Genomic DNA, 1,153,433 nt, shown 5'->3' with positions numbered 1-1,153,433 from the left:
AATTATTAATTTCCATTACTAAAGTTGCATGATCAATGTCTTCATTCAACTTACTTTTTATCTTTAGACTAGAGCAAATTGACCAGCTGAAACAAAAATATACTCTAACTCTTTAACTGAAGCCCATCCACCACATGAATTCACATATTAAGTACCATCCTCACACTGTGCACTTTGAAGTGAAATGTTCTGTAATAATCTTCTCTCTCTCTCTTTCTCTCTCTCTCTCTCTCTCTCTCTCTCTCTCTCTCTCTCTCTTTCTCTCTCATATATATATTATATTGTGTAAACAATGTAAAAAGTACAGGATATACATTTTTCTAATTATTTTATTTAAGCGATCTGCAATTATTACCCCTGCCATATGTGGACAGATGTGTGTGTGTCTGTTCGAAATGTTCAGCATACTTTTTAACATGCTACAAACCTGACATTTGGCATGTGGCTTGGTACTATGGTGTACACAATGTAAAAAGTTCAAAATGCACATGTTGCTAATTTGTGCGGCCTGCAATGCTTGGATATGTGTGTGTGTCTGAACTAAATGTTCAGTATACTTTCCAACATGCTACAAACATGAAATGTGGCATGTGGGTAGGTTCCATGGTGTAAACAATATATAAAGTATAAAATTTACATTCTCCTTTTTTCTTTTTTTTAAAGCGGTGTGCAATGTGTACCCCTGCCATATGTGGATATGTGTGAGTGTCTGTTCGAAACATGCAGCATACTACTCAACATGCTACAAACCTGAAACTTATGGGTAGGTTCCATAGACAATGTTAAAAGTATGAAATGTACATTTTCTGTGTTTGTTTGTTTTTTTAACGGTTTTGTTTTAAGTGGTCTGCAATGCTTACCCCTGCCATATTGCTCTTCGCACGTTAGTTCTGCCATAGTTCTCTGTAACCTTCAGCAGTTCATTGTTCTTACACTTTTCACACTATCAGCATTCTAGCAGACATTAGTGGCACTCACTTTTGAAGCTATGCGGGTGACACAAAATAATGCATTTGTAGTAATGTGGGTTACAGGAAACAGTGCATGTCTTTTCAATAGTGTCCGCAATTATGTTGTCCATCACATCTTGGCAAATATATCATGATAATTACAGAAACGTAATTTCCCACGAAAGTTTAGGAATGTATGTGTCTCAACAGTAGGAAGTTTACATGTTTTAGACATACACAAACGGGTGCGGCCCTTCAAGCTTACACGCTTCAGCCCTAGACGTACAGCACTTATGTTGAGGTTGCTGCTGCCTCGGCTGTAAATCGGGACGCCAATAATGTTGCTGCACAATCTCAACAGTCCAACTCAAATTATCTAGAACCGATTTACATGAGTCATGCTTTTTTCATGGTCCGCTTTATGTGGTTTACTCCAGAGTTACAAACAAAAACAATTTGTTCACACTAGCTCCTACAGGAAAGACCAGCAATATTGCCTGCAAAGAAGCATTGGTTTAGGGATAATAGCATACCAATAACGGCAGTAGGCAAAGGGGGATGGCGGGTGCAAGTGTAACTCCCCATAACTCTCCATACAATCCAATTCTCAAACACGGTTGTAGTCAGAAAGGCCTGCCAGGACAAATCAAACTCACCCTAAAGAACGACGCGTGGTCACCTCCATGCGTTGTCATTCAGGTAACGCAACCAACCATGCACCATCATCATATGTATTAATTGTTCATTCAATAAACTTCATACTAGAACTGAAGTAGGAATTACCGTGCGAAGCACGGGTACACCTACTAGTGTCGAATAAAACAATACAATAAAATGAAAAATACAATTGATAGAGTCGATGCCTAGACATATCCAAAATGTCCACTCTCCTGCATGCTAAGTTTTCATTCAACCCGCTTATCCAACATTTTATTCCCTGAAAGGCCACCTTTGCCAACCCGCTGGCTGTTGCACTGCTGCACTCATCACTTATGTATGAAGTTGCAGGCAAAGTGGGGCAGGAAAGGTAAGGAGGAGATGAAAGAGAAACAATGGGCCTCATTATAAGTTTGGCGGTAACCTTGCCGGTAAAACCGGCAGGCTGCCGCCTGGGCTCAATTAGAATGGGGAGGTTGGTTGCACCGGCACCTTTCAGAAGGGTGCCGGTGCATCCGACATGCTCTGCTCGTGGGTTCTGGTCCACCCGCCAGGTCCGCCAGTTTGCCAGGCAACTTGTAGTTTGCCGGTCTGGTAATTTTGGTACCAGCAAGCTTACCGGTACCGTAGTTACCGGACCGGCAAACTTGTAATTAGGCCCAGTGAGTTTCGATAGTTGGTGTGTGGCGGGCATTAGGACAGGCAGAAGGAGATGATAAAAGACATTGGGGGTCATTACAAGGTAGGCCCCGTTACACCCCTACCGCCACTTTACGAGGTTTGCTAGCGGGTCCCGCAAAGGGCGCCTGGTAAAACCAGGTGCCCTTAGCGGGTCCCTTTAGCAAACCAGGGAGCTAACAATGGGCCTATTGTTAGCTCCCTCCCCATTCCCATTGAGCCCTATGGGGGCTCGAATGGGAATAGGGATGTACCGGGTCCGGGTTCCTCGAATGAAAGGGACCCGGTACCCGGTAAGGGGGGAACGATGCCGCAAATCACGCATGGTTACCTCCAAGGTCGTAATGAACCCCATTCTGTGTTTATTTACCTCATTTGCATATTCTACCCATGCTTGGATCCTGCTGAAGTTTAATTGAATACCTGCAGAATAACCACAGGCAATGCAGTTACATTGCAGCAGGCTCCTCATACAAGTCAACCACAACAGCTCTGCTGGCAGCCGAACCATCACAACTGTGCAGCTCCCCTGGGCGACATTCAATGCTGGCCCATTCCTGCCTCACAAATGGTTTTCCTGTGGCGTTGAAGACTTGGATGGTAGCAACTGTGACCAGGAGTGGGTGGGAAAGGCAAGCAAAGGCATTTGCTTTCACCCCACACATGTTGTGATCCTTAGGAAAGGGCCTTGGAAGGGATCCATGCCAAGATCATTGCATACCTACAGGAAACCTCCTTTCAAGGAGAACCTACTGGGATAAAACAGAGTGGTGGCTGCACTGTAGCAGGAACCTGCAACCTGGAACTCTCTGGGTGTCTTGGACTACAACTTATTTTGTAATGAATTGTTTAAAGTACAGACCTAGCTAGAGAGCAGTGGGGTGCTGTACCGGGTGTTGGTAGCCAGCATTTGGGCTGGCATCTTTTAACGGTATCAAAGTACTATGAGTTGAGGTTTGTGCATCGGTATGTGCATCCATTGAAATTACTGCTTGGTCAGGTGTTGTTGAAAAAGTCATGTTAGGAGAGATTTGCAAAACTGGAGAATTGTGGAGGCATTCCAAGCTGACACCGGGATCGAGTTCCAGAGGTTGGGTGCATGAAAAGACAAAGATTGTTTATGGGTCCTCTCTTTACAGAAGAGTTGTGATTCAAGCCGGTTGGTCCTTTTGCTGCGCGAGGAGCGTGTGCCATCAGATATGTGGAGCTTAGCCATCAGGTATGCTGGTGTACTACCTGTGACTGCTTTGTGGATGATAAATGCAGTCTGGAGCAGTATCCTGGCATGGAGAGGAAGCCAATGTAGTTTGCATAGGACGGGGATGATTTGGCCAATTTTCCATGCACCCATGATAAGATGTGCTGCAGTTTAGCGGACTGCTTTTAAAGGAGCCAAGTGAGCAGCTGGGAGCCCTGTCAGGAAGGCATTTCCCCCATCTATGTGCAAGATACCAAGGGCCTGCACTATGGTCCGGAAGTCCTCCGGCGGGATGAAGGGTTTGATTTTTTCGAAAGGTTGAGATTCGGACAGATTGCTGTCAATGGTGAAGCCTAAGGATTTGGCTGAGTCCAGTAGATGTGGATCAAATCCTTCTCGGTGCATATCATTGAGCCATTGTTGGATAAGGTGTTTTTTATCAGCAGACGATGAGGGCGCATTCGCTATTGAATGGGTTTAGTTTGAGCTAGGCACTTGACATCCAGGACTGGATAATGGCTAGGTAATCACAGAGACGCGCTATTTACGCTCATGTACAACTGTGTATCTTATGCGTATTGTGGATGTCTAAATTGGAATATTTGAGGAGAGTGCTGAGAGGCTCCATGTAAAGGTTAAAAGGGATTGCTAAGGGGATGAAGTCTTGGAGGACTTCGCAGAAGATCTGGACTTGGTTAGAATTCAACAAGTTCATCTGGACAGTACCAGACAATTCCATCCTGTCAGCAAGGAGGGGGAGAAGGATGCAGAGGTTGATGCTATTGAATGAAGCTGAGAGGTCAAGGAGGACTAGGAGGCATGAGGCACCCTTAGCCATGATTTGGAGAGCATCACCCACCACCTGGATGGTGGCTGTCTCGCTGCTACGCTTGGAGCAGAACCCTAACTGATAGTAATTTAGTAGGTGGAGTTGTTCGCTTCTGGTGAGTACTTGTGTAGGGACTACTTTTTCCAATATTTTGTCAATAAACAGGAGTTTTGTAATGAGACAGTAGTTGCCCAGGTCGTCTTGATCTAGGGTTGTTTTTTAAGAGGTCATGTGTGACCACTCTTGAGGGTGTCTAGGAATGACCTTTCTGTGAGGAAGGCATTAATGATGCTAGGGAGTGCGTTGTGCGCTCACGTATCTGTTATTTAATTATGGTGACAGGATGATGTTGACAGAGAAGAGGTAGGTTTGAGGGAGGCAATAGTTTTTAGGAGATCCGGGGTAGAGGGAGTGTGGAATTTGGTCCAGAGGGGCAGTGAGCATGCCGGGGGACAGTGGACACTGAAGCGGTGAGAGGTTGAGTCGATGGTCTGTCAGATTTTGTCTATTTATTCGAATAAAATTGTTGATTCCTTTTCATTTTTCCTGACTTGCTGGTACCTGGCATCTGGTGAGGTTTTGGTACAATGCTTTACTACTTCAACTTCTACTTTGCTCCTGCTAGTGTTTGCTGCAATGGTGGTGGAGTAGTAAGCAGCTTTGGCCTCTGTAATCAGCATCCTATGGTTTGGTGCAGAGAGATTTGAGGTTGGTCAGGTCTCCAGGGTTACATTTCTTTCACCACTATTTCTCTAGGGCTCTGATTGAGCATTTGATGGAGGCGAGCTTGGGGGTGTACCGAGGGATGGATGGTTTGGTCTTAGCCCAGCTGGTTTTTAGTGGGACATCGGTGTCCACCAGATTCTTAGCAGCGTTGTTGATTAATTCTAGGAGGCCCGAGACATTACCTGTGGTGGAGAGGTCTGCAAAGTTTGCTTCGAGTTTATTAACTGGGAAGGTTTTGAAAGAGAGACGTTGAGTGCGGGGGCATTTAGCCTGACCTTTGTGGCCCATCGTCGAGTGGATGACCAATAGTGGTATGGTGGCGTGATCAGACAGTCAAGTGGGATAGGGTCTGCACAGGTGATGAGGGGGGATAATGTGAAGACTAATGGCCTCATTACGAGGTGGGCGGTATGGGGTTAACGGCACTGGTAAAGGTGCCGGAGCCGTTAACCCCTTACTGCCCTATTACGAGGTCCGCTCGCGGGACCCGCTCTGGAAACCTGGTTTCACCAGACGTCCTTAGCGGGTCCCGCGAGCAGCCCAGCATGCTAACAACGGGCCGTCATTAACGGGCCCATTGTTAGCATGCTCCTCATTCCCATTGAGACCTATGGAGGCTCAAATGGGAATGGGGATGGCCCGGGTTCCCTGAATGGGGAAATACCGGGTCCTCCAAGGTCGGAATGGCCCGGTATTTCCCCATTCAGGGAACCCGGACCCGAGTTTGGAGGCAGCCACACCCTTATTAAGGGCATGGCTGCCTCCAAACTCGTAATGAGGCCCTAAGTGAAGGGTGTTGCCTTTGTTGTTCATGGAGGAGAGCACAGTTTTCTTAGGGTCCATGGAAATAGTCAGTGCAAAATGTATTCTTCGAGTGTGATTGTCATCCTGTGAGGGGGGTGTTAAAATCTCAGAGAAAGACATTATTAGAATGTTCTAACTAGGCAGAGGAGAATAAGTTAGAGATGTCGGCAATAAAAGAGTCCCTCCTGAGGTGGTCTGTAGATGAGGTGCAAGTTGAGGGATTCCTTGTGTAATAAAGGGAACTGGCAGGTGAGTGATTCAAATGAGCTTGTTCTGGGAGAGGGGATGAAGGAGCATGGCCCATTGTTCCTGTGGATGTTTGCCACTCCACCTCCTGCCCTTCCTGGACGGTCAGCATGTTGGACGCAGTAGCCTTGGGATAAGAGGATGTTGAAAATGGCATAAACCATGTTTCAGTGATGTTCAATGGATCAAGGTAGTTGTATGAGATGAGGTCAGCGATACCTGCTCCGTGAGTGACTGCTGTGCGAGCATTGATCAACGTGTGTGTGTGGTGCATGGGTGTTGCATGGGGCAAGGGCAATATTGATGAGGTTTGCTAGGGTAGTTTGTGGGGGCTGCCCAGGGTGCTTGACCATTCAAACCCTATTAAAAGTGGGGATGGTCTGTGGAGGGAGTAGACACAGGGTGATGTATTTTGCAGAGTAGCAGTAGTAGCTACATTTTTCTGGGTGAAATGCAGGATAGTGGGTCTGGCTCTTGGCCCTATCAAGCCCGAATAGGCACAAACAGGTGAGTCCCTTGTCCATCATTTGCTGAGGACACCTAAAGAGGACTGCTGAAATAGGTGGTGGGCGGAGCAATTGAGTGGCAGGCCTGGTCACGTGACCAGCAGTCTAGTCAAGCTGTGTGCCTTGAGCTGGCTAACAGTCCTTAAGTAGTGGGTTGCAAGACGGAAAAATGGTGGTGGGCAGAACAACTGAGTGGGAGGGCCACGTCACATGACCAGCAGCTTACTCAATGCTGTCTGCCAGGACCTGGCGTAGAGTTCTTAAGTAAATGCTTGGAAGGCGCAAAAAACAGTGGTGGTTGGAACAACTGAGTGGGAGGGCCACGTCACGTGACCAGCAGCTTACTCAATGCTGTCAACTCCCATGATACCTCACTTTTGTCTGTGCTTTCTAGGGCTGATGGGAAGTGTAGTTCAAAACACCTCAAGAGCAAAAGGCTGCCATATTTTCCAAGAGGGATGCGCCTTGAGGACACAAATGAAGTTGTACGAATGGAAAGCTCCAGACGCTGAGCAACGTTGCTCACAGAGATCTACAAATATGCTCAGACCACATTAGATCTCAGAATTTCAATAAAATGTGCATGATCCATTTAAAAGTGAATGTCTGCAATTTGTGTACAAAGAGCAAATATCATCAAAAGTCACTTCAGATAATGTCCAAGCAAATCTCAGGCTTAGGAGCACTCAGGGGTAATTTTCACTTGCATCAAAGTTATAGCGGGCGATGATGCAAACAGTGTACCTGTGACTCTAGGCTCATGTAAGGTATAAGCCTGTGCACTGTTACAATGAGAACAAGCTCCCATCAAGCACACAGACTGAATATGCTGTGCATGGAAACATGTAGTTCCATGCTGACATGTAAATGTGCACACGTGCAGGATCATTCATGGGGCTCGGGGATCCGCATGAAAGGTTGAAATGCCTGCTTTTGGAGTTAGCCTTAATGTGTATCATGGGCTTCTAGAAAAAGTGAAGGGTGGTTCCATTTACAGGATACAAATGTAGACTCATGATCGAAGACAGCTCAAAACATGTGACGACAGCTCAGAACAACATGTAGGGCCGCAAGGATGCGTCGGACACAGTTCTTGACAGAAACGAAAGATGCAGAAGCTTTCCCTAGGGGAATTAATATCGAATATGCAATTGCTCAACAAAATGCAAAGGGCCTCATTACGACCCAGGCGGTAAGGGGTTTACGGCAGCGTAAACAGCGCCGACCCTTACCGCCTGATTCCGAGGTCCCTTAGCGCCATGGAGGATTTAACACCTGCTTTTAGCAGGTGTAAAAATCCATGGCGCTAAGGGACCTTGTTGTTAATTACGCCACCGTAATTTACGGTGGCGTAATTAACGCCTTCCCCACTCCCATTATGCCCTATGGGGCAAAAATGGGAATGGGGAAGGGTAAATGGGGATTGGGGACTTACCGCCCCGCCAACCTCGGAATGGGGCGGTAAGTCCGCCAACCACCATGGCGTAAATGTAGTTTACGCCATGGTGGTAAAGGTACGACCCAGGCGGTAACTTACCGCCTGGGTCGTAATGAGGCCCAAAGAAACGCTGGTCTTCGATGTATTTTCTAAAGCTACAAGGCAAGAGTTCAGTGTGAAAAGACAAGTATTGTCAAGTAGTAGGGACTCTAAGCAGAGTTTACTGTTGGGATGCTTGGATGCAGAGAAGTGAAAACATCTCAACAGAGTTGTGTAAGAAAATATATGACATTATTAAGTTGCATTGCAAGTTTCGATTGTTACAACTTATTTATTAGAAGAATTTGTTAAAGCTCAAACCTGCCCAATCCGCAAACAGACAACTGTACAACAGAAAAACTAAACCATGAAAAAAAGACCAAACAACAATAAAAACAAAATAAAACACAGTCTCAAGATTCAAGCCCAATAACAGCAGAGAAACCTTTACTGAGGAAAAAGAAAAGTCTTCAAATCTTTATGAAAATTAAGGAGAGAAGATTATATGAGTTAAGTGGTAGAATGAGAATTCCAAATTCGAGGAATGGTGCATGAAAAAAATCAATTTTCAGTAGAGGATTTCTTCTCAAATATCAAACTGCACCATTTGTTTTGCAACAGATTGAAGCAAAGAGCCCCTCATTCTCCTTCTGATGGAGAATCTCAGGGCTCAAGCACTGGCTCCACACCGGTGCCCCAGGAATTCCCTGCTGCACCCGTACCCCGCTTCTTCAGATTGTGGATACGCTGCAGGCCATCTAGTCACCTAGTCTGATTTTAGCCTTGCGTTCTGGAGATTGTAGTTTTGCTTTTTACATGTTAAATTCAGGACCACAAGTCCTAATGTTCAAGGAAATAGGACTGGGTAATCAAGCAGGAAGTGGGGAAACTTTAGGGGTCTGCATGCAGGGTGTGGTCCCTAGGGAAAAGGCGAGTAAAGAGGTAATTCCACAAGCGTCCCCAGGGTGGCAGAGAGGGCAATTGCTCCCCCAACTGGTGCTATGCCCCCCTCTCCGACCAGCCGGCAATCATGCTCTATAGTCTCTTTCTTTGCTTAGCCTATTCTACCATCTGGCCTGCAGAAGGCAACACAGGAATACATGGGGCAGGAATATCACTGGGGTGGGGCCATCTGTGTCAAAAGCAGGCTTCCAACATGATGGGCACACATGTGTTTGCTAAATGCTCTCCTGACAATTTATAAACAACAGAAAATATCTGTCTAAAGTGAAATGTGTTTTCCAAACTCAAAGTTACCAGTTTATTTTGTTAATTTGTGTTTATGTTTTGGGGGGAATGCCCCCATGAAAATCCTGCATTCGTGCGCCTTTCTTTGAGTTTTTTTCCCAGGGTATACTACTAAAGATGCTATTGGCTTGTCAAACAGATTAATCAAAATTAAATGCTTCTATTGTGCTGATGTGAGTTCTTGGGTGGCAACTTTTGATTTTCACTATAGGGGCAGACATCCTCGCACTGCTGGGCTGAATATAAGTAAGTGACCAGCCCAACACCTCCCCTGGTCAGATGATGCATTTTACAGCACATATGTTTCAGAAGAAATTTCAAAAAGCAATAGGATTTACAATAAGCTTTGAACATATAACAGTCGCTCAACCTGCTGAGCTACCTTGGTTGGTTTCTCATTTAGGACAGGGTAGTTAAGACAATAGTATTTAATCTCTAGTCACACTAACAAAGAACACACAGTGGTGACAGACAATGTAGAGGCCCTGCTGTGAGAACCGCCACCCCCAAACTATTTGAGGAAGTGCAGGCCACACCAGGCTTACAGGCCTACCTGGGTGACAACGCACGTGCAATGTGCATGATGATCATGTTGCAACAGGGGCATGCCACATTAGGGGAAATGTGTGTATGGGAGGTTGTTCCCACCCAAGAACATTCTAAGGATAATCTGCTGAAATGGTTCATTTGAAAGTACAATTTCTAAAACAAATTGAAGAGGGAAAATGGGTCAATCCCTTGCCCCCACCATACAAACCATGGCCGTCTAGGACGTCACAACCCAAGCACCCCCCGCAAGTGGAATTCGTCCCGTTCACTGCCACAGCAGACGTCAAGAGCCACTGTGGCGATGCCCCACATAGCCAGGGAACCTGCCCGTCCATCAATCCACGTGCGGGAACCTGAGGTGGAGCTGACACCGGCAGTATGGATCATCTCGACTAGACAACAACCACAAAGACCGCCATCGTTAGAGAGGCCATGACGACATAGCCAAAGGACAAGAACACACGTGCCACCATGCACATGGATCAGACACACACCAACCCACACGAAGAACATACACAGTGCTATGACACAGAGAACTGTGCACTCCCACGGACATGCATCGTTGTTATTTTTCCACATAGGCCACCTACAGCACAGCAGAAACGCAAGATACCAGAAGAGCTCGTGTACATGCTTGCAGAGCTTTCTTGCCACTAACACCATGAAGACGCCACCCTGCATATGGACTAAATGCATATGGGCCTCTGTCGCCCGTCGCGACCACTATATTATGGACTATGTACCGCCAGCCATAAACCAGGCCAAGGTAGGCCACAAAGCCAGAGTCCCCAGGTCGGAGCGGCGCAGATACAGAGAAAAGGTGCTTATCGCGCAGAACCAGCTCCAACAAGAGCCCGCAGCCAAGGCCACAATGTTGCAACTTACATGCCGCGCTCCCCAAACCAAGGCTACACCTGTCACTGCTAAGCGCTCTTCAGAGCCGAAATACAAATAAAATGCTAATAATTCTGCTCCAGCCACGATCTCACAACACGTGACCAGGCCAGCCTGATACGATGCAAAGCCCCGAGGGACAGAGAAGCACTGGGGTCTCACGTTTGGCAACAGGACTGCAACAATGAAGTAACAAATTGGACACCGACAGCGATGGGAAAGACCTGCATGCCAGCTAATGGCAGACCTGTCCATTGTCCACCACTGACACAAAGTCGCACTTTGTCGCTAGTATCAGGTACACCGCAAGCTGGGAACAGCAGTGGTCCCAGGTTTGGGGGCTCGCGGATGACCCAATCAGAGTACTAGGGGCTCATCACTGACGCCATTATAAGTTAGCCAATCACCAAGTGTCCCCTTGTAACAATTCTATTGTAACAATTGTTAGGGATGGCCCAAGCATACCACCTGACCTTTCCTCAACCACTAACATCCTTTCCTATAGGCACCCATACTGACCTTCCCACTCGGGGAGCCAACCCGAGGTGGCGTTAGGTTTTGGGGCTAGTTTTCCCAGGTGACGTACGTAGCCGCATCATACAGCTAGAAAAAGGGCCTGCGAGCCCACTGATAATGAGAAGTCTCCCGGATGAATATGTTCTGAGAGTTCATCCCTGCCTGTTTTTGTAATAAACAGCAGTACACCCCTTGCTCTTGTGTGTGCCTCATACTCCTTTTGGGACGCGGGAGGATGTGGGGCCTCCCCTACCCCAGAGGTCCGTGGACGGCCCTGCCGGCCCCCTTGAAATTACCCCGACAAGTTGGTGGCACTGCTGAGATCAGCTGAGATTAAGGGTAATCAAAGCAAGGCCGCTTGCGTCAAGGTGGCCCGGCAATGCGGCCCCCTCTTCCGTTGCCCCCTTTGGAGGACTACAGCACAATCGCGGAACTGCGAGACGACCGGACAGCGCAATCTGGAGATTGGCCATTGGTGGCCGACTTGAGAAGTATCCCGCCCACGGTTGGCGAGTGTCCAGACGTGGTCCAGACGAGGGGAGGTGGCAAGCTGATCGGGAGGGATGCCCGCAGCCGAGCGGCACCGGCAAGCAAGAACTTGATGTGAGTATGGCATACACAACCAGCTGTGTGTTGTGTGGGAGGGGGGAGGAATTGTAATTAGGGTGGTGGGTGGCTTTCACACTGTGTTAAGAAAAGATTTTGACCCCTGGTCAGCCATCGATGTGTAAGGTGTAGCGGGACAGGCACAAGGGCCGTCCCCTCTAGTGTTGCAAGTAGACTGAGTGGGGCTTTGAGCACCCACGTGTGGCTGGCGGATTGCGTTGATTGGTCTAGATCGCGGACAGCTGTATAAGGGAGGTGTGGCATTCCTTTGAGTTGGCGTTGCAGATCAATGAATAGATGAGGATTCCTACTAATTCAGTGTTTTAGCTCGGTGGGTAGATGACGTATTCCCGCAGGAGGTAGCTAGATAGTTTCCCAAGTGCGGAAGATAATTAGCTGGTTAAGCTCCCCTAGAGAGGGGGGCGTATCACGCGCGAGGCGAAACAGCGTGCGCAGTCTGATTGTAATAATAAATTGATTGTTGAATACTCCACTCCAGACGTGGTGGGAAGACAGCTGTGGGGTTAACAGGGAATAAGAGTGTCAAACATATTGCACGTTCATTGTTTCTGTTATTGTACGTACCGGTAATATCGTGCAGAGGTTGGTGACATCACCCATAGAGCGTGTATAGGACACATTCTCTTGTTTTCATACATGGGTGGTCAGGGCAAGGAAATGCGGCAAGGGAGGGGGCGAAGGGGGAGAGGTGGCCACGCACGTAGAAGGCCGGCTCGCGCTCGACAAGGGGGTTGCACCAGAAGGCGGTGCGACTGGTGGGAGGCGATAAGAAAGTATAAAACTGCACAGGCAGTGAGAGCAGGGGAGGAGGAGGAGCAAAAAAGGAAGTTGATGGTGTGCCAAGTACCGGCGGCACAGGAAGGTTGGGCAGCTCAAAAGCATGCAACACAGGGCACGCAGCCGCTGGGGGCTTCGTGCGCCACAGCTGAAGGGGGCCATAATTGAACATTGGGAAAGAAGGACAGTAAAAGTATTGTAATAAAAGATTTCTTTTCTTTGCAGCGGAAAGTCAGAAGTCCCCAATTTACGGGGCCAGGTAAAATGGTGGTATTGAAAAGAGTACAATTGTAACATGTCCACATACTATGGGATAGGGGCGAGGGCAGGATTAGGGCTCAGAGCAAGCACCTTAACAACACCACTACAACACATCTGCGTGACATTAACACTGCACAGAGATAAAATAGTAAAGTACAGCATTGAGTGGACACATGGAATGGACAACAAGCTAAGGATACCATGGCCGCCCAACGGCAGCTTCGACATGTGTACCCAACACTCCCTGCTAGCATAGCTACACAGTACATATAAGGGGAAAAACTAACGGGCCATTTAGAAATTTTCGACCTCTGGAAGATGTTCCAGGGGTGTGCACCAGGGGCACCCGGGATGTTCACGGTGCAGGGGGTGAAAGAGGAGAAGGTGAATGGGGGGGCGCCAAAAAAACTCACCCAGTACTGAAGAAAGTGAGGAAGAATGAGAAGGATCGTTCAAAGTTTCAGAGGTAAAAAAGGAAGTTGCAGAGGAAACACCAGTAACTAAAGAAGTGAAGAAGGAGGAAGGGGGGGCTGTATTCAATAATAGAGTTGAGGGAAGCTGCCCATCACAAATAACAGCCGCTGAGGGGTATTCCAACCCTGCATACAGCCCACCACCATACGCGCCGGCAGATAGATACCATAAGGGGATGGGGCCGAGGAGCGCAGCAAACACAAAACAAACACAGGTAAGTACAGAGGGCAGAAAAAGGGTACCACTAGATCTAGCAAGCGCAGGACCAGACGAATGGATAGCAGCACAGGTGCTACTGAAGCTCCAAGGGACGCTCACAGGGTAGGAAGAAGAAGCAGTAAAAAAGATAGGTAAGGAAGAGATCGGCTACCTGCAGAAGGGGTGTGGGGTAAGTAACAAGGAGGAAGGAAGAATGACACAGGACGAGGAAGAAATGTTGGAGGAAAGACTGGCAGAACTAAGTGAAGTACAGAGCGCACTGATCAGACAGTTCGAGCAGGAAGCATGGGAAAGAAAGGAAGAAAAGGAAGAAAGTAAGGGAGAGAAGGGGAGGGCGCAAGAGCAAGAGGAAGAACGAAGGAAAAAGGAAGAGGTGCACATAAGGGCGATAGCAGAAAGGGTGGCGTGCATGGAGCAATGGGAAGTAAGAAGAAAAGAGGAGGAACGAGAAGAAAATGACAGGGAAATAGGACTATGGAAGAAAAAAATTATATCAGAAAGTGCGCAAAAATATGGAGAGGGGAAGGTTATAGAAAGTCTAGTGGCAATGGAGGGCGGAATATGGGGGAGCAAAGAAGAAGAGGAAAAGGTCTTAGAAAAGGTGAGCGACGCAGTAATGGATGAGCTTTGCAGAGTGCGAGCAGAAATAGGTGGTGAAGTGGTTAAGAAAAAGAATGAAGAGCAAGGAGAGAAATGGAAGCAACATGGGGTAAAAAAGTATGCACGCACAAGTAAGGCAGTTGCAACAACATCAACACAAAGGGGCGCAGAGAAGAGAGGTGAGTACACAGACATTGGGCCTCAATACACGGTAGGCGGTAAGGGAATAGCGGTACCGGTACCGCTAAATTCCCTAGCTAATCACGACCCTGAGTGCCCGCTATTAGCGGCAGCGCTAAGAACGGTGCCACTAATAGCGGCCAGTCCGTGGGCGCGTGACCCCTCAGGTCGGAAATAGCGGCAAGGCGCTATTAGCACGCTATTACAAGGCATGCAGGCATGGAAATAGCAGCATGGTATTGGCCGAAAAAAGCCCATACCGGCATGGAGGAAATACCGGCATCGCGAACCACACGTTAAGAGACCTAAGTAGTGATCCCACCTGCCACAGGTGGCCACAACAGCACAGGTGGAGGCAATGGAGACTGGGGCAGCACAAAAGGAGCACACCACACCCCTTCCCACACCCCTTCCCACACCGAGATGGTTGCAATACTTGCATCATTACATGGGCTGGAGAACATGATTGCATTGCAGCACCAACAACATCAGGCAGCACAGAGGAGTCGCAGGAGGAGAAGTATGGCGAGACAGGCCCAGCAAGCCCCACCAGTGCACCCAGTCATACCAAAGAGGCAGCCAGCAATCCCCAGGATTCGAGCCAGTCCATTCAATGCAATCCCTGAGCAGAGACCCTGTACTGCCTGGACCGGGATACCATCATCAACATTGTGGACATGATTCACAACGACATAGTGAGCCACATAGACATCCATACTGCCATCCCCCCTCCCCTGAAGGTGGTAACTGTGCTCCACTACCTGGCCACAGGCACCTACCAGCACACGGTAGGGCAGATGCATGGCATTTCACAACCAGTATTCACATGCCCGATGCCCCCCTGAAGCACACAAGTGAACACATATCCCTGCCACGGACAGCCCAGGAGATCTCCAACGACAAACTTGGCATCTATTCACTGGCATGCATCCCACGTAGCATCGGGGCAATCCACTGTACCCATGTGGAAATGGTGCCCCCACATCACAATGAGGCTGTCTAACTAAACAGAAAGCATTACCACTCCATCAATGTCCAAATGGTATGTGACTCAAATAAGAGAATAACACATTGCCGGAACGATACCCCTGATCAACCCATGAATCAATGGTCCTGCGGAACTCAATGATACCACGCAAGATGGAGCGCCATGCTGGACAAAGTTTGTGCCTACTTGTTGAGTAGCAGGGCAGGCACATGGCAGTGTGATGTGGGTTGTGTTTGGGGGGGTAGAGATGCATACTCCAACTGGTTGTGGACTGTCATCCGTACAATAAAGGGACATTCAGATTTACCCCAATGTCCACCAACGCAGCACACAATGTAGAGGACACGAAACCACATGCAAGCAGCAAACTGCACAACAAAGACATCAATCCCTAACCCAATACATGACACATCTCTCCACATGCACATTGCACATCATACCATACCCTACATGACACAAAGCTGCTACATTCAACCAATATGCATAATCTAAATGTGCGTTGAACAACATCACAACAGATATGCACCCTTGAGTGCATGCAAATGGATCACCTGTAGCCATTGTACAGAACTACACCCGTACACCACTACTGATGTGCCGCTTCACAGCATGGGGATATTGGAATCCTAATGGCAGTACACTTGCATTGTCGTACAAAGGTTGTCTGCGCCCATGAACACCTAGGACCCATCCACACCCAGGAGATGGGAAATACTGCCGGAGGCATGCATGGTGCACGTCCACTTGCAGGGACTACCTTACCTTCCCGCATTGCAGTTACACTGATCGTCTCCATGCATGCTGGGATTTCTGGATGGCAATCAGAATGCTAACATGTCCCGGTTGCAATTGAGGTGACGAGTTTCAGGGTCCCGTTGTCCCAGCCATGCAGGTGATGCTGCCTATCCCCTGAAGATTTGGCTCCCTACCCCTGTACGGAACCCACAGATTGGCACGAAGAGGAATAGAACCTTGCACATAACCGTACCCGTGTCATGATTGGGCAGGCATTTGGCCTTCTTAAGACACGGCTCTGGTGCCTAATCTGGCCGGGTGAGGCCCTCCTCTACGGCCATGACAAAGTGACGAAGATAACCATGGCATGTGTCATGCAGCACAATGTGTATCAGACGGAATGTGCCTATGCCCCCTGACATTGACATGCAACCACCTGATGAAAATTATGTTGATGGGGATGAGGATGGGGGAAATGAGCCACCAGGACATGCAAGAGGCGATGTCCAGAGGGGACACGATGTGCGTCAGCATCTGATATATCGAATATTTTGAGAGACAAGGGCCAACAATTTTGGATGGAGATGGGCATTGTTGCCCTGCTGTATGTGGTGAGGCGCAAATGGACCCTGTCCCCAATAAAGTACACACACACAATGATGAAGACCAAGCCTGTGTTTCAACTTGTCAACAGTGTATTATGAATAATTTGTGAACAAAAAGTGTATGGCCCCAACTGTGCAAACACCCTTTCCCCCCTCCCCCTAAACACTCCCAAAAACACCCTTTCCCCTCCCCCTAAACACTCCCAAAAACACCCTTTACCCCCTATACACTCCCAAAAACACCCTTTCCCTCCTCCCCCCTAAACACTCCCAAAAACACCCTTTCCCCCTTCCCCCCACAACACCCCCATGTGTGGCTTGAAGTGCATAGGTGTCCTGGTGCACATGTGCCAGCTAGTTCTTGCTGGCCCTACTTCTCCTGCCCTCCACCGCCATTGGGAGGTTGGGATGGCGTGCGCCTCGTGGTGCGCAGGGAGCGGCGGTGGGGGCTTGTCTGATGGGAACTCTCAGAGGAGGAGGTGCCCGGTTGATCCTGTGTTGGGGGGGGATATTGTCGCTCCATGGCATCCGCAATGCGTGTGAGGACCTGCCTCAGTTGGGCCATTTGCTCACACATCCGGTTTGTGCAGGCCTCCATGCCCTCTCGTGTCTGGCTTGCATACGACCTAAACTCCTCCCTCAGATGGGCTGCCTCTTCCACATGCTGGCCAACCAGCGCAGTGATTTCAACCTGCCTCTGGCTGATGGTTGCCAGGTCATGTTGACTGCGTCCAGCTCTTGGGGTGGCTGCTGCTCCCTGGTCCATGCCTCTGGCATCAGGTGAGGACACCTGAGGGCTCCAGCGCCCTTCCACGGTGTTGTTGCCTGATTGTCCATGGCTACTCGATTGTGATGGTGGCCGTGGGCTTGGCTCAATAGATTGCGGGGGAACAGGGGGTCTGCCTTTGCATTTCAACATCAATTGCCTCCTCCACGTCGACAGCGGCGCGGTGGCTGCTGCCTCACCAGTGGAACTGGTGGCAGCAGAGTGCGGGCCCTCCGTGCTTGTTTCTAATGACAGGGGGAACACTGCCGTGGGTGCAGCAATAGGGGCAGCCGTGGCTTCAGGCCGTGTTGCACTGGCGCTCTTGCTGCCTTTACCCCTCTGCTTCTGATCACTCCTCCCGGTGCCCCTTGAGGTGGTGGCGGTGTCCCCTGTCTCATGTGTCCTGGCCCTATGTAGAGCACTTGTTCCTGACAGTACTGCAATTCTTCCTTGTCTACGTTGTATCCATTCTCAGCCAGCACTGTGAGCATTTTTACAGAGTCCCTTCTGCACTTTTCCTCTGTGGTGCTGCAGATGATATTGCAGCATCGTACTTTTCATGTCTATGTTTCCCAGATCCATTTGTATTACTCTGTTAAAGATGGATGGTGACTCGCAGTACCCTTGTGGTAGTCTTGTATGTTTCTATTTTGTGTTGCGGTATGTGAAACTTGTTAAATCTTGTGAATCAGGGTGTAGTGGTATTGAGAAGAAGGCGTTTTTGTGGTCAATCACAGTGAACCGTGATGTCTCTCTGCTGGTATTCCACACGGTATCGTGGCTGGGTTAGCCGCTATAGGGTATTCTGCTTCTACAATGTGGTAGCGTCTAGTGATCTGGTCACTCAAGTTGCTCCCTTTCCTGATACCCCCGAACCCTGTTGCCCCACTAGCACACAACAACAATGATGTGATCACAATAATGTGTACATAAGATGAGAGCTAATACCTCCTTCAAAGGTCGCCCGGGGATGAGAGCGAGAGGACGAAAGATTAAGTGAATTGCTGTAGAGGCATGACTATTGCAAGCACCCTCTCACCTCCAACAGAAGAAATGAGGTTAAGTGGGGCACAGGCAGCGTGAGTTAATGGGCAGCAGAAAATATAACTAATACATAATGGTAATTGGCAAAGTCCCGGATACCTCACGCTTTTTGGAAAAGTTGGATGTCAACGCGAGTGTTTGAGTGAAACCCATTGGTTTTATAGTCTTGTGTGGTCAGCCGACACGTGTTTCGACCTCTAGGGTCCTTTTCAAGGCTATTGTTCTTGGTTAATGCCCAAATTGGGTCCTGGGCTGGTTGCCTCACTGAGAGCTCTACTACACAGCGACGAAGTTACGAACTATCAGCCTATCCAGGACTATAACCCATCCCAGACCTACACAGGGCAGACAATTCCTTACCACGGCCTAAATAGGAACAATCGTGTTGATATCCATCTTTTCAAAAAAGCATTAGGTATCCGGGACTTTGCCAATGACTTTTCACAAAAGGAGGTGAGGGCACCACCTCCACCAATCCGTGACCTTGCTGCTAATCAATTAACTCACCACATCTCAGAGCAAAGCGCAGGAAGTGTTCCATACTGGGGCCCACCCCTTTCCTTCTGGTACATAATAGGTACAGAAATTGCAAGTTACACTTACATGTAAACCATTTCCCTCTCTATCTCTTGCACCTCCTCTCCGCACTGACCTCACTCACTTCACCCACCTATATTGTAATTTTAATGTTTGCCAATGTTTTTTTCCCGTCAGAATCACTTTCCCTTCCAAGGGTGGGCTCCAGATTCTGAGGCAGGTTGCAGTTTGCACAGGTATTTGATGCCCGACTCTTCACTGTCTATCGGGAACCAGGATAGTGATTCAAATGCAGTAGTGATATGGGCATATTTTTTCCAACCGAGTATGTCTGACTCCATGATTGCTGAGTAATGAACTGCTCTCCTCTGAGATCAGGTTGTAACTTGCAGTCACACCTTTGAATGCAGGCAGGGTCGATTTGGTCCTTCGCCCTTCGGAAGTTGATATAATGAATACCTTGAAGTTTCTCCTTCTCTTTCCTTTCAACCAAGCTGAGGATTTCAATGCAAAGGCGACTCTGGAGGGCAGTCAGCTAGTCTTCAGAAAATCTCCCAATACCTGGCTGTTCACTAGACTGCAACAGACAAACTAGCATGGTACTCTGTAAAAGAGCAGAATTAGCAGACTGTTCAACCCTACCCGCCCCACGCTGGGACTTTAACACCCATCAGAACCATTCAGAGGAACAGCATGGCCCTGCAACTCCCAAGGAAAGGACCACTCAGATTTTAAGGAGATACTTGCCAGCACAAATCTAGATATGTCTGGATCAGAGTATCAACTTTGAAAACCAGGTGTCATGGCGCAACCTTAAAACTCACGCTGTGCTGTGTCTTTTTGGAAACTATGCTCGAGGCTCTGTGACTGTGACCGCGCGGCCTCCCGCTGTGTCTCCCGATGCAGCGACCCTGGTTCATGGGGACCGCCATCTTCATTCCTTCATACATGCGCATGGGATCATCAGCCCGTTTCTGCGCATGCGCAGTGAAAGCAGCATTGGCAGTCGCCCAAGCCTGAGGTCCTATATAGAGGCCCCAGACTGAATCCTCAGTGTGTCGAAACTTTTTCCAAAGGGACACTTGCTGCTGCTGTTTGTTGCCTGCTGCAGACCTCTTTCTACCTTGTGCCTTGCCCAGCATTCTGCTGCTGCCTCGCTCTCTTTCTGTTGCTGGTCTTGTCCATCTGCCAATTTCCAGTATCCTCGCTGTATCCTCCTTCCTGGGTACCTCCTCTCTTCCTCTTTCTTTTTTTGACTTTTGCCTCCATATTCTCTTCTCTCCCTCCTTCTTTCTTCCTTGGGCCTTCCAAGTCAGTGCCTGTCACTGCCTCACACCACACTAATACATGGTTGGTCCTTCCTCGTGGTGTTGGGAAGGGGCACCCTGTCCTTGGCCACTGTTATATATTCACGGACCCGGGTTCGGCAGGTGTCTTCCCTCATCACTCAATACAGGACCGGATCGGACATTGGGATGAAGACCTACCCTGGACCGACAAAAAGGCAAAATATAAGGTATGCAGGATTCACGGGGGGCACACCCTGATGCCAGGATGAAGTAGGGACTGGCCTATTTGGGTCAGCTTCACTGACCTGTGCAATACTCTGTGAGCAGCCCTTAAATCAAGAACACCCTGGAGAACGAAATCCAGTCGGGTCAGTCGACCCAACACTTCCTTCCCATCAGATTTAAGACACTGATAGCCCACCAGAATCATCATGAAATGGAGCCCAGAACAGTAACCCCACTGAATCCTAATATATAAACACACAACTTGAACTCTACTAAATCATTTAAAAATGCTTCTCAGAAGACCCAAACCACCACCTCCTTCCCCAAGTGATTGGCTCAACTTTCAATCTACGAGCACTTTTAAACTAGACACACAGACCACAACACGCACCAACCTAATTGACTCAACTTTCACTGAACTAGCTCTCTTAAACCACACACATGGACCAGAATACACACCACAGATGTATTCCTGCTAGCACCACCTAACCACAGGTGCTCTGGAGGAGAAGCTCAGTACTTGTCAAGCGGCCTGCTACATCTTTTGAGCTATCACGTACTGTGCATTGCCAGGGGTTCCCCCAATGTCAGAGTGCTATCACCTTATAGATCCTGAGATTGTCCCTTCGAATACAACACATACCTGGTTGTAATTACCACAAAGCACACAGGACCGTACCAGCGCTCAGTACTCTGCTACTTCTGGACCTCAATCATTAACTCCACATGTTTTGCACCTACCTCTCCCTCATAACCTTCACCATCTCTTTTTTGGCAGAACCACATGCCACAAGGCCACACACATTTTAGAGATGTACTATACAAGACCAAATTCTATCAATTTCCAGTAAATTGGGTAACAATCAATTGTGATATCTGCCTTAATGCCAGTAAGACTGAGATCCTTCTCATTGGGAACCCTGCTCCCTCTTTCCCTCTTGCAGTCTGGCTGCCCACCCTGGGCCCTCACCCGCACCTTCCTGCAAGGCTAAGAACCTTGGGGTCATCTTCAACTCCACCCTCGCCTTCTTTCCTCACATCCGGGACATCTTTAAGAAGTCACACTCCCAGCTGCACCTACTCAGAGGTATTCTTCCTTTTCTCACTTTCCCCCAGAAGCTCACTGTCTCCAGGGCCATGGTTCTGTCTAGGCTGGACTACTACAACAGCCTCTTTCTAAATGTGCCTGCCTCCACTCTTCACCCGTTGCAACTAATACAGAATAGGACTGCAAGACTTGTCCTTTGCCTCAAGCCAAGGGTTTGTATCTCTCCAGCCCTGAAATCTCTCCACTGGCTTCCGGTTGCTGCAAGGATCAAGTTCAAGACCCTCTGTATCGTCCACAAGGCTTTCTGGGACTGGGGACCACACTCCATCCAACTCTCTCTTCCTAAGCATCTTCCTTCTGGAGTCTCCTCCAACTCTCTAAGGATCAGACGCTTCTCCAGGCAGATAGTGCGGGGTAGATCTCTGTAGTGTTTACTACATATCAGGCGTCGCCAGGCTCAGTGATTCTTTCACTGAGCCTCTTTTCCCTTGGTAGATCTCTGTCCTAGGCTGGGGCCTCCCTCTGGAACAGCCTCCCTGCCTCTCTCAAACTTGAACAAGACCAGCTTTGTTTCTGTAAGAAACTCAAGACCTTCCTTTTCGCTTTTGCTCTCTCTTCTCTCTCTCTCTCTCTGTCTCTCTCTCTCTGTCTCTCTCTCTCTCTCCCTCTCTCTCTCTCTCTCTCTCTCTCTCTCTCTCTCTCTCTCTCTCTCCCCTGCTGATGCTCCTGTCTGCTTTGCTAACTGGTTACCTGACCCCCCACTGAACCCCACGGGCACCAGGCTCCTGCACTACCTGCAACCAGTAGCCCCTTGCACTGCCTTTGGGCCTCCCACCCACCTAGGGACTGTATCTGCAACCCTACAGCCCCCTACCTCCCTGCACGTACAGAGCCACCACCCTGGCAGCATTTACTGCGTACCTGCTACTGCACTCTCCCCTCCCCCCTGACCCCTGGCACTTCTCATCTTCCCTCCCCCTAGCACTTGAACAATGAGAATGACACAAGGCCTGGTCAGATTGCTTGTTTTGGCTTCCATCCGTCTACCCTTCCTTGTCGCGTCGCGTCTAGAAACACTTGTGTACAGGCGCGTTATAAATTACTTAGACAAGGGAGCTATCCACCATGAAGTGCTAGCTAAAACCGTGATATTATTACTGTTTGTAATCTTGAAATAATGGGAGAGTTAAATGGAACATTGCAACGAATTATCTGATCCAGCCCTGGGTGGGCACTTCAGGAATTGCAATATCTAAGTGTGCTGAAGGTGCTATCCAGGGTGATGTGAGTGGGATCATGTGGGTGCCTAGCAAAGGGGCATGTGTTGGGAGGGTTTACAGACTGTTCATTTATTTTATCAGGTATTTAATTATGTATTTTTCACCATTAATTTAAAGATACTGCTACAAATGATTGTAAAACGTGCTCGATGAACAACACACAGTAAAACACTGGCAAGACTAAATGCCATTGGACAGGGTTTTTAAGGGCATTTTTGCAGCCGTTGAATATAAGTTACCTTTTTAGAGTGGAATTACCTTGATTAAGACTTTAGAGCTTGGTAAAAATAAGTTTGGCCTGCTGCCCCTTATTTGTTTGTCCCCCCCACCCTCTACTATTATTTCTGCCCCCGGATGTGCCCCCCTTATATTGATTTCTAGACATACCACTGGTTAATTCCATGTGGGGTTTCCCATAAAATTCCCACAGAATGGATGCCCAGACCTCACTCACGAATGGAAGAGCCAATGCCTAATTCCATGATATCACATAACTTCCCTCCCCCTTCAGGTTCTTCAGCACCACACAACGCGCACCCTAAGGAATAACAATTATTCACGCTACCTGGCAAAACGGGTACTGTGAACAGGTATGAGATGGCACAGAAACTCTCTTCGTACCTTCTTTAGAGTTCCACTTGCAGCATAATCATCATGAATGTGGGCAGTGCAAATCGGGCTGGGGCGTTTCTGCGGTCAGGCCGTATCACCCCGCCCATACGCTTTACACAGAGCCTTTTTTATGTTTTCAGGTTTTGGCTAGTAGGTGGTGCCAAAGGCAATATGTCAAAACTATCGATTACAGTACATCTAGGGAGAAATTGCATGCGAGGGGGGACTCAAAGTGTGAAGGTATTGTTTGGTTATTTCCCTACCCATTGACTGGCCATTGCCATGCTAATCTATATGCCCATTGTCACCCACTTCCTGCCCCTCCCTGCCCAAAACACACCCTCCTGAGATCTGTTTTAGCTAGCTTTTTCAAGCCTTACCATCAAACGCTGTGCTCGAAGTGCCTGCATGGGATTTTTCAATGCAGTCTTCTAAGTGTTAGGCCTCATCAGGAGGTTGGCGGTATCCCGGCGGTGAGTGCACTGAGATAACAGCAATGCAAATAGTGTTACTGCTACTCGGTCCAGCACTACTAGCGCTGGATCATAAGTAGTGGTAAGGCAGTAAATCCCCATTCCCAATTGGGTCCATTAGACACAATGGGCTTTTTCGGCACTATTGGCACAGGCACAATCGGCGGTGCACTAATAGCGCGGAAAGCAGGTGGAAAGTGTAGATTTTTACCTCCAGCAAAAAGCAAGAGGTAAAACTCCAACTTTCCACTCAACTTGTAATATGGACAACCTGGAAATGCAGTGGTAATAGCGTTACTGCCACATTTAAGGGCTACCACCCATCTCCTGGTGATGTGACTTAATTGAAGCTGTAAACACACTACTTGTGTAATAAAAATGTCTTAAGCAGGTCTGCCTTCAGCCAGTTGATTTGTAATACTTATGAAGTCCTGTTAAAAACAAACATTGCCAATGCCTACCGTTTTGGCTTCTGCATAAGTATTAGGCATTTTACAGGCAATGCTGTTATATGCTCAGGTATTTACACAAGTTTTCAGCTGCTACCATCAATGGTCAGTTAATACCGCTAAAGCAGTGCCTGGCAAATGCCTTTCCTGTGCCTACATAAAAGCCAAAACTGTTAGCATTGCCAATGCCTATTGTACCTGAAAAGTCTCAGCTCAAGAATGAGGCTGCAAGGGTGATATTTGCTCCAGGATTCCTGGTCCAATCAGCTTGAGAGATAATTACCATCTCCAAGTTAAATTCATTTTGAGAGAGATGCTTGCTTTAAAACTGCTTAAAAGGTACTGAGAGAGGCATATAATGCTTTGTATTTTTTTAAAACGGGTTCTGAAACATAACTAGATATGTAGCCTTGAAGATATGGGGTGGAGAAAAATGATGTCCACAGGTGTACTAGAAGTAGAAAAAAATATAAAAAAATGTTTATGTCTGCTTAATTAACACCTTAACTGCAGGGCTATTAATGGCTGAGTCAATCACATGGGTACGTGAAAAGATACTTCAATGGGAAAAACAGGAACCCTGTAAAAACAAAGACAGAGGAATAAACTGTGTTATCGAAAGATACGCTTTTCGAGTAAAATCAGTCCTTGTTTAGTCATGTTAGTACTACTGAAGCAAAGATGGTACAGAAATGTTCACAGACAGACATTAAGTGCTAAAAACCAGGGTGCTCATAATTACTGAAGAATCCCCTAATGGCTGAACCAAAAGAAGGTGTAGACCCAGCAAGAGGTGAACCTTTTTTGGTTTTGCTTGTAGAAGAATGTGTCTTTTTGTTTAACATTTTTTTTATTATAGCAAATAAACATACATGGCAATTAAGAATCATTAAGGATATGTGAAATGCATGACACATGTATAAAAGAAGCACAACAGAGCGACTTGTAAACAGATATTTGGCATATATTGAAGCCAGGCATGTTTAAATAGCTGGGTACAGTTAGCTTAAACATTTTTAAATAGGGTGGGTGACGATACAGTGACAGACAAACGAATAACGGACAAGACAAAACGGGACATAACACCCACCAGGGGGAAGGAGGGAAGGGGATGAGGGGGACATGGTAATCATGGCAAATGATGCTTATTTGATATTAATGAGAATCAGTATTGCATAAGAAGTCAAGAAAGGGTTGCCATTTCAATTTATGCTTACATAATAGAACAGGAGAGAATGCAATGCAATGTTCTAATCTGTGAATATTACAGATATTGTTCCACCATATAGTGTAATGAATATGATTTAAGATTTTCCAATTAGTAGTAATAGTTGGAATTGCAACCATTAAACATAAATCAAAGAGAACGTTTGCATATTTGTTAACTGGAGTAGCTTGTAAAGGGGAACTTCCAAAGATTTAACATGTTGACACTCCACAAACATATGCTTAAAAGAACCCTGGATGTGTAAACAGCTTTAACAAAAGTCATTAGGTAATAGTCCATATTTGAAGAGGGAAACAGGGGTGATGAAGGCTCTATGATGGATGGAAGAAGAAAGGAATTTGGGTTAGGCTGGCTGAAGCAGTAATCTTCGAAATGCAATTCCACTGTCGGGGCCAGCATAGTTGAGGATCTGGTAATACGCAATCATTCTTCCAGTCATTGTGAAGGGGGTCAACTGTTGGAGTGGGTGATGTTGACGTCAGTATTTTATAATGAGCAGAGGCCGTAATATTAGAGTTCAGCATATATAATAACCTTTGCGCATCCGGAATACTGGAATCATGCATAAGTCATTCATAATTTTCAAGAAAACACCAATAATGTCCAAATATTGTTTCTGAAAAGAGGCAGGCATATGGTACTTGATAGCAAAGTCATTAATGGTAAATTGAACATTCTGCAAAAAGAGTTGATTACAAAATGTAATACCTCTAGAGAGCCATGGTCTCCAAAAAATACATTTACCTTTAATTTGTATTAGGGGATTAAGCCAGCTGAAAGGAGAGGAGAACACAGACAGTTTAGTTAAGGATGGGAACATATACATTTTGAGATAGGGTACAGATTGGCAAATACAAAAAATGGGTACATTTATTTTTACCTTTAATAAGCTAACTATCTGCCAAGGAGATTGGGGAGACCATGGCTCTCTCCAGACGTACCCAATTGGGTATACACACTACTTCCTCTTGGGTAAACCACATCTGGCTTGTTTAATGATAAAGGCCCTGTGATATTTCCTAAAATCAGGGTATTTGACCCCACCTACAGAGCAGGACTTTTTTTAATTTACTCAGCAAAATTCTAAAATTCTATGCTTTTTCTTTCCCCATAGAAATTTAATCAAGCAGGAGTCTATGGATTTGAAAAAGGAATCGGGAAGGAAAATAGGGAGCATATATAGGACATACAGGATAATGGGGGATATCATCATTTTAATAGATTCTAGACAGCCCCACCAGGAGAGAAAAAGGGGTGACCATGAAGTTACTAGTTCTTTGATTCTGGCCAGTATAATTTCCGAGTTCTGTTTGCCCATGTTACTAATAGAAGCACAGATATGAATCCCAAGATACTTGAAACCTTTGGGACACCATTTCATCCCTAGGGAAAGAGTGTGATGTGGTGTACATATGTGTTAAGTGTAAGATTTTCAAACACTAACCTTATGGTGCAGCAATCAACGAGGCAGTTGGGGAGCCCCCTAGGGACCCTGACACCTCCCCTCTCCTGATTAGGAAACAAGTGGTGGTGTAAGGGATCCCAGGGAAACCCTCCTGGGGGAGAAAACCCTGCTGGAACGGAGATGGATCCAATCGTCCTCGGTACGTCGATCTTCAACGTGGGAAGGATTCTATTTGCAGGACTCTGTCTGTTTCTGTATTCTAATTTAAACAAAACAGGGTATGAGCTGGGATATAATCATGGAGAAGACAGACAGAAGTGAGAAAAGAGCAGTACCGAGCGAGTTGGATGGAGGAGGAGTCTCGAGGAGTCTCGGAGGTCGGGAGAGGGAGGCTGGATACGGACACAAGTCTGTAGATATGTAGATAGGTAGGTAAAGAGAAAAGGTAAGCTTAAGGACAAGGATGTAGGTAACATGCACCCTAGCTGCGAACTTACGGAGCGTCTGAGGAGAGAAGCGACGCGCTGAGCTGTGGTTCTGCTGCACCATATCCGGGGTCCTTGGAACAGCGCGGTGACGTCAGAGGACGTCTGACTGAAGACGGGAACACTGCAACGCTACCCGTAGTAACAGGAGCCATGCTGGGAGAATGAAACAAGGACAAAGTCCGCATTCTCCAGCGCCGCCAAAGGGAGCCGCGGCGCCAGCGAGACATGACAGTATGCCCCCCTCCAAGGGTCCCTCCACCGGGTTTGTCGGGGTGCAACCTATGAAAGCGGCGAACAAGCAAAGGTGCGTGGACAGCAGAGGCTGGTTCCCACGAACGGTCCGCTATAGTATACCCCTTCCAGTGGATCAGATATTGAAGTCGACCATGATGATAACGAGAATCACAAACACCGGAGACTTCGAATTCGGGACCATCTTCGGTTGACACAGGTGGGGGACAGTCCTTAGAACGACCGAATCGATCTGGAACATGGAGTTTGAGTTGGGACACATGAAATACTGGGTGAATTCGTGACCAAGATGGAGGAAGTTGCAATTCAAAGGCTAGAGAGCCCTTCGACCTTAAAACAGTGAAAGGCCCAAAGAATTTAGGGGACAATTTAGATGGAATCAAGTGTCTAGGAAGGAATCTTGCCGAGAGCCAAACCAAATCCCCCGGAGTAATCTTGGGTGATGGTGAACGATGCAAATCCGCAAAGCGTTTGGAGCTTTCCTGAGCTTCTTGCAAAGCAGTCCTGGCCAAAAGATGTCACTGTTGGATGTCCCCCATAAGGGCGTCAGCATCTGGAAATGCCGAAGATTGGAGAAGAGAGGAAGGAGAACAGGAGGGATGGTATCCATAGGTACAGTGGAATGGACTTGTCTTATTGGATGCATGAGGAGCGTTGTTATAGGCAAACTCTGCCATGGGTAACAGTTCCCTCCAGTTATCTTGAGCCGCAGACACAAAGCAACGCAGGTAGGTTTCCAGGGTTTGATTCAAACGTTCGGTCTGTCCGTTAGTTTGAGGATGGTAGCCTGAACTTAAAGCTCTTTTAATCCCCAAAGCGGAACAGACCTGCTTCCAGTATCGGGAGATATACTGCGAACCTCGATCGGACACTATACTGTCTGGAAGACCATGCTGAGAAAATATGGTATTGATGAAGCGTCTGGCCATTTGTGAGGCAGTTGGTATGGAGGGTAAAGCCAGAAAATGGGCCAATTTGGTAAAATAATCGACCGTTACCATAATGGTGGTACAACCTGTAGACGGAGGCAAGTCGACAATGAAGTCCGTAGAAATCAGTTGCCAGGGACGAGTAGGTATTTGTACCATTGCCAATTTCCCAAAAGGTTTGCTGCGAGGGGTTTTGGCTTGGAGGCAAACCACGCACGATGAAACATAGTTTTTCACGTCCTTACCCAGGGTTTCCCACCAAAAATGCCTTAAAACAAGCTCCCGGGTACTGGCTATACCGCGATGTCCGGCCATGACAGAATCATGACACATATGCAGCACTTCAGTACGGAGTTGGAGAGTAGGGACATAGACTCGATGGTTCTGATAATAGCATCCGTCTTCAAAGGAGAGACCCCACTTCCCCTTTTGAAGACTGATAGAATCCTTGATGAGACAGGTTTGGGATGCAATCGAGTGAAGGAAATCTTGGACTACAGTAATAAACGTAGCTCGAGGAAACAATTTTTCGGTCTGAAAACCAGGTTTGCATGATGGATCTCTGCGTGATAATGCATCGGCTTGTAGATTGGTGTTCCCCGGAATGATTGTGAATGTTATGTTGTAGGGAGAAAAGAAATGTGCCCATCTAGCTTGCCGACTGTTACGTGTTTCTGCGTACTGGAGGCTTTTAAGATTTTGATGGTCCGTGCGTACTTCAATAGGATGTTGGGAACCCAATAGGAGATGTCTCCATTCCTGAAATGCTCGTTTTATGGCTAATAGTTCCTTCTCTAATACTGTGTAGTTGATTTCCGAGGGAGAGAAGGTTTTAGAAAGATAGGCCACAGGATGTTCTAACCCAAGTGCCTGAGTCTGTTTCAACACGGCTCCCAAGGCGAAGTGAGAGGCGTCTGTTTCTACAATAAAGGGTAGGCTCTGGTCTGGAGTTCGTAAGATTGGGGCTGACGTAAAAAGGGTTTTCAAAGTGTCAAAGGCGGACTGAGCTTCTATTGTCCATTCGAAAGTCTTCCCCTTCTTAAGCAGCCTAGTTAGTGGTAGAACAACAGAAGAAAACCCTGCAATAAACTTCCTGTAAAAGTTTGAGAATCCCAGAAAACTTTGGAGTTCTCTGACGGTACGAGGTGGAGACCACTCCAGAATTACTGTTGTTTTGCTGGGATCCATTGAAATCCCAGAGGATGACAGGACGAACCCTAGATAAGTAACTGTAGTCTGATGAAATTTGCATTTTTCTAGTTTACAGAATAGGTGGTTGTTCCGTAATCTGTGTAAAACTTGACTCACATGTTGGTGATGTTCCTTTGGGTCCTTGGAGTACACCAGGATGTCATCGAGATATACAACCGTTGTGTGGAGAAGGAGATCAGAAAATATATGGTCGATAAATCTCTGGAAAACAGCAGGAGCATTTGATAAACCAAAGGGCATCACCCGGTACTCGAAATGACCAAAAGGGGTGCGAAAGGCTGTTTTCCACTCATCCCCTTCCCTAATCCTGATGAGGTGATAGGCTCCTCTGAGATCTAGTTTAGTGTAGATGGTGGCTCCCTTTACGGCCTCCAGAATATCAGGGATGAGCGGCATCGGATAACGATCCGGAATGGTGATTTTGTTAAGACCCTTAATTCGTCTGTGTCCTTCTTCGCTATGAAAAACAATGATGCCCCTGCAGGAGAGATAGATTCCGTTATCAGACCGTTCTTGAGGTTGGTATCCAGATACTGTCTTAAGACCGATCTTTCTTTCTCCGAAAGGATGTACATTTTACCGAAGGGTATGGGTTGTGAAGATACAAGTCGAATCGAACAATCGTCTCTTCTATGAGGCGGAAGGTCCGAGAACCGAGGAGAAGAAAAAATGTCTTGGAACTCCTCATATTCGGGAGGGAGAAGACTGATCTGGTCCACTATTTTATGGGATCTGTCAGGAGGTGAAGGAGGAGTAGAGAACCCTATAGAGCCGACTGCAAGACAGTGTTGAACACAGTGTTCTGACCCCAAGAAGATAGAACCAGCTGACCAATTTATGAAGGGATTGTGTAGCTTTAACCAGGGTAACCCCAAAATAACGGGATAGTGGGCGGCCTTAATAATGTCGAATATGATCTCTTCTCTGTGGGAACCGATAGACATCTTTAAGGCGAACGTTTGTTCCCGTATAGGTCCTGAAACTAGAGTAGTGCCATCCACCCCTTCAACTGGTATGGCAAAGGCTTTGGGAGAGCGAGGTAAATTCTGTGATTTAGCCCACATATCGTCTATGAACAATCCCGCTGCACCGCAATCTATCAAGGCGGGTACCGTTACTACGGTTCTATCTGGTCAGGAAAGAGAGACCCGTAAAACTACCATGTCCAATGATGGAGGAATCAGGGTTGGAGAGTGGGAATCAGCACCCGTTGCCCCGACCGTTGTTCCCTTTGCGGTTGGGGTCTGGCGTTTCCCGAACGTGATTGCCGTCTAAGAGGAGCAATAGGGCATTCTTGTACTGTATGAGAGGAAGAGCCGCAGTACATACATAGCCCTTGGCTTTTCCTGCGAGCCCGTTCCTCTGGAGTAAGAGGTCCCCGAGTAATCCCCACTTGCATAGGTTCATCTGAATTAGTGGTTTTGGGAACTGAAACTATGTCTGGCCCAAAGCGGTGACTTCTCCCTTTCTTCCTTTCCGCTTGTCGTTCTTGTAGCCGATAGTCTAACTGCATGGTGAGGGAGACCAATTCCGCAAGAGTACTGGGTCTAGAAACCCGCGCGAGTTCGTCTTTTAACTCTTCATGAAGCCCCCTTCTGAACAAAGTTATCAGAGCGTCATCAGCCCACGAGGTGCCGGCCGCCATTTGTTTGAATCGAGTGATGTATTCTAGAATACCTAAGGATCCTTGCTTGATGTCTAGCAGTTTCTCCTGAGTGGAGACATGGTATTCTTTTCTTGAAAACATAGCCTTCAGGCTGGCAGTAAAAGCGGGCACTGAATCAAGAATGGCGTTATTAGAAGTTACAATAGGGGTGGCCCAGGCTAGAGCAGGTCCTGTTAGATGGGTAATCATATATCCTACTCTATCTCTATCTGAGGGGAAAAAAGATGTTTTGAATGCAAATTGCACAGTGCATGCGTCCAGAAATTCCCTTAGTGATTGAGGATTCCCGTCATATTTCCCTCCTGGTAATGGACCCGGAGGGATTTCCGAACTTGTGGGAGGCCTCACTAACATTTGCTGTTTCAGATAAGCGTTTTCATGTTTCAAGGCTTGTACCTCATGGGACAAACCTTGTACCACAGTCGTTAACTGCTGCACCTGGTCTAACGCTGCTTGCAGCGTTGTCATAATTAGATTTCTCTTTTACAGGCGTCCCTTGCTGTAAGATTTTCAAACACTAACCTTATGGTGCAGCAATCAACGAGGCAGTTGGGGAGCCCCCTAGGGACCCTGACACCTCCCCTCTCCTGATTAGGAAACAAGTGGTGGTGTAAGGGATCCCAGGGAAACCCTCCTGGGGGAGAAAACCCTGCCGGAACGGAGATGGATCCAATCGTCCTCGGTACGTCGATCTTCAACGTGGGAAGGATTCTATTTGCAGGACTCTGTCTGTTTCTGTATTCTAATTTAAACAAAACAGGGTATGAGCTGGGATATAATCATGGAGAAGACAGACAGAAGTGAGAAAAGAGCAGTACCGAGCGAGTTGGATGGAGGAGGAGTCTCGAGGAGTCTCGGAGGTCGGGAGAGGGAGGCTGGATACGGACACAAGTCTGTAGATATGTAGATAGGTAGGTAAAGAGAAAAGGTAAGCTTAAGGACAAGGATGTAGGTAACATGCACCCTAGCTGCGAACTTACGGAGCGTCTGAGGAGAGAAGCGACGCGCTGAGCTGTGGTTCTGCTGCACCATATCCGGGATCCTTGGAACAGCGCGGTGACGTCAGAGGACGTCTGACTGAAGACGGGAACACTGCAACGCTACCCGTAGTAACAGGAGCCATGCTGGGAGAATGAAACAAGGACAAAGTCCGCATTCTCCAGCGCCGCCAAAGGGAGCCGCGGCGCCAGCGAGACATGACATTAAGGGGAAGAATTTCCGACTTATCTATATTGAGTTTATAGCACAATACTTTAGAAAACTTCAAGACGATATCAAGTAGATGTTGGGTGCTTTGCTCTGGATTGTTTAGAAAAAGAACAACATCATCTGCATATGCTGCCGTTTTAATATGGAGATGTTTGAATTGTATACCTAAAATATTCTCATTCTGCCTAATGGCTTCTAGAAATGGTTCAAGTGCTAAAATAAAAAGGATTGGAGAGAGAGGGCAGCGTTGGTGTGTCCCTCTTGATAAAGGGAAAAAAGAAGATATTTGTCGTTTTACAAAGATTACAGTTTTGGGTTTAGAGTAGAGGACATTAATGATAGATATAAAGGTGGGGGGGGCAAAGTGATGCCATTTAAGAGTTTTGTATAAAAATCTCATTCAACTCTATTGAATGCTTTTTCGGTCTCGAGAGCTATTGCAGCATGGGGATCTTTCGAATTGCGAATTAGATCTATGATATCTAAAAACAAAGTCTAAAATTGGAGGAGGACACTCTACCCTGGATATATCCAACTTGATCTTCTTTAAGGAGATTGGGTAAAAAAGGAATGAGTCTATTGGCCAGGATCTTAGCATATATTTTGCAATCGGTATTGATAAGGGAAATGGGACGATAGTTTTGAGGGATTTCAAGGTATTTATTAGGCTTGGGGAAAGCAATGAGCATGGCTTCAAGAAATGAGCATTGAGCTTTTTCTTCTGAGATCAAATGCGAGTAACGTTCACTGAGTTTAGGGACTAAAAGGTTGGAATAATGGGCACACAAAAAACCGGTAGAGAAGCCATCCGGTCCTAGAGCTTTGCCTTTTTTAAGATGCTTAATATTGAGAAGTATTTCAGAAGGAATAATTGGATCATTGAGTGATTGAAGGTCTACTGAAGGATAGGAGTCCCTGGATCTATTGTGTAAAAAGTCATCAATAAAAGCTTTATTGGGAGGGACTTCAAAGGTATACAGATTAGAGTAACATCTTGAGAAGGTTTGAATAATTTCTTTGTGTGAGCATTTTCTATTAACTAAATGATCTCTAAGAAAAGCACTCTTAGATCTTTCTTTCTTAAATTTGACGTAGGAGGCAAAAGATTTGCTGGCTTTGTTTGAGAGTTGATATATCTTAGCCTTGTTTTTAAGCATGTTTGTACAGGAGTATTGTGTAATGATTTTATTATATTGAAATCTTAGTTTCAGAATGTCTTTGAGAATGGATGAGAAGTTAGTACTAGCAGATTGAATTCCCAAGGGCTTAAGCTGTTTGAGGAATGATTCTGATTCCTTTTTAAGTTTTTTCCTTTGATTGGCAACACATGATATTACATGACCTCTAAAAACTGCTTTATAGCAGTCCCAATTATTGGTAATGGATGTATCTTGATTTTTGTTTTCAGCAAAATAGTTATTAAGTTGTTGGATTATAAAAGGTGCAAAGCAGTCATTACTTAGCAAGCTAGTGTTGATTCTCCATCTATTTGAAATCTTAGAATTGGTTGGGAGTACAAGCTGGACATATACAGGGGCATGATCAGAGATTATGATGGATTCTATTTGGGCAGTAAGAAGAAGATTAACCATAGAATTAGGAAGGAAAATATACTCAAGTCATGAGAAGGAGTTATGGGGTGTAGAATAAAAGGTGAAATCAGAGTCAGTAGGGTGAATTCTAATACAAAGTTAATGAATTGCTTGTGACAGGTAGTATTGATGTATCATACACTGGACTTTCTATCTAAAAAGGGGTCTACAACTTGGTTACAATCTCCACAGACAATCAAATTATGGGGATTACATTGAAGCATATGATTTCTTAGTTTTCGCCAAATGATAGGGTCAGGAGATGTTGGGGCATAAATATTGAGTACAGAGTATTCTTTAGAATCTATCAATATTTTGAGCAAAACCCATCTTTCCCGGTCTTCAGATTCATTGTATAGTGCTTTACATTTGAGGGCTTTATTAATTAGTGTAATAACTCAATGTTTCTTACCATTAGCAGTGATAGAGAAGACCTGACCCTGCCAATGTCGTTTAAGTTTTATTGCTTCTTCATTAGAAAGATGTGACTCTTGAATGCAGGCAATTGAGGGCTTCAGTCTATTAAGGTGAGATAGTACTTTTTGTCTCTTGATTGGGTTATGTTATCCTTTAATATTCCAAGAGACTGTGTTAAGTGACATGGGTGTAGGAAATGAAACCATAGATTATGAGATGTACATAAAAAGAGGTGGTTACAATACCACAAGAATTATGATACCAACTGAATTAAATAACAGAGCATATTAGCAAAGGCTATGACAATGTACCCAGCACAACAGATGAAGACATAAAGGGGAGGACACATAAGGGAGGGGAAATGACAAACAGTAAAAACATGGAACTTGGTAAGAATAGGATATATCTAAGAGTTATAAGAGAAAAAGTGGCAAACAGGAACCAGCCACAACAGTCCATGTTGTAGAAAAAATAAAATGGCGGAAGAGAGCCGAAAGAAGAGATAGGCTCACCAAAATCCCATTACGGTGGAAAAAAAACAGAATTCAGCAATAAGAAGCAAATAGCTTGAGCGAGGTACCTATCATCTTTCAACTGATAGGGTTTGAAATATCCATGTCATTTCTTTTATGGGATTGAATATATTGTCTTAAGTCAGCTGAGTTCAGGAATGTCGAGGTATGGCCATTTAGGGTAACTTTTAAGATGGCTGGATCGATAACACTATATCTGTCATTCAGCTACCTGAGGGCTGGTCTAAAAGTCAAGAGTTCTTTCCTTCTTGCTGCAGTTGCCTTGGAGACGTTTTGAGTGATGAACATTTTCTTTCCCTCTCAGGTCAAATGTTTAATTTGCGTGATCTTTGCCATGATGAGGATCACATGGGTAAAGTCTAGGAGGGCACGTATAAGGGTCCTAGGTGAGTCAGGTGAACTTCGAGACGATCTAATGGGACCAATTTGATGCACCCTTTGGATGTTAAACTGCATAGACGCTGGTAAATTAAGAATTTGAGGTAGGAATTCATACATGAAGGCGATAGGATTATCTTTTTCAATTCCTTCTGGAAGGCCAATAATGTGAAGGTTGTTCCTCCTATTCCTGGTCTCGAGATTCTCACCTTGTTGTTGTAAAGTAGCAATTGTAATTTCTAAATTGGTAACTTTGTTGGAGATATCTTCTGCGTTTCCAACCCATCCCTCCACTTCATTCATTCGAGCATCAAAGATGGTCCACTTGTTATCAAGTTGTTGTAGTTTAGCATTGGTGTCTTCCATGAAGGGGTTAAGGGCCCTTATCTCTGATTAAATAGTTAGCATGACAGGGTCAGTCGCATCTTCTTTCGGTGTAGGAGATTGGCTTTTTTTGCCTTTTGAGAGTACTAGGTGATGATAAGGGAATCTCCTTTGCCTGTCCCGTTTTTGAAGCCATAATATAATCAGAGTGTATTTAACTGTAGCAATTTCCTTTTTTTCCTTTTCTTACTCTCTTTCCTTTCTTTTAGTATGTTCTCTTCTTTTTCTTTCACCTTCTTCTTTTCTCTCCCTTTTCCTCCTTCTCCCCTTTCTTCTTTTCTCCTCCCTTTTCTCCCTTTTTTCTTTCCTTCTCCTTTTCTTTTCCTTTTTTGTTTCCCCCTTTTTTCTTTTCTTCTTCTCTCTCTCTTCCTTCCTCTTTTTTCTTTTTGCTTTACTCTTCTCCCTGTCTTCTTCCCTTTCTTTCCCTCTTCCTCTCCTTTCCTTCTTGCTTTCTTTATGTTTCACTCCCCTCTTCCCTTCATCCTCCTATTCAGTCAAGACAGCCAAAAAAAATCAAGTATTTGGGGCGGGCCATTGGAATGGTTCTAGAGGACGGGCCAAGAATTATGTTATTTGAGGCAAAAGGAATAAATATTATGTGAAGGAAGGCAGAGGAGAAGAAAAGCAGCAGTATATTTGAAAAGGTGATTACTATATGAGTCCGTTTTCTGTTAGGAAAAAGAAACAAAAAAAAGCCCAAAATAAATTTAACAGAAACGCTGTGAAGGGTATTTAACATTCTTTAAAAATAAGAGAAATCCTAGTTTAAAAAGGATTATTCATATAAAGTGCTGGTATCATGAAAGAAACGTGTTACCAAGTGCACAGCGAGCAGCCAACGTTGCTGCGGCCGCACAGCTGAGAGGAGAAGCCGGCCGCACTTCAAGTGGGATGACGCAGCTTCACGCCCAGCCTCCAGAAGTTTCGTACGGAGATACATGGTCACAACATTTTCCCACCGAAGCAGCTCCAGACATTTAGGAAGCCCATTGGAGGGCACACGGGTTGCCAGGATAGCTAAATATGCGGTAAAAAAGGAGAAATAAAGGTATCAAAGCTCCACCGGAGCAGAGAGCAAAAGCTAGGCAGCCATTCTCTATGGCGCCAAGCCACACCCCCAGAATGTGTCTTAATTATAATTTTCATAGGCAGTTTCTCTACCAGGTTTTGTAATTAGACCTTCCCATTGGTTTTGGAAATTTCTGAAATGTTGCAAGACCTTAGATTTATCAGAACCCTTTGCTGAGCGTTCCGCTTGGCTCCGCTAAACAGGGACAAGTATTCCAAGCAAGTTCCGGCCAGTATTACCCGGTATTTGTTGAAAATATGGCAATCACCCCTGTGTCGGTGGGTGGACATGGTCAGTAAAGACCCACCATGCCCGAGCCTGGGCAGGCCCAAGTGCAGCCAAGGCCTCAGTGAGCACTCCGGTTCGTTACCGGCAATGTCCGTTTCCCTACAAGGGGGTGATAGTCATTTGCACTTCGGGATTCATTCCGGGTGCAAATGGTTTATTTATTTTGAGGAGATTGAATGCGAATGTCATACTTGCCAACCCTACTGATTTAGGCAGTAAGCTACTGCTTTTTAAGCAGTCCTACCGCCTACAGATTTGGGTGACAGATCCTACTGCTTGTTACAGTGGCAGGTCAGTTATGTGGCTTCTTGAGACAGGCACAGGACCAGAACAAAGCATGCAACACATTAACTAGTTTATCTGTGCGGTTGGCGGGTAAGGAATTACTATGAGTGATAGGCTCAGACCAATCCACTGACATGACAGCTACGTGACTCTGCCCTGCTCTCGTGTCGGGACAGACGTTAGGTGAACCAGCAGTGAAGGGAAGTGGCAGAGCGTACCACCATCACACAGCATCTGCCTATCAGACTGAGGAGGGTATCAGTCTCCATGTTGTTCTGTGTTCAACTTGCAATGCAGGAATAACAATTTCCTGCCCAGGCTGCTGCTACAGACCAGTGGCAAACGTTGCCTAGGAACTCTGTGTGATTATCTTCTGTGAAGTTAGGTAGTTGAATTCAGTCATTACATACCATTCAGAATTATACATTTTAAACATATGAACATCTTTCCATGTTGTTTTGTTTGATGGGTTGTTTATATTAGTATGCTCCAGTGGTGCCAACAATGTATGTATTTTATTTTCCTGTAATGCCATTTTTATGCTAAGTATTATTTTTCAAGCTTGAAAAATCCTACAACTCTTTTGGTCACAGAATGTTGCCATGTATGTATTACGCAGCGCCAATCGCCCAAGGGAAAATAAAAGATGTCCACTGCTATAGGAAAAGGGACTATGTCCCATTTCCATTTCTATGGCATAAGCAGTGGGCGGGAGGAATACCGGGACCGGAGCACAAAGCTCTGATCCAGCAGGTAAGTGGGGAGTGAGGGGGAGTGGGGAAAGGGTATTGTTTTAGGGTGGGGGTTGGGGGGTAGAGAGGCAGGAGGGAGAGGCTCCTTGTTGCCTCCCCACATAAAAAAAAGATGGCAGCACCCAGGAAAGGGCCTCGGGTGAGTGGACAGAACAGACAGTATACAGTGTTAGGCCACCTGATAGGCTGAGCGCCCTCCCCTGGGTACGAATCATCATTCTTGACGGGCTGGTCCAAGAAGAAGGGCCTCTGTGTCCATTCCCTGCCTCTGCATGCCCTTACCATCTACCCCCTCTGCACCTGCTCACCTCTTCTCCTCCGCTCTCCTGGGCCTCTGCCTGCAGCCCCTTCTCTGCCTAAGACTCCTTGTTGTGGAGGGTTGCGGTCCTCTTGGTTCATTCTTCCGTGCTCTGTAGAGTACCCAATGTTAAACCAAAAATTAGTATACAGAATATATATGGAAGATTGAATACTGTGGAACAAATATTTATAATATGCATCTAAATAAAATGAGCTAATTATTGACATCCAGAATTGTGTGATAGCCAATTTGTTAATGTTACAGGGAATATTATTTACAGTATGATTTTAAGTCTAGCCGTCATTTTGGGGGTCGCCAGGGGTTGCGCTTGAGACCTCTGAGCTCTCCCTTGCTACCCCTGTGGTCTCCCTTGCTTTAAATTGAAGCTCCTGGGCTTTGGCCAGAGCCATGTGGCTCTTTATTTCTGGAAAGGATGGCTTTCTTTTTCAGGTGGATCCACCAGTATAAGATTTTGCACCAAACCTGCAGATGAACTGGCCTGCTGTTAAATATCACCAGTCTAATGACGTCCACTACAGAGTGGAATTTGCTTTCTGATTTTAAGAACATTCATACATGTAATTGCTAATTTTACTATCGCCGACAAGATAGCTTTAGGCAGTGGGTGGAGCGCTGCAATGTGTGAGTGATCTGCAGGTTGTAGGTTCAAATCCCAGCAAGGTCAAGTCAGCCTCTCATCCTTCTTAGTTTGATAAATGAGTACCAACATAGGTTTGGTGATATTTTATGTATATTTTTTCTATATAGAGCGCTTAAGCGTAAGTGCTATATAATAACACATTATTATCATTTGGCCTTGGACGTCTGCTTGCATTCAGAGTAATTTGGTAATATGGGCCTATACACACTAATCTTAACGATACATATGGCGATCCATTCTTGTATGAAATGTGTATCACATTACAGTGATATCGTAACCATATTTTTCGTAGTGTACTTAGGATCAATGCTATGAGATGCCACTTCCTGTTTTGTCATTGGGGTGAAACGTTGTGTTCCATCGCTTCCAGTGATGTCACTTCGGGGTTGGGTCAAATGACATCACTTCCCGTGATGTCATCCGAGATCAAGGGTCATGTGATGTCACTTCCGCTACCCCAGGCATTTTGGTGAAATGACGTCCCTGATCTTAAAGCTTATGTTTAGCTGAAATAAGTCCGTTTTTAGGAAACATTACAGGTCATTTCTTAACTGCATGTCTTTTCGATGAATTCTTTTGAAAGCAGCAAACATTTTTCTTAATAGCACTGGTCAAGTGCCAGAATGCATGGCCCCACAGAGAAAGACCACAAGGCCCCTACTGTGTGTTCTATTGATGTCTTTCCCATGTCTCTACCTCTGTCTAGGTCTCTCGATGCTGCCCTTGCATCAACCGGTTTGCTATCATTCAGACAACCAGCCCCTATCGTAAAAACACGCCTCCGAGGCACTGCCCCCGTCATCTGTATCACTTCCCATGCGCATCAGTTCTCGAAAGGCTTCCCCATAGTTCAGTGGCCTTCAAACTGTGGGGATGCAGCCCCCCCCCCCGCCTCCAGAGGGGCCAAAAGGATGCTCAGTGTGGGCCCAGACTCTTTTAAAAGGGATTAAGATGACTGTTTTTAATATCAAATATAAGCAGATTCCCCCCCCCCAGACATCCTTTGGACGAACCGCTAGGTGGGGGCCGGTGGGCAAAAACATAGTACAATTAAGACAAATCAATTCCTTGCCCAGATCGCTAGACAGAGAGCAGGTAGAATTATGGACCAAGATGAAAGTAAGAGACTAGACAATGGGCCTCATTACAAGCTTGGAGGTAGCCATAATAAGGGGATGGCTACCCCCAAACTCAGGCCCGGCTCTGGGACCTGCGACCTTGGCAGGCCCGGTAATTCCCCTTGCGCGGGACCCGAAGTCTGTACGTCCCCATTCCCATTTGAGCCCCCATAGGGCTCAGTGGGAATGGAGAGGATGGTAGCAGCGGTACCGATCATAATGGTACCGTTGCTACCATCCTGTCTGCTCGTGGGTGTCGCTCTGCACGCCTGGTCAGCGGCCCCCGATAGCAGAACTCGTAATGTGGCGGTACAGTGATAACGGCGCCGACACTGTATCACTGTTCCACCACAGTTATAATGAGGCCCAATGTCCGGTGCTGAAAGGGGAGAAGAGGCACAGGGTGGGTGTGATATAAATGACATTAGAATAAACCATAGTAGCACGAATGAGATTCGACCCGGTACCTCAAGTGGAACTCTGCAGAGTTTGATACAAGGTGTTGCTGCGCGGATTCAGCGAGACAGTGAAGTATGACTTTACACTGGAGCAGGAAGCAAGAGTTCTGAAAGGATCAGACACAGCTCCCAAACCCAAAGGCAAAGGCAGAGAATATCAAAGGCAGCAGAGAGAATTGAAGGCAATCCAAGACACCAGCCAAGACAAACAAAATTGGAACAAGGAGATCGAAATAGCGCACATCCACAAACAATGCAATAGGTCAGGATCCGAATAGAAGACACAGCATTGAAGGCAAACAAAGGCGAGACAAGTTGGCCAAGAAGCAAGCCAAGTCAGAAAACACTGGCCCAAACTAATCATCAGCATTCAGGTCTGGCTGGCACAGAGCTGGTACATGGGGCAAATTTGTCCCCGTCTCCCTACGCATGCCGTGGTACCCAAAAATGGTAGTTTGCAAAGACACAAGCATGGGCTGCAAAACAAAAAAATCTGACCGCTCTCCGTGGTTTTGTTATGTTAATAGGCTTTTATACTGTGCCAAATCACCACGATAGAGGTGTCAGAGTGGGGAGGCTTGTCCGTGGAGTGGCGTACGGTGCCCCCGACAGAGGGATCCAAACCTGCTGGAGGAAAGAAAATGAGCTAAGGGGAAGATAATAGGATGGGAAAGCAGGAAATAGATGCTACTAACACAGGGAGGGAGGGGTGCAGCGTGCGAAGAATGATTTGTAATAGCACAGGTGTGAGTCATCCCTGTCAGTTGGAGAATGGTACTGCAAGAGAGAGCGGGTGGATATGTACTAAAGTGTGATACAGAATTGTGTTTCCAGGGCAGATTTGCAGAACTATAAGTTAGTACACAACGTACATTTGGAGGCATGAGGAGCTCCTGAGGGTGCTCGATCAATACTGCAAATCTGGTGTGTTCTTTGCCCAGGTCCTTCTATTGTGTACCCCAGGTGAAACTTCAGAATGTTAATTCTGCGACTGCCATGCCTGGGCCAAGAGTGACATAGTCACAGATGGACTGTGTATAAAAGTGAATATTGTTGCTAACAGAGGATAAGGGAATGGGGTGTCAAATTCTAAAATGCCTGGGAGTTTGAGGTCAATACGGTTATTAACTGAGAGCCATGTCATGGTAGATTTAATTTTAGCTCAAGATGAGGCAGGGTGGTGTCTTTCTTGGAAGGAGGCTATCAAAGTATAGTAAGACTTAGCATCCATAGCGACAAATAGAGCCTGAGCGCTCTATGCAGGGGTTCTATGTGTGTTGAATGACCTAATTTTAAAGGTTTTTATTTTGGTCGTGCAGTTTTGTTGAACCAGAATGTGTTCAGTAATTGTCTTTATGTTTTTATCATGAGGGTCCCCATACCCCGTCCATACCTTCCCTCCCCATTCCCTGCTACTCTGTCCCCACATACATGCACCCTTTTTATAAAACCAAAATGAAAACATTTAAAGAGCCGTCGTTCAAAACACGGTATACACTATACAGGATGGGTTCATTGGACTATATGAAAGGCAGAGGTCTATATGCAACAAACAAGATGCAAAGTGCTTAGTGTGCCAAAATCATTGAGAGCCATTTTTCCTCAACCTCCATAGTGTAAGTTTCAAAACTGATGCTGACATTCGTGAGACAACGTGGATTAGAAATCACTAAGCAAGCAATATTCTGTTGCACATATCTGTTTTTTTAATAATAATCCTCTTGTCCTTTTTCACCTCTTAAACAACAAAAGAGGTGATGGCTGGAAGGTTTAGAATGAATCTTAACCTCTGGCATTGCACTGGGCAACCCTCCAGACCATCGTCCTTTGCCTGCCAAGCCATTCCAAAAGGGGAAAGACGGTATGCAAATCGGGCTTGGTCCCACCTCTGGAGATGCTTGTAGTCTCGTGCAGAAGTGATATTCTAAACCTTACAGCCAACCTTTTTTTGTTTTGCTTAGTAACCCTAAGTCGGACAGGTATGTCCAGATGTGGGTCTTGCAACTGCTGGGCCTAGATACCCAAGCTACTCCTCACTGATGAGGCCCAATGAGGCCAAAACATGTCTGGGGGTGCTTGTGTTATTGTGCAGTAGGGATGCGACCAAGCGGTTTGGGCTGGACTGCCCCTTTCTGGGTGAGACAAAACCTGATTTGCATATGGTCTTTCCCCATTTGTAATGTCTTGGCAGGCGAAAAATAATGGTCTGGAGGGTTGCCAAGAACAACGACAGAGTTTAAGATTAATTCTAAACCTTCCAGCCATCACCTCTTCTGTTTTTCTTTTTCTCCTCTGACGCCACTGTGCAGTCTCTAGTCGGTTGTCTCCTCTCTACTTTCATCCTGGTCTATATTCCTTAATCCTCGAGATCAGGCACAGGGTATTCATTCTTTTAATGTTTTGTATTTATTGAACTATGTTTCTTAGATCAGAAATTATGCACATATGAAGTAATGCAGACAAAAAGGAACTGGTTATAGGGGTCTTTTACAATAGGGGGGAGATGCCTGAATAACAGTAATCAAGTTTATGGTGGTAGTAGAAAGAGACGTAGACGGGGGCAGAGACTTTGGACGGACATAAAGAGAATAAACGATGAGGGTGTTTTGGTAGACGACTGCTACGCATACATTAATATGACCTATACAAACATATAGAAATATATGATGTGTTAGAACAATAACGCCTAAGAATAAAGCCTAACATCACCTGCAGAGGGGGATGCCGGGAATGTGAAAAGAGAAGCTGAAGGAAAAGGATCAGCAAAGACAGGGTACTGAATTTACAGCTCAAGCCTGGGCAATAGTTAAGCCTTTGTGATGAATCTGATGATGTCATCACTCCTTTTTTCCCACCAGTAGCCTCTTCCCATGTGGCCATGGGATGGCAGCTGCTACCTGATCCTGACGCTGGGGGTGGCTATATGAGGGAGGAACACATGGTGGAGGTGACCATCAGGGGGGATGGCCCAGCATCGTTGGATGAAAACACATGTCACCCATTCCGTTTTATGGATATCCCCGCCATTTCTCATGCCTTTATGGCATACTGTGACAGTCCCCTTCAATCACCCATAAAACCTACTTATGACATCTTTCAATATTCTTTGAATAGAATGCCAAGGACTGCCTATCATTCCCATGCATATAGAAACATTGGGACGAGGAGGCTGGAAGGAGCAATGAGGATCGGTAAAGTCGAGACGCCCAGGATGCGCTCTAGTGATTACAAGCGTATGATAGGCACTGGGAAATGGAGGAGAGAGATGCTGTCTGGAGAAGCTTCATCCTCTCAGTGCTGCCAGAGGGGCTGCCGAGCCACAGAGAAGACTGTGGAGCCTGGAGACTCTGGCAGATGGCGGAAGGAGAAGGTCTGCTGGAGCGGGTTCGCCATGTTGGAACCATAGCAGGAAGAGAAGAGAATTTTTCCTGGTGTCCACGGGAACCGAGAAGCAGAACCAGCACCTCCCGAACACGGAGAAGTGCTCAGCATCAGAGTGGGAGCCATGAAGGACATGGAAGTCGTTATGCAAAACGAGTGCGCCTGTGAAGCTGAGATGGAACGCCGGAGTGCTGCTTCACATTTACCAAGATCGGACTGAAGAACGCCACAAAAAGACTGTGAGTCCTGAGAAGGGAAGTTGGAACACTGGCGTGCTTCAGCAATGCTATCAAGGAGAGATAAGAACCAGTGTAGTGAATGAAAAGGGATTTGAAACCCGATATGTCAAAAGGAATAATAACAGAAGTCAAGTTTGCAAGTTTATAAAATGTACTGTACGAGAAAGTCCTGGCAGAGATTATACCAGGTAAAGTCAAGTTTGCAACTTTTTAAAGTGAACTTCAAGGGAAAATCCGGACAGGAGAGTATAACAGGCAAAGGCAAGTTTGCAAGTGTATAAAGAGAACTGTACGAGAAAGTCCTGGAAGGAGAGTATAATAGTCAAAGTAAAGTTTGCAACTGTGTAAAGTGAACCACATGAGAAAGGCCTGGCAGCAGGTACAACAGGCAAAAACAAGCTAGTGAGTCAAATTGCGTTGCATGTGGAGAAGAACCTAGCAGGGGAGTATACCGGGTGTCCTGCAAGGTTGAGACCCGTATTCAAGTTGTTTTGCATCCAAGTTGTTTTGTTGAACAAAGAATCCCAAGGAAGACTCATGCTCTTAGGATTTTGAAGTGTTTGAACAGACCTGGGGAAGGGAGACATTTCCCTAGGAGTGGAGTGCAATGTCAAGACGAGGGAATTATTCTCTTGGGCTATAAATAAATTTGATTGTCTTGTTGATCTGTTGTATAGTTGAAGAGAAACCTGGGGAAGGGCGCCATTCCCTGGAACTGTGAACACTATCCATTGGGAACTTTTGTGTTGGAGTTAAACTTTTCTTTTGAACTTGAACATTTGTGTACTTTCAAGGCCAAAGACATTACTTTTAGCACCTTAGAGTTACATTTAGAATGTGAGGGCTGGGATAGGGTTTTTGGCCACATGACATTTTACTTTGGACATCTTGACACAGGACAGATGCTTAGTTTTGGTTGAGGTAGGGACCTACCTCCTACAGTAGGGACAGCGGGGCATGTTCCAAGCCCTTTATTATATTGAATAAAAGTGCTAATGAGTTCTCTGTGTCTGTGTCTCATTCCTAGCTCTTCACATATGGTGTCATGATTGGGATCCTGACTCATCTGATACAAACTGGGGAACCAATCAGAATCCTGCACGGATATCGTCATTGATTGCCCGAAGGATGCCTCATATGATTTTGATCATTAAACAATTGCAGGGAGAGGAGTTCACTGTTGAAGTGGCCATGGATGAGACAGAATTTGACTTCAAACAAATAATAGTGGACAAATATCAGATCCCTATCAGGTGACAGCAGCTTCTTTTCCAAGGGCACCCTCTGTCCAATGCTCCGAGATTATCAGAGTACCATATAAAACAATTTAGTAAGGTAAATCTCTTTGTTAAAACCAGAAAAGACTTCCCACCAATAGGCTCTGTGGGAATTAAACCTATTCTCAGGAGACCCACTAAAGACCCGATAGAGAAAACCCTCAGTTACTAGCTAAAGAGGGAAGTTTGAAGGCTCCATTAGAAGGGCTTCTAAAACCGGGTATTATGCCTGAACAGATACCCAAGGATGGAGTAGAAACCCCTCAAGGACAAGAACAGGAATGATTTTTTTCTCTACTGTTCGGGCAGGCAGAAGATCTGATTGAGGAAGTGGATCTGTGTAGCCTTAAAGAAGATATTGACTTCTCCAGCGATAACCTTGTTAATATTCCCACCACAGTTGAGGTTGGTTTGACCAAAACTTTCTTGGATACTGAGATTGCCACTATAGAGACTCTATTAGCCCAACCAACAGCCCAACAGATCCAAGCTGAAATACGGTTTCAGGCTGGACTGGACCAAATTGTTGCCGCCCATCAAAGACCCATTCTACCCCATGGAGTATTACAACCCATAGAGTTGGAGAGGACTTGGGATTAAGAGGGAAATTGCAGAATTCATACCAATGCTTAAATCTCCTATTTATGACAATATTTAATGAGAACAAACAGGGGCTATTACAAAGGGTCGGTCAAACAATTTCTGTTGGCAGATGTTACGGGAGAATGACTTAAATCCCGGAGAGACACTTATAGAAATGGCTGCCCATGTACAAAATACCATCTCATTATGGCTGGGAAAGAAAAGCCTACCAGGAGTGATAGAAGCCTTAACCTTACAACAATAGATTAATTCCTTAACACCCTACTTACAAAAGGCCGTCCTTCAATTAAATAAACCCACCATGACAATGGCTGTTGAAACAGTCCAAAACTACACCAAAGCCAATAGGCAATTAAGATCGCTTTACACCGGAGTGAGGAGGCCAAGAAAGATCCTAAGGGTTTCTCCCGTCTTCCGTATCCCAGCGGAGAAAGAAAAACCACAAGAGATAGAAGTCAGGACACCTTAAATATACCTTGAATGAAAGACCCTAGAAAGGGAGATAAAAGAATTATAACAGGCAAAGAAAGAGCAGAAACAAAAGTAGAGGAGTGGCAAATATTTAGACTCTATATAACTGTATGTTTCTCCTGTCGTCAACCAGGGCACTTGCCTAGACAGTGTCCATTAAACAAAAAGGAAGAGCCCATGGAAATTGCCTATATGAACGGGAAAGAGTGGGAGGATGTAAACTTCCAAGAGGAAGAACCTATAGAGACCAGAAGTAACTACTTCTGGTGGGTTACTCCTTTCAACACTCATAAGTCTTCAATTGTAAATGGGGTACCAGTGAGAGACCTAATTGGTTCCTGTGGTAGACAAACAGCAGTGAGCGCTCACTTGATCCCGACTGGGGAGTTAGGAAGAGAAATCCCTGTGAAAATAACCTGTGTTCATGGTGATGAGGAAAAATATCATCAGAGCCCAGAAACTATCCAGGTTCAAGGTGAAACAACCCAGATTAATTCTGTTGTTATTCCAGGGCTACCAGAAGAGACATTTATTAGTACTGATTTTCCAAGATTTTAAACCCTTTTTAGAAATATTAACAGCTCTTCCATTGCAGTTTGCGCCTGACAACCCTATATGGAAATGGGAAACCAAATTTGAGGGAAAAATCACTTTCCTGGATGCAACCCAGAACCAAAGTCAGAAATTGAACCCTTGGATGGGATGCCAGAGCATTAGGGGAAGAGTATGTTACGAATCTGATTATGGCATCGCTCCTTTCCCGGGGGTAGCCTCTTCCCATGTAGCCAGGGGACACCAGCTGCTACCTGATCCTGACCCTGGGGGTGGCTATATAAGGGAGGACCACGTGGTCAGAGATGACCCTCGGGAGGATGACCCGGCATCGTCTGAGGAAAACACATATCACCCTTTCGCTTTTAGGGATATCCTATCCATTTCTCATGCCATTATGGCATACTGTGACAGTCCCCTTCAACCACCCATAAAAACCATTGATATCATCTTTCAATATTCTGTGAAAAGAATGCCAATGACTGCCTATCATTTCCATGCATATAGAAATACTGGGACAAGGATTCTGGATGAAACAATGAGGATTGGTGAAGCCGAGAAGCCCAGGCCGGATCTAGTGGTTGTCAGCGTATGATAGGTGCCAGTACATTTAGGAAAGATAGGTTTGCAAGTGTGTAAAGTGTACCACATGAGAAATCCTGGCAGGAAAGTATACCAGGTAAAGACAAGCCATGGAGTCAAATTGCATTGATTGTGGAGAAGAACCTGCCATGGTAGTATACTGGGTGTCCTGCAAGGCTTGGACCCGCATCCAAGTTGTTTTGTATCCAAGTTGTTTTGTTGAACAATGAATCCCAAAGAAGACACATGCCCTCAGAATTTTGAATTGTTTAAATAGAGCTGGGGAAGGGAGACATTTCCCTAGGAGTGGAGTGCAGTGCCAAGAGGAGGGGGATGTCCTCTTGGGCTATAAAGAACTTTGACTGTCTTGTTGATCTGTTGTATTGGTGAAGAAAAAGCTGGGAAAAGGAGCCATTCCCTGGAACTGTGAACACTATCCATTGGGAGTGTTTGTGTTGGAGTTACACTTTTCTTTTGAACTTGAACATGGGTACCCTTTCAAGGCCACATACATTACCCTTAGCACTTTATAATTACATTTGAATGTGAGGAAAATGGTAGGATTTCAGCCACAGGACATTTTGCTTTGGACATCTTGACACAGGACAAACCCTTGGTTTTGGTTGAGGTGTGGAAAATACCTCCTAGAGTAGGGACAGCAAGGCGTTTTCCTAACCCTTTCTTAGTTTGAATAAAAGGGTGTAACGACAATCATGAGTTCTCTGTGTCTGTGTCTAATTCCTGGCTCTCCACAACTACCAGAGGGCACTTGGGATACAGGCAGTGAAGTTACAACTCTAGGATGGGCAGTAGTTAACCCTTCCAAAGGGTGCAGGGGTGAGGGAACTAAGGCTTGCCAGTAGGTAACTCTTCCAAAAGGCGCAGTCAGGGTAGTGAACTTACAGCTCAAGTCTCGGCAGTAGGTAACCTTTCCAAAGTGTGCCAGAGGTCAGGGAAGTGAGGATACAACTCTAGCCTGGCCAGTATGTAATCCTTTCAAAGGGCACTGGGGTCAGAGTATTAAACATATATCTCAAGACAGATTAGTAGATAACCTTTCCAAAGTGCGCTGAAGGTGAGGAAGCTCAAGCCTGGCCAGTTGCTAACCCTTTCAAAGGGTGCTGGGGTCAGGGTAGTGATGTTACAGCTGAAGCCTGAAAGTAGCTTACCCTTCCAGTAGGTAATGCTGGGTTGTATGTCACTTGGACTCTGGATCATGTTTCTGGTCTCACAAAATGACTCTGGGGCATGGGGAGCTGTTGAGCAAGAAGACAGCTTTAAGCATGAATAGCTGTTCTTTCAGGATGTGTTGAAGTATTAAGATCAGTCGGCAAAGCATGTGTATTAATGACGAGTAATAGATGTATTGCATTCAGTTTGTGGGGCCCAGTCTTTATTAAGACAAATACAACATTCAAAACCTATTTCTTTTAACTTTATAGAAAAAAATGAATCACACATTAAAAAAGGCACACTTGAAAGTCTATTGTTTATACAGTTTATGTATGCAAGTATATAAAGACAAAATCAGTCTCCGTGATTTCACATATACGTATCCAAAAAATAAACATTTTAAACATACATTCTCTCACTGATATCAAATGTGCACATACTTTAATTCTCAAAATAATACTTAGTTTAATTTTAAATGCATTTTTTCAAATACAACCTATTATTAGTAGTTTCCAATTACTTCACTGATTCACAATGATCATTTTTATTATGATTTCATAAATTTGTACACAATCACATCCAGTCGTTAACGCCTAGATTTCAAACCAACTTGTTACAACACAGTGGCTCCATTTCACCTAGTGTTCCTCAAGGTTCTTCAAATTAATGTGTACATCGTGCAGCTGGATGTCCACGTAACAATTAAAGTGCTTCTCTGGAATAAAAAATAATTTTCAACATGAGATAGATATATCTTTTTATGTTTACAAGAAAGTCAATTTAGACTTGAAAAATAATTAATCAATAGCAAAGATAATTTTCACCTGAACAATAGTGACTTGACTGCAGGGTGTCAAAAATGTGTCAATGAGGAAGAACAAGCTTCCTTTATAATAATTCTTCCCAATTTCTATCTCTCGAGATATAAGGAAAAAGGCATTTTTAGAACCAAAGATAATTTACTATCACTGGAGGAGATGTGCTAGCCAATCGAAAGGCCATACTGCATCTCTCTCTCTCGCTCCCCCAGAATGCCACTTTATTTGTTTTAGTCTTTGACCCGGTGTCTTTTTTGTGAACCCTGCTCTACCAACCCACCGCCATTGAGATACACCATCTTACCAGAGTATCTCCTTTGCACTCCTCGATCCCCACTTATCAGTTAGACTCTACGCCACGTCCTGGCTGGGAGGCCCATCTCCAGGTCATGTAAATAGTAAAGGAAAAATGTCCCTTTACTATTTCCACATCCACCATCCTAGATTGCTGGGAATTTGATGAGTTGCACAGAGCTGCTTTTCTATAAAAATCAAAAAATAAAAGAACTAGGACCACATTATTATTATTATTATTATTATTATTATATTTATTGAGCACAGACCTAGCTTCGGGAAGCAACAGAGCACTTTACAATCACAGGGGGAAGAACCAAGGAGGGAAACAGAGAAAAAGGGAGCATCTTAGTGCAAGGGTGGGCAATTAGCAGCAAGGAATCTAGAAGCAATCAGATGAGGAGAGAGTGGAGAGCAGGTCACTGAGTCTCAAGTATGGTGGGAGTGCAGGGTGTGTGGAACTAGGTGTTAGAGAGGAGTCAATCCTAAGAAGAGTAAGGTCTTAAGCTCTTTCTGGAACTCTTGAAACCAAACAGCACCCCAGATGAAGGCCCTGGGGTGCTAAAAGTAATCACCCCAGTGCTCTGAGGTGCAGAGGAGAAAAAGGACCCTCCCTCCTTGTCCACCTCACACTTTCTGGGTCCCTGCTACATGGGATTTTGGGATAATCTTTGATAAGTCTATGTTTGTTACACCTCACATCTTTGCAATGCATAAGAAATAGCACTTCTGTCCGAACATCTTTAGACACTTTCATCCTTCCCTCATATTCCTGCAGAAATTGTAACTGACTAGGGCTCTAGTCTTCTACAGAGCGCACTATTGTCTCAGCCTCTATCTGGGTCTCCCAAAATCCGACCCCCACTTTTTACCAGTTTTCCAAAGTAAGGCAGCCATGCTCATTCTGGTCTTTGTTTTAAAATGCTTGCATTGGCTCTGGCTAAGACCACAAAGTATTTTAATGCTCTCTGTGTCATCCATTGGACACTCCAGGGAGTTGGCCCTGCCTATAGCCAATGTGAAATGACTTGCTAGGCATATTTATGCAGCAACAGTTGATGCTGGGAATTGTGCTCCCTACCCCCATTAAAAGCGCAACAATAATATTCCTTTTTGGTTCACTCTAGTCCAGTGTATGACTCATATAGCGCCACATTGGTCCCTCATCTCTGTACCACAGATAAGCCAAGAAGCAGGCCAGTGTACAGAAAGAATATATATATTTATTAAGGAATAGGACAATTAAGATGTATACAAAATCCCAAATCATGGCACCTCAATCAATGGCCCAAATGCTTTTCATTCCTGACCATTCAAGTTTCACAAATTCAAATCACCAATGGTTTTAGATCATTCAAATCACAGACTCTTTAACCCCACAACATGTACATTCAGAACACTTTGCATGGGGCTCACTTTTGCAAGCTTGTAGCGCCTTGGAACATGACAAAATCGTAAGCTCGACATTCACTTTTATATGAAGTTTAATTTAAATACTAGGCAACACTTGGAAAAAACAATATCACACATGCAGTGCTTTGCCTTTTTAATGTCCCTGTGCACTTGTAAATGCTAGCAGTTCAGTTTAACTTAATCACATGTAATAAGGAATTTCGACTGGTGCTGCGCTCTTAGCAATGCTGGCAGTTTTATAACACAACAAGCTTTTCAGAACAAACGACATGGATTTTTATTGGTAACCCTTTTTTCTTTCACCACTATGGAAAGCAAGATTTCCTTGTTTTAGGACCCACTTTCTCACTCCAATAGAAGGTGTGCTTTTAAATCAGTGACTCCACTCTGTTTAAGTTTGGGAAGACACAATCTTGTCCCAGCATACACATTTAGGTATTCAGAACCCCTCTGCTTTAAGGCAGGTTTTAGGGGGATGGAAAGCAGTAGGGAATTTCGTGTTTAATGCACCCCTCCCTTTAGGGAATTTTGGGGTTGGCAAAAATATATAGGTATACCCAATTACTTTACAGATTATCCCATTATTCAAACTGAAAACCATGTTGTTAATTTCAAATTTCAACAAAATCACCCCATGTAATTTGGCAATGTGGGAATTAATAACATTATTGTTTAATAAAAATACTAAGGATCTACTTTGTGTGCCCACCCCGTCAATAATGGGAACATTCAGTCAATCATAAACCTACCAAACTTGGTGTGGCTGGACAAGTATACTTACATAAATATCCCTGAATTTGAAGCTCAGGAAAAAGGACATCAAGGCTCAGGTCATCTACAGGTACAGGACCAGGACCATCAGAATCCACCATCAGTCATGGATATTGTCCAGGTTCAATCCCTCTATTTTGCCTCACCTTGGTCATATATCCCAGCCTCTGTCCTCTCTCTTGATTTCCTCCAGCAATCTCATCAGCAGTTCCAACCCATTGATTGGGCAACTATCTTCCATCCCCTTAGTCAAGCCAAGCCCCTTCCCTTTTGATTGGTCCTTTCAGTTACTATGCCCAAATTGTGGGAGGGATGAGGCCACCCCTTTGAATTGACATTTTTAACCATTTCAATTTTGTTCTAACATGGCAAATATGTTTACTTTTCAGTTAAGCATAACATTGCATATATATTCGGGTTCTTCTCATCATGCCAGACGTATTGAATTATGTCCCATCGCGGCACAAAGTTGCAGGTTAAAATGAGGGACTTTCCTGCTTTATTACAAAATGATAACAGTTATGAACATGTCATCTATCTAGTCTATCTATCTAGATATCTAATTTATTAAGCTATCACCTACCTGAATCTCTGCTTCGTGGCATTTTCTGGGGAGCTAAAAACACATTTTAGGTTGTAGCTGTGATTCTCAATGTCACATTTCTGTGAGAGTTAGATCATATTATTGAAATGAGCTTTCTGTTAGCTTTTTTAAAGATATTTGAATAATGTTGGTGTGCCTTATAGTTCCTGAACAGGTGATATGGCCATTAGCTTCCTGTAGTGACCCAAGTCTGCAATAATGTACATCAACATTCATGCACAGTCAAAGGCTAATGGATGGTCTGTTTACTTATCTTGAAATACAGATAGATGGGCCATCCTCCATGATCATGGGAAATCTCTTGGGAACAGGCCTGTGATCAGTATATCTGAGCTGACCTCAAACTTGGATTTAATTTTCAAAAATTGTTCAGAGTTCAACTCATAAGGGCTGGCTCTTCTGTTGATTTAGCTGTTGACTCCACCCCCAATAACTCCTCTGTTGTGCATGAATACAGCCTCCCCTCCCCCCGGCCCTGAAACTTCAAAGAGATTGTCTTTCAGATAGAAAGGCAGGGCAGAGTCCTGGCATCCATTGGGGGAAGTTGGATTTGAATCTCAGTGTAAAGGTTAGCTCTCATAAACAGAAATCTAAACTTTAAATGTCACTTTTGTTTTCTTTAGACATGAGGCACACGTAAATATTTGACCCCATCTCATTTTTAGATTTCTCCTGTGCCATACCATCAATGTTCATCTTTCCAGTATACTTTATATTGAACTGGCACAGGCCCTGGAGTTTTACTGGTATACAGTTCCTTAATTGCTGACCTTTCAGTCTGCAAGTCAAATTGTGCTTTCACATTTCAAAGACTGTGTTTCTGCACTTGTAGGCCCAATTACTTTGTGTTCCTCTGGCAACATCATTTTTATGTGGCAGTTTGGGAACGAAATAATGCCTTTTGTCTCTCATCCCCCAGTTTGTTTTTCAATCGCAAAAAGGATTTCTGCACTCTTAGGCCCAACATAGGCAGTTCATTGGATCCAGTAGCTGACTTTAAACCCCACAGACTGTCAACACTCCTTTGTGACCACAGTCAAAGATCTTGCACTTTCAAGTCACAGGTTGTTGACTGCTCTAAAAAATAAAAGTTTGGTTTTGGGGATTGTTGTGTTGCTGCGGTGTGCTTGGAGAACTCACTACCTCCCTCTGCTCAGGTACACAAGGCATTGTGATATCAGAAAAGATCTTAAGTCTTTCATTTTGAAGGACTTTTTTACTTTTACGTGGGGTCTCTCCTCTACCTGTTCAGATCTCTGACCTAGGCCTGTTTCAGGCTGCTCTTCCTGACATAAAATAGGGGGCATCCAGTTTACCCCTCCCCCTGCCTCAAGGCCCTAGTCCTGCTTGCTGTTACATACTTTGCCCAGCAAATGTTCTATCCTGCATCTTCTCTTTTGGTTATCGGCTGTTTTGGGTTTCGGCCCATTGCACGTGCATGTTCTATGTTACTGGGCTGCACCCAGGCACCCAGATCCCTTTAGTGTACATAGTTTTCATGGCCTTGCTGCAGCATTGCCCTGTCTCTGTTGGGTGCCTACATGCCCCATCTGCACACACCAAAATGAATCAATTAATAAATAAATAAGACTAGGTGTAATCAAAGCATTTAGTACAAAGATGTTAGATGCTTTGAGAATATAGGTGATTGCATAATAATTTTTGAAATTATAGCAACATTTAAGATTGTGAATTAGTGAAGAAATTGTAAACTTCAAATGATACCCAGATATGTATTTGAAAAATTTGATTACAAATAGTGTTTTTTTTTTTATTTGCTTTTATTGGTTTTATCATATACAGCAAAGAAAAGAAACAAGAAAGAACAATGAAGAAACATCAAGATACATATGAAATAATGCACTGGTTGACACAATTAGGTATGGAAAAGAAAGAAAGAAAATAAATAAATAAATAAATAAATAAATAAATAAATAAATAAAAATAAATTTAAAAAAAAGCTTAATGTCAGCTCACAGTGTCGTACAGTTATCTCAGTTCTCAATGAAGGTGCATTTCCTAATACTCAAAAAGAAAAAAGAAAAAACAACTCCTCTTCCCCCCTGCCCCCTCACTTAACTTGGCACCAGTTCGTTTTTCGCAATTAGAGCATCGAGACGTTGATAGGGCAATGTTTCCGACTCCAGTGTCTGACCACACAGTGCTTGCTTGTATCAAGAGATTTTCCCTTTTTTTTTCTTCTTTTTTTCCAGTCACTGCTACCTGGTCATTGGATTTCCATTAGGTCTCCTCAGGTTCATCTGATAGGGACTCATTATCTGGCGTTAGGTGGCGACTTTTAAAGTCCATCCATAGGGTTTCACATTGGGCTGCCCTTCCATGCAGAGCGGCCGTTATGGTTTCCATCAGGTAGATGTTGGTGGCTAGGGCAGTCCATTCACTCTTCCTAGGGACTGTACCGGATTTCCATTTGATCGCCAGGAGGGCCCTGGTGGCCAGGAGTAGGTAGGGGGTCAGGCCTGTCACTCTGTTCCACTCTTCCGCATCTCATTCCAAGGCAAAGAGCACCAGGTAGGGGTCAGCATCTCTCTGAATACCATCAATTTCTTTGATCCACCCCAGTACTTCGTTCCAGAAAACTTTGATGCGCGGGCAACCCCACCACATATGCCAATAATTAGCCGTTTGCCCACAATTCCTCCAGCATGTCTGACTCATTGACTGAGACATTTTGGATAGTCTGAGGGGGTCGTATTGCCACATATGCAGAAGTTTGATGGCATGCGATTTGTACTGACACGATAGCGATGTTCTAGAGTCAGCCCTGCACATTAGGTTCCATTGCTCGAGGTCTATTTCTTCCCCAAAGTCCATTTCCCACCTAGCCTCCAGAGGATCCGTGGAGCCGTCTCCCGCTGCTATTAGTTCCTGGTACATTATTGATATGAGACCTTTCCTCTCCACTCTAGAGTCCAATATTTTTTCGAATGGGGTCAATTCTCTGTTCAGTTTGTCCTTCCATTCAGCCTTCGTCAGGACCCCTTTCAGTTGGATGTATTGGAATGTGGATAGAGTACCTATGCCCAATGCTTCTGTCAGTTCCGGGAGGGAGATATAGGAGTCCTTCCTCTGGCCCACTCTCTCTAAGCCAGCCTCGTACCAGGATTGGTATCTGCCAACCTCTGGAATGCGATTGTTCATGCCAGGAGACCATAGATGGCTGAGAGGGGATGGCCAGGTGGTGATCCCGCGCATCTCCCGATTCGCCCGCCATACACTCCAGATCGTGCTCAGTATAGGATGGCCCTTGATTTTTTCCGTAGTATCCTTTTGTGCGGGGTCCATAGCCATTCTGATACTGTGGCCGGTGCAAAGTAATGATTGTCCATTTGGACCCATTGGAGGTCATTGTGTTCTCTGAGGTGGGGAATCATGACTCGTAATTGGGAGGCGATGTAATATGATCTCAAGTCCGGGAGCCCAACCCCTCCTCTGTCCTTGGGGAGTATCAATGTGGTGTATGCAATTCTAGGTTTTTTACCCTGCCATATAAATCTCATCAAGATCTTCTTAGCTTCCCTGAAGAATGATTTGGGTATTTCGATTGGTAGTATTTGGAATGGGTACAGGAAGCGTGGGAGGCATGTCATCTTAATCTCGTTGATGCAGCCAAGCCAAGAGATCGTAAATTTTCTCCATTTCGTAGGGTCTGCAGTGAACCGCTGGAGGAGTGGAGGGAAGTTAGCTTCAAATAAGTCATTCAGGTTCCTAGTGATCTGTATACCCAAGTATTGTAGAGCGAGGTGTTCTAGCTTAAGACCTAGCGGGCGAAACTTAGGGTCATTTTCTGTCCTAGTTCCCTGAAGGGGGAATAGAATGAATTTTGCCTTGTTCACTCTAAAGCTGGAGAATTGGCCATACTCGTCCATTAGTCTAAGGACTTGGGGAATTGACTCTGTGGGATTGGCCATGTGTAAGAGAATGGCGTCCGCATATAGCGCTATTTTATATTCCACCGGGCCTAGTCAGATCCCTTCTATCGCAGGGTCAGATCTTATCCTTTGTGCTAGGGGTTCTAATGAAAGTGCGAAGAGGATCGCGGAGAGGGGACATCCCTGTCTAGTCCCTCGTTGTAATTCAAACCAACGGGAGTATTCCCCATTTACGGCTATCGATGCTGTAGGAGATGTATATATCGCCCGAATGCCCCTCCTAGTTTTGGGGCCTATTCCAATCTTCTGCAGAACGGCTCCCAGAAAATCCCACTCGACTCTGTCAAAGGCCTTTTCGGCTTCAATTGATAGCAGGACGGGGTCCCCAGGGAGGTTGCGGGCCACATGAATGAGGTGCAATGTTTTGCGCATGGAGTCGGCTCCCTGTCTCCCGAGTATGAACCCAACTTGATCTGAATGGACCAGGCGGGGCACTAGCGTTTCTAATCTAGCCGCCAATACCCTGAAGTAAATTTTGGCATCAAGGTTGAGAAGGGAAACAGGGCGATAAGATCTGCAGCTTTTGGGGTCCCTACCCACTTTGGGAATCACCGTTACCAAGGCTTTTTTAAAGGAGTCCGGGGCCTGCCCTGTCTCTAATATTACATTAAATAGAACCGAGAGGAAGGGGGCTAGCTGTTTGGCAAAGGTCTTATGGAAACCGGCGGTATAGTCATCTTCACCCGGGGATTTACCTAGTGTTAGCCTTTTGATCGCTTCGTGCACTTCCTGTTCATTAATCAGGGAATCCAGAAACTCAGTTTCTGCGTTCTTTATCGTGGGCATAGGGATTGAAGATAGGTAGGCTGATGGGTCAGGTTGGCCGGGAATTATCTCAGAGGTGTAGAGTTTCTCATACAATTTGGCAAAGGATTCTGGGATATTGGGTGGGGCCTGGGGAGGGGAGACAGGGGACCTCGATGATTTCGTTCACTCTACGATCAGCTCTCTGTTCCCTAAGTCTGGCGGCCAATAAGGTGTCGGCCTTATCGCCTTTCTCATAAATTTCTGTTTTAAGAATTGTAATTTATGCACCACTTGATTGTGCTCCAAGAGCCTCAATTCTTCCCTTTCCAACTGCGCAGTTTTCAATTTCTCAGGGTCAACTCTATGTTCTTTTTTCACCTCCGCTTCTAATAAACCTATATCGGCCCTCAACTTTAGCTCTATAATTTTCTGTTCCCTTTTCTTTGCGGCCCCCCCCCCGTATTAGAGTCCCTCGCCATGTGGCCTTCCCTGCCTCGCCGGATCACTTGTTTGGAAACCTCCCCATCGTCATTAATTTTAAAGTACTCTTCGATTTCGGTCTCCATCGTTGCTTTGAAAACCGGGTCCTTCCAGAGGGTTTCATTGCACCGTCATTTCCCTCCCATGGTGGGTAGGTCCGCCCAAGAAATGTCAGCCTGCACCATGTCGTGGTCCGACCAGGTTATTGGAATAATATCTGAGTGCTGTGTGGTTGATATGAGGTCGTTCGACATGTATATATAGTCAATGCGCGTAAAAGTGTGGTGGGGATTTGAATAGAAGGTGTATCCAGCTACACCGGGATGCATTATTCTCCATATGTCCCCCATGTTGTACAGGTCCATTATCTCGACAAGGTTGGTACGTCCCTCTTTAATCTGACTCCTTGTGTCTGGATTCCCCGGTTTCCAATCAATACCTGGGTCTGCCCATTGGTTGAAGTCACCCCCCAGAATTACGTGCCCCGTTGCCTCCATCATTATTTTTGGGAACACTCTTGGTAGGAATGCAGTCTGACCAATGTTTGGGCCATATACAGTGGCAATAGTCACTTTTACTCTGGCTATTTTCCCTGTGATCAGGAGGGCCCGACCTGCCGCATCAGACCATGTCTTTTCTACCTCAAATTGGATGCCCCTCTTGAGCAGGATGCCGACCCCACCTTTTCTCAGCGGGCCTGAGCCCCAGAATTCCAGACCCCCCGCTTCCCGATGATGCTTCTCTCCTCCCCCTTGGCAAACTTGTCTCTTGCACGAGCATTATGTCAATGTTGGATCTGCAGAATTCCCTTGCTACTAATGACCTCTTAGTTGGAGAGTTCAGCCCTTTTACATTAATGGATGCCACTCTGAGTGAGTCTTTCTTTTTTGGGTTATCAAAAGACGCCATCTTCGAGTGTCTCTGAGGTGTCTCTCAAGACTGTTGGCCAGACAATTGCTCGCTTCTCAAGGCCCATATCAACGTTGGTGTTGCAAACAAATCCAAGTGGTGCTTTCATTATTCCCACATCCCTTTCCCTCATAAGTTGTTGAGGCTCAAGGAAGCCCAATAACTGAGGGTGCTGCATCAGCAGCTTTTGGCGGCGTCCGAAACAGACTTGGTGACAGTGTTCCGTCCATTGTCAGACCATCAATTGGGACCGTTACCTCACGGTCCCATTCAAATTTTCCATCGCAACATAAGGGTGAGCCCCCTTCCCACTTCCCCCCCTCACTTCATGTAATACAACAGTGGTAACAACAATAATCATACAAAGATATAACAATATAACGTTATGTACATTCCCGGGGTCGTCTCACTTGGATTCCTACCCCCTCTTAATTCAGAGGGGTGTTCTACTTCCATCGACCCCCGAGCACTTGACGTCCCAGCTCTCGGTCTCCATACGACCAGCGTCCAGTGCTTCAACTGTGGGTACTAGTGTTTCTGGTCATGGCTTTCAGGAGAAACATCCTCACTTTTCGTTATCAGGTGTGTTATTGGGGCGTTGGTATTTTCTGGATCCTTTTACCCTTTTGCGCCTAGGTCCCTGTTGTTCCCATTGCATTCCGTCTCGTCTGTCATCCCCATTTTTGTTGTCTTTCGGGCCTGTATTCAGAAGGTCGGTGATGCATTCTTTTATGTCATCCTCTGATCTAAGGACGATTTTCCTACTTCCGAGTTCAAAAGTTAGCCAGAACGGGTAGCCCCATCTGTATCGTATGCCCTGTTCCTTGAGCCATTTTGTCAGGGGGCTGCAAAGGCATCTAAGTGCTAACGTAAGTGCAGAGAGGTCCTGAAAGATCATAATTTGAGCCGCTCCCATCGTGAGTGGGCCTCCGGATCTGGCCTTCTCAAGAATCCTAGTCCTGTCCTGGTATCTATGAAATTTGGCCAGGACCGAGCGGGGGTCACCGGGGGATCCACCAGCTCGGTGTATTCTTTCAGTTTTGGGCTCATCGATTTCTTCATCGGCCGTTAGAATTTTTATGATATCGTGGAGGTTATTCCTTCTTTCCCTATTTTCTAAATCGTCCATTTTAAGGCGCATCTCCTCTTCCCTTTTCTCAATGTTCCGTATCCTCATGTCCATTTGTATCTCGAGTGTATCGATCGACGTCTGATTGTTTTCAACACCCTCCAATCTGTCCTCAAAGCTGTCCATTCTCTGGGTGATCTTATCGATTTTGCCACCAAGGTTGGAGCCCATGCTTTTGATCTCAATTAGTAGTGCCGCAATGTCCCCCCTAGTGGCCGCGGCTCCCGCCTCCGAGGCCTTTGGCGACATAGTGGAGATGTGTCGAACAGTCAGAGAGGATGGGGTGTATGTGAATCTGGAAAGTCTATGTCGCACATTCATAAGATGAACCCACCGTCAGAGGAGGCACACGCCCCTGGATCGGGGGCCTTGCCCTCTGCGGGGTCGCGTGGGGTCCTAAGCACAGGACAATTTCGGATGCTTCTCTTGTGATCGTCTTCAGTGCGGCTTGGGTTCTGCGCATCACCAGGCCGCGGTTCCTCTTCCTCAGGCCGTTGACTCAAGCGCAAGGGCGCTCCTCACGCGTATTCAATGTGGGGCCTAATAGTGTCTGGGTTCGGAGGTCTAAGGCACGATGGTAGTGTGGTGCCGCAGATCTTCGTGCTCCTCGATCGGGGCTTGGGTCCGGGGTGAGAGGAGGCACACGCCCCTGAGTCGGGGGCCTTACCCTCTCCAGTGTGTCACCAGCGATTAAATTCCGGGGGCATTCATACACTGATACAAGGCTGTCATTCTAGGCGGCAAGGCAGGGTGCCAACTACTAACTCGGATCCTCACCCTGTAGCCTGATGTTAGGGTTGGGCCACAGTCTATGACCGGCAAGAACAAGGGTTTCCGCTCGGGATTCTGACGGCACGGTGTTCCTGGGGAACAAGCGTGCTAAAGTGGCTGGACCCTCCTTAATTAATACGTTCCATACCCGAGGGGCACATCCATCCACATTCAGCGGGGGCTGGGAGATTTGCCTTCCAAGCACCGCCCACACGATTAGTGGGCGCAGGAAGTCTTCCGCCGGATTGCCGTGACGCAAGGGCACGGTCTCACTGTCGCTGCTGGGCCACCTTCAGGCCTAGATGTTCACACGGTGGTATCTGCGCTTCTACCGGTCCGATTTTGATTGCGTTTGCTCCCAGGTGAGGGGGGGGGCCTCATACAGCTCCTCAGCACTTCTCAACTGGTGGGGGGTCGTAAAACGGGAGCTCAGGTCGCCTCAGGGACCATGGGTGCTGGAGCTCACGCGGAGGTGGTGTTCATCTGCACGCCCCCTGGTGGCCAGTATAAATAGTGTTTTTATTGTGTATGAAAGTATGTATAACTCTGCTATGAGGAAGAGAGTGTAAGTTTAAAATATTTATTTGTTCATACATATATTTGTGAAATCACGATCAGAGAGATGGGGCCTCATTACAAGGTTGCCGGTCCAGTGAAACCAATGCCGGTATGAGTGTACCGGCATCGTTTACCGGACCAGGGTATTACGAGCAGCAATGCCAGTGTCACCAGCATCAGCAGGGACCCGATATGACCGGGCTCCTCATGGCCAGTATGAGCGCGGACACGCGGCAGCCATGCCTGTGAAACTGGCACGCCGCTGCGTAATGCACATTAGGAGTCGCACGGACATGCAATAACCACCATAGAGATGCCGGTAATGACGGATACCATGATGCCGTTAACACCGGCATTGCGGAACAGGCGTTAATAGCAATCTGCTGTGTAGAAACCTGCCACAGGTGCACACAATCAGCGCAGGTGGAGCCAATGGATTATGGCACAGCACAAAAGGAGCACTCCCACACAACACACCCCTCCCAAATTCACAATGCTACCATTGGCAGTTGCAATACTGAGGCAGGAGGACATGCCTGCACTGCTACTCCTTAATCAGGCAGTGAACCAGAGAATGCAGCAGAGGCGCAGGAGGAGAAGGAGGGCGGGACTGAGCCAACACATACCAACAGCGCAGGCAGTTATACCCCGCAGGCAGCCACCAATCCCTCGCCAAAGGGCCAGTCCATTTGACCTAACCTCTGCACAGATCCATACCCTTTATCACCTGGACAGCGACACCATCACCACAATAGTGGACCTCATCCACGATGACCTGGTGGGCCTCATCAACATCTGGACAGCCATCGGCCCCTTGCTGAAGGTAGTGTCTGTGCTACAGTTCCTTGCCACAGGCACCTACCAGCACACAGTGGGGCAGCTGCATGGAATCTCACAACCCTGTTTCTCTTGTGTGCTCAACACGGTGGTAAATGCACTCCTGAAACACGCCAGGGACCACATCAAGCTACCACGGACCGCGGAGGAGGTGAATGCAACCAAAATAGCATTCTATGCACTGGCATGCATGCCAAATGTCATTGGTGCCATCGAATGCACCCATGTAGAGCTGGTAGTCCGCATGCTGTGGAGGTAGTGTACCGTAACAGGAAGCTCTACCATTCCCTGAATGTCCAGATGGTGTGCGATGCACACAAAATCATAACGCATTGCTGTGCAATATTCCCTGGCTCCACACATGATGCCATGGTGCTGCGCAACTCAACGCTACCCCGCTACCTGGCAGGACACGCTGCACAATGTACCTGGCTGCTGAGTCAGTAAAACCACATGGCCATGAGGGGTGTGGATGGGGGGGACCACAAGCATAGGCAACCTGCCTGCTGGCTGGGCCATGAGGGGCATAGGAACATAGCACTGGATTGCATGCATAAGCAGCACAAATGCACACCACATGCATGTATCCATAATCACCCCTGAAAATGTATTGCAGATAGTCTGCATTGGGCTATAGAAGTCAAATTCGCATGAGGAACCAGAAAAATATACCTCCACATCCCCAACCTGCACAATGACATGTCACACACATGGTACGAGACCACACACAGGGGCTGTGTGCCATGTGTTGTCTAATTGTGGAACTGATGTGCTCCCATTCTGTACGTGGATGAATTTATGTTTACACTGCGTCTATGGTCATGGTGGGTGGTTCAGGTGTACAATTGGTGGTGGTAATGTGTGCATCGTGCCAAGAGATGGCACGGTGGTTTGGCCTGCATCTGTACAGTGATGTGTATGTGTGTGTGCGCATGCAAATGTTGCTTGTGTTGGCAATTGTGGACTCATGTGGGTTGTGTCAGTGGGGTTTGCTGGGTGTGTTCGTGGCAACATGTGGTTATGTTGAATGTGGCTTTAGGTCAGAGGTGATGCAGCATTTATTTGCTCCCATCAACTTGCCATTTGGATGTCAGCATTGATGTTGGGGTTGAAGGTTTGTGTTGTGACTTTGGTATTATGCTAAGGGACACTCACTGGCATCGTCAGATGTTGCAACTCCCATCCCAGAGTTCCCCACGCCCTCAATGCCCTCCATATTGATTACTGTGCTGCACGTCTCCTCCCATGTTGCCAGTTTGATTGGGGATGGAGGTCCACCTCCTATGCCCAGCCCCTGGCTGCGGTCAGCAGAGAGAAGGTTGCAGAACCCGCAGATGGAGGTCATCCGACCGCTTGCAGCAGTCGCGGACAGTCCGGGGTGTTGTCCCCACCGCAGATACCATTTGGGCAACCGCCTCCCACACAGCTTTCTTGTGCAGTTGGGCTGCCCGGCGCAGGTCGCTGCAAAAACAACATCTCTATGTCGCTGAACCTTGGCTTTCTGCGATGGACTGTGCCTTGTCTCGTTGCCATCTTCCTCAGCTTGCTTCCTGGCTGCTCTGTTCTCCGATCCAGGTGCTGTAGGTTGAGGATTGCAATGGATTGCATTTTTAAAGATGGCCGCCAGTGCATTACCCCTTTCCGACATGATGACGTTGCTTCCGGTGTCAGTATTACTGGCATCAGGATACTGGTAATTACGGCATAGGGGATGCCGGTGCCGGTGCCTGTGGCATCGAGGATGCCGGCATCGCGGGCTTGGGGGTGTTACCGGCATGCCGGTGCTACCGTTACCGGCATGCCGGAATGCCCGTGCACGCTGACTCGGAATCTACCGTAGATTCCGGCAGCAGTGCTACATGGACACGGTAGCACCGGCATGCCAGTAATTTTCTTTTTTTACTGGCAAACTCGTAATGAGGTCCATGGTCTTTACTGGCATGCGTGTACTGAGTGAATAATAAACTTTCAAGTGAGTCTTTTTTCAAAAATAATCAGCATTTGGGTGATTCATACTTTCTGTAAAATTCAGTGTAATAAAATGTGAATGTTGCATTTGCCTTGAACCCTCCTGTTTTGAAAACTGTTATGCTTTTTTAAGTTCCAGGTACATTTTGAAGGTAACCCTTTATAAACAAATAAAAGGTTTGAATTACGGATTGGCATATCTGTGTATTGTGAACAGATTGCATAGTCTCTGCAATTTTTCTTGATTGCACTAAGAGGTGCATAAAGTGCTTGCAAATCAAGGCAGGTTTGCATGCATTTGCACTTCCTGTGCAAATAGGTGTAAATGAATCCTGCATTGAACATGCGACTGGGGACATGTAGCAGGGATCCCTATGGACACCTCTTGGCTTTGAGCAGCTGCTAAAAGCTGCCTGATTCAAAAGTGGTCCAATGCAATTACAGCAGCATGAAATTCAGATACTATTCTAAACACACTTCCTTTTGGAAGGTGTAGTGGATGGGAGAGACAGACATATAAATGTTGCTCCATGTCCCCACGCTGCCTGCTAGAAATTGTAAAATCTGCCACAGTGGCAAACTAGACATTGAACCATGAGTAAACTTTTTACACATGGATTAAACACCTTTTTTTTACCACTCCATACTTTTGGAAAAAAGACCCACTATGTATTTTGAACAGGAGACACAGACTGTGTGAAGGATGCGGACAGTCTATATGAAGGACTTGGGGGTTTTAAATAATCCATGTTATACGGCAGCCGGTCAGAGGTGCTGCACCAATCAGAAAGATGCCAATAAGGTGGTGATCAACGTTTATATGCTGCTGATAATGCATATGCACCACACATGCCATGAATATGGATGTCTGCTGGACTTGCCAATGCCAATAGCCAATGGTCCTAGTGAGGGTATGATGGACAGTTTTTATTAATGGCATAGAGGTGAGAATTAGGCAATCTCTTCTCTTCTTTTTCTTTCTATCAGTAAGAAATTTAAACTGAAAAACAAAAAACTGTCACGCCCACAATCTTTCGATTGTGCTCTAAGCCGTTCTTGACACCCAACACCAATCGCGAGTCTCTGTCTTCTCTCTGAAGTCTCCCCATCATCAGCAAGTCCTCTTTCCATGCAGTGACCATCACTCCAGTGACAAAGGAAGTTGTGGTAAGACAAGGAAGGCCACGATGACATAAAAGATCCATCTCTATAACAACAACATCTCCAAAGGGCCCTGATGTGCCACGCTCCTTGGGCGTTTCATCAACCGGGGCAACAAGAGGAGATCACAACCATGGAGTGATGCCAGGGAAGGGAGTGGTGATAAAACTGCCCTCTGTGCCATCACTAGAATCACAACTATTGGACATTAGCTAACTAGTACTCGTTGGTGTTTTATGTCCGGGGTGGAGTTGCAATGATAATGATTTGTTATTTATATAGCGCCTTAATCCAAAGCTCTTTACAGATAACATATTTTACATACAATATCACCCAACCGAAATTGGTACTCATTTATCAACCTCGGAAGGATGAAAGGCTGAGTTGGCCTTGCCGGGATTCGAACCTGCGACCTGCAGATCACGCTCAGATCGCAGCAGCGAGCGCTCAACCCACTGCCACTGCACATTGGGCCTCTTATAATTTATTTCCATGGGAAAAGGGTTGGGCTTGCTGAAATAGTGTAATAGGGGTATTATTTCCAGGGTCTCTTTCGGTTCCCCGTCCACCCCTGTTTATGGCGTGGGAAGGAGGCTTCCTTGTAGTCTCGCTCAAGCCGTGACAGAACCAAGGTTGAAACTTGAGCAACAGGTTTAAAGTGCAATGTAGGAAATGAAGAAGTATTTGACCGATCGGACGCATAATCCATTTGAGTAATCTGGCCAATGTATGGGAAGAAGCAGAGTGAAACAATGTCCTGAATGAGATCAACTGATGTTTGGAAGATCTACAGTGACTAACTCAGATTGTTTAAGAGACTGAAATATGCACAGAATAGGAACTCCCTAAAAACTGGGATCTCAATTAATTTGCAACCAGTCAAATTCAAAGCTATCACATCAGAACCCCTAAGAAGTGTAACAAGGCACATTTGCATGTGTTGTTAAGCCAATAACATTGTAGGGTCTGATACAAATTGCAAGGTCTATCCTGGATGAGATAAAGGACCAGATTGTCATCCAAGAGGCAGGAATCTTTCATAGACTAGAAGCTGTCACTCAAATACCCTGCAGTAAATGGAAGTAAAACAAAAATCCTCAGAAATCCTGAGAGAATGCAGCCATGGCAATTGGATCTGGCCTCCAGCTGAAATAGTCGGGAACCTGAGTTTTAAGATGGGGTGTAAAAAGATCCATTAAAAATGTCCTGATTGTTCATAAAAATCCAGAAAGGCCTATTGTGATGGCACCAATGTGCGGATCCTGATAATAACATCAGCACCAGTTGGTCACTTTGTTAGTAATTCCAATAAGTAACTCGGCCTGCACTTTGACTGGGCAAGGTAGGCAGAAATGTCAAAGATCATTGTTAAATCTGTGAGGAATTAGGACTTGGTGTCCCTTAGCCTGTTAATTTACGTATCAGTCAAAAGGTCGTCCATCCATAATCATATGTTACCAAGCATTTGGTTTTCCCCAAAGATCTGCACATCAAAGAAGCCTGCAAGACTGTCAAAGCAGTTGCTGTGCAACCAAGAATCCTGTTGATACCCCTTCTCTCCTGTTTAATCTATACCACAACTATTTATCCCGATTTCCTCTTCCTAGACCTCTCCCTACATCTGTCTCTCTGAACTGGCTGCTTCTCCTGCACCGTCTGCGCTCTCCATACTGCTGTGGCTAAAACAAAGAAAGACTGCCTTTTGAAACAGGAATATAAATGGGAAGCCTACACATTGAAGGCACTACTGTAAATAAATTGCTTTAGTGTCTTTTTTGCCCCAGGGCCCCTTTTTCTGCTCAGGATTTTCTTTAGAGCTGAGCCTGTCAGTGCCCCTTTTTATATACAGGGTTGTCTGCTGGAGCTGAGCCTGTAAGTGCCCCTCTGTCTGTTCAGGATTTTCTGTTGGAGGTGAACCTGTCAGTGCCCTTTTTAGCTACAGGATTTCTGCTAGAGCTGAATTTCTGTTGGAGCACAGCATGTCAGTGCCCATTTGTATGTCCAGGTTTTCTGCTAGAGCTGAACCTGTCAGTGTCATATTTTATGCACAGGATCTGCTGCTGGAGCATGTCAGTGCACCCTTTGTATGCACAGGATTGTCTGCTGGAGCATGTCAGTGCACCCTTTGTATGCACAGGATTGTCTGCTGGACCTGAGCCTGTCAGTGCCCCTTTTTCTGCTCAGGATTTTATGCTGGAGCTGAGCCTGTCAGTGTATTATTTCCTACACAGGATGTGCTGTTGGGCGGAGCCCATCAGGACCCCTTTGTATGTACAGGATTTCTGCTGGAGCTTAGCCTGTCAGGGCCCCTTTTTCTGCTCAGGATGTTATGCTGGAGCTGGGCCAGTCAGTGCTCCTGCACAGGTTTTCTGTTGGAGGTGAACCTGTCAGTGTCCTATTTTTTGCACAGGATGTCCTGTTGGGGCGGAGCGTGTCAGGGCCCCTTTGTATGCACAGGATTGTCTGCTGGAGCTGAGCATGTCAGTGCCCCTTTTTCTGCTCACGATTGTCTGCTGGAGCTCAGCCTGTCAGTGTCCTATTTCATGCACAGGATGTGCTGTTGGGGCGGAGCCTGTCAGGGCCCCTGTTTATTCACAGGATTTGCTGCTGGTGCAGAGCATGTCAGTGCCCTTTTTTGGCATAGGATTTTCCGTAGGAACTGAGGCTGTCTGTGCCCCTTATTTACACAGGATTGTCTGCACAGACTTTTCTTTTGGAGCTGAGCCTGTCAGTCGCCCTTTTTGGCACAAGATTTTCTGTAGGAACTGCGGCTGTCTGTGCCCCTGATTTACACAGGATTGTTTGCGCAGGCTTTTCTTTTGGAGCTGAGCCTGTTAGTGCCCCTTTGGACTGTGTAATCTATGTTAGATTAAAATCTGCACCGGAAGCCACAGAGCACATTCTAGCCTGTGCAAATGCAATAGAAAGTTGGATGCTTGAGAGTAAACTCCAACTCAATCCCTCCAAAACCGAGGTTATAGTGTTTGTCCCCAAAGATCTACGGAGATAGTTCCATGCGACCACCTACTGTCCTGCCATTTTTGATGCTGCACTACCTTCTCGTGCAAGGTAAGAAACGTAGGCTGTATATGGCAGGTATCAGAAGACGTCAGATCTATTTTCTATCAACGCAGGCTTTGAAAACCTTTTTTGCCATTTATTTCCGAACCAGACTGTGCTGTGGTCATGGGGATGGTCATGGGGACAATGGTAAACTCCAGACTTGCTTACTGCGGCATTCTTCTTCTGGGAGCACCAGAGAGCCAGGTACATCGACTCCAGGTGTGCCAGAGTGCATCTATCCCTGTGTACTGGAGGAAGCTGCACTGGCTGCCTGTTCGGATTGAATTTACATTATTGTGCTTCACCCATAAATGTATTCAAGGTATGGCACCCCGTTAGCTGGTCCCTAAGTCAGGCTTCATCAGCCGTCTCTTTCGTCACGCTCGGCTGGAAAAGATCTGTTGGTTGTACCCCCCTCTCATTTTGTTTATCGGGGGCACCGACGTTTTTCTCTCAGGGGCCCTTGTCTCTGTAATGCACTATCAGCGGAACTACGGAAAATATATTCTATTACTCTCTTTCCTAAAAATCCTTTTTCTAGGCTAATGTTTTAAGTGGTCACAGAAATTGGACATCTGCGCCTAGATGCAGGCGCCCTGCTTGGTTCCGGAAAGGATATGCACGTTATAAATACCAAGTCAAATCAATCAAATCAGTTGGAGCTGCGGCTGTCCGTGCCCCTTATTTGCACAGGATTTTCTGCTGGAGCTGAACCTGTGAGTGTCCCATTTTTTGCTGCACAGGATTTTCTGCTGGAGCTGAGCCGGTCAATGGCCCTTTTTTTGCACTGGATTTTCTGTAGGAACTGCGGCTGTCCGTGCCCCTTATTTGCACATGATTGTTTGCACACGCTTTTATTTTGGAGCTGAGCCTGTCAGTGCCCCTTTTTTGCACAGGATTTTCTGCTGGAGCTGAACCTGTGAGTGTCCCATTTTTTGCTGCACAGGATTTTCTGCTGGAGCTGAGCCGGTCAATGGCCCTTTTTTTGCACTGGATTTTCTGTAGGAACTGCGGCTGTCCGTGCCCCTTATTTGCACATGATTGTTTGCACACGCTTTTATTTTGGAGCTGAGCCTGTCAGTGCCCCTTTTTTGCACAGGATTTTCTGCTGGAGCTGAACCTGTGAGTGTCCCATTTTTTGCTGCGCAGGATTTTCTGCTGGAGCTGAGCCGGTCAATGGCCCTTTTTTTGCACTGGATTTTCTGTAGGAACTGCGGCTGTCTGTGCCCCTTATTTTCACAGGATTGTTTGCACACGCTTTTCTTTTGGAGCTGAGCCTGTAATTGCCCCTTTTTTAACACGCTTTTCTGCTGGAGCTGAGCCTGTTAGTGCCCTTTTTTAACACGCTTTTATTTTGGAGCTGAGCCTGTCAGTGCCCCTTTTTTGCACAGGATTTTCTGCTGGAGCTGAACCTGTGAGTGTCCCATTTTTTGCTGCGCAGGATTTTCTGCTGGAGCTGAGCCGGTCAATGGCCCTTTTTTTGCACTGGATTTTCTGTAGGAACTGCGGCTGTCCGTGCCCCTTATTTGCACATGATTGTTTGCACACGCTTTTATTTTGGAGCTGAGCCTGTCAGTGCCCCTTTTTTGCACAGGATTTTCTGCTGGAGCTGAACCTGTGAGTGTCCCATTTTTTGCTGCACAGGATTTTCTGCTGGAGCTGAGCCGGTCAATGGCCCTTTTTTTGCACTGGATTTTCTGTAGGAACTGCGGCTGTCTGTGCCCCTTATTTGCACAGGATTGTTTGCACACGCTTTTCTTTTGGAGCTGAGCCTGTAATTGTCCCTTTTTTAACACGCTTTTCTGCTGGAGCTGAGCCTGTTAGTGCCCTTTTTTAACACGCTTTTATTTTGGAGCTGAGCCTGTCAGTGCCCCTTTTTTGCACAGGATTTTCTGCTGGAGCTGAACCTGTGAGTGTCCCATTTTTTGCTGCGCAGGATTATCTGCTGGAGCTGAGCCGGTCAATGGCCCTTTTTTTGCACTGGATTTTCTGTAGGAACTGCGGCTGTCTGTGCCCCTTATTTGCACAGGATTGTTTGCACACGCTTTTCTTTTGGAGCTGAGCCTGTCAGTGCCCCTTTTTTAACACGCTTTTCTACTGGAGCTGAGCCTGTTAGTGCCCCTTTTTTTGCACAGGATATCAATTGGAGCTGGACCTGTTTAGCAGCACTCCCAATGTGCCTGTCTGCAGGCACTGTCAATTTGAGCATTCCATGGAAACATGCATAGGGAAAGTTATTGGGCCTCATTACAAGTTAGCCAGTCCGGATATAACAGTGCCGGTAAAACCATACCAGCACCGTTTTCCTGACCGGCTAACTACGAGTTCTGTGGCCGTGTGGTGGTACACCCGCCAGGTCTGACCTGGCAGGCGTAACGCCACACAGCCGCAGACGGACACGGAAACACCAGCACCATTACAACATGGTGCTGTGTTTCCACTTCCCCATTCCCGTGAAGTCCTTTGGGACTCCACGGGAATGCGGATTTACAGAATGCCCGCTCTGGATTTACTGGATTACTGGAGCTGTAATACCCCGGTAATTCCAGCAAGTCCGGAGCCAGTAAATCCCTATGGGTCCGGCAGCAGTTTGCTGGTTTTACCGGCACTGCTACTGCCGGACTCGTAATGAGGCCCACTGTTTATAAATGTTGTCCTGATTGCCTGGCAGGCAGCATAGCCAATCGATTAGATAGCTCGATAGTTAAATAGATAGGGTTCTATGTAATTTCATCGACACCTATTTTTACGACAGGTGTTTTTACACTGAGGTTTTTCAGAAAAACTCCCTCAAAATCTTTTTTAAATTATTTTTGGGGGTGGGGTTCCCCCAAGCCACCCTTCATTTAACTATTTTTTGTATTCCCGACCTCCCCAACCATTTATTTGCCCTTTCCCACCGCCCCAAATATTTTGATGAAGTTTTTCGGAAAACCCCCCATGGCAAAACACCCGTCATAAAAACGGGTGTCGATGAAAGGACGCGATACAGACAGATAGATAGATAGATCCATGCCAAAGTGAAAGGGATGAACACCTCGTGTCCAAGACTTCTGTGGCAATGTACTTTTAAGGAGCTCTCTCTGTGTAAAAGAGGGCATTTCTCCCACCCAAAGCCATTTCCTTTGCTCGGTATAGAAATAACAGACGGTACAAGCCATGCAGTGAAATTCATTGCGCAACTGGACACATCTGGTGCCCTGATGGGCTTTCCAGGCAGCTGCATGGGGCCTCTGTGCAAGGCCTGCGACTGGTCTAGATGGCCCTATCCCCCTGAAAAACACCCTCCGATCGGTGGCATAGTAGCCGGGTGCCCGGGGCATTGGCTCTCTGTAGGTGCTGTTTGGGATAAGTAGTGATAAAACTGGTGGAATACATTTTTGAAACAATATTTATTCCTAATTATTCCCTGGACACCACACAGCACTTTCCCTAAATAGTATAGGACAGTGGTTCGATTAGTAAATTAACACGACACAAGGATATTTTGGAAGTGCTTTTTTGAAGATGTCATTTCAAAAATTGCATTTACAGTAGATCACCGGTAACTATCACCTTTATGGATGTTCAGACATTTGCATTTTCCTTTCCTGCTTTTTGAGTGAGGCCTTTGGCATCGAGGCCCGTGCAGACAAAATGGCCTCTGGGCACTCTACATTTACCCAGTTCCTGTCCACGAGACCCATAAAACTATGACTTTGGGGTTCTTTAAAGGCAGGGAGGCTGCGCTTCGACCCCAGGCCACGAGCAACCGTGCAGTTGCACAGAAGTGGTCCATGGTCTTGGAGGGTTTTGTTACCCTTGGTGAGAAATGTGCATGGTGGAACAGCATGACGGACTGAACAAGAGTCCCTAAGGTTAATGCACCTGCTACACAAATCGGAGTGTATCGTGCCAATCAATATATAATGGCTGCTACTTCAAGACTCACATTTTCATGTATGTGTTTTTACACACAAATGTGTGGCTGAATGATGTTCATGTTTTCATTCACTTCCTTAAATTTTGAGAAATGTAGAAATCCATTATATTTTACATTTCGCATTTGTCGCCACAACATCCTGTGCATGATGTTTCGCACGTTAGCTCTTCATCAAGTTCATTCTGTTTAGGATTGTTTATCAGAGACAAACACCAAGAGCTCATTATGAGTATGGCGATGCACGGAAAAAAATGGCGGTAACAGAATTACTGCCACTTTTCCCCGTCCGTCATACTACAAGTATGGCCATGGAGTGGGGGATTTACCTCCAGTATCTTGCTGTAGGTAAATCTCCTTTGCCGAGAATCGGCAAAATCAGCAGAATTACAATGGCAGTAATTCGGACAAAAGTGCCCCATAGAGTCCAATGGACTCTCAAAAAATGGGGATTAACTCCTCCACCGCCACTTGTTATCTGCTGGTAATTCCACCAACAGAGTGGCAGTAACAGTAATTCTGTTGGGTGGTATTGCGGCAAATTTACCACAGGAACACCACCCAACTCGAAATGAGCAACCAATTCTTAAAACACGCCTTTCATAATGTCAGCTCATGCACTGCCAAGCCTATGATAGCCTGGCAGATAGCACAGTGAGCTAAGCACTTGCCTCTGATATCTGTGCGCATCCTGCTGTGTCAGATTCAAATCCTGGCAGCGTCAACTCAGCCATTCATCCTTCCGAGGTCGATAAATTGAGTACCACTCGGTGGGATAATAATGTCTTCTGTTATTTCATCGTTCTAAGACCTATGGGTGTGTAGCGCTATACAAGAAATACATTATTATTATTGTTATGGGTATGCCTACATTGGCTACAATTCTCACATTTTGTACTCATTTGTGTTTGCAAAAAAATCTTGTATTTAGTGTGTGGGTAAGTCACTAAGCAAATGCAAGGGGTGTTGGAAGCCGCACCCTGCTGCATATCGCTTATTTTAAAATGGACGCGCTCCCTAATGCACTCTTTCTGGGTCAATTTCGCCAGTGGCTGCCTGCAATGCGACTGCCAGGTGTGGAAGGAAGCTCAATGCAGAGTTGCGTCTTTTCCGATTCCTGGCTCACTGCAGTGCCTGACCCAACATGGGAACGTTCATGCACGCGCGTGCAAATGCAAAAATAGCGTTGTCTGTGACGGGCCTTCAAGCACAAGCCAGGTGGGTGCTGGGGGCCAATGTCGTGCACCTCTGGCACATGAAGCAATGTTCCCTCCAAGCGGTGCGCATGTGTGCTTGCCCAGCTTCCTTCTGGGTGCCACTCAGAAGAGTTCTAGCCGCACACACATACAATTCCCACCTTCTCAAGAATAAGGCTCAAACTACAGCAGTTACCTGACATTTGCATTCTCTCTTGATAAAGCTGAAAGTACACAAACTGGTCTCAATATTCTGGTCTAGCCTATTCAAATAATAACGGTGGTATGCAGGAATGACCTTAAAATCCTGCACACAGACTATACCCTCAAGCAGTTAAAAAAATGAATATGAATATCTGGCTCCATTAACAAAACATTGAACTAAAATGTGCCTGCACACATTAACTAAATAACCTCCCTGCCCGCCGAAGATTCCTATACTGCACTGAGCTATTACCCGACAACCTAGAATCTGCCTACCCTGACGCTGCAAAAGGTCACCAAAATTGTACCCATCCCCTGTAATGGGAATAACGTTCAAGCACCAGAATGTTTAGGTTATTCATGGCACCTTAGCAAGTGTCGCCCCCACTATATAACCCGACTGTCATTGGATACTGACTGAAAGTAAGCAGGTTACTTGTAACCTCAAACCATGCTTACTAGTCTTTGTAAATATGTCACAGACTCTTTGAAGTGGTACCCTTGCAAGTTAATGCATTCTAAAGCTGAAATAAATATGAATTTGCCTGCTGAGGTTTTTGAATGGGCAAATGTTATGCTGTGTGGAGCGCAACACTGCATTATCACTAACTTGGCCTGCAAAGGATTATGGGTATGCAATATGCATGGCACTACTCATACATAGCATTATGACAACAGATATTTAGACAACTACATTGCTGTTCACACAGTCTCATCCGTTCTAGGTTTTCAGTGTTCCATTGGGCATTATAGGAGAGGCATGGTATCACAAGAATGACACTGATACAATATGGGGTTGGGAAATCTCCTACTTTGCCATATAACTAAGATGGGAGTAGTCTCAACCATCAAACGATAAGCAAAACAGCCCTAGTGGAGTCCGTCAAATCAAAATGGCCTATGCTAATAAAAAAGAATGCTTGCCCTATCTCTTGCATAATAAGTGTATAAAGGAGAAATGTATGTAAAGGAAAAATCAGTGTTCAAAAGAATAAATGTAGCTGAACCAGCTCTCCTCCCCACGTTAGACCACACAGAGTAAGGTGCTCCCTGTAGGCAGGATGACACACTCTGCCTCGTGTTTCCAACACAATAAGCAATTCCAAAATGCAGATCAAGGCCTGCAGGGCCTTCTACGTTAAAGTGTCTGTCTTCAGAGCTCCAAATAATGTTTCAACAAAATGTTTATCTAGGTCCCCCTCTGTCCGGCTCAGACCTCTTCAAAGCAAGTTCACGCGGGTCCACCTCTGTCAGGCTCAGACCTTTCACACAAAGTTTACATAGGTCCTGCTCAGTCGAGCTCAGACCTCTTCAGAACAAAGTCCAACAAAACTTTCAAGGGGGCTCCCTTCCCGAAGCTTATTATACTTCGGTGTCTCCCTCAGCCGGGCTCAGACCGCTTTCGTATGTCGAAGACTTTCAAATGTGCGTGGCTTTCTTTACAGACCTCTGCAGGACTTCAACTAAAAGTTCAAGGTTCAACTTTCACTCTCTCCTTCTCTAGGAGTTAATTTTGCTTACTTTGCTTTTGCAGTTCATTCCCCTTATCGTTACAAACAATGCACCTTTCACACAGACTTTCAAGTGGGCTACTTCCTTTCACCGGACCACTCCGTTACTCAGTATTGCTGATTTTGCAGCTGTCCTTACTTCAAAGTTCATTCACAGGTCTGCCTTTCTTCACGTCTCATCCACACACGTGCAGCCTTCACTTGCGATATAATGTTGCCACTTCAAATTTTCTTTAACACACACCGGTCTCTCAGGTCACTTGCCAACACACCGGCTTTGCACGTTTCTTTCTTGGTTTTATGATTTCCTATTCATGAGTCAAGGTTAGTACCACAGGCGCGGCCTCACCTCCCCAACTCTGCCATTCACCCAGGAGGGTCACTCGCATCCTTGAAACACAGTGCAGCCTTCTGATGTGGGATTTGGCCTTCTTCTCCACGTGTCTTTCGCAACCTGTCCGGGGCAATGACCTCCAGTAGGGAACTCTTTGGGTTTTCGACCGCTGCTCACGTCCCTTGGTCTGTCACTCTGCTCCAGTAGGTTTGCCGTTGCCCTGGAAGTTCTGCTCATAGTCGTGTTCTGCCGTGCTCAGAGTGTGTCTTTATTTATTTATGTATTTATTGAATTTTATATAGTACTTTAAGCCAAAGCGCTTTACATGAAACAACAGGAAATACATTACAAGCAAATCATGAATCAAGTAACTGAGAACAATATACAGAACAATTTAACATGAGACAATGAGAAGAAAAAAACATGTGAATGATGGTACAGTTGTCAGAAAACAGTAGAGAACTGTCAGGTGGGATTTTAGAGAAGTGCGGAAAGAGGAAGATGAGGTGATGGAGCGGATAGGGAGAGGGAGAGAGATCCAGTGAAGTGGAGCAAGAAGCTGGAAGGAACAGAAGCGGGATGGTGCACAAGATGGAGGTGGAACAGTAAGTAGGAAGTGATCAGCAGAATGGAGTAAGCGAGAAGGAGAGAAAAATAAGAGGAGGGAGGAAAGGTAGGGTGGGGCAAGACCATAGAGAGATTTGAAGACGAGACAGAGGAAGTTGAATTTGAGTTGAGAATGAAAGGAGAGGCAGCCCAGCGAGGAGAGAGAAGAAGAGATAGAATTGTGAAGAGAGCAACAAAGACCGAGAGAGCGGATGGCAGAATGGTAGATGGATTTAAGGGGGGATAGAGGTGAGGAAGGGAGGCCGAAGAGAAGAGTTGATCAGTAGAAAAGTCGAGAGAAGATTAAAGAGGATATTAGGAGTTTAATGGCATGAAAGGTAAGGAAGGGACGGATTTTGTGAATGATATAAAGATGGAAGCGACAGGCACGAGAGGTAAGAGAGATGTGGTGAGTAAAGGAGAGGTTAGAGTCGATGTGGAGACCAAGATTGCGGACAAAGGGGGAGATGGGGAGTTGGGAGGGCGGAAAGAGAATGGAGAGAATTGGGGAGAGGCGAGGGTATTGGCAGGAAAGAATAAGACTTCGATTTTGTCAGTGTTCAGGGTAAGAATGTGGGAGGACATCCAGGATTTGAAAGCAGTGAGGCAGGAAGAGAGTTTAAGATGGATGTCAGAGGTAAAGGAAGAGAAAGAGAGGAAGTGTTGGGTGTCATCTGCGTAGAAGTGGTGAGAAACACCAAAGGAAGAGACGATTGGCGCTAGAAGGGAGGTATACAGTGAGAAGAGAAAATGGGCATGCACAGAACTTTGGGGGCACAGTAGTTGAGGGAGTAGGTAGAGGAGATGCGGCCGCCCCAGGAAACTGCAAAGGTGTGATTGAATAGGTAAGAGGTGAACCAGTTGGGGACAGAGCCTCTGAGACCAAAGGAGGAGAGAGAGTCAAGAAGTAGAGGGTGATCTACACTGTGAAAGGCGGCTGAGAGGTCAAGAAGAATGAGAACAGAAGAATGTTTAGAGTAGCGGGCAGTGAGGAGGGTGTTAAGAACAGAGGTGAGAGCAGTTTCAGTGGAGTGGTTGAGGCGAAACCCTGATTGAGTAGGGGGGAGGAGAGAGAGGTTGGAGATGAAGGCTGAGAGTTGTGAGTAAACAAGGTGTTTAAGGAGTTTAGATAGGAAGGGCAAGAGAGAGATGGGGTGAAAGTTGGAAGCCAGGAGGAGGTTAGCTGAGAGCTTTTTCAGGATGGGTATGATAGTTGCGTGCTTGAAGGCAGAAGGAAAGGTAGCGGTAGTAAAACAAATGTTGAAAATGGAGGTAAGGTAAGGTATAAGGAGAGGGTACACTTTGGGGATGAGAGAGGTAGGAAGGGGGTAAGAGGGAGCAGCGGGTGGGTGAGTTTTAGACAGGAGGAGGGAAACCTCAGAGTGAGAGACAGGTGTGAAGTTAAACATGGTGGTGGATGGGGTAGTGGGAGATGGAGAAGGGGGAAGGTAAGAGGGGGATCGTAAAATGTATTGACGTAGAGTGTGTACATTGGAGGAGAAGAAGTTTGTGAGATCAGTGGCTGAAAGAGGAAAGGCAATAGAGGGATCAGGGGTAGGAAGAGAGAGAAGGCGTGTCAAGGTTTGAAAGATTTGGCGAGTCTGAGAAGACTGAGTGTGGAAGAGGTCAGAGAAGTAATTACGTTTAGCAGAGTTGATGCAGTTGTCATAGAGGGTGTGGTAGGAGAAGTAGGTGACTTGGTTGGCTGGAGAGCAGTGTTTAAGCCAGCGTCTTTCAAGGCATCGGAGGAGGCGATGCATGGAAGTAAGATGTGGAGAAAGCCAGGGTTGGGCAGGTTTGCGGGAGGGGCGAAAAGAGGTGAGAGTGTGTAGTTGGTCGAGACTGGAGGTGGGGAAAGAGGATATAGTGGATGAGGCCTTGTTTGCAGAGAGAGAGGAAAAGTGAGTAAGAGGGGGAGGGAGGAGGCGCAGGAATTGTAGAAATGAGGGGGATTAAAGTTACGCAGGTCACGTCGGGAGAAAGAGATGGAGGGTGAGGGGGAAGTGGGTTGAGAAGAAGGGGGTGAGGCAGACAGAGAGTAAAGAGTGGTCAGCTAGATAGTTAGGGAGGCTAGATACAGAGGAGGTGGTGAAGGAATAGACAAAGATAAGGTCAATAGTGGAGCTGGAAGAGTGGGTGGGTGGGGTAGGGAGAGGGGTAAGAAGGTAAGAGTCAAGTATGGATAGGAGGGGTGAGGTTATATGAATGGTGGAGAGATAGAGGTTAAAGTCGGCAATTAAGATCAGGGGTTTGGGACTGGGAGAGATGAGGCCAAGGAGGTGGTCAATGTCATCGTGGAAGGATCCAAGAGGGCCAGGTGGACGATAAATCATGAGAAAAGATATGGCGTGCAGGGAGGTGAAGATTTTATACATATACTCAAAGGAGGGAAAGACAGGAAGAGGTGTAGGACAGGGAGTCGATAGGTACTTGGGGTATAAAAGGAGACCAATGCCGCCTCCACGGCCAGTGGAGCTGGGGACATGGGCAAAGGAAGAGGAGGAGGAAGTGAGAGATGCAGGAACAGATGTATTGTGGAGGGGGGATCCAGGTTTCTGTAATGCAGAGGAAGTGAAGGTTTTAGAAACAGGTCCAAAACAGCAGCAGTCTTGTTACAGAGTGATCTTGCATTCCATAAGGCGATGTCAATGATGTTGGAGGTGTGAAGAGTTTGGCGATAGATGACGTTGTGGTGTCGAATTGGGGTAGTTGGGCGTTTGGCCAAGTGAGCGTGGGGGGTGAGGGATAGTTGAGTGTGGAGATGTTCATAATGATAAGGCAGAGAGTTTTGGGGGAGGGCCTGGCAGTAGAGTGGGGTGTGAAAGGGGAAAATGGAGGGAACTGGTGGGTGGTGTTACGCATGCCTGAGAACACTATAGGAGTGAGTGGCTGTGGGCCGCTATGTTGTAGTTGTGTGGTTCCATACTTTCAGTGGGTGAGAGAGTAATAGCTGTGCAGGAGGTTTCCACTGGGTTAGTTTGTTATCTTGGTCGGAGGCCTGTGGATGTGTGATGACAAGATGGTAACAGCTCCGTGCACTTGGTGGGTGAGAGCGTAGTAGCTGTGCACTGGGTTCTGGGTACTTTAGGTGCTGCCTTTTATCCGTGTGAGAAGCGCTAATTAGTATCAGGTGAATGCACTTAAAGTCAAGTCAAGTGCCTGACTCGATTAACAGGACATGTCCAGTGTGATGTGAGAGAGTAAGTCATGTTACTCTCAGTCACCCTCTTCCTTTGCCCAGTTTTTGTGTAAAACGGGGGCGGGGGTTGAGACCTCAGAGAATCCTAAAAAATAGGATGGGCTAAATGAACAAAAAAGGGGAGAATACCGTGTCTCATCATCAGCTTCCTTACCCCCACTCCATGAAAACCCCTCACCCAGGTGATCCTCCCATACTGACCCACCCCCAGGGTCTGGCTCCAAAGGTGATGGCCGAACCTTGGCCACCTGACAGAGAGATCCCTAGGGATTCGTAGGTGAGACAACCTCTGATTTCTCACATATCCTTCCCCTATGCGATGTAGCCGCATCTGTTTCACAGGGAAACCAGGAAAGGAAATCGACGTTCCCCTGTTATTTACATTTCCGGTGATCAACAGTGAAACAGTAGGGTTGCAGGTCTAAGAAGCATTGCATGACTTGAGGGTTCAAGTCCTTTCATTGACTTATCCATACTAAAGGAGAGTGGTTGATGACAAGTGTGAACTTTCTCTCTAGAAGGTAGTACCTTCGATGGACAATTGCCCATTTGATGGCAAGGGCCTGTAATTCCAACACATAGTAGTTCTTTTCATGTGGGAAGATTTTACATTTAGCGAGTAGGATAGGGTGTTCTAAGTGATCGCATATTTGTGATAGAACTGCCCCTATCCCTGTGAGAGAGGCATCAGTTTGTAACACAAATTCTTTTGAAAGGTCTACTACTTTTAGGATTGGGTTCTGACACCAGGTTGTTGTAACATGCATCGTCCTCAACAGTCCAATAAATCTTCTGGGGTTGAGTATTTCTTAGTTTGTCTGTTAATCTGGATGTTATATCTGAATAATTTGAGATAAACCTACGGTAATAGCCAATCAATCCTAGGAATGCCCTGAGGTCTCTCTTGGTCTTGGATGTGGAGGCATCTAGGGCGGCTTTCACTTTTTCTTGCTGGGGTTGGCCACTGCCATTGCCTACAAGAAGCCTAGGTATTTCATGGCTGATTGAGCTGGATTACATTTGGATGGATTAGCAGTTAAACTGACCTCCTTGAGTGTTCTCATAATAGTAGAAAGATGAAAAAGATGGTTTTCCCAGGTTTTACTATAAATGATTATGTCGTCTATATAGGCACCACAGAAATCAGAGTAAGGTTGTAGAATCTTGTCCATAAGTCATTGGAAAGTGTCTTGGTCCCCATGCAGTCCAAAAGGGAGGACTTTTAATTGGAATAGTCCCATTGGTGTCAAGAAAGCTGTCTTTTCCTTATCAGGTCCATGTACTGGGACCTGCCGCTATCCCTTGGTTAAATCTAGGGTTGACAGGAATGTGGCATTTTCAAGATTATCTATTAACTCATCGATGCATGGCATAGGATAGACATCAAAGGCGGAGATGGCGTTAACCTGTCTGAAGTTTATGTACAACTCCAAGAATGATCGTGTTTAGTTACCAACACAATATGGGATGACCATGAACTCGAAGAGGGCTAGATCATGTTTGCCTTTAGCATTTTTTAACTTCCTCAACTACTATTTGTTTTAGTGCTTCTGGGAGTCTATATGGTTTCAAATGGACCACTTTTCCCTTTGGAGATGTGATATAATGATAAGTACCATGTACTCTCACTGGTTTCTCCCAGAACACATTGGGAAATGCCATAATAAGTTCATTCAAATCTTCTTATGATATGATATGATATGATATGATATGATATGATATGATATTATATTATATTGTATTATATGGCATTTATAACACACCTATACACAAGTGATAGTTCTAAGGGAATAAGTCCAGAGTTATATATCTCCTCGGGTACCAAACAAGAATATATATTGGAGGTGGCGGGGGAAGGATTTTCTTTCCACTCCTTTACGAAAGTTACATGGTAGAGGTGGGTCTTTTGCTTTCTATCGGGTTGGGCTATTTTATAGTTACAGGTTCATGTTTGCTCTCGCATCTCATAGGGCCCAAGACACTTTGAGACAAGTTTATTTTGAGAGGTAGGTAAGAGGACTAATACCTTCTGTCCTACTGAAAAAGATCCTACATTCACCTTCTTGTCATAGGTGGACTTCTGTTGGGCTTGAGCTTTCTCCATGTGAGTGTGAACTAGACTCGGGATGAGTTTCATGTGTTTTGCAATCAGATAGCTGTCTGTGTGAGGGGAATAGGTGCCTCTTCTCTCTCTTCCCAGGTCTCCCAGAGCATGTCTAAGACATCTCTTGGTTCTCTACCGTAGAGTAACTCAAAAGGGGAGAATCCGGTGGATGACTGGGGGGTCTTTCTTACTGCAAATAGGGCCCATGGGATCACGCGATCCAAGTCCTTCGCATCCTCATCTACCAATTTCCTCAAAATCATTTTTAGGGGTTTGTTAAATCTCTCTACCAATCCGTCCATTTGGAGGTGGAAAACTGAGGTTCTAAAGGTGGAAATGTGTAGTAATTCCTTGACTTCACCCATAAGCTCACTCATGAAATTGGATCCCTGATCTGTCAGAATTTCCTTGGGGACACCAACCCTAGAAAAGAATGGTAGTAGGTGGTTTAAAATGTGCTGGGTTGTGCTATTCCGCATTGGGGAAGGCTTCTGGGTACCAGGTAGCGTAATCAAGAATTATAAGAACATATCTATTACCCAGTCTAGAGGTTTTCAAAGGTCCAATGATATCCATCCCATTTCGGGACAAAGGAACTTCTATTATCGGTAATGGGATTAGAGGGGAATGTAAGGGAATATGTGAGCTGGCTTTCTGGCATTTTTCACATGTCTGAATGAAGTTCTTTGTCAGCATGGATACCTGGCCAGTAAAATTTCCCAATGATGTGAGCTTGGGTTTTAGACTGTCCCAAATGTCACCCTGTCAAATGAGAGTGTGTAATCTCTAGCACGATCTTGCAATGGGTTTTGGGTATTACTAACTGAGTTTTACTTAGTCCTTCTCTGGAGGTTTCTCTTCTATATAGTAATCCCTGTTTCAGGAAGACAAAGGGGCACTCTCCTCTTGTCCTCCTCTCTCAGGAATCAATTGTAAGAAAGCCTCTACGAGTACCGGATCAGTTCGCTAGGTGATGCTAGATCGGGAAGGGTGGTAGGTTCTTCTTCCCTTTTTGCCTTAGTGATTTGTGTCTCGTCGGCCTCTCAAAAGCCTAAGCTACCTCTCTCAGTTTCCTCTGGTTCATTTTCTTCCTCAAAATGGGGAAATAGAGCCTTCTCAAGAATTCCCTGTGCAATTCTGTCCCCACAGTGTATTTCAAACTGAGTTTCGCTATGGTTCTGTAGGAGAACCTTTATGTCTCCCCGAAAGTCTGGATCTATAACGCCGGCTAGGACATCTAGGCCAAACCTCCAGGCTAGGCAATATTTTGGGGCCAATCTTATATAACAATCTGCAGGGGATATTATGACTAAGTCTGTGGGAATCATCCCTCTTTTCCCGGGAGGGATAGTGACTTCTCTGCTGCTACAAATATCAAAGCCTATGGATTCTTTTGTGGCAGTAGAAGGGTTTGAGGCTCTGTGACTATGTTTCTGGAATTTCAGGGTCCCCCAATTTGTCTCAATTTAGTCACATCCCACTCTTAACACCATATGTAAAAGAGGCATGGTATCACAAGTATGACACTGACACAATAGGTACAATATGTAAACTTTATTGAAGTTTCTGGGGTTGGAAAAACTCCTACTTTGCCCTATCACTAAAATGGGAGTAGTCTCGACCATAAAACGATAAACAAAACATTCCTAGTGGAGTCTGTCAAATCAAAATGGCCTATGCTAATAAAACCTAATGCCTGCCCTATGTCGTGCATGAAAAGTGTATGAAGGAGAAATGTATGTAAAGGATAAATCAGTGTTCAAAAGAATAAATGTAGCTGAACCAGCTCTCCTCCCCACGTTAGATCACACGGAGTAAGGCAGTCCCTGTATGCAGGTTGACGCACTCTGGCCTGAGTTTCAAACACAATAAACATTTCCAAAATGTGGATCGAGGCCTGCCTGGCCTTCCACATTAAATTCTTTCTCTTCAGACCTCCAAATAATGTTTCAACAAAAATGTCATGCAGGCCCCCAACCTCTGTCGGGCTCAGACCTCTTCAGAACAAAGTTCAACAAAACTTGCAATGGGGCTCCCTTCCCCACGCTTATTATACTTTGGGTCTCCCTCAGCCGGGCTCAGACCGCTTTCCGGTGTCAAAGACTTTCAAATGTATGTGGCTTTTTTTACAGACCTCCACCTGACCACTTTGACTAAAAAATCATGTTTCAACTTTCACTCTCCCCTTCTCTAGGATTTAGTTTTGCTTACTTTGCTTTTGTAGTTCATTCACTTCATCGTTACAAACAATGCACCTTTCACAGAGAGTTTCGAGTGGGCTACTTCATTTCGCCGAACCCCTCCGTTACTCAGTATCGCTGATTTTGCAGCTGTCCTTACTTCAAAGTTTATTCCCAGGTCTGCCTTTCTATGCATCTCATCCACACGTGTGCAGCCTTCACTTGCAATATAATGTTGCCACTTCAAACTTTCTTTAATACACCCTTCTATCAGGTTGCTTGTCAACTCACCTGCTGTGTGCGTTTCTTTCTTGGTTTTATGATTTTCAATTCACGAGTCAAAGTTAGTACCACAGGCTTACCCTCGCCTCCCCAACTCTGCTGTTCACCCGGGAGGGTCGCTTGCATCCTTGAAACACAATGTAACCTTCTGATGTGGGATCTGGCCTTCTCCACATGTCTTCCACAGCCTGTTGGAGGCAACGACCTCCAGTAGGGAATTCTTGGGGTTTCCGACCTGCTGCTCTAGTACCTTGGTCCATCGCTCTGCTCCAGTGGGTTGCCTTCACCCCAGGCATTCTGCTTGTACTTGTGTCCTGCCTTGCTCAGAGTGTGTCTTTAGGTGCTGCCTTTTATCCGTGTGAGGAGAGCTAATTGGTATCAGGTGAATGCACTTAACCCCTTAAGTGCCAAGGACGAATATGCTTGTCCTTTTTGCATAGACTTTTAAAGTCAAGTGCCTGACTTTGCCTGACCCTATTAACGGGACTTGTCCAGTGCAATGTACTAGAGTTAGTCATGTTACTCTCAGTCACCCTTTTCCTCGGCCCAGTGTTTGTGTAAAAAGGGGGAGGGGGATTTGGGACCTTGAAGAATCCTAAAAAATAGCATGGGTTAGATTAACAAAAAGGGGGGGAATACCGCGTTTCACCATCGGCTTCCTCACCCCAACTCCCTGAAGACCTCTCACACAGGTGACCCTCCCGCACTGGTCCACCCTCAGGGTCTGGATCCAAAGGCGATGGCCATGCCATGGCCACCTGACAGAGAGATCAGCAGGTGAGACACCCTGTAGTTTCTCACAGCATAGACCTTACCAAATGATATGCTAAACCTCTGCTCTACAAACATGGTTTCACTGAGCACTTGTATAATACTACCCAACAATATTAGGTGGGGATGTTAAAACAATCTTGTATGCACTGCAAAATAATTGTGTATGATGATTTGTGACATTTTCTTAAACTGCTCATAATATCATGGTGAAGCTTTAAATAATTTTGCTTGCAAAGTAATGTGGGTATGGAAATATACCAGTGATTCTTTTTCTGAAACAATCCCTCACTTTTTACAGAGCCCTTGTGATTATGAGGCTACCACAGGAGCCGAGAGTGTCTGGGGGAAGGGCGGTGAGTAAGGGCAGAGGAGATTACTCTTTGGCAGTGAAGAGCAAATCAGCAAGTTTCATAAACCAAGTCAGACATTTTAGCATTGCAGTACAGTGAAGGACATATGGTGTTTGTTTGCATTAAAAGATAGAAAATTCTTTCAACAGTCCAGGAAACTGTCTCTTCTGTTTCTCTCTTTGCTCAACTGCCGAGGGCTCTTCAATGTAATCAGGTGTTCTGTGTTTCGGCCCCAAATTACAGGTGAAGACATTGCACCTGGTGTACCGCTCAGCATTGTTGATATTAACAAAAAAAGGCAAATGTATATGATTTTGAAGTGGGAAAAGTGAACAAAAGGCTCCCACCAAACCCCTCTCAACCATGGACTAGAGGATCACGGCCCAGACACCCACCACGAGAGGAGTTTGCCCATCTCCCAGACGACCAAATACCCTGGTACAAGAACATACGGATGTGCCCACTCGCATGCCCACCCGCATGCCCACCAGCCTGCCCTGCACATGCCGACACCTGCGGCATGGATGAACTTGACTAAACCATCTAGCACCAAATCAACACATCGTTAGAGATGCCATGACGACCTAGCTAACGGTCAGCACACTCGTGCAACATACACACCGGACACTCCCACATCAATCCACACGAAGAACATTCTCAGTGCTATGACCTAGGCGACGGACACACCCACGGACGTGCATCTTTATTATTTTCAACATAGGCTTTTCAAATGCAGAAACGCAAGACGCATAGAGAACTCATCTAAAAAGGCTTGCTCACGCTTCTTCTAAAACCATGTACCATAATGAGGAATATAACGAAGACACGATACTGAGGATAGAGCAATATGATACCATAACCTGCAGCGCCCTGCATTAAATGGTTCCTCATATGCACCAGGCCCAAGTAGGCCGCAAGCAAAAGCTTTCATGAACATTGAATGAGCAAGGGTTCGGTTGCTGACCCTGCAGAATGAGCCCAGCGAAAGCAGACAGTCAAGGGCACAACGTTGCAAACTCTCATTCCGCAAGCCGACGCCAAGGTCGCACCTGCAAGATAAGCCAGGCACACAGTGAGAAATGTAATATTAATTGTGCAGAATTCTGCCTCAACCACGGTCCCCACCTCACGTGACCAAGCCGAACTTGATAGGGTGCCAAGCCCAGGAGGAAGAAGGCGTCTGGATCCCCCCGTCTCAAGACACAGGCAGATACAATTAAGCGACTCAACAGACATCTGCGACGGTGGGAGTAGTCGGCCTTCCTGCTTATGAATAAGTCCTCACATTGTCTGCACACACCCATAGTGAAACATTGTTGCAAATGACAGGTGCACCGCGAGCTGGGAACAGCGATGGTCCCAGACTGGGGGGCTCGCGGGTGAACCAATCAGAACATGGGACCCTTATCACTGACGCCATTAACATTGACCAATCCTCAGGGGTCTTCATGTAACAATTTTTATGTATCAAACTGAAGGGACAACCCAAGTATACCACCTGACTGACCCTTAACCAATAACCAAGTCTTCTATATGTATGCTATACTAACCCTACCACTCGGGGAACCAATCCAGAGTGGTGATAGGTTTTTTGCTAATTTTGCTAAGGTGACGCAAGTAGCGCGTCACACTAAGGTAAAAAGGGCCTGCGAGCCCCACGCTGCTAAGAGAGTGTCAGGACGGACGCGTACGATCCTTGGCCATCCCTGCCGTTTTGTTTAATAAACAGCAGAATCACCTTGCTTCTTGCGTGTGTCTCATACTCTATCTCTTTTGGGATATACGGGAGGAGTTGGGGCCTCCCTGCCCGGAGGTCCGCGGACGGCCCAGCCGGCCCTGGGAGAATTTCCCCCTGACTAGTTGGAGGCACTGCTGAGATCTGTTTAAGGTCCGCTTTTATTTTTATTTATTTTTCCAAGTACTCCCGTTGCGAGGAGGCCCGGCGGCGCGGCCCCCTCTGCCGCTGCCCCCTTTTGATGACTACAGGACCATCGCGGAACTGCGAGAAGACCGGACGGCGCAATCCGGATAGTGGCCCTCGGGAGCTGGTTGAGAAGTATCCCGCCCGCGGTTGGCGAGTGTCCAGACGTAGTCCATACGAGGGGAGGTGGCGAGCCACTTGGAGGGGTGCACGCAGTCGAGTGGCCCCGCATCAAGAGAACTTGGTGAGTATGCCACGCCCAACAAGCAATGTGAAATTGTGAGGGAGGGGGGAGGAATTGAATACGGGAGGCGGGAGGTGTTGCACAGGTGCGCGGCGAAGGGTTGATAATTTAGTGTTGGCAATGAAATAAATGGTAGCCGGACGAGTGCGAGAGCAGTCCGCTACGTTACGGGAGAGAAGGGGGCGGAGCACGAAAACATCACGTGCGGCCTCTCGTAGAAACTGATTGGCCTAGGTCGTGACCACGTGTAAGGGTGTGTGTGTGTGGTTTCCTACGATTTGGCAATTATTGATCAATGAGTAGATGAGGATCCCTATTGTTCGTGCAGGAAACTCGATAGATAGATGACGTTTCCCTGTAGGCGGTAGCTAGCTGGTTGCCTAATACGGAAGATAATTGGCTGGTTAAGCCCTCCTGTCGAGGAGCGTATCACACGCGAGGCGACGCAGCGTGCGCAGTCCGATTATATTATTGATTACCTTGTTCCAGGAGTGACAGGAAGACAGCTGTGGGGTTAACGGGGGTAGATTGCGAGTGTATTTTGGACTTAAAGAATATATGAAGAACTTACCAGTAGCCTGACGATCGGTGACGTCACCAGCAGGGCTTACATAGGACATCTCGAGAACCAGACATATTTTATTTTTGAGTGGCAGGAAGGAGAGCTGTGTTAAGGGCGTGGAAACGGAGGTACACGGTAATGAGTTGATCGGGGGAAGGCGAAAGGAGGTACGTGGCTGCGCACGGAGAATGCCGGCCACGATAAGTGCAGAGGAGGGAGGAGGAGCAAGTGAAAATAGGACGGCGGTATAAGAACGTCACAAGGGGCACGCAGCCGCAGGGGGCTGTGTGCGCTCCAGCCGCAGGGGGCCGTAAGGGTGTTGTATAAAGGAAGAAACTAAAGAAAAGAATATACAAATGTAAATATTATATTTTACTAATTTTTCCTTAGCGGACTATCGCAAGTCCCCAAACTTACGGGGCCAGGTAAAGGTACAAGGCTGTATATTGTAAACTGCTAGTGTGATAACCACTACCAAATAGGGGAAGGGTAACAAGTGGAGCGCTACTATGTCATACGGGACAGGATCGGGGGGGTGGGGGAACACCCTCACAACCCCGCTGCAACACATATGTAAAACACTATCACCCCATAGAGAGAAATTGATCAAGTACAGCATAGAATGGACACAGGGGACGGACAACAAAATGACGACACCATGGCCGCCTAATGGTAGCTTCGATCCATATACCCAACACTCACTATTAAACTATCTGCACTATACATACAAGGGGAAGAAGTTAACGCATCACGTGGAGGTGTTCAACTTGTGGAGGATGTTCCAGGGGTCCCGACAAGGACCAAACGGAATGTTCATTGTAGGGGAAACAACGGGAGATAAGGAGATTAAGGAGGAGAAAGAGAGTGGGGAAAAGGGAAGTGAAGGAACACAGAACACGGGGAGAGGACAAGAGGGAGGAGAAAAGAGTGACGACTCAACCGAAAATGAAATAAAAAAGGAACAGAGCGACGATATACCTCTAGCGAAGGTAGTGAAAACAGAGGGAGGGGGGGTTGTACCCTTTAAGAGAACTAGGAGAAATAGCAAGAGAACCATTAAGGGCGGCTGAGGGGTACTCGAACCCAGCATACAGCCCGCCTCCATATACAGCTACAGGTGGCCACACGGGAGGGGAGCGGACTAGTACAACGGGATCAGCTCATGGGAAGATGATAGCAGGGGAGGGGAGGACCGAAGAAGGACAGACTACGGACATAGGAAATGACGAGTGGGTAGCTGCGCAGATACTATTAAAATTACGCGGTTCATTAACAGGAGAAGAGAAGGAGGTGGCGAGGAAAATGGACGAGGATAATGCCAGGGAGAGTGAAATGGAAGGGGAAGAGGGGAAAAGAAAGGGGGAATAGCCGTTAAGGAAAAAGGAAGAGACTTTGGAGGAACGACTAGCAGAATTAAGGGATGAACAGAATGCACTGATAAAGCAGCTCGAGAGGGGGGAAAGAGAGAGGGCACGGGAACGGAAAGAAGGTAAGAATGAGTTGGGTAAAATGAGAGAACGAACTGAGGAGCAAAGGAGAGAAGCCGAAAGGCTAAAGGCAGTGGCAGAAAGGGTATCGAGAGCAGTACTGCGCGACAGGAAAAAAGAGGAAGAGGAGAAAGAAAAAGAAATGGCAATATGGAAGAAGAGATTACTATCAGAAACGACAAGGAAATACGAAGAAGGGAGGATGATAGAGAGTATAATAGAAAGGGAGAGGGAGAGATGGGAAAGGAAGAAAGAAGATGAAAAGATATTGGAAAAAATGAGTTGTGAAGTAATGGAAGAATTAAAAAAGAAAAGAGAGGAAATTGGTAGGGGAATAGCAGAGAGACAAGAAGGGGAAAGAGAAGATAGGAGGGGGAGAGTGAAGTAAGGAGGCATGTATATAGAGGCACAGAAGTAGCAACAACATCGGCACAAAGAGGAGCAAGTAGTAAAGAAGAAAAGGGAGGAACGGACCTAATAGACTTAAGAACAGTAACGATTGGGGGGAAAAAGACAGTTTGGGGGTTGCCATTTATGAATGACTTTTGTAGTGAGGAAGAGGAAGAAATGGGGAAGGAAGGAAGAAACAGTGAAAGGGAAAGCCTAGATAAACTATACACCACCCGGACAAATAAAGACTCACCATGGATCCGCAGAAGAAAGGAAGATCTGCAGAGAAGTGAGGGGGAGGAGCATGGAATGGCGGAGGGGCAGACACGTGAAGCCACGCCGTCACCGTCCCGTCATGCATGCTCCACCACCCCATGCTCATTACGTGCAACATGCCCATCTAAACTAGCGCCCTTCACAAGAGAACTGACACCCTATGCAGGAAGGCTTAGAGACCTCCCTGGACGCAGACAGGGAGAACGAATACACACGCCCACAATAAGTAAAGGAAATGATGAAAGAAGGGGAAGTGGTGGAGGAGATAGAGTGGAGACCAGGAGAAATATGGACGAAGCTGACGATGTAGAAGAGACGGAAGAAGATGAGGGGTGTGAGGACTCGATTTTGTGGAACCCAGGGGGTAAAACGGGACACAACTTAATGCCTCTTCTAGAGAGGGGAGGGGTTAGACCACAATACGTCCCTTGGAAGCATGCAGACAAGGAAAATATAAAATGCAGACTCCCATCATTAAGAGGAGGTGCAGGTAAATGGATAGATGAATGGAAAAACACACCACAGGACAGAAGTTGGCAGTGGGGGATGTAAAGGGCCTTCTCATATCAATATTAGGTGATGCTGCAGATGACATCTGGAAGAGAGCAGGCTTCCCCGGGGTAACAATAACAAACACATCTCACGATGGGGCACCATTCGCAAACTGCAGACATGCATTATGGCAGGCACTGAGGGTACAGTATCCGGACACATCAGACATAGGAGCTATTACCTCGCGCAAGATGCGTGAGAACGAAGATCCTGTTGATTATATCCAGGAAATTCAAGAGAAGTGGCGTATGGAAACTAGAGAACAATGGGACAAAACACCAGCAATATTCTATCATATACTAGTACAGGGGCTCCCAGAAGCAGTCCAGAAACAACTGAAGAAAGTAGTGGGGATGGAAGCAAAAGCATGGCCAGAAAAACAACTGACTATAGTGCATCATTGCAGGACATGGCAAGAAAAAATGAAAAAAAAGGAAGAGGATAGGAAAACGGAAGAGGCTAAACTAGTACAGAAGAAACTCACTAAATACACGATGGAAGGCGCACTAATAACTACACCTGCCACAATAACTCAAAGCCCCACACAGGTAGTGGCTGCACAAGACCCCTCCCAAATACAATCATCGCAGACTGTAACACAACAGATGCCGCCACCCCAACCATACACGACTAACAATGGAGGAGGATACACAACGCCAGGAGCTGGGTATTATAATTACAACCGGGGAAGGGGAGGAGTAATGAGAGGGCGAGGATACGGATTTAACACACAACAACAGGTGGGGGGCCTTAGGAATTCCTACCCCACCGGGTACCCAAAATATCAGGACAACACAGGAAGCTTTCCATGGCAGAACAGGGAACCACCGGTGTGTTGGATTTGTGGATTGGTGGGCCACATGTCGCGTACGTGTAGAGTGAGACCAGGCACACCGTTGCGGAATGAACAGGGACAACAAGAGCTCCCACAGGAACAGCAGAGCATCCAGCAACAGCAGACATTGCAACAGGCAAATGGACAGCAACAACTAGTAACACAACAACAGCCACGGACATACCTACCGCCTCAACAGCAGGTAGCGATTACACAACAACCCCTAGCACAGCAAGTACAGCCACCTACACAAGTTCAAGACCATAACATAACCTCGACCAATACCCAACTACAGCAAACACAACTGGGTAGAGTGACAGTGCTGGGACACAACCCTTACACGGGAAGTGGTCAATCATTATACCCCCAATAGGACAGCCCACAGATGACCTTGGTGTGTCCCATCCTGTCGGTAACACCTAATAGTGCGGAGGAACCACGCATAGAGGTAACGATAGGTGACAAAAAATTATCATTCCTCGTCGACACCGGGGCGACCCTGTCTTGCATAAGGGAAGGTAAATTTAAGATGTCAGGTGAAGCCATGAACACCCAAGGATTCTCTCGGGCTAGGGGGTTGGTTCCCTTTACTGATAACATTCCCTTATCAATAGGGGATTATGACATGTCAGTGCCACTTTTATATTCCAGGGCCTCACCAGTAAATATAATGGGGAGGGACATAATGAGCAGGTTGAATATGACGATCTCCTTTATGGAAGACGGCATAATTTGCTCCACTCCAGGAATTAATATGCTCACGGCGCGACAGATCATGCAGGCATACTGTGGACAGACAGTGATTAGGGCCGAGCCAGTAGATGGTGAACTGTTCCAGTACGGGACAGACATGGCATTTGCATGGATGCCAGGGATCGAGGGAAAGATCTGGAGGAGGCCAGCAGCATACTTGTTTAGACCAGAAACGCCAGCCAACGAACCAGAAGGAAAGGTGATTTCAGTGGACATAGAGAGCATCATAGCAACTGCTGATTACATTGCAGTGCATGCCCAAGACAGAGAAGGAAGAGCGTGGAGGGCAGTGATAGCACTAGCAGAGGGATGTAGACTTACCCAGGTGTCAGATGAGGAGCTCTTCTCAGGTGAAAAGGAAGAAGGTGAAATGGTATTTATGATGAGTGTGGAAATATGGTTAAGGGTGACATACAAACAAGTGGCACAGAAAATTGCAATGGCACTTGAGGCACCCACGTCCACCCCGGTTCCCTTTTTTGATGAAGACATGGCAAAAGTACCCACATCACTATGGACTACTAGCCCCTATGACGTGGGGTGCATAAAAAGCATAGGGGGGGTAAGAATAAAACTGAAAAAGGGTGCAATACTCCCCATGCCCACCCGCATGCCCACCAGCCTGCCCTGCACATGCCGACACCTGCGGCATGGATGAACTCGACTAAACCATCTAGCACCAAATCAACACATCGTTAGAGATGCCATGACGACCTAGCTAACGGTCAGCACACTCGTGCAACATACACACCGGACACTCCCACATCAATCCACACGAAGAACATACTCAGTGCCATGACGTAGGCGACGGACACACCCACGGACGTGCATCTTTATTATTTTCAACATAGGCTTTTCAAATGCAGAAACGCAAGACGCATAGAGAACTCATCTAAAAAGGCTTGCTCACGCTTCTTCTAAAACCATGTACCATAATGAGGAATATAACGAAGACACGATACTGAGGATAGAGCAATATGATACCATAACCTGCAGCGCCCTGCATTAAATGGCTCCTCATATGCACCAGGCCCAAGTAGGCCGCAAGCAAAAGCTTTCATGAACATTGAATGAGCAAGGGTTCGGTTGCTGACCCTGCAGAATGAGCCCAGCGAAAGCAGACAGTCAAGGGCACAACGTTGTAAACTCTCATTCCGCAAGCCGACGCCAAGGTCGCACCTGCAAGATAAGCCAGGCACACAGTGAGAAATGTAATATTTATTGTGCAGAATTCTGCCTCAACCACGGTCCCCACCTCACGTGACCAAGCCGAACTTGATAGGGTGCCAAGCCCAGGAGGAAGAAGGCGTCTGGATCCCCCCGTCTCAAGACACAGGCAGATACAATTAAGCGACTCAACAGACATCTGCGACGGTGGGAGTAGTCGGCCTTCCTGCTTATGAATAAGTCCTCACATTGTCTGCACACACCCATAGTGAAACATTGTTGCAAATGACAGGTGCACCGTGAGCTGGGAACAGCGATGGTCCCAGACTGGGGGGCTCGCGGGTGAACCAATCAGAACATGGGACCCTTATCACTGACGGCATTAACATTGACCAATCCTCAGGGGTCTTCATGTAACAATTTTTATTTATCAAACTGAAGGGACAACCCAAGTATACCACCTGACTGACCCTTAACCAATAACCAAGTCTTCTATATGTATGCTATATTAACCCTACCACTCGGGGAACCAATCCAGAGTGGTGATAGGTTTTTTGCTAATTTTGCTAAGGTGACGCAAGTAGCGCGTCACACTAAAGTAAAAAGGGCCTGCGAGCCCCACACTGCTGAGAGAGTGTCAGGACGGACACGTACGATCCTTGGCCATCCCTGCCGTTTTGTTTAATAAACAGCAGAATCACCTTGCTTCTTGCGTGTGTCTCATACTCTATCTCTTTTGGGATATACGGGAGGAGTTGGGGCCTCCCTGCCCGGAGGTCCGCGGACGGCCCAGCCGGCCCCGGGAGAATTTCCCCCTGACAAGTTGGAGGCACTGCTGAGATCTGTTTAAGGTCCGCTTTTATTTTTATTTTTCCAAGTACTCCCGTTGCGAGGAGGCCCGGCGGCGCGGCCCCCTCTGCCGCTGCCCCCTTTTGAGGACTACAGGACCATCGCGGAACTGCGAGAAGACCGGACGGTGCAATCCGGATAGTGGCCCTCGGGAGCCGGTTGAGAAGTATCCCGCCCGCGGTTGGCGAGTGTCCAGACGTAGTCCAGACGAGGGGAGGTGGCGAGCCGCTTGGAGGGGTGCACGCAGTCGAGCGGCCCCGCATCAAGAGAACTTGGTGAGTATGCCACGCCCAACAAGCAATGTGAAATTGTGAGGGAGGGGGGAGGAATTGAATACGGGAGGCGGGAGGTGTTGCACAGGTGCGCAGCGAAGGATTGATAATTTAGTGTTGGCAATGAAATAAATGGTAGCCGGACGAGTGCGAGAGCAGTCCGCTACGTTACGGGAGAGAAGGGGGCGGAGCACGAAAACATCACGTGCGGCCGCTCGTAGAAACTGATTGGCCTAGGTCGCGACCACGTGTAAGGGTGTGTGTGTGTGTGGTTTCCTACGATTTGGCAATTATTGATCAATGAGTAGATGAGGATCCCTATTGTTTGAACAGGAAACTCGATAGATAGATGACGTTTCCCTGTAGGCGGTAGCTAGCTGGTTGCCTAATACGGAAGATAATTGGCTGGTTAAGCCCTCCTGTCGAGGAGCGTATCACACGCGAGGCGACGCAGTGTGCGCAGTCCGATTATATTATTGATTACCTTGTTCCAGGAGTGACAGGAAGACAGCTGTGGGGTTAACGGGGGTAGATTGCGAGTGTATTTTGGACTTAAAGAATATATGAAGAACTTACCAGTAGCCTGACGATCGGTGACGTCACCAGCAGGGCTTACATAGGACATCTCGAGAACCAGACATCTTTTATTTTTGAGTGGTGGGAAGGAGAGCTGTGTTAAGGGCGTGGAAACGGAGGTACACGGTAATGAGTTGATCGGGGGAAGGCGAAAGGAGGTACGTGGCTGCGCACGGAGAATGCCGGCCACGATAAGTGCAGAGGAGGGAGGAGGAGCAAGTGAAAATAGGACGGCGGTATAAGAACGTCACAAGGGGCACGCAGCCGCAGGGGGCTGCGTGCGCTCCGGCCGCAGGGGGCCGTAAGGGTGTTGTATAAAGGAAGAAACTAAAGAAAAGAATATACAAATGTAAATATTATATTTTACTAATTTTTCCTTAGCGGACTATCGCAAGTCCCCAAACTTACGGGGCCAGGTAAAGGTACAAGGCTGTATATTGTAAACTGCTAGTGTGATAACCACTACCAAATAGGGGAAGGCTAACAAGTGGAGCGCTACTATGTCATACGGGACAGGATCGTGGGGGTGGGGGAACACTCTCACAACCCCGTTGCAACACATATGTAAAACACTATCACCCCATAGAGAGAAATTGATCAAGTACAGCATAGAATGGACACAGGGGACGGACAACAAAATGACGACACCATGGCCGCCTAATGGTAGCTTCGATCCATATACCCAACACTCACTATTAAACTATCTGCACAATACATACAAGGGGAAGAAGTTAACGCACCACGTGGAGGTGTTCAACTTGTGGAGGATGTTCCAGGGGTCCCGACCAGGACCAAACGGAATGTTCATTGTAGGGGAAACAACGGGAGATAAGGAGATTAAGGAGGAGAGAGAGAGTGGGGAAAAGGGAAGTGAAGGAACACAGAACACGGGGAGAGGACAAGAGGGAGGAGAAAAGAGTGACGACTCAACCGAAAATGAAATAAAAAAGGAACAGAGCGACGATATACCTCTAGCGAAGGTAGTGAAAACAGAGGGAGGGGGGTTGTACCCTTTAAGAGAACTAGGAGAAATAGCAAGAGAACCATTAAGGGCGGCTGAGGGGTACTCGAACCCAGCATACAGCCCGCCTCCATATACAGCTACAGGTGGCCACACGGGAGGGGAGCGGACTAGTACAATGGGATCAGCTCATGGGAAGATGATAGCAGGGGAGGGGAGGACCGAAGAAGGACAGACTACGGACATAGGAAATGACGAGTGGGTAGCTGCGCAGATACTATTAAAATTACGCGGTTCATTAACAAGAGAAGAGAAGGAGGTGGTGAGGAAAATGGATGAGGATAATGCCAGGGAGAGTGAAATGGAAGGGGAAGAGGGGAAAAGAAAGGGGGAAGAGCCGTTAAGGAAAAAGGAAGAGACTTTGGAGGAACGACTAGCAGAATTAAGGGATGAACAGAATGCACTGATAAAGCAGCTTGAGAGGGGGGAAAGAGAGAGGGCTCTGGAACGGAAAGAAGGTAAGAATGAGTTGGGTAAAATGAGAGAACGAACTGAGGAGCAAAGGAGAGAAGCCGAAAGGCTAAAGGCAGCGGCAGAAAGGGTATCGAGAGCAGTACTGCGCGACAGGAAAAAAGAGGAAGAGGAGAAAGAAAAAGAAATGGCAATATGGAAGAAGAGATTACTATCAGAAACGACAAGGAAATACGAAGAAGGGAGGATGATAGAGAGTATAATAGAAAGGGAGAGGGAGAGATGGGAAAGGAAGAAAGAAGATGAAAAGATATTGGAAAAAATGAGTTGTGAAGTAATGGAAGAATTAAAAAAGAAAAGAGAGGAAATTGGTAGGGGAATAGCGGAGAGACAAGAAGGGGAAAGAGAAGATAGGAGGGGGGAGAGTGAAGTAAGGAGGCATGTATATAGAGGCACAGAAGTAGCAACAACATCGGCACAAAGAGGAGCAAGTAGTAAAGAAGAAAAGGGAGGAACGGACCTAATAGACTTAAGAACAGTAACGATTGGGGGGAAAAAGACAGTTTGGGGGTTGCCATTTATGAATGACTTTTGTAGTGAGGAAGAGGAAGAAATGGGGAAGGAAGGAAGAAACAGTGAAATGGAAAGCCTAGATAAACTATACACCACCCGGACAAATAAAGACTCACCATGGATCCGCAGAAGAAAGGAAGATCTGCAGAGAAGTGAGGGGGAGGAGCATGGAATGGCGGAGGGGCAGACACATGAAGCCACGCCGTCACCGTCCCGTCATGCATGCTCCACCACCCCATGCTCATTACGTGCAACATGCCCATCTAAACTAGCGCCCTTCACAAGAGAACTGACACCCTATGCAGGAAGGCTTAGAGACCTCCCTGGACGCAGACAGGGAGAACGAATACACACGCCCACAATAAGTAAAGGAAATGATGAAAGAAGGGGAAGTGGTGGAGGAGATAGAGTGGAGACCAGGAGAAATATGGACGAAGCTGACGATGTAGAAGAGACGGAAGAAGATGAGGGGTGTGAGGACTCGATTTTGTGGAACCCAGGGGGTAAAACGGGACACAACTTAATGCCTCTTCTAGAGAGGGGAGGGGTTAGACCACAATACGTCCCTTGGAAGCATGCAGACAAGGAAAATATAAAATGCAGACTCCCATCATTAAGTGGAGGTGCAGGTAAATGGATAGATGAAATGGAAAAACACACCACAGGACAGAAGTTGGCAGTGGGGGATGTAAAGGGCCTTCTCATATCAATATTAGGTTATCTTGCAGATGACATCTGGAAGAGAGCAGGCTTCCCCGGGGTAACAATAACAAACACATCTCACGATGGGGCACCATTCGCAAACTGCAGACATGCATTATGGCAGGCACTGAGGGTACAGTATCCGGACACATCAGACATAGGAGCTATTACCTCGCGCAAGATGCGTGAGAAAGAAGATCCTGTTGATTATATCCAGGAAATTCAAGAGAAGTGGCGTATGGAAACTAGAGAACAATGGGACAAAACACCAGCAATATTCTATCATATACTAGTACAGGGGCTCCCAGAAGCAGTCCAGAAACAACTGAAGAAAGTAGTGGGGATGGAAGCAAAAGCATGGCCAGAAAAACAACTGACTATAGTGCATCATTGCAGGACATGGCAAGAAAAAATGAAAAAAAAGGAAGAGGATAGGAAAACGGAAGAGGCTAAACTAGTACAGAAGAAACTCACTAAATACACGATGGAAGGCGCACTAATAACTACACCTGCCACAATAACTCAAAGCCCCACACAGGTAGTGGCTGCACAAGACCCCTCCCAAATACAATCATCGCAGACTGTAACACAACAGATGCCGCCACCCCAACCATACACGACTAACATGGGAGGAGGATACACAACGCCAGGAGCTGGGTATTATAATTACAACCAAGGGAAGGGGAGGAGTAATGAGAGGGAGAGGATACGGATTTAACACACAACAACAGGTGGGGGGGCTTAGAAATTCCTACCCCACCGGGTACCCAACATATCAGGACAACACAGGAAGCTTTCCATGGCAGAACAGGGAACCACCGGTGTGTTGGATTTGTGGATTGGTGGGCCACATGTCGCGTACGTGTAGAGTGAGACCAGGCAAACCGTTGCGGAATGAACAGGGACAACAAGAGCTCCCACAGGAACAGCAGGGCATCCAGCAACAGCAGACATTGCAACAGGCAAATGGACAGCAACAACTAGTAACACAACAACAGCCACGGACATACCTACCGCCTCAACAGCAGGTAGCGATTACACAACAACCCCTAGCAGAGCAAGTACAGCCACCTACACAAGTTCAAGACCATAACATAACCTCGACCAATACCCAACTACAGCAAACACAACTGGGTAGGGTGACAGTGCTGGGACACAACCCTTACACGGGAAGTGGTCAATCATTATACCCCCAATAGGACAGCCCACAGACGACCTTGGTGTGTCCCATCCTGTCGGTAACACCTAATAGTGCGGAGGAACCACTCATAGAGGTAACGATAGGTGACAAAAAATTATCATTCCTTGTCGACACCGGGGCGACGCGGTCTTGCATAAGGGAAGGTAAATTTAAGATGTCAGGTGAAGCCATGAACACCCAAGGATTCTCTGGGGCTAGGGGGTTGGTTCCCTTTACTGATAACATTCCCTTATCAATAGGGGATTATGACATGTCAGTCCCACTTTTATATTCCAGGGCCTCACCAGTAAATATAATGGGGAGGGACATAATGAGCAGGTTGAATATGACGATCTCCTTTACGGAAGACGGCATAATTTGCTCCACTCCAGGAATTAATATGCTCACGGCGCGACAGATCATGCAGGCATACTGTGGACAGACAGTGATTAGGGCCGAGCCAGTAGATGGTGAACTGTTCCAGTACGGGACAGACATGGCATTTGCATAGATGCCAGGGATCGAGGGAAAGATCTGGAGGAGGCCAGCAGCATACTTGTTTAGACCAGAAACGCCAGCCAACGAACCAGAAGGAAAGGTGATTTCAGTGGACATAGAGAGCATCATAGCAACTGCTGATTACATTGCAGTGCATGCCCAAGACAGAGAAGGAAGAGCGTGGAGGGCAGTGATAGCACTAGCAGAGGGATGTAGACTTACCCAGGTGTCAGATGAGGAGCTCTTCTCAGGTGAAAAGGAAGAAGGTGAAATGGTATTTATGATGAGTGTGGAAATATGGTTAAGGGTGACATACAAACAAGTGGCACAGAAAATTGCAATGGCACTTGAGGCACCCACGTCCACCCCGGTTCCCTTTTTTGAGGAAGACATGGCAAAAGTACCCACATCACTATGGACTACTAGCCCCTATGACGTGGGGTGCATAAAAAGCATAGGGGGGTAAGAATAAAACTGAAAAAGGGTGCAATACTCCCCAGAGTTAAACAGTACCCACTATCAAAAGAGGCAGATGAGGGCATATGTGAAACAATAACGGCCCTTATAAATAATGGCATATTGGTCCCATCAGAATCCCCATGCAACACAGCTGTATACCCAGTGCGCAAGGCTAAAGGTGGATCTTGGCGCTTCATACAGGACCTCAGGCCTTTGAACAATATAGTGGAAGCAGAATACCCCATAGCAGCAAACCCGGCCACAATATTGTGCGGCATTCCGGCAGAGGCGTCACGGTTTACAGTGATCGACCTTAAAAATGCCTTTTTCTCAATACCACTGCACCCAGACTCACAAGATCTGACAAGCTTCACTTATAGAAACGCAAAGTGGAAACACACCAGATTGCCACAAGGGTACTGCGAGTCACCCTCAATTTTTAACAGAGTAATACAGATGGACTTGGGTAACATTGAAGTGGAAAGCACAGTGTTGCAGTATGTTGATGACATAATAATTTGCAGCACAAGCGAAAAAAGATGCAGAGAGGACTCATTAAAGATGCTGAAAATACTAGCTGAAAAAGGTTACAAGGTAGACAAGGAAAAGCTACAATACTGTCAGGAACAAGTACTTTACATTGGACAGCTCATATCCCAATATGGAAGACAGATTGCACCACAAAGAGCACAGACAATTTTAAAAACACCATTGCCACAAACAGTGAGAGAACTACAGCAGTTCCTTGGCCTGTGCAACTACTGCAGAGCATGGGTGTTTGATTACAGCTCATACATAGGACCTCTACTTGAGGGTTTAAAGAAGCTAACAAAGGGGAGAAAAAGTTGGGGTGGACAATGGAAATGAAAGAGGCTTTTGATGAACTGAAAGATGCAAAATCAACCGCTCCAGTACTGGCCACCCCAGATTATGAACGACAATTTTTCATATTTTCACATTGCGACTCAACAGTGATGAAAGCAGTGTTGGCTCAAAAAACAAGCATGGGCTACAAACCAGTAGCGTTTTACAGCGGTCACTTAGATCCTGTGATGCTAGGTCATTTCCCTTGCGAACAAGGTCTCGCCACAGCTGCCTTTGCGGTAGAGAAAGCATCAGCAATCACCATGGGGTGCCCAACCACACTGTTTGTGGAACATGCACTATTTGCAATATTGAACAAGCCTAAGTCCACACTAACAACGCAAAGGGCGTCAGGTTATGAGATTATATTATCTAGAGCTGAATTATCAATTGTTAGATGCAGCACAGTCAACCCTGCAAGGTTTATAGCAGAGGCAATTGAGGAAGGAGACTATGCACACGATTGTACAAAGATTACTGAAATGTATTCATGCACCAGAAGGGTTGAAGAGAATGCACTAGAGGGAGGTGATCTCTTGTTCATTGATGGGTCATCAACGATTGACCAAAGTGACGGGATTAGGAGAACTTGGGCAGCAGTGGTGAAAATGACAGAGGCGCCGGTGTGTGTGGCGATGAAATGCGTACAATTACCACAGCATTACTCTGCCCAAGCAGCGGAATTGGTCGCACTGATCTTGGCGTTGAAGGAAAGTTTTGACAAGCGAGTGACCATATATTCCGACAGTGCATATGTCACATCTACTGTCCATTCCGGGTTGTCCAAGTGGAGGAGAAGAGGGTTTAGGAGAGCTGACGGCACCCCAGTGCAACATGTCCTCTTATTAGCTGAACTAATTGAAGTAATAAATGACCCCCAAGAATTAGCCTTGGTAAAATGCACCGCACACACTAATGGAGAAGATCATATTTCAAAAGGGAATGCAGCAGCAGACGCACACGCGAAGTATGCTGCATATTTTGGCGAGGTATGGAACCCCCCAGAGTCAGAGAGAGGGAGAGGGAGGGGAATAGCTAAGGAGCTGTTAATAAGAGAAGGGTATACCCATCTCCCAGCCACACAGATAATGGAGCTACAAGCGGCTGCACCAATGGCAGAAAAAGAAATATGGGTAAAAAGAGGATGTACAATGTCACCAACTGACGCACTATGGCGCCAGGGTAGCACTGGAAAGATGGTAATGCCATTGGCACTATTAAACATTGCCCTGAGCCAACTACACCACCCAGCCCATACAGGCAAGGAAGTAATCGCAGCACGAATTAGGGAAGATTGGTTCTGCCCCGAGTTAAATTCCCATGTGTCAAATTTTGTCAGCAATTGTCTCACATGTCAACAGTTCACGGCCGGTCACACGCTGAAGGTGATAAAAGGTACTATACCCCGGCCAGAGGGACCCTTCCGACACATCCATATTGACTATGTTGATATGATCAACGTATGTCAAGGAAATAGGTATATGATTGTAGTTGTGTGCCCATTCTCTAGGTGGATCGAGGCAGGGCCCTGCTCACACCCAGATGCATTCCGAGCAGCTATATTCCTAGTGAGGGAGGTCTTTCCCAGGTGGGGAGTGTGCAAAATATTGCGGTCAGACAATGGGCCGCATTTCGCCAATGAAATGTTCCAGCATATCACGTCCTTACTGAACATCAAGCATAAATTTGCATGTGCATATCACCCGCAGGCCAACGGTCTATGTGAACACCTCAATGGCCTATTAAAAGAGACAATTGCAAAAATACAGCAAACAACAAAGAAGAGTTGGCTGTATTGCCTTCCGCTAGCCCTATTTGAGTTAAGGAATAGACCAGGCTCCGACCACCACCTCACCCCTCACGAGGTGGTGACCGGACGCCAAATGCGCCTTCCTCTGATGCCAACATCAAGAGCATTTACCGACCATGAGAGCACTGCAAATGTCCTTGGTGATGAAATGTACCAATATGTGTCTTCTTTGATTACTAGTGTGGTGTTTGTGTCTCAACAGCTCGAGCGCACGCGGGGCGGGTCTAAGAGTGATCAACAAGAAGACGCGGATGAAGAATTGGAAAAGGGAAAACTGTGCAAAATTGCCAAAGGCGACCACGTACTACTCCGCAATTTCAATAGAAAGTGGAACAGCCCACGCTTCACTGGCCCCCACCTGGTAGAGGAGGTATCAACGAGAGCAGTAAAGCTACAGGACAAACGTGCTTGGAATCACCTACACGACGTAAAGATCTGCAAACTCCAGACCCGCCCTGCCGTCACTGACAGGGCCATTGGAAGAGCAGCAACAGCATCGCCAACGGAGGAAGGGACTTCTACTGCAACTAACGGCCAAAGTGTCCCCATACCCTGCCACCCCCCTGATTCCCCAGAGACAACTACCGAAATAAAGAAGGATAATTACCATACCGCCCACCCCATGGTCACACGTTCAAAGAGTAAAGAGGCCTCTACCAGTTGAACCCCAAACCCTCTGCCCATTGACCCCCTACCCACTGCAATAATAACCCAACTGAAGGACATTGTTTTGCACATACACATGTAAACACGTGAATGTTCTCTTTTTTTTTCTCTCGCACATGCTGGTTGGTGTATTATTGTACTGTTAAGAAAGCAGATAACTAACAAAGTTCACTGCCCAGAAGGAGTAGATGATACCCTCGGACAATAACTATCCTGAAGAATTATCGCACCAATTTGTCTATTATATAAAAAGGCCAAAGCACCTGAAAAGAAGGAGGGTACGTGTCTACTACACAGCTCTCCTCTTGGCCATAGAGCAATCAATGCCCCACATCCAGCCATACTTGCCTGTCCTAAGAGATAGATCGCTTAGATTGGCGTGGGAACAGCTCTTCGCCTGGGCACTGAACGACTACTTGATAGGGAGAGCTTGAAAACAACAACTAACACTAATAACAAGCATATTGAGAATTTTCAGGCGGGCAACTTTAACGTCGCAAGAATTAGCTGCCGGACTGCAGCAAGGTAAGAGCAAAATGCCGGTGAAACTAGCCTCTGTAATAAAGATGATAGGGATTTTGATGATCACCGGGTTTGTGGCTGCCTCTGTATGGCGGTACAACTATGCTATCAATATTTTTGCTGTTCCCAGACCTAATATACCCCCACCCCCAGCTGCAACAGGTGTTACGTCAGGTGGTACTAGCGAAATTCCACACAAGGGTAATAGAGTTAAACGCAGCACATACTTAGAGAATAAAGATATTGACAACTACATACAAAATTCAGCACACGTCTCTAACAACATGTGGTACCAACACATGACCAAAATAGGTAAACAAACAACAGAAGACGGCTGCTACGTCTGCTCATTGATCCCATACGCCACGAGTGCATCCCGAACTTTTGTTGCCACGGAAATAGATGAAAAAACAGCACGATGTATAATATACCTGGCACTGTTCCAAACAAAAGGGAGATTTCAAGGGAACACGGTACACCTGGTATGGAAATCACGAGACACATACCCGTACGAAAATAACTTCCTTAAGAGTTATTTGAGCTACCACAAGACCAGTTTACATGCCAAAGCATTCAGATACATAACAAGTGGCCCTGAAAAAGGAGAAACGAAGAAAGTTACACTACAGTACGTACCATGTGATTGGTACGCCACTGAAGCTGCTGGTAAACAAGGATGTTGGGAAAGACCACTGATAATAATAACAGGAAAGGTGTACCTGGGTGACAAATGGGACATAGGAGTGGTTGGCAGCAACATGATAATGAGAGAAGATACTACAACTATTGCAGAGCACAACAACAAATGTTGGATGACTTGGGTCAAGTACGTACCCATGCTAACATGGATAGAGAAGGATGAGGACCCAATAACGATACTGCCGATGACTGCACCTAAGATATGCTACCAACACAAAGGAGAAGTGGACGTAGGATATAACACCAACTGTGCAAGTGTGACAGAGCTACCTGAGGGGGGAGCAGGAACAGCAATAGTAATGGACCATTACTGGGCCTGTGGAGACAAGGCATACTACACACTGCCCCCTCTGTGGAATGGTGTATGCACAATAGTACACGTTAATGTACCATCACTAGTGGTGCCCCAGAAACATGTGAATATGGCGAACTTCCCCAAAATGGATGAAGGGAACAAAAGGAAGAAGAGATCTGCACAGCCTCGGAAAGGGCCAGAGAACCGACACAACGGCAACAACACTGTCCTGAACAGAAGGAAAAGACAAGGAGAACCTCTGACAGGAAATTACCTGTGGGGAAGGTTGGAAACAGCACTCACCTCAATCCCGCCAGAACACAGACTATTCAGCAGAGCAGCTATGTTCTTCTCCTCAATAATACATCCTGGACTGCAGGCCTACGCAAACGCAAAATGGCTCCAGATAACTAGATGGGAACTAATGATGACAATTAACTCTACAGTAAATGGATTCAACGCAATAAAAGAGGAATTGCGAGCAGTGAGAATGGTTGCACTACAGAACAGATATGTACTGGACCTCCTCACAGCAATGGAAGGAGGAGTTTGCGCAAAGATAGGACAATCATGCTGCACATTCATTCCTGCTAACGATGCTGACAATGGTACACTGACAGAAGCAGTATCACAATTGGCCCAGATGCACTCCAAAATGATGGACAAAAGTAAATGTGTAAAAAAGGACGAGAGCTGGTTTTCGATGCTATGGTCATGGATGCCATCTTGGCTGTCAGATGGGCTGAAGATCATAGTTGGATGCATTATTTTGGCTGGAGCTGCACTTATCATAATAAGGTTTTGGAAGGCCCGGAAGGCACGCACCACAGATGAGATGATCGAAATGGTCGGTATGCACCCCTTGATGCCAGCAGATGACGGCCAACACGCAGGCACCATAATAAAAGAGAGAGAGAGGTTGCGCAACCAGATCATCACTAATCACCTGGACCCACCATCTGTGAAGCTCGAAAACCCAAGAAACCCAAGGAGCTACATAGGGAAATGGTATACTGCACACCTGAAGGAACCTGTGTATATATGTACTGGTCATTTGAAGACCATGTCAACCACTATGGACATTTGGGAGGAGTAACTAAGATATAGAGAGTGAGAGGAGACAAGGAAAAGGATATGTTTGTGGTCGACAAGTCAACCAGAGTGGGGACTGAAGTGGGAAAAGTGAACAAAAGGCTCCCACCAATCCCCTCTCAACCATGGCCTAGAGGATCACGGCCCAGACACCCGCCACGAGAGGAGTTTGCCCATCTCCCAGACGACCAAATACCCTGGTACAAGAACATACGGATGTGCCCACTCGCATGCCCACCCGCATGCCCACCAGCCTGCCCTGCACATGCCGACACCTGCGGCATGGATGAACTCGACTAAACCATCTAGCACCAAATCAACACATCGTTAGAGATGCCATGACGATCTAGCTAACGGTCAGCACACTCGTGCAACATACACACCGGACACTCCCACATCAATCCACACGAAGAACATACTCAGTGCTATGACGTAGGCGACGGACACACCCACGGACGTGCATCTTTATTATTTTCAACATAGGCTTTTCAAATGCAGAAACGCAAGACGCATAGAGAACTCATCTAAAAAGGCTTGCTCACGCTTCTTCTAAAACCATGTACCATAATGAGGAATATAACGAAGACACGATACTGAGGATAGAGCAATATGATACCATAACCTGAAGCGCCCTGCATTAAATGGTTCCTCCTATGCACCAGGCCCAAGTAGGCCGCAAGCAAAAGCTTTCATGAACATTGAATGAGCAAGGGTTCGGTTGCTGACCCTGCAGAATGAGCCCAGCGTAAGCAGACAGTCAAGGGCACAACGTTGCAAACTCTCATTCCGCAAGCCGACGCCAAGGTCGCACCTGCAAGATAAGCCAGGCACACAGTGAGAAATGTAATATTAATTGTGCAGAATTCTGCCTCAACCACGGTCCCCACCTCACGTGACCAAGCCGAACTTGATAGGGTGCCAAGCCCAGGAGGAAGAAGGCGTCTGGATCCCCCCGTCTCAAGACACAGGCAGATACAATTAAACGACTCAACAGACATCTGCGACGGTGGGAGTAGTCGGCCTTCCTGCTTATGAATAAGTCCTCACATTGTCTGCACACACCCATAGTGAAACATTGTTGCAAATGACAGGTGCACCGCGAGCTGGGAACAGCGATGGTCCCAGACTGGGGGGCTCGCGGGTGAACCAATCAGAACATGGGACCCTTATCACTGACGCCATTAACATTGACCAATCCTCAGGGGTCTTCATGTAACAATTTTTATGTATCAAACTGAAGGGACAACCCAAGTATACCACCTGACTGACCCTTAACCAATAACCAAGTCTTCTCTATGTATGCTATACTAACCCTACCACTCGGGGAACCAATCCAGAGTGGTGATTGGTTTTTTGCTAGTTTTGCTAAGGTGACGCAAGTAGCGCGTCACACTAAGGTAAAAAGGGCCTGCGAGCCCCACGCTGCTGAGAGAGTGTCAGGACGGACGCGTACGATCCTTGGCCATCCCTGCCGTTTTGTTTAATAAACAGCAGAATCACCTTGCTTCTTGCGTGTGTCTCATACTCTATCTCTTTTGGGATATACGGGAGGAGTTGGGGCCTTCCTGCCCGGAGGTCCGCGGACGGCCCAGCCGGCCCCGGGAGAATTTCCCCCCGACAATTTGCTTCAAAGGGGCTCCATAGGAATCCTCAGGAGGCTATTGTTGAATTTTTTAAAGGCTGTGTTGAGGGAGGGAGAGCAAAACTATAGGCCATATTATGTGCCCTGTCATTTCACTTCCCATGTAAGAGTCACACGTGGGGATCAGATAAGATTTTAATCCCTGCTTGGCATCTGATGATATTTCCCGGAAAAAAAGGAATCCATTTTGCTTATTAAAAGATGTTCTTTCCCCTCTTAAAATTAGTGCTGAAATCTTATTAGCTTTCCTTCCTATGTCACTGCTCTGCTGGTCACTTGTTTGAAAATATCAGTGGAACATCTTGAGTAGAAGTGGTGATAGTGTCTCATGTGCTCATTGTTTGCCATGCCTTGCTAGTCTTATTTTCACTCTCTGTGTTCTTGTGTGGCAAGTTTTCCTCTGTTGTGCAGAGTAAAACTGTGTGTTCTGGGTGCCTCTTAGCTGTAACACTGGTAAGTGTTGTCATTTCTCTGTTCAAAGGACAATGTATTGTTGATGGTATTTACTAGGGATATTCCCGTGGCCCCTGAACTACTTCACTACGGTGGCACATGGACTCTTAAAGCCATGTTTTGTTTTACATGCTTTTATTCAATCTGGCAAATAATGTGCCATGTCAGATTTTTTTTATCCGGCCACATTAGTTATGATTATCAATATTTGTGTTTAATTATACAGATGAGTGTTTTCCACATAAAACACGTGATGCATTGTCAACAAAAGAATGGTCACAGCAAATCCTATTGCTTATACTGAACATACATTGCCTTATTTGTGCACACACATTTTATTCTGCGCAGGAGTACTTTTACTAGGTACTGTGTCAGATCTTGCAGTCTTGTACTTGCTGTAAAATGTAACTTTCACACTCATTTGTGAAGGATAGCGGAGTGGGAAAGCCCCTTCAGAGATCATAGCTCACTAACTACGCATGCTTACAAAGTGGCTTACCTTATTAGTCAGTTGCGCACATGGAAAATAATGTGCGCATGAAAACCAACCATTTCTGCACTTAGAAGAGAAAAATGTATTAGAGGGAACATTGCCCATGAGGTGTGCTGTTATGGAGGTTTCATCGCTAGCCTCTTACACCACTTGTGAGGGCTGCTTCAGAGCAGTGAATAGTGAAGAGGAGTGGGTAAGATTGGGAAGTAGGAGTGCCGGGAGAGGGATGATAAGGAGGAAGCTTGAAGGTATGATATACAGGATTCCTGTACGGAACATGGAATTTGGAGCAAGGATGTCAGTTCACCAAAACACCAGGCCTTGGATACAAATGATGCAGCAGGAAGGACCACTGTCTGATTCCCTTCACATAGGCCCAGGCCCGCTGTAGGAACCTGCTTATCAGCTGTTCAGAAAAAAGCTCAAGGCACACTTGTTCAACTAAGACTGCATGAATCTACTGTACTGAATGCACCATGCCTGTAACTAGCACCGATGCCAAGGGCTGTTGTACATGTAAAAATAAATAAATAAAATATATAAAACATGGCAACTCGCTTTAGCACTGGCTTGGAAATCTCTAGCCAAATTATCACAGTACACTCCTATTAGTAATTTAAATTTAACAAATGTATGGAATTAGTAAAGGGGTGCCGGGGAGAAAACCAACCCTGACACTAGGTTGTATATATTATGAAACAAACAACAGATAACCACAATCTTGTGGATTTCTCCCGTCCCCTGCACACCCAAATGAGTATTGTAAATACGATCAATAGTTTGAATATATTCAATTCCGAAGTTAAAAAATAACGCTTATCATATAATATTTATCTCATAAAGAATTCTTACTCAAAAAATTGTATGAACATTTGCTTGTTCATGTTAGACCATATAAAATACCAAACTGTTGAACTTGGAACTTTACAATGTGATACTTTGTTGATCATTTCACAATTAGAATAGACAATATACAGTATGGTGTTAGATCATTCAATAATAACCCAAAAGGGCAATTTCTTATGGAATATCCACACGTTAACTTTTGTCTCTACGCGTTTCGGGATTTGATGCTCCCCTTCTTCAGGAGTTGTCTATTCCTTTGAATAATTCTGTTGTTCCATCTATAATAAGTAATTAGAGTTTTTAGTTGCTTTACTTTACTAATTTTCACTACTGTCACTTTGGATATGATCTCATAATTACCTGGGTGTAATTAAATAATTCAATATGGTTGTTCTGTCAATTCAGAAAGTTTCCTATTTAAATCAAAAACAAAAAATAAAAAATAAATAAATAAGGTTTGCTCAACCAATTTTTAGCAATATCCAGGTAAACATATACCCTATTAGGTAATCAGAGTTTATCATCATATCTCTTTAGTTGGATCCATTAAAAAATTCACCTGTGAACCACTTCTTATGGTGTCTCCCAATCCTGGTTGGAGTCTCACCACTGTTTGTTCAATATGCTGCTCTTGGTGATGTGAGCAGGTCCCTCCAAGTCCCAATGTTGTCCCTTTAGAATCATAAGTGTAAGGGTTGTTCTGTAAATAAAATGTAGAATCTGTAGTGTACATTCTCCCATCCTGTAACAATGCATAGGCTATGGAGATCATTCCCCTGTGCTTACCTATCAGTTTAATGGCTTATTGCTGGATGTCATTCATCCCTTGTGGTTCACCCTGCAGTACTGGGTTCATAGGAAAGTTCACCGCCAACTCTAGGGGAAAGAGTACTATGTTACTATAATGTCCTCTCATGAAAGATGGAAGGTAGAAGTCACTTGACTTAATTCTCTTGATGATTGAAGAATTATCAAAATCAGTTAATAATTTGGACAAAGAAATTGAAGACTTAACAGAACAATTAAGCAAGTTCAAAAGTAAGGACGACTTGAACAAAATTTTAACAGATAGGAATAAATCCCTCGAGAACTATAAGAAAGAAAAAGAACAACGTAAAGTTCACAAATTTAGGAGAGATACTCTGGATTACTTGCAGGACATTGTATACACCTGGCAGGAACACTACGCACAAAGGAGACCTCCACCAGAGTGGAGACAACCAACGAACCCAAGGAACCCTGACGACAACACAAGTGATCATAGTAGTGAAGCACCTAATAGCGGCAAAGACAGTACTAACGCAGAGAACATACAGACACATACTTCGAACCTACATACATCACAGGAAGCGACAACCTCAAATGCTGAACCCACTTCTTCTTTTTTAGAAAGAAGACAGCGAGAAGAAGCAAAAAGAAATCTAAGACCCAAAAAGAAACCGAACAACTAGTGGTCAACATTTCTAGTAAAGCATTAACTAAAGAACAACTCGACACCCTTAATCTAGGGTTATCCTTTATACCTACCCAGAACTCTAATTTACTAGAAGAGAAGGTTAACCTCCACAGACTAACTAGAAAAATGAGATTGAAAGTGTCCTTTGACACCAATATGTTTGTTTGTTTGTTTGTTTATTTATTTATAATGCGCTCCAGACCCAAAGGTTACCAGGCGCAGCAGAAAGTATATGCAAGGCTTACAATGTTACATGAATAAAAATTTACAATCAATAAAAAATTACAATATTACGTAAATGTACACTTACAAACTTACAATTGAGTGATTACCAGGATAAACTAAGGAATGTGCAAGAGTATACATGCAATATTAACAGTTATAGACATAATGAAGGATAGCTAATAGTACCTATGTACAATAGAGTAGGGCTAAGCCTAGAGTGGAGTCATATTCAGGTGTCTAGGCATTGTTAGCATGAATGTGTTTGATGAAGTTCCTTCTGAAGTGTGAGAAAGGTTGGTCTGCTCTTAGGTTGGGTGGCAAAGGTTCCACAAGTTGGCAGCTCTCACAGGGAAGCTGGTGCCACCAATTTTGGCAAGTCTAAATCTGGGTACTACCAGGCAGTTGGAGTTGGCTATTCTTGTGGGTCTATTTGAAGTTTTTCTTTTTATTTTGTCCGTCAGGTAACTGGGAGCAGCATTATTAAGAGCCTTATGGGTCAAGGAGATCATTTCTAGATGGATTTTGTTGTCAGTAGAGAGCCATTTGTGTTGCCGCCTAATAGAGGAGATGTGCTCCCTTTTCTTTATGCCAAGTGCAGCTCTGAGAGCATTATTTTGTAACGTTTGGAGTCTTTGGGTGGTGGCTTTGTTAGCACCACTGTAGAGGGCATTGCAATAGTCGAGACGGGAAAGTATTAAGGCTCTCTCCAGGATCAGGCAGCTATTATTGGATAAGAAGGGCTTATCTGCTCTTATCAATTTGCAGGTGTAGGCTGTGGTAGAAGCGAGGGAGTTGACCTGTTTAGTAAAAGACAAGGTAGAATCAAGGTAAAAACCAAGTGTTTTTACTTTCCTCAAGACTTTGATCACATTTCCATCTATGCTGAAAGCAGAGTAGTCCGGGCCCAATTTGTTGATGTTGGCTTGTGTGCCCAGAATGATCAACTCTGTCTTATCATCATTCAGGCAGAGGCCATGGGTTGCCATTCATGCCTGAATGATGAGGTACACTCTGTTCACCAACTCCCTGTCCTTGCTGTGATCCCCAGAAAGCGGGAGGAGAATCTGTGTATCATCTGCATATTTAGTGTAGGTGATACCTAGATTATCCAGATCATCGAACAGAGGTTTGGTGAAAATGTTGTATAGAGTAGGGGAGACGCAGGATCCCTGGGGGACACCACATATGATGGGTATGGGGTTTGCTGCTGCTGATGGGGAAAAAACTCTTATAGTTCTCTCACTCAAAAAGGAATCTATCCATCTGATGGCTTGTGTGGAGAAGTGAGCGGCAGAGTCCAAATGTCTGCAGAGGACCTTGTGGTCCACGAGATCGAAGGCAGCTGAGAGGTCTAGTAAGAGGAGGAGAGCTGTCTTACCTTGATCTCTCAGTTCGTCTATTTGGGTCTTTAAATCGATAAGGGCTGTTTCCGTTCCGTGTAGTGGGCGGAAGCCAGATTGTCTAGCTCCTAGTAACTTATGCAATTCAAGGTGTTTTTGAATCTGCGTATAGGCCACTTTGTCCAAGATCTTCAGAAGAAATGGAACTGTGGTGATTGGGTGGTAATTAGTGGGGATAAGAGGGTCTAGTGTCTAGTGAGCAGCGGGAGCACCCAAGATTGTTTTACGTTAGCAGGGATGATGCCTGTGGAGAAGGACGCGTTAACAAGTTTGGATATAAAAGGTGATAAATCTCTGGCAGCGTCTGTTATTAACTGTGCTGGGCAGATGCTACCTTTGCAGTTAGATGGTTTGAGGGTAAGGATGATTTTCTCTATCTCTGTTACGCTCACCTGGATCCCACAGGGGCGTCGGTCGGACCCGGACAGCTGCGGTCTCCACCCACGTGATGCGTAGTGCAGCGATGACTGACTGGATCTGCCCTCCTAATCTTGTCTGCTTAACCCGTAGAAATATTCTCCTGCAAGTGGAGAGATGGATTTAGCCACTTGTGGATTCAAGTGATGGCCCCCCCACAGTCCTCCCCAACTAATCACCTCTGAAATGCCCTCACAGCAATCTCACCTTATATTATTGAAAGATGAGCTCTCCATCCTGCGTGGATTTGCAGGGGCGCGTCGATTCCAGTTACTTCACTGGTTTGAAGGCTCGGGAGAGTTCCGGAGAGTATTGACTCTGAGATTCCTGGTGAGGACCAGTAAATATTAAGTTCATAGAGTTCAATATGTCCGATGTTCACTCTTGTTCCCCCTTCCTTTCTTGTCTTGCAGCTGGCTTGTGAAAAGATGCTCTTGTGACAGTTGGTGGCGCTCAAGTAAGAGTCTGTATTACCCGGCGCTGTCCGGTAAATGTTGCACGAGGAAAACGTGTTGTTTTGTCTCTCTTTACATATGCGGCATGTGAAAATATGGAGAGTCACAAAAGGATGCCTCCGGTGGTAAATCAGGTAAGTCTATGGTGGCAAGAATTATATTTGTTGGTTCCCTCGGCTCACCTTGTGGTTTTCTTTTGTCTCCGAGGTGCCAAAGTTCGGCGAAGAAATGATGGAGGCAGCGCCGACCCGAAGGATGCTGTGAAGACTGGTGAGTATGGCACGGCGCTGCAGCTGGAGTTGCGGCGCGTGCATAAATGATGTTCTTTACAGGTCCGGAGACAAGATGGATCCAGAATCAGGTGTGGAATAGAAATAAGTTTGTTTTCTAACCTTGTCCCTTTCTTTCCTCTTTGTTTTGGGAGCTCCGGATTCGAGGCGGGCGTGGCAGAAGACTGGATGCAGGCTGCAGGCACGGTGAGTGTTACGCTGCTGGATGCAGAATAACGCGAAGCGTGTGTTGCTGGTCGGGTGTGGTTTAAATAACCTCAAAAGTAGTCCCAGGTAAGAAGTCCCTAGAACCATACCCCAGTAAAAAATAGTCCCTGTAGAAAAATAGTCCCTTTCAGGCTTCATGTTGGATTGAAGTCATTTGCAGCATGGTCTGCCTGAGGGAAGTAATGACTATGAGCCTGGCGCCTTAGGCGCCAGGACTGATTCCTACTATGAGCCTGGCGCCTAAGGCGCCAGGACTGAACCCAGATAGCCCCTAGCCGGGGCTGCTGAGGTTTTACTAAATGTCTAGATGCCTGCTCCCGGGGCTGATGGGCTTGGTCCGGATGCCTGGGGGTAGGCATCATGACAATCTCTAGTGTAGTAGTTTTGGTGAAGGAGAATTTACTGGTTTGGGGATTGTGGGTAGCATTAGGTGGTGGCATAGGCAGATTAGCGAGGTTGAGCAAGTCTTTTTTTTAGTTGAATTTTGTTTTGGAGGGGATTTATTTTGTTAGCTAGAGCATGTTGGATATCTGTGCACCAGGTCTGGTCCTTAGTGCAAGTGTCTAGTATGGCAATGGGTGATTCAAGTTCCTTCAGTATAGAGAAGAGTTCCTTCATGCTTGAGTTAGAATTGGCAATGCGATCATTGTATGAGTTCCTCTTTGCCAGACAAACTTCATTTTTATAATGGCGGGAGATAGATGTTAGGTTAGCCTTATTCTCATCAGTTGGGCATAGTTTGCAATTAGATTCACATTTTCTCTTAGTAAGGCGTAGGGCCTTAAGTTCAGGTGTAAACCATTTATTTAAGTGGGCTTTAGGTTTACTTGTACGCATTTTAAGTGGGGCAATTTGGTCCATAGTCTCAGTCATTATTTTATTATATTTGTGAACTAGAGTACTAGGGTCTAGGTTGTCAGGTAGTGCGTTTAATATAGGGAGGATGGCCGGTATGACATCGTCTATTGTCATGTTCTTCTTGTTTCTAGTCAGGCGCAATGGTGCCGTGGGAACAACTGTGGAGGATGGTCGGGCGGTTAAGAGGTTGAAGGACACTAATGAGTGGTCAGTCCATGGTAAAGGCGAGATAGAAGAGATGGCTACTGTACAGTTAGAGTCAGCGACTCAATCTAATATTCTACCCTTCGTGTGGGTGGGATTGTTGACTTTTTGGGAGAATCCTAGGGAATTAATGGCATTGGCAATGGTCAAGGCGTGCGCGTCCGCTTGGTCATTAAATCCTAGGTTAAAGTCCCCTATTACCAGCAGTTGTGAATTGGTTTTAGCATTATTGATTAGAAGCTTATGCAGATCCTCTTCAAAGGTCTCAAGCGGGCCTGGAGGTCTGTAGATTAGGTGAATGGTTAAGGATTGAGTATTGTTTATGGGGAGTTTGGCAGTGAGGGCTTCACAAGATTGTAAGATTTGGGTAGGGGCTAGCCTTAGCGATAGGTTTGATTTGGAAATAATGGCAATTCTACCTCCGCGGGTGCCCTCTCGGTCTTGAATAAATATAGTGCAGCCATTAGGGATGGCCAACATGAGTGATGGGCCTGCTGCCTTGTGTAGCCAGGTCTCAGTTATTGCTATAAAGTCCAAATTCTCCTCAGTGATTAGATCGGCTATATCAAGGGCATGGGCAACTAATGACCTAGCATTGAGGAGCGCTCCTTTATAGGAGTGATCCTTGGTTTCCGCTTTAAGTTTTGTAAGATTTTGAGTACTTTTAGCACTAGATTTTGTCTTAGATTTAGATATTTGTGGGTTCATTAAGGCTAGGGTGATGTTGGAGGCATTACATTCCTTATCATTATGGGTTTTCGTCTCCCGTTTTGTAAGAGGGAGGAGTCGTCAAGGTATCTCGTGAAGTTTGTTAAGTCTAGCTCGTAATTTATTGTTTCTATCGTAGGAGGAGCTGGGCTGGGAGGCATAGGCTGATGGTCATGGCATAGCCTGGTGTTTTAAGTTAGTGTAGACAGAAGTGTTGGTAGCTATGTCTGTCGATATGAGTGAGAAGGGTACTAGTCCACATGGGGGGACCCCTGTATGGCCTACCTGATTACTAGTGACAAGGAGTGTGGCAGTGGCCATGATACAGTATATACTAAGTAAGCGTGACATTATGCAGGGCTATCACTTCATTAGGAAGGTAGGAGTCGTGCAAGGTAGGTGTATGTGTGGTAGGGTTAGGTGACCTAGCTGGTCAGTTAGTCTGTGTGGGCAGCTAGTGAGGTTGACAGATAATAGTTTGTCTGCTAATTCCTATCTGATGAGCGCATTGGGTGATCACATGACAAGTTCTGGACATGTGCAGGTCGTTATACTATCCACAGTGACATACACAGCATGATTGCACGTATTCGTGATCAGACTATAATCTATAGTGCTTGCAAACATTCATAATCAGGCGATAATCTGTAGTAGACAGTGGTTGCAGGAGATTTTCAAGTAGTTGAGTGTAACCTTAGGCTAGACAGCGAGCTAGATGGCAAGTAGTAACTGGATAGGTCGGCAGTGTAGTCACAAGGCACAATATGACCTTGGGGAACCAGCAGAACAACATGAATATCTAGAAATAAAACCCAAGAGTACCTTCGACCCAGAGGTGAACAACATGGGAATAAGAATGTTCGTGGAACAAATGCTAAAGGATCTAAGGAGGATCAGTTTCACTAAAACCAAAAATTATAACATCCGAAGACAACTAATTAAAGAACTAGCAGACGATGCAACTTTAACCCTGAAACCAGCTGACAAGGGAGGAGCAATTGTCATAATGGATACAACATATTATGACAATAAAATTGAAGAATTACTAGATGACGAAGGGACCTACATCAAAGTCAGACAAGACCCCACCAAACAGATAATGGACATCATTAAAACAACATTGGAGAGAACTGCAGAAGAAGAATGTATCTCTGTGAAGACTAAGAAATATCTTAGAAAAGAATTCTTAGAAAAAAAATAGAAAATAACACCAGTGTTTTACGGATTGCCCAAAATCCATAAAAACCAACAAACACCACCATTGCGCCCAATAGTAGCAGGAACGGACAGCATCTTTAATCCCTTGGCAGTCTATGTTGATAAGGCTTTACAACCATTGGTTCTAACCACCATAACCTATTTGAAGGACACCACAGATTTCCTGAACATACTTAATAGTCTACCAGAAATCAGAGAAGATGACCTATTATTATCATTTGATGTACAAAGTTTATACACTTCAATTCCCCACCAGGATGGACTAGAGGCCCTAGAATGGATGTTAATCAACACCAATGAGTGCACAGCAAACAAAGTCTTCTTACTGGAACTAAGTAAAATCATACTTGTCAACAATTACTTCAGGTATGGCAATCAATTTTACATACAGGCAGCGGGTACCTCAATGGGGTCATCAATGGCACCCGCATATGCAAATTTATTCATGTACTTTTTGGAGAGTACACGAATATTAATTAAACAGAGATGGATAACCAACTTGATAACTTGGAAGAGATTTATAGACAACATTTTTGTCGTCTGTCGAGGAACAAGGGCAGAAGTCGATTTATTCCTAGACTTCTTACATACACGAGAGAATAAAATTCACCACGGAAGTGGGCAAACCTAAATTGCATTTTCTGGACGTAGAACTTGAGATCAGACCACAGGGAATAATAACAAACATATTCCACAAGAAAACAGACGTTAATAACACACCGCACTATCTGAGCCACCATCCGGAGCATCTACGAGATAATTTACCATACAGTCAGTTTTTACGCTAAAAGCGCGTAATATCAACTCCTACCACATTAGAGGAAGCAAACCTCACCATGTCTGAGAAATACAGGTAGCGGGGGTACCCAAGCAATATAATTGAGAGAGCCAAAGAGAAGACAGAAAGATTAACAAGAAATGAATTATTCACTCCAAGAGTCAAATCGAGTGAAGTACCTTTCACATATGCCCTAAGATATTCTGGACAAAGCCATCACATTTCTAGGATGATTAAGAAAATTTGGAGAATCATTGGATTGGTCCCACAGTTGAATAAATTGTTCCAGAAACCATTGATCATAGCATACAAAAGGGGCCGTAATTTTAAAGATCAGCTAGCACATGCTGAAAGACCCCCAAAAGACAAACAGATGACACTACAAACAAGAAGAACAGGAACCTTTGCGTGCCTAAATTGTGGACACTGCAACAACATAATGAAGGGGACCCATGTACGACATCCATATAATGGAATGAAGATTAAACTCAGGGACTATGCCACATGTGACACAAAATCAATAATCTATGGACTCAGTTGTCCATGTGGAATATTTTATGTTGGTCAAACGAACAGAAAAGCAAAGGAACCTTGGCATGAACATAAGAGCAACATTAGAACAAATAATATAAGATCACCAGTTGCACGCCACTTCAATGAAAATAAACATAATATTTCACAATTGAGGGTTATTATTTTGGAAGTGGTGAAAAGAGCCCCATGTGGGGGGAATCACACTAAGAAATTAAATCAAAGAGAGTTACATTGGATTGAGAAACTTGGCTCCATGTCACCTAGGGGCATGAATGAAGAAGTACAATTTAGGGGTATTTCTGTGAAAATAAAGTAGAAAAGTCGGAGTACACCTACGGGCATGAATGAAGAATACAACTCAGGGGTATTTTTGTGTAAGTGACATATGAGAGCCTGAGAATATTATACATGTCACATGGATTAATATGTTCCACATTAACATTGACAGACAGTCAGAACACAATAAGTAAGCGGTATTAACAAGCTACATCCCTGAATGCATCAACTGGTTGGAGGACTGTTATAACATTGGAGAGTCATCACATGTACTAAATGTCATTTCAAATGAAACCATATGTGTTAAAATACATGTAATTAAGATACCTGGATGGGAGACAATTGACTATAATTCTATGTATAAGTGAAAATATAAAAGGAATCAATTGTAATATACTATGCACAATTTAGAATGTATATAGGCGCAAGAATGATAATATTTTGACGAAAATTTCCCACCTGCATCAGGGAAACAAAAGACTGTGAGCACTTATATGATCTCAGAATTATTTTGAGTTATTCCGGAATTTAGGTAACAGAACACTTAAATCAGCACATATTTAGAATTGGCCAAAATATATGACCGTCATGTCCCAAAGGACTATCTGATAAAAGGACTCATGTAAGCCTCAATCAAATGATAAGCATTAAAACACACAGACTTGTTAAACAACATGACACGTTATAAACGTGTGACGTCATCGCGCTAAAACGTGATGACTTCACACGTACGACGTAAGTAAATAAAACGTCAGCCAATTTGCGGCCACTCGTTTCGAGTGGCTGCGAAATTGGCGTGCTGCAGAGGATCATAAAGAAAACTCCTGACTCAGAAGTTAATGAACCAGATAAATAGCAGACAGAACTAACAGAGATAAACCATTTGACTTCTACCTTCCATCTTTCATGAGAGGACATTATAATAACATAGTACTCATTCCCCTAGAGTTGGCAGTGAACTTTCCTATGAACCCAGTACTGCAGGGTGAACCACAAGTGTTGAATGACATCCAGCAATAAGCCATTAAACTGATAGGTAAGCACAGGGGAATGATCTCCATAGCCTATGCATTGTTACAGGATGGGAGAATGTATACTACAGATTCTACATTTCATTTACAGAACAACCCTTACACTTATGAATCTAAAGGGACAACATTGGGACTTGGAGGGACCTTCTCACATCACCAAGAGCAGCATATTGAACAAACAGTGGTGAGATTCCAACCAGGATTGGGAGACACCATAAGAAGTGTTTCACAAGTGATTTTTTTTAAGGGATCCAACTAAAGAGATATAATGATAAATTCTGATTACCTAATAGGGTATATTTTTAACTGGTTATTACTAACAATTGGTTGAGCAAACCTTATTTATTTATTTTTTATTTTTTGTTTTTGATTTAAATAGGAACCTTTCTGAATTAACAGGAAAACAAGCCATATTGAATTATTTAATTACACCCAGGTAATTATGAGATCATAACCAAAGTGTCAGGATCCATCCTTGGAGGCTATGGCAGAAGTGGAAGTTTTCGCCGCGGAGAACCTTCACTTAGCAGTCCAGTCCTCATCCAACATGGCTGCCTTTGTTATTTAAGCAAGCCCCGCCCACCTCCCGGCGCGTTGTATCTGTGTTGTTACTCCTAGTTGATACCAGCGCTCAGCTTTATACTCTGTTTAGCTCCTTCAGTGCCCCTCCAGTAGTGCTTATTCCTTCCCGCTTGTCTTACCTCTGTTTTTTCCTCTGCCTTTCCGTACTCCCTTGTCCGTTCTCGGCACTTTGCCCATCACTCCTTTTCAGACTTTCCTTTTGCTTTAGGCATCTTGCCACTTGCGCTAGCGGTCCGCCGCCATCCTCACTTATCTTCGTGTTCCTCTCTGTGCCTTTCGTGGATCCAACCGTTTCTGGTAAGTAGGGACTTTACTGCTTCTCCCTCTTTCCCTTCCTTTCCCTCTCTGCTCGGTCCGTTTTCCCCGTTCCGGGCTCTTTCCTTCTTTTCTTTCCTCCTTCATTGCTTCTCGTTGCTGCTACCTTGTATCCGGCCAAGCCTCTTCGGATCGGTCCCTGCCTTCTTTTTCTCGAGTCATCATCACATTGGTGGACCGAACGAACTCGCTGGATCCTCTTGTTTCCTGGTTTCGCTCCGGATCTCTTGCTACCACATCCACCATTGGTGTCTCCCATTCTATACCATCTCAGGAAGACTACACAGGGTTTTTTTTACCACCCATCGGTTTTTTCCCTGTCGCGGGGCTTTGGCTCCCCGGGGCCCCCCAAGACAGGTTCCACCTCCTGTCGAGGTGGCCTCCGAGGGAGCCAGACCCTACTTGCATGACAGGAGGTCCAGAGACAAGTCTACAAAGGAAGATACCAGAACCCCCCGAAGATCCTCCAAACACTCCAAGGACAAGCAAGAGGAAGCTTCAGGTGAGGAGAAGGGTGGTGAGGGTGAACATTCTGACAGAATACAACGCCTAGGCAGAATCATGGCTTCCCTTGAACAATATCAGGAGCTGGTGGCAGCATTGCAGGGACTAACCCTAGAAGTCCAATCCCTGAAAACCGAAAATGCCGCCCTACGCCAACAAGTAGTCCTACATAGGGACGACCAAGGAGACCTACCACCCATGCCTTTATCCTTCGGAAAGTATGATGGCTATCCAGGCGGTCTAAAGGAGTACCTAGACGCCTGCCACGTATATTTTGCCTTTCGTCCCCACGCCTTTGAAACAGCCAGAGCGAAAGTGGGGTTCCTCATAGCTAATCTCACCGGAAATGCCTTAGCCTGGGCCACCCCCTTGGTAACAATAAATGATCCTGCACTGGCTAATTATGACTCTTTTGTGGACCTTTTCAAGGCCAGATTCGATCGTCCAGAGGTTTTGTACACCTCTTTCGAAGCAATACTAGATGTAGAACAAGGAAACACGGATGTACAGACCTACATATCTCGCTTCCTGAGACTGGTGGCGAAAACAGATTGGCCAGAATCTGCCAAACAGACGATCTTTCGGAGGGGATTTAAGGATGAGTTGAAGGATGAATTAGCCCGAGTAGCTCGACCTCCGTCCTTTCAAGATCTCATGTCACTCACTCTCCAATTAGAGTATCGTCTCAATGAACGCCGCCTGGAAAGGAGAAGACCTCGTCTTAGCCAGCCTTCATCCATCCCAGCTCCTCACCCTTCGAGGGAACCATCCACCCGAGAGGAACCTATGCAGATAGGAGCAGCCCGAGGCCCTCTCACACCTGCAGAACGCAAGAGACGCAGGGATTCAGGCCTCTGTATGTATTGCGGCTCTTCAAAGCACCTTCTCAGAGATTGCCCAGAAGTACCTCCAAGAAGGAAGGAAAACTTCCACCCTCGGTCCTTTGCAAGGGAGGTCTCGGGGAGACAAGATACAGTTCTTGCAACCTTACCAGACCAACAGAATTAAGTGAGGATAACAGCCTGATGGTATTTCGAGTCAAACTTTGGACAACCAAAACTTCATGTGTGGAAGTCTTAGCCATGCTGGACTGTGGTGCCGCAGGGAACTTTATGGACGAAGGATGGGCTCGAGAACAACAGATCCCTTTTAAACAGAAGGATAGGCCCATTCCAGTAGAAGGAGTGGATGGTACCCCCCTGTCCTCAGGCCCAATCCAATCCGAGACGATACCCTTACGTCTGGATTTGGGAGAGCATCAGGAACTGCTGGTATTCGATCTCATTAGAGCAGCCCACTTTCCCTTGGTGATAGGAATACCCTGGCTAAGAAGACATAATCCCCAAATAAACTGGACTACCAACTGTGTGCGCTTTGATTCTTCCTACTGTGAACAGCATTGTCAATCTGCCCTTTGGGTCAAAGGAAAGGACAGGAACAAGGGATCCCCTCTACTCAAGGTGGTCTCATCGGTTCCCCGTCAGTACCAAGAATATACTGAGGTCTTCGAAGACACTACGCCCAAACTCCTACCACCTCATCGGCCAGAGGATTGTGCCATAGAACTTACCCCAGAGTCTGTTGCCCATTTGGCAGGATGGGATGTTCCCCTATCTCTAGCCGCAAAACAGGCTTTAAGAAGATATCTGGATGACAACCTGCAGAACGGTCTAGTACAGGAATCAAGGTCTTCAGGGGGGGCTTCATTGTTTTTCATTCCAAAAAAGGACACCACCGAACTACGTCCCTGCATAGACTATAGAGGGTTGAATCGGATCACAATCCATGACCGCTACCCTATGACACTCATAAGGGACATCCTTGAAGCTGCGAGAGGGGCCTCTTACTTCACCAAATTAGACCTCAGAGGAGCCTACCATCTCCTCAGAGTAAGGAGAGGTGACGAGTGGAAGACCGCATTTAGGACCCCATTCAGATTGTATGAATACAGGGTTATGCCCTTCGGTCTGGTAAATGCCCCTGCAGTCTTTCAGAGGTTTATCGACAAGATTTTCTCCGACATGTTGTTTGTCTCGGTGGTCGTTTATTTAGACGACATATTGATCTATTCTCAAGAACTACCGGACCATCGTGAACAAGTCAAAAGAGTGTTACATCGACTCCGAGCAAATCACCTCCTGGTCAAACCAGAAAAGTGCCAGTTTGAAGTAACCTCAGTCTCTTATCTAGGTTATGTCCTCTCGAAGGAAGGGATCAGGATGGAACCCGGGAAGATAAAGGCGATCCTGGACTGGAAGGAGCCTAGAAGTGTCAAAGAGATCCAGTCCTTCTTAGGTTTGGCAAATTTCTATCGCCAATTTATCCCCAACTTTTCTAACTTGATGTTACCCATTACAGGTCTCCTTAAAAAAGGGGTTCAGTACGCCTTTGGAACAGAACAGAAAAGAGCCTTCTTACAGCTCAAGGAGCTGTTTACCTCCGCTCCCATACTGGTGCAACCAGATCAAACAAGACCATTTATATTGGAAACTGATGCCTCGGGGGGAGCAGTGGGAGCCATTCTGTTGCAAGAGGCAGAAGACGGTCTCACGCATCCAGTAGCGTATTATTCCAAGACCCTGACCAAAAGCGAATGAAATTACTCTGTTTTAGAGAGAGAACTACTGGCCATCAAACTGGCATGCCAAGAGTGGAGACACTTATTACAAGGAGCAGCACACCCGTTTCAAGTACGAACTGATCATCGTAACCTCAGAGTGTTACAGCAGATGGAGTGTACCAATGCCCGACATGCTAGGTGGGCATATTTCTTCTCTCAATATGACTTTCACATCACCTATTTACCAGGATCAGAGAACAAGATGGCAGATGCCCTCTCCAGATGTCCAAGAGAAGAAACTGACCTCAATCAAGATCACGATCTCTTATTTCCCAACCTTAAGATCACGGCAGGTGTCTCTCTCTTTTTGCAAGAACGTACATCCCAATACGGTTCGCTATCAACCATACCAACCACTGTCAATCAGGCCGATGATGGTTTGTACTACCATGGTACTGGGTTGTTTCTCCCGTCTAAAGAACTTCAGGAGCAGATCCTCTCCTGGTGTCATGATACCCCCCTCGCTGGACACCCCGGTATCAAGAAGACCCAAGATCTCGTAAGTCGAAGGTTTTGGTGGCCAGAACTCCACAAGGATGTAGAGAGATATGTTTCGACCTGCCCGATTTGTGCTACCAACAAATACCAAACAGGCAAACCTTTGGGCAAACTGCAACAACCTACCCTACCCACCCAGCCTTGGGAACACGTGTCTACGGATTTTATTGTCGATCTCCCAAAATCAGAAGGAATGACCGCAATCATGGTAACTATTGATTCATACAGTAAACTGGCCCACTTCTCAGCATTGGAAGGGCTTCCGTCAGCCCCAAAGACTGCTTCAGTCTTCCTCCGGGATATAGTACGCTTGCATGGCCTGCCTCGTACCATAGTTTCGGATAGAGGTACCCAATTTACCTCTAGATTCTGGACATCGTTGTGTCAACAGTTGGGTATTCACAGAGCACTATCGTCAGGATTTCACCCACAGAGCAACGGTCAGACAGAGAGACTTAATGCCAGACTTGAGCAGTACTTAAGATGTTTCTGCAGCAACAGACAGGAGAACTGGTCTTCCTACCTCGCGCAGGCCGAGTTCGCCTATAACAACAACTACCACACCTCGACTAAGATGAGTCCTTTCTATTGCACTTATGGTTACCATCCTCAGCAGATGCCTTGGTCCGGAATGCAACCCACTAAATCTCCTGCCATAGATGACCGGTTATCAGAACTAAAAAAGGTACATAAGTTGGCAAAAGAAGCATTAGAGGACAGCCGACTAGCACAAAAGAAGTGGGCCGATAGAAGCAGAAGACCCAACCCAGAATGGAAGTCCGGACAAAGGGTCTGGTTATCCACAAGATATCTACCCAAGTGGATACACACCGGCAAATTTGCTCCACGATATCTGGGTCCTTATCCTATAGTGAAACGAATAAACCCAGTTGCATACGAAATCCGCCTGCCTAAGAACCTCCAGAGAGTACATCCTGTCTTCCACACATCACTGCTTAAAGAATATAAGGTGGATCCTTTCTCACGAAAGTTTCGGAAAACCAAGACTTCGTCCACAGTAGAACCACAAGAATATGAAGTGGAATACCTAGTGGATTCTCGGTATTATCGAGGCAGTCTCCAATATCTTGTCCATTGGAAGGGTTTCTCCACTGAAGAAAGGACCTGGGAACCCAGACAACATCTGCATACTCCAAGATTGCTGAGAGAGTTTCACCAGAGATACCCGGGAAAACCAGGGGGCTTTCGGAGGGAGAAGGTTTATACTGTCAGGATCCATCCTTGGAGGCTATGGCAGAAGTGGAATTTTTCGCCGCGGAGAACCTTCACTTAGCAGTCCAGTCCTCATCCAACATGGCTGCCTTTGTTATTTAAGCAAGCCCCGCCCACCTCCCGGCGCGTTGTATCTGTGTTGTTACTCCTAGTTGATACCAGCGCTCAGCTTTATACTCTGTTTAGCTCCTTCAGTGCCCCTCCAGTAGTGCTTATTCCTTCCCGCTTGACTTACCTCTGTTTTTTCCTCTGCCTTTCCGTACTCCCTTGTCCATTCACGGCACTTTGCCCATCACTCCTTTTCAGACTTTCCTTTTGCTTTAGGCATCTTGCTACTCGCGCTAGCGGTCCGCCGCCATCCTCACGTATCTTCGTGTTCCTCTCTGTGCCTTTCGTGGATCCAACCGTTTCTGGTAAGTAGGGGCTTTACTGCTTCTCCCTCTTTCCCTTCCTTTCCCTCTCTGCTCGGTCCGTTTTCCCCGTTCCGGGCTCTTTCCTTCTTTTCTTTCCTCCTTCATTGCTTCTCGTTGCTGCTACCTTGTATCCGGCCAAGCCTCTTCGGATCGGTCCCTGCCTTCTTTTTCTCGAGTCATCATCACATTGGTGGACCGAACGAACTCGCTGGATCCTCTTGTTTCCTGGTTTCGCTCCGGATCTCTTGCTACCACATCCACCATTGGAGTCTCCCATTCTATACCATCTCAGGAAGACTACACAGGGGTTTTTTTACCGCCCATTGGTTTTTTCCCTGTCACAGGGCTTTGGCTCCTCGGGGCCCCCCAAGACAGGTTCCACCTCCTGTCGAGGTGCCCTCCGAGGGAGCCAGACCCTACTTGCATGACAGGAGGTCCAGAGACAAGTCTACAAAGGAAGATACCAGAACCCCCTGAAGATCCTCCAAACACTCCAAGGACAAGCAAGAGGAAGCTTCAGGTGAGGAGAAGGGTGGTGAGGGTGAACATTCTGACACAAAGTGACAGTAGTGAACATTTATAAAGTAAAGCAACTAAAAACTAAAAACTCTAATTACTTATTATAGATGGAACAACAGAATTATTCAGAGGAATAGACAACTCCTGAAGAAGGGGAGCATCAAACCCCGAAACGCGTAGAGACAAAAGTTAGCGTGTGGATATTCCATAAGAAATTGCCCTTTTGGGTTATTATTGAATGATCTAACACCATACTCTATATTGTCTATTCTAATTGTGAAATGATCAACAAAGTATCACATTGTAAAGTTCCAAGTTCAACAGTTTGGTATTTTATATGGTCTAACATGAACAAGCAAATGTTTATACAATTTTTTGAGTAAAGAATTCTTTATGAGATAAATATTATATGATAAGTGTTACTTTTTTAACTTCGGAATTTAATATATTCAAACTATTTACTGATTGATTGTATTTACAATACTCATTTGGGTGTGCAGGGGACGGGAGAAATCCACAAGATTGTGGTTATCTGTTGTTTGTTTCTTAGCACTGGCTTGGGCCAATGTTCTCTGAGGCACGAATTGAAAGGGCAAAAGAACACACATGACTCTGTCGCTACCGCGGATTGTTTGCAAATGCCGTGGAAGTCTTCTGTGCCCTTCCCCTCAAAGTGCCCTGCCAACGCACAAAGCAGCACCTGGACAAAGGACGTCTGGTACACAAGGCCTCACTCTCCTGTTGTCTGCCTTAGTCAGATGCTGTTTGAGCACACAAGTTTATTTTCTCCTGAATAGTTCTGGCAAGTACAGCATAGTACAGCCTTCTCCGCAACACTACCCCTGATGCAACACCAAGCGCAAAGCTTCAGAAACATCTTATGCCAATTCACATTGATAGATGCCTACTTTAGTCTAGATGTGTATGCCATTGTCATACAAGTGCTGCACAATTATGTCAGGAAAAGCCCTGTATGTTTGATATATTCACCATATATACAGCCTGACATGGCTAGGTGCTTCCTCATATGCTGTCATAGGCCAGTTATTTCCTCATATATGTGGCATAGTCACCATATGCATAGTACATGCTCACATGGCTAGGTGCTTCCTCATATGCTGTCATAGGCCAGTTATTTCTTCATATATGTGGCATAGTCACCATATGCAAAGTACATGCTCACATGGCTAGGTGCTTCCTCGTATGCTGTCATAGGCCAGTTATTTCCTCATATATGTGGCATAGTCACCATATGCAAAGTACATGCTCACATGGCTAGGTGCTTCCTCGTATGCTGTCATAGGCCAGTTATTTCCTCATATATGTGGCATAGTCACCATATGCAAAGTACATGCTCACATGGCCAGGTGCTTCCTCATATGCTGTTATAGGTCAGTTGAGTCCTCATATATGTGGCATAGTCACCATGTGCAAAAGTACAGCCTCACATGTCCAGGCCCCATAGCACCATCTTTTATGTGTTAATCTCTCATACATCAACCATAGTCACCATACAGGAGCTGGACATGAGGTACCTCCTCCCATGTCCAGCTGATGTCATCATAATACAAAAGTGCATCTGCAGCTGCATCAGTGCTGCCATCTAAAGGCCGCTTCAATTTTTAGGGCCTCATCACAAGTTGGGTGGTATCCCGGCGGTAATACTGCTGGGGCTATTAGCATTACCGCCAAACCCATGGCAAAACCGTAATTCCGCATTCCACATTGGGCCCATTCGGGAATTCCCCATTCCCCATTGGGCCCAATTGGGAATTTTTCGGCGCTACTCCCATCGGCTGTATTAGCGTGCAGTAATAGCACACAAAATCGGCGGATTTGCCCCCAGCTCTGAGCTGTGATTTCATGATTTGGTGAACCCTTAAATGCGGTGGTAATAGCATTACGGCCACATTTAAGGGTTACCGCCAAACTCGTGATGACCCAGTTAGTGTCTAGTAGTATAAAAACAAGAGGCATTTGGACATTTATATAAGCCCTTCACACCAGATGTATCCAGTTTCTAAGTGCTATAAAGATCGGTGTCACCATTATTATCCACTCGTGGTACTCAATTTGTCCACCCCATGAGGATGAAGCGCTGCGTCACCATAGCTGAGGTATCGAACCCATGTTGCATGGCATCTGCATGCTCCATAGTTCAGCGCAAGCGCTTGAGGTTTCTGCCAGGCCGGTCACCATTCGTAAGATACAGTCTTGCATGTTAAAGTGCTACAGCAAGGTGATGGCACATATGTCTTGTATAATCATCGTAAGCAATATCCTCCAGATGTAGGTGCTGTCCACTGGCCATCACACACGCCTCTAACCTCTAGGGCGCCGGCCTTGCTGGAGAGGGTGGAGCTCAGGAAGGGTGCCAGGTACTAGATGGACGCGGAATGTATGAGCTCCCGCAACCTGTAAGATGCAGTACTGGACACTGCAACCAGAGGGGGAGGTGAACTGGGGAAGGCCTGCCTCCACCATGGGATCTCGGCATGGCGGTGGCAGGAGCACATCCACTCCTCCACTTCAGCTCATTTGGTGATCTTTTGGGAATAAATATTTCATCTCTAGCAGCCCCCTCTCTTGCACCAACCATTAGAAATCTTCTGGGGGTTCGAGGATGGCTAGGAATTTGGTGTTAAAACTAGTTTGGTTGTAGAGGTGCACACGTTAGTTCCTTTTCAAGGTCAATATATGTTACTCACAATTTAGATACGTTTTTATGGGATATTTAAGGAGCTCCTTGCTGGAGCTGTGCTACCATATCATAAACATGCACAAAGGGAAGGTACCTTGAACTTCTCGGGATACAAACAGGGACACAACGTGGACAACTGAACAGTTGTAAAGTAATTAGTTAGGAATTTCAAACAAGAAGACTCAAAGAAACTGTTTAAAATGTTCACAAACAAAATGTAATAAGATATATTTTCTCAAAATTACATCACAATTAAATCAACATGCAGTAAGTATACCTTTTGGTAATACAATACAAAGCAAAATGATCTTTATAATTTCCTTGATGAAATTGATGTAATTGATTACTGTTCAGTTGTCCATGTTGTGCCCCTGTTTGTATCCCGAGGATTTTGAAGTACCTTCCCTTTGTTTAAGAATTTGGTGTTCCCATCCTTTGCATCACCTTTCCCCCCTCTGAAGACTCTCACTGGATGTTGAGAGGGGTGGAACAATGGTGGGGACGCCCCGAAAGTGAGCATGGCTCTGAGCCAGATGTGATTACTTGCTACTCCTGGTGCTGCTGTTATAGCTGGTGGGGTGTCTTTAAGAAGGATGGGGCTGCAACGTCAGCACGTCCAGATAATAAATAGGGTGTCACGCTACGTGCGGATCAGTGCACAAGCGGACCTCAATGAATGTGGATATGGTGTCCTGTGTCACTCATTCAGGAGGGCCTTTGACCCTCATCAGCTTGTCCCCCGTGGCACACAAAATGGCGACGAGGTGGTTTTCCTAGCGCCGGACCACGCGTACATGAAACATCTACACAGCACTCCTATTTTGCTGCCTGTAACACAGGGCAGGGCTCCCGAGCCTGCATTGTGTGACATTGCAGTGGCCGACCACGACACGGAAGGATTGCTGCATACCGTTTACCCGCCGGAAAACACCGCAAGGTAGGGGAGCTTTACAATATTACTAATCAAGACAAAATTATAAAAATAACACAGAACAGGCCCATCCATTGTCCCACGGGACATATTGACTGGCTGAGCACCCTGAGAGTGGCACAGAGGACCATCTACAGAGGTGGCGGCTCCTTGCACGGAGTGCTTGTGCGCATCTACCACACCTCTCATCACGACTGAACTGTCACAGATAATACAGTGACTGAGCTCTAGTGTGCAGAGTGTAGAGAGCAGCGTCCTGCCATACAGGTTGAAGGGACCAAAGAGACTACATAAGGGGCACCAGCATTCGCAATGATAATGACGGCAGACATAGTGGAAGGGGCCCAAGACACAGGAAACTCCCCAGACAACCAGGCTCCTTAGTACCATTAGTGTCGATTGATATCACAGGGACACCATCGATCCTGGGTCCTATGTGGGCACTGTAGGTTGAAAGATTGGAGTTGTACTTCGATGCTACCAGAGGATTGAATGATAATTCTAAGAAGTCAACGTTTTCACTCTGTCGGTTCTGCAGTGCATAAGACCTTCAAAGCGCTCCGCCCGGGCCAACATCTCCTCTGCTGAAGCGACGGCAGCGTTCAATGAGTACTTTCGCCCCATGGTTAATGTAGACTATGAAATGTTTATACTCAGGGCTGCTAAACGAAAGGTGGAGGAAACACTCAATGCTTTCCAGGCACGGCCTCGACAGCTGGCGTTCACTTGTGCGCTGCTCAACGAGGAGGATGAGGTTCGTGTGCAGCTGATTCAAGGGTACTTTTCTGTCAAACTTATAAAGCAAATACTAGATGTGCCAGGGATCATGCTGTCCTGTATATTTGAACTAGTAAGATCCCATGAGCTTGCAGTTGCGAGGGCGTCTGAAATGGATGCAACTATGAAGGCCATCAAAGTGGAAGAGGCCTTTGCGGTAAGCAGATAGTCAACAAGACCATTCAAGAAAAGCATACTGAGCAAAAGTGAGAAACACAAAGAAAGTGTGACCATTTGCCTCCACTGCGGATACAACCTACCACACTCGGGCAAATGCCCAGCAAAGGGGTATATGTGCAGCAGGTGTGGCCTGTTAAACCATTTCACAAGAGCATGTTGTTCCCAACTGCCGGCGTTGCAACCCAGAAGCAAGGGAAACCCAAGGCAGCCTTTTCAGAAAAGGAAGCAGAAAGTTGTGCATATGGACCCTGCTGAGCAAGAAGATGTACAGGCTGGTGGAGTGGAGGATGACGGTGAAGTATTCTTCATATCAAGTGTGCTTGAGCCATAGAGAAAGACAAAGCGGAAGCCCAAATGCATGGTTAGAATTCAAAGTAAAGACACCGCCGTTCTCATCGACACAGGAGTGTCTGTCAATGTGATGATGGCATCCCATTACAAAGCACTACTACAGCCTCCGCCGCTGGCTCTTATCAAAGTGCATATTTTTACATTTGGGGTCACCAAACCGCTACCCTTAGAGAGTATGTTCATCACAAACATTCGAAATGAGGATCAACAGATCAAAGCATGATTGTACATGACAGCGGTCAGTGAAGAGACTCTGCTCGGTTGAGCGGCAGCAGAGGCACTGAGGATTGTGAACTTTGCATTCAGTGTGAATGTGGAGGACAGATTGATTTTCACTGGGATTGGGCAAGTGAAGGGTGATCCAAATTGATTACACATCGATGAGACAGTCCAACCCCTTGCGCTTAAGCACAGGAGGATACTATTTCAAAAGTAGAAGAAGAAATTGAAAAGTTGGTGAAAATTGACATCATTGAACAGGTGGATGGCCCAACACTGTGGGTATCCCCGATTCTGGTTGCGCGCGAACCTAAGCATCCTAATTCTGTGAGAATATGTGTTGACATGCGCCTCCCGAACAAGGCCATCAAGAGAGAAAGGCACATAATGCTGACGATTGACAATATGGTTTCTGATCTGCATGTGGCTGAATTCTTTTTGAAATTAGACCTGAGGGCTGGCTACCATCAACTGGTCCTCCACCCCTCATCCAGATCCATCACCACCTTCTCATCCCATAAAGATCTTTATCGGTATAAGAGACTGAGCTTTGGGGTGTCCTTGGCCAGGCAGGTCCTCCAGAACACAGTGAGAGGTGCCCTTGCTGATGTTCAGGGAGCGATCAATATCAGTAATGATATTTTGGTGTTTGCTAAAACAGAGGTAGAACATTTAGAGCATCTGGAGATGGTTATCAAGCAGATCGAGTCACTAGGGTTGACATTACACAAAGAAAAATGCATCTTCTTTTAAAGAGGGCTGGAATTTCTTGGATACATCTTCCAGGTTGGGGGCATCTCGGCAGATTCTGCAAAGGTGGGAGACATTCATAATGCCGTGCCCTAGTGAATGTGTCGGAGGTACGGAGTTTCTTACGTATGATCTCGTACTGTGGGTGTTTCATCATATGTCTGGCCACTATGCCGGAGACCCAGAGAAACCTGACAAAGAAAGATACCCTGTGGCAGTGGACACCACTCAAGCAGGAGGCCATCGACATGATAAAGTGCGCACTCATGGCGGACAGCACCATGGCACTCTTTGACCCTGTCTGGAGGTCGGATTTGGTGGTGGATCCTAGTCCGTTTGGTCTAGGGGCAGTCCTACTGCAGATAGACAATCAAGGAGTGCTAAAACCAGTGGTGTATGCCAGCAGGGCACACTCAGCCACAGAGCAGCGATACTCCCAAATAAAGAGCGAGGCGATGGCAGCATTGTGGGGCTGTTTCTATTATCAACTTTTCACTTATGGCAAGCCGGTTTGCGTGGTCACTGACCACAAGCCACTACTCCGGATCATGGCAGGGTCCCCGTGAAGGTCCCCAGCACGGATTAAAAAATGGTTGTTTGCACTCCAAGACTCTAATGTATCGCTAAGGAGGCAACATTGCTGCTGATTATTTCTTCATGCACCCTTCCCCTCGAGGTCCCAAATCAGTGGTGGAGGAGTGTGCCACCGAAATGCTTGTCTGTCTGGTGAAAGAATTTAATGACGGTAGGGGAAATAAAAGAAGCATCAGGTGCGGACGAATGCTTTAGCATAATGCAGCAAGCTATCATGAATGGAAGCAAGTGCTGACGAACCTGTAAAAATGAACCCAGAGCGCAAAGATAGCACTTGAATAGCTGTGGAGAGTGAAGCATTAGGATGATCTGCCATTACGTGGATCGAGAATGGTGATCCCCACTAAGGTGATACCTAAAGTGATTAATTTGGCCCATCATGGGCATCAACGGGCAGCAAAAACAAAAGTCTGAATAATGCAGAGGGTATGGTTCCCTGGCTTGGGGGAAATGGCCAATGACTTCATGAGGTCGTGTGTGTGGTATCAGGCTGCAGCTCCTGAGCAGAGGGCACCAATAATTCAGTCCATGGAGAGAAGCTGTAGGCCGTGGCACAAGGTGCACATTGACTTAGGTCCACGAGTCGGGAGAACAATTTCCTGGTCATGGTTGACCAATGATCTCGATAGCCAGAGGTGGAATTTGTGGCATCGACAGTCTTGACTGATGTGTTGCCGGTCATGGAAAAGATTGTCGCTGTCCATGGGTACCCCGAAGAAATATGCTCACATAATGGACCCCCGTTTCAAGGGGAAAGGTTCTGATCGTTCATGCAGGTATGCAGTATTCATCATCGGAAAATCACGCCTTTGTGGCCACGGGTCATCGGTGAGGCTGAGAGCTTCATGAGAACTCTGAATAAGGGTTTTGGATCACCAGTGGACATTACATATGTCTTCGCAGGGAACTATACAAATTCTTGTTTGACTACCGCCCCCCAACCCCACGCTTCGACAGGAGTGTCTCCAACAGAGGCTCTGTTTCAGCATTTTCCAAGCTGTCTGTTTCCACATCACAAATCTAGGATCCCTGAGAGGATTGATGACCAGCTGGTGCAGGATGAGAGAAAGCGGGTGACTCAAAAAGAAAGCAAGAGAAGGAAGTTGCAAGATCATCAGCTGATGCTAGGTGCAGTCAGCGCATCCCACAAGGAAGCTGTCACTAACATCTGAGCCGCAGCCCCTCCAAGTGGTGGACGAAAAGGGATGAATGGTCACTGCAACCAATGTGAAAGACACAGTGACAAGGAACTCATGTTTCTTTGCAATTTCGAGACTGGTGATGATGAGAAAGGGAAGGATATGCCCCTGCCAGAGGACAAATCATCTCCAGGGAACAACTCGTTTGTGAATGGTAGTGAAGTGGAAGCGACTATGCAGCATTTTCTCAAAGCGTGACCTCACGGAGGACCGGGAGAATGAAAGGAAGGAAGACACCGCAGGAGCATGGCGGTGATCCAAGACGAGAGTAGGAGATATCCTTTGCGAGCATCAAGAGGTCAACCTGAATATCTAAGTGACTATATCCTAGAGGGATGAGTGGTGGTCATGGATAATGGAGGGATTGGCAATCTGCAAGGAATAAGAGGTATTAGGAGGGGTGAGTATTGGATATCTAATGGAAATTGTTGTGCTATTCATACATTGTTGTGGTGCCTTTAAGAAGAACGGTGCTGCTGCATCAGCACGTCTTGATAATAAATAGGACATCCCTCTATGCGTGGATACGTGCACAAGCAGGCCCCGTTGAATACTGGTCTGGTGTCCAGATGAAAAACCTGGGCATGCCTCAGAGCTTCCCGGGGTACCTGCTACATGAAGAACTAGATCCAGTTCAAATAGAAGACCTCAAACAATTACAGCCATTAACCAATTGGCTTTGCGCGTGGGGAAACTCTCACCTGTCACTAAATAGAACCTTGGTGAGAGATGTAATGACCTCAAATTTCAGTGGCTCCTCTACTTGGCTAAATTACATTAAACCAGCTCTCTGCAAGCTTGCTACATGCGCTTTTCGAGCGAGGAACCATCGGTTGGTAGTGTTGGAGAGAGGGAGTGTGCAGTTTTATCATAAGAACATTACTGCCATTGCTGCCAAGATAGGTTACGCCCAGTGGTTTAGAAACCCAAGGGAAAGGGCAATCATTCTGCATTTCAGAACTAAACTATGAAACAGCACCCGCTCCACACAATAATAAAAGCACCACCGGGCGGAAATGTGTATGTTCTTGGCACAACGCGCATGACTTGCAACACTTTTTATTGCTCAGCCATATCTCTGTAATTCCGAGGAAGAGAATCCTCCTCCCAATATTGAGGGCGTGGGGAGTGAAACACGCTATATTAGCCCTTAGCCCTTAGGCTTTGTTTTATCAGTCCCTGACTTGCTCACAGCACAGTGTGTTCACTCTTATATTGGAAGCACTTTCTTGTTGCGTAGCCAATTACTGTGAATGGACATTTTCCATGTGCTGCTTACTGTTATATATATTTGTATGCTGTTCTTACTCAATTTTATTTCTTTCATATATGTACTGTTGTGGTTGTATTGCTTTTTTTATGGTACAGTCTATGATGGAGATGGCTGTTTTCCAAATAAAGAAAGACAAAGTAAAGATCTGGTGTCCTGTGTCACTCATTAAGGAGGGCCTGCGGCCGTCATCAGTGTGCCCCCCCCCCGCTTGTCACACAATAATAACCTCTGGCCATTGGCTCACAAGGAGTTTCAGCAACACCAAAGGTTACCTCCTGATAATTGAACAGGCGGGAAGAGGTGGGCACTACCACAAGTTTTGTCTCAAGTTTTCTATGCAACATTCACTATTTCCTTGGTGGAGCAACCAGGCTGTGTGATGGTCCTGTGACACCTGGACCCAAAAACTGCAAACCTCCCAAAAGCAGCTGGATAACACTACCCAGATAAGTCCGGTGCTCTCACGGGTGCTCAAAATGAGCCTTGTAATTTTCCAAACATTTTTGTAGTTCCATTCAATGTTAAATTAAGACAGAACTCTGTTGGTTGCTTAAAGCAAAGAGATCTTTTTTAATCTTTTTTCATAAGTTCATAATGTGGTAATTATTCACACATTATTTATGAAAAAGAAAAGAATGGTTATATCTTATCAGGAAGCAGTTCCTAAGACGGAGCATAGTCTTCATTGTGTACCTATGCATTTGGGAGGTAAACTCCTTCTTCAGGGCCTGAGCTACTTAATGTTTAATAAGTAACATAAACAAGTCAACCAAAATATGTCACAAAACAAATTAAGAGCATGTGTTGCAGATACAGACCATAGATATATGTGTGAGAACGTTCAGCAAAACCCAAGAAAATTGAGGAAATAAAACAAACGTAACATCATTGTGTGAGTAGAAACCATTTCAAACACGATTTTACTCATCAGACATTCATAAAACATATGTGTACCTTATTGCTCAAAGTCTCATCTCTGTGCTCCCCAACGTGGCAATAACGAGTCAGCATAATCCCACTTGATTCCCTTGATTTTGAGCGCAGTTGCATGTTTGACATTCTAATTGTTCAGGACACCATGGATGCATGTTGGGTTGTTCCACTCAATGAGAGTTTTTGGGAAGATGTAAATATCTTCCTTTTTGTTCGATATTCCAAATGAGGCTTTTAGAATTAGAGGGACCACCAAACATGTCTGTCCTCCATTTCCTGTTAGACGGGTGAGAAGTGAGAGCCAAAACTCCATCTTCAATAATGATTTGTCAGCAATAGAGTTATGGTCGCTGACAAGTTAAAGTGGGATGGTGGGGGTGTAGGAGAATGAGGCTAGTGGCAGGCAAACAGCTTCTAAGAAGAAGCCACCAAAAGCCATAGTGAAAATAAGATTCGGTATTGGCATCAGGGCAAACATTGGCCGGGTGCAATTAATTCATTGAAAGAATGTGCTTTTTTAGCAGTTTTTTCCCTTAGTCCTAGTTTAGTGCGAAATCGCCCTTGTGCAAAGGTTTTGTGATGCGGTCACATGTGTGGCCTGAGGAAAGCAGGGCAAACCTCACTCACCAGGATCCAGAAGAACAGACAGTGGTGAGGACTTGGATGCCAGGACACTACCGAGTGGGCGAGTGTCTGAACAGGAGGCAGAAGAGCCTGAATGACCAACAGGAACCAGTAGCAGAAGTTATCCATAACTAAATAACTACTGTTCCTATCTTCAAATAAGAGTTGCATTCAAGAGCAGAGTGCATAGAGTTATTGAATCCCAACCTTAAAATATGTTCTCACTCAAGCGAAGAAGTGTTATTGGGTATTCTCTTCATTTTGCAGGATAATATCAGGCCCTACAGATGAGTGCACTATGAGCAGCCGCTCTGTGCAAAATTGTGCGAATCGGAGGGCCGAAGGAGATGTTTTTGAAAGGGCACCTTGAAGTCACAAAAGGGGTTGCGCTTTAAAATGCCGGAAAATATTTCGCATTCGCTTGCGCCACTTTGAAACAGGCACTGGGGCATGTGCAATGCTTCAGACAGTCATTGCTGTTCATTTGATGCAATATTTCTTTAGTGCAACAATAATATGAACAGCAAGGGTTCTGCTTGCACGGTTACCTCTCAAAATTGATAGAAATATTGTTTTTTCTTTTTTTAAAAACATTTCACAAAGATGCCCTTTTCTCCTCCCCTGACTGTGAAATGTGCTTCCAGCACCCAAGTGAATCCTCGTAGCGTGTCATGCATTAGAGTCACAAGCACACTTGTAATTTTAATTGGTTATTTATTGTGCTTAATACCCAGAGGTTTCTAAGCGTGGATCGAACCTGTGTTGCACCACATCGTCGTTGCCGCTGAGCTATCCTCCCAAGACAATTCCTGGCAGGAGAACTAGTGTGAGCTTACAGCAGTAGGTGATCCAAGGCTTCATCAGCAATCTGAAGAGGTCTCAGTCTCCTTTTGGACATCATCAAAGGTTAGCAATGCCCCATGTATTTTTCATCATCACTCTGCTGTCTATGCCATCACCGAGCCCTCAGCCACAGACATAAGGAGGGTTCAGGACCATGGTCCTAGCTGGTGTAGCTGGACCTGTCAGCGCCAGAAACTGATTGTGGAAAAGATACAAGGCCTAAAGGGCTGGTGATGCCTTCCCACAGATTAAGGACTTGTTATAAAAATAATAATAATTTAGCATTTATATAGCACTACGAGCCCTTAGGCATCTGAGCGCTGCTTATTATTACCCACGGTGTGGGGTGCTCATTTATGGACCTCGGAAGAATGAAAAGCTGAATTTGGCACCGCCGGGCTTCGAACCTGCGATGGCAGGCACAGCACAGATGTCAAAGTGAGCGCTCTTCATGCTGTGCTATCCCGGCTTAAAGATAACCAAGCTCTAGGAAAGGGGGGTTGTCAACGGTTAACTGGAAATGAAGATGCGAGGGAGAGGTTTGAAGTGGTAGATTAGGATAAAGGTCACCATCTCCCCTCCGGGGACTATGAGAAAGACATCTAAGTTCAGGTGCTTCAGCGGATAGAAAAAATAAAGATATAAAATGTGAGGCACGAGGAAGCCCATGCAAAGGTATTCGTGTAACTTCGTTCTCGCTTGGGCGATGTGGCTCAGGTGAGTTCGCCCTCACACATAATATAAGGCGTGTGTGGCTGGATTTTGTGATCAGGCAGGAAGGCAGAAGCAGGAAACTGTTCCAGTAGTTGAGGGAGAAGTAGAAAATTAAAATACTATTCAGTTAAAAGTGGTAGAAAATTGCAGTAAGGGTACGCCGTTCCTACATCAACAGTGATTTTTTCCGATGTTTTTTTTTGCCGACTGTTTATTCCCAAAAAACCCATTGAAAAATATGGGGAGGGAGGTAAGAGAATGTAAGGGCTAGGTGGGTGGGGAATAGCAGCAAAAAACTGGTGATGTAGGGGGGCAAAGAACCAAAATAAGAACGGGTTGAGGGAGAGTTGTAAAACAAAAATAGAATTTACTTGAGGGAGAGGTAGAACTTTGAATTAGGAGAGGCCATCTTTTTGTGCAAGAAAGGGGCGGGAGGGGGGTGTTACCACTGACCACCTACCATGACATATATGTCCATTGACATTTCTGATCAATAACCAGTTAGGAGAAGATCCTAGAATTGGGTGGAGGATGGAAATTACATTCAGTGGCTGTAACTGAGTAAAAACACTTGGGCGATCTTTCTGCGGCTAGTTAGAGAGGATCCCACATTGCACACATGCACAGGACTCTGACCAGGGGTTTCACAAAGGGTTTCTTTTGTTGAGTGAAAGGAGGAGCACTGCGGGGAAAAATGACCACACAGGGTGTCACAAAGGAGTTCTCAAAGGGGAACTAGCAGATTACAACATAAAGTGTCACCATAATGAAGATGCTCACTCCCCAAACACAATTGTAAAACTTATAATACAGGACACACCCCAGTACAGAATGCAAGAGAAAGGTTTTGAGCAAGACAAAGGGCCTCATTATGACCCGGGCGGTAACCATGGCGCTATTAGCGCCATGGTTGCCGCCAGTTAACTACCGATTCCGCCATGGTGAATGCCGGAATTACTGCCCCATTCCAAGGTTGGCGGGGGGGGGGTAATTCCCCATTCCCATTGAGCCCCTATGGGGCTCAATGGGAATGGGGAAGGCGGTACCGTAATTACCTCCAAAGTCCATTTGCGGGTCCCGTCCTTAACGGCTGGAGCCGTTAAGGGAGGACCCGCAAAGGGACCTTGGAATTGGGCGGTAAGGGATTACCAGTACCGGTGCCCTTACCGGTACCGGTAATCCCTTACCACCCGGGTCGTAATGAGGCCCAAAGTAATTTATAAAGATAATTGCATGCAGAGGAATCTGCTGCCTGAGAGCGCTCTGCCAAACAGTACAAGCAGGATACAATTTAAGCTTTGGAAATGTCACTACTGGCGTTTCCCTATAGGTGCATCAGACTACATCATGATTGGTGGAAGTTACAATACAGCATATCAAATATATGGGCTGGCTTCACAGGATAGGTTGGTTTGGAACAGTTGCTTTGTGTGGCACGTGGGTCGGCTGGGCTCATCTGGGCGGTGTGAAGGTCAGATCGGCTCAACGGGAGGGAGTCATTCTGGCTAACTGAGCTACATAACATCTCCTGACATATAACAATAATGAAAACATAAAACAATGCTTAGAATATGTGAACACTTATAAATTGTAGGCATCTATAAACATATGTTCTAGGCCTTTGTAGAAGTAACAGGCGCGAGGGACTTGCCCTCCAGGTTCATTATCAGAGGGCTTGATCTGGGATTTATTGGTCAGGGTGCCACATAGCTAGGATGGGCAGATTGATAGGTGTTGGTTTTAAGTGTAATAAATGATGACATGAAACCAGTTATATGGGGGGGCTTAAGAGTGGTCAGTTGGGAAGGGCCACATTTTTGTTACATCAAAGGGAGAATGGAGGGGCAAAAGGTTCTGCAGAAAATAACTTCCAAAGGTGGGGGTGAGAGGAGCAGGAGCAGATTTGTGGAGACGAATGGGCCACAGGGCAAGAGTCACTGCGGTCACACACAGGGCAATGAGCTCAGAGGAAAGGAAAAAGAATACAATCTATACTTGTAATAAATCGCGCCAGAGCATCCGTGAGAAATGAGCTTGGACGAGGCAGGCACGGGAGGAGGAGTTGAGGGCTGTCCGCGTTAGCTGTGTGAGGTGCTGGTCAGGGGAGAGGAGGCTTTGCAACGATCAGAGTGTGGCCTAGTCCAAAAATGGAGTCCGGAGAGACACAAAATGGAGTCCAAATGTGTTATGCAATAGCCCCGCTTCCACTGTCACCAGGGAAGGGCAATGGAGGATGTCTCCCCACTATTGCACGCGCAGTAGTTCTCCTTTGTGCCGAATGTATAGGGGGGCCAAAACGACCATTCATCCCTTACTTTCCCCGTTTCATCACATCTAAAGTAACAAATTACTTTTGTTATTATTAATACTCCTACGGTGTTCCGCCTCCTTCACCGCTTTGTCCCAGGCAGGCCCTGCAACCCACCCCTTAAACTCTGACCCCACCTGGCATATGTGTCCAGGGTACAGGTCATGTATATACCCCCGTCCCCATCCAGGTCCACTCACACCTCCTTATACCATTGCAGTTCCTGGGGTTCTTTAATAGTAGTGTGATATAGGTTGTCCACCCTATCCCCAGTGTCGTGGTACACTCCTGTCATGCGATACTTGGGGCCCAGAGTGTCTCTGGTCTGTATTTGCACATCTTTCATTGCCTGCACCTTTACTCGACTACCCATTGTCACCATCATTATTGCACTTCTAGTCAAAAGTTTTGCACAATATCGAACCCCCTACCTGGCATACACAAAAAATCAGCAACAAAAATACTATAGTCAGCACAAGTATTTTTATGGCGGTTCCGATCCAGGAAGGGACCGGGTCAAAAATCCTGTTGAACCAATCACTTGGCTGTATTCCTCCTTCTTTCTTCATCCTTTCCCCGAGGTTGTGGACTCCGTTATCACGTGTGAGAGGGTCCCATTGTCGGCATCTTCAGAAGGTACGAATGTGCAAACACCGCTATCCATTGCTGCGAGGAGATCCAGGATGTAGCGGTTTTGCATGGTCATCAATCGCAGGGCTATGAGTTCTACTTTGATGACATTGAACCCTTCTTCCGTGTCATTGGCCAACTGGATCAGCTCCCACCTGATGATCTGGAGACACTTGTCGTTTGCTCGAGCCTGAATGCTTGGTACGAGTGATGCAAAAAATGTCTCTGCTGTGTTAAAAAGCCCATATTGGTCGGGAATCTGCTCCAAGAGTTCTGAGGATTCTCCTTTGGCGAGACACCCTGTTCAGCAGCTCATCTTCCAATAGGATGTCATATGTGGGGGGGTCTTCGGTTGTTGACTGGTGTGCCAGGGACGCTCTGGCAGGCACCCTTAGCCCCTGTACATGGCTCTCCGAAATTACCATTAGGGCTAAATGCAGCGTGGCCAAGGCACATATCCCTCTCCATGATGGTGGGAGGTGTAGGTAAGCTAGTTTGCCGCATACCCAGTGAGTGTCCATTACTGCTGCTGTGCCTTCTTCATGTCGGGGAGGATGAGTGTTTTGTTGCAGTGTTTATTTGATCCCATGGGCGCCTTTCCTTCTGCGTGAAATCAAAGTTCATATTGGAGCTCACGTTGGATCTTGATAGTTTTTTTAAAAGCTGTTACCCTTGTCAGTTTGGCGATGTGTTGAGACCAAGCTAGAGTGCATGTTTTTTCGACCCATTGGAATTTTTCGTGTGACAATCCGTGCAGTGCTTCTGCTTTGCACATTACTGTCTCTTCTTGCCACCTATTTTCTGCATAAATTGTCCCCTTTATACTAATAAATGGCTCCTTTATGCAGAGTACACCTTGAAGTTTGATGTGGCAGGTCTTCTTGATTTGTAGCAGCTGCAAAGTTACTGTGTGTGCTTGGAAGGTACTCCGAATTCTACAGAGGGTTAGATGAACTAGACACTGGGCTTCCGATAAAGGTGCTTCTTGAGTTATTAGGACCTTGACCGTCTCTGAGGCATGGGGTATCAAGGAACAGACATAACAACTCTTGTTTGTTGTCTGTTTAGCCATGGCACTCATATCGGAGTACCATTTATTGGATTGGTCAGGGTGGCAGGGATCTTCGACTGCGTCTAGTCCCAGGCCATGATATGCGTTGTACCCTTTGCATTCCGATCCCCTTATCCACCGTCTACATTTCAGACCTTGGTACTTTAATTGTGCTGTTCGTGTGTAAAGAGGTCAGGTTGATAGGGGCATTGTGATACCACATTAACTTTAACCCGTCCCATATCAATTGGGTTCCTTCTTGTACAAGAGTGCCCCCTCCGCTTTATATCACCCAATATAAAGCATATAATGCAGTAGAGCCCCAGGCAAAATAACATTGTGGAGAATGCAATAGCCACACAATAAAGCCTGCAGTCCTATGAATATACTCTGGTAGCACTAACACTTCCCCCATTGCTATCTACATTTGAGGCGTTGTCAGTGAGAGCCCTCCCTTCTGCCATGTTTGAACCTGAAGAGGGTGATACAATGGGCTAAGTACACACGTAATTATCATAAAACCACACATTTTCACTATGACGGAAAGAGAAGGAGAGCTCGAGAGAGGAGAGAATGAGAGGAGGAGAGAATGAGAGAAGGAGAGAGGAGAGAATGAGAGGATGGGAGAACGGGAGAAGGAGAGAAGGAGAGACGGAGAGAGGAGAGAACGAGAGGAGGAGAGAAAGAGAGAAGGAGCAAAGGAGAGAAGCAAAGAAGAGAGAACAAGAGGAGGAGAGAACGAGCGAAGGAGAGAAGGAGAAAGGGGGGATAAATATTTTACATTTGAAATCACTGTTTAACAAAACATACTTTTAGAAAACCGCTTATAATGATAATATTTACACTTTTCTTCTATACTGTTATATACGCCTGAGTCTACCTTCATATCATTTTCCACCTTAGGTTACAACTACCTCTTGTTCTTGTTGCTGTCCCCCTTCTGGTAATGTGCTACCATGTGCTTTCCTTACATCAGATAGATGTATCCAATACTTCAGGCCCTTAACCTTCACTGCGGAAGGTGTGCAATATATTACTTCGTGAGGGCCATGAAATCTTGGAGAGTTCCAACTCCATACAAAGCTGTGCACATACACCCATTCCCCGGGCACTACTGTTGGGGTGTTTGTGTCAGTTTCTTCCTCCCTTGTGAATGGAGGTGCTATCTGTCTGGCTATGCTTTGTACTGCCCTTGTAAATTGTGTCAGATATTCCTTGAATTCGTCCCCCAGCACTGTGGCAGATCTGTGCGAGTCAGATGCTCTTCTTAAGGGAGACAATGGTGTCTGAATACGTCTTCCCATCACTACTTCGTGCGGGGGCAAATGGTGGTCCTTGCTTGGCTGAGTCCTGAGTTGGAACAGTGCTATGGGCAAGCAATACAGTAAGTTCTTTTTTAGGGTGTGGCATAGTTTGTACAGTCTGCTTTTGAAGAGGCTGTTTATTTTCTCGACCGCTCCATTCGCTTGCGGGTGGTAAATCGAACATAATTTGTGTTTTATTCCTAACAATGATGTTACTTCTCTAAAAAGATTGTTTACAAAGTGGGTCCAATTATCTGACCTTATGACGTCACAAAAACCCCACCGTGGGAACACCTCTCTTACAAAAAATTTGGCTGCACAGTTCACATCTGGGTGTGCACAAGGACCTGCTTCCAACCAGCGAGAAAAGGGGCACACTACTACTATAAGGTATCTCGCTCCATTGCATCATTCGCCCATGTCTGCATAATTTATGTGCAGCTCTTTGAAAGGTCCAACAGGGTGGGGCAGTGTTCCTCGCAGCATTCTCAGTGTCATTTCCAAGTTATATGTTTGATAAGTGATGCATTCTATTGTCATTTCTGTCAGGTGTTCCTGAAGATTTGGAACAAACCATTGTTCTTGGATATCTACAGCTATATGTTGCTTAGAGGTGTGTGCCGGGAAGTGGAGCTGTTGGAATGCTATGTGTAACAATTCCATAGGCATTACTACCTTCCCAGGTTTACCCACATATCTTGTTCTTCGTGTGGCACACCCTTTTGTAACTCAATGATCTGTGAGATAGGCAATGAGTTGTTTCCTTCTTCCCTTTCTTCGGTTATGTTATTTTTGAGTATACATTCTGCTGCTTGGGGTATGTGAAAGTACGCCACCTGCTTTGCAGCTGTGTCGGCTGCCACATTTCCTAATGAGATAACGTCCCTGTTATTGGTATCTGGCCTGGAAATTCAACCAGGCAATCACTGATGGTTCAGCTAACGCTTCTATCAGGTCATTCAGTAGCTGCTGTACTGGGTACCCATCCTCCCTTCAGAAATCTCTCCTTCGCCATTGTGACAACCCGGCATGTACCGTTGTTGTCACGTATGCCGAATCTGAGTAGATTGTTACTGCACATCCTTTTGCTGTGTGTGTAGTGCCTCTATTAGGGCTATCAATTCTGCTGCTTGTGCTGAACAATGTGAGGGGAGTCTTTTCTGTACTATGACCTCATATTCTTGTCCCTCCAACCTCACTACTGCTGCACCTACTTGTTTTTCTCCTATCTCCGGGTCAATAGACGGTGACCCGTCCACAAAGTACACTTCACCTTCACTCAGAGCGTTTTCACTAGCTTTGGGAATGTCGTCACTCTCCCCTTCCTATGTGGCACAATCATATTCCTGCATATCCTCTACTGTGCATGGCTCTGTGATGAAGGTGGCTGGGTTTACAGTTTTACAGTGTACTACATGTATATTTCAGCTTGATATTATTATCTCATATGCTGTGGCCTGCTGTGTTGTAAGTGTGGATTTCGATCGCTTAAGTATTGCAAATAAGGAATGTTCAACAAATAATGTCACTGAGCACCCCATCACTATTGTAGCGCTTTTCTCAATTGCAAAGGTGGCGGCTGCGAGAGCTTGTTCGCACACGAAAGGCCCTTGCATCACAGAATCGAGAGTGCCGCTGTAGTAGGCCAATGGCTTGTGGCATAAGGATGTTTTTTGTGTGAGTACTGCCGTCATGAGTGTGCCATTACAGTGCGAAAACAAGTAGAATTCCCGCTCATAATCGGGAATCGCCAGAACCAGTGCTGTTGAAATGAGATCTTTCAATTGAAAAAATGCTGTGATCATCTCTTGTGTCCGTTTTAGTGCTGCGCTTTCCTTCTGTGCTTCTTTGAGTGCCTGAAGTAGGGGGCAGGTGTATGCTACATAATCCAGTATCCACGCTCGGCAATAATTACATATGCCTAGAAATATTTGCATGTCTTTTACTGTTTTCGGCATTATTGTTGCACATATTGCTGCCGCTCTATCTGGAGTTATTCGTTTTCCTTCCTTCGATATTAGCTGCCCCAGATATAATACCTCGGCTAGACAATACTGCAATTTTCCTTTGTCTACCTTGTACTCTTCTGTGCCAGCAAGTTCATCAAGGCTATAGAGTATGCCCTGCATTGTTATTCGCTTTCACTGCATACTAGGAGCTCCTCTACGTACTGAATTATGGCACTTTTAACATAAATGTTGGCAAGGACTTCATGCAATACCCTGTTGAATATGCTTGGGCTCTCACAGTAGCCATGGGGTAGTCTGCAATGTTCATATCTTTTTCCCCCTAGGGTAAATGCTGTTTCATATTGGTCACTGGGGTAAAGTGGTAAAAAAGAAAAGTAAAAACACGTGGCTTCTTTTGGAATACTACACAAGATGGATGCAGTGTTTGGGACAAGGGAGAACTCCTTCTGTATGAAGTCATTAAGTGGGCATAGGTCCTGTATCATCCTCCAAGCGCTACCCCTCGCTTTTTTTAATCTGATAAATCGCTGTATTACAAGGTGAATTTGATGGTACAATGATACCTTGCTTTAGCAGTGCATGGATGGTTTCTTTTATTCCCTCCTCTGCTTCCCTGTGGGTACTGTTTAACACAGGGCAGTACTGCGCCTGGTTTGAGCTTCCTTTTTACCGATGTTACTTCTTTTAGGAGCTCTACATCATTTAGGGCTGTCGTCCACAAATTCATGGGTACCTGTTTCATATCTTCTCCAAATATTGACGGTAGTGCATTGACGGTGGCCATGAGGGGGTTTGTTATTCGTCTGTTTTGGATCATTATGTCACTTGGCATGCAAAATTCTAGTACAATCTCCCCATCATTGACATCGTCAGTGAACAGCTCTTCATCAGTTAAATCTTGCAGTACTGTATTTGGATCTATGCACAAAACTGTTCTCCATTCACATCCATGCATGTCCAGTCCTTTTGCCACAATACGTTTAGCTGACACTTGCACTCCCTGTAAATCTAAAGAGAGAACGGAACCGGGCACAATCTCTGGGGCTGCCACTCGGTGAAAAATGCAATCAGAAGGTTCTCTCCATTCCTTTCGCGTTATTTCTGGCACCACCCTTGCCAGAACCTGTATGCCATATATAAACATATCTGCATTCGTGGGCATCCTCCTTACTGCTACTTCGTTTGTCAGGGTGTGAATAATAAGCATTGCCCAAAACGGGCATACCCCTGGTGTTGAACATACCACACCACACTCGGTAAAAGAAATTGTCATATTCAGCTTACTAAGGAGGTCTCTCCCTAGCAGATTAATTGGCAAGTCTTCGTGATACAGTAGGGGTGCTCGCACTGTCTTTCCTCCCACTGTCACATCCAAATATTTTGTGTAGGAAACCTTTCAAATTGCCCCAAAGAATCCCTACGTTTCCAAAATATTCCCCCGCCAGCGGAAAGCGGCCTTCCATGAGGCACAATTTTTCTGCTCCTGATTCCACCATAAAGATGAACTGCTTGTTTCCTATCTCTGCCCCCACCAGTGGTTCCTCGTCTGGATGTAGAGTAGTTGATAGGACTGGACACGCAAGTGTTCTCTCTGGGCTGTCCTAATCGGGGTGTGTGTTTGTACCTGGAAATGAGAAAACTCTTTCCCCCACTACTGCTGTTCCGTGTAGTGGGGGGAAAAGCCATTTGCAGTAGTGACAAAAGGGTTTGAGTGTGTGATTCCCAATATATTTTGGCACGTCATTCGCTGTTGTCCTCCGTGTTGTGGTGTTTGGGGTCCTTGCTGTGGTGGTCGGGGCCCTTGTTGGTAACTGTTCTCATATTGTTCCCGCTGTCTGTACCCTCCCATGGGTAGATCATATGGGCTACCTGGGTGGGGGTGACCAAACTGTTGCTCGCCACCAAAACGTTGTGCTTTCTGATAATATCCTATGGGGCGAGTGCAACATTCCCATGAAAAATGGCCCCACCTTGCACAAGTCCAACACGTTCCTTGTCCTCCTCCTTGTCCCTCCCTCATGGCCCTGGCCCTCCATATCCCCCTCTAAGTCCCCTGTAGCCACCTCTTCCTCTTCCAGACCTCCCTGCCATTGAAGTCCCTCGTACTGCTCCTCTCCAACCCATTGCTCCTGCCCGTTTGTCCATGCTGCTGGCATCCTTGCCTGTATAGCTACTGACCCTTCCTCCCCCTCCCCCTGCCTTTCACAGGGTAGGGTGGCTGTTACCGCCGTGACCTTCACCAGTTTATTCTGCACTAGTTTTGCTTCATCTGCCAACCTTCTCTCTGCGATTTCTTTTTCCCTCTCTTTGATCCTCCTACAGTGGTGTACTATGATGCTATGTATTTCAGGCTAGCCTTTGGCATCCATCCCGGAAATTTGATATAAGGCCTTCTGTACCTCCTTTGGGAGGCCTCTCTTGATAATGAAGTAAAAAAGGGAGGTTGACTGTTCCCAACCCGTGCCCGTCTCTGCTCTCCACATGTCCTGCACCCGAAGAATATATTGTGAAGCATCTTCCTTGTCCCCCATTGTGCATTGCATCACAGAGTGTAAATCAGGGGTGTCCGGGAAGGTTCTCCGCAGTGCCTCCCACACCTGGGCCCTTATGTTATTAAAGGATGACCCATCATGGCGGTCAAATTGATTGTTACTCCCGGAAACCCTGCCTTCACCCATACCCTGTCTGCTTGATCACCCACAGCGGACACTGGCAAGCTTTTAACATCTCCTATGGACAATGGGACCCCTGCAGTTTTTCTTTCGAAGGCATATATCTACTTACTGCCCCACCCAACAGCAGAGGCATGCTTTTAACAAATTAGTTTTGTCCATTAACGCCCAAGGTACATAATGAGGCCTTCTTGCTCCTTTGTGGATGAGGGGCATCTGTAACTTAGTCTTCCTCTTTGTCTTACTTACCTTTATCCCTTTCTTTTTTGTCAATACCATGTTCCCTACCCTACTCCTGAGTCTCGCTTGCCATCTCTCCCTTACCGGTTCCGCTTCCTCCGGCTCGTATCGCAGCGGTAGTGATTGGCCCGCTGCGACCACTCCTTCCTCGTATTTGTCTAAGTCGCTCCAACATTCTTCTATTTCTGCTTCCCTGTCGGATGCTACACTGCCTTGTTCATCACTTGCTTTGTCGCTTCCTTGACCTACACGCAGCATTTTTATTGGGATGTGATTGAGGTGGAAGAAGAAGCCACTGGTCATGACAGTTCTTTATCTTCTCACTATACAGAGGGAGGTGCTGACAAATATGCATTAAGGGAGTGTCTGGCCCCCCATGGCTTTTGTTTTGCCACTAACTTGCGTGTGTGTGTGTGTGCTTGTATGCATGCTAATAGCACAAAAAATATGTTAGCTAATCTTATCTCTGCCAAGAACAAACTTTAAAACATTACAATTCAAAAAGCACTTTCGCGGGTAGACATTTGTACAAGATATTTTTACAAGCTGACATACTTCACTAACAACAATGAACAGTTAACAAATATCAACACCACTTTGCTTTTATTCCTTCCCCGTTAAAGCTGTTGGGTTCTTTCCCCACACTCACTCCTCTTTACATTCACCTCTCCCTGGGCCCCCCTGAATTGGGGACTCTAAGGCTATTTGATTTGCGCTTTTCTTATGGGTCGTTCTGAAGTGTGTTTGGTGAATCTATCTGTCAAGTAAATAGGTGCCTTGTTGGTGAAATATTTGTGGGTAAGGTTCAGTGATTTGAGCTTGATTCTTTCGTTTATGGCGAGCCAATTGATGGATCATCTCACGTGGGAGATATGCTGCGATTTAGGGATGCTTAATGCTGATCCTAAGACATTATTTTGAAGTGTCTGGAGTTTATTGGTATTGTGTTTGTTGGTACCCAAATAGAGTGCATTACAGTAATCCAACTTGGATAGGATTAATGCACGGGCAATCGTAGTACAGCTTTAGGCAGTCAGGAATGGTTTGTAAGCATGAATCAGTTTACAGGTGTAGCTAGTGGATGAAGCTGTGGCATTTACTTGTTTATTAAGGTTGAGTGCAGAGTTCAAGTAGAAACCAAGGGTTTTTACTTCCTTTGCAACTCTAATTTTGATTCCATCGATAGTGACAGAATTATATTGAGGGAGAGTTTATTCAGTCTGTTGGTGGAACCAATGAATAAGAGTTCTGTTTTTTTCATCATTGAGACATAATCCATGGGTGGCCATCCAAGTTTGTATAATTAGGTACATTCTATTGATCAAGTCCACATCTTTGTCACAGTCTCCTTGGATAGGGATGAGAATCTGGGTGTCGTCGGAATAGTTAGTGTATGAGACACCCAGATTGTCAAGTATGTCGAAGAGGGGCTTGGTAAATATGCTGCATAGAGTAGGGGAGACGCATGATCCCTGTAGTACTCCACAAGTTATTGGTACTGGATCTGCTGCTGATGAGGAGGAGAACACTCTCATGGATCGGTTATCTAGGAAGGAGTTTACCCATGTAGTAGCTTCCTTAGAGAAGTGGGCGGCTGATTTTAAATGGTTACACAAGACTTTGTGATCAACCAGGTCGAATGCAGCAGATAAATCCAAAAGGAGAAGTATGGAAGCTTCACCTTTGTCTTCACGATTGGTCCAGTTGGTTCTTCTAATCAAGAAGGGCCGTCTCGGTCCCCTGTCTTGTCCTGAAGCCAGATTCGCGGGTGCCTAGTAAGTTATTAATCTCCAGGAATTATTGGATCTGGAGATAGGCAGCTCTGTCGAGGATTTTAAGGAGAAACGGTACTCTAGTAATTGGCTTGTAGTTTGTGGGTATGCTGGGATCCAGATTAGGTTTTTTTAGTAAAGGTAATACCCAAGCATCTTTAAGGTTAGTGGGAACTGAACAGGATTTGAACGAGGAGTTGATGAAGGTGGTTATAAAAGGGGCTAGGTCTTTCACAGCTTCCTTAATAATAGGTGCTGGGCAGGTGTCACCAAGGCACCTGGAGGGTTTGAGAGATGTGATGATATTTTCAACCTCAATTGTTGAAATAGAGTTGAATTTGAACTGGTTACACAGTTTGATTTGTTTATTATTGATTTCTTTCAAGATTGCTTCTTGTATTGCTAATGCAATACTGTGCAGTGTAGTTATTTTGGCTATAATTTTATCTTAGAGCGTAGAGATTTTGTTGCAGAGGGCATCTTGAATATCGGCACAGCATTTTTTATTTTTGATGCATGAGTCATTGCGGGAGATAGGAGATTCTAATTCTCTTAGTATAGAGAAGATTTCCCTGGTACTTGAGTTGGCTTTTTTGATTCTTCGTTGAAAGTCTCATTTTTAGTCTGAATTATTTCTTTTTTGTACCTATCTACCAAGGAGGTGAGAAGGTTCTTATTCTGATCGGACGGGTTATTTTTCAATCTAGTTTCAGCATATCTTTTCTCAATGCGCAGGGCTTTCAAGCTAGGGGTGAACCACGAATGAGCTAGAGGTTTTTCCTTGCTAAATTGTAGCCGTGCAATGGTGTCAATGGCTGAGTTGATAGTATTGTTGTATAAGTCAACTAGATCTGTTGAGTCAGAGGGTAAATGCATAGGATTAGTGATTGGTTGGATCAGGGGTTAAAGGCTGGCGACTGTTATGTTTTTCTTACATCTGGTTAGGGCCGGTGGGGCCATTGGTTTTGTGGAATTAGTTTGAGGACTATCTTGGATGGTGAAGGAGATCAGATAGTGAAACATCACTAGTGACCTTTCCCTATAGGTGCATCATAAGACTACATCAGTATTGGTGGAAGTTTCAATACAGCATATCAAATATACGGGCCGGCTTCACAGGATAGGTTGGTTTGGAACTGTTGCTTTGTGTGGCACGTGGGTCGGCTGGGCTCATCTGGGCGGTGTGAAGGTCAGATCGGCTCCAGAGTCCATTCTGGCTAACTGAGCTACATATCATCTCCTGACATATAACAATAATGAAAACATAAAACAATGCTTAGAATGTGTGAACACTTATAAATTGTAGGCATCTATAAACATATGTTCTAGGCATTTGTAGAAGTAACGGGTGCGAGGGTCTTGCCCTCCAGGTTCATTATCAGAGGGCTTGATCTGGGATTTATTGGTCAGGGTGCCACAAGGCTAGGATGGACAGATTGATAGGTGTTGGTTTTAAGTGTAATAAATGATGACATGAAACCAGTTATATGGGGGGGCACTTAGGAAGGGCCACATTTCTGTTACATCAAACGGAGAATGCAGGGGCAAAAGGTTCTGCAGGCAATAACTTCCAATAGTGGGGGTGAGAGAAGCAAGAGCAGATTTGTGGAGACGAATGGGCCATAGGGCAAGATTCACTCCGGTCACACACAGGGCAATGAGCTCAGAGGAAAGGAAAAAGAATACAATCTATACTTGTAACAATTTGCGCCAGAGCATCCGTGAAAAATGAGCTTGGACGAGGCAGGCACGGGAGGAGGAGGTGGGGGCTGTCCGCGTTAGCTGTGCCGGGTGCTGGTCAGGGGAGTGGAGGCTTTGCCACGATCAGATTGTGGCATGGTCGAAAAATGGAGTTGGGAGAGACACAAAATGGAGTCCAAATGTGTTGTGCAATAGCCCGCTTCCACTGTCACCAGGGAAGGGCAATGGAGGACGTCTCACCACTATTGCATGAGCAGTAGTTCTCCTTTGTGCTGAATGTAGAGGGGGCCAAAACGACCATTCCTCCCTTACAATAATCAGGAATCAAATATCAGAAAGACATACAAAATGATCACATTGGTGAGAGAACATGCTCCCCTGATCTTTCCTGTGCGGATCAGCCCTGTTCCTTCCTCTAATAGTCAATGAAAGCCTGCATAGAAGCAGGAGTAAACTGTGCCTTTTTATATGGCCACCCAACATCCCTAAACCTTCTAGGGTCTGATTGACCCACTGTATCTCATAGAGAAGTTCAATGCTTTTGATTGGGCTTCCGAATTTGCTTTCAAGTTCGAGTGCGATTTTAACCTGCTGCCAAATCTCTGAACAGCTTGCAAGTATGGTGAATCCAGAATATGAGATTTGATTAGACTTACGACTTTGACAAGTCAGAAGTTGGACCAGCAGTAGGTGGTGCAAGGTTCAAGGGAAATTATTTATTTATTGTATTTATTGTGCATTTGTAAGGCACTTATAGATCAAGTAATTTGTGTTTCAAAGCGCCCACAGGGCAACAGGGAGGGAAGATGGGAAGGAAAGACAAATATAATAACGATGAAGAGAAAGAAGGTGGTGGTTCTACTAGGCCTTGTGAGCATTCAGAACGCGCAAGTGCAGAGAGAGAGAGAAGGGACGAGGGAGGGGGGGGGGAATGCTGTGAGTTCAACCGACGGAAGTGCCAGGGAGCAAGTTGCAAGCAGCTATTACGTGCCTGGCAGAGTTGACTAGGTGAGAGTGGTCAACTGCCAATGCTGTAAGTGCAGGCATGTGAGACAGCACAGGCCATTGGACGCCCAAAGGCAAATGCTGGAAGTGGGTGGAAGCTGAAGGCGATTGCGGGATGAAACACCAGGACTCAGAAGGACACATAGGGTTCTGATCAACAATCTCGGTGACCGTAGGGATTAGCAAGGGAGGGAGAGGGGAAAGCAGGAAGTGAAAAGTAAAGTCTTGAGGAGCCTCCTGAATTTGAGGAGATCCAGCTCAAGATGGAGAGGAAAGGGAGGCTGTTCCATAGGAGGGAGCCAACCGAGAAAAGAGATCAGCCACCAGTTTGCTGTTCAGAGAAGTGCCTGACACATGGAGAATTGGCACTGGAGGAGCGTAAAGATCTGGAGGGAGAGTATTTGGTGGATGAAATGTGTAAATAACGTGGTTCCTGGCCCCAGAGAGCCTTATGGATTATACAGAGGGATTTAAATTTGGTCCTTGCAGCAACCGGGAGCCAATGGAGGTATTTTAGGGCTGGAGAGATGTGGTCCCTGGCCTTGCGGTCAAGGATAAGTCTTGCAGCCCTATTCTGGATAAACTGGAGGGGACATAGAGAGGTGGAAGGTAGATTAAGGAAGCGGCTGTTGCGGTAGTCCAGCCTAGAGAGAACCAGAGCTCTAGAGACACTGAGCTTCTAGGGGAAAGCGAGGAAGGAAGGATTCCTATGAGGAGGTGTAGGTGAAAGTGGGCCTTCCTGGCAAAGTCCTGGATGTATGGGAGGAAGGTCTCATTAAAAAACAATGAGACCACCTGGAGATCGCTATTGACCTTTCTCAGTATTTAATTAATCCGGGCCCATTTCCCTCCCTCCCCCGCCTACCCCATCACTTCTCACCGTCAGTAGGGGGTCGCGGCCACACTGTCCCAGAACTGCAAAGCAGAACGAAATGAGCAGCTCCAGAGGCTGCGCCATGGGGACATTCTTTCAGCCATTTTGTTTTTTTCCTTATTCTTTTTATAGTCGCTCACACGGGCACATTGTAGACAAGAATGCGGCGCATTTTCACAGGCTGCGTGTCTGCACCCAGGGGTCAAGGCTTTTTACAGCAAGGCGACAAGCACAAAGCGGCGGTTGTTTTCTTTTGACATCACACAGTTATCAGCTGAGGGTTTTTTTTTTATGTTACAAGCACTGTCTACATTCCTTTTTCTATTTAGAGCCAGGCCAATTATTTTCTCAAACGAGCTGTGCTGTAGCAAACGCGAACATTCCAAGGGTTTCAGGGAGAGAGAAAGTGTGCGTGTGTGAGTGTGTGTCTAAATGCATTTTTAACTTCCCATATTAATGTTTGAGCTCAGTTAATGTTTCTGAGACTTGCAGCAAAAAATACTGATACCATCTATTGAGTTTTCTATTTCTGTGTGTGTGTGTCATGTTTACAGTCAGTATTGTATCAATACCCAGAATTCGTAGGGTATGCCTCATGCCAGTTAAATATGAATTATTAATCCCTGGGAAACAAACAATGTTGCTTCAAAAATTGACGATTGACCTGTATTTTGCTGCTACGATGCAATGTCAAGGTATTTATTAATGACATGTGTACTCATCTATGTCCCACGTGTTTTCATTCGGATGTCATTGTCTTAATTTTGTTCCAAAATTAGGAGAGGTTTTATAGGTTCACATGCATCTCCCTACGTGTACATTAATCCACTCTGGGATTCAGCCATCCTTTGGGTCAGACCTCCAGTTGAATGCCAGTTGTGGCTAAATTCACCTGGCAGAGCATGTCCATTGGCACCATCACCTCATGGTGTAAAGGGGGTGGGGAGGTGGTCAATGCTCAATTGCTCACTTCAAAAATAGAGTTTGATTGACAGTGAGATGTTTCAACTAAAACATGTCAAGTTACATGTGCTACCAATGAGCAATCCAATGTTATGTAGTCCAGGCCAGTGGAGAGAGTAGGGTAGTCGGTAGTGCTTGGGCGCACTCAGTATGTATGCAGCCAGTGCCAAGTTACATGTGCGACCAACGAGTAATCCAGTAGCAAGTATTCCCAGTTAAAGGTCAGAGGCCAGGTTACATGTGAACACAATGAGGGATCACATGGCATCTCACATCTCAAGTTATGTGTGCAATCGATGAGGAGTAAACTGCCAGGTTGCATGCCAACTCAAATGCGCAAACTATTAGCAATCAGAGGCCAAGTTATGGGCCGCAGCTGTCCTTCATCGACGTCTTCTGTGACATATTTCTGAAGTGTATCACAATGTATTACTCAGTTATACACTATCGATCAGTATATACTTTATTTTGTCCGCAACCCGCTATGTGTACCTTCCAGTGTAGGGTTTACACCTTTATCCAGTATTTTGTCGATTGCTTCAATTCTCTGTAATCATATAGTAGAGAATTGTGATACCCCAATCTGAAGGCAATTTTGCTAGTGTTCTTAATAGCTTACCTTCATTTTATCAATATCAGGTACCGTCTCCTTTTCGTGAGTCAATGACTAATGTACCGAAGACATAGCTTATTTTCTGTTATGTGATGTTTGGGAAATGGTGCTCGAGCATCTGCCTTTAAAACAATTATGAATAATCAACCTCAATGACAAGTTACACATTACTTGTTTTTTTTAATTTATTTATTTTTACATTTGTAAAGCGCCCGAACCCTGGGTCACCAGGGGGCTGTTGCAACCAGTTACATGAAACAAGCTTAAGGGAGGCAATACATCGAATGCTGTGGACATGAGATAATAACAGAGGTGAGGTTCATACAGAGCAAGAGTCAATTTCTGCTGCAAAGAGGAACAGTGTGTAAGGCTAAGAGCCATGTTTTCAGTGACTTTCGGAAAGTCCAGTATGAGCTGTCTGGTGATGTCTATTCTAAGCTCTTCCTAATAAAATCATGTCTTTTAGCTCAGAAACGTCCTCGGTAATCTTAATGTCCCTTTTGTCATCAACTGAGTGCACCTCCAGGTAACAAAGTCCGGATGAAATTTTTTCTGTGTTAAAACACACAAGCCCTATATAAGACCATCTCTTAAATGATCTCAATGACCAAGCAATAGAAAAGTCACTATTATTCTTGCCAACTTGCACTTACTTGAAAAACTTCTGTGCATAGATTCCTGTAATCCAACCAAAAGAAGACACTGGGCCTCATTACGGGTCCGGCAGTAACCCTGCCGGTGCTAACGGCGGGTTGCCGCTGGATCCGTAAAAAATTACTGGCGCTTGACTTCCCAGTGCCACTGGGCTATTCCAAGTCCGGCGGCCGGGAAGTCAAGTGGATGTAATTTCGTTAGTCCCTATTCCCATCGAGACCCATAGGACTCTATGGTAATGGGGACAAAGGAGCACTGGCACCGTTGCCGGCCCGGGAGGTATGACATGCCAGGTGGGAGGGCACCTGCCTGCAGAGTTGTAGAGTGCCGGTCCAGAAACAACAGTGCAAGTAAGCTTACCGGCACCGTTGTTTCCAGACGGGCACACTTAGAATGAACCCACTGTGTACGGCGTCTTCCTAATATGGTGTGGAAACAGGAAGACGCCATCTGTGTAATTCTGAAAATGGTGGATAACGCCATCCCGATAGTTTCATATATTTCATGGTGTATTCTAGCTGTTTAGCTACGAGTTTGTTCCACCCTACCCCTATTCATTTCAACAATTACAATAATGTAGATTCTTGTTGTCTTCAGCTATCTGTATCTTTATAATAAAGTAACCTGTTGGTTATATGAGTTAGTTCCTATTATCACAGAACACTTTCATTTTTTGTGCCAATTAACTATTACTTTTCGATGGACCAATCTCCTCGCTAGTCCATGTCTCACCAAACTTAATAGATTGTGAATTAAAGTGGCTGTATATAGGTTTGTCTTTGACTAGTATTAATTACGTACCCTTTAAATAAATGTGTCAATGTTGTAGTGTACTTAGAGTCCTTTCTCCTTTGGTCTTCCACTGTGATATTATGGTTCCATGTAATAAAGTTGCTGCGTAAATGGCTGTTTTAAAATAAATCACGGCAAAAAGGCTGTGGTGTGGCCCCAGCAATCCATGTAATGAACACCACTGCAACCATGCTCCCCTTGTGTGGTTTAATGGAAACAGTTTTACCGGGTCACGCCACAGCCTTTTTGCCGCAAGTATTTGTAAAACGACAATTTTTCGTGGACCATATTTTTGGATAACGATATTACTTCGCTCCAGTTATTCATGTTTTAACAGAAAGTATTGACTGCCCTATTGTACCAGGATTACCAGGATGTCTGTAAAACGAGTGATGTTCCCAGTAGAGTAGTTCCATAAATGTTGTCATTTGAGTGAGTATTTTACAGAGTGGTTGATGAGCATCACTTCCTGTGTCAGTTATCTCTGTTATTCCTTGAAGGCGTGCACATTGTCTGTTCACATTTTTATTAATTGTATTCATTTATTTATTGTTTATTTGTAATGCGCAGTATACAGCAAAAAATGAATTTCAAGGGGGATCAAGAAATGGGGGGTAATGAGGATGAGGGAGAAGGTATAAAGCAAAAACAAACGTTGTTAAAAGGTCTTGAAACATTCGGAATGTACAAGTGCTATAGCATGAGAGCATGGGAGGGGGGAGAGGGGAAGGGGGAAGAAGGGAGGAGAAACAGACAAAAACGGTCTGAAAATTCTGATAAGGGATTCCATAACAAAATGTCATAATTAAACTATGTCATATGAAGAACTCATAGACTCGTCCTAATAAGGTAAAACAAAGGATGTCAATGCCAGTATGCCATTGCTTATTGCTAAACTCTTGTTACCAAATGTAAAAGTTTAAATCAAAATTCCTTGTTCATGCCTCTTGGGTACAATGGCATTAATGTATCTATCCAAACAACCTCTCACTGTGCTGATCTTTGTGGCAAACTCCCTTCTCTTTTTGGTGTCTTCACTACCTACAACATAACACATTTTAATTGAGCTATGTTATTTTTTTGGTTCCACAAAGTGTACAGCCACCAGAGACTGTGTGTCCTTGTTCTGATGTTTGATTTATGATCTGCCTACCTTTATTTTGCCTTCAAAGAATTTAAGACAACTTATTAAATGCCAAATGGAGAACGAGTGAGAGGTCAGATCTCAAGTTACATGGCAAGTAATATGTGCAACCAATGACAGATCAAATGACAAGTTACATGCCACGTTATATTTGTAACCAATGGGGAGTCTGATGTCAAGTTGCAGGTGCACGCAATGAGGAAAGTGATTCCAAGTTACATGTGCAATCAGTGGACAATCTGGTGTCATGTTATATCTGCAAACTATGAGTGACTTTGCAACAGTCGATGAATGTGTTGCAATGATAAATGTTCTACCAATGGGGTACCTGCATGTGGGTTACATGTGCAAATGATAGGGAATCTGGAAGGCTGGTGTCAAGCATGACCATTTTTGGTTGCATTCACCATGTGAAGCAGGTCATTTTGTTTGTGTGTGATGAGCAGGGAACAGGAAATCCCTCACTCACCTTCCCCTCTGGGGGTTGCGATGGCCAACATTCTTCAAGAGTTGAGGAAATGTTTGCCATCTCGTGTATAACAGAATGAAAACACGTGCCTCTTCACGTATGCCATGAAGAACTCAGGGTAGGCGATCTTCACCACATTGCCAAATATTGAATGCAACTTCGTGCAGTGAAGTGAGGACAGGTCTGGCAGGTCCTTGGTTGGGAAGGTGAGAAAGACTTTGATTGGCACACACACCCCTCTCCGTAGGTGTTCTTTCTATGCCCAGTCGTACGCCTTTTTGTTAGAGGAGATTGATGGTGCATTACTGGGATGTTCCTTGTGAAACAGTTGTTGGCCATGCCCAACCGGCCAGAAGACTTGATTGCCAGGGTTCTATGAGTAAACTGTGCCTGTTTGGGCCTGTGCCAAAATAAGGCAGCTGTGTTTTGGTGGCACCAGAACCAATTTCCCATTTCTTTCTTTTAAAACAGGGGGTTTCACACCCTCAGAACCCGTTACCCCCCACCTCGATCCCAACCATTGCGTCCTCTTCACTCGGCCACTATGATTTGACACTCCACCTGCCCGACCCCTTCTAACCCATCAGGTCACCTTTGACATCTTCCCAGCACCCCACCCTAGCGCCTGTCCATCAACTGGTTCCCCCTTCATGGGATTCTATGGTTGGCTTTTCCTGAGGGGCCGATTTCCGTCGCTGTCCAGGAATTGCAGTCCGTAGCCCCGCTGAGGAACACAGGATCACTTCCCATCATTGTGACAGTGATTTCGCTGAATAGGGCTGTTTCACCCAGTGTTCTTGGATGGCAATTCATGCCTTCACAGTCCAGGATGTCATTCATTCATGCCTTCACAGTCCAGGATGTCATCCCCTCAAAGGCGAAGCATTTCGAGTGATGGGGAACAATTGCTTTGAGAAACTGGCTCAACCCCAGAGAGATAAGATACAGGGGTTTAACTAAGAAAAGGAAGGTTAATTGGAGTGACTGCAGAGTTTAAAAAAAGGCCCTTTTGCTGGTACAAAGAGTCATAAAACAAATTGCCATAATGCGCTCTCTAATCAAACTCATGACAATGTTCCTTGGGACCTAAGAATTGGGACATTGTGTCTATCATACCAGCAGCCTCCTATTGGCTGCCAGGTGGCAAGGGGGTGGCCAGGGACCACATGTGTCCTCTATCCACTCAGAGAGGTTGTAGAAAAAGAAGGGCATGAGAACTTTAGAAAAGCTGGCAGAGAGAAAATCTGGGCCCTCACCATCTTTAGGTCAATGACTAGTGGGGGGGCTGGCGTGCCCACTCCAACGTCCAGCAGCGAGAGCAGCCCTACACGGAGGTGGAGTGGAACCTAGTCAGGGAGCTGCACTCGAGATATGGTGGCAACACTTGGACATGTGTGGTTGTCCCTGGCATAGGAAGCTTTACTTGATTTTACATATCCTATCATTTGAGACTGCACTTGATTGATGATAGCTGAACTTGAACCTGTGTGGCTAAACATGGCATTAGAGGTGGCACTTGGCATAAAATGGCAGTACTGGAAACCTTGAGGTGGCACTTGGCAAATGATAGCAGCACCTCGATGTGTGGGGCTATACCTTTCAGAGGAGGCCTTTCCATACATAAGATAGCATTAATTGGGTGTTTTAGGGGACACTTGGCACCTTAAGGCAACTCCTTGACATTTGTGATGATATCCCTTATAGAAGGCTTTACTAGGCATCAGATGGCAGCACCTGGGTATTTGTGTCTGCACATAGCATATAATGTCAGCATGTGGACCAATGGATCTATACCTGGCATTGGTGGGCTTTCCTTGGCATTAGGTCAATGTACTATGGTAATTGAGTCTTCACTTGGCAAATGAAGGTAGCACCCGGGTATGTGGGGGCTTTAGCTCTCGTAATAGGTTTTACATGCAATGTAATGCCAGTACTGGGGCATTTGAGATTGCACTTGGCATATTGGGGAAACACCTGCAAATGTGAGGACTTTCCTGTTATAGGACACTTTGCTTAGTCTACAATGGCAGTAGTAGAGTACTTAAGGCAGCACTTGGCATATTATCACAGTACTGGGACATTTGAGGCTGCACTTGTTAAGTGATTTCAGCACCTGGATAGTTGTATCCTTACCTCTCCTAGGTGGCTTAACTATCCATTAAATACTAGTACTGGGACATACAAGGCTGCACTGCTCTTCGGATTGTAGCACATGGACCGTGGGCCTATACCTCTCAAGGGAGGTTTTTCTTGGCATCAAATGGAAATATTAGGGTATTTCAGATGGCAACTGGCATATGATGTCACCACTTGGGCATATGCAGCTATACTTTGCATTGTACAAATATTCTACTGTTAACAGACTGCATAAGTCAGAGCAACACTGGATTCATGGACTTAGGTGTCATATCATAGGTCTTAGTGAGAATGCTCAGTGACACATTTTACTGTTTGGCCACTGGTTTTTATTGAATTAGTTAAAGTTCTTAGTGACATTTCATGTGCTTTTCCATTATGAAAGAATGGTTAGTGATTTAAATGCTAGCCATTCCCTGTTTCAAGATGGCTGCTGTTCATACTCTTCATACGCATGGACCATCAAGTGCCTTTTCCATTCTCATGGCAACGAGGGCCTCACAATACATAATATGTATCAATGTGGTAGAATGAGTGAATGCTTTTAGAATCAGTATGTGTTCATAATTTATGAACTACATTTTGCAGCAAATCAGAAAAGTGTCTGCCCAACTTCAACAAATGATCACGATGACAGGCGAAATAGGGACATCAATGTCAATTCTACCCGTTTCTAACATGGCCACAATGCATATTTCAAAACATGTATATCCTTCTTTGTTTTAATGAAAATGAGTTTGATTTAAGAAGCCACACATTGTACGCACACAGACGTGTGAACAGATTTCCCTTTGAAATAGCAAGTCACACCAACGAATGAGAAAGGCGTTTCATCTTGTGAGCAGACCGCACACTCTGGACGAGCTGATACAATGTTCAGCAGGAAAGTAGGCACTCCGTTCTGCTCGGATCAGGCTTAGTGACTGTTTTGTTAAAAAATAAGGGTGACATTTTTTAAAATAATATTTGCTTCTCTAATTGCTGTTTAACTTTCAGTTTCAACAACAAAGAGACTATTCGTCACAATGACTAAGTGCCTGAATTTGGAGAAAATTCTGTTAAACAAAGGTTCTTACTATAGGTTTGCAATTGTTTTGAGGAATAGTGATACATTTCCAGAATTCATTTTTATCTTTGTGATTAATTATAGCTAATCACAAGACCGATGTGTCACGTGGCATGTTTGGTCCTGAAGAAGGCAAGGTTCCTTTTATTAGCCAATAGAACAGAAACTCGAGTTGGCCACGATTGCTACATTTGGACTTTACCAGACTGAAATAATCTAGGTGAAAAAAATAGTTGCCAATTTTTGGCCCTGACTCCACTGTTCCATGGAATTTCACATAGTATACTGAAACTTTAATTTGTCTTCTGGTCATTGGATGTCAGATTGCTAGCATGACTATGACATTTCATTTCGTTAATATCCTAAATGTCCGCTTGTCATTATTTTCAATTCAATTCCTTTGGTTTATTGTTGTCACATTTGTATGAGATTTGTGGCTTGTTATTCAATATGTATTGCTCTGCAAGGAATTATATTTAGAGCAAAGATGCCATATATGTGAATTCTAACACAGTTTCAAGATGGAAGGTTGCCCAGAGCAAGGCCAGTGGTTAAGATTGAGTCATAAACTTCCAGCCATTAACCTTCAGCTTTGCATTTGTCACCCCAAGTGGGACAAGTATGCCCAGATGTGGGTCTGGAGCATGCTGGGCCTATAGACCCCAGCTACACCTCACTGATGACACCCCATAAGGCAGAAGCATGTCTGAGGTTGCCTGTGCAAAACAAAAGAGGTGATGGCTGGAAGGTTTGGAATTCATCCTAAACTCTGGCATGGCTCTGGGCAACCCTCCAGACCATCGTTCTTCAGCCTACCAAGCCATTACAACAGGGGAAAGACCATATGCAAATCGGGCTTGCTCCCACCTCAAAAGGGGCAGTCCAGCCCAAACTGCTAGACCACATCCCTTCTGCACAAGACCACAAGCATCCCAATACATGTTTCGGCCTCATTGGCCATCATCAGTGAGGAGTAGCTTGGGTTTCTAGGCCCAGCAGGCACGGGATCCACGTCTGGGTGTACCCATCCCACTCGGGGTGACTTATGAAAAACAAAAGAGGTGATGGTTGGAAGGTTTGGAATTAATCCTAACCTCTGGCATTGCTCTTAGCAACCCTCCAGACCATCGTCCTTCAGTCTGCCAAGCCATTCCAGAGGGGGAAAGACCTTATGCAAATCAGGCTTGGCGCCACCCCAAAAAGGGCAGTCCATCCCAAACTGATAGGTCACATCCCGTCTGCATGAGACCACATGCATTCCCAGACATGTTTTTGCCTCATTGGGCGTCATCAATGAGAAGTAGCTTGGCTCTCTAGGCTCAGCAGGCTCGGGACACACGTCTGGGTATATGTGTCCCACTCGAGGTAACTTATGCAAAACAAAAGACGTGATGGATGGAAGGATTGGAATTAATACTAACCTTTGGCATTGCTCTGGGCAACCCTCCAGACCATCGTTCTTACATGCAGAAGGATGCAACCTAGTAGTTTGGCTTAGACCAACCCTGGTTTCCATATGGTCTGTAATATATGATATGATATGATATTTTATTTATATTGCGCTCATACACAAGTATTTCAAGGTGCGACTAAGCAAAGGGAGGGGAACAGGGGAGAACAAAACAACAATCTTACTAGGCCCAGTGACATTGAGAACGTGCAAGTGCATAGGTGAGGGGGAGGGGAAAGATGCATGGGGGAGAAAGTGGAAAGTGCAGAGCAAAGGAGAGAAAAGATAAATAATAAATAAATAAATAAATAAATAATAAAATCAGCAAAAGTGGTAATGCAGCCAAGTGGCAAGTGCTGGGTTTAAGGCAGCAGACAATGTGGGTCTGATAAGTGCAGGAGGGGCGAAAAAGGGGGGGGTTGTATGGGTACAGATACAAACCCCAGTGCAAAGGGTGGCCCAGAGGCAGTGTGGTAGGGTGGCAGGGTGAGCAGGAACCTAGAACCAGAGGACAGAGGGTGTTCAGATGCACGATGCCAAGAGAGAGCAGATTAGCAGGGGCGAGGAGGGGTGAAAGCATGGCATGACAGGCTGAAAAAACAATGTTCTGGATGGTTGCCCAGAGCAATTGCCATTGATTAAGATTCATAGCTTTAAAGCCATCACATTGTTCAAAGAACATATCACACTTTCACTCCAAACATTTCAATGGCTACTGGTCAAGAAAATAATGCACTTCAAACCCTTTGCATGACTCCATGAGACCTCCAGGGTTGTGAATTTAAATTCATCCAAAGGAAATTGCCACCCTACACACACGAAAGCCAGCAATGATACACTCCAAACTGTACCACTCTAAATCAGAAAGATGCAGGAAGGTTCCACTTAGACAAACATGACTACCAAACTCTGGAACCCACTCCCAAAGGCAACCCACACACTTCAGGACCTCCTCACCTTCTGGAAAGCACAGAAGATCTGGCTATTTACCAAGCCATAGGAACACAGCTGAACTAATATCCTCGTCACTTGCAGAATTCTACAAGCATAACATCACAATGACTCTGCGTCACCAGATTCTACCTTTTGATATTGCCTTGCTTGCATTTTTTAGTTTGGGCTATTAAGTGGCACTTTAGTGTCACCTATGAGCCAAAACTATTGCATTAGAGTACAGATAGGTGGAAATAGCATATGAGGAGAGACACAAAGCTTGAAGGTGTTGTTGGCCCACCAATTGACTGTCCATGGCCTTGCTAATCCCTATGGCCATCCCCACCCCGTTTCTGGTCTTCCCTGCCCAAAACACCTCCTAATGAGAACTCTTTCATCTCGCTTAAACAAGCCTTACCATCAAACTTTGCAGCGGAAATGCCTGCGAGTGTGTTTTCAAAGCAGTCTTCTGAGAGTTAATGACGGGGCTACAAACCTGCTACTGGGGTGATCAAAATGTCTAAACCATGTCTGCCTTCAGCCCCTCGATTTATAAGCACTCGTGTGTCTTTCACTGATGTCTTGTTAAATGAAGCATTGGAGCAGCCAATAGTTTGGGCATGTATATAAGTATTGGGCATTTGCCAGGCACTGCTATTATATGCCCAGGTACTCGCACAATGTTGGACTTGTTACCATCAATGGCCAGTAAATACCATAACGCCATTGCCTAGAAAGTGTTTTTCCAATGCCTACACATACGCCCAAACTGTTGGCATCGCCAATGCTAGTTCTATTTGAAACCCAATTAGTGGTCATACCTATTTAAATAGTGTGATGTAATGCATCCGGGCTGGATTCAGCAGCCTGGTGCTGTGCCATGTCGCTAATGGGATTTGGAATGGAAACATCCAATCAAGGAAATCACTCTGGGAGAAATCCCCAGAAGTTCCATCTATGAATCCAATGTAATTGACAGCCCGACCCATGAGGTCAATGGTCGCGTTGTTTTACCCTAATAGAAGGCGATTTGCAGGTCATGCTTACTATAGTGCACACATTAGAACTTGACAACAAATCCCTCACTGGCAAAGCCTTGAAAAAGCCAAGCAGATGAAACACGTGTTGGTGACAGACTATTGTACACTACATAGCACAACATTTTGCACAATAGAATGATGTAGACTCTGAATCACAGCACGTTGTTAGACCTTCTCTCCCTGATCTGGTAGCAGAAATATCTTGGTTGGTGACAATGCGCTCCACACTTGTCAAGGGTCTACTCAACAATCCTTACATGACTGAATTTGGACAATAGATCAATATCTCGCACTTATGATATCGTTGAGTTTTTTTCTTTGTTTTTATGCTAGATTGCAAGCTCTCTTGAGTATAAAATGTATCATATTCTGTAGCTGGATTTAGGTTTATTTATTTTTGAACAACACTGAAAACAAACTGCACATTAATTTCTTTTTGGACCATTGTTTCTTCTTTGTGGAACAGAGATGTTTTGATCAACTCGATGCTAAAAACAGCCATTAAAAAATTTGAAAACAGTTGCTTTAACCTGAACAGGAATGTCTATTAATAGGTAATGGGGAGAAGGCAGTCTGATTGGGGGTGTTTGGGGCGGGAGTTGCACCTGGGGGGATGTTGTGATAAGGTTTAGTCCTGTTCTGTCCTGCTGACCATGGATGCATGCTGGTAGAAAGGTGATGGATGTCATGATAGACAGCTCAGGAGAATGTTGGGTGAGTGTTGTGCGTGAGTGTTCCATGAGTGTCAGTTGGGGGCCTGAGCTAGTGAAGAGAGGAGGGCCGGAGGGTGTACTGCGTAATCTGTGTCCTGTAGAATAATGCAAGTAACTGGAACTGTATATCTGTAGATATGTAAATAAAGCTACCCGAACTACTGCAGAGGCTACCCGGCAGAGGCTACCCGGCAGAGGCTACCCGGCAGAGGCTACCCGGCTGGTCTGTGAGTGAGCCTACCATATAGCTTCCTTCCATATTATAAGAGGGGGCAGCGTGCAACTTCCTCGGACTGTGGGTGCACATGGGTGAGTTCAGCCGACATTTGAGAGAGCTGTATGGCTGGCTACTGCACAGTGGGTGCTAGTAGGTAAAACTAACATGTGCCTAGAAGCAGGGGAATCCGCCATGAAGCACTGTATAAGAATACCAATTATTATTATTAAGCAGAATATTAATCTCAGTGGTAGTTAGTAAAGTCTTACAAAGGTAAACGGCAATGTACAGTCCTGTGTAAAATTGTGATTCGAGGTACAGTATTCTGTTATACCTTTCATCAGCAACGGATCCGCGGACCCCATGCGAACCTCATGGTCCTTTCCTGGTGGCCATCCACTGACCCTCATAACCCGCCGTTCGTCACGGCTCATCATGCAGCTTCTCCCCTCACATGCCTCTTGCGTGTTCTTTTCCCTTCTGTCTGACGCAAGCTTACTTTCACACCTCCCTCAGTTTCAGCGTCTAACCCCTCTACCCCCACCCCCTCTCCATCCACCCCCACCCCCCGCCACCCAGCTCTAGCCAAGAAATACTGACTAGGCAGGCATTCCAGCCACTCATTAGAGGTTTATAGCTATATTTCACATTCTCATGAAACAGGTTGCATTCAGGATAACACACATTTCAATACCTAAAGAAAAGTCATCAAAACGAACCCCTCTTTTTGCCATTATCGGATCTGACTGGGCTTGCAACAGGAATTCACCTGGCCAGCTGCCGTTCCCATAAGCTGCCCACGCAAGCGAGCCGGTGCCAACTTGGATGCCCCCCAGTCCCTCTCTATCCAGGCCCAGTTGTGGTCGGCCTTTAGTTTCAGCCTCACATCGGGTCAGTGTCTCTTCAGCATCGCTGTACTTCTTGGAAAGTACCCAGAAAGGGTATGGTCTCCAGATGACTATTTTCTGGGAAGTTTAGGCTTGGCAGGCGGTGCCACGAGATGGCTGTGGTTCTGGTTCATGAAATCAGGATCTCCCACTCCTCTCGGTTCCTTGTGACTGGCCTGAAATGTATTGCTGTACGAAGGAGGTGTCATGTACTCACCATAGTAACAAGACACTCTGAACAGCTGTTCAGATCTTAATTTTATTTTATTCATTTATGTATTTATGAAAGTGTTTTGACAGTTTACAAAAAACGTTTACACCCAATTAAAACAAGATAATGCAAAGTTGTTCAAAATTGTTTCAAAGGCTCACAAGAAAAATATCCTCCAAGATCATCAGTGACAACATCTTCTCTCATAGCAAATGTCAAATCAAGTGAATAGTTGAAAGATTAGTAGATCAGATCTTAATAAATTAAGGTCTTGGGGACGGCGAATCTGGCGGCCTCTGTTTTTCACCATTCCACAAACTACAGGTGACCTCCCTGCCCTGCGATTAGCTTTATTCCACCATAAGCGAGCACAGCGCTGATGTCACCCAGATAATGTCTGATGACATAACAGGAGATTACATGTCATGCTGTGACACTGGTGACATCACAGGAAATTATATCACAAACAAATTGATACGAAGGATGGTAACTATGGGAAAGAAAAAACTACAAGTCCCAGAATCCAAAGGGGAAACAACAGGACTGGTTGGCACTCTTGTGCATGGCTACAAGAAACTTGACAGCTCTGCATGCGTTAAAGTCATTGTACTTCTTAAAATCCTCTAAAATTGCTTTTAAAGAACATGTTTATCAAAGAAATTATAGAAATTAAATCAAAAGACTACCCCAAATTTGCTCCAAAATGAGTGAAATTATACAAAATATTTGAAAAAATAAATAGGATCAACAGTCATCCTAAAATGTACCCTAGATATGTTCTCTCCCTAATCATACACCATTCACTGTGCATCATATAAATAGACCAAAGTAAACTGTATGTCCACCACAAAATGCAACAACATATTATGCTAAATAATAGTGGTGATAATAGCAGGCAACATATTTGATCAGTGAAGATAGTTGAGCCAGTTACATGTGTAACCAACAAAGATCCTGGAGGCCAGAAACCTGTCCAATCAATGAAGATCTTGATGCCATGTCTGAAATCAGTGCTACAGGTGATACCAGGTTGTGTGTGCAAATACCAGAATAGCTGACCCCAAGTTGCACATGCAATCATGGTGGATGTCGATGCCAAATGGCATACGAAGTCAGTGCGGAATCGTATTCCAAGCTACGCGTGCAATCAGTGTGGCATTGGGTGCCAAGCTCCCTGTGCAATCAGTGTAGAACTCGATGGCAAAGTTTCACATGTGATCACTGTCAAATCTGATGTCTAGATAAATGTGCAATCTATTGGGGTCTGATGCCACTGTATGTGTGTAGTCATTATGTAATCTTATGACAAGTTAGGTGCGGAATTTGATGTTAAGTAAAACGTACAATTGGCGTGGAAGCTGGTGCGGGGTTGCACGGGCAATCGTTATGTTATCTGGTGGCAGGTTACAAGTGAAAATGGCATGGGCTATGATGCCAAGTTAAATGTACATTCAATATGGAATCAGCTGTCACGTTATACGTGCCCAATCCTTTGAGCATACAAGGACTCTGATTCCAAGTTACATGTGTAAAGAGTGTAGAATCTGCTTCCCACTTACCTATGCCATCAGTGTGAAATCTGATTCCATGTTACATACAAAATCAGTGTAGAGCCTGATTTCCAGTTACACGTGCTATTGGTATGGTATCTGATGCCAAGTTATATGTGCAATCAGTGTACAATCTAATTCCAATTTACCAGTGCAATTAGTGTGGAATCTGATTGCAAGTTTCATTTGCAATCAGGTGTTATCTGAGGCCAAGTTACGTGTGCAATCAGTCTAGAATCTAATTTCAAGTAACTTGTGCAATCAGTGTAGAATCAGATTCCAACTTACTTGTGCAATTAGCGTGGAATCTGTTTGCAAGTTTCATTTGCAATCAGGTGCTACCTGAGGCCAGGTTACATGTGCAGTCAGTCTAGAATCTAATTTCGAGTTACTTGTGCAATCAGTGTAGAATCAGATTCCAACTTGCCTGGGCAATTAGTGTGGAATCTGTTTGCAAGTTTCATTTGCAATCAGGGCTATCTGAGGCCAAGTTACATGTGCAATCATTCTAGAATCTAATTTCAAGTTACTTGTGCAATCAGTGTAGAATCAAATTCCAACATACCTGTGCAATCAGTGTGGAATCTGATTCCAACGTACCTGTGCAATCAGTGTGCAACCTGATTACAAGTTTCATGTGCAATCAGATGCTTTCTGAGGCCAAGTTGCATGTGCAATCAGTCTAGAATCTAATGTCAAGTTAGTTGTGCAATCAGTGTAGAATCAGATTTCAACTTACATGTGCAATCAATGTGGAATCCGATTGAACGTTTCATGTGCAATCAAATGCTATCTGAGGCCAAGTTGCATGTGCAATCAGTCTAGAATCTAATTTCAAGTTACTTGTACAATCAGTGTAGAATCAGATTCCAACTTACCCGTGCAATCAGTGTGGAATTTGTCAGATTTTATTTACAGCTCTTTGATATTTAGTGGTACCTGTAGATCTCTTGCTACCACTTCAGGTTGAGGGTACATTCGGTAAGGTTGTCTGAGTGCATAACATCTCTCATAAACTCAATGCAGTACTGGGTTTATACCTGGTGTTATGCACAGTGTCTTCCTGTTGTTCATCCAGTATGACGGAGGTGAGGGGACGGAGTCTATTAGTGACATACACATCTGCTCCTCTACATTCCCAGCTCTGGTTGAGTCCTCAACCACCTCCTCTTCCTCAATTCTCTTAATTCTTCTTCCACAGAATGACTTCTTCGGGATCCATATCTTAATCACCCCACTCAGGTGATGTGCATTCTTTGTATGCTCATTCACACTCCAGATCATATGGAATCACTCTCCAGTTGGTTGACAGAACACCCACCGCCGTACATAGTTCTTATGATCCTTTGAGTGATAACTCCTTGTTCCTGGGGGTGCCATAGGACTATCTTTCAAGTGCTCATGTGTGGTGTTTTTGGTCTGTGTGTGCTCGGCAGCCACAGCATTTACCTCAATCATTATCTTAATCTCCATTGCTTTCTTGCTGTCTTCTGCATTGTCCAATGAATATTCTTATAAGACGGATTCCCAGAAATACTAACACTAGTATTGTTCCAAGTAGTTTGAAGTCATTTGCCATTCATGTTGCAACCCATGAGAACAGGTACGAAAACCAATCTTCATCCTCATTCTCATCTACTTCATCCACCATCTTCATATACAGGGTTGACAGCATAGTTATTGCTTCTGCCAGGGTTCCATTTTCTTCATCATGGGCAGGAATGAATATACAGCAAGAAGGCCCAATCTTGGCACACATGCCTCCTTCCATTGCTGTAATTAAGTTGAGGACATACCTGTTCTGGAGGGCCATGAGCCTGATTGCCCTCAGTTCTTCTCTTATCACATTAAATCCTTTTATTGTCATGTTGATCGTTTATAGCATCTCCCACCTACTGATCTGTAACCATATGACATTTTCTGCAGTCTGAAATCCTGGCATGAAGATGGCTGGGAATACCACTGCCGTTCTGCTGAACAATTTACCTTAATCTGCAATGCCATGATACGCTTCCTCATGTGTGCATCCATTTTCACAAAGTCTGTAATCTGTAGGTTGGTTTGTGGTACTACTAAGGCTACTATGCGCATCAGTACCAATGAACAAACTCCTCCCCATTCTGATGGCAACTTCATGCATGCACTTGATCTACAGGCCCAGTCGTGGTCCATCAGGACTGCTGTTCCTTCCTTCATGCCTGTTATGTCAAAAACTCAGCCAAACTTGAGGTTTTCTCCAACTTTTACCGTGCCATTATTTCTGAAGCATAGGGACGCATTCTTCAGGGGATCTGCCCCTCATCGTCAATCCATGTTAACAACCTTGCAATCTTAAGCCATTGAACCTTGCATTCCCTTTCTGAATTCACCACAATTACTTCCCATTGTCCTACCAATGCCATTGCCTTGCACACAATCAATCCATCGATCCATCCTTCAGGAGCAAGGACAGTTCTTTTAATTCGTAGCTGACCTCTTTCCCAGCATTCCGTTCTTGTCTTTACATTGTAACATTTTATTTTCCATCGATTTTGATTCCTGCTCCATTTATCCCAGCTGTTCATATTTTATTAATCGGTGCATTGTCTCTTGCTTTACTCTTGACTTCATGTAGAGCACATAATTGTCTACTCTTCGAGATGTTGCTGTATTCACCCACACTATGGATGTTGTCTTACTTTGGAATTGTCCTCTGGTTAAGAAAAGTTCAAGGTGCGTTACACAGTGTTCCTTTTTCACTGATACTCTGTTGCTGTGAATATTTTAGATGTTCCCAAAGCATACGATATAAGGGAACATACATAGCAGCTTTTGGCTGACAGTTTTCTCCCCATTTTCTTCATCTGTTAATACCACATGTTTTTCTTTAAATGGCCCAAATTATCAAGATATGAATTTATACCATCATGATCTTCCCCAACATCCCTTTTAAATTGGGCAATTTGTTCGGGGATATCAGAAGAAATATCACTTGTGCCTTCATCAGGGATGGAAACAGATGTCCCATTCTCAGATACTTCACTTGAGCTATAAAACAATATCTCACGAAATGTAAAGAGCGTAATACAATGGAGACAACACATAAGACAGAATGTAGTTGTAAGAAGTATTGCAATAGTATGTAAATGCTACATGATCTCTTTCGGAGTAGCTGGACTTCTTGCCAGTGTGCAGTTTATATACTGAAAGATTCCCATTTTTGATTTACTGTATGCACCTTTAGTCCCTTTTCAAATTTGTATTTTTTATAACACGAACTGAATTATAATGGCTATAATAACTCTGGAATAATAGGCCTGTTTTTAGGATTTCCAAAGTATACTACATTTAAGTTTCTTCACACTAGAGCTGGATATGTTTGTAATGTGTGAGCAGAAACAGCATGCAAATATACATGCAATGTAATAGGCTGTATACAATGTGTTTATGCAATTTTTGAGTTGTCTTACTCAATGTTCAGTCTATTTTTATTTCAACTGAGAACATTTTGGAACAGCTGCAAGTCCATTAATTCCCTATTAGACTTTAGGAAATGTCAATTTGTTTGAGATTATTTTTTAATCCATTGATTCATTATCATTGCCCTTGCTAGCCATTCTGGTCAACATGCGCAGAACTTCTTTTCTTGCTTCACTGTCAATGGGTGCCGGAGGGGTCGGGGTCTCTCCTTTGTAGAGGTTCACATCATTCAAGTGCAGCCAGGCTCTTCTCCCTTCCCTTGGATTTTAACAGCTGTGGGGTTGACCACCTCAACTAAATATGGTCCTTCACAACAGGGCTTGTTCCAGGTTCTAACAAAGCTCTTGACGAGCATGTGGTCCCCTGGATACAAATTAGGTTGCTCGAGCAAATCAATAAAATCAGTTGGTTGGCTGTCTTCATCAATCTTCTTCGACCCTTACCTCTGATTATTGATAGGTTGGGAGATAAAAGAAACACTAGCGTTCCTACTTGTTAAATAATCATGCCTCTCGTCACCTAATGTTTTTGCTACACTGTGGGCATACATTTTTACTCGAATGGGAGGAGGAAGGGGTATTTTCATATGGCGTTCAGTCACCAACTCATGAGGAGTTAGGTGGTGATCTGAGCCTGGCTGATTTTCTTGGGCAAATAAAACAAGGGGTAGGCAATGTAGCCATCCCTTCTTCAAGGACATTTTGTTCTTAGCTATCTTTTCTTTCAGCAGCCTTTTTAACCTCTCACAGACACCTTTCACCTGTGGGTGATTGACTGAGGAAAATGTATGCTTTATTCCTATTAGAAGAACTATCTGTTTAAACAACTTGTTCACAAAATGCAGGCCATTATCAGACCGCAGGATTTCGCACAAGTGCCATCTAGGAAACACCTTACGAATGAGGAATTTAGCATTGCATGTGGCATCGGGGTGCGTGCATGGACCTGACTCAATCCAGGAACACTGTATTATGAAATGCTTAGTTGGTAATGGAACTGTTTGTCTCCCATTCTCTGTTGACTGTATGGTAATGTATTTTCAACTAATTCTGCCCGCTTTGTAACCTCCACTGTAACCAGATACGCACCCTCATGTAACCTACACCGTGATACCTCTGGGCCTGGGCATGTAACATATGCTATAAATAAATAAATAAATAAATAACTAAATAAATAAATCCATCTGGAAAAGGGACATACTACTACCAGCATGTACCTGTATCCATTACATACTTGTAGCATATCTGCATAATCTACATGTAGATGCTGAAATGGACCATTGGGCCTAGGGGTTGCTCCTCTCACTGTTTGCAAGGTGTGTCCTTCTGTACATTTCTGGCACACAATCCAATTTCCAATAACCTGTGCCAACATGTTCTAATACATTTGGTGTAAACCAGTCTTCTGCGATTATTGCAGCAAGACTCTCTCTGGTGGTGTGTGTAGGGTAGTTAAGCTGCTCCAGTGCCACCTTCAACAATGCTAGAGGCATAACTGGCTTTCCAGTGCTATCCTGTCTCCATAAAGCCTCAGTGGGGGATAAAGAACACCCCCATCTTTTCTATAGGTCCTGCTCTTCCTGTGGGGCTCGACCTTGCAGCTCATTTAACTGTACAATGGATAACATATTAAATACTTCCTGCATCAGCATGCATCGCTCTGATCCTTGCTTAACACCTTCTAATTCGAAATCAGAAATGTTTTGAAAACATGCTGCTTTTTTTGCCTCTACAACTGCGTCTTCGTTTCCGTGAGAAATTAGGTCCATCCCTTTAGTATGGGCTGCGTCTTCACCACAGCGATAGTCAATGGGAGCTTCAGTACTTTAATAAGCTTGCCCAATAGGGGTGAATGTTGCACTGGAGTGCCGTCCGCATGGATGAAACCCTTCCTTTTCCAACGTGACAACCCTGCCTGTACGGTTATCATCCCATAGGCAGAATCTGAGTACACCTTCACTTCCATATCTTCAAATCTCTGAAGCGCAGTGATAAGCGCCACTAATTCTGAAGCCTGCGCTGAACAACGTGAAGGCAATCTCGCCCTCATCACTACTTTGAATTCACTATTATTTTTAAATGTCACTACTGCCGTACCAGTTTGCCTTTCATCAGTTGTTTGATACATTTTTGAAGAACCACCAATAAAGAGAACCCCCCTCTGAGAGCATTTTCTCTAACATCAGGAATATCATCATAGATATATATATGGGCCTAATTACAAGGTTGCCGGTCCGGATACAACCGCACTGGTAAACTTACTGGTACCGTTGTTACCAGACCAGCAAACTCTGAGTTGTGCTCGCAGGTGTCTTTCATTCCGCCAGGCCTGTCCTGGCAGAATGAACGGCACCCGCGAGTATAGCAAGATTGTAGCACTGGCACAGTAATGAACCGTGCCGTTGCTACAGGCATCCCCATTCCCAATGGGGCTCAAATGGCAATGGGGATCAACCGGCTCCGGCACCCACGAAAGGGCAATTACCGGGTCCAGCAGGGCTGGAATACCCCGGTAATTGCCCATTCGCAGGTGCCGGATATTCTTGCCAGTTTCGAGGTAGCTTTGCTAGTTTTACTGGCAAGGCTACCTCCAACCTCGTAATGAGGCCCAGTATACGTTGTGCAGTCATGTACATTTTCCTCCTTCTGTACTGGGTCTGCTATGAATGTTGCAGGATTCACTGTTCTACATCTAACAATTTTGACTGCTGGATTTGAAGCAATCGCTTTGTATCCATTTTGTGCAGTCAATGTTCTTTTGGGATTCTCCAAATGGCAAATAAGGAGTGCTCGACAAATAATGTTATTGAGCCTCCTATTGTAATACTGGTAGCTTTTTCAATTGTGAAAGCAGCAGTTGCTAAATCTTGTTCACAAGGATAATGTCCTTTCATTACTGGATCTAGAATCCCACTATAAAAGGCATAAGTGTTCGTCTGTGTCGCAATTATTGTCTTCTGTGAAAGCATTGCTGTCATCACCTCTCGATTTGAATGTGAAAATAAGTAAAATTCTTCACAATAGTCTGGTATTCCTAAGACAGGGGCTGTTGAAATTGCTCTTTTTAATTCTTCAAATCCTTCAATCATGTTGTCTTCCCATACTATTTTACTTTTGCCTGTCTGTGTTTCCGTGAATCCTTTTAAAAGTGGTTGAATATATGTACTGTAGTAAAACTCCCAGGCCCTACAATAATTACCTACTCCCAGAAACTGTTGCATATTCCTTACTGTCTCAGGTGTTGGAGTTTTCATGATTTCCTGTGCTCGCTTGGGTGTCACTTTTCTCCCCTCTTGAGAGATGAGCTGTCCTATGTACAGGGCCTCTTTCTGGCAATATTGTAGTTTTTCTTTGCCTACCTTGTATCCTTTTTTTGCTAGTGTTGTCATTAGTTGAACTGAGTCCTCCCTGCATCTTTCCTCTGTCTCATTGCACACTAAAATGCCATCAACATGCTTAATTATCGTACTCGCAAGTTGTATATTGCCCAAGTCTATCTGAAGGACCCTATTAATGATGGATGGGGACTCGCAGTACCCTTGAAGCAGCCTTGCATGTTTTAGGTGCTTGTTTCTATATGAAAACAAAGTCAAATCCTATGAGTCTTCATGAAGGGAAATTGAAAAGAACGCATTCTTTAAATCTATGACAGTAAAATGTTTGGATTTAGCTGAGTTGTTGCATAATATTGTAGCAGGGTTCGGGACCAAAGGAAACTCTACTTCAACAATATTGTTAAGAGGGCAGAGATCCTGAGTGAATCTCCATGACCCCCGCCCCCAGTTGATTTCTTCACTGGGTACATAGCTGTGTTACATAGGGAGTCTGATGGCACTAATATTCCCTGCTTTATAAAAGCAGAAATGGTTTCAAATATGCCTTCATCTCCTCTAGACATAGGAAACTATTTTGCATGTGCTATAATTGCTTCTAGTTTGAATTTGTCCTTCACTGCTCCTGCTCAGACCCTCCAGGATTTTGCGGCATGAAGTGGCAAATTTTGTGGCACAAACCTTTATTTATGGCAGCATTTTTGCAGCACAATTTTTATTGACTGGAGGGTGCAAGATTTGTACATTGCAGGAAAGAGGCTGTGTGCAAGGCTACAAGAGAGCCAGGGTGTCAATATATGTATCTTTTATCTCAAATAGGAAGAGTCCTAGAGGTCTCTGGCTTGGCAGAACAGTGTTTGTTTGGCTACGTTTTATGGTTTAATGTGCATGCCTATTTAATATTATTAATGCTATTAATCATTATCAGTTGTAATGCTGAAAATATTCCCCTTCTATGTTCCCCAATCCTGCAAACACCCACACACCTCTCTCACCCAACACACCTCACATGTCTCACCAATTCCCCATCACAACTTGTATTTTTGAACCTCACGCTCAGTCATACACATATTGACATGCTCTGTCACACTGCAAAGTCACAATTTGCACTCTCTAGTACCTGCCAAACTCCAAATCATGCTCCCAATTCCTCCCGCAGTATACAGTTCTTCATTCTTGCATGCTACATCTGCATCTTTCATCCTTTCTCCCATTCTAGCACACTCTTCCATCATGCTTTCCCTCATCATTTCTCCCAATCTGCAGCTTACTGCTCCTTTCCTGCCAACCCCTCTCTGCTTTTGGCTCACTGCTACCCCTGAGCCCACGTTCCTTCCACTTTCTGTACCTCCGCTCTCTCTGATTTCTGGCCCACCGCCCCACTGCATCTGCTCTGTTCTCTTGCCCACCACTTCCCCCTCTGACCCACTGCTCTCCCTCTGATATCCCTTTGCTTTCTTGCCTACCACACCACAGCTCACCCATCACTCCCCTCTCAATCCTTTCTCTCACATATTGTGACCACTTTTCAGTTTTTGAAGAAAACTGTAGATTTTGTCCTAAAAAAATGGGGCATCTAAAAATAGAGCAGAAGATGTGCTGTTTTAGATAACCCATTTGTGGAAATGAGCAGGTCACCTTAATCTCAAAGGTGACCTGAGCATTTCCACGGGGCTGAGCTTTAGCGCAAATGATGCACTGGCCAGCCACCTTGAATACGTTTGTGTTGGAAGCGCTCTCCCAACAATGGTCTCTTTTTTTTTTTTTTTAAGTATTGCATGAGTCAGTAGGGTCAGTTATGACCCTGTAAAACAGTGGCACCCCTTGTGCATGTATTTAAAGTGGCCGCATAGGGTGGCCTACAATTTCTGCACATTTAATAGCACACCTTGCTTGTCAATTTGGGATGCGCTTTTAAATGCGCAGAAACGCCCCCTGATTTGCACAAAGGGGTGAAAAGGGACATCTGTAGAAGCGTCCATTCAGATGTCCTTTGTGGATCGGACTGCTCTATTTTTTATTTTTTTTGTTTGCTCAAGTGATGAAATGTGCTTGCGCATTTCATTTCTTGAGTCCCAAAAAAAAGAGCTGAGAAGCTGGCCCCTTGAGTTTTTTTTAAAGTTTTTTTTTCTCGAAAATGGACATTTTTGTGGGTGTTTTTGCAAAAACGGGCGTTTTCGCGCTTTTTTTGCAAAAACTGCCATTTTTTGCAGCATTTTGCGGGATCGCAAAACCGCTATAAGCTGGAGGGTCTGACTCAATAGACCCACATCATATGGACTGTTGGTCCATAAGATGCTTACCACCTTTTCTAAATCTTCCTGGAAAAAGGACAGTTTATTTTTTACCAATGCCATTCTCTGTGGTATCTCTCTATTCTCAATTCTTATCAAATAAGTAAGACTTATGAAAAGCACGAATTCATCATCTGAATATTCATCTCTAAACAAGTTTTGATCTGTCAAATCTGTCACCCTGTATCCTTCCATAAGGGATATTTCTGTTCTTCATGATCTTCCCTCATCATCTGTCCCATGAACAGCTACCCTTTCTCGGTGTACCGCTGCTGCCTGTAGCTCTATGGGAATGACCTGTCCCTCTTCATCATCCATAGGTATTTCTGGTCTAAATCAAAATTCATCAGGTATTCTCACTATTTTCCATGTCAGTCCAGGAAGCCATATCAACAAAATATTTATTCCATACAAAAATATTTCTGATTTTAAAGCGACCCCTTGTAATGCTTTCTGGCCCGTACAGGCTAATGTAGATTCTCTAACATTCATGTAATGTATCCCTGGAGTCGAGCACACTATCCCTTTGTCAGTATAGGATATCATCATGTTACGTTTTGTCATCAAATCACGTCCTAATATGTTAACTGATGTCTGCCGAGAATATAATGGCAGCATTGACAGAACATGTTCAGCTATAGAAAGTGGTAATTCATCAGGAAAGGGAACCAAACTTGTGGCACCAGAGAATCCCTGCGCATTATGGCAATCTCAGACATTGGGTATTTTCCCTCTCGAACACAGGAACGAGTTGCTACCGTGGCCACGAGAAATGAAAATGTTTTGCCTCTTATCGTTACCATGACCCTTGGTTCTTCTTCTGGATCTGGTGTCATAGACAGTGCTGAATAGATCAAGTCACTCTGTGGGCTTTAATATTGTGGATATAAATCCATCCCTGTACCCGTAAAAGGATTCCTCCCACTACTGTCACACTCCCTATCCTGGGTGTGGAAGACTGTGGGACTGTGTTTGTTTTCCATTGTGGCACCTTTGTTTGTTGCACTGGTGTATACTGTGGTTGCTGTGTCTGTAGTTGTTGTGCCTGCATGGGTGCTTACTGTGGTTGCCCTTGTGGTGACTGCATTTCCTGTGGGAACTGCTGTGCTTGCTGTATTTGAGACGCACTTGTCTGATACTGCATGTGATTTTGGGCATAATACTTCTGTGATTCTGTATTATACTGCAGAGATTATCCCATCCCCCCTCTCGGAGCTTGCCAGTTCTGTTGTATGCCTCCCCTTCTACATGTGCAGGCTATATGTCCTGTTCTCCCACAATTCCAGCATTGTTGTGGCTGTCCGCCATTAAATCTTCCTCCCCCTTGAGGGGCTTGAAACCGTCCTCGTCTTCTAGGTGCATTTCCTCTACTTTTAGGACAAATGTTGTAACCAGTCTGATCCATAGGGTGTACTACATTACTTTGCTTTACTGACTGTGCCACACATTCACCACTCGTCAATACTGCTCCTTCTATAGCAAACTTTGACAATTACTTCTGAACTAACTTTGCTACCTCCTACTTTCTATTCTCAGCTTTCTTCTTATTTTTCTCTTGTAACAGTCGACAAACATCTACAATAGTCAACTGTATTTCTGGCCATGGATTTGCTTCCATCCCTACCTGCTTCTTCATCTGCCATTGCACTGGCTCAGACAGTCCCTGGCATTAAATATGATAAAGTAATGCCACTGTGCCACTGTTTTATCCCACGGTTCTTTTGTCTCGAGACGCCAACATTCTTGAATAAAGGCAAAAGGATCTTCATCCTCTCCCATTTTCGTAGTCATAATCGCACCTATGTCTGATGTGCCAGGATACTGTACTCTAAGCACCCTCCATTTAGCTGCCCTGAAATTATTAAATGGCGCTCCATCATGTGTCATGTTTTTGCAGTTACACTTGCATACCCTGCTTGTCTCCAAATGTCATCAGCCCTTTCCTCTAGGGTAGCTACCAGTAGGCCTTTTACATCACCTACTGCTAACGTCATTCCCGCTGTTATTCTCTCTAATTTGTAAATCGTTTTCCGCCACCCACAGTCAAACTAGGTAATTTACTTTTCAAATTGTTCTTGTCCATTTGAGACCATGGAATATATTGTGGTCTTCCTTCCTTTCTCTAATAATGGAAATTGTGTAAATCATGGTCTAAACGTATATCCCCCTACACGTCGTGTCTTCCATGTTGGGCTTGTTTTGCCCATTTCGCCTTCTTCCTGATAGTGATCTTAACCTGCTTACATAGGGCAGGGACATATCCCCTGCGCTATGCAATCATGCTGGTGGTCGTTCAGAATATAGTGTCGGTTCTGTTGTTTTTTTCTTTCAGGTCTTCTAAATCTGACCATTTTAACCCCCTCTCTTATGTTTGGGGCTATTGAAAAGCTGCATGCACCTTCTCTTTACGCTTTCTAATTCTCCTCACTTTCTTCGTCTGATTCATTACACCCCAACTGGTGTGACTGTCGTCTCTTTCCACATCATTAAGATTTAGGGCCTCATCACAAGTTGGGCCTTAACCCTTAAATGCAGCGGTAACGCTATTAACGCCGCAATTAACGGTTGGCCCAATCATGAGTTTTTGCTGTAGATAAAAATCTCAATTTACGGGTCATTTTCGGCACTATTAGCTCACCATTATTTGCACTGGTGCTAATAGTACCACCCCATTGGGGAATGGAGACTTACCACCCCCCATGCAACAACGAATCCAGCACAATCTGCGCAGGACCGAGATGAGATAACGCAAATAGCGTTGGACTGTATCCCGGCGTAATTAGCACCAGTATACCGGCCAACTCATGATGAGGCTGCTTAGGGACAGCGTTCTGTGCTCGTCCATCAATATGTTATTGTCTCTTTTTCCTGTTTCCTTCAGTGGAGATCCTGCGATGCTCCCCATAGCCTCATAGCCGCCTTTCTCTCTCATCTGTCCACATAGATCCCCCAACCATTTTCCCTATGCCTTCTGCCTCATGCTCGTGGGTGCATGTCTGTATTATAGGTATCCCTTGCATCTCCCTTCGGGCTATTGTGATCCTCTTTCTTCTTCGCATCTCTCTTGTGCTTCAATGAGTATCATACTTCTATTAACAATATGATCTATTTCGTCATCTCCTTGTCCCCTACTCTTTCTCATTTATTCTTCCCTTGTCCTCATCTCCCTAGTCTCTTCTTCCTCTTGCCTTCTTTGCAACCTACGTTCTTTCAATCTTTGGGGTTCTATTTTTTCATGTTACTTCTTTTATATTCTCTCTTTCTCTTTTTTCTGTTCTTCATACCTTCTCCGATGTTCCTTTTGTTTTGTTTCCTTATTCTTCTCTTCCTTGTATGCCCTTTGTCATTCCTTTTCTTGTTCCTCTCTTTCTTCTCTCTCCTTAACATTGTCTATGCCCTTTCCATCGAATTTAAGCAATATCTGTCCTCCCATCACTCATTTTGTACTATTGTCATTGCACTTGCTTTATTTTTCTCTCTTTTTTGTCTTCTGGCTTCTTCTTCTATTTCTATCCATTCGTCTTTTCTCTTATCACACTCTTTGTGTTTGTTGCATGTGGACATATATTTATGTTGCTTATTCTTACTTTCTTCCATACTGTCTTCACTATTATAAGCAGGAGGTTTATATTTTGAATTAGGATACCATGCTGCTGCTTTTAATTCCTTTTTTAGAGGATAAATCCCCTATTGTCTTCTATCATATCATTTTTGGAAGGAGAAAGAGGAGCTGAGGGCATAACGTCTTCCTCTTTATGTTGACTGAGCATCCAAATAACTGCAGTCCACACTTGCTCGCAGTAGCATTGCAACGTCTGTTATTCTATTTCGGGTACGACGCTAGTGTTTTCCTTTTTTTTTCTCTCCTCTTTCTGCCTATCCAGCCCTGTACTACCTTTTGCTCAGGACTTCATCGCTCCTCCTGCTTGTCGGTGCATGCCAACCCTTTGCTGGCCTCCTTTCCTTGCTTATCTCTCTCAGAGCGTTCCATTGCTCACTGCTACCCTGCCTTTGCAAAGCTTCCTAAGGGTTCACCTTACAAAGAACATCAGTCCCGCTTTCTTTTCCTTGTGCACACTGGAGAATGATCTGCCGCTACACTTCAGACATGTTTCTTTTTAATGCCAGCTGTTTTTTTCCCCATTTAGGGCTGCACCAGAGGAGCCACTTGGTCTTGGTGGGTTATCTAGGTGGAAAGAGTGACTTCTTCTAGGGGCAGACCTTACCTCTTCGAGGGTTGACGTTCTGTGAGCAAGAAGCCACCTATTACTCAGCCAACAAGGAACTTGTCGGACACTGAATCAGAGACATCAGGTGAAGAAGAGAAGGCACATTCTGAGTCCCACTCCTTCTCTAGTGGATCTTCTATTTCACTCTGGTCCATCTTCCAAAGTTCTAAAACAGCTAACCTTTTCTGTAGCTTCTTCCCTGTGTATGTAGCATGCAAGTATGTTGTCATGTGTCGCAGCACTGCCTTTGATAATTAACCTTCTTGAGGCCACGGCATAAGTGTTTTATTAGTCTTGCCCTTCACCCACTCAGCGTGGTACTTCCTGATTTTAGGTGTGTATCTTGGTAATATCCTGCATAGAGGCAAAAGGAGCGTGTGCTCCATAATGACAAGTCACTTTTAACTATCAATACTTACCTGGTTTTCGTTTATTATTTAATTAATTAATCACACTTCAACAATCACTTTGGCCAGCACCATCAATCGCCGCCCATATATCAAAAAACTATTTTCCCCAAACAAATTCCAAATGTATACAATGACATGCATTTTATCTCTTCGTTTGTAGTTTCTTAACAATTTGTATTATCACGTTATTATTTTTGATGATTTTAACAATTGTTATTATCCTATTTTTTCCAGATATTATCCCTCCTCGGTTTCATTGGCTTTCTACTCTTCTTTAAAATCTTAACCGCTTTCAATTTCATTGGCGTCAATCACTTGCTTTTCTAGGGCCTCATAATTTATCGAATTTTATTGCTATCGTTCTTATTATTTTTAAGCTTTCAACCTATTTTGTCACCCTAAATACAAAACATGTCAATATATTTTTGACACTGATATTTTTTTCTTCTTTAAAAAAAAAAAACCCAAAACATGTGTACACACTTTTTCTACAATCGTCTTGTTCCATCTTCCTGATAGACGTATCTCATCTTTATTTTACTCCATTTAGGAGTGTGTCACGCACCCTTCCTTGGCTGTAGCTGCAGGAATCCCTTAAATAATACTCTGTTCCGGAGTGTGGTGCGGTCCCTTCTCCCTCCTTTAGGACAGGTATTGAGGTGAACTTTTTTTCCCTAACAAATCCTGTTTCGTTCTCCCACTACAGATATACTTGCAATACTGCCCCTCCCCTTTTATTTTCCATTTTCAATGTTTCGACTTACATTCGTTATTCCACTCCAGGCCTTCGGTATCGATTCTTCCCCAATCAACCAGTTAACCTTCAGTCCAGGGGGCACCTCTGGGGACCGGACAGGAATTTCTTCAAAGGGGCACCTGAGAAGCATATGTGGTCACATGTCTTTGTAGAGGTAGGCGACCATAAATCGATGTCCCTAAGTAGGTGAGATCCTGAAGATAACAGCCAAACGAGCTGGGGCATAATGATGTCAGATGAAGAAAGAGAGGAGAATGAAAGGGCACAGAAAGAGGGTGTTTGTGAATTTTCAAGGGAATCGAGCGTAACATGGTTAGATTTAGAGGACCCATAGAAAAAATATCAGAATCAACCAAATATGTTGAACAACCGCAAGCACGGACATATAGTGCAGGGGCTATATCACCACCTATATAAGCAGAATAATGGCATTGCCAAGACGGAAACAAACTGGCGGGAACAACACAGTTTGGAAATCATGGAGCATTGGTGGGTATCATTACAAACCAAGATTGTTGCAATTTTCACTATTAGAAAAAGGGGGAGCGTTGACCACAATATATACCATGGACCCAGATGGATAAAGAGAATTTAAAGTGTACGCTCCCAAGTTTAATTTCAGGTGCAGGAAAATAGATTTCTGAACTAGAGAAAAACACGTCAGAAGTGACTTTAGCTATAGGTGATATTAAAGGCCTATTATCAGCCTTCCTAGGGGAGAGAGCTGATGACATGTGGAAAAGAGCAGGGTATTCTTAAGTCATTGCACAAAACATGGTGCACGATGGAGCACGATTTATTAATTGTAGAGCATATGTTTGGCGATCACTTAGAGTACAATATTGTTACACTCACCTGATCTCCACGGGGGCGCCGAACGGAGCTGGAAGTTCTGGTGATGAGTGGTTCCTTGTGCCCCCCTCTGACTTCGTCACGAAAGCAGGTTTGCCTAAAAATGTTAAATCAAATGTTACCAACAATTAGGACAAGGGCAACTCCCGCTTCCCGTGACCTCCTCTTGCACCCCTCTGCTATGTCTCACCTTTGTATCGTAATTGGCGGGCTCTCCATCCTGCGTCTATGCAGGGGTGCGTAGTAGTTCTAGGATCTAGTTACTTCACTGATCCTGCAGAGTTCCAAACAACTGTGACTCAATAGGTAAGTCTCTTTCCAATGGTATGGATTGCTTAAGAGTTCAAGTTGTATAGTCCACTCCTGTGCCCCTTCCTTACAGGTTTCCCCTCATGCTTAATATGGAGCGAGGTCCTTTTCAGGAATGGTAGCTGGCTTCCAAAGGTAAGTTATGCGAAAGTCTTTCCCCACGGTTTTGTTCTCTGCGCAACTAACCTGCTGTTCTTTGCATTCTGCAGGTGTGGAATCTCCAGAATAGAGTTTGCGTGAAGATGTATTGCAGGTCCGCGAGGAATTGCTGTCTCCGGGTGAGTAGCAGTGTTGCGCAAGATTTTAAGTCTAAATGAGGCTTTTCCCACTGTGCGGCTAACCTGATGTCGTTTTTTATGTTTCTACAGATGTGGCAGCTCCGGAGCAGCATCGGATGATGGGCGGCGATCGCATGATGGTGCTCCGATGGACCGCTGATTGAAAAGGCTTCTGGTAAGTATTAGCGCTGCGCTAATTAGTGATGTAGCTTGCGTGGTCTGCGCAGCTAACCTGGTGTCCTTTCCCTTGCAGCTCGACAGTAACAGAGACTCCAGGAAGACTGAGATGGAAAATCAGGTAAGTGTCTTGTTCTGCTCTCTTTTCTCTCCTTCTTCCTTGCAGGTAGCTCAAGACAACTGGATGGGCGTAGCTGAAGACTGGCCTGGAGTTTGCAGACACCGTGAGCGTTACGCTGCAGGAGTGCAGAATAACGTGAAGCATGTTCTGTACAAAGGGCGTGGCTTATATTGTCTTCAGAAAGTAGTCCTTAGGAAAAAATAGTCCCAGCAACCACACCCAAGCAAATAGTTCCCTAGGCAAGTAGTCCCCTCAGCCCGCTCCAGATTGGTTTACACGTGCTTCACTGGGTTTGAAACTTGTCATGTTGGTGATGGCAGTATGAGCCTGGCACCAACGGTGCCAGGACCGAGTCCAGGACACCCCTGCGAGACCCTTTGGGACCTTTAAGGTCCCCATGGAACCCAAAGCCCTGGGCATGTTGGTCTGCACCTGATGTTTGGGGGTATGGACCGTGACAGCACTCTGCCCCAAGGCCCCTCCCAAGGTGGTGTGTCCCACTGGTCCAGGTTTGGTCAGGTAGTTTCGATGTAAACGGTTTACTAGGCGTGGTGCATGAATATAGTCACTTGGTTCCCATGATCTTTCTTGGGGACCGTAGCCTTTCCAGTCAACTAGATAGAAAAGTTTTGATTTGCCCCACCTTGAGTCCATAATGTCTGTCACCTCAAATTCTGGTTCACCATCTACCAAAATGGGTCTTGGCGGTTTCGTTATCCGAGTACCTGGTTGTGCTGGTTGCAAAAGGGAACCGTGGAATACGGGGTGGATTCGCATGTTTGGAGGTAGCTCCAGTTTTACTGCCACAGGATTGATGATGGCCTTGATGGTGTATGGTGCCAAATATCTGGGATTAAATGTTTGGGTTTCCTTTCAATGGTATATGTCTTGAGGCTAACCAAACCTCATCTCCAAGCTGGTATTTCGGAGCTTCGCTCCTATGTTGTTCTGAAAATCTCTTGTATCTCTCTTTAGCTTGTTTTAAATGTTCTGTTGCTCTTTTGAAGGCTTCGGTGATGGTTGTGTGCAGATTGCTTACGGCAGGCATTTCCAGATGTTGTGGTGGGTCGAGTTCTGAGGTTGGTGGATGCATTCCATATATTGTATAGAATGGAGTTTGCTCCGTGTTGGAATGCAAAGAGTTATTGTAGGCATACTCGGTTATCCATAAAATGTCCTACCAGTTGTTTTCAGTATGATGCAACATGCATCTTAGGTATTGTTCCAAAGTTTGGTTGGTTCTCTCGGTTTGACCATCCGTTTGGGGGTGGTGGCTGGTCGAAGGTCTTATGTCAATTTGGGCCAACTGACAACATTTTCTCCAAAACTGTGAGATGAACTGACTGCCCCGATCTGAGACTAAGACGGAGGGAAATCCATGTATTCGGACAATTTGTTCTAGGAATTCCTTTGCCAAAATTGAAGTGGAGGACAAACCTTTTAACGGAATGAAATGAGCCATTTTAGAATATAAGTCCACCATCACTAGTATGGTGTTGAAGCTGTTACAGGGAGGTAGATCTGTGAAGAAATCAAGGGACAACGTATGCCAGGGGGTAGGTGGAACATCTAGGGGCTGCAGTAGACCAGATGGTTTCTTTTTCTGGGCCTTGTTCTGAGCACAAATGCCACATGAAAGCACAAATTGTTTGATATCCTTACGCCATGTCGGCCACCAAAAATGTCTGTTGATCTTGGCTTCGGTTTTTGCAATTCCAGGGTGGCCTTCCACCAATTACTCATGGTAATTTGAGATGACCTGTTTTTGAAGTTCCTTACTAGGCAAGTAGAGACGTCCTTGTATATAACGTAAATGATTAGTAACTGAATGATGTTTGCTTTTGGTTGACCAGTCTTGTAAAGTCTTGGAATCGAGGAGATGTGAAATTTCCTTGTGGATGTCATCCAGGGTCAGTGTGGTAGTGATTCCGAGGATTCTCCCCCCTGGGATGATGGGTACACGGTCCGGATTTGAGTATGCTTCTTCCATCCCTATGCGGGACAGAGCATCAGCCTTGCCGTTTCAGCAACCAGGTCGATAAGTAATCACAAAATCGTATTCTGCAAAAAATAATACCCATCGGAGCTGGCGAGAGGATTGAGCTTTGGCCGACTTTAGGTATTGTAGATTTTGGTGATCTGTAATCACAGTAATGGTGTGTCTGGCTCCTAGGAGATAATGCCGCCAAGCTTTGAATGCTGCCTTGATGGCCAGAAGCTCTTTGTCGGTTACAGCATAGTTCAGTTCTGGTGCTGTGAATTTTCGTGACCAAAAGGCCACTGGATGAAGTTGACCTGTCTCTGGGTCTTTCTGAGAAAGAACCGCCCCCATCACCAAACTGGAAGCATCAGTTTCTACTACATATGGGAGATCTGGGCGAGGATGTCTCAGAAATGGAGCTGAAGTGAATTTTTCTTTTAAGTCTTGGAAGGCCTTTTCCGCTTCATCCGACCACTGAAAGCATTTGTTCCTTCGTAATAAGGATGTGATGGGATGCACCAAATGCGAAAAGCCTGGGATGAACCTGCGATAGAAATTTGCAAATCCAAGCATTCTCTGAACTCCCTTGATTGAAGTAGGAGAGGGCCATTTGAGGATAGCGTCTACCTTCCTTGAGTCCATACGAACACCACTTGGAGTTAGAACAAAACCAAGAAACTCAACCTCCGTAACGTGGAAGAAACATTTTTCCAATTTAGCATACAACTTTCAAGTACGGCGCGGACTTGTTTCACATAATCCTGCTTGGAAGCTGAATACACCAGAACATCGTCAATATACACAACGACACAAATATCGATTAGCTCTCGAACGACATCGTTCATAAAATATTGAAAGGCTGCTGGGGTGTTACAAAGCCCAAAGGGCATCAGTTGATATTCGAAGAGCCCATACTTAGTGCGGAAGGCGGTCTTCCATTCGTCCCCCTTTTTAACTCGTACAAGATGGTACGCCCCTCTGAGATCCAACTTAGCGTAAATTTTAGCCTCTTTTACTTGGTCCAGCAGTTCCGGGATTAGAGGCAGGGGGTACCATTTTTTTTATTGTCACCTGGTTTAATGTGCAGTAGTCGATACAAGTCCTTAGGTCTCCTTCCTTCTTGGGGACGAAGAATAAGGGCGAGGCCGCAGGAGATTTGGATGGACGAATGAAGTCGTTAGCCAGATACTGATCCAAGTATTTTTTTTTTAGGTGAAGATTTTCAGGTTCCGTGAGGGCGCAGATTCTACTGCATGGGATCTGAGCTCCAGGGATTAGGTCGATCTGGCAATCATATGGTCTATGGGGTGGTAAGGTGCTGGCTTGGTCCTTCTGGAAAACATCCTGAATGTCCTGATATTCCTGGGGTAACTGATTTGCCGACTTGTGACTGTTGCAATTGTCTTGCTCAGGGATTCTTCTGGATAGCAGGTGTGAGCACAGTTTGCGAAGGTCAACCTCTTATCACGCCAGTCTATACAAGGATTATGCGTTTCTAAACACGGCATACCCAGAATCACTTGAAATTGGGGGGCCTTGATTAAGTCAAACACTATGGTTTCTCGATGCCCGTCTTGGCACAACAGTGTCATCTCCTTCGTTAAGTGCATTAGAGGACCAGAAGAGATCACCGTTCCATTGACGGTGGTGACCAAATCAGTTGTTTTCTTTGGGCAAAGAGGTAGACACATCCTTGTAGCCAATTCTTGATCCATATAGTTACCTATAGCTCCACTGTCGAGGTAAGCCCTGACTGCGTGCATACGAGGCGGGTGTGGTGACTAATGAGGATGATTGACAAGGCTAGATGTGAGGTATGGGAATTCTTCTTTTCGCTCGACAGGCGGACCTCTACGCTTGCCGGGCGGAGTAGTTTTCCGACTCAGGTTCGGTGCTGATCTTATCGGCAACCCCGACTGCCTTCTTGGGTGGCTTCACTAGACAGTCTCGGGAGAAATGGCCAGCCGTGCCACAGTATAGGCACAATTGTTGTTGTCTTCTCTTATCCCTCTCGGACTTAGATAATGGCCCTCACACACCTCCAATTTGCATGGGTTCAGATGTGTTTTTAGTCTTGGCGGTGTTATCTTTCGGACGCAAAAACACTTGATTCTCAAATCTAGCTCGGTCAGCTTTCCGATTCTGCAGTCTGTGATCTAGTTGTACCACTAAGTCAATGTATTCCGCACAATCTTGGGGTGGGTTGACCACTTGAGCCAGGACATCTTTCAATTCGCCTCTCAGCACACGATGAAATAACATGATTCTTTTTTCTTCCAGCCAGATGGTTTCCACCACTATTCTGTTAAAGGTTGCAATATAAGTTAACAGATCGTGGTTCCCTTGACGAAGAGACAGCAGTTCGTTATCTAAAGCTTGGCCATGGTAGTGCCGGGCAAATAGCTTCTCCATATTCTGCTGAAACCCCTGGAAGTCAGGAAGAAGGGGGTCGTCTTGATTAACCAGTGGTATGGGCCCGTCCGCTGCACTCCCACTGAGGTATGAAAGAACAAAAGCAAACCGTTTAGGATCCCCGCAAAGCGTTCTGGTGGAGCCAAAGGTATGGCTCCCGGAAGGACCACTTCCACTGGATTACTTAACTGAGGTGGGACTGATGCCCCCATTGTTGGCAACAGCGTGTGACCAGCCTGGGCTTGTAGAAGTTGCCCGGCTAAATAATCTGTGCGCTCTTTTGCAATAATCAGTTCTCTTCTTAGAGCGTTAGTCTCTTGTCGAGCCAAATGCACCTCTGCTCTGAGTTCCCCCAAAAGCTGAGCTAATTGGTTGGTCTCCGAGGTTTCCATGGCGCCCAGGTAGAGGTTTGTGTGAAGGCTTCGCGTTCTGTTACGCTCACCTGATCTCCACGGGGGTGCCGAACGGAGCTGGACGTTCTGGTGATGAGTGGTTCCTTGTGCCCCCCTCTGACTTCGTCACGAAAGCAGGTTTGCCTAAAAATGTTAAATAAAATGTTACCCAACCATTAGGACGCGGGCAACTCCCACTTCCCGTGACCTCCTCTTGCACCCCTCTGCTATCTCTCACCTTTGTATTGTAATTGGCGGGCTCTCCGTCCTGCGTCTCTATGCAGGGGTGCGTAGTAGTTCTAGGATCTAGTTACTTCACTGATCCTGCAGAGTTCCAAACAACTATGACTCAATAGGTAAGTCCCTTTCCAATGGTATGGATTGCTTAAGAGTTCAAGTTGTAAAGTCCACTCCTGTGCCCCTTCCTTACAGGTTTCCCCTTGTGCTTAATATGGAGCGAGGTCCTTTTCAGGAATGGTAGCTGGCTTCCAAAGGTAAGTTTTTATGCCTGCGCTATGCGAAAGTCTTTCCCCACGGTTTTGTTCTCTGAGCAACTAAACTGCTGTTCTTTGCATTCTGCAGGTGTGGAATCTCCAGAACAGAGTTTGCGTGAAGATGTATTGCGTATCCGAGAGGAATTGCTGTCTCTGGGTGAGTAGCGGCGTTGCGCAAGATTTTAAATCTAAATGAGGCTTTCCCCACCATGCGGCTAACCTGATGTCGTCTTTTATGTTTCTACAGATGTGGCAGCTCCGGAGCAGCGATCGGATGATGGGCGGCGATCGCGTGATGGTGCTCCAATGGACCGCTGGATTGAACAGGCTTCTGGTAACTATTAGCGTTGTGCTAATTAGCGATGTAGCTTGAGTGGTCTGCGCAGCTAACCTGGTGTTCTTTCCCTTGCAGCTCGGCAGTAACAGAGACTCCAGGAAGACCAAGATGGAAAATCAGGTAAGTGTCTTGTTCTGCTCTCTTTTCTCTCCTTCTTCCTTGCAGGTAGCTCGAGACAACTGGACGGGCGTAGCTGAAGTCTGGCCTAGAGTTTGCAGTCACAGTGAGCATTACGCTGCAGGAGCGCAGAATAATGCGAAGCGTGTTCTGTACAAAGGGCGTGGCTTACATAGTCTTCAGAAAGTAGTCCTTAGGGAAAGTAGTCCCAGCACCCACACCCAAGCAAATAGTTCCCTAGGCAAGTAGTCCCCTCAGCCCGCTTCAGATTGGTTACATGTGCTTCACTGGGTTTGAAACTTGTCATGTTGGTGATGGCAGTATGAGCCTGGCGCCGACAGCGCCAGGACAGAGTCCAGGAGGCCCCTGCGAGACCCTTTGGGGCCTTTAAGGCCCCCATGGAACCCAAAGCCATGGGCATGTTGGTCTGCACCTGATGTTTGGGGGTATGGACCGTGACAAATATCCTGATACATCGGACATTGGGGCAAAAATGACAAAGAAACTAGTAGATGATGAAGGCCCTATTGTCTTTATTCAGGAGATTCAGGACAGATGGAATTTGGAAACGCGTGAATCAAGGGACAAGACAGTAGCATTATTTTACCATATCTTTTCTCAAGGGTTGCCAAAACCGGTGTAACGCACTAAAGAAACAGGTAGGAATGGAAGCGAAGTCATGGCCAGAGATACAATTGGCGATTGTGCACTATTGTAGAATCTTAAGGGTGAAAGACAAAAAGAAAGCAAAGGGAAGAAACAGGATGAGGCAAAGTTGGTGCAGAAGAAATTATAAAATATACCATAGAAGGAGCGGTATTGACAAATAATGAGGGAGCGACGGCACAAACAGCGCAGTTGCCACAACAGAATAATGCGGCATATGTGATGGATCAGAACAGGTATAATTATGTGCTGAGAAGGAGGAGGGACTGGGCCTCGGGTATGAGGATGAGGTGGATTTCAAAACCCTCAAGGAAGGGGAAGATTTAATGGTGGACAGCCATCGCAATGTTGGGGCTGTGGAGAATTAGGGCATTTAGTTGGAGTAAGCAGAAGTAGAGGAGGCATGCAGCAACAGATTTGGTAATCTCCAAGAGAGGGGATGGGATATGCTCCGCAGTATAATACAGATTCACAAGGATGTTATGCCCAAGATCTCACACACAAACTCAGACATATGCAGTGTAACTACAGCAAATACAACAGGTTCCAATGCAGATGCAGCCGCCAGAGGGGCATCAACAGCAAGTGCCTATGCAGAGAAAATAGGCAACAATGCAACCAGTACAGTATATTCTAACGCAACAGACAGGTACATCACAATGGCCCATGGATACAGGAGCCACACAAGTAGCTACACACAAATCGGGGAGTATGACTGAGGTGGAAGGAAATCCTTTCACTGGTACGGGGATGAATTTATATGCACATTAAGACAGCCCATATAAGGACAGGGTTTGTTCAGTGCTATCTGTAACACCGGACCTAAGAGAGGAACCAAGGGTCAAGGTGATGAGAGGAGGCAAGAAGTATTTCTTGTGGACACTGGGGCAACTCATTCCTATGTCTGTGAGGGAAAATATCCAATGTCAGGTCATATCATGAATGAGCAAGATAGTTCAATTTACAGACAAATTACTGATTTCTATAAGTAAACATGACATATGTATGCCATTGTTATATTCAAAACAAATGCTGGTAAACATACTAGGACATGACCTGATGACAAAACTGAACATGACGATATCTTTCACTGATGACGGAATAGTGTGTTCCACTCCAGGAATACATTATGTAAATGTGAGGGAGCTCATACTAGAATTTATAGGGAAGAGATCTATGAGGAGTACCTCTAGATGAGGAAGTGTTTTTGTATGGAGTGACTATTTTATTATCATGGTTGCCTAAATTGATTGGCAAGATGTTGAGGATACCTGATACGTTTTTGTTCAGGCCAGAGATTCCTATGGATGATGAGGAAGGGCAAGTTATCACTTTAGAACTAAAAGCAGCAATAGTGAGAGAAGAAAGGGTGATGCTTCATGGGATAGACAATCAGGAAAGTGTGGTTGAGAACAGTGATAGCCCTCGATAAACGATACAGGTTGACAGATTTGACTGATGAGGAACTATTTAGGGATGAGGAGACAGTGTTTTTCATAAACCTTACTTATTGCATTAAGGTATATAATTTAGAAATACCGCAGAGAATTGAATTGGTAAAAAGAAACCGTAATTCTTTCAGGATTTCAGGAAAACTTGGGAAAGGTGCCAAATATCTTATGGACCACCAGTGTATATGACATGGCTCTATTAAAAGGAGCAGGATCAGTGAACATTAAGCTCAAACCATGTCACAAGCAAAACAGTATCCCGTGTCTAGAGAAGCGGATGAAGGTATATTCAAAACCATATCTGTTTTAATGAAGAAAGGTATTTTGGTACCATCGGATTCTCCATGCAACATGGCTGTGTAGCCTTTTAAAAATCAACGTGGGGTGTGGAGATTCATACAGGATTTGATACCTCTAAACAATATAGTTTAAGCAGAATTTCCTTTAGTTACGAACCCTGTGACAATATTGGGTAATATCCCGCCAAAAGCAAGGTATTTCACTGTTGCAGATTTAAAAATCCCATTTTTCTCAATTCCACTACCTGAAGACTCACAAGATCGAACTTCCTTTTCATATAGACCGATTCATCTGAAACATACTCGTTTGCCTCAGGTGTACTGTGAGTACTTCAGATGGACTTGGGGAATGTTCAACTTGAAAGTACCATAATTCAATATGTTGATGACCTTTTAGTGCACAGCGAGACAGAAGAGAGGTGCAGAGAGGACTCTGTCAAATGTATGACCATATTGGCAGACAGAGGGTACAAAGTGGATATGGAGAAATTATGATATTGCCAAGAAGGGGTACTATATATAGGGCAATTGATTTCACAAGAAGGAAGAAAAAAGACACCTCAAACGGCAGAGGCCATTATGATGACTGAACAGGCAGGAACAGTAAGACAAATGCAACAATTCTTAGGTCTGTGCAACTATTGTAGTGCCAGGGTGTTTGACTACAGTACATATATTCGACTGCTTTTAAAAGGACTCAAGGAACCACAGATGGCAACAAATAAACTAATATGGACAGAAGAGATGACTGTAGGATTTCAGGAATTAAAAAAGGTGATCATTACAGCCCCTGTGTTAGGGATTCCAAATTATAGTAAAGAATTCTACTTATTTTTCATTCAAATGGAGAGGTAATGGCGGCAGTACTCACGCAGAAAATGACATTAGGTCATGGTCATAAACCATTGGCTTATTACAGTGGGATCTTAGATTCTGTCATGAAAGCACATTATCCTTGTGAGCCATCTTCGGCAGCAGCTGCCTTTGCAATTGAAATGGCTTCAAATGTGACCATGGGGTCTTCAGTAACATTGTTCCTAGAACATGCATTATTTGCAATTTTGGAAAAACCTAAAAGTAAATTGACTACACAAAGAGCATCAGGATACAAGGTAATTATCTCAAACCCTGTGATTAAAATGGTTAGGTGTAGTGTAGTGAATCCAGTATTGTTTATAGCTGAACCAGTGGGATAAGATGATGATATGCATGATTGTACTATGTATACCAAGCGTTATGATGATTTTCCCCATGTTAGAGAGAATGATCTAGGAAGAGGGGAAGTGGTTTTAATTGACGGGACATTGAGAATTGACCAAAAGAGTGGGGTGAGACACACTGGATCGGCAGTGGTAAAACTGAACAGAGAGGGTACATTTGAGGTCATGATACGTAGAAGATTGTCCCCAAATTACTCAGCACAGACTGCAAAATTAGCAGTGCTTATTGATGCGCTGCAGAGCTTTGAGGATGAGGAAGTGACAGTGTACTCTGACTCCTCCTATGTGACGTCAACGGTACATGCAGGCTTGTCACGTTGGAAAAGGAGGGGCTTGCTCCGTGCAGACAGCACTCCAGTGCAACATGCGGGATTCTTAGAAAAACTAATTGAAACGTTGAATTTCTCAAAGGCCATAGAAATTATAAAATGTGCAGCCCATTCAAAGAGAACAGATTTAGTCTATCATGGAAACGAAGCTGCAGACTTAGAGGCCAAAAAAGTGGCCTATAGTCCAACTATATCTGAGAGTGAGGTAAAAAATATAAGATAGCCAACAGTATGATGCACGCTGGTTAAGGAAAGATTCAATATGACGTCCATTGTACAGTTAATCAAAATGCAAGGACGAACATAAACCAGAAGAGAAAGAGTTATGGAAAAAATGGGGATGTGTTCTGAAGTAATTTGGAGACAGGGTAGCACTGGAAAGCCAGTTATGCTTCTAACACTATTGAGGGTAGTTATGCAACACAAACAAGTCCCAGTTTCACTGCGCCAAGTATAGCAAAATATAAATCGTGAGTCCAAGTGATTTGTATGAAAGAACAGCCTTTAAAGTCCAAGGTTTAGTACAAGCAACAGCCTAACACGTGTTTCGAGCCTTCCACGGCTCTTCATCTGAGGTTTGATAGGGATAGAGCCTGAAATTTAAGCTGAAGGGACAATGCCCAAAAATACTCTGAAGGCTTCGCAATTGCGGTTAAAGCTGGTCGTCTGTTTAGACAGAATGAATAATTGATTTGATCGACTTGATTGACATGTGTTAGGCTGTTGCTTGTACTAAACCTTGGACTTTAAAGGCTGTTCTTTCATACAAATCACTTGGACTCCCGATTTTTATTTTGCTATACTTGGCGCAGTGAAACTGGGACTTGTTTGTGTTGCATTTGTACTTACCTCAGTGGAATCATACTGACAGTATATCCACACTACCCAGATACCTGCAGCCTTGACGCTCTTTGTCTAATTTATACTTACAAGCGCTGTGGATCGTGACTTTTTCTGCCAATTTGTTCTTTCCTTACTATTGAGGGTAGCGTTGGAGCAGCTCCACTACCCAGCGCATGAAACTCAAGAGAGTCTAGCTGCTACTATTGCAGAAGAATGGTTCATACCAAATTTATATGAACAAGTGGCACAGTACATTATAAACAGTATTGTGTGCTAGAAATGTACTGCAGGTCACACTATGTGAACAGTGAGAGGAGTAATTTCCAGACCAAGTGGACCACCTGCACACAGAATATGTAGATATGTTGCAGACTTGCAATGGGTATAGGTGCATGTTAGTTGTAGTATGTTCCTTTTTGAGAAGGATTGAGGTGGGTCCATGCACGCACCCTGATGCTGCATGTGCTGCCAAGTTCCTTGTGTGAAAAGTATTTTCAAGAAGGGTTGCGTGCGAAGTTTTGCGATCTGACAATGGACCCCACTTCGTGAATGAGCTATTTGAAATATAGTTCTGCTATTAGATATTAGGAATATGTTTGTTTCTGCTTATCATCCACAAGCAAGCAGAATTTCTGTCAGAAACTCAATGGCCTTCTAAAAGAGAGGATAGCAGCAAAAATAAAAACCACTTTAAAGAAGGGATGGCTTAATTGCCTACCCCTTGCGCTATATGCGCTGCGGAACCAGCCTGGCTCAGATGCTGGACACCGCATGAGAACTCTCCTCACTCCCCCAATAAGGGCAAATCTAGATGTCCACAGTGTAGCGAGGGCTCTAGGTGATGAAATGCATGATTATCTAAAAAGTATGACTGAAAGTGTTTCTTTCATGTCCCAACAACTCTAGAATTGACAAAAGGGGACTGGGGAAAACCAGAAATATAAACAAAACATTGATTTGGATGTTACGTTCAAATTACCCAGCCTGTGCCCAGGGAACCACATGCTGGTGTGTACGTTTGGGCATACCTGGAGCACCCCTCGTTTTGACCCCCCCTCACATGAAGTGGAAGAAGTGAGCTATACTGCTGTAAAATTGCAAGGCAGGCACATGTGGATACACCTCCATGATGTCAAACCTTACAAAAGACAAACCTTGACCTCTCCTGCAGCTACCCCTATTGAAGCAAGTGAAGAACCTCATTGAATATAAACCAGAAGCTAAGACAAGACAAAGAAAGAGGAAACAACATTTTGAGATTAGGGTTTCTTAATAACTAATGGATTTATAGTAATCCTGGAACACTTTCCCTAGATTAGATACAAGAGACAATGGTGCAGAAGCAGTAGAAGTCAGAAGAAAAGAAGAATACTTTATTTTTCTTATGCTACCCATTGTACACACATTCATGCTTGCAGTATTTTTGTACATATTACAGTCTTAACCAGCATTAATTCAAAGTCATACTGATATACTAACGTTTCTTGGAATCCCTAAAATAATACCATAGTTCTGAGAATTATATTGGAGATTATGTAACAGTTCTTGCTATGAAGTTATAAATAAGCAATACGTTGATATGTTTCTTGTATGTCAGACGTAATTAAAGAAATGGAGATGTTTCAAAAGGTAAGAACCGTAGCACCACAGAAAAGATGTACCAAACAAACAATAATTATTGGAGCTTTCTGTGGTATTTTGATTTTGACTATTCTCCTTATAACGTTGCCATTTACACATGTTACAAACAGTGAGGAGCCTGAAAATAAGACATCCCCCACTATTCTCATTATTTCTATTGTCCCTATTAAGAACCCAAAAACCCCATTGTGTTCTGATATTAAAAGACAGATGCTGAGGTATATAATAAAAGTATACACGCATACTTAGATAAATCGGCTCATTTGGTAAATAACGTATTGTACAGCACATGAAAGAAGTGGGAGAGAGAACATCGGAAGAGAGTTGTTATGTGTGCTAATTATTACCATATGCCATGAATGCAGCAAGAACATTTATTGCAAGAGAAAAATCCCCACACAATGCAAAATGTCTCAGTCATCTAGCAGCATACACTACGAGAGGACAAATGGAAGGGAAGTGGGCAAATTTAAGATGCCGATCAAGACAGACTTTTCCATTTGAAGATACATGTGTAAAGACAAAAAGAATGGAGAGTGGATTAGGGTGGACAAATAAAAAATGTATGTATCCATCCCAATTTGGAGAGAAGATACAAACTGTTGACATGAAGAGAATGAATTGCTCAGACATGACTGAAAAATCAGGAGCGCAAGGTTGCTGGCAGAGGGCACTGCTGTTGGTGAATGGGCGTCTAGCAACCGGAAATAGATGGGAAGATGGACTATTAGCATTCATTACACAAACTATTGAAGAATGACACAGTCCACAGAGTGCAAAAGGTGAACAATGAATGCCTGGAATCATTGGCCAAGTCTGAAAACCCACTAACCTTGGTTGACAACGAAGCAGGACCAGTGCATATACTACAATTGAAGAATGCAACAACCTGCTTCAATAATTATGGCAAAGTCTATGTTGGAAGGAACAAACGTTGCAGAGAAATAATTGAAGTACCAGGAATAAATGGAGGAACTGCAGTTCTGATGGATCTATATTGGGCCTGCAGATCCAGGGCCTACATGTAGTTGCCTAAAGATTGGGTTGGCGTGTGTGCCATTGTAAATGTACATGTCCAGGCACTAGTGATCCCCCAAAGTGACCTCCACATCAAAGGGTTTCCAAAAATGAATGAATATAACAAAAGGAAAAGATCATTTCATCTTTGCTGCATGAAAAGAGATAATTAATTCTTATGAAATCAATAAAGGTTTATGAAGATATTCCTGATGAGCACAAGCTATTCAGCAATGATAATGACATCTACATTCATAACAGGACTTCAAGCTGCAGTAACTGCCAGGTGGTTGCAGATCACTAGATGGGAATTGCTGCATATAATCAATGCAACAATAAAAGGATTGAATGCAATAAAAGAAGAATTGAGAGCCATCAGGCTGAATACTCTGGAGAACAGGTATGTTCTGGATCTGATAACAGCAATAGAAGGAGGTGTTTGTGCCAAGGTCAGGCATTCTTGCTGTACATTTTTACCATCTCATGATGGAGGAAATGGAAACCTGACAGAGGCAATAATGATGTTAATGACCCTGCATTCACGAATGGAAGATGAAGCTGATGAGACGGCAGGAGATGATTGGTTATCACCCCTCTTTTAATTGATTCTATCTTGGTTGGTGAATGCTTGGAGCAATACTAGTGTTGGTGTTGTTAGGATTCTGTCTCTTAAGTATCATCTTGGGACATTGCCAGAAATCAGCCAAGAAAGCTATTGGGATGAAGATTATGATTGACGTGAACAGTGGCACTGGAGAGAAAATTCAGACTGCAGAAAGTACTCGAGAAAGCATCAAGAAAAGTTCTCTTGCACCTCCTGGAACCAGGTCCTACAATCCCCAAGATCAGAAGAGATATGTTCGACAATGGATATTCTGTTCACCAGCAGGGGATTGTCGCCACATGACCTGGAGTGTGGATGAACACATAAAGAATGCAGGTCACCTGAGGGAGGAAACGAAAATATGGGTTCCAAAGAAGAGAAAATTTGATGAGATGGTGGAAGAAGATGAAGCAGGAATTGCGGCAGAAGAGGGAAAAAAAATGCATATTTGAATTGTTGACCAGAGGGAGGAATGTAGAGGAGCAGGTGGAGGTCTCTTCTCTAGTGCCTGGCCCTTCACCACCATCCTATTGGAGTAGCAGACGAAGGACTACCACTGGGAATTCATGCGCAAGTGTATGTGACATGTCCATACCGCGTCAAATGCAAGAAAGACGATATGCACTCAGACGGCATTCAGAAGATATCCTCATGTTGAGACAATGGAGGGAAGTTACCAAGAAGGATGTGAATTGCCTAAATGCAAGGAAGCAGCTCTAAGAATCATGGATGAACGATAAACAAAAGTCTGATGATGGCGATATGATGTCATAAAGAAGACATATAAGCCTAAACCGAAACAATATGAAAACACCTAAGACTGACAATGTAACAGAAGCACTAAGAGAAACATGTACAAAAAGATTAAGTTATCATGAAAATAAAAAGATGAAGTAACGTGCTGGCCAATAACTGTAAATATGCTATAACGCAAGATAGAAGAAGCATATAGAAGCTTGCTAAAAACAGGTACATTTATAATGTTTAGGATGGCCATTGGAAGAAATTGGATGTCGGCTTGTGATAAAGTGAGCGAGCGAGTCCGGCCTTCCTCTTTCTCCAACACGGGCCCTGTTCCTCCTGTGCTCCCCCCCAAACGGAGGCTTCTGGTATCTTGGTGTGTCTGCAGTAGCCCAAAGTGTCGACATCCTTGCTCCTCTACTGCAGCCCTTGGAGCCCCCATTTGGTTTTTCCCCTCCTGTGTCCCGACGGGGGCGAGACGGCTCCACATGCCTCCACACCGGCACCTGAACACTCCGCCCCTCCACCGGCTCTCCGAATCCTGGTGGGATCACAGCGCCCTGAGTCCCACCATCTTCATCTTGCCCGCCTCCTCAACTCCTCCTCATGGAAGTGTGGATCCAGCCTGCCTCATTCTCTGGCTCCAACAGCCCTCGGTTCACCCGGTACCGGATGTGGACTGAACGTTGCTTCTCCCTTGCTTTTCTTCCTGCTTTGGGCCACCTTGTCAACTACTGAATTTGCAGTCCCTGTGGGGTTGTAGCTGCCTGGGGTACCTCCATTCTACCCTGTGCCACCTACAGCGGTCCGGCCCACCTGAGCTCGTTTGCTCACACCCAGGTGCAGCAGCCCAAAATTGCTACCTCATTTTCTTGCCTCAGGCACCTGGTCTCCTCCAACCACAGCTTCTAGTGCCTACTCCCTCTGACTCTTTTGGTTCCTGCCGATCATCTCTCAACACTGGACCCTTGACCACCTTGCAGCAGTCCAAAATTCCCACCTCATTTTCCTGCCACAAGCACCTGGACTCCTCCAACTGCAGTTTCGAGTACCTGCTCCCTCTGACTCTTTTGGTTCCTTCCGGCCATCTCTCATCACTGGCCCCGAGTCCACATTTGGCGCCATCCTGTACCTGGACTCCTCCAACTAGCATTCCGAGTGCTCGCTCCCTCTGACTCTCTTGTTCCTACCGGCCATCTCTCATCAATGGACCTGAGTCCATCTTTGGCCCCATCCCGTACCCACTCTTGTCACTTTCCACTCCCCATTCCACACTTTGTCCTACATTGCCCACTGCCTCCCCTTTCTGTAACTATCACACTGGTCTCTACCCCCTACATTCCTAATTACTACAACTACTGCCCTTCTCTACTTGTCCTTCTCTATGTCCTTTGGTATGCGATCTTCCATAACTCCCTTCCACCTCACTCTCCCCCCTCTCTCCACGCTTCCACCTCCTCCTTTCCCACCTACTCTCCTCTTTCCTCCTTATTCCTAGTCCTCTTCACTATCCTCACCCCCACTCCTCCTGTTACCCTCCTTCATTCTCTCACCGCCCTAACCTTCTTTACCCCCCCACTGCCAACCACTCTGCCCTCATGAACACTGCTCTCTGGAACGCCAGATCCATCTGTAATAAAACCGCAGCTACCCTTGATTTATTCTTTCGCCTTAACCTTCATTTCCTCTGCCTAACTGAAACCTGGATTCCCCCCTCATAACACCTCTGTCTCCGCCTCCTTGACAACCTCTTCTTCCTCCTTCATCCACACCCCCCGCCCCTCTGGCCGTGGTGGAGGCGTTGGTCTCCTGTACCACCCCAAATACATCTCCTCCTCTTCCTCTCCAACTCTCCCCTCTTTCCCTTCTTTTGAATTCCTCTACAAGTCCTTCTCCTCTCCCCACCCTATTTCCTTCCTGGTCATCTATCGTCCCCCTTGCCCTCTCTCTTCCTTCTATGAAGACCTGGATCCCCTCCTCTCACTTATCTCTCCCTCCCCCTCTCCTCTATCTGTACTGGCGACTTTAATATACATCTTCCTTCTCCCCCTCAATCTTCTCCCCTCCTCTCCATCCTTGACTCTTACCTCCCCTCCCCCCTTCCCTTATCCCCTACTCACTCCTCTGGCTCCACTCTTGACCTCATCTTCAATTCTTCCTATCCCTATTCCCCTGTCTCTTCTCTTCCTGTTTATCTCTCAGACCATGCCTTACTCTCATTCTCCCTTTCTCCTCTCTCACACTCCACTACTACTAATCCCTCCCCTCCAATCTACTCACGTCGCAACCTTTGTGACTTCGACGCTACCCTCTTTTCTGACACCTGCTTATCGTCTCTTCCATCTCCCCAAGACATTGCTTTACTCTCTGCGGACGATGTTCTCTCTTCCCTTTCCTCCTCCATCTCCTCTGCCCTAGATCAACTTTTCCCCCTTTCTCTCTTCCGTCCTACTCGGAAGCCTTCTCAACCCTTGCTTACTTCCCAAATCTGCTCCATGCGGCGCCTTCTCCGGCGGTTAGAGAGTCGGGCTCAAAACTCCCTCGCTTTCTAATCAAACCTCTTACTTCTCCTACCACGCACTTTACAACTCTTGTCTTGCAGCGGCCAAATCCTCCTACTACTCTAACCTTCTCCAGTCTCAAGCCTCCCACCCTCGTCGGATTTTTCAAACTCTCTCCCGTCCTCTCTCTCCTCCTACTCCTGATCCCACATCCAATTCCACACTTTCTCCTTCGGACTTTGCTAACTTCTTCTCCTCCAAAATCCTCACACTCCGGCAAAAAATTAACTCCCTCTCTGACTCCCCCTCTCCTCCTCCGCTCTCTCCTCCCTCTTCCATTGTGTCCGTCTTCTCACCTGTTTTCCCTTCTGCGGACTCCTCCCTTCTATCCAAAGCCCACCCCACGTCCGCCCCCTCTGACCCTCACCCCTCCGTTCTTATCCCCAAGATCTACCCTCTTCTTATCCCTTACCTTACTACTTTCTTCAACTCCTGCCTCTCCTCATCAACCTTTCCCTCTGCTTTCAAACATGCAACCATTATTCCTATTCTAAAGAAACCCTCTGCCGATCCACTTCTCACTGCTAACTGCAGACCTATCTATATTCTACCTTTCCTTTCTAAGCTTCTTGAGCATCTTGCCTACTCTCAACCCTCATCCTTTGTCACTTCTTCCTCTCTCCTTCCTCCCTTCCAATCTGGTTTCCGTCCCAAACATTCCACTGAAACTGCTCTCACCTCTATCCTTAACTCACTCCTCTCTGCTCGTCATGCCAAGCAATTCTCTATCCTTATTCTCCTTGATCTCTATGCAGCTTTTGACACTGTCGATCATCCATTCCTGCTCCACACTCTTTCCTCTTTCGGGTTTAAAGGCCCTTTTCTAAAATGGCTATCCTCTTACCTCTCATCCCGTTCCTTTGCTGTATCATGGGGAGGCCAGACCTCTCCTTCCTTCCCTCTTATTTACGGTGTTCCTCAAGGCTCTGTACTTTGTCCTTTCCTCTTCTCTCTTTACACCTCCCTCATTGCCCCTGTTATCTCCTCGTTTGGCATCTCCCACCATTTCTATGCTGACGATACTCAACTCTTTCTCTCTTTCTCCTCCTTCTCTCCTGACCTCCACCTTAAGCTCTCCTCCTGCCTCACTGCCATCAAGAACTGGATGTCCTCCCGCTTTCTCTCTCTTAACACCAATAAAACCGAAGTCCTTTTCTTCCCCTCTAATTCTCTTCCCTCTTCCTCTCCTCCCCCTTTCATTCACTTTCCTCCCTCCAATCTCCCTATCTCCCCCCAAGATAGTAATCTAGGAGTTCTCTATGACTCCTCTCTCATCTTCTCCCAACACATTTCACTCACCTGCCGATACCACCTCTACAATATTCGCAGAATCCGTCCCTCCCTCACATTCCATGCCACCAAACTCCTAATTTCCTCTCTCATCTTTTCCCGCCTCTTCTACTGCTCTTCTCTAATCTTTGGACTTCCCGCATCTAAGCTTGCCCCTCTTAAAACCATATACCACTCTGCTGTTCGTACCCTTTGTCTCCTTACCTCCTGTGACTCCATCTCTTCCTCGCTCTCTCACTTTAGCTGGCTATCTTTCCACTTACAGCTAAAATGTTACTTTCGCTGCCTTGCCTTCAAATCCCTCTATGGTCTTGCTCCTCCTTATCTCTCCTCCCTTCTCTCCTTCTAAGCCCCCTCCCGTTCCCTTCCTTCCGCTGACCATTTCCTTCTCACTGTACCTCCATCCCCCTGTGCTTCCTCCCGTTTCCGCTCCTTCCAACTCCTTGCACCTCTGCACTGGAACTCGCCCCCTCTCACAATCCGCTCTACCACGACCTTCACCTCATTTCGCACTTCCCTTAAATCCCTCTTCCATTCTCCTCCTTGAAAACTCCCCCTCTGCCCTCTCTACTCCCCCCTTTTCCCTTCATCTGATTCCTCTCTTCCCTCTCTTACTCGTCTCTCTCTTCCTTCCATTTTCCCTTGTCCAATCCATCTCCTACACCCCACACCTATTCCCACTCCCCTCCCCCCTTCAGTTAATTGCTCTTTGCACTGTTTTGTTGAATGATTCAGGATGTACATTTTTGCTCCGATTGTTATTTGCTGTTGTTATTTTGTATCATGTTGTTCCATTGTACAGCGCCTTGGTGTAAAGCGCTCTATAAATAAATAAATCAATCAATCAATAAAGAATAAACCCAGCTACCTCCAAAACAAGCCTAGGGTCGCAAATTGAAGAAATTGATGAAGAAGCTGTATCCATGTACAGAATAAGAGAGTATGTTGGCCTGAAGTCAAGGAGGCTATTTGAGAGATGGATGCAAGGCACAGAGAGGGATGAATGAATAGACCACATGCATGAAACATATTGCTGCTAAGATTAGGAGGGCAAGGACATTTTTTTTCTTTTTTATTGTTTTTAGTTTTCAATTTTATCAAAACTTTTCAATTTCAGTTAGAAGTTATTGCATGAAGACTAATTATTACACAAAGCACAAATTACATCTTCAAGGTTAAAATTCAGAGGGCAACATAAAATACATCTTGTGGTGCACATTAAAACACTACTTCACTCATGACAGTAACTATGCAACTTGAATTATAGGCTGATGTATGACTACATATTTGATCCTTTCAGAGTTAAAAAGGCCAAGCAAACCATAAAATACATCATAAAAATGATTACTGAAGAAACCTCGATTGATCACGCCTATAGATGGGGTACTAGTGATCAGGGTGCTCCTAGGTACAGCTTTATATTCGTGTAGCTCCTATTCACCATGGTAACATCATGCAGATCCAATGCTATGATGAACTTAACAGTTGCAATGTTCAGTGAAATCGATGATTCATGAACATTTTTAGACCACATTGATTCTTTCGTAAGGATTATAAATTGACCGAAATGTTTATAGAATTCTTTCCTTTTCTGCACTAAACCGGGGCATTCTACCATTAAGGGCTTGAGTGACTCCCCTTGTTCTGGATTTTTGCAAAACCTGCAACTTACATTCATATCTGGACATTTAGCCCATCTTGCATTTTGAATCTTAGTGGGCCATAGATGTAAACAGATTCTTAGTAGAGTTGTCGCATATTTTGCATATGGGAATTTTACTAGACAATGAGCAGTTGCTTGTATGGGTTGCAGGGGAAAGTCCCCTTCGCGGAATATGGCATGTGAGTTGCATCTTTCCCAGGTGTTGCGCCAGTCCCAGGACCACAGTTTATTTTTAGCCTTATCTGGGTCTTCGAGTAACAGGTGAAGTGAAATGCCTGCTTTGTTCATGATGTTCTTTTAATTGGCTTCCCATGTGTACAGTGGGATAGACTTCGGATTATTCAATATACCCATCAATATGGGAAGGAGCGTCATGGTTTTAAGTCCCATTGTTAGGCATTTCCTGAGCAAGGATAGGTCTTGCCTGCTAATCGCTGCAGCCAGAGAAACCAGGCCCAACTCATAGTGAATTATTACAACTGGGATGCACCGAGGGAATGAAAGGATTTTTTTCCAGTAAATGCCCTTCAGAGCAGCCCATCTGGGATGATGTTTTGGGAGATATAATAATTATATATCAAGCACAGAAGCTCATATTTAGGTAACAATAACCCATTCGGTGGGCTTCACCAGCCGGTAACAGATTAGGCCCTGGCTGTGTTACCAACCGACGAAGCTGCTATTAGCCCCCTGAGGCGAAGCCTCTGGGGTGGGTTATGAGTAATACAAAATTAAAAAAACACAAGCTGCAGTGAGAGTGCATCCCTTGGTGGCACTGAAGACAAAATGGTTGCCAAGGAGAAGGAAAGTGGGGCTCTGTGAGGGGTCTTTCTTCCATTTCCATGACTGGTTTGATGGGTGGACAGTGGTTGGTGGAAGGGAGCAACAGTGTGAGGAGGACAGTTGGACACCCCTAAAGGTAAGCAGGAATGAATAAGGGGGGGGGCACAGGCAGAAGGTGATAGGTAGATGGGGGAATAGCGAGCCACTGGGATGGCCAGGCATGAGAATTGATGCAGCTTCCAGCTTTCTCAGAATGTGGGCTTGGATCATTAGATTCAGCGCAGACTTGGAGCAAACGGATTGGCTGCACAGACCCAGGGTGCTAAAATAGACATAAACCCTGCCGGTGTGGGCTTTAAAACCATTAGCATCCAGGCCAAAGGTCACAGGTGCTAATTCGGGCACAATATAGAAGGTTAGAGGAAAAACACAAATTCAGGCTGAAATGCTGTTCATTTGAGAGAGGTCACTTCTCTTAGGAAGACACTTCAGTTGACTTTATCATGAGGCACTGGATGTAGCAAATGAGTGAATTATCCTGGCCATGCATCGCCATTACCTGATTTCAGACATAGTTCATTTACAATAGCCCTGAAGAAGCTCCCTAGCCTCCACTGAAGTTAAGTTATGGGCTATGCGAAACATGTGTCGGCCCTTTGGATGAATAGACTTGTGGATCAAGTGGTTGTGTAATCAAAGAAAATATATTCAAAACATGGGGAATACTGATTTTGCCTAAAATGTGTTTGTGGTGGTGATTTGTCAACATGGATATTTAATCAAGATGTAAAGTTCTTTCATGGCAATCGCTTGATTAGTTATTGTATCTCTACTGTCAGAAATATGCACATGGCGCAATAGAGGTGGGAGTGGCACTAGTGTTTGACAAAACAGAAGATGTGTGGGTCCCAAACATTATACATTCAGAGCCCGTACCAGCTTGAACTGAGATAAAAGAATGACCGCCAAAATGCCCGTCTTGGAAAGTAGAAATGGCAGCACCGCCTGTGCAGTCTCCGCCCCATTTCCATTCCCTTTGCATCCTCCAAGGAGGAGTGGGTCCAGTGGGGAGAGGAAAGGAGGCAGCAGTCAGAACTCGGTCGCGGGAGGCAGGTGGTTGCGCGAGAGGATTGAGGGGATTGAGCGGGAGGAAGGCACATGGGTCCTCATTACGAGTTAGGCAGTAAGTGGTCAAATTGGTGTTAACTGGGTTACCGCCAATTTTACCACTATGCAAAATTATGAGTTTGGGTGTTCAGTGGAGAATTTACCACCAGCAAAACCCTGGAGGTAAATCTTCCCACTCAATGTCCAAAAATCGGCAGAATTGGTGGAATGACCGTGGCTGTAATTCCACTGTGGTAATTCCGCAAAATAAGCCCCGTTGGGTCCACCCTAATAAATGGGGAATTAAACCACCACTTGTAATTAGGCGGAAGTTCGCCTGACCAAGTAGCAGTAACGGTAATTCCTAAGGGCTATTTTTTGGAGGATTTACCTCCATATTTACACCTTACTCATAATGAGGCCCGAGTTGCTCAAAAAACTGGTAACGCTCTACTCCAGGGAACACAAGTCATTTTAAAAGCTTTTGTAAAGCGCAACCATCAACAATTCGGGCATCATGGCGCTGAAAAGAACTGAAAAAGGAAGGGAGCAGCTGGAAGTAGGAAGAAAAACAGAACTAGAAAAGGAAAGTTTTAAGATGTCGATGGAACAAAAGAAGACTTTCTGTCGCACGCAAGGAGCAAGGGAGTTTTTTCCAGAGTACTGCTACAGCCACTGAGAAGGCTCTTCCTTCCACCGGCGAGCGCTTAATCCTAGGTGTTAACCTTTTGAATTCTACCCTCCAGCAACAAAAAAGCTGAGCAGAATGTTCCCAAAAAAACATAAAGTGGGACATTACAAAAATGTGCAATAATAGAACTCCCCCTTCGAATGCTTCCCTTCTTGAAGTTCTTCAGCCAAAAGCGCATTGAGGCCGTACAAATGGGGAAAGAGCGCTATATAAATAACCAAATGCAATACAATACAAACAAAGCACCACACTCTTGCTTCTTGTCCAACTCCAGAGTAAAGGAGTCTGTTCCTGAGGATTTGTGCGGAGCTGAAGTGTTCTTACTTTGCTTTCTCACAGACCTTTTGCACTGCTCCAGCCTTGCGATCGCACATGTTAACAAGGGAACTGATCTGCTGGGTAGGGCACCAGTCAACAGCTGGAGCACTAGCAGCCAGCCCTGCTGCGCGAGATGGAGCTCTTTCTGTCTGATCCCCTTGGCCTGCTCCAGATGTTCTGTGACTTATCGTTAATCTTCCAAAGGGATGTCATTTTATAGCATCACAGGCTCCCACAGCTGGGGCTGCCCGTAGAACAGCAGGATCAAGCCCGTAAACCAATAGAATGATGAAAGAAAACTCGATCGTTTCCCAAGCACCCCTGAAGATTTTGGGGGCACTGCTTCTTTGATGAAACGTATTCATCCCATTTCGAATCCTGGAATTGTCCTCTTTGCAGCCCGGGCACATATAGAATTGTAGATGGGTAGCTATCAACAACCGGGATGCTGAGTGTGACTTACAGAGAAATCAGCTACCACGCCCAGATGCTTCAAAATGTTTTACCTCTCCCGCCCCCCCCCCCCCCCCTTCTATGTATATCACGCCAGTGGGGATTTTACTGGTGTGACCTCACAGCAAGAGAGGGGAGAATGTCCCCTGCTCCCTCTGGTGTTCAGATGGGTGGGGGACGAAGGAGGATGGCAGTGGAAGGCGGAGAAAGTGGCAGGACCCCGGTTGTTTTCTTTTCCTTCTGGGTTGTCTATGGTCTCTCGCGCCTGCCTTATTCACTCCGTGTGCGGCTTGTGTATGCTGACAGGGGAGGGAATGCTGAAGGGATGCTTAGGAAGCTAAGCAAAACCTAGCATTGTAAATGAGAACGTGAAGCAGGAGCTTATGCGCCCATTTCCGGGTTCTTAGCGCCCACGGTAATTAATGCTGATAGAACCCAGGCAGAATATTTGTGGTGCTAATGGGCTTTTTTTTAGGGATCGTCTGCAGTGAATTCGCTAAAGATCTAGAGACAAGATGTCCCCCAGGGAACTAGTACAGGAATTCGTAGGGGGCGAAGGGGGGTATCCCTCTTCTTTTTCCCTAGAGGTGGAGAGAGGAGGACGGAAGTGCAGATGGCAGTCAAGTGAAGTGGGGCTGTGTGGGGAGCGGGTGGCGAGAGGGGCAAGGGGTGGAGGTGGGGTGGGTAGGCTCCAGGGGACTGCAGGAGTGTTAACGGGTGTGAGTGGCTGGTTGGGAGGCGTGGACTATAGGACTGGCTGCTGGTGCTGATTGGCAGGCAGCTCTCCCATGAGTGTTAATCCGTATGCATTCTAGCAGAGGCCCCTTGTGACCTCTTGAAGAAGGAGAGCGAAGTTTCACATGTTTAAGATTTCACGAGCAACCCTGAGGTGGGTAACAACCAACCAACCTACCTACCGACAACGTAATGTGGTGGGTTTTACTCTTGTTGTTTATTGGAACCAACTTCCTTTGTGGCTGTTTGACCAGTGGCAGCTGAGGTCAGAGGTCACAAAGAGGCAGTCAGTGGTCAGGTTGTGGTAGCCCTTGAAGAAGAGCTGGGCAGGTTTCTTTTTCTATCGCTATGTCCAGCAGCAGGGCTAGTCAATTACCGATCCGGTGACGTTGTGCCTGTTCACAATGACTTTGGCCCTCATAACAAGTTTGGTGGAAAACAGTAAAAGTGCCAGTAAAACCATTTACCAGCACTTTGACTGGTCCAGCAAAGCATAAGTTTGCCAGAACACATATTCCGGAATTACCAGCACCTATAGCATTTCACCCGGAATCACCGGCACTGGTAATTCCGTCAAAGTAAATACTGGCATCATGGGAAAACTGAGCTGGTCATACCAGCACAATGGTATTACAAGACCGGATTTGCCGGTAATACCAGTAGATAGTTGCTGGAAATTACAGCCAAAACCAAGTCAGAGATAAGATCACCTCAGAGCTGCCGGGAAATGGACACAGGTGAGTGAAATAAGACCACAGGTGCACCCAATCCACCCAGTTGCACCCAATCCACACAGAAACAGTACTTAAGGGCCACACCTTCCCCAAGAACACTTACCAACACAACCATGCTGACACTCATGGCCACTACCATAGACCTCGAGCTACTCCATGCCGATGCCCAGCTGCTGGTGCTGAAGCAGCAGCAATGGCGACAGGAGGCCAGGGAAAGAAGGAGGAGGGTGAGGATGGCCATACGTGTGATGCAAGTAGGCGAGGTGGAAGCGTGCTGTGATCCCTCGCACAAGGGCCACACCCTGGGCCCTCACAGACAGCCTGTACCGCCTAAACAGGGAGACCATTAATGACCTCCTGACCCTTATCCAGGATGACATCGGGAGCAGGATCAGCATCAGCACAGCCATACCACCGCTGTTGAAGCTGGTGTCGGACCTGCAGGACCGTTCCAGCACTCCGTGAGCCAGCTGCATGTCATTTCGCAGCCTGCCTTCTCCAGTGCACGTTTCCCAAGATCAACCAATGGCTCCATGGTCCTGAGGAGCAACACCCTGCTGGCTTACATGGTGCGTCACGGAGGACAAAGGACCTGGATTTTGGGTGAGTACATATACATTTACACCTACATTGAAGCACGAATCACAGTCAAGGGGGGGTGATATGTCACAAATGCATGTCCGGCAAGCACCTTGTACATGCAGGAGCAACCAGCGCATGCCTCAATTGACAGGACACAACACACAGGAGTAGCACATGAGTGGAGATGTAGTTGTCACTGGTTGTGTTAAGTTCAGAGCTTGAGGGTGCATAAGCAGAATGGTGATTTTTAAGTAAGGTCAGTTAGTGGCAATACATTTCCAGCCCCTAGCAATCCGTCTCAGGGAGCATAACCCAGAACGATACAGATTTTACACAGGGTCTGTCTCAAAGACTCAAGGAACAGCAGGGAGCATAATGCTCAGCTATACCATTAGACCAGATGCAGAATGTGGCTAACCTACACATACAGCCTAAGTGTAAAACATGGCTAATTAACACAGTTTGTCTACATGCAAGATAAGTCTAACCTTGTGTCTTTACCCCTTGCAGGTGACTCTGGATAGTCGTGGCTTCTGTGGCTGATAACCCCTGTGAGGGATCCTCAGATGCAGGAAGGAATGTCATACAACAGGGGGCGCATGTGAGGGCCAAGGTGACCATTGAGCAGACCTTCATACTCTTAAAGGCATGCTTCAGATGCCTACACCGATCTGGGTTGCACTCATGTACAGGCCAAAGAAGGTGGGGCAGATAGTCCTGGCCTGTGCAATGTTGCATAATATCTGCATCAGACGCAACTTGGCCCTGACACCAGATGATGATGATGATGCAGTGCCAGCCGGGCCCATGTGTGTGTGCATGGAGGCCAGGGATGGGTGCATGGCCTGTCAGAAACTGATAGATACATTTTTTGTGTACCCCTTTCACTCTGCACTTCCCTTGCACCTTACTGCATATGATGTTCACATACAATAAATACTTGCACCAAAATAATGAATGTCCACTCATTACTTCAAGTGTAAAATATTATGTATTGAAATTATATTTTAAATATAACACCCTGTGCCCATTCCCACTCCCTTACACACCCCATCCGCACACACATCCCACCCCCCTCACAAACCCCATCCGATAAAACCCCCTCCCTTCCCCACACACCCTACCACCACTTACACCTCTCCCCACACACCTCCATCTCCCTCCCCACTCACACCATCCCCACAAACACCCCTCCTCCTCCCCAGACACCCCAAACAGCCAAAGGTCACAGAGTGAAAACTAATAGTGCCACATCAAGAGACCTTTTCTCTGCCTCTTTGTCACGGGGCCCTTGGATGGCCCAAGTGTAAAGGAAATCCTCTGGGAGCAGTGCCTTGGGTTGCACGGCTGCGAGCTCCCATGGGTGGTGATGGTTGAGGGCGGGTCAGACCCATGGGCCCCCAAGTGATCTAGGGTGACATGCAGGTTGTGGGAGAGGGACTCACCATGGCCGAGATCCCCTCATTCCCCTCATGGACCATTTGGGCCAGCATGACCAAAGCTGAGGTCTCTGTGCCTGTGTGCTTCAGCAGCTAGCCTGTATACACTCTGGCCTGAGTCACTGTTCATTAACTTGTGGCTGGGCCAGTTCTGTCATTTTCCCATGCCAGTCCTCCATTTTATGTCCCAGATGGTGGGCATGGATGGAGGAGGTGTGATGCTGGAAATGCATCGGAGGGACAGGGCCTCCACATCCTTGTCCTTTACTGCTTTTTATCGTGTGTTCTGTTGTGTTTTCCGCGCAGGAGTTCATGTGGGACACCTGGTGGTGCAGCTCTCTCTTTTGGTTTGGTGAACAGACCCATGGGATACCCTTATGGCACCCGTGGGTAGGGGTGCAACCCTGTGCCCCTAGTGTATGTTTTTGGGCACCTGTGTGTTACCCACAGAGCACGGTAGGGGCTGGTAGCAGCTCTGTGCTTAAATGACTGGTGCCCTGAGCGTCCTCCATTTTGGGATTCCCAGGCCCTGTCATTGTAATCGGTAGATTCCTGATGGAGACAAGATGGCCCCCGTGGCCTCTTTCCTTCCATCGCCTGTTACCTTGATCTTCCTGAAGTCCCGGAAAGCCCTGACTCTCTCCCTTCCCCATGACTGGCTGTTGGGTGGAAGTTCCATATATGGTAGTATGGGAAAGTGCTGACCAGACTGGCTGGAGCCTTCTCAACAACTGTATGTTGTGGGTACGCCTGTGGGTGGGACCTGGGTGAATGGAGTGTGTGACGAATATGCATTCTATGTTGTGGGTGTCTAGTATCTGGTGTTTGACACAATGACTGAGACAGCCCTGCCCGAAACCGGTATGAATGCAGTATGGGGTGTTGAATGGCTCGGTACCTGTCCCAATACACATAACTTGTTGTGAGTGTCTGGAGAGAAGTGAATGGACTGAATGCACTGTGTGCCTGATTGGCTGCCTGCCTGCCAGAATGCCCTTGGTCATGATTGGATGATTGATGATTGGATGATTGAGTATGACCCAGCGGAATGAATGGGAGATTAACAGTATATCTGGGGACCTCTCACTGCTAGGAATCTATGACGAGTAACTGGATGAGTAACTGGAGTAACTGAAGCTTGACCTTGAAGCCCTGCTGGATGAGAAGAATTGCTGTTGCTCTCCTTCACAATCTGAAAGCTGCTGTGCCTCCAAGGACTGACCCAGAGAGGACCTGGTAAGGCGCCTTCTTCCCGAGCTACGAGGGACCATCGTGCACAGCTGATCTTTGCCTAAGCTCCCTGGAAGACAGACCTAAGACAGGCTGCCGACCCGATACGGGGACTGCTGCAGAACTCCAAGGAGAAGCACCCAGATTGTTGTCCGCCACTGTCGACGACCGCCGTCGCCGACCGGAACCGCCATGCTACCATTTTGCCTAAGAACTTCAGTTGATCCAAGGACGCTCTCTTCAGCATCGTCGCCGCTGTATCCTGCTGGAGAAGGCCTGAACGTCGACACGCCGAGGAGCATCCGCCAGTGGGTTTCCCGCCACCCAAAGACCACAGAGACGCCGACGACTCGACGCCCTTGCTCAGCCACAGCTCTTCAACTCTTTGTGGTCCAGAACTATTGACACCGAGGTGCCACGCACGCCTCTTCCTTGCAGGATGTTTACGCTTCCCCGTCAACGAGCACCGCTAGGAACGACGCAGCCACTTCACCGTCGTAGCTCGACCTGTTCTCTGTCGGACGTTCGACGACCCATGACTCCTGCCTGAAAGGGAGGACACTCAAGAAGGGCCGTCGATTCCCCGACGAGGAACGCTACAACGCCAAGGTACAGAACTATTGGAAAGTCTAGTGTGAACAATATATGGACTGGGCTTGTGATACATCTTTGCTTTACAGGTTGCCCAGGTGGATTTCCACACAGAACTGTGTCTCAGTAGCAGGGCCAGAACTCTGCCAATTGTTCAACCATCTTGCTTTCCTTCATCTCTCTACTGCTGGTTTCTTCTTTATTTGATCTGTGTGTCATTCTGACCGTATGCACTTTAATGAGATCTGATAACGTTAGTGGTACCACTTTAGAACTGTATATATTTACCATTGTTGATTTTCGGAGTACAAAGTGAGTTATCGTGATAGTTTACGTGACCTTGAATATTAATTATATAAAGACTGTGTTTTAACCGATGCAGTGTGTGGACATTCCTTTGTGGGTGCTTAGGGACTACACTGTACTTAGGAACCAGCCTGCATCACCTCCTGAGAAGCTAGGCCTTGATTGCTCGACTACGTTACCAATAATAGAGAATCTTGGCAGGGGTTCTCTGTGCTTCTCCTCTACCATATAGAGAGCGGAAGTACAGACCCCCGCCTCCGGTCTTCTCACTGGTGGTCAACGGTGGGATGCTTATGGTTTTAAGAATCAGTGTATAACCGTGCCACTTACGAAGGATATCTGACCTTTGATGAATTAAGGTTTAGTCGTGTACAAGATAACTGTATTACAAGCAATGGAATCTATTGCGAATGGTAAATTGACTCAGATGAGCTTGGAGGCTCTCCAGAGTGTTTGTGAAGCCAGGGAGTTAGACTTTGTGGATAAGTCTAGGGCTGAGCTGATAGCTGCCCTGGTGGACTACCAGATCGATTGTGAAACTCTTAAAGGGGGGATTCAACCAATGAGGACTCTACCCCGGGGGTTATCGCCAAATCTGATTCTGGGAATACCACCATTTCTGCTGCCTCTGTTCCAAACCTCAGAACTTCCTTGGAGCTTGAGTTATTAAGAATGAAATTGGCCTTTGCATATCGCAAGTTGGAAATAGATGCTGAATTTAAGAAAGAGGAGTTGGCACAGCAAGTGGAGCTCAAGAATCGGGATCTTAAGCTCAAAGATAGGGTTCTTGAGCTCAAAGATAAGGACCTTTAACTCAAGAACCGGGACACTGAATGTCAGCGAATCCAGTTAGAGAAAGCTCGAGTGGAAACTTCGGCGAAACCAGTTGAGAGTGTCAGGTCCCCAGCAACCAAGTTTATGAAATATTTGGTTGGTGTGTATGCAGAGGGTTCTGATATCCTCCAATGGATTGAAGCGTTTGAAATGGCTTGTGCAATTCATGATGTTGATAAGAGAGATTGGGCTAAGTGTTTGTTAAGCAGAGTGCCTCAAACTGGATAGGACTGTTTTCTGAAACTGAGTGTGGAAGAAAGGGGTCAGTGTGAGTGCATGAAGTCTGCTTTAATTGCCAAGTTTAGCAAGACGCCTACCCAATATCTTAAATGGTTCAGGGATTTTAAGAAACAAGAGAATGTGTCTTGGATTGACTGGGTGAGTGCTGCGCACATGAACATGATGGGGTGGATTGATGGTTACAAAGTGAAAACGTTTGTTATATTGTCTCACCTCTTCTTTTTTTAGCATTTTTCGGAAGCCTGTTCACCAGAGCTGCGTCAGTATGTTGCTGACCAGAACATTTTGGACCCTATAAGCTGGCTAGGTTGGCTGACAAGTGGGTCTCTCACCGGGTGTCCCCTAAGGGCTCCAGTGGGAAGGACAAGGACAAAGAAAAGGGGGCCTCTCAGAAAGCTGAGGAGTCCCAAAAGCAGTCACAGTCGGGTAAACCAAAACCTTCCTCTCCGAAGACCCAAAAACTTAGTGGGGATAAGTCTGTTGTGGGAGGGAGTAAGAGTAGTGGTCCACGTGCGGCAAAGCAGGGTCCCAGTGGCTCCAGTACCATACCCCGCACTCCTGGCACTTGTTGGGATTGTGGGGCTCTGGACCACCGAAGGGGTGACCCCAAGTGTAAGGGTAAGGCACTTGGTGTCCAGGCTGTCAGCCTGACCTATCAATACTCCGTAACTGAGGTGGAGGCCACTGTCCTCCCCTCCTCTACTGGGATCACCTTTGGTGCTCCCGTAGAGATTTCCTTAGTGTCCCTTGGGGCTTGGGACCAGTACGCAGAAGTACTGGCGACTATCCCACAGAACACTCGTAGGTTTTTGAGAAGTGTCCTCTTGAATGGCCAGCCTTCTACTGGTTTGAGAGACACTGGAGCAAGCATGACAGTTGTGGACAGGACCCTGCTCAAGCAAGAGGACTATGTAGCTGCTCCTCTGAGAACCACCAGGTTAGTTGGTGGGCCTCCCAAATTATCGCCTGTAGCCTTAGTCAACATTACGATTGGAGACAAGACAGCAAAGCTTCCGGTCCTGGTTCAGGACAACATGCCTGCGAACATTTTGTTGGGAAACGATTTGGTTGAGTTGGGGATGATCACGGATGGTCTACCCATGGCTGCTGTGGCGGTCACCCAATCGCAGGTCACACAGGGTCCGGCTGCGAGCCCGGCACCCTCGCCGATGGGGCGAACCAAAGGCGCGAAGGAAACAGAAGAGTAAGAAGGCCACCTCTGTGGAGGGAGCCCCTGCTCTTCCTGCTGTTCTGACAGCACCCATTGGAATTCATGCTCTGGCCGGGCTGGGTCTAGTGGTGGATCCCGTCTCAACTCCTGTGGGAGAAGAGCCAGAAGACTTTCCTGTGGGAGAGGCTCTCAGCCTGGAGGATCATCCCGACCTTCAATGCTTTTTGGCTGAAGGGGGACCCTCCCGGGCAGACTTCTGTAAGGGACAAAGAGAGTGCCACTCTCTCGAGGGTCTGAGGAAACAGGCCCTGTCCCAGGCACAAGGAGAAGTGCCTAGGACATTCCGGATTTATTGGGAGGGTGAGCTCCTTGATAGTGAGCCCACTAAGCCTGAACCTGGTGCCCTCAAGAGGTTGGTGGTACCCCAGGTTTACAGGCCCTTCCTGCTGAGTTGGCGCATGAGGTGCCCTTGGCTGGTCATCTTCGAACCAAGAAGACTAAGCAGAGGCTCTCTGCCCATTTCTACTGGCCATGGATGGGAGTAGAAGTGGAGTCCCACTGCAGGACCTGCCCAACTTGTCAGTTGTCTGGCAAGACTGGAGGCAGTGTCATTGCCCCACTGCAACCATTGCCAGTGGTTGGCACACCGTTAGAGAGGGTGGGCATTGACATTGTCGGTCCCCTTGACCCTCCCACGTCAGGTGGACATCGGTTCATCCTGGTCTTGGTCGATCATACCACCAGGTACCCTGAGTCTATAGCTCTTCGGATGGTTGTTGCCAGGGCTCTCCAGGGCATTTTCACCCATGTTGGATTCCCTAAGGAGGTTGTCTCTGATAGAGGATCCAACTTCATGTCGAGTTACATGAAAACCATGTGGAAAGAGTGCGGAGTAACCTACAAGTTCTCAACCTCTTACCACCCTAGACCAACGGTGTGGTTGAGAGATTTAATAAACTCTCAAGGGCATGCTAGGCACTTTGGAAGAGCCCCTAAGGTAGAAGTGGGATCTTCTCCGGCCATGCCTGCTTTTTGCTTACAGAGAAGTACCTCAGGAGGGTGTTGGTTTCAGCCCCTTTGAGTTACTCTTAGGACATCCCGTGAGGGGGCCCCTGGCCTTGATCAGAGAAGGTTGGGAGGCCACCCCTCCAGGTCCCGCCAAGCAAGTGGGGGACTATGTGTTAGGCCTCAGACGGAGGATGACACAGATGATGGGTCAGGTAACAGCGAATCCTAACGCCAGCCAGGAATTGAATAAGTACTGGCATGACCTTAAAGCATCGCAAGTGGATTGGACTCCAGGTCAGGAGGTCCTCGTGATGGAGCCTACCAAGCCTCGGGCTTTGGCAGATAAATGGACTGGACCCTTCAAGATAATCTCCAAGATGGGCGAGGTCAATTATCTGGTTGACATGGGAGCCTCTGGGGTAGCCCCTCAGGTATTCCATGTTAATAGGCTCGAGCCTTTCCACAGGCGAGCTGAAGTCTCATGTCTGTTGCTAGCCTCAGGGCAAGAAGAGGATGAGAGTGAGCCCCTTCCTGATTTGCTACATAGAAACCCTCAGGATGGCTCCGTGGAGGGAGTACATCTCTCTCCCGATCTGACAACAGAGCAGGGGAGGGCCTGCAGGGCTTTGCTCCGGCAGTATGCCTCTCTGTTTTCACTGACGCCAGGCCTTACACCGTGGTGTAGGCATGAGATTGACACTGGTGACAGTGAGCCTGTCAAAAGCAGGTGCTACCGTATATCAGATACCGTCAAGAACCACATCCAGGCTGAGGTCGCCAAGATGTTGGATCTGGGTGTTATTGAACCCTCAACCAGTCCCTGGTCCAGTCCTGTGGTCCTTGTCCCCAAGGCAAGTTCCCAGGCAGGTACCAACGATTGGAGGTTCTGTGTGGACTACCGAGGAATCAATGCCGTCACCAAAACTGACGTGCGCCCATTGCCCCGGGCTGATGAGCTCGTGGACACGATAGGTGCTGCCAAATTTGTGAGCACCTTCGACCTTACCTCAGGCTATTGGCAAATAGCTCTGACGGACCATGCCAAGGAAAATACAGCGTTCTCAATGCCAGAGGGACTCTACCAGTTTAGGGTCATGCCTTTTGGGTTGAAGAATGCCCCTGCCACTTTCCAGAGGTTGGTCAACCATGCGCTCAATGGGCTGGAAGCCTTTTGTGTGGCTTACTTAGACGACATTGCCGTCTACAGTTCCACCTGGGAAGAGCATTTGACACATCTGGATAATGTGTTGCAGGCCTTGAAAAGGGCTAACCTCACTATCAAGACCACCAAGTGCCAGATAGCTCAGGGGAAAGTCATATATTTTATCTTAGTCATGAGGCAGGAGGGGGTTCAAATCCAACCTCTGCCCAGTAAAGTAGAGGATGTACATGACTGGGAGACTCCCACTACTCAAACCCAGGTAAGAACCTTTTTGGGCCTCACTGGGTATTATCGCGATTTCATGGCAGACTATGGAACCATAGCTGCACCCCTGACAGCTCTAACTTCACCCAAACAACCTAGGAAGGTTAATTGGACTGAAGACTGTCAGAGGGCCTTTGATGGCTTGAACGAAAGTCTGTGTAGGGCACCTGTGTTGTGTGCGCCTGACTACAGCCGACCCTTTATCGTTCAAGCTGATGCCTGCGACTCCGGAATTGGAGCTGTCTTGTCCCAGTTAGATGACAAAAGAAGAGAACATCCGATCATATTCATCAGTAGACAACTTAAGGGTAGGGAACTTAGGTGGGCTACTGTTGAAAAGGAATGTTTTAGCATAGTTTGGAGCCTTGGGCGTTTTAGGCCCTACCTTACCGGGTCTACCTTCAAAATTCAAACTGATCATAAGCCCTTAAGTGGCTTATGCAGATGAAGGGTGAAACCCCAAAGCTGCTCAGGTGGTCCATTAGTCTGCAAGGGCTAGACTTTACCATTGAGCACAGACCAGGGAAGAGTCACGATAATGCTGATGGCCTTTCCAGAATGTATGTTGACCATCTGGATGAGGGTGTCTATCTCGTGGGAGATTAGGCACCCTAACCTCAGTCTGGTGGGGGCGAATGTGATGCTGGAAATGCATTGGAGGGACAGGGCCTCCGTAACCCTGTCCTTTACTGCTTAGTAGCATGTGTTCTGTCGTGTTTTCCATGCAGGAGTTCATGTGGGACTCCTGGTGGTGCAGCTCTCTCTTTTGGTTTGGTGAACAGACCCATGGGATACCCTTATGGGTAGGGGTGCAACCCTGTGCCCCTAGTGTATGTTTTTGGACACCTGTGTGTGACCCACAGAGCAGGTTACGGGCTGGTGGCAGCTCTGTGCTGAAATGACTGGTGCCCTGAGCGTCCTCCATTTTGGGATATCCAGGCCCTGTCATTGGAATCGGTAGATTCCTAATGGAGACAAGATGGCCCCCATGGCCTCTTGCAATTCCATCGCCTGTTACCTTGATCTTCCCGAAGTCCCGGGAAGCCCTGATTCTGTCACTTCCACATGACTGGCTGTTGGGTGGAAATTCCATATATGGTAGTGTGGGGAAGTGCTGACGAGACTGGCTGGAGCCTTCTCAATGACCGTATGTTGTGGGTACGCCTGTGGGTGGGACCTGGGTGAATGGAGTGTGTGACGAATATGTATTCTATGTTGTGGGTGTCTAGTATCCGGTGTTTGACACAATGACTGAGACACTGACCACTTGTGATACATCTTTGCTTTACAGGTTGCCCAGGTGGGGGGATCTGTGTCTCGGTAGCAGGGCCAGTACTCTGCCAATTGTTCAACCATCTTGCTTTCCTTCCTCTCTCTACTGCTGGTTTCTTCTTTATTTGATCTGTGTGTCATTCTGACCGTATGCACTTTAATGAGATCTGATAACCTTAGTGGTACCACTTTAGAACTGTATATATTTACCATTGTTGATTTTCGGAGTACAAAGTGAGTTATCGTGATAGTGTACGTGACCTTGAATATTAAGTATATAAAGACTGTGTTTTAACCGATACAGTGTGTGGACATTCCTTTGTGGGTGCTTAGGGACTACACTGTACTTAAGAACCAGCCTGCATCACCTCCTGAGAAGCTAGGCCTTCTTGGCAGGGGTCCTCTGTGCCTCTCCTCTACCATATAGAGAGCGGAAGTACAGACGCCCCCCCCTCCGGTCTTCACAGGAGGGGGCTGTGCATTCTTGCTGGGGTGAATGATGAGGACTGGGGAAGGGGTGGGGTTATCCTCCTCTTCCTCCGTGCTGTACCTGCCATAATTAAGAGGGGGCTAGTGTGGCAATGGTGTTTTGTAGGGCACAGGAGGGGTAGTGGGACCACTGCCAGAGGTGGGGTGTTGCCAGCAGCTGGAGATGGTGGTGCTGGGTGTGCAGCGGTCACAGCAGGAGGTGGTGGTGGTTCTGGTTGTGTAGCTGTCACAGCAGGAGGTGGTGGTGGTTCTGGTTGTGCAGCTATCACAGCAGGAGGTTGTGGTGCTTCCGCTGCAGGAGATGGTGGTTCTTGCACTGCAGGAGGTGGTGATGTAGCCTTCCCTGCCTGCATGTGCTTGGCCTGACAATGGTCCAGACATGTCACTGTCAGAGGATGTGCCTGTTAGGGTGAGATGAGCATGCAGTTCGTCTTCTGAGCGGCACATCTTTGGGCTTGCATTACACTCATGCTACATTGTGTGTGTCCTGCTCTTGTCATGCTGTTTATTTGGTCTGTTTGCTCTGATGTGTGCTTCTACATGTGGGTAGAGGGAGTGCAACTTCACTGTTGGTCTGCCAAGGTGGCTTGTTGTTGTTTGTGTGGTGGGCCTTTGATTCATGTCTTGTTCTCCCTTGGTGCACATGAAGGCATATCATGTGTCCATGATTGGGGCAGTGCCTTTTGGCTACGCTGCATGCGCAAGGCTACATCTGCCCTCAACCCCTGGCATGGTGTGTGATTGGCCCATTTGCTTTGACTGAAACATGTTGGCCCTGTTATCTTGACCATTTAGTGTTTCTCTGCCTGAGAATGTATTTATTTGGACTCAATATTTGCATTTAAATATGGTTTGTTGTCCAATCGTCTTGGTCCCAGCTCCAACTTCTGCTGCCCCAATTCCCTCAATGCCCTCCATGTGCAGAATGGAGCTGCACATCTCCCAGAGTATCAGGGTCAGGGGTGACACTGCCCCTCCACCTGTGGCAGCAGATTCCCCCCTATGGGTGGCCAGGATTTTCCAGACCCTCAGCCGCAAGTAGTCCCAGCGCTTGTGGCAGTCACTTGGCATGTATGGGACTGTCCCCACAGCTCTAACCTTGTCGGCCACCTCCTGCAAGATGGTCGTCTTCCTTGTCTGGCTGGTCCTGCAATTACCAGCCCCAAAGAGGGGCTCCAGCTATGTGAACCCCGGCTTGCAAAGCTGAGTCTCGGGACTATAGATTTTCCACTTCCTGGCATGTCTGCCATCTCAGATGGGGTGGCTGGCAGCAGGAAGTGGTGAATTAAAAGTGGATTGAGTTTTTCAAAATGGCTTCCGGCGAGCTTCCCCTTCCTACAATGATGCTATTTCCGGTGGTAGTTATTGCAGTGAAGGAAATTCCAGTGTCGGAAATATCAGCACCAGTTTTTCTTGTAAATTTCTGCCAGAAACACCGGCATTTTTGTATCAATGCTGGTAATTATAGCACACTGGTACTACCATTTCCGGCAGGGGGGTATGTGCGTGCCTGCAGACCTATAATATGCTAGGAATTCTGGCAGTCAGGCTGCGGATATTGGTACTATCAGTAAATGCTGGAATTACCCACATTTTTCTGGGAAAGATTTAATGAGGGCGTTTTCCTCGGCATTGCTGTACCTCCAAAACCGATGACCCCAACTTCTGCATCCTGGTGTTAGCAGAGTTAAATGATCCAAACCACAGCAAATCTAATTAGGTCTACTTGAAAGGGTTATATTTTCCATCTTGGGGTTTAATCCTGCCTCCAGGTTCCAATTATGTCTGTAAGGAAATTCACAAATAGCTAAAGACATCTGGCCATGTACTAAAAATGTTCTGTGCTTCTGTACTTGCGGGTGCATAAAAAAGGTGCAAACTGTTTGGCCGTGAGTCACAAACATGAGAATCCATGTGTGTGCCACAAATACATTTTTATGCATTTGGGCCACCACTTTATGGTCAGTTTAGGGCCCTAGGTGGAGTTACAAGTGCATTCTGATTCTCAGGGACTCATGAGCTTGGCAGTGCGATAGAAAAAAGTGGTAGTAACGCAATTACCACCACACGCACTGCTAAATTCCATGTTCGGAGGTACAGTGGAGAACAAACTTCCAGCACTTGGCTGGTGGTATTTCCTTCACTTTACATACAATAAATGAAGGAATTGCCGCCAGTGGAATAACTCAGGGTTTGGTGGGAAAGGATAAGGGAAAAGGAGTTTGTGTACATTGTGTTCTAACAAAACACTTTCAAAGAGGCTATTTCTTCTTTTTTGGAAGGAGGCAGGTGAAAGATAGGGTTTAGAAAAACACAAAGGGTTTCACAAATGTTTTCACAAAGGTTTTTTTGTCCTTGGAATGGAGGCAGGGCAATAGAGTTTTAAAAATAATCACAAAGGAGCTAATTGTTCCATTTTTCTCCATTGCGTAATTTGGTGGCGGGAAACTGTTATGTGTAGACATACATGTAGGCAGCTCCCCATCTCCCAATTTGGTTATTTGCATGGAGGGGTGAAAGTGTGCTGGGAAAAAGACTGTGTAGACATGTGTATGCCGCCTTTTGCCTGGCACATTTGCACGCCAACGTGTAAATAACTAAATGCTGTCTACTATGCAAGCATAAAGCCAGCGTACCCTACAGGGATCCCCCAGCATTTAGGCCGGCACAAATGCTGGATGATTTGTATGGTGGAGAGGAGGGGAGACGGCGGAAACGCAAGTTCTGTTCCGCCCCTCCTCTCCGCCCTACAAATCAATGAAAATGGGGCGTGACATGAATGGAAGGTGTAAATGCCTCACACCAGGCGTTTGTGCCTTCCATTCACGTTATGCCCCATTTGAACATAAAATGAGCTCTAAAGAGTTTCTTTAAATTGGGTTAGAAAGATAAGGGACTTCACAAAACTTCCATAGTAAAAACTAAAATGTCATGAAGAGGGGATCAAAATGGCTAAAACACAGGCTCTTCTGCTCGGTTCCTTCTTGTAGCAGCCAAGCACAACGGAAAGAGGAACAGGAAGTGAGCTGGACCTTTTATATGGCCGCTGATCCTCCCTAGGGATTAGAAGGTTCTGATTGTTTCGCCACATCTCCCTGGCAGCTGTGCCACCGGCAGAGGTGTAGACGGGGTAGGGCCTGAGTGGCCCAGGCCCACCCAAAATCTGTAATTGTCCACTCAGCAGCGCTGTGTGGGCCTTTCCAGGGTTTCATGTGTCACTGCAGTGGACGGGCCCAACTACATTAGCTTCAGGCCCCACTTGTTAAACAATCCTGGCTATGCCTCGGTGCGCCCGTTCTTGCTGCCCTTGCAAACACAAGCCTGCTAGCCGAAACTACACACATGATCTAGCAAGATTTTGGACTCCTGGCAAATCACATACATTCAACAAACCCCTAAAAGACGACCCAGCCCTACTAGAGAGTTTGGCAAGGGGGGATTTAGCTCCACGCTAATTTTTGTAGGCCAATTCGATATTCATACTTAAAAATGGAAACTAGTTCCCTGAAAGTAAGCAGGACTACAGATCAAAGGTAAATGTGGGAGTATTGTGCTCACTACTTGTGGAAAGGTGGAGTAAATTCCTTTTTAGTGAGTTACAAAGGACTTTTCCTTCTTCACAGGATTATGCTGGTACATGGGACTCGAGAAAATTGCTGCGCGGAAACATTGTGGGGCCATTATGCTGAGGGACGTAAACATATATTTTAACTTAAAAAGTATGTTTGTTCTTATTCTTGTTGTAGCACTAACTTTCTGTATGCCCTGTAATTTGCATTTTTCAAAAAAGTTAATCCTAAAGGCGTTCTCCGGATCTGTAGTGGAGCGGCTCTGGGCTGTGCGTGCCGCCGATACCTGTGGTCTGAATACATCGGTGGACTCACGCAGGCTGCATCCAGGGGCCGACACCTGCAGGTTTTGCTTTTTTGCTTTTGTCGGGAGCATTTGACTTATTGCAAGGAGTAAAGCTGACAGATGGACCTCCTATCTGGAGGGCTGCAAGGGCTTGAATTCACAATGTCAAGAACATCGCAGCCTTGGGAGCTGCCTGCCGGGGGCATACTGCCCCTAAAAGCAGCGGATGATGACCCATGTGCCAGGTATGGGTTGCAAAATGCTTCCTTTTCCCCCAATGTAAATATGGGCTCACAAAGCCTAAGATACAACCTGGTGTTAACTAAAAATCCTATCCCTGCTCTGACCTTTTATGCTGGGATTTCACCCCAGAGACAATGTGCAGGTAGAATGTCTTTGGGTAAGCATGTCCACTCGAATCATTCTAAGAGAACGCCCCCAGAAAAGTCCTGATCGCATTGATGCCGCGTCCTTGATAAAAGGCAATCTGTAAAAACCATCAGTTACAAATGTTCGGAAGATGACTTCACTGGGTTCTACGTTGTTTCATAGACTATGATTTGGTTGCCGTGATGTAATTACAACCTTTTTTATGGTGATTCTCCCCTTCCATCCGCCATACCCACTGCCCACCTCTGCACTCGATACACCCACACACACAAACATGTATATAAGTGTGTATTTGATTACCGTGACCAAACTGAGTTGACAAAATTGTTGACTATCAAATGATAATCTGTAAAACGGCAGTGTACAATTTCAAGAGAAATATTTTGCAAATAAATTTGAGGAATCCCCCACACTTGCACTATAAATGTTTTAAACCTGAAAGAACACTACTTTAAAATGTATTGAGTGAGTGAGTGAGTATTGCAAGGGAGGCATGGTGTCACAAGTATAACACTGACACAAGAGTTACAAGTTTCAAAACAGTTATTAGAAACTTGGGGTTTGGAAAAACACCTATGTTGCCATATAGCTATGACGGGAGTAGTCTCTACCATCAGATTATATAGAAAATGCAGTCCTAGTCAGTCTATGTCTAATCAAAATGGCCTATACTAACAAAAACCTAATGCCTGCCCTATCTCTTATTTTAAAAAGTGTGTAACGAGGAATGTGTATTGAAAGGAAAGTCAGCGTTGTGACATAAAAGATCAATGTGGCTGAGTCAGCTCTCCTCCCCACACTGGACAGCACAGAGTAAGGCAGCCCCAATAAACAGGATGACACACTGTGGCTCAGGTTATTAACAAAAATGGTAGTTCAAAATGTGGATCGAGGCCTGCTTGGACTTCCACGTTAAAGTCACTTATTCCAGTTTTTCCAAAGGTTCTTTCACAGTTCAACAAATGTTCACGTAGGTCTCCCTCTGTAGGGCTCAGACCTTTCAACACAAAAAGTACATGATTCAACATCATGAAGTTCTCCCTCAGTCAGGCTCCGGCCTCACAATCACAGCACTTGCAGAAGGTTCCCTTACCCAAGCTTTATTCACATTCGTTAGTGGTTCCCTTCCCCTATCTTATTTCATATTCCAGGTCTCCCTCGGTCGGGCTTGGACGTTTCACTGATGTTGAAGACTTTCGAATGTGCAAGGCTTTTTACATAGACCTCTGTAGGACCACTTTGACTTTCACTTTAATTCTCCCTTATGGTATTTGCTGCAGTGTCTCTTCGTTTTGGTAGTTCCATAACGCCATCATCAAAATTCAAAGAGCTCTTTCGCTTAAGGCAATCACCTTTTAAATTCCCCTTTCGACAGAATTAATCTTGAGCACTGCGCATTTCAGAGTTTTTTCACTTGTCGTTTTATAACAAGACATTAAACATTTCGTGGAGACTTTCTAGTGGGCTTCTTCCTTTCACCGAACACTCCGCTACTCTGTATCACTGGCTTCACATTTATCAGTAATTTAGAGTTTCTTTTGCATCTCATCAGCATGTGTGCAACCTTCAATTATGAGCTACACTGTTGCGGCTTCAATCGTTCCTTGACACAAACCGGCCTTTCATGTCTTTCGCAAACTCAACAGTTGTGTGCATTCCTTTCTTGTCTCTGCGGCTTTGATTCACGAGTCAATGTTGATACCATAGGTTTGGCTTCGCCTCCCCAACTTTGTCGTTCACCCGGGAAAGTAGCTGGCATTCTTGACACACAATGCAGGCTTCTTCTTGTCTGGGATTTGGGTTTCTCTGTGTATCCTTCATGGTTTCCCAGAGGCAATGACCTCCTGCAGGGACCTCCAGGGTTTCCCTACCCTTTGCTCTGGTCCCTCAATCGGTCATCCTGCTCCAGTGGGTTTGCCTTTGCCCCAGAGGATCTGCTGCTTCTCGTGTCTCACCTTGCTCAGAATGTATATTTCTGTTCTGCCTTTTATCCGTGTGGGGGGAGCTAATGGGTATCAGATGTATGTGATTAAGGTCAAGTGCCTGACTTTGCCTGACCTTATTAATGGGACATTTCCAATGAGATATGTGTGGTATTCTATTGTTATAGTGTATCATTTTATGGATTAATTATATGGTATGAAATGTTTGTTCATTCATATGTGCAGCTAGCAATAGAGATGGAACATGGAACTTAGTAGGAAGAGATAATCCAGAATGAAGAGAGTGGAGAGAATGATGCACTGTAAAGGATCAGTTATGTTCTGCAATTTGTTATGACCGGTGGGTTTAATCCTTATACTTAAATAAATCTTTTCAGTGATCAAATCCGTGTGAGAGGATCTTTCAATATGTAAGTGTTAGCATCTTTACTCTGAGTCGCCCTCTTCCTCGGCCCATTGTTTGTGTAGAGTTTGGACATTGGAGAATCCTATAAAATAGGATGAGGTATGGGCACGGGAAAGGGGGGGATACTGTGTCTCACAATTGGTTGTCTCACCCCACTCCCTGAAGTTCCCTCACCCAGGTGATCCTCCCGCACTGGTCCAGCCCCAGGGTCTGGATCCAAAGGCGATGGCCATACCCTGGTCACCTGAGAGAGAGATCCCTAGGGACTATTAAGGGAGACACCCTTTGGTTTTTCACAGTATGTGAATGAATCAACGAGGATGTGAGTAAGAGAATGGGGTGGTGAGGGTGTAAAGCATTGTGTGTGAGAGTGAGTGAGTGAGAGAGTGGGGGAGTGAGTGAGTGAGAGAATGGAGTAGTGAAGGGTTAAAGGAGTGTGTGTCAGAGTGAGTGAATGTGGCAGTGGGGGAATGAGTGAGTGAGAGAATGGGCTGGTGAGGGGGGTAAGGAGTGTGTCTTAGAGTGGGTGAGTGAGACAGTGGGGGATTGAACGAGTGAGTGAGAGATTGGGTGGGGTTATTTGTATAGCCTGCACTGTGGAGAAAACTGCCTTTTTTGGCTATTACTATCCTGCTAAATGGAGGAGACCCTATGCACTTGACTTCAATATTCAACTTAGAAGACAAGTTAGGATCTTGTGAGTCATCAGTCTTGAAAGCTAAAAAGGTATATTTCAGGATAGGCAATGCTCCCAATCTGTCTAAGGAACCTTTTTTGGTCATTAACAAGAAATCCTCCAATTTCAACTAGTATTCTATTTCAAGCTTTAATGGAAATTGTGTCTAATTTACTTCTTGGTAGGATCAAAAATATTCTAGCTGAACTGCCCCAGCTCAAGGTACCTCAAAATCACAGCGGATGGCACTTGTGCTCCTCTACATCTCAGCAGCTTTTGACACTGACAAGGCATGAAGAAACTGAACTCCATAACACAACTCTACAGTGGATGAGATATTTCTTACGGACAGAACAGAAATCACATGGCTCCCCCTTTTAAGTTTGAACCTAAGACCCATTAACTGTGGATTTCCCGGGGATCAAATCTGTCGCTGCTCCCTTTCATCGTCTATCTGACCCCTTGGATCATGAAATAATATGGGCTCACCTGTTACAACTATGCATATGACACACAAATCATATACAAACTGACTAACAACGGAAAAACTCCAGCTCCTCTCTCAGAAATTGCCTTACGTGAACAAGAGAATGGATAGCGGACAACTACCTAAACTCAAGCCAAACAAAACAGAAATAATGATATCCTCACAGCCCGCCACTCCTGAAACACCTCTATCATGGCTTTTGGAAATGGGTAACTGTCCTAAACCATCTACAATTATCAAGAACCTAAGCACATTAATTGACAACAGACCCATGCTGGAACCCCAAGTCCACACAATAGTCAAAGCTTGCTGCTTCCATCTGCCCTCTATCCAAACGGTTACACCGTGCGTCTAGTTTGAACACCGAATGCTGGCTGTCAGCTCCCTGATTGTTTGAAGAATCGACAGCATTTACCTAGGTATGCCAGACGACCTCACAAAACAAACTTCTACGGATCAACAACAAAGCAGCTAAACTATTACTTAGACTCAACAGGAGGGAACATCAACTCTGAGAGCACTCCACCAGCTACCAATCAAAAAAGGATCCAGTTCAAGGCCCTCTGCGTCGTGCACAGAGCACTTGAAGGTCAATGAGCAGAATTCTTCTGAAACAAACTCACACTCTGCCAACCAACCAGAGGCCTAGGATCATGAAACGAGAGACCAGGGGATTTTGAAAGTCATAGAAGCACTGCCTTTTCCACTGTGTTAGCCGAACACGTGAATACGCTGCCCAAGGAGCGCTGTACCCTAAAGAACCATGTTAAAAATTAAGGAAAAATCTCAAAACCTGTCTCTTCAATGCTCAACAAAATTTAGTCTACAAGCAGCGGAAATGACACTCTTAAATAGTTCACCTTTCATGCACAGAAACAAGCTCAGGGAATGTGATACTGGCTGCCAACCTATCACCTAGAACACATTGCACGACACTCAAGAACCTATACCGACTGTAAGTCTGGCCAGTGCCAAAACTACAAAGGAGGACCTTCCCTATGTCCCAGAATATCTATATCTCAACACAGACAGCTTCACGAAACAACCACTAAAGCCAAACGCCTCTCACCATAACGAAACCGACAGCAAGACCATTTGAAAACACTGTGGAAACCACAAGCAAACCCCTCACCTTTTGACAAAACCTCAATTTCTCTCCACTTTACCCTCCACACACAAATGCAAACCAGCCACTTGCACATGGCATTTAAAGAACACCGTCTTGTAAAACATTGAAGATCCTAAACCTACACCTCTAACTACAACCAACATACTCAGCCCCAGGCCAACACACGCCCACACTATAATCACGAGGCCGCTCTTCTGGATCCAAAGGCTTCAAGGCCTCCTACACATCTCATTTAGAAAGCATAGAAGCGCGTATAGCTCATGGTACTTCCGATCTGAAACCTCAACACAAAGCACTGCAAGCTTGCTGTTCCCTCTTCTCCAGACTAAAAAAACAACCAACTCTATACCAAATATGCCATGAGACCATGCAAAGGCAAGTGTTGCAGGTCACACATCCTGATAACTATACATAACATCTGAATCCCTGATTGACGGTCCAGACCAGTCCACTGGTCATACACATTGTTGAACCTAACCATTGACAACACAGCAGCTTTCATTAATTTCTCAAAATATTCAGGCTACCCTTGATTTTCTTTTTTTTTTTTTTTTTACCTTTCATTTATTGGCAGAAGATTACAGCTTACATGTTCAATCATTTAAACCATAACGCATGAACAGATACAGTACACATATTCAAGCAAGTATACAGGGTTTAGTTGCAGCAATGCTAAGATACTATGAGAATACATATCATCACATAAATTAATGCGTGAGTTATTTGCAGTTCAGGAAATCACGTGACCATCTCAGAACGGTTGGAGAGGTAGGTGCAGAATTCAGTCCATACGTTTCTAGGGCGAGATTGCAAAGGTAGCAAGTTTAGGTACTCCTCCTCACATGTTTGAGTCCAGGTGAGTGCATTCAGCCACATTACAAAAGGAAGGGGGGGCGGGGAGTTGTTCCAGTGTTGAGGAATACATTTCTTAGCCACCACACAACTGACATTCAAAAAGGTTAGCAATTTCTTGTTCATGGCAGTGTTCCATTCCCCGAACAAGCCCCCAAGTGGGCCTGTCTCAATAGTAGTTCCTGTTATCTCAGAGAGTGCCTGCAGGATTTCTCTCCAAAAAGGGTGGCGTCTGGAACACGTCCAAAACATGTGTGTATGGTCGCCTCATCGTTGCGGCACCTCGGGCAGGTGTGGGTCAGGTGTTGATTGAATTTATTGAGCTTTTGAGGAGTGTAAAATAGCCTATTCAGGAATTTGTATTGTATGCAACGGTACCAGAAATTAAGGGAGACCTTGTGTGTGTGGGAGCACATGTCCTTCCATACGGCATCGGAAATTTCGAGGTCGAGTTCCCTCGCCCATATATCGCGTACTTTGGATAATTGGTCTGGTATCTTCTCTAGTAGTAAGTTATATAGGGAGGAGACTACTCCCCTGGCCCTGCTGGAGTTGGCAACATAGTGTATTTCTGGTGCATCTGGGGGCTCATCCGGGCAGCAGGGCCACATGGTGCGAAAGGAGGCGCGTAGCCTATAGTATTGTAACATTTCAAGTGCTGAGCCAGTGTGTCCCGCCCGCCATGTCTGTGGCATAATGAACCTCCCTTCAGGAAATAAGTCGTTAAGGGCCCTGTACCCCAGTCCTTGCCAATCAGGCTACCCTTGTGACGTTATACCATCAAAGTGGCAAACCTATGTATGGTTTTACCGAGTGTTGTGGACTGCAATCTGTATAACTCATCCCCTAACCATGAAAGCATTCCCAAATGCCTGGTAAAATGCATTGGTGAGAACCCTTCTTAAAACAGCCTCTCTGGACCCTTCGGCTTAGGACATTTCGGACCCAGTTCTCAGTTGCCCTACCGAGGGACCTCATTTCACAAAAATGCCAGAGGTAGTGAAAGAGACATTTCACACTGGGTGACTGTGCATGAGGGCACATTGCATGACCGTTTGCCCCCACAACATCACAAGAATAGCAAAAGACTGATTAAGACGATACATTTGTTTCAGTTACCAACTTTATTAGCTAGTGTTCTGCTATGATGTGCCAGGGGTGCAACCATTATTTCCCAGATACACACAGAGCAGAGTCATCCTATGTCAGAGGCATGGCTTTCATATGCCATTCCTTCAAGCCTCCTACAGCCACTTACTGCCATTCCATTACAGCTCTCTGGCAGAGCAGATAGCCGTTGTAGGCAAGGTACAGAGTCATATCCTCGTGTGCTGTTATCCTACGGCAAGTGCAGCTTAAAATTCCAAAATACTCACATGTTACGCTAGCTACAGTCATCCTATTCAAGATACAGCCGTACCTGCTAAGGTATTTCTAGCATGAGCTAAGTACAGCTTCTTAAGCCAAAGAATAGCAGTTGCTACCTCTGGCAACCCCCCCAAAGGATGTCCATTGTCCTACCTGGCAAAACATCAGGAACTAGTACTGGTCGGGCCAACTTCAAACGTATGTTGCGGAAAATGGTTGTCTGGAGAATGAACAATACAGATTTAGACATACACACAGCACACAAATGGTCGCTACATCCATATTGGATCAGCTCATAGCGGAGGTGGATGGTGACAGTGTGGAAACCCCGATCCTGTGGGATCTCTCTGCAGCCTTTGACACTGTTGGCCACTGCTTGAAGTGGACATTGTGTTTTCTTTCCAACCGGAAACAATCAGTTGAAGTAGATGTTTTTTCCACTGAGTTAAAGAAAACACTGTGTTACAGAGTCCCTCAAGGTCCAGCCCCATCACCACTTCCCTTTAACTTGTTCTCAATAAGCTATGCTGATGACACACAGATTTTAGTCAAACTGTCTGGCAATAGAGAACGTAATTGTGCTGCAGAAGTGTTTGGCGTGCTGGTGAGAGACCCTGTGCAGGCTTGTTGGTCTGTTTTTGCTTTCCTTTTTTTGATGTAGGAGGAGAATACCACGACACCAAAATCTTAAAACACTCACATTGGAGCAGAGCGAGGCGGAGTGCTGCGGGAGTGTTTGACGTGCTGGCGAGAGACCCTGTGCAGACTTGTTTGTCTGTTTTTGATTTCCTTTATTGGATGTGGTAGGAGAATACCATAGCACCAAAACGTAAAACATTCCCATTGGAGAGCAACAAGGCGGAGGGCTGCAGGAGTGTTTGGTGTGTTCAGCGTAGGGTGGTGCCACAGAGATCTTGACCGCTGCTCTGCTCTCCAGGCAGTGTACAGCCAGCCACGCTCCAACCTCGTGGGAAATTGGTGAGTCATTGTTGAATACACTGTGGGGACTCTGAATATATGCCACAAGGCTGTCCAATTGGTAGGAGGAGCAATAGAGCTGGAACTTGCATAAAATAGGGCCAATAATATAGAAACGTTTTTCCCTTGTCGTGCCTCTCGCCCGTCTCCAGTGTGCTCGTTTATACCAGAAGTGGTTTATTAATGGTATATTCTTTGATAGGATGAGCCATGTTGGATGAGCTTAGGGCCCTGGAGCAGGATGGTGAGTGCACCAGGCGATCACTGGGAACGTCATCTACTTTTGACATAGCACCTGAAAGCACCTGTCTGGTGCAAGGCCAAGCCCACGTAGACTGTGTAAATCAACGGGAACCAAACCGCTTTCCCAGAATAAATCAGTTGTTGGATGATGGAGGTGCATTAAGGGACCCCTCAAAAGAAGTGATTGGATCAAGGTATAGGTTGGATGGGTGGTTTACCCTGCCCTCTGGCCAATGTCTGAGAGATAATCCTCTGTCTGGATTAGAGTTAACTGTAACAGCTAAAACTATGAAAAAGAAAATCCAGGATTACATTGACAGAAGAAGAAGCGGCAGTCAGCGGCAGCCGGTCAAGTGGCACAGCGAGTAGAGCGCCCGCTTTGACACCCGTGCAGAGCCTGTTAACGCAGGTTCGAATTCCGGCAGGGCCAAACTCAGCCTTTCATCCTTCCGAGGTCGATAAATGAGCACCACACAGTGTGGGTGATAATAAGCAGCGCTCAGATACCTGAGGGTTTGTAGCGCTATATAAAAGCCTAATTATTATTATTATTATTATTATTATTATAGTCCCATGAGTATGTGGAATAAGGAAAGCCAAATAAATCTGGGGTACCAGGGAATGACCGACCAGTCACAAGCTCAGCAGATGGGTAACAAACTACTAAAACAAATATTTCTGATTCTCCTAACATAGCTATTTTCCCTATTTAGCCCAATTCCGACGACTACTACTTATCAAACCCCATCTGCAGAAACCCATTCTAGACAACGGCAAAGCCCAGCGGGAAATGTGAATGTCCTGGAAACTTCTAAAGGGACCCTCCAGGCCTTGAACTTTGTCTTGAGCCCCTTGGTAAACGTGTTTGAGCAAATTAAAAGTGATGTACGGGTGCATTCAGGGTTATTAATGGAGCTCACAAAGGAGATTGGGATCCTGTGATTCGGCAGTGGTGGGCCTTACGGATGCACTTAACACTACAGAAACTGCAAACATTCAGGAGCTCAAAATGGGTGTATAGTCAAATGCATGTGAGTTAGTGACCATAAAGTCTCAGGTCGGGGATCTGTTCACACCATTTAAAAAACGATCAAAAAGTTATGTTGATGAAATATCTTGCTGATATGTCCTCAATCATGTTCTTCAATGATACTCCTTTATCAGATTAAGTATTGTAGGAATTCAGAAGGCTAGACCATGTGGTGGGACATGAGGACCCATTGCTGGGTGATCAGATCATCGAGGTGCCTGAACGATTAATCAAGAATGAGATAATTGAAGAGTAGCACCGGGGAAAAACAAAGGAGAACCAAGTGAAAAAGAATTTGAAGAACAAACAAAGTCTGAAGATCTGTTAGGGAGCATTACCCAAATCAAAAAATCAAAAATCCAAAGAAATTTAAAATACTGTTGCCGCAAGTTCTTTGCAAGCTCTCTCGAATTCTACCACACAGTTGGAAGAACAGAGTAGATGTCAGAAGCTAACAAAAAAAAGACAGAAGAAACCTATTGCTGCAAAATTAAAAGATCTTGCTACTGCTGAGATGGAGGCAGGCGGAGGAAAGATCTCACCACCCACAGTAGACCAGGAAACAAAAAGTATCCCCTCAGAGGATAAAATAAGTAGCGCCATTCAGACAGATGTGGCCTTGGGGGCTAGGAAGGACTGTATCTTGAAAATATATCATCAAAAACTTCCTGAAAAAGTAAATAAACTGGCCGGATATTCTTAAGGACTAAACTACAACCCCAGTTAGAGTCACAGTTACAGGGCTGGTTCAGACACAACACTAGCAGCAAAGATGGATTCAGCCGCTCTTCAGGGGTCGACATACTCCAATACGACTAGTGACTCAAATAGAGAGGCAGGGAGACAACAGTCTGTGGCCTGTTTGCCAATATAATTTGGAGAGAAACAATGTTATTTCGAATCAGTCAAACCAAAAGGGATCCCTTGAGGGTCAATCTTTTTGTCCATTTGCCATACCAAGATTGTGGCAGGAATCTATGAAGCAAAGGAATGCCTGCAAGAATTGAATCACAGTTCAATCCTGCCAATTTTTAAAATAATTCCTCTATCTCTTATCAAGTGAAGACATTTAATGTATTCATTTTCCAAAGAAGATCTCTCTTTGGGAGAAATCCAAAGTTGCGGCTGAGGCTATCTTGGCCGTTTGTGGCAATCTGAGATACATCAACTACGAGGTACTAACTACTTGTCTAATAAAGGATCTGGCAGCCCCGAAAGATAGACTATCCTGTAAGATGGACTTCCCTAGGGGGCATATTGAATCTACATCCAAGTCAGAACAAATTTTAAAAAAATCAGCTAAGGGGGATCAGCCTCAGAATGAAACTAAGATGAAGGTTTGGTGCATGGTGGCTGAAATACTTTGTCAGATCTTTGAGAAATTGGGTGTCGCCCATGATTCTCTCCCACCTCAGGGCGTGGAGACTGGTGCGACCAAAAATTAATACGTGGCTCCTATAATCAAGATCTCTCAAGTTCTTAGCAACACACACACAACAAGGTCGCGAGGTATTACCGCAGAAGGTGTAAACCAAAAAGTCCCTCACCATTAATTATTTTTGTATCGACATCATATACCACGCAGACCCTTCTTTCAATACGAACAAAATGGCACAATACCTGGAAAACAGGGAACAAGAAGCGAGTAACTTATTCTCCCCATGGGCAAGTAACACACATGCCTTTACCTCAACCACACCAAAACGGGGGGACACGAGGTAAAAATTTGTCGAATTGGTAATGGCCACCCACAGAGAAATAAATAAATATTGGGAGATAATTTCTCTTAAGAATTACCTAACCAAAGATCAAATCCCAAGGGGACTACGCATTCTGATCTTTCCAGACTTCAATAAAGATGAGGAAAAAGACCTAGCAGATCATTGGGAAAGCAATCTGAAACACTGTTCTAAACAAATGCTCCAAATGCTCCAAATTGAACTTTTCAAAAAAGAAATTAAGGAGGCGAAGGCCCTTGAAGTTACCAAGGAAATTCTTTTTTGGAAAATGCATGAAATTCTGAAAGAATATCATGATGATATCAAACTAAGAAAACTCAGAAAATTCTACAGGGACGATCGAGACTACAACGAAGGCAGAGTATACACTTTTCAGGAAAGGTACAATAAATTTACCAAACCAATATCCAGAGAAACAACTCCCAATACATCCTCAGCCAGTTCAGAAGCTGAAGACGAACCTGATGTAAATACAGATACTACACAAGAAACCACAAAGAAAACAGGTCACGGCTTTTTGAATCAAATCAGACGTTACAAAAAAAGGAAACAGGAACACACCTTTGAAACAAGTCTGTTTTCAAGTGACGAAAGCACCAGACACATTGCAACTCCCTGTCGGAAGAGAGGGAGAAGAGGAGCTGGAGGACACAGAAAACCCAGACAATCTAGATGCTTATTGGCATCTGACCAGAGCTGCAGCAAGAGAGACAGCCAAGAAATCAAAGTAGACAATCTGGTTATGAATCTATCTGATCACATTCTTACTGTAGAAGAAACAAGTCTCCTAAATAGAGGTTTGTCTTTCGCCCCAAACTCTTTTTGTGAACCATTTAACTTGCATATCGATCTATTTAAATTTGTCCGAAAACTCAAGTTAAAAAAATTCTTTGCAACCCAAGTTGAGAAACGGAGAATTGCAGCTAAAACTTCAGATATCAGTGATATGACGATCGAGGAATTGGGTAATATTCATTTGTTGAGATCAATGGGGGAATCAGCTGACTACCCCATAAATGAAACAATGCATGAATTACGGATACATCCAGTAGGCTTAATCTGCAAAGAACTCAAACAGAAATCAAAGTTTCTACACCAACTAGCACCAGACAATATGATTGACGCTTTTTACAAAGCAGTAACTCAAGATTTGTACAAATCATCCAAACAATCTAACCAAAGAATGATACAGTCCATCAACAATTTAACTAACCAGGAAAGAATTGTAATACATAACTTACAGACCAACAGGGAGCTTGTCATCAAAGAAGCAGATAAGGGGGGAATATCATTATAATGAACTATTGTGACTACATCCAAATGGCCAATAACCACCTTGAGACCCCCAACTGCTATGATAAACTCCCATCTAATCATTTTGCTAGAATCACACAACAACTAAAGAACCTAATAGATGGATGGCATCGACAAGGTCTAATCACTGATGATGAAAGACTACACTTATTTGTACCCAAATAGACTCTAACGACAATGCATTTTCTTCCGAAAGGAACATAAGACAGTTCTCAAAATTCCTGAAGGCAGGCCAATTGTAAGCGGCATCGGATGGGCCACAGAACCAATCGCTGAATACATTGACAACATACTTAAACCAAAGGTCTGTCAAGTAAAAAAATATCTCAAGGACACAACATCAACTATCAAGATACTAGAAGAAATACAGTGGCAAGACAATTACTTACTGGCAACTTGGGACGTCAAGGCTTTATACACATTGAAAGGACACAATCTGGCATTACAAACAATGGACTATATTTTCAAAGATAAATCTGCTTCACATTTTAATTATGTTTACATGTTAAAAGAAATGTTGATGACAACATTGGAGAATAACATCTTCGTTTTTGACAATAGTTTTTTCAAACAAACATGCGCGTCGCAATGGGCGTTAAATTTGCACCGGCTCTTGTGAACCTTGTAATGGGAATGTTTGAAGATTTATTTATCTATCCATTAACAACGTTCAAGAACAAAGTAGTCAAATGGACTCACTATATTGACGATGTACTATTAATCTAGAGTGGAACCAAACATGAATTAGACACTTTTCTGAATCAGGTTAACAACAATACCTACGGTTTTAAATTTTCTGGAACCTCTAGTGATTCAGAAATACATTTTTTGGATCTCACGATTTCCACATTAGGGGACAAACTTATAACCAAAACCTACAGAAAACCAACTGAAGTCTATTCAACCCTTTTCGCTACCAGTTGCCACTACAAACCTGTCATTAACAACATCCCTAAAGGGGAATTCATACGTGCAAAAATAAACTGTACAGAAACTTTGTCTTTTGAATCTGAATGTGAACTCCTATCCAACAGATTTCTGTCAGGGCATACCCCAGAAACACAATTGTCAAAGCAAGAACCAAAGCCAACCTAATGAGTAGACAATCTACACTAACGTACAAAGTAAAACACGCTAAACAGGATGATTCGGTTTAATTTATTACCACCTACTGTGAAAACACAAAAATTATCAGGAAAGCACTTAAGAAGAATTTGTATCTCCTTAAATTGGACCCTCACATAGCAAAACACATCAAAGATCAACCAACTCTGATCTTTAAAAGAGCCAAAACTTTAAAAATGACTCTCAGTCCCTCTTTACTACCAGAGAATGGAGAGAGACCAACGATGAACTGGTTACAACAACAAAAAACTGGGTTCAGAAAATGTGGATTTTGTACTATCTGTAAGCACGCACTACCTGAAACAACCATATTTATAGAAAATAATGGGACCAAAACAACAATCAAAGAACAAAGAACCAAATACGTTGTTTACGCAATTCAATGTACTTGTCAACTTATTTACATTGGGAGTACAATACGCGAACTAAGGATATGTATAAGAGAAAACATCTCAGCAATGAGTAGCCATGAAAGCAACCTACCGCTGTCACAACACGGGCAAACCTTCCATCAGATGGACAACAAACGGGACATCAAATTTATTGGTCTACAAAAAATATAGATGAACAAAACAGGTGGTAACCATGAACTATACCTTAGAAGAGCAGAGGCCAGACTTTTTTGGCATTACCGAACTGTAGAATTTGGATTGAATTCTGATAATGAAATGGTCCATTTTTTATAATGCCATGCATATTCTGTTTTTTCTCTCCTATGTAACTCACTCATGATATATTAATAGAACATAAATGCTCTCTCCTCCTCGATCTTGATTTTAGAATAAAAAAGTTTTCTCTCATGTAACCATATAACATTTCTTATGCTCCGGATCAGGCAAATAGCTAACACATTTCTTTTCTTTCTTGTTCAGAATAGGCAGAACTACATTAACCACAATGCCTTGCATCTACTTCCACCCACAAACTATGCTAAGGATCCATTTCTTTTCTTTTTTATAATGGTCTAACCTTTTTGAACCATGTTTTATACAACATTTAGAATGTACCAGAAAGGTCAAGTGCCAGCGCATTCTTTTCATAAAAGGCAGAACCACAATAACCACAATGCGTTGCATCTTCCCCCATTCATTAACCTTGAAACAGGATACTTTGCAATTACATATTTTTGTCTTGAGTTGCCTAAACAAGGCTGTAGTTTCTGTGCGCTCTATAGATGAGTGCAGGTACCATTGGTACAGGCAAAGGAATATTTTTCCTATGTAACTCACACATGATACACTAATGGAATATGATTTTTTTCTCCCCCTAGATCCTGATCACAGATGAATAAGGTTTTTTCTCATGCAATCATATAACATTTATAATGCACTGGGCAAGCCAATAGCCAGTGCAGCTTTTTCTGCTCTTTTTTCTCTTTTACTAGAATAGGCATAACTTCATCAACCATAATGCCTTGCATTTACTTCCACCAACAAACTTTGTTAAGGATTCATTTCGCTTTTTTACAAGGTCAAATGTTTTGTACCGTGTCTGATTTAACATTTTGAATGCATCAGAAAGGTAAAGTGCTGGCGCATCCCTTTCCCTAATAAGGCAGAACCACAATAACCACAATGCTTTGCATCTTTGTCATTCACTAAACTTGTAACAGGATACTGTGCAATCACCTAATTTCGTTTTGAGTTGCCTAACAAGCCTGTACTGTCTGTGTGCTTCCTACAAATAGTGTAGTTTCCACTTTTCAAATCATCTGCTAATTTGAATTAACACATTAATTGGAATAGGCGAAGGACAAATCTTCCTTTTTCTGACCTCTGATCCAAATTTTACATTTTCACTTGCAATTCTACTGCTAGTTGGGCACTCCTTCTGATATTACTATCAGTCCCAGGAGTACTAAGCCCATAGTATGGCCGCCACAATGGACATTGAGGAAGGACTAATGTTTGTAAACCAAACCTGTCCTTTATCTATTCTGTTTCAAACGCAGACTACTCAGCAAGCTGAGGACACATCCGCATGAGTTAAGCTCAACTAGCCCACATAGGGGGTCCATATTTTTTTATATCCCATCACTTTTTTAACACATGCTGCAAAACGTGAGCGTGTGAAGCCTGATGTTTTAATTTTTCTTTTTCTTTTTCTGACTCTGACTCGCAAACAGTTGTTTAATGGTTTTCACATGTTGTGATCGCTCGAGAAACATGTTTGCATTATTATATGTGCCACTCAGACCTATTTTAGTTTATCCTCTTAAACACATATCTAAGACCCAGACAAGATTTATTAGTCATCTGGATGAAATGTATATATATATATTTTATTTTATTTTTACACATGGACGCGTATTACCAGAAAAACATTTGCACATATGGGTTTTTTCTCCTATATACAGGTGGGATTGAGCCCATGACATACCACTAACCTGCATTATGTTTCTATTCACGCAAGTGAGCAAGGGTAAGAGACCACCTGATAATAAAATACCATTCAAGTTTTCATACCCCTTAGCCACCTACACATGTCCATTTAGCTTTTATTCTCCCAAAATGCTTTCTGCCAGATTTTCCTGTCACTGTCTCCGATTTCACTCCTCCTTCCCCTTCTTCCCTCCAAAACCTGATCCAGGCACAGGTTAAAATACGGGGCACCACCCAAATCCAGGCATTATTTGAATTTTGAGCACTTTCAATCACTCTAGTGACTGTGTGATAGTGCTCTACGAAACAGCTTGTCTAGAGATGTATTATGCTTTATGTTTTTCCATTTTTCTTTTGTTTATGTCATGTCTATATTTAGCCTGGATTTGAGAAAGGCAAGTCAATTTTTGCCGAAACACGTGTCATCCACTAAAGGCTACAGTAATTTGCAAATAAAACAATTCCAAATATTACTCAAGACTTCTCTCTTCTGTTGAGAATCCTCGGTTCTATGCATGACTGTTACGATATTATTTATGGGGCGCACCAAATATGTACGCTCACCCTACCATTGAAATTTTCAACAACGGAGTTGAGGGCCTCTATGTCTCTGTAGACGCTTACATTGGGGCGACCAAAAGTTAATACGTGGCTCCTATAATCAAGATCTCTCAAGTCCTTAGCAACACACACACAACAAGGTCGCGAGGTATTACCGCAGAAGGTGTCAACCAAAAAGTCGCTCACCATTAGTCACTGGTAAGCTGGAACACGTGCGGCCCTAATTCTTTCAGGACAAAAACCACCAAGAGTTTAATCTTTGGCCAAAATGGCTTAGTTTTGCTGCAAGAACATGGCTATTTGACAATTTCCAAATAGATGGCTTCACTACCGCCATCAGCCGGCCACAATAAAGAAATGTGGTCGCCCATCGGGTGGCTTAACAATAGCGGTTTGCAACTCTTCTGTGCTAAGTTTGGAAGAGACTTTTACTAAATGGTTAGTGGTGGTCAATATCTATTGGAATGCTGCATGGGGGGATTTGAATTCCTTTTTGAAAAATGTGTCTGAACTTCTGTAAAAAAGGGTCAAGGATTGAAACATCTGAGATCATATTGGCGGGTGAATTAAATGGTCAATGCATTAGACTTGAATGGGTTAAAAGCTGTGAAAAAGGTTTCTGTGAAAGGCTCTCAATGGTTTACTTGTTTATCCAAATGGAATTTAATCCTGGTGAATGGTGTGATTGAGAGGGATGTACTCACAGCCATAACTTGGAGTCAGGGTGCTTCTTCCTCCATATTGTATTATGTTTTTCTTTCACCTGAGCTTTTGTCCTTATGCAGTAGCTTCCAAGTACTGGAAAGGGGCAGTGGTGACCATTGTAGCATCTCTTGTGAAATTTAATGGGAATTGTCTCTGTGCTTTGTGGCAAATGTCCTCAAGTGACAGTAAATGAGGGGGGAAATAGTTTAGCAGGATTTATAAGGGAGAGTAGATTTTTTTTAATGGGAAATTATCTGAACAATGTTTGAATATGAATGATTATGAATTGGTAAATGTTTGTACCTCTGCCAATTTCCTGGACTTCTTGTGGTCTGAGGATAGGCCGAGGAAAGTAATGAGTAGGAAACCAGCAAAACATTTAACGAACAAACAAGCCTAAGACAAAAGGCAATGTATAAAGCCCTCTGGCAGTTGAGAGTCTGGCACTTGGAAGTACTGAAAAATACTGCAAGGAAATAAAATAGACAATAATTATAGAAATTAGGTGCAGGGCCAAAAACATTTGCTTTATCAAAGAGATGGAGAGTTAATGCTGAAGACGCTGGGCAATAAGATATCCAGTAACTTTTGGGAGTTGATCAATCACTCAAAAAAGTCACAATTGGGGATGCAAAGTAATGTAGTGGGTCAAAGGGAGTGGTATGATAATTTTACCAAGATCTACAGAAAATCTCCAAATGAGGTCCCAAAGTCGTCTTTAGGAATATCAAAGGAGACAATTATAGAACTGATCACAAGGTCCTTGCCATCTAGGGTCTCGGGACAGAATGGATTGACCAATATAATTATGAAGAAAAATGTGCTCTTATGGTCAGAGTTGTTGAAGATTCTTTTTGAAGATGTAATCAGGGAGAGACGATTTCCTGTATCTTGGAAATCTTCAATAATTGTACCAATTTTCAAAGGGGGAGATTGGACGAATCCTGGGAGCTATCACCGATCTCCCTCCTCGATGTAGAATGTCAAATCTTTGCGAGCTGGTTTTAAGAGAGCTTGAGGATTGGGTCAGCAAAAACAAGATCCTGTCAAAATTCCAGACTGGCTTCAGAAGAGGTTTGTCGACCTCCTTGAATGGCCTAGTTCTGAATGTGGTGGGGAGAGTTCTTGGGTGCAGGGGGGGCAGCGCTCTATGGAGCCTGGAGTGATCTTTCAAGGACGTTCGACACTGTTCATAGAGAGCACCTTTGTTCAAAATTAGATGCTTGGGGTATGCAAGGTCACTTCTGCAATATTGGTTAGTATGCATAATTATATTTTTTGAAGGCGAGACTTAATGCAGCGGGCCAATTGTCATCTACTGTGAAGTTTGAGAGAGGGGTGAGGCACGGTTACCATCTAGCCCCCCTTCTTTTCAAACGTTATTTATCAGATCTGGATGGTCGTTTAAGCGCTTTGCGTTGGCCAGCTCAAAAATAGATGCTATCTCTGTGAGATGGATGGCCAACGCCGATGACATTGTGCTGCTGGATCATTCACCGGTAGAATTACAGCGACTTTTGAAAGCTATAGGGGACTATGCAGCAGTGAATGATCTAAGTATCAATGCAGAAACATCAAAAATTATGATTTTTAAAAGACCAGGAAAGGAAGCCCGTAGAGTAAAATGGGTTTTAGGGAAGAGCAAAATTACCTTTGAGAAAATGGTGATATACTCGGGCTTTAGATTGCATGCACTGCCCAGATTTGAATATCGACCAGTCAGACAAGACATGTCAACTTGTGTGCCAGATGAAAAAGGTTTTATCATCATTTTTACATTTTCTATGATACCACTAATCAAATTCTATACAGCAAAAAGAACAGATTGGATCCATACATTAGATGGTTTGCGACGATTGGTGTTAGCAAAATCTTTCCTCTGGATCGATATAAAATTGCAAATTATCCTGAGATGTTGGAGGCTTTTTCCAAGTTCTAAGGTCAGGCAAGAGTTCTGGAGGGTTCCTATGAACCTGGTTCATACTGGAGAAGTGATATGCCACCGGAAGCGGGGTGGACCTGAGATATAATTTTGCAATCTATGTAATGAAAAAATAATTCAGTCATTGAAGCACAACCTGGCGGCACATGGGACATTAGGAGGCAGTTTTTTGGTAAGTCTGTGGAGAGGGAAATAAACTTAAACTGAAATGTTCTGGGGTGCTCAGCCTTGCCTACCTACCTGTCAGGCAGACAGCTTGAGGGGTGCATGGGAAGGGTGATAATTGATAATGGCATCGGTTGTGCAGAGCTCAAACTGTGGAGGAATGTGATCGGAAGCACTTCATGAACAAATTGAAATGATTATGATTGCACTGCACCAGTACCTGCTCGTCTTGCATCTGTAATGACCTCGGCCTTCTGATGCTGGTCTCTCCATAAAGCAATAGTACCAGACAGACAGCAGACAAATATGCTTGAAAATATTCTGCTGCTGGAGAACACTGGGAACCCGCAAAAGGAAAACGCCAAAAAGAACCAGAAGTGTTGTCAGTAGATGTGTTTGCAAAGATTTTATTGTAACACATTGTGACAGGCACAATGATGTCCTGGCTCACTCTACTCAGAGAGGCACAGCTCCACCTCACTGATGAGGTCCAACCAGACTGAAATAAGTGTCTGGGGCTGCTGGTGGTAATCTTGTTCAGAGGAGAAATGCCTAGCAAATTCCGTGCTGGACTGCCCCAGGGCAGGAAAAAGACATTTCTTTTAGATATTTCTTGTCAGTGAAAGATAGTGAGCTAAAGACTCTGGGTAACATTGGCAGTTAGGTGATATACGAATACCACATTATAATAACTGGCAGATCTGGTGGCACTAAAGGTGCCCTCTGCCCTCTTTAATGGCTGTGACCGCCTTCAGAACGAGCAGATAACCCCCCTTTTTTTTTAAATGAAGCCATCTTGAGAGCCAGAAACCAACAGGGTGTCCTGGGAGCCCCTCTGCCAGACATTAGTGCTGGTTGCAAGAGCCTTACCCATATTCATTAGCTCACTATCTTTCACAGAGGAGAAATATCCCCAACATATCAGTCTTTGTGCTGCTCTGGGGCAGTCCAGCACCGAAATGCCAGGCAATTCTCCTCTGAACAAGAGTACCAACAGCAACCCCAGACACGTGTTTTCGGTCTGCTGTACCTCAACAGTAGGGAGGAGCTGTGGGTGTTCATGAGATGAGCAGAAAAGATCAAAACTGAAGTGTGGATTCCTCAAAGTGCCCCGCAAAACTGAGTTGACCCTCCCATCAGCTAAAAGGGGTCATGCGGAGTTGTGCTTTAAGGGGTTTCCAGACGGGGTCATTCAGACGTCTGTGTGTTTAGGAAAAAAACTCTTCAACTACTATTGGGTGGTCATTGGGAGGAACCAGAGCCCAGTGGTGTAATCAGGGAAACAAATGTGTCTTTGATGTTAATCAACCATGACTAAAGAGGAAAAGGGGGATGGTATCGCTTGCCATTCAAAGACCTATTTTAACATTTTATTTAAAATGACCTTTTTATCGCATAGGATCGAAGTGAGTGGGAACGGTCGGGAAAGGTGTTCCACTACTTTGCTTGTATCTGTGTACCATTCCTCTACTTCTTACGACCATATTCACCATTCTATATAGAGGATTTGTCCATTCATGTCCCTGTGCAAGTGTTAAGTTTCAATAGGAGTCTTAGTTACTAGTCACTTGCTCCGGCCGCATCAACTTGTCACATGTTGCACTATGCTTCCGCCTACCCTCTCCCCTGCTGAGACCACAGTTCACTACTTTTTTCTGGTACCCTTCTACCACTGCACAGGATATGAGTAGCACTTAAAATATGAAGGCAACTCCTTCATCTGTGCTATGCTCGGAAATAGACCCGCTTAAGAATAATTGTTCATCGGCTAAATTGTACAATACTCATCCAATATCCATATTCTTAATAAGGGGCCGTGCAAAGGGGAAAGTGGAGAACGACAGGTGTGTAACGGGAAAGTGGAGCAGTGGTCATCTCTTGCTATGATATGATACAGCATTTATAACGCGCCTGTACACAAGTGTTTCTAGGCGCGATAGTAGTTCTAAAATAATCGCCCATTGAATCACGGTTCTAACTAGATAGACCCAGCACAGCTGAACGCATTCAAGTTGGCTTTAACTGCAAGAGGCCAGGGGTCTGCAAAATGTAGCTCTTTGGATGTTTTGGACTACAAATACGATCTGCCCTACCCAACACCTGGAAAGCCAAAGGTTGCAGAGCCCTGTCTAGGCCTACGCGCTAGACAGCAGGTTAAAGGGCATCATACATTTACATATTTCTCATGGTCTACCTCTGATGCCCACTGTACCTTGTGTCCCCTGCATGCATGTTCCCAGACTCTTATTTGATTTACCTCTCCACATGGGGGTACCCACTTCCAAAAGGCCCATTCTTTAAAAACCCATGGAACATTTGGCCATGGAAAGAATGTTGTGCTAATGTGGCCCAGTACCAGGCCACATCCTCAAGCGAATTTCAAAATGTGCCTTTCTACTCCATTTCCTTTGCTTGGGGTCTCCCTTTTCACGCAGGTGACAGCCCAGTGGATTTGTAAGTTTTCTGGACTGGATCCGGGAAAGGATTCAAGAGAGGGAGGGCCATGGTTGTTGATGCTCCATTTTACTCTCATTTTCTAAAGTGGGCTCAACTATAAAGTGGGCTCAACTGTGGTCCTGGACTGGCCTACAGGGAACCCTGGAGATTTCACAGTGGTCCTCTGCACCATGGTGTCTTTATTGTGGGTACTCTACATGTCTGCTCCTCTTACACTATCTTCCTTGCGCCCTACCCCTTTCCCTCCATCTCTCCCTGCATTCCCCAAAATCCCTTTCAAGTAAAAAGCAATATAAGGCACAAAGTCTGTTAGTTTATTCCTTATACAATTCCACACCGTTCCACTGATCTGCACCAAATTGTGCATACTTGTCTGTTAGGATCCGCCAGACATTACTGGTACATGGCATTTGCACACCCAGCCCCTTCCCCAGATTTACCGGTTGCCTGAAATCTTTGAAACATCAGTATGGTCATAGAAGGAGTTGAAAGAGCTCATTTTAAGCATCTCGACGCGAGAAGCAAAACTCAAAGGCTTGAGAACCACATTTCAAGGCCCTAGGATGCACCATTTCTGGGATATATGCACTGCAATGCACCGCAACACACAGCACCACGCCAGTGTGAGCTGACAGGTGGGGAGAGTGCTCAGTAGGTCCCAGTATGCTGCTGCACGCCAACTCTCGCCTCCCCTCCATGCCTGGTCCTGGGTATGTAAGCCAGCCACACTGCCCATTTTCAGTTCAGTTTACTAGCGGGTGGAAAGACATCAAGCGATAAGCGACTCGGCACAGTGACCTACAAGATCATTGATTCCAAACATTGAAGAGAGCGTTTCTATGTTTGTCTACAGAACCCGTGCAGAGTAGGGATACTTTTTGTTAGTGTGTTATAAAGCTTCCAATATGTTTTTCCTCACTCTTATAAATGTTATATTTTAGCTTTTTGTCCGGTTTAACCTTTGTTCTTTCCCATATAGGTAGAAATGTGCTTTCAAATTCACTATTTTAACTTATTTTTCCAAATGATTTAGTAGGAAAACTCCCCAACCCCGGCGACTTTTGGATCCCACAGCTCCCCCTCTGAGTCCAAACACATGAAGCCGTCAGATAAGTTCCAAACATAGGATAGGATTTAAGGTTCAAGTTTGTCTTTTTGCAATTTTAATCATTTAAAATTTTGATCATTTGAAATCTGACCATGACAGTGCATTTTTTGGGTGATCAAAACAATAAATGATAAAGGGGTCACGGTCACAAAATTCTGTCGGTGCAGGTGTGCAAAGGCTCTTTCCCACACACCTCTGCCGATTTCACTTTCCAAGTTCTCAATTCACAAAGGGGACTTGCGTGGGCTGCCAGTGAGCACAAGAGATATGCAGCCAGACACCACCCCTCCCCCCCACCCCACCGCCCTCTGGCATATTCCAGGGACCAGCATGCTCCTAGCAATTGAAAAGGTCTGGAATCACCGCCCGCTCACCGTGTGGGGGACATTGAGTGCATTTGCAGTGATGGGCCTCAATGGTCATTTCTGACAAATGGATTTCAACCGCCATTCACGAGGTGGAAATGTACATTACAAATAGAAGCGCTATTAACAAGCATGAGCATTTCTATTTCTGGCAGCAACCATTCTAGTCGTGGAATCCCGCTGCGTTGTCCCCTTGTGCATGCCAAATCATTCTTTCAATGTGCCACAATCTTTTGTCTCATCTACTGTACTTTTAAGTCCTTTCAAGAAAACGTAATGTTTCAGAAAATATTCAGTTGATGTATTCTGCTTCTTGCTTTTCCCTGATAGAGGAGTCAAAGTGTCATAATCAATCCAGCACGTGTGTTATGCCAGCATTGACAACGTAAAGCATCTTTTACAGCGGCATAACAGTGTTTTGCTACGTCAATCAGCATTTAGAATGCACCTGTCACTACCACTACCGGAGTCGTCTTACAGCGCAGAAAGCTGACTGTAGAAGGGGCGTATTGCACCCCCGCCATCGACTGTGGAAGGCGGCGGCAGCAGCCGGGAAGAGGGGATGAAAAGTGCACAGAGGACATGAGAGGGTGGGGAAGTGGGTGAAGAGGGGGTGCGATTACGGAAACATGCGTGCACGGCAAGTCTGGTAAGTGCTGCAGGCGAAGTGCTGGCCATGCGGTTAACGGGTATTCAACAGATAGCGCTTGAAAGACAGCCGAGTAAAAGCCCTGGTGCTCATCCGAGAGTGCAAAGCCAATGCTCTACCGTGTCAAAGCCCGTCCTGTGACTGCACTTACTTAGTGACAAATGACATTTAAGATTTCGCCACACCCAGGATTTAACCTTCCAAGGCATTCTGATGCTGGAATGGTTTACCATCAGGGCACACGCATGTATACATGTTGCTGTGCTCACAAATATTCAAACACCTCTTGCCAGGGTTTTCTATCTTTGAGCATTACAGGAGACGTTGGATGCCCCCATTGGAAGTCATCACCTGGCCAACTGTGAGCATCCCCAGCAGTGCTGGTCATTCTTTGCATCCCATTCCCCGGGTTACACATGTTTCTTCCTTGAATAACAACAGAGTTCACTTCTGTTCACCAGGTGTCAGGGAGCTGTGTCACTTCACAGCACCCCATATATTGCACAATCCCAGGGGTATCTGCTTGATTTTCTGTATCCTCATTTCGCACTCTGTGCTCCTTTTGAAGTCTGTTTTCTTTTTGACAACTATCGGCGTGTCAGAAATGAAACCTGATATAGATACCAGCGTTTAGCCAATGTACTGCGAACATAGCAGCTATGCCAATGTTGCATTCAGCTGCTTGGGCACAGTCGGAATGCACGCAATCTGTTTCTTTGGAATGCAAGGGAATTGACCACGTGTGTCTATACCACCCAAAGTAATGTAAACATCATTTGTAAAGCGCCTTTAAGCATTGGCATGGCCTCAAAGCGCTGTAGGTGAACGCCCTCGGCCCCTCGGGGGACAGCAGTCCAGTTATAGCAGCATAGACGCTGTTTGCGTCCTCCGGATGATAAGTAGAGGTGGCCTGCTCCCCCCTGGAAGGGGTTCAGGGTCTTTCGTTCTGTTATAGATGGATACATGCCACTAAACTCTGATAACCTCCTGCCAACCACTGCACTACATTTTATTCACATCACCCAACAATGAGTACCCAATCTCATCCCTCATCCAAGGGTGCAGCTGTTACAGTTCTTGGGGGGTCGAGGTTAACCCTTCCTTCCTTTACTGCTTTCCCCTTTGTGTTGCCCGAATTCACTTCTAGGGGGCCCTCTCTTGGCCAGTAGGCTTTGCACCCCCAAATGATCGTCCTTGTATACGGAGAGTAAGGTTCAAAAATGTTATCTGGCAAAGAAAATGCCTCAGCTGGACCCTATTAGAAGTTTGGCGGTGAGGGAAAAAAGTGGCACTAATTCCGTTACTACCACTTTTTTGGAAGTAACAGAATGACCACTGTTTTTACCACACTGCCCAATTATAAATGTTGGACCTATTTACTGCCACTGAATTACCGCCCGGAAAATCTGCAGATTTTTGGCGATAAAGTGGAGGATTTATGTGCAGCACGGTAATTTCACCGGCGGTAAATCTGCAAAAATACCAATGAATTCCAAAAATGGGGCATAACACCACCCTGCCACCACTTTTAGTTCTGTGGTAACCCCACAGGACCAAGTGGTGGTAACGGTAATCAGGTTTGAGGACCATTGTATTGTATTTATGTAATGCACTTTACAAGAGAAAAATGGTACATAAAAAAAAAATAGGAAACAGCAATGTAAAAAAAATCAAAGATCGAAGAGACAATTTAAGAGACATGAGAAAGGAAGAGCAAGCGGTTAAGGACCAAATACACAGAGGTAAAGAATTCAAATGCTTAGGTGCCGGCAGAGAGAAAGCACGAAAGCGAGAGGGGCCACAAGGTGGTTTAGGGATAGAAAGCAGATGAAAGGATTCGGAGCGAAGAGACGAGCTGAGACATAGAAAGAAGTAAGAGAAGAAAATAGGAGGGGGACAGTACCTGAATACACTTGGAAACAATACATAGGCAATGATAAAGCAAGTGCAACTCAATCAAAAAGCCAGGAAATAGGTTTCAGTGAGGAGGGAATAGATGTACGGATCAGAGAGACACAAAAGAGCAGGGACAGCAGAAGTGATGAATAGATTTTAGATGGGCGAGATTTATGGAGGGTCGCGCCTATAGTGAGAGAGACCAATTAGTAAAACCGAGGAATAATCAAGGCACGATAACGCCCAAGAAGTAATTAAGAGTTTAGTAGTTGGGAAAGAGGGAAAGGGAACAAGCGTTACGAATATTATAGAGAGCATAGCGACAGGAGCGAGAGACTTAGGATATATAGTCAGAGTCAACGATAACTCCTCGATTGCGAGCAGAACAAGTGATAGGAATAGTAGAGGGTGGGAAGGAAATGGAAGCAGAAAAGGTGACAGAAGAAAGAGAGGATGCAGGAAAGAACATCATTTCATGTGTATGCCTGGATGGCTAAAAGAGAGGAAGCGATGGGTAATGAAGAGTGTCCGTGAACGTGGAGAAGGGGACAAAGATGAGTGAGTCATCGGCATAAAAATGACAGCACAAGCCAAATCAATTAATAATAGAACCAAGAGAGGAAGTATAGAGAGAAAAGAGAAGGGGACCAAGAACAGAACTTTGTGGGACACCATGAAAAGGGGAAATGTGCCAGGTGTGGCCAATCCAGGACACTGAGAACAAATGATCAGACATAGTAAAGAGTAATCGTCAATAGCAAATGCGGCAGACAGAGCGAGAAGAATGAGAATTGAAGAATGTTCAGCATGACGAGCAGGAAGGATGGAATCTGTGACAGGTTCCGTGGAATGAAGAGGACAGGAAGCTGCTAGAAGGGGGGAAAGAAGAGAATGATGATCAGGGGAAGTAGAAACGTGAGCGCAGACAACACCTTCTAGAATCTTAGAGCGATAAGGCAAAAGAGAGATCGTTAGAGGGCAAAGAATAGAGTGACCAGGCGTCCCAGTTTTCCCGGGACAGTCCGGGGGAATCATCCTCCGTCCTGGTGTCCTGGAAGTTGTTGGAATTTTATAAACCCCGTCCGGGTTTTCCAAGGATGGAAGGCAAGGGTCCCAGTTTTTGCCGGGACCCGATTTTGAATTCCCGAAATTGGGTCCGGCGCAACTCTTCCTGCGCAAATGGGGGTGTGAAATGCTTTTCACCCCCCATTTCCTACCCCTTCCCCTCCCAGGTGCTCTCCTCCAATGAGAGGAGTGTGCCTGCGAGCTCACCCTCTCCCTGACCCCCCAAAAGGCCAGCGAAATAGAAGTAGTACTAACGTTTTATTTGTATTTACTACTTCTATTTCTATCCCTGTCCCGGTTTTTAAAAACATCTGGTCACCCAGCAAAGAAGGATCAAGAGTCATTTGCGATACGAAGGATAACAAATTGTTTGAACTAGGATGGGAAGACTGAGGTGGAAAGAGAAGCAATGAGACAAATAGTAAGAAAATGTAGCAGTTGTGGCAAGATCTTAAGAACAAGAGAGGAGAGAGGAGGATCGAGTGGGGATGCAGTGTAGGGTGTATCCGACTCAGAGAGAGGCAGTGAAATAGAAAGGGGGCGGATGATAGGATTCACAGTAGAAGAAAGTGATGAGTCCATCAAACAGCCATGCATTGACTAATTCCAGTACCTTGAAACTAAGGTACTAGAAACTGCCTTCACGTAACAATTCTCAGAATCTTGGGTGAGTTTTACTTCCACATTTCCCGATTAACATTTCTCGGTTACTCTACTGATGCTTACACACATGGACCCCCCTTACGATAACAAGACTCCTTCTCCCCAAACCCCTTTTTCCTTACCGCACAGCCTATGGAGTGGTTTACCCTCTATGGTGGCACAATACGCTACTATCCCGGTAGAGGGAGACATTAGTCTGCACCTCACTTTTTCAGGACAATACGCTACTATCTACGCAAGCATTGATGCCATAAGACCACTACCATTGTGATGGGCGCAGTAGATGTTTATTAACATAACATAGTTGTGTGTTGTGTTTACTTATTTAAATTAAAGTACACATACCAAAATGAAGTCCAAAAATACTGATTGCCCTGAAGTAAACAGACATTGGGCTTGTTTTAGCAAATGCTGCTCCAAATTACAGTCCATTACTCGATTGTAAAACCTTAGAACATTTCTCCAATTTGCATGCTCACGTTTTGTGTGAAACTGTTTCCGAGTTTCCAATCAGTTACAAGTTGGAAATAATCTGAAGATTTGGTGGCATGCAAGGAAGTTCTGTTTGGTGTATATCAAATCAACAGCTGTCCTATGCAAGCGGTGCATTTAGGAGAAGATTGGCCAACACTTGTTTCGCATACTTTGTGTTTCCTCAAGGCCAACACTAAGCATTTAAAAATAAACTAAATTCATGAATCTCAATAAAAATTACAAATGGCATGCTTAACAGAGAATCAACCAATGAAAGAAATTCACATTACGGTTCGTTGCACCACTTCGGAGGAACAAGCATTCGAACCATCTATAGTTAATGGAATGCACTGTAAATTGAATTAAATGCATTTGATGCATGAGGTCCTTGGGTTTGTTCACTGAGCTTAGACTGGATTGAGTCATATATAATATTGCATTGGCAAATGCTCGACTCACTAATGACATAGATATAATGCTAATATCACTATTAATGCTCAACCTAACCCCTGTTGAGATGCTTCACCAGTGATACCTGAATTTTCTAGGTTTTAGATTCGTGCCATTCATTTCCAGGCATAAGGTATTCTCAGATAAACAAGCAATGATTGATTGTGAAAAGGTGGGCACAGGTGTGAGTGAAGGAAAGGTCTACTGAAAGCACTGCGGATTGCACGGCTTGGTGACACCCGCCATTGTATTGTCGTTGGCGCATTAATGGGTGGGGAGATTGGCGGCTGAGGACGGTGACCAAGAACAGTGCCAAGAAGAAGCCTAGGTACAGACAGGTTAACAAGGAGTCCCAGGAGGATAGCTCAGGGGTCACGTGCTCGCCTTGGAACAAGACGACATGAAGCAACACAGGTTCGATCCCCGGGTCCGCGCTTAGAAACCTCTGGGGATTAAGTGTGTTATAAATACGCAACTAAGACAAAAACACACAAAAAAACAATTATGCAACTAAAAAAAACATTCCTGTAACAGCGCCTTGATGGCTGTGTGAGCGCTTTAAAAATGTTAAATAAAATAAAAAGGAGGGTCTATCACTACCGGATATCAAGGAGAGCCAGGCGCCGAAGGCGAGGATAAGATAAGAGGCCAAAAGAGGCCATGCCTGAGGTCTTTACACACAAACCGAGAAACAATGGTTGAGGCACAGATCCCTATAAAGGCTACTGTTGTTTTTCCAAGACTAAAGATCGACTAAGACCATTGTTTTGTCCTCCCTTGTTCCCCTCCCTTGCCTTGTCGCGCTCTGAAACACGTGTGAAAGAGCGCGATACAAATAAAATATCATATCAAATAGTATGAATAGTTCATGAGAATTACGCATTTTATAAGAAAGAGTCTTTTTTTTTACACATGGGAGGCCACTGCATCACAGAGTTTGTTGCGACTGTCTCCAGTGCTTCGTTTGGTGTTTCAGTACTTTGGTTATTGTAATGTCAATTAGAAGTGGGTACATTGTTGCTCTTCAGTTGGGGCAAGCTTGACAATCAAAAAAACAAAAGTAGGTCATTGAACTCTCAAGTGTCTTGCAATATCCTATGTTCCCTGCTGGCCTGCCCCCACTCTCCACAAACCCCATCGCTGCATCCCCTCCCACACACAATCCAAACCCGCAAACAAACACACCTGTTATTTAAGGGAATGTTCAGTGCACTGCACTGAAGTGCAGTCTTCAATTTCTTCCTACAGTTTGATTTTAAAACAAAACCACTCCAGAACGGTTTCTTTTTTAAATAAAAGTATAGGAACAGTGAAACTTAAAAATAAAAAGTATAGGAGCACTGCTCCAGCCCACTTCGACCTCTTTGAGGGACTTTTATTCCTTATAATGCATGCACGCTCCATCATCCCATTCAGTATTTGGTGCCTTGCTTGCTCTGAAGCAAGAGATTGATTTGCGTTTTGTTTGTGGCTGACCAGTACGGGATGACTTACTTGTGTTTAATTTGTTTCGGGGGCAGCCAGGGTGATCGAATAACATTATGAGAAATGCAGTGCATTTTTCTACTGGTCAAAGAGTCCTGAGCAAACAGGCAACGAAGGCAGAAGTAATTGCAACACACTATTGTGTGGCTGCATGTTTATGATAAGCACGCAGCAAAACGCCTGGCAGTGCAACAATCGTTTCAACCGTGTGTGAATTTGAGGCGGTCCAATTGCGATATAAGTATCGTAATAATGAATAATAATAGTAACAATAATAAATATATTTATTATTAGTACAATATGTAGAATAAAGTAGCCCCTTCAGGGAGTTTTAAGGGTATCGCAAGCCATCAAGGGAGTCTGTGACCAGACAGAGTAACGAGGTTGAAGGCTAAGCTGCGTTACAAAGTCGTGGACCTGTGGGGTGTCTTGCAAGATGGTATTAAATTCCTCTTGATACGTGGACATTCCATCTTCTCCTTCATTGCTTCGCCTCTGCATGCTCTGATGCTAGAGACTGTGCAGCTGTCAGTCTGTAAAGTAAATGCAGAATAGGTCCTGTTTATTTTTTTTAAAGGCCCCAATATGCAGACTCTAATGTGTTGCAAAGACATTAGTTCCTTGATAGGTCAGCTTAGAAGTTTAGAATAACTGGAAGCCTGTGGTTACATGTTTGCTCTCTTGCTGTATACTGTAGATGTGTTCTAAATCTACACATCTCCATAAACATCTTCTGAGCTATTCATGACTATATTGTCAAAAAAAGGGCGTCTGAAAATCCATTCTCTTGTTTAAGGGCCCATCTGAATTCTGCCTTTCGCACCATGAGTTTGTTCTGACAACGACGTTATGACGTCATGTTACACCTGCAATAGTCGATTACAGTTGCAGGTGGTAACGACTGCTACAGTTGATTACAGTCGTGGTTTTGACTGCAATAGTTGATTACAGTTGTTTGTTGTGTCATTTTCTTGCTGCAGACACGTGATGATGTCACAACTGTAATAACACGATGTGCATGTGTTCTATATAACTGTTGCAGGCATCGAGCAATTGTAATGATGTGTTTTTCCTATGCTTGGCGTAATCGAGTTTATTCCGTTGCAGAGCGTTTTAATTTACCACTGTTATTGTCCCCATTGTATATTATATTAACCCCCTCCAGGGCACCTTCGACTGTGAAGCCACGGATGCAAAGCAGGGCCGGCCTTAGGGCAGGGCGGGCCGGACAACCGCCCGGAGCGCCATAGCCCCACAGGGTGCAATTAGCCCACCAGGGCGCCAGCTTGCCGGAGCCTTTCAAGGGCTACCCCGAGCTGGCTTGTTTGTTTGTTTTATTTATTTCTATAGCGCACCTTGATCCAGAGGTATCTGGGCGCATTGGAAATGTTGCAAGTGTTACAAGTATGCAGTTGCCATAAGTTACAGTGTGTACAATCAGGTGGTAATAACAACAACAGCTTGAATTACAGGCAATAACATGGTGGGAGAAATGTCCTTTTGTCGCGGGAGCGAGCGCATTTAACAATAGGGTGCTGGCAACCTATTGAGATAATTACCTCCCCGCTGCAACGCAGGAGCGGGGTGGTTTTCATTATAATAGAGCTCTGATGCTTCCATCAGCGCCCTATTCCAGTGATTAACTCCCTGCTCCGGCGCGGGAGTGGGGAGATAATCATCTTATGCACCTGCGGCCTTCTCCCACCACTGAAAAGAAACGTTTGGCGCCTCCACCTGGGGCGCAGCCGCCACTAAGGCCGGCACTGCTGCAGAGGGTATTGACTGAGAGCAATGGCCTAGGGAATTATACCTACCCAGCATTAAACTTGAATCTAACAACCAGCCAACATCTGTAGCTTCTTTTCTGCATTACTTCTCAGTGCTTTCATGTGGACGGAAGTCGCTATGCAGCGCTTCTGAAACACAAATAAATATGCAAATTCAAAAATAATATATGGCACATTGGTAAAAAGTGCTGCATTAATCATTGAGAAAAACAAAGCGATAATCACCAGAATTTACATTTTACAATGAGTGCCGGGTGTGCTACTCTCGAACACGGGTCGGCAGCCCGAGTAACTCTGCAGAAGTGCACATTTTGCACTGCTGTGCAGAGCCTTCCTATCTTGCTTAGCCCTCCGACGTCGCCCTCGGTGGCCGTCTTGGTAAGTTTGGGCCTCTTTTGACAGCTGGTTGCGCCTGCTTAACAACAGCAGGAATTGGCAGCTCTCCGAAAGAGAGGTGGAGGGAGGAGGAGGGGCGGCTCTTTCCTCCTCAAAACCTTCTGACAAACCCTCCCTGTCACGCTGCTTTTTTTCCCCCCTTTCTGGCTTATTCGGCACTTTCTGGATTCGCAGGGCCGTCCCGAGGACTCCCAGCTCCGGTAAGAAGCCCCTCTCTTTACTTTGGGGTATGCACCCCCCCCACACCACCCCCGGACTCAGTGTCTGCTCGGGCCGGGGATCTGCAGCCGCTGGGCAACATGTCATTTCCCTGTCAGTTTCAGGTCGGCAGGACCTCTGCGGCCGGCCTGCGTGTGGGGGCGGCGGTGCAGCGACGGTGTGGGGTGCATTGGGGGCCAAGTGGGGAGGTGGTGATGGTGCAGACGGGGCTAGCAGAGTGGGTCAAAGCCTGCAGAGAAGCACTGGGGCTGCAACATTCGTGGCAGATGTCCTGGTTGAGGTGTTTAGTCACATTGTTGACATGTGTGTAACTTTGTGAAAAGTTTATGTGAATCATTGCAAGTAAAGAGTGTTGGCTTGTGCGCTCAGTGTGATGGGCTAGGGGGGGTGCTGGGCACTAGTATGGTGGGGTGCATTGGAGGCTTAAGGTATTTGGGAGACCGTGAGTAAAGGGGGTCGGTCTCTGTTTCTGCCATGGCTAGGGGCGTCTGTGGACACCGGGGCAGGCCATCGAGGCAGGGGACACGTAGTGTGACAAGTGAGGCCTAAGGTAGTGAGTGTGTGGGCGCTCTGGCGTGTGTGTATATTGTTGGAGTAAGGGGCGAGATGGGGCGGACGTTTGCTTGTTGACAAGTGACTCGCTGGAGCCCGTGACCCTCCCGTCTCTCCCCTCCCCCCACCTGTGCAGCGTTCACCCCCGTCCTGGCAAAAAGTGAACATGCGTGTGCATGTGTAAACTGGACCACGGTTGCATATTGTATCTTGTCCCATCTTCCCAGTGGAGTGTGTTGGCCTGAATTGATTATTTTTTAAGAGAGGGAACGCGCCTAGCAATGTCTGCACTTGGGAAGACCTATAAAATCCGAGGAATGCCTGCAGAATGCCCCTTTTAGACTGGCAGCCCTGCCGCTGCCCCACGAAAAGCGCACTGAGCTGCGAAAAGCTTCATCGGTTTGTTTTTGGGAATTTAATTAGTGCCACGTGCAGCGCATGGCTGCTTCCGGGCGCTTGCTCAATCCGCTCCCGAGGCAGTCTTGGCCAGCGTTTTCTCGGAAATGTGGACCTCAGCCCCCAGGTTCTCCGGGGTCAAGTTCACGCTTCTCAGCCTCTTGGGTAAGAGCGAAATGTGTTTTGCTGCTATGATAGCTCCAGGGGTTGGTGTGGCTGCTGTGAGGATTTCAGGTGGCAGGGTCAAGTTGTGGCACCATTTTTCGCCATTGGGTACGTTTACCTTATGGGGTGTGCTGTTCACTCCCAATCCCCTTTTTGGATTTGTTTTATTTTTTGCAGGGCTAAGCAGGGTGCGTGCGTCCTATCGGGACAGAACAACCTTAACTTGAAATGCTGGGCGAGAGTGGAGGTTGCAGGTAAAGCGGCTCTTGGACTTGGGTGGTGAAGGTGGTTCTAACCAATATTGATTCCCCTCCACCCCCTTTTTGGGTGGCTTGGGGGAATGGGGGTTCGAACAGGACACGTTGGTCCCCAGGACATTGGGCCCTTTTCAGGTTAGTTTGATTGGACGTTTTTGGTTTCCATGGTTGATATTTGGGGTTTCACTAAGATGGGCGTGTGTTTATTGAATGGGGACGTTTGAGGTTTTCAAGAGAGAGGCACGTCTGGTTTGTGGTTGGGGGGGGGGGGCACTGCGCTCTTCCCCGCTGCGGGCGGGGTTATCTGTTCTGATATCGCGACGCTCCCCCACCCCGGCCTCGAAGGAAAGTTTTGGGGTCAGAATGTGTGCATTCTTGGTCGTCTTTCTTGGTATTAAACTTTCTAGGTTTCAAACCTGCTGGAAACTGAACCTCGTGGGTGTTTTTGTTTCCCAGTTGGGAGTCCTTGGAAGTTCACCATGCCCTATGCCCTCTGCCCTATCTGGGGGCTAGGTGGTGCAGCTTCGAGAGCTCAGCCGGACAGGCTTAGCCTTGTGCCCTTTCAGTGACCACAGCCTGCGCCGTAGGGGCTCTGTATGTATATTGAGGGCACACGGTGTTTTACCCAGAAATATTTGCAAGTCAATCGCGTCAACCGCAGAATCATGCGTGGGGCAAGTTCCGCACACAGGGGTGGGGATGGGGGGATGGGGGGGGGGGGCGGAGTATGTGCCCCGCGGGTAATGTGGAATAAACCATTACATATACCAGGAGCAGGCAGAACACGCGTCCCCCCCCCTCCCCCTAATCGCAGGGTGGAATTGTGTGGGGGCAAGACTGACATTAATCGCCTGCCAGGATGTTTGTAGAGGGGCTGTTGCTTCTAGTGTAGTTAATGCTGCTCGGACCTAGTTCCAAGCACTCCCAATGTGTGTGATGCTTGGAAAGAAAAAAGGTGATTTGCCCAGAATCGCAGGCATTGGATCAACCAGCATAGCCATGTTTAGATCGACCCTGAGCTATTTTCGTAATCTGACCACTTCTCGAGTCCACGTGTTTCATTCAGCCAGGTCTCAAGTCGGGGATACGCGCGGGTGGACGTCTCCCCCCACCCCCGTTTATTTTAGAGGCTGTGTGGTACATTGACTCTTTTTTTTTTCTGAATGTGTACCGACCTCGCGGTCCCCAGGATCGGAGGAGGCCTGACGCTTCCACCACTGCACCTGTAGAGAATTAGACCACTAAAGTCGAAATGCCGTATTTCTGGACTGCACGTTCCAGGGGGAACACTGGTATTGATTCTTGGAGTTTAAAACATGCACAACTTTTATTGTCAAAACAATATTAGAAGAAAATATCCTCTCTTGTTATGTGCCTTGATGTTTATGAAAAAGAAATGCAATTCGTATGATTACGCAAAGCTAATTTAAAGACGTGTTCAGATTTCACCTTGATGTGTTCTGGTGACTTAACATCCCATTCCGTATGTTGAGTCCACCCCACATTTTTAGGACTTGACCCATTGTTTCAGCGTTCAAGGTGTTTTGCTCTGTATAGCGCCTTGCCCACAGCTGCCCTTGTTAAGAAGTTGCAGCGCCATATCCTTGTCTGAAAGCGCAGCCTCTACAAACCCCCAGGATCCGACAAGCCGGGTGTGGCGTTTACATGTTCAGAGTACTAACTTCAGAGCGTCCGCCCCCAATTCCCCGGGCAAAACATGTAACTTTATGGTATGTTGTGTTGCCTTATACCGCCCAGGGGCAGCCTCTAGGCGCTGAACCAGAATGGCAGCTCAAACAACATGTTTCTTCCCCATCCCCCCCCCCCAGGCTTCGTTTTCATTTTTGAATTTCCTAACATTCTTAGTTTACAGCCCACTCCCCGCCCCCCTTACACGAACTTATTTTAATTGCCCTGTAGATGCATTTCTTGGCGACTAATACATTCTACGCTGAGAAATGTGTGCTGAGAATAATCCCCTGGGGGACTTTTCCAGCCCTGAACTGGCCACCTTGCAAAGTCATTAACAATATATTTAAAGTCGTCTACAACTCGCACAATGTGAGGGCCTCGGGCATGTGGCGCGTTACAAAAGTTTAAAATAAAGTGAAATGAAAGTCCAGAACTGCTGTCATCCTCTCCCCTTATTAATACGAATCAAAGGCCACTTTAAGGTCCAACACGTGGTGCTTAATATCAGTTTTTCAACGAGCTCCCACTATAGGCGTATGAAAGCATGGTGTCCCGGAGAGCATGCCAATTGCGCAGGATCACACAATGTGGGGGCATTGGGACTCTAAGGCGGGCCTCAGTCCTGACGGCAACTTCCTATTGGACCACCAGACACGACTGTAAACGGAATGGTCTCTTCTCTTCCATAATTAATTGGATGCATAAATGCAGTGGGCCTGGACGCATACTTCTGGGCGCTGTTAGCAACTCGTGCCTTTGATCTTGTGGTTCTCGGTGCAGACGGTTCTGCGCCAAAGAGGGGGAGGCGTGGCTGCCGGGAACCTTCTTATCGGGCAGCTGCTGTCTTATCGCTGGAGCCCCAGCACGGCTAATTCCTCTCGCTTTCAAGTAATATGTGCTTTGCCGTTCGCCGGGGTCCGGATGGTGGGGGCGAGGGCGGCGCATTCTTGCTCCTGTTATTGGGTTACAGCATGAGTCTGGGGGGGGGGGGAGTTCGCGAGTTAGTCTGCGGTGTTCGGCTGCCAGCCACTCTGTGCACTCACACTCGCGGCGGACATGTGCAGACTTCTCTCTCTCTTGCAGTGTCGACACCGCTCGGAAGCTATTTTGGAGGGACACGTTTGCAACCAGTGTGGCATGCAGACAGGGCAGGCCCTCTTCTCCTCGGCTGCTTAGCAGTCGGATGCGTGCTCCCCTCCCCACGCTTGTTGCTGTTCAGTCGACATGCATGTTGTTGCCATTAGCACACGTCAATCTGAAGGCATAATGTGTGTTTGCGTGCGTCGCTTGCTGGCTACTGCCGATTCCCTTTCCGTGTTATGCGCTTGGCTTCCCCGCGTCTCTCCGTCTGCACTCCTCGTGCAGGTCCGGCCACGTGCACTTGGTACGGATCCCTGCAGCTGCTTCTTGCAAGAGCAAAGTACACCCCAGAAGCTCCCGCCTTCAGGCCCATTCAACCAATCACTCCGTTCGAATACGATTGTTTACATTGGTGTGTGGTTAATGCACAGACGTGTCCTGACTCCTTTGTGTAAAGGAGTGTCCTGCTCTTCTGATAAGATGTCTCGAGAAGTCCGAATGAATGAGTGTGTGCGAAACAGTCATGCAGTGCCTCCTGCGTTTTCATAGCACTATAAAAGTGTACCTGTAACTCAGCTCGATGTTATTCCTCCAATTAATCTTGTGCGGATGACGCGCTGAGTCAGCATGGCTGGTTTGTAAACTCGTGACCTGTTGCATAGAGTGCTGTAGCAGGCGAACAAGCTTATTTTGCCGACACATATCCCTGCATTGTTGATAAGCCTATGGCAGGAGGCGCTATACAAGTGCAGGATCGCCTAATGCAACCTGCATTGTTTTAATGCTGTGCCATGATCATACTTTTCTGCTGAGCTCTACAATATAAAAGCTTTTGCACGATAATCTGCTTTACCTAGGACTAAACGGATCCAGAATGGTGACTACTAAATTGCTCTTCTTCCTGGTCAACGGCAAGAATAACGGGCCTACTTACTGCTGGCCAATGGGAGGTCAGGCCATCCCAGCATTACAGAATGCACCTTCAAAGCCCCCGTGACCCTCAGACACTGAATCCCAGCACGCTGAGCTATCAGGGTCTGGGGACCTTGGCTGAAAGATGGTCCCTGCCTTACTCAGTGGTAGACGTGTACCAAAAGTAGTGCTCTCCGAGGGCACTGGGTATGCCGGAGCCTTTGTTCTTTTCAATGGGCTGCGACCAGGGCAGGTGGTTGAAAGCACAGTGAGTGAAACCGGCAAAATAAGGCATTTTTGTCTTGGTTGATTGGTCGGTCATTTCGAACCTTTATATATTTCTTCTGCTTGCTGATCGATGCTGCTTCGATAGAGGCCAGATGCTTGGAAAAATGTGTGCTGCCGTTAATAGAATTTTGGTAATTCTGGGTCCCAAGACTGAGGGCCTGATTCATGGAACGTTTTCCTATGGGATTGCACCATAATAAAACACTTCCATATCGCCTCTGGACCGATGGGATTCTGAAGATGAAATCTGCGATCCTGTGTGGACCATGGGTTCCGTCCTGGGATATAGTGTGTGCCGCTATCCTTAAGGTAGGCGGGAGCCGCCCCATGGATGCATTTGAAGATGAAGCAGAGAGCTCTAAGCAGAAGTCTACGCTCTACTCAAAGCCCCCATAGATTCTTGCAAGCAGCTCGGACATGATCGCGTTTACTACGTCCAGAAACCGCTCCGCTTGGAGTCTGTCAATACGTTGAGTTGAAATGCCTCCAAGAGTGCATCGCATGCAGTTACTAAAGCGTCTATTAGAATTGCACACTTGTCCAGGCGCATGAAGGGGCCGAAAACAAAACCCTACATAACCACCTGATCTATAGCATCCCTTAGGAATGGCCTGGACTCTCTTCGCTATAATGTCTAATCATTAACCTGCGATAACAACTTAAGTGTTCAAAACATCAGGGAGAGGTTAGTTATGAGCATGGGTGCAATTTTAGGGTGGGGCAGGGGTGTTTGTCCCCTCCAACTTTCATATCGTACCATTTTGTCCCCATTCATTTGGCTGGGGCACCTCTCTTCAGATGTCATGTCCCCCCCCACCCCCAACATTTTCAGCAAAGTAACTCCACTGGTTGTGAGTAAAGATTCCTTCTTAGTGTTTATATGGCTCCTCGCGCCCTTCCCCACCCCCCCACCCTGCTAAAAATGGAGCCACCCCCCAGACAGAGATGTGGTTTAGGTCAAACAGATTTCAGTTTATCTGCAACTGACTACAGGATGTTAAAAGGAAGTTATGCAGTAACTTAGAAAAGAAAAACCCTCCAGAGTAGTAAAACTGCTTTTATAGACCTCAGCTCCCGATCGTTCCTGCTCCCTTCAACCTTTTGGTTTTACTACCTGGTTACCTGCATCTACCAAACCTACATTTGACCGTTTCCTCCATCAGATGATATAATTTGGGCTGTAGGGGGAGGCTGCGGTCTCAAGAATCAAATGATTGCAACTACAGTGGGATTGCCCTGCCCAGCTTTACTCCCAACTAATTAGCAGTTGCTAGTCGGAGAGGGCCCTGACGGGGAATATTACCCCTGCACCCCAATAAGCCCACCTTACTGGAACCAGCTTCCTTGAGAACTAGTTGCATGCTTTGGGAGAGTAATGTGCTTGAGCAAATCGTTAATCTATACAATAAAACCCAGAAGGCTTCTCCTGCTCTGCCCAGGTCATTGTCGCCAGTCTGATACATAGAATGGCCCTATCTAATCAATTGCACCTTTAACAGACACTCCTTATCCATGGTAGAGAGTCCTCCCCAGGCACTTAGAATAACTTGCAGATGTGAAGTAGGTCAATGACTCCTGATCTGAAACAGTAAAAGTATCAAGAGTGCCGCCTCAGGCACCCAGTTGAATTTATTGAACGACTTATTATTGTAATAGTTATTTTTTTATAAAGCACTTAATACCGAAGAGGTTTGTAAGCAGGGAGCCAGGAATCGAACCTGTGTTGCTCTGCGTCGTCTTGCTTCCATGAGGAGTGTGTTGCCGCTTAGCTATACTACCAGTGCCCTACTTCCTCCAAACGTGTGTCATTCAGTAACTTACTGGAAGGTCAGCACTCCTTGAGAGTAAGAGTTTGGACCTGGTCTCCAGCTTGCCTTTGCCTAAGTTATGTATGCAGGTACTAGTGAAATGGGTACATCGAATGGGCTTCGTGGTTACTGCTGTCTGTCGCTATCTTGCATGGGCTAGGTTGCAACATTATATATGGGAGTGTCCCATAACGCAATTGATGTTTATTGTAGTTTGTCAGTTCTGCACTGGGAGCGATTAAGTAAGCCACATACATTTTGAGATATCTAGCATTAGTAGTCAAACCTTCAAGAGTTCCTTTAATTAATTTTGGTAATGAGATAATGGATTTTGTGACATTTTTCCTTCTTTGTTTTCCCTCTTTTATTTTTTTTGTTGAGGGTTAGTCTTTTTTTATTTTACAATTTAGAGACTGATTTTTATTTCAATTATCATTATTTTTTGCTGATCAAATCAATAACTATGCACAGATTACAAGAGTATTAGAAAACCTTGCCTTTTTATAGCCTTGAGGAGGACCCAGAAAAGGTCGAAACACGTGTCAACTTAGGCAAAAATACTTGTGTGAAGGCAAGATGTGATGTTAGATTTAGAAATGATTTATGATGCATGGAAAATAAAGATTTAATGATTATATAGGACAAGCACAGTGTGATTGGTGTATTCGTCGTATAACAATGTGACTGGTTTGAGCCTAGGGCTTGATCTCACAATACACCCCCACATGCAGCAGTCTGTAAATATAAATTGGGTACATTTCACCTCGGCGCACAAATCATCTGGTTTGTCCATATTCCATAATCTTCAAATTTTAATATGAAACATATGCTATGCCTAAACTGTTCCCAGCCCTCCCCTGCTTGGAATAGGTCTGTTGGTTTTAATGTTGCGCAGTGTAAAGAGCTGCATGCACAAATCGGTGCATTAGTTGCGCAAAACGCAAGTGTTTAACCGCCACTTGTGCTGCTTCTTGGGGTTGAGCTCACATTTTTGGGTAGAGCATTGCTGCACCTAACCGGCTTTGCAATTTTCTTTTTATAATTGCAGCTTTCAGAGACCGTCCCAAGGCTGCTCAGTAATTTCAGGGATAGGCCGTGTGTAGCCAGAAGCTTTGTGTGGGATTGTGGTGTCCTGGGGGAGGGAAAGTCTGTGGCTAGGACGGGTTGTGTGAGGGTGTCAAGGGGTGCGGCATACCAGTGGCAAGCGGTGTTGCGCCGGATACAAGGAGGGCTATTTTCTAGATTCGAGAGTCCTCTATTTTAAAAAGGCATAGATTGCGAACATGCTAAGAAACTGGATCTAAAGTTAATGGTGATTGAGTTGTTTTATTTAGAAATGACAATACCTTTTTTAAATGAAGTTAAAGTCCCCAGACCCAGCCACTCTTGTCCTGCACATCTTTAGAAATTATTTTGGGAGTGTCAGATTGGCGGTATTGGCAGCAAGTGAGTAGATTTTTCACGCTTTAGGGGCAGAGGTCCAGTGGGGTTGCGGGAAGGTGTATAAGCATGGAGAAGGCCTCACCACCTGCATTTCTGGTGCCTAAAACTAGTCCAGCTGTGTTTTATTTTGAACGTATGATGTTTTACCTCGCCCTGAAGTAATAATGAAACCACGCCATAAACCTATACAAATTGATGTTTTTTTTTTAAAAGCCTTATTTGTAGTTTGTTGAATGATTTTTAATTTTTTAATAAAAAAACTGGTTCTATTTCAGCTTTAATACATCTCCTGCATACTTTTGTACTATTTTTTTTCACAGAAGTTTTTATTAGCATGTTCATTAATATTTCGTAACTCCCCTCTCGCCCCGCCCCCCCTTGTCCCAACAGAAGTCCATTGCGTTCGGCTTATCCCTCTTTCGGGTGTACAGTCCTATGGTCCATATGTTCTAAAGTCCACTCCCATCGTTGATTCTCTCCTCTTCCCCCATGAGATCCCCTTACCAGGTTTGACCCCATATGAGATCAGGCCCAATTGTTTCATCTTTCTCGGACAGCACACTCCTTTTGAGCCTTTCTGGAGAAATGTAATTACTAAGTCCCATCAGCCACAAATCCCTGATCGTTCCCTTGTTGGGAGTAGGTTACCTGTTCTAGAGCTGCACTGCCACACCTTTCCCACCCATTCATGTTCCATCGATTATCACCAGTGCCCCTGACATCATTAAAATCACGTGCACCTTGTGTTGTGCTTTTGAGGGTAGCTCTTCAATTGTTCCTCCTAACCCTAGGATTGCGAGACCTTTCTGCGTACTTTTTGTTATACTAAAAGCCCCACCAATCACAGACCGTTGCACCCAAGTCGCACACTTCGGCACTGTCATTCACTACACGTGAATGAAAAACAGGAAAGAGAACTCTGATTCGTAAGCCGGTGGGGTCGGCGTGCAGTCCGAGTCAAAAATTGGTTCACACCCAGAGCTTTGTCCCAATCACTATATTGGGACAGTCTGCACACTGTGTATCGATTTGCACTTCTCCAAATCTGCCTTGGAAAAACAACCCAGTTATCACAACTCTTTGGGACACGGTCGCCTCTTCCCCTTGGAACAACTGTGGTTCCTCAAACACGACTGGCCCACAGCCATTCTATCGCAAAACCCCTTTCAATGCTGCGGCTCTGCCTCCCTTTGTTTGTAGCATCTACCACCCACTTTCCCCTCTTCTCAAACACCCCTGGCTCATTTGCCTTCCAGTAGACGACCAAGATATGGCTACCCCTACTGGTGGGGGCGTGGTATTGCACTCCGCAGACAAGCCTAGGCCCTCCAACACTACTACCCTGGGGATTTAGTGCAGTAAATGGCCTATTCACAGAACCTACTGGATTACTGAAGTACCACTGGTGCTGAGCTGGAAAGTGACTTTAGGCAGTAGTAGCGCGTTACATTAAAATAGCATCCAAGCCTAGGGTGACCACATTTTGAAAATATTAAATGGGACAGGCCACAAACATAAAGATAGGACTAGAAGCTCAAGCCCATTCAACCCTCACCTCTGCCACGCCCTCCCTCCCCCCTACTCCTTAAGGGATCAAACATTTAAAATTAATATCTCCAGCACTTATCATTTTTCAAACCTGCAGTTTATAAATATGAGATCTCGCTAGCGCTTTGAGGAGTGTTTGCGCTGATTGTTGTCACATGGTTTGCTACGCTTGTTTATTAACAAGCCTCTGTGGCGCAATCGCTAAATGCACATGGCTATTACCAAAGAGGTTGGCGATTGGGGTGGGGGACGGGTGGAGATAGCCAAATTCCTAGACGGTCTCGGCAAAATTGGAACGTCTGGTCACCCCATTCGAGCCAACCTGCGATTGAGCGCAAACCACTGTCCTTACAGCTCATGCCAGGAGGACGGTTCAGTGGCGCGGCATAAGCCGTGCTTGCTGTACCACCGAAACTTATGTGTTTGGAAGAACATAGGGGGCGCATGTTCAGGTCATGCAAGACAGAACTTACTCTGCGTATGTTCCCCTTCTAACTGGAGAGCGTTGCACTTGACATGCAAGAGTGGCGCCCACAGCACTCCAATGTCTGTGTTCTGGCAAAGCCACCAAGCCAGTAAGTGGAATCGGTGTTTGTACCACATTGCAGCTTTTGTAACTCCCGGTCATCAACCTATGGAACGGTTTCTCAATCATATTCATTGTCAATGCACAGAAACCTGCCTGGACTCTGGTTAATGGTCCGTCAACCAAGGGCACGATTAGCTTCTTGCCAGTGTGTTGGATTATTTTTATTTATTTTTTGTTCATTTTTGCTAGGTTATCGCTAAAACACTTGGAGGTGACTGACCATCCTGTTTTTCACCCTACGTTATGCACAGTTTCATACATTACTCCTGTGTAACTCACGCCAAGATGGACGCCCCTAGGGGCTTTGTTGGGGGGTGGTGGATGTGCGAAAGGGGAAAAGGAAAACACCCCAGAAAGTGTCTTAACCCCACTTTGAAGATTTTTTTTTAGAAGCTTTCGGGATCGTATTTGTTACATGTGAATGTTTTAGGTGCAAGTGTTGCGTGTTAGGCTATGTTACTATGCTTTGGTACTGCGCTGAATAAACACTGGTGGTTGCAAAGCGAGGAATCCGTGTCCCCGGTGTTTTTTGCCACTAACTGGGGAAACTCGAACTTGGTCTGCTTGGGAGAGAAAGTCAGGGGGAGGAAAGCGAGAAAGGAGGTCGTGGAAACCGGGAGAGAGATGGATGGGGGAAAGGCATTGCATTAGTGTGGATGCGTGTTAGTCCACCATAAATGGGCCGAACTCTAGAGAGATGTGGCACAGAAGTGTCTGTGTTTAATGTTTCGCATTCGAATACCAAGGTAGGGTTGGAAGAGCGATGTGTTGGAGATCGAGTACTCTTGGATGTGGGCAGGCCTCTATTTTGTGTGGGGAAATCCTGGCAGATATGTAAGCTTAAAATACCTGGGGCCTCATTACGAGGTTGGAGGTAGTCATGGCGCTAGTAGCGCCATGACTACCTCCAATACCAGTACTGTGTCCGGTTCCGTTCAATGGGGACTTGCCGGTCTATTCTGACCTTTGCGGGACCGGTAAGTCCCCATTGAAAAAGCCACTCCCCAGTCCCATTTCAGCCCCCATAGGGTTCAATGGGAAGGTGCTAATAACGGTACCGCAAATTGCGGTACCGTTATTAGCTCTGAAGTCCCTTAACAGGTCCCTTCCATAACGCCTGGTAAAACCAGGCATTAAGGAAGGGACCCGCTAAGGGACCTCGTAGTAGGGCGGTAAGGGATTACCGGTGCCAGTAATCCCTTACCGCCCACCTCGTAATGAGGCCCCTGCTGTGTCTATTTTTGGTACTGATAGTAATTATAGGACTGTCGAGCCAAGTACACAAGGTGGCCTAGTACAAGGTTAGGGTGTGCGTGAAGGTGGCCTAGTGCAAGATTAGGGGGTCACGCAAAGGTGGCCTAGTGCAAGATTAGGGGGGCGCGCAAAGGTGGCCTAGTGCAAGATTAGGAGGGCGTGCGAAGGTGGCCTAGTGCAAGATTAGGGTGCGCGCAAAGGTGGCCTAGAGCAAGATTAGGGTGCACGCGAGAAGGGGAATGTTGTTGGAAACGGGGGGAGGGGCGGAAATCATAGACAAAATCAATGAAGTAAAACATCATTAGCCTTGGCCCCTGGATGTAAAGTTTAACTATGTTCAACGGTTCGTTGTTCTTCTACATTGACTTATGAGAACATGTCTCAATGCATATGGGCTAATTTTGGTGGGGTTTGGAAAAGGATGTCCAGGCTCAGGCTTGTATTCTCCTTATGCTCTGGTGGTGTTCATATAGTGAAAGTTAAGGGAACCGACTCAGAGTATTTTATGATGACCATGTTCCTCGTTTACAGTATTCTCTGGTTTATCACTATCTGGAGGCTGTATGGACAGGCCCCTAATCACCTCAACCAAGCAGGCCCACCACTTAACATGCAAGTGCACATTTGTACGTAAAGAAAGTTTATTGTACAATCGTCCGGGGAGGTGCAAGATGGCCCTGTCGAATCCACTAACCAAAGTCTCAATGAACCACATAAATTGACACATTATATGCATTTTTGCAACAGTTAAAACACTCACAAATGTGTATTGCAATCCAACGCCCACATGTAATTTGGACAAAACCTTTACAAAGAAACCCCATCTTTTCCAATTCTTAACTTAACTACCATCTTCAGATCCTATTCATAGCACACACCTCTTTCGAATTCGTCCATGGTAGGTCATGACATCAGCACATGGTTAAACATTCATATACAGACCTAATTCATTACGAGTCACAACTGGCCTTAAACCTCTTAAACCTAATTGCACATGGTTCGCATGGATGCAAAAAAGCAGTTATCGCCAGTTCAAAGGGCTATCTCATCCACCCCAACTTTACTGGCATCCTGGAACACTCTAATTGAAATGACTACCATTTCAACACACATGGCCCCTAGCCACATACTCAGTAAATTGTCGAATCACAAGGAGTTTTGGTCAGTTTCGCCTCGGGCATAATTTCACCCCATATTTATTGTTGGTCAAAGCAAATCTCTGAAACCCTCTGTCGGGCGCCTGTGCACTTAGTGATTGCATCTGCTTTCGCGATACTACCCGGCTGTAAAAACCATGGCTGGTCTCTCAGCTGAGCTGACCATCTGCTAAGGTCGTAGTTACTTATTTACCCATCCTCTGGCCTCTGAAAATTTAGTGAAACCAATACCACAGTAACATTCTGAGTGCCGCGTTTTAATGCATTTCTATACAGGCCCTCTACATGTACATGTATTAATGCCCTGTGCATGTATCAGTGTGCATGCATGTTTAACTAGTCCTGTTTTCTTCATAGTGGGATCTCTATGACCAGTCCCCTTCCTTGCATGAACGTAATGAAAACTCATTGTTGGCCAATTACTAGGCACTTGATCGCACATTATTTCTGGATCGTGTTTTATATTCCATTTGGTGGTTTTGGTATTTGTCTTTCTATGTGTGTGCAAATCTAATATGTATCAACTTAACATAAAGTAGCATATCCCATTCGCAATTTAACCACACTGGATACATGTACAAAATTGCAACATCGCTCTAACTTTGCTTCATCCCCAGTCACAAATCTGTTGCGCGCAACATGAACCCCTCTTCATCGTTGGGACTTTTCCTGACCACCCGAACAAAGCATACAATGCTTTTCCACAAATAGGTGGCAAAGGGAACTTTGTAAAAAAAAAAAAAAAAAACAATAAAAAAACAAAACAAAAAAAAATGGTCTTTTGAACAATGTAGTTCCTTGGCCCAATTCTATAAAATGGTCAGGCAATGCCTCACAGTCCCATCCGAACGTGCTGCTGTCTAAGTTTTCACATCTCTCAACATGCCCAGGTAGCGAACAGACAGCAAGGACGGTCTGAATTCGGAAAGTCGGATTTAATCCTGAAACGTAAACCCCAACCTCAGTCTGTATCAATATCGAGGAGACAGACCTCCAACAAGGTGATGGTTTACGAGAAGCACTGTCTAAAAGGGTAATAGATAGTTAATAATGCTTGGTGTCTGTCTGCATGATGGGCTTCAGCTCTGGAGTTAAATTGTGGTGGCCTTTATGACCCTGGATTATCTATTAAAATTATTTCACTGGCAAACTTCAGAATAGTAATTTTGGCCTGCCAAACTGGAAGGCCAGATGTTTTGCAGACTGTGTGAAACAACAGAGGTACTGTCTTAACATGTATGTACATCTGAAGCGTGGGAAGGGATACGTGGTGGAAACCTATTTTGGAGCATGTGGGTCAATTTCTTATGCACCTTTTTGACCTGGATTGAGTTACCTTGGAACACGGTAGTCCATTTCAGACGGGCAAGTTTTGGCTGAAGCTCATCATTTGGCATGTGACTCCAAGTATGCCGTGTGTGTGTGTGTGTGTGTGTTGGGTTAAATTTAGGATTTTCAAACAGTAGTATGTTAGCGCATGGTTTCTTTATGAATTGCAATCCAGCCAGAGTTCTGTACGAGTTGCGATCTACGCCGTGCAGAATGGTGAGCAATTTGGTATATCCAGTTCCCAGTGAAGCAATAACCCAAGGAGATCGTGTTGTGTGCCCGGAGGGCAGGATTGCAGACCTTTCAGCCTGTTTGTGAGCACTTTGCTTTCCTCTTCCTTACTCTGGTGTTCTGGTTAGACTTGAAAATCCGGTTTCATCAGTTTGACTAATGGTTTTCCCCACTCGTCATTTTGCTTTCTGACAGGAAGTGTCTTCCCAGCAGGTTCAGACTTGTCGTCTAAAAGTGCTGCTTTATCTCATTTTGGTCTGTTTTTTGGTTTGAGGAACGTTAACCAAAATATCAGATTTATTTCTGTCATTGATTTACTTAAAGTACAGTTGTGACACATTTTAAAAGGGGATTCCATCAATAGTTTCATATCTGGGCTCCTCACTGCTGTTTTTTAATTCTTGGAAGACAAAATGCCCACTTGCTGTGAACTGCTGCCAGAAGGAACCCTCTTAGAAGACGAGCGAGGGGTCTGCAACCTTGCACTCTCCAGATATTTTGGACTACAATTCCCACTATCCCTGGACAGTGACCATTGTGCAGTAGCACCTGGATCATATCAAGTGCTGGACGTGATTACTACAATGGCTGATTTCAGGCTCTACGAACTGGACAGACTCAAAGTACTACTTTATTAGCATTTCAATAAAGTACAGAAATCTGGCAAGCATAACAAGCCGCAGCTCACACAGTTCTCAAATACCTTTTGGTTGCACAAAGGCTTTATACATCAATATACGTCAGCTATGACTTCATCCACTGTGTTATGTAGTAAAAACATATCGGCCCTTTATCAAGCAGACACGCCTGGAACAACCGCTAACTACGTATAATACAGGTAACAGAATGACAGTAGCGGATTGGATTCTGCAACAATGTATAGTCGCATCATAACGTAGGCTATCCTGATTGGTAGTCCTCCTCTTCCAACCTTGGATATTCGGCTTGTTAGCAACACATAAGCAAAACGAAACCCAGGTGCAGGGAACAACGTCAGACAACTACCCACTTGGCCAATTAGCCGAACCATCTCTCATCAGTTAGGCCTTAAGTCAATGCCTCTTATTTGTAATTTTTCTCGCTGACTGTTCTCTTCTCTGGAACGTCAAAGGGAGTGAAGGTACATTGCTATATTCGTCTGGTGCCTTATAAATAGGCCTTGTTTTCTGGTCTCACACCACGTGTGAGGAGACCATGATTTGTCCATATTATCCTCCTGTTTAGGGCTATTTGATTAATTTATACTGAGTGCTATTATTCTCTTTGGCCTCTGGGGACTTAATTGCTCCATCTTGCATACACTTTCTGCATTTTTAATCATCCAATGTTTGGCACTCGCAAATGTTTACTCCTTTGCCTAATCTAAAAGAAATATGTCTTGCGTACATGGCTTATCCTCTTCGACTCCCTTTGTACCTTGCCATTATCACTCACTGTGGAATCCTTCATCCTGAGCCAGACAATTTGGTTCTTGCATGAATCTGTATTCTATTGCCTGTTAGCCCTGTAGCCTTGGTCTCTCTCCTCTGGGCTTTTAGCTTACTATTATTCAAAACCGACATTCATTTTGTCGTCATGGATGCTTTACCCATGTTATATTTTGTTCTATGTTTAGCGAGCTTGTATACATCTCATCTATCTTGCGTTTCTGCGTATACTGCATCGCTTCTCACTTCATTTCTTTGAATCCACTTGTTCGTTTACGTTGTTCCTTCAGTCACATCTTTATTCTTTAAGTATTCTTATATCATTTCAGAGTGCCATTGTGTCTTCCCTTCATGACGTCACTTTACACCTGTCAGGATTTACTTAATAGTTCTTCTCTGTCCCGAGGTGTTTGCAGACTTCCTTCTAACATGGCTCGGGAGGATGGCTAAGGGGCAACATGCTCGCTTGGAAGCAAAACAACATGGAGCAACACAGGTTCGATCCCTGGGTCAGTGCTTAGAAACCACTGGGTATTAAGAGCGTTATAAATAACCCATCATATCACTTCAGTTCAAGGGTACATTTGGTATGGTTGTGAAAGCGATAACGTCTTTCATATCTTCAATGCGGTATTGGGATGATGCCAGATGTCATACACTGTGCTTTCTTGCTGCTCTTCCAATATAATGGAGGTGAGGGGGTGGGCTCCATGAGTGATGTGTACATCTGCTTCTCTACACCATGATGGGTAGGGATGATGGGAGATGTAGTCTATAACATCTGGAGAGCCAAAGGTTGCAGACCCCTGGACTAGAATATCTTGGACTGCAGCTCCACCTCCTGTGAAATGCTGCCATGAGAAACCTTCTTTATTACCTCCGGCACTGTGAACCGAGTCTCCATCTCCTGTGAATTGTATTTGTGTTTAGTGAGATTTATATAGTGCTTTCTCCAAAGCGCTTTTCAACGGATCCACAAAAATAGATCAAGCAAGGATGAATAAAAATTGATGGACGGGCTATGCAGGGATGAGAAATACCTGTTGGGAACAGCAGAAACCAAATGGGATTTGAGACAGGAATGAAAAATGTGTAGGGAAGGAGAGCAGCGGGGAAGAGAGTGACAGTGTTTATGGGCTAGAAGGGAGAAATAATGAAGGCAGAGAAGGTACAGGGAGAAGATCTAAAGCTTGAGGAGGAGGAGCATAAGAAGACATTGATGAAGAAAGATAGGTTGGGGTGAGGCCATGCATACACCTGTAGAGCAGTAATGTTCGAGAAGACCATAATCCAAAGGTAGAGTGGAAATGGAAACAAGAGGTGCTCAAATGTAGAGATGAATGGTGGAGCTGTAGAGAGAGTGCAGGGGGGGAGGAATGCCAAGGAGAAGAGCCGAGCAACCACAAAGCAGAGACAAGATGAGACATAAGTTTAGCAGCCAAGAACGAGAGAAAGTGATGAGCGCGAGGGATGTTAAAAAGTTTACATCTGCAAATCCAGATGTTCGGGATGTTTGAAGCATTAAACGTAATACGAGTACGCAGAGTAGTCGACAAACCGGGTGGAAAGGAGATCCTAGGTGGAGAGGAGAGATGCAGTGGTGCAAAACGGGTTGAGATTAAGAAAACTAGTGCATCCAAGACTGGGCGGCAGAACGACGGACAGAGACGGTGGTGTAATGAGTGTCGGAAAAGGGGAAAAATATGTGTATAATCGGAATAGAAATGACCGGAAGGCAGTAAGGCCAGATGGAGGATTAGTGTTGAATGAGCACATATTGGGGCCAAGAACAGAATCTTGGGGAAAACCATAGAGAAGACATTGAGATGTGACACACCCAGGAAAGGCAATACGTGTGATCAAAAAGATCTGTCCCAGACTGAACAACTGAGGCAGACAATCCAAGAGATTTGAGTATAGAGAAGAGTAGGGTGATCAACGGTGTCAAAGGCTCCAGATAAGTCAAGCATGAGTATAGATTAGTTTGTTGTGAAGAGCAGAAGGAAGAAAGTTTGAAACTTGAAGAGCATTCCCAGTAGAGGGGTGGTAGAACGTGCTAGTCCATATAAGAAGCAGAGTTTTGAGAATAGACTGCCCACTCAAGTAGTTTAGATAGAAAGGGTAGTAGTTTCCTACTCTAGGCTACTTTTTAAAAAATTTTACTAGACATGGTGTTATGGAATGAGGCTCCATCTCCTGTGCTGGCACAATGGTGCCCATGTCATCAGTTTCCGTAGATCTACTCTTTAGAAACTTGGGCTGAAAATGTTCAGATGATGCCTCTCCAGGGGCCGCGAAGATCGTCTCGCCCCACAGGAGGAAGTGCTGACTTGTAACCATCTGCTTTACATGAAGACCTGGGAAGAGTGATCAAAAGAGTGATTTGATTTATTTTATTTTGTTTTTCACATGTTACACCTTTTTTATTTTGGGGCCATATTAAATGTTGAATGGGAGGTCGAGAGGGGAATGCATGGAGCAAGGAGGTCCAGTCTCCTGACCCTCTTGGGGTAAGAGGTTGCAAATTGCTGGCCTGGGACCTTGGACTTGCTGCTCTTTAAGCACCAACCCTCTGCCCCTTTTAACGAACACCGCTGGATCCCGCTTCCTACCTTAACTCTGCCTCCTTCTCACCCGCCATCCCACCAGTTCCGCACTCTCCTACACTCTTGCAAAAATAAATGAGCGGACGCATATAGGTAGGAAGAGGGATCCAGCAGCGTTCGTCTCTGGAGGATCGCTCGGGGGCAATGTGCTCATCTTGACACGGAGCAACACAGGTTCAATCCCTGGATGCACGCTTAGAAACCTCTGGGTATTAAGCGCATTATAAATAACCTATTCTATCATATCCAGGTTTACCTTCGGCTACAGCAGGGGCTGCTAAAGGCCACCGTCCACACGTGGAAGTAAGTCACAGCGTTGTCTTTAGGCCACAACTTCAAGGAAAGACATCCTTTGGATTTTGGGGACGGACTCTTAAATTCTCAAGCACCTGCCTCCCTTTTAGGCACTTGGCCAACTGCAACTTTAAGTGCTACTTCAAAGCCTGTGTGCCAATAGAATGAAACGGCTTCCAGAAACAGCTGAGAAAGTCAGATACAATATCGCTTGCCCCCCACCTCGCCTCACCAGATGATTAAAGGAAATATGTTTCAGCTGCAGGTCACATCGCTTTTGAGTGGGAAAGCCGCAGATGCAGTAAATATAGTGAGGAGCGTCAAAGTGCACAGACCTGTGAGGTTGCTGCAGTATTTCCAGATTGTTGTAACACAATCAAGGGATGCCTAGTTGAAACGTTGGGGAGCTCAAGAAAATAAAAAGCTTTAGTGAATGCACATTACTGGTCTAATGGAGCTGTGAGTGTGAAAGCAAGGGTGCATGATGGATGCCTTTTTTTTTTTTTTTGTAATTTTTTTTTAATTTTATTTTTTAGTATTTTACTCCCTGTTTTTATATTTTAGGAGTATTTGCCCGTTTTAGGGAATACAAGTGGCTGATGCACACCTTATCTTTAGGGCTATTCCCAAGACCACTTTAGGGGGTTCTGGGCGCACAAAACCGGGGGGGGGGGTGTTTCATGAACGTCAGCTGTTGCTTGATCTTCCTTCTCGCTTCGACAACTCCAATGAACTTCATAAAAAACACATCATTTATACTAAAAACTCGTCATCACTGACATGTAACGCTTAAACTGTTGCATGCAATTCTATTGGTTATAGGAAGGTAACTTTAATATAGGTGCTATATCTGAATATGATAACAGAGTGAGGGGATTGGATAAACAGTGTTAGGAGGGGCATCTAAGCATTTTCTTCAAAATGGCTACTGTGGACGTCGCTAAAAGTAGGACGTCTCATTGGTTCTACTAACTTTAGGACCCTAGATTACTTGGTCCATTATGATTGGGTGGGCACCAACCCCACTCATACTTTTCCACTAGCTTAGCAGTGTGCAGAATAGTGGGCCTGGTGCAGGGTGCTCGTCTGCTCCCCATCCTTCCTCCAATTATTACTACTATCAATCATCACCTCAATGGCCATGTGTCAATTATTTCTTGTTGGTTGGCCTCGAGACTGCATCTCTGTCTGGAAAAGTTCAGCTATCTGTGCACGGCACAAGGCCAGGCATTGGTGTGAAAGCTCCATCTCTTCTCGCTTGGCTGGTCATGTGATTCAGACACTGTGAAATCGTCTCATTCTCCAGGCAATTTGTGTATTTGATTTAGTTTTTGCCCACCACCTGCCTTCTGCTGCTTATCTTGACCTCTTTTAACAGGATACTCCTGCTCTTTGCTTCATTAATTGTATCTACTGTTCGTCTATTTCAGCCGATATGGCCATGGCTTCTTGGCACGGGTTGCATGCGTCTGAGTTTCTTTCTGTCCTTAGCTTTCGATTCACGTGTTGAGGGGCTCCTCTCCTGCGGCCTTTAATAACCTTTGGTTGATTCTGCTCTTGTGCATAGTGGAAGTATACTTATATAAATGTTCCTTTCTTGAGGTAGATATGTATAGGTGGTACTTGCCGCAATCTATCTTACTACTAAGCATAAGCAAGCTGCACGATTTTCTCAGATTTCTTGCGGTTCCAAGCATATGTACACGTGTAAAGTGGCTGCATGTCTTGATCACGCACATGGAATAAGCTTTTTACATTTGACATCACTTGTTTCACTTTAAACTCAGTCTCTTTTCGTCATTCGCAGGTCGTCATATCTTCAATATGTGAGTCAGTTCGGGTTCTTGTGATGTCACCATTCATCTTCCATTTAGGACTTTCTTGGCTTCTGCAGGCATTGTGTTTTGGCAATTGTCAGTCTGTCTCACTTGTCGATACGGTTTTCTCAATGGGTACCTTACTGTCCAAGGTTTCTTATGAGCAGGTACTTCAATAGGTGCTGTCAGTCTGATAGGTACTGGGCAGAGCTCCACTGTGGCTCTCTGCTGGTTTATTTGCTCATCATACGTCACATATTCCGGCGTGAAAGTTCCTGGTACTTCAAAATGGGCGATTTGAGTGCAGGTCATGCTTGGGACCTCTTCTATATAAGTGTTGGGTGTGAGGTGTGTATTTGCCCGTGTAGAGTTGGTAGGGTTATTATGTGGAAAACCTATTTTGGATTGAGAGGAAAACCTGTTTTTATTTGCACAGCAGCAACACCCCCCCCCCATCCCCCGGAGTCTTGTTTTCCCGGATTATGCTACTCTCGAGCAAGTAAACTCCTTGTCAACACACCAGTTTTGTGTCAAAGTTGGTCTACTTCCCACCACGCCCTGCCCCCTTTCCCCTTTTTATGAAACTTTCATATTTACAGAAAATAGTTGCACCCGATTTTCTTTGTGAATGCAGCTTTACGATGTAAATTACGACGGCAGTCGGGATTAATTCACGGTTATGTTAGATTACACCAAACAAGGGGTTCTTTGCGAATCGGCGCCCCAAAGCGTCCAATAACCTCATCATCTTAACTGGTCTGGCAGCTGCCTGCAGAATGGGAAAGGAAAGTGCAATTTGGGATCATGGGTAATCCGGTGGCTACATGCACTAAACGGACCCCTTCAAACGGGTCCTGTGTGCACTTTGCACATGGTTTCCTCTGTGTATCCGTCCATGCAGTCTTGCCCGAAAGCTTCTTTTGCTTTCCTCATGTCTTCTCCTGTTCCAGGGGACACCCCTGAGACCCCTGTCCCTTTCACCCCTACACTGCTCGTCCGGAGGACAACCCCAGGATCTGTGGCACTTCCAGTGGGACCCACCCTTCCCCCACTTAATCTCCCCCCCCCACCCAACCACTCCTCAGCACCTCGTCTGATCCATATCCGCTCCACCACCCAAGGTGTTTCCCTCCACTCCTCAGCACCTCGTCTGATCCATATCCGCTCCACCACCCAAGGTGTTTCCCTCCACTCCTCAGCACCTCGTCTGATCCATATCCGCTCCACCACCCAAGGTGTTTCCCTCCACTCCTCAGCACCTCGTCCGGTCCATACCCACACCCTCTGCTCTGCTGTCCTAGGCCCAGACGTCCTCCCACAAGAGGAGCCTGCTGATTGGACATTTTACACTAACGTCCTTTTTACGCATTAAGCACTGGGGATGCTCAGACAAAGGCTGAGGTGTGTTGGATCGGCGTGCTGGGTTCTGGTGTCCAGATGGCAGTCTCATAAACGACGTTTGTATAAAAGTAGAATAGCCTGATTGAGCAAAGCCAACCGTGCCTTGGTGCCGCTCACTTGTCCTCCTTGGAAGTTCACGTTCAGTTCAGGTCCACTGAGTAATGCATTATGGGTATGCTAATTAGCTTCAAAGCATGCAATATTATAGGACATATTATCAACCCAAGACAGACTGTTCCCAGGGATGCATGCATCCACATGTTTCACCCAAATTGTGGATCGATGTGGTATAGTCTGACATCCTTGTGGTCGATGCATTTGTTAGACCTACACCAATGCTCCAATGTTACACCAACATTACCCCAATGCTTCAAGCGTGAGGATGTTGGACTGCACCACTTGGAGGATTCTTAACTTGGATGAAAGGCGCATATGTGGTTGTCTGCATCACTCCAAGCTCTCTTTCTTGGGTTGATCAAGTTATGCACGCAGTTACAAAAAAAAGGCAAAGCACATTTTTTGAGCAAATTTGCATACCCACAATGCATTGCTCAGTGGCTATGAACTGGAAGTTAACTTCTAGGGATGGCTTCTTGGTGGCTTAGCTTGAAAGGCCTAATTTTCACTGACGGTTCGGGGAGAAGGGTTTCTTTCAAACTTTTTATAACTCACCATAACATTGGTGGCATGTGATTATATATTAGCTTGTTTTTCTGTTGTCCCCTTTCCATTCTTGCCACCATTACTGGTCTGCTGCACTGGATGGTAACACATCATTTTACTGAAGCATGTCAACATTTATTTTCATTGGTGCTCCACAACAGTATAGAACAGTGGATGAGGAATTGATTCCACCCCCACTTAGACCCCGCCCCCACACCCCTACCTCGCAAGCGTTACGCTTAATGTTGTTCAGAGGCACGGGATCTGTGCCGTGCCGTGTTGCACTGCTGTTGTGTCTCAAGGCGCTTTATGATTCGGATGAGTGCAAAACTGGCTGGCAAGGAGAGAAGGTGCTGTAATGTTTTCCATGAGTAGCTTTTAACACCAGTGTCTGCTTTCCGCAAAGCACTATGGGTGAAGATTGGGTCATTTCCATAACTCAATCAGCAGTGCCAGGCTGTAAACGGGACCCTATAGGGATCCTAATTAACCGAAACTAAATGATAAAGTATCTTCTGTATGAATGTGGAACCAGAGGTGACCTCGCAGCTAAAAAGAATGGAAATTAATTTCAATCTTATTGAGGGCTCGGGTGAAAAATGTGTACCCCAAAAAGGTTATGGCGCGTGCAAATATTTTATGAAAAAAGCATTGCGTTTGTGTAGGGAAAGACTTATTTCTGACTATTTTTATGAAGAGCTAAACTGGGACTGTGATGGCCTACTCCTTAAGACATCTGTATTAGCAGTGGCTATGGTATGTTGCTGGAATTACACATAGGTGGCTGCCACCTGGGCCGGACTGGCACATAAAATTGTCTCGGCCACCAATTAAAAAGTGCCCCACAGTTGCAAATGGCAATTCATTCCTTTTGTGATGGACTGTCTGAATAGTACCAATGCGGAGGTTTTTGACGAAATGTGATGCAAATTGTGTATTTTAAGGAATATGTATTCATTACCACACTGGTCAAAACAACTAGCCACATGGCTAATTAACTGGCCCACACTCGCATTTTGCTTTTTTTTGGGGTCGGGCATTGCCCTATAAGCCAGTCCAAGCCTGGCTGCCACTGCCATCTGCACGGCTTCGAGGTGCTCGTACACACACGTGATTTGCCAGGTTGTGTGTACTGCTTGGCAGCTGTAAGCCAAATGTTTGTAGGCAGAGGGGCTAATGGGGAGGAGAAACGGGTAATGTGGTGAAACCCAAGCTGGGGCGCGGGGGGGGGGGTGCGGGTGGGGGGGTTTTGAGGACGCACTCTACTTCTTGGAATCTAAGTAAAAATGGCCCTCTGCGGAACCGTGAATAAGGAGCCAGCGCTGTCCAAGTCATCTGGCCTGCATGTGTGCTTTCAAAACCTTGTTATTCCCATCTGGGGGTCTCCGGCTTGGGATGGAGATTGCCCAAAGTACCTGGAGTTTGGACACTTTGACTGCTGTTAGAGAGAGGAAGTTGGCAAGAAATGTCACTTACGCCATAAAGTGCATAACGAAGGCATGGCCCTGTTTCCTTCAATTGGTCCTGCTAAAGGGGGGCACATTACATGTTTCTAGTCCCTCCCCCCCCCCTCTCCATTCCACACGTGCACTCAGCACACCATTTAGGCCTAGTTGTTTTTGATGCTTCCAGTGGGGCAACTGGTACTTCTGCTAACCCAATAGCCAGCTTTTCATCGTATTTGATCAAATTCTTTCTGATTGGCTGAGTCGGCTTCCAGGACGCCTTGGTGTTATTGTTGGATGTCGGCTTGAGGTATTGTTCGAAGTGGTGGATCTTGAAGCGAAGGCCACCAAACCCTTAGTTTAGCAGCTCCGACAACGGCGATGGTTGCCGGAATCTGAGGAGCAAGCATGGGCGTCATTTTAGAGGGACAGGGGTGTTTGTCCCCCCCCCAACTTTCATGGCACACCTTTTGTCCCCGTTCATTTGGCAGGGGGCACCAGATGTCACGTCCCCCAACGTTTTCAGAAAAGTTACTCCACTGGGAGCAAGCTCGTTTTGACTTTCAAAAGGACTGCGCTGTTGCTAGCACGGACTGGGTGTGTTTTTGACATACACAGAGGTCTGGGTCTGGACTGTGAAACGAGGCCCCAGTGTTCGATTCTGGGACCTGGCTCAAAAAAGAATTGGTCTGCAGCGTCATGGTATTTAATTTTGATTGCAGCTGTAGACCAGAGGAGCGCTTTAAAAGCAGGAGTGCTAGTGAAGTGCTACAGTACTGCTGATGCTGTAAGAAGGGTGTTATATGTGCTGTACCGTTAGAGTGGTGACGCAGTGTGTTATAGGCTGAGGATTTTGCTTTGGGAGGAATAAATGCCCCACTGTTATAGGGTAATTCTTGGAATACACCCTGCCTGCCGGAACCGTCCAAATAAAAGTGCTGTATAATTGAAGTCTCTGAAAGTGGACCTTACATTGCTATGGGAAGGGGGGGTGGAGGGAGCTGAATATCACAGCTGCTACATAACTGCACCTCCGCTCGCAAGCTTGCACAAAATGTTTCATTTTGAATGGGGCGGGGAGACATGGACTCAAAGGACGTACGTCTAGCACAGCAAGCAAACTGGGTTACTATTCATAAGCGCGTGCCCACCAAACTCTAACATGGGCTGCCCTTGCGTTGGACTGCACTCATCGCCTCGTTCATTGGGGGAGATTTCAATGTAATCTTGCATGTAATGCCGGAGAGAGAAGTGGTTGCAAACCATAGAAAGAGCCGGATGATTCCGGAGGGTGATCTCAGACTTGGGTCTGATCAACTTCTAGTGTTTGCCGGTTCTAACTGGGTGGGATTTGCTTTTTTACTGAAGGCCCCATTAGCGCTACTACAGAATGCTTTATCGGGCCACGCACAGGTGATGGGACCCTTTTATTCCTCCTCACATGGGTCCCAAATGGAGGACTAATAAGTCACCCCTTAGACGGGTAGGGATTTTGAGGGGGTGCACCACGATGCAACACAGTGCTTTGTGTCATCTGTCCAGGAATTTGCAATTGTTTAGGTAGCCTTACACGCTGGTGCAGGCGAGGACACCCACTGCTTCCTTGGATGAAATGGAGCGAGGCTTGACCTGCTTGAGAAGGCTTTACTGGCTTTGACAGAGCACTAATGCAACGTAAGAAAGTAACATTTGAGACAAATAAGTGTTCACTAAACCTTTCATAGCATGTATGCATGCACGGTTTTGTGTGAATTGGAACTATTGAGATCAGGCTCAAATGCAGCAAACATTTTGCACTCAAGTTTGTACGCAAACATTTAATCCGTGGTCGAAGTGGGCGGGAGCAGTCCTATATTTTTTGTTTATTTTTACAAAAGGTTTTACTGGTTCTATACTTTTTCGGGATGGTTTTGGTTTTAAAATAAGCGTAGGAAGAAGTTGAAAATGGCACTTTAGTGCACTGCACTGAACATTCCCATAAACGGCACATGTTTCGATTGTGTGTGGGAGGTGGCTTGGGGATGGGGTTTGTGGGGAGGGCGGTGCAGGCCAGCAGGGAACATAGTTCCACTACTTCTTGTTGTACACTTTGACCACTACTTTCAATATAGTACAAATGACCGACTTCTGAGATGATTTTTAACGAATACTTTGCCGAAATGCATGACTCTCATGAGCCCAATATGCAGTAGGTGAAGGACTTTGACAACGTTTATTTATAACACGCGTAATAACCAGAGGTTTCTAAGCGCGGACCCAGGGATTGAACCTGTGCTGCTCCATGCCGTCTTTCATCCAAGGCAAGTGCGTTGCCCCTGAGCTATCCTCTAGAGGATATGGTCCTTCCTTACATTGCTGGGACCAGATGGATTCTCTAGTGAGTTTTAGGTGTTCAGTCCACCCAACCCCCCCTATAAATTGAGTGCTCCCTGGATCCAAGAGAACTTTCACAACTGACAAGTAAAGGTGGTTGAAATCCCGGCAGTGTATGTCCCTTGACTAGAAGGTTATGAACATTGTTAAACTATTGATGCTGAACTTCTAGATGCTTCTAAAGAAACCTGTGAAGAAGGAGCCGGGAGCATTTGTAAAGAGACCTACGTATCACGACCGTTCTTTGCTGCATATACTGAAGAGGCTGAGAAGAAGACTGTGAGTGAGCGCTTTGGAATTCAGCATTCTGCTGTGAATTCGGTGTTGTGGGGGGGGCATCATGTAATTGGTGACTAGCTCCACGGGGTTCGAATTTGAGGGCAGTTGGGAGCTACCTAGCTCCTGCTTCTAGCACAGTAGAGGCTGGCTGGCTTGAAACCAACAGTTACCAGGAGCTACCTGGGCTCCTAGGGCCAACGGGTGCTTTCCAAACTTTTAAATGTGGCATTAACTGTGAGGATTTGAGAATGTTAATCAAGAAGAATTAGGGCGCATTGAATACATATGTAAGCGCAATGTCATACAAAGTACCATCTCTCAGTAGCTCCTGGTTCCCCTGCCGTAGCTCCTGCCTACTGGGTAATGCCCGACTCCCAGGAGCTGGTTTTAGCTACTGCTCACCGAATCTCAATTGCTAACCCTCATGAGGTGAGCTGCAGCCAAAATAATGGTAGCCAAACCCATTCTGGGGCCCGCAGCATAGTTAGGGATTCATAACAAAGATGTCCCTTTGATCACTACTCAACACTTTTTAGTGCATAATTACTGCTCTACAAGAACTAAAAAAAAAAGTTAATTGAGCCTTTATATCGCTCTTAATGCCGTAGACCAGCATTTACGTGTGGGACCAGGAATTTGAACCCGTGACTGCTTTGCGCTAATTTGCTTCGAAGACAAATGTTTTGCTCCTGACCTGGCTCGACTAGAAAGGCATAACCCTCTGCAGGAGACTCTATAAGGTATTTAAATTATGCAGAAACATTGCTTTGTTCTCGGCGAACCTATCTGGCTGCCTCAGCAGAGGTTTTATCAAGTATTTCGCTGTACTGCCGTCGTGGGCCAGAAAGTGCATTGCAACAGAAGGGTTTGGAGGAATTGGAGCGTCACGGTTGGTAAAAAAAAAATCCACACTCGCTCTTATCTGGGGCGGATTTAAGGAAATGTATTCCGATGGTCACCTTGACCAATAATCACAAAACCACAAGTAAACTCAACCGGGATCAATTGAACAAGGAGATTGATTGACCTGCAGTGTGGATAGATGAGAAGGCTCGGCGTTTGGGATATGAGGCAAAGTTAAATCTAATGAAAATTATGATCTTTTAGAACTGTGGTATGACATTAATACAACTTTCTTTAAATTCTATGACTTAACGAAGAACGTATGATGACTGTACGAACCTGTTGCTCTCTGAAAAGATTGCCCTGACCAGGAATGGCTGCTTAATTTTATGTCACTGTAACGAATCAACTTCTGGCGAACCAGCGGTCAAGGGATGAATATCGGTTTCTAAACCGTCCATCAGCCCCACACCCCGACTACACCAGAAGGGATCCAAACAGACTTGAAATGCAAGCAAATTATAAACCTCCTTGTCCAATTTTGGTAACTTGGATGGAATGGCAGGCTTATCTCTGCAAGGTCGTGTTGGTTAGTTGCAACACAGCGGAAATACAATTATTACCCAATGATAAAAGGGACTGCTAAGTCAAGGTTGTATAAATATATCTACTTTATTATTACCACAACTGACAGTTCTAGCAACACTACAAAATACAACCCACCCTGTAAATGAATGCAGAGCACAGACGGTTTCAAAGAAGGAAAAGGGATGCACTCTGGATACTGACAGGAGGGTAGTCCATTATGGCAAATGATCGTATCAGTTCAAGGTTACTTGGCTTCAGCACAAAAGGAGCGATGGGTCTTAAAATGTCTCTAGCGCCCTTGCAGGAAGGACCAGAGGGACAGAACCACAATGTACCTTGTGCGTGCTGTAGGTGTTTTGTGCTTGACGGGGGTCAAGTCTGCTTCAGTGCTCTTTGCAGGATTCTGCGACAGAGTTCAAGGGTATCAGGAGGCAAGACAGTTCCAGCAAGTAAAGCTGGATGAACAGTGCAGGCTGTCCTTCACAGAGGCTTGGGGTTCGAAATCGTTATCAGTGCTGGTCGGCAGTTCTGAAGCACTGGTCAAGATGTCTTGGATGTCTTTAAGTGACTGCAGTGTAACAACGGTCAGCGTTGCAGTCGGTTGCTGCTCGAGGGACACGACTGGCTCGAAAATGTCCTTTTTAAGGTGGACGTCGAGAGATGTTTGAGGCACTTCTCACAGCTACTTCACTGGGCTTGTGTCGTCCTTTAAGGCAGACGGCCCAAAGCTGTGGGGTGTCGCAGGCAGCTGCCTTGGCCCTGGTTTTTGGGTTCAGAGACCTTCTGGCACTCCCTGTCGAGGAAGCTTGGAGCAAAGCCTAGCAGTGCACGCTGTGTGCTGGCTGTCTACCAGTTTTGGAGCGGCTGGAGGGTCCTCTGAGTTCTGGATCTCCCTCTGTTCCCTGGCAAATGTTTAGGAGAGGGATCTTGCTTCCCTCTTGGAGTTCCTGGCCTTCTTTTACTGGTGGACGATGTAAGGCAGACTGTACCTTCAGACATGGTCCAATGAGTTGTTCTTGCTACTCCTTGCAAAGTCTTCAGATCTGCCAAAATAGGAGTTACACCTCTTTTAAAGCCAAGCAGGCTACAGTGATTGCTGTAGGCTAATCCTACCTTAATGAACCAATCCTGGGGTCACCACCAATAGTCTCCTGTATGCATGAGGTCATAACTAGAGTGCTTTGCGGCAGGAAAGGTAAAGGGGTGAAAACCTGTGATACTAAGTCCCACCCATCTTCCTGTCTGTTGTGGCTTAAAGTGGTTCCTGATTGAAGCTGCAGCGAGAGCGGTTTCTCTGGCTCCTGCAAACCACATTCTTGTATCTTTTGTGAATGGGGTCCCACCTGCAGGGTGGACTACTGTAAACAGACAGTCGCAGACATGACCGTTCACTGTCATCGATACTGAGGGCGGGAGCTGGCTTCAGGTTGGCACAGTTGCAAATGAAAGGTTCTTCTGTTTTCCTGTCTCCTTTAACATCTGCAGCCCCATGTGGACCTTTTTAAGAAAGCAAATCGCTGTCACCAGCTGCAGGGCCCAACAACAAAGTAGGGCAGATCCATGGAGCCTTTGTTAGTTAATCAGATTTGCCATGGCAGGGGGAGGATTTGGTCCTCCATCGTCTGGCGATGCATCGTGTACCCATAGTTGTCATATCCCAAATAAATTTGACGGCGGGGACTGTGCCTGTAGGCTGTATTCAGCCAGACTACATGGGTCTATGCATTTCGTCACGCTGTGATCATAGAAAAAAGTATGTGGGTTAGCCCCACACATTTTCTTGAGGTAGGACTGCCATCATTTTATTTAAAAATTTGAAAAAAAGCCCAGGTGAACGCGCACACACCATTCGGATGTTCGAATTACTCAGTCACAAACTATGGGAAGAGTTTCCTGATGATGCTGGGAATCTTGGACCAATAGAAATGACACATTGGGTAGACTTAAAATCCCTGGAAAAAAAGTCATGTGCACCAGGTTCTTTTTATTGAGGGGTATGTTGAAAAAGAAATGCAACCAATGAAATGTCTGTCTGATGCGAATGGCACTAAGAACTTTAGAGACCAGCAAATCGCAATATCTTGCATACAAAAAATGTTTCACTGCTGTGGTGGAGCCTTTGCCTGAAAGAGAGGGGGAGGGGATTTTTCTTTACTTCCTGGGCACAGAATGCAGTGTGCGACTTTTGGCCTGTGGGCGAATGAAGAAGAAATTTGACTTCCAAAATGGGGATGTGTTGAATTGACGGAGGCCATCTTTGGATGCTTTACAAATGCAAGACTCAGGTGGGGCTGATGCTCTCGTTGACTGCCCCTCCCCCACCCCCATCCAACACTTAGGCCTGAAGACCCTACACTTCAAAGAACATCTCTCCAATCACTGATCACTCCTGAACCCTATTCTCCCACTCCATCCCACCTCTTTGCAACACCTGCACCCTACTTGTTACCTCTAGAGTACGTCCTCTTTGGAAACCGCTTGTGCTTTTCCCGTCTAGTTTCAGACTCGAGCGTAGGCTTTCGGGTTTGCAAGGGCTGGGCCCACTGTCTAGGTACCAAAGTTATATCACTATTTTTTGTACTTCCATTTTGACACTTTGGAAAAAAATAAAATGCAGGACAGATTTGGAAAACTATGCATTGTGGTCCTTGTTGATGCTCTTTGCCCAAGTTTGCTGCAATCCTGTCCAGCACTTTGAGCGGTAGCCTCAAGCAGAATTTATTTTCTCATTCAAACCTTTCCTGATTTCTGAAAACGCAACTACATAGCCTGTCCCTCCTGGTCATGACCAGTGGCCAGATTGTCTGGGTCATACTTTTTGACCATTTAGAAACAAACTGCTGGATGGATTTACACCAAACCTGCAAAAGCACTCTTTCAGGACCAAGCCCCACCGATCCTGGTGCAACTTTGGTGCAAATCCATCCAGCGGTTTAGGCTGTAGGCATGAGCAAAATTATTTTCCATTATTTCTGAGGATTTCAAAAGTTTTGGGACTCCCATAACTTTGACCCCTTGACAAAAAAACCACACCAAACTCATGAATAATCATTCAGAGGTGGCCATATACTGTTTTGCAAAGTTTGGTGAGGATTCGTTAAACGGCGCCAAAGTTATAAGCCGCCCAAAAAGTGCTCTTCCTATGGGTTGAGCATCTTACCCATAACTACACGGCTGCTACTGCAGGCAGTGTAATATTTTGTTCTACACAATGCTCGCTCCAGAAGACTCGGGCATTCTGCCAAGGATGGCATGAAACAATGTGTGCACCATGCGCAGTCTGGTTCATAAGCAGCGAGACCGACCGTCCACCAGACCCCAAGTGCACAACACATTTTTTTTTTGTCCATTCAATGGACTTTGTGTGGATAAAAAGCGGACCCAGAAAAACTATTTGTTCTCCTATGTTTTGACTCGTCTTGGATTGCAAATCCTCATCTTATGTAATGGACTTGAACAAAACAGATTTCTAACCAGAAGGAGCATATGTGTAATTTAATTGCACAATTGTATATTAAAGATTTATAGTATAATCACTGTCCAACTGTTGTCTTGTAATTGTTTAATATTTGACTCGCATTGTGGTAGGGGTGTGCAATGCCAGTTCAGTTGTTAGTGGGTTACATTATCAGTTCTCAAATGTTGGCCCTTTGGAGCTCTGCGCATCCACCCTCCGAGTTCTTCCCTCCTTCGCACTTTTGATGCCTCAGCCCTGTGGCCAGCGTGGCCGGATGACTCCATGTCAATGGGGAGTCTACATGGTTTTATTGAAGTAAATTACTCTCTGGTCCTTTACTTTGAGTCACTTGATTTTTTTAAAAATGTTTTTTTTTTCTTTTTTTTTCTGTGTGGTTACATCCTCTAATTCCTAAACGCATTCAGGTTGAAAACTACTAGCCAGCCCTAAAAAAGAAAGTCACTTGCCTCCTCCATTCTATACGTACAAACAGTACATAATTTCTTACTCGCCGTGAGTTAAATGTCGCTAGCCAATTATGTGGTAGCCTGCATGGTGTCTGCTGCTTATGGAATGCCTTTTGGAATGTAGAGTGTGAGTTTGTGGGAGTTCTGAAACTGGCTGTTGAGGGCACATCCGCACGGGGCTAGAGCTGTACTCCCTCTGTTCCAGTCTTGACCTGCAACTGAAAGTCCAAACTTTCCTTTGGCACTTACCGCCTATGCCCGGTCTCTTAGTCAGAGTCCCCATGCTGAATGCGTCAAATAGCTAATGGCAAGGGCACATGTTGCCCCCTTCCCTATACCCATCTGTCTTTTTTTTAATTAATTTTTTTTTTTTTTTTTTGTGTGTGTGTGGTGCCTGTGTTCCGTTCATGGTTTTTTGGATGCATTGCTACAATGGCTCAGTGAGTCAATGACTCTGTTGCAGAATATCCTTGTTCAACCTACAGAATACTGGTTTGAATCCCAGTGGGACCCATTCCATTGTCTTGCGCCCTCTTTAAATTTCGTGCAATTGGAGTTGGGTGAGGGCGCCTGCTATTGGCATCTCCGCCAGGGTGCAAGAAAAGTGGCATCTAGTGCTATAAAGCAAAAAAATCCATTTATTTTAGGAATTGTGCGGCTCCAAAAGGTTTTGCGCATCTGTTCGGCCCCTCCTCAGCAGGCCCATTCCTTATTCTCACAAGTGTGCACTGTTCTTACAATATAATTAGCGATTTGACCGCACTCTGTTGCTTTAGTCACGCTGCCATGAAGTGTGCTTATTTTAATCTTTCAAGTAAAAAAAAAATATATATATATATATATATATATATATTTGGAGGCGTGGAAGGGACCTGCCTCATGTCGTGCAGGGACAGGGCTGAGCTGAATTTAGAAACGGATTTTTCTTGTACGAAGTCACATGCTACTATTTGTGTGTTCGTCAACTTCATGTATGACTCAGTGCCTCTAGCAGTGCAGACCACCGCGTGGTTTCGAGGCTAAAAATGCCATGTGTGCTAGATCTTTAAGCCCGCCAGCGCCTAGCAGCGATTAATTTGATCACGTTTTATTTTTATATGTTGTACATTAAACCTCAGCCACCCTCTCTGAACCGTCTCGCTACTTGTCAAACCTCCAACCTGTTTTGGTAACGCAGTCCTCATCATCCACCGTGCCCCAGGAGCGCCGGAGCTTTGCTGGCAAGGCCCAGTGGTTGCTCGGGGCCAGGGTCTCGGCTCGGAACGTACCTCTCAAGCTCACCCTTTACAAGGGGTGTCCTCGGGGGTCCTCCAGTTAACCCTAGTGTAGAACTGGCCATTTGGGGCTGAAGTGCAAAGCACCATACAAGCAAAAGGTGAATGTCTGGGTTTGTAATCCTCCAGATGCCCTGGTCTGACTCCAATGGTCGCTCGCTCTTCTCTCTTCTGGATGAGGCCTAACGGGGAGTTGCATTCCAAGACCTCTGGAACCCCAAGGTTGCCGACCCCAGCCTTATGTCATGTGACGCATGCAGCCACCCCTGTACACGCATCCTGAACTGTACAGCCCCTGCACGCCGACGAAGCTGCATTGCTGTGAAGGCCTGCCCATCACAGCTGTTCCCCATACTACAATCAGTTGCCTGGGGTTAGGACAGCATCCCAGTACTAGCGGCCAGAATGCCATGACCCAAATTCCGTTCGCATGCCAGCAATCCCCATTTCACGGCCATAGCCCAAAACACACTATAACTTGACAATGCTAGTCCTCTCTGCCAAAGCAGTTATTATGTGTGTGCAATGTAACGTGCAGTCCTCGGTGTAATAGTCACACACAGCCTCCCGAATTCCCAGACAACCCCAAGCACCTTGAGACCATAACAATGGGAGTTGGGCGCTACACGAATGACACTTATTGTAAGCACGAAAGAATGAGTACGTTTTTAGGTTTATGGGCTGGTGTTTAACGAAGGACCTGTCTCCGCCAGCGCTTCCTTGTAAACCTGCACATTTCATGCTTTTGACCTGAAGGGTATGTGGGTCAGTTTTCAACAGGAGTCGACACGCTGTAATTCTGCAGACGCCTTTGACGTGTCTCACGCTCCCAGAGTGAACACGCGATTTATTTTGCTGCAGCTTATTCAATAATTTCCCTGTCCACTTTTAGGACCCGGGCCACCACTGTGAGTCCTTAAGATAGCCCAGGGAGTTTTGCTCTCGCCTTGGAGGGGGCAGGCGAGAGTGGGGTCCGTGTGTGAGAGCATGCGGTGACGGGTTCCAATGCTGGCAGGAATGACTCGGCCTTTCATCCTTCCAAGCCGTGTTAAACTGTTTAATAGCAATTCTTCCAGTGCTTAGAAGCCTGCATAGGGCCACACAATACGTGTAGCCCTCACTCCTTCGAACACTGTAGTGCAATGTTTGTTAAGGGTATTTGAGATTGTGCACGCCTAGCGCTTAGAAGCATCGTTGTGCGGAGTAATGTATGGTAGCAGGGATAGCTGGTGCGTGAAGTGTGCTGTCTTCAGGAGGACCTGGGTCTATAGATGGAGGTGTGACCGAACTTGGAGAAGAGGGGCACGTGATGGGGATAGTAAGAGTGTGGAAAGGCCTTTTTGGAAGCTACTAGTCCAGTGTAAACTCCCTTCCCTCCACATGCACACAGCATACAATTTCTTAGTCGCCAATGGCTACTGGCTGTTGCAAAGTGTGAGGCCTGCTGGGATGTTGATTGTTGTCATCTTTGCATTATGCGGCACAGGGAAATAACGGGGTGTGTGCCGAATCCAGTGGGTATTTGGTCGAGCCCTGGTGCCGTGTCTAGGCCCCAGGACAAAGTAATCAGCAGAAATGTGCATCCCACCAGCCAGAGGAAATTGACAAGGAGACGGAGCATCTGGTCTGTGGTCCTCTTCGCTCCTGCATGTCCCTGCGCGTCGTGCTCTCGCGACGGCGACCACTGCACTGCACTGGTCACCACCTCCCTGCTAAAAGTCAGGTCCTGACTCCACTCTTGCATGAGAGATCGAGGTGGCAGTTGCCAGCCTTCGTCGTTCTCCTGTTTGTGCTACACCGTCCTGCTTTAGGCAACCTGGCGTTTCGCCCGCAGCCTCACCAGAAGGGCCCATGCAGTTTTAGATCTATTGAAAATTGACTGTTCGGCTCCAAGCACTACCTCTTCCATAGATCACGGTGCACCTGGCCTGTCTTTAGAAGTGGGTTTCTCTTGGATATTTACCCACAACCCCCTGATCTAAAAGCAGGGATGGGCTAAAGGGGTGAACCGGTTCTGCAGAATTGGAACTGTCCATTAGCATGTATCATTATTATTACGTCTGTGACCATCATATTATTTTATGTATGACCATTTGTGTGTAATTGAAGTAGTAATGATTGTATATATTTAGTAGATTGAATGGTTTATGTCTATTTTTATGTAAAGTTCAGATTTTGGGCTCCTTCACAATACAATTATTATTAGTATGTAAATAGTGCTGTGGCTGCCCTCTGTAGCAGCTGGTTGGGTCTCTTGGCTCCAGACCGTGCTATCCATCTCATTGTCATCCTGGATAGTGTCTGCTTGCAACCTAGGCTACCCTTTGTTGTGATGGCTACCATTAATCTAGCTGGTGGCTCACGAAGCGAGAGCAGGATTATGAGGACCCTCAAAACAGTTCTGAAGCTCCTCCTTGTTTTTTGAAGCTCCTCCTGTTTGCCGCTGGATTAGGTAGACCACTGCCTCTGTGCAGTGTGTCACGCAGCACTCTTGTCACTGCCACCGGCCCTGTCTGCGCTGCACATCAGCTGTCCAACTCTTGGCCCATTCATTTAGTACCAGTGCTTTAAGTGGGATACGAAATAAAGGGGTGTGGCTCCGGAAAGAGGGTGGTTCCAAATTGTGCTGGCCGTGGCCTAATGGAGAGACCGGAGCAGTGTATGTTGGAGATGTTATGTTAAAGGTTCTTCTTCTGTGCACTGTTGCCACCTGCATGTTTTTTTTTTTTTTTGGCGCTCTGGCATATCAGTAAGGCAAGGAGGGGGTGGGTAAATTAGTAGGAGCGAGCGAAAAGAGCAAGAGAGCTATGATGTGCTGTTGCCAGCTTCAGTTCGGTGACACTGTTCACTGAGCGTAGGTGTGTTTTTCGATCGGTACCCGCCTTTATAATGTATACTTAGTATGACCTTCAAGAGGTGCTTAAAGGGGTGCTTGCGTGTTTTGCCATACAGGTGCTGAACAAAATAAATAGTGCCATTTCTCAATTAGTGATGCATAAACGCAAACCCATGCAGCTTGCTTCCGTTCACAAGCATACGAACGTACATGGATGTGCACAGCACAATCTTATAGAAACTGACATATTTAAAAAAAAAAAATAAACAAACGCAATGTCACGTTTTTGTAAAATACTTTGTAGCGAGCTGCCACCCTTGCCGTCCCCACCTCCCGCTTACCTCCTACCATTGCTGGGAGCCCTTGTCAGACCCCCACTGTGCATGCGCTTGGCCTGCACTCAAGATGCAGACTGTGTGAAGTGCCTGGTGTGGCTATCCATGCCCCCTAGTATTTTAATTTTGTATTGTTTAAAGTGCGGACCTAGCTTGAGGGCAGCGAGCGCTGTACAGAGTGTGACTGGGCTGCATTTGGGCTGCCATCTTTTAACAGTAGCGCAGTACCGTGAGATCTGTGTGTCTATGTGTCCATTAGAATTAGTTTTTGGTCCGGTGTTGAAAGAGCCATGTTTTGGGAGATTTTACAGAATTGGAGAATTGTGGGGGCATTCCGGGCAGACACTGGGATTGAGTTCCAGACGGTGGGTGCATGACAAGAGGATTGTTTGCGGGTCCTCTTTTTGCGGACGACTTGCGATTCAAGCCAGTTGGACGATTTTTGCTGCGTAAGGAGTGTGCCACCAAATATATGGAGCTTAGCCGCCAGGTACGCTGGTGTGCTACTCGTGACTGCTTTGTAGATGATACATGCAGTCTTGAACAGTATCCTGGCCCGGTTGCCATGTAAACGTATCACCACGGCGCAGTCCCCATTTGGCACTGCTTCTATACTAACCTCCACGGTTAGGTCAGCGTACTTTGAGGACACACCACTGATGCATATACCTTCCCTCCGGTGCCTTGTGCTGTGTACTGCACCGTGCGTGGCTCTTTGTGAGCTCCTCAAAGCAACACTGCCACATGGTGGGCTCCTGAATAATGCACTTTAACCCTACGTGTTGGCGTACCACAGCACCAGCTCACATAAGAGCGGTTCAAATGGAACAACTGCAAACACACTACAAACGCATCACATGTCTAACTTTCAACTTCTGAAGACGGCACCTAAACTCCAACAGCTGTTGAAACTTCAGCAGTGACCCCTTAAGAGGTCTTCAGATATAGCAGTGGCACACTGCTGGCTTCCACAATAGATTACCAACTTCTGAGGTCCCAAAACACAGCACTTACACGGCACAAGCAGGGTTTTAAATCTGTGGGGACAACATGGGATAAAGCCTGGCAGTCTTCAAAATTTGCTCCTAAGCTTGGGCACTGATGTGTTCCTCCTGCCCCCATGGTCCCCCACTAAGAAGCTCTCCAGTCTGTGTTTTCCTGCGCACCCTTCAGGAGACTCGCCAGCTAGAGAATCCTACGGATCAGCGTCCAGCAATCTACTTGTGAACTACGAAAGTAATACATTTGGGTAAATTGGACCTTGTCATCATGTATTCGAGTTGAGGCTGTGCAAAGGAAAATACATGGCTTGTGGTTTGCACACATGTTACTGTTAGAGTGAATGGATACATTAAATTAACACTGAGCCCAATGTGCTTTACATGCTCTGAAGGATTTCATGCTTTCAATTACTGTCATACGTATGTGTCAAATACAAAAATCTGTGGTCATTCTAATGTTCCCAAAATGCTCTAGATGTTATGCAAAGCAGCCAGAAACCACATGGGTGCTATTTGTCTCCATCCTCTTCCCCTGGTGACATATTTATAGAATGATTGACTAGTTTATATACTGAGTTAGAGTGTTTGGTTGACCAAATATTGGTTATTTACAGAGTGAGCCAGAGAAGTGGATTTATAATATGCAGACTGGATGCAAAGAAGACCACTAGAGAGCATGCTTAGTGACCCACAATCCCTGTTTGAAGAGTCTTGTGATATTGTGGCAGGTCCTCTTTACGCCATTCCTCCTTGTTGAGCCCCCAAACTCAATGTCTTATCCCGCATAAAGAATTGCACGCAGTAACCAAAACCATAAAACTGGCACCCTATGCGTGACACAAATGGAGCAATGGAGATGCTGGCAAAATGATCCCATTGGAGAGCCAAACCTCAACGCCACCTTGCCCCCCCCCTTCCCACCCCAATGTACTCCAAAACTGAGGAGCTGCTCAAAGGAAACCCCTTAAATGCAGCATCTCCGCTACCGGGGCTCCCACACTCTAAGCATTTTGGTGCGTGGGTGAAGTACTTCTCGTGGTGTGCCGGTGAATAGCATTTCACTGCTTCCCAAGGGGACAAGTCAATAGCATTTCACTGCTTCCCAAGGGGACAAGTCAATAGCATTTCACTGCTCCTCAAGGGGACAAGTCAATAGCATTTCACTGCTTCTCAAGTGGTCCAGTAACTAGCATTTCACTTCTCCCCCAAGGGGCCAAGTATTTCACTGTTTCTCAAGGTGGTCCAGTGACCAGCATTGCACTGCTCCCCCAAGGGGCCAAGTATTTCACTGTTTCTCAAGGTGGTCCAGTGACCAGCATTGCACTGCTCCCCCAAGGGGCCAAGTATTTCACTGCTTCTCAAGGTGGTCCAGTGACCAGCATTTCACTGCTTCCCAAGAGAGACCAGTCAATACCCATTTCGCTGCTTCTCAAGGGGGTCCAATGACTAGCATTTCACTTCTCCCCAAGGGGACAAGTATTTCACTGCTCCTCAAGTGGTCCAGTGACCAGCATTTCACTGCTCCCACAAGGGGCCAAGTATTTCACTGCTTCTCAAGGTGGTCCAGTGACCAGCATTTCACTGCTTCCCAAGAGAGACCAGTCAATAGCATGTCACTGCTTCTCAAGGTGGTCCAGTGACTAGCATTTCACTGCTTCCCAAAGGGGTCCAGTCAATAGCATTTCACTGTTTCCCAAAGGGACAAGTAAATAGCTTTTCACTGCTTCTCACGGGGGACCAAGTCAATAGCATTTCAATGCTCCCCAAGGGGACAAGTCAATAGCATTTCACTGCTTCTCAAGGTGACTAGCATTTCACTGCTCCCCAAGGGGGGGGGAGGCGGGGGGGGGGGGCAGTCAGTACATTTCACAACGTTGTGGCTGGGGTGGGTGGGTTTGGTACCTGGGGAGTTCAAGACGACGACTCGCCTCCGCCCGCTCTCTACCTCGATCACTGCAACCATGGTGTTGACTTTAAGTTCCTCCAGCCACTGCCCCCGCCCCCCTCACTGTCGCCCCTGTCCTGGACCGTCCTAATCCCATCATTGACCCTGGGGGCTGGGGGCCCGGTTTCATCTGACGTGCGTTGTTGTCCTCGTGCAGTGTGGCTTTAATGAATATATCCATATATATATAGCCACTGAATATACAGCGAGGAAGTGCTTTCATCAGCCGGCCCGCTGGACTCCGCCCAGTTCTTCCGTCCGTGTAGTAACTTCGTGGACTCATTAAGCAGAACAGATGTTTCTTAATTATTTACAAGACGTGACTTAACTTTGGCGACTCTCTGGTGTCCGGTGTCATCGCAGGCCCCGGCCACCAGGCAGCTGTCTCGTGCAGATGGGAGAGAAGGACGCATTCCATGGCTGGGTTGCAGAGCGTTCCGGGTTTCTAGCACGAGGCGGAATAACGACCCCCTCCCCCGCCCCCTACCCTCCGTCGGTGTGCACTCGAGGATTAAGCAACCAGAGAGAGGGGTTTTGGAAGCTATAAAAGTTCAAGGTCCCCTTTAATATTGCACCCACTTAACGGGTGGGGCCGTGAGTGACATAGGAGACCGTGCGGGGAGAACACTGCGTGGAATCGTCAGCCTGAAACCATAGGACTCCCAGCTCCATGAGGGGAGCCACGGGTCTGTAAACTGACGACTCTCCAGATGTTTTGGACTACAAGGCCCAACAAACCTAGCCATCGCAGTCAAAGGCGAGGGATCATTGGAGTCATAGTTCCAAACATCTGGAGAGTTGCAGGTTGCAGACCCCTGAAAGCCCTGGTCTGTGGGGCCAGTGTGCACATCACGGGTTCGAATACCTGCTCACCAACTCTGCAGTCCTTCTTCTTTTTGAGGTCTACTCGTTGAGTTGTAATACCACGGATTTAAAGCACTAGCTATTTGGCATGAAACACTGTGTGATGGCCTATTATGCTGTACGTGCAAATACCAGTGGTTTCGTAGCATTTTCACATTACTGCTGTGGTGCAACCTTTTAGCTCGCTGCTTGGTAGCGAGGCCCATCAGCGGTGACATCTGCACTGATTCAGTGTTTCTGCAAATGACCTGGCCTTTCTTTTATACCTCGACACAAGACCTAGGACCATCGCTTGTGTCGGCTACAAAATTATCCCAATCCCCTAGTAGAGGCTAGCAGCAGAGGGTGGTATGTGTAGGAGATGGAAGGGTTGTCCGAGGTGAGGTGGTCTGGGTGATTTGTGGCAGTGATGATTGTGCGCTGGTTGCAGGGCTATGAGGTCAGAGTTGGGGGGGGTCGGGGGGGGTGTAGGGGGTGCAGTGCGGGGAATGCATGCAGCATGGTATTTTAGCAGTCGGTGGTCCTGGTGGTAGAAGGAGGAATTGAGGTCTCTGCAGAGTGGTAGGTAGGTAGCGAAGGAGGTGCTGGGACTTTATAGGTTGGCAGGGGATATAGCTGTCGGGAGATCCTGGTGGATGAGGGTATAGACCAGACGTATTTGGGGTCAGACAAAGGGAGGGGTAGCCTAGTGACACGAGAGTACTGACTACTTGTTTGGCATCTGAGTAAAGGATGAAGGTGCCTCAGACTGTTATCTGGGAGCAAAGTTAGGAGGGGCAGGAATGAGGAGGCAGTGTGGTATTGTTAAAGCCTGTGTTTCATCCATTCAGGACCTGAGACCGCGGCATCGTGGGCTGAAAGTGGCCAAAGTTGGTATCCTGTTGAGTTGCTGTTTTTATTATTGCTCATGAAATGGAAGAAGAGTAAAGTGTGTGTGGGGTGCTATGAACTGGTATTAAGGGAGGTGGCTGAAACTGGAGTCTGGCCTACTTGGAAAAATGTGGACCAAGCTGGTAGTTGGGTGGTGGATCCGGGTTGAGGTAGCCAGGCAAATGCATAACCGTGTAATCTAAAACAATAATACGTTCCTGGAGATTCTAAGGTCCCGTACCATCGCCAGAGGCCGACCCAGAATTGGCTAACAAGTGGGGCCTGAAGCTAGTGTAGTCGGGCCCACCGCAGTGACATTAACCTCTGTAAATGGCTACTTGGCGCTGCTGGGTGAGCATTCACGGATGTTGGGTCGGCCTTGCCTGCTCAGGCCCTACCCTGTCTACACCTCGGACCATCGCATTGCAATAACTGTGAAGGATGTCAACTTCCTTGTTGGTTTCATTACTTGGAAGATCGAATGCAAAACATGCTCTCCCTGGTAGGATTTGAGAGAAACATGGCAAGACATGACATGCACCCAGGAAGGCATGGGGTGCCACAGAGGTATTCCCTGTAGTGGTAGCCAGGGAGCCAGTCATGTTTTGTGTGATCGTGTTGACTAGTCTACCTACCGCCCCTTCTCTGTGTCCTCCTGTGCTTTCTATGCGGGCTGCTTCCTGGGTAATCTTGAAACGCTGTTGTGGATAATGCTAGTCTGGGGGCAAAGGTGCCAGGTAGAGGGCCACTCTGGCCCATGGATGCTTGCCCTAAGGCGCTTCAACCGCACCACCTCAGGACGGAAGGCGGCGGCAGGAGGGGTTCCCTGGTGTGCAAACCCATCCATCATCCAATGAACCACACAGGCAAGCTGCCCCTTCCCCCCAAGCCTGCTGCCTGCAAGGGTTCCAGTTTAGGGGTAGGTGTGGGGTGAAGTCTGGGTCTGCCAAGCTGTGGCTCAGTACACAGACACCACACCAACCACCAAACTGCTTCCAATATCCCTGGAACACAATACAGGGGTGTACTAACCACTGCTGTAACCAGGAGAAAAATGGGGAAGAAAGTGGCAACCGCAAACTAGGAGCCAACTGGTAATGTGGCGTATGCGAAACCCGGTCTCTCTTCTGGCATGATGTAGAATTTGTGGGACCAATTTCTCTAGTTTCTACTTTTCTCCTCAGGGTCCTAAAGGGAATGTGATATATCTTTTTATTTATTTATTTAGTGTGTGTGTGTGTGTGTGTGTAGCTGTGCGCAGTCTGCTGCATGGTGGAAAGTAGGACCCACGGATCGTTTGCCGGAAGTGTCGCTTGCATGTGCAGCAATGGATACTTGCACCTGACGTAGAAATGGTTGTACGTTAATCGAGCAGTGACTGCTGCATAAGGCCCCAATGATAGCTTTGTTAAATAATTCTGCTCTGTTTTACATTGATGTGGTGGAGTTTGGATTCCAAAGGGTTAATATTCCACATCCTCATTCACTGCACGGAGGATGTTTCTAACGTGCACATTTGTTCGGCTTCTGACCAGGGAGCAATAGTAACCCTAATTCTCTGACTTACTCAAGTGCCCAGTTCTCACCGCCCATCGCGTAACTGGGACAGTCCTAGACTGATCTGCCACAATCACTCTTTCGTACAATGTTTCGGCCTGTGTACAGTTTTTAGAATATAGTCCCCTCAATTCCAGACAACCTAGAGGCCATAACAATGGTAGTTTGGCGCTGTTCAACAGGCCCGTAATTTTGTTTAGTGAAATTAGACTAATTTTCTTCTTGTAAACATTTGTTAGTGCAGTGCTTTTGATCTCAAACCCACTGTCCGACCCGGCATTAGAATGTAATGTATTGATTTCCTTTATTCTGCATAAACGACAGCCATGCTTGATTGACCTAGCAAACGTACACCACACCGGTCCTGATTTGCAACGTGTGACTGGCAATGGGTTGCTCTGAGACGGCGATCATTTGTTGCTGCCATTATTGGCTGGAGCGTGTAGGATCCTGCCTCTCCCCGCCACTTCCAGTTGAAAACATTTGCATTTTATGCAATCCAGGATTGAGCATGTGGTCCTTCTCTCATCGTCGAAATTTCCAATGTGTCTTTCCAGTTACTTCTGCGCACTGTGGCTAAGGAAACTGTGCAGTGTTCGCTAAATGGTGTAGGCCTAGTTTATCGGATAAAAAGCACCCGGCTGTCTAAACCGTACTGACTTGTATGTGGCTGCCAGTATTGGAGGCCTGCTAACTGAAATGCATTGATTGGGTATCTTGCCTCTAATGGCACCCTGCCTGGCACAGAAATTCACAAAAGCCCAGTCAATGAGAACAACCAGATTTGCATACATTAACCGTCTCATCCCTCCAATGTACAGACGAGCCAGAGCGGCGGCTCTAGCTTCCCGGTCATTGCAGTGAATCTTTGGAATGCAATACCGCCAGCCTTGAGATCCGAGCAGTCTTACTGGGCCTTCCTTACCCAAGGAGCTCCAATGAAAGCTGCAACACCTTGCTCTCGGTCTACTATAAACTGTGACTGCTTCACTGTAATTCACTCGCTCTGCCTTTTTTGATCTGTGACTGCCTCACTGTAATTTGTATTGCAGCCAGCACTTTGATGCCTGTGCTTTAGAGCGCTTTACGATTGTATAAATAAATGGAATGGTCAGGGCATGTGACGCTACAGCAAGAGCACCAGGGGCAAAGAACACTGTGGGACTCACCAGCATGTAAGTCCTTAGTGAACACACTAATGCTGGTCCTTGGTGAACTTCTTGTCCTCCATACAGTTGTTTGTCCCAGGGACAGCCTTCCAATTTCCCAGGGGGCGCGTTATCCTTGGAAAAACAGACTGTAAAGTTCTAAGGAAAAGACTAGGAAAACCTCGGAGAAAAGGGGACAGGCGGCAGGGCAATCGCTGCTGAGGGGGGTCCCACCACAACCGCATGGTCGATTGAGCTTTTGGCGGTTCCTGCTGGTGAAGAGGTATGGTAGAAAAGTCTAACAAATGAATCCTAAAAATACTTTTCTACAAACACAATGCGACCCCAACACAAATGGGAGCATGACCAAAATCCCCCAGTTCTCTTGGCCTGTGTTCGTAGGTCATGAAACGATCATGGCCAAAGGGGACACCAACAATCCAGACCATCTATGATTTAAAATGAATAATTCTGACCATGTAACCATTCCCATCCTTGTAGTGCCGCTCGAGAACCTTCACCTGATCATGTAACCATTCCCATCCCTGTAGTGCTGCTCACGACCATTCACCTGATCATGTTCCCATTCCTGTAGTGCCGCTCGAGAACCTTCGCCTGATCATCTAACCATTCTCATCCCTGTAGTGCTGCTCACGACCATTCACCTGATCATGTAACCATTTCCATCCCTGTAGTGCCGCTCGAGACCATTCACCTGATCATGTAACCATTCCCATCCCTGTAGTGCCGCTCGAGACCATTCACCTGATCATGTAACCATTCCCATCCCTGTAGTGCTGCTCACGACCATTCACCTGAACATGTTCCCATTCCTGTAGTGCCGCTCGAGAACCTTCGCCTGATCATCTAACCATTCTCATCCCTGTAGTGCTGCTCACGACCATTCACCTGATCATGTAACCATTCCCATCCCTGTATTGCCGCTCGAGACCATTCACCTGATCATGTAACCATTCCCATCCCTGTAGTGCCGCTCGAGACCATTCACCTGAGCCAGCAGACTGGTTTGAGCATAGTGTGTCTAGCTTTCCCTGCGACAAATGTACATTTGTCTATCCCCGGCTAACAGTCAAACCCGCAGCTGAAGCCTGGGTCCCGCGACATGGGAACCCGAAGATGTGGAGTTCTTCCCACTTCACTGCCACGCCACCATTTCTGTTTGTGAAGCCCACGGGTCACTATTTCGATGGCCTCTTGCCACTGAAGCGTAAGTGTTCACTTGCAATGAGTATGTTTCCCCTCCGCAAGGGTGTCCTGATGAGGATGCACTAGTGCTACAGCCCGACCCCTTATGATGTGATGTCTTGTGTTTTGTTTCGGGGCTAGCCAGGGTTGGACGCCTCTGGTGACACCTGGGTGTCATTTGGTTGGTTTGAGCCTTTCATTTGTTGTGTGCTCTCATTGTATTGTGCAGGTGACGTTCATTGTTAGTTTCAGGGAATGTAAGGCTTGAGGTGTCGAAATGGTTTCATTTTATTTTTGAGGAAGGGGTCTGGTTGCTTTTGTTGGTCTGCAGTGTTCTTTTGTGAGGGTTGATGTGATGAATCACACGTTTTATAATTTATTTTTTATAAGCAATATTAAAACAATTCGATAAAATATTGTTAAAGGGATGTTATGGTTAAGTTACACTGATAAAACCTATGAATTTCAGAGAAAAAACTTTGTTAAAGGGACGCTATGGTTACAAGTAAAACCGAAAACCCAATTATGGTAAGCTAAGCAACCATAACTCGCGTCCCCACCGTGCACTTCTAAGACTAACACCCAGGACATCAAAGATGACATCACAAATGTCATTAATGACATCAGATATCTACTTGTGATGAAAAGTCGCTAGAAGAGGTTGTGTGTACAATGTTGGCAGCAACAAGTCACAGATGATCGGGGGACCTCTAATTAACTACTTGATGTATTCAAAAATGTACTCCTTTATCCAAAATGTTATATTGGAGTGTTCTTGTTAAAAACAACCGACACAAACGCACTTACCAGAACCCCAATATGAGCCCATCTTTCCCCACCTTCAAGAGGAGATCAGCAAAAAGGTTTCTTTTTTTCTTTAAAGACACAGGTTCAACTTTAGCCACCCCTGTCTGCTCGGAGCTTGAAGGCTACATACTTTCGAGGACTTTAGTCTACTATGTCCATATGCAGTTTGTTAAATGAGTGCTCGAAGGAACATTTACAGCACATTGAGACCAATGCTTTAAATGGAATTCAGGGTTTGGGGGCAGGGGGGTAATTGGACAGTTATACTTGTTTTTATTTTTTTAATGCATAATTTACACTTCTTATTTTGGTGGCGCTTGCTTATTGATGCTTTCTAAGGCACCAACTGTGAAGTAGTCACTTTGTAGCACCCCCAATTAAGAGTATTTAGGGCGTGGGAGGGAGGCAGTGAACGGGACAATCAATCCGTGGTTCGTGCCTTGCAAGTTTTGAAGTCGTGCCATATTTTACTGTCCGGGGGACATTTGCCATTACTCTCTTGTACCTATGTGTTAACCATGCTGACCTCCAAGAGGGAAACTAGCGAAAAGTCTCTTGGCTGCCGACTGGCAATGCTGTTGTAGAGTGAAGAATTGACGGGATGCTAAAGGTAGTTGAATATCGGTACCTACATAATGTACTGAAGAATAGCCTGTGACTAGGGGTCAATTTTAGGAAATTAATAGTGTTCTTTACATCGAGGCCAGCAGGAAGGAGAAGGATTGAAGATCCAGTAGGCCACCCACTGGCAATGCGGGTGCAGCGTGAAGTATTTCATGGGATGCCAAAGGTAGTTGAATATCAGGACTATAACAATGTACTGAAGGACATCCTGTTGTTAGTGTCTTTTTTTAGTAAATTACTGTGCTTTACATGGGGGCCAGCTTGTGCTGTTGCAGCGTCAAGTATTTCATGGGATACCGAAGGTAGTCCACTATCGTGACAACACCACGATTTAATGTTCTGAAGGAAAGCCGGCTTGGAGTACATTTTAGTGTGCTGTAAATCGAGGCCATTGAAGATCCAGAAACTCTAGTTGGACCTCTTTGCGGGTGATGGCCCAGATTGGCATGACCCCATTGCTGTGTGGGGCAACCTGCCATCTCCTAGGTGCCCAAAGGTGGTGATCTGGGGAGGGGCCTCCATAATGCGCTCAAGCGCTTCCCTTTACTGACTGCAACATCCAGATGAGCGGTGCAACTCCATGGGGGATATCCACGTGATCCCGGATATTCTTAAAGATGTTTGCACCAGAAGCAGCAAGAAACTGGAGGAGAACCCAAATCCTTGAGCTTAATTAATACTGAATTCTTGATGACATGTTGATGTTGGGGTGGGGGTAGTGTTTCTGCGACTTGAGTTCTGATGTATTAACGCCCCCGCCCTCCTAGAGTATGCTGATCTATAATGTAGTTGCTGATTAAATTATTAATCTTTAGCAGGATCCACACGCCCATGTGTTTCAAGATGCTGTAATATTTATAGTAAGCTGTTTAATCTGATGTTTGTTTACAGTCCCGAGAAGTGCGTTTCAGTAATACTGTAGATACTTGCAAGACCAGATGTCGCGAGCCCTCCCCTCCACGTGTTCAAAGGAATCTCAACGGGTGAAAGCGGCAGCAAATGAGTGGACTGCAGCCAATGAAAAATCACCCGGCGGCCATTTTGACCCTAGTTGTCATAACACAATGTACAGACCGCGTGACCCTTGTGGTCCTATGCATCATGGCCGAAGAAGAAAAGGTTTCCCATGCACAAGGCAACAGATCAGAATGTTTAACTTGGCAGGACACATAGTTTTATGCCTAGGGCCCAGGCCACTGAAAACTCATCAATTCTAGACCACGTGCCTCCTCGCTTGCTGAAAATCCACCATGCTGGTGACCAGGATCTTTAATCCATGTTGACAGGAAAAATGGCTGCCGGATAGCTGGGATTTTTTTTGTCACAAGAGTGTTCTCCGCCACTTGGGTGTGCAAGAGTGAACTGGCATGCTGGGGACAAGCACACAAGCATGTCTGTCACTTGTCGGTGCCCCCGCCTCTGAGTCAGCAGCCTGTCCCCAGCAGGAGTGGTGTTGGGTGACCCAAGCTCTATTTTTTTTTTTTTTTCTTCCCTCTCTGTCCTCCTCTGTGGAAGCCAGCTGGGCGTCTTGTTATAGCAGGGGACATTTAGATCTCGTTGCAAGTTTGAGACCCCGGTTGGGGGGGTTGGGGCTTGTGCTTGATGCCCTATAGCGAATGCATTTGCTATTCATATTGGGAGTACCCCCTACCGTCCTGAATCTCCGAAGGGTCTCTGGTGGGCCATTGCTTGTTTATTATACGTGTATGAATCCACACGGTTTAAGTAATCATTTTTAGATTAACATTTTCATACTTTTTTCAACTTTTCAGCTTTACTACGTCAGGTGTTTGTACCTCTTTGAAATCCTATATGGTTAATCAGACTTGTGTACTAGCTCTTAATTTCTCTGAGGCGGGTCACACTTGTTTTATATCCTTTAAAATAAATGCAATGGCACTTTTCAGAAACTTTTTTTTTTTTAAATGTGCTTTTTTTTTTTTTTTTTTTTTTTTTTTTTTTTTTGCATGTTGCGTTTCATCGAGGACCAATATAGAAGCTGCATTATTTATACTCAAAACACCATCTGGATGAGAAGTTATTTTAATTTCCCCGGGAGTCTTTCTCGGAGAATAGATTTGCTTTTGTTTGTCAAGAAAGAGTGGAGAGGTGGGGGGGGTTGTGGTGGGGGAGGGGGTAAGCGCCGCCAACAGACCGAGCTAAACGCACCCTCCTAACAAGAGGAATTTGTTGACAGCAAGAGACCTAGTTAACGGCCATGGAGAGCACTGCCTGGACAGCCACCTTAGCTCGCGGGCCCGAGGAGGGTTCTGAACTCCAGCCCCTCTCCCAGTGATCCTTTTCAGACCCTACTTTCTTTATCTGTTCCGAGATTGTGATTAGTTAACGACAACGGAATGATGAATGCCTTTTTTATATATTTTTTTCATTTTTCTTGTCATTTTTTGTATTTTTCTGTGAAAAGTAGGACTTTGCTTTGTTTAACCTGTACTGGGTTTAGGATGAACTGGGATACGCCAACAACATAGGACTGCAATTTCGGAGGTTTTTTGTGGGTTTCAGACATTTCCCTTGATATAAACTGTGCAGATTTAGCTATGACCCTGAAACCTCCCTTCCGAACACGCATCCGTTGAATTGACGCTTGGACTGTCAATTCCCGGGAGGATAGCTTGGTGGCAACATGCTCGTCTTGGAAGCAAGACAACACGGAGCAACACAGGTTCGGTCCCCAGGTCGGCGCTTAGAAACATCTGGCTATTTAAGCCTGTTATAAATATGCAACTAGGACAAAAAAAGAATAATAATCTGTAACAGCGCCTCGATATCCACAGGCTGTGTGAGCGCTTTAAAAATGCAAATAAATAAACTGTAACCTGGCTTCCTTTCAAAAGGGATTTAAAACGCATCTGTTTGAATAGTTATCAAAATATCCTTTTTATGTTCTACCAATCTAGGCTCAGTGTAATTTGTTTTGTTCTGTATGTTCGTTCCATGCCCTGAAGCCTGTTGGGTTTTTGGCGTGTAATAAAACCATATAAATAGAAAGCGATTTGACACAAGTAGCCTTTTATGTCCTTGATATCCCCTTGCAAGGTGTTTATCGACTGCGTGTGTCTGGTAACTGAAACGTTGGTTCGACGACGTCCAGCTGCTATGGAATTATGGAACTATTAAAACCATGATTTCTTTGGTTGTTGTGATGAATCGTCCTCTGCCCTGCAGGAGTACAAGGATGAGTAGAGGCTAAAGCGCCTACTCGGCCCTCCCACTTCGACGAACCAAAATCCAACACAGTCCTAAGGGTAACACAGGCACAGTTAAAAGATATACCGCCTCTGCCTTTTGTGGTAACGTGGACAGACGGAAGACTGTACACTCGCGTGGTGTGAATGTGAACCCGTAGCTACCCAAATAGCAAAGTATTCCAGTCCCAAATAAAGAATTGTCCAATCAAGGTTACATACTTTAAACGCCCCATATGCAATAATAGAAAACACTACAAAAACCCACACCTGTAGAAAGAGCACAGAATATGCAAAGATAGACTAGATGCGGCACTCTGTATGATGGAACCATGGGGAGAAAGGAATTGAAGGCCACAATGTTCAAACGAACATGCTCTTGAGTTGTAAAAAGGGATTAGGGTGACCTATCCAGCCTCTTGGGCCCAGAAATGTACCTGGGAGGAGTGGAAGGGGGGAAGAGGCAGTTAACCATCAGTGGTGTCCAGTTAAAGTTTCAAATCCTTTTGGTCAAATGCCAAAAGGATGGAATCAATAGGCCCGAAAACAAGGGTTGACTTTTTTTTTTTTTTTTTTTTTTTTTACATGTATATTTTTTTGTTTGTATTGGTATACATAAAAAATGTGTTTTTAACATGAAAAACGGGGGTTCGGGGGGAACCCCCCCAACCAAAAAAAAAGTCAACCCTTTTTTTCGGTCCTATTGACTCGATCCTTTTGGCATTCGACCAAAAGGATTCGAAACTATGACCTATAACCCCCATCAGTAATACCTTTTGTAGTGTCTTGGCAGCTCAACGGCAAGCCAGGCTTCTTCGTTGTGTTCAGTGGTTTCAGTGTTCCAGCGGCAAGTCACTGTCTAGGCGGGGTCGAATGGAAGGATGCTGCAGTTGGAAGGGTTACTCAAGCGATGTGGATCAACGGTTGAGGTTTGATGGCGGTCGAGCAGGTGCCGGGATGCATAGGCGAGTCAACTCGATGCCAGGGGCCAGAATGGTGCAGTTTGGTAAGAACACCGGGGTCGTTTCAATCTTCGACTGCAGTGGTGATGAAGAGACAGGTGGTTTGAGCGATGCAAATGCAGCAATGCTTTGTTGTTCCAGTCGAGGCTATGACTCTTTCAGAAACCGCAGTGCGGCAGTGAACTGGTTCGAATGGTTGAGACAACCTGTTTGAAAATCAGCGAGTGCCAAAGGCATCTCCAAAGGGTCCTCACGTTTCGATCTCGATCAGACCTGGCCAAATCATGGTTTCTCGCGGTTAGATGGCTAAATTGCAGTTATCCTGGTTGCCTTGGCTCTCTGGAGCTGAGAGTACCACTCCAGGGTCTGTGGGCCAAGATGAGTCCTTTTCTCAGGCTCCCTAAACTTGAGGAAGACTGGCACATAACTTCAACACTGTGAGGTCCTTGTCAGCAGTGCGGCTGTCTGAGATGCAGGCCTTGTTCCATCAACCTATTCACCCTCAATGGTCCCCGTGGATGATTAGGGGACAGAGCTTGCCTCTGCCTTGAACACCTGCCTTCACCGCACGTCTATTTTGGAAAGCACTGTTCTCCCAACAATGCCCAAACAAAATGAAGGTTTGAAGTCCAGATATGATTTAAAGAAGCGGTGGGAGACTCCTTCGTTTCAAGGTAAAAGCCCCCAGGTGATTGGACTAAAGATAGCCTGCTTTAGTGGTCCAATCCCTATTCTTGGAGCAAGTGGACATTTCCTTCTGACATCGCACCCAAAGTGCTTTGTGCTACGGGAAGGGAACAGGAAGGAAAGATGAGCGGCAGAGAGAAACCGATCGTGGCACCTTCTCTAGCTGTAAGGAGCTCCCTCTGACTACACAAACACTACCCCCTTCGCGTCTCATTAGAATCAAAAGCTCCCTTCGTATGCGGAACCCTGGTGTGAGGCTACTCCTTTTGTGAATGTGTGTGCCCTTTGGTTGCTGTTCCCAGGACAACTTCTTGTGGAGTGGCTGTCTTTCTGGGGAGGGTGTTACCTCATGCTAGCAGCAGCAAGGTCAGCCTGTCTGAGGAGAGTACACGTGACCCTTTCCACAGCTGAAGTAGGCCCTCAGGCCTGACCAGTGATATCAAATCGATGTGACTTGGATAACGGCTGCTGGCCACCACACCCCAAACTCTGGTGTAGCTCATGTTTACAGTTTAGTGTGCCACCAGGTCTGCATTCTTGTAGCTATGTAGTTTTGGAACAGAGGTGGACCTTAAATGTTGCCCTGCAGGTGTCAAGAGGGCACCTGCGACCTCTGAACCTGCTCTGTGCCTCTAGAGCACATGTGCTGAAGATCAGCATACTGATCCAACAGAGCTTGCGGGGGACCCTATGCTTTTGGAATGGAGCTTTGCGAAATGGGGACCTTGTAAGCCGGTTCCCTGAGATGGAATTACCTGCATTATTTTATTAGTTAATAAATCAGAAAAGCTAGGATTTCTACAACCTTACCAGGTGGTAATAATTTCTCACAGTTGGTAAATGCTGCTTGTATTCCCTACACAACTTTCACTTGAATATTTATTTTCGCACAAGTGCTGGGAGCAAAACTAGAACAAACAGGACTTTCTTTTTCCAATTCCCGGAAAGTGGCAGCAAAACCCGGGACATATGGTCACCCTATGACCTAGGTTGCCGGTTGCCAGATCCAACGCATTTAGAACTGCCTGCTTTTGGGATGGTGAAGGAATGTGAATTATGTGTAGACGGGGCGCCGCACTGCAGTGTCCCTCCATTATCTCAAAGTAGTTCCTGACACAGCTGAGCTATCTGGTGAGCACACGCAGCCATACCGTAAGTTCCAGAAGCTCGTTAACACTTTGTGGTGAACCCAATTTGAGCTTTAGCCCTTCTGCCTGAAGGAACTCCGGCCTTCTCTCTGCAGCGAAGTGTAGTATGCCAGGTGCCAGCTGCCATCTTCTCTGAAGCTGGGGTTGCAAGCTTGTTTTCTGGCTCGCGCAATTGTGCTGGTTTCCAGCAGGCCTAGAGAAAGAAATAGCTTTTAACAAAGGGCTTGCTGCGTTAAATCCCCATCGTAGTAGTTTCAGAGCACCTAGGCTACCCATGGAGGGGCGTACTGTGCCCCACCAGGGATTTAGTTGACGATCGGAGGACCATAACTGCTCCACCGATCCTAATGCAACATTCATTCCTACCCATTTATGGAAAATCAAGGCCGAGCCAGAAGTACTGGGTAGCAGTGGGTAAACGGGGCATGCTACTGTTGCTGCACCCATTATTATTTGAGAAATGTATGGGCGATTATTTTGCCCAGTTTTCAGCAAGGACAAGTTGAAGTGTGTTCACACACACGAAGCGCTTAATTTTGTAAAGGCGTTTTTTTTATTTTTTGATAAAATGTGTTGCTGACTAAATCCCACAGCCAAGGCGTTCCACGGATGAGCTGCGACACCTGGGTCTGTCTCCCCTCGCATGTGGGAAGATCCCTTGCGACGCGGTGTTGGCTAGCCTCTTTCTTCCTCTCCAGCTTTTTCAGAGCCAGGCTTCCTTATTCCGTCGCTGGCTTGGGGTGCTTCCGAGGTGCTCTTCGCTGTGCGTCCTGTAGTAGCCGGCAGTTCACCATTGTGAAGTACAATGAGTGATGAGTGGGTTCTTAAGACACAGCTATAATGGGTAGGATTGCAGGGCTTCTGTGAACACCCTTCAAAGTTTCAGTACAATTGCTTTGAGTTGAAGGCGCTTTTAGAATTTTAGAATTTCCCCTAAAAGGGGTGTGTGTGTTTGTGTGTGTGTGCTCCTTACAGAAGTAATGGTCCAATTTAACAATAAGCGTTTTGATGACTGGAAAGTTCAGCAATTAAGGTAATGGGGGAGACGGTGGTTTGAGAGGGTCCCACGCAGCCACTGCAGTAGTGTAAAGAACGTCCCACGAGCAGTAACGCACGGCACTCTGGTTGAACCGCACACTTGCAGTAAATAAAAATTAAAAAAAAAAACAGAAAACAATAGCTTCTCCGGCATTTCACATTGTCGCAGAATGGCAGAACTGTATCTCATTCGGCGGATTGCCAGGACTGCTGTTGGCCTCGCCGATCCTGCTTCGTCTCCAGTCGCTCCATGACTCTCTGACAGCAGCTATACTGTCCCTGTTTATCCCACCCACCCCAATATTTTGTCTGCTGACTTCTACATTTACGCGAATGCTTCACTCTGTTCCATGCACCTACTGCTCCTCTTCCTAAGATAAAAGTTGTTTTCATTTTTTGTTTGTTTTGATTCAATTTGAACTGTTTATACTCCAGATTCTGGCATCCACGCTTAGAGTGTTCGTTCAATTAGAAATATGTTTTCATCTGTGATTGTTTTAACTGTTTTTAGAACTGCAATGTTTCTGTTGTTTTTATTTTTGTGTTTTTTTTTAAAAAAAGCAACATCTGTATACAGCATTCTTTAGAGTGCATAGATAGAAAGATTGGGAAGCGGGGGCTGTGGGGCGGGGAGGAAGGCGGGTGGTAGGATAGGTAGCCAAACACAACGGCTCAACAGGTGTTTGAAATACACGCATTTAAGGCATTAAAAATACCGTTAGCAGTATATTCCTCCCTTAATCAAACCACAATTTGAAAACGTTCTAAGCGGAGTGCAGGCGTTAAATTCTATTACGTGAACCAAGCTCGCGAGCAAGCGAGCGCTGTACAGGGCGAAGGGCAGACCATTGGCATTGAAAGTTTAACACGCCATCAAGTAAATCTTACTGTAACATTAAGGATGGGGGGGGGTGTGCTCGATATAGCTGGGATCAAGGTTACAGCAAGGTATTGTCTGAAGAGTCGTCATTTCTGGCATTGGTTAATAGCTCTAACCCACACCCCCAGACTCCCACACACTACAACATCTGGAAGTGTAAGGACATACTTAAGCAGCTCCAGTAGTTGAATCTGGTTAGGGTTAGACACCTGGCAACATCTGCACATGGGTGAGCTTTCCTGATAAGCTCTGAAAGGCTTTTCGATTTTTAAAATGTTTAATGTCCCCCCCCCAAACACAGTGCAAAAGGTTTTAGCCCCAATTGAATCTGTATTTGATCCTTGCAGCATCCTCCAGATATGATGTACTCATGGTGCCAAGCATTTCCTGGAGATGTTGGGCAGCTTCTGAGGGGCATATTTTGGCAGAGGAAGGGGTGCAGTGCATAGGATTGCATTTGAGAATGTTTGGACTAGTGACCAGACTCCCTGGTTTTGTGAAGTTGCACTTGTTCTGAGTTTCTTCGTCTTACTATGTGAACACCAGTGTTTACTAGGCAGTGTGATATGCTGCGCCCACTGTGCCTTTTGGGAACTGGTGCCCAAATACTTGACCAAAGAGATCGAATTCTACCTCCCTTATTGATCCCTTCTGGTTGAAAAATCGTGGATGGGTCGTGACAACCATACCCAACCGAGTCCAAAAAGGGGGACCACTATGGAGCTGTCTTCTGTAAAGCGTTCACCTCCTGGAGAACCACCAGCACTGGAGGAAGGACCTAAAACCTTCCTGTGTCTTCCCTTAACTTACTCGGGGCTTTCCCCCAACCCATCGGAAGCGCACCCTGAACTAAATCCTGGACGCAGTGCCGGCCTTGGTGGCGGTAGCGCCCTGGGCAGAAAAACTATTTGGATCCCCCACCCTGCTGCACTCCTGGTCAATTGGGAGTGGGGGATGGTGGGGTGGAGGTGCTAAATGTTTCTTTTCCGTGGTGGGAGAAGGCGTCCTTTTTAAATGAAATGCGCTTGTGGGCGCATTTAACAATAGGGTGCTGCGGCACCTATTAAGATGATTATCTCCTCACTCTCGTGCCGGAGCAGGCAGGTAATTATCTCGTATACGGTTAAATGCGCCCGCTCCGCGTGCACATTTAATTTCAATAGGACACTTCTCTCACCACGCCAGCTCTGGCTCGCCCTTGAAAGGCTCTCCCGAGCTGGCGCCCTGGAGGTCTATGGCACCCCGGGCAGTCGCCCTGCCCTAAGGCTGGCCCTGCAAAGGCCGGCCCTGCCTGGACGTGGGAAGACTCAAGCCCCACCACCTTTTCCGCTAGTCCACAGGACCATGAGCTAGGGCCCACCAATACGATGGGACTCGCCACAACACCCTGCTCTTCGTTCCTGGTTTGCTCTGCCATAAATGAGGTTTACCCAACCCTTTAGCTCTATACAAGCAGTAGGCGGAAGCAGTTGAGAGCGGTGCTCTTCTACTTTTCGTTAACAATGTTGTTTTACTCATCATATACTTTTATTTGAAAAAGAAACCGTTCTGGAATGGTTTAGTTTTAAAATAACAATCCCTTAAACAGCAGGCATGTTTGTTTCGGGGGTTGTATTGTGCATGGCGATGGAGTTTTGTGGGGAGAAGAGGCTGGCCCGCAGGGAACATAGTCTTTTCGTGCACTTCAACCACTGCATACAACCCTTTCGCCGTGTATTCCACCACACCCACCTGCAGACAAACATTTAGCCGTGTGTTCCACCCCACCCCGCTGCATACCATCCATATAGCCGTGTGTTCCGTTCCATCCCACCACGCTGCATACAATCCATATAGCCGTGTGTTCCGTTCCACCCCACCACGCTGCATACAATCCATATAGCCGCGTATTCCACCCCACCCCACTTTCTTCTAGCACTCTGGTGTGGCGCCCGGTTGAGTGTGGCAGGCAAAATAGAAAATCACAAAGAAGTGAACTCTACCAGCTAGTTAACCATGTACATATTCTATGTAAAAGTACATCTGCATGAAGTGGATTAATGCTTTGTGCGTACATGAATATACATATGTGTCAATCTGGTGACGCCATTTTCCATGTACGCATTAACTTTACATGTTAAAATGTGTATATTTACTAAATGTGGAACTACCTTAGATGTTCTAGTGATAGTAATATGTGTTCCTATACAGAATAACCGTGTATGAACATCAAATATGAAAGTATATCAATTGGACATGATAGTATGCAGCGTTACTCTACTCTTGCGGCCCTGATTTCTTTATTTATTTTAAAATATAATCCTTGCGTGTGCTCATCTCACTGGTGCATGGAATTAAGCCTCCCATGCTGCGTGTGCACTGTTCATTTGTAGTGAAATTGCACGTGCAGATTCACAGCTGTAAAGCAGCGCACCCGCGGAGGTCTGGGCGAGGGAATGCCACAATGAAGTGATCCCTGATTAACCGAGTGATGAGTGATACCACTGAGGCACTCCTTTTGGCTCCTTTACCATTCTGCTCCTTTTCTCTATTGGAAATTCGGTTCAGAGGCCTACCCAGAGCTGCCAGCAGCCTTAAACCCCCTGCCTTTTCTGCACCAGAATGTTTGAGGCCTCTGAGCATTTTCCTACATGGCATGAGCTTTTCTATTTTTGCTTCCACTTCCCACCTTGAGATGGGAAAAAGCTGTTGATTATGTGAAGAGCCAGGAATGGGAGGCAGACACAAGGGGTTAATCGTTTTGGTCAAAAACCTTTACTAAAATAAACAGGGCTTGGGGAAATGCCTCTGTCTCTGCTCCTATATGTCCCTCCCTACCCAAATCTAAGGATCGGTCAGTGGTTACACTGTCCAAAATGAAGCGCCCTGTGTCCAAAGTACTATTCCGGCCCTCACATTCTAATAAAGCAACTCTAAGGTGAAAAAGGTTAATGTCTTTGGCCTTTAGTGGTAAATACATGTACAAAAAGGAAATGCGTGACTTTAACACAAAGTTGCGAAAGGATAGAGCTCCAGGTTCCAGGAAGGTTGGGGGTGGGTCCCTTCCCCCGGATGTTTCTTCTTCCTTGTTTTTCTTTAGGAATCTCAGTTCCTTGAATCTTTCTCCTTCAATAACCCAACTAGAACAAAAATAACTTGATTTCAATCTTTGTCGTGTTAAGACACCTGGTGGACTCTCCTGTCAGGCTTTTCTTATATTTTCACAACCTATTCCTCATCTACTTTTGTCAGGACTTCTTGGCTTGTCTTTCTCTTAAACATTGTTCAGCTTGACCATGCCTGGTATACCTTCCTGCCAGGGCTTTTCCACATACATATGCTAATAACTTGTATCCACCTGGTACTTTCTCCGACAAGGGGTTTCCTTTATGAATGCACTTGCAATTTGAATGTTTCCTGGTATACTCACCTGCCAGGGCTCTTCTGACGTGGGCTTTGCTCCCACCTCCAAGTTTGATAGTTCACGTTTTCTACACTCCCATCTGCCTGGTATATTATTCTGCCAGGGCTCTGTATTTCGTTTATATTTACGCACTTGAAAGTTCCTTATTGTGGCTTTTGTTTTTCCCCTTTAAAGCAATTCTGCTCAGCTTGCTCGCTTTGGTTTGCTTTATTAACAAATGTTTACTCCTGGTGTCCCCACTTCCCTTGGGAGGACTTGCTGGTTCTTCATGGTGGCCTGTTTACCCCGTAAGTCTGCTGTGTGTGTTTGGATATTCTCCTTGTTCGTTGTCTCAGATTCTTGCTTTCCCTTGTGGTACCCGCTGGGCATCTCCGGCTCCGGCACAGTGGAGGACAGTTCCCCCATAGCACCTGAAAACGCCCAGAAGTATTCTGTTGGCTTCTTGCGTAACTGCAGCATGTTGTTGCTTCTGGACAGCTCTCCTTCTTCCACATAAGTCGCTTGACTGCACAGTCCTCTCTCGGGTCCTCCATTGATTTTTTTGAGAAGGACCGCCTTCTCTCGCTGATAGTGCCCTGCAGTCAGCTGTTGCCGTGTTAAAATCTCTTGGCTGCAGGCTCATGCTCACAACTAGAGCGTTTGTGCTTGTGGCCTTCATTGCTCCACATTGCTCGACTCGGTATTTTAGTGTTTGTCAGGAATGGACTTCCATTCCCATAGAGTCCAGATCATTGCCTTCAATGATTTTAAGGGTAAGTCAATTCTGGAGGATTTGTAGGTAGTCTGAAAAGAGGTTTTCTTGAGTCTTTTTAAAAGGCATACTAGATTTTGATGGTATGCCTTCAGACTTCATAAAGAGATGTTCTGTTCTTTCCTAGCTGGACAAGGGGAAGCACGACAGTACGCCATGAAGGCACTGGGCATGGATGTGGTATCTTAAAAAATAAATAAAAAGGGGGATACCGTGTCTCATTTCCGATTGGGGGGGGGGTAAATAATAAAGGGCGCCTGGCTAAGTCCTGATATGCCCAGGAGGGTGAATTGTACATTCAAAAAAGAATCAGGATGGGAGAACCACACGTTGGAAATTCAGGATATATGAATTTAATTTCAGAATTTTAGTGATAATACATACACTTATTTGCATGATAACAGATAAACGGACAGTTGTACATTTAGCTTTCTAGGGGTACCACTCGGCACCTCCCTCTTAGGTGTGGAGGGTGCCTCGTAATGGTGGAAAGTCTCGCAAACAATTTCAATATTGTTGGCATATTTACAATATGCCCACTCTTATTCTTCTGGCGGAGAGAGTCAAGGCTTACCCACAGCTGCCTGTGGGCCAAGTCTCAGTAGATTGTAGTGTTTTTTTACAGCATTAAGAGATTATTGCACTCCTCTCTACATTTAGACTGGCACAGACTCCGCTGGAGTGCGGCTTAAATACTGTCTTCCATCTCCTTCCTAATGGCGAGTCCAGCCACTGAAACTAACCGGTCTGCATCCAGTTTAACGGTTGTCCCTTCCTAAAGGCACCTCTGGAGCTCTACATCAGAGAGGCAAGAAGAACATGCGCTCTTGCAGTCTGCTCTACCGGAAACTGCTAATGTGGGCAGAGCCCCAAAAGTCATATGTCCTGTCCGATTATGTGCACCTTTCATAGGAAAACCTGGGTGTCCCCTAAATGCACCAATTCACACAGCATCATCTTTAGCATTGAAATGCACCCTTTTGTATTTTATGTGGCACATAGTTGTGGCATACTTTTAATCCTAAAAGCTGAAACCTGGTTTAAGACTCCTCTTTTCAGCATGGCCCATCATGGCAGATTGGGCCCAACTCCTCTCCCCTAAATTGTGCAGCGATGTTGTAGGTTTTTAGAGGGTCTGCATGGGGGCTCATGTCGTTATGTAATCATTTAAGATTTCCCAAGCCACTGCTTGTCAATACTCTAAAAAAAATAAAATTAAAAAATATATACTCTACTCTGCTGTTCAGCAAGCAACGGCCAGTTTACCAGTCTCCGCAAACCCACTCCATGTTTTCAGGATCGCCCCAGACAGTAAATTTGAATACAGCGATTTGAAATGGGAGGGTGTCATTTCCATGCAGGGTGGTGATCCCGATCTAGGAACTCTCAGGCTGTTTGGATTTCCCAGCCTAGTAGGAATACTGAAGTCATGGCAGAAATCCATTTATGCCAAACCCGCGATAGTAGCCACCTGACGCTCTGTGCGCTTGAGGGACTAACGCCATCTTGCATTGTAAGCTAATCTGCCATCTTCTCCACGTCCTCTCAAACGGTTATGCAAAATTGAAATTGCACATTTTAAAGACTATTCATTGCGTCTTGGCATGAATTTGATGGTTTTCGGCGTCGTCCATCAAGTGAAACATGTTGGTATGGTGTAAGCAGTGTTTTTATTTGGTGGCTCCTAGCCAGCTCTCTGGGCCGCCACTTCTAATTTTTACAAATGTTCAGTCAGATGCGTAGGCCGGATTGTCTAACTTGTGGGGCCTGAAGCTAATGCAGGTGACCCACCGCAGTGACATTAACAGCTGTAAATGCCCACACAGGGCTGCTGAGGGGGCATTTACAGATTTTGGGTGGTCCTTGCCCGTTCAGGCCCTACCCTGCCTACACCTGCCACTCAGTACCGGGACGTCTCGCTTGCTCCTCATTTCTCGCCACCCTCTGTGTCCCATCGGGACTCCTTCCAGTCCCCACACTGCAGGTGGCGGAGGCTGCCATGTTGGTATTTTTAACTCTGAGGAGCCAGTCCACCTCTCCACTACAGATGGGCCTCCCTCATACCTTCAGAGGGAGCCGCCCTCCCTGCAGTGAATGCCCCTCCTTCTTTCGCACCTCTTGCATCTGTATAGCCTTGCCTGATATTCGAGTGGCAAGTTAAAATGCAGTGGCAGTAGCCCGGCTTGTGCAGGATCTTTGCGTATGAGCTAATTATTTTCTTAATTGGCCCATTATGAAATCCATTTTTCATACGAACATTGCAAGTCTGTCTTCACTGCTGCTTTAATTTGATTTGTGGAATAGCCTTGCCATAACGCCTTCAGCCATTTCATTGCTTCTATTTACGTTATCTTCTCAACATCCCTCGGTTATTTGCCGATTTTCAGGCACGTGTATTCCATACACTTTTCTGTGAGTTGTTGTTCCCTTCAAATGTGCGCACTTTTTCCTAAACGGAAGTTGCAAGAGTGCATATCATTGACTCCTATTTTTAGGTCTTTGCTGATGGTTCCCTGGTTTTAGAAACCGCGCCCTTTTGCAGTGTGCGTGGTATCAAAATAGTCTCCCACCTGGCTGTTGAGTTTATGAGTAAAACCATGCATTCGATTGAAACCGACGCGGCCATGCTTGTACGGCCAGAAGGACACGTGCCTTACTTGCTCACATATGTCAAAACCGCGCATGCGCATTTCGAGCAATTGTTGAAATGCCGAAAATTGAGCTGAATTGTCTTTTGTGCTTTCCCCGTTTCGCTTATAGAGTGAGTCGGTGCTCAGTACCCAACATACTCCTTGCTTTAGGAAATCATTCTAATGTCCCGGGAAACCTGATCACCTGAGAGCTCTGCATTGCGGAGCTAAGCGGACTCTGCTAAGGTCCCCTGCCAGGTGTGCATTGCTGGTGCTGAGCAAATTGGTTACATTCAGCGAGTTGCCGTTGTCTGGCTAATCCATATTCGTTGGCGTGTAACTTTGCAACCCAAATCCAGACATGCTAGGCTGCATGGGAGGGAAGGCCTCTTGCGCTGGGTTTGCATATGACAGCACCAGCCATTATGACCCCCAAAACGACAGGGGTCACCGAGCCATCATTGTTTCATGGTGTGGTTGTGCGCAGTCGGCAGCATTAAAAAAACGGCAAATCTCCTGAGCCAGAGCTTCCGTACACATAGGGGTATATCATGACTTCTTTCTCTTTGCAAAAGATGTGTGCCCACTTATGGCTGTGCCAAACATACCAATGCTTTGTGGTAGTGCATGGGATCCAGAGCATGGACCGTCCTGTTGGCAAAATGCAAGACCAGCTCATCACCCGATGAGCTTGCATACAACCAGATTATTATGTTTGCAACACTCCGGCAGAGGTCATTTTGGTGCCAACAAAAGAGGAGATGGGGGTGGGGGGTTGGAGGGAGTAGGCTATCAATGGCACTATATATATATATATATATATATATATATATATATTATTTCTGAGGCTTGTGGAATCTGCTTAGATCACATGCTGTGCATAGGCCGACATCTAGTGGAAGCTGCGGAGTATTTGTTTTTCGAAAATGGGCGTCGACACAGGGCGTGCCAGTAATACTATCCCTAGTGTGACTTCCACTGTACCCAAGATCCCTCACGCGTCTAGGATCCTCAGATTGTTTTTTTCCGCCATACTGGTCGGAAGCATTTTGCGGAGTCCCCTGGCCTTAGCCATACTTTTGCTAAAAATAATTATCTACTGACATCCTTCCCCACCCCAACGTCGAACTTCGACAACTCGTCGCCGGCTGGAGAAGAAATCGACCGTCGGCTGCTGCACGACGGATTTGGGCCTCGGAAGGCCGCTGGCCTCGGCCCGGGCCTGGTAGGCCGCTGGCCTCGGCCCTGCAAGTAGGGAGAGTGGGGGGTGGTACATACTCTACACTCTTTGTATATAGGTACACCTTATACATTTCCTACACTTAACAGCCCGCTGCCTCAAGGTGCGTATGGAGGTACCCCTTTTCAATTCTGCCCCAAGTGCAATCGCAAATACCCTTGGGTCGAAAGGCACGCCACGTGCAATCTCTGCTTGCCGAGGGACCACCCCGAAGCGAACTGCAGAGCGTGTAGTAGGTTTAAACCTAAGACACTTAAGGACCGTTCGACGAAGCGTTGGGCCCACCACGCCAGGCAGGCGGCCATGGCAGCGGAGGGCGCCTTCAGCGATGGCAGCGACGCCGTACTTTCGGACGGCGAGGGCATTACGGCGTCGAAAGACAGCCGAGCGCAGGTCCCCGACCTCGGAAGGTCGTCCGGCAGGGCGGCTTTGGGGAAGACCCCCGGCGACACAAGCGCTTCACATACTACACACACTAAACACACCAAGTCCAACCGAGACTCGACGAGGTCGAGTTCTCGGAAAGAGGCACAGACAGAACGGTCCGATTCGGTGTCCTCTGGGCGCTCTCGATCAAGATCGCCGCATGACTCCAGGCAATCATCCACTCTTGCCAAGAGTGCCTCGCTCCCTAGGCTAACAGAAGTTCGATCGTCGGAAGACGAAGACGACTTCCACCCCCAGGCCGCGCTCCAGGAGTCGGAGCCCGCAATTAAAGCCAGCAAGGCCCCACGCTCGAAGGACAGGGACACCTCTCCCGATCCTCGACGCCAGGTGTCGAAAAACTCCAGAACCACTAAGGGACAGGGAAAACATTTTTCTACGCACGGGGAGGGGGGAAAACAGCAGAAGAAACTACCTGTACATTCTTTCACACCTATAAAACACTCCACCCCCCCCTAAACAGACAGACAAGCCCAGGTCTGCTGATAGGTCCACAACCAGCAAAGCTACTCAAGATAAATCCCATAGACTTGCTGAGAGAGTCATTCCCAGTTCCAAAAAATGGTCCAGTGAAGACATAGATAGGGTCATGTCAAGAATGTCTTCTTTGGCTGATTTTTATGATAAAAATCCAGAACATTTCCTCTCGTATGATCCACAAGGGGCCACACCCTCAGGCTCTACTGATCCTATCCCCCCCGAGTAAGAAGGCCCGGTTTGAAACCCCTCTGAGGTCTGAACCCTTCGAGGTACAACCTTACCCAACTCCATACTCACGGTATCAAGGAGAGGCTTCCTTTTGTGAAGACCATGAATTTGGTATAATAGAAGAGCAAACCGGGACGGGCTACTATGGGGATGATGAGGACAAGGAAGAAGAAGAGGATGACCCGGAAACATACAGAGTAGATTCCCCGGTAGAGAACGAAGCCCCGGTTACCGACTCCCCGGTCGATAACCAACCCCTCCTAAATGAGGTTCTCGCTCGCGCAGCAGAACATTTCCACATTGACACCCACGGTGTACAGGAGGAAAGGGACTTCGCAGAAGAGTTAGTGGGAGAAAGGAGGCCTGTTGCCCAGACCAGGCCGACATCTAGTGGAAGCTGCGGAGTATTACAGTTTGTTTTTCGAAACTCGAAAATGGGCGTCGACACAGGGCGTGCCAGTAATACTATCCCTAGTGTGACGTCTTCTGTTCCCAAGATCCCTCACGCATCTAGGATCCTCAGATTGTATTTTTTCTGACATGAGGTAGCATGAGGAGTAGCGTGAGTACAGATAATCCAAGCAGATAGACAGAAAGGTAAGACTACAAGCAATCATGCGCCTTCTCTCGGAGGGGAGGAAGGGTGGGTCGCATGTGAATCTAAGCAGATACAAGCATCAGAAATACGATTACGGTGAGTAATGTATCCCTTCTGAGGCTTGTGAAATCTGCTTAGATCACATGCTGTGCATAGATTAGCAAGCAGTACCAGAAGAAGGAGGTGGGATGTGAGAAGGGTCATGAGCAAATAAGTGTCTTAGAACCGCTTGTCCCACTTGTGTATCTGCCTTGGAATGGGTGTCAATGCAGTAATGCTGAGTAAAAGTGTGAATAGAGCTCCAAGTAGCTGCTTTGCAAATGGTGTCAAGGGGTACATTTGCAATGAAAGCCAGAGTGGCCCCAATGCCTCCAGTAGAGTGGGCCCTTGGCGTAAAAGGCAGTCTTTTCAGAGAGTGAGTAACACAGCTGGATACAGTTAATAATCCACTTCGAGATGGCACCTCTCGAGACGCGATCCCCCTCTCTGCCTGTAGCTACGGAGACACAGTTGATCTGTTTTCCTTAGCGGTCTTGTTTTATTTACATAGTAGAGGACCGCTCTACGCACATCTAGGGTGTGTAGTTTCACCTCAGCCGAGCTTTGCGGGTTCTGGAAGAAAGCCGGAAGCTCGATGGACTGGTTTACATGGAATTTTGATATAGATTTAGGTGAGAACCTAGGGTGTGTGCGTAAAACCATTTTGTCTTTATGGACGGTAAAGAAGGGATCCTGTACTGACAGAGCCTGAATTTCACTGACCCTTCTTATAGAAGTAATAGCTACTAAGAAGGCCGTTTTATAAGTCAGGTGTTTGAGACTGCTTTTATGCATGGGTTCGAAAGGGGGGCCCATGAGCTTGGCTAGCACCACATTAAGGTCCCACCCTGGTGGTGGGTTTGAAATAGGAGGGTGAAGTCTCTTTACTCCTTCCATGAAGGCTTGAACTACTGGTACTTTCCACCACAAAACCTTGCTATGTGAAGTGGTGTAAGCCGAGAGGGCTGCCAGGTGTACTTTCAGTGAGTTAAAAACCAATCCTGCATCTAGCAGGTGGAGCATGTATGTAACAATAGTGGAAGGAGTGCAATCAACCGGGTTGATTTGTCTACTCTGGCACCAGATAACGAACCTCTTCCACTTGTCAAAGTAACAGTGCCTTGTGTTTGGTTTCCTAGATTCCTTTAGGATGTCCATACACCTCTGTGGCAAATTGAGGTGTCCAAACTCTATGACCTCAGGAGCCATGCTGCCAGGTTCATTGAGTTGGGTTGCTGGTGCACTGTTTGACCTTGGTGCTGGGACAGTAGGTTGTACCAGGCTGGAAGTTTGATGGGCTTGCACACCGCCATCCTGCGTAGGTGTGGGAACCACGGTTGTCTTGCCCACATGGGAGCAACTAGGACGAGCGTCATCGATTCCCTGTTCATCTTGTTCACCACTTTCCTGATGAGAGGAGTTGGTGGAAAAGCGTACGCAAACATCCCTGACCAGTTCATCCACAGGGCGTTCCCCTGGGAGTCTGGTTGGGGGAACCTGGATGCAAATCCTGGGCATTGTCTGTTTTCGCTTGTGGCAAATAAGTCTATAGTGGGGAAATCCCACTGAGAGAAGAGATCTTCTACGACCTCTCTGTGAAGAACCCATTTGTGTTCCTCTGCGAGGGAGTCTCTGCTCAGAGCATCCGCTAGGGAATTGAGCTCCCCTGGAACATGTTGTGGTGACAGGAAGATGTTCCGTCTGAGTGCCCATATCCAGATTTTCTGGGCAAGCATGGACAGATTTGGCGAGCGAGTCCCTCCTTGCTTGTTCAGGTAGAACATGGCTGTAGTGCTGTCCGTCCGGATTTGCACTGACAGGTTTAGTAGATGGGGCTCGAACGCCTGAAGCGCTCTGAATACTGCCAGAAGCTCTAGCAGGTTGATGTGGTTCTTGGCCACTGAGTGAGACCAGAGACCCTGAGCTGTATGGTGGAGATGGTGAGCTCCCCACCCCGTCAGACATGCATCTGTAGTGACGACTGCCTGTACTTTGGGATCGTAAAAGGGTTTCCCCTTTGCGAGATTCTCTCTTGTCCACCAGTGAAGGCTTTGTACCAGTGTTGGCGAAATGACCACTAGATCGTCCCACTGACCACTTGCCTGACACCACTGTTTCGCCAACCATTCCTGCATGGGGCGCATGCGCAGGCGCGCGTGGGGGACCAGGTAAATGCATGACGCCATCATGCCCAGTAAACGCATTGCTTTGCGTACCGTTATTTGTTGACCGGACTGATAATGCGGAATTTGCAGTAGTATATTCCGAATTCTTTCTTCTGAAGGAAAGGTCAACCCCTCCTGGGTGTCCAGGATTGCTCCTAGGAATTGTTTTGAGGTGCTTGGCACCAGGCTTGACTTCTTCTCATTGATTGAGAAGCCTAACTCGTGTAGGAGGTCGATAGTCCTTTGAATGTTTGTCCTGCAAATTCCTGGGGTTTCCCCCATTATGAGCCAGTCGTCCAGATAAGGGTACACTGGGATTGCCTCCCTGTGTAGGTGTGCAGCCGCCACCGCCAGTACCTTGGTGAATACCCTTGGTGCTGAAGCTATACCGAAGGGCAGTACCTTGAATTGGTAGTGGCGACTGTCCACCTTGAAGCGCAAGTACTTTCTGTGCGCTGGGAACATGGAAATATGAAAATAAGCATCTTTCATATCCAAGGTTGCCATGTAATCCCCCTTTTTTAGGAGGGGGATTACCTCTTGTAGCGTGGTCATACGAAATTTTTGGGGCTTGACATACTTGTTGGCAGGCCGTAAGTCCAATACTGGGCGCATTGTCAAGTCTTTCTTTGGCACAAGGAAGTAAGTTGAATAAATACCCTTGTTTACCTGGTGTCCCGGGACAAGTTCTATTGCGTCCTTTTGTAGAAGAATGGCGATCTCCTCGAGGAGAATCTTCTGATGTTCTAAGGAGTGTACTCTTTGTCGTGGAGGATGGTTCCGGGGACGCTGCAGTAGCTCTATACAATATCCTGTGGATACTGTTGACAGCACCCATCTGTCGGTTGTGATCCCTTCCCAAGCCAGGGTGAAGTTTGAAATGCGTCCCCCTACTGGGGTTGCGTGTGAAGGGACCCTGAACTGAGCGTCACTGCTTTGGTGGAGGCGTGCCGCCTCCTTTGCTGGGGCTGCCTCTGCCTTTACCACGACCTCTCCTATTACCTCTGCCGTAAACCTGGGTAGACTGTTGGTTGTTGTTGTTTCACTGTGTACCCTGCCCCTGGGAATAGTTAGATCCTCTCTGGGAATTTTGGCCGCGTGGGCGACGAAAATTACTATTCCCTCTCTGGTTAGGGGGTTTATTGGTTAACTGGCCAAGGGACTTGAGTGTCTCGTATTCGTCCTTGGCATTTTTCAGTGCGTCTTCGACCGCCTTACCAAACAACAGATCGGTTTCCACCAGTTTGTCCAACAATGATGCCTGTGTTTCTGCCTTAAAACCAGACTGCCGTAACCATGCATGTCTCTTGATAACAGTACCTTCTGCTATCAATCTGCCTGCGTTGTCCGCGGCGTCGAAGGTTGCTTTCAAAATGCAACCAGACACGGCTCTACCCTCTGCAGAAATCCGAGCTAATTGGCCCTTTAACGGTTCAGGAGCAGAGGCTATGAGAGCCGCGACTTCTTCCCACTGATGGCCAACAGGGTGGTGGAGTTAGCAATCCTTGCTTGATAGGCGGACGTTGAGGCTACCTTCCTGCCGAAACTATATAGTTTTTTGCTCTCCTTGTCGGAAGGAGCTTCTGACGAAGACATGGGTGTTCCAGCCCTCTTACGAGTGTTGGTGACAACTAGGGAGTCTGTCTTCAGAAGTCCTCTTATATAGAGAGGGTCAGACTGTGCCGCCCTGAAAAGTTTTTCAACCCTGGGATTGACTGCTCTGGTGAGGTTTGGGTTCACCAGGGATGGATCTATTCTCCGCTGAATGGATTTAAGGATAGGGATGGTCTGGGCAACAGGCCTCCTTTCTCCCACTAACACTTCTGCGAAGTCCCTTTCCTCCTGTACACCGTGGGTGTCAATGTGGAAATGTTCTGCTGCGCGAGCGAGAACCTCATTTAGGAGGGGTTGGTTATCGACCGGGGAGTCGGTAACCGGGGCTTCGTTCTCTACCGGGGAATCTGCTCTGTATGTTTCCGGGTCATCCTCTTCTTCTTCCTGGTCCTCATCCCCATAGTAGCCCGTCCCGGTTTGCTCTTCTATTATACCAAATTCTTGGTCTTCACAAAAGGAAGCCTCTCCTTGATACCGTGAGTATGGAGTTGCATAAGGTTGTACCTCGAAGGGTTCAGACCTCATAGGGGTTTCAAACCGGGCCTTCTTACTTCGGGGGGGGGGGATAGGATCAGTAGAGCCTGAGGGTGTGGCCCCTTGTGGATCATACGAGAGGAAATGTTCTGGATTTTTATCATAAAAATCAGCCAAAGAAGACATTCTTGACATGACCCTATCTATGTCTTCACTGGACCATTTTTTGGAACTGGGAATGACTCTCTCAGCAAGTCTATGGGATTTATCTTGAGTAGCTTTGCTGGTTGTGACCTATCAGCAGACCTGGGCTTGTCTGTCTGTTTAGGGGGGGTGGAGTGTTTTATAGGTGTGGAAGAATGTACAGGTAGTTTCTTCTGCTGTTTCCCCCCCTCCCCGTGCGTAGAAAAATGTTTTCCCTGTCCCTTAGTGGCTCTGGAGTTTTTCGACGCCTGGCGTCGAGGATCGGGAGAGGTGTCCCTGTCCTTCGAGCGTGGGGCCTCGCTGGCTTTAATTGCGGGCTCCGACTCCTGGAGCGCTGCCTGGGGGCGGAAGTCGTCTTCGTCTTCCGACGATTGAACTTCTGTTAGCCTAGGGAGCGAGGCACTCTTGGCAAGAGTGGATGATTGCCTGGAGTCATGCAGCGATCTTGATCGAGAGCGCCCAGAGGACAACGAATCGGACCGTTCTGTCTGTGCCTCTTTCCGAGAACTCGACGTCGTCGAGTCTCGGTTGGACTTAGTGTGTTTAGTGTGTGTAGTATGTGAAGCGCTTGTGTCGCCGGGGGTCTTCCCCAAAGCCGCCCTGCTGGACGACCTTCCGAGGTCGGGGACCTGTGCTCGGCTGTCTTTCGACGCCGTAATGCCCTCGCCGTCCGAAAGTACGGCGTCGCTGCCATCGCTGAAAGCGCCCTCCGCTGCCATGGCCGCCTGCCTGGCGTGGTGGGCCCAACGCTTCGTCGAACGGTCCTTAAGTGTCTTAGGTTTAAACCTACTACGCGCTCTGCAGTTCGCTTCGGGGTGGTCCCTCGGCAAGCAGAGATTGCACGTGGCGTGCCTGTCGACCCAAGGGTATTTGCGATTGCACTTGGGGCAGAATTGAAAAGGGGTACCCTCCATACGCACCTTGAGGCAGCGGGCTGTTAAGTGTAGGAAATGTATAAGGTGTACCTATATACAAAGAGTGTAGAGTATGTACCACCCCCCACTCTCCCTACTTGCAGGGCCGAGGCCAGCGGCCTACCAGGCCCGGGCCGAGGCCAGCGGCCTTCCGAGGCCCAAATCCGTCGTGCAGCAGCCGACGGTCGATTTCTTCTCCAGCCGGCGTCGAGTTGTCGAAGTTCGACGTTGGGGTGGGAAAGGATGTCAATAGATAATTATTTTAAATTTTTAATAGTCTGTTTACATTATTGCCAAATCTTTGGGATCTGCAAATTGGAGCACCCCTGTACACAGCGCCATTTGCCTCTCTGGGCCAGTGTTTTTATTAGTTTCTTTGAAGTTGAACTCAGAGTTCAGTCTTTATTACAGTACCTGTTTTCACACCTCCCCCACCCCCTACATTCCGGACATGCACTAGCCAAAGCATTTGGCCTGCTCAGAACTGCCCTTGGAGACAGCAGGTCTAAGAGAACGTGGTTTTCTACACACTACGGGCCACATTTTATTGCAGTTGTAAACTGTTGGGATACAAGCCAGGCTTGCAGTGGCAGAGTTCTTTGAAGTTTGCCCACCAACAAGCCAAAAGGGTGTGCCTTGGTGGAAATGAAATCTTCATGGCAACAAAATGCGCTTTTCTTTTCCGATGTGTGTTGGTATTTTCATGTGAAGCATATATACATTACATCTTGTTAACACGCACCATGTCTTTTCCCTTGCATCTTTATGCTGGCAGGGGAAAAATGTTCTCATGTATTGCATATAATGTCTATCCACAACATAATCTCGGTGATTCAGAAATCATTTGTCAGCTCATTCGTTTGTTCCCATTCAATAGACATAGTCTGTGATCTAAAAATCCATATATATGTAGACAGAAATTGTTGGATAAAAAGAGGGGATGACAAAGATAAATAATGAATCAGATTAGTTTACATATACAGACTCATTTACAGTCCAGTGCAACATAAAATATCACCTCTTGAGGTGGTGTGCCATGGTAAAGATCCACAAAATGGCTCTAGGCGCAGCTAGACACCCGCACCTCTGAGTGAATAATAACCACTAATATGGTTGAAACATTTTATCATGGGCCCATCCTCTACCTGACTTGTGTGTTTGTAGTGCACTAAGGTGCTAACACAATTGTCATATCAGGTGCATGCTGTGCCCATTACCCCGTATTCTTATATGCTATATAAGAGCACTCGCCATATTATGTCACTGTTCTCAATGATAACGTGTTGTGGCATACATTGAAGCCATTCTCTTAAGTTTCATTTCTAGAGATAGAGGGTGCTATTTGATTATTACTATGATCGTACTCTTGAGCACTGTTAGAACTCACAAGTTAAATTACTCATCAATACTAAAGGTGAGCTGTTATGTGTAAATTTGATGTTGCCTTTTATTAAGGTTGTTTGAGTATTAATATTAAAGCTGCAATCTAAAGTCTAATATAAATCTGAGCATTCTAACGTTCATTGTTTGCCCATGCAGATATATTCAGCTTATAAATCACACTATTAAGGATATTACTTAAAGATACTAAATAATACAGATCTATTACCTCTGTGCTTACCTGGGCAAAGAGTCCTAAAGCAAAATGTGTACTGCTCTGGCACCCTTTGCTCAGGTAAGCTTAGACATAATATCAGTAAAATGCTGCAGACTTTCAGCATTGGGCTTGATGTCAATATTATTTATTAAATACAATATAGTGATGATTTCTGCATCACCAGCGACGGTTGTGAACAGTGTGGGCTTTTGCTCTCCCCACAGAGATTAAAGATGCCCTTGCAGGCTGCAGCAGAGTGCTGTGTGCTTCTGGACAGTATTAGTGCAGCATGAACAATGATGATTGCTTCTGGCATCCATGTTGTTTGGTCTGGAAAGAATCTCTTCTGAATTACCGCCATTAAGCAGGGTTAGCAGAAGAACTCCGGTTCCTCCTCCTAATAGCCGGCTCCTTTCCGGATCCAAAATGGGCTTGTGTACCCGCTAGCTTTTCAATGGCCACTTTGAAAGCGCATTTGTGGTTTCCACTTGCTTATTGATTAAAGCTACGCATCCTGCAAAAGATTAAGCAATCTTGTAGGAAGAACTATTCTGTGCAGAAGCTCCTTTTTTGAATTGCGACAATTATAGCACAGCTGATTGTTTCAATCAAATAATGCTTAAATAGTGATATTGCTTTATCCATTATAATTACTAAGCAGCACATCTGGGTACTTTTTCGGAGACAATAGATGCCCGATTTCATAGACTTTGTAGTTGAGCGTTTACAACAGAGTGGCAAACTACAGCTCAAGCCAGGGACGTCATTTCACCAAAATGCCAGGGAAGTGACATTACATGACCCTTGACCTTTGACATCACAGGAAGTGATGTCATTTGACCCAAGTGGCATCAAGGGAAGTGATGGCACACTACTTTTCACCCCATGGCATCGCATAGCATTGTTGCAGTACACTAAGAAAAATATTGTTAGGATATCATTGTAATATGATGCACATTTCATACATGAATGGATCAACATATGTAGCATTAATATCCGTGTTTATAGCACCAACAAACGTAAGGCAATGAAGCACTGTCAACCGGCTGGTGACAAACTGTTGCTGCTGGAACGGAAAACAGTGTATGAACAACCAATATAGTGAGAAACGCTGAGATTAATATATGCCCTGGGGAAAAAAGTTTTAAAAAGCTTTTTACAGCCTGTAAACTCTGCTTCCGCCAAAAGAGGATACAGATGTTGATTCCATATTAGGATGCCCGTTGTGTCACCAGGCTTTACCACCTGCTGATGGCAGACCTGCCAACCAAGTCTCTGGCAACTCGCGGGAGCCTGCAACAAAGAGTCTGTCTCAGGCACTGCTGCGATTTTAAAAAGATTCTACAGCAAAAATAATCTGGAGTTCAGATTTGCCCATTTAAAGGCTTATGTGCTAAAAAGTGCCTTGATGAGTTTGCCATATAAAATGGTAGAGTGACTGCTGCTTTAATCTCTGAAAGGAGCAAGGAGGAAATCTGACATGGTCAGAAGGCATAGAATACAAAAATTGAAAGGGGCACGTCTCGCTCCTTGTGCCAATGTGGGTTTCTGCCCAGTGGTGTTTTGTACCTCGGTCCATCCATGCAAATATGCTCCATTCCATTTGGAAGACAGTAGCATAGCCCTGTTTTTTCTTTGCAATGCATTCTGTGAACTGTAGGCCTGTGTTTAGAATGGAGAAAGCAGTCAAAGAATGCACGTAAAAACACGACCGGACTAACATCTCTCGATTGGTATGTAGCAGGGATTTCGACCATTCTGTGATTCATACGAGTGAAGCTCCAAATTTACTTCACGGAGACTAGAGTATCTAGAATGAGTGGATCCTCCATTTTGTATGCAACATTTCGATTGGTAGCCCTCCCCTTATATATTCTCAAAGTTTATCTCTTTTAGGAATATGTACTAGTTCAATCTCCCATGAAAACATTTTCTCTTGTTTTGCACTCCATGCACAGGACCAACGAAACCCATCTTTGCCCGTAATTGCTAAAGAGAAGGGTGGACTACCTTTGCCCTATGTTCTCATGATTTGCTTCCTCAGCATAAATACAGCATTTCTACATCTCTCTGGAGTGCATGGCACGTAATGCATAAAGCATTGGGTATGCGAAACGCATTAAAAAAAGTAGCATTGGCAAAGCCGAATGGTTTGACTTTTCAGGACTGGGCTAGGCATTTGCTGGGGACTATCATGAAGGCAGTACCTGCCCAAAAGATGGTGATGAAAATGAAGTGACTACCTAGCCATGTGATGTCAGTGCCCAGCAAATGCCCAATGCCTGTGCAAAAGCCACAAAGACTTCACTTAAAAAAAAACAGATATAAGGACTCACATATTACTTATTAATCAAGTGGCCAAAGGCACACTCAGTTAAAACATGTTTTATTATGACTGGAGCTCACAGCTGCAACGAAGCGGTCAACTCCCAGAGAACGACTTAGAAATACCACTGGAAGGGCCATAAAGCGCCAAGCATGATGTTACTGCTTAACAGAGCTAGCTCAAAGAGATCCCAGGAGGGTGGTTTGGGTGGGCAGGGTTTGGTAGTCGATGGTAAAGACCATAGTATGTTGCATGGCCTTGGGTGGTAAATGAGTGGGTAAATGCCAAGCAAGATCCACAAGCTGTGTGGCCCTCCTCACATGCCATTTCCCCCCCATCCTTTCTGTACTCCAATGGTTCTGTAGTCCAATTGTTTCTGCTTAAAGGCAGTGCTAGGCCACCACCTTTTTGGCCAAAGCAAATGAGTTCCCAAACAAGATCATTGTGAGAAACCTTTCTACTGTTTTTACATGTATCATTTGGATACACATGTAATATGTTGATTTGTTAATGTTATACAGTCACTTGTTACTATTTATTTTAAATACATCAGTTATGTTGATGTTAATTTGTTACATTAATTGCAGTTCATCACAACATGGTTCCATGGAATAAAACGCATTCTGAAATAAATCGCAATGATGAGGCAGATGCTTGTATAAAGTTTGCTGCCATCTTTCACGTGTGATTTCTTTCATGATCCTGGCCATGTTATTTGTGAGCTGTAAACTAATGCACCTTGTCTCTATTGCCCAACTCACTGCTGCATTTCCTCGGCTGACTTTGCCAATGGCTTGCGTTGGCCCTGTCCATCTCTAGAGACTTCTCGGCAGGCTGGTACTGATTGAGGCCATGCCAACCCATTGGTACATGGTCCCTACACTCTTACCACTCAATCCTAGAACTCTGATCCGCGTTTTCTTTGTCGGCGTCCATCCTTCTATTTTTACCTTTTGATTTGCTGGTAAGTAGGGCATGTGCCCATTGCCCGCTCCCTGACAAATATCCCAGAGAGCAAGCCCCAGGTGCCTGAGCGGCACTAGCCTACAAGAAGACTGGTAGTGTAATCTCACTGCATGGCTGGAGACTTTTCTGTTGCTTTCCCCGTGGCAAATTGACGATACCCCCATAAATCTCTGGGCTCTGTTCTCGTAGGTGCCTCACTGCTATCTTGGGAGAATCTGACTGCTTGTAGCCACATAAGTAGCAGTCTGCCTGCCACTTATGAACTGGAGACGCGCCCGCAACAATGGAAGAAGCCCAGTAGCACCACTCCTCATTGGGGTTCATTGATGAATTCATTGCTACCATGCTAGATGCTACCATTCTATTAAACCCTTCCAATGGCATAACCGCCTATGACCAATACTTTGGAGAAGCATTGGACTAAAAATGCAGCGGGCCACCCACAGCCCAGGAGCAGCTAGGGAGACAGCCGGGGTTGCAGCTGTGACCCCCCCCCCACTCCTAAACACCCCCAAATGGCATCCTTGGCTGAAGCCTTTTCTTAGAAGTATGTGGTTGAAGCCCATAAAAGCAGGGGAACATTGTTTTGATTGCAACACACGTTGCAGTGTAGGAAAGAATATGCACCAGTGTTTATACAAAAATAGAACCACTTGAATATGAAAGGCCCCATTATGAGTTTGACGGTGCCGGTTAAATGCAGTGGTATTCCTGTATACCACTGCATTACCGTGCCACCAAACTATGAGTTGGGCAGAAAGTTTCGGTGTGCCTCTAATGATCCCTGTCTCAATGCCAGCAAGACTGAGATCCTGTTCCCTCTTTCCTCGATTTTAATTCCCCCCCCGCCTTCTTCTTCTGAAGCCAGAAACCTTGGAGTGATCTTTGACTCCTCTCCTTACTTCCTCACATCCTTGACCTTGCCAAAAAGCTCTTTTCCAACTCCACCTCCTCGGAGGTACCGTCCCTTTCCTCACTTTTTCCCAGAAACTTAATGTTTCTAGAACTCTGGTACTCCCCAGGCTGGACTATAGTAACAGCCTCTTCCTTAATCCTACCCTCTTCCTCTCTCAGCCCCCACCAGCTAATCCAGAATAGGGCTGAGAGACTTATCCGTGGCCTGAAGTCCAGGGAGCGCATCTCTCCAGCCCTAAAATCTCTCCACTGGCTCCCAGTTGCTGCGAGGATCAAATTCAAATCCCTCTCCATCATCCATAAGGCTGTCTGGGGCCTGGGGCGATGCTATCTACAACTTTCTCTCACCAAATTCTCCCTGATTTCCCCACCACCTAACCCCCTAGATCCCTCCGATCTTCCGGCTCCAACTCTCTGCTAGTCGAGCTGCTTCTCTAAGCAGCGAGCGCATGGCCGATCTCTTTCCTCGGCCTGCTCCCTCCTCTGGAACAGCCTCCCCTTCCTCTCTGTATCACCTCAAGACTTTCCTCTTCGCCTCCTCCTTCCCCCACTCCCTCCCGTGCTAACCTCCAGTCACTGGGATTGGTGGCCTGGCCCTTATGTGTCCTTCTGGGCCCTAGCCTTCTGTCCAATCGCCTGCAGCATCCGCCGTCCCCACGCACTTGCCTCTGGGCACCCACTGGCCTGTGTTCTCACAGGCCTGCACCTATTGTACTTGCAGGTGACCACTCTTCTACCAAGTGGTCACTGCCTGGCACTTACCAGTTGGCCTGCAACTGGCTCTCTGGCACTCCCCCCACGCCCCTCTGTAGAACCTCTTGCACTTACCCCCTACCCCTGTCCCCTCTCTCTCCCTGCACTTGCATGTGCCGAATGTTTACAAGGCCTAGTATGGCTGCCGTTTGCTCATCATTATTTTATTCCATTGTCTTGTTTGGTTCCCTTGTTCCCTCCGCTTTGCCCTGTGGGTGCTTTGAAACACTATTTCATGATGTAGAAGCGCCATACAAATGCACAATAAATAAAATAAAAATTGGAGGATTCACCTCGAGCTATGAGCTGGAGGTAAATCGGCCAACTTTCTGCCTAATTCCGGTGGAATTGCTTCTGGTGTAATTCTGCCAAAGTGTGCCATCGAGCCCTATGGACTCTGATTGAAGGGAGACTAACGCTGCCACTTGTAATCTGATCATAATACCTCCAGATCAAGTGGCGGTAATGGCAATTCTGTTGATGGTATCTCAGCAGGTTTACAACTGAGATACCATCAAACTCGTAACCAGCCCCAAAGTCTTGTAAAAGTTGACGCTGAAATGTAAATGAATATCCATGAAAAGTAAATGGGCTGAAATCCTTGGCAAATGCTTTCACTTTGGTTTGCCTATCACGGGGCGGGGAATTTCACCTTTAGCGCCACAATACGAATGCCCCCGGTCGTCGCTCTTAATCGTGGCACCAGAAAACCAACAAATTGGAACCGGACTGACCTCCAGGTTACATGTTCCAATCCTGGTGTGCTTTGTATGGTCTTTGCTGTTGTAATGTGCCTTTCTGCAAAAGAAAACCTAATGGCTTTAAAAATAGAAATCGAACCTGTGCGGCAAAGGTTAGCATTTCATCTTTTCCGAGGATGATAAACAATTTAGCTGGAATACATGGAGCCCAGTTACTTGAGCTATTGGGAGGATTTGGCTAAGTAACCTATTTTCTGGTGTAAGTTGGCACTGGCGTGTAACCTATGCATCAATAGGTGATTAAATGAACTGCCGGCTGATTGCACACATTTTATATCTGGTGAAAAACTAGGCCTGTGCTCCAGTCATATTCACTAAAAGCACACTCACTCCCAAGAACAAACATTTGCCCCACACAAACATTTGCCCCATACACCTATCATCTATTCTTAATATGTGGCCAGCTGGGTGGTTAAAGGATGCCATCATCGGGCATATTGGTGTCCAAATGTTACCCTAGAATGGGAGGTTCCCAAGTCAAGTGGTTGCATTATGGTTGCTTTTGGGTGCATTCTCCTCTGTTAAGGACTGCTTTCGCTTGTCGCAGGTATGGTGAAATATTGCTTGCCGAACTTAGCAAAGATGTCAGACAATTGGATTAGTCTGCAAATTCGTGGTAATATTATTCATTTTTCTCCAAAAAAAGGCCTTTGGCCAAGTGTTGGGTATTCATTTGTTCTATATAACGCAGCACCGCAGCCAAATTAAATTGCATTGAAGCGCGAAGATAATACACTACGCAACCAATACCAACTTTATGGAGACATCGTGCACCAATGTGGTGTATTAGCAGAACAGCCAGGTCTTAACGGCCTTCCGTAATTGCAAACAACCCTCAGTGCTCTATCGTAGTGCATTCCTTTATCTTGGGGCAATAACCGCAAATCGCCCGTCTCCTCTACGCACACAATTGGGGGTAGGGGTGACCAACAACCTCTTTTCTGTCAAACGGAAAGCTTGCGATGGACTCCATCTTTTAAGTTTGGTCTGCAGATACATGGGGGGCAGATTATGTAGACTTTTAAAAGTGAGACAGAGGATTTTTCAGTCTGTCCGTCGGAAGCCAATGAAGAGATTGACGTAAGGTAGAAGTAGAATCACAGCGGGACAAGTTCAAAATCAGAGTAACTGCTGTGTGTGTTTTTTGTTTATTTTTTGTTGTTTTGTTAATAGCTTGATTTGATGAGCTGGAGTATTTGCATACCAAGCATTACAATAGTTGATTTTCGATTATCGAGTTTATCCGGGCTGCTAGCATACTAGGCAGATGCTGAGGGTCATTGACTGGTGGTGCTCTGCGTAAAAGATGGAGTTTAACCTCCTAGGATTCTGGGTTTCCAAGAGCACCTCAGTAGGGTGATTAGCAGAAGTGACTATTAAACCCATGCCTTGACTCCCCTTCCAGAAGATCACCCAAAATATACAAATGCATGATCCAGCACTAAAATTAGGCTGTCGTCTCCAGATGGTGTTCCACTCTTTTAATTTGCATTGCAGGAGAAACGGTGCTCTCAAGCATTGGGCATTGGAAGTAGCTTCTCGTTACATTGAGGCTGGAAGACGGTGGTGGTGGGAAGTGGGCTGTTAAAGTGGGATGACTCCCTAACCAGCTGAAGTAAATGCGATTGAGAACCTAACCGAGTGAGAGGGGCTGGTGCTCGAGGCCCTCCGCCCGAGGAAACGGGCAGTCTGGAGCTAGGTGACGGTCTGCCTCGGAGAAGGAGGAGAGACGGACCCGTGTTGGAAAGGGAAGCTGCTTGGACATCTTGTTTCTGGTTTAGAGAAAACCAGACTCCGTGGTTTTGTGAGAGTCTAGATTTTGGATGGATCTCATATACTGCGAATGCTCGTTGGACCATCCACTCCGCCATGACTTTCACGAGATTCCCACGTTCCCCTTTCGGATGTAGTTCATGCCGGAGAAGGGCAAACGACCTTTATAATGGAACAGAGGACCGGAAGGTTCAATCCTCCTCCAGTCCAGATGTGGCGCGGCAGGAGCGGTGTTCGATATGTTGGGGGCAGTATTGTTGTTGCAACCCCTGCTGCTGCCTGGTGTGCCCAGAGCCGGGCCCATGTAATAAAGGTGATTGGTGTGGATTGCACTGACGATCTGTGCTGACCCCGGCAAGGAGGCCTTGGAAGGGCATCGATTCAATGAAGAACACCTGCTGCAGTTCAGTGTACAATTGTGGGAAGTATTGAATTTACATAACACATCCGCATTTTATTCAGAGGTTTCTGCCCCAATCCGAGTATCCTTCATTTGGAAAGGCATGTTCGAATTAATTAAAGCAAAGTTTCGAATATATAGCCGAAGAAAAATGATGTTATTAGAAGTTTTCCCCTGAGCCTAGCGTGTCCTCCAGCAGTCCTGTTTTCTTCGCTTGTCCTTATTGAGAAAGTCCACCTTTATGTCCTCAGTAATGTGCTCCGGTTTTTGCGCCATTCCTGCAATGGCGCAAACGCGCAGCCTTAAGACCTTTCCAGAATTTTGCCTGGAAACCCTCTTGCTCAGTGCCTGTGCTGATCATCGGCAATGCACCTAGGGCATGTGCTTCCCTCATTTAAACATTTGCAAAATACCTGCACAGCTGTTGCGTGCTACAATGTTTTGTGTGGCAGTGGACACTTTATTAAGTATTTGATTTCGTGTATTTTTTATTCACCATTTATCATGGAAATGACAAACTAAATTATTAAACTTGAACGTGTGTAGACTTTCCAAAAAGTGCAGAGACGTTTAATATTTAGGCGTGGTAGGGCTCTCATTTAGTAGAAGCTTGTCGAATTTTTGAGTGAGGCAATTACTTTTTGGTCTTGGTAGTAAAAAATCAGTGGGGTTTCTCAGTCGTGCAAGCAATTACTTTCGAAAGTCTGTACTTTGTCTTTAAACCAACAAAGCCTCTGTACAATTTCTTCCAAATGGGGTTTGATTTTAAAAAAAAAAAATTATCTACATTTTTAATATGCGGAGTTAATGGTTGGTGACATGCTCTTTTTTTATTTACTGGTATGCAGTTAAGATAATGGGCAGCCATTTACATAAATGTACGCCTTTTGGGATTTGTAGTCTTGGTTTATTTTATTTTTGTATTTGCAAAGTGCCTAGCAGCCCGGAGGCATCGAGGCGCTGTTTCAAGTATGTGTCTTAGTTTCAGGGTTGGGGTTAATGCAGGGTTTCATTGGTCAGAACAGGGTTCCAGTAGTTGATTATGTTACATTGGTCCGTACAAGGTTCCAGTAGTCAAGTGCTTTACATAGGAGGAATACATACATGTGGTAAAGTCCTATGTGGTGGTTAGACAAACAGCATGTGTTTTTATTGCTGTCCTGAAGACCGTGTGGGACTCTATGCCTCTGATAGAGGGGGTAGCAGGATCCAGTTGGTAGCTGCTAGAACTGGGAAGCTCGATCCGCCTGCTCTATGTTCTGCACCGTTTGTTTTTGTTTTGTTTGTTATCTATACAAATTAGACAACTGGACATGAAGTCAGTGATTTGCATGATTAAATCCCAGGCCTGGAATAGCCAGGCTCTGGTGACAGGAGTAATCTGATGGCCATTGCCCTGACATCCTGTGCTTCAATAACACTAGGGGCCAGAGGGGTGCTAGAGGCCTGTCCATGGCCACTGTGACTTAGTCATTCCTTTTCAATGCATGGTGTTCTAGCTGAAGCTTTTGCCCAAGGACTGGCCCTGCATTTCTAAATGCAACAGCACTATCTTGGCACACTCTCTGAACCTAGGTTGGAACCTTGAGGAATATTGGAAGTGTAATCAAAGATTTCTGACAACCACCTCTGCCCCCAGTGAAATGTCCTAAACTGGAACCTATTCCACCATCCACGGAACTGAGCTGCACTTAAGCTTTGCTTCTATCTGCTGACCTCTTGTCAGTATTAAAAACTGTTTTGCGCTGGTTCAGACAAGCCTCTGTGAGGCCACCTGGCCCCATGACCTCAGGATCCTTTGTCCTGGTCCTGGGGGCGAACAGGGGATAGCACAGGGGCAAATCACTGTTCTTGGGAACAAAACCACGTAGAGCAACAGTGGTTCAAATCCCGGATCCGCACTTAGAAACTGAACTCGGGTATAGGCGTGTTATAAAAAAAAAATACGATAAAAATAAATGAAAACTACAGTGCTTTGCACAATTGAACTGGCACATACATATAATGGAAAAAGTAAAACTACAGTCCCAGCATGCAAATTGTGGCTGTTTAAAACGCAGGACCGAATAAAGACGACTTTGTAATATCTCATATTTTCATTTGGGGTGGGAAAGGTACTCCCAGTGTGGAATCTTAAACTTGGTTTAAATTTGTGAGCAGGAAATGTGCACAACGTTCTTGACCGTGGAGACGAATATTTAAGGCCGAGGATGAGGGTTTCTTGGTTCTGCAGATGCTTTCTGTCTGGTTTATTCGAGGAACAAAAGGAGAATGTTTTACTAGTCGCCGAGGGCATCCCTGGCTCCGACTCGGCTTTATAAAGATTTTAAGCACTGCCTATGTGTGAAGCTCTTGTGCTTTTGCCTTGTTTTTCCATACCCGAGGACGTTCACCCCGCCAATAGAAACCCCATACCCAAGTCCTGCCTTTCCTCCACTCCACCCCATAGCCGCTGTGTTTTGCAACACCATCAAGACCGAAGAACAGGCATTTAAATGACCACCATTAGTGACAGTCCTTGTCCCCCACAACTTGCTGCTTTATGCACCCGCCCCTCCCAAACACACACCATTTCGACCCACCGCCTCGATAATCTGTACACGCAGCTGTTCCTGCAGCAATGCATGTGTAATTGCAGAAGACAAAAGCAGATCTCTGCCAAGCAGTGTTTTGTGACTGCTTGGGAATAGGCGTCCTGTCCCAAGCAGTCTATCCAGCATGCGAGATAGCTCAGTGGGTTGAGCAAGGGGGCATGCCAACGTGAAAGGAGAAGGCATGACACACACCGGTCCCTTTTTTTTTTTTTTTATCTCACAGCAAACCATAAAATGCACTGCAAAAATGTTATCCACCCCTCCCCACGCCCCCATCCTGCCGGGAGGCTGCGGTTGCCGTGCCTCATTCCAGCTCCTGAGTCCCCTTGAAAGGGATCTGTGTCCCTATGGTCCTTCTTCACTCGCCACATGGGTGTGGACCCCCCCCAGACCGAGCCTCCCCCCACCCCCAACCGATACAAACCTTTTTCTCCAGTCCATAAAATTCTGCCATAAAAGTTCAGTTCCACGTGGCGAAAGGTGCACCCCATCCGTATGCGAGGCATGGATGGACTGGGAACCAAAAGAGGCCCTGGAAAGAATATTTAAAGTGGCCCCATATTACACATTTTCAGCAAGCCCAACCATCTTCCTATGAGAACATTTGGAAATAAAATAGATTACCACACAAAAGAGGCCTATGGTGCAGAGGCCTACCGGGAAATCTCCAGAGTTCCCTATAGGCCAGTCCACCCCTGATGTGAGGTTGCTGGGTGCCTTTAGTGAGCCATTCCTGATGATGTGAAGGTGCCCCAGGCGACCAGCCACCCGGGCTAGCTTGCTGTTCAATTTGCATGCCGACATACTCGGCGAGCATACTGTCTCTGGTCAGGCCCGGCAGCCCCAAAACAGTCTGGGAATGATCTGTGACCAAGCGATCAAGGCCCCGGTGTGAAGGTTACCGAACCAAGTGACCAAAGATGTCAATTGTCCGAGGAGCTCTTTCCTGCCCGACCTTGCCTGGTCCTTCTCCCCAATGTGCAAAATCGCTAGCACGGGATTTGGCTGCCCCATTCTAAGCTGTCCTTCCACCAACGGAAGCGCTTGGTCCACTTGCAGGCCCCCCTGATAAATGAAGTGAATCTCTGCAGCTGCCACCTCGTCCATCAGACCCGGTCTCTCTCGCACTCTGCTCCGTCCTACGGACGAATGAGTGCCCCACGACCCATACCACTGGCTTCACCATCTCTGCAGCTGCCACCTCGTCCATCAGACCAGGTCTCTCTCTATCTGCTCCGTCCTACGGACGAATGAGTGCCACACGACCCATACCACTGGCTTCACCATCTCTGCAGCTGCCACCTCGTCTCGCACTCTGCTCCGTCCTACAGACGAATTAGTGCCCCACGACCGATACCACTGGCTTCACCATCTCTGCAGCTGCCACCTCGTCCATCAGACCAGGTCTCTATCTCTGCTCCGTCCTACGGACGAATGAGTGCCACACGACCCATACCACTGGCTTCACCATCTCTGCAGCTGCCACCTCGTCTCGCACTCTGCTCCGTCCTACAGACGAATGAGTGCCCCACGACCCATACCACTGATTTCACAATCTCTGCAGCTGCCACCTCGTCCATCAGACCAGGTCTCTCTCTCTCTGCTCCATCCTTCGGACGAATGAGTGCCACAAGACCCATACCACTGGCTTCACCATCTCTGCAGCTGCCGCCTCGTCTCGCACTCTGCTCCATCCTACAGACGAATGAGTGCTCCACGACCCATACCACTGATTTCACAATCTCTGCAGCTGCCACCTCGTCCATCAGACCTAGTCTCTCTCGCACTCTGCTCCGTCCTACGGATGAATGAGTGCCCCACGACCCATACCACTGACTTCACCATCTCTGCAGCTGCCACCTTGTCTCACACTCAGCTCCGTCCTACAGACGAATGAGTGCCCCACGACCCATACCACTGGCTTCACCCTCTCCTTCCTTATAATGACAGAGTATATTTGGCTTGTTTCTTCAAGCACATTTGTATTTTTTATTTTTTTTTAATTTTTTTATATATCCCACAGTGCCCTCAAATCTAACAATCCATTCTACCTATGTTTAGCGCATTAGGTGCGGTCTGATGTATTCTTTTGTAAGCATGGGACCGCCACCTCCCCAATGCCCTGATTTGTCACTTACCAATACCGTACCCGGTGGCTGTAGCTGCTGCCCCTATTCTGAATGAATGTGGGGCAAAACCCAGACCTTCTAGACCGGCCTCCTTTAAGGCGCTCTCAAATATTTTCCAAAAACTGGTACCTGGCTACGGATGACCCGTCTTTGTGTAGGAAAAGGCGGCCTGACTTATTTCCCCCTGAAGAATAAGTACACCTGTAGCACCCATATAGGGCAGATCTTAGCCCTGGCATGAGTTGTTAGGGTTATCATGGCCCCATCCGTTTTTGACTTCCTCAGCCAAATGTGTGCCTGGGCCTCCCCCTCAAAAGTCAAATCGTCCCTGGACAGGACGCCCCTCCTCCCCCCAACCCCACAAATTTGTTGTGGAAGTTCCCACCATTTCAGCAATTCTGAAGGCCCCAAAGAATGCTGTCACAAAGACGGCCCTGAACATCCCCTTTTCCCCGTCATCCCTGCAGATCCCCCTCCAACCCCGAACCTGGACCAGTTGTGCCAGTTTTTCTGGGTCAAGTGGCCTCTTACTATTTCCATCCCCCCCCCAACCCCCACCCCTGTGCCACTGCCCTCCTCCAACCCGCCAATGCCTGGATGATTGCAGGGACCTTCCTTGTAACTCTGCAAAGAAACCGATGGCTGCCGTCTTGGCTACCCCCACCATTGTCCTCCTCCTCACCCCTCCCCCACCCCCCCAACCGAGTGCAAATGACCCAGGAAACTTCTAGCTGCATTTTTATGGAAGATGTCTAACACACCCTGCCCCATGCAAAATTCCCTGAATTCTCAAAAGGCCCTTGTAAGCCCCCTTAGTCCTCCCTGATGCGATACACCGATCAAGGCTGCTAGCTCTGGGCACCAAGCCTCCAAAGTGTCTCCGGGAAAGTCGCCATCACCCGGTCCGCCCCTGGCAACCATTGCCGGAACTCCTGAATTTTAAAACTGGACCAAGCATCAGCCTAATTTTGGAACATGCTTTGCCCTGAAGCATATATTGGCCTTAAACAAAACAACACTAACTTCTTTAGCGACCTCAATACCATAGGACACGTTGTCCTCTGGCTGTTGATTGAACAGACCACGGACATGCTGTCTGACCAGAGCACGACATCCTTGCGCCCCAGCTCCTTTCCCCCATATGGACAACGCTACTACAATGGGAAAAGGTTCCAGAAATGTAATGTTCCTGCACAAACCTTCGCTCTGCCAGCTGTCGGGCACTGTTGGCCACACTCTTTGTTGCCCAGGATTGCACCAAACACCCACACTTCCAGCGGTGTCAGTGAAAAGGCCCAATTGCTCGTTGTTTGCCATGCTTTCCGCCCATACTCGTACCCCGTTGAAATCACTCAGAAAACCATCCCAAAGTCCTGTATTTGCTCCTTGGACAACCGGTGTGGTAGTGTAGTTTTGTCAGCCTTAACATGGCCCCCGCAATTGAACGGGAGAAGGGCCTCCCCATTGGAATGATTCTGAGGGCAAAATTCAACTGTCCAACTGTCCCACCAAGTTCTGCAGCTGCCCCAGGGTCCCCTTCTTGGCTTCTAGACGTGTGGATACTCCCCCCCCCCCCCCCCCCCTGAAATCCCATACCTTGTCGGGTGGTAGCCGACGTACCCCTGCCTCACAGTCAATTTCAATGCCCAGAAAACCTATCGAGGTGGCCACCTCCAGAAAAGTTCCCAGCGCCCCTGCGCACTTCTCGGTGCCCTTCCTTCCCATGAATAAAAAGTAATCCAGGTAATGAAAGACCTGAGCCCCGACACACTCCTTCACCACCCACTCGAGGAATGTGCTGAATTTTAAAGTGGGCACATGAAATTGAGCACCCCATTGATAAACACCTGTCATAATAGAATTCGCCCTCTACCTAGAACCCCAATACTGTGGTAGACCTTGCTGTGTACTGGCAACAGCCTGAAGGTGGCCTCAATGTCTGCCTCAGCTAGTAATGCCCCTTTTGCCGTCTTTTGCAGCCTTGCCACTGCAGAATCAAACGATGCATATTTTACCGTGCATACTGTGTTATCAAAGGCATCGGGGGATACGGGCGGTGGTGCAGGCACGGCACGGCGGCGACAGTCCGGTAGGACGAGGCAGAGATACATGCTCTCCCCGTCCTCCTGGGTGCTATTTAAGCCCCAGGACTGGTGCTGCTGTGCCCATCCCAGCCACCCGTCCCCGCAGGAGGGGCCAGCTTAAACAGGCACCCGCCTGCTCCCTCACCCCTGCCCACCCAACCCGCCCCCCCCCCCCGTGATTGTGAGGTTTTGTCTATTTAAGAAGTGACGCGTTAACAGCAGGTTTGAATCCCCAGTAGGGCAGAATTTAAAGTGCCCTTCCCTGTTGTCGTGGAACGGTACCCTGGAGGACAAAGTACGTGAGCGATGGTAGATTTCCCTGAAAAGTAGGGGCACTTTCCTTTAATTACTGCCCACTTAGATATCTGTCTGAGGGACGGAACCCAGATCTTTGTGAAAATGAAGGGCATTTTCCTGGCTGCTCTTTCTCCAGCTCTCATGCGCTCTGTCTCGCGGGCGCCCTGGCTCTCGTTCCCTCGCGGGCGCCCTGGCTCTCGTTCCCTCGCGGGCGCTCTGGCTCTCGTTCCCTCCCCTTCACCCAGGTAGTGCTCGCTAAATCATCCGTGCCAGTTCGCTTTTGAAACTGCCCAATGATTAGCCTCCTTTAGCCATCACTGGAAACTGCATTGTTTGAGCTGCAATGGATTCCATTAACGCGTTCACCCCAACCAGACCCCCACAGAAGAGTCTCCACAGAGAAATAGGTCTAACTACAACATTACCAGGCTATGGATGGCCACACTGCCTCCCTTCCCTGAGGTGACCAGATGACTCCTTGTCATGTGATGTCATGTTTTGCGTGTTCACGTTTCCCTTTACAAATCTTTATCTATTGCACATGTCTAGTTGGTTCCATAAATTAACCTGGTCTCTGGCCTACAGTTCCTAGGATGCACTACTTTACTCCTTGAAAGTCCATGCCCAGAAGTTGTTTCCCCGTCATATGGGTCCATCGTCTCCCATCACACCATAACCGCATACCCTCTCGCCATGCTACATGCACCATCATTTCTACACGGGCACCCACAGCACTCCTTCTCCTACCCAGGGCTCCTACTACAGCCGTCCACATCATCCTAGAAACGCAGGTACCAGCAACACATGCAAAAGCAGCCACCAGTCACTTGCACTTAGCTGAACACACAGTAGATTAATCAAACTACTCACTACTTCAGCAAGACACAAATATTCTGGTTGACCATCAACCACCCACAGGCATTTGACTCCAACCACTCATCACCCATCTAAAGCCATTTGTAGCTACCTATCCTCCCTTTGTTCCAATCCTGATCCCACTTCTCTGATCCTTTCCACCCTAGACTGTGTGCCCACGCCTGCGGTGAGCCAGACTGCCACTATCCTAACCAGCATTGGCGCTGTAGGATCACTACAGCGGTGATGGGTGTAGTATAGAAGCGTTTTAACAGAACGTAGTCTGCTAAACCATCATGGACTCCTGCAAACACCCTGAACCACAGCCAGCCGTTCACTTGCCAACTGCACTCCTACTTCAGAACTCACTGCCTTGCACCCATAGCCACCCGCAATCACTCACCTCTTCCCTTAATCATTCGGTGTATAATTAACACCATTGCTCACCTCTGGCATGCAACACTTCCACTCAATCACTCGCAACCACTGCACAACCACCTACCCAACAGCAATCTACACCACCACTCACCCCTTCGTCTCAAGCCATTCAGAAGTGCCTCTCGTCAACAGCCACTTCTATTACTATGTAGAAATAGTAGTACCCACTCACTAAACCACGGATTTACACTTTCCCAAGTGCCACTCATCCCACCTGCATGTCGCCCTCAACTTATCAAGAGTCACCCACTCCAGAAGTGACCCCCCTGGAAAATGACACAAGAAGGTTATCTGATGCCTGTCTGCTCTGCAGTGCCAATGTAGTCTCGACATTACCTTGTCAAACCAAAAGGCTCTACAAAAAGGACCCCCTCACTGGAAACCACTCGCCTACCCACAGCCTTGGACTGCGCCACTTCTCCACTGCAATGCACACCAGTCCCCCTCACATGACTGGCTAGCAAACACCCACACCTCTTCTTTGAGTTACCCAGACCAAATGTGTTTACAAAGAACTCCTAAAAGTGCAGCTGTGGCAGGGACTACCAAAATATTAAGGTGCCTCCGTTCCAAGCCAGGTCAATCTAGGTGTGCCTTGATTAACGCACATCAAAGGAACTACTGGATGAGAACCACTCCACTCCTCCATATTGTGCACTTCACCATTTTGCACTCACAGGAGTGAATTGTAGCCACCTGTTAGTTACCCCTTCAGCCTACACCCGTTGATTTCCCTCCTCCCCCCACACATGAAGCACCCCATCCACCCGAAACTTGGCAGCCATAAATGGCAGCTCTCCTCCCATCCTAAGGCCTAAGAAGCTCCCCCACCGTCAAAAATACAAACATACACCTCCATGAAATGACAGACATGGCAGCCCACCAGAGTACAACATGCATTCGTGAAATTGATTGATCCAAGTAGATTCCACGTTCCAGCTTTGGCCTCCGCACTGGCTGCCTCTTTCCATAGCTGCCAATCTAGGCAAAGTTGCACCCGTAAAGCATCCGGACTGCGCTAACCCCCCCCCCCCACGATCCTACAGTTCAGAAAATAACTTGAGACCCACCTCTTCAAGGAGTCTATCCTCCTCCACGCCTAGGCCATCACATCGCACCTAGCTCCACCTGACTCACTAGATGCCATTGCCCCTCGCCTCCCTGCCACCCAGTACAGCTGTACCCTGCTCTGTGCCCCGCTGTATTCTACCCCCGCTGTATCTGTTCTGTTGTTGCCTCTGAAAAGTGCTACGTTATGCATCTGTACTCTTTTATGCATCTGTACTGTTGTATACCCCTGTAAAGCGCTCCGTTAAGCATCTGTAATGTTTTACACCACTGTAAAGCGTTCTGTTATGTAACTGTATTGCTGTATACCTCTGTAAAGCGCTCCGTTGCTTCTCGAAGTTAGGTCTTCGCTCAATAAATACCATGGTAATAATCCTGACTCAGCAGTGTCCGTCCCAAAGGACGACTTCAACACCCATCCCTCACAGCGCGCCGCCGTTGAAGGAATAGCATGCGCATCATCCCAACCTAGCACTGACCAAGACCATTATGCAGTTGCCCTCTTAACTCATCCTAGGGAAGAATCCCTCAACGACCTACTGACCGGAGACTGTATGACTACTTCTGGCCCTACATGTAACCTCAACATATAACCTGCATTTGGCATATCTCCGCTGCATTACCTTGTACACACCGCAGAACACTTCCAACTCGAACCATAAAAGAAGCCAGCACCACACCAGTGGTTACTGGCTGAACCAGATCCTGCAAGAATCCACACACTATTTAGTTTTGGCTTATGGTGGGTTCAGAAAGTTCATAACAATAATATGAATTCTTAGCACTACACACCCGTGGGTCTCGGAGCACTGAAAAAGCACAAGACATTATTATCCCACCGGTTGGTACTCCATTTAGCGGCCTCATGAAGGGAGAAGGGCTGAGTTGACCCTGCTGGGATTTGAACCTGCTTGCAGCAGGCTGTGAACAGGTATCTGGGGCGAGCGCTCAGCTCACTGTGCTATCTGACCTGCTAATGGGAAGTGAAGATGGAGATTTGAGATGTGTGGGGTGGAGGGGGAGACAGCCTGTGGGTGTTCGGTTGTTTACCAACCCATTGACCTGCCATGGCCATGTAACCCCTACGGCAATTCACCCTCCCACCCCCTTTACCCTCCCAGAGGGATGTGTAGCAGGTGGGTTCTTTTTGGGCTTGGGGGTCTAGCTCGGTGCGTTCTGAGCAGCCTCCTGAAAGGTAATGACTTCATTACAGCTGCAAACCACCTTATGATTTAATAAAACTGTTGTCGAAGTGTGCCTTCGGCCACTTGATATTAATGAGCAGTGTGTGTGTGTGTGTCCTTGCATCTGTTCATTGCATTGAATCCCTGTTAAAACGAGCATTGCCACAGCCAACATTTTGGCTCTTGCATAGGCATTTGCACAGGTACTGGGACCTTTTGCGGGCTGATTGCACCATTTGGCTCGGGGTGCAGTGGGTTTGGGGGGGCGGGGAGGGTTTGTGTGGGTGTGTGTGCGCGTTGGTTAAAGCACAAATCTACCTGAGAAGCACGTGCCACGCTCTACAAAGTGCAGTGGTGTCTTCAACGTTTTGGGAACTGAAGGTCTTGTGGAATTATTTTATTCTCATTATCATGAGGTTTTATAATGCGTGAACACTGCCCCAAGGCCATCGGAGCGCATCCCAAAATAATTGGATCACGTGGAAGTCGGCAAACTGACCAACTTAATGAAACAGAGTTTTACTTTGTTATGATCTTCTGCGTTACAGCATGGAGTGTCTCTTGACGCGCATTATTCAGGATCTGCTGCACTTCTGTAAACAGATGCACTTTATCTGGCACTTTCAGATCCTTTTTCAAACACACTTCAGATTATAGCCGAGGAATAATCTGAAAAGTGCAAATTTACTCGGCGAAAGGGACTTTTGCAAAAATGGAAGCGAAGGGCTGCCTCTCCTTCTGGAGTCGGAGATCTGTGTACTCCTGGTAGGGGCCCAGGGTGGCAATTTTTGGGCAGGCCTGGGGGCTCGGGCTACCACAGGGGTAATTTGGCACATATTACCACAACAGTTGGAAGCGTCATGGCACCGAGGATCCTCACAAGATGTGACCATACCTGCCTACCTTTGAAAATCAAAATTCCTCAGTTTTATGCCCCGCCCACAGCCAGACAAGACTCTGCCCATTTGCACACGGCTCCGCCCACACGCCCCGCCCACCTGTCAAAAAGGTAAACTTGGTTGTTGTAGCCTTCAGTTTGCTTACTATAGTATTGAAAATAATTAATTCAATGCTATAGTAAGCAAAATGAAGGCGGCGCCGCCACCGAAATAATAGTGCTTTCAATCCATGTCATTGCATTGAAAGCAGCATTATTTCGGCAGCGTCGCCTTCATTTTGCTTAAAATGGCACTGAAAATCATTCATTCAATGCTATAGCAAGCAAAATGAAGGTGGCGCCGCAGCAGAAATAATTATGCTTTCAATCCAATGACATGGATTGAAAGCAGCATTATTTCGGCGGCTTATAGCATTGAATTAATTATTTTCAGTGCTATGGTAAGCAAAATGAACGTGGCACCGCTGCCGTAATGATAGTGCTTTCAATCCAATTATTTGGATTGAAAGCACTATTATTATAGTGCTGCAGGCAGTGGGCACGAACATTTCGCGCCGTTTACGGCTCCCGTCATATTCTTCACCTGATTGGCTACCGCGGTAGCCAATCAGGTGGAGAATATGACGGGACCGGAAAGAATCTCAAAAGTCCTGAGATTCAAGGAACTTTTCCAGCGACCCGGAGAAATGCTTGAAATGCCGGAGTCTCCGGAAAAATTCCGGAGGTTAGGCAGTTATGGATGTGACCCGAGTGCTTGCACTTTCCGTGCCTTCCCCCTGGGGTCGTGTGCTGGCCCGGCCGCAGAATCTACCTGCCCAGTGAGCTTGAGCGAGGGCTTTTGTATCTCAGCTCTGCGTTTTCTCGGTTTAGCATGGAAACTTGCCTCAATGTGTAGAGTATCGTGCATGCTGCTTTCAGCATGCAGTTGGGAGTCCCGCTTTCTTAGGGGCTTGGAACCCACCAGACAGCACCCACTTGTTTCTTCAGCCCTCCACGCATTGGACTTCTGTTTAATTACCTTGTTCTCTGGAATCCTTCCTTTTGCGCCACTCTTACAACCCCTCCATGCCCCGCCACTCCCATGCAAACCAATCTCCCCCCAAAGAAAGAGTCTGCCAACTTTTTTGGGTTGGTAGGAGCAGGCCAAAGTGGGTTTATTTGGCAGGAGATAATTTACAGGTGATCTGTCTATGGATTGAACGCTGAGCGGGTGTCCTGACTGTGTCCCTGTCCGAACACTTTATTCCTTCTGGGTGTACCCTCACTCTCTACACCCAGGTCATCCGACCTCTTTCTATGAAAATCTTTTTTTACAACCACGCTGGTCTTTCCTGTTCCTAATTCTCATTACCACTTACACATTTGCTTGTTCAGAAACTGCTGACCTCTTACCCATTTACTTGTCCCCCCATATCTCATGACTTCTCACCATGTTCCTTATGTCCCAAGGCCTCTGTGAGTACCCCAAAGTACTGTTACTTTAACTCTGGGTTGTGCAACTCCAGGCCTCGAGGGCTGGCTTCATGCCGGGTTTTCAAGATGGCCCTCATTATTATTCATGAGCTAAATTTGCATACAATGATTCTAAAGGTAGCACATTTTTCCTCATGAATATTAATGACTTGTGACTGCATGGTACCTGTTGTGGTCGCCGCCAGCACTTTCTCAGTGGATGCACCCTGTAACTCTGCTGCGATGACTGTAGGAAATGGGACAAAATACAAGCATTGTGGCATTTCAAATCCTTTTGAGGTGTGGGTCGATGATGTGAATTGTGCCCCTGTGGTTCACAAATGAGAAGGCGAAAACTGTACATGCTGCTTTTAAACGGGGACTGCCATTTCTGGACTGTTAAACTAGCCCCTTAGCTTCCCCTTGCACCCCTACTTCCTCTGACTGAGGGGGGCGGGGGGACCGGACCCCCGTGGCTGGTGTTTGCTGCTGCTAAGAGCGACAGACACCTTTGCCTCCTGTTGGTTGTCATGACGACCAGCAAAATGGCCGCGCTCTTTCCTCCTCCTCAGAAAAGGTCTTGGCTCCTATGCCCGTTTGAAGAGTTCTCTGGCATCCTCTAATGGGCACAGGCCTCTGTGCTGGACTAATGATAAATGATGTGTGTTATAAAGTACTTTGTGCCGCCCCTCCCCTCCCTCATCGCTCCTGAGTGCCATTAAACTGGGTAGCAACACTACTGCAGTACTCCATTCACTGTAGACCGGTTCTGTAACTCCAATCGCACCAGAAATGTTCAACCTTTTTTCAGATGCCTCCCCATACCAAATGCACACCCGCATTGCCACAGCCAACAGCTTGGACTTTTATGTAGGCATTAGAGAGGCATTGTCCAGGCACTGCTTGCCCTAGCCATAAGATGGCAACAGCTGACAAATGTGGTCATTACCTGGGCATATTACAGGACGTGTCTAACCAATGTCTACCTAATGCTTATACAAGAGCTGAAACTGCTTGGCTGTCCAATGCTTGTTTTTTTTCTTTTTCATAAGACTTCGGTGCAAAATCAAGTGGTGGAAGGCACATTTGTTAAGGCATTTATGTTATTATATATTTGGTTTACAGCTGCAATTGCCTTTGAGAAGGCTGCTTAGAAACAACACTGGCCTCAAGTTGAAAGCATAGAGGTAGCACAGAGATTCCAGGGCTGTGATTTGGCAGGTAGTGGGTTGGGATGGCATTTGGCATAGCCTGGTCGGGGAGTGCTCACTGGGTTGGTAAAAATCCAAACGCCCACCGGCTATGTGCCTCCTCTCTTACCGGTCGCGCGGTCGCCTCTCTTCCCGGTCACGCGCTCGCCTTTCTTCCCGGTCGCGCGCTTTCCTCTTCCCGTGCCAATAGTATCAGCTTATAGGCAGTACTTAAAAGAAACCTCCAAGAAACCTGAGATTTAACAGAGGCATACTAGAAAATAACAAAGCCCGTATCGTACCCAGGCTTACCATACACAAGGTGAAGGATAGCCGGAATGAGACTGGCATCCTCTGATTAATCCAAGAAAGCTGCTAGCATAGGGAGTCTATGCGATTTAGGGGAGAGGGAACAGAAAGAGGGCTGGGTGCCCGCAAAAGTGTATATCGTGTGAGTGGAGCAAGCCTATCTGTGTGAAGTAGCTATGTAATTAAATGTGTGTGAATACATCTTTAGCACTCTTTATCTGTGCTGTTTAACCCTAAAGTTAATTACCGCATCTTATTTGTGTTCCTAATTTTTGAATCCAAACACGTTTTCCCCACTTCATGACAGCAATGTCATAAAGTGGGGAAAATGTGTGTGCGCCAGCTATGTATGCCTGTGCTGGCCTGCCATCTGAACCATCAGATGTCACTCTTGTCCTGGGTACCAGGATTGCAAGTTCTTTCTTCACAAAGCCTACCACTACTAAACCATCCTTGCGATCTGCCCGCCTGCAAACCCTTGTTGGACCTTCTGCTGCATCCGTTTGCCCAGAGCAGACTTCCGGGAGACTCTGCAGTGACATGAATGGACCAACCAAGGGGCATAGACCAAAGACTGTTTCCTAGGTGAGATGTTCTGGGTCATAACCCTTCCTGTAAATGACGTAGCGATGCCGACCTTGACAAATTCTGTAATCCAATGGACCTCTGATTCAGGTGAAGCATTCATGAACAAAGTGTAAACGGAAGGAGAGCCAGGTGTGTCTGGGATGATAGCAAAAGAAACGGCGTGATGGCTGGAAGGTTTAGAATTAACCTTAACCTCTGGCTTTGCTCTTGGCAGCACTTCAGACCATCGGGGAAAGACGATATGCAAAAAAGGATTAGCCCCACCCAGGGGTGTAGCTAGGTCTGGAAAAGACCCGGGGCTACGCTGATGTCGAAATTGTCAGGACTGGGGGCTAGCTAGTCTTTTGGTTATAGCTCCAGAGATTCTATCCGGGGGCTACAACCAAAAGACCAGGGGCTATAGCCCCCATAGCCACCCCCTAGAAACGCCTCTGGCCCCACCCCAAAAGGGGGCAGTCCAGCCCAGATTGCTGGTGTATGGGATGATGTCATCACACATGAAAAAAGATAATGTGCCACTAGCAGGGCCATTGTAGCCTATTTTGGGATCTGGGACCTGTCGAATTAATGAAATAAAGGGATCCAGAAACTCTGGTCCTGCAGTAAGCAAGGGTTTGCCCTTAAAGTTCCTTTGCCCTCTTCTTTCTTCTTGCAATCAGAATAAGCAAGTGACATTTCAAGGGCAACATTAGCAGTTGGCGACCGGGTGCTTGAGTTCTAGTATGGGTACAGGACACGTGTTCTAGCAAAAGCAGCCACGTGGAAAGTATGCGGGCTGTGGTATAAATGCAGGAAACACATTACTTGCTGTATGAACACCCAGCGCAGCATAGAACCAGCCTCAGAGAACATACAAGTGCTCAAGCATGGATACAGGAGACTGATCGGAAGCCATGAGATGGGTACTCATACCAAACCATAGCATATATAGCAGATACAGAACGGAAGCCATGAGATGGCTACGCATAGCATATATAGCAGATCCAGAACGGAAGCCATGAGATGGGTACGCATAGCATATATGGCAGATACAGAACGGAAGCACAGAACGGAAGCCATGAGATGGGTACACATAGAATACATAGCATACATAGCAGATACAGAACGGAAGCCGTGAGACAGCATAGCATACATAGCAGATACAGAATGGAAGCCATGAGATGGGTACGCATAGCATATATAGCAGATACAGAACGGAAGCCATGAGATGGCTACGCATAGCATATATAGCCGATCCAGAACGGAAGCCATGAGATGGGTACACATACCATAGCAGATCCAGAACGGAAGCCATGTGATGGGTACTCATACCAAACCATAGCAGATACAGAACGGAAGCCATGAGATGGCTACGCATAGCATATATAGCAGATCCAGAACGGAAGCCATGAGATGGGTACACATACCATAGCATGCATAGCAGATACAGAACGGACGCCATGAGATGGGTACACATAGCATAGCATATATAGCAGATTCGGATTAGAATAGGAAGGGCAACCTATTGGGACTCGGACTGAGATTAGAAGTGGGTCATGGTCTTCAAGCGCTATTGCTGTTGTGTGAGAAGAAATGGACGACTTTATGATGTGTGATATATCAATCGTCATAAATATATAATGGCATTATAGCCAGCTAAACTGTGTGAGTGTGTTTAAGAGTAACCTGATAACTAAATCACTCATAGGGCATGACTATTTTGAAATATTTACAGACTGTCAAATGTAACTGATTATTTGGCTTGCCCAGTATTACAATATAATTTAGAGGTGACGCTGGGATCTGAGCACTTGATCAACCTGGTTTCCGGTTCTTGTGCTATAGCAAGGCACACGTGTATGTGAATGTCTGACTTTCATGAACTAACACAATACCCTGTTTTGTATACAAAACAATAAGTACACAAATCACTTAATAACCCAACTTTAAACAAAACTATAGAACAATGCTATGGTGAAGGTGAAATGAGTTTAGCTTAATTTTCTCCATCTTTAAGGGAAGTCTAGAAGTACCAGTATACTAATAGATGCTATCCTAAAATTCTCATCAGGTGTTCCCATTGCCTTGTATTTTAAAACTTTAAATGCACACAAAACAGACTTAAGGATTATTGTTCATGATGTGCAGAAGAACATTTGAAATTGTACAAAAAGCAACCCGTTTATGTGATAAGTATACCAGAAAATAAGGCCTATATAAAAGGATACATCAGGCAATGGCCTAAACAATTTCACCATAACGTGAGCACAAACATTTTCGCAGCAGACTGTACAATGCTATACAGTGCGATCAGACGGCTTCTCCAGGATCACTGTATCTTTGGGTGGTAAAGCTCACTGCTTTGGTTCCACAGCCACTTATCATCGGTGGTTGCCGCCCAAATTGTACAACCCTCTTCAGGAGGAACAGAGCTCGAAGGGCACCATACTAATGTTATTTCATGTTTATAGCTAATGCAGGTGTTGTTTTCTAGCCATGGGAGTTACTGCCCCCAAAATATATGTACATTCAAGTTGATCAACCTCTGACATAGGAAAGGCAGAGTTTGCTTTGCCAGAATTTGGTACTGTGATCTGGCATATGAACAAAGATCTCCCTGACAAGTGCTTAACACACTTCACGGTCTTCTGAGCCACAATGGCACTCAAATCTATCACTATGCATTACAACTTGGGTTTTGCAAGTGATCAATATATTGTCCACAAGGACGTGAAAACAGTATAGAAGCTATACTATAACTGAATGCACAAACTGTAAGAGGTGCATGATTCAGGCTGTAGAATTTGCATGAGCCATTGGCTAGTGATATTTGACTCTTGGCAAGTAAGAAGTAGTGTACTAGTTATGTCTAGAATTGAGGTGGCAAGGGACTTTTTGTCTGGCTGGCTAGTAGCACGCAGCTTGTGTTTTTGCACTCTGGCAAGATCATTTGATCGGAATGGAATGTGCTTCTCCACAGCAAGACAGCAAGTTTTTAGACTCAATAGCGCACTATAAATATCCTGACATGTTTTTTTTTTTTAACTGAATTTAATAAAATGGGCAAATAATTCTTTGCATCAGGCAGCTGTGTGCCCCTCCCCACTTCCCAAGGAGGGTCCTACCATAAAGATGTCTCTTACCACCAGGATGGAAAAGCCAAACAAAACATCAGGTCTTCCACTTTTCCACTTTAAGTTTGTCCATTCAACATCACTAATGGGTTTCGAATTTTCAATGAGAATTCGTGATATGAAGGAATCGTGGCAGCCAGACCATTTTGCTCACTGAGGTAGGGGCCAGAGATCCTTTGTGTTTCCCTCCTTTTTTTTTTTGTTGCTAGTTTTTGATTAATGTGATGGTTCGCGTCCCAGAGAAGACACTCGAGGTGATGAATTCAGGACGAAAAGAGCATTTGACATTAGAAAATCTTAAGCAATCTAACTGGGGTGGAACTCCAAGTTGACCAGAATCAGACCTTTGCATAGAATTGTGCAATTAATTGTTATAGGTAACATTTACCTTCTTTCTTGATTATTGTGCATGAAATTAGCAAAAATGTTGCTCGCTGTCCAGATTAACACATTCCCTCTGACAGTTGGATTGAGGGTGATTACTTTTGGAAAGATGTTTGGTGGCATCAAGTGCAGGCACAAGTGGGACAAAATGACAACATTTTCGAGCGTCCCAGAGAAGACACTCGAGGTGATGAATTCAGGACGAAAAGAGCATTTGACATTAGAAAATCTTAAGCAATCTAACTGGGGTGGAACTCCAAGTTGACCAGAATCAGACCTTTGCATAGAATTGTGCAATTAATTGTTATAGGTAACATTTGCCTTCTTTCTTGATTATTGTGCATGAAATTAGCAAAAATGTTGCTCGCTGTCCAGATTAACACATTCCCTCTGACAGTTGGATTGAGGGTGATTACTTTTGGAAAGATGTTTGGTGGCATCAAGTGCAGGCAGAAGTGGGACAAAATGACAACATTTTTGAACGTATCATATGCGAGGAGATTTGAATGGCTAATGACCGCAAAAATTGTAAGTTCCAGTGCTTAAGGAAGTGGTTTCAACCTATCGGGTGCCAATAGTAACCTAGCATACTCATTGGATGCACACTAGTCTATAATAAAATCGCTGGACCTCCTTTGCTGTAGTCTGGTTAGCATGGGAGATAGTTGCAACAACCCTGTTTTGGTGCTTGTGACTTCAAGCAGGTCACGCATTTCTTTGCATATGGTAGCACTGATGGACCTCCTCTAGACTTCTAAAACATTTGTTACTAAATCAGTTTCTCTGTGTGTTAAAAGAACCTCAGTGTCCGGCCAAGAAGTATTGTGACACTATTTCATTGCACAGGATTTTAAGTGTCATCCAAAGAACTTTTATTGTCCTTGTGAAAAAAAGTCTCTTCAGTAGAAGATGGCTTAAATATGTTTTTTTTTTAGTAGTGTGAAGTGTGTAGTGGCATTTTGTGCTGAATTCTTTTTCTTCAGTAAGGGAAAAATCTGCTATTTTGGAGGATACCGAGACTCTGGATACACTGAGAGGAGTCTCCAATTCTTGTAGCTGATCTGTGTCATCTAAGCTTAATTATGCATCTGCCCGTAGAGGAGCAAACTGGTGTTCATCAATTGAGTCCAGAAACTGAATAGCTTTTATCAGTCATGATGATGGTTTGGATAATTCATCGGCTTGAGGAAGCTCTGGTGATCTAGCCAAACCGCGATCTTGTGAACTGCCCCCTCCTTTATCAAAGCTTTTACACAGTGGAGAAACTATTACTGCCAGCACGGATCAGTCATCTAGATTGTGCAATGGTGTTATTGTGAGGGACTAGTAAGAGAGTAGGTGTAATTCCCCAGATCTGGTACCCCCTTGAGACAGGCGAGCCCCCAAGCCTTGAGCTGAAGCATGGATTTTTTCCAGCAAATGTTTTATTGAAGCCTGGCCATTTCAGAATGGATACGGAAGGGAAGAAAGACTTGCTTTCTTGAAATGTGTGGTCGGGTTCACCTTTCCAGAGGAATCGTACATGTTTTTTGATCTGTGTAATTATTCTAGCAACCAAACGGAAAATCAACGGATTAACTAATTGTAGCCGTATTCTACCTCCCTATCCATGTAGCTCCTTTCTGTACGCAACTTTGTTTCTTCACAAATAGGTTTGCGCTACATAATACACAGCATGTACACACACGAATCTACCGTAAGGAATGGTTAAACCAAGAAAACATTGACATTTTTCAATAGCCACTGTAAGAGCACTTGCGCCTTTTTGATCTCATTTAATTTAATGTGTTTTGTTCTTACAAACATTTCACATATCATTCAACAATACATTAGTGCAACTAATCCTACATAACACTTTTCAATTTTCATTAATATTCAATACATTCATTACTAAAATAAGTTGCTTTATCTCCTTAGTTGACAATGTCCCTCACTCTTAATCACACACTATGAAGTGCAATGTGCATGGATTGGTTTTCTCTGCTCAAACGGGGGCACCAAAACTCTGGACACTTTCTCCATCGCTAGTCCTTACAAATGGACCCAACATGCTCTTATAAAGTGGGTCATGTTCCCAGCATTCTGTTGGGACGTGTCTTGCGCTTTCCTCTCTGCCCATTACACCCCACACGTGGCATATCCTTACTGTTTTTACCAGCGAAAGATGTGGACCAATGTTTGCCAAAGCAGGTACTTTATTTATTCTCAACAGTAGATATCTGCGTAGGTAGCGCAGGTGATTAACATTACTTGAGATAGGCCGGAGGGTCTATAAATTTATGAATTCATGGTTTCAGGATAACTCTTCAAAGTTGCCAAGTGACTATAATTTAAGTGATTCCAAAATGGTTACTTTGACTTATTACCCATGCGCCCATATTCCTTTGAGAAAAAAAACAAGTAGCCGTTGCCTCAATTTTTCAATGTAAATAGATTTAATTTTTCTTTTCTTCAAATAAGAGTGCCCTCTGTGATTACACATGTTTCGACGGATCCACCGTCTTTCTCAAATCAGGGCTAATTGTAGTTTTCCACGAGACTCGAGAGGACGGATTAGCACGAGATTTGATTCAGGAAGGCTGGGATTTAACCCATGACTGGACACACATGACAGAAAGTATAATTGTGGAAACCTATTGTCTTTAGTTTAACATCGCCCCAACCTCAGTAGAGGACTCCCCACCTTTGCGATGGGTTTACTGAATAAATCTTCCTCTGAACCAGACATGTGACAAACTAATGATGAATACAACTCCGGATTAGGAGCATAGCGCATTGGTGGTTGGGACGTGAAGGAGGAAATGGTACTTATCTCTGATCCTCAATCAGAGATTGCTCTTCTAGGATATGATCTGATATATAATAGGACGTTTATAAAGCGCCTATACACCAGTGTTTCAAGGATGGGTGGTAGGTTTCCTGCCTCTTCAGGACACAGTGAGCAAGCATAATGACTGTTGCCTGCTGGATCTACACGAGTCCTACTCGCGTTGTGTTAAGTGACTGTAACCGAACCACATACATTTCTTTCTTTGCATGAGTTCGGAACCAGCCGGGTTCTCCTCCACGGCTGTATTTTATTGGGAGTGATGCAGAGCTCCACTGCCATTTTTGGTGGGGGGATCCAGGTGCTCTGGCAGATCTGAAAGAGGGGGGCCGGTGTGCGGGAGATAAAAAGAAAGATGGCTTTGCTGTTGTGTTGATGCATGCAAACCGGAAAAATACCCAGAGATCTGCATGTGGGTCAGTTTCGCGGTTGGCTTAGATGATGTGTATTATGTGGTGGAATGTAGAATGAGCTGGCTAGTGTGGAGAGCAGTCTGAGGCCTTGATGGGCAAACACACCTGAGATCACACACAGCAGAGCATAAGCTGCCAGAGCGAGCCTTGAAGGCATAGAAGTCATAATATTGCATTTATTTGTATGGCACGGAAGCAGAGCCCTGGGGCATAGGGGCACTTGGACAAAACACAACAAAACAGGAACATGTCGTTATAAGGCATCAGAGGTCCTAGTAATGCATGAAGGGGGCCTTACCACATGGTGTCCTACCGGTGCTCTGCCACTGGCTTCTTGCAGACCGGTCCCATGTCACTTTCTCACGTTCCCACGGTCGGTGTGCCCCCCTCGCAACAATTGTATCCTGTGTGACACAAGGATCTGCGACTTGGCAAATGAGGGAAGGGGGCAATATGGAGGCTCTCCATTACCACAAGCGAGATGCTGAGGGTTATGGGAGGCAAAACGTTTCGGTTCAGACAAATGGTTGGTTTGAGATATGAAGACCCGGGGAACCACATTCAACCTCTTAAGTCTATACATTGGCAGGCTGAGTGCCACCTCAAACCTCACTCTAACTTGCTGGGGCCATAGGGGGGCGTTGCTTGATGCTTGTCAGATCATTGGGGCACAGGTGAGAAACCCTGGTCGTCTCTCCCAGAGTTCTACCCCAGTGTCTCGCAACAGCCTCCAACTCCTCTCACACGGCGACGGGGGCCAACATCAAGTTAAATGATATTCCCGCAACAGCCAAGGCATATCTGGTTTCACAGTAATTGATTAACGAAATCCTGTAAGGGCTTCATCATAATGAAATGAGGAGCAGAACATCCCAAAGGTGGAGGCTGAAGTCTTCAAGGTGCCCTACAAAGCTGGGTGCACCATGCCTTGACCTACAAGGGTGCTGCTTCTGCAGGCAAGTGAAGGCAAGCAGACTGACCATGTTGTAATTCTGGACTGGCCATCCTAGTCCCCCTTCTCCAACGGCATCTCTTTCACTAATACTTCAATCTCGATTTTTGCAGAATCTCTGTACCCTTATTGGCTAGTGCATTGCCCAAACTCCTTGGAAACCTTTGTGCCAGACCTAACTAATGATACCATGAGCCCCACATTCTCAAGTTTGCTCCCCTTTTCACCATTTCTTTTGCTGTTCATCCATTCGGAGGGTAATGTTCATTTAGGCGGAGATGGCAGCAGGGTGCCCTTCTAACAGGGATGGTGTCCGAGCGCCTTCTGTGAGCTTTCGTGGAAGGCCTCCACTGCTGCTCAGTCAGTGTTAAGACCCTTTCCACAGCAGGCTTTGAAACTGAGAAACATGCAACACTAGCTACATGTTACCATGTAGGAGGATTAAGAGCTCCGCGCACACGATGTGTGCAACACCTCTGTCAAATACTGCTAGTCTTATTTATATGCATCCTACAAGGACCTATGGTGGTTTTCTTCAAGAGCTGCATGGCAGCCCCTGCAAGCGCGTCGATTTAAAATAGTTGATGACATTGGCGTGAGCAATAGGGACATCGGAAGCGATCTGGTGTGGTCTGTGACATTGGGCCATTGGATGCGATCTCCTGCACCTTCCTCACTTGGTGAGTAGTTTGGCATGTGGTGGGTGAAGATATTGCTAGCGGTTTCTGTGTTGCCCCTTAAGAACCAGATGTCTCAACGTTGGTATGAAGAACAATCTTCCTGTAGTTGCCCGGTAAGTGCCTCAACCTAACCTTAGACAGCCCACGCAGGCGCGGGGCTGTTTTTAATTCATGTTCTGTTTTAGTACTTGCACGGACTGTTATTATGCTGATATCTTTGCTGAAGGGACTAAATCTCTGGGATTTTCTAATTCATCAACTTCACTATTTGTTTATCGCCCTAGTGACCGGGAAGTTGTGTTCATTATGTTGTCGAGTCTGGAGTACTTTTAAAACAAATTTACATTTAAATGGACTTATTCTTAAAGCCGCAAATCCGGATATTGAATCAGGAGCTTTAGTCCTGGCGTAATTTTTCGTTTTTCTCACCTATCAGATGTTTGCCCTTGAATGATGCTTCCTAAATGTTTTATAATCTTCAAAATTGTCCACGCATGCACTGTACATAGTAATATAATGGACCTTTTATTGGCCAATAAGTTGGCTTTTTATTGCCTGATAAATGTGAATACTTCATTGCATGGGAGAATAGCTCAGGGGCAACGTGCTCGCCTTGGAAGCAAGATGGCCCAGAGCAACACAGGTTCGATCTCCGGGTCCGCGCTTAGAAATCTCTGGGTATTAAGCGTGTTCTAAGTAACCCATCATATCGTCATGTATCTACAAATATGATGGACCTGCTATTGGCCAATGGTTTCGCTTATTGTTTGCCGCATAGAACTGTTCAATTGATCTCTGGTAAGATCAGTGGAATCTTGGTTTGGGACTAAAGCAGCTAAATTCAGGTAGTAAAGTTAGGGATGAGAGAGCAAGTGGTACGGTGGCCTGGACAATGCATTGCTCTTGTCGTTGTGTAAAGATCCCAGTGGTGGTTTCATGAAGTAGCACCATGAAGAAGAGGTGGTGGCAGTAGCCGCATTAAAGCCATCTTCTTTGCAAAAAGAAACTGCTGCTATTGGAGGATTTTGGAGGCATGCACACATGGGAGTGTGGTTGGGGTGCGCGGTACCATTGCCGCGTGTTCTTTGAGGGCGAACTTGTTGCTAAATCCCCTTGTCCTGAAGAGTTGCACATTGTGTAACTGCGTCTATGGGGACGATTTCATAGACCACCTGGGACTGTAGGATGAGGAGCACGCTCGCATCTTTTATTTTGCATTGCACCGGAGGTGGCTACAGAAAATTACAACCGCTCTCTGCCGTAGAATGTTTCAAAGCACATGCAGATGCACATATATAAGTGAGCCAAATGACTGTAAAATAGAACTTCATTATAGAGTAATTAAGCGCCTAAGGAGAGCGTGCCTGACAACCCTTAGCAATGGTGCAACCACACTGTGATCTTTGACCAGAGTAACAATTATGGGAATCCCTCTTTGAACCACCAAAACCACCTTTGTGGGGTGTTTACATTCCATTCCCCACCGTTAATTGTCTCTATGATGTTGCATCACGCATGTGTAATAAATGTAATATGAAATTGTCTGCATTTGTGGTGCACATGGGTTGTTTCCCCCGAAGGCCGGCAATATTTTTGACAGCATTTATGCATCCTGGGCCAGAGGGCTATTTTATGGTTGAGGCAATGTTGGCCTGCTTCAGGAAGTGATAACCTATAAGTACCCAACATGTGGTGTGTCTGTATGTTGTGACATTCCCCCCCCCCGGCCGCCGACCCCCTATACGAAGGTTAAGGTAGTAATGCAGTAGTCTTTTTGGAAATGGTGCTTGCATGTGGTTGTGCACCTGGAAGGTGCTACTTGGTGCATCTTCAGCAAACCCTCAGGGCCTGAGTGGGGAGGGGAGATGTGTTGGGCCAATATTCCATTATGAAGTATCCACCTGGTGAGGGGATGGAACCCTCCAAGGAAGGCTGTACAGTGGAGTCTTGCAAGGCAAATGGTACATTAGTTTTTTTTGTGGTTTTAATTTTTTGTTCAATTTAATGTTTTGTATTTCCCTTGCACTGATTGCTTGCCTTGCATTTCCCCCTCTTAGACTTGGAGTTCACTTGTGTGGCAGGCCCACATCTGCTGATGCAGTAATGCTATGCAGCACACTGGCCTTTCCGGTAGTGGGACAATGTCCTCAATGCAAGCACCCATGCTACTGTGAGCCATTTCCCCTTTTTTATTTTTGTGGTCAATGTGGGTCCATTTGCAGAGTTACTCACTGCGCAGCAAGCAGTTTCAGCCAATCGTACAAGACAAGTATTATCTAAAATGCAAAATTTGCAAGACATTTTGCCCCAAAACTATGTCTTGGGTATTGACTCTGGCCCAAATTTATTTTTGTGACAATCTTATGCTAGACTCTGATCCTGTCTTCGACGGTTGGAAGTGGCCTTTAAACACCTTTCTTGTGCCCATGTGGAGGAAACGGGCAGCAGGCTGGAATACTTATACCCTTCCCCAAGTTTGTATCTTGATTTTAGTCCTTGGAAAGTAAATAATTTTCTCCAAAGAGCCGGTGTTCATGGTGGAGCAGTCGTGCGAGAAGATGTCTGCTAGGTCAGTGGCTATCCTCCTGTTGCCTTCTCCGCGGGTTCAGTGGCATCGGTGCTTGCTGCCCATCTAACAGGGCCCTTCAGTTTGCCAAAGATCAGGCTCACCCATCTGTAGTGTTCTGAAGACGAAATTGATTGGGTCTCTAGATAAATTATCATTTATCTACATGACCAGAAGGTTTCGCCAACTTGAAATCTTTTGCTTGGATGCAGTGGTAGGCTGGGAGGAAAGCATTTTCCTGGCATATATTAACTTCATGTGCTTTCTATCCACAATTCTTTTTTTAACTAACTTTTATTTTTCTAAACTTTTACCAGCAGTCCTAGATCACCCCTTTAGCAAATGTTCGATGTAAACGATGTACGTTTTGATGTGTATGTTTGAATTGTTTGCCCTCTTGGTTTACTTGGCATAGAGTAGGAGTTATGGAATTTGTTCACGTTCTTTGCCAACTGCTTTTCCACATTTCATTTGTTCTGCAGTTCAGGATTTGCAAAGGTGTGATGCCGGAACAAGCCACGCCTGGTTGGTTTTCCCCCCCGAAGTGGCGGAATAAGGATGCAAACGTAGACATTGACATCTTGGTCAAATGGAACGTAATTGACCTTCTGTTTGCCAGAGTTGCATTTCTCCAATTCCGGGGATTGAAATGCTTAATTAGTGAGGTTTTCGCGGTTAATGAGTATATTCTCAAATTCTGCATTGTCAGCATGCTTCTCCAGAGCGCTCATTAATTAATTACAGCAATTGGACAGTTTTCCGTTTGGAAAAAGAAGTATGCATGCATGTTTCTTTTGACCGGATGAGGGTAGCTGGCGGCCTTGCCGATGTGTCCAAAAGAGCCTACACCTTTTCAGGATGTAGATTTTGAAAATGGTGGCTGCACGTGGGCTTTGGATTCAGAAGCCGTTGTCCTGTTTCAAAGCACAGTTCTGCATGCGCCCGTTGGGTTTCATGCAGAAAACCTTCCTTCCCTCATGACTGCATGGGGCCATTCGGTTGCATGTAGCAAACCTTCCTTCAATCAATAATACATGGGGCCGTTCGGTTGCATGTAGAAAACCTTCCTTCACTCATGAATGCATGGGGTCATTCACTCAAGAATGTTTGCGCCCGTTGGGTTTCATGTAGAAATCCTTCCTTCCCTCATGACTGCATGGGGCAATTCGGTTGCATGTAGCAAACCTTCCTTCACTCATGAATGCATGGGGTCATTCACTCAAGAATGCATGCGCCCGTTGGGTTTCATGTAGAAAACCTTCCTTCCCTCATGACTGCATGGGGCCATTCGGTTGCATGTAGCAAACCTTCCTTCACTCATGAATGCATGGGGTCATTCACTCAAGAATGCATGCGCCCGTTGGGTTTCATGTAGAAAACCTTCCTTCCCTCATGACTGCATGGGGCCATTTGGTTGCATGTAGCAAACCTTCCTTTAATCAATAATACATGGGGCCGTTCGGTTGCATGTAGCGAACCTTCCTTCACTCATGAATGCATGGGGCCGTTTGGTTGCATGTAGTAAAACCTTCCTTCACTCATGAATGCATGGGGCCATTCACTCAAGAATGCGTGCAGCCGTTTGGTTGCATGTAGTAAAACCTTCCTTCACTCATGAATGCATGGGGCCGTTTGGTTGCATGTAGCAAAACCTTCCTTCACTCAAGAATGCATGGGGCCGTTTGGTTGCATGTAGAAAACCTTCCTTCACTCAAGAATGCATGGGGCCGTCCAGTTGCATGTAGAAAAATCTTCCTTCACTCAAGAATGCATTGGGCCATTCGGTTGCATGTAGAAAACCTTCCTTCCCTCATGACTGCATGGGGCCATACACACAAGAATTCATGGGGTCTTTCGGTTGCATGTAGCAAACCTTCCTTCACTCATAAATGCATGGGGTCAATTCACTCATGCATGGGGCCGTTTGGTTGCATGTAGCAAAACCTTCCTTCACTCATGAATGCATGGGGCCATTTGGTTGCATGTAGCAAACCTTCCTTCACTCAAGAATGCATGGGGCCGTCCAGTTGCATGTAGAAAAATCTTCCTTCACTCAAGAATGCATGGGGCCATTCGGTTGCATGTAGAAAACCTTCCTTCCCTCATGACTGCATGGGGCCATTCACTCAAGCAAGAATTCATGGGATCTTTTGATTGCATGTAGCAAACCTTCCTTCACTCATGAATGCATGGGGCCATTCACTCAAGAATGCATTGGGCCGTTTGGTTGCATGTAGAAAACCTTCCTTCACTCAAGAATGCATGGGGGTCATTCACTCAAGAATGCATGCGCCCGTTGGGTTTCATGTAGAAAACCTTCCTTCCCTCATGACTGCATGGGGCCATTTGGTTGCATGTAGCAAACCTTCCTTTAATCAATAATACATGGGGCCGTTCGGTTGCATGTAGCAAACCTTCCTTCACTCATGAATGCATGGGGCCGTTTGGTTGCATGTAGTAAAACCTTCCTTCACTCATGAATGCATGGGGCCATTCACTCAAGAATGCGTGCAGCCGTTTGGTTGCATGTAGTAAAACCTTCCTTCACTCATGAATGCATGGGGTCATTCACTCATGAATGCATGGGGCCGTTTGGTTGCATGTAGCAAAACCTTCCTTCACTCATGAATGCATGGGGCCGTTTGGTTGCATGTAGCAAAACCTTCCTTCACTCAAGAATGCATGGGGCCGTTTGGTTGCATGTAGAAAACCTTCCTTCACTCAAGAATGCATGGGGCCATTTGGTTGCATGTAGAAAACCTTCCTTCCCTCATGACTGCATGGGGCCATACACACAAGAATTCATGGGGTCTTTCGGTTGCATGTAGCAAACCTTCCTTCACTCATGAATGCATGGGGTCAATTCACTCAAGCATGGGGCCGTTTGGTTGCATGTAGCAAAACCTTCATACACTCATGAATGCATGGGGCCATTTGGTTGCATGTAGCAAACCTTCCTTCACTCAAGAATGCATGTTTGTGTGATCTTCCCTTCTTTAAGCCTCCTTCTCACCTTTAAAGTCACTCTTCAGTGCAGGCAGTGCCAACAGCAGAGCTCACTACTGTGGCACCCCTGCCGGTAGGCATGATCTGAAAATAGAATTGAAACTGTATGGGTCCAAAAAAGGGGCAGGTTCTTGAATGTTTCTTTGTTGCACTATTTTTGCCCTTTTCATGTTTTTTTGGGGATGGGGGAGGGTACTTATATACTGTTAAAGAGTAATTGATATGATGGGTTATTTATAACGCGCTTAATACCCAGAGGTTTCTAAGCACGGACCCGGGGATCGAACCTGTGTTGCTCCGTGTCGTCTTGCTTCCAAGGTGAGCACGTTGCTGCTGAGCTATCGTCCTGAGACGACGAAGTGGCGGTTACACCTCTTCTCTAGGGCTGGTTATTTATATAGCATTCGGATTTGCAAAAAATTACATCAAAATATACTGCAGACTGACCAAGCGCGACCGTGGCGTCTGGCAATTGGGCAGTTGACATGGGCATCTGTGGATGCTGGTGAAGTCCTGCCCTTTGCACAAAGTGCTTGTGTGTGAGATGATGATTTACGCTGCCTTCCAAGCAGTCCTGACTAGTTTCCCATTAGTTCCCATCCAATAGTATTCCCATTGTGTTCTAATCCCAGGATCGGTTTCATGTTTCTTGTAATACCAGAAGTTAGTCCCTTAATGCATTTGGTGTCGTTAACCCAGAAGATTTTCCATGTGTGCAGTTGTCCCAGAATACGTTCTGTGTGTGTTCTAATGCCAGAATGAATGAATGAATAAATATATATGTATGTTAAAGGAAGAAAGTGTGAAACCCAAAAATGCTTTCCCTGCCTGTCCCCCTCATCTGTGCCAGCTTCCCCCCCCCCTACTCCCCTAAAGGCCTCCACACCTCCCATGCGCTCTCCCATTTCCCTCACAATTCTTTTCTGTCAGATAGCCGAGGTTACACAAAAGCTTTGTGTTGCAAACTCGGTCCCTGCACCCCCTCTCGAACTCCCACATGTCACTTGTCTTCTTGCCCCCCCCCCCCCCGTGGCATTTGCATGTTTTTTGCCCTGTGAACGGCTTCCTTCTATTTATTTTGTTTTTGTTTGTTTTTACTTTCCGATACCCTCGGCTATCTCTTGCATCGAAGGGGGAAACAAAGATGGCGGCTGTTTTAATTTCTACAGCCCTGCAGGGCCCCAGTAGGTTGAAGCGTTGAGCTGTCCGCTTGGAGGGGGCAGTTGAACATGGACCAACAGGTTGAAGCTTGAGGCACAGTTTCCCCAGAATTGAGACGTGTGACCCCCAAGCAGGAAGCACTTAATGCAGGGCCACAGGCTGCATGTGGAGAGTGTTGGGGGGTGGGGGGGCGGGAGGGGGCAGGTAGAGGCAGAATGCACACAGCGGGCATCACTTGAAGGAGTTGGGTTAATGGACCAAAGCTGAGGGTGGCAGAAGATGGACTATGACTTCTGAAGGCATTGGGTGGAAGGAAGAGAGGAGATTAGAACTGGGCCATGGGATGGAGGTGATTGGGCAACGGGATGGGCGGACCTTGGAACTGGACCACGGGATGGAGGTGATGGGCCACGGGTGTGCGGACCTTGGAACTGGGCCACGGGATGGAGGTGATGGGCCACGGAATGGGCGGACCTTGGAACTGGGCCACAGGATGGAGGTGATGGGCCACGGGATGGCCGGAGTTTGGAACTGGGCCACGGGATGGAGGTGATGGGCCACGGGGTGGGCGGACCTTGGAACTGGGCCAGGGGATGGAGGTGATGGGCCACGGGGTGTGCAGACCTTGGAACTGGGCCACGGGATGGAGGTGATGGGCCACGGGGTGTGCAGACCTTGGAACTGGGCCACGGGATGGAGGTGATGGGCCGCGGGGTGTGCGGACCTTGGAACTGGGCCACGAGATGGAGGTGATGGGCCACGGGGTGTGCGGACCTTGGAACTGGGCCACGGGATGGAGGTGATGGGCCACGGGGTGTGCAGACCTTGGAACTGGGCCAGGGGATGGAGGTGATGGGCCACGGGGTGTGCAGACCTTGGAACTGGGCCACGGGATGGAGGTGATGGGCCACGGGGTGTGCAGACCTTGGAACTGGGCCACGGGATGGAGGTGATGGGCCGCGGGGTGTGCGGACCTTGGAACTGGGCCACGAGATGGAGGTGATGGGCCACGGGGTGTGCGGACCTTGGAACTGGGCCAGGGGATGGAGGTGATGGGCCACGGGGTGTGCAGACCTTGGAACTGGGCCACGAGATGGAGGTGATGGGCCACGGGGTGTGCGGACCTTGGAACTGGGCCACGGGATGGAGGTGATGGGCCACGGGGTGTGCGGACCTTGGAACTGGGCCACGAGATGGAGGTGATGGGCCGCGGGGTGCGCGGACCTTGAAACTGGGCCATGGGATGGAGGTGATGGGCAGATCTTGGAACTGGGCCACGTGAGGGTCTACAGGAGCGGCGGAGCTTGCTGCTGGGGCTTGGGACTGTGGAGCTAGGTGCATGGCCATGAGATGGGAGTGGGGCCCTGAACCGGAGTTGCATTGAGTTTGGCCATCTGAGGGCTGAGCTTTGCCAGGTGACTCTTGTGCCAAGGAGCAGAAGTGAGCGCAGGATTTTGCACAGTGGAGACACCGTTCACCTTGCATATTGGTGCAGCTGTCAAATTCAACCTTGCAACGTTCTCCCATGAGTCACTTCATTTTACAGGTCAGCTGTTCTGAAGCTCGCGAGAGACGAGAGGGGCAGCAAACTCGCACGTGCGACTTCTATTCCGACTACCCCAGGATCGGATTTTTGTAATTTATGTTCCGATTCTAGGCTGCTGCTGGCAGATAAGGGCACGTAGTACGACGATACGCCCAGCTGAAATGCCGCGAGCTTGATGCGTACGGAAAGCCTGCCGTTTCTTGTGTTTGTTTTGGAGAGCTCTGGATGGGGAGGGAGAATCGGGGGGTGGTGCGCGCGCTCCGTGGTTGGTGCGTTTGGGGACACTGGGTGGGGTCGGGAGGAAGAGCCGCAGGACGCGTCTCGGCGTGACACTGTTTTCAGACACTAATAGAAGTCAAACTTCCAATGTCGGTGCCAAGATCGGCTCTAGGGTTCACTTACGTTTCCCTTTCTTTTCTTCTCTTTCATATGCACAGTGGTGCATACCCCCCGCCCCCCTCCACCCCTTCCGCTTTTCTATGCAGCCGCTTGTGCATGAGTCATTGCGCTGTTAAAGGTCTAAGCGTTTTGCCAGAGGCTGGCGGCTACTGCGCTTTTCGCTATTTTTGTTCTGAACCTGGGATTCTGGTTCTCTCCTACTTTAACCATACACGGCGGAGTTTGGATGAGCGATGACAGTAGGCCCAACACGTAGCGAATACTGGGCGTCCACGCACGACCACGCCCCCTCCCACACGTGCACACACACACACATTCACACAACCTCATTTGGTGCCTCAACGGCTGCACACGTGGTGCAGAGCACTGTTGCGCATTTCCGAGCTAGGGGCTGGCATGGGTGGAGCTGCGAATGTTGCCGCATTTCGATTCTTATAGGGGGTGCTGCTGCACACTTGCTAGCCCGCGCCCCGACCCCGTTGTGCAGGTCCTTGTGCTTAAGGGAACACATGCAGAGGAAGGCAGACCGCCCCCCAGGGGTTCACCCTGTGCCCTACCCCACTTTGTAGCCACCCTTCTGCCTGCAAAGAATACAGCTTCGTAGGGTATTCTGACCACTTTACAAGTTGTGCACACAAGTTGTACACCTCCTGGGGAAATCCTTGCAGAGCGCGTCCTACACATGTTTGTCTGTGTTGATACTCAAGCCACCCGCTTCATTAAGCCGGTGTGCTTCATTACTTTGGACTACATTTCATTATGGCAGGCCTGGGTCTTTCGTCCAGTGCCAATCAAATGCTGCAAACCACATTATGGCCCAGGTTAGACAAAAGACAATGTGTAATTGCATTTTTCACACCGCCCTCTTAGACTTTGGCCCATTGCGTTGGTACATGTGTCCTGCAGGCGGCTAGAGTACAGTCATTTTGCATTGAATGGTGGCTTATAAAATGTAGCATGCAGCATAAGTTGCAGTGAATGCTCTGGGGGGGGCGGCGTACGTTGAACACATAATTCGATCTAGCTGGATAAATGACGAGTCTCCAGCAGAATACAGCTACGAGCTATAACCAATTCAGTTTAGGTGGACAGAACCTGCACACTCTTGACCACCTCTCAGCACCCATACGCATGCCTGGCCATCATGGGTAACTTATTGGCGCTCAGCCAGCCCACCCAACTCCCTTTCTTGGCCTAATGCGCACATGCATTCTATTCCTCCTAACAATGTTCCAATTTCTTGGACTTCGGTCCCCCGAGGGTGTTGCACAACAAGCTCATTGGAGCCATACTAATGAGATAAAGGCGCTATATAAATGACAAAATGCAATACAAGTGCTGTGGCGACAAATGGGTGTGAGCCTCTTTGGAGCTTCAGCCAACACATTGTGTATGGTTTGAATCATTCTTAACTGTCCGCGCATCGCTTGATCTAGTTGTGGCTTGCAAAATTGTACCATAATGTAGAGTCCCTCAGGGTCCCCCCATAGCACCTAATCACGTAAGATTTATTTGTGATTTTGAAGGTCTACAGTGCAGACAATAGTTATTCTGAAACCAGGCTGAAACCTTAAGAGTTCCTTAGAAATGAAAAGCCACCCGGAGCAATGCTAATTGGTTGGCGTTAATACTAGATTGGTGATGTCAAGCAGAAGAAACCAGCTTTTCCCGTTGCCATCTGCAAACTTGTAGCATAGGTTTGTTTTCAATTGATGGGTGAAGCATTCCACCTTTGCGCAACGTCAAAACCCTAATTATTTTTATTAATCCAAATTCTCCACTGGAGCTCCAATGAAATAGCGTAAAACGAGAACTGGTTGGTTTACCTTTTGATTGCAGAAAAGTTTAGAAGCCATCCAGGTTGCGGCAGTGTCAATCGGGCATAAACAATGGTTTCCAGAGCAGATTACTGTAATATAATGTACCTCTCTACAAAAATATTGATGACTTGTTTGCAAGAAATTCACAGCCCAGTGGTCAGGACATTTGCAAGATCCCTACTATGCTGTCTCCGAATGCCTACAATACGCGAAGGTCTTTCACCGTCGAGGAGCCGACGTGCCCTTTTTTTAGAGCTGCCACACTTTTGGTTGTGTAGTTTTCTGGTCTTACTCCCCAGCACGTTTGAGAGAAATGCTACAGCTTCGCAGTAGAGAAAGCTTTGGGAACGGCTAGCGTGGATACGATCGTCATATCTAAATTTGAAAAGATCGCCGCTAGCATCAGTTGTATGGGTGTTGAGAGAGCAAAATTATGGCCTCGTTTTCTACCACCCTAATATCAAGAGCTTAGATCTTCCCCTTTTCAGAAAAGGCTTGTAGCTGCTCCTGTTTACCTCTTAGCACCATGGCCTAAATGCATGCGTTCCATCCTTTAATTGCAGTTGGCCTACTTGATAGGCGAGCTAAACATTTTTACTGCGTAAACCTTGAGTGCTCTTTGGAGGTGTATACCTAACTACTTTAAAGTAAAGTGGCTTCGTTTTGCCACAACATAGAAATGGATTTATCTAACATGGCTTTAATTTAGGAGGACCAGCACGTTTTGGCCTCCGATACCCAGGTCCCAAAGTCTCCTGAACAGAGATTTTACTCCCCGCCCACCTTGACCCCCGGTGATGGGGCACCATGTAAAAATTCTAAAAAATTATTGTGCAGTCAGTGGCCGTGATGTTGTATGGGCGTCTTCCCATCGCCAAAGCGGGTTCTGCTAAATTTCATACACGCCCAGTCGGCTGTGTTGTGATCCTTTGTGAAAATCTATCTTAGGGCGACCAGATTTTCACATAAAAGGACCACCCCTAGCAAGCATCCCCACCCCCCTCAAACCGCCCTCACCTCAATTCCCTCCATCCCACTGCCCCTGCATATAAATTGTGTGGTTTTGACTGTGGTTATAAGCATGGTCATTTTTTCCAATGCATATTACATGCCTTGCTGTTCATTTACGAACTGGTCTCTGTGGCACAATCGGTTAATGCATGTGCCTGGTGCCAGCAAGGTTGGGGGATAGGAGCCCAACCTACGCAGAAGAATTCTGAGTGTATTATAATTAAGGCTTACGATTTTCTGTTTTTACTGATTTTTTTACACATAAATACAGACCGAAATCAATCTGCTTTCTGTCTGTGGTTATTTATAAAAATTGAAGCTGTCCAGACATTTGGTCGACTGAAAACTGGTCGAAAGACATTTGGTCGACGCAATTTGGTCGAAAACCAAATGGTCGAATTTTTTTTTATTAATATATATATATATATATATATTTTTCAGGTTTTTTTTTTAAAAAAGGGTTTTTTAGAAAAAAAAGGGGGTTGAGGGGGGGACCCCCCAAAAAAAACAAAAAAGGGGTGAAAATAAAAAAAATATTCGACCATTTGGTTTTCGACCAAATTGGTTCGACCATTTGTCCAGTCGACCAATTTTTTTCGACCAAATGTCTGCTAACCAAATTGAAATAACGTGAAACCGTCTTTCTGTCTGGTTCTCCACGATGTCACTCATACATCGTAGGCCAATCGCATTGCAGATTTGCAGCATTGAGAGTGTACAAGTTGTATAAAAACAGAATTAAAGTTCTTCAAATTGTTGACAGCATGTATCTTAAGGCAGCAGCAGTCACAGGCGCAAACATTTGTTATGGAAAAAATTAAGCTGGCATTTCTTTCCTATAGGGCTGCATGTGTGCTATAAAAAAATACATTTTGTTGTTATGGTAAATATAGTAAGGGGGTTAATGTCTTTTTCGTCTGTATTTATCCATATTTATTTGGGGTCTTTTTTCAGCATTTATCCACTTTTTTTTTGTTTTTTTAAATTTTTTTCTTCATATAGAAAGATAATTCACAACCAGTATTTTTTGGTATTTATTCTAATAAAAATGCATTTCTGGTATCAAACACGCAGCCATGTAGGAAATAAATGCTAGCTCCATGTATTCCATAACAAATGGCTGCTCCTGTGACTGCTGCTGCCTTAAGGTAAATGCTGTCAGCAATTTGAAGAACGTTAATGCTATTTTTAAGCAACTTTTACACACTCCATGCCGCCCATCTGCAATGTGATTGGCCTGCGATCTATGAGTGGCATTGTAGAGAACCAGACGGAGATCTGGATTTCCGTTTATTTTTTATAAATGAATACAGGCAGAAAGCAGATTTGATTTCAGTCTGTAAATATGTGTAAAAATAGGTTAAAAGAACAGAAAACTGGACGCCTTAGTATGTATTTACGGTCTACTAGTTGCAGCACCCTCCCCGTTCCCCAAAACCTTGACAGGGTTTTTAAATAAAAAAATAAAAAACACACGGGTGGGTAGGTTGGTGAGGGCAAGGCAGAAGTTTGAGCAGAAGGCCCAGATCTGGGATTCTCCTGGGGAAACCAGGACGCTGTTCCATGGGTGTTATTTTAGGGGTATTTGTCCCCTCCAACTGTTGTGACACCATTTTGTCCCACTCGTTTGGCAAGGGCCCCTTTCATTTAGATGTCATACCCCGCCACCCCCCCCGAACATGTTCATCAAAGTTACTCCATTGGTCCGGTTACCCAGCAAGTCGATCAGCAAATATAGCGTCCTCTGAATTGGAAACCACAACCAAACGTTTGCTTTGGCCGCAGCAGTAATGTGTGCGGAGGCATTGGTTGCCTTTGTAGGTAGTTAAATAAATAAATCTCTTGCGTTTAATTATCGGATCCAATGTAGCTGAACTGAAGCCGGAGGAGGGGGTGGGGGAGGGGCGAGCCAGTGTAGGTCTTCTGCAGAGATTGCTGGGAGCTCTGATCTACCTCCCCTCCAACAGCGCGGGCACTGCACCCTCCCAGAGCAGCACAGTGGACTGGGTGCACGAGGGTCACGTGGCGTTGTGTGCCGCGTTCTAGGCGCCCGGTGTCGAGTCAGCCAGCAAAATAACTTTTCGCTTTTGCAGGAGAAAAATGACCGGATCAAAAAGAGGCTGGCTTGTGAATTCTTTAGGAATTCAGGCAGCCAGCCCAGAACGGGGAGCGTTTCCTGGCTCCCTTTCCCTCCCCACCCCCTCCTTCTGGGAGAAAAACAAATGTGGTCGGGCCCAGGCCTTCAAGGGCGACAATCTCCTGTGTTTATTTTAACCGCGCTTCACGTCTAAAGTAACAGCATGGAAACGTTGAACTGCATGTGCCTGTTGGCGTGGCACCATGTCGAGGCGCTTCACAGGGTCTCTTTGGCTACTACCAGTGCTTTAAGTGGGATAAGAAATCGAATGGAGGGTTGTCTTGGGTGCCGTGATGCACGAGTTTGGCAGTGTGGACTAAAGTCTGGTACGCCCTCAAACCCCAAAGCCTTTAAAAGACTTGGGGCCTTTCTAATTGAGTTATCTAACGGACCTAATCAAGTTTTCACACGTGCAATGAAAAGAGTATAGTCTACTTTGAAAGATATATTTACTATAATAATTATGATCCAAAATAAATATACTCCTATACGAAATAGAACTTCAAATCAACGTAGGACACTGCAGGATGCAACCCCGTACATCCTTTAAAAGAACTCTGTGATTCTATGTAGTAATTATCATTGTAATGACAATATTTTAATATAATGTGTTTAATCAAACCTGTTTGAAAACAATCAATGCAACAGGTCTGTAACTGATGTTGTAATTATAAACACGACTGATAGTGCCATCTACTGGCAAAGAGCAGTATTCTCATTGAGCTTTATATTTGCATTACTGCAAGGAAGATATTCCGGTCGGGAAAGTCAGTTTGGAGAGCCCTGCGTAGCCCGCTCAAGGGCAGTATTTGGAGACTTATCGGACTGAGTCCTGGCTAACTACGGCCCACCTAAAGGCCTGGCTACTACTCGGATAGTATTGGTTTCAAGGGGTGTTGCTGTCCAGAGACCCCATCTTTTTTGCCAGCCATTGCTCCTCCCCTCCAACTCGGGCGGATGCAATGCGGGGGGGAGGGGTGGAGGTGGTTGAGGAGCAGGGGGAAACAGTTCATCCAGTGAAAAGTATGTCTGATGTCTGTGGCGATGTCGGATGATGCAAAATGCTAGTTCCAAAAAGATGGTACCTAAGGTAGGGCCTGCTTGCATACCCTCAAAAACATAGCACCGAGGATAAAGGTGTACCTCCGCCAAACTACTTCATTATACTCACAAAGATGGCACTGTATACTAAGGGTGTACATAAGCAGACATGCTTGTTTACCTTCAAAAACATGGCACCCGGGATCAGGCCTACATGGCACCCGGGATCAGGCCTACATGGCACCCGGGATCAGGCCTACATGGCACCCGGGATCAGGCTTACATGGCACCCGGGATCAGGCTTACATGGCACCCGGGATCAGGCCTACATGGCACCCGGGATCAGGCGTACTTCAGCCAATCTGCTTCCTTATCCTCACAAAGATGGCACCCAAGATGGCATGCGCATTAGCAGACCTGCTTGCTTACCCTCAAGAATATGCCACCCAGGATCCGGGGAACATGGCGAACAGTATATGGCATACCTCAGCCAATCTGTTCCCTTCTACTCACAAACATGGCACAGAATACTAAGCGTGTACATAAGCAGACCTGCTTGCTTACCCTCAGAAACCTGGCACCCAGGATCAGATGCCTCTGCCAATCTGCTTCCTTTTCATCACAGAGGGGGCAGCAAAGGCCCATAGTGCGTACATTAGCAGACCACCTGGCTTACCCTTCAAAGGCGAAGCTTGCACCCAGGATAATGCATACCGCAGCCACCCTGCTTAGTTATCCTCCCAAAGACGGCACTCCAGGACCAACCTAGCGGCCCACTGCACCCAGGATACGGTGCCATGCAAGGTGCATCAGTCCACCTGCTTCCTTGCAGGCACGGTCCAGAAGATCACGCGCTTTTCAACAGACCTTCTTGCCTGGAGCGCTATGGAAGGGAATATACTGCGACCTTAATCAAAGCGCCATTGTTGGCTTGTGTGTATCCTGTATGGTTTATATTGCGCACACGAGCTGGCAGCAGGCACACTTTACTCGTTCCCCCCTCTCGGATCTTCCTCTGTAGTTTGGGGGTGTCTTCGAGCAGTAGCTCGCCGGGCAGGGGCCGAGCATGCCGAGAAGATACCTTGGGAGCATAGACCCGGAATTCAGGCATGAGCATGTGGACTTCTTTCGGTCCACTGTGAGGTTTGTCGCAGGGAATAACGCACTAGTAGTGAACGGCCCTCTTTGTATTTTTGTTTTATTTTTATTTGATTTGGCTGAATTTAATCAACCTTTCAAAATTAAAATTTTCAATATTACACATAGTGCAATTTGTAATTTGTAATTTACAATTCACAATTTGCAAAAAAAGTGAACGGCCCTCTCTGCTCTCCATTGGTTGGACGTTTGCAGAGAGGGAGGCGGGGGTGGGGCGAATACAAAGGCAATGCAGGGGGTATGCATATAACAGGGTATCGGGTAATAAAACTGCTGCAAAAATGTCGCCGGTAAAAAAATGTGTGGCAAAAATGCTGCGGTTTGACCCGGTGAAGGTGTACCCCTTTATACCATTTAAGGGGATCGGGGTTGCCTCCCCTTAAATGGTATAATGGATACGGGGGTGTCCCGTGCATCCTTTACATGATTGTGGTGGTAAAACCACAGCATTTTTGCAGCAATATTTTGTATTCGCTGCCATTTTTGCCGCAATTTTAAGACATGGAAACCATAACATGAACTCCATGTGGAGGACACTGCGAGGGAAGGGTTCCATGTGCTAATATCCCGGCAAAAATGTTGGCGTGCAAGAATGGAGCCGTTTTTTTGCAGTGATATTACCCCATGGATCCTGCGGGGGGACAACCCTTCAACCCCTGCTCCCATTTACCCTAAATATTATCCCTCGTAAATAATATCGCCTATGCCGTTTCCCGGCAACCATATGTATGGCGACATTATTTATGGCGCTAATATTACCTGAGACTGAGGGAAGGTGGGGGCTCCGGGGGGCGGGGGGAGGTCAGAGGGGTGAAGCATGGGGTGTGCCAGCAGCCCTAGCACAGCTGCACTGTGACCTCAGAATGAGGTCTGTGTGCCATTGGGAAAGGGGGGCAGGGGGGCAACTCTGGGATGGGTTTGAACAACAGATACAAGGCTAAGAAAATAAGTCCTGTATAAGAAATTCATGATTCTGATTCGCGTTTTTTCTTAGATTGTTGGATTGCTGGACGGGTAGAATTTGTCTGTGATCCAAGATTTTTTAACTTGGGAACCAAGTAAATGTCAATTATAGGATTCTTTATTTTGCCTCAAGTGGTAAATTCAACTTGTTTGTTGGTTGCACAAGTTCAGAAGTCCGCCTCCTTGGTGTTATTTCCTCTCTCTTTGCAATGAATGTGCACTGTCCATTGTTTCAATGAAGCGTGAATGCAGAAAACGCCCAACGTTGTTATCAAAGGTTGATGCCTAATATTTGTCCTCCTTTAAACCAATGAAGGCAGAGTCTGTCCAAATCAAAGCGGTCTGGTTCTTTAAGAGTAGTAGTACCACGTGTTTTGGTGTAGTTTTTAGCTTCGGATCACTTCCACTGAGCGGAAGTAGCTAGGTTGGCGACCCTTGTTGGGAGGGACTTGAATGGTTAATGAACCGTGCATCTAAATAACGTAGAGTGCGGGCTGGGGGCTCGAGCTTTCCAACAATGGCTGCCACTCTCTGGAACAAACTCCCAAACCAGATCAGAGCAATCGAGTCGCACGATGCATTCCACAAGGCTTTAAAAACTAAGCGCTTTGTATAAAGGGCTTGTTCTCCATGTGCAATATCTTACTTATGCTATTTATGAACATGACACACTATGCTATGTAGAATATTGTACTCTGTAACTATCCCTGTAAGCAACTGTTGTTGTGTAAGACTTCTCCTGAGCTGCTTATTGTACCCCGCAAACAAGTCTGCTTAAGTATCCTTTTAGCGCCTCGATGCCCGTGGGCTGCAGTGCGCTCTATAAATCCAAAAAATAAAAATAAATGCACAGCAGCGCTGCAGGTCATCAACACTTTAATGTATGGCTGTAATCTGTGGATGAGAACTTAAAGATAAATACTGTAAATTATAGGTCTAGTTAACAAATTCTCCTGGCCAGAGAAATGTAAATGGGAGACCATGCCACCCTTCAAAGATGGCTGACCTTTTTACACAGCAAACTAGATCTCGTGCAATAAGCAGATGACCAATAGGCTGAAGAGTTAAAAATACAAGGCAAGGGAGTGGCAGGCCCACGTGCACAAGACTTTGTGTTGGGGCAACAGTCCTTCTCTGAGCAGCATGAATTTGATCCTTCTGTCCGTTTTCCATTGTTGGGTGCCGAGGCAACTAGGGTGACCTTATGACGTTGTGCAGCTGTTTCTTGTTTTGCTTGTTTGGCTTTCTGGATTTGCTTGGATCTGCAGGTGCAGATCTGGTTCAACCCCTCCTTCTTATCCTTCAAGCTTGACCTGACACTTTGTAAAGTGCTGGTGGCTTCAGGGTAATGTCTTTGGTTGCTGGGTCTGTGTTTGGGCGTCTTTTTGACCTCTGAACCCTCATTGCCCTCAGGAACTTCTGGTCCTTCAGGTGGTGGTGCTGCTCCAGCCCGGTGGTTTCCAGAACACGGTGGTTCTAGTGTCTTTTCTGTAGCCGTGCTGCACCCTGCAGTCATGCCCGCCTTATTCCAGTTCGCCAGTTGTTTCACAGGCCTTTCTCAAACGATTGTTCCGTCTCCTTTCCCAGTCAGACCATCCTGCATAATGGTGCGCAATAGGTTCTTCAAAGCACTGCATAATGTCTCCAGTCCAGAGGTTCTATATTTTTCAGTGTTGTGCCAAGAAAGGGTTTTAATCCATCACTGTATGCATCTGGCTCAGACTTGTGTGTGGTGGCAGTTTCATTGCAATTGTCGCAGATTTTTTTATTTTTTATGGGGGCAAGCCCCGTGCTCTACACCACCTTCCTTCTTCACTAAAAATCACTTTTCAATGTTCCCTTATCCCACCCCATTAAAAAAGGTGCAATACATGCAGCAAAATGATGGTGATGAGGTAGGTAGGTCCCATGCAATTTGTATAACGTGTCCATATAGGAGTAAAAACACCAGCCCCGCCTAGGGTGACCATATGTTTAAAATCAAAAAAGGGAATCGCCACCAACCTAGAAGTAGGACTACAGTTTAAGCAGACATAAACACAAACGAAGGACTAACATACACAGGACTCAAATACAATGGTAGTCCTACTTCTATGCCAGCTGCCTTTTCCACGCAAAGTACGTGTTTATTAAAAACTAATTGGGGGCAAGAAGCCATGGAGGAAGGGGGAGGGTTTGAAACGCAATCATGAAGAGACGTGCCCGGGCCGATTGGAGTATTTATTCAAGGATTATCGGCAAAAACCAGGACATTAGCCCGCCATCCCTCAAATCCCAGGACAGGGGTTTAAAAGTTTTTAAAAGGTCTAGGTACCAAGGGTAAAGTACTGGGACGGTCCTGGCAAAATCCTGACGTTTGGTCACCCTAGCCCTGCCTCCTCCCTCTTCCCGCCACCCCCACCCCCCACCCCCCGGCACAACAGTCTCTTGTACATGCTACTACCTCAATTTTCCGATTGGTTTGGCACTTTCCTCTCCATTTTTCATAAACCCACTGTTTCAATTGCCACAAAATGGATCCCAAGGTTGTCATTGTCCATATAAAGACTGAGTGAGTGAGCATGGGCTTGCCTAAGTGCAGCTACTGCTGAGGATGAACTCCTGATGAGAGACGATTCACGCCCGCCTGTCCCCCCCCCCCACCAAATACGGTACTCGTGAACTGCACACTTTAAATCTGTGAGCTGTTTCCTTTTTTTGTGGTTAGACTGTGGGTCCTTCCACTAATGATAACACAATTATCATAAGTTTGTATTTCACTGCTTGCTTGCCCAATAAATGCAGGGGTTCAAGTAGTGTTTTGTATTGTTTTCACTTTTAGGTGTTGCAGAAAGCACTGCCTATAAGACCAACTATTGGCATGAGAAGTATGTGAGGGGGTTAGACACACACAGCCTGTGTGGGGTGTTTAGGCTTGCTTCCCCATCCATTGTAATGCTAGTCCCTATGGCCATCCCAACCCACTAGCTGCCCCTTTTCACCAAAAACACACATCCATAAAGTAGCCCTGTGCTTTTAAGATGACGCAACTGCCACGTCTAGGCAGTCTTCTGAAATGTAACCGCCTGATTGCAGCTGTAAACTAGCTGATATGTTTTATTTGTATCGCACTCGTACACGCGTGTTTCAGAGGGCGAGAAGCCAAGGCAAGGCAGGGGAACAAGGGAGAACGAAAACAACGATCTTACTAGGCCCAGTGACATTGAGAACATGCAAGTGCAGGGGAGATGGAAAGGGGAAAAGTGCATAGAATTGGGGGGAGTGGGAAGTGTGGAGCAGAGGAAAACGGATATAAATAAATAATAAAATGCAACAAACAGTGGTAGAGTAGCCAGCAAGTGTCAAGTGCTGGGTTTAAGGTAGCAGACAGTACAGGGAGGAAAAAAGGGTGGGACTGTATGGTTACAGATGGAGACCCCAGTGCAAGGGATTGCCCGGAGGCAGAGAGCGTGGGTGGCAGGGTGAGTAGGTACCTGGGCCCGGAAGACATGCCGAGAGAGTGAAGATCAGCATGGAAGAGCTGGGGAGAAGGCGGAAGCAAAGAGGAAGGTCTTGAGGTGCTTCCGGAACCGGAGATGGTTCTCCTTTAGTTTTAGAGTGGCAGGGAGGCTGTTCTAGAGGGAGGCCCCGGCAGAAGATAGAGCTCTACCCCCAGCTCGTTTCTTTGAAAAACGACTGACCCTGAGGGAGTTAGAGGAAGAAGAGCAAATAGCTTGAGAGCGGAGGTATTTACGAAGGGATAGCTGAAGGTGTTTTGGACCCAAAGGTGTGAACTAGTGCCCACATACCCCTAGATGGCCAAATCAGTGCCCACTTCAACAGCTGCTTAATCTGTAGCAGCTTGCCGAATGGACCGATGCCATCTTCAACCTTCATCGCAGTGGCAGGAGCTCCTCTGTGTACCCCAAGGAGCTTTATGACAAGGTATTTCTACTCGAATAACCTGGTTCAGGGACCTTATTCTCTGAACTGAATCCCAACACACATTTCCCTCACTCTACCCTCAACCTGATCACCAAGGGAACTGCTGAAGAGCAGTACAGCTCCAGGGCCTCATTATTGGGCTGGCAAAGCGGAAATTGAGGTGCAGAAGATTTTCTACCTGGGGTGAAGGCAATGTTGTAGGCTTCTCTTGATGGGTTAGGCACCACCTCGGGCTGGCTTGGTGGAGGGAAGTTGATGGGCCCCAAGCCGCTCGTGTACATGAAGGCTTTTCAAGCAATTTACTGCAAAAACCAAACTACTCTTCTTTCCCTCTACTACTATTCCTCCTTCGATTCCTCCTACCGTTAATTTAATTCCCTGAATCTCAGCTCCTTTTTGTATCCACTGCTTGCAATTTGGGAATTCATATTTACTCTTCTTTATCCTTTAGACACCATATTTCCATCTCTTCTAGAGCTTGTCGGTATCACTTATTCAACATCAAAAAAGTTTGTTCTTTTCTAACTTTCGGCTCAACTAAACTACTCATAACCCCTCATCTTCTCACGCCTCTTTTATTGCTCTAGCACACTCTTTGGTCTTCCTGTATCTCAACTTTTTCCTCTGAAATCTATTTTTAATGCTGCAATTAGGGTACTCTTCTGCTTGACCCCATGTGACTCTATATCTCCCGCTCTTCACACTTTGGGTTGGCTTCCTTTTCACGCTCAACTCAAGTTCAATTTTTTCTCTAACTTTCAAATCTCTCTGTGGTCTAACTCTTGTTGAACTCTCCTCAGGAGTCTCATTCTACTCTCCTACTCGTTCTCTATGCTCTAATACTCTGTTCCGATTGATGGTTCCACCTCTTGCTCCTCTACACTGGAAACGTATTCCTCTTTCTATTCGCTCTGTCATTTCCTATCTCCTACTCCGTAAAGCACTGAAATTACATCTGTCCCAACGAAACGGATTCCGTGCATACTTTGTCAAATCTCAAGTCTGAGTGTACCGTTTCATATTGTTTGCTTTGTAAAAGCGCCTTGGATTAAAGCGCTATATAAATAAATGCGAATGCAATACTACGAGATGCAGGCCTCTGCCTTTTCTCCACCTTCCCCACACAGAGTCTGTGTTTTGGTGCGCCATTGAGCCGGCGTGCACCCAATGAACACCTTGAAATAGGCTCTTGCCGGGGTTTTAATTGCCACCATAGGCGTTGGCTTGCGGCTGCCTCCTATTGCTTTCTCCATGGGGCTACTGTTGCATTTGTTGGGTTAGAGCATGTGCTGAAACAAGGATGCCTCGCTCACTGTGGCCGGCGAGCCGTGGGAGTGTGGTTGCTCACGGTGGAGGTGCACTATTCACTTGTGCCCTTTTGTGTGATTTAGTGCTGCATTCATTCCGAGTTCTCTGAAGTTCTGAACGTGTGGTGCCACCTCGTTCGTTCTCTCCTGTGTTGCAACAGGGGGGACATGTTGAAATAGCATTGAGCCCGCAGACCTGCAATAGAGACACTCTGGGAGTGGGATGCCTACACTTTGCTCTGTACCCCTGCCTTGCCAATGGGGTCTAAAAATTAAAGTGGGGGGGGACTCATCAACAAACACAATGGGATATGACGTCGCCAGAAATTCGAATATCAAAGTAAAATATGCGCATTTCATTAAATTGGCTTTGCATAACCACCCAAAATGGACAGGAAGAATGCCATTTGCCTTTCATAAAATCAACACACACAACAAGACAGGATATTTTCTTCTAACAGTGTTTTTGAAAACGTTAAAAGGTGTGCACGTTTTCCCTGGGACTTGCAGTACCGAAATGGGATATTTCAGCTTAGTTTATTTTTCATCGGGTTATATAATGCAATGGTGAAGTGTCCAGCCTGCAAACCTCTCCACTATGGTTCGATACCCGAGGTCGGCTTTAATTTCTAAATTCAAGAGGACATTCAATGTTTCTCATTTTAGCTGGGGGGGACTGAGTCCACCCTCTGAATAAAGTGGGGCGACTCCGTCCCCCGCCGTGTACCCTCGACTTGAACCCTGCAGTTGCCATGATTCTCGAGGGAAGACCTGCCTGCCCCGAACCATTTTTGTAGGCACTGCAGGGGGCATCCCTGCTCCTGGACTTGATGGGCGTGGCATAGCAACATGGGGAGGGCATAGACACAAGTCCAGGAGCCGGCGCTGATGGGGTCAGGCTCTTGTCCGAAACCGTGTGTGTGGCAGTAGAGTAACTTTGTTGAAAATGTTGGGTGGGACATGACATCTGAAAAAAAGTGCCCCAGCCAAATGAATGGGGACAAAATGGTGTGTCATGAAAGTTGGGGGGGACAAACACTCCCGTCCCCCCGCTAAAATCACGCCCATGTTGTGTGGCTATCCGCGTACCTTGATTTGAAGTTCTCGGCATGCTCTTTGGGTGCATGCCTTGGCGTACTAGGACAATGTTTATAGTTCTCCACCTGCCTCCTCGTGAACCTTGTTTGTACAGGCATGTGACTGTCTCCACCCCGGTGTGTGTTTGCGCCTGTTTGCGTGCTTCTTTATGGATGTGTGTGTGGTCACCTGCCTATCGGCATGTGTGGGAACTGGCAATGTGTTAACTGTGGCACACTGGAAGACCTGGCGAATTATGGCACGTGTCTATATAGAACTTCATGCCCGATTCCTCCCACTTCTAATTACGTGTGTTCCAAAGTCAATACGTTGAGTCTCGGAATGCTGAGGCCAGTTTGCTGAGGTTCAAACTTGAGAAATGTGTCCTGGCCCGGGGGCCCGGGTCTGAGGTAAGGGGTTTCCCCGGAAAGCCATTCTCCCGGCGTTCTGTGCACTCGTGCAGCATTGTGGAAAGTGTTAACACGCGCATGCTTCTTAGGGGACATCCTTGAATGTGGTGATTGTTTACTGGGATGTTGCAAAAACTGGGCACACATTTCCATTCATTACTGCTGCATTTTGGAAACCGTGGGTGCAGGTTTACTAGGTGTTCTGTGAACGTTTTGGTCACAAGCTCATGGTAAACCTTTCATAGCGGTGCTATCCCCCTTGACAGCCCCCCCCGTGGTAATTGTGTAAGGTAATCTATGACCTAATGTGTCCACAGGGCACCTTTGTAAGTATTTGAAAACACAAGGTCACAGTTTTATTTCGAGCAACATAAAATGGGACGGTCCCAGGCACATACTAAAGCAATGACATTTCCAGGATGACCCGTGTCATTCCCTGTCTGGCATAAGCGGACATACACTTCTGGTTCTGACTGCCAGTCAGTAAACATTCTCGGGACCAACGACCTAGATGCTGTAGCCTATACTGCTGTGAAGGAGAGTCGGTGCCCGTCATTTGGATTTGGCTCGAGCCCGGCCAATCCTGGAACCGCTTGCAGCCGCAGCATCAGAACTCATCTCTGTCTAGGACCGCCCCGACACTCTGCCACGCTTTGCGGGTGGCTTTCCCGCTGCCCCAATGCCCGCATATAGCTAGGCCATACTCACCAACAACACCCATCTGCAGCCAGCCTTTCTCAATGCCACTTGTATTGCCGTGAGGAAGACGTCATTCCCTTCTCAGACAGGGGTACACAGTCTGCAGCAAAATGCGATGGGAGAGAATTCAAACAGCAATGTCCAATGAAGCCCAGACCTTCAGATTTGGCACATTTTTACATGCTTCCATTCAGGCGCCTCCTACATTTTTCCATCTCTTCCTGGGAAAGGGCGTCATGCCAGAGCTGCCTCGGGGCAATCTTTGACCAAAATATGTCCCTGCCAGGTAGCCCCTGAGACACTATGCACAGGGCCACCTGTACCTGGACCAGCAACCGACCCTGACCCAACTTGGCAAGGTCCATACCGCCGAGGTGGATCACATCATTCTAGGTGCGGGCCTTCACAGCAGTTGCCAATGTATTGCAGGTAACAAGGAATGCCACCTCATACTTGGGGTACCCAGCCATATCACCTTTGTCCCCCTAAATCCCAAGTTGGGGCCAACTTTCCATTGCAAGGCCGCCTTCTCTGCCCGTGTTATAAAGGAATGACCAATCATCCAAACTGCATCATCTGTTGGTATAAATAGGAGTGTCATCAAACCTACTTCGCTCCTATCCCCCCTCCCCCACACCCCTGACACACTTCAAACCTTGTTACCTGGGTTGGGGTCTGCATCAGATTTGCCATAGGGCATAGGGCCTGCTTGAGGCCATACATACAGTCTGTAGGTGCCGGATTCCCAACTGCCCACCCTCCTGATAGCTGGTGCTGACATCCCCTGTAAAAACGCTGTGGTGGCTGCCCCAATCCTGTCACTATGTGGGGACCATCCCTCACCGAGGATGCCTAATGTACCCAGGGTTGCTGACAAAACCTTCCTGAATTGAAACACTTTCAGCGGGTAGGCATCTGCATGCAGTAGGAGGGGGGGCCACCCTCTCTGGTCCTATTTGTTTAAGCTTCAAGAGATGTGGCAGGCAGCTGTCCTTCAGTGGGGACCCATGCATCTCTTTATTTGTACCCTTACCTAACTGGTCTGTTTTTTGGATTTCCTCAACTTAATCGGGACCCCTTCACCCATGCTCTTGCTGAACAAGTAAACATCCCTTAAGGCAATGGCCCTACCTGATGTGTCAGTCTTTGAGGCCGCGACCAACTCGATAATCCTAAAATCCCTGAAAAAAGCACATGCAAAGGCGAGCCTAAATAGGAACAGTTCATGCGCATCAAAACACACTACGACCAAGGCGGACAGCAACCTTACCATTAAATCAAATTCAATGGATTTGTGCCCATCTTGTTTGGTAGGCTCCATCCAGGCCCAGCTTTTTAATGCAGTGCGCACCAAAAATCCTTATGTGGGATCTGCTTTCCCTCCCAATTTGCAATAAAAAGCCACCGCTCATCAACTTTCCTTCCTTATGCGCCCATGCCACAAATGCGCGCACCTGTTCTTCCAAAGTGCGTTCAGTACATTGCAATGTCACAGTTATCCTCAGGAACGTACAGTCACTCTGCTGATACTTGGACCTGACGACTGGTGTGAGCGATCGCTCCCTAATTCAGAGCTCCCTGTCCACCCTACCAACTGCAACCACTCCTTTTGAAACTGCGCTCCCTTCAGCTTGGCCGCTCGATGGGCCCGCCAAAACCTGGTCCACTGAAATCGAGAGAGCGCCAGCAGCAACATTTACCGGGCCCTAAACTCAATATTGCTGTACAAGCACACCTTCACCAATTTCCTCAGCGAGCAATCCATGGGCATACATTTGTCAACATAAAAACTGCCCTCCCATTGGAATCCCAGTAAATGAAAGCTGACCTAGATGTACTGGCAATAAGCGGAAAGACGACGCAATGTCTACCTTGGCCAACAGTGCCTTCCTGCCCATGCCAGCCACCACAACCATGGCCTGATCAAAAGATGCATAGTGCACCGAGCAGTGCTCTGGACTGAGCCAGTCATTCACTCACTCACCCCTGGGGTATGACTGGTGATGAAAATAACCTGAACTTTCCCAGTTGCTTTTTGGGCACTATGCCTAGAGGTGATGCAATGAAATTGGGAAAGGGGAGTGGGGGGGCAATGCTCCCCAACTCTAGCTCCTTACATATTTTCTTCCCCACCCCTATGGGGGCCGATTTTTGGCTAATTGGACAGTCGGGGGGTTGGGAGGGCTTGTAGGGGATGAGAAACCCCTCCATAGTTCCCCCAAACAGTAAATCCCTCTCGTACTGCTTGGGATAATCACTCAAATACTCCCGCAACACATGTAAATCGACAGGGGAGGGACCCTTAACCTGTAGGCCACTACTGCCCTTCTTTGTGCTGGCCCCTGCCACCACCTTCGGTTATGATGCATTTCGCCAGTGGGTGGCTGCCGCCGCATTTTGCGCATTCATGGGGATACCCACACTTGGGCCTCCTTGTGCAGGTCCCTTTGTTCAATGAGCGGCTTGGGCAGCCCCCTGCTTTTTGACTTTCAGAAGGTCTGCCTGAACTAGCATTGTTGGGCCACAAGGTCTTGCCCCCCCTGTCCCTGTGGGCCATTGTGAAAGGGCTGACTGTTTGCCTTCCGGTGGTACTTGACATACCAAGGCCTTCGGGAACCTTCTGTGTGACTCACTCCACACAATGCTGGCCCTCTCTCTGCCCCCCATGAAGGAAACTCATCCAGCCATGTCTTTCTGATCCTAAAGTCATTTCAGGGATCAAGGCCATCTTCTTTCTAAAGTACCTGTTGTAATCAATCCAACCAGTTGAGCCATGTTTCTTTTGCTCATTCACAATTGTCTCCATGTATTTCCACAAGGCCGGGGCCATGCTCTGGAAATCTTTCCATCCATACTGCAGCCAACAAGGAAAAATCTTTATTCCAATTAAATATATTTTCCTCGGTTCTATACTTTTTCTGTCTCTTTGTCATCCTCCTGGCTGATAGTTATATCGGGGCCGGCAGTTGCGACTCCCAACAAGGAGAATAGATCAAAATACTCCCTCGCCCAAATACACTCTTTTACCTGGAGGGGGATGTGCCGCGCCAAAGAGGTTCTGCTCAAAAGCAAGCGGGAAACGGTGACGTGGTTTAAGTCCCTCTGCGTGCGTGTCTCCTGAAACTACTGCAACCTGCTGCGCTGGTTGCAGTAGTTGCACCAATTGCCCCACGGGCTGGGCATCTTTTCTCCCTTTTCCCACAACTACAGCAGCCTCCAAATACTGGAGGCCAAAAATCAATCCCAATTCGTGGACCCACAATAAACCCCTTTTGAATTCTGATGCTTTCCCCCACACAATTTGCATGGCATTTGTTGCACAATATGTTTGTACCAGTGGCCCCATTGTTTAAAGTGCAGTAGGCTGACTGGACGTACAGGGCGCTTTGGCCCCAGAGTTATTTTCATTTAAAAACCATGCCCTGGTTTTGCAAAGATGGTCGGATTTATTCACAAATGAACAGAATAGTTATAAACGAAAAATAGCTTGGTGATTATACTGGGGGCTGGGGAGGGGAAAAATGAAAGTAGCAACCTCCTATCCAGCCATGGGGAAACCAGTCACTTGCCACCTCAAACACGCCAGTTCCTAATCGCCAACAGTCCCATTTTGCTGGCCAATGGCTAGTGCACATGGAGTTCTCTGTGCATCGCTGGGCAGGCTCTCCCCCCTGCCACTGTGACGCCCCAGGCATGCTCTCCCCCCTGCCACGTAGCAGCCAGCTGCATTACCTGATTGGCCCACAGAGGCTGCTTTGGAAATGATTTTGCAGCCGATCCTAGCATGTCAAATGGAGCAAAGATCCTTTGTGCTTAGTTTACTTGCAGCCCCCATTCACAGAGATAACATCAGAAAGAATGTCTGGAATCGACCCCCACCCCTTTACCCACTACTGAAATATAGGCCTTGCACCCAGAGCCTGCCTGGTCCTACTTTTCTGCCTGTGGCCTGACTTGTTTTTTATATTTAAAAAAATCTGGTCCCCCTGTTTACCTACAAATGTTCTCCCGAGTACCTTTTGAAAATCCGCACTGCGCCTGGCGTGCATTTTTCACATGATTCGGATTGACCCCCAGGCCCTCCCTGCCACACTGGGCCCTATTCTGCCTCCCTTATAATTCTTCCAAGTGCTTTTTCCGGATCACATGGCCTCCTTTGAGGTCCCCTAGTATAACTTCCTGGTGTGCTCTGTCCTGGAAGCTCACCCATTCTTTACCCAGCACGCAGTGCGGTACTGATGAGAATTGGGGCATATGCCTACTGGGGCAAAATGACTTGTTCTCTGCAGGAGCACAGGGATGAGTAGTGGCAGAACCACCTACTCAGCCCCCACACTTCTACCAACCAACATTGATGATATTCCTGAATGTAAAAAGAGCACAGCTTAGAGATACACCTCCGTCACCTTTTCTGGTAACGTGGGCCGAGGGAAGGCTATACCTTCAATAGAGGTGTGAATATAAGTCTGTAGCAACCCAAACAGCAATAGCAGAGCAGTCCAAAATAAAGAAAATGTCTATTCACAGTTGTATAAAAAAAGTGTACTGAAATTGCACAAATCAATTGTACACTTACCTATCAAAAACCCACCCCTGATAAAAGAAGCCTGAGAAATGCAGAATGTAATGGCGCAATACTCGGGATACGCAGCAGGGAGGAAAACCTGACAAATGCAGCCAGGAGTTCAAAAGGATAGCTCTTGTCGGAAAAGGTGTAAAAGGGACTTGCCGTTCTCTAGGGCAGCAAAAGGTGGACCAGGCTGACTGGGTCATTTAAAAGTGCCTGATCCCGGGTTTAGGCAGTTCCACGGTATCGCACCAGGCTTCGAGGTGCTGCAGATTCGGGTTGAACTAGGGTCGGTGCGGTGCGTTATATTGGTCCAAGCTGTGGACTGTGTCATTATTTCGAAGTAGGTTCTCTGTGCAGCTCGAAGACATGGGTCAACTGACAACAGTTCTGATGATGCACCGGGATTGCTTTGAAGGTTGAGACTGTTCAAGATGTTGGTAACCGCTGGTTCTGGTGGCAAGATGTTTCAGTGGTTCGAGTTGTTGTTTGGCAGTTGAAATTATCTCATGCGATGTTCGAGCTGCAGTGGTCGGAAGTATTCTGCAGCGGTAGCTGATTGTTCATGCCAAACGGGTAATGTGCTCTGCCTGGTAAAAGTGTGCTATTGATCCAGTTCGAACTGCAGTGGTTCCAAAAGCAGCAATGGTGGGTCCTGTTCGGATGCAGGGAACAAGGGTTGAATGCAGTTGGAAGCAATGAAAAGCAGGGACCCTGGCTGTTCTAGCTCTTGGGATGCTGTCAACCGCAATCCACGTAATTTGGGACAAGAGTCCTTGTTCTCCCAACACTGGATACTGGCAAACCACTACAGGCATCCTTCACCTCTAGCGAGGTCCCCTGTACCAGTGTATCCGTCAGAGAGGCAGGTCTCACTTGAGCAGCAGTTCACCCCAGTGTTTCTAGGGGTGGATAGGTAGCAGAGCTTGTCTCTGCCATGGAACACCAGTCTTAATCTCTGGCAGAGGGCTTTGGAGTAGGGGTGGGGTTGCTCTCCCAACAGGCTCCAGATGAATTCTTCCTCTAGTCCTGGATGGTACAAAAGTGAATTTCTCAAAGGGGTGTGAGAACCTAACTTTTATAGGAAAAAGGCCACATGGAATGGGAGGAAATAAACGTGTTCAATCCCTGTCCTTGTGACAAGTGGTCTTTGCCTGGTTGCATCATACCCAGAATGCTTTGTGCTATAGGAAGTACAGGAGACCGGAAGGAGAAGTGCATAGAAAAGCAAGAAGGTTCAATCCTTCCCCAACTATGCTGCACTCCCTCTGGCTATACTAGCCCCACCCCTTCTTAGACCCATAACATCAGAGGCCCTTGTGTATGCAACACCCTGGTGTGAAGCTGGCCTTTTTGCTAAGGTTGTGCCCTATGCAACCTGTTTCATGGGACAGCTTTTTCTGAGGGCTCTTCTTCAGAAGAGAGGTATTGCCTGACCTCACCAAGGATCGAGCGGCAACGTTACACTGGCTTTCGTCCTACTGGTTGCAGCAGAGATGGACTGTCTCGGGAGGGAAAATACACAAGACCCGTCCATGGCTGCCGAGGCTCAAACCCTTGAAATATGTAGGGTACAGATCAGATGCATCTTCAATACTTATGTGAATGATCAGCCACCATACTCCAACCAAGTATGGCTTATATTTAAGGATTAAGCTGCCACCTTGAGGTTACCATAATTATGTAGTTTTGGAACAGAGGTGCAGATTGTAAATGCCTATGTGCTGCAGTGACTTTGCTGTTGCAACAGCTGTCAGATAGGGCAGCTGTGACATCTGAACCTGCTCTGAGCCACCGAAGAGCAGGTGCTGAAGTTTATTATACTGGTGCAGCAAGGCACATGTCGACTGCTTTTGGCATGGAGTTTGATGAAGGGGGTGGAGACCCTTTCTGAGATGGAATTATCCACTTTATTCTATTTAAAAGAAAAAAATGGTTTCTGCACTGCTGCCACACGGCCATTCCTCACACCTGCAGACTTCCCAGGCAATGACAAAAGACCCTGCACTGCCAGAAACAGGCATCCCAGCCATCCATCTCAAAGCTAGAAGAGAGGGGGGCTTTACATCGCCCTGAAGACTTCACTGGAAATTTAGAGAAAATGTGTTCTCAATTTAATGGCTTCTTTTGGGTGGTCACCCACTGCACACTCAGTGATGCTTGTCGAAGTTAATGTCTTGTTAGTAATGTTTTGTATGTTATGCTTCCAACCACATGTGTAGTGTTTACAACAGATTAAGGCCAGTTGAAGCCACACACTAGCACATGGTTCTTTGCATATGTTAGTGAAATGCTCTAAGAACAAAAAATCGTTAACTGTTCTTAAGAGGCACTTTTGTACCAATGCCACATAAGTGGAACTGCTACCCATATAAATCAGCAGAGATGTTGGCCGCCTTTCATAGGATCCTTAATAGGAGCCACATGAAATGTGGCATTCATGTCTGGTGAATTAAACCACATTAGTGGGCAGCCTGCATAATAATAACATTCTTTTAGTTCTTTGAAAATAACTTTGAGACATGTAGGAAAGTTCATGGGTTAAGTCAGTCTCTATGTAGCACCACTCTGTGTGGTGTCAGTAGGGATATTTCTGGTATCTCATTTGAGGGCCCAAACCTCACTTTTCAATCCCGTGAGATCATGTTTGGGTGATGCCCCCCGAATATTAACCTGATCATACAAGTGGTCTTGTATAGTGAATTTCTGCCTGTATTGGTGGTCTTGCTGCGCTTGGCTTTGTAAGAAAAGTGGGTAGGGGAGTCCTAAGTGGGACTGTGTGAGAGGCAGATGCGAAACCTCTGCTATATAATTAATCTTTTATAACACATTCGATACTGGAGACCAGTCTCTAAGCACAGATCCCTCTGTTGCCCTGCATTCGTTTCCAAGACAAACTCATTGCCGGCCCGGCTTTTGCTGGGTTTAGTTAGGAAGCAGCCGGTTCCTTTGTGGCAGACTGCTTTCTATGGGTTTGCCAGATAAACTTGGGCTTGTTACCCAGAGGGCAGAGCCTAAGATTGAGTGGACTACAGCACTTTGGGTCTGGTTAGCCACTGATGTGGGAGTGTGGAAATAGGGGAAAGCTTTGTAGTGGTTCGGTGAGTGGCAGTAGGCCTTACAGGGCCAAACAATCCTGCACTCCTACCACTGGCCTCTTGCAGTCCGGTCCCATTTCACTAGCTCACATTTCCACTGCCAGTCCCGTTCTCTGGATGTCTGTCCCAAGCAGACCCGTTGTATTTCATGGACCTAGAAACCAGTATCTGCGAGTTGTCAGATGAGTGAATGGGGCAGTCTAGAAACGCCACGCATTACGACAAGCTACATGTTATGGGAGTACTCCAGATCTTTTGTTCAAAGAGATGGCTGCTTAACAGTTGAGGACGAGTGTAACCCATTTCTTCTTCCTTAGTGGGTTGGTTGGCAGGTTGAGATGCTTCAAACCTCCCTCTAACGTGCCCTTGTGTTGTGCTCAGTGGCCTACTGGAACTTCTGCCCATTGGAGCTAGTTCAAGTCCAGAATCCCTGCTGCTTTCTGCTGGAGCTCTAATCTATCTAGCCCAACACCCTACTTGCAATCCAGAATGCCCCCCCGCCACTCCACATACACACTTACACAGAGCCCCCAAATGGCCACTACTCACCAGATTTTGAGGCGGGACCAGGATTTTGGTGTCTGAGTTATGCTGCAACCCTCCAGGGGTTTCTCCTGAAGAAAGGACGAGCAGGAAAGAGGGAAGTTAGTATGAATGCTTCCAAAGTGCAGCAGCGCAGCCTAAAAAGGGGGGCAGCATCTGCAGGATGCAGTGTTATACAGGTGGTTTGAGTTGGGGTGGGGCTGGGGGGGGAGTGATGGAATGGGCTTTTCCAATGGCACTGCAGTCTTAAGTTTGCTGTCTCCAGCCATAGGCTAGATAAGGGTCTCTTGCTGATTTCCTTGTAAAGCTGTGTTCCACGGCTAAATGATGGAAACACAGCAAAACAGCCATGTGTTGTTCATCCAGATTTTCAAGGGCTGTCCTAAAGTGGGGTTTGTCGGGGATGATCATGTGCACAAGCGGGGGGAACTGTTCCCCACATTAGCCAGCAAGGTACTGCCTCACTCATTTAGTCTATTTACACTACAAAGAGGAGTAGGGGGAAGAGGGGTTGCCATTCTGGAGTATTCAAGGTGTCTAAATGTGCATTTACCACTGCTACACAAGTTGGTATGTTTTGAATTATTTAACAATGCCATTGCGTTTGCCAAAACGGATATCTTTTTGAAACCAGTGACAAAGTCTGCAATGTGTTTCCTTTGGTTGCCTGGTCCTATGTATACTTTCTTGCAGCATCTGCACTCTAGCTTTTTAGGTGTATCCCTCTGCCATCTAAATCTTAAGCATGTAAGCTACAGTTTTGAACAGCCGGGTAGGGGCAGTAGAACTGAGGGACTGCTGCGCTTCCTCGTGACACTGTTGCGTTTCCTGCAGCGTGTGTGCGTGGTCTACTAAGGTTAAGAATTCAAAGTTTTGTGCGAGACCAGCCACATTTGCGCTAAACACTCCAAATGTCGGTAGAGCGGTTCTCGTTAATAGTTTCGTAAAATCTAGATTTGTGATATTCATACGTGTATTATTAGGATTTTCCGACCAGTGTTTTGACCTTGGAGGTCCTTTTCAAGGCAGGAAGGATGTAGAACACTTGTGTCGAGAAGGGGGAGGCCCATGTCATGATATAGGCGGGTAATGCATGGTTCCTGTGGAGCCTTCATGAAACTGGCACGGGTTGTCTTGGTCGATCGCACTGGTTACACCGGAACTGTGGATTACTTGAGCATCCGCCACAACACGAGTGTTCTACATCCTTCCTGCCTTGAAAAGGACCTCTAAGGTCGAAACACGTGTCGGTAAATCCTATTAAACACTTCTAAATATCACAGATCTAGATTTCACAAACCTATTTGAGCGAGCCCATCTCTAAACATAGGGCGAATGTGACTGGTCTCACACAAAACCTGGGCGCTAGAGTGCATGCAATTTAGGGGGATGGTTTTGGTGTCTAAAGTCTGACCATGTACTAAGCAGGGCATGTGATTTAGGTGGCTAGCTCTGCTCTGTAAAGCTTGAGCCCGTAAGGGACAGTATATGCGTTTTAGGGGAAGAGGTGCAATACATTTGCTACAAAATGATATGCTCATCTGTACCGTGTACAACAGGACTGAGTAACGGCCCCCCTTCAAAACAAAAAGAGGATCACCATTGTAAATTAGAACTAAAATCTTATACATGACCACCGCTGACGTGCTTTGCCACTCCTCCTAGAACTTTGTCAAGGTTGGGTAATGGTATTGCTGTTGGGGCACCCATTCCCGGAGGGGGCAGCAGGCCAACCACTAGGATGTACATGCTATGGGGCACATGCAAGGCCTTTATTTAGGTGCTGTGTGAGCATGCTGCTTTCTTCCCAGACCCATTGGGGAGGTTGGGTCACAAGTGCTTGTTGTAGAAGCAATGTTCCATTGGACTCGTAACCACATTCTGCAAACTAGTTCCACTCTGCGCTACTGCGCCAGTGGTATTTTCTGGAATAGGGGCCACAGGTTTTGGAAGGTATATCTTCACTGAGCCCCTTAACTGGAGACGGCCCCTGACTACCTGAGTGTACTTTCGACCTAATAAAGTACCCCTTTTTGTCCGACCAATCTGATTTAATGTGTATGCCCTTTTCCTTCTAAAAACAAGCATTGGTAATGCCAACAGTTTGGGCTTTTGTGTAGACATGGGGAAAGGCACTTGCCAGGGATGGTGGTAGTGGTATTAACTGGCCATTGAGGGTAGCAGATGCAAAATGGTGCGAGTGCTTGAGCATCTAATGACCGTGCCTGGCAAATGGCTAATACTTATACACAAGCCAAAACGATTGGCTTTGTCGATGCTTGTTCTTAACAGGATACGCAGAGTGCTTATAACTGGAGTGGCTGAAGGCAGACCTGGTAAGACATTTTTATTGCAACAGTAGCGGGTTTGCAACTCTCATTAAATCCCAAATGACTGCTTTGAAAAAGCACTGGCAGGCACTTTGAGTGCAAGGTTTGATGATGAGGCTTGATTAAAGCAAGCCAATTGTTCCCATGAGGCCGTGGTTTGGGCGGGTAGGGGTAGGAACTGGGTGGGTATGACCATAGGGATTAGCATGGCCATGGCCAGTCGATGGGTGGTCAAATAACCAAACGCCTAATTGCCCAAACCAAAAATGGCTAAACTCATTGAATACTGTAAAAAGGGAGCTGGCCTGCCTTAATGTGCCTTCATTTCTAAAAAATATGCCTTCCTCCGCAAAGTCCAGGTTTGTGTGTTCGTAGTTGTATTGAAAGTGAATGTAAGAGTGAGGAAAAGGGCCACTGATTCCAGTGTTGAGTTCCTTGGATACTGTGATTCCTCATCCACTACAAGGTCTCCAGCTTTACCCTGATCCTCAGTGTGCTACTTCACCTCTCTCCCCAGTGTTACTAGCGTTTCCAATAGGAACAGATGTACCAAACCCACGGGACCTGTTTTGAAGGAAATATTAAAATGTTGAGGTCTCCATGCAGATTTTTTTTTTGCTTCTTCTCTTTTTCTCCCAAATTGCAGTTCTCAGCAGGCAAATTACAATCAAAACTCACATTTTTTGCAGGAGAATATTCTTTTGAACCCGAATGTCGATTTTTCTGCTTTTCTTTTTTAAAGAAAAAAATGTATTAGTTTGATCTTATATGTACTTCCCTTAAAAGGAAGTTCACCTAGAAAAACAAACCTCCCTCTTCTTGTTGCAAAATATCCCTCTCGCCTGTTCTCACATTTCCGGAACAGTGGCACAGCAGTCAAACTAGAATTACTGTAGAGACGCCGAGGTGGCCCTTTGGGGAAGGGCATGTTGGCTATCCACTACTTTTCCCCCTGAAGTCAAAAACTGGTAAAGAGACGTGTAAGGGGGATTGTGGATTTCTTTATTTGTGGGTACTCTCCACCCTGCCCCAACTGTGACCCCCAGTAGTCCCACGTGAGGGTTGTTCTTTCATGTATAGCCATCTTTTCGCAAACGTCTCCCTTCCACCATCCACTCGACACCCCTTGTAATACTCTTGAAGGCTTTTTAAACATGCAAGCAGCAGCACCCCCCTCCCTCCCACCCAGTGGAATAACTTTGCTGAAAATGTTGGGGGGGGGGGCAGGACATCTGAAGAAAAAGTGCCCTAACCAAATGAATGGGGACAAAATGGTGCGCCATGTAAGTTGGAAGGGGGGGGGACAAACACCCCTGTAACCCCATCTGACACCCCCAGACGTCATTTCACCAAAATGCCAGGGGTAGCGGGAGTGACATCACATGACCCTTGACCTCACATCCCAGTATTGTCATTTGACCCCACCCCGAAGTGATATCACGGGAAGCGATGGAACACGACCATTGACAAAACAGGAAGTGGCATCACATAGCATTGTTCCTAAGTACACTATGAAAAATATGGTTACAATATCACTGTAGTGTGATCTACATTTCATACAAGAATGGATCGCCATATGTAGCAGCAGAAAAACACATCCTATAACTGCAACTTGCGAAAAGCTTAATACATAGTCCGAAATGGATGCTTGTTTTACTCGCAATGCTTTTGGACGTTTTTATCTACATTGTGAATTTGAGGTGTTTAAGAACAGACAAAATCAGTGACTCACCTCTGAAGTGTGCCTAAAATTAAACCTTTAATGAGTCTAGCAATTATTGTATAGAATTCCAGAAAGACAAATAGCTCAAATAGCCACATGACATTGGCCACAGACCAGGAGCTTCAATTGGTAAAAAAAAGTGTGTATTTCCATTTTAATTTTAGGGGTAGCAAGGGAGACCACAGGGGTAGAAAGGGAGACCTCAGGGGTCGCAACTGAGACCCCTGGCGACCCCTAAATGACGTTCCTGCCCCCCCTAAAATTATGCCCATGCTCCCACCCCTCCCCCTTCTGCTTGCACAAGTGTCCACATGGCCACAGTCCTCGCTTAATGCCATTTTGCCCTCTTCAGGGCGATGCTGTTTATGGGTCCCTGACGGATTGGAGAGGTTGCCCTAAAAAAAGCAGGTGCAGCCCCTGGAATCGGTCTCTTTCAAACCCTGGAGCCAAGGTCAACAATTTGCACATTTGGTGTGAAGCTATATTTCCAGCCAAAATGTTTGCAGAAGAAGCTGACTTTTTTTAAAATAGAAATGTATTTTTACAAATAATAAATAATTGGGCATGTATGAGTAGCACCATATGGCCTTCCCTTTTGAAGGTTCTACACAGTACTGATTAACTGTGGCATCTTGCAGCACTGCTTCGAAGGCCTAGCGCAGCTGGCAAGATTTAGTTTGGGCTAGCGCCTCGTACAAGCTGACACTATTGCATTAGAGTACAAATAGTTGGGAGATGGGGAGGATTTGAAGAGGACCACACATCTTGTAGTTTTTCTATTTATTTATTCATTACTATTTTTTTTATCCTTTAATTTCCCACGGCCATGCTACTCCCTATAGCTAATCCGATCGACTACATGAGCCGGCCACCAAAAATGCTTCCACCTGGGAGCTAGTTCATTCCTACAGTAACATCAAACGTTGTGCTGTGTAGTGCCTACCAGTGTTATTTCGAAGTCTTCTTCTTGAGATCCTGGTTTAATTTAAGCTGTAAAAGAGCTGCTGGGGTATCAAACGGCTTTACCAAGAGTTCCTTCAGCCACTTGGTTCATATGCAGTCTGAGTTTTGGCATCTGTTCCTTGCGCTAGCTTGTTCTAAAACCGAGCATTGGCAAAGTCAACCGACTTGGCTTATCTATAGTTTGTAGTTAGGCATTTGCAAGACACTGGCACCTTATTTCTAGGTAATTGCACCATTTTTCAGCTGTTGCCATCTTGTGGCCAGGAAGCAGAATGCCCATCCCATACCTACATAAAATCCCAAACTGTTTGCTTTGGCAGTGCTTTCTGTTCCAGGGGAAATCTCTTCTTTCAGTTGCAGAGGCTGATGGGAAATGTGATGGTGAACTCGCTCGGTCAGCCTTGGGAGAAAGCTGAGCCCTGACTGGCTGCTAACCACTCGCCCGGGAGCATGATGGGACGTTCTAGAGCTCTTGGGTTTAATTGAATAGCTGTTTCCTCCACCTAGCCCGGACCCCCGTTCAAGTTCTCGGCAGGTACCCCCATCATGGAGGATCGTGTTCTTTCCTCCGGCAGAGGCAGGTGAGCTGCCATTGCTCTCCAAGGCCAAAAAAGTATTCCCCCCCCATACCCCCATTGGGCCGCGTGACCAGGCAGTGGCGAAGGTGGTGGAGACACTGCCTGGGATAGGGATTAGGACTGGGCGTCTGCCCCTGTGCTGAGCTCGGGGCATCATAGCTGGAATCTTTTGATTGACATGGTAAACCAGCTTTTTACCCCTGGCAACTGGGTTCCAGTAGTAATGTTGTCCAAGGGGTTGAGGTTCGAGGGGCGCTGGTGTTCCAAGATACTTTGAGGCTTCATAGGGCATTTACCTTCACCCGAGGGCCGGGTTTCCCCTCTAGCCCCAGGCAAGCCTTTGGAGTGGCCTGCTCCCCACCTAGTATCTATTGTAATTCTAGTTAAAGGACACCTTGGCTCTGGGCTTAAACCCAACAGGAGCTCCTGCCATTGAATCCGTGATGAGCGGTGCCGTGTACCCCATGTGCCCAGACGATATGCACTGCATGGTCACCTCGGGCCTGTTTCCTCTCATTCGCCCAAAATCTTTGGCATCCTGTCTGGTGGATTGGGGGACCAGACATCCGGGGACTGGACACCCGGGGCCCGACTCGTGGAATATTTTGCACTGCTGAAAAGTGACTTTGCACTGCTGAAAAGTGACTTTGCACTGCCGAAACAAACCCCGATTCATGGAACTGTGCAAAGTCAGTACAAAATGACTTTGAACTGAAAAAAATGCACTTTGCACAGTTCCATGAATCGGGGTTTGGGTTTGGATTTGGGGAAGATTTGGTCATTCGAGCTACTTCCCATCCCAGGACTAATTCTGGAGACCCTGTGTAACTGAACAGAAGGGGCAGCTTTCCTGCCTTTATGGGGATTTGACAGGCATGCAAGTGTCTGAACAAGATGAAGGCTGGATGCAGTAGCCCCCCCCCCCTCCTGGCTGGAAATCATATGAACTGTAGCCGAAGATCCTGAAGGAGACACCCCTTGAACCCCCCATCCCCTCCCGCTCCCACGGGGATGTGCGGCAGACTTTTCGTTTCCCTAAGTGGGGAGTAGCGCAGGATGTGTCCTCGTGCCACGCTTGTTATTAATCTCTACACAGATGGTCTCTTGAATGCTGAGGCTCTTCTGACCCGCCACATTTTCATAGTGTCTATAAGTCTTCCCTGGGCTATGCAGGAAATGTTGTGGTGAGGGTATCTATCCACTACAAAAATCAAATGACCACACCTGCAAAATGTATGTATGATCGCCATTTAAAATCCAACATAGAGTAATGGCTACATGAGCAACTGGTCCCCAAAAACCTTGGTCATCTTCGACTCCACACTCTCCTTCTCTCCTCACATCTCTAAGAAGTCACACTACCAGCTGCAGCTCCTCTGAGGTATTCTTCCTTTCCTCTCCTTCCCCCAGAAGCTCACTGTCTCCAGAGCTCTGGTTCTCTCTAGGCTGGACTACTGCAACAGCCTCTTTCTAAATCTGCCTGCCTCTACTCTCCGCCCTCTGCAACTCATCCAGAACAGGACTGTGAGACTTGTCCTTGACCTCAAGCCCAGGGACCGTATCTCTCCAGCCCTGAAATCTCTTCACTGGCGTTCAAGACCCTCTGTATTGTCCACAAGTCCTTCTGGGGCCTCAATACCTTAAACTCTCTCTTCCTAAATATCTTCCTTCTCGAGCTCTGCGCTCATCCGCCTCCAAGTCCCTCAGGGTTAGTCGCTTCTCCGAGCAGTGAGTTGGTGATTGATCTTTCTTCTGTTGGGGCCTCCCTCTGGAACAGCCTCCGTGCCTCTAAGAAACTTGAGGAGAACCATCTCTGGTTCTGGAAGCACCCCAAGACCTTCCTCTTTGCTTCTGCGTTCTCTCCTCCTATCCCCTGCTAATCTCCTGGCTGAAACTGAAACTGCACTGGTTACTTGGCTACCCTCTTATCTCGGGCCCAGGTCCCCTCCCCGTCAGTTGCACACCTGCACTGACCCCCTGGCAACCGCTGCATTCGGGGACTGTTGCTGTATCCCTACAGCATATATATTAGCACTTCACACCTGATGTCTGCACTTGCCCCTGCACTTGCCATCAGCTGGCTGCACTTTTTATTTATTATTTATTGTCTTTATTTTACTGTTATCCTTATTGTCTTTATTTTACTGTTATCCTATGTACTGCACTGCCCCTTCCCCCTCCCCTGCACGATCTTCATGTCACCTGACCTAGTAGGACCGATGTCTGTCTTCCCTCTGTTTCACCTCCCTTGCCTCGTCGCGCATTGAAACACTTGTGTATAGGCGCGTTATAAATGCCATATCATATCATTTATGTGGCATTGAATATATTTGCCTGAGTGGATGCATTTAATTATCTGGCTATTACTAGAAGTAACGATTCTGCATGGACTCCCCATTTTGGAGCTCCCTTTTGTGGCAAGGGCAGGAGCTATTCTACAATATGCCAAAGTTGTATAGGGCCATCCTATAGAAATGATGATAAAAGTACATTTTTGGTGGGAACTGGGGTGAGTTGTATGAGGCTCTCCAATTCAACTGTGCTCTGGTCAAATAGGTGGTCTTGTGCCAGTGGGAACGAGGATGCGCAAATTGTGTTTTATGCAAAAATGCATCACCAGCGTATGGGGCTGACGCATAGGGAGTCCCTGGCGGCATGTGTGCAAACTCAACAAAATCGTGTCTCTTAAAATCCCTTCTTGCTGTCAATCTGCCCTCCCTGTCTATCAGAAATCTGGCAATTCATACATAGAGCCCACAATAAAATGCCCCTCACGCTTCCCCCCTGCAACTCCCCCCCCCCCACACCCGCCCCCCGTGGACAATAAACTAGAACATTTCACCTGCCAATGTGACAGTGGTTGCGAAATATCAAAAATACTCTGTTGTTTAGCAATATAATTTATTTGTGTTTTAATTCCATCAGGATTTAGAATCATTCTTAAAACAATGTACAACTACTACTCTCAAGCACATCCTCATCAAAGTTCATACAATCATTAAAGCAACTGAAGAAACCATATTGAAAAATAAAAATCATTATCTTAGACATTTCCCATTAAAGCATTTCATTTTAGACCTCTAGTCTTTTCATTATGTTTACCCAAATCCTGTAAAGTGCTATGTGCTTTGCTACTGACGTTGTATTCAAGCAATAAGACACAGAGGATGTAATTGACTTAGTTATTGGTTAGTTTAACCAAAAGGGTCATGTGTTACAATGTAGGACATTCTGTAAACGGATGTTTTACAGTTTCCTTATTTGAAGGTATATGGCAAATTCTACAGAATCTTCCTTCCGGGGGAAAACCCCAATGCGCACCAAGGGTAACTCTAACCGGTATCTGGTTGGTGCGCATTTGGAGACAGTGTTTGTGAACGCCGGGATCTGGACATCTCAGCAAATAAAGTTGGGGCCTCACGTACATGTGTAACCATCGCCACCCAAGGGTAGCCATGTAGTTTATGTAGATGTTCATAATTTTCCCCCCAACCCCATCTGCCTAACCCTCTGGCAAATGTGCTTTTTAGTGTGCTAAACTGGATACATCGTGCAAAATCAGGAGACCAGTTTATTACAACCCACAGCTCTTTGATTAAGGTAACAAAGGAGTTAACTGCTCCCCTGTTTGTCTCAATGTAATAACTCTCCCCCAATTTCTTTAATAGGGGATATACAGGGTGCAGTTTGGCTTTTAAAAATAGGTCCCCTCTGCGCTTTGTTAGGGTAATTTCTGGGGCCGGCAGAGCCGTGTCGAGGGTCCGCAGACGCTCCGCTCACAGAAGGCCCCAACTCCTTCCCGGGTCCCAAGAAGCTGAGGTCCACACAAGGAGCAAAGATAACTGGTTTATTGTACCTAACGCACAGGGGGTATATGCAAGAACAACGGTCAGGCACATCTCCCTGCACTCTGGCTCGCAGGCCAGTTTTGTATGCTCGTGATGTAACAACCTTCGTCAATCGGAAAAACTCCCTCCTAAACCTATTGAGCCCAGGATTGGCCCCAGACTGGTAGGTCCAGTATAGGACCCTATACAAGAGGGTTATGAGTGGACAGCTACTCATGAAAAGTTGGTGAGAAAGCCTGGCAATTGGTTGGCAACCCTCGCCATCTGCCCGTGAAACCCAGTGTCCTGATTGGTCAGGCTGTGGGCCCCCAAGTATGGGACAAACTGCATTCCCAGCCCGCTAGACAGCTGATCTCAGTGCATGTCTACTATGTTTCAGTAATTGCAACTATGTCTGTGGATTACAATAGAGTGAAGACAAATATTGCCATGAGAGCGCTCCATTCCCATCGTAGAAGGTGTCTGGAGGTAACAATTATGTTGCAAGTCTGTCCAGGTGTGGGGCCACCGAACGTTCCCAGCCTCCACGCCGTAGTCTGCTCATAGCAGGTCACATGGCCCCAGACCGCTCTTGCAAGCTCAATTGCCTCGAATTAGCATATATTTTACACAGAAGACTCATTGCTGCTGCTGATGTCCCCTTGGCTCAGGATATGGAATGTTGCTTTGAAACATGGTGTCCTTGGTAGTCTGTTGCTTGTGCTGGAGGTTATCCTGCTAGCACAGCACCTTACGGCTTGGAGTTTGCCTGTGATCACTGCGGTCTGCTGTATTCTAAGGCCTGCTCTGGCTTTTACTATGGAGTCATTCTAATGTCAACAGATTAGTGTGGGCTTTACAGTTGGTCAGGTCTTTTTGGTGCTCCTGTCCTTCCATAGGGTTAATTTGCAGGTAAGCATCTGCAAGCGTGTACAAAAGCTCTTCTTTGCTTCTTGCATTTCTGCCGAGGTGTAGCAAGTCTAATGATAAAATAATAAACATGTTGATTGCATGGAACTCCCTTCTCACCTCACTCCGAGCTGAACCTGCACGGACTGCCTTCCGCAAAGCTATGAAAACTACCTTGTTCGCCTAACCAACCACACCTGCTCAAGCACCCAGGACTACCATGTATGAAGTTGTAAAATACTCCTATTGCCTGACACAGAATAATGTCTTACTGTAACCCAAGGCACAACCTGTACCCATTGTAACTAGGTTTCCTTACAAGTAACAGCGCCACAATGCCCCTGGGCTGCCTGCGCGCTATACAAATGTAATAACTGAATTGTGTACGTGTCCTAGTCTTCTATCTCCCGAACTGTACATGTTGTTCATGTAAATTGCTGGGTGTGGGCATGTGAGTTATGCAGATTGTGTGTGTGCTTCCTGTCTAGTGGAGCTGTGTCGTCGGGTGTCTCTAACGGCTTGCATCATGCTGGCTTTAGTACTATACTTTTAGTCAACTCGGTCCATGCGGTTCTCTCCAGCTCTGTCCTGTGTCTCTTCGTCCATTCTGGGCAGAGTTGGCGTCATAGCCAGGGCATATGGTCAACTTACAGGGTACCTTTCGCGTTAGTTATCCATGGCTGTAGCAGTAGGTATTTGCACAAGCTCGTGTGGTCGGCTGCCATATTGTTGCTGGTGCTTCTTCCGGGTGGGGGAGGGTCATCCGGGACTGAGGATCTGCTCGGGTTTTCCCTCTTCAGCTTCAATAGCCTTGCCCTTAGGGAAATTAGACCCAACTCCAACTGAATGTATTCAATGGGAGTTTAGCACGAAAGACCCAGAACACAATGGCAAAAGTAGCCCTCTGTGGTATTCGGCCATTTCAAGGGTTCCATGCGATAATGTACCCGCAAAAATGTTGCCATTCAGGAATGGTGCCGTTTTTTTGCAGCAAAATTATCATATGAAACCTCCGGGGGACACCCTTGCAACACCGGCTTTTTTATTTTATAGGGACCGTGGGACACCCCCCGCAACCCTGCTCCCATTTACCCCATATTTTGTCCCCTTATATAATGTCGGCTATGCTGTTTCCCGGCGACTACGTCTGTTGACATTATATAAAGGGATATAATGTTACCTGATACCATTTCTAGTACCTTAGAACAAGCCCCTCCAAACTGTACAGCACCGAGGGGCAGAGCCACTGTTTGGAGAGTAAAAGGATGCCTCCCTGAGAAAAGCCCACATGCTGGTATGCAAACCTACACACCAGCAGCGTGATTTGCTTGGCGTTCCTGATCTTAACCTCTACAATGTTTCCAGAACCGGTTCTGTTGGACATCTCGAGCCCCACGTACCTGTATGAATCGGTGTAGTCAATGGTCCCAAATACAGTATTCATAGACTCTTTGTTTACTTTCTTTGAGGAAACCGACTCAGGTTTTTTTCAGATTCACTGTTAATCCATTTCCTACCACATAGTTCACCCATCATTGCCTTCGTGCCAGAAAATACCTGGTCCAGATAGTAGACGATAATTCTCGGGAAGTAGCCAGTCTCCTGTCTTAAAGACCGGGATAATCGTTGACCTTTTCCATGAGGTGGGTAAATTGCACTTCAAGCGCACCTTGCTGAATAAAAGGAACCTAGCCCGTATCTTGAGGTCTTGTTTTAGGACCGCTGTCGAAAGACCATTTGGGCCTGGCGCTCTGAGTTTTTCAGCTTAGTAATGAGCAAGCTGAAGACTATCCTGGCTATAAATCAAGGGTCTGGAAGCCATTGTACTTCTAGATTCCTTATCGTCGCACCCTAGTTCATACATTTTGGATTCTTTGTGAGTTGTCCAGGTGTCTGCAGAAATGGGGTTCAAAGCCTTTGTTTTACCAGAGCCCTGTGCCAGACCAAAAACATGCCACATGGATCCTGCTTTTCCTCTACCCGGAACCCCAAGCATACGTTGGCAGTTTGCATTCAGTCCCAAGAGATTCCTTCTTTTCAACCAATTGCGGTACTGATTTTTAGTGTTACTTTTGATCAGTAACGCAATCGGAGTGACAGCGTGAATTTTGATGATGCATAGATCGGTACGTAATTGACACGTGGCCATCATTTCAGCGTCAAAATGGCGAACTACTCTCTTGTCCTAATATTTTAGCAATATCAGCTGTGTTGCAAACCATATTGATCAAGGCATTTAAAGATTGTTTGCCTATTGATTGGGGGGGGGGTGCTTTCAAACTTCAATTGCACCCTAATGCTACGGCTGGAAAACCTCTATTGGCATTGAAGATTTTTTTTGAGCAATGGGGAAAGTACCTTACATGCCGAGGGGAGAAGAGGTGAATGACTCTTTCCTCTGTCGTTGGAGGTTAATAGAACATATTGTTTACATTTGAGCGTCACTATCACCTTTACTGAAATAAGGAGTTCAGAAACTCCAATTTTTGGGGGTTTTCTTTATCTGCTGCTAATGCTGTTTAAGAGGACTTGGCCTCTGTTCTTTTGTTACCTTAGTGGATATACACTTTTATATATTTTTGGTCTAATCTGCGTTATCTGACATGGAGTGTATACAATAGGAAATCAGATGAAATTGTTATGACTTGTCAATTGCCTACTTCTCCAATTTCCAGTGTTACACAGACGACACACCGCTCTTTTTCAAACTCCCAGCTACCTGCTTGCACCCTCCATCATCCCCGACTGCCTATCTGCCATCCAGTCCTGTGCACATCCAACGATCTCTGCCTCAATGCCTGTAAAACTGAGATCCTTCCCATTGGGACCCCTGCTCCTTCCTTCTTCCCCTCACTCTGGCCTTCCTCCTTGGATCTCCCCCTGCGCCTTTAACTGAAGCCAGAAACCTTGGAGTCCTCTTCAACGCCTCCCTCTCCTTCCTCCCTCAGACAAAGACCATTGCCAAGAAGACCCACTTTCAGCTATTCCTTCTCAAAGGAATTTTACTTTTTCTCACTTTCCCTTTGAGGCTCAATGTGACCCACTGGTTCTCTCTAGGCTTGACTTCTGCAATGGCCTCCTTCTGAATCTACCATCTTCCACCCTGCAACCCCTCCAGCTGATCCAGAATAGGGCAGCAAGACGTATCTTTGGCCTTAAGCCCAGGGACTGCATCTCTCCTGCACTAAAAAGTCTTCACTGGCTTGCGGTTGCTGCACGCATTAAATTCAAATCCCTCTGCATCATCCACAAGGCTGTCTGGGCCCAGGGACCACGCTATCTTCAACTTTATCTCCGTAAATACTATCCCTCTAGACCACTACTTTTCTCTGGCACCGTGTGTCTGTGTGTGTGTCGTTTTGCGTGTCGTTTTGCTAAACCCAGAGTAAGTAGGTGGTCGATCACTTTCCTCAACGGGCTCCCTGCTATGGAATAGCATCCCCCCCTACCTCTGAGCCTTTAGCAGGATCTTCTCAAATTCCGGAAGCCCCTTAATTTTCCTCCTCATTCCCTTCTTCTCTCCTCTTCTAATCCCACAGTTGCTGCAATCTGTCCTGGGCCCTTATGCATCCTCGGGCCCTGACCTCCCACACCAATCCTGTCCAGCGCCTGTCTATCCACAGCACTTGCATCTGTGCACCCTCCGCCATGGAGGTTCGCACTTACACCTCCTGCAGCCCCAGTCCGTGTAGCACTCAACATTCCAAGCACTTCAACCGTGGCTCACTAATGAGCTCGAACTCCCCAGCACTTACCCCCTCTTCCCTTTTCCTTGCTGCACTTGCGCGTTCCGAATATTCACAAGGCATAGTAGGTTCACCCCTTCTACCCCCCTCTGCTCTTAAATTTTTTTTGTTTTCCCACCCTTGCTCCCTCCCTGCCCTGTGGGTGCTTTGAAGTGATCTATTCTTATTGTATAAGCGCCTAATAAGCAAACAATAAATACATTCTAATGTCTATCTGGATTCATTTTGCTTGAAATATGTATGGCAGTGCCCTATAGTTAAGTGAGTCCTGCGCTCAAAGACTTTTCCCAAAATTCTATAGCCAATAACTTTTGGCTTGCTGGACAGATTTTGATGATGTTTTCCAAAAGAAAGTTTGTCACGCCATACACTCCCCCCCCCCCCCCCCACCTCCCCCATGGCAGTTTTCGGCTTAGTGCCATTATGTTGGCATACAGAAAAAGTGCATTGATTGAACACCTGTAACGTGAAAAACGCTGGACAGTTTTGTATAATAAGAAACTATTTGATATTTATTCTTCTGGCTGGGGTAAATCCATATAGCAGTTTTAAAAATATAAGGTGGAGAAGGGGGTGCCCCCTGCTAACAAAAAACGTTTATCTCCATGGTGTTTTGCAGCAGAGATGCTGGGAGACTTTTCAGAAATTATTTTTCTTTTTGCTCGATGCAAATATTTCCCGCAATACCAGTGGAAGCCGAAAAACAAAAGTGCTCAAAATGCTATTTGGAGGAGGAAAAATATGAAATCACATCAGGCTAAGGGTGGAGACTGGGGGAAAGAGGACACATTAGGGAAGTTGGGTGTGGGTTGGGGAGCCAGTTATTGGTCAAGGGTTTGGTTTATTAGCGGAATCTCACAAGATTACCGCTTCAAGACAGTCCAAAAAAACTGCGCTGCGCGAACCAGTGTGTTTTGGAGGGGGGGGGGGTTTGACGGCAGCAATGGAAGAGGATCAGTGAGGGGAAAAATCAATTGAGGGGACGGCGGAGGGGAGGGACAGGAAAAGAGGGGGTGCACAGGGTGTGTACCTGTGAGGACTGAGAAGACTTTTTAATTTTTAAGCGTTTTTTTTCCTGTTATTGTGGTAATCTGCACCCCACTACTCTCTTGTGGGAATTAGCATTCTGGGAAATGATCGTGCGACTTGAAAGTGGAAATCATTATACATTTTACACCTGCAGTGAACACATCACTAGGGAGAGGGGAATGAGTCTTTGGGGAAAAGCTAGTGGTGTGACCGCTGCCCATTGCTAGTGGGCTCCAAAGAAATTCTAAAATAAATCTTGAAATTCAGTGAAAAATCTTTAGTTAAGAGATAGTTAGAATGTTCAGATTTGGGAGGTTATGGCCATCTTAATGCTGTGGTCCCCCCCCCCCCCCTTTGCAAAGCCCATGCGCATATACATCACAGATCTGATTCACAATGAAATACAAAATGACGTCATGGGGGACCCCGATTTAAGGTGATCATCAATTCCCCATCTGCTGAATTTCAAGATTTTGTTCCATTAAATCTGATCACCTTAACACTCTTAACATTTTTTCACTGTGTACATATCGTTTTTATTATCACCTTTTCTCCAGTAACCGCTTCCTTCTTTGAAACCCAGGAGTTTTGAAAACCCAAAGGAAACGACCAAGAAAATCGGCAAACCTCCGAAGGGGAGAGAAAAGAGTGAAAAACTAAAGTGAATCCAAATGTATTACCCAAACTCGTACACCAGCAATGTGTAAAATACAAAAAAGAAATGATTCTGAAATAAGAAATTGATATATATTTAAAGGTAATCGCATGTGATCAACACAGTGACTCCAGATATTTTGTCTTTACTGTGATCAGAGGCAGAATCTTTCCCTTTTTTTTGGGACGAGCTATGTAGAGGAAATGTTTATGTAATATTATGGGGTCTCACACCTTTTTAAAGGAAAATTTCCATGTAGTCCACAAAATAGGTTTTATTTTATTTACTTTTTTTTTTATCCAACTTTGTGGATTATCTTGTCCAATTTTCTTTTTCTTTTAAATTCTATATAGTATGCAAAGCCTTTTATTTTTTTATTGTCTCAATTGTTTTACAATTTCTACAACACTTTTTAGTAAGAAAACATTTGCTCCTCCTACCCATTAATAATTTTCACCCTTTTTATAAATATGTGAAGAATTGCACTCCAAGCATATTTAAAAGGTACTTTCTTTCTGAAACGAGTCTGAATGAATTATTGAATTTTCCCTGGGTTCATTAATGTTGGGGAGCTCGCCTTCCGGTCCGGATCCCAGCAATGGAGAAGATTGATGAGTACAATCTTTTTTTATTTTTATTTTTTACTTTTATTTTTTTAATGGAGTTTCAGGTTGTGGTTGCACATGTGCTCAAATCCCCACAGGCGTTTGATGAGGTGTAGAAAGTTTGTAAAGAGAATGCTCTATTCCGAGAAATGCTCATGTGTATTTTGTGCACCTGGCATGGGCTGTAGCTAAACATATCTACTAATGGGCATCCTTGCAGAGCCCCAGGTTATATCCTTGGTTGCTCTATTTTTAGGTATTGTGAAGCCAATCTAAGGCAGCGCTTGCACACCTGAGAAGCTCCCGGTCAGTTCCTGAATCGCCTCAGTGCAAATCATTGTAACGTTGGACCTGCGTGCATATCCGGTACAGTCCTAGCCGAAAGGGTTGTTTGCATCTCCTACCCACGCAAGACTTGGCTTCCTGGAGGCCTTGAATGTGTTTATAGTAATGATGGGGTACACAGTATGATACGTGCTGAAGAATTACCGAACGGATGCCTGGCATTTCTTCCCTAGGAAACCATACACTATTGAACACCCTAGGATGGTCTCTAAAAAGCACAGCCTACTGCACAGAAATGCATTGTTCTGTATTCAGCCATCCATACATCTAACAGATCTCTAAAATGCATTTGGGGTGAGATGGAGGGATGCACAGTTCTCACCCCTGATCCCCATTTTCCAAATTGGACTGCCTTCACGCACAAGCGGGTCATTCGCCCTTTCCTCTTATGAAACCTACTTGCAAGATTTTAATTGGATGTAGGGGACAAAGAGCCGGACTTAAACAGCAGGATGCTGAGTGAATGCTGGCTTGGCTTAAATCTAGGAAAGTTATTGATTTCTGGAGTCTGGTAAATTGAGTTTATGAACCAAGGTGTGCAGGTTAACACGGTCCCAGAGTCTTTATGGGTTACTCGTTTTGAAAGCCTAAATACCTGGGACCAAGTGATACCGTGCTCTATGAATCTACTGGCATCGGAGGATGAAATGCAGTATTTGATAGATTTTTTTTTTTTCCCTCAAACTATTTTTGATGTTATTTTGCAAGCGAGCCCATCGAAGGCACCTGGACTCAATAACTTATTAAGGGAAATCTGCATGGATGGGCAAAAATGTTTTGGAGATCTAGATAAAAAGGTTGCTTCGTCCCTCCTGGTGAATCTCTCAAATAATCCCAATATATAAACGTGGGCCTCACTCCGACCCTCACACTTATCACCCATATCCTTCTTAGGTGTGTCCAATAAAATCTATGCCGCAGTGCTGTAGAAACATCTAGCCACATGGGCATGAAAGGTGCGCCGCTTTACCAAATGACACAGGCTTTCGATTTCATGAGTAGAAACCATCTATGGTCAAAGCTACTCAACTGGGGCATCCGTCTGGGTTATTTAATCTAATTATGCACATGTACGAGTGAACCGGCATTCAGGTCGGTTGGACTAAAGAAGTCGGGAGCCCTGACAAGAAAAATCCCTGTTGAGAATGGAAGAAGACGGGGTGCATTTTAGACCCCCCGTCTATTTAATCTGTACGTATCGGACGAGCGAGTAGGAGCTTGAGAGTGCAGTCCCGGCTTCTCCAAAAATGGGGCATTTGACGATTATTTGGTTAGCCTGGATACCACAGTAGTATGCTTAAAGAGTTTGTTGAATGCCTTGTGATGTATATGCAAAACAGAATTATTTAAGAATAAATGCTGGGAAAACTAAAGTTTTGACTTTATCCCAAATAAATCTATCGTTGGAGGTAAACTGACAATGGACGGGGCTCGACTTCAGAACGTTTCAGTATATATATATATATAAATCTATATATCTCGTCTTTTATGTCTCCACTTCTATTAACAAGGCTAACATTGTCACTTAATTAGACATCAGTATGAAACATTGATAAGTCAGATCTATATTAACAATAAGTGTCGGAAACACTCGTTGAGAACCCTTATTAAGTTTTAAGCTACAACTGCAATCCCAAAATGTATTCATGGGATAAAAATCTATCCATCTTGCGTTCTCCTCATCCTGGTATAAAAGGAAAGCAACATTTGTAGGAGAGTCTTGGGAATCCCAAATACTGTCCCTAGGTCGGCGATTTTGTATGAACTAGGTTTGTGTGGTATCAAGACCATGGTGAGTTGGAATTGTCTAGCATTCTTTTATGAACTTTTGGTGCCATGTCCTAACTGATGATACTTGGAGCTGCATAAAATATTCCAGGAATAAATTATGAATAATTATACGCTATCATGTGTACTTGTTAGGAAATGGGTTTTACTAGAGTGGACTTGATATCCACCCCGAACAGGGTAAAAAAAAACAGTTGCTATTTGATGGGTGCATTCTGATGGATTCGTTTCACCGGCATGCAACATCTTCTCCACGAGCAAAACACTTTGGGGTCCCCGGCTCCCCACTGGAGACTGTTTCCATGTCCAAAGTTTGGAAGGGATTTCCCTAGATATTGGTGGAATCTATACAGAACTGAGGGACCTTATGAAACGATGTAATGAAATTCTCTCTGTTTTTGTGAATTGTTGCTTTTGTTGAGTGAACTGAACCTCTGCAACATCTTATCATAAACTGTGTATCTTTATGTTACAAAAGTCAGGTTCACTTTGTAAAATGTTTTGATAAAATGAGGTATCCGGTCTGGAAACAATCCGGGGCTTTGCTAATTTTGGGACTGTCGGGACTGGGAGCTAGCTAGCCTTTTTGGTTGTAACCCCTGAGCTTCTATTCGGGGTACAACAAAGACCCGGGGCTATAGCCCTCTCAGCCCCCCCTAGCAACGCCTCTGATGTTGATTATGACTCTTTTTGGGAATGTTGTCCGAGTGCTGCAACACGGTCGCTTTGTATTGCAGTTGCTGGTTGTTAAATTCCATAGCTCTTTATGAAGTTAGGTAACATAAACTGGAGGATTGTCAGAATGAATTTTGAAAATATTTCTTTTTAAATTGTTAAACTTATTACTACTTGTAAGTATGAGACAGGAAGGCAGAGAGTTGGAAAATAAAACAGCCTTTATTCAGGTGTGCAAGGAAAAACTTTAAAATAAACATGTAAATAACTTCAATTCAGTCTTCTGCACCTTCCTTTGTAGGGATGAACCTGTTGTCTCCTTAGGTTAATCTTCATAAGCCCAGAGCGTCTCCGGTGCGGCTCTCTCTCCCTCAGCTTGGGTGTTCTGAAAGAAATCAGATGAAACCGCACAGTCCGTTGTCAGTTTCTTCCATAAATAGGGGACAGGGAGCTTTTGACCAATCAGAAGGGTCTTGGTTGTTAAATCTATAAATACCCCCATAAGCCCCACCCCCTTCCTCTCTGTACAAAGGTTGCCAAGATGTCTCATCCACTGTTCCGGTTGCTTTCCCCCTCCATGGGTTGTTGCTGAACTGACTAACGGGTGAGTTTATTGTTTGTATGCAGGAGCGGGGAGCGGGTATTGTCAAGTCTGTGTCGTGTTTGTCTCGCTCGGTGTCCGATCCTGTTTGTTCATCACTGTTAATGAACAGACGCCAGAGACGCTGTTCACTTTCCTCGTGGTTTTGTGTTCCCATTTCTGAGGTCCCACCAGTCTCCGCAACCCCCTCCCAACTGTGCTCGAGCTGAAACTCCGGTTTACTGGCCGCGGCCCCTCAGGTGAGCTCCACTTTGTCTGCCGGCCAGAAACCTCCCTCCGCTTGTGTCTCCCTCTTCGATTCGTGGCCCGCCTTTGATTCTGTCACGGCCTGGGTCAAATTTAGAGGCTGTCCTGCCTTCACATCCAAATGTTCACACTACTTTTCTCTTTTTATTTATTTTTTTCTCTATTAATGCGTGCATCATTGTTAAGGTTGTACTTTGTTTTAGCCAATAAAGATATATGGATAGATACATGAGCCGATCATGAGGTCCTTGTGCCAACCTGCAAGATATCTGTGATCTCTTTTATACGCTGACCTTAGAGCCATCTCATTGCTATGAGTCTTGGCTATACTCCCCCTCTGCTAGAGTTCAATTCAAATGTGATATATGTAATAATAGGCTGTATTTGAGGGTTTCAGTCTCGTGCGGTTAACTTTTTGAGAGAAGAATTCACAAAATTCCAACTCTGTTTTTTGGGGATTTTAAACCAGTTCCATATTTTTAATTTTTGGGAGAACTTCCATGGCAAAAACAATGAGGGGCGCCTTCTTTTTTTTTTGTTTGAATTTTTTTTTGCAAGGATCTTGTGGTTGGTGACCCAGAGTTACCTAGGGTAACCCAGGCATGGACCCCTTGCTCGGAGAGGCACAGCTCCACCTCACTTATGAGGCCCAACAAGGCTGAAACACATGTGTATGGGTTTGCTGTTGGTACTCTTGTTCAGAAGGGAATTGCCTAGCATTTCGGTGCTGGACTGCCCATGTGGGCGGGACAAAGCCTGATATGCAAATGGATATTTCCCATCTGTGAAAGGTACAGTGAGCAAAAAGTGTTGGCTGCAAACTCTCATCTCAGAACAGGTTATCATGCCATGTTCTTTCTGGAGAGGAGCGTCGTCTACCTTTTTTTGAAATATGAAATCCATGGAAGATTGTGTTTTTTTTTGTTTTTGTTTTTTGTCCGAGAACAAAACCGAAGGCAAAGTAGCAATTGACTTTGTAATGTCCTAGTCTCGTCACAAAGAGTGGAGGGGAGGTACCCAGGCACACAACTGGGCAAATACAAATACCGAAATGTTAAAACCACCTCCGAGGCTTCTGAAATAAATGGAAGTCCAGGTTTTAAACACTAACTATCCGTGGGAGTCTTCCTGGCACCTATGCTTTTTCTTTCTTTTTTTTAATTTTGATTTTTTTAACCTTTTCAGAACTTTAAAACATCCAGTTAAGGCTCAGCTGAAGCGCAGCATATGTACTAATATTTTAAGTTGATAGCGGCCCAGTATTCCAAGGACCACGTGTTCTCCAGGCGCGTACGCAAGGAGGAGGGGTCTGCAGTGGCGCTGCGTCTGCGCTCGGAGGGATTTGCAACAGCAGCCTTTTTTATTTATTTATTTTGGCCTGCTTTTGCAGACCTACGAGCGCAGAGGGCGGGAATTGCAATAACTGCTTGTGTCTTTTTTCAGGCACGGCTCCTGTTATCGCTTCCCTTATTCCCTTTTGTGTGTAGAAGTGTGTATTGAATAAAAAAAAAAGGTGCCAGGTTCGGACCCGTCATTCCCGTATTTAAGCACAGAATTTTTAAGTGTTGTGCTATCCGATTTCACCTCCGATGGTAAAGAAAAAATCTCTATTTAAGAGGTAGCAAACCGTGGGTGTTCATGTTAAATATATGAAGTGTTAGACATGCTTTTCATTCACCTCTCAGTTGAGAGGAGCAGAATGCCACGCTATTAAGCATACAGACAGGACGGGTTGAGTCAAAGCCGTGTACAAAGTTAAAAAAATATATATTTAAAGAAATGCTGGTTGGGCTTTGTGTACGTGGCCCACTGAGGCCCCACACGAAAGCCCACCTGTGCAACAATAATGGGCAAATTTGATGGCGCAAAGTATATTTCTTGGCGTTGTGCCACTTTACATGCAAGTGATCAAAATCATAAAAGTGTCTTTAAAGTAGACCATGTGAGAATCCGTGCAAATTCTCCATGAAAATGTGGCCCAGCTGGTGAACCTGAAACTGAACTCTGGTTCACTTGTATTTCAATGGCTGGCCCCAGCTGGTGAATCCGAAACTGAACTCTGGTTCACTTGTATTTCAATGCCTGGCCCCAGCTGGTGAATCCGAAACTGAACTCTGGTTCACTTGTATTTCAATGTCTGCTCCAGCTGGTGAATCCGAAACTGAACTCTGGTTCACTTGTATTTCAATGCCTGGCCCCAGCTGGTGAATCCGAAACTGAACTCTGGTTCACTTGTATTTCAATGTCTGCTCCAGCTGGTGAATCCGAAACTGAATTCTGGTTCACTTGTATTTCAATGCCTGGCCCCAGCTGGTGAACCTGAAACTGAACTCTGGTTCACTTGTATTTCAATGTCTGCCCCAGCTGGTGAACCCGAAACTGAACTCTGGTTCACTTGTATTTCAATGCCTGGCCCCAGCTGGTGAATCCGAAACTGAATTCTGGTTCACTTGTATTTCAATGTCTGCCCCAGCTGGTGAATCCGAAACTGAACTCTGGTTCACTTGTATTTCAATACCTCGCCCCAGCTGGTGAATCCGAAACTGAACTCTGGTTCCCTTGTATTTCAATGCCTGGCCCCAGCTGGTGAATCCGAAACTGAACTCTGGTTCACTTGTATTTCAATGCCTGGCCCCAGCTGGTGAATCCGAAAATGAACTCTGGTTCACTTGTATTTCAATGTCTGCCCCAGCTGTTGAACCTGAAACTGAACTCTGGTTCACTTGCATTTCAATGTCTGCCCCAGCTGGTGAATCCGAAACTGAACTCTGGTTCACTTGTATTTCAATGCCTCGCCCCAGCTGGTGAATCCGAAACTGAACTCTGGTTCACTTGTATTTCAATGCCTGGCCCCAGCTGGTGAATCCGAAACTGAACTCTGGGTCACTTGTATTTCAATGTCTGCCCCAGCTGTTGAACCCGAAACTGAATTCTGGTTCACTTGTATTGCAATGTCTGCCCCAGCAAGTGAATCCGAAAATTAATTCTGGTTCACTTTTATTTCAATGTCAGCCCCAGCTGTTGAACTTGAAACTGAATTCTGGTTCACTTGTATTTCTATGTCTGCCTCAGCTGGTGAATCCGAAACTGAACTCTTGTTCACTTGTATTTCAATGTCTGGCCCCAGCTGGTGAACCTGAAACTGAATTCTGGTTCACTTGTATTTCTATGTCTGCCTCAGCTGGTGAATCCGAAACTGAACTCTTGTTCACTTGTATTTCAATGCCTGGCCCCAGCTGGTGAATCTGAAACTGAACTCTGGTTCACTTGTATTTCTATGTCTGTCCCAGCTGTTGAACCTGAAACTGAATTCTGGTTCACTTGTATTTCAATGCCTCGCCCCAGCTGGTGAATCTGAACTCTGGTTAACTTGTATTTCAATGTCTGCCCCAGCTGTTGAACCTGAAACTGAATTCTGGTTCACTTGTATTTCAATGTCTGCCCCAGCTGGTGAATCCGCAACTGAACTCTGGTTCACTTGTATTTCAATGCCTGGCCCCCGCTGGTGAATCTGAAACTGAACTCTGGTTCACTTGTATTTCAATGTCTGCCCCGAAACTGAAAACCTGAAACTAAACTCTGATTCACTTGTATTTCAATGCCTGGCCCCAGCTGGTGAATTTGAGACTGAACTCTGGTTCACTTGTATTCCAATGTCTGCCAGTTTGGACTTCAGGAATCCGGTGAAATGTTGATTCTTTGCTCTGAATGAACACTTGGAACCCCAATGTCAAGATTCCGAATTTCGGCAAAGGTTTTTGAATCGCGCCTCTGTAGTGGATCATTACGCCGGGCATTGAGGCTAAAACATGTGTGCACAGGTATCCAATGAACACAATCTTTGCAACATCATCGTTTTGGGGAATGTGTTGTAGGACATTCCAAACCTGGAATTCCACGCGTGCATGTCTGAAAACACTTAAGAGCCTGGATGTTTTATTGTTTGGAGTTGCCTTCAGCCCATTTAGCTTTTCACTCAGACCTTCACACCCGCCTCCGCCTTCTTGTCTGGCTCAGGGCTATTTTGAGAGGAGAAAGAGGTCCCTACTTTCCTCTCGAGAGGTGTTTTTAGCGGGACGTTGATGTTATTTTTTACAATTTATTTTGCATACTGTATATAGAGGAACATATTGCGTTTAGTAAACGGAGGATAGCACAGGGGCAAACCGCTGGTCTTGGAAGCAGGACTATGCAGAGCAACAGAGGTTCGAATCCCGGATTCGCGCCTAGAAACCGAACTTGGGTATGGTATTGGGCACCAATTAAATAAAATGAAGCCTTTGGGGTGCTTTGCAAAATGGAGGAGTCGGGCCTTAAAATTACATTATAAGTGGTAGAGGTCTGTGATGTTTCGTAGGCGTTTTGGCAGAACGTTCAAGAGGAGGGAAGCGCGAGCTGCACATCTTGCGCCTCCTATTCTAGAGCATTTGTAAAGTTGGGTCCAGAAAATCCTTGTTCGCTGATCTAAGTGGTATATTGCGTTTGCAAGGTTTTGTGCCTGAAAACTGGGGATTTGAATTTGCATCTCTTTAACCAGGAGCCAGTGACGCAATTCAGAATTGGTTGTATATCCTCGAAAGATTTGATATTGGATATCTTTGTGGCTTCAGAGTTTAGGAAGGTTAGAAGTCTCCCAATTGTGTTTTTTTTTTTTTTGGATCCTTCAGTAAGTAACGGCAATAATCCAAAAAATGCACCAAGCAGAATCCTGAGAGACCAAATGGAGTGAACGCACCGCAGTGGAGTGCGCCTATCTATACCCCGCACTGTTGCGTTATTACTGCTCCGGTTGCTTCTATTGAACTAGATAATACAAAAGTCCCTCCCACAGTAGTTATTTGGCAGCGCAAACCGGTATTGAGATGTGGGCAAAGTCAATGGATGGTAAGAGAGCCAAGGGATTGCACTTTCCATTGTGCTCCTTTCCAGTTGGTCAAAGTGTAGAGTAATCCCGTTTTTAGTGGTTTCTTTCATGATTTTCCTGTGGAACATGCCTGCACCAGAACAAGTACAGCTCCGTGACACCTCCTTGTGGCAATCATCGGGCCTGATATAGAATCTGTAAACAAGCTAACTGCAGAATCTGTAAACAAGCCTTACTAGCAGGTTTCTATCAAGAGTTTGGTCTCACTGTAGTTAGCGATGTTGGGATGTCTCTCAACCGGAGCACTCTACAAATCCTGACCCTATTGAGGTTAATGCAGGGCATAACACCTGTCTTTCTCTATGGATGCAAATCTTCGGGTACTATTAAGCTCCTTCTTGTAGCCTAGAGGAACCTGGTAAGCTTGACACCAATGGGAGATATATACCACAAAGTTCTTGTTGCAGCTCGAATTGTGGCACTGTGTTGTAGGTCCTCGTTCCACAGTGGTTGATGCATCTTGCTGAGTGTTGCCTGATACCCAGGAGATGCTTTTAACTCTCGCTCATCAATTCTTCATTTCAATCCCTGTTTATATAAAGAAATGAGTGAGTGAGCTAATTTATATAGCTTGCACTGCTGAATGGTGCAAAATTGCCCAACGTGAGGGCGGAAACGAAGAGACTGCCTTGTGAATAGTTGCTTTCAATAGGTTCTTCATACAGAGCTAGTTTAAGTTGGTGCACAGTGAGAGGTACAAGTTGTCCCCGTTGTCCCCCTCTCCCCCCCACTTACCACGTAGGGGTGAATACCCCAAACCACCTTCTCCCAGTAGCTGGGTGTAAGAATTTGGGGACCACCATTACTTCATTTGAGTTATGATAATTGGCGAGCACATAGGGCTGGATTCTGATCAGACATGTTGGGGTAGTGCTGTAGAGGAGGAGTAGAGATGAACCCCCTGTAATTTACTGCAAGCCATTGAAGAGCAGCACAGCAGCAGACAGATGTCCCTTTTGGAGAGGTAGTGGTTGAAAATGACTGTTTGGTTTTGTGTGATTTGAAGCTTGGGAAGGGGCGCAAAGGAGAGACCACCAAAAAGAGTTGTCCAATCAGTGTGGACACTGATGAGGGCTTTAGTTTAGGGGGAAGGTGGGGTAGCATGAACTTGTGTTTTTGGAGGTTTAAAGGCAAGCGTTTTAAAAATGTTCATTTATTTGAGTAAGGAAAGACCTGGCAGAGTCTTAGTACCCTCAAATTCCAGAGGCACAAGGAAGAGGAGGTGATACATTGAAGAAAAGTGGAGGGATCATGCCATATTTTATGTGGGCCAAAGAGTATCTTAGTTTTAGTTTGATTTGAGTTAGCGCAATGTACTGGCCATACAGTTGTCAAGGGCATCATTCACACACTGTCATAAAATGTGGGACTTTGTGGAGAAGGTGGGAATATGGATAAGTAATTGAGTATTGTCCACCTAGGAATGACATTGGAGGTGAAAGTTAAGGGTGACGATATTTATTAAAGAGGAAGGACATTGGAGTGCCCAGACGTGACCCCTTATGACACATTGGCCCCCTTGGAGGAGAAAGTACTGACGGAGAGGGCGGGGGGGTTCTGGGTGGGGGGAGGAACACGTGATATCCCTTGACTCATCACATGTAAAGCATTCCTCTGCAATAGGATTATTTTGAGTGGTCGACAGTCGGTCACTCTCTGCCCCACCCCATCCTGCACTGCTTTAGCAAAGGATGGAACATGTAGTGGGATACCAGTTTGGAGGACAAATGGGGTACAGGCCGTTGGCATGTAGGCAAGTTTCCTGCAGGCTAGGAGGTGCACTTGGGGTCTGTGTTGGCGCTCTAGGGACACGGGGGAAGGAGACCTAGACGCCAAACTCTAAAGCCACAGGCTACTAACCGAAGATTCCCCCAACAGGTGGATGCCAGCTGTGTCGGAGATAACGAAGGATCAGTATTGCAATGAACGAGAGCTTTGTCTTTTATGCAGACAGACCATGAACAAAATGCAAACTTTTTGGGGCAAAAGATCAAATGGATGATTAAGAGTCAAATGACAATACAATAAAAAAAAGGGGCAATGGATCCACAGGCCCAAATGTGGATGATATGGTGGAAGCACGCCGGGCTGGTGGTGCCGGAACACAGAGTAGCAGAGTCGGTAGCAAAGTGAGTGTTGCAGGGAGTGTCTGTAGATGCCAGGGAATGTCGCTGTGGCACGAGTAGATCATTAAGAGGCGCTGCAGTGTCCCCACAAGCCTCATTATCCAATACGGGGCATATTGAAGGATACTGTTATATCAAAGTGCACTCTTTTCTCCTAAACAATAGCTTCTGTAACAATAGTGCGTCTCTTTTAAAAATGCTCCTCAATGGAAATGGAATGTCTCGAGCATTCCGAGTGATATAGCCTCCCCTCCTCCCCCACCCTGTGTGCCCCCTTCCCCCTGCATTACTAACTTAGTAGGTGTCTGTCTGGCCCGCGTCGTGATACACCGCAAGGCTCCCTAGACCAAAATGTGGCTTCGATTTGAGGGTCATGGGAATGTCTCAAGGTGGATGGTGCCACCATCCATCAACTACCAGAAAGAAATGTGCTGGTCACTATGTTTATTCCCCCACACCCTCCCTGTTGAGTGTTCCATTCATGTGCTGTATTACGCCCCCCCAACCCTCCCTATTCCCCTTTTCACGTCTTGCATTGTGTCCTGTGTGTCTGACTACCCATCACCCTAACCTCCAGTGGTCCAGGTGAGCTAGACACAGGATACATTCAAATGTCTGGCAGTGACACTTGAAAGCAGAAATTGCTGTGATGTGTCAGAGGGAGATCACCATGGGTGTAATTTTAGGGGGGGAACGAGGGTGTTTGTCCCCCCAACTTTCATGACACACCATTTTGTCCCCATTCATTTGGCTGGGGCACCTTTTCTTCAGATGTCTTGTCCCCCCCCCAACATTTTCAGCAAAGTTACTCCACTGGAGCTCACCCTCAGTAGTGCCAGTCCGACGGCAGCACACCCTCAGTAGTGCCAGTCCACCGTAATGCCACACTCCCCACTAGCGGCCATGAATGACTACTCTGCTATATACATTTTTAAAAAACATTTTTAAAATATTTTTATTGGCATTTGTTATTCCAATCACATACGTTGCATAATAGAAAGCGTAAGATACATTTTTTAAATTAAAGTAAAGCACACGACCAGGGATGAACCCCTGAGCTTGTTGCCAAGCAGGGCTCAAGTTGAGGGTAAACGTGGGTGGACAGAGTCCACACTTCCTTTTCAAAGGATGGACTCAGACCTCACCCCCCCAGCTAAACTGAGAAACATTGAATGTCTTCTTTGAATTTATAAATTGAAGCCGACCTTGGGGATCAAACCTCAGAAGCCAGGTTTGCAGGCCGGACACTTCACCGCTGCACTATACAACCTGGTGAAAAAGAACAAGCAACTAGAGGTGCAGTGTCCCATTTCGGTACTGCATGTACCAGGGACAACATTTGTATTGGTTCTTAGATTTTAAAACATGCACACCTTTTAACGTTTTCAAAAACGCAATTAGAAGAAAATATCCTCTCTTGGTTTTGTGTGCGTTGATTTTATGAAAGGCAAATGCATTCGTCTTGGGAGGTTATGCAAAGCCAATTTAATGAAATGTGCACGTTTCACCTTGATCTGGACATTTCTGGTGCGTCACATGCCATTGCGTTTTAGGGTATGTTTGGAAAGGGTGGGTGCTTGTAGTCATGGCCATTTGTTTTTGCTTTTAATGTTGAGAAAGAGCCCCACCTCGTAGACCAATGCCCCTTCCTAATTCTGGGACTTTTTCCAAGTTGCAAAACCTTCTCATCATACTAAGTGTAGAAATTCGTGGCAAACCATCGAGCCATTTATAGGAACTAAAACTATGGGGAAGGTTGTGGGCAGATTCGTTTTTGGCTGAAGATCATTACGCAATCACAATTTCATGAGTGGATGCGGGCAGCATATGTCAATACTTTTAATGCGACAAAATGGAAGGCAAAAGCCAGGCTTTCCAAAAATGTGCTTTTTCCCTGTATTTGCGGGCAGTCACATTCGATAATTGACAAAACACGGCGCTAAGAAGGCCTAGTGACATGAGTGCCGTTAATAAGGGATAAGAAACATTAACAGTGGTTACTGCCCATAACTGGTTACATTTCTATCGCCATCTGTGCAACATGTTGGCACACAGCACCTGTTGCTTTAGTGTGGAATAAAACGTGAAACTGGGGTGCACGGCTGCACACTGTGTCGCCGTGTGACTCCAGGTTAGCTCTAATGTTGCGCTACGTGAGTGGTGCGCAGTATGCACCCCGCTGTGCAAAACATGGAAGTCCATCCATGACAACCGTACTGCTGTGGTATGGTTGACGTCACATTTGAGTTGTGGCGTGGGAATTGAGTTAATGGCCAGGGGTTCGTGGAACATGGCCCGTGCCAACAACACCCTTCCCCGGCTGCTAATGTTACCGTGCATAGTTGCTTTTTGATTTGATGCTTTGAATCAACTTGTGGGTGTTGTGTGGTGTCCACAATTCAACCTTCTATGTGCAGTGTCAACCTGGGCACCATTGGAAGGTACTGTCCTTCAGAGATACTGCAAACCGATCTACAAAACCCTAGATTAGTATTAATTAGCAGTGATCACAAAGCCCAAAGATTAACCATTCCTTAATCTTGGAGAAAGGTGGTGATCCTACCCTCTAATTCCCTGTACTAAAAAAAATCTTAAAACTGAGAGCTGGTCCCATGGATAACTTCCACGGCGTGCACATTATCCAGAAATGTACTCCTTTTCGGTGTTTTAATTTTTTTCCTCCTTCTAGCCGCGATGCAACTACACGGAAAAGTGATCGTTTTTATGTCCCAACGTGTTTTGGATAATCAGTGTTTTGGCCCAACTAGTTTATGCCCTCTTTCTCAGCATTGGATGGTTGAGGCATGTCCATTGGCTTGCCTCTTTCTATAAGCTGTCTCTACCCAGAAGGGTTCAGAGCACTTCACAAAGTTCATAGGGGGAGGTGAAAAGAAATTGCAATGTTTTTTTTTCAGACGAGGATAGGAATATCAGGATAGATACAAGAGGATAGTGTATGGGGGTTACCCACGAAGCGCGGTAACGGCTGATTTTTCGTTCAGCGACTTAATGCTACTCTTTGGCAAGATCACGAGGAAACAAACAAAAAATCTAAATAAGGTTGCATTGGAAAACGAAATCCAAGGGTTGAGAAAAATCGAGTCTTTCAGAATGCAGTGGTTGTGATCAGGGCCTCTCTCTGCTAATCTCATGTTCATTCAGCTGTGTGGCAGGAACTGAGCTGAAATGTGGTCTATGCAGTCTTCAGTGGCTTAACCTTCAGATCTGTGTTGTGAAGAGCATGAAGATGTGTGTGGTATCAACAGGGAGTAAAGGAAAGACAATGAGGAGGGTAAACGGAAGTGTCTGCGCGCGCTGGAACTGGCAGGCACGCCACCCACCCAACATGATGCATCCTGGTGCGTCATGAAGTTTGCTTGCAATAGGCCAAAGCGTAGATAAGTGACTGATCACCTTGGAAGCAAATCAATGCTTTCAGAAACCTTCCAGAGGGGGAAAACATTAACGGGTCGGCGGCAGTCAATTGAGCAGCACCATGAAAGCACAGTGGGACTTGTGTGGAAGGACTCGAACCAAAAAGTTTTAATGAGCAGTTGTGCCGGCAGAAACTGACTCATTCTATCCGTTAACACTCTTGAAATTGATTCGGAGTAGGCGTTGCTCTGGCAATCTTTCTTCTGATGGTTTGTATGTCCCGTTCCTCTGGGGATCGATTACTTCTCGTGTTGCCCATTTCATTGTGGGTCACACTAAGGCAGTGGTCTTCACACTGTGGGGCTGGCCCTCCTGGGGGGGCCCAAAGGGTCTCCAGGGGGGCGCCAGGCTCTTCCAAAAGGGAGTACGGTGAACGATTTTAATAGACAATATTAGCAGAAATTACATCTGGGGGGGGGCAGCAGTAATATTTTTACTCAAAGGGGGCACAAACACATGCATACCAGTGCACTAAGGGGCGATAGTGCACCTGGTCTTGCATGGCATAGCGGAGCCTGAGAAGTGGGTCTGGTGACAGAGCCTAGGCACTTTCAAAGTGCTTCTTAAACTGCACGTGCCATAAAGAGGCTCCCTCTTAAAAGATCAAGCTATGCATGTGAAAGCTACACTTTACACTGAAACAAAAGCACGGAAGCGCACTTTGCAACAAGCGCGCGGAAGTGCACCTTGCAACACGCGCGCTCAACCTAAAACAAAAAACCTTTGTATGGAATTCTATTACCACGAAGAACAAGTGGCAACTAACTGCCCTAAAGAGCCATTACAAGTGTTACATGTTCACTTCCTGCAACACCAATCTATTCTGAGATTTCTTCTGCCACACATTAACCGTCTTCATGCAAAAGATAAATTAAGACTGATTCCTTGACCAACAAAAACCTAAAAAGATGGGTACACCGCCCCTAGCTCTCAGCAACACTGCCATGCCAAAACCTTTTTACATTCCCTCTGACAGAGGAACCAATGACTTTGAATTGGTAAAAGAACTAAGAGCAGCGGAAGACTCTTGTGAGGCCCTACCAAGCTGCCATGGCAGCAGCAGCAGCAGCACACAACCACCCCAGCGAAACAGGTAACCTTCCTTGACAGATGCCCATGATCAGTGACCTTGTCAATCCTCTTCCATTGACCTTGTCAATCCTCTTCTTGATAACCGCGCCTAAAAACGATATCAAAGTAGGTTGTTGGTTCTGGGCCTAGTGAGACTAAGTGCCACCCCCCCACCTCAAGGACAGTGGAAATGGCCATTACTGAATTGGAAAAACACACTGCCTGCTTCATACCCACGGTGGTTGGATTCCTCCCATGCCACCGCACTGGAACAGCCCTGAGCTCAGGCAGAGCTACTCCTACGCAACCTGCTGCCAGCATTTGACACAGCTCAACAGGACACCGTCATCCTGCGCCTAGAACCGAATGCAAATCTATCCCTGCCAGGCCTTACAAGGTTTTAATCCTTGGTATCTGAAAGGGAGTGGAGTGCTTGGGGATTCCTCCGCTCCCCTCACAACTGAATCGCACCCAGGATCCCGGTTATCGCCCTTGTGTATCTGCTGACCTCTCGTTCTGTAAACCACAATTACAGACCATGCACAGTTGTATCTGCCTGCGGTAGGTAAGGATGGCCGACATGCCTCCATATCCAAGAGCCATTGTAGGGTGCACACTGGGTGAGTGCGAGGAGCCTCAAATTCAAACTAAAGGCCACAAAGATGAAAATCCTTGTGTTGGGCACAAAGCGTCTTAAACTGGTGTCTCACTTTGTTGAGCCTGCACTTTCTTCTACAAATTAATCCCAACAAAACCAGAAGGTGAGAGAACTTTTGGTAATTTGGGAGACTGTTTGATTCCACCCACATTTGTCCTCTTCCTTTCAATATAAAAAGGTTATTTTCCTATATTCCCCAAAGATAACATGCCATCATAGTGGGAACCCTTGTCAACTCTTGTCCAGATGATGCAAATGCCCTTTGTGCACAAATGCTCCTCTGACTACTAAGTGTAGAGTCTGATCTTCAGCCTCAAGTATAAGACCACTCGTCTTCCAACAATTCAGACGTCAGTGGCCTCATGCTGTTTTTCCCCACTGCCTACAAGGCATAGCACCAGGATGCAGAAGTTGGCAAACAGTTTCCACAGATAGCTACCCAGCTTGTACACAATGGAGTGAAGGGAGAAAGTCCCAAAAAGCAATCTGTACCTTTAATTAAATTCAGAATTGGTACAGTGGGGTCAGTTGCATACAAATATCAATTTTATTGAGATACCATCATAGAAAACACATTGATAAAAACGTAGAAAAAAGATGAAACTTACATATCCACGTTTTTGTCCAATTGATGCTAATTGGCATTGGACGTATCTTCATAAGCATATACTGGATAGTAATTATCACAACAATCTTAGGTGTGGTTAGTAACCTAAGTGAGTGAAAAATGGCAAGTGATTTTATTTATTTATTTATTTATTTTTGGGCCTTTGCCCTCACACTTTTGTGTCACCACCAAATTGCGTTTCTAGCCTTGAACCCGGGGAACCGTGTGACCCAATCTTTTTTTGTGTGCTTGTTCGAGGCCGTCTTCAGGACACTTAAGATGCTGTTGTTGTTGTATGTATATGGCACGTTTTTTTTTTTTTTCGTGTCAACGTGACCATGTATTTGACAAGTTCTAAAAATAAACAAAATAAAAACATTACAAAAATGACCCATCTAAGCTTGGAATTGTTGCCAAAGGACTCTTTTTCCCGAACTAACTCAACATTTCTTGCCATTGTGCAAAGCAATATGATTTACTGTCCTAACTAAAGAGACTATTGGTTTATTCACCTTCAGGGGATACAATGGATGATTTTTTGTCCCTTTCACTAAATTTACTGGTGAGATGTACAACACACATTCATATAAATTATTTTATGGCATGTCATCCAGTCTACTTAATAATTATAGACACTTCGCCTTATATCTCGTTTTTTTTCATGTATTCGTTGACACATTTGTTACACATCAACATTTTCTCTATTATCTTAACCTCTAGTTTCCCTATCATGGCCCCTGTTACTTGTCTCTGCTTTTTACACTTATAGCACCAGGATATACACCATTCCAAATGGGCACATACTGGCACTACAACACCGCTGAGAAGGGTGTGGAAGGCGACATGCCTAATAACACTTAAGATAAAAACAATAGGAACCAAAGGTCTGCACATTGCCTACAACAGCCAACATGGAGATGGGAGGTTCGCCGCAATCTCCCCAAGACTATGGAAGCCAGTAGCCCAAGACCTGCGTACTTTGCAGACTGCATTAGATTCACAAATACATCCTTGTTTCTGCACCCTTTTGACAACTCTGGTGAACCAGAAGGAGGAGGCAAACTCGAATGTCCGATTCAGGCTGTTGAATTTAACTGAAAGAAAAATGCTTGCTTGTCACGCGTGCTAAGGATTTCCCCATCTATGAACTACAACTAAGAGTGCTTGTCGACTATCCAAATAAGAGAAGCTAGTCGTTGGTCCAAAACCTAGCCAATATCTGGCCCTACCACTTTAACAAAACAGAAGATCAGGCTAGAACCATGGCATGTCAGTTCATGCTTTTTCTAGCCAATATTATTGAGATACATCCCAGGGCAGTGGTCACAGTTCACCAAAGAAATATTTGTGACAATTCACCAAAGCAAACTCCTTGGATCTTTCTTTGGGCTCCTCCTAAAAAGCTGCAAGTCTCTAATACTGTAAGGGAGAGAGGATTCCTTTCCTCCTTGTCCACCAATTTGGCTCTTTTCTTTCCTCCCCTGTGTCGGACTCTTGACTAGACTCATTCAACCCTCAAGGTTTTACTCTCTTGATCAGTTGTATAAGATTAATTGTTTCCCCGGGGCACGCAGGCCCCTCTGGGTTTATGGCTGTTAGTTTTGATGGTGCGATTTGGTTTTTGTTTATTTATTTGCCCACTCCCCCTGACAATATTCATAACTTTGGTTTCTCTGGCTCCCGTAACCCTCATTAGGTTTCTTCTTTGTGTTGCTCCTTGGGCAACGCGGGTACCTTCTTGGTTATCATATGTGCTCAAGCGGGACATTACTGCTCATTCCGCTCTTTGCTGTTTCCACTATAGTAGCGTTTGCGTCTCAGATTCTGCCCATCTAAGCAGCTTTGTCACCCCTCATACTCGGAGTGGAGGATTTGTTCCTCTACTCCGTTCTTTGCATTCGTTTTTGGGCCTCGGGCCCACCGTGGCTTCAACGTGGTCACGCCACCAGGTGAGACAGTTCTTCCATTCCAGTCTCTTTCATGGCGGTATTGCTGGGCTTGGCGTCAGCTGTTCGGTGTCTCGCTCTATCCACTCTGCTCTTCCACCCCACAACTGGGTCCACGATCTAGTATGACTTGTCAGAGACTCGCCTCTCTGTAGGACTCCCCTTCTGTCATTCGAGCATCCTTGTCACTTTATTCACGCCACCATATTTCAAAGGGTCGTGTTCTTCACTAGCTGCTGAGCTCACTGTGCTTCCAGCATAACCTTGAGCCAAAGATATAAAAGTAATGTCTGTTTTGAATGCCGCACAGAGATGTTATCAGTCTCTTCCACTCCCACTTATGCTGAAAGGGTGTTCCTTCTAGGGAGTTCCTTATTGGAATGAGAGTCCTTGTCCCCTCGAGGGGAGTCGCTCCCAGTGAGGTCCCGCTTTTTCAGACCCCTATGGAGGGTCTTGCTTAGCAGTTCCACCTCCGTAGCCTCAAAGGGGGTGGCTCCCCGCTGGGAAGAAAGGACACATTTACCAGCTTTGCCACACATGCCACCCACATTCTGTCTGTTCCCCAAGGAACATTTACCCATCGTGTTTGAACAAAGCATTTAAGTGCAGTGACTGTTATACACATAAATTGACTTATTGACAAAGAGACATAAGGGAAATCTGATTGTTGAAGATGGTGATGTGGGCAGTTCCAACAGATTAGTGGCATAGCCGCCCCTATTCCTCCCTTAGAAAAAGAAGTAAATTTATCCAACAGAAAATAGAAAGCAGACTCATAAGGGCATGCCCCTCGGTTTCCACCAGCACAGCTCTTCGGGTATGTTCAGATCGGGAGGTGAACAGGAACTGTAAAACCTGCACCTTTTTTAATTTTCATGGAACGGTGCCAAGAAGTAGGGACTACACAATGGTCTGCTTCATAGTAAAAATGATTTTTTTTTGCTCGCATATAAACTCCGTTGGCAATCTGAATTATGTTTTTACACGCTTTAAAAAAAAAAAAATCATTCTCTCTACGGTAAAAATAAAATGGGGGAGTACAATGGTCCCACTTATTGTATCTGTACCCCTAGATGTGGTTATGGGTAAAGGGATGCTGCTATGGTTTCTGGTCACTAAATAGCTGTGGGGTCACGATGGAGATTATTTAATTTTAAAACACACTGAACATCTTCTATTTATGTCAAATCATAGTTATTCATAGCAAATTCGTTTTATGTAACATTGTAAGCTTTGCATATACTTTCTGCTGCGCCCGGTAACCTTTGGGTCTGGAGCGCATTACAAATAAAGAAAGAAACAAACAAACGTAGTGCTCAACGTAGTGCTTCCTACCTGTACACGTTTTTCCTCTGTACAAACACCGTGATCCCTCCAGGTCTGGGCGTTGGATAAATGCAGTGAATAAAAACAAATAAATAATAAAACTTCCGCCTTTTTATATATGCAGATTTAGAGCGCTTAACAAATTCAAAAATAAATTAAAAAAGATTTTAAAAAATAACATTCGGGCATTGCGCTAAGGTGTCCAAAAATCCATCGCAAATAGATAACTGGGTGACCAGCTCATGAGAGAAAGGTTTGCCTCTCACAGGGGGGCAGTCTGCACTGCACAAGTTCGAATCCTGAGGAAGGGCCTACTTAGCTTTTCTGAGGTTGATTGTGCCATTAAAATGAGTTGATAATGAGATTTGCTATTAAAATGCGTAAAAGCCGGAGAAATCCTGTGTTAGGCGATACACAAACATAACAAATCGCACAGAACCACACGTCAATGGAATGGAATGCAAATATGATATCCAATAAGAGGAACTCCAAATGTGATTGTACTGATGTTAAATGTTAAAGGTATTTGTACCGCGCACCGTCACCAACGGAATTGGTCCCCAGGCACTCTGCCGGATCTGTAAATGATAAGGGGGGCAATTGGTTAATAGGGTGAAGAGGGAGTAGGATGGTGAGAGGAGTGGTGTTCTGTTGGCAGCTTCAACTCGGTGTACACCGGGTGCTGAGCTTTGGTGCAGGTATTGGATCGTTGTCAGCCCGCGTGTGCTGTTGCTCCGGCTTATGTGGTGTTGCAGTGTTGTGAAGTGCGTGCGGCTTGTTGTGCGAAAGATGGTTGTGTGAGTTTTTTGAGTGAGATAAGTATGCAGAGTTTGAGCTTATATTGGTTAGTGGGTTACATGCCCTTTAGCATGCTAACAATCAGTTTTGTCTAAGTGTGGCACTTGTTGGCCTTCACATGTGGGCATGCCTACATTCAGTCTTTTCTAGGTGCGGCGCAGGCTAGTGTTTGGAAATCTGTCTAGGTGTGGGCATGCTATCATTCCTAACTTAATCTGGATGCGGCGCGAGCTGGTGTTCACAACTCTAGGTGTGGCACCTGCTTACATTCAAGTTTCATCTAGGCGCGGGCATGTTATCCTTCAATCCAATCTAGATGTGACGCAGGCCAATTGTCCACAATTCTAAGTGTGGCCTGTGCTAGTCGTCACGTTTAGCGTAGGTGCGGGCATGCTAACGTTCAAGGTCCTATCCAGATGCGACGCAGGCCAGCATTCACAATCCCATCCAAGTGCGGGCATGCCAACATTCAAAGTTCCATCCAGACGCAACGCAGGAAAAACAGTGTAGACTAGACTCAGGATTTGCTTCTTCTGATATAAACTAATATTCTGACGTGCCCATTTTTAAACCACTTTAGTCAGAATCCCCGCAGACTTCACCGGAGATGTGCTGCTTGTGGGTGGGAGTGCAATGCACTGCACCCCATTGTCTGAGACCAATGAATTGAGAAATGCCGCCCCCTCACAAGAGTGAGAGTCACGTCGAAATCTGGCCTCGTGAAGGTCGGGCCGTGCGCGGCTTGGCTCCTTCGCGAAGGTCGGGTAGTGCGCGACTTGGCTCCTTTTCTGCTTTTTGGAACAGAACTAAAGTGTACTTGGTGTTTTTATGCTGAGTCCTTCTGCTTTTTAAAGAGCTATGAATGTTTCATGGCAAAGACTTGTATAGACTTTGGTTCTTCCAGTGGTTGGGCATTCTATTGGTCAACCAACAAATCATGTGTTAGGAAATGCATTGTTTTACTCATGGGTTAAAGGTGAAATCTTTTACCCTATTGAGTACATGGGTGTTGGTCTCAATGTGTAAGTGCCTTCTCGCACCTTTTTTTTTCTTCACATTGTTTTCCTTTCTCGTCCAGTCCTAAGTTACTTGGCGTTCATTTTGCGCTCTACATTAATCCCTGCATATCCAGGAAGATGATGGATAATTACCAGTATTGGGAGCCTCATTGGCCATGACCTAACTACGCTCCACCTCTCTGCAGAGGTGCTCTGCAGGGATTCACAGGTTTCGAAATTGAGGGCGGCTAAGAGCCATTTAGCTCCTGCTTCTAGCCTAGCAGAGCCTGGTAAGCTTGAAAACAGCGACCAGGAGCTACTTTTGGGTCCCCTGGCCAACTCGTGCCTTTCAAACCTGCATAAGTGGCATTAACTTGGAGTACTTGAGAATGCTAAGAAAGAGGAATTGCGACACACTTAAGCATAATGAGTCATACATAATGGCCAAAAAGTTAAACTGCATCTAATGTGGAAGTTAGATTTGCAGTGCTCCGTCGTGCTCGCTCTGGCCCTAGCTCTCTTGCTCAAGTTGCTCTTCCCCCTACTGCTCTTGCTCGATTACTCCTACTCCCTTCTGCTCTTGCTTGCTCGCTCTCGCTCTTTAGTAGACCCCATTTTGTTGCAGTCCTCCTTCCTATATGTCATCCGTCTGTGACCAGTCGAGCATTCCTGTCGAACACCATGCCCTGACCCTGCAGCTATTCATGCCGGTGACGTAAAAGCAACTGTACATGGAAAGGGATCTGGACCCATATCATACTTTTATACCCAGGGGTAGAAATGTCCCAAAATAGTTGTGGACTGTTAACCTCTGCAGGGAAAGGGCTAGGCAGGAGTATAGAGCAACATATGACAGTGTTGCAGTTGGGGCGGGTTGACCGCCGAGCTGGTGGAATGGGCAAAAGAAGGCAGCCTCCTGTATTGCTTTTCATTTGCAGATCTATTGGCTCTTTTTTTTATAGCCCCACTAACTCAAAGGCCACGGGGCGCTCACGAAGACAAAGGAAACCTAATCGTTGGGGGTGGAGGGTTAAGGGGGGGTTCAAGCAGTAGAAGGTAGGAAGAAACGTTCGGTCAATTAACCAAGCTCTTCATCAAAAAGGAACGTCTTCAGATGTTTTTTTGAGGAGAATAGTTGAATCGCTGTCAGCAAGATATTTGGGGAGTGAGTTCCAGAAGGTCGGGGACCAGAAATTAAAACTGGCTCCCCCAATTGTCTTCAGACTGGCAAGTGGTTGGCTCAACCTAATGATGTTGTTAGAGTGTAAAGTACGTCTGATGGGGTTCCTTGTGATCCCAGTTTTCAGATTAACGGGGGGCTCATTGTTGTGGCATCTGAAAACTGTAACCAGGCCCTTATATTGCAGCCCTTGCCGAATTGGCAACCAGTGTAAGCTCCTGCAAGCTTGGGTCATGTGTGCTGGACGATACAGGCCACAAGCAGCAGTACTGTGCCATTCTGAGCAATGTGGAATTTTTTCATGTGCGACCATGTTGTTCCAATCAGTAATCTGTTGCAATAATCCAGCGTTGAATTTACAATGGCGGCTGCTAGCATTGCTCGATTAGCATCATTTAGGGATGGACGAATATGCCATTATATCTCCTATACATGTTGCTGCTAGAACATTTACCTAATATGAACTTGAATAGCTGCTGCCTCAACAGGGGCCTGGAACTAGAAACGCTTGTACTGTCATGAATGGACCTCTAAGTTATTGCAAAGCCTGGGTTCCAGGGCTGACCCTCTTACCGCCTCTGATGGAGGGTCCTTGGGACCAGTGGTCTGCGATTTCCCAACCCCATACATCAAAGGTTCCATCCTGGGATAGAACATGTGGTGCAATCCTTGAGCTAGGCAGGAGCAGCCCCGTGGTTATGCATTTGAATGTTTTGCAAATAATTCCCTACTCTACTGCAAGCCACAGAAGGTTCCTGCAAGACCTTTGGACACAATCACTTTTCCTACGACCAGAAACCAATCTGTTTTCAGTGACCTGTTTTCTGTTTCCTTGATGTAGCCCCTAGAAGTGCATTGCAGTAGTCCAAGCGACTAGTCATTAGTGCCATACTGAAACCTTCCGCTTACCCAAGGGCATGAAGGGACAAATCCCACATGGCCACCGAATATTAAATTGGCATCCATTGCAGGTGGCATGGACCTTACAAAACTGTTTTTTGTTTGCATTTAACCTGAAGTAACAACTTGAAGCGTTTTCCAGAAATCCGGGTCAGATGGGGGTATGAGAAGAGAATCCTTGCCGTTGGTAGGATTTCCTCTACCTCCTCCCAACTGAGTAAAAGACAAATACTGACCTTTGTGATGAATCGAGAGTTTTTGCCACCTCTCCCCAGGGGGAGCAACCCCTTTGAGGCTAGGGAGGTGAACGGACTCCGCAAGACCCTCCCTACAAGTCTAGGCAAGTGGGACCTTGAGGGGAGTGATTCCCCTCTAGGGGGTACAAGGACTGCTTTTCCCATGAGGAGCTCCCTATCCAGGCAACACTATCGGAATACATGGTACTGCCTGTAAATGCCAGCAACGTAGGTTCCTTTCAATTGGCTGCAGGTAATGCTGGCCAAAGTGTGTCACCTGAAGAGAGAGGTCACGCAGAACAGCCTGTAAAAGGAATGCGCAAATCATGGAACGGGAGAGGGAAACGTACACAGGGGAACTCCTCTGATGTACGCATACATTGGAGGGGCGGTGCAGTGTGGAGCCATAGAGCCAGCAGCAACTGGCGAGGAAGAGAATGCCGAACAAGGACGCCAGAGTCCCAGTGTCGCACACAGTGGAGCAAGCACTATATAGACAGGAGCCATGCAACTATCGCGAGTGTGGCGTGATCGCAAGATCGTGGAGGGTCATGGACCTGTCTAACGAGCTGAGACCTGAACAAGGTGGAGGAACGAAGACTCCTGTCAGTAAAGCAGTGTCGAGCGCTGCGAGCTAACGGATGGGGAGGGCAAACCTGGAAGAGAATCAAGAAACCGTAAGTGGAGACTAGCCAAAGCAAATGCATCCCACGGCCGAGACGGTGAATCAGCCCACGCTAACGGAAGGTACCCGGGTGATTCTGACATGGGGGAGGCAACGGGGACTGTGAACTTTCCCAAAGGAACTGCAATATTGAATCTGAAACCCAAAGAAGGCAGGAATTCCTTTATTAAGAGAGTCCAAGATAGTTGGTGGATGTAACCTGTACTGAATACTGGCATTCTTTGATGAAAGACTTTTTATAAAACTGTTTAGCCCAAGCACCAGTTATAAAAACAAAACATTTGAAGCAAAAACCAGAGGAAAGGCCCCAGGAGGGGGGGGATATCAAGTAAATGAAAAGGGTATAGGAGGCCCCAAGGAGAGGAAGAGAAAACCTCAGAACTAAAAAAGGTTTTTGTTGCTAAGGAGGAAGGGAAAAGATTATCGACAGGTTTGCATGAGAGAGACTAGAGGGTTTCACAAGTTCATAAAGACCAGAGGTTTAAGCACGTATCAAGAGCTTCAGAAATTATTCAGTGAGGGTTACCGAACCCGGACGAATAAGTAATACAGACTTTATACCACACTGGAACTGTTGAAACCCTGAGAGAAAGCCGAGAAGCCCGGCTAAAGTGAAGCTACCTTATTTAGTTCTTTGTTCTGAGTAGTAAGGCCAGATAGGATTAGATTTTTTGACAGAGAATTTTTAATTTTGGACGTCTAACGCCTGACGAGTTTAGCTAGTTTGTTTAGGCAATAGGGCAAGAAAGGCCTTTTTTAATTATTTTTGTCAAATCTATAATACCCAAATCTCCAGTTTGCATCCGACTCCTCCTTCGTGTTCGCCACACCATCCAAGCTGAGATGTCACCCAGGCTTCATAAATGTAGCCAGACGTGTCCTTGGCCTCAAGCCCAGGGATCGTTTCTCTCCAGGACTGAAATCTCTGCACTGGCTCCCAGTGGCTGCAAGGATTAAGTTCAAAACCCTCTGAATCGTCCACAAGGCCTTCTGGGGCCTGGGGCCAAAATACCTTCAACTCTCTCTTGCCAAATACCTTCCTTCTCGGGTTCTTCGCTCATCTGCTTCCAACTCCCTCAGAGGCAGTCGCTTCTCCAAGCAACGAGTTGGTGGTAGATCTCTCTCTTCAGCAGGGGCCTCCCTCTGGAACAGCCTTCCCGCCTCCCTAAAACTTGGAGAACCATCTCCGGTTCCGGAAACACCTCAAAACCTTCCTCTTTGCTTCTGCTTTCTCATCCTCTCTCCCCTGCTGAAATTCCTGACTGAAACTGCACTGGTTACCTGGCCACCCTTTCTGATCTTGGGTCCAGGCCCTGCTTTTTACACACCTGCTGTGCCCCCCCTGGGGACTGTTTTCTGTATCCCTACAGTCCCCCTACCAGCACTTATATCTGCACTTACCCTGCACTTGCCACCATCTGGCTGCCTTTATCCATCTTATTTATTCTTCTATCCCTTGCATTGCACTTTTCCCCTCTCCCTTCCCCCAGGCACTTGGCCTTTCTCCCTACCCATGCACTTGCGCGATCTGAATGACACCTGGCCTAGTAGGATCGTTGTCTGTCTTCCCTCTGTTCCCCCTCCTTTGCCTCGTCACGCCTTGAAACACTTGTGTATAATGCCATATCATATCATACAGTCTCCAAAAAATGTAGTTCACCTGTAACTGCAGGATGGTAAAATGAAGGGTTATGTTTTTACTTAAAAATCTACTGTTCTGGAAGTATGAAATTGGTTGTTAAAAGTAAAACAAGTTCTCCTTGCTCCCGAAGGTTGCCGCCCACTTCATTCTGCATCTATACCTCATTGCAATCCTACTGGCTGGTTCCTAGTGATTGTATCGACAGCCAAACCATCGACAACAAACATCTAAAAGAAAAAACATCGACATTGTTTTCACTTTTTTTTAATAGGGGGTGCCTCCCAAATCCCCTTTTTAAACCATTAAAATACATTTTTACTAAACTAAACCCTTTACCATTGAAAAAAATGCATTTGATGTTTTCTTGATGCATTTTTTCCAATGGCATGGTCTTTGGATGCTTTGTATTCGATGCAATGACCGGATACCCTACTGGCTATCTGCGCCTGGGTTTTGAGCCATCCAAGCTAATCTGCAGCGACGCGTCTCGAGCCTTCCAAGTTGGACGGCCCCGTTATTGTTGGTTCGTTCCCACAGGTGGATCGCTCCATGCAGTCTGCCATTCGTCTTCTGTGTCTGTGTTTGGCTCTAGTTCTTCGGAAGGGTGCCCTGCACCTGCCACAGCTCACGCCCTGAACCTCTGGGTTCTGCTCCTTATTAATCTTTAATTGAATTTCATCTCCGAAGATTCATTGCCTTTCCTCGAATCCAGACTTATTTTTGTGTGTGTTTTTTGGTAGTTGTCCAATTTGGACTTTCGCTTCAGCAACATTTGCAGAAGCTCGGCGGGAATCACTCTGGGTCTGTCTTGTAGAGGAGCAGACAGCTGTTTCGGTCAGAGGCGCACACTGAACATCTGGGCAGGCTCTCAATTTCATCAAACAGTGTGATCTGGAGAAACGAGTGGTAACTGAGTGTGCTGAGGCTCCGCCTGCGTGTGCCCTTTTTGATGGCATGCACTGGGCCCCTAATTTTTGGAGCCTTGTAAGTGACCCGTTTACCAATCTGACTTCTAATACTTGTATAGACCGCACAAAGTTCAAATCCATCTTCGTCCTTTTCCGAAAGTTTAAATCGAGATCTTAAGCACTCCACCCACTGAGCTGTCCTAATGGAATATCTGTTTGCAATGGAACTGCCTTGTGTAAGAATGCCCCGAGTGAGTGGGGAACCATTCAGGCTATTAATGTGTGTCTAGTCTTTATTGGGGTCCTCTAAGTTTCTGAAATGTGGCTTTTGCTATTGTCCACTGTGTATCGACCCTGATTTAAAGAACCCATTTGGATCCAGCATTCTTAATGAAAAGCGTTGGGTATATGTCTGTTATGAGTGTAGCGCCTAGTTAAGGTTCCATGGCAAATCCAGGCTCTCGGGCCGCGTTGAGACCTCCTGGCCTCCACCTTTTGCACGCTAAGCCCTGCTTTTCAATTGTATTTGCATACTTTGGGAGTTGCATCTCCTCACTCCTTTGTGCCTGGGGCTGTTGCACTTTCCACTGTAATAAGGTTCATCATAATTTGCGTGCTGTTTAAGTTTGCTGACAACTGTTGTCTTTTCCAGCAACGGTGGGTTTTCTTTTCGCTGGTGCAGAGGTCCTGGGTGGGAGTGGAGGAGGCAACTGTGCTGGGAGCGCTGTCTTCACTCCACAGGTGCCTGACTGGGGCCTTTGGGCGTATTTATAATCGATCACTGTATTGAGAAATATTGTATGTAAAAGTTCATTTGAACTATATATAAAACGAAATTGTGTGTGTTTGTGTGTGTTTTCTTTTCTTTTTTATTTTTTTCCAGCATAAACTACTGGGTACGCAAATCTTGTTTTATATAAAATGTTGCACAGCCCTTCGCTGTAGACATGTGATCATATACATCTCCCAATGAAATTAAATGGGACGGTCTGCAACGTATTGCTAAAATTGTGCATGTTTTGCATTATAACGTAGAGCTTTAAGTTGCATTCGAGAGGACACTGCTGGCTTGGAGGCAGGCCCATTGATGCAATTTTTAAATGCACATGTGCAGGTCAGCTTTTATGCATCATTTTCTAGTAAATGAAGTTCGACTCTTTCTGAGCACTCAACTTTGCGATCTAAAAACCGAGGCACAGGGAAACATGTGGCGATGGAGACGCGGGGTTAATAGACCCCTGATGCTCTCCTTATTCTACAGTCCACAAGTTGGCCACTAGACTCCTCCAAGTCCGGTTCTCAAGAGCCGAATTCAGTCCATGTTTTCAAGATATCCACACACAATGCAGTTGAATGCAATGCATCTAGTGGGGCTTCGTTTACTCAGTGGGTGTTCAGGATCACCCCAGGACTCCCTGCAGCAGAGGATATTTGAGCTCCAATACTGTAGAGTTGGGCCGCAGCTAGGCCCAGATTATCTCTGGTTTGTGGGCTGCACAACTGTAGGCGCCTCAGGACTGGGCCAGCTTGTGCCTAGGCTCAGAGGTTGGAAGGCCACCACTCTGGCGATTGCTTTTGGGTATCGGGTGATCTTTGGCCATTGTGTATTTGTCCATCTGCGGACCACTTGGCGATTCTGCCAGTCTGACGATATTTGAGTTCTCCATGCGGACCATTCCTTTATCCAAGAGAAGGGGGCAGTGGGTGGGCCCCCATGAGATGATGTTTGTCAAATGCTCGGTTAAAGGGCGCAACTAAAGAGGTGATGGCTGGTAGGTTTAGAATTAATCTCGACCTCTGGCATTGTTTTGGGTCACCCTCCAGACCATCGTTCTTCATCTGCCAAACCATTAAAAAAGGAGAAACACCCTATGCAAATCAGGCTTTGGCCCACCCCAAAAGGGGCAGTCCAGCCCGAACTGCTAGGTCACATCCCTTCAGCACGAGACCACAAGCATCCCCAGGCATGTTTCGTCCTGTCCCTACTTCCATACGTCAGATCAGTTTGGCGGCCTTATTAGTCAGGAGTCTTTGTAATTGTCAGCATTTTCTCCGTTGACCCTTTGGAGACTAGTCCCAGGTCTCTGCTGTTGTCCGGTCCTTGGTTCATACACAGCCATTTCTCTGGCGGCCGAATCCACAGCATTTTTAACAGAGCAACAATGTGGAGTAATGCAGAACCTCCGATTGTGTTGAGCTGCGCGTCTTCAGGTTGTGAAAGAAATTGAACAAAAAAGTTAAAACATTGTTTTTCGTTGGTGTGACTGCATGAGGAGGAAAAACCAAATCGTCTTGACAAGAGTGCAGGGAGGGAGGTTTTTCAGGTTCTAGAGCAGTATACATCATTTTTGCAAAATATCAACTTTGCCGAATACGTTTTTACCACATTTAATTGTTGCTGTTTGTTCTACCACAAACCTGTAGGTGGTAAATTAGATTTGGGTGGAGTAGCTGGGGCAGGGGGTGTGCTACTCCACCCCAGTCCCCCACTGTTAAAAAAAAAAAAAGCAAATTAGGTGAACAAAATGCAGCGAAGTTGCAACACAAATGCAGCAAACCTTCATCGAACCGATAGAACTGTACTTCTGTTAGTTCAACTCCATTTAGCTTGTGTGTCAAGTGCTTTGTGAATGCATAATCTCTGGTAGAGTAAGTTTGGCACACATGTCCCTGATGAAGTTCACATGCACACTGTGTCTTTGGGAATGGGGTGAGGCTTCTTTTAAAGCGGTGGGGGCAGCAGTTCTATCATTGGGTTGGTGAAATATTTTGATACCTGAAGGATTGTGTGTTTGCAACCATACACACATTTGATGTATTTCAGCAAAACTGTGCAACACATGTAGTCTCCAAGCTGCAGTTGGTGCCTGTGAATCCAGTCGAGGGATATGTGGTTTTGGACAATACACACTACGCATATGGCCAGTGGGGAAAACCAGTGAAATGCTTAATAAGTGCCCTAGGAAACCAATAGGTTTCACTATGTCCAACAACCCCTTCCAAGATGCATCTGCAGTCTTCTCCATAGCCATAAGTGACCCCCAAAACCCCATACACCAGCAACTGGAACCTTTAAAATCATCACTGGCAAAGCCAATAGGACTGGCTGTTGTCTAGGCTGGGGATCTGCATTGCCCAGGAACTGCCATAATGGTGAAACCTGCCATGAGATATCAACAGCTGGCAAATGGCGAGAGGTCCTGGGCATGTTATTGCAGTGCCATGCACCTTTCTATCCAATATGCACCGGGCAAAACTGTTGTCATTGGCCCTGCTTGTTACAGTGTAAGGAACAGATGCAAGGACACACATCATGCTTATAAATCAAGTGGGTAAACGCACACTTGTTTAACAACTTTTTTTTATTACAGCAGCAGCTAATTTATCTGATTTTATATCTACAATCAACTCTCAACTTTTTTCTGAGAACTGCTCAGAAAGAACAGTTGGACCGAGAAATGCAAGTGGGTGTGTAAGGGAGGGAGAGGCAGGTAGTGGGTGGCAATGGCCATAGGGACTAGCATAGCAGTAGACTGTCAATGGTTCGCTAAATAACCAAGCACCCCCTTGTCCTTTGTCCCATCATGTCTCCTTCCCTTCCTTCATTTCCTGTGACAATGTTTTTGTCTAATATGCAGCCCTACCTGCATCACTTAATGGCCAAAACTAAAATAGCTACTGGTCAACTTCAATCACTTGTACATTACCCATAAAATCCATGAGCCAGTAATTGAAACAAGTAATACATTTACAACTGGTCAGCAGGAATGACCACTGGGAAATTGAAAAAAAATGTTTTTCCAGGGAAGCTTTTTTTTGTGTAATATCCTGTAGTACTTTCCCTGCACCCTCGGTTGATTGAAACGGGGTGACATGCTTATGCCCCCCCACTTTGCTGCAATTAGGACATACTTGGTGTCCTTATTTAATGGATCTATTGTGCCCTCTGGCTGTGGAAGCCTTCATTAGGTTGGGTTATTAGTGTCGCTTGTGACCCCATTAAGCTAAAACGATTGCATTAGAGTACAGATGGGGAGACATGGCGTATGAGGAGGGGCACACAGAATGTAGGCGTTTGGTTATTTGCTCACCCATTGACTGCCTATGGCCATGCTAATCCCCATGGCCATTCCCTCCCGGTTCCTGCCCCTTCCCGCCCAAAATACCTCATGGGAATTCTTTGAGCTTGCTTTATTCAAGCCTTACCATCAAACGTTGCATTTGAAGTGCCTACCAGTGTGTTCCCAAAGCAGTCTTCTGAGAGTTAACTACTTAATTGAAGTTGTAAACCCACTATAAAAATGCCAACCAGGTCTGGCTTCAGCCACTCGATTTATAAGCAGGCTGAAAGCCCTTCACTGAATTCTTGTTAAAAACAAGCACTGGCAAAGCCAACCGTTTTGACTTGTGTATCAGTATTAGGAATTAGCCAGGCATTGCTTTTAGATTACTAGGTATTGGCACCGTTTTGCCCATGCTGCCATCAGTAGGCAGTTAATACCACCATGGCAGTGCCTGGCAAGTGCCTATGCCATGCCTACCCTGTTGGCACTGCCAATGCTTGTTTGGCACGAGGTGTGCGCCTTTGCACCTAAAGTGACCTCTGGTTGAGCTTTTGAAAGTCCCTGGCACGGGTCAGCACTCGTGTCCCAGCGACGGGGGATTCCCGCTGCTGTTACTCACGCCACGTGTCCCGCAAAGTCCTGTCTACATTGATGGACAACCCAGTTGGCAGCTTCGCAGTTCGTGGGCACCCGCTCCTGTAGTTGGCATGCGCTACTGCTCAGCAAGAAATGCCAGTCGTTCGAAGCATGCGATGCATGGAGTGGACCACTTCTGAACCGGTTTTTTAATGTCGTTCCAGCAAAGCCTTTTTTGGCAAACTTCTTTTAAGTAAAAGCCCGTTCCGATAATTCCCTGGGCTTTAATGACTAAAATGAACGTTGACTTTTAACCCTCTCTAGGGTTTAAAGCAACAGTACTAATAAAATAGTGCTGAAACGTGTGGCCAGTAGCAAGATCTGCACCTCTCCATGGCATGCGACCTGCTTCTCTAGTTCCATTCCTGGGGCCAGATTACAGAACCTTTTCCCTGGTGCAAGTGCAAAGTGGCACAGTATTGGCCCTCGGGCAACGTTTGCCCCATTTTTAGAAAAGGTGGGGGATATTAGAAATCTATTGCACCATGACAAGTGCAGCTTGGTATGGAATAAGCAGCAGGGCAAAAATTGCATCAGGCAAAAAAAGCGAATGTTTGCATCAGGGCAAAGTTTGCCTTAGTGCAAATACCGTCTGGTATTAGCACTAGGGCAAACTTTGACCTGGTGAAAAAACGCATTGAAAATGTCTCTTTTTTGCACTATGGCAATTTTTGTGTTGATGCTTATACCATCCCATACTGTCGTGGTGAAATAGTTTTCTTATACGTCCCAGTATTTTTAGAAATGGGGCAAACTTTGTTGTAGTGTTAATACCGTGCAACTGTACACTTGCACCAGTCCAACGTTTCTGTGATCTGGCCCCTGGTGGGTGGGTGTGTGTGATGTAGCTATTTTCTTTTTTCATTTCTTATTTTTGCAATTTTTTTAATTAGTATTTCTTTTTAAATTGTGGCTATCTTGATTGCGTGCTCGTGATTTTTGTGGACCCTTCCACGTGTCTGCATAGTAAGCTGGATGCATGTTCATTGAGACTTGGAGTACTATGGGATTTGAATATAAAATTCCCGCTCCCGCCGCTAAGTATTTACTCTCCCGGGCAATATTGAAGAGTTCATGGTTTGCAAATATTCAAAATGTACCAGCACAGAGTACATAAAATCACATCCAGGGCCTTTGGCTGCCTTTTCAGAAATACAAGAAAAAGAATGCTCTAAAAGTAGATCATTGAAGGTATTCTACAAACTCTTGCTCTTTGATTTGGCCGCCAGGGGTGTTGCTAGATCTGGGAAAGATCCGGGGCTACTCTAATGGTGGGACTGTCGGGACTCGGGCAAGCTAGCCTTTTGGTTGCAGCCCCTGAGCTTCTATCCAAGGCTACAACCAAAAGCTATAAGCCCACCACACCGACACTCTCCTAGCAACACCTCTGGACTGGCCGCACCCATTGGCATGGTCTCGCACCCACCGCAGCACTGTCAATTTCCTCGTAATTCTACTGCGCTCCTTGTCCTAGTCGTACCCTTGTCCTGTTTTAAACCTTTCAAAACTGGTTTGGCCGGCACCCGGTCACTGGATTACATTTCCCTGTAGCGATTGATGGCAAGAGTGGTGGAATAAAGAGAGCCAGATGGATGAATGCAAATGTAAGGCTACTTTAATCTTTTTAAAGCGCTTTCTGATGCAGAGGATGCATGGACAGGAGTTGGTTAGTCTGGCTGCAGAACTTCACTGGGAGCATGTGCTGTAGTGTGGATCTTGCCAAGCACCACCTTCCTTTCCAGCTGACATGGGCTTTTTACCGGCATAGGCCATGGCAAGGTTGGATGAACGTTTGTTGAGACTCTACCTGAAGATTGGCATTTTGAAGGTCCACTAGTAAACCTCTTCTCCTTTCTAAAGTTACTTTCGGCTGCATCGAGGCGCAGCAATGCCTTTTCACCACGCCCCCTCCATTTAGACAAAGCAGTCCTATTGAGGTCCATGACCCTTTAATGGTTGTGGCACTAAACTGGGCTCTTGATCTTCCATGATGGTTGCATGTCGGAATGGGCGTGCTGTGAATTTATTAAGTGCATTCCAAGGAGTTCCATGGTTGTCCAACTACAGGCCGTGAGTGCAGGATCCTTGTCGGGTTTTCACGATACCCATTCTTAGTATTCAAATTTGCATACGCTGATTCTAAATGTGTGCTAATTTTTCCTCATGAATATTAATGAGGGATATATTGAAAATACGTCAGGATTCCTGCCCTTGAGGCCTGGAGTTGGACAACCCTGCATGGTGCCATCCCCATGTTTCACCCAGCATCCCTCGGTAGTGGCCTACTGTGCCATGGTAGTGCATACTTTGTCACTGCTTGGTCAACTAGTCCTCTCCAATCCACTGCACCTGCTGATTGCTGTAGGTGAGACTCCATGATTCAGGGACCCTGTCAGCTCCTTGTCTGAATGTGCAGGAGAGTCTGGCGTGTGTTTGCTGCTAACAGATGCAGACTGTTACCACCACGTCGAGCAGGATGGCTTCAAGCTTAATGCATAATTTAAGAATACATCCCTTTTCATAATCTGGGGGTCCTTGGCATCCAGAGGCCTGAATGTCCTACTCCGATCTCCCCATTTCCCCCATATTCAAGGCAAATCCAGGGCACCGGCTACCAAAGCCCCATAACGCTTGGCGCAAATGCATTTGAACTGGCGTATCCCTTTAAGATTGCCAGAGACCGTGGGTGCCTGGGGGCCATTTTGTTTCCATTTGGCAGCATGGACTCCGATTGATACGACTGGCAAATAGCAGAACATGCTAATTGAAGAAGCTGTTTACAAATGGTTCATTTAAGATTTCTTTTGTGCGTCTTGTTTTCTCATTTATTTTTGGTTCCTAAAGATTCTTGCCTAGTTGTGCAATCGAGTAGTTACCCAATTGAGTAGTTAGACTTTTCTAATTTTAAAAAAATGCACACCTACAGAAAGCAGATGGATATATACTGGTACCGTTGTTATGGCTTGGATGCCTTTGTTGATCATAGTTTGGGGCAAGTTGATATTCGCCATTTCCGTGGGGGAATGGTGGCCTTCTCTAGAAGCTACTCCAAGAAAGGTGCATATTTGAGTGAAAACAAAATATGCACCTTTTTATAACCTGAATGTACACATATAGCCGGTTTGAGTTAACTATTTAAATGAACATTGACTATATACTGAAATGTGCCTTCATTGATCTTTGAACCTAGTGTCCTGGTCAATGGAAGCCTTCTTCAGCACTGCTACCACTGTGGAACACAGATACATCAGTGTATTTGCATTTTATTTATTCATTAGGCAGTTTCGCCAAAGCGCTGGATGTAAAAAAAGAGCGGTACAAAAATGTGGGAAACAAAAAACCAAACCAAAAGAGCAGTTATGGCATAGTGGAAATTAAATTGTTTTTAAGATGAGAGCAAAAGATGGAATTGGAGGCGATGGATCTGATGTGTAGGGGCAAAGCGTTCCAAAGTTTGGGGGCAAGAAGGCCGAAAGCGGGATTGAGCATAGGGGGTGGGGGCCTTAGGAACAGCTGACAGAACTTGACTTGGAACAAAGGGACTGAGCAATACATACACAGAAACCGTAGAACAAAGATGGAGAGGTGCTAGACCGTGGAGACATTTAGTATTCCTTTCTTCCGTTGTCTGGTGGATGGTTGATGACCCGTCAATAAAGAGTACCTCTCCTCCCTCCTGTGCATTTTCTTCTACCCTAAGGATGTTATCATAGGATACTGTATATGTAGCAGAGTCATATACATAGTCTCTCTCCTCTACTGGTTCTCCTATAAATGTTGCTGGACTTAAAATCATGCACCTTACTACTTTTATTGCTGGGTTTGAGATAATTGCTTCATATGCTGTGGCTCTCTGTGTAGTCCATGTGCTTTTGGATTTCTCGAGAATGGCAAAAAGGGAATGCTCGACGCAAAGCTTGGTGCTACAGCCCATTGCGACACTTGCTGACTTCTCTACTGCAAATGCAGTAGCACCCAATGCTTGTTCGCAAGGGTAGTGTCCTCTCATTACTGGGTCCGATCACCCACTTTAGTACGCTATTGGTTTGTGTCCAAAAGTTGTTTTCTGTGTGAGCACTGCATTCATCACAGCTCTGTTGAAGTGTGAGAACAAATAAAACTCCTTGTGATAATTGTGAATCCCTAAATCTACTTATTGCCCCTTTTTTTAGTTCCACAAATGCTTGTCATGTCTTGTCTCCATGAACACCCAGGCTCTGTAGTAATGACAGAGGCCCCAACATTATTGCATCTCTCTTATGGTCCGCAGTGATTGTGTTCTGAAAATCGCCTCTGCAGACTCTGGAGTTAACGTTCTACCTTTGCGTGGTTATCAGCTCTCTGATGTACAGAACCTCACTCTGTCAAAATTGCAGCTTTGCCTTATCCATCTTGTAACTCTTGTCTGCCAACAGTCAGTAAATGTATAGAATTCTCGCTGCACTGCTCTTCAGACTTGCTAAAAATCCAAATGTTGTATACATACTGAATAATCGTGCTGTCCAAATGAATATTCCCTCTGTCTATTTGGAGTACCCTGTTAAAAATGGAGGGTCACTCGTAGTACCCTTGAGGAAGTCTTGTGTGTTTCCACATTGTGTTTCTATAGAGAAACAAGGTCAAGTCCTGTGACGCTTCATGAAGTGGAATGGAAAAAGACATTCTTCAAATATATCACTGTAAAATAGGTTTCTGCCGGAGGAATGCTACATACTATTGTCGCTGGTTTAGAAACTAGTGGAAATTCTGCCTCAACAATTTGGTTCAAAGGACGCAGATACTGAATAAAATGACATGATCCACCTGTTGCCTCATTCACTGGATACACCAATGTGATGCACTGCGATTCAGATGGTACTAAAATGCCTTGCTGTACTACCAGGGAGATTGTCTCACAAATTCCTGTGTGTGCCTCATTGGACAAGAGATATTGTTTTGTCCATGGTAAGATTGCCCCTGGCCCACTCGCTTCAACAGGCCCACATTATACCGGCTGTTGGACCATAAAATGCTTGGCACTCGCCTTAATCTTCCTTGAGAAATGGTGCGGGCACCTTCTTCAATAGCGCCATTCTCTATGGTACCTCACTATAGTGGACTCTCAACCAGTAAGTGATCCTCATATGGAACACTGTCTCAAGGTCCGAATAGTCATCTCGGAACTATTCTTCTTCGTCTGTCAATTCAGTCAGTCTCTGTCCTTCTCCTACCATGATTACTGTTCTGCATGCCTGTCCTGAGTCATTGGTCCCATGTAGCAGTGCTCTCATCTCTCACTATATTCCCATTTCTAGTTCTAATGGGAACACTTGTCCCTCCTTTTCATCTAAGGGGACCTCTGGTCCAAATAGAAACTCATTAGGTATGGAAATGAGTTTACCTTGGATCCCAGGAAGCCACGCTAATTGTATTAACACTCCATATTGAAATAACTCTGGGTTCACTGGCACCCCCCTCTGTACAGTCTGACCACAAAATGCCTGAATACATTCTTGTGTGTTATTGTAGTGAATTCCTGGGTTGAGCACACTATCCCCTGCTCAGTGAAGGAGATTGTCATGTTGGGTTGGCTCATTTTGACTGGTATCTGGCACGATTATAATAATGGCATTCTAAGGTTGTGTTCTCCTATAGAGATTGGAAGCCAGTCTGTAAAGGGAACCAAATCTGTATCCCCAGAAAAACCCTGTGCATTTATGGCAATGCCTGACATAATGTACCTCCCCTCTCTAGTACAGGATTGAGTCGCCCCCATATCCACGAGAAAAGAGATGGTCACCCCTACACATGGTTCCTCATTCGGTTGGGTGTAACGGATAGGATTGAACACATCAGGTCCATCTGTGGGCTATCCGATTGTGGGTACATGGTCTTTCCTGTCCCTATGAAGGGGTTGCCCATACCACTGTTGCTCCCCCTAATTTCTTTACAGAAGTCTGCATTGTAGAGTCTGTGTGTCTTGTAGCTGTAGCATTCTGCAGCCTGCAGGGTTGTCTGCAGTGGCTGTGTATACCTGTCTGTGATGTTTGTCCCATAGGTTGGTGCAACTGTCCTGGTGTTTGTTGCACTGTACCATTTCCATTTGTGGCGTGTACGCCTGTATCTGCATGTGATCTTGGGCATAATTTGGTCTGATATGCTGGCTGGTACGCCATCCCTCCATTCTGCTGTGCTCCACTCCTGCAAATCTGTGATATGACACATTCTACTGCACGTCCAGCATTGTAGCCCCATTGGTCTCAGCTGTCCTCCGTTAAACCAGTCCCCACCGTGCTGCATGGGTTATCCAAACCCTCTTCCTCTGGGCATCCCTCTTCCCCATGGCCACTGATTAATATCTCCTCTTCCTGCAAAATGTACACCTGCCAGCTGTGGTCGGTTCTGTGTGTTTTGAGTAATTACTCTCTCCACAAAGCTGCTTCTATTGTGTACTTTGAAAGCTGCTTCTCTACTAATTTCGCCTCTTCTTTTTTTAATTTCCTTGCATTTCTTTCACATGTTCTCTTGCATTAAACAAAAATAATGCACTATAATGAACTGAATTTCTTACATGGTTTTGCTTCCATTCCCATCAATTTGTTCAGCTGTTTCTGCCCCTGCTCTGGTGGACCCTCGCTTAATGTGATAGAATAATCCCACTGTTTTATCCCATGGTTCTCTCATCTCAAGACGCCAACTCTCTAACGAATATATTGAAGTGGGTCTTCGTCACGCATTTTGCGTGCCATAATTATGCTTATGTCAGATGAGTCTGGGTACTGTACTCTCAGAGCCTGCCATACGGTTGCTCTGCAGTTGTTTGACAGTGTGCCATTTTGTGCCGTATTCTGTGCTGTCACTCAGGGATGCCCTGCCCGTTTCCACACTTCGTCTGCTACCTTCCCAAGAATGGCTGAAAACAACTTCTTCATGTCTCTGTCAAGGATGGCACTCTGTCAAGAGTGGCACAGGGCCCCCAGGTAGGGTTTGGGTGGCTGTGCTGATGTAAGGTGACAGATAAGTACACACACAGCAGGAAACTCAACAAGAAATAAAAGTAGGCAACTGTAGTTGTGAACTGAAAGGGGCTGGAAATACAAAGAAACTAACAAACTGGATTTCCTCTTGGGGTGTATGCAGAAATGGAAGAGTGTTCCACGGACCTTTGGAAACTCGAGCCTTCTGCACCGATTACTATTACAGGGGCCCACTCAGTCTGCTCATGGCTGGGAACAGCTGTGGGTGTCTGTAACACAGATAACGCAACAAGGGAAGGGGCAGAGGTTGCCTGCCGGAAACCAACAGTCAAGCTCTGTACAAAGGATCAACATAAGACACAAGAGAGACAAGAACAGAAATAACCAGGGAAAGGGAAGTCTAAGAGAAATCTAGCAGAAGGGAATGAAGGAAAAAACAGTACTATAGAAATGGGTAAACTAAAGGGGAGGACAGAGGACTCAAGGAAGAGAAGGACAGGGATCAAGAACAAGGGGTTTCAAACAAGAAAGAAAGCAAGGGAGCAGCAGCCAGGATATAGGGGGGCTGCAAACAAGGAAGCAGGGCTGCAGTAACGGATGGCACAAGGTGCAGAAAAACTGTAGTGGATTGCAGAGGACTGTAGTAGGCTGCAAGGCAGAGAGTCCAGAGGAGCAGGGCTGAGAGCTGTAGTAGGCGGCAGACGGAGAGCCCAGAGGAGTAGGGCAGCAAGGAGCGAACCCAAAGGAACAGGGCAGGGAGACCAGAGGGTCAGGGCTGAAAGCAGAAGAGAGTAGCAGGCTGCATGCAGGGAGCCCAGAGGAGGAGGGCTGTGAGGCAGGGAGCCCAGAAGGCTAGGGCTGTAGGCAGCAGGGTGTAGCAGGCTGCACGGCAGGGAGCCCAGAGGACCAGGGCTGTAGGCAGCGTAGTGTTGCAGGCTGCAAGACAGGGAGCCCAGAGGAGCAGGGCTGTGAGGCAGGGAGCCCAGAAGGCTAGGGCTGTAGGCAGCAGGGTGTAGCAGGCTGCAATGCAGGGAGCCCAGAGGAGCAGGGCTGTGAGGCAGAGGGCCACGAAGGCTAGGGCTGTAGGCAGCAGAGCGTAGCAGGCTGCAAGGCAGGCAGCACTGAAAGAGCACTGGATCAAAGCAGGAAAATGCAGCAGCAGGAACAGCATACAAATTCGAGTCACAAGACAAAAAGGGGCTGGGAGGACTCTTGATGCAAGAGCCTGAGCTCCTGCAGCTGCTTAAATACAGCCCTGCCCTGTACTGAGGCAGGCTAATTGGCAACACCTGGAGCAGCACACCTGAAGATAATCTGCCTCCTCCCTCTCTGGTTCTGAGATGGTGGAAGCAGCACTGATTGCTAGGGCTTCTGGGGATTGTGGTTCCAATACAGACGAATGTGAATGACCAAGAATTGATAGCTGAAGCAAGGTGCATTATGGTACATGTAGTTAGTTCAATTAAATAGGAAAGTACCAATGTTGTGCAAATGGGAATTAAGGACCAAAGTGTGAATAGGGGTTGTTCAAAGTGTATTATGAAGATGAATGAATAACAATTAGTCCATGATGGTTGCAAATGAGTGCGCCCGTGGCGCAGGCATGACAGTCACCCACTGCTAATGTTGTCACTGGCATCAGTCTTTCTAGCTCATATATCCATTTCCCCGCTCCTACGTTCAACCAGGGAAGCTTGCACCTCAAATTATCCTTGTCTGTTTTTTGCCAAGGTATATATTGTGGTTGTCCGCCACCCTTTTCTAATAATCTGAACTATGTCAGCCTTATTCCTCTAACGAGTTTCCCCATGTCTTTGGTAACCGTAAACGCTCTCGTCATACTTGCTCTTTTCTTTCAGGGTAAGGTTCCCAGCCTCTGTGCGTTTGGAGTGAATTTGTCTGCACTATGCGATCTACCTTTGGTACGTTCAAGGTGCCCATCGGATCCTAGTTTATTCTTCCTAACATTTTCCTCTCCTCCCCATGATATCTCCCACTCGGGGCTTACTTCTCTGGCTGGGCGGCATGGCTGTCCCCCTTCGTCACTTTCCCTCACTTCTTTGTCCAAACCCATAGATCTGCTACCTCTATTGGGGTATCTTCATCTGCTCCTTTACCTTTCCTGTCTTCTGTCCCTTTCTTCTTCTCTACACCGAGGCTCCTTAAGAAACATCTCAATTTCTAACTTTCATTTCCCTCTTTTTACCTGTGAATTCCTCTCCCTTTCTTCTTTCACTTTTCTCCTCATCTCCTCCTCTGTCCTTCTGCCTTCTGTTTCCCTTCCTGTTCGCTCTTTTTCTTCATACTCTTCCCTTTCTCTTTTCTCAACTTCCTCCATTATCTCTGCCCATTTTCTACTTTCTTCCTCTTTCTTGTTGCATCTCTGCTTCCTCTTTTGCGGTCGTCTATATTCTTTTCGTCTAGTTTTAGCAATTTGTCCGCCTATCCACTCATTCAATGATGACGCTACTTCGTCATCCCTGCTGCGTTCTGGTGCCCATTTGTAATTTTGTATCATTCTCGCTTGTAATTCGCTGCACTCCTTGCATTCATCGCCTATCCTGTTGTTCGATTGCTTCCTGCCACTATGCGTGCCCTCTCTGCTAAACGCGAGTGGTGCATAAATGAGATTAGTATACCCTGTCGCTGCTTTAAGTTCCTACATGGGGTAAAATCCTTTGCATTCTGTTATAGGGTGTGTGGTTTCAGGAGTAGTAGGAGGAAAAGCCACGGGTGATTCGCCCGCTGTATCCTGCTGGCTTAGCATCCACTCCTTCTTGGGCAGGTCCTCTTCCTTGTCCTCAAACATTTTCCAGGGTTCTAGTATGGCCAACCATTTACTACATTTTTTCCCCTTTATATGCGGCATGTAAATACGTTGACATGTGTTGCAGCGCACATTTGGAGAGATTCCCCTCTCGGTCACCATGGCTCTGCCATTTTGCCCACTGTATCGCAAGTCCATTCCACACTATGCTGATGTATTTTATCTTGATACTGCAGAAGAGACTTGCACAAGTGCTTAAGGGGTGTATTCCCAATGATCACATACTCCTTTTGGACTGCCGATACTTATTCGACCTTTAATCGATTTGTATTTATTTTTATTTTTTTAATACAGTTTAGCACATTACCAGTTTATACATTTCCATCAGCGTTTAATCGGCTCTCTCAAAGCCATACAAAATCTCCACAAAACCAACAGCCTCTCTGGCTCACCACCACCAACCAGAGCATTCTCTGGTCACCGCCCACACTGTGTTCTCTGCTCTTCAAGGCCAACCTACAATTCTTTCATGTACTCATTGAGCCTTGCCCAAAAGGGTACAATCCTCTATTGAGAACTTGAGCATCAAGTTCTTTTCTTTTGGACTCCGCTATTGCCACATCTCTGTCCCACTATAGGTCTTCACTTCCACAACAACTCTCTGTCCTATATGCCAACCCTATATGTGACATCACAAAGCTAAGGGAAAGGTCTTAACGCTTTTAATGTGCCCTCTCAAATCTTGCAATGTCCCAAAACACAACAATACAAATATCATAACATATATATGTATGTACGGCCTTCTTCCTGTCCTTCAAACACAGGGGATTCTCAACAAATACGTGGTTCTTTTTCTATACCATCGCATAGGATAATAACTCTGAGATAACTTAAACCACCTTCCACAACCTAAGGGAGCTCAGCTGCGTTACCACCGAGACACAGGAATTCCAAATGCACATCATTTGTAACTAAGCGATCTGCCTAGATGGGTATAGTTTTGTATTTTCTTTTTCATCCATAAACCAAGCTAACGTCTAGACTAGAGGTACACTTGTTTCATCCATAACCTTAAGCTAAACGACTGGAAATGGGTAATCTCCAAAACGCAACAGCAAACGACACAAAACTTTCTCTTCCCACTGTTTGTATTGGATCTGCTGAAGTCCTCGGGCCACACATTTCCCTCTAATCTGCCACTTGGCCATCCGGTCTGCTTGGTGTCCCGCGAGGAGCGGGCAGGAAACTCTCCAAGGCGACTCCTGACGACCTCTTCAATTTTGCATGCGTGGCTTTCAATTTGGTCCTCCCGGGTCATGACGCAGCTCTTCGGGCACGCGGCTGGGCCATGGTCGTCTTATTGCTGAGGGGTTTTAGCAAACCGTCCTCTGCCACCACCTGTAATGGCTTTCAGGGGACTATTAACAGCCTCCCGATTTACATGCAAGAGGAACTGGGCCCTGGAAATTCCCTGCACCAAGAACGGAAGACCCAGCCATAAAACAAAGTTCAACCGTCTCTATTGCGCATTCAAATGACAGAGATTGCTGCATGAACAACGTAACATTCTCCACACGCTCTGTGTCTAGGCAGTTGTCTGCTGGTTTTGTTCACAAATGATGTCACAAAATGCGGTTACATCCCAAAAACAAAACCGGGGAAGGGATTGGTTAAGGAGGTGAACTACATAAAGGTTATATAATGGATTAATACACTTATTGGAGAACCCATATCTGGTGGCTCCTCCTGAGACCACCTCCAAAAGTATTGAATGTAGAGTTATAAGTGAAAGTTGGTTGGCCAATGCGATGGTGTATGCTTAGCATTAGTGATGAACAGGGATTGGGCAAAGAGGGTTTTCTCAGCTGTGGAGCCTTGGACAGACACCAGGTCGAGTGCAACAACTCAAGGTTGTGGGAACGACTCTGAATGTTCTGCATGTTCCCATTAAGTTTCCTTCTCTGATCTCCTTGGCTGTGAGACAGAACATTTGCCTTTGAACCTGTTAGATTTGTATCCTACTACCTTCAGCTCTATGTGAATAGGCATCCCTATCGAGCCTGAATGAATAGGCGCTGTCTGGCATGTGCAAGTCACATGTGTAGGGACTGCAAAATGGAGCCTCTCTGCCTGCAAGTATGAGGATTTTAGCTTGGGCTTCTTGCAGGTGCTCTGTCCCTCTGCTTATCTGGAAACATTACTCTCTATTTCCTTGGCTATCTGTGCAGTGATTTCACTGGACACCTGTCCTTCCAGCCTCAACTGGATCTGCCTGTCGGCTTACCCCACATCTCAAACTCTCAAAGCTTCTCCCATTCATTCCAATGTACCTGTGGCTTCCATCTTAATTTGGATGGCTGTCCAATTGTGTTGAGCGCCGGCAAGCTTCACATATATTCTTGTGCGTCTTGCAGTTTGGTGCACAGCAAAAGAGTAGATCTGTGTGTCTCAGTACTCTAGCTACCTGAGTCCTCATCCTATCCTTTATGTCCAATGAACTAAAATGTCCACGTAACTTTGTGCATGGATGCATATGTACTTCATGTCTAAAGTATCTGTTGTGAGGTCACTAATGGTGTCATCTGCTCCTTGTAGTTGTGGTCTGTCGACTTACTCTATTAATTGCAGGCTAGTCTCTTTTGTAACATCATCTGGGTATGGTATGAATGGCTGAGTGAATAACGTCTCTCACACCTACGATACATCGACGATGAAGAGGAGGGGACTATGAGCAAAGTATATCTCTCATTTCTGTCGACGAGCTGAGAGCGGGATGGGTATAATGAGAATGATGTTTAGGTCCCTTTCTTCAGTTGTAATGTAATAGCATGTCTGTCCTCTCACCCCCTCAGTTCCATATCGTTTGATGTGGTGTGTCTAGCAGAAGCAGCCGTTGGACCGTGAATGTTCCCTGGTGTGTGCACCCATGGTGCAGCTGGCTGGTTGTGCTCACCTGGCATTTCTGCTCCCTGTGTGTGCCGGCAACTTTGGGGCTGGTTTCCTTTTCTGGCCCACTTGTTATCCGGTGTATGCCTTAGGACTCTGTAGGATCATGGGGCGGCTGAGAGTCGCCGTTTTGCTTTCTTGTGTTTATCTGCAGCGTTTTGTCTGCCTGAGCGCAGTGAGTTTGTCCTGAGCTTTGTATGTGCCGGCAACAAGAGTAAATGGCCTCAATGTCACACTTGGGCAGTCTGTTTTGTCCATGCCTTTACCCTCCTTCCCCCCTGTGTCTGGATCCTTTGGTCAGGGGGTTGCAGAAGGGGCCTAGGCAATATAAATTCAATTCTGGGATACATAATAGGTCCCGTGTTGTGCAGGATAATGTGTTAATGATGCCTATGGCCAAAAAGTCTCGACTTTCTGATGTATTGGCCAGTGGTGAGCGTAGGAAGCGGCACCTTTGGGATAGGAGAGGCGGCTCCACTATTGACGATAACTAATCCGATTGTGATACAGCCTCCCCAGTGCCATCTGTGGAACATAACATGAAGGCTTGGAGTAATTTGAAAGAGCGTGTCGTCACTGTGGAAGAACAGACTGTTGTATTGGGAGATGCTGTCAAGAGAAATCACGTTTGAGATGTGGGCAATGTACCCCCGACACTGGTGGTTTCGGCTCTACCCCCCCCCCCTCATCACGCCCCCAAGTAAAAGTGAGGTTAATTTTATCTGTGGAGGTCTGCCATTGTCTTTATAGAGTAGGGGGTAGAACGCTACCTCTCCGGGAAGGACTGGTTTCGCCTGTTGAACAGGGTAAATCGGATTTGAGCCCATGAATGGAGAGGCTTCCATGGCCAAATGATTCAAACCATCCGGACCAGGTGCGCAAGTAGCCTTTTAAGGTGCTGATATGAGTTGTAAGAACCGGCAGTCGTTGAGTTGGACAACTGTGGAAGACGATTGATGCAAGCGGTTTCGGAACCTAAACCAGCGGTCTTGGATGCATGCTCAAACTTCCCACTCCCTCACCTTTTGCTGTTGGGTTAAGTCGAACAATAAACGATTCCACTTGGCGCTTTATTAATTGGGGGGTGGGTGCACATCTTTTTAGGGTCTTTCTGTTTTCCAGTATATTGATCATGTCCTTCCAATGATCATTCATACTATTACTGTTTAATTTCTGGGCTACATCTCACAAAGAATTGGAACGAGTGGCATGTTGGCAACGGTCTCTGCTTGCGTCCAAGCTTCTTATTTCTCTGAGCAATAAGTGGGACCGGTTTGTTCCCAAACATCTGGCCGCACTTTTTATTTATTGCTTATTTATTCTATTTAATTGTCTACTGTCGATCCCATTTACTGCACTTTCCACGTGCACTTGCGCGGTCTCAATGTCACTTGGCCTAGTAAGATCGTTGTCTCAGTCCTCCCTCTGTTCCCCCTTCCTTGCCTCGTCCTGCCTTGAAACACTTGTGTAGAGGTGCGTTATAAATGCCATATCATATAGCCTTGAGAGGAGAGACTTCTCAACCTGCTTGGCCATGATAGCCACCACGAGGCTGGAACTAATAAAGGCGTCGATGGGTATGGACGGCGGATGCTGGCTGTGGCCAGTTCAGGGAGCGGATGCTTTAGAATGTTCTATTTAACCAACAACGCATTGGTATTGGCCCACTTAAAACACTATGTGCATACTTTCAAGCCTGCATCTCAAGAACAGCTGGTAACTGGTGTACAGTGGACATCGCAAATGCAGAATATCGGCTGGCTCCGCCCACTTTGCATAGACTGTCAGTCGCGAGCACATATTTGTTTATGATGGGCGTGATCATGTATGGCACTTGCGTGCAGTGTGGATTATGGCCTGGGGGCTGGGGAGGGAACAGTGAATGAAACCCCCGTTTGACAGAAATTTGTATTCCGATGAGCTGTCGGATTAGATAATTGACGTGTCCTGCTCCAACCGAAGCAGAAAAAACATCGCTAAACAATGACTTGGCCGCACGGGCATGTCAACGATGGACCCTTACGTATGTTAAGCACAAAACGTTCAGCCCCTTTCTCTGTAAAGGGGGGGGTGTTATGCCGTGTGACCTGTGCGGTGGTTTTGCCCAATTGAGCATCAGATCGTGGCCCAGTGTTCATGGGCACCGCTTGTCGAGTCCAGAGGTCCCTTTTTACCAAATCCTTGATATGAGTTGTGTAAGGCCCCACGTTTTCAGATGAATAGTACACAACTACAAATCCCAAAATGCATTTGTTTTTAAATGCAATTAAAGGACTGTCAACGTGCTGTCCGGTCCAGGGGGCTTGGAGCCTTCTGGTCACCCTAGCTGTGAAGGTTGAAACGATGCAGCCTGCTGCTGCTTTCTCAGGCGCCCAGCTGCTCATTAAAATCAGTCAGTCAAATGCATGCCAACAGTATCCGTTCCATTTGGGAGATGCAAGCCTAGTCCTGGTTTTATGTGATCGCGGACTCTTAGTTGTGGGTTTATAATGCACGACTACCTATCCCACAATGCAGTTTTAATACCAGGATTGGGCTGGCATCCTTGGAATGGATAATGTTGTGATATAGGCAGTCAACCTGCTGGCACTAGGGAAGTGCTTAGTGTGATTAATAGCGCTCCGAAGCTAGCGTAGCCCGCCGCCACTCGCCAGAACAGCCGGCCTGTTGTCATGCAGTTAAGAGCTCCGAAAGGGGTGAACCTGCCAAGTGTGACCAGGACAAGCTGTCCCATTGGTATCAGGCGGGGTGGGGAGGGGGGCGGCTGTCGGGTGCTGGGGATCCCTTTCCAAAAGTGCAAAGCTCTTATTTATCACGTGCAGCCTTCTCTGAGCCACCAGCCGTCTACGTGGAAGACGCCTGGTGATAAACTCTTCAACGCGCGGCCTGCAGCGCGCTGAGCTCAGGGGTGGACTGGGAACTAAAAGAGGCCCTGGAAATAATTACTGGGGACCAAAAGAGGCCCTGGAAATAATTTTCAAAGTGGCCCCATATGACCCATTTTCAGCAAGCCCAATGATTTTCCTATGACAAAATTTGGAACTACCACACAAAAGAGGCCCAGGGTGCAGAGGCCCACCGGGAAATCTCCAGAGTTCCCTATAGGCCAGTCCACCCCCGGCTGAGCTGCCCGGGCAGCGTCCATTACTCCCCTTCGCTAAACTGCCACCCCGAGGGATTGTGGCAGCAGGGAGGGCAGGTTAACGAGCGCTATATGCAGACAGACGTCTGGTGAGCCACTTATGGCGTCCTCTGCCCCGCCAAGGACTTGTTTACTTCTGTTAAGCTAGCGCTTAGTCTACCAAATAGCTTCCTGGCGCTACACGCAGGTGGAGTTTGGTCATGTTTACTTGGCTTACAGTCTCACGAGTGTTGTAATCTTGCCCGGATGCCCCTGTTGCACAACTAACTTCACTTACTGGCAGGTTGCTGTTGCAAAACTACTGTTTTTGTGAGTTGGTGTCAATTGCGCGAGGTTAGTGCATTTCTTTGTGGACAGTGAATTCAACGCCTGTGATGTATTTAAGCAGACTCGGCTGTCTTTCTGCCTCCTGTCCAGGGCAGTAAGAGGGGGTTGGGCGAGGGGGGCGCTACTCCCACCCGCCGCCAAGCCTCACTTTGCAACGATCATCACTCTCGCACCTTGGATGTGAAGGTGACGATCACGGCTGCTAGGGTAGGCGACGGCGCCACCATCTAGAAGGAAAAGGTGTTGCTCCGACCCCCACCAGGGATGCCTCCAACTAAGGGATGCGTGATGAACCTTGCCTCTCTTAGTTATTGGTATGCCGGGCGTGGGTCAAAGCAACCCCTTTTCCTCCTTGATGGTGGTGCCCACCCCGATCAATTATCCCTTTAACTAAAAGATGCAGCGACCACCCTGGGTTGATCACTAAATCTCCTAGTGGCGGCTCCGACCCTCGGCAAGCATCCCTTTTAACTAAGCAATGCAGCGATCACACACGGTTGATGGCTGCATCTGCTAGTTAGGATGGTTGAGGAGGGTCAGCGCCACCATTAAAGAGCCCAAGGCTTTTTTCATAAAGCCTGAAGCTCTCGCACGCATGAGCAAGAGCTTCAGGCTATATATAAAAAAAGGCCTTGGCTTCTAGCAACCTCGGCGGTTGGGGCTGGCATTGTTTTTCAGCACCTGTCTCCAGAAGATTTTTCAGATACTGCCGGGTCTCTGCCCCAGCTAGCCCTGGCCCACTGAAAGCTACGTGGCTGGTTCTTCCCATTGCAATTTTATTTAAATAATGGGTTCAAATCATGTATTTCAAGCAAGAATGTCGGAAACATTGGCCACAATGTAGAATGTACATTGTCCTGTGCAGGGCAAGCACAAAAAAAATCACTACAATAGATGGCAGGTCACAAACAAAATATGCCACAAATCCCAACGTGAACGGTAGTACCCTCTTCCTGCGAGTCAATCTCCATGTTCAGAGTGCACAACTACTTGGCTATGATGGCAGGTTATGTTTATATAGAAAACCACTTCTGTAAATCTTAGATCACTTGTATTCCTCACATAAAAAATGATCTGTGCAATTTACGTTAGTCATGCAAATAAACCATAATACAAACATAGGGCCTGATTCACAGAAAGGTTTTATAATGGTGCAACCCCATTGGAAAACGCTCTGTGAATCAGGCCCATAGTGTTTATTCAGTGAAAACATTCAATTACTTTTCTTCTTCCCATCAATTCTAAATTATATTTACCTAAAGAATTGCACAAATTGACATTTTTGAGGTTACTTCACGTGTTTCGATTTCTAAAATGCCCTTCTTCAGGAGTATTTATTTTATTGTTTATACCAGCCAGTGCTTTCTAAGCGCGGGATCGGGATTTGAACCTGTGTTGCACCGCGTTGCGGGATTTGAACCTGTGTTGCACCGCGTTGTCTTGCTTCCAAGACAAATGCGTTGCCCCTGAGCTAGCCTTCCTCCCCAGTGCGTGAGTTGTTAAACTAATCAAAGAAAGTCCCAAAAAATATCGGACTGGTTAATGGTGCCGTATTACTATGTGCCAAATGTGCACTCATTCAAAAATATCCACTAAAACCTCCTACTCAACTATCCAAAAATAACTGGAATCAAATCTCCTTCTATCAAAGATAAGCCAAATATCATTACTTGTATTTGAATTCTAGATGCTCTGTAGTGTAGAAATCCAACACTGGGATTGAAAAAGCTGCCAGCCTAAAACTAGGTGACCTCTCTAAAAACATTGCCCCACTTTCAAGCAGGTTCTGCCCAAACCAAATCATGAGGTCTGTCCACCTTTCGTGCTTTGTGTCCAAAGATTGCAATGAGGGTGGTCTCAGCAGTACATGTTAGACTTGCCCCTGTAAAACACATAATATTCACAATATTCATGCTGCTAGTTATGTTATAGTGCATTTGTATAGCACCTTATGTACCATTGGTATGATCTTAAAGCGCTGTGGGTTGAATGCCCTCGGGGACTGTGGTCCGTATCAGTTGAGAGAGTAATGTAGCATATAGTGCTTGGGTGCACTTGATATGTGGGCAGCCGGTGCGGATTGTTCATGTTGGCTGCACTCTAGTGATAAGTGTAGTGCAGTGTATGTGAGAGATCAGTGTTAAGTGCCCAGCATGAAGGGTGGTCTCCGAGTCTGCATTCTGGCTGCCGTGGGGCATGTGTAAGAGATTGTGTGCTGATAGGCTGATTATATTAATTTTTTCGTCGGGTATAGCTGCATTCTACCAGGTTGTTAAGGTGTCATATGAGCGATGCAGGTTTGTCTGCAGCTAAGCTGAATTGGTCGAGGGGTGTGGCTGCCTTCTATTGTTTGTTGGTGTAAAGTGGAGGGTGAGCATAATGGTAGGAATGTGGGTAATACGTTGCCGGTGGGTGGCATCATTATATGGGATGGTTATGGAGCTCAGGATTATTGAAAAATTGGATGTTGGAGTGAACCTAAAACATGCCCCAAGCCATTTAGACAACTGTACAGTGTGCACGGTGAAATAAATACAGATATTTTTCCACTAATTTATATATTGATCAGTGATAAGAGTGAAAAGGGCTACCGAGAGGTTTTGGAAAAGATTAAGGAAGGTTTAACTGAGCCATATGAAACAAACAAAACATGTAGCATGGACTATGAAATGGCTGCGATAAAAGCCATCGCACATGTTTTCCCAAATTTCATTGATCAAGGTTGCTATTTTCATTAAAACCATGCACTGTGGCGCAATATGCAAAAGCATGGACTACAAAAAAAGTATTACTCCGACAGTGAATTTCAACACAATGTTGGCAAACTCTGTGCTCTTGCCTTCTTATCAAACGAGGATGTGCTTACAGGATACAAATGATGTGTATTTTAAGAGTCATGAAACAGAACTGGTCAACTTCCTTAATTACTATGAAGAAACATGGCTGGGACAACAGACCCCTTTTGGACGCAAAGTACCAAAAATCTAATCAGACTACTGGAATTGTTTTGATGCAATATTGAAGGAGTCACCCAAAACAAATCTCAAACTGGAAAGGTGGCCTAATGGCCTAAATGTGGCAATGGGCCATGCAAAACCCACATTATGGCAATTCCTTTGCATGTTACAAACAGAACAGGGGGTGCAGGAGAATATTATGATTCAGATATTGAGTGGTATGAATTTGCAAAAAAGAACCCTTAAAGGAGTGCAAAATGTAAAATAAAATGAGAAATTGTAGGAAAAATGTACATCATTGAGTATATCGGACTATTTAACCAGCATGGCCTTTGCAGTTAGCGTCATAACATTATAGAAGTGGACTATTGACATGTAATGACTTTCACTGTTGAATTAATGACATTAGGGCAGAGTTGTGGCCGAAAGACCATCCAGAAAATGTGGCCATTAAACGTTCAAATGAATTAGTTTGATAAACATTGTTGAATGGTTAAGTCCTTGAATTGTAGAGACACCAATAAAACATTATAGAATATATATTCATTGATGTTTTTTTTCTTCCAAACATTACAGAAGTAACGAGAAAGTTATCCAGAAAAGGCGAAAACGAACTAGGGTAGAAAGCACAAGAAGAGAAAGAAAAAAGGTAAGTGCCAATGAAAGGATTTAGTAGGTCAAAAAATAAAAAAGGTCAATTTTGGGAAATTCCCCAAGTATATTAACAATTGTCCTATGACTAATGCACTCCCCTGCAATGTATGTTGCATATCTCTAATGCACAAGCTCATTCTAGTCGCATACACGTTTTGCATAAATGTTCACGTCCACATTCAGTAGTGAAATTGGATGATCATTTTGAAGGTTTCCCTACATATCTTGGGAATAAGAGTAAATATAGCTTCCTTCATCATACGACACAATTCCCTTCTATTCACTAGGCAATTGTACAAATCACATAGGATTGGTGAAAGGCACTCTGAAAAAAGTCTCCTCCCAGGTGGCCAGGGAAAGGCAGATGCTTCCTGATCCACACCTTGGGGTGGTGTACTGCGGGAGGATCGCCTGTCAGGAGACTGGCCAGGGTAGTGAGGAGATACCGTGGGATGAGCACAGTATTTGTCCTCTGAAAGGAAGTGCCTTTCTGGGTTGCCAAAACAGGTGATGGCATATTGCCATTATAATGTCCCTGACCGACATGCAAGATCATAACCCGTGGTACAAGCTCTTAAATCTGAGCAAGCTTTTTCAACAAAGATATTTTAAGAATAAACATCCTCCTTACTCCCTATGGTATAATGGAAAAGGATCTATAGAAAATGCCTTAAATCAAATAAATGCCTTCCTCTGTAACAACCAATTCTAACAGTCAATCTTTTAATGAGTTTAAGGGAAGTAAGTCTGCTCAATTGATAAAAGAAACACCTTTGCTGAAGAGGACTATACGTCCCATAATCCCATAGTACTGGGACAAGGAAGAGGGCTGACGAGGCATGCTGTATCAGTAGTCTGGCAATTAAGCCTAACAGCCCACACCTGAATGAACCTGGGAAGCATAAGCGGCCACTTTCGGGTACAGGGAGTTAGATCTGTGACTTGAATGCAAGCTGTAGCAGACGGAAGAAGGCACCGGAGACAACTTCACAGAGGAAGGGTGTGGGTCCCTAAGAAGCCAGAAGCAGTAGAAGTTGTGGCAGAAGGAGCAGTGCGACATGCAGAGCAAGTGTCGCTGGTGACTGAAGCACGGCGTTAACAACTTGCACAAGCATTGCCGGCAACAGTATTCAGTTCCCTGTTAATTTGCGTAAGATTTAAAGCGAGTAGAAGTTGTTCATTGAAGCAGAGATAACCGAACAATGGAAATGTTGCACTTGCGTATAATGTGGAAGTCATTTTACTTGCATGAGAAGCGAACACTGCCAGAGGCGGTTTCTCCTCCTCCTTTCCCCTGTTCACCCCTGATGATGTTTCTAGACAAGTCTGATCTAAAAGTCTCATCAAAGCAGGTTCTCCCCTGCTCATCGAGAACTATTAAGGACCACATCAACACCCTTGCTCCAGCTTTGGCCGATTTCTGCAATCACTCCTTTGCTACTGGAACTTCCCCTCCCCCTTTAAGCACTCTCTTCTGCACCCCCTTCTAAAGAAGCCCTCGGATGATTCACCCTCTCCGGCTAACTATCACCCGATCTCCATCACTCCTTTCCTGGCAAACTCTTGGAAAAAGCTGCCCATCTCCCAGCTTAATCTACATACTGAATCTGTTGGATGCCTCCATTACCACGAGTCTGGCTTCAGAGCTGCCAGAAGCACGGAAACTGCTCTACTGAACACCCGTGAAGACTTGTGCTCCAATCTTGACTCTAATCTCCCTTCTGTCCTCATTCTTCTTGATCTATCCTCTGCTTTTGACACAGTCAACCATGCAATCCTGCTCAATCATCTCCAGGACAACCTTGGTATTACTGATCAGGCCCTGGCCTGGTTGACCTCTTTTCTCACTGACCGGCCCTCTCAGGTCCAACTTGGGTCTTTCCTCTCGTCTATCTCTCTCTCTTCTTGTGGTGTTCCCCAGGGGTCTAACCTCTCTCCCTGGCTCTTCAGCCACTAGCTGGCACCTCTTGACCACTGCATTACTGGTTTCTGCTCCAATTTTCAATGTTATGTCAACACTAAGCTCTCTTTCAGGCTTCCCTCAGCCACCACTGCTTCTTCTCTCATACCAGACTGTCTGGCCACTATTCAGGAATGGTGTGCCGCCAATGATCTCTGCCTTAATGTAAGTAAGACTGAGATCCTCCTCATTGGGACACCCGCTCCCTCCTTTCCTTTCTCCCCCTTTCTGCCCACTCTGGGCCCTCTTCCTGCTCCTTCCTGTGAGGCTAAGAACCTTGGTTTCGTCTTTGACTCCACCCTCTTCTTCTCTCCTCACTTCTCTGATTTTGCTAAGTAGACAAACTATCAGTTGCACCTCCTCAGAGGTATTCTTCCTTTACTCACATTCCCCCAGATGCTCACTGTCTCCAGAGCTCTGGTCGTCTCCAGGCTGGACTATTGCAACCGTCTTTCTAAATCGTCCTGACTCTACTCTTCAACCTTTACAACTTAAATACATGTCATTGGCCTCAAGCCCATGGATCTAATCTCTCAGCTCTGAAATCTCTTCACTGGCTCCCCGGGCTGCAAGGATGAATTTCAAGACAGTCTGCATCGTCCACAAGGCTATCTGGTGCCTGGAACTCCAAATTTCTCTTCCAAAACATCTTCCTTCTCGAGCTCTATGCTCATCCACCTCCAACTCTGAAGGTCAGATGCTTCTCCAAACTGAGCCTCCCTGCCTCTCTCAAACTTGAGCAGAACTACCTCTGGTTCCAGAAGCAACTCAAGACCTTCCTTTTTGCTTCCGCTTTCTCTCTTCCTCTACCCTGCTGATGCACCGGACTGCTCCGCGCACTGGTCACCCTCTGAACTCAGGCCCAGGCTCCTGCATGTCCAGTTGCCCTTGCACTGTCTCCGGGCTCCCAGCACTTCAGGGTCTCTTTCTGCAACCACATAGTCCCTTCCCTCTGCACTTAGGAGCCACATCAGATGATATATCAAACCCATTGTTCAGACTTTAAAACAATGTTATTGCCTGAAGGACTGGTAGTGTGTCCATAATAAAGGAGAGGGAACATTGTGAAGACATTACCGAATACCTGACTTTGACAATGCGATCTATACAACCTTTAACTTGTGAAAACTAAATCAATGAGTGAGAATAGTTTGGTCCCATATACCTTGCGTTATTAATTTCGAAAGATATATATCTACTACAGTAATTATTTCAGAACGCAATATGTTTTTATTATTGAAGTGAAGACCTGTCTTGAAAGTCAGCTGACTAGGCTAGGCTGACTTTCAAGATTACATGTCTTCACTTCACATCATTAATAAAACCACATTGGGTTTTGAAAAAATTACTAATAGATATCCATCTTTCGTAATTAATAGCGCAAGGTATCTGTGACCAAACTACTCTCATTCTACTTAAACAGGAGGTGTGGGCAGTGTGACCACACTGCTAAAACCAAACTCTAATGATAATAATGGAGTGAAGCACAAGGGTAGTTTCAAGGGTAGGGCCCAAACATTCTATGTACATCAATGAGTGGTTGCGTGGGCCTAATTGTGATTCCCAAAGGAGGACTGAACTCTATATCCTTCCTTTTGATACGGGAACACGTTTTTAAACCTTAAACTCTATTTGAGTGGTCGCGTGTGATTTCTAATGAGACTAAACTCTTTTATTTAACGTGGCATGCCTTTCATTAATAAGTTGGTGTGTAAACAATTAAAGAAAACGAGCATTATTAACGGTGAACCCAGCCTTTCTCAAAGTTCAAAAGCAATCTAACTGTACTGTGAAGTTAATAACAGTTAATTGGCCTAAGATACAAGTGTGCAAGCATTACTTGAAGCTAAGAGTGGCACCAAGGCTTCTGGGTAAATTACTTGGGCTGATAACTGGCTGAAAGGTGTAGGTAAAGTTGGGAAAGGGAAAACTGGCTGCTTGTAAAGAGTATTGTGAAGTTGACACAACGTGTAGTGCCAGAGACTGCGGAAGACAGAAGTGAGTCTTAAAGGCAAACCCAGGTTGTTATTGTGGCAGATCGAGGCTGCCCCTTTTGAAGAGTTCTTCAGAGGGAGAGTGCCTTGCCTGTAGTAGTGGAGTACTGTGAGACAAAGGTGACTGTTCTCATAGTGAATCAACTAGAAGTGACGTTGTTAAAGTGGAAGCAGCAGCACTGAGAAAAAGTCATTCTTACAAATATACTATTGTGAATACTAAAACTCTACCTGAGAGAAGACGAATTGCTACCCAGGAACTGTGCATCATTGACTATTGTGGATATTGCATTTCAATGTGGCAAGCCTTCTTGAAAAAGTGATAAAGCATTGTGGAAGGGGTTACCATTGGTGCTATTTGGTGAAAGTGGATATTTCACCAAGGAGAAGAGATTTGCTATCATTGGAACTTTGGTTAACAAACATTTGCATTGACTTGGAAATATCAAGAACTGATTTGGGACATTTCTTTCTTTGGTTGAAAACTAACAGAACTGACCTCTAATCCTGGGAAGGGGAAAACACCCAGGACTTTAGAAGGTTATTCAGAGCTGTATATTTTATTTGTGTGCTTGTTGCTTAGTGTGAGGCCCAGTTATCCTGTGTTCGTGTTGCCCCTTAGCTTTGGTTTGGTAGGGAAATCCTCAGCAAAGTTGGGACAGTGAGGCATTTTGATTATATTTTAAGAATAAAATGGCATACATTGATCAATCATCAAGCAATTGTCCGCCTCACATGACCGACCCCTCACAGAACTCAACAGGCAATCCATCTAAACCTGGAGACTGCCCACTTACAACAGATTTGGCACCTCATTAACCGACATTCTTCCAACAATAAACAATTGTCGTCTGACAATGTTGGCAACTCAATTTTATGGAGGAACCTGTCCAAGTCATTATAACTTGGATTCAAATTTTCTGTATGTAAAGACTCCTAATGAACCATAAAACAATCATACATTTCCTTATTAGTTATAACTGATGACCCAACACCTTTAACATTATTTCTAACCACAGAAAGGGTCACATAACCCTTAGGAGTTCTGGTAAGTAACCCCTCCACCCCACACTACACCACTCTGCCAGAAAGCTTGCTTAACAAAGAAAAAGCCATTCCCTGCCTATTTAACTTACACTCAAGAGACCCCTTCACGGAGTCCAGTTTCTTACTCTTTTTATAATAACGTTTGGTATTTGTGCCGTCAACAAAGCTGTTTGCAAAGCCAAAATCTCTGCTGAGCAAGTTGTGAGATGTGTCTAATAAATTCACCCCTAATGGTGGCTCGTCCCAAACAATATAGGTGTCGGCAGCACCAGCATCATCCAGAAAAACCTCTCGATGAATTCGCCAAGACCTTTTAGAGGCGGTTTCATCTTTCACGGTATTGGCATTCAGACGCCATCTTCTATATCCACGATTAACAATATGAAGAAAAGGAGTACATTTGACTTGACAAGATTTACCAAAATAGAACTAATGTGTGTACAAATATTTACTCCAGTATATTCAAATATATAAAATAGCTCTTGTAAAAATCTATTTTTGATTATATACAAGTAATAAAAAGAAAAATGAAAAAAATATAGGACATCAACTCAAAATGCATCAGGGGACCATGCAATCCCACAGTAAGTAGTCCACGATTCTTACAAATTAAAATCGTTCTGTCAATTCCTTTAATATATGCTGTAAAAAAAATATCAAATGATGTATTCTGGTATTTCCATTCAGTGTTTGAAAACGAGCATATTTCTTTAATTTATGTTATGATTCTAAACGTGGCTGAAAGTGGCGCCTACTGTTGAAGAGCAGTATTGGCGCTCATTTTCATGTGCATTACTGCAGGGAATAAATCTTGTCCGGCAAGTCATTTCTTGAGCCCTGGCTCATGGCGGCTGCTGGAGCTTAGCCCAGGCTCACTTAAAGCCCTGATGGGAACTATGGGCCAACCTGTGTTGCTTTTTGCCTTTTAATCACAGGTTTGCAGTGAATCGCTCCTCCATCCTGGTCCTGTGTGGAGAAGGATCAGGATCGTGGGTAAGGGCACGTTTAACATAAACTTTCAGCCATGCCCTTACCCTGGCTTACTGTGAGGGCATGGGGATGAGATCCCAAAAAGAGTTGGCTAGAAATGCTGGATTGCAACGCTGCTTCCTTACTGAACTCATCGGTTCAGCATTCCATTCTATTGCATTGCTTTGACCCTGACTGTGTCCATTCTCGAAGGGGGCATGTGTATGAAAATCTGTGTTCACCCCTACCCCGGGGGGGGGGGAGGTCTAGGGAACACGCCTTGTCCCCTCTGCCCCAAAGCACATGATTTGGGCTTGTTGGGCCTTATGTTGCAGTGCTATCACCTCATTGATAAGTGGGAGGGGGGCTAAATACGTGAAAAATGGGGATGGAGACGCGGGGGGGACAGGGGTGCAGGGGAACACTTATTTGATTATCCGGCAGGCAAAGATGGCTCCCTCCAGCTCTGAGGAAGCTCGGAGCAGGTGCTCTACCATCTGATAAAGCCCCCGGTCTGACCTGCCTCATTGGCTGGGAGGCCGTAGCCACGCCCACGCCATGTACTAATCTTGGGTATAGACCTCATTTCAAACATTCTGACTTGATCAGCAGCCTGACGAGCTCAAAAACAAGCATCTTCAGCTGTGTGAAAGAAGAGAACACAGTATATAGTTTAATTCCCCAAGCTACCAGACCACAATAAAATGTAAACATTTGACTAGTTCCATGCTTGTTAAATTTTCCTGCCTTTTTCACACTATAAAAACACTTTTGGGTTTTTAGTTAAACGCCTCCCATGTGCTAATGACCTTCTAGACCTCGGGACCGGGCATTATTGCTTGGGATAAGGATCCTTCCCTAATTTATGGCTCTAGGCTTTGCCTCTGGCAATAACTTGAGGATGGGGGCTGTTATTCTTAAATAATGAACACTCTGTTTTTAAATCTTTAAAGAATTGTGACGCAAGACAACATTGTTTTCTTAATAAAAGCACTCGTTCAGCAACGTCTGCCTCCTGCTCAGTTTTTAAAAACGTTCCTATTAAATATAGTAATTTTTATGGGTGGTTAGTAAAATTATACAGGCGTGAGATATGCTCTGCAAACAGCATTTGGTATAGTGATGAACAGATATTCATTTTGACTGTTTGTCAGTCAGTGTTTCATTTGGGCTTTGCTATAATTTAGTCCTGATTTTGCAAGTGGCTGTGTTTTCACAGTCCAATTAAAGTGACAATTTCCTGTTTGAGAAGGCGTTGAAGGAAGTTGCGTTCACGCATTCTAGCAGATTAAGGTCTTCAAACTGGATGAGTTCTGTGGTGCTGTAGCAGTCCTCATTGACCATAGTACCCCGGCCAATTTTATTTCCCTTCTGTCGCCACGCAGAAAAGCTGCGATTTCTTACCAAGCAGGTGAATGGTCTTAAACCCATTTCAATGGATTTCCGAGCTGGGATTGAGCCCGGGAGAGTTGCATTATAGCTGTCCGTAATAGGCGCAATTGCTGCATTTTCTTTATCAAGGGTTATATGTGATCCTACCGACCAAAATTACAGAGTGGTAAATTTTATCGTGGACAAAACACCAGAAAACACTATTTTTTTAAATATTTTGTGGGACCCCCTTTTCCTACCAGTTTAAAGCTGTCCCAGCCCCATCCTGACCCATTTTAACCCCTTACCTCACTATCACTACCATTTTATATATTTATTTAAACTTTTGGTTGTTTTTGGGTGTTATTGTCCACTCTTTATGTACCCCTCGGTTTTGTTTCCGATAAAATGTGAAGGCACCAACCTTATACACGTGTCCCAATGATGATTAATAAATGCACGCCGCCAGGGAATGAGACCAAGAGGTAGCTTTGCAAGGATAACAAAGTTTATATAATATAAAAAAATGCCAGCAAAGAACTCTGCGGCCCGAGAGCGGTATGCTAAAAAATTTGACGGGCATCACATTATAAAGGACAAACGCATCACTGTTGACGATTTAGGCTAAGAAAGATGTGTTGCCGGTTGGTGGGAGACCTTTAGATTGGCCTATATGGGATGCCAGGCCCTAATTGGTTGCTGCTTCCCAATCGCTCTTGGTGCACGTGGGTCAGCTGGGCTCATCTCGGCGGTGAAGGTCAGTTCAAGCAAGCGAAACGTATCTAACTAAACTAAGCTAAACAAACTGTTAATTTAAAAGGAATGATGGATGCCTGAACGTTACATGCAAGCAGGGCCCATTGAAAAGAGGCGATGATATATTGACATGCGGGCCAACCTCTACATTCACGGCTTCATTGATACCGCAATCCCTGCACCCAAGTGTCCCTCTTGGGGGCTTGATCTACTGCCTACCTTCCCTGGTGCCTCATGATACTAACAGACGTATGTTGTTATTGAGAAAATACATTGCTGTCCTGGATTAGGTCTATGGTGGGTGTTCTGGAATGGCCAAGGCAAGGGGGTTAGAAGTTTATCGGCATGAAAGGGCATGGGGGTCAGGACTGGTGGGCTTTGGCTTGGCGGGGTGCGGGTTGAGGGGGACACAGACAGTTTAGTGGAGATGGATGGACATTGGTGCTGGGGCCTGTGTCTGTCTCGCGCTCTCTGCAGAGCGCATTCTTTGGGAAAGGATACTAGGTATTTGCCACATTGAAAGAACAGTGAACGGATGGACGTTGTGGGAAGGCTTGTGCGGAGCTGGTTTGTTCTCTCTGTGAGAGAGGCCAGGGGTGCGAGTGCCACATCCTCAGAGTGGTGGTTTTCGGGCCTAGTAAAAGATGGCGTCTAGGCTTGGTGCAAAATGGAGTGCTAATGCCATGACCTGTTATTCGCCTGCTTCGTTATGTTACAGGGCTCTTACCCTTATAGTGGAGGTGGGGGGCTTCTCCCCCCTTGGCTTCAATGAGGTTTATTCTCATTGGTGGTGGCTAGGGGGGGGTGGGATAGGACCATCTCCTTCCCAGCAAACTACTGGATATGGTTTCAAGTTTAAGGGTACAAAACGAGTAAGGAACCTAACCTACTACATCAGTGTTCTAATGAAGCAAGAAAAATGAACCTTTTTCTTGGGTATTAGTTGGCTTTAACTGACTATATAGAGCAAATGCCCTGAAGAAGACCTTTGTAACAAGGTCGAAACACATGTTGGCTGTCCTGTAAAGAATATTTGGATTTAAAATTGACCAGTATTTTTATTGAGAATTCATGTATTTGAAGTTAACAAAACTGAAGTGTGTGACACAAGTGGTTGTTACTCATTTTTTCTGTTCAATTTAGTTTGTTTGTTCCAAAGTTTGAGATGTATTTATTAAATTCGGCCTTATGGTTCTGTGCACATACCACAATTGCTCAGCAGTACAACAAAATGTCACTTTGGTGTCAGTTCAAATAGTTGATAAATACAACGTGTCGTCACCTCCTTTTTATTTATTTGTATTTTTAAAGCACTCACACAGCCCGGGGGCATCGAGGCGCTGTTACAGATTTTTGTCAACGCCCCCCCTCCCTTAGCATAATTTCTAGAATGTCTAGACTTCTCAGTAGAAGGGCACCTACATCTAGACTGAATTTGGTTTCAACTGTGTTAGGGAGAATTCTCTGTTTAGGCTGAATTTCCTAACCTAGTGAGTCCCCCAGCAGCTTTGCTGGATTTCTGGAGTTTGTTTTTTCCATCCTGCCAAGAGTGTGACCCTTTTCCTCTCACTCTTGGACATGTATGTGTGTAATTCCTTTGAAATGTCAATGTGTTCGATGGGCTATGGGGTCTTTTACTCCATAGGGTCTCATAAGTTTTTCTATGTGTGTCACTCTGCACCCTACGTGTCGTGACACGGGGGTGCCCTAGCAGGTCCCCCCACCATAGACTCCATACCCGGGGACCGACTACCGTCTCCCCGGGCATGTAAAGTCACCATTGGCTTTACTAGACCTAAATTTGCTAACAGAACTAGTACCAACCATCTTATTGTGGACGTGCTAGTAGGGGTAATTCGATTACGCCTGGATCTGTTACTCGAGGGGGCACTGTCCCGTCCCTCCTCGTCGAGTTTTGGCTGGTGGCAGTGGAAACTACTTGTTATGTTCGACCCCGAGCATAACCCTATGGGATCCGTCCCATTGTTGAAGATTGATACTGTTTTTCGTTAATCTCCAACGTACCACCGATCTACTTATCTTAAATAAGTCTATCGAGTGGTATTTTCTGCCAGAACTCGGGTTGTAAAATGGCATCTGTGTTTGTCTCTGTGACTCCTAAACCAAAGGTTGAGCCCTTTGTTCCACTTTTGGCGGGCCTCTGGACAGAGACCCTCCAAAGTGGTGCCATTCTGTCTGGCTTACCTCAGGGGTGTGGGAGGGGGTTTAGACACCCTGGACCGAGTTGCCTTGCCAACTCAGGTCGCACTCTGGAGTGATTGGCCCAGGTGGTGAGCCTTCCCGCTCACCACTTAGCGTGTGTTGATTGACAAGCTAGGCTGAATGAATGGGGGACGTCTGCATAAAAGCAGGGCTTTTGGGACTGGATCTTCAGAACGTCGCCACTGGACCTAAAGAATCCGACGAGGGTAACGCTGAGCCGACCTGCACGATGACACCTCCGGTGGAGCCCTGCGGAATCGTCTCACAATCTCCTGACGACAGAAGAGATCTCCCTGCCGGAGAGTCTCTTTCCCTGGCTGGTGGGAACAACCAGTCTTCTTCTTTGTGCTTTTTGATCGCCCAGGACGCAGTGGTCGAATTGCCTGTGCAGAGCACCCGGCAACCGGATAGCCACTACTCCTGCATCGTGATCGAAAGGTGGTGCCTTGTGACGAAGCACTCCGCGGCTGGTTTCTTCCCTGGTGGTGCACCGGACATCTTCTCTTCGACAACGAGAGCATCTCTTCTCTTGGCCAAGACCCGTCGTGCATCCACCACCAGGAACAACTGCCCCCGCCGGAGCTGTCTTCCACAACAAGGTACCGTAACCGCCTGGCTTCCCTTTTCGATCGGTTCGTGTGAGGTATCTGATTCCTCTCCGTTCCGTTGGGTTGCCTCCAAGCTTTATTCACTCTTTGTTCTGAACTGGTTCAACCTGTCGCTAACCAAATTGCTAACTAAGACTTGAACGCATCATCCGTAGAGACTTTCCAGGACATCGTGCCTTGCCTCTCACCGAGTGGGCCTGGCCGCCCAACTGTATGATCTAGTGTGATTAATGCTTTCTTGCCTTGCATTTTTACCCGCTTCAGTACGAACCGTGTTGACTTCATTACCTGCCTATCTCTTCTCTCCCTTCCTCACTAAATATTCGAGTGTCATCTGGGTTGAGGTATACACCTCTGTCTGAAAATAAGTGGTGCCGTAGAACCTAGAGTTGTCGATATTGTGTTTTCGGGGATTGAGCTTTATTCCATTCTGCAGAGTAATTGTATTTTGATTTGTTTGCCGTGGTTCGCTTTAGTATTTTTCGTAGACGTTCTGTTATTAATAAATAACTTACTATCTTTATACTAAAGCCTGGTTGCGTGTTTACTCGTTTTGCTGCGAAGAATTACCCTATCTTGTATACTCCCTATACTGACCAACTTTTCTTGAGAGAAGTCTGACTGCTCAGCCACAGCTACCAATTGAATCTGTGTGGTACAGACTGCTACCAAGTGGGTTCATCGCAACACCTGTAGTCCTAAATCTTTTGCAGTGGTCCCAGAGGGAGCTGCACAGGTTTCCGCCTAACAAACTGAAAGGAAGAAAAATGAAAAACAATCCCTCAGGACCCCCTCCTTATGCCATCCAACCTGCAAGGCCTGCCTATCCCACCTACAGCTCCTTAATGCATGCCAGACACCATGGCAGTGGTTCAGGAGCTTCAACGCTAGTCCGGAGAGCGGCCTGTTGTACCCAGACCTTGGTCAGAGGGACCACCCAACAGCTAAAGCGGGAAAATGGTACAGGGGCGAGAGAGCTTGCACGTGCATGAGATTTGCACATGTAAGAAAGGGATTGGTCCGTGTAGGTAGCACTTCTCCTGTGAACGAGCCTTGACCCACGTGGACCCTTCCTAGTACTTGCAGAGAAGGACTGAAATTAGTCGGTGAGTGGATGCTCGATGAGCCAGAGGTAGTGCAACCTACCATTGAAGTGTGGAGATGTTTATCCAATAGGTGGTACCGGAGCCTGACAGCCCCCCCTGCCCCTCCACAGACAAACTCTAGGATTTGTCTACTGACTGTCCTAAGTGACCTATCACAGCACTTTGAGCTAGGCAGAAGAGGTGGACACACAGTGGAAGATCAATCGGATGTCCATGAAAAAACTTAATAAAAAAAACAAATGGAGAAATTACCGAATTTTCTTGACCTAAAACAAATTACTTTTGTACTCTTTGCACTTTTTTTTTGTTAATGCGGTTGGAGCCCCCACACCTTCCCACTTAAACCCTACCATAATAAATACCCTTACCCCACCCCACACCTATATCTTAAAGTACCACCATTTCGAAAATAATCGGTAAAATAAATAGTCATTTCTTCCTCGTTTTTTTCTTTATTCTATTATTTCTATGGATACCAGAGGAACCTAGTGTCATGTTCCAAACCCCCCCGCCCCCTTAACTCCCTCCGCCCCCCGGCATTATTTGTAAGGTCACACACTAGGGGATGGGTGCAGCGGGAGGGCTCATTATAATCTGAAAATATTGTCTGAGCATTCAATCGCCTCAGAGCTCAGGGTTCTGATTGGGGCACGCGCGAGCGGGGGGGGTTGTGTGTTACGTGCCTATCACTAAATAAACCTTCTCACAGAAGGGCTGAAACCGCCTCACAGAACAGCCAGATTATTTCTGGGGTAAATAAGTAACCCTGGAGATACTGTCACGTTAGGGTGGCCTTGGGTATGTAGGTTGCCTGCTGAGACTACAACCAGATGGCTGCTGCCCGAGCAGTCAGTGGACCCGGGCAGGAAATCTCTGGGTATTCCTCTGGCGTTTGGCCCCTTCTTGGGTGTTTGCTGGGCTTCTCTGGAAAAATGTGGCATCTGTATACCACCCTTTTTCAACCACTATGCCTATTTTACTCTCTCTCACTGCGGCCTTTGACACTATCGATCACCAGAGACTTCTACAGTGCCTGTCGGATGCTGGAGTGCCGGGAGTGCCTTTGAAATGGTTTTAGTCTTTTCTATCTGATCGCACTCAGGTGGTGTCTTCCCCCCCCCCCCGACCCCCCTTCACCTCTCCCCCTATGGTGTTTGACTGTGTAGTAACCCAGGGTTCAGCACTTTCCCCTTTGCTTTTTAATCTATATATGGTGGCATTAGCTAAGCTCATTGCTGGCTTTGGTGTGCATTTTTGTTATATATGCAGACGACACTCAGAACTTTTTTCGTCTCAATGCCCCTAAGGAAAGCCCTCCTAAACTCCTGAGAGATTGTCTCTCAGCTGTTGGTCAGTGGATGACTGAAAATTGGCTTAAGCTAAACGGGGAGAAGACTGGGGAATTTGTGATTGGACAGGCTCCTGATAGCTGGACCCTTGATTGCTGGCCTGCTCGTCTGGGACCTTGCCCAAAACCTTTCACTGTAGAGTGAAGAGCCTTGGCATTAAAGTTATGAGTTCGGGCTCCAGGGAAGCGCAAATCTCTGCAGTCTGCCAGAGTGGATTTGCTAAACTGAAGGTTTTGAAGAAGGTGCTTCCGTTTCTTCCTAGTAAGGCTAAGATCAAAATTGTTACTGCCTCCATTAGGGGTGCAATTGATTATTGCAACAGCATTTATCTTGGCCAGCCAGAGGCGTTACTCCAATGCCTCCAGATCCTCCAAAATGCGGCAGCCAGGCTTGCCTTGAGCGCTCCTAGACTGTCTGACTCTTACGACCTTCTACAGCGCCTCCACTGGTTGCCTGTAAGAACCCGGGTAAAATTCAAAATCTTAAGCACGGTCCATTGTCCTATCATTCTGCTGGTGCTGTGTTTTTGCAGACCAAGCGCTCTCTATCAGCCAAAGGGATTCCTTCACTTGTCCAACCAGTTTCTGGTGGCTATCCTCCGCTTTCGACGGGTTTATGCGAGGGCAGATCCTTTTCTTTATAGAATGCTCTCCCTTTTGATATCGGGAGCTACCATGTCTTATCTATCTTTCGCAAGCAGCTAAAAACGTCTCTGTTTTAAACTTGTGTTGTCCCCTCTACTACTCTCTGGTGACTTTTTTGTTTTTGTTTGCCTTGATGCGTCCAAGTCTTTGCTGCGCTCTATAAATTCCATTACATACATACACTTCCCTGGGCTGCGGAAGCCAGGTCATTTTGGGGGAAACCCCCTTTAGTGTAGCTTTGAACTGAACGGATAACATTGAAGTAGTTTGCGAGAGTCAGACTGAAGGAAGTACTCCCGGTGGGTGCCAAAGTTACTTCACCGATGGCTGGGAATAGGCTGATCTCTGGAAATGCTTTTGGAATATTCCACGGAACCCCTGGAAAATGAGTAATTGGAATTGTTTTTTTTGTTTATAACCCGCTTAATGCCCAGAGGTTTGTAAGCACGGACGCGGGGATTGAACCTGTGGTGGTCCACATCGTCTTGCTTCCAAGGCAGCACGTTGCCCCTGAGCTATCCTCCTGGGGATGAGTGCTCTGTGTTGTGGTGTTCCCAAGCATGCTGAAAATGGGCACGAAACAGTAGGGTCATCGAGCCTAAAGTGGAGAAAATGGGATTCAAAAACAAAATACTTTGTTTCAAAACAAACTCGCAGACTAGGCACTTCCCCATTAATAGGAGAAATGGGAATTTGGTGAAACACAATTGCTCCGTTTATTTGTGCTCCCCCTTTCAAGTGCCGGGGTCACCTTTCCACTCCTTTTTTCTGTTCACATCTGCCTCTGTTCGCAACCTCTTCGATGTTCTGTGTGCTGCCTCATGTTCGAGAGCCTTCTGCTGCAACACAACGTTCGGTGTATAGCTCTAAAATAGCTCAACACATTGAGTGCTCCTTGCTGTGATCTGTGTTTCATCTGCAGGTCACAGGTTCAAATCCAGGCAAGGTCACTTAGCCTGTCATCCGTCCGAGGTCGGTAAAGTGAATACCGATTTCGATTGGGTAATAATGTATGTCAATATGTTGTACGTAAAGCGCTTTGGATAAAAGCGCTATGTTATTATTAAAGCTTTTTGCTGCTCCTTGGAGCAATGTAAACTCAATATCAAATATCTACATTGCTTCTAAAGTTGGCACATGATAAAACGTTTTATGGGAATGTATATAATTTCATATTGTTTTCCTACATTCCCTGTGACACCCCCATGTATTTGTTGTCTTGTGTTCATGGTGGTTACTAACATCCTGGGTATCTCGGAAGATGAGGAGCGTTGGCTTTTAGTCGTGACTGGGGGATTGAGTCGGGATATTAGTATGGCCTTCATTGCCTCTGGCCACATGTTTGGGAAGGGTCAATATTCTGGGTGATAATGACCCTGCCCTACGTCCATTTGACCCTTGCTAGTTTAGGGTATTGGCAATATATGTTGTTGAGCCGTAACCATGAAGTTAAAAGCACTAGTTAAATAGTGCACTAAATAAATCGACAAAACGCGTTAGTAAATTAAATGAAATGTGGTTTTATTTTTGTAGTATTTAAATAACCATATTGTTTTTGGCAGGTCAGCATTTTACTTGCAAGTCTGGTTGAAATCATGTTGGTGTGTTTAATAAGTTGTTGCCCTGTATGTTAAATGTGCATGATTGTTTCTTGCTGCAAAGAAAGGCTTCCTGCTGCTTCCCTGCCTGCTGCTGAAATCAGAATAATGAGAATGCAGTCAATATCCAAAGTTATTGACTGCTTTCTGATTGGCTCACAGGAGATCAATAATGACTTACAGGTGCTAATCCAGCATACACTATGCTGCAGTTGGACTACATAATGCAAAAGACTGCTGTGGTTTTCGTTACTTTTGCTGATCTTCTGGCTGAGGTGTGGTGCTATAACTGAGAACAAGGGTTCTCTGGTGGAGGGGTTGGGGGATTATGGCTGTATTTTCGTTTGAGATGGCGTCTGGACGCAGCTAGCAAGGAGTGTGGGCTGACAGGCCAATTCAGAAATGCGAGTATTTAACAGGAAAAAACAAGGAAGCGCTCTGATTAGTAGTTTGAGAAATCACACCCCAGCCTGGTGGCCTCTGACACATTAAACAAATAAGTTAAGACATTTCTTCGTAGGTGCTGAATTAGAAAAATAAACCTTACTTCCGAGTAGCTGAGAGCAGAGCGGTCTTGGTGGCAGGAGGACCGAGTTCACTGGAGTTTGAGTTTATAAACCTGTATTAAATCATTATCGGGAGGATAGCTCGGGGGCAACGTGCTCACCTTGGAAGCAAGAAACCGCTGGGTATTAAAATAATCAATTAAAATATTAAATGTTCTTCACTGTAGTCGCTAGGTTCGCAGACAGACTGCAGTAATGCGATTACCGAGTGAGTGGCCATGAATAATCTAGCTCCAATGGGATAGCGAACACAAAAATGTGGCTGATGGTACTCTAATCTCAAATCCCATTCAGGAGGACACCATGACACCCCTTGGACAAGGCAAGGTGGATTTGCCCAGAAGAGGTCATGGGTCAACAGTTGCGTGTAGCACCAAGCCTTTAGGCCAATAGTTATGTTCCTTTCTATTGGCAGTCCTTGTTTTTAGTTCCTAAGAATATACTCTTTTGTGCTATTAGGTTGGACAAGCCATTGTTTTTCAGCCTAGTTGGAAATCAGTTTCACAATTAAATAAATGTATTGCTTGTTTATCACAGGAGGATGTAAAGAACAAGAGGCATCGCGGCATATCCTTTAACGGGCTACACCTGTGCCGTGGTTAGTTCTCAACAGAATTTGGAAATCAAGAGTCTAGACTCTTTAAAGCTTGTGGCTCAAGCGTTTTTTTTTTTTTTTGCAAATCGATCCATCTTTGTCCAGGCCTGGTGCCATCATGATTTTGAAGAACGGGATCAACCAAAACTGGGGCAAGTTCCTTCAAACCAGGTAGGTACATTGTTTTTGAAAAGGGCCTCAGAAATCACTAGTTTAATCAGTGAGGGTTGTCCAACTCCAGAATCCTGATGGGTTTTCAGGATATCCCTCAATAATATTCATGAGAAATAGTTTGCATGTATTTAGTATCATTGTATGCAAATTTTTAGCTCGTGAATCTTAATGAGGGTGTGATGCTGGAAATGCATCTGAGGGACAGGGCCTCCGAATCCTTGTCCCTTTTCTGTTTTTACCGTGTGTTCTGTCAGGTTTTCTGCCCAGGAGTCCATGTGGGACTCCTGGCAGTGCAGCTCTCTCTTTTGGTTTGGTGAACAGACCCATGGGATACCCTTATGGCACCCCTGGGTAGGGGTACAACCCTGTGCCCCTAGTGTATGTTTTTGGGCACCTGTGGGTGGCCCACAGAGCAGGGTATGGGCTGGTGGCAGCTCCATGCTGAATTTGACAGGTGCTCTGGGTGTCCTCCATTTTGGGATACCCAGGCCCTGCCATTGGAGTCAGTTGATTCCTGATAGGAAACAAGATGGCCCCTGTGGCCTCTTGCTTTCTATTGCCTGTTATCTTGTTTTTCCCAAAGTCCTGGGAAGCCCTGACTCTGTCCCTTCCCCCTGACTGGCTGTTGGGTGGAAGTTCCATATATGGTGTTGTTGTGAAGGCCCAGCTAGACTGGCTGGAGCCTTCCCATTGACTGTATGTTGTGGGTACCTCCTGTGGGTGGGACCTGGGTGAATGGAGTGTGTGACCAATATACACTCCTTGTTGTGGTTGTCTGGTTTCTGGCATGAGAGACAAAGACTGAGACAGCCCTGCCCGAAACTGGCCTGAATGCAGTGTGTAGTGTTGAATGGCTGGGTACTTGTCCCAATCCACATTCCTTGTTGTGAGTGTCTGAAAGGGAGGAGTGTGGCCTGAATGCACTGTGTGCCTGATTGGCTGACTGACTGCATGAATGCCCCTCTGTATGATTGGCTGCTGAGTGTATGCCAGCAGTGTGGATGAGAGACAGAATAGTATATCTGGGGACCTCTCACCACTGGAAAAGAGTTCAGAAGGAACCGGAGGTTCAGGAACGTTCAGGAACGTTCAGAAGCATCCTGGAGCTGAGTCTCCACTCTAAGAGTAACTGGAACTGCTGATCCTCGACGTCCAGCTGGAAGAAGAAGACTTGCTGTGGCATTTGCTTCGACCGATCCGAAGGCTGTCGAAATCTGACTCGAGAGAGGACCTGGTAAGGCGCCCTCTTCCCGTGCTCCGAGGGACCATCGAGCACCGCTCCATCTTCGCCGAAGCGCCCTGGAAGACAGACCCTCGAAAGGCTGTCGACCCGAGACGGGACCGCCGAGGAGATCGAAGTGAAGCACCCGGACATAGACGCCGTCGAAGTCCATTGCCGTCGACCAGGGTTCGCAGGTTTGTGTAACCGCTGGAGGCCCGTTGAAGTTGTGTTGCCCAGCCGTGGGAACCACTTGACGCCGTGCCGCCGACGACCGGAGCTGTCCGCTCCTTTGCCTAAGAACATTCAATCGAAGGACTCTCTCGACCGCATCGTCGACCGCTTATCCTGCCGGAGAAAGTCGAGGACGACCAACGCGCCGAGGAGAAACCTGCCGGTGGGTTTCCCGCCACCCAACGACCTCAAAGACTCGGACGACCCGACGCCCTTGCTGGGCTTCCGTCTCTACAATCTTTGCGGTCCAGAACTATTGTCATCGAGGTGCCCCGCACACCTCTGCCTTGCAGGACGCCGACGCTCCGACGCCGACGAGCACCGCTCGGACGAAGCTGCCGCCTCATCGACGCGTTCTACCCTGTTTGTCGACGGACGTTCGACGCCTCGTGTCTCCCGCTTGAAAGGGAAGGCATTTAAGAAGGGCCGTCGATTCCCCGTCGCCCAACCCCGAGTTCCTCGACGTTTCTCGACGCCTCTCGACGATCCGTGACTCCCGCTTGAAAGGGGGTCGCTCAAGAAGGATCTGTCGACGCCTCCTCGAAGGACTCGACTCCACCAGGTACATTGGGGGGGTAAAAACATTGTAGGAGAGAATAAGACTATTGAACAACATATGGACTGGGCTTGTGTTAGATCTCTTTATTTTACAGGTTGCCCAGGTGGGGGGATCTCCACACAGAACTGTGTCTAGTAGTAGGGGCCAGTATTCTGCCTATTGTTCAACCACCTTATTTTCTCTCTTCTCTCTATTGCTGGTTTCACTTATTGATCTGTGTGACATTTTTGTGGATGCACTTTAATGAGGTCTAATATTAGTGGTACCACTTTAGAATTGTAGATATTTACCATTGTTGATTTTCCTAAGTACAAAGTGAGTTATTATGATAAGTGTACATAACCTTGAATATTGATTATATAAAGACTGTGTTCTAACCAATACAGTGTGTGGACATTCCTTTGTGGGGGCTTGGGGACTACACTGTACTTAAGAACCAGCCTGCATCACCTCCTGAGAAGCTAGGCCTTGATTGCTCGACCATTGCTACCGTAATAGAGAATCTTGGCTGGGGTCTTCTGTGCCTCTCCTCTACCATATAGAGAGCAGAAGTACAGACACCCCCTACCGGTCTTTACAGAGGGGTATCCTGAAAATCCGACATGTTTACGGCCCTCGAGGCCTGGAGTTGGATAGCCCAATTTACTATATTTCCAATAGAGGCTAGCGCACTGCACTGCAACCCCTCCTAACCCCTCGTACCACCTCAACAGGCAAAATGTTCTAGCCCCCGAGCAGGTGGTAGCCCCCGCATTGTGCTGAGTGAATAGTGAACCTCAGTGTTCACTTTTGTCAGTTTAAAGGGATTTGGTCCAGTTGTTTTGAATGGGTTTGCACTAGCTAGGACATTTGATCTCCATCACCCCTGCCCATTAGTTCGTGCACATGTTTGAGTGGTGGCCCTGTAGCATGGCAGATGGGTGGGCCACACCGCTGCCCCGGCCTGTGTGTACATGTCGGTTGCCACCACCTTAACCATTCGTGCCTTCATCTATATCCCGTATTCTAATGTGATTGGAAGGTTACAGAACCAATCATTCTCTTCAATGTATTGATCCTGTCTTTTTCACCTTGTTACACATACTTTTAACCTCCTGTTTTTTTTGCCCTTGATTGCTTGCACCTTTCATACCAATATAACCATTTTCAGGAAAGTGTTATGACAGTCCCGCCAGACACAGAGCAGCTGTCTTTCTAAATTGGGAGAATGTAGTGGGGTTTGGGGGGTCTTGGGGGAAGCAGAATGGCTAAATCCATGAATGCCAAACCCGAGACCTCGCCTGGAATATGTATGAACAGGTAAAGCCCCCTGTGTTAGGCTGTTTTATTAAACCTGGGTACCTTCCATTCTCGAACAGTCCATTGGTCATGCAGTTACCTCACACATTTCAAACGTGCCACATGTTCTTACACAAAGTGCAGTATTACAGAAACCTTGCAACCGTGCAAGTGCAGTAAACACTAGAGCAAACATCGCCCTCTTGCAAGCAAAAAACAGCATTGGCAAAGCCAACTGTTTGGGCGTTTGTGTAGGCATGGGATAGACATTTGTTAGGCACTGGCATAATGTCCATAAAATCGCAGCAGCTGGGATGCAGAGTGACCACCTGAGCACTAAGTCCTTGCAAGTAACAGCGCCTCAATGCCCCTGGGCTGCTTGCGCGCTATATAAATAAATAAATATGGCAGTAGTACAAGGCAAATGCCCATCTAATACCTCAAGCAAAAACTGTTGGCTTTGTCATTGCCTGTTGTTAACCGGACATTAGTGCATGGAACAGATCTAAATCAAGTGGCTGAAGGCACGCTTGGTTAAGACATTTGTATTGCTCCAGTAGCCCTTTGCACCTGTAATTAAATCATTAACTCCCAGCAGAATGTGTAGAAATAACACCGACGGGCAAACGTGTGATGTTCTTTCTTGATAGAACAAGCTCAGAGATCCCAGGAGGATGTTTTGGGTGGGTAGAGGAAGGTAGTGGGGGGTCGGGGTGGCCATATGTCTTAGCATTGCCAGTGGCAGTCAATCGGTGGGTAAATAACCAAACACCCACAAGATGTGTGTTCCTCCTCTCATAGCATCACCCTCCTACTTGTACTCCAATGCAATTGTTTTGGCTTCTAGGTGGCGCTTCAGCACACCACTTAATAGCCCAAACAAAAAAAATCCTTCTTTTAATAGAATTTCTTTTCACCTGGGAAATATTTTCCTTACCACTAGCCCTTTTGCTCTGGAGCAAGAATGAATTGAACGAAGGTTTTTTGAACGAGGGTATTTTGTTTTCCTTGCTAATTGCACTTGCACCATAGGTCGAAGGAGTGCTCACTCAGAAATATTCGGAAACTAGGAACCGCGTTAGTAATGCTGATGACCTCACCCGCCATGATGGCAATCGAGAAGCAGCTTGGGAGATTTTGTGCTAAGCCGCCTGCAGATCCTAAATCGCTAATTACTAGTGGAACAATCATTAATTAGGCGCACAGTGCCCTGAACCTCTTGCTCGCTTTTGCTTCTTGAGGTGCAGGGATCGGTTTCTCCTCGCTAGATTTTCAAGTGTGTGTGCTCCCTTTCAATTGGCTGCACGGTTGAACATTTGACCAGTTCACAAGTGTTGTTTTGATTATGTGCATTTGGCCGTTTCGATTCAATGGGTGACTGTAGGCCTTTTATAGTTTAGTAGCAAAAAAATACCCGTTCTCGAAACGGGTTCTGTGGACAGACATCACACTCCTCAATTGTTGAAAATCAATAGCCTTGTAGGTCGCAATTTCGATTTCCTTATCACTTGATGTGCCTTGCACTCTGAAGTAAACTGACAGCCACACACGCCCATCCTCCGTGCAGACATACTGACAGCCACACACGCCCATCCTCCGTGCAGACATACTGACAGCCACACACGCCCATACTCCGTGCAGACATACTGACAGACACACACGCCCATCCTCCATGCAGACATACTGACAGCCACACACCCCCATCCTCCGTGCAGACATACTGACAGCCACACACGCCCATCCTCCGTGCATACATACTGACAGACACACACGCCCATCCTCCATGCAGACATACTGACAGCCACACACGCCCATCCTCCGTGCAGACATACTGACAGCCACACACGCCCATCCTGCGTGCAGACATTCCCCGGAGCGCACGTTTCGGGGAGGTAGAGAGTTGCGGTGTTCTGTTAAATACTGGGACTTTCTGTGCTCTATTCCCACCTGCCGCCTCACCCTGGCGTGGTAAAGTTCGTTGTGGTGCATTGCAGTGTAAATATCTCAGAAACCGTGCCTCCTAGGGCATTGAAACGAATGGGACCTCAAGTTTTGTTCCTAGTGTCGAGGCCTGTCCTTCTACGACCACATTGCTGTTTCGCTGATTTCAGGCAACCGTCTCATGTGTGAAGGTGCTGAAATCTGAAGAAAGGGGTGGGGTGTCCAAGTGGCATGTAGCCAGTAATGTCTGGAGGGTCCTAATAGGGGACTATGCAAAACTTAATGCAGATTGGCGACAGTGTGGCCACATCTCGCTAGTGAGACACGAAGCTCTCGAGCTACCAATTAAAGCCCATATTGAGTTTAAAATCTTCTCCACTGCATAGTAAGCCTATCTTAACCAGGTCTGCTTTCAGACACTCGATTTATGAGCACTAGGCATGCCATTCACTGATGTGCTCTTAAAATTGAGCATTGGCTAAGCCAACGGTTTTGAAATGTGTATAAGTATTAGGGATTTGCCCAGCATTGATATTAGATGACCAGGTACTCCTTTTATACCTGCTACCATCAATGCACTGTTTTTCCCGTTCCTACAAAAAGCCGAAACTTTTGGCATTGTGTTATGTCCTGTGTCTCTTTGCTCTGGCCCTGTCTGGATGCTTGCCTGATGGAATGTTAGCTGTGGAATGTTGTGGTGTGAGTGCCCTGTGTGTTCTAGGAGTTCAGTTAAGAGTGAGCTGCCTGTGAGAGTGGAGGCCGGTGGATGTATTCTTCTTGTACCGTCTACTTACCTACCCATGAACTTACCTCTTGTGTCTTCTTGTAACCCGGAATCTAGTAAAGAAGCTTCTTCCCTACCTGTGGCTCTGGAGGACTTCTTTCAGCACAAGAGTACAGCTTAACACATTGCCAATGCTTGCATTTCTGGGTGAGTGAAACACAAACTCACTGGCGGACCCCCCCTTCTATGGTACTTGATCACTATGGTCACATCCCTGCCTTCTTTCCTGTTCACAAACAATGTTAATGCTCGGACTGAGCTCTGAGTAAAGCACGAGTGAAGTGTTCCCGGATGGGGTGTGTAAACGGTGCAATGACTAGCAGGCATTTGCACTCAGTGAACTGTACACTATTTGCTCATATGTTGCAACAGCACATGTCCCCATTCGTATGAAAAAAACGTAGTAAAGAAACGAAAAGCAAAGGAAATGTTTGTTTTGGACCCGTTTAGTCTCCTGTGCACAGCTGCATGGTGAGGGCAGAGAGTGTTAGATATATCACCATCGTCCTCGGACACTCATTACAATTTGTTTCAGGGGAAAGAGGACAACTGAAGAAAGGAAGAAGGGAATAATAGACTGAAGTCATTGGTCACCTGCATCCCATCCGTTGCCACCATACTTGCGGTATACTCTGCGCACAGGGATGGAATGGGGCCTGTTCTTTCACTTAAAATTTTGAGCAAAGTGCATACTCGCCGGGACTAGATGCTACCAGGGATCTGCAACCTTTGGCTCTCCAGATATTTTGGACTAGAACTCCCATCAATTCTTACCACCATCATTGGTAAGGGCTCATGGGAGCCGTAGTTCCTAACACCTGGAAAGCAGTCGGTTGCAAACCACCATGGTATGCAAATCGTGGGGCAGGGTGGCTACCAGCATGCTCTCATTGCCAAGTTTTTTTTATTTTATTTTTTTTCTCTTCTTTCTGCTTGGCCCAATGAGGTGAGCTTTTCTTGCAGGTCTTATGGATACCAGTTTTCTGCATCTGGCCCCTACATGCTCAACCGTCAGTTTTTGTGGCCGGGGTGCGCACTTGACAGCTGCACTTGCTTTGCAATGCATGGTCAATTTGATCACTTGGAGACCGATTCTGTCGCAGGGAGAACCTGTTCCACCAGTTGCCTCCAAAAAAGTAATGACTAATCCGTTTCCTTGACTGGCATTCTCTCCCGACAGCCTATCACAGCACCCATATACTAGCCAGATATCCATGGGTCGCTAGCAGGGACTTGGCCGCACCTACCTTCGTACTGTCTGACATGCACACCCGCGTTCTAAAACACTCTTCTCAATTCTCAAACTTCGGTCCTCCAAGGGCGTTCACCCACTGCGCTTTGAGGCCATACAAAATGGCATAAGTTGCTATACAAATGTCTTATAACATAACTTAAGCCATCAAAAGGGGAATCATTGAGTAGGTGCCCGTTTCTCCTCCTCTCCCCACTACAGCAGCAGGGTACCATGAGACGCTGTCCCATGGAGACACCATTGCCGTCCACTCTTCCTCGACTCCATCACTACCACACAATGGTCTTGGAGTTTCTCATGAGGATTTGCATTTGCAGGTTCGGGCCTCCACAAAAATGATTAAGGCCCTGACCGCTGTACCCAAGGGCCGTTTGACCTTCACCATACTCGCACCAAAGGTCCCTTTACATCCTACGAGAGCTTCTTCCAGAAGCTGTTTCTTCCCGAGGGTCTGCCAGGATTAGTCCTCCCCCTTATCCCTGTAGTGTAGCACATAAAAATGAATCTCAATGTGGGTGACCTGGCGGGGGCTATAGGAGGCTGCACAGAATACCATTTTGGATCCGCGTGTCCTTTTTGCTGGCTTCGAAACTGGAGCTTTCTCTGATGTTTCGCAGTTCACCCTTTGCTCAAAAGGATCTATGAAAGTGTTTCAAGGACAGATTTGTGATTTCTACACCCACACGTATTGGAGGACCATGTTTACCCAGACCTATTGTCTGGACCAAGCTGACTGGATCCCGTGAACCATCATGCCAGTGTAGTGAGTTGCTCCTTCTGTGTCATTAAAGTTGCATACTGAGTATTCCACAAATTGCCATGTGGGACAGTTATTCATTTATTTATTTTTTAGCAAGTTCCACACACTCGTTTCCTCCCTGGCCATGATTTATTTCTCTTTGGGCCCAATTGGAGAGGATCCGCTGTCTTTCCGGCTGCTTCTGACACCGCGGACTCCTCCAGTCCCATTTCAACCCTCGCATGTGCTGGATCCTTTTTGATTCTGGATTTGTTTTTGGCTGCCCAAATGAGTCCGATCCTAGGTTGGCTCCTCCTCCTGAAGCTGCTTAGTCAGCATCCCTGAATGGGTGGGATATTCGGGAAGACAGATGGCAAACTCCCCTGCCCTGTAAGGTGGAGCATTCCACACGCGAATGGAGACAATCGTGGAGCTTCTGGGATTTCTCGCTTTAGAAGAACCTATCTACATTGAGGGTGTTCTGGTTTTGGCCGCTGTTCTTGTGAGCAGGTGTAACCTGCGTTCGGGACCCTTCATCCGGTTGAAAGATCTGGAACCAGCTCCGTTCTTCAGACTGTGAAAAAAATTGGAATGTGGGATACTACAGGGGCATGGATACAGGCCAGTGCCTTCAGAAAAGGTTTGCTTCGCATCTCAAATTGGGCGCAATGGTGGGTGTCACCGCTGGGCAGTGGATTCCATTGGTGCATTTTAGACAGGCCAATTGGGCAGCTGACAACCTGCCAGGTGTGGAAGCAAATGGTTGAATTTGCCAGATAAGCAAGTGGTGTTAAGGCCTGTTGTGTGGATTTAAACCGCTTTTCACAGACATTCTAGAGTGTGCGGTTTATCACATTGATACTGTGGACTGGGTTGGTGGGGGTATGGGGGGGGGCTAGAGGAGTGCAGTTTACTTCTGATATGGACAACAAAGCTGGGTCACATAATTGGCGCTCCCCTATGATGGCCTTCACTACCATTTGCCCACTGATGAGAAGCTAAAATGGAGGCGTCCATTGAGACTGTGTGGGAGGAGGGCTGGAGCCCGTCCCTGCCTACGGTGTACCTGCACATCGTCGGAGATGCCTGAGCCAATCTCAGTTTGGGTGAGGCGTAGTGTGTAATCCTAAACGCGCACAGCCATATCTAATTGCCTGATCCCCTGTGCCCAAGATTTACTGTCTGCTGCTACCACCATTTTGTTGCATTTCGCTCGATATCTCGCTCCGGTGCACCGAGCAACAACACGCGGTCTATAGAGAAGATAGCCGCCGCCCTGTTCTGTTTACCCGTTGCCTAGCAACGTTTCCACAGACCTGCCCACCGTTAGCGACTCGCTGATTGGCTACTTTTGGCTACTTGCCTGTTCCAGGAGCACCGGAAGGCATTAGCCGGCCCTGAGCTACTAAAGGCCCGACTCTTAAGGCCCATCGTCTGTCGGCGTCTGTTCGTGGAATTCCGTGCTGTGGCCACCCCTCTCCCATTGCCATACAAGTTGCAAAACCTGCTAGACTGCTGCTTCTTGAACACCTATATGAGATATCTCTTCAATAACAACCATCGGCACTTGTGCAACTGTGACGACTCACTAAGGAAACCGGGGTACTATGCATATCTATCATTGATATAAAGTTAGGGTGACCAGATTTTCAAAACAAAAAACTGGGACAGCCAACAACAGAGGGACTACCCCATCGCAACCCACCAATTACCACCCCTCCCCCACAACCACCCACAACCATATTTCCCGCACTTCTCGTTTCTATAAACTGTATATAATCTCATTTGTGCAGTTTTGTCTGTGAATCGTGGCATGTTAATTCAAAACGAGCATTTGCTATGATTGCTATTACGTGTCTTGCTGTACAATAATTTCCAAGCCAGTCTCTGTGGCACAGTCAGTAAGTGTTCCGACTTGTACCTGAGAGGTTGGGGGTTCGAGCCAAACCTCCAATTGCACAATTCTGAATGTGTTGGGAAAAATAATTAGGGTTTTAATTCCCTAGCCCCCCAAACATGCAAACCTCGGACGTGGTTTCAAAAATTTTAAAAATCCCGGGACGGAGGGTGATTCCCCCGGACTGTCCCGGGAAAACCCTAACGTCTGGTCACCCTATAAATAAAGTCCAAACACTGGCACGTCATTTGTAACCTCAGACCCGCGCTTTAATGATCTAAACGAACCATACGCTTGAGACACTGACTCTACTCCCGCCCTGCGACGTCATTTATTTTTGTACCAGAATCTGTTGCCTTGCACCCAATCAATAACCGCCTTAGCACGCATTCAGGCTGCCTGTTGTCTCGATTAGCGATCGTAATCGTATAGGAATGAGAAAACGTGCGCGCACTGCCACGAGTGTGCCCTTATTTACATGTACCACGACACTCCACTACATGACCTGCGTACCAGGCACCAGCCTATTGTTTTTCTTACCTGTGGCATTCCATTGTACTAACATTAGAGTCCTTAATATATGCAAACTTTGAATGATGTTCTTAACTTGTGCGAACTATGAAGTGATCATATGAATGACCACGCACTACCTAATAGATCCGCATACGATTGCCTGACCCGGCAGTTTTTGCCAGAAATTGCATAACTAACTCTACCTTCAAACGTAAATAACTATGCTTGTACAATGATAAGATATGATGTGATGGTATATTTATAACGCGCTTGATACCCAGAGGTTGCTAAGCGCGGACCAAGGGATCGAACCTGTGTTGCTATGTGTTGTCTTGCTCCCAAGGCGCGCACGTTGCCGCTGAGCTATCCTCCCGAGACTGTGATAATGCCCGTCACCCATACTCGGCTTCCTAAAATCAGTGCAAAACCAGATCTACAAAAGCTAATTGCATTGTGTTCATCTCTACGTTACGTATAATATACTGCTCTAACCCTGCTAATTTGCAACGTTTCTAATAGTCCCGCTAACAGTACTAAGACGATCACTGTATCTGTGTCAAGTGTAGCTTGCCATGATCCGTATGTATCCCTTAACCCCAACTTGTCCTAGCCTGCACGCGTCTAGTGATGCATGTTGCATTTAGAGCACTAGGCACACGCTGCATATTATCACTGTCCATTAGCCTTATCGTGACCTTAAGCCTTTCTGCCTCTAGGCCTCTGCCTAGCCAGGGCCTCTTGCAGAGCCTTACAAGTACTGCTTGCTCGCTTCTATACGTAAACTTGCTAAGCCTTCATAGACTATGCAGACCTCATACTTCCATACAGCCATCCTCTTGATCACTCATGCAGCCACCTACTATTACTGCAAAGTGACCCACCTACCACAGCCACAACTCTTCCGTTCCCCGATGGCCACGACCCTCCCTACCTCGTGGGGGATTCAACCCACTAAATTTCTCCCACCCTGTGGAAACTACTCTCCACTTATAACCATCAAGCCGACCGCTTTATTACCAGAGCTAAAGGCAGGCACCAAGCTACATATTACCAATGTAGTGAACCAGCAGACACATTAACCCCTATCCAATGGATAAAGCTATATGCCTCTAAACCCACCCCTAAAAAGCCATCCTCTGTTGAAGTAAGAAACAGCAGACACATTAACCCCTATCCAATGGATAAAGCTATTTCTCCAGCATGGGGTCTGGCATGGATTCACATGCTCATGAATATTCCCCGTCGTCAGGCCGGGAATCCTCGGTATAGAAAAAATCAGTATCAGTTTCGTTTCGGATCTGTCTTTCTCAGTAGTAACCAATCACTGGTCTCTGGGTCATACTGCCCCCAGCCAATGACTGCCCTCTCCCTAAGCCCCTCCCCTGGCAGCCATCCTCAGATTTGGTAGCACGTAAAGTGGTAGTATGACCAAGTGAAGAGCCACAGCGGGGAAGGAGGGAGGGTTCGCATGTGAATCCATGCCAGACCCATGCTGGAGAACAACAGTTACAGGTAAGTAACTTGTTCCTTCTCCAGCATGGGGCCTGGCATGGATTCACAGATTCACATGCTCATGAATATAAGAATACATAGCAGTACACACATGCACAACCACGGGAGGTGGCAAAAGGCTCAACATTAAGCATTACATAAACTCAACATTAAGTAACTCTTACCTCCCCACCAGGCCCACCTTCAGGCGAACAGGTTGCGTAGCACTGCTTGGCTGACTCAGGACTCCTCCCTGGAACCCCGGTCGACGCAGTAGAATCTCGTGAAGGTGTACGTCTACCTCCACGTAGCAGCCCTGCAGATGTCCAGCAGGGGCACACCAGACAAGAACGCCGTAGTATCAGCGATCGCTCTGGTCGAATGGGGTCTCGAACGGCTGGGCAACGGTCGGTTTGCCAACCGGTGACAGTGCATGATGCAGCCAGACAGCCATCTGGAAATGGAAGCCTTTGAGAGAGCCTTCCCCTGGTTCACAGTTCCAAAGTTCACAAACAGCTGTGATGTCTTCCGAAAACTCTTTGTTCAGTCCACGTAGAACTTAAGCGCTCTAGCTACATCCAGCGAGTGCAAAGTCCTCTTGGCCGGCGACGAAGGCGATGGGAAGAAAACTGGTAGCACCAAGGGCTCGTTAAGATGGAAGTTCGACTGCACCTTGGGCATGAAGGAGGGGTGCATCCTCAGAACCACCCTCGTATCATGAAAAGTCAAGTATGGGGGCTTGCAGGATAGGGCCTGAATCTCTCCCACGCGTTGTGCGGAGGTGATGGCCACCAGGAACGCTGTCTTCCACGACAGGAACTTCAAAGGGGCCAAATGCAAAGGCTCTAATGGCGGCCCCATGAACCTGGTCAGCACCACGTTGAGCTCCCACGCTGGGACTGGAGCCTTCACCGGCGGGAACGATCGGAACAGTCCTTTCATAAATTCCTTCACCAGTTGATGAGACCACAAGGACAGCCGTCCTGTAGTTCTGGTGTATCGGGGGATCGCAGGTAAGTAACTTGTTCCATGCCTCTAAACCCACCCCAACAAGCCATACTCTGTTGAAGTAAGAAACAGCAGACTCGGTTCCAGACTTGATAGGCACCTTCCTAAGCAGAACACACCTTTAAATAAACCAATTGTCCCACTGCCGACAAACAAGCCATTACCTAAAACTAACAACAAGAAAAAAACCAGAGCTAACCATAAGAAGGTAGAGCTGACATGATCACACACCACCAGCCCTTGCATCAAGGGAAATTAATAAATACTAGATCAGTGGTCGCCCATGCCACAAATATAGCAGATATAAACCACGCAGGGGAAATTGAATTCGGCCTCTGTAACAGCGTACACATGCATGCAAACCCTTTTTATCCACTAATAGTTGCATCACCCCAGCGAGAGCTCTACTCCTCTCCAAATTGGATTACTGCAACGCTCTCTATGCAGGTGCTAACAGACAGATTCTGATCAAACTCCAAACATTGCAAAATAACACACACAGAACCGCTTTAAGCATACCAAAGAGACAGCACATCTCTGATGCCAGAAGACATTACAACTGGCTAGCCATTAAGGATAGAATCCAGCTCAAAATAGCCTCTATCACTCCTATATGTCTAAACAATGCAGCCCCCCCAGTACCTAAGAGATAAAATCATGAAGAAATCATCAAAACGCCCAACCAGAGCAATCAACTTGTGCTGCATTGTAACTCCTAGATTTAATCTAAAAAAGGCAGGAGGTATTAGCTTCCCCATTCAAGCCGCCCACTCCTGGAACTCTCTCCCAATTAACCTACGAACTGACCACATATTCCAAAGCTTCAGGAATAATACCAGAAACTGGCTAGTTTCCAATGTCATTTAACCTCCAAGTTTTCTATTTCCTATAAGCACACTCCAGCGCTAGATTCATATGTACCATTGTCAGCATTGCTTACCTTTGCACTGTATCCTGCTTCGCTCATCACTTCATGTATGACAGTTGTCCTGTATTACTGTGTGCAACTGAATATTGTGTAATGTATTGCAATGCACCCAGATACCTACGTGTGAGGTGCGCTATACAAATTAATAAAAAAAAATGACCCCACCCCAAGCCTTTTCATTCTATGACTGCTTCTGAAAAGAGGTGATCTTTGCCTAGATTTTGAGGCTTTCGGGACAGAAACTGTTCCCCAGTGCTGGACACGAGACAGTCCCCCAACAAGGGCCTTGGTCACGTGTACCGAGCAGGGATGGCTTTGTTCTCAGCTGGAAAAGACTGTTCCAATGATCCCCGGTGTGATCTGCAAGTACAAGGAAGCTCGGCCATGCTTCCCATTTCTAGGGCCTGCTCGATCCGATTTCTGGTGCCTGCTCGCTGCCCTGCAGTGTACTGGTTCTCCGACCTAGTTTTGTAAGCACTTCAACTATGAATATTCTTTTTCTCAATGTATTGGACTGTTCAGCAACTGGTGAGGCCTCCTCAAACCATTCCCATCAGCCGACTAACTTAGCAGCAGTCTTTTCTGAGGGATAATCCTGACATCACTCAAGCTTTAGAAGACCTTCCAAAAGGGCCCAGCACCACAGGGGGCTTCCTCTTCCAGAATATCATGAACCCCTTGTCCAGTCTTTGCAAATGTGTTGTCTTTCGTTTACCACCTGTCTTCATCTGCAGTACGGGTGGTTTCCTGCTGCCCCTCCCAGATCTTGAAATATCCCTGAGTCAGGATCTTTCTCCTCCTTTAAGCTAGTCTGTTTTCTCCATGAGGCCACCATATGGGCCTTTGCTAGTAAGACTTCCATGCAAAATGCTTCTACAGATATCTGATCATTTGGAAACCTGCACTGTTGGAAACTCTGGTTTCATGTGAAGGGGTTAGTGACGTTTAGTCACTTCCAATGCGTGTGCGTTCGTGTTCCACAAAACGAAGGTGGTGTTGGAGACCCATCTTCCATTTGTTTTTGTTTTTCTACAAAGGTCTTGTTGGAATTGTGTGATTCCGGACATTTGTCATCTTACCATTTTTCCAAGTCCCCTCTGCTGATGTAAAGGGGGTTCTCCACTCTCCATGGTCAGGTTTCTGGAGATCTTCCTAGGCAGGATAAGGGCATTGAGGGCCTTCAAGAGGCTGTTAGTTGGGAATATAAACGTGGGTACCCAATCCCCCAAAGCTTCTATTGCTTGCTGAGTTGCCAGTTGCCCTTCAGGATTATCCAAATTTTAAAACCAAGCATTCTGAGGTCTATGCTCCGCCACTGCTCCTGTAGCCGTTCAGAGGCCGGTTCCAATCTGTCTTCTGCAGGACAGCACTTGGTCTTCAACACTGCACCTTCTGTAACCACTACTCAATGGATGTTCACTCTTGAAATGATGCCCGGTTGGGTCAGGCTGCACTCTGGTACCACTTTGGAAGTCTCCCACTAGTATACAATAATAACACTGACTCCATGCCCCTAAACGACATTTACAACACAATCCAAACCTGGATGGCTGTACATGGACTATGCCTGAACTCAGACAAAACTGAGCTACTCCTAGTTGGCACCAGCGATACACTCGGGAATCTAGATCCTAAGTTTAGCCACTTCAGCATCGACAATATCAGAATCCCAGTTGCCAGCACAGTAAAAACTCTGAGTTTTCCTTGACTCTACACTATCAATGACCAGGCAGGTCAATGCAATCGCTTCTGCGGCAGCCTACCATGCTAAACTCATGACAGCAGCCAGTCCATTCCTATCTAAAGAAAACTCCATTACCATCGCACAAGCCATTGCTGGATCAAGATTGGACTACTGCAATGTCCTCTTCCTGGGAACCTCCACTAAAAACTTGGCTAAACTAGAGGTCATTCAAAATAATGCCCTACGAGCAGGCCTAGGCATCCCTAAAAGACAGCACATCACAGATGCAAGGAAAGAAGCACACTGGCTTCCTAACAAAGAGTTATCTTCACAGCCCTTGCTCGGACACACACATGTATTCAGCAAACCGCTCCCACCTAACTCTCTGAAAAAGTCCACCCACCTGCACAACCAGACCTACTAGAACACCTTATGCGAACATGCTGACTGTCAGGTGTACCAACCCACATTCAAGTTATCATGCTGCAACATTTGGTGCTGTGGGTTTAGAAAATCCAAGATGGCCGAAAAGCCCACATTTGCGCCAGAATCCAGGAAAATCGCGCAGTTGTTGCACACACCAAAATGGTCGCCTGACCTGCCACCCAACAGTGCGCGCGTGATGGGCCAGAAGCACGATGAGTGAAACGTGGTGCCAAAGGAAAAATAGCAGTGCCTGTTAGCTCAAAAAGCGCTTTGAAATCACCTTTGTTTCTCTGGAAGGCAAGCTCAAAATGCCTACTTCAAACATTGCAAGATATTCAAAAATCTTACTGAACACCAGCAGACGTCGGGTAGAATGAAGTCTTGTGTGCATACCAAATCTGGAAAGATGAAGAGCCTAAAATAATGTTCATAACAAAACTGGCTGAGCTGTGGATGTCAGCAGCTTAAGTGAAATGGGATTTAAAGCCACTAAAATCGAAATGTTTAAAATAAATGAGTGACCTACTTTTGAGTGTCACATAAGTTGCAACTGCTTAAATGTCATGGTTTTGAAGTTAGAATAAGCGTTCTAGCTGCATGTGTCAAAATTGTAAGTTTGATTTGAATGAAGAAAAATGGGAACAAAAGTGACCTTTGGCTGAAGCCTGCCTAAAAGGGACTGAATTCTGCCCTGACAGGAGTTGAAACTTGCAACTGCATTCCCAGGCCTGGCCTGCCTTCTGCTGCCTCCACCAAAAGGAGATCACACCTCTCTGATTGAATCAGGGGAGGAGCACCTGGGACTGCAGGAAAACAGAACAATGAACTCCCTTTGCTCCAAGCCATTGCTAAATCAGGGGGTCGTAAATGGCTTCCTCTTGGAAGGAAATGGGAGGGGCACTGCATCTGTGAGCCAGCTGAGCTTGGAGGAAGTGGACACACCAGAAACTCCCCCATGTGCTTTGGGAAACCACACCCCTCTGAGCCAGAGCATCATTTTAGAAAGATGGATAATATATAGTAAATCATTGTCAAAATGATATCAATAATCTCATGATTCCTGTGATTTTTCTGTGCACATTTTAAGAGGTGTTAGGACTCTGTGGTATGTTCTGGGGGGTAGTAGCGGAAAATAGGGTATTACTCCAAATATATGTGTGTTAAAAATCTGATACTTCATCATCTGATGCCCATATTCCTTGCACACATTTGTGTAAATTCTGGAAAAGTTTAGAGGTTGTGTTCTGGATGAAAAGGGCAGAATTCTGTCAGAAGTGAACACAGCATCTTACAAAGACAGGGATCGGATGGTTTGGCGCTACAGAAAATATGTTAACTGGACATATAATATTAGAAAAATTGTACATAGATAAATATGCATTTAAGTCAAAAATAGATTTGTGTGCAAAGTGACATGGGGAGTGTTCTTTCTGTATGCCATAAAAATGATGTCTCATGACACTTCAAACTGATTTCTTGCGAAGTGCTTTGCCAGAAGACTACAGAACTGCGAATCCAGACTTCAGAACTTGCAGCAGAGAGCCCTAGTCCAAAAGCTGAATCCTTCTCAGCAGGCCTCAGAATCCAGCCACCTAACCAAACTATTCAACAGCCGGCTGTGCTGTTCGCTTCTGGCTAGAACTTTTGCCGGAACCAGAGACCCAGACCAGACCGCGGTGCCAGTACCAGACCCAGAAAGCAGAGCTGTATCCAAACCTCAGACCAGACCCAGACCAGACCGCTGTGCAGTGACCAGAACTTTTGCCAGAACCAGAGATCCAGACCCGCAGAGCAGAGCAGAGAAAACTGCAGCTAAACCTGTTGACCAGATCTGTGACGAGGCCCATTCCTTCCAAAGTTAGGAGTGAGTATCCAGCCAGAGCTGTGCAAACCAATCTCTTAGTTTAAAATAATCTGCTTCAAACTATTTCCACCTATTAAGAACTGCATAGAAATCGTGTGTCCATTCTGTGATTTCAAACCTGTGAAAGTGTCATTTGTCATTTGAATCTTACTTTATTTCTGAGAATCTACCTCCACTAAATAGTCTATCTTTTGAACGGCACGTCCTAGGAGCGAGAGTTAACTTTCATTTTAAAGCTAAGAATCTTTCTACTCCTTATAGTTTTTCCATAATCACGCTCGACGCACTCGAAAAAAGTGCCGCGAATTGCAATTTGAATCAAACTTCTTCTCCTGTCAAAAATAGCTGTCTTTTGCTTCCATTGCTGAAATTCGTTTTCAACCTGATAATCCCTTATGAATGATTGCTAGTGTTGACCAGAACTAATTCAAAGTAGCTGTCACCCACCCTGAACCTCCTATAGGGAGTTAAGATCATATTTAGCATATTTTCACTTCATTGCAAATCACATTAAAAGTATTTCTGCATGTTTTAAAAGCATACCGGTTGCACTAAGCTTGCTAGGGGGGGGGGGGGGCTAGAATTTGTATTGCGTTTGATTGTATTCCTGAAAACTGTGTGCTCTCTTTTCCATCTGTTTATATTGCATAGGGGTGGGGGTGTGAATTGTCAAAAGAAAGTGATCATATTATCTCTTGTTGAAACCATCTCCGTTTATTTCTGTGCTGCATTCTTTCCATCATTGCATTTCCTTGAAACCATAAGTATTCTCTGCTACCTCATCCTTTCTAGACCAACTCCAAAGTAATGTAATTAAAGACGTGTGATAGTGTAATATTATCCATTGTTGATCACTGTTATATTCATAAGTGTGCCATCAAATATTAATTTATTCATAAAAGTGTGATATATATATTGTGTAACTTTTCCAATAAACCTTTTAATTTGCAAAACAAACCTATTTCTTGGCTCAGTGAGGTCAGGGGGATTCAAAGAGAGGGGCGTTATACAAGGGTTTATCATCCAGATCTATGTTCTTGTCATAAAAATATATAAATAAGGGCTTCCCTCGGGCATCCCAGACTAGGCATTGACTTAGTTGGAGTGCTGAATTGAAGTCACTTAACATCACAGTGCCCAAATTTAAGAGAGCTCCAGCTGGTGGCACCTCAATGGAACACGTTGCCACCCACACTCCGAGGTGAAAGTTCACACCTTGCTTTCAGAAAAGCTGCCAAAAGACTACTTTTCACATAACCACGCCACACCACAGCTAGCTAACCTACACCTGCCTAAATGCATAATGTACTGGACTGTTCCTGTAACTAAGTGTAACTACAAGTAACAGCGCCGCGATGCCTAGGGGCTGCCTTGTGCGCTATACAAATGTAAAAATAAATAAATATGCAATAGAGGGGAAAGAGATGTAGGGGGAACAGCTACTCGCCTACTGTGATCCGGAGTACTGTCGCTGTGCCTCCAATTGCCCTTCTACATTTCCCTGCTAGTCCTGTCCATCCATGCATTGGTGGATGGAAAACAATTGGTAGGCTGTTGCCGAGATTTGAGCAGGAAGAGAGTGGTGGATTGAACACATGCGCGTAGCTCTGTTTTCCAAAATCGCACAGTACTGTGCACTAATGGCGGAATTGCCCCATTTCCTTGCAGACCCGTTTGCTCAAGGCCCATTTGGTTGCAAGTTTATTTTACTATATTTTATCACAAAATGTAGATGGAGGGGCGTCGGGTATTTAGAAAGGTGGGCCGTCTGGGGTGGATTGCAGGGGGTTCCTCTTTGACCCTAACCCCAACAGACACTGATCGACCAAATGGGCTTTGAGCAAATTACTGCAAGGAAACCTAGACTTCGAATGGGTCCTGTCCCTTCCCTATTTTTCAGGCTGCGCTTAGATTGGAAGGAAGAGGCCTTTGGACTAGGCATCAAGTAGTCAGTACTGTAAGTAACGTTTCAGATACTTTGTGTACGTAAATAGAATGCCACTTCAGATCATTGCTGGCTAACCATGATCCTTTTATTCAACCTTTCCTGGCTCCTTTCTCCTGCTTCTAGCTGCTGTAATCCGGGATAAACCTTCAAGCTGCATGCTACTGCTCATTCGCCTAGCTCGCCATTTTGTACTTGCCAATGGCTATTGGAGAGTCCGCACTTTGAGGCCTGCACCAATTCTGCGTCATTGCGGAACACGCCAATGTTGGGCCATTAGTGAGGTAGTGGTTCGGCCCCACCAGGATTTGAACCTGTGTCTGCAAGTTGCGCCTCACTCGCTGCTCTGTCGGACTGGCGATCGCTGGCTGTTCTGTAGGTCTCTGGCTATTGAAGGGGCGTCCTCCAAGGTTGGGCGATGTGGTTGTCCGCCTGCGTTCACTGATGGTTGTGGTGGATCAAGTTTGCGGAACGGAGCGATGGAGGGTAGGAGGAAGTAAAAGCCCCTGGTTCCATTCGGCAGGTGGAAACAGGGCCACACTTGGAATCCTGCCCCTGGAATTGGTACAGGGCCCATTGTCTATCCGTGCTTGTCGCGGGTAACGCGGTGAGGCAGTACTTACTAATTTCTTAATTTGGTTCTTGAAATCCAATGACTGAAAAGACAACTAGATGCATTAAAGATGCTGGTTTTTTTAATTGCCTTTTCTAAATGCCACTGAATAATGAAAGTGTTGCCTGTGTTCTAGGGGCCGGCCATCTTGCTGTTTGCAGGGCAGAGCATCCTGCCAGGACCAATGTCCCACTCGCATCTGGGGTTATGTGTGTGTTTGCTACACTCTTGTTTTCAAGACAGATGTCCACCCACGACCGGATGTAGCTAAAAATAGTACTTAAAATGCATATGCAAACGCCTTGTTAATTCGAGGAAATCACCTGATTTCATTGGAACATTCAGGGAATTTATATGGTGTTAAAGTTTAAAGAAAAGTCGTGGGATCTGTGCTAACTGATGAATTAGAGACTACACGCTGGTTCCAATGGGGTCTATTTGATTGCAATACGAATTCGTTTATAAATGTAATTTTGGTCTGTTTCTTTTAGTCTTTTTTCTATGTTAATTTGACCATGCACACCAGTCCAGCCCGACACCGCCCCCGGCCCCCATTTTAATTATGATTGCCCCCTCCCATAGATCACACACATTTACGGCCAGATTCGATTAAAACTGTGTTGAATTCACGGTCGATTAATTCTACCGCCATGTAACCCCCGTTCCAATGGAGAGCGGCGGTCTTGGCAACATGCCTTCCATCTTGCCACTAAGTCCCTGGTGACCCAGTGTACGCAAGAGCACCCATTGCGCGTGCGTGCGTGTGCGTGCGTGTGTGTGTGTGTCAGTCAGTCACACTTAGAAGTATGTTTTTTTTTTTTGTGGCTATTATGAAAGTCCTACTAATTGTCAGGACATTCCTACGACATCCCCTTGGCTGTTGCACATTTACTGAACCGTGTACTTCTTTCTGAAAACCAGTTCGTGGTTGTTGTGGTATTCGGTTGTGGCTGAGAGGCGCTGGCCCAAGCAGGTGGCGTCTACCTGACTGGATTGATTTAATTATTTGTTGTTCTATTTTGTCTTCTTTCTCGGTTCTCTTTGATCGAAGCGCCGAGAGCATATTTAAAGCTCGAGTTACGAGCAACTTGGGATGTCGTGAACTCGTCGGTGGACGCTCAGTCGTGACATGTGACGATCGTTCAGTAAAATGCAAGATCATTTATTTTCAGGCAATGCGGGAACATAGGGGCTGCACGGGAAACGGATTCCAGACGAAAACAGAACACTGATGAAAGGAATTCTTACAGAAGTAACACTCTACTCATTCCAATGTAGACGATGCAGCCAAGCGGCTCTAAAAATCAGTCCATCACTCCACCCTCATAAAGGTGTGCTTGGGCGGATGTCCCGCTGCAGCTGGATCAGTACCCGAAAGCGTACTTTTTTTTTCTCCTGGCGGGGCTTTAATTATGCTGGGGCTATTCATGACAGGGCCCTAGCAGTCTCCAAGAAGGGCCCAAGCCATGGCTCCCTTCCCGACTAGCCCAGATACTCCAACCCCCGCAGGTATCGCTATCAGCCAAAGAGCTGCATGGTTAAAGGGCTGCCCGAAGGTGTCGGTGCTTCTGCCAATGTTGCATTTTGCTAAACGGAAGTGCCGACACCTGCGGGCAGACCTTTGTCCATGCGGCTCTAAAAGAGTTGGGTGCATCTTGGATCTCCCTTCTTCCCAGGCTATCTTCGACCTCAACCATTTAGACTTGCCTCTACAGGGGGGGCGGGGCAGTGTTTCGCCAACCAGGCGGCTAAGATCCGGTGCTCTCTATCCCTGAGCACCCACTGAGATCCAGCCGGGGAGCGATAGCTCCTCTTTCAGGGTGCTACTGGAAACGCCCAGTGAACAGCACCCTGAAGATCACGGGTACTGCTACACTATCTAATTAACGTGACTTCTTGGTGCCCAAGTGTTCTAGCCCTACACATGATGGATATGCTTTTAATGCAGTGATTTGCATATGCTAAGGAACTGATCTACACAGTGCAGCACTGTCATGTGCATGGTCTCTAGGCGCTCGGACACTGGAGCATGGAGATGTGGGGAATATGTGATTGGAAACCGCAGAAAACCAATCTGTGGAGGTATCTTCAGGCTCTAGTTTTGCCAAGCCTTCATGTTGCATTATTCCATCTGTCTTGGCTAGTCCTTGCTTGCTCTCAGGCAGTTGTTCATCCAGCAACCGGGTCAGTAGCCTACAACGGTAAATGGGGCGGCATCGGCCGTGCTCTTAAAGCCGGTTCTTTGTTTGCTTCTTGATGGGACGAGCGAGTCTAAAATGCCCCCTCTTGAGGCTCTGAAGCCATTTCTGGACAGGCGAGGTGGTTGTTTGCAGCAAGGATTACAACTGAGTCAATAGCAGGGTATCACAGAGCATCGAGTTTTTGGTAGCAGTTATGTTGTGTGAACTTTGCCTACTTTCTTGCTACTGTCGGGAATAAAATCACAAGGTGGTCTAGCACTTGTGCTGACGGTTTGTTTTATCAGACAACACTGCTTAACAACAAAAATCTCTCCTACTGAAATCGTTCTACATGTTTCCTTACTGCACACAACCCACATGGTCACATGCGCGTTCCTTCAACATAGGTGTGTTCACAAAAGATCCTAAGATAACTTTGGAGTTTTGTGACTAGACATAAAGTTGGGCTTTTGTGGGTGTCGCTCCTCTGGACGGGGCCACAATTCACTAGAACCCTGTGTGTTCTGATCTCATGTTCTGTGTATGCACAGGTTATGCAAAAACTAAGCAATTTTCCCCCAAACCTAAATTCTTTCAGACATCAGACGCAAGTTCTTCTGTGAATTAGTTGCCCCGTACTCGTGTGTAGGTTACTCATTTCCTGCAGTAAGTTGCACCTCCGCCTGGGCAAAGCTCTAAATGTTAGTAGGCTGCAGTCTGAAACCACCTATTCCTTCACTCCACTAGCTCTAGTTGTGCGGAGTGAGCTTCCTGCCTCCCTGTGCACTAAGATTTAAAGAGGTTTGGGAGCTCTCTTGATGGCCTTCCAATATTGTATGAAATTGTCCGAACTTGTACATTTCACAAGGGGACCGTAAATATTCACAATACGGGTGCAGATGAGGATCCAGGCCAACCTTCTAACGCCGTGCAAGCTTGACTCCCTCCTACGCCGTATCCTAAACATGATTAAGCCATGGCACCCCAACTCTCTTGAACCTCTGTCTGCACTCCGAGAGCACCGTTACCTCTTTCTCCATTCCCAACTTCCTCATACATCAAGCCACTCCCACCCGCGAATACGTAAAGGACAATGACCCAAACACCTTATGAATCTCCCCTAATCCCTCTTAATTCTCAAGGCCTACTGGCCTCCAGGTGCTAGCCCTCTTCCTTTCTGAATGGTTTGATTATTGTATTCACCCTCAAAATAAAAGCCAACTGCATCACCATCTTTGGTGACCTCAAAGTTTGGCTGGATCACCTGGAAGCCTTTTCCTTAATCTGCACATTGTCTGCTTCTTCATTCATTGGGTCTCCAAGCCAACACGCTAGGATGACCAGTTCCTAGATGTGGTCTTCAACTTAAGTTTCTTGCCTCACTGTGGGTGCAATTTCTCGCCATCACCATAACCAGTACAAGAGGGACCCTTTAAAAACTCAAACAGAAAAGAGTTGAGTAAACATTGCTTTATTAACACACAAGCATTCGCGAATGGGCCACAAGTTCAACCGTCTCGCAAAGCAAGTCGTCAAAGTGCCGCCCTTTCCCCTGCACATCGTGGTCCTTTTATACCCATCTGTTTTACATTGTCATACATTGCTGCACATAGATTATGTCCACCACAAGGCGGTTCCTCCCAGTCATGACTTTGCATCAACGGTCAACAGTTCAACATCTGCTATTGTGGTTTCCTGTTATCTGTTATTCGCTCTCTCTCGTGCCCCTCTGTGTCCTTATCTCTGTGCACGAGGCTGTGCTTACTCATTCCTTCCCCACCCGTAATCTGCAGATAGTTTTAGCAGGCTCAGCATGCTTCGACATACAGTGACCAAACACAATTCTTCTGTTAAAAACAAGTTCTTGCCAGGTCAGCAGGTCTTAAATGCCGCTGTATAAAGAGAAGGCCTCTTCTTTTAACAAAGGGTACATTCTTTTAACACATATGGTGATTAGTACAAACTCCAAGTGTGAGCACAACATTACATATGTATGCGTACCTTCAATCCACCCTTTGCTCACACTTGAGCATCAATCTAAACAGTCCTAGCATAAGCAGATGACAGGAAAGCAACATCATCACATACTGTATGTACCATAATCTTCTCCAGGCCTCCCATGTCAAAAAATTCCTGTTGTACATGGCTTTTGTCCATTGGATTTAGGCGCGTTATGCTGGAAGAACACATGGAAACACAGCACGACACACATACCGGGAAGCATTGGATGCAGAGACAAATTCCTACAACTATTGCCGCTAGAACCAGTATGGGCGTAAGGAGCTGCCTACTATCGAGCATACAAAAAATAAGATTTTGTTCCTTGTGGTGCAAAGTGGTGTTTTTCTCTTAGCTTCTGTGTTTGGGGAGCATACATTTATCTGCTCAGGGATTAAACCAGCATATACGGGTGCAGACATAATTCAGTATGTGGCTCAATTATAGGTACGTATGCGTATCAGATGCAACCTAGCGATATAGCTGTATCCCCTATTTAAAGCACCAGTGTCCTTATTACTCTAATAGTGGTAGGTCTCACTGAAAACCTTCATCCGATCTGTCCCACGTCTCGTAGTGCCTGTCCCAGGAGGGGAACGCCGAAGGCCCTTCAGGCTACAAGCCCGTCGTCTTCAGTAAGGCACAATTCTGCTAAAACCAACAAGAGAGTCCAAATGTTCATCTCCCTAATGATCAAAGTTCAAAGCAGTGTCCTTACACGTTGCTTGGCACATACACGTCACGGGATCGGAGGTGATGGGCACACCTACTAATGGCATCTGGCAGTACTGTTGCAACCTGGGGTTGGTTGGTTCCCTTTTCTGGAGGAATCAGTAATGGAAGCGTCTTCTTGACGTGATTCACGTGGTACCAGTGCGATTTGCCATCAACTTTTACCACAGTTTGTGTTGCGAGGAGCACCTGAAACGGGCCCCTCCATCTGGGTTGCAGTCCGCTGGTGCGATCGAAGGCTTTTATAACAACCCAGTCACCGGGCTGCACGTCGTGACCTTCTCCTATCAGAGGAGATGGAGCTACTGCGTTCACCTGTGCATTAATAGAAATCAGTCTATTAGTTAACCCAATACAGTACTGTTGTAATGCAGGCCATGCTTGCTCAGACAATCTCTTAGGTGATATGGGGGTCCCAATACTTGGTGGGAGCCCCATAACAATTTCGAAAGGAGATAAACCATGTGTACGCTTAGGCATAGTACGCATACTCAATAATGCAATAGGCAATGCATCCGGCCATGAGTCCCATTGTCAGACCATAGATATCTGGGGACCGTATACAAGGGCACCCAGTGTTTCAATATGCATTGTGCTGTGGAGGTGGCACTATTGTCCCGCAGGGGATATGCTTCCACCCATCCTGAGAACCCACATTTCATCACCAAACAGTAGGAATGTTTATTTACAGGCTCCAGCTGTATAAAGTCCATATACACCACCTCAAAAGGGCAGGTGGGTAACTTACTGTGGCCCGCCGGGGCCGGTACACCTTTCCCCACATTATATAAAACACATATTTCACATTGTTTTGCCCATTGGCGACAATGCATTCCCAATCTTTTGTTGTACCACACAGTACTTAAAACTTCTTCCATAGTTCTTGCGTTAACGTGGGTTGGACCATGAGCCACACTCACTATCACAGGTAAGTATGCGTCAGGTAGTACCCAGGTGTTCGTTTTGGTATGTGCCCATAGCCCATCTACCGTCTCCTCATATTGATCATCCTTGTGCCAAGATAGTCTTTCTTCAATGGTTGCATCTGCTTGGATTTCCTTTACGCGCTCCTTCGTCCCTTCCATAGTCACATCCCTCCCCACTATGAGCTGTCGGGCTTCCCACCGAGTGTCCCTTGTGGCAGCTAGTTTAGCCATCTGGTCAGCCAAAGAATTTCCCTGCGTGACATAATCCAGTGTTTTTTTATGCGCTGAGCACTTCACTACGGCCACCATTTTGGGCAGCGTAAGGGCTTGCAATAATTCAGCAATCAATCGGGCATGTTTAATAGTATCACCTTGGGAGGTTAAAAACCCACGCTCTCCCCAGCGTTTACCAAAACTGGAAATCACCCCGTGCGCGTAGGCTGAATCAGTATAAATTGTCACTTTCATACCGCTGCTTAACACTAATGCTCTTGTTAGCGCAATCAATTCTGCTGCCTGGGCCGATTTTTCACACACTTTCCCACTCTCAATCAACCGTTCCCCTGTAGTTACTGCATACCCTTCTGTTGTCTCCCCATTTGGCAGTTTGAAACAGGAACCATCACAGAATAATATACCCTCATTATCAACCAGCGGGGTGTCTTGCAGGTCTGCTCTACCCTTAGTGTGTTCTTCCATTTGGATCACACAATCATGCCTAATGTCATCAGGTGAGGTGGGCAAAGGAAGCAGTGTCGCTGGATTCAAAGTGTTACACCGTTCAATTTTTACATTACTGGCAAACAGGATCATCTCATACTGTGTGAGTCTAGCTGTAGTCAAATGCTGTGTATGCACTCTATTCAGAAGAACATCTACCGTATGTGGAACCTTTACTGTTACTTCACTCCCTAGGATGATACCTGCACTTTGTTTTAGGGCTGTCGCTGCTGCAGCTACTGCTCTCATGCATGGGGGTAGGCCTCGAGCTACTGAGTCCAGAGTGCTAGAAAAATATGCACATGGTCTCTGTTTACCCCCTTGTTCCTGTGTCAAGACTGACACAGCGCAACCTTCCTGTTCATCAACAAAAAGGCAAAATCTCTTAGTATAATCAGGTGTGCCTAAGGCCGGTGCGTGGCATAGAACATCTTTCATAGCTGTCAGGGCTTTTTCCATCTCAGGTGTCCATTCTAATGGGCCGTTTTCTTGTACGTCTTTTAAGGCTTTTAGCATGGGCTGGATCCGTACAGAGAATTCAGGAATCCAGTGCCTACAGTAGGATAAAACACCAATTATCCTTCGGAGACCCTTTGCCGTGTCTGGACCTTTTATGGACTGTATCAAAGCAATGCGATCAGTAGACAGGGTTCGCCCCTCTTCGGACAGCTCAAAGCCTAAATAATGGACCTTTTGTTTTACATACTGCATTTTGGCTAGGGCTACCTTGTGCTTATTCTCTGCTAAGTGCATTAGCACCAATCTGGTCACATAATGGCATTCCTCTTCGGTGGCTGCACATAATAGCAAATCATCAACATATTGTATCAGAGCAGTGTTAGCGGGTAGGGCTAGGTTATCCATCTGTGTTTTTAGTGCTTGGCTGAATATGGCGGGACTTTCTGTATATCCCTGCGGGGCTCTAGTAAATCGATACTGTCTATCTCGAAGAGTGAAACTAAACAGGTACCTGCTTTCTTCGGCAATAGGAATGCTGAAGAAGGCATTTTTCAAATCAATTACCGTAAACCATTTCGCTGTTTTGGGAATTAAAGTGAGTACACCTGAAATATTAGGGACAACTGGATATCTGGGTTCTACTATTTTGTTTATTTCTCTCAAATCAATAATAAAACGATAGGGTACGGCTTCATCACCTTTCTTGTGTACTGGAAGGATCGGAGAGTTACAAGGGCTATCATTTGTTGGCTCTACCACCCCTAACCGTATCATGTCCTGTACTATTTGATATAGTGCCTGCTCTCCCTCGTGTGATATGCGATATTGTTTTATCCTGGGCAACCTGGCACCGGGCTTTAGTTTGATTACTACTGGGGAAACATCCAACACTCCTACATCATTCCCATGAGTGGCCCATAGTTCATTCGGGATGTCTTGGAGTTCCGGGGGCAGGGTTTGCATTACTCCCATCATACTCATAGGTTTGCTTATGGTCATTCTCACTCCCTGGGGGGAGCAATATATTGTGGACCCTAGCGTTTTTAATGCATCAATACCTAACAAGTTTTCTGGGCAGTGATTGGTCAACAGCCACCCATTCTCCCATTTTACCCCATGAAGTTCCACTTCTACTATTTCACTTACAGGAGTCTTTATTGGATTTCCCCCAAATCCAACTGATACCTTGCTTTTATCCGATAATGGTACAGCAGGGACGGCTCTGATATTCACGGAACTGTTTCCAGCTCCCTTGTCTACCAGACATCTCAAGTTTCGGTGGGGGCCGATCCTAATAGAGGCATAAGGCCCCCTTTGGTCTATAGGAACCTGCACCACTCCCGCTATCTCATTCCGGCATCCTCAGGACATATTGCTTGTGTTATCCTGAAAATCATCGTTATAGTATACCCCTTCTCCACATTCTTCACCCTGGCATACACCTTGTACTTGTGTCGTTTGTCATGGTTGATACAGTAGATTGGGGGGAGGTGGGGCCGGCCAGGGAACATCCCCTCTTGCTTGTCCGTCAAAGGCATTGGGTTGAGGGGGTTTAAACATTCTATTGTCTTGGTTGCCGTACCCACCAGTCCTATTTCCTGGGGCAAATGTTGTCTGTGAAGGGGGCCGTACGCCCCTTCCTCTCCCACCACTCTGGGGACACTGGGATTTCCAGTGTCCGGGTCTCTTGCAGAAGGCACATACATCTTGGGGTAGCCCATCCCTCCTCCCATATAGCGCACCTCCTTGCACTGTACCTCTACCTGTCCCTTGGCCACCTATCATGTTGCTACTATAGCCCTGTGACGGGCCGTTATAATTGTAGTTATACCTGCCTTGGGGCCCTTGATGCAACTGTTGCATCAACACTTTGGTTTTTAAATCCTTCTCTTGTCGTGCCTTTTGTTGTCCCTTCACTCTTTCCCCTCTTTCGTAATACCTAGCCATTTCGAGGAGATCCCGGGGGTTTCTAGTCATCCATGTACTTTCTGCCCTCCTAATGTTCTCCTGAATTGGCCCGTGGAGCCCCTCTACAAAGTTTGTGGCAAAGTACCGTTGGCCCGTTTCAGACCCTATCTCTAGCCCACTGTGCGCTTTGAATGCTGCTTCATAACGCAGAAAGTACTGTGCTACTTCCTCACTTGCACCCTTTATCACAGCGGACAGTTTCTCCACATTCACATCAAATGGGGGTAACACCTTTTCTAGAGCCCTCAGGACTGCCATGCCATGCCCCCTTAGGGGTTCAGGATATTCCTCATGCAGTTTCCTATTTTTACTCGCCTCCATTACATCTTTCCATTTTATTGTATCATTGTCTTTGGCACGAAAGGGGGTCCATATCTCCTCTGGGACAATAGCTAACAATATGTTATCTACATCCTCTACAGTAAATAACCCGGGTCTGAATAGCTTTCCCACTTCTTTGTAGAATCCTGCCGGGTCTATACGGGGGTCGGGGATGGACTTGGTGATATGCATTAATTCAATTCGGGATAAAGGGACATACACATAGGTGCGCATCATGTTACCAGTGGCTGCCTCTATGGTGGGTTGGCACTCTCTCATTGGCATTAATAGTAACTTTTCCGTATTTTCACTCACAGGGGCCTGCGCTGGTGGCGAAACAGAGGATTGATGACTAAGAGCTTTCTCTTTTATTTTTTTTATAATCTTTTAATAGTTTCTCCACCTTAGCCATCCTCCATTCTTCCGCCCCTGAATCATCCACTCTTATATTAGATAGCAGTTTCTTATCCAATTCCGTCCTAATCCTATTCCACTGGGACATATATCTAGGCTCCTTTTCCTCTTCTATACCATCCACCCTAATAAGAAGATATTTAATTACGTTTACTTGTATAGGCCAGCCAAGGCCCTCCATCAGACTCACCAGGGTGGACATGGACTGCGAGTGTATGGATGCTATCATACGATTAGCTACGTTTTGGCCCGCCTGGTCTGCATCTTTGAGTTTAGCCTCTCTTTCCCTCACCTCTCTTTCCCATGCCCTCTTTTCCTTCTCCCATTCAACACCGCCCCTTATGACTTCCGCTATTATGTCGGACATACATCCCCATAACTGAACACTGGACGCAGTCACTGGTAGTAACGCGACAGCGTCCTGATATGCTGAGGGCAGATCCGCAGTACTCTGTCCTCTCAATTTACAGTTACCCTCATGAAAGGTATATAGTTTAGTGGCCACTGTCCTAAATTCCAAAGGTGTCAAACGCCCCAATTGGTCCCGTAGGCTGTCATTGAGGGGTGTGCCATACAGCCCGGTCATAAGGATTTGCAAGTCTCCATCTCTATCCTTTTCTACAGTAGTCGTTCTCCTATGGTCTATCAACCTATCTGGGTCTCCATACTTCATTGGGAATTCCACCCTTTCACCCTCACTGTCTGCCGGTGGAGCTGTAGCTCCTGGAAACAATAATTCAGTCGTTGTTTGTTCTGCTTCTAGCCCTATCACATCTTCATATCGAGGCACCGGCACGGCAGGATACATACCCCCACTGTTCTTAATCATCATATGTCTATCCAACTGATCTAGCCTCTCACCCTTCTCTTTTATCTCTAGATCATGTAATTTTTGATTTACCGTTCTCTTCTGCTCCTTTGCTTTTTGTTTATTCTGAGCATTGCGCCTGCGCATTGCTTCTACCCTCCATAGTCGTATAGCCTCAAACTGTGCGGGTCTAACCCGTCTTTTTACTAACTCTATTTCTATTTTGGATATGCAGTCTATGTCAAAGGACCCGGTATCTGGCCAATTATGTTCAATCGAATCTTTTGTATATTCAGACCACTCCCTTAAAAACAATGTCGAGTTCAATCCATGTTTAATCAACATATCAAATGCAGGGGTTCCTTCAAGGGGGGCATAGTGTCTCTTGCCTATACCTCCCTTGTGGGAAGCCGTTTGACCCATCTTGGCGGTATACCGCAATTGCCTAAAACACTCACCTTTCCCAAATATGCACCTATTGGCTAACAATAATAATACATCCTCCTGGCGTATCTAACATATCATATCATCATTTCAACATTACTTCTTCATAGACGGACTTACCACCGTCCTCTTCACAAACCCTGAATCATTATTTCCTTATTCCATCATGCATCCGTCCATACCACTTATCTTAAGGGTCCCGCCAGAGTGTTCCGGACCCGAAGGGCGACAGCCTGCTGTTCCACCGCCGGCGGAGCCGCAAAAACAAGGATGACGCGTTGGTTGCAATCAATGGTGCGGATTCAGTTGTTGGGGCCCCGTGATCAATTCCTTCTCCGGTTCCGCCGCGGCGTTCCTCACCCAGTGACGGGCTGTCGCTCCTTCGCATCCCACTTCTGACACCAAAATTGTGGGTGCGATTTCTCGCCGTCACCATAACCAGTACAAGAGGGACCCTATAAAAACTCAAACAGAAAAGAGTTGAGTAAACATTGCTTTATTAACACATAAGCATTCGCGAATGGGCCACAAGTTCAACCGTCTCGCAAAGCAAGTCGTCAAAGTGCCGCCCTTTCCCCTGCACATCGTGGTCCTTTTAAACCCATCTGTTTTACATTGTCATACATTGCTGCACATAGATTATGTCCACCACAAGGCGGTTCCTCCCAGTCATGACTTTGCATCAACGGTCAACAGTTCAACATCTGCTATTGTGGTTTCCTGTTATCTGTTATTCGCTCTCTCTCGTGCCCCTCTGTGTCCTTATCTCTGTGCACGAGGCTGTGCTTACTCATTCCTTCCCCACCCGTAATCTGCAGATAGTTTTAGCAGGCTCAGCATGCTTCGACATACAGTGACCAAACACAATTCTTCTGTTAAAAACAAGTTCTTGCCAGGTCAGCAGGTCTTAAATGCCGCTGTATAAAGAGAAGGCCTCTTCTTTTAACAAAGGGTACATTCTTTTAACACATATGGTGATTAGTACAAACTCCAAGTGTGAGCACAACATTACATATGTATGCGTACCTTCATCACCCTATCCCGATATGCTTCTCTTGATCGGATCCTCTTCTCCTGCTAAATGATTTGGAATGTCAGCCCCTCTGCCCCCACAGCGCGCCACAAGAACATACAATGATCTCCAGACCCGCCCTCTCTACCTGTTCCATTTACATATGCAAAATACCACTATGCAAAATTAGACATCAAGCAAGGTAGGTGTGGGTCTCTAGAAATAGCAGATCACAGGGCTTGATCTTCAGCTTAGGAAAAATGACCCTGTTGCTGGTGATGGGGTTCCCATGAGAAAGGGCCCTTCTTTCTCCATGTGCTATGCTTGCCAAAGAGTTTGAGCCCTATTTACCTGAGCGCTGGGTTAATGTTTTATTCAATATGTAGATATTGATTAAATAAATGGGTTCAATCCGATTTGTTAGTGCTATATTTATTGCAAGTTGTCACCCGACACGTGTTTCGACTCTCAAGGGTCTTTCTCAAGGCTGTGATTCATATAATGACCTAGTGCCATGTGTATAAGCATAGATTCAACACTGAGGTTAGTGGTTCCCAGATTATTTAAAAAGTGAAAGGTGCAACCTGTTTGGTGAACGGTGAGCCCAGCGTGCAGTTATTGTAATGTATTGATTAATCATGGGTTGGTTTTAATACACAAATGGTATGCTTAGATTGTTGTTCAAATATCAGAACACATTCATTCATCATGTTGCGAATTTCATACAAAAAGTCAATTAAAAGCTCGAATGCGTCAGGGAGAGAGAAGGGAGGGGGTGCTGAGAAAGATTTTTTTTGTTTAGCTGGTTGCAAGAATGGGTTGCAACCCACAACAAGCGAGCGGACACATGAAATGCTGAGGACTTGGCTCTGATGAAGAAGTTGGTAAGGAACATAGAGCGTTGGTTGCACTGGTCCTGCTTGCCTCTTGATAAACTATGCGGTAAAGCTCTAAATCGAGGCTACCATAAACGCATCTCAAATGCAGACAGCAAATCCTCCGAGCTGTTGACACTCTGTGTGGCCCTCTGCAATCCCTCAAACTTATTCCACCCTCGGCCTCTCTGTGGCCTCGGTCACTGACTTCCCTCTTCTTTCCAGTAAGGGGTAGATAAGTCCGCCTTGCCATCAAACGACAACTGCTCTCTTCTGCCCTCCCAGTATTACTTGTACCTACCTTCAAGAATGTCTCACCCAGTGTTTAAAGTGGACTGGGGCCAGGCCTTGCAGTCTCCAAAAAGTGGTGCTGGGACGGGGCCATACCAGGTGCCCCCGGTCCCACCACACCGGGACACATTATCCCACCACGGTTGCAGGCGCGACGGGAGATGCACCTGCCATTTTCAAGTCAGGCAAGCTGTGACCGACAGTCGTGCCAGCCAGCCAGCCCCAGCGTCCCTTTAACTAGAAGTTGCGGTTTGAGTGACGCTGTGGCTGGCAGGCACTTCTGTCAGTCACTATAACTTTCTCTCGTGAGTGGTCACGAGAGGAAGTTACGGTCCCTTTGTTTCCCCAGCAGAGCAGATAAGATCACAGCCCCCTGGTTCACCGACGGTCCATGATGCCCCGGGCTTGGTGATCTAATCTGCTCTGCAGCACACAGACCACTGAGCCCGAGGCGTCTTGTCTTGTCCGTTGGCAAAGTCTTATAAAACATGGCTTAAATTGGGTACTTTTCAAGCCATCTGTTATAAACATAGAGATATGAGATTTCTAGGTTTTATCAAAGATATCTAGGAAAGTACACAAACCATAGTAAGGTACACAAACAAATGTATAAATACACATATTTGTTTGCGTACCTTACTGTGGTTTTTGTACCTTTCAGGCCACGTTCATCATGCAAGCCACGCCCCCAAATGAGGGCTCCTCAATTTCTTACTCCACCTAAAGGCCTGGTCTCACCTAGAACTGAAACCGAGATCCTTGGCGCTATGACGCTCATGCTTTTGCTACCAAGTGCATCCGTCGGCTCCCTTCATGAAAGAAGTTATCTATTGGTTGAGCCAATCGCAGACAATTACAATGCCTCTTTCCCCAGTGGATGCTTCCCACCCCTATCTATACCCAACCCTACTCTACCTCTTCTCAGGACGTCCTACGCAGACCCACCAGTTCCAGAAATCTACTATCCGATTTCCAATATTGCTTAACTTGGAAAAAGCCTTGCGAATATCACATACACCCATCTGACTCTCTTCGAATCCAACCTTGTTGGTCTGGTTTTCACCCACTAAGAAGCATGGAAACCAGATATCCGTTTGCGAGAGAAGATCCTAAAAGCACTCTGAGAACTTGCATGTTGCCCTCATCCTCAGGGACCTTTCTGCAGAGTTTGACGTAGTCGTTCGTGATAGCTACATCGATGGACTCTCTCAACTGATGGGTCCTTTTTGGCGACTGTACCTGTAAATATTGTTGATAGTGTTGTTGGGTAAATGGTCCACTCTTAAATCCTATAGCATTTGATGTAGTTTTTTCTTCAAACCCATGCAATTATTGTTAATACTGTCTTTGTGATAACCATCCACTAGCAAGACCAGTTTTGCGTTCTGAGTAACCGCTGTTTGTATTTGCGTATCTGCCTCATTCACTGGATGACCCATGAGGAGCAGGGAGTTCTATCCACTTTAGGGATTTGACGAGAGACCCGGAACTCTGAATATCTTTGAAGTTGTGAGTATCCGTCTCGGAGGCTCTCGCCAGACCCACCATTGAAACCGTTGTGACTGCCGTTGCAAGTCGTTCTCTCACTACCCGGTGTGCAGCCATGAGGGTGCACTGCGTTTCTTAGATTTGTATTTACCATATGGTTCCAGCAGGTGAACATCCTGCCAAAGTCGCGTGCTTTGCCAACAGGAAGTGGTGAAATTGGCGTCCTCGTTTGGCGGCTGCAGCGCCGCAGTTCAGTAGACTCCGCAGTTGGCACCAGTGGGGCCGTTGTCGACATTGCTGGAGGATCAGCCCTGGACTCCAACAATGATACAATCTTTAAAATCCTACCCACCAGGGCTGTAGCACCACACCGCCGCTGTGTGCCCTCCGAGGGGGCCCAAAGTGAGCCAAAGGGCAGAAGATATTATAATATTTGATTCGCCATGACCCGGCCTCTACAATGGAACCATTCAATGAAGTTAGGCGTATGACCCCCCCCCCCCCCCCTTCAAGCATAATATACTTGGCATGGTGAAATATTAGCGTGGTGTATCACCTGTCGGGAATGTAGCCACACTGGTCTCTGAGTGACCGACCAGTCCATACAATGCTCTATATTGCACGGTCGAAAACCTGCAGTGTGGGTACTTCTTGTGCAAGAACTCCTGACAGTGCAAAGGAAGGAAGTTTGGAAGGAAGGTGCAGCCAGGCTTAAGTGATGGCATTACCCTCACACCCTGGCCTCCCCCGCCCCCCCCCAATCCCCCGGCTCTGGTAGCCTAGCTGCTCTTAACTTGTCAAACCTTGAGCGAGAGGTGCCAGGCTACATTGCACACCTGCCAGGGAATACGAGCAAAGACGTGGTGCAGCTCTGAATGGAGTCCCTGCTGACGATTTACTGCCTCCAGTTTCATTAGGCACGTAACCGTTCAATTGGCAAGAAACCCCATGAAATGTTTACCTCAACACTTAAGAATTTAAGTGGTTGCACAAAAACGAATGGCGCTCATAAAACCAGCAAGTGTGACACTGTTATGATTTCATACTGAGCTAACGTGAAGAGACGTCCCGGATTCCCCGGGACTGTCCCGGCATTTGGTGCTCTGTCCCCCTTTCTCGAGATTATGTTCCCAATGGAAACTGCAGTGGTCCCGGTTTTTGATAGTGGGTCTTCATAGCTGGCAGGCAGGAATGCACAATCACGCACAGAAGAAATGCCGCATTTTACAACTGAGGATAGTCTTCGTGTGTGATAAATAAACCCCCTTCTCCAAACGCTACTGAAGTGTTGTGCCTTGACAGCCACTTTAAAGAGTTAGTCCGACTTTTATGTTAGTTGCCCTGTCCCTGTTTTTTGTTTTTTTAAATCTGGTCACCCTTTACTTAACCAATCACCGCCTTACTGGTTTTATGGCATTTTTAAATTATGGTCTCAAAATGTATTCTATTATTCTAATTGTGAAACCTAGCATTTCAAAGTGTATACTTTGGTAACCAGCTCTGTATTTTCATCTAAACGTTATTTGCTGTGTGGCTGTACCTAGGAAATAGGCTGTTCAGAAAGGTACCATTGTCTTTGTGGATGGATATATATACATATATATATATTTTAGTGAATGTGTTTTTTTTGTTGTTTTTGTTATGCTCTACTTGTGCCATCCTTTTCCTTCGGAAAGCCGAGGTCTGGATGCCCCTGGCAGGGGCCGACTACGCCAACTCTCGGACAACCCTAGCCTCTCAGATTAATAGTGGCGATTTGGGGCACTGTAAAAAATATTTTAACAAAATAAACTAACATTGTATATACACTGCTTTCTGCCAAAGATTCCCTTGTTAAGTGTTTTACTCAACAACTGCATTAATATTTGCAGTATTATTTTGCTAACGGTACTGCTTTTAACCATTATTTTTTTATGTCTGTATCTTCTCATTCAGTTACTCAAAGATCTTCGGCATCCGAGAGCTAAAGCTGTTTAGTCAGACCTAAAAAGTACTAACACTAGGGCCATCTGCTTGCATTATTTCTATGCATTAGAAATAGGATGACCAGATTTTAGAAAAGAAAAACCCGGATGGGCCATTGAAATAGAAGTAGGACTAAACCAAATGCACATATAACTTTAGTCCTACTTCTATGTCGATGGCCCGTGGCGGGAGGCGGGGAGAGGGTGTGCTAACCTGCACACTCCTCTCATTGGAGGAGAGCGCTGGGGAGGGGAAAGGGGAGGAAATGGGGGTGTGAAAAGCTTTCGCGCAGGAAGTGGTGCGCCGGGACCCGATTTCGGGATTTCGAAATCTGGTCCCGGCAAAAAAATGCACCGTGACCAAAACCCTGGACAGGGTTTAAAAAATAAAAAAACTATCGGGACCCCGGGACAGAGGGTGATTTCCCCAGACTGTCCCGGGAAAACCCAGACGTCTGGTCACCCTAATTAGAAAGCTCTGTGCGCTTGTTTGTTTATTTAATAATGCGCACCAAACCCTCAGGTAACAGGGTGCAACAGTTACAAGAATATTTACAGCATATGGTTATTCCAATACATACATTACTTATATACATGGTACCCCGAGATTAGGTAAGAAGGTAGATTGTCTAGAATGCAAGGTAAAATATATTATAAACCTAGTGACCAGAGTGGCGTTCAGTAGTGGGTAGAAGTTTGAGAGATCCTTTATGCGGAGCCAGTTCAGAAGGTTGCGTCTAAATCTGGAGTAGGGCTGGTCCTCTCTCAAGGCAGTGGGTAGTGCATTCCATGCAAGAGCAGACGATATTGAGAAACAATAACTTGGGAGACATTAGTGGTACTGCTTTGCTGCCACTGCATGGCGTTCAAATCCCTTGATCATACCTTGGGCTTTAGGGCGATCGCCTGAAATTTCGGATACAGGAGTGGCCCTGCATTACTGCGAGCCTGACCGCCATCTTTTTTCTGAGCTCAGAAATGGTCTGGCTGGAGGTTCATTAGGAGATTGTTGGCAAAGTCCAGTCTTGAGCGGGGCGTGCACCGGCCTCAAAGTGTCAAACTTCCTGTCTTTCAGTAAATCGCATACAAAAAAGTTTTCCTTTTTTACTAAACCGGTTATGGTCTCCGCCTCTCTGTGGGTAACATAACCACATTATTGTGACCGGAGCAGTGATTTGTCGGGTGACTTTAGGGTAAATCTAAGTGTAAACCAGTTTCGGTTAAACATCGAAGTTTGAGCATTTTATGAAAAACCTGACGTTAGAAAATCATTATCATTAACTATACTTTTTAGGAAAATGTATAAAGGTTTGTTTACCTGTTCTCTCTCACCTAAGTAGGATCACCTATGTTGTTTTAGATGGTTACTTCTGGCCTTTCAATGGCTTCCTGGACTTACTATTTATTTTGACGTTTGCCGTCGTCCACTGTATATTCTGTAAGTGTTCATATTATTGGTGTTGTGATTAACCAAATCTAGAGTTCCATTTTTATTTATTTTTTACTTTGGCAGGATAACATGCCAAGTAGGCACCGACTACTTTTGTGCACGTTCTTTGGGATAGGAATTCATCCAACTGAACTGTTGCACGTGCAACAGTTCAGTGTGCCTCTTTGACCTTTTGGAAATGGGTATCTTAGCTTGCCGATATCTTGAATTCTTGCCAACCGTTATGTACAATATCTGTGCGATAGGCTTGGAAAATTCCTGTTTCCCATTTATTTTTTGCATTTTATAGAGTGCTCAAATGTCAGCGTGCTTCTTGGCGCTAGCACTCCTAGGGAAAAGAGAACCTAGTTGATCAGTCGAAGGTTTTAGGAAGGAGCTAGGATTTCGGATTGGGAAGCAGTTCCAGAATGGTATTGTTACCGGATTATTCCATGGATCCGTGTCCCCTGCACGGATTGTAGACCCCAGGTCAGAAAGACGGCCAGAGTGTGCCCTTTTCAGTGGACCTAGAGACCCTTCTGCAATATTTGTGGGAGCTCTCATACCAGGAAAGGTGGGGTTTTCAAATCGTCTGTTTAATTTCCATGCGCAGAATACCTTCTGCTCGTGCATGGAGAGTCGGGCCAGTTCCGAGAATAAACAAAATGTTGGCACTTCAAAACAAAGCTAGATCACTTGCCCAGTTTTCTAAACCAGCGGCCCACCTGGCCCAATGCACATTGCACTGTGCATTGGGCACCCGAGGCCCTGGCTGACGCCCTGGCATTTTCATGTGCAACCTTCTGCAAGGGCCTCGGTGGTGGCAGCTTCTGTAACGTTCTCGTTTGCCCAGATGACGGCAGCTAGTCCGTTTGGGCTACTGGGTGGCGCTAAACAAACTATTGCATTGGAGTACAGATGGCAGGAAATGGCATATGAGGGGCACAGAGCTTGTAGGGAATTTGGTTATTTGCCCACCCATTACCTGCCCATGTACATGCTAATCCCCGTGGACCTTCCCACCCAGTTCCTACCCCCCCACCTAAAACACAGCCTCCTGGGAACTCGCAGCTCGCTTTATTCAAGCCCTGCCATCAAACTTTGCACTCAAAAGTGCCTGCCAGTGTTTTTTTCAAAGCAGTCTTCTGAGAGTTAATGACTTAAGTGGAGTTGTAAGTGTGCGACTAGTGTAATTAAAATGTCTTGGGCAGGTCTGGCTTCAGCCACTCGGTTTGTAAGCATGATGTGTCCAATTCACTCAACAAAAGCGAGCATTGGCAAAGCCAACATTATGTTTAGGTCAAACTGTTCGCAAAAAAAATATCTGAATGCATGATTTGGCCGAATTTGCGGCTGTTCGAAAATTCCGAATGGATGAAAAGTTCGACCAGGTTACGCATTCGGTGCTGGGGGCTGCGAGGGTGTCCCCTTTACCCTTGCTCACTATATTGTGCGGTCATCCCAACAAAAAAAAGCCTGTGTGGTGTCCCCCGCAACATTCCGCTCACTATACTGTACAGTATAGTGAGTGTGGGTTGCAGGGGACACCCCTGCAGCTGTTCCGCAGTCCTGGGGGGGAACAAAAAAAGTAGAGGACCCTCCAGGGCCCTTTCACCGATCACGAACGTGAAAGGGAACAGGCGTCACAAGGACACAGTGCATCGGAATTAAAGGTAAGTAGGGGGTTAGGGGTGTGGGTGCGGGTGTGTGCGCGGTGGTTTGGCCAAGTGTGGAATGTTCAGTGGAGAAAAGACCGACGGTTATTTCGAACAAATAACTGCCGGTCATTTCTCCCTCGAACATTTTTACCTCGGTTATTCAAACCCAAATCTATAAGTATTAGGCATTTGCCAGGCGCCGCAATTGAATGCCCAGGTACTTCCACCATTTTGCGCCTGCTAACACTGATGGCCAGTTAATACCACTATGGCAGTGCCTGGCAAGTGCCTTTCCCATGCCTACACAAAAGCCCAAACTCTTGGCATTGCTAAGGTTTGTTTACATCTTGGATTCTTCTCGGATTGTAGACGCGTGATAATTCCGCACTTCCGCAGTGGTGGAGCTATGGTGGCTTCAGGCAGACCTCAGCAGCCCGCTTGTTGGAGTGTGTAGTTCCACCACCTCCCCTCGCACCCTCGTGCCCTCTCATGTTCGTAGCTGTAGCTTAACCACGTGCAAAACGGCAATGGTAATAGCTTTAAGATTTTGGGGAAACGGCTCCAAAAGTTGCCACTGACCTTCAGACTGTGCGAAGTGCATCACGTGAAGTTGTGTTTGAGTCTTTGCTCTAGAAACGGTGGGAATGGTAGTAATGCACAGCTCGTGCACATCTGGGCGGAGGAAGGGGGCGTGCAAGCAGGGGTGTTGCTAGGTATGGAAAAGATCTATACAGCCTTTTGGCTGTAGCCCCTGAGCTTCTATCCAGGGTTACAACCAAAAGACCCAGGGCTATAGCCCACGCCCTCCACCTCCCCTTGCACACCTGCACCCACTAGCATTAGTGAGCATTTCACACTTCCTTCAAAAGTGGAGTTTGCCACCCAAAAACCAAAAAAGACTAATAAATGTGAGACCTTTTACTTACTATGTTGCCTTTTTTGGGATCGCGTCTCGATTAGGTGGTCTACAGCTTTGTGTTTTGGAAGACTATCTTGGCCCCCTTCAGTCTGGAGACACTGCAGTTAGCATCTCGTAGTGGGTGACGCGGGCACTGCATACTGGTGCTGCCATTGGCATGTCAAGACTCATTTGACATGGGTGGCCCAAGTGGGGCACTGACTTATGCAGGGGTGGCATGAAGTACGAGTGCACACACACACATAATGATCACAGTTTAGGGTAATGGGGTGGCACCTGGGTGGCCAATCGGATTCCAGGTGGAGCACGTGCCACCGCCTGGACACGCCACTGGGTGCTGCTGCATTCCTCAGCAGTGGTCAGTCGTGCCTAGGCCGATGCTGGATATTGCACGCCATCGCCATGCATGTGGGGGTCTCCCTGGGTTCTCTCCCTTCCTGGATGGACGTTAGCTAGTCGCTGTAAGGCCAAAGTCCTGAGCTCTGACTCGGGTGCGAGTGAATGGCATCCCTGAGGGTTGCATTGTGTTGCTCCCTCTGAGATGGCTGGAGGCACGCTGGGTGCTGTGCTCAAACGGTGCCCAGTGTTTTCCTGGAGAATGGAGGTGCAATATTCCTGTTGAACGCTCGTGCTGTGAAAGTGGTCCATTTTGAAAGGGGTGTCGCTATTCCCTTCTTTTTGTATCTTTTCCGATATTGTGATTGGCTGGAATGTGGCGATGCTGGGTCTACCTCTGTAGCACATGGTAGGCTCCTCCTGGAAGTTCAATGGGAACAGACTAGGATGTCGGAGGCTTGACCAAACAGAATTTGTTTTTTTGCTACTTTTCTCGTTTGGACCGTGTTCCTGTTTTGGGTGAATTACCTCGGTTTCCTATCCTTTGCAATGATGTGAACCTTTTCTCATCACATGCATTGGGGCATTTCAGGCTGCACTGACCATATGAGAACAAAACCTACTGGCTTTGCCAATTCTTGTTTGCTATTCCTGTTTGGTCACTAGTAGCATTTGAAGTGGAATGACCATGTTATTGGGCTTGTCATTGGTTGAAGTGTACAAAAAGAAGTAGTGGAACTATGTTCCCTGCTGGCCTGCATCCACTCTCACAAACCCCATTGCCAACCCCCTCCCATGCACAATACAAACCCCAAAACACATGTGCCTGTTGTTTAAGGGAACGTTCAGTGTAGTGCACTGAAAGTGCAAGTTTCAATTTCTTCCTACACTTTTATCTTAAAACAAAGGCATTCCGGAACGATTTCTTTTTTAAAATAAAAGTATAGGAACAGTAAAACTTAATTAAAAAAAAAGTAGGGGAACACCGCTCCCGCTCACTTCGACCAATGCTGTAGTAGCTCAGGCTACAAGAGGTTTAGCACTTTCTTTTTTTTTTTTGGCCGCGCTGTGCTATAAATGTGGCTATCTCTTGCATTGAAAAAAAAAAAAGATGGCGCCTGTTTCATTCATAAACCCCTGGTTTCTTGCCAATTTAGCCGATATATAGCTATTTTGGAGACGGGGCACACGAGTCAAAAGGTATTAGCAATTAGCTGAACAAAGATAACAGGCAAAGCCAAGTTCAAAGCTCAAGCCCTGGCTTGTGGCCTAGGAAATCAGAGATTGTTTTATTTACTTGGGAGAAGCAGCTCATTAATACCACTTTCCCTACCAAGATCGTTGCTCATGTACTGATGACCAGCCAAGCTCTCAAGGTTGGTAAAGCCAATGCCAACCAGTGAACTCTCTCAAACGATGCCATCTTGTAACTGTTGCCATAGCCAATACATGGTCCCACTGCAAGGCTATATAGCATATTAGAACACCCTATTGGTGTTTCCAAAAACGTTATTGGCTAATCTGCGGACTATACAAACTGGTATAGCCCGCGTATTCAATACAGCCCAGAAAATAATTGATTCGGACTGCTTCCGCCCATTACTTTCAAAACAAACTTGCCGTGTTTAACTTAATTACAGCATTCACCGAGCCGCTTAGTGATTTGCTCAAGAAGGATGCCTTTGATTTCATTTGACTTTTTATCCCAATGGCGGTTGCCACACTGCATGGGGATTTACTTGGGAATGTTAATATTGTCCCTTGGGCGGTCGCCGTTCCGCAAGGATTGATGCATTGAAATGGGTGTCTCCGAGGAAGAGGAATACTTTGATGGCGGAATGTTGTATCCTTTATGTGTTCTCTAGTCTGTGCCGGGGAATAAAAAGGCTGCTATTGTTTGGACAGAAGCACGGGTATACATTCACGCACAGCTGGGCACAATAATGTGTAGGTGATTTCTTCTGTGCATCCGGCTAGTAGTTTTTACCAAGGTTGGGTAGCGAGTAGAAATTTTCACCGTGGGTTGTGGCTTCAAGTTAGTACAAACCGGTGTTTTGTTTCCAGGCATAGCTTTTTTATTTTGCCTGCTGTTGCTCGCCCCGTTTAAATTTAGTAGAAACCTGTACAAAGCATTTGCCCAAGGGCTACGGACGAACAGTGGGCACACCAGCATACCAATACCCACATGCTAAATGTACATGTAAATCAGTATTTATTGTTCATTTGTAAGTAATGTGTAAGTACTTTGGCACCACTTTTGCATACCTGAAGAATAAAAACGCACACCTGCGTTTTTCCCAATTAAATACTCCACCCACACACGACTAGTTACCTCCCACAACAATATAAAAAAAGCCACAACCAGGAAAAACACTGCTAGGGAGTTTAACTGCAGCCGTAATTGCTATGGCACCACACATTTGAACCTAAAATAAATGTTTTTCTTTACAGAACTACCTTTTCCATCCTCTAACCATTTTCCCAATAAAAAATTATTCATGTAGCATATACTAATCATTTGTATTTTTTCTAACTTAATTTATTAAATACTGAGGGTGTTCTAATAGCTTTATAGACCTGCAGCTCGGGCCGTTCCAGGCGTTATAGTCCCTCATACCTCGTTAACTCAGGCTTCAGGGCCCATAACACCCTCTAACACTCGCTGCAGGTATATAAAGCTATATTACTGTGGGAGTACATGGTCTCACCACAAGGCTATATTGTGCACTAATATAGGAATACATGGTCCCGCAAGGCTGTAGTGCACTGCTATGGGAATACATGTCCCGCAAGGCTGTAGTGCACTACTATGGGAATACATGGTCCTGCAAGGCTGTAGTGCACTACTATGGGAATACATGTCCCGCAAGGCTGTAGTGCACTACTATGGGAATACATGGTCCTGCAAGGCTGTAGTGCACTACTATGGGAATACATGGTCCTGCAAGGCTGTAGTGCACTACTATGGGAATACATGGTCCCGCAAGGCTATATAGTGCACTACTATGGGAATACATGGTCCCGCAAGGCTGTAGTGCACTACTATGGGAATGCATGGTCCTGCAATGCTATATTGTGTACTACTATGGGAATATATGGTCCTGCAAGGCTATATAGTGCACTACTATGGGAATACATGCTCCGCAAGGCTATATAGGGCACTACTATGGGAATGCATGGTCCTGCAAGGCTATATAGTGCACTGCTATGGGAATACATGTCCCGCAAGGCTGTAGTGCACTACTATGGGAATGCATGGTCCTGCAATGCTATATTGTGTACTACTATGGGAATGCATGGTCCTGCAAGGCTATATAGTGCACTGCTATGGGAATACATGTCCCGCAAGGCTGTAGTGCACTACTATGGGAATATGTGGTCCTGCAAGGCTATATTGTGCACTACTATGGGAATACATGGTCCCGCAAGGCTATATAGTGCACTACTATGGGAATACATGGTCCTGCAAGGCTATATAGTGTACTACTATGGGAATACAAGGTCCCACATGGCCATAGTGTGCACTACTATGGGAATACATGGTCCTGCAAGGCTATATAGTGCACTACTCCTGCAAGGCTATATAGTGCACTACTGTGGGAATGCATGTCCCGCAAGGCTGTAGTGCACTTCTATGGGAATACATGGTCCTGCAAGGCTATATAGTGTACTACTATGGGAATACAAGGTCCCACATGGCCATAGTGTGCACTACTATGGGAATACATGGTCCTGCAAGGCTATATAGTGCACTACTCCTGCAAGGCTATATAGTGCACTGCTATGGGAATACATGTCCCGCAAGGCTGTAGTGCACTTCTATGGGAATACATGGTCCTGCAAGGCTATATTGTGCACTACAATGGGAATACATGGTTCCGCAAGGCTGTAGTGCACTACTATGGGAATACATGGTCCCGCAAGGCTATATAGTGCACTACTATGGGAATACATGGTCCTGCAAGGCTATATATTGTACTACTATGGGAATACAAGGTCCCACATGGCCATAGTGTGCACTACTATGGGAATACATGGTCCTGCAAGGCTATATAGTGCACTACTCCTGCAAGGCTATATAGTGCACTACTGTGGGAATGCATGGTCCTGCAAGGCTATATAGTGCACTACTCCTGCAAGGCTATATAGTGCACTACTATGGGAATACATGGTCCTGCAAGGCTATATAGTGCACTACTCCTGCAAGGCTATATAGTGCACTACTGTGGGAATACATGGGCCTGCAAGGCTATATAGTGCACTACTCCTGCAAGGCTATATAGTGCACTACTATGGGAATGCATGGTCCTGCAAGGCTATAATGCACTACTACGGGAATACATGGTCCCGCAAGGCTAGATAGTGCACTCCTATGGGGATACCTGGTCCCGCCATAAGGCTATATAGTGCGCTACTGTAAGAACACATGGTCCCGCCACAGTGCTATACCGCGCACTACTCTGGGAGCGTGTGGCTTTACATTAGGCGCCATATGCCACAGTCTAGAGCATGCCTCAGTTGTTCTTCTAGAGCTGGTGAAATTCTACATAATGGTAATAGTTGAACACCTGCGCGCATTATGCAGCATGGTATTCAAACACAAATAGTTCTTAGTTAGGACATGAAAGAGTTTTGGGGAAAAAATGCAACTGAAGAGCAAAATGTGGTAAAGTTACATAATCAGACCGACAAATTGGCTCTTTTGTATAAAAAAAAAAGTTTACCCTATATCTCCACTTTCTTAGTGGGCGCGCATATGGCCGCGCACGCGGAATTTACTTGATTCGTGAGGTTTCAATTTTCAGAAATGGAGCCCTATCATTTCACCAGCGTCGAATTTGTTTCGGGGGCGATGAGGCGGACTCTTTAATCCCCTGGTGACATCACAGGCAGCAGCCTTCCGGTGCGATCACGTGACCTCACACAGCCTTTCACCTTGATCATATCGCGGGGAACGCATAGGCAAGTCGACAGCCCTCCTCGTCCTCGGTAAAACATTTGTGGGCGATTTAGTGGTCTGAAATCTACAGTGGAAGGGCCTAGACGTCACATATGCGACGCCGGTGACAACACAACACGTAATGTCTCCGCTCTCAATGTTGGGCCGACTCTTGGTGGATTCTGCTGGAAGGCGGTAAAAAAAAAAGCCGTGTTATTTTGTGAGCCTTGGGCGCTCCAGGAACTTCTCGCCGGAAAGCCAAGACGAGCCATTGCATGGGAGCCCCTGGGTCACCAGTAGAGGGTCTCAATCCCCCCGCCCCCCACCCAGGGCTTTAAGTGGGCCGGGGCCTGCCGGGGCTGGGCCCCGGCAGGCTCCGAAATTTCGTTTTGAGGCGGGGCCCTGCCGGGGCCCACTAATCTCCCCTGGCAGCCCCGGCCACTCCACGAAAAGGCATTTTTTTCTACAGCCTGAAGCTCTCGCTCGTGTGCGAGAGCTTCAGGCTTCAGAAAAAAATGTCTTTCAGCCACAATGGTGGCGCCTCACCTACGAAGCATCCCTTTAATCAAGTGATGCACGTGGGCCGGCGCCACCATTATGGAGAAAACGTGAGGCCACTGGAAGCAGAGGCCTTGCTTTCCAAATGCTGAAGCTCCCGCGGATTCGCGGGAGTTTCAGTCTTAAGGAACAGGGCCTCTGCTTCCAGTGGCCTCACCCTTTCAGCCTTAATGGTGACGCTGCCCCTCCCCAGCTGGCGAGGAGCAGCACCACCATTAAGGCTGAATAGGGAGGCGCTGTCCCCTGCCAGGCAAGCCTATAGAATATAAATGCAGAGATCATCACCCTCTCCCCCATAGGGGAGAGGGTGCTAATCTCTACAACAGGCTGCCTGGCAGTGGGGCCAGTAGCCCATTGAGCCGGGGCTCGTCAAGGGGGCGTGGCCTAACGGGTCATCAAGGCCCCTGCTGTTAGGCCACGCCCCCTCGATGAGCCCCGGCTCGATTTGTAGTGCCACTTAAGGCACTGCCCCCACCCCTCTGAATGATATCCAGGGATGCAGACGAACCTTTCTGCCGAGGTGCAAGAAAGCCACAAGCCAAAGCAGTGGTTCCCTAGCGTTGCTCTTGCAGAGAATTTAACGTGCACGTGCACCTGTGCCCCAGTCGCTGGGGGCGGCTTGCACTGACGATGGCTGTGCTACACCTTCTGCTATGGTATGGAGAGCGGAATAAGGGCACTGTCCCCTGAGGGTGAATTCTTGCACTTGATTTGCTTGGCCAATGCTTTGGAAGTCCTAATTGTCCGTGCTATAGTACGCACACGTGCGTACACAGAGACCCCTGTGGGTGCCCTTACTGTTCCTTCAAGCAAATTATAAAATGAATTGCAACATAGAGCAAGGGGTGCGCTCCAGTATGAGCAGTTCCCTGGCCACTCTCCTGGTCTTCCAGGGCTTTCGAGCCTGGGGCTCTCTTCTGGAAGGTGGTTTCAGATGTGGATGGTTGGTTCTTCCACCATAAGTGCTCGGAATTCTGGTCCTTGTAGTTGCAGTATCCTGGAGCTGGGAATAAACACTCCCTACTCCCGTTTCCCCTATCACCCAGCACCCACCTCTTCCCCCATTGCAGCTGAACCGCAGTGTCGGGGAAGCGGGGGGGGGGGGGGGGGGGGGGAGGATCCAGCAATGCAACATTCCTAAGTGGGGTGGTGATTGCCCCAATGCTTTCCCTCCGGTCTGATTCTCCCAAAAACTAATTGTATCACAGAAGGCGGGGCGCATTCTAGTTCCCAACAGTTTACCTGGAAACTCCAGTGGTGGTCTTCTAGAGCTTTCGAGCCCCCTGCTCACTTAAGGAAAGCAATCTCGGGTGTTGATGCACAGTAGCCCCTCTCCCCCTCTCTACCCCCCCCCCCCCCCCCCGCCAGTGTTGGTAATTCTGCATTCAGTCGTTTGGAGTAGCTGTACCTTTTAAACATGGTTAAATGAGAGGACGTTTGTAGACTTCTGAACATATTCAATAGGGTTGCATTCGGATTGTGACTTTTATTTTTTTTTTAATGCAGGCGTGCTTTTTGACGAGTTTATTTGAAAAACCTTAATCGTGATTTTAAAAAAAAAAACACTGGTTCAAAATAATTAAACCAAGCGCTGTCTTCTAGTAAACTTGGGGTCTTGACCAAGATAGTTAAAAATATTTATCTCATCCTCCCGCTCTGCAGCGCAAAATGGAATCGTAAAAATAATTAAGCTCGAGTTTGTCAGAAATCAATGTTCTAAACGACTGCTCATAAATATTTACTGTTGAGGGCCTTTGCAAACTGTTAAAATGTTGACGGGTGAAGTGTTTACAGGTGTCCGATTCTGCCCGGCTTCCGTCTTGATCTCCCCCTGTTGGTTGGAGCTTTGTTTTTTAACTCACGAGGTGCTTAATTGATTATTTGTCTGTTTGCACTTTCAGAATTGTTGCCGGGCATTCATTGATTGGCATGTCACCATGGAAGGACAGCATGCCCATCAGCTTCGTCTAGAAGACCAGAACAAGCCGCGGTGCAAGCAGCAAGGGCAAGAGTATGTGCAGGATCCACAGGTGAGTTCTTCTAGGTGCCTGTGTGTGTGGGATTCTGGATCGCTAACGAGCACTGCTCATTGTGGTTGCAAGGACAGGGATGCCGTATCTACCGAACAGCAACATTCCCTACAGTTGCGGCATGATCGTCCCCCTTAGTGCAGCCACAAAACCTTGGAAAACGTCCAGGTCTCGAATGGACCTGTCCTGCGGGGCATTGGTGACTTTTGTAACTGTGGGGTTAGGGGGATATATTAATTCCCCATGAATGTGCATGAGCAATGGAGTCTAGCGTGTAAGCTCCAGCTAAGGTTGGTAATATTCTGCCCGTAAGAAAAAACATGTTAATCCGGGCGTTTGCCCAAAACCTGTCTATGCAGGATGCTCCATTGTAGGCTAGGATCAATAATGGCAGTAAAAATACAATGCTACTGTAAGAAAACATGTATATACTGGCTGCACCAATGTAGGCCAGAATTCCCGTGTAAGAACTTATGTTGCCTTTGCCCATAATGACATAGCAGTACAAATCTGACTTCAGCTTCTAGTTTCTGATCAAGAGAACATTAGACCACACCCAATAAGCGCCCCTCCTCTGCATGAACAGTCATTAACCATGCCCCTACAACAACGTAAACACTGCACTCTGACATGTCCACTCCTCCAGGGCTTGGTAATGCAGTAGCGTCACACACGCATCTGCAGATGGAACTCCGGCAACTGCAAGCGGGAGCGAGGAAGCAGGGGGAGCTCTCAGACACTTCTCCATTTCTAGTTCCACAGCTGCGTGGTGGAGCCAAGGTACCACCAGGCCTTCCTAAATTGTGGGAATGTGTATGGGCGCTCCCTGGGAACTTTTGGGTCTGCGGTTCAGCCTGCATGCCCAATGAAACATGCAAACCTTGGGAAGCAAAATTCTCTCCTGCACTTCATCGTCCATTGTGCTTGCTCTTGTGGATACTTTTTAAGATGAAGGAAATCACGTTTCCTTAACAACAAAGCCACCCTGTGAGCACGTCCGCCGCAGCGCGCTGCAGCAGATAGGGATCACTAGTGGCTTTCACTGAGCTAGCTTGTTGCTTACATAATGGGTGGATGGTCAGTGCCCCTCTACCATTATGGACAATCTGCCCAGGACTGCGGGTGTTCTACTGTGCCAGTTACCCCTTATTGATCCACATCCTGGTATCTCCTCCCTCTGCCCTCATCCCATAAAAGAAGCGCGTTCACCCTTCAGCGTCTCTGCCGGGCATTTCCTGCAGGTATTGTGCAGTGCCCTTAATCTTATTGAGCTGCAGAATTCGTTCTCCTCTCGCCACCCTCTAACCATTCAGGGTGTTTGAAAGTCCTATCCTACAGGGGGGTCATGTTGATGCGCACCGCAGAACACATTTTCCAAATGTTAAATGATTGTCTCATCCAGATGTCTCCCACAGTTCCTAGGGCGCTCTTCCACCATTAAAGCCCATTTGCACCTCCCTTGAAAGATGGACGTTTGGGAATTATTTTCTTCATAGAATAGAACTACATTATGTAGCGGCTGAGGTTTTCTTAGTTCCTTGTAATTCATTACGGCACTTTCTAGACCAGAGTCTGTCTGCTTCACAGGATGTTGTTACTCCAGTAGCAATGGCCAGTGAGGTCCTGCGGACACCTGACAGTGGATGCAATGCTTTGTGGTTAGCAGTGTAAAAGCTCCAAAAGACCACAAAGCATCCAGACCACCCAATTGCTTTGTCTGCTGTCCCTGGTGTTACTACCTTTTGGCAATGTTACTAGAACATCATGTGGACTCTGATGTCTACGGTGCTTCATGAAATGAGACTTTCCCATTGCTTCATTTCTTCTGCTCAGAAGGCCTATGTGCCGAGACATCCTTTCTAAGCAGATAATTCCAAGTTTTACTTGTGGCTCCCTGAGTAACTGACTAGATTAAGTTGGAGAAATGTGGGCGAGCTCCACATCCGTGGAAGGAGTAGGTTACTCAGAGGGCCATGTTCTCCACTGCCATGGTGCCATGGTGTAGAGTACTTCTGCTTTCTGCACACTCCTTTGTTTTGGGATCTATAGAGTGTGCTCTTATAGCATTTACTCATTATACAAATAAAGAACCGCCTTTCACATCTAATCAAGAAGGTTTTTACTGTCCAAATTGGTTTGCAAATATACAAATTCCATGCATTAAACCTCTTCGAGTCAACGGATTCCATCGGAACTCAATAGTTCCTTGGATTACAGAACGTCATCATTATTTCCAATTTTTTTAACCAATGATTTCCAACAGTACCTTTTTATAACCATGGCTAACACGTGTTTCGTACTTTCACAGACTCCATAGGCTGCTATCGTGCTTCTTCAGAGACATTTCTAGTCTTTGCCAATTTCACCATAACATCCTATAGACACACGTGCATCTGTATTCAATAATTAGCAAGAAGAGAGAATCTTTGGATCCTTAATCTCAAATGATCTTTCTGCAAGGGATTTACATGGTCTTGTACATGTAAATCCCTCTCTATTAATGTCTCACAAACACTGTATACTGAAACAAGCAGTAGTCAATAGGACAAGATCACAAATGTGTCTGAGGAACTATTTAAGTGAAGTGACTAATGAACTCACGAGGAAGGGGGCCTCAAATGGTGATGTATCTTCACACCTACTGAAGTTTGTCGGGCAGCACCTTCCCATCCAATTATTTTCAATGGTAGTGAAGACGCTTGCCACGCGTAGTCCAGTGCCACTGGAACTTGCTACCCTGAATTGACTACCCTGATTCCTACCCAATTTAAATAGCTGATCAGATTGTTGAGGGCCAATGTATGGTTGTTAGTTGACAGCTGGCTTTGTGGAGATGTTCCCGTCTCTTCCCTGCAGCGTTTCTCATTGAAGCCAATGCATGTCCCCATAATATGCGGCTCAACAAGTACAGGGGTATCCATTACCTGGGACCCACTTCTCACTATGGGGCATTCATGTCAATGTGTTCTGTTGAAAAAGCCTTATTTTTTTGGTTTCTCGTCTGTTCATCCGATTCTGATGTGAATCCGTGCGCGGGTGGGATTTGCACAGGATAAACCGGTCAATGGTTTTGCGGTGAACGCCCTGCTCCTGCTCGCACCTCCTCGGGTGCTTTTTAATGATGTTGGAGTAGTAAGTACGCTTCCACCTTTCTCTGCTTGTTCACACGTCGTTCAATGTTCTTAAATCAGCAGGTCTTATTTCGCAGAGTTTTTTGCCAAATATTTTCGTCCGGAAAAACTCATTGAATTTGTAAATTTTATTTGGGGGGGGGGGGCTTTCTCCCTATTATCTGTCCCTATTCCCCCAGATCCCCCAGCCTTTCAATCCCCTTACTCGCCTCACCATATTTTTCAATCAGATTTTGGGCCGAACAGTTTCAGCAAAAAATAAGTAAGCAAAAGCCTGTCGATCTATCAACGTCGTACCCCACACGTTGGGCCCAGAATAAATCTTATTCTTGTGTGGGATGTTTATTGTAATGTACTGCTCTATTTCATTGGCTGGTACAGAATATTAACACTATTCACAGTGGACTATCGTCACATCCTGGATATTAGTCATGATGAAAGGGTCCACAGTCCAGCATCGCCTCTGGCTACGTTGCTCTACTGGGTATCGTCCACCGGTGCACAAGCCCTTCTGAGATTTACTGGCGATCCTTTCAGGATCGGTCCTAACCTTTGTGTGGAGGAGTAACTCCTCAGATCGCCCCATTAATCAGGTCATCGGGGAGGGGTGAGGTGTGAGTCCGGAGTACTTGGATGTGTTTACGATTTCATGCCCGCTTATCTTGTCTAGTGTTTCTTTGATGGCATTAAGGAGTCGGGTGACCTTATGAGGCATGGGGCCATTGGCCGAGTGCTTAGTAAATGTCACTCAAACTCCTCTGAGGCATCTTTGGACGAAGTTTCAGTTGTTACCAGTTAAGAATTTTTAGCAGTACTATATATGTTAACAAAATATCTAAACGTCACAATGGTTGAACTCCTTATTTCAGGCAAATGTTCTACAACAAATATGTGTGTGTGTGTGTGTGTGTGTGTGTGTGTACGTGTGTACTAAATGGTCTTTTCTTTTTTAAACTACTAAATCATCCTGGAAGGTGTGAAGTTGAAGACTGTGTAACCTTAACAATGTTAAAGTTCCACTTCATGCATGTTGTTCAATAGGTGTCGTTTTACTGAAGATTTATCCTTTCAGGCGTGCTGGGTATTCATAGCTGTTTTTGTATTTTCTCTCTAATAATGGAAATGGTTGTTCCTGCTGCTTGACTGACTTTTTTCTCTTGCATGTAAGCTGCTGTTTGAGTAAAGGCGATTCATTCACAGGTTTTGCCTTTTCGTGAACTTTAGAAATTAACGGATCGGACCTCTGACCCCTGTGAACTATGGTTTTTTTTTTAAAGCCTCTTCAGTTTGCATTTTACAGCTTTGACCATTTTTTTTTATTGCAGAAACACAAACATATATAGGGTGAGAAAAGAGGTCGCCATGACGGGTGGGGCTTGTAATCCTATGATATTGTCCATTCTCCCCAATGGGAAGACCCTATCCATGAGGCCAGGGAGGGGAGGGCACTACTCGATAGTCCCCCTGGGGGTGGTACTCAGTGGTTGGATCTTGTGGGGAGGGGTTCCTACCTGGGATACAGGGAGGACCTCATCGGATAACGCGATATAATCCACCCTCCCCCACCTTTCTCCCCTCACCTTCTTTACCTTTCTCTTATCCTAGAAGTTCCTTCGTGCATTAATGTTACAGCAATAGAACCACTAATACTGAGACGAGAAAGACTAGGGCTGACCCCACTGATATATACCCTCAATATATTGAGACAAGGAAGAAGTTCGGAACCAGAAAGCACCCAAAAGACCATTTGAGCACTGTAGCTTTTCGTTCAGTAGAACTTAAAAAGGGAAGGACGACTAACAATGTCATCCCCTCCCCGGAGGCACTGCGAGCGACGCAACCATACCCCAGATGGAAGAGTTGAACCTGCATCTGCTGACCGGGATGTGATGAAAAGCGACGGCGTGCCTATCTGGTCTCCAGAGGACTGAAGATCCAAAGTGGGAATAGGCTGAGGCTCCCACCACAGCGGTCCAGCAGGTACACGCAGCCAGGCTTCCAAGAAGTGCTGGGGAGCCGCGAATGGCAGCGCGAAACAGGAAACCAGGCAGAAGTACCGTTGAAGACAAAGAGGCTGGAGACAGAGGTGAGAAACCAGAACCCCATACAGAAGGTATGGGGGCAGCACAAGGACCTCAAGAAACCAATGTGAAGGGATCTAGGACCCGAAAATAAGAAGTCATAACAAGGTCAAGGACCCTCCAGAGGAGAGGCTTTAAACCTGGCAGGGGAGTATACCAGGGATACTGAAAAGAAACCAGTTAAATCTACACAGGGTCAAGGACCCACCCGTGCATGAGGATAAATTCCTCCAACAGCCTTCGTATTCGTCGCAGTACCTGTTCAGGATGAATACCAGGACCAGGTCTACCCAATTGTCACTGGAGGGACTCCTCAGATGCATGAGGAGGCCTGGGCAAGGAAGGCGTTCCCTCTGCTTTGTTGACCTGTCAATTGTATGGAACTGTGCCTGTCCAGAAGTAGGGAGTCCTTCTGGACCAGGAGGACAGTGAATAACTTCAGTTTGTTTTCAAGTGTAAAGGATAGAAGTAGGATTTTGAAACAGGATGGTAGGCTCTTTATTTCCGGACATTCTGACATTTTCCTTACTATTTAGATGAGGCAGGTACAACACCTCTTATAGTTGGGCAAAGATGGGGCTTTTTCTCCATTTCCTTAAAGAATAAGTCTTTGCCCCAAAACATGCCACCTGTGTGTCCATCTCCTCCTTCCATGCACAAGGTCAAAGCCCCACCTGTTCATGTATAAGGGGAAACGCATCCTGCCTGCCTGGGTGTGGCAGGGCAACATCCACATGAATTAGTCCGCCCCCAGCACAGACCCTTCCTCCTAAGGGGGTTCTCGTCTTTGCTTGTGACTCTGGATCATTGTGCTGGCAAGGAGCCATGAAGAGCGGGCAAGCACATTCTTTTCACATTTGTTGCTTGTGCATTTCAGTGGGAAGCTCTGCATTTGCATGCGTGGAGATGGTGAGCGGAGCCAAGAGTCATTGTTGGGTTATAGAGGAACTGGATGGGTGCCCCTCACCCACAACCACTCAGTGCAGCTACTCTCTGCCTCCTGAGAGCATGAAGTGGCTCACAAACTAGCCAACCCCCTCTTTAACTCTCCAGTTTATTTACATAATATCTGCTGGCAGGCCATGAATACAACTTTTTATTTTTTTTTAAATCTCCCATTTTCTTAACCTTATGCAAGCTGCATGACTATGTCAAACAATGACTATAAGCTACTAACCTGGTCATTTTTTTTATGTTTTTGTGACTTTGTCTTGAAAGAAAGATGCTTGTAGAGAACATATATTAAGAATTCTGTTTAACAAGGTTTGCTCTACCCACACTATCCCAGCATCATGGCAACAGTTGATTCTTTTTCCGGTGTACAAGCGTGGTGACCGGCTTATGCCTGAAAACAATGGGCTTCTCCAGCATAGGGTCTGGCATGGATTCACATGCTCATGAATATTCCCCGTCGTCAGGCTGGGAATCATCGGTAAAGGAAAAATCAGTATTTTAGGGAGACTGCCCTCTCCCTAAGCCCCTCCCCTGGCAGCCATCCTCAGATTTTTACCGCACGTTGAAGTGTTGGGAGTCCTCGTGCTTTAGCTCTCAAGCCTTTACTGCGTTTTCGCGCTTTTACAGGAGATTTTCTCATTTTTTCGGTTTAATTGAGCCTCAAGCTCCACCGTTTCCACTTCTGATAACGGGGACCCGTTTCGGATTTCTTCTACGCCCCTCAAGGGTGAAGTTTTCGTCGAGTTACGCTTCTTGGAGGTTCCAGAAGATCTGAGGCCTACCTCAACGGACATGGCCCAGGACAAGAGAAGCTCGACTCCCGGATCCATGCTGTTCAGGAGCTGCCCGGGATGCAGATTGCAAAATGTTTTCAAGGAGGACGAGCATTCAAGATGTCTCTGCTGCCTTTATGAGGACAAGACGCACGTGGAAAAGGACTGTGCATTCTGCAAGAACCTGTCGGAACGGACCAAGCAAGATCATCGTTCCCGCCTCGCCGCCTGGCTGGAGAAGGGCACAGCAGGTGAGAAGGTGAAGAAAAAGTCTGAGCGGTCTTCTAAGTCCTGTGAGGGCGCCCCGGCGACGGGGGCCCAACAGAAGGCCAAGCACCGTGAGTCTGCGGGCACTGGGAGCACCGAAAGGTCGGCTCTTCGGCTGCCAAGCAGGGCGCGACTTCCCCGGCACGATCAACCGTGAGCCAGCGCTCTGGTTCGGGGAAGAGGAAGTCCGAGAACCCGGGTAAGCTTCTGGAGAGGCCCCGGTCGATCCTGAAGGGAGCCGAGGGGGAGCGAGGCGATGACTCCCCCCCCCCCCCCCCAAAGCGAAGGCCCAGGACGCACCGAAGGTGGTGAGGGCCTTGATCCACCCGGCAAAGGCCTCTATCGAGGTTGTTGCAGCGGCCCTGGCAAAGCCGGCAAAGACTATGCCAGTGGAGGCGGCCTCGGGCCCCAGAGTTTCCCTGCCACCGCGGAGGGAATCCTCTTTCCAGCCCATTGTTAAGACCCCCGTGAAGACCCTGGTGGAAAAAGAGGGGGGTGGGCCGGTGGCCATTACGGACTCTGATTCAGCCTCCGAGGAGGCTCTGGTGGAAAAGGCCTCAACGAGAGGTTTGAAGGCCTCAACAAGAGGTTCGAGAAGGTTCGATCCCAGGGGAAGGATCCTGCTGGTGTGATCGAAGATGTAATCAAAAATAGGCGTCCCCAACACCATGAACCCAGGGGAGAACCAAAGTAAGACAGACCCACCAAGGGGGAAAAAGGAAGTTCATGGGAATAAAGCCATAGAATCAATCAATGGAATATACTGCCCACTGTGAGGGAGCTAAATATGGGGACAGATCAGGTCAAGGAATCATAGAGATATATTCAATCAATCTTTAATAAACACATATACAATTACCGTACAGTTAAAAACAGCATAAAAACACATAATTGATACTAAACATATCCAGTTAAAGTGCATATTATTTTACTGAACATCCTAGGATGTAAGCAAAAGTGCATTGTGCCTAACTTAATTCAAAAGTACATAACTTCCGTAGACAGCAAAGATCCTCAATTGAACCCCAAACTGTATTTAACCAGGGGGATATATTATAACCAATCTCTATATATATGTAAGAGTTAGTTAGTGAGGCTTAAGGAGTTATGTAGGGCACCAAAGTCACGCAGATCAACAATAATCAATATTTTCTGCGAGATGAAAAGGGTTGTACCTTAGTCCAGCCCACCATTTCTTTATAGAGAACAAACAGCAAACCTGTGCTTGTCTCCAATCTGACCAAAATAGTCAACAACCGGTACCTAGTACAGCTCCCAAACATATCGTGGGCTGTACTGGTATCTGAACATAGGTAGTTTCGACGATAAAATAACAATGTCTAAGCTGTCTGTCTCTCGCCGTAGCAGGAGAGAGAAGGCTTGACAATCGTCTTCCTCAGGACAGGGCAGATTAGGTGATAAATTCTAAAATCTAAACATCCAAATTCTCTACATTTAATTAGTCAAGAACCATCTGGGGCCACCTAGTACAAACAATATCTTTCTAGGGCCACATAGTACAAACAGTGTCTTTTGAATTTATTCCATATATCCAATCTTCTTCAAATAGTTCTTCCTTAATTCACCCAGATGTTCAATATATTCCCTCTTGTTGATGTTCGGAAGTAAGGGTTGCATTGAAGATGGATATATAAAAGACCAGAGGAGAGAAAAGAAAAAAGGAAAAAGCAAATGTAAGGCAACACATAAATCAAAGATATGTATACAAAAATGTATTTTGATTAAAACATTCCTTGAGCCGATCTAACAACCCCACATGTAGCATCCTCCATGCAGTTGAAAAATCCTAGGTTCCTTAGTAATAATCCAGGATAAGCCCCATAAACTGTACGTAAATCAGACAAGGGGAACCCAATTGAATTAGTAAAAAGTGACAGGGGGGCTTTTAGTCCCTATGTCAAAGCCGTGAATATACTAAAGAAATTATGTAATCCAACATGGCATAGCAGGGAGAGGGAAACCAGAGTCAATATGAGAATCCACTGCCATCCCGGTGGCAATAAAGCTAAAATGCAGAGTGAGAGACTTCCCGGCAGTCCCATACATAGATAAATACCATTTCCATACCTTTACAGGGAAAAATTTCCATTGGGTGTATTCGAAAAATAGCCATCAGGGTAGAGAGAAGAGATATTATTTCTCTTGATGACACTCCCCTAGGATCTTGTCCAGGTGCACAGTAGTTCGGGCTAAGTGGGGAGAAAACATCCCATCAACCGGTAATCCTGTGCAGATCCGATCCTGCATAGAAATGAGGAAAAGAGATGAACAAGGAAAAAAATAGGAAGGGATTATAGAAGGGAGCCATGAGAAAATCACATGCGCTCAAACGTATCATTCCTTCCTAAAAATGGCCCTCAGTCTCAACGGCATTAGTAATAGACATAATAAGTACAATGCTGGAAGAGCCTCTAAATCTCATTCTCCTCAGGTAGTACAAATCTACTCTAGGAGATATTCCTACACGGAATCCGATAAAGTCGGCAAATAAGCAGCGACAGGAAAAGAGATACAAAACAAAAGCGATCTTACCGTGTCGGCATATAAGACGTAATACGGGCGGTCGCAGAGCTGTCGCCGTTATGGAGCCAAGTTCCTCAAGCTAACGGCGGTTCCGTGTGCAGGATGGCCGCCGTACCGAAACGCAGCTCAAAACAGCTGCTCACGCTGATTCCGTGTGCAGGATGGCCGCCGTAACGAAGCGCAGCTCAAAATAGCTGCTACCGCTGGTTCCGTGTGCAGGATGGCCGCCGTAACGAAACGCAGCTCAAAGCAGCTGCTTCCGAATTCAAGGAGGACTCTTGGCTAAATGAAATAACGCCTCATCGTGTCACGTGACTGACGCGAATTGTCATGTGACAATACGCCACCTAATAGCAGAGACCTCAACTGTCATACCAATATTGCAGCGGGGCCCCCAGATCACCGGAAACGATGCCGGGAAGCAAAAAGAACAAAAGAAAATAAGTAGCAAACAGAAAAAGGGAAAGGAAGCGATAGTAAGGCTAAAGTGATCTCTCTAGTTTGGCATATTGACCACCACAAAAAGTCATGCAACAGTGCTTCATTAGTTAATCCCCTCCACAGGGGCAACACACACAAAAGTAATGATATGAAGCATGAACCTTCAATAGCGTGCCATTATTAGAAAAAAGCCATCCAGTGACCAGCCATAGTGCTAAACACAAAAAGATGTTAGAGAAACAATTGATAAAACTCTCTAGATTGTTACAGCATCACTGTCTGATGCGTGTAATGATATATGTCCATCCATAGCTACTCCAATATTGAACGGTGGAAAACCATCCTCCAAGTACAGATGAAGACAGTACAAAAAAAGGGGGGGGGGGAAGAGGTTGTTTATAATTGATGGTGAGCAAATGAACCATAGTACTCAAGTCACTCTCTGGAGCCATTCTTCCTGATGGTTAAGTCCACTGTGGTAGCTGTCGGTCTGATACATCCACCACTGTTCCCTCTGTGCCAATCTTGTAGCAGTATTGAGACGATCAGTACCCACCACTCGTTCCAATGCCCACCACTTGAAATCATCAAAGTTGTGATTCAATTCTAAGAAGTGAGCCACTAGTGGAACATTGTGGGTGTTCGTCCGAATTCTTGATTTGTGCTCCGAAATTCTCGTTTTAACAGGTCTTGCTGTCTTACCTATGTAAGATTTATTACAAGGGCAGACTATAACATAGATCACATTAGAAGAGTTGCATGTCGTATGTTGTTTAAGGGACCAGACTTTATCATTAAGGCATATTTTAGAACATGCTGTAGTAGACTAACAAGCATTGCAAAACCCACACGGGAAATGTCCCATAATGGGTTGAAAACCCCATTGTGTAGTTAATGTGGGTTGTCGAGAGATAGGTTTAGCTCGATCTGCCTGTGACAGCCAGTTTTTATGGTTTTTTCCTTTTTTGAAGGCAAACAAAGGTCGTTCCAATTCTGGATTATTAAGTTGTAGAAGGTGCCAATGTTTATAAATCATTTTTTTGATCTCCTTATGATACGAATTAAAAGTAGTTACGCAGACAATGCGTTGATTAGTAATATCTGGCTTATTCTGTTTGGTAAGTAATATATCTCGATGTTGATATCTAGCTCTCTTGCGAGCCTGTCTGAGTAAATAATCCGGATATCCTCTAGCTTTTAATCTGGTAGTAGTGATATCAGCCTGAGTAGAATAATCACTTACTTTGGTGCAGTTTCGTCTTGCTCTCAGAAATTGCCCATAAGGGATACTTTCTCTGAGTGCTTTCGGATGAAAGCTATCAAACCGCAAGATAGAATTGCGGTCTGTAGCTTTACGGAATAAGTCCACAAAAATGTGCTCACTATCAGTATTGACTGTTAAGTCCAGAAAGGGAAGCGAGGTGTTGCTAGAGGTCATAGTAAATTTAAGATGTGGATTAAGGGAATTAATCCAGGGGTATGATCCCCTTTAGTGGTATCCCAAATCATGATAATATCGTCTATATATCTTTTATATAGACGTATAGCTGTAAAAAATGGGTTGGACTCATGTAAAATGAGCGATTTCTCGAATTGCCACATGTAGAGGATAGCATAGCTGGGGGCAAAAGATGCCCCCATTGCTGTACCCTTCACCTGTACATAATAGGAATTCTTGAATCTAAAATAATTTTTGGTAAGTGCCAATTCCAACAGCTGGATCAGAAATTCACTTGGTATATATTGAGAGTCAGTGAGGGTGTCCAAAAATTGTTTGATAACAGTTAGAGATTCATCTTGTGGTATATTAGAGTACAGTGACTCTACCTCTGGAGTAATTAACATTTCATGTTCTGGATTGAAAGGTAAATTTTCAAGATGTTTGATGGCATCTGTAGTATCTGCTACATAAGTCGCAGTATGGGATGCCAGGGGTTTCAAAAAATAGTCGAGAAATTGTCCCAGTGGTTCTAGTATGGAGCTACAAAGTGAAACTATAGGGCGCCCCGGGGGATTAAAAGGGTCTTTATGTATTTTAGGTAGTATGTAGAATAGAGGGACTCTAGTTCCCTTGTCTGTAAGAAATAAAAATTCCTTTTCACTAATAATGTTAGCCTCGCGTGCTGTGGTACAAATGACATTGATTTCTTTGCTAATTCCTTCAGTGGGATCCCCACTCAGTTTATGATACACCATGGGATTATTAAGTTGGCGCATCACTTCTGAATCGTACTGGGTGGTATCGAGGACAACGATGCCACCCCCCTTATCTGCTTGCTTAATCACAATGGACGAATCTTCTTTTAGTTTTCTCAGGCATTCCCATTCCTTGTGAGAGAAGTTAAAACTGGGCGTGTGTGGATGCTCAGTACTTCGTTTGTATAATAAATTGAAATCCCTGAGGACAGCTTTTTCAAAGATAACCGTTTCATCTGTTACCATACTACGACTGGGCGTAAAGTTAGACTTATTCCTGAATGGGGTAGTGGAGTCTTCATCAATGTGTTCTTTATCATTCTTACCAAAAAAGTCTCTCAATCTAATTTTACGGAACAGGCTACGCAGTTCAATCTCTGTATTCATTTTGGATGGATTTTGCATAGGCACAAAAGAGAACCCTCTTTCTAGTATTGAAATTTCAAGAGGACTCAAAGGCCTATGGGAGATATTGTAGACCGATGACTTGGGTATTATCTCCTGTAGGTCCGTCTCCTGGTGTGGAATTGATTGTCTAACGGTGGTGGTCCTAGATCGGGAGGAGGAAAAGGAAGGTTAGGGGTGGGAAAGGGGATATTCTGGCCATATTGGGCAAAAGGAGGCGGAGGACCATATTGGGGAAATTGCCAATACTGTCTGCCACCTCTACCTCTACGTTGTCCTCTGGGCTGGACTAAGGTACAACCCTTTTCATCTCGCAGAAAGTATTGATTATTGTTGATCTGCGTGACTTTGGTGCCCTACATAACTCCTTAAGCCTCACTAACTAACTCTTACATATATATAGAGATTGGTTATAATATATCCCCCTGGTTAAATACAGTTTGGGGTTCAATTGAGGATCTTTGCTGTCTACGGAAGTTATGTACTTTTGAATTAAGTTAGGCACAATGCACTTTTGCTTACATCCTAGGATGTTCAGTAAAATAATATGCACTTTAACTGGATATGTTTAGTATCAATTATGTGTTTTTATGCTGTTTTTAACTGTACGGTAATTGTATATGTGTTTATTAAAGATTGATTGAATATATCTCTATGATTCCTTGACCTGATCTGTCCCCATATTTAGCTCCCTCACAGTGGGCAGTATATTCCATTGATTGATTCTATGGCTTTATTCCCATGAACTTCCTTTTTCCCCCTTGGTGGGTCTGTCTTACTTTGGTGTGATCGAAGATGGCAACGACTAGGGCCCAGTGGAGCAGCCATCCTGCCCGTCGCAGCCATTGCCCGAGCCCCAGGATAGCTTGGCCATTTTGTTGGCGATCCAATCCTTATGTACTGAGATAAGGACGAGGTTACCACGGATTCCGACGGAGGATCCAGAACCTGGACTGTTGGGAAGCCCTCCGAACAAGCGGAGGAGAGTCCACCCCGCACCGCCCTTCGTGCCCACAAGGCCTGTGGACCCCTCATCCCCCTCGCCGGACCCTCAGGAAGATACGGCTACGGATACAGCGACTGGGACTGACGACGACGACGGTGGCGATGATACTACGGACATTCCTTCATAATCTCCCCCACCACCCCTCGGGCCTCTCCGTCCAACGAAATTGGCTCTTTCCACGCCATGATAGCTAGGGCATCCGAGCTCTTCCAGCTTTGCCCTGAGGAACAGAAAAAGGAAGGCTTTCTTTACCAACGACGGGAGGCCAAGAGAAAGACTGTCCTCGCGGTACCGTTGCTCAATGACATCTGGGACGAAGGGCTGGCTATCCTGAATAACCCTCCCATGACACCCGCCAAGAGGGACAGTTATGAGAAGAAGTACCGGGTCCCCGACGCCACCCCCTTGTGCCTCAGGGCCGGATTCGGTCGTCTCGCCAGCGGCCAAGAAGAAAGCGGCAGGTGCGGCGGCTTCAACTTCCACTTCCACGCCGGACTGCGAGGGCAAGAAGTTGGACTCCATGGGACGACGAGTCATCTCGGCGGCGACGACGATTAAGGCGGCCAATGCCTTAGCGATTGTGGCCCATTACGAAAGGGAGCTCTGGTTCAAGATAGTTCCCCTGCTAGACTTCCTACCGGACGACAAGAGGGCGGAGGCCCTACAGATTCTGCAGGAAGGTGAGGGGGCTCGAGCCCTAGGAGTCCTTCAGCAACGGCGGCCCTTTCGGAGCTCCGGAGGCAGACAGGAGGCCTCCAAAGGATCCAGCGGTGGCTCTTCTACGTACCGCCAGGCGGCCCGCTCCTCGTCCCAGGAGGCCTACAGAGGCCACGGCAAGTAAGGAGGGTCTCGCCGCCGTCGTCAAGGAGGCCAAGCCGGCATTGCCTCTTCCAAGCAGGATTAAACCGGCCGTAGCGTTGGGCCCCCACCGAAGCATCCCAGTGTGAGGCCGGCTGACGAAGTTCGTCAGTGTGTGGGAGTCCATCTCCACCGACCGTTGGGTGCTGGACACCCTGGCCCGCGGGCACTCGCTAGAATTTCAAAAGAAGTGTCCTCGCATTCCTCCCATGGCCTGGAAGGAGAATCGCGTCCCTCAACTGCTGTTGGAGGTAAGGGCGATGCTCAAGTAAGGTGCCATCAAGCTCGTCCCCAAGAGGCTTCGGGGCTCCGGAGTATACTCAAAGTACTTCCTCGTCAGAAAGAAGACAGGCGGTTGGCGCCCATCCTGGCCCTGCGTCGGTTAAACAAGTAAATCAAGGCACAGAAATACAGGATGGTCCCCCTCCAGCACGTGCTGGGACAGCTGGAGGAGGGCGACTTCCTATCGACATTGGACTTGGAGGATGCTTACTTCCACATCCCCATTCTAAAAGGACACAAAGTTCCTCAGATTCGTAGTCCAGGGGCGTAACTACCAATTCAGAGCCCTGCCGTTCGGATTAAAGTCGGCACCCAGGGTGTTCACCAAATGCCTCGCTCCAGTGGCGGCGCCGCTGCACCTGCAGGGGGATCCACGTTTACCCCTACCTGGACGACTCGCTAATCCATGCAAGGTCAAGAGAACTCGCCGTTGAACACACAGCGAGGACCGTCTGCCTGCTCACGGAACTGGGATTCGCCATCAACTACCCCAAATCCCACCTGGTTCTGTCGCAGGTAGCACTGTTTCTGGGAGCGAAGGTCGATACAGTGGAGCGATTGGCATCTCTGTGCCCTTTTGCAGACTTCGGATGCGTCCGCTACAAGAGTTCCTCGACGCCTGCTAGATTCAAGGGGCGGGCAGCTTCGAAGACAGGATCCCGCTCGACGAGGAGTTCCGTCGGGCGATTCTATGGTGGGGTACCCGTGCGCACCTCACGGCAGGCACGGACTTTCAGACCCCCGCGTATCAGGAGACTGACGACGGAAGCCTCCGTGGAGGGGTGGTGGGCCCACACCGGAGATCTCCACGCAAGAGGCCTCTGGCTCCCGGAGGAGAGGTCTCTCCACATCAACATCCTGGAGCTACGAGCCGTGTTCTGGGCACTCAAATTCTTCCTTCCGTCCCTCAAGGACAAAGTGGTGAGGATCTTCACCGACAACACCACCACGATGTTCTACATCCGTAAGCAGGGAGGCACCAGATCCCCAGCCCTATCCAAGGAGGCCCAGGATCTGTGGCACTGGGTCGTTGCCCAGGGGATGTTTCTGGTTCCCTTCCAATTGACAGGAATAAAAAACGCCATCGCCGATTCACTCAGCAGGGAGCTGCACTCGTGCCACGAGTGGGAACTACGCCAGGACCAGGTGGATCGGCTCTTTCAATGATGGGGCAAACCACAGATTGACCTGTTTGCGACAGCGACAAACTCCAAGTGCCAGAGGTTCGCCAGCAGGTTCACACAGCCGAGGCGCATGGGCGATGCTTTCTCGTTCCCTTGGGACGGCCTGTTCCTGTACGCGTTCCCTCCGTTGCCGTTGCTGCTCCGTCTCATCAACCAGCTCAAGAGGTCCAGGTGCAAGATGATCCTTGTCACACCGGCGTGGCCGAGACAGGTCTGGTTCCCGGACCTTCTGGACTTGTCAACGTCCCCACCTATCAAGCTGGCGACGGACGCGGATTTTCTCTCCAGAGACAGAGGCGCCATTCTTCATCACGACCTGGAGTCGCTGAACTTGCAGGCTTGGCTCCTGCAGCACTAGAGTTTGGAGGATACGATATCCCGGCTGACTGCAGAGAGGTTCTTGCAAAAGCCAGGGCGTCCTCAACTCTCAAGTGCTATGGACATAAGTGGAAGAGGTTCTCTGTCTGGTGCCATGCACAGAAGATTAACCCTCTGCGAATTACAGCCCCTCAAGTATTGCCGTACCTACTGTTGCTGGCCAAAGCTGGACTGGCTCACACCTCCATCAAGATACATCTGGCTGCCATCTCCCGATACACCAGAACTACAGGACGGGCGTCCTTGTGGTCTCATCGCCTGGTGAAGGAATTTATGAAGGGACTATTCCGATCGTTCCCGCCGGTGAAGGCCCGTGCCCCGGCGTGGGAGCTCAACGTGGTGCTGACCAGGCTCATGGGGGGGGGGGCCCCATTCGAGCCTATGCATTCAGCGCCGTTGAAGTTCCTGTCGTGGAAGACAGCATTTCTCGTGGCCATCACCTCCGCACGACGAGTGGGAGAGATCCAGGCCCCATCTTGCAAGCCTCCAAACTTGACATTTCACGACACGAGCGTGGTGCTGAGGACGCATCCCTCCTTTATGCCCAAGGTGCCGTCGGACTTCCACCTCAACGAGCCCTTGGTGCTGCCAGTTTTCTTCCCATCGCCTTCGTCGCAGGCCGAGAGGACTCTGCACTCGCTGGACGTAGCTAGAGCGCTGAAGTTCTACGTGGACCGCACAAGAGTTTTCAGAAGACATCACAGCTGTTTGTGAACTTTGGACCTGTGAATCAAGGGAAGGCTCTCTCGAAGGCTTCCATTTCCAGATGGCTCTCCGGCTGCATCATGCACTGTCACCGGTTGGTAAACCGACCGCTGCCCGGCCGTCCGAGAGCCCATTCGACCAGAGCGATCGCTGCTACCACGGCGTTCCTGCCTGGTGTGCCCCTGCTGGACATCTGCAGGGCTGCTACGTGGAGGTCGACTCACACCTTCACAAGATTCTACTGCGTTGATCGGGACTCCAGGAAGGAGTCCAGGGGCGGCCAAGCAGTGCTGCGCAACCTGTTCGCTTAAGGTGAGCCTGGTGAGGAGGTAAGAGATGCTTAATGTTGAGTTGTTGTATTGCTTAATGTTGAGCCTGTTGCCACCTCCCGTGGTTGTGCATGTGTATATTGCTATGTATTCTTATATTCATGAGCATGTGAATCCATGCCAGACCCCGTGCTGGAGAAGGAACAAGTTACTTACCTGTAACTGTTGTTCTCCAGCATGGGTCTGGCATGAATTCACGTGCGAACCCTCCCCCATCCCCTCTGCGGCTCTTCACTTGGTCATACTGCCACTTTACGTGCTACCGAATCTGAGGATGGCTGCCAGGGGAGGGGCTTAGGCAGAGGGCAGTCATTGGCTGTGGGCAGTATGACCCAGATATCAGTAATTGGTTACTACTAAGAAAGACAGATCAGAAACGAAACTGATACTGATTTTTTCTTTACCGAGGATTCCCATCCTGACGACGGGGAATATTCATGAGCATGTGAATCCATGCCAGACCCATGCTGGAGAACAACAGTTACAGGTAAGTAACTTGTTCCTTCTTTGACTACTAGATGTCACAGGGAAGATATTTTCTAGTCTAGTATTGAGGGAGCTCCAGACATGGGCTGAGGAGGCTGGCATTTAACAATTTATGCAGACCGGTGTTCGGCTGGGTAATTGTACCACACAGAATGTTAGATGCTTTGATTAGAGGTACATTGGAATCTGTAGGACGTAAATTACATGGTACGTTTGTAGACTTCAAAGCTGAGTTAACCGAACCCTGCTTTGGGACAAATTGCTTGCCTATGGTTGCCCGAAATGGATTGTTAATGTGCTAAGAGGTCTACATTTTAACACCCATGCCCGTGTACGCTTAAACAAAGAGGGTGGTCTGTCCTGGGCTATTCCAATTGAGAAAGGGGTGAAGTAGGGTTGCACCATTGCGCAAAAGCTTTGAGACGTATTCACGTCTGATCTTCTGGCTCGACTTACAGCTGATAGGGGGTGCTGTCCTAAGGTTGGCGGTAGAAGTATCCCCTGTATGCTATACGCTGATGACCTGGTCATGTTGAACCATACGTATATGGGAGCAAAGGCAATGTTTGACTCCTTGATCAAGTATGCCGTTGAAAACGAGCTGTGCATAAATGGGGGGAAAAACCAAGATTTTGGTTGTCGCTTCAAAAAAAGTGAAACTTCATGATTTTATCACCCGGCTTGGGAAGGTTGAGTATGTAGTCTCCTATCACTATTTGGGTTTAGACATGAGCATCAGCAGATCCTGCTGTTATATAGTGGCTACTAAGAAGGCTAAGGCTTTGCGGATGACCAGTTCATTTATAATTTTGCAAAAAAACTGCTGGGTTTTCAATGAAGGGTATTATCACCCTATATAAACAATGTTTTTGCCCAATGGTCCTATATGGACTTGAGGCGTTGAGGGTGATAGATCTGCAGTGGCTGGGTTTATATGGAAGGAGCCTTTTGGAAACGTATACTAAAGATGAGCAAATCCACGCCTATAGAATAGATTTGTCTGGAATTGGGTCTGACATCGCTCAAGAGTGTGCCTCTTCATCAGAAGAGGCACACGCCATATTAAAAACTAAATGCAGCCAAAATGCCATTTGCTTGCCCTCCTGCGGACGGATCCAAAGTTAAACCAAGGAGGTGGAACAGGCCAGTTTGACATCTTGGCCACTAGCCTGTACGAGGATATCGGATGGCGTCCTGAATTTCCCAGAGGGACAAGTTATTTTCATCTATCCTCAAACATAAAGTCAAACATATATTCATATCCTCAAACATAAAGTTAAGCAGTGGGGTAGGGTCAACAATGATGCCCATTTGGCTATGATTAAAAGCTATAGCTATGTCCCCAGGATGGTACATTGTTATTGAAATCCTCAGAAGTATTTGAGGAAGAGCCTGAATGTATCCATGCAGAGCCTTCGCCTAAGAGTAAGAACTAACCAATTGCCTATATTGGTTTCTATGGGTGCACAACTGCGGATCCCCTTTAACGATGGACATTGCCGTCTATGTAAAACTCCTGGTATACTATGAGAGAGGGCAAAACATGTATTTACGGAATGCCCCATCATGAGTACCAAACACATGACTACCCTAGGTGATATGGTGTACTGTCATGATCCTTTAAAGGAGAACACATTTTGGGATTATTGCCTTAACACCGGGACAGAAAGTACACATATTGCACTTAATCATCTATGGATTAGCATAAAAGCATTTACCAATGGATAAGCAATCCCTAGGCCAAATGGTAGATGCTTCTTTGGTGTCGTTATGGACTTGTTAGAGTCTTAGGTCCAGGGTTGTAGTATTTTAATATATTATTTATTATCTTGATCAGATGTGCTATGATCAGTTTTAGTTTACCTGTGTTGAGGCAACCCCCGCCCCCTTTTCTAGGTAAGGTCTAGATTAACTTGTGCTCAGTGTTTGCACGTATAGACAGTGGCACTTGTATATCTCTATTATCTGATTATTGGTGAACATGGATCCCTGGGTAAGTATGGGAAGAATTTTAAGAAGAAAATGTCACTGTCATTTTGTCATTGCACTGTTGTCCAAAGTTCTAGTTAAAAGCTGAATGAGTAGTTGCAACTCAAGTGGTGGTTTGCATTCTAATTTTAAACGGTGTATATCATATATCATATACATATATATGTTAAATTGTATTGTTCTGAATCTTGTAAAAGTTCTTTTAGAACTATATACAAATAAAATAAATGCTAAAACAGTTAATACTTGCATATATACTCCCTTTCATTGGGGGTGGTAGTCCAGTCTTGGTTTTATGCTTTGCATTCAAGGGACTTGTAGTCCTGAATTTTCCCAGGAGTAAAGGTCCCAGAATGCAAAACAAAAAAACCGGATTGGACTAACATCTCCCAAACTGACCAGAAATGTTGGCTTGTGTGATGTGTCCCTTAGAGCTGAGATCTATTGTACAGCTTCTGAAGTGCAGACCCTGCTAAAATCATGCTTTCTTCACTGAAAGCGTTTAACCTGGGCAAATCATTTAATTTCATTGTGCTGGATCTGCTGACATTTGGATACCAGTCATGGGTTTTGTTGTGCGGATTATGGTGGGGTGGGGGCTTGGTAGGACGTTTGGTATGGGGTTTTTCTTGTAGTGGATATGGAGGCAGGAGGCAAGGCATGGGTTTTAGGTTGCTGTTGCATTGGGGGTGGGGGCAGAGATGAAGAATGATGGTTGAGATTTCTGTGTTGATGGGGGAGGCAGGGCTCAACTGATCTGTTTTATGATGGTTGGGGAAGTCGGGCAGGACACCAGCTATGGGTTTTGTATTTGGGACTGGGAGGCAGAAAACCAGCTATGGGTTTTGTATTGGGGAATGGGAGGTAGGACACCAGCTATGGGTTTTGTATTTGGGACTGGGAGGCAGGACACCAGCTATCGGTTTTGTATTGGGGAATGGAAGGTAGGACACCAGCTATGGGTTTTGTATTTGGGACTGGGAGGGAGGACACCAGCTATCGGTTTTGTATTGGGGAATGGGAGGCAGGACACCAGCTATGGGTTTTGTATTTGGGACTGGGAGGCAGGACACCAGCTATGGGTTTTGTATTTGGGACTGGGAGGCAGGACACCAGCTATGGGTTTTGTTTTGGGGACTGGGAGGCAGGACACCAGCTATGGGGTTTTGTATCGGGGACTGCCAGGCATGACACAGCTATGTGGCCCTGAATGCTTTTGCATGGGCTATCAAACATATTTGCAGATGTAACTGAGAGTTGAGCCCCACAATGAACCGGTTACCTATATTTCAGTGTCGATCCAATGGATGGGGCGGTGCATCGAAAATGTTTGGACGAATTTTAACGCAAATGTATGTGCAGGTGATGGCTAAGGGTAATACAAATGGTAGAGGGGCTGGGGCTTTGGGGGTCTCCCCTGCATCCATTTTCGTTAAAATGTCCAACAAGAAAAGAAACATTTCGATGAATTCTCCCTCGTTAAAAAAAACTCGAGGAATTCACATAGAACCAAACCAGAATCAAATCCGACTCTGCCAGTCGCCCAGCCCTGAGTGCAGAAGGAGGATGCTGGGCACATTTAATAAAGATATGGCATTGGGTGAGTAGCTGGCAGCCTACATGTGCAGACATGGTGGCACTGGCCGTGTTTTCTTGCTGCTGCCTCGTGAACTGGAGCTTCTGTTCTAGAAGAGCACAACACATACACACTGTGCTCTGTTTTCTCCCCCACCCACCCATTCTGGCAGCAACGGAACACACTGTGCCTCTTAAAAGCTGACGCAGCAAAACATCCCCATACATCTTGCAAGTAAACAGAAATGGCGCGACTTTTTATGCAAATGATGATTTCCTTTGCAAATCATGGTTCTGAAAAGGCAGTCCTGCATCACATTAATATTTCGAATGGATTGTGTCCTCCAACGTATTCCACGTCTTTGACATGTAATGTCCACAGCTGTGCACATTACATGTCAAAGATGTGGAAGGCGTTGGAGGAACATCCAATCGAAAGAGCGTTACCAGTTGGTAAGTAACTTGTTCTTTGCATCTTCCTTGGTTCTCAGTCTTGATAATTTGCATTGGACTTGTGAGAAATATATGTTATTGTAAAGTTATAATAGGCGAAGGCTGACAGTCCAATAGACTGGTGCCAAAGCCACGCTCGCGCGAAGGCATCATAGAATGGATTGCTGCTTTTACTAGCAAAAGGGGTTAAAAGTCGTCGCTTATTCTAGGTATGAGGGCACTGTAGAGGGGGGGGGGGGAATCTGAGATCAGGATGGACTGCAAAGTTTTATTACTGGGCACCAAGGTAGAAAATTAATTAACCCACAATCGTGAATCGATACTTAATTACCCAATTCTGCTGGTACCTAGTCCCCATTTTGGGTCAGTTTGAAAGTGGTCTTGTATATTAATGTTGGCTTTGCTTCACGTGGCTCTGTAAGAAAAAGTTATGGGGGCAGAGTTAGTGTGATAGTGGGACAGCCAGAAGCAGGCCAGCTGCAGTGTTGAGTGCCGGCCGGAATCGGTAGGGGTTCTACTGTGTTTGAATCTGGGGAGATGCATTGGGGTGTGTTGGCCATGAGGGCGGTTCAACGCGTAAAAGTAAGTGGATGCATTGAAGTGGGGGTGTTGACACGTAGGAGGCTGTGTTTAGTGCTTTAGGTCTTGTGGGTTGTCTGATAGTAAGTGAATGTGGTGTTGAAGGATTTTAGCAGTGAGGGAGGAATGGGTGGGCAGGAGTGCTCAATGAATTCTTCTGGTGTGGTCGTGCCTTCCTTGCTTTGGTGATAGTGGTCAGAGAATCAAAGGTGAACGGTTGTATGGTACAGCAGACTAGTTTCCTTTGCAGAGAGTTAAAATGTTTGACCATCCAAGCACCCAAGACATATGAACAGGTACATAAGCTTGTTTTTCCAGTTTGGTTGATCTGCGTTTGCTGTTGTATATCCGATGCGCTTTGTTGAAGAGCCATGTTCGAGGTTTTCTGAATGTAAGGTGGTTCACGTCCATGTGCAGATGTTTGGCTGGGGCATTCCCAAGTTTGGTAGCCAACATGGAGGATGAGGATCCGCCTGGTCTTTCTTTTGAAATCCAGAACAAGGACTAGAGCAGTGTTTCTTGGCCAAATGTCCTGAAGGGTATAGTTTTTCTGAGATATTCCAGGAGACCCAGATGAAGGCTATTTGCGTAATCTAGTCTTGGTATGACGCCATGGTCCTGTGAGAAGAGGACCGGTATGGTATGATGCACAGTAGACTGTAGAGTTGGAAAACATAGCTTCTAACTATGGTTCTCACTTGCCATTCTAGTGTGAGGCTAACGTCCACTGTTCTGAGATGCCGTACTATGAATGATGGTACTGGGCACAGGACCTCCTCATTGGGCCAAGGGACTGTGGAGAGATGTTTGATGGACCAAAAAAAAAAGTTTCGCTTTGAAAAACAAATTGTTGTGGAAGTTATAACCATGTAAGTGCAGCAAAGAATGATTGTTGGATAGTTAATATTGTATGGACCATTCCTTTTTTTCACTAATGTGACAATTGGTGTTATACGCTCTGTAGGTTTATATGCTCCTCGTGGTTAAGTGGCTTGCTCGCTAGCAGAAAAAGGAAGATGGAAGGTGGCCCTACATGTGACGAGATGAAAAAAGAATGCCAGATTTGTTTAACAGATTAAAGAGCAGAGTAGGCATAAGATAGTGTGTTAAGTACTCTCGAGTCCTCTAATTTATATCCCTGAAGAAGTTCCAGCACTCTGTGCTTTGTGAAGGAACAAAACATGTTGGGTGGTTTTAGATGTCTATAATCTTTTTTTAGTGAGTAATATGTGTTGGGACATGGATTTTGAGTATTCGTGTGAGAGGACACTGTTATAGAGTGTGTTGTATTTGCACATTTTGCACTAATCGTAATATGCACATTACATGCTGGTGTTTTAGTTGGTTGTCCATGAAAAAAATCGAATTTTAAGAAACGAATCGAGAAATGACCATTTTTTTCCCATTCTTTTTTCGACAAACCAACATTTATACTTGCTTTTTGCACATTTTTTAAATAATGTGGGGAGAGACCCCCCTAAACCCTTGCCCACCTACCTTAACTAATACCATTGCCCCACACCTATATTTTAATAAAACTGTATCAACATTTTTAAAAAAATTGGCCAAAGAATTTCAGCCATTTCTTCCTCGATTTTTCTTTTTTTTCGTATTCGTTTTTATCCACGGATACCGTTTTGGTTACCATTTATAGTTGCTACATGGATCAAATACAATTACTATTTGAGAAACACCACAAATTGGAGGAGAATTGTATATTTTAGAGAGTTACAAAATGGGTCTTTTTGTTTGTGGCGTGTTCCCCAGAAATAAAATGCCATGCGAATGTACTTGGTTTGCTCAATAGCCCCAAAGCTGCCATAATGTTCCTATTGTCCAATGTCGACACTTCCCGAGTGATGCACATTTGCACAGTGCTCCATGCAAGAGTAGTACACAAGTATTGCCCAGTGCAATAGTTTCCTCCGTAATGCACATATTTTGCATAATGTCTTTCTGCAGTAATGCACTTTTCTTCCACAGTGTCCACAATCGACCATGTTGCACATATTCTAGGCATATTTTAGGCAGTGTCCTCTTATTAATGCACACTTTATAGCCAGGGTACTAGTTTTCTACAAGTTCCCAGCACAGCATGACATCTAAATGAAAGGGGCCCCTGCCAAATGAGTGGGACAAAATGGTATGCCACAAAAGGTGTGGGTGGGGAGAGACCAACACCTTAGCCCTCCCTTAAATTACGCAGATGGGCGGGCATTGGCATAAGCAGCCACAAACACATACAGGCAAACTACCTTGGGCACCCACATGCACCGTTTTATACCTCCTGGCAATTCTGCAGCCTCGCACCGGGAGTGGAACGGAGCTCTGCTAAGCAAGAGAAGGCCACCAGGCATACGTGCTCACACCTGGTTGACATTGGCATTTGACAGCTGACATCCCCACTGCACGGTGCACGCAGCGTCTGGTGTAGATCGTGCCAGTTCTAAAGCTTAAAACAAAAATAAACTCGACCCCTCCTTTCCTTGCTTCTTGCCATGGGGCCTGCATAATGTACACACACATTTGTTCATGATTGGAAAATATCCTACAGCGACATTACAGCCGGTTAGATGGGGAACAGGTTAAGCACTCCCCTCTGACATGAAGCAAGCCTGCACTTCGCTTTATTGGACATTTGTATGGGACCAATACACAAGTGTTCCAGGCGCCGCAAGGCAAAAAAAGGGGGATGAAAGACAAAGGGGAAAAATCCGTAACGATCGTAGTATGTATGCCCTGTGACATTCTTACCGTGCATGTAGAGGCAAAAAAAGCAAGGTGGAAGGACTGGGGACGGGCCATGGATGGGGGTGAAGTGCAGGAGTCGGGTGCCCAGGAGGCTGAGCAAGTGGTGAGGGGAGCCACGAAGGGCAAGTGATGGGGGAGTGGGGAAGGGAGAACTGCAAAGGTGGGGGGGGGGGGCACAAGGCAAGTGCAGGGGAGGTGGGAAAGAGAGAAGCGTGGAGGAGCAGTGGAGCAGATTCAGGCTGGTCCAAGAGGGGTGCCTGGAGGCAAGTACTGGAAGGAATTTTAGGGGGGGGGACTGATCAAGGAAGCCTGGCCCCTGAAGACTCATAGGTGTCCAGGCACTAGTCGCAGCGGCAGAGGGATATTCGCACAGGAGGGTGGGGAGGAGGAATAAAAAAAGAAAGGAAAGTCTTGAGAAATGTCTGCAACTCGATGAGATCCGACTCAAGTCCGAGGGGGGCAGGGAGGCCATTCCAGATATGATATGGCATTTATAATGCGCCTATACACACGTTTTTCAAGGCGCAACGAGTCAAGGGAGGGTGAACAGAGGAAAGACAGAGAATGATCTTACTGGGCCAGGTGACATTGAAATCACAAGTGCAGGTGAGCGGGGAAGGTGAAAAAGTGCGAGGGGAAAGGGGGAGGGGCAGTGCAGTACATAGGATAAACAAAATAAATAACAATAAATAAGAGTGCGGCCAGCTGGTGGCAAGTGCACGGGTAAGTGCAGACATCAGTTGTCAAGTGCTGGTAGGGGGCTGTAGGGATACAGAAATGGGCACCGAGTTTTAGGGTTGCCAGGGGGGCAGTGCAGGTGTGCGAATGGCGGGGAGGGGTTCTTGGCCCGAGAACAGAAGGCAGCCAGTTTCAGTTTCAGCCAGGAGTCCAGCAGGGGAGAGGAGGAGAGAAAGAGGAAGGTCTTGAGGTGCTTTGGGAACCGGAGATGGTTCTCCTCAAGTTTCAGAGAGGCAGGAAGGCGGTTCAGAGGGAGGCCCCAGCCCAAGAAAGAGATCTACCACCAACTTGTTGCTTGGAGAAGCGACTGACCCGAGGGAGTTGGAGGCGGCTGAGAAAAGAGCTCGAGAAGGAAGATATTTAGGAAGAGAGAGTTGAAGGCATTGAGGCCTCAGAAGGCCTTATGGACAATGCACAGGGTTTTGAACTTGATCCTCGCAGCCACTGGGAGCCAGTGCAAAGATTTCAGTCCTGGAGAGATGCAACCCCTGGGCTTGAAGCCTGGGACAAGTCCTGCAGTCCTTGTTTGGATGAGTTGCACAGGGCAGAGAGTAGAGGCAGGCACATTTAGAAAGAGGCTGTTTAGTCCAGCCTAGACAGAAACAGAGCTCTGGAGACAGTGAGCTTATGGGGGAAGGAGAGGAAAGGAAGAATACCTCTGAGGAGGTACAGCTGGTGGTGTGACTTTTTAGAGACGGAGAGTGAAAGGAAAGGAGGGAGCAGGTGTGCTGATGAGGAGAATCTCCATCATACTGGCATTAAGGCAGAGCTCTTTGGCGGCACACCACTCCTGGATAGCAGAAAGTCAGAGATGAGAGAAGAAGAGGTGGCTGAAGGGAGCCTGAACATGAGCTGAGTGTCATCCGCATAGCACTGAAAGCTGGGACAGAGAGTGGCAACACGGTGGGCAAGAAGTGCCAGGTATTGGTTGATCAACCTGGGAGAGAGAGGTTAGACCCCTGGTGAACTCCACAGGTAGAAATGGAGCAGAGGAAGGACCCAAGTTAGACCTGTGAGTGTCGATCAGAGAGGAAAGAAGTCGGCCAAGCCAGGGCCTGATTGGTGGTACCCAGATTATCACAGAGACGGTTTAGCAGGATGGCATGGTTGACCGTGTCAAAGGCATGAGAGAGATAAAGTAAGATGAGGACACAGAGGGTGTTTGAATGAGGTTGAAGAGCAGGTCTTCACAGATGTTCAGGAGAGCAGTTTCCATGCTTCTGGCAGCTTTGAAGCCAGACTGATGGTCATGGAGACAACCAACAGATTCAGTGTGAAGATTAAGCTGGGAGATAGCCAGCTTTTCCAGGAGTTTTCCCAGGAAAGGAGTGATGGAGATTGGGCGATAGCAGAGGCTTTCTTAAGAAGAGGGTGCACAAGGGAGTGCTTCATGGGGGAAGCAAAGACTGTGGTGGCAAAGGAGTGGTTGCAGAAGTCAGCCAGAACAGGAGCCAGGGTGACCATGTGGTCCTTGATGGTTTTGGAGGAACAGGGGTGAACCTGTTTAGAAGAGACTTTCATGATCGGACTCACCTAAAAACCTTTTCTGAGGGGAACAGTAGAGGCAGAGAAGGGAGGAGAAGTGGCCGAAGAAGGGCCAGAGGAAGTGCAGGGAATAGAGAGAGGAGGGGGAAGGGGACAGAAAGAGAGGAACAGATGTCCTGAGTTTTAGAGATGAAATGAGAAGCAATAGCCATGCACAGGGCCTGGGAGGGGACAGGAGAGGTAGAGACTGCAGCAGGATTGGCCAGCTCATTGCAGATTTTAAAGAGTTCGGCCGAGTTGTTAGATGCCGTAGAGACGCGGCCTTGGATGTGGACTCGCTTCTTGGTGCGGACAGAGAGCCGGTATTGCCTTTGGAGCAGGCGGCAGGCCAGTTTGTCAGAGGATGTACGGGAATCACGCCATTTCCTCTCAACCACCCAGCACTTGAGTTTAAGGGTGAGGAGGTTTTAGTCATACCAGGAGTTGCACTTGGCTTTGGGCTTCAGGCGGATCCTCATGACAGGGGCAAGAATATCAGATATAGCAGAGTAGAGCATGGAAAGGGCTGTGTCAGGTGTGAGTCAGCCAAAGGGGGACGGGTGTGAGAAACGTGGCAGCGAAAGCCTCCACTGACGCACGCTTCATGGGTCAGATAACCGAGAAGGCAGGTGGCAGTGCTGGAGGTGGCTTGGCCTGAGGGGTAGAGGGGGTGAGCTGGGAGGAAAGGAGAAAGTGATCACTCCAGGAGAGAAGAGTGGTGAGAGGGATAGAAAGGGGAAGGTCTGAAGAGATCAGAACATCCAGATTGTGTCCTGCAGAGTGATTTGACCCAGAAGGGAGAACAGAGTCGCAGAGGTCGCAAAAGAGTCCAGAGGAAGGACAGGCAGAATCCAGGTGGATGTTGCAAGATTTCTGGGGAGGGGTACAAATCAGTTATGCCCTGCAGAGGTGTAGATGAAGCCTGGGGGCGCAGAAGAGGAAGGAGAGGGCACGGTAGCCAAGAGGAGACAACTGGGGGAGGCAAGGAAGCTGTGGGGGAAAGAGAGGGAAACGGCAGGAGACGAAAGGAAATTGAGGTGCGGGAAGCGTCTATCAAAGAGAAGGTTTGCCCGGGGGCCTTGGACCAAGACACTACCATTCAGGTAAACATTAATGATGACCTTAGAGGAGTGGAAGGGTGCCAGGAGGGCCTACCACCGGGTGCCACCATTAATGGGAGAAGAAGAGAAAGGAGAAAGCACAGAGACCATATGAAGAGTCCATAGGTCTGGCGAGTGAATGACAAGAAGGATGTCAGTGAGGGTTTGTCTGGAGGAGGCACTGGTATAGGTGTCAGCGATGGGGAGGCCTGGGTTGGAGACTAGGATGTCCTTTTTAAACTTTTTCATACCAGATCTAGTGAGGAAAGTAGGATAGTCGATAGAGATGCAGTTACAAAAGATAGGAGAAACAGAGAGCATCATAGAGCAGGTAGGGAGAGGAGAGAAGAAAGGGGTTGGAGGCAGGGAGACACTAGGGAAGGGCACAGGGAGGGGTGCAAGCAGACAAGACAAAGAGGAATGAGACAATAGTCAACAATTGAATAATATGACAAGAGCTAAGACAATAGTGGAGCAGTTTGCTAACTGAACGATTTTCTAAGAAAACAAAACCAAAACAAGGACAAAGTAGTTGGCATATGAGAACCTAGAGGAAGCAAGAGTTCAACGGAACACTCAGCAGTACAGAATAGGACAGGGCAGTAGGGGAGGTGAATACAAAAACTCCAGAAAACCAACACAGGAGAAATTGTCAAAAGCGGACCTAGATGAGGGACGAATAGGGATAAATACAGGCAATTTAAGCAAAACGGGGCAGTCAGTGAGGAAAGACAACAGCAATGAAGACAGATGACCTAAGTAGGCAAGGATATGGCAGAAACGTGACCGGGCAAACTGTGACAGGCAGAGCGGAGAGAGCATGGGAGCAGGGGGCGCATGAGGAAGTGTTAGGAAAGATTTCTTAATTGTGGGTAATTTTCCTTCCATGTGGCAACCCCTAAACTTTTTGCTGTTGTTTTCACCGTGATCTAGACTTTGCCAAAGAAGTGCAGCCTTCTGCCGCACTCCTCTGGGCTTTCGCTCCATTGTTACGGGGAAACTGACATACCCTTAAGACAGTCAGTACGTTGTTTTCCGTAGTTCTTTTATCATGTTGCAGCTTTCGCGCAACATGGCACAAGAGGGCACTGTAAGCAAAGTTACTGCTCTCTTGGGTCTGTAGTCTTCTACAGGCCATAGACACTCTTTGGATTGTTAACGAATGGTGCAAGTGAATCACGGACGGGACTGGTGGCAGCGATAGTTTATTTGTGTTTTGAGCTCCTTTTGGCTGTTTAAGCGCGTTTCTCGCGCTTAGCCCAAAATGGTGGCCTGGCTTCCAAGATGGCCAGACCACGAGGCTCTTTGTCCTGTCCGCTGACTGTCTTGCACCCTTCACCTTCCCCAGGTCGAGCCGACACGGGGCCTTCATTATTTGGGCATGTACTTTCCCGCGAAACACAGATGCTTTCGCGGGATTCTGCAGGCCTTGTGTGTGCCTCCAGTATGTGGGCTGGGATGTCTGGTCCCAATACACATCCTGGGTGCCAGAGAGTCTAGTGTGTCGTGAATGCCTGGGACCACCATGGTCCGTGATAGGTCCACGTATGGTGCGAGTGTTTTGTGAGCAGATCTCCCATTGGGTCCCCTCCGTTTTGGCGCGAAGGGAACCATGGATAAGAGGAGGCTGGAAACACCACTACCATGTCGATCTCCTGAGTTCTCACGAACAAAGGGATACAGGAGCCAAGTATCCTGCAACTACGAGGCTGAACCGAGGAATCGCTGGTGACCCGCTGAAGGACTGCTCCTCTGCACCGCTGTTGCTTTGTGAAACCCTTTCTACCTCTGATCGAACGAGAAGGCCTGTACTGGTACTTCGACCCTTTGGAATAGTGGGAACAACTATTCTCGGCATATTCACCATCTCCTGCACGTAAGCCTTCGGAAGTGTCTCTGGGCCATCCAGTGGACTGACTCTTGCGGTTACAGAGCAAGAGTCTTGCTCTGTAACCACCGTCAGGTTGCTGCTGTATTACGAGTCCTTGCCACTCTCACACGATTCGTACACTTGGCGTTCCCAGGTCTGAAGTGAGAAGTGTACTTTGGGCTGAAATACACACAGCCGCTCGTTGCCCTGCTGTGGTAACAAACTGTGCGGGTTCACTGCGTTTGGGACTTCCTCAACTCTAACTTCTGCTGCCGCGGAATCTACACAACGCTGAGGCGTCCACTGCTCGTATCTGAACCTGCCAGCACTGAAACTGACGCGGAGAAGCCTGGGTCTGCCTGCATCAGGGACCGGTGAGTAGCATCGCTAGGAACTGGTCGCCCTCCTGCAGTAGCCCATAGCTTTTCCCCGCTGTGTCAAACAGCACGCCTTTCCGTACTCGCGCTCTGCTTCTGCCCACAGTGGAGGCTGCGCTTGAGTCACTGAGCTCTGTTCATCTTCATTTGTTCACCGAACTGAACTGCCTGTTTCCCTCGAGGAGACTCCCCTTTGCCCGTTGGCACCCGCGTGTGCAGGTACGTTTGAGCACAAGGCTCCACTCGTCGTAGGGCTCGGACTTCCTTCTAGTTGGGTGCCTCTGAAGGAGGACTGGGTCTAACTATTATTCCCACTGCCTGTTTTCCTCCCCATCTAGGTGGTCTGCACATTTTGTGCGTCTAACTCGTTAGACTCGTTGGTAATTGTATATATATTGTATTTGATTGTGATGTATTGGTTTACTTGAGTTTTATTGTGATTTCTCGCTACGGTCAATGTTATAAAGGCCTTGTAATAAATGTGTCTATATTTTCAATATAACACCTGCTTGGAGTAATTTGTAAGTGTCCTTGCTTTGTGTGCTCATTGCGGACTTTCAGTCACCCTCACCCCTCTTGAGACCTAGTCTTGACCGCCGCGATCGCTACCTTGATTGGTCTGGCTTGTCAAGAGGTTACCCTGTTCCAAGAAACTAGGCTGGCCTTCTGAACCTCTGCCCCTCCAGGACAGAGTTCAGAAATCCATTTTAACAGGAAGTGCGCAGAACGCACGGTCTGGGAACGTGAGGAAGTTGCAAGACACATGGTTAGGGAGTTGCGCAGTCAAGGATTGTGAGGGACCACACGGGCAGCGCGAGGCATAGCACGGGGCATGCAGTCAAGAATGCAGGGAAGTTGCGAGGACACACGATGAGGGAGATGCAAGGAACCACGCATTCAAGGATTGGGAGGGCCCACGCGGGCAAGCGCAAGGCAGGGAATCGCCAGGAAGTTATGAGGACACGCGATAGGTGGAGCTGCAAGGAACCACACAACTCGAGTATTGCAAAGAACCACGCAGGCTGGGAGCAAGGCAAGCACAGATCATGTGGTTGGGGATACGAGGAGGAAGCGAGGACATGTGAACCGGGGGTAATAAGGAAACACGCAATCGGGGAATGTGAGGGACTCTAGGGGCTGCACGCAAGGCAAGCATGGAGCATGCATTCAGGAGAACACAAGGGGTGACATGGACATGCAATCAAGAAATCGCGAAGCACCAGGTGGGCTACGATGCACGTGGAGGGGCAGGAAAACAGGCAGTGCACAGGGGGAGGGAGGAGGGGTTGCGCAGGTGAGGTGGATGAGAACGCACACAAAGCAAAGGTGGAGGGTGCGGGAGGAGGGCAAGGAAGTGCATATCGGCAAGCAAACTCCCAACTTCTTCTCTGGCGGCCTCAGACAGGAGGGTAAAATGCATGCACTCATTTAACGCCGCAGACCCCTTTGTCGCCAAACACCTGCGTCGCTCAACACCACAGCCTTGTCCTGCAAGGGCTTTGTGGCAGAGGGTCCTGAACCTCAGATTATATAGGCTGGGTAGCGTGGACAGAACAAATGTGTTACATGGAAATTGGGCAGCGTCTCCTGCAAACCTGCTTTGCTCAACACTGCGGCCTTGTCCTGCGAAGGCTTTAGATGGAGGCTCCTGCCGAGGAAAAAGATCTACCTCCCACTCTCTAATTGTAGAAGCATCTGACCTGCAGAGAGTTGGAGCTAGAGGACCGAAGAACTCTAACAGGGAGGTATTTAGGGAGAGAAGGCTGAATGTAGAGGTCCCAAGCCCCAGACAGCCTTGTGGTTGATGCAAAGGGTCATTGGGTTGTTTGAAGCCATTGAGTGCTATTCAATTGGATATCGATAACCACTATTATTGCAGTGCTTAGAATTGAAATAAATCCTCCTTGAAGTGCTATGTCAGAACTTGATAATAGTGAAACTGCCAAGGAGAAATATTTCTCAGCTCCTTTAGGGATTCTTTCGTTATTTCAAACTCTTCAAAAAAAAAGCGCGAGGTCCAACACGAATATTTTTCTTGCCACTTCAATGTGACGTTTCACAGCATATTTGCCAACACGAGGCACCTGGCACTGGAAATGCTACCATAACTGTGCCTAATGGGGTTGTCATGGAGTGCCATGGTTGTTTAGTAGAGCTATAGGCACTGTGTGAAACACACCTTACTTAACATTCTCCCACAGAGTCATGGCCATAATTTCTCTAATACTATCCAAACTATACTGTGCTAACGGCCTCTATTTCAATCGCCCACATTACCTAAAAAGGAAACCTCAAAGCGTTCAAAATGCTGCGACAGACTACTTCTCGGAATGAAGCTATTTGAACCGAATATGCCAGCATTAACTATTTTCCACTGGCTACCCATAAAAGAAGGGTTAATTTAAAAAAACGTGTGCATCATTCATCCTTCATACCATGGAAAGGGACCTGCTTTCTTCAGAAGTACGTTTCAACAGTATACTCCCTCCAAACACTTGGGGTCCAGCAACAGTGCACTAGTATTAGTCCTGAACTTCAATAAGAAATGACAAGGATCACCCTACCCAAACTTCTCCTCCTGGAAGTGATCCACCAGACTTCCAGGAGACCGCTTAATACTTCGCTCTTCAACCAACCAGTTTGAGAGAAATGCAAGATAATCGTAACCGACTAATGACTGCACACATGAAACCTGGGCTACTTTGTGACAAGCAGTTGCAATAGCCTTCACACTACCATGCAGGCAAAATCTGTTTCATTCATGGATCGTCTGCTCCATGATCCCGTTCTGCACCCAAATCTCAGTGGAATACAAAACCAACAGCCAGGCATTGATGACACCATACACCCCGACTCCCGTGCCCCTGACCCCCGCCTATCCCCTTACTAACTCGCTACTACAAGAATCTTGCAAACGTACCCTTCCCAGTCGACCAACCAGGTCTAGTGTAATTTAACAGACTCTGACCCTATCCATCTTCTAGCCACCACCATTCTGTCAATTCTGCACTCCACAACCCAGGGGCTACCCAAACGGCTAACCTGCCGCGGTCCGTACCAAACCACAAACAACATGGACATATTAATCTCGAAGCGCAGCAAACTGGCATTTCTGACCTCCACTTGCAACAACGGTTTCTACATTTGCTGTCGGCTACCACACCCTGCCCCACTTTCTTACAAACTGGTTGACAGTACAGTTATGCCATCCTGGCGGTTGAATGCTATTTGCCGGTATCCGGTAATAAAATTGTGGCAAAAATGTTGCCGGTAAAAATAATTGCGGCAAAAATGCTGTGGTTTGACCCGGTAAAGGTGTACCCCATTATACCATTTAAGGTGTGCCGGGGTTGCGCTGGTGTCCCCTGCGCTCCTTAAATGGTATGATGGGTCCGGGGGGGCTGCAGGGGTGTCCCCCGCATCCATTACATGATTGTGGTTTTGCTGTGATACTTTGTAAACACAGCCATTTTTGCCACGATTTTAAGACGTGGAGCCCTATTTGACATCTGTTTCGATGCTAATCACTAAATAAGCATGTACTGACTATTTTTCATATATATTTGTAATTCATTTTTCATTTGTATATATGTGTATTCATTCGGTTTTTATACATTTTTTAATGTTTATTTTGTGCACGCAATTTTGTCAGCTTTAATTGTTGCATTAATAAACCATGTATTTTGGATACCCATCACGGGAAACGTTGCAATGAACTGTGTAGGCTTTTTGTTGCCACCAATTGAAGATACACGTTTTGATGTATTCATTTGGTTGATATTTGATTATAATACAAAGTTCTATGTATGTTATGTTGCCACTTTCTTACAAAAGGCATTCAGAGTAAGGCCAACATTAGCAGAAGGGCGCTATAGAAACCCCTCTACATTACATCCCATCACACTGCCACACTCATTCGATGTACTTTGCTAAATTAATTTGAGACTTCTACTATTCTATTAAATTATACATCGCTTATCTGCCCTCATGAAGTGTCTGTGTGTGTGTATATATTTATTCAAGGAAAAAACTTTGGTTGCAGGGACGTTAAGGTGAGAATTAACGCAATAAAATCCCTGAAATTCAGCCAAGGCCACCTTAACTTTGTGCGCCCCTGTTGCACAGCCTATGACCACAATGATGACATCACTAATTGCATTTCAACAGTAACCGGCATTACGATGGCCTTCAGCCATGGTCAGTGTGTATGGCCAAATATATGTTGACGATTAATATATACATCTAATTTTGTGCTGTATTATCCACATAACAATATGATTATTGCACGGAAAATGTATATTTATAGATGCGGCTATAAATATAACAGCGCCTAAAGGTACACCCAATAAAATGATGGCAACCGTTGACGTGCATATGCACGTGCTTTTTACAGACAGTTCTACAAAAGTCCTTTGTGAACGTTTGCCGTTAGCCACGGCCCTGGGCTCTCCCAATCCCCCCAAAATCTCAGTGCATCTATGATGCTACTCCACCCAAACTGTTGGATAACCGTGGCTACCACACATGTACAAACACACAATGTTCCATTTGCTGTAATGTAGCCGCAGAGGAAAAAAATGGTTATTGACCACCAGCGCCCTCGTACCACCCCCCACCTCTAGTCTGATGGCATTTGCATGTTTTTGAACTGTTCACGATGTGATTCTATTGCAAGAAACGTGGCTTACAACCGTTCCCTCTTGGGACAATTATGCTATACACTTTTTGCCAGCATTGCAGGGTGAGAAAGGGCGTCCGATGGCTGGTCTCCTGACAGCCTCCAAATTAAGTTTCAATACTAGCATAATTTTTTCTTACGCCCCAAATTCTTTTGCCCAACTAACTGTTATTTCAATTGAGTCAACCGTGTACGCTATAGTGAACTTATACTGGAACCCCAAAAGCATTGACAATCGGAGGTTTTCGGCTGATGTTTCTACTATGTTGGACTTTATTGTACTTGTCCCAAAAATACAGTACACAATTGTTGCTGGTGATATCTCCACTGTTTCCCTGCAAATTATGTTACCGGAGATTCGAGACGCAGATTGTGGGAACAACTTATGCTCACTAGAGGCTTTTGCATGATGAATGGGAGTAAATTTGACAATAGTGACTCTGATCATACGTGGCAACAAGGCTCCTCAAAAGCCACAATTGATTAGATCTATGTGGACGACAAGCTGTTTTCGAAAATCCATTCCTTTAACTAATCCAAACAGTGACCATCGATTGCTTATTATTAATTGGTTGGCCAATGTGGCCCCTACTAAATATAGCACTTTGGCAGATTTGGGTCAAATAACTGTCTCTAACCAGTTAAATCGCATAATCTGGAATGAAAACAAGCTAAATAACTGTAACAGTTCCTTGCAAGCTGCTTTTTGTCACTCACGTGAAAAAACACCTTCCATTGCTTTTCCCTATTATGATCTCATACAACATTTTGCAGACAATAGGGTGCGCAAAACTCGGACCCTCAGAGGCACACACGTGTTTGATGTGGAAGCTAAAACAAGGAAAACCGAATTTCGGTTCCAAAAAAGAGAGGCTTTGAAGCTCCCATTGAGCATTAGACTTACAGTACTAACTCAAGTTAAAACTTCATATAGGAATTGGCGGAGACACCATCGTAGTAAACTATTCCAACTATTCCAACAAGACGGAGAGTTAATGCTACAAAACATCCGTGACCGAAACACGGCTCAGATTTGGAAAGCTTTAACTAATGTCGTATCTCCTATGCAAACAATGTCACAAATGCAGAGTGTGCCGGAAGCAAGTTGGATCAGTTATTTCTCTAAAGACAGACCCATTGCCTATTAGATGCCCCTGGGAAACTTTATAGTCGTATCATATTACAAGAATTGAATAAGTGGACCATTAATGAGTTAAAAGAGAGCCGTTTCAAACTGGCTTTGTTGCTGGCTTAGGGACCCCAGTGAATTTGATCACGCTGAACATGTTAAAGTCTAAATATACAGAAGTTAATCAACCGCTGTATACGGCCTTCGTAGATTTTCGTGTAGCATTCGACTCGGTCGACAGAACATTGTTATTTCAGAAACTACAGAATTATGGTTGCCCTCCTTCATTATTAACCATAATTAAAAAACTGCATACAGACACATCCATGCAAGTAAGACTATCACTCGATGGATTGCTATCTGCGAACATTGAGACATTGAGAGGCCTAAAACAGGGGTGTATTCTAGCATCCACATTATTTAATCTATTCATCAAAGATATAGGAGTCTCCTTTGAAGAGGTAGTGTCCGATTCACCAAAATTAGGACTTCAAAAGATCATATGGCTCCTTTATACCGATGATCTTGTCTTAATCTCCCAAACTCCCAAAGGACTACAAGAATTACTAAACAAACTAGACACTTATACCTGCAATAACAACTTGACCATTAATGTGTGTTAAGACGGATTTCTGAACTCTGTCCTGGCGGCGCAGAAGTTCAGAAGGCCAACCTAATTACTTGGAACAGGGTAACCCCTGGACAAGCCAGACCAATCAGGGTAGCGATCGCGGCGGTCAAGACTAGGTCTCAAGAGGGGTGAGGGTGACTGAAAGCCCACAATGAGCACACAAAGCAAGGACACTTACAAACTACTCCAAACAGGTGTTATATTAAAAATATATACACATTTATTCCAAGGCCTTTAAAACAATGACCATAGCGAGAAATCACAATACAACTCTAGTAAACCAACACATACCAAACCAATACAATATATATACAAATACAAACGAGTCTAAAGCGTGAGATGCACGAAATGTGTAGTCCACCTAGAAGGGAAGGAAAACTGGCAGTGCGAAACAATGCTTAGACCCAGTCCGCCTTCAGAGGCACCTAACTAAAAAGGAAGTCCAAGCCCTACGAAGAGTGGAGCCTTGTGCTCAAAAGTACCTGCACACCCTGGTGCCAACGGGCAAAAAGGGGAGTCTCTTCGAGGGAATCGGGCAGTTCAGTTTAGTGCACAAATGAAGAAGAACAGAGTTCCGCGACTCAAGCGCAGCCTCCACTGTGGGCAGAAGAAGAGCGCGAGTACGGAAAGGCGTGCTGTTTTGACACAGCGGGGAAAAGCTATGGGCTCCTGCAGGAGGGCGACCAGTTCCTAGCTATGCTACTCACCGGTCCCCGATGCAAGCAGACCCAGGCTTCTCCGCGTCAGTTTCAGTCGCTGGCAGGTTTCAGGAGAGCAGGGGACGTCTCGTCGTCGGGTACATTCTGCAGCAGCAGAGTTGAGTAAAAGATGTCCCAAACGAAGTGAACCCGCACAGTTTGTTACCACACCAGGGCAACGGAGCCGCCGTGTGTATCTCAGCCAAATGTACACTACTCACTTCAGACCTGGGAACGCCAAGTGTACGAATCGTGTGAGAGTGACAAGGACTAGAAATACAACACAACCTGGCGGCGGTTACAGAGCAAGACTCCTGTGTAGGCTGGTCAGTCTGCTGGATGGCCCAGAGACACTTTCGAAGGCTTACGTGCAGGAGATGGTGAAGATGCCGAGAATAGCTGTTCCCGCTATTCCAAGGATTGAAGTACCAGTACAGGCCTTCTGGTTCGATCAGAGGTAAAAAGGGTTTCACAAGGCGACAGCAGTGCAGAAGAGCAGTCCTTCAGCGGGTCACCAGCGATTCCTCGGTTCAGCCTCGTGGTTGCAGGATACTTGGCTCCTGTATTCCTTCGTTCGTGAGAACTCAGGAGATCGACATGGTAGTGGCGTTTCCAGCGCCCTCTTATCCACGGTTCCCTTCGCGCCAAAACGGAGGGGACCCAATGGGAGATCCGCTCATCAATACTCACACCATACGTGGACCTATCACGGACCACAGTGGTCCCAGGCATTCACACCACCCTAGACTCTGGCACCCAGGATGTGTATTGGGACCAGACATCCCAGCCCACATCCTGGAGGCACACACAAGGCCTGTAGAAGCCCGCGAAAGCATCTGTGTTTCGCGGGAAAGTACATGCCCAAATAAGGAAGGCCCCGGGTCGGCTCGACCTGGGGAAGGTGAAGGGAGCAAGACGGTCAGCGGACAGGACAAAGGAGCCTCGTGGTCTGGCCATTTTGGGAGCCAGGACACCATTTTGGGCTAAGCGCGAGAAACGCGCTTAAAACGCCAAAAGGAGCTCAAAACGCTGCCACCATTCCCGTCCGTGATTCACTTGCACCGATCAGTTACAATCCAAAAAGAGTATCTAGGGCCTGTAGAAGGCTAGAGACCCAAGAGAGCAGTAACTTAGCTTACAGTGCCCTCTTGTGTCATGTTGCACGAAAGTGCAACATGATAAAGAAACTACGGAAAACAGCATTTCCCGGTACTGACTGTCTTAAGGGCATGTCAGTTTCACCGTAAGAATGGAGCGAAAGCCCAGAGGAGTGCAGCAGAAGGCTGCACTTCTCTGGCAAAGTCTAGATCATGGTGAAAACAACAGCAAAAAGTTTAGGGGTTGCCACATGGAAGGAAAATTACCCACAATTACGAAATCTTTCCTAACACTCACCCTTCCCAGACTATGGACAGGGGGAACTAATCCACCCCTGGATGAGTCTCTTGTTCAGGTCGGTTAAACATTCTGGACAACCCATCAGCATTGCTATGTTGGACACCTGGCCTATGCTCAATAGTGAAGTCGAAGCCTTGAAGACTTATGGACCACCTAAGCAACTTTGGATTCTCCCCCTTCATGTTCATTAGCCACTTTAAGGGCTTATGGTCAGTTTCCACAGTGAAGTGGGTCCCATACAGGTAGGGCCTCAGCTTCCGTAGGGCCCACACAACAGAGAAACATTCTTTCTCCACTGTGGACCATCTGAGCTCCCTGTCCTTAAGCTGGCGACTAATAAAACCAATAGGGTGTTCCTTACCCTTCTCATCTACTTGCGATAGTACAGCTCCTATTCCAGTGTCGGAGGCGTCCGTCTGCACAATAAAAGGTCTTTGATAATCAGGGGCCCTGAGGACAGGGGCCTGGCACAAGGAGTCTTTTAAGCCGTTGAAGGCCTTCTCACACTCGTCGGTCCAAGTTACCTTCTTGGGTTTCTTCGGAGTGGTGAGGGCAGTCAGAGGGGCAGCTATGGTGCCATAGTCTGCCACGAAGTTTCGGTAATACCCCGTGAGTCCTAAGAAGGCTCTCCCTTGGGTCTGTGTAGTGGGGGTAGGCCAGTCTTGTACTGCTTGTACTTTACTGGGAAGAGGCTGTATCCTCCCTCCACCTACTTCATGTCCAAGGTAAACCACTGAGCCTTGTCCAATCTGGCATTTACTAGTCTTTATGGTCAAGTCTGCTTTCTGAAGAGCCTGGAGCACAATCCCGAGGTGTTTCACATGGTCTTCCCAGGTGGCACTGAAAACTGCTATATCGTCCAGATATGCAAGACAGAATTCGTCCAACCCATTCAGCACATGATTCACAAGCCTCTGGAAAGTGGCAGGTGCATTCTTCAACCCGAACGGCATTACCCTGAATTGGTAAAGGCCGTCTGGAGTAGAAAACGCTGTCTTCCCCTTGGCATTTTCTGCTAAAGCTATTTGCCAATAGCCAGCAGTGAGGTCAAACGTGCTGAGGTACTCGGAGGCACCCAAAGTATCCACCAGCTCATCTGTTCGAGGCAAGGGGTGTGCATCTGTCTTGGTGACAGCATTCAGAGCCCTGTAATCCACGCAGAACCTCAATTCAGAAGTGCCTGCCTTTGGAACCAAAACCACAGGGCTGGACCAAGGACTACTAGAGGGTTCAATCACCCCAACGTCTAACATCTTGTTGACCTCGGTCTTGATATAAGACCGTACTTTGTCTGACATCCTGTATCCCCTATTTTTGGTAGGTACACTGTCTCCTGTGTCTGTTATGTGTGCACCAAGGTGTCAAACCAGGTGACTGTGAAAACAGGGGGGAAAACTGGCTAAGCAGCAAACTTTTCACCTCAGCCTGCTGATCAGAAGTCAGGTGAGGGGCCACTCGGACACCCTCAAAGGAGCTATCTGAAGGACCGCTTTGGAACAGGTCGGGGAGAGGTTCAGACTCCTCTTCCTCAACATCTGAAGCCAGGAGCAGTGCTGCGAATTCGACTCTTGGGACGAAAGCCTTCAGCCTATTTACGTGAAACACTTTTGGAGCCTGTCCAGGCCTTCCAAGGTCCACTAAATAGTTAACCTCACCCAGGGGCTCCACCACTGTGTAAGGGCCTTATAGGATTCATGATCAGGACTTGCTGACCAGGTGTAAAGTTGATGAGGGAAGCTTTCTGGTCGTACCAATGTTTCACCAGCGCTTGTCCTGCCTTCAATTTATCACTAGCCAAGCCCATCAGAAGTACCATCCGTTTTCTGAGCCCCAGCACATAATCTACTACGTTGGTAGTAACAGGGGGAGTGGGCATCTCCCATCCCTCTGACTATGGCTAAGGGTCCCCGTACAGGATGACCGAACAGAAGTTCGAAGGGGCTGAAGCCAACACCCTCCTGTGGTACCTCTTGGTAGGCAAAAAGTAGGCATGGTAAAAGAAGATCCCATTTTCTTCTCTGAGGTTCTTCCAGAGCCCCAATCATGCTCTTTAACATTCTGTTGAAACGTTCCACCAGACCATTGGTCTCGGGGTGGTATGCAGAAGAGAACTTGTAGGTGACCCCACATTGTTTCCACATAGCCTGCATATACTTTGACATAAAGTTGCTGCCACGATCCAACACAACTTCTTTAGGGAAGCCAACCCTAGTAAATATGCCAAGTAACGCTTTTGCAACTGACTTGGCAGTTAGTGTTCAATGGGATGGACTCCGGATATCTGGTTGCATGGTCGACCAGCACCAGGATAAACCTATTGCCTGAGGATGTTTGCGGGTCAAGGGGACCAACGATGTCGATCCCTACCCTTTCGAATGGTATTCCCACAACTGGGAGTGGTACCAATGGAGCTTGGATTGTCGAGCCAACCTTACCAGATAACTGGCAGGAGGCACAACTCCTGCAGTGACCTTCTACTTGCACCCCCATCTTGGGCCAGTAGAAGTGCATGGATAACCTTTGCTTGGTCCTCTTAATACCAAGGTGACCAGCAAGGGGGACTTCATGCGCCAACTGCAGGAGGAAGGGTCTTACAGCAAGGGGAACCACCAACCTCCTATGGTCTCCTTCTGTAGACTCTGTGGGCTCACTATACAGGAGTCCACCTTCCCAATAAATCTGATGCATCCCAGGAGGTTCACCCTCAAGCTGGGAGCAGGCCTGTCTCCTTAGGCCTTCCAGAGATGGGCACTCACGTTGGCCTTTACTGAATTCGTCCCTATCAGGACCACCTTCTACTAACAAGTCTTTTAGTTCAGGATGGTCGTTGGGGTCAAATACTTCAGGCATCGCCACCTCCTTGTCAGGCCCAGGCGATTGACCAACTTCCTCCACCGCAGTGGTAGGCGAGCTCGGGGGAATATTCTCTTTCCCTCGACTTGACTTGTTTACTCCTTTCGCCTTGGGTTTCCCCTTCGGCTGGGGCGGCGTATTGGTCTTGGCCAATGCTGCCTGTGCTTGAGACCGTGTGTAGGGTCTTTCGGCAGTGTCTCCTACGAGCCCTAAAGCTCTGAGATCATTACCTAACAAGACCTTTCCTGGGACGTTTCTCTGAATGCTCACTGGAATCCTGACTTCTGTACCATTTAAAGTAAGATTTACAGGTATTACTGGGAACATATGGAGTGGGCCGTCAGCCAACTTAGTGGCATCAGAGTAGCTCTGGCAACTTCCTCTGAGTCTACCAAGGTAGAATCCACTACAGTTCGACTGCACCCACTATCCCTAAGAGCTGGAGTATCTACTCCATTGATCAGCACACTGTCTTTAAAGTAGTGCTTGGTATTAACTGGAATCCTAGCATAAGCCTCTACGACTTTAGGCTCCCAGGAACCCAGGGAAACTAAAACGACCTCAGCTTCTATCCCGCTGGGGAATGAGCCTGAGGAGAAGGCTGCTCCTGTAATCTCTTCTTCCTCGTAGGAGGAGAAGGCCAGATTAGCGGAGTGGACCCCCAAAGGTTTCACCTTACACCGGGGATCCCCATTCACGTGGTCAGTTGCTCCACAAGCAAAACAAGATCCATTGGGTCTGTTTACATAGGGAGGCTTATTGTAACCAGAGTTCTGTTTCGGAGGCTGACCTCCACTACCCTGTGAGTTCTCGTGTCTTACCCTTATTTTTCTTTTTGTGGCCCTTTTAAGAAGATGATTTATCAGATTCTCCACCCTCCTTATCTTTGGACTTTTTCCCTTCCTCCTGCTTACCAGGATGAGTTTTGTCCTTATGGGACACTCGATGTGACACCCATAAGTCTGCTGCAATGTCCAGCTTCTTAGGATCTATCTCCTTCGAATCGGCCAAATGCTGCTTAAGCTCAGGGGAAGAAGATGCAAAAAATGTGTTCCAGCATGACAAGATTTATCATGCCTTCAAAGGTAGAAACCTTATAACCTTCGACCCAGCCAGTTAAGTTTTTTAAGGATTCGGTGACATAAGATACCCAAGTACCACCTTCTTTTTTCTTGTACTCTCTGAATCGTTTTAAATATTGGGCCGGAGTCTTTCCAAACTTTAAAATGAGAGTTTGCTTTAACATTGTGAAATCGGCTCGCTCAGCCTTTGACATTTCCATAATGGCACTACAGCCAGAATGGGGCAGTCTGCTGAGTAACCAGGCAATCTTATCAGCATTGTCAACTTCTTGAACTTCACATGCATACTCAAACGTATTCAGCCAGTCCATAATGTCATTCCTTTCCTCATACACACTGAACAGATCTTTCGGAAACCGTGGATGAGCGGAGGCCCCAGACCCATGTCCAGGACCCTTGGACCCATTTGCAACCTGAAGCTTGGCCAGTTCCAACTGGTGATCCCTGTCTTTCTGTTTTTCTGCCTGTTCGATTTTTAGTTTGGCTATGCTGAATTCAAGCTCCTTCTGCCTAAACCGCAGCTCTTGCTTCTTGAATTCAAGCATAGCCTCCCCATCAGCATTGGCAGAGGAAACATTAGACATCTCATCCTCCCTGTCCTCGTGGTCGCGGTGGATCAGTGCAGCGGCAGAACCGTCGGTTCTACCAGTGAGAGCAGCCCCATCTCCTTCCGCACTGTCCTCAGAAGTTATAGCGTCAAACTGCGCTTCTTGCCACGCCACGATTCTTTGGATCATATCCAATTTCGTGCCTTGAGAGGAAACACCTCTCTCCGCACACATCTTTTTCAATGTTTCTGATTTGGAAGCATTTAAAGTTAACAAGGTATTTTTTTCCATACTGTTAGATAGGACTATGGCCTTTTTAAAGTTATACTACAACAATTCACTACGTGTCCTGGTAGGAATAACTTGAAATGCCTTAGTTCGTGCGCAACACTGGATACCTTCAGTCGTATCCCACCGCTGTACACCAATTTATTAAGACGGATTTCTGAACTCTGTCCTGGCGGCGCAGAAGTTCAGAAGGCCAACCTAATTACTTGGAACAGGGTAACCTCTGGACAAGCCAGACCAATCAGGGTAGCGATCGCGGCGGTCAAGACTAGGTCTCAAGAGGGGTGAGGGTGACTGAAAGCCCGCAATGAGCACACAAAGCAAGGACACTTACAAACTACTCCAAACAAGTGTTATATTAAAAATATATACACATTTATTCCAAGGCCTTTAAAACAATGACCGTAGCGAGAAATCACAATACAACTCTAGTAAACCAACACATACCAAACCAATACAATATATACACAATTCTCCAGCATGGGGTCTGGCATGGATTCACATGCTCATGAATATTCCCCGTCGTCAGGCTGGGAATCCTCGGTAAAGAAAAAAACCAGTATCAGTTTCGTTTCTGATCTGTCTTTCGTAGTAACAACCAATCACTGGTCTCTGCGTCATACTGACCACAGCCAATGACTGCCCTCCACCTAAGCACCGCCTCTGGCAGCCATCTTCAGATTTTTACCGCACGTTCATGTGTTGGGATCCTCGTGCTATTGCTCTCGAGCGTTAGTGCTATTTTTTCACGTTTTTTCTCAAAAACTTCGGTTTTTTCGGTCAAAAGAGCCTCAAGCTCCACCGACTCTCTATCCGATCAACGGGGACCCGTGTCGGATTCGTCTGCGCCCCTCAAGGGTGAATATTTCGTCGAGCTACGCTTTTGGAGGACTCCAGAAGTTTCTCAGGCCCGGTCATGGCCCAGGAGAAGGGAAGCTCGACGCCCGGAAAGCTGTTCAGGGTCTGCCCTGGATGCCAGCTGCAGAACGTCTTCAAGGAGGACGAACACTCTTTTTGTCTCTACTGCCTACATGAGGACAAGACGCACGTGGAGAAGGACTGTGCGTTTTGCGGCAACATGTCGGAGCGGACCATGAAGGACCGCCATCAACGTCTCGCCAACTGGCTAGAAGGGAAGAGCCCGTCCGGCGAGAAGAAGAAGAAGAAGAAGAAATCCGAGCGGTCTTCTAAGACCTTTGAGGACGCCCCGGCGACGGGGGTCCAACATAAGGCCAAGCACCGCGAGTCCGCTGGCACCGGGAGCGCCGAACGGTCGGGCTCTACGGGCGCCAGGCAGGGCGCACCCTCCCCGGCACCATCAACCACGAGCCAACGCTCTGGGTCGGGTAAGAGGAAGGCCGAGCACTCGGCGAAGCTCCTGGAGAGGCCCCGGTCGAGCTCGAAGGCGGAGGGGGAGCGAGGCGGTGTCCCCCCCTCAAGGATAAGGCGGTGAGCGCACCTAAGGTGGTGAAGGCCTTAATCCATCCGGCCAAGCCCTCTATCGAAACTGTCGCGGCGGCCCTGGCTCAGCCTGTGCAGGCTACACCAGTGGTGGCGACCTCGGGGCTCAGAGTCTCCCTGCCACCTCGGAGGGAGTCCTCTTTTGTGCCCATCGATAGGACCCCCGTGAAATCCCCCGAGGGGAAGAGAAAGGGGGGGCAGGGCGTCGTCGTAGATTCGGCTTCAACCTCGGAGGAGGAACTGGTCGAGGTCTTAAGCCACGGCCTCGGCGTGGAAGAAGACCGGCCCGTCGGGATGGATCCCGACGCAGGTGACGACGACATTGTCGAGGGTACCGACGGGGCCCCTGATCGCCCGTCGGATTCCCCTCTGCCAGCACCGCAAGACAACTCGGCGGCCATTTTGTTGGCTATACAGTCCTTATGCTCAGAGATAAGGACGAGACTACCGTTGCCGACGGAGGATCCTCTCCCGTCGGGGGACCCAGAACCGGGACCTTCTGGTGTTCCCCCTACTAAGAAAAGAAGGATCCACCCTCCACCTCCTTTTCAGCCGTCGCGCCCCGTCCAGCCCTCCTCCCCGTCCACCCGAGGGGATGATACGGGGACTGACACGGCAGCGATGGGTACGGACGACGAGGTATACGACGAGGATATACCGTCGTCGCCTCCCACCAGGGCTTCTCCGCCCGACGAGATTGGATCGTTCCACTCCATGATCACCAGGGCATCCGAGCTTTTCCAACTCTGCCCTGAGGAGAAGAAGAAGGAAGGTTTCCTTTATCAGCGGCGCGAGGCCAAGAGGAAGACGGTCCTCTCAGTGCCTCTATTGGACGACATTTGGGATGAGGGCCTCACCCTCCTCAAGAACCCTTCCACGACGCCAGCTAGAAGAGACCGGTACGAGAAGAAGTACCGGGTCCCGAACACGGCCCCCCTGTGCCTCCGGGCGCAGCCTACCCCGGACTCCGTCGTCTCCGCGGCGGCCAGGAAGAAAGCGGGGGGTGCGGCCTCCACATCGACTTCCCCACCGGACGGTGAGGGAAAGAAATTGGACACTATGGGACGCACGCAGAGTCATCTCGTCGGCAGCGATGACGATTAAAGCGGCCAACGCCTTGGCTATCGTGGCCCGCTACGACAGGGAGCTCTGGTACAAACTGGCTCCCCTGCTGGACTTCCTGCCGGACGACAAGAGGACAGAGGCCCTGGAGATCCTGCAGGAAGGTGAGGTGGCTTCGGACCACGCCATTACCGTTGCGACGGACATCGCCGACACCGGGTTCCGCCAGTTGGGCAACGGCGTTTGCCTTAGGCAGCGTGGATGGCTCAAGGCTACGGGCTTCCGGCAAGACGTTCAGACCAGAGTCCTGGACATGCCCTTCGATGGGAACAACCTGTTTGGGAAAACAGTGGACGATTCCCTTCAGGCCATTAAAGCGGACACTGAGACGGCCCGGGCCCTGGGAGTTCTGCAACAACGACGGACGCCCTTTCGGAGCAGCGGAGGCAAGGGCGCCTCCAAAGGTTCCGGCGGCGGTTTCTCCACCTACCGTCAAGCAGCCCGCTCGTCGTCTCAGGAGGCCTACAGAGGACGAGGCAAGTCTGGCGGACCCCGCCGTCGTCGCCAAGGAGGTCAAGGCGGCAAAGCCTCGTCGAAGCAGGATTGAACTGGCCGTGGGGTCGGGCCCCCACCGAAGCACCCCGGTGGGAGGCCGGCTGGCGAGCTTTGTAAGCGTGTGGGAGTCCATCTCCACCGACCGTTGGGTGCTGGACGCCTTGGCCCGGGGCCACGCGCTCGAGTTCCAGAGAAGGTGCCCGCGCGTCCCCCCGTGGCCAGGAAAGAACTTCACGTCCCTCAACTTCTCCTGGAGGTAAAAGCGATGCTCAGGAAGGGCGCCATCAAACTCGTCCCAAAGAGGCTTCGGGGCTCCGGAGTTTACTCGAGATACTTCCTCGTGAAGAAGAAGACGGGGGGATGGCGCCCCATCCTGGACCTGCGACGTCTGAACAAGTTCATCAAGGCGCAGAAGTTCCGGATGGTCACCCTCCAGCACGTCCTGGGTCAGCTGGAGGAAGGAGACTTCCTGTCGTCGTTGGATTTGGAGGATGCCTACTTCCATATTCCCATCCTAAAGGGGCACCGAAAATTCCTCAGGTTTGTGGTCCAAGGGCGTCATTACCAGTTCAAAGTCCTCCCCTTCGGACTCCGGTCGGCACCCAGGGTATTCACCAAGTGCCTCGCACCGGTGGCGGCGCAGCTGCGCCGCGAGGGGGTCCACGTCTACCCCTACCTGGATGACTGGCTCATCCGAGCCAAGACGAGGGAGCTCGCCGTGGTTCACACGGCAAGGACCGTCCAACTTCTCACGGACCTGGGATTCTCCGTGAACTACGCCAAATCCTACCTGGTACCCGCGCAAGACGCTCTGTTTCTGGGAGCGAGGCTCAACACAGTGTCCCTTCTGGCCTCCCCGTCGGAGGAGAGGACCAGGACCATCCTGGGCAAGGTGCAGCGGATGTTGGTGGCCGACGCGGCCAAGGTGAGGTCCATCAAGTCCCTCCTCGGAATGATGTCTTCCTGCATCTACCTCATTCCCATGTGCAGGCTCCGGATGCGCCCGTTGCAGGAGTTCCTGGACGCGCGCTGGATCCAAACGACGGGCAGCTTCGAGGAAAGGATCACACTCGACGAGAGTTTCCGACGAGCGATCCGGTGGTGGGGCACCCGCGTGCATCTGACGGCGGGCTTGGACTTCCAGACTCCAGCCCACCAGGAGACAGTGACCACGGATGCCTCCCTGGAAGGGTGGGGAGCGCACACCGAAAATCTGCACGCAAGAGGCCTTTGGCTCCCGACGGAGAAATCCCTACATATCAACGTCCTGGAGCTCCGTGCAGTGTTTTGGGCCCTCAGGTCCTTCCTTCCGTCCCTCAAGGGCAAGGTGGTGAGGATCTTCACCGACAGCACCACCACCATGTTTTACATCAGGAAACAGGGCGGAACCAGGTCCCCAGCACTGTCCAAGGAGGCGCAGGACCTGTGGCATTGGGCCATCGCCCAAAGGATATTTCTGGTGCCGTTTCATCTGGCAGGGATAAAAAACACCATCGCCGACTCACTCAGCAGGGAGCTGCGCTCGTGCCACGAGTGGGAGCTACGGCAGGATCTAGTGAATCGCCTCTTCCGACGGTGGGGCACATCCCAGATCGACCTGTTCGCGACGGCGACGAACTCCAAGTGCCGGAGGTTCGCCAGCAGGTTTCCCCAGGCGAGGAGCATGGGCGATGCTTTCTCGTTCCCCTGGGAGGGCCTGTTCCTCTACGCGTTCCCTCCTTTGCCACTGCTAATCCGGCTCGTCAACCAGCTCAAGAGGTCACGGTGCAGGATGATCCTCGTCGCACCTGCGTGGCCGAGGCAGATATGGTTCCCGGACCTTATGGACTTGTCAGCGTCCCCGCCAATCAAGCTGCCGGTGGACGCGGATCTACTCTCCAGAGAAGGAGGCGCCATCCTCCACCACGACCCGAAATCGCTGAACTTGCAGGCCTGGCTCCTGCAGCGCTAGAGTTTGGAGGATATGACATAACGGCCGACTGCAGAGAGGTTCTTGCAAAGGCCAGGCCGTCCTCGACTCTTAAATGCTACGGACACAAATGGAAGAGGTTATCTGTCTGGTGCCACGCACAGAAGATTAACCCTCTACGGATTACGGCCCCCCAAGTACTGCCGTACCTGCTGACGCTGGCCAAAGCTGGATTGGCACACGCGTCCATCAAGATTCATCTTGCTGCGATCTCCCGATACACCAGAACCACGGGGCGGCTGTCCTTGTGGCCTCATCGTCTGGTGAAAGAGTTCATGAAGGGACTGTTCAGATCGTTCCCGCCGGTGAAGGCTCCGGCCCCGGCGTGGGAGCTCAACGTGGTGCTGACCAAGCTCATGGGACCTCCGTTCGAGCCTCTGCACTCAGCTCCGTTGAAATTTCTGTCGTGGAAAACGGCGTTTCTTGTGGCCATCACCTCCGCACGACGAGTGGGAGAGATCCAGGCCCTTTCCTGCAAGGCCCCGTTCTTGACTTTTCACGACACGAGGGTAGTGCTCAGGACGCACCCCTCCTTCATGCCCAAGGTACCGTCGGACTTCCATCTCAACGAACCCTTGGTGTTGCCTGTGTTCTTCCCGTCGCCTTCGTCGCCGGCTGAGAGGACTTTGCACTCGCTGGATGTGGCTAGAGCGCTGAAGTTCTACGTGGACCGCACGAAGTGTTTTCGGAAGACGTCACAACTCTTTGTGAACTTTGGACCTGTCAATCAGGGGAAGGCTCTCTCGAAGGCTTCCATTTCCAGATGGCTCTCCGGCTGTATCATGTACTGTCATCGGTTGGCAAACCGACCGCTGCCTGGCCGTCCGAGAGCCCATTCCACCAGAGCGATCGCAGCTACCACGGCGTTCCTTTCTGGTGTGCCCCTGCTGGACATATGCAGGGCTGCTACGTGGAGGTCGACGCACACCTTCACGAAATTCTACTGCGTCGATCAGGATTCCAGGGAGGAGTCCAGGGTCGGCCAAGCAGTGCTGCGCAACCTGTTCGCCTGAGGTGAGCCTGGTGAGGAGGTAAGATGCTTAATGTTGAGTTTGATGTACTGCTTAATGTTGAGCCTTTGCCACCTCCCGTGGTTATGCATGTGTGTACTGCTTTGTATTCTTTATTCATGAGCATGTGAATCCATGCCAGACCCCATGCTGGAGAAGGAACAAGTTACTTACCTGTAACTGTTGTTCTCCAGCATGGGTCTGGCATGGATTCACATGCGAACCCTCCCGCCTACCCCTCTGCAGCTCTTCACTTGGTCATACTGCCACTTCACGTGCTTCCAAATCTGAAGATGGCTGCCAGAGGCGGTGCTTAGGTGGAGGGCAGTTATTGGCTGTGGTCAGTATGACGCAGAGACCAGTGATTGGTTGTTACTACGAAAGACAGATCAGAAACGAAACTGATACTGGTTTTTTCTTTACCGAGGATTCCCAGCCTGACGACGGGGAATATTCATGAGCATGTGAATCCATGCCAGACCCATGCTGGAGAACAACAGTTACAGGTAAGTAACTTGTTCCATACAAACGAGTCTAAAGCGTGAGATGCACGAAATGTGTAGTCCACCTAGAAGGGAAGGAAAACGGGCAGTGCGAAACAATGCTTAGACCCAGTCTGCCTTCAGAGGCACCTAACTAAAAAGGAAGTCCAAGCCCTACGAAGAGTGGAGCCTTGTGCTCAAATGTACCTGCACACGCTGGTGCTAACGGGCAAAAAGGGGAGTCTCTTCGAGGGAATCGGGCAGTTCCGTTTAGTGCACAAATGAAGAACAGAGTTCCGCGACTCAAGCGCAGCCTCCACTGTGGGCAGAAGCAGAGCGCGAGTACGGAAAGGCGTGCTGGTTTGACACAGCGGGGAAAAGTTATGGGCTCCTGCAGGAGGGCGACCAGTTCCTAGCTATGCTACTCACCGGTCCCCGATGCAAGCAGACCCAGGCTTCTCCGTTTCAGTCGCTGGCAGGTTTCAGGAGAGCAGGGGACGTCTCGTCGTCGGGTAGATTCTGCAGCAGCAGAGTTGAGTAAAAGATGTCCCAAATGAAGTGAACCCGCACAGTTTGTTACCACAGCAGGGCAACGGAGCGGCCGTGTGTATCTCAGCCAAATGTACACTACTCACTTCAGACCTGAGAACGCCAAGTGTACGAATCGTGTGAGAGTGACAAGGACTAGAAATACAACACAACCTGGCGGCGGTTACAGAGCAAGACTCCTGTGTAGGCTGGTCAGTCTGCTGGATGGCCCAGAGACACTTCCGAAGGCTTACGTGCAGAAGATGGTGAAGATGCCGAGAATAGCTTTTCCCGCTATTCCAAGGGTCGAAGTACCAGTACAGGCCTTCTGGTTCGATCAGAGGTAAAAAGGGTTTCACAAGGCGACAGCAGAGCAGAGGAGCAGTCCTTCAGCGGGTCACCAGCGATTCCTCGGTTCAGCCTCGTGGTTGCAGGATACTTGGCTCCTGTCTTCCTTTGTTCGTGAGAACTCAGGAGATCGACATGGTAGTGGCGTTTCCAGCCCCCTCTTATCCACGGTTCCCTTTGCGCCAAAACGGAGGGGGCCCAATGGGAGATCTGCTCATCAACACTCAGACCATACGTGGACCTATCACGGACCATGGTGGTCCCAGGTATTCACACCACCCTAGACTCTCTGGCACCCAGGATGTGTATTGGGACCAGACATCCCAGCCCACATCCTGGAGGCACACACAAGGCCTGTAGAAGCCCGCAAAAGCATCTGTGTTTCGCGGGAAAGCACATGCCCAAATAAGGAAGTCCCCGGGTCGGCTCGACCTGGGGAAGGTGAAGGGAGCAAGACGGTCAGCGGACAGGACAAAGGAGCCTCGTGGTCTGGCCATCTTGGGAGCCAGGCCACCATTTTGGGCTAAGCGCGAGAAACGTGCTTAAAACGCCAAAAGGAGCTCAAAACACAAGAAACGATCGCTGCCACCATTCCCGTCCGTGATTCACTTGCACCAATCAGTTACAATCCAAAAAGAGTATCTAGGGCCTGTAGAAGGCCAGAGACCCAAGAGAGCAGTAACTTAGCTTACAGTGCGCCCTTGTGTCATGTTGCACGAAAGCCGCAACATGATAAAGAAACTACGGAAAACAGCGTTTCCCGGTACTGACTGTCTTAAGGGCATGTCAGTTTCCCCGTAAGAATGGAGCGAACGCCCAGAGGAGTGCAGCAGAAGGCTGCACTTCTCTGGCAAAGTCTAGATCATGGTGAAAACAACAGCAAAAACTTTAGGGGTTGCCACATGGAAGGAAAATTAGCCACAATTACGAAATCTTTCCTAACAATGTGGACAAAACGCAGATAGTGGTATGTCAAAAAAAGAGGCACACAATTGGTGAATTTCCAGTGGTATCTGCAGAAAGCCCCATTAAAAATTGTACCCTTTTATAAATATTTAGGGCTTCCATTTTCTGGCTCTGTGAAAAATCAAATTTATGATGACACTTTGAAGGCAAAATCCATGACCTTAATAGTACAAGCAAAAATAATTTTACACAAGTATGGAAAATTCACCTCAGCTCATGTGGTTACTTTCTTTACTCAAAAAGTCGTCCCTATTCTATTTTATGGAGCTGAAACTTTGCTACCACAATCAAGAATTTACTGAGACCGACTTGAAGGGAAATTTTGGAAAGCGGTCTTTTGCTTACCCACGTGTACTCCTATGTGTATGTTAAGGTATGAATTGGGCCTTATTTCTTTGTTTGGACTAGTTCTTTGGAAGTTCTGTAACTTTTCTCGTAAGTGTCTGCTGGGAATTAATACCATGAATATGCTGGGCTCAACTGCAATGTACATCTGTTCATCTAATGATGTGTTTCCCAAAAAGTGGGTGAAAGACATTTTGAAAGTATTAGCAAATGCTGACATTTCTATTGACTTGCTACTTAGTAATCCTGACCAAGCAAAAAAAAAGAATGTACTGGCATGACTGGATTGTAACACAAGAACTATGTTCAAATTATGTGGATTTTGACTTAAATCTCTATCCACACAAGAAGTTTAAACAAATGGCTTATTACCTTCTAAAGTCCCCATCACACCATGTGCGTGCAGAAATGTTAAGATTGCGCTTGAACCGTCAGCCGACAAATTAAATTTTGGCAAGACGTGGTCTAATTTCGAAAAAAATGAAATGTCGTTTTTGCAAAGACTGTAAACAACTAGTCATTAGCTCCTATAGTAGTTGATTGCCCGGCTTTGATTGGTACACGCGAACACTACTTTCGCAACTTATTACAATTAAATTGCAATCGCTCTTCATATGAAATATGGAGTATATTAATGACGAGCAATCGAACTGCTATTCATATTGCTCTAACGCAGCTCATAAAAACAATCTTGCCTCGTGATCCCTCTTTTATGTTTAATTGACAATGATATGAATTTTATGATATAGGTTGTCCTTTTCTTTTTAATCTATATTCTGCTAATATTTGTCAATCATTTTTGTGAAAATTGAGAACAATTTTAAAATTGGTTAAACCTTCTATGTATATTTCTATGTAAATTTCTAATGAAAAGTTTTGAATAATTGATGCCGATTATGTAAAATTCATTTGATCAATGTATGTTGCAATGAAGAATGTTTTGAAAGGTTGAATTTTTCAGCCAACCAAAATAAAGAAAAATAAAAATAAAAAGTTTTTGAACTGCAAATAGCTTTTTTTCCTGCATTTCATTTTCCCATATCCTTGGCTATAGCCGCGGATATCTCTTGCATCGAGAGAAAAACAAGATGGCGTTTAATTTCTTAAAACACACGGTTTTGGGTAAATCCCCAAAATATAGCTATCGATGTTTGAGAAGGGGGCACACCCTTCTCCCTCAAATGTTTAAATAACTACTGCAAGGAATAACCCAAACCATGCATGGATTGCAATTCAACGCTTCATGCCCAAGTTGTTTCAGACCTGGTCAAAATCCATCCAGAGGTATGGCCTGTGCGTTTTGTCAAAAATGTACCTTGTTTGTCGATGGGAAAATGAATGGGAAGTAGGACACACTTTTGGCGAAAAAAAAATGGATGCTTAATAACTTTCCTATTTTTTCACATCTTTCCAAAACTTTGCAGTCTGGGGGTGTCTGCTTTTCTTATGCCTTAACAAAATTTCGGTCAAATCCGTTACTCGAATCAATAGTTATTAACGATAGAATTTTGAGGGGTTCCAATGGGAGTCCAATGGGTGTCCAACTCACCTTAACTCTAGGGCTATCGCCACCCTATAATATATATATTCACTGAAATAACTTTAGTCAAGGTGCGATTATTATGTTAAGTTGAGCAGATTTGACGCAACAAAACCCTTGAAATTCAGCAGATATGGGAGTCATAACCAGCTTAACTGCACCTTAACTTAGGGTTTTTCACTGAATTGAAAGTTTTGTTATGCAAAGTTTTTTTATTTTTTACGAACCAGTAGCCATGGCCCTTAACCGTGTCCACTGTACATATTCCCCCAATATGTTTCAATTGGACTCAGTATACATGTCTTTCGGGTCCACTAGCCGGGGCCTTTGGCCGTGCCCATAGCATCTTTTGAAAACGCTACCTTTTCTTTTCTCCTCACTAGCCATGGCCTTCGCCCCTGACTAATTGCCCTGACCTTCAGCTGTGTTCCCTTTACATGTTGCCCTATATATTGCTCCAATAGATTTCCTAAACGGGCCCAATATCCATGCTCTTCAACCGTGACCACACCACTAGGTTCTTTTGAGCACACTGGCCCTGGCCAGTAGCCACAACCTTTCGCCTTGTCCACTTTCCATATTGCGCCATTAGGTTCCTTATAATTAAACCTGTAGCTATAGCCTTCAGCCAAACCCATTATCCCCCACCTCACAGTAGATGTAAAATTCCACTTTTTTATATTCTCATTTTTTAAACTTTGTTTTGTTTCTATTTTTTTAAAACCATTTTCCCATTATTGTGGTTAGTATACCCCCGATAATAGCTTAACATTACAAATAACACTGGTTATCTGTAAATGACTGCGGGGTATCTGCGGTTATGCGAATACAAAGTTAAGCTCTGAACTTGGTCCCCAGTCCTCCCAAACCTCTTCCCACTCCCCAGTTTCACCTGGTTTCCTCTTTCCCTCTCCCCACCTCTAGCCATTTCATCCTTTTTCCTCCTCCAAATGGCATTTTTTCCACTTTTTCATTTTCAGCTAACCCTGGTGATGCCCGTTATAACCGCAGTTATCTCTCGCAATGAGCAAAAAAAGAAATGGCATGTATGTATGTATGTAACACACACACCAAGTCTTGTTTGGCTGATTTTGTTTAACTGATTAATCACAATTGTTGTAATTTGGCTTTCACTGAGAGCCAGAGCACACTTGTGCGGTAGTGTATCTTGATGTTGCTGTTTGTTTCTTTGCACGATGGCATACACACATTGGTGTATAAGAAGCCCACCAGCTCAAGTCTTCCTTTACATGCCACCAGTAGCCACCCGGTTGCAGTATTCCGTATGGGGAATTTTTGCGATACCGGAGGAATTGTTCTGACACTACTCAATTTGACAAATGTTGTTCCCAAATATCCTCGCACCTTTTCAAAGCACAGATATTCGAGAGGTGTGATTGAGAATGCATACGGTCAGGAAAGAGCTTTCAAACGAGATAATTTACTTAATACCATCCGACATGACAAGACGGAATATGAAAACAATCCCTGGTGTATTCTCACCAATAGCAGTGCATCCCTGAATGTTCGAAAAATCATACAGAGGCATTGGCATGTGTCAAGGTTGGATAAGGACTTGCCTTCATTGCTTTCATGAATGGCCGCCTGGACTTTCAGACAGGCACCTTCCTTGAGGGATAAATTGGTTTCCAGAGTTTTATAGCCTGTTCCCAATATATCATCAGTGTACATGGTTGAGTACTCCTATTAGTTTTATGAAATGCCATGAATGCAAGGTTTGCGCCCAGACCATTTCAACACCCTGTGACTGCTTTTCCTTGCACTATCAGAGTTAATCACATGTGATGCCACTTTCGTGGTCTACATACTTTGCTGCCCTCGTGACAAATGGTACGTGGGCAGCACTACGTGTAGACTTCAGCCTCTACAAGCAGTCAAGACTTCAGACCCAGCCTATCGCATGGCGAAACATTTGTAAGAACATCATAACAATTTACTACTGTTAACTTTTTTGGGTGTTGCACATGTGGCCATTCATCCAGGAGGCGTAGACCGAATTCTTAAACTTCGCCAGGTTGAAACTAAGTTCATACTGGTTCTGGACAATAATGTGCCCCACGGCCATAACCTTGATGAAGAGCTTCACGCCTTTCTTGGCGTACAACTAGTGAGCTTTTTGCTTTTGGCCTCTTTGTGCCTTTGCTGATTCTTTCTCTGATCTGTTGCTTTTTGTTTTTTGTATTTTGCAAGGTTGCTCTGCTGCTTTTTCTTTTTGTCATTTCATTTTCCAGTATCTCTCATTATTTTAGTCATTTAGTTGATTGTTGTCTGATGTATTTTTGAAGTCCTGGGCTTCATTCCGGCTTGTTCTATTTCCTATTGTGGATGTTATTGCAAACCACTTTTTGGGAGTTTGTTCCCTTCCCGCATGGCGGTTTGTATTGGTCAGTGCTGTGGTTTATTTGCCTGGGGTTCCCATTCTGAGTGTGATGTTGGTATGTCCATGTGCCTTTGGCCATTGGTTTCTTCCCCTTTTTTTTTTATTTTGGGTGTTTATCGCGGTTGTGCATTTTGGGTTATGGTCACTTTGGCCAGTAATGTGTATTCACAACAGCTTTGCTGCATTCGGCAGCTATCACCCTTGTTGGCTGGCCATTGAGGCACACCCGGTTTTTAACATCATATTTCTGTGGCTCTTGCGTGCATGATCCAGGATTCCACAGCCCTTTACGCATTTGCACTTCAGGACTTTGCTGCTATTAGGATGAGCCTCTTACTATTTACCAATTTGTATTGGCAATATTAATCTCGGCTGTTTTTGTACGTAATCCATGCGCTGCTATAGGCACTTGCAGTTTATCATACATGTGCATATTATTGAATGTTCTCTGCTAGCTTATGTATTTGTACATTTAAAATTGGGAATTATTAGCAGCTCTCATTTTCGGTTGCTATAGACATGTGTACTTTACATGTACATGCTTGCACTGTCACTTTATTCAATTTCTGTTACAGCAAATGCACTTGCACCTTATCACTTGCATCATGATGGTTGTTGTTCAGTGCCTTTGCCAGCCTTGCGTCTCTTCCATATTGTCCATTGGCAGCTGTTAGCATTTGCTTTTTGTTTCACTGTCTCTTTAAATATTGCATGCCCGCCTTACTGGTTTCTTTTGCCGCTATGCCATCTATGTACACACAGACTATAGTCCTTGCTCCATCCGCAATGTTCATTTGCATTTGTTTAGGCCTGCATGTCTGTTAACATGGAAAAACAAATTTTTTTTGTTAATTTTGCACATGTACATTAATGGACATTTATTATGCATTTGTTAATCCGGCTATACTTATTTTGTCTATCTATTATCGTCATGACGTTTGTACCATTTGTCCCATTTTGGTACTGATAACAGACTGTGTTGGGCTCCATTCCAATATGTCCGCCTTCATTGCGTGCGTCAGGTACTATTTGCATAGCTGCCAAAAGTGTGAAGGGACTATTCTATATTTCTCTGACCATTAGCCACTTGAACCTTTGTGTGAACAAGCACCTCTGGTACGAAACGCGTTACCTGGATTTTCATTCCTGTTGAACCCTGCATGTTTTGCTTTTTTAAACAATAACATATTGCTGTGTCGTCATACCCATTTTTTTGTTATTTTTCAAGCTTCTCATGCCCTTGGAGTGCTTTCTGCCTGCGGTTTCCCTGTATTTTCGTCCCGTTTTTATACATATATATCTTGAAAAGCAGTTCTCAAAGTACCCTGATGTACATGTCTGTAAGGAGCTCGTGGCAGGAATGTCAAGAGAACTGTACTTTCCGAGTCTGCAAACCGGACTGGTGAAGTGGATATATAAAACACTGGCATTGGGTAGAGGTCATTTCTATGTTGCGTTTTGAAAGTACATGGGTCAAAATACCCCAGCCCATTGTATAAGAACTATGCACTGCATGGTGAGAAGCTATAGAATACTAAACGTTGGTCATCTTTCTTTAAACAGGCGTTTTTGACATGTGGCAGCCCCATTTTCGGTCCTGCGTTCACTCCAGATCTAAGTCGTATATTTTGTTTTAAACCTTTCTTGTGTTTGTAGCTAATGGACTCTTGTCTGTGTTTGCTTAAAATACATAACATGCCATTTTTGTTTGCTGTACAAGGATATAGGGCTGGTTTCCGGTTTGGTACCACTCTGCCGCCATTACAGCCTGACACAGCCTCATGTTACTGCAAAGCCTACACCAATTAATGCCGCTGGCCCAGTTTCCTCTGGATCATGTTTTTTAAAAGAACACACTCTGAAAAGTTCCTTTGCTCCCTTTAAACCTATTGTTTTCGTCTGACAGCTAGGTCGGGTTGCCCGTTGAGTGCATCTTTGTGACCGACTGCCCGTTCTGTCCCAGTGAGCCAAAGAACTCCCCTCCTCTCGCCCATCACTCCACAAAATGCTCATTTGCAGTCTGCTACACATTGTTTTGCCTACTGCTCTAACCTCCTTTTGGGCCTCATGCACTACTCCTTTTCCCACCTTGCCAAAATGCTCAACTTTGCTACTTAGTCGTTACACTATTCCTCTGCTCACCACATACCTCGCCCAACTGCCTCCATGCCGGATAGCTACATACTTACCAACATGACCCATTCCAATCTGTAGGTGCTTATCTCATCCTGTTTTCTTCTTTGCATTCTGGGACATGTAGTTAGACTTTTAAAATAGGAAAAGTGGAACTACAAATCCCAGAATGCAAACAAAAAAGCCACAACTGGATACACACCTACAAATTGGAATGGGTCATGTTGGCAAGTATGTAGCGCCACCAAGCAAATCCATGTACAACGGCCTGCAAACGGTTTTTAAATCTACACATGGACTACTCCGAACCCACTGAAGTGGCTACATTTATCGTCACTCAGTATATGAACCCTCTGCTCTGGTCCCCTCCTGAATCTTTTGGTCTCTCGCAAACCCATCACATCCCCTTGATTCTGCATCTTACTTTCTCACCGCAACCCACCCAAACTCTCTACCTCCTGCTATTACAAACGCCACCAATATTTCTGCATTTAAGCCTAATCTCAAACTCCTGGGCAAATTGGCACCCCCCCCCCTCCTTGCGTGCCCCTGGTCAACAGGGGGCAGAGGCGGGGCGGGACCAGGATGTGGCACTTATTTTTATTTATTTATTATTATTTATTTATGGCTAGGAGAATGTTGTGAATAGGGCGCATCAGCACCCTATTGTTGTTAAATGCATCCGCGGCAGCGGATAACAAAGGGGCACCTGCCGCGCCTTCTGCCACTACGCCAGCTCGGGGGAGCTCTTGAAAGACTCCCCCGAGCTGGCATGGTGGGGGGCTAATGGCACCCTTTTATTAAATGCACCCGCGGCAGAGGGGCGCATTTAATAACAATGGGGCACCTGCCGTGCCTTCTCCCACAATGCCAGCTTGGCGGAGCCCTTGAAAGACTGGTGGGGACTAATGGCGACCTGGAGGTGCGTGGCGCCCTGGGCTGTCGCCCGGCTCTCCTCAAATGTGTAACATTCCCATACGTTCAATCAATGCATTCTAATAAAAGGTCACTTGTAGGGACTGCCCTGCCTTCTGTATACATCTCTTCGCTGTCTTGAAGTACATCTACCCATAGTCTACTTCCAAGATGGCACCTGGGAGTCAGGGACGTCATTTCACCAAAATGCCAGGAGTAGCAAAAGTGATGTCATCAGGGACGACCCTTGACCCCTGATGACATCGCAAGAAGTAATGCCATTTGACCCCACCCCAAAGTGATATCACGGGAAGCGATGGAACATGACCTTTCACCCGTTGACAAAACAGTAAGTGGCATCACATAGCATTGAAAACTACGAAAAATATGGTTACGATATCACTATAATGTGATGTACATTTCATACAAGAATGGATCGCCATGTGTATCATTAAGATAAGTGTATATAGGCCCATATTACCAAATTACTGTGCATGCAAGCAGATGTCCATGACCAAATGATAATGATGTGTTATTATATAGCACTTGCACTTAAGAGCTTTATATAGAAATAATATACACCCAATATCACCCAACCTGTGTTGAGTCTAGCAATTATTGTATAGAAATCCAGAAGACACATTATTTGGCATTCCTATTCTTTCTTATTTAGGGTCGGTGCTGAAAGTGTTAGACGTGTGGCACTAAGGGGGCCTGAACAAGAAAGCCAGCCACTCCAGAACTAAAGGGCCACATGGTACTGGCCACAGCCCAGGAGCTTGAATGGAAAAAAAATAATAAATACTTTTTTTTTTTATTATTATTTATTTTTCAGAGGTCGCAAGGGAGACCTCAGAGGTGGCAGTTTCGACTTCTGGCGACCCCTAAATGACGTCCCTGAAGTCTGTTTTCAAGATGGCTCCTCCCAGGGAGTGCAGTCCCATCTCCCTGTCCATATCAGCCCTGCACAGAACTTAGTTTACAAGATCACTCGCTTTTATGGATGCTCCCGTTCTGACGATATTGTCTAGGCTCTACAGTTTGTGTAAGGAAGTATATTTTGGTTCTTATAAGACATCCATTATGCTGTCCTTTGGGGCTTGCATGCAAGTGTATTTAGGGTTCGGTCCCTCACAGTATTTTTGTAGTTGTCTGTACCGGTTTCTCATGAGCGTTTAGTTGATTTATTAATGAAGAGCCTCGCATTCAGACTGGGGGAGTCATTGTTTGTCTTGGAGGGCTCTAACTGTTTACTTTAGGTACAGCACGTAGCTCGAATTGTGCTGTGGGACACACATACTGATTTCGATCGGTAATGTTCGAATGATTATGCATTTTAAACCGACTTTAAAACCTTGCTGTGCCTTTTGGAATGCATCCAAGTGCTTGGTTCTATATAGCACAATCCTTGCTGTGAAGCTATGGCGAAGGTGGCACAGAAGCAGGGTACAACAATATGTAATGCAGGGTACATAAGAATGAAATAGGAGGAGTACACTTGGAAAACCATGGAAAGCGTGGATACAGGTTAGGGAGGCAAGTGTGTGCCACTGAACATGCCTCAAACAAAGCACACATTCACTCAGCAATCCTCTGAAACTAGCCACATACGCCTGCATGCTGCGCAACTGCCACTTTGCACCTGCGCGCGAACACATATATGAAATCAATGAGCTAATTATTACACACTCCCCAGATATTCTCTTTACAGAAACATGGCCCGAACACACAACACACATTATCCCTGACATGCTTCCCCCACACACACACACTCTCATCCACCACAGAGACCGACCTACACAAACCAGGTGGTGGTATTGCCGTCCTTTACGAAGACATTCACACTTAGCAACCCCTAATACTCTTCATTTGAATCTCACTTGCTCCCATTTGTCACACCCACACCTGACCTTTATCCACCTAATGTAAACCCTGTCCCCAACATACAATCTCAACTTCCGCACTCAATGGACTGACTTAACCCCAGCACCAAAACCTACCCTGACAAATGAAACCCTAGTAGTTCCCATCTAGGCAGTCACCCCATAATAAACTGTATCCTCACTCCGTTCACCACCTATGACCTCATGCAACTCATCACTTACCCAAACACATAGATGGCAACACCCTTGACCCTTTGTGTTCAAGCAAAAATCATATCTGTATGAAGTTGAAACTGGGTGTAGTGATGTACTTTGCCTGCCACAGCATCCCCTCCCCACCTTGCGTGCACCCCAATCAGATAAAGCAAACCTATTACAGGCATTGCCATGGCACCACTCGTGACCCCCTCCCCCACATATCCCTCCAGTCTTCTCAACAATTACACCACCAGCATCCCCAAACAGGCATTAAAAAAAAATGCCCCCATCAAATAGCAAAAACCCTCCAACCGCCACTGCAACCATGTTTCAGAAATTCCCTTCTCTCTATCAAACAAGCCAGATGCCTCGAAAGAACCTGACTAAAGAGCCCATGCCCCACCGCCAGGACACCCCTTGAACACTGCTGCAACAGATACAAAGCAGCCATACATCATGCCAAAGCCACCCGCTACCTCAAAGAACTCCAATCTGCGACCAATCGTACACAGAAACATTTTAACGTTAAGACCCTTTCCACACTGTTCCACTTCAGTTTGCAACTTCCCCCATGGACTAATTCAACTCTAAAATATACATCAGACAAGCCCTCCCACTCTTCTCTCCCAACCGTTCAAACAAATAGGACATCTTCCACCCACCAACAGAGTCCCCGCTCGCTGCCAAAAAAAAATCTGCACACTCCTGTTGGATTTATGTCCACCTCAATTGCATCCACACTCCCGCTCCACACGGGCTCAACATCAACTCCTGTTTCACATGGTACATTGCACTCAACTGTACAAATCAACCCCAGCAAAAAACATCTTTCGAGTGGGAGGTATTGGTTAAGGGAACTTGTATACCTATACTGGCTGCCCTTATCTGGTAGGCACGCCTCGGACTACCTCCTAAATATGTATAATACTGATTATGAAAAATGATAAGTGGATTGGCCTCTGCAACATCAGTCAGACAATGAGCTAAGGCTTCTCCTTGGTAATGGACCTTGCTGACTGTTTTCTTCTCTGCGAATTTTTAAGGGAGTCGGGGTGCATCATGATCTTCATATGAGGCCTAATGAATAGATCTTGTTTTGAAGTCTTACACCACGTGTCAGTAGACCAGGAATTTGTCCTTTTTGACCTTCTATTTAGTGCTATTTTATTTAATTATGCTGGGTTCTATTACTCCTCTTGGCCTCTGGAGATTTGGTTTCTCAGTCTTTACATGTATTTTCTTTATCCTTGATTGTCCAATGCTTGGCACGTGCAGATGTTTTTGCTTCTGCTTAAGCTAAGAGAAAAACAGATATTCTTTGTTTCTTGCATGAAGCTGTTTCCTGCAGCGTTTCTGATCTGTGGCCCTGGTTTCTTTTTGAGGTAGTTCTGACCCGATCCGACATCCATTTTTCCATCATGGCTGCTTTCCTCACGTTATAGTTTCTACTGCAGCAAGCTCGTATTCATCTCATCTACCTTGTGTTACTACTAATCTGGTTATTTATCTTCTTTGTATATATGGTATCTTTGTGTATTCATACATGTTTCTCTTGTTACTTCTGTCATATTGTCATTTTTTATCATTTTCATATCGTTTCTATACATCTTAGTGTCTTCTCTTCATGATGTCACTTTGCACTGGTGTGACTTCATTTGCAGTTTTTCTAGGTCCAATGGTGTATGCCAACAACCTTCCACCACATCAGTATAAGGGTACCCTTGTTACGTCTGTTTTAAGTGCCTAACGTCTCTCATATCTTCGGTGCAGTATTGGGATGATACCTGGTGTCCTGTACAGTCTTCCTGTTTTGCTACCAGTATGACAGAGGTCAGGGGGTGGGCACAAGAGATGTCATCTGCTCCTCTACACCTACATGTAAAATCTCATCGACAGACCCTTAGTAAACACAACATCCGTTTCTACCAATATGCAGATGAAACACAAATCTCATAACGTTCACAACTCCACACCCTCAAAAGCAGTCTCTCCACCATTGCCACCTGGATGGCCACCCACTTCCCCAAACTCAACCTTTACAAAACTTGAACACCTATTCAAATCTGAATTCCCACTACCCCCTTGGATCAGAGAACTAACCATGGACAAACCAATAGGATCCCTCTCCACACCAGTCCATTCTCTTGGCTTCACCTTTGATCCCCAATCCACCCACCCTCCTGTGATGAATCAACTTCTGAGACAACCATGGTCCAGGGGTGAATATTGGTTTCTAATCCATCAATCAGCCCCACACCTCTAGTACAACAGAAGGGATCCAAACAGATTGGAAACACATCTAAGTTATAAACATCTTGTCCAATTTTCTGGTAACGTGGATGAAATGTCAGGCTTATCTCTGAAAGTTTGTGGATCGTTATTTTGTTGCTGTACAATGAAAATGCAGGTATTACCCAATGATAAAATGGACTGTCCAGTGAAGGTTGTATAACAATAGCTGCTCTATCAGTGCAACAGACAGTTCTAGAAACACTACAAAATACATACAACCTACCCTGTAGAGGAATGCAGAGGGCAGACTGTTTCAAAGAATGAAAAGGGGTGCACTCTGGATACTAACAGGAGGGTAGTTGGTATGGTAAATAATCTCAACAGTTCAAGCTTTCATGGCTTCAGAACAAATGGAACAATAGGTCTTAAAATGTATCTAGCAGATTTCCCAGAAGGACCAAGGGGACAGAACCACAATGTGCAATAGGGGTTCTGGGTGCTTGACAGCTCAGCATTCTTTGCCGGCAGAGTTCAGCTGCAGCTGTCAGGCGCAAGATAGTTCAATGAGCGAAGCTGGACAAACAGCTGCTGGCTTGCCTGCACGGTGGCTCAGGGTCAAGCATTGTTGTCTCAGTGCTGGTCGGTGGTTCTGAAGCACTGGTTGAGACATTTCGGATTTCTTTAAACAACTGTGTAGTAACAACGGTCATTGTTGCAATCGGTTGCAGCTCGAGGAACTATACTGGCTTAAAAATGTCCTTTAAGGTGGATGGCAGTAGATGCTAGTCGAGGCACTTCTCCGAGCTTCTTGAATGGGTTTGTGTCGTCCTGTAAGGCAGACAGCAGTGGAGTGTGTTTCAGGCAGCTGCCTTGTCCTTGGTTTCAGGTTCTGAGACCTTCTGGCACTTCCCACCAAGCAAGCTTGCTGCAGATCCTATCAGGGCACGATGTGTGCTGGCTGGGTACCGGTTCTGGAGCAGCTAGAGGGTAATCTGGATTTGATATTGCCCTCTGTTCCCTGGGAGATGTTTAGGGGAGAGATCTTGCTTCCCTCTTTGGAGGTCCTGGCTTTCCTTCACTGGCGGAAGATGTATGTACCTTCAGCCAGGGTCCAATGATGAGTTCTTCTTGCAAAGGCTTATGACCTGGCAAAAGAGGGGCTCTGCCCTCTTATGCCAAATGGGCCACAGTGATTGGTGTAGGATAAGCGTACCTTAATGAACCAATCCTTGGGTCCACACCAACAATCTCCTGTATGCGCAAGGTCATAAACAGAGTTCTTTGCAACAGAACATGTAATGGGTTGAAAACATGTGATACTAAGTCCCACCCATCTTCCTGACTGTGGATCAGAGTCTCTCTGGTTAATGGATCCCTGTGGTATCTGATTAAAGCAGCAAGTCTCCCTTGAAGCTGCGGCAAGACCAGACTCTCTGGCTCCTGCAGACCACATTCTCGTACCTTATGAATGTGGTCCCCATGTGTGGTCGACTACTGTAAACATGCAGTCCCAGACATGACCATTCACTGTCATCGATGAGGGTGGGAGCTGGCTTCAGGTTGCATATGAAAGGTTTTTGGGGTTTCCTGTTTCCTTTGTTAAACTCTAAAGCTAGGCCCCATGTGGGCCTGTTTGAATTACCCTCTAATTGGTATACAGATCACTGCCACAAGATGCAGGGCCCAACAAAAGAGCAGGGTGGATCTATGAAGCCTTTGTTAGTTAATCAGCTGGCCATGGCAGAGGGAAGGTGTGGTCCTCCCCCTTCTAGAGATGCATTGTGTACTCCTGTTGTTATATCTTAACTAAAACTAAATATGACTGGACGGACTGTGCCTGTAAACTGTGTCCACCCAGAGTACACAGGTTTTATGGGTGTGTCGTGCTGTGAGCATAGGAAAATGTGCACGGATTAGCCCTGCACATTTTTCCTGAGGTTGAGCTACCATCATTCCATGTGATTAAACATTTTGAAAAAAGCTCAGTTGAGCGTATACCCACTGTGCAGATGGTAGGATCCCTCTCCCCTCCACCACCTTTCCTTCACACACCACATAGCTGTTGTCACTAAAACACGGAATTTACAACTGCATCTCCTATGCACAACAAGACTCATTCCTCCCCTGCCAACTTCTGCACCTCAATCCGAGCACAGGCTCTGCCAAAATTGGACTATGCTAATGCTCTCTTCACTGGACTAAAAAACGTCCTTCTTTGTCTCCCACCCGTCCCCCATCCGCAGCAAGCTATACAAAATGCAGCACCGTTGCTCATCCTCCATCTACTCAAACACTCACAGGTCACCCCAGTTCTCGCCCAGCTCCACTGGCTCCCTATACCACAGAGAATCGCCTTCAAATGACTCTGTTCAACACAAAGGGGGGGGGGGGGGGGGAAGTGTCCCAAAAGCAGTGATGGAGAGGGACTATGAACTAAGCTAAACCAATAGGGTCCATACTGCTATGAATTCAATTAGAGAATTGCTTGAATGATGAGTTATTTAATGAGTGTACCAAGGAGGTATCACTGAACCAATACATTTAGGCTATTACAGACTCGGAAAGCAATGAGGGTAGTCTCATGTTGAAAACAGTAAACATATTTATTTTACAAAAAGACATCATAGACAAATGCATGAATAACTGAAGAAAAATAGTGTGGTGAACAAATAGGCACACTTATCTGTTGGTTGAAAAGTTGAACATTGAAAACACATAAACAGAAATGGTGGTTTTACTTCAAAAATTGAGAAAAAACAAACAAACTGCCAATTCCAAGTGATGACCTAAAACTGAGCCAACACTCTTAGATTTGGCTTGTATTCAGCCAATACACACGTTTTTTTCAGGATTGGCAAGGTTGGATTATTCTATGTTCTTCATTTTATTGACCGGTCTGCCTACGTGTACATGTCAAAAGCAGATTAAGTAGACATATTAAACATGTTTCGGCAAAAGAGCCACCTGTCTGGCAAACGATTCCAGAACATGATTAGAGTTGCCTTCCTCAGGGCAAGACTAAAATGTGAAAAAACAAGAGGAAAGAGAAACAGAAGGAACAGAAGATATGCTCAGGATATGGGAAGAAACTCCTCATTCAACCCATTGGTGTGGGTAGATAAACGATAAATCCATCGTGCTTCCTTCTGAAGGAGACAACAAAACACATTGGGTGTATTTTTGACTACATCTAAAATCCACCAAAAAATATCATTGGCAGAATGCTATAGTTCGCTGTAATGGTTTACAAGAGGTGCAGATTCCGTCCGGCACCGAATTCTTGAACGATGCTCAGAAATCCTAATATGGACTGGTCGAGAAGTTTGTCCAACATATCGAAGACCAGAAGGGCATTGGATACAGTACACTACTTGTTTGGTTTTGCAGTTTGTCATAGACTATAGGGTCCAAGTTCTGGCCCCCATTTTAAACTCCTTGAGTTTTTTTGTGAATTGGCAGACAGAGCAGGATCCACACGGGAAGTGACCAACAGTTGTTCTTAGGTCCCAAAGTCCCAATCTCGGAGGATCTTTCTTAAAAATAGAATGTACAAGTTTGTCACAGATGTTTTTGGCCCTTTCAAAGCAAACCTCGGCAATGGTGCGTCGGGTAAGCTAAGTTTTACAATCGGCCAATACTTAGAGATCACTTTTTTGATCTGGAAGGTTTGTGGTCCATGGGTTATGACACACGTCATTTTGGCACTGTCCGTGCCCGATAGTCAGTGGCAGGTTTGGGGGTGAGCAATATGTCTCTGTCAGTAAAGCGTGCCCCCTTTTTGGCTTTGTTAATAAGTCCTTTTGGGTAACCTCTGTCAATAAGACGGGTGCTCAAATGTTCAGATTGTTCATAAAAATCATTCAGATTGGAACAGTTCCTCCGGATGCGGAGAAACTGTCCATACGGTAAATTATCACAAAGATGGCGTGGCCGGTTACTAGAGTAGTGCAACAGAGTTTTCCGAGCACTTGTTTTGCGATACAGAGAACATATCAATTTCCCTGATTCATCTTTAATGACCAGGTCTAGAGAAAGCAATTTGTTTAGTGTTGAATTCCATTGTGAACTTGATATTGGTATCAATATTGTTCAACCAGTTTAGAAAAAGTTCCAAGTCTGACTCGGGTCCAGTCCAGATGAAAATGATATCATCTATGTACCTCTTCCATTTTGTTATGTAGTGACGGAAGGGGTTGTTAATGGATAGGATGTGTTGGGATTCGAATTTGAACATAAAGAGTATAGCTAGACTTGGGGCAAATGCAGCCCCCATTGCTGTACCCTTCATCTGCAAATAGAATTGACCATTACATTCGAAATAGTTTTTATTAAGTGCTATGGTCATGAGTTCCAAAATGAAGTTGCGTGGGACTCGGTCCTGTGTGTCCTGCTCCGTGAGGAGTTCTCACATACAGTCAATTGCCTGATCTTGGGGTTTACTAGTATACAGGGACTGCATGTCCATTGTAACTAGTATCTGAGTTGATTGGTCAAAGTCAAGATTCTCAAAAATCGTGATGGTATGCGTTGTTTCCGTATTGACACTAATGGGTTTAAAAAGTGTCGATGAATTTACACAGAGGCTAAAGTATGGTGCCACAGCCAGAGACTATTGGTCTCCCGGGTGGTTTTTCCATGTTTTTATGCATCTTCGGGAGTGCATACATTGTTGGTATGCAGTCTTGGCTTGTGGTCAGAAATTTTGATTCCCTGTCTGTGTCTATTCGCGGTCATGAGCAAATTGTACTGCACTCTCAATTTCAGTTCTAATGTCACTTGTGGGATCTTTCCTGAGTTTTTTTTATAGTTAACTTGATCTTGTAATAGATCATTAATCATGTCTAGGTATTGTGCTTTTGACATCACAACTATCCCCCCACCCTTATCAGCTGGTTTGATAACCATGGAAAAATGTTTTGATAATTCCATCAGTGCTTGATTTTCCGACATGGAGAGATTGTATCTGAGGGGCTTCTCCTTGGTTTTAAGTTTGTCAAGATCATGGAGAATGCATTTTTCAAAGGTCAAAATTTCTTTGGGAATTTCATTATCTTGCGGTTTGAAGGTGGAAGGAACACGTAAGCTGGTATCTGGAACTGGTTCAGTCTCAGGAAATTCATTAAAGAAAACTTTGAGACGGACAGTTCTGAGAAAACGACGAATCTCTAATTTGGTTTCGAACCAGTCTGTCGGTAAGCCTAAATGTATTGGTTCAGTGATACCTCCTTGGTACAACCATTAAATAACTCCTCATTCAAACAATTCTCTAATTGAATTCGTAGCAGTATGGACCCTATTGGTTTAGCTTAGTTCAAAAGACTCTGCACTGCATTCAAAGCCATCCACCACAAAACTTCTTTGACAGACTCAAACACATCACCCACACAAACACCAGGCATGCCAGCTGTGAGACAGACATGGTATCAACAGTTAGACACAGACACAAGAGACCCAGTTGGAAAACCTAGATTTAAAACTTCAGTATGGTAGTAATGCCTTGCTTGCCCTAACAATGAGGGGACTTCCCTCAGCTGATGCATGGAAGGCCAGTCTGTGTCTAAAAGTCCAAAGTAAAATACTGTATGTGTCACAACAGGTACTTGCCCTTCTAATTCTAAAAATTTGATGGAATGTTCAAACTAAATAAGTGTTCCAAAATCATAGAGTGTCCTCAGGAGCTTCTCGCACAGCTCCCTTCCCCAAGTTCCAGATACTCTGAGTAAAGTTCAACAAGGTTTCAGGGTTCACTTCAAGTCAATCTCAAAGTATTTTAACGGCTTACAGTTCTTGTCAGGTTAGGTTTTGTAAGGAAGGCATTGTATCAAACAGTATGACACGCAAGTGATCACAGGTCAAGTGTGTTTATTGAGCTTCATTTGAACTAATCCTAAGTCTAAAGATGGGAGCAAGCTACGATCATCAAATAATAACGCAGTCCTAGTGGAGTCTTGTCAAAATAAAAGGGACTATACGAATAAACCTATTGCCAATCCTTACTTTTTAATACAAATAGTGTTGGGAAACAATGTTATGCAAAAGAAAAGTGTTCAAGAAATGTTATGTCAGGATATTTGAGCCATTTTGCTTTTTAGCACAGGACAAGGTGGCGCACTCGAGCTTAGCACACAATCTGGCTTCTATAGCACTAGGATGCAGTTCAAAACCTCAAAATCAGGGCCTTCTCTGACAGTCTCATTGCCATTCAAAGTCTCTTACTTCAGAGGGCCTGATGCAACACGAAAAACATTAGTTCATCTCTTGTTAGGATTTCACAAATACAACTTCTCGGGTGATTTATTGTTCACCCCGGTTCCCCCTCCGCCGGGCTCAGACCAAATGTATCTCCTTTTCCAAACTTTTCTTCATCAAAATCGAAGACTTTCAATTGAGTGCAGGATTTTGCTCGACCCGTCGCAGGACCACTTTGACAATTCCTTGTTCTCTTCTTAATATAACACCTTTAATTTTCACTTCTGCCACTTATCCGCTAGATACCTTAGAGAGACCTTTGATTGAGTACTCACGCGGTGTCGGACCACCCTGTCAAAGGTGTTGTATTTTGCTTTTAAAGTTCAATCACTGATCAGCAGTTCAACTTTATTTGCGTCTTTATCACACACATTTTAGCAATGTTCATTCCAGCACTCACCATACAGTGTTGCTGCTTGCAACCTTGGCTTCAACACAGACCAGTCTTGTATCGGTCTCCCCAACTCGCTGGCTGTGTTCGTTTCACTGACACTGCTTTGTTCTTGGAGCCAAGGACATTACATTCGCGGCTGCTGCTTCTCCCCACCTTGATTGATGTGGGAGGGCCCAGGGTATCTCCGACATACAATACAGGATTCTTCAGCATGGTTTCCAGGTCTTAGGCCATCTAATCTTGATGGCCCTTGAAAGTAACGGTTCCATGTCGGACAGGTCAAGGGAAGTCCACAGGGAGTGACTCACTTCCCCGGTTCATTCTGCTGCTGCTGATGCCACAGCCAACCGGGTGCATTATCCTTCCAGGTACTGTGACTATAAAGATTCAGCATTCTGCTCTCTTCGTATGTGTGCGAGTTCCAGACTTGACCTTCTTCATGTTTTATAAATGTCTTCTACTGCTTCTGTTGCTTCTACTTCTTCAGCACTACTTCCTTAAACTTCAATGGGTCATTGACCCTTTTGTACACTGGGGTCCTCCTGTGCCTTTCCAAACCCCCTCTGCGTGCCTATGCACTTGCTCCTTGAGGGTTCCGGTCCTCTGCAACCCTGGTAAGCTTCTGCTGGGCTCTCAGGTCTTCCTTTGGTGGCTGCCCAGCTGATCTCTCCAGTGAGGGAGTCTCCTGTTTCCCTTAAACCCTTGCACACTACTGGTGCCTCGGGGTGTCCCCACTTTCAGGGAGGCACACTCCTCTTCATGGTTCCCCTCCCCCCCCCCCGTTAGGGAGACTCCAGCTTCCCTCAGTTCCCCACAGGCTGCTGGGAATCGAGCGCAATCGCTCTCTGGATATTGCGGTAGTCCCCTGCCCCTTCTGTTCCAGCACAGGATTCCTGTTCCCTGCTCCTCCATGAAAGGCTTGACAACACTTCCTAGTTTCTCTCCTCAATTTCTACCCCCTTTGGGTCAGTGAGTATCAGGAAACAACTAGGCCACTCAAACTGGTTCTCTAGAGCGCTCTCTATGCCTCCACTCCTCCTCCACTCAGTACTTACTAGGGGACTGTGGGGGTGACAATGCATGACCTTTTTAGGGAAGAAATTGTTATAGGAAGGGGGTCTAGAGTCAGATCATTGGTGGGGATACAGCTTCCTTCTCGGGTATCATCGAAAGGGGGGGGTCCTCCCCCTTTTGAAGTGACGTGCCTTGCGCTTTGTCCCACCAGCAAAAATAGAAATGTACACCCTGTTCACACAACATCTTGAGACTGCGTGTGCCTGCAATCCCTATTAATTGTGGGGTTTGAAGAGTGGGGTACAACAACACATGTGCATGGAAGGACTACAAATGAGCAATATACGCTGTGGCAATTCATAATGATTGCAATGTTATGCTCCTCCATTTTTATGAATATATGTAAGTTGCAAGATCAAGCTGGACAACCCATGGCAAATAATGCATGGGTAGTCCACAGTGTAAACCTCCTGTCTCCCTCTTGTTTCTATACAATGGGAAGAGTCACACCACAAATGCACACATGACCAAACCACATAACATCTGGGGCCTCGCAGGGATGTTGCTAGGTCTGGAAAAGGCTGCAATGTCGAGACTCTAGGCTAGCCAGCCTTTTGGTTGTAGCCCCTGAGCTTCGATCCGAGGCTACAACCAAAAGACCCAGGGCCATAGCCCTCGCAGCAGCCCCCCCTAGCGATGCCTCTGGGCCTCAGGAATACCCAGACAGCCTTCATACCATAGTGTTTCATCTGAGTTACAACCGCACTGCTTCTCATCTAGGTTTGTAAAGTTAACTTGGATGCTGTATAGCTCACCCAGGCTAGTGTTTATGCAATGCCTGCAGTCCATGTGAGGCTTGAATCTTGGAGGCTCTATAGCTCACCCAGGCTAGTGTTCATGCAATGCCTGCAGTCCATGTGAGGCTTGAATTTAGAATTCTTGAATCCAGGCTTGAGTCCAGGGTTTTTCTTTTGAGTCCGCTGGGTCATTCCATGTCTTTGTCCTCTCTAAAGACGGGCATGACAACTCTTTGCGTCCCAGGCAGTGAACCAAAAATGTGGTCAATGCCAGCGGGATGGACGGACAACTCCCGCACCACAGCAGGGAGTTGATCACTGGCATAGGGCATTGATACTAATGCATCAGCGCCTTATTCTAATGAAAACCGCCCAGCTCCTGCGCCGGAACTGCAAGGTAATCACTTGTAGGGCGCTGATGCAAAAGCATCAGCGCCCTAATGCACCCCGCTCCCATGCTGGAAACCTCGGCACCAGCACAGGAGTGGGGTGCATTTAATTTCAATAGGGCACCTGCTGCGCCTTCTCCCACCACGCCAGCTTGGGGGAAGACATTGTAAGACTTCCACGAGCTGAGGTGGTGGGGGGGCCCCAGGCAGCCCTGCTGATGCGGGTTACTGCACAATCCCACCCTCGGGTGCAAAGAAATTAACCACAGACCATCCGGCAGGGCCATACCCCTCCAATAGACCAGAACGGGCATAGACCACATCGGCAACAGGAGTGTGTACCTCCTTTGCCAATCTACATCTGTTAAGACAACAAAACAACCCTGCCCTGCTAATCCTACCCAAAGCGATGTTCCTGCAGTTAACAAAGAGTCCAGGAAATTGGCAGCAGTGTGGTTTAGGAAACCAAATAACGCCGATCCCAAAGAGGAGCAATGCGTGGAGACCTCCTTCAGAATGTCTCTGGAGGGCCATGCTTAACATGGCACCAGATATGCACAGAATAGTTTCATCCGAGGCATGAAACGGCCTTCATTTCGCTGCATGTAGTTGTAGATCCTGCAGGACGTTGAGGAATTTGAGCTAGTGTGAGAACATCGAAAAAAATGTACTGTGTGTGGCGTTGGCCCTTTAAGGGTACGCACGCGACGGGGTGACGTTCACTCCGTCGCGTGCGCAGTTAAATAAACGAGGCGTTCCCCGTGACGACACAGTCACCGGGGAGCCCACACTGGTAACACCGCTGTCTCAGTGTCTCTGTGTCACAGGGGGTGGGGGGCTCACGGACGGCGGCATCTGGAGACCGCCAACAGTGGCGACGAGTGCCGGTATCACTTCCTGGAACAGGCGGAGACATTTGCTGGGCGCGTAGATGATCTTACGTGAACGCTCCAGCGAATTCTGACCGCGGAGAAGGAAGCGACACACGCGGCCGGCGGCCATCTTGATGAATAGGCCTCGGAGACTCACGGCTTCATAGCGAAGCGTCGGTGAGCCATCCGGACATAATTTTTGGATATTTCAGCGGCGGACAGTCGCTGGAAACAGCACGTGTCAATTTCAGAATGATTCATTGACATTTTCACTGTTTTTCACCGAGTAGATGGGTGAGACTCTATAGGAAGCCTGCTGAATGCACTAGGGGTCTTTTCCCCCTGCTCAATTTTTGGACACTTCATTGTCTGCCTGCTGGCTTGAGTGATACGTCTGCGAGGAGTGCGCCTGGTGAGAGGCAGAATTCAATCCATCTCTGGAGGCTGACTGCTGGTGGTGAGTTGCGGCCCCATCAATTATATCTTCTGGGGTGCCTGTGCGCTATCCACCATGAGTCAAGCTGCTGCTGCTGCGCCTCCGCCTGCTCCCCCGCTGAAACCACCTGGGTCCCTACAGCCAATGCCTGAGTTTGATACCTCGGACGCTCCGTCAAGCCTGGGACAGAGGTGGAAGATGTGGATGGATAGGCTTGAGATGTACTTCAGGGCCACGATGGAGACAAGCGACGACAGCAAGCTGGCCACTCTCCTGTACTCTGCTGGCCCAGCAGTACATGAGATATTTCTGTCCCTGCAGCCGGTGGATGGGTTGTTTGCGGCGACAAAGGATGCACTCCATAATCATTTTCTGCCAATGGCCAACGCAGATTATGAACGTTTTCTCATGGGAACGGCTCGACAGAAGGATGACGAGACTCTGGATGTATTCTATGGGCGGCTGCGGAGACTGGCCGCGCCATGTGCGTGGAACGACCCTGAAGTCATGATTCGCAACCAACTCATTCAGGGGTGTCTCTCTGGGAAACTGAGGCGCCAGATATTGCGCGAGCCTGGCATCACCCTTCCTCGCATCCTAGAACTGGGAAGGTGCCACGAGGTGTCGGAATTGCGGGCGACCAGAATGGAAGCTGGTGCCCGCCCAGGCAAGGTGGAGGAGGTCTGCGCGGTCGGAAGAGGCCGTGGAGCGAGGCGCCCCATGAACACTCAGAGCCCGCGCCCGCTTGGGACCACTTTCTCATGCCCAAAGTGTGGGTACGATCTCCCGCACCCAGCTGAATGCCCTGCGACTGGGGTTAAGTGTGGTAGGTGCGGAGGCGTGGACCACTTCGCCAGGATGTGCAGATCTGCAGCTCCCAAGATAGTGCCTAGGGGGCCTGTTCGAGCTGGTTTCTTCCGACCCCAAAGGACGTCCAACGTCGCTCAGGTGGACCAGGGTGACGAAGGGGTGCCTCAGGAAGAGGAGGAGGAGGAAGAGGACGAGGAAAACGTCTTCTTCGTGTCCAGTGTGAGCATGCTGAAATCCCGCTCCAAGAGACAGCCCAGGTGCAACGTGCTTGTCAATGGTGACTCTGTACCAATGCTAGTGGACACCGGTGCGTCCGTAAATGTGATGGCCAGACAGCACTATACCATGCAGGCCCCGCCCACGCTGACCGCACCGAGAGCACGCATATTCGCTTTCGGCGGCGATCAGCCCCTCCCTCTGGACGGCGTATTCGTGGCTGATGTTCAATATGGGGACTCACACATCCGGGCCAGATTCTATGTCACCCCGGTGAGCGACAACACCTTGCTTTGCTGTGCTGCGGCTGAGGCGCTGGGAATTGTCACATTTGCATATTCAGTGTACTTAGACGACATTCAGGTACTCCTGGCCAAACACAGCTCCCTGTTTGAAGGCACTGGACAGTTGGTGGGTGAGCCGGTCCGGCTCCACATCGATGAGTCAATCCAACCAGTGGCGCTGAAGCACCGGCGAGTTCCTTTTCATCTCAGGGATCTGGTGGATCGAGAACTGGACAATCTGGTGGGGCTGGACATTATTGAAAAGGTTGAGGGCCCCACCCCGTGGGTGTCTCCCATCGTCATCGCGCGCAAGCCTAAACAGCCGGATGCGGTGAGGATCTGTGTGGACATGCGACTCCCCAATAAGGCCATAAAGAGGGAGCGACACTTGACCCCTACCATCGATGACATCATAGCAGAACTGCAAGGGGCGAGGTTCTTTTCCAAACTGGACCTGAGAGCAGGCTATCATCAGGTGGTCCTGCACCCCGAGTCCCGTTACATCACAACCTTTACCACTCATCGAGGTCTTTACCGATACAAGAGGTTGAGTTTTGGGGTGTCTTCCGCGGCGGAGGTCTTCCAAAACATCATAAGAGGGGCACTAGCGGATTTGGATGGAGTCCTTAATATTAGCGACGACATTTTGGTGTATGCCAGGTCGGAGACGGAGCATCTGGCACGCCTGGCCAAGACCTTTGAACGCCTGCGCTCGCTGGGACTCACCCTGCACAAGGACAAGTGTGAATTTCGGAAAACAACGATCGAATTCTTTGGGTTCGTGTTCAAGGCGGATGGGGTGTCGCCGGACCCCCGCAAAGTGAGGGACATAAAGGAGGCGCGTCCGCCAGAGAATGTTGCGGAGGTGAGGAGCTTCTTGGGTATGGTTACTTACTGTGGCCGTTTCATCAGGAATCTGGCGTCGCGTTCAGAGCCGTTGAGATCGCTCACAAAGAAGGACACCACCTGGCAGTGGGGCCTCCTTGAGCAGGCGGCATTCGATGATATCAGATGTGCCTTGGCGGCGGACGACACCATGGCGTTCTTCGATCCGAGTCTGCAGACAGAGATCGTTGTGGACGCCAGCCCATATGGACTGGGGGCCGTACTTACACAAGTGGGGAATGACCAGGAGATTTGACCCATAGCATACGCCAGTAAGGCGCTCTCCGACACCGAGCAAAGGTACTCCCAGATTGAGAGGGAAGCCCTGGCGGTGCTGTGGGGTTGCAGACATTTTCGCCTCTACATTCTGGGGCGCCCCGTGACTGTGGTCACGGACCACAAGCCCTTGTTGCCGATCATGGCGGGCTCATCATCCCGTCCACCAGTGAGAATAGAGCGCTGGATGCTCGCCCTGCTCGAGTATGGAGTGTCATTGACATATCGTCCAGGGGCTAACAACGCGGCAGACTACCTCTCTCGACACCCAAGAGGGGACTCGCAGGAGTTTGCATCAGCGGAAGAGGCCGACGAACATGTCCGCCTGGTCGTGGAGACGGCCACCCCAAACTCCATGCAGGTGGAAGAGCTCGAGGTTGCATCAAAAGGCGACGAATGTTTCGCCATCCTGAGGGAAGCCATGCAGAGGGGTACCTGGAAGACGGTACTGGAGGCCGTGGAACGCAGGACATGTGAAGCCAGAGTGGCCCTCGAGCAGTTATGGAGAGTGAGAGAAGAACTGACATTCCCAGAGTCGGGGCTGCTACTGAGGGGTGAGAGAATCGTGGTGCCCCAGGCCAAAATTGCACAGGTCATCACCTTGGCGCACCAGGGTCATCAAGGGGCGCCCAAAACCAAAGCTCGCCTCCGCCAGAAGGTGTGGTTCCCGGAACTCGAGCGGAAGGTGGAAGCATTTGTGGCGTCGTGCGTATGGTGCCAGGCTGCGGCACCGGCCCAGCGGGAACCATCCATTGAAGCGATGCCCAGGGGGACCAGGCCATGGGAAGTAGTGCACACAGACTCCGGGTCCACGTCGAGAGGCACTCACTTCCTAGCTGTGGTGGACGAGTGGTCTCGATACCCGGAGGTCGAGTTCATAGAGTCCGTCGCATTTGAGAACGTGGTGGTGGCGCTGGAGAAGATTTTCGCCACCCATGGCCTGCCCTCTGTGCTGTGCTCCGACAACGGGGCACCATTCCAAGGCAAGAGTTTTGCCGAGCTCATGAGGCAGTATGGCATTCAACACCGGCGGGTAACCCCACTGTGGCCCCGGGCCAACGGGGAGGCAGAGCGCATGATGCGCAACCTCAACAAAGTGTTCCGGATCGCCCATGGAAAGGGCGAGTGCTTGCAGAGGGCCCTGTACGTCTTCCTGCGGGGATATCGGACCACACCTCACTCCTCAACAGGTGTGGCCCCGGCGGAGGCTCTCTTCCAGAGATGCCCGAGAGACGTTATACCGGAGGTGGGGGACAGGGACCCTGCCGTCATTGACAATGAACAGGTCGAAGAGGAACATGTCCCACCCCAACGGGTGATATTCATCCCCTCCCCCTGCACAAACGAACGTCGCAGGAGACCGGGGTGCCACAATGCCTCGATCCCGGCCGCAGGAGCACCCCCGCAACTGAGGGCCGCGGCCGGGGCGAAGCACGCCATGGCTCATCTCACCTTCATCTTCTTCGCGGCGGAACGCCGGCGGGTGTGTGTCTCACCGCGGGGCAGCCCGGGCCTACACCGCCCAGTGCCACAGCGGTGAGGCGCAGGCCACGCAAGACCGCGGTGGGGCTGGAAACTCTTCTGACGGGACGTCGTCTGTAACAAGGAATGCCTCCTTCTTCAGGAGAATCGGCGACCCAAGAGTGGACAGCCCGGACAACCGAGAGGGTGAGGGTGCCTTGGATGAAGGTGGGGGTGAAAGCCCCCCCGTGGACTCTCCGGCTCGAGGCAGACCAGGTCAAGAGACACCGGCCAGGGACGTTGGCAGGAGGTACCCCCTGAGAACAGGGCGTGGGAAACCTGCCTGTCTCACAGACTATGTGACGGACTAAGCTGGGGAGGCTGACCGGGGGTAATGGTCAGGCCGTGACAGGTACCCGCGGGGGATCCAGGGTGGCTGTGAATAAAAGGGGGTTTTTCGAGTTGACAGAGTTGTGTGCTTTATAAATGTGTGATAGTTAGTCCCTCCTGTTTCCACTTTGTTGTTATGGAAAAGGAGGAGTGTGGCGTTGGCCCTTTAAGGGTACGCACGCGTCGGGGTGACGTTCACTCCGTCGCGTGCGCAGTTAAACGAGGGGTTCCCCGTGACGACACAGTCACCGGGGAGCCCACACTGGTAACACCGCTGTCTCCGTGTCTGTGTCACGGGGGGTGGGGGGCTCACGGACGGCGGCATCCGCAGACCGCCAACACTGTGTTGTTTGTGGGTTGCCCCCGCCCCATACCAATTTTTAAAAGTAAAACACACCAGGTTTCCTTTTAAGCTGCAGGTTTTGGGATTTCTGGAATGGTTTCCCAACCTAAACAAACATGATGAAAGCTGTTGACTTAACTCGAAGATTCATATCGCGTTTGCTTCTCTTGAGCACGTACAGAGCTGGCAGTGTTAGCCCCGAGGCTCGTGGATTAAAACGCGCAGGCGTAGCATAACTTTACCCGCATTGTGCTCAGCTGGTCCGACTTTAACACTGACTGGAAGCTTGGCTGCAAAGAGCGCCTCGAAGGGGCACAAAGCGTTGCAGGGTGGACTGATTTCCCAACGGCAAATCAGGGGTTTCTGTGCGTTAAAGGTTTGTTTTGTTTATCTCGCACAGCTTTTGGGTGCTTTTTTCGACTCCGGAAGTCCCAGCCTGCACTCTTCATAACCACATCCGAAATAACCTCGGTGTGTAATTTGGGAGACGCCAGCCAGTTCAAAGATGACTTCAACAACTACCCAACCAATGGCACTTCCCTGAGCCCATACTTGCCAACTCTACTGATTTAGGCAGTAGGCTACTGCTTTGTATGCAGGCCTACCGCCTGTTGCATGTCACCCCTCCTGGGAGCATGGTAGCTCCCAGGACATGTGCTTGGTTCACATGGTGGTAACCATGTGATCCCTGCCCCCTCTAATAAAAGGAATGAGCCATTTCCGGCTCGTGAGTGGAATAAAAGCTGATTCCTGTGTCGTGGTTTGTAGGCACCATGCTGGTGCCACGCAGCATGCAGAGGGCCTACCCACGTGACCCGGCATCTGGACAGTGCCCCTGATGGGCAACACGTCCCCCTGGAATTGTTCTGCCATGTGAACATGGCCTATCCACCAGCCTCTGCCTGGGTGCCCGCATAGCCGAGGCAGAGGTTGGCTCGGTGCACCCAGCTAAGGCATGTGACTCCAGTGATCCAGATGCCACAGGGTGCCCCCTACTGTCTGCCAACCACGGTATGTAGCCCCAGTGATCTGGGTGCCGCCTATGGCCCCGCCCTCTGCATGATTGCAGAGCGGCTGTGGGCCTGGTGACCCAGGAGCTCAGTGTCGCCTGCCTGGAAGCCCATGGACAGCCACACCGCCTACAGATTTGGGTGACAAATCCTACTGCTTTTTACAGGGGCAGGTCCTTTATGTGACTCTAAGGCAGGCTGATTGAGACCGGCCCAGGACAAAGCATGCAACACATTAGTTAGTCTGTGCGGTGGGCGGGTGAGTTATTACTTTGAGTGGTGGGCTCAGACCAATCCAGTGACCTGACGGCTGCGTGACTCTGCCCTGCACTCTGGCCGGCAGAGACTTTCAGTGAACCACCAGTGAAGACAATTGGCAGAGCCCTGCACTCTTGCCGGGACAAACTTTTTGGTGAACCCCCAGTGAAGACAAGTGGCCAAGCGTACCACCATAACGCAGCATCTGTCTATCGGAGGGCATCAGTCTGTCGTTCAGTATGCAGGAATAAGTATGTACTTACAGACTGCTGCTATAAAGCAGTGGCAAACGTTGCCTACCAGCTCTGTGTGATTATATTATGTGAAGTTAGGTAATTGAATTTGGTGTTACCATTCAGAAGCATAGATGCCAACCTTCCCGATATAGGCGGGAGGCTTCCGATTTTTCAGTGAAAAATACTGTTATTTTTCATGTTCTCCAGCCTAAAATAATTATTTCCCCAATACATTCCTATGGGGAAATTGTCTCCCAAGTTTCTCTGAAGAATTATCCATCCCAGGTGCCTTGGAATGTTGGTAGGTATTCAGAAGTATACCTTTTTAAAAATGTGTACATCTTTCCATGTAGTGTTGTTTGAAGGGCTGTGTATTTTAGAATGCTCCCGTGGTGCCAACAATGTATGTTTTGTATGTTCCTGTGATGTCAGCATTATTTTAGAAACTTGAGAAATGCTACATCTTTTTGGTCACAGAATGTTGGCAAGTATGTGAGCCCATGCTCGGCGTTTGACCGTACCCACCAGCTTCTTTGCCCTACCCAATACCTCCACTCCCCCGTTCTCTGCTTTGTTTTTCAACTGACCTTTTTCGGCAATGGCGGACAGGTTAGGCACTTCACCATATGACCTGGGGAAAAATAATGAACTAAAGGCAGTGGCGTCCAACCAGGGGGAGGGGAGAATACAACCGGGTGGGGTGGTGACACGCAGGCCAAACTGGTTTAAGTATACCTATATTTTACCGATCTGGTTTTAAAGCGTCATTAAGCATGTTCAGGGAAGTGCAATGCAATACAAGTTTTCCATCAAGTTAATATACATCCTAAAAAGTTAACTTGTGTTCAACAGTTGCAAAAATGTCCTTCCAGTCAGCAACAGACTGCATTCTTTTACTTCTCCCTCATACCTACGTTTGAAATGATAGTCAAGGACGGGCTCTTTAACAGATGAAATCTCACATAAAGGCACCAAGTACAGAGGGCAAAGGAGGCAACTTCTCCCTTGGTTCTTTAGCAAAGGTTGCAGGAATCTTATTTTGCCCCCGTAGAATAGTTCTGGTTTCAGTTTTACTAGGCATCTATCCTAGATGGCCAGTCAAAAAAAATAGCATGCCTGCCCCCCTGGGCCTCCGCAGCACCTTACACAGGGAGCTGATTTTGGGTGATACAACCGCTCCCTCCTGCCAAAATAAGCTCCACATCCCAGTATAAAGACACGTGCACACACATTCACACAACCTTCACACGCAGCATGCTGTCGCTCATTCACACGCACATCATCCTGCGCACACACATTCACACCTAACATGCACTCACTACACACAATACAGGCATAAACGCACAAATACACATTTAAATTATTCTGCCATGCTCCTGATGTTAACTCCCAGTGCTCCAGCTTCCGTGTAGCATGAACAGGAAGTAGGAAGCAAAGACCGCTTCCTGTCTCGTGCACATGCACACGAGCTGGTGCGCTGATAAGTGGCCTGCTCTTTATGTACGAGGAGGCGCAATAGTGCTTCTCATCACACATACAAACATGCAGTTCCTCAGCTAGCATCCCCAAAGGGCCATTCAATGTTGGGGAAGCAAACAGCCCCAGCTTTGCTTGGCTCATTGGATATGCAAGGCTGGGGAACAGAACTGTCAAACGGAAACCGCGTTTTCCTTTAACAGTTCAAGCCAGCCGAGGAGCGCTCCCTCAGCTACAAAAAGCAGCTGGGGGTCTGCTCAGTGTTTACACTGGGCTGGCTCCTTGGCTCCGCAATAATGGGCAAGTGGGCCCATGGGTTGGCACCCTTTGCCCATTATGGAGAAGCCGCCACTGGTACACCGTTAATGAATCTATGCACCGGGTCAGTGTAGCTGGAGATGAAATCCTATTGACTTTGTAGTCCTGTACCTGACCTGCACTGTTAATGCAGCGGTTCGGAACACATTAAGGGAGTCATAGACTTGTCCTACAGTAGAAGGCTACCAGGGTAGCTCAACACGTTGAGAGAATTTAAAACTGGCTGTAAATCTTATGACGATTTGCAGTTCCTTTAAAAAAAAAAAAAAAGTCTTATAAAATATGTTCGGCCAGAAGATGGATTGGGGTGGCAGTTTGCTTATATTCAGGGTGAGAGTGGGGGAAATTCTACCCCCTTAGTGAAAATTAAAAGCTGGCAGCTCTGAACCCACAGTTTAATCTCATAATAACTGCTGTCAGCACAATAGAAGCATGTAATTATGGTTAAGCTGTTTGCCAATCAAATAACGGCTTTAGAAATGTATCCGGTGATAAAACGCAAGGGAAGTGGCATGAAAATCACAGGGCATTTGTTGTGGTAGACGGACAAAAAAAGAAACCTGTTTTGAAAGAAAACTAGTGAATTTAGGTTTAAGAGCATGTTTCGGTTTGGAAACCTTTCATTTTTTTCTAGACAAACCTTGGATGCATATTTGGAAAACAATAGTGTGCCCAGCATCTAGGTAGCCTGCGTCGGCCAGTGATATTCATCGCCCATTGATTCCTGTGGTGAGATTTTCAGGTTCGAAGAAAGAAACTGGCTGAGCAAATATTACTGCAAACGCGCGAATGACGGCTGTGCGAAGGAGCACCTTTAACGCTCCTGGAAAGAGTTGCCCCTCTAGTGACGCCTATGCAAAATGTCACATTTCGAGACTGCACTCTCTTGGCAATAAATTGGCATTGATTCTTGGGATTTAAAACGTGCACACTCGAACATTTTCAAACCCTATTAGAATAAAATATCCTCTCGGTTTTTTGTGTATACTGATTTTATGAAAGGCAAATGTCAGTTTGTCCTGTGCAATTTGTATGGTTATGCTAAGCCAATTAAATGAAATGTGCATATTTCACCAATTAAAGCTAAGCCAATGAAATGAAAAGTGCATATTTCATCTTGATGTTCTAATTTCTGGTGACTTTGCATCCCATCGCGTATGTTCATGCGTCCCCTCCATTTTATTGTTATGCCCTTGAACCCTGGCGTTGACCCCACACCAGAGGAAGTTCTTTGGATTTTCATGCTCTTCTAAACCTTATTTTGATGACCAGACCAAGACTTTTTGCCATAATTTAACTCCAGCATTTTGGGTCTCAATTCTATGACGTAACAAAAAACCTGCTGTACAAGTTACTTCTCCTGTCAGCTTTTTGCTCTTCTCATTTCTCTTTTGTTGGCCTTTGATTTTGACGCAGATAGCTCAGCGAGTTCAGCACTCTTGTGATATGTGTATCACAGTTCAGACTGAAAAATCCTTCTTTGAAACTCAGCAGGGGCTGATTAGCACTTCACCCTTCTGAGAACCATGAATTTAGAACCATGAAAAGACTTGATAATCGCGCCTATTCACACCTGGAAATCATTATTGGCCTCCTTTGAACCAATCCTATTTCTCAGAACACAGTCCACTACTGTCATTTACTGCATTCCCATTGTTCTAAGTTCAGAGGTTGACTGACTGGGAGACTGAGGCAAGCATTTCTCTGCATTCAGGAAGCAGCCAGGCAATTTCCCAGCATCATTTCACACAACAGTCCCTCCTTTTGATGCGAGCATCTTTTTTTTTAAAAAAATATATTTTTCTCACTGCACCTTCAATGTGACGCAACATGCAATGTAAAGCACCAAAGTGAAAGCTAAAACATAGAAACATGCTTTCACCTTCCTAATGGAGGAACAGTTTACTTTTCCATTACACCCAATACATGCTAATATTAAAACTATTGTGGTTCAGCCAACATGTGTTAACCTTACAGACCAATACTTTGTTAATGTGTCATTATGGCCCTGTGACGTGGTCCATTGGAAACGAGGAGCAGCTGACGGGCAGAGGGCTCCTCTCTAATACAGCTCTCCAAGAGCTCTGGCAGAAAGCTAAAGCTCTTCCTGCCAGATCTAAAACATGGCTCACACCATATTGTAAGTTTGCTAGGAAGGTATAGACTACTGGTTCCTTGGAACCGTTACATGGTTGAGTAAAGTGGGGTTGTGAAGCGAACCGTGCCGGGTATTTAGATGACTTCGGTGTTTGCAGACCTCTACAAGGGCTAAGGCAGGAGAATATATGTGCACACGCATGGACATATATGTTCTACCTCTCTAGGAAAAAGAACCCTCTGCTGGTAAAAGGAAGTAGAAGTGCACTCTATCCCTTTGGGCTTCTTCCAGATTTAGTATACGAGAGTCGTGGGGGAGAGGACTCTTGAGCCTCAAAGATGAACAGTTACTCGTTATGGCAAAATATTGCCACTACTGCCAATTAATTCACTTGTTAAGAAAACCTGGTTGTATCTAAGTCTCTCAGGCAGGCAGATGGGCACAAGACAATGGATGGCTTTTGTGAATTGAGTTGGGTGACTTGGGAGACTCTCGAGAGCTTTGGGTCCTCTCAGTTCTCAAGAATCTGCTGATGCTTTAAAAATAAAATGGTAGTCACCCCAGCACGAACTGCTGCGGTGATCGTGCGAGTCCATGCCAGCGTAGAACAGTTCACCAGCTCTCAGCTTCAGCTCAGCCGCCTCGTGCATGCTGGAGTCCTAGGCTTCGTTCTCTTCTATTGAACACCATGGATTTAAGCTTCGACGTCACATGATTTGTAAAGGGAAGCCATACGATTGGAAAAGGCGTCCCAGTAATATGGCGCCAGAGAGTCGCCCTATGTATAGCAAGGTTTGACCCCCAGGCTGCAGAAAGGCGGAGGGCATGTGGCAGCTCCTTCATACATGTAGGCTGTATGGATGCTGAAGAGTTGCAGATTGGCTGCTTTTTAATTGTGTTTTTTGTTTTCTATCCACTGTTCTTGATTCTGGTAAATGTATAGACCTTTGTTTTAGCAGGTCTTGCCATCTCATGATCAATGTGCAGTTTATTTTCTAGGTCCATCCCTTAAAATAGGGCAGTCCTGTCTTGGTGGTGGTATGGCCAGGCAAGAGGATTTCTTTAAGCCTCTTTGCCACCTCCACTGGATGGCAATTCATTTCTGTTGCAGTCCTATTTCTACTGACTTCAGCTCGTCACTTTGGAGGAAGGTATAACAACGTAAGGAGCTATGCTACGCAGGACTTAGAGAAGACTTAGAAACGTTCGAGTGGTATCTGAAGGAAAAGGGGCGTTTCCTCCTTGGCAAGATGCCACCAGGCCTAGAGCACGGAGTATCATCTTGACAAATGTCCTTCCCCTCCCCCGCCCCCCACACTCCACACTTGTGTTTGCAGTGAAATTGTTGTATTGTTTAAAGTGCGGGCCTCGCTCAAGAGCAGCAGAGCGCTCTACAGTGTGGGTAGCCAGCATTTGGGCTTGCATAATTTCACAGTGGCACAGTATTGTAAGGTTTGTGCGTCTATTGGAATTGATCGTTGGTCATGTGTTGAAAGAGGCATGTTTTGAGAGATTTGTAAAATTGGTGTCTCATTCCGAGCCAACGCCAGGCTCGAGTTCCAGAGGGTGGGTGCATGAAAAGGATTGCTTACAGGTGCTATCTTTACGGACGAGTTGTGATACAAGCCAGTTGGTCAATTTGCTGCGTGAGCAGTGAGTGCCACCAGATATGTGGAGCTAAGCCACCAGGTATGCTGATGTGCTACTCGTGACTGCTTTGCAAATGATACATGCAGTCTAGTAACCTGGTATCAGGTGTATCCGACTGCGTAGGTAAGTTTTCTGATTTATCAGTTATGTCTTCCTCTTCACTCAAACACAGAGTGTCTCCAAAATCCCCCTCCTCACCTGATGTAGAGGAGTAGTCCAGCCTCTACCGACGTGTGAGACGCCCGTGTGTCTTGCCTTTCTTTAGTAGGTAAGGCCGACCTCGGAAGGAAGCCACTGTGACCTCTGAAACGGGTCAACAGAGACTCCCCTCCGCGACAGACAAGCTGGAGTAGGGGGAAAAGCCTTGCGGCACAAAAACCCCTCTGGATGGTGATCCCAGCGATCCGGATGCAGAGAAGGGGTGCGAGCGTACAAGCGTAGCAGGTCCAATGTCCAGGCACAGACAGAGCCGAGAGATGCAGGGTAAAGAGCGGAAGGAACCGGAGGGAAGAGAATACGGAGCAGGAGCAGGAACAGAGGCGAAAGAAAGTAACGGAGTGTCCGGAATGATGCAGAGAGTAAGAGAGAAAAGGAGGAAAAACCACTAGGCAAGGAAAGGGCGGAACACCGCCAAGGGAAGTAACAAGGAGCGTAGGCAACGAAGGGATAGTACGAGAGTTGCAACGCGCCGAGCCGCCGAAAGTCGAAAGGTAATATACTTGGCAGCGGCCATCTTGGAAAGAACTAGACCGTCAAAAGACGACTAGGGAGGAGACGTGACGGCACAACACGTTGGCGGCCATGTTTCCACCTGTTCCACAACCGCCAGGAACCCGTGGCTGTGACACCTGGCCTGCAGACTAAGCCAATGTAGCTTGTGTAGGATGGGCTAATTCGATTAAAAAGTCCATGCTCCTCGAATAAGACGTGGTGGACTGCTTTAAGGGAAGCTAAGTGAGCAGCTTGGAGCCTTGTCAGGAGAGCATTTACCCCATCAATGTGCCAGACCAAAAGGGCCTGTACTATGGTGTGGAAGTCCTGCGGCTGGATGAAGATGTAGTCGAAGATCCGAATGTGGCCCTCGTAACCCCCACCCGACCTGCAGCCCGAAGGCTAAGAGATGTACATCACTCCTGGGCCCTTCATCGCCATCAGTCATGCATTGCAGATGTGAGAGAAATGATTCGCTCAGACAGCCATTGAAACCATACCTGTCTGATGATATGGAGGAGATAGTTATAATCGATTGAACGAGGTGACAGACAATAATCTCGAAAAGCTGATGTCACTACTGCCATCACGACGCAGATGCATTAGACATGAAGCATAAAGGCATCCATGCATGAAGCTATGAAGACGTTCTAGTTTATTGCTTCGAGACTACAAAACAAATGCTTATGACTCATTGAATTTAGAGGATCGACACTTACACCAGTAAATCTTTAGCTAAACAAAAACAGCAAAATGCCAAGAACACGTACAATTAGCTTGCACATGCTTAATTGCGACTAACGTGGACAGCCATACGAACAAAGATGGAAGCATTGAAGTGAATGGGGGAAAGTAAGACTGACTTTGAATACATGGAGAGGCTAACCGCTTGATTCAGCTAAAAGCAGACAAGAGCTTCCAGCGCAGACACGGTGCACATCCTAACTAAGAACGAGCAGACGGAAAAGCTTCCAGTTTACCAAGGTGATAAGACACCTGCAAGGAATATAACCTAAAGTTCTCATAATTACAAGCAGGAGAGCTCCATTACGTGTTCCACACACGTGACATGCAAGAATAGGACAGTGCCTATTCATTCGAGGCAGACGGAGGGAAGTGGTTCCCATCGAACAAGAGGTGGAAAGATACAATTCCTACACAGGTCCAAAGCTGGATGTACGCTCTCAGGTGATCAGAGATGGCAACTTAATGGGAACATACAGCACCTTTGTGATTGTCACGATTGCCTTGAACAATTTCCCTCAGCCTGGTTGCTGCCCAAGGTTCAAAGGCTGAGAAGACCCGTTCTGTCCAATCCTTAGCTACCTTTCATGTTAAGCACACTATGTTGCAGTGGCCAATAATTTTCCTGTTAACCTGCAACTTTGTAATTGTAACATTTAGAGGCGGTCCTAGGAGGAGCCACCAGATATGGCGATCCAATGACCAGACTAACCCCTATGTGTTCCATATACAGTTTTCCTAAACAGACCAATTCCCTTACCTGGTAGGTTTGTTGGGACGCAACTTGTTTTATGACATCACTAGCCTTTAAAACGGTGTAGCCCATGTTTAAAGGATGAGAGCTTTTGGAACGAGAAGTAATTCTAGTGATACCTGTCATTTTCACTGATAATAAAGACTGTAAACTTTGCCCTATGGTTGAGTCTTCCGTTCTTGCAGCAGGGATTTTGTTAGGATCCAAGTACCCCCATGCTGGTAATCTGGGTAGTTGCTAAGTGCCCCTGCCGCTCCTTTACAAAGTGTTTGATTTTTCAAAGGGTAGAGTTTCTGAGCGAGACTACTTTGGCCTTTTTGGCGATGTGTTTCCAGAAGGACAGGCTGCGGTCAATGGTGAACCCTAAGGGTTTTGCTGAATCTGAGAGTTGTGGATCAAATCTTTCTAGGCACAGATCATTGAGCCATTGTTTACTGGGAGGACTGATGAGGACAAACTCAGTCTTGAATGGGTTTAGTTTGATGTAGGCCGTAGACATCCAGGACTGGATGATGGCTAGATAATCACGCAGACGAATGATGTCCGGTGCGCTATTTACTCATGTACCACTATCGTCTGTGAATTGGTAGATGGCTATATTGGGATCTTTGAGGAGAGTGCCCAGAGGCTCCATGTAAAGTTTGTTAATAAGGGTTGGTGAGAGGATGGAGCCTTGGGGTTTCTGCAGGAGACCTGGAGTCGGTTAGAATGCAATGAGTTCATCTGGACAGCCTGGTGTCTGAGAGGTAGGAGGTAAACCAATTCAGGACAGTGCCAGAGAATCCCATCCCATCCTGTCCACAAGGATGGAGACAAGGATGGAAGATATCGAATGCCGCTGAGCTGCCACAGAGGAGGAGGAAGTGGAGGAGGAAGTGGAGGAGGAAGTGGAGGAGGAAGTGGAGGAGGAAGTGGAGGAGGAAGAGGAGGAAGAGGAGGAAGAGGAGGAGGAGGAGGAGGAGGAGGAGGAGGAGGAGGAGGTGGAGGAGGAGGAGACGGAAGAAGAGGAGGAGGAGGAGACATGAGCCGTCCTTATCCATGATTTGAGAGCATCATTCACCACTTGGATGGTGGCCGTCTCAATGCTGCACTTGAGGCAGAATCCTGACTGATGGTCATTTAGGAGATGGAGTTATTCGATTTGGGCACTAGATGTGTAGGAACTACTTTTTCCAATATTTGGACAATAAGCTGGAGGTTTGTTTTGAACCCGTCTGTAGTTGGCCAGGTCGTTTGGATCTAGGGTTGGTTTTTTCAAAAGGTCATAAGAGACAAGTCTTGAGGGTGTCCGGGAATGATCTTGCTGCGAGGGAGGCATTGGTGGTGCTGGAGACTTCATTAAGTGTTGAACCCGTCAATTGTTTAATAATGGAGGCCAGAATTATATCACCTGAGTCAGAACTAGGTTTGAGGGTTTTAAGAGTTCCCGTGGGAAAAAGAGAGCATTTTGTCCAGAGAGGCAATGGGCCTCATTACGACCCTGGCGGAGTGGGTTTACGCCAGCGGTATTCGCGGCGGACCCGTCCGCCCTACTACGAGTTCCCGTAGCGCCATGGAGCGTTTTCCGCCTGGTTTTTCCGGGCGGAGAAATCCATGGCGCTACGGGACCTTGTTGTTAATTACGCCACCGTATTTTACGGTGGCGTAATTAACGCCTTCCCCACTCCCATTATACCCTATGGGGCAAAAATGGGAATGGGGAAGGGTAAAATGGGGAATGGGGATTTACCGCCCCGCCAAGGTCGGAATGGGGCGGCAAATCCGCCAACCCCCATGGCGCTATCGGCAGCTTTCCGCCGTGCTCCATGGTGCATTTTGCGCCACGATTTCCGCCAGGGTCGTAATGAGGGCCAATGTGTGTGCCAGGGATGCTAATGTTGGGAGAGGTTGATTCGATAGTCTCTTGGATTTTGTCTATTTATTTTTGTCACTAGAAAATTTGTTGATTCTGTCACATTTCTCCTGAGAATTGGTGTGGATTTGGTACAATGATTTAGTATTTCAGAGGGATTTGCTCCTAATAGTGGCTGCCACAATGGTGGTGGAGTAGTAAGCAACTTTGGCCTCCGTTATCAGAATCCTACAGTTTGTGCAGAGAGATTTGAGGTTGGTAATGTCTTCCAAGTTATGTTTTTTGGGCCACCATTTCTCTAGGGCTCCGATTGAGCGTTTGTTGGAGGCTGGCTCGGAGATCTACCATGGGGTGGATGATTTGGTCTTTGGCCAGCTGGATTTTAGGGGCATGAGTGTCCACCAGTTTCATAGCAGAGTTGCTAAATAATTCCAGGAGGTCCGAGTTATTCCCTGTGGTGGGGAAGTCTGCAAAGTTTACTTATAGACTGACTGGGAAGGTTTAGAATGAACAGCGTTGAGTGCGGGGGCAGATAGCATGAAGTATGTGAGCCATAGTTGAGTGGGTGACTGATACTGGGGTCGCGGCATCTACAGTCCAGTCAGGGGAATATAGTCTGCACAGGTAATGAAAGGGTATGATGTGAAAATAAGTCTAGGGTGTTGCCTTTGTTGTGCATGGGTGCGGTACAATTTGCATAAGGTCCATGTAAGCGGTCCGTGTGAAAAGCATGCTTTGAGTATGGTTGTTGGCCTGCAACTAGAGGACGTTAAAATCACTGAAAGACATATTAGAATGTGCTAATTTGTGAGAGGGAGAGTAAGTTTGAGATGTCTGCAATGGAAGAGTCACTCCTGTGAGGTGGTCTGAAGATGAGGCAAAAGGTGATGGATTCCTTGTGCGATCAATGGAACCAGCAGACAAGTGAATGAAATTAGCTTGTTCTGGAAGGTGGGGGTGATGGAGCATGGCCAATCGCTCCTGTGGATGATTGCCACTCCGCCTCCTGCCCATCCTGGCTGGTCGACATGTTTTCGATGCAGTAACCGTGGAGTAGGAGGATGTCGGAGCGTGTGGGGAGGATGGGGGTAAACCATGTTTCATAGATGAACATGGCATCAACGTTGTTTGAGATGAGGTTGGCGTCTCTGTAGCGTGAGCGACTGCTGAGCGAGTATTGATTAACCTGATAGGGCCTGTGCATGTGGTCTGTGGGTGTTGGATGGGGACAAGGGCAATATTGATGAGGCTTGCTGGGGTAGCTTGCCGGGGCTGCCAAGCGCACTTGGCCATTGGAACCCTAGTGAGAGTGGGAATGGGCTGTGGTGGGAGGAGACTCATGGTGATGCCTTCTGGTGAATGGCAGTACTAGCGATTATTTTGTAGGTGAAATGCAGGAGAGCGCGTCAGGCCCTTTGCCCTAACGGGCACAAACAGGTGAGGACCGCGTGTTCGCCCGGCCTTTGCTGAGGATGCCGGCGATGAGGACGCCTGATCAAACAGGTGGTGGGCAGAGCAACTGAATGGCAGGGCCTGGTCATGTGACCAGCAGCCTACTCAATGCTGTCTCCCTGGAGCTGGCCTAGAGTCCTTAAGTAGAGGCTTCGAAGGCACGGAAACTGGAGGTTTGTGGAGCAATTGAGTGTCACGGCCTGGTCACCTGACCAACAACCTACGCAATGCTGTGCATCAATGTTGATCTACAAGTAGACGAAGCCAAGACTTGTTCGAAGGCTCAAACAGACCAGCATAAGTTACATGCACTGGAGTAGCCGATAATCCTGCCTATCCTCTTACCTCCAAAGGAGCCACGGGGCAGCTGACCACTGCTCCCACCATGGCCCTCCCACCCAGTTGGTCACCCATAATCTTCTCGGGAAACCACCAAAGGCTGAGTCAGTTCTAGACACACCAGGCATAACTTCTTAAATTGGTTTGTTCCCTGTGGTGTTTCTCTTGAGGTTCTGGCCTTTAGACCCAATTGCGTTCAGCCGTCTCGCTGGAGAGCAGTCGGCAAAATAAGCGGAGCACAGGTGCAGAATCCATCCTAAGTAGACAAAAGGCTGATGGCGGCAATTGTCTACCAAAATGAACGGAGAAAGGGAACATTGTGTTAACCTACAGAAGATTAAACTCTCCAAGGTAGACGATGCCAAAATTCCAAAATTCCAGAAGATAATCAACTTGAGATGATCACATAGAAACCTTGCATTCTAAGAAATGGAGGGAAAAGCTATTTTGCAACTTTGAAGGCTCAAAGGCCTTGAATATTAAGTGCAATGTACAAAACAGTCCTCCCTTTTTGCAGGTTTTAGACCAAGTCCGCTGAAAATGGGACCGGTGGAAGGGGCAAAAAGGTGCAACATCTTGCAGGAGAGTAGCATTGTCTCATGCACCTGCTCGTTTGTCGACAACACAAGACGGCTTCCAGTGATTCAGTTTCGTAAGCGCTTCCAGGCCGGCTAAGGTTATCATAATTCATCCGCACACGTATTTATTAATTGCGACTACTGAGTGATGCGCAAACCAAAGTAGTGATGGCTGGAAAGTTTTGAATTAATCCTAATCTCTGGCATTGCTCTGGGCAAATCTGCAGGCCATCGTTCTTCAGATTGCCAAGCCATGCGGCCTATTATTTAGGCGTCCCTAAAACCTGCATGCCTCTCCAACATCTGGCTGGTGCCTGTTTTTATATGAGAACCTGTTTTATTCTGTTAGGAGTGGTATCCTCACCCCTACATACACCCATATGTGTCCAGGTTCAAAATACCGGTGCAACTTCACAAAGTCCAATTTTTCGACTATTGAGCCGTATGTGTTGGGCAAACTCCTGTCTCTTTTAACGAGCATTTTTCACTGCGTTTTGCATGTACATGGTACCATATAATTGTAAGATCATTCGCATAGCCCTCTGAATATTCTGAGAAACAAATGTAGCTTCATACGTCCCAAAGGGCCATGTGTTTGCCCAGTCCTTCTCCATGCATGGACGCTGTAAGTTTTGTTCTACTGCAAGGGTCCATTTGGTCTGCATGTTGCTTTGAAAGGAAAACCGAACCAATCCCCTTGAATAGGCTAGCACATGTGTAACTCTTTTTAGGTGATTGCTTTGCTTTCCAAATCCCCATCTCAACCCCAACCCATTAGCCTAGCTGGATTTAGTGTGTGTAATACAAACCTAATCCCCGGGGGAACTTCAAGTTTACAGACCTTTGTAAACATGCAGTGTAAACAAAAACACCTTCACTTTATTAGTGCCCATCGGGTACTTGGAATAGTAAAAAGGATACTTTAGCTAGACCCTGAGGTAGTGTGGGTATATGGTCCTTTCCTAGATGTGCCATTCCCCCCAAAAATGTGGATATGTTTTGGAATGTGTGGAGACGCTGATACTTGTTGGTTTGTATGTCAGTGTAAAGTCTCTCCCTGCAGACTTATCGGGGAAAGTATAGTTCCTTGGGAACACACCCCTGTTGCATAGAATTATTTAGCGTGCCTATGGCGAGAGGTTGACGGTGACCTTTCCTACAATGGCCGCCATAGACTCCAGCTGGCATGCAAAAGTCCTGTTCCCAAAAGCAAAATTCAGTCCATGGTTTTAGGATCCCGACAGAAATTAATCTACATGTTGGCTAGGGGGGGGTTATTATTTGGGATGGTTATCCTAACGTGTGGTTATACCATCCTCCTAATCTTTAGATCTGCGGTCCCGCTGTACCATAAACCGATCATGGTATTAAAAAAAGTGTGCAGTTTATACAGCATGTAATTTTGTTTGTAATTGACTTGGTGAGTATCTTTCGACAGTAGTTACCTCTATGATGCATGAATGAGATATGTTTAATCCCCAAAACAGATTAACCCAATCCCGCCAGTCATCCTAATGACATATGTTAGCAGCCCAAAAGCACGTCCACGTCATCCAGGTGTTGGCTAATTTGCAATCTCTTAGCATGATGGAGGGTAAGTGCTGAATGGTGTCCTTCATCTGAATCTGGCATGGGTGCTTTTATGGCTTGATAGTGGCCCTGGAGTGGGTGCTTTTATGGTTTGATAATGGCCCTGGAGTGGATGTCTTGTATTGCTTGACAATGGCCCTGGAGGTATTCTTGCTGGCATTCATTTCTTTACCTGGGGTGCATATTCAGCAAGAATAATCTACTGTCCTGCAACCCTGTAATGTAGTCTTCAGATGCCTCTCAGGGCGCTTCTCCGGGGTGTACGCCTTCCTTTTGGTACTGTTCTTTCTAACCTCACATGCATTCCCGAAGGATGTGGTGTATTGAGCATTAGTGAAAGCTTATTTCATCCCTCTCACCAGAACCTTTTAGGCCCAGCATCGGTGCCTGGCCTCCTTACCTGCACACTGCTCCATTGGGTCAGTACACAGGGATAGGAGTCTAGTGTGCCCATGAGTTTGTTTCTTTGTTTCCCTTTCCTTTGTATAGAGCTTAAATACATGGGTCTAAGCACTAGCAGCGTCCGGTCTTGGTTATCCTATGTTTAGGCTGCTTGTAATGTATCCTTTTGTTGTGTTTGAAGCCCTGCATCTTGAGAGGTTGGAGTGGAGTGCTGGGGGGCGGGGGAGGGGGTTCTCAAGTGGTGACTGGTGAGGATCCGATTGAGTGGCCATAGGTTAGCGATTCCACACACTCGCTTTCGAGGATTTGCACCGCGCATGCGTCTGACCTCATTTCCGTCCTGCCGGTTGGGGCTACCACCCGGTGTCGGTAGGTTGACGTGTGATTTATAATGTGAGATATGAAGTTTGCTCTGTTGCTGGAGAGGTTTGAGGGGAAGGCGTCCAGAATGGAGGATTTGAAGAACCGTGACTCTGGTTTCCAAATGGATCTGCGGTGTGGGAGGAGGTGGAGAGTTTGCTAGATTTTAAAATGTTTTCAGTCAGTACATTGTTTGTGCTGGATGTCCTCGCATGTTTGCTCTAGAAAATATTTACACTGCAGTGATGACCTCTGCAGACGACGCTTGATTGGTTGGCAGGTCGTTTTGGCCCTCCGTGCTGTGCTCAGTGGCCAATCGCGGCCCTACGGTGTGAATTTGGGCAGAGGCACTGCCGCTCCCATGAGATTTCTAGTACTAGGCCTTTTGCGTCCGCTCCATGGCTAGCAGTGTCTGCCCATGGCTAGCAGTGTCTGACCATTGTGGTTAATGAAGCAGTCTTTCCCTCCTTCCAGAAGCTGCACCTAGACTCTACCTGCCCAAGACTGTACTAGCCAGCTACTGGTTTAGGAGGATTTAAGCCCTCCCAAATTGATGAATCGGAATGCATAATGCGTACTGTAAATACACCCGTGTCTTGGTTTGTAAATACATTCCTCTGTAAATAACTCTCACTTGGTATACAAACATTTCAGTCGATGAGTAAATAGTCCTTATTTCATGTATAAATCACTAATAAAGTGTGGTTCAGCCTGAGGTGCCGATTGGGAAGCATCTCTTTGTGGGACTATATAACTCTGAATTGGGGTGATGCGGGCTAAAAAGTGGGTGAGGAGTGACCTTTTCAGAGTGGTAATTCGTTTCCTGAGGCAACAGTTCTCTTCTGTAACAGGCGAAGCTACTGCATATGACAGACCTCCATCGGAGTACTTGGAGGGGCATTTGGTGATCACTCATGGCCCCACTTGTAAGACACTTTTTTAGTGTCTTCCCCCGCCCCCCCGCCGCCAATGCTGAGCCCACCTCTGCTGCTGCCCAATACCGCCCTGCACTGAGAATGCCGATGCAATCAGCGATGACCCCGCATTAGTGCTTGGGATTCGGCCTTCTAGGCGGAGGTCTGTTATGGCGCCATACAGCGCCTGGAAACCTGCTGGACAGCGCTATATACTTTGCTCAACCTCCCCAGTGCGAGTTTTACCTCACGCCACACCACCTTGGAGAACGTGCGCGACCCCCCGCCATGGTGCCATGTTTCAGGTGTCTCGAGCGTGCGGGATAGACACTGTTCAATTAAATCGTTGTCTTGCACCTGGTCTGGTGCAAGACGTTTCATCCCCGAGATGGGCGGCGCCGGACTTGGACACGCGTCGTTTTGTCAATTTCAGTAATTCGCTAATATTTTAATCCCCCTTGATTAATCTCTTGGAATTAGCCAGTTGCTTTGAGCAATTAGGGTTAATTACCGGCTCATTTGGCAAACTAGCGTTTCCCCCGTAATTATTTCACGAGCGGAATCGCGACGTGCGCTGATGCAATGGATCTGCGCGCGGCGCCCGGTGGCACATGTTGCGATTAGTAATTGCATAGTTAAGCGCAATTAGTCGCTAATACGGAACATCTGCTGCGCCCATGTTGGGGGAACCACGTTTCTGCAGCGTGGCCATTATTTAGTAAAAATACCAGCCATCGTGTCAGCATCTCTGGGGGTATTAATAGGGGTCCGGGAGGGCCGAGGCTGTTCCTGGGGGCTCATGCGGGTGGACGAAGAACATGACCTCCTGCCTCCCATGTCTGATGGGGTGGGGGGTGGGGAAGCAGTGCAGCGGCAGCCCCCTGCACTGCCAGAGTGCACTTCGCGTCACCCGGCATCCAGTGCTTGTCAGCTGTCAGTCAGTATGATGCCAGACCACTGCGTCATGGGTTGTGGGGGAGGGAGGGGGCTGGCAAGGTCGCGCTACGCAAATGCTACTAGTTCTAGGCAGGATGGATGGACGTTTCCCGAACTGAGTGCTTTTAGGCGACCTGCATCGGTGACATACACGTTTATGGTCATTTCAATACTCAAAAAGTGGAATTTGTCCCGAGAGGATAGCTCAGCGGCAATGTGCTCGCCTTGGAAGCAAGACTACACGAAGCAACACAGGTTCGATCCCCGGCAGGGGCGTTGCTAGGGGGGGCTAAGGGGGTATAGCCCCTGATCTTTTGGTTGTAGCCCCGGATAGAATCTCAGGAGCTACAGCCAAAAGACTAGCTAGCCCCCAGTCCCAACAGTTCCGACATCAGCTTAGCCCCTGGTCTTTTCCAGACCTAGCAACTCCCCTGATCCCCTGGTCTGCACTTAGAAACCTCTGGGTATTTAAGCGCATTTATATGCAACTAAGACAAAAAAAATACAAATAATTCCTGTACCAGCGCCTCGATGCCCGTGGGCTGTGTTAGCGCTTTAAAAATGGAAATACATAAATAAAATAGACCCTCTCCTACTCTGTGCACCCCTCTCTCAAATGCATGCATTCAGGGCTTTGAGTGGGGTGCAAAATGAAGGGCGAGCTTTATCAAAGGGATGGCCTGAGATTTCGCTGTGACTGAAAAGGGAAGGTGGAACCGACGCCCGCCCAAGCAATACATCATGAGACCCTTCAAACATTTATTTTGAGTCCCTCTGCATGGCATCAAGTGGTCTTGTCTGCATTTAGTCTGCATATTGTAAATACTACGGTGTCTTGGTTTGTTAATAAATCACTCTGTAAATAACTCAGTCACTTGGTATATAAACATTTAAATCCGTGAGTAAATAGTCCTGATTTTATCTATTCATCACTAATAACAAAGTGGCGGGAGGCAAATGGCACCACTTTGTGGTTCTGGCTGTTTTACATAAAGTCCAAGAGCACTTTGGGAATGAAAGAATGGCAAGTTCTTTCTATTGGACACACGTCTGATATGGTGATTTAAGCATGAAACCCCCACCCCCTGCACCCTCCCCCTGCCGAGAATGTAAAGCAAATTGGTCTTTGTGCTTATTTCATTTGTCAAAACACTCACCCTCCGAGTAAAATGAGCCATATATACTCCTTTGGTCAGCCTTGGTGGTACTTTGGGCAGGCCTTGTTTCGGGTATGTGGCTTGGGCTACTTTGTTTGATCAGAGGATCACTCTTTTGCCTAAATGTGTTCATTTTATTGTGTGCAAATGGTTTGCTGGACGTTGATCCCTGCAATTCTCTACCAAGACTCCTGCTGGTGCACAGGAAAAATAGCCTAGGGTGCTTGTTAGCGGTCAGGAGGCCTGGCTAAAACCTGGTTATGGAGCACTTTTTGGAGACTGCCAGAGTTGTGCCTCGGCTAGCCCCGGGTTACTTCAAGCCCTGCATGCTTTGCACCCATTCCCTCACCCCAGACACACACACACACACACCCCAGAGGTCAAACATCGCCCCCACACTATCTCGCAGGTGCTGGGTTGTTATTTATTTCAATAGACGGCTTGTGATATTAAGCCCATTCCCAAGCAACCAAAAAGCCCAGTTCGACAGCGATCTGCGCATGAGCGGCTTTAGGCTCCAGGAGTGCTGTGTAAGCAGGTGCTCTGGGGGCCCAGGCACCCCCACGGGAAAGGCCAATTTCGTGAAAGTCCCTATACTTACAAAGGGACTTTATTTTTTATTTTTCTTCTTGCTGCCGGCCTACCCCAACGACTGCCTGGAAAACCAGAAGTCTATGCCCCTGGTAGGCTCAGCCTTGTTTGCAAGCAATGAGAGGGGTGTGTCGCTGGGCAGGCTCTTTAAGAGGTATGAATTATGGTTGGTGAAGGGCAGGCTGCATAAAGTCTATGCTGAGGAGGGGCAGTGACACACTGATGGTGGTCATTTAAATGCATTTTCTTTCGTGTGTTCTTCATTCTGACTAGAACTACTGTAAAAATGTTGCAGAGTGGAGGAAAGGAAGGACCCAGGTATGGGGTTTTAATGGGGTGGGGGGGGGTGACGGTGAGAGGGGGAGTGGGCAGAGGGAACATCGGGCCACTACTTTTTTTTAAACACTTCAACCACTGACGCCCCCACAAACACAGCATATATCACACTCTGCCTTTCTTCCGTTACCCCCCTGCTCTGCTGGACCTCCCCCTCTCTGCCTTCCTCACCCCGTCCCTCCACATCCCTCCCCAGATTCACTTTTCCTCTCGCCCTCTTACATATATCACGCACCCTCCCGCCATCCCCCTACCTGTTCCCCTCCACCTCACCCGCTGCTTGCCTCTCACTCCATCTCTCTACCAAATGTACTCTCTGACATGCCGGGGTGGACTGGGAACTAAAAGAGGCCCTGGAAATAATGTTCGAAGTGGCCCCATATTACACATTTTCAGCAAGCCCAACCCTTTCCCTATGAGAAAACTGGGAAATAAAATAGGTTAACATACAAAAGAGGCCCCGGGTGCAGAGGCCTACCGGGAAATCTCCAGAGTTCCCCATAGGCCAGTCCATCCATGCAGACACGTTCAGAGATGCAAACTCTCCCTTTTACTTGAACGCGTGTGCAGGAAATCGAAGCAAGGAATAGTGAGTAAGATATGCATTTAAATTGATACATTTTTTCCAGCCCCCTGTTAGCTGAAATCTTAGCTGGAACATGTCATTGCCAATAGTAGAAGCATTAATATTTGCTAATAAGTGTAAAGGCTCAGATAACCCAGCATTCCAGATGCTTCTGTACCAGCCACTCGAGCAGACGTCGAGGATGTAGTTTCATGCGATAATGTTGCTGTGAAAAGGTCGCCAGGTAGATGACTTCTTTATTTTTTTTTTCTGACCCGTATAATTCTTTACCCAAATATTCCAGGAGTGGTATAATTGTATATTATTACCTCCAATTCTCTAATTTTTGGGGAAAGTGTTTGATTTTCTGGAGGGTGCATTTTTAGGGAAAGGTCGCCACCTGGTGGTCATTTTTACAGCAATATTATCACTGGATACAGAGGATGCCCGACCCGCCGTTTTTGCTCCTTTTCCGCCACTCTCTCCAGGAATGCTGTCCTTATATTATCTGGCATGGAAATACCCAAAACGGCTGCATCCATTTGTACAAATGCTACAAAAGAATGAAAAAGGCCTGTACCATTCGTACAAATCTGAAAATAACCAACATGAGTAGCGGGGGGGTCCCCCACTCCGCATGTTCGCCATTTTAGGGTTCAGGGATTGCAGGGGTTTCCCCGCTTCCTCAACATTGAAAGTGGGGGACCCAAAACAAAAAGAAAGGGACCTTGCAGCATCGGTTCCATCCATCTAACATGGGTCGGAACTGATGCTGTAGGGGTACAGGAGGCAGTGGCGGTGGCCAGGAAAAAGGTAAGTATGGGGGATAGGAGGGGGTGGAAAGGGCTATTAGGATTGTTGAAGTACTTTTGGGTTGTTTTACCAAATTTTAAATGCAGCAAAATTGACTACGGTCCACTCCGCCGCAAACCTTTAGACTTCGGTAAAACCACCCAAATCCATCTGGCATACGGCGTTAAGAACCCTGCATTGCCGAATAGTGCTTGATGACGAAGCATTTGTTGTACGTTTGGGAAAGGTCTGATCTTCAAAGGTGGAAGAGCGGTCGGGCATCCATTTGTTTTACCTCGGTTTACTTTTTTATAGTTTTGGGACATGCATACTAGATCCGTTCAGATGACTGTGCATTAAGGGTGGTATATCTGAAAGATATGGGGCCAGATCACAGCAACTTTGAACGTGGGCAATTGCTATTTTGGACGGTTTGAACACTATGGCAAATTTTACCCCTGGTTTAAAAAAAAATGCTTTTAATGCTTTTTTGCACCAGGGCTAAAACCAAATCGGTATTTGCACTAGAGCAAACTTTGCCCTAGTGGAAAAATGCATTTAAAGAACAGGGTTTTGCCCTGCCCTACTGCTAATACTGTGCAAAATTGCACATGCACCGGTGCAACGTTTCTGTAATCTGACCCATGGTTGTCATTGGTCCATCCGTCCTATCATTAGTTTGGGCTATTAGGTAGCCCTTTAGTGCCACCTTTAAGCAGAGATGGAAGTGTAATGTAAATCATGGGTACGCCGTACCACTAGTTTGTTTGTTTTTACCGAGCGTCCCTTAAATTCAAAGGTTCAAGAAACACGTCCGGACTCCCTCCCAAGCCAAATATAGAATCCTCTCGGACCAGACATTCAAGCTCTGACAATCTACCAAGTTACCGCCAGGCATAGACGCGCACACACCGCGTGCGTGGCTGTGCAGACTTGGCACTTAACGACCTACAAACGCACTTCTTTCACCAGTGGCAGAGCCTTCAGAGGCGTAATGGCACTTTACCAGCTGAAAGACCCCCCCAAAGCACCAGCTACCCACTAATCTATGATAGTTAAAGTGACCAACGCAAAGCTCCCTTTTAAAGTTGTGCTGATATCCATGATGGCTACTAGCCCGACATGCAAAAAAAGTTGCTTTATGCCCTAATCAAGTGTTCTCAACATCATGAATAACAAGGAGTTGGAGGTTTGTGACCTATAATCCTCATGTCTAACAGAGTCTATGTCACAATGTATTCTCTTGCCTGGTAAATCATTGAAGGTACAGATCAAGCTGCAGCCTGCCCCCCCCACCGCCCCCACCCCTCATTTGTCCCACCATCCCACTTTCCCTGTTGGATACAGACAGAGTACCACCAGTTCCTTTTTTGCAGTTCCACCCCAGCCTGTGAGCCGAGTTGGAGTACAGGTGAGAGCGAGAGAGAAGGCATATGAGCAGGGACACCCATCCTGTGGGTATTGTTTGCTTATTTACCCACCCATTGATGGCCCATGGCCATGCTAACCCCTATGGCCATTCCCACCCACTGCCTTCTTTGCGCCCCAAATACATCCTCCTGAGATCTCTTTAAGATCGCTCTGTCAAGTAGTATCATCAAACCCCTGCCCGCGTGTTTGTTCTAAGCAGTCTGCTGAGATTTAATGGTCTAGTGGCAGCTGTAAACCGCTACTGGTGTAATACAAATGTCTTAACCAAGAGTGCCTCCAGTCACTTAATTTATATCTCTTCCATGCACTAAAATCGTGTTAAAAAAATCAATGGCAAAGCCAACAGTTTTGGCTTGAGGTATTAGATGAGCATTGACCAGGTACCGGCATCATATGCCCAGGTAAAGCCAACCTGTTGTCTTTCCCAATGCTTGTTTTTAGATAGACCGGGGTACTTGTGTTGAGGAAACTAGTTAATAGTTGTTCAAGCAATTATTGGTCACCTTATCAGCCTTTTGTTTGAATGCAGAAAGTCCAAAATAGGTGGGCACAGATAAAGCAGGAGTGTTGTGGCATTCAACATGTTGGTGGTAGGCGCAGTAGTTCGCTCTCTGGAATGTTCCATTGGGTACAATGTAGGGCGACCAGATTTTCAAAACTTTAGACCGAGGCAGGCCACCAACATAAATTTAGGACCATGGCTTTAAGTGGCCTCAAGCGCGGGACCTTCAGGCCTTATGAAAAAAGGCCTCAGCTTCCAGCAGCCTCACCTTTTCAGCCTTAATGATGCTGCTGCCCCTTGCCAGGGATCGCTGCATGGCCTAGCTAAAGGTATCACCTTGCATCTCTTAGCTAAAAGGATGCCTGGCTAGGGGCAGCACCACTCTTAAGGCTGAACACGTTTGGCGCTGTCCCCCGCCAGGCATCCCTTTTGGCAATAAATGCAGAACTCGGCACCCTCTCCCTTACAGGGGGGGGAGGGTGCTTATCTCTACAAAGGGCTGTCTGGCAGGGGTGCCTATAGCTCATTGAGCTGGGGCTTGTCAAGGGGGTGTGGCCTAACAAGCTGGCATGTGACCCCTGCGATAAGGCAATGCCCCCCTTTGATGAGCCCCTTCTCATTTTCCCGTCCCACCTACGCACTGCATAGGACTAATATATCACAGTGGCTGCGAGGACTACATTTCATTGATAGAAAAAGGAGGGGTGATGGGTAGTGAGGGGGCAGTCCAGGCATTATCCTGGACAGATCTGTGTAGATTTAGCACTTTAAGCACACTGAATACAAATAGTACAGGTTAAGCCCTGATATATAGTGATTATAGATCTGATGGCTCTGGTTGCCATATTCCAGGCCTAGCTATGAATCGTAATCCAAGCAGTCTCCGCAGCACAATTGTTTAATGCTGGTGGCTGTTACTAAGAAGGTTGGTGGTTCTAGCCTACACAAAAAGGGTCTGTAACTATACAATCTCAAAACTATCGCAACATAAGTGAGCAATAAAACTATTATGTTGATTGTGGTTTTTTTTGTAATTTTTTTGAGGTATTTACACTTGAAGCAGGGATCTGAAACTGGTCACCAGCCGCTCTCGCAAAACGAGGATGGGATTCTTTTATTATCAAAGTAACTCACGGGGAAAGGAGACCGAGAGGTCAATTCCAGGACATACCCGGCAAAATCAAGATGTCCTACCACCCCTGGTATAATTATATGGGTGATCTATATAGCATTTCATGCCAGACTTCTCAATCCTCTAAGCGCTGGACTGGGGATTGAAACCACGTTTCGCTTTGTCTTGTTCCCAATTCGTGTTGCCCCAGAGCTTTCCTCCCCAGTGTAGCGAGTTAGGGCGAGGTTGCTATGGGTGGTCTTCTGCTAGTCTATTGCTAGCAAGACACATGCTTCAATGATAAACTTTTGAAGGGATAACCATGATCAGTGCATGTTTGTTGCTTCCCCACTTTGTGAGGCTCCACCTTGGTTCATAGGAAGCGCTTTATGGTCTATCATGGAGCGAGGTCGTGGCCGCACCATTTCTCAAAATGGTGAGTTTGGTGGAGAGGATCAGTAGTGGTAATACAGGGAATACAGCAGAAGTGTTGCTAATCTCACTGCTAGCGATATCTACCAAGAAGTTAAAAGGTCACTTTTCTGACACTAAAATCTCCCCTAGTTTATCTGTCTTGATAGAAGGGAAAATAAGCTTTTCTTATACCCACTTACTTTAAATGAATATGCAAATATATAGCTCAGTTAATTATGTAGTAATTTAGCTGCAGGTGACAAAGCTGTGAGGCTGATTTAGCTAAAATCCTCCGCGCTGCAGACCGCACCATTCCCAAAACAAAAGAGTTGATGGCTGGAAGGTTTAGAATAAATCTTGACCGCTGGCATTGCTCTGGGCAACCCTCCAGACCATCGTTCTTCACCTGCCAAGCCATTACAAAAGGGGAAAAACCATATGCAAATCAGGCTTGGTCCCACCCCCAAATGGGTAGTCCAGCCCGAACTGCTAGGTCACATCCCTTTTGCACGAGACCACAAGCATCCCCAGACATGTTTCAGCCTTGTTGGGCATCATCAGTGAGGAGTAGCTTGGGTCTCTAGGCCCGGCAGACTCGGGACCCACGTCTGGGCATACCCGTCCCACTCGGGGTGACTTTAGCAAAACAGAAAGGTGATGGCTGGAAGGTTTTGAATTAATCATAACCACGGGCAAAGCTCTGGGCAACCCTCCAGACCATCGTTTTTCAAAAACAGTTGCTTTCAAATGGATCGTGCGTTACAAATCTCATAGAAGGGCGCGTTAAAATCATGAAAATTCTGTGGCTTATTGAAGCGACATTATTTTCAATGAGATTTCAAGAAACTAATTGGGCCAGTGCCTTTTACTCCACAAATAATTAGATTTATTTTCTCTATGAAATCGGTATTTTCATGTTTGCAAAACACTCTTCTGCTGAACAGACCTGGTGTCAGGATTCGCAAGCCAACCAATGGGTGCCATGGCCCAGAAGATGGTGGCACCACAGAGGTACTGAAAAAGTAAACCACCAACTTGAATCCGCAGCATGAGCTGGGTCCTCGTATGGATGAAGAGCTGTGCTAACACACTAGCTATAAAATGTCATCAGCGGGTGCCCCCTCGCCTTGCAATTTGGCGAGTATCCTGGTGCCTACTCATTTGTCCCAATCTGGTCAACCTGTGGTCTTATGTTAGGACTGTATTCCTGTGTACCAGCTATGACCTCATGACGCTTCAACCGCTGATCCAAATCTTTGTTGGCAACCCATCTACACTCCCAAGCTTCTGCTTCAAACCTTAGCTAACGGCATCTACTTATTTCGTTCCTAGTGGTGTTGCTCATCGGACCGTCCACCTCGGTCAACACAATACCTGGAGGGGTTTTGAGAACCCAGCAATCTGGGTGGTGCTTTGGCAACGCCTGTTATGACAACCTTTATTTTACACCTTCCTTCATCCTATGTCCTCCACACCTGCCTGCCCAGTGGCTGCTGTAGAAACCTGCTCCTGTCCCTCATCAAGACATTCCGACCTGCTCCGTGTTGCATTCCAGGACACTTGAGGAAAGGTGGGAGGGTCTGTTCTATGCATTCCTCAGTTCCTATGTGACTACAGCGAGTTTGAGCTAAACGCTGATATGCTACGAACAAACTGCATGCCTGGACTCTAGAGCAGTTCCCCATGGCCGCTTCTATTCTTGGGTGGAGAAAATGGCGCCCTGATCCCCAGCTTCTGCGTGGGGTCAGCTGCGGAGTTGGTACGGTGGAGCCTGGTTTATTACATCATCAACTAAATACACCAAGGCCAAGATGTGTGCCCTCTGTATAGCTCTTGATTTTGGCATAGTTGATGGGCCACGACTATGGCTAGCCCTGAAACGGAACTGGATGGATCTTACTTCCGATAGCAATTCGGGGCCTCAGTGCCAGCAGTTTTTCAATAATGAGATTTGGACGAAATTGGGAATCCACGAAACCCCCTTGGAGGCAAAGTAATAAGCCTTCATGTGCGCCAGCTCCATAACTATTCAATCTGTACAACACAACCAGATAAGCGGTGTCCAGGCTCTGGGTGACAATGTTTGAAAGATGGGGGAGGTGGCAATATATAGTCGGTTGGGGGCCTAATTCAGATTGAGGTAGTGTGTTCATGGAGGATGCAGTCCTTCTGGGTTGAATGGCTTAAGACGACCACCGCGGGGGACTGAGGTCTTTCTGCGAGTAGAGGAAACTGGCACAAAGTTAAACCTAGTCCAAAGTGGTGTTGAAGGAGTCGGGGGTTCAATAATTCTGGAGTCATCACATCGGTAGAGGGCTCGATGTCATAATTCTGGCGCCGTCACATCGGTAGAGGGCTCGACGTCAAATTAAATGAATACCTTGACCTATTCTTTTGCCTGGAAGCATCAGAATCTGAAAGCTGCAGTGATTCAGAGGCAGCCAACAAGGCTTCAGGCTCAGCTAGGAAAATGGGTGGGGCCTATCCTTGGATAGAGCCAGTGCAAGATACTGAGCCGGAGCTGTGGCAGCAGCCTCGGCTGAGGTGTGTACAGTAGCTGGACCTGCGAGCTCCTTCCTCAGAGGGTTTGGGGTTCACTCTGGGACCTCTAATGTTTGGAGTGCTGAGGTGGGCATTGAGCTGTTGCGGACATCATACAGACGGAATGCCTATACGAAGTTTAAAATACAGGTTCTGGGAAAACGTGGAGTCAATTTAATCAAGATAATCCGCATGCACACCTCAAATGCAAAGCCTAACGCCCACTGCATAGCCTCATTAAGTTAGGCTTTCCCAAAGATGTGACATATCCATGTTCAAAAGGAAACTCCTCAACACTCTGGACCCTGGTAGATAAATGGCCCCAGGAATCCCAAATAAATCGCCTTTGTAAATAGGATGCCGGGGTGAGGGGGCGGGGGCGCGGTGGGGTCGATCTTCACCCAATATATAAGAACCATGAACTTTGTGGTGTTCAATTATTTGATGCGAGTGTCTGACGAGTAATAAGGAAGTTGGGACAAGGAGAGGAAAACCTAATTCATGTAAGAACGTAAGCACTTCCGTTGCCACTGGCACACCGCGAGTGGCTCCCAAAATTTCAGCACCACAGGCCGTGGCAGAGACTGCCAGAGTCCTGTACGCATGCACTGCGGATTTAATGGTTTCACCAGGAAAAACCAGCATTAAAACTCCTTAAAGCTCCTCCATGCCAGACCATTGTCTAGATGCCTTCACCAATCCGTTCTTTCCAACCGGTGGTGGCACTTAGCGCAAATTCAAGTAATCCAAGGTGTACCTGCTGCACCCCCTTATCATCTAACATTATGGTGAATCTGATTTGAAGCTGAACGTGTAAGGACATGCATTGCTTTGTCAGTCTTAATAGTAAGGATTGTCGTGCTACAAATGCACGAGAAAATTCATCTGGTAGTATGCACCCATAGGAGTGGTTAATAACAAGATTGCAACTTTACCGTAACCCAGCAGAGGATCAACCTACAAACGGTGAAGGCAGCATCATGTGTGTTCCATGAGATGAAAAGGGGGACAAGGGCACACCCCTGTCTTACTGTGTCCCTTCTCCTCCAAACCAGGATGATTCAATGGAGAATGTCCCCACGACAAGTCACACATGACCTTGCGGAACAGGGGTGCCTCAAGCGTTTTCCAAGGTTGCTTACTTGGCAAATGTGGATTTCCAATCCACACAGACCAGGTAGATTGCTGGTCCATGCAATAGAAGGTTTCTGCAAAGGCAGATTGGGGCGTAACACCTGGTTTACTGTGGAAATTCTCCGCTTGCACCCTACTGGTAAATGGGTCAGGAAGTTCCTTTTGGTAGACCAGGATTCCAGTCTGCACAATACAACCATCCCATTTTTTGAAGATGGGCACGATTTCAACCCCTTTAAAAACATGATGTAAACAAGCGTTTTGCTGCTCATTCGATTGAATTGTTTGGTGATCAAGGAAATCCAGATGACTGGTCCATATTTGAAGTGAGAGGGGGGCAATTGAGGCCAGGGGCCTTATCCCGCCTTTGAGGTACGAGCCAACAAGAGAGTTCAGCCATAGTAAACCCAATCTTATTTGCAACAGCAATGCTTCAGCTTGAGTTGCCCAAATGTCTCCGTCGCCATGCCCATGTAGGCCTTTAAAGAAGGTCCAGTTGTGCGCCGAGTGATGTTAATCATAGAACTTGGGCACACTAGTTGCCAAACAGCACAGATTTTTAGGGATTGTTTTAGCCAGGGCTTCCCAGTTTTTCCTGCAGGAATCCTGCTTCTGTGTTTTGATCATAGCTTCGTGTTTGCAACTAAGGGTGGTGAGCCGACTGGTCTTGGATCAAGAGTTGGTAACATCTGAAACATTCAACACCATCAAAACAACTGACTTTAATGGCTATTGCCCCATATGCTTTAATCTCCCTTGTGAAATATGGGCCAGCTAGTTTACCCCACCTATTACAGTATCCTTGGCATGATCCTAACCAGAATAAAACTGCCTCGATCAAATGGATGAACGCCTTGATCAAGAATTCAATGGTGTCCAAGACGCCACACTGAACTAACTCTACATCTACTTTAAGAGGCGATTTCAACCATGAAAAACATGCAAGCAGAATACTGCTCTAACACAAAACTAACCAGAACCTCCCGAGACATCACAAATTGCATATGGAGAAAATAACTTATGTTAATTTATTTCTACCGCGTACCAAGAGTCCCTGAGGCCTACGGGAACTCCGCTCACACAGGATCTTGAACACAACAACATACTTATACAGACTAACACAACACCAGCCCTCAAACTATCCACTCCGAACACCGGGAAACGCCCTACCTAAACAAATACGTTTTTAACTTGTGCTTGAAAATTTCCCGCAATGTAATACCTCTCGGGTCCGGCAAAATGGCATTCCATGCCTTGGGTGCTGCTACAAAAAACATACCTTTTACTGACCACGTCAATGTAGACCTTGGCACCACTGGATAGAAGCTCAAGGGCTACAACCGAAAGGCTAGCTAGCCCCGAGTCCCGACGGTCCTGACGTTACCGTAGCCCCGGATCTGTTCCAGGCGTATCACAGCCCTGAATGCGCCCCACACCAGAACTAGAGCAGGCCACATTTCATTTCAATAGGGTGCCTGTTGCGCCTTCTCCCACCACGCCAGCTTGGGGAGGTCCTTGAAAGACTCCACCGAGCTGATATGGCGGAGGGGGCTAATGGTGCCCCGGGCGGTCACCCCAGCGGCCCTGGCCTAAGGGCGGCCCTGTGTAGGATGGTACTACCAACAAAATGAGTGCAGAGATTGAGCTGTGCTTGAGTTTTGGAGCACTTATTCTAGTCATTTTGCAAAAAATGTGTGGACCCCTCTACTGAGATCGACAATGTAAAATAACCTGTTCTAGATTACGGTGCTGCCGTGCAACCACTCATGGGGGGAGGACAGGCAAAATCATGGTTTAGCAAAGCCGAATAATCCTTTGCCATATTAATCTGATTCCATCCACAAGGACTGCACATTCCTGCCATTACACTGGGCTGATTTTTCTCACGCGGCATGGGTTCGATACCACGGTGAGGGCTGCTCGGCCCTTCACTGCACCCACTTCAATAAACTGAGTACCACAGTGTGTATTAATAGCGACACTGATTATTTATTTCAGCACTTGGCTTCTGGAAGAATCTGGCATGAAGTGCCATATAACATACCATGATTAATATTATTAGTGTTACGCCTGAGAGGTGTAGCACTATTTAAAGGAAACCTCTCCGCTTCAGTTCATAGACTGAAGCTCCTCGGTGTGGGAAGTTTCTGAAATACCGCAGGGAGCTGTCGTGCCACGAGGGAAGCTTGTTAAACATGGCGTATGCCTTTAGCACATCAAATATTAATTGTGGCAGAAAGTGCTATCCAATGCCAGGCTTAAGTGAAGTGGAAGATGGGTGCATGTTTGAGTCTGTCCTTCTGTCCTTCTGTCCCCACCTAAGCGGAGCGTCAAACCTCTCGCCGCCATTTTAAGACCCAGACTTGGGTCGGTTGGAAAGATCGCCAGGAAGCGTTCTATAAATCTCAGGAAAGGTCTCTGAGCAAATATTGTAAAATGTAAGGCTTACGATCATAAGCCTGGGTATAGCAGATGGCGGAACTGGCTGAAAGTGGGCAGGATTGGCAAGTAATTGTGGTAACGATGTTCTGCTTGTTACAGGTAAACGTTCTGATTCCATCCAACTGTGGGAGTCGGAGGGGGGCAAAACATGACTGCTCCAAATGCTGTGTGGGGGCAATACATTCAGATTTGATCGGGTCATTCAGTTGGGGCGGGCTACTACTCACAGGTCTCATTAGTGTATCTTGCAAGCATTGTCGTGGAGCAGACATCTACCAGCCCGTAGACCGTACTCCCCAGTGGCTCTTGGTGGCCTCCGAGGAAGGCTGTGCCACTTGGTTTGAGGAACACGCCAAAAGGAGAAACTGACCGTATTAGCAACTGCACCTCTTAGCTTGGTGGTAGGTTTTTCAATGATCTGTAACCTTTAGCTCTCCAGACACTTTAGACAAGAGCTCCAATCATCCCCTAGCAAGCGTAGTCTGTTTTGAGGGATCTTGGGAGTTGTAGTGCAAAATATCTGGAGATTGGCAGATTGCAGTATGGATTCCAGAAGTTTCTAAAAAGAGAAATGGGTGCACATTGAAGGGAGAGAGACGGCCAGGTCTATCGTGTTGGCCCAGTCATTACTGAGCTGCACTAGCCACGGTCTCCAGGCTCTGCCGTCTTTCTCCAGCACACAAGGCCCTTTGCGTCCAAGGCTTTCTGAAATTTAGCACTGGAAGGAGCTGCAGGAACTTAATGGTGCTCTCAACTTTTCCCACCTGCCTTCACAGAACATCACCCCCCCCCCCTCCTTTTAAATTGCTATGGACATTGGATAAAATGTGAGGCAGACTTGGTACATAAGATACCACCCTGAATGTTGCCCAGGTCCAGGGGCGTTGCTAGGGGGGGGCTAAGCATTGCTAGGGGGGGGCTAAGGGGGCTATAGCCCCTGATCCTTTGGTTGTAGCCCCGGATAGAATCTCAGGAGCTACAGCCAAAAGACTAGCTAGCCCCCAGTCCCAACAGTACCGACATCAGCTTAGCCCCGGGTCTTTTCCAGACCTAGCAACTCCCCTGCCCAGGTCTTTGCCAGGTGATTGATGCCATGTTCCGTTGGCAACCCCTAGCTGCGGTGGCACCTTATGAACTGGAGGCCAGGACAGTAGCAGGTGTCTGGTCTCCTGCTCTGGGACCAAGGCAACATTGTCGAGTAGGTAGGTCAGTGCGCCACCAAATGATAGTCCCCCTTCCCAATCTCCGAACTAAGTTTAAACCTATATTCTGAAACTGCTCTATTAAGTATTTTGTCTTCTGAATTAACGATACTGCCTACTCTCCTCTCTCCATAATCTCCATACATGCATGTCTTGCTATTATCACATGGTGGGGTGTATAATATGTAGGTTGTGTGGCGTTGTCTGACTTGCGTTCATCCAGCTTTGAACAACACTCTAGATTCCATTACAGATAAGGAACAGGCAGCAGGTGCAGTTCACTTAATATACATAGTCCTGATTCACAAGACCACTGTGTGCCAATAAGCTCATGTCTTGCCTTGCAAGGCACTGACATTTGATGTCTTATGCTCAGGATGAAAACCATACCCCCGTCTGCCTTCGCCCCATCCTACCATATGGATTGATCTTAAGATCTGGTGAGCAGACGTTGAAAGGGGCGGGCGGTATCGAGCACCAGTCAGTACGCAGGAGCTACCAAATGTTATGCTATGTTATTTTGCATGTATATAGCGCCTTATGTACCATTGGTATGATCTCAAGGTGCTGGATAAGTTGAACGCCCTCGGGAACCTGGGAGGGGGAGGGAGGGAGAGAAGGAAGGAGGGAAGGAGGGGGAGGGGGAGAGGGAGAGACAGAGACCTGGAGACACCTAGGCTGGAGGGTGTGTAACCAGCTGTGTTATGAGAGTGGTATGATTGGCGAGAAGGTTTAGTTTATTTACTTATATAGCACGCCTAACCCAAGGGTATCTGGGTAGTACATAACTGGCCCAAATCTACTTTTCAAATGAGATGAAGTTAAACAAAAAGTGTGCATCTTTGTCCTTTATAAAGGTCTCCTCATGCTTTGAATGTCTATTCGATGTGGGCTCTCGCTTCTTTTTGCACGTTGCCAAGCGCACAGTCAATGCGTGTATGACACCCGTTCGGCCGGGAGGCGAACGTTGCTCCTGCCAGCGGTTTGTCTTCCTAACTTGGTTGCGTAGGCTACATGCAGAGCTTATTGGCTCCCAGCAGTTTCAGTTCAAAACACGAAATGGAGGAACCCGGATTAGGAGAGGATATCCCGGGTATTATCTCACTATACTTACAAAAGCATATCACGTGTCATAGTTTAATTGGTTATTTTATAACGCGCTTAATACCGAAGAGGTTTCTAAGCTCATCTTGCTCTCAAGACTAGCGCGTTGGCACTGAACTATGCTACCCGTGCACCCATCAGTTTCAGTGCCTTAACCCACAGCACGTTTGCCGTCACTTCACATTGGATGCTGTAGGAATCGCCTCAATTGATCCTTGTGTTCCGCAGAAATTATCTCCCTTAACCAGTGCTTTATTTGTAAGAGCAAAAAAGAGGACCAGAGCCCAACTGCTTTCTACCACAGTTTTTCTTTTTAACGTCCTTTATGCCAACTGACAAAGTGGAAAAGGAATATTACTGCAAGTGCTTCTAAACCAGAATTATCCACCTATTGATAGTTCTCAAGCTCTTATTTTTTTTTCCCCCTGCATACGAAAGAATAACTAAAGCAAAACAAGAGGTGATGGCTGGAAGGTTTAGAATTAATCTTGGCCCGTCATTTTTTTCTGGCTAGTTTGACACCCCGTGTGAGAGAGGGTATGCCCAGACAGGACCCCTTGCTAACTGCCTTGACAGGCTGCCAGTCACTGATGAAGCCTAATCTGGCCGAAACATGTCTGGGGTTGCTTGTGCTTCCATGTAGAGAGGGCGTGGCTTAGCAGTTCGGGCTGGGATGATCCCATTGGTGGCAGTACCTGACGGATTTGCATATGGCTTGCTCCCCTTTTCCAATGCAGGAAACGAGCGAAAAAAGGGTGGCGTGGAAGGTTGCCGAGATCAGTGCCCGAGGCTATTCAGTGCCCGAGGCACCCACCCATCACTTAGTTTATACAGGAAGAAAGAAATACCATTTCATTAGCAGGGCTTCGGTAGCTTAGATGGGATGGTGAAAGCATTTCCCCATGCTCCTCCAATGGGAATGTGGGGGGTCACTTCTCAGTGAGGCTGCTTTATAAAGGAACTGAACTGAAATGTACAGAGCCGGTGGATAAACAACTAAGCCCACTCTGCCAAGAGCCACACACAATTCTGGCAGCACCCTCTTATTCTGGAGTGTGAAGCATGATTTTCCAGCACCCTGGAGAGGTGTACTAGTAGTGTGCCGCATCGCCCAGCGTTCACACTCTTACACTGGAGAGCAACGAGAGTCTAGTGTAATGTTTATTTCTGTGAAGCAAACTATTTGACATTTATCGTTGGTATTTGTAAGAATTCTCGGTTTTGTTAAAGTGCCATCCAAAATCTCTACCCAAGAAAAATCTGTTCCAGTCACACGAAATGTTGAGCGTCAAACCTACATGTGCCCCATGCAGGTGGCAGTCAGAGTGCACTCTATAATATGTTACACGTCCGACACCCCCTCGCTTCCCCCGAGCTTGCCTGTTGGAGGCAGGCGCTTCTCTCCCCTCCTGAGGTTCCTTCACAGGCCCCTGGGGACAGTGTGGTGCAGGGCTGACCTGCTTTTTAATACGAAGTCCACACTGTGGCGTGGGGCTGTGCACCGGCACACCCTGTGAAGGGGAAAGGGGAAACCAGAGTGCTCAGGCGGGCGCTATATATGCCTGGAGGTCTCGCCCCAAACCTATACTAGTGTGGTGCCACAGCCACCTGTCGCACCCGCACGAGCTGTGCCCAGGGTCGGTTTGGGGCATGTCATTGTCTGATGGCACCATTGACAAACTGGCCCACTTTGACCAAAAAAACGGGCCCACACCAGCGTTTTTGGTTTCGGGCATTGCCCTATAGGCCAGTCCGAGTCTGGCTGTGCTCAACTGTTCAACAAAAGACTGGATGGCCCCTTGCCTGCACTGTGTGGCTGGCAGTTTAGCCCTGCCCCCGCCCCCAGTCTCCTGGTTGTTTTTAAAGTAGCGCCTTAATGAATGGTGCAGTTTGAGTAGGGCAGCATTCTGGTGTGGCCAGAGCGAATGGCATCGCCTTCAGTGCATTCAGGAAATTGGGTGTGCTGCATCACACTCCACGTTGTATTTGCCTCACTCATCAATTTCCTGATTTGAATACAAATGAACCAGAGACGAGTCGGTCAGCCTTCAGCCAGTTAACCGTCCATGTGCCATGCCACCGCAATGACCGCACACTCATTGTGTTTCAATGACCGTCAAAGTAAAATGAATTGGGTAAAGTTGCCAATGAACTGTACTAAGCAGATTCTCTTCCTGAGACAAACTGAGAACAGTGGTGGTGCTGGAAAGTATGTCCAGGGGCTCAGCCCTGCCAAACGCCTACACAAACTAAGCACTCCCCTTAAACATTGACCCCTCGCCACACAATTCCATGATTTCTGCAATACTTTGCGGGTGTCCATTCATACTAGGGACATTGTGTTGGACTGATTTTAAAGTGCAGTGAAAATGTGTGCGACCCGTGAGGGTGCTGGAGAAGGCCAAACGGTGATAAGTGGTATGAGAGAAAAAGTTATGGGGGACAAATAATGATTGGAATTGTTTGTATTGTTAGTCTGAGAAATGTTTTCTTACTGTACCCTACGAGGAACTCTGACTGGGAGCTCGGAAGCACGGCCAGCATCCCCCCAACCCACTAACCTCCATTACTAAATTTTAGAAAGAGACTGGAAAATGCCAGAATTCCTACAGAATCAAGGACACTGTAATACTAGCTCCTAATCGACCCAGTGACCTGCATGTTTCAACAAATCCATTTACTGAACAACTGTAACCTAGTACTGGTGGTTCTATATATTTGTTTTTCTTTTCCTGCATGCACAATGCAGAGCCAGTTCTCCACCGCCCTCTGGGCAGAGCTTTGACTATAAAATACTTTAAAGAAATAAACAAGGAAATAACAAGTCTTTCTTCCCTGTGGCTTTCCCAGGCCGTTTTATGTGGTTTTCTTTGTCCCCACCCTGTGCGCTGGGGTGGGGGGGACAGGGGGTGGGAGGGGGGCTCAGTGCACGGGCGGTCCTTCCAGTACAAACACATGACCTTTTCTTAATCCCACGAGACTCCCATTTCATGTCCATGCAGCGAGAGCTCAGTTTCTACTGATCAATACGTGCCTGTTGGATTTATTGATTCTATTCGGTGATTTTTAAATGTCCTTGCAAGATCCCTTTGCTGGACTTCAAATAGTTACGGAGCGACCAAAAACACCTTTTCAGGTGTATGGCAGGCTTGCTCCTGAAAAATGTTTTGAATTTTTTGCGTGAGTCAAAGATTTTCCAGAACAACTTTTAGAAAAGTTTTGATTCTATTAAAGACACGTAGGTGAGCATTATGCCTCTTTCTTTTAACATTAAACATAGAGGCCCAGCAGCAAGATTTGAGTAAAGCAACAGTTCCCAGAAACAAAACTTGCTTAGAGGCTGGAATCCTCAAAGACCAATGTGCAATGGAACTGAAAAATGTAACCTGGAGCTTTCCTGCAGTCCATTTCCCAAAAGCCCTTGGCAAACTGAAGTATGGCCACGGAATATGTGACCTAAGCCGGCCAATCCCTCATGCACATGGTCCCTCAAATGGCAGCAGCTCTCCTTCCGATGCTGTGAAACCTAGGCGACAATGGAGAACTCCATGCGCTGAAACCATCCGCCAGTCGTTTCCGCTGCAATAAGCTCTGGCGCACCTTAACTGGGCTTGTGCGATGAGCTTGCTAGGGAAAATCCAGAGCGAAGGAAGACCTCCTTCGTACCAGTATGTAGGAGAGACGACCACGTGAGGGGTGGGGAAAACATTTAGACTTTGCTAGAGTAAAGCATCACGTTAAACATTTTGCAAGAATGACATATTAACTCAAGACCCATATGTCCTCCCGCCAACACTAACGAACCTCCATCCTGAATTTTTTTATGAACGGGTGGGATAATGTTTGCCTCCGTGTCTTTTAATAGAATCCATTCCATACTTTTCTAAGAGTTATTCTGGAAAATCTTTTTTCTATGTCAAGACCGCAGGCAAACCTTATGCTTGTTTTAAAGCTTACCCGCCACCAACGTTAGCCGGTCAAGTGGCACAGAGAGTAGAGCGCTCGCTTTGACATCCGTGCAGAGGTTGCTAACGCAGGTTCGAATCCCGGCAGGGCCAAACTCAGCCTTTCATCCTTCCGAGGTAGATAAATGAGCACCACACACCGTGGGTAATAATAAGCAGCGCTCAGATACACCCGGTTCGTAGCGCTATATAAATGCGTAAAAAACAAAAAAACTAAAGTTGCCGGTTGCTCAACCGGTTTCAGGTAAAAAGCTTTAAAAACTGATTCTCTTGCCCAGTCAGCCATACTCCTCATGTCCTCCAGAAATGATTTGGAGGCCATGGTACCCCTGACGGTGATCCCCGAACTGAGCGGTATAAATTCTGGCCTGCACGAACCTCCATCGTAGGACTTGAGACACTTGACCACCCATAGTACAGGCTGCTCGCTAAATGCCGGGTATATGATCACTCTTGAATGACATCCTAGAAATGTGAAAGACCACTCGATCAGCAGAGTATACCTGGGCCACTAAGTGTAAGGCCCTGACGTCAGAGACTCTCCTGAATAGCACTAAGCACAGCAGAGTAGTGAGTTTGCTGGAGAGGGCCACGCGTGATAATTCTGCATTCGGTGGCCAGGAGAGAAATAGATTGAGAACATTGTTCACGTCCCAGAGCCTGTCTTACTGAGTCGGGGGTGGCACTGTTAACCGGACACCTTTTGAGCATCCTTCACACTAGCTGGTGCTCCCTGACCGGGGACACCACCACTAGGTTGTTACTGGTCAAGATCTCTGAGCAGTAGAAGTTTGCCAGTCCAGCAAGGAAGTTTCAACCCTTTGCTGCAGGGGCTGAAACTAGATGGAGACCCAGTTCCAAGTGCCAACATGCCAATGCACCCCAAGAGTTTGTGTATCTCTTGGACGTTGTGGGGGCCCAGCTCTCCTCAATACGGCGGACAGCCTTGCATGAAATCCCTGGGACTCTCAATCTTGCCTTGAAATCCTCCATGCTGCCAGGGTTGGAGTCCCGGACTGTAGGAGTAGTTGGTGCTCCCCACTCGGATCCGACTGCAGATCTCAAGTTTGGGGTGATAGAATCGGAAACACTGATGAAAGTTCCAGAAGGACTGGATGCCAGGGCTGAGAGGTGCAGACTGGGGCTACAAGGATTAATTCTGCCTGTTCCTGATGGGTCTTTGCCATAGTCCATACTAGCATTGTGAAGGGGGGAACAAGCGTAAGCTATCCCTTCGTCCCACCTTTACAGGAACACGTCCATCGCGCTGTGTCCGGCACCCAGCAGTAGAATACAGGGCGCTGAGGACTGAGCCGGGAGGTGAAGAGGTCCTTGATTAGAGGGCCCCATTTGTGTGGCAAGCGAAGGAAGACCTCTCTGCACAGTTTCCAATCACTGTAGTCGGACAGGTAATGTGAATGTCAATCTGCCACTTCATTCCTCAGTACGGGAAGGTATTCCATGGTCACCGAGATCTGATGTTGCAGACAGAAGTACCCAAAATCCTTGGCTGATTCTGCCAGAGGCCTCAACCTGGTGCGACCCAGATCATTGATGTATCTCACTGCTAATAAGTTGTCCATCTTGAGTTGTATACAGCAGTTGACTTTGCCTCTGGCTAAAGAACTAATTGCGAAGGAACCCACAGGGAGCTCTATACAGTTGATTTGCATCCCCAATTCCTGGGAGGACCACTCTTTCCCCCCGCCCCCCCCCGGTCCCCCTCCCCAGTGGCATCCAGACCGCACCTCGCTCCCCATCCTGTGCGGCTTGTGTCTGACTCTATCATTATGTTGGGTGCTGATCCGAAGAGTGCTCTGCTGTTCCATGCCTTTATGTCTGTAAGCCACCAGTGTAGCTCTGTCCGTGCCTCTGGCGACAGGGCTAGCCACAGAGTAGGAGAGACTGCGACAGTCACAAGGTGCTGGCCTTTCAGTCTCTGCAGCTCACAATAGTGGAGCAGCCTCGGGAATATGGCCAGAATGGAAGAGGATAGGAGCCCAATCACTCTTGCCAACTCCCTCAGAGAAATGGTTTTCTTCTCTAATAGCTTGCGTATCTCCCGATGTGTGGCGTACACTTTGCAGGATGGAAGCCGGAGCTAGCAGTCCTGAGTGTCCACGACAAAGCTTAGGAATTCCAGTCTTCTCAAGGGGACCAAGGCGGATTTCTCCCAATTGATGAGAAAACCCAGGCTGTGGAGGAGTCCTATAGTGAACTGGGCCTGCTGCCTAATTTGGGCCTCGCTCTGCAACATTATGATGATGTCGTCCAGATATACGATGAGCCAAATGCCTTTTTCACTTAGGAAATTGACCGGCGGCCTCATCAGCTTGGTGAAAGCCCGAAGGGCAGGCTTGTGCACTCCCAGTCGAGGCCCTTCCAGGTGAACCCCAAATACCTCAATTGTTATGGACAAATTGGCACTGCTAGATAAGCGTCTTTGAGGTCGAGACAGACCAGCCACAGACAAGCCAATCGCTCGAGCCGAAGTATGTCCCTGAGCATGTGAATTCCCTCGATCATGACATGACAGTAGAGAACAAAATAGTTCAGGGCTTTGAGATTGATCATGGGACAGAACTTCTCTGTCCTTCTCTCTAGGAAGATGGGGCTGAAAAATCTGCCAGGGTCTCTGCACCTGCGTATCGTGCCCTTGAGCTGCAAACTGCGCACTTCTTCATCTAGCGCTGCGTTGTCTGCGCCCGACGGGTGGTGTGACTGAGTAGGTTCTGCAATGAAGTCGATGTGGTAGCCTTCTGGGGTGTTCCTGACCCAAGCATCTCGAGCCCCACGCTTGCGCGAATCATGCTGTTCTGCCTCCTATCGCACTTGCGGTGCCAGCGGTATGCAGCTGAGACCCAACTGTGGTTTGTGGTGCTGACTGCCTCGTTGGTCTTCTTGCGACCGAAGGCTTTTCCTCTGGATGGGAAGAAGGTGTCGGACCTGTCCTGCTAGTAGGAGTTGGTGTCGGGTCCCTCTGGCCCCAGCCCAACAGGGTGAACGGGTCTATCGACTTCCCCGTCTTCATGGCTCCCTCTGACAAATCTAGGATTTTGGCGAGAGGACCAGTAATGTCCAGAACCTTGAGCCTGAAAATTCTGCCCGGACAATCTATCCCTTTCTTGGGGGTTTGGCAGTTCTTGCAGAGAAAGGTCATCCTCTTGGTGTCCAGCTCCGGGTTGAGCGCCACTTTCATTTCAATGTCTGGCCCGCGGCATTTCACTCTGAGTTGCGCTCTGACTGCCTTGTCTAGAGGCTGTCGGGCCTGGTCTTAATGTAGTCGGCCGCTCAGTGAAACTGGGCCCTGTCACAGGATTTGGGTTGGATCAAGTCATCTGGGACAAACATTAGCTCTGAGCCGATCTGCTCCTTGAGACGCTGCTTCCCACGGAGTCTGTGGCACGCTGAATTCCCAGATTTGCTGGACCGTACATCATCACAGTCCTCTTCGTCTTTTGTTACTTGAGGGGACTGCTCGTCTGTCCCCTGTTCCTCCTCCGGGCTAGAGGGTCCATCACCCAGTTTATCCACCTACGGGTATAAGGGTGGCAGGGGTCTCCTTCCTTTCAAGGAATGCTTTTTGAAGCCTTGAGAAGGCTTCCAAGATGGCCACTGCGACTGGCTCTGTAAGGCTCAGGGGGGCGGGGGGTGAGAGGTATCCCGAAGCCAGGAGAAGAAGGCTGCAGAAAAAGGCCAGCGCTCCTCTTTGCAGCTTCACTGCGAGCGCACTGCAAAGCTGCCCCCAAATCAACTGTTTGGCTCCGCTTCGGAGGCGTGGATTTGAAATCCACATTTGCCACCCATCCAGAGGGAATTAAGATGGCCGCTGACTCCAGCTCCATGGCAACCTACAATGGCGCCCTGAAGCCCGGGAACATGATTCCAGCAGGCCGGTGCGCCTATTCGCTCCCCCAACTCGCCTGCCCCTCCCCTCCTGCTTTAAATGGAGGAGGAGTGGGCCGTGAGGCGAAGACTGGAGAAGAAGGCAGCAGAAAAAGGCCAGCGCTCCTCTTTGCAGCTCTTCGCTGCTCGCCGCCTGCCGCGATATGCTTACCTAAAGGTAAGAGGATCCCCGCAGCCTCACCTATGCAGCCTCACCTGATTGCTTGCAGACGTGAACGTTTACGCTCACGTACTATCACTGCCCCACACAGATCACTACCGCAGCCCACAAGCATTCGTAATGCACGCCTACCATCTAGATCATGTGCTGCCTCCCGATCCGCTTGCCCGACTGCTGCAGGTCCACTGGCAAGGCAGACAACCACGCTTGCTACCTCGCACCAGCTGACCTCCTTCCAAGGCTCCTGCCCCTTACCCAGCCCAGTCACTAACACTGCTACAATGGCACCTAACATTATGCCCACCTCCAGGGTCGTGGAACCCCCTAGGAACGAATTTACGGTCTCCAAAACCTCAATATCTATGCCTGTCACCCCTGAAAGTGGGACCCCCACTATTGCCGAATCTTCTACCTTAACCATGCAATATATTGATGCACATGCCACTGTTACTATGCCTGTGACCCCTGAAATTGTTGCACCCTTACCACAAACCACCTCATCTATTCCCCCCACCTCAAATGTGCCCTGATCAACGCCCGGTCTGTCAATGCCTGTGCATTGTACATCCATGACCTCACCACCACCAATGACTTAGACCTCCTCCTGGTCACTGAAACATGGCTGCATCAAGCCGCAGGCCCTGCACTCTCCCTTGCTCTCCCACCTGGCTATGCTGTCACTAGACAAGACCGCCCTACCAAAGGTGGAGGAGTGGCAATCATAGCTAAAGACTCCATCACTATCAGAAAAAATGATAAATCTACCAATGACAACAGTGACTACATCCAACTCAAACTCTCCATCTCTCACCACTGCACCATTACAATCCATCTTATTTATCGGCCTTCTGGCCCCCTAGGTGACATCCAGTCCGCCATCACCTACCTTTTGGCTGACAACCTAAAGAAATCAACCAAAGCTATCCTCCTCGGTGATATCAACCTTGGACTAAATGACCCCAAAGACCTTGCTTCTAAATCACTTAACTCAGGCCTTGAAACTCTAGGTTTCACAAACACTGTCGCAGACCCCACCCACCCCTTAGGTAGGATACTTGACTGGATCTCACAGCACAACTGCCCTTTCACAATCACAGGCAACACCCCCACCCCGTGGTCTGACCACCACATCATAACCTTCAACATCCCCACTACCTCTCTACCACCCCACCCCCCAACCCCTGCCACCAGCCCTCACCAGAAGCGCCCGCCTACTCACTAAAGAAAGATTCCTACCATTCCTTCAAGGACCTGCCTTCAGACCTCCCTTCTCCAACGACCGAGAAACCCTTGCGCAAAACTACAACACTGCTATTTCAGCAGCAATCGACTCCATTGCTCCTCTCAAACCATCCAAACCCACCAGTCGCACCAAAACCTGGTTAACCCCCAGACCACCTCATACTCTGTACGGACAAACACTCCACCCTTGCATGCTGGCAATCCTCCCAAGATGACAAAGACAAACTTGACTTCAAAACCCGTTCCAAGGAATACAAAAAAGCCATCGCCGAAGCCAAATCATTCTAAGCTAGAATCACTGAAGCTAAATCCAACACGAAGAAAATGTTCACCATATTTAGGGAACTTGAAACCCCTAACCCCACACCCCAAACCTTCACCAAAGATGAGGCCTGGTGCGATGGCATTTAAACAGCCATGCGTAACAAACTGGACCTGCTTCAAGCTAAAATTATGAACACTAGACTCCCTCTCCCTACTCCCGCCCCGCTCAGACCTCAGATGCCTCACCCACCTTCTCCTTCAAAACCATCCAGGAGAAAGACATTAACCTAATGAAAGGCATCAAACCCTCCAACTGCAAAGGAGATCCCTGCCCCGCTACCATTATCAAGGACTGTGCCGACTCCCTCACTCCATTTCTCACAGCTATTGTCAACGCCACCCACAGCTATTGTCAACGCCACCTTCAGCACAGGGAAAGTACCTTCATCCCTAAAGGAAGCATGGGTCAGGCCACTCCTAAAGAAACCCACACTTGACCCCACCTCACCCAACAACTATAGGCCCATTAACACCGTCCCCTTCCTTCTTAATATTCTGGACAAAGCAGCCTACCTGCAAGTTCAACACTTCCTCGAAGAGAATAAACTCCTTGGTCTGAGACAATCCGGCTTCTGCCCCAAACACGGGACTGAGAACGCCCTACTCGACCTTAAAAACCAAATGGATGATGCAAGAGACTCAGGCAAACCCGTCCTGCTCCTTCTCCTCTCTTTCCGCCGCTTTCGACCTTGTTGATCATTACGTCCTATGCCACCACCTGACCTCCACTGCAATCTTCTTAGCCCAAGCCAGTACCTGGATCACCTCCTCCTACAAGGAAGAACCATGCAGGTTTTCTCTGATCTAGCTACTGCCTCACCTACCATTATGCTATGTGGGGTACCACGAGGTTCATGCCTCTCTCCCACCCTCTATAACATATTCACTCGCCCCCTCTTCCTCATCCTTGACGCCATGGGGATCTCCTACACCAATTACGCGGACGACACGCAGATCCTCCTCACCCTCACAGGTGACTATGATACTGACTCCAAGACCCTCAACATCATTTACAACACCATCCAAACTTGGATGACTGCAAACAGCCTCTCTCAACTCGGACAAAACCGAACTCCTGCGTGTAGGTTCCCCCGACACTCTAATAAAACTTGACAACCAGTTTAACCACTTCATCATCAACTCCATCAAAATTCCAGTGTCTGAGTCAGTAAAAACCCTAGGCGTCTACCTGTACTCAAGTTTGTCCATGACCAGAAAAGTAAATGCCATTGCCTCCTCGGCTGCCTACCATGCTAAACTCCTCAATGCAGTCGGACCCTACCTCTCCCATGACACCTGCACAAACATGGCAAGGGCCATCACTGGATCCCGGTTGGACTACTGCAACGTTCTCTTCCTAGGGACCTCCACAAAAAACCTTGAGAACCTACAAGTTATTCAATACAACGCCTTACGCGCAGCACAAGACATTTTCAAAAGAGAGAACATCTCTGCTGCCAGAGCCTCCCACTGGCTCCCCATAAAGGAGAGGATCATCTTCAAAGCCCTGACCCTCACCCAAAAAATGCATTCACCTCGTCGCACCAGCATAACTATCGCAAAGAATCCACCCTGCCTCTTCCTCAAGACCAACTAGGACCCCCTATGCTAACCTGCTCACCGTACCCATGGTAAAACGAGCAAGAGCAGGTGGCGCTAGCTTCCCGTACTTAGCCGCCCTGCACTGGAATGCCCTCCCCACTGCCCTGCGAGCTGAACCATCACTCACTGCCTTCCGTAAAACCATGAAAACCACCCTATTTGCCTGATCACCTTACCCCTGACACGACGTCCTTCCCCTACCTAGGATACTATGAACGTGTGTGTTTTTTGCATAACATGTATTACAGCTCTACTCTCCAATGCTCTAACGTATGCGCAATGTAACTAATCCTACTGCAAGTAACATCGGCACAATGCCACTGGGCTATCTATGCGCTATATAAATGTAAAAAAATCCTCCCTCTTGGGAGCCAGTGGAAGTACCCTCTAGAGATTTGCTTTTTTTTTTTGGGTGCTTTCTTTGGAAGTGCTGGGGGTACTCCTGAGGTGCACCTCCATCCAGGTGTAGCTGTATCGTTAACAGCATGTTTTCTACCACCTTTTTGATGGTGCTCTCAACCGAAGAACCCCAGGACTCTTCTAAAGCTTGGTGCTATTCGCAAGTCCTGCTCAGGGCAGTCATCATTTTCCTCAGACAATTCCTGGTTGGCCTGGGGGTCATACATCGCAATGACGGTTCCTTCTATGGTTCCGTTTAGAGCTGGGCTCGTTTGCCTCCTTTTTTAACATTTATTTTAAATATTTTGTATATGGCCCCAGAGTCCTCTGTGGAGCGAATACGGATTCCGATTGTTTAAAAAAAAAAAAAATTCCTTTGAATCTGATAGAAAAATGTAAACTGCAGAAGAAACGGCAAGGCTGAACACCTCCGGTGCTCGACAAACGCAGAGCTCTTATCCGAGAAGAGGAAATGCGTCACAAAGCGCCGGAGGGGGAAAGAAATGGTTGCGCGACCTGCGCGGACCCCCCCCCCTACTCCCACTGCGACAGAGGACGCGGCCTTTCCGGAAGATACCGGCAAGCTGCGCCAGTCCCCCGAATGCGTCTCACTGGCCGCAGAACAAATCTGCGTGGGGGAAAAAAGGACGCGAGCCTCGTGCGAGCCTGCCTTGAGGTGGGACTTGAAGGCAGGGAGAGCGGGTTCAAGGAGTCTTCGGCGCTCCAACAAGTATACAGTATGTGCGGAATGAAAGATATCACTTAGGAAAACTTTTCGTGGACGTTTGCCAAGGACTTTTGGGAAGTTGAGTTCAGGAAAGCTCCAGGTTATATGTTTCTGTTAAATTGGAACTTTTTCCTTCGAGGATTTCAGCATCTAAGCAAGTTTTGCATCTGGGAACTTTTGCTGTACTCGCATCTTGCTGCTGAGCTTCTATGTTTAATGTTAATTAAAAGAAAGAGAAGCATAAGGCTTGCCTCCGGTCTTGACATAGAATTGAGTGATTTCTGTGAGGAAAAAAAGGACTTTATGCATACATTTAAATGATGGTGCATTGCACAAATACGTTCTGTGCCTTACACGCATGTAAATTAACAATGCATCTGCATGCATGGAGTTTCAGGCATGACTGGCAAAGGTGGTATGCAACTGAGGGGGAACAGCCAAGCACATATAAATTAGTAGGTACACACAAATCTGTTACAATCAATTTATCATGCTTCTATGCACTTTAAATGTGCACCTGAGTCTTGAATTCGGACGTGTGTGGAGAAGTGCTCCGAATATCCCATTGTCTGTGTGGGGATGTGGCGGAGGGGGAAAGGTTCTTGTAAAATCGTATAACATAAGTTAAAAAAGTATTTCTTCAAGCGGCTGACAGGACAACATTTCAGAAAAAGGATAGGGACGCTATGATGTGCAAAATTTGTGAAGTGTAGATTGAAAATGTCTTGCGAGGCATAACCCTGCATGTCCTAGTTCACACGTGTCAAGTTTTTCGTGTGTGAAGCTGCACTTCTGAAATTGGCATGTGTCCTTTGCACACTGCAACACTGTGGCACTGGTCTTTTCACTTCCTTGAAGGACCTGTGGTTATGGCCTCAGGAAATTGACACAATTCTATAGATGTCTCCAGTGGGAGTTAGGAGTGTGAAACCATGATGCCAAAACTCTAAATTCCCACCCAACTCTAGAAACCCATAAATGTTCGGCATCCCCAACTGATTTCTCATTTACCTGGCGATCCAGGCGCTTGCCGAAGCTGCGCAAGGTCGCGTCACCCTGCTGGAGGAGATGATTACGCAAATCATCGTTTTGGCCAGTCTGGTCTGCTGGTGTAACCTTTCATGATCACAGATGCAGAGGACAAGTGTATATCACTCACTTTGAACATAGGGTGAGGAGCAGGCGGACCCTCTGACACTCCAGTACATCCCGTTGTAGGCCTCCCCGTTGATATCCAGTGGCACCCCGGAACAAGATCTGTGTCCTTTACAAAGTTAGCGTGGGATCGCTCCGCTATCAGTGGGATAAGTGAACAAAGACCGCGGAGAGTTACCGCGGTGGGACCAAAGAATGGACTGTGCTGAAACACTCCTTGAAATACGGAAAATTGTGGATTCCTTCGATCCCTAAAATTGAGGCTAAATTGTGACCAAGTCCTACAGAAAATTGGCACACCGTTTGCAAGACCAAGTGTGGTCTTTGCTGTCCAACACTACACTTTTCGCATAAAATAGCGGTCCGTTAACATGGAAAAATATTTGAGCAGGTGTCGGGGGGGGGGGGGGGGCAGAGGGGGAGGAAATGCTTCCATGCTTGTTTTTTCTAGTTCCTTCAGTGGGTTTGAAAATTTATTTTAAATTCAACTTTTTCTGGAGCGATCAATGGGGCTCTTATTTTTGCAGACTATCAAACTGCAGCTGTTGATAATCAAAGCCTTCATATAATATGCCAATTTATTTGGTATTGTAACATTTAAAGACAACCGCGGAAGCTGTCACCCTTCAGGTCTGCAGGATGGAATATGCATGATATCCAGAACTATTCCAGCTTGTGAGAGTAGTAACGAGCGTGTTTACTTGCCTTATTTTATTTTTAATACGAGTGGAAATGCCACTTGGCTTTCATGTCTGCCGCTTGTTCGTTTTGGGTGCATCCATCCCGCGTACAAGTCTGGATCCGCATTGACATTTCCTATTGGGCCGGGTCAGTCCAGGCGCAATTAGCAGTCTCGGGGAAACCTGCCTCCCCATTCCCTAGCACCTCGGGAACGTAAGCCATTAATTCCTATACTTGGCAGAAAATCTATGGCAACATAATGTAAAAGACTCTGTTCCATTCTCTCCGTAAACTTGTCAAAAGGTTAGATTTTCCTCGCATAAAAAGGTTGCCGTCTACACTCTAGAATTTTAAATTTTTGTGTGCGCGCGTCTCCTTGTTTAGAGGCACTAACATTGCAAGTTGTGCGCAAGGTCATGGAATCCATTGCTGTTCCGCTGAGCCGTGCAAAATCTTTAATATGAATGGAGATGTGGTGCTGCCTGGCTTCGCTTCTGGTTCAGATGGGGAGCAAATCTGATTTTAGTGGACAAAATAGCATCGACATAGCCAACAGATCATCCTTTTGTGTAGGTTTTGTATGGGCATTTGTAGCCACAGTCATCCGCTGCCCCCTGATGTACACCGGGTGCAGTGCACTCATTAACCTGTGTGGGAGCCCTGTTTTTTCAGCTTTAGAATATGAAAGAGCAGGGCTGCTGTCTCCCCCTCTTGATTTCAGAGGACGATGGCCTGGCATTGGTGCTCTCCCCTGCCACATCAAGTGTGCACTTAGTAGATTCCTTGTAGCTCTTTGTAATGCACTCATTTTTAATGGCAAAGGATACACAAAGCATGGATTTATGGGGGGATACGATGCAGAGTTTTTCATCTCCTCCGATCTCTCCATATACATGACCATGTTTGCTAATGTTAAAGGACATTAGTACCGTGCACTATCACCACCGGAGTGGTCCCCTGGCGCTCTGGCAGCTCTGAAAGAGGAGGGGAGGTTGAGTTAGTGGGAGGAAGCAGGAAAAGTGCAAGAAAGCAGTGATGTGCTGTTGGCGGCCTCAGCCCGGTGGGTCCGTTGGCTGGGCCTGGGGTGTTTGTGGCCGGTAGTCGTCGTGTACTGTTGTGCAATACTATGTGTGTTTTTGTTTTGTTGTTGCGATGTAGTGAAGTTTGTGCGGTTTGTTGTGCTGTAGGTTTTGGTTGTGTTTGGTTTGGAGTTTGAGAGGTGTATGCAGAAAAGGGAAATTGTTAGTAGGGTTGGTTAGTTTGCGTCTCTGTCCTGAATTGAGGCGCTCGGCTTGTGTAGTCTCTCCTGATGCGGCTCTGTCCTGATCTGGGTCCGACTGGTATCCAAGGTTCCTTACTCCTCTGGCCCCCACCTCTAACATGCTATCTCATAGCTCCCCTTATCCTCCCTTCATACTCCTGTGGCCAGTGCACCCGTCAATGTCAACCTCTCAGGTAGTGTGGTGATTGCCAATATCTCGACCCTTCCACACTACTGTGGTACCCGGCAGTAACTAAGGGGCAGGCGAAAGTGTTGGTGGGATTGTCTGGGGTAGTTGACTCAGTCTCTGTGCGTGTCGCCTGTGTTCCAGTCTATCCGGTGTCACCCGTCCAGGTGCCGTGGGAGCTACCCTCTCGGGTCAGGGATGTCTGTGTCCTTTCCGGTTTAGTCATCCTTTTTCCGGTTTTGGTTTCCAGATTTAGTCTGTGGTGTTGAAGAGCCAGGTTTTCAGTGATTTCCTGAATTTTAGGTGATCCTCAGTGTTTCTTTCTTTTGAGATGTTCCAGGTTTTTGCGGCTAAGTGGTAGAAGTAGGTGCCTCCAAGTTTTTTCTTAAGGTATGGTTTGAGTTCCAGGCGGATTTCGTTGCTTGATCGGGGGGGTCTTGTTGGTTTGTAAGAATTCTGCTCATTGTCCGCTGATTGCACTGTGCGTTATGCACATTGTTTTGAAGGTGATGCGATGTTTTACTGGGAGCCAGTGTAGTGTTTTTAGGGCTGGAGTGATGTGGTCTCTTCTGGATAGTTTGAGGAGTAGTCTTGCTGCTACATTTTGCATCTGTTGCAGTTTCTTCAGGAGGTATTCTGGTATTCCGAGGTAGAGGCTGTTTGCATAGTCTATTTTAGACATAAGGGCGACGATAGTGAGTGTTTTGTGCACGAAGGAGAGGAAAGGTAGAATTCTTCTTGCCGTGTGGAGGAGAAAAAAGCATTTCTTCACTGTTGCATTTATTTGTGGTTCCAGGGTTAGGGTGTTGTCCATTAGGACTCCCACATTTTTTACCACCTTCAATGTTGTCAGTGTGTTTCCCATTTCCATAGGCCATGGGATGGTGGTTTCGTTCTCTTGGTCTTTGGATACGATCATGATTTCTGTCTTTCCTGGGTTGATTTTCAGGTTGTTGGCATCCATCCAGTTGAAGACTTCTTTTAGACAGTCGATTAGGGTTGAATGGTCGGCATCAGTGTCTTTGATTTTGTAGATGATCTGAGTGTCGTCTGCGTAGTTGTAACATGTAATGTTGTATTTTTTGAAGATTCTGATGACCGGAGTCTGATAGATGTTGAAATAAAGTGGAGATAGTGAGGATCCTTGTGGCACTCCACAGTCGTTAACTCGTGGGGTGGATTTGAAAGGTTTGATCCATACGGTTTCTGTTCTGTCTGCTAGGAATGATTTGGTCCAGCGTAGTGCTGTGTCTGTTATGCCTATGTCGTCTTGTCTTTTGGTCAGGGCTTCGTGGCCAACTGTCAAAGGCTGCAGGGAGGTCGAGCAGAATAAGGGCTGAGGTATTGTTTGAGTCTGCGTTAGTTTTGAGGTCGTCCCAGATGGATAGTAGTGCTGTTTCCATTCCTCTGGCTGGTCTGAAACCGATTTGAGCTTGGTCGAGCAGGTGGTGTTTTTCTACATGTTCTTGGATTAGTTTAAATACGTAGGTTTCTAGACGTTTTGCTGGGTAGGGGATGTTGGAGATCGGCCTGTAGTTGGAAAGGTTGTCTACGTCACCACTTGTGTTTTTCAAGAGTGGCTTGATGTATGCTGATTTGAAGATCTTCGGTACAGTCCCTGTTGATAGTTCTAGATTTAGAAGGTTTCTGTAGTGTTCTGCTGGCGATCTTTGCGCATGGATTCATTTGTCGATGTCTGGGGGACAGGGGTCCATGGGTGATCTGCTTTCTTGCTTCGTTTTACCAGCATTGCGAATGCCTCAGCTGATATTTCAGGAAAGCTTTGGAGTTTGTGCTGTGGTTCCATGTTAGGTTCGTTGGGTTGTATGTTGTGGTTGGTTGGTCGCTTTTGTATGGTTTGTCGGATGTTGTTGATTTTTTTTTTTTTTTTTTTTTTTTTAAGTGGTCCGCCAGGTCGTTGCATAGTTTTTCTGAGGGGGTTGGGGTGTTATCGCAGCTTGGTGGGTTTCTCATTTCTTCAATGATGCTAAACATTTCTTTTTGTGTGTTGGTGACATTGTTGATTCTGTCATCGTAATGTCTTCTTTTTGCCTTTTTGAATTTCCTCCTTGTATGCGCGAATTTGTTTCTGGTACAGTGTTTTTTCCCTGGGTTGTATTCTTTCCTCCATTCCAATTCCATCTTTTTGTTTTCCTTTTTCATGGTGTTTAATAGTGGGGTGAACCATTTTGCCATTGCTCTTCTTTTTGATGGGGTGAACGGTTTTTCTGGGGCGGTCCAGTCTATTGTATCTGCGATCCATTTGTGCAGTATCTCTGCTTTCCCGTCTAGGTCAGCTAGCTCCAGTTCTGTGGTTGAGGGTTTCGTTAATTCCAGTTGTTCGAATAGATTGCTTTCTTTGACGTGTTTCCAGTTCCTTTTGGTGGTGGTTGTGAGTTTCGACAAATATAAAAAAATATCTTGGTTATGTGTGGTCAATCCCAGAGGGTGAGGAGCTGTGATGGATTAAAAACTTTAGGGCCAGATCTCTGGATTGATCTCCTGATCTCCATCAGAACCAAAGAAGACATCTTGGGAGGATTGCTCGGGGGCAATGTGCTCGCTCACCTTGAAGGCAAGACGACACAGAGCACAACAGGTTCCATCCCGGGTCCGCGCTTAGAAACCTCTGGGTATTAAGTGAGTTATAAATAACCTATCATATTTTCCAGAACAGACAACATAGCTTCCATACCCTTGATCCTTGGCAAGTTGCCCCACCAATTCTATTCCCCTCATGACGGCCCCACTGCCTTGATCAGCTGATGACTCGCACCACAGTTTCTCACTGCATCTGTAGGGATCCCTCTGCTTATGCTTGGGATTTATGTTTGCACTTACTTTTTCCTGCACTTCAACTTCCCAATCCTCGCACTTCACAGACCCTGAACAAGTCCAGATTGCACAGCTGTCGAACTCTGTACCCCTTTCCCTCGGCGTGCCAGAAATTGGTTGTGCGTGCAGCTGAAATCCATACAAATCTCCAATACTCCTTAAATAACGCTCATAAGATCATGTATCGGGTACTTTCCTTTAATGTCTACTGGCTTTTGAAAAGGGTGTTCATTGTCGAGCGGGAACCCTGACAGTTCTTGATGGCTTAGAACATTGGCCTTTAAAGCAAGAAGCACCACATTTCCCAAATAATTGTTTCACTGTTTTTTTTTTTAATTTGATTTTCTTTTCAATTATTTTACAATAGGGTTGGAGGGGAGAACATTTCAGCAGATGTCCTGGTAGGAGGAAGAAGGAGCAACAGCAGGCTTACATAGAAGAACCCCATGAATGTATAGGGCGTGTCTGTCCTATAACATATTTAAAGCGCTGAGGGTAGAGAAAGAGGGGTGGGCTGTGTGGCTGGCTAGGATGGCGGCTGGCTAGGATGGCGGTTGGTAGGCTAGGAGGGAGCAGGAGATGGAAATAAGGACACGTTATATTGGCGTCTTTCATAAATAAAAGGGACTTGGGTTCTCTGCCGCTACAAAAGCTTACCACGTACTTCATATATTGTAGCCAACCTGGAAGGCGGATCCCGTTTGCACTCGGGAGGATAGCTCAGGGGCAACGTGCTTGCCTTGGAAGCAAGACGGCACAGAGCACCACAGGTTCGATCCCCGGGTCCGCGCTTAGTAACCTGTGGGCATTGGGCGCGTTATAAATAACCTATCATATTATATCACTCATTCAGCGCCTTTCGCAACATTGGTGAAATTCATTTAAGTGGTTCTCCAGAAAACCGACCTACTTTAAACTCGTTTCTCTTGAGCAGATGCATTTATTGGCGATTAGCTTCCTGCGCTAATGATTGTATTCCAAAGATGGCCTGCATTCTCACTCAAGGGAAGTAAAGGCATACCATTACGCAATGTTCAGAACTTTTCTGACCAGCACTAGGTTTAAGGTAAAGAAGCGCTTCTGTGTGAAAGCGTACTTAGCAAAAAGTAGTTTTCAAAATGTAGTGAACTATTTTGACACAACAAAAGTACAAGGTTATAACCCTAACAATGGCCCAAACCTCTGATAAAGCCCAGCAGTCGCCAGCCCCACATAGTTGCCCTACCCCCAACACTAACTGCAACCATTCTTTTTCACCTAACACATTAGTGCTCCAAAGCATGTTACTTGCATGCCGTATGACACACATACTAAATAAGTACATAGAAAATGAATAGTGGCTTTATTTCCAACTCCTTCACTTGCCCACCACAAATTCAGTAGTCGTTAGCTTAAATAAGTGATTGGGTCAACCTAGAAGGAAACGGCTATGTGCTAACCTAAGTTGAAATGCCCTACTTATTTAAAGAGTTTTTTTATTTTTGTATTTATTTATGGTTATAATAATAACCTTTATACTCCACAAATATCCTTGAATAAAACAATGAACACGTAGAAAAGAAATAAGGTTGAAATAACGGAGAATACTGCAAGGAAGGCATGGTATCGAACTGTGGCGACATACACAAGTGATCACAGTTCAAGGGTGGTTATTGAACTTCAATGGGTTCGTAAAATGCCTATCTAATGATGGGGTGGAGGGGAATCTACGATCATCAAATAATAATGCAGTCCTAGTGTACTCTGTCAAAATAAAAGGTCCTATACTAATAAACCTATTGCCGGTCCTTACCTCTAAATACAAAATGGTGTGGGATAACCATACATGCAAAAGAAGTGTTCAAGAAATGATATGTCAGGATAGTTGAGCAGTTGGCTTCTCTTCCCCACGTTTTTAGCATGAGGTAAGGCAGCACGTGCAGGCTTTGCACACTCTAGCTTCTTGGCCACATGGATACAGTTCAACACATAGGCATCAGGGCCTTCCGCCAAGGTCTCTCTCGCAATGACATTCTCTTAATACGGAGGGCCAGATGCAGCAAACAAAACAGTTATTTTCCTTTTCACTTTCAAAGGTTCAAGACTGGTCTCCCTCCTTTGGGCTCCGACTACGGGTCCCCCTCTTCGGGCTCAGACCCTTTTCTATAATTTTCACAGTTTGGTCTCCCTCGTTTGGGCTTGGACCATGAATCCCCCTTGTTCGGGCTCAGATCCTCTTTTGATACCAGAATCGAAGACTTTTAAAAGTGCAATAGGTTTTGCTTTAACCGTCTCAGGACCACTTCAATTCATTTCACACACACAGTTTATACTTCACATCTATCTTCTGCTTTCATTGCCTTTTGCCCAGATACCGTACACCTTTGATTGAGCCCATTCACAGTGCCGGACCACTCTGTCAATGGTATTGTATCTTTTCTTCTAATGTTCAAATATATTCACCAGCAATTTAGCTTCAGTCGCGTCTCATCACACACGGTTAACGTGTTCCTTCCAGCGTTCACTTTACAATTTTGACACTTACAACCTTGATTTTAAAACCAACCGGTCTCCCCATCTCACCGGCTGTGTTGTTCTCTCTTGCTGATTTGTTCTTGGAGCTGAAGATGATACCAAAGCCTCTGTTGCTCCTCCCCACCTTGGTCAGTTACGTGGGAGGGCCCTCTATCTCTGACACACAATGCAGCATTTTGTAGCTTGGTTTCCCGGTTTTATGTTTTCTGCCTTGAAGGTTTATTGAAAGTGACTGCTTCCTGTCAACGAGGTTAAGGGTTTTGACCCTCTCATGCCTGGCCGTCTTTCTCCCCTCGTTCAACTGCCAACTCTAAACTGCTGTACATTTGTGTGCCTTGCCTCGCTCAGAGCGTGCTCTTGTGCTCCGCCTTTTATTTGTGTGGGGGAAGTGTAATGGAAGTAAGGTGTGAGTGATTGTTGATAATTGTCTGACCTTATCTGACCATACTATTGGACATGTCATGTATACAGCTCGGGTGCACGTCTGTTTCCTCCCAGAGCAGGCTGTCTGTAAGAAAGTGTGCAGAAAAAGGGGGAGAGGGTGAGTTTCTAAATTCCCCATCGGGTGGGATGGGAAAAAGGTGTTACAGGGAAGAGGGGGGTACTGCATTGCACCATCCAGTGTCCCACTCCCCGAAGACCCCCTCACCCAGGTGATGCTCTTGCTCTGGTCCATCCCTAGGAACTGGATCCCAAAGCGATGGCTGTGTCCTGGCCACCTGGATGACAAGCCCCTGGGGACTAGTGTATGAGACACCTTCTGGTTTCTAAGAATACATAGGACAACACACATTATAAACAGCCTATATAAACAGTGAAATCAAGTCAAGTACTCTACAATATAATTTGAGCCTTCTTTAATCGAAATGTAAAAAATATACTTTAAAAAGTCTATTAATGCTAAATATCGACTCAATTGTCTTGCAGTCATTATTCTAGACCATAACACTTCAGAGCAGACAGCACTCAAAGACCGTACTAATCTTTCCAAGAGCAATTTACGCCTACCCCCTAACCTAGGACATTCTGTTATCAACTGGTACAGGATTTCAGCATGGTTAGATTCACAAATTCTACATGTACGCTCAGCTCACTGCAGTTTTAGCCCATGACCTATGACTTGCATTGTATGAAGCACATTAACGAAATCTTCTAAGCTACATCCTTGACACTGATGAAGGAAACATAAGCCATAGGGGATTGAAGTGTTGGATCTGCGTCACTATATATACCTTATAAAGCTTTAAATTAGAGAGTTTTTCGATTGTTATCCAACTCCTTTAATTTTTTAACCATAACAGTAGGATGATCAATTAACACTTAATTCTCAAGTTTCATAGTTGCCAATAATTTGTCACACGTCTTAGTAAATTGGGGGAAGAGCAGGATCTTCACCATCCAACCTTGCAGGATTTATCACCACCTGAAAGAGTATTCAATTCCCCTGTTAGGTAATGAACTTGTCCTTACTTGGGGCATTAAAACAGCATGGGGTACAGACTAACATGTATTTCCAGTTGCCAAGTGAGAAACCAATTAGTTCCTCATCTCCTTTTGCACAAGTATTAAGAACAGAAGGGTTCATAAAATTACATTTCTTCAAGATTTATTGTGAGTTCCTCAAACCATTAGTCACTTTGGATTGGTAATCCATATCTTTAGACCTACATGTGTTTCACTCATCGCTTCCTCAGGGCCAAAGTTGCATATCTTTTCATAGGTATATATTTCTGTTTGGCTAGACATATACCAGTATGTGCCATCACAGTAATGTTATGTAGTGCCCTTCCTATTAATGGTTAATCAAGAGGACCGCTACATATGGTTTGTCAAGTTGCAATCCTTGATAACTGTTATTACACTGAGTGCATTTCAGAAAATTGGGACAGCTCTTAGAGGAACCACTGTATGCGGTTAGAAGTATAGATGCACTTTATGCACTGCATGCTTTGTTTGAAGTTATACAATAGTAACAACCACTGTAATGGTTATGCGCAACTAAGTACCTGTAAGTGCATTTCGGATGCACTTCATTCTCGTGTCCGCAAAAATTTCCTGCTGCCGTAGAGAAATGTAATGCCTCCAAAAAGATAAGCAACTTGAGCCCTGACGAAGCTGAGTGAAACACGTGCGAGTCCTTACCTTAACCCAAACTCTTCCTCTAATGCCAACCTTATTCTTAGCCTAACCCAGACTGTAACACTTACTCTTACTGTTCCTTAATCCGTAGGTTTATCCAGCACCTATCCTACCTCAACATCACCAGCACTTCTAAACCTCCCTATCCCTTTCTATAACTCTAACCCCAACCCTTACTGTGTGAACCCTAGCCTTACCCTAGCCCCTAGCCTGACACTTACTCTATCTCTACCCCCTATTCTAAAGCCGCCAATCACAAGCCCTCCACACCTTTATCCCTAATACACTACATGTTTGGCTATCCTTCACCTGCATTTTTGAAATATATTTTACTCTATATTTTTTTTTTCACTGCTTGGAATTTTCCCCACAGCTTTTTCAGTGACTAAATTTTAGTTTGATAGATTTTCACTGGATACCACAAAAGCACCAGATGCCCCTCTTAACGGAACCAAAGCAACATTATTGTGACCCCAGAGTACTGGTCCCAATAACCTGCATTCACTGGAAGCAGCTGTAATCTATACATAATGCCAGTGCTGGGAGGAGTCCATGTTATTTAGGCAGCTGAGCTGGTAAGTGTACTTTTGGTTGTTGTTGCAAGCTTGGCCTTCATCAAGAGAGTGGTGTGTGTGTGTGTGTACCCACTTTAGCAATGGTTGTTTACAAACCCGTAATTCACATGTACGTCCTGACGGAATTGTTTTGCATAACTAACGGCATTGACATGGATTATGGAATTCAACCGATGCGAAGCTCGATCAAGTTTAATCAAAACCCTGCATGCGATTAGGTCTCTGACAATTAGCTGTTCTGAGCCAGCCATTGCAGGCGGCTGCTGTGAAGCAATGCAATCAACCTAATGTGTTTAATCAGCAGCTGATTCACAGGAAATGTAAAAAAGCTGCTGGTATCTGTAAACATTCTGGGCTCTGCAGCCTTCACTGCACTGTCTGCTCAGATCAAATACAAAACATCCGTTCTTCTGCTGAAGGGACAGAGGATACAATGTACCTGTGAGAAATATCCATCTTCAGCAACACCCCTCTACTTAATGACATCAATGATCTAGCTTAATATTTCTTTTTACTGAAGTATACAACTATGATGCCACAGTTTCAACTTGCCGCCTGTGGGATTTGTTTATAAAAAGACACTGCCAAGCTTTTGTGAAAGGCAATTATGAATAACTAGGTATTAAAAGCATGTTATAGATATTCATTTTACATGTTGGGCTTGTTTTATTTCCCTTTGCAGAACATTAGCCCGATTTTAAAATGTCAAACATTATGAAGCCGAAACCATGCTTTAACACGTGATCTAAAACATGTGACTGGTAGCCACCTATATGATGGTCCTACAAGACACCTTGGGGTTCCGGTGACATTTACAAACTCTACTGTGAGCGCCTCCATAGGGAGGGTCATAATAACATAGTTCATTGTTATCGATCATAACTTTACAACGTCGTGCAATACGCGTGTGATCTTTTAGTCATTGGGGGTCTTGCGCCATTAACCAGCACTCCAGTGAAAGCAAATGGCTGCCGAACCAAGGTGAATAAAACCCAATGCAAAAAGTTGGTATCGCAATAGAGAAAAAGCCAGAGACCTGGCCATGTAGTGACCTGGGGTGCTGCTGGAAGAACATGGCGGACTAGGAACACCCGTGGGGAGTGGCTAATGTGGAGTGTTGCTCATGAGCACTGACCATTCGTTTCAAGTCAAGCCCCGCCCACCTGGTGCCTTCCTGCCTGCCGCTCTTTTTCACCACTTAACATGCCCTGCCCAACTGGTGCCTTCCTGCTTGCCGCTCTTTTTCACCACTTAGCAAGCCTCGCCTACCTGGTGCCTTCCTGCTTCCCGCTCTTTTTCACCACTTAGCAAGCCACGCCCACCTGGTGCCTTCCTGTTTGCTGCTCTGTTTCCCTACTTAAGGAGCCCTCCAGCTTCTTTTCCTTTGCAAATGGGGAGCAGGTGCAAGTGGATCTAGATCACCTGGCCTAAGCCCCGCCCACCTGGTACCTTCCTGCCTGCTGCTCTTTTTTACCACTTAGCAAGCCCCGCACACCTGGTGCCTTCCTTCACCATCACTGTCTTGTGGCCAAAGCTGGATTTGACTTTTATGGACTTCATTGATTCACAGTGCGTCACCCTTTCTCAACTCTCATGCTGGACTTCCTTTGCATCTTGTACTCATGGTGGCCCTGAATCATTCTGTTCCCATCTTCATCTTGTATCCTGGCTTGCAACATTATGTGTTACTAATGACTTCTGCAATTGTATTCACACTCCACTCTTGCTTCTCCACTCTTTTTGACTGCTTACTCTTTTTTCTCCTCCTCTCCCTTCTCGCTTTTCCTATCTCCTCCCCTTACTTTCTTCTATGCACTTACTCTATCAGAATTGTCCCTGGACCTAATATGATAGCAACCCCTTCTGTTTCCTCCATCCTTCCAATACTGTTTTTTTCCTCCCCACCACCACTTCAGCACTATCTGAAATGTCGTCGGGCCTAGTATCATAGTCGCTTATTTTGTTCCTCCTCTCCCTTTCGGCACCCCTCTCCCTCACCTTTTGTTTTTCTCCGGCTCTACCAGAAATGTCATCAGGCCTAGTACAGTAGTCACCTGTCTGTTTCCATTTCCTTCCCACTCTCCCCCTCCCTTCCTTATCTATGTCTTAGCTCTTGCACTATCTGAAATGTCGTCAGGCCGAGTACGATAGTTAATTTCACATCCTTACTGTTCATGGCCTGTAAGAATGTGGTTGTATTTTCCCTTGTTCCCTCCCTTGCCTTGAAGCACTTTGAAACACATTGTGTATAGGCGCTATATAAATAAACTATCATATCCTATCAAGTCAGCCATTGCTTGAACCCATCGGCTCATGAGCGGTCATTGTTACCCTCTAGTACTGGGCCTCGCAACTGGCACTGCAGATTGACTATTGGGCCCATTGGTGGAACTCGATGAGGCTATGAAGAGGCCGTGGGAGTGGTCACGCCCACCCTGCCGCTGGTTACTTTACAGATCTTGATGCGCCACCTGAAAGGAGCAAAATGTTATTGACCAATACCCTATGTGGAGCCCTTCGATCCCTCTGGCACCATAACCTGCCTCAGAGTGGTATTAGGGCATACTGGTGCAGAAGTGGAGATGTGGCATTAATGGTGCACACTGGCCTAGGGTGCAACAGGACCACTGGAAGACGGCTGGGGCCTGCTTTCACCGGGGGACTGATGGTCATCATTGTTAAAGACTAAATGACTTCCATTGGCATGACTGGTGCTTCTGGGACCCATTGGCAAGGGCTCAGACACATGAGTACTCCTGTGCACAGGTCTTAAAGATCAGGAGACTTTCAATTTTACCTGGACAAACGTGGCATAGGAGCACATGTGGGCCACACAGCAGCACCCCTGGATCCCACCCACACCAGGGCACAGCAGCGCCCTTAAAGCCCACCAGCACAGGGGCTCCAATTCCCATAACCACCACCATGTACTAAGCATTTGAAGATTGAAACAATGAGGCTTCCGCATTCCCTTTTGCCGTTTATCTTCAATTCCGTTTTCCCCATCAGTGTATTGCAATGATGTATTGGAGTTCGTGTAATGTTTGACAGCTGTCAAGTGCAATTACAGACAATCTGCGCACATGCTTCATGGCCTTCCTTTGTTGCGCAGCCTGGGAACAGAAGAGGGCCTGCTCGGAAATCAACTGGACTCATTTCAAAATCGTCCAAATGTTGTGTTTCAGTGTGGTGTACCGCTACTTACTTAAAAGAAAGTTTATACATGTTGTACTTGCTAGCCAGGCAGAATATTTACGCAGGGAGGAATGGAATATGCAGGTTTGTGTTTATATTAAACAAGGGCTATGTGCACACACCGACATTTCCTTTTCACTGGTGATCGTTTTTTAACAAGTACATTTTTCAAATGTTTTCTTCGTGAAAAATATTGACTTGGTACCCTTAGAGATTATAGAACTTTTTTTTGTTATTTTTCATTTGTTTTTTTTTTGTTGCTTTTTTTTTTAAACCTATTTCTTTGTATCATGTGGTTTGAAGTGCAAACCTTGGTGTGCTTATTCTTTTACAGGAAATGATTGCCTCCACAGCTAAAGTAATTAGAGGATTCAACATCCATGTTGGGTTATTAATAAAATCTACAGCCTGTAGTACTTTATAGACGCAAGCATGCAAAAGGTCAAACCAATGGGGGCTGCTCCATTTTGACATTAAAATGAGAAATTCAAGGAATCATGTCATTGTCTCTCTGACATTAAAATCTTTTCAAAGATCTTATTTCAAAATGGAGTAACCATTGTTTTGACACTTAACTGGCTGTTTGTTTGGTTAATTGTTGTAAAATGTTTGTTGATATTATGGATAGTGGCAGTAAAGTGTACAAGATGTGTGTTTTTTTAACTCCGAATTTTATGGACTCAACGACTGACCCGAACAGTGGAGTGCCTCCTGTTCACAACATGTTCATGTACGACCCAAGTATTCCCTTTGGTTCCTTGTATGGCATCAAGCCCCTCGTCTCCGCTCCCCCCGCCCCCTAGGAACGCGCCATTACTTTAATTAGGTCTGAAGGGTTGTGATTGGGAATGCAAATCTAGGTCATTGCATATGTAAATGTGCAGCTTCCGTCTGGGAGCGTGCCAGAACCCATCAGCTGAGGCGTCCGGCCATCACCCGGAATCAAGTCCAGCCCAGGAAACAGACACTTGCTGTTAAACGCATCGTGGACCCCTATTCCCTGGCCCCAAGGGATCTTCTCGTTGAACCGAAAATTCATTTTAGAGTATTATGCATTTCTAGGTTAGCGTGTTTGAGAGTCAGCCGCTGGATGCAGAAAGTGGAAGCAAACCACTTTACGGTATGAGTGCGTGTTTTATTGGTGGTGTGGAAAGACATATTTTTGTGCAAATCGTACTGCACAGGAAACTCTATGAACGCGAGTGTTGTCGAATAGCCCGGTATGCACTACATTTTAAGGTTAGAACTTGTCATCAATCATTTCTGTTGAGTGCGAGTACACAATTGATACTAATGAGCTCTGATGTTTGTTGAAATGGAATATAAAAAATGATTTGTAAATGTTTTGATGTTTGCTCCACCATGCTACAATACGTACAAGAGATGAAATGTGCAGTGAGCTGCCTCTTCCTGCTGCTCAGTCGGTGGGAAGTCCTTCTCCCTTGGGCCCTTTTCTCCCTTGGGCCCTTTTCTCCCTTGGGCCCTTTTCTCTCTTGCTCTCTCACAAGACTTTTGCATTACTTGTTAGACTGTCAATGCTGTGTGTTTTGTCAGCACCATTTTGTATAGCGCTTATTGCTAAATGGATGTCCTGATTCAAAACACTTCCACTCGTGTACAATAAAGGGCTAGATTATCAAGTTTATGATCTAGAACCACGCAGCTTGGAGAGATGCAGGAGTCCGGTCCGGGCCGGAACTTTAGTTCCACCATCACGTTTTAGGCCTCAAGAGAGGTGTGGTCCCCATGGCATCAGAGTTGGTGTCCAGACATTTGGTCGACCTGAAACTGGTCGAATGACATTTGGTCGACGCAATTTGGTCGAAAACCAAATGATCGATTTTTTTTTTAATTATATATTTATTTTTCGGGTTTTCGTTTTTTACAAAAATGGGTTTTTAGAAAAAAAATGGGGTTGGGGGTTGGGGGGGACCCCCCCCCAAAAAAATAGGTGAAAATAAAAAAAAAAAAATTCGACCATTTGGTTTTCGACCAAATTGGTTCGACCATTTGTCTGGTAGACCAATTTTTTTCGACCAAATGTCTGGTAACCATCAGAGTTGCCAAAGGTTGTCGACTTTGGTGCCCACTATGACATGTGCAGCTCTTGCAAGTGGGATCAAACCTCGGATTTGTATGATGCCAATGCATATGTATACTGCTTACCGCGAGGTATATCTGACCCCTTTCTTCACACAATCTGTGGCGGGCCATAGATTTCACACCCACCTTTGTTGATTTTGCTCACTCGACTTCCTAAACGGCCTCTGCCTTTTCAATCCTGTTAAACTGCCTTTTCACTTGATAAATTTACCACCAAATCCAGGATGAAACTAGAACATTGACTCTTGATATCATTTTCTGTAATTGATGTAGTTCGGAGCTTGACTCAAGTAGCGTGTACAGGGATCATGTTTTGTGCCAGATGTATCTCGAACATGATAGTCCTTACGAAGAACAGTATAGTACGTGGGTTCTGTTACCATCAGCCGTAGCCAGCGTTCTCCTTGGTAAGGCATCATGCGCGTCATAGTCGAACATCTGGAAAGCCAGAGGTTGCAAACCCCTGGGATGATGTGCACGGTCTCTTTGAGATTGGGTTATAGAAACTGGATATGATTGGGGCAGGGGCAATGGGAGATGTGCTTGGATAGTGCAGGACATTTCAAATTAGTCAGTACGTAAATTATGACGTTACGCATAGTCCTCAGACGAGGCACAAAGAGACAGTGATAAGCCCAGAATGTAATTGTGCAATTTGGTCAAGTGCTGACATTTTAAAATATTAGCAAGTAGGGAATGACGTCACATCCTTGGAACCTTTTTTACTTAAAATATTTGAATATAGTCCTAATAGAAGTCTCCTCATAAGTTCTTTATGTAGGTCAAGAGATAATTCCACTGATGGTTGCGAAGAACATTGAATTCAAAGGTCTATCGTTTCTACTCATGCGATTCTAAAATCTTGCAGTGGAAACGAAATTCAAGTAATCCTCAAGATCTAACCAAAATAGGAAGTCACTTGAGCAGCAAAGGGCAAAAAGTATTTTTCTACCTTTGTTGGAATCGTCCGGGGAAGGGCATGAACGATGTTTAATGGACATAATAGTTAAAAGGGCAGCTGGAAGATGGAAAGCATGCTTGTGCTACGAAAGAGTTGTATAAAGAAGCTGTGCCCCTGTGCCACCAGAGAGCGATTTAAAAAAAAAAAAAATAGACAGCTCCCTGATGTATGGTATTAAATCCTCACGAGGAGCCACCACAAATTAGTCTTCAGAAAACCCTAACCCAGTTCTTTCAATGGACTTTCACTTCCATCTAAACAAACCGATCCCTAACCTAGATTAAAACCCTGTAAGGAAAAGCAGAGTGCAATACTTCCCAAAAGATCGTTCTTACAGGAACAATCTTAGAATGTGTTATGGGCACCAATTTTATCCACACTTTCAATTTACAATGAGAAGGTATCAACACAATGAGAGTGAAGAGTGATTGAAAGTAGGGACTCTCAGAACGGGTTTGACTTTAGGTAAGAAAAGAATGCAGAGCTGAAATAACAGATGAGCTAAGGGAACGCCAACGCAAACAAAGAAGATCTACAGAGTGTCTCTTCTGCTCGCGGTGTAGAGGGAAACGCAGAGCTCAAACTATTGACCGAGCTGACTACAGAACAATGGAACAAAGTCCTACCGGACAGCGATTGCCCAGAGGTTAGCATGATGGTGGCACCTTCTGAACTCATGTTGGAGGAGCTACCCGTTGTGGAACTAACATAGCTCCGACCACTTTATGAAGACTGAAACAAAGTTCCTTTAGGCAGGTCTGCCCTGAGGAACTTTGTACGAATCCTGAACACACGGCAACCATCAACAGGAAATGCCATAAAATAAAAAATATAAATAAACTGTTTAATCTATGTTTTTATCAAATCACCTATCTGTAGTAAAGTGTGATTTTACGTCTCTTAATTCCTCCCCTCTTTACAATGTATCCTCGTCCCAATGTCCAAACCACGCCTTTTTTCAAGAATTTGATTTCTGTTTAACTGTGTACGTAAATGTAACTTATTGACTCTTTGTATGGAAAAGCACAGATGACCGAAGGACACCACATCCTTTCAACCAGTATGACTCTAGAACTGGGAATGGATGTGCTCAGTTAATATGGCCTTGTGTTCCAATGTCACTGAGAATTTGTTTCCAACTTGCCCTTTCTCGAGCCCCTTTTTTTTCCTATTTTATTGTTACATATCCCCTTTGTACGCATACTGTATGAATGAGAATCTAATGTGTTTCGCTCAATCACCTTCATTTTGTCAGAAAAACCGGTTTGGAGTTTGACGCACTGTTGCCTGCCCGTATCATTTTTTTGGTGCTGCAACTGGTGCCACTAACTGTTCACCTCTGTATGTAATGGTCACTGACCACATCTTTCTACCAAACCAAGTGAACTTTGTCCAATCCGCTTGGGGGCGCGGGCGGGCGGGGGGGGGGCGCGGGCGGGGGGGGCGCGGCTGTGTGTGATATTTTATTGCTGGCTGATTTCATCACATGTATTTGTTGTCATTGTGAGTCTAGACACCAATGGGATTATACACAATAGGCTCTGGTGCCGGGGCAATAGTATTATGGCAAACATTGCCCTAGTTGAAAAAATCATTACACTGGGCCAAAGGACTGCAACTAGGGATGACCATGCCCTGGTACAGAAATGACCTTGTCCTTTTGCAAAGTTTCTGTCATGCATCCTTGTGTCTTTCGACCTTTTCTATGGCTGTCACTTTACCCGTTGAATGGCTCTTTGGGCACATGGAGTGGATCACCTCTTTCCTGATCTCCATTCTGCTGGTCCCTCTGTTATTCGGGGCATTCTGTATGTTTTGGTAGAAGTCACACTGTATGTGTTCTGTATTAGTAAGGTATCGGGCCATTGTTGTACTAACTTTGTTGGCCCGGTGAAAGGTATTTTAGTATGGGCTATTAGGTGTACAGATGGCGATAAATAGTATAGGAAGAGGGACACACAGTTTGAAGGTGGTGTTTGGTTATTTGCTCACCCATTGACTGCTCATGGCCATGCTAATCCCTATGGCCATTCCCACCCAGTTCCTGACCCACTTTCCCATAACACCTCCTCATGGGAACTCTGAGCTCACTTTAGTCTAGCCTGATCATCAAACATTGCACTCTAAGTGCCTGCCAGTGTTTTTTCAAAGCAGTCTTCTCCGAGTCAATGACTTAATTGGAGTTGTTAACACGCTACTGGTGTAATAAAAAAAATCTTAACCAGGTCTGCCTCCAGCCACTCGATTTATAAGCATAATCCATATCCTTCAATTAAGTCCTGTTAAAAACAGGCATGGGCAGAGCAAACCGTTTTGGCTTGGGTTGAAGTAATTGACATTTGCCAGGCACTGCTATTAGATGTCCAGGTATTCACACCATTTCCTCACCTGCAACCATCAATGGCCAGTTAATGCCACCATGGCTGTGCCTGGCAAGTGCTTTTTCAATGCCTATACAAAAACCCAAACGGTTGGCATTGCCAATGCTCGTGAGAAGCATGTCATTGTGAGAAGGACACTAGCCAGGTGGAAGAGTTGGTTAAAGGTTATATACGCGGTGGCAACGTTTCTTCTATATCCCAAAGCCTTTTTTCCTTAAATGTTATCCAGAGGGACTAATTAAAAAACCTGCGCTCTGATTTTAGGAGCGCGGGCCCTTCTGCAAGAGTTATTGGTTTTACGATACATTATGTTCCACGTGCAAACCTATTGCTTCAGAGTGCGTGGTGGTGGTTGGCGGGGGGGGGGGGGGTGCTATGTGGGGAGAGAGGTAGAGGCACAGAGAGTAAATGGTGCTGACCATGGTGGTGTCAGAGGTTGGTACTGTGGTGGGTCAACAGAGCACCTGGCTGCATTGAAGCCCCACAATTCCACTTTTTTGATTTTATAGCGACCACCCCGCCTTTGGCGGTGGACAAGGCTTGTAACAGCCAGTCAGAGTGAGGGAGTCTCAAAGAGCCCCGGGCCGCTACTAGCCCTGTCAGGCCCCCAAACAAGGGTGGTGATGGCTAGTGCCCCCAAGCCATTGCCCAGGCTACTGATTGACCTTTTTTATTTATTTATTTTTACTGAGCAGGGATACGCTTTTTGAACGTGCACAATTTCCCTTAAAAAAAAAGACAGAAGCAACAACAAAAAGGTCTGTTGAAGACGGGCATGTGGCGGCGATGAATAGGGATTCTGAGGGGGAGGGTGGTGGCAGGGAGGGAGAAGGATTGAGAGGAAGTGGCAGTGTCCAAAAGGTGGTGGACAGGTGGCCGCAGAGAACGTGCAAAGTTACTGACGGGTTCTTCCTTCGGTGCCATCTGATGCGCCAGGCACTCCAGTGGTTTGGATAAATTCTGATGAGATCCAGGGGTTTACCGACGGATTCACTCCTTGGGATTGGTCTAATTCAACATTGTCTGGATAGGTTAAAGGAGTGTCCTGATTTTCCCCTAGTCTGGGAATTGTGTTCTTCCCACTCTCTCAACGCGACAAGTCTCTATGCTGCTTTACGGCAGGTTACCTTCCAACGGGATAGGTCACCCAGCTGTGTATTTACCTCAGGTTCTCTTCACCAGGAAATATCAGGCAGCTGTTTGTAATCCACACCAGGAGAGCATTGGCTGGGTCACGGCTTTCAGTTTGGGGGTTTTGTTGACCCAGTTCATTTTAAGACATTAGATGCCTTGCTCAAACGAAGTCCAAACCCCCACGCCCAGACAAGTCTTTTAGGCCAGGATCCAGGGGCCCCCAACTTCTTCATCCAACCCTCCTGCTACTCTACAGGTTCTGGGTCCTTTCCTCTAGCCACCTTCAGGCCCTTCTCGACTTGTCTGCTTGATGGCTGCCTCCGTGCGCACGGCTCCTTCGCCTCTTCCTGTTTTTTTTTTTTTTTTTTGTGGCTTCTCCTGGCGCGCAGAGGCTTCAAAGACATACCCATCAGAAATTCTTCTAAAATGGGGCCCCTCTGCAAGGGCCACAGGGAAGTTAATCATTCATAAGGCCCTCCCACAATGAATACTATGGGGTTCTGCTGTTCACTTGGCAGAAAAATGGTCTACATTCACTTCGTTCTTTTCCTTCAAAGCTCCTTCCCAACGCGCCGCCCCAGCTAAAACAAAAAGCGGTCAACTAGTTGAAAGGCAAGAAGTTTATATCCCCGGTACAGCTGGTGTGCCACCCCCCCCCCCTGCATAATTAGGAAAAAAACAATTCAGTCATTTCTCCTACAATTTTTAAAAATGTGATTGTTTCATGGACATCCCTTCCAGCCATAGTAACCTCACTGCAGGGTCCACCAGGGTCGGATTGGCCCCTCGGCCTTTCGGCTCGTGGCCGGGCCGAAATCGTCCCTGGGGCGTGGGGGCTGGTTTCTGGCCATGTCTGGGCCGGTTTGGAAGATTTTTTTGAAATTTTTTTTTTTTAGATATTTTATTTTTCCAATTTTTTTTTTTTCTTTTCAAAAAGCCTTTCATCCTTCTTAGGTCGATAAATGAGTACCAACACAGGTTCGGTGATATTGTCTGCATATTTGTTGTATAAAAGAGCTTAAGCGTATGTGCTATACAATAGCATATTCTCATTTGGCCTTGGACGTCTGCTTGGATTCACGGTAATTTAGTGTACTTAGAAACAATGCTATTTGATGCCACTTCCTGTTTTTGTCAAGGAGTGCAAGGTCGTGTTTCATTGCTTCCTGGGATGTCACTTTGGGGTGGGGGGGTCAAATGACATCATTTCTGGTGATGTCATCGGAAGTCAAGGGTCGAGAGGCGAGGGGTGGGCCACTTTTTTGACTTTCTAGTCTTCTTAAAACAACCATGGCAAGCTTCCCCCCCCCCCCCGACACCCCCCGTGAAGCTCTCCGAGAGGCCAGATTCCCCCTGTGGGACCATTCACAGCCGATGCCCAATCAGAATTGCCTACTGGTCAAGTCCAGAAATGGCACATCATTAGTAGTCAATTTCTCTTCATGTTCTCAACACAGCCGGGTGCTGTTATTCAGAGTCTGGCTTGGAGATCTAGGCTGAAGACACTGGCCTGCTAGTCAGCCTAGCTTCGAGGTCTTCTACTAGATTTGGTACTGGGCAACTCTACTCATTAACCCTTTAGTGGCAGCGTAGCGGAGGCCAATATGGCCGTATACAGAAGGGAGGTATGAAACCAAGCGTCTCCTACTTTGATTCAACCATCGGTGCAAGACAGGAGGCAAGACAGGAGGCACTGTGCTCGGACATCATCTTGGACACGTGCACAAGATCTCCGTTGTGCAGTGTTTTTCTCAGAGATCACCTCCCACCAGGCGATCCGTGGGATAGCCTGAAACTAGAAAGGGCACCTGCCAGGTTATCCATAGTTTTTATTAAGTTTCTTCTGCCTGAGTGCAAAGCTTGCCCTCGGGCGCTGGAGGGAGGGAGATGAAAAGGAGCGAACACAGGTTGAGAATGTTAATTATGGTTTTGAAGCGAGCGCTGGAAAGAAAGAAATAACATGGCTTTACGTTTCTGTTAATTAAGATATTAGTATTTTTTTGTGGTGCTTTTGTATTTTGTACCCTCCTTAGGCGCTACATCACCAAGAAAATGTTTAGGACATAAATAGGAAAAAGTGAACCCAGCTGGCTATGTGGGTGCCAAGGGATTTGCAGACTCCCTTAAAAGGAAACTGATCCAAGCAGTCCTGACTTGGACTACAGTAGGGAAGCTTTAGTTGGGTGGATAGCTCATGGGTTATGTGCTCGCCTCTGACATGGAGCCCACCTGCACTTCGTAAGTTTGAATTCCTTGCCCAAGCTGACTCAGCCCTTTGTCTTTCTGAGGTTGATAAATTGAGAACCGTTAAATTGGGTGATAACCTCCTTTTATTAAAGCACTTCAAAATGGCAGAAATCTTCCATGATGATCTGTATGAGAACACAAAGGTGACGAAACATCCCATGACCCATACTCCCATATACACAAAAGTGACCTATTTTAAAGGAAGTCAACATGAGACTATGAAGGCAGCAGGAGGAACGTCAAGGTGGGCAATTAGAGGTTGTCCTACTGTATGGATCGTCCGCAACAACACCCGAACCAATAGGTGTCAGGAGGCACTCCGTATAGCACCGCCGGAGGATATTGCCGAGACGGAGGTTCGCACAGCCCTCCAGTGTCCGTCATGCATATGCTGTCACGTAGGGCACGAACCTTCAACTGTCTAGTTGTTCACTGCTTACGACGTCCTGCGCTTTCTCAGCGTTCTTATCGCTTCCTGACCAGATCATCGCCATGTCCAAACGCTGGTGAGTCTTGGAAGCTGGCTCTGGTGCTTCTTCCCCATTGTTCCTGGTTCCTTCTTCTGCCCTCCATTCATCTTCTCCTTCCTTGCCTGCATGCTTCTTGCCTTGCCATTCCTTCTGTTTCCTTCTTGCTGCTTCTAGCTACACTCCACCGGACCTCTTATGCTTTGTGGGCCTGCAACTCCGCTGCCTTCTGGACCGGCCCTCCTCTACCTGCAGGAGGTAGAGGAGGGCCACGTTATACTATCCTGTTTTTTTTTTCCCTCTATCACTCATGGTGTTTCCGCTGCCCACCTCCACCCCGATACTTTGGCAAATCCTCAGTGGTTACTTGGTTTCCCCTTGCTATATCCTCAAGGGGTGACATGGTGGCTACCGACAGGGGTCAGCCTTAACTCTACACTGCTTGTCGCCAGCAGAAGAGCACTGTAAGGTCCCCTGATCATTGGAAAGAATATAGAGACTCATGAGGAAGACTAGTCCAGCAGGCAGACTTCCTATCGCTACTTTCCAACATGCGCCGTCTCTGTGCTTCCCGCTTCATGATGCTCCACTTCTATACACCTCTTTCAATGCGTGTGTCTGCTGGTTTCTGCAAGCTGCCCATCTGCTCACCCTCTCCGCTATCTTGATCGCATTTGGTCTTCTCCATATCTCCTGGTCGGAACCAGAGGACAAACCAGTCGGCCTGTAGTCTAGATTGAACTGCTGGTCAATCTGCTGATGGGTTCCCGGGTGGACGGCATTCTTCCACTGCCATCGCCTCCTGACCACTCGGACCAGCATGCCTCCGTCTCTACATGAGTGGCACTTTTTCAGGGTCGGTTCCAAGGTCAGCTGCTCTCCAGGCTCGGGGTCACGTGATGATGGCAATAGAGAACAGACTCTGGAATATATCCCCATGCACTCTCCCTGGTATAGGTGACTAATCGCAGACCGTTATACTGAAAGTATGGGCGGCGTGTCAATGCAGTACAAATTCTGAATAGATGGTGTTCGAGAGGGTATCGAAGATGGTAGTGATAGTATCCAATTTTTGCTTTGTTTTGACTGGATTGTCCTTAATTCAGATTTGGGTATTTAAGAAGTGCTTACTCTATTGATCAGCAAGAGCACGTGCCGCATACCAATGAGCACAACCAGATCGCGGATGAAGATGTTTTTCCTTATGAAGAGTAAGATCATCCGTATAATCCAACTAAACATGAGGTGCTTACGTGCAAATGAGACCACCTTCGCAAAGAGAGATTCTGTTCTATTACGAGCTAAGATTTCTTAAATCCAAAATTTAGTTTTGTACCTAAAGGTTCAACGCAAAGGGCTTCATTCCGCAAATGGGCCGTACAGATTGCCTACCGGTGGGGCAGTACATACCGCCCTTTTACATAAGCCTAGCAGTGTTTGGCGAAACCTCGAACCGACAGCCAAAACTAGCTTGACAGCCTCCGCCAAACGGCTCCTCTGGTGTGGTGAGTTGGTGGAGTGGCTAGAAGACTGTGCCCCTGGCTGATGGCGCTTGGTTTAATTTGCCAATTTCGTATTATGGAACTGGTGGACACAGGGCAAACCAGGAGTGGTTCCTGTGTGCATTGCCATGACTTGTGATTAGGTAGTCCAAGGGGATCCAACCACTTCGGAGCGAGCCTGGGATATCGGTTTGAGGGAGACTGAGACAACACACAGACCCTCTCTCCAAGTCCGCAGTGGCAGGTGAGTGTGGAAGGAGCCACTAGACGACTTTGCTGCCTGCTGTGATAGTGGCGTTACTTTTTTTGGTCCTGCACTTCCCAGTCTTTTTGCCCAACAGAACCGAACCATCTACCTAAGCAGAGATTACAAATGATGTAAAAGAAGACTTCTGCCAATAATCATCCAAATATCGTGTCCCCCTAGTTTACCATCCGTATGACACTAGGCAGGGCTTTAAGTGGGGTAAGAAATTGAGAGGGGCTCTCATGTGGGGAAATGTATGTAAGGATTTATGTATGTATATGGGTACCTTACTATGGTTTGTGTACTTTGCAAGCCATCATTTATAAATGTAGAAATATGTTGCTCATGAATATATACATGCTTACATTTATATATTTGTTTGCGTGCCTTACTATGGTTTGTGTTCTTTTCAAGACTTCTTTTTTAAACAGAAATATCTAACATGTTTCGAGGTTTATAAAATATGGCTTGAAAAGTACAGAATCCATAAAGGCGTCCTTCGGCAAAACTTTATAAAAGATGGATTGAATAGTATACTTTTCAAGCCATCTTTTATAAACCTCAAAATATGTCAGCAGTCCCCAGGTTCGCCGAGGGCTAAAGACATCTTGGTGATCTGGGGAGGGGGTGGGGAAACAAAAGGACAGTAACTTCCTCTCGTGACCCCTCGCGAGGGGTCACCGGAGGAATTAACAGTGACTGACAGAAGTCATCTTGCCAGACTAAATGGCGGGCGCATCTTCCATTGCGGCTGCGGCCGTAGCGGGATAATGTGTCCCGCCGTGATGTGGTGAGACCGGGGGCCCAGTAGGGCCCTGGCTGGCCACGGCCCACTTAAAGCACTGCCACTAGGGCTACCCCACTTATCTGGAAGCGTGCACGACTTGGATTCCAGGTGAACCCCAAGGACGTATATATTGGGTATACCTTCAAAACAATTCGCTCTCGTCGTATTTGCCATGGCTCTATGTAGTGACCTCTACCCATCTCCCGGATATCTCCGCCAAGAGACCGCGCAGGTGGCACGAGTGCGTGCTACAAGCACCTTTAGCATAACCGATCTAGTCTTTCATGTCAGTGTGGATCTGATTGGCAGTGCACCCAGAGCAGGGCCTTAATGAATCGCAGGAGTCGTGTACAGTCCTCCGAAGCTTCAACAAGTTCGGACAGCGCTCGAGAAAAATGAAAAACCCAGAACCAGGCCGGTTTACACAAAGGCGTTCAAATTCAGCTAATGGTTTAACTGTAAAAAAAAAGTGCTCCGCTTTTTGTTTTTCTCCTGATCTGCAGTGCTTCCTGGCGAGGCCATCATTTCTTTACATTGTATTCAATTTGCAATGGCATTGTAATCACAAGATGTGCGCAAGTTACTAATTGCGCGTTTAGTAACTTTTTAAAAAATATTGCAAAATGTCATTCCTATGGGAATATAAATAGATTTTATTTTAATATTGTTTTCGTTATATTTGTATTTTTTCGTTTTCTTGTAGATTTACAGGAAAGGGAAGTTTTTGCGACTCTCAAACACTTAAGCGCCAAGGCCATCGGGGGGTGGGGGGGGGGGGTGTAAGGAGGAGGAAGCGCTCTACCCTCTCAGGGCTCGCGCCAGAGACACTTACAGAGAGGAAAATAGCCCGGAGCCAAATTCTCAACCAAATGCCGCCTTTAATTTTGAGACTTTGACAGAACTTTCTGACATTGTGACATTTGATTCTTGGCTGGAATTGATAATTACCCATATGCATAGTTTTCAGTCTGTGCTGTCTTGAAACCTCTTCCAGATTTCAACACCCACTTAGCAAACCCTGCAAGGGCAGGGATGGGTGGTGGGGTGTTGCCATCGGCGTTTACTGCAAAGCAGACCGAAAACATGCCTCCTAAATGGCTAGCAAAGGAGAGTGCTGGGGTTGCAGCTAGCGAGTGGGGGAGGGGAGAGCAGAACACAACAGGGGGGGGGGCAAGAGGAAATGGGAGTGGGAGAAAAGGTGGGGTAGGAGGGACAGTGTGGGGGATGAGGAGAGAAGAAGAGAGCAAGAAGAAATGAAGGGAGAGTGCAAGAGGAAAGCCCTTGTGTACTGTTATGGTATTAATTGAGCGTGGACCTGGCTTCGGGAAGCAACAGAGTGCTTTACAGAGGTCTACAACAATAATGCAGATGCATAACGGGGGGCGGGGTGGCTTTACAGAGGTTTACAACCGTACAGAAGCATAACGGAGCGCTTTATAGAGATATACAACAGTACAGATGCATAACGGAGCGCTTTACAGAGGTATATAACCGCACAGAAGCATAACTGAGTGCTTTACAGAGGTATACAACAGTAATGCAGATGCATAACGGGGCGCTTTACAGAGGTATACAACAGTACAGAAGCATGAGTGCTTTACAGAGCTATACAACACTACAGATGCATAACGGTGTGCTTTACAGAGGTATACAACAGTAATGCAGATGCAAAAACAGGGCGTTTTACAGAGGTATACAACAGTACAGATGCATAACGGAGCGCTTTATAGAGGTATACAACAGTAATGCAGGTGCATAACGGGGCGCTTTACAGCGGTATACAACAGTACAGAAGCGTGAGCGCTTTACATAGGTATACAACAGTACAGATGCATAACTGAGCAGATACGAGTGTAATTGTGCTTGAAATTAAGATTTCATGAGCAGGAGGTAAACTAGCTCCTAGGTAGGCAGGAGCTACCCGTAGAGAACCATGCACTAGTACATGGCTTGCCTCAGATAGTGTCGCTATGAGATGCAAACTTAAGCTTTGTGTCCACGATGCACAATTCGGAATGCTTGAAATACATTATAGACGTCTCGAATAGTTCTTTATACACATTCCCAGATAACACAATTTGAATGTCACATATGTATGGCACCAGTTTGCCCCAGGGGTCCAAAAGTAGCTCCTGGCAGCCGTGGGTGTCAAGCTAACCAGCCTCTCTGGAGCTAGAAGCAGGAGGTGCATAGCTTTGAGCATTTCCGAACCCTGGTGTAGCCGGGAGGTCTGCAACCTGTGGCGGTCGCCCTGTTCCCTCACCACTCACTAGGCTGGTGTGGGCTTTTGGGAGCTGATTGATTAAAAATGCCCAATGTGCCTACACACAAGTGTGTTTAAAATGTCTGGAAAGCCAAGTGTTGCCGGCCCCTGGTGTGTAGCCTTTTGTACAATTTTTACTAAGTAATTGTAAAGCGGTACGGAATGGAAGAATAACCAACGGCTTGGTCATGAAGAGTAAAGAAAAATGTACTATTCCTCTCAACCATTGCTGAATGCCATGACGTCACTAACCTCTTTGTTTACGTTTAAGCTTAATTTTGCGGGAAGTCAAGTTGAACCTTTATTTATGCAGCACTCCTATCCCCTGCAGGTGTGATTGCTGGGAAGTGACTGTTCGAATCAGAACTTCTGTAACATACTGTGATTCGTTTACCCACTGTCGATTCCCCCACTATCATGTCACATGGTGCAACGGGCCTTTTTATATGTGAAGGAGGTGTACCGAAAAAGGTAGTGGGACTGTGGTCACGGCAGGCGAGAGGGTTGGTGGAAGCCTAGTGCAACATGTGACAAGGTGTTGCGGCCGGGGCATAGGAATGCTCTCCCACTCAACATCAGAACAGACCAATCCTACCACAGCTTCGGACGAAACACGCTCACCTGGTTACGATCCAACGACCCCCATGACTGAACCGTGCACTCTCACATTAACAGACCTTAGCCAACCTGACTGTAGATATGCACATTCCCTTACTGACCTGCCGAAATGTAATTTACTGTATGAATATATGTATATATGACATCTCACCAGATACTACGAAATGTGATGCTCTCCTTTATACTCAATTCTGCCTTACCTTGCAACTAAGTTTTTATGCATTCTTATCTTCTTGTTCTCTGTTGCGCCCTGTTACCTCTGGGTTTTGTGTGCCATACCAATTAAATAAACAAATAAACAAACATTGCAATTGTCTAAGTGACTGATAACTAAGGATCCTATTACACCTTTACTCTTGCACAAGGAAATGGACACATTATCTGTTTAGAATGGTGAATATGGTCGTAAAAAGTAGAGGAATGGTAAACGGAACAAAATAAATGTGCTGGAAAACCGCTCCCGACCGTTCCAGCTCACTGCGATCACTGGCCTTTGTTTGATTTATGTGTATGGGACATAGTGTAGGCAAAAGTAACAACAATGGCATTGTACTATATGCAAGAGCATGCTTACTGAGCAAGGGGCCGATATCCCCATGTCAAGCTGGCCCTGGGAGCCCAGCGTTGGCTGATGGCCCCGGCATTAGCTTACTGCTATGCAATGGCATGGTCTCTTAGAGAGAAAACCAAAAGTAGCCATGTTTATCTGCAAATGCGCAGCAAAGTATAAAATAGGCAGGGATTTTATTTTTTTAAATGTCAGTTTGCACACATCCTGCTGGATGGCTTGCTAGACCAGCCAGGCCTTGCCAGAAAAGGCAGTTGTCAGGGAATTGTTTGCTGTGGAGTCGGTTTACCACGCTTGGACGTTGACCTGAGCGGCATTTGGTGCGCAATAACACGCCTCTATGCGATTTCCTCAAACAATTGGTCAAGGGACATTTCGCATAATTGTTGTCTTTTTGTTTGGGACATTTCAATGCAAATGTAAGCAGAACCCCCCACCCTGCATCTTCCCCCCTCGGCACTCCACTTATTTTTTTATTACCCAAACTCCCCACCGCCCCCTAATTCTTCCAAATAGTTTTGACTAATTCTCCCTCGACCAATTCAGCTGTGGCCAAACCTCCCTACCCCTAAAAAGCTTCTGTTATTTCCTCAAAAAATGTCTTAGCCTGAGTGGGGTGTGCAGTTGGAGATACACCTGTAAGGTTTTTCGGATATCTGTTACAAATGCATGCAGGCCCGCGTCTTTGGCTCGAAGCATTTGTGCATTTTGTAATGTTTTTCCATATATGCCGCCCTTTTACTTATACATTTTTGTGTTCTTTTCCATAACGCAGAGGCACCTGACAACGTACCCCTACCGCTGTACCCTGGCTGACTTTCAAATAGAGAAAAAGATTGGACGAGGACAGTTCAGTGAAGTTTACCGAGCAAATTGCCACTTGGATCGAAAACCCGTGGCGTTAAAAAAGGTTCAGGTGAGCTTGTTGGAATCACTTACAATTTGTTTCAATGTTTTTTAAAAAAGAATTCTAGAGCTTTCATGACATGACTTTCCTAATGGAAGCTGTTTCTATGCTGCTGTGAAATGACGGTCTCTTCCTGCACCGGACGTGACGAAAGTTATGCCGATCCACAGATACACATGCCACGCTACCGGTTCTATGTTATAAGCACAGCTATTCTCTAACGATTGTCCTCAATCGTGGAGCCTCTGTTAAACTAATTTTGAGTGATATTCCGGATGGTGTATATGGAATGTGAAGGATCTGTCTTGCTGTGGAATGTGAGGGGGTGTTGGGCAAGATTGTATGCAGCATCATGTGGGACACTGCACCAGCCTTGACCTCTTGGCAATAGGTAACCCAACCTTTACTATAAGCATGTACTAAACAAGTTGGTAGAGTGACTGAGCAGCCAGGCTTATCTCAAGAGGGGTCAATGTGAGCAGTGAGGTTGTTGCACAGAGTTTCACAGTGACAAGTATCCAAATAAACACTTATACTCAAGGTTTCTTGTTTAAACAATTATTAATTTGTCAGTTGAATAAGCCTTCTTTAAAAGGCAGCAATATATAAGTAACACAAATACACATCAAAATTACTCTGTTTCTTTAAGTCAGCAAATACCCATTTGGGATGGCACACAGATTCTTCCTACACCCTCAGGTGACTTAAATAACTAAGACACTGTGGACATTAATATATCACTGGTACATTTAGAGCAATACTGAGGTTGGTAAATAAGGAGGAGATCGGGGAATAAAACAGTGGTTGACAAATATTCTTAAGCTGGTAAGTACTCTTTTATGCAGGTTTCTCCCATTCATTTGCAGCCAAGTTGTCAATCACACAGCAGGGTGGCTGTCCTCCAAGGACAGCCCTTCAGCCAATCACCCTTGGGTACATTCCTATAACCAAGGAGACTAAGAACAGGGAAGTTCGGGTACCTCCCTCGCTTCCTGCCCTGCCAGACATACTGGAGCCAGTGAATCCGGCCAAAGACAAAATGAACAAAGGGACCAGACCTGGTCTGGCACGCAGTGAAAATCTCAAGAAGGAACTTGTCTCAAAGAAATGGTGAAAAAAGAAGACTGGGGCCATTTTGATGAAATGGGCACCCCTGGGTGCTTTACTGCAGCCCGCAGTGGAAACACACAATGGTAGGAAAAAGTAAACCACTGCCACCGGCCATTAATTGTAGAAAGAGTAACATAAAAGTGCTAAATGAGAAACTAGACAAAGGGGATACTAAGTAAACCCTCCAGCACCCTATTGTAAGATAGTGTGCGCAGGGTCTAGAAAGTTACAAAATGTAAGTAAAGTCAATTTCACTTCAGTGCTCTTGGAAGCAGTAGTTTAACCAAGCAAAGGTATTTAAACCTTTGAGAAATCTGGAAAACCTCAGTGACACACTATGTAAAAAAGATGTTTGTCAGACTCCAAAGTCAAAAGAAACACATAAAACACATAGAATTAAAAGTACAAAGTCCCAAAGTTCAGCAAAATAGCTGGGGGTCTCTAAGGTGGGAGGAATTTAGCACTAAGCTGAACATTCTCCCTAACAGGGGGTCACCAGGGCTTAGTTGGTGGGTGGGATCTATCTACTGTTCCTTCTCATGAATGAGAAACCCATGCCTGCCACCAAGGAGTACCCTAAACAGAAACCAAGGGACAGAAATGACCCCATAGAATTATTTTTTAAATCCCTCCGAGTGTGGCTGCATTTAAATATTTAAGAGGTGAATATTGGCATTAGTGGCGAGGGCAAGGGATCAGTTATCTGAGAGACAACCACACACCTGCAAAATCCTGGTATTAGGTCAAGAGACCTTTTAACAAAAATCGATTTTAAAAAACAAAAAAAATATATATTCATGAACACAGAGCGGTCTTTCGAAAACGAACGAGTGCGTACAGGGTCTGACGGCCACAACAGGAGCAAGAAGCGCTATCGAGGGAGACCAGGTGTTTGTCTGCGTTTGTGTGTGTCTGTTGTATGTTTGTGTATCTTTGAGATGTCATAGGAGGGAGGTGCGGAGGGGGCTGAGGGAGAGGTGTTGAGGGGTTGAAACCCCCTGATTTCAAATAAAAAGGGCCAGAGAGGGGAGCGGGTCTGTAGAGGTCAGGGTGGTGGGGGAATGGGGGCAAGGGAATGTTTACTCGCTTTTTGTAGGACATTGATAATGGGCTGAAAGAAATAAGTCTGTTAGGCAAACTGCAATGACCCAGAACCCAATATTCTAGCTATGCGCAAATGAAAAGGCCTTGCAGCCAAGCCGGAAACCATTCTAATATCAAAGTAACAACGCTACAGAAAGGGGAAACTGAAGAGCATAACGGTATGGAAAATTGAATGAGAAGCACAATGGTTTCTGGTAGTAGACAATTCTGCCACCAAACACAAAGGAGGTTTTCATCCTGTTACTGAAGGTTTTTATTTTGTAAAGCAGGTGATGCATATTTTTAGTGGATCTGCTTATCCCTTCCTCCTAGGATCGTTCTCAGTCCCCTCTTCACCTCTCATCCACAGATAGCACCCTTCCCATGTGCTTGTGCCAACTCCCAACACCTGCTATTTGGCCCTCTCAAATCTTGATGTTCGGTCTTTGCGTCCTTTGATTCCCCCTCCAGGTGTTCTCCCTTCTCCTCCTTACTCTCTCCAAACCCTTCTTTCTGACTCCAACCACCTCTTCCTGAAGTCCTCCACCCAACCTCATTGCTATATCCAAGCTCTGCTGCTTCAAGACAATCGTCACCAACCAGCTCCAGGCATTTCCCAACCTCCTCCTCCTTAAGCATTTCCTTTTCCTCCCATTGGTCTCTCAAAACGCTCTCCTCTCCAACCGCTGACATCCTCTGTGCATTATCCTTACTCGACACTCTGCTCCAAACTTTGCTCCTTCTCCAAACTCCCTCACCGCCAGACTGAGCCTGTGTGCTTTTACAACTGTGTGCTACCATACCCTAAACTGGGCACTTTGTGAGGGTTTGCACCTGTGTACTGGGTTCGCGATGGGCTGGCACGAACTGCCCTTAATAGGCTCGTGTGAGCCTGCTCTAGGCTTGAAGGGCTGAACCAAGCCCTTTATATGGCCTGCCTACCGTCTTCGAATCCCCTCGCCCTCTGTCAACTATGAACTGGCAATATGGCATCACAAGCAGTTTCCAGTGCCTGGAAGTGGAATTTCCTTTCCGATAGGGTACTTGGCAACAGAAACAAGGGCTACTTGAGTTTTTGTTACAACGCTGAACGTTAACCAGATGACGTAACTGTTTTGTCTAGTGGGAGGTGCTGGCTTCTGTTTAATATCGGAAGAGCGGCCGCCTATCTTTTTTCCACCATTGTACTTTTGCCCAGAATTGAGGGGCCTGTACTGCTAGGGCCCTGTGGATGGGTATTCCTGAACTTCCACCATCTTGAGTAAGGTTTCCCTTGTCACTGTGCCCTGCCACGTGACTGGGGCCAAGAGAGTAATGCCGGGATCCTCCCCCTAACATCCACAGGCCCACTTTGTCACAGCGTTAATCATATTTTAGTGAATAAATAGGAGTGAGGTGCTCATGTACCCTTCTCTATGATTGGGTCTACAGTGGACCCTCCTCAATCTTCTGGGAGGAAGTTCCCAGCCAGAAGAAGGTCCACAATAATGCTTAGTTGGAGGTGCATGGTCATCAACATCAACACATGAATGACCAAAGTTCTAAGAAGTTGAGGCATGGAGCCCAGACCTGATATTCTAGCCCTAGTTAACAGGTGATCTAGATAATGCTTCTCTGCAATGCTTGAAACTGCCCCTATGGATGAAGCCTATAATCCACTGCAGGAGACAGTGACTTAAAGCGTAGGGCCAAGCCAGCTTCCTGGGTATACAAAGTGGCCCTTCCTGTGCTTTCTGCCCAGAGCAGGATAGCCGCATTCCCTTGGTATCCGCCTAGAAAGTGAGGTGGCCCCTTCAGAAAAACTGACCCTACAGAGGAGCTCCAGAAACCTGGTCTAATGGCCCACCCAGGGGTGTCTGTGGTAATAAGGGTTATTATTTAGATGTTAACGGGGAGACTGAATGTGGTTGCAATCTTGGCTGGTTCGAGAGGGAGGTGGGGATTAACGGACAGATTCTGTGGTCTCCATGTAAGGGGCCGTACACGACCATTGACCGGGGAATTTCCTTTATGGGCTCCCCCATCTACTCTTGGCCCATGCCCCCACATACTTCCAAACCCATTCATGGAAATTCTAAATCTGCCCATTTTGGATGGTTGCTCTTCCTAACACGACGCGCGCACAGACCTACACACTGACTCACAGAGGGGGGACATGCACATTCATTGACGGGGAAGGGGCAGGCACGTGCAGAATGGGGAAAGGGTGGCCCGGCGCACGCAGGGAGGTACGCATGGGGGTGGGGCTGGGACGGTTAGAGAGCGGGAGAGCTTGAGCAGAGTGTTGGATGTTCATCTTGGCAGAGCCTCCGGAGGGACGCAGGCACACAGGGGTGGCAGGTGTCCAATGACTGTTAGTGGTCCTGCTGGACCCTCTCCTTAGTGAATCAGGCCAGCCTATGTAGAATGAAATAAAACATAACGAGTAGAAGGGAGAAAGCAAAGGGAAGTAAATACCTCTATGTATTCCCAAGGCCTGTCCTTTAAAGATTGCCCACTGCAATCCAAGTGTGGATTAGTCTTTTCTCCCTCCCCCCCATTGTTTGTTTGTTTGCCTATTTATTTGTTAATGTGCGCCAAACCCATGGGTAGCCGGGCGCAACAGTTTACATGAAGACCTAAGCTTGTTACAGTATTTGGCATGAGTATATACAACACAGTGGCAGAAAAGAGCAAATATATGTGAGACTGTATACAAGCATATGCATATAAAACACAACGGCAAAAAAGCAAATATATACAAGAATATATACAAACATATACCCACAAGCAGGGCAAGTCTAGGGGTGTTCAGGCAATGGGTAGGTTGTGGCTAGGTAGGTAGCTAGGTGTAAGGTATGTGTCATTGACGCACAGCCAATTGATTATCTTGTGCCTGAATTTCGGGTACGGTTGTTCCGTTCTGAGTTCAAGTGGTAGTTTGTTCCAGCAGTGAGCAGCTTTGACAGGAAAGTTAGTTCCTCCCGCGGTGGAGCGTTTAAACCTTGGAATCTCTAGTTTGGAGGTGTTAGCAGATCTCGTAGGTCGCGTGGAGATTTTCCTGTTGATCTTTTCCATAAGATACGGGGGGGCTAGGTTGTTTAGACATTTAGATGCGAGGGAAGCTGTTTTAAGTAGGATTCTGTCCGTTATTTTTAACCAGTTAACCTCTTTCCTGAAGTTAGTGATGTGCTCTCTGTAAGGGATATTTAATGCTGCTCTTAGGGCGTTGTTCTGTAGTCTTTGAAGTTTATCAGTGATATATTTATTGGTTCCAGCGTACAGGGCATTGCAGTAGTCTAACCTAGACATGATAAGGGCGTTAGCTAATGTAATGCAGCTGGCGTTAGAGAGGTATGGTCTAGCTGCACGGATGAGTTTGCAGGTGTAGGTAGTGGAGGAGGCGAGGGAGTTGACCTGCTTCTTGAGAGTAAGGTAGGAGTCCAGATAGAATCCCAGGGTTTTAACCACAGGCATCACCTTGATAGGGTTATCAATGCTGAAGGATGTGTAGTTTGGGCATAGTTTTTGGATGTTGGCTTCAGAGCCTAAGATTAGTAGTTATGTTTTATCGTCATTCAGGCAGAGGCCGTGTGCGGCTATCCATGCCTGAATGAGAGTGTATATCTTGTTCACCAAGGCTGAGTCTGTCTCGTAGTCGCCCGAAAGGGGTATGAGGATCTGGGTGTCATCTACGTAGTTCGTGTAGATGACGCCTAATCTGTCCAACTTGTCAAACAAAGGCTTGGTGAAGATATTGTACATGGTGGGGGAGACACAGGATCCTTGTGGGACACCGCAGGTTATTTTGATAGGGTCAGCTGAGTTGGTGGTGGAAAAGACTTGCATGGTGCGATTTGCTAAGAAGGATTGGACCCAGGCTATATCATCCCTGGTGAAGTTGGCAGAAGATTCGAGGCGGTTGCATAAGACTGCATGGTCCACCAAGTCAAACGCAGCCGACAAGTCCAGTAGAAGGAGCAAGGCTGTTTTCCCGTTATCCTTAAGTTCCTCAATTTGTGTCTTGAGGTCTAGCAGAGCTGTTTCCGTGCCATGGAGTGGGCGGAAGCCAGATTGCCGTGAGCCAAGCAGGTGGTTAGGCTCCAGGTAATCCTGGATTTGTATGTACGCAGCTCTGTCTAGGATTTTTAGTAGAAAAGGCACTGTGGTCAGTGGTCTGTAGTTGGTGGGGATGGTGGGGTCCAGAGTTTGATTTTTCAATAATGGGAGGACCCATGATTCTTTGAGGTTGGTGGGTACCGTGTTGGATTTAAAGGAAGAGTTTATGAGCTTGGAGATGAAGGGAGCTAGATCCCTAGCTGCGTCCTTTATTAATTGTGCTGGGCAGGAGTCGCCCTTACAGTTTGAGGGCTTGAGGGAGAGTATTATTTTTTCTGTGTCAATTATGGAGATAGATTTGAATCTAAATGGAGCAGGGGTCTTATTCTCCTGGGATTGGGGTATTTGTTGGTCCAGAGGTGGAAGTGCGGCCTTTTTTTTTAGCAATTTTACATTGAAGCAAGGAGATTTTGTTAGTAAGGGCGTTTTGTATGTTTGTGCACCAATCTTTGTTTTTGGGAGCCTTGTCTATTGGTTCAATAGGGGATTCCAGCTCGCGGAGGATGGTGAAGAGCTCTTTAGTATTAGGGTTGGCTTTTGCGATCCTGTCATTAAAGGTGTTGTTCTTGGTTTTGATCATTTCTTTTTTGTAGGATTTGGCAAATTTGGTTAGGTTGTTTTTGTTGTATTCAGTGGGATGTATGGGTGTATCCATGTTCACAGCAGTTCTGTTTAGCCCCTACTGAAGTCTGACTGGGTCTGGCTTCCGCTCCTGACTTAAGGGTACACCGTGCCCTCGCCCCCTCCTAATTTTGAAACCTTTCAGGACGGAAGTATACATTTCCCTTAAATGACTGTTGAAACTAAATATGATCTCTCCAAAAGATCTGGAGCCTAGATTACTGTGTAAGAAGCCTAGGAACACTGGTGTACAGGCGCGTTTATAAATGACTCATATATAATATATATATAATTGGTTATTTATAACGTGCTTAATACCCACAGGTTTCTAAGCGGGGACCCGTGGATCGAACATGTTGCTGCGCCTTCTTGCTTCCAAGGCAAGCGCGTTGCCCCTGAGCTATCCTCCAAGACGAGATCATATCATAAGAGTAGAAAAGTGTACTAAGGGAGTGTAAAGTGCATTCTGGTTCAACAAAAGGTAGATGCAATAATCCCATGTCCTATAGTTCCTTAGTTGGTGGTCTATAGTTTGTTGGTGCGTTTTAGTTATGAAATTTATATATGATCAAGTGCAAGCCTTACTCCCACTCACAGGTGGTTGTAGCACTGCACAATGAAAATATTGAGAACAAGAAAAACTGCCATAATATTGCTTTCCTGTTGTCCTGAAATTCTGTTTACAAACTGTTTAGATTAATGAAGTGCAGAATTGAAATTCCAGGAACAAACTTGACATGTGACCACACAGTAAAAATCAGACAAGCAAATTTAACAGGGAGAAAAATGGCATAATCGTAGTCTGGACATGCTGTTCTTAAAAAAATAATTTCTGTTCAAAGTTGATTGATATGATCGGTTATTTATAACTCACTTAATACCCAGCGGTTTCTAAGCACGGACCTGGGAATCGAACCTATGTTGCTCTGTGTCGTCTTGCTTCCTAGACGAGCACGTTGCCGCTGAGCTATCCTCCCGAGACTGGAATTTCCTTGGGAGTTTGGAACTAGACAGTCAGTTTTCCTTAAGCTTTCTTGCAGATTTCCGCACCACATGCAATATTTCTACAATCACACTGTGGATCCCATTCATTGATGCAGATTGTCCTATGATATTTCAGATCTTGGGCCCAAACCATTCGTAGTGTTTCTTTAAGTCAGACTAGTGTTTGTGAAGAGTTTCCCAAAGACCCTCCTTAATGATTATCCCTTTTAATCCTTCATCAAAGCGTGTCATTTCTTATGTGAAATTGTTGACATAAATTCGCTTGGTTGCTACCCGCTATCCTGGATGATTGTATGAGCCACTGGCCCTTTGCCATTCACTGAATAGATCTGTCCATGGGCGCTGGTTGGTCGTGTCCTGAAGGACAAATTAACCAATGAAGGGAGAACCTGATTGTTTGCACCCTGAACCCTGAAGCTTATTTGCTTAGCATTGGTTGGGGCAATGTAATTTGTGTAATGGAATTTGCTTCACTGTCTGAACGAGCTGGCATTCAAGTTTTTGCTCAAATCAATCCTGCAGGGGTGCTATTTCCGTTTTATGGGGGAAGGGGGAGGTACTGGCCCCATTTCTGAAGCATTCACTGGTTCAGGATTTAAATATGTCCCAGATGGGCCACTAATTGTTAATATGTGACTGCAAGGAGCGATTGTATCGCATCATCGCGAGGACAGTTGGTTTCTGAGGTTACTATACACCGGTGAGACACTGCCCAAATGAACTTGTACATGTGTCCCTGTCACCAATTAGAAAAATAAGACTGTATCAGGCACGTAGAAGGTGCTGGGGAGGGATTATAGAGTGCAGAGGGCTCCGAATCAGGTTGGCCTTACTCTGCAGCCAGCCTTCCACTCCATCTCTCCAATGGATCCCCAAGAATGAGGAAACACGCGTTGCATGCTGGCTGCCTAATGCCAAGTGGTGATTCATTTCTAGATGCGTCCCTGGCGACGTATACACCAATGTGCACTTCTCTCCCCATGTCTTTATCCCCTTCCTTTCTTCCATCAACATTTATTTGTAGCCTTGAACCCATTCTTCTGTAGTCCTTGGTCCACTGTGGTGTACATACAGACGACTGTTAGATTTTTTTTTTCAGGACTAAGGGCCTCATCACGAGTTTGGCGGTAACCCTTAAATGCGGCGGTAGCGCTATTACTGCCGCATTTAAGAGTCCGCCAGATCATGGCCTTGGCGGATTTCCCCCCAGCTCTGAGCTGGGGGAAATCCGCAACAAAATTGCTGAATTTCCGCACCATTACCGCCGCGAATTTCCGCACCATTACCGTCGGCGGGAAATCCACCAGCGGTAATAGTGCAAATTTTCCCATTGGGCCCAATGGTGAATGAGGAATTCCCGAATGGGCCCAATGGGGAATGGGCACCAACCATTCCACCAAATCCCTGATTCGGCAGTAATAGCGCCGGGGGTTTGGCGGTAGGGCTAATAGCTCGTGATGAGGCCATAAGACTTCTGCTTAGAAGGTGGTGTGCATTTTACCCGTGCAAGGTAAATGTGGCGTGCAACATGATTTCCGACTTACATGGATTAAGGACTTGGCACAGTTGTCACCTTCCAGTGCACTTTGTAGCATTAAGCTACATTTCACATCCAAAACAAATGCAGATAACACTGGACTCGTGCAGGTTATCATTGCTCTCCCCTCTTCCTCTTGCTTTTCCCTCCGCTCCTCCAATCTTTCCACTATCCTCCTCCTCCATTTACTTTCTCCCTCTCTGGGTTTTACCACTCGCTTTTCTTTCCTTCCTTTTTCTCTTTTCCTCATCCTCTGTTCCTGCACCCCTGCGATCCCTCCTTCTCGCTTTCTTCTCTTCGTGCTTGCACTTCCTCTACCCTCAGTTATGCTACTGCTTTCCTCCTTTCCATACCCACACCCGGCACTAAATGTTGACCACACTAAATAGCAGTGCAAACCCACGTCTGGGGACTGCAAATGCTCCTCTGCGTGAGGATCCAAATGCAAAGCACGGGGACACCAACCATTGCTGAATGCTTGTGGTGTTGAGGCTGTGGGACCCTGTGTTCTGGTCCCTTGCGGGTCGCGCTACCCTGCTTCGGTTGTCTTGATTATGATGTGTATGACGAGCAGATCCCAGCATTGCTTCCAGTGCAATTCTGGTGCATATTCTTTTATGGGCCGTTGACACTGCCCCAGGGTGTTAAGGGTATAGGTGTTTGGGGAACCAAGGGTTTGCAGTATTGGTCCATATTAAGGGGCTGTGGGAAATTTGATAACAATGGAGGATATTAGAGTAATGGGATGGACCATGCACTATAGGTTATGGGAGACTGTACGCAAAGGGTATCAATCCCTTCTTCTGTAGAGATCATGGATTTTATGGATTGCGTACCCGGGCTTTTAGGTGCTCCTCCTTCCCGTGCAGGCTCTGCCCCTCTTTCCTGCTGGCTAAACAATGGCTTCTGCAATTACCCATCTCTTCCAGGGGTATGCATTCTCCTGGCTTCTGAGCCCTTCAAGTTCTAGAAGGAGGATTCCTCCAAGGCTGTTAATGAGCTGAAGTGTTCGTAGATGCTCCCGGCCTTGTAATCATGCAGCAGGTGGTGGTACCGGCTCCACCGGTGGCCCGTCACTCCTTCGGAAACTTGAACCTTTGTCACAGACTCTCCCATTCGGTCAATCCCGGATCTACCGGGCCATTGAAATTGCTGATCGACCTCTAGAAAAGGTTGCAGCTGTAGTTTTGCTCGTAAATCGGTTTCTAACTATGCAAATCTTTCAGTGAAATGATGCCATTGGGTAAAGAGCACTAGTTTCATCATACAATATTTTAATTGGCTCTTTCTTTTGTTCAACCTTCAGAATCTGTATTTTATTTCTGGGCCATTTGAAGGCGCTTTACTCTATCATAACCCCAGACCTCTAAACCGTTACCATCTTGGGCTAATGTCTTTGCTTTGTACTTAGCCAGGGTTACCACTGCAAGAAATAAAGCATGGTATTCTCACTTTTTCGACCCAAGATTTACATGAAAGTTGCACATAACAAAAACATTCCTGTCTTCAGCCACTTCAAATTGAACATACCTTGTTTAAGCTTTTTGCACCACACCTAGTTCCTACTTACCAACCCTCACCCCCCTTTGTATTTATTCATATAATGGGAGACCGTTTTCTATCTGAATGTAGGACTCTAAATATTTGGGCAATTTATGGAAGGCTATTCTCTTCCGCCTATGTAAGTGCAACTTGGCATTAGATGCTGGTTGCCCGCTCTTGGTGGCGTTGATGGGTGGCTTGTTAAAGATGAAATACGAGTGGCCTCTTTAGGATGAATAGAGCAAAGCACTCCATGAACACTGTCTCAGTTCTTGCCCTCCGGCTAGTCTAGAGAGGTTTCCTCAAACGATTCTGGAATCCAAAATCCCCTTTGTGGTGAATCGAGCCGATCAGTCGGGGCGATGGGGAGATGATCAATCGTCAATATTTGTCATGCCATGCATGGGCTCTTCCCTTCATTTTTCAGTCCCCACACTATCCCACCCTTCCAGATCAACTTTGCTTACCCCCGTTTCCATAACTTTTTGATTCTACCCCTCACTCACCACCTCGACAACGTTCTCCTGTTTACTGCTCTCTGGGCCATTTTAGGCATCTTGGAAGGAGTATTTTTTTTGTCTAGTTTTGGTCGGACCAGCATTCGACACTGCGTGCTCCACCAGTAGGTTCCTTGGAGTAGAAGCCTTCTTGTACTCACTTCATAGCCATGCTTCAACACCGGTAAATCGGCTTCTGAAAACTCTGACCCATCCTCCTAAAGTGCTGTGGGGGGGGGGGTGACTGGGCCGGTCTGCCTCCATTGCGTATGCGGTCCAATGCCCCTAAATATTTTGCAGGCAGGTGCACTCATTGTGATCTCACGTTAGGCACCAATTGCACACTCTTCTCTATCTAGGAAAAGTGGACATTGAGGGCAGAATTAAAATGGCCTGTTTATCATTGGTCCTCACTAGACTGGGGAATTGGGGACCATAAATTGTCAATCTTAATTTTCATTTCTCTGTAAGACCGGATTCAGGAGCGCTGATGCCGATATGTCAAACCCTCTGCACTGTGTGATTTTACTTTGGATCTCCTACTCTGTGACCACACCGTTTGGGGGTGGGTTTGTGGTGGGCAGAGAACAATCTGTGAGTGTGTCGACTGAAAGGAGGATTGTGTATACTCTGTTCACTTAATAGGTGGGTAATGTTACAGGAGTAGCTAACGTAACCTTCGCTTTACTTGACAAGTTGGATCAACCACTACATGGTGCGCTATCTTGAAACCGATGCAAGCCTAAAAACACTACTGGAGAGTCCCATTGGTATTAAAACGTACACACTGTGGACTGAGCTGACTCTTGAGGCTGGTCTTCACAAGCATGTGGACTGAGTGGACCCCAGTAAATTACTAAAGAGATGACTATATAGGAGGGTCCGAAAACAGATTGTCAGGCTCGGCACCAAAATGTGAAGTGAGTTTTTTTTCACTCCTGTGAATTCCAGACGTCCACGCGTCTGCCCCCCACCACTAAACAGACAGCTGCACCTGTGGACAACAAGCAGGAAAATACCTGTACATCTGAGATCACAGGAAGGGATGGTGACTTTATTTTGTCACAAAGATGTGCAGAGTAACTGCCGGAAGGATTTATGTACAAAAAACAGAAGATTAAAGAGATTTCAATCCTGGACCCACTATAAGAAGGCTTGAACTCAACGGCAGGGGAATCCCCCAAATCCCCTTTTAATATTCCTAATTCTGTGGGGAATCTCTTGGGAGAGCCAAGGCAGGCACTGGCCAGACTTAAAACCAATTGCATAGGAAAAGGCACTTCCTTTGAATGAGCGATTCTCCAGATACAGGTGGGTGCAGACCTTTCTCCAGATTCTCATGGAGAAGGAAGGGAGATCGCGGCGCGTATGCCTGGCAGCTCGTTGTGGCAGAGGAGCTGCTGGAGAGCGGGCTACAGGAAGAGGGGTTTGCTGGAGAGAAACCCAAAATATGGAAGGAGTCCACAGAGGCCAGACCAAGGTGAGAGTGGAGGGGTGTATGGAGGATATATGATATGATAGGTTCTTTATAACACGCTTAATGCACAGGGGTTTCTAAGCGCGGACCCGGGGATTGAACCTGTGCTGCTCCATGTTGTCTTGCTTCCAAGGTGAGCACGTTACCGCTGAGCTGTCCTCCCGAGGAGAATTGGAGGTGTAGCGTAGGGGTCATTGGTCACACCAAGATTAAGGGTGCCGGAGTCTCTTAGGAATTTGAAGAGAAGAGATGGGTGTGCCCAAAGGCATAAAAAAAGATGAGTGAGTGGGATCACCTGTGCACAGACAGTGTGCCTAAAAGATTAAAGGTGGTAGAGTGAGCGATTGGAGACTGAAAGAGGGAGAAGTAGCTACTGAAAACTAGATACTGGGAAAGCGAGTCCCAATTGGGTAGGAAAGAACAACTACTAGAACAAGAGGACAGACTAGATGCGAGACCATCTAGCAAATCTAGGAATGTTCCAGCACACCCGGTCACTCCAAGGCATGCACAGAAGTTGGGAGTAGATGAGAGCTGGTGCATTAACACGGATGGACCAGTAAACTATAGTAGGAGTACATTGAAGGGAGAACGTTCCAGTAGCAAGACACCAGAGGAAGCACTGGGATTGGTAAGGGGGGGCAGGACCAGGTGCGTTGCTAGGGGGGGGGCTAAGGGTGCTATAGCCCCTGACCTTTTGGTTGTAGCCCCGGATAGAATCTCAGGAGCTACAGCCAAAAGACTAGCTAGCCCCCAGCCCCAACAGTTCCGACATCAGCGTAGCCCCGGATCTTTTCCAAACCTAGCAACTCCCCTGGGCAGGACTACACCTCTCAGAGTACATTACAGGATCCTGAACATCAGGGGGTCCAGCAAAGCAAAACCGAATACTGCCTTTGTGACCAAGGAACCCAGCTGGTGTTTACTTTATTGTACTTTGGTTAGTCGTAGGATACCAGACCCCGAAAACCCCACAACTATTTCAAACAAGGAATTGTACTTTTGAAATCGCAAAAAAATGACAGAACAATTTAGATTTTCCCCCATGCCTACCAGAAAGGGGACTTTGTGAACTAGATTTGCTTCTTGTTCATTGAATAAGCTGAACTTATTTTCCGCCTGTGTCCCACTTGACACCATGTGAGTATATCACTGGAAGTGGATGTTCTGTGTATGGCGGAATTTCCAAGTATGATGGAAATTGGTGTGAATCAGGACAGTCTCCAGTCACAGTGTAGAACATAGGATGGAAAGACAAATTGATTTGCTCCCAAATGGTTTGACAGGCAAGAGAAATGTTGATCTGGGCAGCTGATGCACTGAATCCTTTCAAAACAAACCAGAAGCATTACATTGAAATCTGTAAAATAAATTAATTTGCTCCACAATCATCTCCTGGGCTAGGCACTTTGCCAGCAGGAGTAATGGGAAATTGACTGAGTCATCCAACAGAAACCTTTAAAAAAGCAGGTGGGATAACATTAAAAACCGCGGATAAAGGCATTAATTTGCACCATTACTGACTCCCAGACTGGGCCCTTTTACAGTTGCAGGAGAAATGCATATTAGTTAATTCAAAAGATTTCCAAATACCTTTTTCGTGTTTTAACATGGCTGGGATGCACTGGTGACGACTCTGGATACAGTGTTCGTGTTCTCTAGGATAATTAAACGATGCCCAATTCGTATGAAAACTGACTGCCATATATCCTTATTTTCTGGTAAATGTAAGCAAGAGTGGTAGAATATTTGAATAGAGCCATTTCAGAGGTTGGATGTGCTTTTGAAATCTACTCCATTCAGAACAGCTCTAAGATCTAAGAATGTAAGGCTCCCTGAAGGTAACTGGATACGTTCAGACGGTGTTCCTACTGTTAATAGTACAAGCCTCATGCTACTCGAATTCCATGTTTGCATAACCTAGTGGTGAAGAGTAAAAAAAAAAAGTTGCCATATTGCTAGCCAAAGGAATTTGGTTAAATAACAGAACAAACATTTTATTGGTTTTAATCAAACATTGATGGGGTTTTGCCATTCTAGGTATCAAAATGTTTCCAGTACAGCAGATACCGATTTAACCAAAAATTGGGCATCCAATCTCTTTTCGGGGGGTTGGTGTTATTTTTATTTATTGAATATTAAATTAATTACACAATAGATATATGCTGGGGGAAATATACAAGGACAATCATGTTCATCCCTTGAACGTATGTCTAACCTTAAAGCAACTGTCTCTTGTACAATGATTCTCACATCCCCATTCAGGAGCAGTAGGTACTTCACGCTTCTATTGCTCCTGGATTAAGCTATGATCTTCTATGGGGCAACGGGCACCTTCTGTAACCAGTCAAGCTTTGAATGCATAGTGAATGTAGGAAAATGCCACTGATGGAGGCACTATAGCCAGATTTGTTAGAGTAGAAGTGTAAAAGGCTTCCTCCCAATTCTTTTGTAAGTAAGATTTTTGGGAAACCGGTCAAGCAGCCCAGCTTACACTAAAAAGGTGGTACTGCCGCATCATATTACTGAGCAAAAGAGGGACGAGTGGATTTCCCCAATTGAGTCTTTACCTTCTAAAGAAACCGAAGTCTTGCGGTTCTAGAATAATCTTACTTTACCAATATAATCGACAAATATGTTGTGCTTTAAATGCAGGCAATTTCTAAAAACCCTTATTATTTTAAGTGATGTTGATGTAACTCTGGACTCTGTGGCACTCTTTTCTGTGTGGGTGGGGCGCGGCTACTAACATAGTGCTGGAGTCTCCCCTCTACTGAGCAAGCATTGATAAGCTAGTTCAGTGGGTTGAGCACTTGCTGCTGAAATCTGTGGTTGACCAGGTTGCAGGTTCAAATCCCAGCAAGGCCAACTCAGCCTTTCATCCTTGTAGTACCAACTTCGGTTGAGTGATATGGTATATAAATATGTTCTATGTAGAGCACTTTTGCAAAAGCACTATATCAAAAACACATTATAATTGAAAAGTCCATACTCCTGGTTAAACATGGCACAAATACTACTCTGCCATAGATTTTCATTTTTTTTTATATGGTTTAATAAAAGCCTATAGTTAAATTCTATTTTTAGTTTTGGCTATTGGGTGGCACTAAACACGCTGCCTATAAAGCCAAACTATTGTCATTAAAAGAAGAGCTTTAACATAAGAACTTGACATTGGGGCTTGAATGTAGATTTGTAATGCTTTTCAATGCAGGTTCACATGAGGATGGATTTATGTAGTTTGGCCATGTGTCCCACCCATTTAACACCCATTGCTAAGTGAAATCTAAAGGATGGTCCTCAATTTTCCCTCTAACCACACCTCCTTTGCACTCTTTGGCTGAATTTCTACTGTTTGCTGGATTTGTCAGCCATTTTTACTTTCAAAATGGCAGCCGCCATATGATCATGTTATTTCAGTTATTTGACTTGATGCTTTAAAATATATTTATTGCAGTTTTTAAGTTATGTTACCCATTTGTCAGTCATTTATATTTTAAAAACAAGCTAGTGTAATTGTATGTTTTGGTTTAAAATGGCACTGAAAATGTACATCTAGTGACTTGTGGGGGATTGTCTAGTGTTTTTGATGTAAGGAGCACCTGATTGACCATGCCGTTAGTTAGAAATCTGTGCTGGCGACGGATTAATGTTTACCCCTTCCCGGCACATATTTGCAACGTTAGTGCAACAAATGGAATGTCGGCGCCGGCTTTGGTTTCCCGATGCCACCGCCGACTGTTTCCTTCTTTAATATACTTTCCCAGTGTTGCTCTGATGCTGCGACCTTACAAATATCCGGCAGAGCACTGCGCTTCCCCAGGGGAAGGTGCCACACACACAAGCCCTGCAACAAGAACGTTGCAGGAAAGCTGTGAAGTACAGCGGAGGCCTGCTTCTGTGGAGAAACCGGACTCTGCCGGGGAGAGGTACCAGTGCCCCCCTCCTGTACTTGTTCAGGACCTCCGCCTACAGGTAAGGCGCCATGCAGAGCCCCGCGTGTGTGTCCAATTCTGCCTGGCACGCTTGGTATGCATGCCTGCTGCTCTCTGAAACAGGGGAGCAGGGAAGAGTTTGCCTTCATTAATGAGCCGAGTGGTGGACGCAAGGTGCACATGGTACGCTGCTTCCCGCCAGTGAGTTATGTCTGTTGTGATCGGTGCAAAGGAGCCGGGCTCTGCTGGCCACCGTGCAAGCAGGTGGATGATGTGGCCACCAGAGATCCGGCAGCAGGCACGAGCCTGAGGCCAGGCAACTTCTCGCCCCAGACCACTCCTCGCAATTGCCTGGTTACTAAACCGAGTACTGGATCATCTGTGCACAGAAGCACTGGGACATCCTAAGCATATGTTTTGCCGATGGTGTGCTCCATCCTTTTACCAACCAGTCATTCACAAAAATATTGAAGACCCGTTGGTGTTGATCCCAACTTGCAAGCAGCCGCCATTTACCATGACGTTATTTGCATGTCTAGTTTGACCTCTTGACCACTTCCATGTTGCACCAACGTTTTCCTTTCAAAGCTCCATTTATCTGTCTCTGTCGACTGTATGCCGCTTGCAGATTGGTTTCGGCCTTTGCTCGCGCCGTAACAGGATTTGGCTAGTGCGAGAAGGAAGGGCTCAAAAGAACAGATGCCTTTTTGGAAGATCCTGGCACATGGCTCTGGTTCCTGTGGGCTGCCAACATTCGTCTCCTCCCTGCCCTCCCCCTCCCCAACAGTCATCAGAGATGCAACATCTCAGATGCCCCTCAATCCTGCCAGCACATGGCTCCTATGTCATTGGCAGCAGGCCGGACTCAAGGAAACTGCACTGTAATCCTGGGGCCTATTCCTCTCTAATGGGAGTTTAGGTAACTGAGCGCAGGCAGAGAAGAGGCTGCAATGCGGCACAAACGATTTACACTTGCTGCAAATACTTGAGAGCGGCGCAAGCAGCTCTGCAGTAGATAGTCATTGCTGGAAGTGCTGCCAGCTCCTCGGCAGTCCATGGTAAGTCGTGACAGTGGGATAGGTAAGTGAGCTTTTGGCGTCAAACCTTGCAATGGTACATTTTCATGTGCAGTTGAGGGCAGCCCATGTAAGTGGAGCAAGTGTGCAGCTATTTCATGACGTTCATGGTAAATGTTGTATGTAGTTGGTCAGTCGATGGCAAATCTAGGCAATGGAGTAAGTTCTTTAGCATATTTTACATGGAATTTGCTAAACTGCCATCAGCAGGGCACCAGATAAGATTTTGGTGTAGGAATAGTTTATTCACAATTTTTTTTTTTAGATGTGTACAAAAAAATATTTTTATGGCTTGAAAGTCATTTACATTCTCACTTATTTTGGCAAGTAAAAATATATTTTAATTTTAAAGGTTTGCAACCCATAATTCTTACACCTAGTAATTCATGATATTCAAATATTCACTTGACCTCAAATTTCCTCCGTACAGCAGAAAGCAATTCTACTAGAGTTTCTGCGCCACTGCTCTGTTGGTAAAACAGGAGGGTGATGGCTGGAAGGGTTAGAATCAATCTTGACCTTTGGCTTTGCTCTGGATGACCCTCCAGACCATCCTTCCTTGCCTGCAAAGCCATTACAGAAAGGGTAAAGACCATATGCAAACCACGCTTTGTCCCGCTCCCAAACAGGCAGGCCAACCCAAACTGCTGGGTCACATCCCTTCCATACGAGACCACAAGCACCCATCAGTGAGGAGTAGCTTGGGTTTCTAGGCCCAGCAGTTAAGAGTCCCACATCTGGGCATACCCGTCCCACTCGGGCTGACGAAGCAAAACGAAAGCTCTGTTGGTAACACTGATCGGAACATGTATGTTGAGCTGTGTGGGTGGAAGCAAGAGGCAGACTCATGTGTTGGTTTCCTATTTTATGCTGGGGGTGTTTTCTGTTTCTTTAGCGGCCTGTATGAAGGTTTTGTCTTCCTAGCCCATAATCACCAGTGTATGAAGAATACATTAAACGTTCGCTGCAGTTAATATTTGCAGAGAGCGGAAGCATAATTTACTGTAGCCACCCAGCATTTGTTTGAGTTCTGCACATTCTGTCACAAGTCTAGGCGGAGAGTACAGGGCAGAGGCTATCTCTAACTGTATGCAAGTAGATTAAGGGAGATTCCGGAGACAATGCTAGAATATAACAGATTAAAGTACATACCAAGCTGTTAGTTGAAACGGGTATTCACAGGATCTGCAGGAGCAGGCTGTAAACAAAGACAGAGAAAAGCCAAAGACAAGCAAGTACGCTGGGCAACTTGGATTGATCAGAAATAAGGGTGGACTGGAATATGATAAGGGGTCTCCAGGGATTAAGGAAAGCCCTTGGGATAGGTACCAGCAGATTACTCTGAACAGTCATACAGCAACGTCATGACTTAGGCGTGCCGAGGAAACTGTTGTACTCAGTGCAAGGGTTAAACTGAAAGACCATATACTGAGGCAGGTACGACTTCAATGGACTACGTGAAGGCAACAGAAGTCTTCCCTTATCTGATCTGAATGGAGACCAACCCAGGGTCACACTGTAAAATGGATTCAAGTGGAGACGCCACAGTGGACCAAGATGTATACAAGTAGAAAGCAGTGTTGAAAGAAATAACCAGGTACAGGACAGGATAGGATATCAGAAGTTGGAACAGGCAGGAAGCAAGGTAAGGAGCCCAGAGGAACAGGGCAGAAGGCAGAGGAGTATGGTAAGGCTGCCAGGCAGGGAGGGAAGCCCAGTGGAGAAGGGTAGAAGGCAGCGGAGTGCGGCAAAGTTGTGAGACATGAACCCAGAGGAACAGGGTGGAAGGTAGCAGAGTGCGGCAGAGCCGTCAGGCGGGAGCCCAGAGGAGCACGGTGGAAGGCAACGGAGTGCAGCAGCGCCGTCAGGTGAGAGCCCACAGGAGCAGGGCAGAAGGTACAGGCGGGAGCCCAGAGGAGCAGGGCAGAAGGCAGCGGAGTGCAGCAGAGCCGTCAGGCGGGAGCCCAGAGGAGCAGGGCGGAAGGCAGCGGAGTGCGGCAGAGCCGTCAGGCGGGAGCCCAGAGGAGCAGGGCGGAAGGCAGCGGAGTGCGGCAGAGCCGTCAGGCGGGAGCCCCGAGAGCAGGGCGGAAGGCAGCAGAGTGCAGCAGAGCCATCAGGTGAGAGCCCAGAGGAGCAGGGCAGAAGGCAGCGGAGTGTGGCAGAGCCGCCCGGTGGGAGCCTAGAGGAGCAGGGCGGAAGGCAGCGGAGTGCGGCAGAGCCATCAGGCGGGAGCCCAGAGGAGCAGGGCGGAAGGCAGCAGAGTGCGGCAGAGCCGTCAGGCGGGAGCCCAGAGAGCTGGGCGGAAGGCAGCAGAGTGCAGCAGAGCCGACAGGTGAGAGCCCAAAGGAGCAGGGCAGAAGGCTGCAGCAGACTGGAGAGGGAGCTGTAAGCATCAACAGCAACAGGAATCAAAAGGCCAAAAGAGGATTTTCAGGAAAGGTCAAAAACTGGTAACAGGAGCACCAGCACAAACTCCCAGTGAAAGCAGTTGACTGACAACTGCTTCTGTTCAAAATGAGCTTATAAAGGCCCTCCCAGCCAGCAGGCCAGCAAGGTGGAGTTGATTGCAGACTCTGGCAGCTGTGTTTAATCAAGCCCACCTCTGGCTTCAGTAACCTGCAGCAGTAACAGCAGTGGTTTCTAATCAAGTGCTCTCCAGCTCGCTGCAGCCTAGCCTACAGTAGCTTGGAACAGGTGAATGCAATCAGGCTCTCTGCAGCTCTTAGTAGCTTGCAGCAAACAAATGTATTTAGTATGCCTCCTCCAGCCCTCTGCCTTTTGGACAGCATACATGTCCCAGAATGCATCTGCTGGTTTAACCCAAAAGCCGGAATGGAACATGGAATTAGATTAGTCCAAAACTGCAGCACTAAAACAAGGAAATAAAGGCAGAGGCGCATGTAGCGGTGCTGGGTGGCAGGCGAGTAGGATCGTGACACATTCACGTATGTTTCTTGTGGTGATTTAAGAGCACGAGTTGTAGTATGATGGCGTACCCGATCAGTAGGTTTAATTGGTGTTGCTCATAAAGGTGTGTGCGGTCTTTTCTAGTCGCCTATATTAAAGCTAATACAGCGGATTACAGATGTGGGCATAGTGCATGACATTTGCATTTACATTGTCTTTCGATCTTTGTAAGTGGGTAAATGGGTATCGACAATGCCACAAACCGGCCAATTGCTGATGGCACTCTTTGGCAATGGGGTATAGGTACCTTGTCAGTTGATGGCATTGGGGCCATTTACTAGTAGTTGAAGCAAAACATGGTAGCAGGGCACTTTCCTTGGCAGTTGAAGTCACCCCTTGAATTAAGGCATCCTGCACATTTGATGTTAATAATTAGACTGCAGAGAGCGGACCAAAGGATTTCTGCCCGCGGCAATTAGTGTATCCTTGGCCAATCTCTAGAAGTGGCCATCTACCTCCCCATTTAATGGCAATAGTTGATAATGGGGTCATGGCAAAGTTCTTTTTTTTTTCTTGTGTGCTGATGGGGACACTCGTGTAACAATATGTTACCAGGCATTAAAACATGTGGAACCCAGCTGGTGCATATCCCTTGCAGAACGTGTAAGATTGTGTCTGCGCCTCCTCCATGTCTGGTGGCGGGTGCTCTGAGTTACACTGATGCCCACACCTACTACCAGGCAATGCATCTCAAGGCTGTATGGGAGCAGATTCAAAGGTGTTGATTGTGCCCAGGAAAGGAGGTGGCAGGTGCCAGCTCAACTGTTTTCCGTGGCATTGTTGTGACCCAGAGCTGTCCCTGGTTGTAAGGCCTGGAAGAATGAAAAGAAAATGTTTAAGAAGCAAATAGAATCCTAAGAGTTCCAGGTATCGCAGTGACTCTTCCTCCTTCAGACTCCATTTGACTCGCCCCAAGATACTGCGCCACAGGGCCCAGTTTCACTGAACTAGAAAGGTTGTGAACGACTTTCCATACACAGAAATGATCTTGCCAGGCTGACATACTGACGTCTAGGCAATATATTCTGGCTATCTTTCGACAGAACACCCCGGCACTTGCCTTTCTTTTTTTGAACAAAATGGCCTGACTGTTATCCAGTGTTCCGCCCAAACCAGCTTCTTCACTCGACAGGGCATTTTACCAAGCTGCCCTCCTGCGCTCATCCGCAAACCACCTTTGGGCCTGGCTTTCTGATGCCCGCTTCCACTTGTGCCTTTGTGGCCAAGCAAAGTAGCCAAACCATCTCCATGAGGCACCCCCTGCATCTATGGCCACTGATCAGGTTGATGCTCAAGCTGGCACCACTCACTTTGCCACATCAAAGAATTTGCTCTGGGGCGAACTCTGCTTCTATTAAAGATTTAAGACAAGAACCAATTTTAAGAGAAATCTTGTACAGAATGTTTCTTAATTTGTTGACCTGGCTACTAAGAATCTGGCCTCAGGCTTCGAAAATGTTCGTGGTATTCACCTTTTACCCAGGCATTCAGAGTATTGTTTTTCTTCCCTGATGCTTCTGCTAGAATGTCCGATGAAGTATCCGCTGACAATATGGTAGTAAGGCAGCAGATGGACATGATTAGCCATTCTGGGATTTTGCTCCTTGGAAGGGATTCATTTACCCATGTTGGTAAAGCATTACAAGATTCCGTTATTATGATCTGAGTGCTGCTTGCTTCAGTTTATAACCCATTTACTTGATAGCATAGTACTACTTGCGTTGTCTATGCTATTCGACAAGCTCCAATGGGATCGGGTAAGGTGTTGGACAGCCTGTTGGTGAATGCGCTTCCAGCTCTGAAGTGGTGTGAGATAGCCGACAGGACGTGTCTGTTTCAGCCTAGACCGCCACGCTTCAAGGTTCCTCTGCCTTCTTGTCCCTATAGCCTCCTAAATGTGGTTTCTGCGGTGGTCCCAGTGCTGCGGGGGAACCAGATTCACCTCAGAATTGGCCTGACCAGTATGCACCAAGATCTTCTCTGATGGGGCTCTACCTCAGCATTCACAGAAGGCCTTTTCAGCATCGCTGACTGCAGACTAGTCTGTAGTGACAGACTCTACCCTGGTTCAGTTGTGGTACTGATCTGCTCTGCTTTCCGTGAGCAGAAATTCGGAGGGGCATAGTCTCTATCAGCCCATTGGCATCGAGAACCATTAAACTTCCTTTGGTGGCTTTAATCATTCAGGTGAATGCTATGGACACAGGGTTAACAATTTCAAGTTGCAAGCTACTAGCCAGCCATAAAGTCACTTGCCATCTCAATTATATACAGACAACACATAATTTCTTACTCGCAAAGAGTCCATTGCCACGGGCCAATGGCTAGTGGCGAGTGCACATTTTGCCCCCTGTTCTACAGTCCAAACAGCATTGCTACAGCAATACACTACCTTGACATGGTTTGGAATTGCTGGGGGCAATTTAGATTTTGCTTGTAGCGGAGAAGAGCCTAGTTAACTTGATATCATTAGAAAACAAAGTGTATGTTGCAAAACAGCGCAGGAGACTCCTGAGTCAACTAATCAATGTTATAAAATAGTCCAGATTTCTGAATTATTTAGAGTCCAATAGTCATCCAAATAAGTGATTAGTGTTTTATTCCTATTACAGCCGGCACGTGTTTCGACCATTCGGTCATCCTCAAGGCTGCAGTGGTCATCAAAATTAGCATAATTGAAAATAAAACATTGATTCCATATATTAGTTGTCATACATGATGTACGATTTCATATACAGAAAAGCATGTTTGATAAAGAAAACCAAGTATATACAAAATGACATAGAAAATGCATTTATAAATGGTGTACATACCCAAAATCGAATCGAAAACAGGCACAGTGTGCAGAAGCAGAGGTATGAGATCAAAGAATTGTTATATTCAGGTCATTAAGTACATGAGCCCCCTGTTTCATCAGCATATGTGTTAATGTAATATCTAGTGGGGTTATTAGTCACCCAACATAGGTCCATGCTGACTGCCAACATGTGAAAAAGATAGTGTCTACCCACACGGGTAAGCAAGCCCCTATTGAGGATTACAAATATCATGAAAGGGGTGCCCGTCTCAATCCCAACAGGTCTTATGAGCCCCTAAAATTGACCAAACCGTGTGAGCTGGAATGGTGACGGGAGTGAGTCCCCAGCGGAATTACAGAAGTGGTGTCAGGAAGTGGAAGCGTGAGGAAGAGCCACAATGCCAGGAGAAAACGGGCCATGCACGTAGCCCAGTAGTGTTTACGAGAATAACAAAGATTTGGAAACTCGCCGAATTGGTCCGTAAGATTGTTCTAATGCATAAGGGGAGAAAAAGAACAGTGGGGAGCCTTCTGGTTAATTACCAAAGACCATCCTTGGAAATGGAATAACTGTAAAGTATGAAATGACAGAAACCCTGAAAGAGACATCTCCTTACCCTAGCGTTGCACAATGTGCAACCAGTTAGCTAGTAACGCTGTGAAGAAACCTCTATGAATGGGGGTCCACTCTCAAGGTGGTAATGTTGGTTGACAACCGGTGATTCATCCTAAAAAAAAAAATCAGATACCAATGTACTGTAAAAGTAGGACCCGGCCGTATGGATACGAAATTAGAAATGGAGAAAAGGATTCTACATATTGGGCATATTGCACAAAAAGAAGTCTTACCTTGGAAGTGAAGACTTAGTACAAAACTAGTCAGTGGGTATCTTGTCTGATGGAGGTTAGAGTGCTTAAGTTTTAAAGGTCCAGATACCCGAGAAACAAATATATATAAGTGTCACCTGAGGGAATGGTCTGGATAAAAAGATGGTTACAAGATGGAGATGTGCACAGAGCTGCTTACCTATTAACCGACTATGAATGGGCTCAATCCCACGTACCTGGTTGCCGGCGTGTCTACGCGCCATATTGGAATATAATAAAAATGGTAAACAAAGCGTGCGCCGTCATACATGACGTATGACATCATGCGCAAATGATTTGGTTATATATTACATGCAAAGAAATGTGGGACGTGAAGTCTGACGTCACAAAAACGCGGTGGCCCCACTGGCACACGGATGTTCGTATGTTAGAAGGAATGTATGTCTTTCCCAATATTGAAAAGCAGGGATTGCTGCAGCACTCCAGCGCCTAATGCACAGACGGACCAAAACCATGAGTCATTGTGCTAGTGTGAGTGACGTGTCATGTGAACATGACACGTTCGCGCAAGCCCCATTGGTGAACTATATGATCAATGAAAATAAACGGTTGCCCATTTGAGGCAAGGCTACAAAAGTCGGCCTTCCCCAATAATAAAGAGCAAAAATTGACACAGCATTCCAGTGCCTAATACACAGACTTACTAAAGCTATGAGAGTCTTTCTAATAATGCGCATGGCGTGACATGTGAAGGCCAACATAACACGACCGCACAAGCCCCGTTGGAGAATGACCTGATCGATGAGAATGGATGGTTGCCCAGTTGAGGCAAGGCAAAATGAGACATGGGCTTCCCCAATGTATATAGCAAAGTATGCAAAATGCAATCAATTAACGTTGATCTATACTCCTAGCATTAAGTCAACTCAAAAGTTAGTGAGAAAAGACACTGAATGACCCTTGCAGAGACACGTATGTGCATGTGTTGTGCATCTATGGTCTTAGCAAATCCAGCTGGGGACTCCCTCCTGTCACCATTCCAGCTCACACGGTTTGGTCCATTTTAGGGACTCATAAGACCTGTTGGGATTGAGACGGGCACCCCTTTCATGACATTTGTAATCCTCAGTAGGGGGCTTGCTTGCCCGTGTGGGTAGACACTATCTTTTTCACATGTTGGCAGTCAGCATGGACCTATGTTGGGTGACTAATAACGCCGCTAGATATTACATTAACGCATATGCTGATGAAACGGGGGATGTACTTGACGATGATCGGAATATAACAATTCTTTGATCTCATACCTCTGCTTCTGCACACTGTGCCTGTTTTCGATTCGATTTTGGGTAGGTACACCATTTATCTATGCATTTTCTATGTCATTTTGTATATACTTTGTTTTCTTTATCAAACATGTTTTCTGTATATGATATTGTACATCATGTATGTCAACTAATATATGGAATCAATGTTTTATTTTCAATTATGCTGACCACTGCACCCTTGAGTACAACCAAATGGTCGAAACACGTGCCGGCTGTAATAGGAATAAAACACTAATCACTTATTTGGATGACTATTGGACTCTTAAATAATTCAGAAATCTGGACTATTTTATAACATTGATTACTCGACTCGGGAGTCTCCTGCGCTGTTTTGCAACGTGCACTTTGCTTTCTAATGATATTCGTATGAGGAGGTGTCGAGGAACCCTTGTGTGCTTCTGCTGCGGTTGACCATTGATGTATTACTGAAGGCCAGGCGCAGCGTCTTTCTCCTCACAGTTCTAGGTTTTTGTCTTATAGTTAACTTGAGAAACTGCAATCGGCAAGTACTTTTGACTACCCAGGCCACGTGGTGTCATGCACGCTTATCTATGTGACATTAATACGATGCGTGTCTTCAGGATGTAGACGTAGAACCTAATCAATATGTCAGAGCCATTAAAATTGGGAAATGCCTATGCCTCTAATTCTTGGGCAGACGGTGGTTTTGGCCAAAAAGCCAGAATTGGCTGCCGGTTTCATACGTGGCAGCTTTGTTGGTATTCCCCCTGCCCCTAAAGGACATTTCACTCCATCTTACTACTTTATTTGTATAGAGAGTAATACATGAGAGAGTATAGAAATGGAAGGGGGGGGCAGAGTGGGAGGGCTCCTGAGAATGTCCGGGTATTGGGTGCTGCCCCATTAAAACTAGCATTGGCCATGCCAACAGTTTGCTCTTGTCAGGCACTGCCGTAGTGGTACTAACTGGCCATTGATGTTAGTAGCACTTGCAGTACCTGGGCATCTAATAGCAGTGCCTTCCAAATGCCCAATACCTATAAACAAGCCAAAACTGTTGGCTTTGCCAATGCTTGCTTGGTCTTCGAACATAGTCCACTTGTACGTCTGTGCCTTTTTCCTCTAAGCATCAAAAGCCATAAACAGTGAATCTGCAAGCCGATTTGTAGTTCTAGCCACACTTTGCCAGCAAGAAATACGAGTTATTATCACACTATTGCATATTCTTTGCTGGCATATACATGGTTAATCGTCACTCTATAACTGTATGTCAGAGGAGCATTAATTGCTCAAAAAAGAATGTATTTGCAAGTGAACTCTTCCAGGACCTTTCTATAATATTGCCCGGCAGATAGTCCAAGCACAAGGCTGTCACCCTGGAAACGGGAGGATGCTGAGTGCCATGGGATTGATGTCCTGGGTTGGGTCAACTCAACCCTTGCCCCATTCTATCCTCCCATGTCTCCCAAAGTCAATACATGGGGTACGGCATTGTGGGTAATAATAATGCTAATGAGCAACATCCACTACCAAGTGCTCTGACCCTGGACTCCTGGCGATGGTGGCACTATATGAAACACCTGAAGTATGTTCATCGTTCTCCCAGGCAGGACGTTAAGATCAGCTCCTCTTGGCCACCATTTTTCAGAGCATCTTCGTGCATGGTGTGTAGTCTGTTATATCTGCCATGCAAGTACCAATTGTTACCTGGATCTGCGGGCTCGTGTCTCGGGAGGATAGCTCAGCGGCAACGTGCTCGCCTTAGAAGCAAGACGACACGGAGCAACACAGGTTTGATCCTCGGGTCCGCGCTTGGAAACGGTTCATAGACATGATTTCGAATACAAAATATTCGAAAGTCGGAAAAAAAATGTCGAAAACAAAAATGTCGAATTTTTTTTTAATGACGTTTTTTTTTCGAAATGGGGGGGTTCCCCCCCAACCCCCCTTTTTTTTATTTTTACCTATTTTTTTTCACTGAAACTAGAGCCAAAAAAAATATCGAAAAAAAAAAACAATTCGACATTTTTTTTTTCGACATTTTTGATTCGACTTTTTTTACTTTCGAAATTATGTTTTCGAAATTATGACTGGACACCCTTGGAAACCTCCTGTGTATTACGCGTGTTATGAATAACCTATTCTAAACCATCCACTCGAGACACTCACCTCTCCTACCACTATGCTCACTCTCTACTTTACACCTACACATAATAGAGTGCAGCTATACCCCTCGATCCATTTCTGCCTAGTTGCTCACATACAAACAATACTCCATGAACACCTCAACATCCAGTTAGAACGCAGATATATCCCATAAAAAATCAGCCTAGCTGCACACATCAATGTCCTACATGGGCCTAATGCCGCCAGAATGTGGTCTCAGAGACCAACCCCCTGACTGCACACATTCAGCTGATCTTTCACTACCACTGCACCTAGTGTTAGGATGCAGCTACCATCAGGCAAATCAGACTAGCTGCTCACATATTGAGTGCACCTAAGCACCCTATACTACCCTACTTTTGAATGGATTGTGTCCTCCAATGTATTTCACATCTTTGACATGTAATGTCCACAGCTGTGCACTTTGTAAACTTATTCGACGGAGGGCGTCCTGCGTCGATGGGGTCGGGTCAATGTCCCTCGAAGGCCCTCCATCAAGGGTGACATCACAGGATGTTATAAATAGGATGTACGGCGCCCGTAGCCTCAGTTCAATTTTTTCCGCGAACGTGTTAACTTCATGAGACTCGGTGCGCCTAGTGTGTTCATCAGTACGATGTCTTTCTCTTCGACCCCTCCGACTCTGCGGTCTGGCTCCAAGACCTGCTGGGACTGCAAGTCAAAAATGTCGCTCACCGCATTTGTTTGTGGTGCCTGGGCGAGTCGCACAAAACCGAGGACTGCTCCAAGGCCTTGCGGAAGGGGAAGCTCCAGGTAGGTAGGGGCTCTAAGCATGTTAAGTCCCAGACTTCTAAGTCCAAGGGGGTTTCCACTGACGACTCGAGGGGCGACTCTCTGCGTCGGAAGGAGTCCCGGGGATCTCTGTCCCGGAGTGGTCCCTGCCACTCGTCTTTCTCATCCCGGCACTCTAGGAAGCACCGTCACCTGTCGCCTTCCCCTTCCTCCGGAGAGGATGATGCCTCGAGGAAGGTTACATGCCCTACGAATTCCTCGGCTCTGTAGGAATGGGTGGCGTTTAAACAATCCATGTTAACAATTTTTCAATCACAGGGCACGGGTCCGGTCACGCCTTCTGACAAAGCCAGCCAGGATCGGTCTCGTACCGTGGCTCGCACGCCTTCGGGCTCGGGTCCATGACGGGACTCGCATCGGAAGCCTTAGAGGTCCCATACGGACAAGGATTAGAAGAGTCAAAAGAGACGTGTCTCTAGGTCTCGGGCCTCGTCTCCAGCGAGACCGCAGCAATCTATTGAGGGATTGGGGACGGTGTCGACTCGTTCGGCATGTGTCTGTCCGATTTGGGCCTCAGCGCTTTGCCGTCGTATGAGCCCATGGCGCCGTCGGCACCTGTGTCGACGCCGAAGCCTTCGGTGCACACAGCATTGAGGTTGTGGATGCCCTAGATGTCGAATCTTTCGGTGCCTTTGGGGATTTTTTCTCGTAATCTGCCTTTGGAGTACCCGGATATTGTGGATCCTCCAAGGAAGGCTACGTCTAAGTCTGTGAGGCCAGTTTTGGACTCCAGACCCTCGTCTGTCACCAGACCTGGGATTCATCTCCCTCTGGCTGACATTTATGAAGAGGAGGAAAGGTCCGAGGTTGAGGACCCTCGTGACCTTGAGGATGCTCCACTTTTTTCAGGAGACAGTCAGTTGGCGGAGTTGCGGCAGACCCTCCATGATGCCAGTGGGTTGGACACTTCTTCGGAAGTGGAATTCGGTTGGCCTGAGCCTGGGGCTCATGCAGAGTCTTTGTACAGGAGGCTCATGGCGAGGGTCTCGGAGTATCAGGACTGGTCCAGTCCTCCTGAAGACTTTGTGCATGATGATCTGACAGACATTTTAGATCAAGGTCCATCCTCTGACCCTGTTTTGCTATTTAATCTTACCTTGCAGAAAAGGGTGGCAGCTCCTTGGCAGTTCCCGGAATCTCCGCGGAGTCCCCCGGAATGTCTTCCGGCTGTTAAGTCTTTGACCAAGAAATGCCACCCTTCCGTTAGCGACCCCAGCTATTCATCTACTCACCTCACTCCAGAGAGTTTGGTGGTTCAGGCAGCTACGGCTACCTCGAGGCAGCCGGCGTACCCTATCATCCCTCCGGATAGGGATGACAAGCGCTTCGACTGTTGGGCCCGGAAGGTATTTTCTGCTGGGAGCATGGCCATGAAATTGGCCAACTCCACGTGTGCCTTGGCAAGGTTCTCACACACTCTGTGGAATTGTTTCTTTGTCGGCTGAGCATATTCCAGAGGGGGAAGAAAGGGAAGGGTTCCTTGCTCTCGTGCAGGATGGCAAGGAGGCCATGTGTGAATCCCTTACGGCCGACAGTGTTAGCCGGTCCATGGCTGCGACCACCGATATATGGAGATTTGCATGGTTGCGGAAGTCAGGATGTGCAGGCCCATCTTCTGAACATGCCCTTTGATGGCGCACATTTGTTTAGCAGCAAGGCTGATGAGAGCCTTGAGAGGTTGCAGACCTCAAAAGCTGCATCAAAATCTTTAAGCGCTGCAGTGTGTCAACCTCCACATTTTCGTCCTAGGGGACAGCAGTGGAGGGGAGGTTCCTTTTGATACTACTCCTCCTTTGGTAGAACGAGAGGGGCCGCCAGTCAAAGGGGCCAGCAGAAGAGTACCCATGGTAGACGGGGAAAATATGGTGCCAAAGCCACTCAGGCAGCTGCCTCTTTGCCTTCAGGCACTGCCGCGGCTGCTTCTAAGCAGTCATGAGGCCATGTGCCATGGTTCGCCGGTTGTGGGAATACTGTCTCAGCATCTCAAAGAATGGCGTGCCATTACTTCAGATGCGTGGGTTCTGGATACCATAGCCCACGGCTACTGCCTTTTCTTCCTTCAGTGGCCTCATGACAATCCACCTGGGAAACTCTCTTTGAAGCTTCTAGATCCGCTCCTTGCGCAGGAGATTTTGAGCCTGCTGGAGAAAGGTGCTATAGAACTGGTGCCTGTAGCGGAGAGGAACAAGGGATGGTATTCCCCTTATTTTTTGATTCCAAAGTAACACTGGGGATTGAGACACATCATGGACTTGAGTTTGTTGAAGGACGCGTTCAAGATGGTAACTCTTTCTCAAGTCCTCCAGGCCCTTCAACTAGAGGATTAGTTGGTGTCTCTGGACCTCAAGGATGCTTACTTTCATGTGACGATTCATCCCACTCACAGGAAGTACCTGAGGTTTGCAGCTGGCAACCGCACTTTCAGATTGGGTCCTGCCGTTCAGATTGACCTCCGCTTGAGGGTCTTCACCAAGCTAATGGTGATGGTGGCAGCGTACCTCAGGCAAGGAGGGATTCATGTCTACCCCTACCTGGACGACTGGCTGTTCCGGGTACGCTCTGATGAGCTAGCGTTGGATCATCTAGGTGTCACCTGGCGCACCCTCCACAGGCTGGGCTTCTCCCTGAATGTCAAGAAGTCACATCTGACACCTTCCCAACAGCTCCAGTACATCGGGGCTGTTTTAGACACGTCCTTGGGGGAAGCGCCCGGCTCCCAAGGTAAGGGCTCATCACATTGTGCAGATGGTGGACAAGTTTCAACATGCCCAGAATCTCCCGGCTTTCGAGTTCTTAAGGTTTCTCGGCCTCATGGCATCCTGCATTTTCTGTGGCGGGCCGACGAAGGGAACCTGATGAAAGGGGGAACAGTTTTGGCAACTGTGGCCAGAGGTAACGGTAGTGACGGATGCTTCCCTCGCAGGATGGGGCGCTCATGCCAACGACTTGACCGCCAGCGGTCGTTGGTCTCAGTCCAGACTCAACATCAATCTGTTAGAGCTGAGAGCCATCAGGCTAACCCTGAAGGCTTTTCTGCCCTCTGTACGGGGAATGGTGTCCTGATCATGACAGACAACACAGTGGCCATGCATTACCTCAACAAAAAATGGGGGGTCACTTCCGTTGTGCAGAGAGGCAATGCAGCTCTGATTCTGGGCCATCCAGCAGGAAATTTCGATCTCGGCAGTTCATCTGGCCGGAGACGTAAATGCAGTGGCGGACACTCTGAGCAGGAAGAGCACAGTCTCCCACGAGTTGGAGTTTGCTCAGGAAGTCCTTCCGGAGATCTTCGCCCTTTGGGGAACCCCTCAAGTGGATCTCTTCGCCACCAGTTTCAACCGGAAGTGCGAGAGATTCTGCTCAAGGGAATTTCCTCCAAGGGGAGCCTTAGGAGACGTGTTCGTGGTGGATTGGTCATTACCACTGCTGTACGTGTTTCCTCCAGACCCGTCGTTCCTCAAGTGTTGCAGAGGTTTGGTTCCCACATGATCCTCATTGCTCCGGATTGGGCCAGGAGAGCGTTGTACCCGGACCTTCTGGAAATGTCCATCTGCCCTCCACGCCGTCTTCCCTACCGAGCGAATCTGCACTCAGCCATGAGGGGGGGTGGTCAGGTTCTCCATCCAGAGGTCAAGACACTCAACCTTCACACTTGGTATCTGAAAAGTTGAGGTATAAGGATTGGGACCTCCCGGATGACGTGATGGAGGTGTTGCTTTCAGCCAGGCGGCCTGCAAAAAAATCCCTGTACCTTTTGGTGCAAGTTCTGCGACTGGTGCTGGGATCACAATGTTGATCCTTTTCACTGCTCCATTCATATGGTTTTATATTTCTTGCTTTCTTTGGCCCAAAGGGGCCTTCAAGTGGGTACCATTAAAGGTTACCTGGCGGCGCTGTCTATCTTTAAGTGTTCGTCTGAAGAATGTTATTACTTTGATTTCTCAGTTTCTTAAAAGACTGACTAATGTATTCCCGCCGTCCCCTTTCCAGGTGCCGGTTTGGGATTTGGATTTGGTTTTGAAATTTCTCATCCGTGCTCCGTTTGAACCTTTGCATTCTTGTCTTTTGAGATTACTGTCCTTCAAGACTGTGTTCTTGGTTGCACTTGCTTCAGCTCGCAGAGTGAATGAATTGCCGGCACTTTCAGCTAAGACACCCGTTACTGTGTTCCACAAGGACAGGGTTGTACTGCGAGTACGTCCTTCTTTTCTACTTAAGGTAGTCTCGGAATATCATTCGAGTCAAAAGGTGGTTCTTCCATCTTTCTACCCCCGTCCTCATCCTGGTAAGGAAGAGGAATGACTCCATCAGTTGAATCCTAGGAGAGCTCTGAGCTTTTACATTTCTACGATATCCAGAGTCAGAGTGCACGATCAACTCTTTGTAGGATATGCTGGACACCGATTTCCAAACAGACCTTGTCCAGGTGGATTATTCTTACCATTACGGAGTGTTACTGATTGGCGGGTAAGGACCCTCCTGAAGGGTTGAGAGCTCATTCCACTAGGGGCGTGGCTACTTCCACCCCCCCAACAGCGGGGGTTTCCTGTTAGGAATATTTGTGATGCAGCTACAAGGGCTTCCATCCACACCTTTGTAAAACATTATTCCCTGGATTCATTACATGGTCTGGATATGGCCTTTGGAAGGCGGTTCTTTATTCCGCAATCTAATTGGGTACTCTAAATTCTTTTCCCTCTTCCATTTGCTGGTACTGCTTTGGGAGTCTGTCAAAAATGTGGAATACGTTGGAGGACACAATCCATTCAAAGAACAAGTCACTTACCAACTGGTAATGTTCTTTAGACGGGATGTTCCTCCAACGTATTCCACTTCGCCCTCCCAGCCTGCCCCTCAGGAGAATTTCCTATGCGATTGCAGCTTCCTTTTTTCCACAAGGAATAAGTGCAGTCAAACAGGCATGAGACTAGTGCCACACGTTCTGAGGGAAAAAACTTAAACTGAGGCTACGGGCGCCGTGCGTCCTATTTCTAACATTCGGTGACGTCGCCCTCGACAGAGGCCTTCGAGGGACATTGACCCGACACCATCGACACAGGACGCACTCTGCCGTAAAAGTTTCCGAAGTACACAGCTGTGGACATTACATGTCAAAGATGTGGAATACATTGGAGGAACATCCAGTCAAAAGAACGTTACCAGTTGGTAAGTAACTTGTTCTTCTCGACTGACCGGGACTACTGTCCCCAAGGGCGTTTTACCCACAAGTGCTTATATAGCATACCGATGATATATAGAGTGCTATATAAATGGCAAATAACAATAAGTGAATGGAAATGGTGGAACCAGTGCTCCAGATAAGATTGTATTTTACTCCCTATTTTTGGTGGGGGGAAAAATGATTTTTAGGGAGTCAAGGTGCATCGCTTTCCAAATGGGAGTGTGTTTTATAAGCAAGTAAAAATGTTTTAACTGTAAAACAGAAATGTTATTTTAATGAACCTTTTTGCACCTAGTTATTCACAAACATTAAAAGATACCTTTTTCACATTCTCACCTCTTTGGGTCGGACAATAACAGTAGTTTCTTCCTTGCCACTACATGCGTTACTGGTCCAAATAAACATCCATGGAGCTGTGTGGTTGAAAGCTTGGGGACAAGCGTCTATGTGTTGGTTTTCTATTTTTTTAAGGGATTATTTTTACTCCCCATTTTTCTCTTTTGGGAATATTTGCCTATTTTTAGGAAATACTAGTGGTTGATACACCCCTTATCTGTAGGGCTGGGTGTAACATAAGAGACTTAAATTCCCAGCCAACCCTCCCACTCCCCATTCCCTGCAGATGGCAAGCATGTTAAGAACACAAGTTCTTCCTTCAGCAGCTGCTTCCGGTAGCAGGCACCTGACCTCCTAAGTGCCTTAAATTCACATACATTCAGCCCTCTTGCTCATACCCCCACCCTTGCGGTGGGGAGGGATTTGATGTTTTTGCATCAATGTGGTGGCCCCTTGTGCCCCATTACTGGTGACTCGCTAGTGGACCACCTAGAATCGCCTATACAACGTCCTGGAGCTATAGGTGCACGTCCAGATCTTGCAGGTCACTCTGGCACTTTTCCCAGTTCCTAATTTCGATTGCTCTAAAGGCTGCTGGATACAAAGTAAGTAATAGTTTTGAAAAGAATACTGTTTAATCACTGAGGGGGTATGTGTTTTCAGCTGAAAAGTAATGTATGTTTTGTTTTTAAAAAAGACTTCTAAATGAGTGCCTCTTTCTTTTATTTCTCTGCAAAGATATTTGAAATGATGGATGCGAAGGCCAGGCAAGATTGCATTAAGGAGATCGACTTATTAAAGGTAAGACTTTTCATTGTGAGTCTTTCTTTGCTGTCAATTGTGAATGCTGACATTGACCTAATGTTGAAAAACAAGGATTACAAGGCATGGCATTTGAGTTCTCTTTGGTGGCTCTTAGCAGTGCTGGATTAACCATTAGGCCAAGTAGGCACTGTCATATGGGCCTACTCCTTTTAGGGGCCCCGGGAAGGCAGTGGTCTTGATGCACTGCACAACGGCCTACGCCGCGTTAACTTTCTTATAATTTGCAAGGGGGGGCCTCGAAATTTTGACTGCCTATGTGCTTCGACATGGTTTATCCGGCACTGGCTGTTAGATCTAACTGCTTCCAGTTTCTACCCCATTACCTTGTGCTTTAGGTCACAAAGCCACCGACCTGTCCTCCCATTCTTACGCATACTCTCTGCCCCTTTCTGTTCGCTGCTTTTGTTACCTGTCTGTAGTTATTGCCCATCTTTTTGTCTGCAGGACTCCGTATACTGGAGTCTCTTGTGCATTTTCTCGCCTCGGCTCTGGGGACACATCTCTGCCCTCAAGCCCCTGACAGCTAGTAATGGGAATACTGCCTTGCTACCACAGGGCCTCTGTATTTTGGACTGATTGCCTGGCTAAGTAGGAGGAGAGAATCTTGGGCCCATCTGATGCTGGTTTATTAAACGCATGCATCAGCTTGTATTACTCTGGCCCGTCATGGGTGTTGAAAGACAGGGCGCCATCCAATGTCTGCTGGGGTCTATTTGAGCTCTCCCCTTGATGGCAAATGCCTTCTCCCCAGGTGAAGACCATACAATAGCCTAAGCTTGCACCTTTTCACCATTGATATATGATATGATATGTTAGGTTATTTATAACGCGCTTAATACCCAGAGGTTTCTAAGCACGGACCCTGGGATCGAACATGTGTTGCTCCGTGTCACCTTGCTTCCAAGGCGAGCATGTTGCCCTCTGAGCTATCTTCCCGAGACATTGGCAATAAAGTCGACGCTGATCCTTTTCGAAGTCATACTGCCATGACTTTGCATATACTTCTTTTCCCTTTAGGCATTGGTATAAGAGGAACATGAGCTTGATGTTAGTCTCTGCACCGACTGAAACCCCTTTTCCTTGAATTTGATCACAAGTGGCTATTTCTCTTTTGGACCTTTCTCTGCAAGATGCATGTGGAGATACCACACCTACGTATGTTTACGGTCTCATGTCGCAGAGTTACGATGTGTAAACGTGGCAGCGTCAAAGACCCCCGGGATTCAGCATTGCAGTCAAATCCACCCCCTCCATCAGAAATGAGTGACGGCCCATCCCGGGTGACCAATGTTTAGCGCTTCTGTCTTGCATCCTGCACTAAGCATCATATTGAAATACTCCCCATCCCCCAATAGATTATATTTCACGGCTTATGTTTGTACCGCAGCTGCGATGCTTCCCGGGCTATAGGTCGCCAGTTTTCCCTCAAGGCCAGGTCTAGGCATGTTTAAAAAGGGTGTCCTGCTCTAGTTTTAGAGATTTTAAAACTGAGCAAATCCGAAGAGATGTGCTCATGAGGCATAACGATCAAGATAAAATACGGAGCAATAAAGTGTATTGATGGCAGCAGGAGGGGGGGATCATGCCGAAATGATAATTATTTATTACAATTATGGTATTTATTGAGCTCGGACTTGGCTTCACGAAGTGACCGAGCACTTTACAGAGGTATACAACAGTACAGATGCATAACGGAGCGCTTCACAGAGGTGTACAATAATACAGATACATAACAGAGCACTTTACAGAGGTGTACAACAGTACAGATGCATAACGGAGCACTTCAGAGGTGTACAATAATACAGATACATAACAGAGCACTTTACAGAGGTGTACAAGAGTACAGATCTATAACGGAGCGCTTCAGAGGTGTACAATAATACACATACATAACAGAGCACTTTACAGAGGTATACAACAGAATAGATATACAGTGGGGCACTGAGGAAGGGTACAGCTGTGGAGAGGGACGATGGTGCCAGGGGGCACGTGATGGCCTAGGTGTTGAGGATGAAGACGATGGTGGTAGAATGTCCAGCAGTCAGAGTTCCTTTTTAGATTAGCCACTGGTGGAATAGTAGACAAAGGTTTATAGCCGCAATTTTGCATTCAATGAAATCCAAAAGGTTTTCTTGTTTCTGCACAAATGGGGGTTACAGGGTGTGTGTTGCTGCCGCTGGAGGAGTAGTAGAATGTTTCAACAGCGCTAAAAGCCTCTTTGCCCTGTTGAGGGAGTTGAGACCTTGGATAAGAGAATTGAGGGCTTTCCTTGGCTTCTAATGATTTTCAGCTGCACCGTGCATCCGACCTCTTCCCTTTTTCGGATATGTTGTTTTAGTAGGTTTATTCTTAATTCATGGTAGGGCTTTTTAATTAAATGGGTTTATTTTTAATTGGGACAATTGTAATGATGGCTTTGCTTACGCTTGTATTCATGTAGAAAAGGCTACCATTCATGCGAGCTTCACACTGGGGAAACCTTATTTCCCATTGATTGATTGATATTTTATTTCTATCGCGCTCGTACACAAGTGTTTCAGAGCGCGACCATTGTGATGAACTTCCCCCTGCACCAGCTCAACCATTTTAGCTGCCTGGGGCCCTATGGGAGAAATAAAACCTGAAGTAAACGGAGGGGGAATCCAATTGCACAGCCTGTCTGGATGTCTGGTTGAGGCTATTTAATTGCCTGAGGAGCAGACTCTGTTTGGAGACAGATGCTAGCCGATGACCGCCACCTTCCTCGATGCTGCCTCCTGACTCTGTGTCAAAGGCTATGGGGAAAGGGACTGAGCAGGATTACATCAAGAGACAAGAGTGAGGGCTAGAGGAACACCCAAGTGGCCATGCATTGCCATGCAAGTGGGCAAGAGGGGAGGAAGCCACACCCAAGCACAGGTGAAGAAGAGCTGGTGGCTTGGAACCGAGGGAGACTACCCAGGGAGCAGGGTGTTGGGCCTGACAGTCGGAGGGGTATTGTAACCGCTGGATGGAGAGAACCAGGAGGTTGTCGCTAGGCTCGGAGTAAGGCCCCATACAATGATTTCGATTGAGATTAAAGCAATGCATGCTGAAACTTGCAGAAACAGCTCTTAGAGTTGCCGAGTAACTGAGGCCACAGAGGAAAATGATGCTTGAACTTGCAGGCACAGTTTCTAGCTCCTCTAGGAAACTGACCAGGGGAACAAATCTCTGGCAGCAGGAAATTGAAGTCAAACTTCCTAGAGCCGTTAAAGTTAGTGGCTGAAAAAGGGCTTAAAGGGAGAGATCCTACAAACCTAAATAAGGTGGCAACAGAAAGGAACGTTGCATGCTGGAACTTGAAGGGCAAGTGCACAGGGCAAGTGTTACACGTCCCATGAACCAGCCGTTCATGTGACGTGTAACAGAAAATCCCAAGAAGGGAATGTCATGGCACCAGAGGCTAGGATATCGTGCCACCTAAAAACCTTCTCAAATCAACCTTTGTGAACGTCTGTCTTATAATGACAACATCTCATCAGCTGGGCTCTCATCAGCCATGGACCATTTTGTATGGCCGCCAACGGCCAATGTCTGCTGTAGCCTTAATTGGTACTTTGCAGATCAGTGCAATTTTAAGAAAGAATGCTACCATTCCCTCCTATTTGACCAGTTCTATCTCTGTCTGTCACAGAGACCATGGCTTTCTGGGTCTGTATCGTGAAGGATCGGTTAGCTTTAAGTTGCATTATCGGATCTGTAACATTAAACACATTAGCAACCTCAAATCTGCAGATCATAATAAAATTAAGCTTTGGTCTAGATTATTAGGGATATAGGAGTGTGGCCTAGATCAAATATTCTTTTTGCAAAGTTCTGTACACATCAGTAACATTCTCTTTTCAAGCATGCCATATGATCTCCTTCCTTACTTTCCTAGTTCTACCTGCCTTCCTCTTCATGGATCTCCAAGGGCCTAAGAGTCAAACAGGGGTAGCATGTGTATCACAGAACCCACAGTGGCTGTTCTAGGGGGTCTTCTCCCATTCCTCATATGCTTTCTGTTGATTGGATGTTGAGTGCGACTGTCTGTGTGAGTGCGGGGTCTCTTGGAATGTTGATGTGGAGCTTTGAGTGTGGGAGGCTTGAGTTCCAGGAACTGATGGTTGGGACTTGGATCTGTGAAGGGAACCAGGGCAGAGGTTTGTAGATCTTCTCTCCTACTTCTGACCTATGCTATGTAACCAAGAGAGAATATAATGCAGTTTCCTTTCTCGCTTACCTGGGTCAGCCTGGTTCCTGCTCCTTGTACATCACTGGCCCAGGCACAACTAGCAGGAGGCAAGTTACATCACTTCAGTCACATGTCCCGTTCTAAGATGGATGACTGGAGTACATTATCCGTGACTAGGCCTCACTCTGTTGCTGGGGAGGAGGAAAGCTGATCAGGCAAGCAGTCAACATAGATGCATCCGCTCGCACTGCAACCATCTCACATTAGCAACATGTATCTTTCTGGCACACGTTGGCAGGCCGCCCCTTTGGGTGCATGCCCCATTCAGTTCCCGTACAGAATCGACAATCGCACAACCCAACTTTAACATGGCTGTTTGAACCACCGGGTTGATGACCAAGCCCTGATTGGTTGACCTCTGGAGAAAACCTCTGAGAGACAGGCAGTCCCATCATCCTTCCAGAGTCTGAGCTGCACTGCGAAGCAGGAGTGGAGCGGTTCCACATGGAAGAGCGGATGGACGTGCCGATGAGGTGTGCTGCCGCTTGGGCAAGGGTTCAGTAGTTCTCCAGGCTGATTCATGCAGTCATCCTTCCGAATCCGTAAATGGAGTACCACAAATGTGGGCAAAAATGATAATCGGTAATGCTTGTTATCCAGTGCTCTGAAAATTGAATTTCTGTAATATACCAAATCTTATTTTATATGATGCCGGCTGAGCCCTGTAAGTCATAATGCTCAAATGACCCAATGATGGACTTTAAACGGCAATATTCCTGTCTTCTCTCTATTCTGAGACTGGCCAGCAGCTCTACTACATGCGTGTCCTGGAAAATTCCAGAACCGTGTTGCTTTATTAAGCTGCGACTTTCAGAAGACACTAAAGCAAGTCCAACAGGTCCATAGGCCAACACTAGGCTGTTTCCATGTCATATGTAAAGCTTGCAGTTTCTTACTGGGGGACGAGTACCTTGGCCAGACGTTTCCTCTTGCATATTAAACCATTTGAAACCGGAATGCATAATCGTCAGAACTGAAGGTGAATTAGAAGTGTATCGGGGAAGAAAAGGCTACCTAAATGATCAATTAGTAGTCGACGCGCATGAGCGCGCCGGAGGCTAGTCTAAGGCTGCCTCTGCGTATCTCCCCCCCCCCCGTAGAGCCAGATGTCGCGCTGTGCATCCGATATTATCTGAGCTGCGGCGAGGGTAGCCGTCTGCCACTCTACGTCGACCAACCAACTTCAATGGAATATTAATTTGTATACCTTCTCGTTCTTTTAATATTGGGGCCTAGAAACACTTGTGTACAGGCGCGTTATAAATGCAATATCCTATCAGATCATTGGAACCTAAACACCAGGTGTGTGCAGGAGCGGGCGGCTACTGTGCGGCTCAGCAGGCACGTGTCGCTGATGGTGTTTGTGCTGGACTGCCATTCATGCAGTTCAATTATTTTTACAGGATTCCATAGTGTTTGTATGAAGTTTGGAAGCACATTTGGAGCCCACCTGTTTTTTTAGGACTTGTGTTTAAGGTTATGTTTTATGTCACTGTTTGTAATATTCCACTGCCGTGGTTTCTAGGCGCTATGGCACAGAGATGCCATGTTGTAACATAAGGTCAACATTCGGTTCCTCTTGGTCAGTTTCACGCCGCCATTTGTGCTTGCATGGTTCAGAAACACAATCGTTACTGCAAGTTGCGTTTCCCCAAATGGCACAGGAGCTGTTCATGTATCTGCCATGAAGATTGGAAAGGGTAGGGCCTTTTCCAGCTTCAGAAATGGGCCCCAATTTGAGGATAGTATAGCCCTGCCTCAAAGACAAGTTCTCCACTTTCATTGATGTCCCAAATTGCAGACTTTTCTTGGATTTTCTCAGATTTCCTGAAGACCCCCTCATGGCTTAATCATGTCCTGGCAACAGCAGAATAAAACCTTTCTCTATCTCAGTTCCCTGCTTTCCATTACTAGAGTTTCAAGGGCTCTTTCACCGCTGTAGTGGCCCCTTTTATGATTTTGCAGAGAGAGAGAGACGGAGAGAGACGGAGAGGGGGAGAGAGACGGAGAGGGGGAGAGAGACGGAGAGGGGGAGAGAGACGGAGAGGGGGAGAGAGACGGAGAGGGGGAGAGAGACGGTGAGGGGGAGAGAGACGGAGAGGGGGAGAGAGACGGTGAGGGGGAGAGAGACGGAGAGGGGGAGAGAGACGGAGAGGGGGGGAGAGACGGAGAGACGGAGAGGGGGAGAGAGACTGAGAGGGACTGAGAGGGAGAGACTGGGAGGGAGAGACTGGGAGAGACTGGGAGAGACAGAGGGAGAGACAGAGACGGAGGGAGAGGGACGGAGGGAGGGAGAGGGACGGAGGGAGAGAGAGGGACGGAGGGAGAGAGACAGAGGGAAAGACTGGGGGAGGGAGAGACTGGGGGAGGGAGAGACTGGGGGAGAGGGCGAGAGGGAGAGACAGAGACTGACTTTGTGGTTGGCATGATAACTGGAAATACTGTGGCATAACTGACCGACACACTAAATGTTATATCTTGTTCCATTGCTCAAAAGTAATCCAATAGTGGCTTTACCAGATTTTCTCCCAATTAGGAGTTTGTACCCATGTTACGTGACTATCACTTTCAAAACTTTGATGACATGTCGATCTTTCTTTTCGTAGCCAGGGGGAGTTGGGCTATTTTTGGGCTATTGTCCTGGCCCCGTTGGGCTACATGTAGGTCTCCCTTTCTGGATGCTGTTGCCATTCAAGCAGTTATCTTCTGGGAGAGGTTCAGTACCACTGACGACATGCAAACGTCTTCACAAGAAATGGATTGGTGCTAGGCTGAAGCAACTCGATGTTCACCAGGAAGTGTTAATTTCTGGAGTCCAAACATAGCATGAAAAAGGTTTAAGCAGCTTGTTTTCTAAGTGCAGCTTATTTTCAAAGGTCCCCACAACACCCTTTAAGCCTTTAAGGTGGGCAAATATGCCTTCTAGACGGTATGGTAATGCTGGGTTTGCATGGGGAGGGGGCGGGGAGGGTCTCAGCCCTCTTAGAATTGACGCTGCGCTGCCGAACTCAATTCACAGGTGAATGTTTGGCTTAACGATGAGCAGCTCGTATTGAACCCTTTATACAATGACACCTCAAGCAGAACCGTCTGTCATTCAAATAATGGGTCCTATTGCACAGGTGTGGGTTCTATGTGATATTGTCGAATATTAAAGGCCACACACAAAAAAACACTTATTTGTTGACCTATTTAGTGCGCCTTCAATATTCGCCATATTACTGGCACGCCCTGAGTCGACGCCCATTTTCGAGTTTCGAAAAACAAACTGTAATATTCCGCAGCTTCCACTAGATGTCGGCCTATGCACAGCATGTGAATCTAAGCAGATACAAGCATCAGAAATACGATTACGGTGAGTAATGTATCCCATATATTGGCAGTTCTACCTTCAGGTAGCAAATTTGAGCTGCACTCTCCACAATCTCATACTCGCCCAAATTTTGCAAAAAAAAAGGGGGGGGTTTGGAGTCCACACCAACGTTTTCTCGTTTTTCTTTTTTTCTTCCTTTATTAGTTTACACAGGGAAAAAAATGCATCGCATTTCAAAAACAATGGAAATTCGTTTCCAAAAATAGAAAATGACCCCAGAGTGGGTCCTCCCAAGTGCAACACTCCTCCTAATTCGAGGCATTAACGCATTTCGCGGCTGACTCGCCGCTTGCTCACAACAGTTAGCCCTCTTTACCATGTACCAATTTAAAACATGAAAAAAGCGGGAAGAAAGGGAGAAAGGGGAAGGGGGAGCAACAGAAGCAAAAATCGACAAAGTACCACATTTGTAATCCGTATTCAAGACCAATTCTGTGTCGGACATCTTTGCCTAGTATCGTTACCACTCAAATGCATTATTTAATGGACATTTTTAAGTATATACTTTCCGCAATGGATCACAGTTTTTAAAATTGTTTCTATTTACTCAGTTCTCGTCCCCATGGATTTCCATTTTTAGTTGTCAATATGCTCATAAAATTTGCCCACTAGTTCGTGAAATTTTGCCAAAATAGCGCTCTCTAGGGCCCGTTCGACCTAATTCTTTTTCTGCCCCTACCTCATACATGTATTATTCGTACTAGGTAGGAATTTTAAAGTGCATTAGCAGCATTAGTTGTTATGTCATTTTAAAGTGGCAAGTGCACACTAAAAACATCTTATCTCAGCCTGGTAAAATACAAAAGTCTATCTCAACAACTACAAGTTTAGGTCTCCATGGTTTCCCCCGATGTGTGAGCATATAGAGCTGGTGTCTCACCCACTAGTTTACTCCATAGGGCTAGAGTCTGTAAGAGGATCCCATCTAGTATTGGATCTCTGCTCAGGCCCCTGTACATATGCTTACTCTATAAGGTGCTTAGTGCATGGATAATCTCCGTTTATTCGTCCTTATATATATATATATATATGGGTAGCTTGCCCTGCAGGGTTGTGACCTGTAGATAACCATCTTGTTAGCTGGCTGAGGGTTATTGCCGTATTTTTTATATGTTTTTTTTAATTGGTTATTTATAACGCACTTAATACTGAAGAGGTTTCTAAGCGCGGGCCCGGGTTTAGAACCTGTGTTGCCCTGCGTCTTGCACCCAAGACAAGTCTGTTGCCACTGAGATATACTACCTGTGCCATTACATGGTTTTTGTAGGAAGCTCACAATGTTTTTGCAAAAAATGGTGGTATATTACAAAACAAGTTATTTTATCCCACCGAAAATGTAGTTTCCTCCAATGCAAGTTGATTGGGGGGAAAAAAGCAAACGACCTGCTTTCTGATGCAGAATCCCGCTCTTAACAGCTCTTGGATGTTGGACCCTATGGTTATTGCAACAGGGACTGGCTCATGTTGATGGTGTAAGGAAGTTGTTTGTGCGCACAAGGCATTTGTATTGTCAAACAGACATTTTTATTAAATAGAAATGGGTTGGGAAACACCTCTCTACCCCATTCTAAAGTGGAACATCCCTACCTAGAAACTAAAACTAAGGATCTGTCTGTCGGGATGTGTCTGTGTCCAAAACAACCTATCCTGACCCACACTTCTAAACCAACAAAAAAAGGTGCCAGAAAATGTCTTTGACTTGATGTTGGAAACAGTGTTCAAAAGCAAAGTGTAAGAATGACTCCAACGAAAATGTTCCCAAAGGTAAAGACTCTTGGATCCAGAGGATGGTCTCTTTCCCCTGCATTCTTAAATGGGATGACAAAATTGTCTCTTAAGTTAACAGTTCCTTGGTGCCTCTAAAGGACTCACAAAGTGATTATTCAACCAAAACATTGTGGTCAAGAAAATGTTATGTACCCATCTTTCTGTAAGAGTTCTTGTATCTTGGTTGATTACCTGGTATACTCCCCTGCCAGGAATCTTCACACCCTTTTGAACTGCCTGCTGTACTCTCCTGCCAGGACATTTTAAGATTCTCAGATCTCTTGGTCCACACTCCTGCCAGGAATCTTTGTACAATCTCAATTGCCTGGTATACTCACCTGCCAGGACTTCCTATATGTTTCACAATTCTTAGACAATCTCAATTGCCAGGTATCCTGTAAGGATGTTATGCACTTAACAGTTCTTTGATATACCACAGTAGCATATATGCTTGGTATGTCTGGTTGTGGTTGTATTTTGTTCAAATGCACTTTTTCAAACTTCTCCCCCACATTGGCATCGCATGCCTCTGTTTTATTGGGGCTTTTCTTTAAACTTTGCCTTGTCTGCTTTCAAATATTCTTTTCATTGATTCTTGCCTGTACACTTTGCCTTGACCGCATTCAAACAAATGTTGCCTTTGTATATTTTCTGCATCCAACATTCGACTGCTGAATCTGTACTTATTCAAATAAACTTTGCCTTTCTGTATTTCCTGCATTAGCAACCTTGTACCAATCAATCACTACTTTACGGGGTTGTCGGAAAGCCCTGGGGCCAGTTCTAGACCTACTCAATGATTTTCTCCCGCGTTCCCAACGTTGCTCACACCTTTGCATTATGACTTCATCTGCCTTCCAGGTTGGAGTGTGCGGATGCCTACCCAGCACACAGGACGACTACGGTCACACGCCAGGTCTCCTTCTCGGCCCAGGTTGAAATTTGCTGCCTCGCCCAGCGACCAACCCTCCAGGAGTTTCTACACTTCTCCTGATGTCTCCACAGTCCTTCTTGCTCACACGCAACATTCCTCTTCCTTCCCTAGCAGCCGTCTCAGCTTTGCTGGCTTTGTCGGTGTGCTTTGCGTTCAGGAGTATGAATGGCAACATCTCCTTCTGCACAATTCGCTGGACCTGCACCTCCCTCTGCCACAACTCTCTCCATAGCGCGTGGCCTTTTTTATTTTTTTATTTACAGGTTTAGGAAAACTAGTCCACATGTTACACTTGGAGCTCCTGTCACTCTAAACACTCGTCCAAGTACCTGAGTGGTTATAGGAGTTGAAGTCCATAACTTTCTTTCGGCTTTCGGTTTTTCCTCACGATTTCCACAAAAGGACACATGCACACATTCACCATTCACTCACACAAGCACACCCAGCCGCCCAAACAATGCACTCATTCACACCTATAGCATGATATATAGATGCACACCTGCATTACAGAATATATTCTCTTTCTCTCACTTTTACAATTAAAAAGAATAAATCTCCTTACCTTCCAGAATCCATTGCTCTTCTTCTGCATGCATGACTCTGGATCCCATGCTCCAGCACGCACGCAAGGAGCGCACAGGAGCCAGAGCCATCCATGTCTTGAGGAGGGGGAGGGCGGATTAAAAATGAATTCCTTTCTTTTTGAAGTCACTCTTACTTAAAAAATTATTTCCGTTACTGAAAACCGTACCGGAAATAATTTCTTTTTGAATACTGAGCTCCCCCCACCCTCTCTGCCCCCCTCCAGGGGTCGCAGAGGGGTTTCCAGGGGTCGCAGTTGTGACCTCAAATCATGTCCCTGCGCTATAGGTCCATAAATGAAATGTTAAATCAGAAAATGCATTTGCATTGTGCAGAGAGTGAATTTATTGTGATCCATAGTGCAAATGTAGTGTTTGTGTTTGCAAAGCATTTAAACGCCTTTACGTTCTTTGCAAATGCAAAGACTGGTGGTGTCCCTTCTGCCCCGCACAGCAGTTTACATGAGTGAAGGCCGGCCAATAAAAAGCCCTTGCCTTCACTCCTGCAGAGCTCTGGGAAAGCATTGGGGAGATCATGTGTGATGTCACGGCATTCAGAATGCTTCAGGGCCACTGGAAAAACCAGTCCATGCGCGATAATTGAAGGCCTCTTCACCCCCTACCTCTGCCTGTCTCTCACAGGTGAGGCCTGGGGAAAATGGGTCAGAATTCAAGAATAGGCAGGAAGAGGGTTGAAGGGCATGTCCTGACCCTCTTCTTGCCAATGCGATGATATCAGGAGGAATTGGGAAGCACAGCATCCCGAAAAGATCAACTCTGCGGTACATTTTATTTTAAACAAATCTTGTGTGTGCATCTGTGTTTGTGTGACTGTGTGTGGGAGAGTTTATTTGCAAAGGGTGCGTGCTTGAGAGTGACAGAATATCTGTGAGTGAGCTTGTGAGTGAGAATGCCCTGTTAATGTTCTAGGTGCGCATGTGAATGATTGAATCTGTGTGGGTGTGTGAATGTGTGTGCGTGGGAGGCCGCTGATCTGGTGCTGCGTCATTGGTTCACTCATCCTTTGTAAAATGCCATGAGATGTTATCTTTCGGTGGCATGGGGTTTTCCAACGGCGTTCAGGGGAAACCCAAGTAGTGTTACGTTTGGGGCGAGGGGTGTCCTTTGTACAGCAAGCATGCCACAGCAAGCAACCATGTATTTGGAGCAAAGGCATGTTTTCTTACTCTGGCATGGATTTTGTTATTGCTGGCCATCATTGGTGAAGGCAGCATATTTATGTGGTACTGACCCACATTGGTAGGCTAATCTGAATATATAACTTTACTATGTCACGGCATTCCGTACTGGGAATAAAGGGTGAAGCCAGCATGATGAGTATTATCACATGGCTAGAGTGGCCTACATTTGCAGCCAGTATGGATATATTTTCTTAATGTGTCATGGTATTTATTAGTAAACCTCAAAAGTAGTCTGAAAACATGTGGTGAGCCGTGGGTTGTAGACACCTACTCTAGTGGTAGATTTCGACAGTAGGTTTTGGCGGTACTGCTCCAGGGATTAAATTGAGAAGTTTAAGATCTGAAACGGGATGGTTTCTTGGGGGACGCTGAATGTGACTGGGCCACGTTTTGATCCCCACCTGGACGAGCTGGTGAGGTACGAAGAAAAGCAACTGGGCACTGCGTCCATTTTCATGCGAGTGGCAAGGTTTTGTAAATGGCTTGTGATTGACAAGGCAGCAGAGAGGTCGAGGAGGACCAGTGCACCAGGCTCTCCATTGCCCGTGTTGCAGTTAGTCATCTGCAACCCAGGTCGTGGCCGTATCGATGCTGCATTTAGCGGGGGATCCGGATTGATCTTCCAGTAGGAAGTTGTGTTCAGAGATCCTAGCTTGTCATTTGAGTGAGACCATTCTCCTAATTGTCTGTCCAATGTGCGATGCGAAATTGTTGACTTTGTGTTATGGGAGACTCAACCAGTCTCTATCACAGAGGTTGCCACTGGATCGAAAACTGTAGTTTGCTTGGAATATTCATTCGGCCATGTCGGCGGGAGGTCACAACATGGCAAGGAATCACTTTGTTGTGTCTCACGGTCTTGCAAGGAATCTGTCGGCTCATTCTCGCCGATTGGGCAATTCTCTCAAATGTTCATATTTTTGTCTGGCAAATTATTTAACAAAATGTTACTGATCTGCCTTTGTTCTCGAGAGTCGCTTCTTGTTCAGTGCATCACATCTAACCCACATCATGGCTCGTAATATCCGTCTGAGAAGGTTTTTTTTCCTTTTTCTTTTTTTTTTAATTAAAACAAGATGGTACAGTCAGCAAATTTGATAATTTGGTGCAGGTGTGTGCCGTCCTCCCGGGGGGGGAGGGATGGAGCCAAGATCTCCTCAAGGCCTCAATATTGGGCAAGGGAGGAGTTTATAAGGACAGCTTCGGTAAGTCTGTGTCAGCACTTGAAATTCGCTTCAGTCGGGGCCGGAAAGCTAATAACTTGGCAAATCAATATCCTGGGCTCATCTCTTTCTAATTGATGGCTCCCATGCTGCTTGCGCTCGCAGCTCCATGAATAACTGAAGGGCATTTAACCGTTCTGCAGGCGGGGGGTGGGGGGGGTATGGGAGGTTGTTCCAAGAGCAGTTACATCTCATATTAAGAAGTTTGCTTCTAGTCTTTGGGCAAGTTGGAGCTGCCTGCATTAATCAATGGATTGGTGCTACGTGCTGCAGAAATTAAACTGCAGATCCAAAACTGGGAGAGGAGTTTATAAAATGGATTAGGTACACCTCTATGTGTGCAAATGGTGGCCTACTGGATAGCTCACGAATTGAGTGCTCGCGTCTGTCGTGGGGCCAGTTTGCACTTGGCATGTTCGAATACTGCATTGGAGCCGACTCGGCACTTTATCCCCCTTGAGGTTGATAAATTGAGTACCATTAAATTGGATAGTAAATGCATCCCCCATTACAGTGCTTGGAAGTGGGAGGAATCGTGCATGCAGTGCCCACATTATTATGTGTGATGGTAATGGTGGCAAAGGGATCTTGGGGCCGACTGTTGAAGCAGCTTTTCTGGGTCCTAATGCTGGTGGGTAAATTAAATGATGCCCCGGACTTCAATGAAATGACCACAGTGATTAGAATCTACTCATGGTAACCAGAATTAGATAGTCGTAGTGCCTATACGAGAAATACTTCGCACTGTAGGAGGCGCTATACTTCAATTATCTGTAAAATCAATGTCCGTTTCTTGATTTAGACATTTAAACATTGGGAGACACTGTGTCCATGTTGGTGTCCTAGTAGGCAGGACAACCTTTTGGCAAGGCATCCTGCACTTCAGGCATCGCACTGGTTAAATAGCATTGTACAGCCTTGAAAAAGCATGCACAGTTTGAGAAATGTTACCCCTTCGATACAATTGTTGTAAATCAAATGTTTAATAAAATGCTTACGGAGAATGGACACCAGGGTGTGTGGTTCAACATGAATTGGAACCCGGGGCAGAAGCGCTGGCCAATCAGGAGGCTAGGAACACAGCCAAAAGCTGTGTTCTTTTCCGGCCTCCTATTCCTCTCTCCCAGGTCTGACCTGATTCTCTCAGATGCTACCCGGGGCCTTTTGCCCTTACATGCCCAACCACAGTCCTGCCACAGGCACATCCCAGTCCCCTCACCTTGCCTGTTATGAGGGTGGAGGAAAGGAACACAAGGGGTTAAGGAATGAGAGGCGGGAGGAGGAAGAGGAGGAGCCCGCTAAGGGAAGTGTAAGGAGTTAGTTAGAAAATAAATGGTGAAGGAAACAGACGTGTCCTGTCATCCTTTCGTCCCGCTTGAGGGACATCTCCTTGTAAAAACTGGCGACAAGTATGAAAACAAAAAAGAAAAATCCTTGTTTCCTTCAACATGGCACGATGACGTCGTTCCAGTGCGAGCTTGTTGGGGGAAATTCTCCTGAGGTCGACTGGGCCGTCCGCGGACCTCCGGGCAGGGAGGCCCCAACTCCTCCCGTATATTCCAAAAAATGAGTATGAGACGCACGCAAGAAGCAAGGTGATTCTGCTGTTTATTAAACAAAAGGCAGGGATGGGTCAAGGATCGTACGCGTCCGTCCTGACACTCTCTTCTTAATCGTGGGGCTCGCAGGCCCTTTTTACCTAAGTATGACGTGCTACTTGCGTCACCTGGGAAAGTTAGCAAAAAACCTATCGTCACTCTGGATTGGCTCCTCGAGTGGTAGGGTTAGTATAGCATACGTATAGAGTGCGTTATTAGTGGTCGAGGGTTAGTCATGTGGTATACTTGGGTTGTCCCTTCAATTTGATACATGTAAATTGTTACATGAAGACCCCTGAGGATTGGCTAATGTTAATGGGGTCAGTGATAAGAGCCCCATGTTCTGATTGGTCCACTCGCGAGCCCCCCAGTCTGGGACCATTGCTGTCCCCAGCTCGCAGTGCACCTGTCATTTGCAACAATGTATCACTATGGGTATGTGCAGACAATGTGAGGATTTATTCATATACTGGAAGGCAGACTACTCCCACCGCCGCAGATGTCCATTGAGTCGCTTAATTGTATCTGCCTGTGTCTTGAAACGTGGGATCCAGGCGCCTCCCTCCTCCTGGACCCGGCACCCTGTCAGGTTCGGCTTGGTCACGTGAGGTGAGACCGTGGTTGAGGCAGAATTCTGCACAATTAATATATCATTTTCCACTGTGTGCCTGGCTTAATTTGCAGGTGTGGCCTTGGCGTCGGCTTGCGGCATGCGAGTTTGCAACATTGTGCCCTTGACTGTCTGCTCTCGCCGGGCTCATTCTGCAGGGTCAGCAACTGTACTCTTGCTCATTCAATGTTCATGGAAGCTCTTGCTTGCGGCCTACTTGGGCCTGGTGCATAGGTGGAACCGTTTGATACACAGCGCTTTGGGTTATGGTATCATATTGCTTTTATCCCCAGTATCAGGTCTTCGTTACATTTCTCATTGTAATGCATTGGTTTAGGAGAAGCGTGAGCAAGCATTTTAGATGAGTTCATTGTGCGTCTTGCGTTTCTGCATTTTGAAAAGCCTATGTGAAAAAATAATAAAGATGCGCGTCGGTGGGTGTGTCCGTCACCTACGTCATAGCACTAAATATGTTCTTCGTGTGGGAGTGTCCAGTGTGCATGTTTGAATGGGTGTGCTGACCGTTGGCTAGGTCGTCATGGCATCTCTAACGATGTGTTGATTTAGTATTGGATGGTTCAGTCGAGTCCATCCATGCGACAGGTGTCGGCATGGGCAGGGCAGGCGGGTGGGCACGCGGGTGGGCACATCCGTATGTTCCTGTACCAGGGTATTTGGTCGTCTGGTAGATGGGCAAACTCCTCTCGTGGCGGGTGCCTGGGCCGTGATCCTCTAGGCCAGGGGTGTGAGGGGATTGGTGGGAGCCTTTTGTTCCATTCTCCCACTTCAGTCCCCCCTCTGGTCGACTTGTCGACCTCAAACATATCCTTTTCCTTATCTCCTCTCACTCTCCATATTTTAGTTACTCCTCCCAAATGTCCATAGTGGTTAACATGGTCTTCAAATGACCAATACATATATGCACAGGTTCCTCCAGGTGTGCAGTATACCCATTTCCCTATGTAGCTCCTTTGGTTTCTTGGGTTTTCGAGCTTCACAGATGGTGGGTCCAGGTGGTTGGTGATGATCTGGTTGCACAATTTCTCTCTTTTATTATTGTACCCGTGTGTTGGCCATCATCTGCTGGCATCAAGGGGTGCATACCAACCATTTCGATCATTTCGTCTGTGTTGCGTGCCTTCCGGGCCTTCGAAAATTGTATTATGATCAGTGCAGCTCCAGCCAAAATAATGCATCCAACTATAATCTTCAGTCCGTCTGACAGCCAAGATGGCATCCATGACCATAATAGCGAAAACCAGCTGTCATCCTTTTTCACACCTTTACTTTTATCCATCATTTTGGAGTGCATCTGGGCCAATTGTGATACTGCTTCTGTCAGTGTACCATTGTCAGCATGGTTAGCAGGAATGAATGTGCAGCATGATTGTCCTATCTTTGCGCAAACTCCTCCTTCCATTACTGTGAGGAGGTCCAGTACATATCTGTTCTGTAGTGCTACCATCCTCACTGCCCGCAGTTCCTCTTTTATTGCGTTGAATCCATTTACTGTAGAATTAATCGTCATCATTAGTTCCCATCGAGTTATCTGGAGCCATTTTGCGTTTGCGTAAGCCTGTAGTCCGGATGTATTATTGAGGAGAAGAACATTGCTGCTCTGCTGAATAGTCTGTGTTCTGGTGGGATTGAAGTGAGTGCTGTTTCCGACCTTCCCCATAGGTAATTTCCTGTCAGAGGTTCTCCTTGTCTTTTCTTTCTATTCAGGACAGTGTTGTTGCTGTTGTTTTGGTTCTCTGGCCTCTTCTGAGGTTGTACAGATCTCTTCTTCCTCTTGTTTCCTTCATCCATTTTAGGGAAGTTCGCCACGTTCACATGTTTCCGGGGCACCACTAGTGATGGTACATTAACGTGTACCATTGTGCATATACCGTTCCACAGAGGGGGCAGTGTGTGGTATGCCTTGTCTCCGCAGGCCCAGTAATGGTCCATTAATACTGCTGTTCCTGCTCCCCCCTCAGGTAACTCCACCACGCTTGCACAGTTGGTGTTGTATCCCACGTCCACTTCTCCTCTATGTTGGTACCATACCTTAGGTGCAGACAGTGGCAGTATTGTTATTGGGTCTTCATCCTTCTCTATCCACGTTAGCATGGGTACGTATTTGACCCAAGTCATCCAACATCTGTCGTTGTGTTCAGCAATAGTTGTAGTATCCTCTCCCGTTACCATGTTGCTGCCAACCACTCCTATGTCCCATTTGTTGTCCAGGTACACCTTCCCTGTTATTATTATCAGTGGTCTTTCCCAACATCCTTGTTTACCAGGAACTTCAGTGGCGTACCAATCACATGGTAGGTATTGTAGTGTTACTTTCTTTGTTTCTCCTTTTTCAGGGCCACTTGTTATGTATCTGAATGCTTCAGCATGCAAACTGGTCTTGTGGTAACTCAAATAAACCTTGAGGAAGTTGTTTTCATATGGGTATGTGGCTCGCGTTTTCCACACCAGGTGCACCGTGTTCCCTTGAAATCTCCCTTTCGTTTGGAACAGTGCCAAGTATATTATACATCGTGCTGTCTTCATCTATTTCCGTGGCAACGAAAGTTCGAGAAGCGCTCATGGCGTATGGGATCAGTGAGCAAACTGTCTTCTGTTGTCTGCTTACCTATTTGGGTCTTTTTTTTTATTTTTTTTAATTTATTGTTGTTTTGGTCAGTTAGACCCGACCTCTCAACAAATTTATTACAAAAAAATTGAAGAAAAACAAAACCATTTTCCAATTTCTTACACACATTAATACAATAATACATCAATGAACCAAAATATTGATCATCATTACATTAATCACTCTCGCTTTCATTCAACTTCACTTATATAACGGTTATATAAATATAATTACATGGTTAGCCATCGTCCATATCATGTATCTTAATTTTCAGGGAGTTTAGATAATTTACAACTGCATACCTTGATTTTTTTAAGTGTCCTGTAAACAATACTAACCATAAATGTTCCTGCATAATAACTGCAGTCTCATTAAACAAATGTTTGAAGTAGATTATCCTCTTTGTTAATAAACTGACCTCTTGATTACAAAATCGACAACTTTGGTCTGGTATTTTCTTCCATCTATATAATATCTCTCTTGTGGGCCATATATTCAATCTAAAGCGTAGGAAATCTGATCGATGACCAGGACCAGGGGATTGCTTCAGGTATTGTTCTACAAGTCCCTGTGTTTTTAAGCCAAACGGATTCAAGCTGAATTTCGATATTTTCATGCACGCTTCCCTGGTCTTAATCCAATCCGATCTCCACAGTTTAGATTTGGCTTTATTTGGGTTTTCAATAAGTAAAATTTCAGTAATATCAGCCCCTTGTAGAAAGCTTTTAGCACAATTACGCCATTCGTTTGCAAAGATATCATTTGCTAGCAGTAAATATCGAGATATAATGGCGAGTAACCCATTAGTATTATCTTTCATAATACATTTTCTGTATAATTGGCAGACTTTCCATTTATATACTGCATAGATTGATATTAAATCCATTTCATGTCTAATAAGCGGCATGGATTCTGAATTGGGTAACATAAGTGAATTTTTCCAAAAAGCACTTTCATATTTGGTCCAATACTGATAACCTTGACATTTTTTTGTTTCTGACCCATACAGAATTGTGGGGATATATTTTTGCCTGTAATATATAATCATGGGGTTTATGGTGAATTTACAATATTTTGTCCGAATTATCCGGGCTTGTGATATTGCACTAAGATGCTTCAGCTGAAGATAATCTTCATACGGTTTGTCAAGTGTATGACTATTCACACATACCCCTAGATAAATATATGATTTTACAACCAAAAGATCAGTATCTTGTAATTGCCAACTACATGATTTTTGTCTTATTTTGACACCAAATTGCATCACTTGTGTTTTTGTAGTATTAATACTAATATAATTTTTCTTGGCATATGTATCTAATGCCTTCAACATAGTGCGCAAGCCTACTGGTGTTTTAGACAAAAGAACCATGTCATCGGCATAAAGAAGCCAATTAATGGCTATTCCAAGCAATTTTGGTGGGTCAGTAATCAACCCCCTGAAACTGCACCCAAAATCTAAAAGGAAAAAATTAAACAATGCAGAAGCCAGCAGGCAACCTTGTTTCAAACCCTGCGAGGTGTCAATGGGTTCAGAGAGCAACCCATCATTATTCATGCGAATCTGAATTGATGTATTTGTATGTAGCTCAATTATCCATTTAAGTATATGCCAGGGACACCCCAGGTCCATCAATTTCCTAAAAAGTAGTTCCCTGGGAACAAGATCAAAAGCCGACCTAAAATCTACATATGCTACATATAACGGCTGATGATACTGTTTGTTTTGCTGAATAATAGAGTTCAGGGTGATTAAATTAATAGCTGTTCCCAAACCGGGAACAAACCCTGTCTGAAAAGGATCTCTGTGGCTTAGATGATTTAGCCATTTGTTAAACTCACCTAATATCATACGGGCAAAGATTTTCCCCGGGCAATCTAGCAGTGCAATAGGTCTATAAGAGGCTGGATTAGTCCTGTCGCCTTTTTTAAATATGGGGAGAGTAATCAATGTTTTCCAGTTCAGGGGAATAGAGCCTGTAGCCATTATATTCTTAAATATGAGATGTAATATGGTGGACCATAAATGTCTATTTTGTTTTATTATAGCATTATGTAAACCGTCTGGCCCGGCTGCTCTTGAGACGCTCAGTTTCGATATAAAAAAAAGTATGTCATCACAATTGAAATTCACATTGTGGTCAGCTACAATACTGTCCCAATTTAATCCCATATTTGTGATTGGTGTGGTGTATATATTGCCAAAAAAGGCTCTCCAACAATGTTGAGAGATAGAATTCACCATTAAGGAAGACTGATTTTTAAACGCGGTTTTATTTAGAAGAGCCCATATGCCCCCTGAGGATTTAAGGATGATCTGTTGCATCATTACCTCTCCGTCATGTTGGTATTGGGAGGCACAACGTCATCTTAACCATTTTTTATGCTCCCTTTTTAGTTGTTTTATCTTGTCATGAATAGTCATTGGATTTGACCCATAACCATTAGATAGTTTTTTTATATTCCTCCTTAGTTCACTTTTCTTGCATTTAACCTCAAGGTCAAAGGCATGAGGGTGAGTTTGTATAACTCGTTTGGGGTGCAACCTCTGTGTAGTAAATAGCTGCATGGCATGAACATAATATCCGCTTTCACATTCGGTATCACCAGTATACCGCTCACACAAGACATCTCTAAACTGACATAGTCTTGACTTGGACCATTTTACATGGTTACCAGCATTATTGACCTGTAAATTAGACGTGTTAATATTATGAGACTGTTTCCTAATTTTAGGCCAGTCACATATCACCCGCAGCTGGCTATGATCACTCATGATGGTTGATTTGACAGAAAACATAGTTATATTGTTCAGGAAGTGATCATTCACAAAAATGTAATCCAAAGTTGCATGACTACCAGCATTGTGCCATGTGGTTTTGGGAGGAAAATCCCCTTGCAATGAACCATTTACCATGACAAAATTTCGATCAGCCATTATGGATAACCAACGACATTCATCTGGCATTGATCTGGAAGATAAAAGGTGTAAATTTAGGTCCCCCATTATAAATGTGTTAATAATGGTATCATCCATTAGTAGTTGATCGAGAATCATGGCTAAGGTTTCAAAGAATGCATTTGATGATAAATGTTTTTTCCCCCGATAGATGTTCACTATTGCACAAAACGTTTGGCCAAGCTGAATCTTAACATATTGAAAACACGGTGAGGGAGTTCTGTGTCAAATAACTTCGATATTCTTATCTTTTCTAAACGCCATCAGAAAGCCAGCCATCGGGCGACCCTGCAGCGGCTCGATGGCAGGTACCACATAGATGTTATAATCATCCCACACTGGTATCACTCGCAGCCATGTCTCCTGGAATACTAATACATCAAATTGGAGGAGCTCTTTACTTTTGTTATTAATAAAATGTTTATGGCCTCTTGTATTCCAGGAGAGTAGGCTGATGGATTCCAGCGTCTGGGGTTGTTATGATCTCACATTGAGATTATCATCTCTCCATGCATTTTGTGGTTGCCCTGCTTCTGTAATCAGTGAGGTTACATTGTCGCCATACGTTCTAATTTTTGGGCGGTCAGTAATTACTTGTTTCGTATCTTGAATAGTTACATCTTGTGATAAAATGAAACCTAAATTATAAAAAGCAGTTCGGGCTAGCCACAAGGTATTTAATACAACTCTTGATTGAATAAACAACCGTGCTTCTGTTAGATTTGTGTCATTAACAAATTCCACCAGGCTAATATCGGCTGAGGTTACATCGTCAAGTGCGATAATTTCCGCACAAATACTCAAAATGCTAGCTCGATTCAAATCATATGTAGCAAAAGGATAGCCACGGCATTTAATAAGGAGACGATGATGATTTTTATATTGATTTTTGCCGAGATGCCTAGAAACCCCGGGGTCAGGCTCGCTCTGCTGGTTCTTGAACTGCCTGGTGATGGTTGTAGGCCCCGCGGCCCCATGATGTATCAGATTATGTGTTACTGACATTTGTAGCATCTTTGGCCCTTTCAACAGGAGCTCTATATTGGATTTCTCCTTAATTGTAATTTGATTACATTGATCAGATTTGTTTAATAAACCCTGATTGGCTAATCTGATAGATTCTGTAAGAGCTTCATTTTCTTTAGCGTATTTTTGAAAGGAAGCTCGTATTTCATCGCGCAGATCTTGTAACACGCTGTCTGTGTCATTTGGCACATTTGCATGTACCTTTTTCCCTCCTGAAATGTCACCATTCTTTTTGTTAGCCTGGTCTTCTCTATAGGGTACTGTATAGGACTGTACCAGGACCTCATTTGCGTTAGAGTGTTTCTCACATGCGGCTCTTATTTCTTCCCGTAGATCCTGCAAAATATCAACCATAGTGCTTGATGCATTCTTGTTTAGTATTTTAGCTTTAATTGGAGCTACGGTGGAATTCATAATCAGCTCTTCATTTGCAACTGAGGAGCATGAGGGCCCCTTTATTGTTTTAACTTGCATTGCAATGTCCTCAATTGTTTTTTTTTCGGTAAGTCCCAATGGAGGTTGTGAAGTTAATGTCACAGTGGCAAGCAAATCGTCAAGCGGTTGATAGTTTAGGGATTCTTTTCTCCTACATTTGTTTTCAATATTCAGGTTCAATTTCCTTTTTTTCTTAGCAGAGATTACTAGCTTTGCAGCTTGTTTTGCTTTGGACAGGTTTTTTATATTAACGGTTGATTGTTGGGTTGCACAATTTGTATCCGGCTCGCGCGGCCGGACAGTCTCTGAAGGTTGCAATTTTAAAGTAGTAAACATGGGTGCAAAGGATACACCTTGTACTTTTGGAATTACCTCTGTCAGTTTAACCGATGGTAATTGGACATTTTCTCCCTGGATAGCTACATTTGCAGTTATTATTTGTTCCAGTGGGTTTAATGGCGTATCTACTATCATGCCCAGATCTTGTAAGGAATTTGTTTGGGTCGATTGACTTTTTAGCCCATATGTACATGGACAGATTAGTAGATTTTTGGTCTGTGGCTCTTTTTTAAGAAGTGAATGTAATATATGAATCTCTCTGTTCTGACCTGTCATTTTTTCGTCCAGTGATTCATATAGCTTTGCTAACGACAATAAAGCCGTCTTCATAGCACTCAAAGTATTATTGAGTGCCGATGCCTCAGGAAAAGAGAATCTATTGTCTTTGTACGGCATCTGACTATCACGTATAAAATACGAATGATTATTGTCGGGTTCGTTAAATCTAGTACGTCTAGGCGTTGGAGCTATAAATGATACATTTGATATATTAGATGAAGATTTTTCAAATAGTACTGGTGATTTGTACAGATCTTGATTCTCATTCGCCAGTGTTAGAGTATTATTTGGTGCTTGTCCTTTGTCGGGGATAATACTTAGAGGTTTTTGTGAGTGGTCTTCTAATTGGATCAAATCACCCGTATTGGAACATATGTACATCACCTCGGGTGTTACTGATTCAAGTGGACTTGATGCATTCAGAGATGCTAAAGTATCGTTACCAAAGTCACCTACTGCTGTTATTTTTGCATACTCAGCTCGCAATAAGTGCTGAGCTGCAACGGAACAGATAGGTGCAACCGTGGGTGATTTAACAGGACACACTTCAGAATGAGTGTCGACATTGGCAGTTACTTGGGAGATAAATATTTCTCCTGTTGTATATGCCAACGCGATCGTGGCGTCCGTTACTTCTCTGCTCATTTGTTGTACATTATCAAGACAAGCTTTTGTATCAGTCACTGCTTCCTCAGATTCAGCCAGGGCCAAGGTACTAGTACAGGCTGAATGCGGAGCCGTGACCGAGATCGAGCTCGAAATTGGCAACGTGTTTATCTTGCTTTGTGGGGAATTAAATTTTCCCAACCCCACAGTATCTATTGTACAGAAGGTGCGAATATCCACATTTAGAGAATTCGCGCGCTTTCTGTCTTTGTTATCTTTGAGTCTTTTAGCAATTAAAGCTTTCTTTGTTAGAGGAGACAAAGGGTTGTAAATATTTGACATGTGCTCTGGCATTCCTGTTTTCAACGAGTTAATTTGTCGAGACATGTCGCACAATGAAACACAATCAATAATATATATAAGAGTAGGATGACAGCCTCACTTCAAATCAGAAGCCGTTGTCCCACCAAACAACGGGACAGCAGCCAAAATATTACTCAAGATGGGCTATAGTTAAAAGTGCAAGAGTGATTACGCAAAAATATAAAATATATTCCTATGACCTCAAAAAAAGATGTTCGTGGATCCCATCATTTACTAAAAGTAATAAGGGAGAAGGAAACTTCACAGCCCCAAAAATGAGATAATATAAGGTCAGAGGACAGTGATCTCCAAACAGTGTCACTATATATAGAGCTATCAATTGAAAAGAGATTAACACAATTTGTAAGATAGTTGTTACTAAGAAGAATTAAGAGTGAATCTAAGTCACTATTTCATAAATGACACTTGTAACAAGATTAAAATTAGCCATTGATGAAATGCATTGGTTGTATAAAACTGAAATTTTTGGCTTTTTATAGGTAAAATATCACCAATGATGAGCAGCAGACAAATGTAAGTAACCACCTAGTTATGGGAACGCCCGACAGCTTAAGGAGCGGCCTTAGTCCGACTCTCCCCCCCCCCCTCCCCGGATTGTCTTTATATGTAGAATATGCAAATAATTTTCTTATTCCTGATATGATCTGCTTACAATATATTTCACCATTGATGGAATTTCTGAGCACAGCAGGAGGCACTTGAGGATTACAGCGCGCCAACGCCACAATACGCCCAACAGCCTAACAGCACCAGCCCTTCTGCCTCCAGGGCTTACGCCGCGAGGGTGGCTGGGGCGGATTTTTAACACTGGCTGAGGTCACGTGACAGGTCAGGTGATCGAGGCTGGGCCCCACCTCCTCCAGGAAGTGGAAGCAAGCTGGCAAGAGTTATGGAGAACTCGCAGTGCCAGTATTTGAAGGATTCCAAAAACGAACTTTCAGGGCACAGTTCGTATAGACAGCAAACACCAAACCTTACCTATTTGGGTCATGTGTTGGTACCACATGTTGTTCGAGACGTGAGCTGAATCTTGTATGTAGTTGTCAATACCTTTATTATCTGAGTATGTGCTGCGTTTAACTCTATCTCCCTTGTGTGGAATTTTGCTAGTACCACCTGACGTAACACCTGTTGCAGCCGTGGGTGGGGGTATATTAGGTTTGGGTACAGCCAAAATATTGATAGCATAACTTTTCTGCCATACAGAGGCAGCCAAGAACCCGGTGATCATCAAAATCCCTATCATCTTTATTACAGAGGCTAGTCTCACCGGCATTTTGCTCTTACCTTGCTGCAGTCCGGCAGCTAATTCTTGCGACGTTAAAGTTGCCCGCCTGAAAATTCTCAATATGCTTGTTATTAGTGTTATTTGTTGTTTTCAAGCTCTCCCTATCAAGTAGTCATTCAGTGCCCAGGCGAGGAGCTGTTCCCACGCCAATCTAAGCGATCTATCTCTTAGGACAGGCAAGTATTGGTGAAGATGGGGCATTGATTGTTCTATGGCCAAGAGAAATGCTGTGTAGTAGACACGTACCCTCCTTCTTTTCAGGTACTTTGGCCTTTTTATGTGATAGACAAATTGGTGTGATAGCTCTTCAGGGTAGTTATCGTCTGAGGGTAGCATCTACTCCTGGGCAATGAACTTTGTTAGTTATCTGTTTCCTTAGCAGTACAATAATACACAGTACCTGCATGTGCGAGAAAGAGAAAAAGAGAACATCTAAGTGTTTACATGTGTATATGTGCAAGACAATGTCCTTCAGTTGGGTGATTACTGCAGTGGGTAGGGGGTCGAGGGCAGAGGGTTTAAGGCTCAACTGGCGGAAGTCTCTTTACTCTTTGATCGTGTGACCATGGGGTGGGCGGTATGGGAATTACCCTTCTCTATTTCAGTAGTTGTCTCTGGGGAATCTGGGGGGTGGTAGGGTAGGGAGACACTTAGGTCGTCAGCTGTGGTAGAAGTCTCTTCCTCCGTGGGTGACGCTGCTGCTGTTCTTCCAATGGCCCTGTCGGTGACGCTAGGGCGGGTCTGGAGTTTGCAGATCTTTACGTCGTGTAGGTGATTCCAAGCATGTTTGTCCTGTAACTTTACTGCTCTCGTAGATACTTCCTCTACCAGGTGGGGGCCAGTGAAGCGTGGGCTGTTCCACTTTCTGTTGAAATTGCGGAGTAGTATGTGGTCACCTTTAGCAATTTTGCACAGTTTTCCCTTTTCCAATTCTTTATCCGCGTCTTCTTGTTGATCACTCTTAGACCCGCCCCGCGTGCGCTCGAGCTGTTGAGACACAAACACTACACTAGTAACCAAGGAAGACACATATTGGTACATTTCATCACCAAAAACAGTTGCTGTATTTTCATAATCTGTGAATGCTCTTGATGTTGGCGTTAGAGGAAGGCGCATTTGACGTCCGGTCACCACCTCGTGAGGGGTGAGGTGGTGATCGGAGCCTGGTCTATTCCTTAGCTCAAATAGGGCTAGCGGAAGGCAATACAACCAACTCTTCTTTGTTGTTTGCTGTATCTTTGCAATCGCCTCCTTCAGTAGGCCATTCAGGCGTTCGCTACACCGTTGGCCTGCGGGTGATATGCACATGCAAATTTATGCTTGATGTTCAGTAAGGATGTGATGTGCTGGAACATTTCATTAGCGAAATGCGGGCCATTATCTGACCGCAGTACCTCGCACACTCCCCACCTGGGGAAAACCTCCCTCACTAGAAATTTAGCTGCTCTGAATGCATCTGGGTGTGAGAAGGGTCCTGCCTCAATACACCTGGAGAATGGGCATACTACTACAATCATATACCTATTTCCTTGACATACGTTGATTATATCAACATAGTCAATGTGGATGTGCAGGAAGGGTCCCTCTGGCCAGGGTATAGTACCTTTTATCACCTTCAGCGTGTGACCGGCCGTGAACTGTTGACATGTGAGACAATTGCTGATAAAATTTGTCACATGGGAATTTAACTCGGGACAGAACCAATCTTCCCTAATTCGTGCTGCAATAACTTCCTTGCCTGTGTGGGCTGGGTGGTGTAGTTGGCTCAGGGCGGTGTTCAATAGTGCCAATGGCATTACCATCTTTCCAGTGTTACCCTGGCGCCATAGTGCGTCAGTTGGTGACATTGTACATCCTCTTTTTACCCATATTTCTTTTTCTGCCATTGGTGCAGCCGCTTGTAGCTCCATTATCTGTGTGGCTGGGAGATGGGTGTACCCTTCTCTTATCAACATCTCCTTAGCTATTCCTCTCCCTCTCCCTCTCCCTGACTCTGGGGGGTTCCATATCTCACCAAAATATGCAGCATACTTCGCATGTGCGTCTGCTGCTGCATTCCCTTTTGAGATATGATCTTCCCCATTAGTGTGTGCGGTACATTTGACCAAAGCTAATTCTTGGGTGTCATTTATTACTTCAATTAGTTCAGCTAACAAGAGAGCATGTTGCACTGGGGTGCCGCCAGCTCTCCTAAACCATCTTCTCCTCCATTTGGACAATCCTGAGTGGACAGTAGACGTGACATATGCGCTGTCAGAATATATGGTCACTCTTTTGTCAAAGCTTTCCTTCAATGCCAAGATCAGTGCAACCAATTCAGCTGCTTGAGCGGAGTAATGCTGTGGTAATTGTACGCATTTCATCGCCACACACACCGGTTCCTCTGTCATTTTTACCACTGCTGCCCCAGTTCTCCTTATCCCATCACTTTGGTCTATTGTTGATGACCCATCAATGAACAAGAGCTCACCTCCATCTAGTGCGTTCTCTTCAACTTTTCTAGTACATGAGTACATTTCGGTAGTCTGTGTACAATCGTGTGCATAATCTCCTTCCTCAATTACTTCTGCTATAAACCTTGCAGGGTTAACCGTGCTGCATCTAACAATTGATAGTTCTGGTCTAGATAAGATGATCTCGTAACCTGACGCCCTCTGCGTGGTTAGTGTGGATTTAGGCTTGTTCAATATTGCAAATAGTGCATGTTCCACAAATAGTGTGGTTGGGCACCCTATTGTGATTGCTGATGCTTTCCCTACCGCAAAGGCAGCTGCGGCGAGACCTTGTTCGCAAGGGAAATGTCCCAACATCACAGGATCCAAGTGACCACTGTAAAACGCTACTGGTTTGTAGCCCATGCTTGTTTTTTGAGCCAACACTGCTTTCATCACTGCTGGGTCGCAATGTGAAAATATAAAGAATTGTCGTTCATAATCTGGGGTGGCCAGTACCGGAGCAGTTGATATTGCATCGTTCAGTTCATCAAAAGCCTCTTTCATTTCCATTGTCCACCCCAATTTTTTCTCCCCTTTGTTAGCTTCTTTTAACGCCTCAAGTAGGGGTCCTATGTATGAGCTGTAATCAAATACCCAGGCTCTACAGTAGTTGCACAGTCCCAGGAACTGCTGTAGTTCCCTCACTGTTTGGGGCAGCGGCATTTTTTAAATAGCCTGTGCTCTTTGTGGTGCAATCTTTCTTCCGTATTGGGATATGAGCTGACCAATGTAAAGTACCTGTTCCTGACAGTACTGTAACTTTTCCTTGTCTACCTTGTAACCCTTTTCAGCCAATATTGTCATCATCTTCAATGAGTCCTCTCTGCACCTTCTTTCGTTTGTGCTGCAAATTATTATGTCATCAACATACTGCAACACTGTACTTTCCACTTCAATGTTACCCAAGTCCATCTGTATTACTCTGTTGAAGATTGAGGGTGACTCGCAGTACCCTTGTGGCAATCTGGTGTGTTTCCACTTTGTGTTTCTGTACGTGAAGCTTGTCAGATCTTGTGAGTCTGGGTGCAGGGGTATTGAGAAGAAGGCATTTTTGAGGTCTATCACTGTAAATCGTGATGCCTCTGCTGGAATGCCGCACAATATTGTGGCCGGGTTTGCTGCTATTGGGTATTCTGCTTCCACTATGTTGTTCAAGGGCCTGAGGTCCTGTATGAAGCGCCAAGACCCCCCTTTATCTTTGCGCACTGGGTATACAGCTGTGTTACATGGTGATTCTGATGGTACCAATATGCCATTATTTATACGGGCCGTTATTGTTTCATATATGCCCTCGTCTGCCTCTTTTGATAGTGGGTACTGTTTCACTCTGGGGAGTATAGCACCTTTTTTCAATTTTATTCTTACTCCCCCTATACTTTTTATGCACCCCACGTCATAGGGACTAGTAGTCCATAATGATGTTGGTACCTTCGCCATATCCTCCTCAAAGAAGGGAACTGGGGTGGATGTGGGTGCTTCAAGTGCCATTGCAATTTTCTGTGCCACTTGTTTGTACGTCACTCATAGCCATATTTCTACACTCATCATAAACACCATTTCACCTTCTTCCTTTTCTTCTGAGAAGAGCTCCTCATCTGACACCTGGGTGAGTCTACATCCCTCTACTAGTGCTATCACTGCCCTCCATGCTCTTCCTTCTCTGTCTTGGGCATGTACTGCAATGTAATCAGCAGTTGCTATAATGCTCTCTATGTTCACTGAAATCACCTTTCCTTCTGGTTCATTGGCTGGTGTTTCTGGTCTAAAGAAATAGGCTGCTGGCCTCCTCCAGATCTTTCCTTCTATTCCTGGCATCCATGCGAATGCCATGTCTGTCCCGTACTGGAACAGTTCACCATCTACTGGCTCAGCCCTAATCACTGTCTGTCCACAGTATGCTTGCATAATTTGTCGTGCAGTGAGCATGTTAATTCCTGGAGTGGAGCAAATTATGCCGTCCTCCGTAAAGGAGATCGTCATATTCAACCTGCTCATTATGTCTCTCCCCAGTATATTTACTGGTGAGGCCCTAGAATACAAAAGCGGCACTGACATGTCATAATCCCCTATTGATAAGGGAATGTTATGAGTAAAGGGAACCAACCCCCTAGCCCCAGAGAATCCTTGGGTGTTCATGGCTTCACCTGACATCTTAAATTTACCTTCCCTTATGCAAGAACGGGTCGCCCCGGTGTCAACAAGGAATGATAATTTTTTGTCACCTATCGTTACCTCTATGCGTGGTTCCTCCGCACTTTTAGGTGTTACCGACAGGATGGGACACACCAAGGCCGTCTGTGGGCTATCCTATTGAGGGTATAATGATTGACCACTTCCTGTGTAAGGGTTGTGTCCCAGGACCGTCACCCTTCCCAGTTGTGTTTGCTGTAGTTGTGTATTGGTAGAGGTTATGTTATGGTCTTGGATTTGGGCAGGTTGCTGTACTTGCTGTACTTGGGGTTGTTGTGTTATCGCTACCTGTTGTTATGGTAGTGAATATGTCTGTGGCTGTTGTTGTGTTACTAGTTGTTGCTGCCCATTTCCCTGTTGCAATGTCTGCTGTTGCTGGATGCCCTGCTGTTCCTGTGTGGGCCCTTGTTGTCCCTGTTCACTCCATGATGGTGTGCCTGGTCTCACTCTACACGTGCGTGACATGTGCCCCACTAATCCACAAATCCAACACACCGGTGGTTCCCTGTTCTGCCATGGAAAGCTTCCTGGGTTGTCCTGGTATACTGGTTGCCCGGTGGGGTAGACATTTCTAAGTCCTCCCCCCTGCTGTTGTGTGTAATCCGTATCCTCTCCCCCTCATCATTCCTCCCCTTCCCCTGTTGTAATTATAATACCCAGCTCCTGGCGTTGAGTATCCTCCTCCCATGTTGGTCGTGTATGGTTGGAGTGGCGGCAGCTGTTTTACAGTCTGTGATGATTGTATTTGGGAGGGATCTTGTGCAGCCACTACTTGTGTGGGACTTTGAGTCATTGTTGCAGGTGTAGTTATTAGTGCACCTTCCATCATGAATTTAGTAAGTTTTTTCTGTACTAATTTAGCCTCTTCCGTTTTTCTATCCTTCTTTTTGTTTCATTTTTTCTTGCCATGTCCTACAATGATGCACTATTGTCAGTTGTATTTCTGGCCATGCTTTTGCTTCCATCCCCACTACTTTCTTCAGTTGTTTCTGGACTGCTTCTGGGAGCCATTGTACTAGTATATGATAGAATATTGCTGGTGTCTTGTCCCATTGTTCTCTAGTTTCCATGCGCCACTTCTCTTGAATTTCCTGGATATAATCAACAGGATTTTCGTTCTCACGCATCTTGCGTGAGGTAATTGCTCCTATGTCTGATGTGTCTGGGTACTTGTTATGACCGGCTCTTGGTCATAGGGTTCACTCCAAGGGACACTCAGGATACACAGGCCAGGTACGCATAGTGGTTACTTTATTAGCTTCTTAGGTTACAGGATCAGATGTCAACAAGTCATTAGGAGATAAAGAGGAAAGGGACAGGAGCCCACTGGCTCCCACCACCCAGGCTCACATAATCTAACTGCCTGGGTTAGAACCCATTCAACCCCAAACATTCTAATCTCACAATCCAGACTCACAGCCTACATTCTGATGGTGACATCAATCCTGGCTCAGCACACATGCAAGTATAAGAGCCAACCCTAACACCTCCTTTCCTACAACAAACAAACACACCTCAAACACACACTTAGAGAAAGCAACCCTAACACCTCCTCCTCTTGCATAAAGAACAACACACACTTTCACAACAGCAAGACACACCTCACTCTCAGCAGAGTTCCGCTAACCCCAGAGATTGAACAAGCAGGCGTAACTAACATCCTATGACAGTCCCAGCCGCCACAACTAACATTCCTAACCAATCAAAACATCACAAATCGCCTTCCGTTCCCGCCTGCCACAAAGGAACCTCGAACTGCCACTTTCGAGCACTAACCGCCCACCTCGGCAAACAAACCACAATACTACCAAGACCAACCAAACACAAAGCTCCTTCCGTTCCTCTCTGCCACACAGGAACCTCGGACTGCCACTTCCGAGTACTAACTCCCAAAACCGGGAAAAACCAGGTACTGTCATAACTGCGCAAGATACTTACTAACAACCCAACAATCTACCTGGGTCACCAAGAAACCACAGTCACAACTCATGCCGCTGTCAAATCCATTCCAAAATTCAAGCAACACAGACACACCTAATCACCAGTCACTCACCTCATCACACCAATAAAGAAACGCAACCAGCTGTCACTAAACAACCACCACCAGCATAACGCTACAAATGTTGGCCAGACAAATGAGCCCTTCAAAACCAAATAAACACCCCAAAGTGAACACAGCTGCAGATGAAACGTTGCCAGGCTTCTGAAATTAATCAAGAGCGGACTCAAGAACAATTCCAAAAGTCACCTAAAGTTAAAAGAAAACACTAAATGCAATGTAACTTGCATCTCCAGAATTCCAAGCAATCCCTGGACCTTAACAACTCCAGGGTCACCAAAAACATCAAAGCTTCACACAGCTTCAAGTAAACTCCGCAGAGCTAGACACCTTCAAAAACAACATAGAAGCTTCACACAGCTTCAGGCACTAGTCCCCTGCTAGATGCCTCTGGACTGCTCCGCAGAGCCACAATCCAAAACAACATAAAAGCTTCACTAGGTTTCATGTGAACTCCTCAGAGCCACCAATCATCAGAAAAACACAGCTTTGCAAAGCTTATGGTACTAGTCTCCTACTAGGTACCTCTGGACCCCTCAGAGTCACTAACCAATTAATCAAAGTTCCAACTAGCTTCTATACTAGCCTACCACTAGTAACATCACTAACCCCACAGGGCCTCAAAACACCAAACACCTCCAACTCCGCAGAGTCCCCTGACCAACCCTGGTCATGTACATCAATTAAAACATATTCCAAAAAACAATAAAAAAAGATTTCAAAACCCAACACTGGTCATGCACCAACACTAAAACATTCACATACTGCTACAACACACACACAAACACAGGATGTTCAAAATACAGACAACCCCGGCATAGAATGGTAACTGCTAAGGAGCGCTGCAGTCACTCTGGCAGTCATCATGGGTTGCACATCCATACACGCACTAACAAAACATCACACCTACAATGCCTCAAAAATGGTTATAGTAAGCATTGCAATGACATATCAATAATCACATTATAAATTTCAGATCTCATTTCCTAAAAGTCCATGTTGCCAAAGCATGGGCAACTCTAAATGCTGAAATGACTCAAAGATTGTGGTAACCATTAATGACCAACATCACTCTTATTGTGCTTTAAGATCACAAATCTCACACCACACACACACAAGCAAAACATAGTCTTAGGATGATCAGAACATTGAAACATAGTACATCCAAGTCACATTTTCTAAAAGTCCATGTCGCCATTAAACAGGTAACCTAATATGCTAAAATGCCTCAAAACGTTATACTAAGCATAATAGGATCAACACCCTTTGATTGTCCACCTCAATCAACCTCATATGTGCCACTCACACACAACCCCTGTCACAACACAAATGTGGAAACCAACTTTAAATGAGACCTAAACGTCCATGTTGCCAACTGGGGCCAACTCTAAAACCAACCTGCAATGCCTCAAAATGGTTACATCTAAAATAAAATGCATCTCCTATTCTAAGTGCAACATCATTCTCACTAATACTTCTCATGGTAATTCACTACTAATGCACAACAGTACTCTTCAGTCACTGCTTGCCACATCGTTGCTCAATCCATTATGACATTTTACTTTTAAATGAAACTCCAAAATTTCTTCTGCAAGCATAAACTAATCATCCCCAAAAACTACTATCATACCCAAACCCAAACAGTAACCATTTTCTCATTGCATGGTCCCCACCTCAGACCAAATCAGCATAGCGTCTATTCTCATTAAAAGTTTTAGCCTCCAGGTGCATAAAAGGCACAATTACGCTTACTTGGCATGAAATTACACTTCCCCTTTTTAAATAATGCTGGCATAGTCACTCAGGAAATGGTGGCACACTTGGGCAGCCTCATGCAACCCTGCCAATGTCTCCTCATGTACTAGGGGGCCTGCTCCTGGCAGACTCCAACAGGCCATCCTTGACCCAGGCTCCATGGGGCAGGATGCTTCTGACACCCCTGGGTGGTCGCCTGCAACAGCCCTGGGGGCTGACTAAAGCAGTACCTGGTGGCTGACTCAAACAGCCCTGGGTGCTTTCCATTTCTCCAGACTCTTGGACAGCCTCTAATGACTCCTGGCCTCAAACAGGGCACTCTCCCTTCTTCCCAGGGGTCTCCTCTGACAGGCTGTCCCTTCCAGCCCTGGGTGCTTTCCATTTCTCCAGACTCTTGGACAGCCTCTAATGACTCCTGGCCTCAAACAGGGCACTCTACCTTCTTCCCAGGGGTCTCCTCTGACAGGCTGCCCCTTCCAGCCCTGGTGGACTGGCTCAAACAGCCCTGGGTGATGGGCGCAAACAGTCTATGGGGGGCAGTGGGCTCTCCCTCTCTTCCTTCATTCACTTGTCCTCTTGCCTGCACCCCCCGCAGCAGAGTCTCTTCTCCGCTCTCACATGACATCACACAGGTACCTGCATCTCCTTTTGCTTCACTTGGTGTCCACTCCAAGGTCCTCCTTCACCATACCTTGTCCCATCCTCGTCGCCAATTGTTATGACCGGCTCTTGGTCATAGGGTTCACTCCAAGGGACACTCAGGATACACAGGCCAGGTACGCATAGTGGTTACTTTATTAGTTTCTTAGGTTACAGGATCAGATGTCAACAAGTCATTAGGAGATAAAGAGGAAAGGGACAGGAGCCCACTGGCTCCCACCACCCAGGCTCACATAATCTAAATGCCTGGGTTAGAACCCATTCAACCTCAAACACTCTAATCTCACACTCCAGACTCACAGCCTACATTCTGATGGTGACATCAATCCTGGCTCAGCACACATGCAAGTATAAGAGCCAACCCTAACACCTCCTTTCCTACAACAAACAAACCCACCTCAAACACACACTTAGAGAAAGCAACCCTAACAGTACTGTACCCTCAGTGCCTGCCATAATGCATGTCTGCAGTTTGCGAATGGTGCCCCATCATGTGATGTGTTTGTTATTGTGACCCCGGGGAAGCCTGCTCTCTTCCAGATGTCATCTGCTGCATCCCCTAATATTGATATTAGAAGGCCCTTTACATCCCCCACTGCCAATTTCTGTCCTGCAGTGTGTTTTTCCATTTCATATATCCATTTTCCCGCACCTCCACTTAATGATGGGAGCCTGCACTATGTTTTCTTTGTCTGCATGCTTCCAGGGGACGTATTGTGGTCTAACCCCTCCCCTCTCCAGAAGTGACATTAGGTTGTGTCCTGGTTGGCCCTTTGGGTCCCACACAATCGAATCCGTACACCCCTCCTCTTCTTCCCTGTCTTCTACATCGTCAATGGGGTCCATATTTCCCCTGCTCGTAACTGTTTCTCCTCCATCTCTTCCCTTTCTTTTATCATTTCCTTTATTTAATGTGGGCGTGTGTATTTGTTCTCCCTGCCTGCGTCCAGGGAGGTCTCTAAGCCTGCCTGCGTAGGGTGTCAGTTTGTGTGGGAAGGGCGCGAGTTTAGATGGGCATGTTGCACGTAATGAGCGTGAGGTAGTGGAGCATGTGGGACGGGATGGTGACGGTGTGGCTGCACGTGTCTGCCTTTCCGCTATTCTTTGCTCTTCCTCCTCACTGCCCTCCAGTTCTTCCTTTCTCCTGCTGATCCATGGTGATTCTCCATTTGTCCGGGTGATGTATAATTTATCTAAGCTTTCCCTTTCACTGTCTCTCCCTTCCTTCTCTATTCCTTCTCCTTCCTCACTGCAAAAGTCCTCCATTAATGGCAACCCCCAGTCTGTCTTTTTCCCCCTAATCGTTACTGATTTTAAGTCTATTAGATCCGTTCCTCCCTTGTCTTCTTTGCCAATTGTTCCCTTTGTGCTGATGTTGTTGCTACTTCTGTGTCTCTGTATACATACCTCCTTACTTCACTCCCCCCTCTCCTTTCTTCTCTTTCCCCTTCATTTTTCTCCGCTATTTCTCTACCAATTTCCTCTTATCTTTTTCAATTCCTCCATTACTTCAATACTCATCTTTTCCATTATCCTTTCTTCTTCTTTCTACCTTTCCCATCTCGCTCTTTCCCGCTCTAATATACCCTCTATCATCCTCCCTTCTCTGTATTTCCTTGTCGTTTCTGATAGTAATCTCCTTCTCCATATTTCCATTTCCTTTTCTTTCTCTTCTTCCTCCCTTTTCTTGTCACGCAGTGCTGCTCTGGATACCCTTTCTGCTACTGCCTTCACCCTTTCTGCTTCTCTCTTTTTCTCCTCAGTACGTTCCCTCATTTTGTCCAACTCATTCTTGCTTTCTTTCCTTTCCCGTGCTCTCTCTTTGCTCTCTCTCAAGCTGCTTTATCAGTGTATTCTGCTCATCCCTTAATTCTGCTAATCGTTCTTCCAAAATCTCTTCCTTCTGTCGTAACAGCTCTTCCCCCTTTCTTTTCCCCTCTTCCCCTTTCCTTTCACTCTTCCTCGTGTTGTCCTCGTCCATTTTCCTTACTACCTCCTCCTCTTCTTCTGTTAATGAACCTCGTAATTTTAATAATACCTGCGCAGCTACCCACTCATCCTGTCCTATTCCTGCGATCTGCTCTTCGCCAATCCCCCCTTCCCCTGCGGGCATTTTTGTGCGAGCTGATCCCGTCGTGCTACTCTGCTCCCTTCCTGTGTGGCTACCTATGGCTGTATATGGTGGCGGGCTGTATGCCGGGTTCGAGTACCCCTCAGCCGCCCTTAATTCAACCATGTCTCGTAGTTCTGTTAAAGGATATAACCCCCCTTCCTCCTTTTTCACTACCTTCGCTAGGGGTATATCGTTGCTCTGTTCCTTTTTTATTTCCTTTTCGTTTATGTTGTTACTCTTTTCTCCTCCCTCTTCTCCGTTCCCCGTGTTCTGTGTGCCTTCACTCTTTTTTTCCCCATTCTCTCCTTCATCCTTAATCTTCTCTTCTTCCGTTGGTTCCCCCATAATAAACATTCTGTTTGGTCCAGGTCGGGACCCTTGGAACATCCTCCATAAGTTAAACACCTCCACGTGGTGCATCAACTTCTTCCCCTTGTATGTGTTATGCAGATGGTTTAATAGTGAATGTTGGGTATATGGATGGAAACTGCCATTAGGCGGCCATGGTGTCGTCATTTTGTTGTCCGTCCCCTGTGTCCATTCTATGCTATACTTGATCAGTTTCTCCCTATGGGGTGACAGTGTTTTACATATGTGCTGTAGCGGGGTAGTGAGGGTGTTCCCCCACCCTCCCGATCCTGCCCCGTATGACATAGTAGCGCTTCACTTGTTATCCTTCCCCTATTTGGTAGCGGTTATCTTACTAACAGTTTACACTATACAGCCTTAGATCTTTACCTGGCCCCGTAAGTTTGGGGACTTGCGATAGTCCGCTAAGGAAAATTAGTAAAATATAGCAGTTACATTTGTATATTCTTTTCTTTCTTTTCTTCCTTTACCCAATACCTTTACGGCCCCCTGCGGCCGAGGCGCACATAGCCCCCTGCGGCTGCGTGCCCCTTGTGACGTTCTTATACAGCCGTCCCACTTTCACTTGCTCCTCCTCCCCTTTCTACACTTGCCGTGGCCGGCGTTCTCCGTGCGCAGCCACGTCCCCCTTTTCACCTTCCCCCGATCAACTTATTACCGTTTACCTCCGTTTCCACTCCCTTACCACAACTCTCTTCCCCACCACTCTCAGAAAGAAAGATGCCTTGTGCTCGAGATATCCTATGAAAGCCCTACTGGTGACGTCACCGATCCCTTCAAACTACTGGTAAGTTCTTCATATATTTTTTTTTTTAAAGTTCAAAATACGCTTGCAATCTACCCCCGTTAACTCCACAGCTGTCTTCCTGTCACGCCTGGAACAAGGTAATCAACAATATAATCGGACGGCGCACGCTGCGTCGCCTCGCGTGTGATACGCCCCTCGACAGGAGGGCTTAACCAGCCAACTATCTTCCGTATTGGGCAACCAGCTAGCTACCGCCTACAGGGAAACGTCATCTTTCTATCGAGTTCCCTGCTCGATCAATAGGGATCCTCATCTACTCATTGATCAATAATTACCAAATCGTAGGAAACCGCACACACACACACCCTTACACGTGGTCGCGACCTAGGCCAATCAGTGTCTACGAGTGGCCGCACGTGATGTTTTCGTGCTCCGCCCCTTTTTCTTCCGTAGCGTAGCGGACTGCTCTCGCACTTGTCCAGCTACCATTCATTGCACCGTCAACACTAATTTATCAAACCTTCGCCGCGCACCTGTGTAACACCTCCCTCCTCCCGTATTCAGTTCCTCCCCCCTCACTCACAATTTCACATTGCTTGTTGTGCGTGGCATACTCACCAAGTTCTCTTGATGCAGGGCCGCTCGACTGCGTGCACCCCTCCAAGCGGCTCGCCACCTCCCCTCGTCTGGACCACGTCTGGACACTCGCCAACCGCGGGCGGGATACTTCTCAACCGGCTCCCGAAGGCCAATATCCGGATTGCGCTGTCCGGTCTTCTCGCAGTTCCGCGATGGTCCTGTAGTCCTCAAAAGGGGGCAGCGGCAGAGGGGGCCGCGCCGCCGGGCTTCCTCGCAACGGGAGTACTCGGAAAAATAAAATAAAAAGCAGACCTCAAACAGATCTCAGCAGTGCCTCCAACTTGTCGGGGGGGAAATTCTCCCGGGGTCGGCTGGGCCGTCCGCGGACCTCCGGGCAGGGAGGCCCCAACTCCTCCCGTATATCCCAAAAAATGAGTATGAGACACACGCAAGAAGCAAGGTGATTCTGCTGTTTATTAAACAAAACGGCAGAGATGGGTCAAGGATCGCACGCGTCCGTCCTGACACTCTCTCCTTCATCGTGGGGCTCGCAGGCCCTTTTTACCTTAGTATGACGCGCTACTTGCGTCACCTGGGAAAGTTAGCAAAAAACCTATTGTCACTCTGGATTGGCTCCTCGAGTGGTAGGGTTAGTATAGCATACGTATAGAGAGCGTTATTAGTGGTCGAGGGTTAGTCAGGTGGTATACTTGGGTTGTCCCTTCAATTTGATACATGAAAATTGTTACATGAAGACCCCTGAGGATTGGCTAATGTTAATGGCGTCAGTGATAAGAGCCCCATGTTCTGATTGGTCCACTCGCGAACCCCCCAGTCTGGGACCATCGCTGTCCCCAGTTCGCGGTGCACCTGTCATTTGCAACAATGTATCACTATGGGTATGTGCAGACAATGTGAGGATTTATTCATATGCTGGAAGGCAGACTACTCCCACCGCCGCAGATGTCCATTGAGTCGATTAATTGCATCTGCCTGTGTCTTGAAACGTGGGATCCAGGCGCCTCCCTCCTCCTGGGCCTGGCACCCTGTCAGGTTCGGCTTGGTCACGTGAGGTGAGACCGTGGTTGAGGCAGAATTCTGCACAATTAATATTGCATTTTCCACTGTGTGCCTGGCTTAATTTGCAGGTGTGGCCTTGGCGTCGGCTTGCGGCATGCGAGTTTGCAACATTGTGCCCTTGACTGTCTGCTCTCGCCGGGCTCATTCTGCAGGGTCAGCAACTGTACTCTTGCTCATTCAATGTTCATGGAAGCTCTTGCTTGTGGCCTACTTGGGCCTGGTGCATAGGTGGAACCGTTTGATACACAGCGCTTTGGGTTATGGTATCATATTGCTTTATCCCCAGTATCAGGTTTTCGTTATATTTCTCATTGTAATGCATGGGTTTAGGAGAAGCGTGAGCAAGCATTTTAGATGAGTTCATTGTGCGTCTTGCGTTTCTGCATTTTGAAAAGCCTATGTGAAAAATAATAAAGATGCGCGTCGGTGGGTGTGTCCGTCACCTACGTCATAGCACTGAATATGTTCTTCGTGTGGATTGGTGTGGGAGTGTGCATGTTTGCACGGGTGTGCTGACCGTTGGCTAGGTCGTCATGGCATCTCTAACGATGTGTTGATTTAGTGTTGGATGGTTCAGTCGAGTCCATCCATGCCGCAGGTGTCGGCATGGGCAGGGCAGGCTGGTGGGCAGGCGGGTGGGCACATCCGTATGTTCCTGTACCAGGGTATTTGGTCGTCTGGTAGATGGGCAAACTCCTCTCATGGCGGGTGCCTGGGCCGTGATCCTCTAGTCCAGGGGTGTGAGGGGATTGGTGGGAGCCTTTTGTTCCATTCTCCCACTTCACCCCCCCTAGGCAGGGCATGAAAGCAATATCCCTTCTGGCCCTACCCACTCAGCTGGAAACACTCTGGACACCCTCATCCATTCTGACCCCTTGCTCTCCCCTTATGGTCACTCCACTCTTTTGGTTAGACCATTCTCTCCTCTCCTCGCACCTGGGGTCCTCTTGACCCTTTGACCGCCCCTCCAAAAGTCCTGCCAACCTCGTTCACGAACATCCCTTCGATGAAACGAGTCAGCTGCTGCCTTTGCATCCACCTTTATGCCCCCCTTTACCCCACCCAGACTCTACCACTGGAACTGCTCTTAACAACCTTCATTTAGCCATTACCAACACCCTTGACATTCTTTCCCCAATCATGAGGATCCGCCTGGAACCCACCTCCAAACGTAACACCTGGTACGACTCAACTTGCAGCCCTGAAGCGCAAGTGCAGAGCTGTGGAACTGGAGTGGCAAACCTCAGGCTCGCCCTCTGACAAACTGGCCTGCCACCTGCTCCAAAGGCAATACGGCCTCCATCTGTGCCAAGAAAAGGGCTTACATCCGGGCACTGATATCGGGTGCCTCCAACAACACGACTAAACTCTTTATAATTTAAAGGGAACTAGCCAAACCTTCCGCCACCTCCTCCTCCCCTCTTCCTTCCCAGGCCCTCCAACACACTGGCCACACACTACACCACTAAAACACTGGACACCCTGAGCACCCTTGCTACCCTCCTGCCCGACCCTCCCCTCACACCCTTGCCTCCTACACTTCTCACCCTCTTCTTCCTCACCTCTCCACATGTGGTGTCCTGCAGGGCTAAGCCTCTCCCCCTGGCTCTTCAACACTTACCTTGCTCAGTTAGCACTCCTCATTTCCTCCATCTCTGCCAACTTCCAGTGCTACGCAGATGATGCACAACTCTTTTTCAAACTTCATGCAACCCTCTTGCATCTTCCATCATCCCCTACTGCCTATCTGCCATCCAGTCCTGGTGCCCTTCCAACAATATTTGCCTCAATGCCAGCAAGACTGAGATCATTCCCCTTGGTACCCCTGCTCCCTCTTTCTTCCCATCACTCTGGCCATCCTCTTTGGGCTCTCCCCCTGCTCCTTCTTCTGATGCCAGAAACCTTGGAGTCCTCTTTGACTCCTCGCTCTCCTTCCTCCCTCACACTCAGGACATTGCCAAGAAGCCCCACTTTCAACTCTTCCTTCTCAAAGGAATTCTCCCTTTTCTCACTTTCCCCCAGAAGCTCAATGTTACCTGAGCCCTGGGTCTCTCTAGGCTTCACTACTGCAATAGCCTCCTCCTGAATCTACCTTCTTCCACTTTACGATCCCTCCAGCTAATCCAGAATAAGGTAGCACTATGTAGCCTTATCCTTGGCCTTAAGCCCAGGGACTGCATCTCTCCTGCCCTAACACTCTTCACTGGCATCTGGATTACATATTAAATTCAAATCCCTATGCATCATCCACAAGATTGGGACCTGGGACCACGCTATCTGCAACTTTCCCTTACCAAATACTTTCCCTCTAGACCTCTGCAGTCCTCTGGCATTCTCTACAAATGGCTGACCCTGTAATGAGATTAACTTTGCTAAACAAAATCCAAGCTGGAGAAATGAAACGCCCAGAGAAACCTTGCCAGGACAATGAATGCCATAAAGGCTTGAGTCTGAAAACCCATCCTGCTCAAAATGAGAAAACCAACACCGGAGAAAATCCTCATCAGTACACAGAATGCCATAACAGTTTCAGTTAGAAAACCTCTCCAACCAAACATGAGAGGACCCATACAGGAGGAAATTCTTATCAGTGCATTCAATGTCAGAAATGTTTCAGTCACAATGGCAGCTTAACCACCCATGAGAGAAGCCACACAGGAGCTACACCTTATCAGTGCTCTGAATGCCAGAAATGCTTCAGTGTGAAAAGCAGCCTAACTACCCATGAGAGAAGCCACACAGGAGCCACACCTTATCAGTGCTCTGAATGCCAGAAATGCTTCAGTGTGAAAAGCATCCTAACCACCCATGAGAGAAGCCACACAGGAGACGAACCTTATCAGTGCTCAATGTCAGAAATGCTTCAGTCAGAAATGCAACCTAACCACCCATGAGAGAAGCCACACAAGAGCCAAACCTTATCAGTGCTCTGAATGCCAGAAATGCTTTGGTGTGAAAAGCAGCCTAACTGAACATGAGAGAAGCCACACAGGAGCCAAGACTTATCAGTGCTCCAAACGTCAGAAATGTTTGAGTCACAAAAGCATCCAAACTACCCATGAGAGAAGCCATACAATAGCCAAACCTTATTGGTGCTCTGAATGTCAGAAATGCTCGTCAGAAAAGCATGTAACTATACCTGAGAGAAGCCACTCGGAGAAAGCTTTGGGCCGTGCACAGAATGCCAGAACAACCTTCCCTTCCCACTGCCTTTTATAAGCTGTTACCTTTCTCCACATTCATGTCACCATAGTACTGGGACAAGGTAGAGGCGACTGGGAGTGGTGCATGCTGATTGCACCACTCTGGTACTGTTGTGAGGGTCAGGCATGTCCTCTTGCCTCTTCCTCGCCTCAGTACCAGAGTGGTGCAAGTTGGCATGTGCTGCTCCCAGTTGCCTCTAACTATGGTCGGGCAACACCTGATTTGTGCCTCAATTTGTGTTGTGCCTTATGGTCGCCAATAGACTACAATTGACCTGTGCCTCAATCTGTGCTGTGCCCTATGGTTGCCATTAGACTTTACCTGATTTGTGCCTCAATTTGTGTTGTGCCTTATGGTCGCCAATAGACTACAGTTGACCTTTGCCTTAATCTGTGCTGCTGCAGATAGTACTTCACCTGACTTGTGCCCCTGCCCTATGGTTGTCATTAGGTATAACACTGCCCTAGCCACTTTATATACTTCAATGTGCTTCTAGTCGCCCTGACACACTTAGGTGACACACTACCTAGCTAGCCTTCTACACTTGCCTATTTTGCCACCGCTTTGCCCACATAGAACCTAGCCTGGTTCTCGCCTAGATCACCTAACTGCCAATATACAGGTCTCTTTACAGACTGCTCAGACCTCTCTGGCACCGAACCACCAGCTACACGCCCTTGCATGCAACCTAGTCCACGCCCTTAGTTTGAACCTGGACTTGCCCACCCTCTCATCCCTGTCCACTACCAGAATGAAAATCACCCATTACCAATCTCTACACATTGCCCTGAGCCTCCTTACCACCATGGCATTTGCAACCGCGGACTCACACCCTGCTAAAGACAGAAACATGAGATTGAGGGCAAGACTGTCCTGTCTTCATGAACCATCTTCCTACCACAATCACAGAGGATATATCGATCTAGCAAACAAACGTTCGCAATACCCCAAACCTACCACCCCTCGCCCTGTTCCTATATCTACTAACCAGCCACCGTCACAAAGAGTTGCCCCCACTAAAAATAAACAACCCCCCTCGACTCAACCAACTAGTACCTTATCAATAATTGGATCTCTCATTAATGCAAGATCCATGGTCGCCCATGCTACTGAGATCTCGGACACCCTAACTAATGAAAACTAAGACCTATTAGTCATAACCGAAACATGGCTCCATGACGCGGCTGGCCCTGCCATCATGCTAGCTATATCAGACGGCTACCAACTACTAAGAGTCGATAGACCTAACACTAAAGGTGGCGGCCTAGCCATCATTCATAAAGCTACCTTACCTATCAAACTAGCTACTACCCTGATATTCTCATCTTGTGAACTCCTTACTGCCAAATTGCACCTCTCTTGCAACCGGACTCTCACCTTGCATGTTATCTACAGACCTCCTGGACCATTGGGAACCTTTGAAGACGACATAACCAGTATCATAACCAACAATACTAAAGACCATGATCAAATACTATTACTGGGAGACTTTAACCTGGGCTTTAATGACAGCAACGACAAACATGCCCTATCTGTCGCCTCACTCCTGAATGACTACGCCCTATCTCAAAAAGTCTCTTCTCCTACTCATGCCAAAGGTAGAACCCTAGACTGGGTTGCTGATCGGAACTGTAACATCAGTATTACCAACATAATACCACAATCCTGGACTGACCACCACTTAATTGTATTCAATGCCTCACTAGACCTTATCCGGCCCAAACCTATACTCATGGCCCCGCCACTTCCCACCAGAAGTAAAAAAGACATCACATCAGAACAACTCCTACCCCACCTTCTCCCTACTCTCAATAACTTAGACAACATCACAGACCCTACGTTGCTTGTAGAAGCTTATAACAGCTCTATGATCAAGGCACTTGACTCGATTGCCCCTACCAAGCTGCGCAAAAGTAAACAACTCTGTCACCTTAACAACTGGTTCACGCCATACCTGAAAGACCTTAGAATCCAAAAAAGAAAGTTGCAGTCTATCTGGCAACACTCACCCACTGAGGAGAACAAAACCAAATTAGCCACCCTCGCCAAACAGTATAAAAAGGAAATCATAAGCACTAAAAGAAACACCTTCAATGACAGAATCTCCAAAGCCAAATCAGACACTAAGGAGCTATTTTCCATCCTCCGTGAAATGGAAACACCCATAACCCCACCTGACAACATTCCTAAAAACAAGCCCTGGTGCACTAATATACAAAATGCCCTGGCGGGTAAAATCAGCCTGCTCCAATCTAAAATTGCTAACAAAAAAGGTTCCTTGCTCCTGCCTACAGAACCCATATTGCAACCTCAGCTCCTCCCAAACCAATCTAACACCCCTCACCTATTTAGCTTCAGAAAAATATCCATATTGGAGACAGAAAAAATCATACTATCTCTAAAACCCTCCAACTGTAAAGGTGATAACTGTCCGGCCCAAATTATAAAAGATGCAGCTCGAGACCTAGCACCCTTCATTTCGAAACTCATTAATGCATCCTTTAAGTCTAATCTAGTACCTAACAACCTCAAACAATCCTGGGTGCTTCCCTTGCTAAAAAAACAAACACTTGACCCTGCTATACCAACTAACTACAGACCCATCACTACTGTCCCTTTCTTACTTAAAATTATAGACAGAGTAGCATACCTGCAAATCCAGGACTACTTAGAAACTAACAATTACTAGGATCACGGCAATCTGGCTTCCGCCCCCTTCATGGCACTGAAACAGCCTTGATTGACCTCAAGACCCAAATTGACGAGTTGAAGGACAATGGTAAAACAGCGATGCTACTCCTCCTTGACCTATCTGCGGCCTTCGACTTGGTAGATCATGCAGTCTTATGCAATCACCTAAGCTCAGCCGCTCATTTCTCAAGTGATGCCATAACCTGGGTACAATCCTTCCTTGCAAACCGGACAATGAGAGTCTTCTCCCCCTCAGCAGCCGCTGATCCCATACAAGTTTCATGCGGTGTCCCCCAAGGATCATGTGTTTCTCCGACGATGTATAACATCTTTACTAAGCCCCTGTTTGATAAGCTGGACAGACTGGGTGTTGTCTACACTAATTACGCAGATGACACTCAGATTCTAATCCCCCTTTCGGGTAACTTCTTGGAAGACACGGACTTAGTAAATAAGATATATCTCCTCATTCAGGCTTGGATGGCATCCCATGGCCTCTGCCTGAACGACGACAAGACTGAGCTACTGATCATTGGCTCAGCGTTGGCTATCAAAAAACTTGACCCTAACTATGCCTCATTTAACATCGACAATAACGTCATCAAAGTGATGCCTGCAGTCAAAACCCTCGGGGTTTATCTTGACTCAACGCTCACCTTCAAAAAACAAACGAACTCTCTAGCATCCTCCACGGCATATACTTGCAAATTGATCCGAGCATGTAGACCTTTTCTAACTGAGACTAGCTGCATCACATTAGCCAATGCTCTCATCATATCCAAGCTGGATTACTGCAATGCCCTCTATGCAGGCTCTAACAAGTATATCCTTGACAAACTACAAACTCTCCAAAATAACGCTATCAGAGTAGCTTTAAATATTCCTAACAGAGCCCACATCTCCACCTTTAGGAAAAATATCCATTGGCTAAAAATCAAAGACAGGATCACCCTCAAAATACTCTCCCTCACCTCCAAATGTCTTAACAACATTGCCCCCCCCCTTATCTGGCCAATAGAATCCACAGGAGAACCTCAAACCGTCCCACTAGACTGACCAACGCCTTCACCTTAGTGATGCCTAGATACAAAAAGAGTACAGCCGGCGGCTCTAGTTTCCCAATCATAGCTGCGCAAACTTGGAACAAACTCCCTTTGGATCTCAGAATGGACCAACCTTACTCTAGTTTCAGGCGAAAAGTCCTCACTTGGATCCATGCCAATGACACTTAGCTTGACCTTCCCCTCCCACATAGACACTAGACGTCTGCAACCAGCTGAATGACATCCGATCAACTAGACTGAACCGTAGTTCCGCATTTTTTCTTCTTTTCCTTCTGCTTTCCTTCTATACTTACCTTTGATCTAACGTGAACTGTATAAACTGCACTTTTCTTGATTTAACTGCGAACTGCATAAATTGTATTTCTCCTGTAACTAAGTTCTTAAGTAATCTTGTACTGTTTGCGCCCAGCTACCCCTTCGGGTTTGGTTCTGCGCTATACCAAATAAACAAACAAACAAACAAACAAACCTATCTGTGTGTAAAGCGTTTCGCTAAAGAGAGGGCTGGAGCAGATCACCTTCTTCAGCTGGCTCCCTCTTATGTAAAAAGCCTTCCCCCTCCCTCTTCATCTTGAGCAGGACTTCCTCAAATTCCAGAAGCTCCTCAAGACTTTCCTCTTCACCACCTCCTTCTATTCGTCCGTCCCTCTGCTGATCTCACAGTCGCTGTGATTGGTGGCCAGCGCCCTTGTATATCCTCGGGGCCCTGGCCTCCCATTCCCAATCCCCGCAGCCTCTACCTACCTCTCATCACTTGTCTTGGCACCCACCGGCCTAAATCTTGTAGGCTTGCACTTATAGCACTTGCCATACGATGCACTTCATCTGCTGTTCACCCACAAGAACAGACATTCCAGCACTTACCCCAACACCCCACTACTCCCCCCACCCCCTCCGTCTCACTGCACTTGGACGTTCTGAATACTCACAAAGCATAGTAGGTTTGTCTTGCATCTTCCAATGTGTTCATTATTTTTCAATCCCATGTTCCCTCCCTGTTGGCCTGTGGGCGTCTTGAAACAGAATTGACTTGATGTATAAGCGCCTAACAAATGCACAGTAAATAAATAAATAAATCTAACATTGAAATGCAGCACTGTACTGTTTGGACCGCAAGCCCCCCCTTGCTTGGGCTCCATTATTTTGACGCTGTGCTCTGGAATATCCAAAGCCTACACGTCTGCACACTTGCCTGTGAAATTGGACGGCAAGTTAAGCGGTTGACCGGATGTCTGCACGAACTACAGTCCCAGGTTCGAATCCCAGCAGGGCAAGCTCAGTCCTTCATTCTTTCTGAGTTCAGCAAAATGCATGTCCTTAAATAAAGTAACATCAGCCACTATCAAAGCACTTAAGAGCAGGAGTGACAGACATGAAGCGCTGTATAAAAAAGTATCATTAATTATTGGAATTGCACCTGTGCCGTTTGGACTTATCCAATGTTCTGGGGCAAAGAGATTGGGTTCAAGATGGGTGGTCTATGCAGCAATGTAGTGTATGACCGTGCGGTAATCATTGTGTGTAGTGTTGAGGTTTTGGTGGTTGGGAGAGGATCCGTGACAATTATTTACCTGACCATAAATGAATAGGAACTGGATAATGAACGGACAAGTCTTGAATCATTTCGTGGGTGCTCGGCCTTAAAATGGGTGCTGCACGCCTTTCTTCACCCCAAGGGCTGTAACAGTAGTGTTAAAGTCTGACTTAATGGAACCTTTAGAGAAACTCCGTTGGCCTTCAGCCATTCAAAAAGGCCAGTACTGCCTATCAAATTTGGGCTCTCCCGTCTTCGAACACCTCGACTGCTTTGCAGTCTTAGTTTGACGAGAACTATTTGCGTCTTTGTCGTCATGCGTCGTCATGCTAGTTGTTGGAGTGTCTGGCCATTTTGCATGCATGTCTCCCAACCATTCTTGGTGACTCTGAAAGCTAGAATTCGCCATACTCTGCCTTTTACTTCAGTTTGGACCTAAAATGGCTGCCTCTCATTGCTTCCGACCTTGAGAGGCATGCTCCTACCACGAAACCTGTACCATCATGCAATAGAAACTTGAAAAGGAGGCGGCTTTGTGGTGATGTTAGTCTGGCTTTGCTGTGCAGTGGTCTAGTAAGGAACGGGGTGGCGATGACTTCCATCATCACCTCCTCCAACCAACATCAACTTGTCTAGGTAAGGACATGCTTTAACGATCTGCTCACTCCCGGACACAGTGGCTCGTGGGGAAAGGTCTTGGCTTTTGGTCCTGTGCACTCCTCGCATTTTTCAGGCATAGTGACACTTAAGATTTTTTTAATTTACTTTTTCTGGAGTGCCCCTGTCCCCATGTCACCCTTTGTCCAATTTACATAGCATACTAAGACCGGAGCGAAATGAAGGAGAACAGCAAGTAATGCTGGAAAATGGGTGGGATGTAGAGATGGGGGCGGGGGAGAGTGACTGTTGAAAGGTAGGGATAACATAGTGTCCACCACAGTAGCCTTGAAGTGGGGGGGCATGGAAGTAAAGATTTACTTTACGAATTTTGCACAGGACCACTGCAGAATGCGTCAATGTGTTGGAGATGGGTTGAAGTACAATATGGTTAGAACGTCAGCAAAGGACCATGGAGGAGTTCCCTGGACAGGCTCAGACTGGACCGTAGAGCAATAGAGCAGTGTCAGAAGAGCCAACATGCCAGCTCAGTGTTGCTATTGAAGGGAAAGGGTGGAAGTAGAATGTGGTGAGAGCAGGGGAGGAATTGAGCGTGAACAAGACAGAACTGCGCTGCAGCAAAAAAGCTCTTGCCGGAAGCCCAATGCTCACCCAAGTTGAGGAAACTCTTCCCTTGACTGCAGGCAGTGAGTCACCTGAACACTGTGTCTGAGACACAGCATTTAGGAAACAAGCTGCAAGTCTCACTGTGTCAATAAACTGCTGCAAGCTTCCTCAACTTGGGTTTATGGCGCTAGTTGAGTATTGCTGCTCAGCTGCTGGCATAGAGTAACAGTGTCAGTGTTTCTATGCGCCCTGCTGAGCCGCGATATGCAACGACTTCACCGCAAACTCGTCCTATGCTCACCTCAAACAATGAAACTGTCAAAGTTCTACATAGGTCATGCGTTGCACACGTTTTACTGTCAGTGTGTCTATCCTGACAGAGGAAATGAGCACTGTACCACGTGTTCCATGCTCAGAAGGAATTAGCGTTTGTATTCCTAGCACACAGGTTTGATAAATTGGTGGTCATTATAATGTTCCCAAAATGCACTTTGTTTTTATGCAAAGCAGCCAGCATCCTATATTCGAGGCATGCACATCATTTGGCACTATCTTCGCCCCTCAGTCCCTCCCACTCCACTGATAATCTGGTTCCAGTTCTGCCCACAACTCCCCTCCCTCCATCCCCCTCTGTGCAAAGGAAGTGTGGTGAGGAGGTTCCCCAACAGTAATTCTGTTTCCAGCACTGGCTGAGAGCCAGAGACAGAACGTGGAGGAATAGGAAGAACAGGCTCGGACTTGCCTTTAGAGTGGTACCTGAAGGGCCGGCATGCCAGGTCCGTGTACGTGCTTGAAGGGCAATAGGCGGTGCCTAGAGGGCCGGCATGCCAGGTCCGTGCACGTGCTTGAAGGGCAATAGGGCGGTGCCTAGAGGGCCGGCATGCCAGGTCAGTGTAGTTGCTTGAAGGGCAATAGGGCGGTGCCTGAAGGGCCGGCATGCCAGGTCAGTGTACGTGCTTGAAGGGCAATAGGGCGGTGCCTAGAGGGCCGGCATACCAGGTCAGTGTACGTGCTTGAAGGGCAATAGGGCGGTGCCTAGAGGGCCGGCATGCCAGGTCCGTGCACGTGCTTGAAGGGCAATAGGGCGGTGCCTAGAGGGCCGGCATGCCAGGTCATTGTACGTGCTTGAAGGGCAATAGGGCGGTGCCTGAAGGGCCGGCATGCCAGGTCAGTGTACGTGCTTGAAGGGCAATAGGACAGTGCCTAGAGGGCCGGCATACCAGGTCAGTGTACGTGCTTGAAGGGCAATAGGGCGGTGCCTAGAGGGCCGGCGCCTAGAGGGCCGGCATGCCAGGTCATTGTACGTGCTTGAAGGGCAATAGGGCGGTGCCTGAAGGGCCGGCATGCCAGGTCAGTGTACGTGCTTGAAGGGCAATAGGACAGTGCCTAGAGGGCCGGCATGCTAGGTCAGTGTACGTGCTTGAAGGGCAATAGGGTGGTGCCTGAAGGGCTGGCATACCAGGTCAGTGTACGTGCTTGATGTGCAATAGGGCGGTGCCTAGAGGGCCGGCGCCTAGAGGGCCAGCGTGCCAGGTCAGTGTTGGCCACTGAAGGGAATGCAAGGGGGATGGGTGGAAGTAAAATATGGTGAGGGCCAGAGACAGAACATGGAGAAATTGGAAGGACAGGCTCTAACTTGCCTGTAGAGCAATGGGTCGATGCCTGAAGGGCCGGCATGCCAGGTCAGTGTTGGCCACTGAAGGGAATGGATTTGTGAATCAGTTTTTATATTTAGGATTTATAAAGCGCAAACTATGGCCCAAAGGCATCAAGGCGCTAAATCGTGCATATGGACCCTTATTTTTCCACTCGAACATTCATGCTTTCTCCTTGTCCTGAAAGGTATAAGGGAGGGGGCATACTTGCAGAAACGTTAAGAATATGGCGGGGAAAGGGGCTGGAGTAAATAAGAGGGCAACTTGTGGGTGCTATGGTACGTGGGCATTAGTTCACCTTAGAGACTGACGTGGCAAAGCTACAAAGCAATGGCTGTGTGGCCCCAATGTACAGGCGGTGGCGACTGTCGTGCATCGGGGGTTCTGGCCTTATTCTGACGTGTTGCTGGGACTCTCGGATACTAGATCGGGCACGTCTTAGAAGATGTGCAGAAGCGGGTCTTTTTGACTTGTATTTGGTTTGATTTTTCTTTGAGTTCTGTTCTGCAAGGGGCCAGTGGGGGTTGCCGTAGAGAGTGTAGACGTTATTCTCACCCCGTTGCACCACGTGACAAAGCGCTATTACTTTGTTCACTTACCTGCCATGAAGAGCAGTTGTGTGCTTTGGGGCACTTCCCTGAAATGTTTTTCACGACCTGGTGGATTCTTTGCAAAGGACGAATAAGCTGCACTTTATCTGTGTGTGTGGTATATAGCGCTGTATGTTCAGTCCTAGTTGCTTCAGTGTGCTGGCACAAGTCACGAGTTGATGGCGTCCTGTGCCACCTTCCATTGCACCCTTCTGACTTTGATTCCAGACTTATGGATAGCTGGTCAGATAGCACAGCAAGTTGAGCGCTCGTTTCTGACATCTGTGCGTAGCTTGTGGACACGGATTTGAATCCTGGTGGGGACACTCTTCCTTTCATCCTTCCGAGGTCGCTAAATTGAGTACCACGTGGTAGGCAAAGATATCAACTTTTATTACAGCGCTTTGATGCCCTCAGGTGAGCTAGCTGCTATTATCTATGGCTTCCTGGTTCCTGTGCGTTCGACCTGTAGTATCGGGGCGCTGTTTGCATTTGTCATGTGGAAGAGTTGGAGACATCCAGGCCCTTGGTCCACGGTTGGCAGTGACCTGTCTCAGACACTCAAATGATTTCACCTGGAAGACATGATTTTCCAAATCAGTGTTAGTTCTGCTCTCAGGCAGGATTCCTGTTCCATGTCTGGGCCCACGTCATGCCAATTCATCTTCATCTGTGCTTCCTCCACTGTAGGATCTTGGCAGTGCCCGGATAAATCCTGTGGAGCTCACTAGCCCCCCCCTCGCAAATTATCTCCTAATACGTTTTATACTTTACCAACCAACTATTTTAAAAATCAATTATATCGCATAAAACTAAACAATAATAATATTAATAATTGTTAATGTTTAGTTAAAAAAAACATTTAAATAAACCAGCAAAACGTAACAGTTTCACTTTACTCAATTTGTTTGTGGTGAAATCTGGGCACAAATCAAAAATCCTAATTACCCACTGGCCGGCACTGGGCCCCTCAAGCAGTGGAGCCCATAGACCCGTGCCTACTTGGCACAGGATCTTTGGTGTGCAGAGAACAAATCGATCCATAGGTTTCAGTGGGGGAGAGGTGTGGGCCGTTGTCAGTTTCTTCAATGAATTGCGGTCCTTCTGCATTACACTGTAAAATGGAGTTCCCCAGCAACAGACTACTTACTACCTGTGGGCCCTGAAGTTGTGCCATGGTATAGCCAAGCCGCACATCACATAAGATAGCATAACAAGGCAGTAAGGCTGGAGAAAGTTTGTTATGCATGGCTATAAACAAATGTGACCAACTAGGGCGTTCACAAAATAAAAAAGGTTGTCCCGAGTTGTTGTTGGGAGCTCTGCTGAGGAAGGTGTAATAACAAACATCCCGATCATTCAACTTTCCACCCTAACACACGACTCCAGCACCAAAACAGTCCAGTTTAGCACCCTAAGAGCTATGCCTACACTAAATGTCCCTAAACCCCTCACCAACCAACCACAGATGCATCAACAGAACACTCCACACTCTCCTTAACCACCCCTCTGCCAGATATGCAGTCAGCCACACAAACCATTTAATATCAACCTGGAGTTCACAGTAGACTTCGTTCCAGACAACTCAAAAATATCCAAAATGTACACGCCACAAGAGCCCCCATCTTTTCAGAGCTGCACACAATACCGAACCACACCAACCATGCTCTGCTCGTATGCAAGTCTCACACCCCCCACCACTTGAAAATACCAGAGCACCATGAAAGCATGACAATGGCACAAGTTGTGCTGCAAAAGGCACAATAACCTATCGCATCAGGGCACTGCAAAGATATTGTGGCTTTGCCCTGTGAGGCAGAGCTCTGGACGGCCCAAGCTTCTCGGTTAGTTGGCAGCAACGGGGTGGGGGTGTTGGGGGTCATTAATATTGGTTTAGTTACAATCAGTCCACTAGACTAGAAAGGTTGGTGCACTTACAGGCTGGTGAGAATTTATCTGCATGCCAAATCAAGGAATGTAGGACTGACGGGGAAGGGCAGTGCCACAATAACCCAAGTCTAAGTGGCGGCCTTGGGGCCAATGACAGGTTTATGAAGGGCACCTTTTGTGCATAGTATCTGGATGACTGGCAGGTTACATAAAGTGAATCACTTGTAAGGCGAACATCTCTTGCATTTAAGGCACAGTGAGACTACATTATGTGCCTAAAATCACATAGGTTTAAGGCGTGACGCCGGGATTTCAACCCGCTGTACAGGTTGGGCAAACGACTACATACTTTACTAGCTTTAGTTAATACACATTTGTTTTGACTTACAGCAACTACAATATTAGTCTTATAGAGGTCACTTACAAAGTAAAGACATCGCCTAAAGCATCGCAACTATACGTAAAGCCTTATATAAACGTGTTATGTCAAGAATATCCTTGTGGCTGTATTTTCCACATCTTGAAATAAAAACTACAAGTCCCAGAATGCCAAGCCACTTTCCTTTTTGTGGGTTAAATTAGTAGGTCTCATGAACATAAACAAAAAAAGTGGCTTTATTTTGTAATTTTTGTACTTGCCCAAATAAGGTGTCGGGGCATCTAGTTCTTTACACGCGTTCCAGTGAAGCTCTTCTGCTCAAGCTTTTCTTGACAGAAGTGAAGGGGGAGTTGTCTATTGTCCCCTCTTACCCTTCCAAGCCCTCCAACGACATGCACGTGCTAACATTCTGAAGTAGACCTGACTTCTTGTCAATAATACATATATTTTTAGTTTGATCTGTTTCACGCCTAACATGTGTACTTAATACCACCTGTGGCTTATTAAGCATGTCTTACAAGCAGGTTGTAAGAGGATTCAATTCAACACTACAGCTAAGTCAACGCCTAGTCTATAATACTGAATGAAAACCCTTATTGATATATCTTTATGTCCAGTTCATGCGTTCTGGATGACTACCCCTATATAACACCCCTCTCTTGGAATCCCCCTGACCCCACTGAGCCAAGAAGTAGTTCTGTTTTGCAAGTTTAAAAGGTTTATTTGATAATTTAAAATATATATATATCACACTTTATAATAAATTAATAATTGAATAGCACACTTAATCTGATATGATAAAGATCAACAACGGAGAATCTGGCACTAGCACACTTCTTATAATCACTAATGAGTTGACATGAAATGGATAAGGTAGCACACTGGTAAATAGGAACAAAAGTATAACGTGGTAGAGGATGCTTTATGTAAGCTCAGGTGGATGCAATATTCAATGATTGCAGTACAGAAAATACTCAATATGATTTCAACCAAACAATGTAATCACTTTTCTCTGGCAATCCCCCCCCCCCCCTTGATGCAAGGCAAGGAAATGGAAGGAAAACACACAGTTCTCAGAAATGCAATCAAATGTGATTCAGTTCACCCCAGCAAGCTTAGACTACAGAAGTTTGAAAACACAGGCCCAAATTGCTTTGATATGTGCTGGCAATGAATTAAAAAATATGCTAAAAATGCTTTTAATTCCCTTTCAGAGGTTCAGGGTGAGTGGTATCTAGTTAATATTAGCTCAGGCTCACTCTTGCAATGATTCAGGAATGATTAGCAGGTTAAACGAATTTCTGGCAAATGGAAGGCAAGCAGCAGCAGTTTTTAAACATGAAGAAATTTGCAAATCGCGGCAAAATTCGCGGATGCGCCGAGCGCTATTACAGAGGAACCACAAGGACTATCTCTATCGTTTTGGGGTCCTAGGAAAGCCTAGGATCTCATCTTCCAAATGAAAGTTACTGCAAGTCTCTAGCACAAACGGTTGCGGAGATATGAGCGATTTAGTGAAGGTCGTTTTTCAGATTTGAAATTTTAAAGTTCAAAAAGACACGTGCAGCTTGCAACTAGGAAATGACAAGTGACAGCTTTGCAAATGACAGGTGACAGTTAGGAGACAGTTCTACTTAGATTAAAATAGGATTGAATTATATTATTTTAACTAGGAGATTGGATCTGCACAGTTTTCTAGGTACTCACACTATATTCTTGAGTGAAATGGGCCACGCCACGGATCTGGTCAGATTTTAGACTCTGGTCTGGTCTGGTCTGGCCTCTGCACTTCACAGTGATCTGGGTCAGCTCTCTCTGCTGGTCTGGGTCTCTCTGGGTACAGCACTGCTTTCTCTCTGGTCTGGTCTCTTAGTTCTGGATAGATTGAAGTCTCTAGTTTGGCTTTCTGGAGGTTTGATGGAGGTAAAGTATGGATTTTTCCGGCAGAGCTTCCAGCGGCAGATGGATTTTGAAGGTCCCTATCTGTCCTGTCTGTCTGCTTTTATGTGTTTAGAATGTGGGTGTGTTCTAGCATCACTGACCCTACCTCTCTCTCAGCTTCTAATTGGTCAAACTTCCATTTATCATTTGATTGGGGAATGAACTGTGAGTCAGAGGGATGTCATTTTATGGCTTGCAGATAGGACACTCCTCTGTCAGATTGCACACATTCTATATTTGATAATAAAAGACATATTTCACAGTTACACAGTTGCTTGAAATTACATATACATGGTGTGGCTGAATTTAGCCATGTCTCTGTCCAAATCTGCTGTTTCTAAGAGCTTGCATTCAGAAATGGCACATAATTGACTTTTTAACTGATTTTTCAATTTCTGACATTGACCCAACTTTACATACATGTGCGCAGGGAGTATGGACATTAACTGATGAAGTTTCAGACTTTTAACATGCATACATTTAGAGTAATATCCACTTTTCCGCTAACACCCCCCTGAACATACCACCGGTTCTAAAAACCTCTTAAACTGTGGGCAGAAAAATCACAAGAATTATGGTATCATTTATAAAATTTTCACATGTCCGCTCTATGAGTTATTCATCTTTTTAGAGTTATGTTCTGGCTCCAAAGGGGTGTGGTTTCCTCTCAGCACAAGGTAGAAATACTGGTTTATCCAGTTCTGCCAAGCCAGCTTGCTCTCACAGGCAGTGCTCCTCCCAGCTTCTGCCAAGAGGAAGCTACATTTTACGACTGCTGTAATAAAACCTTTGCCTGAGTCAGGAGAGGCTCATTGTTCAAGAGGAAGCCATTTATGATCCTCTCAATAAACCCTCTGCCTGGGTGAAGGGAGTTGCATTGTTCACTCTCCTGCAGAGCACAGGTAATTCAATTATCAGATAGATGGCATATCCTTAGTGTGAGCAGCAAAAGGGCAGCTAGGCCTGGGAACACAGCTGTGACTCAAGTTTCACTCCTGATGGGGGTAGTTGCCAGGCAGAATTCAGTTCCTTAAGCCAGGTTTCAGATAAAATGTCACTTTTTGTTCCCCAGTTCCTGCATTCAAATAAAACTAAACATTTTTACATATGCAGCTAGAATGCTGATTCTAAGTGCAAAACTATGACATTTCAACAGTTACAAAGGCATGTGACACCAAACATAGGTCACTCATTTAATCTAAACATTTTTCGATTTTAGTGTCTTTAAATCCAGTGCAACTTAAACTGCTGACTCCATAGCTGGGCCAGTTTTGTTATAAGCATGGTTCTGGGCTCTTCATTTCCCAGATTTTGTAGGCACACAAAACTCCATTCTGCCAAATGTCTGCTGGTGTTCAGTGAATATTTTGCACATATTGTAATGTTTAAAATAGACACTTTGGCTTGCCTTCAGAGGAACACAGGGTGGTTTTAAAACGCCGGCTTTTGGATAGTGGTGAGTACTGGTACTGCACCCATTTTTGGGATTTAAGAATGAATTCCCCACAATTCTAGGTTGCATTTGGCAATCAGCATTGCCATTCCCAATGGTTTCAGACTACTGTGCGGGTAGTCCAATGGTGGTTTTAGGCAGTGTCCTTCTGTGCCCATAACATCGGCAAAAATGGGTGGCAGCCTATTCTTCCTGCATTTCCCTGTGCATTTTCTGGGAAGCTCTGGCCATCATGATGTTTTCATGTCAGTACTGCACAGTTTTGAGGTAGGGCTCGGATGCATGGGTAAATACATCCCACAAGGTGGAGATTGTGTAGGTAATTGCAGCTGGTGAGGGGGGGTGGGGGGTGAGCAGGGCTTTCAGCTTGAAATGTCCCATCAATCACGGTTTCAATTACCTTAAATATTGTGTCTATGAAAAGTGTTGCTGTTGAGAATGAAAAGTGTTGCCGCAGTAATGGCCTGGCCTTTAAATTCGAAGGCCCCGGGCCCTGTGGATGATCTGTGCCGCGTCCTTCTCCGGGCAGTTCTGAAGGTGTGCAGGGGCCAGTCAGAACAATGGCGATGGATTTCTGGGGTTGGGAGGCAAAGCCCCATTAGACCAATGGTGGTTGTGACCTGACCCCGGTCACCTCCTTATTATGTAACACCTATGGGCGCAACTTGGCATCAAACTACTCATACCTTCACAAGCACGCAGTACACAACACACAAGGCTAAGGCGGCAGAGGTAATTCCCACCAAACTAGCATGAAGATCAAACACGGGGGGGGGGGGGGTGGGGCATGTACAAGATCAACTTAGTTTGTAACCCGAATTGCACTGGTGTCCAGCAGGCACTGGCGGTGATTCCGGCCTCACCGTAGTCGTCCGCTACAATCAAAAGGCGCTGTGCACGGGGTTCTGTGTGAAAATGTCCCTAGGAAAATGTAGTTGGCAAAAAGTAATTTAGAAAAATGTAGTCCTTCAATACAAGCAATGTAACTTGTGAATGTTGCCAGTAATAAGCAAATTTTAAATACACAAGTACAAGCTGTAACCCTAAATCTGACCAAAACCTCTAACAAAATCACCACAATCGCCCTAACTACATTCCTAAACCTTCCCCCTAACTCTAATTACAACCCTTATTCTACCGTGACCTCTTACAGAACACTAACCCTTCGGTGCGCTAAAATATATTTGCAGATGATGCAAAGCAAAATAAATAGAACATGAACAGTGAACCTATCTCGAACCCCATCACCAGCTCACGACAAATTGCAAAGCCCTTGCCCTAACGCAAACCCTTGCTGTAATACCAACATAAGCCTTACCCTAAATGCAACTATAACACTTACCCTAATGCTTTATTTACCCTAACCACCAGGTTACTCCTAATGCTATTCTATGCCAACATCTCCAGCCATATCCAACCCCTGGATCCCTTTCTTTAACACTTAGGCGTTACCCTAACGCCTATGCCATCACTCACCCTGGCACTTAATCTATCCTAATGACTAACCAAACCCCAACAACGTTAATCTAACCCCTATGCTTACACAAACCTCTATCCTAACACTAAACCAGGCAATCCCAAGCCCACTAAACCCTCCTTACCCCTAACAATTACCCTTGCAGCACTACATTTTTTGATACTTTTCACTTGCGTTTATTTTTGCTTGCCAGTCTTTTCACTGCAGAGGTATTTTCACCACAACGTTTTCACTGACTACTTTTTTGTTGGCTACATTTTTACTGGATACCTTGCAGGGCGCTGCTGCAGTCAACCGATGTGCCCAGCCCATCGGAACATGACCAGGCCCTAACCCCACTGCTCCCACTGTCTCTTGACTTGTGCATGTCGGCTGCTCTGTTGCTTTCATGCAGTCAGACCCTTCTTTCCATCACATTGGTGCAGACTGCTTTTTAGTGATCGCTTATTTGGCCAATCATTCTCCCCCTTGCTGGTTGAAATCGAGCAAAATGCTGTGCAGGGCAGATTTTGTCGGACATGTTGGCCAATTGAGTCAGGTACTTTTTGGCTGTGGGGCATTGATCTACGCTACCCTGCTGCTGCCCCCCCCCCCCTCCTCTATTTCACCACTGCTACATTATGTAAGTCAGGGTTACAAATGTATAGTTCCAAATTAATAAATAGCATAAAATCAATCCCCTCAACCTCTCAATTTTGCACATGTACACGTACACCATTTCATTCTTGCCAAGTGTCAATGAGCACTAGCCAATGGCTAGTGGCGAGCACACACTTTGAGGCCTGATGTAGGGTTGAGTACTTGTTGCTCGTGATAGTTGACGATTGAAGGTCACAATAAGCAAGATGCATGTTTTCCTTATTGCGTCATCTTAGTTACAGGCGCGCAACAAGGTAGGGGGGTCGGACCCTCCCATTCGTCGGCGAGCTAGCTCATAACTTAGCCGTAGAGAGCACGCGGGCTCAGCATTCCATTCCCCAGCATATTCCACACTTTGCTCACACCGCCTTACATCTGCATCTACAATTTGACGAATTCCACAGCTGCATGCAGGCGTATTGAGTCCAGAGTCCCACAACAAACCCTTTTTAGTTTGGCCAATTAGGTGTGCATTGGAGTACATCTAAGGTGATTGACATATGAGGAGGGAGAGAGTCTGGAGGTGTTTGGTTATGTGCCCACCCATTGCCTGCCCATGGCCATGCTAATCCAGATGGCCATTCCCACCCATTCCTGCCTCTGCCCGCCCAAAGGTCCTCCTCATGGGAACTCCTTGAGCTCGCTTTAATCAAGCCTTACCATCAGGCTTTCCATTCATAGTGCCTGCCAGGGTTTGCTCAAAGCAGTCTTCTGAGAGTTAATGTCTTAATTGGAGCTGTAAACAGCTACTGGTGTAATAACAATATTTTACTAGGACTGCCTTCAGCCACTCGCTTTATAAGCACTATGTGTGTCTTTCACTAAAGTCCTGTTTAAAGCAAGCATTGGCAAAGGCAATATTTGTGGCTTGTGCATAAGTTTTAAGCTTTGCTAGACACTGCTATTGGATGCCTCGGTACTCGCTCCATTTTGCACCTGCTTCAAACAATGGGCAATTAATACCACTATGGCTGTTCCCGGCAAATGCCTTTCCCACACCTAGACAAAAGCCCAGGAGGGAAACTATGAAAGGGGCATTATAGGTGTTTTTTTTTTTTTTTTTTTTGCACCATCGTTCGAGCCCATGTGGCCGAAAATGTCTGCATCGGTAAAAATCTCCCAAGTTGTACGTATTAAATCCATTTACAGTTGCATTATGCAATCGACGCAATGAGCCGGAAACATTTTGTGAGAGGTCGTGCATGGGTCAAATGGAAAGAACCGGTATGTTTTTCAGATTTGAAACTTGGGACAGCTGCATATTTGCACAGTTCTACATCCTCATGGAAACATTGTACGTTAGAAATACTGCAGGGGTCATTTTCCAGTGTGTCCTCTGTTCCATTGACTCCCCTTCACACCCTGCTCAGAATGTCACTTGAACTCCACCCCTTGCAAGAAGCTCACTGCTTCCCATCAAATCTGATTTCTTATCTGTTGTATGTTCTTTTGTGATTGTTCCTCCTGTGTGTGTGTGTGTGTGTGTGTGTGTGTGTGTGTGTGTGTGTGTGTATATATGTGTGTATATATATATATATATATATATATATATATATATATATATATATATAGAATCATACCTCATGCAACCTTTATTTATAATTACATAACTTTTTCATTATACATTTAATGGTTTAAAAAAAATCTTAAATTCAATCCATTCAAATATAAAAATTCCCACAACTCGGAGAAATCTGTTTTTAATCCATAAATACTTCTTGCATTAAAACTGTCCATTTACATAGCACCCCTATAAGATAATAAAACCAGTTACATAGAATAAAGTGTCATGCATCGCTTGATTCACCAATATAGCAAATCTATACTTCAAATAGTCCTAGATTTTCTGCAGCATTTTTCCATAACATGGAAGCGTCCTTCCACCATTTTGTGCCGGAGGGACAAACCTATCCTCCGTTGCCGTATTTGCATTCCCGCTCCTCATTGCAAATATTAATATGTAAAGCAAATAATCCGCGAGGCGCTTTGCATTGGAACTCTGCGACATCGTTAATCCGATCAGACCAAGCGATGTTGCATGATAAAAGAGCTCGGGCCCATAGAATTTGAGAGAAATCCTTTAATCCCACAGTGGGAAGCGGCCCCTGCGTCCTTCAAACCTTCTGTAATTGTTCTCCCCAGAATATTAAGTACCACTCTGGCTAAAGGAGAAGACGGCGGGGCTTCGCTGGGCAACTCTCGCCGGCAGGATGTCTTGAACTTTTTTGGGGTCACACCAAGAAGCCGGACAGTGAAGGAACATGCTCCCAATGTTTTGAACCGAATTTGTTATTAGTTGCAAAATACATCTATATCAACTGAGCCTGTCTACATCACGCCTGTCACATTGATAAATTAACCATTGGAGTCGACTGCAGCAGATTGAAAAGGAGAGAATGGGGCTCATTAAAATAGGATAACCTAAAGAGAACCTAAAAAGGAAGGGAATTACTGCCATCTCAATTAAATTTGTCGGAACGGCCATGCAAAATTCCGTGACCATTTTAAACAGGAATGCCTGTCTTTGGTCCAAATGCACACAATATATATTCAATGAAAAATGAAGGGTTAATTTCGATTTGTAATTAATGCTTCATTGGATGCTTGCAATAATACCATCACCCTGTAGGGATGGGGGCTTCCTCAAATGACTTCACTTTTATAATTTTCAAGGTGGTCTTTACATCCGGAGGTCTGACCAATGTCTTGCTATATGAATGACGTATAAGACCCTGTTATAGGAGCAGGCACTCCCATTTTGCAGAAGAGCACTGTAGCCCAGGGGGAGGAAAGGGGAGAAATTCAGGCCACCGATGTTCCATTTGGAGGTCTCCAAGTGTCTGTAGATTTCCACTAGTAATCAAAACGTCTTCTATTTTTAGTATCGCGCTATTGACCGATCTACTTCCTGACCCTCGGTCGGTCTTCCATTTTATAAAGCAACTTGATGTCTGATTGTGGCACTCCACTCTTGCTGCGATTTAGCGTATTCAGTGGTTTTGTCTGGGAATATTCAGGATTTTAAATCTTGTATTGGGACAGTTTCTTTCTTACATGGTCTTTATTTTTTATTATGTTTATTTTTTTTAGCTTCATTCCAAATCCACCATTTGCAAAAACATTTTTTAAACGAGTTTCATGTTTTGCAACAATATGAAACATTCTAAATCTACAAGAGCATCTCTATGGCCTGTAACCAAGTCCTTTGGATCACAATTACAACTACTACATGTTTTTACTGTTACCGACGCACATCTTATGATCGCACTCGTGTTCTTGATGTCCACTTCTGCTGTCCTTTTAGGTAGCTTAATCTCAAAAGATATGAGTTATACAGGCCACACACCAGCACAATGTACAAGATTTTTTTTTAAAAACTCCTACACATGTACTCAATGCCAGTAAGGCATTCAGGTGGAAAATAATTACACAAAATCTAGCAATCGCAATCATTGCTTCATATGGTCTTTTGGTTTTAACTTTTAATTATCGTATATTATGGAATCTAATTAACTCAGTTTGTGGATTAAACATATTTAGACACTCTTCCAAGTGTCGGTATTCAGTAGCGCTCCAGCCAAGGGCCAGGCCAGGCTTCATGGGGTCCTGAACAGCCTCCTGTTGGGGTCGGGGTGGATCAGGACCTCTGGAAAGGTACCCAAGAACATTGATGCCTTGTCAAACACTATCGGAAGGGAACTGCAGTGTTTCATTGGCTTGATGGGTGCCCTCTGTGAAATAGACTTGACCATATTGAAAGTCTACGCATGGGGAAAAGACATCCGGCCGACGGGCCATATTCCTTTCCTAGTTCTATTGCAGGCAATCTTAGGCAGGTTTCATTGAAGTTGGAGCAGATAAATAGCCAAGTCCCACAAGGGTTCCATGGCATCTGATTCGCTTGGCAAGTGTTTGTGCTGAAGATCATTGAACATTCTCTGTGCTATCAGCAAAGAAACCGGATCAGAGTTGTGCCAGAATGGTTGTGTCCACCTTCCCAACACAGTGTCTTTTCAGAACACCCAAAGGTAATGTCTCTGGGCATCAATAGTTCTTCTGCTTCCCCAGGCACCACTTGTGGCTGGGCTAGAATAATCCTTAACTTCCCTGACTAGTCTAGCTGCAGTGCCACATAAGGAAGCAGTGTCTTACAGGATGTTCTGCCCTTGCTTCCCAAAATGAGGTAATCCAAGGTCCTAGCACAGACCCAGGGAGGGACCAGTCCTTCTCTGGGAGGAATTCCTTGGTAATTGCACTCCTCTTACCTTGGCATGGTGCGCGTCACTGAAGATAACCGGAAGCTGTGGCCAACAACTCACCATTATCGTGCAATTATATTATATTACAGTAAATTGGTATTTAGACCTTAAATTCTAAAGACATAACCCACAATAGTCAGCGGGACAGTCCTGAACAAGTGCCATTCTTGAGTGAAAAGGTGATTAGCATGTGGACCAGTGTGTAAAGGGGAGTAGATGGAACAGAAACCAGAGTTGGAGCAAGGCCTGTGTACAGTAGTGCAGGGGTGGTGTAATTACCTCATTGTAAATATAGTGGAACAAAGGACAGGTAGTTGGTGAAGGGGAGTTTTGAGGGAGGAGGGAGATGGTGTGCCTTTGAGGCTGAGAATGTGATGCAGAACTAAATATGAGGATTGCGGATGGAGTTTTTTTGACCTGTGACGGAAGCGAGTGCCAGTGGAGCGGAGTATGTTGAAGGAAGGAGCAAAAGTGAAATTGAAGGAGGGTAAAGGAGTTGGGGTTGCGGTGAGAGTGGCTGGATATCACATCAGCTAGGGTGGGGACGGGTACAGTTCCATGGATAGATATGAATACAAACAGTAGGAATTCGAAGAGGGATTGGCAATGAGGAAATTTGGTGTGGAAGCAGGGATTGGAGGTGGGGAGATTATAGTGGCTGCAGGTATGACGTTTAGAACTTTTTTCAAGGGGAGAGAATGAGTAGGAGTGAGGCCCAGATGGAGAGTGGCAAAGTAGTCTAGGTGACTAAGTAGTAATGAATGTAGGAGGGCTTTAGCAGAGAAGTGAGTGAGGAGTGGGAGGATTTTACTGATGAGGAATTTAATTCCGATAGCCGTAGAAGGGGCAGAGATAGTGTTGTAGGTAAAGGTCTCTGCCAGAGCACCCCTAGGTTACAAGCTTTCTGGTATGAGCAAAGTTGATCTGTTGGAAAGGATATGGAAGAGGGATGGAGAGAGGGTGGTATTTGATGCAGGGAAAATAATTCATTTGGTCTCTAGTTGAGCATAAGACAACGAAGAGCCATCCATTGATTAATCACAGAAAGGCAGACAGAAATGCATGATGGATAGCAGGGGAGTGAAAGTAGAAAAGGTGGTTGTGTGATCTGTGATAAGGTGGTAGGAGAATCAAAGGGAAGAGATAAAACAGCCAAGGGAAGAGGTGTGGAGGCTGAAGAGTAGTATGCCGAGGGCAGAGTCTTGAAGGATGCCAACAAGAAGGGGAGTGGAGTATGAGGTGGGTATGTTCCCTGTAATGGAGAAGGGGGTAATTCAGACCAGAGTGGTGGAGTGGATTCCAAGTTCAGAAAGAGAATTAAGTGAAGGGTGGGCCACTGTGTCAAAGGCAACTGAGTGAACAAGTAGTGTTAGGATCAAGGGTAGTTTCCTATGGTGGGCAGAGTCAGAAAGTTAGATACCTGGGTTAGGGCAGTTTCCGTAGAATGACTGTTGAGGAATCCCGATTGTAGAGTCCGAGGTTGTTGCTGCCAAAGTAGGAGGTTCTATTGAAGAGACTATTTTTGTAAGACTCTTCGATTAGTGGGGTCTGAAAGAGACGGGTGTGTAATTTGCAGGATTATTGGGGTCATTTGAGGGATTTATAAGGATTGGTGGTACAGTAGCTACCTTGAAGCAGGCAGGAAAGATTCCAGATGAAAGAGAGAAGTTGAAGATTGATGAGAGGTAGGGGCAACTAAAAGGATAAAAGGAGAAGCTCTATAACATGTTTGAAGAGGAACTGTTCTGGTGGTGCACAGCAAGTGGTGGCACACCTTAAAATGGGTATCTGTTAAGAAGGAGGTGGGGGGGAATGTGGGATGTAGTGGAGATATGTGAGGGTGGGGGGGGCAGAAGAAGCCGGGAGGAGGGCTGTGCGAGTCCTAGATTTTAGCAAGTGTGCATGTGAAATATTTAGTTCTATCATTGGCAGACCTGGAAGAAGAGTTGGCACTAGGATGCGAAGGGGTGTGCTTGGCTTAGGAAGTGGATAAACACTGATGCGGAGGAGATGGGTTAGATTGGTAAAGTAGGAATATTTGAAACGTCAAGGGAAATGATGAAAGAAGGGTTTTGGGTGAGCGGAAGGGGCAGGGGGGCTAATAAGGTCCTTGCAACATTTCTGAAGGGGAGCTTGCAGATCTGTTTTGATAAGTTGGATTTGAGGATTAATTCGGGGTTTGGGGCTGGAGGGTGGAAGGAGTGAAGGTATGGGAAGGATGGTGTAGATCAAGGGGCAGTAAAGAACCTAGCTGAAGTCCTAAATAAATTCCTAATCAATACAGGAAGGGTGGGGGAGGGATAAGCGACCGAAGGGAGAATTGGATGTGAGCTAGGTTGGTTTCTAAGAAGTTGGGTTTAAAGTCCTGCGTAGATGGGAGAGATGAGCAGGGGAATGGTGATCAAGAAGTGGAGGATAGTGATCGGGCCAGGAGCGAATCGTGGAGGACAGAAAGATTAAAGAAAGGAAATGTCCCCTTTCAATGATTGGGAAGGTTATGTAGTGAGGTAAAGGAGTGGTCTGACGAGAAGGGAGTCAAGTTCAAATTGATGAGGGTGACGTTTTGGAGAGATTGAAATCTCCTTTGTGGAGTATAGCGGTTTCATTGGGCAAGGTGATCCACAAGGTCAAGGTTTGGGAAGGAGTGAAGAAGAGCCTAGGCGTCGATCGAGCAGGCGGATGGGAAGGGGAGGGAGATGGGAGGGAGATGTTGGCAGGTAATGAATAGAAATGACATGACTGGGGTTGAAAGTGTAAAGGGGTAAATTGCTGAGCTGTGTGAGCCATTAGCTGACCACCCCCTACATCTTCTAGGGGAGGGGGAGGTGTGGGCGATGGTGGCAGCTTGGGTGTGTAAGGAAGCGGGGGTTGCTGAATCAGGTGCAGAAATCCTAGTCTCTGTGATTCACAAGGCGGCAAGGCAGCGGGGTGAGCATTAGTGGTACGTGATGAAGGAACATTGACCGCAGAAAGATTGGGCATTCCAGACCCCAAATGTGAGCATAGAGTGCAATGGAGACGGCATGAAGGGGGGCATCCGAAGGAACGTGAGCGGGATAGAGGCCATTGTGGCTAGCAGGGATTTCTTTTTGTATAAAGAGAGGACACTATTGGGGAGGAGCTACGGGGCATTGTGTTGGGAGGGTGGGGGTCTGTTGACAGTAAGGAGGTGACGAGCTGGACCAGTAGGAGCACTGGTGATGGATGCAATATATTAGGGCGAGGGAGAAGATATGGAGTTGATGTAAGATGAGTGGGATGCTTATTACTGAAGTGACAAACTACAGCCTCAGTCACATGGACAAAGGCAGTCCAAGTGCAGTTTTACAATCAAACTCTGGTTCATAGGCAACAAAAGGCAGCCGATAGTAAGCTTGGAGCCACAGGTGACCTTGATGAAGTTCAGCAAAATGCTGGTTGGGAGTGGAGCTTTCATCCGAAGGCATTAACACGCAATCAAAAATAAATTACAAGTCCCCCTCCATCCCTGCACTATGGTTTCTGGAGGGAAGACATTGGGTCATGTGATTCCCTGGTAATTGTTGATTTTAAAGAGTTGAAATGAACTAAGGTTAAGAATTGGACTTTATCTTCATGAAGCACTGTGACCGATCAGGAGACAAGAGTAACAAAGTGCCAAAATCTTTGGTTGGTTCCACAGCTGCGGTCAATGTGGCTTCCTTCTCCCAGTTCATGGTATTCATAAAAGGCAATTCCCTAAAGCTGATTGGGCGATCTCCAACCTCCTGTGTTAAGCAAAGGGCAGCTCTCAATAGGATGCCGGGAGCCTGATTGTACTGCGTTGAGAGCAAACACTGAGACCGCCGCCTCAGTCATTGCCTCGGCAAGGACTTCATTAGCCAAAAGATGGGTAAGGGAAACAATTGGAACATGCCTGGTCATGCTTGCATCTTCTTTTTCTGTCATGCTGCAGCAACCACTGACACCAAACCTTTGTGTTTATATCACAAAGGATATATGTGCACCGTGAGGCAAGTCTGTTCCACCAGTCAACACATTTCAAGTGTTAGAAGCATTTTTACCATTATTATGGTCTCAATGCGTGAGGTGTAGCGGCAAAGATCTTTCTTTGGGTGGGACAAAGACTGATCTGCAAATGGATATTCCTCCTTTGTGAAAAGTAGTGAGTAAAAAGCGATGCCTGCGGACGCTCAAGTGAGGAACCAACCACAGAACAGGTCATCATGCCATGTTTTTCTAGAGAGGGGCGCCTGCTACCCTTTTTTGTAAAGATCTTTCTTTATTAAGCACAGTATTGTTATGGGGGAAATGCACGCAAGTTGGTAGCGTTGCATGTCACAATTTGAATTTCAGGAAAGCTAAACGTTTTGGGATGCGGAGAATAGCTTGTTTTATCACATACAAATGTATTTCTTTAAGCTAGTAAAACGATTTTGGATCAAAAGTTTACTCTGTGCCTAGGAGTTCCAAATCTAGATTCATTTAAGATCAACCCATTTTACAGGGATTTGAAGTTTCTCAGACATGTTTAAGGAGCACCGATACATGTATTTTTGCCAATCTGGGTGCATTTTTGCTATGTTAAAAAGTAAGACTATCAGATTACTCCTGCAATGACCTAATGCAGCGACTCCTTTCCACTATCCTCAACCATCTGCTCCTTTCTCCGCAGCAATTGAACCACCCCAACATCATCAAGTATTTGGACTCCTTCATCGAGAACAATGAGTTGAACATTGTTCTGGAGCTGGCGGACGCGGGCGACCTCTCGCAGATGATTAAGGTAAGAGTAACCCCCCCCTACTCCAGGCAAGAAACCGATTAGATTACATAGAGGGTGGAGCAGGGGGGCGAAAGAGAACCTGAAGTGCACCCTGCACAAAGAGTTGGGTAGGCATGCATTACAGTCAACAATGCTTATGGGATGTCGCGCGCAGCATATAATTTTGCATGCGTGCACAAGAGGTTCTCAGAGTTGGACACAATGGAGAGTAATCTGCAAGGAGACAATGCACGCGCTTGTCTAAGCTCTCATCTGGTGGAGGATGGAAGGTACACCCAACTTTACATTCATCTCAATTCTAAACATCTGCTGTGGTTTCTTTCACTTTGAACATTTGTTTTCAACTTGGAACATCCCACATTTGGAACTAAAGTATGGAAACGGGATTATGTAAATAAATATACATTTGTCACGAATGGGGCGTGGTTTCCATCTTTCATTCTAACATGCTAAAGATGTTGTTTTCTTTCATTTTTTTTATAATGGATGCTACATGTAAATATATATGTCAAGGTACTTGGTTGATGTAAGCTTTTCTTTAAAAGTATTGGGTGGCTCAACAATTGAATCCATTTCTGTGCCATTTTAGGACAAACGGCATAGATGTGGTCTGCTTTCTCCGGCATTGGATCTTTCATGGATTTACATGCTGTGAATATTCCCTGTCTCCAGGCTGGGAACCCCCAGTTACTTTCTCTTATAAACCGTTACCATAAATCTAATGCTCATTTATTTCATTTTTTTATTTATTTTTTAGTAAGCATGTTTAGTCTCGGGAAAATGCTGATCATAACGGGCTTGCTAGTTGTAGGTGTTTAATTGTGTGCACACCTGTGGCATTAGGGACATTTTGTATTTGGACATTCAAATCGAAATTGCTAGCCCCACAGTTGCATCCTTTACTAGGATATTTATGCAATTTACATAAACTGACCCACATCCTATTGCAATATTGTACATGGTTGTCGATGGCTGTGCACTCTGGCAGCTAGAGAGGAACATATGGCAATTTCCAGTCGCTCCTACAAAATGGCTGTGCTATAACAGAACTTTCACCAGGATGCAGGGTCATGGAGCAGCTGACTGGCACCAGGGCCTCTCACCTGTATCTTTAAGAACTCTGATAGAGAGCTAAAGCTTTCTAGCCAGACCTAAAAGGGGCAAGTGTTGAAGAAATGTAAGCTTTAAAATGATTGTTTAAGGGGATGAGCTAGCTGCACTTTGGGCCGATGGATGAAATTAGACTCACCCCTTTGAGAAGGTCATTTGTCTTGTGAAGGCGGGCTCTGGGAGAGGGACTCGGCGGAGGGGACTGTATGCAGAGAAATCCTTGGTGAAAGAAAATGTGGGAGCTGGAGATGTCTGATGCAGTCACTCAGTGGAGCACTGAATAGTCCCAGGAGAGGCACACGTGGTTGGCATTTGAAGGTAATGCCATGAAGGTTGCATTGGCACCACTCTTTGGGGGGGGGGGTGCCCCGCCGCCTGAGCTTACAAGGCAAGGTTTATTCACTGGTACAAGTAGACATTCCCAGTTGCCTGGCATCCGCTCTTTCACCCCACTGCTTCTCCGGCGGCACCATTTTGATTTCAATAAATTGAGGACCGCGTCCATGCCGTCATGGCTGTGTTTCTCAACGCACACATTGGTAAAAGGGTTGTGTCCTCTAATGGGGAGTATCTTTTTTTAAAAAACATTTTTTTGATGAATTGGTTCAGGTTTCCAGCATGAAACTGGTTACCAACATCAAAACATGGGCGAGTGGTGATGAAATACACAATTGGGCCATCCCAGCCAGCAACAGCGTGGCATAGCCCTAGTGTATGGTCCTTACTGTGCATGGTCACAGTGAAGAATTCACCAACTCTCACAGATGGTTCCACGGTTTTTATAAATGTTTATTTAAAAAAAAACATTTTAGGGTCTCTATATTCCTTCTCTCGTATCCTTTGTGCAATTCCCTCCCTGAACCAGGTGTCACTAAATCCAAATGTGGTCACAATAGGGGTTTCCGATTTCAATCTATACTCTGGCTGGCTAGTGGCGAGGGCAACCACCTTAGGTCTTCGCCTGGACATTTCTAGTTGGATCCTAACCTTTGGGTCCCTCAAGAAGGTTCTTAAGAGTAGTGCCATCCAATCTCCCAGGACTCACTCAGTCTTTTATCACTCGTGTTCTCTTGTTCCTTGCCCTGATGGTTTTTCTTTCCTTTTACAATTTTCCCTTCTCTTCCTCCCACTCTCCTCGTCATCTCCCGCCCTCATTTTCTCTGTCCCTTTGATATTACCGTTTAATGCTATTCTCTGCTCTCTACTGCTCCCCTCTCTACTGTTCTCTACTGCTCCCCTCTCTACTGTTCTCTTCTGCTCCCCTCTCTACTGTTCTCTTCTGCTCCCCTCTCTGCTGCTCTCTGCTCCCCTCTCTGCTGGCGCTCGGCTCCCCTCTCTGCTGGCGCTCGGCTCCCCTCTCTGCTGGCGCTCGGCTCTCGCCCTTACTGCTCTCGGCTCACCCCCTCCCCCCTACTGCTCTCCGGGTCGCCCCGTCGCCCCTACTGCTCTCAGCTCTCCTCCTTGCCCCTAATGCTCTCCCCCTCGCCCCTGCTGCTCTTCGACTCCTCCCCCTCGCCCCTGCTGCTCTTCGACTCCTCCCCCTCGCCCCTGCTGCTCTTCGGCTCCTCCCCCTCGCCCCTGCTGCTCTTCGGCTCCTCCCCCTTAACCCTGCTGCTCTTCGGCTCCTCCCCCTTGCCCCTGCTGCTCTCGGCTCCTCCCCCTTGCTCTTGCTGCTCTCGGCTCCTCCCCCTCGCCCCTGCTGCTCTCGGCTCCTCCCCCTCGCCCCTGCTGCTCTCGGCTCCTCTCCCTCGTCCCTGCTGCTCTCTGCTCCTCCCCCTCACCCCTGCTGCTCTCGGCTCCTCCCCCTCGCCCCTGCTGCTCTCGGCTCCTCCCCCTCGCCCCTGCTGCTCTTGGCTCCTCCCCCTCGCCCCTGCTGCTCTTGGCTCCTCCCCCTCACCCCTACTTCTCTCGGCTCCTCGCCCTCGCCCCTGCTGCTCTCGGCTCTCCCCCTTGCCCCTGCTGCTCTTGGCTCCTCCGCCTCGCCCCTGCTGCTCTCGGCTCCTCCCCCTCGCCACTGCTGCTCTCGGCTCCCGCCCTCGCCCCTGCTGCTCTCTCTAACCATTCTACTCTGCACTCCACCCATTCTTCTTAGTCACCCTCCTTTCACTCTCCCATTCACCTTATTCACTCCAACTTACTCTCTCACTTAGTCTCACTCACCTACTCAACATACATGCACTTTCTCTCACCAATACCTCACCTTGCACATGCCCTCTGTAATTCTCCTCCATGATCCACTGTGCATCCCTCCTCTGCCTGATCTGTCTGCCTTTTCCTCCCTTGACTTAACTCGAACAATCCACACTCCTCGGCTCTGTGCTTCCCTTCTTTACTTCTCTCCCCTCCTCCCATTGGTTCTGGAGCCCACCTGGGTCCCCAGATCAATCTGTCTTGCTCTCCCCTAGTGGTTGGCCCATGTCATGAGGATCCGCATTAAGCCTTAAATCAAGTGCAACTCCTGGTATGAATCTGACCTTGTCACCCTTAAACCAAGTGTTGGGTGGCTGAGAGGAAATGGTTGGCATCTTGTACATCCTCTGACAAACTGGCCTGCTCCAAAGGCAATACAGACGCTCTATCCTTACCAAGAAGAGAGCTCCCATCCAAGCCAGAGTTTCGGCGGCATCTAACAACTCAGCTAAACTCTTTAAAATCTGCAAGGGACTGGCCAATCCTTCCGCAGTCTCTACCTCCCATGTCCCTTCCCAGACCCTGGCTTCTCACTTCATCTCTAACAAGCAGGACATCCTGCCCACCCTCTGCTTCTCCCTCCACTCTCTCCTCCTCCTCTGGCCCCATTGCGGCCACCCCCTCTCCCTTCTCTGCCTTTCCTCTCGTCTCCTTGATGAGGTTTCTAGACAAGTCTGATCTATGAAAACCTCATCTAAGCAGGTTCTTCCCTGTTCTTCCAAAACCATAAAGGACCACGTTGACACCCTTGCTCCAGCCTTGACTGACTTCTGCAACCACTCATTTGCCTCTGAAACCTTCCCCTCCCCCTTAAGCACGCTCTTGTGCACCCTCTCCTCAAAAAAACCCTCGGCCAACCCCTCCCTACCAGCTAATTATTGCCCGATCTCATCACTCCTTTTCTGGACAAACTCTTGGAAAAGCTGGCCATCTCCCAGCTTAATCTTCACACTGAATCTGTTGGTTCTCTCCATGACCATCATTCTCGCTCAGAGCAGCTAGAAGCATGGAAACTGCTTTCCTGAACATCTGTGAAGACCTGCTCTCCAACCTTGATTCTAATCTCCCCTCTGTCCTCATTTTACTGGATCTCCCTTCTGCCTTTGACATGGTCAACCATGCCATCCTGCTCAACCGGCTGCATGATAATCTGGGTATCACTGATCAGGGTCTGGCCTGGCTGACCCCTGTCCTCTCTAACCGACCCTCCCAGGTCCAATGTGGGTCCTTCCTCTCCTCTACCTCTCTCTCTCTCTCTCCACCTGTGGTGTTCCCCAGGGGTCTAACCTTTCTCCTTAGTTGTTCAACCAATACCTGGCACCTCTCGCCCTGTGCATTGCTCCACTCTGCTCCAACTTCCAGTGCTATGCAAATGACACCCAGCTTGCCTTCAGGCTCCCCTCTGCCGCCGCCTCTCCTTCTCTCATCCCTAACAGTCTGTCTGTTCTCCATGAGTGGTGCATCACCAATGATCTCTGCTTGAATGCCAGTAAGCCCGAGATCCTCCTCATCAGCACACCTGCACCTCCCTTTCCCGCAACTCACTGGCTGGCCTCCCTTGACCCTCTTCCTGCTCACATCTCTGAGGCTAAGCACCTCTGGGTTATCTTCGACTCCACACTCTCCTTCTCTGAAACTTGAGTAGAATCATCTCTGGTTCCGGAAGCAGCACAAGACTTTCCTCTTTGCTTCTGCCTTCTATCTTCCACTTCCCTGCTGGTCCCCTGTCTGTTACCGCACTGGGTACCTGACTAGCCTCTGAACCACGGACCCAGGTCCCTGCCCTCCCAGTTACACACTTGCACTGCCTCCTGGCAACCCTGCACTTGGGGCTGTATCTGCAACCCTACAGTCACCCTACTTGCACTTATCTAACACTTGTCTGCATTTAGCCCCTGCAATTCCACCTGTTGGCCCCACTTTTTTTCCTTTTCTTTTTCTATGCCTTGATCCTATGTCTCGCACTTCTACTCCTCTCCTGGAACTTTTCCACCTTACCTCTCACGCGTACTTGCGCAATTTCAATGTCACTTGGCCTAGTAAGATTGTGGCCTTGTCCTACCTCGTTCCCCTCCCTTGCCTCGTTGCACCTTGAAACATTTATGTATAGGCGCGCTGTCAATAAAATATCCTATCATATTGGTGCGCATCTTTAATGTGCCTCTTAACCCCAACAACCATATCAAAAGCAGGCCTAGGGTGGCATCCCACAACCAAATTAGTCAATTTAAAAGTCTTTAATTGGGCGGTCTGCAGCTCCTACTACTCGACTGCCTTTGCTCGTCACTGCTTCAGCCTTGGTCATCTTCTAGCGCAAGGACTTCTGTGCTCCGATGTCCTGGAAAAGGAGGTCAAACACTGCATTTCGTACAGCTGGTATGGGGCAATCAAACCTGTAACCAGGTACATGGAGACTGGTGCCTTACCAACATACTCACCCGGCCTGTAGAGCACGACTGAGTCTGGCAAACACCCTGGTAGGCCGCCTGCCCCAGATTGAGAAGTGTCCCCCATGCCTCCCTTGACAGGGTCAGGGCGACGACCATGCCACAGCATGGGCGGTAGGGTTGGCCTTAACATGCTGAGACGTCTCACCTAGGAATGTTTTATCGCCTATTTAAGATAAAGTACTTTTTTCTCTGAACATTGTACATAGCTTTCAATGTGTTCAGTCACTGTCAGGCAGACTGGGGTTTAAGGAATTGGCGTGATATGATGGATTATTTATAATGCACTGAATACCCAGAGGTTTCTAAACTCGGACCAGGGGATCGAACATGTGTTGCTCCGTGTTGTCTTGCTTCCAAGGCAAGCATGTTGCCACTGAGCTATCCTGCCGAGACACTGCGGCTTGGACTGCGTTGCTGAATTTGAAACCAGAGGTATATTTAAAGAGGAGCTAAATGGAAAGATCGACGACTTTGCATTGTTTAGTACTATCTAAATGAAAAAAAATATATGTTTTAATATGCGGCAAACATTAATCAAGGGTGTTTGTTTTGAACTGATGACTTGGATGTTGGAAACATGCCATGATATTTTGGGGCTATGACAAGGATTTGCCTGCTTTTACCTGGATCCTTCTTGACTCTCCCTCCATCATCCAAACTTGGACAAATCTTCAGACGGTGGAAGGATTGGGTATAAATAAGATGGGCCAAAAAAAAGCACAGTCAGAAGGAAGAATGGACAGACGTGGCTCAGCTAAACAGATGGGTGATGAGTCCGAAACCTGGGCAGACTGACTGCCAGATGGACCACTGTTGTGTGGTGTGAGACCGATGCATGCATAGGACGGAAGGTCCGGCTGCAAGTGGGCAACACAATGATGTGTAGAGGTGTAAAGAAACAGGGACTTTTTTTAATTACTTGTTTGTATTCTCATTTTCCAACGAGTATCAAAACGTTAAGTATACCTACACCAGCAGTTAGCAAGCATAGAATTTTGCGTCTGAGCAAATAAAGGATGACCATCGTGCAGACTGATTCCAGAGTCTCCCCAAAAGCGAGACCACTAGTCCAAAAGACTTGGTGAAGGCTGCCCCGATTTCCTGCTCAATGAGGAGGAGTCCTGAACTGGTGGGGATTTGTGAAATGATTCCAAGTCATGTTGCCTCAAAGGTATGTTGACGTTGCTCGCCTCTTCGGCTGACTGTAGGAAGCGACGTTGATCCTACAGTCAAAAGAAATGTTTTTGGGCCGGGTTTTGGGGTTAGCAATGTTGCATACATCAGTTTCAAGTTCAAACACCAAAACCATTTCTAACATCCATTTGGAGTGCCTTGGGGTCCTACTTGACATCCAGTCCATCACGATTCTCTGCCTAGCCAACCAGCAGCACTATTCTCATACATTGTTATATTTCCCTTTAAATATCCTATCTACGATAGCTCCCCAATATTAGAGACCCGGTCTTAACGAGTGGGCAAATTAATAAGCACACAGATATATGGACCGATGCACTGACGGACACATAGATGAACAAAGACAAGTATATAGATGGAAGGATGGAAACCTGCATGGACAGACATGTACGAAGGCACATCGACAGACACGTAGGGATGGCTGGACCAGGGCACTGGATGGCTGGACCAGGGCACTGGATGGCTGGATGGATGGATGGATGGATGGAATCAGAGATGAATGAATGGAAGGCATTGTGGATGGAGGTATCGGCGATGGATCGATCTGGGATAGATTGACTGATGTATCAGAGGCTAGGCGGATGGATGGATCAGGGATAGGCATCTGGGTGCATGCAACGGGGATGGGTGGATGGATCGGGACTAGGCAGATGGATAGATCGGGGATAGACATCTGGATGCATGCATCGGGGATGGGCGGCTGGATCGGGGCTAGTCGGATGGATAGATCAGGAATAGGCATCTGGATGCATGCACCGGGTTTGGGCGGATGGATTGGGGCTAGCCGGAGAGATAGATCAGGGATAGGCATCTGGATGCATGCACCGGGGATGGGCGGATGGATCGGGGCTAGGCAGATGGATGCTTGGATCGGGGGTTGGCGGATCGATGGCTGAATCGATTGGGGGTAGGCGAATGGATCAGGGATGGTTCAGTTGGTTGGTGGTTCTGAAATCGATCAATGGTAAATGTAGTACATGGACAGTGTGATGAATCCTGCAGAGCAATCACTGATCCCCAGCACAAAGTCTCTTCCCATGTGGCCAGGAGAAGACCGCTGCTACCTGAATCTCAGCCTCTGGGCGGTATTTTGAGGGTGGATCACATGGGAGGAGATGGGTGTCAAGGGAGAGTAGTGACTTCAACAGGAGAGAGGCGGTATACTTCTCTTTCTTGTGAGGAAGATCCCTTACTTCTGGAGTTTGTAATGGCCTGCTGTCGTTATTCAGAACCATCTAAACAAAGTGGCTTTCAGAATTTTACAATTAGACAAAACCCTATTCAGTCTTCATGTGTACGTGGTAAACCTGGAAAATATGAAACATCTGATGTTTATGGTGATTTGTACTTTAAATGCAACAGTTCATCAAAGTGACTTAAAAGCAATTGAAACTTCCATGGACTTAAAGTACCAGAAAGCCTCAGGTACTGCGATGAGGAAGAGGAGCAAGGAGTCCTTGTGGAGGAAATGTGATGCTAAGAACAACGTGCAGTCTGGTTGCCACAAACCTAATCGGCCGCGTGGAAAATGTAAACTCACGGATCACCTGCAGCAAAGGCAACAAAGAAGGAGAGAGAAGAAAGGCTGCAGAGTACGTGGAGCGGGAAGCGAGACCAGTGGCAGGGCCAATCCCATGGAGAACAGCCATAGGGAGAAGGCAGATTGGTGGCATTTGGGACTGGAGAGGATCTCTTGTGCAGCTGAGGTGAACCAAGTGCAGCATAGCCCATCAATGTGGTCCTGCAGCGCTGCACTGGTTCTGGCAGTGAAGGTCTTCGATTCAGATGCAAGAACCAAACCAGACTCTGCCGAGAAGGGGAAGCTGCCCACATGCAAGCTCCTTGCAGCAGCTGCATGGTGAGCCAGGGAATTAGCCTAGAAGCATAGAGAGCCCGGTACATGCAAACACGTTCATGTTTGGAAGGCATTTTGAAATACTGACCAAATAGAACTTAAGAGTAGAGACACATAGTACAATTCTCCTGACATGAGATGTCTGTTGGGGAAACCTGGAACCAGCATTGCCATAAGCCAAAAGACACTGTAAAAAGAACAGAGGCAATAGTTGTACGATTCTCCAGACATGAGATGTCCGTTGAGGGGAAACCTGGAAGAAACTTTGCCAAGAGCAAAGAAAGATTGGTTGACAGACCGAGCTTGAACAAACCCTCCTATATTGGATGTCAAAATGGGGGTCAAATTGGCACAAGTAACAAGTGAAGTCAAATTTGTGCTAAAGAACATAATTCCTAAACAGCAAACTGGTTTCAGAAAGTGACTATCTGCGTCCCTTAATGGTCTGGTTCTAAGTTGCCTGAATGGAGATCTGGGAAACAAAAATGGGCTACCCCTTTTTGGAGCGTGGATTGATCTTACTCAAGCTTTTGATACGGTTAATAGGGGTCTTTTATGGAAGAAATTGCATGCATGGGGAGTCCCATCCAACTTACTCTCTATCCTGATTGAACTACATCAAAATACCAGGATGAGAGTTAGACTCTCTAGGACGGGCTATTTAATAGAGCCGATACAGGTAAATAGAGGGGTGCGTCAGGGTTGCCTGATCGCGCCGCCTCTGTTCTTCCTCTTTATGACTGATCTGTGCATGGATCTGAAGGACATTGGTCTAGTATCACCGCACCTCGGCTTAACTAAAATCAACTGTTTGGCCAACGCTGATGACGTGGTGGTACTGGATTACTCCCAGGTTGGCCTTCAGAGATTGCTCTCTGCTCTGGAAAAGTATGCTCAAAAGAATGATCTCGGGATTAATCCAGAGAAATTTTGGATCCTTTTTTTAAACATCCAAACAAGAGTGAGGAGCTATTCATGGGAAATGGACCACCAAACAATAGAAATTGTGTCTGATCTTACCTACTTGGGATCCATAACTGAATCATACCCAACTAAAATCCATCTAGTAGAAACTCTCCATCCAAAAATGATTATTAAGTTGGGGGCCCAGATGAAAAATATAAAAACAAAATATTGTAAATTCTCTATACTTCCTATGGTAAAATTCTATTTAGGAAAGGTGGTCCCAATAATTCAATTTAGCATGGATACAAATCCGCTTGCATTGGAGGTCAATTGGGATTTGATAGTCAGAAATTTTGAAAAGAATCACTAGAATTGTGTACTCATTGTATCCTTGAGGTATGAATTGGGTCTTTCCTCCCTGAGATCGTGGAAGGAGTGGAAATGGATTTCCTTGTATAGGTCCCTTCTGGTTCCCGTAAAGGGATCCCTATATGAGGAACTGTCCGCATACTCCAGTGCAATACAAACAAGTTCCTTGAAAAACTAAAGCTGAAATGTCTAGAGTTGTTGGATAACTCAGATTCTCCAGCATTGGATCTTTCATGGATTCACATGCTTAGAATATTCCCCGTCGTCAGACTGGGACCCCTCGGTACACATATGTAGCCTTTTCCTATAGGAAAACTTTCGACACTTTTGTGTCCTATCTACGTCCTTTTAGGACCCGCCTACGCATGCTCCGTAGGCCGTCCCAGTATAAGAGCCCCCACCCCGCGGTTCCCCTTCAGATTTCAACCGTCTCCAAAGTAGTGGGATCTCCTCGCGTTGTCTTACTCTTTTGTACAAGGTTGCGTTACTGGAATTTGAGTACAGAAAATGTCCTCCGTGTCAGCAAAAGCGCTGTTCCGCCCATGCGCGACGTGCAGCTTAAAAAAAGTTTACGAGGGGGACGGACATATAGATTGTATATATTGCCTCCACCCTCATCATTCGGCGGATAACTGCGATATATGCAAAGGGTTTTCTCAAAAAACCCTCAGACCGCAGTCGACGACTGGTGGCATGGCTGAATGAAGGAGCGGGGGCATACCCCCCTTCGGAGGTAGGCTCCACACAATCGGCGAAAACATCACGCCGCGCTACCTCGTCGGAACCACCGGCGAAGAAATCTCGACCGACGGAAAAAGAGTCGTCTGGAAGTCACTCAACTAGAGACTCCTCATCAAAGAAATCATCAAAGGAAAGGAAATCCTCCTCGGGCGATCAGCATAGATCGACCATAAGTCGAGAGTCGAGTAAAAGCAAGCCAAGTGTGGAAAAGGCGGGACCGCCAAAACCACCTGCTAAGTCACCGTTGTCGACGGCGGCCCAGTCATCGGCCCCCACCCTGCCACTTATGCAGGTGGCATCCACCGTCCCACCGTCGACGATGGCCTCGTCAACGGGGGTTCTACAGGAGGCCCCGGATACTTTACTACAAGAACAGACTGTGTTGCTGTCCTCGGAGGACGAGAATGAGAGAATAGCTGGCCCAGCAGACCTAGGGCTACGAGTGGCTGACAAGTCGTCGACGAGGGGATCCGTTATACCGGTATCTGCCCCTCTTCTCAATCCTCAATCGGTTTTGTCGTTGGAAATTCTGTCCACGCTTCAATCGTTGTTAGTCGTTGGACCAGAGACTACCTCAGGCAAACCTGCCACAGTCACCCGTCGACGAGCCGGGCCCGTCAACCGACGCACCTACGCACGCCAATCTCAGCACTGGCACAAGAGGAAGGTGAGCTGCCAGATTCGGAGTCTGACAGGGGAGCCATGTCGGATATCTCATCATCCCCCTCCAGGGATCCAACCTGGGAGTCAGAGGTGGAGTTGGAAACCCCTAGAAGCCCAGCTCACCCGTCCCCTCCGGACGACATTGCGTCATTCCATTCTATGATGGAGAAGGCATGCAAAGAATTTGGTTTGTCCCAGGAAGAACAGAAAAAGGACTGTTTTTTGTTCGACCACATGGGTAAGAGAAGGAGGTCGGGGTTCTCGATACCAATACTAGACCATGTATGGAAGGAGGGGTTGCAGACAATGCGTCACCCGTTTTCAGAGCCGGCAGTGAAAGGACGCCTGGAAAAAAAGTTTAAGGCTCCAGAGTCTACCCCCAAGTGTTTATCCTCCCAACCAATGCCAGACTCGGTGGTGTTGGCGGCAGCGGCGAGGAAGGCGAAGGCCCAGCACAAGTGCACGACTCCTCCGGAGAACGAAGCGAGACGCCAAGATGCCTTTGGCAAAAAAGTGCTATCCGTGGGAGCGACCACAGTAAAGGCCGCAAGCTCTCTGGCAATTGTTGCCAGATACGATAGGGAGATGTGGCACAGGCTAGCTCCATTGCTTGATCATCTTCCGGAAGAGCATAGGAAGGCAGCGATGTTACTCGTCCGAGAAGGTGAGGAAGCCTCAAATCACGCAATAAACATCACGGTGGACCTCGCTGAGTCAGGCTTCAAGCAAGTCAATAATGGGGTCGTATTACGTCGACAGTCATGGCTTAAGTGTACCTACTTCAGGCCAGAAGTACAATACAAAGTTTTAGATATGCCGTTTGAGGGAGACCTTCTTTTCGGTGAGAAGGTGGACGAAGCCCTAAAGGGAATGAAAGAGGACTCGAACACGGCGTGTTCATTGGGTGCCCTCCAGAGTGGCAGAAACTACAAGTCTTTTCGTCCCTTTAGAGGGGCTTCAGGTAATTCAAAATTCTCTGCATCTGGAGACAGATCCTTTGGCAGATCAGCTTACCCCTCCCAGGGATACAGACGTGCCTCCTAAACGGCAAACCGTCGTCGGCACTTCCAGACTTCCAGGAAAAGACCATCATATCCGTCGTCGTCGAGAGACAAGCAAAATAAAGATCAGCAGTGACATACATCCCACCGTTCTGGGGGGAAGAGTTTCAGCATATGTCGACGAATGGGAACGAATAACGACAGATAAATGGGTGCTGGATACTATAAGAAACGGACACTCTCTACAATTCAAACACAGCCCTCCGCAAATTCCACCTGCGTTCACCGCTCATTCCCATCTGAAGATACTGCAACAAGAGGTAACACTCATGTTAGCAAAGGGCGTGATAGAATTAGTTCCAACATCACAGAGGTCAAGGAGTCTACTCAAGATATTTCGTCGTAAAAAAGCCGAACGGCAAATGGCGTCCCATTTTAGACTTGCGCGATCTCAACAAATCTTTGAAGAGCCTAAAATTCAAGATGCTCACTCTGCAGGAAGTGATCCGCGCCGTTCAAGAGGGGGATTTTCTAGCGTCCCTGGATTTACAGGACGCGTATTTCCATATTCCAATGTGTCGGAAACACAGGAAATTCCTAAGATTTGTAATAGGGCGGACTCACTACCAATTCACGGTTCTTCCTTTTGGGCTCAAGACCTCCCCCAGAACGTTCACGAAATGCCTGGCTCCAGTAGCGGCCTGGCTAAGGAAGCAAGGCCACCATGTATACCCATACCTCGACGACTGGCTGGTAAGGGGATCCTCCCCAGCGTCGACCAACAAAAGTTTACAAGCCACCATGCAGCTTCTACAACAGCTGGGATTCGCCATAAACTTCGAAAAATCCTCTCTGCAGCCATCGAGATCGCTGGTATTCCTGGGGGGCACAGTTCGAGACCCAGTTAGGGCTAGTGAAACCTTCTCTCGACAGAACCTCAAGACTCAATCAACAAGCACGCCGACTACGGCGAAACACCAAGATCTCAGTGAGAAAATACGTTTCGGTCCTAGGGGCCATGGCATCCTGCATCCATCTGGTGGAAAACTGTCGCCTATTCATGAGGCCAGTCCAGGAATTTCTCGCGGACCGATGGACGCAGGCTCAAGGATCGTGGTCAGACAAGATAACCATCGATGACGACAAGCTGCTTCGGACCCTTCAGAGGTGGCAGAGTTTCCACAATCTGAACAACGGCGTACCCCTACAGGAGCCGGAGTTTCAGCGAACCATAGTCACAGATGCGTCCCTAACCAGATGGGGAGCTCACATGGGTGCTCTCCAAACGCAGGGTCCCTGGTCTCCAACGGAGTCACTCCTACACATAAACGTGTTAGAACTCAGAGCAGTACGATGGGTCTTGAAGGCATTCCTACCACACATCAAGGGCTCGCGAGTACGACTACTGACCGACCATACAACGGCCATGTTTTATCTGAGGAAACAAGGAGGGACGCGATCAAGAACTCTTTCCATAGAAGCCCAGAAAACATGGCATTGGGCATTAAAGCACGAAATTTCCATCGTGGCTCATCACCTTCCAGGAGTGAGGAACTCCCAAGCAGACTCCCTCAGCAGAAGCATGGCCCAAATACACGAGTGGGAAATGGACACAGCTCACCTGATGAAAGTGTTCCAGAAATGGGGTCACCCCCCTCTGGACGCCTTCGCGAGCAAAGACAACAAGAAATGCGAGCAATTCGCAAGCAGATGGCCTCAAGAGGGTTCCATGGGGAGGCATTCTCCTTCCCATGAACGGACATGTTCCTTTATGCTTTTCCCCCGTTCCCCCTCATACGGAGGACAATTCAGTGGATACGCAGATACAATTGCCGGGTAATTCTAGTGGCACCATACTGGCCGAGGCAACTGTGGTTCTCCGACCTGCTTCACCTCTCGCTGGAACATCCCATAGCGTTTCCGAGAGTCCCGAACCTACTATCCCGGGACAAAGGCACGGTGTGGCATCACGACCCGGACAGTCTCAACCTTACAGCCTGGCTCCTGACTTTTCGGAGTTCGGTGCTTTAAACGTTGCGGAGGATTGTCAAAAAATTCTGCAGGCGGCTCGAGCCCCTTCTACAAATAAATCTTACTCCTATAAGTGGCGGAGGTTCTGTGAATGGTGTCGAGGACAACAAGGCCTACAACCGTTGTTGGTGACGCCGGAACAAGTTCTACCTTACCTGCTCCTCTTGGCGGAGAGGGGGTTATCCTTCACATCGATAAAGGTGCACCTGGCGGCCATCTCAAGGTTCACGAGGAAGAGGCAGTCGTCTCCTCTATTTAGCGACAGACTTGTAAAACACTTCATGAGGGGTTTATTTCGAACTTTTCCCCCGGTAAAACGTTTCCCCCCAATTTGGAGTCTCAACACAGTGTTGGCAGGCTTAATGAAACCGCCTTTTGAGCCTATGGCCACGTCCGACATAAATTCATATCGTGGAAGTTGGCATTCTTGATTGCTATCACATCAGCTAGGAGAATCTCGGAACTGCAAGCGCTGGTCGTAGACCCGCCATACCTAAGATTCTTTAAGGACAAAGTGGTCCTGGCAACTAATCCTACGTTCGTCCCAAAAGTTCCGACAGTGTATCACAAACACTCGTCCATTGTTCTCCCTACTTTCTTCGCGACACCATCATCGACAGCAGAAAAAGCTCTTCATACCCTGGACGTTAAGAGGGCTCTGAAATTTTACCTACATCGTACACAGGAACTCAGGTCTACTCGACAACTGTTCATCGCATATGGTCCGTCGACGAGAGGAAAAGCAAACTCTAAACATGGATTGGCTCGATGGGTCTCATCGACGATTGCGTTTTGTCACTCCAAGGCCGGAAGGCCACTGCAAGGACATCCTAGAGCCCATTCTACAAGATCAATGTCCTCCTCAACAGCTTTATGGGCAGGAATTCCGCTGACGGACATATGCCAGGCTGCGGCATGGTCAGTGCCCCACACGTTTACCCGCCACTACTGCCTTGCCAGGCAGCATGCGGACGAGGTGCAGATGGGAAGAGCTGTCCTGCGCCATCTGTTTCAGTAAGGTAAGCTCCACGCTGTGGAGAATCTGTCTTCTGCCTTTTTGATGACAGTTTACTTTATGTGGGTGAGGTTATATGAGTTAACTTATTCCTACTGTACATATGCATTGTGTAGTATGGTGAGGGTATATTACATTACATTCTCACCGCCATCTCAAGTGTTACTGCTATACAATCTATTCTAAGCATGTGAATCCATGAAAGATCCAATGCTGGAGAAGGGAATAGTTTCTTACCTGTAACTCCATTTCTCCAGCATTGGTATCTTTCATGGATTCACATGCGCCCGCCAAACCTCCCCGGAATGCAATGTATTTGATTGATAAGTTTAACCCTTCCTACTTTGGAGGGGCCAAAATCTGAAGGGGAACCGCGGGGGCGGGCCTCTTATACTGGGACGGCCTACGGAGCATGCGTAGGCGGGTCCTAAAAGGATGTAGATAGGACACAAAAGTGTCGAAAGTTTTCCTGTAGGAAAAGGCTACATATGTGTACCGAGGGGTCCCAGTCTGACGACGGGGAATATTCTAAGCATGTGAATCCATGAACGATACCAATGCTGGAGAAATGGTGTTACAGGTAAGAAACTATTCCCATGCACATTAGACCTGTTGGTACAAAACCCGATGAAAGTGAATGAGCGGCTGAAAATGTCGGGTTGGGTGAACACAGGAGAAAGAATGAGGATGACAAAATTATCACAATCATTTTCTAGCATGGGAAAAAAGGACGATTCTGCTCCCATATTTGAGAAAATATCCAGATTCAAGCTCTAGGGACCTATTCTTAAGGTTCAGGCTCAACATACTCCGCACTCTGGAAATTCAATCAGCCAGAGATACAGCCCAATTAGATGATAGTTTGAAATGTGATGCTAATGAATCCCAAACATTAAAACATCTAATATCTAAATGTACAGGCACAAGGGAGTTGAGAGTCCTGAGACTGAGAAGATGTGTCCATGATATTATTTGGTTAGAAACAGAGGAATTTTGGTTCAGAGCGTCATCTGGATATGAAACTTTCCTAACTGCAGAAATAGTAAGATTGCTGAGAGATCTAAAGTTGGATGGTCATTGAGAAAGGATACTTTGGTGAAAATTGTAACTGTATTACTACTTTTGTCCTCTTTCTGCTTTGCTGATTTTTATTTGGATGAATTGTTTTAAATATTTAGGGGCCAATTCATGGAACAAACGTGCGCCGAAAATCTACGCGCAAGCCGGCGCAAGCAGGCGCAAACGGAAAAAAAGAGGCGCACACGCACGCGTGCGATTCATGGAAGTCCCTGCGCTTGTTCACCGCGGGATGTGCGCCAAACCCGTGCATGGCGCACAAGTCACTGCAACATCGCGAAAGACGTGCGCGATGCGCACAGTGAAAGCGCACAACCTCAGCGCACACACCAGAAAGTGGGCGGGACATGGGGCGTAACGCGCGGAATGGGGAATAACACGCGAAAATAAGGGCGTAACTGGGGATGTACTGCACGGAAGCAGAGGGAACGCCCACACGCACTCGAACCACACGTATTCATGGAATGGAATAGGGCAAAGCCACGCACAGCCAAAGCCACGCACAAGCTGAAACACGGCCGCCACACGAAGGCAGGCGGTAGAGTCCCAGCGCATCAAAAAAGTGGCACCGCGGGAAGTTAAATACGCGATTGAGCGGGGTACGTGTATTCCGGGGGTGTGCGGGAAGTTACACACGCGATTCAGCGGGGTACGTGTATTTCGGGGGTGCGCGGGAAGTCAAATATGCGATTGAGCGAGGTACGTGTATTCCGGGGGTGCGCGGGAAGTTACACACGCGAATGAGCGGGGTACGTGTATTTCAGGGGTGCGCGGGAAGTTCCACACGCGATTTGGCCGGGTACGTGGATTTCAGGGGTGCGCGGGAAGTTCCACACGCGATTTGGCCGGGTACGTGGATTTCAGGGGTGCGCGGGAAGTTCCACACGCGATTGAGTGGGGTACGTGTATTCCGGGAGTGCGCAGGAAGTTACACACGCGATTGAGCGAGGTACGTGTATTCCGGGGGTGCGCGGGAAGTTACACACGCGATTGAGCGGGGTACGTGTATTTCGGGGGTGCGCGGGAAGTCAAATATGCGATTGAGCGAGGTACGTGTATTCCGGGGGTGCGCGGGAAGTTACACACGCAAATGAGCAGGGTACGTGTATTTCGGGGGTGCGCGGGAAGTTACACATGCGATTTGGCCGGGTACGTGGATTTCAGGGGTGCGCGGGAAGTTCCACACGCGATTTGGCCGGGTACGTGGATTTCAGGGGTGCGCGGGAAGTTCCGCACGCGATTGAGCGGGGTAAGTGTATTTCGGGGGTGCGCGGGAAGTCAAATATGCGATTGAGCGGGGTACGTGTATTTCGGGGGTGCGCGGGAAGTTACACACGCGATATTATCAGGGTATGTGTATTACAGGGGTGCGCGGGGAGCAGCACACGTGAATTGCACATGTGGGTCCTCCCAGGTGTACCCTCTACACCCTCCACGGCCCCTGCAGGTGGCTCACACCACAGGGGCCTACCCAGCACATGTCCTGCAGGCACCCCATCCACCTTGGCCATGCCCACCAGCCAACCCACATATCAACTAGCACTACTGCCCACCAACGCATGTCCCCTTGCACCCCCAGCCACCAGGGGCAGCCTCCACCAGGCCCCCACCCATGTCTCCCAGCACCCCCACCCCCCAGCACTGTGGGGCACCTGCCAGCAGGCCCCCACCCATGTCCAACCCATGTCTCCCAGCACCCCCACCCCCCAGCAGTGCAGGGGCAGCCCCCACCAGGCCCCCACCCATGTCTCCCAGCACCCCCACCCCCCCAGTCACCAGGGGCAGCCTCCACCAGGCCCCCACCCATGTCTCCCAGCACCCCCACCCCCCAGCACTGTGGGGCACCTGCCAGCAGGCCCCCACCCATGTCCAACCCATGTCTCCCAGCACCCCCACCCCCCAGCAGTGCAGGGGCAGCCTCCACCAGGCCCCCACCCATGTCTCCCAGCACCCCCACCCCCCAGTCACCAGGGGCAGCCTCCACCAGGCCCCCACCCATGTCTCCCAGCACCCCCGCCCCCCGGCAGTGCAGGGGCAGCCTCCACCAGGCCCCCACCCATGTCTCCCACCACCCCCACCCCCCAGCAGTGCAGGGGCAGTCTCCACCAGGCCCCCACCCATGTCTCCCAGCACCCCCACCCCCCAGCAGTGCAGGGGCAGCCTCCACCAGGCCCCCACCCATGTCTCCCAGCACCCCCACCCCCCAGCAGTGCAGGGGCAGCCTCCACCAGGCCCCCACCCATGTCCAACCCATGTCTCCCAGCACCCCCACCCCCCAGCAGTGCAGGGGCAGCCTCCACCAGGCCCCCACCCATGTCTCCCACCACCCCCACCCCCCAGCACTGTGGGGCACCTGCCAGCAGGCCCCCACCCATGTCCAACCCATGTCTCCCAGCACCCCCACCCCACAGCAGTGCAGGGGCAGCCTCTACCAGGCCCCCACCCATGTCTCCCACCACCCCCACCCCCCATTCACCAGGGGCAGCCTCCACCAGGCCCCCACCCATGTCTCCCAGCACCCCCACCCCCCAGCAGTGCAGGGGCAGCCTCCACCAGGCCCCCACCCATGTCTCCCACCACCCCCACCCCCCAGCAGTGCAGGGGCAGCCTCCACCAGGCCCCCACCCATGCCTCCCACCACCCCCACCCCCCAGCAGTGCAGGGGCAGTCTCCACCAGGCCCCCACCCATGTCTCCCAGCACCCCCACCCCCCAGCAGTGCAGGGGTAGCCTCCACCAGGCCCCCACCCATGTCTCCCACCACCCCCACCCCCCAGTCACCAGGCGCAGCCTCCACCAGGCCCCCACCCATGTCCAACCCATGTCTCCCAGCACCCCCACCCCCCAGCAGTGCAGGGGCAGCCTCCACCAGGCCCCCACCCATGTCTCCCAGCACCCCCACCCCCCAGCAGTGCAGGGGCAGCCTCTACCAGGCCCCCACCCATGTCTCCCACCACCCCCACCCCCCAGCAGTGCAGGGGCAGCCTCCACCAGGCCCCCACCCATGTCTCCCACCACCCCCACCCCCCAGCAGTGCAGGGGCAGCCTCCACCAGGCCCCCACCCATGTCTCCCACCACCCCCACCCCCCAGCAGTGCAGGGGCAGTCTCCACCAGGCCCCCACCCATGTCTCCCAGCACCCCCACCCCCCAGCACTGTGGGGCACCTGCCAGCAGGCCCCCACCCATGTCCAACCCATGTCTCCCAGCACCCCCACCCCACAGCAGTGCAGGGGCAGCCTCCACCAGGCCCCCACCCATGTCTCCCACCACCCCCACCCCCCAGTCACCAGGGGCAGCCTCCACCAGGCCCCCACCCATGTCTCCCAGCACCCCCACCCCCCAGCAGTGCAGGGGCAGCCTCCACCAGGCCCCCACCCATGTCTCCCACCACCCCCCCCCCCCCAGCACTGTGGGGCACCTGCCAGCAGGCCCCCACCCATGTCCAACCCATGTCTCCCAGCACCCCCACCCCACAGCAGTGCAGGGGCAGCCTCTACCAGGCCCCCACCCATGTCTCCCACCACCCCCACCCCCCATTCACCAGGGGCAGCCTCCACCAGGCCCCCACCCATGTCTCCCAGCACCCCCACCCCCCAGCAGTGCAGGGGCAGCCTCCACCAGGCCCCCACCCATGTCTCCCACCACCCCCACCCCCCAGCAGTGCAGGGGCAGCCTCCACCAGGCCCCCACCCATGTCTCCCACCACCCCCACCCCCCAGCAGTGCAGGGGCAGCCTCCACCAGGCCCCCACCCATGTCTCCCACCACCCCCACCCCCCAGCAGTGCAGGGGCAGCCTCCACCAGGCCCCCACCCATGTCTCCCAGCACCCCCACCCCCCAGTCACCAGGGGCAGCCTCCACCAGGCCCCCACCCATGTCTCCCACCACACCCACCCCCCAGCAGTGCAGGGGCAGTCTCCACCAGGCCCCCACCCATGTCTCCCAGCACCCCCACCCCCCAGCAGTGCAGGGGCAGCCTCCACCAGGCCCCCACCCATGTCTCCCACCACCCCCACCCCCCAGTCACCAGGGGCAGCCTCCACCAGGCCCCCACCCATGTCCAACCCATGTCTCCCAGCACCCCCACCCCCCAGCAGTGCAGGGGCAGCCTCCACCAGGCCCCCACCCATGTCTCCCAGCACCCCCGCCCCCCAGCTGTGCAGGGGCAGCCTCCACCAGGCCCCCACCCATGTCTCCCACCACCCCCACCCCCCAGCAGTGCAGGGGCAGTCTCCACCAGACCCCCACCCATGTCTCCCAGCACCCCCACCCCCCAGCAGTGCAGGGGCAGCCTCCACCAGGCCCCCACCCATGTCTCCCAGCACCCCCACCCCCCAGCAGTGCAGGGGCAGCCTCCACCAGGCCCCCACCCATGTCCAACCCATGTCTCCCAGCACCCCCAGCCCCCAGCAGTGCAGGGGCAGCCTCCACCAGGCCCCCACCCATGTCTCCCACCACCCCCACCCCCCAGCACTGTGGGGCACCTGCCAGCAGGCCCCCACCCATGTCCAACCCATGTCTCCCAGCACCCCCACCCCACAGCAGTGCAGGGGCAGCCTCCACCAGGCCCCCACCCATGTCTCCCACCACCCCCACCCCCCATTCACCAGGGGCAGCCTCCACCAGGCCCCCACCCATGTCTCCCAGCACCCCCACCCCCCAGCAGTGCAGGGGCAGCCTCCACCAGGCCCCCACCCATGCCTCCCAGCACCCCCACCCCCCAGCAGTGCAGGGGCAGCCTCCACCAGGCCCCCACCCATGTCTCCCACCACCCCCACCCCCCAGTCACCAGGCGCAGCCTCCACCAGGCCCCCACCCATGTCCAACCCATGTCTCCCAGCACCCCCACCCCCCAGCAGTGCAGGGGCAGCCTCCACCAGGCCCCCACCCATGTCTCCCAGCACCCCCACCCCCCAGCAGTGCAGGGGCAGCCTCCACCAGGCCCCCACCCATGTCTCCCACCACCCCCCAGCAGTGCAGGGGCAGCCTCCACCAGGCCCCCACCCATGTCTCCCACCACCCCCACCCCCCAGCAGTGCAGGGGCAGTCTCCACCAGGCCCCCACCCATGTCTCCCAGCACCCCCACCCCCCAGCACTGTGGGGCACCTGCCAGCAGGCCCCCACCCATGTCCAACCCATGTCTCCCAGCACCCCCACCCCACAGCAGTGCAGGGGCAGCCTCCACCAGGCCCCCACCCATGTCTCCCACCACCCCCACCCCCCAGCCACCAGGGGCAGCCTCCACCAGGCCCCCACCCATGTCTCCCAGCACCCCCACCCCCCAGCAGTGCAGGGGCAGCCTCCACCAGGCCCCCACCCATGTCTCCCACCACCCCCACCCCCCAGCAGTGCAGGGGCAGCCTCCACCAGGCCCCCACCCATGTCTCCCAGCACCCCCACCCCCCAGTGACCAGGGGCAGCCTCCACCAGGCCCCCACCCATGTCTCCCACCACACCCACCCCCCAGCAGTGCAGGGGCAGTCTCCACCAGGCCCCCACCCATGTCTCCCAGCACCCCCACCCCCCAGCAGTGCAGGGGCAGCCTCCACCAGGCCCCCACCCATGTCTCCTACCACCCCCACCCCCCAGTCACCAGGGGCAGCCTCCACCAGGCCCCCACCCATGTCCAACTCATGTCTCCCAGCACCCCCACCCCCCAGCAGTGCAGGGGCAGCCTCCACCAGGCCCCCACCCATGTCTCCCAGCACCCCCACCCCCCAGCACTGTGGGGCACCTGCCAGCAGGCCCCCACCCATGTCCAACCCATGTCTCCCAGCACCCCCACCCCCCAGCAGTGCAGGGGCAGCCTCCACCAGGCCCCCACCCATGTCTCCCAGCACCCCCACCCCCCCAGTCACCAGGGGCAGCCTCCACCAGGCCCCCACCCATGTCTCCCAGCACCCCCACCCCCCAGCAGTGCAGGGGCAGCCTCCACCAGGCCCCCACCCATGTCTCCCAGCACCCCCACCCCCCAGCAGTGCAGGGGCAGCCTCCACCAGGCCCCCACCCATGTCTCCCAGCCCCCCCACCCCCCAGCAGTGCAGGGGCAGCCTCCACCAGGCCCCCACCCATGTCCAACTCGTGTTCCCCACCCAACATGTCATCACAATCCAGAACCCTGGTCTCTATGGTCAGCCCCCAAATGCAAAACACCCACCCGAGTATTGCATCCACCCACTCATAATTTGCAATTACATCACAGAACACCAATTGCAAGTTCCAAAACAAACACATGTCCCTCACATACACCCAATGGGTGTCAGTGAATCTCAAAACACATAACATGAAATGCATGAAAACAATGAGATACCACACATTGAAGTTCAACAAAAAAATAATGTATTAAAGGAAACATGAATAGAATCAAAAATGAAGAAACAGAAATGTGAATGTAAAAAAATGAAAAGAAGCATGTCCGTTCAAAATTAAAAAAAAAAAAAGAATATTGAAATCCAAAGTAATGTTGTACAAAGTCAATGTCCACAAAACAAAATCCAATGGGAAATAAAAATAAAAGCCATTGATCCATGGAGAATGTTAAAAAAGAAAGTATGTACAAGTCTACAACTATGTACAATGCAAGAAGCCAGGGTCCATTATCCCAACAAAATAAAGGAAACCTATCTAACTACACTAACTAATAAAAAAAATATATACAAAAATGTGGCCAATGTCCAAAAGGTCCAAATGAAACAAAAACAAAAATGAAACCTAACACTACCTACATAACTATGTACAAGGGCAGCGGGCTAGTTCCACGGCTCACTTCTGGATGTGCCGGGCCAGGGCATCATCGAACTCCTTCTCAATGTCCCGGAGGCGGTCCTCCTCCATGGTCCCGAGGGTCCGCAGGGCCGTCGACGTGTCCACCTCCAAACCCCTGCGGATTGCCTCGAGGCACTCGGCCCGCCTCAGGGCCCTCTGCATGGAGTTCTCCGCCCTGACCATTGAGAGCCGTGCCTCTTCCGCCCGCTGCCACTCCGCATCTATGGCGTGGCCCAACCGCTGCCACACGGAAGACACTTTTTGTCCTGGGTCCTCCTGCCCTCCGGCCGATGCCTGCCCCTCCGATGTCGAAGGCCCCGAGCCTTCATGGCTCCCACCATGGTGCTGCTGCTGCTGTGCCTCTGCCCCTGCACTGCCTCCTGCTGCCTGCACATCCTCCGCCGGCTGGGGTGCAGTCGTTGACGTGGCCACCCCTGCTGGACGTCCGACTCCCGACTGTGGCAGGGATGCCTCCTCCACCAGCCTGGCCGCACCGTCAGAGGCAGCTCCACAGGGCACCCAGGTGACTGATGGGTGGGAAGATGGCACAGAGTACGACTGGCGCGTAGGGGGTCCAGCTGAGGAGGGGGTCGTGGCAAGCCCCATCAGACGGAGGAATCCGGCCTGGGTGACCTGTCCCAGCAGGCTGACGTGGTCAACAAGCCATTCGAGATGACGTGCAGTCTCTTCATGAAAAGACTGCAGGTCACCTCGCATGGCCCGTTGACGCAACGCCACACCAGCCAGGACAGGCTCAACCCGGGCCTGGATAGCCACGTCCGCAGGCAGAGGAAGGCCAGTTGACGTCAGCTCATCCCCTGCCTGAAAACTGGTCTGGACATAGGCATCCCTGCTGGTGCAAGATGATGCAGGGACAGGATCAGGGACAGGATTGCACACAGGCACCTCCGCGGCGGCCTGTGCTGCCTCCTGTCCCTGGTCCTGCACTGCACCACTAGCACCAGTGGGATCCCCACCCCCAGACCCCGTCTCTGGTGCTTGCACGGCCTCCTCCTCCACCAAACCCCCCACCAACCTGGATGACTCTGTGCCATCTTCCCCCGTTGGGCCCTGTGGGGTCCCAGCTGCCCCTTCTGCTGCCGAGGAGTCCAACTGCAACCTCCGCCTCTTGGACCTCCCCCCGGCAGCTGCGGCCTGGGACGCGGCACCGGACTCCTCACTCCCCGACGAGATGACAACATGGGAGGGGAGCCGGGCCTTGCGTCTCCGGCTGGCGGTGGGATCCCCGCTGCTGTGCTCCACAGCACCTTCTCCGCCCTCTTCATCAGTTGACGCTGCAGACAGGGAGAAACAAAACACACGCATCAGGGCAATGTACAATGGACACATACACACATGACAGTTGTACATGAGTGGCATTGGCAAACCTCAGACATGTCATCACGATCCCCAACACACATGTCATTACAACTCGCACACACGAGCCATACCACAGCCATATCGCAACTGCCAACACCATCCATACACATACAACAGCATGAGCAGCCAAAGGTGAGCCAGACATCACATGCAACACAGGAAGTGCACCACACATGTACACACACCACCACACTTGCATGCATGTGTACACCTCTGGCAAGTGTCGCAGTGTTCAGACGGGCATCCATGTCACATCTGCCCATCAGGCTTCCACATACCGCTGTCACATGCATCCATGTTGCATCACTGTTGCACCCTTGTCAAATACACACACATGCACATGTACACAGCGCTGATACATGCAGCTGAAAACAACATACATGCGTGACATCACGGACATGTCTACTCACATACACATTCATACAAACTTGTGTGCCCACACAACTTCATTTGGCATGCAAGCCCACACACACAGGCACCATCCATGTCTCACACATTACAGCCCTCGCATGTGTCAGCCCCACGGCCCTGTACACCCGCACCCATACTCGACCCCATACAAACAGATGTGCAACCTGCACACTACTGAACAATCACCACACGCACTGCTCACAATCAGGATGCATGTACACTCACCGCTCGACTCCAGACGGGTCTGCCTCTCAAGGACCTGGACGTGGAGCGCTGGGGATATGTGTTCCAGGACCCTCATCTGTTCCTCCGACAAGTGGCCCCCGGCGCCCCTTGGCATCCGCTGCCTTCAAGAGGTGCCGGGCCTTGTTCAGGGTCCTGGACCTGAAGTCCTCCCAGCGCTTCTTGACATGTTGGAAGTCGCGGACTGCCACCCCCTCCGCGTTGATGGCAGTCACGATGTCAGTCCAGATCCGAGTCCGTCCTTCCTTGTCGGCGCGGGAACTTCCGAAGAGGGCATCATACTGCCCCAGGACTTGCTCCACCAGGACACCAACTTCGGTGGCACTGAAGCTGGTGCCCCTCTGCCTCTCTGGCCGGGGGTTGTCAGTGGTCACAGATGGAGTTTGCCCCGACATGACAACCCCAGAGGCAGGAGTGGGTGGGCAACTGGGTCCTGGGGCTGGGCTGTGGAGCGATGGAATCCCAGTCGGGAGTCTTTGGTTCCAGCAGGGGTGGTCACACCAACAGCACCCCTGGCTGATGTGCAGGCAGCAAATGGCAGGGCACGTGGGCAGCAGGCAGTCAGGCAGCAGCAGATGGCAGGTGGGAGCGTGCTCGGGGCTCTGGGGGGCAGTAGTTCGGCCTTCTGGGCAGGAGCGTGGTCTTCCGTGTGCTTACGCGTGGCCAGCTTGATACGGAGTGATTTGGCACGTGAAAATTCTGCACGTCAGCGTGTAATTCGAGGAAAGGCCCTTAGCGCGTAAGCGCGTCTGCACGCATACGCATTTTCATTGGACCAAAGGCCCTCAGCGCGTGAGCGCGTCTGTGACGTGACGTGCGAGGGAGTATCCCTCATTGCACGTGATGACAGAACACACGTGGATTTCAACCAATCGTGTGTGAAAGTTCACGGCACCCCGGAACACACGTACCCAGGCCAATGGCGTGTGGAACTACCCGCGCACCCCGAAACACACGTACCCAGGCCAATGGCGTGTGGAACTACCCGCGCACCCCGATACACACGTACCCAGGCCAATGGCGTGTGGAACTACCCGCGCACCCCGATACACACGTACCCAGGCCAATCGCGTGTACGCTCGCTCCCCTCCGATCACACGAGATGACACCCGAATACGGGAAACCAACGAGTCCGCCCACACGGAGGCGTCCCGCGCCCGCGCACAGCATAAAAGTGCGCGCAAACAACAAACGCGTATATACAGCGACGATGAATGCCCCATTTGTTGCTGCACTGATTGTGGGACACCGCAGGAGGAGGAGAATAGCCAGGGCACACATTTTTGCACCACGGACAAGCCTTTTTGGGATGCCTGACGACCAGGTCTACGGCAGGTATAGGTTTCCACCCCATATCATCCTAGACCTGGTCAGGGAGTGGGAAGATGACCTCACATTCCCCACCCTTTGCTCCCAAGCATTGAGCCCCTTGGAGAAGCTGCTCAATGTCTTGCATTTTTTGGCCACTGGGTCGTTTCAGCGGACCACTGCCATAGTGGGGGGGGTCTCACAGGCCACGCAGTCACGCTGCCTACACCAGGTACTGGCAATCATGACAGCGCGCCCCTCAGTCCGCAGGCACATATACATGCCCAGAACACCCGCAGAAAGGCAGGCCGTTGTCCTGGATTTTTTCAGGGTGGCACACTTCCCCAAAGTGCTTGGTGCCATAGATTGCACCCATGTGGCCCTACGTCCACCTAGGGCCACTGAGCACATCTACCGAAACCGCAAGCACTGGCATTCCATCAATGTACAGGTGGTATGCGATGCAAAGGGAATCATCACCTCTGTCTATGCAAACTACCCTGGCTCCACCCATGACAGTTTCATATACAGAATGTCCGCACTGAGCCGGGCCCTGGAAGCTGGGCAGCATGGCGACACATGGCTCCTAGGTCAGTACAAATGCCCTTGCACATGCATGCAAGTCACACACAGACAAACATCCCAACCCTAATAATCTCAATTATTATCACCTCCCCAGGGGACAGTGCCTACCCTCTGAGCAACCACATGATGACGCCAATCCGGAACCCCACCACACCACCCCAGGTAAGATACAACGCCGCCCATATTGCAACCAGGGGCATAGTGGAGCGCACATTCGGAGTGCTCAAGTCACGTTTCCGCTCCCTTGACCGCTCTGGTGGGCAACTACTCTATGCACCAACAGTAGTGTGCAGGATCATTGTGGCAGCATGTGTCCTGCACAATGTTGCAACACGGCAGGGCGTCCCGGTGGACATGGTGGTGCCCCCACATCCCCAACCACAGGCACAGGCGCTGCCCATGGGAGGGGACAGGGCACGTGGCGAGGAAGCCCGGACCCAGCTTGTGGCCACATTTTTCACCTAAACTCCCACCCCTGCGGAGTGCACACAGGCCTGGCACATACCAGGTGACAATCGATGATGACAAAGTGACAGTCAACTGTCACAACCCTACCACCCTGAGATAGTTGCCATGGAAGTGCCACATCGTCTGCATCCATTGCGTCATCACCTGAAAAATGGAGAGGAAAAGGTCACTACACATGTCAGAAGCACACAACACACACACACACACACACCGACAGCAAAGGCATCCGGCAGACCTGTGACACACAACATATGACCTGGCATGCATGCTGGGTCTACTTTGAATAGCTTCTGTGATCAGACCTGTTGAAAGGTGGCAGTTTGCATGGAAGTGGGTCTATGCAGTGCTGAAAATGTGTACGCTACTCACTACCTACATGTACAAGCACTCCATGGTGTGTGCCAGGAAATGTGAAGGCAGTGCAATGTCAAATTTAGACATCACGTGCATTGTGTATTCAATGTGTACAATGTCTAGAAGCCAAGCACCCCTCCACCCCAGTACCAAAGCAGGGATGCCTAGCATGGTATCAAAAGGCTGCCCATACACCTGTGTATTGACAAGCAGTGTTGACTGGCATCAACAGCTTAATGTGATTCAAATTACAACACTGCAAATGATGCTGGGACAGTGGGCAGGACACATGATGGAAGATCCGGAGGCCGGCCACGTGTGAAGAAGACACGACAAGAGTTGGACAGAGTCATTGGCCATTGAACAGGCTGAGGCCTGTGAGCCACACAGATTGTCAGAGCCTAAACATGTGTGCAACGCAGGACTGAGCCACAGTTGACATGGGGAGGCCGATAATATGGCAGGCAATGTATGTAACCAAGGACTCATATTACAGTGATCATCCAGTCAAGGACACATAGGGGCATGCGTGCAATGCACATGGAGCATGAATGGGCACTCATGTCCCTGCGGGACATCTGACCCATGCACAGTACAAGTGGGATACCCTGCATCGAGTACTACGGCTGTACCACACGGCATATGTCTGGCAGTTTCTAAGCTGGAAGTTAGCATCTACACAGGACACATGAACAAGAAACTACACATTGGCAAGAATGTAGCAGACCAGTGCAAAGGTGGAACTGGGGTGCAGAGTGGCGGAGGAGGGGCAAGGGAGCATGCCCACATGGAGTCCCGCATGCAGGCAGAGGAGACATGCATGACGGTAGCATTGCATTACTTACACATCAGAACCATGTACACGTCACATGTAGCAGCAATCATGCACAACACATCCCACAAGTGAAACACACACGTCCTCAACAACTACGCATCAACACTCACTGGACTGGGCATCAAAGTCCAGCATCTCTCCCACACCTTCGACCAATTCTGGTGGTATGAACTCCGCAACGAGAGCCTCATGCGGAGTGAGTTCTTCCTCCTCTGGTGCAGGCCCACCGCCAGTCACCAGAGTCAAGTTGTAATTTGAGGCACGCTTAGCCTTAGTGCTGCGCTTGATGTCATTCCAGCGCTTTTTGCACTCCTGCGCCGTGCGCACCTCATGGCCGAATGAACTGACATGTTCCGCAACATGCATCCAGTGGGTGTCACGTTGGGCAGCCGTAGTCTGACTATTGGCACCCACTAGCATGTCACGGCTGTGTCCCCGCACGTAGTCCACGAGGAAGTCCAGTTCCTGCTTACAGAAAGGCTTCTTCCTCGACGTGCAGGAGGTCGTGGCTGTGTGTGGGGTCCCAGCCTGTGCTGCAGGTGCAACCTTCCTCCTCTTGGACTGTGGCGCAGACCCTGGCTGGCTAATGCCGCCCTGACCAGTATGGCCAGTGGGTTCGGTGGATTGAGCCGAGGGAGTGGCAGGTGGAGGGATGACCAAAGGCCTGACTTGTGTCAGTGGCAGCTGGGTGCCCACTAATGGACCCTGCGCAGCAACATCAGCTGTGGCAGGGTCATTGACCGCAACGGTCCTGGTTGGCAGACTCACAACCGGGGTGCTGTTGGGTGCATCTGCCCCTGCACTTGCCAACACCCGGCTGTTCGGGGCAGCAGATGACATGACTGCCCCAGGGACACGTGTCTTGGTCTGAGCAGCCCGGCGTGCCCCTATGGTTTCCCCCCTGGCCTGTTGGAGATCTACCAAGGGCTCTTCAAGTGCCAACGCAGCCTGCGCTGGCAGACCCTGAGCCTGGGTGGCGGTGTCCACAGCTGCACCTGCAGCTACCGCTACCCTTGGGCCCGTGGCAGTCGATGGAACGGACTGCCGGGTCATACGGGTGCCAGTGCCAGATGCAGGAGCTGCATCCCCCGGAACCACAGGAGGTGGTGGCATGGCTGCACCAACACATGGCACAACATTGTGCTCAAGTGGCGCACCCCTGCCTCTTCCCCCTCTGTGGCTGCCCTGGACACCCTGGAGTCCCCCTACTCCCTGGTCACCACGGCCACGTCCCCGACCACGCCCGCCACGAGGAGTACGCCCAGCTGAGGCGCCCCTCACCTTTGGTGGCCTCCCAACCATGGCACAGATGTAATAGTGCTGGCACAGATGGAGTGGTGCCAATGGGAGGTGTACAGCACAATTGACCTGGGCAATTGGGGTGAAGGGGGTGGGAAGCAAGATGTTAACAGCCCCCCTGCACCTGCAAGGCTGTATGTGACCCCGGTGATGTGGTGACGGGTCACGCAACGCTCAGGCACCCCAAAACTGCAGTAAAACCGTGCACGCAACCCTGCATCCTACGTGCGTGGATTTAACCTCCCGCAGTACGCGGTGGCACCCAGTAACACGAATAACGCGTACGCGTGGGACACGCAGGCTACGATGACATCGAAAATGGGTGCAATACACAGGGGCACCCGCAGTGGGAAAAGGAGCGTTTGCGACTCACCGTCTGACTAGCGCGATGCAGAAAAACACGCGTAGCCAATACCCCCGCCAAAAGAAGAGATACGTCCTTGAGAGCTGTGAAGTAGATGGCCCGCGAAACAACTGGAAGCAGCAACACACGTCGGTCTCCACGAAAGGCACGTACAGCGAACTGCTGGGCCCGCTCACCTTCGACCCGTGCTGAGAGAAACGCACGCGCGCGTCACGTCACATGCGGACGTGCATTTTTTCACGCGCGATTACGCGCATTACACGCGGACGTGCAGTTTTTCACGCGCGATTACGCGCATTACACGCGGACGTGCATTTTTTCACGCGCGCTGTAATGCCCATGCACGTCTGTACGCGTCATGTCACAGGGGCGCTTGCGCTGGAGGGGCCTTCTGTCCAATGAAAATGCGTATGCGTGCAGACGCGCTTACGCGCTAAGGGCCTTTCCTCGAATTACACGCTGACGTGCAGATTTTTCACGTGCCAAATCACTCCGTATCAAGCTGGCCACGCGAAAACACACGGGAGACCACGCTCCTGCCCAGAAGGCCGAATCACTGCCCACCAGTGCCCCGAGCAGCCTCCCACGTGCCATCTGCTGCTGCCTGCCTGCCTGCTGCCACTGTGCCCTGCCATTTGGTGCCTGCACATCAGCCATCTGCAGGGGTCCAGTTGCTGTGTCCACCCCTGCTGGAACAGTAGACTCCCGACTGGGATACCATCGCTCCAAAGCCCAGCCCCAGGACCCAGTTGCCCACCCACACCTGCCTCGGGGGTCGCCATGTCGGGGCAAGCACCATCTGAGACCAGTGGCGACCCCCAGCCAGAGAGGCAGAGGGCCACCAGCTTCAGTGAGAAGGAAGTTGGTGTCCTGGTGGAGCATGTCCTGGGGCATTACGATGCCCTCTTCGGAAGACCACGCGCCAACAAGGAAGGACGGGAGAGGATCTGGGACGATGTAGTGGTTGCCATCAACGCGGAGGGGGTGGCAACCCGCGACATCAAGCACATCAAGAAGCGCTGGGAGGACTTGAGGTCCAGGACCCTCAATAAGGCCCGGCGCCTCGCGGAGGGGGGCCGGGCACGCCTGAGTGGCATCCAGATGAGGGTCCTGGAACGCGTAGACCCAGCGCTCCACGCCCAGATCCTTCGGAGGCAGACCCATCTGGAGTTGAGCGGTATGTGGCCAAGCATTGCTGTGTGAGACAGGGCATGTTGCAGTGTGCTGGTTGTCTGATACCTGCCTGTATGTGTGACATAGGCCATGTACGTATGTGTGTGTGCAGGGACATCATGGTCAGGCATGTGAGTACAGTGATGTGTGAACCACATGGTTGGTGCATGTGTTCTATTGCAACATGGGGGGCTCTGTGCGGAATGGACACATGGAAGCATGGCAGTCTCTGTTCCTGGACATGGGTGGGGGCCTTGTGGAGGCTGCCCCTGGTGGCTGGGGGGTGGGGGTGCTGGGAGACATGGGTGGGGGCCTGGTGGAGGCTGCCCCTGGTGGCTGAGGGGTGGGGGTGGTGGGGGACATGGGTGGGGGCCTGGTGGAGGCTGCCCCTGGTGACTGGGGGTGGGGGTGCTGGGAGACATGGGTGGGGGCCTGGTGGAGGCTGCCCCTGGTGGCTGGGGGGTGGGGGTGGTGGGAGACATGGGTGGGGGCCTTGTGGAGGCTGCCCCTGGTGGCTGGGGGGTGGGGGTGGTGGGAGACATGGGTGGGGGCCTGGTGGAGGCTGCCCCTGGTGGCTGGGGGGTGGGGGTGCAAGGGGACATGAGTGGGACATGGTTGGGGGCCTGCTGGCAGGTGCCACACAGTGCTGGGGGGTGGGGGTGCAAGGGGACATGAGTGGGGGCCTGCTGGGGGGTGGGGGTGCAAGGGGACATGAGTGGGACATGGTTGGGGGCCTGCTGGCAGGTGCCCCACAGTGCTGGGGGGTGGGGGTGCTGGGAGACATGGGTGGGGGCCTTGTGGAGGCTGCCCCTGGTGACTGGAGGGGTGGGGGTGGTGGGAGACATGGGTGGGGGCCTGGTGGAGGCTGCCCCTGGTGACTGGGGGTGGGGGTGCTGGGAGACATGGGTGGGGGCCTAGTGGAGGCTGCCCCTGGTGACTGGGGGTGGGGGTGCTGGGAGTCATGGGTGGGGGCCTGCTGGCAGGTGCCCCACAGTGCTGGGGGGTGGGGGCCTGCTGGCAGGTGCCCCACAGTGCTGGGGGGTGGGGGTGCAAGGGGACATGAGTGGGGGCCTGCTGGGGGTGGGGGTGCAAGGGGACATGAGTGGGACATGGTTGGGGGCCTGCTGGCAGGTGCCCCACAGTGCTGAGGGGTGGGGATGCTGGGAGACATGGGTGGGGGCCTGGTGGAGGCTGCCCCTGGTGGCTGGGGGATGGGGGTGGTGTGAGACATGGGTGGGGGCCTTGTGGAGGCTGCCCCTGGTGACTGGGGGGTGGGGGTGGTGTGAGACATGGGTGGGGGCCTTGTGGAGGCTGCCCCTGGTGACTGGAGGGGTGGGGGTGGTGGGAGACATGGGTGGGGGCCTGGTGGAGGCTGCCCCTGGTGACTGGGGGTGGGGGTGCTGGGAGACATGGGTGGGGGTCTGCTGGCAGGTGCCCCACAGTGCTGGGGGGTGGGGGTGCTGGGAGACATGGGTGGGGGCCTTGTGGAGGCTGCCCCTGGTGACTGGGGGTGGTGGGAGACATGGGTGGGGCCTTGTGGAGGCTGCCCCTGGTGACTGGGGGGTGGGGGTGGTGTGAGTCATGGGTGGGGGCCTTGTGGAGGCTGCCCCTGGTGACTGGAGGGGTGGGGGTGGTGGGAGACATGGGTGGGGGCCTGGTGGAGGCTGCCCCTGGTGACTGGGGGTGGGGGTGGTGTGAGACATGGGTGGGGGCCTTGTGGAGGCTGCCCCTGGTGACTGGGGGGTGGGGGTGGTGGGAGACATGGGTGGGGGCCTTGTGGAGGCTGCCCCTGGTGACTGGGGGGTGGGGGTGGTGGGAGACATGGGTGGGGGCCTTGTGGAGGCTGCCCCTGGTGACTGGAGGGGTGGGGGTGGTGGGAGACATGGGTGGGGGCCTGGTGGAGGCTGCCCCTGGTGACTGGGGGTGGGGGTGCTGGGAGACATGTGGCTTGGCTGGGGGGCATGCCCATGGTGGATGGGCTGCCTGCGGGACATGACCAGGGGTGCAGGGTAGTCCCCTGTGGTGTGGGCTGCCTGCAGAGGTCGTGGAGGGGGTAGAGGGGAGACCTGGGAGGGCCCACACTGGCAATTCGCCTCTTCAACTTCCCGCACACCCACGTAATACACTGCCCCACTCGCACAGGCCCAATCGCGTGTAGGATTTCTCGCGCACCCCTGAAATCCACGTACCCAGGCCAATCGCGTGTAGCATTTCTCACGCACCCCTGAAATCCACGTACCCAGCCCAATCGCGTGTAGATTTTCTCGCGCACCCCTGTAATACACGTACCCAGGCCAATCGCGTGTAGAATTTCTCGCGCACCCCTGAAATCCACGTACCCAGGCCAATCGCGTGTAGCATTTCTCGCGCACCCCTGAAATCCACGTACCCAGCCCAATCGTGTGTAGATTTTCTCGCGCACCCCTGTAAAACACGTACCCAGGCCAATCGCGTGTAGAATTTCTCGCGCACCCCTGAAATCCACGTACCCAGGCCAATCGCGTGTAGCATTTCTCGCGCACCCCTGAAATCCACATACCCAGCCCAATCGCGTGTAGATTTTCTCGCGCACCCCTGTAATACACGTACCCAGGCCAATCGCGTGTAGAATTTCTCGCGCACCCCTGAAATCCACGTACCCAGGCCAATCGCGTGTAGCATTTCTCGCGCACCCCTGAAATCCACGTACCCAGCCCAATTGCGTGTAGATTTTCTCGCGCACCCCTTTAATACATGTACCCAGGCCAATCGCGTGTAGAATTTCTCGCGCACCCCTGAAATCCACGTACCCAGGCCAATCGCGTGTAGCATTTCTCGCGCACCCCTGAAATCCACGTACCCAGCCCAATCGCGTGTAGAATTTCTCGCGCACACCTGTAATACACGTACCCAGGCCTATCGCGTGTGAGAACACCCGCACACCCCTGAAATACACGCTCCCCGCTCTGCGTTTGCTGCTGCCCTTTGCGCTGGATTGGGGATTTTGATGGCTTTTCCCTGCGCGAGGGGCGTTCTTGGGGGCGTAACTGACGCTGCTGCAGGGTCGCTGCGCCACTCTGCGCCACGGCTGGTTGTGGATGTTGGAATCCATGAATACGCTGTGCGCCTGAATGTGTTTCGGCGCACGCGGCTGGCGCAGACTACCGCACGCGCACACTGTGCGCCAGCCGCGTGCGCCACTTGTGCGCCGAATTCTATGAATTACCCCCATAGTATTTTACGGAAAATGTGTAAAGTCATTTTTTGTTTTGGTGACTGGGGGGTGGGGGTGGTGTGAGACATGGGTGGGGGCCTTGTGGAGGCTGCCCCTGGTGACTGGAGGGGTGGGGGTGGTGGGAGACATGGGTGGGGGCCTGGTGGAGGCTGCCCCTGGTGACTGGGGGTGGGGGTGCTGGGAGACATGGGTGGGGGTCTGCTGGCAGGTGCCCCACAGTGCTGGGGGGTGGGGGTGCTGGGAGACATGGGTGGGGGCCTTGTGGAGGCTGCCCCTGGTGACTGGGGGTGGTGGGAGACATGGGTGGGGCCTTGTGGAGGCTGCCCCTGGTGACTGGGGGGTGGGGGTGGTGTGAGTCATGGGTGGGGGCCTTGTGGAGGCTGCCCCTGGTGACTGGAGGGGTGGGGGTGGTGGGAGACATGGGTGGGGGCCTGGTGGAGGCTGCCCCTGGTGACTGGGGGTGGGGGTGGTGTGAGACATGGGTGGGGGCCTTGTGGAGGCTGCCCCTGGTGACTGGGGGGTGGGGGTGGTGGGAGACAGGCCAATCGCGTGTAGCATTTCTCGCGCACCCCTGAAATCCACGTACCCAGCCCAATCGCGTGTAGAATTTCTCGCGCACACCTGTAATACACGTACCCAGGCCTATCGCGTGTGAGAACACCCGCACACCCCTGAAATACACGCTCCCCGCTCTGCGTTTGCTGCTGCCCTTTGCGCTGGATTGGGGATTTTGATGGCTTTTCCCTGCGCGAGGGGCGTTCTTGGGGGCGTAACTGACGCTGCTGCAGGGTCGCTGCGCCACTCTGCGCCACGGCTGGTTGTGGATGTTGGAATCCATGAATACGCTGTGCGCCTGAATGTGTTTCGGCGCACGCGGCTGGCGCAGACTACCGCACGCGCACACTGTGCGCCAGCCGCGTGCGCCACTTGTGCGCCGAATTCTATGAATTACCCCCATAGTATTTTACGGAAAATGTGTAAAGTCATTTTTTGTTTTTGGCTAAGGCACAATAAATAAATACATTTTAAAAAAGCTAATCAAGAAGTACAATTATGTGATACCTAAGGAGAATGTGAAAGTTGCAGAGAGGCCTGATAAGAGGTAGTGAACCTTTTTGGAAAGACATACCTGCAGGAGAGCACACCAGGGGATCTGTGTGAGCCAAAGGGGATATTCCTGGCAGGAGACTAAACCAGGATATCAAGAGTTTTTAGTTTAGAAGTTTCCTGGCAGGAGAGTGTACCAGGAAGCTCTTTGAACTGATGTCGTGAAGAGAAACTTGGTTTTATTAAGTTGTTGTTTCAATCAAACCTTTAGTCAACCAGAGACTGTAAAAAGACTTGTTGTTTGCCATACTTGAATCACTGTTTGAGAATAGACCTATGTTTAGCCATCCTGAAAAGTAGGAAAGACTTTCCTTTGCCATATTCCAACCAGTGTTGTGGAACAGACGTTTTTATTTTGCCATCCTGGAAGACTAGGAGAGCTATACTCTTTGCTATATTCCAACCAGTGTTGTGGAAGGAACACTTGTTTTCCCCTCCTGGGGGAGAGTATTGGGTAAAGGAGACCTTTGTATCGCCTTTAAGAGGCTGGTCTTGACACAGAACATTCCTGAGACAATCCAGGGGAAGGGAACCAAACCCTAACCCCAGGATTGTTTTGACTGAAGTTATATGTTTGAGTTTTTGCAAATTTCTGTTGAGTAGAACTTTGAAACATTTACCTTGCACCTTTTGCTTGTGTATGTTAGTGTGAGGGTCAAGTTTAGTTTGGACACAAGGTCAGCCTGCTTTACTTTTAGTTTCAGAGGAAGGGGCATTCACGTTAGAATAGGAAAAGTTAGGCCTTTATCCAAACCCCTTTCTGTTAATGAAATGGCTAATATAGAGAATATTATCACTTTGTTTCTATCTCTCATTTCTGACCCCTCACAACAGACAGATCACACAAATACATTGGTGGCTGGAACATTGTATGACAAAATGGGTTGATGGCTGGAAGTGCGGTCATGATAAAGAGACTGAGGGAGAGAAAAATGCAGATGGACATATATCTTCCATATAAATAAAAATGTAAATGTTTGTTTGTTCAAAATCTTAAATCTCTGAAAGTTCTTCACCGATTGCTTTGAAATGTTGACACAATGTTGCATTTGAATAGGCGCGTGTTTTTATATGCCTACTATACATAGATGTCACAACTGTGACAGGTAAAAACATACTTTTTCTGAAAAACAGCGCCATCTGTTGGACGTAAAAGAAACACACGCTATACTAAATATTTTACAATTCCATTTCAATGTTTTTGTGGCTCAAATACGTGCTGAGGAAGCAGCAGAGCGACGTGTGGCCAGACTTCAGGATGCACAGCTGCGAGCACTGCGATTGCGTTCTGCAGCTTCAGATCTGCTTCGTTCTCAACAGAATTAACGCGACAGGCTAAGAGTATCTGAAAGACGTCAACGAGAAACAGCAGATCAGCGTCACACATGACTCCGTGCTCAGCAATCACGCGATTAGAATCGCCTTGCATTCCGGTACAACCCAGCTGATTATAGTTTGAGCCGGCATGTTCTCATCAGCACCATGACTGAAGTGTGTTCTTATTGCAAGGCTCTGAAATTTAATGGAGAAACAAAAGGGTTTATAGTTAATATGTCGAATGACATATTTTCAAATGCAATAATGTAGAAAAAAAATGATTTTGTGTCCCCATCCCCGTTTTTTAATTATATTTACATTGTATTTTTATTAGCTAAACCCAAAAACAACATATAAATTAACAACATTCGAATATTTTTTTCTGCATTCTTTTTTTCGACATTTTTTTTAATTCAAATTATTATTTTATTTTTTACATTTTAACTGGATACCAAACAAAATGAATGTGTTGCGCCACCGGGAAAATTAAACTGCCTCAACTTGGAGAACCGCCAGAGCCATTCTGAAATTAAACATATTAGAAGCATGCGCTTTCTCTTTTCTTTCTTTTCCATTTAACCAGACTGAGCCACGGCTACGCGTGGCCAGGGACAGCTAGTGTAAAATGAAAAGAGTAAAAACAGTGATCTTTGGCCGATGGGTGAAATGTGGATAATTCAATCCTCTTTGATCCTGTTCTCCCACGAACAGGGCAGGTGAGATTTTACTTAACTTTGCTTATTGACCACTAGAATGCTACATTTACGGCATGTTGCATGCTATGCCCCCTTTGGGGACAATTCTGGACATACATGTTGGCTGGTTGCGCAGGATGATTGGTGCTTAAAAAGTCAGATCTGAGGTTGGGCGAATATCTGGGCAGATTACAGAAACTTTGCACCAGTGCAAATTCAAAGTTGCACGGTATAAGCACTTGGGCAAAGTTTGCACTATTTTTAAAAACGATGGGAAATATTCCAAAACCATTGCACAATGACAAGTGCAGTTTGGCATGGTGTAAACATGGGGGCAAAAATTGCTCTACTGCAAAAAAACGAATAAAAATGAACCCTAGTGCCAATACCAATCTGTTTTAGCACTGGGGCAAACTTTGCCCTGGTGTGGAAATGTATATTTTTTGTACTAGTGCAATTTTTGCACTGGTGCTTATAACATGCCAAACTGCACTTGTCATGGTGCACTGGTTTTCAAAATAGGGCAAACGTTGCCCTAGAGCTAATACCGTGCAATTTTGCACTTGCACCGGTGCAAAGTTTCTGTAATCTGACCCCTGATGAATACTAACCTATCCTCGCTACTCATTGGTCCAGGACCGGCTTCGTGCACGCTTGGTGGTCCTTCTGTCCCTCCCCAAACCCCAAGCACTGCAGCAGTACAAGGCCCCCTACCGGTCTTAGAATGAGTGTTCAAGGCACGCAGTAGAGCCGGGCATCCAGTGGTTACAGCGCGGCCGCAATCATCTCACCTTAGTTCCGCAGTGCACTTGAATAAATCATAGCCCTACCTATGCGCTTGTACAAAGAAATATCAGAATTAATGACAATCCCTTGTATTTAATTACAGTCTATTATATGTGCTTACATCTCGCTGTGCAGAGTGCGAAAAGAATGAACTTCAGGAGTTCATACAGAATTTCGTATCAAACCATAACCTTTTCGCTTTTCTTTTTTTTTTTTCTTTTTTTTTTACCTGCCTATCGCCAGACCTTTCCTTAGTCTTAAGACTTGACATTTAGAAACATGAGCCATGAACCCTAGTGGTTTCTTGAGAACACTGTTTAATAATAATTAAAAAAACGCATAATCATATGTAAATATTTCTATTCAAAAGGAAAACAAATATGTTTGTGCTAGAATGCAAACGGTGTTAACAAGCACCATGGGATGGATGTTGATAAGTAATATAGGTGGTTAGCTCGGATAGTGCGATCTTTTAAGGTTCTTGAAGTTGGATGTTAACTCCAACTAAAAATCTCTATCCTGCACAGCCCCCGATACACCACACTCACCAAGTTTCCCAGATCCACGCGTGGCACCGCGAGCCAGTCCTGACTTCTCCCATTGCATGCTGGGACTAGGAGTTTCATTTTTCCCATTAGAAGTATGAGCCCATAATTCCCAGCCTTCTACGGGAAGAAGCAGTACTGGCTTGCGGTGTCACGCATAGAACTATCAATCTTGGCAGTTATGCATATCTCTTAAGATCATCAAAGTACTAGGTGCCTACTTTGCTGGCAGTAGAATCTGTAGGCCTTGGCTTGCATCCTAGCGTCTACATTTAACCATAAATCTGATCTTGTGCAAATACCTTTTTGCTTCCCTGTACCCCTAGTTGTATACATGTGAGCTGTAGTATGATTAAAACACAAACTACCTTCTTACATACCTGGAGCTATTAGTGGTGGTTATACCACCAGAAATAATTGCCAGTGCCCACTTGTGGTACCAGTGGCATCATCACCTTTTAATGGGTTTATTACCAACTGTGAAGCCCCATTAGACTTAGGGAATGGAGCTATTACTGGCGGCGGGAATCCCTTCACTTTTTGATGTAATACCCCCATGGACCTGCGTGTGGGGGTTTATCAGCCCATGATTGGGCGACCGAAAAAACAAGCAGTAATACAGCTATAACCTGTTTCAGTTACCTCTAAACTCCTAGCGGCATCATTACATTTCTTTGAGCACCTGAGGTTTGTGTGGAAAAATAAGTCACAATTGCATGAAGTTAAACCTATTCACACAAGGACTTCCTTGTGATTCACAAAACAACCTGCAACTTTAGAGGAAGCGTTGGGTTGTGTAGCCGAATGCAGTCGCAACTTGGAGGTGGGCCTGGAAGGGTGGCCATTCACCGAAGATATGTCTGGAAATCAATGGTCTCTCCAAGTGGGGTGGGGTAAAAACTGACTATTTTCATGACCACAAATGTGTAAATTGACATGTCTTCACAAATTTCAGAGTTGTCTTCTAAATCTTTGTGTGTGCACTTAAGTTTGGCTAAAGAACGAACACCGCTCGTTCATAACACATTTATTTATCCCCGCTGAATTGTTTCAGTGGCAATCTATAAGAAGAAACCCAAACTATTCCCAATTGTTATGTACATAAAAAAAATCCAAGGACGGTTATCCGTAAAGGATCATGGGTCACCGTACATGTAGGGTAGGGATAGTCTGAGAGGAAAGCCTTTGTCAACACCCTTTCTTAAAATTCAGAAAAACAAAAATGTGATAAATGTAATACTCGAGCCAACTCACTAGATGGTGGCACATGTAAAGCATGTGATTGTAAGCAGGTACAAACACCAGAAAGACAATTACTGTGTAAGTATTATATACATTTCAATTTGCAAGCTATAAATCAACCATAAGTCATTTAAATATAATGAATGTATTATTATAAAGCAGAGCATCTGCAGTACTGCAGTTGAAATTGCAATATAATACTTTAAGCCCCTGTAGGCTGTTGGATACTGCGTCTGCATGGTTCCTTAGAGAAGCTTCTTAGCAGTTTGTGAATTGGCATGCTGCAGAGGCTTGTGTAGTATAGTGCTCTAACGTTTGAGAAGTAACAAGTAGAAAGGAGGACTCCACACATGTGGGCATGTGTTTGTCTGATTTTTTTTCTATTTCTGCATTTTTATCGATCTCTGCGGTTAGGTCCTGCGTGGTACATTTTGTTAATTTGTTAAATGTGAGCTGTTAGTCCTATACTTCTGACATACGTTTTGTGAAAATCCTTCTGAATTTTCAAGGTTTGTGGCAAGTTTCGTACCTGCACAATAACTATAGCAAAGCCAATGGAAGCGTTCCACCTGGTTTAGTCTTCTTGCCTTCTAAGCATACACTGCTAGGTGTCGTTTTCAGTTTTCTTTTACATCAACAAACACAGAGAACAAACATTGATGCAGAATCAGTGAGCCGAGCAGGAAACGGATATCGGGGGTTCTGAAGAGAAAAGTTTTCAATTTCTTTTTGAACTCAGGAAGTGGAGGGGTCATTTTAAGATCCGTGTGAATAGCATTCCAGGTGGTTGGAGCAAGCACATCAAAGGTAGTCCTCCCAAATGTGGCTAGGCGAAATCTGGGTTGCCGAAGTTTAGCCTGGTCAAGAGACCTGAGAGCACGTGCAGGCACATACCTGTGGATGCGCTCGGATAAATATCTGGGAGCTGCAGAGGTCAAGCACTTAAAGGTAAGTGTCAAGATCTTGAAAGAGACACAGTGCTTGACCGCAGGGGCGTTGCTGGGGGGGTAAGGGGGCTATAGCCCCTGATCTTTTTGTTCTAGCCCCGGATAGAATCTCAGGAGCTACAGCCAAAAGACTAGCTAGCCCCCAGTCCCAACAGTTCCGACATCAGCTTAGCCCCGGGCCTTTTCCAGACCTAGCAACTCCCCTGCTTGACCGGAAGCCAGTGCAACTTCTTTCTGGCTTCAGTAATGGACAAGCCCTTTAGGGATGCCCAGCACTGCTCTCACTGCGCCATTTTGAGTGACGAAGTGCGGTGAGATTGGATTGAGCTGTGCCTGCCAAAATTCTGCTGCAATAATCCAGCCTGGAGTTAATTAAAGCATAGGCTAGAGTGGACATGTTTTTGACGGACAGGAACGGGCGCAAAAAGCCCAACTGCTTTTTAATCCAACCACAAGAGGCACGGGTCTTAGCTACGTGTGGCCTCATGGTGAGCTCGGCCGGCAAGCGTTTTGACGCTCTTGGCCACCTGGATGATAATGTTGGAGATTAAGAAAGAAGAATTTTCCGGGGAAAGATTTTTAAGCATGTGTTTTGACGCAGTGATGAGAATCTGGGTTTTTTCTGTGTTAAGAACCATAGAGTTCGCAACCATCGAAGAGTGGATGATTGAGTAGATGGCATTAATGGCTTGCAGAATCTGGGCATAGGGGCCTGAAGGCTCTAAGATGACCTGGCCGTCATCAGCATAATTGGTACACCGGACACCCAGGTCATCAAGCAACAGAAGAAGTTAAATCGCTTTCAATTCTTCACATCTGGTGGCACTATCTGAAGGGAACCCAGTCAACCCAAAATGTTAGTAACTCACATTGACTAACACGTTTTGACGTAGGTTTCAGATTCTATGAACATTTTAGTTGTTTTGCTTTATCCCAAAAGGTTTCTTTTGTCCCCATCAATTCCAGAAATAATTCTTAATATTGTCAGTAGTTATGGCTTTTATTTAGTTGATGTTCTAGTCCGTGTCCTAAATCTTTTGCTGGGCACAGCACGTATCTTTCATTGTATTCTTATTGTAACTAATACCTAATCAATGGCAGATGCGTTCCAATCTGCCAAGTCACATGCGGGTAGACCAAAGTATAGGGCAAAATGCATATTGGAAATTCTCAATTATTCAAGTAGGAACACAAACCAAGAGGTGCATATTGGTGTACTTCAACTGGGATTGTAAATCTGCTGATGTAGTTTGCTTCTTAAAACTAATTACAAAAAATATGCAAAGTCAGGTGTCCACCACATTGACCTTGTGGTACAGTGGAGTGGGCAACGAGCACAGTGGCATTCTGTGTTGCATGAGTAATGCGGAGGGTCTGTGGGTTGTGCCACTAGGCATTGAATATTTGGCTGCCAGATCTCGTCCCTGAACGCATGCTTGCCTTCCACTGATCCTCCCTGCGGCTGCCCGTCACTACATGTGGTCAGCGGGCCACGTGTTTCCCCGCCACACTTAATAGACATCACACATCTGACTACGTCCCCTCAACTCAATAGAGCCCGCCAATCCATGATAAACGGATCAGCTGAACTACTCATCCTGCCGTGTGGACTGCCATCAAGGGCACATCAGCCCCCACTGTTCTTGTAATTGGTACGCACAGTCTTTTGTTTTGGGTCTAGCGCCCCCACAATGCACACATATTATGTGCTTCGCTGACTGCCATTAGGGGCATATTAGCCGCTGTTGCACCCATAATTGTAACAAAGTATTTTGTTTGGGCCCAGTGCCCCCACAGTGCACACATCTTTTGTGTACCCGTCTCTATCCAGCACTCCAGGTGAGTCGAGCCATCGCCATATTCCGTACCGAGCATCACTGATGAGGGAGGCACTACTCTACCTCTGCTCCGGGGTCAGCTACATTACACTGGTGCCCAGTCCCCACCCCCACAGTCCCTGGGTCATACCACATTTTAGTAGGCCAGGTACTCGAACCAGGGCAACCATGCCCACACAGCACACGCATATCACACAGGGTCATGGCACCTGTGAGCCCAGCACACCACCACCTACCGACTAGTGGCCCGTGGGGTCGCGCATAGTTCATAGAATATCGCACCACTCATCACCTTCCAAGGCAGGGCAAGCACTCTTGCACCCAGCATCACACCTGGGCATCCCCCATTACTTCCCTCCTCCCAATGTTCACGGGCTACTCCAGCATCAACTGACTGTGGAAAAATTGGGGCAACTACCCGGCGCCTTGCCCAGGACTAACTGTTCAGGCTCAACCAACCTACCTTGGTAAGCTCATCCCTACATGAGCACCCTAACATCATCCATGTGCCCCCACCCATGGGAGTGGGGGGACCATAACCTTGCAATACTCTCAACTTAGGCTCTTCCTTTCTCCTGATTACCTTTCTCTCTCTCCCTCTACGAATGCCATGTTCCATGCAACAGCATATTATTGTAATTCTATGAACGATACTCTCATCAACACGGACGTCGTTACATAATTGACTCATCATTGCCTTGATGTTTGCTCACTTAAAATGTATTTACAAAATGTATGTACTGCACGCCAATCGCCAACCATGATCACTTTGCATTGGTAAATGCAAGAAAACATAGCCACCATTGGGCAAAGACTCCCTTTTGGGCGATTTACTTAATGTCAATTTCCTTTAATTGTCAATGCTTAGCCTTGAAAATGACCCTTGAGTCGAAACGCGTGTCGGCTACCCAATTAAACACTTGTTGTACCCTTAAACCGACGATTTCCTACTCATTACTAAGAGAGACTATGCTCTGGTCCTCATTGTGATACATGGCGGGGTGTGGATGGTTAAAACCCAAAGTGCAACTTTCTATCCAAGGACGATGGGGCACCGCCCTAAGTAAACCCCAACACGCGCAGCAGGGTATACCGTAACCACCAAATCAAGCGTGAGGGTCCATTGTTTCTAGTGCTCCAATCCACTATGCCACTAGTGTTTAGAATGTAAGCTCAATGGTGGTAGAGCGAGAATCTGTCATTGGGGGAGCGGGGGGGGGGGCTCCTGCAGGACGGGAGACTCTCACCCCTACTCTCAGCCCCTCCCCCCTTATTGCTTTTCTCGTGTTTCTCTACTCGTAATGAAATGCACTGCATACCTGTATTTTAACTTGTATAAAAAATGAGTATGGAATTGTGATTTAACTTTGAGAGTTATGTAGTTATATTTGTATTTTGATGCTAACATGATTTTGTTAAACTACAGATGGATTTTGATTAACAATAATTAAAACCTGGTTGTGTATGGCACGGACCCCTCCCCCATCCTCCCAGTTCCATCTCCCAACACTCTCCTTACTGTCCCGCTCGGTGCAGAATCCCGCATGGACCGCCCCCCCCCCCAAAAAAAAACCCGACCCCAGTCTTTCCCATGACTTTGTGACTTCTCCGACTAATTACAAACAATATGCAAAGTCTGGTGTGTACCACATTGACCTTGCGGTGCGGTGGGGTGGGCAACGAGCACAGTGGCCTTCTGTGTTGCATGAATAATGCGGGGGTTATGGGTGGTGCCACTAGGCATTGAATATTTTGCTGCCACAGCCCTGACCATGACCGTAAATAATAGTGCCTTGTTCCAGCTCTGGGGACTGGCATTTACCGAGCGCCGCAATGAGGCGGTTCTGGCTAATGTCGCCGTGGACCTTGCCTGGCATGTGGAATTCCGCTTCTACTTATGCACCTGCATAATTCCTGTGTTCCCTAAAAGAAACGATTCCGCGGTATTAAAACAGAATACATGCTGTGTTTCTGCAAAACTCCCTATTCCTTCCCGGCTTAATTTTTCATGAGGAATAAATCTCAACGTAAGATGAGTGAAACTGCAATATTTAGGGAGACAGCAAAAGCGTCATTACTCCAAGATCTGAAGTGGTGCCTGTCACCAAAGTGGTTAAATTGGCGTTTTATTTCATTGCTGCAGTTTTGTATTGCCTGCAAGCAAATGTGCAGAAGCCAATATACATCAAAGCTGATAAAACATACTGCTTCCGTGTTAGAGGAGCAGAGATGTTCGGTATGTATTCCATCACTCCCATTCGTGTGATTAAATGATAGTCCGCACGTGGCTACTGTAAGCAGGGCTGTTCTCGGAGCCCACAAACGGCCACTGTAAGGGCCTATCTCGGAGGCCTCAAGCGGCCACTGTGAGGGCTGCTCTTGGAGGCCTCATGTGGCCACTGTGAGGGCATATCTGAAGCCTCATGTGGCCACTGTGAGGGCATATCTGAGGCGTCAAGCGGCCACTGTGAGGGCCTATCTCTGAGGCCTCAAGCGGCCACTGTGAGGGCTGCTCTTGTACGCCTCATGTAGCCACTATGAGGGAATATCTCGGAGGCCTCATGTGGCCACTTTGAGGGCATATCTCGGAGGCCTCAAGCGGCCACTGTGAGGGCCTATCTCTGATGCCTCAAGTGGCCACTGTGAGGGCCTATCTCTGATGCCTCAAGTGGCCACTGTGAGGGCCTATCTCGGAGGCCTCAAGTGGCCACTGTGAGGGCCTATCTCGGATGCCTCAAGTGGCCACTGTGAGGGCCCATCTCTGATGCCTCAAGTGGCCACTGTGAGGGCCTATATCTGATGCCTCAAGTGGCCACTGTGAGGGCCTATCTCTGATGCCTCAAGTGGCCACTGTGAGGGCCTATCTCTGATGCCTCAAGTGGCCACTGTGAGGGCCTATCTCTGATGCCTCAAGTGGCCACTGTGAGGGCCTATCTCGGAGGCCTCAAGTGGCCACTGTGAGGGCCTATCTCTGATGCCTCAAGTGGCCACTGTGAGGGCCTATATCTGATGCCTCAAGTGGCCACTGTGACGGCCTATCTCTGATGCCTCAAGTGGCCACTGTGAGGGCCTATCTCGGAGGCCTCAAGTGGCCACTGTGAGGGCCACTTGAGGCTGTAAGCAAGGATCCTCTCAGAGGCCTCAAGCAACCACTCTGAGGGCATATCTTGGAGGCCTCAAGCGACCACTCTGAGGGCATATCTCGGAGGCCTCAAGCAGCCACTGTGAGGGCATATCTTGGCGGCATCGAGTGGTCCCAGTAAGCAGGGCATATCTAATACACATTCAGTGGCCACTGCAAGTCGAGTTTATATCGTAGCCCTGAAGTGGTCCCTGTAAGCAGGGCATATCTCATATACATCCAGTGCCACTGCAGGTAGAGTTTATATCGTAGCCCTGAAGTGGTCCCTGTAAGCAGGGCATATCATCTACACATCCAGTGCCACTGCAGGTAGAGTTTATATCGTAGCCCTGAAGTGGTCCCTGTAAGCAGGGCATATCTCCTACACATCCAGTGCCACTGCAGGTAGAGTTTATATCGTAGCCCTGAAGTGGTCCCTGCAAGCGGGGCATATCTCATACACATTCAGTGGCCACTGCAAGTCGAGTTTATATCGTAGCCCTGAAGTGGTCCCTGTAAGCAGGGCATATCTCATACACATCCAGTGCCACTGCAGGTAGAGTTTATATCGTAGCCCTGAAGTAGTCCCTGTAAGCAGGGCATATCTCCTACACATCCAGTGCCACTGCAAGTCGAGTTTATATCGTAGCCCTGAAGTGGTCCCTGTAAGCAGGGCATATCTCATACACATCCAGTGCCACTGCAGGTAGAGTTTATATCGTAGCCCTGAAGTGGTCCCTGTAAGCAGGGCATATCTCCTACACATCCAGTGCCACTGCAAGTCGAGTTTATATCGTAGCCCTGAAGTGGTCCCTGTAAGCAGGGCATATCTCATACACATTCAGTGGCCACTGCAAGTCGAGTTTATATCGTAGCCCTGAAGTGGTCCCTGTAAGCAGGGCATATCTCCTACACATCCAGTGCCACTGCAAGTCGAGTTTATATCGTAGCCCTGAAGTGGTTCCTGTAAGCAGGGCATATCTCCTACACATACAGTGCCACTGCAGGTAGAGTTTATATCGTAGCCCTGAAGTGGTCCCTGTAAGCAGGGCATATCTCCTACACATCCAGTGCCACTGCAGGTAGAGTTTATATCGTAGCCCTGAAGTGGTCCCTGTAAGCAGGGCATATCTCCTACACATCCAGTGCCACTGCAGGTAGAGTTTATATCGTAGCCCTGAAGTGGTTCCTGTAAGCAGGGCATATCTCCTACACATACAGTGCCACTGCAGGTAGAGTTTATATCGTAGCCCTGAAGTGGTCCCTGTAAGCAGGGCATATCTCCTACACATCCAGTGCCACTGCAGGTAGAGTTTATATCGTAGCCCTGAAGTGGTCCCTGTAAGCAGGGCATATCTCCTACACATCCAGTGCCACTGCAAGTCGAGTTTATATCGTAGCCCTGAAGTGGTTCCTGTAAGCAGGGCATATCTCCTATACATACAGTGCCACTGCAGGTAGAGTTTATATCGTAGCCCTGAAGTGGTTCCTGTAAGCAGGGCATATCTCCTACACATACAGTGCCACTGCAGGTAGAGTTTATATCGTAGCCCTGAAGTGGTCCCTGTAAGCAGGGCATATCTCCTACACATCCAGTGCCACTGCAAGTCGAGTTTATATCGTAGCCCTGAAGTGGTCCCTGTAAGCAGGGCATATCTCATACACATCCAGTGCCACTGCAGGTAGAGTTTATATCGTAGCCCTGAAGTGGTCCCTGTAAGCAGGGCATATCTCCTACACATCCAGTGCCACTGCAGGTAGAGTTTATATCGTAGCCCTGAAGTGGTCCCTGTAAGCAGGGCATATCATCTACACATCCAGTGCCACTGCAGGTAGAGTTTATATCGTAGCCCTGAAGTGGTCCCTGTAAGCAGGGCATATCTCCTACACATCCAGTGCCACTGCAAGTAGAGTTTATATCGTAGTCCATCACTTGCTACTATAAGCAGGGCAGATCTCAGAGGCATCAAATGGCAACTAAGCAGGGCCAATATCGGACTTTACCGTATATTTCTTTGAATACCGTTTCACTAAATGAGATTTCACCAAATTTATTTCACCGAAAATGGTAGGGGAAATGGTATATGTGAATAGGTGGGGGGGTAAGGGTATAGGTTAGGGTAGGGTAGGGGAGGGATGAGGGGTGGCTGTGGGTGGTCTCCCCCACCAAAAAAATTAGAACAAGTAAAAAGTAGATTTCGTTTTTCAGTGAAATGGATTTGGTGAAATCTCCATTAGGTGAAATATTTTCTAAGAAATCATACATCCAATATCGGAGTAGAAACCGGGCATATCTGAGGCCTCAAGTGGCCACTCACTCTATAAGGGCATCTCGGGGCATCCAGTGACCAGTGTAGGCAGGGCACATCTGAGGCATCGAGAGCCCATTGTAGGCCAAGCATCCCCCCTGGCCTTTGGTGGCAGTACCTTTGATAGGGGTGCTTTCGGTGCATTATATTTTACTCCTAGCGTCTTTTCTCTCACTTCATCTGTAGATGTTCTGCGGCGTTTTCAGCTTATTGCATCCTCAGGAGGTCCAACTAAAGGGCTTTGCTATCCCTCAGACTGTCACTGTTGCACCATGAGAGAGTGTTCGAAGCAACCGACGGGGTTAAAAATATCACCTGCAGTCCCGCATTGACCAGACTTTACAAGGTTCCCAACCATGATGACTGGAACAGCACATAAATGAGAGAGGACCTTGGCCCAGGTGTTGGTTTCATTGAAAGTCTTTTTCATACCTTCTGACCAAAGCTTCTGAGGTTTTGGCTTCAGCTTGGAGTGGATGCCTGCCAGTTTGTCTACTTTCATTTCACAGTTCTTATTCCTCTTTGTCAAGTGCAAAGCCGCTATGAATGGGATAGGAACTGAATACCCCTAGAGGTTGTGCGTCCCTCTACAGGTCTGGCAAATTCCCATACTTGCATCACGGTTGGTCCTTTGGGGTCTGCATGAAAGGAACACTGGAGTTAACCGCCCTCTTTGGGTTCTGGGTGTTCATTTACAGTGACCGCTATTTAAAGGGTTTGTTTTTCTTTCCCATTTATTTTCATTGGTTGAAATGTAAAGAAATGCACAATAGTATTGCTGGAGCCTTTTCGATTCAAATTAACACCCAGCATTACTTCAAGGTCGCACATAACAGCTACTGATGCCCACACCAGCCGGCAGGCCTCTGGTGGCCAGACTCCCCAAAACCGGTCATAACAAAAGTCTTTCCTCTGCCCTCCTGGTTACCAACAAAGTTCACCAGCAATTCTTGGAGATTGGCTTGATTGTCCCTGAACTATGATTCAGAACATAGCTATAAACTGATTCTGGGCGGATCCAGTGTTTGAAAGGCCCACCACATGCAGTCGACCTGATTTTGCCCTACTTGTATGTGCAATTGGCACGCATATCCAAACAATTTTGTGATTCAAGCTCTTTGTTGCTATGTGTACGTCACAAGGCTGCAGATGAGGTTGAGACAGCAGTTTTTAATTACTGCTTTTTGAAATGAGGAATAAAATTATATTTTGGGGAGTAAAGACAATTATGCTAAGAACTACCGTGCCAGCTGTACTACCGTGCAGTTAGTACAGTGACACCCTCTGGAACATTGTGGTGCCAATCTCCATCTAAACTGTTGAGCTAATTTATGTAGGTAGTTCATGAAGATGGGGAAAAATGCAGGCTCCGTCGACAGCATTGGCATTGTGAGTAATGGGGATGGGGGGGTTAATGTTTAATCTGTATTGCCACCGTCATTTTTTATATTTAAAATGTTATTGATTCAGAAAAAGAAATCCCATAAACATGAGCAATATTGTTAAGGTCCCTCGGTCGGAATATCTCGTGATGGTTTTTATATTCTGTTGGAATCCAGCCTCGGCCTCCTCTGTGCTATTCTGACTTCAGTAATTCTAACACCCATTCAAGGGTCACCCTCCTGGGCCTTGAGCCCACTACAGGCTCTTCTCTGTTGCTCGAGGTTACAAGGCTCTGTCCACCAGGAGGATCCGGGTTGGAGACCCAGCAGGCTTTTCCTTGGCACTCTTTAGTATCCTTTTGGCGCTTGCACTTGGTTAAAGGCCTCTTTTTCGGCTCCCTGCTGCAAGTATTGGCTCCGTATTGACGCTTTTTCACTAATTGTTCCCATAAGATTTTTGGTTATGTGGGTTGGTTTCTCATTCAGCCTCTGGTCATGTGATTTTTGAGGGTACAGTGGTTCACATTCCCACATCTGAATGTACTTTTTTTTCCCCCCAAGTGTACTGTGGGAAACCTGAGGGTATTCTCACTCCTAGGTCTCCTGGATCCTCTTCTCAGGTGGCCAGGCAAAGGCCATCGCTCTTGGATCCTAACCCTGGGGCGTGGAGAAGCGAGAAAGGATCACCTGGTGGAGGATCCTTTGGGAGTGGGAATGAGATGTCCTCAGGTGAGACACAGTATTCCACATTTCTATTTCAGGGAAATCCCTTTAGCCCAGAGTTGGATGTAGGGTGTGCTTTTCCTGTCCCACTGACCCAGCACAGCGCCCTGAACCCCCTGCACATAGTACTGGGTGCATAAGACTCCTGGTAAACTCTGGCAGCGAGTACCTGCGTGTGCACCCCGAAATGTAATGTTTCCAGACAGTGCTGCGCTAACCCCCCTTCTCAGTAGGCGATCCTAGAATCAGGATCCTGAAACTCTTTTTGTCCTTCTTATGCCTCCGGTTATGGATGTGTGGGTTGCTGACTGTGACTATGAAAGATGGAGGTTACAACTGATCCCGGGAGATGCTGTTGCTATGATCTTCTATTGCCATAAAGGTCTGCCTTCTGCCAACCATGATCTAACTCTGTAACAGCGCCTTGATGCCTGAGGGTTTAGTGTGCTTTATGAATGCAAAAATAAATAATTGCCCAAAGATGGTATCACTCTAGAAACATCAAATGAAGGATAGAGAAAAGAAGGGGCAAGGATAAGCCAGGCGAGACATGGTATCCCCTTATCCTGTTAATACCCACCCACACCCCTCCTCGACCTTTATGGAATATTGTAAAATCTGTTCCCCTCATTTCTTCACATAAAACACTTAACAGTACTGACACGAAGAAGAAGCCACTTATGATATGATTGGTTATTCATAACGCGCTTAATACGCATAGGTTTCTAAGCACGGACACGGGGATCGAACCTGCGTTGCTTGGTCTTGCTTCCAAGGTGAGCACATTGCTGCTGAGCTATCCTCTTGAGACTAAGAGCAATGAACACCACACACTTTCACCACTTCAGTCCTGGCATGAGAAAGATGCCTGCAGGGAGCTATCGAGGTCAGGCATGTCCCTATAATTATGGCCAGGCAAGTCTCAATGGAGACCCACACCTGCAACCTGTGAAGGGGCTGCAGGTGTATAAAAAGAACCTGGTAGAGCAGAGCCGGGAGGAACAGGGAGGCCTGTGTTGGAGAGACCAGCAGGGCACCGTGCTTCAGAGACGGCAACCATGGTGAGTCCGGAGGAGGAGCCAGAACACCAGAAAACTACCCAGAAGACCTACACAGCCCGTGACCAGGGGGCCGTGTAAGTGTTGTCCGTCTGGGACCTTCCGTGATAAAATATGAGCAGCAGGAGCTGTGAACAAGAACCAAGAAGAAAGGACACCGTCTGCATCCAGAAAGCAGCATTCTGGAGAAAGACCAGCGGCGGGCGAGCGGAATGTAAGAGTGCAGTAAAAAGGAAGAGAAGGGGCCTGGCACAATGAGCCGCCACAAACTGGTGAGTGTCTGGGAGGATGCTAGAACACCCGGGCGCTCCTATCACTGTACATATTGAATACCAAATGAATGCAACTTAACAAATCTAATGAAACCAATGCATATTGAGCACTGAAGTGAATTGAACTTTAACATTAGGCAAACTCCATGCTATTTGAATAGTGAATCGAGCAGAACTTTAAATTTAAACTTCAGTGAACTCAAAACATATTGAATACCGAACTGAGCAGAACATTGCAATTAAGCGGTATGAATACTGAATGGAATACAACTTTGAAATTAAGCATTTAATGCTCAAATGGAATAAAAACCTTTCTGGACCCACCAAAGAAGGTGAATAAGTCAAATGCCCAGGGATGGGCGAATTACAGAAAAAGGCACAAGTGTGACAGCAAATCATAAGAAAGTGAGTGTGAGTAAAACACCTTCAAACTAAACTATTCTGAATAAATGAAGAGTCATAAGGCCAAAGTCTGCAAAGGATTTGCGACCAGTGTGGCAAAGCCAAGAGGCTGACTAGGAAAAGCCAGAAGGTTGAAAATCTACACATCAAAGCCAAGAGGCCACGAGTTGGCGGACCTGGTTGTGTGACCTGTGATGGGTGGACTGTTTGGTCTGACAACTGCGCCTAGACCAGGGAACCCTAAACGCTGAAAAGCCAAAGACATTGTAATTAGGAAACTAAAGTCTTGGGGAAGGGAACCTTGAGACTTGAGGAGCTACATTGTGTGATTTTGAACGCAGTCTCAAGAACTCTTGTTTTCTGTGAACTGTGATGCTTGGAACTTCGGGAAGGGAACTGCGAGGATTAGTATTGAACGATATCATCTTGAATTGAAAGTAATCTTGAGACTTTTTCGTGGAACTTTCTTGTATTTGAGGAAGGGGAGCTGAAAGGAAGCTACGAGCTGGGAAAAGCTCAGCACTTTGAACAGAACACTATTTATTTCGCTTTTGACATGCCTACACATTGGTTAGTTTTAATTATGTGGGCAAATATAGGTTTTGGACACACACTTTTAAATTGCACTCTTGGACTCAGACATTCCTTAGTTTCTTTCAAGTAGGGAAATTCCACCTTAGCATAGGGCTAGTTAGGCATTCTACCACCCTGACATTTAATAAAGTATTTTATTGTGAACGTTTACGTCTGTTTTCTGTGTCTTGCTTCATGATGCCTTCACAGTACCCAGGTGCAGGTGTGTATTCTTCCCCAGTGAATAGTTGCCCAGTGGTGCAGCCCCCAAGATCAGAGTGCTCAAGTAGGTGATCCGCAATCTTGGAAGCTGGTGTGTGTATCATGGCGTTGGGGCAACCCCCTCACAGTGGCTGCTGGAACTGCACTTACTCAGATTTAAATTGTGTGTTGAGTGCATGCCACATCTGCTTCCAGTCTGTGATTCGCTCCGGAGCGTACGAGTCCAGGGTGCAATCAGCACTGAGCACGGCTCCACATGCAGATTCTGACCGAGCCGGGATTAAGAAGCGTACAAGCTATCTTTTGCACACCTTCCCTAAGGATGCTATGCTCAATATTTCTTCCCCCGAAACAGGATTCCTCTCTGAATGTTGCGCTATAGGGCACCTTTGCTAGTTTACTGAGCAAATGCTTTCCTGGTTGTTTGCACTAAAGAGGTTTCCTTTAAGGAGTGGCCACACGGTGCATGGAGGGCCGGCTGCAGAGTCTGCAATCAATCTGAGGTAATCACACTCCTTCCACATCCAGGGGTCTCATATCTGGCTTCTTCGAGCCTTCAGAGTTGCTCAGTCGTGGTCCATGGTATCCCTAGAGATGGCTTTGTCCAGCTGTGCTTAGATTGTTTGGAGGGTTCCAAGAACGGACTGGTTAATCACACAATTAGATTTGTTGCGTGGGTGCAATCCTGTAGATTCGTGAAGGGAAGGGATGATATTCCGAGGGCCCTGTGTCAAGTCTTTGACGTGGCAATAGGCGACATCACAGGTTGTGATACCATGAGAATGCCACAAGTAAATCACAGTGGTGCTGGTGGAGTCACCTGGGATTTGTTACTATCACGTAATCTTTTACAAAGAATGCTATATAGTCTTCCATCCTGTTGCTTCCAAATGTTATGTTTGAAGGGGATTGTTACCCCACTAATGGTGCTGCCTACAGTAATTATTGTAAGTTGTTTTTGTGGAATGTATTCACCTGAATTGAAAGGTGGCTTGGAACTGAACCATTGTCCTGACTCATTGATAGACTGGCCCCTCTTCGGTCTCCTTGTCAGACATGCTTCACAACTTCAAATAGACCAGCTCTCAATGCCTCTAGCAATGTATGATGTCACCAGGAAGACCTGCTATCCCCTCCATGTTCTTACCGATCCTCAATATGCACCCCAAAGTGGAGGAGCCCAGAGCTTTAGTCCCCTCCCACATTTTTTGGGACAGCTCGCACTTGAAACTCTTTAAGGGATTCATGCACCAGTTACCAGTGAAGCCGAACAAGTCTACTGGGCTGGCCGATCCTCTGCTTGATGTCCAGAGGCCGTAGAACACTAGAACACCAGCTCTCAAATGCTTTCATTGGTTAGCTGTTGAGTAACATCTCTTAAAACTCTGTCCATTGTCCAGGTTTCTCAATGGGCATTTAGTCCCGTCTTCATTCAACAGAAGATCACCAAGTTGGGCTCTTACAGTCTTCCAACACTTTCTCCCTTGGGCCAATGTGTGCTAAGAAGAAGAAAAAGGATCCAGTAGCTGGGCACTGGTGAGTCTTTCTGGAATGATCTCCCCTGCTCCCTGGGGTCCTCGGCCTTTCATATCCACTTCAAGAAACCACTAAAGACTCTCCCTTTAAAGCGAACGGTTGATGCCGGTTGACATGACTAATCCTGATCTTGATGTACTCTTAGGACCATGGCGTTCCTGTCCACGACCAGTCCTGCTTTATTGGGACGGAGAGTTCATGCCAATCGACCAATGTTATGTTGATCGTATCCATGTGCCGGTTTGATTTAAGTGAAATTGGTGGCTTTGTTATGCTGACATTTCAAGCATCAGTGATCCTGCCTTTAGAGTGTCATAGCTTAGACCTTTGATATCTCTTGCTTGCTCATTCTGGAAGACACTGCTTTGATGGTGACCGCTCTGTTGGGAAATTCTGTACTATTAAGTCACGGCAGTGTTCTATTACATTGCCATGAAGGGCACATGCTATATTGAACCCTTGCTCCCCCCACCCTCCTTCTCCCATCTCACTTAATGTTCTTGAATTGTTCAAGGTGTGTACGTTTCTGATTCGCTTCCACGTCCCCGTGTCCCTCCCCCCCCCCGACCATTTCCCCCTGGGGCACTGCTTATAGACTTTTGAGGCTTATGCCATATAAAATACGAAATAAATGTACGTGAAAAAGAGCCACCCACCAAGAGGAGATTCAGAGACATTGGAAATTGACAGGTTACAGAACATAAGGCCATTGCTACTTGATATTATTGCCCAGGAGAAAAAACCTAGTGTACCTGGTGTAATGCTTGAACCATGAGCAAACCTGCTCTGGCTTCCCTCCCCCTAACCCTGCGTGGTTTTGAAAAGATGCTGCCCTTACTTTTTTTCTTCTACAATTTTAAAATGAGAATTCTGTTTCGATGCTGCGGTCCTTCGTGCAAATATGTGTGTCCCGCCTGTTCAGTGGGCTCCTGCTATTGGTGGCATTCAAAGCAAGGCTATGTGTTTGTTTTCGTTTTTCTGATGGAAGATTCATTAAAGGGATGCTAGATAATGTGGCTGCTGTGACAGTCTTTTTTTCAAAATAATTATTTGCAAGAAAGTTTGTACCTGCTTTTCTTTCACTTTAAAAGCCCAGTAAAGCACACTGTGTTGTGAACTGAATGTATTTAATGACGGGTCACCCCCCCTCTCCCCTGGAACACCTTGCAAAGAAAGAGCATTAAAGTAGAATTTACTGTTGAGATGGAAAATCCCAGCACTGCTGAGTATATTCTGACCTAATTGAGAGTTCATTCTGTTCCAGCAACAAGTACAAATGATGAGGTTGATTACATTTGGAACCCCCGCCCCACTGGTCAGTGATGCAGCCGACGCTCTCGCCAGTAATGGAGAACACGGGTAAAGCCGGAGTGAAAAATGACGACTTTTTCATAAATCAGCAAAAAACTCCACTTGCAAAACCCATCCATATAATTAATAGTCAATATGTGTATAAATGAATTGGGATAAAAACACATTTTTATAAAATACAACCTTCAGCTTTGATCTTTCTCAATCAGATTTTCATAGCAACTGGTAAACATTTTTCCAAGCATGCGCTACATTTATTTCTTACATAATATACAAATAAGCCTGTCTACATTGTCCAAAGTTAAGTCTTCATAAAGGGGGAACCAGGTACTTTCACTGAGTGTGATGAATCGTGCAGAGTCCGCACAGAAACCCTACGTATAGTCTCCTCCCAGGTGGTCATGGGAAGGAAGACGCTTCCTGATCTGAACCCTGCAGGCGGTATTAGCTGGAAGGACCACCTGGGAGGAGAAGGGCCCCAAGGGAATTGGAGTACTCCGTTGGGTGAGACGCTGTATTGGTCGTCCTCGGAGGAAGAGATGACGGTGATGCCAAAATATGTAATGGCTTGTTATCACAGCAAGCTCTATTGCTCAAAAGCCATTTGTCCTTGGGGTTGTGAAAACTGTCCTAATCAATCATTTAGCAGGCGTAGGAATTATTGTAGTCAACAAGAGAAGGTAAAAGTGGACATCAGAATGTTGCTATCCTACGTTCTGATAAAGTGAACTCTTCTCTGATTCCAAACCAATCATTGATTCCTTCTAAATTGCCTCCTGAAAATGTAGTTCACCATAGAAGTGGAGTTGGCACATGTAAAACCAGTATTCAGCAAGAAAAAGCTAATTGCAACATTGGGGACTTCAAGTCCCACAATGCCCAAAGTACTGGGATGAGGAAGAGGGATTTGAAGGCACTCGACTGCAAGTTGCAGTCCAATGAAGCTATTGATGCACACCGGAGAAGTTGCATAAAGGTCCCCCTCAGGTGCAGACCATTAGGAGAAGCACAAGGTGAAGTCGTGGTCAACACTCCACGTTGCAGTAGCAGCAGAAGTTGCAGGAAGGTCAAGACGCTGGAGCCACCGGTGTGTGGGAAGCAGATGCTGGCTTTCTGAGAGTCTCTGCCCTTTGAGACCCTGCATGTAGAGGTTGTGCAGTGGCAAGTGTTTCTGAAAAGCTTTCCCCACAAGGACTTTTTATGTAGAGGTTGTGCAGGGGGAAAGCTTTTAAAATAAACACTCATAGGTAACGTGTGCTGCGGTGGCAAGCGAGCACCAGAGTGCTCGGGGAGCGAAGAACGCTCCTCTCCTGACCGGCACAGGCCACACGAGTCATAAAGCAGCGTCTTACCTGGTGAAGGGAAGCCGAGGCGGAAGTAGATGAGGCAAGAAGGCAGCGCAGCAAGCAAACGCGTATGCAGCACCTTGTGAGTTCACTAGTTGTATGTGACCCTGGAGCGCTCCGTAATCACCCACTGGCCTGTCTTGATACTATTGAATACCAAACCAATGTAAAGAATCGGAAATGGCAACCTAAGGGTAACTTTACCTACCAATCTGTTGCTTACCAATTAAAGTGGCAGAATAAGAACCTTGGGTCAGTTGTAATTTTGAAGGCAACCAAAACCACCATTGCCAAAGCCAATAGAAGGCAATATTGATAGACATTACCACCAACCCATATTGCCAAAACTTAAAGAGGGCAATTAAGAAACAGACTAATGGTAAAATCTATTGTCACAAAGAGGAAGAGGCAATAGTTTATAGAGACCCAAACGAGCATTGTGTGAGAAAATGCCATTATCAGCGTTTAGTTGGTGTAAGAAGGGCAAACGAGTGTAGCAGAATATCTGCTCTCCTGAGAGCCAACATTCAGGAGGAGAGGAGCATAATTTGCCTTTCCGATGGCAATTCCAAGGAAGGAACAACCAACTTCAATGTGTTTTATGTTTTCCCCAACAGAAGTATCCTACATTAAAGTTGTTGTTACTGAGATTGTTTAAAATCAGAAGATTGCTGTGGCAGAAGAACAACTGTCCTGATAAATATTTGGGAGGATAGTAGCATAATCTGCATTACAAATGGCATCAATGTGTTTCATGTCTTTCCAGGAGAAGTGTTCATTTCTGAAGTTGTTGAAAGTCAAAAGACTTTACTAAGTTTTTTAAAGTGAACTTTACCACAGATGTACTTGCAGTTGAGCTAAAGGCTTTTTAGTCCTGGCAGGTGAGTATACCAGGGCAATGGAACTTTTAGTGTTAAACCTGGCAGGTGAGTGGACCAGGTGGAAGTTGCTGAAGTACTACGTTGTGGTTAAAGACTGTGTAGAAGAAGTTGCAATTCCACTATATGTTGTGTGAATCATTGCGGAATCATCCTGACAAACTATTTCTGTTGCTATTAAGGAACTGTGAGTGTGTTGATTCTTCCAGTGGAGAATCAAAGATTTTTTTTTTTTTAACTGTTGCAAAAGCCCAGTAAGAGACGTTTTGAGCAAGAAGAACATTTTCACCAGAACTTTGTTGAAAACCGGACCTTGCTTGATTTATTCCTGCTTTGAATCTGGGGAAGTTAACATTTCCCAGATCACAAGGAGAGACTGCTACTAAGTTTGTTTGGTATACCTGTGGTTTTGTTATATTTTTAATTGCCATATATCCCCTTCACATATTTGATGTATGTATTCATGTGAGGGACATATTCCTTTTTGTTAGAGTTTACTTTAGTTATTTTGACAGGTAGGGAATTCCTCTATAGGGTAGGGATAGTGAGGCGTATATCAAACCCTTTAAAGTTAATAAAACGGCATTTTATGGAAACCTTCACAAAATCGTCCGCCTCACATTTCAGACCCCTCACAGGATGCTCGTACTATTTACAGAAACATGAGGAATGTATATTAGTCTCTATTGGCATATTATCACATAGGCACTTCTAAGCAATGTTTTATTTCCATACTGCTACATTTACTCCTGAATTGTCAATTGGTAATCCATTTCTGTGCATTATAATTGGAAACACATGCCCGATACAATTTGTAGTAAAATGCTAGCGAAATATAGGTGAAAAAACCTACAACAGAACATTTGGCTTGTTCCTTCACTAGATACTGGGAAGAGAAATAATTCTTAAGTACTTATTTGTCTGCATTTGGATCAGGGGTGTTTGCATCTATTAGCATTGAAAACTGATACAAATTAATCAATATACTGTAGCCACTTAGTAATTCCACTGATTCAAGGATTGCCATTCCTTGATCATAGGCAAAAGATCAAATTCATCAGAATTACAAATCTTTACCCAAATCCTAATGGCAGCTAACTGAACCTTTACCACAAGATGTTGAACTTTAGCTTATTTACCTGAAAATGTGTGAGCCGTAACTGGGGGGAAAAAACAAGCCAACTTCAGAAGAGTTCCCTTTGATCAATCGTTGACAATGGCGTGTGATACAAACTCCTGCTGCATTCTGTACTTTACTGTAGAACTTAAACTGATATACCATTGTCAAGGTGCCTATTGCATTGCCAGCAAATCTGCTAGAAAGTCTATGAATCCCTGCATTTTACTGTTTTAAGGAAGAAACCTATTTAGCCACACGAGGTTGCCTAATATTCTTGTCTGAAAACCTTAGTCCCAAATAATCAATCTTACAAACTTTCTAGAGTTTGCAGCCTTTAACCCACAATGTGTTCAGAAAAGCCTAACCTAAATCTAGGATGGGAGCAAATGTCAACCATCAAAAGAAAATAAGGCAGGCCTCGTGCAGTGAAATAAAAAGGGCCTATACTAAGAATCCTATTGCCAAACCTTGCAACTAATACAAACATGGGTGTGGGTTAGTTCTCAAGAAAAGAAGTGTTCTCAAATGATATGTCAGGATGCTGTAGCCTGGGTCTCTCTATTCCACATTTTGTGCACTGGGTAAGATGAGTTTGGAGCACAGTACAGTCTTGGGCTTCTCCAGCACAAGGCAACAGTTCCAATGGCAGTTTTCAGGACTGCCAATGGCCAAGTCTCATTTGCTTTGAAAGTCTCTTGCCTTCGAGATCTGTCGTGTTTGATAACAAAAATAAAAGTTCCTTTAACCAAATCCTTAGGGTGATGATGGGGCACCCCTGGATCCCCCTCTTCAGGTTGCTGACCCTTTTCAATTGTAATCCACAGTACATATTGTGTGATGGTTTCACCCATGGGTCCCCCTCTTCTGGGCGCTGACCCTTCACGTATCGTATTCCTCCATTTATGTCAGTTCACTTCTTACTTGAAGTTTGGATGATGGCTGCATCCCTGGATCGCCCTCCTCCGGGCTCAGTCCCCTCTTGACCATCAGTACTCGGGTGATGGCTTCACCCCTGAATCTCCCTCTGTCGGGCTCGGACCCTTCTTCTCCGACCCCTCTCAATTCTTAGCCTCCCTTCACCGGGTTTACTGTGGCTCTCGATCAGGGTGATAGTGGCTCACCCCTCGCTCCCCCTCTTCTGGGCGCTGACCCCTCTTTACTTTCAATGTTATCTTTTGACACAGTTCAATGTTTGCAGGAATCGCTTCCCTTTCTTTCGCTGTGCTTGTAGATCAGTCTTTTGATTGTACAGAGATTTTGCTTGACCCTCTGTGTGACAACTTTGACTTATTTAGCTGGCCTTCCAACAGCCTCCCTCTCGATTCCTGCCGCCTTTCTCCTTCTCTTGAAATACCGTGCCTGCGTAGCTGTGCTGTCTGCCATGCTCAGCTTGCTCGTCATGTGCTCTCTGGCTCGACCTTTTATCCCTGTGGGGAATGGAAAGGGCCATCAGGTGTGTGTGTGTGATCAGGTTAATGGCCTGACTTTTCCTGATGCCAGGGTTGGGACATGTCCATTGTCTTGAGTGTGTAAAGGTTTTTGTCAGAATAGGAGGTAGTTGGAGTGTCAAAGTACCCTACAGGGTTGCAAGGGAAACAGGTCTCACATGGGATTATGGTTTTCGTATTTGTGTTTGGGGGTGATCTTGGAAGGATAGGTTTTGGAGGGATTTCGAGACAAACGAGAATGACGGGAGTTCTTATCGTGACCTAAATATGGAGGATTGTGGGAATGGTAGTGAGTTGTCAAAGCAGCCTGGGAGCTCGGAAAGGGACAATCTGAGGGAAGGGATTCGTCGGGTTCTTGAAGCAGACTGGAATAACTGGAATCGTGAAATAATCCAGGGGGATTATGGGACCAGCAGTGAATGGATGTTCGGAACAAAATATCTAAAGAAATGTGGAAATGAATGTCCAGGAGTATCCAGCTGAGAACCAAGGAAAGCAGGAGTCTGGGAGTTGTGGCTCATAACAAGTTTACCAGATGTGAATGTATTGTGGGCTTTACCTTTGGTAAGGAAGATTCGATGGGTGGAAGAGATGAGTGGGAATAGCTTATAAAAGCTTCAGAGACTTAATTTACCTCTCAGGCCTCCCCTTGATGGTACTGTGTCCCACCTGGGGTATTCCCTCGAACATAACCCTGGGTACCCTTACCCAGTTGATCCTCCCCACTGGTCGAACCCTAGGAACTGGATCCAACAGCGATGGCCGTGTCCTGGCCACCCGAATAAGGGATTCTCGAGGTCTTACTGGCAGAATAGCCTCAGGGATCTCACACCTGGCTGGTTTCTTGGGTTTGTAGATGCGGCTGAATTTAGATGGCGGCGAATTCAAAGAGCGGCTAAATTCTACAGTGGCTATACTCAAAATGCAGCTAAATATAATGGTGGCTATATTCCAAATGCACCTAAATTCAGCAGACGTTATACTCAAAAGGCAGTTAGATTTAAATGTGGGCGAGTTCTAAGCGAGGCTAAATTGTACACAGAGACTGTACTCAAAATGCAGCTGAATTTAACGCAGTGGCTATACTCAAAATGCAGCTAAATATAAACCAGTGGCTATTCTCAAGCATGATGCTGATTTTAAATGAATGCAGAGCATTGCAGTGTTGTGCCAGGTACCCTTACATTATAGTTATAGCGGCTGATCTCCTTGATAGGAAAAACATCACGGCCCTTTAACGACGGCCAAGTGTTACCCCCTTGTAATAGCCTGATAATGGTGGCATCATTGCTATTGGAACGTTCCACCCCTGAAGATGGCATGTTCTGTTTAAAACAGAGAGAGACAAACGAGAAACACTGGAAGACACATTCCAGCCATTATAGCACACAATCACTAAATTTTCTGCAATGGAGCTACCAACATTCCAATGTTCTCAAATGTTTTAATGTTATTTCTTTACTCTGTGTATTTTATATTTATTTTTTAAATGGAAGTGAAGCAGAGAGACAATAGGCATGCAGTAGAAACACTATAAGGCTGCAATAGTGGTAAACCACGACCCTCTTCATTACGCCTCTGCATTATTTATGAGGGATTACAAAGCCGGCGTAACAGACCCGCGCGCCACATCTCGCCTGAGAATTTTCGACTTTCCGCTAAATGTCATCTAGATCTAATCGGACGTGACATTTAGACGACTACCACTTATGGTCTAGTGTGTCCTCTCTCAAATTCCTTAATTAGAACCGTGCTAATATTCTGGCATTAATACCATATCCGCAGTATAAATCTCGCCAGCAGTGACGCGCCTTCCCCATTTATCTAAAAAGTAGGAAATTTGCTGGGTGTCAGATTCACTTTTCACTCTGCGCCTGGCTGTCAATCCCCTTGTTGCTTTGCATGATTTTAATATAATTGGACTATTTTGATGAAAATAGTAGCCCTGAAATGCCCAGATGCCAACAATAGGAAAATGCGCTTATACAATAAACCTACTTACAGCAGCTGATTGCACTGTAGTGTTCTGTATACAGGGCGAATGTACGCCTATAGCTCTTGTTGATTGAAGTAAGGACATTTGTTTAGGTTAAAAACAAATCCAAATTGGAACTGGTTCAAATATGTGCCTTTCTTTCACGCTAGGTTCTGTAATTGTGTAATCATTTATAATTTTCCTTTGAATATGTTTTTAAAATGTTGACAGCATTTGCAGGTTTCTAAGCCAAAGAACCTTTTTAGATTTTAAGTGACGAAATTGATTGGTGCCTGTTTGTGTTGATTAGATACAGGAGAGGGCAAGGCAGCAGGGGTGGACTGGCCTATAGGGATCTCTGGAGATTTCCCGGTAGGCATCTGCACCCTGGGCCTCGTTTGTGTGGCATTTCCACATTTTCTCATAGGAAAAGGGTTGATCTTGCTGAGAATGTGGAAAATAGGACTACTTTGAACCTTATTTCCAGGTCCTCTTTTGGCTCCCAGCCCACTCTTGCATGGCAGTTGTTCACCTTGGAATATGGGGACCTTGGATATGATCCGGTTTTGGCACCCAAACAAAGTTGCGCGGTACTGGGCTAATATGTTGCAACCAAATCTAAAGGGATCTGTTTAGTGTTGTTCCTTTACGTCTTTTGTCCCTCCTTTCACATACTGGTTTATGTGTGGTTAGATTTTAAATGGACCCCCATCCCCTGCCCTTAATCTTTCCAGTGGACCACCCGGAACTCAACACTTTATCCAATACCTGAAACACTGAAGAAAAGAAAAATATCTTCGGTTCCGCCACATTGCCCGCACCAATCATACACTAAGAACCTAACCTCTTTTTTCATGTTAATTTTGAGAGATAAACTATACATTTTTCTATCTAGATCCTTTTACTGGTTGCCACATACTCCTTGATTGTTATGTTTCAATAGCTATTAGGAATACTGTTGATTTAAGGTCCAGCATAAACGACCCCTTTGAAGTTTTCATGTTGCGTTGGGTGCTTTGCAAAATACCCTTTTTACAAATAACTTTATTTAATTGAAATGTATGTTGAATTTGCAGAACAGAATGTCTTCCTCGGCTTTTCCACCTCTGTCGCGGTGTTGCCCGCTACCATGAGACGTCATTATTTGGAATAGTCTTACTGCTTCAGGCGGAAAGCACCAAACATTTGTTGTTTTTAGGCATTACACATGTTTCACAAGGTAATTAAGAGGATTCATGCAAATTCTAATTGGTGACCGTTCAAAAACGTCAAATCCAGTTAGGCATGTTTTTTTATAATGTTTGTTAATTAGAGGGATTTCATGGCGCTCGTTAGCGACAGCGAAGGAGTTAAACGCCATTAAAAAACAAACAGTTCTGTCAGCGCTCATTAACATGTGAGCAAACAGCTTAGGAGCAGCACAAGTAACGCAATGCAATGGTTTGCCGCTGTAGTCACTAATCTCTTATTTTTTTATTTTTTTTCATCTGCAGTATTTTAAGAAGCAAAAGCGATTAATACCGGAAAGGACAATTTGGAAATATTTTGTGCAGCTATGCAGCGCAATCGAGCACATGCACTCCCGCAGAGTGATGCACAGAGGTAATATTAATTAATTGCCTTTATTTTATACACTGAAAAAATAATCATCTGATGGCCCATTTAGGGAAAGTGCTTCCTCTCGAAAAGGATACGTGCTGGTCTTCGACCATTGCGTGTTTGTGTGAATCATAGCAATCGCGGAAGATGGATTTGTGTAACCTTGTCGGATAATGAAAATGTGGTGCTGGAATGCTCTTATCAAGAGGGTCTGTTGTGTTTTCATTAAGTGGATATGTCAAGCCTGCCATTAGTCCGGTGTCGGGAGCGAAACACTGAGACGAGTGGATGCGGCGAGTTCCAGAAGAATTGGGTTCATTAGGCGTAGAATGACATTAGCGAGGACTCGTGATGGCCTCTTCTGTCTGACATGAATTTCTGGAAATCAGAATGTTAAATCCGCCCCAGGTAGTTCTTGTTGAGTAACAATCTTTCCATCACGAATGGAATGTACGCCGTGCCTAATGAAAACTGAGCACTTCTTTGCCCCTCTATCATGATCAAAGGCACTCTTTAGTGAGGGATTCTTTAGAGCTGCAATGACTCTTCTTAATACTATCATCAATTTTTTTTTTAAAACAAAGAAAATGCTACATTCCAATTATTTGGTGGAATTGCAACAGCACATACCAAGATATCAACATTGGAAGACAGCTACTGAATTTAACAATGCTCGTTAATTTTCCTTAAATATTCAGTCAATTGGTTCAATGTATTTTTCTTGTAAAACATAAAAATGATATCCTGCATTCATCAATGTGTGAGTGTTGCTATGCCATTGTTCATTGGGATTGGTGTACAAGGCGTCTTTGTGTGCCATACAAAGTACTGCTCAACCCAGCGACTGTGGTGTTCGAAAGACCAGGGAACCACATGAAGCCACACTGATTGCTAAAAACCCTGCAAAATTATGGGGCTAAGGTAATTGTATTGAAATGAATGTACTTGGGGTAGCGGTGTCGCTCCTTCAGTGGAGTACACTCGATAACGTAATATTTAAATCCCTTTGCGGTGATTCAAAGAGGCCCCTTCTATTGATTATAAAAATGTTTCTTTCGCTAAATATGGGACCATTTAATTTCTCTGGCATGAAGTAGTGAAGATGCAAATGGATAACGGATTGGAAAACAAACGTTGGAACTATTTACGAGGCCCTCATAGCAGGGATGGGGGCGTGACCCATCAATTATAATTATTATAATTGTTCTTTTATAACGTGAGTTGTTTCTAAGCGCGGGATCGGGATTCGAACCTGTGTTGCACTACATTGTCTTGCTTGCAAGACATACATGTTGTCCCTGGGCAGTCCCTCCTCCCAAAAGACTAGTGTATTTTGTACACTAGTCTAATTCAGATAGACAAACTCAAGTCATCCGTCATGCATGCCAGTTGCTTTTACATAGCAACATGTGTGAAGATGAACCCTAGCTTTATTTTAGGGCTCCTGTGTATCCAAATCCTAACCTAAAGGGGCTTTACAGTGGCTTCAAGGGAAGTATACTTATTCAAGCAGCATAGGTCAGTTTTATTCTTATCAGGAAAGTCAAACAGTGCATGAGACTATACCTGAGTTACTGTGCGATCAGGGATCTGCAATCTTTGGCTCTCGAGATGTGTTGGACTACAACTACCATCAGCCCTAGCCAGGACAGTTGATGGTGAGGGATCATGGGAGTCCCAGTCTAAAACCTCCCGGAGAGCCACTTGTTGCAGACCCATGGGTCAGATGTTGGTGCACATGGCGACCATCTAAGGATGGCATTGGCTCATTGATGCCCTTTGGGAAGTAGTGGAAGTGAACTTGTTGCTGGGATAAGTTCACGCTGGGCTTTCACATGTATAAAGAGTTGGACTGACGCGTCTGCATTTATTCCCAGGCTAAGATTCCCATCAATCGGAAAGCTCCCAAATTACCCTATGGGAATCGGAATTAACGGTGCTTGTAATTTATTTTCCCGAAAATGGTAACTTTTGATTTTAGGACACATGTTAATTCACCATAAACATACACTTGTCCATCATAACACAAGCTGTGTGTGTTGTCAACTTAAAGCTTACAATTGTAAGTTAGGATTGACTTAATGTTAAAAGGTTTTACAATGGACCTATCTGGATCAAAGATACACACGATAGTCATTTGTAATTGGATACTAATGATAAATGTATATTTTAACACAATCAAACATATCAATATTTAGAATAAACATACAAAAAGAGGAATAGGTCATTAATAGCCAGGGCCTCATTTTCCACCAGTCTAAGAAAACTAAATGTGACTGGGTAGGTTCCAAATCATTTGTTGCGTCTACTATCAAAACCGTCACCAAACTCGGCTGTTTCATCGATCGGGGCACCAATTGTGCCACAGCCTTCCTCAGGTTCTATTAGATTGATACTAACAAATGTCCCATTGTCTATTGAGAATAAATCCTATTCTCATATTGATTGAATCATGATTATCAATCATAGTTTTTTTTTTTTAAAATCGCTAATGTTGAAGACCATTTTTCAGAATATTGTATTAATGGTAAGGACAGAATTAAATTGGTGTTCATAAATTAATAATTGACCACAGCATTTTTATGGTGATTGCATGGGTCAGCGAGGAGTTAGTTTAGCTAATAGCAGACGGGCATTGTCCCATCTTGTGTCATAGAGTAGGACCTGCTCAAGAGCCCCAAAAACATGCTCGATGCAGCAACTCTTGCAGTACCCGAGAGCAACGTTTGTGCACATTGCGTTTTAGTTTATAGGCTGGATTGCCCACTTAGCCAGTACATATCAACACTCCCTTGGCCCCCATGTCTTTGATACAGCCTTTAGAGATGATGTCCGCCATCCCATGGCTAGATGGCTCCTGGCCATTCGGTGGGAATGGAAGCATCCATACCTTAATGCGCTGGCCCTGGACCCTGGCATGCTTGGAGGGGGAGGAGTGTGTGACCTAGGCATCCTTTTAAGATCATATGCATGCAGGTGCCCGTCGTTCTCTGTAGCAGTGGTGGATGCAGCGTTGAATGCCTACCTGGTGTACCCAGGATATATTGGTGACTAGAAGGTGGGTTTTTGTTCCTGGCTATCTTGCTTTTGGATTTCAAAGAACTGCTCTCACACATTGTTGATTGCGATTTAATTTCGCTTTTATTTGTGCAAGTGGTTGGTTTTTGTTGTAATATACATCTAGTACAACGGGGGGTTCTTGAGTCCCCTTGTTGTCAGCCGACACGTGTTTCGACCCTAAGGTCTTTATCAAGGCTGATTCATTATTCAAAGCCACGTGTGGTGAAGAGTTGGTGACAGTTTAAGTGACACACACAATAAGTATAGGTGTAAGGAGAGTGGTGTTGGGTGAAAGTGAAATAAAAAATAATCAGTGCATATTGAAACATCAAAACATTTTATACAATGCAATATGAGCCGGTGTGGCGGCAAAGGAAAAGAGAGGGGAGGGAGAAGAGACAATTATAAGAATATAGAAGAGCCTGGTATCTATCATGATTGTAGAGTGTGTGGCCTCTTCCCTATTGAAATTGGCTTGTAGCCCCCTGTGGGTGCTAATGCTGCGGTTGCAGTGGCTCAGGTAGGTCCCTGAAAAACAAATGAGATTCTGTAGTGTGATTGCATCCTGTAATTGGATGGTACTGCGGACTGGAGAAGTGGTGTGTGGGCTTGTGGCTAGAGCATGGAGGTCCTGGGTGTAATCTCTTGGGGTGAGGTCCAGATTGCAGCCCTAGTTGGGAGGAGCATGACTGGCGTGGTGCCTGGTGGTGGGAGCAGGTCATGTCTTGGAGATTGGCAGGGGTGCAGTAGTTTGCACTGTGCGCCGGGTTAATGGCTTCTAAGGAGGTCAGGGAGGCATAGGACGTGGCGTGCTGGACAATCCAGATGGGAATGCATGAGAATGCGTGGTGCCAGGGGCTGTAGTAGGAGTGCAGCGGTTTGCACTGTGTGCCGCGTTAATGGCGTCAGGGGAGGTCAGGCAGGCATTCAGAGTGGCGTGCTGGGCAATCCAGAATGGGGTGCATGAGAAGCGTGTTGCCTGGGACTACGTAGGAGGGGGGGAGAGCTGGGAGAAGCATATCTAAAGGTGGTGGGGGGGGTGGTCATCCTTGCCATGCGCCATGAATTATGGCGACTTAAGAAGTGTGTGGATTTGTGGAGGGAAACTGTGTCCCTGTGGTGACGGTGGAGTTCACCATCTCCGGCTCATAGTGCAATTCTTTGAAATCCAAAAGAAAGATAGCCAGGAACAAAAACCCACCTTCTCCTTAACAAATGAGGTGTTTGGCCAAACCTCAAACTAGTTACCTGTGATCTTGCAACCTACATTTCTACCCCGATGCACCAAGAATACAGAGCTCAGCAAGGTCACTTCCAAATCTAGAGCCAACCACTTTTCAATATTGGTGACTAGGCTCCAAGCCCACTGAGAGCGTCAGGTGGATCCTAGACTTTGATCTGCTTCGCGATTTACTTGTGTTCAGTAATGGTACCTTTTACACCTGTTATTAATTCATTGTTTTTACTTGTTGACTTGTTTGTTTTTATTTATCCCCTCCAATGAATGCAATCCTGGGCCAAGCAATCAGGTTTTGAAGCAGTTAACTGCGGGTTGTGAGATATCTGCCCCCTCCACCTCACCCACCCTGAATGTAATTTCCTGTATAAAGCTGATGGATATGGTAGCCCAAAGCGTTTAGGGAGTGCTCAGGAAAATGTGATGTTTGGGGGCAATGCTTTGTAGAACTTCTGGCTTGTTCCCCCGACACTGCATTGGGCATATTTATCTCGTGCACTCAAGCTGGTTGCCAAGGGTCACTGTTTCTATCTCACCACACTCTCATTTGTCGTGTTAGAGCACAGCCACCCACCCCCTCTGCCACCAACACATTCCGCAACGGTCTTGGTAGTCATTGCCTAATTTTACTATGTCATCCCTCTATGCACATGCACTTTAATTGACTCGCCGGTGGCTGCTCTTGCAGAAAAGAAAGCAGATTCACCATCGACTTTACTCCACGCCCAGGTATTGACCTTATCGATGGCTCTTTAACAGGTGCTTGGTGGATGATTGCTGGGTAATGCATTTAGGAACTTATCAGCCAATGCACCATAAACTTTGCCCATTCCCCTCTGAAGCTGGCTACTCTTTGTGTATATACATTAGACCAGCACCTTCCCTTTGACATCCCATGAGATCGATCATTACCATTGCTCCTCCATTGACCCGGACGACATTGTGGTTCGTCGATCACCTCCCTAATGGATGTTTGAAGACTACTCTGTTTTGCTTTTGGAGGTCGTCCGAATCTGTAAACTGCTTCAATCAGAATTAACGATTGGAGACTAGAGCGTTTTTCTGGGCCCGTTAGATAAATGTATTTTCAAGTATAAAAAACATTAATACGTGATAATGATTTGATCTGGTACTGCCAGCAATCCCCAAGTGAGTGAACATTGGTGGATCAGGCAACAAGGCTTCCCTACTCTTCTGAGGACCACCATACTCGCCTTTGTGGATGCAAGGTTTTAGGGTGACCACACCCAGATTGTAAGCATAAGAAAAAAGAATTTGTGGATGAAAAGGTAGTACTCTTGCCCGATCTTATGCTTCCCTTTGCTGTCCCTCACTAAGTCCTACTTGGTCACTGAGACCAGTTACTTCTCCATTGGTTCCCGTCAGACTTTCCACCATTTGTCTTCCAAGACCAGTGGCTAGTCTACTGGCAGCCATCCACTATTGTGTTATATACAATGGACTTCTGCATCTGTTTTTACCATTTGAGGATTACTTGTCCTGAATGTATTGGGTATAGTGATGATCCCACAACGCACGCATCATGGGCTTCCTCACTCCACATCTTGATGCCACTGTTGTCCCCTTCATGCCTGACCGAGTGATACAGTACAGCCACTGGGTCATCGAGGGCTTTTGGAACTGCAGGGGAGTGTGAATTACCACCCTCAAGCGGAATCCCTGTCCTAGCCATAGACTGCAATGACCCACTACAAAGATACAGATCCACACGGCACAGCGACAAAAGGCCAGAGATGACCAGGCCTTTGTAGGAGGTTAATATGAGTGTGTACGTGATCGGCCAGTGCCGCAAGTCTGTATTACCAAACAAAACACTGACCCCTTGGTGCACACCAGAGGGCATGCCAGGGGTAGTTAAGTGTCAGAGCAATTTACCTGGACCCTGGGTTTTCAGTAAATACAGCAAATCCTACATTTTATAAAAGAACTATCAGATAGAATGGACAAAGCTCCTCACACAAGAAGCCTTGGCACAGTAAGTGAACAAATCACTTTATTATGTACAAAGCAAGTGGTAAGGAAAGAAATTGGAAAAGGCAGCCTTAATCTGCTGGCCCAGCGCCTGGGTTACAATTCTGCTAATTATTAGTATTTTTGTTTTGAGTTTTAATTTGTGTGTAGAAAAAGAAAAATAATGGAATACTAAACAGAGTTGTTGTCAAAGATCCAACCCCATATCTGATCCCTGGACAGACTTCCCACTCTGGGCATCTTGCTGGATAGAAAGGCTGCCTCCATCATCCGAGGCAGCGGACGGAGCCCTCTGGGAGAACCATGCCCAGAGGTTAATTGTTGCTCCAATTGTCTGGCACTTTGACCACTTATTGTCTACTTGGATTATTTTACTGTTTGCAGACACCAAACATAAAGGATCAAAAACCTAAAAAAAAAATAGAGATCTCTCTGTGAAGGATCTAAAAAGCAGCGCTGGATACCATGGGGCTTTGAACCTGTGAACTTTGATTCCTGGATTGGATTCCAGGACACCAGCCCTGACCAACCTCGCGAGAGGGCAACCGCTGCACTAGCCTTGCATTATCTTTGGACCACATATTGCCTACAGTATTTGTTTTGTCAACTGGCAAGCAACAAAATAAAAGGAACACAACGAAAGGCATGGGAAGTCGTTGTACTCGCACCCAGCTCTCATCTTGTTATTTGGAGGCCAGCGTCCCAGCTGCATCACAGCCCAACGCATATCCATGATGAGCGTTAATGCACCCTCTTATGTCACCATGCACTTAACAGCCCTGCAGGAGGCTAACCTCCGTGGGCAGTGGGGGGCAGAGGGGGCTTCTCCTCACAGCCACCCAAAATGCAAAGGTAAGAAATGCAATGCAAAAGGGAGCTCAAACCATTGTGACGAATCCTTTGATGTCGTTAGTTCTCCCCTCGGGGAGGCCATTCCCATGAGGCCAGACAAGTGAGGCTGCTACCGATAGTCCCCCTGTGGGTAGTACTCAGCGGGAGGATTTCCCCCTCTGGGATAGAGGGAAGGACATCCTGGCCAGATGTGGTGTTTTCCAAATGCACCCACCTCTTTCACCCCTCCTTCCTGATCTCCCTCTACTCCTACCAACTTTCCTATGTACTTATGCCAGACCGATGGTACCCATAGTACTGGGACGAGGAAGAGTAGAGATGACTCCACTGAACTGTCATCTCGACATACTGGGACGAGGAAGAGACTTGGAGTCCGGAAGAACCCTCAAGACAACCTTAATAAACAGTCTAGGTCTTTTATGAGAAGGGACTTTAAAAGTGGAAGAGGGACTAACCATGTTGTCAGTACCTCCATGGAGGCACCTTCAGCGAAGTTCGAATACCGCAGACGGCGCAGATGATCCTACAGCTGCTGACCGGGACTTGGCTGGAGAACATACGGCGTCCCTACCTGCTCCAGAGGAGACAGAGGAACCGAAGCTGGTAGAGCGCTGTGGGAAATGGTCCAGCAGGTATGCACAGCCCGGCTCCCAGGAAGTACTAGGGAACTGCGTAAAGCAGCACACAAACAGGAACCAACTGCCAACAACCATCGGAAGATGCAGAGAAGGTCGAGGTGAGCAGATGGGAGCGCACATGGAAGGTACGGGACAGCTGGGGAACCTCGAGGGGGCAAGAAAAACCCATGTGAAGGGATCTGGGCCCGGAGAATGAAAACCCAATATTAAGGAGTCTGGGGCCTGAAAATGAAAAGCCAATATAAAAAAGGGAGTGGGACCCAAGAACTGAAAAGCAATGTGAAGGCGTCTGGGACCCGAGAAAAGAAACCAGTAATAAAGAGGTCGGGAAACAAACACAAGAGGACATATTGAAAGTGTCTGGAAACCAAGGCCATACCTGGCAGGCGAGTATACCAGGTCTACCAAAATGAGCCAGTGCAGAGGCCCAACAAGCCTGAGAAAGGCCAAGATAAGGGAGACATCCCCCTACTTTGTGTAACTGTGAAAACAAACCTGAGAGGGGCCAGGGCAAAGAGACATTCCCCCTATTGTGTTCAACTGCCTAGTGAAGCCTGAACAAAGCCAGGGGTATGGAGACATCCCCGGCCCCTTTTTATATGGAACTGTGCCCGTCCAGAAGAAGGGAGTCATTCTTCTGGACCAGTTAAGTTTATTTACAGAGCGCAAACCCAACCCAAAGGCATCTGGGCGCTATTCGTACATGCTATTAAACAGGCAAGCATAGTATAATCAAGTCATTATAAACATACATAATATACAAATGTGCATACAATATGTTCCTCCTGTACATGTTGCAGATAAGCAGGCAAACATAGCATAAGCAAGTCATTATAGACATACAAAATTTACAAATGCGCATACAATATGTTCAGCTACATCAAGGATATGACTAAATCAGTCGAACCTAATGATGCTGAATGAGAGGCAATGCATGGATTTACAAATACAGTGTGTGCTTACATATTCATGCATCACAGGGTGGGGGTCTTTCTCCTGCAACCACGTTTTTACCTTTTTGCTGAAGAGAGGGAATACAGGTTCCTCAAGGGGGTAGGTAATGTATTACATTTCTTGGCCGCTAAGACTGGAAAACGAAACCCTCCTGCACGTTGTTTGAAGCGTGGTATAGTGACACAGTGTGATTGGGCTGATCTGGTGGTAGATTGTCGGTTGATGTTACTAGATCGGTAAATATGTGCTTTGTTGATTAAGCATTTATGTGTAAGGGACAGAGTTTTAAGATCGATTATTTGCTTAATGTTAAGCCAATTGTTGGCTTGTCTGGCTGCAGTAATATGTTGATTCCTTGGAAAGTTTAATGCTGCTCTGATGGCCTTATTTTGCATAGATTGCATGTTGTTGAGATTATATTGGGATGTTCCAAGATATAGTGCATTACAATAGTCGAGCTTGGATAATACTAGTGCTCTGGCTAATGAGATACAGTTGGGTGGTGTCAGATAAGTACGGCAGACTGTGATGAGCTTGCAGTGTGTGCTGTAGAGGATGCCAATGCATTGGTTTGACTTTTTAGCGCAAGTGTAGAGTCAATGTAGATCCCTAATGTTTTCACCGCTTTAGCAACTTTTAATTGAATTGCCATCAATGTTGAAGGAGTTGAAAATTGTTCCTAGTTTGTTTAGTTTAGACGAGGACCCTAGTAGAAGCAACTCGGTTTTATCATCATTTAAACACAGTCCACATGTTGCTATCCATGCTTGGCTGATACTGTAGATGTTATTAAGGGTCTTACTGTCTATAAAGTGATCACCGGTGATGGCTCCGAGTATCTGGGTGTCGTCAGAGTGGTTTGTGTATATGACTCCCAGATCATCTAGTCTCCTACATTATAGAGAGTAGGGGACAGGCATGATCCCTGCGGTACCCTGCATGTAACTGGAGTAGGTAAGGCAGAAGCGGAAGGAGCAAAGATCTATTGTTGAGAAAGGATTTGATCCAAGCGTTGGCTTGATCCGAGAAATATGCCGCAGTTGAGAGGTGTTTGCATACGCATGGTTCACCAGATCGAATGCCGCTGATAGGGCGAGGAGGAGAAGCAAGGCTAGTCTACCCTTGTCCTTCAACATTTGGATTTGGGTCTTTAGGTCACTGAGCGCTGTTTCTGTCCCATGCCTGGGTCTGAAACCCGATTGTCTTAGTCCTAGCAGATTGTTGGATTCAAGGCATCGCTGTATCTGTAGCTAGGCTGCCCTATCTAGGAATTTTAATAAGAAAGGCATCAGGATGACAGTAAACCCCTTTACTTTGTTTATAGTCAATGCATGGGATATGAAGCCCATAACTGAAGCCGTGCACCACTGTCTCCAGTAAAAAAATTCAATGCACACCGGTGCATGGCGAGTGGGCATGTATGGATGGCACTGGCCCGGTGCATGAGCCATGTTATCATAGGCCCAAGTCCAGACAGAGTGCACATTTGTGCGATGGGCACATAGGCAGTACAATTCTGATGCAGCAACACACTGCGGAGGAAGTGCAGCTATTCAAGGGCTTTTGCATTAAGTGCATGAAGGAGAGTAATATGAAAAGGGGGGTGTGGGAGGTGGCTCACAGAGAAAAGGATGTGGTATGGTAGAATGGGAACACATTACTGTTGTACGCAATTTGCCACGGCGCAGATGGGTACTGTACTGTGTTGGATTTTTGGAACTCCTGAAAACCTATTTGAAGTGCCATTTCAGGCTTCCTAATATTGGTTGGAACTGTAGAACACAGAGGAGACTGCCTACAGTATTTGTTGCAATTGTTCAAAAGAGATAGTTGCCTTAACTGTAAACTGCAATTCTAACTTTCAACAACACTAAAGACTTGCTGGACCCATGGGCCCGATGTATCAACAATAACCACAAAAAAAGTTCCTTTCAGTACTTTTTTTTGTATACGCTGGTTGATGACTCTTCACCCCTGGATACCCCTCAACTGGGCTTCGATCCTCTTGAATGTTAGCCTCCCTCTATCGGGTTCACCACAGCCTTTCACTCACAATCTCTTCACCTGTACTATCATGAGTCTCAATGTCCTTTTAAACAGCTTTTCACTGTGGACATCCCTCAGCCGGGTTCACTTTTGGCAACACAATGTTCACAGGGTTAACATACTTCACCCCGCTTTGCAGGCATCCCTCAGTCGGGTTCACATTTACCAGTGGTACAGTTCCATCAGAAAGTCATTCTAGACCCCTTAGGTTGTTCACGTTACCCATGTCCAGCTCTCAGCCCCCAGTCAGGCTTTCCTTTAAAGCACTCAGTCAGGATTTGTACAGCTCATTGTACACAATTCACTATGCTTTATCACAATGCCGGAGTTACCTTCCATATTTTTCTTCTGGGTTTACGATTGCCTCCCTCAAGGCTCAGACCATCAATTCACTTTGGTTTTCGGGTCCAAGACTTTCAAGTGTACAAGGGGTTTTACTCAACCCTTGTATGACAACTTTGACGCCCTATGTCAGGCTCTCCTAGGGCCTCCTTTTTATCTGTAGTTTTAACAAAAGGGGACCAACCAGAGTCTTTTGAATAAGTGCCCCTGTGGTGCCGGACCACTCTGCAACTGGTCTTTCCCTGGGTTTTACAAGTTCTGTAATAGATAAGTTCTTTGTTCAAATCATGTTGCCGTTTGCAACCTTTGCTGAACACAGCTTGGTCTATTATTGGTTCTCCCTCTGACTCCGCTGAACTCCTTGAAGTTTCTTGTCTCTGGGGTCAAGGACGGTACCATGGTAGCAATCGCCTCCCTCCGCCTTGGTTATCAGTGTGGGAGGGCTCCGTACACCATTGACATCTGCTACACCACACGTTCGCTGTAGTTCCCGGTCATATTATTCCTCTTTCGGAAGCTTTGCCGGTCTGGGTCAAAAAGGGAAAGGGCACTTCCCTCCTTGTCGTCCTTTTCAGTCTCGCCTCCTTTCTCCTTCTCTTGAACTGCGATCCTGGAACAGCTGTCTCCTTGTGCGTTTTGCCTTGCTCAAAGTGTGCTCTCGTGCTCCACCTTTTATCCCTGTGGGGAAGGGAAGGGCCATCGGGTGTGTAGTTATTGTCAATTGTCTGCCTGTGCCTGAACCTTGTGTTGGGACGTGTCAAGTAAACGGCCTTCGTTTTACTCCATTCTCTTTCCTAGTGTAAGAAAGTGTTCATGTCAGAAGTGGGGGAGGGAGGGCAGAACCTCTGAATATCCTACGAGGTAGGATGGGGAAAAGGTGTTATAAGGAAGGGGTTACTGTGTCTCACCCGTCAGTGTCCCCCTTCCACACCCCGAGAACCCCTCATCAGGGTGATCCTCACTAGTCCACCCCCAGGAATTGGATCCAGTAGCGATGGCTGTGCCCTGGCCACCTGGATGACAGAACCCCAGGGACTAATCAGCGAGACACCTTCAGGTTTCTCACAGTGTGTCAAACCTTTGAAAAAATGTCTATTCTTAAACTGTAATATTTGAAACTTTTATGTAAGATAGAATTCCAGCCTTGTCACGCTGGGATATCATGAGGAATGATAATGGAGCTCAGACCGTGCAAATATCCATGTGACCCATCCTTCCCATCTATGCGGCACAAGTACAAACAAGTTTCACCACTAACATCATTTATGGCAGCTTAAGATTCATAGTTGGAGGGGGGTGACCATGAACCCCAAAAACCAGCATAATATCAAGAGTTTGGTAACTGGATCATATTGTATGGATGCGGTGGTAATCGATCCCATCATGACTGCAGATATGAAGAGAAGATAATCATCTTCCCTGCGTAGCTTCATTTATGCCAGTTTAATTTACATTTGGCGGAGATGAAGTTGAACCACACACCCAGCAAAATATCCAGGGGTTTGGAAACCAGACCATATAGTGTGCAGTGGTCCTCAACTGTAGTTAAAGGGAAAAGGGACCAATATTGCAAGTGATGTCCCAGGGGGGCTGCCCTTTACTGTTGGTGAAGTTGACCGCGAATGATCTGGTGTGCTAACTAGCCTGCATCCTTATGACAAAATCAGCAGAAATAGTCTTGGGTAAACTTTGCTTTAGGCAATTTAAAGGAAGTCCACAAGATTGTTTAAACGATGCAGTGCATTGTTGGGGGCAGGCAGCACACTTCCAAGCTGATTGCATTGGCTGTGAATCTTAGCCCACTGAGCACTGTCCCATGAGAGGGTGATTTGTAATTGGGGCAGTCGAGGCTAGTCTTTGCCACAGATTTTAGCTACATTGAACCACACAGATAGCACAGCGAACTAAGTGCTTGCCCCGAATATCTGTGCCCAGCATGCTGTGGCAGGTTCGAATCCCAGCAGCTTCAACTCTGCCTTTCTTCCTTCTGAGGTCGATAAATTGAGTACCACTCTGTGGGATGATAATGTCTTCTGTTATTTCAGTGCTCTGAGACCTATGAGTGTGTAGCGATATATAAGAAATAATTATATATTCCAGAATAATCCTGTTTTATAAACACTAAAGAGTTTAATCTTCCAATCCCCAATGCAATCTTAAATAGATAAAATTCTGCTCCTAATCCCCGATATACAGTGCAGAGTGGCAGCCCACCACAAGAGGTTTGTACTACCATATGGCCAATTGCTGATGACCAGGGTGGTGGTTCTTGGGGTGTGAAGAAAAGGACCCCAAAGCATGTGCCATCGACCCAGACGGGCAAGTGTGTGAGCCTACTCCTTGGTGCCGGCGGATGCCATTCTCATGGTGAAGGCCTAATGATCCTGATGGACACTAAATCTAATCTTTCCACCCCTGGTTACACCCTTAATTTATAATTGGATAGCTTTGAGAGTCCTATGGCCTCTCCATAAAAATGTTGTACTTGATAGGTGTATCTCTTTAAATGAGGCCAGAAATAAAAATATGTGGAGCAATATTTTGGGGGTAAGCAAGATCTTGACTATCTGCAGCAATGCCCACCTGCACAGGCAAAGATAAAAATACTTTCTAATTAAGGTTCTTGTAGTATCTGCAATGTTTTTTGTTGTTTTTAATGTGTCTGTACCCTCAATTGTGGGAGAAAAACAGAATGCATAAGTACTTGATCCTCCTCCGCTTTCCAGAATTCCTGAACCTATCCAGAAGGCAGTGTTTAGTGGTAAGACCAAAGATTTCTCCCAGTTGTCCGTCCATCTGGAGATTGCCTCCTGATCTTTGATCAATGGCATGAGGGCTGGGCGAGACTGGAAAAGCTGATACATGTACAATAGGACGTCCTCTGTGTGCAGGACCAACGTCCCTGGAAGATCACCTGAGGCCTGTGGAATGTGCATGAGGTGTGGGACACCCGTAGCATGTTTCACATGTGGGGATAAAATATTGGGAGCCGGTAACATTAAGTGAGATCATGTATTTAGGATTTGTAAGGACATTTGATGGATCCATTCTGGGGGGGCAATACAATCCAGATATTTCCCATGGGGGCCAATCATGAAAACTACCCTTTTGTCTTTTCCCTATAGAGGGAACATAATAAGAAAAGCACCACTCCTATAAGATTTCGATGAGAGTCAAGAAGCTCTACACACATTGTGTAGCTTGAGTTCAGCTAAAGAATTCTGGTGCAATGCCCGTCTAAAAGATATGAAAAGCTGCTTAATTCCTATGGAGAGAAATGCTTCTGTGTATAGGGGTGCAACACTCTACCATATAGTTAGGGCACCCAAAGTACTAAGTGATACCAATTTAGTCTAAAATACTTGAGGAGCAAAGCATTATTATTTGTCTTCATTCTATTTTTTTAATTGCTATTTCCAGAATTCATGGAGGTAATGAACTCAAATTAAGAGGCATTCTGTGTCCGGTCCCTGTCTCAATCTACAGTAAGTCGACCAAGGGACTTAGCAACGTGCTTGTCTGGTGTCTGTTCCAGGTGAGAATCGCGAGGCGGATTCAAATCCACATCCAGCCTGAAGTGGATATTTGAGGGTTTCATCAATAGTTTGCCCAACTTATGGCAAAATTTGATTTGTTTTCCAGAAGGCCATGCATTTAACTATGGATGTTGTCTGTGGGTGTGCAATATGGCAGACTCCCTCCTGTCCTCCGAGTTATAGGACACATCAAATGACTTTGACAACTTTGATTTTTTGTGGGTGAATGAAGAAATTCCCTAATCCCCTAGTTTCTGGTCTATTGTCGTTGAAAACAATGGCATGGCCAGCCAATTTCTCTTGAGTTTGGACACTTGATCATAATTGAGATGGGCCTCCAAGATCATCGGAACATCACATCTTAACCTATGCTTAATTGCCAGCACATTTTATCTCTTAACCAGTCAACCCAGACTCTGTACATTCCATTACAACGGAAGGAAGGTCGAAGACACCATGGCCCTGAGTGATGCCCAACCTTATGGTGCTTTATGGCATGGGGCCTTATAAACAATTAAGGAATAGCACATAATCCATATTGGACCCTTTCCACCATGATCTGCTCTTAAGCGGCATGTAGCATAAAACCCCTTAATGTAATATGTAGAGGGCAAGGGAGTATGCATCTGCAGACATGTTTCGGCCTCATCGGGCGTCATCATTGAGGAGTAGCTTGGGTTTCTCGGCCCAGCAGGCATGGGACCCACGTCTAGGCATACCCATCCCACTCGGGGTGACAAAGCTCAGACGTGTGTCCCGTGCCTGCTTGGCCTAGAGACACAAGCTGCTTCTCACTGACGCCCAACAAGGCTGAAAAATGTCAGCGGATGCTTGTGGTTTTGTGCAGAAGGGATGTGATCTCGCAGTTCGGGCTGGACTGCCCCTTTGAGGGTGGGACCAAGCCTGATTTGCATATGATTTTTCCACTTTTGTAATGGCTTGGCAGGCGAAGAACGATGGTCTGGACGGTTGCCCGGGGCAATTTTCAGAGGTTTAAGATTAAGTATAAACCTTCCAGCCATCACCTTTGTTTTGCTTTGTCCATTAGCACATCTTCACTGACAGGGCAATGTGGATCAATGCCCAAGATATGGCAATAGGTATCGGGTGCCCCCTCCCTTTGTTTCCCTGAATGTCGGCACTTTACAGGCTTTAGCAGCTCACCCGAAGATGACCATGCATTGGTCATTCCGCCACAGTGCTACCCCCGGTATAACACCAATGGGTTGGTTGCTGTTATCTGGGAGCAGCGTGGAATCCACATTTCACATGAGGTCAGCCATGCAGTGATGGTGCTAATCTCTGCACAGCATAACCCACAGAACTGTGAACTCTAATCCCTTGACCCAGGGTGCCCAGGGAACTGATTAATTCGACTACGTTGCCACAGATGGTGAGCCACCTGCTGTCGGCTTGCCCTCCAGAGACTCTCCGCTGGATGAGATTAGTTTGTTTCATGCAATGGTCTCTCATGCTGCAAAGCTGTTCAATCTCATTGCTGAAGAAAAGAAGATAGGTTTGCTTTTTTAACAATGAGAGACCTCCAGGAAGACTACAGTATTGGTTCCCCTACTTGATGACGTCCGGGAAGATGGGCTTTTGGTCATGAAGGCCCTTAGAACAGCTCCTGCAAAAAAAGGAGCGCTTTGAGAAAAGGTACTGGGTTCCAGACACAGCCCCAGATCCCAACCATTACCAGATTCTGTGGTCTCTGCTGCGGCTAGGGAGAGGTCCTCTAACCCCTCTTCCTTCTGTATGATCCCTTCCGATCAGGAGGGTAAGAAACTGGATGCGGCTGGAAATCACATTACAACTGCGGCGGCTAGAGTCAAAGCTGCCAACGTGCTAGCCGTTCTCTCGAGATATGATGGAGAGCTTTGGTATATGTTGGGTCCCATGCTTGACCTGTTCCCAGACAAGAAGGCAGAAGCCGTATCTTTGTTCCACGAAGGGGAAGTAGTGTCTGACCATGTGATCACCATCAACATTGCAGATTCAGGCTTTTGACAAATCCGCCACCCAGTTTGGCTCAAGGTCACCAACTTGCGGCCCTGATGTGCAGACGAAAGTGGTAGACCTGCCATTCGAGAGTGAAACCCTTTTCGGAAAGGCAGTCAACTACACCCTCTAGTCAATAAGTACTGACATGAAGACTGCACGTTTGTTGTGCACTCTTAAACAGCAGAGGCAGTACTTTTGATCTAAAGGAAAGGTCTCAAAATCCTCAAGGGGGTTCACCTCACCCTATCATCAACCCTCCTGTTCCACCACCCAGGAATCATCTAGAGAATGTTCCCAAGCTTAAGGAGGGGGAGCCCAGTGTCATTGTGCTCCAGCAGCCAGACCACAGAGGCCAAAACAAGCCTGGCCCATCCCAGGTCCCACACCCAATCTTCAGCACCCAGGTAGGGGGCCGGTTATCTCAATTTGTCAACCAGTGGTGCAACATCACGACAGACAAATGGGTGCTTAATTTTATCTAACGGGCTCACACCCTGTAATTCCTGGACAAATTGTCTCCCATCTCTAGACAAGAACAGCACGTAGCGCTGCTAGAGAAGGAGGTTCAAGCCATGTTACAGAAAGGTGAAATAGAACCTGGTCCCTCTGGACCTCCGGCACACCAGAGTGTATTCCAGATAATTTGTAGTCCGAAATAAGTTGAGGGTGGAGACCCATTCTAGACTTTAGATGCCTAAACAAAATGCTCAAATCTGAAAATGTAAGGATTGTCAACGTTGCAGCATGTGCTCGGCCAGCTGGATGAAAGGGATTGCTTGTCAACCCTCGACTTGAAGGATGCTTACTGCCACATTCCCATTCATCGCAAGCACCCGATGTTCCTGTGCTTTGTTGTTTAGGGAAGACATTACCTGTTCAAAACTCTACCATTCGGCCTAAAATCTGCTCCAGTGGCAGCGCACCTTGGTCGCAAGGGAATCTACATCTATCCCTACCCGGACGATTGGCTTATCCAATCCTGCTCTCACATGATGGCAGTCCAGCAAACAGCAGAGACCATCCAGGCCCTGGTTTCTCTGGGATTCTTGATAAACTATCCAAAATCCTGCATAGTGCCATCTTGGAGAACACTATCCCTAGGATCCCAACTGAGTCGTGTCTAGCGACTCCATCAGAAGAGAGGATTAAAGGTCATCCTAGGAGAGGTCCACTGGCTGTCGCCAGCTCACTTTGCAGCAGTCCAATCCATCAAGTCCCTGCTGGGGATGATGTCCTTTTGCATCTATCTGGTGCCTCTTTGAGGCTACAGATGCGATCACTTCAGTAGTTTCTGGATGTCGGATGGAAACAAAACACAGGCTCATGGAACGACAGGATCAACCTCAATATGGCCTTATGTTGGTGGTCCAGTTCCCCTCAACTCTTGCAGGGTGCTTCCTTTCAGTCCCCTGCTCATCAGGCAGCATTCACGTCTGACGCCTCTGGAAGGTTGGGCAACCAACCCCGGCCAGCTGTACACCCGGGGGCCTCTGGCTACCGGAGGAGAAGGAGCTGCATATCAACATCCATCCTAGAACTGTGGGCAGTCTTCTGGGCCCTGAAATCCTTCAAGCCTCCGCTGCGGGATGGTAGTCTGTGTCTTCATGGACAACACAACCTCTGTTTTACATGAGGTACTAGGGCGGAACTCGCTCTCCTATTCTCTCTCGGGAGGCGCAGAACCTGTGGCACTGGGCCATTGCTCGCTGATGTTCTTCGTTCTATTTCACCTGGCAGGAATTCACAATACCACCACAGACTCTCCCAGCAGGGAACCAGTTCTGCTATGAGTGGGAACTCCAGCAGATCCAGGTATCTTTTCTCTTCAGCAAGTGGGGTTAGCCTCAGATCGACATTTTTGCCATGGCAGCCAACTCCAAATGCCAGCATATATCCTCAAGCCAAGAGCCTAGGAGACTCCTTCTCATTCCCTTGGGAGGGCCTGTTGCTGTATGCATTCCCGCCAATCCACCTGTTGCTACGTGTGATCAATACACTCAGACAATTCTGCTGCAGGACAATAATCATTGCGCTGGTGTGACGCAGGCAGATCTGGTTATACAGACCTTCTCCATCTGTCAGTGGCTTCAGCTGTGAAACTGCCTCCTTTCCAGAGAAGGCTGGTCAATCCTGCACTACGACCCTGAGTCTCTGAACCTAGCGGCCTGGCACCTACAGCCCTAGAATTTGGACACTACTCGCTCCCTCTGGAATGCAAGAACTTTCTGGCTACAGACAGGGCTCAACGCTTTCCTGCTATAAGCATAAGTGGAAATGTTTTATAGTGTGGTACCATTCACAGAGGATCTCTCCTCTGCGTGTCACAGCTCTGCAGCTTCTGCCTTACCTGCTCTTGCTTGCCAAGTGTGGACTAGCCCATGCGTCTATCAAGGTTCATCTGGCTGCCATATCCTGCTAGACTCAGGCTCCTGGCAAGCTTTTCCCTGTGTCTCTCAGACTTGTGAAGGAGTTCCTCTAGGGCCTCTTCAAGACCTTCCCTCCAGTGAAGATGCCAACTCCAGCTTGGGAGTTAGTGTGGTTTTGAACCAATCCATCGAACATCTTTAAAGTTTGTCTTGGAAGACGACATTCCTAGTGGCCGTCGCCTCAGCCGGGTGTGTTAGGGAAATTCAAGCTCTCTTGTGTAAGCCTCTGTATTTGTCCTTCCTAGGTGGTTCTGCGGACCCATCCATCCTTCATGCCTAAGGTCCCATCAGACTTTCACTTGAACATACCTGTAGTCCAGTGTTCTTCGCTAACCCATCTTTAACCGCAGAAAGGGCTTTGCATTCACTAGATGTTTTGCATGCCTTTAAGTACTATGTTGCACGTGCCAAACTATTTCTTAAAGACTTCTCAGCTTTTCTTGCTTTTGGACCTATTGGGCGTGGGAAGGCTCTGTCTAAAGCTTCCATCTCCAGGTGGCTCTCTGGCTGTATTATGCATTACGATCGTCTGGCCAACAGGCCAATGCCAGGCTGGTTGAAAGCCCAATCCACCAGAGCCGTTGCAGCCACTACAGCGTTTCTCTCTGGCATTCCCCTGCTGGATATCTGGAGGGCTGCTGTGTGGAGGTCTACCCACACCGTCACAAGAATTTTACTGTTTAGACAAGTTCCAGGGAAGGGTCCTGGGATGAACAAGCGATACTGCGCAACCTGCTTGCATGGGGTGAGCCTTTTCCAGGGGGGAGAGTATTGCTTCTGTTGAGCTTTGCAACCTCCCGTGTTTGTGTGTAAGTATTGCTGTGTAATCATATTCCTCAGCATGTGAATCCATGTTAAGACCCTGTGCTGGAGAAGAAACACGTTACTTACCTGTAACTCCTGTTCTCCAGCATGGGTCTTACATGGATTCACATGCAAATCCTCCCTTTTTCCCCCTCTCTGGCTCATCTTGGTTATTACTGCCACTTTACGTGCACTACCAAATCTGAATATGGCCATCAGTGGTGGAGCTTAGGAGGACGAGTGTCATTGGTTAGAGCAGTATGACTCAGTGACAGCAATAGGCTATAGAAGCAAAAATTCATGAGCATGTGAATCCATGTAACATGCATGCTGGAGACCATGAGTTACAGGTAAGTAACTTGTTTTTTTGTGTTTTTTAAAGATTGTTATTTTATTTATTTGCACATATTATCTTTCTTTTTTGAAAATGGACGACCTGGCCCACACCTTCATACCCAAATACCTCAGAGATTATGGTGGAACATGGAAACAGTAAATCGCTCTCGTTTTCCAGCATATTGTTACTGTCCCCTCTACCCTTTTCCAAAGAAATACCAAGGAACGTTTAGACATTGTGAATCACTTCTGTAGGTTAATCATTTTGTGGATTTATTTATATTGTCCGAAACCTATTTTATGCTTCCCATTCAATGGTTTGTAAATAATTGTCCAGACTAAAAATCCTTAAGACTTTGTAGCAAAAAAATGATTGAAACCACTGAAGCTCTGGTAGTTTTCTTTTTGGGGCATGCTAATCTAGTGTAGAACATGTATGTGGGCCAGTGTCTCATATTTCTTGCCGTCCTAAGTATGACTTGCTATTTCTTTTAGATGCCCTTGCCACAAAAGGTGTCTTTTTTACTAGGTGGTTCACCCTCACTGACTCATCAATACCTAGCTCAAATTTTTTAACCTAGGAACGTGAAATTTGGAAGGTTTATTGTTTTCATGACGGGGATACTTGTATCTCAAAAACCGAAGATGTTTGAAGTGAAAATTGGTATTTAGATTCTTCTTCAAAAATAGAGAAACCCGTATTTTACCATTTTCTGAAAATACAGTTAACGAAGGTGTAAAAGGGGGTGATTTGTCTTTTGGGGATGCCCTCACAAACCGGAGATGTTAGAAAAGTAGAAATTGACATTGTAAATCATCATTATAAACTATGTTTTCGTGCCAGATTTCTTGCTCCTAACGTCATTAGTTCTCAAGATATGGATATTACTAAAAACATTAATACTCTTTTTTTTCACATCTGACAGTTGAGTCATAATATATAATTACAATTTAATATACTATTTAATATTACAGTAATTGAGACTACGTTGCTAAACGGTCCTGGCCAGGGGGAGTCAGTGTTCATACCACGAATGCCTCTTACACCTTCAGAATATCTGTTTTAATTCAAAAGACTTCAGTTCCCCTTAAAGATTTGTTTCGCCATGACCAACAAGAAATCTGAGGGGCAGACTTAAGGGAAGACTGCTTCTCGCATGGGCAGTTTTACGTGGCCTGTTCCAAAGTGAGCTCACCTAACTCTCTGGTAATTCTAGAACCTGAAGGGAGAACCACTTATGTAGTTTACAAAGAAGTAACTCTGAATAACCTTTTCCAGAAGGGCAGCCTTTTTGTCACTCTTGTTTCCCCACTGCTCAACTAACCAAATGTTGACAAGGGTAGGCTCTTTTCCTGCTTCTCCCTTGGCTTTGGCAATGTGGGTTTATTCCAGCTTTTGCTATATGCTTTTCAAAGTATAGGAACAAGTTTCATAACTTGTGGGCCTTTCATTATCCTCCTTTTTGCCTTTGGAAATGTCTGTTGGATTTGAATTGCCTTGGATTTAGTCCCTCTTGGCTTGGGCAATGGTTGTATGCATTAGTTCTTACTAATTGCACCTCATCGGGTTACTGCGTTTTCCACAAATTCGCACGCTAAAGTTAGTCTTTTGGTTTTGTCAAATACAGTTTTTGCTGCCTTTTTAATAGTTTGGTATTCAAAATCACTTTCATGACCACTTTACTCATATGTGAGTGCTGATTACTTGACAAATGCCTGCCTTCAACATGCGAGCGGATGCAGAGCGCTCCAGATTCACCACAAGTCTATAGACTCACCGAGTAAGACGTCCGCGTCCAGATCCTCTTGCTGATTGCAAGACTTATGCTTCTGGGGCTTCTCGCAACCCAGCAAACTGCTTCTCATGGTCCGCCTCTGCCACCCGCAAAAAGAGCTTCTCCTCCGAAGGCCCTCTGGAGACAGCCTCCTGGGAAGGAGAACTTCCCTCGCTTTCGCTTCCCACTGCACAGCCTCTGCACAGCAGGCTTCTGGAGGCACAGACCTACTGTGGACCGGCAGCTGTTTCTGCTTAACTGTGCTTCCGGCAATATCTCCCTCCTCCTCCAGCTTTTGGCTTTTGCGTCTGCTGCCTGCATGAATTAACAGCTTACTGCTCACTGCTTCTTTCTCAGTCCCTAGTGGAAATGTTCGATTTTCGGGTTTGATTTTTCACTTTTTTTTAAAAAAAAAAATCTATTGTTTTACAACACGAAAAACTTCCTCCCCCCCCCCCCACACCGCTAACTGGCCGGCAGCATGCAGTCTCCAATAGCAATTGGCGTGACCCCAACAGGGGATGTTAGCTCAAGTCTAAAGGTTTCAAACATTGTGGGCACCATTGAATCCTGTAGTCTCCCCTCAGTGATTTTCACTTTTAAACTCATGTCTGTTCCCTATAATATTCTTTAAAGCAATATCATAAGGAACAGTCACCAGACTCGATTGAAAAGAGGAATACAGTTCTTCTAAGCTGTTATTATTCACAGATTTCCTTTCACTGTACCCTTGGGCGTTGGGGAGGTTGTTCGTATTATAGGTCTTTATGATTGGAAGGGTTTTTATTTCTCCCGATTGTTCTCAACCATATTTATATATTTAGTTTGGGTAACAAAAGGATGGTTATTACAACAAGTCATTACATACTTTGGCATTGAGGAGATATCCTCCGTAGAGGAAGCTAAATACAGTGCCTCGCCCCACAGAGTCCTCTCATTCCCCTGGGCCTTTTCTCCACCCAGATGATTCTCCCACACAATACCACCCCCAAGGTCCGGATCAGAAAGCGCCTGCCTTTTCCTGACCACCGGGGAGGTGACTTTAGGCAGGGGTCTAGCGAAGGGTCTGTAGGATTCATCACAAAAAGCAGTGAAGATAGATGGTGACTAAAGTCAGAAGACTAGCAATACTTGTCTCAGTGGTTGGGAAGACCAAGACATAAGTAATAGGAGCAGAAGAACCTGGATATTGGTTCCTTTAAGAGGAAGTATTTAGAAGATAATGAAGTGGTAAACGGACCAAGTACAAGTGAGAGAGGGATTGAAACAAAGGAAATCTAGAGGAGTAGAGGCCAAGACCCACGAGCGGGGAATCGAGGAACTGTAAATAAGTCAAGATGGGGGATACCGGAGAGGAAGTGGAAGAGTCCCCTTGAGGTATTAACTGATTAACTATGTTACAAAGAACTATCTCAACATAGACTATAAAGGCCTGTTCAGGAGAAGGGAGTAATTCTCCTGGAACCCCCATGTTTGTTGTGTTGGTGCAGCCCTTAGTGGTAGGGTCAGCGTAGGGTAGTTTGTGGGCATAGGACAACTATTTTGATTTGGACTACCTCACTGAGGAAGAGCACCCGAGTTTCTGTTAGGTACCCCTTTTTTTGTAGGGATATATAGGACTTTTGTTTGTTTTGAATAAAATCACAGGTAGAAATATCCCGTCCGTCTCCTGACCCACCACAATATATACAGCATACATAAAGGTGAATGAGAAACGGATGACAGTTTGCAATCAAAGAGGGTACTATTTAGCTTAAATGTAATTAAATTATATATGCCGCTCTCACAGATTTTGAATAAAATAGAGAAAGAATGCTACAAGCATGATGTTATGATCTCAAATGGGAAGTGGTATAACTGAATACAAATAAAATACTGTTCATTACTTGTTATACTAGAAAGTATTAAATTCCATGTAAAAGAATGACTGCTAATTTTCTTTCATATGAGGTTTGAATTGGACCAGGCCTGCTACAAAAACTCTCTATATATATATTTGTGAGTTATCTGGAAGATTGAATCCATCGCCATAGAATCTCTTGAAATCAGAAAAATGGCCCTGCACCTTAAATGAATTTGGTTCCATGTTCCTAGACCGCCATCTTGCTTTTACACATCTGTTGCTCTGCATTTCTAATGCATTTGTCACAGCCTTGTTTAGCCTTGGTATAGTTTAAGGTGGCGAGAAGACTGCCTGGGCTATATCCTTCAGCAGAATGAACAGAGGAAGTGGCGGTTATCAGGTGGCGCAGCAAAGTGGTTCCTCTGCATGGGCGGCCCATATGAACACTTCCTCTGCACGAGCACAGCTGTGCTGTGACTATGCACTTGGGGTGTGGGGGATGCAGTACTTCCTATTGAGGGGATGTTCTAAAGGCATTTTTCCACAAGATGTTTATATCCATAAATATTAGAAATTTCCCATTAACGCTTTCACTGCTCTTCAAATGTGCGCTGCGACTTGGTACATGAGTCCCTAATTCTCTACCTCCATAACGCGCTGCATCGCTCGCACCAGTCCTCCCTCAAATGTCCATGGCAAAAGGACCAGGGTTTCCTCCAGTGACCTGCAGCAATAGAGATTTCAAGGACATCGGAGCGTTCTATCACAGCACAAAATATATGGGCAACTGGGTATGAACTCTGTTGGCAATTGTGCTACTTTTAGGGGTCTTTTTGTTGGCAGTATTACTGGCCTTGTATATGGCTTTTGCTAGTTCCCAGAATCGCGACTGAGGACCAGCCTCTCCTGCTCGCTTCGTCGTTCCCAGGTTTGAACTTCCCGGGGCTGCCCGGCTTCATGCCGGGTTCTCTCTTCATTGAGTCCCTGCTTGGTTTGTATGCCCGGTAACTGGGTCCTCCCCGCGGAGTGCCATAGTCCTTGCTTTGTATCAATGGATTATTCTTCATGCCTCCTTGGGGCCACCTCTTCTCACTACTGTCTAGACTTGGAAAAGTAGTTTTCATTACTCCTTCAATCTTCCTCTTCTCAGTACTTTTGGGAGATTAGTTATTACTCTGTATGTTCCTCATCTTGCTGGTATAACGTCTTAAGTGAAGCAAGGAGGGAATATGGCAGTAACCAAACGGTAGCTCTTGGAGGACCTCAAGGACTTTATCGTCTCAAAGCCAAGGGGGTTAGGGAGTTCCATCACGGAACGTGAGTCCTTGTCCCCATGAAGGGAGTTGCTCCCTCTGAGGTACCCCATTCTGCCACCCCAAAGGGATTGTTGCATAGCTGGCTCACCTCCCTAGCCACACAGGGAATGGCTCCCCTCTGGGGAGAAGTGACGGGATACCGTGAATCCTCGCAGTGGACTCTTTGCAGGATTTATAAAATGGGTATATAGTGCTTCCACCAAAAGATGCAGTACAGAAATAAGAGGAAACCCAAAGTACAAGATGGCTTCACAGGTTATTTCTGTGGGTGATGGGTGTGTTGGAACAGACACCAAGTAAAGTAGAAGGGGATGCTGGTGAGGGTTTGGTACAGCTGTGGAGAAGGTCGTGTTATTTATTACTCTGAAGAAGCTAATGTTTGTGAATCATGTCCCAGGGTCGGAGAGTAGGGGAAATTATTAATTCCAAGGCGTAAGTTTATCGGTCCCGATAGATAAAAGCAATGCTACTTACCTTGTGAAACATTTAAATAATTCCAGCAGGGGACAATTAAATGTCCATCCTGTGCAGGAATCACCCAAGCATTTGGAACAGACCCCTGCCTGCATGGAAACCTCTTTGCCACCACAAGACGTGTCTGCAGGTTTGTCTGAGTCATCGATTAAATCTGCAATGGAGAACTCTGGAAAGCGGCTGGGGCTTGGGCTTTGCAATTGGCCTTTTAAAGCATGAACAGTGTAGGCCCCTTTGAGGAGGACACTAGACTGGCCAGACTCGCTCTCCACGTGTGTCGTACCAGATGCTTATGTAGCGTCTAGATTTTGCACGTTGCCTGGGTGGGGACGCAATAGTGGGCATTTGCTGGCACACACTGAACAGCCCGATTACTTCCTGCGCCTGGATAAAGGTATCCATGACCATCCCAGGGAAACTGATTAGTGCCAATGTCTCTGGAGACTAGCGTCCGAAAATACAGAAATGAAGACCAAAGTCCCATATGCAGTCGATACATCTAAAGTCCAGGCAGATGTTGCAGCAGAGCCTGGGAGCAGCAACTCATCCAATGTGTCCAGCTAGACTTCAATTACCCTCACTGTCTGAGTCCCTGCATGAGGCTTGCCTGGGCAGCTGATCTTTCTGGCTATGTCGTGTACCATGACCCACCTGTGCACTCTCTCTCCCGGGGCAGGAAATGTCCACGATCCTAATGGAAAATTGAATCACTATTGTACAGAAACACTGTCCCATATGCAAACATAACCCTGTTTGTGACAAAAGGAGGACTCTTTGATATTACGGTATGAACCATGCGTGACTCTTCTATGATTCCAAATGTGCAAGGACTTTGCCACTGCCCGCGCATTGAAAAGATGGAATAGCCTGCTGTGGATGAACCACCAACCGAGGAAGGACGAACATGGAGACCATTCAGGAGGTGGTCTCCATTTTACATCCCTCCATAAACCCCATCACCTCTGACCGTTCCTGGCTTTTTAGGATCGGCAATGAAGGACCAAAGAGCCATATAGGGTTTATTCAGAAAAGGGCAGTTATGGATTGAAAAATGTCCACTCCCTTGTCTTAGGGAGGTTTTCACATCCCCCCACCCCCGCCACTTTGCTAGGTTGGGCTGGGTACCATAACTTTAGACTGGGCACTAACTCCATGGCTGCATAGGTTGTTTTTTGTCTCATGAACACTGCAGCCACGTTTTCATGGGGGGCTAAGGAGAGCCCAGAATGCTGGAGTGGATCCTTTGCTGTGTGTGCCCCTGAGATGATGGGGGAACTTTACCCACATGCCATCAGAGTGGACTGTGTCCACTACGCTGTCATTCTGTGATTTATTCCTCAAGTCTTCTTTCTAGACTGGATTTCCTTTCAACGATGATCATGTATCATGGTTCAAGCAAACTGCTCCCTTATTGCAACCTTTCCTATATTGCAGCCTTTCCTTTCTTCAAGTATGTTCGTAATCTTCTCGCCTCTGTAGTATTCAAAGGAGCACTTCCGCTCTCATGAACTTGCCACGCTTCTCGCTTACTATGGTGTTGCCCACCCACCGTCGACTTAGGGCTGTTGTACCACATTTCTGGTTTACCCGGAAAATAAAAAAAAAACTCTAATTTCCTTGTAGTGCGATGAGGATAGCTCATTCCCTCTAGGTAATCATTTCCAAATGTGACCAATCAGTGATCTGCTATGATAGGTTATTTATAACATGCTTAATGCCGAGAGGTTTCTAAGCACGGACCCGGGGATCGAACTTGTGTTGCTCCGTGTCGTCTTGCTTCCAAGGCGAGCACGTTGCCCCTGAGCTATCCTCCCAAGAAATACGAACATAGAGACTTGGATGTTGGAAAAGGTAGGGAGAAGGAAAAACTTGCAATAGGGCAATCCAGTAGATTCAAAAGGAGGAGAACTGATTGGGCGGGGAAGATCAATTAACATCATTTCACACACCATACTAGATGAAATGGATAGCATGGCAAACAAGGTCTACTCATATACTCACATGAAAAGTCAACTTTCTGTATTAATAAGATCCCTAAACATTAAGATTGTGCAGGTTTACGCTAGAGCAAATCAGAACGTTGAACCATATTTCTGCCTTTATCCATTTAGTTTGAAATCTGGGTCTCCTTCACTCGCTCCCCTCGAAGCTTGATGGCAGATTTTAGACAAAGCAATCGATGTCCGAGTGAGGACTTACTTGAAAACACTTATTTTGCGAGTGTCCATCACTAGGTGTCCAATAATGAGTGGAAAGAATTCCAAAGCCTACATTTCTATTTTTGGGTGACCCATCTGCAGGTCTTCTTCCATTGGTGAATGACAGAGGTGTGGTGGCTTGATCTCGCGCCTTGAAACACTTGTGTATAGGCGCATCATAAATGCCATATCGTATCTCTTGATTAGGCAACTGACTTTCCCAGCTGGTATGGGACACCGACACCACGTTCTCCAGTCCATCATTATGCGTGTCTTAAAATAGCCTTCAATGAGTTCCGCAGGTACTAACACAATCTGCTGGACAAATCAGTGTTGTGCATTTTAATGTATTTGTTCATAGGAGTTAATTTGTGTTTGTTCACCATGTGCAGGTAAACCGTGAATTGTTCCTGGATCAGTTTGTCAATTTTCTGAGGACATTGGACTTGTGCATATTAATATTCTAGAATATATATACTATTTCAGCACTTTTCCAATAAAACAGCTGGTCCCACTTGAATGTACTTTGGTGGCAATCTCATTGCAAATCTCTTCATTACTATTAATCGTTTTTTATTGCTCTCTCCATGGTTCTCAGAACAGAAGGATAGTTGATGAAATCTACACCATTGTAGAGATACTTGATTTATAAAGCAGTGTCAAGGTTTTAATTTTTTTTTAGGGTGCCACCTATTCAAATCCAATGCCTGTCGGCTGGAGCTGATATAGGTGACATTTCAACTGTCAATGTTCAACGGCTCTTACGCGTAAGATCACCTTTGTGCTTCGTGCTTCATGACTGATTTCAGTACACACCAATTTTCCACTTCCCTCAGAACTTTCACCATCCTGTTCACGCTTCCCAGTCACCTGCTCGGTTACAAACCGTTCTAGAATGTATGGTATCTGGTTGTCATGATCTCTGCTTCCAAAAGGTCAGGGTTTTCCCAACTCCCTTGGAAGCAGATCCATAACCCAGGTTCCGAGTGCCACCAGTCCCAATTGGGACCTTTTGGACCCAGTCCTGGCGCCAGTGGCACCAGGCTCATAAATATGCCCAGTCCCAGCGCTGGAAGCGCTGGGCTCATAATGCTTGGGTGGACTTACCTGCAGCAGACCATGCTGCTTACTTGCCTGCCAGTTGAGCCTCTGATCCTCTTCTGTTTGGAACTACTTTTCCTGTTGGGTGGGGCTGGAGCCACTCCCTAGATTCAGAACACTGGAACTCTTCTGGAAAGCAGGAACTCTTGTCTTACCAGGAACTCTTTTCTTACCTAGGCGTGGCTGTGGAAGGAGACACCTAAGCACTACAGGAGGCTATTTAAACCACACCCGGTGGATGAATCTTGCTTTGCGTTATTCTGCACCCTCTGCAGCAGAACGCTCATTGTGTCTTCTGCATCCGGTCCTGGGCCTAAGGAAAAAGGCTTACCATCCTGAATCCAGTCTTCAGCAACACCTATAAAGACAAGAAAGAACAGGTTAGCATTCCGGTATCTGAAAGGCAAAAGCTTACCAACTCTTCGCGCGCTCCGGAGGCCTTCGGCGCTGCATCCCGCATCTGAAAGACAAAACAAGGTGCGTTTAAAGACATTGGGGAACTTTAATACTCACGTGCCATTGCTCCTTTCCACATCTAACCCAGTGGGTATTCCGGCACCCTGCAGCCGCTCTGAACTCGTACCTGCAAAATAAAAAGACAGTTAGAGCGCATCGTGAGGCAGGCAACAAGCGCTTACTTACGTGCTTCCAGGCGCTTCTATTCATCACACGGGCTCCATCTTCAACTCACTTCAGCCCGTCATCCGCCATCGCCGGAACCCTGCAAAACAAGAGACATCATTACTAAAGACTTTAAAGACATTTGAATGACTCGAAACTTACCGTTCGTGCAGTAAACGACGGACAGCAGTCCTCTGAAGTCAAGAGGCCTGCGCTACCTATCCAGTGAAGAAACTGGTTACAGCACCCTGCCCCAAGGCAGATGGAGAGCTCGGCATTCACTTACCTAAGGTGAGAGCGTTAACCTTTGGGGGTCTACAGGAGAGGAGAAGAGGAAAGAGATAGGGACACCCCAATAACTCCAGTTCATTAACCCCATATTCTCTATCTGCAGACATCTTACTCTACACGTCAGCATACCGGGTGCTACACATCACCTTTGAAGATACGGTAGTCGCCCAGTCAAGACCGGCGCCTCTGCGAGAATCAGGTGAGCGTTACACTGGTCTTTGCATTGAATGCCAAAGCATTGAATGCCTTACCGTAGAAAAAAATACATCGAAAAAAAAGCATTGAATGCATTTTTTTCAATGGTAAAGGGTTTATTTTAATTATAATGGGTTTCTTAGGTTAAAAAAAGGGGGGCTGGGGAGGAGCCCCCATTTAAAAAAATGCATTTGGTGCTTTTTATTCTATAAGGATAATGTGCTATTTAAATAGCGCCTTAATCCAAAGCGCTTTACAGAGCACATATTTATATACAATGTATGTATGGTATGGCATTCGATGCTTTAGCATTTGATGCAATGACTAGGAACTGAATGTCCACCCACCATTTGCAAAGACGGTGGAGGATTCTTGAAGAAGTTGCCGGGAGAACCTCAGAGTTTCCCCCTGAAGGGGGAATATTGGATTCCCAAAAGAAAAGATATTGTCAGTAGTTACGGACTTACTTCACCCTTTTCCAGGGTTACTTCTGATATAATCCTGGTGTTCCTCCCCATGATATTTTCTAATAGCAACACTCTGGCGAGTAGTCTTTATTTTTATTTATGTATATACAGGAGGAACAATGCTCTTTTGATCACAAAAGAACGTACAATAGATAGGAAATCAGATTTGATGGGAAGCAGTGAGCTTTTTAGAATGGGGTGAGCTTGAGGGACATTCTGACCAGGTTGTGGAGGGGATAAAAAAAGTCACCAGGGACAATACATAAGTGGACATACATAGATTAACATTGGACATTTTTAAGTGCAGGTAGGCGGTACGGCCAGCTGTGTCAGGGATGTGACTATACTGGGTGAATTGCTAAAGTGGAGGCAAAGGAAGTGAGAGACTGAGGCAGGTTACAGGTGAGGGATACATGTTAGCTATCAGGCAGATGAGAGGTAGGTTAAGAGGGTAACTCCTAGGCGAGGAGGTAGGCTTTTAGTTTGGTTTTGAACAAATCTATGTGGACTGTTTCTAGGATGTCCAGGTGAAGAGAATTCCATGCAAGTGGAGCAAGAAGAGAGAAAGGGCGGAAGCGAGAGGAAGCACGGGGACGGCGAGGAGCCACAAGGGTAGTCGAGGAGGCAGAGCGCACACCATGACAATGCTTATGGAGTTGGATAGAGGAGGGTAGATACAGTGGTAACTCACCGTGGATAGGTTTCTGTACCAGGAGTAGAAATGTAAATCTGGACTAGACTAGTGTAGCAGCGATTGCGTTTGTTCCTTCAACTTTTATTTGATGGTTAGATTGAACTAAGAATACTTGTTTGGTTGCCAAATGTAGTCGGTGGTCTGTGGCCTAGTGCATCCACTACCAGCATCTAACAAGTCGGCCAAACTCTTTAAAATCTGCAAGAAGCTGGCCAATCCTGCTAAAGTCGCTACTTATCGTGTGCCCTCCCAGGCCCCTCTGCTTGGTCCTGGCTTCTCACTACATCTCTAAAACCCAGGACATCCTGTCCACCATCTCGTCCTCTCCTCCTGCATCTCTCTCTCTGCTACCTCTGGCCCCCCTGCGACCACCTCTCCTCCCTCTTTGTCTTTGTTTCCTCTGTTCTCCTCTGACGGGAAGTCTGATCTATGAAAGTCTTGTCAAAGCAGGTTCTTCCCTTTTCTTCCAAAACCATCAAGGACCATATTGACACCCTCGCTCCTGCCCAGGCTGACTTCTGCAATCACTCCTTCACCACCGGAGCCTTCCCCCTGAAGCACTCTCTTGTGCACCCTCTTCTCAAGAAACCCTCAGCCGACCCCTTCTGCCCGGTTAACTATTGCGTGATCTCCATCACTCTTTTCTTTTCCTGGGCAAACTCCTGGAAAAGCTGGCCATCTCCCAGCTTAAGCTCCGCACTGATTATGTTGGTTATCTCCATGACCATCAGCCTGGCTTCAGAGCAGCCAGAAGCACGGAAACTGTTTTCCAGACCATCCGTGATGACCTGCTCTCTAACCATGATTCTAATGTCCCCCTCTCTCCTAATCTTCCTTGATCTCTCTTCTGCCTTTGACATGGTCAACCATGCCCTCCTGCTCAACTACCTCCATGATAACCTGGTTATCACTGATCAGGCCCTAGCCTGGCTGACCGCTTTCATCTCCAACTGACATACCCAGGCCCAACTTCTTCCTTTCCTCTAACTCACTCTCTATCTGTGGTGTTCCCCAGGGGTCTAAGCTCTCTCCCTGGCTTTTCAACCAGTACCTGGCACGTCCCGCCCAGCAAATTGCTGCTCTCTGTTCCACCTTTCTGTACTATGCGAATGACTCTACTCGTTTTCAGGCTCCACTCTGCCACCTCCTCTCGCCTTAATGCCAGTAAAACAGAGACCCTCCTCGTCGGCACACCTGCACCTTCCTTTCCTTTTACTCTGTGGCCGGCCTCCCTTAGCCCTCTTTGTGCTCCCACCTGTGAGGCTAAGAACCTCAGGTCATCTCGACTCCACACTTTCCTTTTCTCCTCACATCTGATGTCTCTCACATCTGATGTCTCTAAGAAGTCGACTGCACCTCCTCAGAGGTATTTTTCTTTCCTCTCCTTCCCCCAAAAGCTCACTGTCTGTAGAGCTCTGGTTCTCTCTAGGCTGGACTACTGCAACAGCCTCTTTTTAAATCTGCCTGCTTCTACTCTCCGCCCTTTGCAACTCATCCAGAACAGGACTGCGAGATTTGGCCTTGGACTCAAGGCCAGGGATCATATCTCTCCAGACCTGAAATCTCTTCATTGGCTCCCAGTGGCTGCAAGGATTGAGTTCAAGACCCCCTGCATTGTTCACAAGGCCTTCTGGGGCCTGGGTCCGCAATACCTTCAACTCTCCCTTCGGACATACCTTCCTACTCGAGCTCTTCACTCCTCCAACTTCCTCAGGATCAGTCGCTTCTCCTATGTAACAGCCTCCCTGCCTCTCTGAAACTTGGGGAGAACCATCTTCGTTTCCTGAAGCTCCTCAAGACTGTCCTCTTTGCTTCTGCCTTCTCTTCCTCTTCCCTGCTGATCTGTCTGTTACTGCACTGGGCACATGGCTACCCTCTGAATTCGGGCCCTGGTCCCTGCCCACCCAGCTGCATACCATCACTAACTCCTGGCAACCCTTGCACTTGGGTCTGTATCTGCAACCCTACAGTCCCCTTAACTGCACTTAGACACTTGTCTGCTCTTAACTCTTGCACTTGCCGCTTACTGTCTGCACTACTTGTTGTTTTGATCCCTTGTTCAGCACTTTCCACTCCTCCCCGGCCCCTTGAACTCCCCCCCCCCCCCTCCCCCTCCCTTTCCCCTGCACTTGCACGACCTCAATGTGACTGGGCCTAGTAAGATCATTGTCTTGACCTCCCTTGTTCCCCTCCCTTGCCTCGTCGTGTCCTGTAACTCTTGTGTATGGGCACACTATAAATAAAATATCATACATCATATCAATAGTTTAACCTTGTGGTCACAGGTTCAAATCCCAGTAGGTGCTTCATCTTTCCGAGCTCCATAAATGGAGTACTTTGAAGTTGGGCACCAATTTACATCTGTTGTGCTGAGATACCCCCCTTGGTGGGCAAATATTCTGTATATTGTGTTCTACAAATGCACCTGTAGTGTTGTGTGTGATGGGAAGCCATTCAGGGTTTTCTAGAAGGCTATCACCCGCCCCTTAATTGATCCTGCCCTTTTTGTTACCTGGCGCACCCCTATGGATCATTTAAGTCATTTTATTAAAGTTAGGAGACGTCATGATCTGACCTATTTGGAAAGCGTAACGTTTTTAGAGATTAGATATAGCAACTATTGTTTTCCTTTAATGTTTCCCCCTTTTCATTGTTGGGCTGTAACTCCCTCCTGTGGTGTGCAGCTTTTGTTAACCAATTTCTTTGTTTTTTAAAGGTTTTTATTAACCAAATTGTTTCTAAATGAATAAAAAGTCAGATTTTAAATGTCTATGTATAGCCCTGCCTTAACGGCACCTGCTCACATTGGTATATACCTGACCAATCGCATTGTTTGCTTCTGATTTCTGTACTGTTATGTTCTGCTATTGGGAGTTGGGCCGTGCACCACTTGGGAACACATATCAGCAGTACAAGATGGGGGTGGAGTCAAATCAAGCAGTATTGGCCATATTTCATACAAAGAAAGTAATTCCATCATATTAAGTGCAACTGAGCCATTTCTGATGATCCCTGATTGATCATGGTCTCGGGAGGAAAGCTCAGCGGCAACATGCTCTCCTTGGAAGCAAGACGACACGAAGCAACACGGGTTCGATCCCCGGATCTGCCCTTAGAAACCTCTGGGTATTAAGCGCGTAATAAATAACCTATCATATATAATGTTGCCTCTGTTTTGCCATGTTGCTACTGCTTCTCCATCAAGTTTCCAACTGGTTATGCTCAGTGAATAGTCGTGGTCATAACCTCCCTCAAACATGTACTTTTTGTGTTGCAGTGCAGACGAGGACCAACACCTTGTATAGTATTACACGAGCAAGGATTGAAATCTCCTCAAAATGCGCTAACTTGGTCATTTGTAAAAGAAAAAGTGGGAAAGGGCCGTGTTGTTCTTCGTGCTGCCTGTACAAGCCAGGCTCTTAATTACCTCTGGAAGATGCAATCCACCAAAGGGGAAATGGCTCCTGGGCCCTAGTTACCCAAACATAAATTAGTGCATTGCACCGGCCTTGCAAACTACAAAGCAGGCGAAATGCAGCCCCGTGGATGGTGAGGGCGTCACACTCCAGTTCGCTTTAGAAGCCAAGCAAATTTCCAACCAATCCTTTGAAAGTGCGGGCACCATTTCAGCCACCGCGGTGTTTGAATATTCAGCATTTGAAACGGAGAGCGAGCTGCAGACGAAATCAATAATTTAGCACCGTCGAGAAATACATTTCAATTAAAGTGGGTCTCGCGAAACGGCGATGTTCTGTTCCAAGCCAGAGTCATTGAATAAAACAGTGCACAAACTTTGTTTTGAAACCGAATGTGAAAAGATCTTGGCCAAATGGAAAAGCTTATTTCAAGAAGACACAGTTCACTTTAATATTAGTTCAATGGGTTTGAAATGCATATAAACATTGAAAAGAAAACCGCTGGCTATAGTGGCACGCACAAGAAGGCCATGCAGTTCTGTTTTTGCTTGGAATTCATGGAAATCTAGTTTTCCCGTATTTCAACTGGGAAGTAAACTACAAGTCCCATGAGCTAAAGGGGGAAAAAACAGGGCTGGGTGGTCTCCTCAAGCAACCACAGGATAGGGTGACAAGACGTCCCGGTTTTCCCAGTACAGTCCTGGGACATTGCCCTCTGTTCCGGGGTCCTGGGAGTTTTTTCATTTTATAAACCGCGTCCCGCGTCCCGGGACTGGAAGGGTGAGTGGCTACGGTCCCGGTTTTTGCCAGGAACCGATTCCGAAATCAGGCCCAGTGCGACAATTCCTGCGCGTGAATGGGGCCGTGAATGCCTTTCATGCCCCTATTTCCTACCCCTTCCGCTCTCCGGCCGCTCTCCTCCAATGTGAGGAGTGGGCCTGTGAGCACCCACCACCGCAACAGGCCAGCGACATAGAAGTAGGACTATAGTTGTATTTGTTTACTGCAGTCCTTCTTCTAGGTCTATGGCCTGTCCCGTTTTTTCTTTTTTGTTTTTTTAGTCTGGTCACCCTACCACTGGAAAACTGACAGCTCTGATCACAACATTGCCATATTGGAATGCAAGACCAAATGAATTTCATTTTATGGTACAATCGGTCCCCGTTTGCCCCATAACACCTTTTGCTACTTGTTGGAACAAAAAACATGCGCAACCCCTAGATCTGAGGTGCACTATCCTCGGATGTCTGCATGTTTCCTTGCCACGTGTGATGACGTCATTCAACCCTGCTTTTTTTCACTCTCAATTATGGGACTTGTAGTTTTTCCTTTCCCATTATAAAGTTAGGAAAACTTCAAGTGGCAGAATTTCAGGAAAAATCTGGACTGGATGACTGTCTCACACATGGCATGGGGGCACCTCAGAGCCCTGCATCCTACAGGTAACTTAATGAACAAATCCGGGATGTATTTTGTGACCACCTCGCTACTAATTGCTGTACACTTTTTATTTTTAGCCACGTTAGTTGTGGAATTCTTATTCACAATTGTCCCCCACCCCCTTTTACATGTTAATTTAAGGACCCTTTTCCTTTAAAACAATCTTTAAAGGTGGGCTTCAGTGGCCTCTCTCAGATGCATTAACTACATTCCGATAAGCCCTAGAAAACCTGGTCAATGGCGAGGGATCATGGGAGTTGCAGCACAACCCGTCTGGGCAGCCACAGGTAGCAGGGCCCCCCACTCCCCCTCATCTTAATGTACAGCCCGATTCTAGTTTGTGAACATGGTCATCTTTTGTCTCCGGTGGACTTTCTTGTTTGCCTCCAAATTTCAAGTCTCTGCAACCACTGGCTGAGCCCAAATGGATACCCCGTGAGAAGCGGCTCTACCCGTTGTGAAAGTCTGCAGTTTGGTCGTGCGCTTTTAGTCGACCTGAATTTGACCCGGTTTTGTTGTAGTGTTATAGGGGCGTATTCCCCCCCCTCTCCCCCAATACCTCTGGACCCTTTTTCTTATCCCAAACCCACCTCTTCCCTTCCTTGACCGCGAATCCCCGTATAAACGTGCCAGTATAAGTGCTTGTAATTGGTCGACTCGACCCCAAAGTGCCGGAGCAGACTGTGGCCACGTCTCGCGCGTAGGCCGCTGCGCTGCAGGCTTGATGGCCAGGCTGTGCCTGCCCCTAACGCGGCCTTAATATTCACAACTCTGTGAATTACGGAAAAGACATGCACACACGTGGCTCATTTTGCCTTCTGGGAGGCCATGATCTCCACTTCAACAGTTTAGTTGCGCGGGGGCGCTTTTTGCTTAAACATTTCCAATGGTCAAGCTCGAGTTAAAAAAAAATAAAAAATGATGATAATAATAATTAAAAAAAACAATGCTAGAAGGACATACTTAAACCTCTCCTGTTGGAGGGCTTTTTCTAACAAGTATTGGATTTGACTGTAATGTATAATTGCATTTGGAACACTGGCAGTCGAGATTGCTTTGCGAATACAGATTGCAGCGTTACGATGCGTTCAGTGGCGACATTATGGCTGTCAATATTAATGGGAGACGCCGACAGCCGGGCATGCATCGCAACTTGTGTCGGTTAAGTACAGTCAATTCCCCTTCAGACTATTCAAAAGATAATAGGGGGCGAAAGCGTGGCAACATGCACGTGATTATGATGGCGTTTGGCGCGCGGGCCGCCCTTCCACGTGCATGGAACTTTCTTGCATTGCCGATTGCCTATTACCCTTGTAATGGCGCCGTGGACGCGTTGCACACACTGGCACTTCCGCCTGAAGTAGAACACGGTCCGAGCTGTATATATCCCTCAAGCCGCCTTATTTAAAGTTTGATTTGCTTGCCTTCTAAAGAGACACGTCAGACTCTACTTGCTCGGTGACATTAGAATTTAGACTACTGATATGGTAGGTTATTAGGTTATTTATAACGCGCTTAATACCCAGAGGTTTCTAAGGGGACTGGGGATCGAACCTGTGCTGTTTGGTATCTTGTTGCTACCAAGACGAGCACGTCGCCCCTGAGCTATACTCCATCCTCATGTATTTCTTATTAGTGTGTCTGTTACCAATTATGCTATTCTTTGGATCTGAACAAAAATCAATAACAAAAAAAACAATTTTGTCTTTGAGTGAAAGGGTTGTAGATTCCCTTGGGGTGACATGGACACCACCATACTCCCACCTCTAACTGTGGAGCAGAGAAACTGATGCACCGATTACGGACCTCGCGCATGGAGGTGGCGGAGTGACTTATCACTAGCCACGCAGGTGGCAACAGGGCGCGGCATAAGACCCTTTCTGTCCAGGGTCTTTCAGACCATCACCCCTATTGTACCCCAAATACCTCCTTCGTTTGTTTGATAGGGTGGCCAGCACTTCCTCCCAGAAATGCTGTGCATATGGTAGCAGGACAGCGAGCAGAGGCTGGGTACCTCTAGATAGATACCATGATTGCACAGGTGGGCGCAAGTAGGGTTTGGCGGCGCGGTGGTGACGTAAATCGACCTAGAAAGGAGAAACCAGGGACTATGCCTGCATTATGTACACTTGCGCGTGCCACCGCTATTTGCATCGGTGCAGTTTACATTATGTACAATTAATGCTCATCTGGGTAGAGAAAGTGGCTCCATTGAGTTGCACGTGGGCAGTACTGGATGCCCCTTCACGAGCTGGCACATGGAGCATGGGCAGGGTCTTTAGTGGCCCTGTAGATCGGATTGTTTTGATGGCCGTGGGCTAGCAAGCATTCGATTTACAGGGGCAGTAGTGAGACGAAGCGTTAGGTGGCACTGAGGTAGCAGGGGGACACGTGGGAGTGTTGAGGAGCAGTTTGTATGCCGTAAAATGAGCAGACAGGCAAGCTCATTGCCAGTGGCACCGGTGTGGTGGCGCATAGGTCTCCCCAGCTATGGAGGGCTAGAGCGATCCATAGCTTGGAGTGGGAGGAGGTGAAGGTGCGGGTTGGATAGTGAAGATCAAAGGGGCAAATATCGCCACACAGAAGTCCGTCAAGGCAAGTTCATTAGAAGAGAGCAAGCAGCAAGGGATGGAGGGGAGGACTAGAGGAAAGCACTTGGAGGAAGGCCTTGATTTGGTCAAGATTGGCGGCCATGACTTGTTTTGGTGATAGATGAGGAAGGGGTGAGTGAGAGTGGATGGGGCATAAAGACTGAAGTGAAAGCCTTAACGGAGTGCAAAGGAGGATCAGAATGACTAGCAAGCTGCCTTTAGGTTGGGCACGGAGGTTGTGTAGGCTGAGCCGAGAAGAGCCTGTGAGATTGGAGCCATTTGTAGTTAAGCACCTTGGTTAGGTTGTGCTTACCCATTAGCACCTTGGTTAGGTTGTAGTTAACCATTATAATGCCAGCGGAATCAGTTGGATGAGTTTCTCAAGTAGTAAGTCCAGGTCTGAGAAGAAATGGCAGAGGCTGCCAAGTTGGTGGTAGATCAGGATGGCCAAAGGCAGCAAGATGTTGAACAGAGATGCATGACGGGAGACGGTGTGGTGTCATAAATGTACAGCAGAGTGGCCGCCATAGACCAGCCCCATCCTTCCGTGAAGATCACATGCAAAGTGCACATGCACGAAAGTCCCCATCAGGATATCCAACACTTTGGCATACCGCCATGATCCAGGCTTTCCTCCATCGTCATTGCCTGTGCATGGAATGCTTAACGGAACTTGCTGTCTGAATCAATTACATTGCAGTCCGCAAGGAAATCTCACTTTCTAAAAGTAACCTCCATCCTAGGCCGGGTGCTCTGAAAGGTAGAAGACCGCAATGCACACATCCGAGAAAGCACTGGAAACCACCTTCTGCTTGGCACCTGATGGAGCCACAAATTACTGCTCAGCCTGCCATCACACACACACTAGAATTCTAATGGAGCCATCGTCGAGAGGGCTGCCAGTTGCCCCAGCAATGCAGGTCAGGAATGGGACTCTAAAAAAAAGTGTGAAATGTCAAGTTGGGCTGGAACGACGCAGCATTCTCCAAGAAACATGAAAAATGCTCTAATGCAGTGTAAGGGCTGCCTAAATCCCTCACTCAAAAGGGATATCCAATTTTGTTGCGACCCAGTGAACCAATGTGAAGCCCTAGAGATGCGTCCAACTTAGTCGTGAGGAGGTACTAGACCTTGCCATTATCCAGTGGGTTCTACGCTTCAACAGTGCTGAATAATCCTGTCCGTATCCTGGGCGTAGACCCACAAATGGAATTGTTGCGGGTGAACCAGCCCTTCTCACTCCCAAAAGCAAAGCACATTTATGCTCTCTGACCCCACTGCACCACTTGAATCCCCCTTACCTCTCAATTGTACAAAAGTTTTGTCTATTTCTACCGCAAGAAACAAGCGCTGATCATGCCTCACCGCCTGGCATGGTATAGGACCCTATCGGATTGCAGCAGTCTGCCCGCCTTAGTAGGCTTCGAACTGTTGACTCCTCACTGGACCTCAAGCCTTTCTAGATGAGACTCTGAAAAGGTTTGCAGGACTTGGACACACCCGAGATTCCGGTGGTTTGAGTTTTCCCCGACTCGTTTGCCCAGGCCTAGTCCTGACTATCCCTGGGGCACAGGCCTGAATTGAATGCCCATTGGAGGTTGGCTAGATGGTTTCTTATTGGTGGGTTTACCACATAATAAAGGAGGTGTACAGGACGCATGCTCCTCTTCTCTCAGGAGGACCATTCCCAAATGAAAGGCTGAGATCAAGCGTCAGCGAGATTGTTAGAGGATTTCTGATCTGATTCTAAAGTGGGCCCTTTCTACAGTTACGGCCTGACAACATAGGAGCATATTCTATTTGATAGAATTCCAGCTCCACAAAAAACCAAGGGTACTGGGTTCAGTGCATCGCTACCGATGCCTCCCCAGATGCACTTCAAAATGGACCAAATTTGAGCAACTAGTGAAATTGTCATCCCTGTATCTTAAGGATGCAGTTCAGCAACCTTTTCAATGCAAGCCTCTACTTCTCCACAAGTCTTCTTTACCAAGATGGTAGCGTACATCCATATATCAGTGACTGGCTATTACATGCATCATGTCATCCATCACTGGATGGAGAAGATGTTTGGATCATGTCCTCTGTATGGAGAAGATGTTTGCATCATGTCCTCCATCAGTGGATGGAGAAGATGTTTGCATCATGTCCTCTGTATGGAGAAGATGTTTGCATCATGTCCTCTGTATGGAGAAGATGTTTGCATCATGTCCTCCATCAGTGGATGGAGAAGATGTTTGCATCATGTCCTTTGTATGGAGAAGATGTTTGCATCATGTCCTCTGTATGGAGAAGATGTTTGCATCATGTCCTCCATCAGTGTATGGAGAAGATGTTTGCATCATGTCCTCCATCAGTGGATGGAGAAGATGTTTGCATCGTGTCGTCCATCAGTGGATGGAGAAGATGTTTGCATCGTGTCGTCTGTATGGAGAAGATGTTTGCATCATGTCCTCCATCAGTGGATCGAGAAGATGTTTGCATCATGTCCTCCATCAGTGGTTGGAGAAGATGTTTGCATCATGTCCTCTGTATGGAGAAGATGTTTGCATCATGTCCTCCATCAGTGGTTGGAGAAGATGTTTGCATCATGTCCTCCATCAGTGGGTGGAGAAGATGTTTGCATCATGTCCTCCATCAGTGGATGGAGAAGATGTTTGCATCATGTCGTCCATCAGTGGATGGAGAAGATGTTTGTGCTCTTCTGCACCATCTGGTCTCCCAGTCTGTCAATTTCCCATCCTTATCCTTGTCAAGGTCTTTGCGCTTATTTCTGGACTGACATGGGAGTGGCATTCCTTCTGGAAGCAAGCACTCCGAAGTGGAGTTACTAGCTTCAGAATCTTGCACCTGCAGGAGGCATAGGCCTGGCAGTTGTGCCGGTAAGGTAGCTCAGCGGGTCGAGCACTCGTTGCAGTGATCTGTTTTTGATCTGCAGGTTGCAGGTACAAATCCCTGCAAAATCGACAATCCTTTTATCCTACTGAGGTTGATAAAATGAGTACCAGTTTCAGTTGGGTAGTAATGTATGTAAATGTGTTCTATGTAAAGTGCTTTGGAAAAAAGTGATATGAATAACTACGTTTGTATTATTATTGTTAGACGATATTATTCAAGGAGATACAGCAACTTCCATCTCTGCTCAAGTCTTTTCTCATTTGAATCCTCTGGTGAAGCATTTTCCTGCTCATCGGGCAATTTATTTAGCAACGTAAGACCAATCCCCGGGTTGCATTTAGAGGTGATCAAGAGCCAGCTCCAGTGGTAAGTACGCTTCAGGCATTCAGAGAGGGACAAGCCTCGGACCTGCAGTCTCTCGTGTAATCCTGACGCATGCCAGCAGTGAGGCACCATCTTTCTCTGGCACTCATCTCGATCACATGGCCCTGGGCAAATGGGTTTGCCATCAGTGTGGCAAGTATTCAAACTGGAGGGAGTGCCAGGCCATCCAGAAAGCGTTGTTGGCCTTCTCCAGCTCCAATGGTCCATTGGTTCTAAATCCTTTGTCAATTGACAGGCGGCAACATGGAATCCTCCAACGGGCTCTTTGGGATTAAAGCATCACTTCCCTTCTTATCTACAGCATTATTAAGGTATGTCTCCCACTGCCCTGCACCCCGCTCCCACGATCCCACTCTTGGACGGTTGTAGTGTTGTTTCCTTGGCAAGAGGGCCAGTTGTATGCATTTCCACCCTTGTATGCATTTCGCTCTAATTCCACAATTTCTGGTGTAGAAAAAGGCAGAGAAAAGTGGTAATCTTGGTACCCCCTTTGTGATGAGATCTTGTATTGCAGTTCAGTAGGTTAGCAGTGAACCGGTTTCTCTGATTGGATGCGGGAATCTGTTATCGTTTTCCAGTGCACTCGGAAGAATGATGTGATATGGCATTTATAACGCACCTGTACACAACCTTCTCAAGGCGTAACAAGGCAAGGGAGGGGAAACCGAGGGAGGGCAAAAAACGATGATCTTGCTAGGCCTAGTGGCATTGCGATTGCAGAAGTGCAGGGGAGCTGAGAAGCGCCAGGGGAGGGTGGGTTGGAGGATGGACAAGTGCAGTACAAGGAATCAACACGACAAATGGTGCAGCCAACAGGTGGCAAGTGCAGGTGTTAGAAGTGCAGACAAAAGGTGTCTACTAAGTGCAGGAAAGGGGACTGTAGGGTTACAGATACAGACACCAAGTGCATGGGAAGCCAGGAGGCAGTGTGGGTATGCAGGTGGAAGGGCAAGGGACCTGGGTCCGAATTCAGAGGGTAGCCAGGTTACCAGTGCGTGTATCAGACAGCAGATCAGCACGGGAGAGGAAGAGAGAAGGCAGAAGCAAAGAGGAAGGTCTTGAGGTGCTTCTGGAACCAGAGATGGTTCTGCTCAAGTTTCAGGGAGGCAGGGAGGCTGTTTCAGAGGGAGGCCCCAGCCGAAGAAAAAGATCTGCCCCAACTCATTGCTTGGATATGCGACTGACACTCAAGGAGTTGGAGATGGAGGAGTGAAGAGCTTGAGTAGGAAGATATTTCCGTAGAGAGTTGGTAGTATTGCAGTCCCAGGCCTCAGAAAGCCCGGTGGACAATGCAGAGGGTCTTGAACTTGATATTTGCCACCATTGGTAGCCGCTGGAGAGATACGAGCCCTGGGCTTGAGGCAAAGGACACGTCTTGCAGTCCTGTTCTGGATGAGTTGTAGAGGACTGAGAGTAGAGGCAGGTAGATTTAGAAAGAGGCTGTTGCAGTAGTCCAGCCTAGAGAGAAACAGAGCACTGGAGACGGTGAGCTTCTAGGTGAAAGTGAGGAAAGGAAGAATACCTCCGAGGAGGTGCAGCTCGTAGTTTGACTTCTTAGAGACATCGGAGATGTGAGGAGAGAAGGAGAGTGTGGAGTCGAAGATGACCCAGAGGTTCCTAGCCTCACAGGTGGGAGCAGGAAGAGGGCCCAGAGTGGGTGGCCAGAGAGTGACAGGAAGGGAAGGTACTGGAAGGAATATCATTGCTGAAAGGGTTAGTCTGGAGGTAGTTGGTGAATGGAAAAGGTTGCTATTCCAGACAAGGCCACAGTAGTGGTTCAGCTTTTCTGAAGACCATCAACCAGATGTGCTGTAATCATGGGACTCTGCACCTCTCCTCACCCTTTGTCTTCTCCATCTTCAGAGACGATGGATTGTCCACTAGATTACCTTGCAGGTCTGGATAGATAGACGATCATTCAGCAGTGGTCAGTTGGAGCTTCTACATAATTGCAGATGAGGCAGGCTGCCATTACAGCATGGAACCATTGGTACCCACATTATTTAACTATTAATCCCTGCAATACCCCACACACCCTTCCTTCCTCAGACACTTTCCTTGGATCTGAGAGCCATACAGTGCCCACACAAACCCTATTTGTACTTGATTAGAAATGTTGTTTCTTGGGGCTGTTAATCCGATACACAGATTATGAGTGATTTGTGCTTTTGGGGGCTCCTTATTTTAGATAGCTCTTTGCCCAGATATGGTTGTCATTCTAAACTGTTCTTGGCTACATTTAGATCAGGGAATAGTACTTCCTGTTTTTTACCTTGCAGGGGTCTTGTGAAGGAAGAGCTCTTCACTGCCATTGCGTGAAGCAACCAGTGTTCTGTAGACCCTTCAAAACCAAGTCTTTTGGAAAGTGCAAGTTTGTGGCCTTTGGTAAAGTTGCAGGGGTTCCAAACCTTTGGTTCTCACTTTGTGTTTGCTGATTGATGGGTCATTGGGAAGGCCTAAGGGGTGACTGTTGTTTCTCTTCCTCTGTAGTGTTTATGGTCCATCCACAAGGAGGGTGGCAGCTTCTTTGGCAGAGTCACTGGGAGTCCCATAGTTGTCTGTCGAGGAACATTGTGGGCTGCTTGGTCTTCCTTGTGTCTGTGGCATGGTCTTCAGTGTTTCAGTTAGTAATAATCTCTTAAGGTTTTCCTGCACTGTGAACTTTGACATAAGTAGAAGTGGTGCAGAATAGTATTGACCTTGATCGTTTGTGACATCAGTAGGGCTGTGTCAACAGAGGGGTGGATATGAGTAATGCCTTGGTTACATATGGCAACCCTCCGTCCGGAGACTATCTTCTACCTCGTCACCATCCCAGAAGGTGGAAACCTCAACCATATGTTTTGGGTATATTGCAGGAAATCTAAATGCTGCCTCTGTACCTTCTGGGCCTTGATCAAGTGAAGGATAAGGGACTGCCTTGAAGGAGCCTATCTAGGTACATGTACCAACAACAGGAGGAAAAACCTCCTTCACTTGTTGCAACGCTGCAGCAACAAGTGAAGGAGGTTTTTCCTCCCGTTGTTGGTTCATTTTTCACGGAGCAAGGGGTATTTCTCCGTAACTTCACCAGCATGCGACACTGCCAGTAGTGCTGGGCAACCTAAGTTGATAGTCTAAGACCCCAACATACAATATCTAGGTACATGGTCTGCCTGTGTGTGATGAAGTAGGAGATATGATGCATTGTTATGAGTATCGCCAATAAGGTGTTACCATTCTCAGTATTTGATCAACTTGGCAATCTCCCATCACAATGTAAACTGTGCTGTGGTACTTGGAGTAAGCTGAGGTAGGATCTTTATTTAAACTCCGAAACACCTATGTGGGTTGGTGAACCATTTGTCATGCATTGGGCACTTGTCATCCACTTTAACCTACTGACTGAGCCACAACTCTGGGTAAAACTGAAAGAGTAAAGCTGACAATATTGAATCTCTCGCTTTCTCTCTTTCTCGCTTTCTCTCTTTATCGCTTTCTCTCTCTCTTGCTCTCTCTTGCTCTCTCTTGCTCTCTCTTGCTCTCTCTTGCTCTCTTTTGCTCTCTTTTGCTCTCTTTCTCTATCTCTTGCGCTCTCTCTTTCTTTCTCTCATATATATATCTGCTCACCTTGTAAATGACAGGAAACAGTGTGGGGCTTGGAGAGATGGCCAGGACTCCTGCGGAGGTACCTACAGTGCCATTGAAGATGCTATTATTGTGTGGTCAAGATTAGGTTGAGAAGAATTCGAGAGTTGTGCAGATTTTGTCTAATCTGCCCAGGACCATTTTAGTACATACCAGGTCAGGGAGGTTTGGCTAGACCATCTAGTTCCTTGCTTTGAAATCTTTACGACTGGTCCATCACTGGCTTCCCCACTTGAACACCTCATGTACAAATTAGGAGTGCTCATAAACAGGTTGTACAATTTAATGATTGCACAGGTTTTATTCCCTTCAAGGTGTTGCACTATGCAAGTCGTTTCATTCGTTCAACTTGGAACTTGATGGCGGTTGCTGCTCCACTGTCCACTTCTGAAAATACCAGGTGATCCTGGGTTGTACCAGCATCCATCATTAAATGGTAGCACACAGCCAAAGATCTGTCCAACAGCTTCAACACCTTTGGCATCACCAATGTATCCGGTAATATCCTGCAGAATCTATTCGCTGAATGCATGGATTGCAGTATTGGATTGTTGAGACTTTTAGGTATGATTTAATGAATATTGCAATAATCTTTAGGTGCATTATCAGCGGCTTGCATGATCTGCCAGGAGAGTCGGCGTTCTGGACACACTGGACCAATCAATCTTTAAGCCGTTGATGGATCCAACCCTTGGAATGCTTTGAAGGTTTTCAATAGGCCCTTATTGTGAAGAAAGAACAATGTTTTTTTCAGAGAAACATGACAAGAAATCCATTTCTAAAAACTTTGGTTAATGTAAGCAGTAAAAACCTCCCACTCATTGTCCAGCAAAACATGTCATCTTACTTTCAAGGCCTTTTTGGCGCTATCGCTGTCCTCTATTTCGAGAGATGCTTTCACGGCCCTAAAGAGGAAGTGACATCAGTGAAGGAGAAACCATGCAGTCTGCAGGTCGGTGAGAACTGTTCCGTTGCCACATTTTAGCAAATAAAGGGTGCTGTGTACCCCTAAAACGGTTCTGTTTGTAGTCATGAAGCTGGCACGCTTTTGAGAGAATTCTAGCTCACGGGTTGGTGTTCCATAAGCCTCTAGGTGCCTTCATCTGGTATTTTCATTAGACAGTGTGGCACAGGGGAGGCATCATTAAAGTTCTTGCAAAGTATTGATGCGCTGCTGGTTTCCTGGGATGGGAATTGAGCTGTTTGCTCTACCTTGAGAGCTAGACTATTGTGCTCCCCCACCCACCCCCTGATCGCAGCTGCTTGAAAGATGGGGGACTTCCATTCCAAGACCTTAGCTTGCCTCCAGGTTGTAATGTGTTAGTTGCGGGTAACCAACCAGTTAAAGGCAGCCTCCCTCCCATTGATGGACAAAAGCTGGGTCTTGAGTTCAAGCACTATCGCAACAGCATCAACTAAATGCAGATCAAATGAGAACAATGAACTTCTTTGACCTTGAGCCAGTGGAGCAGGTACAAGGTAAAAAGAAGAAAAGGAGCAACCCTGTCCTCCTCTGAGCTAGCTATTCAATCCCAGGAGGCGGCAGGTCCAGCTGGGTCCGCTCGTGCCAAAACTAACCTGACTAACACCCAATAGAAACTGGAGAGAATCCACTCAGCATATGCAAAACTAAGAATCCAGGAATAACGGATGGGTACGTATCGCACCCCATACTTAGGGGAGATGGTCAAAGGCAAGGCCAGCCAATATATTGTACTTAGACTAACTCTTAGGGTAGCCAATGGATTGCATCTAGATGAATTTTGAGAGTAACCAATGAATTGCAACTACACATTTTGGGGGTAGCCAATGTACAGCACTCAGTTTAATTTTCAGGGTAACCAACATATTGCACTTAGATTAACCTAGATTAATTATTAGGGTAGCCAATACTTTGCATCTAGAAGAATTTGGAGTGGCCGATTTGATGGAATTTGAGGGTACCCTATGTACTGCACTTTAATTGTTTGGGTAACCAACTTATTGCACTTAGATGCATTTGCAGACTGCCAGTGCACCGCATCTAGTCTAATTTTAAAGTAACCAATGTATTGCACTTGGATGAATTTTGAGGGTACCCAATATATTGAATTCTAGATGTATCTCCGAGCAAAAGCAATGTATTGCATGGTAGATGTATAGGCACCACTCTAAGACACATTGCACAACATCTCTGTCATGAGAATGCAGCTATCCCACGTGATAATATTTGGTTCAGCTGCACACAGTGCTTTCCCTGCTCTCACATGCTCTGCAAATTCCTCTCTGCACCCTTTCTCTACTTGCACTACTATAAGACATATCGCACAACACTGCTGCAATACCTCTCTGCACCCTTACACTACATTTGCCACTCTAAGACACACAGCAGAGCACCTCTGCTGTAAGAAGGCAGTTGGACCCCACGATAAAGATGTGTTTATTTGGTGAAGAAAGATACATTAAAATTGATATTAGTAAAAAACAAAACAAAATAAAAAAAAGATCCGGTCTAGCTGCACACAACTATCGTCTCCTTTCTCCTGCTCTCATGCACTCTCCACCGCTACCTAACTTCCTATTGGCTAAAATGCACACATGCTTTCCGAAACTTCCTGACAATGACTTTCCCCATACCTGGACTTCTGTCCCCCGAGAGCGTTCAACCTACAGAGCACGTTGGGACCATACCAATGGTGAAACGTGCTATACAAATGACAATTACAATACATTACTCAGACATTTCATTTGTACGTTCATGACATTTATAGAGCTCCTTGACCAAGGTGCTCTATAGTATCAAATAATGGTTCAATTAGATGGTCATGTGATTAGAAGTAGTTCAAGAAGAGAAGAAAAGTAGATATGATATATTTATAATGCGCCTATACACAAGTGTTTCAAGGCGCGCGATGTAGTACCTTAAGACGAGATCAAAAAATATGTAAGGGATGAGGAGGGGGTGAGCACGGATATTTGGGGGGAGGGCGTTCCAGAGTATGTGGGCTAAAAGGGAAAAAGAGCGGAAACGTGAAGGAGCACAAGGTGTTTAGAAGAAAGAAAATGGAGGTGCATTATGGTTTGTACCCCACTCAACCAGCTTGTTTTATATCACGTGGAAGGAGTATCAACATTGTCTTGCCTTTAATGGGTTGTGTTTGTGTGAGAGTGAGGTGTGGGGGGGGTTTGATTTGTACTAAATGTATACAAATCCTCACCTGTAAGGGCCCCCTGCAATGTACGTGCAAGGGTGTAATTTTAGGGGGGACCAAGTGTTTGTCCCCCCAACTTTTGTGGCTCACCATGTTGTCCCACTCCTTTCATTTCTGCTCCCCTCCGCCCCCCCCCCCCCAGCATTTTCAGCAAAGTTACTCCACTGTGTATGTTGATGAATGCGGCATGTATTTCACGTGTACTCTGGCTGTATTCATTTTAGAAATGCCTGGTCGTCGTTCTGGACTCTGAGGTGGGCGCCTGGCATGGGTAGGCACTGACTGCCCTGTGTGCTCTCTTTTTGCAGACATAAAGCCAGCGAACGTGTTCATCACGGCCACCGGGGTGGTGAAGCTCGGAGACCTTGGATTGGGCCGATTCTTCAGCTCCAAGACCACTGCTGCGCATTCATTGGGTAAGAGAAAATCACGGGTTCACACCTTTCACTGTCCTCTCGCGAGAAGTGTCCGCAATCGTCAGGACCCCGGCTTTATGTTGCAGCAGAATTGGAATGGAGGTTAATTCTTAGGCTGGGCTGCGTTCACCTGAAAGGCTTGTATTCTCATTTGCACTTAAAGTACTTCCTTGATCTGTGCTAGCTAAAAAATCTGCCCCTTTTAAATGCTGCTTTTTTTCTTAGTTTAGTTTGTTTATTTGTAAAGTGCAGCCAAACCCTCAGGTAGCTGGGCGCATTAATCTTGTGGACAACATAGTTACATAATGTTGCGCGACAAAGGTACATACATTCAGTGGTACATGGAAGAATACAGTAGGAGACAGGATGCAGGTAATAGATAATATAGGACAGGGTTACAGGGTGGTCCAGTTCAATTATAAGCTAAATTGTACGGTAATGAGTAGATTAGTCTGTGAGTAGGCAGGTAACGTTTTGTTAGGCAGAGAGCCAAGATTTCACCATGGCTCTGAAAGGCCAGAAGGAAGCTTACGATCTGATTGATAAATCTTAAGCGTGTACTTAATAGGTCACTACTGTGGCCTTCACAAGAAGCTCAGAGTAAAGATGGAGGAGCGATCGGAGGGGGAGCATAAGTAAAGGTTGAATAAAGGTTGGACCACAATTCTTGTGCTGGTGAATGTAAACAACGCTTTTCAAGTTTTTGTGTAAGAGGGTTTAATTGGTGGTTTAGCTGTGTCAGCTGACACGTGTTTCAACCCATACAGGTCTTTCTCAAGACTAAAGTTATTCTTGGCTGCCCATGGTTAAGGGGTGGAGTTGGTTCTCGATGGGACCACCGTCCAGTTGGCATTGGCAGAGCTGGATTCCTTGGCTTTGTTGGGTAATTAAAGGTGGCCACAGGTATTTAGGGCTTGGCAATCCTAGGAGTGGTGCCCCGGTGGGCTTTGCTGTGCCTTGCGGCCTCTGGTCTCCTCGGCTGGTCTCTCACTATACAGAGACCAGCTGAGGAGAACAACGAGCAACCAAACCCACCCATCAACCATGGGCAGCCAGGAATACATTTAGCCTTGAGAAAGACTTGTATGTCTATGCAGTACTCATCTGTGTACAGACCTGTTCCTGTTGGCTGATGTTGCATATTTGCTTGTTTGAGCTGCAAAAATGAGTTAAGCAATTTAGGGAAAGTGTGAATGTCGGGCAACATTTGCATAACTACGCCTGCATGCCTGTGTCAAAAATGACTACAAGCATGTGGCTTCATCAGACATTCTCTTCTTGAGTGCCTATGTTGTGAAAGTGATATAACCCATTGGGTCGAGATCTCCAGGTGCCCCAGGCCAGGAAAATTTGCAGAACTACACCTGCATGCCTGTGTCAACAATGACTACACGCATGTGGCTTCATCGCACGTTCTCTTCTGTAGTGCCTAGGTTGTGAAAGTGATATAACCCATTGAGGTGAGACCTCCAGGTGTCCCAGGCCAGGTTTCAAAGAATCAACCTTCTTTTAGCCCTTTGGCTCGCATCATATTACATTCTGATACCTGAAGGTGGGCATTCATAAACTGTACAGAAATTCAAATTGACATGTGACAGCAAGGTCGGGTTCTCATGGAACATGTAGGGTCGGTTTGTCAGCATATTTTTATGAACTAATGGGTGAGAATGAAGTAGTTGGTTGCAAGAAGTGGGCAGTGCTTTGTCTGCATCAGTAGGTTTTATTTTTACTTACTTTGCATGCAGATTACCTTAGATCGGCAGAAAAGTAAACATGTGCGTATGTTTATATGTATGGATGAAGTTATGTGCGTGTATATGGTTTTTTAAGTGAAATTGAATCGAAGGACTTCCAGCATTCAAAGTAAGTTTTATCCAAAATGATTTATTTCCATATAAAATGGACTACCTCCCCCCGCGCAGCAGATGAGTATAGAGGCCCCCCTGCTGCATATGAGTATCTGGCACCAGGGCAGGTGTTCACACATACATACATCACTGTGCACCCCATGGGAGACTACAAAGCATGTTTGTTGTGATCTGTTAAAAGTGTGGCAACCACAGCAAAATGCACGTTCAAGTGGAGCATGAGACAAAAGCATGTTTACATGTGCAATTTGTACCACCACCAATACATGTTTATCAGGGTTGTCAGAATGTGAATGCCCATATATGGTAATGGCATCATAACAAGTTTATAACAAACCTGATATAGTTTATCTAACGGGCACTAATGACCATGCAAGCGACTGGGAGGCCAGTTAAGGGTGTGAAATATGTGTATATATACACACATACCCCCAGAACCTTTATGCATTATGCATGTGCTGGAATTTGCCAGAGCCCTTTCTACCTTTAGTCCTCACCCATCAGAGACAAGGAGTACCATTTAGTTGGGTAATGGTACCATGTGTTGAGCAATGAGGAGAGCCTGGAAGCGCTATGTGGCAGGATCGCGTGGGCGCATAAAAACAGAGAAACTCCCATTAAGTCAGATGATCGCCCTTAGTTTAAGGGGAGCCTTGCCCTTGGTGCCCATTTATACCGTGCACGCACACACCCTGCAGGGAACTTCTGGCTACACTGAGAGCGTGCTGCTTCCAAAGTGAGGAAAGGCGAATATAAATCGTGGGTACATCCTTGGACCCATTTATTTCATGTACATCCTTCTCCTTGGAGAACCACCTGAAAGTTAGACAGCAATTGTTTTAAACCGATTTGTTCATGATGCACAAAAAAATAGGAAAACCCCATACCGCCTGGTTGTGATCAATCTTTAGTTGTGTCTCTACTGGTTGCACCTTATGCATGATCTGCAGACCTCCTGGTTGTGATCAATCTTTAGTTGTGCCTCTACTGGTTGCACCTTATGCATGATCCGCAGACGACCTGGTTGTAATCAATCTTTAGTTGTGTCTCTACTGGTTGCACCTTATGCATGATCTGCAGACCTCCTGGCTGTAATCATCTTTAGTTGTGCCTCTACTGGTTGCACCTTATGCATGATCTGCAGACCTCCTGGTTGTAATCATCTTTAGTTGTGCCTCTACTGGTTGCACCTTATGCATGATCCGCAGACGACCTGGTTGTAATCAATCTTTAGTTGTGCCTCTACTGGTTGCACCCTATGCATGATCCGCAGACCGCCTGGTGGTAATAATATGGTATGGCATTTATACCACGCCTATACACAAGTGTTTCAAGGCGTATCGAGGCAAGGGAGGGGAAACAGTGGGAAGACAGACAACGATCCTACTAGGCCAGGTGTCCCTCAGATCGCGCAAGTGCATGGGTAGGGAGAAAGTGCCTGGGGGAAGGGAGAGGGGAAAGTGCAGTACATGGGATAGAAGAATAAATAAGATAGATAAAAATGGCCAAATGGTGGCAAGTGCAGGGTAAGTGCAGATATAAGTGCTGGTAGGGGGACTGTTGGGATACAGAAAACAGTCCCTAGGTGAGGGGGTTGCCAGGGAGGTAGGGCAGGTGTGCAAAAGGTGGGGCCTGGCCCCAAGATCAGAAAGGGAAGCCAGGTAACCAGTGCAGTTTCAGCCAGGAATTTCAGCAGGGGAGAGAGGCCGAGAAAGCAGAAGCAAAGAGGAAGGTTTTGAGGTGTTTCCGGAACCGGAGATGTTCTCCTCAAGTTTCAGGGAGGCAGGAAGGCTATTCCAGAGGGAGGCCCCTGCTGAAGAGAGAGCTCGGCCACCAACTCATTGCTTGGAGAAGCGACTGACCCTGAGGGAGTTGGAGGCAGATGAGCAAAGAGCCCGAGAAGGAAGGTATTTGGGAAGAGAGAGTTGAAGGTATTGCGGCCCCAGAAGGCCTGTGGACAATGCAGAGGGTTTTGAACATAATCCTTGCAGCCACTGGGAGCCAGTGCAGAGATTTCAGTCCTGGAGAGATACGATCCCTGGGCTTGAGGCCAAGGACAAGTCTCGCAGTCCTGTTTTGGATAAGTTGCAGAGGACGGAAAGTAGAGGCAGGCAGATTAAGATAGAGACTGTTGCAATAGTCCAGCCTAGAGAGAACCAGGGCTCTGGAGACGGTGAGCTTCTGGGGGAAGGAGAGGAAAGGAAGAATATCTCTGAGGAGATGCAGCTGGTAGTGTGACTTCTTAGAGACGTCAGAGATGTGAGGTGAGAAGGAGAGTGTAAAGCCGAAGATGACCCCAAGGTTTTAAGACTTGCAGGTGGGAGTAGGAAGAGGGCCAAGAGGCCGGCCAGAGAGCTGCAGGGAAGGAGGGAGTGGGTGTGCCGATGAGTAGAATCTCAGTGTTACTGGCATTAAGGCAGAGGTCATTGACAGCACACCACTCCTGGATAGCAGACAGAGATGAGGGAAGGAGAGGAGGAGGCCGAGGGTAGCCTGAAAATGAGCTGGGTATCATCCGCATAGCACTGAAAGTTGGGGCAGAGAGCGGCGATGCGATGGGCAAGGAGTGCCAGGTATTGGTTGAACAGCCAGGGAGAGAGTTTAGACCACTGGAGGACAACACAGGTAGAGAAAAAGATATCGGAGAGGAAGGACCCAAGTCGGACCTGGAAGGGTCGGTTGGAGAGGAAAGAAGTCAGCCATGCCAGAGCCTGTCCAGTGATACCCAGGTTGTCACGGAGACGGATGAGCAGGATGGTATGGTTGACAGTGTCAAAGGCAGAAGAGCGATCAAGCAAGATGAGGACACATGGGGTGTTGGAGTCAAGGTTGGAGAGCAGGTCTTCACGGATGTTCAGGAGAGCAGTTTCCGTGCTTATGGCAGCCCTGAAGCTAGACTGATGGTCATGAAGACAACCAACAGATTCGGTGTAGAGATTAAGATGGGAGATGGTCAGTTTCTCCAGGAGCTTGCCCAGTTTTGACGAGACTTTCATAGATCAGACTTTTCGAGAAACCTAGTCTGCAGAGAAAAGGGGAAAGGCAGAAAAGGAGGGAGGGGGGTGGCTGCAGAAGGGCCAGAGGAAGAGCAGGGAGTAGAGGGAGGGAGGCGATAAGAGGAGAGTGAGGACAGGATGGCCTGAGTTTTTGAAATGAAGTGAGAAGCCAGTGCCGTGCAGAGGGTCTGGGAGGGGACAGGAGAGGTAGAGACTGTGGCAGGATTGGCCAGTTTCTTGCAGATTTTAAAGAGTTCAGCCGAGTTGTTAGATGCTGCAGAGATGCAGGCTTGGATATGGGCTCTCTTCTTGGTGAGAACGGAGAGACGGTATTGCCTTTGCAGCAGGCGGCAGGCCAGTTTGTCAGAGGATGAACATAAAGCACGCCATTTCCTCTCGGCCACCCAGCACTTGCGTTTTAGACGTGACGAGATCTGAGTTCTAACAGGAGTTACACTTGGCTTTGGGCTTCAGGCGAATTCTCATGACGGGGGCAAGGATATCAAGAGTATCAGATATAGCAGAGTGGAGCATGGAGAGGGCTGTGTCAGGGTGAGAGTCAGCCAAAGGGGGAGGAGGGGATGAGAAGGTGGCGGCGAAAGCCTCAACTGACACGCGCTTCATGGGTCGGATGACCGAGAAGGTGGGTGGCAGTGATGAAGGTGACTTGGCCTGAGGGATAGGGAGGGTGAGGTAGGAGGATAGGAGAAACTTATCACTCCAGGAGAGAGGAGTGGAGAGAGGGACCGAGAGGGGAAGGTCAGAGGAGATCAGAGCATCGAGAGTGTGCCCTGCAGAATGAGTCAGGCCAGAGGGGATAATGGTGAGTGAGAGAGAGTCGCAGAGGTCACAAAAGTGTCTGGAGGGGACAGGAGGCATCCAGGTGGATGTTGAAGTCTCCAAGAAAGAGGAGTTGACCTGTTGAGGCCAAGAGTGAGGAGAGGTCGGCCCACTCGGAGAGGAAGGAAGAAATCTGACCACGTGGCCGATAGATAGTAGCCACAGTAAGGGAATGACTAAGAGAGAGAGAGATGGCAGACAAGGCATTCCTAAGAGGAGTAGGTCTGCGTATGAGTTAGAGGCAAGAATCAGTCTTTAGTTGTGCCTCAACTGGTTGCACCCTATGCATGATTTCCCATAAGCATTTTGCCAAACCAATGTCCGGTTCTGTGTGGTTACTGTATTTTGTCTTTGGCAGGGGGCCAGCAATTAAATGTAATGGGCAGAGCCAAGGCTTATGGTGCCACCTTTGTCACAGCTGTTGTCATGTGTGCTGCCATCACTGGATGTCACATTGCAGGCAGTCACATCACACATACCTGTGTAAGATGCATTACTTCCGCTTCATTTATTTATTTTCACAACACTTCTTACCCGACCAATAGTGGTGGGTACCAAATTGTAAGTTAATCATAACCACCGGTATTGCTCTGGGCAACCTTCATACCATATATGTTTAGCTTGCCCATGCCTCTTAAAAAGGGAGCCAGCAATTTGGAGACCAGTCTGGGCCCTGCCACCAATAGTGGCAGTTCTGCTGTGCCATGCTTGTGTGTTCATGCAGCTGGGGAGGTGTGGGGGGTAGGGAGGTTGGAGCGACTCCCCGGCCTGTTTTTGCTTTGTTGGACCTAATCCGTGAGGTCTTAGTTAATTTCCGGGTGTAGCAAGGCAATGGGTCGGCGACTGAGCATTCTTTTGATCCCTTTGGGAGGCAAACTAAAACCAACACGCATTGAAGTGGGTACAGGGGTATACTGTCTCCAGTTGCGCTGAGCCAGAAATAATTTTTAAGATCAGGCCAGCTGCGTGGCTAGTGGTGTGTGGATAACCGTTAAACCATAGAACTTCAAATATGTATAGAAACCACTTGCACTTTGTGTTTAGCCCAGGGATGTCATTTAGGAGTCACCAGGAGTCGCAACTGCGACCCCTGTGGTCTTCCTTTCTACCCCTGTGGTCTCCCTGGCTACCCCTAAAAAATAAAATTACAAAAAACAAACAAAAAAAGAAACACAAAAAATTCAGCCTCCTAGGCTGGGGCCAGCAGCATGTGGCTCTTTGTTTCTGGAGTGGCTGGTTTTCTGATAACTATCGTCTTTAAGATAGCTCCGTGGGTTGAGCGCTCGCTGCTGCAATGTGTGTGATATCTGCAGGTTCGACTCCCGGCAAGGTCAACTCAGCCTTTCATCCTGCTGAGGTTGATAAATGAGTGCCAACACAGGTTGGGTGATATTGTATGTATATTTGTTCTAAATGAAGCACTTAAACCCAAGTGCTATATAATAACACATCATTATCGTTTGGCCTTGGACGTCTGCTTGCATTCACAGTGATTTGGTAATATGGGCCTATACGCGCTGATATTAATGATACATATGGTGATCCAGTCTTGTATAAATGTATATCACTTTACAGTGATATCTTAACCATATTTTTGGTAGTGTACTTAGAAACAATGCTATGTGATGCCACTTCCTGTTTTGTCAAAGACTGAAGGCCACGATTAAGTCACCAAAGGATCTAGGAAAGAATTGGGCGCCCCTAGTGGGGCAATAGAGCGGTAAGAATTAACATTTTATGATCTACATCGTAACATCATAGATGTACAGCATGGAACAGCCACGTGTAGGATCAGTTTGACTGAGATTAGATAAAATCCAATAGATTAAATCCAGTCCCCCTCTCCTGGTTTTCTGAGGAACTCTCGTGTTGCCGGGCAGACCCATTCCTCCAAGATGGCAGAGGTGGGATTGGGAAGCAGAAAGGATTGGTATTCAGCCAAACCCAGCCTTGTGATCCTTACTCCAGCCCTCCATGCAGAGGTGGGAAGGAACATGGGGAGGGACCCTGTGGCAAGGGGGGGTGGGGGGGGCAAGAACTGTTTGCCATTGTTGTTGTTTCCAGACGTGTGCAACATCCTCCTCTGGTGTGTACATGAAACTGTTGAGAACTCAACTCTAGTGCCTCTGTGATGCCGAGACTAGAGGTGAACGCCATCTTGAGTTGGCCCATGTCAAGTGTGAGATGCTCTGCCGCACTGGGCTTTTAGGCTCCCGACACATCGCTGGCAGGCCTGCACCTATAGTGGGGAAGATGGTACCAGCAATACCGTTTAGGAATCCAGAACATCACAAGCTAAAATCCAGACCATGCAAACATTGTAAACCCCGGTATTCACCCTCATAGGTTACCCTCAATCGCGACTACAGCGCTGCGCTGCATCCTAGCTATGTTCACACCGAACAAAGCCCCAAATACAACCAATCCAGCTACTATCCAGGACAACCTGAAAGCTTAGATTCCTGCAAATCTGGACTAAAACGACTACATATAAGCAACATTCAAGCGAGTTAGTCGGTAGCTTCCCATCCTTCCACCTACTGTGATATTTGGGACGGACATCCTGGAGGACAGGATCACATGTCCAGTCTAAAACGAAATAAACTTAAGACCCATGCACACATCTTGCAGCACCACTCCTCCCCCGACCATCGCCTCAACCTCTGCCCTTCCTTCTCTGAGGCGTCTCAGGCCTTTGCCATGTCAACTAAAGCTCTCTAAAGCGCAGCACCACCGAGGAACCCCTCCAAGAACATGGATAACCTAGACGGTAGCCCCCATGCACAGATTCCAACTCTTGCAAGACTGCGATGCAGGCAACACTGTAAGCGTGTGCAAAAGCAAAGAGTATGTGAGGTATGGAGCCTAAAAAAGTGCAAGCTAAAACGAGAAAACCTGGGCTCATAGCAAATCTTCCTCACCGAACTGTGCGATCCTGGGCAAATTACTACTAATATGGGTCTCTTTTTCTTTGCCTGCCAAAATTAGGATCACTTGGAAGTGATTCTGTGAATTGTCCACTACACAACAAAGCCTCTCCTACAGCATTTAATCGACTACTGTGTTAATAGGACATGACCCATTCGAGTTCTCGTTTCAGGCTTACAAGTGCGCAGAATTAGTATAGGTGCACCCCACAAGTTGGACTGGTTTAGGGCCACACTACAAGTAGACAATTGCAACCGTTTCACAACCACACTGCGCATGAACCTTTGCTAAAAGTTAAACAAGATATTTAATAAAGATGAAACAGCCGACACATGTTTTGACCACAAGGTCTTTTTCCAGGCTTTGGTCTATTTAGGAAACCCCCCGACCCCCTTTTTTGGGGGGGGGGGGTGGCTGAGAGTGAAGCGTTTTGCCGAGCAACTACTGTTCTATAGAGAATAGTTGCTTGGTGAAACGCTAGTGACGAAAGGTTGGGCGCACCCCTTGCAGTTTTATTGTTGCATTTAAACCAGTTCACTCTGAGCTCCCTCCTCCCCCCCCCCAAAAGGGGGTTTCCTAAACATATCAAAGCCTGGAAAAAGACCTTGTGGTCGAAACACGTGTCGGCGGTTTCATCTTTATTAAATATCTTCTTTGCCCTATACCAAAGGTTCATGCGAAGTGTGGTTGTGAAACTGTTGTACTTGTTGTCTTGCTGGGATCCCTGGGCATAGGGTCCAATTCGTCACAACCACCCGCTGAATGTACACCAGTTCTAGTAATCCATTGTCATTTCACAATCAAACCTTATCTAGTGTCCCAGTAAAGGTCACAGTACTGGCAAGCGCTTTCTTTCTTTGCACATTACAAGTAGTGCAGTTATTTTCAAAGATGCTGTATTTTTCCAAATACTGCATATTTTAATGCTCCGCAGTTTGAAAACCACCCATCTAAAATATCTGCCCGCTTTTTGTGTAGATAGAATTACTGCCACACAAAAGCATTCACACACGTGGTAATACCACCTGCAATTCTACCGCATTACCCCATAAAGTCCATGCAAATACAAATTGGTGAATGACAGAGTGTGCAGGAGTCCAGGACTGCAACATGAGCGGTAAAATCACTGTTACCGCACGTGGTAGTGGTAATTAAGTTTGGTCATCTTCTGGATGAAATTATGATGCATTCAAAATGCTGGCCATGAAGTGCTCAAAGCAGATGTGGGTACCATGGCGCTCTGAAAACAGAAAAGTAAAATCAAAGTGGCACTCAAGCTTCTGGCGGGCGAAGGCCTAGGCCTGGACTATGCCAGGTGTTCACCAGCAAGAATAACTGCATTCTCCCCATGCCCTCTTCCCAAGAACGGTCGCCATGGGATGCCCACGTGTTCCCAGTGTGAGAGTCAGCAAGCAGGTGACGGTGGGTCATGCTAGTCTTGGGAATGGGCACACTGGCCTTGATCTGAGGTTTGCCACCAGACCAAGACTCCTGCAGTAGGTCTCCCTTCTCGCTCGCCCTCCAGCTCGTGTGGGTGCTGCTTGCTGCTTTCAACTATGCCTAATGGGGGCTGGAGAAAGCTACCCTGGGGCTTAACCTCATGCGCTCTACCCCTAGACATGAGGGTAGGCAACAGCTGAATATTACCCATTTGAATCACCTCCAGGAGAAGGAAATGCTTTGCCGGGGCATCCAGGATACAAACGTGTGACCTACAGCTTGCACACGGATCTCTGCAGCAGGTGCATGCGTCAACTGAGGTGGCGTACACATACTGTTCAGATGATCTACTCAGGGAAGTAAACAAGGTCTGGCTAATGGGAAATGCAATTCTCTGGTGGTATTTAGAGTAAAATCGAAATATCGCAGATGCCAAGCTATGAATTAATCTTGTCCACCATCATTGCTCTGGGCAGCCTTCCTAAGTATCATCGTTTGGCCATTAGCACCATTACTAAATGAGACTAGCCTGATGTAGATCAGGTCTGGGGGCCGGCCACCAAAAAAAGTCCAGTCCAAACTGCGAGCTGCGTCTCCTCTGCATGGAGTCCTAAGTAAAGTCAACCATGTTCCGACCTTGCGGTCTAGCCTTTCCGGCAGAACTGCTCGCATTGGGGGCAACACCAAGACCGATTTAGACATGACATGAACTGCTGCCCAGAGCAAGGCCAGTGCTTTTAGTCGGTACAGCAACTTCAATGCATCACGTGTTGGTACTTAGCCTCTATTTAGAAGGTCAGCATTATGTCGTAGTATATTGAAACAGCTATGTCGTAGTATATTGAAACAACTCACATCTTAAAGAATCGGGGATACTTGTTTCAAGGCCTACTCTTGCAACCGCATCCTTGTATATAGCAAGAAATCATTGCAGACATAATACTGACCTTCTAAATAGGGGCTAAGCCAGGGAGGTCATTTCACCAAAAGGCCTGAGGTAGCGGAAGTGACATGACACGACCCTTGGCCTCTGATGACATCACAGGAAGTGATGTCATCTGACTCCACCCCAACGTGACATCATGGGAATCAGTGGCTTACATATTTAGGTAGGCTAATCACTGCCCCAGGATCTTGAAAGTTAACACCCTCTCGTTAGCGGTTTGCAACATTGGTCATTCGTGCCACCCATATCAAGGGTCATACTCTTGCTGCAGCGTTTTCCAGAGATAAGCCTGCGGATATAAACTTTCCAGAGAAGCCTTTACTGAAACGAGCGGCTTTAAAGTTTTGCTGCGTTTGTGCAAATACTTTTTTGTGCACGAACACAGTAGCACTTTAAAGCCGCCAGTTTCATTCATTTCATTTCTGGTTTATTTAGGTAAAAAGATTTTACCATAAAAGCCAACATGTACATAAAAGACAATCAGAACTAATCAACATCAAAAACGGTGTGTTTGGTTTAATAAGTACAATAAAATACATATTCCCAATGGTAATTAAAAACAGTTGTTCAACACCAGACAAAAGTGCTCATGTACATAATGGTTACAGTTGTTGACCTGCATCAATCGTAAATGTCCATTACTCTATTGGAGCCCCCCCCCCTGCGCCCCCAGTTGAGCCGTCGTTCTTCAACGCATAGCTTAACATGGGCAATCAAACAAAAACAGGATGTAGTTATAGCTAAGGAACAAGATTGCTCAGTTCCGTGCTCCTATGCCGCGCCCGTATCAAAAACCAGTCTGTGGTAAACATGGCAAGGGGTACCTCTGCTCCCAAGCGGAGCCTAATGGCCTCAGCAACAGTTGAAACCTGGTTCTGCAGAATAAGAAGCTTTAGAGACATGTTTCTAAGGTCCATGTACATGGGGGCAAAGAAACAGAAAATGAACCCCATCTTCTCTAACCCCTGGGCAAAATGGACAGTATGGACTTGTGCTGGTATGCCATTTTGACTTTACAGATGCCAGGGGTAAAATGCCAAAATGTAGCTTGAGAAACAGAGCGCATTGCCTTGGGGCTCACATAGTCAAGATAATCTTCATAGCCCTGTACCTGTGTGAAGGCCCAATAGGTACTAAATTGAGTTGACATACCCCAATCTTCTATCTATTTCTGCCGTCCTTTCCGACCAAGGGCGTGCTGTACGGTAGCCTTTGAATTTGCATCAATAATCGTAGGGTGAGCCCAGAGATCCACAAGCTCCGGGTCCAAAAGTTCACTCTTTATGTGCACCAGTAAGGGAAGGGTTAAGCTGCCCTCCCAAGCCATTACATCTTCCACAGCTTTCCGATATCGAACAAGATTCTCCCTACTCCACAGCCTAATCCAATATAGGAGCGGTTTGGCCCTACATAGTTGTTTAATGGACTGTAGGTCCAACTCCAAAAGAATTTGAAAGGTTGGAGCACTAGTAGGGAGACCAATACATCTTTGAGAGGCATTCTCGCCCAAAGACAGATGTGTGGCATACAGACTGATGTGTGGCATTACAACACCCCCAGAGCTCGGCACCATAAACAGCGGCTTGCCTGGCTTGAGCCTTGTAGGCCTCTAAAGCCACACGCACAGCACCACCCCCATGTGTTTTGGCAAAGTTAGTTATTGAACTACTGTATCTTGATATCAACCCGCCTTTTTGGATTGTTTACCCCAAGAAGTCTTCATTCGCTCTTATACCCCGATAGTCCTACATCTTGACCTGCTCGAATAGTGAACCTTCAAGTACCAGATCCAATCTACAGCACCTTTTCCCCCTGGGTCCTCTAAAATGCATAGCTCTGGTCTTATCAGTGTTTGTAGGGCATTTTTACTACAGAAACCTAAGATGTCCAGCTGATGCAATCCCCCGGAGTCAAAGACAGGAGCATGGCGTTGTCTGCGAACATGTGCCAATACAGGGGTGTCACTGGGTGATGACAAATGTTTGTGGATTACACCATTTTTAAATAAAAAAAATAGGGGCCAAAACACAACTCTGGTGAGCTCCAATCTCAATATTCACTCTCCTAGATAATGCCGCACGCTAGATAATGGCCCCACTTTCCTGGTGTAATAGCTCTACGCAAGGCTGTAGGAATACCTAGGTTTGACAAAATTAACACAATCTAGCCCTGGGAACTGTATCGAAAGCTGTCCTAAGGTCTATAAAAAATGAATATATGGGCATTTTCCTCAAAGCAACATACTCCTAACAAAGTAAGCAAAGCCTTAGGGACTGGTCCACAGTACGGATGCCCCTTTGAAACCACACCTGGAGATGATTCAAAGCACCCGCCTCAGTGACCCATGTTTCCAAATGGACCAATACCGCCTCCGCAAAAATCTTTCCACCAGCATCAAGAAGGGAGATCAGCCTATAATTGGCTGGATGGAGTCTGCTGTCCCCCTTCTTCGAAACTGGTATGATAATTGCTTTGGTCCAGGACATTGGAACTCGTCCAAGGCATAAGACTGCATTAAAGAGTCAGGTTCAGTAACAAAGAAATCGACCAGGATCATATCGGGTCCTGAGGCTTTTCTGTTTTTTTGGCAACTCAGCGCCAATTTACGGTTTAGTCAACATGACCAATTGCCTCCCAGTCCCTATTTTCCTTATACAGGCTTACAAAATCAGTAACCCAGACCTCCTCAGGGATGGCCCCCTCTATTAGATTCTGCTCTGCTCGGCGTCCCTTGCTCGCCAGTTCCCAGTACGCCTTGGTGCATCCATTTTCTTTAGCACCAAGCAGAGTGGCCCAGAGATCTTCCTGGAACTCAGATTTCTTCAATTTCAAAACCCGAGCATAGTACTTACAAGCTTCGCGCAGGGGTTCAATCCACTCTGTAATGACTTTTCTTGCTTGAGTTAGGACAATGACCTTTGCCCTGTGGCAGTCACCATCATACCATGGGTTTTTGGGAAGGGCCTGCTTCGCCACAGTCTTAGCACGCTTGGAAAATAATTCACTGTGGGTATTAATTATATCCATGACTCCCGCCTTCTGGTCCCCAAAAAATTGGGTTAATACTGGGAGGATGGAGTCGTATATATTTCTGGAAGAGTCGCCTCTAAATCCACATGTGCCCATTTTAACAAACGCCTAGCATACCCAGTAATAACCACCCCAACATATGGTAACGCTTCCCGATCTCCAGGTGCTCCCAGAAAAGTTGGTAACACTCGGATAGAAAGTGGATTGTGGTCACTCTTTTGCCTATTGGGGACTCTAAGGTCGCCAATATATTGCCAGGCTTCACGGTTCACCAAAATATAATCAATCAAAATTCAACGCTTTCCAGCCTGGAATGTTTTGTCTGCCTGTAGATCCCCTATGATACAGCCATTGCAAGCCCTCAGATTGCATGCGAGAAGTATTGATGCCACTTATTCTGAATGTGTGTACTTCCTCTTGGGGTACAGAGCCTCCAATTCTCCAATCCCCCACAAAAGATTCTCATCTTCTGCAAGACCTGCCATAACCTCCAATGGCTTATATTGAAGATTAAAATAATCAATTGCAAGGATTTTAGATGCTTTCCATAGATTCATCTCCAGCTCTCTATAGCAGCGTGTAGATAATAAAATAGACCCAACCCCCCCAATTGTTGCTTTGTGGTTGCAGAGATGTATTAGTATAATACTGGACCTGTCTAGTCCAGTGAAGTGCAACTCCAACAGATCCACAGGAGTGCTCTCAATAACCCTTATCCTATTGTATATTTCAGTAGGAATCCAAAAGAGAAGCCCCCCCTCTTGGTCTTCCACCCCTGCCCTTGAGTGCTGGCTGTTGGAATGCTGCGTGCAGCAAATGTCCATATCTCCTGAAACCCAATGATGTTGTGGGCCTGAAGAAATGATTGCCATTCGTCATCCTCCATCTGCTGGTTTAACCCTGCAACGTTCCATGAGAGAATGTGTGCATTATCTAATATGGTCGCCGCCCCCCCCTCCTCTCGGAGACTGAGCATTTGCCCCATGAACTGTAGACAACGGGGGCGAGGCAGGTGACCACGTGTTGTAGTGTACGCCCCGTCACCCAAATACGAGCCATTTGGATCACAGGGAAGTACTAGAGTCTTAAATTCTAGGGGCTTCCCTTGGGAATACCAAAAGATCTGCAGCCTGAGAGCATACCAATATGGGCATGGGGTGTCCCGGGTGCCTTACAGCAGAGTTATGATCGCCAGGCAGTGCAGGGGTTACCCTCAAAGGCAACTCCATTGCTAAAGGCTGATAGGCATTGCTGCAGGAGCAGCTGTACCCCAGATGACTTCAATGTCTGCCGTGCGCCCGATGATCCGCACATGCAATTTCTAACAAATTGCACTTCTGCAACATCCGAGCAAGCGCGCCCTGCCATCCACGGCACCCTTCATTCCTACCTAGAGCCACGAGGAACCGCCGAAGCCGTGCATCAGCTGATCACAAAATAGCCACCGCCACTCACAAGCACCATGTGTTTACACTGGTTGCCTAGCAACCATCATACTCGTTTTGCCATAGGTGGCGAGGCAAGCCGGAGGCCCCTTCCTGTCTGTCTGCCCCTGTCCGCACCTGCGCTGTGGCGCAGAACACTGCTCCGCAACACCACCTCCCCTGTTCGCTGACGATATCCCTCGAGTCGCTGACTCCGTTCCGGTCAAGGCTCCTGAGGTGTACCTGGCACCATTATATTGTGGAACCAAATCTTGTCGTACTTCCCGCCCTGTTCACCCACTTCAATGCTAATATTGCACCACCCTATGCCTACGAGACCTCCACAAACTGTTCGGAAAACAACCATATCACCAACAGTCTCTCTATGGACTTGTACGCTGCCTGCCTACTTGGTATTTAAGGTATGTCTGGTATTCTGCATACTATCCGCTGCCTGCTAACCCCTACTGGCGCTAACACTTGCACTAAGCCTGCACGCATCACTGCTTGCCACCCCCATGGCAAGACTAGCATGTCACTAACCCGATTCTAACCTATGTTAGCCTATGCACAGCGCCGCTGCGTGCTCCCCATGGTCTGCTTGCCATACTTTATATGTGCCATCTAGTATACTTGTTCTGCGCCATACGATTGTGTGCCACATTTGACTTGTGCCACATTTGACTTGTGCCACATTTGACTTGTGCCATATTTGACCTGTGCCATATTTGATTTGCGCCATCTACTCGTTGGTCTGCCACCATGAGCCTATCTATGCACGACTAGCATGCACATTTAGAACCCCCACACATGTACTGTATTACTCTATGGCTTTGACCTTTACTGCTTGACTGCACCCCCCGATCACATACAACTGCTACGCCACAGCAACTGCACTATACCTAATCCATCTGTTAGGCTTCCCGTGTCGTGACATGCTGCTGTGGTCATTGCCAGCACTCTCCTCACACATCTAGTCATTACAGGACACCAAATCCTCACCGCGCCCCATCCGCCAGCACCACTGGGAATCCCTACCACATCTCTAGCACATATTCCATCACTATGCACCACAGCTCAGGCCCACCTGCTCCCCCCGCATACACACGAATAACACCTTAACTAACCTCATCATGGACCATTCCTCCAACCCCTACCTCAATGAACCTGCCTTGTGGCTCCAACATTTCGCCTCTAAACCCACACCTAATCTACCCTGCTCACTCCAACTCAGGAATGCCAGACTCGGATCCAGACTGCCTCGCATACCGTGCACCCAGCGCCACCTCTCGACCATCCATACCTACCATACCAGAACCCCCCACGATTCCCCCGCTACAGAACTTAAGGGAGCCCTCATCAATGCCAGATCCCTCACTGCTCATTCCCTTGATATCACCAACCTCATCACTTCTCAGAACCTCGACTTCATCGCCATCACGGAAACATGGCTACATGCCGCCTCAGGCCCGCTTTTGGCCCTCCCCATCCCTGATGGGTACTCTATACTTAGAAACGACCGCCAGTCCAACCTCTCTAAAGGGGGTGGCGTCACATTCATACACAGGGACAATATCAATATGAGACTTATCCCCAACACCCAATTCAGGTCTGCAGAATCTCTATCAGTGAAACTCTCCTTATCGCCAACTAACACAGCATCGCTACACCTCATTTACAGACCACCAGGACCTCTCGCCTCCTTCGCAGAGGACATTACGACCATTCTGACTGATAACACCAAGCCCAACTCACAAGTGCTGCTACTAGTATACATCAACCTTGGCCTATCTGACCCTAAGGATATTATGGCCACCGGAGTTGCTAGCATCTTATCCAACTAAGGCTTCCAGCAACGCATCCTCGAACTCACCCATAACAAAGGAAGAACGCTCGACTAGATCGTCGATTTTAAACTGTAACACATTGATAAGCTCCCACTCCGCCTGTGCCTGGTCCGATCACCACATCATTATCTTTCACCTACCAGCTACCAATTCCTGCCCCAAACCTGCTATAGCCCCCTCTATACCCACCAGGAACAAAAAGGATATCACTAGGGAGAAGCTACTCCCACTTATCCTACCCATTTTGAATACTAGTACCGCAATGCATAACAAGCCCACTGTCTTAGTGGACACCTTCAACCAAACTTTGCTCCAAGTTATTGACACCATAGCTCTGCTTAAACTACAGAAAGCTAAACAACGAGCCCATCTGAACTCATGGTTTACTCTGCAACTTAGAGCCCTGTGCAAAGAAAAACGTAAGTCGGAAATGTCTTCCTTGTGCTTCCAACAAAGACAACCTCTCCATCGCATCCCTTAACTATAAGGAAGCAATCATACAAGCAAAAAAAGAGACCTACAACCAGCGCATCTCGCAAGCTGAATCAAACACGAAGGAGTTATTCAAAATTCTCAAAGAATTACAATCACCCTCGCCCATCCCAGATACTTGCAGCGAAGACAGTTCTTGGTGCAATAATATCCAAAATGCTCTTATCTCCAAAATAACCGCCTTACAAGCCAAAATCAATGCCAAACAAAACTCCCTCCTTACCCCTTCCCTTACTAAATTCCCTGCACCTAAAACGGCCACCACCTTCACCCAGCCTCCATTTAGCTTTACACCCCTCACAATCCCAGAGTTTGAAAAAATCATCGGTAATCTTAAACCTACCAATTGCCAAGGTGATTCCTGCCCTGCACCTATCAAGGAATCGGCTTATGACCTTGCTCCCTTCATTACCGCCTTCATTAATTCCTCAAGAAACTCTGGAATTGTCCCTAACAATCTGAAGGACGCATGGGTCATCCCCTACATTAGATCCATCCATACCTACAAACTTCAGGCCTATCACCACGGTCCCGTTCCTTCTAAAAATCTTAGATAGAGCAGCCTGCCTACAGATACAGAAGTATCTGGAGAATAACAATCTACTCGGCACAAGACAATCTGGCTTTAGACCCAAGCACAGGACAGAAACAGCCCTATTAGACCTCAAAACGCAAATTGAGGATTTAAAAGACAAGGGCAAACTAGCCCTCCTACTACTCCTGGATCACTCGGCAGCTTTCGATTTGGTAAATCACCAAATCCTCTGCCAACATTTGAGATCAGCTGCCCACTTCTCGGAAAAAGCCACTAATTAGATTAGTTCCATCCTGGATAATAGACGCATGAGAGTATTCTCACCTACCTCATCAGCCGATCCGTCCCCGGTCCCCTGCAGAGTTCCACAAGGGTCGTGTCTATCTCCTACACTTCACAATGTATTTACCAAACCTTTGTTTGATGTGCTTGACTATCTGGGTGTTACCTACACCAACTACACCGATGATACTCATCCCTATCACTGGTGACTACATCGCAGACTCCAAAACTTTTAATGACATCTACCAAATTGTCCAAGCCTGGATGCCCCAACACGAGCTCTGTCTCAATGACAAGACGGATCTCCTCATCCTGGGCACCCAACAAAGACTCAACAAGCTAGACCCCTCGTTCAGCACCTTCAATATCAATGGTAACTCCATCAAAGTGGCCAATGACACTAAAACCTTAGGAATCTACCTTGATTCTACTCTCTCCCTAAACAAACTAATGCAGTTGTCGCTGCCTCAGCTTACACATGCAAGCTGATCACAGCTTGCCGCCCTTTCCTCTCCACTCAGAACTGCATCATCCTCGCCAGGACTCTGGTCATGTCGAAACTCGATTACTGCAATGCACTCTATCAAGGTACCAACCAACACAACCGCAACCAACTCCAGATCACTCAAAACAATGCTATTAGAGCAGCCCTCGACATTCCTAGATCTGCACATATCACTGAAACGAGGAAGAGCCTACACTGGCTCTGTTGCCCAAAGGATATCACTCAAATCCCTGACCCTCACTCACAAATGTGTAAAGAACGAGGCCCCTATCTACCTAGCCTCTCGATTTTCTCAGTACATAACCTCACGGTCACTCAGATCTGCCCAAGCACACTGCCTCACGATTCCCAGATACAAACTACAGACAGCCGGAGGTGTTAGCTTCCCAGTCCTTGCTGCCAAACTCTGGAACTCACTGCCACTCACCATTAGACCCCTGCCTTCCCCTCCCTTATTCAAACACAAAGCCAAGCTCTGGCTATCCGCTACATCCGACCCACTGCCTTCTCATGCCATCTGACACTGCCTTGTACTCTACTGCCTTGTGTTCTTAATGTGATTGATTGTAACTGTATCCATGCCATTCATGTATCTGTCTGCCATAAGATATGCACCCAGTTGCCCTCGGGCCTGGTGCGCTATACAAATAAATAAAATACAAATACACAGTCGAGGTTACCTTTTTCGGGATGCTCATTTCCCCTACCCCAACTACCTGAGTTGGACCCCCAGTTGCATTTATTCAAAGAACACGTGGGTCGTGCCTAGAGCATGTAAAAGCTATTTTTATTTCTAAGTGCTTTGGTGGGAGAACCCTCTGCTCCAAAGTCATGAGGTTCGATATCCGGGTCCGTGCTTAGAAACCTCTGGGTATTAAGCGTGTTATAAATAACCTCTCAGATCATGAGTCCCTCAACCAGGGCCCCAGATATAAGTTGTACTTCTATGTAGTCTCTCCCAAGCCCACCCATCCATCTTTCGCTCACAAGCATGAATGTCTTCTCTTATTATTGAACAACAACCCTGCTTAGTTCGATTCCAATGAATTGCCTTATTAATCAAGCTGTCTCTAGGTTCAGGGTACCCCGATATCACCCTCTGGACATTACGCACAAAAAGGATGGGCGGGAGCGTCCATTCAGATGTACATTAAGGGATCTTAGGTCAGAGAATGTATTCAAATTAACATATGGAATTCAGTGCAGCCTGTTTGGGATGGGGGGTGATTGAGTTAATGGGCTTTGATCACATGTGCTATATTACCCAAGCTCTTTGCCAATGACCCACTAGGTACTCGTGGCACTGATTGGGGGATATTTGGGGTTGATGCTTGTGAATTCACCAAGTTCACCTTGGAGGAGGCCTTCCTGCTTTCCTCCATCAAAATCTGACCCTCCACCAGTGTCTTCACGACACCCTTTAGGTTCTGGAATTCACAAGCTAGAGCACACATCAGCCAGGAATCTTCCTGGCTATGAACTCCATATGTGAGCAATTTGCACAGTTCGAAACCTGGGCATGATCAGAATCAAGATGGGGCTTGGGTAACTCTAGTGGTCCAATTGGTGACCTCCCAGCGCTAACAAGACCTGATCGAGGTTTGTCCAGGTTAGTAAACAAATCAAACCTATTGGAGGTCGGAATAGTTGGAATACTAACAGAGGAAGGGGACTTTAGGACTAGGCCATCACTAGGTACAAGAGGGGTCACACAACCTGGGATATCCTAAACATTCTTAGGGTGATCATCGAACTCCACAGAGAAACTATCTTTTACCTTCCAACTGGGCTGGAAGATTAGGTACCTCATAGCCCGGCAGTATCTTCCCTGCTGTCGCAAGTACAGGCAAAGGAGTTTTCAGCATGATTGTGTTTTCATTAACACGTTTCTGCGTGGTTTCTAAGGGAATTAGTGCCTTGGGGTTAAGTCCAGATATTAATGAGGTTGTACGTTTGGTTGTCTCCCTCAATGGACCTATCTTTCCAGAATCCCCCTTGTCTGACACAGCACACTTAGATAGCCTAGCAGAGCCAATCTTGCTCCCACTTCTCGGTTTCCCAAGGGGGATTTTTCCCCTCGACAGTATTCATGCTGCAGGAGGGGAAAGAACCACTGGCTCAATGTCGTACAGCAAGAAGGCTATTTCTTCTATCATGGCATTTGCCTCCTCAATGTGCAAGGTCAAGACAGTGGCACTTTTGCCAGGCTGGGAGTCCAAAGGAGATTTATGAAGAACGCCCGACTGGCTTGTAGGGCATCCAGAGTCCGTCTCCCCATCCGGGGCTCCCAGCGCTATACCAACTGTGCCAGAGAGATATGCAAGGGGGTATGTGCTGCCAATAGAGTGCTCCGACCCCCCGTTCCTTTTGTGAGTAGCGGATGAGAAGCAAAAACCGTACCTTAAATAGGAGGGGGAAAGAGTGACGATCGGGTACCTCACAGTGCCGGTAATATGTTCCCACTGTTTACCCGCTCTCCAAAAATCTTTGCCAGTCCTCACAAGTTCAGCGGGTGACAGTCAGCAGGTGAAAACAAAAGATTAGAACGCCATGGGATGTGCAGCACGTAGAACCTTAAGTGAGTCCCGAGCTCCAATTCCAGCAAAAATACGTCCTCCCAGTGGAGCAGGTAGGGACCACCGGTGCCAAACACTGCTCACCCTTTGCCGCTCAGGTTTTGCTCTTCATGCTTTGCGGGAAGAATATAAAGAAAAGGGGGGTGTGGCTTGAACACGGAATACCTGCTCCCAGCTTCAACAGCAGACACTGCTCGCCCTTTGCCGCCCAGGAGTTTCAGGAAAGGCTTCTCTCCCCTCTCTGACTAACAAAAAGCTATGTGTGGAAACCCTGCCCCTCAGGTCCCATTTCAGGGCAGGAGGCTGAAGGCTGTTTAGCTTAGAGGCATTGCGCACCTGCCCTCTCAAGCCCTGAATCGTGCTGTTCCCATCTTCATCTTGTATCCTGGCTTGAAACATTGTGTTACTACTGACTTCTGCAATTGTATTCGCTCTCCACTCTTGCTTCTCCACTCTTTTGACTGCTTGCTCTCTGTTCTCTCCTCCTTTTCCTATCTCCTCCCCTTACTTTCTTCTATGCACTTACTCTATCAGAATTGTCCCTGGACCTAATATGATAGCAACCTCGTCTGTTTTCTCCACCCTCCATTACTGTTTTTTTCCTCCCCACCATCCCTCCAGCACTATCTGAAATGTCATCAGGCCTAGTACGATAGTCGCTTGTTTTGTTCCTCCCCTCCCTTTCTGCACCCCTCTCCCTCACCTTTTGTTTTTCTCCAGCTCTACCAGAAATGTCGTCGGGCCTAGTACGGTAGTAGTCTGTCTGTTTCCATTTCCTTCCCACTCTCCGCCTCCCTTCCTTATCTATGTCTTAGCTCTTGCACTATCTGAAATGTCGTCAGACCGAGTACGTTAGTTAATTTCATATCCTTACTGTTCATGGCCTGTAAGACCTTGTTCCCTCCCTTGCCTTGAAGCGCTTTGAAACACTTTGTGTATAGGCGCTATATAAATAAACTATCATATATCATATCATATATATATGATGACAAGCCAAGATCTTCTCATTCAACATCCAGCTAAGTTATGAAGGAATCCAGTTGCATCAAATCATTTATGATCAAGAGGCTACTTTTAACTGCAGCATTATGTGTGTATATGATCAAAATGTAGTTGTAGTGCATTTAAGGTGAGTGAACTTAACGCAACAAAACCCTTGAAATTCAGTGCATTGGGAAACTCAGGACTCGCTTAGCTCCGCGCGTTCCCGTTGATCTCCCCCATTATGCCATATTCCTCCTATTGCCTTTTTGTATGACATAGTAAATTCCTTTGCTCATAATACATATGTGCTCTTTGGCTTTGCAATGGGTACGTGCAGAGTAAAGCCGGTCCTGAGTTTCCCAATGCACTGAATTTCTAGGGTTGTTTTATAATATTTTTTTTTCACGCCCACTGTATATTTTTTGGTGCCATGTCCAGTGGGCATGAACTACTGACCACGGAGATACCCTCAGTTAGGTTATTTGTAATCGCTATACCTGCAGTTATCTGCGAAAACTGCAGAAAAAAAAAATACTTTTTTGACCTCCCAGGCAAACACCAAATGCCCCCCTCGTTTGTGCCTGCTCGCCTGAATCCCCTCATGGCCACCTCACCTCTCCTGAGCTCTCCCGTGCCTCCTAACACTTGTCGTTTCTGTGACAGTGTCATCTTTGAAGGCGGGTAACAGCGGTTATTCCTTTAATGCCCAAGGTCATGGGAAAGATTTGTTGCAAACTCTGTCCTTTCCCACCACCAACTCCCAAATTTCCCTTATTCTCCTCTTGCCTCTTCTCCCACCTCTTGCCTAAGGCCATTTGCTTGTTCTTTGGCCGGCAAAGGGCATTTTTCTACCTTTTTTCGTTTTCCGATAACTGATGGTGTATACCATTGGTTATCTCTTTCATCGAGAAAGAAAAAGATGGTGGCTTTTCTATCTGCATCATCGGTATATAGGTATCATTTTGGGAGAAGAGGTCATCCCCTTCTCCATCGAAAATTTAAAAAAGGACCGGACAGAATAACCCAAACCACAAAAGGGTCACGAGGCAACGCTTTGTGCGTAAGTTGTTTTGGACATGGGTAAAATCCGTTCAGCAGTTTGGTATGTGCAGTGGATCAAAACTTGACCTTTATTGTCCATGGAAAATGAATGGGAAGTATGCCAAAAGTGCTTTTTTTGTTTGTTTTCATAATAACGTTTTTATTTGTTAATCTTTCCCAAACATTCAAGTCTGTACGAAATTGTCTGCAAAATGTCAGCCAAATCCGTTGCTGCAAAGTTATTAGCTATTCATTTTTCAGATTTCCTATGGAACTCGCCTTACTACAGGGCGGCGACTGCTCCCCTATAATATGTATATTTTTCTCAATCTATTGGCCGTGGGGCACCCATATCAATTTAAAGAACTGTGCGTGCTCAGCCACTGGCAGGTGCCATTTGCAACTATATGAAATGGTCTCTATGTAATTCATGGTCCCGCCCAGTCTGCACAAGAAATCCTTGATTATTCCATTTATATAAAAAAAAAACTGGAGCCAGCTCATCAGGCAGTGGCTACAAGCATACTTCAAAATTACCCTTTGGCGCCAACATCAAGTGGATGGTAGTTGCCTAGGTCCAATAATATGTTGAGGATAATATCATAGGCCCGAACAAAAAAAGGCCTGCATATGGGGCAGAGTCCACCCTTTTGTCAATTTCGGTCCACCTAAAAGAACATGTCGATGATGGCCACACCGTAGCCGTGGTGCTGCTCAACGTGCAGCATTCGACACAGTGGACTATATTATTTTACTAAATGGGCTCAGAGCAACTGATGTCTGCTGGACTGTACAACAATGGATTGGACCGTTTTTTAGACTGAAGAACTGTAGCCATATCCCTTCCTCAGTTTACTTCTGTCGGTACCACACAATGCAGAGTCCCTCAGGGTCCATCATTGTCTCCTCCCACACAATGCAGAGTCCCTCTGGGTTCATCATTGTCTCCTCCCACACAATGCAGAGTCCCTCAGGGTTCATCATTGTCTCCTTCCACACAATGCAGAGTCCCTCAGGGTTCATCATTGTCTCCTTCCACACAATGCAGAGTCCCTCAGGGTTCATCATTGTCTTCTCCCATACAATGCAGAGTCCCTCAGGGTTCATCATTGTCTTCTCCCGCACAATGCAGAGTCCCTCAGGGGTCATCATTGTCTTCTCCCATACAATGCAGAGTCCCTCAGGGTTCATCATTGTCTTCTCCCGCACAATGCAGAGTCCCTCAGGGGTCATCATTGTCTCCTCCCGCACAATGCAGAGTCCCTCTGGGTTTATCATTGTCTCCTCTCATTTTAATATACATGTGTCCCTGTTGTTAATCAAAGGCATTGGCGAGCCACATTTTCAGACTATGCATTTTAAGTTATCTAGGTCTGACCTGTGTGCTCAACATTTCAATCTTAACTGATTGCCATTAATTCATGGAGCACAATCTATGGAGACTTAAACCCTCAAACGGAGATACGTGTGCTAGGAGCAAACTTGTGTATGGCATGAAGGACTCCAGCCTGTAAAGCCTGGGAGAGCTGCCTTGCTCCTCTTATTTGCCGTGCACATTGCATGCCTGTTTATCTTCTTACACTTCTGCGTGTTTTCTTGTTATCATGAGTCAGTCACATGGTTCTTTGGGAGACCGCATTTCGTGCTCGGACATTATGGTAGCAGTCATTTCCTTATCGACTGAGCATGATGTCAATTCTTTGTCATGAGTTATGCTTTGATTTCTTGTAAAGCATACATAGAACAAACTAATGGCCTCGCAGTGCCTACAAAGTTGGGTCTGTCAGTTATTGATGGGTAATGTTAGGCGTGGACTGTAGGGCTTTAAGTGGGCAGGGGCCGAGCCTCGACAGGCTCCGAAAATTGTGTCTGAGATGGGGCCTTGCCGGGGCTCCCTAAAGTCCCCTGCTAACTCCAGCCCACCACGCTGCTAGATGCCATAGCTTTTTTTCTAAAGCTTCAAGCTCTCACATGTAAGAGAGAGCTTCAGGCTTTAGAAAAAAAGCCTCTACTTTTGATTGTGTTGCCAACTCTGCTGCCAGGCACCCCTTTCATTAGAGACGCAGACGTGATGATCCCTGCATCTCTAATGAAAAGGTGGGTCTGGCAGGTGGTCAGCGACGCTGTGAAAAGGCGAGGATTTTTTTGCACAGCTTGACCCTCTCGCCAGAGTGCCTCAGCCTTTACAAAAAAAGCTTTGCCATTTAATTGCAGCGCTCACTCCTGCCAGACACCCCATTTATTAGAGATTCAGAGATGATCAACCTCACACCCCAGGTGAGCGGGTAATGATCCCCGTATCTCTAGTGAAATGGATGCCTGGCAGAGGGTGCCACAATTAAAAGCCAAGGCAACACTTACCTGACCTGAATGCTGGCAGTTAGGTCCCGCACAGCCCTTTTGAAAAATTGAGTGGGGTTGTTAGACGTAGCCTAACAGGCAGCATTCAGGTCACGTAAGTGTTTTATTGTCATTTTAATTGCGACGCTGACCCCCTACCAGGCCTCTCCCCACCCCCAAGAGCCACTACTCAACTTTTCAGCCCCCTTACAGCACTGTAGGCAGCAGGTGCTTCAGTCTGCTGCGAGAAAAGCCCTTCGTTACTCGCGAAATTATGAATGATAATCTATTGCTCGAAGTAGTTTGGGCTGAGAATTCCAGAGTATTGCTTTCTGAGCTGAGAAAGCTCTGCCTACTGTCGAAGCTCTCTTATTAACGACTACCCTGAGTTGAGCACCAGCAAAGCAAAGATACTTTCTAGGTTGCTAATGCATTCGATCAGGGTAATTAATTTTATCGCCCTATTTGTAGAAAGCATACTAATACTTGCTGGCTATAATGCTAGAACACACTGCCACTTAGCACCCGGGGCGAGGGGTGCAGCCAATCAGGTTTCGCGGATCGTGGGCTGAAATCTCTGATAAATAAACTAAACTGATCTCTGCTGCGTGCCACAGAACTAACTGCCAGGCTGCCTCTCCTACCTGCCAGTTTTTTTTCTCCATTTTCCAACCTCACTTCTCTGCCCCACTTTGTTGCAGCAGCATCACCAGCCGCTGCCGCCACAGCAGCTTCCCTCCTCCCTTTTCCAAGCGCCATGGTAATGGAAGAGGGGTTCTGTACGAGCCCGCCTTCTACAACCTGGGCTGCCATTTTGGGATAAGTAGGGACGCGTGTGGCATCCCGTTCAAAGAATGAAAATAGTTAATTTTTTTTTTATTTTTTATTTTTTTTAACCAAAGTGGTATCACGGAGTGCTAATGCCATGAAAACTAACGGTCTGGAGCCCTCGCTTCGCCCATTAACTTGGGCTGCTGTGCCGTTACCGCTGTTCCAGCCTTTGGAACGGGGTGTTAACGCCACATTATTTGCCTGTTACATGTGAGTTCTGAAATCTGAACTGCCCTGTAATAAGAGACTGACGTCACGGGCCAGCTGTAATAAGTTATTACAGTTGTTCAGTGACGTCATAAAGGCTATCCTGCACCAAATGAATGCAGGATTCTCATCCTGGGTCGACGCATGCCTCAGGGGGAGGGCCACTGCAAATGGCAGTTACAAAATAATAAACAAAGCCACGTTTTCCTTCTCCACTGAAAGTGCAAAGCGTGGTGTCTGCTTTCCACAGGGGCAGAGGAAGAAATTGGTCTCATCGGACTACAGTGAAAGCTGCAATGTCTCTTGTTTTCATCCGCTTCCCCCCGAATAACAAAAATGTTCATTGTCATGGAGGCAAACATGTCACACATTCAGTCTCTGGCTCTCATGTCTGAGATTACAAATCCAATACCATTGGTGTGACATTAGCACTGGTAATTTACAGCAATCTTGCAGTAGCACGTGCTTCTTTATGTTAAAACAAACAAAAAAAGGCCTTGAATGCTGGTCTTACAGAGTTACTGAGAGAAATAACAGCGTTTTGCTCCTCAGTTGGGGAACTGTCATGCTAAATTAACAAATGCGGGATGAAATACCCCATTGTATATTAGAAAACTGTTGCAAGTTGGCTCTGAGTTAATGGTGTGTCTCATGCTTCTGTATGGTCGTGAAACCTTGCGGTGACTTGCACTATTTTTCTATTTTGGGGGTACCTTACCGCGTATATTACTTCTCCACCAGTAGGCAATGTACACTTACTGGCAGGAGAGCTTTGATTTCGGGGAGTGGGCTTGTTGATTGTCATGCATGCTGCCACAAGTTGGAGACACTGCATTTTGCCGGTAAGGACTTTTGGAAGACCCACATGGACCCTCTTGGTGTATAGTCTATCCTCTATCAGACCATTGCTTGTATTGTCGTTTTTTTCACTATTCTAAGGTATTAAAGAAAGTCCTGGCAGGTGTAAGCATGCAGATGCAGGGCAAACCATAAGAACAAGTTAAATAAAAAAGGAAGGTCTCAATTCTTTCCCCTAAATGGACGTTCCACTCTTTCTGTAGCATGTTCCGGAAAGGATCTACCTAACGTCTGGCTGTGCTGTACTCGTATAATCAACAGGGAGGCGCTTGTGTTCTGGGTCTCTAGGGTCGAATGGAGGTAGGCAGTGTGAAGAATCCTGCGGAACCTTTACTAAAACGCTGCATAAAGTCTCCTCCCAGGTGGCCAGGAGAGGGCAGACACTTCTTGGTCCCAACGCTGGGGGTGTGGTGTACTGCCGGAGCATCACCTGGGTGGAGACAGGGCCCAGAGAAGTGAGGAGATTCTGTGTGATGAGACACTGTAGTTTTCCTCTGAAGGGGATATGTTGACCACTATGCCAGAAGAGCTAATGGCTTATTGTCATTGTAATATCTCTCAACCGTCTGCAAAAACTAAGGTGGTAAACCCTAAGGTTGTAATCCCAGAACAAATATTTTGTATCCCCAAAATCAAATGCCCTCCTCGTTACAAAAGGAATAGCGGAAATGTTGCCTTCCCTACACCTTCTTCCTCTACTAGAGTTAAAATCTACAGCCTCTCTGTTAAAAATAGTAAGGGAATTGAATCTACCTTAAAAGAAGTACAAGAAATGGAAAAACCTACCTTTGATAAAGTGAACTACAGGTCCCAGAATCCCATAGGGACTGAGACAAAGAAGAGGGCTGAAGAGGCATATAAAGGTGGAGGACAGGCAATCGGGCCTAACAGCCTTTGCCAGGGTCAGGCGATTAATATGAATGGCCTGCACCTAAAATCCCTTGCCCCACCTGAGAGGCCTAAAAGGCTGCAGCAGGAAGGAGAAGAATGGAGGAGCTGGAGCAGGAGCTAGAAGACTGGCAGTTCATGAGGAAGTGTGACCACTGATGCTGGGACGAGAAAAGTGCAGATTTCACCTGCAGGTTCTGAGTTGGTCCTGTGTTCACAAACCCTACCTTGCCCTGGCTGCACTGAGAAAGATGTGCTGAGATTGAAGGTCTTGGTGTGCCTAGTGGCTGTAATTGTAGAGCCGTGACCTGTGGTGATGCCGGTGGCCCGTAGCAAGAATCCAGCTGAGGGACAGAGGTGTGCAGGAGACTTCCAGTCAGTGTGGCCGGACCGGAGACACTCGTGCTGCAGAGGGGCTCTGGGTCCCAAGGGTGCCTAAAGCCATAGTAGAAGAGGAAGAAGTTGGGAAGTTATAGCAACCGCAGTGTTGCTGGAGCCGGTGAGTGCAGCTTGGTGTTCAGGTTCACCCTTGCCGGTAATGGTTATCAGCTCTTAAATGGCTTGCGTAAGATTAGAAGCAAGTACAAACAATAGGTCGCTGTGAAAGATATTCTTTACAATGGAAATGTATCACGCACACTTCTAGTGATTTTTTTTTTGAGTGCTTGCGTGTTAAGAAAAGCCTTTAATTTAAATTTTGCTGGAGTGGTTACGTGTCTCCAATAAAAGTGAGAACGCTTTTGAAAGTACACCGAAAACTCTGAAGCTGACTTTCACACTTGTTGCAAGATCTTACGGCATCAAAGGAAGGTTGTGTATGACCAATTGTGATTCCCGACCAGAGTAGAAGGTATCTCCATGGGAAAACACACTTACAGACACTTAAGGTTGAAGATCTACCTCAAAGAGTGGTCGCTTATACTTAAACTTGTTTTCCTTTTGAATGCTGAACCTTGCACCACTAAGAATGAATATTCTTTAAACATAGAAGTTGTATTAATAAGAACCAGCGTTACCCAAGCCAAGAGCAAGCCCTGTTTAAAATCAATCCAGCTAACAGGCAAAGTTGTTAAGGGCCCACTATCCTCTGACACAAGTGGGTCATTGTTATCTAAAGGTGAAAGTGTGCCAATACAGTTTCAAAGTAGCTCCTGGAACCAAGAAGCTTTGTATAAAGGTGAGGATAGGAGCTGGGTGCTTGTAAGAAGATTGAGCAAACAACCTGTAATGCTGGGCCTGTTGAAGTTGAGAGGAAGTCGGTCTGGAAGCAGAGGCAGGTTATCGTTGTGGCAGTAATACAGACAGAGGAGGCAAAGAGGCTGCCCTTTTCTTGGAGCATAGGAAAGAAGAGTGCCTTGCCTACCTCTATTGGCCGAAGTATCGTTTCTTTAAAATGCCTAACCATTCTAACATATTAAGTTGAACCAGAACTGTGGCTGCATAGAACAGTCTGTAGATATCACCTTGAAGTTGGTTGAAGAAGAGGCATACTGTGGGGCCAAGGGGGTCCGTATCCACACTAACAGTAGTAGTGCGATTGTCAAAAGGAGTAAAACAACCCAAGAAGCATTGTGACAATTATACCAAATGTACTGCAGATATTATGAGCACTTGTAGAATTGTAGAAGACGTAGGTAATCTATTCTTTGAACTGTGGCAAAGCAGTCTTGAAATTAAGACACCCAGGACTACCATTGGTGCTGTTTCCTTGGCTGGAATTGGAAAGGGATCTTTTCAACTGAAAGCTGAAGAAATGCTACCAGTGTATTTTTGTTTGGTGAACTTGTGTTTTGTTTGGAACTTACAAGAACTGGTTCTAGACTTTATTATTCTCTTTGAACATTTGGGGAAATTGACTTTGAACAATCATGGGGAAGGTATTTACCCAGGACAGGTGATGGGCATCCAAATCACTCGTTGTTGGTTATTCACTCATTTATGTTCATAATTTACTTTGTATGTTTTGTTGTTTAGTGTGAGGCCAGTTTGTTAGGAGCGATTCCCTTAGTTCTTAGACTAGGTAGGGATCTCCCTGATAGGGTAGGTTTAGCAAGGATTTAGTTGCATCATTTTTCTTTTCATAAAATGTTTATTTCTCTGAATAAAGATGTAGTTGTCGGCCTCCCATTACCTTACCGTAGGACGCCTTATACATAATGATGAGCATCTGAAGTAGATTCTGGATTCTGCTGCCAGTCAGTAGAAGGATGGCAGTGTCCTACAGAAATGTGTGATTGCCTCTAGGACCTTTTGTGATTATTCAGGCTGCCACGTTTGGCGGCATCCGTCCGCACTGATTTGTTGGTTTATCAACGCCTATGTCTAGGGTATTACAGTAATACATGTTGTCTCCTATAATGGAGTGGGCAATCATGGTGTAAAGTGCTTCAGACAACAGCTGTGTAAGTTGTCTTGGTGGCCTCGGGTAGTAACTTGGACTTGGTCTTCATTTTTTTGAGGAATCCCATCTAGTGTAGAGTTGAAAGATGCCCACAGTTTCAGGATGGCTTGGGGAATCCGCTAGTTACAGCACTCTGGGGCTTTCTGTTGTACTTAACGAAGCTACTCAAACTGATTTTGGGGCATTTATAGGCTTGGTTAGAAGATCACCAGACCCTAGGTGTTCTTGATCGTCGTACGACAATGTCCACTTAGCACCAAAACTATGGAACGCCCTACCCAACTGACTCAGAGTGGAGACCTCCCCATCAGCGTTCAGGAAAGCCCTAAAAACCGCTCTGTTCAACCTAACTCCTTTCCCCCTCCCCTCGAGTCAGTCCTTTACAATGCATGTTGTAACTATTAATGTACTTCGTGTCCATTATCATGACTGTACTATGTAACTAATCCAATTGTCTGGAAACAACACCACGCTGCCTACGGGCTGCTGCGCGCTTTACAAATGTGAATAAACAATAGCATGGGGACATTCAGTGGAGGCCCAATAGAAGGCATGCTATCTAGTCATTTCTCAGGCGATCGCAAGCCGGAGTTTTGACGATCTTTCAGAGTGTCAGTGAAAGCTGACTGGGGGCTCGAGGGTTGGGGTACTGGAAGAGGCTGTATTGCAAGGGCATCTGTACATGCCAGCTCGATATATTTGGGGAGGATTCTGGAGAGCCGTGAAGAAGTAAAAGCATTTTACTGATGGATATCCGCAAAAGCACCTTTCTAGAAGCCAAGGAATCCAAGTTGTGTAGCCTGCTGGATTAGTTAGGGCGCAAAGATGGAGAAGCAGTGTGCCGTGCGAGTCTGTTATGCCCATTGGGCACCAGTAAGACGGCATCTGTGTGCCCCGTGTGGAGTGGCACAGCTATAGTCCAGCGATTTGTTGTTTGAAGGAGAGCAGTACAAACTGAATTATCTAGTGTGCCTTCGAGCTACAGGACCCCCTAGTTGTGTTTGAAGGGTGTTATTAAAATGAAAATAAAATTGTGGCATAACAGGAAAAAAGGGCGTAAGCATGACTGATGATCTTTAACTGTAAACACAAAGTGCCAACTTAACTCTTTGTGGTGGGGCACCTCGAAATGGGATGGCCCTCTTTGATACTCTTTACATGATAGAAAGCAGTTGGCACTTGCGTAGTTTGTGCTTCCATGGAATGTTTATGGGCTTGCCTTTTTTCGGAAGCTTGTGTGCAAATGCCGGGTGCTTCTGGTCCAATTTGTGGGGACTCTGGCGGAAGCAGGGGCAGGTGTCTTGACCCTTCCCAGAAGTCGAAGCATAAAAGTTTAAGTATCCCTGGGGCGAGCACCTGCACACAAGGAAGTCGGGAAGAATGTTCTTGTGCTTTGATTCTGAGCTTGCAGCCATGTCTTTTCTGGGTGGAAACATGACGGGAAAGGAGCATACTGTTATGGTCACGGGTGGTCACGGGAGGATAGCTCAGGGGCAACATGCGCACCTTGGAAGCAAGACACGGAGCAACACAGGTTCGATCCCCGGGTCCACACTTAGAAACCTCTGGATATTAAGCGAGTTTTAAATAACCAATTATAATTATAGGTAGTCTCAGGAGGATAGCTCAGGGGCAACGTGCTCGCCTTGGAAGCGGGGCAACACAGGTTCGATCCCCGGGTCCACACTTAGAAACCTCTGGATATTAAGCGTGTTTTAATTATAGGTAGTCTCAGGAGGATAGCTCTGGTGCAACGTGCTCACCTTTGAAGCAAGACGACACGAGAGCAACACAGGTTCGATCCCCGATTCGCACTTAGAAACCTCTGGGTATTAAGCGTGTTATAAATAACTGAAGTTCACTTGGGTAACATCCTATCAGATCGTTGTTTATTTACAAGAAGATTGCTGCAGTCGGAGCTTGGCGTACAGAGCGTTGGGAAGTGTCGCCTAATACTCCCAACATGCCAGTCGCCACTGCCCCTGACCAGGAACCAGTCCAAATCCTAACCGAGATTCTCCTACGGGCAATCCTACAGAGAAGGGGTGTATCGGGTGCTTTTACTCCCTGAAATTGGGCAACTACTCCCAAAAAAGAAAAACGGGGAGTAAAAATACTACCAGCAAAGATAGCAAACGGGCATAGAGGCACCTGTCCACCTGCGTTCACCCACACAGCTGCGTGGATATGTCAGGAGCAGTAGTGCACTGCATATTGTAGGTTGGGCTTGCAGCTTCAGTGCTGTTGGAATTCTGTGAGGTCTGCGTGGAATGTTGGGTGGGTGACTGCTCAGAGGGGTCTCAATGTGTCAGAGCTGTAGCTGGCTGGCGTGGATGTGCCAGTGTTTGTGTCTTGTCCATAACTGTCACCTACCTGGTGTGTATCTAAGGACAATAAACCTACTTGCATGGAACTTGGACTGCGGTGTTCCTGAACTCTCGTGCGTACTTTGGTGACTGGTGCATTCGCGTGGATGGGAAGGTGAGCAGTATGCAGTGATGTCACCCTCGAGTGTTGGTGAGGGACTGGGCCCTGTGTCAGTTGCACCTGAAGGCTGGCTGGACTGGACGCGCCAGTGGCCAGTACCTTTCTAACTTGGATGGAATAAACATACATTTAACTGATCTGAAGTCTCCAGGTTGGTATGTTACAGGAAGCACCCCACATCTTTTCATACAGGATTGCTGCCTGATCTAAAGAGGTCCAAATATATGTTTTAATCTGATGAAATAACCAGGTGCAAACAACTATTTATTACAAAAACAACTGTTTTACACCTAAAACGTATTTTACTTGCTTATGGAATACTCCGATTGGGAATCAGACCCTACTTTGTACTCCCTAAAAAATAAAAAATAAATTATTTTGCTCCGAACTTAAAAAGAAATCGGGAACAAAATACTCCCACTTCAGAATCGTATCCGGAGGGCACCTGCTGTGTGGTTTGTGCTGTAACTGTTGTGTTAGTAGTGACTCTTTGATTTCAATATTGACACTGTGTGCTAATTGTTTGTCTTGGAATATCCCACCCGCCACTTTTTCGTAATGTTGGCTTTTGTTGCCATAACTTTGTCTGCACTGGAGGATAGCTCAGGGGCAACTGCTCGTCTTGGAAACAAGCCGATGAGGAGCAACACAGGTTCGATCCCCGGTCCCCGCTTGGAAACCTCTGGGTATTAGCATGTTATAAATAACCAATTACAATTACAGTTGAAATGGGGTAGGAGCCAATTCCTAATGGTCTTGCAAAGGGGCGTGTCATCAGTGCCGGATTTACATGTTGGCAAATGACCGGGCCCTCCGTTCTGCTATTAAGCGCTCAGCAGGAGCCCCTTTCATCGCTGCAAAAACTATTCCTCAGAGCGCCACATCGAACACCAGGCTTCCCCTTCCCACGTGGGGACAAAAGAACCCTCAGCCTGCATGAACTCTGAAAGGGACCGGCGGGACAGTGAGCGAAAAAACACTGCAGGATAAGAACATTCGCACGCGCTGTGAATGAAAACCAGCCTTTCCTCATGACTGCTGCAGTAATGGAGGAGTCTGACTTTCGGCCTGCAAAAAACCTATCTCACTCTAGTGTTCAGCAGACCGGCCCACATTTTGAAAATCAAAAACCCTGAGATTTCTACGGTCCGTGTTGTGCACACACCTCACAGCACTTATACGTGCTATAAACTCTGCCCCCACCACGTCTCTAGGTGATGCACACGCACACACACCAAATGAACATTTATTAGGAGTCTGAAAAAAAAGAACGCACCCATTGCAACGTTATACTGTCGTCTCTAATTTATTTCTTTTAAACTTTCCTGCTTTTTTCATAATTAAAAAGGATGATCAGACCATCTATTCAGGGCTGACACATTTTTCTTTAAACATCTGTTGATAAGGCACTGTGCAATAACATTATTTGCCCAGGATCATACACTTTAGCGAAGTGGTGAAGCTGGAATTTGAGACCAGTCTGCAGCATAAGCACATGACCGCATATTTTCTCCGGAATAGTGGGTATGGAAATGTTTTGGCTTTTAAGATTATCTGTATTACAGCAATGGCTTTAGAAGTGCATACATTGAAATCAAACAGCTTGACAAATATATAAAACCTCATAGAAATATGTTAAGCAAAAACAGTATAATTATACCACCCTCATACTCTTGCCCTCCTTTGAATGGACATATACACATTTCAGAATGCAAAGAAATGCAAGCTTAAAAAAAGTTTTTCAAATGTGCTCTCAACATTTAATGCCCCCACAACAAAGGACACTGGGATAAGTTTGCCTGCTTATTTCTTTCCCCCTGCATCCTGATCATATAAATGCAGTGTGAAGAGAAAGTTACATTCTGTATAACTGCCAAACTTCCTTTGTGAGCGTCAAAATAAGAGCACGTAATAGAAATGAGACCGTTTGGGACTCATTATGTGTTTTGCGGTAACCCGCTGGCACTACCAGCAGGTTGCCGCCAAACTCGTAACACCGTTTCCACTGCCTGATAGCCCGGTGTCCCCTGGACATTACAGTTCCTGGCGACCCCAGAAGGTGTATGTCCCCATTCCCTTGGAGTCCCATAGGACTTCATGGGAATGGGAACACGGAAGCACCATTGCTAACAGTGCTTGTGCTTCCGTGACAACTCTGCCTACCGGGGCTGTTGCGCCCAGCAGGTCAGACCTGCCGAGCGCAACGGCCCAGGATGGCAGAGTTGGAGTGTAGTGGTCCGGAAAGGGTGCCGGTACGGTGCGACCGGACCCCTCATTTCTAGGCCACCACACTCTGAATGAGGCCCATTGTCTTAAAATGAGGCCAGACTTGGATATTAATCTGGAGCTTTTTCGGCCTTTCTGATGCAGATAGCTAATGCACCCTTAGTTCTCATCACCAGCCAGAAGTAACAAAGAGGTGTTCATTGTGTAACTGTGTGGACTTTGTTGCCTGAGCAGCTTTGTGTACTCTTGCAGGCAACCTCTGATCACTGCAGAGGGAAGGCAGCCGGCACACTCTATTGAAGGCCTGAAAAACCCAAGTTTTCGTGCTTCTCCCCGGAGAAGAGCATGAAAACCCAGAGGCTCCGGGATAAACTCAGATGTTAGGAAGGTCTGGTCTTCAGCTCCAGGTACAAAATGAAGGTCTGTGGTGGGTGGCCAGCTTCTTGTCCCTGAAGGCGCCAGTTTGCGGTCCCATGGCGTCCAAGCATGACTGAGGCATGTGGGGCTGGGCAAGATAGCCACACGCAGAGGCGTTGCTAGGGGGTAGCTTGAGGGGTCTATAGCCCCGGGTCTTTTCATTGTAGTCCCAGATAGAAGCTCAGGGGTTACAACCAAAAGGCTAGCTAGTCCCAAGTCCCGACATTAGCGTAGCCCTGTATCTTTTCCAGATTTAGCAACACCCCTGGCCACACGCCATGCAAGCTGCAGCCTACGTGCTAAGTCGGAATAGCTCGAGTCAGCAACCCAGAGAATGGGCAAGAAGGTGGGCCTCTATCACATTCTAAGACTTAGGAAAGCACAGGGGGGGGAAGCACAGGAAGCTACAGTAGCTTCAATGACATTTTCAAAATTGACCATGCGAATGGGGGCCCCATAAATAATGATTGGGGCAAAGGCACCACCAGTCATTGTGTGAAGATGGCACCCATGCATAGAGCACTTTTAGTTTTTTTGCAGCTTCTACTCTGTGAAACACGAACGGACGCATGCTGCGGAGGTGAAATTGTGTGGCGCTGCAAGAGGGCGTCGGCCACGGTAGCGTGGAACAATAGCCTCGCTTATTCGTAAAGTGCTGGTCAAACACTCCCGAAAGAATGCTAAAAATGAACGCAAGCTTGAAGGGTGAGTCAGAAAAAGGATGGAAGGAACACTGTGCACTTTATAAGTAATCTCAACAAAACAGCGTGTTCTCGAAAGCCAGGCATCAACACACATTTCTGCTAACTTGACCTCCATTGAAATGTGGACAAGTCCCTAAGTTGCAGACTGGTCTCAAATCCAAGCTTCACTTAACTAAAGTGTGTGATCCTGGTCAGGTCATTTTATCTTGCTGTGCCTTATCTGCGGACATTTTAAAGGGAACGATGTGTGTCCCTTTTCTGCATCAATCAGCAGACGATCTACTAATTTAACAGAATAAATATGTAGTTATAAAACGGCAATGTTTGTACACCCCAGATGTTAAACATGCTAATTGTAATTCGTGGACACTACGTTTAATTTTTCAGATTTTTGATACCTAAAAATCTTAATTTGGTGGGTATTTGTCTGTAAAGCCCTTTTTTAACCTAGGGTGGAGCAAAGGTAGAGTTTGGAGTAGTGATTGGCCGAGCGAAGTGATCCCGGCAAGCAGTACACATCTCCATGTTTTAACAGGCCATCAAGGCCAGTATACTTAGATGGCAAAGGGGGTGCGATGTGGAATGCTTATTTTAATGGGTGGCAAGTTATTGTTCAGAGCAAGGCACTTTGTAAATTAAGCAATGTGGGTATCAATGGAGACTGTCGGGTCTGCGGGTTGTTTGAGGAGCAGCAGGGCGAGATGCAGAACTCTCAGGGGCTTTGGTTATATATACCCTCCTACCTCAAAAGAATCTCCCGCCCCGCCCCTTTGGCAACACGCACTACATCAGGGGATTGTCCTCCTAGCCCCCTTGGTGGGAGTACTACTAGACACAACCCTTATGCGTGGGTATCTAGGCAGGAGCTGAATGGGAAATGGAGAGGGGGTTAGTGGGATATCTAGGACAACAGGTATTGGCTCACATTGTGAGAAACCTGAAGGTACTCTCACATCTTCTCCCCAGGGATCTTCTGTTCAGGTGGCCAGAGAAGGGCCATCGCTTTTGTATCCCAAACCCTGGAGATGGACAAGTGAGGGTGGGTCACCTGGGTGGAAGGTCCTGGGGGATTGCAGAGAGGGTGCCTGAAGATGAGACATGGTATCCCCCTTCTCGAACACTGACCTACCCGACCCCTCCTCAGTTTTCATGGGATACTGTCAGTCCTTACCAGTTTTTCCCTGTAATCTTCCATGAAGTACTGAGACGAGGATCTAAGAGTAATGCACACTTCCTATTTTAAACACCACTCTGGTACTGGGACGAAGAAGAGCGACCTGCATGCACTTAGTGCACCATGCCTGACCTTCATTACTAACAAGCTCTAACCCTTTTCACCTGCAGCCTGTTAATAATGATGTATAAAAACTTGAGTCAAAAAGCAGAGGGAGGAGAAAGGGAAGAGAATCCGCTCTGTTTGTACCAAGCCAAGGAGCAAACATGCCGGCAACGGTTCCTGGAGACCTGCCAGAGGAGCTTTGCAGGACTTGGAACCCTCTACTGTGCCAGTGGGCAGCAGGCGCTGCCAGATAGTAGAGGAGAATGAAAAGCCATCCGCGGCCAAGCTCGGGTGCAGCTGGAGCTACGGAAGACGCTGGGAATGCAGACCGTGTGTGGAGCTACGGAAGACGCTGGGGACGCGGGCCGTGTGTGGAGCAGAGCAGAGGTGCTGGGCTGTGTCTGGAGACTAGCCTAGCAAACGAAGTGAAGGTTTTCCCATTCAGGGAGAACCACTGGGAGGAGCTGCGGAAGCCGATAAGTCTCAGGAGACACTGAGGAGACCATAGCGCTCTCAAGGAACTTTAAATAAGTAACAGTTCCTGCATTTAAGTAAACGCTAAACCACTAATTGGTGTAAACCTGAGTGGATGCTACTCATATTGAATACTGAACTGAAAGAAAGCTGCCAAATGTGTAAACTATGATACACTGAATGGTGAATGAACACTTTAATAGATATGTCAACCAGCACTATCAATTAAGAGCAGTATGGACAGAATCAAAGGCATATGAAGGATTGAAGAGTTGCGGTGAGCGTTGTGTACAAAAAAACAAAGACTGCCGATTAGAGTTGCAAACATGAACAAGAGTCACCAATATATCACAACCCAAGAACTGGCATCAAAGAGGGTTACAAAGAATACAGTGAATGCCCAAGACCGAAGAGTCTACAAGGGACACAACAGCTTTGGGGAGACTTATGGTTGCGTGACCTGTGATGGGTGGACCGTGTGGTCCGATAACGGCGCCTAAACCAGAAATTCTAATATGAACGGCTACTGGTTGCGGGAGCTCTGATGGGTGGACCGTATGGTCTGACAACTGCACCTAGACCAGGAAATCCTGAACGATGAACAAGCTATGAAGAACTGTGAAATACTTGGTGAAGCAAACCTGAAGGCGGGTCAGTCGGACCCAGTGTTTTCTTTTGAACTATTGAGCAGATGAAACCCAAAGTGAATGTTATGTCAAAGTCTTGGGGAAGGGAACCCTGAGAGTCAAACGAGCGAATGACTTTGTCTTGGGGAATGGAGTCCCTGGACCTCCGTTATGTGCGAACTGTGATACATTTGAACTTGGATATGGTAACTTCAGAACTTGACCAAACTCCTTTGAACCAAATCTTTATTGGAACTGTGTTGAACTTCGAACGGGGAACCCAAGAAGAACTCAGGCTGAAAGTAATATAGGCTTTACTTTTGAACACTTCTTTGTTGTTGAGAAACATTCCCACACCATGTTTAGTTATAGTTGTGAGGACAAACATAGGTTTTGCCACAGACAGACATTCATTTTGGACTTAAAAAGACTTTGCTTGGCTTTCTTTAGGCAGAGAAAATCCCACCATAGTTTAGGGCTAGTTAAGCGTAACACCATCCTGATAATTAATAAAGTTTTGTTTAGAATTGCACTTCTGTTGTCTGTCATCTCTCTTTATACCATTCCTATTCTCGCAACATTCAATATAAACAGTAAAACACACATGAGACTACCTGTGAATATTTGCCTTGGACACTGGAAGCCTATAAACTCCAATGACTGCGAGATGAACAGAGCTTAAAACTAAGTACCCAACTAAATAACTGGAAATGCTGTAGGACATAGATCCGAGCTGGTATGCTACCGTTGCATGAATTGCGCTGTAATGACGAGGCTGCCGATTTGAGTGGCGGAATTGCACACAGCCATCAGGTCCTCATTAGAAGAGGACCTATGTGGCAATACCAGGCTGATGCAATATCGGCTGACCACGTTTCTCAGCGGAAAATCCTTCTCAGAGAATGGTGTCTGTGCTGCGTGTATTGCGCTGCAACCCCAGATGGCTGGAGAGCAGCCTCCAGGGACTTCGGTACGCCATTCGGAATGGCTGAAAATGGTGAGGGGCAGGGTCGTGGTGAGATTCTAACACTAACCCCCAATTTAAAGCGCTATATAAGTGGACTTCTTTTTTCATATTGTCATCTGAGTGATTAAGTCCACATGCAGCACATAACCTCCAGGGGCCAGTAGAATATTACTAGGCAGAAGATGTTACTAGGCAGGAGATGCTACAACCGCTTGCTAATGGTAGAATTGTATTACTAGGTGAATGAACCCTTGCTATGATAGAATGCTGTTACTAGGTGGATAAACTCCCACCACGGTAGATGTTACTAGCTGTATGAACCCTCGCCACGGTAGGAGATGTTACTAGCTGGATGAACCCTCGCCATGGTAGAAGATGTTACTAGGTGGATGAACCCTCGCCATGGTAGAAGATGTTACTAGCTGGATGAACCCTCGCCATGGTAGAAGATGTTACTAGGTGGATGAACCCTCGCCATGGTAGAAGATGTTACTAGCTGTATGAACCCTCGCCACGGTAGAAGATGTTATTAGGTGGATGAAACCCTCTCCACGGTAGAAGATGTTATTAGGTGGATGAACCCATGCCATGGTAGAAGATGTTACTAGGTGGATGAACCCTCGCCACGGTAGAAGATGTTATTAGGTGGATGAACCCTCGCCATGGTAGAAGATGTTACTAGCTGGATGAACCCTTGCCATGGTAGAAGATGTTACTAGCTGGATGAACCCTTGCCATGGTAGAAGATGTTACTAGGTGGATAAACTCTTGCCACGTTAGACTATGTTACTAGGGGGATGAACTAACTGCTAAAGTAGAATGTTGCTATTGCATTGCCAATGTGGGCAGCTTGAAAAGAGAAGTGTGTTGTCCCCAGGCACTTCCAGTGCTTGTTCTACAATTGTAGAACTCTCTTCCAGTTTCTCTAACCCGAGCACCATCTCCTCTGCAATTTAGCAGGGATTTAAAAAGAAAAAAGGTTGCTCTTCCCTCAATTCCTGGGCAGTAGTTTTTCGTTTTCACTTATGTTATGTATTTGTTTGGTACAGGCTGGGAGAATAGCTCAGGGGCAATGCTTTTGTCTGGGAAGCAAGACAACACAGAGCAAAACTGGTTCAAATCCTGGTATTGCGCTTAGAGACTGGTGTCCGATATTAAGCGTGTTATAAAAGATTAATGAATTCCTCTTAATGTTTATGGCGCTGATATACCATCATATTTGTTAATTTGTTTTTCTATTGTTGAAGATGTAATATAATGTGGTTTGGTATAGTGCACTTTGGCCATTTTGGGCCACTTCTGGCACCAGGCCTCACATTTGGGCAGGTGTTGAGTGGCATGTATTGTCAACTTAGGCAAATCAAACTGCTATTTCTGAACTTTAATTGTGAATGATTTTACGATTTTAAACCCCACTAAAGCATGTGCTTCTTATTTTAAAGTCCGTGTTCTTGTTTACCCTGTCTTCATGGTCCACATTCCATCCTAGTTCCTGTCTCTTGTATAGAATATGGCGGCAATGATGATGAGAAATAATCCTCTGGCTGTATTCCCCAGCCCTCTGCCAGGACCATTCACTCCACATAGTCTACTACCTAAGATGGCAGCCTTCGAACATCTCTGCAAAACTACCTTCCCCAGAGGCCACCAGCACCAAGGAATGTCCATGGCCACAGACGCAGGTGCATAGATGTTCCAAGTTGCCCACCGAGCCCTGTACTATCTTCCTCACACTAACATTCTCACCCGCGATGTCATTGACGGAGCCACTCAGGATGCGAGATGTTTGTGCATGCGTATTAAGGATATCCCGTGTTCAGCAGTTCGCTGGCGTGAAGAATAAAGACCAGTTTACCTACTCTGAGGCTGAGAGTATATTGCCAATGCGTGGCAAAGTGTATTTCTCCTTCTCCCACATTCTCATGCTAAGCACTGGGGCACATCGAACACCCACACAGAAGAAAAACAAGACAATGAAGACAAAGGTGTGATTTACTTTTCACTGAAGACGCACCTCAGCCTCAACCTTGCAGCACAATTTAAACTTCAAGGAGCAAGAAAGAACACTCCCTAAATTTCAGAAGGTGAGCCAAATGGAGAAGAGGCGGCAGCGCAGCAGCCTTTCGCAGGCGTGGGCCGTTTGACCTGGGCAATCAGCAAGCACTACGATGGATAAGGAGATTTGAAAACTATCTCTAAGCTCATGATGAAAATGTGCCTGACAAATTTGCTAATGAATCTAGTTGGAGATGAAGTAGAAGACCGAACACCTACCTTCCCACCAGAAGAGGTTAAAGCGTACGCAGCACTTAAAGAAGCGCTAAGCACATACTTTGACCCACAACGCAACATTGACCACGAAAGACACACTTTCAACGCGGCATGTCAAATAGTGGGTGAATCCATGGGTGCTTTTGCAACTCGTCTTCGCAAACTAGTGACACACTGTGAATTTAACAAATTCACAAATGAGGCGGCGATCAGATTAAGGATCATTGGAGGATGCTTATCATTTAGAAAGAAATTGCTCTGAGAACCACTGCCTCTGGCCACCATACTGCAAATGGCCTGGACAGAATCCAGAGCAGACACAGGCCTCGCAAATTGAAACCATCAAATACTCTGGAAGAGAAAAAATATAACAAGTCTCACAAGCAACTCAGAGCAAATACCCGAGTGGACCACACCAAGTGGATCTGCTCTGTCTGGGAGATGTTATTGATGCAGTCTTCTATTTCCTTTTCAAGAAGGTGTGAAGTGTCCGGCATTTGGACACGCCTGCACTAAATGTGGCAGAGAGAACCACCTGGCAGTCATCTGCAACTCCCCACCTGGACGGCCACAAGGATGCACTTTCACGCCTGCCAAACAAGAGCATGGTATACGCAGCGCTGGCCTAAGGAGAGATGCATGGGGAAAGGCAAGGTCTTGTGAGACATGTCAGAGAAGTGACAGGAACGTCTCCATCACCCTCACCCTCCAGAGAATCGACCGAGCATGACTATTCTTACATGAGGAACTAATTGATGACTTCACCTGAGAGTGAAATTCGTCATTGACACAGGCTCCAGGCTCCAGACTAAATATGTGTCAGAATATTGAAAAATGACACCACCTCCACAGTTAACACGGTCTGACCTCAAGGTTTTCCAATGGGTAGTGAAGAGCCCAGTACAAAATTGTGGGACGTTTGCCACAACACTACAATACAAAGGAAAGTGTGTGCATTCTGCACTCCATGTGTTACAAGGGGAAGTCCTTGGGTGTAATCTACTGGCCCACCCCACTGCCCTCAAGGTGGAGATTGCGGCAGTGACATACACCATGTAGCACAACCCCTGGATGGTGCAAGCTTTCTAGACTGTTTGAGTGCATTGTGTGCCTCAAAGGAGATCCAACGACACTTCACATTGACAAATACATAACACCCGTAGCTCAACACATACCGCTTCACATACAACTGCTTGTCAAAAAGGCGATACAATGTCTGCTGAGTGGAGGCATAATAGAACCAGCCGGTGGTCTGACGCCATGGGTATTCCCCATAGTATCTGCCCCCAAGGGAGGATCATCAGACAGTGTACGCATGTGTGGACATGCGGCAGGCGAACAAAGCCATTGGCCACGAAAGGCACCCAGAAATGCACTTAGATGACATGATCATCCTATGGATTGTGCCAAAGGTGTTCTCGAAACGTGACATAAACGAGGGATATCATCAGATCAGTATAGATGAACATTCTCAGTACATCACCACTTTGGCCGCACACATTGAGCTCTTCCGACAGGAAAGTGTGCTGGAAGTCATTCATCATGTGAACAACTGTTTTAATTACAGTGACAATATCCTGATCTTTGGAGCCACCACTGCACAGCATAATCCAGCCCATTCGACAAGTGTGTGCAGCATTGGTAGAGGCAGGCTTGACACTGAAACGCCAAAAGTGCACCTTACAAGTCTCATCTCAAGTTATATGGCCACATTTTCTCATGCAAGGGCACGAGTGCTGACCCGAGCAAAGTTGCTGCCATCTGAGATCTTGCCCGCAAAGATATCAGCGAGATCAGGTCTTTCATAGGAATGGCAAGCTACTGCAGCAAATACCTTTGTCACTTTGCGACCACCAGTGCCCCTCTCGGAGAACTCGTTCAATGATTGCAGCAATGTGAAGAGGTGTTCAGACAAACAAAAAGCGACATTGCCTCATCAGAGCACATGGCATACTTTGATCCAAACATCTGCACAGAGGTAACTGTCGATGCCAGTCCTGTTGGTCTAGGGGCGAAGCTTCCTAGCGCAACATCAACAGGACGAGAAACTCCCAGGACCGTTATCACGTATGCAAGCAAGAGCTTATCCGATGTAGAGACAAGATACTCCCAACCTGAAAAGGAAGGACTCAGTGTATGTTCCTCCTGGGAAAACCATTCATAATCGTGATAGATCACCAAGCTTTGGTGACCATCTACGGATGTTCATGATGCAAAATTCCCCCACGAATAGAAAGGTTGGGTTGACAACTACAGGACTTCGATTTCACCATCAATCAAAAACCAGGGAAGGAATACAACCCGGCTGACTTAATGTCTAGGCACCCACAGCCAGATCTGTCCACCGATGTCTCGATTGCGGAAGATGGTCTACTTTCTCACTCACCACTGCCCCCCCAATCCCAAAGGGCAATCATGCCAAAAAACATACTGGATCAAATGAGGCAAGACATCATTCTAAGGAAGGTACAGGACTTAATCAAATCCAGAAGATGGAGAGACACCAATGTTGCATGCATTCAAAATGGAGAAAGTTTCACTGCGAAACTGAGTGCCTTCAGGAATGTATGAGAAGAGTTGTCCATATCTGCGTAAGCCCTTGTAATGTGAGGACACTGAATAGTAATTCCCATGGACTTGTGACACGTTGAAAATCTAGCACATGAAGGTCACCGGGGGGATGGTGGCCACAAAGCGACAGATCAGGGACACCATGTGGTTCCCAGGAATAGACCAGATGGTGAAATGCACGATCAATGCGTGTCACCTGTGTGAGAGCACCTCCAGGCCCTGGCATCCAGAACCTCTAAAGATGTCTGACATTCCTGAGCTTCCATGGACCCACCTAGCAATTGATTTCTTTGGAACCTTGGAGACAACAAATATTGGCTGGTCATTTTGGATGAATCCTCTAGGTTTCCTCTGGTATATCTGATATCTTCCACCACAGCCAGCACTGTCATACCAGTGTTGGAAAGCATCTCTGCACGGGGCATTCCAGAAGTAGGACAACGGGTCACCTTTCAGCAGCCTGGAGTTTGCAAAATTCATGCAACACACGGGCATCCACCATAGGAAGATCATGCCACTATGGCCTCAGGCAAATGACATGGTGGAGAGATTCATCAGCAGTTTAAACAGAGGTTCTTCAGCAAAACGAATTGCAGCCCATTTCCCTTAATCAAGCTGCGCGCGACATGGTCAGGGATTACAGAAATTCACCAAATGGCACGACAGGAAGGTGTCCTTCAGAACTACCGTTTGGCAGAAAAATAAGAACAAGACTTCCTCACCTGGCAAGTGACCCGAGCAAGGACATGAAACGAATTGTGAATGGATGCATCCAAGAAACGGGAAATGAAGGAATATGCCGACAGCAGAAGAGCCAAAAGTTATCACTTGCAGGTAGGGGACACAGTTCTTGTATGCAAACTGCAAGATAAAACGTCAGTATCAAGATTTGACCCCAATTATCTGCCGGTCTCACGTGAAAGGAACAATAACTGCTTGTTCCCCCGGGTGAGTAGGCGCTCGCAACATATCTCACTGCAAGCTCTTTAAAGAATATCAAGAAGGTTGTGAAGACAACACAGCAGTGTAAGAAGTGGAAGCTTCAAGGGAAGAACCTGAAGAAGTGCCTGGAGAACGCCCGGCGAGGCCGACACGATGCATCAGAAAACCTGTGCGTTTAATTGAAGAAATAGAAGAACAGAACTATGAGTGACTTCTTGTTTTGCCAGAAGAGGGGAGATGTCATGTCCAGGCAGGATAACGGAGCCGAGCGGCTCAGTCACAGAGCACAGCTCGCCAATAAGGATATGAGATCTTCGTGCGTGCGCCTTAAGGTTATCCCACACTCTGCAGTTCACCGGCGCGAAGAATAAAGACTAGTTTACCTGCTCTGAGGCTCTGAGTGTATACTGCCACTGGGTGGCATTGTGTATTTCGCCTACTCCCACATTCTCATGTTAAGCACTGGTGCACATCCAACACCCACACAGAAGAAAAACAAGACACTACACCCAAACTCTTCTATTGTAAGCATGCAGGAGTAAGGCTCGGACACAATGGTGGCATGGATTTGGCTATAAACCTGTATTCATAAATGTAAGAGGGTTGGGGACAGGCCTTTTATATCCCTAAACTAAGAGGGGTTTCCCTGCCGCCAAGAAAACTAAGGAAAACTGTCAATGTCCAAATAAGAAAAGTCTGTCACTGTAGTGTCTGAAAACCCTACTTCTGACCCTGAAACTATTATCTAATGTGCAACACTCCAAAATCCAAAGTTAACTACTAGTGCCACTTCAAAGTCTAAAATGTTCAAAGAAAAAATAAATGTTCAGCTTCTTAGCAACCTATGTCCCAGTAACCAGGGTCTGGCTCCTTTCCCCTGGCTTCAAACTGATTATTCTCAGACCTTCATATGGGTGCGAGTCCCAGACCCCCAAAGCTGCACCACAAAGCATTGATTTGTTCTCTTGGCAAACATACACTTCCTTCTGGACCATTTCAGTTTCTTGTAGGGTCCCTGACCCTCATGTTTGATCCTCATAGGGGTGCGAGTCCCATACCTGCAAAGTGGCAACCCCATGACTTGGTTTACTCTCCTGTCAAGTATGGGTGTCCCTTCCAAATATTTCAGTAGACCTTAGGGTCCCAGACTCTCTTGTGGTTTCATGTGGGTGTGGCTTCCAGACTTGCAATGCAGTGACAGCACGACTTTGTTTACTCTATGTACGTTGCTATTCCAGTATCTCAATATTCATCAGTGTCCCAGGTCCTCTTGTGCCTTTCAGAATTGGTTTCTTAAATGGGTGCGGGTCCCAGACTCGCAATATGTGGTCACCACAGCTAGGTTCACTCTCCTGCCAAGCTGTGGTTCTCCTTCTCTTTCTTTGGTTACTTTTAGGGTCCGAGACCCTCTCTGTTTCTCATGGGGCGGCATGTCTCTCCCCACCCTTTTCAGTGTCTTCCACTCTTCTCCCCAGGACTGCCAGCCCTTCCCGGTATGCCTGCATACCTGTTCTCTTGGTTTGCATCTGTCATGGAATAGGGCTCTCTTGTAAGGCTCCGGGAGCGGCACAGCCTTGCAGCTCACCGGTACGGACACCGCTTGAGGTTTGCCTCGGGTACTTCCTCGCAGTGTCCCTTCTTGCCAGGAACTTGTGTGTGCCATTGGTGAAGGGTTAGCCTCTTTAGCCACATGACCCGTGTTTGAGTCCCAATCTGTTTGTTATCTGCTCTCTGGCAGTAACAAGCCCAAGCTCCCAGTAAGCTGCTCCTGCTTGATTACAGCCATGATAGCAAAGAATTAAATAAACAGATTTCACTGTTTCTGCATACAAAATGGATGCTTTTAAACGCAGGACTTTACAGCAGATTTGCTGCGCGCTTTAGGTAGGGTTTGTATTCCTTTTAAATGTCAAGATATATGTTTTTTTACTTTGAGCAATATTCTTAAACAAAGCCAACTGCCATTAACCAAGATTCCTAAATATTTTGGAAACTAATGCGGGCAGGACGATCTGTCGATGAGGTCTTGGACCGGGGGTGCATACCTGAAACAACTTGGTATATTCACTCTAAGGCAGGGGTGTTGCTAGGTCTGGAAAAGATCTGGGGCTACACTGTCAGGATTGTCGGGACTCGGGGATAGTAAGTCTTTTGGTTGGAGACCCTGAGATTCTATCCGCGGCTACAACCAAAAGACCTGGGGCTATAGCCCCCTCAACCCCCCCCTAGCAATGCCTCTGCTTCAAGGGATGTTGTAACGACTCTCAAGACCCTATTGTCCCAGACCATCATGGCAGAGTCCAGGGAGATGGATCATTGGATCAGGCGCTCTTAATGCTTACTGTAGAGGCCAGGATAGCACTTCTGAGCCAAAATGCAGGGAAAGTGCCGGGCATGGATAAAGTCCCAGTAGCGTTATGTATATATTAGAGGCAACTATCTGGGCACCTAATTTTAACCGTTTCTTTAATGCTGCGCTAGAATCTAATACAGTTCCCCCATCTTGGACAAAAGCAGAGATTATACCGGTTTATAAAATCAGTGGTAGGGATTCTGGAATGTTGGTGAACAAGGCAGCAGCTTAAACCAACTGCTCCTGCTCCCTCCCAGCCTATGGATAATAATAATATTGGAAATTGAGAAAAATGAATCCTGCGCTGATATCAAAGAAGAAGATTGAGATCCCTGACAACCCCAACTCCAAAAAAGCTAAACAAGGGGAGAAGATGGGTGAGAGTTCAGAGAATGGTGACATGTATGCACTGCTTCTCCAGATTGCCCAGGATGTGAAGGAAATGAAGTTTACCCTCAGTGAATTGTCCTCTCAAGTCGGTCACCTGGAGAATAGAGTCACCAAAGTGGAAGCAGAAAATACAACCTTGGCCACGGAGGTTGCAGGGAGTTATAGGGCCTACAAGGAGTTGAGATATGAAGTTTCTGATTTGAAGAGGAGGAACCTGATGTTGGAGGCTGATCAAAGGAACTTGAACTTGCGCTTGCTGGGTGTGAGTGAAGACCCTGCTTTGGACAAAAACCTTGTTCACAGAGTCAGAGGAGTACTGGAGGCAACTTTGGGTAACAACATCCTAAAAGAAATGGACATGGATTACTCCTTTAGAGCTGGTAAGCTGGTCCAGGCCCGAAAACCAAGACAGATCATCATGGTGATGTCCAGAGTGAGTGCAAAGGAAAGGATTTTAAAGGCTGCGAGAGAAAAAGGAAAACTTCTGCTAAATGGAGATCAATTGGCGATCTATCCAGATTTCCCTAAGGAAATAGTGGAAATGAGGAAGGCGTTCAAAAGTGCAAAAGCTTTGGCACAGGAAAAGGGGATTAAAACTCTGCTGGTGAAACCAGCGACACTGAAGATATTTTTTGGATCAGGTGTCAAAACCACAGAGCATCCAGTTGAAGCTGAAAAGTGGCTGAGGGCTGGGGGCTTAAACTTGGATAATAGTATTGCAGATTGATGTGATGCATGATGTATGAAGCTGTGAAGATGTAAGGTTACTTTTCTTTTTATTGATTCATTTTTTCCTGAATTTGTTAGATGGGAATTGGTTTGTTTAGGTATCAGAGCGTTATTAATGTTTCAAATATGCTGTAACGGTTTTTCGCTCGAGCGTAGGCTTGATGTGGGCTCGGATAATGGGTGCTTTACTCTACGGCAGTACGCGCTCTATAGATTTTTTTATAGGTGATGGTGCTTGTTTTTGTTTGGACGAAGTGCGGGAGGTGTCGTGTTGTCCGGAAATGTCGGCCGTGCGACACCCTTCGGAGTCTTGCCGGCAGTGGTGTGTTGGATTGGTGGATGCGTGTGACCGGCCACTGTTGACGCACATTTGAGGTAAGGCGTAGTGGCGCGTTCTCCTTTGGGGCCGCAGCACGCGTGTTCCGGGCAATGTGCCTTGCTGCATGCTCAGGTGTTTGGGGGGGCACAGTGGGTGTAGAGGCTGGGGTGCATGTGTTGTGGCTGAGGGGAGGGGAATGCTCTTTGCACGGCTTTATCCCGGACTGCTGTGGTACGTTGATCACATTGTAATGTGTTTCCATAGCCAGAATTAGATGAAGGAATGCCACGTTTGCGAGTATGCTGCCCAATGGAAATCCCCTGCATATGTAACCGTTGTTCTTGTCCTGGTTGCACACCCCTGACATGCTGAGTGGGGTATATTTGACATTTACTTGTATGTAATAACGAAGCCAACTGTATGCCATTACCATCACTGCATAAAGAAGGTGAGAGTTGTCACTATTGGGTACCTGGGGTTCCACTGTAGTCTACACCTTTTACTTTGCATGGGTACGTTTCCTTTCGTGCAGTAACGAAATCAGCTGTGAGAATGTAATAGTGCTGTCATCTAATGTGAACGCTGACGAGGCCTATGGTTAAGATATGACTGTGCACCTCTGTCTACTTACCAAATCACAGGCAGAATTTTCTATTCGGTTTTTTTTTGCAGTAACGCTTACGTTGGAGAGGGTTTGATTCTATTCTCAAAGCGCAATGAGTGATGTGCCAACACGTTATATCTGGAGTGCCCAGTTATACAGTACATTTGGATTAACACGGTGGGGGTTGCAGTTTTGTGCCATGGAAGTCACATGTGGGAATGTAGTGTCCAGGAAATACCGGAGATTCTGATTTTTATGCTTGGCAAGGTGAGTGGTAAGGCCACCGGGATAGTCATGGATTGGTGTGTGAATGCCATGGAAAAGTTTAATGCTGTATCTGGCTTCTAATCTCATTTGGTAGGGTGCAGGGACACAGGTATTTTGCAACTCTCTGTACACTTGCTCACACTTTCTAGTGATGATTCACGCTCAATTGCTCAGCATGCCCGCAGTAGTTGGGATTTGTGATGTTTACACTGATGGTTGTGACGGTAGGTGGATTAGTGTGATTCGTTGATGGTTATAATAAGAGAATTCAGGTTTTGTCTAGGCATGTGATTGACACATGGTGTGGTATTTAGCGTTTTTGAGTAGGGGATGTTGCATCTATTCAGGAATGCTCTTATTTGTGCTTTCATTTGCTGGAGAGTTGTGGGAATTCCTTTAGACCAAATTGTATTTTCAACTTCATTTGAATTTGATCAAATGTGGTCTGTGACACCCTTTATGGGCTTTCTATAGGCTGACCTAAGGGAGGGAGGGGGGTAGTCCCTTTCAGCGTGTAGCTGGAAGGGATGTTCTGGATGGTTGGGTGGTTCAAGCCCAGGAGTGTGTTTTTTTATTTTTTATTTTATTTCTTTACTTGACTATAGGTTTAGGTAGTATTGTGTCTTGTGAATTCATTGCAAGGATTGGGAAACGGGATCTAGCAATGTCTTACACTTATCAGAGGAATTTCAGAGTGGTATCTTGGAATGTGAATGGTGCACATTGTGCTGTCAAGAGGAAGGTGATTTTGAGTAAACTAGGGGAGATGGGGGTGGATGTCGCGATGCTTCAGGAGACTCATTTGTTAGATGCGGATATAGATAAGTGGAAAAAGGAGTGGGTTGGTGATGTTTATGGTTCATCGTTCACTACTGGTTCTAGGGGTGTGTGTATTCTTTTTAGGAAGAATCTCCAGATCACTGGGGTGAAGTGTGTGTCGGATGGGGATGGAAGGATAGTATGTGTCACTGCACATATTCAGGATGCTCAGTATTGTTTCTGCAATATATATGCTCCGAATGGGGGTGATGGTAGTTTTTTTGTAGCTTTAACGCAAATGTTGCAGAATGTAAATGCGATTAATGTGATTTTGGGAGGGGACTTCAATGTGGTTTTAGAACCTGGACTTGATAAAAGTGTGGGGGGTGTGGACAATGCCAACGCTCTGAAAAGAACAGCATTAAAGAGACTAATTGATGAATGGAACCTCACAGATGTTTGGAGATTGCAAAACCCTTCTACGAGACAATATACTTTCTTCTCTGCAAGGCATAATGCTTATTCGAGAATTGACCTCTTTATGACCTCTGGCCTCTGTACACAATCATTCCAAAGGGGTAACATCGGATCACTACTTGTTTTGGACCATGCTCCAATCTCCATAGACTTGCGATTGACCTTCCCGGTTCCTAGGTCTAACACCTGGCGGATGAATGTCTCCCTCTTGGACGACGATGAAATTGTGGACAAAATTGTTCAAGAAGCGAGATTCTTTATATCTGTGAATTGGACTGGTGAAGTCAGGGTGGAGTTTGTGTGGGAAGCCTTCAAATCATATATGCAAGGATTGTTGATTGGTTTGTCCAGCAAATAGAAAAAAATGAGATATGCAGAATTGAAAAAGCTTATTGTGGACATTCAGGATCTTGAGAGAAATAATATGCAAAACTTTTCAGATGAGACTATTAAAATATTGAAGCAGAAAAGGAGACGATTGGAAGATTTGTATTCTTCGAAGGCTGAGTGGTTGCTTTTTAGAACCAAAAGCAACTACTATGAAAAAGGAGAAAAATGTGATCGACTTCTGGCACATCGGTTGAGGGTTATGGACAGTGGCAGATCTGTCAATGCAGTGGAAAGACAGGATGGGTTGGTGACTTTTGATCCTGTGGAGATTAATGCAGCATTTCTGTCGTATTATAAAACCCTGTACTCTTCAGAGATCAACTTATCTGAGCATACAATTGGTCAATTCATTGATGACTGCCATCTGAAGAAAGTGAGTTTGGAATCCTTGGAGTGTATGGAAAGAGATTTGAACGTGGAGGATCTCAAGTTGGCTGCTTATGCGCTGAATTCTGGGAAGTGTCCAGGCCCGGATGGGCTACCAGCTGAACTTTTCAAAATTTTCCCAGAAGAGGTGTTTGCTTTGATGCTAGAGATGCTGCGCGCCTCTTTGAGGAATGGGTGCCTTCCAAGTTCAACAAGACATGCTTCAATCTCCGTTTTTCTGAAGGAGGGACGATCACCAGTGAAAACTGGCAGCTATAGGCCGATCAGTTTATTGAACACGGACAACAAGATTTTCGCCAAGGCGTTAGCTTTGAGGATTGAGAATGCGCTGATGGATATCATAGATGTAGGCCAATCTGGATTTGTAAAAGGCAGACATGTTTCAGAAAATGTGAGAAGATTGTTGCTGACACTGTATGAAAGCAAAGAACACCATAATGATGTGGTGACGTTGTCCTTGGATGCTGAGAAAGCTTTCGACCGTATTGAATGGACATATCTTTTAAGTACATTGAAAGGCTTTGGTTTTGGAGATACCATGATCGGATGGATAAGACTGCTGTATTCCCGGCCGACTGCTTGTGTTCGGACTAATGGCATGGACTTGGGCATTTTTGAACTTGGGAGAGGGACGAGGCAAGGCTGTCCACTGTCGCCAATTCTGTTTGTGATCGCCATGGAATTGCTGGCTGTGAGGATAAGAGAAGAGGATAGAATTGAGGGCGTACGCTTTGGTGCAGCCTCCCAGAAAGTTTGGTTGTATGCGGATGACATGCTGGTGGTGGTTCAGAATGTGGAGAGCTCCATTCCTGTGCTGATGGAGTTGATCGATGTGTTCAACAAGGTTTCTGGATACAAGATCAATTGGACCAAGTCGGAAGCGCTGCCGGCATCAACCACTTGCACTGTTTTGAAGATGCAGGGTTTTCCCTTTAAGTGGTGTCCGAATAAGATGAGATACCTTGGGATTTGGCTAACGAATGATGTCTCGAAAATAATGGATGTCAATATTACACATGTGATTCAATCTTTGGAGGTGGACCTGAAGAGATGGAATGCACTTAAATTGAGTCTCTGGGGGAGAGTGAATGCCATCAAAATGACATCAACACCGCGAATCAACTATGTGCTCAGTGTGCTTCCCCTGGACGTAAAGAAGGGCCATTGGCGGAAAATTGAGAGTTTAATCCAGTCTTTTCTCTGGGAGAACAAACAGCCACGCCTCAGCTTGTGGAAATTGCAGCTGCCCCAAGACTGTGGAGGTTTGGGGGTTCCTGACTTTGAGAATTATCATTTGGCCTTTGGAGCCAGGCATCTGGTTCCATTTATTGAAGATTCGGAGGATGTTTGGACGCTGGCGGAATCAAGTAGTTCTTCTCCGTTGCCGCCTAGGGCCATACTGTCCACGGTGGATGGATCTGGTTATCGCTCTTTTCCGCCGACAAGATTCCTGAGCACTTGTTGGAGGGAACTATGGAAGAAAAGTAAGCGTAAGGTATGTGATAATGATTACATCCCTATCTGGTTGAATCCAGGTATTTTGCTGAATGGGAGGCCGCTATTGTGGTTGAACTGGCTCCTGAGTGGTGTACTATGGTTGAGTGATCTGATGGAAGACGGCAAATGGATCAGCTATAGAAGACTTTCACAAATTAAAGATCTCAGAGACTGTACAGTGGGTGAATACAGAAAATTGAGAGGTTTGCTGCGGAACCAGAGAACTGTTGATGGCGGTGGTTGGCAGTTATGGCTACCTGAATATAAGACATTAGGTGGTATGGCGTCCAAAGTATATAGAAATCTGAGCCAACAGTACACGCCAGCAGAGGGGTTGTTAACTAAGTGGTCGAAGGTCCTTGGCTCTGATATGACTGTGGAGAGGTGGAGGTTTCTTTGTAAAAACGTAACTCTGACATCCATTAATCTTGGAGAACAATGCCGCCAAATCAAAATTCTTAATAGAGTGTTTTGGACTCCCCAGAGACTTTATGCGAGAGGGATGATTGACTCAGAGTCCTGTTGGAGGTGTAAGCATGATGTCGGCTCCTTTGAACACTTAATCTGGGACTGTTATGAACTGAGGACATTTTGGAGGAGTGTCACTGAAAAGATTAATGAGGTTCTATTACTGCAAGAGGATTTTGATTATAACACTATCATCTTGGGTGAGGATGATAAAGTGGAAGATCTCACTTATCCACAGAAATGCTGGTTTTTTAGGGCTACAAATTCTGCGAAAAAAATTGTTTTGAGAAAATGGAAATGTGATGAGAGACCGACCTGTTCAGAATGGGTGGAGGACTTGAGGCAAGTGGCCAGAATTGAGAAGGTTATCCTTCGCAGGAACAAAAAGTCGAAATTGTTTGATGATATGTGGGGTGGGTTTTTGGATGACATGTGATATAATAAGTTGGCCTGTTTTGCTTTTTAGATTCTGTGAAGGTTGGGGATGGATATGGGGTGTGGATTCTATGCAATGAGTTCTACAATTACAATGCTGATAAGTTTGTTGCTTGTATGTTTTCTATAAAATTCAATAAACTTAATAATAAAAAAAAAAAATCAGTGGTAGGGATGATCCATGCAACCACTGTCCGATCTTGGTTTTATTTATTTATTTAGCACACAAAACCCAGAGGTATCTAGGCGCTTATACTTAAGAGATTGGTTACATGCTGGGGGAAAGACATTTGCTAGGGCAGTTTTAGGGCACATGGAATCCTGGATTGAAGATAATATAATACACCATCTCCAAACAGGTTTTCGCACCAGCACCATAGATCAGAGTCTACGTGTACAACTTCTTTGTGGTAAATGGGATTTTGAGAAAGATGTACAAGCACTCCGCTTTCATTGAGCTGAAACAGTCTTTAATAGGGTTGCACAGTCTAGGCTGTGGAATGTGCTCATGAACATTGGCATTCCATTGCCATTGTTTATGGCAATTCTAATGCTTTACACTAACAATGAAGCAATTATTAGCTGGAATGTTCATGGTAATGAGCGCTTTGAAACACTTGCCTGTATATAGGTTCTATATAAATAAGCAATACCATACCATAGTGCAACAAAAACTAGAGATCGAGATGGGAGTTCGCCAAGATTGTGTTCTCCACCCCAAGGTGATTCTGCCTCTTTATAAATGGTGTGATCGAAAAATAAAATCGGGGTTCCATCCGATGCGCCCACCTTGGCTGAAGAAAAATGTCCTATCCTCATATTTGCGGATGACGAAGTTCTTCTTCCACTCACCGCCGCAGGGTTGAAATCTCAATGTACCATTCTGTAGCAACAATGGACTAATGATGAATGCAGGAAAAACATAGGTGCTAGCTTTTTGGGGGGAAAAGGGGCGGAGAGAAAAAGTAAGATTTGGGTTGAATTGAATGGAGAGCCAATGGAGCAGGTTGACCGCTATGACTATTTAGGGCTAAGGGTTAAAGATGATTGTCGGTGGAATGTCTGAACAGCGAGGTCCGAGCTAACGTTGGCAAGATATAGTGGGGCCATGGCTAGATGGACGCAAGAGCACGGTAATGTGTGGTGATGGTTTCTATCGAAGCCTATACATTGCAGGCAAGGCAGGCAGCGCTAAATGGAGCTGAATTGTGGGGTGGGATGCAAATTGTAGTTCTACAACAATTGAAAACCAGTACGTCAAAAACATCCTAGGTCCAACGAGCAGTGTGCCCGTACCTGGAAACAAGCCTCCAGAGAAGGGAGTCCTTATACAAGTCCAGAGCGTGTACTGCTGGGTAGGATCTGGACCACTACCAGGCTATCCAGATGGAGAGAAGCTCTGGTGGATGGTATGGCCCAGGAAGGTGACATGCCCATGTTAAGAAAGAACTTTACTGCATCATGCTTGGAGAATGCTGGACCCACTGGTGTATTTAGGCTTTCTGCTGTCGTAGGCCCTATAAAGTGAATGCACCCCCCAACTTCACTTTGCCATACTCTGCCAATTTACCTTGCAGACATAGAAGAATACAAATTTAATTGGAGTTTTTGTCCTATTCTGTTTTTCTTAGGCTTTTTTATAGCCCAGGACCCCACCGTTAAGTGGCAACCTACATTATTTCCCATCTCTTGCTGGGAGGGGAATCTATAAAATTTACACGACCCCAAAAATTGCTGACTTTTGTTTTTATTTTGACCCCCCACCCCTTTACACCACATATATATGCAGGGGGAGATCCCCACGAACCCCTCCTTGCATTATGTACCATTACCCCCCACATATGTGTAGTGTGAAGGGGGTTGAAATAAAAGAAAGTTGACATTTTCGGAGGTCTCAGTGATGCGGGTGCAGTAATGGTGTAATTTCCACCGGAAGATGCAATTATTTCTGAAAGTTTTACTTTCAAAAACAAAAATAGCCTACTACTTTTCAGACCTGATGGTCAAAGTGCACAGACCAGATAATACATTTATGATTTGGGATTGGCAGGCGTTCGGGATAATGTAGTCAAAGTAAGAAAGTGTTCTGAGAAGCTTGTTGAAGAAAGAACCCTGATGCTACACTCTGGGAAACTTGAGAAAAAGTACGAAAACATCCAGAAGACCTTGCTTCAGGCAGAAAAGCCTAATGCAGCATTGGAAGAAACATTGAAAGTAGCAAATCAAACCTTCTATTCTCTGAGATATGATCTCTCCTTGAGATGCTCAGGGCAGCTGTGAGAGCATTATTTTATAATATCTTCTGTTTATTTAGGATTTGTTTGTTGGCTCCTGCATATAATACGTTGCAGTAATCCAGCTTGGACAGGATTAACGCTTTTGCTAGTATGATGCAGCTGTTTGTTGAGAGGTAGGGTTTTCAAGCATGCATAAGCTTACAAGTGTATGACGTGGCAGATGCTGTTGCATTGACTTGTTTACAAAGTCAGCGAGGAGTCTAGGTAAAAACCCAGAGTTTGTTTCCTTAGCCGTTTTGATGGTGTTGCCATCAATATTAAAAGAAGAGTATTGGGCGTCAAGCTTGCTGAGGTTCGTAGGGGCGCCTAGTATTAGGATTTCAGTCTCATCATTCAGGCAGAGGCTGTGGACTTCCATCCATGCCTGGATGATGAGGTAGATTTTGTTAAGAAGGGCAAGGTCAGTGTCTTAGTTCCCTGAGAGTGGTATAAGTATCTGGGTGTCATCTGCGTAGTTTGTGGAGATGACACCCAGGTGGTCCAATTTGTCAAACAGGGGCTTGGTAAAGAACGTTGTACATGGTCGGGGAGACACACAAGCCTTGCGGAACTCTGCATGTGATAGGGGGTGGTGGGTCTGTAGCCGCAGACGGCAGAAGACTCTCATTGATTGCTTACTTAGACAGGATTTGATCCAATCAGTAGCTTCTTGCAAGAAGTTTGCTGCTGTCAAGAGGTGTTCACACAAAAGGTTATGGTCTACCAAGTCAAAGGCAGCCAAGAGATCTAGAAGTAGGAGTAGTGTACATTGTCGATTAGCTCATTTGATCGATTTGCAATTTCAGATCGATCAGGGCGGTTTCAGTTCCGTGGAGTGATCTAAAGCCTGATTTGAGTCCTAAGCGATTGTTTGACTCAAGATTTTGGTGTATTTGGAGGTACGCCATTTTATCAATAATTTTAAGAAGGAAGGATAGTCATTATAGGCCTGTAATTAGTAGGGATGGTGAGATCTAGTGAGGCTTTCTTGAGTAGGGGCAGAACCGATGCATCTTTGAGGTTGGTTGGAACCTGACATGTTCTGAATGAGGCATTTGTAAATTTAGTCATAAATGGGGCAAGATCTCTGGCTGCATCGTTGATTATTTGTGGCGGGCCAGCGTCGCCTTGGCATCTTGACGGTTTAAGGGAGGTAATGATCTTTTCTTCATCGTGGATGGTACCTTGGGCGAATTTGAAGTCTTGGAGTGTGGTAGGAGAAGGGTTCTTTTGAGGAATCAGGGATGTGTCTGGTTTAGGGAGATTACATCTTTTGGCTGCTATTTTATTTTATAGGGAGGTGATTTTATTAGAGAGCGTTTTGAATGTCTGCGCTCCATTCTTTATTTTTTGGGCATGAGTCATCAGGGGCTATTGGTGATTCTAATTCCCTCAGGATTGTAAAAAGTTCCTTGGTGTTAGAACTAGCCTTCTGTATCCTATCGTTAAAAGTTTCTTGTTTGGTTCTGATGATCTCAGCTTTATAGTTGGAGGTTAGTTTGTTCACCTTATCTTTGTTTTCTTTTGAGGGCAGGTTTTTCCAGATGGCTTCCATTTTCCTTTTTTCTAGTCTCGGGGCTTTCAGATGAGGGGTGAACCAAGTATTGAGGTGAACTGTAGCTTTACAGTTTCGAAGTTTAAGAGGTGTGATGGAATCAAGGGCTTGGGTCATGGTGTTATTGTACGGTTTGACAAGTTCTGCTGGGTCTTGCGATTTGGAAGCGTTTAGGGTCGCAATACTATAGGTATCAGCTTGTCAGTAGTGATATTTCCTTGGTTTCTGGTTAGAAGTGGTGGGAGCATAATTTTAGGTTTGTTTGGAGGTTGATTAGTGCAGATGGTAAACGAGTTTAGAAAGTGATCTGACCAGGTCTGTGGTTCGATGGCTGTGATGGAAGTTTCACAGTTGTGGTCGGCCACCCAATCTAATATTCTGCCTTTCTCGTGGGTCGGTTGGAGGACTCTTTAGGTGAAGTTTAGATCAGTTAGAGAGTCCCCCTGTATTTTGGCAGGGGGGTCATTAGGGTCTAGGAATCCTAGATTAAAGTTGCCTAACAGTAATATTTGAGAGGTGGGTTTGGTGATGTTACAGTATGGAGTTTAGATCCTCCTCGAACAACCCAATAGGGCCAGGGGGTTGGTATATTAAGTGGATCGTTAGGGTGCTGGTTTTAGAGGTCGTTAATTTGACTGAGATAAGTTCGCAATATTTGACCAGAGGGGTTGTGGTTCTCAAAGCAAGGCTGGCCTTGGCGATGAAGGCGACCCCACCACCTTTAGTTGTTTCTCTATCCGCTCTTACAATGGTGTATGAGTCAGGGATAGCCAGGAGGAAGGAAGGTCCTTCAGCCGCATGGAGCCATGTTTCCGATATAGCGAGAAAATCTAAATCACCCTTGATGATCACTTCTGCTATGTTGATGGCATGCGCTATGATAGATCTGGCTTTAATTAGAGCGCCTTTGATACAAGAGTTTGGAGCCTGGGTGGGGTTCGTGGTGATCTTCTCATGGTTCCTTTTGGAATTTGTAGGCTGAGGAATATTAGGTGATTGTCAGAGTTTGCTGAGGCTGCGTTGGTGACCAAATTGAAAATATCCTCCACATTACGTTGCTCTGTCTGGAGCATCCAGACCTGAGGAAAAGATATTTGAAACCTCCATTTCCTAGATTTGTTGGACCACCTGCTCAAGCTATGGCCCTTGGCTGTCCATCAAGGGACAGCATGGCGGTACACTTGGTAGCTTCCGATCTCCATAGGGCTTGGAGGAGCAGACCAGCCCAAGATTAGATCATGGTTGAAAGAGTAATTTGGCCTCTTTTACTATCTGGCAAGTATGCCAAGTCATTTGCGATATCGCAAACTTGAGATGGAATACAGGGACTGCTGATTACGGCCCTTTTTAAATGACCGTGGGTCAGATTTGTCTCTAATGTGTCTGCTCTGCACCTTGTTGCCCTTGGAATACACTGTCTGAAGAATTGATTCATGTGATCCTTTGCATCATATTGTAATTGGCTGTTATAGACCGTATTGGTATGTCATGAACGGTTTGTTATTCAGGGGATACTTGAATGAATGTATGCTTGATATACTTTGGTGTTTACATATGCTTATTTAACCTGCAATTCATTGTGGGCTGACTGTGATTTTATATTTCTACGGAAATTGCTGCTAGATTTAAAATGTTATGATTTGATGCGCTGTTTGATCGTTCTATGTATGTATTACCATGCTTTTCGGACATAAGGCCAAAATAAAGCAATATTGATTTTTTAAACATTAAAATGTTTGAGTGAGCTTCTCTTTAAGTTATTCTCATATAGTAATTGTGTAAGCCTCACAACAGACATAAGACAAAAATATGCTATACCTATAGGTTCAACTAAAGCATCACTTTCCTAGCCAATGCATCCCACCACCACATGCACGCACGGGGTCCCCTCTGGACACATTCCTCATCACACAATCCTAGGAAAAGGACCCAGATATCTGGGTCTGTGGCTCAGTGGACTAATGCATCCGCTACAGGGACTTGTGTTTGACCCATGACCTCACAGGTTCGAATCCCGGCAGTCGATAAAATGAGTACTATTAAGTTGGGTTACAAACATCAGTTATCTGTTAATAGCACCAAGATGCCCCCTCTGGGGTGAAAGTGCACTCTACAGATGCACCTGTTAGGTTAAGATGCCAGAGTGTGTCCGGTGTGAAGCCATCAACAGAACAGCAAACCCAAGAGAACAGCAAACCTAACAGAACAGCAAGCCAGTCTTGCTTATTCCCTCCCGCACTAACCCAACCGCACACCACTTTCACATCTGCAGAAGCACCTGGAGACCAGGCAAATGGCTTAGAAAACAAACCTCTGTATTATACCATCTTTCAAATTCTCAGCATTTGTGCGGCTTGTGGGTTCGGATGCTGAATCGGCTCTTTTTTTTGCCAGAATGGGAAAGAACATTGGTATGATTATTGGCAGATATCATGCATGAACTGGGAAAAAGAGGAGAGACCTAACAGTGCATCAATAATGCAAGCATTGCCAGGGCTAACGGTGGTCTGTGCTGAGCAGGAAGGTCATGGGCTGTTTGCTGCGTGTACGACTGCGTGTGGAAACAGAAGTAGTGCACCTGTTCGCATCTACCTTGTTTGGTAATGATAGGAAAGGGCACTTGGTCTCTCCTTCTCGGGTTCACTTTAACTTTCCAACATTTAACATGTTTCTCTGCACTTCCAATGTAAAGTTATGTATGGGGGATAAAATAGCTTTCACGCCCCAGCTGCGGGGCAGACATGGGCTTTAACGGCCCGCCAGCCTGAGCTTTGGTAGGTTCCCTCAGGTCTTGGCTCAGGCTGTGACATGAAAGCTATTTGCTTTGTGGGATTTACCGGGGTGTGGATAGGTTTCTTCTTTTTTTCTTTCATCCAACGGAAGATCAACTCAGCACAAGCCCATCTCCTGTCAGAGAAAAATAAATGTAAAAAAAAATGGTCATTGAAATGGAAATGGACTAGGTCCTTTTTCCGATGACGGCAGCCATTGAAAACATGCTCCAAAATGGCCACAGTCATCCGAAAAGGGACCTAGTCCCTTTACTATTTCAATGGACGAGGCCTGAGCAGCTCAGGCACCGGAGCCTAAGGCTCCAGTCCTGCAGGCAAGCAGCGTGGGGGTTGGAGGGGTAGGGGATTCTGGTGATTTCAGGGGGTTGGGAGGCAACAGGTTGAGACTCCCTGTTGCCTCCCCACATTAGAAAGAAAAAAAATGGAAGAGGGCCTCGGGTGGCTGGAACAGCAGGCAGGGATTGTGTATTCTCACATGCTGTTACAGCTATCTGATGGACTGAGAGGCCTTCCCCGGGCGTGAATACCGTTTTTGAGGGAAAGGTCGAAGATGGTGATTTGACAAATATGGCAGTCTTTGATCAAGTGAGTTAGTCGAAAATGTATTTAATAGAGCACATCTGGTGGTGAGGTGTCCAGTGCTCCGTATGAGGTCTAGGACAAGCTCATGCACTGCTCATTGTGGGGGCCCTGTCCGGTTTTGCTATAGCCTTTACTGCCTACAGATTGCCTTTTACTGGAGGATTCTCCAATTCTGGCAACTAAGGGAACAGTAGAATTGAGAGAGATGGATTTGCTATTTGTCACACTCTTTGGCCATGGGGGGAGTCAACTGGGAGACCGTGATTTGCCATGGATCATATGATTTGGTCGGATTGGGTTGAGCGGAACTTGAAACTTTAATCCCAGCTGTAGGCATATCAAGCTGTCTCACTGGATCTAGAGTTGCATGGCCGGTTTTTTCAGCAGCTGCCTAAATAATGCATTTTATTAATGTATGTTGGGACTTGTTCTAGTATCCAAAAATGTATGGAGGGAAAGAATGTAATTAATCATAACCACTCTTCTTCTGGACCACTTAATTTCATATTATTCCAAGGCCTTTTGTGGCATTACAAAGGGGAACATCAGATCAGAAAATCCGTCTTGCCCTCACCCTCAAAGGTAGCAGTCCCGCTGAAAGTGTCAGGCCTCGCCTGCTTTGCACAGGAACACAAACACCCATGGCCAGGTCCACCCAGCAACCCCAGATGTGTTCACTGGTTAAGGGTCCCTTAATCTGCCTATGGAGTCAAATTGCAACTTATTGATGATGCCCATCAAGCCTAAAACCTGGCTGTGGTTGATTGTACTGCTGTCCAGATGGCACATAAATTAGTGTGGGTGGCGGAGGTAAGGGGGACGGGTGGCTTGGGAACCTAGAGCTCATCTGCAGGAGACTATTCATCAGAACCCTCCACTGCTGACTCCATGCGCAGCCTCCTACCTGCTGTGCTGGCAGGCACACAAGAGTAGAACAGTGCAACTGGACTCCACCTGCTGTGCCTACAGGCACACGAGTAGCACAATGCCATTGGACTCCACCTGCTGTGCTTGAAGGTGCACAAGAGTACAACAATGCCGATGGACTCCTGCTGTGCTTACAGGTGCACTAGAGTAGAACAATGCAATGGAACTTCACCTGCTGTGCTTGCAGGCGCACAAGAATAGAACAATTCCATTGGCTGCACTTGCTGTGCTTGCAGGCGCACAAGTGTAGAACAATGCCATTGGTCTCCACCTGCTGTGCTTGCAGGCGCACAACTGTACAACAGTGCCACTGGACTCCACCTGCTGTGCTTGCAGGCACACAAGAGTAGGACAATGCCAATGGACTCCACTGCTGTGCTTGCAGGTGCACAAGAGTAGCACAATGCCATTGGACTCCTGCTGTGCTTACAGGTGCACTACAGTAGAACAATGCAATGGAACCTCACCTGCTGTGCTTGCAGGCGCACAAGAATAGAACAATTCCATTGGACTGCACTTGCTGTGCTTGCAGGCGCACAAGTGTAGAACAATGGTATTGGTCTCCACCTGCTGTGCTTGCAGGCGCACAAGAGTAGGATAATGCCAATGGACTCCACTGCTGTGCTTGCAGGCGCACAAGAGACTCCACCTGCTGCGCTTGCAGGCACACGAGTAGAGCAATGCAATGTTTTCAGGCGCACGAGTAGAACAATGCCAATGGACTCCACCTGCTGTGCTTGCAGGCACACGAGTAGAACAATGCCTTTGGACTCCACCTGGTGTGCTTGCAGGCACACAAGAATGGAACAATGCCATTGGCCTCCACTGCTGTGCTTGCAGGTGCACAAGAGTAGAACAATGCATTGAACTCTGCTGCTTTGCTTGCAGGTGCAGAAGAGTAACACAGTACAATTGAACTCCTCCTGCTGTGCTTGCAGGCGCACTAGAGTAGAACAATGCCATTGGACTCCACCTGCTGTGCTTAAGTAGAACAATGCCATTGTACTCCACCTGCTGTGCTTGCAGGTGCACAAGTGTAGAACAATGCCATTGGACTCCAGCTGCTGTGCTTTCAGGCACGAGTAGAACAATGCAATTGGACTCGACCTGCTGTGGTTGCAGGCGCACAAGAGTAGAACAATGCATTGGACTCCTCTGCTTTGCTTGCAGGCGCACTAGAGTAGAACAATGCAATTGGACTCCACCTGCAAGCACAGGCGCACAATAGTACAACAATGCCATTGGACTCCACCTGCTGTGCTTTCAGGTGCACAATTGTAGAACAATGCCATTGGATTCCAACTGCTGTCCTTGCAGGCGCACAAGTGTAGAACAATCCCATTGGACTCCACCTGTTGTGCTTGAGTAGAACAATGCCATTGGACTCCACCTGCTGTGCTTGCCGGTGCACAAGAGTAGAACAATGTCAATGGACTCCACTGCTGTGCTTGCAGGAGCACAAGAGTAGCACAATGCCATTGGATTCCACCTGCTGTGCTTGTAGCACACGAGTAGAGCAATGCAATGTTTTCAGGCGAACAAGAGTAGAACAATGCCAATGGACTCCACTGCTGTGCTTGCAGGTACACGAGTAGAGCAATGCAATGTTTTCAGTCGCGCAAGAGTAGAACAATGCCAATGGACTCCACCTGCTGTGCTTGAGTAGAACAATGCCATTGGACTCCACCTGCTGTGCTTGCAGGCGCACAAGTGTAGAACAATGACATTGGACTCCACCTGCTGTGCTTGCAGGCGCACAAGCATAGAACAATGCAATTGACTCCACCTGCTGCTGCCGCCCTTGGTATGCCTCAGTAGAGGCATTTGCTGCGCATGAGGCTTCAGTTAAAGTGCAATGTCTTTGCTCCAGTTGGAACACTGAGCTGCAATGCGCCATCAGAAGCACTTTGTGCCGCGTGCATCTGCCGCGTACATATGAGGTGGGTATACAGTAGGATCAATTACTATTTCAGCCACATCAAGGCAATTGCTGCTTTCACTCCGGTTCTTTTTTGTTAGGAACTGGAAAGGCTTCAGGGTCTTGATAAATCCTGGAGAACGCCATACTTTTGGTGAGGCACTTTCTTTGCTGCCTTTTAAGTGGTTTTCAGTTTTTCATGTGGCCATCGCACCTTCAGAGAAGGACACAAACTGCAGTAATCCCAAAGTTGTGTGCACAATTGGCAAGGGTGGATCCAGCGCAGAAGCTGCATAAAGGCTATTTGCCTTACCATGTGGATCCGGCTACCTGCAGGGCAAATAAAATCACACTCAATATTAAGGATGACAACTCGGGTGTTCACCATCCACCTGCAACACACTGCATCGGCATCAAAAGCGGTGACCAGTGGGAGCGGTGGAGTGAAACCCCAATGCCCCCTGTTGAGTTGACGTCAGTCCTGTGATGTTCCTGAGCGATGGCCCCTTAACCCTCTGGGTTTTCTGGCCGGACACTCGGGCAGTCAGGCTTTGCACACTTTATTACACAGCGCGTGTGCTGAGGAAGCGTGGGGTCTTTCTTTTTGTGGGGGCTGCCATCCGACAGGCTGCTAGTGGTAGCCTTCACGTCCACCTAGATAGCCCAGATCCTGGGCCCTTTGGCTCCCTCTTTGGTCACTATTGATGTTGAACCGGAGGGCAACATGTTCCTACTTCGGTTCCTTGCAGCATCCTTCCTTGCTGGTTGGAGCATGGAGATTCCTCTGTGCTACTTGTAGGCCGTTGCAGCAATGCACGTGACATGCCAACCAGCGCTGCACATATGTGCCAAGCCTAGGCGACTTATAGAAGATAACAGTGTAACTGCCAAGTACTTGCAACCTATCTTTTTTCGAACTGGAAAAAGATGTTGAACTGGCAAATACCTGCTTCCCAGCCATAAATGTGACCCTGGTCTGGCACGTGCTGCTGGAATCACGGAGGGGAGGCAGAGTTATTGGGACAGAGGGGTGGGCAGGTTTTGATGAGTGCTGGTTGTAAGTACCCTGTTTGCTGGTATGGTTCTAGTTGGTTTGTGGGAGTGACATTTTGACATCCGCGTGTCCCGAGGGAAGAACCCTCCCATATTCCCGGAGGCCACTTGTCTGGTATGAGGAGGAAGGTATGTGATCTGGACTGTGCAAAGATCTACACTGCACCTTGATGGGTAATGTTTTGGATGTGATGCTAGCAGGATGCAGTGGGCATGTTGGGTCACTTTGTACTGTAGATGTGCTAAACAATTGCTAGAGGAGTAGGTTAGCTGGGTGGGATGGGGAGAGGATGACAATAGAGTGAACACAATCCAGCCAGAGTGTTTTTTTTCTTTTGGTTGATCCATTATTTAAAGTGTGTGTGCTTGTGTTTTATTTCTTTTTTGAAATTTCAAAAAAAAATGTTTAGTGAGCCAGTGGAGAGATTTCAGTCCTGGAGAGATACGATCCCTGGGCTTGAGGGCCAAGGATAAGCCTTGCAGTACTGTTCTGGATGAGTTGCAGAGGGTGGAGAGTAGAGGAAGGAAGATTGAGAAAGAGGCTGTTGCATTAGTCCAGCTTAGAGAGATCCAGGGCTCTGGAGACAATGAGCTTTGGGAGAAAGTAAGAAAAGGAATGATATCTCTGAGGGGGTGCAGCTGGGAGTGAGCCTTCTAGGCAAGGTCTCTGATGTGAGGAGAGCAGGACAGAGTGAAGTCGAAGATGATAGCAAGGTTTTTTGTCTCACAAGAAGGCAAAGAAAGAGGGTCTGAGACAGAGGGAAAGCGGAAGCAGGGTCCCAATGAGAAGGATCTCCATCTTACTAGCAGTAAGGCAGAGATCGTTGGAGGTGCACCAACCCTGAATCACGGATAGTCCAAAATGAGCAAGAGAGGTGAGGAGGCTGAGGGGGAGCCTGAAGGAGCCAAATGTCACCTTCATATCACTGAAAGTTAGAGGAGAAGGTAGAGATCAGGTGGGTCAAAGGGGTCACATAGACATTGAAGAGCTGGGGTGAGCAGATAGAGCCATGAGGAGCACCACGTGGTGAGAGATGTGTAGATTGATTTCAGAGGTATGTTCACATGCCTTTGCACTCGTGGTTGTGACTGACTAAATCTATTTTTTAAATTTTGAACTGCTATGCAGCTCTGTGTACCACTCATTCCTGCTCCATAGACTACTGTTAATAAAACCAATTCAATTTTAAGGTCATGATGCACTTATTTGAACATTCTGAATTATTGTTACAATAATGTGATGTGTGGTAACTGTTTAGACTGGTCTGCGCCCATCCTGAACATAGATGGACATAAAGCAGTAGTTTTTTTCCTGCTTCTTACTGTCAGAACATCTGTTTAAAGAAACTAGCCAGGGTCTGGTTTCATATGCATATCTCTTAGGGTAGGGTGGTTTTCTCGAGAATGGCATAACTTTGAGTTGGCAAAGCTTTCCCTGTGCCCAGGGAAGTTGCTAGTTGCTGCTTTAGTTCCTTTTTTTCATTGTTTGGCGCCTATTGCATAAAGTCTGTGAGACTTTGACAACGTGTGCATTGTACCCTGTTGGCATTATATTCAGACGACGGGTTTTAATGACTTATTTTGATCAAATTGATGAATGATGGATATTGCCAGCCACCCCAACCTAAGCTGTTCCGCAAGCCTGCACACATAGCTGGTAGAACAGTCTCCAAGACAAACTATAAAAGTAGCTGACCATTCCTTTTTTTTAACACAAAACCTGATTTATTTTTTTCTACCTCCTAGACTGCGACGAATTGGATTCTGCTGAGCAGGAGTACAAGGATGAGTAGGGGCAAAGTGGCCCACTCAGCCCTCGCACTTCTACAAACCAAAAACTAACGCAATCATAAAGTTAAAACGGGGACAGTTGGGACAGTTAAGAGATATACCTCCTTCGCCTTTTGCAGTAACGCAGGCCGAGGGAAGGCTATCCCCTTAAGAGGCGTGTGAAGGTGAACCGGTAATGACCCAAACAGCACAGGATCACAGTCCAAAATAAAGGGAAAGTCCAATCAAGTTTCTATAAAAATAAATATACTTTAATTAAATGCACCATCTGCAATAGAACAGCTAGAAAACACTGTACAAAATCCCACCCCGAAGGAAGAACAGAGAAGATGCAACACAGGAAAGTAGCATTCTGAGGGTAATTTCAGTGGTGGTAGGTAAATTGCAATCCACATAAAGAATATGTTGGTGAAACAAGTAGCGATTGTGACCTAGCGAGTCCCTAGGGTCCAAGTGTACCCAGGGGGCTGTTTAGAGTCAGCTGTACCAGGATTCAGTTCTTGATGGGTTCTGGGGTTGGGGAGGCTCAGACCCAGTTTTGAATGAAAATGTGAATGGATGAAGCTCATTTTGGGCCCGTTAGATTGTTTGGGCCCCAGCAGCAAATGGTCGTCGAGTAGAGGCAAATTATTTTGTTCTGTGCGATCGAAGAGCAGCTGTCAAGCCTGCAGGTCGGGGCAGTCCCAGGATTGTTTTGTAGTTAGGCCAGGCCAAATTGGGCATTAGGCACAGAGAGGGATTGATAAGTGAATCTCCAGCGGTTTGCGGCGACAGTCGTCGAAGTGGTGATCTAGGGTGTGTTGATGTGCAGGTCGATGAGGCGGCCATTCAAGGGCTAGCTCTGTGAGCTGTGCGAGCTTTGCTGGTACCCCCTGGTCATAGTCATCGTGGGACTCACCAGTGATTCTAGTCCGTGGCATTTGAGGTTGTAGAGAAATGCAAAAAACAGTGCTGGTGACTTCCCTCTCGTTCAAGGTGCAGTGAACGGGGAGCTTCGGCTGGACTAGCCCTCTAGTTGCTTTGAGTCCCACTCACGGATACTCAAGGGCAGGATGGTTCTGTTCAGGATCTGCTCTCCCAGCTTTAAGAGATGCCAGTGCAGAGTGTTAGGTCCTGGTCCACAGCAGAGGCCACTCCTGATCTGCCCTGGGAGGGGGTAGGTGACAGATCTTCCTTCTGCTTTGGATGGCTCCTCCACCTCAGGCTGAGGTGTTTGGAAAGTACAACCTTTGCAAAGGATGTCAGTTTTTTCAACGCAAATCTGTGATCCTTGGGAGGATCTGTGACAATCTGAAGAAGGGGTGGGAGACTCCTCCTTTTAGGGGAACAAATATTCAGATAATTGGTCTAAAGCTAGCCTTCCTTAGTTGTCCATTCCCTGATCCTGGATGGAGGGGGCTTTGCCCTTCTGATGTCACACCCAAAGTGCTTTGCTTCACAGGAAGTGGAGAGGACAGAAAAGCTAGAGACAGAAACAAAATGGTGGAAGTCTCCTTGCAGTGACCAGAGCCCACCTGCCTATCTGGTCCCACCCCTTCCCTGCTTGCTAACAACAAAAGCCTTTGGAGATGCGGCACCCTGGTGTGCGGAAACTCCTTTTGAATGGCTGGACTCATGTGATGCCCAGGACAACTTGTTTAGCTGTCTCTGAAGGGTTTTACCTGCCCTCACAAAGAGATCAAAGAGGATGCCTGGTCCTCCCAGGTTTCTTTCCTGCCATTTGGCAGCCTCCTCCCGACTGGCCAGAATACACATCCCCTTCCACAGCAGAACTGACTCACAGGAGCGGACACATGTGTGCTATCGAGTGGGATGTAGCGGCCATGATCACAAGTAGTGTTATGCACTATGCTTAAACTTGTGCATAGCTTTATTTTAGAGTTTTCCCAGCCACCATCATGGACTACTCACAATCATCATAGTTTTGGTGCAGGGGGCATATCTTAAATGCTACCCCTGCGCTGCAGAGGCTTGGCTGTTGAGTGGGCCTCTTGTGCCCTTTGAATCTGCTCTATGCCATGAGTAGAGCAGGTGCTGCAGATCAGGCTACTGATGCAGCAGGGTACAAGTACACTATGCTTTTGGCATGGAGTTGATGGAAAGGGGAATCTGGTTAATTGCGCTTTTGGAGATGGAATTACCTGCATCCTTTTATGTATTCATACAAATGAAAAAGCCAGGGCTTTGCACTCTTTCCAGATCTGTGGTGTGAGCGTGCCAGCTTTACTCTGACTCCTGGCAAATGACAAATTCATAATGCTTTAAGCAATTTAACAAAATTACGTCCAATAAAAAGGACCTAAATGCATAGATGTCCTAATGGGAAATAGCTTTGCACAAGTACATTTGGTGATTCAAAGATTATTAACATTTGCTGAAATCTATTGATTCTCTGATCATCGTATAGGATTAAAACATTGATAAATTGTACAATTGCTGAATATTTTCCAAGTCACTCAATTTGTGTGTGCACTCAATGCTTCCCCAGTTGTATAACATGTTCACTAGGCACTCTTTAATAATCTGTCTATTCAAAAATGTCAGCTTTTCAAGTGTGATTGTCTTTTCAAGTCATGTTGCCACCTCTATTGAATTCAGAAGGTCTAATTATGTAATAATAAGTGACTGGAGAGCGTATCTGCTTGTCATTGATGTCTTTATTAGCGTTTTTAAGGCGCTCCTGTCTTAGCCACTTAAAACATGGCTAGAAGTTTGTCCCTATCGCTCTGGGTATGGTTTATGAGTTTTACTTGAAGCTAAATATGACATTTTATTGCTAGCTCAGAGCTTTGTCGCGTCTGCTGTTCTGATGCAATATGTGAAACACACATCTGATTGCATTATTCTGTTAGGTCAGATTTCTATTGTCTGGCGTTCCTTTTGCTAACTTGAGTTGTGCCGTAAACTTTAAGCTGGCTTTTTGGTTTCTTAAACCTTCCTTTTGGTGCCACAAAGAGTTCTACTGAAGTCCTCCTGCAGGTGCAACTCATTTACGATGTGATTAGTCCATATAGCTACCTGGCCAGGGGTGCTGTTGGAATACTCACAGCTGGCCTCAAGAACACACCAACTCTCCAAGATGGTACAAGGGTTTTCATGAAGAATTTCAAGCGGACCAAACTAAGGTCCGTCCCTCACTCTCGTCCTCCCGTGGTCTCCTTCCAGCCTTGCCCAGACTGCCCTAATCTCCAGGATGGTCACTAGAGACTGGTACCTCCCTACTATCTAAATACTTAATGGCTAAAGGTGAGGGACTAAAGGCAACAGCCTTCTCACTCTTACTCCCTCTAGGTTCTTCTAGGTGGATCCTAGCCTGTTGTCCAACAAAACTATGACCATTTTTACCACAGGAAATGGTGCATTCCAACTGTCAAGGTCTCACTTGCTCTCACCTTCTCCCATGCTCTCGTACACCTCACTCTGATGTTCCTTTCTCCCTTTCCCTTCCTTCTACTCTATCCTCCTCACGCTCATTCCTCTCACCCTCCCTCTTGTCCCTCCAATGTAGTTCCATCTTGGGTCTACTCCTAGTCTCACTGCTACTCCTAGCCTCACTTCTATCCACTCCTCCTCACGCTCATTCCTCTCACCCTCCCTCTTGTCTCTCCAATGTAGTTCCATCTTGGGTCTACTCCTAGCCTCACTGCTATCCACTTCTACTACACTAGAATTGGTGGTGTCATGCCATCATTAAGGATATACCAAAACCTGACCAAAAGAGCGTCAAATATAAGGATTCTGAAGGACTAACATCACGAGAGAAAGGAATGTAAAACACTACATCCAGAAAGACAGTAAGCAGATTGATGGGTCTCGCACACTCTCGGATAGCTGACCTATGCATGTACAGCACAAACTACAGAAGCTCATGAAAGAGACACTGGGAACCATGATCAATAGTCTCTACTAACTTGTTTCCAGTTGGTGGCAAAATAGGACTTGTTGCAAGTAGAAAACCCTGAAATAAAGTTCCAAGACATAGGGCTAAAGTGAAGGTGCCAGAATGTCGGGTGATTTCCCGGGGGCCGGCAAAGCCGTCCGCGGACCTCCGGGGCTGGGGAGGCCCCAACTCCTCCCACGTCCCAAAAGGAGTATAAGGCACACAAAAGAGCAAAGTAATTACTGCTGTTTATTATAGTAATGGCAGGGATTGTTCTTGGCCCGTATGCATCCGGGGAGATGCTCTGTTAGTGGGGCTCGCAGGCCCTTTTTACCGTAGTATGACCCGCTACTCGCGTCACCTGAGAAAATCGTCACAAAACCTAACGCCACTTCGGGTTGGCTCCCTGAGTGGTAGGGTTAGTATAGCTACCTTTATGAAGTAATATTAGTGGATGAGGTGGCACACTTGGGCTGTCACTAACAATTGCTACAACAAATTAGTTACAAGGGGACACTTGGTAATTGGCTGGATAAAATGGCGTCAGTGAGGAGCCCTTGTACTCTGACTGGTTCCCTCGTGAGCCCCCAAGCCTGGGACCATCGCCGTTCCCAGCTCGCGATGTACCTGGTGCTGGCAACAATGTGCAACAATGTGTTAGTTGTGGACAATGGACAGGTCTTGCTATTGGCTGATATCATGTCTTTCCCATCGCTGTAGGTGTCCAACTTGTCGCTTTTTTGTTGCAGCCTGTGTCCCAGACGTGCGACCCCGGCAATTCTCTGTCTTACTGGATTGGCATCTTGTCAGTTCGGCTTGGTCACGTGTGGCGAGACCGTAGCTGGAGCAGAATTATGCGCATTTGATTTGTACTTGGGCTCTGACGGGTGCTTGGCGGAGGCAGGTGTAACCTTCGCGCTGGAAGTGTGCATGTGGGTTGCAACATTGCGACCTTGGCTGTGGGCTCTCGTTGGGGCTCGTTTTGCGTGGTCAGCGCTTTGCCTTTTCGTCTTGGGAGGATTTTCGTCTGGGGACTCTTGCTTGCGGCCTACTCTGGCCTAGTTTCTGGGTGGCGATGTATAATCCATAATATAGGGTCTCGAGGCGACAGTGTCACAAGCAGCAGTAGATATGTAGGATGGCGTCTCTATGGGGATAGATAGCGAGAAAGCATCTTCAAGCATGTATACACAAGCCCTTCAGGCGTCTTGCGTTTCTACAGTGCTGTAGAAGGCCTATGTCAAAAATAAGAACAATGGGCGTCTGTGGATGTGTCAGTCTGCTACGTCATAGCACTGAGTATGTTTTTCATGTGGGTTGGTGTGTGAGTGATCGATGTGCATGGTGGCACGTGTGTTCTTGTCCGTTGGCTATGTCGTCATGGCATCTCTAACGATGTTGATGTTTTTGTGGTTGTTGCTTAGTCGAGCTGGTCCATGTCGCAGGCGTCGGCTTGACCAGGGCTTGGTATTGGACATCGGACACATGATACCTTGTCGTCTGGTAAGGAAATGAAGGGGTCAAACTCCTCTTGAGGGGGGTACTGGGCCGTGATCCTCTAGGCCAGGGTCTGGATGAGAATGGGGGAAGGGTGTTTCCCCATTTTCCCGCTTCAGTCCCCCCTCTGGTCGACTTGTCGACCACAAAATTATCCACTCTTCTCTCCACGTACTCTCCATTCCATACCTTTTGTTATTCCAGCTAGGTGTCCATACTGGTTCACATGGTCTTCAAATGACCAGTACACGTACACGCATCCACCACCGGGTTTGCAGTAGACCCATTTCCCAACATAATTCTTTGGGTTCCTTGGGTTCTCCACCTTCAGTGATGCCGGGTGCAAAATTGCTTCTAATATTTGCTTGCGCAACCTCTTGCGTTCCTTGATGATGATATCTATGTGTCTGTCGTCTTCTGCTGGCATCAGGGCCTGCATGCCGATCATTTCCATCATTTCATCAGTTGTGCGTGCTGTCCTTGCGTTCCACAATCTCAGTCCTAACAGGGCGGCCATTCCCAGTATTATGCATCCAGCTATTATTTTAAGACCATCTGACAGCCATGATGGCATCTATGACCACAAGTAGAAAAACCAGCTGCCATCGCTCTTCACTCCCTTTGCTTCCTCTTCTATCTTGGCGTGCATCTTGGCGAGTTGTGATACTGCCTCAGAGAGCGTACCATTGTCTGCGTCGCTGGCAGGGATAAATGTGCAACATGATCTTCCAATTTTTGCACAAACTCCACCTTCCATTGCTGTAAGGAGATCCAGCACATATCTATTCTGAAGTGCTACCATTTGTACTGTCCTCAATTCTTCTTTTATCACGTTGAATCCATTGACGGTGGAGTTTGTCAACATTAGTTCCCATCTTGTTATCTGGAGCCACTTCGCATTTGCATACGCCTGCATTCCTGGATGTATTATAGAGGAAAAGAACATTGCTGCTCTGCCGAACAGTCTGTGTTCTGGTGGGATGTCACTAAGGGCTGTTTCCGATCTTCCCCACAGGTAGTTCCCCGTCAGTGGTTCTCCTTGTCGTTTTACTCTCGACAGTATTGTTGTGCCGTTCTTTTCCTTTCTTCCTCCAATCGTCAATGATCTTTTCTTCCTCTTATTCCCTTCGTCCATCTTGGGGAAGTTCCCCAGGTTGACATGTTTCTGTGGTACTACTAGGGATGGTACTTTGACGTGTACCATAGTGCATACTCCATTCCAAGATGGTGGCAAGCAGTGGTATGCCTTTCCTCCGCAGGCCCAATAGTGGTCCATTAGAACTGCTGTACCGGAACCCTCCTCATTTATCACTACTGTTCTTTGGAAGTTGCTGTTCCTTCCAACATCAATGTCTCCGTCGTGTTGATAACATAGTGTAGGTGCAGTTAGTGGGAGTATTGTTATTGGATCCTCGTCCTTCTCTAGCCATGTTACCAGTGCTGCGCTCTTTATCCATCCGTTGTAACACTTATTGTTCTCTTCATCCATTTTTGCCACAGTTGCTTTTGTCAATGTTACCATATTGCTCCTGGAGGGCCTTGGAGGGTCGAGTGAAGAAACATCCAATATTATTAATTGGGATGAATTGAGCCATTTAAAAAAAAGACTCATAAGGACCGAACTTCACGGCTCAATTATGTTTGAATATCTCTGTAACGGTACCCTGCCACAAGGGCTAGTCGTAAGGAACGAACCAAGATTGTTTTTGGATAATAAGAACTTTATCCTACAATGGAGCTACTTAGCTAACAAGTGCGGCAGAGACTGAGTCATTTTAATAATAGACACAGCAACCGAAATGACTGAAAAGATCTTAATTGACTTAAAAACCCTGGAAGAAGAAATCCAAAAAGCTGTTCCCCTGGAACTCTATAAAAAAAGACTGGACACACTCCTACTGGAGATAACTAACTTTAAAGAGGAGCACTAAGGGAAAGGGTTCGGAGGATGAACCGGGACCTAACAAACTTTACCCATGAGACGGCCTTTGCCTACGCACAGGAGAATTATACTCAAACCGTACAGAATGATCCACCCACTGGAGGAACTAAAGGTCTCATTCAAGAACACCTCCTTCAGCTCAAGTGATTGTAGTCTGAGTGGTGACACATACCCTAATCGAGGACGATCTAACAGACGCCCCCCTTGGAAAACGGAATTACAGAGGCAGGAACATGCCAAACCACGGTAACCAACACAATAGGGGCAACATGCAACAACAACCTTTTTTTAGAGAGGGGCCAGGACGAATGGGGCTTCGAACCACATGTGGCACGAAGTATGCAAGCATTGTGCTAAATCTTTCAGATTATTCACCTACACCTACGGAGTGCACAATGCTTGAAAAAGGAATGGGGTTCGTATCTACGAATTACCATGACAGATTTACCTTTCACCAAGAATTTGCCCAGTTTATGCGTAAGATCCATTTGTTCCAACATTTCCAAGGAACTGAATACGAACCTGAAGAATCCGACTCAGGGTTGCAGAATAAATCTGCTTTTTGTGTACCCACTTCATTGCACAGCGCGGAGCAAAGACTTATGAAAATTGCGTTCTACACGATTTGGGCAAACTAGAACTCAGCCTAATCAAGCGGAATACATACAATAACACCAGCAAGAAAGAAGCAGCAATGAAAAACCTCCTCAACGAACTGATAATCATTCGTAAAGCAGACAAAGGGGGAGCGATTGTTCTACAAAACCGAGAAGATTACATAATTGAGTGTAACAGACAACTCCTGGATCTAAGTTGTTACAAACATCTCAACCAAGACCCTACGTCCACACTACAAAGCTTGATTAACAATAAAGTAGATAAAGCAGAACAAAGAGGATGGATTACCAAAAAAGAGGCTGATTTCCTCAAAAAGGATAAACCACGCATACCTCAATTCTATACACTTCCCAAAATACACAAATCCATGACCAAACTGCCGGGCTGCCCAATTGTTTCACGGGTCAATTCTGTATTAGAACCTCTGTCGAAATTTGCATATAACTTTCTCCAACCAATGGTTCACAAAATGGCATCTTTTGTTCAGGATACTACACAGATAATAAAAGAAATGGAAGAACTACCTTTTGACCCCAATATTGGAATCCTACTAGGGTTAGACGTGGTAGCACTATATACAAGCATTCCGCAGAGAACATCCATTGAAATGTTGGAAGAAAAACTCCTCTCCGATCACGAAGTAGGTTCCACACCAACCTCCTTCATCCTTTGGTGTGCGGAAATGAGCTTAGTTGAAAACTACTTCCACAGCGAATTTTTTCAACAAATACATGGTACGGCTATGGGAGCCACCCTAGCCCCGAGTGTAGCTAACCTTTACATGGAAGCCTTCGAAATCAACACAATTATGAAAACATCAAATCCTTTTTTCACATTTATACGCACTTGGCGTAGGTACATTGATGACATCCTTGTAATTTGGTGCGGCCCTAAGATAGCCCTTGAAGAGTTTCTTGTCTGGATAAACAATCAAGACAGATATCTGAAATTCACATCCAACTATAGCACCAGTAAACGCAAATTTTTGGATATCACCATCATGGTAGACCCAATGAAGAACTGCATCTTTGTCAAACCCTACAATAAACCGACAGACAGAAATTCGCTGCTACATTATAACCTCCCATTGGGCCAATTCCTGAGGCTCAAAAGGAACAGCTCCAAGAAGGATGATTTCAATGAAGAAGCTGGTAAGATGCAGACCAAGTTACTCCAAAGAAGCTATCCAAAAAGGATAGTTAGGAAAGCACTCAAACAAGCTAATAACAATCGGGAGTCCCTATTGGAGTACAAAGAACATTCTGAAACCAAGAAAGATCCTAAAATAATTTTCGTAAACACCTTTAGCAATATGTCAAATGACATCAAGAAAATAATTTGGAAAAACTGGCCAATCTTGGAAAAAGGAGAGATACCGGTACCTAGACCTGTTGCCTATAAACGCAGCAAAAACTTGAAAGAACCAGTTACTAGGAACGATGTGATGCTCAGACCTCGATCTGCAACGAGCCTGACTCAGTTATGGGGACTTCCAAAAATGTTGGGTCATCACCCATGCGGGCAGTGCGTATATTGCAAGTACACAGCAAAGAGCACAGAAGTAGACATAGGTTTGAAATTTAAATGGCAACAGAGATTACATACCAATTGTAACTCAAACATGGTAGTTTATGCTATTTGGTGCCCATGTGAGAAAATCTACATTGGTAAAACGGACGGGAAAGTGAAACTCTGGATTGGGGAACATAAAAGCTGCCTAAAAAACAGGACTAAAAACGCACCATTGGTTGAACACTGGATAGAACATCAGCACACATTGGAAGACCTGAAATGGACAATCCTTTATAAACTGATACCCAGTATGGACACCAACAGGGATAAAACGGTTCTCTTAAAGAAAGAACAACAACTTATTTTTTTAACCAACAGCTCCAGGACTGGCCTAAATGAGAAATTGGACTGGTACTTGTAAACCTTTATCCACATACAAAGTGCAATGTAATCTAACATAACAAACACATTAGACTCACTAGCATCGCACGTGGCTGGTAGTTGTTTGCCTACTTCTAATGGGGGCCCTTCACAGCTGCGATGGCAACACGGACGAACATCGGCACGAGAAGCAAATGAAGGGCTGCACATAACTATGAACAATCAGCTGACCGAGTATGCTTGAACTTGATGTACGCTCCAATCACAAGATACGCGAGACGCTCCGAGACACGTCCATTTACGTATAAAAGTCATGTGATTGAATTACCACTCTAGCAATGGCACTGCGAGCACAGACGGAGAACCACTGGAGGACATGAACAATGCGGTAAGATTAAGAAACTTGGGCATAAGATATGTTAGTACCAGAATCCCTAGTCCTTCCCGCTAGTTGGACACGGACATCCACCAACGTGAAATAGAGCATCGTAATTGACGAGCCACAGCTACTCTTCATTTCCTTTTGTTCGTGTGCCGTGTCTCTGACTCGGTCGTTTCATGTATTAATTCGAGCCTCATTAGGTTCCCAATAGTGCATGTGTTCGCAAATTGTGGCTTTTCTTTGATGCCTCGGGGTCATCCCAATCTTTCCAACGCACTTGTGCTTTCACTATTAACAGGCTATACACCGGTATCTGTAGCACCCCTACAGCCATTTATAAACAAAGGAACGCCACAGGACACCTAACTGGAGTCCAGTCCTACAGCATGCAGATAGTGACAAGCACACTAATACGACATAAATGGGCGGTGTACAGATCTACTGTGCACCCTCTAATGCACAAGGAGTGGTAAGCAGTTCATTCCACTACCGAATGCTTACAACTGAACTATACCCAGTATGTACTTACATAGAGGCGTTTCGCCTTGTTCCCCCATGTTTTTCTGATGCAGAATAGCCAGCAGTGTTCTGCACAACACCTAACTGCAGCCACACGGAATTGAAGACCGACTAATTCGGACGACCCCTTTCAAATCTCCTTGTGAACCTCCATCATTGACGTAAGTGATGATTCTTACATCAATTTTTAGCACATTGTTGTACAACTGTATCTTGACGAGTTTCCTATTCGCCTCATCTTTTTTAAGTCCGCACACTGAGCTTCTCACTCCACCAATTTCGCACAGTGGTGCTACCATGTAATTACTGGTGTCTCAAGTTTACTCTTTTGAGTATCACCAGCTACGCAGAGTGCCACCACTTTCTTTTAGACCACTAAAGTGATGTACCAATCAGTTAAGGAAGGTATATCATTCGTTGACCAGTATTTAGAAACTAGGTCGTTCTCTAATGTTCTTTCCTTTCTATTTTGTAGAGAATGAATAAACAGGGTATTACTCATTTTTACCCTGATTTGTTCCTTTTTAAGATGTGGAGTCCCTCTCCTGCTGTTGAGTCCCAAACGATTCTTGGATCATTCACAGGACGAGAAAAGTTTGGACTATCAATCCACATGATTACGTGCCTTAAGCCGATGTATTTGTTATTTGGCTTTCTGCTTAATTTTTCTTGGTTGACCCTGCAATAATCAAATTGTGGTTGTTACTAAAATAATTGTACCCTATCAAATACCAATAGTGGGTTATTTTTGGATGTGGTAGACGGCAGACTTCCCCTGAAGAATTTCTGTTTACTTTGCTTACACACACGTTCAGAAAGAAACATGTTGGGAAAGTGATTAATTAATGAGTATGTCTGAATTTGAATTAGAATGAATGTAGTGCATGATAAGTTAATATTGGTGACACTTGCACAACACTACCCCAGAGTGACCCCAATCTCGTTCCACTCCTGGTTCTTCACACTATCTATTATTATTTAATATCTGTTGTGAATATTCTGATTTTTCTTTTTCTTTTCCTGTTTATTCTGCTGCTTTACTTCCAAATTTGAAGGGGTACATGCTATTAGCACTTGCACTTTATACCAGCTGCCTGGTTATTGAAGCTTTTGTTGACTGTGAACAAACCCCAGGTTTTAATGATGAGAAAATTAATAAATGATATATATTTTTGTAAAATTGTTTGGAATCTGATTAGTATCTGGTGATTGATGCAAACTTTGGGACACCAATTGAAAAGGGAACATAACAAGCCCCTTGGCACTGTTTTGTTTGCTGCTCTAGCCTTCGCCTAAAAATATTGAAGATGTGCTAAGTGGTGGGCTCATATAATCCTCTTACCTCTCCATAGGTGTTGTTTGTACCATATTGCTCCCTACAACCCCACCTGTCCATCCTTCTTTCGTGTACACCTTACCATATATTACTATCAGTGGTCTCTCCCAGCACCCTAGTATTCCAGGAACATCTCTTGCACGCCATTCACATGGTAGGTAATTCAATGTTACTTCTTATGTTTCCCCTTTGTCTGGTCCATCCGTCACATATTGGAGCCCTGGTGTTAGTTGCCAGTAGTTCTTGTACATGGGAAGTGTTTTGATGAAGTTATTTTCATACGGGTATGTCTCGTCTTCCACTGCAGTATTGCAGTAATCGTCCTTTTGTTTGGAACAGGGCCAGGTATATCTGGCACTCTACTGATTTTGCTGGTACCTCTGTAGCCACAAATGTTCTGGATGCGCTCATGGCATATGGGATTAATGAGCACACATAGCAGTTGTCCCCTTACCAATTTTGGACATGTGCTGATACCACATGTTTGAGACATGTGCGGACTCTGTAAGATATGTGTCTACCTCGTTGCTATCAATTGGTGTACTACGTTTAATCCTCTTCCCGTTTATTCTCATGTTACTTGTACCACGTGACACCGTACCTGTTGCAGCCGTGGTGGGGAGTATATTAGTAGGAGGTGCAGCCATGACATCGGAAGCATAGTGTGCCTGCCAGACAGTGGCAGCAAGTAGACCAGTGATAAACAATAGAATTATAGTCTTTATTACAATAGCTAATATCACTGGCATGGTTCTCTTACCTTTGCTGTGGTCCTGCAGCTTTTACCTTCGATGATATAGATGCCAGCCTGAACATTTCTAAAAGTATGCGTTATTTGGTTCGCGTTTTTCAAGTTCTCCCTATCATATAGTCATTCAGAGCCCAGGCAAAAAGCTGTTCCCACGCTTTCCTTAGCGTTTTATCCTTTAGAGCCGGCAAGTGCTTGTGGAGTTGTGGGAATGATTGTTCTATTATTAAAATGAACGTGTTGTAGTATACACGTATCTTTCTTCTCTTTAAGTATTTTGGTCGTTTTATGGCGTACACAAATTGGTGTGACAACGCTTCAGGGGCGTTGTCATCCGTGGGCAGCATTTACCTCTGGGCAATGAAGTATGCGTTAGTACTTTAATTCAATATTTTCTATATATATTTACACACAATATGACGCGGTACCTGCATGTGCGAGACAAAAAGAGAAGAGAACATGCACGTGTCTACAGTGTTGTGCGAATCTGTGTTGTTTCACAATTTATTTATCAGTGACTGTCTGGGGCCAGGGTAGTGTTTGGGATTTCCAGGAGAGGGGCAGTGTTTGCTTTAACTTGGGACCTCGTGACCATGGGGTGGGCTATGGGCAATTGTTTACTTGAGTACTTGGGTCGGGGGGAGGGATTTGTTGTTGATGCTGGGTCGTTGGAGGTTGTTGCTGGTGCGTTGGCCCTGTCGTCAACGCAAGGGCGGGGCTGATCTTTGTAGGGCCTGATGTCGTGCAAATGCGTCCACACGTTCTTATCTCGGAGCTTCACTGCTCTAGGAGCTGTTTTTTCCACCAGGTGGGGCCCAGTGAAACGGGGGCTATCCCACCGGTGGTTAAAATTGCGCAGGAGGACATGGTCCCCCTCACTTACAGTCCATTGTGTTGCTTATTCCTGCTCTTCGTCTGCTCTTTCTTCTTGTTGGGTGTTCTTGGACCTGCCCCGCGTGCGCTCGATCTGTTGAGAGATAAATGCAACACTAGTAACCAATGAAGAGACGTATTCGTACATTTCTTCACCAAAGACAGTCTGAGATACATGACAATCTGTTATAGCCCTCGATGGTGGTATCAATGGGAGGTGCATTTGGCGTCCGGTCACCACCTCGTGGGGTTTGAGGTGGTGATCTGACCCTCGCTTGTTTCTTAACTCAAATAGGGCTAAGGGGAGGCAATAGAGCCAGCTTTTCTTGGTTGATTGTAAGTATTTTTGCTATCTCTTCTTTCAGGAGGCCGTTGAGGTGTTCACAAACACTATTCGCTTGTGGGTGGTACGCGCATGCAAACGTGTGCTTGATACCAAGGAGAGCAGTGATGTGTTGGAACATTTCATTGGCAGTGTGGGCCATTGTCAGACTGCAACTCTTTGCACACCCCCCACCTCAGGAACACTTCCCTCACCAGAAACTTTGCTGCTCTAAAGCTGTCAGCATGGGAGCATGGACCGGCCTCGATCCACCTTGAAAATGGGCACACTACCACAATCATGTATCTGTATCCTTGACATACATTGATCATGTCAACGTAGTCAATATGGAGGTGTAGGAAGGAACCTTCCGGCCGGGGTATAATACCTTTGATCACTTGCAGCGTGTGACCAGCCGTGAATTGTTGACCAGTGAGACAATTGCTAATGAAGTGTGCAATATGTGAATTCAGCTCAGGACAAAACCACCCCTCCTTTATTCGTGCTGCAATCACCTCTTTTAATGTGTGTGTGGGATGGTGTAGTTGGGCCAGGGCTGTTTTCAATAGGGCCAGGGGCATCACTATTTTGCCTGTATTGTTCTGTCACCATAATGCGTCTGTGGGGGACATTGTGCATCCTCTTTTGACCCATAACTCCTTCTCTGCCATGGGTGCTGCTGCCTGTAATTCCATTATTTAATTTTCAGGGATGTGGTGTACCCATCCTTCATCAACATCTGTCTTTCCCCCGCCCTCCCCTTATCTTTTTCTTTTTCTGGGGGGGTCGATATCTCGCCGAAATAGGCAGCATGTTTAGCATGCGCGTCTGCTGTTCCGTTACCTTTTGGAAATGGGATCATCCCCATTTGTATGGCCTGACACTTCACCAAGGCTATTTCTTTGGGATCTTCAATTACTTCAATTCAGCAAGTAGTAGGGCATGCTGCACTGGGGTGCCGTCTGCTCTTCTGAGCCCTCTTCGCTGCCACTTAATCCAGAATGTATGGTTGATGTTACGTATGCACTTTCAGAGTATATTGTTACTCTTTTGTCATTGCTTTCCTTCAGTGCTAAAATTAGAGCCACTAATTCTGCTGCTTGGGCAGAGTAGTGTTGTGGCAACTGAACACATTTCACTGGGACATGTGTCACATTCTCTGTCATTCTCACCACTGCTGCTCCTGTTCTGTGTACCCCATCACTCTGGTCAATTGTTGAGGACCCGTCAATGTACATTATCTCTCCCCCATCTAGGACGTTTTCCTCAACCTTTCTTATGATCAATGGCCTGTGTGCAGTCATGAGTGTAGTGGCCATCTTCTAGTACCTCTGCTATGAACCTTGCTGGGTTCACGTTGTTGCACCTCACAATTGTTAACTCTGGCCTGGACAAAATTACTTCGTACCCTGATGCCCTTTGAGTGGTCAAGGTTGATTTTGGTTTGTTCAGTATTGCAATAAGAGCATGCTCCACATAGTGTTGTCGTACAGCCCATTGTTATCGATGATGATTTTTCTACCGCAAAGGCAGCGGCAGCCAGGCTCTGTTCGCACGGGAAGTGACCTTAACATTACAGGGTCCAGGTGTCCACTGTAGAAGGCTACTGGTTTGTATCCCATACTACTTTTTTGTGTCAGCACTGCCCTCATTACTGCTGAGCTACAATGTGAAAAGATAAAAAACTGCGCTTCATAATTTGGGGTGGCCAGTACTGGTACTGTGGATATGGCATGTTTTAGTTCCTGAAATGCCTGTCATTTCTGTGGTCTACCTCAACTTCTTCTCACCCCTCTATGCTTCTTTGAGGGCCTCAAACAGTGGTCCTATGTATGAGCTCTAATCAAAAACCCAGGCCCTGCAGTAGTTGCATAGGCCCAAGAACTGCTGCAGTTCTCTCACCGTCTGTGGCTGTGGTGTGTTGGTTATGGCGTGTGCCCTTTGTGGTGCAATTTTCTTTCCGTTTTGTGAAATGAGCTGGCCTATGTAGAGTACTTCTTCTTGGCAGTATTGCAGCTGTCCTTATCTACCTTGTATCCTTTTTCTGCTAACACTGTGAGCATTTCTATGGAGTCTCTCTGCACTTCTCTTCCGTAGTGCTGCAGATGATGATGATGGCATCTACATATTGCAGCACCGTGCTTTCCATCTCTTTTACTCAAATCCATTTGTATCACCCTGTTAAAAATAGATGGTGAATCTTGCTTTGGGGCCTTTCTTTTTAAGTTTAGGTGATGAGGCAGGTTCATGGTGCCGATTTTGCCTCCTTAGCTCTTCTTTTGCAGAGTTCGCATATGCTGTTTTGCGCGACTATTAGCTGTTAACTAGATGAGGGTCTCGGACACCACAATCCATACATCTGTGTGTATGCGCTTACCAAAGAGAATGGAGTTTGGCTCGCCTATCCTGATTGGATGACCGACAAACCTTTGAAAGGCACACTGCTCTGCTCACCAATGCACAGCTAACTCCATTCCTGTGTGTGTATGTCTCTATAAAAAGGGAGACCTTCTAAAAATGTAATTTGCTGAAGCATGCCCTGGAAAAAGCAGGAGCGATGGGACTTCACTGAGAATCCTGCGGCTGGCTGGGTCCGCTCATCCCCTTGATTGCGAAACCCTGCCTCTGTGCTGCAAACCCATGCGTTCAGCACCTAATCACCTGTACCAGCAGCCCGCTGGTGCTCCTTGGAGCTTTCTGATCTATCTTGAGGCTCGTTTTACTACTTAAATGAGTTTCAAGTGCATCACAGGTAACGTTAAAACCTTTTGCCTCTTGAAAGGGTTGGGGCTTTTAACATACTTAAATAGATTTTACACTGTCTATCATATGACTACAGGAAACCCACTTATTACATGAGGATGACATTTAAAAAAAACTCTGGGTGGTTGATGTGATCTCTAGTCAAGCAGATGGCAATGTAACGGTTTATTGAGAAGCCACCCTCTACACAGGGAGTTCCTTCCCTCCCCACTTCAGTGGTTATGCAGCATACTGTTTAACAGATTCCTTTTTTTTTAGCCCTATCTCAGACACATATCATGCCCCTTGGATCGCTCTCCCCTTAACTAACAATGAGCCAAGTACCAGGCCGGTGTGCAGTAAATATATTGGTATTTATTTAAATTAAAAGTAATAGAAATAAGCACGAAAATATCAAAACCCACTTTATTGGTGGCATAACAGTCAACTTCTCTCTGCATAGATAAATCACAAAAGTGAGTTAAAAAGAACACTATTGATTCTTGACTTGCTGCAAATTTCACTTCACAAAATAATTACACTAATCAATAACAAAGGTTCTTATGTAATGTGCAATTTTGATTTACATGCAGGCTTAAAGGTTGGCAGTAGGATTTCAAGATTGGTAAAAATACATTTAGCAATTATAATTTCGCCCACACTTTTGGTTTAAAATAAACACAGGGCAATGTATCGCTTTGTTTTTCAAACCTCACCCACCCCTTGTTTTGGTCTATGTTGGGAAGTCGGATAGAAAAATTGGATTGTTTTGGGGAATTCTGGATTTCACCTCCCCCCCCACCCTTACTGAAAGGCCTGTGTTGGGGAAGCTGGATAAAAAGTTTGGACTGATTTAAGAACAAAGACACCTTCCTTAAACAAGTTTGGGTCAGCTGGACAACAAGGATTACCCAATTAATTTATAGGCTATCGTTTTCAGAGCACACTGGTAAGTGAGCTTTGTTAATTTCTAATTTTAACAAAATTCACCCTGTAGTGTTCTGCTAAATAGGGAATTAATTAAATTAATATTTTTGCTTAAATAGGCTAAGGATCTACAGTTTCCCTCCCCCCCCACCTACTATAAACCGGAAGGGATTCAAGGCAAGCAGACTCGCCCCACATTTTGCTTTCCCAGGGCTCAGTACTACTTGCATTGCAAGCCTCTGTTTAAGGTTCAGGAAAGCCAGCCGCTTCTCAGGACACTCTGGAAAGATAGGCCAGATGACTGGTCCCTCCACTGTCAAAGATGGCCTCCCACTCTCCCACTCTTCCACTCTCCACCATAGGACCAAGTCAGCTTTGAGACCTTCCTCGAAATAGACAGCTCCACGCAGATGCACTCTCAGCAAACTCCTCTGGTGTCTCCTTACAGCTGTCAGATGGTAAATATCAGCCGCCTTCCCGATGGTCTGTCTCTTGTCTGTCTGTTTCTGTCTTTCTCCTTTTTCTGTATCTGTCCTAGTGCAGTCCCCCTTTTATAGCAGCAATGACGCCACCAATTTTACAATCTTGAGGAAGTGCCCTGAAATAATCCCGGCCACTAGGATTGGACAGTTAACCTTCTCTCTCCTCCCAAACTCAGCCTCCAAGTCAGGACTGGTTTATTGCCATCGCCCTTGGTTCTCTTTTCAACGTTTTGGCAAAAACGAGTTATGTATCATAACTTCATAATTTTACTATCAACTGGCAGACTAAACATTTTTTCTGTTTCGGCTAATCATGGGGAATTAGATAAGCCGACCATCAAATCTGTATCCTGTAGCAAGGCCATGTGGCACCTTTCAGCCATTTACATAAAAAGCACAACAGTTATGAATATATAAGTTATTAAGCATATCCCTAATTTCAATTTCCACCTGCTCACCAACTCTCACATTTGGATCATGTTCAGATCAGCCAGAAACCTAGTTTAACTTGCTCATGCAGTTCCAAGAGTCACAGAAAGATGAATTTTATATCCCCAAAATCGCCTGGTTATGACATAAAAAATGGAACATAGATGAAATCCATCCGCCTTATGATGGCTGAGAAAAAGGCCTAAATGATGGTCCTTTTAAATAAATTGTGAATTTTCATGTGGAACAAATGGTCCTGCTCCTGCTTGCGCCATTTGTTTTCACTTGGTTAGCATGTACCTTTATCAGTCTCCTTTGTGTTGTAAGCTTGCTCTTTGAAATGGGTGCCCCCATTTTCACACGTATTAGTCATGGTCCAGCCAAAGGTAACTTTTTCTTGCAGAGCCAGCAGGTATGGAAAACACTGAATTTCGATGACTTCGGCAGGACATTTTTATTGTGGTTGGTCATTAGTTGGGAGATGTGACATCCAGCTGGGAGTGGGGGTTTTCCTTGTTAAGTTTTGCCCACAGCCAGAGAAAGGGTCTGCCTTGGGCTGATATTTTTTTATGAAGACAAAGTGGCTCTTCAAATGTCACTGGAGTTTTGTAGGTGAAACATAATATACATTGCTGTTTGTGAACCCACACATGTTTTGTTTTCCTGAAATTTTTCTGTGAGCAGTGATTCTTTTTTTCATTTTTACTTTTAGTTTGTTTCAAACCGTTTTTATTTGCACACACATGTGCAAGCCGTTTTTGTTTTCAATGTTTAAAAAACCTGTTTTCCATGTGACAGGGACTTTGTTCCCTCCTTCTTTTGCAAATTAAAATGCTGCTTATCCATTCTTAATGACAGGTAGGCCCCTTTCCACATGGCTCTTTAATTTAATTTTACTTGAAAAACAAAAACCAAGGCCAGGCCGTTTTTGTTTGTGTTTAAAATCCTGCCATTCATGTGAAAGGAACTTCTATTTGGGGCCTTTAAATACAATGTTTACAATTTTACTGAACAAGAAGCTGAATCATAAGTAAGGCTCCCGGTTTTATGGGATTTCTTTGGGACATTTCCGACTGTATTTATCCATATTTACTTTTTGGTCTTACCTGTATTTATCTGTATTTTTCTTTACTGAAATTAAGTTTTACTCTTATTTTTCCATATTTTTTCAAATCCGATTTTGGCATGAGCTCTTAAACTTTGAAGATGCATTTTCAAGTGTAATGTGCATAGGAGAATACAAAGTATACTGCTGAATCCCACTGTTGTGGTAATGCTGAGAAACAACTGCCTACTCTTTACACCTGAAATTGCCATGGAGAATAAAATGGTCTCAGGCTTTAACTTTGCGATTCACCTTTAATGTTTCCTTTGGATGGGGGCATAGATTAAGCGGCTGAAGTGCATACATTGTTAACCTTCAGTTTGACAATGGTCAATTCAACCATTCATTCACCTATCACTGCTGCTCCACAGATGGAAGGGCTGCACATTACAAACCAGTGCAGAAAGCAAAGGGTGAATTAGTAGTATTTGCCCAGCCATAAAGAGGCACTGCACAGAATATGCCTCTACCTACAAAAGAAAGTGACTTTCTTTGATTACATTTTTCCAAGTTGCCAGTCTGCGCGGCCTTGATCAGCCAGGCCTGACTGACAGCATGTGAACACATGGTTATTGTTTTTTGTTTTTTTTGCTTCTAAACCTAAATACAGACAGGAAAGCAACTCATTTCTGTTTGTATTGATGTGTTTAAATCCGTCAAAACGGGGGCCCTAATAATAAGATCCTAAAGACGGACGCTTAAAATTAAGGCAGATGGGTGTTAAACTTCAGATGGACTCTGGTGTCATTTCAATTCTGAATTTACATGGCCTTACAAATCCAGATAAAAATCCAGATCCTGAATTGTGGATTAATCTTCAGAAGTATCTACTACAATCTGAGCTCCCTAACCTAATTCATTGTGATTACTTCAAAAATATAATGGACTCCTTGCTAGACAGCAAATCCAAGCTTCTTATTAAAGGTTGCAGAATGCACAAAGAGTTCTTCCAATGCATGACAGAGGTAGATCTTGGTAATTGATAGTGATTGGCTCAACCTCCTGATAGTGAATTTACTTTTCATTTGATTCCCCATAATCTCTCGCATATTAAATATATTTGAACTTCAAGATCCCTCTCTGGGGTTGTGGTGAAGGCTAAAATTGAAAACATTGTAATCTTTGATCATGCCCCAGTAATAATTGTTTTTGCTGGGTGTGTGTGGCAGTAGATGGTGATTTTAATGGCTTGATATCTATCAGGTTTCCACTATATCTACACTATTTTTCATCACTCGTTTTTTAGTTAAAGATAATACATCCCAGTCACTAATTGGGATACATATAAAGCCACAAGAAAGACATATGATTTAGTTTCACTAAGAAAAAGAGCATCTAAGAGAGAGTTTGATTCTTGGTTTAAGTAGATAAACGATTTGAATAAAATATTGACTGAGCTACTTCAACTCATAATTGCTTTGCAAGTTAATATAAATAAAACCTTGTTGGAACACGCATGTGGGGTACAATTAAAATGCAAAGCTATATCAGACCTCCAATAGAGCTAGTAAGGCACTTTCTTTTCCTATTTAAAGATTTAAGAAGCAAGGTCTAGCATTTCATGCATTAAGAAAGATGGCGCGGTATTCTCTTCTGACAAAACTATATTCAAGGTTGTTACAATATAATACAAAGACCTGAATTACGCAGATCATATGGGTGCTCTGGTGGATTTGAAGACCTTTTTCAATAAACATAGTAGGTATGCTTATCCACATATTGATCTTGGCTATTTCAACGCAATTGTTCATATTGAGGAAATGTATGAAGCCATTAAAGACCATAAAGCTCCTTGCCCTTGTGATCTGTCATCTGATTTATATGCTAATTTTGCTTCTGTTCTGGTGCTTAAACGTTCAGTATGCGCTTCATATTTTTCAAATATGGGATCTCCTTCTGGTTCCTGCTCTGAAGCTCTCCTGGTTCTCGTTCCTAAATCTGGTTAGGACAAGGACATGCCCAAAAGGCCTTTATCCCTGATCAACTCAGATTGTAAGCTTTTTTGCAAAAATAAGTGTTAATATAATTTATAAATGAAACTTTCTTGGCTAAGCTTGTGAAATCGGACCAGATGGGCTTCGTTAAAAAGTACAATTATGTCCTACAATTCCAGACTTTTCGATAATCTACTCCTTCTGGTTAATAAGAATAAAGATATTTTGCTGTAATCGTATTAGATGCAGAAAAAGCTTTCAATAGAGTTGAAAGGAATTATCTATTTGAGTCATTGAAATGGCATGGTTTTGGAACTTAATTCACGTCTCCTATGCTGCTGCACTCATGCCGTAAGAGGTTATTTTTTATCAATGGGCACTTTTGACTCTTTTGCCCTCTGCAGTGTGGCAGTCAGGGCTGTCCTCTATGACTGATCCTCTTTATTCTTTCCCTTGAACCATTTATATAACTTTTTAGATGTAATACAAATATTCCTGAAGTTAGGTGTGGCAAAAATGAGTTTTTATTGGCTGTTTATGCAGATGATGTGTTAATCTTTGAGAAACCCAGTAACTAAATCTTCGAAATCTTTTGGACCAGAGTTCTCGGTTTGCTTCAGTCTCTAAATATAAAGTAAAGAAAATCAGAAATATTGCCTTTTAGTTCTTTTTATCTTAAGCATGATATTGATGGCTGTGTTTTAAAGTGGTTCCCGAATGTGATCAAATATTTAGGAAACGCCATTACTCCCTCAAAAACTCAATTGAGCAACCTTAATTTCTAGACTTTGAGATGTTGCTGCCTCTTGGTTTCCCTTGTGTCTAAATTGTGGGGTAAATTGGAATCCTTTAAAATGATGTCTCACCCATAGCATTATATAATTTGTGTGTTGGAAAAATAAAAGGAAAAGAATATCCATAGGTAGATTAACAAATTCTGGTGGTATTACATTTCCAGACTTCAGAAATGATCAAAGCCTTTTTCCTTAAGGAAGCCCAATACTGGTCCCTTCTAGAGGATTGTGCAGGCACACCATCATGGGTCGAGTGGAGAGGGGTTTTGGGGCCCCCTTTTTCTATAAAGGACTTTATTATATTTGTATCGCCTGTACTATCCATTTGACCCCATCTGTGAATGGAAAGCAACCCATCAAAGCTCATCTCACTGTTTATCCGGTGCAATAAGAAATTAAAAATGTTCATCGGAATCTGGTGCTATGCAGGCAATGACTTAATAAACAAACAAAAATTACATGTGTCCATTAGATTTTCTCTGATACCTTTAAACACAAAGGCCAAAATATCTGTAAGTTCTTACACCCAAGTTTTGCATTTGTACTCAAACTACTTGTTGCATTTTTTCACAATGTGATCGCCTTCACAGAGAATAAACTCTGCCCTGATCCTACCAGATTAGTGTAGGGACTCAATTCTCCCTTATGAAGCCGTGCATTTCTATGTAGTGATAACCAATAAAATATTATTTGATCTGAAGTGGTCTTCCAAAATGGAATGGGAGACTGACTGTGAAAGGGTGTTTGATAAGCATGCTTGGTCCTCATTTTGGGGGAAAGGTTCAAACTTTTTCTATGATCTATTATAAAAAAAATTATAATGAATTTTAAACAAATAATAAACAATGAAAATAGAGGATTTACAAAACAAATGTGGGGTAAGGGTTTAAAACTGGGGGGGAAGGGGTTTTAAACATGGGTAAACTCAGGGATTGGGCCCCCCGCCCAAAAAAAACAGCTTTAATATTTTATGTTTCAGTAAATTAATTCTTTATTTTTTATTTGTTAAATTCACATAGAACCATAATGCAAATGTTGTTGTTCTTTACTCTTACTCCTTTGAAAATATTTAATGCCAGGATTTCGAATGACAATATATGCTGCCCTTGCCACCAATTTAGTAACACTTAAACACATGTTTTTGACGGCGTTAATGCAAGTACGTTTTGGACCCAGGTATGCGTCGTTCTTAAGCATACATTTAAAGTGATGGTCCTTCTCAATTTCGTTAGTATATCGTTAGGAAGCCTCTCATTCAGTGCTGTGCTTGCCAATATTCAGCCGTTGTTGGTATTGTACCCATTCATAGTCTACGACATCACCATTATACCAATTTGCTGTGTGTTCAAATGCTCCTGAGAATGCTTTCCCCGCTTGAGCTCCCTACTCCTGTCATTGTTGTAGTTTTTTTTGTTCTTGTTTGCCTATTCCCTTATATGTACTTCAGCTTTATCAAAAAAATCTGTTATAAATGCTATGTCACAATTGATCTTTTGTTAATTGGTAAGTTTATCTCATGATCCTCTTTACCTCTCTGTATTTTCTCATACATCATGTGCTTGGTTTAGGGTAATGATATTCTATAGTGAAAACCCCTGTAGCCTAATAGCTTTTATGTGCTGCTCTTGCAAGAATTGTCTTGTATGGTGTAGAGATGCATATATCGGCACATAATGGAATGATTCTTGTTATACCTTGTTTGTACTTCTTGCTACCAAGAGTTTAATAAAAATCAAACCCAGTGTAAATCTCAGACACGACCTGGAGAAGCCTTGGTTTGTCAGACATCATATGTGGCAGGACGCCACTCCTTATTTGGGTGATTGCATAATGACTGCATGACTCTCTTGCATACTTGATGAGATGAGATTTTACTTTTATTATGCGCATCCATGGACGCTGGAGCTTGAGGGCGCAACAAGACGTAAACAACAATTCACATTTGAGCCACTATCATAGTCCAGTTTGTAGGTTCCTAGAAGACGCAGAGATTTAAATAGCCTAATTAAACAGATGGGTCTTCAATTTCTTTTAAAAAATGTCTAGTGATTCAATCCCCCTCAGCTCTGGGGGGGAGAGAATTCCAAACCTTTGGTGCAATTGCAAAGAAAGCTGTGTTAGAAACTTTCACTGTTCTGCATTGGGACAAATGGGAGCAGCTCACAAAGCTTCCAGCAAACCAAGGGGCAAACTACAGCTGTCACAGTTTGCACCCACATCCACGTTACAGAGATACACCAATCTGTCATTGGTCACGTGGAATTCATGAACAAAGTGCGCTAATCACTATTTGCACCCGGAAGTGCATCCAGATTCCCAAAGGAGCAATTCTCTGGGAAGAAGTGCCTCTTTTTGAAGCTCACTGCCAGGAAGACCGTGGTGCCGAGCAGTAGGACAAGTGAAACATATTCAGAAAAATGTTTGCAAAAGTTAAAACTGTCCCCGACTTCCCCCAGGTTGTAGCAAGAGCCAAGTGTAACCTTAGAGAAGAGGACCCAATTTGCATCTGATTTGGTCGGTCAGCCGACTCAAATCTGGATGTATTTGGTCAGCGGCTTCCATCATCCATCGCAATTGACTATACTGTCTCCAGCTGATTGGAGTTGCAGCCACCCATCTGGAGGGCCTTCAGGTTTCCCACCACTACCCTGAGTGGATTGGTAGGTTTTTCCCCCTCATGTAGGTTTCCTGTCCAGCACCACTCTCATTTCTCAAATGCCAGTTGATGGTAAGAACAAATGCCAGTGATGCTATCACTAGGCAAGGTAAGGCGCTTGCCTATATGTGGAAATCGTAGAGCAGCAAAATGCTGCTTTAACACCTCAACACTAATTGTATACTAACTGCCTTGCCTGTGATAGCACCGGCCCTGACTCTCTGCAGGCTGAGGCTGGCTGCAGCAGACCATGTGGCACCACCACGCAACAAAGGTTTGTGTCGGGTCAGGGTCATGAGTGACATGGGCGTGGCAGCGCTGGCAAGTTCCGCCACCTGTACATTTGTACTGCACGTGGCAGGCCATGAACGAAGCATCATACATGCCCCCTCTAGTCTCAACCGATCATCGTGATGCTCATGGTCATGTTGGGAGTCTATCATGGAATGCTGCAGTGCACTGTGCAGCCTGGCTGAGCCCCCCTGTGCCTGTTAACTTGAATTGGTCCACCGTCCGGACCGTCCATCAGATGTGGTGGCCTTTGCACCCTGGCTGAAGGCTGGCAGCAGCCTTTTGGTGTGCGATGTTCCAGGCCAGTGAGTACCTGTCGCGTAAACCACCCAGCCTGGATGCAGCGGCCCCTGCTGTGCCTTGAGAGCGGCCCTGGGGCTGGGCCCTGCCTTTGCTGAGAACAGTCTGACGTCACGCAGGTGAGGACTCCACACTAATTGTATACTGCCTTGCCTTGATGGGACCGACCCTGCTTCCTTCACGCACTCCCTCCTCCTCTTCTAATCCCCCCTAGCAGGAACTGGTACCTGCCTTGACATGTGTGCTCTGCTGTACTGCGCGTGCAACACTAGGAGACTGACACTGTGCAGATTGCATGCTCGTTTGTGCCCTTTGTCTTCTTCACACTCCACTCCACAAAAGTCAGTGCGTCCCCTGCAAACACCTTTAAAACATAGTTCGGGTTGCACGCCCATTTGTCCCCTTAATCTGAATGCACTGACTATAACAGTGGAAAATGGAGTGTAGGCAGGGGTGCGTGTGCGCAATATATTATGCATTAACTTAGCTCACTTTGTTAACACGCCTACTGTAGACGCCCCGCCTGTGTGCAGTGCAAACCCTTCCGGTCAATGGCACTAATGCAAGCAGAACCACTCAACCTTTCAACCTTCCAAGATCAATCAATAACATGGCTGCCATTTCCTTCTTGGGGCAACACTTGTTCTTGACAGAGCCAGGACCTCGAATAATGTAGCCAGTCCCCCAGGCAACCCATTTGGGGATTCGGAATATAGCTTTTCAATGCATCCAGGGGAGTTGGAGGCAAGAAATTCATGGAATGCCTCACGTGGAATAAATACAGGATGTTTACTGAGACCCTGGAATGCAAGCAATCCAGATATCCCTGCAGGGCATGGAGTTTTCCTGATTCTCGAACATTGTTTTAGTGATTACATCAAATGCTAGGAACATGGGTGGGCCGAGTGCCCCATCTACCTTAGTGGGACACTTCTGCCCATTTGAGCTTGCAATCCATTGACTACCAAAGGCCATGCTAATCCCTATAGCCAGCCATTCTCACCCACTTTCTGCCCTAAACGCATCCACTCCTGGGATGTCTTTGCGCTCGCTTTACTGAAGCCCACAGACCCATGGTCATCTCAGAGTCAGCCCTCTGCCCCATCAGTCAGGCTGCACCAACGGCAAAAGATGTTTTGAGTAAGTGCAGGTCATTACTGCTCAGTAAAAGCTCTGCTCAAGTAGGTCACTTTGAAATACAGTTGCTGCTTAAAAAAGAAAAAGGGGAGTTGGGGACTGTGAGGAGTGCCGGCTCATCACACTTCCTCTAGTACTGGAATGCAAAGTAACCTATTTAAGGGAACATCATGACACTAATTTATTTATTTTTACTTATTTTATTGTTCATTTATATAGCGCTTATACACAGGTGGAGTGCTTTAAAACTCTTCAAGGCGGTAAGGGGACAAGGAAATACAGTAATCACTCTTAGGACTTGAAGTTTCTGAGTGATTAACAGAAAAATTAGCATGCTCGGCCTGACGGCATTTCACCTAGTGCAAGTGCATGAGGTGTTACAGTAGCGACCAAGCTAGGGAGAAGGGACAGAAAAGAGGGGAGGGGGGGACAGGACTGTATGCAGTGATTATCATGAATACCAAAAATAACTAATATCATTACAACAAACCTAAAATAACAAATTCCAAAATATTGAATTCGGAAAAAAACAATAAAAGGGATTGGGAGGGGGGGGATAGTGGTTTTGGGGTGGGGAAAAGTATTAAAAAGAAAATAATGGTGGGGGTTTGGTCAGAGCCCCCCAAAAACAATGATAACGGAATTTGTTATTATGGATTCCTTATAATTGCATGTAACCGACGTGACAAACTATCTAGTCCTGGTACATTTAGGTCCTTCATGTGTACAGCGGAGGTGCGAGGAACGGGGCCTGGGGGAACAAATGAGTCCAGTCCAGCAGGGCCCTGGGTTAAGCGCAGAGAGGTTGCCTCACTCATGGAGCATGATCTGAAAGTGCAATAATGCTCAACATGGCCCGGAGGCAAGTGCAAAAGCCTGGCGGGGGAGCCTGAGACCTGTAAGGCTCTGGAGGTGAACCAGGCAACAAGTCAGCAAAACTGAACAGAGTTAGGGAGGAGAAGGGGGTGGAGAGAAAAAGAACAGAGGCTAGCAGGGGAGAGGGAGAGAGAAGGAGGAAGAGAAAAGGAATGTCTTGAGGAGTTGCCGGAACATAAGGTGCTCTGGCTCAAGACGGAGAGAGGCAGGGAGGCTGTTCCAGAGGGAGGCACCTGCAGAGGATAGAGATCTACCCCAAATCTCTGTTTGTTGAAGTGGCTCACCCGCAAAGAGTTGGAGGAGGACGAGTGGAAGACTCTAGAGGGAGAGGATTTAGGAAGAGAGCGTTGTAGATAGTGCAGGTCCAGGCCCCAGAAAGCCTTGTGGATTATGCAGAGGGTCTTTAATTTGATCCTTGCAGCCACGGGGAGCCAGTGGAGGGACTTCAGTGCCGCAGAGATGCGGCACCTGGGCCGGAGCTCAAGAATAAGTCTTGTGGTTCTATTCTGGATGAGTTGTAGAGGACAAAGGATAAAGGTAGGAAGATTGAGACAGAGACTGTTGCAATAGTCTAGCCTAGAGAGAACCAGGGCTTGTGAGGTGGTGAGTTATTGGGGGAAAGTGAGAAAAGGCAGAATACCTCTCAGGAGGTGCAGTTGGCAGTGGGACTTTTTGGAGATGTGAAAGGAGGAGGAGATATGACCCTTAGATGTTTTGCCTCATTGGTAGGTGAGGGTGCAGGGCCTAGGGAGGTCGGCCAGTGTGAGTGGGAAAGCGGGAGCAGGGGTCCCAATGAGTACACTCTCTGACTTACTGGCATTTAGGCAAAAATCGTTAGCAGCAAATCAAGACTGACCTGCAGATAGACAGTCAGGAATGACTGAGGAGGAGGAGGAGGAGGCGGCGGCGGCTGAGGGTAGCCTGAAAGAGAGCTGCGTGTCATCCGCAGAACACTGAAAGTTAGAGGTAAAGGCAGAGATCCTGTGGGCCAAGGGGGCCATGTAGATATTGAAAAACCAGGGGGATAAGTTAGATCCCTGCGGGACACCTCAAGTAGAAGAGTAATAGAGGAAAGAAAGGACCCAAGCACCTGGGAGGGCCAGTCAAAGAAAGGTGTGAGCCACACCAGGGCCTGATCTGTGATGCCCAGGGTATCACAGAGACCGGGTGATCAGGAGGTTGTGGTTTACCATATCAAAGCAGAAGAGAGGTCGCGAAGAATGAGGACAGCGGGAGAGTTAGAGTCAAGATTTGTGAGCATGTCTTCACGGGTGTTCAGAAGAGCTGTTTCTGTGCCTCTGGATGCTCTAAAGCCAGACTGGTGGTCACAGAGACAACCAACAGTTTCAGTGGGGAGGGTAAGTTGAGGGATAGCAAAACAAAAGAAAGTCAGACTGTGTTTACTTTACTTTATCAGCCAGCATTCGTCATCAATACAAGCAAAGCCTGCTGTGTGCATCCCTGTGTACAATAAGTGTCACACTAACATGAACGCTCCATGCACTGTGAAAGAGTCCCTTTGAATAATAACCCTGCACAAGCGATTAGCTCTCGGTTTCTGTTCCTGGCCATCTCTCAACCTGCCATCACCCGCTGCAAGCATGTGTGCAGCTAACACACAACCGCATCCGATAGACTTCAGAAGGCAGCCAGCCTGCCTGTTTACAGTGTACCAGCGACATTCTAGTGCTCTTGCAGTTTAATGTGAAGAAAGTGCATTGGAATCCATACACAGCAGAAGACTTGAGCAATGTTTTAGTTGAAGCTAATGTGATGGGTTGCAGGAATCAGTAACAAAATGGTGACGATTGGTTGAGAATGGTTAGGATCCGGAAAGATTGTGGTGGAGGGGCGCCAATCTGACAGTTTGCTTAGGGTGGCAAAATTCCTTGCACCGGCCCTGGGTAAGAAGTGGACACCCTCTTACCGATTCAGTCTCCTGTGTGTGCGTGTTTATGTGCTTCTGCACGTGCAGCAGCAGTGTCTGCATGCACCACTGGGTCTTTTTTTCTGAGTTGGTTGGAGCTTGCCTTCTGCAAATTCAACTACTTTCTTTTTCGTAGAGTAAATTCATTTCCATTCGCCAAAAAAAGGCGCAGTGCACCTCTGTGTGAGATGCTCTTTCTCTGGCATTTTCTGGGCGCGATGGCAATATTAAACGCACAATTTAAAAATATGCTCATTCAATACTTCCTATAAACTGCCTACTTTCATTCCATCACAGATGTAAGACTTACTAAGAAAAATCACAACCTTTTAATTCCACATGAATAGGAAAAGGGTCTAAAATATGAGTGACTTGGATGCGACGTCATCTCCTCTGACTGTTGCGCTTTATAATGACAATAAGTTGTGATTGCACCCCGGACCCACATGTGAAGTGCCCATCATAATATTGCTGACACCCCATTATTTGAAGAGACCCTCGAAGTGTGCGTTATGGTACTTGATATTTGTATAGCGCCGTACTGCCATTGTTATGGCTTTGAGGTGTTTGCCCAGGCATACTGAAGTCTGGACATACAAGAAAATCGACTGCGAACCACATTGCGTGCAGCCATTCATTCTATTTTTTATTTATTTGCATTTTTAAAGCGCTCACACAGCCGTGGGGCATTGAGGCACTGTTACAGGAATAGGTCTTAGTTGCGTATTTATAACGTGCTTAATACCGAGAGGTTTCTAAGCACGGACCCGGGACTCGAACCTGTCTTGCTTTGTGTCGTCTTGTTTCCCAGGCGAGCACGTTGCCGCTGAGCTATCCTCCCGGGATTCTACTTGCACGTGACTAGCCAATGTGGAGTTGTGACAATATACCAGCTACTGTATGGCTGGAAACTGGTTTGAAAATATCCCTGAAGGGGGTTCATCTTCCACACACCGTGACCTTCCCGCTTGGAGAACAGATATGTTGACATGTATGAAAGCAAAGTAGAGGCTGTTGATTATTCTAAAAAGAACTGTGATGCTTGGTTTGCTTGTACCACGTGAGTAAAATCTTCTCCATAACATGTGGAGTATATTTTGCTTTTCAAAAAATTGTAGCCTCATGGACTGAGAAGAGGGATCGTTGTCGTGGAAAAATGACCCACCCACAAGTTATAGACCCAGGTGATAATGGCCCGTCCCGAGAAGTCTAATGCTCTTTGTAAACACCGGTATTTGCAATAGAGCATTTCGAGTTGTGGTTGTAAAGAAGAAAAATGTGCTTACTTGTGAGTAAAATAAATATTCAAACCTTGTTTGTAAATTAAAAGTGCTTTTTTGCAATATGTTTTACAGAACAAGGTTCTCCTTGTACAAATCAGCATTTTAGTTGCAAACTTGGCTGAACTAGAAACGTTGTAACATGCGCATTGAGTAGGTGGAATGTAAAAATACACTGTTTCTCTATAAGAAAGTGAGCACATTTCCACTTTCTTTAGCTTCCTCTTTGGGTTCTTAAATCACGTTGCAGTGAAAAAAGATCCTTCCACAATGTCATGTTCAACAAAATAGTGCCCGGAAATTGAATTGTTGTTTCTATGTCTGCTTTTGAAGTCAGATTATTCAGAATGCAGTCTATATCAGTGGTTATTGACTGCACTCCTAACATTTTGACATCAGTAATGACTTAATGTGCTACGATCCCTTATGGACTTCAAGTGCTCTCGGTTACTCAGTTGCTCTGAGAAGCTGAGTATCTATGTTAAATGTTAAAGGTATTTGTACCAACGGAATTGGTCCCCAGGCGCTCTGGCGGATTTGCAAATGATAAGGTGGGGTGGGTTAGTAAGGTGAAGAGGGAGTAGGATAGTGAGAGGAGTGGTGTTCTGTTGGCAGCTTCAACTCGGTATACACCAGATGCTGAGCTTTGGTGCTGGTATTTGATCGGTGACAGGCCGCGTGTGCTGTTGGTCCGGTTTATGTGGTGTTGCTGTGTTGTGAAGTGCGTGCGGCTTGTTGTGCGAGAGATGGTTGTGTGAGTTTTTGAGTGAGATAAGTATGCAGAGTTTGAGCTTATATTGGTCAGTGAGTTACCTGACCTTTGGCATGTTGGCATTTGCAGTTCTGTCCCAGTGTGGCACCCGTTGGCCCCCACAACTCTATCTGGATGCGGTGCGGGCCAATGTTTAGAATTCTGTCTGGGTGTGGGCAAGCCAGCATTCACAGTCCCATCCAGATGCGGCGCAAGCTAGCGTCCAGAAATCTGCCAGGTGTGGGCATGCTATCACTAGCAACCCTATCTGGATGCTATGCAGGCTGGTGTTCACAATTCCAAGTGTGGCACACGCCAACATTCAAGTTTCATCTGGGCGCGAGCTTGCTATCCTTCAATCAATCTCATCTAGATGCGACGCAGGCCAATGTCCACAACTCTAGGTGTGGCCTATGCTAGTCTTCAGGTTTCGCATAGGTGCGGGAATGCTAACGTTCGAAGTCCTATCTCGATGCGACGCAGGCTAATATTCAGAAATCTACCTAGGTGTGGGCATGTTGGCATTCAGGTTTCACCTAGGTGTGGGCATGCAAACATTCATGGTCCTATCTAGATGCGATGCAGGCTAATATTCTCAATTCTATCTAAATGTAGGCATGCTAATATTTATAATTCTATCTAGGTGTGGGCATGCCAGCATTCACAGTCTTATCTAGAAGTGGTGCAGGCTAGTGTTTAGAAATCTGTCTAGGTTAGGGCATGCTAACATTCACAACTTTATCTGGATGCTACGCAGGCTGGTGTTCACAATTCTAAGTGTGGCACACGCCAACATTCAAGTTTCATCTAGGCGCGGGCATGCTATCCTTCAATCAATCCTATCTAGATGCGACGCAGGCCAATGTCCACAATTCTATCCAAGCGTGGGCATGCTAACATTCAAAGTCCTATCTAGATGCGACGGAGGCCAATATCCATAATTCCATCTAAATGTGGCCATGCTAATATTCTCAATTCTATCTAAATGCGTCTGCCGGTCTGGATATGGTGCGTCCGGTACGTACGAGTGGGTGAGTCACTTGAGGGCTTTCATCTGGGTCTAAGTATATGTGTTCCGTTCCCAGGTCCATCACACAAACCCAGAAATGTGTGATTCTGGACAAATATTTTTCAATGTCTCAGATATGAAAAGTGTCTTTTTTTGTTGTTTTTTATTTTATTTTTACAGGTGTACAATGAGCCATACTATCCTGACTGCATCCTCTCCACCCACAACATCCTCATTTCTGGAATCTAGTCTGAAACTGACCCGACACGTGCAGAGTTCTATATTCATCAGGGCATGTCTCTGTTGCTCCCACTCCAATTATTTATGGTCTTTTTGAAGTGTTCTAAACTGCTTTGTGGCCATCTATATATAGCCGACAACTTTATCTAAAAATGCGTTTTAAGTCAATTTTTGTGTTACTCGTATAAAAAATGGCTACTTTAGTAGCCTACAGTGAACGCTATATTTCATGTAGGCCTAGTCTGTGATATTTTCGTTTTTTTGTGGTAGATGAAGCCGCGTTGCCCTAGCAACCACGCCGGACTTTTATTTCGGAGTCTGCTGACCGATCAATTGGAAGCCAGGGATCATGCAAATATATGCGCTGCGTACCCAAGGTTTTTTTTTTTCTTATTTTCCAGTATCTGACTGGCATAAAAGGGCAAGAGACGGTGCCACAGCCCGCCTGGCAGGTGTAATGTCAGGCGCTGGCAGCGCGGCTGCCGCCATGTCAGAAATGGAGGCCGTAATTAGAGCAAGGAACAGAATGAACATCAAAGGCATTACCAGGCAGCAGCTCACATTTGTCAGGAAGGATTGCATACATAAAAATTAAGTGACAGTACATGCCGGGGTAATGAAAGAAAAATGAAAGATTTGCCCATGATGCAAAAGCGCGCATCTCGCTCCGAGCCACAGCCACATGGCGCTCCTGTGTCGCCGTAGCAGTCTGCACGACGGGGAAGCGATGCCCCCTAACTAGGAAGGGGACATCGCTCGGCGCTAAATGTACACATTCCGAGCCAAACTGCAACAATGTTAGCCAGTCAGCCGGATGAATAGGCCTTGTATGCACCGCGCGTACCTACTGTATGTAATTCTTCCTGTATCCTTGTCTGCAAGCATGTACATGTAAGAAATGCGAGAGAACTATGGGGTGGGAATGCACAGCTCATGTAAATCTGGATAATTGATGTGGAGTAGAAACACACCAAAGGTGTTAGTTCACACTATTAAATAAAGAAATAATGTCAATGAATTTTATGGTGAAATTTCAGGTGCAGGCGGGCTAACGTCACAAGACCACTTGGGACAAAATATCTAAACAACCTAAACTACCTATTGCTAGGCAGTAAGCCCAAATGCACTCCTACCGAATCTTCATTCAGGAGTTAAATGTTGACTCTTAGTTGATCAATTGATACTCTCATGTGGAAAGAGTGTTAATTGAGTCTTGACTTTAACAAATTACAAAATAGAAAATAAATAACATCAATAAAGGATAAATCGGGCATGTAAGATCACTTATGTAACCAATTATACAGATCTGGTACTGACCAATACTTTTTGATACTTTTTAATGGACCTCTCAAGGTCTGTTTTTTCAAACAAATAAACAATGTACAAAAGAATTATTCAGACAATGGTGAAGCATCTAGGAATTCTCATTCCAATTAACAAACAGAGTATAACCTGGTTTGTAAAGGTATATAAATGTAACAAAAGCAGAAAGCAAGTAGCTCAAAGCTTAGCCTTATTATTCACATCCTGTAAATGTTCAAAGGGACATGTATACATTTCATTAACCAATTGTAAACCAGCGATATAAATTTAACAAACAGCAATAAGTTCACTCTTAGGGTTTTTGTATTGTGAAGTAACACCATTCAGGGAAGCCCCTTTTAATAGGTGACATAGGTAACCAACGCGTTTCGGATCGAATGATCCATCTTCAGGGTGGGGACTTCACTGTTCCTGTATGTAGTAGAGTAGTGATTGTTAAATGCGTTCTAAAAGCCTTTCCTGCGGGGAATTCAAAAGAATAAACATTACCATTTAAGCTAATCAGTGAGGTTAACTGATATAATTTTAAACCGAAATAAGTAGAGAGGTAATGGGTACTAACCTCAATCTGAGGCTGATAAAGTTCCAATTCAGACCCAGTCAACAGCTGAAATGCGCCGGAGGCCGGGAAGTGACAGAATGCGGCCAGGGCACCCTATAAGGAATAGTGACAGAGCAATGATCAGACCAAACAGTCGTGAGTCATCTGGATGGTCATAACAAAGTTTTCTCAACGAGCTATGTCTAAGCTATCCACCGAGGGGATAGAAACAGATATTAAATGTATGTTGGAGCGCCAGCCTGGTATCTCGCTACGAGATACATGAAGTTCAAAGCATCACGCCAAGTGTAAAAAGGCGGGTGCAAAAAAGTGCAGACGCAGGTGCGCCGTCCAAACGGAGTCTAAAGACTTACCTAGGTTGCAGATAAACACCGAGTGAGCCGACCGCTGTAAGCGTAGCGGCTCCACTACGGTAGGCATTAGTTGGTGTCCCGGTAACCCCGCGCATGCGCGTTGGGCCAGCCGGGAAATCCGCCATATTGGTGTGGGCCACTTATCGCAGAGAGAGGAGCTCCATAAGAAATGCGCCCAGATGCCCTTGGGCCAGGTGCGCAATACAAATAAACTAAATACAATAACCAATACACAGTGAATAATAATATAGGAGGATATACATTTAGGCTGATTGTGGCGTCCATTTATGGAAACATTCTTGCTCGGACTCGGCCACAGGGCACTCCCCAAACCAAAAAAATTCAAAATGATAACTTGGGCCACATTTTTGGCCCATGTGGGCCAGTTTGATAAGTTCATTCGCCATGTGGCTAGTAGCTTTGACCAGTGTTGCTGAATAAATATTCTTTAAAATGCACAATTTGCATCGTCTTTGATCAACCCAGATGCCCTAGGGCTTGGTGTGCTACATAAATAAACCCACCCCCCCACCCCCACCACCCTTGTGTGCCACTCAAACAGTCTGTCAAAAAAGGCATGAATTGCCATTTGCAAGTGTGGGCCACTTTTCCATTGATGGCCATGACAATTTGATGCCCCACTCCGACCCTGGTCATTGGAGGAGCAATGGCGCAGTGCGCATGGCACACAACACTTGATCACGGACTCGAGATGTACAAAGACATAGTGATGTGTGCTGTACAAGTTCTCAATCGCTCAAAGGCATGGGTGACCTCCAAAAATAAATGATGCTCAACACTAAGCCAGTTTCCCAGTTTGGTCATTTCGTTCCTAAGGGGTGAGTGACTAAGTTATCCAACAATATGGTTAACATCTCCTCCGTTCAAGAGAATGAAGTGCGTAGACAGGCGTGCCAAGAATGTGGCACATGGTGGGGAATCGCTAGTGTTAGTACCGGTCTGGTTAAAAATCTGTGCCTTTCTCACTCTGCACCACGAGTAGCAGGTGCTTGGCCAGACAAAATGCTGATCATCTTCAGTGACTTGCATAATTTCCTGTACAAGCTTCTAAGGACGGCCAACCAGAAGGAGGCTTTCATCTTAACTCAATTGGTGGCTCTGAGTGTTGCTCCCCGGCAGATTGTTGACCTCCCATAACCTTGGAGGCTGTGCTCCCATCAACCAATCAGTTGTAGCCAAGTGGGAAAGTGACATGATCCATGAAAATAAATAAGAGGTCTTTTGAGTAGGAAAGCAAGGGTAGATAGTCTTGCTGGTCGTCTTCGATAATCCTACATTTTCCAGGCTGACTGCTGATAGTGGTTGTGGTGCCCAACTCTTTGCTAATTTAGTGGCCGGCGGTGACTGTCCTCATTCTTGCTGTTGCAAGAAAGATGTGAACTGTGAAGATGTTATGTCATAAGAGTACACAAAGATCGCTCGCGAGACAGAAGCAGCTCTCCACTTTATGTACCCCGATCCTCAGGATTCCTTGCCTCCAAGGGACGGAAGACGCTCCTCAGCTCCGTATTCTGTCATTTTGCTGTGTCGTCTTCCATGATAAATACGAAATTATGTAAACTAGTATTTTTCATTCCTTGATGATGCACCTAGTTAAGCGTGGTTTTCTATTATTTTTCTAACGTATTTGAAAGGTGCCTGCCTAGATAAAGAAAGCGTAAAAATTTAAAGAAACCATAGAAAGATTGGAGCTCCCTTTTTTCTCATAACCTGCCATGTTTTTGATAGGTAAGGACGTAGGCACCCCACAGCCATGTCAATTGGGAACTTCTTGCAGAGCAAAGCCTTACAAGGACCGACAAGTGTCAACCAGTTCTACGGTGACCAGATTGGACCAGCAAAGTCACCGGGCAGCTGCTATCTCAACCAATCCTGTCCCTTGTTGATAAATTGATTGAATGCAAACATTTGCATCCCCAGATCCTCCTAGGACTTCCCAACCTAAAACCTGCAGACATTTGGTGCCGCAATGGGACGGTTTCACAGAGAGCGCTGTATAAATAATCAATAAATGAAACGGCTACGGCCAACGACGGCTGGAAAAACGGGTGTGTTTATACACAATCCCTTGGATAAGGAATTGTTTCCATTTGATATATATATTTTCCTTAAGCCTGCATTTACTTATTTAGGTGTTTCATAGAGCATCAAATGTGCATAGATATACCTGCTTCTCACTGTTCTGTGTAGAAGAGGGGTGAGATTCGGGGAGACTAGCAGGTCTGGGGGTAGGGAGTGGGTAGACCAAAAACCACTGGAGACTACCGCTGACCCATAACTTTGCGGGTGTCCAGAGGGGCCTGCAGTCTTGTAGATCTGACCTGCTGCGAGTTGTTGCAGGGCGTGAAGGGCTTGACACCCCGAGACGTCTCCATGGGGAACGGAGTGTCCTTGCTCCAGGGAGCGGAGTCTTCTGGGCAAAGTTCTCTTCCTTGTTGGGGCTGCGTGGGTCCCTTGGTGAGGAGTCTGGGGCGGGGGGGGGGGATCCATCTTACTTAGAAAGGGGTCATTACTGCTTGGCTCCCACTGTGAGTCTGACATGTTGAGGGCTTCGGGTAGTGTGTGGATGGGCTTTCTGCATTCTGCTGTGGTGGCTGCGGTCCTGGAATGAGGTTCAGATGGGGGGGTTAGGTCTTCTGGAACAGTAGGCTCTTTAGGTAGGTGTCTCTAAAATGGAGTTGGTTCTCCTATAATCTGCATCAGGGGGAGGTCGCTCCCGGCCATGGGGGCAACAGCTCCTAATCTGATCCCTCCACTAAGCTTCCTGTTGGGTTCCGGAGAAGGCTTGTATTTGACGATCTCCACCTTTCCTAGGAATATGAGTTTCACGCTCTACAGGCGCCCAGGCCTGTTTCTGCCGGCGGTCTTGATGGACTATGCAAAGTAGCTTAAATGCACGTCTTGCCACCAGGGGAAGCCACAGGAGGCTTTTCAGCTCAGGGAGAATGTGGTTCTTTCTTTTTAGGCGTAGCTTAATTCTTGCTGCGCTGTTCTAGACCAATTGAAGATGCCGGAAGGTGGATTCTGGGACGCTCAAGATGTGAACTTTCTTTCCGATCCAGAACCTTTCAAGAACTTAAACTCCATCATTCATTGAGGGAATAACTGACCTCTGTCGAGGAGTCTGCACGAAGAAACAGTTCATGTATCTGCCCGTTCCTCCTCCACGGCAGCCATCTTTCATGGGCACTCGGAGGTCAATAACTAAACCACCATCTGGTATCTCTGGCATCTCAAACTAAGTTGATCAAAACATTTCCATGGGGTGAATGTAAAATAACAAATGAAAAATACCATTTGTCAGCTTTGACTTGGGTCTGCAAGCTTCCTCGCAAGGGCATTCTTCAAAGAGCTAACGTGAATGCAGCAATACCAACTGGCGAGTATAGCAGTATTTGTTTTTGTTAACCAGTCAATTTGAAAACTTGGCAGCACCATTACCTCTGATTCAAAAATTTAACATGAGTTGCTGCTCTCTCAGATGCTGTCAAATGCAGGAGATTTTCAGTCCTTGCTAAGAGAATCACCTCATCCTTAACGAGAATTGACTTGGCCAAAAGGCTTGGCTTTTCTTCAGGGATCGTATAAGTATTTAGAGTTGGTCTTCTCAGATTTTCTGAATCTCTCCGCAGCCAGCTTCATAACACTGCAGGAGAGCGGGCATTCCTTGCCCAACTCCTGCGGCTTTCAGCTGGAAATTGTCATGGTATCCTCACTTCCTCCAGAGCACGCGCACGCCACCTTCCGAGCTGTGCGTGTTCTGTTGCATTGCCCAACTTTGCATGCAACGGGATCCAAACGGCTTGGAATGTGGTACGCAGTCCAGTCCATCATCTCTGCCCCCTCTGTGGACTTAACAGTTGGCAAATCAGTGGCTCGCCCACCAGTCCACCAAATCTCTCTTTGGAAGATGGTATTCTACATTTGCCGCATAAAATCATGTCATCGTTAGAAAGGGTAAACCACCGAAATGTGCCTGGTTCTACCGTTGTCCCCACATCCCACAAATTTACTTATTCTGTATTGTTGTTGTGTAGATACCTTAAACCCAAGAGCCCAAAGTCTAGGACTCTTTGAAGATTTCCCCCACATTTGAGCCATTTAACTTTATCCATGTTCTTTATTGAGATACGGGAACGCTCTGGGCGATATCAGCTTCTTAAATAAAGCCTAATTCGTGATCATTCAACTTTTATTGAGAAATTGATCAAACCTGACCTAACGATTTCATGACAATTTCTGTCGGTCAACCAACCAAACTTTCAGTCGAATGGGGTGTTTGCTATCAATCATTTTAAATAAGCTGTAGCTCTTCCCAGTGGTTTGAAGACGAGGGTGAACCCAGCTCTCCTGTGTCATCTTTAGTCATGTGCGCTTGACGTAAGCTGGAATTTGTTGTTAATGAAATGGTATGCAAAGTACAGAGAGCGAAAGCAGAGTGGTACATTCAGATTGATGTTACATAGGTCTGATTTGCATTAATTTAATCATTTACTGTACGATTCACTACATACCTGTCAAGCCAATTACCCAGTTGTTCGTTTGTACGAGTCGAGCCCCGTATAGCGCAAGTCGATCAGTCGGGAACTCCCGGATCCCGAGTCTTGGCTAACGACTGCCTTGCATAATGACCTTGGCCAAGAAGTAAGGTGATGAAGTGGCTTGCCTCGAGAGTCCGCTGTGTGCGAGAGCCCGTCTCTGCCCTTAATTTAGGAGGCACTCGCAGCTGGCATTTGCTGAAGCATTTGGACAGTCTGGGGACACGCACATCTCCAATATCCCTTTGTTGGCTGTGAGTCTCTTGGCTACTGACATCCAATGTACAATCATTTAGTTTAATCTGCCTGATCTACTGCAGAGATCTGGCCTGTAGCACTGCCTGGTTCGGAGATGCAGGTGCCAAGACCGATCTTTGGTTTGGATGGTTGGGTGATGTCGCAAGGGGCCACTGTGAGTAGTTGCCCGCTCATAGTTCTCTGCAGATTCATCATTTTCCTCCAGATGTTTGAATGTGTTTTTCTTCTTTCGAAATCTTGCTATGATCTGGCATGTATAACGCGCCTATACACAAGTGTTTCAAGGCGCGACGAGGCAAGGGAGGGGAAACGGAGGGAAGACGGAGACCGCGATCATACTAGACCAGGTGGGATTCAGATCGCGCAAGTGCAGTGGAGGAGAAAGGGGGGAAGGGGAGGGGGCTTGCAGCTTCTTTGTGGGGTTGGGGGTCGGACAGCTTCTGCGGCGTTGCTTCTGAAACTAGCGCTTCAGAAGCAACAACTTTACCCCAATCAGCACGAGGGCCGGGATTGCTGCACTTCAAGCGCCCTTGCAAAGACCATCTTCGGCTGGGATGGTGAATGTGTGTAAATATTTATTTATTTAAACATTCATACAAGCGCACATAACCCGTGGGCACCTAGGCGCTAGTTACAATGGCAGAAAGACAGGAGGGAAAAGGGCAGAAGTGGCAAAACGGGGAACCGCTAGTTGAAAATGTGGGTTTTGAGGTTTTGTTTCTGAAGATGTTGCAGGATGGTTTTGCTCCAGTGTATGTTCTATGTACAGCGCTTTGGCGAAAGCGCTATGTAAATAACAAATCATTAACATCATAACTACCCATTTATAGAAGGTTACATTGGATGCAGAGCATTGGCAAAGGGCCTCAGCCCCCTCTGCTCATGGTATGCATGCTTAAACCCTAACATGTGGCCATACCCTTCCAGTACACATCTCTCAGGAACACCCCCCCCACCCCCAGTGCATCATGAAAGGCCCTTTCTGTTTTCTGGTTCTTTCCAGGATGGATACATTTGTCTGGAAGCCCAGAGTAGTCCTGAGGGAGAGGGAGGAATAGCAGTGGTGTTACCAGGTGCGCATGCCTTTATTTCCCGCAGCCTGGGCAGACCGCATTGCAAGGAAATCGGGGTTCGAGGTGAGTGCCCCTTCGAGAGCAGCCTGATATGATAGGTTATTTATAACGTGCTTAATACCCAGAGGACCGGGGGATCGAACCTGTTGTGCTCTGTGCTGTCTTGCTTCCAAGGCGAGCACATTGCCCCTCACATTGCCCCTGAGCTATCCGGATAGCCTGTGCCACGTTGTCCAACTCCAAGCATCAAGGGGCGGGTCCATGCTGGGTTTTCAGGATCTCATTAATATTCATGAGATAAATTTGCATACAATGTTTCTAAATGGATGCACATTTTTCCTCATGAATATTAATGAAAGATATCCTTGAAACCCGTTAGTATTCCGGCCCTCGAGGCCCTGAGTTGGACAACCCTCCTAGGTCACAGAGGCCTAAGCCTAACCCCAAGGCTTTTTGTGAGACTAGAGAAGTCCAAATAGGCACTAGACTGGACCGTTTAATTCTACCTCTCAAGACCTTCCTGTTTTATCTCTGACTTCCCCCTCTCTCACCTCCTCCAGCGCCTTGATACCTAATGGTCTTTGTGCACTCTATAAATATCATATAAAATAAATAAGAGGGGGGGGGGCGTTTCCGCTCTAATGACTTCTTTACAGAGCGCTGCCAGACCTCTCGGTCACACAGACACAGGACTGGAGTTCCTTGCAGGGCGCCGCCGAGTTTCTTCCTGCCTGCGTCAAGGTCCCGCCGCCTCCTAGCATCCACTGACTAATGCACCCACAAAGACGCACGTCTGTGTTGCAGAATTCGATGCGCTGTGTGATCCTCTGCAGACGCAGTAGTCTTCCGTGCCTTTCGCATTATTTTCCCTACTCAGACAAGCGCTATGCTCCTCCATACAGTGGCCATGTTTTGATTTGTCGGTTGGGTGCCGGGCTGAGCCGAGGCACACTTTTAATGCGATGCCTTCTTCGCCAGCGAGTCGAATAACTGGAAATAGGGCCTTTCTGCCAGAATCCAGTTTCTCCCCCTTTGAAACCAGATCACAAAAGGTTACTTCATGCAGCCCAGAGGCCCCGTGTCAGATCACAAGCGGAGAAATAACAGGACAGGCTTCGAGTAACAAGTGGAGCGCTGTTTCATCGTCTCTGCGCCGCTGCGGGCCAGAAGGAACTGCGCCCTGTGGCCGGCTTCCAGTAACTAGCAGGACGGCAGACAACGTTTCAAAACAAGCTTGGCTTGACTTTTTTCATTTTTTTTACATTGTCTAGGATGTTTTTGACGCATTCGATTTTTTTTCAATTTTCTTTAGATTTTCTAATTTAACCTTACTTATATTTTATATGATGTGTGTATTGTTGACACTCTTGTATATGAATAATTTTGTAAGTCTGAACATTTTGTAAGGTTGATATCTTTCAGCCAATCAAAATAAATAAATAAATAATAGTAATTTTTTTTTTTAACCCTACTTACATTTCCAAGGAGACAGAGTTCTCTTAGGCACCCAACAAGATGGCTGTATATTTCATTGGCGGGGCAGTTTCTGAGATCAAGTGGCAGTGGTGTTCCAAGCGTGCAGGGTTCATGTACATTGCAAAAGCCTCCCATTTCAAGAAAGGCCCGAGTCTGTACTGGTTGGCACCCTAACTTTCCAGATGAGCAAACGAATGAACAAATGGCTGATGAGTGCTGTATTGTCCAAAAGCATAAGAGATGGAGACTCTGGAACGTGTTTGTTTTTGGGGATGGGAGGCGCGGGTGGTAGTTTGTTGTGTGAGAGTGTAACGTGTGAAGCAGATGACGACAAATGGAGCACCGTGAAAGGAATCTAAACTTGTCACTAAAATGATGTGTAGCACGGCCCTCTCGCCCTCCCTATTCCCCCCACCAGCTGCACTACTTTCTCCGGGCTCCTTGCATTAGTGTCCCCATAATTTCTATAATACACTACTAGGCCATCGGCTATGTTGATAAGTGAAAGTATAGCTTTCTTTATTAGGTTTGACAACTTCTAAAATGGTTTGCCCATGCTTTTCCCTTGCTTCAACTTTTGTATTTTAAGTCTGAAAACAGCCTCGGTTTATTTTTAACAATTTTCTGAATTGTCTTTTAGAGACCTGAATTCTCACCTCTACTTACAGCGCGAATCAGACGTCTATATTTTGCCAGGTTTGTTTATCATGTGATTTTTTTTTTTTTTTTTTTTGGTTGGTGCTTTGGAAGCAAGAGTTTTTGGAGAGCATTAATTTAGCTCTTCACTTTACAGAAGGAATTGGATATTGGTGTAAAATTAAAGATCAAACTTCGAAGATGAAAACCACTGCCAAATTGGAAATTGTTTGAACAAGAAACGTGGGCTGAAATTGCAGGCCCTCCAAGAAATCGCATGTTGTGGTCCCGGGCAAATTACCTTCTCACTGGTAATTATTTTAATCACCTGCTAAAATTGCAATGACTCAAAGGATTATGTTGGGTGCAGACCATGCAGGAAGCCGCCGCCATATATGGTTGAAAAGGCTATTCCTTGGAGTGCTCGCTGTTGAGATCGGTGTGTGAGCTGCTTGGAGCAGGTTCGAATCTTGGAAAGCCCAACTCAGCCTTTCATCCTTTAGAGGTCGATAAATGAGTAACAACTTCCATTGGGTATTAAGAAAACAAGGTTTCTTTTATTTGATTCAGTTATATGCAGAGAGGAACAATGGTTTTGATCCCAAAAGAGCGCACAAATGATAAGAAATCAGAATTGACGGAAAGTGGTGAGCTTCTTACAATGGGGTGAGTTCGGGGGACCTTCTGACCAGGTTGTGGAGGGGAGTAAATGGAGCAGTCACCGGGGACAATACATGGATGGACAGAGAAAGATCATGTAACGTTGTTTCCCATGTACAGCTGATGTGTAATAGTAAAGCAGGGATTGAGTGAGGGAGGACCAAAAGCAGCCCCTTGGTATAAAGTATAACAGAATAAGCACGAGGCACTGCTGTGGAACTAGGAGCGAGTAAATCGAACATCCACATCATGCGAAGTAGAACAGTGTGTCTGTACATGTGACCCACTATGCGCGAAAAGTATTCTGGCTGTGGCCATTTAAACACATTCCCAAACATACATTCGAGCACAGATTCGAGAATGTCACATGAGCTTACTTGTATGGCACCAGGTGGACTGGGGAGTCAAAAATAGCCCCTGGTAAAGTCAAGCGAACTAGTCTCTAGTTGGCTACAAGCAGGAGCGAAGTAGCTTCCAGTAATCCTGGTGCTTGGCAATGGCCATTTATAGGGTGCACGCAACAAGATGAGTTGTGACATTGCATGCTCATGGCCCCATCACGTGTGGGCCATTGCTCTTTCACTAAAAAGCCAAACATGTGTTAGACCATGTTTGGTGGGCCCAGGGACCAGCCCAAGGGCCTGGAATTGGAGGAACAATGGTGGACCTTAGCCTTCAAGTTAATCTAGAAAAGTAGTTGCAGTCACGTTTGCCCAAAGCAGTGGTCGAAGTGAGCGGGAATGGTCAGGAACAGTGTTCCACTACTTTTATTTTTTACTGTTAACAGCTTCACTACTTTTTGCAGCCATTTTCACCATTCTGGAACTGTTCTTTGTGAAGTTAATGCGCACTGCTCCACTTTACCGGCGGACATCAGTTACAGCTAAACTTAAGTCTGTTTCAACTCAATTGGCCGTCAACCAGCATGACTGCAACCCTTGAAAATGTGCTGCACTCTGTCTGCTACCAGAGTCACAGTTCCACAACTTTTCTTGGTACACTTCTACCACTGCCCCAAAGTTAAATTGAAAGTATGTGGAATGCGAGGACAAGTATTGAATTAATTTGCTCTGGCAATTCATGTTTTAGACTTTTGCTGGGCACGTTGCAGAATTTCAAATCTAGGTTCCAATTCTGGATTCCTCACTTAACCAGAATGTAATTGTAGGCAAATTCTTAGTTATCAACGGCTTAGTCCAGCTACCAGAAACTGGGGTTGCTAAAACAGTGGTCACTATTAGGAGTAAGTGTGTATTTAGAGTGCCTTTCATTCAACCCTGGGAGTGGTAACTGTGAATCCACTTGCGGTACTGAGCCATGCAAAAGTCTCCTAAGTAGCTCCTAGCCTTTCTTATACTGAACAGGATTCAGAACCGGGAATTGAAATGTGCATGGCCAAAGGTTCCATACACTGAGCCGGCTGAAAGGATCGGGGTCACAGATATCCTGAAGCTTCACAAGATGTGGAATACCTTCAATTAGGAGGCCCCTCCCGGCCCTCTTTCTAGGACCCACCCTCTTCTGTTGCCTCGTGAATCGCAGTTCCTTCGACTCAGTTGAGCCAAAAGGCAATTGTTCATGCTTGTTGAATTGTGGGGTTGTCGGTGTGTAGGTACGAGGTGTACTAATGCTCAATGGGCATAGCAGCCTGAATGCGAGCCAGCCTGCGACCTACTAACTTCATATGACAGCAGAGGACTGTCTGGCCAAGAGTGGCATTCGAGCCAGATTTCCGGGTATAGATGTCATCATATGCTGTCATTTCATGTGTAGCTTTGCCGCAGACACATTCTAATATTGGAGTTTCTTCCACTCTACTAAACAAGAAGTAGTCAGGAATAAATGTTCTGCTTGGTGTCTGTGTACCTTGTCTTCTCTTACAGAAGTCCCAGGCATTGAACTTGCTACAACATTCCAAAGAGCAATTGCAACTGAGAACGTTGATGTAAGGATGCAGATAGATGCCCCAGTACTGACTTCTGCCCCCGCCTCCCCCTTGCCACTCTTCATGTGAGAGAGAATACAAACAGGCCCTGTTGCCCCATGAGCATAGGGGTGAGAAACGATACAAGCTCAGGCAGAAGCCATAAAACAGTCAAGTCGTTAATGCACATACGTCTGCCATAAAGAAGTAGTTGGGCTGAGCGACACGAATAGCGATCTAGGCTGAGCCATAGAATGCACAAATAGTGTGCTATAGGTTGCATAGGTTCCTGTGTACCAAGCGAGGGCCTCACTACACTGGAAGGGCAGATGAAATTATAGGTAGATAAGAATGCAGCATACACTGGCAGAGAAACCAACGTATGGCAGATGTGCAAGACGAATTTAACATGAAGAGTCACGAATATAAGTCGGCAACATGGAGGCGAAAGTGTAGAAGTACAGCCGTTTTCTTAAAATGGAGGCCGAAGCAGGCCCAAGAAATAGCAGAGCTCTAGAATATAAAATGCTGAATTTAGGAAGCACATCTATTTTAGAAGCTTTTGAAGCTACCCAGACAGTAGATCTCTCAGGGCCAAGATCAGGATGCTAGGAATGTAGTAGTGGGTGACCAGAACCCAGAGGAAAGATACGTTCCTAGCAGACGAAGCAGTAGCCTCCCAAGTTAATTACATTAATCGGAGCACAAGCAGCCATGGATGTCGGGGTGCAGGAGATCGGCATGTGAAAGACTCCATAGTGAATAGATGACCGGTGTCTCAAGTGGTCACAAAGAATACAACATGTTCATTAAATAGGAAGAAATGCATTCTTCAACACGGTCGCCTAGCACGCGACCAAGACACTGAGAACACTGGCTATTCATTATGAGCCTAGACAGCCGCTGAACTCCCTAATACACAGACACAAGATATACACAAGGCCAAGTGCAAAGGAAAAGATAGGCCACATTGCTTGGGAATGATAAGAGGTTACTTTAATTGGAATTATTGCAGACCATGTATGTAACGCTCATCTGATTCCCGTAGAGGCGCCGGTCTTGACTGGGCGTATACCGTATCTGCAAAGGTGATGTGTAACACACGGCTGGCTCTTTGGGCTGGACCTCTGTGCACTGTATGTCTGACTTGAAGGGTAAGATGTCTGCAGATAGAAAATATGGGATTAAGGAACTGGGTTATTGAATGTCTCTCTCTTCTTCCCTTTCTCTTCTCCTGTAGAACCCCAAAGGTTAACGCTCTCACGTTAGGTAAGTGAACGCCGTGCTCTCCATCTGCCTCGGGGCAGGGTGCTGTAACCAGTTTCTTCACTGGATAAGGGGAGCAGGCCTCTTGACTTCAGAGGACTGCTGTCCGTCGTTTACTGCACGAACGGTAAGTTTCGAGTAATTCTAATGTCTTTAAAGTCTTTAGTAATGATGTTTCTTGTTTTGCAGGGTTCCGGCGATGGCGAATGACGGGCTGAAGTGAGTTGAAGATGGAGCCTGTGTGATGAATAGAAGCGCCTGGAAGCACGTAAGTAAGCGCTTGTTGCCTGCTTCACGATGCGCTCTAACTGTCTTTTTATTTTGCAGGTACCAGTTCGGAGCGGCTGCAGGGTGCCGGAAGACCCACTGGGTTTGATGTGGAAAGGAGTAATGGCACGTGAGTATTAAAGTTCCCCAATGTCTTTAAACGCACCTTGTTTTGTCTTTCAGATGCGGGATGCAGCGCCGAAGGCCTCCGGAGCGTGCGAAGAGTTGGTAAGCTTTTGTCTTTCAGATGCCGGAATGCAGTGTGAAGACCTCCGGAGCGCACGAAGAGTAGGTAAGCCTTTGTCTTTCAGATGCCGGAATGCAGCGCGAGGCGTTGGTGACAGCCGATGGACCAGGTAAGTGAAGAGCTGTCACTGAAGACCGTAATGCTAACCTGTTCTTTCTTGTCTTTATAGGTGTTGCTGAAGACTGGATTCAGGATGGTAAGCCTTTCTCCTTAGGCCCAGGATCAGATGCAGAAGACGCGATGAGCGTTCTGCTGCAGAGGATGCAGAATAACGCAAAGCAAGATTCATCCATCGGGTGTGGTTTAAATAGCCTCCTGTAGTGCTTAGGTGTCTCCTTCCACAGCCACGCCTAGGTAAGAAAAGAGTTCCTGCTTTCCAGAAGAGTTCCAGGGTTCTGAATCTAGGGAGTGGCTCCTGCCCCACCCACAGGAAAAGTAGTTCCAAACAGAAGAGGATCAGGGGCTCAACTGGCAGGCAAGTAAGCAGCATGGTCTGCTGCAGGTAAGTCCACCCAAGCATTATGAGCCCGGCGCTTCCAGCGCTGGGACTGGGCATATTTATGAGCCTGGTGCCACTGGCGCCAGGACTGGGTCCAAAAGGTCCCAATTGGGACTGGTTGGCACTCGGAACCTGGGTTATGGATCTGCTTCCAAGGGAGTTGGGAAAACCCTGACCTTTTGGAAGCAGAGATCATGACAGTACCCCCCCTCAAGGCCCCTCCCAAACCGGGCTTCTCCGGCGGTTTTGGCTTGTCATGAAATGTTCGGTGAAATCTTTTGATTAGGCGAGGAGCGTGGACATATTCAGCAGGTTCCCAGGATCTCTCTTGGGGGCCGTAGCCTTTCCAGTCAATTAGGTAAAATAGTTTAGATTTGGAGATCTTGGAGTCCAGAATGCTTTTGACTTCAAACTCGAGTTCTCCATCAACTAGGATAGGTTTTGGAGATTTAGTTAGTCGGGTTTGAGGTTGCACGGGTTTTAATAGAGAGACGTGGAAGACCGGATGTATCTTCATGTGCGGGGGCAAGTCCAACTTGACCGCTACTGGGTTTACTATGGTAGTGATGGAGTAGGGACCAAGGTATCTTGGGTTGAATGTGCGTGGCCCTTTTAGAGGTAGATATTTGGTGGATAACCAGACTTGATCCCCTACTTGATATTGAGGGGCTTCCTTCCGATGTTGATCTGCTCCTTTCTTGTATTGTTCTTTAGCCCTTTGAAGGTGAGAAACAGCTTCCTTAAAGGCTTGGGTGATTGTAGAATGCAGGTAGTCTACTGCTGGTGTTTCAAGCTCTTGGAGGGGATCCAACTCCGAGGTTCGAGGGTGACTGCCGTACAAAAGAAAAAACGGGGTTTTCCCCGTTCCCGAATGGACAGAGTTATTGTAGGCATATTCGGCGATACAAAGGATGTCTTTCCAAGTTTTTTCAGTTTGTTGCAGCATGCAGCGTAAATACTGTTCCAGAGTTTGATTGGTCCTCTCGGTTTGTCCGTCGGTCTGAGGGTGGTGACTGGTCGATAGTCTCGCATCAATTTGAGCCGACCGATAGCAACTTCGCCGAAAATGAGAAATAAATTGACTACCTCGATCCGAAATTAGAACCGAAGGAAAACCGTGCAGTCGGACGATGTTTTCGAGAAATTCTCGGGCCAGAGTTGCTGCTGTTGGCAAGCCTTTGAGCGGAATGAAATGCGCCATCTTGGAGAATAAGTCCACGATTACTAGAATCGTATTGTATCCGGAGCATGGAGGTAGATCGGTGATGAAGTCCATAGAAAGCGTATGCCAAGGGCGAGGTGGGATGTCAATGGGGCGTAAGAGGCCTGCTGGTCTTTCCTTTTGACTCTTGTTTTGGGCGCATACTCCACAGGACATTATGAAGTCTCTGATATCTTTTTTCCAAGACGGCCACCAGAAGTAGCGCTTGATCTTTTCTGAGGTCTTGGCCATACTGGGATGTCCTTCCATTAAAGAATCGTGATAACAAGAGATTACTTTTTTCTGTAAATCTGTGCTGGGTAGGTATAATCGTTCTTGGAAATACAATAAGTTGTCCTTTACTGCAAAGTCCTTTCCCTGCAGATGCCAATTCTGTATGTCTGCTGGAGTTACAAGTTGCCTGGCCTTATCCTTAACTTCCTCTATGGATTCTGTGGCGATTACACCCAGAATTCTTTGTTCGGGAATGATTGGTACAGGTTTAGGGTTGATCAAGTGTTCTTCCACTCCCATCCGAGAAAGGGCATCAGCTTTACCGTTCTTTGTACCAGGTCGATAGGTAATTATGAAGTCAAACTCGGCAAAGAATAATGCCCAACGGAGTTGTCTAGAGGATTGGGCTTTTGCGGTTTTCAAATATTGCAGGTTTCGGTGATCCGTAATCACAGTAACGGTGTGTCGTGCCCCCAGCAGATAATGCCGCCAAGCCTTAAAGGCAGACTTGATAGCCAGAAGTTCCTTGTCAGTAATCGTGTAATTGATTTCAGGAGGCGAGAATTTGCGAGACCAAAATGCCACGGGATGCAACTGATTGGTTACCGGGTCCTTTTGTGATAGAACTGCCCCCATGGCAAGGCTTGAAGCATCAGTTTCCACGATGTAGGGGAGTTCGGGGCGAGGGTGTTTTAAGATTGGTGCAGAGATAAATTTAGTCTTCAAATCCTGGAAAGCTTGTTCCGCCTCGGTAGACCATTCAAAACGTTTGTTTTTCTTTAACAAGGCAGTGATGGGCTGGACTATTCGAGAGAATTCGGGGATAAACCTGCGGTAAAAGTTAGCGAAGCCTAACATGCTTTGCACACCTTTTACGGAGGATGGTGATGGCCATTTGAGAACTGCATCGACCTTCTTTGAATCCATACGCACTCCGCCAGGTGATAATATGAATCCCAAGAATTCAACTTCAGTCACGTTGAAAACACATTTTTCCAACTTAGCGAAAAGTTTGTGTTGACGCAATCTTTCGAGGACCATTTTCACGTGTTTCCGATGTTCAGATTCCGATGAAGAATAAACGAGGATGTCGTCAATGTAAACAACAACACACACATCTATGAGCGCTCTGAGGACATCGTTCATAAAATATTGAAAGGCGGCCGGGGCATTGCAAAGTCCGAAGGGCATGACCTGATATTCAAATAGCCCATACTTGGTGCGGAAGGCCGTCTTCCATTCATCGCCCTCTTTTACTCGTACCAAGTGGTAAGCTCCTCTAAGATCCAGCTTTGTATATATGCATGCTTTTCTGACTTGGTCCAGGAGTTCAGGGATCAAAGGTAACGGATATCTATTCTTAACGGTGATCTGGTTCAGGGAGCGATAATCTATACAAGTTCTAAGGTCTCCTTCCTTTTTTGGAACGAAGAACAAAGCTGAAGAAGCAGGGGACTTGGAAGGACGAATAAACCCATTTTCCAGGTATTGATCCAGGTATTGTCGAAGGTGAAGGTTCTCAGGCTCGGTGAGGGCATAAATTCTACTACAAGGAGGAGTAGATCCAGGTATCAGGTCTATCTGGCAGTCATAAGACCTATGAGGAGGTAGAGAATTAGCCTGATCCTTCCGGAAAACATCTTGGTATTCTAGGTATTCGGGAGGTAACTGGGGAGTCTCTGAAGAAATTGCTGCCAGTGCAACACCAGGTGGAGGGTGACAAGTAGAGACACATTCTGGAAACTGGACCGTTCTTGCTCGCCAATCGATCAGAGGATTGTGTTTCTCTAACCAAGGTATTCCTAGAATAATCTGAAACTGAGGGGCCTTGATCACATCGAACACGATCTTCTCATGGTGTCCATCTTGACTTACTAGCGTCACCTCTTGAGTGGTATGCGTTACTGGCCCGGAGGCTATCTCCGTACCATCCACCGTAGTAATGACGTCCTTTACAGCCTTGGGACAAAGAGTTAGATTCATCCTCAAAACCATTTCATGATCCACATAATTGCCGATGGCACCCCTGTCGACGTAAGCTTCAATTGCATGTAATCGATCCGGATTATCAGGGCTAATGAGGACCATAGGTATCACGAAATGCGAGGTCACGGAACTGGTTTTCACGCTCGGCAAGAGGACCTCTATTCTTGTCGGGCGAGGTCGTTTCCCTGCTCAGAGTTTGTAACTTTGGTAACTGCAGCTCCTATTGCCTTCTTGGCAGGTTTCACCAGACAGTCTCGAAGAAAGTGCCCTGAGTTTCCGCAATAGAGGCATAATTGCAACTGTTTTCTCCTTTCCCGCTCCTTTTGTGTTAGAGGACCTTTCAGACCCCCTATTTGCATGGGTTCCCCGGAGTCTACTCCTTTGGAAGGAGTTGGCGGTTTGGAAAATACTCGAGCATCAAACTTGGAACGATCGGCCTTCCTGTTCTGCAGTCTGTGATCTATTTGAACGACTAAGTCTATATAGTCCGAACAATCTTGTGGGGGATTCACTACTTGGGCTAACACATCTTTGAGCTCTCCACGTAGACCTCTATAAAACAGCGTAATCCTTTTGTCCTCAGGCCATTGAGTTTCCACTATCAGTCTGTTGAAAGACGCAATATAAGCCAAAAGGTCTTGATTACCTTGTCGCAACGAAAGAAGCTCATTGTCCAAGGCCTGCCCCTGTGAATGTCTTGCGAACAGTTTTTCCATACTGAGCTGAAAAGCTTGAAAATCATGGAGGACCGGATCATCTTGATTTACTAGAGGGATCGACCAGTCTGCCGCATTGCCACTAAGGTACGAAAGCACGAAAGCTACTTTAGCTTGATCAGTTGGAAAGGCTGCTGGCCGGCATAAGAAATGCAACCGGCACTGATTGATAAATACTGCAAACCTCTTTGGGTCACCAGAAAATCGTTCGGGCGGAGCCAGAGGTACATTCCCAGGTAGGTTGATCTGCACTGGATTCATAGAGGATGTAGAAGGAAGATTTCCCCCAGATGCGGGTAACGGGGTCTGTCTGGCTTGTGACTGTAGCAATTGTCTAGCGAGATCATCTGTTCGCTCCTTGGAAATAATCAGTTCCCTTCTTAGAGCGTTCGTTTCCTGACGGGCTGCATGCACTTCTGCCCTTAGTTCCCCAAGTAACCGGGCTAGGGGGTCGGTATCCAAGGTTTCCATAACGCCTGGACGGGAGTTTTGTGGTAGTCTTTGCGTTCTGTAACGCTCACCTGATTCCCGTAGAGGCGCCAGTCTTGACTGGGCGTATACCGTATCTGCAAAGGTGATGTGTAACACACGGCTGGCTCTTTGGGCTGGACCTCTGTGCACTGTATGTCTGACTTGAAGGGTAAGATGTCTGCAGATAGAAAATATGGGATTAAGGAACTGGGTTATTGAATATCTCTCTCTTCTTCCCTTTCTCTTCTCCTGTAGAACCCCAAAGGTTAACGCTCTCACCTTAGGTAAGTGAACGCCGTGCTCTCCATCTGCCTCGGGGCAGGGTGCTGTAACCAGTTTCTTCACTGGATAAGGGGAGCAGGCCTCTTGACTTCAGAGGACTGCTGTCCGTCGTTTACTGCACGAACGGTAAGTTTCGAGTAATTCTAATGTCTTTAAAGTCTTTAGTAATGATGTTTCTTGTTTTGCAGGGTTCCGGCGATGGCGAATGACGGGCTGAAGTGAGTTGAAGATGGAGCCCGTGTGATGAATAGAAGCGCCTGGAAGCACGTAAGTAAGCGCTTGTTGCCAGCTTCACGATGCGCTCTAACTGTCTTTTTATTTTGCAGGTACCAGTTCGGAGCGGCTGCAGGGTGCCGGAATACCCACTGGGTTTGATGTGGAAAGGAGTAATGGCACATGAGTATTAAAGTTCCCCAATGTCTTTAAACGCACCTTGTTTTGTCTTTCAGATGCGGGATGCAGCGCCGAAGGCCTCCGGAGCGTGCGAAGAGTTGGTAAGCTTTTGTCTTTCAGATGCCGGAATGCAGTGTGAAGACCTCCGGAGCCCACGAAGAGTAGGTAAGCCTTTGTCTTTCAGATGCCGGAATGCAGCGCGAGGCGTTGGTGACAGCCGATGGACCAGGTAAGTGAAGAGCTGTCACTCAAGACCGTAATGCTAACCTGTTCTTTCTTGTCTTTATAGGTGTTGCTGAAGACTGGATTCAGGATGGTAAGCCTTTCTCCTTAGGCCCAGGATCAGATGCAGAAGACACGATGAGCGTTCTGCTGCAGAGGATGCAGAATAACGCAAAGCAAGATTCATCCATCGGGTGTGGTTTAAATAGCCTCCTGTAGTGCTTAGGTCCCTCCTTCCACAGCCACGCCTAGGTAAGAAAAGAGTTCCTGCTTTGCAGAAGAGTTCCAGTGTTCTGAATCTAGGGAGTGGCTCCTGCCCCACCCACAGGAAAAGTAGTTCCAAACAGAAGAGGATCAGGGGCTCAACTGGCAGGCAAGTCAGCAGCATGGTCTGCTGCAGGTAAGTCCACCCAAGCATTATGAGCCCGGCGCTTCCAGCGCTGGGACTGGGCATATTTATGAGCCTGGTGCCACTGGCGCCAGGACTGGGTCCAAAAGGTCCCAATTGGGACTGGTTGGCACTCGGAACCTGGGTTATGGATCTGCTTCCAAGGGAGTTGGGAAAACCCTGACCTTTTGGAAGCAGAGATCATGAAAATGTACTTCTCTCCCCCCACCATATGTCTCCCTCACATCTTGACGCCTCGACAAAGTGTGCAAGGTTGGTGAGCACATTTTCAACCAACAGAAATCCCTTGTCACACTGCCAATAATGAACAGTGCCAACCAATTGGGCATCAGTATGATGTATTGAAAATATCCAAAGTAGGATGGGCCCAGGAGGAGCCCTCATACCCTTAACCCAATCATAGAACTAACACCTATATACTTTATATGTAGTTTGCGATGCCATCCAGTCAGATGTATTCATACGTTTTGTAAGTGATGTTGTATTATGATGACAGGGCTGATGTGTTGCATCCTTAATAAACGCTCACATCTGTTGTAATATTGTGACAAATGAAATTCTGGGGCACCAGTGGTCCAGGGATGAATATCAGTTTCTAAACCACACCTCTAGTACACCAGAAGGGATCCGAACCAATTGGAAATGCAAGAAAATTATAAACCACCTTGTCCAATTTTGGTAACGTGGACTGAACGGCAGGCTTGCCTCCGAAAAGTCATGGATCGTTGGTTAGTTGCAACACAACAAAAATATAATTATTACCGAATGATAAAGGGGACCTTACAGTCAAAGCTGTATATAAATATCTACTTTATTATCATCACAACAGACAGTTATAGCACACTACAAAATACAACCCACCCTGTAAAGGAATACAGAGGACAGACTGTTTCAAAGAAGGAAAAGGGATGCACTCTGGATACTGACAGGAGGGTAGTCTGTATTGTAATTAATTTCAATAGTTCAAGGATACTTGGTTTCAACACAAAGAGAGCAATGGATCATAAAATATCACTAGGGGCCTTCGGAGAAGGACCAGCGGGACAGAACCACAATGTACCTTGTGCTGTAGGAGTTCTTGGTGCTCGTTGGTGCTTTGCAGCGTCTGCAACTGAGTTCAAGACAGGAGACCGCTGCGGGTATCAGGCGGCAGGCAGTTCGGCGAGCGAAGCTGGACAGACCACTGCAGGCTGGCCTACGCAGCAGCGCGGGATCAGGAATAGTCTGTGTTGGTTGGCGGTTCTGAAGCACTGATCGAGGCATCTCAGGAAGCTTTAGCAGCTGTAGCGTAACAAGTCAGTGGTGCAGTCGGTTGCAGCTTGAGGGGATGGACTGGCTTGAAAATGTGCTTTAAGGCAGACGTCGGTAGAGGCTTGTCGCTGCACTCCTCCTCCCTTCTTCACTGTGCTTGTCCTTCAAGGCAGACAGCCCAAAGCTGAGGAGTGTGTTGAAGGCAGCTGTCGGTATACAGTGTTTATAACAAAAAAAAGAATAACTAATAGCTTTTCAGTTAAATAATAAATAACGAAAACATTTCGAATTTATGGTAATGGTAAATATGGGGGGTGGGGTAAGGGATTAAAAAGGGTGTGAGGAGGGTTGGGGTAATGAAGCTGGGGAAAGAGGGATTTGGGAGGGGCCAAATTAAAAAAGGGAAACACATATTTTTTTTACTGAAAAAGGTTTCGTTATTTGTGTATTCATTATAAAGACATGGAACTACAGCTGACTTGGCCTTGGTTTGGTTCAGAGACTAAGTCCCACCCATTTTGCTGTCTGTTGTGGATCAAAGGGTCCCTCTGATTAATGGAGCTCTCTGTGGTTCCTGATTGAAGCGGCAGGTCTCCCTTGAAGTTGTGGCGCGAGACCAGACTTTCTGGCTCTGTCAAACCACATACTCCTACCTTCTGAATGGGGGTCCCCTGCGGGGATGACTACTGTAAACACGCAGTCCCAGACATGACATTTCACTTCAGTTTGGCACAGTGCATATGAAAGGGTGTTGGTTTCCTGGCTCCTTTGTGACACTCTGGAGCCAAGTCCCATGTGAGCCTATTTGAATTAAACTCTTAGTATGCAAATGCTGCCACCAGCTCCAAGGCTCAGCAAAAGGACAGGGCAGATCCATTGAGCCTTTTTTAGTTAATTAGGCTGGCCGTGGCAGGGGGAAGGTTTGACCCTCCCCCTTCTGGAGCTGTATTGTGTACTCCACTGTCGGATCACAAATAAATATGCTAGGGGGGCTGTCTGTAGGTTGTATCCACCCAGAGTTCACAGGTCTATGCGTATGTCATGCGGTGAGCATAGGAAAATGTGTGCAGATTAGTCCCGCACATTTTCCAGAGGTTGATCTACCATTCAATTTCATTTAACATTTTAAAAAAGCCCAAGCAAGCCAACACTACTGTGCAGATGGATGAATTCCTCACACATATTGAGAGCTGATTGACTGCTGTCCCAGCCAAGTTTCAATGCTTTCAATAAAGCTGGCTTCTACCATGCACTTTGAGTACTCCATTTCTGAGTATTGTTTTTATTAGTGTGGCAAATTGGGCCCAACTCTACATTACCTTTTCTGGCTCTGATCGAAAGCTCTGTTAGTGATCTGGAATGGGCAGGTTCTGCCTCTGAGGTTCAGATGCCAGTTGTGGCGGTCTGTAGGTGGATTTCCCAGAACAACTGGGCTCTGTGGCTAGCATAACCAGGTAGAGTCCATGCAGGGTGGAGTTGCGGGTAACGAGGCCACGCTCTTTGGCCACGTGACTTGGAGGTGGCATAAGACCACGCTGTGCATTGTGTTCTTACTGGAGACGAGTCTCTGGAGACCGTGTGGCTGAAGAGAGGAGACTGTTTCTGTAGCCATTTTAAGGGTGCATGCAGATATAAAAGTGCAAAAATGACCACTACTTAAAGGGGCAGCTTCTGGACTGGCAACATCTACGGGGACCTGAATGGATGCGGAGTTGAGCCGGGTACAGGGTAAATGGCAGTTTCCAGTCCTACAAATAAATCTTACAAAGCGTAAAATACATTTTGTAAACCAAATAACTATAAACGGAATTGTCCTGCTTAGAAAAAGTATGAAAAATGTATTTTTGCTTTTTTTCATACATTTTCTTTGTTTAGTCTTCATTACTCGAAGTGTGAAATAATTATAAATCTTTCTTGCTTACCGCTTCATTTTTGGTCGGTCTTAATATTTCCAGCATTTTGGCGCGTATCGTTTCTGCCAGGGGAGGCGCAGTGACCAGATACTCTACCCCTACTGTGTCAAGGGAAAACATGAGAATCCAGTCTCTGCCTCCTCCTCACTCGGGGAGAGGTGAAGGCCAGGGGACGCACCGAGTAAGGGGAGGTCTGGGTGGACGCTCCCATAGCTGCATCACCCAGCAGGCCCCCCTGACCCTCTGCCTCCCCCATCCCTCTGTAGTTAGGCGCAGATGGGAAGCACCACGCAGACTGGCTGATGCCAGAAGGCAGGAAATGGGCGAAGGGATGGAAACCCAAGGTAGTAAAGTGTAAGGGCATCCTCTCTGCATGAAACAGGATGCTGCGCCGCCAAGTTAGAAAGTATAAGGGCTTTCAGCTCCAAGCAGAATCCTGATGCTGCATTGCCAAAGCGGAACACCTGTAAGCTACCTCCTGCCTAATAAAGGAACTGCGGCCTACTCCCCCACAATGAGAGTCCACTTGTTCTTTCAGGGGGTGTATGGGGGACATGTTGCTGGGGGCGAATGCAGGGGAGGAAAAGAGTGGACATGGAAACTAAGCAATACAACACACAGGGCCTAGTGTGGGCTATTGCGGCTAAGTAGGGAGGTCATTTCCTGCCAAGATCTGAATTTGTTTGAACAGTGGCGCCCCTTCCGGAGCTGCAGGTAGTACTAGTCATTTAGTCAATGGTGAGCAGAGGTAGGGACAGCCAGTGTAAAGGCGACGCAAGCAGAGAAATGGGAGTGTTAACCTTGGTGTTCCCACCAAATGCTATCCAAAGGAGATTGTTGTAGCCAACAGGTTTTGGACAGATTGGTTTCTGTGCCGTAACTCCATCTTGTTGCTGAGTCTGAGGGGGTGGGTAGCTATGTCCGGTCACTGCTGGTCTTAGAGCTGGCTTGTAGTCGTTCCTGAGTTGCGCTTCGGCCGTCGCGCGGATTCCAGATGTTTTAGAATGATGGCGCTCCCCCTCTGTTTCTTTACCCTACTTTACAATTTATCAAAATTAGCACGCCAAAGCCACTCCTCATCTCTCACTAATCTCCACTGGCCACTACATCATCCTTAATGTTGGCACCGCATCTGCGAGACATCTCTTCAAGCAAGAGATGCCCGTGGCTGGACGCCATCATTGTGGAGAGAAACGTGAGGCCGCTGGAAGCAGAGGCCTGGCTTTCTAAATCCTGAAGCTCCCGAGTTTGTCTTCAGGAAAAAGGCCTCAGCTTCCAGGGCCTCACCCTTTCAGACTTAATGGTGATGTTGCCCCTCCCCAGGTGACGAGGGTCAACGCCAACATTAAGGCTGAAATGGCAAGGCGCTGTCCCCTGCCAGGCAATCCTATTGAAAATAAATGCAGAGATCAGCACCCTCTTCCCCCATTGAAGAGAGGGTGCGGATCTCTTTAAAAGGCTGCCTGGCAGAAAAGAGGGTGGGGGGGGGCGGTGTAGCTCATTTAGCCAGGCCTGCAAGGGGTGTGGCCTAATAAGCCAGCTGGTGACCTCCTCCCATTAGGTCATGCCCCTTGATGAGCCCTGGCTCATATTGCAGTACCACTTAAGGCCCTGATTAGCCCATGTACAAGAATTTCGGTTTAAAAAAAAAACATCAAAGTCTGTGCATGTAACATCGCACCATTTATCAATGGGCTGTTATACTGGACTTTAGCGAATCTTCTTTAAGCGAACGAAAGAGCAGGAAGTCCTCCTACCTTCCAGCAAGAGCTGACCGAGCACAGACCATTCTGGATATGCGCCCGTGGCAGCAAGAGTGGCATTGGAAGACTCTTTGAACTGGGGGTAAAGGAGGGCGGGTCAAACGGTGGGTTTTAAAGCCAATTGGAAGAAACAACTCCAACGGGCAACGCGACACCTGGAAAACTACTAGAACAAAAAACACACTGAGTAAATAACTAAAAGTTTGTATCATTTAACAATAGCGGCGTGCCCCCTGTATGACCTTGAAATGGCTTGCTTGCAATCGAAGAATGCTATGCTTGAAATAGATGGGACTGTCCTCCCTGCCAGGACGCCAAGGAGAGAGGGTGAGGGTCTCCGCTCGCGCGCACGTGGCCTTTTTGTGAATAGTGTTGTATCCAGTGCCCAGATGCAATTACCATAGTCACTGTTGAATGCTCGGCGCTGGGTCTGGTTTCTGAAGCCAAGGTCTAGCATGGGAATTCCTGTGTCAGCCATCATCCCTGGTTAAATAGTGTCGATCTCTTGTTTACGGAAGTGTGATCCAGGTTGCCAACTTCTGCTGAGACGTGGGGAGTTCTATGAAGGCATCGAGGTAGGGTGACCAGATTTAAAAAGTAAACAACCGGGACAGTGGAACTAACATAAAGGTAGGACTAACTCTTGAAAGTGGCTGTCAAGGCACTGCACTTAAGTAGCGTTTGGCGGCGAAGGGGGTTTAAGTGTTCCTGTTCAAATAAACACATGTTATGATCAATTTATTACAGACAAAAACTATCTTAAGCTGTAAAATGCAGCATTTCTTCTGTGCGAGCTGTGCCAGCCAGCTATGAAGACCTATCAGTTTCCAATGGGAACATAGTCTTGAGAAAAGGGGACCGAACATCAAAATCCGGGACGTCCGGTCACCCTACATTGAGGACATGTATCCCGGCGCTCTCAATCTGAGGTGCTTAAATGCACTCCGCCAGCTGATTATACCGCAGAATTCGCAGCGTCTGCAGGTTGTGTGGTTAATAGCAGCCCCAATGGGGAAAAAAAAATGTTTTAATAAAAGTCCGGAGGCAGAAAAAAATGTGGCTCCTTGTGCTCTTTAAGAATTTGCTCTCTGACAAAAGTGGGTTGAAACAGATTTGCAGATCACATCATCCTGCAGTAATTGGAGCGACATTGACATTTGAGATTGTAATGCATTGACAAACTTCTGTCAAACCGCAGTCTACAATAAGTAAATTTAAAAAAATAATCTCTACACAGAATGATTTCATTACAGGACATGGCCAGAGCAGGGCGGGATAGGGAAGTAGCAGGGAAGGCTGAAAGTGCTGGAGAATGCAGTATGCTCTGTTAGCAGACTCTCTTGAGAGATACCGGAGCTTGTAGAGCAGGTGTGCGAGCCAAGGATCACTGGGATATTGGAGGGGGGAGGGACGGGGGGGCGGCCACACCATTGGTAAGAGAGTTGGCCCCTTGCCTGGATCTGTAAATGTGAGGTTTATTGAAACCAACTTTAATGCTTGCGGAAGGCAGCGTATACAAAGTATGAATTCAGTTGTGGGGTTTCAGATTATTTTCAGGGGACTTCAAATTCCTTTTCTATGCAGTGGGAAGGTTACAAAAACCACACTTTGTTCAGGACATTCCATAGTTTGTTTTGACAGAAGTTAAACATTTTAAAGAAAGGGATACTTTCATCGCTATGTCGGCCAGGGGGGAGGTTTCGGTCTCTTTTCTGGTCTGCATCTGGATAACTCTCCATCGATAGACTTTCTGCTTTGAGCCCACCTTTCGTATTCAGATCCCTTGGTCCCTGCAGGGGGATCCAGCGTGAGATCAAGCATTTGTTTTGAGTTGATGTCGCCAAGTCCTGGATTTGATTGCTATGCATGCATATTGCGGTCTATTTTAAGAGCTAACTAAGCTGTGCCGGTGGAATCTCATCGCAGACTTGCGAATGGAGGCCAAGATTTCAGCAGTATTTAAGAGGCCCTTGAGCGCTTTATTTTCAAACACCTGCACCAGTTTTGTGTAATGTCTGCCAGACGCCAAGTTGACTGCTGAGACCTGCAACGAGACGTTACATTAACTACCACAGTGACTCTATTTTTTTATCTGATATAATATTCCAACTTGAATCCCAAATTTAAATAACAAAGGCACCGCAAATGCACAAAAGGTTCAAATGCACGCTTCAAACTCAACTGGGAGGCGTGTTGCCCAGCTGCAAACCCAGAGTTTGCAGCTTCAAAGAAATGTGAGCAATACTGACATTTCTAACACATGTTTATTCTTCTGGAGAAAATTAAAACTGTTCTGTGTACTCCAGTTACTTTAAAGTTGCTGCATGTAGCGTTTTGCTGCCATTTAGGAGTGCTATTTCGACGGCGGGCTCTGCATATTGTATTAATACAAACATTGTCGAGATTGTTGGTTTATTTTTATAAGCACATTAGTCCATGAGTCTTTTCAGAGGGATCTCAGCCAGAAGAGATCCTTGGTTAATCTTTGCAAGTAGAGCATTATTCCAAGAGTCGCTCCAATGGGATCACAGCCAGAAGAGATCCTTGGTTGATCTTTGCAAGTAGAGCATTATTGTAAAAGTGTCTTCGGAGGCATCTGCATCCAGAAGAGTTCCCTGGTTGATGCTTAAGCCATAACCACCTATTCCCTTCTCCTTTTCAATGGAGGCCTGTCGCAGATCAGGAGTGAATGCGCTGGGGACAGAAGTGGCCCCAGCGCGTCTGCTCCCGAAAAAGATAGAATAGAAGCTAAGTGGGGCGAGGGACGGAAATCTGTGGATTGGGAGGAGAGGACCACTTACCTCATTCAGCAGCGGGGAAGATGGTGGCCTCCAGCTGTGAGGAGGCTAAGGGCAGGCAGTATTACAGTCTCGTAATGCCCCCCCATTCCAGGCCTCCTTATTGGCTGAGAGGCTGCCATCCCCACTTACCTTGGTAATACCCCCTCTGGGTACTAATTACAAGTACAGCATTATTTCAAGAGTCTCTTTAGAGGGACAACAGCCAAAAGAGATCCCTGGGTCATATTTTTTATTAGTACCCGGCGAGGGGGTCACGTATTTTCTGAACACACATTCCATTGGCTGAGGTGCGTGTGCTACCCGACTGGTAAAACCTCACCGCCAGTGTCGTTAGGCACTGTTCACAACACTCCTTCCCTTCTGTCCCCAGCATGGGGGTGTGGCAGCCACTCAGCCAATGAGGCGGCTTGGAATGGGGGAATTACTAGCGGTAATCCCCCGCTCTGAGCCTCCACACGGCTGGAGGCTGCTATCTTCCCCCGCCGTGTGGGCATTTTTTTGTTTACTTTTTTTCCTTAGCTTTCAAATGGATGCCAAGGAAAGAGAGAGTAGTCCCTTCTCCCGCTCCATGGTCGGCCATTTTGTTTTACTTTTTCACTTATTTTAAATGGCCGCCATGAAAAGAGAAAACTGACCGTTTTCCCTTCCCCGAAAAGCCTTAAATAAATAAATAAATAAATAAATAAAATGCTGATGCATTTCGGGACAGAAAAAAAATGCTTTTAGTACCCTGGTTTTACGGGTCGGCGTACTAATAGCAATAGGCCCCTTGCAGGGGGGCCGTTACCACTTTGGTTAATGCCCCAGAGCCTTCGTCTGAGGCATTGCCTGAAGTGGTAATGCCCCCCCCTGCAGATGGCAGTGGAGGGATTGGCTAATTATTGTAGACCTTCCCATAGCCCCCTGGTGTGCTAAATTGTAGGAATGTAGCACCTTCTCGCATATGGCTATGCATCTCTGGCAGTAACAACCCCTCATCTCATATATTATATGATAAGTTATTTATAACACACTTAATACCCAGCGGTTTCTAAGCGCGGACCCGGGGATCGAACCTGTGTTGCTCCGTGTCGTCTTGCTTCCAAGGCGAGCTCCTGAGCTATCCTCCCGAGATGGCAGGATAGCTCAGACGGCAGTTGGCACAATCAAGTCATTTAAAAGGCGATCATTGGACTTAACCTGAAGTTTATCTGCTCTCCCCCTTCATTCCCTCCTCTCTCCCCCCTCTCTAATGCAACTTCATATATTTCCTCAGAACGTACCCTCATGCCCCAAGCATCTGTTCTGTATCCCAGTTTTCTTCCACGTGGAAGTTGGCAGCCTCTTTTTCTGGGCGACGCTACCATATCTTGAATCGAGTAGGATGCTGGCTCGCCCAATCATCAATTCGGTCATAGGTTTTTGGTTTTGTGGTGAATATATTTTCTGTTGGCAACACGTTTCTCTGACTTTTATGTGCCAGTCTCATTGCCAGGATCAAAGGCGATAATTTGTCTTCCATCGTTGATGACTGGAAAAGGTCAAGCTGCGTTTTGGAAACCGTTATGGCCTTTGTGACCAAATTACACTCGTTTTTCAAATCTCTGAGGCAGTCGCCTACACCTTGCTTCCTCTTGTGCCTGTAAAAAGGTAGTCTGGCCAGCAGATGAAATGAAGTGACCGCATAGCACTCAAATTTGCCTCACAAATGAAATGGCATGTCTTTTATTAGAACCTTGGAAGTACCACTTTGACATTGCTTGCTATAGCTTAATGCACCGTTCGACGCGCAATGTTGGCGCGCGTCATAATTCTGCGCACCAGGCTGCAACCCTTTGACATTTCTGAGCGTAACTCCACTAACTGCCGATTAATGTTAAATCTGAACTATGTTCCTTTTATACAGCAGGACAAACTTTAGCCTCTGATTAGGATATCCTTGTCATATTGATAGGCGAACCCCATATGATTAAATTGGAAGTCTTATGCGGTTCCCTGGAATGCGCTCATTACTGGCGATTCACACATTATATTGGACAGGCCATGAAGGAAATCAAGCGTGTCAGTTTTTTATCATGACACTTATGTGAGAGTTAATATATCTTTTTTGGTGGGGAGCACAGAGACCCGCTTGCTCATACATGTGCTGACAAGTGCACGCTAATGATAGGCAAATGTGGAGCGTGGCGCCTGGAGAAGAAATTCTGTCGTTGTCTGCTCCACAAACCTACTTAATATAATGGAACAACCTAACCCAATAAAATCAAACATAGACTACGGCGCGCTCATCCGAACCATGATCCCTGTCGTCTTGCTCTGATTGAATGTCTTTTGTTAGTATTATTCGAAACGACAATTTAAACTAATGGATTCCTACCAAACGGGGCCCATGGTAAGATGGGCGCGGGAGGGGACATAACTTTTGACCTCCCATTTTGCTTCTAGTTTTAGCTTGTCATGCAGTGCATCAGTTTCGGCTTGGGGCCACCACCGATGCGGTTCATCGTGACACGTGAAGATTTATGAACGCAAGAGTTGCCTTACTTCCAATTTCTCCCGCCTGACTTGGTACAATGGAAAATGAAAAGGTCTATAGTATTACATTAATGATAGCCCAAAAGGGCTGACCTTATTTCCAGGCAAATCAAATACTCTAGCTTTGGTGTCGCGTTAAACAGTAAGAGGTGGGCGGTCCAAGAAATGACACACACAGGTGGGACCGCGCAATCGTTTTTGGGGACGGATTTTCAGGCAGGGCAAAGATACGGCACACAGTTTTCACAGTTAAATAGTAATTTTTGAAATAATTCTACAAACTACTGGAATTACATACAAGTATTACCACGCCATGCCATCAGCGTTCATGCGTATGACACCCGGTCAAGCCGGACGTGGCTGCCCATGCTGTGTCCGGCTTGATTAGGGCTTGCGCCAGAAGATGCTTACTCGAAAGTCTGCTCCCACAGCATTCTGTTATCGTCGGTTATGTCCAGCTCTGTAGATCATTATAAACTCTTACCGACTAATAAGCGGCCTGAATCCTTGGCGGCATACACTGGCCCATTACCGCTAGTCAAACGCAGCCAAGAATAGTTCAGTCTTCATTGGAAAATTCTTGAGCTGGGAATTTGTATGAGAATTTGATTGCTGACTCTGCACGATCAGACGTGAAGGTGAATGGAATAAATTAGTGTAAAATACAGGCCTTCCAGAAGTCCACCTAACGCGTTTCTTTTTCCGATTGTGCATATAAGCACCTTGATTGGTGAAAAAAAAGGCATGGCTAAGAATACATCTGCGCGGTTAAAGAGCCAGTGGGTAGCTTGGCATCCGTGTGCCCAAGGAGTAAAGAAATCCTTTTAACGATATTTCTTCTAAAACCAGGCTAATAGGCTGAAGAAGTATGTGTAATAGTCATTGAATTTCCTTTTATTGTTTGACACATTGAAGACCTATCAATGATATTTATGTTTGCACTTCTAAACACCTGTGATGTATTTACAATGGAGCTATCATAATTGAATCTCGCATGGAAAATGAAATGGGTTTGACGCTGGCGATCACTGTGAGAGGTTCTGTTGCGAGAAAGAAGGTTCCGGGGGGAACGCAAAGCGGTTCCCCCCCCGGGGTTATTTTGGCGCTGCACAGGCCAGCGAGATGGCCTGCGCGTAGAGCGCCCCCGGGGGGTATTTAAGGGGCAGGTAAGGTTGGGGAAGCAGGCGACGGTTGTGACTTGAGATTGACCCGCCCTCCCACCCCCTTTTTTGGGTTATGTCCGGTATCTGGTTTTATTTTACAGGGGTGGGCCTTCAATTTGGTTTCTGCTGGGTTATTATTTCTTTTCCAAATGTTCACTGGGGTTTTTAGTCTCCGTTTAAGGTCTGTATTGTTTCGGTAGTTTTGTGTGACAGGTTAGGGCACTAGTCGAGGAATTTGTGATGTATAATGTCTGTTGCTGACGTGGCAGCTCAGACTGGCTGCAGGTCATAGGAAGGGGGAGATTGGTGTAGAGGGGAGTTTTTTATGGGTTGGGGAAGTTGCTTGGTTGCTGGGGGCATGGCCTCTTTAGATGTGGGGGGAGGGAAGCACAATGGGGGAATGGCGCGGGAAAGGATGGGGTTGGTGCTGTTTGCACAAATGGGCTACCCCGGGGGAACAGGTATTGAACCTGAAGGGGCATGGCCCCGGGGAGAAAAAGGAACGCGTTGAGAAGTGGTAAGGAGACGGTAGGGACAAAGGGATAGTTAGGGAGGAAGTGGATGTATTTAATTATTTAATTGTTGGGGAAAAATGAAAGCGTTTAATTATTAATTGGTTGTTTAAAATAGTTTTAGTTCGTAAGGCCAGGGAGCTAGGTAAGCGGTTATTTGTAAGCTTTGGCCTGTCACATTAAAGCAACCTTTTCCACTATAAATGAGTCTGGGTTTTTGTGCAGTAAGCCAAAATAGGGTCTTGCCAACTTGGACTCCGCCGGTTTAATATAGCTATTATCACTCATGTAACAGATGCAGGCCGCCCACTATTTGAGGGCTATCATAAAAGCGGTACAGTCCCTCGATCGATGCAAATGAAGAGGGGGACTCCCAAAGGGGCACGCTCTACGATTTTTCATGAAGCCCCTGTTTCCCGGCCCTGGTCCGTGCAAGGGTGTACACTCCCCTTCCCCAGAAGAGGGACAGTTCCCATGAATACCTCCCCTCCCACCCACCGGTCCACCTGGATAGGTAGGGGCGCTGCACCTGCTAAAATAAAATCGCTGTTGATGGACTTCACCCAGAGTTCGTGGATGACTAATCGGCACAGACACCAGAGTGGCCTTTTATAGGGATCCCAACGGGGACCCCTCTTTATTAAACCAGCCTTGATCTGTAAAACCTTACCGTAGGACTGCCCTGGCATGAGCTCCATCTAAGCAGGAACCGGCTACATGAGCTCACCTCTCGTGGTAGGGTTCTCAGTGACCCTTAGGCAGAGTCTGCTGCAATGGATCCCCTTCCTAACCTCAGGCACCACCCACATGGAGTGTGAGGCCCGAGGATGTGGGCGGTCCCCATCTTGCTAGACGGCCTCAGGCAGGCAGCCAACCTATCCCGTTAGCTCACGCCAGAGTACCCCCCCCCGCACCCTCTATTCAAACCCATGGCCATCTTTGCAACATACCCCTACTTACTTTTTATCCTACTTAACATACCCCCAATAGCCCAATGTTCTACGTCCCCCTAGTTAACTTTTACCCTACATAGCATTAATTACATAAATATTTACAAGACACATACAACATAAAATGCTATGTCACAATACCCCCTTGTGCAGTACGCGAGTGTGGAAGGAACTTTTTGGTTGATATCACTTGGTGACCTCTGCAACCTGTTTAATTACAAGGTTACACTGTCGCATTGGTGTGTCAGAGGACGGAGAGAGTTCCTCTGCTCCGTTGGTTAAACTTGAAGCAAAAGTGCTTTGAGCACACCCTATTACTGTGCCAGAAAGGATAAAGCTGGATCCAGAAAAGGTTAGTGATAGGTGAGTTTAATTTAAGTGGCCCTTTAAAATGACACGTGTTTCGGCAAGGTGCCTTTCTCAAATCAGGGCATATCTTGGTGCGACAAACCATTAGTGAAAAATAATAAGTGTACAATCAGTTCAGCATAACCAATATAAAGCGTCATCATTAGAAAAATGTACAAAAAGATTGTTTTTGCCAACCATTAAAAGAAAAGATAAACCGTTAACAATATATTACCCATATACATTGCGATTTTCGTATGCGAGGTAAACGGAAAAAAGAAAAAAGGGGAGCGGATGCAGGAAGGATAAATAGGTACAGAAAACAAAATTGCTCATAAAATAAAATAAAAGTTAGTGAATTGCAATACTGGACACCAATATTCAACTGATTGCACAGTAAGGTAAAAGTATTATTTCTTACCCAATGATGTTTCTTTTGACCATTTAGAAAAAGTTGGGTGTAAACAATTACTGGGATAAATCCCAACTGAAAGGGTGGAAGGGACGGGGACAGAGGAGACAAAAAACGGGAGTTTTTAGTCATTGGATATTCTTAGTCACCCGATTTTGCTAATTTCAGGAGTTAAGACATAATATATCTGGTCTCAATTGTGTCATAAGGCTGTGATATGTGACCGCGAGCCTGATTGTCCCGGTGTCAGCCGAGGTGCTAAGTACATGAAGGTGCGGGCCCTGGAGTGTGGGGGACCCACCGGACTTCACTGCCGCAACTTGCGGCATGCTTTAATTACAATGGGTGGACCCCGTTGGCTTCGGGGCCCACCTGTCATCACTGCTGCGTCCAAGGTGCCATTTCTGTGTTCTGGGTGGCCCCTGTTGCTGGGGGTATACCCCAATGCTCACCACCACTCCCACAGCCTCCTCCTGGCCTGCCCCCTCAACAATGCGATGTTGGATGCAGGGGGGCGGGCTCCTGCTGGGCGGCCCGGGGCTTTCTTCACCCAGGCCGCCCAATTGAACATCTCAGAACTTCACTGCCTGCTCTCTCAGCTACGCTGTGTGGCCCAATAATATCCCTGTGCTCATCCGTTCAGGCCCCCAGCTGGGCAGACCAGCTCCACGGCCCAGTGGCGGCTGAGCTGCCCCTGGCATAGAAGCTCGGCCTCCCTGCAAACGGTCTCTGGGGGGCTCCGCCAATGCGCCACTTGGTGCTTATCAAAGGATTAAGGCCCTAAGGGGGCGCTCTAGGTGGGGTGGATGGTTCAGTCAAGGGCACAACATACACACAACCCATAAATGAAACGCACTCTACACTTTTCAAATAAACCTTTATTACGGTGGTGTCTGCGTCTTTATTTATAGGTGTTCCATCAGAGTTAACTGCACTAGCCGGGCACTGGGCTACATTCAACTCTTGCAGAAGATCTAGTTCGGATCACAGCTATTTTACACAATATGCGGGGGAGTGGGTGGGGGGAGTGCCTTGTCACAGGTGCTTAGAAAAATATCTCTCGTACATCATCTTGTTGTAGAGATTTCCACACATGAGTTGTGGCTTTGTATTTCTTTTGCTTGTGGGATTATTTTACAGGTTTTGTGTGGTTCCTTAGATGGTAGCGTGTCCGCACCTCTGCGTTGGTTATCTAAATTTGGAGAATAAATGTATTATATTAATAGATTAGGCAGTTTTGTGTTGGATTCCTACTTACATCGCCCTTGTGCCCATCCTATATGAGTTTGCGTTGTTCTCTCTAATACGTAGTAGGTATAGTCCACACGTTTCATTTGGATACCATTGAGGTACCCGACAGATCATAAAGAGTAAGGCGCAGCAGCCGCTAGTCCCTAGTGCTCTCTCCTCTTTCTAGTATGATATTAATGTTTACCCACCCAGACTGCCGCCTTTATGTACAGCAGAACCTGCAGCAGCATGATATATGATTGGTTATTTATAACGCGATTAATACGCGGAGGTTTCTAAGCGCGGACCCGTGTCGTCTTGTTTCCAAGGCGAGTATGTTGCCCCTGAGCTATCCTGCAGAGACAAAAGAACAGTTGTCATTGTTGCCAAATGGAAGACTGTTGCCTTGGCGGTCCTTCTCTCTCATGGCGCAACTTCTCTTCTGATAGCTCTTACAACAGGGGTCTGCAACCTGTGGTCCTCTAGATATTTGGACTAGACGTTTAGCCTGACCATCAGTAAGTGGTGGCAGATCCTGGGAGTTGTAGTCTGTTGGAAATAGATGCGTTAAGACCCCTCCCACCCCTGTATTATGATTGACAAGAAATTGATTGCATTAAATCACGTGCTACATTAAAGTCCTACTTTTGGTTATTAAATATAGGCGATGGTACTCTGGGGCCCACTCACAAGCTATCACTGCTTATATTTTAAATTGAAAGCAGCCAGTAACCTCTTTTAAAGAGCCTCCCACCCTCCTGGGCATCCTTCGGGCCCCCCTGTGGGGGCCAGCCCAGCAGTTTGGACCCCCCACCACAACCATTGTGCTCTTTAACTTTAGGTTGTAAAGAATAAAGCACACAGCTGATCTATGAAATGCTGAGGATTTGTGTAGCTCAACTTGGAGGGAATAACACTGAGGGGACAATGGACTTCAGGCATAGATGTTCTCACAGACGAATAAAATCCACTTTATTAAAAATACCACATTAAACATATGAAATCACTTTGACAAAGCACATAAAAACGACATACAAAACATAAATGAAAACGGAGGATAAATGAAAAAAAATGCAGTGTGTGAACACGGGATCAGGTGAAGCTTCAATAGCGCGCCCTTACTCCACTGCGTGTGTGCGTCTTAGCATCCAAATAGAACTGCTTTGGACCAATGAACCTGACCTATTCAAACAATACCTCAGTCGTTTTGTTCCAACCCTACATGTTTCGGTCACAAGTACTCTAAATGTTGGACTTTCCTGATGGGTACCAAAAACAGTGCCCATCGGTGGCCAAGTAAGGTACATGTTCTAGTCTCCTGATAGAGACCATAAGCCATCCTGACAAGCAGTCTTTATGGCCCTCTGGTTTAAAGTTCCCCTATCCCCAAACATCAGTTTTCTTTAATCCATGTGTAGCAGCCAAGTTCCATCGCGAATTAAAGCCAAAAAATCAAATGCATTACATGCACACTACTGCCCCATGTTGTGGGGCCAGCTGCAGGCACACGGCCGGCCTCACAGGTCCTGGCAGTGCTGGTACCTCTGTGGGTTTGCTGGGATCACCCGGACTTATCGTGGTTGCAGGGCGGGACCCTGGTAGGCCATGGGGACAGAGCCTGTGTGCCAGAGGCACATGGATGCCGGGAGCATCCTAGATGGAGGGTGCCTGGGGTGAACCCAGGGCACCAAGCGGATCTGGTGGCCCCAGACCAGCAGGGACCCGCAGGACCGGTGTGGGCCTGCAGGCCAGGGCTGCAGGCCCGTGGTCAAAATGAGACGAGTCAACAGTTCCATTGTTGGAGTCTGCAGCCGGTCTAAGGCACGTGCATGCATGGGCTCCAATCATTAGGTCGGCCATGACAGTCATGACCCATCTTAAAAGGGCAATTCGATCGGGAGGGTCACACCATTTTAAAAGGTACAACACTACACCCCATGACTTAAAACAAACATCAAGGCACTGCTTCCCTCATTAATAATTAACAAAACCTTAAATGAAGCACATATTTACAGCCTCCAACATACACCATAGCCTACTTGATTTGTGTAGTTAACAATATTCGTATCCTGCTTGGAAGACTTTGTCAAAATACTACTTTAACTTCTGTAAAGTGCATATGCCGCCATGAGTGAATATATTAAATGCCTGTGTATTAACGACCAGTGGTGTCTTGCTTCTTCCAGTGGGAACGCCGTATTACATGTCGCCCGAAAGAATACACGAAAATGGCTACAACTTTAAATCCGATATCTGGTCGCTGGGCTGTTTATTGTATGAGGTAAGGACTTTATAGCCGCGTGGTGTAATTGGCTTGAATAAAATGCGATGTGAAGTGGGAATGTTGGGGTTTGTGGTGGTCAATACTATGAGGCATATTTCTATATTGTTCCTGATGGCATGGGGTGCTGCACATGCTCGTTCTACCTAGTCATCTTATTGTATTGAAAGTGTTTTTTTTTTCTTCAGAATTAGTCCTCCTTACCGCATGTCAGCCATTTTAGAAGTATGGCCAACAAAAATACAAATTTGCTCTGAACAGTCATCACACTGCTCCTTTGTGATGTTGGTGACGCCATGTCTACCATGACTTGTTGTCTAGCCAGTGTTTGAGGGCTAGTCATTTTTTGTGGATCTACACACCATAGGGCCCGTGATGTTGGCTGTACCACATCCATGCCATAGGTGTTTTTTAGTTCCATTGGAGAGTCCCAGATGGCCGAAATCTTCTTCAGATGTAGCAGGCACCCAGATCCCATGTCTAGCTCAAGGACTGAAACTATCCTTCCTTCCTCAAGCACTTAAGAGTTAAGACCCCGACCTGGCGTGCCGGATCCGGTGTTATTGGCCTGGGGCCAGAATTAAAGGGCAGAGCGTAGCAAGGTTATTTAACCAGGGTCCCTGGGCCGATACCACCCGATCCAGCAGGGCAGAGAGGATCTTAACGCTATAAGCACCCCGGGTTGCCAATCCGGAAACCCTGGGTGCTGAGTGCATTGTAATTTGATTCAATGAACGGAACGCCTCACGGAGTCCAGTTTATTGAATCATAATACTTCACTAAGATGGCCGCCATTGCATCTGGAAGGCGGTGCTCCATAGGGAGCCCCTCTTCCATTTCAATGGCGGACACAACGGACTGGGAACAGAAGCATCAGCAGCTGATGCTGCCTCTGGAATCGGGTAAGTGGGAGGGGGGATTGAAAATAAAGGAAAGGACAGTGGGTGGAAGATGGTGGGCCGGGGTAAGCAGCCATCAGGTTACTCGGAAAGCAGACTTGGGTCGGTGGTTTCAGTCTGCGTTCCGAGCAACCAGATTGGTTGCTCTCTCCCTCTAGCGTGCACAATTTTCCATTCTTGATTCTTCATTCCTGGAAGTAGTTGAGCACTTTTAGATTCATTCACTAGACTGTGCCCAACCTCCATTAGGCAAACATCAGTTATTTGAAAGTGTATTCGCAAATCGTGAGATACTAAATTGGGGCGTGTTCAGATTGTGAAGAAGATTGCCTTGTTTGTGAAATGGAGCCGGCTATTGCCAGCCGATACCCGCTCAGACAGGTTAGTCCATCAGATGCCTCTAATTCAGTATCATCTTGCATCACTTCTTCCCAGATGGCTGGTCAAGTAGAGCTCAATTGCTGAGATGTGTAGAGAATGTTTCAGCATTGAAAAATGTAAATTCTTTAAGATTACCTGTGTTGGTCCTTGTGGGAAATCTGTGGTCTTGTGGATGTACCATCTGCTTGTCTTTGTGTGTGCAGCCTGCATGCTTTGTGGGTGTCCAAATAGCATGCGTTATAGGTCCGGGTGGACTTGCATAGGACCAGTCCGAATTTCAAGCTCAAATGCCGTGGCTTGACCGACTCAGCCTTTCATCCTTCCAAACTACGTTCCGTCCACTGGGGTAATTCTAGCACATATTATTGCAGTGCTTTGAAGTGGGCCGAATCCATCATAAAGTGCTGTATACCGACACATTATTGTGGGTGTGCCCAAAGTTATCTAAGAATGGCAGTCTTGGATCAAATGTCAAACCCATGAATTTGTTTCAAAACCCAATAAAAGTTCATGGTGTAACAGCAATAACGTTTTTACTAGTTAGAAATTGAAGAAATCATTTCGTACCTCTAGCACAGGGTTGTCCAGCGTCAGGTCTCGAGGGCCGCATCCATGTTTGGTTTTTAGGATACCACTCATTAATATTCATGAGATACATTTGCATACAATGATTCGTCTAGCATGTGCTTGTGATGCATGGAGAACATTCAAACCGCATGAGAAATACACGATAAAGCCAAGATGTGCACTAGAACCACAATGCGAACAGCAATTGACAGAGGAATAAAGAACAAACAGTTAAAAGAGGGGAAAAGGGACCATAACACAGTAATGAAACTGAATGGCGCAAGATAACATGTTAAAGGGACCACAGTCCATGTAATATTACCAAGCCTACAATTCTCGGATTGTGAAATGTGTATGATAACAGAATGTCATTAGATGGCTGATACCAGTATTGTCACAGATTGTAGTTTCTGAAAATTGGAACAGGCACCTGCTTGCAATGGACAACTTGCAATCTTGTATTGCTAAATCTAAGTGCAAAGCCATAGGCTTTCTCTGCTTCAAATGATGATCTTTTAAAATAATTGTAAATGTTAGACTGAAAGAATATGGATGAGCATAATTCGATTGGAACACATATTACAGCTGTACCCCTCCTCTGTGCCACTCAATAGCCTACCCCGCGCTATAGATCTGTTCTGTTAACTCTGAAAAGCTCTCCGTTATGCATCTGTACTGTTGTATGCCTCTGGTAAGTGTTACGTTGCTTCTCGAAGCTAGGTCCGCTCTGAGTAAATACCATAATATTCTACCTGTGCTTATTTATGTATCTAAAAAAAGAGGAGTCAGTCAGCAATCCCCCTGCGGGATAAATAGGACTACAAAAATGGCTGCTATAAAAACAGCAACCACAAATGATGTACAAAATATTAACCTGCAAATTCCTATAAAGGATCCTGCACTTGCTCCCCTTATCTAAAAACTGAACAAGGACATAGCACAACTTTTCACCAACCCACTCCTCACCTCTTTATGGTCCTGTACCTTGTGTGACGTTACTGGTGGGGGTGGTATAGTCACCAAAAGGTTCTAGTTTCACCACTAGCCATGGGATTCTGGGTCCAGGAACTGTCATGATCTCTGCTTCCAAAAGGTCAGGACTTACCCAACTCCCTTGGAAGCAGACCCATAACCCAGGTTCCGAGTGCCAACCAGTCCCAATTGGGACCTTTTGGACACTGTCCTGGTGCCAGTGGCACCAGGCTCATAAATATGCCCAGTCCCAGCGCTGGAAGAGCCGGGCTCATAATGCTTGGGTGGACTTACCTGCAGCAGACCATGCTGCTTACTTACCTGCCAGTTGAGCCTCTAATCCTCTTCTGTTTGGGACTACTTTTCCTGTTGGGTGGGGCAGGAGCCACTCCCTAGGTTAAGAACACTGGAACTCTTCTGGAAAGCAGGAACTCTTTTCTTACCTAGGCGAGGCTGTGGAAGGAGACACCTAAGCACTACAGGAGGCTATTTAAACCACACCCGATGGATGAATCTTGCTTTGCGTTATTCTGCATCCTCTGCAGCAGAACGCTCATCGTGTCTTCTGCATCTGATCCTGGGCCTAAGGGAAAAAGGCTTACCATCCTGAATCCAGTCTTCAGCAACACCTATAAAGACAAGAAAGAACAGGTTAGCATTACGGTCTTCAGTGACAGCGCTTCTCTTACCTGGTCCATCGGCTGTCACCAACGCCTCGCGCTGCATTCCGGCATCTGAAAGACAAAGGCTTACCTACTCTTCACGTGCTCCGGAGGTCTTCGCACTGCATTCCGGCATCTGAAAGACAAAAGCATACCAGCTCTTCGCACGCTCTGGAGGCCTTCGGCGCTGCATCCCGCATCTGAAAGACAAAATAAGGTGCGTTTAAAGACATTGGGTAAATTTATTACTCACGTGCCATTACTCCTTCCCACGCCGAACCCAGTGGGTATTCCGGCACCCTTCAGCAGCTCCGAACTTGTACCTGCAAGATAAAATGACAGTTAGTGCGCATCGTGAAGCAGGCAACAAGCGCTTACTTACGTGCTTCCAGGCGCTTCTATTCCTCACACAGGTTCCATCCTCAACTCACTTCAGCCCGTCATCCGCCATCGCCGGAACCCTGCAAAACAAGAGACATCATTACAAAAGACTTTTAAAGACATTTCAAATACTCGGAACTTACCGTTCGTGCAGTAAACGACGGACAGCAGTCCTGTGAGGTCAAGAGGCCTGCACCCTTATCCAGTGAAGAAACTGGTTACGGCACCCTGCCCCGAGGCAGATGGAGAGCTCGGCGTTCACTTACCTAAGGTGAGAGCGTTAACCTTTGGGGTTCTACAGGAGAAGAGAAGGGGAAGAAGAGAGAGACACCCAATAACCCCAGTTCATTAATCCCATATTTTCTATCTGCAGACATCTTACTCTTCGAGTCAGACATACAGTGCACAGAGGTCCAGCCCAAAGAGCCAACCGTGTGTTACACATCACCTTTGAAGATACGGTATTCGCCCAGTCAAGACAGGCGCCTCTGCGGGAATCAGGTGAGCGTTACAGGAACAGCATGAAGGGGGACCCCAGGCTATATACCATGCCACTAGAAAGAGGCAGGGGACCAGTCCCATTCGGACCACGCCTGCTGTCTGCAATTTGAAGAAAAGGTTCACAGAGTAGAACAGCTTGTCAGCAAAACTAAGGACCACGGGCCATTAGTTTGCAGAATATTTACATATTTACATTTTCCCAATAGACTTGATGGTGCAGAAATAACAGCCAGGGATGGGCAGCCTCTTGAGCCATCCATCCTGCTGCCCGAGCCAGGAGTTTGCACACGTGTGGATATGCAGCAACAGTCAAGCCAATGTGGTGGACCAGCCTTTCAGTGGTTTGGACCACGTCATTTCATAGATCTGCGTTGGGCAAACACAAATGACTGGGATAGAGACGATCACAGGACACCAATCCCCTAGAAGCAAGCTTAACCATATCCATGTGATGACCCTTTGGAGAAGCACAGCCCAGGTGGGAGCACATGGCACAATGCAAAGCAGGCCCCGAGAAGGTTTATGAGGTGGGCTTTGTAGCAAGCACTCTGTTTTTTGTATAGAGCCACTCACCCGTAGGCCTCAGAGCACTCGCATGACATGCAAAGACATAACACATAGGTCAAGCTAGCAGAGGCGAGGCCTTCTTGGGTTTTACCTCGATCAAAGATGAAGGTCTTCAGATCCTTCCTAAAGAGGGACAGCGATGGGTTTGTCTTCAGCAGTACAGGTAGTGCATTCCGCAACACTGGAACCCAGACATCAAAACTGGTACTTCCAAGTTTTTTCAGATGGAAACCTGGATAGACAGAAGTGCATATTTGTTGGACCGCAAAGTTCTTGTTATGGATTTATTTTTATTCTGAGTGCATAGTGTGAGAAACCTGAGGCTATCCCCACTCCTACTCCCCCTGGGCCCTTTCTCAGGGGGCCACGGTAAGGCCATCTCTTTTGGATCCTGACCCTGAGGGTGGATAAGCGAGGGAGGATCACCTGGGTGGAGGGTCCTTGGGGATTGGGAGGAGGGTACCCACAGGTGAGACACAGTATCCCCTTTTCCCTTATGAGAAACAACCTAACCCTCCACCGGCCTTCATGGGCTATTGTAAAACCACTCCCCTCACTTTCCCCTCATTCAACCTACCACAATACTAGGACAAGGAAGAGGCGACTAGGAGTAGTGTACACTAGTAAGCCATTTCACCACTCTAGTACTGGGACGGGGAAGATGACTGCAGAGCATTGTAAAGGTCAGGCATGTCCCAAGTTCAACACTAATTGCAGTCAGACACTTCCAATTGGGAACTCAAACCTGCAGCCTGTCAAGTGGTTGCAGGTGTATAAGGAGGGAGCAGACAGCAGCAATCACACCAGCAGGGAATCCTGTTTGCGAGGAGGTACCCATGGAGTGTCCTGTAGGGAAGCCTGGATGCCAGCAGATGACCCCAAGGAACTGTTGTGGCCAGGAACAGGCAGGCCGTGAGAAAACCACAAGGGTGGGAGCCTCCATGGTCTGAGATATACAGCTGGAGCTGGGGAGCAAAGAAAAGGAAACCAAGTAGCCACCAATGTCCATGGAAAGGAAGCACAGCTGCCTGCAGGAACAGAAGAGCATCCGAAGTGCCAGCAGGGCTCGCGGTTAAAGGAAAGTCAGTAGACAGACCAGCAACGGAACAGGGCAGCTGCCCGGTGGGAACGCCAGGGACTGGTGAGTGAATGAGAAAGTCACTTGAAACTGGACTGCTCCTGGGGGGCTGTGGGAAAGTGAGAGGAATACCTAATGAGCAGAATAGTATGCACACAATTAAACAAATCCTAAGCAAAGGGTTGAGAGAGAAGTGAAGTGACAAAGCAAACGATTTCCAATATTGAATACCAAACTGAATGAAAGCTTTAAGAGCAAAGCTACGACCGATGACAGATGAATGTGGAATTGCAACCCAGACACTGTGGCGCCGGTTCCCGATCACAGAAGTGAAAGGGAACTGGCGCCGCAGGGACTTTGCGTGAAGAAAAATGTAAGTAGGGTATGTTTATGGTGGGGGTATGTTGTGGGTGGGGGTATGGGTATGAAGGGGTTGTGTACGTGTGTTCGCATGGGAAATGTGCAATCTTTTAGTGGTTCGCACATTTCTCATGCAAACTTTCCAGCTGCGGGAAAATCAGCCGTGGTCGGATCACGTATATCCAAGAAAACGCATGACAGAAAGGTGGGGAAGGAATAAAACCTCCGCAAAGTAAACTTTATGCATGAATACAGTGTGTCGAGGCCAAAGACTGGCAAAGGATATGTGACGCATGGTGGCAAAGTCAAGAGGCTAACAATGAGAAGCCAAGTGAGTGTGAACTTTTACAAAAGGGCAGATAACGTGTGGGCTAACGAGCCTAGGGTCCCTGGTTGCGCGACCTGTGATGGGTGGGCCGTGTGGTCTGATAACTGTGCCTAGACCAGGGAACCCTCAATTGTGAAAGCCAAAGACATTGTTGAAGTAAACCAAGAAGGAGTGATCTGATTGCACTGTCACTCCAGTCCAGAAGGAGTGTCAAATTGACCTGGACTTGTTTGGAACATTAAGATACAGAGATTAAGTATAACTTGGCAAGTTGAAGTCTTGGGGAAGGAAAACCTGAGACTTCATGAACTTTCATGCTGTCTTGAGACGGGAAGCTCAAGACATTTTTCTTTGGAACTGTGTTGCCTTGAACTTTGTTAAGGGAACCCCCAGGATTGGTGGTACGGGTCTGAACTTGGGAAAGGTAATTCAAAACGTTTTTGTGTAACTTTCTTGAACCTGTGGAAGGGTAGCCAAAAAGGGAGCTAGGAGCTGGAAGAAGCTCACCATGTCTTGTGTTGCTGAAATCCCTACATATTGTTTAGCTTTAGTTGTGAGGACAAGGTTAGGTTTTGGAAACAGACAGACTTTTAAGTTGAACTTTCTGACTCAGACTTTCCTTAGTTTCGTTCTGGTAGGGAAATCCCACCTTCGTAAAGGGCAAGTTAGACCTTCATCCAGCCTGACATTAAAGTTAATAAACCGATTCTGTCAGAACTTTGAATCTGTTGTCTGTGTCTTGCTTCATGATCCCTTCACAATAGGTACAGAGTGGCGTCATTCGTCAAGCACTTGTAGACAAGGGAGTTTGCCTTGTGCTGCACTCAATGCTCTACAGGAAGCCAGTGTAGCTTCTGACGGGCCTCTGCCATGTGTGCTCATTTACCGGGCCCACATGCTGCACGAACCGCTTCATTTTGTACAGTTTGCAGTTTCTTGACATTAGCCTGTGAGGTACAAACTGTTACAGTAGTCAAGCTTTGAGTTGATGGTGGTGGACGCCACTATCTTTCTGCTCAAACAGATGGGGTCTTATCTGCCACAGCAGTTTGTTCATATATGAGCATGATGATCTCGGACGTGACACATGCTTGTTTGATGATAATTGCGAGTATAGGTAGACTCCCAATGTTTTAACGTGAGGGGCAACAAGAATGATGTTGCCTGCAATCAGGAATTGACAGTAATGGGGTCCATTTTGTTTCGGCTGGCAGCAGTACCAATGATCAGTAATTTAGTCTTCTCGTTGTTAAGAGCTAAAGAGTTTCGGGCCATCGATGAACTGGATTGCCGAGAAGACTTGGTTGACCCTTTACACATCTCTAGAATAGTCCCCCAAGGGTTCAATTAGAATCTGGGTGTCCACATAATTGGTGAGCTGTATGCTCAGATTATCCAACCCGTCAAATAGAGACTTGATATAAATGTTAAACACCAGAGGAAAGAGACGGGATCCCTGCGGCACACCGCACGTCAGAGACATAGGAGGGGATTGGTTGTCATTTTTGATCACTCTCGCTTGTCTGGGTCCGAGAAAGGATCTGAACCATTTAGCGGCAGTATCTGAGCATTTTCCAATTGCAACAAGTCGATCAATCGGCAGCAGTCCACTCATTTGGAGAAGGCTGGAGAGCAAAGCAGAAGAAGCTGGAACTCTAGTTGGGAGGTCAGAGGAGAGACCCATGGGGATGGTGGAGAGGAGGACCCATGAGACTGTGTGCAGGAGGACCAGATCTCACAGCTGGCTCTGGTTACAGGGGTGCATAAGAAGGTGATGGTGAGAGGAGGTTCCTGAAGAGGAGGTGGTGAACAATAAGGTGACGAAGGAAATGGCATCGGACAGGAGAGGTGGACTGGAGAATTGCTAGGAGTTGAAGAGGAAGGATACAATGATCAGATGCATAATCGAAGAGGAAGAGAAGACTGGGAGGCGAGGAGAGCAGGGAGACGAGCATCTTATTTTAGAACTTAATTAGTTCATGTGCTAGTATGGAGAGTGGCAAATGCTGTGTATAAATAGGAGGACCCTGGGCCCGTTGGAGGAATGAGCATGTGATGGAGCATCAAAGGGGGGGCGTTGAAGCAAAAGGAACAGAGAAAGATGGGGAAGGAATGAGAGGAGGTCTCTCTGGTACGAGTTAGTGGTGGGACATTGAGGGGGAGGTTGAGTTGGGAGGCTTGAGAACCAGCATCCTCAGAGAGGGAGATGCTAAAAAGCCTACCAAGAACCATGCCAAGTCGTTGGAGTGGCCGCCTGTCTTCTGGACTTCCCCACTTTACTTTAGCTACACAAGAACATCACCATGGAGAAAACCATTACAAGAGACGCAGACTTTGCTTACTGACTGAAATTGCAAGAAAGCCTGTGAGACATTTACTTGGATTACTTTTTTATTCTGGACACCCGCAACGTACCCCCACAGTTACTTTGTTATGGTATGCTGCCAGGAAGGACAAGAACATAAATAACTGTTTGCTTTGGACCTTTTTGAGTGGTTTATAAAGTCTGTCTGAGCTGCTGAATTTTATATAAAACATCAAGGCCATGATTGGAAAGAGGGCCCCCACTCCATGACATGGGACTGAGTGCAGTTGCTGGAATATTGATCTTTATCGGGGACACAGGGGAATGCACCATCCTATCCAAGGACCGGTTGCCCCAAACAAGTCTGTGTTCCGTGTCTAATATCTTGCGGCTTTTCTTCAATTGGGTTAATCCATCAATTTCCTTTAGCATCTTGTCCCAATGTCCAGCATGTTAACCTTGTTGGCAGAACAAAAATTAACCCGAAAGAATCTAATTAAAAAAAAATGTGAAAATTGAAATGCATTTCTGGAAAAAAAAGCATAGTTTACTATTTATTTGATTTTGTTGTAAACTTACTAAGCAGCTTGTTGTATTATTTAGGTTTCTTGTAATGTAAAGGCCCGAGCAGGTGTTTCACGGAAGCTGATCAGAGGGCTATTTTACTATTGGTTTTATCTGCGGAATGACCCATTCAGTCCCCAACCTGAAAATAGCGACCTGGCCCTCACGAGGCTGTTTGTGACCATAGAAACCTTTGCTTTCAGATCGCCATGTGCCGCAGACTTACTATTAGCTCGTAATGTACAAATGACTGTATTGTACATTACCAGGCATGGGCGTCCCGTTCAATCGGCGCCAATTTATTTGCTGTCGGAGTGCAAACGGGTCTTGGGGATTTGTTCTAGGGATTGAAATCGGGTACTGAGAGATCATTGAATTATATTGATAAATCTCACTAAAGGGAATGAGATTTAATTGGGGGAAAACTAGCACTGCTTGGGTTTAACAGGCTACGAGCGTGTACATTTTTGGTTCATTTAAGACTTGATGGCAATACACCCACTCTTTAATACAGTGGAGGGTATTTGCATCATCTGCATTCCAGTCAAAACCTTTTTTGGTTCATCTAGAAATTTGGAGATTTATTTACTAAAGGCATTTCTTAAGAAATGTTTGCTGTTCACCTGCAAAATAGGCTGTAAAACCCCCTTGGCAATCTTGCTTGAAGGTACTAGATACAGTTTTAACAAGCATTAAAAGGAAGTTCCATTTTAGATTCTAAAATGTTCCAAATTTGCTTTAATTTATTTTGGAAACATAACAATTGAACTAAAAGTTTTAGGTCTAGTTGAAACCCTCATAAATACATTAGCAATCATTACAAAAAAGTACCCATTAAACTGTTTCACTTTTTGTACTTGCCTAGTTTTGGGAGGCAACGGAGCACTGTACAGAAGTCTGGGTCACAGGCATGCTGTCGATGGTTGGAAAGGGGGGGGGCAATCGTTCGCCGATCTATGTCTATGCCTCAGTAAGCGGTTTCATGTAGTTTATATTCAGTGCAAATTTGTTAAGGAAGAGACTTTTTTCCTGTTTCGGAGATGTTTTCCAGGTTTGCATGTATTCCATACATTTTAGATTTGTATTGTTGTTTTTTTTTCCCCAGGGAGACCTTTTTTTAATTTAAATCTTTTTTATTGATAATAGAATTTGAAAACAGAAAGAGCAACAGTGCAATGGGAAAGAATGATCAAATCGAAGGTCCCACGACGTTTCTTTCAATTACACAAATGAACCCCAGATGGCATAACAACCACAAGTCTTGCAAGGAGACCTTTTTTAAAAAAACATTTATTCTTGTGCAAAGTGTACAGTGTGGATTTTTCATTTCTTAAACGTTGTAAAATCATGCAAACATAAATCCCAGTAACTTCAGACCCTAAACTAAATGCCATGTGCACCATTGTGTGGGCGCGGTCTGTCGGCGCGTGGATCACAGGGTGAGATCGCAGCATGGCTGCATCTCAGAAACATTTTGTAATAGTAGCTGAAACCTGCTATTTAAAAGACTTAAAAAAACTGTCGGACAGCACTATTTAAGAACACCACCTTGATAAATACAAGGAAGACTTGGTGAAAATAATAAACGTTGTGTAATGCATGCTCGCCCAGTATAGAGTAGGGTGGCAGCTACCTGGGAACTACTAAGCTACAGCGACCTCGCATAGGAAATTGTAAGAAAGCCAAACAAGTCAGACAAAGGCCAGTCGACTATTAATGCTAGGAAGAAGCTTCTTCGAAAATATACCATCTCTAAACCAATAAATGCCAAATACTTGAACCAAACAATACACAATTAACCTTCAGAAAGTGCCTTTGTTGCCAGACACGTGTTGGGCAGTTTTACATGACTTCAGTAAATTCCACTACAGACTAAACTGATGGATGGAGAGCGCATATGTTGCAATATGAAAAAAGTGTTCGTTACAAATAGCCTGGGAATCCCTCCCTTTCCGATGCAGCCAGCAACTTTTGCAGCCAAACATGCCGTGCTCTGCGCTGTCCCACCTTTTAAGTCATGGGGGACCTGGCACAAATTATATATTTTTTCACATGTTCGGTGTTCACATACAAAGTATTTTCTAGTGTGCATGTCGTTTTTTTGGGCGGGGGGGCGGGGCGTTGTAATTGAAATATTAGAAAATTGCTTATTTTAGGATCCTGTCCCTCTGTCAGGTAAACATTTTTATAAATGATAGTGAACAAGTCACTGAGGCACAGAGTGACGGGTGCAAAGAGTGCCCGTCTTGATATCACAATATTTCTTTTATTCTAATGTTTTGTGTGAAGTTCATGCTCATTTTGCATTATTAGCTTTTATATTCATTCTCACTTGTAAAGGTACAAATATTCCCCTTCTGTGTTCTCCCATCCCCCCAGTCACCAGCACCCATCACGTTTCACCAATTCCCCATCACAGCTTACTTTGCCTAACTGCTCGCTTGCCGAGCCATTTGCATACTCCATACGCCTGCCAACCTCAACTTGCACTCCCTGCTTCATTCCCAACCGGGCTCCCAATTTACCCCTGGCCCTCCATTTCTCTGTGAAGTCTCTAGTTCTTCTTTCTCACTCTATTTGCCCTGGTCACCCCCGCTTTGCTGAGTTTGTGGCTGCTTATGCTTCTCGTGTCCTTTCCCCCGGTCTTATACTCTTGCCCTACCAAAACCTCCTGCAATTTGTTTTGCTATGCTCAGGCCTGTAGCTATGGGCCCCAGGGGCGGTATTGGCCCGCCGTCTCGTGGCTTGTTGGACCGGGGTACTATTGGCATTTTTTTCTGTTTCGGAACAGAAAAAAAGTCAAATAAAATGGCCTCCGGGAAAGGAAAAACATAGTCAGTTTTCCCTTTCCATGGTGGCCATCACAAGCGGACGCGCGGAGAAAGAAATTGTTCCCAGCGCGTTCGCTCCTGAGAAAAGAAGAAAAAAGAAGGTAAGGGGGTTGGGAACGGAGGGGATAGTTTGCAGGGGACGGGGATGGAGGAAACAAAACAAATTTACCTGAGTCCCCAGCGGGGGACGAAGGCAGCCTCAAGCCATGGGGAAGCTCGGAGCGGGGATTACCCCATTTCGAGCCGCCTCATTGGCTAAGGGGCTGGCACGGCCTCTGCCGGGAACAAACCCAGGCACGTACGTGCGTCCATGGGATTACACCGTAGTATGGCTCGGAAATGAGCCAATCGCGTTAAGTGTATCCCGTGGACGCACATCGCCGGGTACTAATGTTTTAGTTATGTTTCAATTGTGTGTATGTTCAGGGCCAGCTAAAGATGTTCACTGCTCGTGCGTGCGGGCCCATTTCAACATGACGTTTGGGGGGGGGCCTCCCCTCTTGCTTGGAGTAGAGAACAGGCAGGCAGAGGCCCCTGTGGAGTCCATACATTATAATGGAGGCAAATAAATACAGCTAGGGGGTTAATGGCCACAGATTATCATGACACAGCCAGCCAGCAGGGAGCTGAAACTCTAAATGTCCAGCTTAAAAGAACTTCCTTCTCGTTTTTAGTCAGGCCCGGTGACTAATCCTTATGATATTCCTTTTAAAAAGATTATAGAGAAGAGATTTGGGCTTAAAAGTACAAATCAAGCTTGGAAAACTATCTTTATCATTAGGGACTCAAATTCCCTTAAGTACCTGGAGGAAGAAGGGGGATGAGGAGTTAACGTGTAGAAGCGGTCAGATCATTAATTCAAATAACCCACAACTGAGGGAGGGAGACAGAGAGGCTTAAAAGGGCCCCTCACGTGCTGGCCATAGAAAGGAGCAGAGAAAGCAAAAAGCAGTGTGGTTCGTGCAGGTAGCACAGACCGAAGCTGGAGGCGAGAGAAGATGCCTGGACCACTACTGTATGCCAGAAATAAGCTGCTGGTCTTGAGAGGGTCTGTGCCTCAACTCCTGAAGTGCAAAGGCTGCACAGCGGGAAGCGAAGGCAAGGGAAGCTTTTGTTCCCAGGAGACTATATCCAGTGGCTGGTGTGCGCCCCTTAGGGAGAATTCTCATTTATGCCTAATTTCCCTCACCTAGTGAGTCCCCCAGCAGCTTTGCCGGACTTCTGGAGTTTATTTTTTTCCACTTGGTAAGAGTGAGAGCTTTTCCCCCACTTTTACCTATGTTTTGCTATGTGTTTCTACCTGTTTTTGTGAATGTGGACTCTGAAGAACACTACTTCAGTAGCCCCCTTCTTTTTGTGTGTGTCACAGCACCTTAAGTGCCGTGGCACAGGGTTGTCTTTGAGACTTCCCTCGACTCCATTTTTGAGGTGACTACTGTCCCGCAGAAAAGGGTAAAGTTACCATTAACTTTACTTAGTCAATCTACCACAGATCCAGTCCATCCCATCTTCCATGGAGTACTGGAAAGGGTTAACTCGTATCCCTTTTTATCTGTACCTCCTAGAGCATTGTTTCACTCTTAACATTTAGTCTTGGCTGGTGGCAGTGGTATCTACCCTAACGTTTCTACCGTGATTATATTAGATAAACGTGGTACTGTTCGTGGCTATTATATTAGCCTCGAACATAAACCCGCTTGACCAAATAATCTTTCTTTTGGCTCCGGTTGGGTTTATTCGCCATTTCTTTTTGTTAAAGTCCTTATTGTGTTTTACTTTGCGCAGCAAACTAGGTTTGCCTTCTTTGTTCACTGTCTTTTGGCGGGCTTCTGCCCAGAAGCCCTCCTCAAGGCGCCTGGGTGTCTAGGTGGGCTGAATGTGAGGGAGGGGTGTAGTCACCCCCTGCACAGGGTATCCTAGGAAACCCAAGTCGCACTTTGTCATGATTGGCCAGGGTAGTTGTCCGGGCTGGACAACCCCCTTGCTGGGTGATTGACAGCCCGGCTGCGTGAATGGGGTTTTTTCGCATAAAAGGCAGGTCTCTTGGGCTAGAAGTCAGAGAGTCGCCACTGGAACTACAAGGAACCGAAGAGAAGCGGAGAGAACGACGGCTGCTGCAACTACACCGTCCCGGTGAAGCCCTGCTGCAGTCCTGAGCTATCTGCCCTTCAACGACTCAGAGAAGATCCAGTCCGGAGTCTTCTTCCCTTGAGCTTTGTGGGGGATAACCAGCTCATCTTCTCCAGCCAGAGGATCCTCTTCCATGGTCTAAATCGCTGCCCACTGCTGTAGTGGTCCGGATAGCCACCTGAAGAGCCTCTCCTGTTTTTAAGGAACGCACCTTTTTATTCCTTGTCGCTGCTGCCAGCTTCATCCCTGTGTGGTGCAGACCCCCTTCAGACGTCGTCCTTCACCACAAAGCTCCAGGAATCGTGGGTCTGCGGGAAACCAACAGGACCAACTGCCAGGGCACCAGCTGCACCATTGGAACAAGGTACTGTGTTCTGTTGAGGAAACTGGGTGAACCTCTTCTTCCCTCCTTCTTGTAACTTTTGCTTCTGAACATTGACAATATCGAAGTACTCTTTGCTACGTTGAAACGTGAACTGTCTGACCGTGTGATCTTCGGCAACTGGCCCTGGTGTCTTTAGACCGGGGCTCCGGCCCTTTGACTTTTGAACTCCTGTCTGAGTGCTTCTTGATTCTGCCTGCCTAAACAAAATATTGCCTGTGATTTTTGCCTCCAACTCCCTCTGGGTATCTCAGGTGCTAAGTGTGTTTTTTCCCCAGTAGCATTTAATGTCACGGATACGCGTTTGTTTAGTAGACCAAACTGTCAAAAAGTGATCGCAATCATATTCACGGTAACGTGTTTTCTTCGTAACACTGGTTCATTCAAACACAGGGTACTTACCTTGAGACTTACTGTACAAAGTGAATTGGTTAGTTGTAGTATATTTAACGTGTGTTTTTTATTTGAGTTTAATAGAAGTGTTGTGTTTATAACGAATGGTTTAAAAATAAATGTACTTATATTTCTCTACCTGAAACCTTGAGTCAGTGTTTGCTTGAGTCACAGTAATTGTGGTCCCTTTGTGTAATCTCTGCTACTGCTCATATACTCTTGGGATAAGCCTGGCTACTCCGCCAGTGCTAACACTGACATAGTAGTACAGGCTTGTACCAAAGGTAAAACTTGTATTGCCACTTGTAGTCTTAATTGTGTCTAGTGGTCCGTAAGGGCACTGCACAGGATTTTGCCTAACAGCGCCCGAGGGCCTCGAGAGACTGTCTTTGGTGACTGGCATGCACCAGAGGTCCTCAGGAGCAAAAGCAGCTCCAGATTCAGGTGGCATGGCGAAGGAGGACTGCGAGAAGCAGTTTCCCAGGTCGTGAGGAGCCAAAGAAACAGAAGTCCTGTGAGCGGCGAGGGGACCGTAGATGCACTTCTTACCCGATGAGTTCACATGCTGGTGAACAGCAGCGAAAGTCTTTTATATAACAAAGCTGAATAAATGTAATTGTAAAGGTGAGAGTCAATGGAAAGCTCAGCAACCCAGTGGGGTGATATTGAGAAATAATACCTGCAAGTATTGCCCAAGCCAAATGCGACTAAAATCAAGGCAAATACAATCCAGCAGATATTGTCAATGGCAAAAGGGGACAACAGAAAGGTCCATCAGTTGTGAAACGTGTTTCCCATACCTTGTACAACATAGGGTAAACGCTGGTATGAACTCACATTGCCAAAGCTGAGGGAGATGTAGAACTACAAGACCTTATCCAAGTCAGTATTTGGTTGCCTCTGCAGTGGGAAAACAGGAGGGTCGAAAGGGCTGCCCTTCTGGAAAAGGATATTCAGAAGGAGAGGAGCATTATTTGCAGAAGAGTATTAAAGGGTACTAACGTGAATCCTCTTTTTTCTGAAGAGTTGTTAACTGTTTTGAAGCTGCACATTGTTGAATACTGTGAAGCTGTTGGGATCCTCTTGTCATATGATCTTAACTACAAAAGCACTTGTCATTGTGAAACACTAAATGGGCAGGGGAGTATGCCCGGATGGCTAACCTTTGTAGAGGTAGGCCTGGCATGGGAGTAGACCAGGTGGAAGTCAAAGAAGTGCTACAAGGTGGCCCTGACGGAGAGAATTTATATTGCTTGAAAAAGGAGCTGGGTAAAGGTGCTGCTAAGTTGCATTTCTTTAGAACTTATCAGTTGTGCCACATCATCCTGGCCAAGACGATTATTGTTGCTATTGATGAACTGCAAAGTTGTCCTTTATCTAAGGAAGATAAATCGTATAAGGAGAAGGAAAGTCGTCCGATTTTCTTTGTTGAACTATTGCAGTAGTGGTACTTTTCATTGACAAACTGAAGCTGCAAAGAACTGTGCTGGAACTTTCTTGTAAAGCAGGAGTTCCCTACTTTCCTTTCTTGAACTGTGAAGCAGAAATCTGGGGGAGGGGAATTCACCCAGGTTCTAAGAATGTGTGGTTGCATGACCAATTCAGTTGCTAATGTTTTGAATTGCCATGCTTTTTGCTTTTCCTTATTTTATGTAGACGTGTGCGGGACAGATATCCTTTGTTAGAGTATTTTCTCAAGTTTCATTTAGGCAGGGAAATCCTTGTCAGGGTGGGGACAGTGAGGCGTTTATCCCACTTTCTAATTTAATATATAATGGCATTTGTTGAGAACGTCCGAGTTGTCCACCTAACGTTTCTGAGCCCTCACACGAACCAGGTAACAGCAGCAAAGCTCAGACTGTGGCTGCCCACACCTGTAAGATACACTGTTTACTTTGTCACCTTTTGTAATCTGCATCATGTGTGCTCCAAATGAGAAGGATATCCTTGATTGTGCTTGGCCAAAGGCCCATTTCCGGAATCACAAGCATATCGGCTACGCCACACTAGTGATCCCCAAAGAGGGTGAGACGCATATGTGATTATTGCTTCTTTGGGAGATGCCGGACTTTAGTTGATCAAACTATGTATAAAATAGTTCTGCCCCACTAGAAAAGGACATGAATCTCATAGGAAGCAAACCTGCAAGCTTTTGGTTTGATGTTGGCATACCCATAGAGCTTTGCTCTGTGGTTCTGAACTGTAAGTGAATTTCTAGGGATGGCGAGCAGGTGGTGCTGAGACATTTTATGGCTTGTTAACTGAAATTGTGTATATTCCTTTCATGGTGTAATGTTAAACTTTTTTTTTCTAATTGCATTTTTTAAACCAACCATAATATTGAAGGTGTTTAATAAAATAGTGACCTTGCACTCTGAACTTCGGCAAAACTGGAATCAAGCTTTTTTTTGGAGAAGTTTGCTTTTGGCCAACTATGCCCGACTGGAATTTGGGGGGTATCTTTTGGGGTTCACAACAGCTTGTTCGGTGCTGCTACTTATAGCCCCCATGAATTCCTTTGCAGGCCAAGCAAATTAACCAATCTGACGATTATTAAAATAAACATGAATGCATTTGCCGATCATCTCTAAATGTTCATCGACCCCCGTAGCCTTCAGTATACCGTAAAGATTGCCTAACAGTTACGCGTTAATTGGCCCATCATCAGATGAGGGGTGAGGGAAGCTGGCCGCATCATGTGATGTCACTTCTTTTGATGTCGTTTGAGGGATCCAGGGCCGCTCATGGAAGTTCACCACTGTTATTTTGATAATTAAAATCTAACAAGTTCCCTCATGTTGCGGGTAATTGTCCCGGGAGGATAGCTCAGCAGCAACGTGCTCGCCTTGGAAGCAAGACGACACGAAGCAACAGAGGGTCGATCCCCGGGTCCACGCTTAGAAACCTCTGGATATTTAAGCGCATTATAAATACGCAACTAAGACAAAAACAATTACGCAACTAAAAAACAAACAATTCCTGGAACAGCGCCTCGATGCCCGTGGGCTGTGTGAGCACTTTAAAAATGCAAAATAAAAATAAAAAATCAAATAATTATTAAACTGATGCAAACGTTTGTCAGGGTTCCCAAATTCCCACAAAACCTTAAATGAAAGGAATAGGACAAAGTCAAAAAGGGAATTTGGCAAAACTGTCCGTCAACAGCGGCAATGTTTTTCATTTGTGGCTATTTCTTTCAAATTCAGCAATGGGAATCTTCGGAAACTTTTGTAAATGGAAGTAGAGGCTGACATTCCAGATTACACTCCCTTCAGCTTTGAAAAAAATCCGGCTTTGCATTGACCTGATTTTTCTAGGGGCAAAAATAACCCAACTTGTGTTTAATATTTGACTAAAAGTAGTTTTTCGGAAAGTGCCAGGGCGAGCCTCCGCTTGCCAGCCTCCTGAAAGCAGCCTTGTTTTTGGAAAGAGGGCTCTGACATGGTCGAGAAGTATGCAGTCGCAGAACAGATGTTCGCAGGAAGGGCACCTCAGCTGCTTCCGGCTCTGGCTGCATCACAAACAGGATTCCGACATGTTGCCTCAGCCGGGTGCGCTACCTCGGCCCCGGCGCCTCTCAAACACCCTGACACCAGGAGGCAGTCGATTTTCACAGTTTTTTGTCAGCCTGCTGTTGCTTCCCAGAAAGTCATAATTTAGGTCAACGGGAAAACTTTTAGGAGAGACATCAAAACAATCCAGATTCTGAATAAATGCATTTCATAGTACTCTATTTTGCCTTCCATGTCAGTTTGAAGACCAAACTACGAGCGAGGCACCCGGCAGCGCGGTACATACAATGAATAAATGCAGCATGATCAAAGTGCAACCATTGTGGCACTGCAAACCAGAAAACCGTGTGCAATTAGCATAAATGCACAGTTTCATCTAAAGGGAGTGGTCGGGATGCAGAATCTGCAAGTAGAACAGCATACACCCATAGTCTCGTAATTGAAAACAAGCTATATTTCTCTCAGATGCAGAAGACCTCTGGTGCCCAGAAAATGCTCTGTTGAATAAACAGGGGGTTGGGGGTGGAGACGGTAGTGGACTGTGTTTCCCGGTCATTGCCTCTAAGCAGGGGTGGACAGGCAAGGGGCGGCAAAGGAGGAGTTGCCTTCCAGGCTGGCTGGCTGGGCTGTTGCTCCATTGCCCAGAATTCAAAAATGTGAAAAAATCGAAAAAAAGAGGGACTGGAACCTCTGTTTGCTCTGTTGGTCTGGCTTCCAAGACCAGTGCGTTGCCCCTGTGCTATCCTCCGTTATCCTACCCTGCCACAAAGGAACCGAGTTCTGCAAAGCTTGCTCGGATTTCATGTGACTGGGGCAAGGTATTCAGCTGTAGATGTGCCTAGGCGGCCCCCACACAGGGGGTCTCCACAGTGAGTGAGAGAGGGCGGAGTCTAGGCTGCAGGGACATTTTCATACCTCCCATTGGCAAAGTATTTAAAGATCAGATTCTGTGATCCAGGATGGCAGTCTAGAAACACTGCTCCCCAAACAGCGGATTATCACGACTCGGACTTGCCAAGGAAGTAAATGTCCATATCTTATTAGGGTTTGCCCTTGGTTTGATTCTGTACCAATGCTTCCACTATGTTCTGGTGAATTTCTTGCTCACCGGTCTGAATTCCACAAGAGTTTAATAGTACCAGAATAGCACCCATGGCTGTTACTTATATAGTGGCTATAGAAATGGCTGTTGGACTGTTTGTGGTTCTTATTCTTGGACACGGTTGAAAAACGCACATAGAAATATGTAATATCCATGTGGCCATTATTAGAAGACTACAAATGAAGGGGGTGATTTAGAGTTGGGCAGATTTTTTAATAACATTGAAGAAAGTAACCAGCTCTGACCGTGCTATTTCTGGAAAGTTTGCCACCAGCAGAGGTGGCATTTCTGGAATGGCTCCAGTGCTATTTCAGAAATACCACTTCTGCCGGTGGTAATGTAAAAAGGTTATTTTAACATTTTCTTCAGCCGTTTTCAGCATCAATATAAAGGAAGACAATGATTATGTGCAGTAGTGGCTCATATCACTAGTGTTATTCTTTATGAACAAAAGGGTCAATTCTGGCTCTTTTATGCATTATAATGGGTATGGCGGTGAGAGGAGACAATCCAAGATACCCACCTTTTTACCCCCTCAACATGGCCATTTGTAAAAAATAAATGGTATGCTATTGAAGGGAAGCACCTGTGCTTCGTTCTGTACAGTTAAACGAAAGATTTTAAAAACGTGGGGCCAATTTGTATTTTTTACTTCCACCTTCAAGGTGGAGGTAAAAATAGGTAGATTTCTGCAAAGAATCTGTCTAAAATACCACCACCAGTATTTCCATGGAATACCACCAATGGTATTTGGTCAAACGCTGAATTGGGTGAATGGCCAAATCAACTGTATTTGCCAACTCTGAGTGACTCCCCAAGTCTGTGATCGGTTTCCATTGTCTTATCCAGAACACTTTTCTCTTATGTGACCAACAAAAACGCACATGAAAATCAACACCAGATTCAGATACAAAGTCACATTAACACAGACGCCCTTTCACCTATACTTTAAACTGCCACTAATGCACTCAAACACATTAACCAAGTCACAGAAACACCCACTCCACTGTCTGGCAGAGGCTAACTGGCAAATCAAGGTGGGGTCTACTGCCTTACTGTAAGGCTAGGCAACGGAAGTGGTGAGGGGCAAATAATGGACTTGGTGTGATGGGCAATTAAAGGGCATGCGTGGCAAGGAATAGTTGGCAGAACAATCTGAGCAAGGGAAAAGAGGTGCGTTCAAGGGAAAGGGGTTGAATTAACAGTTAAAGAATGGCACGAAAGGGGAACAGAGGTCTGAGTTAATTGCAAGAAATAGGGGTCCATTGAGAATATGGTACCAGGGGATGATGGGTAAGTAAAATAGAGTAAATGAGACGAAGGTAGACATCTGGAACGGTAGGTCAGCAGGTTGACTGTTGCTGAGATTTATGTCTGACCTGCATGCCACTGCACCCGAGTATGGGATTGGCTGGACCTCCTTTCTTTTTTCTAAGTAATGCATACTTGCTGTATGAACTTAGGTTTCAATTACTGCTTCTTTTATATTTGTTCAGGTTGCTTTATCATTTCACTTGGTGCTTTCAAAGTACACACAATTGTACATATCAATATTATAATTATAGTAAGTTTTCATTATAATTGTAATGTTAGTGTGTTCCCGACATCTATTTGGCTCAGGATATAAACGATTAATATGGTTCTACATTGGTGCTTTGAAAACCATATTTATCGAACAGTATACTAGTTTAGCCCTTGAATAACAGCTTTGCAGAAAGCATTTGTTTGTTTCTAATATTGAAGATGGAATAGGAGACTATGAACCCCCACCCCTTGCTTTCGGAATGGGAAACTTTGGAACCAGGAACACGGGGCTCAAATCCCCACATTCCACACTTCATACACTGATCCTGAGCAAATTTCTTTTCATCGCAGTGTCTTATTTTCTTTAACTATTTGTAGAGAAAACCTCAGTCATATGGATTTATACCCTATGGTGTTTCTTTATAAATAGTTTAACACTTGTAACAATTTATGGTGGGCATATTAGGAAAGAGGAAGGATGGCAAGTGTGGGTCTTAGGCTGTGGGGGGTGTACACATGGTTTTGTGTTTTGGGCTGTGGAGTCGGGAAGCCAGGTATGGGTCTTTTGCCATGCCAGCTCATGTTTGAATCTCAGATCAAACAAAGAAGACCTGGTCCAGCAATGGCTCTGCTCTACCAATGAATTGTCTAGCAACACCGCCTCTTTACGTTGTTCTAAAACTAAAGATGAGATGTATGGGAGGAGAGATCACCTGCTGTCAAATTACAAACTGGGTTCAAATCCCAACTTTCCCATTTCACCAATTATATTATCCTGGCGAAATAATGTAAAAACTATAATTTAATGTGTTTGGTAAGTGGGAGAATTTCTAGACGTTTGAGTCTCTTAAGAAACTACAAACATAACGGAAAGGAAAGGAATGTCAATATCTTTATATACTTGAGAATGTGTTGGGGCGAGGTTGGTATTGAGATTATTTGTTCTTGAAGATGTTCTTGAACATGGGGCCACTGCTCCGTGGACTTGGACCATCGCACAATGGGCCAGAAAAGTAAACTTTCCTCCCAGGCCAAATGTTGCAAGTCCTCCCCTGCCTCTAAGAACTGGAACGCACTACCCCTTGCTCTTAGTTCAGAATAATCCTACTGGGTCTTCTGAAAACCTCTCAAGACTGTTATTCTCCCTTGACCCGACCTTTTGCTGATTGACTCTCATGTATCTACAGTGTTGTCCGTAACTTGCACCTGTTCCTTATCTGTAAAAGTGCCTTGATGCCCCTGGGTTTAGAGAACTTTATAAATGTTAAAAAAATAAATAAGCTCTGAATATGTAGGCCAACAAAAGTAGCCCATGACCTGGTCTTGTCGAGGATATAATCACATTTGATAAGGCGCTTCATGCCCGATTTCTTCTGTATTTGAAACAATATGGTAATGGTTCCGTTTCACGACCTCGGAAATCGGGAAGGCTTCGTTGGCCCCACCGGAGATCAAACTTGCCAACTGAAGGCTGGCTCCATGCCTGGGGCAAGCGCCTAACTCATGAGCTATCTTCTGGAGAAGTATGGGTAATGCAGGCACCCTGCGTGCAGGTCCTCTGGTACCCCTCTATCTGGCAATTCATTTTGCATTTGGTCACCTATAAGAACTGTGAATTAATGGATGCCCATATGGAAAGGCAGTGGGCTGTGTTGCATTTAGTGCCATGGGGAAGTGGGTAACAGAGCTCTCAAGCCAATAAGACTTGGCCCTCCATGGACCTAGAAAGTGACCCATTAAGACCACATGATTAAGGTGCTGTGCTGCTCCGCCACAGCCCCCCTCACACCACATTCCAGGAACAAAACTAAACTTTTCGAAGAGCATGTACTCTGCCACTAATCACAGGATCCTGGCATGACTTGCCTGCCCCTGGTCCTTCTCAGTTAAGGTCTGTACTGTGGAAAACCCATAAGCAGTGGCCTGCACACATACACGCACACCGCCTGCCATCTTTGTCCGTCTCTCTCCCTCCCTCATATGACCTACTATCCCCACTTGCTGTCAAGAAGAAATATGGGGGACACATAGGTATGCCCATGTTTACTGCCTTCCAGGTGTGGCTCGTGCTTCGTTTTTGAAGTTGTATGTGCTGTCCTAGTGCACAGAAGGGTGTCTGATCCTAGTTGTATGCTGTCTTGCACAAAGGCAGCACAAACTCCGCCATCCCCTTGTAGGTTTCAGCGTCTGTGATATGTTCTAAAATAGAAAACTGCAACATCCAAAGGCAAAGTGTTGTGTTTGATTGTTGTGCAGTTGTAGGGTAGTTGAGATATGTATAGAGAGTAAAGGGGAAAGCATTGGAACTGTAGTGGGGGGATTTCGGGTAAATACTTCATGCACTCTGTAGATTGTCTTGGGTGTAGTTGGCCCACACCCACTCACCTTTTCACCCTCTCACTTACTCTATGGCAGTGGTCTTCAAACATTTTTAGCCTGGGATCCCACCTAAGCAAATTCTGGACAGACTGCCACCTCTCCTCCCTCCCACCCCCCGAAGTCCCAAATGGCCAGTAAGTTCCAATCAGCTTTAGTGATTTCTTCAGAACTCCCTGCAGTGTCCCAGGGCTTGCTCACCCCAATCCCCCACAGGAGCAACCCACCCACAACCACACACCTGGTGCCACAGCTGGTTCTGATGCCTTTCTCGCTCCACTGTTTCTCTGCTACAGATGGTAAAAAACAGATCCGGAAGCACGCTCTCTGGAATAGGAAAGGGAGCCCTTGCAGGGTGTTTATTTCCTAGGTCAGCTCCGCCCACTGACATTAAGCTTGGCCTCCATCACACTGAAACACTGAGTATCCCATCCTGCACCAGCTTTTTTTCCTCTGCTGTTTTTCAGGCTGTTGGGCAGCACCCCTCCCCAGGGAAAATAAGAAGTTACAAGCATTAAAAAAACAGGAAGATTGATTATAAAATTCGAATGAAAGGATATGAAGAAAGGAAATTGAAGCAAATGCCGACGTGCCCTGAAGAAGGTCACTTAAAGTTCACATATAGGATAGCGGCCTAAAAGTGAAACACCTGTAGGCATTTATTAAAGTGGAATTTTGTAGAGATGGGAACCAAGGAAATGAATATAGTCTTTGCATGAGGCATTGCTTAGCTACTATATATATCAATCTAATCACGTTTATCCAGAACAAAGGTTCTCCAGCATTGGATCTTTTCATGGATTCACATGCTGTGAATATTTCCCCGTTGTGTGGCTGGGAAACCTTGGTAACTTTAATTAAGAGTTTTCCGATGGAAAACTTAAACACTTTAGTGTCTTATCAACGTCCTTTTTGGGTGCTTTAGGCCACACCAATAGGACGTTTGGTATAAATAGCCCTGCCCCTGCGGCTTCCCTTCAGATTTCAACCGTCTCCAAACTGTTGGGATCACCTTGTGTTTCTTCGTGTTTCTGCACGTGCGTATAAAATCATACATACAAATATGGTTACAAATGAACCTATCCGCAGTATTTTTGTGTGTGCTCCTGTGGGGTTTATTTAATGTCTTTTTAAATAACTTGTATCCTCTACGCATGTCACACGTATAATAAGTGAGCCCAGGCAATAAGTGCAGCGTCCACAGTAAGTAGAAAATACAAGACAGAGCAATATTGTCTGAAATCCAAGAACAGGTAACTGTGTTTTTAATCTGATCTGGGAATATACTGGACAAGACGGTAGAAATGGTGCTAGGTCTTTTGTAGCAGCTTTGCATAGGAAGCAGTTCTGGTGTTCAAGGTTGCCAATTCAGCTGCCTACAATAAAACCCGATTGTAGGCAGTCGAAGCAAGCTCTTGTAGTTGGGTTTCTTTCCGCTGTTTTGTCTAAAGTTAATAATCTCTTGCGCAATGATCATATGCTTTCTAATGCAAGGTTCGGATAGCTCCAGGGTCTCTCGGTTATCAAAGACTGAGTAGTTCAGGATTTTGCTTAGGGCATTGAGAGCCGCTGATGTCGGGGGAAATACCAGAGAATAATCGTCATCAGCATTCAGATTATGGAATAAGCTTTTTGACATGCTTGCACGACGAATGGCCTGAGGATTTGCTGTATACGAAACCACTGAAGCCCTGGTTCTATCCTTATTTCATCTTGCAAATAGAACATTCCCAGTTCGTTGTGTGTGCTGAGAAGTTCGGGGCTGATTTTGGTACACTCAATAGTCTCTTAAAAAATAGATTTTCCCCTATTTGCAGCTCTTGGGTATTCGAATACCCCTAAATGGAAGAGCTGTACTTGGCTGTTGCTTTGGAGTTTACTGCATAGATCTTGGATATTGTTTTAAAAGGTTGGATTTAATTTTTTTATGAGCTGGAATATTCCTCCTATAACCTGTCTCTTACCAGTTCTATCCCAATGAGCCTTTCGGAGACAAGGAACTTGAAAATCGTAGTCACAATAATCAATCCTTTCTATTGGCGGCCATTAATGATCGTAATTGAGACCGATTTCTTTTCCTTATCTCTTGTACAAACCAGGCATGCAGATTTAGCCATGTTGACTTGAAGATCTAGAGCATTCATAAACGATATAGATTTTCCTGTTGTTGTCTATATCCGCTGCAATAGTCGCCCTAGAAGTGTGAAGGAAGCAGGACTAGAGTCACTATAGTGCTTAGCATGTTTGAAGTGTGTCCTCTCACTAGAAGAAGGGTGTGCAGTGATACTCTTTTCCGTACCCATTTATATCCCAGAACTGGTCCTTTGCACCAGTGCAGAAGCCCTGGCAGCAGGACACTGTGCATGCAAGCTCACAATTCAGCGCGGGACACAAAGGTGCATTTAGTTTCCCCCCCAATGACTGTCCTCCATAAAGTCTGTGTCCCAAATTCTATGTCCCCCCTCTCTAAGCCCACCAGAAATCTAGGAGTTTCCAAGGGCCAATCAGAGTACCGCTGTGTGGGCCGGACGTAACTTAAAGGATCTGACCATTCTTTCCAACTTGGAATCATTTTCATACATACACAGCCCCATGGATATTCAGAGATTAACTTTTAACTTTTCAAAACATTTCTACACATTCACGTTTGTCTGGTCTCAAGATGATTTAATGTTGCCCTAATTATCACTTACTGGAATAAAACCCGTCCAATCCTTTATGCAGTTTCCTAGTTGAAATAGGATGAGGAGGTTTTGTAGCGTGAGAATTCATTGAATTCAATTTTTAAAAAATTATTTTCAGTGAAGTTTGCCCCAAATATATGTGGTGGATGGGTTTAGAGTAATAACTAATGTGGGGTGGTATGGTGGATGGTTGCGGAGGGTATCACCCGCATATGTTGGCAAAATCTACCACAAAAGAAACAATCGATGAAATCGAATTCGATGGATTATTTTTGAGCAAATCACATAGGACCATTAAAATGTTTGTATTGAGTAACTTGACAAAAGGTACAATAATTCATAGACAATTCAGTAGTTTTGATTATAGGAAATGTCTTACAGAATCAGAAGTATGGGAAAGAGGGATAAAAGCAGAGAATGGGGAAAATAAGAACGATGAGCATGAAGGGTACAAAACAGAAAAAAAGATGGAAAAGTAATTGGACAGTTTCACAAAACAGGGTTTCAGATTGATGAGAAAGACAAATATACTGTAAGAAACTTACTGTTGTGATCTAAAAAATGTAATGCATCAGGCATTAATAAAATATAGGCATTCTATAAGTATATACAAAAATGGGATGGCGGTGAGATAAGTTTGTGAGCGTGTAAGAAAGATTACGCCTGTAGACCTGCAGCTTAAGGTTCCTGCTAAAATGCATGCACATTAAAAACACAGGCGTTTATATCAAAATATTCTTTGTAAGCCCACGCTTGGCGATCGAGGTATGTAATTGCAAAGGTGCCATGTTTGGAGAGATTTTGCGTTCGCAGTTGAAGAGAATTTAATAATGGGCAATGTACAGAAGAAATAGATATGTCGGAGATGTATGACCTGGTATAGATTCAACGATGAATGTAAAACAAATCTACATCAAAGCGCGTGCAGAGTAGTTGGGAGAGGGGGCTGATGCTTAGTCATTAGCTGACCGGTTTGCTAAGTATTGTTCTACTAGTTCCTAGAAAAAATGATCCTGTGTGGTTTGCTTAGTCTTGTTAAATAACTTGATGTCCACCCCTCCGCCCCCCAAATGAATGTCGCCCAAACGCAGAGTTTGTGCACTGGGGGAGGAGTAGCCAATTTTCAGTTTGCCGTCATCTATTTAAGAGATGGCTTGATAGTAGTGTGGCATTTTAAGTCTAGCTTCGGTAATTCAGATGGGACCTCCTAATCTGATAGGAGACATCTCCTGTGGGCGAGGTAATGTCCTTGATGTCCTTCAGCACTTCAGATTACTAGTTCGGTAGCAGTCATTTACAATGCACGCTAGAGAACTAATCATTTAGCTTAGTGGAGTTTAGCAGGGGTCCCTTGGACTCTATAGTGCATAAAGTAGTTGATTTGGGAAGTGGCCGAGGGTCTGCAAGAAATATAGATGGATTTTCAAATTACGCCATCTTGGACGGCGGTCACAATTCACATTTACACAGACAAGGCTCAGTGCTTTAAGACTACTAAGGTGGTGATGTGCATACAGAAAAGACTAATAACATACCTCCAATCTTTTAGTCATATGAGGAAAGTCATCTCCTCCTTCCTAACAGATCCTTCAGGGTCTTCTCCGACACCGCCCCAGCACCGCCCACCCCATCTCCTGTGGAGTCCCCCAAGGTACCTGTGTCTCACCCACTCTATACATTACTTCCACTAAACATCTATTTGACATCCTAGATGACCAGGGCATCGCCTATACAAATTATGTGGATGACCCGCAAATACTCCTGCCTATCACGGGTAACTATACTGCTGACTCAAATGCTCTTAATTCTATTTACCACACTAGCCAAGCTTGGATGGCTACCAACATGTTATGTCTTAATGATGAAAAGATGGAAATCCTCCTGACAGGCTGTCATACCACCCTTACAAACTTGACCATAATTACAAATCTTTCACCATTGATAGAAACAATACCAGTATCCAGTGCGTTAAAAGGCTAGGCGTTTACCTAGACGCTACTCGGTCAATAATCGGGCAGGTTTACTCCATTGCCTCTAAAGGCGGCACACACTACTAAGCTGATTTATGCATGTAGGCCGTTCTTGTCTGCCAACAGCTGCCGTACAATTGCTAGAGAGCTCAGGGTTGAGACTGGACTACTGTGACACCCTATTTGCAGTCACCTCGGCCCGAAACCTCAACAAACTGAGGATCATTCAGAATAATGCTCTCAGGGCCGCCTTGAACATCCCCAAGCATGAGGCCAAATCTTCTAGGCCCACCCGGTTATTCTATACCAACTGCCTGGGTACCCCGAGGTACAGACTGAAAAGCTTTAGGGGGCACAAGCTCCCCTGTTATTGCCACTGGAACGCCCTTCCACACAAACTGAGAGCTGAACAACCGTACTGAGTCTTCCGAAAACATCTAAAGATGCTGCTGTTCACCCCACATTTGGCGACAGAAAAAACAAAAGAGAAGGACTTGCAAAAGCATAGAATGAACAACTGAAAATTAAAACGGATGATCCACTAAGCATAAAGAATTGCAAATCGTTCACATGACGGCAAAACCCAAAACAAAACTCAAACTCGCTCTGGTTTACAGACCACCGACATACGATGCAACCTTTGTGGACACCTTCACAGAAGCCCTTACAAACCTAGCCATCGAGCAGGAACACCTGATAATCCTCAGACATCAACATCTGGTTTGAAGAAGACACTGCTAACTCACAAAAATCACTAGCCAAACAACTGAAGACAATGATTCTACACCAGCCAGTCAATGGAGCAACACACACAGCAGGACATAAATTAGACGCAATATTCGCCAAAAAAAAACCTCATCACCACGATGCCACCAATACATATCCTCTGGAGCGATCACCTCATTCCATTTGTGATCACGCTGCCCACGACAACAGCCAAATAACCCGACAAACTTCTGACTACCATGAAAAGAAACTAGAGGACTATCAAAGCCAGCAATTTAGCAAATCAAATGGAATTCAAAAAATCATCAATTGCTAATCTTAATGAAGCAGACCTGGAAAGAAAAACAGAACTACTTTGAAAATGGATCGCCGGAACAATCGACAAAATCTCCAAGGAAATACCTTTCACCCGATCGCATAAAAGAGCAACGGCAAAATGGATAACTCCGCAACTCGCGCCATGAAAAGAAAAAACATGAAAGCTTGAACTAGAATGGAGAAAGAAATACGACCAGGCAAAAAAGCACAATTCCAACAACAAATCTGTTCATACAAAAAGGAAATCCATAAGGTCAAAAAGAAAATTATTATGACAACCGAATCGCTAACGCTACAAATGCCCCGAAAAAACTGTTTAATATCATTAACGAAACGAGAAAAACCCTTGGCTTCAACAACACACCAATACCCTCACTGAAACTATGCAACGACCTCGCAGACCACTTCTAAAACAAAATCTGTGCCATGCACCAAATCATGCAAAGCAGACCAGTTGACCAAAACACACAACCCACCCTCCCAACTGAGAATCTTCAGACCAAACTCCAAAGCTTCCCCCAGAGACATTCAAGCTGGTAAGAAATAGAAAAAAAGCAGGCTGCCCCATTAACCCCTGCCCTCCAGACACATACAAGTCAATCCTCGCTCAAGGCACACTGATAGAATACTACAGAAACCTCGTCAACTTATCTCAACAGGGAAACTTCCACAATTCTTCAAATCGGCATACATCAAACCACTCCTCAAGACTCAACGTGGAAGACCTCTCCAACTGCAGACCCATCTCAAACATCCCCATGTCAGCGAAACTACTCAAAATCTACCTCCATAACATAATAGAAGTACACATTGAAAAACATCTACTGCTAGACCAGGCTCAAGTTGGCTTCAGAGCTATGAGAGGGACAGAATCAGCACACTTCTCAATCTGGGACGACCTAAAGACAAATGCAGACCCAGACACAAGAGCAGCTCTAATACCTCTGGATCTCTCTGCAGCATTCGACACAGTGAACCTTGATATCTTCATCAGGCGATTGGGAGATATAGGAATCACGGACCTACTCTGGATTAAATCCTTCCTAACAGATAGAAAGGAAACCGTCTGGATTAAACCATTTAAACCCACTCCAAGGAAAACCACCCGTGGAATACCACAAAGATCCCCTTTATTTCCACTGCTCTTCAACATTTACCTGACTCCACTTATCCAGCTCATTAAAAATATGGCCTCACCTGCTACAACTACGCAGATGACACACAGATCTACAAAATTCAAGACACACTCGAAGAAAACGCAAGGCTGGAAGGCTGTCTACAAGAACTCTACAGTTGGATGAACACAAACGCCCTCAAACTCAACCCAGGAAAAATAGAAATAATGGTTATATCCACCGTCAACGACAATAAAAAGCCTTGGAGTCCTGATGGACAACGAACTACCACTAGAACCACAAGTAAATGGAATAATCAAATCTTTCTTCCTCCTGCACCCAGTAAAAGGGATCCCACCGTTTCTCTCCTCCACCCATAAAACAATCGCCATAATCTCCCTCATGTCCAGAATAGACTATGCCAACAGCCTAAACCAAGGAATGCCCGAATGCCTGCTAAAGAAACTACAACCTATCCAAAATCCAGCTGCCAGACTCCTGCTCAAACTAACACGAAGCGGACACATCACCCCAGCACTGAAAATGCTACACTGGCTACCTATAAAACAACAAATAAGGTTCAAAACAATGTGCATAACACACAGAGCTATCCACGGCCAAGGAGCAGAGTTCCTAAAAATGAAAATAACCATCTATCTTCTGGCAAGACTGCTCAGATCAGCAACATCCGCCTAGAACCAAAACCATACAATAAAAGAAAATTTGGAGGGTCAGCTGGCAGCAAAAACCTCGAACTGCATCCCAAGAAACGTGCGCATTACAAGGAACCCCTGAAATTCAGAAAACGAGTTAAAACCTGACTCTTCACATCAGACTCAGAAGTAAACAACTAGGAAAACAAATACTCTGCTGGAAACAAACGGGGGATATTAACCAATAAAGGCAACACATGGGGGGCCCCAAGGCACCTTAACCAGATAGGTACTGACCCCAAGTAGAAACACAGGGAGGGATTCACCCCCCAACCTAACCATCTAGCCCAGGAGTCGAGGGAGGCCACCTCAAGCGAGCATACTGCTAGAAATCCACAGGGCAAAGCCACCAACCTGTGAAGTACCTGTCGACTAGTCTGCCACATAATATCCAACAACACGTGACTGTCAGATGATGAGCACAGATGCCCAAAGAAAGTAGGGAAGAAAGAAAGGTAGAAAACCCCACTAACTCTAAAACCTCTGTTTTCCACACACACTTCTACAACGAAAATGCATGCAACCACAGCAATCTGCACGCACGTCACCACACTGCTACAACATAGAAAAAACACATAACCATGCACACCAGCACACGGCAATTGGTTCCCACTGAAAATCACACCTAAGCTCAGCGAACGGTGCAAACCGAACTGAAGCTGCCAACATCACAACTCTCGCTTTACCTATTACCGCTATACCCTTGAACTGGATGGACCCCAGCTGGCCCATTTGACTGGAGGTCTCCAAACAGCCCTTTAAGATGAGTAGCAGCACCCTCGAGATAGATGGGGAAACAGATTCGTACTCTTGCACCAAATAACTATGACAACTTAATAGTTTGGCAAAGGGAGTCCACTTAATGACAAGTACAAAAAACAGGGAGTTCAATCAACATCAGCAACCGCTCAATCTTCCTTCTCGCTTCAACTCCACTTAATTTCAGAAAAAACACAGTATTTATATTAAAAAAAACTCCTCATCACTGGTGCTCAATCTTAAAAACCTAACATGCAACGTGATTGGTTATAGGAAGGTAACTTTAACATAGGTTCTATAAGTGTATGTGGTAATGGGGAGAGGGGATTGAATAATCAATGTCAGGTGGGACAACTAAGCCCTTCCTTCAAAATGGCTACTATAAACATCACTAAAAGTACAACGTAACATTGGTTCTACTTACCATAGTACCCTAAATCAAATGGTCTACTATGATTGGGTTGGCATCACCCCACTCATACTTTTCCACTTATGTCTAGCAGCATGCAGAACAACCAGCCAGGTGCAGGCAGTTTGTCTGCACCCCAGCTTCCCTCCAATTATGTTACAATCATTCATCACCTCAGTGGTCATGTGTCCTTTACTACTTTGTAGTTTGGCCTCGAGTCTGCTCTTGGTCTGAGAAAGTTAAGGAGTATGGGTATGGCAGGGATCCATGTGAAAGTCTCATCCCTTCCTGCCTGCCTTGTCACGTGATTTGGACACCGTGAAATCGTCGTCGTCTTCATGTATTTTCATGTATTTGATTTAATTCTGCCAGTCTTCTACCATCTGTGGCTTATCTTGACCTTTCTGAACAGGATACTCTGTTCTTTTTCTCTTTAATTGTATCCACTGTTGGCCTTTTCCAGCCCGATACGACCGTGGCTTCTTGGCGTGGTTACCTTCAGCTGGGTTTCTCTCCGTCTTAATTCTCGATTTGTTTGCTGAAACACTCTCCTCTTGAGACCTTTAGTAACCTTTGTTCAATTCTGCTCCTGTGCGTAGTGGATTTTCACTCCTCTATAAAGTGCTTTTGAGGTATATATATGTATAGTTGGCGCTTGCCGCAATCTTTTTTTACTACTAAGCATAAGCAAGCTTCACAGTTTCTTGTATCTGTACACGTTTAAACTAACTGAATATCTTCATCGTGCATATGGCCTACGTTTCTGCATCTTGACATCAACTGATTCACCTTAGGCTCAAGATGTCACTTATCCATGGCATTTCATTCCTTTGTCAGTATTCTTAGGTCATTATATCTTCTATATGTGTGTCAGTCTGATTTCTCATGACACCATTCGTCGTCCTTTAGTATCTTCTTGGCTTCTTCGGGTATTCCATTCTGACAAATGTCATTTTGTCTTGCCTGTAGATATGGTTTTCTCAATGGGTATTTTACTGTCCAGGTTTTCTTGGGTGTCGGTACTTCAATAGGTGCTGTTACTCTGATGGGCACTGGGCAGAGCCCGAATGTGGCTCTCTGCTGATTTATCTGTTCTCCATCCATCCCATATCTTGGCGTGAACGTTCCTGGTACTACGAAGGGGGTGGCTGGAGTGTGGATGGTGCTTTCCACTTCCTTCTTCCTTCTTACCTTGCAATTTTGAAGAAATTCTAAGATGGAATTTCCTCCTTGAAGACACTTTCGAAAGTGATTAGCCCCTCTGAGTATATTGTGTAGTTATTGTGAGTTTTGTGAAGGTGTTTCATGTACAGGGTATGAGTTTCATGGTCGCGGCATGTTATAGGTCTAGGTATTATCTCAGCTTCTGGCTCAGTAAAGGGTCTCCAAACAGCCTTCACTATGACACTCGCAATGGATGGGTCATGCGAGAGGCGTTTCAGGCCTAGTTCTTTTGAGTCGGGGGTGGAATTCAAATATGTATTTCAGACTGCAGCTTTCGGTCTTGTGGGTTCTTTGTGTAATCAAGGCAATTTCTCCCTCTATGGATAATTTTGGGACAAGGGGGGGAAGGAATTTAATTTTGAAGCAGTCTGGAATCGGATGGCCAAGGAACACGTTTTCATTATCGTGGAATCCCATTGGAAGACCGAGGCTACTTGGATTATACTGGTTCTTGCTATTTGTCCAGACGTGCCTTAAGCACAGCAGTGACCAGAGATCAGAGGCATGGTCACTTTGGTTTCCTTCTTGCAATCAGTAACTTTTTTTGGTAACATCTGTTTATTAAAGATTTATCATACACATGAACCATGGCATATCACTCTTCCCGCCACCCACCCCTAAAACTGAGAAAAAAAAGAACCTTAAACTTTAACAATTACTGCTAATATCTCTTGGGATCTGTAAAATCGTCTTTGGCAATCAGTAACTTTGATATAAATTTCAGAAATCCAAATTTTTAGGTTGGTATATTTTAGTTTCAGCACAGGCACATTGGCTTGGCTTTCTCCAGAAGGGTCTCAAAGACTGGTCTTGGGGCCAGTTTGGCCGTAGCCGCTGAGACCTGATCTTGCTGCCTTTTTGTTCCTGATGTTGACTTCCCCACCTTGAGCAGAGCCGCAAGGGAGAGGGTCAGATATTACAGAATGAATGAACCAGGGAGGGTTCAAGAGACAATGACCCAAGTAGAAGTTGATGTGGCTAGGTGGCAGCTTGTATGAGTAATCAAAACTTTCTGGTCACGAAAAAAGTTCAAACTTGACAGAGGAAGGTATCAGCATTCTAATAGTTGGACAGATTTACACCAAACCAGAGGTGCTAGTTCACTAAGCGGTAAAATCGCTGCTGTACGTTGAGCATTGCCAATGCTTTGACAGCATGGAGCACCTCTATTGAAACTGATCAATGGTGTAAAATGATAATCATGGGCTGGGTGCACTTTATGGTAGATCTGCTTCTCTTAGTTATTGGAAATGAGCACGATGAAATATCATGGTAGATATGCATGTGTGATATATGGTGAGTGAGTTGAAGATGGCGCCTCTTAGAACGAAATCGCAGGTCCTTGCAATGCCTCCTCTGGGTGGGAGAATCTCTGCAAGCTAGTGATGGGGGGGGGGAGTGCCACTAAGATTCCTATTCAGGAGGTTCGTCACTACATTTGTAGTGATGGGTCCACCTTCCATTTATCCGCTCCCTCCAAGCCTCAGCATTCCCTCCACTTCTTTTTTTGCCTCTTGGAACGCAGTGCTTAGGTAGGTTTCAATCCGCTGTCCCTGGTAACTTACCTTGCATTAAAGTCCTGTGCAAAAGTCCACACACAGGCCCTGAAACAGAGGAACGCCACTCCTATTGGCTGACTGCATAGAAGATGTCTGACACCATTATCTGCCAGTCTGCCACTTCCCGTTACCACGGATCTAAGATACAGAACTTTATAATCTTCATGTTGGGATTTTTAAGAATGAAGACCTTCAAGCAGGGGTCACAATTTGTTTAAGAAATATTTATTTATAAAGTGCTCCTCACCCAAAGGTATCTGTGTAGTTGCTGTGCGAGGGAATGAACTTCACATAAAAATAAGACGTTTTGTGCTATACACTCTAGCACCCTCCCACCCCCATGTTATGCTGTTTTTGTTTTACAGCTTTTAACGGTTCTAATGTGAAAGTAGAATAAGTCATTTGGCCAAGTCCCCCATGCCACTACCCACAAGCCATTACTGGAAGTTCACCTCCAATTCAGAGCATCATGATAAAGCATTGTGGGTATGCAAATTAGCCGAAATGAAAGCTTTGAGCTCCAGAAAATTCTTTCTCTTACATGGCAGTGCTAGCGTATACATAGCTTTCTGAACCGAAGACCGTGCTCAGGCTGCCGTCAACTGCATACCGGTATCACCCTTATTTGGGATAATCAGCGCAGTATAGTCTTGCAGTCTTGTATTTGTATTTTATTATTTATATAGCGCTTTGGTTGGTGCACAGTGTGAACATTATATTATAGAAAGTGAGCAAGTCCAGGCAGGGTTGTCATTTTGACTATCTTTATTTTTTTTAACTTTTAACTTGTGCTCTTAACTTTGGCCTAAGGTGTTCACCATTTGGACTTATTAATAAACACATTTGTAAATTAACTCAAATTCACTATCCACCACTTATTGTGGATTGCAGCCAGAAAGGCTGTGCTCAAATAATCTGTGTTTACCCCAGAGGAATACGACATCAATTCCATGCCATGCTCAGTCCACAAATGCATTCTGAAATCATTTGCGTCCAGGTGGATGGCTCACAAATGCAATCTGTCATTACTTATGGCCAGGTGGATAGCTGACAGGTTAAGTGCTCTCCTATGACCTGGGTAAAGTCTGCACTTTGGACGTTTGAATCCTGGCAGGGTCAATGCAGCCCATCATCCTTCAGAGTTCAATACATTGGCTACCATTAAATGGATTACAGGTTGTTTGACAGCTGAAGTCCATCATGAAGCACCCCATACAAAACTAATGTGAATATCACTGAGAAAATAACCCATAGTTGGTGCTAAATCACCAGACAACGGATTCATAGGCAAGCAATGTAGCCGCATTCAGACTAGTTACTGGAGGGGGGGGGGGTAAAAGAAGATGGTACTGGTGTGCCGAGGGGGTGTACCGGAGCGGGGGAGGCCCAGCCTTGTGGGTGAAGGCACATAGCCTGAGATGTCCCCTTACCATGCATAAGACAGTCATATCCAATCCTGTGTTTTCCCCTTGAATTCTGGGACTTGCAGGGTTTTTTTCCTCCATGTTTAATTTAGAAAAACTAAAATCCTAGAATTCCAAGAAAAAAAAAAGGACTGGATGACTTTGTTGCATATGGCGCAGGGGAACGCAATGTTTAAGGATCAGTTTTCGGTTCAGACACCAGGACATTGTAATAAGTGCATTTTTGTTTAGATAATTATTTGATTTAAAGGCAGTGAGGTTGGTAGGAAGGTAAGGATTTATCGTGCATGGACATCCTGGCTGTGCTGAGGCATCCAGATGCAGAATCATGGTACCCCTCTCCGCCCCGTCCTCCGGTACAGCTGTACCCCTTTGTATCCTACCCCCGCTGTATATCTGTTCAGTTACCTCTGAAAAACACTCTGTTATGCATTTGTACTGTTTTATACCTTTGTAAAGCTCTCCATTGCTTCTCAAATCTAGGTCCGCTCTCAATAAATACCATAACAATGATAAGTAAATCTGTAATGCATTAGTCCTGTATTGCACCAAAATGACGTTCACGTTATTGCACTCAGCAACCCTAGCCATGACTGGACTTATTAAACATTCCTCTACACCTGGAATTACTAGTCACGTACAGCAGAGGGGAAGTGGCCAAACACAGCATTGCTTGAAGTGCTGGGCCCGGGAAGGTACGGCCAGGTAGTGCAGATAAAGCTGAGATTCATACTAGACTTAGAGGTACCTGAAGCACCGGACGCCTATAAATATGAGCAAATCAGTAGGCACACGAAGGCATTCAGGGACAGGGAGGCCTCTTTAAGCTCCATGGATACTCGCACACAGCTTGCACTACCGTGACTCTCCGCTCAGCACCTACAACACTAGAATGCAGCTATCCCCCATGATAAATTCAGCCTAGCTGCACACATTATCTCACATACCTCCTACACACGGCACAGCAAACCTCCATGAGAATGCAGCGAACCCCACGACAAATTCAGCCTAGCTGCACACATACTACCTGTCTCACATGCCCTGCCCACTACTGCCAGTATTGGAACGCAGCTATCCCCCTTGGGAAATATTGTCTAACTGCACACGTACTGCCTGTGTCACATACCCTGCCCACTACTGCCAGCATTAGAACGCAGCTATCCCCCATGGGAAATGTTGTCTAGCTGCACACGTACTGCCTGTCTCACATACCCTGCCCACTACTGCCAGCATTAGAACGCAGCTATCCCCCATGGGAAATGTTGTCTAGCTGCACACGTACTGCCTGTCTCACATACCCTGCCCACTACTGCCAGCATTAGAACGCAGCTATCCCCCATGGGAAATGTTGTCTTGCTGCACACATACAGAGTGCACACACTCCCTATTTACTTCTCTAATCTCCACTTACCTGGGCTCCGGTGCTCGAGGGCGTTCAACCTACAACGTGTTGAGACCATACCAATGGTGAAAGGCGCTATACAAATGTCCATTAACATAACATAAAGCCACGCCTCCAAATTTCTTTCTCATTCTGAAGGACATCCTAGCAGTGGCTGGGAAGCAAAGAAGGGTTTCAATTCTTTCCTGAGTTCTACACGCTCTTCAAGAGGGAACAAAGATAATGGGAGTGTGTTCCATATCTTTCCTCCCTATGTTGAGTAGGACCGACCTACCCATTGAATATTTATAACCAGGTTCATCCAGAAGACCCGCAGACGCCAATCTAATTTGTGGGGTCGGCATGGAGTATGTTCAGCGGCTATAAATGGGTCCTTTTTAATCGACTTTGTGAACCAGAAAACAAACGCACTCAGTTTGGCCACCTTCAAAAAATCTTTGGAATGACACCTGGTGCAATCCCTGCAAAATGTCATTATGCAAAACCCAGTGATTCATCACATGCGTCAGCAATCAAATTGCAAATCATATGTATGCATCATTATGTATGGCCATCCACAATTTGATGAGATAATAGCCAGGTAAACCTTCAACTCTGATGTGAACACACTAAATGCCTGGTATTGGCATTTGACCCCTAAATGTCTAATGGGTCAAAACGTTGTGCAATTATAATGTCAAACATTTGGTCGAATTACAAAAATGTCGAAAAAATGTTGCAAATTTTTTTTTCTAATGCTTTTTTTTTTATTTACATGTTTTTTTTGGGATCCGCAAGTAAAAAAAAGGTTAAAACAAACACATTTTTAAAAAAGAGGGTTTGGGGGAACCCCCCCATTTCGAACAAAAAAAAACAAAGAAAAAAAGACATTCTAAATGTTTTTTTTCGACATTGTTTTTTTTGACTTTCGACAATGTTTTTCGTCTTTATTACTATAAACTGGTCAAAACACTTAGAATTGTCATGCCTGTCCTACATGCCACCACTGGCATTTGCCACCTAAACACCAGTCATGGCATTTGTCATCTAAAACCGATGCCTGGTTTAATGTTAACAGAAATATGTGGACCCACACTAGTTGGTTACAATTGTGCCACAATGTGGCCCTTGTTGACGTTACGCAATCGCCACCCTCCCACGTCTTCATCAGGACTTGGATGCAAATTCCTAGATTCCGATGCCTTCAAAACAGCGAGACTGGGACTGACCAATATTCTTATAGTCCTGGTTCCATAAAATTCCTCCAGTAGTTTTATAGTCCTAGTGAGAACACTTCTTTGAAGCCTAATCTTCAGGTCTCCTCCTAATGTCGCCGCATCTGAGCATACACGGAGTGCCGCAACCAGCCGGAGGGCCTAGTCCTAGCCAGTAATAACTTTTTAAATTGTACTAGTTTCCCCACTGTCAACCGGTGAAGAGGACAGAGAGGTGGGGAGATACGGTCCTTGTCACGTAATTTATTTATTTTTATATGCACGCTTAATATCGGAGTTCAATTCACGTTGCCCCTGTGCTATCCTCTGATCACTAAAAGTGAGATGCAGTCGTTTGGCTGCTTTCTGAATACACTGGATTTCAGCCAGAGCCCTTTTAGGGAAGCCGAAATATACCGAGTTACAATAACCCCGGCCTAGCCAATTGTAGCTAGGCCTGACTATAATTAAGCCAATATTTTATTCTGCAGACTTCTGGCAAGAGTAGTTTTGGGTTCATGAAAATGAATATGACGCGGTTAGAGTTCAGGAACCGATTCGTCAAACTCTACTGGATGTGAGGGCAAGAGGGTGAGTGAGTGCCCACTAGTGCCTGTGACCGCTTTGGCAACTCGTGCTCACTTGGCACTAACCTGAACAACATAGACCCATCTGTGCATTGCCCAGCGAATGTCCTCACATGAGCCTTCTCCAGGCCCTGTGATATTCTATTTTGGTGAGCAGCCCTGCCTTTTGGACCATGGTCGAAGTGAGCGGGAACGGTGGGGAACGGTGTTCCACCACTACTTTTTGCAACCATTTTCAACATTCCGGAACTGTTCTTTATGAAGTTAAAGCACACTTCTCCAATTTACCATCGGATAGCAGATACAGCTAAACTGAAGTCTCTTTCTGATCAATTGGCCGTCAACCAGCATGACTACAACCCTTGAAAAATGTGTTCCACGTTGCTTCCTTCCTTCTCCTGCGTCCCCCGCCGGAGTCGCAGTTCCAATACTTTTTTGGTACACTTCTATTGCTGCTTTTGGAAAAGATGTGGATTTGCAGTTAGTCTTTACAGATAAATGACCAGAGAACGTTTAAAGATCTCGGTTGTGAAGCGATGCAAGAAGACCAATTCGTTTCTGGCAAATTAAGCTGGAGGTTCCTTGCCTTTTGCTAAGACTGCATCCAGCCCTTGCCAGTCACAACCTTTCCTGAAAATCTGTCATCAAGTTAATTCGGCTGAGCTAAAAATACATTTTATTGTTGGCGAACAACGCCAGAAGCGATGGCTTTCTCTGCGCTAACAAGATGACAAGTTTAAACAGCAGGAGCGTCTTCGGTGTTCCGAAACAAGCCGAACTGCGTGGTGGTCCGCTTTACGGGGGGCGTCTGGGCCTCTGACTGTAATTGTTCTAAGGGAAATGTCAGAGGCGGACATCGGGGGCTGCAATTACTGGCCCATCTGCAGCGCCCGCGGTCCACGTCCCCGAGCGCCCGATCTGGGCCCTCTTTAGTTGGCATTTGTGAAGCTCGCCTCGAGTTTAACTGGGTACGTGCCCTGGCAATGCGCTGACATGGCATGTGGTGGAAAAACTGTAAAATGGGCACATTTTGCAACAAATGGGTTGGGGGGGGGGTGTTCAGTCACAATTCGATGTTGGTGGGGCGCGCTACCCAGCCACTGATCACAGTACTGTGAACCACAAATGTGACGTCACAAGAGGCATTGGTGATGTCCCCCTTCAGGCAAAGTAACATATGAGAGGCGTGGAATCTGGGTAGAGGGACGTTGGGGGATGGAGGAATAACAGCTGGTCTAGGGAGAATTATCCCAGTGAGAGAGGAGGGGGGAGGCAACGGGGGCGTGAAAAGCAATCACACCCCTATTCCCACGCAGGAAGAGGCGCGCCTGTCCCTCATTCCATATCATTCGGCCAACTCACGGTTCCCAGGCACTCCATGAGCAGAGCTTCAGAAGATGCTGTACATCTAGGGTTCCAGGCGTCACGGGAAATCGCCCTCCGTCCCGGGAGTTTTTTGTTCATTTTATAAACCTGTCCCGGGATTGGATGGGTGGTGGGTGGCTGCTACGCTCCCGGTTTTTGCTCGGACCCGATTTCAAAATCCCAAAATCTGTCCCGGCGCGCCTCTTCCTACGTGTGAATAGGGGTGTGATTGCTTTTCACGCCCCCATTCCCTTACCCCTCCCTGGCCGCTCTCCTCCAATGAGAGGCGTGTCCCTGTGAGCACACACCGCCCCCAACCCCCCACAACAGGCCTGCGACATAGTCCTACTTCTATGTTGATGGCGTGTCCCGGGTTTTAAAAAAAAAGCTGGTCACCCTATGTAAATTCCAAACAGAAATCGCAACGCGGAAGCTCAGACTGTGAGCATAATACAGGAGCGTGGTCTACGGGCGAGTTCTAAGCAGAGGCGCCACCAAGGGGTGGCCAAGGGAGGGCCCCGGCAACAATCTCATCAAGCAACCCCTATGAAAAATCTCTGCGGGCCTCATTGGTTCATAGCAAGTATTTCTTACATTAGGGGTCCCAAGGGTAGCTGTGGGTGTTTGCGATGATCCAAGAGATGTTTGCAGGAGCAGAGTGGACCTTGTACAGACCAACGTTAAAAATGCCTGGATCCGGAGGCTCTCTGATTTTAAAGATGTCTGGTACCCCTGTGACGGCTTGGCCCGCAGAGAGGCCACAAGCTATACAATGCCTCTTGGACAGTGGTATTCAAACTTTCTTATGCCAACTCCCCCCCTTGAGTAAACATGTTGTTGCCAAGCCCCCTTTGAGTAACAATGTTGCTGCTGTGTGACCCCCCCTAGTTGTCATTTCTGCTGATATTTTCTATTGAAATCAGTTGACATGCTCCCTTTTGGAAGAACCTCGCGGCCACCTCACGCCGCATGGGGGCCAGCCCCACAGTTTGAAGACCACTGCTCTAGGAACATCTGACAAGAGGAAGGCCTGCCGGCCACCATCCAGTGAGATGTGTCCACCACCAACGTGGCCCAGTTAAGTGTCCAGTAAGACCATCATTGCCCCAGTCCCAGTGTAAGCCTGGCCATGAAAGGGGGAGTCTGCCAGTGGTGGCTAGCTGAACAGCTTTGCATTGGCTTGTCCGCAAATCGGGGCATTGACCCCTGCTTGAGATCTTCCTGTGGTTTGAGGGGCATTGGATTTAGACCCGTTTGAACCACTTGCCAAGGTTGATTTGAAATTCCTCAGTCTGAAGTCTGCCTTTTCGGTGGACGATCATGCCGGTGCATAAGATGGGGGATTAGGCGGCCCTCTTCTGTGCTCCTCCTCAGTTGGTGGTCTTCTTGGAGGCAATTACTTTACAGTGATACCCGTCCTTTCACCCTAACGTAGTGTCGGCGTTCCATTTCTCGCAAGAGAGCCTTATCCCTTGCCTTCCCGACGGAGTGGTCGGCAGCGGAAGAGACTGCCCAGGCTCCCATAGATGTTTGGCAGGTGCTGCTTGCATATCTAGAACGTACAGCTTCTGTGAGCACATCAGACCGTCTGCCACCGCGTCCTCTGATAGGGGGTAGGAAGACATGGAGTTAGTCATTTGCCAGATGGATTAAGAAGACCATTTCATTGGTCTATTTACTGCAGACCTCGGTGTCCATTTGAGGTCCAGGTGAGATGAACCTCCTGGGCGGCTGCATCCTGGTCAAAAGCTAAGGGAGCTCCAACTGAGGACACTATTCGAGCCGCCACATGGCTTCTGCTTTCACTTTTGTACAACATTACCATTTGCCTCTGCCCGGCAATGCCGACCAGCAGTTTAAGGAGGTATTATTGCAGGTGATATGGGAGTAGACCCCTCAAAATGAATAAACCACTGTGTGATGTATTAGGTCTCGTCATATCAGGTTATTGTCCTAGTTAATGTGGTAAGAAATGGGGCGAGGAAGAGGGGCATGGAGTTAATGCCAGGGTTACTTTGACAAATCAACTTGCGGGGTACCAGTGATCCAGGGATGAATATCTGTTTCTAAACCATCAATCAGCCCCACGCCTCTAGTACACCAGAAGGGATCCGAACAAATTGGAATACAAGTCAATTATAACACCTCCTTGTCCAATTTGGTTAACGTGGACGGAACGGCAGGCTCATCTCCAAAAGGTTGTGGATCATTGGTTAGTTGCAACACAGCGAAAATACAATTATTACCCAGTGATAAAAGGAGCTGTCCAGTCAAGATTGTATCAAAAATATCGACTTTATTTATATCGCAACAGACCGTTCTAGCACACTACGAAATACAACCCACCTTGTAAAGGAATGCAGAGGACAGACCGTTTCAATGAAAGAAAAGGGACGCACTCTGGATACTGACAGGAGGGCAGTTGGTATGGCTAATAAACACAACAGTTTAGGATTTCCTGGTTTCATCACAAAGGGAGCAATGGGTCTTAATATGTCTCTAGGGGCCTCCTGGGAAGGACCAGGGGGACCGAATTGCTGCAATGCACCTTGTGCTGTAGGTGTTCTTGGTGCTTGACAGGGTCGCATCGGCTTCTGGGCACTTTTGCTCTGTGACAGAGTTCTTGGACAATTGGGATACTTTACATGACTGTATTAAATTAACTTTTTGTACAAACCAGTCAGCCATTCACTTCTTGGACACTCGGGTACAGTTTACTGAAAGGAAATTTACGACATCACTATACACCAAACCGACGGATAGAAGTAGTCTGCTACATGCGAAAAGCTTTCATCCCACTTGCACTATGCAGGGTTGGAAATTAGGATTGGATAAGAAGGAGCTCCTCGGTATCCAGCAGTAACCAGTCACCAGGAGCTACCACTTGGGAACGAGGAGCTAGTGCAGAGCGTTGCACAAATCGAACTTCCACGTAAAAGCAAACCTATCATTGTATCAATTCTGTATGACCCCTTAGGCTTTAAAAGTCATATCAAAGTGTCCTAATGTTTAGTTATAGTTTGCCCCAAATGAACAGAGTTCTATTCACATCGTTTTGTTTGGCATTAGTTTGCCTGGGGAGTCAAAAGTAGCTCCTGGTAAGTGTTCGTTTTAAGCTAGCCAGGCTCTTCTAGGCCATGAGCAGGAGCTACATGGCTCCCACCTACCCTGAATTCTGAACCCTGCTATGCAAGTTCTACCCTTTAGCCAACATAATGAACCTATTTCTGCCTACCAGAATAAACACGCTCTACGTAAATCTCTTGTACATGCAGAATGTGAGGTCACTACACGGTCCAGGTTTATGAAACTTGGCACATTGCCCTATTGTGTGTCAACAGTGTCACAATATTATCAAAGGTCCTGTACATGTGACTCTATGACCGTCATCTATGCCTTTAACTGCCCTTGTGGGCTTTACTATGTGGGATTGACGACACAGCAGTCCAAACTTGGATGGACTCAGCACAAGTCTCGGATTCGGACACAAAATCAACACTCCTCTGGTGCAACACACTTTAAGGATAAGCAACGCGCATTTTGGGACAAGCGCAAATACCCAGAAGAGGTGGAGATTTGGAGAGGCTACTGCGCCAACATAAAATATGGTGCATCAAGCAACGCTCCTCCATGTACCCCAAAGGCATGAGCCTCGAATTTGATCAATATGCTTTTAGTTAATTCCCTATTGTACATTAAGCAGAATTTGACATTATGGCACTACCCAGTAGTGCACCAGTTCTAGGGCTATCTTGGTATCTTATCTCGGTCCCCTAAGCGCACGGTGGGTCTCTTATTTTCTATACTTTACTTATGATTTTTGGGATCAGTATCATTAATTTGCATTCTTGTATTCTTTCATTCTCCTTCCATAATATATTATCTTGATATTTATTACTTATTGAGCTTTTGAAGTCTATATCAATTGAAGGTTCTCTTCATACCCTAAAGGGATGACTTTCTAATTTGCTGCAGACTCCTCTTTTATAACATTTACATTCCTTCCTCTTATGCTGTAGCACATTTTCTGCATGCCGCAGTGTCTGGGCTGCATGATTTGTTTCATCGGGGGGGAGTTTGGGGGGGAGCTAGACCGGCATCCCCGGCATTGGGGGAGGAGCCGTCCACTCCACCTCTACCTAGAGGTTGATTCCGGTGATCCCCATGGCTGGGTCGTTGGGCCTTCCCTGGCAGAGTTGTGCCGCCCAACACGGGTATTTTAATTGTCTTTCCCTTTTAGCTCTACCAATATATATAATTCATGTGACTACCCCATGCCATACTCAAACATTTTTTTCTAGATTATTATTCCTCCACAGTCTAAGTTAAGTATATCAGATTGTCACCATTACATCTTCATCTGAGGGCCGTAATGACTAACCGCTAGATATAACTCTCCTAGCACGTACAGAATCCATTCCAATATGGCGGCCGCGTATGCGTGCATACAGACACCGCTTACATCAGTTACCCTTTTTCTCTTTTCACGTAAAAGTATTCCACCGGCTCAGCAGTGGGGCCTTACCCCCCCGTACTCTGTACTGAATAGATTCTCCCAGTTACCGTTCTTGGCAGGCAGGCAATTATTATTATGCTGAGCTGCCACAAATCTTTGTATGACTAGACCACACTCTTTATTTTTTTACAATATGTAGATAATTACCAACATTGTTAAAGCTTCTTTTCTGGACCTCCATCTGGGAATCCAGTGACATCATAGCATTGTCTAAGCAAGCCTCATGTGAAAGAGCTATTCCAAGGATCCCCCAGTACTTCTGCTGTGGTGCATGGCGACATCTTTAGTTATTGCTGCTACTAGCTATTACACACCCTTTAGTGATCAGTCCAACCTTCTCATTTTGTACTCGGCTGATTGACAGCAGCGCTTGAATCTGTTTGTTGGTTATTCATCCCTGGACCTACTCCCTCCGCCGGCATCCCTGTACAAGTGTACTGTCAATCTTTGGGTGAAAGGTATTTCCTAACTACCGTAACACCTTTGGTGGGGTAAATGGTGACCTCCTCGGCACAGATTCTGATTAAGAGCTTTCTATGTTTCCCAGGTGATACCGGGCAGTACCTTTATGGTTTACAATTCTTTACTCCTTTTCAAGGGTTGTCCTATTGTCCCGAGACACACTGGCAAGGTTGACCATCTAATTGTTTTCTTTCTCTCTGTTGATTTTGTTAATTGATGTTTTTTACATTGTATTTTATAGACGGTTGCTAATATTTTCTTATTTTCTCTTAAGACTTTCAGATTTTTAGAGGTTGTTTGCTTGATAATGAGGCATTGAGGCCCCGAAATGCATAGGACCTTAATACACCAGTGACCTCATTTTTTACGGCCATTTATAATTTAAGAAACATTGTCCTTGATGTTATTGAATTGTGTTTATAAAAAATGATGAATAGCCATGGTGTTTTCATGGTGCTTATCTGTTGTTAAATGTGAAATGTTTTGATTTCTGTGAATCTATTTTGCTTAACTGCTCACAGGATCTTGGTTCCTGCAGGTAACTCTTTGTGCTTACCGTTTTCTTTATCTTTCATTAAATCAAGACTTATTTTTTCCGCTTGATGTTGTTGATTCAACTTTTTTGTTGTTGACTCTAAGTTATAAGACTATATGGAGTAACATACTGCAACCTTACAGTCCAAATTTGGGAGGAGTGCAGGCCACGCTCTAAGCAGGTTCTGCCCAGACATTTGATGTTACAAGAGTTTGAGGCGGGTATCGGAAGCAAGACGGTTTAGTGAGCAAAGCTGGACGAATGGTTGCAGGGTGGTTTACATGGTGGCTCGAGAATGCTGGAGGAACGGTTGCCAGCTGGCCTACATGGCAGCTCAGAAATCATTGTCTCAGTGCTCATTGGTGGTTCTGAAAAGTTTAGAATGTTGTTGGGCGATGGCGGCTTGACAACAGTTGTAGATCGAGGAACTCGACTGGCTCGAAAGTGTCCTTTAAGGTGGATGTTGGTAGAAGCTTGCTGAGGCACTTCTCCCAGCTTCTTCAATGGGCTTGTGTTATCCTTTAAGGGGGATGGGCCAAAGCTGAGGAGTGTGTTGCAGGCCAGTTCTTGGTTGTAGGTTCAGAGACATTCTGGCACTTACTTTTCAGGAAGCTTGCTGCAGAGGTTTGCTATGTGTTAGCTGTGTACCAGTTCGAGAGTGGATGGAGGGTTCCCCGAGTTCTCTCTCCCTCTGTTCCCTGGGAGATGTTTAGGGGAGGGATCTTGCTTCCCTTTCTGGATATCCTGGCCTTTTCCACTTGCAGAAAATGTAAGGCAGACTGTACCTTCAGCCAGGGTTCAAGGATGAGTTCTTCTGCCTTACTTCTTGTGAAGTTTTCAGATGATCTGCCAAAAGAGGGGCTTTGACCTCTTTTAAAGCCAAGTGGGCTGCAGTGATTGGTTTAAGCGAAGCCGACCAATCCTGGGGTCCCTACCAGCAATCTCCTGTATTTGTGAGGTGTTAACCAGAGTGCCTTGCAATAGGAAAAGTAAATGGGTGAAAACCGGAACAAACTCTTGGGCTCCTGCAAACCGCATTCTCGTACTTTATGAACGTGGTGCCCTAGCGGGGTGGCGTACTGTAAACCACAATCCCAGACACAACAGCTCACTGTCATGGATACTGAGGGAGGGTGCTAGCTTCAGGTTGGCACAGTTACAAATGAAAGGTTGTTGGGTTTCCTGTCATCTGTGTTAATCTGTGATGCCAGGCCCTGTGGGCCTGTTTGAAGTGCCCTCTATTGGTATGTTAATCACTGCCACCTGTTGCAGGGCCTAACAAAAGAGCAGGGCAGATCCATGGAGCCTTTGTTGGTCAATCAGGCTGACCATGGCAGGGGGACGCTTGGTCCTCCCCCTTCCTGGATATGAAATAGTGCCCTCCTGGTTGTCATATTCCATATGGCAGGGCAGACTGCCTGTGGGCTTTGTCCACCCAGAGTACACAAGTCTATGCATTTGTCGTGGTTTGAGCACAGGAAAATGTGTGTGGATTAGCCCCACACATTTTCCTGAGGTTGGTCTACCATCATTCCATTTAATAAAAAATGTCAAAAAGCCCAGGCGAGCGCACGCACACCATGTGGATGGTCGAATTCCTCAGTTACTTACGGGTAATCGTACTTATACTCAGTCCTGCTCTTCCTCATTCCAGTATTTACACTCATCTCTCCAGTCCGGAATATAGTAGGTTTGATCACTTGGGTATGAACAGTAGGTTGGAAGTGGACTGAACCCCTTTATGCGCCATAGCAAGATGACTGGTTGCGAAGGGTTGGTGATAACATGGAGTCTTCATGTTAAGTAATGGTATGAGAAAGAAGAGACCCAGGAGTAATTAAAATACCATTAAGTAATCCGGGCATTCGTCCTGCTGGAAAGGATGACATGTTAGTCAGTGTCCCCTCTGTTTCCCCCCCCTCCGCCCCCCCCCCGGAGACCTTGAGCCTCATTAAGGTCTTCCGATCCCAAGAAGCATCCTCTGGGCTTAGCTTCTTTTTCTGGTCTGTGGTAATTGAAATTGCTCTATTCCCCGGCATCGCTATGTTCGTGAAGCATAACCCAGTGTTGCGTTCTCTTCAAGGGACAATATACATTTCAATAGATTATCCTGAATTCTGGGTTCTGCCTTCTGGCTAAAGAAGCTTTATGTTGTAAATGGCCTTCCAAGTACACATCAGGATCCTCAATGGTTTTCAGGGCTTTAGGACATCTCTGGGTACTCCAATCAATGGACATTATGGACAAAGGTAAACCAGCACTTCTCCTCCTCCTGGATCTATCCGCTGCCTTTGATCTTGTCAAGCATGATATCCTAGGAATGCATCTAAAAAATGAAGCACACTTTTCACCCGAAGCTATCGCCTGGGTTGCCTCCTTCCTAAACTCAGTCTGTGCCTCCCCCACCACCATCCACTGCAGTGTGCCGCAGGGCTCCTGCATGGCCCCCACACTCTAAAATATTTTTACCCTCCCGCTCTTCAACGATCAACATAGCGTATATCAATTATGCTGACAACACGCAAATACTACTCCCCCCCCCCCCCCTATCTGGTACCTATGCGCAAGACGCTGAAGCCCTCTCAAAAATGTACACAGCTATCCAGACATGGATGGCTGCCAATGGCCTCTGCTTAAACGGGGATAAAACAGACGTCCTCCTAGTAAGTACCAAGGAAACCTTAATAAGCTTCCACCTCAATGCCAAACCTTTACCATTGACAACTCCACCATCACAGTCTCAACGGCCGTAAAAACCCTAGGAGTGTACCTTGACTCCTCACTATCCATGTCCCGACAGATCAATGCGATGGCCTCATCTGCTGTGATCACCACCAAGATGATTAATGCGGTCAAGCCTTTCCTCTCTGAGAAAAATTGCCTATCCATTGCCAGAGCAACAGTAGGTACTAAACTGGACTTCTGCAATGCACTATTCCTGGGCACCTCTGCCAAAAACATCAAAAAACTCCAGGTCAAACAAAATAATGCTCTCTGGGCAGCTGTGAGCATTCCCAAAAGGGAACACATCACTCCAGCCAGAGAAGATGCCCATTGGCTGCCGGTACAAGAACGCATACGCTTCAAATCAATGGCCATCACACACAGGTGCCTCTCGTCTGACGCCCCTCCCTACTTAGCAGAGAGAATCACCCTCAACTGTCAAACAGACCCACCAGATCACACTTGTCCAACTTGATCCAAGTGCCCACCTTCAAAAGAACCAAAGCAGGAGGGTCCAGCTTTCAACACCTGGCTCCAAAAACCTGGAATGCACTGCCCACTACACTTGGGAATGAAAAATCCTACACTACCTTCTGTAAAATGTTGAAAACTAGACTGTTCTGTTAGACCTTACTATCCTGCAGAAATTATGCTGTTCAAATGTAACCTAAGCAACAGCCCAACCCATGTATGCTACCACTGTCCTCCTCTACTGCACCTGGCCACTTACTGTTCACCTTGTTTTTTTTCTTTTTGGGAACTGTTCCTAAGTTAAGTATTCTGTAATAGCGCCACAATGCCCCAGGGCCGCTGCGCGCTTTATAAATGCACATAAATAAATAAATCTGTTGCATTTTCCTCAAGATCTTGCTGCCGGGTAGATTTCCTGTGTGGGTATGGTGCCCTTTCTCCTTTGAGATGATCTGCATCCTTACTGCTAGGTAATGTTTCGCCCTTGGTCTTCCTAACAGATCCTCTCTGGGAAGCTGCCAAGCACTCCAGCACCGTCTTCTCCCAGCATCCTCTCCTGCATAGGGACATTCAGTAAACCTTCTGATGCAGCTGGGCTTTAGTTAATCCAATTGGCGCAGTATGTGTCCTTTACACGCTGCTTTTTCTGGTCTCTTGTCACTGTTGCGGTCGCTCACAGCACTCCTCTCATTATTGCCTCTGCACAATTGTCCAAATGGAGATGGTCGTCTGGCCCTTTCCTTGACCTCTTACGGCCTGGACACCACATATTTATCATGGCACTGACGAGTATCACAGCTCATGGATTAAATGCTCTCCTTTAAGATGGGGCAGCCTGCAGTTCACAAGTTCAAATCCTGTCCAGGGTCTACTTAGCCTTTCATCCTTTTGAAACCCATACATTGATTACCATTAAAGTTGCGTAATAATGACACCTCTTATGACAGCATTTAGAAATGCAAGGAATCCCGCCTTAAGTCCTCTGTAAGAGGATGTGATATGATAGGCTATTTTTAACGCGCTTAATAGTTTCATACCCAGAGTTTTTTAAGAATGGACCGGGGCATCGAACCTGTGTTGCTCTGTGTCGTCTTGCTTCCAATGCCAGCACGTTGCCCCTGAGCTATCCTCCCGAGACAATTTGTCAGTATCCCCCAAGTTCCTGAGCTATTCCTGGACTGGATGCTTTTGGCATTCACAGACCCTCCAATGCCAGATTGCAAACCCCTCACCCTGTGAACAAACTGATCCTGATCGGAGTGTGTGTGATTAAAGAGCACACACAAAAAAATCTCTCTTGCCTCCTTGCACTGGTCTTCAGAGCGATGCACCAGTAGAGTGCTGCCTGTGTGCTGAAAATCAGCAGGAAGCTGTAGGAGGCTCCTGATTTCGGGTACCGGGGTGCAGGTGGGCTGGATAAGCCGAATCTTGCCACAGGAATATCAAGGGGCAACATCTCGAAGAACGGTTAATCAGACTTAACGTTTTAAAGAGGATCTGCTCCTTATCTGGTGTACCTTTAAGATTTTAAGGGATCAGTGGGAGGACTTTACATTTTCTTAGCTGGAAGCATCATGCTTTTATGGGCTCTCAGGATTTGCAAAAGAAGTTGCCTGCCCAGATCCAGTCAAGTTCCAAGGTTTTGGGTGGGTCAGCAAAGTGTGTGAGTGACGTAAAGAAAGGGGAACAGAGGATAGCACAGGGGCAACGCGCTGGTCTTGGAAGCAAGAGCACACAGAGCAACAGAAGTTTGAAACCCGAATCCACACGAACTGGGGTACGGTATTAGGCACGATAGCAAAAACAATTAAATGAAATAAAATTGCATATATCGGAGGGCAGAGGAACCAAATTTGGAACTTGTTTGGTTAAGCTGGAGACTGCTTTTGGTCATCCAGTTGTTTATATTATGGGGGGGGGGACACAGCCCTAGGATTGAAGATGGAGCGGGAAGGGTGATGTGGAGAGACATGGAGCTCCCTCAGCCTACCACTGATCGTGAACCATGAATACTTTTACAACTGTGAAGAGGGGAGCAGCAGATATAAAATAGGAGAAAGGCAGAAAAGGAAAGGAGAAAGCTGGTGGTACACCATGATCAGGCAAACATATGCCTCCCTGTGGACTCCCCTTTGTCCCTGAGCTGGCTGACAAATCATGTTGGGAAACAGAATGTGGTGATGCCCCTAGGGTGGCTACGGTGTTCAAGCTGGTGATCAGAAACCAGGACCGCTCTGCACTTTGTCACTCTGGTTTTTGAAGGAATCTTGATTCCCTCTAGGTATGTGGTGGCAGTGCCAAGCTTGCCAGCATGCACGATCTTCTCACAGCCATGTACCCGCCTCGGTAGTCATGCTTCCCTCTGGCCTCGCAACCAACCATCTCACTTTCCCACTGGGTATATTGGCGACCCCATGAGAGGTTGCTAGTACGGTCATCTTGCCCGCCCTTTGTTAAATACAGTGTTGAGAAAAGCATTCAAGTTGAAGGCACACTGGAATCTTATTCCATGAAGCTGGCTTGAGTCATTACGCTACAGAATTCTCCTGCTGTGTGCATTGTCTGCAAGTTCTTGGGTTCTTGCTTAACTGTCATCACCCCAGCTTTCGCAGGTTTCCAAATGCAAAATTCCACAGGCAGCTCTTTTTCCACTATTTAAGAGCTTTAATCCATGGTTTGCAATCCCTACGCTTGTGTCCATCTGGACTGTGCAGAAGGGGGATTCCGAAATGTAAACTCTGTATATTGCCAAAACGATCCATTTCTTCATTTAATCCATTTATACTTGATTGCAACGCTCATAACCATCCCTGTGCTATTAGCATTAGGACTGCTTTTACAAGGCATGGCCAAGATTAAAAAGACCCACATAAGGGGGTACAAGGTCAAGCAAATTAATAATTAAAAAGAATTCCTTTATTAGGCGCGCAGTGTGATGCGTCGACTTTTGTCGAAGCTAAAATCTATATATTTTAAAGGCTAGTCAGTTGACGCAGCTTCTGCAAAATGGTTTAATGCGCTTTTCTACACCGAGTGCCTAACAACATCAATTACCCAATTGGTATTCATTAGCGTAAGGTATTAGTCTGTTGTGTGCCCCCGGATGCGACAGTGAGCGAGAGTGACAAACGGCACTTGAATCGCATTATGAATTAATAAGCGGCTGGGTCACAGTGTGGGACGCCTGCTGGGGTTACATGCCTCTTGCTTACTGCGCGCCAGCTCCTAGCACCGGCTTTGAAGCCGGGCCTTATTAGTGCGGTGGGTTCCTTCTTATGCAAATGGGGGGGCTTTGGCTGGCGATTATAGATGGTTTTTAAAGGTGAGCAGCCTCTGGGTTTTTCTTAGACGCCACCAGCTCATTGTGTGTTTAATTCAGTATTGAAAAAAAGTTATTCACCTTTCGTGCATACTTACTAATTGTTGTGTTTAATCATTACATTGATTGCAAGGCATCACTTGGGTATCAGTGAAGGTTAATTTGCACCTTTAGAGCATGTAAAGAATTTTTTTCTACCCCCAGAACAATGTAATTGCAGCCAGGGATTCAATAACAGTATGTATAACTCATGTAAATTAAGCGTTCAATTAAAGCAAAATTAGCCATTTATTTCCATCTAAAGCATTTGTTGACAACGTGTCACTTAAAAAACAACAGGATGCTGCGCGGTTATGAAAACGGACTCGTGTTTGTAAACTGCTCATGCTTTGGCGAGGCTTGGGTTGTAATTGATCAATTAGAATTCCAGCCGTGTTCCGCGAGTCCTGTATTAATTTGTAATTTATTCATGTTGCGTAAAAACGGATCATACGCATGTAGCATAAAACCTCCAGACGCCGATTTTTTTCGCAGTGCGGAAAATGGCAAACTGAAATGTAATCTATCCGACTCCGACGCTGTTCATTCATTAAATAACACCAATTGAATACTCTTACTCTGAATGCCCTGAGGAAGGCCAAAGAGGAATTGTTGGCACTATACACTATATATTTTTTTGTCGAAACACATGTAGGCTTACGGTTCCTTTTTGAAGAATGGATTATTGTTGTTTTGTTCCGTTAGTGGAGTTTATACCACACACCGCTGCCACGCATAGTCTCCAGGCGCTCTGGCGGATCTGAAAGAGAGGTGGTTGGATAGCTTGGGGTGGGCGTAGAGGGGAAATGCAAGATGGCATTGCTGCTGCATGCTGTTCCACAGTACCCGGGAACTGCATTCAGGTATGCTGCCAGGTAGTATGTGTACACAAATCATAGTAAAACATCCAGTTATGCATTAACCAACCTGGTTTTTTGAGTATACTTGTGTGAATATATGCGTGTGGGTTTTGTATATTCTGTACTTGTATAGTGTACATCTATAGAGGTATTAACCAATACTGTTAGAGATTAAATAAATTGCCAATAAAATCGAGCACATTCATGAATATATGCGTGTTTGAGTATACCCTAACAATACAGGTAACAGGAGTTTTTGCCGCAGTTGAATTCATCGAAGGACAATTGATCACATTTTTTTAAATCAGATTTTGCCCCAAATATATGTGGTGGCAGGGTTAGGTGAATAAAACATGTAGGGGGTTAAGATGGGTGCAGGGTGGGGGGAGGGGCTCCCTCTACATATAATTGCTGCAAAATCGATCAGAAAAAAAAAACGAATCTGTGAGAATTCTGCATAGATTAATTATTTTTGATGCGATCACAGAACCGCAACATGTAGGTTTTGAGGAAGTTACACATGAATTGCCTGTTTCAATGGAGATTTGCTAAATAATATGACTGTTTTCTGGGTAACAGTCCTGAGGTTAAGTGTGTGTTTGTATAGGGACCGATTTTTCTGGGAGCTATTTAGCTTCTGCTTCTAGCCTAGGAGAGCCTGGTTAGCTTGAGACCAACATCTACCAGGAGCTGCTTTTGGCATTCCAGCCAACTGGTCCCTTAAAAACATGCATATGTGACATTAACTTATTGGAGAAATGTTTGTAGAGAAGAATTAGTACACTTTGGTACAGATTTAAACATAATGGATCATAGATGATAGTCAAAACGTTAGTGTTCCTCGGAGTTCTGGGTCTTTGCTCTTGGTCCCCATGCAGTAGCTCCTTCCTGTTGGGTGATGTCCGAGGCTGGTTTTATACTCCTGCTCATTCAATCTTAATTTCAAACCCAGGTGTCTGTGTGTACAGACAGTTAATTGCAAGCTAGTCACCAGCAAACGCCAGTTTCAAATCGCTCTATACAAAAATATGCAGATAGAACAAATTAACCGATAAAAAATGGCAAAGTAGTAAAAAAAATTAAAGTACCTAACAGGAAGTGTGTGTGGATCCTATGTGGGTGCGGGCGCTTTCAGCAAGTATGCATATAGATGTTCCTGAGCCCACATAATACAATGTTGCTTTTTTCTTTCAGATGGCCGCCCTGCAGAGTCCATTCTACGGAGATAAGATGAACCTGTTTTCTCTGTGTCAGAAGATAGAACAGTGTGAATATCCCCCCCTTCCCACGGAGCACTACTCGGAGAAGGTAAGTGGGCACTGGCCAGGGGACTCGTTGCCTTTGTGCTTGCTGCAAAAGTGAGGTTGTGTACACCCGGCGCGTGAATTGAAATTAAAGCCGTGCTTCACAGCGGGGGGGGGGCGCAAAGCTCAGTGGGACCGACATGATGGCTTCAGGATTTTGTGCAGTGCTGACCCCAACACGGTTGCCAACATGACCGATTCCAATCTGTAGGTGCTTAGCCAGTCCTGTTTTTTCTTTTCTCTTTGCATTCTGGGACTTGTGGTCTGAGTTTTATTACTGGAAAAGTGGAACTACAAGTCGCAGAATGCAAATGAAACGACCAGGACTAGATGAGCAACTACAGATTGGAATGGGTCATGTTGGCAAGTATACCCCAATACTCGAGCTTATGTACTAAGTATTCAGTACTGACTCCAGAGTTTAAAAAAAACAAAGCTTTTATTATTCTTTGTAAAATTCAAATAAGTTTCTAATTGGGCTCCAGATTGAAGTTGCTAAGAGTCTGGTATTTATTGTAAACTTTTGCAATCAAGTTTGCACCCTTGGCTCAACCCATGCAATCATGCGTGTACCTTGTTTGCTCACGTGACTGTGTGGCATTGGCTGGGGCAGGTGCATCTTTAATTAAACTCAATGATACTTGTTTAATCGAGGAGGGCGAGTCGCCCAGCAGGGATTGGGAACAAAGTTGCTTTCATTAGCTGTAGCAGGGAAAATAACACATTGGGCAATCTTACAAATGTACATTGTGTGATTGTTCTGAATGGTCACCTATTAAAATGGTTATGCAAAGAGTTTGACATGCTTCAGGGATCCCGTGGAAGTGCACCTAGATAAATAACGCAGGTAACCTCCAGACCTGTAAAGAAGCATCTCTGACCCAAGGGCTTAATCTTCTTCCTCAGTCAGTGTTTACCTGTCCCCCATTCTCCCTTTTACCTGTCCCCTCGCTGGCCATCCCACTACACTTTAAAAATAGAAATCAATGACCCTGAAACTAAGAAAATGGGTCATCGTTCGCTTAAAAATAATAGTAAGCGACAACTCAAGACAGTCTTCTTGAGCTAAAGACTTGCATTTGGGCTTCTTTGCATACCCACAATGCTTTGCTCATGTTGCTCGAACTGGAGGTGATCCTGGAGGCTAATGTGTGGGGGCGGTGCATATTTGACGTGGCTCACAAGGCTTATTCTGCTTTCACATTTCAGGCGTACAAGTGTTTTCCAAGCCTTTTTAAACCCACCATAACTTTGCTGGTGTTTGCTATGCATGCCCCAAAGCTCCAACCACAAGGCTGTTAGATCAATTGGGTGTCGGCCCCTCTCCACGCTTTGCATTCTGGTCCAGAAGCGGGACACACATGGGCCCGCAGTACCGAACGATCGGCGGTTAGGCGGAGACACTGTAGTCGCAGAGTTGACTGTGGAGAATCGCAGAGGCAGCCGCAGTTTAGGAGGAGGAGGACGGCTGCCATGTGGGAGGGTCATGGTTTCTGAGAGGGCTGCTAGGGGCAGCACTACGGGTATAGGAGTGGCTGAAGGCGTCCAACCTCCTCCAGGCAGGGGTGAGGCTTTGTGCAATGAGGGTGAATTCTGTACTCAGGTGGTTGGTGGCAGTGTGACTGACAAGGGGGTGTTCAGGGTTGGAGGGAGAGGGTGGGGAAAGAAGGAAACGAGGGTGATGCTGGAAAGGGGAAGTTGGTGTTGTGTGAGGGTAGCGGATGCAAGTCTGTGGCAGAGATTCTAGTGGGAGATATTGGTGGGGGAGGAGGGAAGGGGATGCAGGGGGCTACGCTTGAGCTTCAGGTCCATAGTGGGTCCCCTGTGGATAGAAGGGGTGAGGCGGGTGGGGAATCTGGTGGTGGACAGCACAGTATTGGTGGGTGTGTGTCTTGGTGCGCCAAATAAGGATCTTGGTGGAGTTTGCCCTGGAGTGGGTGAAGAAGGGGATTGGTGCAGTGCAGTCTGTTCAGGTGATCAGTGTTGGGGGATTGCTGGTTAAAGGAGTGGGTGAGGTGACCAGGAATAATGCTCTGGACTTGCGTAACGTTGGGAGGCTTCCTGTCACCATGTCGGAACAGGGTGGTAATACGTGCAAGGGTGTGATTTATGGGGTGCCTCTCTGGGTGCATGAAAAAGATACTGTGTGTTCCTTGCAGGAACTGGAGGTTTAGGAAGTGTGGAGGTTGGGTAGGAAAGACCCTGATGGGGGCATCACTTCTCCATCTGTGGCTATTCGGTTTAGGGGAGCACAGTGCCACTGTGTTGTTTTGGGGTTTCAGCACTTCAGGGTCAAGTAGTATGTCCCGGCTCCTCATCAGTGTTATAAATATCAAGAGTATGGATATGTGGCGCAGACTTGTAGGAAGGAGAGGCGGTGTGGTAAATGTGGTGGGCCCCACGACATTAAAGCTTGTGTATCTGAGGTTATGCAGAAGTGTTGTAACTTTGATGGTGAACACATAGCATCCTGTAGGGGTTGTGCTAAACAGGTAGAGGCTTGGAAGGTTGTGAATACGAAGGTGAGCCACAATATCGGCTATGCTGCTGCAGTTAAGAGTGAGCGGGTGGAAGCGACAGGTTGCCCTGCGGTGCCTGTGAGGCAGGTGGATGTGGGGGTGAGCCAGTCATTGGAGGATGGTGGGGCGACTGGAGGGGGAGTCACTATTAAACTGGAGGACTTGCTGTGCTTTATTATTGCAACCACCAATATGACGGCTAAGTGTCAATCGAAAACTGACAGATTGCAGGCAGTAGTGAGGGCCGCAAAAATGTATGAAGATTGGGAACATCACTGTTAGGAATGTCCATATAGATTGATGAGTGGCCGTGACGTTGCCCTTGAGAGTTCAGGGGTTTGAGATTGTGGCAATGGAATGTGAGTAGCCTGTTGGCGAATGGACAGGAGCTGAGGAGGGAGCGGCTGAGGGGGAGGGTGATGTCGATATTGTGTGTGTGCAGGAGACTTGGCTGAGAGAGGTTCTCAACTTCCATTTACCAGGGTATATGTTGTACAGGAAGGATAGAGGGGGCGGTAGAGAGGGGGTGGTAGTTTGGTAAATAATGGTAGATAATGCTCTGTTCTTGAGTTTGATGGGTGTGAAGTTATTTTTGGGTGATGGCATGATAGTTGTGTTGAACTTTAATAACCTGTGTAGAACCCTTGATGTAGGAGCACTGCAGCAAGCTTTGGGACATTGGGGGGGGTAAGGGGGGAGGTATGTTTTCTGTGGGGGAGTTCAATAGTCGTAATACACTTCGGAACAGTCCTGTAACTGACGTGATTGGGGCTCTAATTGAGGCGTTTGCTGAAGCCACGGTCTCATGTTGTTGAACTCTCCTGAATACACAAGGACTGATAAACATACAGGAATGGGGTCCTGCCTTGACTTGACCTGCGTATCGGCTGCTTTGGGGTCCCGAAGTGTGTGTGTGGAAGTTGAGGCCGGATGGGGAGTGATCATGGGTCTATATCTCTGGAGGTTAATGTCTGGATGGTAAAATCGATAAGTTCTGCCACTCTGGTATGTGACACTAAAGACATGGATTGGGTGAAGTTTGAGGAGGGATGCAGTAGGTTGATGGGTGGAATTGCAGAAAGTGGTGTGCAGCGGCTAGTTACTGGATACTGTGGATGAGTTGGATTTAGCACTGGTTGGCATCTTTTAGAGTGTTGTGGTGGAACTGGCTCAGGGGAAATTCTTTAGGAAATCAGAGGGTCTGTGGTGGTGGTCTTTGGAATGCTCTGTGGCTGTTTGGGATAGGAAGAGAAAACGGCGGAACGCTATGCGATCTAAGACTGTGGCGGGATACTGGCACATAAAAAGGCCAAGGCACTTGTGAAGAGGGTTATGCGGTCTCATAGGATTGGCAGACTTATTGTGGTACCCTTTCTGGTGACACGGGTGTGTGAAGTTTCGGCGCATGACTGGTCAGGCGAGAGGTGGATTTCAGATTCCAATTATTACGGTACTCTTGAGTGACTTGGTGGATGACGGTGGTAAAGCAGAAATTGTAGATGCACATTTTGAGGGTGTACACAGTACAAGTAATTATTCCCTGGAAGCTATGCAGGAGATGTCAAATTGGATGTTTACGAATCTCTTTGTGTTGACCAATGTGGACGACCAGTATGGACATTCCCTTTACTGTGTGTGAGGTGTGGATGGTGTTGAGGGGGTGTAGGGATTGTTTAATGTTGTGGTGGATGGTCTCAAAGAGAGGATCGGAGAGAGTGAGTGTGAAGTTGAGTCCTATGCAGATGGGGTCATGTGGGTGAGAAGCAAGCAGGGCAGAGTGATTCACAGGAAATTGCAGAAGTCTTTGAATGAAGTAGAAATTTGGTGTCAGAAATGGAGTTTCAAGGTGTCCACCTCCAAAACAGTGTGTATAATGTTCAACAGGAGAAGATCTGGTGTAAGCTTGGATCTCAGGTTGAGAGTGAATGTGTTGGCACATGTCGGATTTTAGGTATCTTGGAGTATCGCTGGATGAGCGGCTGTTTTGGAAGTTACAAGTGGAGAGGACGGTGGCGAACTGTAAAGTGCATCTAAATCTGTTGAGGGCAGTGTCTGGTCAGGAATGGGGGGTGACCAGAAGAGTATGAGAATGTTGTATGCAAGAATGGTCAGGAGGGTGTTGGAGTATGGGGTTCAACTGTAGATTTATTTGTGAAGCTCAGCTTAGTTTGTTGGGCTGTATCCAGGCGTGGGCATTGAGTATTGTGACCGTCACGGTTAGGTCATCGCCTACTGAAGCTGTGCAGGTGCTGGCGGGGATGTTGTCTTTGGACTTGAGAAGGGAGGAACGGAGTGCTAAATATTGGTTGAAAAGCAAATCACTTAGTGTATTTCTCCCTGTAAAGAAGTACCTGGTTGCTAATTGGCTGCATGCATATTAATGTGGGAGTTGGGAGAGAAAAGAAGGGACATATGGGTTCCATGTCAGCAGGATAGTGAAACTGTTGGGGGCGGAGGTGCTGTGACTGGTAGAGAATGTGGACGAGTGGTTTTGCCTTTCTGGACGTTGCAGGTCCCGAAGATCTATTTGGACTCAGCAAAGGTGGAGGTTAAAAAGAGTGGTGGCAGGGGGGAGATTAAGAGTCTGGCGTTGCGGTATGTGGAGGGAAAAGTTGGTGGCCACGTTTATACAAACTGCACCAGGGACCCAGAGAATCGGAGTTGGCATGGCCTGCTATTTTCGGAAGGAAAGAGGAGTTTGGGATGGCAAGACTGTCTCCATTTGTACAGCGGAGGTAATGGCTACTCTTAAATCGTCTGAGTGGGACATGCGGGACAGGCAGGGTGGAAGTTTGTTGGGTGGAGCTGCCTCTGCGAATTGAGGCTTGTGGATGCCCGGCAATGGTGGTTCACTATATGTTGGAATGTGTAAAGTATAGTGTGCAGAGGGAGTTGCTTACGGCCAGGATGAGTGGCCTTGGGGTGGATGTGCGGGTGCGGTTTTATTTGTTCCATATGAGAAAAGGGTTTGAGGGTAAGCAGGGCAGGTTCCTCCTTCAGTATGTATGGGAGACTGGACAGTGGGCGGTGATTTAGAGTTGGTGAGTTTATGGCGAGCATCATGTATGTTAGGAGGTCCATGGCACTGAGAATGGGAGCGGGAGGCAAATAAAAAGATGAGTCGAGCTGTTGTGGGGGGGGATGGGGAGGGCTTTTGTAGTGTGTGCTCCTGGAGACATCTGAGTTGAGTCTCCAAATTGCTGTTGAGGAGCACCAGGGTCATGAGGGAGGGTGTGGGCCTGCAGGCAGAGCTCAGTGAGCTGAGCTGTAGGAGAGGGCAAGGGGGTACATTTTTCAATGGAGGACTCCTCGGGTTCTAGTGATTCTGGCTCTGAGTGGCAGAAAGTTCCTTTCAAGATGAAGTATAAGTGGCAGGATATGAAGAAGAGAAGGTCTCCTGTGGATATCCTGGTCGATGATGACTCTGGCATTGCGGTTTCCTCGAGGTATGCAGTGTAGGGGCATGAGGAGGTGGTGTCTCTTCCTCCAGCAGGGGTGAATGGTGCAGTAGGGTCTGTTGCGGAAGATGTGGAGGGTAGTGGATATTGTGTGCTCTGTGAGGGTGCTGTTGGTACCCCGAAGGAGAGGGATTTTGTGGTTATAGTAGACAGTGCTGTGGAAGGGCAGGATTGCAAGAAGGGGGTGCCCAATTCCAATTGCGGAATCTGTACAGGAGTGGGTTCCTTCTCCTCGGTTTATACTTAAGGTGGTTGAGGGTGAGCTTTTTGTTTTCTGCAAGACTTTTGAACAGGCGACGGTTTGGTGCTTCTGCAAAGTGGTGGGGATTCCTGTGATGTGTACAGTGCTGCCCACACGTGTGGAAAGAGGCAAGGGGCTACTGACCAGTACTGATTTGGACCTTTTAATGGCAGAGCTTAATCATGTGGCAGGCGTGTGACAGTTCGGTCAAAAAAATGGTGCTCTTGAATACTGTGCTGGTGACTTTTCAATCTTTGGAGGTGATACAGTTTTTGAGGATTGGCTATGAGAGGTTCCGGGTGGCAAAGTATGTGCCCCCTCCATTGCAGTGTTTTCGGTGTCAGAGGTTTGGTCCTGTAGCCAATGTCTGCAGAGGTGTGCAATGTTGTGCAAATTGTGGAGGTGGCCATGATGCCAAGGATTGGGTGAGTGAAGCAGTGTGTCTGTAGGAACTGTGGTTGTGGATCACTGTGTTGTGTTTTAGAAGTGCCCTGAATATGTGCATGAGGCCCCGGTGCAGTCAGTGAGTCTCACACCTTGACTTATGCTGAGCAGGGTGTGTGGATGCAAGTTGATGGGGTGGATCGTGATGGGCAGGATTGTCAAGTTAAGAGTGGGCTCTTGCCTCCTTTGTATGAGTCTGAGGAGCAGGTGGTGGGGGATATCTTTGGTAACGACGAAGGAGAAGTATTTGTTTATGATTGAGTTTGTTAATTGTTCCTTTCAAATGCAGAGTTAGACTGAGAAAATTATGATAATGGCCTCAAAGATTCTGGACATTGTCGGATTTTCGAGGGATTACTTGAATGAGGTCTTGAGAAGGGGGCCTGGGTGATGTGCAGTGTTTGTACTGTGGTGTGGGAACAGTGTTATTGGCGGTTAGATTTTCTTGGGAGGTTGGTTTGTGGGAAATGGGTGAACATCATCTCTCCAGATGGAAATCGCTGGCTCTGAATCTTTGGGAGCAACCCCAAAAAGAAGGCGGCCGTCATATGTATGCTGCACTGATGATGCCTAATAAGTGTGAAAATGGTGTGCAGTCGTGGTCCGTCTTGAGCGGTCTGTCTAATAATAATTTAGCATTTATATAGCGCTACGAACCCTCAGGTATCTGAGTGCTGCTTATTATTACCTACGGGGTGTGGTGCTCATTTATCAACCTCGGAAGGATGAAAGGCTGAGTTTGGCCCCGCTGGGATTCGAACCTGCATTAGCAGGCTCTGCACGGATGTCAAAGCGAGCGCTCTACTCGCTGTGCCACTTGACCGGCCTCTAGGGTTAAAGAAACTATGTAAAAAATAGTGCTGCCCTGTAAGATGAACATTTTTGCTGCAGCTGAAAATGCGCATTTGGGCTAATTTGCGCACTCACAATGCTTTGCTTATGTGGCTCTGAACTGGAGGTTATCTTCGAGTGATGGCTTCTGGGTGGTGGTGTGGCATGCCTCTTGGCTCAAAAGGCTTATTCTACTTTCACATTTCAGGGGAACTAGTTTGTTCCAAGTGGGTACTGATTTATCAACCTCGGAATGATGAAAGGCCGAGTTGGCCATGCCGGTATTGGTCTTAAACCTGCAGATCTCACACACATCACATAAGCAAGCACTCAACCCACTGAGCTACCCTATTATATATTAATATACTGTCCATTCATATAGCGCACAACAAAATCCTCTTGGCATACACATGAAAACCTCTTAATGTTAATGTCAATGATGCATTAGACTTCTGAAGATCGATGCCGCTGTTTGTAATGTTATTTTTTGTGCTGTTTCTCATGTCCGGCCATACCCTAGGAATTACAGAGTCTGTGGGCCTCATTACTCCAATGAGGACTTACTGGGCCATTCCAGCCTTGGAGGACCCAGTAAGTCCTCACTGGAAAAACCCTTCCCCATTCCCATTTGAGCCCCTATAGGGCTCAATGGAAATGGGGAGGGAGCTAATAACGGGCCCGTTATTAGCTCCCTGGTCCCCTTGCAGGACCCGCTAAGGATGCCTGGTTTTACGAGGCGTCCTTACCGGGTCCCGCAAGGGAAACTTGTAATAGTGCGTCCTGTAAGGTAGGGTGACGGTCACCCTTCATTACGGGAGCGCCAACCTCGTAATGAGGCCCTGTATGTCTTTTGCTGTACAGGGCCTTTCAAAACCCAGGCAGTCCACAAAGACAAATCGTGTCAGTGCCTCTGATTCTTTAGAGTACTACTGTGTTATTTGACAGGGCTATGTATAATCTAAATGCCTTTTGCCACAAATGATACCATAAGAGGTATGCATGATGCCAACCGTGCGCACCACAAACAGCTTCTGATGTGCCATTCCCATCGAGCCTAAACGGGCAAGCAAAATCATTTTGTCAAGGGAAGGTGCCCCCCCACCTATGTGTTGGAGCGTCAGAGGGAGGATGGTTTACAGTGTGGGGCACAATGGCTGTGAATTTAAGCCCTCAAGGCCCAGGAACAGATGGTGAAGAGGTGAAGCTTGGAGAAATAAAATCTGGCAAATCTGGGCATGGCCCCAGGGCACTTAAGTTGTGGGCTCAGCCAAAGTGACCCCCAAGGTCAGGAACACGGCATGCAGGATGGAGGGGGGGTTTAAGAGTGGTACACAAAGGCCTAGGAAAGGAGAGTGGGGCCAAGGGGAATGAGATAATCCACCCAGCCCAAGTGAACCAGAAAGGGTGGGGGACTGGTGCAGCGGGGGCTACAAAGGAGAGGAAATGGCAGGAAATCAGGACAGGGCCCCACGAGATGGGTGTGGGGCCCGGCCATTAAACCCCCAGGGCCCAGCAACATGGGTTGGTGAAGTGTGCAATGCAAGCAGGTAAGAAGGGGAGGGACGGGCCTGGTAGTTGTAACACTTATCTTGATTTTCCTGGCTGCCTGTACGATCTAATGCTGCAGAAACGAACGTCTCTCCTGTTTGCAGCGTACCCCAGGCCTTCAGCATGCACGCACCTTAGGGAGCAATTGCAGAGTGCAGACCATGGCCACCGGCACCCTGCTAAATATAGGCCCGGTGGCCATGGCGGCTCCTTCCTTGTGGGGGGGCACATAGCAGGTGATGTAGACAAGGCCACCATACCTGCTCTCCACTGGCCCTGGATCGGAAGAAATGAAAAGGTGGAGTGAACCACCATAGCAGTTCAAGTCTGGTCTGTGTCTCTGAGACTGGGTAGGGGTGGGGCAGGGCACAGGGGCACAGTCACCATTTTGTCTGCCTGGTGAGTGTTAAATCCACCTCTGTGACTCACACATGGTGGGTGAGCCACAAGCTTGCCCATTGCTTGCATCTTGGGAAGTGCTCCTGGGCTGGCTTTAACTGTGAAAAAGAAACATTGACATTTTTTGTACCCCAACACGCATGTCCAATTGGCCATGCAAGGCCAGGGGGGTTTTGCTTCGCCAGCCTTGCATGGACCATTGGGGATGCATGCTGGGGTGGTATAGCTCGGGTACTACAGCTCTGAATGTTTGTAAGGAGGTAGTCCTGTGCCTCCCTGCACATTCAAATCTTCTGGGGCATTGTGAAGGAGGAGTTTCAGCTCCTTCGTGCATGTACAGGAACCAGGCAGGATCGCCCTTCTTCCTCGCTCCTGTTAATGTTGCACCAGAGCCTGAGACGGAGCACCATCGTGGCAGCCTGTTCTGAGGCGGAGCGGATTCTGGACAAGGGGCTGCAGCGAAGGGGTAAAAGCCTTGGCCTGAGTGTATTGGGTGGGTGCCCGGTGAAAAGAATTATGAATGCTGTGAATAGGTAGGAATGTTGAATGAATGCTTGTGGTTGTTTGCATGTGTGCTTGGGAGCAGGCATCTGATTTGTGTGGGGTGGAATGGAGGGGGGGGGGTGGCGACGGTGAGTTATTAATGTTCCAGTCTGATTTGAGGCTTTCTGATTCTGGTAATGGCATGTTATTACTGGGCAGCAAGGTTAAAGCAAACATGTTACGTTTTATCACTGCTAATGAGAAAAGCCTATTCCCAACAGGCGACCCAAATGCACTCCTATACGACTCTATCCTTAAATTCTAATTGTTATTATATGGCTATACTGGCCTACATTGCTGCAGCCAGTTTGGTTACTTTTTCTTATTCTGGCACAGAATTTCTGTACTGAGCATCAAGGTTAAAGCAAGCCTAAGTATGATGTGGCTAGAATGGTCTATAGAGGTGCAGCTAGCCTGGTTATATTTTCTAACTGTTGTATTGCTTTTTTTTTTTGTATTGCATTTTTGTACTTGCAAAGCCAACAGAAGTATGTTCTTGTTTGGTAATACTGGGATGCGTTGCTGCAGCCTGCATGGACGTGTATGGTATGGGCACAGCCAGCAAGAACATGTTTTTTTTTTTTATACTGCCCTATATTGTGGGTAAAGTCATCATGAAAATGAGGTGGAAAATGCTCCTATGCACTCGTGGTGACTTGCATCTATAGGAGTTTTCAAAACCAAAAGCAAACTGTGTGGCTTTCCACAGTTTTTCTCAGAAAGTATGCTGTAAAATGCACAACTTCAACCCATTATTTTCTAAACATTCTCTGGGTGGCGGGGGGAATCCCCCAAACTCAATTTGGTTGGTTCGAACTCCCACGCTAAACTCAGTCCTGCATTTTCGTGGGAAGCATTTAAGTCCACCCATTTTTTTTTTTTGCCAATTTTACCAATGCGGGATCCTAACTCTGTATCCGCTTCTAATGAGTCTTATGCTGACAAGAAACAGCAAATGCCCACTTGGATTATCGTTATCACTGGTTTACTGCGCACACCATTACTGCGTGGCTGAAAATGTCGCGTAGGCTACAACGAATGAATGCACAGGGGAGTTAAGTGGGGGGGGGGAATATTCCCCTGCATTTTTCACAGAATTTGCACTAATGGTTGCAACATTTTTGGCTGTGCAATAATGGCTGTGCAGTATTCACATAGGTCTGCATTTGCTTTGAAAAAAACCTGTTCAGTAGCAGGTCCAGCTCACAGAAATGAGCTTATGTATTTAAATCGTTATTATTTTTATTTTATTTATTTATCTACAGGAGGAACAATGCTCTTTTGGTCACCAAAAAAAACATAGAATAGATTAATCAGATTTGACGGGACGCAGTGAGCTTCTTACAATGGGGTGAGTTAGAGGGACACTCTGACCAGGTTGTGGAGGGGAGTAAATGGAATAGTTAATAGGGACAATACATAAGTGGACATACATGGTTTAAGGACAACCCAAATTGGACATTTTTAAGTGCAGGTAGGCGGTAGGGTATTAGGCACAGTAAATGGTCTTGTACGAGCAGTGTCAGTGTAGGGAGATGTACAGGTCGCTGGAGTATGGAAGGCTGTGGGAGAAACCGGACGCAGAAGGAAGCAGAAGGAAGTGTCTCGGGAGGATAGCGAGGGGACAACACACACACATGGAAGCAAGACGATGCTGAGCAACACAGGTTCGATCCCCGGGTCCGCACTTAGAAACCTCAGGGTATTAAATAAATGTGTTATAAATAACCCATTACATTACACCAGAATGGCTTTTGCTTGGCCACTCTGCACAAGGCAATGATGAAATGCATGGCCACAACACCAACTTTTAACCACCCTGTGTTTGCACAGTTCCACAACCTTTTTTTTGTTCTTGCTTTTGCATGGTGCTTTACTTAGGCATGTGACCAAGTAGCTGCATATTACCTGTTGGCACCTCTTGGTCAGTAGTGCCTTCATGGCAGTGTCTGCCAACTGCCTATTCTATGCCTACGCAAAAGCCGAAACCTTTTGGCTTTGCCAGTGTTTGCTTTTTCGTGACTTGCCTTTTAGAAAGGCTGAAGGTTTCAGAGGTGCGTCGCCTCGGCACCCACTGCACGCTCTTGAAGCTGCAGTGCGCCGGCTGGCAGCTGGAATTGGCGCACGCTGACAGATGTGTTTCCTGTCAGAACAATTACTGTCTGCGTCCGCCCCTCGGCAGCGCTACAACGTATGTGTGGCGGAGTGATACTCTTCAGGGGGCGAAGCACCACAGCCCAGAAAACCGGTCGCCAGATGGTGTGCATAGGCTTCTCGCCGATTGGTGGAGATATTCTGGGAACAGGCGAGGCCTCTCGCTCCGGCTTCTCGCACTGTAGTCATTGCTACAGTTACTGCATGTGGACGAAACAGGCTACTTTTCTTTTGATATTTAATCCATTCCTCTTTGCTTTAAAAAAAAAAGCAATGGCTCCTTTTTTTGGATTTAAAAAAAAAATGGACTAGAGTCATGTTGTGTCAAGCTCCTTGTTTTGCATCAGCTCTCACAGGGCGCTATGGGAACCGGTAGAAATGCAGCTGCTGGCGTAGTGGTCATTTACCCCTCGGTCTACAAACCTCGCTTTCCCTTAACTATAGAGCTGTTCCAACCAAGAGGACTAGGCTAGCTAGCCCTTAGGAGCAGAGGTGGACTGGGAACCAAAAGAGGCCCTGGAAATAATTTTCAAAGTGGCCCCATAATACACATTTTCAGCGTGACCAACCATTTTCCTATGGTAACATTTGGAAAGACCTCACAAGAGGCTCAGGGTGCAGAGGTCTAGCGGGAAATCTCCAGAGTTCCCAATAGGCCAGTCCACCCCTGGTTAGGAGAAACCCTTCACCCCCACTTGCTCGCCATTCCACTGGAGGTCTTTGCCTCAGGCATGCCATGCTAACCAGGTCCCCTGGGGAGGGGTGAAACTCTGATGGGAGGGAACCCTCCGCCCAGTTACAGAGGTGTTTTATTTTATGGTTGTGCCAAAGCATTTGTATTAGGTTCCCACCCCTGAAAGGCATGGCTATGCTTTGGCAGTAATCGTGATTACCCGAGTCCACGCAACCAGGCCCACAGCCAGGTCTGGAAAAGATCCAGGGCTGGGCTAATGCCGGGACTGTCGGGAATCGGGGCTAGCTAGCCTTTTGCTATCAGCCCCTGAGCTTCTATCCGGGGCTACAACCACAAGACCCGGGGCTATAGCCCTCTCAACAATGCCGTTGCCCCCAACCACATCACATGGTGCCCACTAGTGGGGACACACGTACATGCGTCGTGACGCTACAGTTAGCGACTGCCAGCTAGGTTCACCCGGCACCCTTCTTGTCCCCTCGTAACCTGCCACACTGATTAACTGGTCCGCGTCCCTTCTGTGTCTACACCTGCAGCGCAGCGCCACTCACTTTACCCCTATGGTAACACTTTCCAAAGGTTTGTCACTATCCGGCTCTCTGGACCTGTACTATACTGGGTTTTCTGTACCGGAATTTCATATAGTACTGATATTGAAATATTTCAGAAATGTGTACAGTGGCGAGGAGAATATAGCATCTGTAAACTGCAGGAAACCCTCGCCTCTGCACCCCCACAGTTGAGAGGTCGAAGAGCCTCTCAATAGGTGGCGCAACACCATTGAGCTGACCTTGCTTAACCCCGTCCTCTTGAAAGTTTGGGCTATGTTGACTCAACTTGGTTGACCTACAGAGCTGTGGTCGGAGAGAAAAGGACACAGATGTTTAATGGTGCCTGGGCTTTGCTATAAACAAAGCATTTCACTTCAAGCACCTGCATTCAATGCATACCTTCGGCAGTTGAAATTGTGATGTGCGTTTAGTACTTGCATGCCAGGGGAGTGATTGGAAGGGTAGAGAGGGGACAGGAGACCACTCATTCTCACAGCAGTCCATAAATGGCTGCATTCAGACTTAAAGGGGAGGGTCAACTGCTTTTAACATTGAAGCTTCACTAGAATAGTCTCAGAATGCGGACAGAAGTTAGATGCCCCCACACAAATAAGTTTGCCCCTTCCCCACCGTCTCTGAAGTTAGCGTCTCTCCCAACATTTTATTGGTTAGCCCCCCTCCCCGAAATGTAGGTTTCGTTGAGCCCCTGCCCTCACAGCTCAGCCTGTCCCTTAAGTGCGTGACTGCTGATGGGTCCCCTTGGATACTCCTGTCCTGGATACTAGCTCGCTCTGTCTCTCGCTCTTTCTCTCTCTCTCTCGCCGTCTCTCGCCGTCTCTCGCCATCTCTCTCTCCGTCTCTCGCTCTCTTGCTATCTCTCCGTCCGTCTCTCGCTATCTGTCTCTCCGCATTATCTTGCTCTCTGAATTTCCTTCTCCCTCGCTATTCCGCACTCTCTCTCACCCTCCTTATTGTCTCTGCTCTCTCTCTCATCTCGCTCTCCCGGTCTGTCTCAATCACACTCCCCGCCCTGCTTTTTTCGTATCCTTTGACATGTCTATCCATTGTTCTCCCCCTGTCTCCTCTCTATGGTTCTCCCCCTCTGTCCTCGCTCTCTTTCTCGCTAGCAGTCTCTCGCTCTCATTCCACTTCCTGCTATTTTTCGCCTCCTCTGTGTTCTCGCCCTCTCTCAAGCTCGCCGCTTCTGTTAGTCGCCCTTTTTCTCTTGTTGTTGGTCTCCTCCACCTGCCTCCTTCCCTCTCCAATGCCATTGCTTTGTCGCTCTTAGTCTTCCCTTTTCTTTCTTTTTTCTGTCTGCTGATTGGCCCGCCCATCCCCCTTGTGCGGTTTCCTCATTCCTTTACCCCAAACATATATTTCTGTTCTACCTGCTTTCTCTGTGTCTTGCTTGTTCCTGATAAAAACGCATTTCCCCGCTTCTCACCCCTTCACTTCCGCTGTCCCCCCTCATCCTTTTTACACATGTTCTTACCACCATAATTCTAAGCGATGCGCCCTTTCTCCCTTCAACTGGCTTTCCTTTCTGGCATTCTCTGCTGCACTCTGCCTGAAAGCTTTTCATTTCACTTTTCATATGTAAAATTTTTCGTGTTTACACTTTAATTTGCTTGATTGCTTTTACTGTCTCCCGTTTGTGTTTCTTTTACGTATCTTTTTCATTTTTTATTGTCATTAGTTTACAAAACTTTAACACATGTAAAAAATGAAACACTAACCATTTAATCAAAATTAAATATACATATTCGAATTCACATTACACACATTTAACAATTAAACTATTTGACCCAATTAAATCTTATTAAAGCAAGTATTAAGGAGGTATTTCTCCCCTCCAATGATTCATTCCAAAACCAGTCTAAACTTGTGTGCCACGAACAGGGGGGGGGGGGTGTTGCTAGGTCTGGAAAAGATCTGGGGCTACACTAATGTCGGTAGTCGGGGCTAGCTAGTCTTTTGATTGTAGCTCCTGAGGCTATATGGGGCTACAACCAAAAGACCCAGGGCTATAGCCCCTCTAGCAACGCCTCTGGCCACAAACCTCCCATGCTCCTGTCCCTTGCTGGACAATGGGACACCCAATGTTTTAAGGTCTACATAGGCTTTTTGTTTTTGTGTGCACAGTCTACATGACCATTCATTTTCTGATAGGCCTCTAATTCTACCCCACCTAGATTTTTTTATTTTATTATTATAACGCCCCTAATACCATACCTGAGTTTAGTTTAGAAGTGCGGATCCGGGATTCGAACCTCTGTCTGCCTGGTCTTGCTTCCAAGCCCAGTGCCCTGCCCCTGTGCTATCCTGCCTTCACCTTAGATTAAACCTGAATCGCATGAATATAGACTGGTAGTTGTAGTTGGGAAATGTCACGATATGTTTTGGCAGCTTCGCACTGGGGCTGTAATGATGCATGTTACATTTGAGGAGTAGGTCTTGGTCACTGCTCCATTGGTCCAATTGAATTTTTTGTAACACTTTAACAGGGTTGCTTTTCGGGCTATTCCTATTCATCGCTGCATTTTCTAGAATGAGCTCGCAGTCTGGAGCGAATTTTTGTAAGGGACCTAATTGTTTTGTTTCTAAACGTGTCTTTAGGTCCTCAAACAAACTCTTCGGCGTTGCCAGGATTTTACCATGTAACCTCAGTTAAGCTATTTGAATTAGCTCCCTCCATGAAACTAGCCATAGTTTGGAACGGATCAAAACATACAGAGTAACGTTTTCATTTTTGTTAACGTTTTTCATTGTATTTCTTCGTTATTCCATTTTCCATTCTTCCTTCTGTTTTATTCTGCCTCTTGCCTTTCTTTTTCTTTGTCTCCTGACCGCCCAAGACGGACAGTACTTCTTAAGGTGACTATTGTATCTGGGGGTGAATGCCAGATCGAAGGTGCAGGTGTGTGTCTCTGCTTGATGGGCAGCGTAAGAGTGGGTGGCTGTGCCTGATTATGGGAGTGGCTGTGCCTGATGGTGTGGCTGTGCTTTGCTGATTGTGCCCAGTTATTTTTTATTTTATTTCAGGGACGGGGGGGGGGGGGGGGTCGGGCGGACACTGTCTGATGTATAATTTATTAAACAATAATCTCAATGTCACCTGGCCTAGTAAAATCGCTGTCTGTCCTTCTGTTCCCACTCCCTTGCCTCATCGCACCTTGAAACACTTGTGTATAGGTGCACTTTAAAGGTCATATATCATATCATAATGCCCAATAGGGGGTGCTGGCACCTGATAGGGTGAATATCCTGATATTTGCATTGCGGTGATACAGTACCCACTCATTTGAACACTGGAACTTGGGGGTGGCGTGAATGTTCTCTGCCCCACCGGCGCATTACCCTTTTAGCGATGCGGCTTGCACCCCTTCCTGCACACATGTACGGTTTGGTGAGGGGGAGTCATTTTGCTCCTCTTTGGACTTGGAGAGTTTGGCTCTTCCTCAGTGGGTATTTTAAAATAAAATCGCATCCCCTTAAGTCATTCCTACCCCCACATATCGCCTCCATGAATATACATTCCAGCGTATACTCCACTCATTACTACCTCTACCCAGCACACAGACACCCTCCCTATCACGCCTCTCTCCTTCCATCTCACACCACCATCCCTAGCCTTTACCAGTCATTACCGCCACCTACCATGCCAATTCCTCCTCCATTCACCTGCTCCCCACTCCCCTTGACAACTGCCACCAATCATCCCGCCCCAATCCTCCTCTGACTCCCCTCACCCTATTCTACCTAACCCATCATACCCACAACCACCACTCATCTACCAACATAACTCTGCCGCTTCACCCTTCTCTCTGCCCCTCCCCAGGTTTACGCCACCCACCTCCATCGTGTCTCACTCCTATATGCCCCATTTACTACATCTATACTGCCTCTTACCCCTCACCCGCCCCTCGCTCCCTTCATTATTCCTCCACTCTCTCCTTCCCCCATATCTACCCTGCACCCACACCTAAGGGAGTATAGTTCCCATGTTGTGCCTCCACTTTTTTCATCACAATAACCTTTCACCTTCTTTGCTTATTGCATGTTTGTGGTATTTGTGTAGCGCAAACCTAGATGTGAGGCAACAGGGGGTTTACAGCACACTGTGATGGAGGAATCGGAGGCTGGCACAGCACCATCCTTCCTCATACCACCCACTCAATTTCTCCCTCCTTCACACGCACCACACAATCTCCAATCCCCTCCTCTTACCCAGAAACTCACTTCAATTCCTGTCACGTTGATCTACCCTCACTCCATACGCTGCCTTCTACTCTCCCCTCTGATGCAATTGCATAGAATTTTAGTTGTAATGTTGATATATTGCACTGATAATCCCTAAGAAGGGTGAAACCAGGTATGTAGTTGTTCCGGCAGCCTTGCAAATGTCTGTCTTGGGTTGATTAAGCTATGTATAAAGTAGCACTGCCCTCTTAGACAAAGACAATTTCCTGGAGAAAAAGGTTTGCATTATATTATATAATTACACAAGAGTGGTGGCAGGGGCGCTACTCTGGGTCCCAGCTGCAGTAAGCTCAAACAGTCCAAAGATGTTCTCCCCCTAGCACGTTTTCATGCATCAGCAATCTTCAGGGAAGCTGATTGAATGCAGGTGTGCAGGGCTGAACTCCTCTGGTGTTTACCAGGCAGTGGCAGCAGAGAATTCTGTTAACTGTATTGTCGAGCCATCTTGGGTCCAAATCTCCACCCCCCCCCCCCCATTTTCAATTTTAGCCCTCAGTGGGGAGGGGGAGGGAGTTACCATCAGTATGACACTCCAAAGTGGGGCCCGAACAGATTTGCAAACAGACGTCTGCCAATGGAGAATGGCTTATTGGAGAATGCCAATGGAGAATGGCTTATTTGAGCCATTCAGCACCTACATTCTTAACATTTTCAGAGACAGAGAAGGGGGGGGTTTGATTTTTTTTGTTTTGTAAACCGTGTATTTCAGCAATAGTTTGTTGTGGCCTCGCTCCATTGCGCGGAGCAGGCATATTTCTGAAGTTGACTAGTACTACGTAACACCCAGTGTCCCCTCAATGCAATATGAGGGTATTCTAGATAGCATGTTGTGGGCTTGCTGGTGTGGATTGGACCTGCACTGGAAAGGACAGCTGACCTCTCCCAGTAAAGAGAAGGAACGCTTGGATTGTGCCACCATAGACCTCTGGCTTTTATAGACCTCTGGTTCTGCGATTCTCATTGAACCATTTGAGAACCAGAAGATTGCCGGGGCAGGAGTGACCGCTTTCAGGTTAATTCGTATTGCAGCTACTTGGACTCCTCCTTGGAAACTTGTAGCACGCGTCTACTAACCCAGTTCTGGGGTATATATCGGCAATCACCCAGACGATTTCCAGAATCCCAGTGGCCACCTCTTACTGGAGGTTTAAACATACACTCTTGTTAACTATGTCAGAAAAATCTGTGTTTCTAATACATTAATGGATCCAATCGCCACTCTGGTATCCTCTTCTGGTCTTTGAAGGAGAATGAAACTCGCTAGCCTCAGGGCGCCATGGGCATTGAGTGACTCAATGGATCAGAGGTTGCACCTTGTTAACGCATCCAATAATTGTTCATGCCTTCACTTTAAGAATACTTTAAAAATAAATCTAAACCCATTAGGTGGAAATGGTGATCCATTGATTTTCTCCGTCGCTCCGCAGGAGTCTGATTGGAGCCATGGAGCACTACGGTGCACGCCAGTTGAGCTGTTCCAGCTACGAATCTGCGCTAGTTAGCACCACAGAAATCAATATTCAGCGTAAACGTGCGGGAGATAATTTATTCACTAGACACTGTTTAGTTTCAGAGGAAAAACAAGATTTCTGTTCTTGGATTATGGGGGGCAACAAAAGGACCCTGTAAGCAAGCTTTACAAATGTCCTCCACTTTATTTGTTGAAAGCCAAAGATTCAGAATCTAGTGAAGGGTACATAATTTCCTCGGGTGCATCCGCATTTCCCTGCCCAAACCTCCCCCATCATCCAGAGTGACAATGCATTTTGATTGGCCATGAGACCCAGCTTTCACCTCCTTACTTCTTTTGATCCCTCAGGGCAGCCGTGCCAATGCAGTCCGCGAAGGGCAGTTGCTAAGGGTGTCTCCATTTTCATATTGCCCTCGTTTTATAGATGGCAAGTCTACAGTTCTACTTAAGGCCATCCATTGGGACAGCAATATTGAGCCGGCAGGAGGGGAAGGAATTGTACTAGAACACAAAACTGAATTGACATTAAAATAATACCCTCAAGTACTGTCAGTCTCAGCAAAGGTTTGTTTAGTAAGTATAGCTGTAAAGTCTGGCGCCTATTATCCCAATTTAGGGGGGGACCAGATGTTGAAAATTCTTAACCCCATACCTGGGGACCAATGGGTTAAGCACATAACTGCCAAATTCTTTAGTGACGTCCCCTGCTCTCCAGTTATTAATTCTTCGTTCCCACCTTGGCCCCTGCAATTGAGCCATAGCATAGTGAAGCAGGCTATTCTGATGCTTAAGCCATCAAGGTCCCCTGGACCGAATGGTTTGGAAAATACGATTCTTAAAAGGGACCCTAACAACTGGGCTCAGGTGTTGCTAACTCTTTTCTCCCGTATCTGTAGGTCTTGCTAGGTACCGCCAACTTGGCGACAGTCGGTTCTTATACCTGTGCACAAAAAGGGTGACCGGGTTAATTTGACTAACTACCGACTGTTGTCCATGTTGGACGTTACTAGCAAGATCTTTGACATTTGTATTGAGGGAGTTAGAAAAGTGGGTTGCGATTAACGAGGTGCTCAGCTTTGCTCAAACTGGTTTTAGACCTGGCTCGGGCACAACGCACAATCTAAGAGTGCTGGATCAGCTGATTAAAACCACACACAGCAGGACGGATGCCACCTTGTATATTGCTTTCACTGACTCCAAACGTAGAGCTTTGAACTGTCTCATTTGGCTTTTGCATATTTTGAACTTGATGCGCAGCGACAATTCGGCTAGAGTCACACTGAACAATGACGGGGAGGCATCTGACCCAATATATATAAATCTGAGAGTGAAGCAGTGGTGTGTGGCAGCCCCCATGCTTTACAATCTTTATATTGTGGTTCTCCTCACTCACATGGCCTCCAAGTCTAATTTCCACCCATAGATAGGAAATCATCTTATCGTGGGCATGCTCTATGCCAACAATCTGATCCTGTTTGACAGGACCATGTTGGGGATAAAAAGCATGCTTAATGAGTTGGCCTGTTATGCGACACAGCTGGGACTGTCCATCAATTTGGGGAAAACGAACATCTTGGTGATTGCTGGAAATAAGATAGGACAAACTCGAATTGACATCTCTGTGGGCACTATAGAATATGCCCAATCTTATCCATACTTGGGCTTGGAGCTTGAGACACGGCCTAACTATGACTGGATTAGCAGCAATAAAAAAGACGAGCTAAAACACTCCCGCTTGTGTAAGTTTACCAGAGGCTCGGCGGGGTATAGTATGGCCGGGATTGTTAAGCTATACCAACAATGCTTTGTCCCGGTGATCCTTTATGGCCTCAAAGCACTTGCTCATCAGGATTTGTCATGGCTGAATACATTGGAGGGCCACCACTGGCGCACGGTGCTGAGGCTACGCCTGACATGCCCCATGGAATATCTTCGGCTAGAACAGGGTCTAACATCCTTAAGAGTAATGGCCCTGCATGCCAGAGGGTCTTTCTATCTAAAATATTGTGCAGATCCTGCCTTAGTTAAAGTTATTGGCAATGGTTGGGGACAGTTATGATTCTGAAAGGATCTTGCAGGCTTTTAATTTTAGGACCCTGAACGAAACCCTATTCATAAAGATTGACTGGCCATTCGCCAAAAAGAGAGGCCACTGCTATGTTAATTTGAAAACATCGTTTGAACAACAGATGGCACTGGTGTGAGAATTACATACACCTGGCAAAGTTAAAAGGATACAAGACGGTATTTCATATTGTACACCACTATCACAAGATCCAACCCTACCTGCAGCTTTACCCAGCCCCAGAGGTTAGACAGTTCATTCTAAAGTTATGCAGAAATCAACTACCAGTAATGCCGGTGCTGGCCCCCCCGCTTGAAGGTGCCCTTGGAACTTGGGTTTTGTAGAATATGTTGTAAATCTGACCACGTGGAGACAGCACGACACGCCCTTACTCAATGTATGGAACTGGGGCCCTTATATATGTGCACCCTGGGTGGCCTGGTTCATTCCTATAGGGCAATTTACGGCTGCCTTTTATTTTTTGGAATTAGTGCCTGAATTCTCTCACTATCTTAGTCCAGCTTGCCTTATTAAGAGTCTGGCAGCATGTCAATGCACTACTGCCTGACTAATGAAATCAGACAACGGAGTTTGAGAATTTACTCTTCCCCCTTTTCTCTCACAAGCCTCTTTCTTTATTTTACCACAAAGTTGAACCATGATTTGCATTGAATTGCCCAAGATATCTGGTAGTACTTGCAAGCAGAATGTACCTGGCAGTGGAAGTGAAATGGCCAGTTGTGTATTGTACACTAACCTTATCTCAGTCACATTTCAATGTTCTATTGCTATTTCTATGGCTGCACTGGTTTGCTGAAGTAAACATACATCAAGTGCCTGTAAGGGCTTAGGACCCTAGAACTATATGAGGCAGTGTGATGTTGTGTCGAATAGAGCTTTATTTTGTACATTCTATTTGTACTCGTTATCTGTATTTTTGCACATCTGTATTTTACTTTCTGTATTTTGTACATTCAAATTTTATGTTGTGTAAAGTCCAAATGTTTGATTATATCACAATAAACTAAATTATCATACCCTCAAACGCCATTCGAAACTGCAAATCACTCCTACCCTCCACTATTACACTTCCTTTTTTAAATAACTTTCATTTGTATTTTTAGCAAAACAAGACCAAGCAACAAACATTCAGCAGAGGGGAAGTGAAATTAAATATATCCTGCCTCCCCCAATCGATCCATGTCAAAAGCTCTTCATACATGTTGGACATGAACCAGAAGCCACCATCATAAATCGGATCATGTCAGCCACATCTGGCTTCCTGATTAATTCACAATATTTACATTTTCTATGGGGGTGGGGGGCAGCTGCCTTTACCCCAACCATTTACCCCCCCATTCACACGTACCCTATTTTACCACACCTCAAACCTACCGTGGTAGATTGCATTTTGCATTGGAACGATCAGGTTGGGAGCTGGATTAGGGGGGTGGGGGAAGGTGTGCAAGGTGCCAATAAAATCAATATTGTTTGTCAATACCCAGGAGGTTAGGTTCAGATTTGCTTTCGACCACTGAGGCCGCTCCTCTACTTCTCGACCTTCCCACCCTTCCCCTCTGAGGGCAGGACTCACCCACCTTCCCCATATCTTCTCATGTTGACTGCCCTCTGTTCTTCTAGAATACCTTGTCCTATACTATCACATCACCCATGAGTGCAATTTAGATACCTCGGAACTCCACCCCCCACCCACCTCTGAATACCAGGCTGGATCATCAGCTGAAGGACTTCACAACATTTACGCATGGATATACTACACATTGTGGCTATATGGGCCCCCAAGGAAGACCTTCAAATACTCCCAAAAGAAGCAAGTTGCCAAGTGGTTCATTCCCAACCTCAACCAGCTAAATAAAGAAAGTGGGATGTGAGCGAACCTCGAGACAAACCAACCTACTAGCCAATAAAAAGCCATATTGCCGGAAAACTCTTCATCTACAGAGCAAACACGATAAAACATGCTCACTGCCTTCACCAGTCTGCACAACATGGCCAAAAGAAAATGTTTATAAAAGAAGAAAAAAAAACCCTCAAACTTCAGCACATCACCGACCCGATTCCAACAACTGACGCTTTTCAGCTCAGAAAATGTGATGGATTCACAATCATCTAGACAAGTTCTCTGAAGACTCAAACTTCTGGGTCCCTCTCTTACCATAAGAAGTACATTTATCAGTAGAACTGTAGAGAGTTGGAGAGAGGGACTGCACAAGGGCTCTACCATAGATAACCAGTGTTTCTCCTCTGTTGAAGCTTCAACCGCACACTTGTAGCAGCTTACAGCGCAGATTACAAAGTGATAGAGCGAGAGTCTCCCTACCCCCATGTTCCATTGTGATGTGGCATCGCCCAACCAACTAGAATATGGATTACCCGCCCCCCCCCCCCTTTAAAGGATGACAGTTCTGTCACTGAACCTGGGGTGCAGGCTTTATTTGACTTTTCTGAAAGCAATTCCCCCCCCCATCCAATGCCATTTCCACTCTTTCTAGTTAGCCCTTTGACCCAAGCAGTTGGCTTGACGTGAACAGTTCTGGTGAGCTCCTTGGCTGCACTCTCTATGAATGTACTCGGGGCCTCCATGCCCTATTTGAACAGCACAATTCCCCTCGGAAAATCCTGTCCAAAAAATACATCTACTAGAAATCTCATTTCAACTTGTTTCCAGAACCGCTCACCACTCGATCCACTAGCGTGGTAGTCCACCATGACAAAAACCTACCCAGTATCCCACCCCCAATGCCCCATACCATCTACTGCCACTTTGGCATTGGCTTTAAAAGGTAGCTTCAGAAGACCCAGAGGGGCCCTCCCAGTTCATCATGGACTCTTCACTCCTTCCACATTTGGCAGAAAGCCTGAGCTGTCTCTGAACAGCACTGTTTACCCGCCTGTCAACTAAAATGTTTGTTGCACCATTCCTTTGAACAGAATGCCCCATAAATGCCCTCAAGCCTTCCAGGGGTATAATCTTGCTAGTCCTTTATTTGCCTGCCCCATGAAGTGCAATTCTTCTGTAACACCTTGCCACAGTCATAAACACTTTCTAATGCATTCTTGTTTGGCTAGCCATTTAATGGTCCTTCTCTGGTATGCCTCACAACTTCCGCCTGTTCCCAAGCCTTCTCTGGGATTGCTGCCTGGTCCACATTCCCTCTACAGTGTCCTGCTCGTATCCCTGCAGTATCTTGCTCATCTATGGGAAGACTAGGAAGGCAGGCCCCGGCTCACTGGGCTCTAGGCTCCCTTTTGTCGAGATCAGCACCCTCTCCCCAGGGACGGGTTCCCTGTACTTCGCTTCATACACTGTTGCAGGAAGAGATTCTGCATCCCGAAGGAGGAGATGCTGCCTGGCGGAAGGAGCCAGGAATACCCTGGAGCACTGCCTACCTGGAAGCAGCCTGAAGAGCATGGAGGATACTGATGGCCCAGGGGGAAGGAGGAGAAGTACCCCTGCACCCCCTGAAGCCAGAAAAGGTGGAAGAGCTGACCTGCATGAGAAGGCTAAGGAGACTAGCTGACCTTGGGGACGAAGACAAGTACCGCTGCACCCCACCTAAGCCAAAAGGGTAGAAGAGCTTGCCTGCCTGCCAAGAAGAGGCTGAGGAACTTCCTAACCCAGCAGGAAGAAAGGGCTGCCTGCCGGAGAAGCCTGGGAAGAGGCTAGGGCAAAACCTTACTAAGGTCATGGTAAAGAGGGACCAGGACAGAAGAAGGACCACTGAGGGGAAGAGGGGCAAAAGCAAAGATCCCCTGAGGAGGAGAGAGTCGACAATCCAGGTCCCCTGAGAACATGAGGGGCAAAGAAGAAAGACAAGGAATGCAATTAAGATGGACGCCTGAAGGAAAGGGAGTCACACCGAGAGGGAGACACATCATCCAAAGGATGGAGATGGAGAACCAAAGCACAGGACACAGCTGATCCCTCGCCGAAGAGGTCCTGCACCTAGAAAACAACTACAGGTCCCAGTCTGATTGATTCACGTAAGCTGCCCTATTGTTTGTCTATTTGAGGAAACCATAAGAGAAAACTACTTTCAGACTTTTGGACTCTTGTTATTTAGGGAAGGACTTTAGTTAGATATTCTGCGGTCAATACTGTTCACCCAATGGAAGGACTTTAAGTTTACATTCTTCATTGCATCTTTTGATTTAGCTATGCTGACAACTCACTTTCAAGGACATTTTTGATTCAGGAAATCTTTATTTTAAGCTGAAGGATTAGTTTTTGCAAGAACATTTAATGTTTTAGTACTTTGGGGCACCTTAATTTGCGTTTTTCACACAGTGATGGAGTCACGTTTGAACATTTTGCTTTATTCTTTAAACCTTGTTTTGGTTACACCTGCTTAATAAAATATTTTCTTTGTGAAGGCCCAATGTATGAGACCCTTCTGTTTGCCATGCCGCCAGGCTCGTCACACCATCTGCTCCTTTACTCTGGGTTACTGCCATGACATATGCCAGACAAAAATGGCATGCAGACAAATGTTAAGGCATCTAGGGGTGTGATAAAGGAGGTAAGGTGTTGAGAATGTTTTGACCCATTTTTTGGTGATGTAACGCTTAACATCTTAGACTGACCACTGTGACCGACATGGGTGAGATCTTTGGGAGAGGGTACCTGTCCATACAAAGCTCTGTGCATATTCCAATTTCCCCATTCGGATTGGTCACCAGTATTATAGGGGACAACCACTGAGAATGTCGCAACCAGCTTCTTCATAACATTGAGTTTGTTTCAGGTTCTCCTTCGCGCTGTGGGCCTTTTCCTTGAAAGGTTTTGTGGACTTATTCCTTTAGCTCCTCTAGGTTATCATTGCACAGATCGGCAAATTCTCTGCTCAACGCATTCATCACTTCCAACACGCGCACACGAGGTTCTCAGCATTTGTGTCAGTGCATATATGTAACTATTGCTGTTCTTCCCACCCCAGCAAGAAAGAGTCCCTTTCCACAATGTAGTCACATGATACACCTCTTACCCTGACACTAAATGTCACTGCAGAACTGGTTCCCCAAGTGGACCTTCACTCCACTGTTATATCCCTGAGGGTCTTTCTGCTGTAATTAGGCCATGAACATTTCTAATGAATGTGTCCTTGTACTTCTCTCCAGCTGCTATTCCCTAGTGTGACCCAGTGTCCGCTCTTGTGAAAATATTCATACCTGCTCCTTTCATGATTTCTGCGAGTCCTCTTGCTACCCAGATTGGAGATCACAAGTAGATGTTCGTTGCTCTCCAGCGCACACTCCTACCGGCTTGATTGTTCCACTCAGTCTGTCGGTAGTTGTCTTTTACACAGGCTCCCAAAATGTCCTTGCATCTTGCTACTGTGGCAATTCGTTTTCGTAGGTTAGTATTGAATATACACCAAATGCAATGAGTTACCAAGATAGAAGTAAAAGACAGTTACTTTGGGACAGGGCCAGAACCATGGGTAGTGGTCTGGGCATCACTGGTTGTAGGGTGGTGCAACACCTCACACTAAACATTGGTGGGGCAAGAAGCACGCACCTGGGCTAATGATGGGTTCAGCACTCCTAATTTCACTAGGGCCCACCAACCGTCTGGCATGCCGGTGCAGGGCTGCCAGTACGTGTGGGCCTGAAATGACAGCTCCCAAGTCCTCAGTATGGGGCCTAGGGCAGTGCAGCATGGTCCTCCTCTTGGAGTACATTGGCCCGTTCCCTCAGTGGCCCGTTCCCTCAGTGGCCCGTTCCCTCAGCAGATCAAAACAAATGTAATGACCAGATGGGTAATGACAGTCTCCAGGGGGGCCTGTAGGAAGGCATACCAGCGGACAGCATGCCAGATGGGCAGGACGGGCAAGTCCTTCTTTAATGGTAGCCAAACATGTGTAAGAGCGTACAGTAACTGTACCCAACGGACAGCGAGAACCCACCATAGCCCCACACACCAACGTAATGCCACCTGGAAACATGGTGGTGCTTCCAGGCCACACCCTAATGAAGAACCCCATAATTATTTCAACATGGCTGCGTTTGGTCCATGATCCTGCACGCTGTCACGTGAATCCTTTTTTGCATACACTATGGCGGGCCATTGCTGGATCTGGGCTGACTTTCGGCAGGTTACTGTCATGCCAGGGCAGCTGCAGCAGAAGATTAAGAAATTAGTCTGAGGGCCAAGAGAGGTATGAGGGTGTTTTGCCTGGGTGATCAGGCACATCAAAAATTGAACTGAGCAGAGGTGTTAGGTGTCATTTCAGAGTTGTTTGCCAATGTATTTGTGAACATGTAGTTGCGCCAAGGTGAGAGGGCTGGTCCCATCACAGATAGACTCGAGGAAGTATGAAAAACCTGGGTGAGTGGGGGTCTTACATAACCTGCTAGAGTAGACTATGCCAGGGTGGTTTGTTCGATTTCCTGGTTACTTGTTCTAGGGTAGATTACAACTCTTACAACAATGGGTGCCTTCGGTGCTTAGGCCACGCCCCTAATGAGAACTCCCCCTTGCCTAAAGGCAGGGGTGGGGTGGAGCTGGTGAAAGCAGGGGAGCTTTGGCGCACTGGCATTATTTCAACTAAAGGAGGGGCTGGGCGCACCAAAGGTGTGTGACACCAGTGCGCTCCCTTTCATTCAAGGAGCCGCGTGGTTAAAAACATGCATCTTGTGCCACGTGCAGCTCCAGTGTGCGCCTTCTGTACAATTGAAACCCATAATATTCTGTCATGCACCACTCGCGCTCACCGCCTCAGCAGCAGAGTTGGACTGGGACAAGAAATAGGCCCAAAAGAAAGTGGCCCACCCCTCGCCTCAAAAAAGTGGCCCACACCTCGTCTCACGACCCTTGACCTCTGACATCACCAGAAGTAATGCCATTTGACCGCACCCCAAAGTGACATCCCGGGAAGCGATGAAACACGACCTTTCGCCCCTTGACAAAACAGGAAGTGGCATCAAATAGCATTGTTCCTAAGTACACTAATTTACTGTGAATCCAAGCAGACGTCCAATGCCAAATGATAATGTTATTGTATCGCACTTACGCTTACATTCTTTTTTATAGAACAAATATGCATACATTATCACCCAACCTGTGTTGGTACTCATTTATCGACCTAAGAAGGATGAAAGGCTTTTAGAAAAAAAAATCTAAGATTTTTTTTCCAATTTCTTTTCTTCCAAACCGGCCTAGGCATTGCCGGAAACTTGCCCCCAATCCCCAGGGACGATTTCAGCCCGGCCACGGGCCAAAGGGCCGAGGGGCCAATCTGACCCTGCTCAGGAGGTATTATTCGGTAGTGTTTCTCAAGCCAGGAAATCCGCAGCAGCAGGCCTTGCTAGACGAATATTCACTGTACAAAGTCTGACGTTTAGTTGGACCCCTCGAACAAAAACTGAGAGAAATTGCAAATTTAAAATTCACACGAATTGTGTGTGCTGCGCTCTGAAACAAAATGGACTCCACTGCACTACGTCCTGGGTGGCACACCCGTAATCATTTTGGCTCTAGCAATGCACCTGAGGATTTCAACAATGCACCATATGGGCCCCCCCCCCTTCAAATGTTGGAAGAGGCGCTAACTTCAGAGACTGTGGGACAGGGCTCAAGTCCAGGGTCCATGTGGGTGGACAGAGGTGCCCCCCCTCCACACTGTTTTCAGAGGGCACCTTGATATGCTAATTTCCGGTGACACCACATTCAATTGGTATGTTAATGAGCCCCCCCCACCTTTTTTTAGGACTTGGGCTCTGCTGTGAGGGAGGGGCAAACTTACTTGTGTGGGGGCATCTAACTTCTTTTTTCGCATACTAATGAGACGATTCTGGTGAAGCTTTAATGTTACAAGCAGTTAACACTCTCCTTCACGTCTGAAACCACACACTTCAGGCCTGCTGTGAGAATGAGCTGTCTCCTGTCCCCACTGCCCCCCCTCACCTCTATCCTTCCAATCACTCCCCTGGCTTGCAAGTACTAACCCCACGCCACGATTTCAATTGCCTAAAAAAGTATGCATATGAATGCAGGTGCCTGCAATGAAAAGCTTTACATTGGTAATCGCAGGGCCTTTATTAACAGCGACGCCCCGGCACCGTTTAACGTCTGCGTCCTCTGTCCGGCAACGCTACTGGAGGGGGCAGTGCCTTTCTGGTTTGTCCCTCCCTGGACAACTAGGCAAGTGATATGATCATAGTTGCAACGTTTATTATGATAGTATGTGGCATGTCCAGGTGGTAGTGTCCCCTGGCCATTGGAAATTTGCTGGATGCCAGGGTTCCTCACTTGCTTTTCCTGCCTACTTCCTTAATAAGCCGCACTTACCTTGAACCCACGGACATGGACCGCCTTCCTCTGAATTCGGCTTCTTCCGCCTGTAACAATATCTCCAGGTTACATTTTCGCAGAGGCGGCACAAACTGCTTAAGCCAGCTCCTTGGTTTGTGGTCCCTAAACACAACCTCGATCCAGTTGTGACATTACGGTGGTCAGGGTTGGACCCGGGCTATGGAATCGACGCTCAGCAATTATCAGGCTTTCAAGAAACCTTAAAGCAGTGTTCTGCAATCTATGGCTCTCCGGATATTTGCGACTACAACTGCCATTAGCCCTAGTGAGCTTACTCAACAGTGTGGGATCATGGGCTTTGTAGTCCAGAACATCTGGAGAGCCGCAAATTGCAGCCCTCTCCCTTTAAGTCGTTGGGAAACCATTAAAAGACATTGTTTTCAGGAACAATAGTAGGCGGTTTAACATGGGTGGCTTAGCACACCCTACAAGTGCAAACGCCGGTAATCAAACATGGTTTTAGTTAGTGACTACAAAATAAATTATGGTGGCGTAGCCCGCTCTGCCCTTGACGTCCTTCAGTTTGGGAGAGGCTGGAGGCCTCTTTTTGCGTGCAGCCTGTGGGCTAGCGCCCCATTTAAAACCATAGCCTACGGCCTTTCCATCAATTCTATTTGCAATCTAAGGGTGGGACCAACGCCTTCCCTGTCCTGTCGGCATGAGCCGCAAGATGCCACGACCCCCCCCACACCTGGCACCACCAGTGATGTGCACGAGAGAAGGAAAGGCTCACAAAGCGAATGACTCCTTAGCGTGATGAATGGCTCTTCAGTTCAGACCTGACCTGATCCTCAGTCCTCTCACCGAGGCTGCATTTTACAATCCTGCATGCTGGTCTCTCCCCCTTCTTTATTTCCATTCACACCCCGCCCCCCCCCTCCCCTGCACGCTAAAGAAAACAAACTGTGTTGAAAAACCACTTCAATAATTTGGCACCGAATACAAATTTGTGAAAAGACCAGTGACCAACCGAGTTCCTAATGGCTTTTTTGACGCCAGCAAGATATTTTACTTGGATCTGTTTGAGATCTCGTCTGGAACATTGAAAGCAAATGCCCCCCTGCCAGAGTACAAAGGAAAACGCCATCGGGGCCATTCACGTTCATTATAAAATTATATAAAAACGGTTCTTTGGATTGTCAATATCTAAATACCACTTTCTTTATCAGGTGTGGCTTGTGTTATTTATGGGTTTCACCTGAAATGCTTTCTTCTGGAGTTGTGAACTTGCCCAGAGTTCCTGTCCTGGTGTTGAACTAGTGTGTGAGAGTCTCAGAATTAGCTAGTTACTGCATACTATTATTGTTTAGGCTAACAGAGGTGTAAAGCAGACTCGTATCGATAGTCGACCTACTTGTCTAGGCTCCTTAAAATTGAGGGGAATTTCTTTGGAGCCTTTCTAAAACTTTAGATGTTTGCTGTTAAACTGGCAGTGGAAAAGTTCTAAAGTGCAGCAACACAAACTGAAAATGATCGCTCCCTCCTACCGGCAATTCCGTCTACATTATCAGACGTGTTGCATTGAACAATCTGATCTCCAACAACAAGAAGGAAGATGTTGGATGAATTCATTTCAGAATAATTGATGTCCAACATTGCACACTGATTGGTTCTAAACTTGCCGTTACCGACAGATCCGAGTTGACAGTCTAGTTGTTTAAATACTCCCAGCAATCATGGTATACCACTGTTGAGATTACTAATAATCCATATTTCTCCAGCATGGGGTCTGGCATGGATTCACATGCTCGTGAATATTCCCCGTCGTCAGGCTGGGAATCCTCGGTAAAGAAAAAACAAGTATCAGTTTCGCTTCTGATCTGTCTTTCGTAGTGATAACCAATCACTGGTCTCTGCGTCATACTGACCACAGCCAATGACTGCCCTCTACCTAAGCACCGCCTCTGGCAGCCATCTTCAGATTTTTACCGCACGTTCATGTGTTGGGATCCTCGTGCTATTGCTCTCGAGCGTTAGTGCTATTTTTTCACGTTTTTTCTCAAAAACTTCGTTTTTTTCGGTCAAAAGAGCCTCAAGCTCCACCGACTCTCCATCCGATCAACGGGGACCCGTGTCGGATTCGTCTGCGCCCCTCAAGGGTGAAGATTTCGTCGAGCTACGTTTTTGGAGGACTCCAGAAGCTTCTCAGGCCCGGACATGGCCCAGGAGAAGGGAAGCTCGACGCCCGGAAAGCTGTTCAGGGTCTGCCCTGGATGCCAGCTGCAGAACGTCTTTAAGGAGGACGAACACTCCTTTTGTCTCTACTGCTTACATGAGGACAAGACGCACGTGGAGAAGGACTGTGCGTTTTGCGGCAATATGTCGGAGCGGACCATGAAGGACCGCCATCAACGCCTCGCCAACTGGCTGGAAGGGAAGAGCCCGTCAGGCGAGAAGAAGAGGAAGAAATCCGAGCGGTCTTCTAAGACCTTTGAGGACGCCCCGGCGACGGGGGTCCAACACAAGGCCAAGCACCGCGAGTCCGCTGGCACCGGGAGCGCCGAACGGTCGGGCTCTACGGGCGCCAGGCAGGGCGCACCCTCCCCGGCACCTTCAGCCACGAGCCAACGCTCTGGGTCGGGTAAGAGGAAGGGCGAGCACCCGGCGAAGCTTCTGGAGAGGCCCCGGTCGAGCTCGAAGGCCCCATCGGAGGGGGAGCGAGGCAGTGTCCCCCCCCCTCAAGGATAAGGCGGTGAGCGCACCTAAGGTGGTGAAGGCCTTAATCCATCCGGCCAAGCCCTCTATCGATACTGTCGTGGCGGCCCTGGCTCAGCCTGTGGAGGCTACCCCAGTGGTGGCGATCTCGGGGCTCAGAGTCTCCCTGCCACCTCGGAGGGAGTCCTCTTTTGTGCCCATCGATAGGACCCCCGTGAAATCCCCGGCGGGGAAGAAAAAGGGGGGGCAGGGCGTCGTCGTAGATTCGGCTTCAACCTCGGAGGAAGAGCTGATCGAGGTCTTAAGCCACGGCCTTGGCGTGGATGAAGACCGGCCCGTCGGGATGGATCCCGACGCAGGTGACGACATCGTCGAGGGTGCCGACGGGGCCCCTGATCGCCCGTCGGATTCCCCTCTGCCAGCGCCGCAAGACAACTCGGCGGCCATTTTGTTGGCTATACAGTCCTTATGCTCAGAGATAAGGACGAGACTACCGTTGCCGACGGAGGAACCTCTCCCGTCGGGGGATCCTGAACCGGGACCTTCTGGTGTTCCCCCGCCCAAGAAAAGAAGGATTCACCCTCCACCTCCTTTTCAGCCGTCGCGCCCCGTCCAGCCCTCCTCCCCGTCCACCCGAGGGGATGATACGGGGACTGACACAGCAGCGACGGGTACGGACGACGAGGTATACGACGAGGATCTACCGTCGTCACCTCCCACCAGGGCTTCTCCGCCCGACGAGATTGGATCGTTCCACTCCATGATCGCCAGGGCATCCGAGCTTTTCCAACTCTGCCCTGAGGAGAAGAAAAAGAAAGGATTCCTTTATCAACGGCGTGAGGCCAAGAGGAAGACGGTCCTCGCGGTGCCTCTACTGGACGACATTTGGGATGAGGGCCTCGCCCTCCTCAAGAACCCTTCCACGACGCCAGCTAGAAGAGACCGGTACGAGAAGAAGTACCGGGTCCCGGACGCGGCCCCCCTGTGCCTCTGAGCGCAGCCTACCCCGGACTCCGTCGTCTCCGCGGAGGCCAGGAAGAAAGCGGGGGGGGGGTGCGGCCTCCACATCGACTTCCCCACCGGACGGCGAGGGAAAGAAATTGGACGCTATGGGACGCAGGGTCATCTCGTCTGCAGCGACGACGATTAAAGCGACCAACGCCTTGGCTATCGTGGCCCGCTACGACAGGGAGCTATGGTACAAACTGGCTCCCCTGCTGGACTTTCCTACCAGACGACAAGAGGGCGGATGCCCTGGAGATCCTACAGGAAGGTGAGGTGGCGTCGGACCACGCCATCACTATTGCGACGGACATCGCCGACACTGGGTTTCGCCAGTTGGGCAACGGCGTGTGCCTTAGGCGGCGTGGATGGCTCAAGGCTACGGACTTCCGTCAAGACGTACAGACCAGAGTCCTGGACATGCCGTTCGATGGGAACAACCTGTTTGGGAAAACCGTGGACGATTCCCTTCAGGCCATTAAAGTGGACACTGAGACGGGCCGGGCCCTTGGGGTTCTGCAGCAACGACGGACGCCCTTTCGGAGCAGCGGAGGCAAGGGCGCCTCCAAAGGTTCCGGCGGCGGTTTCTCCACCTACCGTCAAGCGGCCCGCTCGTCGTCTCAGGAGGCCTACAGAGGACGAGGCAAGTCTGGCGGACCCCGCCGTCGTCGCCAAGGAGGTCAAGGCGGCAAAGCCTCGTCGAAACAGGATTGAACCGGCCGTGGGGTCGGGCCCCCACGAAGCACCCCGGTGGGAGGCCGGCTGGCGAGCTTCGTCAGCGTGTGGGAGTCCATCTCCACCGACCGTTGGGTGCTGGACGCCTTAGCCCGGGGCCACGCGCTCGAGTTTCAAAGAAGGTGCCGGCGCGTCCCCCCCGTGGCCAGGAAAGAGCTTCACGTCCCTCAGCTTCTCCTGGAGGTAAAGGCGATGCTCAGGAAGGGCGCCATCGAACTCGTCCCAAAGAGGCTTCGGGGCTCCGGAGGTTACTCGAGATACTTCCTCGTGAAGAAGAAGACGGGAGGATGGCGCCCCATCCTAGACCTGCGACGTCTGAACAAGTTCATCAAGGCGCAGAAGTTCCGGATGGTCACCCTCCAGCACGTCCTGGGTCAGCTGGAGGAAGGAGACTTCCTGTCGTCGTTGGATTTGGAGGATGCCTACTTCCATATTCCCATCCTAAAGGGGCACCGAAAATTCCTCAGGTTTGTGGTCCAAGGGCGTCACTACCAGTTCAAAGCCCTCCCCTTCGGACTACGGTCGGCACCCAGGGTATTCACCAAGTGCCTTGCACCGGTGGCGGCGCAGCTGCGCCGCGAGGGGATCCACGTCTACCCCTACCTGGACGACTGGCTCATCCGAGCCAAGACGAGGGAGCTCGCCGTCTTCTCACGGACCTGGGATTCTCCATGAACTACGCCAAGTCCCACCTGGTACCCGCGCAAAACGCACTGTTTCTGGGAGCGAAGCTCGACACAGTGTCCCTTCTGGCCTCCCCGTCGGAGGAAAGGACCAGGTCCATCCTGGGCAAGGTACAGCGGATGTTGGTTTCCGACGCGGCCAAGGTGAGGTCCATCAAGTCCCTCCTCGGAATGATGTCTTCTTGCATCTACCTCATTCCCATGTGCAGGCTCCGGATGCGCCCGTTGCAGGAGTTCCTGGACGCGCGCTGGATCCAAACGACGGGCGGCTTCGAGGAGAGGATCACACTCGACGAGAGTTTCCGCCGAGCAAGGCCCCGTACTTGACTTTTCACGACACGAGGGTAGTGCTCAGGACGCACCCCTCCTTCATGCCCAAGGTACCATCGGACTTCCATCTCAACGAACCCTTGGTGTTGCCTGTGTTCTTCCCGTCGCCTTCGTCGCCGGCTGAGAGGACTTTGCACTCGCTGGATGTGGCTAGAGCGCTGAAGTTCTACGTGGACCGCACGAAGTGTTTTCGGAAGACGTCACAACTCTTTGTGAACTTTGGACCTGTCAATCAGGGGAAGGCTCTCTCGAAGGCTTCCATTTCCAGATGGCTCTCCGGCTGTATCATGTACTGTCATCGGTTGGCAAACCGACCGCTGCCTGGCCGTCCGAGAGCCCATTCCACCAGAGCGATCGCAGCTACCACGGCGTTCCTTTCTGGTGTGCCCCTGCTGGACATATGCAGGGCTGCTACGTGGAGGTCGACGCACACCTTCAAGAAATTCTACTGCGTCGATCGGGATTCCAGGGAGGAGTCCAGGGTCGGCCAAGCAGTGCTGCGCAACCTGTTCGCCTGAGGTGAGCCTGGTGAGGAGGTAAGATGCTTAATGTTGAGTTTGATGTAATGCTTAATGTTGAGCCTTTGCCACCTCCCGTGGTTGTGCATGTGTGTACTGCTATGTATTCTTTATTCATGAGCATGTGAATCCATGCCAGACCCCATGCTGGAGAAGGAACAAGTTACTTACCTGTAACTGTTGTTCTCCAGCATGGGTCTGGCATTGATTCACATGCGAACCCTCCCGCCTACCCCTCTGCGGCTCTTCACTTGGTCATACTGCCACTTCACGTGCTTCCAAATCTGAAGATGGCTGCCAGAGGCGGTGCTTAGGTAGAGGGCAGTCATTGGCTGTGGTCAGTATGACGCAGAGACCAGTGATTGGTTATTACTACGAAAGACAGAGCAGAAGCGAAACTGATACTGGTTTTTTCTTTACCGAGGATTCCCAGCCTGACGACGGGGAATATTCATGAGCATGTGAATCCATGCCAGACCCATGCTGGAGAACAACAGTTACAGGTAAGTAACTTGTTCCTTATTCCATTCGTCTCAGGTCATGTGCGCGCTTTTTCCACCTTCAGGCCTACCCATCATTTGAAGGATCATGGGAGTTGTAGTCCATGACCTAGGGTGAGCCATTGGTTGCAGACCCCGGCATCTAATATATATATACACATGTTGCTTGGTGAGATTGTTGTTCCAGTGGGGGGGTTGGGGGCGCAAGTATCGTCGCTATTGGCAATTGCTTGCTTCCAAGGGTACCAGAGTTCGATTATTGCCCCACATATTTTGTCACATGTGTAGTTAATTACATAGACCACAGTAAGTGTGTGGCAAGTGCTATAGGACAGGATTGTGAGTAGCCTGTTGACCTAATAACAGCATAGTGAGATTGCAGATTTAGCATTTTTCACTTGCTTATGCATTCTGGGTCACCAGTTCTTGAAGTATGTCTTCTCTACCAATAGAAACCTTGGACCCACAATATTCTTTTGTACAGCTTTTACATTTTTATAGATAATGGAGGGTTTTACTCATCCTGTGCAAAAGGGTGAAGAATGGTATGTGCCTGTCTAATTCGGTCATCATATGTCAACAATCGAATTTGTTATTCAATATGGTCTCTTTCAGTGGCGTGCAATACCTGTGTCTCTTCGACAGTCTTCATTACATATCATGTTAGGGACATTACACCCCTCCCTTCGTGTTACCCCTTTAGTGCATCACTTGTCATCGTTGACCCGGGAGGAAAGCTCAGCGGCAACGTGTTCGCCTTGGAAGCAAGACGACACGAAGCAACACAGGTTCGATCCCCAGGTCTGCCCTTAGAAACCTATGGGTATTTAAGTGCCTTATAAATATGCAACTAAGACAAAAAAAAAACCATTCCTGTAACAGTGCCTCATTGCCCGAGGGCTGTGTGAGCGCTTTAAAAAATGCAAAAAAATAAATTGTTCATCAATGGTGCCATTTCCTGTTGGTCTGCTCATTTTTGTCACGTTGGTCCATATAGGCGAACATGGCGCATTGTTGGAGTGCATGACTTGTATGAGTGATGGGGGTAGGCATTTGCTGTGCATGTTTGGGCAGCAAACGGAGGAGAGTAGGGGACCTCCTGAAATTGGTGCAAAGATTTTAAAGAATTGGATTTTTAAATGCCAGGACTTTATGGATTAACTTCCGAATAAAGTTGAACTGACTGCCTGGCTGTTGTGCCTGTTGTGTGTGAGCTGGGGCAAGTCCATCAAGGCATCAGAGCTGCAAGTCCTCCGTCACTTTCTAAAGACCTATTTGTGCCTCCCTGTAAAATACCTTCCTGAACTAAACCTACCCCGCCTAGAAGCAGCCTTCTGTGGCTCCAGGACTTTGATGGAACAGTGTTGCAGTTTGATAGACTGTTGTTCTGAACCTTCACATTGCATGAGTAACTTGGTTTGCAAACTCCCTTTGTTCAATGCACATCTGCTTCTATCCTAAACATTGCCTGAAAGGTATGTTTTAAATGTATTTATTTTATTGATTGGTTTTATAACAAGCCTAATACCATACCCGAGTTTGGTTTCTTAAGTGCGATCCGGGATTCAAACCTCTCTTGCTCTGTGTGGTCTTGCTTCCAAGACCAGTGCGTTGCACCAGTGCTATCCTCCATTTTGGAGGAAGGCTCCTGCAGGTGTGAAGGATTGAGCAAACCGCTATCCTTTACCTGTACAAAGTAGAATGCAACCTGCTTTGGTTTCAAAATAGTTCCCGATCTTCATGTGCAATTCAGTGGGGAGTAAACTGCATTGGGTTTTGTTTAGGTAGTTCATAAGGTCCTGTAGGGAAGTAACCACTTCATTCCGCACAAGAAGGGCGTGATCAATGCAACATCCCCAGTAGCTTCTGTATTTGCTGTTAGTCTGACATAGATAATAATAATGTATTAAATAGCGCTACACACCCATAGGTCTCAGAGCACTGAATTAACAGAAGACATTATTATCCCACTGAGCAGTACTCAATTTATTGACCACGGAAGGATGAAAGGTTGAGCTGACCCTGCCGGGATTTGAACCTGCCACAGCAGACTACACACAGACATCAAGGGGTGAGCACGTAGCTCGCTGTGCTCTCTGAAAAAGCGTATGAGTACCCCTCATTCTATCCTGATAAGATTCACAGCACGTGAATCAAGTAGAGCTTCTCCTCATGAGACCAAATACTCTGGTTCCTGTGTAAGAAGTAAGAAAAGGGGGCATGAGGATAACCCCAAACCTTGTGGGATTGATTGTGCCACTGTCGCCATTTGCCTGGTGTAACTATCCTAAGAAGTTGGTGCCCGGGAAAGATAGACAAGGGGGATTTGTCTGATGCATTTGCATCTATCACCAAACCTACAAAACCTGTTTTGGTCTTGTGATGTCACCAGCACTTAGAGATACACTACAACACTTCTCCATCCTTACATTTCTGAAACAGGAAAGATTTCACAACTCTGAAACCTTGACCCAGAACAATACCCCCACATATACGTGTGGCCAGCACGTAAATGCACCAACACACCAGAACCCAAATGGACACTACTAATATACCAAGAAGACACTGGGCCTCATTAGGACCCTGGCGGAGAGGGTGTTACGCCAGCGTAGTGCATGGCGTACCTCTCCGCCATACTACGAGTTCCCGTAGCGCCATGGCGGCCTTTTCCGCCTGGTTTTACCAGGCGGAGAAAACCATGGCGCTACGGGACCTCGTTGTTAATTACGCCACCGTATTTTACGGTGGCGTAATTAACTCCTTCCCCACTCCCATTATACCCTATGGGGCAAAAATGGGAATGGGGAAGGGCAGAATGGGGATTGGGGATTTACCGCTCCGCCGAGGTCGGAATGGGGCGGTAAATCCGCCAACCCCCATGGCGCTATCGGCGGCTTTCCGCCATGCTTCGCGGTGCATTTAGCACCGCGAAGTCCGCCTGGGTCCTAATGAGGCCCACTGTCCACCCAGAGCTCGCTCACAACCCAAAACCAACACAGCACAATACTAAAAGACCGGACGCTAACCAACCTTAAACAACACCAAAAACCCAACCATAAACCTACGTGCCACCCCAAGAATCTGGACCCTAACCATGCCAACAAATTGGTACAATAAACCTGCACAAACTTACACTTTATGCCGAAGAATACACTCAAACCGCAGTCAGTCCTCACAAAGCTACAACCAATGAGGACCCCACCGAAGTAGAAAAAGGGCTAACACCTCTGCTAAAACCTGAACTGGAAAAACACACGAGGACCAAAAATAACAAACTATGCACTACCACCTGTTTGAAGCTGCCCCTTGAAACCTAGAGCCTGCCACACTCCAGCGTTGCCCAAAAGTACAATACACTAACACTCCAAACCTTCCATGCACCAAACAACCTTCTGCCCTAGTCTGCACCCAAGGGCACCAGGGCTGCCCCCAGGGCACAATCCCAGCTCAACAGAGAGCAACAACAAGCACATCACCACTATCATCAGTCCACCACAGCACTCATACAGAGCATACTCACACACGCGAACACCATCAGAAACCACGGTCAACCTCCAACGCCAACTGCCGACTACGCCAAACATATTCCTTAAACCTCCACACCACGAGACCCCATGTCCCTGCCAACTGCCTACAGCAGTACACCAACCGCACCCAAGACCCCTAGTCCAAGCAGCACACCCAGGACCCCTAGTACCTGCCAACCTGCACCACAGCCCACCACAGCTGCACCTGTACCACACCACCACAACCTCCAGGACCCCTAGTCCTTGCCAGGCTGCCTTGCAGCACACCATCACTACCTATGGGACCCCTAGACCAAACTAGGCTACCATAAGGACACCCATTCCGCAAAATACCAATTCACGAAACACACCCTTTGCACAACACCACAACACGGGATCACTTTGCCCCTGAAATCATTGCCCACATTTCTTGACTCACCCGCCACAGCCTCGACACAGAAGACGGGGTTCACAATACAAGAAAAACTACAATGATGATGTCACTAAACGTCGTCACTGAGCGATGAAAGCTTAACATGTTGGAAGTCCATTGTATGCAATACTGATAAAAACACAATGCAACAATAAGGAATTGAACCATCACCCAACAGGTCCAACCAACCTGCGATTCTTTTGTGGACCAACAACCCACTAGTTCAAACCCACCCGCGAGTCCAGGTCGCTAGACCATTAAGCTCCCAGCTGAAAAAGAAAATCATGTTAGAACAAACACTACGCATTCAATTTCCAATAGTGCCATCATGAACATAGACCCACAACCCATGAGTCCAACCACCCACAGATCCAGGTAACGCTTCCAGGAAACATTACAGTCCCTCCTGCAAGAAAATCATGTTACAACAGAAGAATAACTTGAATTCCAATTACACCTGGGGCCACAGACACATCAGCATTAGTCCCATAACTAGCAGGCCTACAACAGCAAGACAAGACACCACACATACAGGCCTTACACAACAACACACTAATGCAGCACAAGGATACAAACAGTTCTCCTCCCATAGCACCGCTGACAGCAAACTAACTTCGACCCCACCACGGCTCCAAACCTTGTTCCGCAGCACCAAAGGGGGTCCAAGCGCACAAGTAAGTCTGCCAAACCAACAGACCGCACCGTCGTAGATGCGTCCCTCATTGTGCACCTCCGACGAAAACCCACACTTATTCTCAGTGACATTTGTGAACACTCTCTGCTCTTGACATGCTTCAAGCCGCAGTCCTTCACCACGCACCGTAATGGCGCTTCCACTCCTCCACCATACATCCCCAGCGAAGCACGTACGTTTTCGGCCCAGCTAGCTGAGCCAACAACAAAATCTCGTTTAGCAGGGCAGCCCAATGTTGTGCCGCCTCCCACGAGGAACAGGCACTCAACGCACCCAACTCCTTTGCGCACCACACACGGGGCATGCTCGATGACACGCCTGCATTCCAGTTTCTTTCTGCGTAGCAGCCATCTACGCTGGAACGCCACGTGATGACCCCTCGATGTCGTCATTTCACCGGATACGCTGCAGAGTGCACTTCTCAAACACCCTGCCCTCCGGCGACCAACTCGCAGTCCATAGCAGTTAATAACCTGTTCACAGTGCCGTCCATAGCCAGGGACACCCTCACCCAAGGCCCCATTGGCCACCGGTTGCATACAGCGGATGTCCACTCCTGTGTATCGCTGACCGCAACTTGCCTCCTGCCAACTGGACCGCCCGCCTCCAGCCAAGCCAGTGGATAATAACACAACTCCTCTCCTCACCCACACTTCTAGGTGGGAATAGTCCTGAGCGCCCCTGAAATACAGTGTGGACTCAGACGCTACAGCTGCTAATGACAGCACAACTTGGTGTGCCTGTTCCTCCGCCGGACCACCTCCGGCCACAGGTCTCTTACAACCCTCAAAACTCCTTGTCCTCCTCCTGCGCTGCCACAATAGGACCAGTCCTCGGACGCCGGTCGATGGCTCAGCGCAAACTCAGGACAGCCCCTCAGAGCTCCTGTTACCCCAGACTCAAGCTGTGCGGCTCCCATGCAGCACCGAGGTAACATCAGTCCTTTCAGCACCAACCGGCCTGCTAAAGTCCAAAAAAGCACCCAGACCACAGCTACTGGGGCTAACTCCTGCTGGCAGCAACAACATGGGACATGGACTCAACGGAGGGCGATGTTCCTGGCTCCGTACTGTCCCCTCCTCGACAGGATCCCATCTTAATCGCCAGTGAAATAACTTTGTACCAGAAGTCAACACCCGGACCAGCAGGTAAATTACTTGTAGGTTTATTGGTAGATAGTTGCCAGGAAGACACCGGCACGCCCGCCCTCCATGCCAGTTTACACTCCAACTGTAACCCTTGGAACCCCTATGCAGAACATAACACCATAGCACTCCACACTCACTGACATCACAACATTCCAGGGTCAGTGATGTCACCATATCTTGCTCAACCCAATCCCAATTTTATGGGGCATAGATCTGCAGAAGTAAAAACCCAGGGAAATGTTTAAGCCTGTCACACTACCTAGATTCTCCTGTACATCAAACTAAATAGACATCACAGTTCTAGAGAAACCTCTGCATTTCAGTTAAGCTTTCCTTTAATGACACGCCCTGTGCTGGTTGAAATGACAAACTCTTCATCAGTAGGTTAACTGCAGAATCCACTGGTTGATGATAGGATGGATTAAACAATGGCTGTCTGTGGTGCTCTGTTTCCTGTTTGTTCTGAAAATCCTTGGTTCAGATGCAGCCCATGCTGTTACCCCTCTGCCTAAAATAAAGTTCCCTGCCGTACTTGTTTCTTGCTTTGATATTGAAGAATAGTCCCACGCAGTTTCCAGTGAGATAAAATAACTTTTATTACAGGTCATGAAGTACAGACCCCCAGCTCAACCTTACACCTGGCTGGCTATTGCAAACAGTAATAGAAGCAACATTAAGAGTACACATTCTCTGGCCACCCTGCTCAGAACTATATTACACTGTGACATTCCACATAGAACTATGCTACATCATACACAATGAGCACCCTGCTCTCTATGAATAGCAAGCATGGCTATAACTATTTACAACTCCTGTAACAGAATGTGGTGCCATTCTCAACGCAACCATTCTTTCTGCTACTGCCAAACTCCTACTCACACCACACACTTTCGCCAATCGAACACCCTCCATAACACATCTGTTCATTCTTTCCACCAACCCATTCCCTTCGGGATGGTGCAATGCAGCCTTATGTATTATGCCACAATTACTCACATATTCTTTAAAACATCCTCCCGCAAACTGAAGGGCATTATTTATCAGAATATACTTGGGAAATCCTTCTCTCCCAAATACCTTGCGTAAAAACTCAACAATACTACCTCCATCTATGTCTCTTTATCTTATACTCACACCAGCGGGAGAATGCATCAAACATTAGCACTATGAACCTTCCTTTCCCATAACTCATTTCCACGGAACCCAACACATCAAACGCCACCTCCTCCCAACTCTTCCCGGGATATCCTGAGATTATGGGCTGTTTCTTTGCTACCAAACTTTTACCGCTTTCAGCACATTCCATACAATCTTTCAATCTCTTTCCACCTCTTTGTCAAATCCAGGCCATCAATAATCTACCCTCAAAACGGCTTTTGTTTTGCTGATCCCTATGTGACCGTTCTGGCCTATATCAATCATCCTGTTGTGGATCTCCTCGGGCACCACAGCTCTGCACAACTGAAACACAATGCTGTCTTCAAATACTTCATTCCTCTCTAAATTTCCAAAATGGCCAAAATGGCCTTTCGTTCACACTCAACTCACTTTTTCTGGGCCAATAGCTTCAAATTTACATTTTCACTTTTGACAACAATTCATCATTATCTACTGCTGTCCTTCCTCCTTACATACCACATTATCAGTGTTGGCAAAAACCATTTCCATTTTCTCATCTTGAGCCTCTTTATTCTCCTTCATCGCTAATCTGGACAAATAATCTGCAAATATATTTTCCTTTCCTGATATGAACGCCACCTCAAAGCCATGCCACTGTAATCTGGTAACCCATCCCGCAACTCTCCGGGATACCTGATCTAATCCTTTTTTTTTTCGAAAATCGACTTTAATGGCCTGTGGTTGGTTCTAATCACAAAATGTGTGCCCCATACAAAACTTTTGAACTTCATAAACAACCTAAGGCCTCCTTTTCCAGGACTGAGTACCTCAATTCCGCAACTCTCAATGCTCTAGAGGCATGGGCTATAATTTCTTCACCTCCCTCAGCCTTATTTTGGGACAAAACTGCCCCTAAACCCACATCGCTCGCATCAACGGTGAGCACACACTTTCTTCTCGTGTCAAATTTCTTTAAAGGTTCAGCCAGGTTTATTTCCGCCTTAATTTCTTTAAATTCCATCTGGCATGCATCATTCCACACAAACAGTTACTGCATGCCTCCCTAATGTAGTGTTGAAACCCTTTTTTCCATTGAGACCACTTCACCTTTGGGTTTCCTGGGCATGCCATAAACAGTGAAGGTCCAGGCACACCTCTCATGGCCATGTTCTCTTTTGCACTTGTTTAGCTGCTCTGTATACGTAGGTAAAACTTCTGTTTAGTTCTTTGCCGTTGCGCTTTGCAATGCGTTTTGCTTGCTGATATTTCTTACTTTTGGTGCATTTCTCCTTAAAGTTAAGTGCTGTCTACTTTGCATCTGTTTCATTTATTTTGTATATGTAAATTAAGTGATCATTCAGTTTTCTCCTTGTTTTCTGCTGTATTTGTTTTGCTTGCTGATGCTTTTAGTGTATACTTAATATTTCTATTTTGCAGCCCAATATCGTTTCGCACGGTAAATGAAAACGTACTTGAGCCTTTCAATTCGCTCATGCACACACTGTCACTGTTGCTATACTTGCCCAATGGTGGCCGCTACGAATGCCTTAATTAGGGAATATAAGGCGGAGCAGCTTGTCGCTTTTCTCAGTCTGGAGGTGAATGTCAAGGCAAGTCACTCCTTGTAGCACCCACATCGGGCGCTGTGACTGCAGAGCAAATAGCTTGCTAATCCATTAGTCTGCAGTGCCAGGGGTCTGTCGGAAGATCCTCGTCACCAATGAAGAATAGTCCCACACAGTTTGCAGTGAGATAAAATAACCTTTATTACCGGTCATGAAGTACACACCCCCAGCTCAACCTTACACCTAGCTGGCTAGTGCAAACAGTAATAGAAGCAACATTAAGAGTAATCATTCTCTGGCCACAGGCAGGCTATGACACCCTGCTCAGAACACTGTGACATTGTACATTGAACTATATTACATCATACACAATGAACACCCTGCTGTCTGTGAATAGCAAGCATGGCCATAACTATTTACATACAGTGAGACAACTTCAAGGAGTAAACCAGTGTTTACTCCTTGAGTTGCCACTTCTAGAGGAATCTAACAAGGTGACCTATTTCTTGTCCCACCCCCTTGTTTTTACTACCTCCTCTCCAGTTACCCTGGTTGCATATATGATTGGGCACAACATCCTTCAATAAGTGAGAATGTACAGACTCCTTTCTGAACTCCTTAATATCTCCTTGGTAGCTTCACTCTTTTGATGGATTTAAATCAATCGTCAATCTCTTTGCTGCAGGCTGGATTAAAGTACTAGCCAACCATTTACTCGGCTCATTGCAGGCATATTTTCTGAGCAATATTCACTGTGTGAGTCCTGAGATGCCTACTACCTTTAATCTCTGGTTTAAGCCAGTGTTGTACCCCCAGTCTTCTGGAAATGCATTGTTCAATGATATGATAAGTCATTTATAACGCACCTGTACACCAGTGTTTCTAGGTGCGAATCTTCGCATGCAACTCCCTTGAAATTATGTTAGCTTTCAAACATTCCTCCAGCAGAGGCCATGTACTTCCCTTCTGTTATGTACTTGCCAAGACCAATTTTTACTCTGGGATTTGGTGGGGGGAGGTGGGTGACGACATGCACCCCACAACAGCCAGTTTTGCCGGAACGCGTCCATATTTTCTCTGTCCTTTTCGATACCTAAAATCCAAACATTTGGCATTTGGTGGGAAGCAGAAGAGGAGATCCCCGACACCCCCAGCCTCTCCCAAATCCACACATCATGCTTCTATTGTACGTTAGGCATTATATTCATTCTAAACAATGGGTTATTAAGTGATTCAGACAATAAGGTGCACACAATGTGCAATCTACACTCCAGCTTTCCATGCACAGTGTCTGAGCCTGTTTTATTGGTCAATAAAAGTATCGATATCCACAGGGTGTGTGCATCATATAGGTATATATACATAAAAGCACTTAATCTGGTTTACAAAGTTTTGCATTTAATGTGATTTTTGTGTCTTCGAAAAGCACGAGTTGGCCAATGTTCATAAGGAGTGAATGGGTTCAGAAATCCTAATGTCATTGTATTTGGAATGAAGCACCATGTGCCTGCAACGTTGCTAGAGTTTATCTTTGGCAGACTTTTCTGTAGTCTACTTGCCCACATTGTCCCAACAGGTCAATAAGGATGGGGTTGGCAGTAAGAGCGTGACTGTCTTCTGCAAATCAACTGTTTCCATTTCATTTATTAAGCAAAGTTATTCACCAACCTGATGTTATCGGTTCATTATTTGCTTTGTCATCTTTTTGTTTTAGCTACGTGAGCTGGTTACCATGTGCATATACCCGGATCCGGATCAACGACCAGATATTCCTTATGTCCACCAAATGGCAAAACAGATGCAAATGTGTACCTCCAGCACTTGAGGCACGGGCAATTTCTGAAAGAACAAGCAATCACAGCTTAGTCTTACTTGAATGTTCATCTTGGAAGAAACTGGTGCCCCATGATCTTTGCGGGGAGTTTTTTCAGATGCCTTGGTTTTTACAATTGAGGACTCCGACAGATGGCCGTGCATCGAGTGAACAGTCTGTGAGATGTTGCATTTAAAGACGAACATTGAAGACATTGTTACAGTGCTAGATCTTAAGCGATCCCTTCTCAAAACTGTTGTATGCATTCTAAGATAGATCGTATTTTAAAGAGTGTATCATGAAATTGAACGAAAACACTCCGTATGTTTAGAGGGTAATGTGAATTTTTAAATAATTCCTCCAGTGAAACGTATCGCTCTTCGTTTATACTAATGCAAGGTTTTTTTCCAATAGATTTTACATAAATTGTTTATTTACCACTAAGCCTTATTTCAGCAAAAGGGTTAGTTTTTTTTTGTAAATTCTTCATAACCATAAAGTACTTTTCCAAATGTGTTAGAACCATCTTGCTATATTGTTTTTTTTATTCCCACATCCTTAGCCAGAGTACAATCAGAAGAAACAGTTTTTCTAGTTGCAATCCTAAGAAGGAATATTGTGCTGTTTGATTCTGTTAGCTGAGCCACGTAGGGATAGCTTTAGATATTTTAAAACTGCTTTTTGATGCAATTTCTGGAAATTCATGTTTATGAACGACAATACCATTATTACTGAAAATGTTCTCGGTTAGTAAAGCTATACATTTTAGATCTATGAAATTCAATGTAATTTTCGGTAACATTAAAATATTGTTTTAATATAAAGTTGTGCAACAATGCTTCACACTAGACAAGAAATGTAACGTATGTAAGACATGGCCTTTGAACTTTTTTGTTTAAATTCAAGACAAGAATCGACATTTATATATTTATCACTGTGAAACCTAACTTATAAATATGAACTATTGCAGAGAGCTCCAGATCATATGAAGTTGAAAACATTTCCATAACAAATGGAGTAGAGTTTTTTTTTTATTATTTTCAAAATAACAGTGTAAGCCTGTGTCATTCATTGAATCAATGATTTGTTTCAGAACATGATGAAAATGTATTCACTTCTTAAAACAGAATCTGTATATTCACGTTCAAGTGTTGTCATTTACATACTGATGCAAGCGACAACCCTGGAAGGCCAATACACACCAGACATGTGCTGTTACAGTGAAAAATACAGCTCTTCTATACATATGTGAAATGAATGTCTGTTATACTTTTGTTTTTGCGGTTATTGACATGTCAGATGGGGTACAGTCTTTGTTTACTTTGTTCCTGAAATGCACATAGGAAACATCAAATACCCTTTTTAGTGAATATGTTCTACTTAAGAAAATGGAATCTGTTTATTTTCAAAATGCTAACCAGATGTTTTTAATAAATATACTTGAAAAATCTGTCATTTTCATGTGATAATTTTAAACAAAATGTTTTCTTAAACATGTGTTATGTTTACAATAAAAGGGTTCTACATCTTAATATGTCCAGTGGACATGCTGTAAGGGTATTCATTTGCCCATACAGTTGTCTCTGAATTATGCATCTTCAAAACATTTTTTTTTTTTTTTATCAGTCTTCAAACCTAAAATTACCTCACTGATTTACGGTACGTGAAGATTGCTAGATTGAGCCAATTGGTTTCTTTGTAGCAGTGTAGGCCTTTTTACTTTGCCGGGCTCTGTCGAGGATTGTGAGCAGCGCAGAGGTGCCTTCCGAGGCTACGTTCATCCAGTATCTGCCTGGTTTGGGACTGCCAATCAGTTTGCCATTCAGATGGCAGTTATGTGTAGAAAGAAGGGTGGGTTATTGAGCCTGATTTACAAACGCATTTTTCAATGGGGTAAAGTACAATTGAAAAATACGTTTTGTTAAAAGGATAGACTATATATATATAACTGTGAACCTATGAAAAATGGCTAGGCTAGCAAATATTCACACATACTGACATAATGATAAGCAGGACGACTCGCCTAATTTATATAGTTCAAATGGTTTTGAAATGTCAACACTTACCTTCTCTTGTGCAACATACCGCGTACAAGCAAAACTTTGTGGGGTGGCTTTGGTACTCTCAGTCCAGAAGACTCACCTTTTGGAAACATGATGGGGTCCTGCTAGAAGAGCCTGGAAGCACTTTTATAACGGTGAAAGAAAGAATACGGATGCACAGAAACGCACTGATATCCAACTCATCTCCAAAAAAGCCTCTTATAACCAAGTAGAAGTGTCTGAAACTCATGAGGATGTTATTCTGGTTGGTTCTATAGTTCCTCGTGGGTGGTGGAGAGTGGACCCAGGTGTGTTGGGCTATAGGATAAAATACATCCTCAAGGACATTGTGGTAAGGTGGCCGTAGAACGAGTAGATGTCCTTTCTTCTGCTCTAAACTTGACAACCCCCCTCCTTCGTTCTCCTGATCAAGGAGCAAGAGGCTCCCCTTGAGGAGTGTAACTGGCAGAGTAAAGCACGCAAGCAAGTACTAGCTGGATGCAGTATGACTAGTACTACTGCTATTGACTGTAACTAAGTATGTACAACCAAACAGACAACCCCTAATCCATTTTGCTTACTACCTGTATCTGTTAACTGTGTTGATCCCTGTAACCAGATATCCTTACTGTAACAGCGCCATGATGCCTCAGTGCTGCTGTGCGCTATATAAATGCTAATAAATAAATAGTCCAGATTCTTGTTTCTGGTAGGGCAATAAGGTGTAATTGGGTCGAGAGCCAGCATTTGATTCAGGGAATATGATAAAGTAGGGCTGCATCCGAGGGACTGCAGTGCAAAGGCTCCTGGGCACAGACCAGCTGAGGGTACTGAACCCTGCGGATGGAGTTGCCAGAAAGGGGATTGCAGGAAGTGCTCTGCAAGAGCCAGTGAGACACAGCATGGAGCAATGCCCACGTGGCAAACAAAACAAGCATCGGGTTTACCCGATTGCCTGGGCCTGCGGCTTTGCCTCTTGCATTGCTGCTGCAAGTGCATTCAGTTTGATAAGTGCTCGTGTGGTCACTTGCAGTGCAACAGTTTTGCTCTTGGCCACCACTGCGCTGGCATTCACCCGTGGTGATTTCGCAGCCTGACAATACCGAAGTAAAGCATTATCTTCTCTGCTAAAGGATCAGCAAAAGTGGTTGGGAATTTCTTTATTCAGATGAAAGGCCAATAATATGGAAGAACAATACTTCAGGAAAGGCTTAATGACCTTTTGACTTGGAAACAGTGTATATTTTTGGTTTTTAGCCTTGCCAAGGGATGCCTTTAACTTGCTCAATCAGAGAACAACCAGAACGCCACCAACAACGCAAGGAAGATTTGCGTCTCTTCTTCCACGCATCTTTGTTCAGATAAATAATTCATCCATAAAAGCGCATACATCAAACAAGACCAGAATTGAACGTTACAAGGCAATTAAAAACAGCAAAATACAAGGAAAGTAAAAACCGGCGAATTCATCCGAGAACATTCAAAACTAGACAAACCATTGTGTCGTTTTCATAAATCTACCCCGTTTCTACCACGCAGCATCTAAAATGTTTACAAATGTCAAAATAACCACTGGCCTAATGGAAATTCTAAGAAATATAACTGCATCTCTTGCACTGGTAATACTATTAAAACCATGTAGAGTATACACTATTATATATAATATACGAGTATATATTATTAGTAATAAAGCAATATGATTCAGGGATTCGACAATTGACTTGCAGACTATACAAGAATCAGACTTGTCCTTACTCCTTTTCGCTCTTACTTCAGTTCGGGGTAATAGTTCTAATCGTGTGTATAAGAATCTCTTTCTTGGCCATATTATCCAATTTAAGTAAGATCAACATCCAGGCCATTTTAGAACATATGTACTTCATAGACCTAGGCCCCAACACGAAATGAGGTCTGAACCTCTCTTCAGAGGCACACCTGTAATTTTGTGGGTGTTCTCAGTAGAGGACACTCTACATCTCTTTATGGTCATGGGTTCAAAGCTCTGAGATGTACAAATTAAAATTCCAAACATGGGTACGGTCTCTAATTGGGGGGTGCAGTGGGGCAGATTTACTAGGGTATTCGAGAAACCACCCTTGCACACCACAATCTGTTAACCTCCTAAGCCTATCCAAAGCATTGAATGGATGTCAGTGTATGTGTCTGGCCATATCCTTATCCCATTAAATGTTTTATCATTCGGATCCATTGTGTGTCCTATCTCATACAATCGATTAAAACAAATACTCCTGGCTCAAGATTGTAGTAGTGATCCCAATACAGAATATTAGGGCCAGGCCGCCATTGTTTAGGCATTACCTTTCTCATGTGCATGGTGTCCAGTGTCTCACTGAGGTTTCTTCAGGTTTCACTGCGAAACACCGCACAGTGAAGCAGCCCTTGAAATGTCTTCTCAAAACCTCATTATGAAAACAAAAGTAGATATATTTTATGGTCCTGATTGAGCTCACAGAACTCGCCCTAACGCTCTGATTACTCACCGGTAATCTGTGTTGCTCTTAGTCCTACTCTTCCCCGTCACAGTACTTGCCCTTGAAGGTGATCCACCTTATGACCGAGCCCTTTACCAAAATGTTTTTATACCTCCCTACCTCATCCTGGGATATAAAGAACCTGAAATGTCCCAAAATCTTCCTGTTAATACTAACAGAACAATGACAATCTTACCACCACAGATGGCGTCAGTACTGTGGGGAGGAAGAGTAGAGCTAAGAGTAATAAAGATTAGCAGTAAATAATTGGACCATTACATCTATTTCTCTATTTCTCCTCATAATGCTTACTTGGGAAGTATACCAAAGATGAGACTAGCACAACCTTGGACCAAAAAGGAATGACCTCCCTGCTGTACAGTGGGAGCAGTGGTAATTTCATGGAGAGTAACAAGCAACCACTCCACGAACTGATTGAGCGTGGAGGATAACCCTCACTGAGGACAACTGGGGAGGGGCAAAGAGCCAGGTGGTATGGATATATACGTATCCAGGCCTCTGGACAGGACTACGTCAGGTAAGACATTGGTCCTAGCCGTGGACAGACCTAATCCAGGCACTGGCATAGATTCACAGAAGTCCCAGGCGAAGACCAGGGAAGAAGGCATCCGCATGCTGACTTCAATTTGTGCCGCCCCAAGGAACAAACCAACATGGAAGGGCCAACACTTTGTGCATGGGCAACAACTGCAACTCTACTCCCAGAGCCAGAAGATCAGGAAGCGCATTCCAGAAAAGTACCCCTTTATCCCAGGTTACCCCTACTAATGGCTGGCCTGAAGTAGTCCAAGTGTGGGTCCATCCAACCATTGAAAAGGGGGACCCAAAAGGGTTCCCTGGGTGTTGAATGAGCACCAGAGCAGGCGCCCCTCATAGAGGTTGGGAAAATAGGCTGGGGCTCCTAGAACCTGAACCCCCAGAAAGAGAAGAAGGTTCCTCTGTGAGAGTAAGCCTTCTGTATGAGGGCTGTCCTACAGACTTGCATGGTATCAACAGTAAGAAGACACAAGTGACCGCAGTTAAAGGGTGTTTATTGAACTTCAAAAAGGGTATGATAAACGCCTATTTAATCCTAATTCTACAGGTGGGAGCAAGCTATGACCATCAAATAACTCAGTCCTAGTGGTGTCTTGACAAAATAAAAGGGCCTATACTAAAAAAAAAAAAACTATTGCCAATCCTTACCTCTAAATACAGTGTGGGAAACAATGTTAAAGAAAGAAGTGTTAAAAGTGATATGCCAGGATGTTCAGGCCGTCGGCCTCCCTTCCACACTTCTTCAGCACAGGACAAAGCGGTTCACTCGAGCGTGGCAAAGTTTCTGGCTTCATTAGCTCGAGGATACAGTTAAATCATTAGCATCAGGGCCTTTTTTCCTAGAGGACGGGATGCATCGGTCTCTGGTAGTACCCTCTCGTCAGGCCCAGGATAGAGAACCCCATTCTCCCAGTCAGGCATTCCAATACCTCATCCGCCCAGAGCTTGGTCGTGTACTGGTCCAGAACAGTGTGGGTGTTCAGTTCATGGTAGTGGATGTAAGTCCAGACATACCTGTTCTTCTCGTCAACAATGATGGGAGAAGCAAAGGGGCTACTCGAGGATCCATGCCTCCAAGAGGTCATCCAGATGGTGACATGCATCCTCCATGTCTCCCTGGCAAGGCCTCATGATCACTCCCTTAAGGGCACCTTGTCACTCACACTGATCCAGTGTTCCACTGTGTGAGCCTCGCCAATATCACAGGAGCTGGTGGAGAATACTTCAGTGTGCTGGGTGAGCTGTTACATCAGGCTCTCCTTATGCCCCTATGTGAGCAGCAAATCGCCAAAGTTGAGGGTCTTGGGTCAAACACAGCCCATGGCTGGTTTGTGGCAACACTGATGGGGCTAAAAAAAAAAACAGTCAAGTAGAATTGGATAATGGAGCAATCTGGTAAGCAGATAGTCTAGTTAGTCACGTTGATGGTGTAACGGAATTTACGACACAGCACACTCTAGACCAGGACTCTGTCCACTGGCAAGGGATGTGGTGTTAAGTGACTTCAATTCAGCAATCCCACTAAAGTCAGTGCCTCGTCTGGGAAGCCCTTATTTATATATTTTTATGACAAGTTATACACTGGATGATAAACCCTTATATAATGCCCCTCTCTTTGAATCCCCCTGACCTCACTGAGCCAAGAAGTAGGTGTGTTTTGCAATTTATAAGATTTATTGGAAAAACTAAACCATATATATCACACTTTTATAATAAATTAATATTTGATATCACACTTAAGAATATGACGGAGATCAACAATGGATAATATTTCAATTGTACGCTTATTTAATTACTTAGGAGTTGGTATAGGAAGGAAAAGGTAACTGAGAATGCTTTTATGGTTTCAAGGAAAAACAATGATGGAAAGAAAATGCAGTACAGAAATAAACTGATAGGGTTTCACAAGAGATAATATGTTCCTTTTTCCCGTGGTGGCAATTCTCTCCCCCCTATGCGATATAAGGAGATGGAAGGGGAGCACACAATTTTCAGGAATACAAACAAAATGCAATACAAACTTCCAGTTCCCCCCAGCGAGCTTAGAGGAAAACGGGTATGATTTTAAACCAGACAAATCCTTTTAAATGTGGTGGCAATGAAGTAAAATATGCTAAAAATGCTTATAATTCCCTATAGGAGGTTCAGGGTAGGTGATAGCTATTTAAGATTAGTTCAAGTCACACTTGCGATGCTCAATGAGGGATTAGCAGGTTGAAAACGAATTTTAGCAATTCAAGCGAAAGCGGCTTTTTTGATAGGAGCTAATATTTTAAATTTGCAGCAATTTTTCCGAATGCGTCGAGCGCGATTACGGAATAACTATAAGGAATAGAAAGTCGGTTCTTGGCTTGTTGGAAAGCCTAGAAAGCTTAGAATCTTAGCTTTAAAATGAAAGTTAAATCTCGTTCCTAGCTCCTACGATTCAAAAGATACGGACGATTTAGTGAAGGTAGTTTCTCGAAATGAAAGTAAACTTCAAAATGACAAAATGACACTTTTACAGCTTTGAAATGACAGAATGAACACACGATTCCTATGATGCAGTTCTGGACAGGTTCAAATGTTTTGAATCAGATTATATTAAACTAAGAGGTGGGTTCTGCTACCGGTTCTGGATACAGCTCTGCTTTCTGTGTCTGGATATGGGTCTGGCCCAAGGTTCTAGCCAGAATCAAATAGCTCGCTGTTGAATAATTGGCAAAAGATATTGAGGCCTGCTGAAAAAGTTCTGAAGTCTGGATTCTAAGTTCTGGAGATGGTCCTTCTGGATATTGTCTGGTCCGGCAGAGTGCTTTGCAAGAAAATGGAAAGTGAGTCTCTTGCCTGTCCAAAGCGGTCTATTTTTATGTGTTTTGAAAGTGGGTGGGTCGGCTCATTCTGCATGCCCAACCCTCTCATGATTTGACAGGTCAAGGATTCTCTGTGACCTGATTTGAGAAGGGATAGTGTGTCAGAGTGAGTCATCATTTTACAATCTATTGAAGAAACGCCCCTTTGCTTTTACTTAGAAAATAAATTTTTCATAACTAACACGTTTCCCAGGTACACACGTCGTTGAAATTACATGTATACATTGCAGATGAATTAAGGTACATTCCTGCCCAACTCTGATCTTTCTAAGAGCTTGGGTTAAGAAATGACAGCATTTTTTCATTTTTGGTAGCTTTAGCAACATTGGTTTTTCATCAAATCTTACCCAGACCTGCACCCCTTCCCTGAGCATATTACTGGAAATTACTATGTCTCTATCCTAAACACAGTGTCTGCAATATTAATAAATAGCGGGGTTCGGTCCCAGAACACCGCACAAAGTGGAGTTTGGTCTCAAATCGTGAGTGCATTTTCCATATTAAGGAACCCCAAATTGTACATTTCTGTGAGCTTAATACAAGATTTTATAAGCAATTTAATCAAACATACATTTGCCCTTAATTGAATTCACATAACAGTCTGGCCTGCCCCCCAGAACTTGGTGAGTCAGAGATCACAGGCCTCTCCTTCCTGGCAGGGCAGCTGTGGACAGTTACACCCAAATCTGCATTTCTATTCAATTGAAAGGGTCTATTGTGTTGTGTCCTGCAGGCTGCAGGGGAAACTCCTCCCTCTCAATCAACGGGGACATGTGATATCCTGGACTGTTGTGTGGGTCTCTGAACTGTTAATTGAATCAGACTGCCTTCTGGGAAAGCAGGTGTTAAGAATTTTCATTAATCAGCAAGCCTTTGAAGTCCCAGCTAGCTCAGGATCCTTTTGCAACTCCTGAAATACAGTTCTCCTATCAGAGTTTAGATCGCTAGCGCCGGTTGGTGTCCAATGCCGGTACTGCACCTATTTTTGACAGCTGTCTTGAATTAATACATTTCAAAAAGAAAGGATTTTACTTGGTAGTATATGATCCTTGCTTGACATGGCATTGATGTGGATCTGCAGTAGAGTAAGTAGAACACTCAACCAGAGTTGGATTTTTGTTTGGTGGTTTCGGGCCCATGATCTTAGCAATTTTTGACATTAATAAAAACGGATTTTTAACAGAACCATCTTTCTTTGCACTGGTGGGTGGCAGGTCAGGCGACCATTTTGGTGTGCGCAAAACTGCGCGGTTCTCCTGGATTCTGGCACAAATGTGGGCTTTTCCGCCATCTTGGATTTTCTAAGCCCACAGCACCAAATGTTGTAGCATAATAATTCAAACTTGGGTCAAGACACCCAGCAAGCCCCCCCGCCCGACTGCGCTTTGATTTCGAGTCGAGGGAGAGTCCGGTGCAAAGGATGTTTTGATCCACGCGCTGGGATGTCCGCATCATCTTCTTCCTATTCCGCAGATGACAAAGTTCAGCATCTTTTCCTCCATCGCCAGTCCTGATGGGAGTATTGGGTGGTACCCCGGGCCCCTCGGATCTTTGCTTCTGGTGTCAGTCTCCAGGTTTTCTTTCTCCTAGGATGACAAAGCAAAGCAGCAATACCTATTCGTAGACATTTCTCCCCCACTATTGATATAGTGGGGTGGCATATACATTTTATAAATCAATAGACATTTACAGTCTTATTTTAAAAAAACAAGATATAATCAAGAATTATTCAAGAATCATAATATTTTAGAGACTAGATGTGGGATATTTTAGGGTTGGAACTGAATTAATCTGGAGCAGCCCCCTCTGGTATTGCAGAGGACTCCTCCAGTTGCTACAGAGTGTGCCTGGGATGGCAACACTTTAACTGATTTATATGGACCCATTTGTCTTCCCCTTCTGCCAAACTACCTTTGGGGATGCAGATCTTGTAGGCAACTGGGGAGAGCTTGTCTATAATTTCAAAAGGTCCCTTCCATGTAGGCAAAAATGTTCGCTGTTTGGCCTGGTTTCTTTGGAAATTGTATAGATAAATCCGGTCTCCTACATTGTACTCTTTCATGGTAGTTTTCAAATCGTAATGGGTCTTCATGCTCTCGGCTGATCTTTTTAGATTCAGCTGAGCATAGGCAAAATCATGTTGGAGGGGTTGCCTTAAATTCTCAACGTATTTGTGAGTTGTGCAGGCATTTATTAATGTCTGCTCTTGGGTCCTGTAGAGCAAATGCTGGGGAAGCACCATCTTGCGTCCAGTCATCAGCTCAAATGGTGACATTTTAGTTGCAGATGAAGGGGTAGATCTGATGGCCATTAGGACTGAGGTAATTGGATATTCCAACTTGGCCCAGAATCTGCCACAAACTTTTTAAATATGCTCACAATGGTTCTGTTGTATCTCTCCACTGCACCAGAAGAGGCTGGCCGGTAAGCAATATGGAGCTTCCTTTTAACCCCCAGTATCTCCCACATCTTAGTCATTACTTTGCTGGTAAAATGGCTACCTCTGTCTGACTCAATTCTTTGGGCTAGACCAAAACGCGAAAAGATGTGGTTGATCATCAGGGCAGCTGCTGTTTCTGCCTTGCAGTTTGGGGCCAGGAGACATTCCACCCATTTAGTAAATAAGCATGTCAACATGTACTTATTTCCCCTAGAGGAGCGAATCACGGGGCCTATGAAGTCGATTTGCAAATCTGACCATGGCAGTGTCATCCCCCTCTTTTGGAGAGGCGCCCGGTGTGTGAGGGATGTTGGCTGAAATTGTGCACACACAAGACACCCCTTCAAGTATTGGTCGAGGTCCTGCCCCATGTGTGGCCAGCAGGCAACCTCTCTTAAGATCTCAAGTGTTGTATGAAACCCCCTATGACCAGCGGTGGCCGCATCATGGGCGTGACTTAACATCAGGCTTCGGAATGAGGTAGGGACCACCCACTGATCATGGCCAGCTTGGGATTTCCTTACCAACAAACCGTCTTGGATTCGGAACATTTTTGGACATTTCATCAACACTCTAAGGTCCTCTTTCCCAATGTAATTGGTATCCGTCAGGGGAAAGTTCTCAGGGTCCTCAATGTGTTGGTAAAACTTACCAATTATTGGATCCCCCTTCTGAGCCGTGATCAAATCAGAATCTGGGGTCTCCTTACTCCATTGTGCAGTTGAACGATCATTGTGAGCATTCGTCTGGGACCTAGTGATAGCAGTGACCTGGATCTCCCCCAACAGGGACTCAATCTCTATTAGATCCCCTTGGATGGCGCCGGTTTTGGCCACTGATCAGCTAAGTCATTTCCAGTTTTGTCTGGTCACTCTACTTTGGAATGACCCTTGATCTTCTTCCAATAGATGGTCATCCCATTTGAGGTGACCAGATCATCAATATTTTGGATTAACTTCCCATGTTTCAAGGGTTTGTTATTAGCACATGACCTGCCTCTGGTTTTCCAATTAACCAGGTGCTCCACAAACCCGTTCCGTACATAATCTGAGATTATGACCAGTTCGTGGAGTTGATGTTGGACAGCAATGAGGATGGCTTGATACACAGCCATCAACTCTGCCACCTGACTACTTCAGGGACCAATTTTGTACCCAGCGGAGGGTTCTGGGGACTTATTCACCCATGCATTCCCTACGCCGGCCACAAGTTCTTTTTCCCCGTTGTTGTCAACATGGTAAGAGCATCCATCCACATAGACAGTGGGCATTCCCTCACACTTGTCTTCTCCAAAGACTTTGTGTGTCGAATTAAGGTATGCCTCCATCTTGTCCTTGATTTTTAGTCTTTCGTCCTCGAGACAGTTTTCTCTGGCACAATCGTGCAAGTCAGCCAGACCTTGCGCGAGGGGACTCTTCTTGTTTTGGCCCTATCTGACCTTCACAGGAAAGTCTTGCATTGACAGAATCCAGGAAGTAATTCGGGAATTACTCACATTTCCGGCCCGGATTCTGTCACTTTGGAGATATTGCAGAGGCTAGTGTGGAGTCTCCACTATGATGTGTTCCCCCTGGATGAACGGGCGGTAATTCTTCAATGCCCACACCGTTGCCAGGAGTGCCTTCTCACAATCGTTGAATTTTTCCTCCACAGAGGATAAAGTTTTGCTCGCATAGGAGATTACCTTATTGAACTTGTCATGCTTTTGGTATAATACTGCCGTCAAGCACGTATTAGAGAACCCTGTCTTCAGGGCTGTCTTACTGCCTCGGATTGTTCTGGACCCCATTCCCACTTTACCCCCCCCCCTTCAAGAGATGAATTAGGGATCTAGGGATCTCTGCATAGCCCTCAATGAGCTTTCTGCTGTAATTAGTCAGTCCAAGGAGGCTCCTTAGTTCCCGCAGAGTTGTGGGATCCTTCAATTTTTGGAGGGCTTCCACTTTCTTTTCCTGGGGACAGAGACCCTGAGGAGTAATCTCATGCCCCAAGAAATTAACACGGGTTCTACACCACTGTGATTTTTGGAAGGAAGGTTTTGCTCTGGCGGCCCTCAACTGTGTCGGAACATAATGGATCTCTGCTATGTATTCCTCCACAGATGAACTTTTGATGAGGACATCATCTACATAAACCAGGTTACCCCTTTCACCCAGGTCGGGCATGGCTTTGTGTAGGAAAATGTTGAACTCATTGCCGGAGTTGAGGTATCCGAAGGGAGTCCGGGTCCATGTGTACTGCTGGCCCCCAAAGGTAAAAGCCAGTTTGTATTGGTCCTCCCTACTGACAGGCACGGTCCAGTATCCATTGGTCAGGTCTATTGCAGTGAATACCTGTGACCCCTGGATCTGGGCCAGCCCTTGGTCAATGTAGGGAAGAGGCCATCGGGAAGTATGGACCCGTTTGTTGAGCTCCCTAAGGTCGGCGCAGAGTCTCCACTGGCCATTTGGCTTCAATATTCCCAGCACCGGATTATTGAAGGTGCTGTGTACTGGACGGATTATTCCCCGGGACTCAAGGTTCTTAATTATTTCAGCAAGGGACTCCATGGATGCGAGAGGCAAGCGATATTGCTTCTCAACCACTGGAGTCATGTCAGGGTCCATGGGAATTGTTGTTGTGTGGATGTCGGTGCGACCACAGTCATTTGAGTCTACCGCAAACAGATCTTGAAAATCCAAGAAAACTTGTTTCAACTTTTGCTTCTGCTCCAGAATCACACAGGCGTCAGCTAGGTTGACTCCCTCTTCCACCATCTGCCTGAAGCCTGGAAAGACTTCTGGTTTTGCTATCTCAGCGGCCTCCTCCACCAGGATGGAGAAGTCCCTGGTCAGAGTACTGATTTGGACTGGAGGCCTCAGGTGGGAAAGGCAGCTCTCCTGGACCTGGGAAATCACCTCATCCCTCCTGAAGTCACAAGTCACATCTTCCTTAGCATAAGGGCAGGAAGTGTACACCAGGAAGTTCCCCCCGTGCCGTGTAAAGATCCTGTCTGGCATTGTGCTGTCATCACTGTCAAAACAGTCCTTGGGGATTAGTCCTAACAGTTCATTTCCTAAATCAATGGAGAAATGTCGGTCATCAACCGCCATTCCAATAATGGTGCCTGCGGCTAGAGTAATACTCTTTAAGTCGCTGTTATCCACCTCTATTGGAATGGTGTCATGTTCTATGTTGACTAATGGTGTTGGGTTTACCCCTAACCCTTGCTGTTGGAGAGAAGCATTTAGATGTATGTAAGCATCAGGGTTTTTCAACTCTTGTCCCCTTTTAACTTTCACTTCCAGGGAGAATTGTCGGGTCCTTTCTGGGATGGTGACTTCCTCTTTAACCTGAATTTCAACTGCATAAGGTAGCAATTGAGCTGACCTAAATGCTTTTTCTGGATCATCAAAGCCCATGGGATTATCCGCTAATCGGGACCAAGCTTTGAAGTTTATTAGGTCCAAACTAATGGCAAAGCGATTGAGAATGTCACTGCCTAAGTAAAAGGCGGCAGTGACGTCTCGCACGACCGAACAATTATGGACTATGCTCTTGTTGCCAATGGAGATTTTGAGCATACACCTGCTTGGCAGGAGATGTTTGGAATTGGGTGCTTCCAGGTCCATTTCCCATTTGTCTATCAGTTTGAATGTGGGAATGGCTTTATCTTTTTGGAGTTGGCGGAACATGGCTTTGCTGATGAAGCTCTTACCATTGTTCACACA

At 46.5% G+C, this 1,153,433-nt stretch overlaps 1 protein-coding gene and 1 long non-coding RNA gene across 4 annotated transcripts; one reads left to right on the top strand and one right to left on the bottom strand.

The window, feature by feature from the left end:
- Positions 1-254,683: 254,683 nt before the first annotated feature.
- On the bottom strand, positions 254,684-256,599 carry LOC138471695 (uncharacterized). Its single transcript, XR_011268493.1, has 3 exons — positions 256,418-256,599; positions 256,210-256,311; positions 254,684-254,928 (listed from the first exon to the last, which is right to left on the bottom strand). It is a non-coding gene; the product is annotated as an uncharacterized lncRNA (long non-coding RNA).
- Positions 256,600-256,614: 15 nt separating this feature from the next.
- On the top strand, positions 256,615-1,140,789 carry NEK6 (NIMA related kinase 6). 3 transcript variants are annotated; one of them, XM_069609453.1, is made up of 11 exons: positions 256,615-256,778; positions 459,941-460,013; positions 525,694-525,822; positions 680,868-681,008; positions 716,094-716,156; positions 784,368-784,478; positions 849,128-849,236; positions 898,288-898,395; positions 1,037,538-1,037,632; positions 1,093,016-1,093,129; positions 1,139,241-1,140,789. In XM_069609453.1, the coding sequence occupies exons 3-11, from the start codon at positions 525,730-525,732 to the stop codon at positions 1,139,349-1,139,351; spliced, it is 945 nt and encodes a 314-aa protein (XP_069465554.1). In that variant the 5' UTR covers positions 256,615-256,778; positions 459,941-460,013; positions 525,694-525,729; the 3' UTR covers positions 1,139,352-1,140,789. The 3 variants fall into 3 exon arrangements, with proteins under 3 accessions (XP_069465554.1, XP_069465553.1, XP_069465555.1); XM_069609452.1 differs by lacking the exon at positions 256,615-256,778 and adding an exon at positions 257,650-257,910; XM_069609454.1 differs by lacking the exon at positions 256,615-256,778 and adding an exon at positions 297,211-297,219 and having other exon boundaries at positions 459,940-460,013.
- Positions 1,140,790-1,153,433: the final 12,644 nt, after the last annotated feature.

Source organism: Ambystoma mexicanum, chromosome 8 (assembly GCF_040938575.1).
Source record: "Ambystoma mexicanum isolate Mex_15411 chromosome 8, UKY_AmexF1_1, whole genome shotgun sequence".
NCBI lineage: Eukaryota > Metazoa > Chordata > Amphibia > Caudata > Ambystomatidae > Ambystoma > Ambystoma mexicanum.
Note: the sequence above shows the minus strand (reverse complement) of the source record. Positions and strands in the feature narration are given on the sequence as shown.

Coding starts and splice junctions, on each gene's coding strand:
- NEK6 (XM_069609452.1), top strand. CDS start 257,678: ATGCCCCTTTTAGACTGGCAGCCCTGCCGCTGCCCCACGAAAAGCGCA. Junction 257,911..459,940: donor CACGCTTCTCAGCCTCTTGG/GTAAGAGCGAAA, acceptor CAAACATTACAG/AAGTAACGAGAAAGTTATCC. Junction 849,237..898,287: donor CCGCAGAGTGATGCACAGAG/GTAATATTAATT, acceptor CTCTTTTTGCAG/ACATAAAGCCAGCGAACGTG.